This window comes from Euwallacea fornicatus, chromosome 10 (assembly GCF_040115645.1).
Source record: "Euwallacea fornicatus isolate EFF26 chromosome 10, ASM4011564v1, whole genome shotgun sequence".
NCBI lineage: Eukaryota > Metazoa > Arthropoda > Insecta > Coleoptera > Curculionidae > Euwallacea > Euwallacea fornicatus.
The window spans coordinates 3,217,929-4,207,705 of NC_089550.1; the positions used below are offsets into that span (position 1 = coordinate 3,217,929).

A 989,777-nucleotide genomic window follows, 5' to 3' on the forward strand; every position below is an offset into this window, starting at 1 on the left:
TTGAAGTCGTTCAGAACGATTACCAAATTTTTAGCCAAAGCCACAAAAACCACATACGTCGTTTAAATAGGTGAAAGGAAGTTCTAGGATGACATTTTAAACAATTACTGTAGTGTCATTTTTCACAAATAAATTAAAATGTACTAAAACTCGATAAACACGTTTTTACACGTAACTCTTTCAAAGCGTCATAAAGCCGTAGAGTTTTAGAGAGACATTTGCGGACACGGGTTCTTATGTTCATAAGGTTTCTATCGTTGCACTGAACAAACCCTCGAAGTTTGATCTCCTAGTTCTGAAACATCCCGTAGATAAATTTGAGATGATCACGAAAGGAAGCTGCTTCACTCATGGGTTGCATGAAGGAGTGACTGCCACACTGACGCCTTTTCCGGAGTAATTTCTCATTCATTTACGTAAACAGCTTAATGATGGGGCTTTGACGCCAGCATCTAGATGTTATCAGATTTCGTGAATTAAAAAGGCCCAAGTCGGCGTGTATTGCTTGTCAGGCTGCAATCAAGCAAGTTCAGTAAGGAAACTTGCAGCAGTATCAACATTCGCAACAAAACTGCTAATTAGCGCGTTTTAAGCTGTGAGAAGCAAAAACCTGATACATCGTTACCACAATGACATGTAAGGCACGATAACGTTAATCTTCAGTGACGTGCTAATATTTGTCTAAGAAACGTGCGAATTGCTCAGCAGCAGAAAGCTTCTAATTTTCTTTAAAAATTTAGGAGAATTCTGAGTCAAAGTCGAATTATAGCGCACGTGAAACAGCAAAGACTCTTCTCACTCTTCTCTATTATCTCTCACAAATTCAACGATTAAGACTGCTCCTGGTAAGGCCACTTAACGACTTTTCCTGACTTATAGAAGTCCTTAATCACTTCTGCTTTATTTTAGAAAATACTAACATTGAAATCTGACGGTTAAAAGTAGCCGATTTGCTCCTCCAGGTAACCATCATTAAAGAACGCTGATCGATTACGTGCCCGATAGGAAAATTACACGTTGGTTACCAGCATCCAACATTTCACACCAATTTGAATGGTAAAATTACAGCAATTTTCGGTAAGTAGCCGCATTAAAGTGGGGGAAAGTGGCCTGGTGAGGCAGACCTTGGTAGTTTTGTTTCATGAAGGTCAACTCGTCTCTGCTTAAAATTGAAGATATTACTAGGGAATTACCGACATTGCCTTTTGATTTCATTTTCAATTTGTCCAGAGGCTTCACATATTCATTTTTTTTTAATGAAGAAGATTTGGAAGGAATTCGTAGAAAATTAAACAGGTAGCGGAAGAACTTGGTAAGCCCGTAATGAGTACCTTACCGCACTCGTCGAAAAAAAGAAATTGTCCATCTCGGCCAATAAATGATCACTCTATACAGGGTGTCACGAAAAAAAGGCCAATGGGCTACCCACAAATTTTCTGAGCATCAACAAATCTGAGAGTAACAAATTGAATTCCTCTTTCTCAAAGTTCATACATGCTCTTGACTCATTCGCACAGCATCGGCTCCTTTGAGACATCAGAATGCCAACTCTGTCCTGGGGAGGACTGGCCAGACAGAGTTTTGACGTAGTCAGCAGACCAATGTTTGGGCCGCAAGTCTCGAAAATAATAGGGGATGACCAATCAGAGGCTTACATTGAGCGAAGTGCTTTGGTAGAGAACTGTTATCAGTCCACCCATTTCAGTACAATACAATGCCACAGCAAAATTTTCCTTTTATTTTTAGTATGAGCCATCTTCTCCCAACAGTGAAACAGCTATAAGAATTGTACTAAAACTAGTACAAACGCGCCCTGGAAAGGGGCTCAAAAACTGTCCCTCTTTTGAAAGGAATAAGCCAAGCTTTCACTATGGTCTATAAAATAAAACATAACCGGGTAAACTAAGCCTACAAAAGGGAAGCAAATTTCATGAAAGGCTTCGGGTCAATCCTTAGATGGTCGCGAATAAATCAAGAGAGACGACGCGGGGCGAAGCCCCGCAACGCCATATATAACACCCTGAACAAATTAAAAAGATATCCCGGAGTTTTGGGAAAAGGTTCAAATGGGGGATAAATAAGAATTTGTCGGTATATAAGACTCACATAAAAATTCACTTCCCCACAAAAAATATAAATATATATGTATATGCGCCTCTGGCAAATTTGGACTTTTGTGAGGATTAGGGTGAGTTGATGTCTTTGTCGCAAAGGGGGTAAATCAAATTTTAGTCGTGCGCGTCTTCGAGGAGTTATTTCGACGGTTACTCCAGGCTGTGAAACTCGGCGAGAACATTAAATTCAAAGATTAAAATCGGAAAACCGTTATCTTCATTGGACAGACAAGCCTTGCCCGAATGAATCATTGGGCCATCAACAGTATCAGAAAATTCGTACAAATCAATCGATCCTATTACGCCTAATCCTTTTGCTTATCATAAGAGATACGCTTCATTTACTTAAAGGGATTAAAGCCATTAGGTTTATTGCCTGACCACCTAGAAGCAGAACCACACTACTTTTCATTTCTTCGCTACTTAGTACTGAAACCCAGGAAAAGATCCATCTCTTCTTCTAAACCACAAACTTAAATCGTGCTGCGTAATCTTAAGGTGATTCCACACGACACCCCGCAGTTCATGTAATTTACACACACGGCCTTTTAGGCTGATTTATCGTCGCGTCTTCAGAATCTTAAACAATGGAGCTGCCTATTCGTTTACAAAATAATAATAATGGAACCAACTCAGCTATCTAGTCGAAAGCCCTAAGTTTGGGGAGATCAAAAGCGCCCTCATGGGTGTCTTTTCGTTCCTTTGATCGGTATTGAGTTACATCTTTTGTGGGGTGGTTTTGATGGGCAAGTGTTCCTTAATCTGTTATGAGTTTCTGTGTGAGGCTGAAAGTAGGAAATGCTCTTGTTTTCTCAGATCACTTGTGGTTTCGTTTCCTAAAAAAGTCTAATGATAATTGACTAAATGAAGAAGTATATCAATTCTGCTCATAAATAAAAATTATTTTAATGATGGGCACTGATATTCTGAAGAGGCTCTAATAATGTCGTAAATAATATTTTCCGACGTTTAATAACCAATTAAATTCAGCTTCAGCTTCGGTTTATAACCACGAAGGCGATATTTGTAGAGCAGTGGCGCGATTAAAGCTCCTTCACCATTTTTTGTCGTTAATAATCGTATATTATGCACCAAGGTTGTGAAGCACATTATTATGGCCCGATGATAAACATAAACATCGCTTTTTCCTCTCTAGAGGATGGTGCCACTAGATTTTTAATGTGACGTCTCGGATCTTCGGAACCATTATTTAAGCGTCATTTTATGAATGCAGACCTGATCTTTTAATTAAATTTTTTTCAAAGACTTGGATGTTTTAAATAAAACCTTGCACCACACTGCGTATTACGTACATGATTTTACCTTAACAAATTGTCAATAAAATACCTAACCAAAGGGAAAAATATGAGATAAGGGTTGACACCTAGATTTAAATAAAATTTAAATTTAAGCCGAAGAAACGCTGAACATACAAAATACAAAGGATTAATAGCCATTTCCAAATTCTTAACAAAATTTCATACAGTAAAATGCAAAAATGGGAAATAGGTTTGTTCCAACCGCTTAAGAAACCGTCGCAGAACCGTTCAGGAATCCGTCTCAGCAGAGTCGAACTCGAAAAAAGCAATGCGCTTGCCCGGAAGAGGTCTTGAACCGTTCCGAAACAGCGTCCTGGTGGAATGGAAGGGACATAATATCTACACTTTGATTTATAGCGTCTTTAAAGTTTGTAAACAAAGCTCGAAATTTCAAAGTTCGTTAAATTCTCCGGTAAATGTGAATTTCAAGTCGATATTGCAAGGATCAGAGGCGCACTGAGGTGGGATTAAAAACAGGAATTTTTTTTTTAAATAAGTGAATTTTTATCACTTTTTAAAAATTCGTCACTGTTCTAACCAGTAATTTTCAGCACTCATTTTATGAAGATGTTAGAGCTTATAAAAATTGGTACGGAGTCTGTAAATGGCAAGTGGATAGGGGAAAAATAGGGTATGTATCCGGGACGTAAGAGGAGCGGAATACTGGCTCGAATCCTTCATTTTAATAGCGATTGTTCAGTCATGGTCCTTGATTGCTGTTTACGGAAAATAATCAGCAATTAGAAGACAGGAAGACTGCTTACCCTACAACAAGAAAACATCATTAAAGGTTCTGATAAAGGGCATAATGGAGAAAGTTCCATTTAAAACCGGTTATAGCGTCAGTTTATAACCGCGGAAGCAATATTATTTGCAGAGCAGTGCTCAAAGCTCCAAACAACACCTTTCGCCCTTCTTATTCTTGAATAAAATTACCCAAACGTTATAGACTATAATAATTGATCATTCACTGTAATCAGGGTAATGGAAACAAAGCCAGAATATTTCAAAGGGCACTTTGTGCCTGCTCTAATTTGTAAAGAGCACTGGTTTTAATTTCTCTCACCAGCTTGCTTTAAATAGGGTATCAAGGAACAAGACTATCAACCCCAATTATTACTGTTACCGATTTTTAACTCAAACGCTTCCAGCAATTTTGATGAAATAAAGAGGCCTCAAGCTGTTTTGATTTAGTATAGTATTTAATTGTCTTTTCAGAGAGCTTCCGCTCATTTATTATTATCAGTTTTCTGTATATTTTACAACAGTTACAAGTATATTTTCATTAAGTCTTATCCTTTGTACTCGCAGCCCAGCCGCACCTCCAAGAAGATTTACTTACGTTTAAGGTATATTTAAGCTTCTTTTCTCCACTGTCCGATAACGAGCTGTTAAAGGCATCATTGCTGATGAATATTTCACGGCTAATTAAGCATGATTTAAGGAGATTATCGGGCTGGCATTTCAAAACATAAATTTTAAGCCCCCTGTAGCTGAGAGCGCAGCCATCATTCGCTGTGTAAAGTGACATGTATAGGTGATAAATATATCTTCGGCTGGTCGGTCAAGGAAATAATTGCATACGAAATGTGCATAAATTACGTGAATGTAATGAAATATAAGTAAAAATAATAAATAAAATATTGCGAATGTGCTACATAGGTTTGACGCGGATTGTTCATTCTTTCGTTTGTTCTTCGGGGGAATAAGGCCTCACACAGTGGCAGGGATTATTGGGGCACACTAACAAATACCACATGGGGTAATCACCACTACAGAAAATTAAAAAAAAGTACAATTAGCCAGACTAATCAGATACTAACCACTTATATGATTATTGGATAACCTTGATAGTAAATGTCTTGTAAACTTTTCTGATGGGGAGGGTAACGTCCAGCGAAAGGTCAAGTTGCCAATGCTCTGATCTATTAGCCTCTAGGCCATGGTGCATTTCTCAATTGAGGCTGATCTATCGCAGTTATTTCAAAGGCCATTTGTAGCTGACAAATCTGGCATCCCACGATTTGCACAGTGACAACATCAGGGACTATTTGCCGGCCTTTCAATCAAACAGACCAAAACACCATTCCTGGAAATTTCTCCCTGCTATAAATATCGGTCTCCTGCCTCATAAACCGAAGTCCGACAATAGATCTGCATATACATATGTCATATTTAACGGTCAGTGTGTGGACATAGCGCTGACAGGGGAGCAGCGGCTGGAATGGGGGTTAATGCACCCTTAAACTCGTATAATTCCGGTATAAATTTGCCGACGAGTTAAGTAACAAAAGCTGAAAAGTTAGTTGCAGTTAAATAAGACTTTTATTTGACATCGAAAGCAGCCTTTGAAAGTTAATGAACTCATTAGAAGGAAAGTTTAAAAAGTACCCATTAAGATTGTGTTTCCGATTCTAATGCAATCGTGGAAGTTTTATGAAGTTAGTATTTATTTAAGTTGTGAATTGCATTAATTCGGTTTCTAGTGAGCTATATAAAGGCTTCGGGTCTGGAGTTCAACCGTCGGAATGCCAGTAACCATAAATCATACGAAATCAAAATTGCATAATTTACAGTTCAAGAATATGTCGTTTCAAAGCCACAAATGCTCCTATGACTGCCTGATGATTTGTCTGCGCTCTTTCCCAGTAGAGTCATTTCAAACAGTGGAGACATACGTTGGCCGGCACTCTCACCAGATCCTTCCCCGTGAGATTATTATTTATGAGGCACTAGCGAAGACCTCCTAAATCTGTACTTAGTGATATTAATGAACTGCGAAGGGAGATAATCACCAGCTTAAGGACCAAAATTAAAATAAGGAACGCTTTAAGCCCAATCTAGAATTTAAGATGCATAGAGCTGTTCTTCGAAGTTCAAGTTAGTTCAGGTTCCAAGATTGAATCTTGACGTATGACGTACCATCAAAATCAGAAAAAAAGCTGAATAAGAAAGAATAAATTAATTTGCTCCACTTTAACCGACGTCGATTTCTTTATGATTTCAGAAACGAGTTATACTGTAGCAGCCCTCCGTATAATGCATTTGATTTGCCAGCGATATTTCCGCCAAGTAAAGTTTAATTGCTTTCAAAAAAATATCTCTTCTCTCTGCTCTCCACTATTGACGCATTTCTGTCGATATTCCGTGGCATTCCTCAGGGAAAATCCCAATATATCCAGAGAAGAGAAACCTTGTTTAATTACATTCGGCGAGATCCGGAAAATGAAATTGGGATCTTTCGAGATTGACGTTTGCTCCGTACTAATGAGAATATATTTTTCAAATGATCTTGTACTCTCGCCCAAGGCCCCATAAAGACACCGCAACAAAAGAGAAAAATCTCCTTTCAAGTGATTAATAACTCCTAAAGATGTTTGAAAGTGGCCATCAATTATTTTTATGAGTCCCGTTTACAGGAGCCACAACCGAAACCGGAACATGTCTGATATAAAATCATTAATCCTGTATTTGAGGGGATCATTATGTACGGCCCTTTTGGATGGATGCCACCCATTTTGCGGTACCGTAATTATTTTAGATCATAATAATACATTAAACATGAATCGAATATTTGCTCTATTAATTATAGTTCTCGTAATTACTCTATAATGCTATTTGGAAAACCCATGTAGAGGCTCTATTGCAGATTTTCACCCGATAAATCCTATTGTGAAGCATATTTACTGCATCTAGGGAAAATGAAGACTTCTATATATCATTTTAATACGAAAAAAATCATATAAGAAAAATTTCAAATTTGAGATGGGATTGAACTCTCTGTAGACCAATGGTCAGTGGCGTGCTACAGGAAAGTTTGGAGTGCTAGAATAAGACCTACTAGCTCTAGTTAGGTACCAGGGAGAATGAGGATTCCTTATAGTGTTTGAGGATTATTTTATATTCGACGAAGTAGCGTTTAGAAGCTATTTGTTCAGGATGATTTTTCGGATATTCGCAGCACTCGGTACACCTTAAATCATTAGTGCCTCCCAGGCTTTTAATATTGAAGAAGCTTTTCCCTTTTTGTCTACTGTTCCCACTTTTCTTCTTCCCTCTTGGCACTACAGCTCCGATAGGTTCAATTCAATTCCTTGCCCATCAAATCAGGTATTTAAAGAGAGCAAAGAAGCATCGATGCCACAGTCTGCGCTACGACATCCTTCCTAATGCGTCTTTTACCTCCAGTTCAATTAAAGAAAAACGAGTCTTCTAAATCATTACTTATAGGTATCGGAACTTCCTGTGCAGTAAACAATTAAAAACCAGGTAGTTCATTCATTATTCCCCATTTACTAAAGCCACAGTGACTCGATAAACCAATTAAATCCGAAAAATCAATCGTCTTGAAACCGACTCGAAGATTATTCAACTTTAACCGCATATTTCATCTGATGATCGGCCTTTTTGCCTTCGGCTCGCACCTGCTCTCTCGCATACCAAAAGCATACTCCGGTCCATTTCAGAAGCATCATCTCGTCTCGAAACTAAAAATAAAAAATTTAGAATTTATTGGTAGTCAAGTTACTTAATTTCGGTTGTTTTGGGAGTTGTTCGGAGGGGGAGTTGCTTAGGTGAAAGATTTATGATCGGAATGTTGTGAGTTCGTCGTTTATTTATTGTTTCGCGTGTGTGCCCCGAGTTGGTGAAGATTAAGTCGGAAAGATGAATATTTTGGCTTCAGAAACAACGATCCATATAATGGAGAGCGGAAGTTGTCCGGTCAGACCACAGGAAACCACTGAACTGGACGCGAACTCATCTTTTATTATAATACTTTTCATTCCGGAACATTGACCGATTTCGGGCCCCGTCGAACACACTATTATGATCTATAAATATTTCTTTCCAAAAAGTCCTACAGGTTTATTCAATTTTCATTCAATAGGCAACGGTCGGAGTCAGTAGTTGCATCTCTGAAATTGTGAGAAGAAACGGACTGGGCTTATACCGCCAAGCTATGCCCTAAGATCAAGCCTTCAAGTTCCCGAAACTCCCTTGAAGTCAATCGGGGTCTCGATTGAATTTTGGCGATTTTATACCTCATAGAAAGCTTGATTGATTTGGTAAGGTCACTGCAGAAAATTTCAAGTTCCAGAAATTCCATAAGGTTAGTTCGATTTACACTAACGCATCTTTCGAACACATTTTCTAGGGTTATTCGAATTTGTTCAGAGTTCTGTATAATTTCGGTCTAGTCTTCCCTTAACTGAAGACGGCATATGAGGTTCTGAATTTCTGAAACTGCGAGAGATAGATATAAGGGAGGCGTCCCTTAAAAAATATTCAAGGAGTTGAATTTCTGAATTAAAGAAATCTTTAAGGAGTTTCGGCAAACAATTTTTTGTAAACTTTCATAGAGCCATTTTACTCTTTAAAATTCTGAAACAGGAAGCGTTGAGATGTGTAAGAACAGTTTGCTACAAATTTGTCTAAAAATTTTATAGAGGTAAATTTCTTCTAAGAAAATTTGCAGAAAAACACAATATTTTCTCTACATTTTACGCACTTTTCGTTTAAATTCGTTCAGTTTGGCAACAAGGTAGCACAAGATGTAATGCTTAGCACATTCCTTACAGTAACTTTCTCCAACACAAAGTCATTGATAAAAAAAAACCTATTTGTACAAAACCATCGTTCAGTTTTTTGGAAAGTTTCATATCTCAAGTTCAACATATGCACGTAATGATCATTCTATAACCGCCTTGTTTGACAATATAATGATAATGATTTCGCAGACAATAATAAAAATAAATGGTTTTGTTTACTTAAGGTAAATTATATACAGGGTGGTCATTTAGTGCGGTCTCGGAAGATTACGGCTAAACAATTTAATATTTTGAATTTCTTTTTTTGCGTTATATTGAACTCAATTATGGGTATATTCTAAAATTATTTTCGTTTTATACAGGGTGTTCTAAATAAGTGAAAAATATCAAAGTTATGTTTTTTTAAATAGGACACCCCATATATTAATATCGTTTTAGATTTCTTGAGAAAAATAAATGTAAGTTTCATTAACGTTTACTTGTCCTAAATCTTAAAGATTTCGAAATAATTAAGTTTTTTTAAAAAAATCATGCAATTTTAAAAACTTTGTTTTGAAGGAAGTTTAAACTGGAGTAAATCGAAATTCATACCAAACCTTAGATATGAGACGTATTTTATGCCAGAGTTATTAAAATTGAAATATCTCATACAGTGCGTCCAAAAAATAACATGAAAATTGTATTCTTTTTGAAAGGAAATAACTTGCTTAATTTAAATAGAACACCCCATATTTTATTACTCGAAATAAGAGATAGACATATGACTAATAATTATTAATTTTGTTACCTTTTCTTAAATCTTATTTTTCGAAGAACACCGATACATTTAGGTATAGGAAGGTGTAACGATTTTTGATTAGTCATATGTTTATCTCTTATTTCGAGTAATAAAATATGGGGTGTTCTATTTAAATTAAGCAAGTTATTTCCTTTCAAAAAGAATACAATTTTCATGTTATTTTTTGGACGCACTGTATGAGATATTTCAATTTTAATAACTCTGGCATAAAATACGTCTCATATCTAAGGTTTGGTATGAATTTCGATTTACTCCAGTTTAAACTTCCTTCAAAACAAAGTTTTTAAAATTGCATGATTTTTTTAAAAAAACTTAATTATTTCGAAATCTTTAAGATTTAGGACAAGTAAACGTTAATGAAACTTACATTTATTTTTCTCAAGAAATCTAAAACGATATTAATATATGGGGTGTCCTATTTAAAAAAACATGACTTTGATATTTTTCACTTATTTAGAACACCCTGTACAAACGAAAATAATTTTAGAATATACCCATAATTGAGTTCAATATAACGCAAAAAAAAGAAATTCAAAATATTAAATTGTTTAGCCGTAATCTTCCGAGACCGCACTAAATGACCACCCTGTATATACATACATATATATATACATATATATGTATATATATACTATATATATGACTGTAAAATGTTTATGACCAATTTAGTTTTAAAATCATAAGCATTTACAGTTTTTTGGTTAGTAACTACTTGGTTTACCTACAGCGATGTCGGTTCTGAGACCTTTATTTATATTTCTCAGTTTCTATATTATACAGTCAGTATTTTTTCAATGAAATGAATGAATTTCCAGAATTATTTGAATTCTCCTAGATCCCAAACAATTAATTTAAAATCATGCAACACCTCCTCATTTCCTCCCAACTTCAAATTTGGAGCTGGATCCTCAGCGTACCAAATTGAAGGTGCCTGGAACGTGGATGGTAAAGGTAGGTCTTGGTGGGACTGGTTATACAATAGCAACCTTGTCACATCAACTGGAGGGAACAGTGCCAGTGGCTCCTACTATCGGTACCAGGATGATGTGGAAGCACTGGAGTCCATTGGTACGGACTTTTACAGGTTCTCCATATCTTGGTCTAGGATTTTACCTACTGGTTTGGAATATAATTATGATTTTATTTAACTGTTTTGACGCCAGTTTTCAGGATTAATCAACGAAGTTAACCAGGCAGGGGTGGACTATTACCATAATTTGTTAAATGCATTAGAGGAGAAAGGGATTGAGCCTCTAGTAACGATATTTCATTGGGATATTCCGAATAGTTTGATTTATCTGGGAGGCTGGACTAATCCTCATATTGTGCAGTATTTTGTGGATTATGCAGATTTGGTTTTCAAGCTGTTTGGCGACCGGGTATTTTCGCTTAAAACAATATTGTTTCTTTTCGATATATTAATATAAACTAACAGGTAAAGCTGTGGGCTACCATCAATGAGCCTAGATCCTTTTGCCAAACCATTCCAGATACTGTTCAGGCGATCTTTTTTCCAGAAATTCTTACAGGCAATTATGATTATCTCTGCGGTCATTACGCTCTTCTCGCTCATGCCTCTGCCTACAGATTGTACCAAAAGAAGTACAAACGTCGTCAAAATGGTAAGAATGTGAAAAGAAAACTTAGAGAACATTGCCATCTTCAAAAAATCTATAGGGAGGATCGGAATAGTCTTAGATATAGTTGCAAATCTGCCTCTGACTGACTCATCCGCGGATCTAGAGGCCTCCAAAAGGGCTTACACTTTTGATGTCAGTTGTGAAGATGATTTTATTTAAAAACCAATCAAAATTAATTTTAGTTTGATTGGTTTGCAAGACCCTTAGTGAAGGGCGACTATCCTCAACTAATGAAAGATATAGTAAGAAGAAATAGTGCTTTGCAAAACTTCTCAACTTCCAGACTCCCTTCGTTCACTAAATCTGAAAAGAGGCTCATCAAAGGCTCCTATGATATCTTCTTTGTCAATCACTATACCTCACATTTGGTCACCCTCTCGAATTTTAGCATCAGCCCTTCATGGAACAATGATAAACAGATTACTCTAAGTGTTAACTCTTCTTGGCTTTTAACCAATATAGATATGACGGTAAATTTTCTTATTAATCAACGTTTGTCATTAATAAATAGATAAAAATTTCTACCTAGGTCTATCCCGCTTCCATAAGAATTGTCTTAAACTATATTAAGGACACTTATAAGATTCCTGAAATTTTCATAACTGAGAATGGATATTCCAACGCTGGAGGAAGTTTGAACGACACTGATAGAATTTCTTTTTTGAAGGTATGGTGAAGTGAAAGATGCTAATTCTCGTTGGAGATTTTTTTTTACTTAGGATGTCCTACATCAAGTTCGGCTGGCCATGTGTGAGGACAAGATTAATATAGTTGGATACACTTATTGGAGCTTACTAGACTCATTTGAGTGGATGAGCCAATATAGGTACAATATGAATTTCTATTTTTTCAGATTGAAATACGAAATTCTGGATTTTTAGAGCAAAGTTTGGTTTGGTGCACGTGAACTTTGACACCCTACAGAGAACCCTAAAACTTTCTTCGCAATATTATAGAAAACTCATTAAAACTCGTTTGATTAATAGCATTGTTTAAAAATTTGTTTGTTGTGAACGAAAACGGAATGCGGAATAAAAGTTGTAAAATTGCATACAAAGTTTGGTTTTATTGTTGTCTATGGATTAAGTAAATTATTTTCAAATAGCTCAAAATTCCTGAGAAATTGCTGAAAATACTTTGTAAAATTTCAAGTTCTCAAGAAGTTTTCTTTAAATTTACAAACTTTGCTTAAAACTTTCATTACCGGCTAGTTTTAACAGTTTATGAGGCCTTTAATATATACTACGGGTCCGACGAAATATTTTGAAAAATCGCGGAAAACTCCTGAAAACACTTAGATTCCATTGTGTGACTTGACCAATATTAATTCTCCAGGCTTCAGAAAGTTTCCTTTAAGGTTTCCGACCAACTTACGGTACTGGAAAGTTTCATACTTTTAAGATATCCAAAAACTGCTGGTTCCCAATAAAATCGCAAAAAGTGTTGCGAACACATCTGATTATTTTTAGCCGAGGAAATTGTTTAAGGTTTTTTATTTAAAAATCTCTTCCAAATAATTAAAGATTTTGGTATACAAAATTATCTTACGATTTTTTTTAATGCATTATGATTTTATTAAAATTTATTTTACTAATGCCGCTATTGTTTGAAACACAAATATATTTTTTGGTTTACGATTATAAGATTAAAGTCGTAATAAAATTTCCAGAAATCCTGTTAACCAATATACTAGATCATAACTTGTTATTGTGACAAAAAACTTTTGCCCAAAAATCAATATTAACATTTTAAAATTTTCAATTTCTTCGCCTTCTCGAAACATTATTCTTGAGGCGTCTCCAGACCGAAGGCGCCGCGTTGAGCCGAGCTGCGCCGCGCTTTAAAATATTGCACTGAACCACGCAGTTTGTCGCAGAATAGCGTTGAGTGGTACACAATGTTTCAAAGAATAATTAATTCTGTGCTCTGTTCAAGTTGACGCGTGCGTACTATTTGAATTAAAATCAGCGGTCGCTCAACTCAAAATCCAACAGACAATGGATCTATTTACCAGCCCGTTCAAAATAAACGTTCTTTGTTGTAACGACATTTGCCGGATCTTGTTCGCCCTTGTTGTAGAATTGTACAGTTTGACGCGCTTCAGAGCAGATTACCGGTCAACCCAGTGCGCCGCGTTGCGCAGAGCAGATTTTAAAAGCGCGGCGCAGAGCGGCGCGTTCGGGTCGGAGCCACCTTACGGCATGTGTCAATATGAACCTTCTCAAAGCGCTTATAGAACCTCTATACCATACCCCATACCTAAGTCGTCTGTCTTACGAGAAATATTGGGTCACGACTTTTATGCAGCACCGGATAAATTGAGACAGAAGTAAGATCAAGTTTGTTCGGAGGAAGTTTTAATTAGAATTTGTTGAATAAACTATCGATCTTGAAAATTCGCAAAGATAAGACAAAAGTGAAGCCTGAAGTGACATGGGCCATAAATAACGTCAAGAAGTTTTATTTTTTTTTTGTGAAAGATCTCGACAATGAACATGCATATTAAGATGCAGAAATTTCACAGATTTTCATAATATTCCAAGTTACGAATGAACTTAGAAAATTTTGGCAAGACTAAGTCGTGGGAGGGTACTAATAGAGGCGATATTCCAAGGCAATTAACCGCGGCTCAACACTACTTCACATCAAATAAAACATTATATAGATTAATTATCACGAATTAACATCATTATCGATATTAAACACTTAAAGGATCATAGTTAAGTCAGCCTTGGCATTGGAAATTTATGATCGTCCTTGGAACTTCTACATTTGATAAGGTAAAGTAATCGTTGCAGTTTACTTTACGAGAAAAGTGAAGAATTAGTAATAAATGGAATTACATTCAATAAATCTAGAGTTTTCTCGTTTTTCCCTTAGTTAATCTTTGTAGTTCGTAGACTCGGGACTATCTATCACTCAAGGACGTGAACAAACAGATATTATATACTTAATTATGGTGATAAACTTTAATTCTCTCACAATTCAGTACGAGAAAACTTCAAATCAAAACAACAGCTGAAAAATAATTTAGTCCTTCGTCACAATCATGACAGGCCAAAGATTAGTAAACTTTTTAATTTTCGCAGCATTTTTTATGGAAACTGCTGGGACCATAGGGTAAGCCTCTAGTGAAGACAATACACTTCTGTTTGAACCTAGCTTGTAGCCCCAGATCGTGTGCTCCAAAAGACTGCGACCTAACCACATTCCCGGAGGATTTCAAATTCGGAACAGCCTCGTCAGCCTATCAAATCGAGGGCGGGTGGAATGAGGATGGCAAGGGCGAGTCATGGTGGGATTGGTATCTAAACGAATATACCAATGACAATGGAAATGTTGCCTCAGACTCCTATCATCGTTATTTGGATGATATTGAAGCTCTAAAGGAAATCGGAGTGGATTATTACAGATTCTCAATATCATGGACCAGAATTTTGCCCAAGGGTCATAGAGCTGAGGTGAATCAGGCAGGAATAGATTACTACAATAACTTTCTGGATGGGTTGAAGGAGGCTGGAATTGAACCCATGGTGACAATGTTCCATTGGGACACTCCTTACGCTCTCACCTATCTGGGAGACTGGAGCAATCGCAAAATTGTGGACGATTTTGTGGATTACGCAGAGCTCCTATTCCAGCTTTTTGGTGATAGAGTGAAGCTTTGGTGTACGATTAATGAGCCCCGGTCATTTTGCCAGGACGTTCCCGCAACGGTGCACTCTCTGCATTTAACGCACATTCCCCTCGGTACTTATGAGTACCTTTGTGGGCACCATGCGCTGTTAGCTCACGCATATACATACAGGTTGTATCAAGACAAGTACAAGTATTCTCAAGGAGGTATGTATGAAACAAAATAGTGAAAAGTTTTTTCGAAACTGGTAAAATTTACAGGCAAATTAGGAATCGTGCTGAACTTTGACGAAAACATACCATACTCAAACACCACTGAGAATATAAAGGCAGCTGAAAGGGCCAATAAGTTCGATGTAAGGCTTCTCTTACACGCTCTTTATACTTTTCGTACCTTTGTGATATCTATTTTAGATTGGTTGGTTTGCTGATCCCCTGGTTTTCGGAGACTATCCGCAAATAATGAAAGATGTAGTGGCCCAAAACAGCGCTCAGCAGAATTTTACTACCTCAAGACTCCCTTCTTTCACTACGAACGAGAAAAACATCGTTAGAGGTTCTTTTGACATAATGTTTCTCAACCATTACACTGCCCAGCTAGTGAAAATGGCCGAGCAAAATTTAACCACCTCATGGACCCATGACAAGCAAATTGACTCATTTAAAAGTGCCTCCTGGCCTACCACCAATATTGGGTTTGCAGTAAGTCTTCTTAAACATGTACACCAAATCTACTGAATCCAATTTCAAAAGATCCATCCTCCAGCTCTAAGAGGAGTTCTCACACACATGAAGGAGACCTACAACAATCCAACGCTGTGGATATCGGAGAATGGTATGTCTGATACTGGAGGTACTAGCGATAAGGCCAGGATTGAGTTTATACAGGTAGGGCAAGATTGAAGTTGAAGATTTGGATTTATTTGTGATTTTCAGAGCATGTTAGAGCAAGTTAGGCTGGCAATGTGTGAGGATGGAGTTAAAGTTCTGGGCTACACTTATTGGAGCTTCTTGGATTCTTTCGAATGGAACAGCCTATACAGGTAAACAAATTCTTTATTTTTTGTTTTTTTAGATTTTTTAAATAGTTTTTCAGAGCAAAGTTTGGCTTGGTAGAAGTGAACTTCACCACATACGACAGGACCTTAAAGGAATCCGCCTATTACTACAAGAATCTCCTTCAAACTCACTTGATTAACGCCTCTTCTTCAGACTAAAATCATTTATCATTGTCATGAAACCATACAATCTTATCATTTGCTAATTTCCTTTATTATTTAATCCTAAAGGATCCAATAAAATTTGCCCCAAAAACTCGAATTGATTTATGACTATACCTGGCTTCTAACCATCTCACTATCAGAAATCGTTTATGACTCATCTCTACGGGGTGCTTGTTAAAGTGGGGCCACTAAATGATTTGAATTTGAATATTTTTAATCTCCCATCTAAACGACTTGGTCAATAAAATTTATTTTTATTGAGAATGGGACCTGAAGGGTTTAAGGTAGGTGGAAAATTGAATGTATTAGGGTATAGTATTTTAGTTTTATAGTAAGGGGATGTGTGGGGACTACTGGAACATGAATATTCGGGTCTCCAAAAATTATTTTCTTAACGGAACATTAGTGATTGAAGTTCATATAAATTTCTTGTGGAAATGTACAACGACACACTTCAATATTCGTACAAAGAAGAGGAGATCGGTGATGAGGGTTTCGATTTTAAAGAATTTTTCAATACGAGATTTGTATGTGGCAAATAAGTAAATTTAAGTGTAGCTTTGATGTCCTAAAAAATTATTCCAAAGAAGATTTCCTGCAGCGGAGAAGAACCCAATTAAAATCAATCTTATGAAGACCTATTTTGGATGTTATTCTATGTAAAAGAAAGGTTAGGAATTGAGGAAAAGCATATACAAAAAATAGATGATAAAAAAATAACAGAATACAATCTGAAGAAGCCTACTAAAGAAGATTTTCTGTTGAGAGCAACAATAAAAACCTCATGGAGAATGGAAGAAACGTGAAGAATGGGGCTAGCGAAATCTCTAAGATAAATAAGACCCCTCCTTAAAAAAGAAATTTTTCAGAATTTTAAAATTCACAACTAGAAAAAATATTTTAAAAGTGACATAGCTAAAATCCATCACGACTAATTGCCATGGTAAATGGTGAAGTACCCTTTGTAGTTAATACTGAAGTAATATTCAGTCGTTTGTTTTTTGGAGCTTTTCGAATGGATCAAAGTTACTTACAAAGCGCAGATTTCACCCAACTTTCTGCAATGGCCCAATTCGGTCCTGTACTTATCGAAACAAATGTCCCAGACACCCACTTAGAAAGTGAAAAATGTGCCCACTTAGAAGACAGAGAGTTCATTACCCCTCCGAGCACTTCAATTATTGTTTGAACCACCCTACCCCCTCGTAAATTATAACTGCAGCTAAAGGGCTTTGGCTGCCCTACGTGTGATTTATGTATTTCCGTGTATAGGTACCTGCCTGAAAACTCTAATAGTAGTTTTTTAGATTTTGTTCTTGTTACTCTAATGTCGTAACGTTCCTTGTTACAGCTATAATAACCGTAAGTTAGAGCCCATTAGGAATGAAAATGGCATTGTCGAGGGCTTTTAAGGAAATTAAGCGATCTCGGTTAATTCTTTCAAAGGGTCCATAATGACGCGACGAAAGTGGGCTTCATCTACTTCAAAAGCAATCGAGGTCCGAAAATTGAAACGGAAAGAAGAAACGAATGATGTCACTTTTGGGTGGCCATAGCAGTAGGTTAATTACCGTCGGCAATAAAAATCGAATAAAACGCGAGTTAAGCTTTAAATTTAAAACCTCAAAAGTAGTAAAAATAAAATTAAGTTATTAAAACCAAAAACCCGATGCATTTTAATTTGAAATAGTCCTCTTTCTTAGGCTAAGTTCCCGCAGAGATAAAAATATAGACACTTTATCACCGAGGCTGAGAACACGATCTGAATACGAAACCCATTTAGTGTTTTATTCAAGATCTCGTGTGAATAGTGAAGACCCATTACAAGGCCCATAGCAGGTGCCCCTCTCATCTTTTGTTATCGACATTTAAATAAACTGCCCCAAACAGCAGTGATAAATCTTCCGCCAACTAGTTTTAGGGGTTTATTAATGTGTAGTTTGACGATAAGGGCCCGAGGATGCTTAGGGAAGGTTCGCTTGACCTTTGAGGATGTTTAATTGACCGAAGGGATTATTGTCAGGACAAATTTGCCAAACAACGTTGATAAAGTAGCCAGAGTTAATCTTAAGAAATATGAGGCGACTGGGGTAATAAACCGCCACCTAGCCCTGATTCAATATTCAGGTTCGGGTAAAAGTTGAGAATGTATATTTCAAACAAAATACTTCTCCTTCCTGCCTTTGAGGCGATATCTTATACGGAAGCACAGCGAGATCCAAAATTCTATTCTCGTACCGGTGTAATATAAACTTTTTGCGAATATTACACTTTAACTTACGATAACTGTGTTAGGATTCCGCCACAGCTGAATTGCAGATTACTCTAGTCAAATATTTCTTTACAACTCGCGGGGAACTTTATTGCTTTTACTAGTTTTTTTTAAGGGAATGTGTAAACGATAGAAGAAAAAGTGTCAAATAACAAAATATCACATATACACTCATTGAACTGATTCAAACATTTATATTATATTTTTTGGGTTTACAGATCCAGACACTAAGCAGCAAATTTTGCTAACTTAATAAAGCGAAACTCGTCGGATATATAATCTACGAAGCCGCTCGCTGATTGGTTGCGGCCGACAAATTCTACGCAGTGCGCTTGAAATTAGAGTTGCGAGTGAAGAGATCGCACCATAGTTTCCTAAAAAACTGGTTCAGATAATAATTAAAATTTTTGCTGCTATAAATCACATGTCGAAGGCCAAACATCACTTTGACATGTATCGTTTTGTTGCCAAACTCAATTTTATTTTATAAAAATATTCGTAAAACAAAATTACTTTATTATTGTTAAATACTTCAAACTGAAAAGTGAGAATTCAATTAAATTAAATGTAAAAACTTGAAACGTTTTAATCAAATTTCTGTTAGGTTAATTTAATTAAAATTTCAACTTTTTATTTCAAATGTATTAATTAATATTAAGCTTGTACGCTAATGTGCCTGAAAAAGCAAATCGTAGGGAATGTCTTTGGGTCACATTCATTAGCTTTGTCCTGCTGCACAAATAAATTTATTGTGGGAAATTTTGGAAGAGAACAATAACAGAAATACCTGATTTCGGAAATGGCAATTACAGCTATGTATGTATGGTGATCATTGCCGATGACGTGACGTGAATTAGTGTTATAAAAAATATCAAGAGGAGCTTTTATATATTGTAGTAAATTTATTTGATCTCTGGGAAATAAGGTCGTAAATGTACTTAACAGATTAGTAATGGTAAAAGAGAGAAGATTAGAGTATTTGAATAAATTTATAACAAAGTTTTCTAAGTCCAAATTGAAGAATTCCTTAATTTGTGGGAGAATGAAATCTCAAGAACTATACACATACATACGTTATCACAATTTCATTCTATCATTACTATAATAATCATCATACAAGATAGAGATGTAACTGAATGCTATTACGTAAAAACATGATGTAAAATATATTTCATTATTAATTTATTATCATGCATTAAGCTCCAATAATCATAAATTCAATTACATATATCATAAAGGGAACAGCGTTGTTGAGATTTTTAAGTGGAACAGTTTCAATGTCATGGCTTGTTTATCGAGAACCAACATAATGCATTATCTGCCAAAAAAAATATGATTAATGTATACAAATTTATGACACTATTACTGTGTATCAAATTTTTATAAAATCGATAGTGTGGCCCAATACGTGATTATCTTGCATTAAAACTTTTGATCGAGTGTTGCGATCTTGAAAATTAATGTGCGAGATCAAAGAAAGGTTACAGCGTTTAAAAAAATATATTATTGGTTCAAGTAAGTTTATCGTGGCTAGAGTTGCAACTTTTCTGAAAATATCCATCTATTTAAATCAGTCGAAGTATCTATTTTTGCCACTATTCAAATCAGAACGGTGATATCTCGGGAACACCTCGAGTAACTGCTTCAAGAAACGTCTGAAATTATATACATAAATACAATACACAAATCGTTTTCCAAAATTTCTTTTGTTTTCTCAAATACAGGGTAACTTTGGTATCTATTTTTTCCATTTTTCAAAATGCGTATCCCTATATCTCAGAAAAAGGTGGAACAATTGTCCTGAAAAGTACCGTCTCGATGCGCATTGAAACCCTACGCTAACGCCTTTGAACGGTTAATTTTGATTTTTAAATACTGTAGATACCCTTCCGTACTTATTTTTTGAAAATTTTCAAGTTTCGATCGGTGATATCTCAAGAACGCGTTGAGCAATTGCCTTGAAAGGCAAGTCAAATTGTAAATATCTGCAACCTCACATAAACTGCTTCGCATAATCTATTTTGATTTCTAAGATATGGATTTTTTTCCTCTAGTAGGAGCAGATTTAACATTATTGCTGAGGCTTTTAATAGCTCAAAGACTGAAAGTTGACAATATCGTGATTGTTTATTTACATCCTCGTTGGCTGAAAAGCAGCTGATTAAAGATGTTTATGACGCAATTCTCATTAGCTACTATTCCAAATTTACGGGAACCACCTCCGTGTACATCAGCACCTTTCTTAGACCAATGACGTATAAGTGACCCCGTCAGTGAAAGAGTAATGACGTATCTCCAACATCAGATTTCGTATAGGTTTCCAAAGACTAGGTCCCCCTATTCATTATCGGGAGTTCCAGGATAATGACAGGATCGAGATTATTCTGGGCGGAGGGAGGGGATGGGGTGTTTTTCACATGCAAAAATAACTTTAACGCATAAAACTTGTGCCTGCAAATTTGAGCAATTAATGAAACGCGGTTTGCTTTGCTGGGAAAAGCAAATAGAGGCCAACAATTGGACATTGTTTATCGACGGAAATATTGCAAACACGTGCAAATTAGAATAATCATTAGAAATTATTTTTCCGAAATGTTTTTCATCCAGATGGTTTTATTCAGTAGGAAACATTGTAAAAACTAAAAAATAATCGAGTTTTAGGTCGCTAAATGCATCATTTTGAACATTCAGGTTTTCAAATTTCTCCTTTTGTCTCGAAGACTAGAAGTGTCGATCCCCTTGAAGGGGAAATGAAAGTTTTCTCTGGAGCAGGGATTATCGACAATTTTTTTATCGTTTCGCTGAAGTTTCAATCTACGTGTATAGTTCAGGAGGAAGTACTCATAATTTGAATAGAAAAATTCAATCTCTGGGGAACAAATGAGAAAAAAGGAGAAAAATATGATTACCACATGAGTGCCAGTTCGTTCTAGTTAGCTCTGTTTACCACAAAAGCCACCGGCCATTTATCTGCGATCTAAAAAGCGACGGTTTCATATATAAATGGCCACTTGCAGTTTGGTGCAGCTCACGGATTTCAAAATTTATATGTTTTATTTATCAGCATTTTGTGTTTGTGACAGCCGCATTAAGGGTATAGATTTGAAGATATTTAATGCCATTGTTTACCTTCGGAAGTCGGTGAGGCAAGAGTCCCTTCGTGGGGGTATTTACAAGTGAAAGGAAACGAAGACATTTCTCTAAGTCGGTTCCACTAAAAACTACTTGCGAGAATAAAGGGGCGCCTCTGTTTTTACGTCCATCTATGAAAAGTATATTTCTTTTTACAAAAATTCAGCTGACACATAAATTATAGTCTGTCACGAGGAAAAATAAATTATTTCGTGTCCGGGGGTTGGTTTTGCGGAAACTCTGGCGACGAACTTGTCTAAAGTCAATATGTACAGCGAATGTTAATATAATTGATGTTTTTTAAATTATGTTACATACGCGCAAGCGAAATCTCATTTCTTTGTCATTCGTATATGTGATATTTCGCTTAATTAATGTTGTTACACTCAAAGCCAGATTAATTCGTTAATTCCCGTGTTAAATAAAAATGTTTTCTGAAAGTTTTGATGATACGAGCTTGTTTCATCCCTTAAGTGACGTAATTGCAAATTCCTGAATTATCTCCCAGGGGGAAAGTAAATAAAATATATTATGAATCTAAACGGTGATAAATGGCATTGTCGATAAAATCGGTTCCAAACGCCTAATTCATTTAGTAGATAACCCAAAGCGAATTGGCGCTGTACACCTACATTTGTCAATGGATCCGTGGCCATTAATCAGTTTGAGTAATACCTTGAAGCAAATCACCGGAAACTCCAACTGGATTCATGTAAATAAATATGCAGCAGTTACCGAGTCCGATTCAGTTATCGTATATCAAAGGATTTTGCCCTTTTCTAACTCGATCGATTACATACAAAAATGCAAATTTTATGCCTTAAAAACTATTTAACAAAACATCGAGCCAAAAAGATTTTTTCATTTACCAAACATATTTCTTTTTTCGAGAGAAATTTTCCGAGGAACAGCTTTTTGCATGTTTTAGGTGCAATTTAATCCAGCCAGGAAGCAATGAAGTAATTGCGAATATTAATAGCCAGGAATACGAAATTACATAAATTTTCTTCAGAATTAATTGGTTAATGACCATGACTAAACTATAGTTTGAAATTCTGATCGTTGCGTGTGTATCGAATTAGGTAGCACGTACGTGTCTAGGATGTGTGGGAAGAACGTAATATTCAAATAACAACGACAGAGACATATAATGTGCAGATCTTCTACAGATTAGACTAACGAGTCAAAATTGATAATGGAAGTGTATGCGGGTTGAATGAAGATGGTGACGTGGACGTATGTCCTCGAGTTGGTCGTTGGTTACAATTCTCGCGCGATCAGAGGCGTGACGACATATGTTAATGATTTCACTCCGTGTAATTATGAACGATTTTCGTGATTTTATTTTTCTGGCATTTAGTGCGTAAATTAATAGTTCTTCGTCTCCTTACTCTTTACCTACCTTTGTTATACCAGCATTTTTCACTTCAATCCAAAAATATAAAGTGTGTGAGACACCACTGGCCATCTTCTATGTTGGCCTTGAATTGAATTGTTGCATGAAATTCGTATGCACGTCGCACACGCAAAGAGCTAAACTACAAATTATACTTGCGACGCGTCTATGTTGTCCCTGGGGTTCACAGCATTGAAGTATTTTCATAACAATTGCAAAAGTTTCAGAAGTTCTGAGGTGTACTGGAAGCGTTATTGACATTAGGACTTTGACATTTGATAAACAACACTGGAGAAGTTGCGGCAATTTTTGGGGCAACTAAGTTTTGGGTAGCCACTAGAATGGCAAAATATAAAATAAGAAGCAGAAAAAAGGAAAAACGGATAGAGAAACATCGGACAAAGAGAAAAAGAGGCTTTTCGAATTTGCGTTCTTTAGAGAAATATTAGATGAAAACGGAGAAAGAAAATTATTAGAACCATAAAAAAGCAAATAGCAAGTTACTTCACTTTGCTTTTTTCACATGCAAGGAACTGAGTGAACACCTCATGAATTTGGGCAATTTCTGCTCTGCTACAAAAAGGGCAAGAAGGCGAAAGGGGACGGTAAGAGGAAAGATAACAGGGAAGAGGAGAGGATATCGATGGAGGAGAGTTGGGGTGAAAGGTAATATTAATAAAAAGAAAAATGGCGGGCGAGAGTTAATTTAAGCTGTCGGTCGAATCACGTAACTTTTTATGTACGCCGCAAGCTTCAATTGAGTAGCGACTCTACATCTTCACAATTGATATGTAGCAGGGACGCTACACGGTACCTACGCTGATTGTTTAAGAACTGAGACATTATACCAACAATAATAATTAGAACACTGATAATAAATAATTAATAACATGGTTTTGGTTCTCAAAAGAGCAAAGTTTTACCGTCAAAAATTGAATCAAAACGTCAACAAATTAAGCGACAGCCGTGCATAAAATAGGGTTATGTTTAGACGTTCAAATATATCTTTATTCTTTTTTAGTACGTTAAATTTATATGACTTATCATTTCACGTAAGGCGAGTCTCAATCGTTACATTTTGTGACGTCAATAAAGAGTTACGTGATTTGAACCACGCATCTTGTTGAACATGTGCCGAAGCTTAGTGTTCCCGAACTTCATCAGTCAATATTCTTCTCAATTCCTGCAGTCCCTTCAAGATTATTTCACTATATTTGAAAATTTTGAAATACAAAAGAGATTTTATTTTACATTTTAATGCACGGTTGGTACTTTGCGACGCGTCTGCCCCTAAAACACATGGTGGCCGCATAAAGAAACAAGAAAATTTAATAAGACACCCCGCCAGTTGAAATACGATTAATATGAACAGCGACGAAGACATTTCTGACACTCATGCACCCTTATATTAATTCCAACAGGGAAATAGATTGCTAATTATGGTAAATAGAATTGTCGTATGTGTTTCCCATTTATTTTACACGCAAATGTTTCCACTTGGAAGGCGACATTTAACTTGATTTGCGTCAGTTTGCGTTTCAAGGGGATGCTTCCCCGCATTAGCATCTTAGAGGGGTCGTTGAAATTACTTTTATCCATACAACTGATTGTAATCATAAATCAAAATTTCACACACAGCAGCCAATTAGCGGTTTCATAATTAGGGCCAGATCGTGCATAATTAATGCATTTGATCATCGATATGTGGTTGGCATGTAGGTATTATGCAAAAGTTCGTGGTATTAAAAATATACTTTATGGGAAACGAGTTACGTGCTGTTTCGATCACTCGGAAAAGAACTGTTTGTGCAAACTAGAAGTGACATGCCACCGCAAGATTTATGGACCGTGTTCCTTCAACTTTTCATACTTCCAGAAGTATTAAATTTGCTCGCCCGAATTTTACAACTTTAACGTAGAAGATTGATCTTCGCCAATACAGAAGTCATAAAAATTTCCAACGGGAAAGCACATTTTTCCCGCATTGGCGTGCCAGCACACCGAAATGAACTTCACTTTCGGCGAAAATTCGGAAACAAAGGGCCCTGTTTACGCTAACAAGCAATTTATTTTCCTGTTTGCATTAGAATTAGGGCGCACGGTGTCGGCGTAGTCCTTTACCATGGTTAATTATGTGAAAATAATTTAAGCTGCTTATTTTCCACCTGCTGCTGCAGGAAAAGTCGAGGCCTCGACCTCGGCGTATTTGGGAAAGTTGTGTCACCCCGGATGTGTGGAAGGGAATTTCGAAAGTATAAACTCCTGAGTAATTAGTATAGAAAGACTCGGAATTCAGAGTAGAAGCCAGCAAGGGATGAGGGTGAAAAGGACACGAAATTAAAAGATAATGAAGGAATGCCAGGGAATACTAACAGGTGAAGAGGGAGAAAGGGCGAAACCAGGAAATTGTGGGGTATAGTAGGGTGACTGCTTTAATAGTCTGTAGCAAGTAAAATGACACATTGACCTACGAAAGAGCACTTCTCAAAACTCTTGAAAACATTAAAATTCTTCGCTATCGAAGGGACTCAATGACTAAGGAGAGATCGATTACGATCTAGATAAACACAAAAAAAACTTTCTTGAGGGAGAAAGCAAAATTTGCAAATTCGGTAAATCGAGGAAATTTCTGCCAACCTTATATGGACAAAATGTTTAATCGAACTGGCTATACAGGGTGTTCCTTAATGATGTGCGGATATTTTAAGTTGGGATTCTACATGAAAAAATAATGATAGTTTGTCATATAACCTATGTCCCAAAAACGCTCCGTTGCAAAAATACATGGCGGCAAAGTTTTAGAAAAAAAATGGAAATCAAAGAATATTTTCGAAATCTCATGAGATATTTCAATGAAATTTGGTGTGTAAAGACAGTTTATAAAGGGACATTAATTGCAATAAAAATATGCGGTACAATGCAAACTTATTCAAAGCTATTATAAAATAACAACAAATTCATCGTAATAAAGTATGAATTATAATATTTCAACATTTGTTGTAAAAATCGTTTTTTTTTGTTTCTTGTTAATTGTAATTCATATTTCATTACCATTTCAACCCATAATATGTTAAATTTTCTATCGTTTTATTTTTCATATAAAAATAATTTTTAATAAGTTTACGTTAAAACGCACATTTTTAATGCAATTAATGTCCCTTTATAAACGGTCTTTATATACCAAATTTCATTGTAATACCTCAGAAATATTCATTATGGTCCATTTTTTCTAAAACTTTGCACCCCTGTATTTTCGTAACAAAGCATTTTTGGAATATAGTTTATATAACAAGTTATCATTATTTTTTCATATAGAATTCCACTTTGAAATATCCGCACATCATTAAGGAACACTCGGTATATGTATGTATGTTGGTAAAGCAGCAAAACTTTCAAGTTCTTTAGTCAGCCGCTGGGATCCCCCAGTCGGATTTCGACGGCCAGAGTTCTCTGAGCAGATTTTTATTATAAATTCGTGCATTAATGCTCCAATATTCTCACAGCATCGTTTTTTTTTTCAGAAGTGAACCCTACATTGATGAGCTATCATTTCAGTGTTACTAACAAAACTATTTGCACACTAAAAAAGTTACTGACTGTAACTGTGATACAGCAGAATTACCTCCAGCCCGACTTTTCAACCAAATTATAACTAATTTTCTCCTCACGAATTAATATTCAAAATTTTCTAAGAAACTTTTGTTGAAATTTTCACGTGTGAGTGCCGGTTTTTTAACCACCTTTTCCTATTTGAGAAGACTCTGTTTCTAACAAATTCCCCTAGTAAATCTCAGATTTTGCAGAAGCATTGTTCCTGATTTCAGACTTTGTTAAAATTCTCTCTTTGTGGTTAAGAGAGGTGAAAATAATGAAAAGGGGAAAGGAATAAATTGAGTTAGTACTCTTATTTTGTTCTCACTCTTATTTTGTTGAATTTTTCTAACTTCTTTTGCAGTAAATAAAACGTGTTGTACGCGAAGCAAAAACCTTCTCGCTCTCGCTTTCCTCCTGAACCAAAGCTCATAATCCTCTCTTTTCCCTCGTTGAACTTTATAAAGGTAATAAACCATCAAAGGCAAAGAACAAGCCAATAAAAATCTGTCGGGTGCAAAACTTTTCACAACTACCATCCGTGGCTTATTTTAGCACGTAAATCTGCCTTCACACGTTCGTTTCTATATTATCAGCAAATCTGGAAAAGTGTGGTGGTCACGCTGATTTTTTTTACTCCTCGGCCTTTTAACCGCCGCAGACATGGACAAATTTATGGCTTCCAATCTGGATTTATGCTGTTTTTGCGTCCCGCTCCAATGAACTCGTGATCTCCGAGGGAATTTTCACCTTTTAATGAGCTTCCTCACCCCCTCGAATGAGAAGAGGCAAAATATAGCTACTCAGCGGTGTAGAAACGCAGATAACCGATTGAGTGTCTGAGTTAGTGCCCAGCTTTAGACAAATGGCATTAGGTCCGCTTGATTTCTTTCCGAACTCTTTAGAGGGAATACAATTTTACGGATTAGCCTTATTGGATTTGATGTGGAAGTTTTTGGATGTAGTTGGAACCAATGTCGCCCCTTGAACTTGGGAAGATTTATTCGCTTTTTCGTGAGATCAGTGCTCCTTAAAACAGAGCAACGTCATAAATAAATTTCCCATTTGCGGAGCCACGCTCTAACCGAACAAAATAAGTAGATAGCGTTTTCGTGTCATCTCGCAAGATTAGTAGTTCGGAATCCTATTACTTACTCGAGAAACAAGAGGGGTTTCTTAAAATAGTAATGAGGGTCTCGATTCTATCACTGATCGAATCGCTCTTTACGATACTTGAGTTTCGGGAGTTGGGCTTATCAAAAAATTGCCTATAATAAGCTCATCAATATTGCATGCCGATACTCCTAACTGCTCATTGTTACTCTGTAGCTTCAATTAGAGTACTCCGAGAGGTTCGGACAGAGCGGCTTTAGATTACCATTACCCAAATTTGAATTTCAAACCACTTCTAACATAAAGCAAACCCTGCTGTTTCGGATATATAATCAGGCAACTGCTCTTTACCTAAATACTATACAAGCCTCTAATTAGATGGGATTCAGTATGGGGTAAACGGAAAGTTCCCTCTCCAAGCTCCAGCTGCTTTACTAATAATGAATAAATCGTAAATCAATTAAGACTTGTTTTGTCTTGAATGTTTGAATTATAACATGGTGGGACGAGTTTTATCTAGACAAGCGTATTTCATGCTCTTTATATAACTTTAGGGGAATATTTTACATGCATTGACATACGGATATAAATAGTGACTTTCGATATGTACAAGTTGTGAATTATGTGTCGCTTCTCTTTTGCCTACTTTCGAACTCATTTTGCATATCTTTAGAGTTTGTCATTGGAAGTTTTGAAAGTGGACATAGAAAATGTATATAAATAAATAGAAACCGCATGAGAATTTCTTGAGCTACGATCAGTTAATAAGGTGATGATCGTAACCGTGCTTTGTGAACCACAAACGAGGGCTGTAATCAACTGAGTGCGATAAGAATTTTTTTTGCGATTTATGCATACTATTTTTCCCACGACATTCTATAACAAACAAAAAAACATCTCTGATCGAGATTCGATCCTAAGTCATCGCGGCGGTAATCCGACACGACTACAACTCCATTAATCCATGAATTTGAAATCGCGATTCATTCGGAATTATTTTCTTGCTTCGCTAAGATTTCTCAAACTTCCTCAATGTTTTTTAATTTTTTTCAATTTTTTTCCATATTAAAAAACTTTTTAAAGTTAATATAAAAACTGATGAGGAGAATTAACTGATGAACTTCTGACCGAGCGACTACGTCGTTGGTCGGAAGCGCATTTTGACATAAGGAATTCTTCTGGATTTCGTGCATTAATCAACTCGCCTGGTACTCTCTCTAGGATATCTAGCAGAGCGTGAAAATTTATTACTTATTAATATGATTAGCAACATGTTAGTATTGATTTTGAAATACTTGCAGGAGTATCTTTTAGAGTCTTAAGGTAAATATTGCTTGCTTTTCGACGAATGAAATTGCAAATTCACAACCATGCTGAATTATTGACACCACAGCCCGAATTATCTAAAGCCAGACCGACATCCATCCAACCAAACCAAAACTTACACAACTTCGCAGAGAAGCATTATACAAATTTAATTTGTATGAATGTCTCCTGCTGCGTTGCAGTTAACTAAACTAACACGGTGCCTCATTAAAACTTTCCTGTTTAAAGCAGCTTTCAAGGAATTACTTGCATTTTCTTCAGGACTGGTACAATGTGCGGCAAACTTCTCAGACACACAGTTTTCATTATTCAAGATACACGTTTCATTACCGAAGGGTCGCTTAGAGACACATTAACCTTTCATAAGATTAAACTACATGTTTTAACGATTTTATTGTATTAGAGGAATTGGTCGTAAAGTTGTCAAAAACAAATTCGTTATCTGAAAAATACCAAAAGGAATCCTAATATCCAAAGGGCAATTGGTTGAATGGGCTTTTAGGTTCTCCACCTATGCTAACTTGTCCTTGTTGTGCGATTTTCTTGAGTTATGGCCAATTGTTTTGGGTTTCTTCGAGTGGGAGATTTATGTATCTCAGCCTTCATTAGCTAAATTGAACCCTCTCGTAAATTTTCCAACATCCACTTGAAAATAGCTGCGGTTGTGGAATGGTTTTGGCCGTTTGTATTGTTTAAGTGCTTTTATTGCTCCCCCTTATTGATACGTCCTACATTTTTCCTTTAAAACCAACGAAAACAATAAACTAAATTATGTCTCTTCAAACTAACAACAAAAGGGAATTTCCAACAGGTTTCACATAGCAAAACACAATATCTGTGTCAAAGACTTGGGGAAAGTTGTATGCAGTGGGGAACGACCCTAAGTAAATACTTGCCTCCTTTTAACCTAAGGTTCTCTTGTTGGGGCCAAATTAGGGGTTCAAGGTGTGACGGTTTGTCTAATTAGATTGGAACAGATCTCCTATGGCTTCACGGAGAAATTTGAAGACAAGACGAAGAAATTATTCGGAATAGGGTGAGAAGAAAAGTTTTAATTAGAGCTTTTTCCTGTAATGGAACATTCACTGGAACTCTTAGTAGTCCGATATCACCCTTTTAGTAATGATAGCTTGAAATAAATTCTTATGCTAGTTGAAAATTCGAGGATTATTATGGAATTTGATACGATTTAGAATAAAAATTGTCTTCCCTGGATTAAAAGAAAAAAATGTTGTTTTCAAGTGACTGAATTGAATTGAATAAAATTGAATCGAAATTGAAAAGCATGTTTTATGGTCAGTCTATAGTAAAATGTAAATATTCAGGTTTCTTTAGATTCATTTTTCGTAGATACCTTAAAATGTTGAGGAGATAAAAAAAAAACGTGCATAGCATACAATCAGCATTTTCCTCAATTCAGTATAGAATACTCCCATAGGGGGGGCCCGAAACTAATATTCCTGCTGCAGATTCCGACAAAAGTTTCCGTTATTTGTAACTTGTAACTAAAAGGAATAGATAATATTGTATGACGTATGGGCCCAACGTGACGCAATTCCGCAGGAGACAAAGACGAAGTCGGCCCATATTTTTTGAGGGCACATTCAACAATCTTTCTTTTTATATGGAGATAAATCGGAATGCGGCACTTCTATCTGAAAGTTTTGCGGAATCGGAATAAATTCGACGTTCGAGATGAGTTTCCTCTCGCATCGAAATCATAAAACAACTTTGTACAGGACGTTTTTCGAATCCATTGTCCCCTCTAATGTTCGACGTTTTAGAACTGACGTTTAATTTGAATTGAGGACGAAGTCGAGGGAGGCATTTAACATGCAAGACATAAAGCCGGAAAATAAAATATTTCATATCACGACTCCGCCGAAAGATATTGCGAGAGAATATAGAAAAGAGCAAAAACTTGCCACTTCAGAGAATGTAGCAGATGGGTTGACAATGAGTTATTACAAGCCTTTTCATGGAAGTCTCGTGTATGCCTCTTTGGGCTATAATTCATAATTCTCTACCTAAATTTATAGTGTCCAGGACAGGACTACCTTCCTACAACTGTAAGGGCTCTTAATTTCTTTTTTATTTTTTACTGTGAAGGGTGCCGGTCCCACTCGAGCACAACCATAAGAATGAAATATGTGCTTTCATATAACCAAAACAACATCTGAGAAGCTCCAAAATTAAGAAAAGAGATATCAAGTTTAACACATATCTTAAACTTTCAGCCGCATTACGTTTTTATGATTTGACTAGTTTTGTGTATTTCAAATTCGAAATATCTTGCTTCACTCTTGATAATATACAGGGCGTTGTATATGGAGAGGGGTATTATGTCAAAGACTGAATATGTAATACTTTTATGCTTTATTTTCTTGAAAGGGCGGCAAGACTATCCCACATTTGAGTGATGTAAAAAATTCTCAAATATTCAACTGGTCATATTCATATAATAATCATCATGTACTATTCAAGAATATTACATGAATATACAGGTTACATATCATCATGAGATATTTCAGGGGCAATAGTACTCTTGAAAATAATGAAAAAATGCAAATGGATCCATGATCAAAAATACGCCATCTTCGATGTACAGAGTGGCAAGGTTTCACATTTTTTCTCATATTTTGCGTTTTGCTTACATATGGCTTGAGTTAAATTTTTTAAATTTCGAATATCTATTTTCTTTAGGATCCCCCTATATTAAAATATCAAAATGGTCGTTAGCGATATACTGGGTGTTTTGTTTTTTGACTCATACACTATTTGATGCTTTGTATCTTTTTTTAAACTAACCTCTGATATCACCATTTCGATATCAAATTTAAATTCCTTCTTCAATTTTTTAGGTTCTTGGTCTCTAGCAATATTTCGGTACCTTTTACCGTTTTTATAATTGCAAAAATATCTATTGATGTGTGCGAATTTTAAATGGTGCGTTTGTGATCGTGAGTCTATCAGCAATTTTTTATTATTTTGCAGAGTGTTGTCGACGCCTAAAATATCTCCGTAATATGTTACACCCAGTATAATGTCATCACGTCAGCATCTTTTCTGAGTTAGGAAAAATTGTCGATGGGTATATAAAAAGGACAAAAGCTCGCAACAAGAAAAGGTTATCGTGATGCATACAGCGAAGGGAAATAAACCGAAACGGCACTCCATTTAGTAGTGCGCAAATTAGAGATACTTCGTTCTTACAGAGACGTCTTCTCTGACATGGAATGGGCATTCGATAAGGCAAGGGCCGACAACATTTGCGATGCTCCTAATGGCCCAAGGTATTCCACCCCAGCTGGTGAGATGGCCCAACTCGCAAGACTTCCCCCACTGCTTTATTACTACTACTACTATTACTATTACTACTGCTACTACTACTACTATCTCTATTCCTCACTAAAAGACAATCGATATTGTGACACACAATGCGTTAGAGTGGAATTTTAATTACTCAGGAATATCCGGAATGAAACGATTCGGTTTTATTTGTCCCTCTTGACTTTTCCGGACACGACCAAAAGTAGGTTTTCCATCCGCGACAAATTTCCTATTGGATCCTGGATTTTTAATTAAATTCTCTCTGGTTTTGTATAGAGCGTTTCGAATGCAACGAGTTCGACTGCAGTTCCGTTTGACGTTTTTAGTAATAGAGGCGCGTTTTTTTATTGGTTTCGCAACTTTTTTTAGGCAAAAGCTGGAACACAGTAGGGGAAGTTAATTAAATGGCTTTTTTCTGCGACTATAATAAGCTCCAAAATCACTCCCCTTGGGAACCAAATCTTTCGCTTATCCAATTATCTTAGGGCCTCAGATAAGCAAACTAGCTATAGAGACACGTCTAATTATTATATGGCTTAATTGGTCTAATTAGCTACCAGTGTTGGTAATTATTTAATTAAAATTACATGGTTTTGAAATTTGGAATAATAATTAGGTGGATGCTACGATTCTATTTTTGCCTCTCAAGCCATATAATAGAGGCTTTCTCAGGCAAAAGTTTGTCTTTATACAGCCATTTTATTAAGTGCTTTTTCAGAGTTTTAAATTTAATTAACGTCCCTTTTTAACAACCATAATCCTCTTTAAGAGACATTTTTCGAGTAAACTTTTCCTGACAGTGCCGACAAACTTCCTTTGCATTCTCTATGCAAATTCGAATGTCTGCTGAAACGGCAATCAAGTAAAGTATGAAATAAAAACTTAATTTACAGTAAACCCTTTCAAAAGGGCCTCACACATGGGTGGAACCTATTGGGGTGCGGGAGCGCCGACCCGAAAACTTAATAACCGTCATTACCGGAAAAAAATTACTCTCCGCGCATTTTGTATGCAAAATAAAAGGCTTTATAGCGGCTCTCTTTTTATAACATAAAATATGCAAATTGGATTTTAAGGTAAATACAGCTTTCGAAGGGATGAATACTAATCTGGCCAGTTTATTTCACTTCATTTCAGCCAGTTAATAAATCAGCTATTCCTATCTTTGATATGCTCTTTTTTCTTGTCCTCGTTTCGGACAGGATGTAATTTCATACTAACTCAATTAACACCTGCGTGATTGGTCGGTGCAGAAATTGGGCATCAGCTGTCGGAATGGTGAGGAATGTGACATGATGCAATTTTACAGAGTCCCAAGACTTCCCAATGCGGTTACATCGTTTGCCGAGCAGAAATACACGCAATTTCATATGAAATGCACAACCCATCTGTCTAATAAACAAGTCTAGCAGTTTTGACCAAATAATGTTTAATAATAAAGTATCAAATGCTCAGAGTTTTAATAAAAAAATAAACAACCCCAATGGTTTTTTTTTGTCATCGATCTTCTAGATTTTTATTCAACACATACATGTATATACTACATTAACAACGTCCTGAGGCCAATATTAGTACCCTTCATGCCGACTTTACCAAATGGAATTTTCCGACAGGATAATGCAAGGCCTCCTACTGCGAACATTATTCGAAGGTATCTGGAACAAGCACAATTAGAAATGCTGCCTTGGCCTGCACGATCACCGGACTTATCACCAATCGAAAATCTTTGGGACATTATGAGTTGAAGTCTTTGAAATTTACCGAGGCCTCCAAACAATTTGGACGACCTACCACACCATCTTGAGATAGCATGAAATGAAATACCCAAGAGGGATCTTGATAATTTGTTTCAAAACATGCCGCGAAGGGCTCATGCTTGCATTGCTGTACGAGGCGATGCCACTCATTATTAAATTTTTAATTAATAAGTGTTGCTTTTTTTTTACCGAAACACCGATCATTTGATATTTTGTTATGAATAAATATTTTTGCAAATTTCAAGACTCTATTATTATTATTATTATTATTATTATTATTATTATTAATATTATTATTATTATTATTATTATTATTATTATTATTATTATTATTATTATTATTATTATTATTATTATTATTATTACTATTATTATTATTACTAGGTGGTGCATTTCATATGAAAGTGGGTGTAAAATCAGATCATACAAAGTATTTTATATTAAATAGTGAAGAAGTTTGGGGGTGCAAAAAACTTATACTATTTATCTAACAAGGATGAATTGTGGAGTTGATCCGCATGCGAGTGAAGAGGCAGTGGTCAGCCCTTCGATTGAGTACTCGAACGACCTGTTGGCAACGAACATGTTACGACATACAATGGAATATAAATTTTTTACATTTCGGAGGTTGTAAAGAAGACTTGGAACTACCAAAACTTGTTTCGAAATGCACTCACGTATTTTTATACCCCTTTCTATACTTTTATACTCCTCTGATTTCAAAGCGGACACGGAAAATAAAAATTCTCAAATAGAAATAAGCAGTAGCGTATCCATTTAAATATGTTTCATATACAGCATCTAAGTTCTAAAATTTATATTCTCGAAGGTGAATTTTATTTTAAGTCTGAAATTTTTATGTTAAAGGCCTTACTAACACGCCACTGCAACTTCCAATATTATAATTAGGGATTTTTTGTGGTTGAGAAAACTTCGATATTTTTATAAGGAAGAAAATCAGTAATGTAATTTAATTTGAAATACAGTTAAAATTGTTCCGAAACTAAACTATTTCATTCTGGAGTTTTCTTTTCAACTTGCGTTTTATCTGTATGAAAATCCTTGCCTGGTACGTCACTGATTTCGCAGTAGATCCTGGATATCTCGGAGATTAGAGACAAGATTTGAAATTCTCAAAGTGGAAATAACTAGTGGCGTAACATGATTTTAAATCTAGTCACGAAGTTCTAAGGACGAAATTATTGAAGTCGAATTTTACCTTTTTTTTAACACCTGTTTGATCTGGAAATTTTAGATGAAGTAAAGGAAGCTTGGAATTGTCAAACAGGCAAGTAACAAACACTCAAGCAAGGGTTTTAGGTCCATAATGTAATAACGGTAAACCCCTGGAATTTTTAAAAAAGGACTAAATTTGATCCTGAATACTCCAACTTCCTGATGGTTTCGCGCCTCTCCATGCTCGATTTGAGCCCTTTCAAGTTGCAGAGCAATGCCTCTTTACTACTTTCCGATCGCTTTATCTATGCCCTTCTGGCCTTGTAGCGTGGTGTTGCCATCCCTGATTCCTTTTTTCTTTGGTAATGGAAAATGCCTCTGCATGTGTCTTTTTTTTAATTTTCTTTTCCCTTTATGTTCTGACATCCACACCCTTTTTATGCATTGCCGTTTTTGGGTATTTGGTCCCCCCATTATTTTTCGACCATCTATAGCCTTTCCTGTCCCACTTGCCCCAAAGGGTTGATCTCCGATGATGCAATAAAACGTTGCTTTTGCATTCCCACACCTCTTACATTTTTCCCTCTCGGACTCGGAGGTAGCATCCAGGGGAGACCACGTGGAGGTGCAGATACGTCTGCGACTCAATGCTACGTGATCTCTATCTCTTTTAAATGCATACGACAACTCAACACGGTTCTGTATCACCTTAAGTACCTTTAAATGGTTCTTTAAAGGTCAACCGTTACTAGATCGATACATAGCGTGCAAATATAGGCGCCACCATGACGGCGTATGTACAGTTGAAATTTATTATTTAAATATCTTGTCGGGTATTTCGAAGAGGACTTGTGGCCAGGAAGTGTTTGGAGGACGTTCCTGCAATCTAAGAATAGAAAACAAGCACTTTTGAATAAATAGCTGCATTATAATTTGCAAAGTCAACCATCGGGCTTGATCGAAACCTTAAGCACCTAATTAAATTTGCTTATTTAAATTCTGAAACAGCATGCAGTTATTAATTTCCTCTAACTGTTCCCTAGATTTGGTACGTTATTACCATAAAATGTTGCCTCATTAGAAACAGACTAATAATAAGATACATACGTTTGCTGGATGTTGCAAGTTGTAGTATAGGAAACATCCCATCATCATTAACAACAACCACTCCTTTTGAAGTGGATTTTTATCATTGGTATTCAAAGGAGTATCGTGAAGAATCGTAAGCGAAATATCGCAGAAATATCGCTCATGTTAGGACCACAGGTACCGTCAATTATTTTCTGGTTTGTAAACATCTTCAATGGGACATGTAAATGGGTTGCAAATGAAGACAGGTGGTTATACAAACGTCAATCTTCAATGGAAGACAACCGAAACTGGCGTATCTTTGCGGACGTTCTTGATTTACATAATTGGGTTGTGGGCAGACTGATGCATGTACCAGCATTGCAGGAGGTTTATGGCCTGGTATACTGACTCAAGGTTGAAGAAAAATGTTGAAATAATCAAATCGAATGCCTAAAATTACCTCGAGGGTCTTTTTTGTCGCAAGGAAAATCCTTAAAAGATGCCCCGCCTAGTGTTCTGGCGACCGGGTAGCGTGGAATTCACCAAAGCGCCCACCCAATGAAAACCTCGGGATGAAAGAACCTACTCGGACTCCGAGGTATCCAGGGAGGTCTTTGGCCTCCCATTTGGAGGGCCTAGATGATCCATACATTACATGATACGTTTGTAATTTCCTGAGGAAATGGGGTTCCTGAGATCTTACACTAGTCCGAAAAACGGGAATTGAGTGCTTCCGAAGGGCTGAAGTCTTGGGTGTCTGTCCCGTGTTGACCAATTTCGGTCAGGTAAATTTACCTGAGAAGAAGCCTACAGTTGCGAAAATTGGTTTCAATAATCTCATCTTTAGAACCTACGCCCAGTATTTTGGTTCAGGTGGCGACAATCTCCTCTGCAAAATACGTCAGCGGCAAAAAATTTAATTTTGTGGTTGTACTGCAATGGTCATTATCCGATTTTTTGTGAAAAAAAAATCATAAACTTTGTAATTAAACTTTGCTTTTACCAGTTCTGCACTGAACAGTCGACAAATATTCTAGTTTTTATGGTTATTTAAAAAATACGTTTTTATAACTTTTTTGGATTAGTGTGGATCACATACGAAAATTCGTTTTTTATCGTATATTTAGTAAACTCGCACAGGTTCTTATCCAGACGGGTTTTTGCATTGCGGTACATTCGATAATAAGCACTCGAATTGGCCATTACGCACTTACGGGAAACACTCTACCAGTGCAGAGGGGCTTAAACGCCTAGCTCAATAGTCTCGAAACAAACAAAGTCTAAATTTCTCTTTTTTTATACGAGCATTTTTTAATTTTGTGTCTGAGTTTGCAAGCGAGAATTTAACTCGCAGATTTAACCGCTCTGTCCTATTTTTGCACGCGCTAACAATGATAAAAATGGAATATATTGGTAAAACCAGTATTTAATTTAATTCTAACTGCCACAAAAGCGAACTTGTTGAAAGTCGAGATACAAAATTCGTGTTGAACTGTGTAATCACTGAAACTTTTAGACTCCGCTGTAAAACCATAACGACGTATCAGGCGTGGACTTTAATAAACGCAAAATAAAATTTCACATAAAGAGTTTAGTGTTTTAGAATTTTCAGGCTGACAACTTCAAGGTTACCTTAGAAGTATTATTAAAAATTGGTAAAATCCATTGCGAAATCGCATCACAGAGGTGTAATAATTTAAGTCACAGAACACTCTTTCAGGTGCGTTTTTTTGGATTTAAAAACATTCCCTGTACTTAAAAAAAATCGCCTCTCATTTTAAAGAGAGTATACACCATTGATTGCTGAAAACTTAGATGACCTTAAGGTACCTTTAGTACCCGCGTTATGGGAAGGGGAGCGTAGCGCGACAGACCAGGAATGGCGAGGGGCTTTTGGATTTTTCTCGAAGATGAGAGGAGAGGGGTGGTTGAAAATTTCGCCCAGGACAGTAGACTTGGTAAAGCCGCCCCTGGTTTCCTTCACATTATTTCAAGTTCCCACCACCTAATTTAGAACTGCGAGGTTGTATCAGGTAAAGGATTCAAAGGAAAATCGCAAAATAAAATTCAACAATCTATAATTTCGGTCAACTACTTGACATCAAACTTCAAACAAATTTTTGAGAATCCGCCGTACAATTAGTGATCTATATCAGGGGAGGATTATAATAAAGAAAAAACGCGGAATAAAACTCGATTTCTGTTTCATTACTGAGTTTTCAGACAAACTGCGCCCCTGATTTTATTCCAGTTTCGGAACTGAGAGTCCCCTTCATAATGGCTAGAATTTCTGGAGTTTGCTTTTGAATCGCAGTGATGTATCAGACGGATTCGGTTCGAAAAACCCATGAAATTCGACTTCAAGGATCCGGCTTTGAACAAGTCGTACTTAACGGGACTTCGAGGTAAGTTGGCGCCGTTACCTTTGTCGCTCCCATGTTTAACCTGGATTCAAGTCAAGCCCTGAACCCCTAGATGTTGCTTTAGGGGACGTGCCTAGAAAGTGCCGTTATACAAAAGGGAATTTATCTACAAATAGTATGATTCTTGCTGATTTTTCACCCTTTACACAAAACAGTCAAAGAGATTTATATGCGAGAACGTTCGTACACTCATTGCTCAACTGTTCGGAATACGAGCTAATAAATATACCCTTTACATTCTATATTATTTCGGTTGTGAAATATAAATTTTTTCGCCTGCTTTGCAGTTTTTACGGTCCGGAAGAAACGTTGTTTCCGGAACTAACAAATAGCGGCAAAATACTCTAATGCGCCAAAAACGTAAAATAAAGTTCCCTACATTTCAGCTTTATTATTTCCAGCTAAAACAGATAAAATCGGGAATCTGGAACCAGGAGACTTTCAGGATTTTATGGAGTTCGAGTGGCTTATGCTTTATTTCTCAGGAAATAAAATGCATATAAATTATGAAATACAAAAGGGCTCAGAGCTTTGTTTCTAGGAGCTACCAGGGCGATCGATCCCGTTTACTTTATCCCAAATAAATTAACGGAGAGTTCATTTAAATATTTTAATATCAATAAAAGCTTCCGGCGAGCAAACCTGGATGATATAATTTTCCGTTTAATGCGCTCATAGTTAGGAATTTATTTGCTAACCCCGTTTACGTAAGACGTAACAATAAGCTCATATTTATGTAGTATGTAAATAACCGATATTTTTCACCGAATTTACATGAAGATCCTATGATTAAATAAGTTATGCGGAGAGCTCTCTGGATCTCGAAAGATGGAAACATTTTTATTAGTTAGAAGGGCAGAGGAAGGAAACGCATTTGAATAAAGCGAAATTGGTTACGAAAGAAAAGCACAAGCTCCGAATTTTAACTTTTCCCATGCAGAAAGGAAATTTAAAATACACTTCCGGGAATAAGGGCTGCCATATCACTAGAGTCTCATCGAAGGCCGTAAACCTGTTAACCCTGAAAAGCCGAAGGGGACATCGCTTTATCAGGAATGATCCATATATCACAAAAGTTCAAAGCACGGTACAAAAGCGCGGTTCCAGGCCGCAGGAAATTCCAGATTATCCTGCCTGTCAGGAAATTTCAACTTTTACAACGGGGATAAGACGAGGTTTCCGAAAACCTAATGTTGTGTGATTGTGTGTGCTTGATATAGGTAACAAAAATGATTTATTCGGAACGCTTTTACTGTGTGGAGTTGCGTAAGTGAGACTTCGTGGGTGCTTTTCCAGGAGGTAAGTGGCGAGCAGGAGTGATAACCGAGAGGTCAGCGTGTATAACATAGAGATATTACAGCGTTGTATGGACAGGCTTAGAAGGTTCATCATGAAGGTGATTATTTTGAACAATTTTTTTATGGAAGTTGTCCTGTGACTTAAACAGTAAGTAGGAGGGAGTTGGGGAGAGCTAAATTTTTATATTCAAGATGTTCGAAATTGTCAATAAAAATGAGCACCAATCTACACCTCTATGCTCCGTTTCTAAGCTAGCGGACTTATATTCGACTTAGTGGCATTCCCGATTACTCATTGAGTATATCATTTCCCTTTTTTTCGAGGAATTTCAATTTCTCGTCCTAAATCGTCACTTTCAGTGGGAAGATTAAATCATAATCACTTGAGTCCCTCGAAGCCACAGAAGTCCCCAATAATCCCACAGAAAGCAATAATTAGTGCTACTAGCTAATTATTGCCATGCTTCCAGCGGTTTTCGAATTTAATTTGTATTTCTGGGGCTCTTGACGCATTAAACTATTGTTCATAACTCTAGCGAGTGCGACACGTCTTTTGAAACCCTGACTCTTAACTCTGCAAACTACGACTGACATTATTTTCAAGAACTATTCGCCATCAGGACCCAAAGCTAAATTATGTGTCAGCCCTTCTTGGATTATTTAAGACCGCTGTAAATTCTTTGAAGTCCCTAAAACATGGGTCTTTCTTAAATAAACATTTCAGAAGCACGTGTGCACATTATTAGCCCCCTTTTCGGAATTAGGGGTACCAGAACAAATTTTAATAGTTTATTTACCTGAAGCCAGTATTCGGTTCATATGAGGTGTATACGAGGCAAGCTTTAAACCAAAAAGAGTTCCAAAAATTAAAAAATTCTAAATTTGCGAGTCTGATTGCTTAAATTCTGATATGTGCGGAATTTTTCGTACAAAAAACTATGATAACTTTTTCTAATGAATTTTAGATTTTTTCACTGAGGAATGAGGGGCAGGCTAGATTGATTCTCAAACAACTTTTTTCGCTGAGAGCTCTGAGGGGTAACGAATTTTTGTTCCGCAGGTTTAAGTGGAGGATTTTTGAGGTAAAAAGCTGTGTTATTTTCAATTTATTTTCTACGAGTCTACGACTAAATTATGGGGCCCCATTACGTTTTCCCCGTTGTTTTTGAGCCGACAAACTTTTTTAATTAAACCAAGATCTGCCGAAGCGATAACTGCTTGTATTTGCACGCTCTAATAGTCGGCCGAATTCTAAAAATGCCTGCGATAAGCTCCGTGAACGATACGCATCTGTAATGGAACTGTTTATTGTTTGAAGCCTGAAAAACTGACTTTCAGGATTTCTGGAAAGTTGTTTTGCGCGGTAATTGGAATTCTCATCCAGACTTTGCATTTTTTTTATTCAGCCAATCTGCTGATGGTGCCGTTGAAAGCCTTAATAATAAGGTTATCGGGGCTGGCGCCCGGCAAACGACTTTCTCCATGAAAGATGGATATTTTTTGGAAAAAAAGGAAGAGAAGGAGTTATATTTTCCCGGGACGAATGCCCAGCGGTTAAATCTCGACCCCGTTTATGTGAGCGCTTAAACCTAATACTGATTATACACATTAATCTGGGCCGCGAAGAATGGACCTCGAATGAAGCAGCAATAACAATAAGCGATGTTGGATTTATTCGAATTGGGGAAAACAAAGGAGATTGTCAGTAAAAAATCGCTCTGCTTTAGTGGGTGATTTTAAAACGGAAAATCCTAGCGCCAGCTTGAATTATCGTCTGCAGTCTAAAGTTGAAATTAAGGCATCTATTTAGCAGCTTATCCCCCGCTATATTTTAGTTCGTTTATGACAACCTTAATCGCTGGTGAACCTATAAACTGAAACTCCCAAAAGTCTCAATTTTTAGCAATCTAGGAATCACTCCAAAAATCCCAATTGAGCGCAGAAAAAGGTGCAAATAGAGTTTTCCACGCTTACCTGAGGATGCCTTGAAACAGATAAAAGGCGCTACGATACGCTGCCTCGTCAGAATATTTATCTCTAAAACTCATGAAATTGCATGCCTTTAAAGTTGAACTTATATTTTTGCCCTTCTTTCAGGTTGAACACCATCAAATAAAAGACTTTGAATTTGTTATGAACAACAATAATAATTTTCAGCAAACAAAAGGTAACGCTACAGACAGGGTCGACCTTAGCAAGTTTGGCACTCATGTTTTTAATCACGGCCTCTGTGCCCCTCCAAAAAAATCTCGATTAAGAAAGTCTGTCGTCTTTCCTGATCTGTCATCTTAAGCCGCCGCCCAAACTCGCTCTCACATAAGGCCCATACTGCCTACAGTCATTTTGGGCTATGTTACCTGTGAGACCTATGAGTATATACTCAGTGATTTCTTAGGGTGGGCCCTTCACATTCACTGTAAATATCAAAAAATAATATAGATCTCTACTGATCCCTTGTAAACTACATACTCAAAATTTAAACTACCGACTTCGGTCGGGTGTTGGAAAATTGCTATCTACCATTAATGGTTTTTTCGAAACATTCTTCAAGGGGTATACAAGGTCATATATTGCAAAATATTTGTCAATAATGAATTTATTTAAAAATTCGATAATATACAGAGGGTCCAATATGAAAAATCAGAAGATAGCATTAAAATTCTCAAATAACGTAACTATACGACATAATACATTTCTACTAATCTCTAAAGAACTACCAGTGGTACGGTCTTATGGAAATATAGCTTCATTCAACGAAAACTTCAATGTATAATCGAAACACGTCAAAACAGTTTTTGAGAGTGACGAATGTGTATAGAAATTCATCCGCTAAACTCTATCCTTGTGTGTCACAGCAACCCTTTCAAAACATTCAAATGGCACAAGGGATCATGTGATAATTCAAATTCAAAGTCATTCAAATCTGTATTCAATGGTGTAATGCGATTCAAAACCTAACAATTAGTTTCTGAGAAAAACAGCTAAAAATTTCGCAAAAAAATGCAATACACGCTCAGTTAAATAGCACATAAAGAATGAAAAAATCGTTTGTTGGTATGAAATTGGTTTATTTTCGATTATCTGCTGACAAACAGTTTTTGATTAAAAAAATTAAAAATTAAAAAATCATCAAGAAATAATACATAAATAAAAGAATAAATAAATCAATCAAAATAACCAAAGACTATTTTGCTAATTTTCCAAAAATCCCTATTTTTTAAGACAACGGCAAGTTTAACTTTTTATTGGAGCATCCTGTACATGTTGGAGAATTCTTCCCGCTTAATTTCAAAAATTTAAAATTTGAATGATTTACAGAAAATATTCCATTTGAATAAATCGACATAAGCCCAGGTAACCAGCCCCAATAAATCACTGCAATTCTAAAATGCCTAATTTAAAGGTATGTTCCAACAAAGCGGAAACCCGATTCCGGACCGTCAGAAATAGTCAGAAATATGCGCAGTATACCGATGGGATTCCTCGCACATATTTCTGACTGCCTCTGACAAACCGCTATTGGTTTTCTCTCTTGCTAGGATATACCTCTCTCTACATTTATTGATTTCTTAAAATCTTCCCGAGCCGGTAATAATAAGAAAAAATTCCTCCCCAATCATGGTTTTCAAAATATCGATAACACACTAAATTCACCACAATATTGCAATAGAATTATTCACATGTTCAACACCCAATAAAGTTTCTCTCTTCATGAGTTGGAATATTAACCCCCATGAATACGGTTGAATATTCATCTTGCCCGGTGGCGTTACAGATGTGCAAAATATGATATGAATGTAAATATCTGGCTAATTGTTATATCAGAGTAAGTTCATCCACTCTGACAACGGCGCCGGAGGTAATCCAATTACGCAAAGGGTTCGTTAGGTCGTTTATTGCTTTGTTGTTTGCCAGTTCGATATTTAAACAAACAAATCGTAAAAATCCCTTTACTGTTGGAGTCTTAAAATACTAATTATTAATATTTTAATTTAAATAATACAGAGACAATTATAACGACCTTGGCGGGTAAGCACGGTAATGCATCTGAACTACGATTCTCTCAGCCATGTTTCAAGAATCCAGAAATGGCACAACGACACTAAATCAACTTCACTTAACTGACACTATTTTTTGTGGTTAAGATTCAGTGTTTAGTATTTTTTTTTATGTTTTTTTAATCTAATTTAGCTCTATTTCCGCCCCTTCTAATGTCAGATAAAGATTATGCCCCCCTCAGTGCAGCGTGTGTGCGTGCTCTTAACGACAAACTGTACGAAAAGAGGAAGGCTGCTGCCTTGGAAATTGAAAAGTAAATGTCCCTATTTTCACTACTTTAACTCACAGTTTTTTTTGTTACTTTACGATAAAAAAAAATTTCAGAATGGTTAAAGAGTTCGCTGCAGTGAACAATACCGGTCAAATTAAACGAATACTTAAAGTCCTGGGACAGGACTTTGCTTTGTCCCAGAACCCCCATGCTCGGAAAGGAGGGCTCATTGGGTTGGCAGCCATAGCTATTGCTTTAGGAAAAGTGCGTTTTCGCCAATACCTCTTAGGAATAATCTATAGGGATTAATTGCAGGACACTGGAAGCTATACAGATGAGCTAATAAAGCCTATAATAGGATGCCTATCAGATCAAGATTTGCGTGTTAGGTACTATGCTTGTGAGTCTCTGTACAATGTGGTTAAAGTGGCAAGAGGTTCGGTTTTGCCTAATTTCCCCACCATTTTCAATGCTCTGAGTAAAATTGCCACCGATTCAGATCAAAATATAAAAAATGCTTCAGAACTACTAGATCGGTTATTAAAGGTAAGCCTTTTTTAAAGCTTGAACTAAAAGTTTGAATTTTATAATGGGCTATCTTGATTGATGAGGGAGTTTGTTTAAGTGGCTTTCCTTTAAAATTAGAATATCATAGTTATAAATGAGAATGTTAATAATTGGCATAGAAATGGTTTTTGAGACCAAACTTTCTATGCTAATTCTATGCATAACTTTCCCATGAATTATATTTGCAGGATATTGTGGCTGAAAGCTCCAAATTTGATCTCGAAGGTTTCATCCCTCTTCTTCGCGAAAGAATATATACAAAAAACGCTTTTTCGCGCCAGTTTATCATATCCTGGATTTCAGTAATACACAGTGAACCTACTTTAGATCTAATAAGCTATTTACCAGAAATACTGGATGGATTATTCCGGATATTAGAAGATACCAATTCAGAGGTCAAAAAGATGTGTGAGACTGCTTTAGGAGAGTTTTTACGGAGCATTAAAGCCGACCCATCTAGAGTTAACTTTGGAGCCATGATTAATATTTTAATCAATCATGCTCAAGAGAAGAATGATGAACTAGTTCAGGTAAATTATTAAAACATTTAAGTGTTGTGTTTTATCATATAAACTGTTTTAGTTTACGGCTATAACTTGGATAAAGGAATTTGTACAGCTCTCCGGCCCTGCAATGTTGCCATATATGTCGGGGATTTTTACTGCAATACTGCCTTGTCTCGCTTTTGAAACGGATGCCCGGAGAAGTATCCTTCTTTATTTTAATATGTAACTTTTTCCAGTATAACCTTCATTTTCTCTAATCGGTTATTCTTGGTGTTCCCCTATACTTATACATGGTGTTCTTAATTAGATTGGTTAATTTCAGCCATTCTGACATACATATTGTAATTAGTTTAAAATCAGAAGAAAATAGTTTTAAATCCTATTTTTGATAATTGCATCTCTGAAACTAAACTTTTACCGACCTGCTCTTATATATGAACTTTTTTGAATTAACAACCTAATATCTGGACACCCTGTAGGTACATCTGCACATTTAAATCCTTATCTTATCTTTAAACTATTTATTCCATTACTTGTATCGCATCAACCTTCCAAATAGTTATATTCAAGCTAAATCTCACTTCTTCGGCTTTATGTGATCATCACGTATATGTTCTACTTAAAGACAGTAAGTTTCTGTGCATATTTAATTTCCTCTGACCTTTTTTCCTTAATCTAGTGACAGACATCAAAGAAACGGCAACTGCGGTCAACTTTACGTTGATGAAGCTTATTGCTCTGCAGGACAAAGAGGTTCATGAGCAAGTGAGAACGAATGGTATGTTTTTTCAAAATTGCATGTTTCTGTTTATTGGGTTTTGGTAGATTTTAGCAGTGGTGAAATTCCTCAGGAAATTGACCTGGAATCTGTAGTTGACGTGTTAATTCAGTACCTGATGCACAATTCCATTCAAACCAAAGTGGCGGTTTTAAAATGGATTTATGATTTGTATATGAAGCTCCCAAACAAGGTTCATAAAATACGATTTCCTGAAAACAAAAAGAAAACATTATTTAAATCATCTTCAGATGGTTACATATATAGATATATTATTCCCGGCGCTGCAAAGAACGCTCTCAGATGAGGCGGACCAAGTGGTTCAACAGTGTCTAGTTGTGATCGCCGAGGTCATATCGCCTCACAAAAATAATGACCCCAAAGGTATTCAAATCCCAAAAATGTATTCTTTGAAAAAAACATTATTTTAGAGAAAACAAAGTTCTACAACAAATTCATTGTCAGCCTTCTTTACTTATTCAACAGCGATAAACGTTTGCTAAACGAGCGCGGATCTTTTATCATCAGGTTAGTCCTAATTTTTCGAAGGTGGGGGTGTTTTTAATATAGCTGGTCAAAATTTGGTTAAACACTGATTTAATGTAAATATTTACAATTCAGGCAATTATGTGTACTCTTGAGCGCCGAAGACATCTACACTACAGTAGCAGAAATCCTCCTAAATGAAACGAATCTCAAGTTTGCAAGTCTCATGGTGGACCACTTGAACATGATTCTTCTCACCTCTTCTGAGTTGTTTGAGCTCAGAAACAGACTTAAAGATTTATCGGTTCAACAAAATAAACAACTTTTTCTGTGTCTTTATAGAACGTGGTGTCACAATCCGGTGGCTACTGTAGCTTTGTGTTTGCTTACCCAGAGCTACAGTCACGTGTGTGATCTCATAAAATTATTGTATCCTTTTTGACGATTGATTATCAAACATTATAATATATAAGAGTTTTATTCCTTAATAAATCTTTTTAGTGCCAGTATTGAAGTAACTGTAGATTTCTTAATGGAAATCGACAAATTAATTCAGCTAATTGAGTCTCCAATTTTTGCATGTAAGTTATGATCGATAATTAAATGTGCAATTTTTTTTTTGTATAGATTTAAGGTTGGAATTACTGGAAGTACCTTGTGATAAATACTTAGTTAGAGCGCTGTATGGATTGCTGATGTTGTTGCCTCAAACCGAAGCTTTTACGATACTTAAAAATAGGTTAAGTTGTATCCCTAGTCTTCAGCTGCAGTTGGACGAAAAGTTAGTATAGTTAAATTTGCCCTTTTCAATATTCTTGAGTTTAGTTCATGTTAGACATCGGAAATATTGACGACTAGCACAAATGCGTATAGCCAACTTGTTTCTATTTAATTATTATGATTAGACGGTGATTTAATATGAACTAAAAAAAAACTCCCTAGGCTTTTGTGAATAAAACTTTAGTTTCTTTTAACTTGCCTCTAAATCAATTCAAATTTGAATCACTTGGAGAATTGTTTTCCTTACTGGAACATCTTATAAATACGTTTCCTAAAGTAAAAAATTCCTATTGTAGGTCGAACTCTAGGACTAAACCGAAAACAACCATAGATTTTCAAGCACTCTTACAGAACTTTATCAAAGTTCAAGAGAACCACAAAGAGTACAAAAAAGTTAACAGAACCAAGGATATATTGACATTTATTGATAAAGATGGTACCAACGATGATACGTAGTAAACCATGTTTACAATGAGGTTTATGGGGAAAAGTTTATATTTTAGTAAGATTCGTTTTACACCAGTTTTATTATAATAGAGAAATGAACCTTTATATATTAGTTTATATTTATTGTGAGTCGTAACCTGTACACATTCCTTTATCTATAATAAATTGTTACCAATTTATACAATTTTTATTTTTGATTACAGGTATCTGATTTTATGGAAACGAGCATTTTGAATAATATGCATTGTTTTTACTATTTTACAAGTGATACGTACGTTAACATTAACAATAAGTAAACATTTTAGTGAAATACCTTTATACATTATTAGCGAAACTCGAGATAACTCCATTTAATCGTTCTCAACTCGTTCGCAAACAATCACTGAAATTGTCTAATCTAGAGATTAGTTTTGTTTCCAATTTTTGGTTTATTGGTGCTTATTTTAAGTCTATCAAAACAATGGCTGACGCGACAATAAACCGGAGGAAATCTCAACTTTTCTTGACTCAGATTTCTCCAGTTTACGATACGTATGATGAAGTTGTCAGGAAAAAACTTAAAAGAGGGAAGTTCCCTTTAACGAAAACTGGCATCTTCAAAATGAGTAGCCTGGTAAGCTTTTGTAGTGATGAACCGTAAAAATGTAATAATATTGAGTTGTGTATAAGTGCTTTCAGATGGGGAGTTTGGTTTCTTGGTCAGTGTTGGGTCAACAGTGCAGCAATTTACGTGTTTTTTATTCCAGTCTCAGCAGTATTGGTCTAGGTTTCATAGGACAATTGCTGTTTTTCATTTTTTTTTCTTTAGGATGGACCGTGAAAGATCCAGGATCATGGATTAATTGGGTATAATACCTACTTCTAAAGTATTTTACTAGAGAAAAATGTTAGAAATATGGTTTTCCAGGATATAGCTTTCAATAGCTTAGTGTCCTTACTCACCATCATAACTTCTATAGTTTCATTGAAGATTTGCGAAATCTCTAAAGGCTCTCACTTGTCCGAAGCTTTAGCCTTATGTGGGGCTAGTTTCAGCATTTGTGGCTGTGTTGCCCTATTCCTGCTCTATCGTTACGTTGAAGACCCGGAAGACCAGAAGAAGGCTGCAAAACCTAGACCCGATCCTAGGAAATCTCTTTTTGCTTAATTATTTTGTTACACAAAAAATATATAAAAAATGAACTTATTAATTAGACGAGATATTTGTTCAAAATCACACATATATGTACTAATTTGCGATATAATTATTGTTACACAATGTAGCACATAATATGAATAAAAAATCATATGAATGGCTCCACAAAGCAGTTATACGGGCGATAAAATCTAACCGGCGATTGGTGCTCTTGAATCTACTACGTTCCTGTTTCGCGGCTAAAGGCACGAAAACACTTTCGCTGCTTTCCCATCTCCCTAGTCAAAACCGAGTTTATAAAGGCGCAAACCCGCTTTGATAGTCTTAAGTGTAACAAGACTATCTTAAGTGTCTTTGATTGGATTACGTACACTTAAAAGTGACTACTTTGTGGGGTTTGTTGAATAAATGTAAGTAGTTTTGTTTACATAAAAATATAAATAATTTTTGGTTTGGATAATGAAAATTAAGAAATACCTGAGAATCTGATTGTGCTACTGGGGTAAGACCCTATACAGAGTGATTCACGGTCGGTGGTAGGGGAGCCATTAACTGGAAACTGCATACAAGGTCTTTCTGAACATTTGCGGATATAAATATTGCTTTACCAACCTAAAATATTCTCAACAATGCGACGTTATCGATTGTATAAAAAAGAAGTACAAGCTCCAATATATTAAATAGGACCCTCTATAGATCATTTCATTTTTAGGTTGGTTATTTTTTAAAATCATTTCTGCTTTCTATTTTCTATACCTAGCGCTAACGTTTTTCGAAATTTTAATTAAAGTTATTAATTATGTGTTCAAAATAAGGCCCTAAAATCTCCGTTGCAACGAGATTTGAAATCACACAAAGACGAAAATTTTGGAACTTATTTCGGAAAATTGATACTATTTCGGCCTCACCTTAAACTTGTCAAAGTGCGTATTTTTAAATAACTATCCTGTATATTATCAAAATGACCTATAGATTTCAATCACTTCAAAATGCGTACGTTAAAAACTCATTCCTGACCCTCTGGTTTTCATTTGCACCAATCTACGAATGTTAGTTAGCACAATTCCACTTTACGATTTACTGGTGTGATGTAAGCTTATTCGTTTATTTCATCCCACACGTAAAAATCTAGTGCACTAACAAGGAAATTGGGGAATGCAAAAAGTAGCCGACAAAGGTGATTCGAGGATTGTTTAGAAAGGAAGGGATTCAACGGGACATTTCAATATACCATTGGAGGGGGGCCAACTATGCTAAAATGTCTCCTTTGGCCCGGAGAATTCTGACGCATACTGTTACTAAAGAGTGGGCGTATACCGGGAGTCAAGTATGACTGCTTAAGGAGGGGGGGATCTTCTACGCGCCACTACTTTTCATATGTATTCCATAGAGTGACCCAATTGCGTAAATTTTCTAAATATTTTCAAAATGATTGGTAATAATGACTGTTTTTTCAACATCAATGGGCTTAATAAATGAGAAAACACAGCTGTACGTGAATAATTGCTCTTTAAATTACACTTTCAATGGTTCTTGTGATATTTGCAAATGATATATAATAAATCAGATAAAAAGCAACGACTAAGTATATTATAGTGATGCAATCTTGCATCGCCCAACTGCTGTTAGTTTTATTCGAAATATATAATAAATAATAATACAGACAACGCTCTCGTTTTCAGCATATCATTTAATCAAAACCAACTTGCATAATACGCTTAACTAACTAGAGGACTGATTCAGTAGGTACTATCTAGATTGAAGCGTGACTTTTCATGTAATAAGCCCTTATCTTAATCACTTTTAGCACGGTTCATTAGTTCATCTGTCCTAAAATTCTTTACTTAATGAAGCAGTAAAAATTTTTTTATTTAACTCTCACTTTCTTCGGTGCAACATGCTAACCAGAAGCTGTCTGTTTAGCATGATACACATTCAGCGTAATTATTTCACGCACTTGCACTTTCTCATGTAATGCTGGTTGGCTTGAAGGAAATTGGAGGCGAGGTCAATAAAACATAACAAGTTTGATATACATAAGAAATCAATTTCGCATGAGAGCAATTTACATAGAAATTTGCTCCTTTTTGCTATGGTTGATAACCAGTTATTATGTAATATTAACGTTATGCGAATTGGTACAGAATGTGGATGAAATGTTTTTAGATGAGCCGATGGATCCAGCTAATGATACTAACCGCAGCTATGGGCTTCACAAAAGCAGCAAGTTTTATGCGAGTGGTAGTAATGGCTGGACTCGGTTTAGCAGGTCTCTGGATGCTCCACACTCTGGCTCAGGACTTCAATTCAATAATGCAAGGAGGTTTTGGCAGCGGTGGCGGTGGAGATCACGGAACAAGCAAACTATTCAATAATAACAACGGTAAATAGATAACATTTTAACTCGATTTTATTCGTAAAGCGATTATTGTATAGGGGAATCATCTGATCCAATCAAAGTCTTTAAACGTTCAATTGAAGAAAGACAGCCCCAAATCAACTGGGAGTTGGTGATAAAAAGAGATCCGGCAAGTTGTGCTAGAAGTTTCATCTGTCAATTAGCCGCATCAAAGGACCACGAGCTGGTATATGAAGAAAAAATGATTTTGCATTTAACAGAGTAAGTTTTAGTAGGTACTTTGAGCTGTTTTTTAAACTCAGAGATATTTTTTTAACTTATAACTGATATTTTTCGGAAATTAGTCATTAAATTCTCCAAGTTTTACACATTCCTTAAGAACTTTACCAACTCAACAAAAGGTTCTTACTGTTTTGTTCACGGAGATGGTGAATTCGTCTATTTGTTTTAGGGCAGCGGCAAATAACCAAACCTGGGCTGGCAAACAACTGCAAGACGCCCTGAAGAATGGACACTCCATCAATTATTCTCACGAATGCATGAAAATCTATAGATTCTGCCCTTATACGAAGAGGATGATGATGGCCCTACTTAGGATCTTCGGAAACCGATAGTGATGTATATTATTGTATATATATCATAATAGAACATGTAAATTATATAGAAATTAGACTTGTAAATATATGTAACTAGCTATGATTTAATGATGCAGCCGTTCATTATGTAAATAAACATTTTTGGTTTTATTTTAAGGAAGTGAATAGAATTTCAGGCATACGTACGTATATGACTTAATACCTTCACGTTTATTAAAAAAAGTGCGACTTACTTCAAATCCCTTTTTGCTGTAAAATAAATAAATAAATAAATAAATTACATAGAAAGGCCTGTTTTATAATTTCTTATTAATACTTTAGATTATTTTGCCTAACTTTCACTAGGAGGGCGGCGAAGTCGATTGCCAGAAAAATGGGCTTATGCAATAGAACCGCTTTCTTTAAGGGGTCAGCAGATGATTGGATTTTCAATGATAGCTCTGTTCTTTAATTACTTTTCAGGTTCCTTAAGTCATTTGCTGCAAATTTTATTAAACTGTGAGTCAAATCCGAAAAATTTGTAGTTCAAAATTACCTCTTTTGTGTTTTCTTTTTTTCATTTTTTGCACCATTAAGAACGTTATTGCTATCGGCAGATTTGTTCTTTTTCTCAGATTTACTAGGATCGACACCCATGATAGCAACTAGTTGTTTTTTAAGGGCCAAAAGTTTGTTTACTTCAGGCTGCCAAATGGACTTGTCGACGCCACTCTCTTTGAGTTTTCTCACCACAAAACCCTTAAGAATTTTCTATATAGAGTTATTCGGCACAATTAACTCTAAAAAAAAGCAAAATTTACCTGTTTGGCAACGGCCTCCTCCAACATCTCAGGATCCACATTTCCATTACACACACTCCAACTTGAGGAAATCTCTTCTTTTGGAGGAGATTTTCTTGACTCCTGGGTACCCGCAAATTTCTTCTTGTATTCTTCAATTAGTTCTGGTTCAATTTTGGTAAATAATGGCTGTGGATCTCCAATTTGATGGCCACAGGGCAACAAATTTACAATTTCAATGTTCCTTTAATTCTCCAGTTGTAATCACACGTGTCAGAAGGATATAACGAAAACTTACTCAGGGTTTAAGACGAAATCCGTGCAATTTAGTTGGGATTTTAATTGAGCGCTAGTTTCCGGCATGTAGGGTTGTAGCAGAGTGGCAAGAAGGCAGGCTAAATTGGCGCATACTCCTACCACTGTGCCTCCCCTTAGTCTAGGAAAAATGAATTTTTATATTGGTTTTAACGGATTGATTTTAATGTGAAGATTCTGCGTTTTTCATTGCTATTAAAAACCCAAAATAAGGGCAAACTTTTTACCTCAATAGAAGTTAATTCAGACTTTCTTTGAATTTAATAAGTTTGATAAATCCTGATTGCAGAAGGCAGTGATATTACAACGAAAATTTTGATCGTAAAATTACTGACCATACTAAAAATATTCCTTACCGTCCAGCATCACCTTCCTTCATCCGGACCCATGGCTGGTTGACTTGCATATATTGATTTCCTTGCCTGGAAATGGCCAAAATATGTCTTATTCCATCTCTCAAACGACACTTTTCCAATGCTGCGATATATCCTTTCAGTTCTCTAGTGCATAAAGCCAAAACTATATAATCTTCCGCGGTGAGATCCATTTGAGGGATCGTTTTGTTGAAATTGTTTTTAAGAAAGATTAATGCCCTATAATTTTCAATTTATAAAATAAAAAAAAAAACAAACAGAGCTTCCGTACCTATTAATAAAATTTCCAAGATTGTTGAGTAATTCGGAGTTATTTTTTGTAGCCAAGTCGCTCCAACTAAAGCTGGAATCTTGGGCCTCAGGACGCACATACAAAAGGTAGAACCTCCAAACATCGCTGGGAATTTTGGTATCTCTCGCATCATTACCAAACACCCCTATACCTCTGGATTTAGAAAATTTTCCATCCTCATAATTTAAATATTCTATAATGTCCACATTTGTTGAACTGTCCAAATAGCTTAGAAAAATAAAGCACCTGTGGCCATAATATGGGAAACAGTAATATAATTCCTGTTGGCTCCTAGCAGCATTGCAGGGAACAAGATGGCATGAAAAGGTACGTTATCTTTTGCCATAAATTGATATAAATTGACTTTGGTTTCTTGAGTTGGACGCCACCATTTTTCGTAGTCAGAAGTATACGCCTTGCTTATGGACAAATACCCAATGGGAGCATCGAACCAGACGTAAAACACCTGTATTGAAGGGAAAATTGAAAAATGTGGAAGAATTTTAGGGCATTAGTTGTTTCCGATTCGCCCTATGTCACTAACCTACGCATATAAAAAATTAGTGAATAAGAACTGGTTACCTTGTTTCTAAACCCATCCAAAGGTACTGAAACTCCCCATTTAAGGTCTCGAGTGATACATCGAGGTTTCAGACCTTCTCTGAGCCAGGTTTTCGCTATTACATCCGCATTGTGAGTCCAGCCAGGACTAGACTGTTTTATCCAGTGGTGGAGCAATGGCTCCAGCTTTAGAACAAATATAATTATAAATAATTATTAAAAAAATTAGTATGTCACCTTAGGTAAATCAATGAAAAACTGACTGGATGATTTCAATTTCGGAGTATTTCCGCAAATCTTGCACTTGGGATTCTTTAGCTCGACTGCATTAACCAATTTCCCGCACCCGTCACATTGGTCTCCCCTAGCATCCACATAGTTGCACCCAATATTGGGACACCCTCCTTCAACAAACCGATCTGCTAGATATCGATTGCACGTTTCACAATGGAGTTGATCTACTGATTGAGTGAACATGAATCCGTTGTGGTCGAGTTGCAGAAACAAATCTTGGGCCAATCTAAATAATGTACTTTGTCTTTGTCTGCTTAGAAGACTTAAAAAAAAACTCACTCTGTTTGAAAAGGGGCAGAAGTGCGTCCAAAAGCATCAAAACTAATGTTGAACCATTGGTAAATTTCTTCATGGATTTTGAAATATTTGTCGCATATTGCTTGACAAGACAAGCCTTCTTCTAATGCTTTAGTTTCGGTGGCAGTCCCATACTCATCAGTACCACAAATATACAAGGTGTTCTTGTTACACAGGCGTGAAAACCTGGCGAAAACATCTGCAGACAACACACAACCAATAATGTTCCCCAAATGTGGAACATTGTTCACATATGGCAAGGAAGAGGTTATTAGAATGTTTTTTTCTCCTGACTGAGGAAGCCTACAGTATTACCTGGTAAATAAAATTCTGCATAATCCATTTGAAAACTTACACGATTTTTGGTTGAATTTTAAGTTTAGGTAAGGAACCTGGCAATTTCTTCCAAGCTTTCTCTGCTGATTGCAACTCTTCTGCACTCACAGATTCAATCTCATGTTTAGGGGACTCTTTTTCTTGTAAGGTAGTATGAGGGAGTTGTTCTTGGACATCTGAGGTGTGAGGAGCTAAATACTTGGAGCTTTGGAATAAGACTTGATATGACAAAGAGCCTATACTATTTTGTTGATGAAAAACTAAGGAGGTGGCATCCTATAAGTGATAAAATTGTTATTAAGCGATTTTAAAAAGGGGAATAAGGATTATTACCTTGAATTTGGGTAAATGCTCAAGTGAGTGCAGCCATTTCGTGATGTTAGGTGAGTTAGAGAAGTAGTCTTTTGAGAGTTTTTCAGATTTGAAGATTGGGTATAAGGTGGAAAAAATTGCAATGTCTGCAATAGTCAGAGTGTTCTGGAATATAAGTATATGTGAGTTTCTAGTAAGGGGAATATTCGAAGTCTCTTAATACTTTTTTGTGAGGGAAAATTCAAAACTTTCACAGAAATTACAAATATTATAGAGTTATGGTTGATTAGTAACATCTGCTAAATTATGGCAATATTATCCAGCAAAATGCTGGATATATTAATTAATTATCAGTAGATAATATAATAAGCATAACTAGCTAATTATAGATAACAGCTTTCATAATATTATCCACATGTTTATAAATCAAAGCAAAATGTAGAACATTGTTTTTAAAACCCACATAAACATAATAGGAATTTTTACACCTAAAACATTCTTAGAAATAGCTCAAAGGGAATGTTTTATGTTCATTTTTGGGGAGGAGAAATTTCATTAAAAGATTACATCATCTCAAACAAAATCCATATCTTAACTAGGTTTTATAAATAAATATCTGTGACACATGTTTTAACCCCAAAACGCCATCACAACATACCTGCACTAAAAATTCAGCCCCTTCAAGCTCTGAATTCAAACTTGTTAACAGAGCTGCTACCGAACTTTTAATTAGTTCAGATTTCACATTATTTCCTAAAATTAAAGCAATGCTGGGCGCCAAAACTGAAGCTTCAGACTCCAAAATCTCCCTCACTTTCTCTTTTAGTCCTTCAGGAGGTGGAAAGAGCAACCATATTGCTGCATTTGGAATGAATATACTATCCTCTATAGAATCAATAGTAAGATATGGGAGGCGGCCTTTTTCTAGGATTAAAATGATTAGGAACTTAAGAAATTTTGTAGAATAGGGATGCAACTTACCATTATGTCCAGTAAGCTTCACAGAGTACTTGATTTTGGAGAAGTTGTTTGCTAGAACAACTTTAAGAGTAGCAGGATTATTTTCATTCCCTACGAGGGTGCCCATGTTGCAATTTCAGAACTTGGAATTCGCGTAATAGTTTCAGTAATGGGAAATTTGAAATGGGGTCGTTTGCCTAGTTTTTTGGTAAAAACGACACACTAACCATCTTCCACGAAAATGTGAGGTTAGATGACGAAGTGAGGGTGACTGTAAGAGACATATGACGAGAAGAATTTTGTAATGTTGCCGGTTTGTGAAGTTATATCAAAAATTATTTTTGTCCTATGTGGATTTAGGAAAATGATTAATACGTGCAAAAACCTATGTAGCCCATGTAATATGAATAGGAATAAAGACAAAACCCACCAAATTTTTCTTCAAAAACTTATAGGACTTGTTGGAAGGGACATATGGTTTGGCAACGACGAAAACCAATGAAAATTCGTACTTTGGCAGTATACTCCCCGAATGTCTCTGTCCTTTCTTATTTTGAAGACTAGAAGTAAAACTAACAAGATGTACCCGTCCGTGAAATGTTTGATTTAACAGCCATGCGCAATCTAACACGAGAATCATCACCTGAGTATGCGACGATGCCATATTCTAACCTTAAGGATTTTATTCTACGGATTTAATGGAAGATCTTTAATATACTGACTAAAACTTATAAAATTTAATAACTTGAATAATTAAAGAAAATAACTCAATATATTAAAATAAAAAAAGATAAATTATTTCTTAGCGTTTCCTTGTAATTATCTGGTTAATTCGAGTAGATTTACCCTTATTGGCAATGACGCACAGAAATGTTTTCCCATCTGTCAATCACCGCGCCCGTATCACACCGATTTCTGGTTTAATTGTAAGCCAGTCTCTCAGAAAGTAATCATAATATCTTCTAGAAATTGACTGAAAATTAACGTAAATCTGATCCCTGCTATCATTTGGTCCACAAACAAGCGCGTCAGTGACAGTTTCCTTCGGGAACGAGCTAGCAATGTCGACGGCCCTCTTGGCTGTAATTGCTGTTATCTTATGTATCCTCTTCAGGATTCTCAATGTAAACTCTCAGCCCCAAAGGCCCTCGATTTGGTGTGGTGACAATAAGTTCCTCGACAATGTCTTGAAGATTTCACCGCTGTTGAGTGAACCGTAAGTTCAGCGTTTTACTTGCAATTAGCGTGTTGGCAATGCCACAAAACCTTCACTCAAACATTCCAAGGATCTATGCATTTTTTTTAATGTGAAATGTGAAAAGGTATTATTCTATTAATGTGCTTTATGACGATTAAATTCTATATTTAGGCTTACAAGAATATTCGTAAAAAGTACCCAGATATACCCTCCAAGCCAGTTTTAAGGCTATAGGTAAGATACTGGGGTACTGTGCTTATTGAGATGTTTTGTATTAGCGTCTTTATATGACTCTCTGACTTAATGAACGAGAGTAGTTACAGCATAGTGTTACCAATTGTTTAGGTTTTTATGGAAATCTAAAATACAATTTTGTTTGGGTCTGAAAAGCTTAAAAGTTTTGGGTTGTTTGGAGTCCTTTTCTATTTTAAACTATCTTCATCTAAGAAATATTGTGTATAAAATCAATGAGAAATTAATTTAATTATTTTGTGGGGTGGTAACCACACTTTATATTCATTAATGTCCTGTTCATATTTGATGCAATTTTTTTCTCATGAGTTAATATACAATAAGCAATCAATTATTTCTTATATGTAGCTATTTATTGAATTTTTCCTAGTAGATGTGACTTATAATCAGTCTTGTTAGTTATTTAATGTAGATAAACACTCAATATGATGGTAATTTGTGATAATACTAAGTAAATAGCAATATCAATGGAAGGTTAATAAGTTGCAAATTATAATAAATTGCTTTTATTTGTTAAGATTCAAATATTGATACCAATTTTCTTCCAGATACGTTCCTACAAGATTATGGGGTTTCAGTGGCCATGTCCAGACCATAATCCACAGTGTTATTGGTAGGGTAAAATGCCCATGGCCCATGGGGGAGCGTATTTTCCTCACCCTATCTGATGGCACCACCTTAACTTATGATATGTACCAACCTTTAGATACAAACTTCCCTGGTAAGTTCAGTTTAACTTATAAAAATCATAGGTAAGAAGCCATAAATTTAGTCAAGTATATACTTGGTAATATATGGAAAACGTTCCTGGATTTAGTGAATTACATAAGTAGTTGCTTAATTGGAATTTTTGGTAACTTAATTGAACTGATTAATCTCATTGAGATTAATGATGCCATAATTTTTCGATGATAAGGTGAGAATATGATATTTACTGTCATGGTGATTTAATAAGTAGGTATCACCCGATTTTCAATAATAATTTGGCACTAATTGCATGTTTTGCACATATTTTCATTAAATATATTATAATAAAGTGTAATTTATATTGAATAAGTATTATTAAGTAGATGTGCTACAACTGAAACAAATGCAAACTTGCATATTTGTTACTTATCGTTCCAACATAGAAATACCTGATTTGTTGCTTCAATGGTAGTTAAATAATATTGATATTTGAAGCATAGACAACCTTATTCATTTACTAGAACAAATTAGCCTAATTATTTATAGATTTTCTACAGTGGTTTGCTTTTAGCAGTATTTTACTTAAAATGTTTAATTAACCATTGTTGAATTCTGAGTATTTTGTTTGAAATTTCTTTTTCAATATTAGTTTTCATATATTTTCTTTGTTTTGTTTCCCCAGATGACGTATCAATTGCCATATGCCCTGGTATCTGCAACACCTCTGAATCGGTTTATATTCGAACCTTCGTTCATTGGGCCCAATACCATGGTTACAGGTGTGCTGTGTTGAACCATGTAGGAGCCCTTCCCAAGCTCCCAGTTACTGCTCCAAGAATTTTTAGTTATGGTAAGTATTTTACCTTGCAAACAGCCATTCCATAGTGCGTGTTCAATATGTATATGCTTGTTATCTTTTGGGTCATCAGAAATATTCAACACAGCGCTGCAAATACAAGTAATCGATATAGATAACTTAATCAATAATTATTATTGACTGAGTTTTATTGTCTTTTGTATTGGCTAAAAGTTTGATAACGTTCCAGTTACCGATGCTAAAGACCATAAATTAGCTGTGGAAGAGGGTTTCAATGGTCAAAGTAGATTAATTTTTAATCCTGATATCTAATATTCTATGATGCAGTGTTATTCATATTTCGTTTTAATTAAGAAAATTGTTGACACATTTTTAGTGAATTGTTTATAAGTTATTAAGAATTTATTTATAAATTAATGATAAATTGTTCCCGCAATTATTCATAATTTATACTAAATAATTGGATATGTTGTAATTAACAAAGTCTTTTAAAACTGGCTATATGCTTGATTCATAAACTTAATCATAAGAATCACAAAATTTCCCAGGAAATACTGACGATTTCCACGCAATGCTCCTGAATCTCATCAACAGGCACCCGAACACCAAACTAGTCTGTGTAGGCTTTAGTTTAGGTGGTAATCTCGTCACCAAGTATCTGGGCGAAAAGGAGAGGGTGAAACACCCCAATATCATAGGGGGTATATCGATCTGCCAAGGATACAATGCCATTGAGTAAGTTTCGGTACTCATTAACAATCCTTGTTCGACGAGGCTTGCTGTTAAAGAAATAAATTTAAAGGGGCACCAAATGGCTACTCAACTGGCAAAATTTTCGACGTTTCTACCTTTATGTGATGACTGAGAATTTAAAGAATATAATTCTGCGTCACAGTAAAGTGTTGCTTAGTGAAGAGGCCAAACAGAGGTTCCAGTTGGTTGAAAATGAAATTATTTCTGCTGCAACGTTGCCTGAGTTGGATGAGGCTTATACAAGGAAGGTTCATGGGTTCAATACGATTACGGAGTTGTACCAGTAAGTTTTTTCTGGGTCTGAGAAATATTTTTTTAATAGCAACGTTTTTCTGTTGTAGCTGGAGCTCAAGTATTAACTATCTACATAACATAGAAAAGCCTATAATTTTTATAAATGCTAAAGATGATCCCATAGTACCTGAACCTTTATTGGAGCCCATAAGAAAAATTGCCTGTAAGTCCTGTTTATTTTATTTTATTTTCGGTAAATAAAATTCTTTCTTTGTTATCAGGTAAGTCTTTAAACATTTTGCACGTAGAAGTAGCCCATGGAGGTCATTTAGGCTTCTACGAGGGAGGATTGATATATCCTAATCCGATCACATGGCTAGACCGCACTTTGGTGGCTTTAATTGGAAGTTTGTCTTTGCATTACGACAACAAAATCATGAAATCTGGTGGTGTAAATTAGCAATTTTGTGAACTTTGTTGCTACAAAAACTGGTTAGTTTCATTCATTGTCAATTTTTTTTCAGATTAAAGTCGAAAGAGACTTTCTTTTAATATCACTAAAAAGTTTCAATTTTGATAATGATCTGTGATTTTGGGAGAATAACTTCGAGAGCAAAATTTTAGTGCGAAAATGATCTTTTCGTATTTTCTATTGAACCCAAATTTATAGAGCAGTTTTAACTGTTCTACCTCAACTGCCTAGTCGTTTTTGGTAGTCCCGGACTTTCTCTTCCGGTTAGCTGTGCGTGGGTTTTGTTGAAAGTTTTGATGAATGATATTTTTTTATGCGTAACGTATTATATCAACGTCCAAGTTACCTGCTATTTAGGACATCAAATAAGGCCCGATTAGCGTAAGTAAGCTTTTGGTGTAAGTATATCATTTGAAGGTGTGTGTATTTCTTATGAAGGAAACGCGATTTTTGAACTCGACTTCAGTGTTTATCTTCTTTTAGCTGTACACGGTGATTTCTCCATTTTGTCAAGAGTCCACGAACAACATTTTTTTGTTTAAGAATATTATATTTGAAGATTTACATTGCGAATACATACTTTTATCAGAGTTTTGAGCTTATTTGTGTTCCGCAGTCGCTATTGCATCAGGGTTTACAGTTTATTTTTGCGCTATACAAAATGTTCTTCGTACAAGATAATTGAAACTAACATTACGTTAGACTATACATATGGCTTAGAAAAATGTCTGTTTTTTCGAAAATATATGCCTGGTGTTATGCAGAATTCATGTTCAATAATTTTTGGCGATCTATGTGGGTGATGCACATCTCGGTTCTAAGAGTAGTTTTGCACTTTAAAAGACGTGAATTCTAAATGCTAAATAACACTAACGATTTTTACATAAAACTTGGTATATTGAAAATGACAACATCGTGATGTTTTTTTTGTTACCAGAGCAGGAAATGGGAATAAAGGTCTCTTGCAAGTTGAACAAGGATCGATATTTGAATTTCAGTGGGGATACCCAATGTTACTGAGGCAGTTCAGCTCATTCCAATGTTTTGAAGGAATCTTTAAATATTTATATTTGGATTTTTTAATTCGTTTTTTAATTAAGAAATACACATATCAGGTTTTCGCCAGTTGATAATTAAACGGCTAATATAATTTTTTTATAAACAGTATTGTCTTGTTGAGCATAGTGTCATCATTCTGATTTCACTGATGAGAGATTAAAATTATAGCAATTCAATCAGTTGGGTTTTTTCTATTTTGTAAAGTTTCTTCAGTTCAAAAGTCATTAAGAAAAGTTCCAGTTTCATCCAAGTTTACTTCAATTTTTATAAGAACTTCTATTTAAGTCAGTAATTTAATTTTTATTTATAATTCTCTTTTATTAAAACGTAATTTTCCTTATCCAAGTAATTCTCTTTACCCGAACATCCCCTCGACACCCAGCCACATGCAAGTTTTGTACTTATTGTGATATAAATTAGTAGTTTAAGCATTTTTTACTCTTAGCAGGCCAATATTTTTGTACGTTTTTGTATTTAAATCTCTCTTGTTTATACTCGGACCAAGATACTAGATTTAGGTTCAAAATGCGGTTGTGCAAAACTGATGGCTGTTTCGTATGCCCTTTATTGCTGTGCTTTTGATTAATGGAAAGCTTGTTTTTTAATTTGAATGACGTAGTTTAGGAGATGTATTATTTATTAATAAGGATTATTGTTAACATGAATAAATTTGTAACGATTGAGAAGTGTTTTATCCGCCAGAGTTTTAAATTGAAGCGTTGGAAATCGAATAATGAAGTTTTATATAATATAAAGCTCAGTACTGAGTGAACAAGAAATTAAGGAACTGAGTAAAAGATTGATTTTATTAGTTCTATAGAAATATTGAAGTGAGAGACAAGAAAGTTAACTAATTGCCGATAATGATCACTAAGATGATTTATTTAGTTTATTGTGAAATTTGACAATATGGCGAATGCTAAGTTTTTTCTAGCTTGCATATTGCGAAGGACTAAGACAGATAGTAAAACTGACCTTGATGTTATGATAAATATTATAAAAATGAATATTATTTCACATTTGAATTTATAAAAGAAAAAGACGATTGAAAGGAATTAAATAAACTCACCCGAAGAAGTCGCTCTTGATATTTCCCATGAATTTACTTAGTTACACGTATCATTTAACATCAGCAAAAATATTGAATAATGAGAATATAACTTGAAATGCAAAACGCGATCTCGTAACACAGTTATTCCATACAAATTTTGTATTGAAAGCCAGAGGGCCGAACTCAATATTTAAATTATGTTAGCTCTAATATATTTTTATTGGACATCTGATATTTTTCGTGGCTGCTTTCGACGCCTTCTTTTTTTAATAAATACGTCATTGGAGCTAAATAAAATTCAGATTTCCGGGCCATAATATAAAAGAGAGCGTGATGGCTTGTTTTCAAAAGACCACCCGCTCATAAAAGTATGAATATATAGGGGGAATTTCAGCGGAACTAGAAATATGTGTTTGGATTTGGGCCCATTTCCAGACGATTTGCTTTGTACACTTTGCTGATCATCAATGTCTTCGGCTCCACTGGGTATAGGGTAGAGAAAACGAACTACCTACCTGATGATGTCATGTCTTTCAAATATCTTCGAATTAGATTAATAGACTTAAAATCGAAAAATGTTTTTGAGTATCTGGATGAATTGTTATTAATCACCTAAACTGATTATTAGTTTCGGCGATACTGAATTTTTATCACTGCTTCAAATACGCATTATACCTACCCTCTAAGTTTCAAAGACACAAACTGATATTGCACCCTCTGAAAGCGCGTAGGTAACGAAAAACTTTCCTCTGGAATGTAAATTCCGTTAAATTTATGTATCTCGGGAGTGTCCGTAAGTTTGGGAACACGTTTTCCATTAAATTTGAAGCCAAAATAAAATTGTTTAAGTTTGCCCTCGCCTGGCAGTAAAACAGCCGAGGCCGGAATAAACTAGGGAAAGTTTTCACTCACTTTTAGAATTTTCTGTAATATGAATATAAAATGTGCTCTTCGATTTTTCGAATTTGGTTTGGCGGTGAACAATAATAATTATTAGCGTTATTAATCCTCAGAGAGCCATTGGCAACATATTTACTTGGTCCCTAAGCAGCTGAACATCTCGTATTTTTTCGTAATAGTGGGTTGTAGATACAAAGGGGAAGTGAGGGTGTTTTCAAGTGGCATCGTCAAATTTAATGTTCTTTTAATAGGGGAAGGTGCGCCATTACGAAGCAGCGGCAATATTTGGGCAAAAGTGTCTTCAGTGAGTTTTGTTTTCTTTCTGTAGAAAACCTTATTTTCTCGTTAGATTTCCTTGTACTGCGGAAGCAATTACATGCGGTTTTGTAGTCTTATAAACGTATTTTAATGTCTGCATTTTTTATTTTATAGTGGTATAAAAGACAGTTTTTCTTAATGCTCCATCCCAAAAAGAATCTATATTTTTTCGGATATTCGTTCAAGGGGACTATTTTGAGATGTGAGTTGGGGTTCTTTTCGAGACGCGTCTCACTCCGGAATTATTATAAATAGAGTAAAGAAATTATGAAAAAATAACATTGGAATCTCTAAATCTGGAGAAGGGAGCCAGAGGGAAAGGGTCCATAATAAAAAAGATTAATTTTCATTCCACCAGAATGTAAATCTTAGAGATGAACCTCAAATTGCTTCCTACGCTTTGTAAAGGTCAAGTATAGACCGGATGAAATAAAACTTTTTTATGTTATAAAAAACACACTCTTGACGGGACTGAAGGGGGTGTCTTAGATGTGAGGTTCATTTATAATTTGGGATATAGGGAGGCCTCGCTATTTCACCCCCTGAAGTCAAGAAAATACACTGACTAACTAATCCACTGAATAAATTACGAGCGTAAGATTGTTACTTAATATGCTGAAGACATTTTCGTGTTATGAAGTATTCCAAGGGGAAAACCTCGTAAATTTCAGTTTACGATGGAATTAAAACTATCTTAACCCTTCTATTCCCGTGTGGCGTGTTCAAAAATGAGTTTCACTCCATAAAACTGCTGCGGAATAACTTCCTCAACGTCTAATAACTTCTGGGCGATGCGAAGGGGAGCAGATGACGTGTTGTTCCATTTCGATTTGTAGAGGGACAAATTAAATTCCCAAATTTTAATTTCATCATCGGTGGAAATTAAAAACCGACGATACGATGGTGGCACAAAAGCGAGTGTACGTAAATCAAAGTTTGTCAAATAAAACGAGTTTGGGAAGTCGCAATTTGCCTCATATTTATTTTCAGCTTTTATACAAATCCGAGCCAAAAACGAAATTTAAACCAAATACAACTCTGAAGTACAGTTTTAAAGTTATTATTTGTTTTGTAAATTCGCTCATCAATATTTATGCTTCCGCCCTAAAAGCGGATGCTATTTATGCCAGCGCGGACGTTGTAAAGAATGGTTGAAAAGTTGTCTCGTCTAGTTTCGAATGCGGTTTATTCGAGGGGAACTCACTTTCAGTCAGTTTTTTATTCTTTTATTTTAAATACATTAATATATTACAATGATAAAAACAATGACAATATAATGATCTTATATGCAACTCTCCTGTATCCGATTCGAAGTGGTGACCACCTCGGGCCCCCTGTATTTGTGCGTGAGCGTTTGGGACCCCGTCATCAAAGAGGGGTTGCTGGAGTTCGTTCGATTTGGCCTCTGAAGGCTTCGATACACCTTGAGAAATGGTCCATAAAAAATCAACTCGAGGTAACAAATAATAAACTCACAGTTTGATTAGGGAGGAGACTATCTTTGGCAACATGTTTGAAGGCGTACCCCTCGCCCTCATCTTCTGGATCGTCCTCATCTCGACAGCCTGGAGGCTCGTACTCGTATACTTTCATAAAACCATGAAGAGGACGTCTTTCTGTAAGACGAGTAATTTCGTCATAACCCAAACTCATCAGAATCAAATTAACTCGTGGAAAAGAGGAGGAAAAGATAGAAGACTAAATATTTTTCGACTGTCTTCAGAACTCGTAAAGTAAAAAAAAATTGTAATAAAAGAAAATAACGCTTGAAATTTCATAATCTTGCCACATCTTTAAGTTCGTTCTGTAGGTATATTATCAATGGGACGGCTTCTAAAGAAGATCGGGCTCAGATCTTAATCCTTAAATTAAATATTTATCACAGACAATAGGTTTCCTTAAGCCACGATACGGTGACGAAGTCTTTCAAACCCAGGTTAATTATTGAGGTTATCACAACAAACTGAGAGCGTTGTCTATTGATGAAAGTAGTGCATTGTTTTAGCTTTGGATTTACCCATTACCTAGTATAAAATTAATTTCTGGCATATCTGTATCTTGCCAAACTCGACTGTAAAGAATTAGGGTATTAATGAACTAGCATATAATGAAGGTTATCATTCCCTATGGAGAAGCTTACGGCATGAGTAAAGTATTATTTTCAGAAATATATTCTTATGCCAAACTTACTCAGCGCGAACAAATCAACTTTGAACAGATACAAAGTGTCCCGAAAAATGTGGATAAAACTATGTAACAAATTTCTCACGTGAAGTTCGGCCGATTCAGCTCAATGCTCTAAAAGGGCTAGAGGCATAAAATAATCCCCGAATTTCGATAATGTTAATTTAACTAACGTTTGATTTGTAACAGAGTTCTGAAAGCTCTTTCTTCAAGGATCAAGATCCGAGATTAATAATTTTTGGTAAAAATCGTAGACTACTTGAAGTTTGATAAAAATGAAACTTTTCATTTCATAGGTACCAGCTCTTAAAGTTGATGAAAAATTTTGCTGGATCTCTCGTTTCCCTAAGCAATTTACTTACCATACTGATTGCGGATTATATCAGGATCAGTGGCTTCCACAGTGTTACCATTCCTCACCGCCTCTGCAGTTATGGTATGCTCAACCGAGCTAGTGGAAGACCGAACTCCCGTAATCGACCCATCCACAATGAGGTCGTCTGCATTGATCACGGCTTCCATGGGTACATGTTTGGTACTGCTGGCATCAGCCCTGAAATTCCGTTTTATCTCATGTGAACCGTAAAATAAACGTCTCATATAAAGCGAGAGCAGACCATCCGGAAAGCTTTTATTTTAGAGGCAATCGCAAATTTATTCATACAATGTAAGAGCCGTAACAGAAAACGGGGCGAGTCGTTAGACCATTCGGAAGCAATTTTATGTAATGCTTAAACTGGAAATTTGAAATAAACTCAAGTAAACAGCACTCAGGTTACCGGGAGAGACCGAGCAAAAACGGCGAAATCTCCTATTGCAGCAGGGAACGTCCATTTTAGCTTTTTGAATGTTTTATCAGATTCGGGGCTGTATTGAACGAGCCCCATGATGTCAGCTTAAAGGTGTGCCCAACCTTTTTTGAAGTTTATTCGTGCTGCAATTGCAAAGGGAGAGATATGCTTGCAGATAAACGGGCAGTTGGTTCCAAAAATGGTGTAGAGTCAGGTATAAAGGCACATGTTAAGTCATGGTTTAGTGAAGGTAGTGGAAAAATTGTATTAAATTCTTATGACGAGAAAGCATATAAGATGGTCCTTAAAATTGATTTTTCTCTTAAATTATAGCTAATTTAGTCAGTTCTTTGACAATATCAATAACCAAACATGACAATCAATTACTTATCATCATGATTACACTCTGTTTCTGATCCATTCGTTTTTGAAACAGTCAAAAGAGGCAAACTATTTCTACTTTAAAAATGTGCGTTGGTGATAAAATCTCGTCGTAGAATTTATTAAAATTCTTCTTCTTATAAAAAGAAGTTTCTAAGTTATTCGCATTTGAAGCCATCAAATGAGACAATTTTTATAAAAATAGCTCTCACGTCTTCAAAATGATAATCTAAATTCGATTTCTTCATTACAACTTTACCAAGACGTTCGGAAAACCGTAGTTTCACAATATTTCTTCTTGCCGTCATCTACAAGACCCAGTTCCTTTCTAGTTTACCATTTCTTTGCGTCGACTCTCACAAATGTTACACTTTCAGAAAGAGAAAATTCTCGAACGAAGTTAGTTTATTTCCGAACGATTGTAGTAGGATAAAATACTTTTATTCTACTATTACTTATAGGATTTTGTCCTTATCTACTTGTCCATCTTCGCCTTTGATAGTCGCTGAAATTTCTCCCTCTAGTGATATTCCCCTCAGAAGAGGTTTTCGTGATAATCCTTCTTTACTTTATCTATCTCGCACTTATTGGATTTCACTTTGGTCAAAGAAAAATTCTGGAAATCACGAAGTCGCTCATATTTTATTTTCTAATATAATAACGTTCATTTTCTTGATATTTTCCTATCATCAAATAAGCCCTGTCAAAATCTGCCTCATCCAATTTGGCACTATTGGAATAAAATTTCTCATAAAATGGCTCAAGTTGTACTTCTTCATGTAATGATTCCGCAACTAGCATATTTCTCCAATTAGTTTTATTAATACTTAAAATAGAAAGCTCAGAGTTTTTCTGCCTTATCCATTGCTTTATACCATTTTAGCACTTAACCACTTAACCAGTACGCTGAAAAAGGGCAAATTCTCGATTCTCGTTGGAAAAGCGCGTGAATTTCTCTTTGTGGTAATGTTACCTATAATATAAGGTTTTCCCGATATTTTGTATTTTTATTACCTACCTACTCTCTGCTTTATCCATTTTTGCACTTATGGGGTCACATTTTTTACTAAAACAAATACTCAAAATGAGGCAGGAATTAACTCAAATTTCACTTTCTATTGAATTGAAATTTTTCGTCATTATCATCTGCAAGATTCAGTTCTTCTACTTAATTAGATATTTCGAATTTTTGAAAATCTCCTTAACTGAATTTCTACAAAGATGACCTTCATACGAACGCTCTTTCGTTCCTATTTTCTCCTATTTCATAGTATGTAGCATTTTTTGTTTTCATTAAGAATTAAAAACGAAACACCTTAAATTTTATTTTACCTATGACAAGGTCTGGAATAATGTTTCCTGCAAAGAGCCGCCAGCACAAAACATACTCCAGTTGCCAGAATGGCTGCAGTCCCTAATAGTCCCATAATGAGGGGGCTGATTGGCATACTGGCAGTGGAACCTGAAACAACGACGATATTGGAAATGAAATTATGAAACGTTCTCAGATTCCATTAAGTGAAATACTACACTCGTGTAAAGTTCATTTTGCTAGAGAAAACTGGCAGTAAACGAAGCTTACGAACACGAAAACTGAGAAGTCATTATAGTCTAATTCTCTCTGCAATCTAAAAATAAGCTGTATCCAGCATGGAAAAACGTGTTGTTCGCGTGTGTCTTGCAACGTGACTTGCCAAAGCACTCGTAACAATCAACGGAATAACCTCATTCTTTTTGCGCCTTTGAATAATGCACATTCGTCCTTAACTGGAACGCGAACGGTTCTAGTTTTACGAGCGACACTCGAGAAAACGTATTTTCAAGATTTTTATCTGCCGCCATTCCAGACAAACACTTAAACTTATATGTGATACAATCAAACATGTCTTCAGAGAGAATCTTGGTATTGTCTCTAAATTAATCTGGAGGAATAAGGACTTTCTCTACAGGCATTTTGCGGGCTCGAGCCCAAGTTTTTTGTCTAGTAATTTATGAGTCTCTGTCTCCCTTCAAAGGGGAAACATTCCGTCTTCGTTTGGACCCAATTTCGTTCTCGATAACGCTTTTATTTTTTTAATTGTGTTGCTAGAGCCGGCCAATTGCTTCCTACGAGGGGTAATTTACTTTCTGGCACGCATATTAGTGTTCAATAAAGCCAATTTCCATAATTGCTATTCAAATCGACAAGTAATTGTCACGTCAGCCTCAACGAGGCCGTAATTTAAAGCGAGGTCAATATGTGTTTTAATGTTAGACTTGAGTAACGCGAGTGCCAAGAAAAGGCTTTAGTAAGTTTTTCAACACAACGAAAATAGAGTTTTCGAAACGATTTAGAAAATTCCAATCCTTCATCGCTCTGAACGTTCCTCTGTTGCTCTTTAAATTGTGAAATGAGGAATTTGATTGCTGGCTAAAACATTCACCTTTTTTTTTCATCCTTAAGTGCCGATTTTTGTTGTTACTTATCGTTTGACAAGGCTCTCAGCAGGCCCTTGTTATTGAGCTCGTTTCTGCTACCCTTCCCGGATGTCGGCACAATGTTATTCTAACCTTTCCCATATTGATTCGGACCGAAGTAAACAAAAGGAAAATCATATTGGAAGGTCTCTTACTAAAACATCAGACCGGTCAGCACGTTTTCATTTCTTTGAAGGTTTAATTCTCGCAAACACAATCCTTGCCACATTTGAATGGGTAGACCCCGGAAAAACTGCCCCAATAATAGAAGATTCACACACGGCTATGCTTGATACGCCATGCTGTCGCAATCTTGACGACGGTCAGGATTTTTGGTCCCCCCATATTCGGCCCCAACCTAAATGTCAGTTGACAACTTTGCTCGTCGTAAGTGACCATTTCATTCTCGTTTCTATTGGTGCAATTTTTCATACCAAAGTGTTCACGACGTCAAGCGTGGACCCTAATTAATACCTGAAAATTAAAACATTTGACGCTTTAAGTTTAATTCATTTAAATCAGTCCCTTTTAAATATGCAGGATGTCTCGAAAATGAATGCCAAAAATGGTATCATGAGATTATTTGGATCAAAATCTCAAGATTTGCCTCTAAAATTATTTGAAAGAAGAGTCTCGCTTAGATGCTGTTGATTGTCAAAGTTCGTGAATTTTTTTTTTTATATAGATTTACTAGAATGCTTTGATGGATTTTGTTGAAACCCATTGCGCATTAATTTCTTAGTACGGAGATTATTTTCATGTAACATTCAAGTCTATTAACAACGTGCAAGTAGTGAGTTCTTAGCCATCTTCGAACAAAGATCACCAGAATTTTTCATTAGGTAGTTGCATTGTATTAATTTTTTTCTGGCTATACATTAGCCCTTTTTTTCATTTTTCAATCTCTTGCAAATTTCTCTGTGATGTACGCTTGCGGAATTGTTTAAGTAAGCAGGCTTCAAACGCGAGCGTATGCTCAGCAAGAACACATGCGCAAGCGTAGTTAAACCTGTTCAAAGAAACTGCGACTAACCTTTTACCTAAAAATAACCTGGCAGGTGTGTCTTAGAAATTAATGAAAGTATCGCGTTCATTGCACGAGTTGACATAAGTTTAGATGCAACATTTGATTTTTCAGTTCTTTGTTTGGCACCAGTAATGTTGCGTGCATAATATGGCGTGCGTAATATCTAGGGCATAATATCACGTGCGTAATATTGCAAAACGCAGAACCTAAAGATGCAAAAGCGTTTTTTACGGCTGTTAGAATCTTGCTGCAAACGTTGTAAATTTAAAATTGATGTAGCATAACTCGCATGCTTCGTACTAATTCCGTTGATATGATGAAGTATTTAAAAGTCCGGAAAAAATCCGATTTCTTTCTTAGCGATAATGAATAATCAGAACTGAATTTTCATTAAGTATCTAATATTAGACACGTCCATACACAGATGTTGACATTAAATATTTACATAAACATGTGCGCATATTATTGATACTCCCGTTGAAAACAGCTGTCAAAAATAGCCCCAACACATGTAACTAATAGCGACAGAATGCAGGCCATTTGCCATGGAGCGCTGCAGGATCCCGACCGCAAACGTCCGGTGTACGTCCGCAACGTCCCGGATGAATTATGGACTGCCAAGGGCCCATTTGAACTCTCTTGCTGTCCCGTTCGCGTGCGTCGTGTACAATTACCATTAAGTACGATTTACACGTGGGTTTGTTATCCAGGAAATATGTTCCTCTAGATCTCGAGACGGGAATCGATCGGTGCAAGGAGTTCGAGGTGCTATCGCACGTTATCTTACCTTGCAACTTTGCAACTCCGAAAGTTACGGGATCAATCACTGTCGCATCGCTGCGGCCCTTTTTGTTCGCCGCGTACAACATGATCCGGTAACTGGTTCCTGGATCCAGACCGTCAGCCACAAAGACGGGCGTCTGGAACATTAGGCAAATGTTGTTTTTATCGCTCCGGATGTGCCAGCGAAAGGAACAGTTACCCTGTAGGTGGTTTTGTTGATTCGGGACTTCAAACTGGGAAGTTCAAGAACCTCCATTTCGAAGCTTTGGGTGAGGCCTCCATCGTAGCCTTCGATGCATTCGACTTGCAGTGCGTTATTTGTGTGGTTCAGAAGAGAGCAGTTTTGAAGGGGAGATGGACGACCTAGAAGATAATACCAGAAGTAAGCATCTATATCTACGTTCAAAATACTAAAAACCTGAACTCAGCTCGCCTCTTAACTTAATAGTTCTTGGCAAGAGTAGCGAGGCATTTGCGTCACTCAGTAAGCGTACCTAAGGGATCAACTAAACTTAAAACTTGATCACTCCTAAATGAAGGGAGCCACAAGGCACCTTTTTAGTACAAACAAACAACTATATATAATCTTAAAGCACTGCAAATATGCGGTCGATTAGGAACTCGATGTATTAACTCTGGCATTAGTTAACTATATGTGTCAGTGAAATACGTCTCTTCAAAGAATCAACCATGTTCAAAATTTGCAACTCCCAAGTAAGAGGATCTAGCAGGTCGTTTTGAGGTCGAGATCACTTGCATCCACTCTTAAAATGTCAAAAATATAAGTTCATTTCGCTGTCTAACTCTCAAGCTCTGACCAGGAGTGGACGCATATCCGTTACTTAATAACTATACAGGGAATCAACAAAGTGCTCTATGTGAGCAAATAGAACAAATATATATGTTGGAGATTTTTGAAGTGAGATATCCTTAAAATGCGGCGAAACATCCTAATAGCCTCAGGTAGATTTTTGCGTCGATTGATAAAAAGAGCAGCTGCACATGACTAGTTAAAACATGACACACAATCATCTATCGAGCAATTCCGCACAACAAAATAAACTTCTCATTGAAATTCCTAACGAATTTACTGATTCGAGTAGGATTAAGTGCGTAGGCCGTATTCACATTCAAATCGCGTAATCTTCAAATCCCAACCTTCCAGATTGGTGTTTCGATTAATAAAAACAGCAGTTTTATCCCTGAGAGCGTTTAATGGTGATCGATTACTTCATTTGTGGGCCGATTTCATGACCGTATCCTGCATTTTAAGCACCAGAGGGACTCGCTCGAACCGGCTTCGCTGGATAAATCTGGACATTCTTTGGCTTTAAAATATCTCGGGGCAGGCTTTAGCGGATTAAAAATATTTGCTTATATAAGATTGCCAGGCCGGGCTAATATTTAAGGCTCTCACAGAGATAATCTAGCGTTATGTGTTTGTTGTGCAGTAGCAGGATAACGAAACCATGGATTTTTTGCTTTATAAGAGACTTCGCAATTGCACGAGTTTGGCTGGGATTTGCAGAATTGGGAACATAAGACTATCAAATATCGCATTCTGGCAACGAGGTTACGAAATCCGGTTTGCCGAGGACAGCATCAGATGTATACAAATGTAGTCTCAGTGGATTTGCTCGGAAAACATAAACGCCAGATTCAGAGGAGGTCTTGAAACGACTTTTCGAATTAAATAACTCCTGTCCCTTATCGGTTTGATATGCATTCTGGCGTCTTTCTCAAATGGTGTGTGTTTTGCGATTTTATAATAAGGTTATCTGAATAGTTGACACTAAATTCGGTTTTTCGAGATGCAGGAAGAAGTCAGATCTTGCTATTTTTTTGTCATCTAATGGAAGAGTTTTCGCACGGCTTTATGCTTTTTTTGCCTTGTGGACGTGTTTGTTACGCAATTTCGTACCTTTGCATTAAGTGAATACAAAAAAAATTATGTTCATTTATTCGGAGAATATTCTGCGGAGATATGGTAACACACACGGACCAAACATTCATGGATATCTCAACGTGCCAACAATAGACTTAATTGCCCCAATTACCATTAAGACCGTCTTCCCTTTCACAGATGGCGCCAGCCAACAACAGCAAATTAAACGGGGAACATTATCACAAAGGGCGTGTCTCCTAAGGTCAATTGCAAATCCTTTATCGCAGTTTCTATAATCCTGAGTTATGTTGTGTAATGCAAACTGGGCCCAAACACTTGACCCTTTCCATGTCTTGTATGCTAAACTGCGGAAGCAGGATTATGCCTTAGAATACATTGCGGAGCAAAAGCCTTGTTAGCTATTTCAGCGTGTAAAATTTGCCTTTAAGAGAACACATTTCTCTAATCTGTGGAGCGATGGGGGGTGACAATTTTAAAATCTTTTTTATCAGGAGCTTTGAGAGGAAAAATTCTGCTGCACAAAGAGCTCCATTCCGGAACTAGCGGATGTCTTTGTGCTCCTGATTGGAAACAAAACGAGAATCGGAACAGGAGAATCATCGAGTAATTGAAGGAGTACTTAAGCAAATCCGGTTATGTAATTCGAGTCCCGACACGCAGCGGACACGAAAAGGGTCAAGCGTTGTTTGGCCATCGTGATAGGGTCCATGCTCGTTTTACACATTACTCAGGATTATAGGGAGCCTGATAAAGGATCTCAAACTGACCTGAAATGATGACCTAAGAGACACGCCCCCATCGTTATGACTTTAATTTGATCTTAAAAACAAAATTGAGTTTACATTGTAAACTGTGTAATAAACTGTTTTAAACATATACGTTTTCATAACTCGTATTTATAGGGACATTTCTATTTTGAAAATTATGCCTAGCGTGATTTGTTGCCATTACGCTCGATATACGACACTATAACGTACAGTCAAAAACGGCAACACTTGTGTAACAAATCGAGAAGAGTTATTATTTATGCTCAGCTACAGCACGAATGTTAATTTACAGGCTATTTCTATTTAGAGCTGGACATGTAGTGTAAACTTACCGGCTATGACCACTTGGAACACACATGGCTCTTTTTGTTTGCCTATTTCGTTTTCCCCGTAACAAAGCAGGGTACCGTAGTCCAGGTCTGTGTTGGGGGTGTAGTTCAAACGGGACGATGTCACCTGGAATTCCGTAATGTGTGTAAACTATTGTTAACTTCTTAGCAAAATGCGAATCGGAAAGCCCTTCCTGAACCTTCCGAGCAACCCCACAAAGGCCTTTAATTACAGTTTTGTCCGTAGTATTGTAAAGATTTTAAAATTTGGAAAATCTTATGAATTTCTGAAATTATGTAAAATTTATTAGAAAACCGTAGAAATTACTTAAGTTAATATGAAATTTTCGTGGAGTCACTTATAAAGAATTTATCTTTCTAAAGCGATAACGGTGAAGAATTCTCGAACAGAAACATCCTCTTCAAGTGGCAAACCGAAGTGACAAATTCACATTCGATCGAGACTCACCATATACTTACTTCGTTTGTGTACTTTTCGGTAGCCACGTCTGTCTGATCTCCACTGTTATTGAATGTCCAGTGGAAGGTCGCCACTGGTGGGTTGGCGTCCACTCTGCATCGCAACGTTACGGTCTCCTGCTTCAGTGCTCCGTATATTTCCTCGCGTTCCTGGGTGCACACGGGCGCGTCTGCAAACATGTAGGGCAATGAGGCCGATGCTTTTTAAATGCGAAAAGTTCAAATGAACCGATGTTGAATGGGAATTTTCGAACATTCCCATTCTCCCTTAAGAAACTAAGAGAAAAATGCCTTACGTATTTTCCCCAAAAATGCACGCGGAATGATAAAACGGCGCAGTCGAATGGATTCAAAGGAAGCACAGTACAGTCGTACATACACGCCTAAGCTTTCATCTTGTTAAGGCAGCTCGAAGTGGGATGAGACGAGACATTAGGCGGCCCGTAAACTTTCTCTCAAATAAGTAAATACGGTAACCCAATTTCAAGAATGGAATTTTGCACTTTGCCGGAAGCTTAAGTAATACGCCAATAGGGCCACAGGAATTTGCATCGTATTAAAGCTTTCTCCTTTCTCGTTGCGCGGTCGAGTTTCCTTTTGTTCTTTGAGATTTCCTGAGAATTGTTTTAGTTGGTTCTGCTAACTTGTTGAGAAAACGATCAGGTTTCATATGGATGCAGGGAGGGAATTTTGTAAAACATAATTTTTCCAGCATGCTGTGGAGACTCTAAATAAGCTGCCAAGAATTGCGTTATTTCATTTTTCTCTGCTGTATATGTCTCTATCAATACGTATGCTCTAGCGCACACATTGCTTGTCCAGTCCAAATATGAAATAATAATGAAATTTTCAATGTTTATGAAACTATAATATTTCGAGCCTTCGTTTTTCTGCACAGTGACAATTAACCATTCTTCCAGCAATAATGAAGAAAGTTCTTAAGATTACTTGCATTTTCCTTAAAAAAGAGGCATTTTCAGTTCAACGAATAAGGGGATTTCCTCAGTATCTACTTTAAAATTTATCAAAACTTTCTCCAAGAAAATCGATGAGTGATTGATTGCTTTGGAGTTTAGATCGATGAGTTTCACCTTTAAACCGTTCTTTCAAAGAACGAATATTCAGAAACTCTCATTGATCTTTTCAACTGCTCAACTCGACAACTGAAAAAAATAGGCGACAAATTTTAAAACATTATTTGTTTTTCGAAAATAAATACCGTCACTAGTGAGATAGTATAGAAAAATAGCCCTTAGCCGTTGGGCAATAACATTAGACCGAAGGGATAACTCCATACTTTTGATCGAGACCACAAGAAAACGATCTCAGCGTTACAGGAAAAGATGTGAAAATAAACTGTAAAAAGGCAAAGATTGATTTTTCAAACGTCTATCAATATTTTCCTGCAGCAAATCTTTTGGCGATTCATGCTTTTCTATACATTTTAAGTCAAAGTTTCATAAAAAACCGAGCATTGTTTTTAAATATATTTTCATTTTGAAGTAATCTAAAATCATATGATTAAAAATTTTCGTAAAATTATTTAAGTATTATAAAATTTGACTATTCGAAAACTCGTCACCTTCATCGCTTTAGTCATATGGGCAGCATCTTTACAGTATATAATATTTTGAAAACATTAGTTTTCATTAAGCTTTGCTACCACACACATTATCCCTAAATTTCGGTTTTGTCAGCTCAATAATAATCCGCCCGGCAAATTCCAAATTCCGTCATTTTCATTCAGCCGCCGCCACTTTTATTTAGTTTCGGCTATCAGCTATGCATGACCGAATTAATGAGACAGCTTCAAAGCAAAACTCACAAAAGGCCCGTAAAGATTTAATTTCGAACGGAACCTAAGCCCTAGGGCGGCATACGTACGCCGGCTAATGTGATTTGGCTCTTTTGTGTGCCACATACACACAGACCTCGAAAAGAGTTCGGTTTTCCAATCGGCGGGAAGGGGGACAAGTTGAAAATTAGCAAAATATTTGCGGCCTCATTTTAGTTCTTGGCTTGCAACTGCTTGACTTGTAACTGCTTGACTTGTTTAATAACTTATTAGTTTCGGCAATAAAATTGTTTCCGAGCTTGAAATGCCTACAGCTGTTGTCTCGTAAATAGTTTCTGCACGCACAACAGCCAAGCAGAGCTAATATTAAACGTTCTGCTTTGCAGAGCGCAAAAAATTGTAATTTTATAGCTCTGAGTACGTAAATACACATGTCGCAATAATTTCGAAATGAAACGAGACAACAATAAAAGGGAATTCATAAAGGGCGACCTAAAATTTAATTTGGGATTGTGGTCGGTCCCTACGGATTCACATACACAAGTCGCCGAGGCAATTTGGACGTTTTCTCCGGTTTCCAGATGGACTTAGCTTACGGAATTGTGTGGTCGTTTAGGGTTGATTTGTTTTTTAATTATTTCAACAGCAGCTGTGGGGAATTTAGGCTCTAAAGGGACCCAGATGTGGCATTTTTAGTTTTCTCAAAAAAGGAGGATATTAGTAAAACACTAATTACACCTTGTACATCGAGAATCTGCCCAATATATGCCCCAGAGGAAGCATAATGAAGAGATAATCGAAGTCCTAATGCGCATTGTTATCAGTGCATAAAGCGACGAATATTGAAAAATAATTGCTTGGGTATTTGGCTGTCCGCAGGAAAAAAGGAATGAGAAATAAAAAAATACGTGTCAAATATTATTTACCATGGACTTGCCGGATATTAAAAATTTTTATCACCTCTCAGAAATCAACGATGGCTTCCCGCAAACTGCATTTCAATCACCTAGACAAGGGTCATATTTAGACATTTTTTTGAGTCAATATTCTGTGTGATATGGATGTGTGTGTCACTCACTGTGTCAGATTTTAGAGTAATTGACATGACAACGTCGTTACTGTCGACACTCGAAAAGTTTCTCACAAGGTTGGAGTAAATCATGAAATTTATAAAGTACAGAAGACAAGGGATATCCAGTTTTGAAAAATTCTTTTTTTTCAGGATTTTACTCCAATTAACTATTCGCCACAGCTACTCTGTTAGGCAGTCTGGGTAACAGCCGTGGCACCCTACGTGGTCCTCATAATACCCCTGACCGAGGAGATATTGGAAAATATTTTCCTCCCACGTCATTTCTTGTTAAGTTCAGGTCTAGTAGTCATCGTCTAGTCTGAAACTAACGCCACCATGAGCTTTTTGGCGTTCTTTTAAGTGACTATTTTAAACCGAACAAAACGTTTCAAGTATGTCACTAAAATGCCTTAATACATTTCTCATCAGGAGGACCGAGGTATTTTTCACTTCTGACTAGGCTGAATGAAACAAACTATAGGCTGCGAATGGTTTTAGAGGTAAATAACATTTTTATCAATACCACACAGTCTCTGGTCACATACGATACGGCAAAGAGTTAAGGCGAAAACAAAAGCCGCGGTAATGAGCGCGCGAATTGTGGTAGGTGAACCTTTGCAGCTTTGACTTGAAACAGTAGCAACAATGGCAGCGACAACAACAATGACAACAACAGCGACAACAGCAGCAAAACGTCAATTGGCTAAATGTCTAATAAAGCCGCTCGATTGCTGGAAATGAAATTAAATGCCATATATTTCGGGGCAAAATGGTTTTGTCGAGGCCCGAACATCAGACAGGCGGAATTTTGTTGAGTTAAATAAAAACGTATTGTCCTATTATCAAGTACAAAACGTGAACGTAATTCCTATTTAGGGGGCGATATTTCACGTCACTCAGACGGGCGAAAGGCGAAAACGAATATGTTTAAAGAGACACGGCGAAATTTTCACCGGGTTAGGCGAAGCCATTTATTTTTGCCCCAGTGACGTAACATCTTATATGGACCACAAATCAACTTAGCTGAAAGGTGTGAATTTCAGTGGAGGAATGTCTTCAGCCGCTTTGGAGAGCAAAAAATTCTTGCCCTTCATCAGTCTCAGCGATGTGAACATATTTCATCCAACAAGGAGGCAGATACCATTTTTTGAAGCTTTAAAAAAATTATATGCATATTTCTTAACGTGGAAGGTATTGGAAATTGAAGTAGATCTTCGGAAGAAACAGAAAATTTCTCTTTTATCTCTTTTCTCTCATTAAATTATATATGACGTCTTTACCTTGAAAGTTTTCGCCACATTTCTTCGTTTTCTAAATTTGTTCGCTTTAGATTAAATTGAAAACATCAATAGACTCAGAGAGGAAGAAGCCCATGGACTTCCGAGACGTTCATTCGAATTGATGCGCTTTGAACTTTTTGAGAGGAGAGATGAAACTTTATTTAAAACAAGCTTTCAATAACGCGACGTAATGTCGGAAACGTTGCCATTGCAAAATCGATACAAAATGTGAACTAAACGATCGGACTGTGCAGGTTTGTTTTACGGATTATGCAGATTCGGCTTATTTCAATTTTTAATCCCGTGCATCGAGCTGGGCAGGTAAATTACCTGGGCGCTCTCTGAATATTTTTCATTTATACACAACATTAAATTTTTTAAAGCGATGAAGGAATGGAGTTCTAAATTGTTTTGTCTAACTTTTGATTACTCACATTTGACAATTAATTTTACAGGATTGCTTGTGCCCTTCCCCTCACTGTTGGTGGCCACACAGGTATAGTCCCCGGCGGTAGTTCTGACTACATTTTGAAGAACCAGGCTTTGATCGCTCAAAATCACCCCCAAGGAGACATTTTGAAAGATCTCCATTTTCTGCAAACAACGTGAAGAAAATCGATAGGTGACACCCAAGTTACAGATGTGCCCATTTCATTGCAGAGGCCTCTTCGGTTAAATTTCGAAATGGTCCTATAAAGAGCGATTACTTCCCCAGGCGTACTTTATTAAATTTCCAGGCAGACAATTTTAGAATAATGCGGACATTTATTATACAAAACCAAATTTAATTTTATTCAAAAAGCTGGAGAGGCACGAAAACAAGACAGGGAAGTTTCGCGAATAATATTTAAATTTGAGGAGTCTAAATACTTACATTGTGGAACCAGGAAAGTTTGTACGCCTTGGGATTGGCCCTAATGTTGCATTCAAAGTAAACATCGTCGCCCTCCTTGATGTCTCCGGGGTTGAGGGTCGAGCCCATTTTTAATGTTACGACGGGAACATCTGAAAAATAATGTTTTCATTGTATAAGAAGATCCCCCAGCTTACGCTCTAAAAAGAAAGATTTGTAATAATTTTATTTTTATGAAAGGAAAAAGGAATTCTTGGTTCTGCAGAAGCGACATTTGATAAATTGGTAGGCTTAATGGATCGTATGTTTTGCACCTTCTTGTATGGTTTAGATGATTTGCAGGGTGGTAATATGCGAGGCTCACCAGTAGGATTTCGCAAACTACCAGAGATTCAACGGTTAAATTATATTAAATATTAAAAGATTTTTTTTAAGATTAAAATATGAACGACTCTAGAAGTATTTAGAAAGTCTTCCATTCATTTTAATATAGAGCTTTTTAATTTAATAATTTTTTAAAACTCTTTTTAAAATAAAATGCATCGCTTTGCCTTATTCGAGCCGCAATCGTCTTATCACAGTGAGTTTTGAAGTAAAGCAAATGTCTCCTGAAATGCATCGAACAAATTTTGAATTACTCTGTATATCTTTACCTCCAAAAAATAAGTTTTTCATTAAGCTGTAGTAGGCTTACCCACAATACATTACATCAAATTACAGTCGTAAGTCTGAAAACGCTTTCAGAAACTTTTGATGAAGTTGGCGCCTGAAAGCCTTGAAAATTTCACCTTTCTAGCCACAAAGCCCCAAGGGTCGAGCAGCAGTAGCAGCTTCGTTGTTTTAATTTATTTACGTGCCCCGACGATCATCAATCATCTCATGTTGGATGTCTTATTACAGCTTTAAAATTGGCTCGTTGTTGGAGCGCATCAGAAACGGACCATTTTATAAAGGTCTCAGAGTCCGAGGGCGGAATTAATTCTCCATTTGTCAACTCAACAAACTTATTGCTCGCAATTGCACTTACAATGAACATTCAGCAACCATCTATCTTCCAAAGCGCTCTCTGGTATCGTCGGATTTTCTGCACGGCACGTTAAGTATTTGCCATCATCGTCGATCACAGGTACGAAGTTCAGGATGCTCAGACTTTGGTTGTTTTGCTCGGCGAACTGAAATAAACATTTGAGATAAAGAAATGCATACATACGTAAATGAGACCTTCAATTCCTTACAATCCTAAGCTGCTTTAAGCTGCAGAAAATTTGAAATAATTCTGAAAGTTTTCGAGCGACGCATCGTCAATATCTCAAAAACTGTATAAGCCATTAGCAAAAAATCGGAATACTGACAGATTAACATACACAATTTAATTGTATCTGCTGGAATGTTCCAGATAATTTTCACCACGCTTTCTTGGTATTGAGATTCATCCTTCTTTTCTCACATTATTCTCACAAATACAGCTCTTTCACAGGCTTTGTTCTCTCAAGCTTATAACCCTTTTCCGCAAGAAATTCGTTAAACTGTCTTCTAACAGACGCTCTGGAATTTTTTCTATTATCCGGAATGAGTTCTCCAATATTTCAGTTAGTAGTTTTTACCATTCTTACTCCAAATTGCGACATTTTGATTTTATTTTTACACAACATACAAAATTTCAAACTTGGATAATTAAATGTGTTCATATCAATTATTTGTATTTTGCTTAAAACAACATTATCATGATAATATTAAAATCAAACTGCTGGGATGCTGTTGGATGCAAATATTCCATTATTACCAGGATAACGAAAAAACACGATTAATGAAATTCTTTGACTAAATACAATACATTCTGAAAGTGCATATCAAAAATGGTTTCATGAGATTGTTTTTAAATTATAAATTTAGGTTTTGTTTAAAAAATTATTTAAAACGAGTGTCTCATTTGGACATTATTGGCTGTCGAATTCTTGAAAAAAGAAGATTCTTTTGCTCTATCTAGAGAGTGTTTCAATAGGTTTTAATAAAGTTCATTATGAATTTATTCATTAGTACAGGGATTATTTTTATATAACGTTCCGCAATGTGCAATTGGTAAGTTTTCAAACATCTTCGTACAAAAATGATCAGAACTTTTCACTGGGTAGCTGCACCGCATTGATTTTTTTCTGAAGATACAGTAGCTTTTTCTCCGACTTTTCTATCTCTAGGAAATTTTTCGTATGGTCAACATTTCAGGCCGAAGAAAATTATTTTATTTTCTTATACAGAACACCAATTTGCCATTACTTCGATAATTATCGATACTTGCCGATGTGAACCCTCATGTTCCTTCTAGTAAATGTCATAACCACTTATCAATTTCTTTCAGTTTCTTTCTACATATAGAACTTTTTATTTATAGAATTTTCTATATAAGAATATTTTTAATATTCGTTATTTTTCTAGAAAAACTAATTGTATCAGAATCTCCTTAGGGAAGCGACATGAAGAAACATTTAGTGTCTACTTGGCCATATAGAAGAAATATTTTTTTGATCATACGAACAATATACGATGAAAGTGCGTTTTGTAAGGAGTTTTTGTAAGAGTCCAGATTAAGCAGTTATTGCGATTTTTTGCAATGAACGTGCGGAAGAGTGGCTTTGCCACACCGACCTGTAATATATTGCTCAATGAACGATTGCGCTCTATGGACCTGTTTTTGGTCGTAGGGCTTCTTAGTAATAAAGCTCCAAACAAACTCAGATTTTTAGTCGGATTCCGGTAGGAAATGCGCCAACTTTTAACTGACAATAATAATACCATGAATCACGTTTCCGCTTAAGTTGTCACCGGATCGTCTCTGTCCAATTATTCTTTTATATCGATTCGGCAAAGACGTCACCTATAATTCTTCTTATGAAGATAAATACAAAGAATCGCAACATTCCCTGCTTTTCTCTGTGTGTATTTTTTGCGCAGCAATTTTTCTTGATAAAAAAGCTTCTGTACTGTCGTTTGTCTTTCCTGTGGTGTGTTGCACCATAAATCCCAAAAGCTTGATGTTAGAGCTCTTTTGCCCTTGTGAGAGACGTCTTGTGGCTACTTATGGAATTCGCGTTACACCATTGTAAACAAACACCAGTGCAGAGTTTTATGGAAGTTGTTTAAAGTTTCAACGTAATAAAACTAGGAATGTCTGTTTCGCTATTGCATTACCCTGGCGAGATGAAGAAAAATTGTTCTTCCCCAACTCAAACCAAACATTTTACGTTTGCAGCAATAACGAATGTAATAAGAAAAAAGTCATAAACTATTTATGAATTACGGCATTCTCGGATCGTAATTTTCGAGATGAAATATACTTTAGCAACAAAAAACAGGGATATGAAAGGGAATTAAAAGCATCTCGGCAGTAAATAAAAATAACAGCACATACATTATTCAGCATGATCACGGAACGTTTCTACTTCCTGTTTCGCTCTTGAAGACCCTCAATAGAGAGCGAATCAAAGAGTCATAAAAGAAATATGCAATATAAATTCAAACACAGATAAACATAAATGAAATTTCCAGACTGCTGGAAGTCGTTCTCTTGTTGCCATCTTCAACTTATAACAAGATTCCTATGCAAATTCAAGAACACTTGAGAAGTAACTTGACAACGACTGGGCGAGGTAAAGCTCGGAAAATACTTTAGGAGTTGAATGACATAAAAGGAGCTGCTCGTTTATGTGATTTCTGAAGAGTCTTAGTTAGAGCGACACTTTTGAGGTAGTTGTAAAATGTTTAACATTAACGAATAGTGATAGGAGTACAGGAAGGTAGTTTAAATGCATAGAATCTGGTAAAAGGTCTATAAACTGCATGCAACCCTTTTCAATAATATAACGCTATACTCAAATGTAAATGTTAAATTCTGGAAAAATAAAATACTGTCTCTTGCAATACTTGATGGGATCATCTGGTTCGCTTTCGATAAAACCCCTCATAAGATTTTCAAGATCTTATCGAGTGATTTCAATAGTCTTTTGAGGGTTCCAAAAGCATCTTGTGATAGCTTTTTCGTTATTGAGAAACTTCAGAACTCGTAAGTCTCTTAGATAGGCTTATGTGAGATGCGCCATAAAATAAAGTTTCATATAAAATACAAATACAGCCACGACGTGAATGTCACCGTTTGTAACATTCATTGTTCTGAAGCAGCAGTATTTAAGAATAACAAAAAAAGTGTTTAGAAGTTTCTGCGAAATATACCAATCAACAAAACGTTACTTTCCATAGTTAATTATAGTCTTACACTTCTCGAAAACTTTCCCGGTTCTCTCCCTTCATTTAACTTTTCTTCATGTAACTGCCATTTCCTGCAGAGACACTTTCAGCTATTTTACTAAAAAAGTATTAAAAATTGTCCTCTTTGCTACTATCTTCCAAGTAGTGTTGCTACTGAAAGCCGTCCATTATCTAACAAAGCGGGGCAAAAAAATTGATTATATTTTAAACAACTCTCTGTTTTTGCTCTGCAGCGGAGCCTAGTTTCAAAAAAGACAAAACAAAAAACTGGTAATGTTGTTAACGATACTTCAAGTAACTTGAAAACCAACGAAGAGCAACGGAAAATAAAGAAAAACGAGGGGAGATTTCTTTACGACATTTTAATGTAATTATGCTTTCTCTTTTTTGTCGTCATACTCTGGAGCTCCAACGATTTTTATAACGTGATTTATTGTTTCAGTCCATATTGAGTCAGATTTCAAACAATAACCGTTGAAAGATATTAATTGATATTGTTTGAGATCGATGAGGGAGAAGAATTGTCGAATTTATTGAATTTTGTGCATTCAAATTAAGCTGCACATTAAATCCAGAGAGCGAAGAGGTTGTAAATAATGGACAAATAAATTAATGTTTTATGCAGAGACTTTCCTTATAAATGAATCCGCAAATGAACAAATTATAGTAGCTCATCAATTCTGCATCGAATCGTAATTAAATATTTAACCGAGCAGGTGTACATAAATTCAATTTATCCGATATGAATTTATTCCGTGGTTTGAACAGTAATATATTATGTACTACATACATTATAATTTCGTGAGGTAGTATTGTTTCTATTAATTTTAAATTAAATCGAGTATAACGTTTTTTTTTTTTGCCAAAATCTATGTTTTTTTGAGTTATTATTTCCTAAATTAATTTAAAGGTAAATGTGTGCTAAGATTTTTTTTTTAAAAGGTCCTGCACGGGAACAAAAGACTGAAACTGATGTAGACTGATTATGCCGATATCCATTCAACATTTGCAGCTGTAAGTAGCCGCAAACTTTCAGTAGGGGCAAGGCAAAAAGACAAATAGAGGCCAATACAATGGCAATCTTGTCCCCATCAAGTCCTTTTATGGCACAATCCCATTCGAGGCGAATACCATTAGTCTTTGCCGCGGGACCGAAGGGCATTATTCCACGCCATAAAACCCCGAAAAATACTCATTAATAAATCTCCCTGGAAGACAATAAGGGCACAAAACAAATCTACTTACGTTTTTTGCGAGCCTTTTGACTGGACGACTGCCTTTCCACCACGTGATGACCGCGTCCGGTCTGGATCCGGAGGTCCGGCACTCGACCTCCAAACGCGTTCCTGCCGAGACTCCCTTTTTCTTCGTTAGAATTTTCACGGTTTGGGGTTTTACTGTAAAAGAAAAAAGGTTTAAGGGCCAGTTGTAAAAATGGGGCATAATGCGTTGGGGCGGTGGGCCGTGAAATTGACGACAATGGCGCGTCATTTACTTGTTATGAGTATTATCACAAGCGCGTCATTTAGAAACGACATCTGTCCTCATTTTAGGGTCAGCTTAATGGCCTTTTAATGGAAAAATTGCCTGTAAAGAAATTTGTTTGATTACCAAGTATAATAGAATTTAAAAATAGGTGACATATCACTTTAACCCGGCAAAAATTAATGGTTTCCTCTTTGAAAAAATAACTTCAATGATGTTGTAATGCGTGATTTTTTACAAAAAATGTGGATTTTTCTACTTGTTTCCTATATAAGTATCTGTACATTTTCGGGACTGTGGAGTGGATAAGAGTGCTGGGTGGGGTACCATAAAACAAAAAAAAACACTTTTAAAATAAAATAAATAATATAATGGAACTTAACCTCATCTACCCATAGCGAAGCTTACCATATGTATTTTAACAGTTTTTCGATTATGTTTAGTGTTTGTTTCTGTTTGGATAAAAATGGTTTGATCAGGTTAATTTAGGTTTTGGTGGGCTTGGCTATGGTTAGGTTAGGTTAGGATAGGTTTCATTATGTTATTCTTAATATTTTTGACTTGTTTCGTTTGTTTTATTTTACCTTACACTACTAATACGCTTATTCACTCCCCAATACCGGAAGCTTGCAGGTACTTGCATGTAAATAAAAATAAAATAAAAAAGAAACATTTATTAAAATACTAACGAAGTCATTTCTTGAGATAATAAATAATTAATTTTTGGTTCGTTAACGTGTTGTTGACCCAATAACTATTGTCGCGCTTGTTCCAAAACTCTTGACCTGCATCACTAGATTAGTTATTTATTCAAATGAATAACAGTAATGTGTGTTAGTTATTTTCTATGAGTGCTGCTGCTCTTCATGCCCGACTTCTGTTCATTGCTCATTAGTGCGAATTTCGATTTGAAAAAAGATTACTGAAACGGAATTTTATTTGAAAACATTTTAAACCTCCCGATTTTTATCGTTGTATTAGCCAACACAACTCTGTAGTGATATGTGGAGAACGCAAAACTTGAAAAACAAGTTTTGTTGACAGATTGGGCTCAAAGCTTCACATTAAGGACAATATGTGATGTCTCTGGTATAAGTGTTGCTACAAAAGTCGACTTTGAAAGAAAATTTATGGCCTTATTTAAGTCTCCTTAGCTTTGTAATGAAAAAACATATCTGTAGAGGTATATTTGGGTTCTGAGTACAACGACATCGCTATTGTTTTTAAAATATCTTCATAATATTTATCAGTTCTTTTAATTTTTTAAGCCTGGCGCCAGTGGAAGGTATTTTTATATTAAAGGAAATGCCACAATACCTTCATTTAACTTCCAGATTTCATGGTATTTCTAACTTTGTCAGGCTAAAATTAATAGTTTACTTTTTATGAAATTTAAGTAAAAACACCAAATTCTCTTGACATAACTCACATTCCGCAATATGTTAATGTATCAAAAATAAACGCCCTGGATTAAAAACATCCACTCCCGAAAACCTCCGATTCTCATACATTATGCAAAATATCATCGGCAAGGGAAATATCGCTTTTTTATTAGAAAGCGAAAAGGGTCGAGATTTATGGACGATTCCCGGTCTTTTTCTCAGCATCATCCGTTATCTTAATGAACAATCTATTTGCCCCTAAAAGAGACCCGTCGCAAAATAATAGCCTTAATAACCGTAATCCGAAAGTCAGATTACAAATAACGTGTGATTCTATTACACTCTAAATCTCCAGGGGGAATCCGCCATTATCTCTGGTTAAGACAAATGGGCCAGGTTTAGTGCTGTCTTGGTTATATTAGACTAACAGAAAACCCGGATATTGATTCATTAGCAGTGTATAAGACGAAGATTGCTTCGAACTTCTAATTATTCCGGATTATAATGTATATAAAACTTGCAAGTCTAATGAATCTACTTAATATATAGACATTGAAATGGATTTTAAGTCAACCTACGAGAGCAAAAATTCAAGATAAACACATACGAAATATTGAAATTTACGTATTACTTTGTTTCCTGTTTGCAACTATTTAATTGAGTTGTTCAATTCGCGTGACTTTATGTAGGCGGGAATTGAAATCTAATTTCGCAAAGAATTGCAGGAAGTACGTAATCAAATTTTCCCGTTTCCAACTTAAGAATTCATGTTTCAGTCATGTTTCTGAAAGTGAGGAAACGTTAACTTCTTTGCGCCGCAGTATTGGACATGGCAAAGATAATCCTTCACGCAAACTTTACATTTTGAAACATGGCAACGCAAGGATTTAATGTAAAATAGATTCCTGCCTGGCTAAGTCAGAAGTATTTTTACAGGTCTAGATTGATAATAAATTACAAGGCATTAGCATATTTGTATTTATTTTCAAGGTGCTATCTTAATGGAGCCCCTCAGCTAATCAGTTAGTTTATCTGTACCTGCTAATAATAATTTCCTATTATCGCTAATTGGGTATTGATTGCAGGGTTAATACAAAGCTGCACACGTCCGCCTCAAAGCATACCAGACCTAGTTGATGGGCTTTCCTTTACAACGCCGGCAAATGGGGTTTGTTGTTTTGATTATCGGATTGAAAAGCCCATGATTCGATGTTGAACAAGCTTCCATTAGAGAATCAATCCTAGAGCTTTGATTTAAAGTATGTATGTCGGACTCGTTAAACTGTGGGATTTAGTTCAGATCTAATTAGCCGAAAAGCTCTATTTGTTTTCTCCATTTTCGAGATGTTTGATATGGAATGTCGGAAACGACGTAAAACCAAATATTGGACGTTCTCGGAAACTTGCCTCGAATTTAACGCGTCGTAATACAGGATGTTTAAAAAAATGGTCCAAGCTATAATTCAGTTATTCAAGAACAGATTGCGATTAACAAAACACTAAATAAAATTACATTTTTGAGACTACAAGTAACGTCAAAGTTGATTTTTTTAATCTCAACTTCTTCTGCTTCAGGTGTCAACTTCAGAACATCAAATATAATTCCATATATTTTTTTTTTTTACATTTTTTGATAGAAAATAGTTTTCTAAATTTAATGATGTATGACTAGTTAATGTGTTGAAACAATTTTTAACTGAAGAAAATTGAAATATTTGAGGAATAGGAGTTTTGTAACGATCTATTCCATCATGGGACCATCTGTGTTATTCTATGGTCATCTAAATTTTGTTCCGCCTCGTCTCGTTGTATCATTTTGTATAAAGACGCCTAGCGACATGGAGAAGTGGCGCCCATGTGTTACCTAGCGAGAAGGGACAAGATAAAGCCGCCCTTAACTACTGGAGCTGCATCATTCTTCCCAATAAATTTCTGTGAGCAGTTATGCTACAAGTTCAGTTGACGCAGAAGAAGTTGAGTTAAAAAAAATCAACTTTGACGTTACTTAATAGTGTGAAAAATATCATTTTATTTGGTTTTTAGTTTGTTAAAATCTATTCGTAAATAACTGACTCATAGCTTCGTTCCTTTTTTTGAACACGCTGTATATAACTCTAATTCGTTAAAAAAACTGGGAAGTGTTTGATACAGTTGACATCTTTGCAAAGCCATGAAAAGGTACTACAGGAGCTTCCTTTATGACATCATATATAAAAATCTGCTTTAAAGTATACTAAATTCATAGAAATATGCGATCTAGCTTGCCTCTAATTATCCAAAATGTTGAATGTAAGCAGGGAAAATAAACTTGCCTGTTAGTACGTCTTTAAATGGGATCAAATAAATTCTATGCAACTAAAATACGCTTCTATGAGAACGTTTGTAACTGTAGTTATGCTCAATGATAGACTGTTAAATCAGCTCGCAACTATATTCAAAAGAAAATCATTTTTAGGGGCTCTTGTGTGTGTGTGTGTATGGGGGGGGGGGGGGGGGGTTAACCTCCACATGTTCCGACATTCATCACGGGCGGACCACACGAATCGTGCAATACCCAAGAGGTTAACTTCTCGGTTAAGACTGGTGCTAAATTACTTACAATTAATGTCAAGGATGACGGCTTTCGTTTCGGGGGGTACGATGTTGTTGTTACTGGCCTGGCAGAGCAGTCTTGCATGCAAATGCTGGCGACCCACGTTGGGGAAGGACAGATGATTGACGACTATTCCATTGGATCGGTTGTCGTATGAGTCGTCGATCACTGTATTGTCCAGAAACCAGATCACTCGAGGCTTGGGACGACCTGGAATGCAAAATTTTTACAAGAAGTCCAATTAGTGTTTACCTGGACAGATTGAGTCTAGATAAACTCGCAAACATGGGAAATTTATAATGAGAGACTCAAGGAATTTCCAAGAATCTGTATTTTTCGCTTGACCACTACAATGAATTTAGTGGAATTTGACAGATGAAATACACATTTTTACGGGTTTGTATTAATAGAACCGCATAAAATTTTTAAAAACGTAGAAATTTCCTTCGAAGTAATTTACATTAATTTCTAATGATTTCTTTCGAATCGTGTTTTCAGAGCAGACACCCGAAAGGCACAATAATAACAATTTTCCAGTATTCCAGGCAAAAACCAGGATTCCTCCCACACATTAATTAGTCTCCCAGGCCATTTATTAGGACCCCATTAAATTGAATACTCAATTTGGTGAAATGCTACATTATCCTAATAATACAGCCATGAAAAGCGGCCCTTTTTTCAGTACAACTGCCCTACTACTGAATATACATTTTACTTTATGAGGAGGTAATTTAGTTAATGGGCCATTTTAATCTTTCGCGTCAAGTTTTAGGTTTATTAATAAACAGAGGTGTTATATTTAACAACCACGTGTGCTTGTTGGACGGGCATGGAGATTATACAACGTTTAACATTAAGAAAAGAAGTTTCGCCCTGACGTAACGTTCTTTTTATTTTTTTCTGCTCTCTTTATTTTTTCTGGAAAACTAGGGCCATGTCCCTAGTTTTCCAGTCCGGTTTTTTTACGGTGCCGCTGATATTTTATGTTCGCAAGCATGAACACCTGCTTCATTTTAGAATCTTTTGCGTCTCTTGCTTTATCCTCATTTTCGTTGCGTTGTTCTTCTCTTTAATAACTGTTTTCGAGTTGTAAAATTCTCATGCTTCCTGCAATATGCGGGATGCATGTGTTTCTCGAATATACTTAATGGGGTTTGTAACCCAAATTTTTTTTATAACCGCCAAGCAGAGGGTTCCGCAATAAGTTTGCCATGGGGTGATCAAGGAAAATCGATCTCTGTAGCAGAATTAACTGGCAAAAATTGCGCTTTTTCTTTCAGTGACACTCCATTCATCACCTTTTCATCGGCCCTTCATAATAGTATTCGATATCGGGGCTTCGCCCGTTAACCTAATAGCTTCCGACGTATCCGTCGATAAAATTAAAACCGAGACTGCATTTGAAGACTCACGCGAATCGATTTCCGATTTTTTTATTCAATTCTTCCTCTTTTAGGGCACAAATTAAGGGTAGATACACATAATTCGGGCTCGTTAAGGAAAAAGGATCTTTGATCGAAACTTTGTCTCTCGTCTTCCCACACATTTCACGGGCTACTGGAGACGATGATTAGGGGAAAAAAGATAATTTTCCTCGAAATATTTATTTTAAATGAAAGCACTTGAGTTCGGGACCTCCCTTCAATAAAGTATTGCGCTGGGAAAGTATGATGGCGATGAGTATTTGCAATTTTTTTTTATTGGCAAACGTAGAAATTGCCTGAAATCGGGATTCATCGCTGTGGATTCTGTTATTCAAATATGTACCTATTATATCTCGTATATATCGTCACTTACCTCCGCGAACTTCACAAAGGAGATTCACGTTGGAGCCTTCGTTGTAGGGTGCTAAAAGTGCCGATTTGTCTATCCTTTTGTCGTCATAAATGTGGATTTTTTCCGGAGGTACTGCAAAATATTACTTTCAATTGATATAATGCAGCAATATTTAAGTTCTAAAATGAACTTACTTAGCTACTAAGTTTCTTATGAGCCACTAGTAATTTTGCAGTCAATAGAGGAATATAAACAAACTGGCAGGAAAGTAGTCTTTTCTTAGCAAATAGAAATGTGTGTAAATATTTGAACATTGTCGATATAGATTGATGTTTGCTTTTAACTCTGGCGGTATGTATTATTGTAGAAACTATAATTTTGTTGGTTTACGTTTGTATCAGCAGGAAGTTGGTTTCTTAAGAGAACTGGGGTGTTGACCATTCAAGTAGAGCATCAGTTAAATGATTCGCAGTGAATTATCAATAATTTTAATTCGCAAAACGTAAGAGAAATAGAGGACTCTAGAAAAGATATTACAATCTGGGCTGTGCAAGCTTATAGAGTGTATCGAGACAATTAATTTGAGGCTATTTTAAGAAAAAAATCACTGCTTAATGGGTTTTTTCGAGTCATTGGAATTAGCTCTCTCCTTTTTTCTGATAGAGCAGATTTTTTGTTTAAATTTTTCTCTAACGTAAAATTTGTGCGTTCCGTAGTTATTGACGTCTTCAAAGTTTTCCAGAGATTAATAAATTTTGCTTCCTTCGTACAACATTCACGGGAGCTACGTAACGACGCCTTTAAGGGCGGCGGTTTATTTGGGCTTGTCGTCTTGGATTTTCTCAGAAAATGTTTATTCACTTAGTGGTTTCTCGATCTGAAATGTGACTTCCTTGAAGGCTCATCTCTTTTCGATCCAATCAAGACGTCAATCTGAAAATGGGCAACATATCGAGCGAATAAAAGTCGGATGTAGAAAGATACGTCATGTTAATACACCACCATAAATCCTCGAGAAACTATTGATTTAGCCCGACACGTTGCGAACGAGTTTGAAAAATGATGACACCGGGAATTGTCGGGTAAAAGATGCCGAAGCTTAACCGCATAGGAAAACGGCCAATATATACAATTTAGTTCTTCGTTTCCTTTGCTCATCCATTCGGTATTGTCGGACCAGGTCCCAGGAATCCCAGCCCTGTTATTATTAATGTCGTTTCCAGAATCTGCGGCTGCCATTTGACATGGCGATTCCGATGATCCCTCTTTCCTAAGAGAAAATATAAGTTCATAACGCGACTTCTTCGCAGAGCCGAAACTCATTATCGGATTCAGCGTATTCGGTTTCATCGTCTCTTTATTCCGCTTTGGAAAAAGTTTCCTCATGTTTATCCACTTGGAGCGGTGCGCTTACATTTCGACAAGAGTCTAAAGTTTAAGTGGGCCGCAGAAGAGACTAAAACGAAAAGAGCACTTGCGGAAGTCTCCGGAGCTTAAACTTTCGTTTTGGATTAAGCTCGACAAGAGGCTGCAAAAGACACTATCTTCCTCCTTGAATCATTCAGGCAAATGCTTTTTGAAAAGTAAGTGCCCACTGTAAAAATCACATTTTGAAATATGTTGTGTACGTTTGGGGTGGCGTGTTAATTATTATTTTTTTAATTTTCTATGATTAATGTCTCGACCACAACAAGATGGTGTTGGTATGGTGGGATTGCACACTATTCACAGTAAAAGGTAAAGAAAGTTAAGGACAACTTTATATCGTATGAATTCTCAGACGTCTGATAAGAGGAATTTCCAAACGTCGTTCTCAGTTAGTTTCAACTTAGAAGAGAGAGCAATTCGACCGCCCCAATCACCCTTGTTCGCGTAAGGGGTATTATTCCCTAAAAAATAACACAAAGAATCGCATTTTCGATGACTTGAACAACTCCCAACCCTCATCGGCTTATTTATTGCCAAACTTCGAAACCGATTAGGGGCCATATCAAAAGCAGGCTGAGAAGTGCGCATAAAGGGGGCACCATCTCAGTGATAAAGGAATCGTTTAGTTGAATTAAACCGAGATTAGCGTAGAATTATTGTTGCGATCGGCAATTTCGGTCGGAACGAGGTAGAGGGCCGGTCGAATGGTGCACTCTCAAGATGAAAGCCGTCTCACTAATCAATTTATGTGTGCAATTATCCCTTGGGACGCGTAGTTACGGCCTAAGGGAGGCGTTAATGCCCTGTGAAAGGCCGCATAAAACCGACGTAACCGAGGCTTTATGGATTAATTATTCTTTAATTTCGAATAGCGTTTGAGGGATGTTCTGGTAGGTTTTGATATTAAAAAAGAAAGTTCAGCAGAATCGAAATTGTTCACTTTGACCATCTGAATTGAATTTCACAGCAATTTTCCCACGGCGTGATGAGGAAATAATTCTGAAAATTAAATGCAGTTTGTAGCTGCAGTACGTTCAGCAACGTTGTCCTAAACTTGGAAAGCGGATTTTATTCGTATCTTTTTTTGGACAGCCTGCGTTGCCCTCCAATTTTCGTCATCGATTATTTTTCCAGTTTTGCCTAATTGGGTCTGATGACGACTCCGGTTAATTTCTCTCAAACACCCCCTTCAATAATTACCTCGAAGAGAAATATTTTGAGTCCCACTTTCCAACAAAGTCAAAGGGCTAAAGTTCGCCCAAACTTCCCGAAAATTAACATTTAATGAGAACTAGTGGAATCTCAAATAAACGAAAAATAAAAGACTTATTCCCCGAAAGATCAAAGGCAGAAAGGCCGCCCTAAATTAAGGAACTCTATATTTGCTTTAGGATAACTCCCCAACTTCTTTATTAGATCCTTTTTTGTGGTGCGGGTTTATTAAAAATTCTCCTTAACCATCGAAACTGCGTTGAATAACCTTCAAAGGACTTTTGTCTAGACTGATGTATTTTTCTGAAATATTTTGCCTTTGGGATAAATGGAAAGAAATGCGAGTGAGTTATGGCGGAGAGTAAAGAAACAAAACCCGGAAAATTAAGTTAAAAACTTGTCAAAAGTTATTTTCGGGGGGTTTAGCGATCGGATGTGATTAATAACTTCGGGCGAGAATGATGAAACGGAAATAAAAATGTTATAAAGCAAGCGGGTAAATTTATATTTTTTTAGGAAGATTAATTGTTGCAGCGGAATCTGTTTTTAGAGGCGCTTAAACTGAGTGGGAATATAACGAAATGCGGTATTAATCAAGCCCTCTGACAGCTGTGTATTTTATTGGCAGCGGATAAAGCATCGCTTTGTGATAGATAATAGCCGTACAATGTGCCCCTGTCGACGACCCGATTCGCCCTTTAGTACTAAGTGGTTTGTTATTTATATAAATAATGTAATGTAATATCGCTTAAAAAGCTGATATTAAAAAGCTTCAAGCGGTTTTGTTCAATTTTTTTCATATCCAGACGTGTTGCGAAACTGGAATGAAAACCGCTAATAAACACGTAATAAATCTGGACTACAACCTTAATCTTTTATTTTATACGTGAATAATAACGCCTCACGGACCGACATCGTTTTTTTTTTGTAGACGTATTTTAGACACATCAGTAAAACGTTACCAAAAGAAACGTTGTTGTTGTAAAAACGTCATACTGTACACACCTGACCGGGAAATCTCTGTTGACTCCGTCATAATAACCTGCTAGAAAGGGTTGGGCGGAGTTAAGTACTTTTTGCCAGTTTTCAAGCGTTAAACGCCCATATCTCGGAAACCCGTGGAGCAATTGCCCCTCAAGAATAAGGCTAAACAAACGAAATCGTAACCTATCTCTTAGTGTCTGGAATACAAGATCGCGCTGTTTGATAGAATATTGAAAACTAAGCAATAAAAATGATATGTTTGATAAAGTGTGAAAAATCTAAGAATATTGTGCTATTCTTCTGTCAATTATTGTTTTATGGATAACCCGGTTTTATATGAACGCCCTTGTTAAAGGAGAGTTATAGAAGGCATTTTATAAAGTAATGCGTCCTTAAAACTGGATTTAAAAAGAATCTTGAATATCTCTTAGCCGCTTCCTTACTGCTTGAAAACTTGAAACGGTTTTTTGATGTTACCTGTTGAACTTAAGAGGTAAAAGATTTATTAGTTGGTTTTATATTTCCTCTTAAAGACTCTTTACAGCATATTATAATAAAACTTGGAAAATATTGCACAGGTGGATATAGAAAATTTATCGGGCTTTACCGACGGCTTTGGGGAAGCGGGAAAAAAGTCGAAAGTTGAAACGGAGCATATAAACATCCGTTCGCGGATGGCTGGTTAAATAACTGACAAGATTTCCCTCAGATACGTTCAGCAAAGCCCGAAATACGATATCAATGAGCCAGGAAAAACGGATTGTCATTGGAGAAACAACATTCGATTTGTGATTAATGACGCGAGATTCTTCGCCATTTGGAAAAAAGCGTTTTCCGCGACTTCAGCGACATGCTCATGGGTGTAGTTGGGTGTCGATTTAGAACGACGCTAGTTAGTTCAAGATTGATCGGCTTATTTTTCACTTTTTTCCTTCTTTGTATGTCGCCTTGATGATTAATTTTGCCACATTTGAATGACCGGAAAAGCTCCTTTCACCATCATCGGTAGAGAGAAAATTAGCGAGACCTCGAAAGGCAACGTAAGAAAAACATCGTGGGAGGCAACAAACAAGAAGATTGCTTGACCTGTGGCCATAGAAATAAAAATATAATGATATAGGAAATGAAATCCTACTCTCCTTTGTTTGTTACTATAGCGATACCTACGTAATACAGGATTATGATGTTTGAGGTTGAGAAGCTCGTGCGTTCTCATTTTTACCGGAGACTGTTGTTTGCTTATTGAATTTCAAGTGAGCAGATCCAGTTTCGGGAAAAATTGTGTTGTTGTTTACTTTAGACGCAAATAGGAAGATTGAGTTTAATCTGCTGGGTATTAGCTCGTGGAAAAGGGTATCAAAAAAGATGTGGATAATGGTTGTTTCCAAACCTTTATTCCTGAACCAGAACCTAATTAAATGGTTGTTTTCAGTTTAGACACTTACTATTACGCGTAGACCACAACCGAAAATCATCAAAACATGTATCCTTGCATTTTGAGTAGCAGAACACATCGTCGTTACGGAACAGATTTACTGGTCCGACCGGGGAACCCCGATCGTCCATTAACGAAAACGTAATAAATCTCAACTAAAACCTTAACCTTTTATTCCATTTGATAATAAGGGCTCATACACAAGTGGGGATGTTAAAGTGGTGGAAGTCCCCACTATTTGCAGTTAACACTAATTGAGAATAACATTCACCCTGCTATTATCTAAATGATCATAATCCAAAGTGACCGTATTTTTACATTTGCATTTTGAGCAGTATGTGGACCATTATTCTTATGGACCAGATATTATTATATTAAATTTAATAGCTTAACAGATGCACTTAAAATAATTTAATATTACAAAAAATAAGTAGATCGAACATGTTTAATATTTAGTAGTGACAAAAGCGATACTTACTAATCACAGTGAAGTTAACTTTGCTATTTCTAGTGGGGGAATTCTTGAAGTCAACTCTACATCTATAGATTCCCTCATCGGACTGCTGGATGTTGTCTATCACAAGAGTGGCCGGATTGGTGGACGGCCTAAAAATCGCCCTTTTTCCAAAAACTGACGGCGACGACCAAAATTTCGCTTCCGAGAACGTTCTTCCTCGAACATCGAAACTGCAAAGAAATCGTGATTGTAAAATATGCGAAACATTATTTCCAAACCAACAGAGTTAATAATCGAGCAATTTAATTAGAAAGAGTTTACTAAGTGAGCGCTTTCGAAATTTTGCATTTTATTAGCAAATTTGCATTTTCATTTTAATTGGAAATTTTGCATTTTGAGCTCGATTAGTAATTTAAAAGGCTTCAACAAGTGCTTATAACAAGAAAAAGGTGTTGCCAAGGAATATTTTAGTGGTCGCCGAGGGAAATTTAAAAACTCTCGTTCCTCGTCGGTTTATATTATTTTGTAAATCTGCGAAAAAACAAGAATTTTCATTAAAATGACTTATGGTGGCGAGATTTAGATTTCCGGGAAGGTTAGAGACCGTTGTGATTTTTTTTTTTAGAAAAAGGCACTTTTTAATCATAAGGAATTTGTTTGAAACAGTTGAAATGCAAAGATATAAGTGTATAGGTTTTCTTTAGGTGATGTGCAGGTGCATCCATTTAAGCTGCAGCCTTGTATTTTCTCCGTAACTTTCATTCAAGTAGTTGAAATACACATTCGGAAAATATTTTTGCTGTTGAAACTATGAAAATTTCTTCGAAGTTTTAGCAAGATCTGAGTAAATTGTGGAAAAATATGACGTATTAATTTTAACAAACGAGAAATGAAGGAAATAAACATATTGTCACAGTCTTCTACTTTTTAAGGCAAATTCCTTCTTAGGTGTGTCGTATAACCTAAAGGAAAGAAATGTATGAACTAGGAGCTACATTTTATGAACTTTGTTTTGTAACTTAAATATGAAGATATGAAAACTCGGTCGTATACTTAAGTAGTATTTACCATTGCTTCAAGTATTTACCTAACATATGGAGTATATACTTCATTTAACGAAACAAATAAGTATAGTAGGTACTCCACTTTTAATGTAAATACCTGGAGTAATATCAAATACAATTTTTATGCACGTAACGACCCATTATCTTGTAAATTTGACGAAGGAATTTGTAACTTCTTATATTGTTAAAATTAATACACAAACCCTACGTAAAACTGAACTATTTTTTGTAAAATATCCAAATTTAACACAGATAAGCCAGTTGAAGTCGACCGATTTTTCCACCTTGTTCAAGGTTGTTCAAATTCGTATTTAATAAATCATCAACTTAAAACACCGTGTCGATCTCAATCTTTCCGTATGGCCCGCCATTCTCTTTTGCAAAGTGCTCCCGCAACAATGGTGCAGATGAATATTGCGTGGTAGAGAGTAAAAACATGAAGTGAAGTACTTTAACGTCCAAGGGGTTGGGACTCCGTATTAGGAGGACGAGTTTATTACACCGACTGCACCTTTGAATAAGTTGCCATCGCCAGTGCGGTGTTACCAAGCTGAGCAAATTTTCCTTAGATTTAGGGAAGTTACGTGTTTGAGCCACTGGTCTTTCATAGACTTGCGAGACCTGATTCGATCTATTTTTATACGGCGGAATGAGGAGAATGGAAAATGAAAATAGGTATAGAGCAAAGGACGTATTGTGTGACTGTTCGGGATCCTGTGTTGTTGGATCTGCCAAGAATTTCTGAAACGCCCTGTACAAATTTTCCTTTAATGCATAAAAACTCTATCAATCATTTCTACGTGTTATTGCACGTTTCTTTTCTACATTTTCAGCAGCGACAAAGTAATTTAATAAGTAAGGTAATTTAATTCGCCCCCCTTCCCCTACCCCGTCCAAAGCGTCATGCGAATAATTCATACCGTCGACTATATTGAAAACTGCTGTATCTCATATTGGATTTTAGAGTGTCAAATAAAAGCATCGAAAAAACCAATAATGAGACTGCATCTAAGCTGTTGCCGCTTGCAGAGATCAAAGCTTGGCGCAGGCGGCTTTTTCGTATATTACTTTTGTTGTCGTAGGGCTCACATTTCATGGAGATGAAGAACACTTTCTGAATTAATCATAAAGGTTAGTGCGATGACGATGAGATTAGTGATTGATCATTACCTGAAAATCCCTTCACTTTGCCTGCGATAGTTGGTATGCTGCAGAAATCGCTCGTTCCTGAAAAGGGGGGTAGTGATTCAACTAAGCTCAAGTAACCTAAAATCTAAGAGTTTCCTTTGTCCCAAATTAAACAAACGTCTTCGCTGGTTCTTATTTGGCACAGCTGCGGAACCAGAATTCATCTAACGCATAAAGTACGCCGACAATTAGTTTCCTAACGCCTATTCACGTCTCGCAGTTTATAATTGTGTTTTGCAGTAGTGTGCATGTACACACTCCGCAACTAAACATATTATGTCTGCGGTATGGAGAAAATGGAACGTCGTGTGACTTCTTGGAATAACGTGTCAGCACACGGGGCTGATTGTTGAGGTAACGACGAAAGGGCTGAATCAGATATGACAATTTCGGCTCTATTATGCTATGAATTAACGTTAAAACATGGGTGGGAATAATGCCAATTTTATGCGAAAAATTGTTAAACGCGCTTCCAACATCAGACTCGATATTTTTTTTTAATAGAAATTTTAAGCTCTACAAAGCGTTCCGGTTACTGAATTAAACCTCTTAAAGCCTTTTAAAGAGGTGTTTACCGCCGCAGTCGTAACTTCGGCAGGGCGGTGTTAAATAATGCATGCTCTCTCATGTAAATGTATTGCACAATTTGTATTTTATGATGTACAGAGGGTTCCAGAAACAATGGTATAAATGAATGTTAGGTGTTACGGGATAAAAAATAGACCGACCAGTTAAACACCCCCGATATTAAATATGCATGTTATCATTCTTTATTCATATTTTTATCTACAGATGTGAAGTAACGTCCTCGTAAGGCTCCTTAAGGGGCTCCGGTCTTCGTTGTATTCACAAATATTTGTTTCGAACTGCTGGGCGGGGCAGGCTGATAGGTGACACTGGTAGCTAATAGAGGGCGCCACCTATTAGCCATGCTCAGTTTTGTTTTGTCAAAGTTCTGTCAATTAAAGGGCGTGTCCCCAAGCACCCTTCCCATTTTGAACGGAAAATCTGCCCTTCTCCGATCCCAACGGGGTAAGAGAAAAATTCTTTTGTGACATATTCATCATTGGGAATATTTATTTATTGCAAGTTTGCGATAGATGTCTCAAATTGACGACTTGCAGTGGAATGAAAAGATAAGTAAATAACTTTAACTTGAAAAATGTTTGTTTCCCAGATAGAGCAATCAAAAACAGGCACATAAATATATTACTTGGAATGGCGAATACTTCTTGCAGAGAAATTGGTCTCCATAGTTAAATACGTATTCTCGGATTTGTTGAGTTTCCAGGAAATACCATGAATTCCGGGAATTTTCAGGAACTGCCGGCTAGTTCTTGGAATGTTGAAGATTTTAATTGCTTCCTGGAACTGACAAAATCTCTGCGAGATATAGAAAACAAAATTGGTTTGCTATAGGAAACTTTTACGCTACGTAACAGCAATTTGAATAAGACATACATTTGCTCCTCTCGATTGATAATTTTCTTTCAACGCATTTACCGATAGAACCAGTTCGTGTTTGTGCTCATTTTCAATACGTACAATAGTAATTTCACATCTGCTATAAATACCCAAAATTACCTTATATTTCATTATAATTACGCATAAAACATTATCCGGCAGCTATAAATTGTACAAAATATTAGATTTTCTGTTGCGGTTATCGGTATGAAATATTAAAATTCCTGGTTATAAATATGGAAACTGCGATACGGGCTGCAAATTTCGCAGGTGTTTAATTAACTATAAATTGATACTTGTTAGGCAAGAGGATTGATACAATTATTGGGAAATTGCATTAAGAGCACTGAGCAGTTTGTGGAAAAAGTATATTGAATTCACTTTGAGTGACGCTTTTGAGTGCTTTACGAAACATTGTTGTATTTTAGTTAGAAAATGTCATTTTCAATATTCGAAGTTATTGAAAATCTGTTCAAGAAGTTGGCTTATTTTATTGTTTCTTTTATTAAAGAAACGCACGTCTAGAGACATAACATTCTGGTGAATTTAACTACAGAGAGTACTCTATGTGACAAAATATCGACATTTGAAAAAGTTGTAAGCTGATTCTGTAACGGTGTTTAGGTGATATAATAGGATAGTAACAAGAATACATTAGAATTAGCTAAAAGTTTTAACAATTGCCTCTGTGAGGCTCTACGTGAAGCATCAGAGATGTTGCTGTAAGCAGATATTTTATAAAATCGCCATTTGAAATGCTTCCTTGAATGTTATCACCAGGTTTGAGACACTTTCGAGTGGCACCGACCCTCTATTTAATTTAATCATAAAATGGTCTTCAATCCCACCAATTATTCCATTATTAGCTCCCTTGCTCTTTTACCTTGAATATTTCATTGTTTTTCCTGAAATTGATTTACTAGAGCAAACGATGTTGCCCAATTTCTAGGAAATGTCAAAATCCAATTCACTGGCGGTACATATTTTATAGTATAATAGAGCACACAAACTTAAGGACGGACTAGCGAAATTCTATGAGTGGTTTTAATTCGGAACAAAGCAAATGACTCTCGCCTGTTCTAAATTCAAAAGTGCATCAGAATATGCCGGTTAAATTTCTCGAAAGCATTTAACCCTTCGCTTGCCAGAATGCACTTTACAAAGTGCATATTACCGAATATAAAATGCATTAAACTTTGAACAGAGCATCGTGGTCATAAAGTCACTTCTCGTCGTATTAAACTTTGCTGTTCAAGGCAAAGTGATTCGGATACGTATGTATTAACTGCACCGTCCTAAAATGGTCTAGTAACAAAGAGAAAAGGCGGCAAGTATCTATTTAAAGAAATTTATCGGTTTTGCCTATACAAGTATGGAATTTATGTCGTAGTTGGGCGCAGACAGTGGCGTCATAACCAGAGGAAATTTCCTGACATGAGATCCTAAATGCATTTTTATTCCAATTTGCTTGCGGGCTCGTCGCGACGTCGCATACGAATGTTCGTGAATTCATGAATGCGCTTATCGGTTCCTTATCCCAGATGACTTTATTTTCAGATTGAAAGAGACGATAACAAAACGATTGTTGTTCCAGTCGTGTTATGTAAACTGCATCATAAAACAGCCTTCGGAGGGCTGAAAAGTTTGTAATTCATTACACACAGCAAAAGTTCTGAGCGGCTGATCAATGGCGTAGAATATACAAGAAAGTGACGAAATGCAGAGACACGCCATGAAAATTTGTTGGGTCATAAAACGATTTACTTGAACACGTATGGCTTCGTCAGCACTACTTCAGTTGGATGAAGAGTGGGAAAAACTTAAAGCCATTAGTGTTTTTAGAATCGTACAAAGGATATACAGGGTGCTCCAAAAACTCTCTTCTCCTTGGCTCTTGAACGTTGTCCTAGATGAGTTGCTATACAATCTAGAAGCTCAAGCAACCGGAATTGGTATTGATCACCTTGCCTAACCAAGTAGATTTAGATCCAACTGCGTACCCGCACATGCTTTTTCGAGGCCAGTTATATGAGAGAAGCTCTGTCACTTGCAGTGCGAAATCATCATTATTTTCGAAGGTAGACATGGAACTCGTTTTCAGTAAATTTTTCTCGAAACAGAGAAACCGACGGTCAGTTTTGACTTCAGACCTGGCGTTGAATGAGGATCATCAAAACTGCCCCTTTGCTCCTGGTGGGACTAAGGTAACTACGGCAATCTCAGAGCAGACCGATAAAGCTATCAAGAAGACGATGAAGTAATTCCACCCCCTATCGTTTCAAATATCGAAAACCTTTTTCTAAAGGGAAAATGGAACAGTGAAATTCACAGATATACTTAAGTCGCGAAAATCGCTGATTGTTTTCCATGTAAACTCTTTCATAATTCCGAGCGAAGAAAAATCCCAATTTCTAAATCATTAGAGATGCAAAGAGTTCTTTTCTAAGACATCAGCAAAATTAAGACTCAATTTGTCTGCAGTTCCAGGAAAAAGTCGTTTTTCACTGGTGGTAGAAAACAGATTTATCACCGGGGCTAAATAATTGAAACAGCACCAAAAAATTTACGCCATCGTTTCCCTCACCTGATCTAATTGAGGCCCATTAAATCACTAATAGACCGACATTATTTTTGGCCGGCAGGCTAATGTACTTTGTACATTCCCTAATCGGAATCGATCAGGAGCACACCCACGAAACGGCTATCAAAATAATAAACAACCTCCTTTCGATTATCTTTGGTTAGGAATACGGCATCAGCACGAATGAATAGGGAAGGGAATTAAAGTAAAATGTACACCAGAGATCGATTTTCGAAATTGGAACGCCTATTAAGTACGGCCACTTCAAACCGGCCACTTCAAACTTTATTATTCATTTATCGCGACTTCCATTAACTACCCAGCGACTCATGAAATTTAAAAACTCCTCGCCTTGATAGGGTTGAAAATGAAAATCAGCCTTATAAACACGAGAGGCAGCAACGCTAATCTTGATTGAAATTAGCCACTGCATTTAATTTGCTCTCGCTAAATCTAAGTACTGCGAGATTTTTCATTGGAACGCATTATATGCAAAAGCCCTGTCCTCGGCTAAATCAATTCGGATTTGCGTTTAATCCTTTTAGGCCTTCTTGAGAGAATTGTGCCTCCGAAGAGCAGTACTCTGAAGTCGGTTCGAAAGCTAATTTGTACCTTGGAAATAATACGGCCCTGTCTGTCCTGGGAAAATCCCACCTGGAAGTTTGGGAGAGATAAATGGGGAGGCACGATCACCTTTCGAGTTCGGACTGTTTTGATAAAGCAACGAAAACCTCGGAAATGTATTTGGTTTTGTTCATTGATACGTGACGTTCTCTTGCTTTTATTAGGGCAAGTATGCCGGAAATGTTTTTATATCATTCCGGTTTGTATTTAGATTCGTCACAGGAAGCAATGTTTGTATATCAAGCTTCATTTAGTAACCCTGTTTGTTTTGAGATATTTCCGCGAGAAGGCAAAACATCAAAAAGAGCCCCGATGATTTTTTTTATGATTATTGCTCATCCTGAAATATTTCCGATAGTTCTTTTGCTTTTTGAGTCTAAGGGTCGTCCTTGTTATTTTATTAGTGACCCAACGCATTTCACGTCATCTGAAGGAAAATTTCCTGGCAGCAAAATAAAGATAGTGGTACACCCAATATCTTAGTCCCCTAATCATAAAATATCCCTCCCTAAGCCCTCGCAACTCATAAAGCAAAGATGGGGCCACTTATTGTAGTTAAAAATGCTCTTGAAATTTCTCTTGAAGACTGCAAGATGTACAAGCAGTGTGTGTAAAAATAAAGTAATATACTAGAATCTAATAGTGCTTGCTGTAACAAAACGATATTACATCACGGAGCGCTCCAAGAAAACTAATAACGCTGCAATATTCGCACAGCCCTTGCAAGATAAATTTGCTCTTCGAAATCTTTAAAGGTTAACGATTATGAGCTCACCTCGCCTGAGGGATTTATAGGGGAAATAATTCCCTCTCAGCTGTAAAAGCACACCTATTTAAACTTAATTTCGGCCAGATATACAAGCTACAATTTCAAGTAAAATATGGCGAGAATTACTTTCGGGGACTTACCAACGAGTAAAGGGTTGTAATTCTGTTTTCCGGGCGTTTGCATATGCATATGTGACAAGTGCAACTAAACGTATTGCAGTTCTCCATGTTTAAAGCCTGCCTGGCAATTCTTAACTTCATGTATTGCAAACCGCATTCTGCGGTTTCTGACTAAATTAATTCCAGATGTTATCAAATTTATGCGCAAAAACGAACTTCTATTGTCAATTGAAGTCGAAAAATTGGTTTTTTAATTATTGGAAAACACGAAGTTCTTTTGCAGCTTTTCGAGATTATTTCGGTCGGGTTTTTCTCAAAAACAATGTGGTTTACATGAAATGTTTGCGAACCTTGTTCGCAATCTGTCACAGCTAAATTGGACAAAACGCATAATGAAACTTTCGATATCCGGCTTTGATTCGTGTAAATTCCGTATTTGCTCGCGATTTCGCAGTCAAACGGTCGTTTGGGTTTGTTATAGTTTCTCCGAGTTTGGACCGTATTAACGAGGATTGGGAATTTCGTCGTAAAATTAAAAAAAGGATGAATTTTAAAGAGTGGACATTTTAGTAATATGAAAGTAGACGAATCGTGGGCTTGGTGTGAGATCCCAACAGGATAATGCGTTCACTTTACTAAGTGCTTGTTTTTCCATCATGAATATTTGTCGTGCCGAAACAATCCTCTTTAATTAAAATGTTCAAGGAAATGTCATATTAGCCAAGATCAAACAAATTGTTGTTGGTTTAAATAAATTTATGAGAAGACGAAATGATGCAAGGGACGTGAACATACTCTAGATCAAGATTTCAAGGCAAGCCAAAGCTTTACAAGCAAATCCGTGTCTGAGACCGATATTTCGATTCAAGTTTTATCGAGGCGTGTGCCAGAAGATGCTGATGACCAATTTGCAGTATATACTTCAGTGCAAAGTAGCGTACTTAAAACAGGCTTAAAGGCGTAATAAAGTTGTGACGAGAAGTCTCTAAAACACAATAGAATGAGCATTTCAAGAATTACTTCTAGGTACTTTTAAGGGAGTGAAATTTAGTGTTTTGTGGTTTTGTTACCTGTAACAATTAAGAAATCAGGGAATTCGTTATGACTTCATTTTATTCATGAATAATTATGCCACTATGTTATGAAATTTGATTAAACAAAATCACGCACGTATGCCATTTGTGTCACAGCCATCTCAGAATAATAAAAGTTGTGAGTTTCAATTGTTTTAAAATTAAATTCTCGATACGTTTAAGGTAACTGAAGTAATCTAAATTCTCACGATACATACAAATGTATTTCATTATACTACTGTAATTTATGGTCCTTAATATTAAATCGATGAAAGTTACGAGTTTTCAAATTTCCCCTTCTTGTCAATGCACGCTCTTATCCTCGAAAAAAGGATGTGAAATCTGAATTGTTACTATATATAGCTAGATTAATAGTGTACAAAACGAAAGAAATCCATTTCATTATACTAGTCATTTAGGGGCCCGTCATATTAGACTGATTGAGGTCGCGAGTTTTCAAACTTATCCATTTGTCAATTTTTATTTTTATGTAAGGAAAAAATGATTTCAAGTTGTAGCCGCTCATAATATCACCCTTTCATATCAAAGCCTGCGCTAATAAATCTATGAACAAAAACCGCAACCGAACATTAACTTACCGAAAATGCCTCATTATCTCATCAACACCGCCTGGGAACTCTGCAATGAATATTCATCCTCAAACGTGTTGCCAGAGATGGCTATTTTAATAAAATCCTCAAATCGAGTTAGAGGACAAGAAAGTTTGCCGTGTCGTAAGAATATGAGCGTTTTAATGCCATTAAATCAGGGACTTTGGAGCGACAAAAGTTGGAGAATTTGTGAGGGCTTTTTCCCTGTCGGATCCGAAGATAACGGTTTAAGTAATAGCCGACGCGGCCCTTTTAACAGCCTCGCAAGTGTTCATTCTCTGGTTATAATTTTCGAAACAATGAGTGTGAATTTGCCTTCTAACAATGGCCTCCGTTATTTTCCTTTTTCCAAACCTTTTCGCTTCGAGCAACTAGTGATACTCGGATAAATTATGGCTTAAAGGCTGCTTTCGAAGGAAACTTTATATTAGCTGGCATAGTGGATCATTAAGGAGTTCATTTACTTTTAGACTGGTTCAAGTTGTCTTTAAAATTTATATTAAGTTGAGCTTTTGATTGCAATTTAGAGTCTAAATTGCCGCATCAAGCTCCCTGTTAATTAAAACGTCAGTACTCGATAGCCAATTTAAATCTTTCAGAAAAGCAAACATGCATCACTCTGTAGCCAACTTTGCTTTTACACAATTAAGCTTTGTCAGGAATAATACAGCAGTTATTTCAATTTACCTTATCCATCTCTATTCCCGAAGAAAGATACTCAGTTGGAAGTGAAATTCTAGGTTTAATTAACTCAGAAAATCAGATATCTGCACAGTCGAAGCTGTTTGTTACGAGATACACTTACATAATAATGCTTATTCTTCTTCTGTATCTCTTTGCGTTCATTGCAGCCGGAATGAAAATCATTTATAACGAGTTTCGAGACTGGAAAAGTGAACTTCATGCAAGATTGTTCTTTTTAACTTCGCAGTAATAAATTTTACAAACAATGAAAGTTAATAATCTTACCAGCTAATCAAGCCATAGTCAACAATTGTTCAATTTCATGTACGCCATTTGTGTATACAGTTAGTGTGATTAAGGCCAAGTGAATCACTTAGAATTTAATATAGTAATTGATTCGTCAATATTCGCGACAGATTGTATTGGAGATAGCAAATATTGAAGCTATCGAGGTAGTGACCAGTACGTAAATCAAGATACCAACATTGTACTCTGAGCTTTGAATATATTGCTTTGTGTAAAGCATAAATTGAATTTCATCGACGAAATCTTATATTACAGTATATCTTTTAAAGTAGTTAATAAGTGTGTTTCAATAGGTTGAAAAACCGATTTACTTTCAATTTATGCATAGTCCTGCAATAATGCGTCAAATTTCTTTACTTCTTATGCCAATAAAGTTAACAAATTTTTTCCTGCAGAATGACACAGAGCATCAAGGCGTATTTCCAAAAATTATTTTCTAATGTACAGCCTCACTCTAGAAAGTGTGACAATATACAATTTAGTCATGTTAAATGGAACCAGTCAATTTTTTTTCATTTTCGGATTTGTCGATAAATTCTTAGGTCAGTTTAAGTAGTTTCCGAGTTATTCGGAAAATTTTGAAAAATTTGAGAGCAGCTAGTTTCCACGGAAATTAGTATTGTGCGCTAGTTGTTGCGAATGTCGGTATCAGTCCTTTGGTGCTGATAAAAATTCCTATAAAATTTTTGAAGAATAATTATGTGCCCTTGTTAAATTTGTGTTATTAAAAGGAGGACTATTGCTACTTTAAATCTAATGTATTTAGTGTGAAAGATAGTTTTTTGATGATAAGGCGCATACATCTCCATGCTCCCAATACAAGGGCAAATATTTGTTGCCTTACACAGCGCCTATGGGGGTCGAAAACTAGGTTTTTGTTGATAATCCTAACTGTTATTTGTGGAGTTTCATTTTGTATCTGGTTTGTTTTTGCCCAAACGCAGTTTGATAGCCCGTGGCAAGGCATCCGATTAAACTGGATGTGGCAACGAAAATTCTCATTATTCCAATGTGACCCTTTATTATGAATTAGTTCCTAGGGCTTAATTTCGCTTTCTAACAAATATTTGCCTTATTATTAACAAAATTGGAATTAACCCTTAAATAATGATGGATACTTCATAGATGCCCCCTGAGGATTTGATTCGCTCCCATCTTGAACGAAAACGTTCATTATTTCAACTTTCTTCATCCACCGTCATTTTCCGGAGACATTTAAAACAGTGGAGAGAACTTCTGAGCGAGTTTAATTAAATCGCGAGGTCGTTATGAATTCTGCCGAAATCTCGCCCATATTTAAAATGTCTGTAATATGAATTTATTATACACCCTTGAACGGCTATAATCGCTCCTACATAAACCACAATAGCTAGAGGTATTAAATTCTAAAGATGCTTGTTTTACGGCGTTAAGGGAACATTATTCACCCCCTAAATTTTGATCGTCTGCCTTACAGGATACGTGTTCCAGTCGAGGGGAGGATTTTCTATGCTTCAGACTTACCTAAAGGGCACTTAATGTGTAAGCCTTGAGAATGTTTCATGTCTTGAACCGCAGACATACAAATTCGTTGTTAAAATGTTAATATTGAATAGAAAATTAGCTTACCTATAGAGGGGTTCTCCCATACCTTCCTTGAACCAAAGAACCATTGTGACAGCATCCTTGTTATCCCTGGCAGGTGAGATATTGCAGGGCAGACCTTTCTTCTTTCCAAGCACCCCATGGGCATCCTCCATGGGTACTGAAAGAAAAGAAATACAATGTAGCCATTCACACGTCTAAAGCGAATTTTCCAGGAGGTCCGGATTGTTCCCAAGGTGACGATGAACCGGAATTAAACTCGTCAAACAACATCTTTAAAATCGAAAAGTTTCAGGAAGCCGAGGGCTTGTTATCTATTTATCTTATAGCCCGTCTGAGAGCTTTTATTTTTAAATTCCCGAGCATTTGCGGACGTTGGAATCAAGTCTTCCAGCCACTCGTTCTGTCCGCGTTTCTGAGTTATGGACGCATTTAACTTTTTTACGTTTCCTCTTCGAGAATAAATTAGTTTTATGTTGAGATATTTCCGAATGCAAATCGCGTTTTTTGCGTGTTTCTCCCAACAGCCCGAAACGATTATTCGTGCCCTTTTTTTATCGGTTTTTATCCGTAAATTAAAGTTATTTATCTTTGCCACGTAATCTCTCCCTCCTCCTTCAGGCAACGTTTTGTCTGACTGGTGGTGGACGAGCTTTCCTGGAGTTACGCTCCAATTAAAGCTCCATGCTGCTGGATTTAAAATTAGGGCTTCGCTTAAGGAGAGTAATGATCTAGAAAAGCTCAGCTTACGATGTGTTGGGAGCTTTCGTTTTTTGCCTACGGGAAAACTAAGTATGGAAAATAGGAAAGCATTAATCAACTCGAAAAACGTCATAATATTCTTATAGTTTCTTCTTAGAGCATAGATTTTATTAGAATTAATAGATGTTTGTAAATTGCAGGCTGCTGCCATTTCTATATTCAATACGTGCACTTAATTATTGTGATCCTGGAACGAAATTCTCGACAAGTCTTTATTATTTTAAAACATTATCTTGAAGGGTTCGTAGTGTTGTAGCGTGATAAAATGATTTGTTTGGGTTCTATATAAGATTGTTTTCTTTATTTATTCTATAGGTAGTAATGGCAAAGGATTAAAATATAATCACCTCGTTAAATACAAATAATGTGATAAATAACGAAATTCTCCGAAACTCACCCCCTGTAAAATTCCTGTTAAAAATTTCGAAACCCTTTTTCGCCTCTGTCATTCTTCCCGGTAAAAAGCGGCTTTATTAAAAAGCTCTAAGCCACAAAAAGTTTCAATAAAAGATTTCTGTTCTTTATTGCTTTCGCATCTAATATATTTTTTCCTATTTTGTTCTCGCCTTGACGCGCGAGCGTTTGTTTATTTGAAACATCAATCATACCAAGTGTCACTGCAGTGAAACCGAGTTTAATCAAGCCTCGGCTTCCCGGATATTTCTTTTAAATATCTTTCGTAACAGCGAAAGGATAAAGGGGCCATTGTTTGTTTAGCCGGATTGGCTTTAGTTTGCTTTACGGAAATATATCATTCGGGAAGGAAAAAGATGCTCCCTCTTAAGAATTCGCCCCTTCCGCGTGCTTATTAAGAATTTTAAGGTCCGAGCTAAGATCAACAACCGGGCCCTTTTGAAAGTAAAAAGCAATATTAATAAGCAGAATTAAGGCCTGCCAGGAAAAAGATTCTCTGAAGTTGGTAAACGAATTTGTTAAACACACAAACATACTTTGCAGAAGTGAGAGGGCTCAGCCTGGAAATTTTATATTAAAATTGTATTACGAACTTTCTAGGTTCACGACTACGTCTCTGACGCAATATCAAAGAGTAGGTAAGTAATTATATTCTACCTAACAATCGTGTCGCGACTCGAATTTGCCGAATCAAGTCACGGTATAATGGAGGGAAAGTTGGCTCAAAGAAAATTAGAGGGATGAGGCTTTCTTCCGCCTTCTACTCAACCTGAAACTTCTTCCAATTTCTTTCTTAATGATTCTGGATTAAAACCCTTATTTAAATACAGAAGAGATGTTATTAAAACTACTTATATCCTTGTCCGGTAATACGAACATTTGAAAATTCATTTCCTTTATCGCTCGGAATAAATGAATAATTAGAAAACTCGAACCCTTCATGTCCCTACATTCTAGAGTAATTTCGTGAATTTTAATTTGCACAAATAAAACGAGTTAGATGCCACGAAACTCTTCTATTTTCATTTAAACTAAGAAATACTTTACATTATACATAACTTACAATAAACGCTAGACACCCGCCCTGAAACTTCGGAAGTGGAAACTAGTTAAAAATAACAAACCGTCTTCAGAAAGTACCGTGAAACAGAGCCAAGTTCCCTATAATAGAGCGGCTCTAAGCGCCTTTAATTTCCGCAAAAGGCCGGGCAAAGTAGATGAAAATGTAATGAAAGTGTGTGTGCTCGCCCTTGAAGCCTTTTTGGCCCGTTACCTTCCGCAGGCGTATTAAACTTTGTTGAAATAAGAGTGGAGCTCTCGGTAAATTGCTTCTTAATATAGTTTTGAGACGTATTAGATTTTTTCTTAAACACGTTCTCAATAGAACTAGATTTGCTTTAAAAAAAAAATCCCCCGTCCCCCTCATCAATCTGTATAATAAATCAAGTTCTAAACTATTAAACAACAAGTGTAATCACTGGCATTTTATAATGATTCGCTTTGCCGCGAAGTTCGCTTTGCCTTTTTTGTGTTTAAGCCAGAAATAATTCCCCTCAAATTTGCTTGAATATTGATATCAAACTCCCAGTCCAAATAACCGTTTATAACAAAATAAGTGGGCATTTCTAGTGCTGCACTTTTCTCAGTAATAACATCTTTCCATGGAGTTGTTCTATTTGAAACTGGTTGTTTTTCAAGTCACGAAACGGCCTCTAGCACGATTATTTTCGACAAGGGGCGAGGAATAACAAAATGTAGGTTATAAGAATTATTGAGTGGTGGCTCTTAATCGATATGATTTGGGCTTTAAAAAATATGTAATTATATACAAAGTATTAAGAAGGATTTCATTTTCAACGAACGATTTAAAGCGACAATCGTAAAATTTTTGTGAGGCTTTTTAGTCTTGTTAAGACCTTTGTTATGACATTTTCACGAGCCTTTTAGATTTAAGAGCTGTAAAATCGATAGGTCCAGACGTGGGCCGAATTCTTTATGAACCTTTCAAATTTCAAACCTCTGGGGCTATTAATTATTTATTGTAAGGTTTAAAATGAAACATGAAAGATACTGTTAAATTAGATTAATAGATGAATCTCCTAGAATCGATAACATGCATATTGGTTTTCAGACTGGTGAATTGAAGTGATTTATACAGAGTATATGTGAACCTGACTAGGAACCTTTTATCGAAATATTTTGCGGATTATAGGTTTTCAATAGAGCTGCCTTTTGAAGATTGACAGAGTCGATAAAAGGGCTCGAGGTTTTAAGCAAATAAATTTGCAGGGGGTGAATTTTGACGAAGTGTCTGATTTGCCACTTTGACAGTATTTAACAAAGCGACAACACTTTAATCTACTGTTCTTTCGCCCTCGATAATCTTCATTATAAAATTTTAATTTTGAGGTATTGATTCAGTTCTAAAAGAAGTCGCCATGTGTTTTTTGAATTTAATTAAAAGACGCAGCTTTACCAGAGGTAAACATTTTCGAGGGGAAAATGAAAACTTCACAGATCTTTTCCTGCTAGATTAAAACAGTGCTCACTTTTTCCATTTGTACAAATCTGGCAATTTGAACCTGATTAAGAGTTATAGAAGGGATTCTTTGGATCCTTTGAGGTTTCAGTACTCTGAGCCTTCAGGCCGTGCCAGAAATCCTGAAGATTCTTTTCTTATTTCAATTTTTCCGGTGTTTGAATTTTCCAGAGCTAAGCGGGAACACGAAAGATAAATTTCAAAAATCTTATTCAGTCACTTGAACTAGAGAAGTTTTCCGTATTTTTACGTGAATAATTTTCTGAGATTAAAATGTGTTCGTAACTGCAAGGTGAGGCTAGAAACCGCCCTTAAAAGATCTCAGTTCCAGACATTTAAAACATTTAAATATTCTCGTTGTTTGTGTTCTCTACATCCATGCTCAGACAAGAAGGTTTTGAATTCTCATTTAAAAATTCATGCACGCAATAAATTTTACAGTATCACTGACATATGATATAAAGTGTTGCTATTATTTAGAAGTAGGTAAGGGATGAACGTCCTCTATAATTTTTGTCAGCTTTACAACTAAAGTACTTCGACCCATTCCCTAATATTGCGATAGTTAACTTAACAACAGGGTCCACATAAAGGTTGGAAAAACTTTAATTTGAGCAGCAATAATTGTGAAAAAGAGAGAGTCGAACGACCTGTGAAAGGTAAATTAGCAATTCTTGCTTCGTAGAACAAATATTTAATTTTCGTTTAAAAGGTAACTACTTTCAATTAGGCTCGGAATTAATTGTGTCTACCTAAAGTATTCCGCTGGAATAGCAGTTAAATAGGGCGAAAAAGTGATCCCCGGTCGAGATCATTCGTTGACGATGCTTCATATTGGTCCAATATTAACATACCCATGGTAAAAAAATCATCCGAGAAAATAGCTTTGCGGCCTCTATTTACATTTTACGACCTGCGCCGGAGACCCGAGGGGATGCGAAATAGTCTGGCATAAATTCGACATAAAAATGATGGAGGAAGAGCCATTTTCAAATTTCCGCTAAAGGGAATCAATTTTCTTTTCTTCCTTTGTTCCGGCGAACGCGAAATGGAACGTGTTTGCGCAAAAAAGAGGTTTTCATTAAATGAGATACATGAAGTTTATATCAAATACATATAAGTTTACCTGTACGTGAAATAGCGGAAAGATGAACGAGCGACAGAAGTGTGGTGAGATACCTCTAGTTACAATCAACTTGTGAATGCCAAAGAAAACCCCACCTTGAAATTAACTTTTCCCAGGCTAATAAAAACTAGCATAGCAGCTGAGGGTATAAATGTAATCTACAAGTAAATAGCTTTTTAGAAAGCGAGACGAGGCCACGTAGTTTACTCCTGGGAGCCTCGAAAGTTTAGAAATTTTCCGCTTTCAGTCATATCCTCGAGATGACGCGGGTATTATTTAAACATTGAGCATTCCAGTGCTGAGTTTGAGGTTGCAATGAAAAATTTCGTTTGACCCCGAAAATAAAGAACACAAAAAACTCCCCCTTTCAAGAGAGAAACATCTCAACAAACAATACGTTGAAATCCTATTTACTCTCTAAACGGTTTTACAGCTTTTTTGAATTTGTTCGAGCAAATACGTTTGGAAAAAAGTTGACTTAATACAAAGAGAAAAATGGGATTGATCCTACAGGCGAAAAATTGTCTGAAGAAGAAGAAGATTCGAGAGTCAAATGATTGGCACTGGGATAAATTTGGATCGACTTCGTCGAATTTTTTCTTATGCAAAACAATAAAAGCTTGCATTTAGCAAGACAATAAAGCATGGACATGAAAGACACAATAAATTCTTATCCGATGCTGCAATTGTTGCAATTCAGCTTGCTGGACGAGAGACGCCCTAGATTGCCACTATCACCTAGTCGTAAAGCCCGAGAAGGAAAAAGTGTTATATTACAGACTTCTCGGCAAATCCGGTCCAATTTTTCCGGCTTTGTAGCAATAATCTTTAAATTCTCGGAAATATAAACGTGCCACAGTGGATTTCGGTGGAAAAGGGAGCAAAGGAAAACAGAATTGATTCGACAACAACTGGAGCGGTGAAAACGTAGCCGTTTTCGAGATAATCCGGGATCTAAATGCGTGATTGGAACACATAAACGTCCGGTTCCGTTCGGCAATGAGCGTGCCGGCCAATAGAGCAAATCGACGGTCAAATAAACGTACAGCACTGGGTTTTCTGATTTTTGGAAGCCTTTTTGCTACTTTTTCCCCAGATACTCGGCGAGAAAATATTATTAGCTTTTGCTCTCGAAAGAATAAAATTACGAAAACTCCTCTACATTTCAGAACTATTCTTGACTATCCCAAAAGAAAATTTCCCCCGCTATTTTTTATTAACCTCAAGTAATTTGGAGAGACAGGCATCTGAAACTATATTTTTAATTTGTTGCTCCTACGATGTACTGAGATTTAGAAGACAGATCCACGATCATACCTCTGCCTGCTGAAAGCTCCTTTTAAAGGACATTTCACTCACATTCAATATAGATAATAAAAAATTAGATTAAGTTACAAAACGCCCTCACTCTAAGGGCAGGCCCTTCTAAAAAAATTACTTCAAACGGAATCAGTTTTGTTCACTGAACTGGATAATGGTTGGAGTCATTAGAATTAAACGGTAAAATTACCTTTACTTTAAATCGGTAAGGGAGTACCTTTATTTGCTTGAAACCTTTTTATTTGCAACCGGTTCAGACAGAACTGATATGAATTTAGACGGCATTCGAAAGTATTTAATAACGGTGTCAATTAAAGAAGCGCTTACGAATCGGCATTTCTGAACTTCCGATGTAAGGCGATTTCGGTATTCCTAGAGAATGTTCCAAATTGTTGTTAAACATTTGTATTTTCATCCTTAATCCGTCCCTAACTCCTTCATTGCAAATTTCCAGAAAAACTTCTCTACGAGGCAATAGGAGGACAAAATCTGAGGCCACAAGTGTAGAGAATTGTCGGAAAAAAATGCACATAGTGGTCGAAATAATTTTACGTGCTAAAACGAAACCAAAAATTACAGGAAGTCAGAAATTGTCCTTTTTTATTTATCTTTAATGTTCGAAGAAACGCCCCCACACGGTAAAGATCTAACAAAAATTAATCACGGACATAGGAAAAAACCGGTTAATATGCAAAAACGAGACTCAAAAATTTTATGAAAATTGTAAAATCACGTTTATTCCTGATCGTGTATAATCGTAGAGCATGTGGCCCATGACGAAAACGAAAAGATAGAAATTCAGTTAAAACCAAACAAATGGCGAGCAATTAAAAGTTTTGGGAACGTAACAACGCAGTCTCAGTATGGAATTTTTCCATGTCCTAAATTTGAAGGGATTAGCTCATTTAGTTATCGAAATAAAAATCGAAAGCTTCCACGTTTTATTAGGGCATTCCCGGAACATTATACGAAGTGATTTTCCCGTTTTTAGATGCAGAATTCCCCAGTCAATCTCGTAGTACATTCTAATGCATCACATTGAAAAAACGACAGTTCCGATCCATTTTTGCTTTCTTACATCATTAAGTAAATTTAATGTTCGTCTTGTGGTTCCCGTCAAGTCGTTTCAAAACCCAGTCGTCAACCTTGCAAACATAAATTTCTCCAACGGTTTTACTGTAGTTCAAAGAAGACCTCTATAGAGTTGCCCCGAAAGATAAAGTGTATGAAAGTGTAATAGATATGAATAATTACAGCCCTTATCGTAGGCCGCGAAAATTTATTCTCCCTTTAAATTAAACCCTGTAAAATAAGCGCGCGAGGAGATAATGTCGGTCAACGAGAACCTAATTTCTCATCAAATAAGCGGGCGAGTTTTATAATTTTCCTCTCTCTTTTCTTAATTTATAATTGTGGCATAAAATTAAAAAGTGCGATCTCCAAACCGAGATAAGTGACAGTAATTACTGCAGTGTTTTACTGCTTAAATCGCTTTTTGCGAATGTAAAAAAAATCTCCCAAATACAGGCGGATGCTTACACAATAGTGTTTTGCTAACCTATAATCCAATCAAAACTTGGCCGGGCTTAGGAAGATAGTAGCGACGTTTACTTTTCGTTAAAATTAAATTTAAAACTTTAACACTATTATAACTCCGAACTACTCCGGCATTAAATTACATTATGAGAAATTAATAAAAGGTATTAGAAATACCGAGGCTCTTGCTGAAATTGTGAGAGCAAACAGATTATCTAAATTGGTTACTCGGTAAACAGCATAATTGGAAAAGTTATGTTTGGTTCCCTAGGATAGGGGCCCCGTAATCTCAACAATAAGATTAATGAAGCCGACTTTTGCGCTAGGAATTGCGCAAACATGGTGGCGGGTTCTGATTTTATGATATGAGGTTTGGGAAAGTTTGGTTTACTCGGGCGACATCTTTCCGATGATAACAAGGAACATGGAAATCTCGTTCGGTGTTGATTTTTTAAGTATTTGAATAGCGGCAATGACGCCGAAGTTGAGGTTGTTTTTTTAACAATTTTGTGCGCGATATTGCTCCATCCTTCCTCAACCTTCTGTACAAGTCCGATTCGATGAACATCGTGGTATGTGCAAAGCCATCTCTATCCCGACTTTAATCCGTGCAAATCGATACTTTTTTTAGGTTGATCTCTAATACATGATCCTGCGCCACTCTCGAAACCATCCTCGAACTTCTCAACGATCACCCGTTATCGACAGCAGAAATAATAGTGATTTATACCCTGTCAGGTTACGATCAATTCGTTCTCAGCTGCGTACAGGCCAGGTCCAGTTGATGCCAAAAATTCAAATTTCTCAGAACCAGTAGAATAATTCGAACTATTATTTCCGGTTAATGAGTGATCTCGAGGAAATCAGTCCACTTAGAAATTTCTGTAGAATTTCTATTCTGGCTGGAGTGAAAATACGTTCTCGTCAGTTTGGGTTTCTAGAACTATTAATGTTGAACGCTTCAGAAAATGGGAGTTCAGTTTCCTGAGAAGCAAATTAAAGGCGTTTTCTATCGCCAAGTTTAGTGCAGAACAAGAGCAGTCTGAAACTAATTTTTTGACGTTCAACGGGGACTACAATAGATGATTTTCGCACTAATTTCCTCCAATAGTAAACGCTATAAGGTTTGCGGAATCTCTATAGAATTTTCATTTCTGCATGAGGAAGAATGGAGTCACGTCAGTTTAGGTTTCTTGAAATATCAGTGTGGAACGGTTCGGAAAATGGTAGTGCAATTTCTTGTGAAGCAGATTAATAGCTTTTCTATTGGCAAATTTAATTGAAAACTAGAGAATGGCTAAACTACTTTATTGACATTCAATCGACAGGAATACCAATGCATTATTTTCGTATTACTTTTCCCCCTAGAAAGCGCGAGAAGGCCCGTGGAATTGATTCGTTTTCAGACACAAAAAAGTCTTGCACCTAATTGCCATAGGTCAAAAACCAAACTTTATCATAATATAAATTCAAAAACAGTAAACGACACGTCAAGTTACAGGATATCGTTACACTAAAAGAAAAACGCCTTGGAGGAAACTCAATTTCCGCTTCCCCCGGCAATATAGGATTTCACTCTTGGCTTCCTATCTCCTTAAGAAAAGGGCTTGAAAAGTAACGATATATGTTTAAAGGCTGTTAAAAGTGCCACCGCATTAGCTGAAAGAAATTGCTTTTATTTCCTCTTTTTCTCCGCGCTTCCCAGCAGGTGGGTACATACATATAGCAAATTTAATGTCCCTGAAATTTCCATTTCATGGAAGAATATTAATTTCTTTCCCTTTTGTTCTTGGCAATTACTCTCAGTTCCTTCCCTTTTGTTTAAATAACAAAGGGCTCCCTCGGCCGATAAGAAATCGCGAGGCAAAGTTGAAATTCTCTAGGAAAACTATGCCCAAGCCCCCCCAGTAATAATAAGTATCTCAGTGTCTTTAGATTTATTGCTGTCAGTCAGGCGAAATTAAATAGAAAGTGGGGGCCATTTTGAGCTCGTTAATCAAATTTTCGTTTAGTTCCCTTATTTAGAGTAAACAATAGCGCAGGACAAAAACCGGTACTTAAGCACTTTGTTGGCGCCGTTTACGTTTACATTCCTGACAGACAAAAAGTAGTAAAAACCCCGGTTCTGCGCAAAGGTATTAAGTTATTAAAATTTATGGGAACAACCGATCTACTGATTAACTGCGACCTTTGCTGGGATCCCGAATAGAGAAGCATTGTGTAAACTCCAAGTCAGGCACACTTCACATATACAAAGGGCTTATCAAAAGGGCCATCGTAGATCACGTCGGGATCAATGTGTCGCCCTGATGTCCTTTTGTCCCAGCTTGAATGTGTTTAAAATTCCACTGCCGTTTGTTATCTGGTATATATTTTGTCTCACAACAATGTTAATATATAACAAATACTGAATTTGCCAAAGCAAACGAAATGAGTCCCTGTACATTTTTGTCACAACACGGCCATTTGAGGTCTTGTGATTTTATTTTTAAGGGGCGATCGTCCATCTGAAAGGAACTGATCCATCCCGACGCGCTCTAATAAAAGTCCCATGGTAATAAATATTTTATTTTTCAAGCAATTTACAAATCAATATTTTTTAATAACACGTTTTCAAGAAAATAATCATTAAATGAGAATTAATGATTGTGACAGTCTACATGATAAATAATTTGTGGAAGCATGGAGAGAAAAATTGAAAAAACTATTAGTTGATAGATTGTTTGCAAAATCATATCTCTCCTATTATGCAACTTTTATTACGGTGCTTTAGATTTAATCAGTTTCTTTCGGGGTCATTAATCACTCCAAAAATAAAACCACAACGCGTCAAATGCTCTGCATCAGAATTCTTAATTTGAGTGTTTTTAATAATAGTTAGCGATTTTTGAACATACTTTTAAGATACGACCATCGCAAAAATTGGATTTCAAGAAAAAAAAAATTCTTCCAGGGTAAAGAAATCATAATTCAATACACAGATAAGTTTATTATGCTACTATTGACTTTTTTGACGATTCAAGACTCCCCCTTGAGATCCAAAACTTCTCATTTTAATTCAATTTGCAGTTATGTCTTCCTCGAAGTTCAAGAGAGAAGCTCAAGTTATAAAATCGTCAATTATGTGCAATTTTCAGGAAATTGTAGCTCAATGTCGAGAAAACTTTCTCATGCATAGAAAGATGATTCAAAGCCTCCTCTTTGAGCGCACAGCTTTTCACTCACAAGAGAGTGATAAAATCAATTTCCAAGCCTATTAAATATTAACAATTTTTCAGGAAATTGTAACCTAACGTAGAGATGAGTCGCTAATATAATTTTTTCATAGAGGGATGACTCGAAGTCCCATGGTGAAGTGTACAGTTGTGGCTTTTAACCCATTCAGTTACAATTTTTTGATACATTTATTATCTCAACAATTGACCCCTCTATTTTCAGTCGATAATTAGCCCGCCTCTCGGCTTACCCATGTCAAGCTGATAATATCTGCTGCTCGTTACAAGAAATTGTACTTAATTCATGTGAAAATTCCATGACGTAAAACGCTTTTTTACTTACATAATATATGCTAAAAAATTACCAAAAATATGTCTCTTCATACATCTATTTCTGAAAGCCATTTATTTTGTGTAATAGCAATGTTCCCTAATTTGCTTCAAGGATTTTGCCGCCCATCAAATTACACCTAATATTTTACACTGTCGAAGTTGAGCTTATTAGGGTGAAACTAACTCCGGAGTTTCGAGAGACAGCCTCCGGCGACCTTAAACATCCGCACCACCCAGGCGAGTAAGACCTTGAACTTTATAGAGCTTATTAACGTCAGAGCCATGGAAATGTTACTTTGCGCCCTTGTTTCTAAAGCACCGATATCGCAAATGAGGAAAATATCGATTAAGGGGCACATCCCTCCCAATGGGAGAAGTGATTTAATCAGATTGATTTTCAAACTTTTGTAGTGTTTGAATATTTATTACCTCGAACTTTCTTGATAAAAAATTAAATTCAAGCTCAACGCATAACTCGAAAATAATGGTCAATTTGCCCGGATCTCGTCCCCATGGGTTTTAAGTTCGAGCAAATTGTAAAACGTCACAGAAGGCTCCCTTAAAAAATAACTCTGATGACTTTTTAAACAACTTTGAAGTTTTAATTATCGTGTCCGTTCTGTGGAGGGGTGAAATTAGAGGGGTGAATTTGAGATTCTTGGTGAAGAGATGACGTTGGCTAATTGGACATTGTTACTTTGGGGCTTATCCATGTCGCGGAAATATTAAGCAGAGTTTCCTATTTAGGCTTTGACTCCTTTGAAAGGGTTTACAATTACCTATATAGTTTCTGCATTCATTAGAAGAATGTTTAATTAGGTGGTTTCCTTAAATAGTTTCATTACACGTTGACGCCAGGCGCTTTTAAGAAGCTTTTCGGAGAGCTTGAATAGACTTTACTATCTTTCTTCTCCTGTCACAATTCAGTTTACATTTCATAATACTTAGGTCGTAACGTTTCCTCGAGTTTCCTCGTTAAGTTGAAGAAAACTGATTTTTTTTCATATTCCAATAAATCTGAATTGGTCTTTTATATCTGTTCCTGTGAAAAACCAAGTTCCGTTTCTGTCATCCTCCAACTTCCTATAAACATAAATTGTGGTACATTTTTGAAACCCTTGAGCAATCAAAATTCAAATACACTCTGGCCAGGCTTTAAGGCTTCATATTTTTAACATAACTGTGTCAGGCTCAGTTTCCTACAAACCCCATCCTCTCATTCCCGTTCCTTTCAAAAGGAGTTATTGTTTTAACCAACATTTTTCAGTAGCGATTTTCTTCTTCTGACGAGTGGTATTTAGAATTAATGTCCGAGTCAAGATAAGAGACGTTCACACCAATAAGGCTGAGTAACGAAAATAAAATATGTGTAGGAGGGTTTGCATGAAATATTCTGCTCTTTAGCGACCGCATTGTGAATGAGTCAAAATTTTTAACCTCCCAGTTTCATTAATGCATATAACGATTTTTCCATATACATACATATATCTTATAAAAATTTAAGCACTGGCTTTTATAAGCATAACAGGAAAAAACCAGTGAACTGTAACCTCTTCACCACGTGCCCTTGTTGAAAACTAATGGATCGATCAATATTCTCTATAATTTACACCTGACCAGGGTCCTGATTATTCCAAATAAATATTTATTAGGTTATTAATAAAGTTAACAGTCACTGCTTCAACCTTTAAAATGTCCACATACACCACAGTCGCATGTTACAAATCTTATTCCTCTCTCACTTATCTACATCGAACCGAAAAATTCATCACTTCTCATGTCCGTGCCTTGAATTCCTGGCAACTTTTTCAAACGTCTAAAAAAAATGGAGCCATCAATCACCTAATCCTGTTTACACCTTAAATTTCTAATATCGAGACTCAGCGGGCAGAAGTAAAGCAAACTGGTTTATATCCATCAATGTCCTGGGAAACTACTAATAAATAGGAAATATCGATCGGTCCTAGTTGCCCGAAACGTTTTTGCTCCACTATAAACGTTCCTCGCTCTATTTTTGTTAGAGCGCTCAATTGATACAGGATTGTTTTCTTTTGCAACATCTCGCGCTTCAGCAAGTTTTGCTACATCCGGGGATAAATCAAGCTGCACATTTTTATTCCAATTTCATTGTGAAGACAGTTTCTAACGCAGGAAGATGATAAGAGGTCCGATAGCTTATTTCTCATTAGTACTTAATTTAATATGTGAAGTAATGTCTTTTATTCAATAATTCTTTGTGTGCACGTCAAATATCACGTTCCAACATTATGTATACATAATTTAATGCCGTATAATAGAGATCTGTTTATTCCATGGTCCATTTCATATGTCACAACTCGTGGTTGAAATAGGATATTTTTTTTTAGTTTAATAATTGATTATCCATTTGCATGTATTGTCGTTGCTATGAATTTATATTATAGTTAAAATTTGCATTTGAACGAAACCTCCTCGAAATCAATGAGAGAGTTCATCGAACATTCTTTAAGAAACGATGTTCGAGATGAATTTTCCAGGCGCTACATCTTATGGAAAGTTTCCTCATTTGACATTGCAGGGGAGTAAAAGTGAACTTTTCGAAGTTTCGGGGCAACGTTTTGACGGGTAAAACTTGAAGCTCGTTAAATACTAGCCTAAAAGTTGCGATTCTAGATGAACTGGCCTGATGTTTTGAAAGTTTAATTTATGTCTTGTTAAAGGGCTGTTACCTGGACGCATTACCACTAATTGATATTGAAAAATTTAAGAAGGATTTAGTTAACCTATATGAAGAATGTATACTGCAGTTTGATATAAATTGCGAAATTTCTATATGCAAATCCACCACATTGCCCAAACGCTCATAAATTCTGAAAGGCGTGAAAGCCTTTGCAAATAATTAACCGTTAGGTGTTCGGGTCCGTGAATGTCCCACGGGTCCAACAACGATCTTAACATAGAATCAAACACATTCAGGTCTAATTCTACCTCTAAAATAATAATAAACCTTTGGAAGGGAGCAGACAATTGAACTTGAAAGTGGCCGTTTGTGTTTATGGTCAGAGTCACGCAGAGGGCTAATTTATTTCGAATAATTCGCCCCTTTTGTGATGCATTATTAAATATGCTTTTCGAGTATTAATTAACGCAGATAATTATACCCATAATTAGCATTAACGAAGTGGTAAATGGTTACGATTTATTTTCGAGAAAAAATGCCAGCTACAAGGGCTTTGAATCTGTATTAAAGCAATAATTTACACCTCTGAACGTGTAGAGCGCAATCCTCGGAGGGCTAATCCTCCCCAATTCTCACTCAAATAGATTTTGCAGGTTTAAACGAGATTTCGCCAAAGATATATGGTGTATAGGAGGCTGTACGCAAATGCGTGTCCCACCTTAATTGCTTCCGATGTAGAGACTATTTAATGCCGGTGTTGGATTTAAATAGGAATTTACCACCCACGTGAAAAATACTGGGTCAGCAAAAAATTTCGCAATTAAAATCAGAATAAAAGAGACAAGAGTTGGTAATAAAAAAAATTAGTGGACCTAAAAATGAATATTTCTTTGGTCATAGATATTACGGTCCAGGCACTGCTTTTTTAAGAATTATTATGAATTTGACTTTCCGGTATATTTGAACGAACTCGGGGATTAGTTAGATTTAAAGCACTCTAGCAAATCGAAAGCCAAATTGTGTGCCCGTTTACAAGATGCAGTAAATCCCCAATGGAGATTTCACATTTTAAGGCCAATAAAGCTCCTGCCAGTTGTAGAAAACGTATCGTAAATATCCTGCGTTCTCGGAATACATAAATTTCCACCTTAACCATGCATTTTTATTATGTAGGAGACAAGGAAACGATGAAGCTCGAATTGGGCACTTAAAGCCCGTGGAGAATGTTCGATAAATTTCAGTTTAGCAGCACTTTGAAAACAAAAGCTGGGTGAGTAAAAAATCTATTTCCGGGATGGGTGCGCGCGGTCCAAAGTGGCGATATTCCCCCTTTAACGTTTCCTTTTACGATTCCCCGTAACTTGCAACTTTATCTTTTACGTTACCTCTTTCGAGGGAATTTTAAAATTCAATCCTCAAATTGCCATCGAAGCACCAGTATACATACAGAATGATACACTTTAGCGATTGTTGGCAATGTTGTGGCGATATCCATATTTCTCGTCTTCCTTAAGTTGTAGGCCGAATCGATACAAAAATGCTCCAATTTTCGAAAATAAAACTCCGCAGACTTCAAACAATAACCTTTATCGCGATCGGGCATTTCTATTATGGCAAAGTTCGATTGTTTCGAAACTTTCTAATGCCGTTTGCGAAGCATTACATTATATTTTAAAACTTAATCTTTCCCAGCAAGAATTTCACCTCTGGATATGTGTATCTCCAAATACAAAACTTGCCATGGAGAATTTTACATTTTTATGGAAAGTTTACCAACAACTGTTACTGCAAGACACCATTAAAGAATACGTAATGACGGTACAACGATTCATGGAGATGGGAGAAAGGAAAGTTTCGGCAGGTCGTAAATGTTTGCCTTATCCATATCGGAAAGTTTAATCATAAAAATTTGATTTACAGACACGAAATGAGCGGCATCAAGGTGATTTGTTGCTGAATATGGGATATGCTCAATTTACCAAATGTAGTCGGAAAACTGCGGCATCGGAAGTTTTATGAGTGAAGGGAGCTTTAAGGTCGGTATGAAGACCCTTTAGAATCTGGAACAGATGTGGAGACCGTTGAGATTAGTGGTGCACCTGTACGCACCGAAATTAAGGTTTGTTCTTAACGGGTTGTAGTTAGTGTGGTCCCGGTAAGTCCTTATTAAAGTTTCACGGATTGATGTTAGAAATTCTTAAAACACTTATGAGGAATCTCATTATCATTATTGTGGAAGGAGAACACGAACTTTTTAAACGATCATTGTATCTACATTGTGTCGGTCTTCTTTGACAAAAGTGTAGAAAAGACGATGCAATTTTAAGAACGTCTGTTATTGTGGCTGGAAGCTCTAAAAGTAATTAGAAATGTTTACCGTTTTATTTTCACCGATAAAAGCATTTTGACGTTAAAGGAAACTGCACTTTTATGTCCGAAACTAACGCCTTTATTGATCGTTTAATTTAACGTGTCTCGAGGAGCAGAGGGTATCGCTTTTAATGGGACTAAACACCGTATTAGATATTAAAAACAATAATTTTCCAAACGTTGAACAGAGAAATTGCGTTTTACTGGAACAAACGGCTCGGAAACACAAATCTTCTTAGGAGTAAGAATTCTGGCGGTATCAAGAGTAAAATATGTCACGCTACACTTTGAATAAATTATAAGATTGTTACTTAATATGCTAAACAAATTTGGCCAAAGTTTTCGAGCATACAAGAGGGAGAGGCCCGTAAATTTTATTTGCCATAGAAACGACGTCAACCCTTCAGTCTCCGGGGAAGACCCCGAAAAATAACACCAGAGTTCTAAAGATGTGACGTTATATATTTCGGATGGGATGAGAAACTGTCTTATTATATTAGTGTTCTATTGGGGAAACACGATTTTTAAACTAGGGCTCTTGGGTAAGTTTGTTTTAATCGGCTCAAAATCCTTTATGTACTTAGTTCCTTACACAAGTTCTCGCTCAGGTTTTTTCGGTATACCTTGAGTGGACTTATGTTCATTCGCATACTTTGCAAACTGGTTTCTATGTTGGCCATATAATAATATAAAACATATCTTTCTTCTTTAATTCGATGAGGATTGCTCGAGCAAGGAACACGTTACTATCAACTATGAAGACCTATGTCATGGGAGCATAGCCAGTACATGTGAAAACTTGTGATCGTTGAAGATAAATGAAATTTATAAATAAATTAACTATACAGATTTTCTCTATAGACACTTATTTAAACGCAACTGATATTAAAGCCACGTTATAAATATTGCGGTCCTAGTACTGGCTCTTTAAAAAAATTGGTAATTGATGTTAAGTTGTCTTCTTAAGTATAAGAAAAAATGCATGTTCCATGTTAGCCTAGTCCTTTCAGTATAATTCATCAAATGTTCGACGGCATAAGAATTTTCTCATTCTGAGAAATAACGTCCAACCCTTCTAAGAAGATTCTCCATATAATCCCGCCAATTACATTTATAACACTCTGGGTAAACAGCCAGGGTTACACGATAATTTCACGTCAGCTAACTGCGGTGTTATGCAAAGAATTCCATTTAAAACTTCGCGAGATTACTGGCTTGACTATTGCGCTTTCCGGTAAACTAAACGTTATCCGCGAGGCGTTTTTATTTATCCAAAGGCAGCAGGAAAAGAAAACTCACTAAGTAAAACGATTCATTTTCGTACAGCGGAAAAGTTAAATTAAATTACTGTTCCTTTATTTACAATAATTAATATTTAGAAAAGTTGTAACAAGGAAAGTTTTGCGGCCCGTCGGAGTTGTGAGCTAAGTCGTACTTCTCTCCAACTCTGAGACTTGTTTCGCGGTTATTTAGCATTAGTGCGAAATTAAAGTTTCAAACCCATGTTCAAGCTAAACAGAACTATGTAAAGTCCAATTTAAGAACATCGTTTAATTTTTCTTTGCATTTCTCTTAAATCCTGATCGATATGAGGCAAACGCAAACCGAGGAGAAAGCCGTTTTAAAGTAGCACATATATCTGGATAAATATCCGAAGATATATTATCTCATAAAGCAGCGCAATATGAAATAATTAATGGCAATTTGGTAGTGCAAACCATGGATAAAAACCAACAAGGAACGGAAAGAATAAATTGGTAATTGAATTTTTAAGCCTGGGACTTAATTAAAAATCGACTATTTATTAATTCCGGTCGAACAGGCGCTTATTATTATATCCAGGAAAAGCATTTTCGGAAGTTTGATAGGAAAAATTAATTTTTCATCTGGCTGATGTTTAACCCAGCTAATAGACCTGATTTAATTAACTTCAAGTTTCAATTTTAAGGGTAGTTTCGATGTTCGAGAATATGCGAAAATAGTTCGTTTTGTTGCAGCAAAATAATAAAACACAACTCTTTTCAGCACATCCCATGCAAATTCCCATACCACAATGTCAATCTTAAGTCTGCAGAGTTGCCGCAAGTTCCTTATAAGTACTGGAGCGATTTTACGCTTGCATAAACTTGGTGATTTATTCATAAACTTTGCACCTAGTTAGTAAAGTGCATCCTAATTTTAATGATGGAAAGTATCACTCGTGTGCACTTCGTACCAGTTGTAGTAACATGCCGTGAGGGGATTAGTAGACTAGTGCTCGAATTTAGCTGTAGTAAAGAGAATAAATTGCTGACTTTTGCCAAACAAGTTTAGAGTTTTTCCATTCAAATTAGAGGCACAAAAGGTTGCGATTGGAAGGGAAGCTTAGGGCAGAATTTGAATTGGAATTGAAAGTCGTCCCAAGCCTGTTGCTTTTTGTTTCTAACTGCAGATGCAGCAAAAAATATTAAAGGGATGAAGGATGAGAGTTTTTTTGCAATCAAACAATGAGAAAGCGTTAATTCCATAGAATTTTACGAAATGTTCACAACCGAACTTGTAAATGTAGGTTTTTTTAAATTCAATGAAACATAAGGCGATGATGAAAAAGAATTAAAAAAATATATAAAATCCAAAGTAAATGTGGAACTTATGATTTATATAACTTAGGTGTTGCAAAATTTCAATTTTAGGTTCCAAATTAATAGTAAAAGTTGTATATCATTCTAGTTTCAAGTTTGTCTACAGGTTTCTAAAAAAAAACTTTATTCATGCCTGGACTTGCGCCAAATAGGATTCCTTAGCTAATCCTGTCTCTGATTCGATTGTTTATCTTTTCACACTCTAAATAGTTAACGCAACATTGCTCTATATTTTTGTGGAACATCTGAATATTAGTTAATATAACGTATACTAGTATATAATAACATAAAAGGGGATTATCCTTACATGAAATTGTATATTGTACGATGATGAGTGTATGTATACTATTTACGAGAAAAGAAACTTATGAAACTGTAGATAATGGATATATATGAATTTTACTGATTTAAAGTAGCAGAAGTAAAGCGAAAGTGAAATAAATTTTGCACACATAAATTGGTGAACAATTCCGACACTTTCAATTGTGACTTGAACAATATCGACAGAAATGTAAATAAATGAGAGGCTTGAAACGATTAGGCGTTTCATTTTGAAGTTTTGAAACGGGATCGGTCCAAGTCGCTCCTACTCGATTATAAATTCTTTTTTGGAGAGTTTTTAGGAAAATTTACAAATTTAACAAAAGCAATCGATATCAAATTTGATGCTGCAGATAAAGCCCACACAACAAACTTCCTAAGTGATACCCTTAAGTATACAATAACCTCTTCCGGCGTTGAACTTAAAAAGTAATTTCCATTGATTCCCGAGGAACTTGCGTCTTTAACTTTATCCGTTAACAGAAAAGTTTTGGGTTTCTTGGTGTTTGCTTGTTTCACAAACAAAAAGTTTAATTTTCTGTGAAATTGCGTTTTCTTACCGGTGGCGGCGAAAGGGGATAACGCGAAATATAAATTCCGCCAAACAAGCTGTAACTTGACTTTTGAGCTGAAACTTCGGAAAACCGAATACGGAATTGTCACTCTAACGATTTCAGTTGTGAGACAAAGAGGGTTTAATTGAAAAGAAAATTACAGTCGGATCGGGTTGTGCGATAATTTATTCTTTGCACATAGTCAATTAACAGTTCGGTCCCAAGAAGAACTTCAACTTTCCAATGAGGCAAGTTAATGAAAATTAGCCAAAGCTCAAAGGAGAATTGAAAAATGTCTTCCTGCAGAATCAAGCCCAAAAAAGTGGCATTAACCCTAATTAAGTTAATGGACAAAGTTACAAATGAATCGGCGTTAAAACATCTGGTAAACCTCTTGTAACGTGCATGCAGACCTCGCAGAACCCCATATTTTGGGGTTCGCGTGCTGACACGAAGCTAAATTATTAAACCAGCGATTGTATCTGAACATTCGGGACATGGTTTTCATGGGGAACACGGTCTTTCCTATACAGACCTCGGTTATTTATAAAATGCGTTTTAAATTGGCAACTTTCTGGGGAGGAATTTCAGGTTTAAACTTTCCTGCATGTCTCCATAGATCAATACTTTGAGGCTTTCTGGAATGATTAATTAGTTAACGCAATTTAGAGAATATTTGATTACTAATCTGTCTTCCATGTAGTTCACGAAAATTGACATGTTGTCTATCAATAATGTATTGTGTAGACGTCACTCACCATCAAACAGGATTATGGACCTCGCAAGATTCTGGTAGGCTTGACAATAATAGCCTTGTTAACGGCTTAATAGAAGTAATCCCTTTGGACACAATGTCTTCGCGTTTGCGCAATGGAAATGGAACGTTTTGGTTTTATTGTCAACTAGTCCAAACTATCATTCTTATGAAATGAATTGGTCAATGGAATCTTATATAAATTTAAAATATGACTAACAATGTGGAACTTTTGACTAGACTACATCTGAGAGTGTGCAGAATGTTAAATATTTATTGGGGGATGTCAAGGTGATGAGGGTCAGAAATTTTATGATCTTTAGATGCCATTCTTTTTCCCTTGTCGTATTTCTTTATAGTGAAACGTTTTGTATGGAAAATGAAATTTGTAAAAACTAAAGAGAACAATTTTTTCATTCTTTCCAGCTCCTTTTTTTTAGTTATTCAGGTTTGAAATATTTCTAACATATTTCTATTTTAACTTTCAGATCTATTCCGCATAGAGACATAGTTAGTTTTTATTCCTTGTTATTACTCAAATTTAAAAATTTTGTCATAACTTCATACGGCCATTATTTAAAACTATATTTACAGGCGTACCTGGTCCACAAAAACAATAATAGTTTCAAAAAACTTGAACGAATTGCTATTTTTAATGTTTCATATAGCTTCAGCACCTCTCAGGCAGCTCTCACTTCCAACATATTAAAAACTTTCAATCCGACCTGATCCGAAAGCTCCGTTTAATTCCATTGTTTTTACTGTATCAATGGCTGCCAATTACTTCCCTCTTTGTGAAGGAATTCTCATTAAATATAATTGAAATTATTCCTGTTCTCTTTGTTTCCCTTCTGAGCTTACGTGTGTCAAAACAAAGCGATTGTTGATTAACAAAAAACATCCTCGCAAGCGAATAATACAATGAAATTCTGTAGGTTTAATAATAGCTCAGAAGAAATATGTTACCTTAAAACTCACGAAAGTGATAATTAAATTTCATTTAAAGTGGAAAGAATCTCTTCAGATATATGTAGCCCTGTTTTATTTTCTACTTACCGAAGACCTAAAGGAAATATAAGCTCCAGCAGATATATCAAAATGAACGCGGTAAGCTGGCAATTTGTAGATAAATCCTCTATAAGTCGATTGGTGGATATAAAGTGGGAAATATTGGAATTCCCAGGGCTAAAGCAACTGTGAAGAGGCAATATTACATCATTTGATATGCTGCAGGATTATTTCGTTTTTCGATACATATACCTTGAAGATGCATTTATAGAAGCCACGAGTTTTTCACATATTTATTTAAGTTTCTCCCATACAAACAACTGTCGCCCTAAAACTATCGAGATTGTTCTCACATCCCTAAATGATAAAATATTAAGGGAGGATATAAAGATCGCATTTCTAACGCCCTTCTTTTCTCGAAGCATCCCAAGACATTGAATATGCCATTAAAACTCAGGCCTGACAAGGAGATCTGTTTAAAACGAGGAGTGCAAGCGAAAGCGTGTGGAAGACGCACGCAGAATATGTAACATGGAGGATTTTTCAACGGGAGTTGAGTGGAAAGTAGCAACGTATGTATGGGAACACACAGAAAACCCGAGACGAGCGATAACGACGAAATGATTGCCAAGGGATGGGCACGGTCAGATAAGGTTTCCCGGCAAATAGAAAGAACAGCAGGGATAAAAAGGCTTCTGGCCCCGTTCAAGCTGTTTGTCGGCAGTGGCGTCCTATCAAAATTGAAATCTCTCGCTTCGAGTAAAATGCGTCGTCCTGTTTTAAGCACTGTCGATCTAGATAACATCGAGGTAAGGTCGCGTCCGTTTTGATTCCGAAGGGCCACGCAAAATCTCACCCGGATGAACCCTAATCTTGGACGCCCTCACTTCAAAAAATTCGATGCAGGACTCGGAAGGGTAAATATAAAAGCAAACAATAATTTCTGCAGCCCCAGGGTACACGGTATATGCCATGCAAACCGAAAGTATCGTATATCGAGCTGCTATTTAGATAGAAGTCGCTTCCAGCTGAAGTGTTGCGAATATATCAGCGAGGAGGCAAGATTCCGGCTGGTATAGAGGTTAAATTGTGAATGGAAATTAATCTTGATGTTCGGATAAGGGTACCTGGCTGCAAATGGGTCCTGCTTCGTAAGAATCTTATTGCAGTGTACGTTAGAAGCTTTGCTGAACTAAAAAATATTTTATGTTACAAATATTGTTACTTCGTGCTCTACAGTATTTATGTAAAAATGTGTTATACGGTTCCTGCAGAAAATTTATGAACTACCACGTTGAATCTCTTCTACGTCTGAAACTACGGCCAAAGTCTAAAGAATGGTTTTAGAGTGTTTTTGAAAATTTGGTCTTGGGAATATCAAGTAATGTGATCTCCCCGCCTCTGACTTATAATCTGTTAAGTGTTTACATCAACATTTCCATCGGATTTGTTTTCCGAAAGTCCTTCACATTTATAAGAATTTCAAACGCGAATACCTCGAAATCATTCTTGGCATTTTACGGATACCCGAAGCCACGGTTCGACTTTCGAAAAATCTCTTTGTAAATTATGAAACTACCAAAACCTCTGGTTGGGTTTGACAAGGAAATTTTAGTTCGCATGAAACCACCGATAGGGATGAAGACATAATTTGTCGAGTACAAAAAATTGAGAAACGACGATAATGCAAAATGTCAACTGATTAAATCTCCTTCTGATATTTTCTACCGAAAACTTTGCCATTCGGCGATTAAATTTTCCACAATTTGATTTTCGCGTGACGTTTCCCATTCGGGTTTATTCACAAAATCCCTACACAAGTCGGTAAAATGCTTCCCTTGTAGCGGGAAACTCGCACAAAACAATAGAAAATCAAAACACTTTTCAACGCTCGACGTATACAAAAAATAAAACAGACGTTCGTTGCTCGCGGTTTGTTCGAGGGGAGCTTTCGCAAATTTATCGAGGGGGCAAAAACGTTGTTTTACGCTGAAAACACGCAGCATTCCAAACGTACTTAGCCCAGTTAAAGACAACTTCACACAGAGGAAATAAAACCACTTATTTCGTCTTCAGACAAATCGCGTTAGATTCATATTATCAAAACAGTTTTAAAGAAACTCACCTCCCCTTTTCGAGAAAGCGAAGCTTTCAAATGTATTTCCGCTTTTCAAGAAAAATTTATTTGTTTAGGCTTTGGGTAAATAGCATTTTCGGTGCCTGTATTATTTAATGGTGTTTGCAATGAATTAATGATGATTTGCAGCGCGAGTGGTATAAGTTAAATTATAATGTTAACAGAACAAATATTGTGATTGCCTGGTGCGAACCCGAAGCGTGACCGTAAATTGATAGACGAGCCTAAAAACTGATATGCTGGTTAGGTTTAAAGGAATTTATGTGGGAGTTTCAAGGACATGTTCCACGGTCACTTGAAATAAAAATCGTCTCATGGCTGAAATATTTTAAAACGTTAAATATCCTCTGTGAAAACTTTAGTTTCGAACTGGCATTGCAAAATTTGACAAGCTATTGACTCAACGAAAAGGTTTTATCCAGAGGTACTGTGGATACCATGCAAAAGTTTTATCGGAATGAACCGTATTATACATTTCGTGACCTTCGTACTCATTTTCCGTATCTTCGATCTGCATGGAGTAAAAGGCAATCATCATAGGTTTATCCTAAAAATAATGAGACACTTCCATACAACCTCCAAACGAGAATCGTTATGGTGTTTGATAATTTTTTACGGATATTCTATAAAGCTTTCAAAAGCTCTCGTGACCACATTTTGTTGCTGGCACAAAATTGCTATAAATGGCAGCAGTTGTAATAAAAATATATGTTCAATATTGCCGACATTTGCATAAATATAAAGCTAAACCCAAGATACTCTTTATTGCCACCACCAACTCTGTACAAAATTAAAGAAACCACTTAAAATAACTGCTTATACGTGGCAAAAGGACCACTTTATGGCCTCGTCAGGGATTCACCAGTTCGTTCTCTCTCATTAAATTAATTAGAGCTACTTCTTGAGTCTCGTTGCATTTATGCGGTTAAAGACGTGCCTGAAGTTCGGGGCTTAAGGAACAAAAGGTACCCCGAACGAGGTAAGTTGCTCTTTGACAATTCATAGCCTTGCTCGATGGGACTTTAAAGTCGCATGCTAAATTCCAATACACGCAAATCAATAGAGCCATTGTTAAAATTAAGCTACAATAAGGCCCTAGCGGGGCTTATTTATGACGTAAAATGCGCGTGGGTCGTCTAAAGGGTGAGTTACACTTTTATTAGAACACGCTGACAACACGCGAACAGTATTAACTAGTCATAGTCACGTATAAAGGACATTTTTCACACAAGGAGTGATTTATCGTGTCTTATCACTAGAACCCATCTGTAATCTAAATTTGGAGCGTACGTCCCTGTTCGAAATAAACCATCAGTTTAGCTGAGATGTATAACATGTGCTCATCAGAGGCAATTTCCAGCTATTTGCCTTCAAGAACAAGGATATATGGATATGGATATGGTGATAATGTAATCATTCAAACTAAGGCGGCGCACTGACGGGTAGTTTGAGGCTTAGAGGGACCGTTAAATAAATATTGACTTTTGAACCCCCTCAGGGATAAGATTATGACGGCGATGGAGGAAGACGGTGATGCAGGAACGTCACGGATTTTTGCTGCTGAAGAAAACATCTGACAGATTACGTTAATCGACAAGGGCGTGGTGTCTGCGTCTGCCGTGAGGGTGGGAAATTGCGTAACGCCCATCTGAATGAGTGTCTGGTTTCCATTAGTCTGTGCCTGGTTTGGCAATTAAGCTTTATATTGGAAACTTTAAACCGTTTGGTTCGAAATTTTAATGATGAGAAATGGGAGTTCTGGGACCGAATTTATCACGAAGTACGAAAAAGGGCGCTTTAGCGTCATTTTGGAATGGTTAAATTCAAATCATGTTAGATTGTTGTAAGCTGTTTATCGAAAACGGAATGCAGTGCCAGGAGCACAATAAGTATGTTACAGGGACATAAGATCTGAGAGGTTACATTTTAATATCACTGAAAGTTAGCTCATGATACTTGAGATTAGATTTACCTGAGCGATTAAGAAAAGATCGCTGTTGGGTTGGTTACCTAGTTTTTGTCAAGATTATTAACAACCAAATCGATCCATTGGTTCATTATTGAACATTAAAGTAATAGCTCATCAGACGAAAGATAGATTACAGATTTTAAATCGATACGCCCCAGTTTTTTATAGAGTTACTTGAATATTTCATAAGGTCGTTTTTAAAGTTTAAAAAATAAAATTGTAAAAATATTGATTTTAATTTCAAGGTTTTCGCTTAATTAGAAATTGAATACTTGAAGCCTTCAAAATACATTTCGCATTTGGCATCATCCATTCGAAATTCCGACCAGATTTCATGCTTTTTCCCGGTTCAAAGGGATACTTTAATTTAAGCTGCGCCATTCCTTTTGAGGCAGACGTTAATATATATGGTATATTATTCACGAGTACTAAAACTAGCAGCCCTGGGGGGATTCCGAAGTTCTAAGCCTTAAAAATGTTCCATGCTCCGGAAGTTATTTTTTACTCTCCTAGTGCTTACTCACTCGATAACCAACGGAAACGGGATTTTATTCAAATTTAATGGCGGAAGTGCGACGCTCGGCGTCGCGATGCAATTTTGTTTGTCCCGCTTTTTCCCGGTAATTATTGAGGACTCAAGTGGACTAATCAGACAATGCAGACGCTACGTGCGGGAAAAGATAAACAAGGACGGACGTGCTCTTCTCGGAACATCAGGTATTAGATCGTTGCGGTTTGTTGATCGAGCTGCACGTCCCAATAATAAATTTGCTCAAAACTTCAATCACAAGGTGCAGAGCTGGACGATAAAGCTCTCTCTATTTCTAGTTTAAACATCCGGGCGTGGATCTCCATATTTTATTTGCCCCTGTCAAATGGGGATTAACCGCTACCCATTTCATCCAAATTGCACTCATCCATCAGGGCAAGTGACGCTGAAGGGATATGATTTTAAAATATACTTGAGGATATGACTGAATTTGCTGCGGTGAGGGTCAGTGTAAAGGGATTCACTAATATGAACTTAATTAGGACGGACGTTTCAGTCATGAAGTTTTCAGTATGAAGTGTAATATTTTATTTTTTCGTTTACAGGTATTTTTTTAACCTCCAATGCCTCAATTGCGGTATAAAGATATTGAATGACGTGTGAAAGAGCTGCTTAAGTGGACTCAAAATATATCATTTAGAGATGAAAAAAGAAAGGAAGATGTTTAAATAGAGAATGGAGCTTTCCAGTGACGCCGCGCCGAAGCCTATAACTAGTTGAAAATAACGAAATTATCCTCGAGCCCTCGAATTATGTTCGGCCCTCGAAATTAGCATCAAAATTTCAGTTTCGCCCGTTATTCTCGAAATCTATAAAACCTAAATTCAACTTTTTTACTTGATTATAACTTTCTAGAACTCATATTTCTTGATGTGCGTAAGAAAAAGTCTTTTCGTTTAAAAGTTTTCGGCCCATAAACAAAAAAAATTGAAAAAGAGTAGGTTGCAAAACTTAAAATCCTGACAAAATTACACTTTTTCAGCTCTATTACATCTCAGTACTCTTCACATAACCATTTCCCATGTTAGAATAAATATTAATTTGAAAAGTTCATAATTATTTTCTTTCGGATTCGTACAAATATTGAATAAAGGTTAAATATTGAATAAAGGTAATTGAATGCATTCGAAGGGACTGCACCAGTAGCCAATTATTCAGCCCTTGTTTCCACTCGTCCATTTTATCATTCCCGGTTAGCGTTCTGTAAATTTGGGTTGCAAATCTTTTGTGTGCCGCTTTCTGAGCTCTTGTTTATTTTCCAATGCGAGGCAGGGCCAAAGTTGTTTAATGAATGAAATATTAGCATGACATGTAGTTTGCTACTTTTTCGTTGAGCTCAATTTAGTGTACGACGACTAACTTGTTTCTTTATTGACTTTGTGGATTGCAAAATGAAAGACAAAGGTATTTTTTTTGCCATTGTCTCTTAGAACCGATAAAATATGTCAGAATTCAGTTCACCTTATATATATTAATTCTCAGTAAACTGAACTTCTAACCAACTATATCAAATCAAGTTATATACATGTTAGGAAATCTATTTAGTTACACATTGGGCTTAATTATTGTTCGGGACGTTCGCGTTCAAATCGAGACCGCGATAAGTTCGAGCTGCCGGTAGAGGGCTCTACAGGCTCAGAGCACCGTAATTACTTTTCAACTAATTAATGGGTCTTGCTGTTTTGTCGTATGTGCGGGCGCCAAGGCTATTAAACTGTTACCAACACACACTTTCGGTGGAAACTTTAATAGCCCATCCGACTTGCGATTATGAGACGTTCCATTTGGGAGTGGCATATTTAAATTAGTGTCCCTTAGGGATATGTGAGCAAAGGTCCTCTAACTTGAATTTCACAATTGGTTTCAGGATATAGTTTTTGCGGTCCTGGAACCCATTTTGTAAACCAAGTGTATCCAGGGCGAATTATCAACGCTGTTAAGTTATTAATGATTCGGGCCGCATCAACCATAACCCACTTTTCAATAATTATCCAATTTAAGCTTAACTCCAACTGCACTATCATCGATCAATTCAACAGCTCCCAGTGGCAATTATTATTTTAGAATCTATCCAGTTCCCTATTTAGCAGAACGTTAATTGGAACCTGCTTGTTTGCATTTCATTCCACTGAAAGTTAAATATTTTAAGTGGCACAGAGGGCTTATGTTTGCTGAAATCGTCGATACTGAGTTGTGAAATTTTGATAAATATTAGGCCAGAAAATATAACGGCAATCGGTGTTTGTTGGGCCTAAACGTCCCCAGGGGTTTATGTTGGGACCAGTTTTTGTGTCGCTGCAAAGGGCTGTGACCACTAATCGTTTAATAGTCAACAACCACTACGAGTTCCCGGCCCACAATAAATATGCCCCAATTTACTCACAGTGTTAATTTGTGTTTATTGTTTCAGGTAACTCCATTGCTGCCTGGGATAACACTAATTTTGCCATGTAAAGGGGCGTAATTATAAAGTCAGTCAAATTCCTATTATTTTCAAATTTTTTATGCTTTTTATGCTGAGGAAAGAAAGTGTTAACGACGGAGTTTTTCCTATAAAGATAGAATTTATTTCTACTCAATCGAAAACATGTCTTGTTCCCCCAATTCAGCAATATACAGGAGAAAAGTGAAAGGTCCAGCAATAAGGGTAAATGTTCCTGACAAACCCATATTTGCTTAAACAATTCCTACAAAAGCATTTTTGGATTGGTACTGAAATACTCAAGGCAGGACCATCGAAGCGTAGGATAAAGTGAATCTAAAGATAATCCCAACAGATATTATCCCCTTATCACCATCTTGACACGTATTATTACGGGCGTTGATTAATACGTCTTCGAGTCCCTTCAGCCCCGTTCGAAAATTACTTTTCACCGTCGAATAATGGTAGCGTTAATCCACATTCAACAAACTGCAGTTCGAAACAACAAAAGGGGCTCTTGTAAAAATCTCGCAAGGTAAATAAATAAAACAGGGGGAAAATTTTGCCTTCATCGTCACTTACCGGTCTTTTAAAGGAGTACGGAGGGCCTCGAGTAAGCGCACATCCGGTTCCGGTCTCATTAAAATGCTTGCATTGAGTCCCTGACCGAAACAGTTCAGATTTTTTAGTATTAGACCCTGATGAAGGGTTGGAAGTTTCTCGAGATAGAAGATGATTCGGAAATCTGAAAATATCTTCGTTTCTGATTTGTAGATTTTCGAAAATATACAGAGATGGCGTGCACTGTACAGGCATGGAAAATGTTTAACAGTACCCGGTTTGCAATCCAAATAAAGCAATAGAATTTTTTTTTATTTCTAAAAATGTTGGGTTACTAGGATAGCGATATATTTTATTAATAGGGAATATTAGTTTTGTATTTTTGAGTTCCTAGACCATAAAATATATGGATAGGTAAATATGTAGAAAAAAAAACGATAAGTTTTGCAGATGTTTGATAGACCAACGATAATTTCTAAGTTTCTCAGTTTTCCAATGATGCACAGTAAGGTGATAATACAATTCCCATTATTTTTTTCTCATTTTACCCTAAGCCAAGCTTTGGTGGGAATTTGTTCTACTTCCGAACGCTGTAAGCTTGCTAGTTTGCTGAAATTTACATGATCATCCATTACGGCGCGCAAATAGTATTATGAGGAGTCATACTGGCTCGAATCCAAATTTCATATCCACAACCAAATCTAATTAACCTAACCTGAGTAATAAACCGAATCTGCTGCGAAACGGAGCTGGAAAGGCCCAGATGGCGTAATGTAGTGGATTCTATTTTATAATATAAAAATTAATCTCGCTTTGCCATGCAGATGGCTCTGTTTGTAAGGGCGTTTAATTTGCATGAATTTTCATAGAAACTAGATTTCGAGGTGAAGCGAAACCTCTTTAGACACTTCGCCCGCGGGTATAATGAGGTTATTTTAGGAAATAAGGGCCTTGTAAAGTTTTTAGGGAGACACCTAAAAGGGCCTTTTATCATAATGTGCCTTGGCGTAATGCTAAGACTAAAGGGGATGTGCTTTATGTCTCTGAATTTAATCATCCCGTAAATTAGTCGCTTTTTGGACTAAACAAATAATCTCCACAAATGGTTCAGTTACGAGTGAAACTATTTATATATTTCAACCACTCAAACTGCCAGAGATAAATTGCGTCCATATCTACGCCTGTAACAGTCTCCATTTCGGTTTGAATAACTCTCATATTAGAGTATATTGCTGAATAACGTTGCAAATTAATTAATATTAGCTGTTCGCTCTATATATTTCCGGTATTAATTAACCGTCTAATTCATCCTGCTTTGCTCTATAACAAATTCGTGTCTAGCTAAATGGTCTGATTAATTTATCTATAAATGTTTGCCAGGGCCCGCCAATGGCACGACGTCAAACTAACTGTATGTTATGCGCATACGTTTTAATGGATCGCTTAATTGTCGACCTATTTACTCATTAAGGCTTGAATAACACCTAAGTGGCCAATGACAGAGTATCACATCCATAGGCAATTAAGTGTCTCACAATGAGGGATGAGGTACACAGCAAGGTAGGCGAACACGTGGAGGTGTTCCAGGACCGCAATATGTATAGAATGGTAAATCGCGGATCTCATGCTGATTATATTTAACAACTGCAAACTATCTTAGAGAAGATTTTTCCAGGAGAGATATTTTTCTAGATTCCAGATTCCAGAACTGACTCTTCTTTTATGGTAGTTCGTATACATTAAATGTATTGCCTTTACTGCGCCTTGCAGCTGTTCTGTATTTGTATTCGTTTTTGCTTAAATCACAAGGCCTTCCAATTAAAAACCGTGCCTAAATTTTCTAAAGCCGCTCCTCGTTCTAGCAGTGGCAAAAGGCAAAATGCACCAGGGTTTTAATTAAAAATAATTCCGCAGCATTTCCCCATTTCATCCAGTTTATTGCTGCAAGACAAAACAACTCGGTGCTTAAATTTATTAGAAAGTTCTCTCTTTCAGCGAGTGAGAATTTGTTGCCTAATTCCGTTGCTCAGAGCTCGGACATAAATTATAATTCAATTTAAAACGTTTAAAGTGGTTGGCAGAAACACTACTTCTGGTTGAAACTTAAGGTTTAAGTGGAACTTTTAACTGAGGCAATAATAATTATTCAAAATTTCTTGCCCAATTACCTCCGACTGAACACGTTCACATGGAAATTAAGTCGTTTACCTCGAATTAAGTCATTAACAACGTCACATTAAACACATACATTTCCAGAGTGATAAATTATCCTGGATGTTAGCTAACCTGCTGAGAAAAGTTAGCCTCCATATCGCGTAAAAAGTTGGGAATCACGTAACTGTTAAGATTATCGGGTTTTATCATCAATAATAGGTTTAAAAACTTTGTTTACACGAACATGAATACTTCATAATTCAATAATTGGTGACTATACTTTCGCGAAATTAACCGCTAAAATTTGAAGAATGATGTATCAAAGTCCAAATTAATTCATGAAGGATCACTAGATTAGTCTGGGGTAGGCATTTTTAATCATAACTATATTCCTTATATTGGGATATCATGGATTCTATAGAGATAGTGGGAGTGAAGAACAGAAGAATTTTAACACCGTCTGGAGATGAGAAGAAATTTCGGAACTTAGATGGATATTTACGGAATATACTGGATAATCTAATGATATAAGTACAATCAAAAATGTTTTATTAAGTGTCCAGAAAATCACGAACTTTCTAGATTATTCAGAGAAGTCACCCTCACACTAACGCATTTGCTCAGTGATTTTGTTAGTCAAAAGTCCGATTTGCTTTCCAAAAGGAACTCAGAATTTGAATAGGGGATCTGGATAGGGGATTTGGATAGGAAACTACTGTTTGAACGTAGTCCTAAAGATTGTACATAAGATAGTCATTTTAATGTTAAAAAAAGTATAAGCTTGGATAAAGATTGCCATATATCCTCAGAATCTCGGAACCTTTTATTTATAAGAAATTTTCTAGTAGAAGTCATCAAAGTAATAATCATGACCATTAAAATGTCCACAAAAACGGGATTGTGATGCCTCGATTTAGTTTCTAAGGTGTCATTAGGAAATTACATTGTATTCATGAAGCTGAGATTATCTCTTCATATCCACAAACAAACACCATCTAAATGATTAAATATGCACAAAGTAATTACCATATTATGACAAAAAGCACTGATGTACACCAACAAAGTTAAGTGAATTATAAATTTACAGTATCAGTCAACTTTTATCTGGAATAATCAACCTTCCAAGACTATAAATGATTTATAGCCGGTGTAAGTTTTCAGTTTGGAAATCACCCATGAAAGGTAAATATTTTACGAGTTACCTGTTGTTGCAGGGTCATATTATATTTACAACGAAGAATAAGGGACATTGTGTATCGAAGTTGCCATTCGGAGGTTAATAATGGATTATGAGGGATGCAATTTATTTTAGGCAACCTTGAGAGTTGTCTGCAACTAGAGAGCTTTATTAGAAATATCGATGAAGTGTTAAAGTAATTACGGGAGTAGAGCATTATCAGAGACTTTTTTGAAGAGAAAAACCGACAGGCACTATAAACTAAAACAATGCCTGACACATAATTCAATTTGCAAAAGTCAAACAGTCTAGAATGGGATTGTTTGAACGCGAAACTTTGGAGTTTGCAATGTTGTTCATTAAAATGCCTGTGCTTGAGGCAATAATGCGAACTCTCGAAGCACAAGTTACACTTCCAACTTCCGGTATGTGTATCTAACTTTATAGCTCTTCTAACGTCACATTCCATTAAACATTTTTCCTTTATAATGCAATTTTAAGTGAGATATGGTCTCAATTAAACTGCACATATGCTCGGGCTTGTGTAGCAGAAAACTGCACTAAACACAGCGCAGTGTTGCTATCTTAGCGTCTATAATTCATGGAAATTGCTCTGTTCAAATTATTCTTTCATCATGTATCAGACAGTGCGAACATATTGCCTCTTTTAGTTCCATGCGGTATATTAAAAGGGGGGCATACTCGAACTAATGGCGCAGGACATTAAGCAGGACTCCAACCCAGCAAAAAAGTAATGTAATCCGCGTGGCTACGGAGCTGCCATTAATTAAGGTAATTATATTTGTAATAAAGGGCTGGGAGCTCATTATCAGGCCACTGGAAGGAGCCAGTCGGGGTCTACGGTCGCAAATAAGGGCCAATGAAAGATAAAATTAAGAGACATTATTACGAAAATGTAAGACGCTTATTTTACAAAAGATTTTTGCAACCGAAATTGATGGTACTTAGAGGTCGAAATTTAACGTTTGTCTGCATTTAAATGCTTTTACGCTAAATGCTCAAGATGTGAACGAGTTTGCTGACAGAATAGAACACTTTAATAAATTCCACGTAATCTGGTTTTCTCACTGCCTCAATCTCACATGGAACATTTCCTTATACACTTTTCCACACCTAGATATTTCACTCAGTTATGTACAAAGTTAAGCCATCATGAGGTCATGTCTTCAAAACGTTGGAAATCAAGCTTTGTCTGAGATCTTAAGCTTCCACTCTCTCTTAGGAAACATCCCATATATTATTCCCTCGTTCTCGTAGTATATTCTATAGATTTTCATTTCTCTTAATGTTTCGTTCCCAATGAATTTGTATTCACATAAGATAAGATTTTAGCTGGATACTTCGAATTTTATATTGGACGAAATGTAAATCTCAAAACTTCCAAGGTTTAAATTTCGTTTTCCTCTGTACAATAATCGGCCGTTACAGAGCTGGATTTAGGTTGATACAGGTGCTTTCGCCGAACAATCATTTAACAAAGTATAGAGTTACGTTAATCCCTAGTTTGGAATCTGAGTTTATCGCTCATATTTTCGAGAATTAAGACAAAACCCCATAATCTCGTTAAAAATCTCCATATTTCATATTAACGAGGCCCGCGGTCCGGACTTCATAAAAGATAATGAAAAATACTTTCGAAAGTGGATTAAGCAGGGCCGAATTTATGTCGCGGCGGGGCCGGATTAGCTCGTTTGATTATTTTAAACTGGCATAAATCGCTTTAGTGTTAGCGTCGAACAAAGTGGGAAAAACGGACCAAAGCGCGGGCATCGGCGTACTTTAATAAATTTTATTTGAATCGATTTTCGGCCAAGGAACCTTCTTGGTCCTGAAATTCTCCAAGAATATGGCACAAAGGGAAATCTGATAGCCTGAGCGCAAACATCTAATCGTGATCTACGCAATAATTTGTCATTACAATACTTAAGTAACACGTTAGGAGAAAACATTAATCATTCTTGACGTGAATGTAGTTCGAATCCGAATCTTTCACCCCCAGTGAAATGGGTTTTTGCCGGAAAGTTTCTTGGGCATTCATTATGCTAGAACAATGCCTGTCCCATGGTCTAGTACATAACCGCTCTAGGGGATGTCCAAAGGGGTGGGGTGACACAAGATCAAACAAACAGACAGGAATTCAATTTCACCGCCAAAGAAAACACCATTTTCCGCACATTCATGTCAGAAAATGATAAATGACTCCTCACAAACGAGTTACTTAAGAAACATAATGACAAATCATTGCGTAGATCTCGATTAGATATTCGCGAAGCTCCATCAGTTATTCCATTATTTGGGGAGCGTATTTCGGAGCCCCAGAATATAACGAGTGTAATTTGCTATGTGTATGTTGGAGTTTCTTGGAGGAAGAGGGATGTTAAAATGGTTAACGAGAAAGCGATGATAGAGGTAAGGTGCAGGGTTGGATCATTAGAATAATAAGGCAGTTTCAAATGAAGCAGGGAGATCTTCAAATCATTTCTAACATGTTTTTCCTCATTTTACGTAGGACATTTTTCTGAAAGTTTTTTAGAAGATTCTTAAATTGGTAATGCTAAGGAAATTACGTCTATGAGGGAGGTAGCTATGTACATAAAATTTAGCATACGTGCATAACCATAGAGGAGTTTTCCTTCTGGCCTAAAATCTCGGAAATTGCCCGTTTATTTAATGAAATATTCCTTTGATGAAATTTACCTTATGTGCGCCTCTGCTTTATGTGATAAAGCACACAAGAGTTCTTTTATGTAGACACCGAATAGCACTAAAAACTTTGGACTTTTATGTATTTCGATATAAATTTTTTGTGCATACGCGTATTTTCTGCCTCTCGGTATTACTGGCATATGTCCAATTAATTTAGTAATTTATTCTTTATACAGAAGGGGATTTTTTCTAAATGCGATCGCACTGAGAATTTTTCCCCGCAGTAGAAAAACGAACTTGGGCGTTAAATATTTCTATCTCGTACTCGAGTGAATTAATGGTACTTCACGTGGGAACACGCTCTAACACAAGGGGGGATTCCAAGACCTTGCGTCTCTTTACACATCTGGATCCAGGGCACATGTATGTTTTACTGATACACCGTACAGTGGCGTGGGACGTCCTTTTCCAGTTCAACCTTCCAACTCTTTTTTCACAAATCGTACATGACCTTCCTCTTTCGTGAAACGTTCCCTGAAAGCTTAAAAAAATCGCCAGTCACGTTACAAAATTCTTTCGTGATAAAAAGGAGACCCAGTTACGTTCCTACGGCGTTATGATGTGACAACGTTGTACGATGTTTCCTTGAAAAGAGAGGACGCTTATCAGAAGTTTTTGTCCGTTGTTATGTCATGTCGTAGAGCCGACGCTCTAAACGATAATTATTTATTCTGACAAGCTCTAAGCGTAATTAATTGCCCCGAGCAAAAAGTTTTAAGGCCAAAAATTTGTCTTGGAGCTACGTTTTGTCCCCGGAATGTTCCGCCTTGTTTTGCCCTACAAACTTCGGGTCCGAATTGGATGTTTTACTTCGCTGACATGGAGAACTTCTTACATGTATTCAAAAGCTCTTCTGGATCATAAATTTATAGGTTTTTGCCTTGTTAGAGAACTTTTATGAAAGCATATAAGTTTCGTCATCCTGAGGCTGACTTAGTATTCTTGGCGTACTGCGGAGCGAATTTTACGTCCAAACTTCTCTTCTGCTCCCTTGCGAATTAAAACTCTCTAACTAGAAACAATAGGATAAATAGAAATAGAAACTGTGTAATCTGGCAGGATTGTTTTGCCTAAATATTCAGTTAGTCCGGAAATGATATTCTAGTAACAAAATCTAAATATGTAATGGCAGCCAGTGCAGCGAATCCTCGGCATTTCTGCACTTTATTTCCATATTGCTTACTTATTCCAATCTGACTAGCTGAAGCGGAATTTAAATTTGCAAATTTACATGTGCACTGCTAATTCAGTGCCGGAGCTATTGGCCAAATGCTGCCATTTCCATGGATTATGTATTAATACATTCTCCCATCCGGGTGCATGCATATTTCCCCTCATCATCACCTCCGCACCATCTCAAACCAGTTTTATGAGCACTTTTCAAAATATTGTAATATAGATCAAGAAAAGCCTCAGTCCGCCCCTGCAAAGGGTGGATTTTGAGCATATCCCAATTTCCAAGTATTTCGAATTTATTCCTCCAAAGTAAACCACTCCTAAGCCAATTGCCTGATGTAATTTCCAAATGGCTTAATGAACAGAAGTTTGTTGAGCTACATGCAGTTAATAGAGGAAAGTCGGAGCACCGTAGTCTGCAATATAACGAGGAAACTTTTCTCTGTATGTTAATCGCATTTGCACGTTTTAACACACAAGAAATTTCCTTCAAGATTGCCTTGGTGAGGAGTTAATCGTAAGGAATCGGGGGTGCTCTAAAATTGCATCTGTTGAGCGGCCTTACGTTAACATGCAACTCTCGGAAAATTGTTAGTGGAATATTAGGAATATTAGAGGGGACTCGTTTTATGGCAGAATTGTTAGAAATTTTACAGGGTAAAACGTGAAGTTCTCAAATCATTCGTCCACATGTTTGTCCAAACGAGTGTGACCCAAAGTTCGTGCGGGTCCAAGCCTTCAGAGCCTTTGATTTTGAAAACAAACCACAGGCAGAAATTGAACCAATACAGGATCTGTCGAAGGAATATTTCATTAGGAATAAATAATAGATTGCTCCCATTAAATATCCTTAGTTCATTTACCTCAATAAAGGTTCCACTCTACATGAATCTGACTGCTCTAGAGTCGCTTTACTGCAAATTAAAATTTATGGATCACTTCCAGACAAGATTTATGATTTCAGGCAGGATTTATAGATTTTCATAATGGTGCTGGCGTTGTAGGAAAAACACCGCAACCCTCTGAAAAGCAAGAAAAGCATGACGTAGAACCTTCTGCCCGTGTGCGCAGATTAACCTTAGTCCTGTGCCTTTTCCCAGTTCCCTTAATTAAGTTATATTTTAATTCAAACGAGTCAAATTTGCCTTGCTTGGACCAGTAAATAAATTTAGATTAAAACCAGCTTTGTTTCTCCCCTCGCTGAAACGCAGAAAAACGAAAAAGTCCCTTACCTGGGGCACATAAATCGCCCGGTGAAAAAACCTGGGGATGGCTGCTAAAGTGGGCAAAAAGTGAATTTCAGTTTAAATTGCCGGGGTGGAAATTAATTACTGTACTGGTTAATTTCGTTTGTTTCATTAAAGAACGGTGGGAAACTGGCGAATAAAGCTAGAAACCAATTGTGGAGCGAAAATGTACGGCGTTTCAGTTTATCTAAATCTAACGGCTTTTCAAGCAAAAAATTATTATTTTTTATTTTACTAATAACTGGTATCCAAATAAATATTTTCCACCTCCCGTGTATTCGCATGTAAAGCTAATAGATACTCACACGGATAAATTTCGATGAAAATTAGGCCTGAAACATCAATCAAATTCGCTCCCCAAAACAAAGCCTAAAAGTGGAAAAACAGCAATAACTCTCTGCACATTTTCCAGCCGGGTTAATACCAAACTAAATTTTTAACAATAGATCTAATTTAAATATTCCGATCATTTTTACGAGTACGCTGAAAATAAAACCAGTAGAGATTATTTCGCTGTTGCGCTATAATGCGCCTCGGAATTAGTTTTGTTTTTGATTCGAAATTAAATTTTAATATTTATGCCTCGCTATAATGCAGTTTCGATAATGGTTTAAACAATAAAGCCGACAGTGCTGTGGGTAACAAATGCCTTTTTGTCGATGTGGATAAATCGGCTTTTTGCGAATCTTTAATTAGGAACTTGACAAGCGAGTGTCGGAGATGATTTATAGATCTAAAAAACTTGCATCTAAAGGTCCATTGATTTTACATGAGGTTTATGCCATGAAACCGTTAATTAACCAACAATAATGATGTGTAAGTACCTCTTCTTGCCTTCTTACCGCAGATCCGTGGCAGAAATCTCGACAAATATGCATCTTGATTTAACTCCGCAGTCCACGTGAGAATTGTTGGAAATCGCCTCTTTTTTGGGACTTAGAAAATTTACTACAACGACTAAGTTAAGTTATGATGCACAAGCCTAAGACTAAGTTATGAAAACTCAAAATGCACGTTTTCCGACTTGTTTCCCTTTGCATGCGCTTCGGCCAAATATGGAGATCATTATTATCCCCGTTTGAAATCTGGCGAAATACCAGATTCCGGGTAGAATTGCTCCGCACGAATGGAAATAATTCAATGTTAACTTTTCTGCATTGGCTAAGTTAAAATTATACAAATTTAAAATTAATTAACTAACCCTATTGCAGCCAATTGCACGTCCGCATGGCAAATACAGAGAAATGCATTGAACATATGTAAACATATGTTCATTGCATGAGTACATATTAAAGTATGTTCATATGTACACTGCCTTCGAATTATGTAAATTCCTTCTGAAAGCACAAAATTTTTACATCGTTTTGATTCCAACATTTGAGTTTAATACTGAACCTTTATCATAGTAGAAAGTGAATTCGTAATTTTCCTAATCAATGAGAATTCGGTCCGGAAAAATTTAATTTAATTCCAATTTGAAACGCGAAATCTTGTTCAAAGTGCGCTCGTATTAATTAAATAACTTCTTGAAAATTGCGGATTTAGTTACGTTTTCGTTACGTTTTTCTCCAAACCCAATCCAAAATCCAAAACTTGGTACTTTAAAAATTTAATTGAAGAAAATTTAGTTAATATGTCCATTAAGGGAGAACAGTTTCATGTGGTAGCTCAGTAGTACTAATTCAATTAATTTCTCATTCCGACTTCATTCTTGGAAAGTTTCATTAAATTCCGGCTTGAAAATCGAAATTTTCTTTGAGATGAGTCGAAATCCATTAAATTTCCTTTTAATCATTACGGCTTTAGTTAAATTTTCTTCCATTTTTCAATGCCGACTTTAATGATGTGTGAATTCCACAAACAGCATTTGGTTCATTCCCGACTGGAAAAACGTCTTGCAATTTGCAGTGTCAATTTTGGAAAATGTACAAACCGAAATTTCTTCAAACCCGTTGGAATCGATCAAATTCGCTAAAGAGAAACGTAATGCAGGAAGCAATTCAGGGAGGGGAAGATTCGAGAGTAAGTGCTCAAAATTTAAAAGCGAGATTTCATTTACTACCTAAAGGTAAAGTGGGTCGGTTTACATAAAGAAACATAAATTAACTAATTAGCCACCATAATGAAAGTGCAACCTGTGTACCAAAACAAAATGAGCTTTGCGGTGCGGAAATATATACATAAAAATAAATAATTTATACATTGTGGGAGTGCCTTAAACGGGATTTTCTAACTTAAAGAATGGCGATTCATTTTAGCGATAATGTAGAGATAATTGGAATTAAGTTCTAAAGTGTATATAAAATAAATCATGAGCTAATTAAAATTACGCGTATCGAATTACCTTATGCGTTGCATAACGAGCTATGTGAGTTTTTGCCGGTAACAATGGCAAGGAACAAATACAAAATACCTTAAGCGGCACTCTAATAGCTTTAAATAGTTGTTAAATTATGAATAAAACAGCTATAATAACCGAATCACGATCACGCAAAGGTGCAATTATTGCTTCTTATAAATGCAATTAAGGAAAACCCCAAGTTTTAATTGGTTGCATGAGTAGTCTGGCAATTAAAAAATTTTTCTATTCCAGCTTTTGGACCGAAGTGGTAGGTGAATTATCACAGAATTTCATATCACAATAGCTTTACTGCATAGACAATTTATGCTCTGGAAAAAGCTATAAAATCCCCAGAGAAATACTGGAAAATCTAACTCGTAGGTCTCGAGTTCAGTGGCACTCGAAGCGGCGCCTAAAAGGAAATATAAGTGTGCCAAATCCGAAGTGTTAACGAGAGATATTAATTAAACCATCGTAGTCATTAAGATATATCGGTCTCATTAATAAATATTTAGCGTTATTAGCAACAGCTGACCTGGAACGATCTATGGTAATGCTAATTCTCAATGATTCAGTTTCAGATGTTGAACTTCATCTTATTGATCCCATTTGCCATGCCTTTATGTTTGCTAAATTGCGATTGGAAGTAAAGAAATAATATACTGCTGGATACTGTTGCACTTCGTAAACTATCTCTGCCTTAATATCTTTGTATGACTTAGTAAGAATTTTCCTAACAATTGTTAGGAGAAAACACCAAAACCACTAAACTATCAGCTATCAATTTGTCGTAAGTTTTAAAACAATCCACACAACTTCAAGTATTTAAATATGTTGTCTCACAACCGCAAACGCTTAAACATCTATTGTGCAACCCCATCAACCTAATCCCTTTAGAAGTACATTAACTTCGACCAGGGTGACAAAATCCTCTTATCTCCCTCCTATATAACAAAAACCAAACATTCTTCCAAGACAAGTCCTAGTTACGAGAATATGAGCTTAATCCCCGGCTTATACTGTCTCTCAAAATAAGACTCTTTAAGCCCCTTTGTGCTTGTTCTGTTTAAATAAAAGTGGAGCTGGGGTTAAAAATTTCTCTCCCTTTTAACCTCCATGAAATTTTTCCATAAAAAAGGTGGCAAAAAAGTGTATATTTCATGACTTTTCGATGACTTCTAGCGCAAATGCCTGCGTTTTAGCTCATATTGGAATATGAATATTTCAATCAACTCCGGACATTGATTTGGGGAGTGTTGAATGTGAAAATGCATAAATGGGATCCGGTAATGGGATTATGTCTTGACAAGGGAAAATTGCTGTTAATTTCTTTTTTAAAGGAGATAAAAATGATTTTTAGATGCCATTTTCATCAAGATTGCACTAGGTAAATATGAGGAAAAGGAACGAAAGTGCACCATCAAGCGGAACTACTAATTACTCGACCCAAATGGACTCTTTCCATTTCCACGGCTGATATAAACGTCCATTGTGCGATTCCATTGTTTGCCGAGTTATTTCCCCCAATTTCCATTAGGAAAGCGATTCCGGGCTGGTGCGAAACTTTAAATAGGTCAGTTTGTATTGTTTTGCATATTATTGGCTGTCCATTTCGGTTTCGATATACTCTAGTGTCTGTTGTTTGGGAATTAGCTCCCTGTACGTGTTTTTTCGTTATGAAAACAGGTGTCGACAGTATGTCAGTGGGCATTATTTCGGAACATCAATTCATCACAAACGGCAAACTTTGAGAAACTAATATCAACTAAGTTCAATGGAGGAGGCACTGCTCTATTCAATTATTTCCCTAGCTAATAGAATGTGATTTCCCTAATTATGGTAGAAAAAGAAACATCACCGAAAAGCTAACGAAACATAACTTGACGATTCCCTGGATTATTCCGATGAAATTGTGGACGAAAAAACGTTCATGTCTTGAAACCAGTTGAAATAGAATTAAAGAATGCGGGAATCTAAGAGCCAAATTGATTAGGCAGAAAATTCTGAAATGGTACGGACGAAATGTCTGTTCGTTGAATCCGAAACCTGGAAGAGAATTTTAAAATTTCCTGAATCATTAGGATAAAACTTTAAAGTTCCTTGCCCTGAAACTGAACCGTTTTTTCAACATTGGAGCTTCCCTAAAGTTCAACAAAACCAAACCAATTTTAACCAGTAGATGGTCAGAAAAGGTAGAAATTTCCTGCGGCAAGTTTAAATCAAGATCAAACTTGAAACTTAAATAGGAAATTGCTGAATGTGTGGGGATGGTCTGTTCAGGCTCTTGGAGAGTCTGCTGAGGCTCAGCTAATACTTGTCCAAATATCGTACCAGTTGGGGTTTTTCGGACAACGAAAGTAACTTGGAAACCTGGACAGAGCGTTCTAGATACTCTTTATTCTGTGGAAAGTGAGCAATTGGGCTTAACGTTAATCTGACGAATTATAGCAATTTAGAGCTCCCTGAACGGTTCTTGCAATCAGGATGAGTGTTGTAGAATTTTTCAGATTTCCAGATGAAATTAACTGGAAAAGATTACTCAATGATTCATTTAAGAATCGACAAAACAAGAACTGTTTCCATTAAGAAGAGAATAAAGAATCATAAAACTTCGATATAATAGCTAAGTTTCGGATATTCCCCCATTGGAAGTTGTCAGGTTCAAGTAATTTTTTTGTACTAGAATGTTTTTTTTTTTGTTTTGTTTTATTTGGCAACAACAAATCCGACAAAATTGCATTGCGACTGCAATTCTGTCTAGAAAGATATGCCTGACTTGTCAGAACTTTTCCTCTTAGGGGTTCCAGAAAAACTTGAATTCCCTGCATAGCGTGAAATAGCTCTCTTGAAACTCGCCAGAAGTGCAGTAATTCTAGAATAGAAACTGGCAATCTAGAGCTGCGCTCCCATGACAGTCCCACGGGCAAGCCCGGACCACTACACCTTTGCTCGTTAACCCATCCAGGTGATAATATTACAACCTTGAACAGAATGAATTGCCTGCAATACAAACAGCAAATAACTTATCGTTTTAGCTTGGATTATCTCAGGTACTAGGAATTTTCAGGTTCAGCTTCTCTTTCACTTTCATAGGGATTAGATCCGTCCCGAAATGATTCCTCAGCTTACGTGTTTCCTAGTGATACTTGTAGTTAATGTGGTGACAAGGCCGGTAATACATTGCTTATTTTATAGTTTTAATTATAAATTACGGATTTATTTAAGAACACTCTAGCATGTGAGGTAGCAACCATTGAGCAAGGGCCTTATATCGTCTGGGTCGATGGTGGGAAAATTAATGATTGTATCGGCATACTTATTCACCATGAATATGTTATTACTCTCGCTGAATGCTTTGAGGGGTGAGTTACATAGCAACATTACTAAACATCAAAAGTTATCGTTGCTATTTTTGGTGGCTACCAGGGATCCCGCTGCGATAGTTTATCTTCGGCCCGACCACGCTAATCTACCACATCTTCGAAAAATAATTATTGAACACTCTAAAAAAATTCTGTTTAACGACTCACTGGCTCTGGTGAAACTGGGACGTCTGGTCTACATTAACGAACTTGTTCAAAAAATCACGCTGTTAACAAAGTCAGAAAGTCAAATGTTCAAATATTTGTCCCAAACATCCACTGTTGAAGCCACTTTATTGAGTTTTATTTCCAATTATGAGATACCATTCCGAATCCATTTGTTAGGTCAAAACGTATGCAACTTTTTCTATGGTATAAATTTGTCGTCTAGACGAAAATATTGCATGAGATACGATTCCTTCCTAGATGCCAAGTTTCTATATAAGGTAGGAACTCCTGCGGCCATCGGAGGAAAGGTGTTTGGCCTGCTGCTCCCTCCTAAAAAAGGTTTACAAGGGGACATGTTTAGATTTGTTTTGAGCTTGGAGCCTTTCATGGATTGGATCGAAAAAGAGACTCATGCATTTCAAGATTTGCAATTGCAAGATCAAATCACCTGTTTAGAGAAACGTATTAATGGTCCCATAATAGCTGGTATCCAAGAAATGAAGCAAGAATTGGCAAGGGCTCTTGCTAGAATCTCGATACTAGAACAGAAGGAAAAAACCAATAATGTTCCAACTGAAGACCAATTTTATTTTAGTGGAAGTGGCTCAGGGAGTTATGGAAATTTTTCTGACTGGGAAGATCTATTTTAATTATATTTCGATGACTAAAAAATGTTAAAAAAAAAATCCCGACTTCTTGCTTGTGAAAATTGGTTGTTTATGTAAAATTAACGGAGTGGATTCATTTAATTTGAACATTTTATACCTTTTTTTTAACACGCACAATTTCCAAATATAAATACGTATAAATGGTTTTTTTGCATTATTTTTTCTCCAGTAATCAAGTAGAATATCATTAGACATGATCATATAGATAGTAACAGACATGATACATATTTTTCCAATATAGTTAATTAATAATCTAGTTTATCGGTAAACATTGCTGTTACTCGATACCGGTCTTATGGAGAACGAGGTTGGGCGATGGCCCAGGGTGGAACATCAGTAAGGGTGGCGGACCTTCCTGTTCGGTGTTTTTTTTTTCGAGGGACGATGATTAAAAATGTCGCCTGGGGCATAGGATTTGCTCAGGCCGGCCCTGTTGCTGTTCATATTCTAGTAGTGAAATGTTTGACGCTTACTAATCACAAACTGTGCGAATTTCTATGAAACGCTAAAATAAACAAAATTTGTAATATGTATTTATTTCAAAGAACTGCGTGATTAAAACTTGGAGAAAAGCAAACGTTTTATTCATAAATTAAATAGAAGAAGCTGGACGAGACATGAATTTTTTAAAAATGCAGGAATCAGACAGCCTGAAAAATAGGAGAATAAGAGTCTTTGTGAATAGATTGAAATCTTGGGGTTTTTAAGGAAACATGTTTACCAGTATTTTTAAAAGGAACGAGAGTTTTTCAGAATTTTATAAAAATTCGTCTGAAGCTAAAAATTCAGTGTATGTTCCAGTCAGTTTTCTTTTATACGCTAAAAGTATCAACTATCAGTGTCGTTTACGTCCCATAAGTCTCTTCTTCTGTCATTATGGAAATTTACCATCCAAATCAATATGATTTGTTTGTCTAGATCAAATCATTCTACAGTAGTTTGCCCACTAGACAATAGTTGTGATTCTGCCCCAATTCACAGTGTTCAAAGCTCTGTTCCTGTCTTCTCGAAATAAATTTATTTATGAAATCAAAATGTTTTTAAATTTTTAAACTATCTCTAAAACGGTGTAAAACCTGTGAATTTGTTTTAAACATGTTTAAATTACTTTAAAAACAAATAGTTTTAAACATAACAACCCTGTTTAATAACAGATTAGATATCAAGAGACTAAAGTAAGTCTTTTACTCCCAGAGCGAAGTTTTAAGGAAATCGCTAAGGGATTTAAAGACACTTTAGTCTTGAGGCAAATCCGCAATTTCACTTTGAAACGTAGGCATTCTTATTATTTTCTTATAAAATAATATGGAGTGCCTGTCGAGATATTGATTGAAAGTGCTGCAGAAGAAACCACAGCAGCACTTTTTTCAGAAGAGGTCAATATTGATTTAGGCAATCGACATATAGATTTCGAAAAATAACTTGGAAGAAATAAATAAGGCATAAATTATTCTGGAGCATTTCTGTTAAGGTAAAGTCGTTGATCCACGATATTTGAATGTATTTACACTTTAATCGTGACTTCACTCGTGTTTTCTTATCAATATTATACTTCCCTTATCAATATTAGAACTTTTATTTACTTACAATAAGTACTCTATTATTCGTCAACAAGTTCATGAAGAATTTTAGATAATTAAGATTATCCTTTTCCATGAAGTTTTGTTTCTCCTGGAAACTTTTAATAAGGTAAATATACAACTTTCCAGACCGAATTAATTAAGCGCCTGCGGTGGGAAAGTCTGAATTTACTCATTGTCACTATTTGAATAATTGTTAATATAAGATAAATTGTAATGGCAGATGATTGTTACGCAATATTGTTCCCTCGGATATCCTCGACCCTCGTATATTGTCTAAGGCACCTTTAGATAAAAGAAATCTCAACATTTCAATTAAAACTCGCACGTTGTATTAATGCACGAGGAGAAAGCGAGATGAACGAATTAATCAAATTAATTTAATTATCAATTAATAAAGTCGTCCCTAAATGATATCAGAATTCCATGTTATTTTTCTATCCATCTACATTGTAATAAACCATGAATATTTTTATTTGATATAAACAAAACCGTCTAAATCGTGGTCCAATAAAATTGATTTTCTCGTTCCTGTGCGTTCCAGTCGCATATTTGGTATTCTGAATAGGATAACATTTTTTATTTAAATAAACTATTGGTCATATTTCTTTGTTTCCTTTGTTTACTAAATATTTCGTTTATGGAATTGAAGGGAATTAACTTAATTTGTAAATTGGTTTTCTCATGACTTCAAATATTTTTTTGGTAAAATTAGCTAATACTTTTTTTAATTTTGTTTATCCGCTGGTAAAGCAAAAGATCGTCTCAAACTCTTCTCTCAGAGGGCAGTTAATTTTTAGCGATTTTTGATATCTTTCACTAGAAACAGGAAAAGCCAACATCAATCTCAACGACTTAACGTTGAACAAAAGTTTCGTTAAAACCTACAGTTGTCGCACTATTTTTACTTGTTATCAATCTTTGTGACAAAGAAATACCTTTGATGTCAAGCAAGACAGGCAGGAGGAGTGGGCAGGGAAAAGTCCGAATTACTCCCATTTCATATACTTCCACTCACTGACCCCCTTATTATGTCTCCCCAGAAAGACTTGGTCTGCACTCAATCGATTTTACATTACTCGCGGTAGAATCAATTATTGAAAGCACAAATGGAGGTCTGATTAAACTGGATGTTTTTTTTTACGAATTGAACAAGCTTTGGTTATATTTACCTTTGCCAGTATTGCAACTATATTATATCTGTAACGCAGAAAGTTCCAGAACATAAATTTTGGAAATATCTTTTATTTGCGACTTCCTAGAAGACGCTCCAGCTCGTCAAATTATTAGTAAATTTAATATTTCAGTTTGCCTTCTTTGGTGGCGTTCTCATTAAATAACCGTATTATTAGTAACTTGACCTCTAACTCTTTTTTTACATTTTAATGAAGACGGCCTCAAAGCATAAACTCCGAAAATTGGTTTATGACTTCCCAGGAACCTCTATAGCTTCTCAAATTTCAAGTGAATTTTGTTTTTGAATTCGTCCTTCTTTGGGGGTGTTTTCATCAAGTTAGCACATTAAAAATTCTCTCCACTTCTGATAAATACACGAGCTTCTGTTCTCTGGGGCAACTTTTTAACTTGAGATTTAAAAAACTCATTCCCATTGCACCAGCCATTATCTCATTTTAAGAAGTTTCTTCCAGCTCAATAAATCCCAGAAAGCGAAATGGTTTCTTGGCTCTGTCCATAAAACATTATTGTTTTCTCGGAACAAGCCTCCTGCTTTTAACACACATGGAGGCATATAAAATTTTACGACTGAAATAAGACAGTAGATGTAGCTCTATATACAGAAAAGAAGCTTTATTAAAACAATAAATAATGAAGGTACATAAAACGCACAGTCCATGTGCCAATTTCGCGTGTTTGGTGAATCAATAACGTTCCTTGCAAAATGCCTTTCTATGTCCTGTCGTGTTTGTACAGTTGGGTCCTATTGGAAGTAAGTATGAAGAACGAAGGTAAACAGACCGATGATGATGGTTATTGAGGCGTTGATTCGCGACAATTAGTACACTGTTTGTTCAGTTGAGAGTTGAAACCTTCAGGCTGGCGTGTCAATCATCGCCTCAGAAAAGCACAAAGTAGAAATAAATTCCGATTCCACAATCCCCAGGCCTTTATAAAAATAAATTTTCCAGAAACAAGGTACATTAAGTTTTACGATTTATTTATGCGCCATTGACTTCTGGTAAATCGTGTTTGTTGCTCCCCAACACAAACAAACCCAACTCCGATTATAGAGTCCCCGACTTGCTCTAACCAAACGGTTTTTGGTTCCTTTGACATTGGGCTATTGACTGATTTATTGTGCTCAACAGTCTATTCTTGGTTTAAGTGGAAAATCCTCGGACTATACGTCTTTCAGAGAATTACTCAGCTAACAAAAACTTGTAGGCCAAAGTGCGACAAATACGAATAATTTTTCTTGGTCTCAGGCTCCTGGTTCAAACCACCTATTACGTTAATGGCTTTTTAATTAAGGCATTGTTGAAATAATTCAAATTAAGTCATCAAATCAAAGTAGAGTTGAATTGCAAGATAAGTTAGGGGATCATGGGAATCTTTGTATTAGCGGATGTGAATCAACATAATCGTCTCAGACGCTGATTTGTTTCATTCTTAGATGAATTTTTGGTGCAATAATGAAGTTGAGACTGTAAGCTATATTAGGCATGGAAGAGGATTTCAGGACGACGGAAACTAAACCGAATTTCTTGATTACGTAGTATTGGAGAAATGAACCTCGGTGATAAAGAGATTGTTATGGATCAAGCAATTTCAGTCTGCTTCTCGAGTTATGTACGAAAGGAAAAAAATTATAAATTTAAGAAATTACCTTGAAATATTCTTCATTTCACTCTGGAAAGTGGGACCGGTGAGAAGCATAGTGGCATTACTAGTGAGAGATTTAGGAGGTTTCAGATCATTTCTAATTTTTTCCAGTCGAAAAAATTAGAAGGTACTCAAGACTTCAAAAAACATCAACAAGAATATCCTTACAGGACCTCAAAGTAAAAACGCACAAGCCAATCTCTTCGCTTACTGACAAAAAGGCGAAGGTCCATGTTAAAACTTACATGTATATCGGTCATTCAATAGACCACCCTTTTCATCTTATTTTCTCCTTTCTTATTAGGGAGGTCTGATTGACCCCGACTAACCTTAACATCTAAACATCTATAATATCTGAAGTGATAATCGACAACAACCTCATGAATACCTATGTCCTAAATTTTCCTCTGGGAAAAAGTAAGTTCCTCTTCCTCGTATCCCTCTTATCAAAAATTAGATCCCGATGGAGCTACTTTAAAATACAAAAGTACTAAAAACCTGAAAGGGCCCCTATGTAATATTCATAATTCAGAATATTTCCTGAAGTAGGTAATCCTCAACAAGAATTTCGGAGATGGAGCGGCTGTCTGGTGCAGCTTGAGTTCCCACTTACTATATGATTATTATTTGATGGTCGAGAGATATGGGATCGAATTTATATCAAAAGATGATGTTGGGTTCGAAAAATCTGAAACGTGAGAATCTCCTTTCGTGGCTTTGGTAGTGTTAAACCCGACGTTTGCTAAAACAAAACTGGTTCCATAATGGTCGGTTTATTATAATTTTTAGTGGGCTGACTTGATCCGCAATAGTAAACTTCGTAGAATTTATTACAAACTCTTAAATCAGAATGCGGATGTTCCAGCACATAAGCTTAGAAATGCTGTTGATAGCTGTAAACCTAATCAAACACTAAAAGTGCATATATTAAGCTCCTCCGCAAATGAGTATATTTATTACCCTGCCCAGTCATACTTTATCAACGCGCAGATACTACATCTTAATTAAAGTAATTATCCCATACTTGGTTAGAGGAGCTATTACCATTCGCTGATTTGTTTAAGCGACGGCCTCAGCTTTAATCGTCATCCATTACCAGTGAAGTGTCGTCCGCTAAAAAAACTATTGAAATTGATTTCTTCAGCCACTGATATAATTACATGATAATATCTCATAAATATTCTAATCCCTTTGTCACACTGATTATTTTCCAATTCCAATTGTCATGTATCATCATTACAGTTAATAATTGAATTTCGATAAGGCGAAGATGAAATTAACATAATTTTTAATCTCTTTGGGCCCATTGTTTGTAAGAGATATGCGTGAGAAAATCTGAAGCTTCTTCGGTTTTCGAGTGGCACTTGAGCACTGATTGGAATGATCCGTTTGTATGTGTTTGCTTTGGTATTCTTAAGGTGTTCTTTGAGGCTCAAGTGGCTTCTAGTGGAAAATTGCAAAACAAGGTTTTAAAGCATCTCCACGGTGATGTAGACCAGTGAATAATTGTGGTGAAAGTCGTGATATACTATAATTATTAAGGCGAACGGTTGGTAATTAAACATAATGAAAATGAATAATCATCGTGAAGGCTAAACGATAACTCTTCAAGAGTAAGAGAAACTTTCAAATATTTAAACATGTAATTTAGACTTACATACTCTGTTTCTAAATTCTGACATTAGAATGAGTTGCTCCGAAACATTTCATCACATCTGCTTTTAAACCTACTAAGCCCCTCCAGTCGCGAGTACGGTCCTGCGTTGGATTTTACATCATAGGGTTTTCCAAAATTTCTTCACTTTAATAATTATAAAGATAATAACATTTTTCAGAACCGGCATTAATTCTTAAAAGGGCACATAATGAGAAAATTTCCTCACATTTCCGACTTTTTCCAATTTCCATTCGAAGTGACCCTGATTTAACTTCTGTCGACTTTAGTTTTTACTTTATATCTCCCGTACTTGCAAGACCTGTATAAATCAGTGGCACATTTCATTTTTGAGATATTTAGTTTTATTTCGAAAAAATGAAACACCAAAATTATGATTACCAAACGAACGACGAATGAATAATACACCCAATATTCACGCTGTCGTAGGAAAATCCGAAATTTTTTAAACAGACTTCTACGGCGTATTCGGTCATCCGAGTACGGCAGACCGACGCATATCGCGTTTGCTGACCATATTGGTGACCTCAGTGCGCACTTCGCGAATGCCCGAATTTGCCATAAATGATGATTACACGTAATAATCTCGGGTCTCGTGATCGGGTTTCCATTGGGAAGCGGGCATAAAATTTCGGAACCGGTTGAAACGCGTCGAAACCCGAAACTTGTCGAAATTCTCCTCTGGGGCATTGCTTGATATTGCTAGAGTAATGCAGAATATGTTCGTGTATTCTTTTAAACGATATGCTATATTCCTGTATTGCTTCAGGCATTGCCCTCATTTTCGACACTTTTCCTCGTGTATTGTTATTTTTCCATGCCATCGCTTGTGTATTTTTTTCAGCGAGCACAACACATCGCTTCGGCGGTTCACCCCTCGATGCGATTCGAATATTTCATGAACTATCATGTTCAATCTACTGTAACTGACTGTGGAGCGCATTAGTTGATGACCTAAATGCTACTCAGGAAGATTATAGATACAGCATCTCTAAATTCCCTAGACATTATCCTTCTAATTTACTGATTTGGCATTGGACGTCGACTCAAAATTCTCCGCAAAATCTATAACGTCAGTGTGAAAGGAAGCACAGTTTTTGCCAATTCATTTACTATAAAATTACTTACAGGAAATTTAAGCTAATAGTACCCTCAATTTTGCAAATAATGCATTCCAAAATATTATTAATGAAATAATTGTCACTTCGGAAGTAATTCAGTCCCATGGTGAAGGTTTATTGAGTAAATGTGATGGTTAAATTTTAACCACAATCGAGTGCCGATATTCCCACTAATCTCTGGCTAATTTGTGCCATTGTTTCGGTTACACAAAATACGTGCCGATAATAGAAAGCTCCAATAATTTTTTGTTGTACTTTTCATAACACAATGTGGGCCGGGCAAAACAAGAAAACAAACAACACCTGCCTGATTTCCAGGCAACAACAGACCAAAACCATCAATCACTATCTGTGTCAATACGTGTTAAAACAACATCAGCCTTGTAAATTTCATAATTAGTAACCTGCTGCAAACAACTTATTTATTTTAACAGCATGTTTCTTTGCCGCTTAAGGCTGGGCAACTCTGCGGCCTGCCTCTATTACCAACACTTCTTTCAAGCCACAACAGGTAGAGTTAGAATAATGATTTTCCCTTCTAAGTCGAGGATTTGTATTATGCGTCTCTGAAGCTTCCTGTATATCTATTTATTGGTGTTGACAAACGAGACGAAAAACCAGCCAACAAAAGGAACTAATATTCGCGTGAAAAGACTCCAATCTTCCTTCCCGCGACATCCGACAATAGTTTTCCCTATTTACAGTGTGTTGAACTTTATGTATGGCGTATCGGGGAAAGGCAATTTCAGTAAAAACTTCGATTTATAAAGGGGCTTTATGGAAGCTCCCCTTTATTTATTTAGCTGAGGCGTTACTTGCCGATATTACTTAGGAGCTTTCTTCATGTCCTAAGGGGTAAACGAGGTTAATAATTATTCCTCGCACTAACTTTGACTTTTCAGACGAATTTCATCCCTTCAGGAATTTTCCCCCAACCGACTTCCCTCTTTCCACGAATGAAGTAAATTAATGCACAGATTGCCTGATTATCTTAACGAAGCCATCGTTAGGCATAACTATCTCTTAATTTCACTTCGATGTGCATCTCATTAAAAGATTAAAATTCCTCTGAGGGACGATTTATTCTTGCGTACGGGACCAAAGAAGTGTGAAAAAATGCATACAATGACATTACTCACTCAAGCAGATATTATGGTACCTTGAATGTTACCACAATATCGTCTATTTCAGTTGTAATAATGGAAACTTTATAAATGCATGCCTTAAGGCTATTTGTTAAGGTCATATTATAATGACACACGTACGTGACGACAGTTCGAGAGGAAGCTTGCATGGCGGCCGGGTTAACTTCACTTTTGGAACATCAGCAATGATTAAAAATTAAATTTTCACAGCTGTAGCTTGTCTGGTCACTATTTACTCAATTATTTAAAGGCGTATTCAATGGCTTTAGTCTTCTGGAATCATTAATTCCTAACTATTGCCCTTTAAAAGTCATAACGGCGCTTCTCCATTTTCCTGAAATTTTCCGCAGTTTTACTGGTTCGTTTTAAATTATACATTACACATACGAGTTTTTTCCTTTGCGTCTCTCGGGTCTCTTCTCACATCTGAAACTTGAATTTCATCAAAATTTAATTTCCAAAACAGGCAGGTTGACTAGATTTGAATAAGGGTCGTGCATATCCAAAGGGCAGTTTAGATTTTTACAACATCTAGAACATTCTGAGAAGGCTATTTTTTACTTTTCCCTTTTGCCCTTCAATTTGTGAGGGTTATAAATAATATGGGATTTTCTTTCTTTGTCTTCTCTGTGGACACAGATCTAAGCGGAGAAGACAATCGGTCCACACTCGTCAGCACTACCGTACCTATGCCGCGGGATCCTCGCAAAATCACTCTTCCTATTAAACCCAGGAGATTTCTCCAGCCAGGAGAACGCAAAACTCTACCTAAATAAAACCACACTTTGCAAATTAGCCTCGTTTTTGTTTACAATAAATAGTAAGCTTCGGTAATTTGTTCTTCGGCGTGGGTGGCCTCAACGCGCAAAAACACACCTTCCATCAAACGTTGGAAGGAAAAAAATCCATTTCAAGCAGCGAGAGAAGTAGTCATTCAAATGTATAATGATAATTTAAATGGAAGTGAATGCCTGAGTCAAATCAGGTTTTTCGAGTGGTGTTGCAGTGATCGATCGAAGAAATGAGGATAAATTGACAACCGCGAAAAGCAGCGAGGTTCACATTATTTGAAACCAGTTTGCGGAACGGTTCCTTCATCATCAGTATCATGATTCTGTCTATTCACACATGACAGCATAACCTAGAAAAACTGCGAGGTCGATTTGATGAGGTTTCTCTGCATCGCTGAAGGCGTAACATCGAAGATGACGGTTTAATTTCCAATTGTCATACAGGGTGTCCCACGAACACGGGCCTCTGTCGGTATCTTGAAAACTACGACTAGGAAAAAGTTGAAATTTGGGTAACACAGTGAAGTAGTGGCAATCTTCCGAAAAAGCCGCCTTTTTTTAGAAAAATGAAAATATCTCGAAAACTGTACAATTTAGTTATCGAACATTATAGATGAAAGATATTCATAACACCCCGCAGAATCTAAATTTGATACAACATGCAGAGTGTTCTATTCAAAATAAGGGAGTTGACATTCGTTTCCGGTACAACTGGAAGTGGCATTGTCAAAAAAACAATTTTTAATCAATAAGATCGCTTCCGTTTTAGTATGACACCCGAACTTCAACTTTTTCCTAGTCACAGTTATCGAGATACGGATGGAGGTCAATTTTCGTGGGACACCCTGTATGTGATGACACAGTCGCATGCCAAGTGGTCTTATTTTGAGCCGGTTCTAGATACCGAAACGAAGTAGTTATACTATACTTGTCATTGAGAGATTATGCAAATACTAATTTGGTTTTATTGTGTAAGTTGATTAGTGCTTTTCGAAAAAATTGTATTTTAATTAAAATAGCGGTCGGATTCCATTAAGTTGCCCGGGTGTTCGTGACATTATTCCGATTAAATTGATTTCCTTGTTTGTAAATCCGGGAGAATTGTAGAGCAATATTATGCAAAGCTCTCAGTTTATTGGAGCAGAGTCGATTATCGGTTATAGAAATGAAGATAATTCCTGGGATTTGGGTATAAAAGAAATGTTCTGTCTTGAAAAACTAATTGCTGCTCTTTTTCCCAATATTGTATCTGTTAACGAACAAATTAATTATTGTCACGCTGAATTTCGCCCTAAATCCACTTATGCACATAATTTCATTATAACATTTAATTTCCCAGCATAAAGAGCTGCACCGAGGGTACCTGTTAATAGCAAACCTTAGGTGAGAATGCGTTTGCTCCATGTAGGGATTCAATTAACGTATGCCCATCAGGGCTTTAGAGGTGTTTCGGTTTCCTGCCGCTTGTTTTCAGCAATCGCACATTTAAATGAAGGATTCAGGGCTGTTCGTACTTGTCAACATGCACCATGGCAGGAAAAGATTTTTATTTTCTAGTGAAACATAGTGAAATATGTCATATAGCAATTCTAATCAATTCACTGCAGTTGTCTTTGCCAATAAACATTAAATTGCTTTAGGGCAAACGCTTCAATTACTCTTAAGTGACACTCAGCAAGTGCATTAAAACCTCGCTTAGCACAAGTCTTACTATTACATCCTCCATTAAAATATCGAATGACAAAGATTTCAGGAACATTTCTGCTTTTCGCTCATACAAAGAACATTTTGTTCCCATCAATTCAGCAACATCCTTCAATCTTGACTGGTCATGCTCCCAACATCAAAAATTAATTATCGAAAAATTTTTCATTATCGTTTAGCTAGGTCACGGTTGACCAATCTCTAAATGTTATCTCTCTATTAACCGTTTTACGATGGTGTAAATACCAACTTTTACAATTTATATCGAGACGCATATCGACATTTTGAAATGCCATAATAAATTTGCACATCAAGTTTTATGAATCGTTTCACGTGTCGCCGAACGAAATATTTAGATTCTGCCTACAAAACATATTGCCGGACTAAGGTTATTTCGATTTTAATGAGCAGAACTGTTGTAGGTATCTCTAATGTAAATGTTGTGGAGATCTTCAAAATTGAGTTAGTTCTAGTTAATTATTGTGTGTGTGGGATTTAAATCGAATCAGTGACGGTGTGGTTCCTTCAAAAGTTAGCGGCACAGCGTTGATTTAATTACCAACGAAGGAGCAATCTCGGTTAATTCAGGTTAGAAGCAGGTAGTTATGAAAGGTGACTGATGATTTGCCCAATGAAGAATAAGTTAGAGGTTAAGTTGGTTGCTGTCTTTATCGCCAATGATTATTGCTCCACATAAGGACTATAGACTCTTAAGATTTTTAGTTGAGGCTAGTCTTGGTGATATACACATAAATCAGGCTACAATTATGTTTTCATGACAAAATTAAATAATTTAATAAAAATGTTTTTACACTTTAATTGGGAATTTCGAATAAAGTTGAGTAATAAAGGAGAATTGGTTGCCGGTGACGGGAACAATAAGGGGTAAATAGTAACAGTGGCCGAAGATGTAGGAGAGGAAGAAAACGAGGGAAAACGCAATGAGACTTCGTCAGAGTCGAGATACACTTCCATCCCTTATTCCCATTACATATGTAATACCCTTAAAAAGCCCCTTAAAACCACCAGTTACTTTGTTTAGACAACTGAATTAGTCCAAAGTTTAAGCTTCCCACCTGCTCCATTTTTAAGGTTTTATGGTCTGGAGCTGGCTCTATAAAATCCGTATTATTCCAGATTTTAAATGGAAATAATGAGTTCCAACAGTTCCAATTATCGCTATAGTAATACCATCCAAGATTGTTTGTTAAACGAAATATTCAATAATATAAAATAGCTCTGTAAAAGCTCAATAAAATTACATTGACAACACTACAGAAAATTCACTGTTACATCAACGGTAATTGACGTTGAGCTACGGATTTTCGACTCAATTTCTTGTTTTTTTTTACGAATTATTCTCCAGTTCTACAGCTAAATAGTTTTTATTTTAAACTAAGCTTACTTGGTCTATCCAGATCGTTGCTCTGGATGCCTGCATCATCCCCCACTTGGACGCCGGTGTAGTAGCAGTAAATCTGCGGTGCAAACCACAGCAAAACTGCCTTGAGCAACAACATCTTAAGCAATATTAGCCCTGGTACTACACGAACTTAATCCTTAGGATCCATTTCGGCGCTATCACTCACTGATACTCACTCATCATCACACTCGCATTAGCATCACACTCATAAGTGTCTGCTCCTCACCAAGTGCGCACTTGTTTGCTTTTGTTTATTTTTAGTATTATTTATTATTAGTTTAATAGTAATTTGCTATGATTATTATTTACACCGAAATTTTTGTCCTAAAAGATGTACGGATTTTCGTGAAATAAATGGGTGGTAAATCGGGGGGGATGGTCATCCCTTATGACGCGTAAAGTTGTCCCTCGCGGAACGTCCATGTCCTCGATCGTGTTTTGTTCGAAAACGCGCCCGAACACGGTCGGCAGCGTACTAAGAGTAGAAAGTGTCGACGCTTTGCTCCGACGACTCGAATGCGCCGCAACCGGAGCCCCCGGATTCGCGCTTGTCTTCCGCGGGATTCTTCGTCACGACTTCCAGTGCTGCATCCCTCCGGATTCGTCTGCATAGCGCCGCAATCATGTGCTCGAGGAATCGAAAGTGATTTCCAAGTCCAACTGCAAGAATGTCCATCTACATATCAACTTAGTTGTAAACACTCGGAGCGGAAACCTAATCGAAAGTTGATTCTGGCTGGTGGCGAAAAGTTCATAAATAGTTTTAAAAAATAAGAAAATTTTAATCATTTCTACTCTTGCAAGGCACGTGATATAGGTGTTTGAACTTTTACATGTAGATCAACTTTGATCTAACAAAATACTCAAAAATTCTTGTACATGAATAGTCATGAAATACCGAATGGGTAAAGATTGGCAGGCAGAAACCACCAGATAATACATTACGTATTTACTTATTACGCCTTACGTGCATTACGAGATTACTAAGCAGCGTGTTACGAGCGAAACGAAAGTTTGTGACCGAGCCGCAGGTGAGGGTGGTAATTTCGTCGAGGGAGGTAAGACGCCGTGCTTTCGAGTAGTGTACAATGCTTTTCCTTTAACTTACCCAGGCCGAGAGCACGAAGGGAATAACAATTAAATGGCCCATTTGATCATACGCTTATTGCAGTATTAAGTCGGATTTATGGCTTTACACAAAACACCATAACTTAATAATATCAAGAAATTAAATCCTCAAAATTTTGTTTTTGCACAAAACAACTTTTATTATTACATTTAATCCTCTACCTATGTTTTCCTAATCAATTTTAGAAACTTTGAGGCACATTTTCCTGACAAAATAAACCTTCTCGTTGAAACCTTTTACTTGTTTCAACATTACGTGCAAGATGTAATTACAGGGCTCGTACAACGCGAGATCGGCCTAGACAATACCTCGGAGTATTTAAATCGGTGATTTACAAAATGCTAAAAACATGATAAATGACGCCTAATTTACTTAGGAACGCTGACGTTGTTGCCAACATTAAACTTTCTTCCCTAGGTACCAAAATAGGTTTTTGTAAATCAGACGTTCAGTGTATGATTTTGCACTTTAACTATTGGCATCTTAGCTTGCGTGTTGGAAATGACGCATTTAAGACCAGCCCGCGTTTCAAAATTCGCATGATCCGTCGCTCACGGCAACGGGTGATTGCCCACGGGTCAAAATTTGAATTAATTATCTCAGAAAATGTTAGGGCTACCGCAAAACGTTAAGGAAAAATTGCAAATTTGACATCCTGCATATCAAATAGTTTCGTGTAGGACAAAATCAGGCAAATGGCAATATTTTTTCTGAGAAAGTACAGGATGTCCACGCGAAAAGCCCCATCCCTCCAGTTACTTTTTAATATACTGATACAGAAAAAAAAATCTAACAAAAAGTACTTGAAACTTCATGTAGTTTTTTTAAGATAGTTAGCAGTTTTAACAAGGTGTTTAATAAACGTTTGCTAACACAATATTGCATTTTTGCACAATTGAGCATTACTTTTTTACACACTTAAATTCTGTGTTCTATTGTTTTAAAATTCAACGATATACAGGGTGTCCCACAAGTGTTTCATTATATTTCAGTGGGTAATAGTACATTGAAAAATAATATGACTCCCTATATAAATCATATTCCAATAATGCTTCATTAAGAAGATACAGGGTGTTAAACATTACTTAAAAAATCTAACTTTTATTGATATATTCAAAACCGTTTGAGATATGTAAGTGAAATTTGGCATGTTTTGAGAGTTAATGTAGACGCATTTATTTATGCAAAAGGGCTATTTTTCGTTTCTCCAGTGGCGTGCGTACGGACACCTCTCAGCACATTTTTAAAGAAAAACATGGTGCGCCACTGCTTTTTATCAAAATAAAAATTATTTTTAGAAGTTTAATTTCATTTAGAAGAGAAATGCTCACTTGGCTCTTTTTCGTCCGACGTATCGTTTTCCAGTAAAAAATTGAATACCGTCTATATGCACGATTTTCTCTAAATGGTTTTAATAATATTAAGTTTGTTTTAAATATTATTTATTTGCTATAACATTATAGAAATTGTTCAAATTGGTGGCCATTTTGTTCAATACATAATTGAGCTCGCCTGTTCATTGATACTCTGATACGTTGAAATATTCCAGGTGTGTTTTGAATTTAAGTAAAGTTTAACACCCTGTATCTTCTTAATGAAGCATTATTGGAATATGGTTTATATAGGGAGTCATATTATTTTTCAATGTACTATTACCCACTGAAATATAATGAAACACTTGTGGGACACCCTGTATATATCATTTGCTTAATTTTTACGTGTTCCAAAAAATGAAAATACACTCGATTTTTTTCGTATTTAATTTCTTTTATAATCAACTTTAAACGTAATGTTCATTAAATAGATTTTTCTTATATACACGCATTGTAATTATATTCAATTTCATTTTAATTTTGATTAGTAATATTAATTGTACTTTTGTTGGGCTGAAAAAAATCTTTTGGATTTAGAAAATAAAAAAAATAAAAGATACTTTTGAAGCACTTTTCTCATGTTTTGATTAAATTGATAAAATTTGGTATCTCTCTTCCTCATTATATACCATTTCTCATAGAAAATATTGATTATAAACGCAATAAACTACTGAATTAAATTTTGAACTAATCCATGAAAATGACAAAACAAATGACCACTACTGACCACGTCAGCCATATTGTTTTCAAAACTAACCAAGATATATGTATTTGTAGAACATCGCCATCTAACTATGTAGCACGGGAGTAAATTTTTGTGAATATTTCAAAAATTATAAGGCTTGAGGTATGACACATACATACGTCGCCGAATTCGTAATAAAACACGAGATTTAAATATGTAAAACAAAATAATGCTTAATTGTCCAAAACATGAAATATTGGGTTGGCACATGTTCATTGAGCACTCTGTATAAAACTGTTGACCATCTTGAAAATCTACATAAACTTTTAAGCATTTTTCGTGGAAATGTTTTGTCCTTTTTCAATATATTAAAATGTTACAGAAAGGGTGGGAATTCCCGCGTGGACACCCTGTACCTGCACGAAGTTGGGCCCATTACAAAGTAGGCACCGCGTGTGTACTTGAAACTAATGCTAAACCCTTTTAGCTGTCAATAAGTCTTCTTTCAACGATCCTTCTTTACATCTCGAACATTAAAGAAACACTTAACAGTCGGAAAGCGCCTTCGCCGCTTCCTAAACTCCAATAAAACTGTCCGGATACCCTGCTGACGCAGACATTACAAGTTTTTATGATTTTTAAGCTTCACCCAACAGTAAAAGAACTTCTCACAACAGATGGTTGTCAAGCAAAAAGCTCACCTTCGTTTAATTAAACCTGATCCCTTGCGAACGTGTGGGCTCTTTAAAGCCACTATCGAGGCGAGCTTTCAGCTTAAGACATCATCGCTTGGAAGCTTTAAAGAATGCGGAACTGCGTTTAAAACCGGCAAAAGGAGGCAACGATTAGGTCCAGCCTTAAGGAGTGCTCTATAAACAATTACAGACTACTGTAGAAGATCTGCTTTAGCTCCTTCTCGATCGTACACAAAACGGTTTATTCCCATAGGAAACGATGTTTACAAAAGAAGGAGATATATAACCTTGCGTTCGTGTAACTTTTTACGCGCACCAACCCCAAAACAACGAAAATAAACAGTAAAACAGGTGTAGACTATAAATCCCTAAATATTTGCTTTGGGCTTGTTGATCCATGTGGATTGGATTGTTAAATTGTCGCTCTCCGACGATCTCGGCAGTAACTAATTAGACTTCGTCATAACATTTTTCTAGGTATTTTGTTACATCGCATTCTAATAATAAATGCCAACGTGTTCCAAGTTGATTAATCGCTCTGTCGTAACGTTCTTCAGACGCACTTTTCCTTACAGAGAAGTTCGGCATTAATCTTCAATAGATTTCGAAGGCAAAGCCAGTTTAGTGTTATTCATAGTGGAAGCGAAGGAGTTTATTGCTAATTTTATCGATTCTCGCCCACCTACATTTTCCTCAAGCTGAGAAAGAGACTTTGAGTTATGAGCTGCTAAATCCGGCTTAAAGGGACCTTTCAAAAAAATCCTTTTTCGTGAAAATAGTTATGGTATAAATATTAAAATCCTACATGATAAGCAGTTAATTCCCCAAGAGCAATTTGTTACGGCTGTTGAAACATTCTAAATATTACGGGCACGATGTACAATCCAGGCAATCCATTACAGTAAATGGACTTAAGATGCTATCTAAATAATATCCACTCTTTTATCTGGCCATCGGGTGGAACGCCTAACGAAGCCTGATTTCGATTTAATTGGAGGCATTTATTAGGTATTAATTATCGGTTACCTGGTCTAAAGTGTATGGTGCAGATCACCCCTCTGATCGTAAACGAAAAGAGTTCGAACACCAAAAGCAGCTTAATTGATTTCTTGGAGAGAGATTTCCCCATCTCAATAATCAGGCCCATTAGAAGTTCCAAAGAAAAGAAAAATCAGCAACAACTTCACAATTCTTAATTAAGTTTCCTCGGATTTTTCTTGAACTTTCTATCGACTAGGCTTTTCTTTTCATTAGGCCGGGAGAGGGGCGGAGGGCGTAATCAATGCAAATTAAGACAAATTTCTAAACCAAGGTGGATTGAAAACGGAAAAATCTGAAGTTGGCACGAAGCTTTCAGGGCAAATTTTCAACTTACGTGTTGACGGAAAAGTGCCGGGGACGACCTAGAGAGGATTTCGCTGAATGGAACGTTGGGTTCCCGGAGTTTCCTCTTGTTTTTTTTTTAGTTCGTTTTAGTTAATCAGCAGTTTAAATTTCATATGTCTCCAATGGACGATTTCTGAATTGCTGGCACGATTCTAAGTTCGCTCGGCTTCGTGGCTCTCTAGCCGATGCGAACTCCGCTGATTTGCGACACCCTGTAAGCATACACGAGTCGCATAGTTACAGGGTGTTGCAGGGAGAATTCGACTATCGCGACGTGACCGTGTACTCTCACGCCACCACTCAACCGGGCCTCGAGGGCGTGCACCACAACACACATTAGCTACACTTTTCAGTATTTGGAACTCTTGATCGTCAGTATCTTGGGAGAGATTTCAGTCTAAAATTTCGAAATGGGATTTTTTTTATTTGAAAGTTACTCACAGGAAGTGCACGGCTTCCGTTACTGTATACGAAAAGTGGACGGATTCGCTATTCACTAATGAAGGACCAATCTCGGTATACTTGCTGTAAGTGGACCTTGTTTGGTTAACGAGTCTTTAAAGTATTAAGGCTTTTAATAAATTTAATTGGTTTTAGTGTATGCGCCATGTTTATCCTCAACAAGCCAATCAGCCAGAGGCAGGTCATGCAAAACATGGATTCAGGTTGTTTGCATAAATGCCTCTCTGAAACAGCTTCACGGGATATTGGCCAACAATCAATTGAAACTACATTGTAACGAGGTGCTCTCCTGTTGCAACAACAACGATTTAAAATAATGGCGACTCGCTTTTTGCTGCTGATTTTCCATGACATTTCGTTTGTTGAATAGAGGGATCAAAAAGGAATGAATATCGACGAAATTTCCCTAAAATTTTATTAGTCGTTGTCTGATAGGTCCGATAAAGCACGGTTAAAAAGCGCCTTTATAGATGGGACGTGCTCGGCCTGTAACGGCACCAGTCCTAATTTATGGGCACTTTTGACACTTCGGACAAATAATTCGTTTCTGGGCGATATCGAAGGAAATGGACCTTCTTCGCATTAAAATAATTAATGGGACCGGTAGATTTCGGTCGTCGCTCCATAAAAACGTTGCTGGTTTGTCGAAATATTTTGAGGCGAATCATTAAAATTATAAGAATCTCGAGCTTGTCCATATACATTTTGGAACGATTATTTCTCATTCAGAAGGCATTCCAATCCTTGACACCCCGTACACAGAACGAGGGCAAACGTTTCCAGCTTCGTACAATGCATTTACGAGACAAGGATTAATGGTATTACGGTTCCAACGCTATAGGCTCCTTGATTTTCCTACACACCGGGTCACATTAACTCGCACATTAAATTACACTTTACCCCACCTCGGTCAGAAATCTAATAAATTATAGTTATCATTCTTTCTTTGTCGTGCTTCACCTTGTTGAATTTAAAATCCATTATATCCAGCCATACTCAACAGGTTCCGGACTTGACGACGAGATACGTTTCGGTTATTGTAAGCTGCTCAGATTTGATATATGTCGTTAGGGTCGGTGTTGGATTAAGGCCGGTAATTGTTTTGCCTTTCCCTTTGGACAAGATATATTGCGCAATGGAAACGAGAATATGAGAAAATGCACAATTAAAAAGCAGAAACTCACAGTTACCGGAATGGAAGTTATCTCAGATTGCAAACGAACGCTGAACGGGACATGTATCTTCGTCAGTTTGATAAGTGACCACGACCACAAAATTAAACTTTCTAAAACACTTCGCCATCAACTCGCGCTCCGAAATTTTTAAGAAAATTTCACAATTTCAGACAAAATATGTTTCGGTAGTTTGGCAAGTCGCCAGTAACGTAACGTAACAGAAATGGAGTTGTTACAGTCTACTGCCGTCATTGTAGTATTACCGCCATGTAACCGCAACTCACTTGACCCTGACAAGCCCGAATCTCTGCTACACATGTGGATGGAACTTTGAAGTTATCGATTGCAGTTGTCGTCTCTAATATCCTCCACTTGCAAATAACCCCTATTTACCTTAACCTCAGCCGAAACGAAGTTGGAATAACTGGAAAAATATTCTTCATATTTAATATCACTTGACTCCCGGAACGTAGCCGGAACTTATATATTAAGTAACCTGAAGTAATTTAACCTGCAAAAACTTTTCTGAAGTTTTAGCGCTGATATCTCGGAAACCTGTGGGACAATATCCCTAAATACTATTTCAAATTCGGCGTCTCGGGAAGCTCTATCAGACTGTATAAACTGGATTTTTGAAATTTTGGGAAATCATAAGGAAAATTTCATAACCTTGTAGAAAGACTTTTTCGCTTTATTTGCCTTACTACGCACTTATTTTGACACCGGATGTTGCAAACGAGGTTCTGAAAGCTTCAAAATTCAATTACCAGACACTAAAAGAGGTATTTTGTGATGGTAACAGTAAAGAAAAATTTCACATTTTCCCGAGAATTCCCCAAAATTTGGGAAAGTTTGAGGAAACTTGCGAGGTCTTGTGGGCCAATAGCGCATTCAGATGCGGAGATACTGGTTTGCATTGATGAATAATATTTATGTTTGTGATTCGCAAAATGCTTCATCGATCAATGTCTCTTATCAATTGTTTGGTTTCAGTGAAAGGTCGCTTTAAAAAATCGAAAATTTCTATTTTACTTAACTATCTTTTGGTTAAGTTTACGGGTTTTTAAAAAATGTTTTGAGCTGAAACCATCTTTGGGCTGCGATCCCTCCAGAAATCCAGAACATGCACACATCCTGCTCCTCCATAAAGGCGCATTAAATTCAAATTAGAACTTCTTGGAAGCAAAATTATAAGGTGGCATCAAAGACTGAAATTCCGTTCGGATTCGATTTTGCCAGGTCAATAGAACCTATTAATCAATTATGGAAACTTTGGGAATTCGCAAACGGCTGCCCTAACTAGTTTGCTGGAAAGTCTTTGATCAGTCCACGTAGAAGTTAGTTTTAATCTTCTATTCGTTTGCACTATGTTTAGAATTCCTTTAAGCAAAACTGGTATCAAAAAGCAGCCAGAAACTTCCATCTCGATCAAACCTGAAAGTAATTAGCAACTCTGGTTTAATAATGACGTTTCTTTCTTTAAAGCCGTTTCAAAACAAAATTCTGTTGCAATCGCGATGGAGTACAGACACGCACCTTTAAAATTTAATTAAACCCAATACTTCAGATTCAATTAAAATTCATATGGGCTTATTTATATCGACTTGAAAGCTGTTATCGCCATGAGTAAGAACAGCTTAAGAGCTTACCGTTCGATCCCTGACCATCTTCAACAACACAACTAGAATTGACTCATCTATAACACTCTTAACAGTCTCCATTAGGGATACGTTGAAATACAAGTTTCGCGTGCTACGCCCCTCCAATTGGAAAGTTAATTACGATACTATAAGGTGCATTATATTTACTCAAAAAATTCATAAGGTGACGTTACACGTGATAAAAAGTTGACTAATGTTGCTATAAAAATTCATAACCGACGACTACAAACGCCCACTTTCATATCCACCATCGCTGGGTTGATTAAAACCATTAGGGCGGACCAGAAACCTGAACCATGGGGCATTCCTCCTGTTATGGAATATCTCGTCTTGTGGGCTTTAAGCTATTTATTATAGGACGGAAAGAGCTTTATATCTCGTAAACGCTGTGAAAACTATTACCCATTAAGTAGGCAGAGATTTAATAGGGATAATTGGTGATTTATGAAAAGGTGTCGTGCCAGGTAAATGTGAAATTAATTATTAGCAAATGTTGCAGCAAAAAGAATTATGCAAAACGAGGCCTATTTTAACAGTTTTTAGAGAATTGCGTGCATTTTATGCATTATGAGGTAAGTTTAACTGCGTGGCTCAGGGGAAATAATTTGCTTTGATGAGGTTTTAATGGGTTACCCTTGAGAAAATTAAATAATCCGGCTTATAAGGGCGACTATTTGTAAAACTACTTTCTAGCCGCTTGTTTTCAGTACCGGCTCGATGGGTCTTTCACGATTATAACAGTTCCCTTCGAGTGGCCTTTCTCTACCGATTTTTCGGCTTGGGATGGTATCAAATGTAACCATAATCAATTTTGCAATCATCTATTTTAGGTAGTTAATGACCTGATGATGACAGACACTTTATATGAACCCCGAAGGCTTCATGCAAACATCAACAGGCGATGTTTCGCTTTTGTATCCTATTGTTGGCACAAAGCTCTGTGTGTGTTTTACATCGATAATCTCGGTAACCGCAGTGAAATAAATTGTATTTACAGCAGGACAACAAAAATTAATTGCCTCTTTATCTCTTAGAGCACTGATAATTGGGTTTTCGAGGTTTAACAGTCGGTAATAAAAGACCTTTTAAAAGTTTTCGGTTTCTAGTCAATTTCTTGCCGGATTTATTTAGATGAGAGGACTTGTGTGAATAGATAAGGTTTTATTTAGCACTTAAAACAGCATTGTATTGGGAGCTAGTCTGTTATTAAAGGCTGTAAAACCGGCTTTTATTGCCGAGCTTAAATGTGAGGTGTCAAAAAGAGTCTGAAAAGACGGAAGTGCAAACCACTTGTAGCAGCCCTAAATAAGGTGTTAAATTGAATGGTTCTCACAGGAGCGACGTTACAAAAGCGTCATAAAGACCCAGATGGTTTGGCTCATCATCATCGTCGTTACCGTCTCCGTATCTCTTCGCCCTCCGTTTTCGACTCAATACATCAGCCCCATTCAACACCTTTAGCAAAATCATCATTTTCCACTCATATCTACTACATTTTTAACGAGCCTCACACTAATGAATTTTAAATCTGAAACGTACCACACACGCAAACGACCATTCAATTGCCGACGTCTCCCGATGCATAAGGCAAAAAGAACAATGGTAAACATGCAGGCCAAACACCGGTTTGAGCTTAATGAGGGCTCACACATAATTTGTCCCCGGTTACGGTTTCGTTTATTTTAAAATTAGGGCCTTAACAGGGCGCACATTCGTGGGGCAAATATTTAGAGACGCGGAAATAATGAAAAAAGAATGGGACCAGCTACCCCCGCTAACGTGGCGCTGATTAAAAACGCTTCTGCTCGGAGGAAATTGGAGAAAAACCATCCTGGTTTGGAGTGATTGATTGATTAAATCGTCGAAGTGGTGTTATGAGAATTGGGGATATTAGACAGGTAGATTAAGTGCGAAATGACGGTATCCTTCAAATTTTCAAGAAATCATTTAAAGTCCCATTCGAAGGGTCGGCTGCGCCCTGCGAATCGGAGCAAATCTTTTTGATACTGCACCATTGCGCCAATGCGTAGGCACTTGTAGGTTCACGTGTAATCCATAATTTGCGAGCACTTAGCAATTGCCATTATCTAGAAAACGGGCGGAGAAATTTCACCGAACAGTGGTGCAATGAAAGTAGGTACAATGACCCGACAAAATCTCCCCTTTTCGGCCTGATTGTTTTTTCGGAAAAAAAATGGCGAAAATAACGACCACGAATTGTCAGTTGACGTCAGCACATCCCCACAGCAGAAGCTTGTGATGTGCGGGGTGTCATTTTGGTGTGATTATTTTAAAAGGGGGGATGGTGCGCACGCCGATTTGCTAATCGGACTTCGGAACTTCTGTAGCTGCGTAGCTCCCCTAGAGCCATGTGCATGACTCCTGAATGGGTCACTGAATCAGAACCAGCAACGCTGATTCTATAGGGATGGCTTTTGTTCAAATCGTTGTAATTCTCCGGAAATGAACCAGAAGAAAAACATTCTCCGTTCTTGAGGCACTTTTAAGCCGATAAAAGGACTTCTTTAAAACCTTCAACAATTTATCAAAAAATTAAGACGTCAAATCTAATAACCCCACGATCAGATTATCTATTCATGGGGCATTTCAATCTCGGAGTGGCATAATGTGAATGCAAAGTAGCTCCATTGTAAAAGTATTACGACGTTTTTATGACTTAATAGACTATTTAATGAGGCACTTTTTTACCGCCCTTCTTCTTTCGCCCCTCTTTCATTACTTCTTGGCCCATTTTAATTATTTTTATCAAGAGGGCAGGTATTAACCTGGTTGTGGCCATTAGCCTCTTCCGGCTATACATCAAATTTGTAACGCTTTATAGGCGAACTTTTGTAACTGAGTCTTTGATTGTTATCAAGGTTTTAAATAAACTGAAATTCTCTGCGTGATGTGAGCCTGTGTAGAACAAGCCTCAAATGCACAACAACAGGTTCCGAGATAACCTGAAAGCGATAGCAGCGGGTTTACATAAAAACCCTTTTACTTATTGTTGAAACGGGGGGATTTTAACGTGCTGGCCGACATAATTAGGTCCTTATCAGAACACATGTCCGAATAAATCAGGCATAAGGGCCGCGTGGTTCTTTAAACTGTCTGGGTCTGTAATAAGGGAATCTAATTCGATGGTTGGGCATGAACACAGAAGAGGATCTGATATCGTTTCGCCATCGTGAACATGAATGTGTTTCTGTGTTGCTCAAATTACCTGAAGGCGAATCATTATGTAAATTCCCTTTAAACTGGCGAAGCTCACAAAGCTTCCTAATAATGGAGGCGCCAGGAAATCGGTTTCCGATTGCCAGATCCTTTGAAATTTCCCAAGTTGTCAAAGAGGATAAAATGAAGAAAAATATTTTTGCTAATGGAAATTTGAAACTATTCACTAAGATATAACTGGTCGCGTTAGCAAACAATGATTTATCATCTTCCAAGAATACACAGTACAGCATTGTTGGTTCAATGTCGACAAACACAGTGCAATCTTGCCGATTGCTACTTCAGACCTTTCATTATGCGAAACTTTTATTGACACGAAAATTGCACGCAACTAAATAATAAATAATGTGAGGAAAAGCCGCAGTTTTAATAATTTCTTTAATCACTTTTGCGGCATTCCTTTCAATTAAAGACCCGCATATATCATGGTCATTGATTGCCCATTTTATCTTCGCGGGAAGGACGAGACGACAATAATTCCGTAGATGTAACTGCCCGTTAAGCCGCTTCGTTACTGGACATGCAACTTCTCGTTTCCACGATATGTGATCTGTCAAACTAATTATTTATTTTAAATTGGCTCGAATTTGTTATCTGGTAATGTTGGAACGTCATGGTATTGTTGAGGAACAAAGGTGGAAGTACCGGTTGCAGGTGCCTGGAGTGACGGTCTCATAATATGATGTATTATATTTGAACGAAGATATTTCAGGCGATAAGGAAAATACGGTCCCTAAACAAATTGTCTTGGGTTTGGCCTTTTTAGGTCAAAACCGCAAGGAATGTTACGAGAGGCCTAAAAAATCGAAAAGTGAGGAATTTAATAACAGAAACTTGCAGTCGGCACATTCAGTCGGAAAGGCGAAATTAGATTGTGTTTTTAAAATTGAAAAAATCTGAAAAAAACCCGAGGAAATTCATTTCGAACCCATTTTTCGTGATAATTTTTACAGGAGGAAATAAACGAAAACGCTCAGGCGGCCCTTCAAAATTTTTTTATAGTTACCTTATTGAACAATCGAGAATTGTTGCAGGAATCCGTAGAATATTCCGCTATGATCGAGGACTGGAAATTTCGACTTCGGTCCCTCTTTAAACCCATAATAAAGTATCGTATAATCCAGATTTCACCTATATCCCGAGATTAGGTATAGAACCAATTAATCCGCCCTATGGCTGGTCCCATTGTGTTTTACAACGTATCGGAACGGCATTATCTGGTAATTGTGCATGCATGAGTAACACTTTCGCAGCGCTGATATGGCGGAAGAGTCGTTAAACAACACTTTTTGCACCTCGAGTAATTAATTTAAACCCCGAGGTTAATTATCTGGCAAAGGTCTTCCACTGTAGATTGAGTGTCTGTAATAAAACTCCTGATTACCTAATTATTATTCCTCCACTAAAAGGAGACCGTTTTACGATTTTATGGAGGTTATTGATTGTCGTGGGTAATTATGGGTGCTTGTAGTTGGCAGTGGAACGAATCCAGTTATGATGAGTGAACTAGGAGGATTGTTGCGTAAGTAAAGTGTTTTTATTTTTACAACGACGAGGCAATTTTAAATAGCATTCGTTCCATTATGGTACTTTGTTGTCCTACACCAACGCACGCCATTAAAGCACGAAAATATTCCTTGAAACGAAAGTCCCGTTTCGTGCTGATCCTTCGTTGTCCACTTAAAAAAAGAAATCGTGTTTAATCAATATTTCTTATAATTCAATTAAATTTATATTTATTGGAGGCATGCCCGGGGGCGTCTGCCTAAAAACCGAATGGAATATCGACGTTTCAGGGTCAGCTGCAAATTGCAAAACAAACATCAAATTTACTTAAATAACTTAAATAACTGCACAATTCAATTTAAGTTCGGAGTGTTTTGGCACAGAGGCAGGTGCAATGGAAATTTGCACGCGAATGTGCTTTGCAGTTATTCCATTGATTACGATTGATCATTATTATCCCTGGAACTGGCAGAGTTATCTAGGTAAAGCTTTATCAAACGCACCTACATTTCTGACCAAAATTCAGTGAATTTCAGGCCAGTATGTACTAAAATTCAGTAAGACTTTTTCTCAAATTTATGCTTAATTAATACTGAGAATCATCCGGTCATTAACGATAATGAAGACGAAAATTGTCCCCTTACATCTGCCATGAAAAGGGATGGAAAGAAGGTACGGAAATTTTAGGGGGCGATTTAAATAAACCACTTTTAAAAATTATTATTCTGAACTCCATAAAGTTTCAGAAAATTTAAGGGCATCGAAATGGCGATAAAAATTATTCTTTTCTGATGGTCGCATTCAATTATGTTGTAACAAGGGGTCTTCGAATAAGCCGATTAAGTAACTACGTGATGCTTAACAGCTTGCAATCCTATAAACCATGATATGGTACGTGCAATATGTCCCACTCCTTTTACATGAGCCGTTCAAGTTTATCACTTTCGGTAATTGGCTATGAAATTTATGTAAGTTCCAAGTTTACGGAAAACAAAAAAATCAATCATCTCTCGGTAATATCTCGTAAAACGTAGACCTATGTAAGTAAATACATATTTCCGTGAGACCCTAATAAAACCTTAAGGAAAATAAGTTATTAAAGTGTGATTTACATAGTGTTGTTTTGTTTATCTTGCATATGCAGAGAACTATCATTTAAGCCTCCCACCCTCACTTCTTCACATTACTATATAAATTCCTGCTTAATATGCATATGCACGTAAGATAAAGCGACCTATGGAAGCTGATTTGCATATTTTATTGATGAAGACGTAGAAACTGCCTCGGATCTGTGGTTGCGTTGTTTCGGGTAATAAACGAACAATAGGCAATACATCAGTTTTTAAAAACTTTTATGTAAATTCGTTCTTAATTTAAGTTTTAAGTGCCTCAGTAATTCGACGTCTAAAGAACATTAAGAAAAGCAAAATTTCCACAGCTTCGTTATTTTTTTAACAAAGCACTTTTTGTGAGGAAATCCTCAATATTCCATCTTCCTGACTCGCTTCGGGGGAAATTTATTATTGTGGCGACGCAACTTTTCCACAGAAGGCAGATAATTATTTTATTTTTTTATGTAAAACATGGACCTTTTTGCGAGTAGAATTCTTAAAATCAGGTGTTTTATATTACTCTAAAAGGCGATTATAATGAATTTTTGTTCTTACAAACAAATAACTGGAATTCTTTTGTCAATCACTGAAAGTGATTTTTTGTAGTTTTGATGTAGGTTAATTCCATATGCGACCTCATATATCTTCACAGAAATCGATTTTCCAACGCATACAAGAAGGTTTTTAGTCACGAAATGAGCAGTCATGCCCCATTCATATCTACATAGCTGATATTTAAATGTCGGCCTTTGAAACGTAAATTGTGCTTTCTGCTCGACTATCCATGAGAAATTCTCTTAGGGTGATTTATTTATAAATAAATCATGAAGTTACTGGAGCTTTTAACATCGATAATTGCCAGGACAATAGGCCAGATTATTCCAAATGTTCAAGGAAGCACTCTAAATTCCGAATCGGAAATAAATAATACCGCATAGCTCAAGGTTTTTATGGCGTTAGACAAACTGAAGAATTCTACCGCCATTAGGTCTAATTAAAAGGAATTTGAGGAATTAGTTTTTCTCTACTTACATCAATTTATAACTGCCTCATTACGAAACCAAACCAGTTATGAAAGCATTTCTTATGAGGAAAATTTAATTTGTTGCTTAAGCTGTTACCCTTTGTAAGTTGCAAACACAGCAATATAAATACCGGGGCTATTTTTCTTTTAAAATTCGTTTTAGGGAAACAAGAGATATTTATTTAAAAGCCAAATCAGCTAAAGCTCAAATTAAAAGGATTCCGGCAATTATTATTCGGAGAATGCTGTAGCTAATGGGCCCATTTATTCGACATAAACAATACGAGATACCGAAACGGAGGAAAATGGCTTTAAATGCGAGTTTAAGATGAAGGACAAAATGTTTACAATTCCTTTCGACTCAGCCAAAAAGTACTGTGTATTGTGCCGTGGAGTGGAAACCATTAGTGGTGACTTAAAGTTGTTATTTTAGGTGGGAATTGAGTGATTTGAGACGTCTCTGAAATTTATGTGCGCAGGACAAGTTAACAAAACGACGAAGCCGAATGGCAGAACTGCAGATCAGTGAGGAAAGGGGCTGAGAGGAGATCCAAAAGGAAATACTCTAGAATCTGAAATGAAGTTTAAATTAAACCGCTAGAATACGACTAAAGCTGATCAATTATTCCTTTATTGAAGGTTTCCTCAAAATAAATGGAAAAGCGCCTCGATTACTGGTAATCAAAACGCCCAATGGACAGTGAGCAATTGATTGCCCTTACCGAGAACTCCACGGCCATATCAGGCAAGGCCATAAGCTGGGTCACGACAGCCTGCCCAATAATTTTACTGGGTCAGATAATGACCATCGAGGGTCATAAACGCTTTATCAACAAATTATGTTCAAGAATCGACGACATTCTGCTGGTGCTCAGTCAAAACCTTCATGTTTAAGCTATACCGAAACAACGGGAGGAAAGGGGCCGATTCCCGGATTTTACCGAGGAAAAAAAATCATGGCCTAAATAGTGGAAAATTTGAACTTTTATAGTTACTAGCAGTCTTTTTCGATTTCCTATGAATGGTCCGACACACTGACTGAGAAAATCATATTTAAAACCTGTAAGCGCTGTCTTACTAGACCTAAGTCAACATGGCAAACCCGCTTGCCCTCGTGCATCGTTATTTTTATTATCTTTTTGTCTATGTATGACGACCGGCACCCTTTTTTACGGACTCAGCTGGTGTCATTTTTAACGCGAAGTGACGTATTGATTGTTTGTTATTTTTCCAGGCAGCAATGTCTCTGAGACTGCGATGTTACGCCGATCCGAGCGTGATTTTCCACCACCTCGCTGTGGCCCCGAGAGAAGGACCATGCATCCTTCTGATCTACAACCATCAACAGAACCCATAAACGCCCTCAGCCTGCGAGAGCCTAGTGCGCCCTTTAAGAACTTCTATACGAGCCTGCTGCACGGAAACTTTTCTAACATTTCCCTTCGCTCGAAATTCATGTTGTTCCATGCATTATTTACCGTCGGAAGTGACACACGACTCCTGTTTGAACACGCCAACGGTACATAGTACATGTTCCGTAACTGCATCTCGCCTTTTTGCGTTAAAAGTTGCTTCTAATTTTTACGCAACGCTGATTTCAGATGAGGAATTATTCCCTGGGCCTTATTTAAATTAAACTAAAATCCACCTACTCCGGTTGGAGTCCGGATAAAGTTGTATTATTCCTGCGATAGATCGCAGAAAAGTTAATTAAAGTGTTCCTGTAATTTTTCGTAAAATGGAAAATTAAGACCAACCTCCTCTGCCACTTTTCACCTATTATTACGGAACTTATTCTGTAATCCTGGCATTTAATTTGCGTGGTAAGCTCGCTGTTAAACTTATATACATATACATATAAAACGGATTAAGGAGACAGAAACTAGTACCGAACATAGAGGCTTTTACGCTACTGTTTTCCCTCCATGCTAGATTAGAGCAGAAGTCAGGGATTATGAGTGGAGTTTCCGCTATTTCATTTAATAAATTAATGGAGGGTGGAAATTCGAAATTCAGTCTGTTTTAGTAACAATAAACAAAGTGACAAGCCAGGAATTTGCGATAAATCACTTGAGATTTTTCCCAGCTGAAATTGATGAATTTCAAGACGAGGGGGGTAAGTCGTGCCCCATTGATACGCTAATGGCTGCGGATAATGGCTGATTATTCGCAATCGCTTAATTACGAGACATGTCGTACATCGTCTCCGGAAATATGATTGATCACATTTTGTCACTTTATCGGAGATTATTACTCTACAATTTGCGGAATATTAATGGATGCCATCAGGCCTACACCCAAGTTTATGGAACTCGGTGAAGTATTTGGTCATAACTGACATCCTCGGTGTAATTGATATACTAATAAGGTATAAATCGTCATGGGGAAAGTAATGATTTGCCGTCGCCTTAAATCATGTCTTTGTCTCATTTACTGCCGAAGACTCGGAAGTATTATTAAATTACAAGGGGAGATGCAAAAAGACGAAGCTAAATTGAAAGTAGCAGGCCCTTTGTACTCTTCGAGGCCCGTTAAATTAAAATGTACACTTAGAACTAGGTTTACCTAAGTGTTGCTTTTAATCTGTATTTATGAATGGGATGCGACACGGAAACGGCAGCGTCCGAATGCAAATTCGCCCGAGTAATTGAGAAAATGCTGTTATTGGTGTTTACAGGGGTATTTTTCCTACTTAAACCTATAGGTGTCAAGGTAAATAAAAATACTAATTACGTAATATAAACTTGTATGTGTGCACTTTTCACACACCAATCAATATTTTTTTTCTCATCATCGTGTGAAGCCCTTGTGAAAAACTTGAAAAACCTTGACGCTCTCGTTGTAGTAAAAATAGTAAGATCGAGAAGCAGAGGTGGATCTAGCGGTGTGTGGGCCCCAGTCTAAAGAAAATTCACGTGTGCAATTAAGTCATATCGACACATCATCATTTCCTCTCTTCACCCTTATTTCTATATTTGTTCTTGTTTTTTTGCTGGCATCGAGTATAGTCCTTGTGTACTAAGCCCTGTTGCTGACACGCGATAATTCGACCGATAAGCGGCAAAAAGGATACAGCAGATGGCGCTAGTAGGATATTTTCCTGCAGGCTCAATAGACTTGTCGTTGACATTGCCGATTTCTGCCTGCGTTTAATTGACTCGAGATGAACCGAACTGAAGATCTAATAGGATCGAAACCGGTCTTCGGGGTGCTCGAGTTAATTGAAGGCAGAGCTGGAATGAGGCATAGAGCCGTAATAGGTTTTTGCAATGGGTCACTGACTCATCAGAATGCATTTAGATTCGGTAGCTTTTTTTTTCAGAAATTTCTGTAAATTTTATCACTTTAAGAAGTAATTTTCAGTGATCGACAAATCAAAAAAGAAACCAAATTTCTCCCCAAAAAATCTCAATTCCCCATATAATCCCTCAAATATTCAGACATACGTACGTATACATTCCCACATCCAGGCCGGAGTTTACCATCTATCAAAGTCCGATAAGTTACGGCCCTGCGTTCTACCTTTCGGGGGGCCCTCATATCAGGTTCGGCGTGAAAAATGTTTACGGAAACGCGAATATTTACAATCCAGAAAGGTTGACGAATGAGCATGCGTTCCATTTCGCATTATACGACTGATGGACGACTCCCAACACGAACATGCCTGCAAAATATGGGTTTAATTTTCAATGGGAGGAATCATTCTGGAGCTTAATGTGTTTACGAACATTTTTTTTTGTATGTGCTGTTTAGTGGCTGTTCGGGTGATTTAGTAGAGCCATTGCTGGGGAAATAAGAGGCGGTTGTCCTCGATAGGAATGGTGGGATTCGTTTCTGAGAAGAGTCCAAGAAACAGTTTTACGATGGTTGCTCTTGTTTTCACGCTTCTTAACTGTTCATGTTTCGATTCCTACACCACCTTTCCCATTTTCTCGGTTAGTTTTCCCTTCGAGTTGGTCCACGACCGGGCATGTCAAGAATTTCAACGTGACTGCACTTTTTTTGCGCCTTAGTGCTGTTCCCCAATCTGAAAATAAAAAACTGCTACCTACGAAAAATCACGATGGCGATTCATTTTTGTGCAACCTCTTTTACCTGCGGCAAATTAGCACTCAATTAAATCTCGAATTTCGCAAAAGCACCTCTCCAAATATATTCAGGGAAAAAATCCCTAGAACAATAATGAATTCAAATTTCACGTGTTTGTTTTTTTTTTGGCGTTGGGTTATTGCAGCGACGCAACTGGAGCGCTAAATACTTTTCAAAACGTTGCTTTGCCATTTTTGATTGCCTATATCTCTAAAAGAGCTTTTTGAGCCTGGCTTTGACACTGTTTAATTGCGTCTCTTGTCTAGCTCAAATGCTCGTTCCGACACACGTGTTCCAGTGTCGGATTTATCCGTATTTACATTCGGAATTAAATTTTTCAAGGGAGAGTATCGGTTTCATTTGAATTTACAATAATAGAGCGCATTTTTCCTGAGAGAAACCAGACAAATGACGATAATTCATGAGAGGAATGAAATATTATGTAATTACTAAATTACTGGAAACAAAGCGGTGGCTCATTTAGGGGAGAGCGCTTTGCAACCCCAATGCCATATTGATGAAAACACGCAAAAGCGAATTTTCAATTTATAACTCTTCGCAGGCAGGTTTTCGCTATCCAACGTGTAACATAGATATAATAAATTAAGCCCACGGGTACGGCCATATAGAAAAAATCTGTGACAGTTATATTAACGATATATTTTTGAGAGAAAAACTCCAGCGAGGAAAGGGCTTCCTTATAAATCTATCTGCTCTTTAAATAAAAAATGGAAAAAGTTATCTGGGGATGATGAAATATGTCGGGGTCCGGCCAATTACAGAATTGCACCCTTAAAGGGGAGCTTTTGGACTAGAGCGACTGCACCATATCCATATATGTAGGTACATAACAATGCTCAAAGCTTTGGAAATCCTAGAAGCCATTTCTCACCAGTTAAACTTAAATATCTGCTTCGTTAGCGGGGCTTTGTGTTGTGAAAACAGCAGTCTGTATAACAAATTGAGCCAATTTTTTCCCTCGACAAAAGGCCGTGAGTAAAAAGCTTTTCAGTATTCAATTGAATGGCCACTTTATTCGAGGAATAAAAATGGAGTTTTTCTCTACATCGACTTCCTTCGACTAGACGTTTCTCCATCGCTCGCATATTTACGAGAATCTATTGAAACAAAAAATCTCCAAGCTGATCTAAGCCTCGAATAAATATTTGCTTTCGCTTCTTGATTTGGGAAGCATTTTTTTTTTAGCCTTTGAGTTTTGTTGGAATATGATGGATTTGAAGACAATGGAAAAATGAGTTATTGATGTGAGAAGATGTTAATTTTTGAGGCAGGTAGTGCAGCGACGTAGCGCGTTTTCTGAAACCGGACCCTGAAAACTTGCCGTGTTATTTGCAAGACCTTTACACCTTAGGATTAGTACCTCATTATCGCAAAGGTCTTGGTAAAAGTACTGTTAGTTGTGTACTAGTCACGCATTGGCAACATGCGAATACAACAACATACATACAAACATATCGTACTTTTATGGGAAACCTGACGACAGAATCTCCTTGATGTCATTAAAAACATAATGTGCGGTTTTTACACTGATGCGAACTAAATTACAATATTTTATATTGGTGTTGTTGGCTTTTATCGTAACTTTGTTTGATGCATAAGGACCTAGTGAACATATCAGGTATGTCGATATGAAATTTATCGTCGAACATGTATATGCATAAATACGTATGAGGTAATTTTGTCACTCCTGATGAACCGGGCCATTTACCTGATTGATATTACTGTGTATGTCCTAAAAGGACGAGCGAAGCAAATATTTATAAATATTGAATTTGAAACTCTTTCATCATTTAAATTTTATTTAAATTTAAGCAGTTGGAAACCCCATGGGTTAATTAACTAATGTAATTAATCTGTATGTTATTAATATTTCCTATTCTCTTAACAAAAGCGATAAGTACCTAAATCAAAATCAGAATTACAAATTGCAATTCACGAATTGTAATTTATCGTTATTTTGTAATGTTTTTATTTGTATTAATTTATTCTTCATTTATCGTGAATAATTTACGCTTCCCAATTTTCGTTTTTTATCAGTGGTAAAAAAAGGAATATTTGGTTTGTAGGTTTTGAGCCGCAATTAAAGCTCAGAGCTTGCTTACACTTGTTTTGTTTGAACTACAATGGCAGTTTCAATATGTAAATCTAGCTGTTTCCACGTTACCATCACAACCACTCGAAAAAATGACTGCAATACAAATGTCCTTACTTTAAGCCCTCTTAGACTCAATGTCGGGTAGTTAAAGACCTTTCCACTGACTCAATTCCGGAAGCCGATTTCCATCGTTCCACACTTGGAAAATTCGCCGTAAATTCAGACTAACAATTTCGCACCCGGTTTACGTCCCTATTACTCAGAATTGACCGTGTTCCTACGTGCCCCCAGACGTTCAACTTTTAGCTCCCCACAACCGACGTTAACCGACCCCAGTGACTTTTCTCCAACCCCAAATTTGAGTTTTTATTTTTTTTTGAGAAGGGCTCATACTTAAGTGGATACGAGCAGTGCCGTGTTCCCACGTGTGCCTCTCGACTGTTGACTTTCTGATCCCGAATGCCACTCCGGCAAAACCATATTTTATTCATCGTGCTCAATGTCTGTTCCCAGCCGATACATTTTTCATACTTACAGGTTTTAAGCTCGTCACTTTCTTTACTATATATCAGTTCTGCTTTTTCCAATTAGACAAGAAATCTACTGGTAATACTATTTTAACTTTTTTTAAATGACCTAAATTGACCAGTTAATTCCCTATACCTGCAACCTGCGGTCAGGTTCAATATAGTTTCTTGACCGTATATATTATAATTCAAATCCAGAGTCTGTCAAACACTACAATGCGAGAGGAGTTCCTATACAACTTCTTAAAATAGAAAGTAATAGGTTATATTTCTAGATACCCCCAGGAGTGTCCAAGGGCCTTTGAACCATACAACCATATTACGCTTGAGCGTTATTGCGCTTAAGAACAATCAAGTTCAAACTTCTAGTTTCGCCAAATTAACTTTCCATAATTTGATTAAAAATCTATCTTGATTGAAAAGAGTTTAAAAACAAACTCAAGCAATCTATTAATTTTCCCGGTAAAACTTCATTAAAACTGTTTTAAAAGGTAAGCACAGAGCAACCTATAGAAGTTGTAAATTTTATATAAAAGTCCCTTCTATCGCGTCGCTTTTGGTCCCAGTCAGAGGTGAGGAGGGTAATCGAATTGGGCGCTAAGAACTTTCCGCGGATTTTTACCAGCGGAAAATCCCTTTTTTTCCTCATGGAACTGCCATAAATCAAAAGTTTAATTATTCATTTACTTAGTTCTCCAACTTCGATAGGAGTAGGTCTGGCTGGGAACGGTTTTACGACTTTTCGACGAACTTTTAAAATTTTTGTGTACAGATAAAGAACTCTTGCCGCTACAGAGCAGCACTTCCTTCGGCAAACGAGAAAAAAGCAATTTCGAATATTAAAATTAATTCCTTGGAATTTTCCAAAGAAGAAATACCGGGGAAATCGCAGTACGTGCCTTGAATCCTAACCTTCGGAGCTTCTTCTTCCGACCCGAAAAATCCTGGATTGCTACTTTATTTTGAATAAAGCGGGTCTCCTTAAGATTCATGTCGATCCCGAAGAGGTCCATAAAAGATTTCGCTAAGGCTTTTCATGATATTGGTTTATTCAATGCCTAATCAGCTGGATGGAATAAACAATGTACCGCATAATGCGGTTATTTAAGGCCGATTTCCTCGCATTCCTCGATATAACTTAAACTCGTCGATAAAGTCAGGCAAAACCGCATTTACCTGGAAGCAATAATTCGAAACGTACAAGAACCGTTTTTGATCCAAGTCGAGCACCAAAGGAAAATCCCCCAGATAGCCTAAAACATCTTATCGTACTCTTTGCTTTGTGATGGGAGCACTAGTTCGCGGTTTCTGGATATGCAAATATAAAAGCCTGGATGTGCGGATATATAAAATTGAACTGGGATTGAATTGTGTCAAGCAGAGGCGTATCCAGAATATCCTTCAATTGAAGTACAACAATTTATAATATTCCAATATGGATTAGGAGCGCGCTATTTCTTCAATCAGACAGAGAAAGATACCGAAGAAAAGAATCTTTGAATTCGCTTGTTTTATTATAGAATTAGAGTGTGATGATCTAGAATGCAAGTCCATTTGCTGAAATTCTCTCCTTTTAAATTGCTAGAAATGATAAATTTATAACATATCAAATGAATGTGAATGTGAACGAAAATGTGAATATTTCGTTTTAAGCCACAAAAGAAGAGTTGGCAAAAATAGGTCCTGAAACTTCATTCATAGTATTCCACGGTCCCCTTGTGTTTATAAGGGTTGAACTCAAAACCAAGCCTTAATTGTCCTTTATTTGTCTATGCAAGCCCGTTTGTTTAACTGAAGCCTCTATTTATTTATCCTTTACTATAATGTAGCATGTTCACCGTTAATATTTTATGGCTGGAAGAACATTAATCATAGGAGAGGTATTTAATTGTTTGTGAAGAAAACGTAATGTTGGTAGATGTATATTTATTAAATTTGGTGTAGATGGAGAGTTAGTTCAGAATTTCACATGTACATGATTAATATCAACTGAGCATGTTTCAGAAACGTGTAATTTAAGCGAAAGGAAATTAAAATATTCTACTTTTTGAAAATGTACGATGGAGTGGGATTTTTACTGTTGATTCGAACTGAACTCGCCAACAGGCGAAAAAATAAATTTGGAAGCGCTAGAAAACAATTGGAAACGGTGAGCTCGAAATGTAGCGAAAACAATGTCCAAAATCGCAAATGTGCGGAACAGCCGGGGAATTATTAACTGATACGCGTTAAAATGGGCGTTAATCATTTCGTACTGTCGACGTATTTATGAGCGAATGCTACAGCACTTTAATTCGGTAAATGTATTACCTATTCGACTCGGAAAGGATCATTTGATCCGGTAATAAATGAGCAGTGCAGCTGTGCCTCAACAAAAAGCAGACTGTAAAACAAATACAGAAGCTTCGAAACAAAGAAAGTTCCGATGTGTAACTGAAAATGTGGGAGAGTTGAAGGTGCATACAAATTTCTACTAAAATTTGTAGACGATATACTGAAAAAACACTATTAAAATATTATTCCGGTTAGCGTGAAAGATATCCAGTCGTGTGTTCACACTTGAGAGACAAATCATACGAAAGTTCCCATTTTTAAGCTGGAAATTTGAGTCGCATCTGCGAAATGATAAGAAACAGAATATTTTAAACATAATGCATATATATATAGGAAGTAAACAATTTATGAGAAATTTGGAAGCTCTAATTAAGAAAAAAAGTTTTCCTCTAAACCACTCCAATTTATTGTTTCGTCGACAAATGAAGGAAACGAGTTTTCCAATAATTAAAATTCCTTCTTCTTTTGTAATGACTCTTTATAGCAACATTACTTCTCATCCACAATTGGATTCGCATGGTCGCAACAGAGTTCGTATTTAAACAAGGACTTTAACTCTTATAGCCAACGCCAGAAAAGAGTACAAAAACAGTTTTAAGTAAAGAAACTCCGCATGAGTGTAACTGAAAATGTAGAAGAGTCGGTGAAGGATTCGGAGCACGTGCGACCAAGATCCCGACAACCTGCGTGCCTTTCCAGGGCTCCTTCCTGCTGCCATATGCAGGACAGGGCACTTTACGACATCGGGTAGACGTCACATTATCATAAGCTTCTAGCCAGTTTACCTGAGCGGTTAACCGAGGAATTTTATGCAAATTCCCCAGATTTCTGAAATACGGCATTAAATTTTAAATTTTAATCGATATTGACACAGGGGGACTTCGGGGACTAATAACGGTGTCTAAAAATTTTCTATCCTCCAAAGTATTTGATGTTGAAAGGATACAAAGAGGTATAAAAACCGATTGGAAACAAATCGACACAGGGCCATCCTTTGTACGAGGGTGTGCAATTTCCAGTTATAATAGTGCAATTTAAACTGAAACATAGACTGGATACGGGGTCTGCTAAACTACCGGTTTTAATTTGTATTTTGCAGCAAGCAATTTAAATTTTGTGTCACACAACATCAAGTGCAAATACGAACGATAATTCCAAAGGATTTGTGGAAATTAGTTAAGAGTTATTCGTCTACGCTTATGGGGGAAATCGAAGAACCAGAACGAAGCCAGATAAAATATTTAATATGACTTGATGTGGCTTTAAAATTAATTAGTTCATTCAAATTGTACTCTTAATTTTTCATTCCGGGGTCTAATCTATTTATAAAGTGAGGAAATGCGAGAATTTTTCAACAAATGTTTCTATGCCGGTTTAGTCAAAACTGAGAGAAAATAATGGTTTAACGTGGAATGAAAAGTAAATAACACCTTAAAAAAAACAAGTATTTTATAAAACTTTTAATGCACTTAAAATTCGAAAATACCTGAGACCAGTTTTGACAAGAAGATTTGAACTGCCTTTTAACTGTTTTTTTTCTTCAAATTGATACAATCCATACTACATTTAAAATGGCAATGATATTTTGAAACAAATAGCACTTTTAGACTTACATCCGAAGGAAGCAATAGATGAACTTAGTTTACTATATACATAAGGATATGCTTTTTTTGTACTTGGAACTTTAATACATGAAAACGTATAGATTTGTCACAAATTATTTTTGCATAATGCAGAAAAAATTATATAAATAAACGTAGAAACTAAAACTTATACTATTAAAAAAATTTCGGCGACTCTACTAACCCAACGTTTATATCAGCCATTATTGGGTAATTCTAAATTTCAGTATAAAATTATTTAATTATGTTTAATATGATATATAAGTTATTACAAATTTCTGGATTGAAGACGAAGGTTTCTACCTTAATTAAATAGCATTGTGATATTTTTCTTATTATCTAGCTTAAATTTAAAATGTACAAATATTTACAGACATTATTTCATATTTGATCTATATTGAGGTGATAGATGAAGGACAAGTACATTAATATTTTGGATTGAGCATTTTTCGAATTTTGTTAAATTCGATTTGATCGTGCTTGAGCCAAAATATGAACGTATTGTATCGTGAAATTACTTATATTTCACATAAAGCATATCCCAGAAGTAAATAATCTACAAAAATTATTATACAGGGTGTTTCCTAACTACGTGTAAAAAATTTAAAGTCGTAATCCTCGACTGATTTTGAGTCAAAAATGTCTAATAAACATATGTCCGCAAATGTCTTGTTTCCAAGATACAGGGTGTTGAAATGTGACAAGAAAAAGAGATTTTATTTCCAAAATGACTCAATTTGGGTGTTTGAATTTTAGAAAAGACAATTTTTTGGGGGAATGCTTTAATGATTAATTATAAGAATTGCTGAAAATGACCACCATTACTCATAATGCACCCTTCCATCTTTCTTGTTAATGATTGTTTCACTCTCTCGAAAACTCCTGGTGTGTTGCGTAACCTTTCCATGTAAATGCGCCTCGCTGCCAAACACTTACCATCAGCAAGGCCGTAAACAAACACCATATTGGCCATTTCTTGATTAGTGTAATTAGGCATTTGAAAAATTTTCAAAACTGAGGTATAATCTGATTTTTGGGACACAGAACTAAATTCTTTCACTTTAGAGAGTAAAACACCAAAATAACACTGACTATCTTGTTTATAGTAGTGGAAGTAGCAAAAAAAAACTAACAATAAACAATTTAGTAAATATCACCAAACCTTTAGAAACCTTTAAAACCTTTTTCAACGTCTTTCAATCAACACCCTGTATCTTGGAAACAAGGCATTTGCGGACATATGTTTATTAGATATTTTTGACTCAAAATCAGTCGAGGATTACGCTTTTAAATTTTTTACACCTAGTTAGGAAACGCCCTGTATATACCTGTTAGAAAATTCCTGATCCAAATCGATGTATTAATGAAGTTTTATACAGATTTAGAAAAAGAGGTTTGTAACATCCACATTTTTTATTAATCCATGCAGTATTTACATAAGTTTGATATTTATAGCTATATTTGAAAGTGAACTACCTCAACTTCCATTATCTGTCCTTTACTGAACTTTATCTTTTAAAGATTTTATGTAGAACTTTTGGTTATCTATGTATACAATAAATTATCCAGAAACTGAGTGAGTGGATTTGACCTGAGGCTTGTTCCCAGTAGAGTAAGCTTGAAAGGGAACTCCTGTTCAAATTGAGATCCGTTCTCAACCCATGTTAATCGGTGATTTCAGACAGACTACATCAGGGAGTTTTACAACATTCAAGCGTTTTCTTATATTGAAATCAGTGGGTACTTACAGGAATATTTCTTTACGGCCATTACTGAGAGTGAACCATTTATTATCGCCCTAAATATGCCACTCACAATAATAATAACCCATACAACTTGCACCCTCCTTTATTTCGCAATATTTACAAGAAAAAAGTGGTCGAAAAACAACTCCCCCGTTGACGTGCTAAGTACGTTAGCTTCCCCCAATCTGTCGGTCAATAATCCGAGTTTTGCGGGGAAAAACTCGCAGGAGCCAGGATCAAATCGGGACCTGAAAAAACAGAAAATCCGTTAATCCACTTTCTACATCATTTTTTAAATACACAAAGTCGTGTTTGCTCAAAAATTTGTTTTATTGAAAGTCGTCTATATGTAGGCTTTTGCCCTCTAATGGGGCCAAAAACCTAATTAGAGTTATGTAACCAGGCGTAATATCCTAATTGTAAAGGATCGCAGGCAATTTGTATTCCGGTGTTGTGAGCATTTAGACGAGACCATAATTGAAGTAGAAAACGTCTCTCTGGTCTTACACAGGCAACCCGCACGTGCTCATAACAGGCAAAGATCGTGTCAGCCCCCCACTGGGAGGAGGAAGGGTTAACTGCTTCGCTTCCAGTGGCGTTGCCATTATTTGCAGGACCTGCAGGAACAACAAACAGATTTGTGAACCTAAACACCGGAACGGGACGTGAACAACACGCGTCGCTTGCAAAGTAGCAGGTCGGTCATATCTTTATTATATTCTTAAGATACACGACGTGAAGAAGAATGGGCCTGACAAGGCAAGGCAGTACAAATTTATTTCCGCTCCCTCGAGGGTGGAACGTTCCCCGACTAAGATATATGGGTTGTTTTAAAAAAAGGTTACTTAAGGGAGCGATACAAGTGTTAACTGTAGAGGTATCGGCGATAGGATGACATCAGTTCCCTCGTGCTGGACGTGATATAAATTATTTTTTATAGAATTCGGTTGAAGGACTGAACATTATTGGTTTATAAATATTTTAAACCAGTGTTTGAAAAAAATTCGAAATGGAGACCAGGAGGCGCTTTGCTTCACATTTCAATCTTGGATTGGTTGCGGAGGAACCGGGGTTTTACGTAAGGTACGATCCGTCACGATTCTTGAAATGCAATTCAGGTTGAAATTGAGATTTATGATGATGCGATGTGATTCTTGTTTTAATTCACCTAGAAACTGCATTGAAATGGTTCGCAAACCCCTTTGTGTAAGCGCATTGCTCGTTTCAATTTCAAATCTATGATTTTCCCACAAGAATCCTTAAAGGGGTTGAAGGAAAATTCTGAGTCCCACTGCGATATTATCCTCCATAATTATGAGGGTGAAAGAGACCAACGATTGAAGAAGCTGAGACATAACTCCTGACTATGATCTTATTGAAGTTCACTCGATTTTACGGGAAGAGAAACTCGGGTTTAAATTGAGATCTTTGTTAACCCGATGTGCATTCAATTTAAATGCATTATATTTATCACCCGCCATCCGGGCGTGGAAAGAAAAGTCAAATGCAAGTTGTGATTAAATTTAACATGTTGACTTGAGCAAAAACGAACTGGATTTCAAATTGAGTGTTTTCCGCCACCTTACTCAGGTTAAGAACAGTTTGTCGCGGCATCTCATGGGACAAATACGAAGAACAGAAGTTCAAGGATACTTAATTTTGTGATATACGTTCCCACATATTGCACTTATTCGAAAGAATATCTCATGCATGTTTAGATATTTAACAGCCGAAAGCAAACAAGGAACTCTTCCAATTTGCTGACCCTCTGCACACCCCAAAGAGCATTTCTTTCCCATAAAATTGGCATTGAAAGTTCGCAAGATAAGTAAGTACAAATATGCGCAAATAAAACTGTCGCAGGGCGCAAACGAGGTTGCACAATGGCCCGATCCATCTTCCATTGTGGCCCGTGCCGCTCCAGAGAGTTATCAATGGAACGTGTACATCTAGCGAGGCGATGCTCCATATCGGATGCAAAAGGGATGCGCTGCAATAGCACTCAAGTAAATATTCCAATTTGATAATGTATCTTCCATGAACTGAAGGGTATCCACTGTTTGACGATTTCGCGTCGGGTTTGAGATGAAACTGTGCCCGCAGACTTCGAATTTTTATAACCTGATTTTGGCGGCTTTGTTCGAGAACTAATTTCCCAGGGAAAAAGTTGAAAGTTTATGTCATCTCTGAGAGAAATTGTACTTTTTAGACATGTCATTATGAGCTGAAAAGGGTCGATAAATCGTTAGGTCTTTAAAAATCACATCGTCTAACCAATGAAAGGGCACGTCCAGTGGAAAGCAGATGAGGGGATAAATCTTTCAGCCTTATCGCAGGAATTCAGTTGTGAGCTTTGTGCCTCCAATTTCCCGGCATACACGACCAATCCTCAATTACTTGCATTCCGACATTGAAAGAAATAAATATTATCAATACATGAGATATCAGAAAATTCTGGACGTGTATCGTGTTATAACATAATAGAGGAAAGTCATAATATCTTTTATTGACCAACGATCCAATTGTACGACTCCACCTTCTTGAATATTATTTCATAATTACTTTTTGCTGTTGAGTGCGGAGGAGTTACGTATCGATTATACCAAAAAATATATATATATACCGGAACTAAATCGGGACTTAGGAGTGGGCAATGCACTTCACTTCACCACTTAACATTAACTTAAAAAAACTGGTTTTGAAGATCAGACGTCTCCTAAACTTCGCCACGCCAATAAACGTTATTCTATCAAATAACGGAAACTCAAAATTTTGCTTTGGACTAACGAATTGCAGAAATCAATTCTGGGTCGAAAATCTCTTGAGGACAAACTTTGAACAGACGTCCAATGATATGGAAACAGCTTCTCTTTCCGTAGAAGTCTAAAAATTGATGATTTGCTGGTCCCTTCAGAGATACGTCTGGTGCCAATCTTTGGATCTTGCGATTTACACTTTAGTCCGCGATCGAAAATCCTTATTTCAAAAACTGCAACTTGCAAGAGGGACAGACATCGATCACGTGTCAAACATATTTGTTGTGACTGGCCAGATGCAAGCAGATTTGCAATTGACCGCATGAAAGCAAACGCAAAGCGCTCAAAATCCGGCATTAATGAAAAATCGTAAGTAATTAACAGAACTTCCTCATACCGTATCGCCGGAAAATAAGATCAACTAGGTTTATGATATGTAAATTTCCAGCCCCGTACAGCGTTCGTCTGGGGAAAAATCAAATCATAATGCGAAACAATAAATTATGCACGTGTTGGTTTCCACAATTGGTCCGGACGTTTTCCGCTGCTCTTATCAAAATATAAATTGGAAGCAACTGACAATTGCGAACACGCAAACTCAGGTGCTCTTATGTAAATGCCGGAATGGCAAACGCTTTGCATGTCTCTGGAAAGTAGCTATTTTATCGTCGCCCCGTATCTCGTCGATCTGCGGTCGGTTATTAGGGGAACGCGATTCCATACTTAAGTGTTTTTGAAGGAGTTGGAAGCAGGAGCGGGAAAATTGTTTACCATCATCGGTTTTTTATGCACTAAGATCCGTTTTTTTTTCGTAAAATTACATCCGGGCAATAAAGAAGACAATGGCTTCATTTTACTCAAATGTTTCGCAACAAGTTATTTACTTTTTTTTTTTTAAGTTTCACGTCTTACCTTCGATCAGCCTCGATATCCGTTCCTCGCACTCCCCATACATGCTAGCCCTATATAGGGCACTCCTGCGATGAAACCCTTCTCCAAACCCGGCCTCGGATAGCTCCAGCTCGCTGGGAGGCTTGCTGCTCCTCCTCTCCCTCCTCCTGACTGGGGCATTAACTAACCTTCACTCCTTAAGCCTGTCTCAGGTCGTAAGTACTTACCTGCAGATCTCCTGCAGGCCACCACACTAGCAGTAACCACCACTCCTATTATAAGCAGGAAAGCAGCCACAGATACTCCTGCGATGATTACTGTTAAGTTCGGATTGCTTGAAGTTGGAATGTTTGTGAAATCATAGTTTTGAGTGTCGTCTTCGAGTAATTGTTCTTCGCTACTGATCTGGATAAGTGGTAATACTATGGGAGGAACGCTGCGACCTCTGGCGTTTTCCGCGTAGACGACTGCCTGGTATTCTCGGTTGGGCTTCAAATTAATAAGTTTGAAGACCGGGCGTTCTCCCAAAACTCTGAAAGCTGGGGAATCGGCTTCGCCTAAGAGAATTTTGAGTTTATTTTGGAAGAAAAAGAGAGATTGTTCTTACCTTGGTCGTTTGGGTATCTCTGTATTCCGGGAGGAGCTGCCGGCGTCAAATCACTGACTTCCAGGACAAAGCTCTGTTGGAGCCCGCCGTCGCTGCCTGCAATGCACGAAACTTCCAACGCTCCTTGACTGGTGTTTCGCATCAGACACCCTTTGGGAGGATCTGGCGGTTCTATAAAAAATAGTGTTGACTTTGTTAATTTTGTTCTCGATTAATTTTTGTTTTTCCCTATTTTCCAAAATAACATAACCAGTTAAACGATGTTTAGAGTAAAAATTTAGGTTTGAAAAGGAATTCGGCTTCTATGGTGGTTCTCTTAAATCAACAAAAAATATATTTTGAATTTAGACTAATATTTAAGGTTAACTATATTCTCTCCTGCTTAGCTGCATGGAGTTGGAGCGTTATTACAACCGGAAGTAAAGCAGTTATCTTTTAAATTAGGTAGTTCAATAATGAAACGAAGTTTATATGACTCGAAAATTTGATAATATAACTGGGAGTAATTTCATTTCCATATTTGCAACGAGGAGGGCCTCCATCCAGGTTAATGAATATTTAAACTACTTGGGTAGTTAGCTAGCTGACTTGCTAGTGAACTACGTATTTGAAGTGATTTTAGTAAAGAACTCAAGGCGGATGTGTATCGTTAAAATATAAGGGCTTTTCTGAGGAGTATTAGTTCTAGAGAAGTTTGTAGTTTGAGGCAGAGAAGTTGAAGGAACATTCGCTAGTAAACAGGACTAAATTTATTACCCAATACAATTATTGTTGAGTATCATCCCTCATCAATATTTTTGATATTCCCATCATTGTTCGGATCGGGACAAACGCGGCAATATTATAACAAATTCCCACACATAACAATAGTCTTAATTGTCCTAAATATAAATGAGGACAAAAACGGCTAATCCAGGGCCACTTAACTAAGCTCGCATGCAGCCACGTCTGCGACACAAAACAGCCATTTGCGCCTCAAAATGCATAAATTTCATTTTGCCCCCGACAGAATAGACCCGTCGGATATTATGTATTCATTTTAATTACGTTCAACAGCCGCTTTCCGAGCATATTCTTTTCGTAATATCATTATCTGGGCCGAGATATTAAAGTCTGAGCGAATTTTCGAATCGACCGGGTCTCCGGAAGAATTATTTTTGCAATTATCCAGTAATCATGTAGAACCAGAATCGGGAACAGTTTGTAAATTTAGATGCAACGGAGTGTCAAGGGATGTTTGCAGTATTGTGCTTTATGAAATATTGAAAGGGGAGATTTAATGAAATACTGATTTATAACGTAGAGCGATAAAGGTGGAGAGTTCTACAAGTTTCCTTAGTCACTCGCCGAGAAACGTAAAATACCGTAATAAATTCTTTGGGAATATTTTATGTTATTTTGATATGATTGGACATTCCTCTGGGTTTAGAATGCTAAACTAGTTCGAACACTGAATAAATGATATTTTCGTAGTTACTCTCCCTACATTGTTCCCACATTGTATCTTAAAAATTTAAAATAACACCAATTCACCATCGCGAACTTGCTGAATTTACAACTAGCGAGAATTGCCCATTAGACTTTCCAAATTCTAGGCTAATCGTATATTTAGCACTTCCGAATTTGTACACCCACTCACCATAAAAGACATCTCATATTTTTTTAAAATTGTTTTGGGATCACCACAACAAAACCTTATCTACTGTTTGATTAATTATAAAAGAGACATGAGCAGCCCTTTTTGGTTATTTTTTATTTTTGAACCCTCGCATGCAATTTTGTGCTTGATTTGCATTGCATGCCGGAGAAAGCTAGACTCTCTTTGACGGAAAATTGTTTTTCTCAGAGACAAATATTAATAACATCTACTGAGAGTGAATTTTCCAAAACCTTCTTGAATATTATGCTGATTTAACATTTCATCACATAGATCGATAAGGGCCGTTAGTCATCTAATTTGACGTTTTCCACCAGGAATATATTACTAATGGAAATGCAACAATATGCATGACACTGGCCCTCCAGAGGCCCTCCATGGAATAAATTCACTGTCTGTATAGGCGGTATTGGTACATAACGAGTAACGCCTTTTAGCCTGTCTTCCCTTACACGGTTCCGCACTCAGACCATCCCTTTACTGACCGTTAAATTCGTCGTTATTTACTGTGAGAGTCTATTGTGCCCCTGCTTTTTCTCTCGGATTGTGCGGTATTCGAACAATTAATTCTATCTCTGTCTTGAGCGCTTTATTTATTGTTCACTCCACCATGGGTTATATTGGGCTATTTTTATTCCCTGAGAGCAAATATGCTATCGTTAGTGCTTGCTCGATTTTTTTCTAATTATACGCGCGTTTCTCTTTTTAATTTTTTGGGAATTTAATTAAGCTTACCTGCCGGGATTACGTGGAAAGAGCAAGGAATTTCCTGCTTGCCTACATCGTTTTCTGCCCAGCATTGCAGGAAGTGGATTTCCTCAGATTGTTCCTCGGGAATATGGACTATAGATACGTTTCCTTTGTTCTCGGTTTGAGCGCCTTGCAGAGGAAATACCCCTTTGGAGTTGTTATAGGTCCAGAAGAACCGGTTTACTGGAGGAACTGCGTCTATGATACATTGGGCTGTAATTGATTCATATGGTACTATCCCTAATCTCACTGCTTCTAATCCCTTCTTACACCGTGGAGAATCTGGAATTTGGTAAAAAAAATCGTTGTCAAATACCTTCAGGAAAGGAGTTTAAATTTTTTTTATTTCGACACTAAATGGGAGTGATTACAGTTTAATCTCACAGGGAATTGGACATCGCTTATCCCGCCACTCAGACCGCAAATTCACATTTGTTCCAATCATCCTGAACAGATTGTTGCGAAGGTCCTAATTGCTAGCTCAGCTTAATTACTGTTCGAAGATTGTAAACAATGAAAGATTCGGGATAAAACGAAGAAGAGACTCTGAGGCTAATTAGCAAGGATACTCTGACTGCAGGAAGAAAAGTTCGGTCTGGAATAAGACGGTGATATAATTTTCTCCAAAGAGCGATTCATTAACAGATCATTTTGGCCATTGAGGCAACACCTGTTCCCGCAATGAAGCGCTTCCAATACGTTAAATCAGACAGCTATGTTCTTAAATCTTTCTGTGCCGTGTCCACTTGTTACTGACCAATCAGCACGCAATAGCTCAATTAGATGCCTCATTAATATCCCCTGATATTGAGGTCTAATTGGTACTATTATTTTTGCATTTGGGAGTTCCTCTACATTAGGAAGTAATTTTTAATACCCCAACTCAGTGCAGCTCTGCGAATGAAAGACTCGGGAGAATAATGCATAAAGGCGAAGAACAATCAGTAAGCATAAGAGTAAATTGCGAAGTGCGGTTTAGGCAGTTTGGCGAGTGGCTTGGCCCGCATAGCTGCATCCCAATTGTTCAATTTCCGGAAACTGTTTCGATGGCAATAATTGCTAGAGTCTTAATTGAAATGTGGCTCTTTTCTATCGCAGTTATTTCATGGCTTTACTAAAGTATTTTTAGGTCGATTAGACTGAAATTGCGGGAATTTGGAAAGAAGAAACGGATAATTATTTGATGAAAATAGTTTTGTTCCAAATCCCTCGTAGCTGTTTCTTTGTAGTCTGATTATACAGCTTGTAAAGTGAAAATTATAATTAAATTAGAATCGTTCCTGGCCCACAAAACCAATACTCTTCTTTATGCTAATTTTACAATCTTTGAAACAAAGTAACTAAATTTTCAACAAGATCTGATCTTTGTCACTAACATTTCAGATTTGCATGCAGATTTTAGCTAGATGTAAATTCTCCTATGAAAATCGTTTTTGGTCCTCAAAATTGAGATTAAGGTCAATCCTTGTGGAAGTTTTGAAGTTAGATTTTAGTGAAAAATCTTGCTGAGAAATATGGATTCCCCAGGAAGAAATATATGCTGGTACACCTAGAAAGACCAGACGTGAAAATTACGTTAGACTTGAAAATGAATTGAAAATCATTAACCACACAAATTGTTTTCTACGATATGTTAATCTAAATGATATATTTTTAATTATATTTTCAAAGCTCTGTAAGTAAGGCTTTCTAGGTCCAGGTCTGCGTATATTATCAAACACTTACATTAAATTTCTATCTTGATATCTTCTCTAACGCAAGCTGCTCTTTACTAAAATCAATCCTACATGTCTGAATGCTGATTGCGCAATCACCGTAAAAGTCTCTTCGATTGTTCCAATCACAATTATCCAAAACTATGAAGGTAATCAAACCACCTAGTTTGTGCTTGGCGGTGGCTCGTTAAATAACATGAGGATTTGATTAATTTTCCATTCTCCTTCGTTCCATCGGAATCCCGAAAATTCAATTTCTGCTTCGGGTCTCTTAGATTTTACTGTTATTATCAAAATTTAATACAGCCAATTCGAGCGGCTGCTTTACGTTCGAGCTGCTCGCAGACAAATATCCATGGTAATAAGTGGTTTAACTTGTGTTTGCCAAGGGCGTACTCCCCGCAATTGTTGGCTCTAGGTAAGTTCCTAACCGCAACCAAGCCAAAACTAAGTTTCGGGACCCCCTTACAGGAGACATTCTGATTAAACAACGTCACGAGACAATTATTAAAAAGCAGCCCCAGTAAGTCATACAAAGGAGTTGGCAAGTTAGTTGCGACAGGGAATAATGTTGCCATCGAACTATCGCGCTTAAATGAAAGTCGTAATTTTCCGATTCAGAGGGCAAAACTTTTCGTGCCTTCGGACCGTAATACTCAGTATTTGTTTCTGACAAATCGGTCATTCATTTAAAACTAGTTTCACGGCTATTGTTCTTGAATTTTTCCCTTTCGAAAGTTTCGGAAGATTGTTATATTGATGCCTCATATTCATGACAGGATGGTGTGTAGTGACATATAAGTTTTACAAAAAATTGGGATGCGGGTACTTGGATATAGGTAACAGATACGTTAAAATGAAAAACTCGAACACACGCTGTATCTTGTCCTATCAGACCTTCAGATTATACGAGTCCCACTTCAAGTCCAAGCCGACTCTATACAATCTAATCCCATTAAAATTGAGATATGTTTACCCACAAACCCTCGGAAAAAACCTTCAAATCGGAGCTTGAGGCTTTTCGCGGATTTTTCCGTTTGTGCTTAAGTAGAATTTATGAGTACGTGTTCTGCGTGACTCCGTTCGAAGTCTGCACATGACGACACCTCGTCTAAATTCCTCTCCAACGAAATTTATCATTTTTTATGCGAATTACATCCACGTCATGGAGGTTTATTGTAATTTTATGTCTCCGTCCTTTGCCAAGAAGCTAAAATTATTGCTTATGCCTTTACATCTATCGTAAACAGGTTTTCTTGAAAACAATTCAACTTACACATTACTGGAAGATCTAAAGGTGCGCTATATGTCTCTCCTTCTGAATTCCTGGCAGAGCAAGCATATTGTCCGGCAGAGTTTTGATTAATGTTTTTCATGGTCAATGTATCCTGGCTGGGTAAAACGCCCCCTGATTCATTGTACGCCACCAAATGGCTCTGAAAGGGGTTAATTACAAATCTATAAATGACGATAATAATATATTCAACATTTCAAAATGGTTTGTTAAATATTTACCGACCGAAAGCCGAAAATAACGGTAATGAGGTCTTTAATTATGCATTTCATGATCAGGATATACGGTTATGGCAACTGACACTCGTTTTCCCGATATGAATATTATATTTTGGCATATAAAGTTAAACAACAATTTATTTCCCGCAAAATGTATAATTTAATGAAGTATGATGCGCACTTTTATAAACACAAATTCCCCTATTGTACGAAACAAAGTCGATTACTTCAAAGGAATAACTAAAAGGCAGGTTGTTTTTAGTTTCAAACATGTACGTCGGCAAAGTAAAAGGAAAAACGCAAATTCATTACTCTTGAAAAATTTAAAACCCTATGCAAAGCCATTATCGTTATTACCGGAACTTTAGGTATATTAAATTTTATGTGGGTATTATTTCAGCGGAATTTACTACGGAGTAATAGTACTATGAATAGTGAACACATATCGGAATTCCTTTTTTAGAACGGGACAAAGGAGTCCTGATTTAGAAAATGGGGTTTTGTGCTATTTGCCAGCATTAAATTCAGGTTTTTGTTCCTAAAATACTTAACATGTCCCTTTTTTGTTCTGTAAAGTGGATAAGTATATAACATGCAGAACATTATTATTACAGAATACAGCTTTCTTAAAAATTATTTTCGTTGAAATGTAGAGGCGAAAATGTCGGAAAATGTGGTCGATAGGATGAACTTTTGAGAACTTGCCAGCGTCTTATGAATTTTAGCATTTAAATAGTCCTTAGATAAATAGTGTAATATACGTCCAAACTAAATTGAGTTTTGCTCTCGAGAACATTTACGGTCTTTCATGAAGGTAAAAAGCACCTCTACCTATTTAAAGTCAAAAAAGACATGTTTCAACTGGTGACAACCAAACCTCACCTCTTAAATAAGAGGTATATACCTACTTAATGCGTATATTCATTACATACTTTAATAAACTCTCTTCCTTCATCTCTCTATGTTTTAATTTCAATCTCGTCTATATCTTTTGTCTAGACTGCTCTGCTGAGTTTATATATCTCCTTATAAATTTTAATGTTTTTCATACGTGGAAACTTTCGCTCTTTTGGCCCGATAATTCACTAGACAATAACACTGCCCATAATATTATGCGCCTTATCTCCTTTATAAAATAGAAAAATGGAAGGGAAGAAATTACGAATTTCCCAAGTGTGTGCACGTTTTCATAAGAAATGAGAAAAGCGGCGGTGGCAAGAATTATGTGTTTGCCGCACAAAGCTGTCTAACCGACATTATCTCTCTTCTCGGCCTGTTTAGCTTTTGAGACTGATGCTCTTTTAATGCGTCGGTTTCGCTTTCCGGAACGAAAGCATCCTCCGGTACTGACCAAGTAAATATTATGTTTCCAAAGATAAAATTTTACGTCGCTTTTATGTCAATTTTATGGGCGAGAATAAATAAATACAGATGATGTTTCCCTTATCTCGCGCTATTGCGGAGCTTCTTTGCAGTTCTTGCGGTTGCTTTGGTTTTGTAGCTTTTAGCATTTTTATGTCTCGCCTACAAAAATCGAGGCAATTTGATGTGCAGGCATTTTAATTAAAGTCTAAAAACCTCCGAAAATAATATTGAATCAAAACGAAATTTTAATAATCCTGCACGAAAAACATTGCATATTTATTTCACAGGAAAACTGACAAATTGAATATTCATAAAGCCCTCAGTGCTATTTTGTAGTAAAATAAAATGACCACCATTCATGCGGATTTTCGATTTTCAGTTTATTTGTTATAGGAATTGAGTGCTATTATGTTATGACCTGCCGAGGAAAGTAATTCTTCTGATTTGTGCGAATTGCTTTTGCAAGTTGAGTTTTCGAAGATCTGGAAAAGTAACTCGTTAAAATGGGCGAGTTTCGTTCGCAGAAATTTATCATGAAATTACTAAACAAAATATCGAAAAGTTCGAAATAGGAACTAGCCACTTTCCTAAGTAATAGAAAAGGTACTGTCCAGATTTGGAAAACTCCAATTTATTAGACTGAAAAATCCCGAAGCACTTAAAATGAATTTTCACAAATTTAAAAAACCCTTGTCAATTGGAATGTGAAATGTCAAAGGGTTGCTAAAGAATATTTTGCCTTCTTCATATAAAATGATTGCTCAATGTACGGCTTTACCAATTTTCGTAAATTGCAACAAATCGCAGCCCTACGAAAGGATGCTAAACCTCTTTGTCACTTATCCAAACAGACTCCTCAAAGAACGTCTTCATATGATAAACACACACCTTGTTGCCCGTACATCGAACCTGAGCGATGCGATTGGAAAGGAAAACAAAAGGACAAAGATAAATACCGAACCTGAGAGTTGGCAAGAACACAAATCTGCTGTCGGTTTGATAGATGAATTCTGCAACCGAATAAATGTTGGGAGGAATAAAAAGCGAACGGAGCTTATTGAGCGGATAAAAAGAAAGCGGAGTTTACTGCGGAAGAACGTGCGCAAAGTCGGCTCAATAAGTTGTCTGGATGGTATTTAAGAGAAATCTAGTTGATAATTTTATAGTGTGAGTTGAGGTGAAACGTAAAGGGTAATTGAAAATATATATAGAGCGATGAAGGAGTGTAGTTTTCTAATATTTAATACCTTAAAATGAAGCTTACAAATGCAAGATTAAATCAGTTCCCTCACAAACATAATTGAACGCCAATCACACCCTTATTCAAGAATGATCCCCCGGTATCTTCCAACGGGAAATTCCTTTTAATAATGGAACCGTCAACGTAAAATATATTATAACCGCTACAACTGTATTCTCCGCAGCTATAGATTAAACGAACTGTCACTTACGTCATGATACCAGTAATAGCTGTGGGCTTCCGGCCTGGAGAAGGTCTTACAATAGAGGATAACGTCAGTTCCATCGCGGACAGGCGTTACTAGGCCAGAGTCCAAAGCAACGGACACCCTTGGGGGATCTGAAACAGAGGATTTCACTTTGCCATAAGCAGAATCGAAATGAAACTAGAGGAGGGAGATAAGTAAGCCCAGTTGAAATCACTTAAAAGTAGTTCCAATTCGGGTCCTGGTTGTAAATTTCTTTATAATTGCAAATAATAAAAACGGGTAAAAATCCAATAGCGAAATGGATATCTGCATTTCTTAACATCTGGGAAAATTCTAGCAGTCTGAAATTCGTAAAGAAAGTCACAGATGTGTTTTCTTAACAATTCATCGTGGTTTCATTAATAAAATGCCTGAATTTATGCTTATAAATTGCTGTAATTTATTGTTGCTGTCCTGGATTCCTTCTCGAAAGAATGTGCCATAATCTTTCCATTTCCACATTATTGCAATGTCCAAGCTAATTTAATACAGCTCCGTATAAGGAGCTTCCGATATTGTTTGAGGTCGACCAAAAGCGATTTACAGGAGTTCGCATATTAAGCACAATTCCGCTTACTGATTGTGCTTACCTTTATAATGCGGTTACGTATACCATCTTGTAGTTAAGAAGATAAAGGCCTCCCCACCGGCATACTAAACAGGCAATTTGTGACGTTCGGTTACAAAAACCCTGGTCGTTTGGTTAAGGATTCAGGTCGCATCTCGCTGGAGAGGAAGGTCCTGGTTTGCTTTGTTAAAAAGAATCACCCTCCCTCCCCCCTCCTTCAAGAGGCCGATTCAGTTAATAGAAAGAAAACGAGATTTTAATATAAATTGCCCTTTATAATTTCCGTTGGAATTTTTCTATGTTTCATATGAAAGGGCTAGTTCAAGCAGGAAATACTTCCGTTTGATAATAAGATTGGTAATTGGGTCTTTGTTTACCTCCGTTGCTGTCATAGCAACCACTTTGTGTCTCAACTCATTTCCAGAACATCATAGTGGCAAACGGAGGATTATTGATGGTGTCGTATTGGCAAAAAACTTGGTTTACCCTCTTAAATGCCTGACATAAGCACCGTTATTGTCTTGGAGCCCCAAGGTTTACAAATTACGAGGGCTTAACGATCCCTTTACCTCTTTAGTGGGAAACAAAAGGACACATCGTTCCAATACCCTTTAGGTTACTCGCTGTGTGTTACAAATTAGATTATGTGGAGCTGGCGGCAAATCGCTTATAATACAAGTTTGAGTCTCGCCAAAATTAAATAAGGGATATAATTAATCAGCTCAAAGCTACTAAAACAGAATTTAGCACTTCGGAATAGGATATTATGATACGTATCTACAGTATCTAGGCATCGAAATGTCGGATTTTCTATCGGGAAATACTGAAAAATAAACATACATCGGAAACTCCAAGATTATATTGACTTCGAAAACTGCTAATTTCAAATATTCCATCTCTAAGATTTCTAAATGAGGTATTAGATATCCAATTAAATATTCTCTCTTCATACAGATACTTAAGATTTTAGCTCCAATAAAATGAAGCTTAACCATGATCATCAATTTGGAAATGCAAAACCACTTTATTTCCTGCAAATTGATCTTTGCTCCTGCACTTGAAGAAATCTCATCCCAAATTTTCCCCCTCTGCCCATTAGTCAACTTTCACCCTCTAATTTCAACCCTTTTCATGCCTAATTAATAAAAAATCATTCCTAATTATCCCGAAATGCAAATCCTTACTTAAACCTTGCTTACGAAAAAATCAAAACAAAACGCCCCCAGGCTGCGTTTTGTTGTGTTATGTCGTTATTTCCCGGAACGATCCGGACTTAATTACGACGGATTTAGGACCCCTTTTACCTATTTAATGGAAATAAAAGGTCGTCTTTACAATGCCCCTGGGAATACCCGACGTATCTCAAATTGGGTCGCTGTTGGTATATATCAAATCGCAAAGTCTGTGTATATCCGGGGTAACAGAGGATAGACTCTATGGGAATTGGAGACGGATTGAAATTTTTAAGCAGATTATGAAAGCGGAGAGAAACTATTTCAAAAGACTAAGATATGTTGAAAAGGGCTTTGAAATGCTTTGAATAGATGGAAAGTTTAAACGGTGTGTGTCGCGTTCAACTAAGTTATGAGCAAGCATAAAGTGAGAGTCATATATTTTCAAATTGTGAAACCTAGATGCGTAATGTTGCAATTTAAACTAAGTTTAATTATTAGATAATCGTAAATTAAGTAAACGTTTAATAGAAATAATTTAAAACAGTATTATAACTATTTCAAAAAACTAAGATATACTGAAAAGGCCTTAAAATAATTTGATTTAATGAAAAGTTTGAGACGCTTTCTTCAACTGCGCCATAACTTCAACTTCTCCAATTGCGCTCATATGCATCTGATTATGACAGTGAAGAGAAAAAATTTCAAACGTTTAAGATATGTTGGAAAAGTCTTTGGGTAAATTGACAATTTTAAATGAAGAGAAAATTTCTTACAAGAGCTACAACAAATTATAAACGGAGAGTCATATATTTTCAAATTATCAAAGCTGGACTTGTAATCTTGAAACTAGTGCAAAGATTTTCTTATCAGGTGAACCTAAATTAGGTAAACGCTTAACAAAACCAGTATAATCCATTGCGGGCTGTTAATCTAATGTGCATCTCTTTAAACTTACATGCAACGCTTATCCCTCGGCTGTCCTGGGCTGATCCCCTGGGAAAACGGGGATTATCCGCCTGGCAAACGAGAATTTTGCCGTCGTCCTCTGCGGAGACAGTCAGGGTTAGGATGCTGCCCGTAAAGGATGTCGTTTCTTCCTCCTGAAACCGGTACAATACAGGCTAATAAAGCGGTTCATAAAGCTCCGTTAACAGGGAGCCAAATTAGCTGACCGAACTTATAAGTTCAGGTGAGGGCTATTAAAGCTCCGGATAATCTCGACGAACTAATTGAGTTTGTTAAATATTTATATCATGGATGGATAAGATGTATTCATACTAGCACCTCATTAAGTGCTGAAGGAATCTAATAAATCCTGAAAGCTCTCCGAACTAAAAACTCAACCTCGACGGAGATAAAACTAGTCCAAGTTCTTTATTAGTTTTATCACCTAATTACAACAAGGCCAGAACACACGCGGCAGCTAAATGGGCGAAAATGAATTATCTCTACTTTGTTCAAGGGGTAAGGAAAAGTAATGCACACCTAGAATTGAATTGTGCTGACGGACTTCCAAGTAGAGAAAGCTTTCAGAAGTTTATCCTATTCAGTAATGTGCTCTTATGGGAGCACAAAGAAACCTTATTTAGATACTTTCGCTAGACGAACTAAAATTAAGATATTTCCTATTGTGATTCTTATTGAGATAGTAACAGATATAGAAATCAAAATAAATTGTAAATCGTACTGTCAAGAAGAAGCCAAATAAATCGGTTTTGAATCTACAGGGGGTTCGATTCACCGAAGTGCATCCCAAAAAGGATGAGAGGGAAGATGATGTTGAACAATTTGACCACATATGCATACTATTACATAAAGTGTCCCCATTTCGAGATATCGGCATGTTTCAAAATTTTGCCAAATTCGCTGTTTATTTCATATAAGTTACAATAAAGGTTTAGTGGAAAATTTGATGTGATACTATCATTTTTCGAATAAACTTCGATGCGTACTTTATCGAAATGAAATATGTAATCGGATTTCCATATGAAAAACAAAAATTGTGGACCTTTAAAATTCCAAAAAAGTATCTAAAACATGAAGTTCTTGGATATCAAACTTCGGCTTTATAAGCGAATAAAATAAAAGATGTAAATGGAAGAGTCGTTAAAAAAAAGTGCAAAAACATTTTTAACCATTACTTTTCAATGCTACATGGAAACAGGCAGACTTAATGTTGCATTAAATATTTAATTAAAAAAGAAAAAAAATGCAGAAAAATTGATATGGTGATTCACAAAATTAAATAAAAATTAATAAGTCATTATTATTTATGCATTAGCAGTTGTACTATTTACTTATGATTAATTATCATCCTCGAAATGAAAACCACTGTTTCTGATACAATGTCGACATGTTCATCGCATCTCTGTAGCAGTTCCTCCTAGCTACTACTATTAGTATGTTCTATATTATTACTAATTCAGCCTTCATTACCTCTGCTGGTCTATTAATTTTTTAGACGAGATAGTCTCGATCATGAATTTCCTAAATGTGTACCAGTTCCTTCAATCATCCCCAGATATGATAGTCGAATGAGGTCATATCCGGAGATATGGCAGGCCATAATATCGGTTCATTTCGCATTATCCATCTTTCAGGAAATTGATTATTTAAAAACTCCTTTATTTTTCTCTTATAATGGGCGGGACATCCATAATATAATAACGGTATACATCTGTATTCTTATTCTATTGGCAAGGTCAGTCCCAATTGTAGTACCGGAGCACTAAAGGTTTAAACTACTGGAAAGATGTTCTAATTTTTGAAATTATAAAATTCAAGTAGAAATGGAAGAAGAATACAGGCGAAAATTTATTTTAGACGTTCGGAAATTTATACATTTCAAACATGAAGGGATAATGATTTAGCAGTAAGGAAGTCTTGATTAACTGGAAGTTTTAGTCAAAAAGACACCAAAGTTTACAACCTAACCAAAGAGAATTCCAGAAACATCCAGAGATATTATAAGATACTTCGAACTTTAGGAGGTCAACAGACGGTAAGAGGGAACTCGAAGGAATATCAAACTTTATTTCTAAAATTGTTTTACTCAATCTGAAAATGGTTAATAGCTACAAGATTATGCAACTATTGCTCTTTTTTCAATATTCCAGTACTAAATTCCGTCAGGCAATTTAGTTAAACAACTCCTCGCAGCCTCCGAAGCATATTACAAAGTTATCCAAGCGAATCGCAACTGGGGCCAGGTTAATGGACCCAAGATACTGAAGTTGTTTATTAGTTAATAAATAATTTAAATGCGGTCAGCGGAACCACTTTAATTAAAATTTTGCCCATGGTAATCCCCATCAAGTTTTACGGTTCGCTTTCGCGTTTTGATTGCGCCCAATAGCAGATTATACTGGAATTGGATTTGTTTGCAACAAGGTAAATTTCAACTACAATTAGGTTTGAATGTTGTGTTTTAGGCTTAATTTTAGAGTAAACTTACCGTGACAACAGCGTTTCTGATGGGTTTGTCGTCTAGCAGCCAGGTAAGCTTGGCTGGAGGGTAAGATCCTGAGGTCTCGCATTTTATGTCATGGGATTTGCCAGTTGATAGGAGATTGTTCGGGCTGACTATTTTTACCTTGCGAGGCTTCACTGCAAAGGAAAATAATTCAAAAATATAATTTAAAGCATTTAGGCATCCGTCACCATCGTTACAAAGAAATGGAAAATATCATAAAATGACTTTTTTGAGCACTAGGTGAAATTTTCCCTAGCCGCAGTGATCCTTCAGGCAATACAATATGTAGTATATAGAATAGTACCAACGGCCAGATAATGCTGGCACAGAAGGCAAAAACCTCTCTTCCTCTTCGTTGAAATTAACCCCAATAACTGGCCCCGACACACAAAAACGGCGACATTAGCGCAACAATTGTCCTGACCGCCACATCCCTAGCGGAACGAAACTTCCCGTTGCAGATTAAACTTGGAAACTTGTTAATAGTGGCCTATAAAGCAGCTGCATTACAACTTAGTTTCACTCTGCAATGTTTAATGTGATTTATTATTCGACCGCCTATTTCTCATTCCGAAACGGAATTGTTCTAAATTCTTCACAAAAGACCGGCTGGAAACCAGTTTGGGTCACTCGGGAATAGGGGGAGCCAGTGCTGTGTATTTCAATTGCGGACCTTTTAAATTCGTTCTCTCATTCATTAAGTTTTGAAAATTCTGGATATGAATTAATTGGATAATTAAGAAGGTGGGTGGAACATCTGAACAAATGTGTCAAATTTGTATTCTCGAAAAATTAACACGAAAATTCGCCAGCTCTTGGTGACGAAAACAAATCTAGTTTCTAGAACCAAGGCAGGGGTATTCGAGGATGTTTTCACGTTGAAAATTCTGATTTTAAGCTCAAGCTCTGCATTTCATGGATGTATTAAATATTAGTATACTCACAGAAAATAGTCAAGGGTACTTCACGGACAATGATCCCGGCCTCCTCTGAAGATGTTGCTCGACACTCCAACTTACTCCCTTTGAGGCTTCTGCTCACTGACGGGATCAGCAGTTGATTCACTGTAGGCTGCAGGTTCCTGTCCGAATCAACAACCCCATCGAGGATTGTATTGTTAAACCACCAAATTAAGGTCGGCTTCGGGTGTCCTAAAATTTCCATGCAAGAGATAAAAATGACGACGCGATTCCAACATACCTCCTTTAACCTGGCAGGACAAAAACAATTCCTCTCCCTCCAAAAAAGGTCCGGCACTGGAATTCAGCCTAATTTCCTTGCCCTCGGCATCGAATATCTGAGGCTTGGAGGGTTGCTCTAGGAAGGGAAACTTTATTAAGAGAGAGCGAACAATATTTTCAGCATCTCATCACAAAGTAAAATCCGCACCTGAGTTCTAAGACCTCAAAGGAAATGTATCATTGGCCTGGACTATATTGGTTTATAGCTTGAAAATGTGTCGTAAAATCGAAGAAATTCACATGGTAATTCATGTCAGCAAAGGTTTCTCTTCTCGAAATTGAGTAAAAAAAATGACGTGGAAACTTCCTGCACCTTTCAGCATAATTGAGAGAATAACGGGAAAAGAAAGTAGCAGCTGTATTTTTACGAGTCTTTACCCTTTAAAAAGGGCCCTACTTAGTCCCTTGAAAGAAAAACCGTGAAGGGTAACCATTATACTTTTTAATGACTCTTTTATTAGGTGGCCTTTGTTTTTGACGCCCCGTTAACTGACCTATAAGAGATAGCTTGGAAGTTTTTGGAAGCGAGTTAAGTATGTATTATCAACGAAGGAGATATCTCCATTCACTTTGATTTTTACTGACCTATCAGAGATAAGTTGACCTGAAAGTTTCTGGTGGGGGAGTTGACGAAATCCACTCTGCATCTGAAGACTCCTTGATCACTTTCGATCACATTCTGGATCCGGAGGTGAGCCCTTGAAGTTTCTTCATCAGCGACAAAATAGACTCTCCGCCCTAGATCGTCACTCATGGCTAAGTGTGAGGCTTTGGATAACGATCCCCCTCTGGCATCCAAACTAAAATTTGAAACAAAAATCACATCCTGACATATGAATGTGCCGAGATCGAACGTTCTATTAATCGCAATGTGCCTGATTTGAAAATGTCAAAAATAAAAAGAAAAAATTTCAGTGCTTTCCAATTTGAAATAACCTAAACGAGCCCGAATTGAAGACTTGAAAATATTCAATTTTCCTCACCGAGTGTTTGTTTGCGGAAACGCACGCTTAATGAAAAGATTTGAGATTGTCAAAGTTTCATTAGCGTGAATGTGCCGGGACTAAAGGTTTAATTAATCTCCATGGATTGAGTTTAAAGACGAAATTATTTCCAATGGTAAATATTGTGAGGAACGAGTACGATTGACCAAACGTTTTTCGCCAATTTCGCACGTTCCACGAATCGTTATTAATAAAAGCGAGGTCCAGTGACAGGCACCGATAAATGGGAATGTTTTATTGTGCCATTAAATATTCTATTACATTTGGATTTTGACGGTTCGGATCGGCGTTGATACTCGCTGTATCCGAGCTTCTGGATTTATGGGCACGTAATATCGTCCGATTTTCAATCAGCAGGGCCGACGAGGGAAACGATGTGGGTTGTGGTATTGCGAGGTCGTTTTTTGAATCGGGTACAAGTCGTAAATTGCAGCAAATTACTTGGAAACTTCCATAGATCGGCGCACTGGAAACAGAGAAGGCAATATTGGAATTTTTATGTAATTTTCTTGCTTACTTAAATAAATTTAAAATGAAGTTTCTCGAATAGTGAAAATTTGAATTTTTCTGGAATTTCCTCTCAAAAGTCTCTGTCCAGATTTTTCCTTTGGAACTTATCAAAGCTGATTAGCGAGGGAAAACAGATCATTGACACCACAACAAGAAACAATCAAAACTTTCTTTGTCGTGGTTCTTTTTCCTATGACGTTCCGTTTTTTATACCGGGTGATTCAAAATTTAACGCAAATATTTTAAGAGAATATATTTGAGGTCAAAATAAGACTTTCTTCCTATAAACCTATGTCCTGAAATGCACCCCTTCGGAGCTGAAGTCATCGAAAGTTGGGCGAAGAAATCGATTATGCCCAATGATAACAGTTACCGTTCAAATTTTATAAAAATTTACAAATCATTTTTTAGGCGTTCTATTAATATTTTGAGTAAAAAATTATGGAAACCTAATTTCAGTAGGGTTGGAGGGGGTCTACTCCTTGTATTGTCCACATTTCGTGTTTTCACCGAGAAGCTCTAAATTCAACGAGCATCGACTAGCAGGTCAAAAAAAATTCTAAAATTTTCATGTCTTGCGTTTTTTTAATGTACCTAACCGTTGGCAAAAAAATCGTCGTTGAACAGAAGGGTAGTACTATCAAAATGACAAACTAACAAACTTGGTGGACTGCGAATTCCTTATATGTTTGCTTATTTTCTTCTGAAATTAGATTTACGTAATTTTTGAAGCAAAAAATGAATAGAGCGCCTAAACAAACAAAGGCTTGGAATTCTACATGAAATTTAATCGGTAACTGTAGGCACAACTTGATATAATCGACTTTTTTCGGCCAACTTTCCATGCCTCCAGCCCCGAAAGGTGCATTTCAGGATAGAGGTGCACAGAAAGAAATAGTATTTTTTAAACTCAAAAATGTTCTCTTAAAATATTTCCATTCGATTTTGAATCCCCCTGTATGTGAATTCTGATGTCCTCTTATTCAAGTAATCGCTTACATGAATATTCCCTGATAACTTCTGTTAAGCCCCAATTTATAGTGCAATGTCAGGGACTGTAATAGTCGACAATTGTTGGTTGTGCAACAGCACAACTAAACGCCCACAAAGCACCATATAAATCCTCGATGGAACAATTTATCCCGAATCACGTCAATTTAAGCAAAAACACCGACAAAATTATATGGCCATAAATTCGGCATGGAACAAGTGGCGTTTGTATCAACGACAATTCGTACCATCAAATTCGGAATTGTAATGGAATAGTTAATGGGGTCGTAAACCATTTTCGTTCTCGAGCTCCTGTCACGCCAGTTTGATAATAATATTTCGAGGCCAAAATGAAATTTTAATTTATTTGCCCGTAAACCTCGCACAAGTACACAATATGTGTTCTAGGGCCTGAGGTCATTGGCTGGAGCAGATCTAGCAGTTGGATAGGCATCTTCACCTAAATGCCGGGCAAAAACCTGGTTAATTTCTCCGGAAAGTGGCCAATATTCTGGACACAGACATGGCAAAAACTATGATAAATCGAGACCAGGAAGAAAAGACAAGACTGCCTTTCTTGGGGTACCGAAACTCCTGACTTCCATTATATTCAGATACAGCTTAAAGCAACTCTTTCCGAACTCAGGGCACGGGCCAGGATTTATGGCCGGCGAGCTTTGTATAGATTTTTATTTTTAGTTCAAAAATGGCGCGGATCGATTTAAACACCGGAAGCAAGTTGTAGAGGATCCGGAATAGTTAACTGGTCTTGGGGCGAATAAATCAAGCCCCAAGACCGAAACGCTGAGCTCGCGACTTTTATTCCCAACAAATTCGCAGGATGTGCAGCTTCGGGATATCTGGCCTCGGTTGTTAAACTGTCTTGGTCCAATATATATTATGTGCAATCATATGCAAAAACTTGCATAACTTAGGCGACTATGAGTCTCATAAATCTTAGCCCCGCCTTTGATGTCTTTGCTCAGTTTACGACCATGAAAATCGAGGGATAAGGGCTGGTTTCGCCAGTAAAATGATTGCTTTCCAATCAAGTTTATTCCGTAGATCAATTTAGTTAAACGTGTTTTATGGGCGGGAATAAATTTTGCTAATAGGCTGCAGCGAAACGTTTATTAAATCCCGCTTGAAGAGCACATCAAGCTCCATAATTATGGCGGATTAACGGCGTTTTATAGTCTACGAGTTTTACACGGAAATAAGGCTTGCTGAATAGGGTTTTTCACTTTTTGGCTCGTAAATAATAGCAGGCTTTAAGTAGCTACGATACCTTATGTGCAGTGCCCTTCATAATTGCCAGAGTTATGATATGCCAATTGTTGTTTCCTTTGTTTTTCGGATCATTGCGAAATTTTGAAATACAAAACTTTACACAACAAACTCTTCACCGCGAAATAATGCTTTAAAAATATATCAGATGTCTATGTGAATTTCACAATAGCGTAATTGTTTAAAAAATACCAATGTCGGGGAAAAATATTTGGAAAATGTTCTTCTTTACTGATTATTTCATTTTGAAACACAGTTTAGGCTAGTTCAGGTTTGGATCAGGTTAGTTTCCAAAAATCTACAATTTGAAAATTCCGTTCCGTCATCAGTCTGAAATGCAAAGAGAAGAGAGACCATTAGGTTCATTTATCAGATTGAAATCCTTCGTAATACAAATTGCTGTAGATGATAACTCAACGTCACCTGTCACCAATTTTTTTTCTATTTTTTATTTTTCTTCAGATTTAAGCATTCAAATAATTGATCCTTTTTTCCCGATTTTTTTTTCATTTCTCACTGCTTATTATCTCTTCGCAGATCCACTGAGATCAGTAAAAGATGGTGTGGTAATTTTTTGAGTAATAAACCTTCGTGAATTTTTCATCCATTTTTCAATTTAAGCTGTTTCAACATTCTCTTCTGGTAAACACAACTTTATTAGTAACTTCTGAGAAAATTCCGAATCAATAACTCACAACGCGCCGACAAACCTGTACCATTCAGTCCTTGCCAGATGAGTTATCCAGGACCAACACAAACGATCCTAAATTTTCAACTGAATTGCAAAAGCCGCTTGATTGCATGCGGACGTTCAAAAAATAAATAAATTTACGTCCAAAAATAAAACTCCCATTATCGACATACATGGCACGTTAAGCTCTTTATGAAAACGCATTTGGAATTGGTATTGGGCAGGTGCAGTGTTTAAATAACCAATATGAGGTCTTTCTCCTAAACACCGAGCGGTGTTTTTATGTAGTTTAATTTGGGGACTCGTAAATGCCTTTCTGGCAACAGTTGTGGTAGAAATTTAACGGCAAATTTAGCGCACATAATTGCTATAGATTTTTTAGGCCAGATATTACCTGTACAGAGGCATTCCTAAGGAATCTTTGAACCAGAAGATCATGGTGACATTGTCTCCGGGTAAGGCAGGAGTTACGTCGCAGGGTAGGTTTGCGTCCCTTCCTGCAACTGCCCACACCATCTTTGCCGGTACTGCAAAAAAAACGTATTAAAATAGGGAAAGTTTCAGGATTAGTGTGTGATAATGAAATCCAGAAGTTTGGCATAGCCTCAGTCATATATTACACAATTCAGGTTCCTACAACGTAACAATATAAATTTTGCAGGCATTCCTAAGGAGTGTACGTGGCGGAATTGTAGAATCCAAATTGGTTTTGGCCCCGATAACAATGTGTTTGTGTTTGATTAATTCCGGCCAAGATTCGAATGCCAACAATCTTCGGAGTATCTTATCTCAGACAAACTTGACCCTAGACTTGAGGGTAGTTTGTGCATTGAGGATCCCAATTAATTACCTAACTTGGCCGGGGGCGAAGCCCCGTTTTTATATTCAAATTACTCAGTTTTTTACTGTTACAATAGGAGAGCCAACGTGAATATTTAGTTGCCATTTAGTATGGAAAATGTTATTGTTTGACGATCAAAGGAGAAGCTTACTGGGCAATAATAAAATGGGGAATTAAATAAACTGCTGTTGTAATGTCTGTATTATTTTACAGCGAGTTAAATGTTGCGTTTGGGTTTTTATTGGTGAATATTTTTCGCCATTTGTTTTATGGGTCATGAAAGCGGCATGTTAAATGGGAAATGTCTCGATTTTAATACATGAAATTAATTATTTGTTTTTGGGAAAGTCACGGTTTATGTTTCAAAAGTTCAGCATATGGTAATAATACTGCGTTTTTACAACAAGCTTAACACGCCTCTGTCTTTTAACCCATAAAATTAACATTTTTTCCATATTTTGAAAGTGTTGCAACCTTGTTATGCCATTTTTATTAGTCTTTTTTTTTAAACCGGAACCTATGGGCCGAAATTTGTTCGCTGGGCTCCCTCGGTCGGACCTGGACCGATGATGTCCCCGGGTCGGGACGGACAGGCCTGGACGTCGAGGTCTTGCCTTCAACATTATTTTAGGCAATAGTTTAAAAGCAAATAGCTTTAGGTTTCCTAATAATCTTAAAATTGATTTGTGAGTGTTACAGTGACGATGGAAAGTGAGTTTTAGGAACTTACGACTATCCTGAAGCATTGTTGAATGATGATATTTAAAATATGATATTCAGAATTTTTGGTGTATTTGTAGAATTTGATTCACTTGGTGAAAGAATAGCTTTCCCAATATTTAAAATTGATAGAGAAGGGTCTGACACAAAACTACATGATGAACTATCGAGTCTTTTGCAGACATAATCTTTAAACTATTATCCCAACTACCACCATATTTTACCCCAAATTTGGAATTCTTCTCTGATACCAGATTTAAGGCCATCGCTGTATACATTTCGTCGTCGAAACTAGAATAGTGAAAACAAATAAAAAACATCGCTGGCATCAGCAGTGTTGCTGGATACAAAACGGGACCCCCGCTAGGAATCCACATAACAACACGAGCATATGACATCGGGTGTCGTGTGCCTTACTGGCAGTTTGCCCATTCCAGGGATGACAAAAATATCTGCGTGGGCGATTGTCCTCGGAATTTTCAAGCGTAACAAAGATTAAGGATCAGCCAGATGGATGTTATAATATAATCAGTATTCTGCAAATTTCTATTGGAATATTATCGTAATCGATCAATTATTCGATGAATTTAAATAGCCATGTGGTCGTGGACAATATTAATAGAACGCAAAACGAACTTAAACAAAATATCCATTAAGTTATAATAAGCTCCCACTCGTTACGAATTAACCGAACGCAAACATTTCCATCAAAATTTGTTTGCTTAGTTTCCATTGTTATTTTCCCAGTGAGAGAGACTTGTTTAATTACAACTATGTTTTGGCACGAATTGCACCCTTATTTATACAATGCTCGTATTACATATCCATTTTTCGTTCCATATCTACTTACTTCAGATCTCAATAAAAATATTTTTTGGATTTCCGAGTAACACAGAATTTTCAGAAAATAAATTTCGGAGCGAGAAAGTAACATAACATAAACCGTTTTCGAGATTTTCAAATGCTTAAAATTAATTGATCAAAATCAGGCACTCCACTATCCCCCGGTAGGTCAATACGCAGGCATAGTGGCGAATTACATATGAAGGGATCTCTCTCCAGACTAGAAGGGATAATGCACCGATGAAGCACCGGAATTATATGGATTCAAAAAGAAATGCTGTAACTTTAAATTACTTATCGTAACATTTAAAGTCATGATAATACGTTTTCTAATCTTAATAGACGAATGACCACTTTAAAACTTTTCTTACCGTCTAGCCGCACGGATCACACAAGGAAATTTCATTCCTGAATGTCGAGTGGCGGCACTATTCATGGATGTTTTAACATCAGATATCATCTTTACAACGGCAATACGATATAACAATTTTTCATTGTACATCGATCGCCACCTACTTAGATACCAATAAAAAAGCTTTTATGTCCATTCGGGCCTAATACGTCTGTCTACATTTTCGTTGACCCGTTACAAAATGCAAACGTCAACCCTTATTATTCCCCCAACAAGGCCCTGTCCATGGCAATTCCATTCCGACTAGAAACCGTCAACTTACATGAAATAAAAGAGATTAATAGTGGAGTTAAAACGCTATTAATATAAAGACGCACTTGGAACTTTTAGAGCTCGCTTTTTATGCAGGCACCATTATTTGAAGAAAACAAGAATTAAAACGAGTTGCGAACGTGGCAGAAGGCACTAGCCGGACAATTTAAAAATAATTAGTTTGAGTGCGGGACGTCCTTTTTGTCCCGCGCGTCCGCAAAAGCTGAAACCAGACAAGAGCTTTTAATCATATTTAAAACTTTTTTTGTTGCCCACTTCCTGGCTACCGCCGCCTTTGTGGAAAACAAATTGTTTGGGGATTGAATTACGGCAGATTTTGCTTGTTTTCTCGGCATGTAAGAATTTATTTATGTGTTTTTAGATTCAAGAGATCTAGCAGGAGCGCTACAATCTACCGACGAGAACAACTCCTTTTGCAGAAGAAAGTCGAGGGGAAATTGTAAAAAAAAACTGAATCGCTGTTCAATTTCGTTTTTTTGTCCAAATCATTTTTTTGGCCTATATTTTCCCTCTTTTCAACAAAAAATTTAATTTAACTCACTGCAGAAATCAAAATAATAAATATTTACACGAATTGGGGGTTCAAATAATTTCAGTATACTCTCTTTCACCGTAAACGCTATTTCATCATCTGGGTATAAAGGGCAAGTTTCCAAGTCAGCCCCCTGAAATGAAGCTCCATCCATCGTTCAAAAACTGATGGGGTATTGCGAAATCCGAAAGGCATAACAGTAAATTGATGTAGTCTAGAGCTGAGGGAAAATGCATCTTTTCTTTGTCCTCACGATCAACTTCCCTTAAAATTTTCTAGATCTACTCCTTCCTTGGAACTTTCTCTAGAAAAACTCTACTTTCTAGAGCTACCTAAAGGGAATTTCTGAAAAAACGTAACCATGATTCAACTTCACAGTTTTTGAAAATCATTTTTATAACCTACGTATTTCCCAAAAGAAGATTGTCGATGCTGAAAGGAAGTTGAAATTCGAGTAATTTCAGTATGTTCGCGTTCTACGTAAACATTATTTCATTATTTGAGTATCAAAGGCAAGTTTTGCAAGCCACCCCTGTTGAAATAAGCTCCATCAATCGCTTGAAAATTGATGGAGCGCTGTGCAAGCTAAAAGACATAGCAGCAAATTTATGTAGGTCAGAGCCGCTGGCAAATGCAGTTTTTCCTTGTTTTTGAGACAATCTTCATTTGCCAGAACCCTCTTTCTAGATCCGAAGTGAGAAACCATTTCGATTCTAAAGTGATCAAGCTGTCATCTCTACATGACAATAGGTAGCTGTCCTTTACACGGTCATTAAATTTCCTGTAGTCGGCACAGAGTCATGTTGAATCATGTTTCTTCTTGACACTTTCCCTGCCGCTAGATCAAAGTGTCCAACACCTAGAAGCGGAATCATTTTTGAAGAGAATAAGCTTCCATTTGAGTGGAGAAGTGATTATTTATACTTTATTATAGAAAATCATGTGTTATGTACTTTTTGACGTGTGTCACGAATCTGTGACAGAAAGTGTTGTTATTGAGAGTTTTGTATATAAAAACTAAAAAAAAACTCAACATTTTTTTATTTTCCTACAATTTAACTACTAAAAATGCAAAAAAGCTAAAACAATCACTAAAATATTTTGAATAAAAAAAATATTACACATACTTATAAGTGTTTTCATGTTAACCACAGTTGGATATTAATTTCACTAAAAATTGAAATCAATTTGTCATTATACAGGGTAACACGAAAGAGTGCTTTTTGATCTAGATTTCTGAACACCCTGTGAAAGACTTTGAAGGCACTCTGAGATATCTTTGTATGCAGTTGTAAATCTTTATGTTTCCTTAACATTTCTTTTATTATTCATAAGAATACATTCGTTGTGAAAATAATTACATTTTTGTTTACAAAAAGATCGCAACATGTCTAACAAATAAACAATAAGAAAAATAACATTTTAATCAGGCAACATTAATTATCAGTAATTACCTACATGAAATGGAGATATAAAGATTAAATTGGCCTCCTCGTAGCCCAGATCTAAATCCTATTAATCATGTATGGGACATATCAGGAAGGTGTAGTTACAACAGCCAGCTGGAAACTATTGCAGACCTTCGAGTAGCTTTTCTTGAAAAACGGGAAAACATTCAGCAAAAACCAATTGTTAATTGTGTCCTAAGCTTATCTCGCCGCATAACAGCTGTCATTACAGCACCAGGAAATAATATACGCCGTTAGTGTTTATTTATCTTTAACTTGGATATTAATTTATGTTGTTTATTTGTTTGACATTTTTTATTTTTTTAATCTTATATTTTCGTTAAAAAAATGTATAATTCTTTAGAGAATGGATGTATTGGTATGAAATAATGTTAAAAATAATGTTAAAGAAACATAAAGCTTTACAATTGCATGCAAATATTTCTGATAGGGTCTTCAGATTCTCCCACAGGGAGTTCATAAATTTCGTTTAAAAATCACCACTTTGTTTCACCGTGTATAGTGACAAAAAATTACCAAAATCGATGTAAAACTATATAGGCCATGTAAGATTAAATTTAAATAATGTTTATGTTGTCCGGTTGTTTTTGGCCATGAGTTTACCTGTAATTGTTACACTGTGAGTTGTAGGATTTTTGACTTGCGTGGTCTTGTTTATTTTTATCGATAAAACTTTTTCTAATATAGAAATGCTGTAGTCATACAATGAAATGTTCGATCCCGAGTATTTTTCGTAAAGAAAGTAGGAATTTGAAAGGATGAATTGAATGAAACGAATTCCTCATTTTTTAAACCATCTTAATAAGCACTCTCAGACTGCAGATGGCCAGTTGACCCTTCTGTGGTGCTATAGCATTCTATTCAGCGAATTGTTTCCCTATTGTTTAGGTCAAATTTAAACTAAACAATAGGAAGTTAAGCTCTTTAGGACTTGAAGCCATATTTTTTTAGCAGTAAGTTTTTTTTCGAATGGCGCCAGTTTAACGATTTATTTAGTTGGTGCATCCTCTGGAACAAATGCCAAAAATTCACCTGTAATAAAATTTCCTGGCAAACATCGCCGTCCAGCTGCCATTTCCTGGCGCCTAGACCAACTTCTGGAAAATGTGCATGCATGCAACAAATGTTTATACTTAAACGTGTATTCTAGATAGGGATGATTTAAGGTGACAGTGAAGCTCCCTCGGAATAATTGTTCCAAATAACATTTGGGGACATTCCTCTGAGAAAAAAAATTGCAAAAAAAGCAAAGAACGAAGAAACGGCATTTCGTTTCAAACGAAAATCGTTCACACATTTGCGGATGTTGACTTCAAAGTCCGACTTAAAATAGAAGACATTGACATGTTTAAAATAGTTCTGCTGTAGGCTTCGTGGCTCAAAAGGAAATTCGAGAGAAGTCGACTAAGATGACGAATCTTGGCAGCTCTAAAAGGACTTATCTAATTTACATTATCAGGGCAGAAAGGGCCATTTAAGTCCCTAATTAGCAGGGTTGCGAGATTATATTATCTCGTTTTATGCTCGACCTGTTAGCCGTTCGCAAGACATTCGGATCTTCATAATTTCTATTTGCGAGATTAGGGGGGATCGTCTTTATTAGCTCTGGGTCAAATGGGGGGAAGATTTGGGACTCATTAGACATACTTCAAAGCATATTACACAAATCAGTACAGACCGAGATTCGGGTCTGGTTCAATGTCCCCTAGAATAATTCCGAAATCTAGTTCCCCAGGAAGTGCCAAATTCACGAATTCTTCTAGAGAGGAATGAAAATCAACAGTGAGGGAAATTGCCTTATTGGTTGTATGTTCTGAAACGTCTATACCAAGAAACATTCAAAAGGTTGATGTAATATTTACCTGTCAGCTCAAGACTAAAACTGAAAGTTGTTAAGAACGTTATTAAGTAACTCGAAATCAACAAAGAGGCTCGAGTCATCTTAGTGTGATGTTTATGTATTAGAGACTAATGGTACCATTGCAAGGTCTAGTAATACATCATTGAAATGGTACCCAGTCAATTCACAATGCGAGTTTGCAGTAAATAATTTATCAACTTTCCTGGGATAGGTTATTAATAATGCGTGGTTATCATAAAAATCTAATGACCTTTGAACTAGGCCCGATACGGTGTGAGTCCCGTTTTCCTATATTTGACTGATTCCATATTTGACTCGTCAAGAGAAACGAATAAAATTAAAATCTAAACGGCATCTCCGAAAGGTCATACCATTGCCCCCAAATATCATTAATAAGCGATTCCCGGAGTTACCCAATACCCGGAAAATGCAAATTAAACAATTCCTTCCCCAGAATAAAGCCGTGTCAACCGGAAATCTCCGGGGTCCCTTATAGGGATTATCGCGCTTACCTTATTTCTACATATTTGCTGTTGTTATCGTGAATCATAAAAGTCCGGAGGATCGAAAATCCAAGAGTTAAGCTAATTAAACATCTTAAGTTCAGACCCTTTCCAGGGGATAATGGAAATTAATTAATACGTTTTAAGGAAGTGCCCTGTGGCATTGCGAGCCCCAATGGGAGTATTAAGGGGCTTATGCTTACGTTTATTACACTGAGAGTTAAGATGAAATATCCACGATGCCCTACCAAATTTGGCCGTCGAATTTAACGTCTCAAGTGTCTAGAAAATATAACAATTGAGTGGTTTCAATGTGATGCTTAGTGGCAGAATCGTGTCACTAAAGTCATCAAATAAATGACTCATTTCAATTGTGCGTTATTGCAAAAATTTTGTTTGCGTAGCTCTTAAGATTTCATATATTTAACAGGCCCACAAAGATGATTAATTTAATTAACATTTTTTGTTCAATTAGCTGGTAGTAAAGGACCGGAGAATTGCTAGGATTCCAGTCCCAATAATTGGGGTCTAGTTTCCCTTGTTTATTCGCGTTTGTGTTTCGACCAAAACAGGAAAACTCGGTCGCCCAACGGTAACAAATATGTAATTTCTTGGCTCACAAATCAAAGCGAAATTGGCTAACGCTTTTAGTTAGGAACGCAATTGCCTGTTTATTTGTGTATTTAAATTAAACGCCGAAATAATTTACGTGGAGCCTGACTGGTTATATAAACGAGGATAGACAAACATGGTTCAATTACGATGAATTCCGCGTTGTTTCTTCAAAAAATAGTGCAGGAATTTCAAGCTGAATTTGCAAATATACCAGACAGATTGCTCAAATATTTACTAAACTTTCACACTTTTGAATAATAAAAAATAAAAGCATTCCTCAAAGGCCCGACAACGCTTCAGGTCCCCAGAAGTAACGCAATATACAGGGTGAGTCGGGAGGATCGTGCCAAACTTCAGGAGCGTGTTGTACATGAAAAATAAATGTAAAAAAACTCAAATGTTGTTATCCGATTTTCGTTTGTTTACAAGTTATAGCGTAAATAAAATTAAAACATAAAATTTTAAAAAATTATAAATTTCATAAGAAATTCCATAAATTAACGTTTGGATATCACAGTAAATGTTCAAAAATATTGCCATTAACTTCTAAACATTTTCGGCTTCGTCTATGAAGAGCATTCGTTGCGCTCCTGATTGTTTCATGTCTTTCTTTAATGGCAGCTGCAGCATTTCTAATGCGTTGAATTAGTGCATCTTGAGTGTCCACTTTTACTCTGTACACTTCAGTTTTAAACCAACCCCACAAACAATAGTCTAGTGGTGCGAGGTCTGGAGACCTTGGAGGTCAACTAATAGGGCCACCACGACCAATCCAACGTCCAGGAAAGGTACGTTTATGGTAAATAGAATCCTAGTTAAAAAATTTTATTTACGCTATAACTTGTAAACAAACGAAAATCGGATAACAACATTTGAGTTTTTTTACATTTATTTTTCATGTACAACACGCCCCCGAAGTTTGGCACGATCCTCCCGACTCACCCTGTATAAAGACTAAATATTTATTGATGATGTTCAGTACTACTGGACATGGGGTGCTTGTCGACGAGCATCCACTGTAGATCAGTATTGCTCAAAGTTCACCTCCTGAAATACATCACAGCCCAACAATTTCCCATCAATTTATATCCTTCAATCTGTCCTTACTTAAAATTTTACCTATCCCTATCTGATTTTTATTATTTTTTTAATTTTACATTACACGGTTTTCCACCCTGGCCAATGAATAGCTGAAAAATCTACATGATGATTGTGGACCTTAAAATTTTCTAATTAGCCTTTTTTGATAAAAAAAAAGGCATGAAAGTTTGTGAAATTCTGTGGAGAGTGCAAGGGAAAGGCTCATTTCTACTCCCTGTTTGTAGCTCTCTCTCTGTCACAGCAAACTAATATAATTGCACATCTGTGTACGTATCTTGGGTTGCCAAACAAAGCTTTGATGAAGCTCTTGTCCTTTCTGAGTATAAAAACATTGGACTGCTTATTGATTCCGTTATTCAGGAAGCTGGACCGCTCGCTACTGGCTACAACTGCCCAGTGCTAAAACTCCCCATCGGACGTCCGGTAGTGCGAAATGATGGTTTCAGGCCAGTTAGGGCCAATACATATTTTAGCATCAACATATCAGTGCACTCTTGGCATCGTCTACTAATAATTTGAATTAAACACCTGGCGGTCCATGTGATCTTTGTCTGAACCTACTTAGAACGGTCCGATGGACCGCTGAGACACCGGACGTGTTAACGAGCTTCTGGCACCATCGCCTCTGTCTTTCAGCAGGAAAGGAACCGCGTAATCTATATCGACAGCTGAAAAGCATGCGATTATTGCCTATGGGCTGCCAGCAAACCCGCCATGGACAGCGATGGACGTTCAGAAATTGGTCATAAATGCTCCCCAATTGGCACTGACATCTGACGAGAGATAACTTATGGGAACTAAAATATCCGACTGCGTCCGAAAACTCTTTGTGTGGGTCATAGTGGACCTCTTGATCGCTTCAAATCTCTCCGGACTGTACTGAAGTCAAAATATCCGACTTTGAGTCTTTTACTTGAATTTAAAGTGATTTCCAGGCATTTTAGAGAAAATGTGATAGATAGGTAATCCATAGAAGAAGCTTCGTATATTTTAACGCAACCAGACGTATTACGTTATCTGTAATGGGAAAGTCACAATGTGACCTTAAAGTGAAATTTACACGATTTTCCCGACTTGCACATTTTCATTTTTCTCCACTTTATGCTGAGGCTTGCATCGGATCGATTTCAGTGCAGGAGGCCATAAATGCGCTAAACTACGTTTCAACCGAAGTTTAAAATATCATTTAGGACCTTAGACGTTGTTAAAAATATGTTTAAAAAACTATTTAAACGAAGTTTTAAACACAAAACCCGGCTCTATGCCCAGGTTCCCTTGCACGATTGATCGATTAGGTGATTTTTGAATGGAGCCGCCAACACATCGACTTATAAATATTTAATCGCCTCTGTAGCTCTAAGTAATGTAAGCAAACTTTGATCTCAAACCACGTGCTAATGCTATTGGCAAATGTATTTATCGTTCGAAATAATAAACCGACATAGCAACAACTTCATACAGATGGTAATTGTGCCTTTTACCCCATAACTCCAATAAAAATTTCGATATATCGCTCATCGAGCGTTGCTACTCAGTGGCTATTTACTTGTTTATTTAACTTGAAAGTGATAAGAGGGTTTTAAAGTTTATGAGTTAAACAAAAGCTCCTGAAATGAGCCAGGCAATAAATCATTTATTTGTTTAATTTACCAGTCAAATCAAGCAAATAGTGATTTCCCGGCAATAAAGTTCTGGATTTTTACTGCCGCGATTTGATGGGCCCGGCTCAAAAATATTTAAAGCCCAGTTGATCTATAGATTTGCCACAATTCGACGAGGAAGTTCCTACTCACGTTTCAGCAATGACAAACTGGAAGTTTAATGATTTGTTAACTAATATGTGCATTTTACGGCAATTCTTGGGCTAAAATAATAATAATCATTGTAGAATGTGGCTTAATTTTAGACTGCGAATGTGCACTATTCATTTATTTATAGACTCGCACGATATGTGGGTAATGAGGATTGGCTTTGTCGGCGATGGTCTTGAACTATTATTTCGGTGATTGAAGTGGGCATTACTGAAATGTATGTTTTCATTAAATAAAATCACATCTATTGAGATGAATAAAAATCCCAGCATGACTCGTTTAGAGGGAAATATGTCAGAAGTATTAACGCGACTTACTGAAGCCTAAACAACATAAAAACTCCCTTCTCTGAAAGCTACAGAAATATTTCTAAATATGTCATGGACTATTTCCTAGTCCAATTTATATATTCCGGTACATGTGGTCGCTTCCCGAAATAAAATGCCATCATACAAAAATGAAAGGGGCCGAACACCATGTGAGGGCTTTATGTGGTTTTTGGGCTATTGCTTATTCAGTTCTGTCCATATATCGACTGCCAATCTCAGTTTTATTTGTATTACGTGAGGTTATTCAGCGAGACTAATTGGTTGCCACAAATCCATACGACGAATTTATAAAACATGAAAAATGCATGTCAGTTTAGCTTATCAGAAAACTGTAAGAAAATATCGTGCCAGTTGAAATTATATAGAAAATGAGATGAAAAAAACAAGTCAATTGACGTTACATGAAAACAAAGTTCTAACTAAATCAGGTCGGTGATGATTACTTGGAAACACCGTGAAAAATCGCATCAATTTAGGCTACTTAAAAATCCTAACAAAAAATATCAAACTAGAGCGGATAAGTCAAATCAATTCTTGGTGACTGGAAAATTCTAAGAAAGTTGAAAACACGATAGAATAAAATCAAGTCGAGGCAGTTCTAACTTAGGTAACTTAAATACGAAGTTGAAACGAGTCAGATCACTTCCAGTTGGTGGAAACGGCACAGGTACCTAGTTGGATAAACACCCTAACTAGATGCGGAGTAAGAATGAATCACAATGGTACAGGTCCGTTCGGGTTGCCTGGAGTCATAAGGAAATAACAATGATATGTAATTTAATGAAAAAAGTGACACTATTGACGATGGCAATGACAATGAAATGGCAATGGCGATGACAATGAAGTGACAATGACTATGACAATGAAATGGCAAAGCCAGTGATTGCCATAACGGGGAAGAGCGGAAAGACGAGAAGAAGAGAGAACCGAGTGAAAAAAATTTGATTCGTTCCAATTGCTGGCAGCCCCCAAAACAGAGGGAAAAAAATCAGATTAGTTGAGGTTACTTCGCTTGAAAACTGAAGAGGGGAAATCAGGTTATATGCCTGACATAAGAGTGGAATAAAACCATAACAATTTACGTTCTCCATAAAGTAAAAAAAGCAGGAATGTGAGTAAAAATAACAGAAAGTCGGATTAGGTTGGGTTCCCTGAAAATAGTGTGAAATAAATCAGGTTACTCCCCACCAACTGAAACTAGAAGGAAAAAAATTGTATATGTATGTGGAAAAAGTCAGGAAAATTCAAAATTTTCCAAAAACGAAAAGGAGAAAATCATGCTAAACCAAATTACTACGAGACCAAAAATTCGATTCACAATCTTTATTTCGGCTTCTTTATGTGCTCTTCTTCGCTTGAGTTGACGAAATTTAGATCCTCTGTGGAGCCTGAAAATTTATTTTTAATTCCAATCGGTCAATAAATTCGCAATTGTGTGTTATGATCATAATCCGGCATTTCATGACTATAAATCTTTTGATGCGAAAACAGGAGCAAATTCTTTTTTGATCGTACACAAACGCACATTATTGCTACATGAATTTCAATAACTTCAACACTTTTCATTCGGTTTTTTTGCTCGATTTGAAAGCTGCAGCGTTGTTAACACTATTTTTAAAACTGCCAATAACCCGGATACTATTTTTATTACATAGTGACAACAGTGGATCAGCACGACGATTGCCAAATGCTCAATATCTATTTCTAGAAAGATTGTATATTTATAAAGAATAGTTAGTGTTAAAGTCGCCTAAGTGCATATTCGAACACGGGTATTATCTGGAATTTTGGAGCAAAGAGTGAAGCATTGTGCATACGTTTTCACCTCCAACTAGTCTTCTTCCTTCCAGAAACCCCCACAAATATCGAAAAGGTCGTCAGGAATTGAATGAAAGTAAATATTTCAGGAACATTTTTTCACACCATCAATTAATTTAATATTCATTTTTATTAATATCATTTTTTACTTTCATTTATTATATTTATTATCCTCTCGTTTCTCGATGAGCTTCCGAAACAAAATGATTTAATATATAGTATATATACATATATAATGTTTCCTTTTTATTTTTCCCCAGATTTCTTCCTACAAAACCGTCCTAGAAACTGGGTCCACTGGATTTAAGATCCTACAAACAAGTTGCTACTGAAAATCTGCAACTAAACTTATCATCCGTGAATCTAGAAATAGTTCTGGAAAAGTGATGAAAACCTCAGTTGCATGCAGATTTGTCCTCAATTCATTATAGATAGATGCATAGTTTTGAACTCTGGATAATTGCAATCGTACCATCACTACTGATGTAATAATATGTAAACACTCCTTTTCATATTCGTGCTTCAAATGAAATTGTTGCCTTGTAAACCGAACAATAAAACGAGACAAACTTGCAGGTCTAAACCTGGCGGGTAAACTGTCAATAAAACGGGAAAATCTACTTACAAAGAGAGAGAAATACGTGGAAAAACCCGTGGGTAAATCGTGAAATTTCGAGGAAGGACGCACATCCGTTTTGTAGTTGGCGCGACAGCCTCACAATACGCTGCAAACGGAAAAACAAGAAAAGGGGCGAGGAGAGGAAAACGTCAGTTATCGAAGGCTCTAAATTCATTTAGAGTGGAAAACGGAAGGGGTTTTTAAAAATAATGAGAGGCCCGAGGACCCTTCCAGGGTCTCGAGAACGAGCAAAGGGGGCGAAAATTGTTCGCTTTGTAATAACTTCAGGAAAAATCAAATTTTTTCGGCATTTCAAGCTTCAAAATGTTCCCCCTGGTGAAACTTTTGCTCTATGGCACCATTAAAAAGAAATCAATCAAATACCAACAGGCAAGATTAATAACCCGAAAAGTATTCCGTGAAATATCCCTATTAATAGCCTCTTCACACAAATAGATACCTGAAAACAATAACCTCTACTATGAAGATTCAAAAATAAACCACTTTTGATGTGGGAGGAAAACACACTTTTAAGTTTCAGCGCCCTGAAGTTCTCATAGAAATGCGTCAACACGTGTGTGTATGATATTTTTGAAAATGTTATTGGTGCCACGTTCTACTGGCGCCTCATTATGCCGCACAGGTACGACTTCCATGTCTTGTAAACAATATTTTTGAAACGTTACATCATGTGCATTTCACGAGAAATGCCATGATTATGTGGACTGACACCTGAGGAATGACCAATAAGTAGTGTAGTTCTAAATTGAAACTAAAATGATTCAAATATGTGTGCTACAGCGTGTCTTCGAGTGAAAAATGTTGAGCACCTGCTTGTAGATTTTTCAATGTGGTAGCGAAAACTTTCTTAAGTTTTTTTCTTGGTGTAGCTTCTTTGAAAGAAATTCGGCGACATAACGCAAAAGTTGCCCTGAGAACTACTTCGGAATATAAAGTGTTCCAAGAGGCGCCGCGGCAACGAAAGAAAAGGTCATGCAAAAATATGACGCGGTTTGAAAAAGGACAAGAGAGGAGAAGCCTACGGCTTTAGTCTATTTGATCCAGCTCCAGTTTCTTTGAGACCTCCTTGACAAGAGGGCCAGTATCTACAGTTATATATCTCGTTCGAGATATCCATTAACTCCTCGGGGAAGTTGAGAAACATTCCTTTACTGGTGTCTCAAATCACAACCCACTTACAGCTCTTCTGAAACTCCTTCGAATCCAACATGTTCACCTCACCAATCTCCAACTCCACAATCACCCACAACATGAGTAAAACGTCACGCAGACACGTCAATCCCATTGTCACACTATTTATCCCATATCAGCAGTTCGATAATTTTCAAATAATTATAGTAATTAGAATCTCGGAAACGGTGAGCGCTACAGGACACCGGCATTATCTCGCGTTTGATCTGCGCTACTGCGGTAACGCGCATCTAATACTGAAACCACGTTGAGAGAAAAGATCGTGTGTTCCGAGCCTTAACTCCTACTCTGATGGGTATTTGTGGAAGCATTTGACGGTTTTGGTGCTCGCTTTTCCTTAAAAAAAGGTCTTTTCGGAGGTGATTGCTGCAGGTGAGGTTTGGAGCTAGAAATGATCTTTTTTCGCTAAGAAAACGAAGTCCTGGAACGAGATGGAAACGTATAGGGTCGTCGACCTAAAAAGTTTTCCAAGATTCAGTGTAAGATATTCTTGGCAAATCCTATTTTTGGCTTTGAAAATAGCTCTTCAGTTTAGAAAGTCCTAAGAATTTTTTCGGGTTGTTAAGGATTTGCGGTTGTCCTCAAACTGTTCGCTTTTTTCAATTTTGCGAGATCCTTACGTATTCAGAGCCTGGTCCATTGTTCTCTATATGTTCCTCATATATAGAGAAATCTCTAGTAAACACGCCACAGTCTCAGCTTTTCTGAATTCATCACCCATGGAAATTTCTTTAAAAGAAGGAGAGAAAAGTTAGAAGCCAACCTTTGTACGAGGTATATGGCTTTTATAATTTACGAGCATATATTTCACCATCAGCCGAAATATAAAGGGAGGCGAAACTTTTTATTTCTCCTTCTAATTTTACGATGCCAACTTTAAATGTGGGTTAAGTGGAAAGTTTTTAACAAAAGCCGCCATTTTTACGTGTCCCTCAACTATTCCATTCGAGGATTTATTCTTCGAGCAGAACAGCCCGCGATACAATGGGACCTGTGTGACTCCAGCACCCAAGAATATTTATATTGCGATTTTTTCCCTCTAGAATGAGACTTTTCCCTCAATTTTTTTTCTGCTCAGTTTAATTAAAACGTAAAAAAGACGGCTTTGAAGTGCTCATTGTGCTGGTTAAACGTAAGGAAAGCTTACTCAGGCGCCATCAATTAACGTATAATTAAAATACTGCGAACTAAATTAAGCTTGTTAAGGAATTTCGCTGCTTTCGCGGAAATAGATTTCTATAACTGGAAGGTGATTGACAACTCATTGTTTTCTGAGAATCAATAAGTTCTTCAGCCTAATTTTGAAATTTCCTTACATTTTTGTCCTTCAAAATATACCCTGATGTAATGTTCTCTACACAATAACTTTTTCCGGGGTCTTTGCTACAAGCCCTGGGCACGCACGCCTCTGTTTTCAGAGCTGTTGAAGCTGAATCTGGCGGTAGAAAACACCTCTTGTTACAAATCACTGGCACTTTTTAAATATCCAATTTTTTCCTAATTCTTACTCTTCGAGCTTTCAACCGAAATATGCATGGCCCGCACGTTTCCGTGTTGTGGTTTTCACGCTCCTATTTGCCAATTTTTGCAAATTTGGCGTTTTTTTATGAATAAAACCACTTCAGGTTAGCTCTGGTGAATTGGAGAGTAACATTCGAGTGAGAGCGAATGCAGGGTCCGACATTGAAAAAGCGAAAACACGACCGAATCAATTTATCGGAATTTATAACGCTCGTTTATAAAACCGGGACTGAGTGACTGAACAAACAAACTTGTAAAGCAAATCGCCAGCAAGATGCTCGGTTTTTTTTAGTCGAACAGAAAATGTTCAATATTCCCCCGAAAACGGTTTAATTCTGGATTTATTTTTAGCGCCGTGATTAAGAAAGATCAGGAAAAATACTAATGAGAAGTTCCTCGGAAAAAAATCTCTTTTCGAAAACCAAAAAATACCAGGAAATAAGGTTTTTTCATTGAAAATCATTTTCCCCTTTTTCCCTATTTCCACGGAAAGTAAATCGGTTTTCTCCGTTTTTCTCGGGCAGCAAAAAGCCGGAGGGGGCTCAATTAAACTGCATGTCCAAGGCTGCACCAAAATGGCAATTGGGGTGTCTAGAAGCAAACATGATCGAAAATCGGCGGATACCTACGGCCCGCCGGTTCTTCTGGATTTCAAAGTTTGTGTTCCAACAAATATTTTAGCATTTCAGCATCGTCTTTGCTGCCTGGCGAAGAGCAACGAGGATTTAATAATGCATAATAAAATTGGTGAAGGAGATAATAACCTTGAGAAGTAATTTGCTCAAGTTGGCAGTAAATCCAAATTCGACTATACGAGGGAGCTTCTGTGAAGCTATGCACATGCAGGTAGGTATGTAGTAGGCATAAACCCCCTTTATCCGAGCTAACGCCATAAATTAAACAACGTTTGCGGCCTAATTAAAGTAAACGTGTGCGTCTCTGTTATTCTAAACCAAGTATTAGCAAAACCGAATCTATTTTAAATTGCAAAGCGGAGTATTGCGTTCCCTCGTTATTTACCTAAGGGCTGTAGATCGATAGAATAGAGAACCCCCATCCAGGGTCACATTTTAGGTTCGGTTCACATGAAAGAGCGAAAAAGGAAGTCTAATTTAGATCAGACGGTGGCAGTAATTGATTCTCGCGTGTGGAAATCTAAAATCACCAAAGAGCGATTCGTGCCGGTTATCAATTATCATGGTTTTAAAGTAGGAAGAGAGTTGTGTCGCTTTTGAGGTCAAAGTTAATTAAAAAAAATCTGCTCAAATTGACTAAAAACCTGCATAGACCAGACTCAAAAACGGTGGTTTTATCCAACGGCCCGGTGTAATGCCGCAGCATAAATCATGCCTCGACCGAGATAATGCCGGCGAATTCACCCTTCTCCCACGTAGAGCTTTATCACTCCTAATTTATTAATTTTAGAGGGGCAATAAATCCGCAAAAAATCCTCGATGGGACCAAGAATAAGTCGTGAAATGAACTTATTCATTATAAAATAATTGAAGTGCCAAAGCTTTTTGTTAGCTCGCGATGGCTTCGGGCGATAGAACACGCCGGGTTTGCTTTACAACGCGATTCTTTAAGGGTTTCTTCCTATAAAATATTGTTCAGCACGCCGATATTGAGGGCACGAAATTAGTAGAGGGGATGGAGATATTTCACCATGTGAAGTTCGCCTTGTGTGCAAAGACTGCGGTTCATAAAATTGCACTTTATTCTCGTCAAAACACCGTTTGAAGCTATTTGAACTGAGGAGCCTGGTTCAAACTGGGATTTATAGGAGTTCCTTATGCCTGGAACATTGAACCCCGTTGAACATTTTCAGGAAAACTTCTAAACTCCTAGAGTGTTAGTTTTCATTCTAATCGATATAGAAGTGAAGTTTGAGGCGCCTTCATTTTACAGGCACAGGAGGTGGCACAATCACCTGGCTGGACCCAACTAGAAACTAAAAAAAATAGTGCTATCTGGAACATACTGACGAGTTAGCCCCTCGAAGAGATAAATCTGAGAATTTTTTAAAATGAATATTTTCCAGGGATTTTCGAGCTTTTCCGCCAAATTTTGGGAACTGCTTAATTGTAGGTTCGCTTAAGATCAAATAACGACTAAGAGGATAGTCCCAGAAGTACCCCACCTGACATACAGATGGCGACATTTTTGTTAAAAATTTGCCTATATATTACAAAGACCTAACCTTAAAAAGTTCATTTCTAAAGTTTGAGGGTGCTACATTGTTTTGTATTTGTTTTTCACCCCTTTTTAGAGAAAGCTTTTAGAGATTTTGTGATCCAAACTTCTGTCCAACTCGATCAACTTGGTTTTGAACTTTTCCTATTCCGTCCTATTCACCAGATTTAGCCTCCTCAGATTATTTTCTATTTCCGAACATGAGAAAATTGCTCGGTGGAAAAAGAGTTGCTAATAATGAAGAAGCGGGACCCGGGGTTGATGCCTATTTTCAAACATTCGCAGCTTCTTACTGTAAACAGGGTATAGAAGCCAAAGAACAACGCTGGGAAAAGTATGTCAGTCTCAAGGAAGACCATGTTGAGAAATAATGTCATATTTTCCAAAATTTGTCTTTTCGTTAAGTGCCAAGTCAGACACTTCTGGGACTAGCCTCGTAAAAAAGGAAAAAAATAGAAATTAGAAGAAAAAAATTTGGAGGCAGAGAACTGGATGAGAAGAAGTATGGAAATGGAAGTAAAAATAAACTGTCGCCAATTGGCACTGATGCGGGATAAAAGAATAAATTATATATATGAAGAGGAAACTTAGTGACACACTTTGATGAAAAACTCGACCTTAAGTCTCTCAAAACTCTTGCAGTTTATTCAATTATGGATGATCTAAATTTGTATCATGAACATTTGTTTCGAACACTCGAATAGGGCTTCAAATAATTTCTTAGATGTTCAATTTGCAAATTAATTATTATGTGTTAAAATATAATTCATGTCATCGTCATTCGCTTGCCATTAGAAGGTCCGGAATCCTTTGAAAATGCACTTTGCTTTGTACAATTGGCAACATTTGCTTTACTAATGAATAAATAATGTTCTTTTAATAAGCAAAGGCGGGTTGAACGCGAACATTGGTATTTTATATATCTAAGCCGGAATTTTTATCCGTCAAACAACTATCCAGACAGTACCACCACCATAAGGCGATGGGGGGAGAGGGTGTGTTGGATGGTGAATTCTCCTGGTCTGCAGGTTTTCTTGGGAGCAGTGGTCTCGTCCAGGCTGCCAAACTGGCTAAGGCCGGCCTCGTAACCTAATTTATATCTATTACCGTTTATGAGATCCCCATGCTGGACATCTTTCTCTTAGAACCGCTGTGTATTATTTCGTGTCGCATATGGATTTTTATCGTTCGACCTATGAGGTGTTCCTTTACAAAAGTCCGGCTGTAAACTTTGCGCTTTTCGACGTGATATCAATTTCCAGACGATTCAGTCCACTGTTATCGCGGCGACTAACATATGTTTGTCATACGGAATAAAATAATAATCGAGATCTGTTTGCGGATATTGTCGATGTAATTATTGATCACGCCCTCGATGCCCGAGGGCGCGTTCCCTCCTCAAGGGCAGTACCGGCCTTACGTAGGGGTGCTAGACTGGCTGAGGTCGGACCTGCTTCCAAACACAAACAGCACTAAACAATGCTTGAAACTAGCTATTTTCTGACCTACAACATAAAGCTTTTTTCCCCGAAAAGCTGAGCTTTTCCACCCCAATAAAATGATTTAAGGTAAACCTCATGTACCCTTTTATGTAGTTTAGCCACAAAAAAGAAAACAAATAAGTATTTTTATATGTTTTGAAAGAGTCAGCTGTTTCGTCTATTTCTGTCGAAGGCAGTTAAGTGACACGCGCTTTCTCTGCTCCCGGCTTATAAATACCTTTATATTCAAAATAAAATAGGAGAAACGAGGCTTATTTTGAAGTGGGTAAATTTATACGTTTATTATTAGTGAAGCCGAAATTTGCCATAGAAACTTTGGCACATGTAAATAATTCACGTACATGCGTAAATATATGCGAATAAACATGCGAGAAATATTGCAGTCCCGCAAGAAGTGTTATTGAAATAGTTGAATTGTTTATAGATTCCCATGTATGTCAACGTTGAAATGAACATGTGGTTTTACTCAGTAGCTGCCATTTGGTAGCTAATGCTTCATATTTAACTCGCGATATGTTATTAATATAAGAACGAGGTCTTAGAGAAATTTAGGCAAGAAAAACTGTGTGCTCACCTCTTCCCCTTGTTTTAATAATTATCCCATCGCCCTCACAATGAAAATAAATAGCTTCGAAAGCGAGTAATTTAACAGTTATTTTTCCCCACTGGGCTCAATTTTCAAAGTGATCAGCTTAAGACCCTTCTTAACTTCTGTGTTACTTCCATCGCTGTTCCTAACCATTAGTCTAGATATTTTCATGAAGCTAAATGATAATGCTATAAACAATCTCTCATTTGCGGAAGGTTGAGACAGGAACAAGATTTAGATTCTCGAAAGAACCACTTTTTAATCCTATTATCGAAGAAAAAATAGAATCTACGTGCCTGGATTTTTTTCGAGCAAACAAGCTTAGCCTACATGTGTATCACCTCGATACACTCTTAGGAGAATCACAATCTCCCAAGACGAATGCGTCTGACGAAAGGGAAGGAAGAGCGAGAGAGAGAGAGAGAGGATATCTCATTTACAAAACTCGAGGCTTGCATCGCTTCAAATTTCTAACTAATATTTACGGCTTTTCTCAATAAATTCCTTAATATCTTGAAAACCGATAGACATTCATAAAGCATGGAATGATAAAACTTCCCTCTTGAACTGTACAACCAAATACCGCAGTAATATATGGGACATTTCAAAAACATGAGTTTCCCACCGCTGCTGGAGAGAGAAAAGGTAATTTGAATGGAAAAATTATCGTTTGTCTCTAGCAGTTTCTTGGTATTCCGAAAAGTCAGAGAGATTGATGTGGAGCTACTAAATAATAAGATGTTTCTGTACAGAACAATGTGAATTAATGGTGTAGACCGGGTGTATCTTTAATAATTTGCCATACTCCAGATTTCTAGAAGCGCAAACTCAAGTTAAAAATGCTAAGGCACATCGACTCTAGAATGAAGGGGGGAAAATTCAGCTGTTTTCACCCCCGATCAACCAAAATCCCAGGGGTGGCACTATCTCGATTTTTTAAGTAGGGATCAATGGATCAGGTGACACATAATTTTAAAGATCTTCGAATTTTCTAAGCAACCGTGCCAAAATTTGTTGTTATTTTAGATTTTGTATAATTAAAAATTTTTCGAGAAATTGCGAAATGCATCCATTAGTTTCCACTCAACATTGCAGACGGTCTTCGAACTCTCATCGCGCTTCTTCCATGACCTGCTGTGAAATGCTGCAACAACTTTTTACATTTCTTCGATATAACTTTGAAGATTCCGCAGAAAAATCGCGTCCATCACACTTTTAAGGTATTCCTAAAGGAAGAAGTCGAGTGGTGTAAAGTCGGGAGATCTAGGTGGCCACGCGATGGTACTTCTGCCAATTCATCAAAATTTATTTCAAAAATATTCATTGGTTCACTCGAAAACAGAGACATAGTGACTTCAATTTTTTTTTCGACTAAGTATACATAAATTAAAGTATTTATAGGGAAGAACCTAAGAAATTGTGAAACTCCCTTGGAGTTTCATTAACAATTTTTTGCACAAAATTTACTTTGGACGGAGTTTAAATTATGAAATGTTTTTGTTAGTAAGAAATTTAAGAAATTATGAAATTCCATTGAAGTTCTTTTAACAGAGATGCAGTTTCATTAACGAAATAACGCTCCAAAAAACTTCAACTTACTGCAGAGAAAATGGTTGTTGGTTCATCAAAACCAGACCTACTGAATTTACTTAAATAATATGTCAGTGTCTTAAGGACTCGTGTGGAAAACTGAATACACTGATATAGCAATAAAGCATTCCTCGACAGTAGTGCAATGTAATTTACTACTCCCGTACATAATAATTTGCAGGGTCTTTATCGGCCTTGTCTTCTCCAGTCTCTTGACACGAGCAGTGCCTCCATTCCCTCCACTGCCTCGAAAGTTTAATTTTGTTGGCATGTTTGCAACGAATTCCTTTCTGAAGTCTCCGACATGTTTCCACCTAACCCACCTCCATCAGAAAGCTCAATACCAAGTTCTTCTATCGCAATTTCCTTTATAGGAGCCGCAGCGAACAATAACTCGGAAACTACAACTCTTATTTGTCTCATCCTCAAAGAATTATGAGCGCTGCGTTCGAAAACAACCGCTCCTCTACTACCACGAAGACCAATAAAACATAAGCGTAATTCCGGCTTAAACGTACCTTTTATCCTCCAGGACCATTTCAGAAATTGGTCCCGAATCCTGAAATTTATATTCTTAAGACTCGCCCACACGTGGATATTAATGACGAATGACTGATCTGTTAAAAAGTTTCCCCCCGATCCGGACGATTTACGGGAAAAGGAAACGGTAAATTCGAGCAGGTCTCTCTCTTTTTCAATAAAGTGTAAACGCTACTTGCAGCCCGGCTCAAACTTCCGCGAAATATTTCATTGAGCGTGAAAGATTTGCTGCTGGGGATGTGGTCTTTCTTTTGCTCTATATAATTATGAGAATGGCACTGAATGAATTCAGAGCCAACGGGTTTAAATCTAACTTTAAGAGTAATTGCCAAAGTTGCCCCTGTCTGTTTCTATAGTGCACGAGCGAACCTGAAAGAGTCTCAATTGAATTAGAGAGCCTTTCCGACACAAAACGAAAGTTATTATTGTTTGTTCTGGGAAACTATAACGCTAACAAGCCGTATGAGCAATCCCCGAATCAGTCACTGTCACACCTAATTCTATTTTAAGTGTGTAGATGAGCCTCCATCGTTAACCCTATTATTAGACCCTGCGCCTATTAAAAAAAAAACCGAGAAAACGTCCAATGTCGGAAATCATTAATAAGTAATCTTAAGGGCTTTCATGGACCCACACCCCGACAGGGGCGATAAAAATCTTCATTTTCGCACTGAAAGCCTTGATGTGGTCCCCCTTTTTAGGTTTCCACGTGCCCTGCAGTTTTCCCTTGTTGTTCCCGTGACGTAAATGACTCTTATATTACCTTCAAAGAGATTTATGTAGTCGATAAAAGATGCGAGGTTTTTTGCACGGAAAAGCTAATCAGCCCATCGCTCCGGTTTTAGTGCAGCAATAAAATCTAAGATAATTTCTGTAGTCCAAAACGGAGTATAGAGTTTCATGTAGTGGACGATAAAAATCTGTTTTGAAATTTTTTATGATCTATGGGAACGAAACGCGATATTTGGGACGGCAAAAACTCGACGCCTCCCATGTCGCTTTTCAGCCGCCGAAAAGATGCATGTGAATGTGATTAATTGGCCCAGTGGAAATAATTATGAATACTTAGAAAAGTCTCTTTGTTCGGCACGAAAGACGCCGGTTTGGTGGGTTGAATGTACCATACATGAAAAATATATTGCATGGTTATAGTTGAAAGGGGCGGATAAATGCTTAAGGATGCCTGCAACAGCAATATTCATATGGAAAATGAGGACGACTCGCCCACAAACGGCATTCATTTTTCCTTTGGTTATCCAGAGGTGGGATGGATTGCCGCCGTCTGGAACATGCATACCTGCTTGTTATGGGCACCAACGCCAAACCCTTCTCATTTATTTTCTTGGGGTTTAGCCTTAAATTAGCATTCTAAATTAACAGTCACTGACCCCATCATTCTTTTCGAAATTCTGTTCTGTATTAACGAAACAATATTGGCATAAAGGGGGGTCCAGGTTTGCGCCAAAGAGTAAACCGACATCCAATTTTCTGAACAATCAATCATACATCCGGGCACTTTCAGTAGCAGATTTTTGGACCTGTCGATTGTATTCGATGCTTTCAGGCGATATTGTAGTTTTTACTTTCCTTTTGGGACTCTAACAGGAAGATTTTTTAATATCAGAATTGTACGTGGAAAGTACGTGTTTAACTTTTCTCGTCTGTCAAAACCGCAAATTTCAGCTTTGAAAACTTCTAGTAATTTTTTTCCGAAAGTGACTCAAAGTATTTTAAGATACAAGATTTTGAGTAAAAACTAAATTTTTTCCTTGAACGAAACTCGCCATTATCCATATTGATAATTGCAAAACTATTTCCTGTATTAACATAGTTGGTGAACCCTTCAACTATCAGATTTGACTAATGTTGTTCCCGTTTGGAAATTTCCTAGACTGCAGGATAAGTTTAAACCTCGAGTATAAAATAGTCTTAGAACCATGGAATGATACCACCACACTGGCGATATCTACAATTGGCAATTATAATCAACCCAATCGCATAAAAGAAAACTGTCTACTAAACTACTCCTCAGGCATGTAATACAGTGGGTTGCTATCCGATGGCGCTGTTCTCATTTAATCGTTGCATTTTTAAAAATCAATAAATCCGTGTTTAAAGGATTATCTTTTTCTTAACTATCGAACTAATGACGGAGTCTTTGGTTTATTTGGTGAAACATTCAATTAATCAAAATCTATGTAAAATATTTGAAGAAAAATGGTTTAAATTATCCTAAATTCCAATAAACTAAAATTTGTTCCTTAAGGTATATAGAGAATTGTTTGATATTATGAGTATAAAGCTATTTTTAAGTTACTATTCTCATTTGCGAAATAACAACTGCAGGCTCAAATTTTTACATAATTCTAAGAATTAATACGTTACAATAATCTTAAAAAGTACAAAAATCATTTTAATTAAAATTTTCTGGACGTAATGGTGGATATAAATTTCCTATGTTTAGAGGAAATTCTTACATTTGGTATGATGAGGATTCGCAGGAACTGCAAATGGAAAAATACACGAAGCTATGAAATTTTATAGTTCGAGACAAATTGAAGAATTCAAAATGGTCAAATAGCTTTTGCCAATCTATGCCATTTATAATAGTAAAGCAATCTCAGTTTTCTGTTAGTTATGAGGGAGAATAACTGATATCAGTGTTTTCGGGAGTCTTCGATTTGAAAGCTATTTTATTACTTCTATTTGTAGCGTGAGATATATGTATATCATCTAACAAATAATTTTGGAACTAACCTTAACGGAACTTTATTTAAAAACGTAAAAAAAAATGTAAATACGTAGACGAAATACGTGAACCCTTTTTACAAATTGTTTAGACTAAGTTCGGAGAAAATCAATTCAAGTTCTGATTATTTTGAAGTGCTTTTTATGTTTTTTTTTTAATGAGTCCCATAAAAAGTAGACGAGAACCTTTGTCCTAAATAATAAAATATTTTTTTTTGAGCAGAGCAAAGATGGACTTCGCAAAAAATTTTATATTCCAGAAAATTAAAAGTTGATCTCCTCACTATAGATCTTAGCACATTTACGATGCACTTATTTAAGTGATTTGTAATTTTCAATGGTTCCAGAACCAAATCATCATAAACTGGATAGGAGCACCGCCATTCCTTTCAGGCGTCAATGCCCTTGAAAGATCCCTAAATTAGGAAATCGTCGCTGGTGTAGAACTTCTTGGTATCCTTCATCAAGTTCTTTTACCTCAAATTTTTAACTGGATATACCATCCATTTCGGCCTGTCCAGGCTCCATTTAAAACTGCCTATACAAAAATTTAAGATGTCTCTTTGTCTTAATACTTTGAAGATCCTTTGAAAAGGGATTTCATTGGGATTTTAAAATTTATTTTCCTAAATAAATTTTAATTTGAGAATTCCTTAAGTTTTATTGCAAAATTTATTATTGTTCTGTGGTTTTTGGAATACCATATCTTGCGACGTCTTCTTTGGGGAATTTCAAGGAATCAAAATGCATTGTAAATAATTTCGAAAAATGCTGAAAGTGCCTGAAATACGATTGTTTTAGCGGGGAAAAGCAGGTATATATCCATGTCCTCACCGAAAAGTCTTCAATGGGGGATAATTTTAGGGAACGTTTCGGAGAACTCTCGTTAATGATTATTTCAAATTCGGAAAACAGCAAGAAAAATCTCCGCAATCGTACTCTTAACACTTTTATTTATTACATTATAAGGAGTATACATAATTTGGTATTCTTTTATAAAGAGGCTTGATAAACTTTCTGGAACGACCAAGAAAAAGATATGGTTCTCGTTATTAGTAGTACGTAATAAATTCAATAAAATTCATCTTTTCATCTTCGACATCGAAGTACATAGTCGTAATATCACATTTATGTATATGACAACGGTTTAGTAATAATTGAAAAAACTTGGCGTGTATCTACAAGTTTGTACAATTTCGTGCCAAACACAAAATACTGATTTTAAGGTAAAAAAAACCGTTTAGGTATTTACAATCGTATAATAAAGAGGGGAGTGTTTGCTGGGGAACTGATATGGTGCTTTTGAGCTTTGGGGTGAAAAACGATATGATTTAGTAAAGTTAGAGGTACAAATTTACATTATAGACACCTATAGTTTAAATAGGAAACTTCTTTGGTTGACTTAAAGAATCAAATATTTGCCTAAAATTTTAATAAACACAACAAGTTAATTAATTCTACTAAATTGCGGTGGAAAGGTCAAACACTGACTGCCACATAAATGAACAATTTAAATTCCAACTATTTATTGTTGGAATCAAACAAGAGACACATCATTTCTAGGTAATGAGTTATCGACCAATTGAATATAACAACCGTTGGTCCCTTACAAAAGTAGAAAAGTACAAAACTCGATAACAGATATTATAACCTCTAATAAAATATGAAAGCACAACGACTACTTAATCATGGGAAGGTGGGATTTATTGCTGGGTAAATTCCAGAAAATAAAACGGTTCGTCATATTTCTTCAAATTATGCACGCCCGTCTTTCCCATTCCAGGCACAAGAACAAAACAATAGGAGACGTACTGAATATGCGCATAGTTTACCTCTGGAGCACTCTCGACGAACTTGGCAAATATTTACCCACTTCCCCTATTAATTCCGAATTTCGTTTGCTATGCTAATCCTTATTGCATTCCCAATCTGAAACCCAAGAAGCATTTTTATTTACACCCTTTATGTACAACCATAAGCTTAAACACAACTCTCTTGCTGGCACCCCATCAAAGGAGTCCTCACAGTAACTACTTCTCTATGGTACAACCCCTGTTTAGAGGTGGGGAAAATCGCAGTTACGGGGGATATAATGGGGGAAGTTCTACTGTTGGGTATCGGAGGGGGCGGTCTCCTGTTGTGGTCTATTTTAGTGTAAATTGTGGAATCATCCCCCTTGCGCAGGGTGGCGTACTGCTGTGCTGGAGACGAGTACTGCTGTCCGCCGTTTTTTATTGGATCGAGGGAGTTCGGGCGTGCCAGCTGCAGCTCTGCATAGACCACTTCATTGGTTGAGGTCTGAAATTGATTGAGTGATTAATTCACAGTTTAATTATGTACTTGCATGAAAATTACTAATTTTGTGGCGGGTAAAAAAACTATTTTACGTTGGATTAGTGTTTTTTAAGTAATGTGTATGGGCTTACTTTTGGTGCAAGTACAATACAAAAAAATCATTTTATGTTAGTTTAGTCCTAGTTTTCTATCATCACTAGGTTTATTTCCAGTAGGACTGGTTATTTCTGTTTCCAGAGGGGACATTATTTGAAATCTAAATTGAGCAAACACTTCCGTCGGAACATGAAAATTTACGAAAAAATCAAACATTGGTGTTTAAGTTACGACATAATACGATTTTTCTCATTCAACTTATATTTCCTATTGGTTATTCTTCGCACGATTATTAATTACCAGTTATATTAACTAATCTGTGCTCAATCGTCCACTTCTTTGGTCCTTTTGACCCGAACCCAATTTTTCTATTTACTGAATCAATCTCTGTATATGTTGATTGTATTTAGCAATGGTTCTAGCCACTTTTTGAGCATTTTGTCACGCAATAAATTTTCAAAATATCCACTTTTGAAAACTGCCTACCAAATTTCAAGATATTATTGCTGTCCACGCAATTTTCGTTTTTCTTGTCTCAAGTTCAAAATTAAGACACATGTTTATATGAACTATTTCTTATTTTAATCCAAGAAATCATGTTGAAATTGCACTGTGTATCTAGGAAACATCCTGAATCAATCTATCTATCTAGAAGAATATTTTCTTATGAAGTTCCGTGGATTTTTTTGACACTCAGCAAATCTTTTCATTGATTAAAGGTTTACCAAATTCCCACTAATTTTAGTAGCTTAGCGTGCAAGCGGAAAAATATTATATCTCAGTTCAATCAAATAAAGAGCACAAACAGAATTATTTAAAATAAAACCATGAAGTAGAATACTGCTTATTTATTTAAAGAGGCACATTTTTACTAACATGTGATACCCTTAACACATCAAAACACCTTTAAAAAAAAAATTTTGCCAGTAGAAATTAAGTTTGAATACGTAGATTCAAACATTAGAAATGTAAGTAAAGGTGGTCGCAATTGTTCCATTGTTACACATTTTTTGCACATATTTCAAATTCCAAAAACATTTATTGTGCAAGCAACAATATAGTCGATACAAGAGGAGGGGAAGGGGTAATATTTCTATTCCTTGTCGATGTCGTTCCTGAAATAAAGATATCCTCCATGCAAATTCGGTCTACGTCGACGTGCTATATGCCATATTATGAATATTGAATAGTTCGGGTTAGTTTGCATGCAACGAAGGCTGCAAATTTTTAGTTAAAATGTATGCAAAGATGGTGCCAACTTTACAGACCGAGGGCTGTTTTTAATTTACAGAGGAGCAGCACGAAATAGAGACATGCATGAGGGAAAAGACAGTTTTTTTTTTAAGTTTTATATCGATTTTGCGGCATTTAGAGGCGAATATAGAGGTTAACGAGTAGATCTAAGTAAGATAGAGCCTTTGCTACAATTTTAAAGCAAACTAATAGTTGGCTTGACGGTATTTTTCTAACTTACCGAGATATTATAAAAGCAGTTATTGTGTTTTTGGGCGAGTATACAGTACCTTTTTCGCTGCCATGCACATTAAGTCACAATGAGTGCAAGCAAAAAGCAATTGGGCGACTAATAAGTGCGAGGGAGACCGTCTACCATCGTTAACTTGCAAGCAGTACGCACTAATCCAAGGACAAATCATGTCACAAAAAGGGCTTGTTTTTCAATAAGTGCGTTCTGAAAGATCATTTCTACCGTGGAGTTAGTAGAGGTTAAATTAAAATTTATTATGGAATTTGTACTCGGAGAACGCATTCAAATTCACATTTTTTTTATTGTGGAGGTAAGTCCTTAACGGTATTTAAATGAAAGCTTGCTTTAAAAATTCCCGATCGGCCTGCGCCTTTGGTTAGCACTATCAAGAACATTGCCGCAAACTTTGAAAAATATGAATGTGTGAGTTCTTCCCAATTAGTGAAAATTAATTCACATAACCAAAATCGAGAGAACTTTTATGAGGAAGAAAAACTGGACATTTGTCTTGCTGTATTAGAAGATTCTTATTGTAGCTGCGGTTTTTAATTTCAAAAATTGAATATTGTTATAAAATCAAATATATGCGCGCAGATTTGCGTCGTCCCAAATCACGTAGAACTGCACCCCACCACAGATCAAGGCGTACTGCTTCTGAGCGAACGGCACTAGCCTATCATTGTCGATGGAAGGGGGAATCGGTAGCCGATCTCCGTCGCACTTATCAGGCGCCTAATGGCGTCTTGCTTGCACTCACTAAAACTCCATTTACATAAGAGCGAAAATGGTACTGTACACGCATATGAATCGAAATGTTAATGAACAAGTCCGTTTTGCGGCAGAGCTGCGTGTTCGACGCGACTGTGATATGATTTACTTACAAAATTTAAACGGTACTTACAAGACTCTAATAGACATCTGTCAAAGCCTTGTACGTGCCCTAAAATGAATGGAGAACATAAATTGCGATCGTGTTTGAACAAAAGCATTGAACTAAATGTATCCAATTCTACATTTTACAATGCAGCACTAAATTTTAAAGGTGAGAATTTTTTCGGCACGGTGAAATGTTTATAAATATCCGATCATAAATATTGTGGCTCAAGTACTCAACCACGGAAGCCCGGTTGTGTGGCAGTTGGCACTTCAAGTCGTTAGTCGGAAATAAGATCAGTCGGAAAATGTCTGTTTGCGTTTTGAATATTGAAACCCGGGAACTATTTTTTCCAACAAAGTGGAATATCAAGGGCGATATTCCGATCGCGAATGTTGTTTCAACAGGGAAGAGATCTCGTTAATGAAATTATTCGGGGACGTTTGAGCTCTGTGCACGCTCTAGAATCGACAAAAACCAAATCAAAAATTTCCCGTACATTAAATGTATTGAATTTTATCTTTTCACTGTTAAATTTACGTTCATATGAAGCTGACAAGACTACAAGTCAACGAGTCCTAAAAACTTTCGCAGTTTTATAGTTTAGCGCACGATCGGAACAATGTTGCACGAATTTTCAGTGTACGTGACTCTTTGTTTAATTAAATGCATCGCTTTATTATTTACAGCTTTAGGATGCAGCAAATTACAACACGCGTTTTCAATGCTCTACTTTCACGTGAGTGTTGGCGTTACGGCTATAAAGTGCCTCTCGTATATTGCGGAATTATGAGAGAGCAAGGCAGATGTCGTAAATAAATACATAAAAAACCTGCAATAAAAGCGGATTAAAATTTTGTTTTGCTGCTCATCGAACACTATGAAATCCCTTTGAGTTATGTTTAAAATTTGCCAGAAAATTGTAATGAAAAGTAAATTGTACTCGATTTTTTAAGCTCTCGCATTGAAGGCAATTAGCCCGAAAACCCCATAATAACACTATCAGAGAAACTAATTAATTTTAATTCGCCCCCAGAACGATACCGGGGAAACGGGCTGAAGCAAAGCAGGTACACAACTTTAAAATTTATCGTTGTTTAGACGGTAATCGCGAAGCGTTTCCTCGAAACTAATTACGTGCAGAAAGAATTCCCGAATACTTTCTAACTTCAAAAATTATACTTCGAACATAATTTCCGTTCGCAATTATAAATGAATAGCGGAAGTTTGGACTATTTCGGGAGCAGTGGATGGAATAAGTAACTACGAGGTAAGTATTAAAGAAAAATCCCGCAAACTGTGTTTGCATTCGACATTTTATCAAATTGATTCGACCGAAACGTGAGGAAACTAAAGCGTAAATGAACATGTCCAGAAATACATTTGTCCGTACAGAACTCAACGTGTGTTTACTTATTTTGCAGTAGGTACAAGATACGAAACAGTTGCAAGGGTAAACTCAGCAATTTAAAAACCAGATCTTGAATACGAAACTTAGATATGGCTGAGAGATTCAACTGTGTAGTGAATCACTCATCACTAACGCTGTCAAAAATCTCTCATGCCGAGAAATAGAGTACCATTTAGTAATCCCAAGTGCCAATCCTTGATATTCTTGAGGGTCCTACACATCATTAAACATGTTGCTCAACAGGCAGAAAAGTGCAAAAAGTCTTTGAGAACCTTTTACGTAAAAGAATCAATTTCTCATTTTTACTGAAATATAACTGGATTATAGTTTCTGGGGTCCCGGTACATCGGCGTTTTAGGTTTACGTTTGAGCAAGCTCGTCTAGTTAATCGAGAACAACACGTATCCGGGTTTTCAATTTTATTGTTCGGTTTTTAACATTGCGGAAATGACACTAAGCTTGAGAACAGAGGAGCATACCGATAAACGTTAACGCTTAGGTTAGTTAGAAGTAGGGGAAATTGTGTAAATTTTTTAATCAGTGGTCGAAGAGAAACTATGGATTAATCTTATTGTGGTAGGGATGAAAATGTCTCACGTCAACATGCGAGACAGGCCCGTAAGTACCAGACTTAACGCCCAAAGAAAAAAAAATTGTAAAATATTACAGTACTTTTCAGCATTGTCTTGTTTGAGATTGATACAGTTTTCCCAACGATGCTCCTTGGCTTCTATACCCTAGTTATAGTAAGAGGCTTCGAATGTTTAAAAACAGACCTTAACCGCGGACTTCACCTTAGTATTGGCAAATATTTTTTTAAGTTAGGGAAATAGAAAATAGTCTGAGGGAGTTAAATCTGCGAAATCCGGTGGAACAACGAAGGACCCTTAGAGTAGAATCTGAGTCTACCATGACGTTGAATGAATTAAGACCTTTCAAATGAACCTATTGAAGCACGCGTCGATGACCAATTTGTTCCAGGTTTACAAAATCTCTAAAAGCGTTCACTAAAAACGGCTTCAAAACAAACAAAAATCAACGTAGCATCCTCAAACGACAGACATGCGTTTTTTTCAAGGTTAGGTCATTGTAATATAGGCAAATTTTTTTGAAAAAAAATCAACATCCATATTTAAAGTCGGGTATTTTTGGGAATAACCTCGTAACCTGATCAACCACGTTTCATGCTCTACTTTTTGTTTCAAAACAGCTTAGGAACATGACGCAGCAAAACGATGCTTAAATTCTTGTTTTTTAGTTTGTTATATAGACTCCTCTCGGTGCCCAAGCCGGCTTGAACAACGACCAAATCCCTCTAAATCCAGGTGTATTTCGCCTGGCAGAATTTTAATTTACACGCAAACTAGCAAGGGGAGCGTGGCATAATGAACAATTTTCAATTTTCGTTATTTGGGGGATTGTTTCCGTTTAAATTAGTCGAAATCTAATTTTGTTTATTTCATCGTTTTTTCTTATCTCATAAATAACAAGAGAAAGTATTTCCCGAAATCTGTATCGCGCGGCACGAAGGTCTTCAATTATTCATCTTGGATTCGTTTGTAGTGGGTTGGATGATGGTGGTTTCAAAAACTAATGGCTCATTCAGATAAAGCAAATTTAATTAAACCCAAATCGCTTTCGCTACAGCAGAGCCGTTCTCCTAGCCGAAAACCGGAACACTAATCAAATATCAGAGTTGTGTTGTGCAAAACCGCACGCTTTCGGATATATGAAACTTTCAGTGACAGTGAACCAATTTCGATGTTTATATCTAGTGAAAACATACGACGTGAAATACTACAAAATATTTTAAGATACACTTTCTGAATCAACTGCAATTAATGTAAATTATATTCTGAAAATTTTGCACTATGTTATAAATATTGTGGCCCCGGTAAACTTTCCCAAATCGCAAACTTTTAATCCATATCCTCACCAATTGCAGTGCATTAGACCATTTCTACTTACATTGGCTGAAGTAAAATTTCTACTCCTGGCCAGATAGGCCTCAGCCAGAGGCGTGACACTAGGCATTGCCGAAGGCGTTGTCACTGGAGACACCACTGTCGTATTCGATGCAAACTCATTATGTCCCGACACTGATATGGCAGAATTGTTGAGTCCGGGTGTCTGAGCTGCTGAACCCAGCTGGTAATCTGAATCTGAAGCGTTTACACTTATGTAGTTGAGTCAAATAAGTCAGAAGGTTAATAAATTATTATTAGAAACAACGTTGAAAAATGAGCTTGGAGCCTCGAAGTAGGTTAATTAAATATGGCATTAGAAGATATCGAGCGGAAACGCTTTGTCTATGTCGTGTTTGCTTCGAAACACTTTACACGTAATTGCCTAAAGTTTGGGGCAATCAATCCTCTCTGCTGAATTTGAGACTTTTGAGCGAGAGGGTTAATTTTTAGCAATTTACCTTTATTAGAGGGCACCACGTCCGGATTTTTGTCGTCTTTTTCGAAGAGATCCTCCGATTCAGATCTGAGCGGAAGCGTGACCTTATCCTTGACTGCGAGGAATCGGGGGCGCAAAGCCCTTGAGCCGTCCCTCCTCGCCTGGTGTATTTTAAGAGCCCCCAAAATTATGACAGTGATGAACAATAAGGCAGCCACGATGCCTACCAATATGCCCAAAACTGGGGCGAGTTCCATCTGATCTCGGGTGCCCAAGGAGAGAACTGGAAATGATAAGGGTATCGTCAAATGGGACCTCACTGCAGGTACGGGGGTTAATTTCAAGTATTTATGTTTTTTTCATGAACCTCCAAATTTTGCCCTGATGATCTGCGGCAAAGATAATTAAATAACGTTGTCACCTAGAAAACTAATCCTAAAAGGACAAGTAGGTAAATTAAAGCAATATTAATCAAACGTAGAGACTAACAGCGAGCTAGTGTAAAATGATAAGGGTTAGATGTTGTCATTGATTGATACGGTGTTGAGAGGGTCCTTCCTGATGCACCGTAATATATCGTAGGACCCCCGCAAAATACGGAGTTTTAATGGAACAAGTTCGGGGTGTAACTTGTTAGAGGTCAGAATGAAACGTAATTAAATTCTCCAAGTTAAACAGGCGAAGTTGTTTGTGTCCGACCACGGTCAGTCGTTTAAAAGTTGTCTTCCTGGATTTGGGTAATTTTATTGCGAGGGATTATGACCAAAAATAAGGCCGGAGGCGAACTCCCTTTGAAGCCGAACGCTTTATTGGACTTTGAGGGAGAATGTCGGGGAAATGTGGTTATCTCCTAAATTTGCGCCCTGCTAACTTCAGAAGGCATACAGGTTTTTAGCTGAAAATAAAGAAAGTCACCTCTAAATCAAACCTGTCAGTTTCGCGCCTCCAGTTTCGAGCTAAAATATGCAGGCTACCCCCCTGGGGGCCTCAAACATATCTGGCTGCGACTGCATGTGGAATTCGCAGTGATATCTTGCGAAATGGGACTGGACGGATGCAGCGAGAATGGAAATTTAATTTCTACAGGTAATTTCTAAGAGTTAGGAAATTGCCTGTCTTACATTATCGATCGAGGGGAACAGACCTAACGGAAAATTATGCGGAAAACCCGTCACAATAACACATCAGACTTGAGGTGAAACATGGAAATATACACACGAAAGAGTTATCTTCATCACTTACAGATATAGAAAACCCGCAATGAGAATTTTCAAAGTGCCGAGGTCATATTTTTACCAAGGCCAGACATATAATAAAAGAAGAACTGTGAATTTTTCAGTTATTTGTAATCTTAAGCTACAAGGTTATGAATGCTGTAAGCCACTATTAAACTTATAAAAAATTCTACGTTTCAACCCATTTGGGAGCGGAAACGACTTTCTTTGTTGGGATTTGTACATCTAAAATACCAGGCTGCTAATCGAAATTAAAATTCTTACTTTTTAAATCTTTTAAGCAAAGTTTTAACTTTTCTCCCAAGATTTAAGAGAGTTAAAGTTTTAAACACAGAAGAAAACGGAAAATGTCTCTGTCTATTCTTCTCGTCCGCTTTAACCGCTACGTTTCAATGTTACGGACCAGACACGTTCTGAATTTATGAGAGTTAAATGATTCTGCATTCACAAACTAATTGAGGAAAAATTGGGTTGGCTGCAAAAATTCATTTCCCTAGCGACACTTCTTATTACATCCCCATATGTAACGCCGGATATAAATTACTACGTTTATGAATTTTTTGGATAGGTACCCTAAAACGCGTATTCTTCAAACTTAAATCGTAAAGAGTTGCTAATGCGAACTGTACCTTACAATTCGTGTCCGGTAAATGCAAATAAAACCGATAATGTTAAAATTACGCAATCAATGCATAAACGTTTGATTAATGCGAAAATTAAAAAGTCTAACAACCTAAATTTTAAGTTAATAAATTGCTATTTTGGTATCGAAAACAGGAAAAGAAGCTCGAAATAAAGTATTATTCATGAACAGAAAAATAGGCATTCTTCGTGTAAGGAAATGGAGACAAGTTTTATGTTCCACAAGCAGAGCCTGAGTCTAAATGATCATTTCGCAATATGTATTAGGAAACCATAGAGGGAATGGAGGTTGAGAGACTCGACTAAAACCGATTCCATTAGGATCCCGAAAAATTTCCATGCACCCGTGAATCGTACGAGGGCCGATCTAGAAATAGGAGATTTCCCTCGAACTTGCATAAGGAACAACTTTCTCGGGCTACAGGACTGATGATAATTTCAAAGGCGTGGAAAATTCCTGTCCGGAATCGCTTTAAAGTTTATAACTTAAAGAGCATCTGCACGAAAAAATAAAAGAGTGCTCGTAAATCTTACCTGTCTGCTTCTCGGCCACTTTTAGCGTAAATCCTTCGAGTGGTACCGGAATGCTTCGGCCCTTACTGTTTGCCGCGTAGATTAACATTTTCAGTTCTTTTCCAGGATCCAGACCAGTCACGATAAATAGCGGGAATTTCTCCGAAACATTACTTTGAATGGCGTTGGTTTTCCCGTCGTAAACCTGCAGGAAATAAGCGTTTCAGCTAGAACTAGATGAACTTATTTCTCTAAATTTCAATCCGAAACAATTCCTGTCCGTTTTAATTAAGTTATAAGTTCCGGTGAAAATCTCGGCGGACGTCAGACGGGCGGCCGGCTAATCCATATTAATAAACTTTGTAAGAAATGGCCGAAGTTAAACCATTACAGCAAGGTTAATATGTCCCTGGAGAGCTATGTCCGGCAAATACTAGCGAGTTAATGGATCCCTTATTAATCAAGCGCTAATCGTGGCACTGAGATTGCATGCCCGCCCTTTTAACCCACTGGATCACGTACTAACTCGATCGGCTATGAGGACATGAGACAATCGCAAAAAGCCCTTCTACCGGGTAGAATAAACAAAGGCTTTACGTAAATCCTCATTATCCTCTCTTAATTACAGGCAACTTTCCGAAACTACAGTTGGCTCTCTATACATGCAAATGTCAATAATACTAACGAGCTTCCTCGAAGGCGAAATACCCGCAGGGGAGCCAGTTGTGGACTACCGCATTTCTCTTTACACGAGAGAAGATCATTTTGAGACGTGTTTACAGTTAAGCATTGCGATGTTCAGTTTAAGCATGCTGATATTGTTAATAACCGACCATGGCGGCTTTTCACAGGATAACATGCGAAGTGGTTCCCGTTCTATGTGGTCAGACACTGTCGACTTTAGAATATCGCGAAGCAAGCTCGCTTCAGATATAAACATTTATAAATTTGTTCTTATTCGCCAAGAATAGAAAATCAAATTTATCATTAGTTAGAATTGTAGAAAACTGAGACGGCAAAGCGTTATCACAACATTCTTGTTATCATTGCGCTTCTACCTATGTCTTCGTGTTAAATACCCTCACCTTTCCACTTCTCAAACGATTATGTTCGTTAAACAATGACATTTTCTACTTCGCAAGTCTCAATATTCTGACCAGCGATTTTTCTCTTCCGATAGTTAATAACCCCATATCATGCATCAAGAAATTTCTGGAAACTACTAAAATTTCAAAAGCTGTATGAACACATATTTCTCCAGAATATCAATTGAGTCTGTTGAAAAAGGTGCCAGGCTCAATTTGAACCACTTTTTTCAATTTTTTTGATCTCGTAGATCGCTTAAGCGTCACAGATGGTTTCAGAAAATAACGCTATATTTACTGTTATGACGAAATATTCAGTTTTGAAGGAGCTCCAAAATGTTTAAAAATCGATTTTCTTCAATATCTTCATAACACAGTGATGTTCTTTAAGCATTAACCCTGCTATAACTCAAATTCGTTCCTCGATTACTTATTTGTAACTAAGGGTCCTAGAAAACTTTCGATTATTTGGCGAAAACAAAAGGATCTTGGGTGATTTAAATACCTAAGGGACATACTATATACCCTAGTAACACTTTTTTTACCTCCAATAGAAAATATTGCGGCAGACCCCCGTCAAATCCCTCGGTGCACTCCACTTCAAGTGAATCGTTAGTCCTATTGACAATGGAGCAGTTATGCAGAGGGTCCGGTTTCCCTGCCCCAATCACATGAAATATGCAAGGCTCCTCTTGTTTGCCTGGGAAGTTGGATGCCCAACACATAACCTGAAATTTTTATATGAGACCAAATACATTATTAAATAAGGTGACGGAAACTATCAGCCTTACTGTTCCATAATCGAGGTCTGATACTGGAGTGAAGCTGAAATTGGAGGAGTAGATGATATCGTTGGGATTGAAGGTCTCTGGTGTGATGCTCACTTCCTTCACTTCTTCTGAGTGATTGAAGCTCCACGTGAACTTCGAAGGAGGAGGATAGGACTCGACTTCGCAGAGGATGTTGGCCTTCTCATGTTTAGCAACGCCGTAGAGGAACTTTTGGTTTTTGTTGCATAAAGGCTTGTCTGGTGTAAGAAAAAGTGGATTTAGAAGTATTAAAATGGTAAAAAACGCCTTAGGAAAGTCATTTAAAGTCTCTCGAATTTAAAAAACTTTCCTCATTGAAAACTTTATTTACTGCATCCTCTTTCGCTTAACTATCTTTTCATCGGGACAGTTAATGCAGATGCAGCTCGAAAGTTAGTTTATCCAACCCTCGATCGTTTCCTTTTCCAAATAAACTGCAAGATCAAGCAACTATTTTTCCTCGGTCCCTTAAGGGTTTTGCCGGAGACCTTTGTTTAACTAACGATGGCTATTTTTTGCTATAAACTTGACTTATGGCAACGGAATGGGCGTACGGTCCCAATGACGCGTGATATTGGACTATTTACTTCTTGATGTCTCGTGTTTCTGGACTTAGTGTACGGTCATTTATTTACGTAGACGGTTGTTTTGGCGAAATACTTACACATGACCTTTAGCTGGATTACATTGCTTTCTCCATCCCCTTCCACGTTTGAGGCGACACAGGAATAATTCCCGACCTGGCTTCGATTCACTGCTTGAAGGTTCAAATCACCGGAACTTTTGATCACCATTTGATTGCCTTGCATCACTTGGTTCTGAAATGTATTTTTTAACTAAATTTATAGTAAAATCCTGACAATCTGGCGAAGGTGACTGGACATTCTTTTTGATAAGATGCCCAAACACCATTTACAGCTCATAACAACTATTTTTCAAATATTAAATATCACATTCGATCTCCGATGTAATATAGAATATGTGGTGAAAATTTTTGAATACCGTGATTTAAACAACATTTTGCATAGTTGTTTGCGTTTTTCAACAATTATTACTAATTCAGGTTACTGCAAATTCGATGGATTTTACACTTTTTTTACGGGGATTTATATCATTTTCACACAAAGGATTTTAGTATGTAAAATGCTAATTGAAATTTTGCCTCAGCAAAAATGAGCCGAGAATAAAGGGAATGTTAATTAAGAACTATAATTAAGAAATTCCAGTAGAGTCACAGAAAATCTCAGCTCTGGAGTGAATTCTAAAGTCTGGTTTACAAAAAAGGAGGTCCATAAAGGAATGTTTAATTTTAGGGAATTATTGTATTACCTAATAATTTATTATACAAGATGCTTTAGAACTATGGAATTAAATTTCTAGGGTTGTTACTCTGCAACAATAGAGGACATCTGAGTATAAGAACTTGTGTTCGCAAATGTCTCCCTAAAGCATTACGGCCTTGTGATGCTTTAAGACAGTAATGTGCAAAAACAAACACGTAATAATAAATAAAAAAATGTATTTGTACACATTAACACTGCAGAATTTGTTCAAAATGTAGTCCTTGACCTGAACGCTCCTGTTGAATAGTTCTTGCTAAACGCTTATCTTAGCCAAGACTGATAATAGAAATTCTCGATTGTTAGTTTGACACGTTCACTCATCACCTTTACTAATTTTAAAAAGTTTGTAAAGTAATCTGTCTCTATATAGAACTACACTGATCAAGAACCGGCAGTTATGCATCCGGCATATAAAGCAAAAAATCCAACGTAAAAGGTGCTGCGCAGCGGATCGGACAACATTGGATCAGCAGAGGTGGTCCAGTTCCGTGACCTCCTAGATCATCTGATCTAACCCCTTTAGATTTCTTTCTAAGAGGACGTGTAAACTTTCCAGTTTATGAAATGAGGAATCCCTAGAGATTCGATCTCGTAATTCTGAAACACCCTGTGGATCTATATTTCTGTGAACTTTATTCTGCCATTTTTAAGACAATTCGTGAGCATTTTTTGCTTCATCATGCGCCAATGAACTAAGCCCGAAATTTGTCAAAATGCCATAGTGACAAGACCGCTAGCAACGACATTGAATATAAATAGACGTCTATTTTGTTAGAGACGAAGGAAATGCAAGAATGTGTAGTTGCCTTAAAGGATGTCTTGGGTCGAATAAAACGGAGTCACGTCTATGAAAAATTTACTGCCGCGCCGCCATCAGTTCCCAACAAAGGTTCGGAAGTTAAGGAATTCCTTGTCGCTCCCCATCGAGAAATATTTCCTATTTCATACGTGTTAAGCACTCAAATTAAAACAATTCTCTCGCTCCGTTCAATGGCTAATTTCAACTTCTTGCGATGTCGAAATAAGGGCAACTACAGTCAATCTGGGGTAAAGCTATAATAGTATCTCTAATTTAAAAGGGGGGTGAGATATTTTGTTTTGGTTAAAAGCAAAGGAAACTTTAATAGAGTCGTTTTCGAGAATAAGGAACTTTTGCAGCACCAGACCCATTCGCTTTTACTGTTCCCGGAGATATAACAGTCACACTTGGTTTTGAGTTATACTTCTACAAAGTATACACGTTACGTTCATTCCCCCTTTTGTTGAAAAAAGGATACAATTTAGATCGTTAAATACCAGCAGCAACATTTCAATGTAAAATAAGCAATATGGCTCTTTGAATATCCCAATTTGCCCGAGAGCATGTTTCTCCTCAAAGTCCTAACAACTTGAAACAAGGAGAATAAATGTTTAATTTCCCGTGATTTTATTTACGACTACCGAGGAAAGTTGGGACGACTTTTGGAAACAAATCCGAGGAAAAATTTTAATTTATGACGGGGATCCTGAATTATGATTCGCGCGGAATAATGAAATTTTTGTAACTTTCCTCAATTGAGCGTTTGACGAAAAAATCCAGTCGAAATTGAGCCTCTAAACTTATTTTGAATTGAGCTCCAAAAAAGAGAGCTTTTGCCAAAACAAGCTGTATTTTAATATCTTGCTGAAAGGCACTTTTCCAACTTGCCGGGGCAAAGTTGTCCTGATTGTGTCTCTAGCTGGAACGAAAAGTTGAAGAAATCTCGTGAAGTATAGTTTGAAGTTTTGCTTGAAGAAGGCAATCTTGTTGGGAACAGTAGCATGAAAATGTTGTAACTCTTAAGAAAATGTCAAATAACGACTTTCTGCGAGGAGGACTAATAATAGAAAACCTCGCATCAGTATAAAATGTAAGATAGATTTATCAATCCGCCTTTACAGTAAAAACATTTTATCTCAATCGAAGATTTATATTCTGTCTAAAGGGATAAGCTGAATCTCGTCTGACACAGTGCAAAGCTGCTATTAGAGCACATTTTTAAGTGCGATCGATTTTGAATTATAAGATCTACAATGCGCTTGAATGAGTTCGTAAGCTGAGTTTTCTCCGACTTTGAAGGGAAAAGAAAAATAAACATGGCGAACTTCTAAGGATGAGCATATCCAACTTATTGTTGGTAGTGCGAAAAATATCTTGTCAAGTGTTAAAGAACATGTTTTAAGTCAGATATTTACGAAAAAACTACAAACATTTTTCTGTTTGGAGGAAAACCATTTTATGTAATTTCCCCCATAAAATAAACTTCCTGCGGTGCATTATTTCTAATTATCCAAAACGAACAGCAAAAATATAATATTTGTGGGCATTTCGAAACTTTGTTTCTAGGGACCTAATTATATGCCAGGCCATTAGAATCAAATGGGGATTATTCGGTATAGAAGTTAATTCGCCCAAACTAAGTATTAAATACTGTACCATTTGATTTAGAAATATATGCTTCTGCTACTATAACAGAAATGTCTGAGCTACGAATTTTCTAATAAACTTACGTTAAACTTCCAAACGATCTTATACGCGTGAGGGTTTGCAGTCACATTACACACGAAGTAAACATCATCCCCTTCCTCAATATCATCAGGATTCAAATTAGATCCCCACACGAGGTCGATTATTGGAACATCTGGAATCAGTTCACAACATCTGCCTCTAAAACTTAATACGTCCTCAAGAAAACTTACAAAACACATTTAGTTTCAGGCTACTCTCTAAAGCTCCGGTTTTCACCTTCGGGTTTACAGCTTTGCAGATGAGGGTCCTGCCATTGTGCAATCGAGTGAGGAGGAGGGTGAGGGTTGAGGTTGTTGAATTGTCATCTTCAGAGGTCTAAGGCATGACATAAAGAGGATTAGGAATTCAATAATTGAATACTTACAGCGATGCTAATATTGTACTTAGGCCCTCTGAGCTCCTTTCCATCCAAGTGCCAAGAGATCTTTGCTGCAGGCCTGGATCCAAAGGTGTTGCAAGGAATTTCGTACTTCCTATCGGCGCTGAATGGTTGATTGCTGCTTAGAATTTCCACGGCTACCGGACGAACTGCAATGGGGAAAATGCCTGAGATTTGAGGGAAAAAGGGGCTTCTTCTTAAAAGCTTTATTGCCGGCATTAAGCCTGAGGGTGGACAGATTGGGTCGTAAACGGACGGGGATAATGATGGCTTACGTTCGAAAGGGGGAGCGTCCCTTAAATATTTTACCACGATAAGAAAGAATATTTTACGAGTAGGAAGATGTTGAATATTGAGTGTTATAGCTTTAACAATATAATTTGAAAACATATGACTCGCCCTTTGTATCAAAAGGCCTAACTACGTTAATTATGTTAAGGAATAATGGTTTAAGTGCGAATATGGAGCATTAGAAATTTCTTAACATAATTTAAAAAAGGATGATTCACATTTTACTTTCTGAGGAACGAAGTGGCTGGTGTAAATTGTAAGTTATGATCTTGAAAATAATTGGAAATCCAAGACATGTCGTTGATATCAAGTATCCCACCATTAAATTTTCGGAGGTTTTGAAAAATCGTGAATTTGCAAATTGCTTTAATGAATGCCGGCACGAAAATTAGGAAAATTAATCAGAAATCCTGGGCTAATTCCATGTTAAACACGCAGGTTTGGAGCACGAAAAGTTGCAATCTGCAAACTTTATGTAACGCCGGGCAATAATACGACACATTTGGTTAATGCTTTATTTGGATCTGGCCAAATTAGTTCTTTGTTCCGCTTCGTCGAATAAATGGCTTTGGGGATCAGTAAATAATATATTAAGTTCGATTCTAGTTAGCATAAAGTAATTATTTGCTGTAATACAATGCTCTGGATGCCGGCTAGTGCCTGGAAACCTGACTTCAATTCTCAACTGTCTTTGGAAAATCTAGGCAGATAAGTCGCTTAATATTGTTATCAGCTCCGCTCCGGTTCTGTTTAGTGTTAAAGTCACGTAAAATGTGTCTTTTTCCACTTGGGTTATCTCTTAAGAAACTCACTTTGCTGCAAGACAATATTTGAGTCTTCCATTCATTAGAAACGAACTTTACGGAATATAAAAACAATTTTTTCATCGATCAACATGAACCAAAATCATTTGCATAATTTACACCCGTAAAGTCGATTTTCATTATCACAACGCCAACTACAATCCCGACATAAAATAAATTAATAATTTATTTAAAGCGGAGCAGTGTTACTGTCAAGGTAATGAAATTACTGAGTACGTCATGTAGCTGACTTGCTAATGAAAAATTCAAGACGTTTCTAGAGAGGCTCGCCTTTCAACTAGTCCTAGTTATTATTTGTGAACCTGCTTAAGGTAAAGTACACATTTCTCTTTAGTTTAGTGTGTTCGAGCATGTGTTCGACGATGAAGAGGCAGTTTGGTTGCTCAACGAGCGTTCTGGACCTATATAGAAAATTTTAGGTGAGAAATAGGTGTTTAATAGAAAGTTTGTAATATAAACATCAAGTAAATTTCCACCGTTCTTCGCCCCCTTGGAACCTAATATCAAAATGAATCAAAGGCCGAGATTTGAAAGGTGTGATTACCTTAATTGAAACAAATTCTGTGATAAGTATCCCTAATTATCTTTAAAAAATGTATTTTTAAGTATTTCTTAAAATATTCATAGATGTTGCGACAATGGTCAGTCGGTGAGTGCGCCATCATTGCAGCTAAAATAAAAAAATTAAATTTAAATCGAACCCTTCGAAACAGATTCGAGGCATTAAACTAATGTTGTAAAGGGTCATTCCTAAAATTAACCATTTAAATTCTATCCCTTGAAAGGTGCAATTTAAGTTTCGTTAAAATTTCTCTTGGGATTTTGTTACTTTGAAAGTGATCAGACATCTCGCCCAGTACTTTCAAGAAAATCCAATTGTCGAGTTTAAATAATGTTAGATAATTGGAAAAGAGATATAGAAACTCTGACTGCAGCAACATACATTTTTCAGAATATTCTATTTGAAAAATATAATTTTCGAAATTCAGTTAGTTCTCTAGTGGAGATTTCGATTTCAGCAGATGACTGGCAATTGGTAGACTCATATTCAACACTTTCAAATAATATAGAGTCTTTTTTTTGGTTGCTAGAACTTTTAAAAATGTTTTCGAGGCGATTTATCCGAAATGGATCTTATCTACACCTGGATCGTTAAAATTATGACCAATTGGTAAATTTTGGTTTAGCGTTATCGATTTGCTTCAATATGTTCCCATGACCTCATTAACGAGATTTTCTTTTCTATGGCGCACGGGCAAAGAAGAAAATCACATTTCAAAGCCACCAATATCAAGATTACAAATTAATGAATGAGAGGGAAACGAGGAGCTTTGGGAAAGCCAGTAGTTATTCCAGCTCAAAGAGAAAAAAAAACAAACTCGACTTTATCCCCACAAATGGAATTCGGTCTTGATACTTTTGACACAAAGAGTCTCATTCGTATTCAACCAGTGAAGGCGGCAAGCGTTTAAGATCCAGTTTTGAGCTTTTTCAAACAACCGATGGAAATCTTTACACCAAGTTACTTTGAGTATCCGCGAAAAGAATACATTCCTAAACCTTTTACCCACCCCGGGGCATAAAAGGAGTCCGTAAAATGTTAGAAGCGTTTTCTTGTCGGAATTTCAAAACAGCTGGAATACACGATTTATTCATACGGTTAAGGACGCGCGGTTTATTTACGGCTGCAACTTTTAAAGCGAAACTTGCATTCTACTTCCGTTTGTGATGATCTATTGAATTTTCCAGTGGATTTGACTACAATAGCTTTCACTCACTGTTTGTTATTCATGAAATTGTGTAATTCACAGATTAGTAACACTCACGATCAGGACAACTGCCTTTACCTTCAAGTGCGCTACTATGAATATTTATCGTCACTAGTTCGATTACCTGGCGATCCTGAGGGCTTAAGCTTCTCAAGCAAGGACTTTCCATGAAAACAAGGGAAATTTCCGCTGATTAACTTCCGAAAAACATCTTAAAATCCTTCAAAAACAGTCACAAAATAACGTGACCCCGAGTATTGTTCCAGCTAACGTAGTTTATGTAACGTTATGAGGGTAGGTCCCATCAATCATAATATGTCACCTTGGTGTGTTCCAGATTTGAACCTTCAGCCGTGCAAATATCCTTTTTGCCAAAAACATCAAACTCGGCTTATTTTTGTTTGTTGCCTGAATGTTGTATTTTGCTGATGTGATGGATCGCATTCTGGCCTTTTTCATGCCGAATGAGTTTTTACTTTGAAGAGGCCTACTTTCGAGCCATTTTCTGAAGCGGAGTTATAAATATTTGAGCCCCAAGATCCCTGACTCACTTTTGGGGTTAATTTTGTCGTCGATACACATAAATTATGCATTTGGTTTTCCTAGGGTAAATTAGAAAACTCGCTGTAACATGTTTTGAAATGAAACTTTAAAAGTTTTCTATAGGAAGTTTGGGGCTTTTTTACTATTTAATGAGGCGTAATAAAAAAGTTTTTGTATTCACTGAGACTATGTTCCAAACTAAATGGATCTGGTGAAGAAATAATTATCGTTCGTAAAAACTTAATATACTAATATTATGGTCCCGGTACTTTGCATACATCGTAAGTTCTATATTTTAGCTGGAGTAGAAAAGTACTAGCTACAAAACACTCAGTGGCCTTATGATAACCTTGATGAGGCTTTTGGATTTTTGGAAATTTTCTAGGAGGCGTAAAAAATTATTTGAAAGTGTAATCCACATATTGATTTTTTTAAAATAGTATTTCACAAAAACGTTTGGTATTGTTTATTTCTTAGATTGTTGTTGGTTTTTAGCGTAACTGATAATTTCTCGCCTGATTTATTAAACAAATTCTGAGAAGAATTCAAAAATGAACACTCTTTTGTCTTCATTCTAATATTCGCCAACAAAAAAGCGAATCATCAAGTTCTGATAAAACCAAGCTGAATCCGTGCCTGCTTAAACCCCGCCACCAAATTAAACTTAATTAAAACCCTCCTCAAAATCAGCCAGTTTCCTAGTTTCATAAACATTTTTTAAATGAATGGCCTGGATTTTTGCTGACTATTTTATGTGCGGTAAATTAAATTTTGCAGCCTGCATTGTTTCAGCGGGCCCATTGTATGGGAAATAATTAAGAACATCGCGGAATGTTCATTACATAGTCATTGTGGTACGAGCAGGTTCCCGTTTTCGCACTCATTGTCCCTTAAGAAATCGGGTAATTAGAAAAAAGTTGAAAGGAACGTGACTTACAGTGGATATCTAGGGAGGTTGTCGCCGATAGGGGCTGACTGATGTTGTTGTTTGTCGCCTGACAGGTGAAGGTAGCATGGAGGTGAGATCTTTGGAGGTTATAGATGGTCAATTGGTTGCTGTAGAGATTTTCGTAGGGATTGTACGAAGGGGTTGTCTCTAGTAGTTTGCCCTCGAACCACCATTTTATGTTTGGTTTGGGTTTGCCTGAAATTTGTTAAATCAATTTATGGTGTGAGGTGCTACTGTCACTCGTAACGTAAAGAAGCTTTTTTAATTTTCTTGTCAAACATTATGTCTTTGTGCTAAATCAAATTAAACTTAAAATGATAACGTTCGTAGAGAATGCTTTAAGTTTGAAAAATATTGTAGAGTCAGTGATGTAGATACTTTGAAATCGGATTTAGCTTAGATCAAATTCTGTGAAATTTGGTATATTGAGAAAACGAATAAAATATCTCTAGAAATCCCACCGGTACGTCACTACCTTGAATCAATTTATATTGAATATAAAAATCTTCGTAGATAAAACTTTGAGTTTGAAAAATGTGGTATTGGTTTTTAAATTATATTTAGCACACATGAAATCGTGGCAAATTTAGAATTTGTGGGTAGCGGCTTAAAATTCTTCTAGAAATTTCACCGATGCGGTACTGTCTTAAATTTGATAAAATTTATGATTTAAGTTTGTGAAAAAGAAATTTGAAATATACTTAGCTCGGTGCAAATATTGAGAAATTTTTTAAAAATTTAATAAGAATAAGAACGCGACTTGAAAATGTTTTAAAATATCCCTACGGTACGTCACTGCCTTAAATTAAATTTTAATTTTACTTATCGAAAACGAGCGATTTACACTCGAATTACTTATTAATGTTGAAGTAGTAGAAACCTTTAACATCATTTCAAAAAGGAACATTACGAATATTTTTGTCATTAAAAGAAAATAAATGAAAATAGTCCCATACCTCAGTGGCTAAAAATTATATGATGGTCCTAATGTTCTAAATCATTAATTCAGCGAAAACACCAGAACCTTCAATGATACTTACCTCCCTTTACCATACAATTCAACTTAACATCCTGCCCTTCTTCGTAGGGTCCCGCCAGTTGCTTGACCTCATTACCCTTCTCATCGTAGATGGTGGGAGGGCTGGGAGGCACTGCAACAATTTAAACATTCTTTACTAACCCATAATCCTGATTAATACGAGGAGATTATAGGTCCATCATCACCTTTCCCAACCTTGCTGGCCCATATAAAACTCCATTACTCCCCGGGACATATAACTCCAATAAGATAATTCCCAACCCACATATTTCAGGCTGAACAGAGCGGCCTGCGGTGACCAGAGGTCATTTTTATATTTTATCTTAAACGCTCTGAGGAGGTTTTTATCTATCATCGGGACTCACATGATTTTCGTTATTACAACTGCCACTTACAGGGATGTATTAGGGTTGATTTTTGACCCCCCCGGCTATTATATGGATGACAAATGGACCCAGGGCGTGAACGCACTTCTTATAAGTGAAAAAGTTAATTCGAGCTATTGAAGAAGAAATTTGTCAGGGGTGGCACAATGACAGGGGCGTGGATGAATTATATTTTTAGTTATGAGGTGAGAATGAGGGATTACGGTTTTCATCGATCTGTGCGTTTGTGTGCGTCTCCGCATCAGACTATTCCACTCCCTTTTTTTATCGACAAACGATACGTGTCCAATTCCATAAGGAAAGCTCTTGAAATTCTGCTAGAGAATCACAATGACTGTTTATATACACACAAACATTCGAGCCTTTAGACCTTCCTTGGCTTTGCCATATAAAAAGCGGTTTTGCCTGATTGTGTATAAGCAAGAGAAAGGAAAATCATATTTAATGTCATCCTCTCAGCTTCTATTTTCCGTAATTTCGGAGACGAGCAACTGGGGAAAGAAAGGAAAATATCGGGGTATTTGCATATTTCTGTTGTATCGAATATTTGCCTCTAAGATGAATTTAGGTTTTCCTTATTACGGGGGAGAGGGGGTTGTGAGAGTCAGAGAACATTCCATTGCCTCCTCAAGCATCGAAGCTACATACCGAGAAAGGTGAAGTGTTGAGAAACAAAATTGTCTGAATATAGAAAGTAAGGGCAGCAATGAAGGACAAGAATTCCATTATAAATATTCTACGCTCTAAACGTTTCAGAATCCAATCTTCTATGTGTTAAAATTCAATTTCTCGTCTAGCTCATTAATGGCTTTAATCAATCTAATATCGGCCCACATTTAAATCTTATTGAAAATCCAAATTAAAATCCGCCTTTAAAAATCCGAATACTAATTTAATTCAATCAGTTTCGGAATGAAATAAAGAATTTCCAGGAATATTCTTTTCAGTTCGTCGACACAAAGGCTAGGTCCTTATTAGCATATTTTTTGTATTGTTCCGTTTTCAAAGGCACATTTAGAGTTTCCGTTTGTCATAAAGAAACGGATTATTCAAATTTGAACGAAAAATAATGAACGTTTTTGACTATAAGAACCCTTTCATCTAAATCGAAACGCGTAGGTTGTGTGGAGGGTGATATCTGTTTACAATTGCAACACTAAGCCTAGGGATCGAATTTTTTCAACAAAGGCAATCGAATTAAAATGATATTTGATTCATAGTTCTCTTTCAGAATTAGAAAGAGCAGTTTTGCGTTTAAACCACGCTAACACAATCAGTCCATTTAAAACAAACTAAATCTTGAAAACTAAAGCTAACACTGTGAGTTGATTTAAACAGAAATACAGGCCAAATTACATGGTTTTTTTTCAGTACCTCTCCCGCAACGTTATTTGCAAGGTAAAAAGAAAAATTACCAAAAAACATGAAAACTTTTTTTTTAAAGAAATAACTTTTTTGCAAGCCAAATTAAGTCTTCTTTTTTACTTAACTAACACTCATTCAGGAGGCCTTTTAACGAGCTGTAAATCTAAAAGTTTCACTATATAGTCCTCGTCTTGCCCGGTATAATTTATAGTAATTATGACTCCAAAAGCTGGAACATGAAGCAATTACGCCCTTTCATCCTGGACTTGCTAACGGAAGAAACGGCCCTATTTGTTTCTAGAAGGGCCATTATTTATAATGACGCCCGAGATTCGCATGGAGCACTAAAGGAAAACGCAGCTTTTATTGCTTAACGGATGATTTTGTGGAAAAAATGAGCCTCGAATTAATTCGGATGTACTCTGAAGTATGGTGAGAATAAAAAATTAATATAGAGGAACAAGGAAGCAGAACGCAGACCTGTATCAAAAACCGTCGTGTGTATGATTGAAAGTGGTTCGATTCAGTATGTTCGTAAGAACCACTGAATTAAGAGTCAGTAGGTACCTTTTATTTAATTCGGTGTTTCATTTTCTTGCCAATCTTGACAAATTTGAAACATCATTTAGCTGTAAAACCAAAGTTTAACAAACACATAAAATAATATCTGGATGAAAATAACAATTTCCGCATATTGAGAAAACAATCTCTGTACAGGATAAAATGCAGATTTATGTTGAGTGAGATATCTTCCCTCTACACCCATGAAAGATTTTCCGCCTCCATGAGTCTCAGCAAACTTAAGTGAACCCTAAAATCTCTCCACCTTGAAGATTATAACTTTTTTTAAAATTGTGCCACGCCTAAGGATAAACCATCAGTCTGTTGCCCTATATCAATCTCTGTCGGTTTTCAAGATTATGCTTAGAAAAATAAGCATCGAAACGAGTTAAAATCCCATTCTCATATTCGGGACGTAACGTTATCCTTTATTACCCAACCTGCCAACCTCTCTTTTGATGACTGCAAATAGATAAGTATCCGACTCTTTCGTGGAACATTGACCTTGCTGAAGTGGAAACGAGAATACACAATGGATCAATTTCCATGTAGCCAATTCTGGGAAAAGATGGTTGAAAATGAGACGTTCCCGAATCGGGGGACAAACGCGTCCCCGAGGTCCTTAAAACCCGCTAGTTTTGCAACCCTCCATTTATTTAGAATGGAAACTGTGCGTAACTAAAATATTCACCCGGTGAAACACCTAAAACTGGGAAGCGTTCTAAAACTAAGTAAATAAACTACCCGCTCCTTGAAAGCTGCCTTTCTGATGCATAATGCATGGAAAGAGTTTATTTTTTCTCCGATTCTTGTTCACTTTCGCCTCTCCCAAGACGTATAAATAATAACAAAAGGAAATTTTGGAGACAACCGTAATACAGGACGAAACAAAGAAATGGCCGTTATTTCCTGATTAGTGTGATGGTTCTCGCCCATTGGGAAATGTTGTTTTGCAGACGTTCCCGTACATAAAATTATTTTAAACGCGTCTTATTATGGGAAATAACAAGAAATTTCTGTTGCACATGGTAATAAAAGGAAGGAGAACAAGCTCAAAACTCGACTTAATTTCTCTATTTATTCCGACAGGTAAGGGGAAAAAGAAGGGCGAAACTGCAGACGGTTTCGTGGAAATTACAGTTGTTTCTATTCGGATAATCATTTCGGAATATGCGACTAAGGAATTTGCATATGCAGACTGAAGAAAACCACCGTACCATAATCCCCTTAATCACAAACAAACACCAATAAAATCGCACAAAAAATCGCAACATTTCGTTAACCACAGGCTGAACAGTAACGGCAAAACGCTTGCCAAATTTATGGGTTTGAAATGGTAATGGGTTGGCATTCCTGCCAAGGCGTCAAATCAGGAGCTATAATTTAATAATTTTATACCCCATACAAACGGCCATTTATTTAATGTTAGTGCCGTGGAATGATAAATATGGGCAAATGCTAAGTACGTATATTTCCGAATGCATATCTGAATGCCTAATTTTAAATAACACCTAACTTGGGAATTGCTATTTATGGTTTACCGTAAACGAGCTAGTGGTACCTAGTTAAGGTTTGAATGGGCATCAATACAGATAAATTTGCATTATTCGTGTGGTTAAAGTGAAGGAGAGACGAGATAATTTAGAAGCATTGAAGAGAATATAACTTGAAGGAGATACGCAAGGTGCCCGTTTTTGGAACTCGACCATGGTATTCTCGAACACTGCGGGAGGTAGATTATATTAGGGCAACGTTTTTCGCTTTAATGCTCAAGTATGATATTTTTTAAGATTGGAAAAATCCGAACTACTCCTTGTAGAACTTTAATCCCTATAAGTCCCCATAAATTTAGTCGACTTGCTGTAATGGTTACCGAGATGCTTCAGCTCGATAACCGGGCACCCTCTATATCCATTTGAAGAGGCCCCAATCAAAACATATTACAGGAGAGATTTGTCACCTGAATTAAACCTCCGAAAATTTGGGTTTGTTGGTTTCCTTCTCGATTTGGAATTCATTCAATTTGGTTAAGGACATGAGCTCTTTTGGCTGAAAGTTCGTTCAATTATTTCTTAAAGATTCTGCGCCAGGAAACTCAAGATCAATCGCGTTATTAAGAAGCGAAATATTAAAAAAAGAGAAATCAATGATCCCTCTTTGGATCTCGTTCAAGGTCTCTCTGTGCCTCCTTTGTCCCCGTTTGAGGCCTCCAATCCAAAGCTGGATTGACGTTAATAAAACTTCCTGCGAATCTTGAGGTGGAATAAAAAATAATTGAGTGACTAACCGACTCTTCAGCCGCCTAAGTTATTAGGAATAAAGGCGGAAAAAGTCATTTTTCCGACATCCTTTTGGCGCAGGTAATGGGGCCTCGAGGACTCGCCAAACCGAATTAGGAACTCAAATAATTAGCGACTCTTGTTTGCATGGAAATTTTTCTCTTTGCCCGAGATTGGGACAACTAAAGTAAGCCAAACTAAGTTAATTATTCATTAAAACCCCCGTAATAATAACTGTGGGGTGAAACTAGATCGAGCACGTTAATTCATAACGAAGTGCGGCGGTAGTAAAAACAAAAGCATTTAATTATGCTTCGTGTCGTACTGTCGTAAAAATATTATTTATTCTTATTTTATAGGTGAAATATTAACATGCAATTGCACGTTCCTTGGTCTAAAAAGATGATAAGGCTTGCCAATGGCCGCTCATTGCGTGGCGTCATACCAATGTTGAGCAAAGCTCAATTATTTGCAACTTTTGTAGCATTTGCATGCGTGTGCATTGTTCAACGTCACCATGCTAATCGGGCAAGGTGCACCCAGGAAATTTACCCGAATATATTATCAAAAATTCTCCCGGACGTAACTCCAGTTCCAAACTAAGTTTGGCGCGCAACTCTGGAAGTTTGGACAAATTTAGTTCCCAGCACGACGGAGCACAATAATTTCATTGTGATATTGCGTCGAACATTTTATCCGGAAGTTGGTACACATTTAAATATTATATTTTCCATGTATTGCCCCTTATTCAGCTTTACATATCGGGAAATTCACGACCAAAAAACAGAAAAATTTGGACCGTGGGCAATAAAGCTGCGCATTTAACTTTTAATAGTAAAAGAAACTTTTTTGACATGCTACGGTCAAAAATCTAAAGACGAAGCAATTTGCATGGCCCATTTTAAAAATACCAAAGGACACGCGGCAGAAAGAAAATTATAATAACGCCGGACATAAAATTGGCTGTAAAACGAATTAATTCCATGACTTTTTACAGAATATTATTCCATGATATACGGTAAGCTGTCCACTCCCTCTCCCTCTTTTGCGCGGGACCATTACACAGGGTGCCTCAGAAACGCTGACACAACCAGGGCCATTCAAATTTATTCCCAATTTACATAATTTAAAAAAATACTTTGGCGCCCTCTAGAATGAAAACAAGCAACTTGTTTTAAGGAAAGCTTAGCTCAATCGCTCTGCTTTTTATTCTCTCGCACCCGTTACTCGTGTGTAGCATTATTTTGGAGACGCCCTGTATAAGATCCTCCCTCTTATCACTTTGACCGCGGCTTCACTCGCACAGTTCGGAGACCCATCATATGAAACTGCTTGTTTCTGCAAGGAGCAGTGTTAGAGAAAGTTGAGTTTAAAACTCCTATAATATATAATGTAGTTTCACGCACTTACGATACCATAAACCTCGCCTACGGCTCGGACTACAAACTTTCGCTGTTGCGGGAAACTTCCATTCTATACTTGTTATGGGATATACTTACCGTACTTAACGCAAAACTAAAACAAACAAACTGAACTTACCCATAACATTCAACCTGACCCTCAAATTCTTAGTCGGCGACTTGGAATAATCAATCCTGCATCGATACTCCCCTTCATCCTCTTCAACCACATTATCGATGCTCAAAGTGGAAGGTTCCGAGATCATCATGTAAAACCCCCTTGACTGTATCACCTTATCCTTCCAATGTTTGGGTTTGGCCTTGTAAGGGTCGCGAACGTCATAACTGCAAGGAAAAAGGGCGTGATTCAATGTGAATGTTTTCTGGGCCGGAAAGTCATCAATTCTCGCCGCAAAAGCTCATATTACCGTACCAATCTTAAGCTTTATGTATACTGCATTCATTTATTTCGCATAATGGCGGCGCACCGGATAAATTAAATTCGAAACGGCGAAAATGGGTTTAGAAACCACTTTGCTAACCGTTCGGTGATTTGATTTTGAAAGAGTCTTTTCGCAATGGGTTTTGTTCCACGGTAATTGGTTAAAGCGAGTGTAATGGAGGGTGGTCAGGTAGTGTTTGTTTTGACATTAGGGGAGGTTAGAGCTATTTGTTAACTGAAAAAAAGTAGGAGTTGAGGACGACGTAATAATTATTTATCCCTTAAGACTGAAGGAAGATCTTGCCCGTAACCGATGTTTGAATTTTTATTTGACCAACGGCAAAAACTTTTCGGCCCGAGAGGCGTACAACATTTCGTTTCCGCCATGGAAACTACTTATATTTTACTTCAGGTCAAATCAGGTTCAAACAGTCGCGATCCATTTATGCATAGAAAGTTTCCTGTATGGTAAGGTATATAAGGCGTTCGAGAATAAATTTAGGATAGAATAAAGTTCTAAAACTTGAAAATCACATAACTCACAAAAATTCGCGTCCGAAATTGACCGATAATAAACTGATGAAATATTTGAATAAATCGACTGTTTTCCCCTGTCCGACATACAATTATACAATAAAAAATTACCACTTCAGTTTAGCAAAGCAAATCCGAGCGCAAGCACGGATTTTTCATAAAATTTTAAGCTTTGCAATTGACAGTTATCCAATCACGAGGCCACAGTGACGGGCGTTTATATGTAAAATAAGCAGATCATTCGGATAAACAAAATTCCCAAAAACTTTTTCAATTTGAAACGTATAGCAGACTTGAGCTCGAAACTATCAAATAAATATTTTAGCAGTCCATTTTATAGTCCTCCTTTCAACTGTATTTTCAAAAGTCGTTGAACAGAACTCCCCTTACCCCTCCCCCTAACGGACGCGTAGAACGTTAAAAAATAAAATTGCAAAGACTGAAAATGGCTTGGAAATCTGATAGGGTTCATTTAGCCGAGATTAAGCTCAAACGTAGAAGTATATAAGAAAAATTCAATTTTATTGACAAAATACTGATATCTTTCTCCACTAAGACCATACAACAGAGCCCAAATCTACTTGAAACTGAGGTTTTGTCTGACACAAAGAAATATTTCTAAGAATCCCCAGTTTACGTCCTTCGAAAGCATTCCTGGCACGGACACTTCAATAAACACTCACGTTTAATCTCAGTTTCAGACTTTGCGAAACACCGAAAGTAGAATAGCGCATTCCTAGCTCGGAATCCAATAAAATCAAAGATATATCGAAGTTGAGAAAAGTAATAAACGGTATAAAATTAATATAAAGTTGAAAAAGTTGCTGCCGGATACGAATCGATTTTGCGACCATTTTCTTTAGAAAAGGCTTTTTAAAGTTTCGCTGCGTTCCGTGTTTTCTTCAAGCTGGATGTTGATAGTCGCTTTGTCGCAGCTGAAATGAGATAACTCTTAAGGAAATTTCGCTAAGAACAATATTGTTCTGTAGACTTTGTTCTAATTAAAAGCCGTATTCTTGGAAAAGCACTTTTGAAAAATAAAAATTAAGGAAAAACTTCTCTCTTGCGTATTGATCAAAAAACTCCGTCCAACTTGTTATTAATTTAGCATCGGTTTATTAGTTCCTGCAGTCCTGATGTTGAACAACTTTTTTATTCGATTCTCGACAAGGACGTCTCGATTTTATTTCTCTGGACGAACGAAAAGTCTCGTCCTTAACAAGTCGGATTAAATTATTCAATGATCGTTCGTCAATTCCTTTACAAACTTTTACGATAGTTATTTTCCTTTGGCGGTTAACCAACTGCACTGGCTGGCATTCGGAATTTTTTACTCTTTCACCCGGAAATTGCTCAAAAGACTTTTTAATTAATTCCAGCAATACGGCTCTGAATGCCGGTACAAGACAATGAAGACGCTCTAGCCTTGATCTACTAATGAGCCCCATTTTTTTCTAGAGAAAAAACTCAATAAAACACGTCGGGGGTAATTGATGTCCGGGCGTTCCTTCCTGCAAATGAAACATCCCCCTTCCAGCTAAAAATTGAGGGCAGATTTTGCGCTTTTAGAAGTGGATTCAATTTCCGAATCAAGAGCCCCTCAGAGCATAAACTCTATTCAACTCTAATACTCACGGAGCAGGTCTATTGCAATAGTTTTTTAATATTACGCCGTAAGAGCTCCGACGGGAATAATATTGCAGGTGGAGAAAAGCCTAAGGTGCAATCCTGGAGACCATAGTATAGTACAAAATATGGGACTTTTCTTTTCGGGACATAACTCCTGCAAGGGAACTGATATAATTTGCCGCAAAGTGCAAATCCCGAGGGATCGATTTTCATCAGACCCGAATTTGGTTACAAGGAGATTGTCAAGTTTCAACAAGCAAGAAAGTAATTGGCCGTTTTGTGGGTTATAAGAAAACTTGTGAAAAAAATGTTCTTAATAGTTTCATTCACCTGTCGAATCACTGGAAAATCGCAGCGGTAATTTGCACCAGTGCAACTATTGCGATAATTTTCCTTGACGCTCTAACAATAATGCAACAAACTGAAATATTTGAATCTTTCGGGCCTGTTCCTAGAAAATGGGCGCAATTAAAGTATCTTTTCAAATGCAATTCGTACTACCTAAATGACTATAACTTTTGACTACTTGATACTCATGCAACTAAGGAAAGCACTTGTGCAGTGCGTGCACTGCTTGCCCTCGTGATTTATTTCAACTCAATTTGCATTCATATAAACTTCCCTAAAAATTAAGGTAAATTTTCGTTGCAGTCGTTATATTACCAATCAAGACACTTCTGGTATTTCATTGTTACACCGAACCCATCCCTGCCCAATTACAGCGGTATTTTGTGCCAATGCAAGTGCCAGAAATAATATAAAAGTGGGACAAAAATTATCGATAATTTTTGGGAATGTTGCTCGGTCCAAAAATGAAAAAGGCACGCTTTCTAAGAGAATTCCAGAGTTAAGAACTCCAGTTTTGAGTTTCTGAAGATGTGAAAACAGTCTTTAAGTTTGTACTCGTTGATTCTTGAACTGAAAAAACTGAAAAACTCGTGTTTCCATTCTCAGTAATGGAAGACATAAATTCCAAGCATATTTTGATCTATTTCCACGTGCTCCCCACAAATCCGTTGAAGACCAACTTAGATACTAACTTGCATGCTTAGTAAAATCTAAAGCTGCAATAAATTTTCAGGACCAAGATACCTTGCATTCCAAACAGAGCAAAGTTACAATTCGCATATTTCTTGCATATCGTCTAAATATGTTCATGCATAATGCTGTTTGTTGCTCTCACCTGTTATCAAATAAACAAATTCGGAACTTGCCGAAAGACGGCACTAAAGTTGTGCGCTGCGCCAGGAAATGAAAGTCCTATTTTATAATCCGTACAGACGAGAAGCCAGTCTTTCAAATTGTTATTAAAATGAAACAAGACAAATGAACGCTCGCAAAATCCGTTCTAATAAAGATTGCTTTTAATCAGAATTAATTCAGAATAATTTGCCAGACTTCAGAATTAGCCTTTGTATCGATCGCGTTCCCAACTTTTAGCGCTAGACGAAATGGAACTTCTAAGTTTGCAGTCAATGAGTTCGAGACTTTAATTGCAACTAAATTGATAATAACAGTCAACGTTAATCAGCCCGAAGCTCGGCTAATTTGATGTAATTTAAATTGATGAAATCTTGCCTGTGTTGTTGAAGCTGCGCTGGAATTTGCTACAAGAGTATTATGATCCATCGCAACTAAGACAAGGTCTTTCATAAAACTTTTCAGCGAAAAGCTTCTAATATCACTTAATAACTTTTAAAGCTCTTAAAAGATGTGGCGAGTAAATAAAACCATCATCTTCCACTACTCAAACCTTACGAGTTCCAAAGAAATACGGGAACTAAGTAAATTCCTATTAAGGAAGCTCCTGAGCTCAAGAGCGAATGGAAGAATATGCTCCATTTTACCAGGAAAGGGATGTTTCAATTGCAGGAAAAGGAGGAAGGAACATCAATTACAGGGCGTATTTTATTGGCCTTCGGATTGGAGATTCTTTCAAAAAAATTGTGTTCATTAAAGGGACATTGCCTCCAGATAAATTGAGGTTATGTTCGGGGAAACTTTCAAAGATCCTTACATGCTGAGTGAGAAACAACGAAAATCAAGAGCAAACAAAAAATTCATGAAAGAAATTATTTTGCAAGGGAGCGGATGGGCAACAAAACAAAAAAATCTCCTCGAAAGAGGGCTAAAACCTCAAAACGTAAAGGAACAAGTAGTAGCATAATGCTCAAAACTGTGGAAATTGGTAGAGGCTCAGGGAAACGAAGTGCTTCATTAATTTTGATAGAGATTGAAATTTCGTAGTGTTCGAGTTTGAAAAAAAAACAAAAACACGTCGGTTTTGGCCTAAAATTGTTTAAACTTGGTACAAATTCGGAGAAACGAGGTATGTCCCTGGTATTCATGAATACTGACAGTTCATAAATATTAATTCTATGTGAAAAAATTAGGCTCCCATCAAAAGGGTTTAAAAGAGTTAAACTTCCAGGGAAAAAGTTCTAGTGGTAACTGTATAACACATAAAGTCTTATCAGCCAGCATGGTACTGGGACAATCAAGGTTGTACCGAGAAGGGAATGAGAAATTCATAAAATTAAATTTGTCTATTATAAAACACGATTATCGTATCACATTTGAAAAATTAGTTAAACCAAGTACTCGAAAAGTAACACAGAGAGGTATTCAATTGAGAAATAGATTGAAGAAGTATAAGTAGACGAAATGCTTTCTAAAAATGATTGTATCTAGAAATAAAGGGATACGATACGGGGATTACTTACTTACGTGACTTTTACCCCTAGATCGGCCCCTGTTTTGGCGTAATCTTTATAGCAAAAATCCAGTCCACGAAACGAAATTTTAGAAAGAAACTAATCTGTCGAGAAGACAACAGCTCTTTTAATGGTCAATGCTGGCCCCGGAGTTCCCCCAGAGGATTAAGCTTGTCCTCCACCAACATTCCCTAATCCTGGAAGACAGATCTGACGCCGCCGCAATCTATTATCAAGCTTAATGAATTACTCGTAGAATGATCGCGCAGTAATTTAGTTGCTAGAGAACGTGCTTTAGCATGTTGCGACGTGAATGTAATTGCAAATTTTCTTTTCTCTATATTAGAAGAGATTCGCCACATCAGAGATCCGAATTCACTTTCGGCTCATAACGGTCGGTGGCCTAGACAAAAGAATTCGTTATATCGGTTTAAGGGCTGGAAGCCCAAACGGAATATTCCCTCTGGGAAATCTCCTGGCAAACGGCTAATCTGGGAGGATGCTGTATGGATCCACTATAAAATTATCTGCGGTGTTGTTTAGTCAATCAGCGTTCGAGACGTGATGGGGGTTTTAATCTTCAACCTCAATTTAAAGCGTTCCAGGGGCGGAGATTGCGGTTTTATTCTGACCACGGTAATATGGAAGCTAATGAAGAGAGAGTACGGTGAACTTTGCATGAGTTTCGTGATATGTTGCGAATTGTTCTCAGTCGTTTAGGGATCCAAAAGTAATCATTTTAACGGGGCTTAATTAGTTTTGGTAATGGTGGTTAGGAAATGTCTGACGCTTAAACCACCATAAAAGAGAATTTACAAAAACGTAAAAGATTCTCTAGATGAGGAAAAACAACATGAAAAACACTTGGAAAGACTCTCTTACCAGAATTTAATAGAAGCTATAAGGAACAGAATATTGAAGAACCAATATTCGACGACAGAAAATGTCATAAAGAAGCATATTCGATCTAAGAGTGAATCTTGGCGAGGCTATAACTGACGTGAGTGACTACCTAAAATAAGCAATATCCGATTTCAAAAATAATCTTGAGAGAGTAATAAGCACCGCAATATGTGATCATAAAAATAGCGGTATCTAACGAAAGGAAGCTTTTGTGAGAAGCTTTCAGAAAGAAAATCTAGAAGAACACGTACATCATGAGAAAACCTTGAGAAAACGTTACCTATCTTGAGGAATACTCTGGATGAAGCGAAAACAAATATGAATAAGGAAAGATCTGGGATGCGGTATTGAAGGAGAAATAAATGCCTTGAAAAAATAATGAGTGTACCAAAAACCTCCCCCCGCGGGAGGTTCACTTTTAAAGTAGTAATTACAGATGAGTAGAACTAACCTAAAGACGTAACATTGGACTTTATAGAAAATATTAGTAAAGGTCATCATAAAAAGGCAACATTAAGCTTGAGAGTAATTGATGAAGAAGCTATATTCTGTACAAATCACCATCAGTAAGAAGCAGTAGGATAATATTGAAGACGCAATGTTCGAAAACTTGATAGAACTATAACTGCCATGAACTTGGCAAAAGTTTGAATTTTTATTCACTCTTGATGGTAATTACAAATGTTAATTTCTTTCCCAAAAAGGCCACGAATGTGATATGTTACATAACTTTCGTTATATCTAACGTATAGTTAATGCTATTGAAGCTAGCTGCTTCGTGAGTATCGGAAATAGTGACATCTTTCAGTATTATCCATTAGAGCAACGAAACAACACCAGTTTACAATAAAGTTTCAAGTTACTTCGAACGGCTCATTCTTTTGTCTGAGATGTCGAAGACTTCAACCTATATAACTTAAGGACAAAATATCGAGGTACTCATAATAACACCATAAATAATTTGATCATATTGTTAGGGCATAATTTTTTTATATATTTCTTTCAGAAAAAACTGAAAATATTTTTCTCCAAAATGGATAATTCGAAGGGACGCTTCCCTCTATTTAAACTTTAAACGAAAATTGACAATTTCCATCAAATCCGAAATCTCGATTCGACTTTCAGCTTCCAGACCGCGACGCCCTTTGGGACCAATTATCGTTTGTGCGAGCCAATTTCGCGGCAACGTCAATAATAATGGAAAGTTGATTGTGTTTTATAACAAAAAACACTGGCAAACATAAAGCCCGCAATGCCAGACAGAAGTTTCGCTATCTGGAAACAATACAATGTCTGTAAGGGATGCTAAACTATGTAAATCCTGAACATTTGCATAATATTCCTTTAGTGGCGAACTGTTTGGACCTGTTTTTCCGTCTGTATTCAACAGCATAAATTGCGGTCTAATGTTCCTTCCCTGTGGCCTAATTTAACTAGGAGCAAGTGATTTAGGTTGGATGATGATAAGAGTTTTGGTTTTTATGTGAAAGTTCTAATATAGCAAGCCTTAGATCGAGTTTCGGTGTTATACAGAAAAGCGTAGTGCCAGGACCACAATACTTATGGCAAACATTAGAAAAGTTCTGAATCAAATTGTGTTAGTCTCTTTTATACTCAGTTACAATTTTGTGCTACAATGTTTCTATAAAAGATGTTCAGCAAAGCTTCAAGATGAAATTAATGGTTATGAAGTGGAGCGTTCTAAAACTCGGCACGTTATGATTTTTCAATTAAAAATCCGGAAAAACGGAAAGGGAGAAAAGGAGTTCATAAAACACCTAAGGGAGTAACGAATGTTATCCGGGGGATTATCCCGGACCTAATCATCGACGGATTAAGATGAAGATTAAAAGCAATCTTTATTAAAGCAAAGTTTCGCGGGGATTTCGAGGTTTCATTTATCTTATTTAATTCCATTTATACTTCTGCGAGGACAAAAGGCATTTTTTTCAATTGGATCCAGTCCTCTGGCGATCATTAATTCCGTCTAAATACCCTTCACGGGCCGCAAAAAACAACTTTCCATGTATGTCCCTCCTTAAGCGTGTAATGCAGGCCTGGAATCAGATAAAGCCGAGTACCGAATGTACAAAAACCAACTAAATTTATATTCTGAATGTCACACGCACTAACGTATTCAATTTCAAGTCATGGAAGTTCCATTAATCATAAATGTAAACTTTTGGTAAAAAGATCGTTCCGAAATACGGCGAACCGATTCTTAAATCACTGTTTAGTTGTTGGAACTTTGGCTCAAAGTTCTCGGGGCGGAGTTTAAATTATATTTACCATGTCGGTATGGAGGAAAATTTAAATTAAATGGTGATGAAGTCGACTTTTCTATTTCCTAATGGGAATTGTTCGACATATTATGAAGACGAGGGTTTGCTGTAGGTAGAAGTGCACTTACCTTATTGTAGCTGAATAATAATGCTGTCTGATAATGTGATAACGATAAAAAAAAACAAGCTGGAGGTCGTCCTATCTTTTCGGCCTTTGGGTTACGATCGACATATGAAGAAACAAAAAGCAATTCCAAATTTCAAAAATCTCTTTAGGAATGAGATTAACAGGAGGCGAAGAAAGCTAAAAAAATAGCTGACTCGAAAATCTTAAAGCCGCAGCGATAGCTGACTTAAGAGAAAGGGAGAGAGAGGAAGTTTAGAAAAAGCAATAATAAATTTCAAGAAATATTTAAATGTAACGTCGAAGCAATTTATAAAAGTGGAAAGAGACTTCAGAAAAATGGGTGATAACACAAAAATATTTAACGCATGTCAGATAAACTGTGAACCAACGTGTGAGGAAATTACTTTTGACTAAACAATAACCGTTATGCAGTATTACGCCGGTTCCTCGTCTGTAGCTTATTCGAAATTCTCTTACAGGTCGGATTTTGCTACTTAATATCTTCGGAAAATGACTTTTTCGAGATTCCTTATGTTTCAAGGATAAATTTTGAATATGAAGACGGAGGCGGTATGGGATAGAAGGAAAATGTAACTTGTTAATGGTGATCAAATTGGACAAAACTTATTGGATACTTAACGAATTTGTAACACTAATATTTTGCAGACCCAGATTGACCATTTCAATTTGAACTCTTTCAAAACCAAATAAACGCGTATTGGATCCGTTCGAAACATGTTTTTGGACCCCTCGGAGAGTGGTTCAGGATAAGCCGTAGTAATTCGATCAAGACCCGAAAAGATATATAAAAGTCGGGCCTGCATCTGAGTGTCCGGCAATAAGGCAACAAAAAATGTGCCATTTGTAGCCGAATCGGGCCGGTGGCGTTCGTTCGAATCAATTCAAAACTTCCATTCGGAAAAGTTTCCTTAATGCCACACATAAACGGGGACCGGCTGCAGAAGGGAGCAATAAGACACACTCGGCAGCCGGCCATAATAACCCGTTATGGAATCCGAAGACGTTCTTGTGCGGGAAGATATTATAAACCGGCAAATAAACAATTCGCCATTAGTCAAGCCTGGAAGCCGAACGCTGCCCATAACTGCGAAATTATTCGGCTCTATTTCTCTTTCTGGAACAGCCACCGGCATTAGTCGGTAATTTATCCCTGGATTTGTTGCAATTAACAATCCAGCCCTGGAGATGGTGCCGCTGTCGCGGTTTCTTCTCCTTTTCTTGCGGTTTTTAGCCCTGACGAGTTTCAAACTAATTGCCACTTTGGTTAATTCTCTTTCAACACCCTAATCATTAGAGTAATGAGAAATCTTTTACCCCCTATTTCCCCTCTTCAAATATCTCTGCACCGGGAATATGGAAACATTCACTGATCTGAAGTCACTCGCAATAAGCAATCGCTTTTCAATTTGCGAATTTAAATGGTCACGCATAATTAAATTCGGCAAGGTCCACTAATTGAACTACTAAATTGCGAATTTAATAAAATGGCAGGCGTGGTTCATAATTAAATCGTTTAATTCAAATTATTGTCCATGATAATGGCACATGTCTATTTGAATTAAATAGTCTCAAAGTACGTACTTTGGGGAGTTAACCCCGGGATTCACGTGGCGAGCTAAAATGTTATGTTTAGAAACTGTTCAACAATTATTGTCAAATGTAACGAGGTATTGTAATTACTTATAAGACCAGCTATAACATGAATAATAAAGTCTAAAATAAGGCTACAAGGCATTATGGTAATAAACGGTTCCATTTATACATGCAAAAATGTAAACGGGAGGCAAACATGCCATTCCTTCTATAGACATCTGTTATAGTTCCTAGGAATCTATTTTTAATACCTTTTTGAATACACGAGTGTTTTCCAATCATTTTTGACTGTTATCTTTTGAATTACTTGGTCGCAGTCTGCATATGGACCTGGACGTATTTGAAATTCCAGAATTTTTTACACTGAACTCCGATAACTACCTAAAATAAGCAGTAAATCCAGGCGAACCTCTATAAAAAATTTGGGTGCTTCACAGTTAAAAGTTCCACAGGATGCTGAATACTTCTGTTTAAAATCTCCTCAACGATGAATCAAGTAAAACACTTTGTATATCCATTAAGCCACCATGCATTATCCATCTACCGCCTCAAAGAAAGTTGAGGATAAACATATTTGCAAACCATTCTTTTTTATGGAATTTTTGCCGCATTCATGTTTTATGCGAAGTTTTATTCAGTTTCAGAGCATGCTCCTGAAACGTCGTGTTTCTCGTGCCCCTAAGAGAGCCCGTTTTTCAGCAATCCTTTAATCATCGAGGAAAACATAAAATAGGAAATTTTAGTTTATTTTAGTGTTAACTGATTGTAATTCTGAGCCTGGCAGTCACACAGTACTCTGCTTGAAAGCAAACACTTTTCGCTCGCTTTCGGTAGATGCATAACTTCATTAAGAAAATGCAAATACACCTCGAGGATTTCCACCTGGCAGCACACTAATCCGACCACACAACGGAATCTTTATGTACACGAAACAGGGTCCTTACTTTTCGTTACTAATAAGCCCCGAAAGATTACCCACAAGGTTTCCCCATTATTCCTGATGGGGCTGTTATAACGTAATTCTAAAAATAAAGCTCCGCGTTTCCGGAAGTATTACAAAGCTGATTAGATTTTTTCCTGTTTCTTTTTGTTCGCAGGTGAAAAATGGACCCGAGGAAACGGGGTCGAGTTTCTAAAGCGGTTTTCGCTCTCGGATTGGATCATTAACAGAAACTTCAATGATCAGTAGTTTAAACTCTATTTCTAGGGAATGTAGCTATCGACAAATCATCCATAAGAAAAAATCGCTGCCGCTTTTTTCAGATAAGCTGTAACATGTGAATCTAAACCCGGAACAAAACCCCAACAAAGACTGTTAATGAATCTTTTCGTATGTCGCTCAGTTTGATTCATGATTACACCACTAGAGCGAAAAAAATTACGGCCATTTTCACATCGCGGAGACGTGAAGTGCATCCGATATTTAATATAAATGCAAATCGTGAGAGCTCGTCTGTAATGGCAAAAGCGGTATCCCGTGCAGTTAAGAGACACTATTATTGTATCTTGGCATTTTAATAAAATAACCGACATGGCTCTACATAGCTCTTTAGTTTGGTTTAATTTTGTGTTATGGGACCATCTGAAGCGTTAGTACTGCTTCCAGTATTATAAGAACCTCGTTTCATTTGCCTTCAAATGGCTGGAATTGTTTGGGTGCAAGGAAATGGTTTTCGAATTTCACGAACTACTTAGTAAGACGTATGAATTTTAGATAAAGGATGAGTGGTTCACTCTAATGTTGGGCATTTTGTTTATCTGGCTAAAATGACGCATCTTCAATGAATGTCTTTGCAGTGAAAGACTTAAATATTAAAAAGGAAAATGCATCAAGCAGGATCTAAATTTGGTTTTCTAAACCAATTTCCGAAACTACTGTGTCGTGTACAAATCCATTGCTCCGCATGTTCTTTTAAAGAAGAAAAAAATCTGTGCTACACCTTTAGTTTCCGGATTGAATGATTGTCAATTTTTCACCAGACCACTTCAACAGCAATCGGAAAACAAACAGAAAACAGACAGGAAATATCCCTGTACGTAAAGTTTTGTCTTAAGATTTTTTCGAAAGTACGGAACGCTCCTGAAGTAGCAAATTTGAAGAGCAAAGAATTCCACAAGTAAAATTCCCCTAGAAAAATTCCACCTAAACAAATATTTTCATATTATTGTCCGCCCGAAAGGCTGCAAATAAACCAGCAAAAAGTGACACAACACACATATAAAAACTTTGATAATTTATACTCGCCCTTCTCACTTTTCCCCCCAGAGAGCCCTATTAATCACATTTATTTTAACATAAACTTTCTGAAGATGTCGTCGGTCGCTAGGAAACTGGGAACTGGTGTTTGAGTAACTGTTTAGCGACTAAAACTCCAACAAGAACTTTTCCAAGAAAGTGGAGTTTTCATAATATTTAAACAGCAACTGAATTGTGAAATTTGAATAATATTAAAAAATCTATAACAAGGTTAATTGCCCCGAAACTTAAATTAAAGTTTCGTTAGTAGTAAAACTTGAACCGGTGTGAAATTCCGGGCTAAATTATCTTTTTACCGAAAAATCATTAAAAGTTTGCCCGTGTGGGTGGCTTATTGTGGCAAGGAATCCAGCAGCTTATTAAAGGAGGGCACCAAGTTGCTTTACACCGCCGTTGCCTGCCCTGCGGGTAATTAATTACCAAACTTAGATTAGCACTTTATTTAATAAAAGCTTAATTTTTCCCAAAGCAAAATGCGGCAACCTCTAAGAAGTCTGAATAAACCTCCATATTCGCGCTCTCACAATAATCCCGGCAAATCTCCTCGAATTATTTTCTCTAAGGATATTGAAACCGCCCCGATTTCAAATCTATTATTACAGGTCGTCCATTATGCAACGACAATGCTTCCAGGAGAGCGAATATTTTGAGGCTGATCCAGGAAATCCCGATGCATTTTGCCTCTGAGATGAATTTCCCGATGTTAAAAGTGGGTTTTGAGGCGAAACCAACTTGACGAAAGGGTGGCTCAATTCTTATGGGAATATTTCTCAATTTCGAGTTTAAAGCCTACGAAAGAATTCAGTGAGAAGTATCTAACTTCCCCACGTAAATAAGCGGTGGAAGCTGTAAGTCTATAGGTGAGGTTAAAATATGCATGAGTGAATAACATATAGAAGCGTGGATTATGAATTCTCTAAGAACAGAGTATCCAGAATGCATAAAAGGAAATATTTGTACGTTCTAAATACTGCGAAAACCTTTAAGAGCAATGCAGTGCCTTGAATATAAAACAGAAAAACTCCCAACCCTCATCTGCTTCTATTATGTTTCAACATCAGCTCTTATAATACAATAATGCTTTCCACAACGGTATATCACGCGGCGTAATTGATTCAGATCTTCGTTTCATTTAGAGAAAAACTGTTAGTTTAATTGGGTAGGGAACAGAGATACAAACATCAAATTTTCTAGATAACATAACTAGACAATCATTTGCTTGTGAAAGAACAGAATTTAAATTAATCCAGGATGCGTCCGTGTTTTTCACTTTGAACTAGAGTTTTCTATTCTATCTCAAATATAACAAATCAGTTGAATTGAACGAGAAAAGTAAGTATGAAAAATAAGAGTAAATTTGAATTTATAAACTCCATCCTCATCGGCTTTTATAATATTTTAACCTGAAGGCTAATTATAAAATAATGCATTCCTCTACCGTGCTTCTGTGAAATAAAAAAAATGTTAGTTAATAAACTGTCTGAAACAGAGGCATGACACTCGGGCTTTTAAGATGAATTAAATCAAATTATTTTAATTTTTCGGAACGCATAATTGCTTGAATGGAGCAATAGTATGTAGATTTTTTTTTACGTGCTAGAAAGTACCAGTTTAAATAACTAAAAAATGGTATAACATTGATTTAAATTTCAAAATATTGTTAAAACCGTTTAAAATATTGACGGAGAGTGTTTTTTGTACACTACTGCATTCGTAGAAAATGCATTCAGATATTGTATTTTACATGAAATGATCTTCCTATGCCGTTTGAATTCCCGGCATGAAAAGCAGAATTATTTTAATTTTATAAATATCATCAAATCAACTTAAGCTACTGAATATGAATATTCAGTATTAAGTATTATCGCGGTTGTGTAATAATGGGTTCCGGCACAACGTTTTACATTCAATAAACTTTTTTTAGCTATTGTATGCAGGAGAATTATCAGTTAAATTACCTAATAGCAAAAACGTATCATCCGGATTTTTAAATTTTGACGAAATCGGTTGATTTCAGTGAGTTTTTTGATTTGACCTTCGTGTTGTGATTGACCGGACTGCACCTGAATTTCCCATATTAGTGCATATGAAAACAATATGTTCGCGGTGCGTTTTATGCGTGTTTTCAAATAATTTTAAATCTATTGCTCATCGAGGAAATTTTCCTACTAATTTTTTTTTAACAGAAAATCTATAAATTTTATCAAATTTAGAACCCATACATTCCGCTACTATAGTTTATGCGGGACAATAGTTTTAGTTTTTTTTTGTATCCATGAAAATTGAGATTTGAACAAATGCAAACAAAGGATAAAACTTTTATTAACAAATAATTATATGAATATTTTAATTAATAAAACCGCTCAACCCTCGTCTGTTTGTACACACTTTTAACCCAATTGCGCTGTACAAATTAATCTGCAAATTAATTATTTTTCCGACTATTTTGAAATTTAAAAAGGCATTCCCGACACACATCTAACCAACTATTTCCCAAGAAGATTTGTTCGCATTTTTTCCCTTTATGATTGTATTACTTACTTCATATTCATTGTGCCTTCTTTTGCATAAATGTTAAAAATTCCAAGTTGAAACTATTACCCAGAGGAAATAAATCTTTTATTCAATTAGTAAGCCTCCCCTAAAATTAATGTAATCATGTTCATCTTTCCTTGCAAATTCTTCTGACCTACTTCAACCATATTTTGCGATTACATCTCTATCTTTCACATATAAACTCAAAGTTTCCATCCTTGTGCTTACCTGTATATCGGTGTGTGTTCGTCCTTATACCACACAACTAACTCCACACTGTCGTTTGGCATTGAAGAGGTCAGGTCGCAGGGGAGCAATGCAGTTCCCCCCACGAGGGCCAAAGTGCTCAGCGTGGCCCCAGTCGTCGCCCCTGCAAAAGGAGGACGATAATAAACGGATGTAAACAACTAGGGATGAGATGCTTTTTCTGTTTGGTACGTTTATGTGTGGCAACAAAGGTATGCTATTTAAACATATGATTTTATGAGACGCTAATATGGCAAATATGAGGATAAAGAAAAGCCTCCGTGTGTTTTTTTATGATTAACTAATAAATACGTGTCGCATTTGTACTTAACAATTTTTCATGAAAAAGGTTCAATATTTTATGTTTTCCAGAAAAATTTAAAATTAGTAGTTTTCCTGGAATTAAAATATAAACGAATTTAACGTAAAAATGTTCAAATTTAACTACTTTTTTTCTTTGCACAATGTCACCTATGTTTTCTCAAAAACGATATGTGCGTAGGGTGAACAGACGAAGGATGTAAAAATTCAAATATTTTTAAATATGAATTTTATTTTACTAAATAATTTATTTCGTTCACATCTGCAAAAGTTTCTCGTTTTTTTAATTGGAAATATCCAAGACTAAATTATTTTAACGCTGACAAAAACCTGTTGACCGTGTAATAATATTTTTGCCAACAAATCGCAATTTTATAACCGCTTTGTCAGCATAGAGCTAAATTGTTGGCCTTTTTCGCGATACTGCAATATTTAGTAGACGATAAAAGCTATGACGCTGCGTGCTGCATATTGCATGCAACGATATTAGTTTTCAGTTTTAGGCAAACAACGCTTTTTGTGTGCTTAAAAAAAAAGCTCAGACTTGAAACGTGTCGAAAACTCATTCGGACTTCGAGCAAATGGACCAATCAGGAACAATTCCGGTTTCGCAGTTAATTGATGACCGGACCTTTCCGCCCGGAATAATTTGAGTGGATTGAAGTGAGGAGCCTCAATTTTAGTAATTATTATAACAAAGCCCTTTCAATTATGCCTACTGCGATCAGCTTATTCCAATGCTCTCGACTTTACAATTCGTGTAAGCACCATTATACATTTGGGAGATCAGAATTTAGCCGTCCAAGCACGAAAACGTCTAATCCCGCATCTAATCCAGATTACTAAATATTTTAGAGTACAGAATTTGGGGACAGAGGCTAGAGAATACCCCCAGAGATCCATGTTATATTCAAGAGAAGGCCATTATAACATTATACTCGTAAATGAATGTATTTCAGTGGAACTGGCGTTAATGTAACATTTTAATTACTTAGAAAGGTGGGCCGCAGGATTCGATAAGTTGAGGAATTTTAATGTATGCCATTAGGTTTTAAGATCAAAAAACCTACTTATTAATTCGTTTCGCCACAAAGGGAATCGGGCATAGAAATACTGGATCTAAAGGTAATTTGTTTAAGTGAAATTAAACTCCCGGTGTTAACGTAAAACACGGTGTACTAACAGACATTGAAATACGATGTGCAAACATCCTAATGAATTCCAAACAACGGCGCCAAAGGCATCCAATTCACTTTTGTTATTCTATAGGAGCGGAACAATGCATTTTAATTAAATAAGGCGAATCGATAAACAGTTATTGACAATCGTCCTTTGAATAATGAACTTAGAGTTTGGCACAAAGACAGTAATATCGAAGAATTGACACAAGCACTGTGAGAACCTGAATAGCATATTTCAAGGGTTGCAAAAGCCATGATAAATTTTGGGGGAAAATTATGGAAATACAAATTCGGATCAAAATTGAGTCTGGATATTTAAAATCACGTTTGAAATATCCAACGAAATGGTGAATTTAGGAATCCGAGAAAATGTAATTTCATCACCATTACACAGTTGACACTCCCCGTTCTATGTGGATGAAAGAAACTTTCGGGAAACTATATGTCGCTCGCTCATTAATGGAGAATCTGTAATACATAGGAAACCTTGAGATTATCAGTCCGACAAATGAGGCAAATTAGAAAAAAACGTTTCCTATATATTTCAAATACCTTTCGACGTTTTAAAACGCATAAAGCAACGGTGAGTTTAAAAATTTGAGATAAAAGTTCAGCAGTGTTTGTGGAAATCAATAGATTTATGTTTTGCTCGGATAATTTAGGTTATTCTAAGTTTCTTAATGGAGACTTCGAAACATATATCGAATTTACGAATTTTAAAATCTGAGAAGAAATGTCTTGCCATATTTCAACGAATCCTTCTCGTGCCACAAACAGCCTGACGATTTATGAAAATTCTATTAATTTTTTGTGGTTTAATATCAATATTTACAAATTCGCAATTTCAGAACCATATAAATTAAGAAATACCCAAAACTTTGATATGCTCTCTACGTTCCGTTGCAACGCTCTGATGGAACCAAAAACGTTTTTCCTGCAGCCAACTAGTGTATATTTTATGATAAAATGTATGTCGCACATAGCAATATTGTGCGCTATTTGGCTGCAACTGCATATTGTATGAGTCAGTGTCCTACTTTCTGGGCAGCATCACATTCAGACCACGAAAAGAAGATTCAAAATTAGTCAGCTTTCTTTTAGGACAACATTCAGGTAAAAACTTCAGCTTTATATTCAGAAATTGAAACTGTGGATTGGGCAACAAATTTCCTCCGCAAATGGGGGCATAAATTTTATTGTGCCAAATCCACGTGCATTAGGACTAACCTGACCTAGAAATATGCCTCAAGTTCGTATTCTAAGCGGGACGCTGGGTCGATAAACATGAACGTATTTTTCTTTTATTAGGAATGCCAGCACTTCGTTATACTTCGCAGTTTATTTTCCCAGTTTTCCGTATTCGTGGAGAAGTTATTTTAAATAGATACCCATCGAATAAGATGGTGGGAATGCGATATACTATTTATTGAACAAATTTTGAATCCTAAATTTTTAATAAAAATTCAAGGGTCACCACTTCGAGAAAAATTCCTAGCAGAAGTTGGTTTTAGTGAACTTATTGAAAATAGGAAAAACACCTCGTTAGAGCCGTCAACGGAAACAAAGTCATAAGCTTCGCGTGTCCGATTAGCGTGTCACTGTTTGTCTAGTCCAGAGCAGTTTTATGAAAACTGGCACATTTATGGTCATGGCGACATATTAATTGTCATTACATCGCGGTCAGGCCTTGCCGTGTTCCTATCAATAATACAAAATAACCACTAGTACGAATAAATCACTTCAAACCGCCCCTAATACCATTAGAGTAGCACGATATTAGAGGGACTCTTTTGTTTCATCCACATTAGAGGCCAAACCTTGAGAAATAATCCTCTTTGTGTACGTGTAAAATGGCAAAATAATTAGCGCAGAAGTATACCATAGTTATATTGTTAAAAGGGCGTGTAATTATCTGTTATTATGTTTCCGCGCAGCAACGAGAAAGGTTTGTAGCGAAGATTAAGCGAAGGGCTTTATTTTATGGCAGCAGCGAGACCTTCTAGTTTGAGATTTGCAATTTTTGGGCAGTCGGCTTGCAGTGCTAATTTTTCTTGACGGCTTTTGAGGACTTTGAGGAAAGGAATTTTAAATCTGGCAAATCGCTTTTTTCATTTTATATCTTCAGAAAATACTCTCGGCCAAATCATTCAAATTTACCGATAATTTTTTTCGCTATAAATTATTATTGGCAATTTATAAAGAAATTTATTAATTACTGGGCACTTACCAATGGCTGTGATAGCTGCATCTATTTTTCTCTTTTGATGCGAAACATCTGAATAAATGGATCCAGAAAGTTTCACTTAATTTGTGACTTCTTAAACAGCCACCGCAAGTAATGCTCTTTGCACTCAATCAAAACCGCTCCCAAAACCGCCCTAATTACGAAGATTCAGAAGCGTGTGCATATTGAAATCAGAAATTGGCTTAATTTGGGTGAAAAACTCATTAATGGGAATTACGTTCAGTCTAAATAGCAAACGAGCGGGTTTAGTATGAATTATTTAAACCCAAATACGGTTAATTAATAGACTTTCAGCGAAGCTTTAGAGCAAATCGCTCGAATATGCAACAGCTCATTTTTCATTTTGCTTTAGCTGCATTGGCTAAGAGCGGACTCTATTTGCGAATAAATATCGATTACGGGGCTATTTAGAGTCGGGTATTGCACAAGGAAAGAGTTTGAGCAAAAGAGATGTTTTTGGGGAGGGCGCGGGAACTTCCCCAATCTTACACGTCAGCTGTATACGCGATAAATCCAATGTTCCGTCTTTATTGTCCATGATTCCCTTGGTAGTATATCCCTGGACCCTTTACGTGACTTTATTTTCGAATGTGAGAGCCTAATTATGGTTTTAGTCGAGACTGAACTTAAGTATTAATTCGAAACGCGTGATTCTCACTTCCCCTTCCGAATGATTTATTTCAATCTCGAGTTCCGGTTTAATTTAAATTACGTGTAACGGAGCGTGGTACGAACACTGGAAAGGTGTCTCGGTGGCAAAATTACTGTACTTTGTTGCGACCGCAGAGACACTATTTTAAACCTTTGTCTCATCGAATGCTCCGGAGGATTCAACCATTAACATCTACATTTCGTCGTATATTCGGGCAGGAGGTGTTATTGCACGAGATACGACGGGGATTTAAGCAATCAGTTTCTTTTCAGCCAAATTAGGAAATTCCAGTCCTAAATCTAGCTAGACAGTTAGTAAATTGGAATTGTAAACCGATTTTAAATTGGGTCGTTACGCTCTACCGCAAACCACCTCATCTTTTCATCAGATTATTTATTACAGATTATTTATTATATATTCGATACATTCTCGCATTTGTGGCAGATTCGAAAATATTTCAAACTGAAAAATTTTGCAGTCTGAATGCACAAAAGTTTCGATCTCCACAGATGGTAGAATGAGATTGACGTCTCAATTCAGACAACTCATTTACAATTCACGAAAAATAGAGAACTAAAGCAACAGTAGAGCTTCCATCTAGAATTCTAATATCAATTAATGGGTCTCCATGGGCCTAAACGTGCCGCTTTTAATAAAACTCGTCGTCTCGACAAGTCGACACGCGATCTCGACATGCAAATGGATAGGTCCTAAAAAAAAAATATCGTTACAAATCGACACGCTAAATTGTGATTTCTATAATCAATTTCTAAGCCTTAAGGGCCCTAAAATGAACAGAATTGTGCTATTTTAATTCAAAGTGTTTAACTTACGCAGTTGCACGCAACGTTTCTATGTGGTATGTGTATAATAAATTGAATTAGCGATAGACACTTTTCTTACTGGATTTTTTGCGCTCTTAAACTATGGTTTTGCTATTCTGTCAAACAGGGATTTTTCGCTATAAACTAATTAGTTACAACTGCAGCGTTCCGAAAACTATTTCCTGCTAAATAATCGAATCTTCTCCGTGGATTTATCTAGAGTACGAAACTGTGAATTATCCGTTTCATATCTGGGGACATTGATGTATTATTCGTCGCAAAATAAATTTGATATCCCCCAAAATTAAGCTGCGCTCTAACTCTATCACGACTCCAATCTATTTATTGCGAAATTTTATTAATAACCGTTATTTATTAGATATTTAGCTTACCTGGAATATTAAATATTCTATGCGTACAGCATTCATTTTAAAGTATGGTCTATGGCAATAATTATATAGTAAACTTCAGTCACGGTCAGGCAATGAAATAACCAAAACAACAGTCGACTAATGAGTCGATCCCGGAGGTATAAAATTCGAAGCTTGTAAACAATGCAAGCAAATCGATATTTATCACCGTCCTCCATGTTGGTCACGCGAAATTGCAATCTTTTTTAATGAAAATGGGGAGCCTTGTGATAAGGAGCCATTATGGCTTTATGTGCTGCAAAATTTAAAAATGTCAAAATTACACGTCTGGCTGTTTGAAATATTGTTGCATTCGCAACACGGATAAACTAAATTTGTAACAATCAAAATTATCTTCCAAGGGGGTTCGTTTTTCTGCAGAACGCGGGAAAATTAATGTTTTCATTCCACTGTTCAGCATAAAGCCTATTTAATTATTTCATCAAAAAATTGTTAAGCAGAAGTTAGTACTAGAGCGAGCGTAAGGATAAGAAACCCTTTTCCATATAATTAATGATATTCGCGTTTCAACACTCCGTAATAATAAATGGTCCACCTTAATTAGACTATTAATCTAAGAATGAATTAAACTGGCTTGATATTTAAGAAAAGCACAAAAGAGAAATGATCTCGCATTTTTGAAACGGTCCCTTTTAATTTTCTCTTAGTCTTTCGTCGGAACTACCGCCTAGAGGAGAAAATCTAGTACTTTTCATTGCAAAAATGCACACAAAGATGTTCGTGAGGGTGACCAGTTGACGTGGCAGCTTGCTGCGAGTCCGATTACCAGCAAAAACCTGAAGAAAAAAAAATTTCGGATCATATGGAAATCAATCAACGACAGGTCGATGTTAGGATTTTTCTGACTATCCACAGTTAAAATATTTCTCTCCGAAAAGGCTCAATTAATATTTGGAAGCCTACACTCAACTCATTCGCTGAAAATTATTCATAGACTGAAACTTTCACAGAACTTATCGTCAAAGATGAATTTAATATCTAAATTTAGATTTTCCTGAATTTTCCATTACAGTTGAAATGAGATTATTTGTGTTAGAACCCAGCAACCCATGTACTAAACAAGTCGGACACAAGACTGTCAGGTAACAATGAAGAAGAGGTCGAACTGACTGGGATCGATTTACATAATAGAACTGCACAGATACTGCATTTATACATCTAATACTATGAAAATCAATAACCACAATTCGGAAATTACCTATCCAACGTATAAACGAAGCAACCGTACACCGGTTGTTTAGTAGAGTGTGCTCTGTAACAAGTAGCGGCAAAACCGATCTCCGTACTGCGACGTCATATATCATTCTGGATGATTAAACAATATGGCGCCATAACTCTGGAAATTTGCTGCCACTTTAGCACCTACACCACGCCAGGATAGCGTGTGCAGTAAATATGCATTTCGGCTTCAAAAGTTGTTTTTGATGTATTAAGAGTAATCGCTCCATTACTTTTAATGGCGTTTGATGTTAATTCTGGGCCAATTAAAATGCCGTGACGGACCTGAAGGTTCAGGGCGAGCATTAGAGGCAATAACCGTAAAAGAGCCTGGGTTTGTGGTCGGCATAAAAGTGCGGTACGTCTAATAAAACTAAACCCGGTGATAATGCAGCTTCGATTGAACGGGGAATTACACTTTTTACGAGCGTATCTCGAAATCCCCCACGCTTTATGTCAGAAAAATGTGCTTCCAGGTTACGCGCCAAATCCCGAGCCCATGCTGGTGGGACTGAATCAGAAGGAGATCGATTCGTTGCTAAAACATCCACTGCTTTCAGCAACGGCTAAACCGCATTACCCTGGTTTAATGGATTGCAAAATTACGCAAACATAATATTTTCAAAGATAATGGACCGTGTACTTAACCCTCCGGGAAATTTGTTGTCGTAAAAGTGGCATTAGTTTCCGGAAGAGTTTTATTAGGGAATGATTTTCCTTTTTTGGGAATGGCATTTTTGTACCTCTAGAGCCACTCTCACTACCACAATTTGAGGCTAGTCTGGCTAAACATAAATTTACTTCTTGCAATGCTCTATTATTTTTATTGACATGAAACTTTAATAGAATGATGTGAAGCTATAAAACTCCTGTCCTCGATCGTTTTAAAATCATAATTGAATTTAGCATCATTCCCTCTGATTGAGGACAGGAGTTTTGTAACTATAAGATATAATTTTCTGGTTGCGATTGCGATTTGTATTAGTCTCCGTTAGAATGGCGGTTTTCTTTTACCAGGAATATCATTTTTGGACCTTCACAATAACCCTCTGTATTGCGGTTTACATCCATTGTGGCTCATATAAATTTTCCTTCAATAATGCTTTGTTATTCTTCCAAGGCTCCCTGCCCTAATATCTTTAAAATCATATTTTAATCTAACAGATCGATTCAAATTCGAAGTTTTGCAACTTTCAATTTCAAGTTATTTTTTAAAGTTACACGAACGTTTTCCATTTAGCAAAAACGTTTTAAAATATATGCACCTGTTTCTATTTATATTTACATCAGATTCACTTATCATTTCTTTTTATTCCTAAAATTTTTATTATCGTCAGTGCGTTAAATGAAATGCATCAATTTTCTAGTTTTTACAGTATTTGCTCAGTATCCCGGAGCAACCAATTTGGTAATTTAAAAGCTGTTAATAAATTCTAAACTAATTTATTTCAACTAAGAACATCTCAAAAATTCGCTGCGTAAACACCTTTTTGTGAAAGTGTTACTTGCTTGAAAAATCGTTTTAATTGCTATTAACAATAAACAAAATTGTTGCCAACCAATGTTTTATTAGTATAATTTAACGGAAAACATTATGCATTTCCCGTTATTCTTGCCCGATCGTTTGACCAAATATTTAATGTCCAACTTGTAAATTGCGATTGTAAATAGGCCTGTCATTATTGGGAGTGTCATTAACACGTTCTGATATTTATGGTGGGTGGTTTTACCATGATTACTGTAATTAACGGTTTTATTTGAGTATTGTGTACTTTTGTACACCTGGTTAATTATAATAAGTCTACAAATTGCTGCAAAAAGAAAACTTAGCAAGTTACCACACATGTTTAGACATGTTACCGAATAAAAATACTCACCTGAAGGAACTTTAAAAATAAATAAACCAAAATTTATGAGAGTAAGAAGGCAAATGAAACTTAGAGTTGTTTATCAATTTCATTTATCCTTTAGTGCTGAGAAACATCTCTATAGTGAATAAGATGGATTAAAAGTATACATTTACTGCCTTTATATTATTTGGCATTCAAGAAAGGCCCACAAAAAAATAGAAAGACCAAAAAATCACTTGGAATAGTATAGTTCTTTCGTAGCAGGGTCATGACTTCTCGCGTTCAATTCTACATAAATTTCATTTCCAGGTTACTTTCCAGACATTAATACTTAGCACGAAAATTTTCAGTATTTATTCAAAAATCTCAACGTTTCTCTCTAAAAAAACTGAGCTAACCCGACCGTAATAAACTTCACACATCTCCCGTAAGATTAGGTCTCATTACTCCATAATTTAGTAACTCCATCCATCTGTAAATCCATTTAGGGCTATTGAAGGCTAATATAAAATTTCACTAATTTACCCTACTACCCTGAACTGAAACTAACTTGAACTAACCAACAACCGCTCACAACAGATAACTTTTAAATCAAGTAAGTTTATGTTAAAGTTGCTCAGGAACCCCTAACTCTCCTAAATATCCGCCTGCATTTACAAACTTCAAGGTACAATGTTTTAACTGGAACTCCAACAGGATACTAAAACCTAATTCAGTACCACTTACCAGACACTGTACAGTAAATAAGCAATTACTGCATGTTTGTAGAATGAGTAGAGCATTAATTACGCTCATCATGCTGCAAATTCGTTATGTCTAATATGTTTAGTCATCTTTGTAATAAATTTAAATTTAAACACGTTTCTGCATGGTCTAGATGCATACAATTTTTTTGAGTTTGATAAAAATCTAGATTCGAATTACCCTGACTGAGTAATATAGGGCAGCAATTACCCTCTTAATTCGGGGTTCAAGAAACACGCCAGTTTTCCCCTTGAAAAACTGCTCATTCATAACTTCCCGTGTTCTTGACCCATTTTCGCGCTAATCTACGCAATTGCCCTTTTCAAAACGGGATTTAAAATCCGTTAATGTAAATATATGCTAATTGAGGGAGAGAAGAACACGCCTTTGTAGTAAACACAGCCCAACAAGTATAGCTTAACTTTTATTGCATGTATGCTTCAACGTTGTATGGAAGCAGTTGCGCAACTTTAATCAATAACAATCCAAACTTTGCACATTAAACCCCAACTACATATTTTACCGAAAATGCATATTCGACCCTTCTGAGCTCTTAATATGTGTTGCATAGGGGGAAACGTCAATACAGGTGGCTTAATTATTAACACTTATATCAGGGCTGGCCTGGGGATTTTTAAAGGAAAAGAGCCTCGTAGCCCTATATCCTTGCTTTGGAGTATGCATTAAACTTTCCTAACACGCAAACAGTTTTAGCCAAGCAATTTAAAGTTTTGATCTGTGTTTCGGAGTGCAACCCCCATTGTGATCTGGGAAATATTAATTTCCATAAATATTAACTAAATGCCTCGTTACTAGGGTGTCGGAGTGTTCTGAATTATTTTGACTCGACGTGATATTCAGATTATTCGGGTAGGTATTATAAGAACACTCTCGATCTTAATCAGGTTACAATGTATTGATTTTTAGAAACGTTTTTAAATCCATACATGTAACAAACCATTAGCTCTGGCAAGCCTAATTTACATGTGTCAGTCTAAACTAAAACTGTTGTGAGTTTTGATTCGTTTGATATTACGAAGGTTCGTAACGGATTACCATTTGTCCATTGCTTTTAAAATAACAGTGAATGCAATTTTTTCTCCTAAATTCCTTCTAAATTTACGAGTACATCGAACATCCGAACTCGGTCCCATTTATTATTACTTACAATAAATGGATTTGGAATTTTGCGCCTCCTATATTTATTGCTTTAATTTAGGCGGAGGGAGGCATCTTATTCAGATCCTCTCGAAGTGTCTTCCATCTTGAGTATGAAGAAAAACGAGCTTAAATTTATCCTGACGTTATAACTTTGGAAAGGGGAGACTATTTAAATGACTCTAAGGGAGCCATTGTTAATTCTTGAATGCAATTTGGTCAAAGATGAAAACTTAGGTGGAGCCCAGACAAAGTCTTTACTATCTAAGTTCGCTTATTGCATTTTTACCCCTTATAACAGTTTCATAATACTTTTGAACCAACTTTCATCGCCTGCTGCATCAGAGCTGCAAAGTTGCATAACGCATTTTGTGGTGAGTCGAGATACTCGCCTGGATGGTCGATTGCAAACTTTCGACCTGCAAATTGATTCCAGTCGCTTTGGGTTCGTGAAATTACCTAACTTTACCTAAGACGAATCGTTTAGCTTTCTATATGGTAACAAGTAAGATTTCAACGATGTAGGACCCAGTATTGCTGTTAACGAACTGAATTACCATAGATATAATTTCATTCATTTAGGATTGAAGTAGGCGCTTTCAATTTTAATTAAGGAACATAAATACAGTGTCTGTTTTTGTGAAAAACTCCGTGAGCTTCCGCAGTGAATTAAAGCGTTTCTTTGCTTTTAAGACGCAACTAGCAGGCTGATGGAGGAGAGGAGTTTTGCAATATCGCAAAATTCGGCTTCCACACAGAATCTCCATAAATTTAAACAGAACTCGTTTTAATCATAAGGGATGAAAGGGTTTTTTTCTTATTGCATTACTAAAATATATTCTATAGTATGCTTGTGCCTTGTGAAGGACTGTCCTTTTAAATCCTAAACCGAGTCTAACCAATCCATTACCCGTAATTTAACTTTTCACAATTTAAATTGTTGGGGTGTAACTAACTGGAACCAATTTTCAAATTTTTATGAATTGATTAAATCATTAGCAGCTAATAGAAATTGGGAGCAATGAGCCCTTTTCCCTCGTCTCATTCCCTATTATCTTTCAAATAAGGAACACGTTTTGCAGCAATTTAGCCTGCGATATGAATCCGGTTTCCATTATTACATACCAGCAAGTTTATTCGCTCCTAGCGTGACATTTCTTTCGTGGCCCGACAACATTTACAGCACAAGATATCCGAACACATGAAATGTTTTCCATTTAAGTAACTAAAACAGCTCCATATTTTTGAAATGTGCGCCGGCAAACTTCCTTTTATTAGCTTCCACTCATTATTTCGCATTTCTTCCTTTTTAAAGCTCGTTACGGCTAACAAGAACAGACGAAAACGATCGCCTGGTCTTTTGAAATTTCAAATTTACGTTCCATATCATAACTTTCCACTACCGGAAGTACAGATGTACGGCCGGAGTGGAACAAGTTCTTTACTTCGGTTTTTATTTGAACAGCGTGAAAATTTACCATTTCAAAGGGCCTTAAATTTCCGACAGACTTAGTTTGGGAACTCTGTTTTCTTCTTTATGTTTCGGGGTTTTTCCATGAATATTTGAAATTGCGATGTGGTAAAAAAAAGGACATAATTTAGGCTCAATTCACGGTTGCCAATTCGCATGTCGAACAAGCTGACGTGATCGATTTCAAACCGACAGAAGACAATTAACTGTGAAAGTGGATGGATAATAACTGGATACGGGCCCCATTAACTTTTCAAGTTTTCAGCAGTCACGTTGAAAACTTAATGAACTCGATTCCTTCAGCAGTAGCTGAGGGAATTTTTCCACGTGGATCGAATTACTAGTACCTCTATTGCAAACAATAACACGCCATCTTTTGTCGCGGAATATCGCATACACTTTTCGTGTCATATAAATTTGTCGGCAAGATTGCGATCCCATTTTTACGAGGTCGGTATACCCATTACTCTTCAAGCTTCTATCTAGGAGTGTCTTTGAAATTCTGAATTTATGTTTCATATTGCTGCATCGAATAATTCTTCTCGTTCGAGAGAGCTTTTCAGGACTCCTTTAGGGACATATCTATGAAATTACTGCAAGCAATAATTTTCTGCGTGCGAGGGATCCAATTGCATGTAACGCAATTTCTCAGGCGTGTAAGAAGAGAAATTAGGCCTTCAGGGATGATAAATCTCGCTTAATTGCTCGAGAACAACAAGATCCATATTTCGCAAGACAATCGTCGTGACTCCAAACTTTGGACAGCTTCGAATTTCAATCGTGCCTTTGAATACCAATCAATTTGCAGACGTTAGACGTAATATATCCGAGAACATTATTGGGTATTCGAAGATTTATCGTCCTTGTCAGAGGAAACAATAATTCAGAGACACAACCGACAGATAGTAAATGAAAATCAGATCGTTTGTTTTTATTGCTTGTTAAACGTAACGAGGAAATGTCTCGAAAGGAGTAGAAAATCGAGATATACTGCTCGAATTATGTAATATTGTAATGGGGAGGAATTTATTTTATTATTACATCTTGGTTTCGTAGAGTTTGAATAATTCTCCCCGAGGGAATCATCGCAATAATATTTTTTGCGACCAAATCAAACAAAACATTTGAAGTTTCTTGCCTTAAGCTGGCGAGGGTTCTTTTTCTGATTCACCTTGTTATACCATTATATCTTGAATGATATATGAGAAAGTGTATTAGTTTTTTACTGGAATGATAGATTGCCTTTCTTTTTCAAACTAAAAAGATTAATCTATGCCATCGTGGATCTAATATTATAAACTTCCGAAATTTCTCTCATCTCAAACATACTCGTATACAGTTTCAAGTATCGTTTAACCTTTTTGTTCACATATAAATCATTTAAATATGAATTAGTGCACATTTTAGGTAAATATTCACATTTCAGGATCTTCAGAAATTTAGTCTAATATTGAGTGACTGTAGAGTAAATCTTTAGACGATAGTTTCATCGTATCATCTCCACATGGAGATCAGATATCCACGGGGAGATGATGTATAGTTCAGCAAACCTGCGAATGAATATTGCTTCCGAGCGAGCAAGTTTTAATACTGACATTTTCCTGATATTTCACATTATACCAACGGAAAAAGGAAATTTAAAATAAAGCCAGGAACATTTAGCTTTCGCATGATGTCAGATGTCCCGAATCTACTAATATTTTATTTGAAATGCACGTCGACCTACAATATTTGGCCCCATTTAAATACACATTATGTAATTTTTTTCCGATCAGTCAATGGAAGAAATTTCTTTGCATGTTGGAAGGCCTTAAAATCTTTACGATTGTAAACCAGTATGAAACAAACTTTGCAGATTTTCTTGGACCAGTGGTGAGAGCAACGACCCGTTAGATCTATTTAATAAAAGACTAGTTGTAGAACGAGGGTCCCATTATGCTGAAAATAAATCCACAAAGAATATTTCCTCATTACAGCGTGGTTTATCTATGCTTTCCCACGGAATTTCTCTTGGCTTATCCCGCCTGTTAAAGGCAGGAAGATCCATGTAAAGTTGTTTTTCTCATTAAATTTATTGCACCTAAAATAGAGGAGATAATAAAGCGCTAACGGCAGCCTCAAGAATCTCCGCGGAGGTAATTTATTAAAGTGTCGTCGAAACGAAAAATGTTGACGGGCTCATTTTGTCCTCGGATAAAATAATGCTAAATAAGCAATTTATTGAAAAATGGCATCGTTACTGGGACTTTATTAACATGATCCCAAAGGTGGATCTTCACGATTTCGAAACCGAATTCAGTAAATACTAAATGCTCCCCTTAACAAGCTGAAAGCTCGATACGTTTGACGGTCTTCACTTAAAGCACCAGTCAATTATTCATAAAAACATCCATCCCACTCTGAAGACGAAACGCTGATTGGGTGGTCTCATTCGACGATGAGAAATTTAAATGTACAAAATTCGAGATTGGGAAGCTTAATAATAATTCATGGAAGATCCCGGTAAAAACCAGAGCTTAACTTGCATGTTTGACCGTGAAAACTCCGAAATTTACTTCGTAAATCGACAAAAGCCTTAATTATTCAACTTATCGATACGATTTTGTATTTCTTTTTTAATATACTTCACAAAAGAATTCCGATGATAGAGTAAGTTTTTTTAAAAGACGAAACAGTGATTTCGTCGAGGGAGTAAAACGACGTTTAGTTATTTGTCCAGTCAGACATAAATCGTCTTCATATTTAATTAGATAAATTTAGTTACGTCACATTATCTTACTTTTCCTAGCTAATAAAAATTTCATACCTACAGATAAAATTTATCCAATAGAACATTAAGTCTTGTTACATTATGTATAATTATATATAATGACACCGCGTCACGGAAGTATTTTTATTAATCATTTTCTCGAAGGGCACTTTTTCATGTCAAAATAAACAGATTTAAAAATGTAGAACCGTATTTTATGAGTTAGTACATATTTTGCTTCCAAGATTAATCAAAATTAGATTTAGATATTTAGAATTATTATTCTGAAATTCTCCCCCTTTATCAATGTGGAAATTCTATGAAATTCAAAAACCGGTATCTGTTAATCGCATTAACGCTTAAAACCAGTCTGATTATTATGTGCATTAACATATTACAGGGACTTTAGAGTGAAGGTTTGTGTTGCATATTTGCCCTTAGAGTGAGAACATTGAGCTTTAATGACCTAAATTATACCGTTGATACTAATTACTTACATAGTAATATTGTTTCTATTCTAAAATTTATGCAGCATTATGTTTGTCAACTAAGTTGAATTATTCATTGTTAATTAAAGTTACAAAACAACAATAGAGCAAAGTGGGTCATCAGCAAATGCATCGACTGTATCGATGTAATGAACATAGTTAAGTGAATGTGATCAATAAAAAGAATTGACGTAACTTGCGAATACCTCTTAAAATGCATCTGGTTATTGGACCGTAATTGAAGAAGATAGGATCACACTAAAATTTTGAAAAAGTTCAATGAAGTTGGCGACAAATCACTATTTCTAAGCCTATAGATGACTATGTCTTGAATATCTAATAAACATTATACAGGGTGAGTCGCGAGGATCGTGCCAAACTTCAGGAGGGTGTTGTACATGAAAAATAAATGTAAACAAACTCAAATGTTGTTATCCGATTTTCGTTTGTTTACAAGTTATAGCGTAAATAAAATTAAAACATAAAATTTTAAAAAATTATAAATTTCATAAGAAATTCCATAAATTAACGTTTGGATATCATAGTAAATGTTCAAAAATATTGCCATTGACTTCTAAACATTTTCGGCTTCGTCTATGAAGAGCATTCGTTGCGCTCCTGATTGTTTCATGTCTTTCTTTAATGGCAGCTGCAGCATTTCTAATGCGTTGAATTAGTGCATCTTGAGTGTCCACTTTTACTCTGTACACTTCAGTTTTAAATCAACCCCACAAACAATAGTCTAGTGGTGTCAGGTCTGGAGACCTCGGAGGCCAACTAATAGGACCACCACGACCAATCCAACGTCCAGGAAAAAATTTTATTTACGCTATAACTTGTAAACAAACGAAAATCGGATAACAACATTTGAATTTTTTTACATTTATATTTCATGTACAACACGCTCCTGAAGTTTGGCACGATCCTCCCGACTCACCCTGTATACTACTTGATTTTACCAGAAAAAAGAAAAATTTCCCTACAAGACGTGAATTTCAAATTATGAGTTGGGCAAACAAGAGCTGATCTGCAGGGATGGACAAACCGACAAATCAAAAAAAGAATCATTGTTTTCAATTTATTGAGAATTTCTAGCAGCGCCATTAAAAAATGAGACATTCCCCTGTGTTTCATCCAACTTGAAATCTCGAGAAACGATCAACAAAATTCAAATCTTGAAACAATTTGCAGGAATTAATGTCCTTCTGCGACGGGATAAAAAAAACCATAAAATTCTGATGAAAGCTACTGTTTCTATTTTGAAATATCTTAAGAGCTCAAAAAATTGTTTGGAACATTCAATTATTTAACGGAAATTTATGGAAATCGGAACGTTCTTTTAGAGCTTTATTCCGTTATTTAAAAGTGAAGTTCTTAAAATTATTAAACGCCAGACCTTTATTGATTTGAACAATAAATCAATTTCCCGTGCCAATTTCAACTGTCGCTTATTAAAATGTTTTACAGAGTCTTCTAAAAAAATCTGACGTCATTTTTCAACGTACTCATTCTTCATTCCACAATGCAACGAAACAAAATTGGAAGAATGAGTTTTAATGGAGAAGTTGGGTGTATCTCTCTGCGTTTATTTATTACCTCGCATCATTCTAGCGTACAAAGCAAAGAGCTGTTCTATAAAATGATGTTGTACAACCCAACCCGAATAATTTACACGTCAGTTTAAAATAAAACAAACATTTCCCATCGACATATTTAATAAGGAGGTGCGAGCGCGACACCGCCGTTCCGCAATCTCAGACGTTGTTTGTTTTCCAATATAAGCTTATTAAATTTCTGAGTTAATTTATGCAGAACGGAGGCAGCGAAATTGGAAATTAGAATTCCCGACTAACGAAGAATAATGTTCGTCATTGTGAAAATTTGCCCGTCCGACTAAACGGGTTGGGGCGTGCCATAAATCAGTTTGAAAACTTGAGGAATTGTATATTTAAGGAATTAAGTTAAAACTCTTAGTCCTTATTAATTATCTCGATCTCGATCGTTTATTTACATCGTTTGTTATTATCGGGTTACGAGCGGCCCGTAAGAATTATTTTTCGACTCTGTCTGGCATTCTCATTTCTTTTAAGTAAGAACGCGACACTTTGAACCGAAATATTAAATTACGGGACTCGACAAAACGAGACGGGGCGAAACGTGCATTTCACTAAAAAGAAAACCATTGTCAGTTCCTGCCACATTTACCCCTAAGATGCAACAGAATTCCTCCGCACTACTACACCAAATATGTCTGATAACCCTTCATACACAATTCGGAGCTCATACTGCGGTCCGGAATTGAATATACCATTTAAATTCGCTCTATCTATAATGAAATCTTGATTGCGGAAAGCGAAAATAGTTTGCCTTCTCTATAAAAATCTCACCAGACTTGGATTAATATAATATGCTATCTTACGATGAAAGGAAAAATTTCGGAAGGGAACATGAAAACTCATTAGAAGCCATCCATCCTCCTGTCTACAAAATAGCAATTAATGTATTAATCTTGTGGAACCTGGTCTTGCACTGTTAAATTAACAAATCGTTCCACACAATAAGAGACGACAAGTTGTCGATGAATTGCGTATGAAAGAATTTTTTATTAACATGGAAAGTACTTAAATTTTAGTAGAGAAGAGGTGATGATTGAAATTATCAAGGGTTCACTTCGGCGAGTCATAACAGTTCATTGGAAGGTAACGCGTTCCTGGCCCACAAAATCTATGACCTGCTCTATATTAACTTAGGGTTGCCTCTATCGCTTTTAGATTTCATCCAGATAATATATAAAGTTTCCTTAAACAGTATCAACCCCTTACCTTTTCCCCCAACTAAATGAAATTCAATAGTCAAATTCCACATATACGAGTATAATGAACCCGCAATAATAGCACGTGTAAGCATATCCCCTTACTAATTGCATCCAGTACATGTTCATGGTCTTATTACAAATTAGGCCAATGAAGCACGAATTAGTTACCGCATGACGTACTGGTTGGATATCAACCTTGTTTGATAATAATTAATAAATCTTCTTGATGCATTATTCACACAAGCTATTGTGATTTGGAGCTGCTCCTTCGAGTTGATTGCTGATGCTTGAATGGTGATAAATTAACTGTTTTTCTAGGTAATTAGCTGACTTGATTATTATACGTCGTAATTTGAATATAATTAAAAACTGTCAGCCCTATCAAAATCAGAATTATTATTATATATTATTATATATATTAATATCAATTCTCCTATTACCGTTGATTGCGCAAGTGCTGAATTTGTTTTTCAACATAATACTGATGCCCCAAAATTTATTTAATATTTCGCCATATTAATATTTGCGGAATTTAAATATGATCTCATTAATTATAATCGCGTAAATTAAAACGCATAAATCATATACATGGTAAAGCCGCAAATTCCGAAGTTCTCGCCCCATTCTCCCAATCGGTTTGGCAGGGAAATTTTACATCTCGGATTGATGGACAGTATTTTAAAAGAGCTGTTTCGAAGTCAGGAGAATTCGAATTTTCATCCCGAGAGTCAGATTTTTATTGCGGACGCAAACTATATTTGCCTGCGTCAATCAAGATTTCATTATAGATAGGGCAAATAATGGTAGATCCAATTTTCGAGCTTCGTGTTTGCCCTTGCTGGCGTTACGAATAATCGTTTTACATCCTGCTTTACCAGTACTAGTAGAAATTCCTTGATAAAGCTTCATCAATTATATTAAGCCGAAGCTCGATGTCACTACAATAAAAGCAACAACACAGGAACACTGTTAGGGAGTAATCTCCATACGAAAAGAGAAAATACACACCTAGTACATGGTGAGGGTAAAACACTTAAGGCAGGATTTGGGAATTTACCATGAAAATAGATCCCATTTCGGCGGGATTAGAGACGAGGACCCTCCAATTTACATACCATAATTCATTTCTTTTGTTGCGGGAAATATGGAGATGCGTGTAGATATAGTGCTGATGGCAGTTTAATTCCCAGGCTCTGAATATAATTTAATTATTTGAATATTGCGCCGGATAACCTTGGAAATTGAGATTTGTGAGAGGATTATCGTCGACAAGGAATTTATTGTTTGTTTGGTTAAGAGATTTGCCAGTCTTGTAAACAATTGTTAAGTTTACCGCAAATTATGGAGTAAAGAGAGTGATGTATATATTAAACAATGTGCTGATCGTGTTCACGTAAGTTGCGAGGACTAATTTAGGATCGATTTTATGATTGGTGAACATTGACGTACGTATCTAAGAGCAAATTTTGAAAATCGGCAAAAAGCAAATATTATTTTAAAGCGTGACTCGCTAAAGCATTGCTCTTCAAGCTCTTTTGAATGCTCAATATGCCCAATGCGAATATGTTTCATCCATAGTTATGAATCGTAAGCAAAAACTGGGCTTTATTGTTGCGAAACTACGCCAAACATTCCCTTGATTCATCCTCACGGAGTTATATCACAACAATTTGCTTAATAATTAAATAATAAGAAACTGCGTAGTGTTTACTACCATCTAGAATTTGCGATTAGAAAACGTATTACCCCTAATTGCGATTTAATATTAAGTTCATAATGTTCTGGAAGCCTTATGCATGGTCAGCATATATTTTAATATAAATAGGGAAAAACGTAGATTTAGGAATCATAATTTTTGTAACCGTATTGTTAGTTACATTTTGTGTTGTTTCCTGTAAAATAAATTTTTAAAAAATAGTTTGGCTGAACCTCAAACTTAACTGGCGCAGTCGGTAGGATATTTTGAAAAAGTGTTAAAAAAAAAAAAAAAATCGAATTGCACGATTAAGAAAACACTACCAAAAGTTCACTACAACCAAAACAGGAAGCAGCGAAAAGCACCCGCAACGAGAATCTGATAAAGAAATCGAGCCTGAGACCAACGACTATCCTCTGCTAAGGATGAGGCGTGGGTAAGTGCCACAAATTTTCCTTTTGTCCATTGAACCCTCTGTATAAGGATTTGATAGGGATAATTAGGTATTGCAAACATATATATGTCAAACAGTGAAACTGATAAATCAATTGATGAATTATCATCTCAGTTAAATAACGTCTCAATAAAAGGTAATATAAGTACAAGAAAAAATTTAAAAATGACTTCTAGTGACGGTTCTTCTAGTATAGTACAAAAAAGAATAAATTGGGATTTGTTCCAATCTCGGTTAAATTCACTTAAACCTTATGATGGTGATAGCAATACATTAAATAGATTTGTTGACAGATGTGAGAGTATAATTTCCAGTTACCATATGTTTAAGGATGATGAATTAAATACACACATATTCGAATCAATCCAGGATAAGTTAGTAGGGAAAGCTGAAAGGCTAGTAGGAAATCGTACGGAAATAAAGGATTGGATAACATTGAAAAATTGCTTAATTCAGTGTTTTTCTGATAGAAGAGACCTAGATAATTTAGTGCAAGAATTAACTAGGACTAGGCCTGAAAAAGGTGAACATCTTTTAAATTTTGGGAATAGAGTACAATTAATTTTAAGCAATGTTATCCAACGTATCGGGAACGATAATACCATTAACATAACACAAAAACAGTGGGATATCAGACATCATGAAAAAACAGCATTGGATACTTTTATTGCAGGATGTACAGGAATTTTAAAAAATAATATGCATCTAAAAAGACCTGATAGTTTAGAGGATGCAATGGCTTATGCCAATGAATTCAATAATTTCCAATCATTGTACGGTCGTTTAGAAGATAGACCGGCGAGACAAAATTTTTATCAAGAAATGACCACCCGAAATTATAATTCGCAACGATCAAATCCATTTTTTCAAAATCAAAATCAAAGTAATTCGTTTCCCCGTCCAAGAACAGATTTACCACCAAGACGATACCCTACGAATAGACAAGTTTTTGGAAATCAAAAACCTTTAAACGTATTTAGACCTGGTCAGATAAGGTCAGACCAGTTACCAAAACCAACCCCAATGTCAACTACATCAAAAAACCCCACGATTCGAACTAATTATTCAAATTTTAGGAATAATTCAGGAAATTTTGGAAATCCTAATTATTTCCAAAGAAATAATGCTAATAATGTGATCAGTGAGGAATTATTTGCTCAAGACTATTTAGATCAAGGAAACCAGTTAGATAGTTACAATCAAGAAACTAATTACAACCCTGAAATCACGGTAGAACCACAAAATACTGTACTAGAAATTGATAATGTAGAGGAAAAAATGAAAGGAAATTTTCAAAATGTTTTCAAACAGCAAATGCACCGATGACAGAAGTTAATATTTCACTGAAAGGTGCCCTACCTTATATAGAAATTAAGTCGTTTAAAATAAAACTTTTAATAGATACGGGTAGTAGTCGCTCAGTAATTAAACCAACATTTGTCAAAGAATATTTTCCGAACAACATTTGGGAATCAGAAAATATTGTTAAAACGGCTTTGGGTAGTCAGAATACAAAATATTGCGCAAACATTCCAATTCTAAAAGACTTCAATATTAATGATGGTATCGAATTTATATTATTTGATTTTCACAATTATTTTGACGGAATCTTGGGATTGACAGATTTATTGAATCTAAATTTGAATATAGATTTAGTGAATAGAATTCTAGTAAATACCAAAGTTAAAATTCCTTTCAAAATTAGGCATCAATTAGATGAATTCTATCATTTTTCTTTAAAACCACGTGAAAAGACTGTCAAGAGAATTCCGGTAACGATATTCAAGGGCGATATCTTAATAGATCCTGTTGACCTGGACGGAATGATGATTTCACAAGGCGTAAGTACTTCCAAAAATGGATACGCCCTCGTGGAAATTCAGAACTATTCGGAGGAAACCATTGACGTTACAATGGAAGAACGCTTTCCAGTAAAACCGTTTGAAGAAGAAACTTACAACATATGTGACTTGAGAAAATTGGAAAGTAATGTGTTATTTTTAAACAATATAAATTGTGAAGATATAAATGATATACAAAAATTAATCAGAACAGATCACATGAATAAGGAGGAAAGAAATGAAATTATAAAATTATGTAAACAGTACTCTGACATATTTCTCAAACCCGGTGATAAACTAACATTTACGTCAAAAACTAAACATGAGATAAAAACAATAGATGAAATTCCTGTACACACTAGGTCATATAGATACCCATTTATTCATAAGGAGGAGGTTCAACGTCAAATTAAAGAAATGCTGGAAAATGAAATCATTCGACCATCCTCAAGTCCTTGGAGTTCACCAATATGGATTGTGCCAAAGAAGATAGATGCAACAAAGAAACAAAAGTGGCGGATCGTAGTAGATTATCGAAAAATCAATGAGAAAACTATAGATTCACGATGGCCCATTCCAAATATTAGTGATATATTAGATAAGCTAGGACGTGCACAATACTTTTCGACTCTGGATCTTGCTAGTGGGTTCCATCAGATAGAAATGGCCCAAAATTCAATTGAAAAAACAGCCTTTACAGTAGAAAATGGTCACTATGAGTATCTCAGAATGCCTTTCGGATTAAAAAATGCCCCTAGCACGTTTCAAAGAGTTATGGATGAAGTTTTAAAAGATGTACAAAATAAAATATGTATGGTTTACATGGACGATATTATTATATTTAGCACTGGCCTCCAGGAACATATTCAAAATTTAAAACTGGTATTTTCCAAATTACGTCAAGCAGGCTTTAAGATACAATTAGATAAAAGTGAATTCCTTCGTAAAGAAGTAGAATTTCTGGGACACGTAGTAACACCATCGGGAATAAAACCAAACCCGAAGAAAATTGAAGCAGTTCAAAATTTTCCTTTACCAACAACCGTTAAAGAAATAAAATCTTTTCTAGGATTAGTTGGTTATTATCGTAAATTTATTAAAGATTTAGCTAAAATAACCAAACCAATGACAAAATGTTTAAAGAAAAACGAAAAAATTGTTCACACTAAAGAATTTCTTGATAGTTTTCAAACTTGTAAAAATATTTTAACTTCTGAACCAGTATTAGCGTATCCGGATTTTTCTAAACCATTCGAACTCAATACAGATGCATCAAACTTTGCTATAGGTGCTATTTTATCTCAAAATGGACATCCGATCGGTTATGCATCTAGAACATTGAACCCAGCCGAAACAAATTATTCCACAATAGAGAAAGAATTACTCGCAGTTGTATGGGGATGTAAATATTATCGTCCATACCTATTTGGAACAAAATTCACAATCTTTACAGATCATAAACCACTTGAATGGGTTTATTCCTTAAAAGAACCAAATAGCCGTTTAGTGAGATGGAGACTCAAACTGGAAGAATTTGATTATACAATTAAATACAAAAAAGGAAACTCTAATACAGCAGCGGATGCACTGTCAAGAAATCCAAAAGAAGATTTAAATGCTTTAGAAACTGCTTCAATAGTTAACAATCCAGGCGATTGTGATGAAGAAATTTTAGAATTCTGCAAAAACATAGAAAGGTACCCACAATTAGATGAACAAACGGTTAAAGAAATATTAGAAAATATAGAACCACCAAAAATTAATGTTATATCTGATATACAAATCAAACCACCCGATAATAAGTGCGGAAATAAAGAAATATCGAAATTAAAGGAAATTCCAAAAGAAACCAATGAGAATACTGACGATGATTTAGAAACAGTGCATACCTCATTAGAGAATCCCATTTTTAATCTACCAATCACAGAGAGAGTATTTAATGGATATAAAAATCAAATTCTTGTAATAATGGGAGATATTCCAGCGGTAAGGTGTCAAAAGGAACAGATTTTTGACAATACAAGGTTTAATGTCATATTGCCAAGAAATAATTTAGTTCCTGGGATTATTCAGTTCGTGAAAGAATATGTCAGTCCTAAACGTTCTTATGCATTTTTGTTTCGAGAACCACAATTGGGAGAAATTTTTACTGTTACGATGCAAAATATTTTCGTAAACACTTCATTTAAATTTGTCCAATGTACAAAAATGCGCGAGGATGTTTTAACAAAGGAAGATCAAGTACAAAAATTAGATCTGCATCATAACACGAAAACTTGTCATAGGGGGATAACAGAGATGAAAACTGCGTTACAAAAAAAATATTATTGGCCAAAAATGGATTCGGATATTGAAGAATATGTTAATAACTGTGAGATATGTCAAAGAAATAAATATGACCGGAACCCACCAATCATTAAGTTTAACTTAACACCAACAACTTCCAAACCTTTTGAGCATATTCATATAGACACATTTAGGATAGAAAATAAATCATTTTTAACAATCATAGATACATTTTCCAGATACGGCCAAGCCTATTTGTTAGATAGTATAACGGGTATATCTATTTCTGAAAATTTGTTCAACTTTATTACACATCATGGACTTCCCCTAAAAATCACTTGTGATCGAGGATCAGAGTTTAAAAATGCTGACTTAGAAGATTTTTGTAAACTATATAAAATAGACTTGCATTTTACCACGTCCAAGAATAGTAATTCCAATTCTCCTGTCGAAAGGTTTCATTCAACAATAATTGAACATTATCGTTGCCTTAAAGAAACTAATAAACATTTGAATCCCGAACAACTTATGAAGAGAGCAGTATTGGGATATAACAATTCAATCCACAGTGTTACTAAATTTACACCTTTTGAAATAATTAAAGGGCATATAAATAATTCGGATTCATTAGACATGAATGATCACGTAATTATATCACATTACGTTCAGGAACATAAAAAAATTTGTCAAGAACTATATAGAGAAATCGCCCAGCAGAATCACAAGATAAAAGAACAAACAATTTCAAAAAGAAATGAGAAACGAGAAGAGCCAGAACTCTACCCCTTAGATAAACCAATATACGTGAAAACGAAGAATCGTAATAAAGCCCTGCCAAAATTTAAAATTTATGATTTAAAAGATCAATCAGAAATTAAAGTAAAAACTGCAAATGCGGAATATCATAAGAATACACTTAAAAGACCTCAAAATACAACAGTCAAAATTTTTCAGGACGACTCCAAAATTTGTGCTAATAATACTGACAATCAGCCTTCAACCAGCAAGGAATGAAGAAGCAAAATTTATTTCAGTTCCAAATCCTTTGTTACCAATTAAATTAGGATCAGCAAGAATAATCTATACGAAACATACATTTCTGTATTATGTAGAAATGGAGTCCTTACTTTCGCAATTAATTAATATTAAGAAATCATATGATTCAATTAGGAACTGTATAACTAAAGATAATATATCGAATCCGATATCTTATCATGGATTGATTGGAAATTTGCTTCCTAGAACAGAGTTTTTTATAAACACAATTGAAAAGAAAATATTCAACCTTTATCCAAATTCAAATCTTCAAAGAAAACGAGGTTTAATAAACGTAATTGGTCACTTTAATAAATGGATATTCGGAAATTTGGACTCTGACGATGGAAAACAATATGATAAGGCGATTAGAAATTTGGAAACGAATCAAATAAGGTTCGAAAAAACTGTAAATGGACAAATAACAATATCTCAGAAAATTGTAAATTTTCTTAATAAAACGATGCAAATAATTTCAGATAATCAAGGAAAACTTAAAAGAGGTATAGAATTAGTTCAAAGTACTATAGATCGAATAATTAGGAATCAAGACCAGTACCTTAGTATTCAAAATATTTTAACGCAAATTAATTTAGATTGTCAAAGTTTAATCTCATTCTTGGACAATTTAGAAGATGCTGTTGTTTTTGCAAAACTCAATTCGATACATAATACTGTAATATCCATTTCTCAAATTAATGAACTATTAATAGAATTAAGTAACATTTATGGAGATGATAAAATACCTAAATTAAATAACTCAGTAGAGTATTATCAATTATTGGGAACGCAAGTATCTTTTGTCAAAGGAAGAATAATTTTTGCAATACATATCCCAATCCTGAAAACAGAAGTTTATAACTTTCATCGCCTATATTCCGTTATCCAAAGAAAATCCATGCTTCTCTTAAAATTCCCTTTCGTGGCACAAAGCAATGATAACCTGCAGTTTAAAGAACACATCTGCCCAGACATTGGAAGAATATTTTTCTGCAAGGAAAGTGAAAACTCTGCCGACGAGTGTGTCGTCAACTTATTGACAAACCGTCCCTTAAAAGGATGCCAAAAGACCCATGTATCGTTGCAACAAACATTAATAGAACAAGTTGCAAACAATAAATTATTAATAATTCCTTCAATGCCGATACAAGTACTGTCAAAGTGTCCATCGGATCATTATACGGAAATCGGAGCACCTACCCTAGTTGAATTTTCAACTGATTGTGAACTCGTTATAGAAGGAAAAACATTTATTAACAAAATGCAAATAAGTCAAGGAATTGCATTTATTCTACCAGAAGTTCAAATGGATTATGTGCCAAATGATCAATCATCAATAGTAATCAACCTCACAAGAATGGATTTTATAGAAAGCCACCATATAAAGGACATTATCGATCATCTACCACCCATAGAAGAAAGCCATCTAGATGAGATATCAATGTGGTCAAGTGCAACTCTTTGGACATTTATAATAATCTCAATAATAATTAGTATTCTTATAGTTAGGTATAAAAAGTTTTGTAATAAGAGAAAAACATTGGAAAAAACATATAATGAAGTAGAAAACACTAACAGTCAAACCCATTCCATTAAGTTTGCCTCTTAAGGATGGAGGAGTTATATCACAACAATTTGCTTAATAATTAAATAATAAGAAACTGCGTAGTGTTTACTACCATCTAGAATTTGCGATTAGAAAACGTATTACCCCTAATTGCGATTTAATATTAAGTTCATAATGTTCTGGAAGCCTTATGCATGGTCAGCATATATTTTAATATAAATAGGGAAAAACGTAGATTTAGGAATCATAATTTTTGTAACCGTATTGTTAGTTACATTTTGTGTTGTTTCCTGTAAAATAAATTTTTAAAAAATAGTTTGGCTGAACCTCAAACTTAACTACGGCGGTGTTTTTGTTCAATTGTGAGTAATTGCAGCACCTATCTTGCGCACAGCTTTCTCATATCCAATTGTTCGGCCAAAATACGATCTAGAGTACTTTTTGAAAAGCATATCGTCCAGTACATTTTTGTGGATTTTCAGCACAATTTCAAGATTGGTAAAATCTGGAGTGTCATTGGGTCGACCACTGCAGAATTTGTCTTTGCAGCTGGTATGACCGCGTTTGAACTTTGCCACCCACTACTCTCTAGTTGCTAACGAAGGACTGAATTTTCCCAGAGTAGAATCCAATTGCGCTTTGATGTTGGAGCACTAAAACCTTTCAAATGAAAATATTGGATTACGCATCGTTGACTAATTTTTTTCACGTTCACAAAACCTCTAAAAGCGTTCACTAATAATCACTCCAAAATAAACACAAATCAACGTAGCACCCTTAAACCTTAGACGTGAGCTTTTTAAAATTAGGTCTCGATAATAAGGGCAAATTTTTATCAAAAAAATTGTCATCTATATGTCAGGTCGGGTACTTCTGGGCTTACCTTGGTATATTTAACTCGATTTTTCAACATACCCAAACACGTGCAAAAATTGCAAGTCCCCATGGAGGTTTGATATTTTTCAAATTATTAAACAGAAGTAAAATGTAATCTTTTTAAAGCGAAAATTACAGGGTTCTTCTTAGTTCTGTACTATTTTACATACTTGGTTGAATAATCAAATTTCGCTAAATATAGCGAACATTTTGCTCGCTAGACTCTAACCTGAAACGAACGTTAAAGCGTTCGTTTAAAACGTTCACCAGTGGCCAAAATGCCTTTATTGCTTCGGGTAGTTAAAACCACTAGATACGGCCAAAACTAATCCACGAAAGAACTCGCTCACTTGCCGGACTAAGCACACAATGATCGCGTTTGCCCCTTCAAATTCGTGACTACATCCGTTCCAGTCACATTTGCTTTATTGGGTCCATCCAGTTATTATTAGAGGCGACAGCTCGCATTATCTTCCACTAATGAATTACGTGATGTTCTCGATTCTGCGAGCTTTGATGTGTGGGCTTTCAAAGTTGGCTACATTGAACGACCCAACCCGATCGGATTTACGATTTTAAATGCCTTCGGATTAACCGAAATTGGAAATTTTGAGCTGGCATGGGATTACCGACCTGACATTTGTTTTCATATACGTTTCTGAGCTCTCCTGCGTAGTTACTTATACGTTTGACGTATTATCTAATCCCACAAAGTAATGCTGCGTGAAACGAGTTTTGGGCGTAATATCAATTACACCGCCCGTATTTCAATGAAGGTTCTAACGATGCAATTATCTACCCTCACAGAGTCAGGCGGGCTCTTCCGCGAACTCAATTTAAATTTATATTTTCAACCTCTAAATTTCGCGACAAGCTTTAGAGCGTATAGACTTTGGGAAAGACGAAAACTTACTTATCGTATATTTACTCAACCATTAAAACTCAGTTAGCAAGTAGTCCCGCTAAAGGGAACTTCCACGAAACTTTAAGAATTGTGGTGTGGTCTCCATGGTACGTGTTCCGGCTTTTGCTTATCTTTCATTTATTAATGCTTCCAGCGTGTGGAAGTATAAACAGTTTCCTGCCAACTTTACTGCAGCTTACTTACTTATGTCTCTTTAAATTGCTTCCTTGTGTAATTATCATCCGCAGGGTTAAATACCGCCAACATAAACATTTATCTTTATAAAACACCTTTTGTGGCAACACTGTACATCCAGACCTTGTAGCCACATTGCTGGTTCGCACATACAGTCCAGAACATAATGCATTGTGACACAGACAATCGAGATAACGCGGGCGTCTATCTTAATAATGCAGAAGGAAATGGCCTAGTTATTAGCACTACACATTCACCTGTTATTGCACATACCACACACCGTCGCTATGTCATTTAGATTTTAAATGGATAAGCTTCCCTTTGGACAAAGCCCCCGTATAATGTGCCGGTGCTTCCAAGTTCCGGCGTGATATGCGCTTAACTTTGTATCGTTAAAAATTATGTCCAGAACAATTAGGGATTAACAGTTTTTGTTAGGCCGGAAACACATTGTTGATTTTCATAATAGAAGACGTGTCGGATTTTTTAAAATAAAATTCCCGCCCTTCATCACTTTGTTACTGTTTGAATACGTTATGAACGGGCGAACAATAGGATTAGGGCAGTAAATAAAAAGTATCTATCGCAAGATTTTATCTTAGCTGAAATCACAACATCTAAAATTTGTTTTGACCTAATTCTAAATTGTTGTTGGTGTTCCTGTGATAAGATTTGAGCTATTCCTTTTATAGCGGCAATGAAGTCAACCTGAGGAACATGTTTGGGAGTGACAGAGTAATTTAAGCCTTTAGAAAGCACAAGAGTTCCAGTCTCAGAGAGGCGTTTGGTTGGACCGATTTGTTACTCTCTTTGCAGCTACGTTATCATTATTATTCAATGTTCGAATTTCCTTATTGGACTTACCTTACCTTATGGTAAATTAGATTTTTCTGAGAAAATTTCTGTTCAATACATCCAGTTATGTAGGTGTTTTCAATGCAGTCTCACACGTGGTTCGAATCAGTTATATAAACTTCCGATCATAACTCACTTTTATGGCAATCGAATTTATGTCACACAGATGGATATCAGGTCTCAAATTATGATACAACACGTCCCTTCAAAAAAGCTCGTATTGGAATTATACGTAATATCCACTCTCTGAGTGCACACGAACTTTTTTCTAATTTAGAGGCAATTGAATGGGTAATAATGCCCTTAAAATAACACATTGAGGCCGTACTTTCCCGCTTTCAGTCGAAATACCCTAAACTCCCTTGATGACTGCCTTCGAAAACAGAAAAAAAGACCTCTCTAAATGTTTTTCGCCATTAAGTTATTTCCTTTCTCAGTCCCTATTTCAAATTTCGTTCCGAAGAAGAAATGAGAGTTACATTAAATTCCTATTAATATTTCAAATAATTAGGAAATACCTTTGGAAGAGAGCCCGAGCCGAAAGAAACTGAAACTTATCACCGGTTTCAGCACCACTTCGATCAAAAACTTGTTAAACTTTCATTACAAATTTAAAACAGAAAGCATTAAGCGCAATTTGTCAAAAGTTTAGAAAGCTATTTGTTCTGGAACCATTGCTCCAGATTGGAAAGTTTAAATAGAGTTGCGGTTAGTTTGCTAATAGTGGAAGTGCAATAATTAAAAGTGGCTTTTTAATAAGGATTTCGGATCTCGCTTGCATGTAAGATTGATCGAAACTTCTGCAGCTTCCGAAAACCAGTCTAAAAATTACTTCTTCACAATTTAATCTACACATTCCCAAGTCCTTTGAATGTAAATGGATAAAAATTTGCATTGTAGACTGAGGTATCGTGCTCCATGTCAAAATAAATAATACGCCACTAAGGTAGCATATACATTGTTTTCTAGGCCATTTGTAAGGCTTTCTTACTTTTATTTTGTTCTTTGGAACGTCCTAGATACTGGTTGCTAAGCCTTTGGCAATAACTATGGATATCCCGGATAAGATAGATAGCCTGGCTTACTTTAATGCGTTTTTACATAGACACAGTGCGGCGGAGAGTTTTCTTAACAGAGTAATAAATGAAAGCCTAGTTCATTAACAAAACCTTCCAGGCAAATTTAATTCATTTAACTCTAAGTATATGGAATTAAGTCGCAGACACTTGGGGAAGAAAAACCTTTTTACAGTCAGTTCATTACTGTGAGTGCGCACTTAGTTCCTGCATAATTGGATCTCCCTGTGCCTAATGAAGCAAAATTTCTGCAATTTTTTAAAAATTGTAATCCCCGGTATGTTAAGTTCGCCTAGTCAAGGGCTTTTAGGCTGAAACGTCGTAAGTTAAAACTTACTCGCCATAAATTCGGCCCGTCTAGCTACGAGGTATATCAAATGCATTTTTGATGTCATGAAGAACACGGGGTGTACTTCAAGAGACAGCAATGCTTGGGGTGCAACTTTGAGGTTTAATAATTAAACTGGATCCCATTGTCCCAGAAGATTCTTTACTTGATGCAAGAGTTTGTTGCGCAATGAACAAATTGGGAAAGGGAAAGTTTCGAGCGCACAAACGCAAAACTTCCAATTAAAACCTTGCCAGAAACATTATTCATCCTACGAAAAAGTCCCGTTTTCGTGCCCTAATGCCCAACGTTTTCATATTCATACATAGCCTGAATGAAAACGTATAAACATTTGCATTACAAGCCGAAGCATCGTGCTTTGCCACGTAAAAATAAATGATATGCCACAAGGACTTCATGAGCTTTGTTTCCTTGGAAAGCTTTTGGCGGGCATTTATTTCGAAATTTGTGTAATTTGAAGGTTTGTTTACCATGGAATTCTATGAATTAGGAATAAATTGAACAGACATAAAACGAAAACACAAACTGAAGACGGGAATCATTGTGCTTTGGAAGTTTCTAAAATGCAAGGGCGTAAACAGAATTGAAAGTGCATGAAATTGTCTAACTTTGTATAAGATGGATGACTTAGCTTTGTGCTTTTGTTGAGAAGTTTGCTGCTTCCAGCGACAAAGGAAAAACTGATTCCGTAGGAAATTGCGGAAATTTTGATATAATCTACTCATGATCCTATTGGATAGATTGATAAAGAAGTGAGTGCCGACATTTTTTTTTTATCGAGAGGTAAAATTCCGCATTTTTCTTATACAGTGGCAGTAAGTACACCAATTTTGTCAACCACCCTGTATAAATTAAAGTTTTGCGTCCAAGATATTTGACATTTTTCGTACCATTTCGAATAAACAATTTTGAAGCGGACGAAAGACTTCAGGTCCCCATATCCTAAGCTTCAACATTAAATCCTTAAGCCACGCAAGTCTCCGTTCACTATTTTTTACATAAAGATAGTCGTAAATTAACAACAAGCAAACGAAGTTAATCCACGTATTGAGAGGAAAGTTGACCCAGTTTAAACCAGAGTTTCCTTTCAATTTCGGCATCCTGTCCATTCACAAATTACCTATGGAGAAATCTATGACCATGAAAGTCCTGTCTCTGAGATTTTTGAGATTCGTGGATAAAGGAGGTTAGAGTATCCAACGAAGTGCATCTCTAATCGAGCAAGGGACATATCCCAGCTTCATCAGCTTCCCATTAACTTACGCATGCAGACGGAACGTGGTCTGATTTACCCCCTCAATTTCGGAATGGCAAAGAACGCATCTAGGATTCATTGGACATATAAAATATTATGGAAAAAAGCATTCCCCACTGTGAACCCGAGTATTTTAGACCAAATGAGCTCAGTCATGTGAATCGGATTGCTGTGAGCCAAAAAAGAATCAAAAGAACCAGGCCGAACTGCTCTTAAATTTGGCTCAGTTTCAAACCGATGTTTCTTTCATATTTAATATAATAATTTAATCAGAGCGTGCTGACGAAACACGAATTAAAGCGGCAGGAATTAATTCGAATTAAAGAGTTGTGGAAGAAAAAAGCATTAAAACGATCACCCTTGGTTTCTCAATAATGAACCTTAGTACCGAACTGAGTGGCCATAAATCTGAACGTGGAGTGATATGGCACAAGAACATTACTTAGTTTTAACCCCAATTTCCCTTCAATCTGAGCATGATGAGAGCACAACATCCAGTGTCAGCTCGTGTTTACGTTCAACCTTCAACATGAGCTTACGTTTCAATTTCCCTTCCAAAATTGCCATGCTCGTGACCGACTTTAGTGGCATATTTGCTTTACGCATCCGTTGAAATGAGGTACTTTGAACTAAAGTAATGGGGCATGATCGTGGCTGTACCAGCCGACTTCCAACACCGAGCATCAGCCAAGAACACCAGATTGATGTACGTACCAAAAATCACACAAACTTCCTCACCGGCTAAAAGTATTTTTATTTTCAACTTGCTGCTCCTCAATTTCAAAATGATGCTTCCTCAAAACCACCAATCGAACCAGGTGAGGGAGTTGTAGAACAATATTGCTGCTGAGAAAATAAGAGAATGTTGACCTAGATGACCTAATATCATTTGGACAACGTAGAATAATAATTACTGTTATTCCCAACATTTACTAATAGCCTACAGACACATTTCATGCTCTTTGGTAAAAGAGCACTTCAATCGGCTTAAAATTACATATTTGCCTCCCCAATGCATGATATTGAAAAAATTCCCATCGATTCTACCACTAATGAGCTTCGTTTAGACTTCGGCGGGTGCAGTTGTTATTCTCTACATTTTGGAGTAATGCCGACTGACCACTACTAATTACTACATTAAGTTGTGCGTATGCGAGCTTTAAGCATGTGGAATGGGGCAATTTAAATAACGTTTATTACGGTTATATTTTATGTAGGTAAAAAAGGCTATAATAAATAATAGCCCGTAAAACGTTTGACATCAATAAACATTTTAAGAGGATCGATAAATTTCAGGTGTAGCGGACCTATTATTTGCAGCGATACCTCCGAAACGGGTAGCAGATAAATAAATTATCTCGCGTCGAATACAATTTGGAGTTTTGCGAATTTATATGCGCATATTTTAATTACGATAAACGAATACAAAAACCTGTTATTTACTTCATTATTTGGAACCACGATTTATGGTTTGGGACCGGCAAATACCCGAATAATCGGAATTATATGGGAGATACCAAGAATATTTTGATTATAACGTAAAACCAAAATGCTGCAGCAAAACACAACAGCATTTTTATATATCAAAAATGCTAATATTACAAACACTAGAGAATAATTGTCGAGTCAGTGTTCCCTTGATAAACGCTGGCGCAAAATCAATTATAATTAGGTTTTCATCCCTATTTGTATTTTATTAATTCTCGTTGCATGGCTTCACATAACATCAAATTTATTTGAATATTTTATTTCGTATATCGACGGTAAACTTATTACTGTGGTTTGCATGGATACACATTGCACACACCCCCTGAATTTCTAACAGCCAGCAAAAATATCGCAGTTTGTTTTTACAACAAAGCCCCTAAATCCCCCGGATAAACAATAAACTTTCTAACTCTGTGAGGGCTTTAAAATTGGGTTTGGAAATTAATGTTTATAGTATAAGGATAAGAGAGTGACACCGAGTTTTAATTAATTTAAGGGGTAACTTCATTGTCCTCATCGTTTAGAGACGGGCATAGCAGGGAAAGGGGTATTTTTGTTTTAATTTTTATTAATATTAGCACATGATATGCGGCTTTTCTTTCAGTTGGCTAAATGTCCGGCTAAGCTGTTTTAAATTCTGGGCCCCACGGGGAGTTGCATTAAACTTACTGATGTCGGATGTAGGAATGGAGATGCCAAATGACGACTCGAGTGTAAGTTGATTCAACTTGAGCCAAGAACTTATGAAGTGATGAGGGACGAGAGTTTAATGCATATTAGGTAGTGTGGTAGTTAAGAAATTCGTAGTTTAATGACCCGGAGGTCATCGCGTAAGTTTATGTGGCTTATAAGGTCCATAGGTGTTCCTCACATGTAGGCGGGAATAGGATATCTAGAAGGAAATGGTTGTTGGTCGTGACTTCGGTAGGCGAGTCAGGTGAATCAAGGGACGTACACACATTTTTATGTAAACATTTAAAAAGGTGGATGAACTTCGACAAACATAAAACTGAAAAGAAAAAGGTGTTAGGGAAAGGGGCGTGATACCATTAGTACCACATTGCCGCGAACAAAATCTACGGTTGGCTTTACAGAAGAAGGTTCCCCAAGAAGATTCTACACAAACAGTTTTATGCAGTTTCTTCAAAGAGTTTTTCAGCGGATTTTTAAAAGTTTTGGCATGCGGACGTTTTCGGTACAAAGCGAAGTTTTTTCAGATCCGATCGTCGATGTTTAGTTTTCGGTGAAGTTGTAATAGTGAGTGTTCGCGAGTGTTTGACTTTACGTTAAAACGAAGGTACGGTGCCGTATTTTCGAAAAAAGAAGTTCCACCGTCGGAGAAAATTCTATTTGTGCCACTTTCGATAGTGATCAGGTTGAAAGTTATTTGAAGTTAACGCTGTGTACCGAAATTGGATTATCGTTGCAAGTAAACAGAAAGTTGCGCTTTAACAAGTGAAACATTATTCTACGTCCGTATTTTGTACTGATATCGTATTGTAATTTGTGCAAAGCTACAATAATCGTGTCGAATAACGGAGGTAACGTTCTATAGTACTATTTCGGAATGGTCATTTTCACTGCTCGAGACAGTTTTCACCATATTCCACCTCTACTGTAACGCATCTTTCATGATGGTTCTATGAAGATTTAACCGCAAACAATTATTAATTACACCCTAATCCCCTTATTAATATTTCCATGAATAATTTCCAAGGTTATATTAAAGGAAAATTATACATTCCGCAACTCCATTAGGCATACGTTACTCTACGTGGCGATATTGAATATTAGATGATAATATTGTTTGAAAATGGCGGGCTATATTACCTAGGGTGGCACAGCTTACATTAACCACCATAATAATATCACAGAGGAACTTCTCTTCTGCAAGGTTTGGGAAATGTATAATTTACAAAGTCCATAGAAGCCGGTTTACGTAATTCCCATGACAATCCCCTTCTTTGAGCTAAAAAATAAATATTTTGATGCTAGTTTTTCGTACAGTTATATAGCTTAAAGCAATTACTAGTATGCTTCGCTATGGGATACTACTGGAATAATTTTATCTGTTGGGAGTTTGAAGCGCGCTTATTTACATTTAAGAATTTTTCATCAACTTTCTTTAGGTAGTCGGAACGTGAAAATAGCCTTCGTGGGGTAATAGTGTGATTACGCCCCATATGGAGCGGTCCAGCTTTCTCTATAAAGAACAAACGTGGAAATTTAATAAATGTTGTCTCGAACGCCAGTCTGACAACACGTTACACACAAAAATGGAATTTCTTCTCTCCGAGGACAAAACGAATGCCTCGCCGCTTTAGTTCTAAGCACTTTTAACTCTTATTGCTTTCTGGAGGGAATTTAGCTCTGCAGATTTTATGATTGTTCTTATACAGTGCTCGGCTTTCCCCCGACAGTTTGCCCTCGCAAATATTTATCCGTGTTGCTTTAACTGTTCCACGAGAGGATTGCTTAACAAACAGTTTGCATCAAAAGTGCAGAGAGGAACTTGAAACTGTCTCGAAACATGCAAGACTTTCATTAGACTTTGTTTGTTTTGGGGACAAACGAGTTTCGAGGGCGAGCATTTAGCTGAGGACCGCTGGCGATTGTAAAATTGGATGCTTATTGCGATTTGATGAAAATTGCGAAATAAATATTCGGTTAGTGTGGACTATTCAAATAGCAATCTGCAAGAAAACTTTTAAGAAAAGCGAGAGTTTTTGTTTCAAACTATCGACATGATTTTTAAGAGTTGGCTTTATGTTTATTCGTGTGCAAAGTCCTCAATTTGAAATCATCAATAATACGCTGGCAAAGGCAGCTGTCAAGCTCATAATTAAATGAACAATTGTATCAGTAGTAAATCAAACGTGTGTGCCTGTGCCCATGCGATCTCATCTGGAATCTAGAATTTCTTGACGTGGAGAAAATCCCTGAAAATGAGATAAAGAAGAAGAGGAAGAGAATGATTACTCTTAAATTAATTTTCCAACAAAGACCAATCTAGAATGTTTTCTCTGTCAGTCACAGTAAACCAAATCCTGAACCCAAAGAGGGAATCAATTTACAACTCGGCCAAGTTTGCTCTGTAGCGCTGATTAAGGTAGGGAAATCTCAAATGACCATATGATAGTGAATTGGTCCAACTGTGCCATTGTAATGCACTAGACAATGAGAATGTGGGGCAAATAGATTCGCAAGCAAACAGTTGGTTCTCGGTTTGCATATTTGAAGCCGAAAGTTGACTTTACACGCGGAACTAACGTGAGGGGGATAAAAGTTTGTAATGAGGAGGGGCTTTGCATAAGAGGGATATGCAAAATTTAAAACAACTCGTACTTCTGGTTTATATCAATAAGAAAGAATTTTAGGCATACCTAACCTGGAAACTGCCCCACTATATTATTGACCAAGATCTATGCTATTTTACGTTTTCTGGTCAAACATCGACTGCCAATGTATAATAACGAAATTCCCAATAACGAAAATTTCCAATATAATATTGCATCCCTCTAAATCAAATACAGCTATCTAGTGTCTATATCACAGCGTGTAAATCCATCCAGCAAACAAAGCCAAATTGAATCCTAACGTAATGAAACAAAACGCCCACAAACAGGGATTGTAATCAAATATACAGACACGTGAAACAGCTTATTATCCCTCTGTTTTTGTTACTGTGTTTTAAATCGATTTTAGCTTTATTGTGATTTTCTTCCCAATACTCACGAGTGATTTGATGATGAGATTCCGTATGTTGTAGGTAGATGGTTTTGGTCAAGCCTGGAAAGAACATGAAATTATTATTGGTTTCAATGAGTCTAAAAATGTATTAATAAAGTTTTCTGGGAAAACAAAGGCAAAAAGCTTCTTAATACCTAGCGATCCCGTAATTAAAATTGATTAACAATGTAATCGACAGATTGCGTGATTTATAAGGATTTTATGAAATGCCTTAGGCCCTGATACTGCTTGCAAAATACAGATACACAATTCTACAGTACAGGTTTTATTATATAGGTTGTGTAATTACGTATTGTTGGATTTTAATTAAGTACAAAATTAACTTCCATCTTGTCTCAACATTTTCACGCTGTCCAGTTCTTTTTAACAAAGACAACCAGGGCCGATTTATCCCTGAGGGTATTTGAATAAACCTAGTCGGACGTGAAATCCCATCATGCTTCAAAATGTTTGCAGGCAAACGAAGCGCGAAAATAACTTGAGGCATTCGTCAGAGCCCAATGGAGTTGTCTTACAATGTTGCTTTCGACAAATAGTTGCGTGCCTCGTCTGAATTTAAAGGAGAAATTCCACGATATTCCATGGAAAACTGCACCGAGGTATGGGGAGAGAGCGAGTGCCGTAGCGAATTTCGGGAAATACTCCGACTAATTAGAGGAATAGTTGTTTAAGCCAGGTATTCGCTTCCCCTTCGGAGCTTTCAAAACAGAAAAGTCGGACTTTGCATATTGAAAGTTATGAAACTTGCCTGCACTCTAAATAGCTAAACGTTCGAAATGGAAGAAATATTGATGTAATACATCAATCAGAAACTGATCAGATGGGACTGCTTCAATAAGCACGCCGATTAAGGCCAAGAATTTTCTAAAACGCGTCGCTAATTATTAAATAGTTAATTAGGAAAATAGTTTCAGAAATACCCGATCCAACGTATCGATGGCGATTTTATGTTATAAATTTGCCTATATTACCAAGATCTAACCTTAAAAATTTTATGACCGAAGTTTGAAGGTGCTCCGTTGATTTGTGTTTTTTTCGAAGCGACGTTTAATGAACGCTTTTAGAGATTTTGTGAAGTGGGAAAAATTGGTCATCGATACATGATCCAATATTTCATTTGAAACGTCTTAACCCATCCAACATCAAAGCGTAATTAGAATTCACTCTGAAGGAATCTAGTCCTTCGTTGAGGACTGTAAAATATTACGTGGCTGAGTTTAAACGCGATCATACCAGCTGCCAAGCCGAACTCGACAGCGTCGACCCAATGACATTCCAGATTTGACCACTGCGGAAATTTTGAATAAAATTCGCAAAAGTACACTGGAGGATACACATTTCAAAAAGTACTGTACATCACGTTTTGATCGAACAATTTGATATGAGAAAGCTGTGTACAAAATGCGTTCTGCAATTACACACAATTGAATAAAAACAGTGTTAGGGGGATGTTTTAAGGGAGTGTTTGGCAAGTCTTCGCAGCAATAAAAAAGTGTTTGTACGTCGATTCAAAATTATGGATGAAACATGGGTCCATCATTTCACACCTGAGACGAAAGAACAGTCCAAACAATGGACTCAAAGGGGTGAATCGGCTTCAAAGGAAGCGAAAACTGTTCCCTCAGCAGGAAAGGTAAAGGCGTCAGTTCTTTGGGATGCACGTGAGATCATTTTTCTTGAGTATCTCTTTAACGTAAAAACAATAAACGGAGAATAGTATACACATTTATTGAAGCGTTGGTGCGAATAAATTAGAAAAAATCGACCGCATTTGACGAAAAAGGAAGTCTTGCCTCATCAATACGACGCATCAGTCCGCACTTCTGTCATCGCGATGGCCAAAATCAATTAACGTGGTTTCGAGCTTTTCCTCACCCACCCTATTCGCCAGATTCAACCCTCTCCGATTATTTTCAATTTTTAAACTTTAAAAAATGACTTGTTCGAAAGAAATTTGTAAATAATCAAGTGGTGGAGTCCAAGATTGATGTCTCTTTTGATGAAATATTCGAAGCTTCTAACTATAAAAAGGGCATAAGTCGGAACCGGATACTATATGGAGAAATAATGTATTACTTTCTAATTGTTTTTCCTTTAAGTGTTAGGTCGGGTAATTCTAGGACCATCCTCGTACATAGATTTTTCCTGTTGAGAAATTTAAAGAATTATTCAAGATTCGGCAAAAACTGGTTAAATTTCCAACTGAATTATTCTTCCTACAAAACGTACCGCGGTAAAACATGCAGCAACAATGAATGCTGAACCGCAAGCATTTAAACTTAAATCAAGAAACTTTTAACTTTTAGGCGCTTCATCGATCCGAGAACACGCTGTATATTCTAAATTATATATCAAGCGTAGCTGTATATGTCGGTTGAAGATTCGATTTAGACAAAAATCTTCAGCTCACGAAATTAACTTATTGTGGAAAGTTTATCTCCCTTCCCGAATTCGTTTGACAGCGTCAAAGAGCACTTACGAATTAAAATTCCATTAACTAGATATACAAAACCCTATATTACTTAAAAGCTATCTAACGAAGTCAAATTATACCGGCTACTATATTACTAATGAGACGAAAACCACTTTTCCCTTTGGAATTAATAAAATCCCGCCCTAATAAACATGCCAGGCCTTCGCTAAAAGTAGGAAGCGTAAAACTAATGAATGCAGACGGGAAACTCCCGATTGGCACTTAATTAATCCCGGAAAATATCCCGGGAGTTTGCCATATTATATGCGACTTAAAAGTGTGTTTCATACACATTAAAATTATCCATCAAAATGAGGCGTGTTTAGCTTAAATTGTGCGGGACTGGGTTTTCGAAAATATGTCACGCAATATCAGTTACATGAAACAGTGGAAAGCATTATATCCAACAACATCCGAAATTTCATTAAAATTTAACGACTATCGTTAGCATAATAAATTATGAAATCTAATCGAACATATGTATTAATCTCCCTCTATTCGATTCAGTACTTAATTGAATTCGGAACGAAATCATAACACAACCATAACAATTTCAAATAAATGTCTGCGCTGCCATCAGTACAACAAATATGTGTGCCGTTTTGAATTATATATTTCCGAAATGAAGGACGATTAAGTTTCTTTTGTAAGCTATGAATGTTCAAACCTTAAAAATTTCTACTTCCTAACAAGGACACTTTCCAGGGCGACGTAAAATTCACTAGAACTGGCTGAATGTTTCCACGTGGAAAACTTTCTTCCGCTGTGCTATTATAAATAGCATCTTGCAATTCCAACTTTCAGTCGCGCGTTGTACTTCCTACTCTTTTCAAATGCTGAAGCAAAATCTGTTTTGCTAATGGAAGGTTTTTTCATGGCGGAAACTATATTTCCTGAGGTTTTTAACAAAGGAAGGGCAAAAGCATGCTACTGCATAGAGCAAAATCTGTTCAACATGACTGAATTAAAATGCGTATATTATATTTTCTAGCAGAGAGGAATATGGCTAGTAAATTACGGGGAAGGTTGTTAGAAAACTTCACGCCTCAATCGCTTCCCTTAATAATATAGTGTGGCTTTGATTTTCTTCGCACTTGAGAGAATTTCCAGTTATTCCCGAAACTATTTTCTGATACCCGAAGCATTTTTCCACGATTTTCCATGCCAAATGTAAAATATAGCAGTAATTGAAATGAAAACAAGTGTTCGACCTATTGAAAACAAGTACAATTTCCATTTAGACCCATAAAAACGAGACCATCTCCCCTTATATCCACATGACCCAAATAAGCCAGCGGGGCAAAACTTTCCCATTAATTCCCACAAATACCATTATTCAAAACCTGTGAAATCGGGTTGCTTTTTGTGCATTATTAAGTTAGACATCGGCATAACTTCAAGCTGTCGCATACCTTTAAGCAAGATTTCCAACTCATCGATTATTAAAGCCTCGTATGGATGGTTTTCCTACTTTCAATTTATTTCCGTATACAAATAGAACTCGCTTCAGTAAACAATTGGAAGCACACACATAAGACCCCAATTTATATTGGCAATACTTTTATGCCGCGGCTTTCAAAAATGTAAACTTGTTAAAAGCGATTTGGGGCTTGCCATGGGAGAACGATATGTTTGACCCAGATTGTTGAAATCGGGCTATATGTGCGGGTATTTTAGTAGCTGTTGAGGATGTATCGATGCTTTGTCGAACTCACTGGATATCGACGAAGAAATTAAAAAATGATTTAGGATCACGACATCGATGGGAGCAATGAATTTAACGTTTTTTCTTATATTTAAAAAATTCTTGCATGGCAGATGATTACAAAAACATGGCTCAGGTACTTGCTCAGCGTCATCAATTTAAAACTTATCATATGAGACGTAATTTCTCACCCGTCCAGGCTATTAGGACGTAATCGGTCCTGTGTTGAATCCAGATCGTGTGGAAGCTAAATTTTCATTCGAATCAATCACCGTCAATAGACAGCTTTCATGTGAATAGGTTCCCTTCACGGAGATTTAACAGGTTCAATATTCGAGAACAGGGCCAAAGCAATTTAAGCTCAACTTGTCTGTCTTGTTACCTCAATCCTAAAATCATTTCCTTATTAAAACACCAAGAAAATTCTTTAACTTCGTACCTAAACTTATCATCGACGAAATAATCCCTCTTCGAAGGAAGTTTCAGGTCCTAGCTTTCAAACCCTGCGATATCCACAAAAGACTGCTCTAGTTACCCTAATCCTTCACGCTTTCGACAAATAGTTCTCGCCCCAAGTTACGGAAATTTCGAAAAATAACCCTGGGGCATAAAGGGTGCTAAGGTGCAAATTTTGCCATTACCAGCACATCACTACCGGGTGATGTGTATGTTAGGGAGGGTTTACTTGTCAGAAGTTGGAAGCCGAAATAATGTGCTTCTTACCTGAATGGAGGTTATTTGAGCTTTTAAAGTTTTAGAGAAGATTAGGTTTTCGATAAAGTGCTAAAAATTGTGGTTGTGGGTTGACACTGTTTCTGTATAAAATTAGAATTGAGTTTGGTTATTGCGAAGCGAAGTCTTACCCGAGTTTTTCAAAGATATTACTTGAAAGACGGTATTGTGGTCCAAGAGCTCGTCATCGTAACATCTATTTACCGGTATTGTGATATAGAAACTCGCTGATTATATTTACTTTGCGGAATTCTGATTCATCTTATTAAGGAGCCACGTCGCCAAGGTTCGCTTAATGATTCTTTATGCGTAGGTGTACCATGGCTCTACTAAGCAAGCCATCTCCATTAATAAAATCGATAATAAAATTCAGCTGCAGAAACAAAAACGATAGAACAATGATGAATTTCATTGAGATTTTCAAGCTAATTACTGGTATTGTGGTCCAGGCAGCCCTGCGTCATAAATCATGTATATGATTACTAGGACTCAGTGAGAATAATTATGTAAGTGCAAACTGGATGACTATTGTTTTGCTAATCCTGCAGTCCAGATTCTCTGTCTGACGGAAAAATGGTTCGTTCGCTAGATGGCACGTCGTTACATTTTAACCTACACTGCAAAATGTGGAAAGTAATTATCTGCGAATTACTTGAATGCGTGAAGCAGAAGTTGATTAACTGCAAGCGAGAACCCTAGGTATTTAGTTTGAAAACTGTCTGGGCCTTATTTTAATACCCCGTACACATTATCCAGCTATTCCGGGCGAAATAAACGGCTCTGACGACTTGAAAAGCGCCCGCGAACAAAGTTTATTTCAGGTTTAATGAAAACCGTTGTGTTGTTTTGTACAAAACCCATATCGTGATCACAAAAAGATACATGATTGAACGGCATGTTTATAATCGAACAAAGTGGAGATTCGAAAAACTTTTTTAATTTTCCAGGAAACAATGCGAGGGTGCAGACATGCGAATCTCGCGGTAGTCGGACGTAATTACTTTCAAATTAGTGAGCCAGGGAAATTAGTGAAATTTTAAATCTGCGGTCTGTAAAATTTCCCACAGACGTTGATTAACTGCAACTTTGGTTTTGTTTTCCGTTGGAAATAACTTTCCTCAAAATTTCGCTTTAATACTCCCCGCACTCGATATAAATATTTTACAACCTCTCTGTTGATAAAGTTTATAAAGCCATTAACCTCGAAACCTTACTGCAAATTAGTGCCACTTCAACTTTTAAATTTTGTTTGCAAGAAAATTGCCTTATTCCTGCTGGGCTTTATAAAACCAAACTTTATATGAGTTTCCCCTTACAAAATATAAACTTTCCCGCATGTCTAGGTAGATAAATATGACATGACAATGATTCATTGGGATGTTCTCACCGAACCATAATGGTAGCGCACGATAAAATCGTTTGAATCATTCGAGCTGATAGCCCAAACCAAAAATCAGCTTAAGAAAATATATATCCAAGGTTATCATAAAAGCTTCTTCCCGGCAGTTTACGCTGAGATTTATCATTGAAAGAGCAGATTCATATATTATTTTTAACCAATCCGATCAGAACGGGAAAAAACGTAATAAAATATACATTAGACAGTTCGAAAACCGACAGGGGCAATAATAGAGGTATCTAAATAGAATTAATTTGACTCATTTATGCATTCATGCAATACATAGACTGTTCAACGTTAAAAAAAATTAATTTTGAAACCATTAAAAATAATGGTCCAATTTTTGTTAATAACTCTAAAAATGATGGAGAGGTATAGACAAATATACGAAAAACTATTGTTGCTTGCCCGTAAATTCGAAAAATATAAAATAATACACAATGCGGATCGATTATTAGAGTTTCAAGATTTTAACGAACATCAGTTTTAGCTTGGGTGGGTGAAACAAATTGTGAATATGCATCTGTCTTCCAAAACATAGACAAATTTATAGACACATACAAGTTATGGCGCAACGATACTGGAATTGATCAATACTACACATGACCTTTTTCAATCGAGCATAATTCGCATTCCGAACAAATATCAATGTAATTGCACTTTGAATGGCACGCAGCAGGAAAAACCTGAAAATGCTGTAACGCTCGTTATTCGAGTCTTTTAATGAAACCTCAGTATCAATATTATACGTTTTCCCAAAAATTTCGGTTCGTGTTTCCACTTCTGCCCACCAGAAAAATTCAGCTCTGAAATTATCACCCGAAACAGGGAAAATAGTGTTTCATACGACCGGAAACAAAGAAAGCTTGAATTTACTATTCAAACGACTTCATTAGCGCGGAGCTGCAACAAAGAGGAATACTAAATAAATTACTATATGTAATGCGGATCATTAAAACCAATTATATTCAAATTATATTGAATCATTGATCAAAAAGGTGGCTTAATGTATATAATTATATAGTACAAATTACTATATTATTTGAAAAATGTTTCGAAAACTAAAGCTTAAACCCCATATTAACATATAAATATCTCAATTAGATACCACCAATTAATTAAACGTTAATGGGAATGGACTCATTACCTAATTACTATATGAACCCTCCATTTACCATAAGTTATCCCCGCTTTATAATATTATCCCGACACAAGTCGCTGTTGGGGGGATCTATGCAAATTGCTACAACCAGAGAAAGCTCTCAACTAGTTAAGAGTTAGAGAAAACTTTAGGCAAAGTTAAGTTTCAATAGCGGAATATTTATTTATGTTGCGGTTAGGAAATCCTCAGAACTGGCTCGTCGAGAATGGCATTATTCGAAATTACTTCTGTCTTGCATTATTTCTGTATTACAATTGCCAATAAGAAGGATTAGAGCGAGCAAAAACTGGAGAAATGCAGCTTGCTGTCAGAAAGTTTGAGTTATAATATAAAGTGTATCGGGATCACAGAATTGATATTTTATTTCTTGATAGAAGCAATAAGTATGCTTTGCAGGAATATAAAAGTCTTAGTGAGACGCTGAAGATATTGAAATTTTATGCACTGTGTACCAGGACGACCGAATTGATGTTTCATAATTGATAGCAGTTATGTTTGTTAACTAAAGCTAAAATTATTAAACGGTTGATTAAACGAGTAATTAAATTCAAACACGAAGTAACCCGGTTTGTTTCGAATAGCGAAATTTCCTATATTGTGTACCATGTTCTCAGTATTGATATTTTTCTTAAGTGACGTGGGTTTAGTAAATTTGTTGTTACACCATGGACTATATTGAACACCATAACTCGAATTGATTTGAATACCGGGACCACAGAAATAATACTTCGTTTTTGAACATAAATAATTCTTTTAATGCCTGATCTCTCACAATATTTTTCAGAATCTCTAAGTATTGTACTGCGACAACAATAGCGATAACCTGCTCTGCATGTTACATGTAAAAGCCGACTAAAGAGTAATCCTATAGGAATGAAGTAATTACCCTATTACCCTTCGATGCAGGCATTTACAATGAATTATCGAAGTTCATAATGTTATCACAGGGACCTGGCTGCTTGTAAGCCTATATAAATTGCCTCGGGGAACTTGCACGGTAGCTACAACGAAATTTATGCTAGTAGGGAATTGATTACCTAATTTATTGGAAAAGCCTTAAGTCATTCTTACTTACATAGGAAGAGTTACTGTTTTTCATAAACGACCAAACGATTGATATATTGCTAAAACTTTTCTCATTATTGGATGTGACTTAAAAATGCGAGATAGAGAAGTTGAATTTCAGTTACTGCAACTGTAAACCTGGTATTGCTAACTAGATTTTCAGTACCCAACAAACATAAACGTTTATATTTTCCTTAAATGAAGTAGTCCATTTTTACAATCCCAATAAAGTTTACGATCCTCAGAACATTCCAATATTTTAAACTCTTCCCAAGAAGCGGGTTTATGTCTGGATAACCTTGCGAACTAATATTATGCAAGTGGCGCACTTAAAATGCCTTTGGTTTTAGTGGGGACGAGGAAAACACCCCTTGAAATATCGAGGGTTTGTTCGGTTGAAGTGACGTGTAAGCTTTAATGCGGAACACAAAGCAAGAGAATCGTTTTGTTAAGATCTATAAGGGAACTTGAAGAGGATACTTGAAGTTACGATTTTAAGCCTGCTTTTAGCTGCAATATTCTGCATTCAGCCAAGTTTTGTGTAATTTTGTCAGCTGACTACAAATATTGTGGTCCAGGAACGTTCTATATGAATAAGATTTAGAAGTGTCTATTTCACCCTAAGAGGAAGAGCATAAGCTTACTATATCAGGCACAAATTCCATTATCGTAACTAGTTGAAGTGATATAACAGATACAAAATTGTTTAAATTACAATGCACAACTGATCCAAAAGGTGATCATTATTGCGGCGCAAAAACATTTTAAATCCATCCCTTAGTTTATCTTTGATCTTTATCAAAGATGAGACCAATTTGTAGAAAATATAAGTACCTTCTGTTACCACCAACTCTTTCGTTGTGGGTTTTCCTTTGAGGACAATATTCAGACTTTGTTTGAGAATTTTCCAACAAATTAAACATAATGAAATTCGTTTTTGGAGGGAGAAAGATTTATATCCCCCAAAACGCGCGTAGGAGGCAATATTACAATAATTCGTGCTCCATCTGCTATTCAGCGCAAATTTATAATTCATATAATTGCCGCCGTACCGTAAATATCATGCCCTTAAGCGAAACTCATTGAAATATTAAATATCCTAGGGAATGAAGAAAGCCAAAAGCTTCTGTTTTTGGGGGAAGTTTCTTTTTTGTTTAGCACCTTAGTCAGACACATCAGTATGTCTGCTTGAATTAACCAGGAAGAATCATCTTGCCGGAATCGTTAAAAGGCTTTATAGATTCTTTTATGTCAAGTTTTACGGCCCAAAAACTTATATCCGAATTCGCTCAAAGAGGTTTCGCCATCGTTATAAAATTTCATTTAGCGACTGCTGCAGTAATAAAGCTCAGTAATTCAGCTTTTATGATTTAATAATTCTGGAAGATCTTAAATCTGACTTCTTCCTCTGGAAAGCAATATACCTACATAACCATTGACACGTTTCTAATTGCAAAACGTTCTCGAAGATGCGTCTACGACGCTAATAAATATTATTAAATCATACTCCTGGAATTGTTTCCAGGGGGAACACTTCTAATATTTCGAAGCACGGTGTTTGAATATGAAGGGTAAAAACAATAAGCCGTTTTAATTAAGGTCGTTCCGTTGAACAAAACATCTTCCCCGTGTTCGTTGTAGTATTTCGAAAATGGTATTTAATGCGAAATTAGCCTAAAGGTTTTATGCCGGTAATTAGCCGCCTTTGCTCTGTTTGTTCGGTGTGTTTCCCCTGCAAAGTTCGTCGCAAAATTAGAGCTCTCATATCAGACATATGCGAATTGAAATTTGAGATGCTTTCAGGAAGGAGCTGAAGCAAAAATTAGCATAAATGTTTTAACTAATAAATTAATTACAACTGAGTTTTGAACGCTTTAACCATATTCAAATAAATAACGTTGCAGTTAAAAATATGGCTGCTATTTTTAATTCAAATTGCTGCCAATAAACATATGTTTTACTAAAGAGTACTAAATATCAAACAATATCAACCAAAAGGGAATTTATACTTTTGCATATTTTGAAACAGTTGCAATTTCAGGCTTTTTGAAGGGAATGGATTTTAACGTATTCGTATAATTTTGATTTTAAATTTGTTGCCCCCTTAGAAAAATCTATCTCAGTACTACGACAATGTTTAACTTATTTGATCGTTTTCGTATACATGTAGACCTAACTTAAATTATATACAGAAACAAAATAAATAGGAGAAAATATCTATGTCGCGATGCATTTTTATCAAAGCTTGTGTCCACTGTATGCGGTTATGCCGTTTTATTACATATACGACCAGTAAAATATCGGTTTTGCTGTCCCCGATTTAAGTAAACACGTTACGATTTTATTTCAGTATTTTCATTAAAAAAATCAATGTTTGCAACATTTAAGCAAATCAAATAGAAAAAGTCATTTATTTTCTGTAGTTTGCATGTTGACACAAGAAAAAGATTATATATAACATCGTATAAGCTTGTCGATATCGAGTTACAGGCGAATGAAATATATTATGGTTTAGTTCCACATGGAAAACAAGCTGCGAAACAATAATAAAGTGACTACGACCATATAAATCTGAAATTCTAAAATTGCAGCAGATGTGTAAAATTAGTGTTTACATACGAAAACATTTATTTATAACATCTGCACTAAATAGAAACCAAAGTATACTGCGATTTCAATATTGTGATCCTTCTACAAAAAATCTGGCTTATTCTAAACTGAATTCAATCACGCCCTTTCGACTTAATCGCATGATATGTATGAGGAATCTTGACACCAAGCTTAATTCGACATGTATTTCAAATGAAAATAGCCTTACCAACGAGTTGCTGCAAATGTTAACTTAGCAATAGAAGTAATGTCAAATCAAAAATAAGCCACGTGTAGGGAAAAGGGCGTCTCAACATTTCTCCAATGTGAACAGTTGCTCCAGGCCTCATACTCAATGATATCTTTACACATTTCAAGCTAAAATAGAACTACTCATCTAATAATCCTCCATCAATCTTACGGACCCGGTACTAATTTATAAAGGTACCTTGGAGTAAACCGAATTTAACCACGTCGACCGAATATTCCACATGCAAAAATGAGTTCTGAATGGTTAACCTCCAAGACCTTTTGCCCCAAATAATCCACTGAATGCTTGCATTAATCGTTTTTCAGATGTCTCAACGACAATAACCCAGGTAAACAGCATTAATTAGTCCTACACTGCTTAAAACAGCCTTTGCAAGAGACTACAAAGCAGATATTTGGGCAGAGAACTATTGTACACAAGGTGTCACTTTATTAATTGTTGGAGAGAGGCGGTGCGAGGTTTGACTCGAACAATAGATCCTTGCTTTGCTGAGTTTAGAAATTTATTGTCGGTCTCCACTATAAGCCCTGTGTTAATATTCCAAGCCCTGAAATAACAAAGCAATCGATACGGTTGTCGCCGACTTATTAGACTAAAGGCCAGAGCTTCAGCGGTATTGAAATAGCGATAGAACGAATTCCACGGTTAAATACTATTTGACAGTCTGAAAGTTCGGTGCATGTGAAGGAAAAATTCAATAATCCCTACATAAAACACGGAATTAAAGGCACCCTTCCTATATTATATCATCCCTTTGTTGCTCCCTCGCCAATTGCCTCTTCATTATCCGCAAAACTCCTTATTCTTAATTTGTCTACGGTGATTCGCTCTCGTTATTTATGTTGTTTTAACACCCCTCGATCATAAATTTTTATGAGGGTTCCCACGTGTGAATCGCATACCTTACATATACACGTGACTAGCACGAAAAATTCGACCTACATAACTTACGTGGGTATGCCTGTTACGGATTTTTTGCCAGATGTAAAAAATACCATTTTTTGCTCCCTAGGGAATGAAATTAGGGAATGGTCTTTTTGCAACTGAACTATAATGCGTTGCGTTTACCACAAATGAAATTCGGAACACATCCGCCACAATTTCAACCCTTCCCGAAACAACTTTTCCACAAAATTCTCAATTAAATAGCAGACCAAATACTCTCGCATATTTGTTATCAACAACGAGGTATTTACACCATATCAAATAATATTTGAAGCCAAAACATTTCTGTAGCGAGATCAATAGTACGATCTTACGACTGACTTCCACTCAAGCCTTAACGTGAAGAGACTTTCAAGCCTCAATTTTCAAATTTGATTTTCAAAAATTTTTATTCAAATCCGGTTTCGGACTTTATCACATATAATATTCAATAGAGAACCACGGCGCCTAAATTTCAACCCTCTCCACTGTGGAAACACCTTTTCCACAAAATTTCCCAATTAAAGAACAGGCCAAATAACAGCGAGTGTTAAGTGTTTGCCATAGGAACGCTTCTGACCTGCGAATGGTTCAAATAATTAAAGTCCAGAGCTCAGTGGCGTTGACAAGAAGGGTCTGGGAAAATATTTCCATAAAGTTGGACAATTTAATTGTCGGACCCTTTTCTGAAAAGCCACAATTATATGTAATCGTGGGACAAAATGGATTTCGGCCGCAGCGTGAGGATGAAAGGAAATACTTGGGGGTCATCAGGCTTTTTAATCAGTTAATGTGGAGAAGGTATTGTCGACGACATCTATTGTGTACGCACCTATATATCAAGTTTTTGTGAGCTCTCGAGCGTAATTATAATTACACGAGGTTGCCAAGTTTTTATTGGAATATCCATGTTCTTGGAAATTTATAAAATCGCTTGATATCGATTTGCGGTTTCCCTCTTATTTATCATTGTTACGTATAACTTACTTTGGAAGACTAAAGCAAACAGAAGTTGTTTGTCTTACCTAAACTGTTTGCCCCGCTTTTCCATAAATACACATGAATTATTCATAGTCAAGATTTTTACACTTAAATGTAGAAAGAGGTGATATTTCAAACCAACTCAGGCTAAAATGTGAAAAGCGAAAAGATCTTACGGTGTCATTAATATTGTGGTACAGGTACTAATTTGTATTTGCATGAACAATACTGATGATGTATGAATATGCTTCGAAAATAATTATTTGAAATCCTAATTAAACCTGAATATTGAGTATGCACCTAACTATTTTGCGAAATCCCTTACAATGAGGGTAGGTATTAAATAATAAACTCGCTATATGGATTTGAGAGCATAGTGCGTTAATTCAAATTTTATTCAAGAGTAGCTAATATTTATTTAAAACTATCATAACAATCCTTTTCTATTACCTTATTGCATATTAATGTAAACTTTTTCTAAAATTTTGCTCGGACTGCTGGGAGACGACTCATAAAATGAGGTGCCAGAAACTTATTCAAACGTTTTTATGCATATCCCTGAAAAATCTATTAGTACCTGGACCACAATATTAGTAAATAAGTCCAGTATTATTTTAACATTTTTTATTTTTGTGGTCAAAAGAAAATATCTTCCCTAAGCTGAATCAAATCTCTGATTCCAGAAATTTTCACATTTGTAAGTTTTGATCATAGATTTAATCTCTTTTGACTCTCTGATGTCCTTTATTAATTTTCAATATTGATACGTCCCGAGACATCTATAGAAGAACCAACCTAATTTAAATTTTATTCCTGAATTCATCATCTATTATGATATAATAATGATGAATAATTAAATTTTATTGGCAATCTTATCTCTCCAAGATAAAAATATTTCAACAGATGTAAACTGAAAAAATTTAATGTTAAATTTCTTGTTCTAAAGATACTAATACTCCTCCAGATGAGTTAAACGTATCAATCTATCAACTTCACTTTGTTTAGCACAAAAGACGAGGCGCGAATATAAAAGCACACATCGATCCCTCGCATAGAGCTAGCCGAATTCATTTAGCTGAATATACTTGTCTTTCAGGTTTGAAATATTGGCTTTCCAATGTTGAATAAATTTCGGTTTTTGTGATTTATGACGTGTGAAATTTATCGACTTTGCGAGTGTCTATAACTATTTAGCAACTGTCTGCATCTTCTGCAAATCCATCTATAGATTGGCGTAAACCTACAAACACACTTCAAGCTCCTGTTTCAGCTTTAAAGTAATAACCAGATTGCTAAGGGCGTCCTGAATATTCCCTAACTTATCCCGAAAAGACAGTGCAATAACTCGAGGCAAAATACATTTTTCAAAGCTAATGCCGTCACATTTCCGACAAGTTAACACGTCTATCTATCTACTTCACTCTGCCGGAACGTTCGCGAAGTAAATATAGAAAGGCCAATTTCTTTGCTTTGACGAATGGATTTCGGGATTCCTGATTCCGTTTAAACGAAGAATCCTTTCAAATGTTTCAGTACCGAACGAGAAATTATCACAAAAAAAAGCGGAAAAATCCTCGATTGCAGTCCAGCATTCGAACAACAAGTGGTACAAGTAGTAAAATTGCAAACAATAATAAACCGGTAATGGAATTGTAAACTTGTCAAAGCAGAAACTGCAATTTTAAGCCCTGTTGAAGTGGTGTTTTCCAATAACAATAATTTGTGAAATTTCTTTGATGGAAAATGGAGAAATTAAGAAAATCATTTTTGTTTTGTGGCTTATTGGTCAGGAAAATTGCGAAAGTTCTCAAATGCTTTGAAAATTTTAACGTGTTACCAATTTTATGGCCCCGAAACGAGCTTATTAATTTCATTTTAAACTCCACTTACAGCTGAAGCACCCAATTGGACGTATACTACATTGACTGTGTCACAATATTTAATTCAAAATTAGATATAGATTAAACTAAAGGAATGAAACCGAACTTAGTAGAGAAGAACAAACCTTTTTTGAGGATTAAGCGCAATTAAAAATTTATCGATGGTGGACCATCGGTAGCGACCTTCGCTAGGTGTACGTGCAAAATGCAAAACAATTTATGTTGCCGCTATTCCATATCTGGGGAATTGAAGTTACAGGTTCTTTCGCACCATTCACAAGAACCGGGAACTTTAACCCAAATGTTTTTTCAGTATTCATGAATCTGTCACATTATAGACCAATTTCCTACCCAATGATATATAACTGAAATTGAAACAATATACATGTAAATTAAAAAAAAATACTTTTTATTCGCATGGAACTATCACACGTATATGAAACTTTTTTGGATAAAAAAAAAATCGTCCCTAGTGAAACGGTATCAACTGTATGAAATTAACAGAGCGCTTTTTCATTGGACGCACGATTTTTTGTTCCAATATAAACATCTGACGTTTTTTTTTCGCTGTTATATAAAACGCAATTTGGGTCCAAACAAGTGCGAAGCAAAAAAACATCCGAATTGTTGACAGCGGAAAATGCGAATTAAACGGAAAACGGTTTCACGTTTAAACGAGAGATTTACGGCGAGAACTCCTGTAAGAACATCTTGTTTAAAAACCCGAGGCATATATCATATTTTAAGTCTTAAATGAATAAAGAACGACAGAGTATCTGGCGGCTAACGGGCTCCTTATAAATTTATGGATTGAGCTAGCACATTATTTATTCTCTTTTTACAAAAGAACAGAGTAAAACGGGGCAGAGTTCTAAAAACAACTCATTACTTATAAATCTTTTTAAATTCCAAAACAACTTTATTTTATTTCTTGTTTACTACGTTCTAACTTATTTTAAATGCTGGAGCAGACCAGAAATTATTTTTTCTAAAAGGATACACGAATCGTCGCTTTATTGGTTGTAAATACTGGGCGCATCAAAAAGGCCACACCCTCTGGCTCTCACAGCCACTTTCCTAACCCCCGAAAGATATATATTCCCATCTCGCGTTCCTTTCTATGCGCTGATATGATTTATTCCCCACACATCCGCCTGCGTCTGTTTAATATACCAAGAAATCTTTAGAAGAATATACGAACTTTGAAACTTTTATTGAATTCCTGCCGGATCCGCGGAGCCCTTTCCTGCAAACAGTAACTACAAGTTTATATTTTATTAAACAGCGAGTTCCATTCCATTTGTTAGTGTTCCTTTGTATATCCGGGGGAGTAATGTCAGGGTATTTCTTGTTTTTTCCATTCATTCAGCGGAAGGGCAAATATGGCTTTGTTCTCTTTAATTTGGTTGCATCCAGGGAGTATTATGGACTTCCACATCCAACTTTTATTGTGTCTCGATCCCTATTACGATCAGAAGCACTACTAAAAGAGTTTTAAAAAAATTTATCGTCGGACTCTAACATTCCTTGACACAAAAATATGTACGACGTTTCGTCAACTTTTAATCTTCGTGAGACAAACTGTAAATTATTTGAGAGTTGTAGATTGTAAAAAGGCTACTAATGTACATATAAGTACCGGGTCCATGAAATTAGTAATCAACAAAACGAGTTTGGATTAACCTCTGTAACAGAAATATTGCTTACTAGCAAATAAAAAGCAAATTAAGGACCTGGTTTCCAACCCGTAATACCGATATCCAGGTCCTTAACACGTTTAAAATTTGCTTCGCTGCAGGATGCGGTAGTCATGTCGTTTAAAACACATAATATGAGAAATGACTTCGCATGATCACATGCCCAGATAGATATTCCACTGATGCTTGGCATTTCCATTTGTCACTTCCGCTACATTTGATCATAAATCTGCTCAAACTTCTGTGATGTGTCGCTTGAAAAGCATTTTTTATCTTCCCCCTAGTGAATGTTCCTTTTGCAGCGCTTGCTTATGGCACGGCCGTATTGTAAGTTCCCCCTTTCGCTGTTTTTGTATTGCAACGCTCAATTTTAAACCGCTCTGTAATGTTTTTGTTATTGCGTCGGATAAGGCGGTTTCGGCGAGGAAAACGTGCATTTTTCGCCCCTTTTTCCAAATGGTTTGTGGTTTCCTAAACTCGTTTTAACGATGTGACAAATCCCCGAAAATAAACTACGAGGTGGGAAGGATTTGAAGAAATTGAGGGCATTTTCCAGAAAAACGAAATGAATAATTGCTTAAATTTTTCATCTAGTTCGATTGAAAATTAATAAAAATATTATTTTCCTGATTACTAAAGTTATACTCTCGCAACCAAATTTCTATTACCCCTAACGAGACATCATTGCTACGTAACAAAAACACAATAACAGTTATTACTTTTTCGATCAAAAACGGTGTATGTAATGTTTCACGATCTTATCGGAAACATAGACAAAACCACAACAGAAGCTTCCCATTAGAAATCTAAATAAGGCATTCTCACTAAAAAGCTCATGAAGGTAATTTTAGGTTTAAAAGACTATAGAGGACATCAACCTAAATCAAAAACATCTGCTCTTGCAGCATTTTTTCGATACTTTTTGTTCCTTTCAGTGCACAGAGCGAAAAGCCAAATATAGTGAACCGAATAAAACTGGGAAACACACATGACTTTTTCATTTTCCGAGCTAGAGCAACATAGAGCTGCGGACAATTCCGGAGAGCGGAGGCTCTAATTAACCGTGTCGAACAGGAACACGAATTATAACTGGAAATTGTTTCGCTGTGCGGTCCCCATTTTGGCCAGAGCTCAATTTTCACAAATATGAGTTGGTACTTTGGCCCGAAGAGCAAGAAATTAGTCTTCAAGTTTTAGAACTTGGTTAAATATTAACTTTTTTATTATGAAGTTGCGGTCGAGGAAAAAATTGTTCCATATATTTTTTTTTAGAGGAAAAGTTGAAATTTATACACGAGGCTATAAACAGGTTCAAGAAGGGTAATTTTCAGCAACTTCCTCTGCTGTTTTTACGCGAATTACAATGCCCTACGTGGTACAATGTGCTTTTTATTAAACCAAGTTTGCTTTGCATGATAAAGTCAGCTGAGGGCTCTATTATGTTCCTTCTTTATCTTGGGCAATATTGCGGAAAATACGGTAAGAGCTTGCAGTTGTGAGAAAAAGAAAACTAATGAATGTTGGCTTAAAAGCTTTTATGTAATAAGTGTCTGCTCTGAGAAATAATGCGCATAACATGGAAACATTCCTTCTACAGCTACACGAATATGGGATGAACCACTTATTTTTTAATTCTATATCGAAAAACAATTTCTTTCATATTCAGTTCAGCCCACAATATTGATGAGAGGTGCATACAAAAGTAGAAATAGTACATTGCATGTTATGGGGCATGTAGTTTAATATATTCAAAGCCGAAGAATAAAATTTACCCCAATATGATTTTAGATTTGTTCGCCACATATTCTGGAAAATCGCGAATTGGAAGACATGGAACCTTAAAGAAAATTTTGAGGCAAATTTGATATTTTAATTACCGATATATTCAGAAAAAAATGTGTTAAAGGGCAAATACTTGAAACCTCTAAACGGAAAAACTGTCTCTGGGTTTTCAATTTGTGGTACGTGAACCGTTTAGTGCACTATTTCAAAAAAAATCACGTCATTAGGGATCAGGAGTTAACTGAAAATGTTGAAATTGTGAATCTACTTAATTCGTATTTTTTTAATTTTTATTTTCTTGGAGATCTGCCAGTGCAGCTCGTAGCAAAAGAACTAACGTGTATTCGCATTTCAGTCACGATTCCAAAAAAAAAAAATGTTTCTGAATAACGTTTTTTCACAAATTCGCATACCAGCCTTTGTCAATCCCTGAAAGAACACAATATAGTAGCTGTCCATACCTGAAACAAAACAACCTCTATTGTAAAATCGCATAACGCATTTCCAACTAATTTGCTTTTAATTTGCTAGACTAGTGTTGAAATTGCACTATTTTAAAACCCAACAATGAAGGATAAAAACAACTGTACTGTGCGATTTTCTCGTTTTCAACTCGTATACTTCCGTAGAGCAGGATATTTCTAAATTCTGTTCAAAACAAAAATAAATATCTGGGATTATTCGGTATTTTCCCAATAAAGGGACAGGACCCTGACCGAAATCCAATCTGTTTTTGCACTGGAAATGGATTTCAATGAAGAGGGCATTTACGACATCGCCTGAAACTGCGTGTATTATACGGAACACTGAAGATTAGCACAGACCTTTACATTAATATGGATACCGGAAAATAAGAAAATCTGGCAAACTAATTAAAAATACTTTTTTCCAAAGAAATTTCCACAATATTTTTGTTTTTTCTCTAGAGATTGACCTTGTTAATAGCTGCTCGATTCCTGCCCTTAAAAGACTTTCAACGTTATTGTTTCGTAAAGTTGTACACAGATCAAAGGAAACCAAATTCTGACATTTTTTCCTACAGAAAACAAGGGCTATTGAAGCATCAAAAGACGCCTTATCCCTCTACTTGTTTTTCGACGAGTTGGGATCGTTGTGAACGGCACAATAAGACTGGAGAATAAAGCGATAAGGTTCTATAGAAATTGAAATTACTCGCATTAGGGACCTCTTATCTAATATGTAGCTCAAACAGGAGCCAGAAAGTGTGCTATAGGGGTGACACGTGTGGGGAATATCTTCGGGACGCAATAGAGCCGTAGCTGCATCACGTGTAAAATATCTGGTAGAGTCTACTGAATATCTTGACACCAGATTTTCACTTCTTGCATGCAAAACGCTTACATTGTCTTAGTTGTTGTGCACTTGCCAATACCGGCTTGGATATCACCATTTGTGAGATATATCTTGAGATTATTGTTCTTTTTTTTTGTTAATTTTCACTGTGACTTAAAGGGCGTTAATGGTGTTTTTAATAAAATATTGCAAGGATTTTACGTGGGCGCCTCCAAGGGGATTTAGTATAAAGAGCACCTTTCGCTGCGGGTTTTAATTTTTAAAAGACCCCGCTCTTAATCAGGTTATTTTGAAACCACGACTGTTAAAATGAATAATTAAACGGATAAATATTAGTTCAAACAAATAGAGAAGTTGAGAGTATGACAATAAAAAAGTTTCAGGTTTGTTCTTCGAACTAATCCTGGTCAAAGCTTATTCGATTCGAAGTCATTTAAAAGCGAACTGATTATTTCACTAACTACACAAACAAATGATTCACAACTGAGTTTACCTAAAAATCTGAAAAACACATTCTCTGGTGAAAATTGAGGACAACGAAGTCGCAAGGAACTGAAAAGAAAATGTTTTCGAAATTGGGTGATAAGAGAGACATACGATGAACAAAAGAAGGCGACTGTGTCCTAGTTATTCGGTACTTATATCAATTAATTATGGATATTCATAAACGGCAGGGGTACTTACCCAATTTTTAACCTTACAAATCCCCTAATATTTTAGCATGATGCCCCCACCCGACCTCGAAAACCTGAAGGCCCTCATCCCTTTGGCTAAATCTTCACGGAAGTCGAAAATCCTATTTAATTTTAACACATTTGGAACCCATACAGTAGTATAAACTGATGGAGCACCCCTCAATCCTTAAATTATTTTCGCACTTTATTGTCGCAACGCAGACCCTTCCTATCTTCGTCTTCCATTCGAAAGAATCTTGGTGGCGGCCAATGCCATTAGGAAACGACCAGCGTTGAACTACCATGTTCCCGATAAACCCATTTGAAATAATGCCTCATAAAGTCCCAAAGTTACAGCCTATGCTGGGTCGAAACATAAAAAGGCATTGGTGCTTACCAGTTTCGTCGTGTTACACCATTCGGCCACGCCTTCGGTCAAAGATAACTCCTAGATAAAGATCAGCTTATCTCATAATTTTCCGTATTGGGTTTTAAATATTAATCCCATGTGATTGCTTATTTTATCTTTATATATATATATATATTCGTACGTGTTGTATGTTAATTGAAAAAACACAGCAAAAGTGGGAGAATTTAAATGTTTTATGTCATAAGATCCATGATGGAAGAACGACTATATAAAATATTCAGCTGTTACTGCCAAAGAACACCGTTTAATCTGGTGATTTATTCAGCTATTAAGTTATGATTTCTCTCTCTGACATGTCGGTTTCGAAGTTCAGGTAAATAGAATTGGAAATATGAGATCTCATAACGCTTTAATGACACCCATTTTCTCTAGATTGAGACGCTTCAGGTTTGACACCTCCAGTATATAAAAACCATCATTTGAATAATATTACGTTTATCGAGCACCTTACGAAAGGAAGTGTAAATTTCATCACATTTTCACACGTCCCGGCCAATTTTCCGACAAATCTGGGAAATTTTTCGATGAGAAAGGATGCGAATAACACCAGCAAAACGAAGCAGAAAAAAGGGAGACCCTTGTTCGGCGTTCCAGGAAATATTGCGACGCCCCGACAATGTCCTCAAACATCCGGTGTGCGTTTCCTTTTTATAAATACAGGGACTCCTGCCGACTCTTTTTCTGGACGTTTATTCAAATTTATGATAAAAATATTGCCAAAAAGTCGTTGCAAATTGTCATTTAGAGACTGAAATACTAGGAATTTGAGCTTTAGAGAGGCGCAGCAAGAGATTCCCGAAGTGTTGTCACGCAACGCTCTTAAAAATAAAATAGATTATCTCGGAAACCGCTTGAGACTGGCTAGGAAGGCTTCATAAATGTCTTCCGTAAATTTCTTAATTTCCTCGTGGACCCGCAAAATTTCTTGGAGAAACCTATGAATACCTCGCCACCTGGAATATCCTCTCACAGGTTAATTGATCGAGAATTCCAAAAATTACCTTTGAAACCTTGACTCTAGCCCGACAGTAGTGTCCAAACTCTACAAAACTAGCCGAATACCGAATCGCATATCACGAATCAGTGATGAGTCCATTCCTAATTTCCAGACTTCTAAGATTAGCAAGGATCTACAGAATTTCTTACCTTAAAATTTAATTAAAATCGTGAAAAATAGTTATTAAAAAAATTGTAGCGAAGGAAAATATTCGAGTAATGGGAACTTATCGTTGAAATTTCCAGTTTCCAAACCACGTAAACGGCATTATCTACTCTTGTTTTAACTCCCGTTTAATATTTCTCCAATAAACATTGTTTTCATTTAATTAATTTTTTTATACTCAAACCTTGGATTTAATGAACTAGGCGTGTACTAATACATCACGCGAAAATTAATAAATAATTCCGATAATATCGCGAACCAATTTTCACGATGCCGAATTTAATTTATGCGTTTATCGTAATAAAAACTTCAAATTCTCCATATTTTATACGGAAAATAATATCTAACCTTTTAAAATATAAATCCAATAATGCCGTCACATACATAAAATGCAATAAATAATGCGGAATTGTGTATGTAATGCAACGGCAGACCGCTGACAAAACTGACGACCAAATTCAGTTAAATGAACATTTCTGCCAAGCTATTTAATGCTTTTTTCCTGTACATGGTGCTGTAGAGGAGAATTTATAAAAAAATATATGAAGCATGAAAATTTGCCAAGAAAGCCTCAATAATTGACGACCATCAATTTCGGCCAAAGTACGTACTCCGACACAATGACCTGAATGCACCATATGGGGTTCACATAAAGCACCCTTAAGCCATTAGCGTCCGCCGTACTCATTTGAGTACACCTGAAACCAGTTAGATGATGCTATCTATTAACAATTTTTCCAAGTAATTAACTATTTTGAATAGCTAAGAAGGTTCCTTCAATAGTTTCCTACTATAGCAGTTTTGATGATAGTCAACAGGTTGCGTTTGACGTGGGGGAAATGCTTTCTATATCTTTAGTAAAATTTACATTTTTCTTGGACATCAGTGGTTAGTAAAACTCGGAAAAATGTAAGCCATATAACGAAAGTGATATTTCGCCATATTGACAACACAATGTCATTACGAACATTGGTGTACTCGGCCGAGTACACTGTCTTAGCTCTTGATTTTTTTTACATATACAGGGTGTTCCTTAATGATGTGCGGATATATTAAGGTGGGGTTCTACATGAAAAATAATGATAGTTTGTCATGTAAACTACGTTCTAAGACAGTATATAAATGGGTATTAATTGCATTAAAAATATCCATTTCAACACAAACTTATTCAAAACTATTTTAATATAACAGAAAAACGATAAAAAATTTAACACATTACGGGTTGAAATCGTAATAAAATATTAATTACAATTAAAAAGAAACAAAAAAAAGATTTTTACAAGTGTTGAAAATTATCCGGCAAAAGATGAAACTGAAGGAACATATTTCAGTAACAAAAAAAAACAGCAATAAGAACATCAATTTTCTTTTTTAACTATTTTTATTTTGACAAATATCAGTGGTGCATCTTCTTTTCTCTTTAAAAAATATTGAAGCAATTCGTAATTCATATTTCATTACGATGTCAACCCATAAGATCTTAACTTTTCTGTTATTTTATTTGTCGTATTAAAATAGTTTTGAATAAGTTTACACTGGACCGCATATTTTTATTGCAATTAATGCGCCTTTATAAACTCTCTTTACATACCGAATTTCATAAATTCTACTAAAAAATAATCATTAATTTCCGCTTTTTTTTTTCATTTTGCAGCCCTGTATCTTCATAAGCGAGTATTTTTGGACCATAGTTTATATAACAAACTATCATTATTCGTTCATGTAGAAACTCGCCTTAAAACATCCGCATATCATTAAGAAACGCCCTGTATATTGCTACAACATACAATGGAGCTTGCATTTGACGCAGACAGCCCAGCAATATCGCCTTCGGCGTTCTATGGTCGTAACACACTTCCAAATATGAATGCCGCTGCAGATTTTGCTGCTTCGTGTAGCAACGAAAATATTGATATTGTCATTCTGCCACCATTCAGACATTTTCCCTAGCTGATGAAGAACACTTACCGAAATTTCCAGGTTACGGTTATTATGGACATAAAATAATACATTTTTCCACGTTTTTAGATTTTTATTTGTATTTGTTTTCAAAAATTGGGGATATTCTTATTCAAAATAATGAAATTTTCAAAGAAACAGTTGGTACATATGATTTTTGATTTGGGGAAAGTGAGAAGACGTATTTTCTTACCAGTAGCACATCGGCGCTCGATTTTTCTGAATATTAGTTAGGCATGGGTAGCAAAGGAAATTGGAATAAGTGAGAGCTCAGTGCAAAGAATATTAAACGAACATCTTTTTCAAATTTTTCCGAGGAACTCGGAAACGGTAAATTCTAAAGATAGGACACCTTACCTAAACGGACCTCAAAATGTACCGAGAATTCCGCAAACAAAAAAAATTCTGGGGGAACATTTAGAATAATAAGGTCGTATATCGTCACTCTTTTTGGAGTCATCATGTACATTAGAAAATCATTTCTGAAAATACGCCTTTATGCTCTGCGTCATTCTGCAGGAAAAAAAGCCGTCAGCTTTATTGGTATAAGAGCTAAGGAAGTCCGACGCACTATTGCAGGACCCTGTACAATATTATTTGCTCTTCAAATACTTTGTGCACTGACTATATGTACTTTAACACGTTTCAATAAAAGATAACGCCATGTTAACTCTAGTCACTGCTTGGGCGTTAATGGGTTAATACAGTGATTTGTGTTCATTAGTCTGAGGATTCTGACATTCAAATCTGAAAACTATAATTACAAGACTCATTACCGCAATCTACATCCATCATTGGAATAATTTAAATTACTGCTTTGCCTGATGGGAGGCGTTTGAACGTAGCAATTACTTGAACACAACAGTGTCCAGTATCTTTGTAGTCAAGCACCGGTTTATTATTGACCAGTCGTGGATTGAAAGCGAATAGAGGAAATCAGCCCAAATTCGCCACATTTGTTTGTCCAAACAAATTGCTAGCCCTCTTTGTGCGATAAGCACGAAGACAAACAATGAATTCGCTTTGTAGTTGTTTCAACAATTGTTGAATAATTACTATGTTGGTGCAAACATACAATGATTGTGTGTCATTGAGGGATCTATGTTGGATAAAATGCAGTTGAAAAGATGAAATAGTAGGTAACCTGCACTAACCCCTATGGTTTAGGATTTAAGTCTATCAGCAACGTCGACGACCCATATGCATTTTTGAAAAGCTTTAACCACAAACTTGTGAAATACTGTTTACAATGTTGACATTCAGATTGGTGCGTGTTTACAATAACTTTCAGCACAGTAGGTGAAGTTCTGAGTGAGTTTAGAAAGAAAATCGATCAATAACTTTTCAAGATATTTCCAGCTTTTTCGTCGAAGGAATGTGGAGTTTTTGTGCCACCCCTTATCCTTATCGAAATCGATAACATTTTCAACTTTTACTTTACTTTGACCATTCGTAAAGCTCTTATTTGCCATTATGTTCATTTTGTTTTCCTTCTGAAACCTTCCATCGTCATCTAAAGATCTCAGTTCCGCTCGGTTTTTCTGTATTCATGTCTGTCTCCTGCTCAAATGTGAGTGTGTGTAAGTAACGAATGAAAAAAACATACTGACTCGAATTTCGTTGCCGGATTGCTGATTCGGGGTTAAAACCAGTGGAGTCTCGATTAAACCTGTGCCCTTTGCTTTGCCCATAACTGCAAAGCACTTTTCCCAATTAACCTTAATTTGTAGCATTTCAATAGCATACATAAAGATGTCTCATAGACGTTGTCAGGTAAAAACTTCTAAAAGCTTTGGTTTCGAAGAAGTAGGTTTTTGAGCTTGTTCGACCATTTGAGTGAACTTATTGAGTTTTACGATGACGACTCCCTATCCATGCCCATACAAGAAGGTGTACACGTACATGGTTCAGTGGCAACTAAACTACCGGCACCAAGAAGTTCTTTAAGTGCTTTAAGATATTCATTGGTGCGAATTATTGGCGCCAACGCAACCTTGCTACATTCAATATTTTAATAGTATATCAACTTGTTTACGATCAGATATAAATTTTGTATAGAAATTCCTTTCAGAGTTACAAATTTGCGAATTTGATTCAGCCCTGAAGCAAACTTATCGAGATTCAGCCATGCTCCGATACTGCATCCCATTACTCCCAAGTAATAAAACGATTTAAGCTCATGTTTTCAGAATTTGAAGAGTACACCTACACGTAGAAGCTTATTATTATGGTTTGAAATAAAATCTCAACGACCTTTCGTTCACAGGTACAAATTTCTCAACTTGATTCAACCCGCGAATAGACTTGTTGGGTATCTGCCATGCCCCGATGTTTTGAATGAGCTCATGTTTTCAGTATTTGAAAGATACACTCACTTTCACATGAAATGCACCACCCAGTTATATTAATAATTAAGTCTTGCAATTTTCGCAAAATGATGCTTCGTAATGGAGTATCAAATGATCAGACTTTCAGTAAGTAAGAAAGAAAGAATGCTAGTGGTTTTTGTGATTGACCTTTTAGATTTTTTATTCAATTGTAAATAAATAAAATAATATTTACATGGAAATATCAGTTTATTTTGTTGTTGAACTGTGAACAAGACATCTCAAAATGCCCCCAGTGAGACAGCATCGAATTTTTTCCTACGTTTCGGATTTTGATAGAGGACGAATTATCGGCATGAAGGAGGGTGAACTTTCTTTTCGTGAGATTGCCCGAAGAATGAATCGGAACCACACCACGATTGCGAGAATATGGTCTTCATGGTCTGAAGAAAGGATTCAGCAACGTCGTCCAGCTGGACGTCCTTCCCGTAGCAGCAATGCACGTGACGATCGATTTCTTAGACGGATGGCCATTGGTGAGCGATTTCAAACAACAATGTCTGTTGCAGTAGATTGGATGGGAGCTCTAAATCGTCGGGTGTCGATGGCAACAGTTTACAGAAGAATTTCGTCTTTTGGCCTGCATTCATACCGCCCAAATCTACGACTGTCACTAACCGCCCAACACCAAACTTCCAGATTGGGCTGACGTCAAGAACGAGTTGATTGGAGTCATGAGTGGAACGATATCGTCTTCAGTGACGAGTCACGATTTTGTTTATGGATCGATGATGGTCGCAAAAGAGTCAGACGAAAAGAAGAAATTTGCAATTTTGTGAAAGGCGCCACACAGCTTTAACACCTGGTGTTATGGTCTGAGGTGCGATATGTGTTGGTCGAAGATCTTCTCTTGTGTTCATTCCAAGCACCCTAAACGCACGTCGCTACATTAACAATGTTCTGAGGCCAGTATTAGTACCCTTCATGCAAACTTTACCAAATGGCATTTTCCAACAAGATAATGTAAGACCACATAGTGCGAACATTACTCGACAATACCTGGAAGAAGCACAATTGGAAATACTGCCTTGGCCTGCACGATCACCGGACCTATCGCCCACCGAACATCTTTGGGACATGATGAGTCGCCGTCTTCGAAATTTACCGAGGCCTCCAAACAATGTGGATGACCTACGACATCATCTTGAGGTAGCATGGAATGAAATACCCCAGGAGGATATTGATCATTTGTTGCAAAGCATGTCGCGAAGAGTACGTGCTTGCATTGCCGTACGAGGCGATGTCACTCATTATTAATTTCTTAATTAATAAATGTTGTACCTTTTTACTGAATGTTTGATTACTTGATACTCCATTATGAAGCATTATTTTGCCAAAGTTACAAGACTTAATTATTAGTATTACTGGGTGGTGCATTTCATGTGAAAGTGAGTGTATATCAATTTACTAACTAAGCTAAATATCGACCTTTCGAAACTTCTCGTTTCGAGCATTCAAATCCTTAAACTTGATTCTGGTTGCGAGTAGACTTATCAAGTTTGCACTACGCCTCGATATTCATGTCCCTAACATTAAATAACCCAGGGAATTAAGCTCATAGCTTCAATATTTCAAGAGTTTTTGGACATACAGGGACCCCATGGAAACCTGTGCATCCCGTACATAGCAATTAGCTGGTCAGTTTGATGTACTGCAGTTGCTACTTTGAAATATCCAAATTTCGTTTTAAAGCTTAACAAAAAAAAATCATTTAGCAACGTTTGTATGAAAATTAAAGACATGTCCGCTTAGATTATGGTGTACAGAAGTTATTTGTGTATTTGCACATACGTTTCTATGATGTACTTTATTTTTTTTGTACTTTCTTTATCCACTACAGTTTTATACGATTTGCAATATGTAAGCTTTCTTTTGCTGAATTAAATATCTAAAATAATATTAAGTCCTTTTAAGGAAAATATTTATTTAGTTTTCCCAAATCGTGGAAGAGTACAGGGAGGTTCGTTTAGCAGTATTTATGTAAGCCATGCAAGATACAAGATTTTGGATATACGATACGAATTGACCTATATTTATTAGCTTTTGCAAGGTAGACATGTGGTGATTCTATATTGGAAGGTTTTTAAAGCTCGGAAGAGCGTTCTCGGTTTAACATAATTCAACCTACCAAATGACCAGTTGAAGTTTATCATTATCCCTAACCAATGGTAGCTCAGAACTGCGCAAACCGTACTTTTTTAACTTCGGCAATAACTGAGGTCCGTCACGTGGGCATAAATCTAGAAATGGCAAACAATGGATACACTCTGATAAGTGGGTTTACAACTGCTAATATGTATTTTTCAACATATTTTATTATACAGTAGGGAGCAATTTCCAGGATCTAAAATCCAACCTAGGATCCCAAATATTATAATCTAGTTGTCGCAATCTACTCAAGTATACTGAAACTAGAACCCCTGACAGGAAGGCTATTTTTCTATCTTTGGGAACTTTATCTCCCAAGCTTCGTGCTTTCTGTAAATGTTATAAGGAAGACCAAACATACGAGGACAGCCCCAGAAGGACCCGATCTGACACTTAAAAAGAAAAAAATGGAAAATGTTACATTTTTTTTAACATAGTCTCCTTTGAGATTGACACACTTTTCCCAGCGACGTCATATGGCGTACCCTGTTTATAGCAAGAAGCTTTCAATGTTTCAAAACAGGCATCAACTGCGGACTCCACTTGTCCATCATTGACAAATCTCTTTCCATTTTTCTTTTCAAGATTCGAAATAGAAAATACTCAGAGGGGGCTAAATCTGGCGAATAAGACGGGTGGGAAAAAAGTTCGAAACCAAGTTGATTGATTTTGTCCATTGCGATTACAGAAATGTGGGCTGGTGCGTTGTCTTGATGAAACAAGACTTTCCTTCTCGCAAAATGCTTTTTCCTAATTTATTCGCTCAAATGCTGCAATAAATTTGCAAAATATTTTCCTTTTAATGCTTTTCCTTTGGGGAGATAGATAGCGACACCCATCTTGCGTTCTGCTTTCTTTTATACCCAATTGTTCGCTCAAAACGCGATGTACATTTTTTTTAATGCCTATTTTCCAATACAGTTTTGTGTACTTTCAGTAGAATTTCAGGAGTGGTCAGATCTGGAGTGTCATTGGGTCGACCACTGCGTGGTTCGTATTGGCAGTTCGTACGTCCGCATTTAAACTCCGCCATCTAACATTTTACAGTTATCAACGAAGAACCAGATCGTCCCAGAGCAGAATCGATTACCGCTTTGATGTTGGTTAGACCAAGACCTTTCAAATGAAAGTATTGAGTCACCCATCGATGGCCAATTTTTTCGATGTTCAAAAAACCTCTAAAAGCTTTCACTAAAAGCCGCTTCGAAACAAACACAATTCAACGGAGCACCCTCAAACTTTTTAAGATTAGGTCTCTGTAACATACCCAAAATTTTAACAAAAAAATCGCCATCTATGTTATATCTGGTCGGGTACTTCTGGGACTATCCTCGTAACTTCAGAAGATATTCATTTCGGAGTTATAAATTTCCACAGTTGACTCAAATCGTCAGAAGACCTAACAGTTTCAGCCATGCCACGATATTTGCGTCCATAACTGTGAAATAATGTAAAAACTCAAGCTCGCATCTTCAATGGTTCAAAAATACATGCAGGTCTTTTTTAGTGGCACACACAAGGCTGCTGATATCTTTCGATTGGGAATTACAAATTTTTCGACTTGGTTGAACCTTTGAGAAAGCTTACCTATAAGAGAGAAATTTCGAAAGAGATAAGATTCCTTTGTTACATGTCAGAATGGAGAATGGCTTAGGGGCGAGAAGAATAAAAATAGAGAATGGTTTGGTAAAGAACCAGAAGAGAGCAGTTATGTTGCAACTCGGAAATCTCCATCTGTTTATGAGTCATTTGAAATTGCGTTTGTACATCGGGGACCGATTAGGATTAAATAAAAACTGATATTTTTCCATCAACTTAACAAACTTTGATAGTTTCTGAAAATTGGACACGGACATTCACAACAATAGCTCGTTTCAAATGCACAAGATAATGGGCAATAAAACTGCTCCATTCACAACAGCACGGGGGTCTCATTGTTAAAACACCTTATTCCATACGCAGTAACTTGTTGTCTAGCCTGTCAGGTGGTTTTATTATATTGAAAATTTATAATATTTTATCCATGGCAACGCCATAGAGCTAATAAAGCGGCTATAAACTATTAGGCCCCCTTATTATACCTCCATCGTAACTTTTAATGAAATAGTACCCCGGTCTGCGCTTTATTATCATTGTTCCAGTGACATAAATAAAGCCCATATTGAACTTTCTCCTCTCAAAATAAAACATTTTTCTGCTCTCAAAATAAATAGTCCGTTTAAACTATAAACCTAAACACCTCTGAAAGCTTTTCAACTCTGCGGGTGTCTGAAACCCAATTAATCATGTATTCAACCCCAAGTTAAAACTCTTTGTTTAGGCCCTTGGTGGGAAATGCTAAAAGAGTGTGACCTACTAACTATTGAGGCACTAGTTTATTTATCCTATAAACCCCTATAGTTTCTAACTGCTATTTAAGTCGTTAAAAACCTTCTTAAACAACTTATTTTGGTTGCTAAAATAGTTTTCGAAATTTTCTGGATTATTACCTTTTCGTTAGGACCGACTAATGGCTCTTTTGTTTGAACGTATCATTTGCTCTATTTCGAAACACAAAAGTGGTTGGATATTATGTCAACAGTGGTGCAATAACGAAGTCGATAAAAATATACCAAAAATGATTGTAGTTTACTTAAGTTTGTTAATCTCACCTGCAAATTCTTACTGGTTGGAAGCGTTTTCTTCGTTGTTTAAAGGCAAACTGAACCTGCTATATTGTTAAATACAACAACGAAGTTTTTGGACGAAACCATGTTGCAGAGCACGGAGAGAGAGAAACAGAACAAAGGTAGAGAAATCGATTAAGGAGAGTTAAGAGAGAAATAAAATTCCTCACCGAATTTTCGAGCGTCGATCAGCAATAAAAGTACGTTCGTGGTGCCATTTCAGATGATTCTCCAGCATCATTCGACCATACAAATGAGCAAAGGATTAAAATTGACTCGGTCAGAGACTTTATTTGATTTAAAAATGAAAAATCAGGGTCGTCTTCAAGGAATGGAAAACTGAATTAATATAATTTAACTTCGCTTTAAGAGTCTTAAACAAAATTTTGAGCGCATGGGATGCTACTGGTTGCCATGAATATGAGTGAGAAAACAACTAAATTCTTCAGAAAATACCAGACTTTTGTTTAAAAATGGCACATCAGGGGCCTACCTGGCAGGGTTGGAAAAAAGTGAACCACTGTAATTTGACTTTCCTTGGTGGTGCTGAGAAGGTTACCGGGTTCTTGAGACACCCCTAATTGCTTGGATTTTGAGTTCAAAAATAACTAGCACACTTAAGGAAGACATAATATTAATTTTAGTTAAAAATCAGACCTCAAGGGAGTATATCCAGGGCTAGAGAAGAAGGAGTTAAGGAAATTCTATGATTCATTATCATGTGTTTCTATCCAAATTGTCTCATTTTTCCCCGCTGTTGTACCGAGTTTCTTTTCTGTCTATGCCAGTATTTTTTTACCTTCACCTGTTTTTCCTACCTCCCACTGTGCTTCAATCTCCAACGATTTTCTATTTACATTGCCCTGTGCATTATACACCCTACGTGTCTTTTGCGTTCCATTTTTTTGCCCAGCTGCGTCTATTTCTCCTGATTTAATCTCCAGTAATGAAACCGTCACAGTTGTTACCGACTGAAATGCCTAATTTATAAAAATTAGACTCGAATTTGCGGGGAAAAAAAGGAAAAAAACCGCAATTAGAGTTCAAAAGTGTAATGAGTTAAATAAATTCAGAGCTTCCTTCCAGGGTGGGTTTATTGTTATTTCCGCCCACATTAATAAGGGCAGGAATTAGTAGTGGCAGCCAAATAAATAAGTGCTAATAATTTTAAAAATAGCTTCGTTATTCGAATAATTCGAACCATTAATAAAGCTTGCTGGTGCTCAACTGCAGTTTCCACTCGAAACCTAATTGAAACAAATTACTAATTAGACAGAGCAGGCTGAAACGTGTAGCGGAGATAAAGTTCCACTAAATTTTATTAGTTTAAGTTTTTGAGCATATCCCCTTAAAAATTTGCATTTTCATTTCGCCGAATTCACGTTCCGCGTTATGCAAATTATCCAGATTACGATCAGTTTGGATGTGGGGTTGCTGTTAACTAACACGGTAGGGGGGGGGGGGTTGTTCCACTTAACTGGTTGATTAAACAACTCCTAAAAATTTAAATAAGCGGCCCTAATAAAGGAAACTTATTCCTCGGTTTCCGTAAGTGGCCGCCATTAATATAACCTACTCCAAGCTGGTAACTTCGGCGGCAAATAGAGCATAAAACCCTAAAAGTCCCATTTGTAAAATATGTCTTAATGGGAGCAATTACTCGCCTAATGAGTTATAAGGCCCAGTCCGGTTTGATCTTTATTACCTAAAAGTGCCGCTGTCGATTCTGGAAATTGAAACTCTTGAAAGCGGACTTCGTGGATAATATCCAGGGTCTATTGAAAACTTATTTTTGAATGCAAATTACTTTGGAACGCTTTTCGGAGAAGCTAATTTTAAGGTCGTATCAAATATGAAAATTATTTTAACTTTAAAACTGTGGCACTCGAGCACGCCACGCAGTAACTAACATTGAAAAGAGCAATAGGTCGGGACCATATGCAGATAGAGCATGCAAATCCAAAAACAAACAGTTTTTCGACGTCGTTGTCCGAAACTGTCGCCATTACTTTTCCACAATATATATTCATACGATTCCTTTTAACGGGTTTGTCATTTTTAACCCTCGTTTAAACAAGTTAAATTAATGAGCGCTATATCTGCCGCTTTACAAAAACAATGTATTTGTTTAACTCCTCTCTCTCCGTCGATGACAAATTACCGGGCCTCCAGGGGCGAAAAAATGGAACGACCCCGGATATATATCGCAAAAACGGGTAAAAACGCGTATGAGAAATATGGAAATTTGCCGTTGATTTTTTTTTCGCTAACAACGATGTAGTAGAAATATATTTTTCTTGTAGGGGAATATGGGTCTGGAAACATGGGGTGCTTGGTTGGCCTCTCACAGTGCCGCTTGTTTACGTTCAAAATGGATTTTTAAGTGAACGCAATGTAGGACTTTGCGGGGAGTTTTTATGCCACATGGGGGCTTGAACCGTGGCGAGATCAGTGCATTATGGCCGATCGGCTTCGAAGTGAAATTATCGCCACTGAAAGCTCTTAGACATGTATCAAAACTGCAGCACCTTCAGATTTAGCACTCCGCCGAGGAGAGACCGGTTCAAGATGAGCAATAAATTCCTTTTTACAAACTCAAAAAAAATTTGGTCTTAAAGAACGTCGATTAAAAAATCAGTAGTTTTCGAAATCCTGCCGATGTTCCCAAAATTCTGTTCAAAACTTTTTTATCGTGCTTATTGCCGGAAATCCTGGAACCGAACCCACTTTGAAAATTGAAGGTTGAAAAAACTTAATCTCAAGCAGCCGAACCTGGAAAATTTGGGAAAGGGGCTGATAACGTCTTTTATGGAAACTTTTTTGAACAATGCAAAATGTCCTGGGAAGTTGTGATCAGAGAAGTCTCATGGGAAGCATATAGACTGGGGATTTAATCTGAATGAAAGTTTCTTTGTTGCTGCTGTCAAGAACATTAATTAAGGACAATTAGACAAGCAAAGGCATTTAAAACAGTAGTTTTAATAGTCCTTCTTAGACAAGATAAATCACTTTGTGCTAATAAATCCTCTGTCTAATTACCAAAAGCATATGGACATAATGCCTATAATGTTTCACAATATTGTGAATAACAAACGAGCCAGCGTCACAAATACTTCACTAAATCTTAAGGCTGAATTATTCTAAACATGTTCGCTCTTACGTAAATCATTCTTAATGGCTATCAAATCCATCGGCACGTGCTTTTATACACAGTTAAAGTCCTGAGGATTCACAACAACAAACTATAGTTTGGCCGTTTACAGCAATGTTTTTAATGCCAAAGCAAAGTGTATGGAATACACTATCGGAGCAGGTCATAAACTTTATGACTCATAACATTTTTCCATCTTTTTGAGTCGGATGTACGCCTTGAGGGGGTGCAACGGAGACATCTATAATATCGCCCATCTAAATTTTATTAGGGTAGTTTCGATATAAGTTTAATAGCTAATAAAAGTTCACCTTTTAACAATCGCGAAATTAATGTCAGCAAGAAACTCGATATACTTGGAGCAGCGATGAGGGCTTCTTATATTAATATTAACCTCGAAACTAGAAGGGTTTCGGGGGCAAGTGGGACTAAATTGATTTTTTTACCCTGCTTGTGCACCCTCCTAATAGCATTTTGATTGCGGAGTTGACCGTTTATGGTTCGACCTCAATATTGTGGTGTGCACTAGAATTAGCATTTTAAATTTTGTTAAAATAATACCGTGCACATTCCATTAAATATGTTCAGGGAATGTCTTGATAAGGGCAGTTTTGCGTGGCTTTTAATACGCAAAGTGGAACGCATTGAACTGGCACGATGTTTTTAAAAGTAGAATATTGCATATTAATAGGAAAATAATATAAAGCCGGCAGGAAATTTATTAATTTTCAGCCATTTTTATATTGCCTTGACGAAGTTTATCGGTCTGCATTTTCCGCTCCCTCCTATGCCTCTTTTAATGCCCGAAACATGAACCAATATTCGTATTGACTTTGGCAATTTTCGAAGTCCTTCGAAACGGAGGTTTTTCAGATAGGAAGTTTCAATGGAAATACATAGAACAACCGAGAATTCATATCCGTCGACTAGAGTGATAAATACCAGCATGACACCAAAAATTTCCAATGCGGTGAGAGGTGCCCAATTTTAACGTGTCACTCGGCAATATGTGAAATTATGTTTTTATTAAATTCTGATTATTTTTTCCTCTGTGTGTATAAAGACACTAACTAATCTTAACTACATGTTTGGGGAATATATTTAATAAAAATGGAGGCTTTATGGGAAACTTTGCTGTCTCTTCTATTAAGATGGCTCAATCCAAACAACGTACAGTGAGGGACAAAAGAATTGGCACACCAGAAGTTCCAATATAAAATGACTGATTCTGGTACATTAGCAAATAACAAATCCAATGAAAACTAATTTATTTCAAACCTCACATCTTAAAGTACTAATTACTCCTAGATTTAACATTATATTGTTTTTCTAACAAATGGTTACATTGCAAATATATAAACTAAGCATGGAAATCCGTGGACAAAAGTATTGGTACACTTAGGAAATATATCTAACTAACTAAATACTAATACTTTGTATGAAGACCTTTTCTTCTTATTACTCCAGCTAATCTTCTAGGCATCGACTGTAATAAATTTTGAGTAAAATTTGGTTCTAGATCTTCCCATTCTCTTTGTAAAATTTCTTTCAGCTCTAGTTTGCTTGAAATATGATGTTTCCTTATTCGTTTTTCTAATTCATTCCAAACATGCTCTATTGGATTGAGATCTGGCGACTGTGGAGGGGTATTTAAAGTGTGGGGAACATTGAATGCGATCCATTGTTTCACGATATAAACCGTATGCTTTGGATCATTGTCCTGTTGGAAATAGAATCCGCGATCCAATCGAAGTTTTTCAGCACTCTGCTTTAAATTATTTTTTAGGATATTTAAATACACGGTCTCATCCATCACATTATCAATAAAGATAAGTTTTCCAACACCACTCGAAACCACACATCCCCATACCAACACACTACCACCTCCATGTTTGACTGTCTTATGGTGATTTTGTTGTTCAAGTTCTGTGTTGGGCTTTCTCCATGCACACATTTTACCATCGGACTGAAAGATGTTGGATTTGGACTCGTCTGAAAATAATATGTTGTCCCAAAATTGGTTGTCCCGGTCAATGTGTTCTTTGGCAAAATTTAGTCTTTTTTTCTTATTTGCTTTACTAATATAGGGCTTCTTTCTGGCTACTCTAGCTCTGTATTCAGCACAATGAAGGGTCCTGCGGACTGTTTTATTGCTAACATCTTTTCCATTCTCTACTCTTAAAATGGAAGCAATTTCAGATGCACTGGTCCTAGGATTAAGTTTAATTTTGTTGACCACTTTTCTTTCTTCCCGCGTAGACAATTTTTTCGGGCGGCCACTTCTGGGTTTATTCAAAAAATCATTACTAGTTTCAAATCTTTTTAAAATATTTCTAACAGTGCAACGGCTTATCTTTACTATAGTTGCTATATCTGAGTAAGATTTACCATCTCTTCGTAGGTTTACAATAATTTTCTTTCACTGACAGTCGTTTCTTCACCTTTGCGTCCCATTATTAAGAAAAGTACTAACAAACTGGAAATATTTTTAACTTAGCTTGTCCCTACACGTAAAGAATTCATAGCAAATATAAAAAAAATAGTAAACAAGTTGTTTGTGAATCAGAAAAACTATTTAATTATTTATATTACCAAAGTGTGCCAATACTTTTGTCCACGAATTTCCATGCTTAGTTTATATATTTGCAATGTAACCATTTGTTAGAAAAACAATATAATGTTAAATCTAGGAGTAATTAGTACCTTAAGATGTGAGGTTTGAAATAAATTAGTTTTCATTGGATTTGTTATTTGCTAATGTAACAGAATCAGTCATTTTATATTGGAACTTCTGGTGTGCCAATACTTTTGTCCCTCACTGTATTTCTTGATCGCCCGCCCATCCAGAACCAGAAGGTTCCCAGAAACCCATTTTTATAAAGTGTTGTAAAATCACTGCCAAAAAGATTTGCACCTAAGCCCCAGACGTTCCACTAACAAAACTTTAATTAACGACTTGGCCGTTTTCCTCTTGAGACTCGTACATGTACCAAGTTCGTCTTAAATTCCTCATTGTTTCTTTATTTCCCCGCATAAAGATAAATCTCCAATAAACTCGTGCTTTAACCCATCCATATTTCAGCATAACGCCTTGAAATCGACGATCGTCTTCAAGCTCATGAACATCTGTCCTCATTACGGGCCAGAAAAAACTAATTTGCGAACAAGTAATGTCCGCTCGTACCAAACAAATGAGTATAACGTGATCTGTAATCACATTTTATGTAATGCACGTTTAACTTTATAAATCCAGACCGAATGCACACCAAGAACGAGACATTTCATTGTGGAAGGCGGAAAGCACGTTCCCGAAGCTTTTTCGAATGGTTTTTTAGTGGACATTGCGGTCAAAAGCAGATTAAATTCAGGTATTTTTAAGACTCTGAACGTGACCTAAAAAAAAGTGCAGCATCACAAATGCATTAAAAAACAGCTTTTTGCTAAACCGCGAGAGCGATAAGGAACCCGGGTCCTATGTAATTTAAAATCCATTAAGTTTAAACGTACCTCTAACTATCGTTTGAAATACCTACATGCATGAATCGCGAGCTCTTTTATTCATGTCACCCGGTATGAATAATGATTTTATTTTGTGATTTTAGACAATAAAATGCAAAAATCCATTTACCGATTAACTTTCCAGTTCAATCGATGATCGCTTTCTTTGCATATGTCGATTTCCTTGGAGAATCCGGGTAAGAATCGCCCGGAATTCGGCCAATGTTGGCGGTGATAAGATACAATCCCTTTGGGGCTTATTGATGTGTAAAATAGGGGAAGCTCGTGTTAATAAGCCGGAAATAACAGGGCAAATATGATCACGTTAGGGTTGAATTCTTGCTAAATTGGCTTTGTTTGTAGCGCTCTTGTTAGCGAAATTACTTTTATGTGTGTAAACACCGGAGCCGTGAATAAATCAAAGATTTCATTCTACAACTGAGAATTTGCTCCATAAATACTAATATTCACTGGCGGAGTATTGAGGAACTTTTCCCACTGTTCGAGGTAAAAAATCTGACTTGTTATTTACAGCTTACGTCCCCCAAATGGTCCCATTTCTGCATGTCAATAGCAGAACGACGTATAGGGGATATCTTATTGGTACACAAAACTTTCGACGCAAACATGAACGATAAAAATACATATATCAGGAATTTTGCCGAGATATTTCGGAACCCCACTAACGTTGTTTGCATCAAGAGGGAGGGAATTCAGGTTTCAATGCTTCACCAGCTTTTGAAATGTGGGGAGTTTTTAATGCGGCTGTTATTGCTCACAAACCATGATTTAGCAAGGAAAAAGCAAAAAGTCAACTACGAGGATAGTCCCAGAAGTACTCGCCTGGCATATTGATGGCGGTTATTTTGTTAAACATTTGCCTGTATTATAGAGACCTAACCTCAAAAAGTTTATGACTAAAGTTTGGGGGTGCTCCGTTGATTTGTGTTTGTTTCGAAGTCGGTTTTAACAAACGCTTTTAGAGATTTTGCAAACGTGGAAAAATTGGTCATCCGCACGTGATTCGATACTATCATTTGAAAGGTCTTAGTCCATCCAAGAGCAAAGCGGAGTTGGATTCTACTCTGAGGGAATCTGACAGAGCGCGACCCCACGACACTCCAAATCTGACCACTCCTGAAATTGTGATGAAAATCGTCAAAACTGTACCGGAAGGCCGTCGGCTAAAATTGCGCGAGTTAGCAGACATGATAGGCACAAGATGGATGCCGCGATTACTCACAATTGAACAAAAATAACGCCGTGGAGATGTTTCAAGGGAGTGTTTGGCAAAATTTCGCAGCAATAAAGCAGAGTTTTTACATCGATTCATCACCATGGATGAAACATAGGTTCATCATTTCACACTTGAAACAAAAGAGCAGCCGAAACAATGGAATCAAAGAGGAGAATCGGCTCCAAAGAAGGCGAAAATCGTTTCATGTGCGGGAAAGATGATGGTGTTCGTTTTTGGGGAGACACGTGAAATGATTTTTATTCATTAATTATAGCGGGCTACTTCCCTAAAGGATAAACAATAAGCTGAGAATGTTGCAAAAATTTATTGCAGCGTTCGAGCGAATAAATTAGGAAAAAAACGACCGCATTTGGTCAAAAAGAAAGTCTTGCTTCATCAAGACAACGCGCCAGTCCACCCTTCCGTCATCGCGATTGCCGAAATCAATCAGCTCGGTTTCGAACTTTTTCCTCACCCATCCCATTCGCCAGATTTAGCTCCTTTAGATTATTTTTTAATTCCGAACTTGCAAAAATAGCCGGGTGGGAACAGCTTAGACGATAATGAAGAGGTGGAGTCCAAGTGTATCAATCTCAGAGGAGACCGTCAAAAAAAAAAGTCATATTCTCCATTTTTGTCCTTTAAGCGTCAGTTCGGCTACTGTCCGGACTATCCTCGTACCATCATGAACCATGATAAGAAAATATCTGTAAAACCCCGTATTTTTATATGTTAAAACTACGTGTCACGCCACTGTGCTCTGGGTAAAATAATCACCGTTAATTTCTCTTACGCTCTTCAAAAAGAACCAATTCACTGCTTAGTGTTAGAAGTCTAATAGGTCAAGATCCAGCGGTATTTCCGAATCGCCGTAACGGAAAATAGTGACAAAAACTAGGTGTTCCGCCACTGAAGTTAAACTGCGAATTTTTCGATTGAACGGTTGAAGGGAGGGGCTTTTTTATTTTCGTGAGGGAGATAATTCCCCACTAAATCAGCGCGTCAACATTCATTTCGTTGCACGCTATAAATTCCGTGCTAAATTGATTTTTATATTTGAATCTGCGATTTTCTTCAACATATGCGGCACCTTTTTTTCGCTAGGTGAATTCAGGTTCTCCTGGGAGGCGTCCACTCAAATTTGAGCCCCGAAATCAAGAACTAAGTCCGAGCGAGCTGCATAAACAATTAATCGATACGGACCACCAAGAGACCAATCCAAATGTGTTGTCACAAGTCCACTTAGAGTAGGATAAAATCAATATTGAATAGTCTTCAGATATAGTTTGTTTATTTTCACCTCGTTATCTTGATAGAGATAAGCAAACTTTAATAAATAAAGAGCGCTTTTTCTCTGTCGAGACTCTCTGGATAGCTTTCAAACACTAAAAACGTCATAACATTTTTTCGCTTTGTGGTCTTGATATTGGCTAAACTAAGAAAGTTCCATAACGTGTAAACTGGAAACATGCGAACAAATTTTATTTGAGATTTTTGATCGGGTCGTTAGTTATTAGAAGAGTCGGCTTTTGCAAACAAAAATAGAGGAATATTGAAATTGTATATTGGTTCCCAGAAATATTAAATAATCGCCAAATATTTAATTAAACTTCGTCGTAATGGAAATATTTTGTCGATAAACGTAACTATACGAAATTGTTGAAATGTTCTAGAGGATTTCACTCCAGCCTAAAATTGCTGTTTTTCTACTATTACTTAGTCAATTCAAAAGTTGTGCCTGACTGGATTAAATCACAAATGACTCTATTTCTTCGCCTAAACTGGAGGTTTTCAACTTCTGTTGGAAATTCCCTTTGCCCAGGTTTGTCTTTCTTGACCGCCGATTACATATTTACATGTTAAGGTTTATTTAGCAATGTCCTTGGACCAAGCATGCGATGTGGTCATGGTCATAACTAATGTAAATTAAAAGCACACGCAACGACGCTTCCAGACCAAAACGCCTGGAAAAGTCTCCAAACGTGCACGTTAGGGGAAGCAGAGATTCTTTTCCTGGATAAGATTGAGTGGCACGTTAGCGGAGTTCAGCGACATTTCCACGAGTTTTAATTGCGGGATTTAAGGCGAAACTATCGCCCCACATGATCCCAGGTTTAACGCGGCAAATAAAGAAATCAATGTGTCTCGAATTTAGCTTTAACCCCTCTGCATTGGAACCACTAGAATCGAAATTCTCAAAAAGCTCAGATTTTAAATGTCGAAAATTTTACCAGAATCGCCTCTCTGAAGGTAGCAATTTTTGTGGAATTTTTTGACACGAATACGACGCCTAAACTGACACCAGGAACCAGCGAGAAAAAAATTCTGTTCAAAACAGCGTCAATGTTGTCACTCCATTAGTACAGAAACTTCCAGATAATCATCAGGAAAATCTCAACAGAAGATGAGTCGCAGGGGCAGATCTGAAGTCATCAATAAAGCTGTATTAAACCTTTATTTTTGACTTTTTAGGCCTTAATCTTAGTTTTTAGATCTATCCAACAGGTTTACACACCTCATCCAACAACTCTCTAATGCCGTCTCACAAAACCGTCCACATAACTGTGGAAAAAAGCCCTACAAGGCCGGAAGGCCTATGTGGACGAAATGCAGAGGTAAGGTAAATATTAAGAAAAAATAAATAAATACGTTTTTCAAGTAGTATTCAGGCTATGAGAGAGGAATACCTTCGACATCTCGCGCTTCTACTCCTGGGCCTGGCAGCTATCCCAACCAATACGAAACAATCGGACCCAGTCCCCATTACAATTTATCTTGGATGCTAGACGAAGTAATCGTCAGGATGACGTTGATTTTAAGACTGTGCTAAATTCGATTAATTTCGCATCCCTTTAGAGAAACACACAAACCATGTCCTCGGGATCTAAACGAGGGGATCACAACAATAGCGAAAGTCCCATATCCATTTCACCACCCCTAGCAGAGACCACTTCATCTAACGCAAATCTTTTAGAGAAGGAACACTCTCGACGAAATCAGTCAACAGGGAGATCTCAAAGAAATGAGAAGAAGAGACAGGATTACCTGATGCAATGGTATGCTATGAGCCTTTGAATTTGAATTGCTTATGCTTGCACCTTAGGTTTGACCAATGTGTTAATAAGGAGCTGAACAACCACAAAGAAACCTCCCTCAAAGTACTGTCTCAATGCGACCCTCTCGCTTAAAACGTAAATAAAACGTTTTCTATTCGACTTTTCTAGAGGAATCCTGGAAAGTATGGGTAGAGTTTCGACCAACCAAGTGGAAGTCTCCCTCGATTTTAGAAATGAACTTAATCCTGTTAGTTAAAAAACTTGAATTTCAGGCTAATTTGCGTGCGAAAAGCTTTCAAATATCGCATTACTTAAAATAAATATTTACTATCTTTAGCTAAATACGTTGTTGCAATAGTAAGTACGCGCCATCTGATTACGGCTTAAAGACCACATTATTAATATTCTATTAACTTTAATATTAGGGTGGTTTCCATACAACCAAATAATCTAACCAATAGCTAGGCCCGGTGTCAAAGTTTCAATGAATTTAGGCTGCTGTTAAGGTTAAGACGACATTAATAATTTCGCCTTAAAATCGATATCTCCAGATTAACCATGTTAGACGAGCACTGTTCTCGACAAGCATATAAATAATAAAAGCTGTTAAAGTGAGACTGAGGAAATCCAGGTAAATAGAATTTTTATATTTCAACGAATGTGGAAATAAGTGTGGGAAAATGTGAATGAACTAATAGAAAATATCACAAAAGATATGGGCAAAAGATTAATTCGCGTTACTCAGTTTCCGATTAACTCGGTTTCCAGTTTGCTGGAAGAAAAAAATCACTTTAGCGCAGTTCGAATTCGGTCTAATTTACTTAATTATCATTAATTTTTGCGTTTCCGCGATAAAAAGGATAAAAATAAATAGATTTTCTGGTCAAATGGGGTTTAACCAAGGGCCGAACCACTGACGAAGTTTAGTGTACGGACATTGGAAAATATGGGAAATTAGAAGGAAGTAGGGAAAGTTTGAGGGAAGTCGAGGGAAGTTTGGGCAAAGTACGAGAAGTTCTAGGGAAATCGGGGGAAGTAAAAATGAAGCTCAGGAACAACAAAGGAAGTAGAGAAGGTTGATGGGCAAAGTACAGGAAGCAATATTGAATTAGACAGAAATTGTATGAAATGTTCCGTAAATTGGTATACGGATTATGTATGTGCGCGGCCATATCAACTTATGCGAGCAATGCTCTTAACTCTTATTAAAGGCAAAGCAGCTTTAGTAAGTAGTTAGTAAACGTCAACTTTTCCTTTTGCAAATATTTGAAGTCTAGTTTGGCTTTCTGAGCTGAGAAACATCGCGTTTTCTCGCTCGTTTTTGAATCAATAAATGGATTATTCTCAGTGTTATGGATTTGCGCGGCCGATTAATCGTTGATCACTGTTCGATTCATTGTTAAATTCTTGTTACGTGCAGCTAAAATTCAATAGACTTTCTTTGTCTTGCGTAAATGAAGCTCAGTCATGTTTTTTTTTTCAATTGTAGACGCAAAAATCTGTATGAAGCGTAAAAGAAGTACAGCTCTGAAGACTTCCAATTTCCCCGCAATTATCTCCTCATTTAAAACAGTTATTAATCCACAATCCAATTATTTTTTACGATTATTGCAGGCCTCTTCCTAAGAAGAATAAAAGTCAAGTGCAGTGAGTTTCGCACCAAATCTCGACCGGGGGCCCCGAAGCAATGTCATTATTCGCTTCCTCTTTGATAATGGCTTCCGTGCCATCGTAATATCGAAATCATATCTCGGATCACAATATCCAAACTCGTCTTTGACCAGGGCTCTTTCGGTTCAGAGGTTAAACGGCGACGAATCCTCAAGACAAATTCATTTTTGGTGATTTCAGGGGCCCCTGCTCTTATCGCTACCCCCGGGGATATAAGTCGGAGGTCGCCAAAGACGGAGGTAACGACGGCAAAAAAATCGAAACTTGCACAGCTTTTTCGGCATTAGATGTGACATTTATTGGGTCACATCTCTTCGAAAAAAAGCGCACTTCCAAGGGGAGGTCTTGAATAAGCCAGGGTGTATCAAAAAATTCACGGGGGTGATTTGAGAGAGAGAGAAGTCGTTAAAATATGAATATTCTTTGCTGCATTGTACAGTAAATGGATTCTACTTGGATTCAATAAAGGGCCCATTTCTCGAAGAAAAATCGCAAACGTCTCTTGCCGAGGGAATTTATATAGGTAAGGTTGTTAAGGTTCCCATTGTGTTCCCGCTTCAAACTCACAAAGGAGCCCAAAGAGCCAATCCTGATATGATTTTGTGTATTCAACTGATTACGGCGTTAGAATTCTGATAACTTTCTAAATGTTTTGGAAATGAAAAAAAGGGGGACAATTGTGTGAATTCTCACAATTGTGCCCCTTTCTCACACTGAAATGTTTCTTTCGAAGATAACGCGTTTTGGAATTTCAACCGTCCAGGAAGTTTTAACAAAGTCAGGCGACTATACAACGACTCCCTCTGGAAATTATAGCCACCATAAACATGTCATTTGAAACAATACAGCAATTAGCTAAATCTGCTTTGGTTGAGGATCTTAAGCCGTTCAGATATATTGGGAAGTTAAAGTGATTTAAGAGTACTTACCCGAAGTATCCCTATGCTTTGCTATGCGAAGCAAGGAATGCAGTAAATTTTCTAGTAAGTATCCCAATGCAATTAGTTTGCACTACAAGTTATCTGGCTTATGGAATGATTCTTTGGACCCCAAATCAGTTTTAGGATGCAATAATTTTTCTGGCATCTTTGAATTCTGTGTCCAGGATAACGTTTAACTCCGACAAACGTAGTAAACGTAACAAAGTAGACGGAAGCGAAAACTGTTTTCCAAACTATTCTATGGCACATTAAAATCCATGAACAAACTTCGATGATCCGACCTGCACCATCGTCATAAATTTATGTCCCATAAGTCAAACTTTCCTTTCAGAGAATCCGCAGTTTTACCGACTTCTAATGTGTCATTCCGGTCTGATGAAATATTCGAATATGGATGGGGAGTGGCTCTTTGCGGAAGTCCCTTAACAATTACTGGAAACCGCCAGTCTCGATCTCTCTCCAGTTTTAAAACTGGATTAAAATGCAGGACTGTACGCGGGATAAACTTTGCAAATGTGTTTATTGGCCCTATTGAAAACATTAAATAGTCATGGTAAATTGGTATGTGTGTGTGTGTGTGTGTGCAGGGAAGGGAAATGAAAATTTTAGATCTCGAGCTCAAAAATAATTAATTATTGGAATCGGCTTATTGAAAACGGCAGATTTTTCGTGTTTCAGGCCGTAACACATTCATCCCCACGATGGAACCACTCACTTCGACCTGACGGTAATTTCACAGGAAAATTACATGTAAATCCTGGTAAGCTTATCTGTAACAGGCCTGTTTGGGGGACATTTGTGCTCCATCATAAAGGTGATTATCTGCTAGAAAATATCTGTCGTCATCACATTTATGTCTCAATCGTCACCTTGAAACTGATAAGACTATACTTCGTTGTACAGTTCCATTCGGCATTCGGCTTGTCCATGCACTTGCATATTTCAAAATGGGGCTTCGTGAGTGTCGTATTTGCAGTTAAGTCTCGATCTCGGTCTCGGTCTTGCATATCGAGAAGTTCCATTTCAAAGTGAATTTTGATATGGTGTTTCTCTTCAAAAATCCCTTGAACAGCGTTCTTTTGCGATGTGCGAACACGAGCCAATGGTTTGAATCGACCCCAATGGAGAAATTACCAGATCGGTTAGAAATTTTTAACAGCAATTGAGAGGCCAATGGGCACACGCGAGAACGCGGCTCAGTTCATCGCAACATCCCTTTTGTACTTAAATCTGCCGAATAGTTTTGGAAATCGAAAGAGAAGTGAAAACTGCAGAGAGAAATCACACTTTTTCAAATCGACTCTTACAACTTTGCTTGTAGCGCTCAAATTCCAGCATTCTAAGGCGCATTCGGAGAATTTGAAGCCCTGTTTCACCTGAAGCCGGAATCGGGCCACTGTTTTCTATCTAACAATTCGATTTGAGGAGCAGCTGCTAACTCGATCTTGATCAAAATCGCAGCTTTCATTACAACACACTCCACTGCTTTAAATCGGCACTGCTGCGAAACTCAATCGCTGCAATACCGCGCTGAATGCGCCCATTGTGACCAGCAGCTTCAAGCTTTAGAGCGATCAGGTCGTAATTAGTACGTTCGGCGGATCGCTGCGATAAAGCTTTAAAGCGCTTCAGTCCATTGAATGCGCCCGTTCTTGCGGCGGTACCTAGGTTTAATATCCGTTAGTGCGTACTTTATTAATCTTTCAGGCAAGCTTTTAGGGTTAATAAACTCCAAAAAGTGGCAAGGGCGAACGCTAATAACTTTCAAACCCACTCTAACTTTGCATATGTCCAAACTTGTAAAATCCATCAACCAATAGCGCTTACCCAATCCATTTCGGCGGGTATTAACTTGTCGAAATATCTTAGCTTGTAAGGCGAGGCAAGGGTTGGCTCGATTCTAGCTTTGCACAGCAATATTACCGCCGAATGAATGTCCCTGCACAAAGGCTTTAGATGATTTATGTCGGCAATATAGATTTCTGGATGAGAACTTCACAACATAACTAGGCTATTGTTCCAGGGAAACACCACAAGTCGTTACAGCCTAACGCTAATTTGAAGGATGTTATGACGTCCCCTAAACCAGCTGCCGAGTTATTGTCCCAACTTTTAGAACGGGGGTTTAGTAATTACACACATACATAATACGGTTAAACCGTATAACGACTCCTGCTAACATATCCTGCTTAATTCTCCTGAACTATGTGACGTATTATGGCTGAGGGTTTTAGTTGAGAGGAGCTGTTTAAATAAGTTTAATGCGTGTATGAGCCGGATCATATATTTTAAAATGGAATCCCGACAAAACCAATAAAGAGCCGATTTCTTTTTAAAGAGAAAATCGGTGACAGCTCTCGCCTAAGGATTTATATAGGTAAGGCCGTTAACGTGCCCTTTGTGCGCCCACTTCAGCGACACAAAAGAGTCGACGATACCTACATAGATATGAATTTCTTCTGGTTCCCATCCCATTGATTATGCTAAACGAATTTAAATGCGCCTCCGTTATATATTATTCTACAACGTGTAGTGTCGCTGACTGATGTAGAAGAAAAAATATAGAATTCGCGGTGCTGTTCACGTTTAAAGGGGACGAAGTCATGCCTCCGTCTCAACTGTCACATTCTTTCGCCGAGCCGCTGATATTACATTTATGTTCCACGCCATAACATGAAATATAGATTTAGAACATACGATGGAATTCTAAAGGAAGGTGGAAAACGATATTATTTGTAAAACTAGGGCGAGAAAGAATAATGTTTTCAGTTCCAGAGGTAGATAGGTTCCGTTTTGTTGACAATCGTTTAAAAATAAATTCTAATCAGAAAAATGGTCTTCAGGTTTTATCGCGTAGATGGCTTTATTTGTTTGCCACATTTCTGGTATTGTCACGATTCTGATCAGGATATTTATAAAAAGAGCACAACCCCACCTGCACTGAAGGCGCAATTGACTTAGATTATTTTAGAAGCAGGCATTTTCCGCGAAATAATTGAGAAAGAACTCATCACACAGGGCGATTCATTGGGAATGGAGCACGGCACCGCACGAGATAAGGGTCCTCGATATGTGACGATTAGACCCAAGGTGCTTCATGCCATTGTTGCGTGTTTTTGTCATATTCTTTAATGAGTTTTTGCGTCTTCGTGGCATCAGCACCAAAACTGGTATAGTCAGGTTTTGTAAGATGCCGAGCAAAGATTTTGATCCAATTTTCACGTACCTCCTCCTCTAGGGCCTCAGTTACGATCCACCGCTTTGGTGCGTTTGGTCTTATTTTTTCATGAGGACAACGGAGGTCAAATTCTATTCAACATAATGAAAAAGTGTCTATTTTCACTCGAAAAATCCTCGTATAAGCCCAATATCTCTCTTCGTTTACGAGATTTTTCCCCGTAAACTAATTCGTGTGGCACTAGTTCCAATCCCTAATTAATGAAAAAACTTCAATTACCCAAAAACTAAATCTTTCAATCATAAAATAAAATGAAAATCCCTTAACAAATGAAAAATAAGTCTCATTATAAAATTCATTTGAGAAAAGCACAAATCACACCGCACCTCTGATTGACAAAAAGTCTTTATGCCTTGGCACTTTTTTGACAAAAAAAGCGAAGGACAAGTACACAGTTTAATTGCTTTGATAAGCTAAAGTAACAATAGTTAAGTAATGCGTGTGAACCCCAGCCACCATAGTTTGCGGGTTTGAAATGGTACTACACGTATTAGCTTTTGGGTGAAAATCTCGTGAACGAAGGGAGATATCGGGATTAAACGAAATTGCCGTTTTTGAATAAAAAATTACACTCTTTCGTTGCGTTGAATAGAATTTGACCTTAGTGGCACTAATAAAAAATATGACGACACACACCGAAGCGGAAGATTGTAAATGGCGTCCTCTAGCAGCTACGTAGGAATTAGATAAAAATTATTTTTTGGCATTTTAGAGAACCTAAGTATACCAGTTTTGGTGATGATGCTACGAAGACAGAAAAGTTATTAAATAGTAAAAAAAAACAGGCAACATTAATAAAAGGTATTTTGGGTCAGATCATGATATTTCGACGTCCACCATCGCAGGTTTTGCCATATCCCAATCACCCTTATGTGTTCCGTCGAGAGACCCTCTCAAATGAACCATAATAAGGAATGTCGAAACTTCTCCAAACAAATCATCGAACTCCTGGCAGGACTCTGCTATTCCATTAATTCAAAACCAGTCCTCCAGATCTTAGAAATGACGGGTATGGATTTTTCCCTTTTCCCATCTCAATGCGGCTTATTTTCAGAATTCAGACTATCTACCCCCAATTTGGAATTCAATTATATTTAATTTTCTAAATCATCTCTCGCCGCCGATTAGTACACTGAACGAAAAAATTGCCACTACCAACCACAACTGAAATTTCAATTACCGCAACGAAAATAGTCCATAAAATTGGGGACAGCCCTATTACCCAATTTTCTCCACTCACTTTTAGCTGACTCCTTCGAAGAAAATGTTGATTGGAGTGACCGTAAGAGTTAGCTGTGCAGTCTGTTTATATGAGATCATCATAGCGGAATATTCCTAGTCGCTGTAATCGATGTATTCTGTTGGGGCACTCGATCACAAATTAATGACAATTGTGCCTAATAGAATGGCAATCTACACATCGTTAGTTAGGCTAACCTGGTTGCTAGAATTAGGTGGGGTAGTTACAGTAACTTCATCTTAAACTAAGCAATATAATATTAACCAGACCCATCTAGAGTAAGAGCCATAAAAACTGGTGTTAGAAATGAATGGAATATGTTAAAAACGCTTTGATTTTGATGTCTCGAGCAAACGTGGTCGATATAGGGATCTACAGGTAGTAAATAAAATAAGGGGACATATTTTAAGGGTTGATTTTACATTCGAAAACAAGGAGGAAAATTTGTATAAACATGGGTCCGCCTGCTAAGGGAGCTATGGCCCTTCACAAGTTGCCACCAAGATATGTTAATAACTTGCGAAACCAGGGAGCGCGTTAGATTTACTTAACATAATCCTCGATCTTTTAACTTTTAGGATAATTTAACGTCGGAATATGATTTTTTGTCTAAAATTACACAGAAAAGGTATTCTTGATAAATTGTCTCAGGACGAACCATTTAAGAAATACCGCTTTAAAGGAACCGTTGCAAGGTTAGAAGCTAAAACTGGATAGTGAAATCGTCTAGCAAAAGAAAACTAATTTTTTTATAGAAGGTACGAAACGACAACAAAGGTCAAATAATCAAGTTCCGAATCACTAAAAAATGAAAAAAAAGTTCAATAAAAAACCACCCAATATCAGCTTTGCACCTTGCAATGTTTGTTGCCCATGTTTATACCAACTTTTCTTCATATTTTCGAATGTAAAATCAGTCCTTAACATACGTCACCCTGCTTCATTGACACCCTGTATTGACATCCTTCATCATTGAAAATCCATCTTATACATCGTTCTACTCGAACGAATATTATTTCAAAATGAACGTTTCCAATAGGATTCAGGTACCTATTGTCTGTTGTTATGTATTTCTACATTATAATCTCGATATCTTGAGCTCTTCGTAAACGAATCGACCTCAAATTAATTCTCTAAAGGCCAATAAATTAAAGCCTTGGCAAGTTTACAAAGATGATAATGTCTATAGAACCTTTTAAGTAAAGACGGAGTATTGATTAGCTTCGTGGTTTCCATGGAAATTATCTTCCAGATAAACTTGTCAATACATGAATCTATAGTAGCCCTTAATGAACTATCTATAATCCCACATAATAGGGATGCAATATATCTTTCAGGTTCCGCTAAACAGGGTTTTGAAGATGCCTTTAAATCTACGAACATAATTATAACGCCGTTTAAATAACTTTTTAAGGCTCAATTCAATCCAGATCCTTCGTAGAATCGAAACTATAAATTATAAATAAATTGTCGATAAAGATTTTTATTAAAATTCCACGAAGGACACTTTTGTATCGCTACCCAGACGCCTATACTTTTAACCACAATAACTATCACTATGATTCTACTGCTGCTAACTTGAACTTTTCCTTCTACATTTCCATTTCTGTAGCTCTCGGAACTGTTTGCTTTGAGAAACTTGAGGAGATAAATTATAACACTCCTTTGATGATTTTCATACTTCATGCTTACATAAATTTTCGTTAAATACCGTTTCAAACCAACCTCAGAAATACTTCCCTGTCCTCCACCCAATAAACTACCGTTTTTAATATCCTCCTCTTAGAGCTGCTGATATGTAAGATGCAAATATATGAAGACAAGAATCCGGGAGAAGTCCCCTGACGATTAAGGGGAACTATCTGCTTCGGCGTTTCTTTTAAGCCCTACGGGGCGCCCAAGGTGGGTTGCAGCTTGAAAAATGAGACGACTACTTTTATTGGGATATATGATATTTTATGGAAACTTCAGAGCAACTCTGTAATTTGATCTCTGCTCCTACAACAAGGATTTAATAAAGAGGTTTCTAGAGAAAGGATTAAGATAAGACAGTAATAAAATTCCATTGGTAGCTGCATATTTTATTGTTTACGATTGATGAAGATGGCTGGTTATGTGTGTAATAAAAATGTGGTTGTTCAAGCCTCTTAAAGATAAATCTTCTGCAGCAATTATCGGACATTCTTCAACAACAAAACTCTTACAAATCTGTCTAGTATCGTAATCTATTATACATAATTGAGGTGTTGAAATTTGGTAGATATATAATTATTTCTTAATTCGGCATTCTTGTTAGAGTCCAATTATTTTTAAAAGGCAATAAACGGTGGGAAAAAATAGATAAGTGTTTTTCAGTAGGTAGCGACTAGTGAACTAATGAAGCATTCAAGATTTTCCTGTGAAACATACACGAGTAGATGTGTCACGATTGGAAAGGTTAATTGGATTCTAATATGTTGCCCCTTTCCTCGACTTATGTGTTATCTTCGTATAAATTTGCATACATGTAATTGAAATTGAGCTTGTACAAGTGATCAATGCGAGAATGAAGCGAGTTTTTGTTATCTTTCCGACTGATTTCCAACACGAATACCATTTTAATGTTGAACATCGTTGGGTGTTCTTTGATTTGGAGATAAAAATAAGGCATGAACACCATATGGCTCCGGCGACATTAAGAGTTTATGTCTGCCTGTTTCGTTAATAATTATTACCGGGGAATAATCAATTTTAAACATCTGCGACCAGCTTGAGAAACCAAAGGAACCCTTCTTTGAGCAGTGAATGAACGCATTTAAGGCTTTAAGACGTTCCCCGGAACCAAGCATTTCCGGTTTTGGCTGGTACGTCTGGTTGCATGCCCGAGAGGATTAACTTCTGGAGGAAATATCACTAATTGGAGCATCTAGAAACCTCTCGGGGATTGCTAGAGGATCCTCGGAAAGAGGAAAAATCGAAGGCCTGAAAGTGCATGGTGTTTCTTTGAGCGGAAGGTACACTAATGCCCACCCACTAAAGCTTAAAAGTTAACATTTTAATCAGCGCACATCTCTATAATTAGAGCACATTGCGAAATGAATATCTGAAATATTTAATGCACTCTCGTAAAATTCGGAACGTTCCCCGCGGCGGATCTTTATCCCACTGGCGACTAAGTGAATTAAGCCCTAACTCGGATTCATTCGCAAAACTTTGCCGAGGGTTAATTTGCCAGAATAATTTTAATACTCTGCGAATATGTGAATAGATCGCCTGAAGGTGTGAGTGTGGAAGATAATCGTATAAATCAGGGACGAATGCGCCTTCCTCGACTTCCTAGTTTCCTTCCTCCTTTGTGTTCCGGGCCGGAGTCGATGACGTTCGGGGATTTTAGTATGGCCCAACTTGCTGCTTTGGGGGATTATATCTGAAATATACAGTCATGGAACACTGGAAATTACAGCAGGCCAGTCTCAGTACTGGGACTGGAGAGATTGATGTTTTTAATTGGATTCAAATGCATCAGCTTTCAGACAAACGCGGATCTAATACTCAAGGAGAATATCAGATTGTCTCTATCAGTGTAAAGCTTAAATATCGTGGTCTCAGCAACGCGAAGGCCCGTTGCTTGGGAGAGCTTCAAATTTTTAATAGTTTTTGGACCTTGATCATTTGAGACTCAATTATTTAACAGCTGGAAAATGACGTGAATCTTCACGATTAATTTTCTATTCTCTACGATTTTCTGTTGAAATCTAGCATGGTTTTGGCCCTTTTTCGCACAGCTACTAGTTCTTCCTGTTAGAAAAACAATATGAGTAAAGCGACTGATGATGACACAAAGAAAGAAACCCTCACCTAACAGCGAGTTAACAACTGAACTGGCAACTTAACAGATATTGAGAATAATTGACACAAATCTTCAGTGTTGCCTTGCAGTTATCTGGACGAATTATATCGATTTAAACATCTCTCTTATGAATTTACTTGGAACAATCTTTTATTACGTTTCGTATTGTCAAATTCCATAATGTCTAGTGCACTATTTGTGCTCTACTTCTCCCAGTAAAAGTTTACATTTTTTGTGGTCAGCGAAATGCTCTCCAAGATTGATTTATGGGGTCCATTTCCAATACAGAAATGTTACCGTATCTCTCCTTTATTATTTTCAGGCGGAACACAATAGCTCCCTTTTTTAGTTTAGTCAACTGAAACCTGTGAAAACCTTCTTAGCAATCCGGAGAATAACCTGAACAAAAAAGATTCACATGCTACCATTTGAATATAAAGGGTGTTACAATAAGAACTGAAGAACTTATTTGCACGCCGTTTTGGCCGTAATCTTTTAATAAGTGAATAGGCGTGTCAGGTTGAAACAAGACAGATGGGAGTTAGGAAACATGGAGTAATACACTGTGAAGCAACGCGTCCTTATTGTTAAATTTTACAATCAAAATGGTGAAAACTTAGTTGCTACAAATCATAAAGTACGTCCAATTTTCGGCATAAATAGTGTTCTTACTTAATCGACTCTAAAAAGAATCATCCTTAAATTTGTAGGTGCTGGTTCAACTATTGATGTGAGAGACACAAAACGACCTCATAGCGATTGTTCAGAACAAAAATATCGCGGCAGTTCGCCAGAGTATGGTCGAGAATCCAGGTAACAGGATTCGTCAACGTGCACAAAAATTTAAGATTTCAACAGCCACTTTTCATCGTATTCCAACGAAATATTTACATCTCCAACCCCACAAAATCCAACTGACTCAACAACTTGTGCCTACAGACCGTGCACAGCGAAGAAAGTTCACCTGTCGGATCACTGATTGACAAGGAATGAATGTCGGTTCTGTGGACGAAATAATTTTTAACGACACGCCTCATTTTAAAGTAAAATTGTCGCTTTTGAAACGCAGAAAATCCAAAAATGATTCATGAGAACCATATGCACCCCAGTCATGTCACCGTTTGCTGTGTATTTCGGTCCGAAGGAATCACTGGAACGTGATTGTTTGAAAACAAGTCAAGTAATGCAGTAAGAATAAATGGTGAACATTATCGCGACATAGGGGTTTGTGCCTCGGTTACAAGATATTGGTGGTTTAGGCAGGACGGTGCCACTTGTCATATCGCCCGTCAAACATTGACGATCTTACACGAGAGTTTTCCGAGTCGACTCATCTGCCGTCATCGTGACGAGAATTGGCCTTCACGCTCATGTGATCTAACACCTCTCGACTTTTTTTTTAGGGTCTTTTGAAATCTAGTGTTTATGCCAATTGTCAATAAATCCAAGACCATTCAAGCATTAAACACCGAAATTGAACGCTGCATCAAGCAAATACTTCCACATTTAAACAAAACACTTGTTAAAACTTTCGTTAGAAGAGTGCAATTGGGCCATCAAAGCCCCGGCGGCGGCTTATCGGATGTGTTCTTTCCTACTTAATACGCAAATGTCCGTATCCTAAATCAGTGAAGATTTCAGTGTTTTGCGACAGATAACGGTGTTTCACGTAAAATTCAAATCTCTCGTTGTTATTGAAACACCCTAGATTCTTCATTTGGAGGGCCTCTTTGACACAAAAAAAATCTCAGAAACGTCCGTCTTAATATCAGCAATAAATTTTCAACAACGGAAAGCGGGTCTTCAGCGTCAGCCCTAACAAACATGGGGGAGACAACTCTTAATCTCCTTAGAGCCCCTCTGTTCACTTTTTGCAATTTTTTTGAAACTGCGGCAAATCGCATCTTAAGGTGATCTTATCCCCCCAATTCAATTATTTGAACTCGACATCAGCACAATTTACTCTGAAGTATGACAAAATAGAACAATTTCAACAAATGCCCCTAATTCACAATAACTCTTGGATCGCTTCAATAGCGCCTTGACGTACCGGTGCATGATTCCCTAATTTCTCATACCACTAAATGAATTTCTCCATGTGGTTGCGGCGGCTTCAACACCCAACAAACTTAAGGCAATTTATTATTCGCTGCTTGTGTTTACCTCCTTGGGTTAAATGGTTACTTTAACGTCTATATTAGGTTGCGTGAGCCACCTGCGACAACCTCGCATGGGTTACTGCGACGCAAATTATGAACTTTCCAGTTTTTTTCCCGTACTATTTATTAGGTTTCAGCTTCCACCATTAGGTCACGTGACCGCCTGGGGTGGCCAAAAAAACCTTTGGTCGATACTCCTCCATCTAAGTAAACTTCTCGCGAACTTCCAGGAGAGGAGGAGAGTAATTAAGGAGCCGCAGGCTCGCAACACCCAACAATACGTATTTCGTTGCCGATGCCAAGTGACGTCGACGTAATCACGTGGTTTCCATTAGGCATTACCGCCTGCTAACAAACTTAGATCGATTTATCATTCGCGGTCTACGTTTGCTTTCTTGGGCTTAAATTGCCATTTTGACGTCTTAGTTGCCTCGCACGCGTCAATTTCATATCCCCGAATATATATTTCAAACTGTCCGCCCCCGCGGGGCTGCCTCTGACATGTTTTAATTTTCTACCCGTTAAATATGAGCCATAAAATTAACGGCTTATCGGTCGTTACTGCGGTTTTTCGCAAGCAAATTAAACGCTGATGGTTCGGTTTTGTTTAAATTTTAAGGCCTTTTTATTGCCGTAGTGTCATTTCATCAAATTCGACCCCGAAACGCTTCCACTTTATCCGCCACTAAAGTGGGACCGAAGTGCAACCGACAGTTCGACGCTATCTATCAATTTCACGTAAAACACGTCGTATAGACGACGCCGGGTATAGAATAACCAAATTAAGCCGTAAAATTTTCATATAAACTTCAATTCCATCGGGGAACACCTAATTTGCTACACCCTTCAATGTGTTTATTTCTTATTCCCGCTGTAGAGTGGCGTAGAACGAATCACATAATTTCCGTCGAGAAATTCGGCAACTTTCGGAACTTAAAGTCAAATTGATTTATCGCTAAGATACCCATATTTTTTATGTTTATACCCCCATTTAGCTTAATCTACGTTTAGGGAAAGAAATGCGTCGATTTGGCTTGAAAATTACTTGAAAGTCACAAACGACCTTCTTGATATTATATAGAGTGTCCCAAAGGCAACGGTCCAAATGTGTATTTGGTGAGAAAGGACACGAAAATGGAGTGATTCAGCATTCAAACTTGCCTGATGCAAAAGTTGCTTGTTTTTCTCGAACTCACTAAATTAGCCGTGATTAACGAACCCCGCGAAATCCCGACTTAAACCCATTAGATTTCTTTGTTTGGGAGATTTATTAAATGACACATAAAGCTCCGAAATCTGAGGCAGCGATTTCCGGACACCCTATGGATTTCATACCGATGTTTTTCGTAAGAAAACTTTTTCCTCAGAGCTGCAATTTTATTTAGCCACCCTAAACGCTTGAACAAACCCATTTGCTTTTTGACATCTTTTCCTTTCCCACGCAGTTCAGTAATTTAATCCTACAACACACAACATGCACTCTGACAAATATTTATTTCCGTCGTTTGAACGTCCAGCAAAGAGAAATTTGCTAATATCGTCGTCTCCAGCCCTAGTCGATTCACTCGAAATCGACCAATAGAAACACGAGCAGCTCCGAGCGAAAATCCATTTCAAAAAAGTTTCTTTGAAAAGTAAACTTTTCTATCTTCGAAACCATGACTTCCTTCGCTTTATAGTCATCAAACCGGGCCGGAAACAAAAATAATCCCCCAAAGACAACACCGGGGGCGTCCATAATATAAACAATTCACTTCGAAAGCCGTCCTGGAAGGTCTCAAAAGGACCTCATGATGGCTAAGGATTTTCGATGTCGGACACGGCTAAGCGAGTTAAAGGCCGATCTGGAAAGACATCACTTGGCGAATAAAAAAGACAAACTTTCCCCGGACGGGAAGTGGCCCTAATGGCTTGAGGAACTTCTGTAAACTGTCCTAGAGAAAGTTTTTTTGCTGCAATAAATTAAGTCCGAACATAAATTGTGGTTACGTGGGACAACTGTTGGGCTAACCCTAACGTTCGGAATTTATTTGATGATCTGCGGCTTCAAAAGGTCATTTTTTTAATGGAACTTTGCAGATTACCGTCAGGAGGGCAGAAATCACGAATCTAATTAAGAAGTTTACGTGAAAGAAGACGGTAATCTTGTGGTAATTCTAAAATAATTGTTGTTGAGGTTACTGAGGTGCCATTACGAAGACGAATTAAGGATTCGACGAAGACGCTTCAGGTCCTCAGTCCGTGAAAGTATAGAAAATATAACGACCAGATTAAGAAAATGTTTAATTAATTAAATAGTATCAATTCTGATCATTTACAAGCATTATTGCTTTATTGCACTATTTATTACCCCGCACTATTTATTATTAAAATATTAAATATTAGTTTACATTTGTTATTAAAAACAATTAATTATTAAATCTAATTTATTATCAAATATAATCTCATACTAATTTTGAACGATAAGGATTATTTTGGAACAACTCAGTGCACCAGCTTCGAAAACGAGAACTTTGATCATAGCCCAGAATGAGAAGAAAAATTCCAATTTATTCATGGAAAAAGAAAATATTATCTTACATCAAAGTATCAGTCGATTAATGGTTTTTAGCAGCTGAAAATCACTTGTGAGTAGATACCTATAAATAAAAAACTTGTAAATTTGCCATAACGACCAGATAAAATCCGAATTCTTGGAAAAATGGGAAATAAATTGAATAATAAATATCGCTACATATTAGTGAATTCATAGCTCGAATTCTTAGCATCTGGCATAGATTTTTAACTCGGTGGATATATTCAGAGATCGGGATATTGATGGTAATAGTCCAGAACTGGGAGAAAAATCCCATTTTATGGAAAAGTAGAAGCATTATATTGGAGATATCTTAAGATCGATAGCATTACATTTTTGAGGTCATATCAGCTGAACACGAGCTTTATCCAAGAGAGCTGAACCACAAAAAACTTTGCTTTTACACAAGCGCCGTTTCTCGTTTACCTATCCGAGGGCACACTGTACGTAAACAGAATTAAATCGTCTTATTTTCACCTGAGAAATTTGTAACAGCAATTTTTTCGAGTTTTTCGGGCACAATTTGTTTATTTTTAAACAGTAAACAAGTCGATCATGCACATTTGTTCCTATCTCAAAAAATTACTGTTGGAACTTCATCAGGTTTCCAAATTTAAAATAGATTAATAATCGTAACACGTCAACCTTATTGGAAAAATCAAGTCCCCGTGAAAAAGCATCGACTAAGCTAATTTTCACGGCGATAAACCAGTCAATTACACGGTTTAATAAACCACACCACCGGTACTCTCTTCATGCGTTTTACAGCAGCACCAAGCTGACGCAAAACCCAAGTTTCCAGCAGGAAATAATTTCAACCGTCTAATTAAATCCCCATTTGTATTCATTAACAAATTCTTTGCATAAAACCTTAAAGAAACTTGTTCTCCCGGCGCACGTTACCTGCCATTAACGCTGGCAAATGAATTGTAAAACACCGGCAACAAGGGGTTCCACATAAAACCGAATTACGATTTTTTGTCCCATTAAATCTGAGATCAATGTCCCATTAAAAAATATTAAGCTGCAGACAAGCGATAATAAACCAATTAACCTCTAATGCTGGCTTTACCTTGCTTATTAACAAACTTTGTTAGTCATCAATTGATGGTTATTAAATAGGAACTCGTCTCCAGGGGGTCGAATTAACTAGCATCATGATGACATTTTTAATTAAGAACTTTGTAGATTTTTAATTTAAATAGTTTAACGACGGGTTAAACAACTTATTGACCCTTGTATTACTAAGATGATCTTGATAGCTGAAACTTGGTGCGGTAGGTAATGATGAAAGAGTGACATCATTTGCGGTGATATATTGCAAACTTTTACACCGACCGAGTCCAGAAACATCCATTACCATCACTAGTTTACTTTAGGTTACTTTTTTGACTCATTATTACATCTTTTACAAACAAGATTTAGGGTTTTACTTCTGGCCAACTTTCTGCTTTGTGCAATGAGTTTAGACCCGCTCAATTCGGCCAGATCATCGTGTAATACCAACAAGGCGTGAAAATTTCCGAAAGTACCCGAAAGCTTCCGATTCCAATAGAAATGTTGGAACACACAAACTGCACCGAAATTATTGTAGTGATGATTTCAAATCTGTCGAAGTAAGAAATATCATAATTTTAATTCAAATAAATATGTTGGCCACCCTTTATATTGAAACATTCAAATGGGAAGGGTCATGTAAACTATTGAGTCTCGAGAAATGCATGGATGGCTGTAATTTTCAGCCGTTCTTCTTCTGTGCTCTCGAATGGAGATAAATCTATCTGATGAGAGATAAAAGACTGAAACCGATCTTCATGGTCTTCCAGTCGATCACGTACACGATGAGCAGCTGCAATGAGCAGATGACTTGTCTCTAGGAATTTATTAAATCAAGTTGTTTGGTGGCTTTAAGAAATTCCGCAAAACGACATTACTTGAAAACCAAATACTTTTCTAGTAATCCTTAATTTGATTTCTATATTTCGACTCAAGTCGAGCTGTAAGGATCTAGTTGTCTGGAAATGCCTTTAGCCATGATTTTTGCTTTTTCCATTAATGACATGTTTTTTAAATTGAGGCTAATTCGGGTTTGCAGCTTTTTGAAACAAAACAGTTACCTTCGTGGCATAATAGATGGTTTCTCATTTCCGGTATGTGCCTGCTTTTTTCTTTATGTACTCAGCTCTAATGAATTTTTGTGTTTCCAGGAAAATGGGCTGTTAATTTTTGGTAGTCACGCTATATTATTTATGAGAAATATTGATCCTCCGTTAACAAACGTTCCATAAATGCACCTAAAGCCGGTTGATTGGGTGGACGGTACGGTTATTACCAAAAAATGGGCCTGTGGTCCACGAAATCGCCCATTAAAAGTGGGAATATCATTTCGGAATTTTAAATTTTCGCCCCTGCATTAGAATATCCAATTTTATCTTGGGCCAATAAATTTTCCTTGCAAGCCGAAGTTGAACAGTTAATTTAAAAACGGTTCCAATTTTCCACGGAGCAGTTTGGAAAATGTGTTAACCGTAAAGCCAGAATCATAAATCAAATGCTGATACTTTATACTTATAAGTGTATCAGCTCTCGTTGCTCTATGCTCTACTTGTTAGAGGCAGAAATGTATTTTGTGCCCTTTTCCCAGTCGATGCTCGACTGTACAATAATAAAATCCTCGGAGACTTTCAAAATGCATGTATGCAAAATGAGAACGTTGAATATAATACTGGGGAATTCGATTTGGTCGAAAAAGAAGAAATGCTTTTAAAGAGGGAACTTATTTCGCTGAAACAGGGGCTCGCGCGTATATCAACTTTGGTAACCATTTTCCAATAAAAATCAATTCCCTGTTTAGAAAACATGTCCCGTTATTTGCCAGTTTCGGTGGAAACAAAGCTTTTGAATGCAATAAATGCCATTCCCCGGAATTTTTCTTTTATTCCATGCCAGTTTAGCGAACTGCCTGTTTAAAAGTGGACATTGAGCTCTAATGCCCATTGCCAATAACGGTTTAAGTGGTATTATGCTAGTTACCACCATCCATGGAAGAAAGGTTGAAAGGTTCAAATTGCCACCAATATTTTCTTTAAAAAAAAAAGTATCAGCAGCTATAGCAAAGTAGAAAGTCAGAATAATCCCCAATAGAGATGTACTTAACAGACGTTTCGTAACTTGGACAGCGATAAACTGACTCATTTCGCCATCACCATAGCTATTTTAAGATCCGACTCTCTTCAGACAATTCAAAAGCATTCGATTTGCATCGAGTATCGAGAATTGTCTCGAAAATTTTAGATTCCTATGAGAAATTGTGTTTTTGTGTATTTTGCAAGAACTGGCGGAGTACCAAAACGCCGCTTTAATTAATCAGAGCTTATGGGTGGCGCAGAGGGCTAAAGCATTTTATTACTTACGCATGCGCTTGGTAAAGAATATAACAGGCAACTTCTTCAGGACACATATAATTAATGGGGAAAAATAACTTACAGAAACTCACTGAAAGTGAATTCAGGAGGCACTATTTTATCAGTCTGCAATGCAGCGAAACGTCCAGAATTTTTCTGGAAAAATCTTGAACACATTGAACTGGAATTCTAAGATCTCCGAATCCAATTATCTGGTCAGCAATTGTCTAATAATTGGCAATTTTTAGTCACAAATCTCTGTCTACAGATCGACAATGTGAAAGAAGAGTTGCTAAAATTAAGCACTTCTATTTCCAGATAAACCTCCCGACATAATGTTCTTATTCATTCTAAACTAAGCAAGAAAATAATAAATTTCTCCCTCGTTTCATTCGGGATATCTTTCATTATAAGAATTACATCATCAATAACGTCCTAACACTGAGAAATGGCCTCGAATTGAAACCTATCGCGTACTTATGACTTTGTTTTACAGCGCAAAACTTCGTTCTGGAAAACATCCTCGATTTTCCTGGACAAATTGAAGCTTACCGGACATCATCAGTAATGCACTGCCGACAAGAAAATATAGCGTTTCATGTGATTTATTGCTACTGAAATTAGATTCGATATTATGCTCCTCTTTAAATTTAATCCAAGATTAGGGGCAATGGGTAAATAGTCATTTCCATCTCCTTTTGAAACGAGTTTTGAAACTAAAATCCAGACGGATTCTATTTAGGTCAGAGGCGAAAAACACGCTAATCGTTCCGACAAATTCCATTACGAGTAAAGGGTTATGTTTGAGTGGATTGTAACCTCCTTTATCTGCTTAAGGAACGTCTGAGATCTCTTTTTGTAAGTTTCCTTCCGAGAGGAAGTTTCATAAAGAAGCTTTAAAACCGTCTGGACGAAGCGTCGACATGTTATTCGGAAGCTGTTTGTCCCTTTTGGCAAATGGAAAATAAACATTTCCCTGCTCAAAAGACTGGATTCTAATTTTAATTTACCCCTTTCCAGGACGGAGCTTTTGAGCAGGGTATTTTTTTCTACACTATCTACTCGAGGCAAGTTGAAATATTGACGTCCGTCCCGGATCGATGTCTTTCGGCCACAACATAAATCTATCATAACGGTGCGTGATTTATGTCGGCCAGAAAAGATATAAGGGTCATAATCCAATCAAGTAATCTATTATGCTCCTGTAAACATACATAAAACATGGTGTCAGGTGTCCAATCGAAATTATGAGTGACGCAGGAAGGGAAACCCCATCTCGATGGGACCAGATGTGGGCGTGCAAAGTGTCTTCTTTTTGATATAGGGTTCTTTCCTTTCCTGCAAGTTTTTGCTGCAAAACGTACAAATCAACACTAACCTACTTTACATTCTGGCAACTTGCAAGGAAAATCTGTTCAACTTCCCAAAGCTCCAACTCCTTTGAGAGTCCCTCGTTTTTATTGACTCGGTTATGTCTCTAAAGATGGTTCTTAACGGCCCCTGCTATGCTTCAGTAAAGCGTACACTAAAACGTCATGAAAGCAGGCAAACTGCAGCTTTATGGATTTCTCGTGTTATCTCAGACTTAGTTATTTATCTTCTAAGCAAGTTCACATTAACGGTAGCCCGGCTTCGTTTAACGAAGAAAAGAATCCTAGTCCTATAACTTTTTATTTTATGCATCAGGCAGTACAACAGAATTTCACCCCTCTTTAACCTTATCCTGTCTCATGCATACTAATTACCTGGAGTAAAATGGGTCCACGGCGATGGAGACGTTCTCCCAGCTTTCCATGACGATTCACCCGATGCGAATGGAAACTTTTAAATGGAGATACTTGCGTAATTTATTTCCAGCTTGAGATGAAGCAAATTGCGTTATAGTATTCAGTGTAAGCGGTTTCAGATCTGATATTTTAAATTAGATTCGAGGCGCTTTTGTTAAAAAGGAGAGATTAAACTTATATACGATTTAAGTTTGAGGATTTTCAAACTTTGTTTGTTCGGGTTGATTACATGGAAATTTGATAAACAAAAGGATAGTTTGTGACGCAGAAAGCTCCAAGAATACTTCCTCCTTTGAAGGATTTTCAGGACAAATCACGATAAGGATATTATTTATTTTCTTGACTTCTTCAGGTTGACTCATCGTAATGCATCAGTTTAAACCACTACACAGTTGCTCTGGGGAATTTTTTTAAATGGATTAGTCATGACTCATGTATCTTACAGCGCCTTGAGTTGCCCTTGGGAATGGAGAAACTAGTAAACATAAACATGATCTACCGAACATTAAATGCGAGAAATCGGTCAAGACTGCAATAGATTATAGCTTTGTTAATAGATCTTTATTACAGGATGAAAGACCTGTCCGCACTGCCACGTCGTAACCCCTGGATGTCTCCCCAGGGTCCGGGTAATCAACTCCGGAGGAGACTAAGAGAGGCAACAGACGTGGAAGGCAAAAGGACGGACGTACAATGAGTAAAATCGAGGAGTGCCTGAACGCGGGCCTGCCCAAGAAAAGACCTATTGCACGATCAGAGATCGGCCCTTGGGGCAAACACGACAGGAAAAGCCATAGAAGATCACGATGAACAGACAAAGGGACTAAACACCCAAAGGCGGCCATACACTTATGGATGCCACAACGCAAACAGAGGCATCTCAAGGGAAAACGCAAACATGCATCAACAATTTCCATAGCCGCAGGAAAAAGTAAAAATTGCTGTCGGATGTATATGTACATCAGGATTGATAACAACAGGATACGGGACCAGAAGGGCATAGACTAAGTGATTGGAAAGAGGAAGAGTGGCGTTGCCCTGGAACTTAAAAGGACACAAATCGAGCATCGGAGGCGCGAAGCCATCACGAAGGCCCTTTCGATTCCACGAAGGGCGAAAAAAAGTGCGACAAGACCGAAATGATCCAAAGAAAGAGCAAACGTTTTAAAAGCAAAACAGATAAGGATAGCGCGGAATTGGCTAGCAGAAGACGAGCGGAGTAGATAGCAGCTACTCGCAGTCCCCACTCATCCTTACGATGTATCCCTTCGGGACTCATTTAGTCTTTTCTCAAAACTTTCAATCGTTAGTCATCACGTTCACCCTCATAAATTACCTAAACAAGCGCGAAATTTACTACATATTTTTACTCACGGTCTTCCCCTCAATTAAGTTTTCCAACAAACACGCATTGCTGTTGTGACATGACCACCGTTCATATTTATGCGTAAGTGGGCGTGATCGGCAATTAAATAATTAAGGGGGGATGCACCCCTCCAATTAATTAGACAGGAAATTAAATTGCTGCCGATGGAATCAACAAGCAAATCTTGTATTTTGTGTATTTCGAACAAGCTTTAGCCTCGAAATCGTTTTGATTTATGCTGAAAAGTGACCATGGTGAGAATATTGCATATTCATAAGTCGATTTATGAATACGCTTGTATTCTTGTATACTTAGGTGAGTTTGTTTTCTGTCGTTTTAATCGGTTTTGAGATGAGAGCTATTAAGGGAACATTTTTTCAGATTTTGAATCATGATTTTGTCTGTAAATTGGTAAATCAAAATCGATGCCCATTTATCCATAAATTCAAACTGATAAACCCGCTTAAAAAGTTTAAATCCCCGTTATGCCTTTTTAAATATTTCAATCGAATATTAATTATTGGCTATTTAAAGCTCATTTGTTTCACGCTTTTCGAGCCGCATTATCTATTTGGAACTTCCAGCACATTGCAAATAAAAGTCCAATGAGTCGTTGGAAAGTTCGTTCAAAGCTTTCGGTTATGATCCACCCTTGTCCACTTCGCGTTTCATGTGTCACTCAAGAAATTCTATTGTATATTCTCATGTGAGTTTGTTGAAAATGCTGGAAATTCCGTAGCTTCATAACGACTAGTGTTTCCGTTTGGGAAACTTGAAAACGACCCTACTTATCGCATCAAATATTAACCCCCATACTTATCGATCTACGTTTATTTTATACGAGGATTACTTGAACTTTAAAACAACATACATCAATTTTCTCTCATTATTATCGCTCGTTTCCGCGGGCAAAACTTTATCGTTAGTTACGCCATTAGGAATAAAGTTCCGGAATTCGATACTTTGCGCCATATGTTATTTAACGAGTAGTGAAACTTTTTTTCATGTAATGAAAAAATCGCTACAGAGCAAAAATTCCGTTGCCGGTTTTACAGCTGACAATTTAATCCACCCACCTCCTTATAACTTTGCATTACGGCTGACGTAATAGGGTGAAATAGGGTAAATGCCAGAATAAATTTTGTTTAGATCCTCTTATAAAAATTTTCCATTACCTTAAAAGCCCGGGAAAGATTTCCAGACTATTGCCAGGCAAAATTTCGTCAGTTTTTATTTTCTACAAAAGGCTTCATTTTGCGCAGCAAAGCCGGATGTGGGATGAGATCGGCAAACTTTGGCTAGGGATACCCATCCGAGCGAAACAAATTCTCCTTCCATGAATACAAGCAGGAAGCTCTCGCAATACTTGGAAATTGTCCAATCGCCGAAATAGGAAAACTCTTTGCTTGATAGAATTAACAACTAAACTTCTTCCGTGTAAAAAAATAATTTATCACACCCCCTCGACTACCTGCCAATCATTAGTCCAGGAGCAGGTTAATCGATTTTGTTCCTTCTAAATGATCGGCGAAAAAAGTTCCTCGAGGAGAAAATTAAATTTCGAAATTAGCCACACGACTGGCAAAAGACGATTAAGCGAAAAATGCACGGAAAAAGTTTTTTAGGTGCTCAAAAGGCGGCGAGGGCCCTTTTTCCCAAAGTAATTTAAGTTTTATGTAAACCAGACAGCCATCAATTATGCAGCCGTAATTGATATTTGACACAACCCAAGACAGGCCCGACTCTCTTCTAAGAGAGGGTAAATTAGGGTTGAAAATTGAGACACCTCTTTTTTACCTCACCTGGCCTTAACAGATTCTTCCGAAGATCAATATTTGAACAACCAGAAGACCAAGAGAAGACAAAGACAACTGTTGGGACACACCTTGTGGGAGACTCTTTCTTCGAGATGAAACTGAGAGAGAAAATCATGTGGGACATATCTACCATGCATACACACTATCACAAATAAACCTGCCGTATATTGAAAAAATGCAATATGAAAATCATTTTTAAACTTACTCGCATAATCCGCCACAGCCCAACATTAAGGACAAACGAGATCCCTACGGCCCTCAACCAAGATTAAAAGCTTGTGCTATGCTACGCATCACGTGCGCCGAAGCCCCTCCCACTAATGCGCATGCATGAATGCGCCCATTGAACACAGTATAAATAAGATGGACAATAGATTTGTCGCCTCAGTCATCACTGCCATACGATCTTTGATATGAATGAGTGATCCGGAAGCTGTTTCCTTGGAGCACGACTTCCACGCCCGGACACGTGTCCGAGGGATGTTTGATTTTTTCTTTCAATTTTGATGATTTAATGTTGTAAGATTGAACATTCTTGCTTTCTTTCCCTGAAAGTTTTACCACCTTGAACAATCTAACGAGTAAAATTGTTATATTTTTATCACCTCAGGATAAAGCCTAAAAATTCAATTCCCCGTCTCTTTAAAAGACCTTTTTACCTCTTATTTTCAGAACTTTCGATTTCTATTGTTAGCGCTGAGCTAGGTGTTGTTCTGCATTGTTGTTTCGTTCTGTGGATATCAAAGCTTAATTAACATCTACATAGTTTCCCTTGTTTTCTATAGTGAAGATCATACGGCAGTGACTGATGGAAAATTTGGAGAGATTTTACCTAATTCATCATGCCATATATATACTATATAACCGGAATACAAATATCTGCGAACACACAAATTTTTTACACGAAATTTCCGGAAAATTTTAATGCAAATTCTAGAGCGCGTTATCGAAAATTTCATAGTTTTAGAAAATGATATTTTTTCATCCTGTATATTTTGAGAAACAAAACTGAATTTGACAACTATTCTATGCAAACAACGTGTACCTCATAGTTATTATGGCTACCTGCTTTCCAGATATTTACATTTAAATTGTTTGGTGCGCTCTTCAGTTCTTGCTATATTACATGTGCCTCAAATAAATGTAAATAAAATTTTAATCTTTGCGAAAGTCGAAATTTACAAATGACCTGAATGTCTTTAACAAGTTTATAGAAAACTACACATTTTTTATTTAATTCTTAAAAAGCTTTTAAAGTTTGACATGTATTCCGCTTATTAACAACTTTCCATATTGTTACGACTGTCAGGCGCCCCGGTAGGTAAAAGAGAGACAAAAAAAGGGTTTTTATCGCGGGTGCTCGACAAGTGATTTATTGCTCCCTTTTATGTATGTCACATATTCTAGTGTGTTTATTTATGTTAATGTTTGCATGATTGTAAGAAAGTTCTACAATTTTCTACTGATAGTGCCGTTTGCTGTATAAGGAGACCATTGTTAAGAGTGAATTAAGGTTGAGACGTATAGTAAAGATGTGGCTATTATTTAGCTATCAAGGCTATAAAAATATTTATTAACGCAGTAGCAATTTATTAGTGAACTATTACTTGGCATATTCTAATTGTGTTAATTTATTAAGTTAATAAACAGCATTCACGTTGAGAGAGAGTTTACTGGAATAATTCGAACCCCGAAGTCGCAACAATTGGTGTCAGAATTACGAATCCAGTGGGACATTTACGAACTTGCTTATGTTGAACTGTAAGTTAGTGCTTATTTACCGGATATTGCGTGTTTTATGCCAGCGACTAAAAGCCAGCATAAAGCGATAGAAGGTCAACTTGCCGCGCTAATGCGAGTTTTAATGCAATTTGTTATTTGGCTATTTATACTGATTGCCCCTTCATATAAGGTTTGTTAGCCATGCTGCACTTTGTGTCCTTTGATTTTTAGTCTCGGAAAAGCTTTTAAATTGCAGCGAAGCATCGTCCCAACAAGAAATCCCGTTTTTATTGTTTCCTAAAACGACGAAATCCGATTAAATACGTAAGAGACACGAAAAATACACAGCATTACCAATTAACCAATATCATTTTTTATTACTGATTCTAACCTACCCTGACCTGGGCCAATTTATTGTATTTTTTTATACAGAATATTTAATAAACCTATTGGGTTATTGGTTATAATGTACTCACGTCCTGGACGCTATTGAGTGAGGTGATCGGAATTTTGCCTGAGTTGCTTTATTTGTGTATCCTATAAAAGGATTTTCTGTTTTTCCGTCTAGCTAGGGCTTACTCGAGGGAGTTAAAAGTGGGTGGCTCCTATCTTTAACATCGACAAAACTACCCCCTCGACAACTCTTCGGCGGATGGTAGCTAGCGGGTATTTGGCCTCATAGTTCGATAAAGTAGCCAAGAATTTAGTTAGTTCTCTGCATTTTCCGAGATTTATCCCACATATTCTGGCAGTTACCAAACATTTGCGTAACAAGCTAAAAGTTCCAACTGTATAAAATAATAAAGAGTTGAGGGCAGCGACCTTCCCTCGGAAGTTCTTAAAAACGTTAAAGAAAATCATTTAAGAACTCCTTCCAAGGGCAAATTCGCTCTTGGGCTCCCATTTTAAATTTTTAACACATCTAAAATAAAAAGCTTGGAAGAACGAACAGATTGGAAGCCTTCTAGGGAACTAGACTCCCTGAAGGGAATTTAACGCACAAAAATTGAATATAATGGAAATATGCTGCCTAAACATAATTTCAAATGCTTGAATCCCTCGACAATTTTCCTTCATTCATACTCAGAATAGCAAACGTTTTTCTCATAAAAAACATCATTTTAGTTAGAGTTCAACCTTATGTTGATAATCTAACAAATATTGAAATGCACATTGAAGTTTCTAGTACGAAACTAGCCCAGTACAAACTTGGAAATACGACTTCAACTAACCATTACAACATTCAGTAAATCTTTGCCTTATATTTATTGTAAATATTGTATGAAAATCTTCTTGAATAGAAAAAATAGCGCCACATACATAATTCATGAAGCTCGTGTCGTACACATCCATTGCGAGACTCTTCGCTTCGCTCTGGGTGTGAACAATTTTTAAATAAAATTTTAAAAAGTGAACAGTTTGGAACGAGCTTTGAAGCTCCCAGGAAAAATCTCGGACAAGCTCTCTTAAGACCCTTTTTCCTTGCTTTTTTCTCTTTATTCAAAATGCGGGATTGAGGCTATGCAAACACACTAGGACCTTAAAAACATTCAAGAGACCGTATTTTGATCTACATAGATCTCTTGCTCTATTTTAGACACATATTTGCAATACAAAAACATTAGATTATGCTCATATTGTAACGAGATTTGGAAGCACTCTGCTCTCTAAGAAGTTCTCCAAAGCATTTCCAAAGACGAGATTGGTATGTATCTAATGAGGTAGAAGAATAAATAATAAAACGGAAAGTTGATGCCTTTTTAACTTTCTATGTATGTGCTATACAGACTCACCTTCATGAAAGTTCTAAAAATCTACGATATGCGCGTTACGCCCGTTATCAATACTTTCTCGATCTCAACACGCCCTAAGAAACATATGGAACATGATTTTTGGCATACGTTAATGAAATGAAAAAACTGCAAAATTGCAGTTTTGAACCTCTCTGATGAGCGACGTTCAACAAATTATTAAATTGTGCATAAACGGATGTAATGAAAGTTGAAAAGTCTTGGAAAAAAGCAAAAAGTTCTTAGAAGAAATGCGTAATGGATCTCATTTGGAGGCCCTTTGATGTGTAATAATTATGGAATTTTACTGGATTTTCTCCGAAGGTTTCCGCTATGGCCAATTCAGTCAAACAAAATCAGCGTCATAACATCCCTAAACCGCAAAAAGTTACGTTAGTTGTGTATTCAGCACTACCTGAGCTCTCGAAACTCGAAACTCTTGTTGAAGAATTGTGCACGAAGAGCTTGAAAAGGAGTGGAGGGTAATTAAAATCGCGGATTGTTAGGCTGAAGCTCGGATATGACTTTTCCACGAAAAGAATTCTTATCATTCCGAGTTCCATTCAGAACAAGTTCGCAAATATGCACTACAAATTTAAATGATTTCAGGAATTTTTTTGAAAATAAACTAAGCGTTGAGAATATCAGGCATGATCTACATGCTCGGTTCCATACTGAAATGGACCCTTGTGCAATTTTTCAAACTGCTGCACTTCTCTCTCTCTCTTTCTCTCTTTCTCTCTTTCTTTTTCTCTCTCTATTTATCTCTCTCTCTCTCTCTCTCTCTCTCAATTGAGCATATATGCCAATATATGTACTACAACCGTTTATATTTATGAAGAGAAGATTTATTGGTAGTTGCAAATGATGTATCATGCGCCACAAGATTAGATTAACCTTTTGACATTCCCACAACCAACTTAATGAAGACGCGTCAATGTTACATGACACATCATATTACGGCACATTTCCCTGCGAAAAAAGTTGCACAAACCTTGACTGAAACCCAGCGACAGTGGACAAAACGTGCCAAGAAACACCCATGCCAGAATCATCTTGACACCCATGATTCAGTCACACATATCACACCATTGAGCACTTTAAACTCCGATCACTGCCTCAGGCACTGTATCCGTCAAACATCTGGAAAGTTTCAGGAAAGTTCGCAAAGTTGCAGATATGACTGGAACTTTCTATTTCTAGCAATATTTGATCGTAGATTGTTGCCACTTGGACTTCGGAGAAAAGTGGGCGGGTCCGCGACAATTGCAACTCCGACGAGAAAAACTCGCTCGCGATTCGGCCCGGAGTTCCGGAGTCCGGGTCCCGGAGTCGAACAAACGCCAAACGAAATCTCGCACAGAACTGAGCGGGCTTTGGACGGGGGCAAGCGACAGCGTTGGCGCGGGTGGCCCCACTACCTGCACCGGGACGTGGCGCGCTTTTGAACTTTTCTTCCTGCAGATCCTTCTTCGACAAGAATGCCATTAATGTCGGCACAAAGGGTGGAAAATGATAATTGCCGCCGATTCCTAACAATCCCCTTTAAAAAGCGAAATACTCGGAGATTTGTCACCCGTCTCAGGTGGAAAAATGATGTTGAGATTTTGATGCACTCAGTATTTGCTGTCCACTTATTAATGGATATTAATGGATCTCGTTGGCTCTAGAAATGTGGTTTTGAAATTTTCTGCACATATTATTTACACGTGCGTATGTGCGAATGGGAGATTGGTAGAAGAGATGTGAAGATTTTCAAGCTACCGTTAATACGTACCGAATACCCACCTTACCTCAATTGTCTACTTGCGTCACCACATCTTAAGTGTGATACCATCCAGCCGCGTCTTTCTTTCATTAATCATCTAAAAAATGATACCGCTTCGAAAGGTACAAAACATTTTATAGCCTGCATTTTGTAAGGGTGCAGCTCATAGGTCTGAAAATCGATAAGCAAAACGAAATAATACACGGTAGCCCCAAAATAAGCATGTGCAGATTGAGGATCTCGTAAACGGTTATAAATGCAGACTTGGTTAAACGGGAGAAAAGTTGCGCATGCAACGAGGCAGTTTCAAGATGCAAACAAATCTTGAAAAAATGAAAGATTTGGTTAGTGCAACAGGTGGTTTAATGAGTTATGAACGCCCCTCGCTTAGCACTTTTTCTAGCAATTTTGAATCAAAAATTCTAGCCGAGATATTGTGTTAAATTGTTAAAAAACTGACGGAAATATGTGTAGTAATAAGGTACTATAACGGTTGGTACTGCAACTCTCAATTTTTTGTATGTGACTTTTTTGGAAATTTTTGGCAGTTTTTTGGCAAAACGTACATTTTCGCTTAGTTGCAATTTCAATTTCAGGAAATAAAAAGTTGGTTTCACAGACTATGGTGGTCCCACGTGTAGCACTTTTAAAACGATAAATGGCAGTTGTGTTAACAAATTATAAATGTATGAGATGTGCAGGATTAGGTAATGGAAGCTCGTGTAGTCAATATACCAGTAAGGCACACAATTGAATTCAAGTTTAATTTATTGAAACTTAACACGGAATGCATCTTTGTAAGATTTCATCAAAAAATAATGTTGATTGTACTGATTTTGAAATGAAGATTTTTGTTGTAGTGCGGATCCCCTACGGACCGATTACAAAATATTTAAAGCATGCAATGATTATAATAATAACAGTTTTACACTTCTCGTGAGGTCGACTCTAACTGAGATTACTTCTCAAACTTTATGAGACTCAGGAAACTTTGTTTAAGGGCAAATAGTGCTTCCCAAATTGTAAATGCTTTCTTTTTTGGTGCTATAGTTGATCGGAAAAGGTACGATTTGTAACCACTTTTAAAAGTACTTCGTGGTCGCGGTGAGATAAATGTCGCCATATTCGGTTAAAGGAAACGATGGAAAAAACTCCTGCTCTTCCCAGGAACTGCCGTTCATATATTACGCCGTTTTTCCACTTAACAGACTTTTGGGACCTACTTTTGACAAACACAAATTGTGTCGCTTACCCCATTCCTCCATTTTTTCAGCATTTTATCCAATGAACGTTCTATAGGAAATATGCGAGACTCTTTTCTTCGCCTGAATTTCTGGACTTTAGAATACCTTCCAAGTTACACCAAAGGACTTACATGCTTAAAATTGATTCTTGGACAGATGGAGAGTTCTATCTAAATCCTGGGTCACTATTGTTTCCTCTAAATTATTGATTTTATGCACTTAAATTGAAATAGTATGAGATGTGGGTGCATCAGGCTGAGTTAGTTCATTTTAACCCACGTTGACATTAAGTTAATTATCTACTTATAAAATTAAACTGACACCGACAGGGAAATTCGCTTTTGAAAGGGTGTTTCAATTGACACTACCACATAATAATGAAAAAGCGAGTATTGAACAGTTCTAAATCGCTCAAAAGAATCAGAAAATAGAGCAGACACATAAGGTGTTTATAACACACGTGGCAATATTTAATGGGGTGATTTTTCAGGTCATTTTATAAAAAAAAGTTCTGATAAACATAGATACGGAAATTCATTGTTTCCAAGATACAGAGCGTTACAGTTTTCTTAAATAACACTTTTGAAAAATAATTGACATACCTTTTTACCGACTTTTTTAAAATTTGGTAGCGTTGTTTGCAGTAGTAAGGGCTCCAACTACGTTAAATGGTTATGTCCAGCTGCGCCAGGGGGAAACATCATAACCAAATTTATTAACACAAGCATGCACGCCACCGACTAACTAAATTTCTATTTTTTTTTTTAGATGAAGCAACTGAAAATACAGCTTTTTTGTCTCTTGAATTTTCGTTATATCTTGCTTCGTTTACGAGATAACAAATAAAAACCATTTTACTGCATGTCCATTTGTCATACAAAAACATTTTTAACAAATTTATTTCCATATTTCCTAAAAATATTTTGTGCCTTTATGGTTTTTAGGATGTTTAAAAATCCGTCAAAAGATGTTTGAATTATTTTCCCAAAAACCGTTAATTAAAATAAAAATTTACCGCCCTGTGTCTTGGAAACAACACATTTCCGGACCTATGTTTACAGGAACTTTTCGTAATATTGCCTCTACTTTTTTTTTAACATCCCGTATATCGTGTCGTAGATCGACAGACTCGAGTAAAAAACAAGAAAGTTGGCCCAAGTTCAACCTCTCTAAACCACCCCCTAGCATCACGCCCAACTACCCCAAACTCCGCAAATGCTCCTCTTTCCCTACACCTAACCCCAACCTCAAAACAACCCCAACAGTAAATAAGTGCTCCCTAAGGGCCATGAGAGCCACCCACCTAACTGAAAGGGTCTTCAGTAACTAACAAGTCGTGCATTCTGAGACAAATTCTTGAAAATGTCTTGAAATCATTTTATGTAATTCAATGGAGTAAATTTCACGGAAAGTGAGAACTCTATTCCTCTGCCTCCTCTTCTGTATTTAATAGTAGTAGTTTCAATAGTGATTTATCAAAGTTTCTTTAAAAAAGAAAAAAATCGGAATTCGGTCGTTTATGGCTAAGTGAACAACAATATTGCTTATAGCCTTTAAACCCACTAACGTATTCACAAAAGGGCTTAATTAATATAATAACAGGAAAGTTAAAAGTCGGGCACGTTTTCTGTCATTCGGTGCCATGAAAAATTACCAAAAAATTTCATTCGGCGTGATTGATGGCATCTACGTATGTACATTTTTTTTATCGCAAGCAAGTTGGCGGGGGCGGCGGTCCGTAATAAAAATAAATTTGGACGAAATAAGTGATTGATTGCTTTAATTGTTGTTCTCCTGGTCTGGCGGCACATATTCAAATCGAAAGACCCATGGGAGTTGTTAATTCGGTGGAGACAAATGATTCTTTCGATGCGACATGGACACAACATGAAGCGACGGCTATTTATGTCCATTGTACCGTTACAAAATTTTCCAATATGCAATTATTTGGCTATTACCAACAAGGTACAATGGAAAAATAATCGTTCTTGTTTTATTTTAACTTCGATTTCAGCTGAGGCAAGGAAAAACAACGTAATCGCCACCGAAAGGGGCGTAAAGTTGATTGTTGAACATACTACTTTTATTTCGTGTGTACGGGGTGTCCCAACTAAAATTTGCACCCAATGAAATCTCCGTTTTCGTCCGAGTGTGGGAAAAATTCTAAAACATGTCAATTTAACATCAGGGACGATCAAATTTTATACCAGGTTCTGTGTAATATTTCCATCCCTCAAGCGCCCGCCGCCACCCCTTCAAACACTTTCAACGGCAAGAGGGGCCGAACGAGACATCATTTTGTAGCTGCGTCCATTTCCCATGCAACCATGTTTTTTTTTTTAAGTTTAAGCGATTTGTTTTTCAGACCACCGCCTGGATGACTGTGAAAGGAAACAAAAGCGGTTATGAAAAAATAACCAATGCATGGCTCAAAATGTCTACATCAAATGTCCATACAATAGGACAAGCGATTTTGACGGGCTTCTCTAACGCTCTGCCATAGTTCTGGCGTGATCAAACGGCACTCAGCAACGAATCGGTCTTGAAGCATTTGCCGAGATGCGAGTGATCAGCATAAACCGCAGACTTTGGATTGACACGGAAAAATAAATCTGGGAGAGAAAAAAAATTTCTAACCTTAGCGCAGATAAGATAACATTTCTTAGTCAGTTCCTGCCAAAAAAAATTGTTTACAGTTCAAACGAGGGTGTACCGGATTAACAATGTGGAAAATTCCAATGAGTCTGCAACAATTTCGTGATTCTGGAAAACCAATCGCTCAAAATCGAAACAAAAAAACATGGTTACATAGAGAACGGAAGCAGCTTCCAAATGATGTGTCATTCGGCCCCTCTTGCCTTTCGAAGTGTTTGAAGAGGTGGCTCTGGGCGGTAGAGGGATGCAGAAATTACTTCGAAACCAAGATAAAATTTGGTCCCCCCCACGTTAGAATTAACATATTTTAGCATTTTTTCCACTTTTGGACGACATCGAACATTTCAAAAGATGCAAATTTTAATTAGGACACCCTGTATAGCGGTACTTCAGTTGTAACCCCAGCCCTTTTACAGGGTTTTACATTGGATAAAGCCGCTGTTTGAAAAACGCGTCAACAATGATAATTAGAGGGCGGTTAAGTCTCAGGTTTTTTTCCTTTGCGGCTCTCGCAATTTTCAAGGTATTAGTTCATGTTCAGCTTTAAGCCGTCGTATTTTGCATTTTTGCCCCCTAGTAAAGGAGAGTTCAATAACATAACTCAAAATTTCCCACAAACCTCAAAGAACCATAAAGAGCAGAGTTTGAAACAAATGCCTCAAATTATGCCTTTGATGTTTAGCCGCAGCCAGTGTTGAGTTGGTCAAAGATAAATACCAGAAATACGCCGCTTTGCTTACGAAATCGTTTTCGTTTAAACCTTAGCTGCGACCCTACGAACCCTTAACATAATGGAGGCAGAAACAGGGGAATCATAAAATTAAATAAGTGTTTCGTTAATTTTATGGAGTATTTGAATTGAGCCGAAAATTGAAAATCAAATGGTTCGCTTTGTTTTTTCGGCAAGTTCGCGCTTGATGGAAATTTTCTAGAAGTACTTCTCAGGTCAGTTAACGTTAATGCGTTGCTTGAACTTTCTTCCTACTTGAAAAATACGAAAAAGTGCCTCAAATAACCTGATTCTGAAACCAGTGTCGCTCGGTCAGTTTCCTAATATCTGGATTTTCGGAAATACTGTGAATTTCTGCTCACGAACTCCTGACGGTTTTTGTATTTAGACCGGCATCTGCCCGTGGCGCGGCCTGATGCTGTGAATTTCACGTGAAGTGAACTAACTTGAACACTAATAATTCTAGTCGCGAATTCCTGAAAAATTACCCCGAATGATTGAACTGTAATTTAGTCATTCTCCGGAAGCATGTATTTTAACGTGGCTTTGTTTGCCTTCTTACCGATTCCGTCCTGAAAGTTTTCCGAACGAACTTCCCGAAAGTAATTTAAAATTTATCGATTTTCGGTTGGCGCTGTTTAATTTTGATTCTGGTGTTGTTATTCCACTTGAGTGACATTTAATTAAATTGTTCACTAGAAAAATGCCGACGTCATTTCTTTTGATTGCGTGTGTGCCGCCGGAGAACGGGACCAAATTTCTGTTTTGATTAATTGACCCATCCACGGTTTCACAATGAGAGTGTTGTAGCACGTCTCGCGATACCCAAATCGCACTTTAGACAAAGATATCTAATTAATTTCGACTAGATAACGTGTGAAAGAAGCGAGTCCATTAATTGACTCCGCTGCTAACTAATACCCTTTCGGGGGGTGCCAGCTGAGGCCCCATTTGAGCGTACGCTCTAAAAACCCCGGACCTGTCATGGCAAAAGAATGTTATTCCCCTCTCGCGAATGTTTATCGACAATTTTCAGTTTTCGGCCGCTTGTATAGAATTTTACGACCCTTTTCAAGCGACACCGTGTTCGATTGTCGTTCATATTTCATCAAAATTATGGCCCCTTTCAGAAAACGACTGCACCGAGAGATATTTTATATGTTAAAAAAATATCGAAATTTCCAACTTACATCGACCACTATTATTTAATTCGTGCATGAGTCAACAGCGGTTTCTTCCGATCAAACTAGCGCCTTTCGGGCACTATTACTGCGCCGATAGAGCTTCCAATCCTTCTGCGAAATTTACAAGAGAAATTGAATCAAACTATCAGTTTAATCTAGATGATTACATACTGAGCATCCCACGGGTCCATCATAAAAGTTATTAAGGCTTAAGTTGATGGCTATCGATAATGGCGTTAATCGTCCGAAAGTGGTCAATTAAAACAAAACGCTGTTGCTGAATCGATTATCCTCTATAGGTCCTTAAAGTGACCCACGAAATTTCTCAAACGAGTCTTTTTACCTAACTGAATTCTTAATAAAAGAATTTTCGTTTCGAAAGGCAACGATCCATTTTTCCACGTGATTTGTATTAAATGAAACGCACTGACCTCTCCACCTCAAAGTAATTTTCTCTGGAAATTTCTCCTTTAACGAAGTTCAATTTAAAACGTTGCCATTGGAGTTTAGGTCAAAGCAAAATAGCGTTTTACGGTATGGAATTGGATAAAGCTTCTGGGGTTTTTACTGCGAAGTAAGTGCGGGAGATGAATTTATTTTCGTGAAAGTGTTGGGAAGCGCTTTGCCAGTCTATTGTTGTAAATGTTTGGATAATTTTTATTCTATAACTACAATAGCGAACTTCTCAAGAGATTCAATTGAGAGCAATAATTTTCATCTAGAGCTGCGACGAGACGTTTTAGACATGTTGTGAGAGGAGCAAAGCCGCATCTTTGGCACAACAATGTTCCGCAAACTAAATTTTAAATGAAGGTTTGGATAGACGTTGCTAATAGCAGTAGCCACCAGCCCGACCAAAACTGGAGTTGTCTGGAAAAACAATCCCGCAAAAGAAATAGACCAAAATTTCGAAGTAACTGAGAGCGCACCGAGAACCAAGCATTCCTAGATGGCCTACCGGTGAATTTTCAGAAACATTAACGTGTTTTCATGCTTCCAACTTAGCTCTATAAGGGCGTGTAAAGTATGACCGAGAAACCAATTTTTTTTTTTTTATTTCGTCATTGTAACTCGACGAAACTGAATCTTCATCGGACAGCTGTGCGAAGCTTCTCTGGATATTGAAAAACCTTTAATTAATCACTAGAGGAGTCCCGTACCTCCGTCCATTCCTAAATCACATTATTATTCCCCGCAGCCTAGGATTTCACCCGAAATTACACAATACGGGATTCAAAGTATATATTACTACAGCATTAAAAAGGGGGCCCCAGGAAAGGGTGTTGCTCGTTCACAAAAAGTGAGGCCCCAGGGTACACGTTTGCCTCACACTTTTACTGAACGAGATTTGCAATATTCAACAGCAAATGTGTAACATCTAACAGTTAATTTTCGCAGCAGCAGCAGCAGCAGTCCGACTGGAGTGTTCGCGGGAAATGTAAATTTTAATGGGGCCAACAAAAGGGTCAGCGAATTTATTAGTTTGCCACCCTGGAAGGGCTTCGCCGGAAGCTAAGCGAGACTTACCTAGTACTATTATTTAAGAAAGATTTCTCGCAGTAGCCTAGAAAATTGATTGATGAGGGCTGGGAGTCTTCTAATGCAACAATACATTTTAAAATTTTAAGATACGAGCCAATGAAAATTGGGCTGAAATAAGTTATTCGGCGAGGGAAATTCGGAACGCAATCAATCACCTGCTGTCGTTTATGGAAAATAGACACCGCCAATTTACATGAGCTCCCTACTTCCTCATTCATACGAGCACGAAACGAATATGGTCGGTATTACCCCAAATGACTGCAACTTTACTTTTACGTCCTTCGGATGTGAGGCTGCTTATTTTTATAGGTTTTGCGTGCCCATTTCCGGCTGCCATCACGTGAAAGTCGATCGTTCTATTCGAAATTTGCCCTCTAACGTCAAATTTTCATTTAATTTCCCACATTTTGCTAGGCGACCTTCGGGATATTGAAGGGAAAAAAAGCCGAAAATGAAATTTTAATAAATCCCGCGCCGCGATCAATCACTTCATATGTCGATGGCTTGGTGGGACGCTGATGGGGCTTAAATGGGTTTTACATGTTTTACAAGACAGCGGTCTGAATCCACGTCGTTTAAAATTGTGATATGCCAACACGGTTGCGTGTGAATATTTCACTCTAATGGAGTCGTAGGTGGCGCTCTATATATAGAGCTTGTTTTACATCTCAAATCCCTCGGCAAGTTTCCCTCTTCGCTGTACCAGCTTTGAGCTTTCCGTTGTATTTAAAGAGATAATTAGGATGCGAGGTTTTGATTAATTAGTTTCCATTAGATTAATTGGGATTCATGCTCTATTGGGAGGCAGACATCAGTCTACCTAGAAAGATTAATGATCGAATACCGTGTATGTCACCTGAGGTATATTATTAAGCTTTTTACCGACATTTCTATGTGCTTTACCGCTCAATAGAATGTCTGCAAATAGATTGGTATGAGAAATGACATCGCATGGTAAATTATGATTTGTGGCAATCCCATTCCTGATGTCATTTTCACACAGAGAATGTCCAGTGGGTTCACCTCGTGGAAACCGCCCCACTTTTGAGCAATACCTTGATGGGAACGTGAATTTTTTTATCCAACTTCTGAATTCAGTCCTTTACTAGCCTTGAAGGGTTTTCCACACATACGTGGTCAGTCCCAGAAGTAGCCGATCTAACACTTAAAGGGAAAAAAATTGGAAAATATCACATTATTTCTTAACTTAGTTTTCTTTGAGATCGACACTCTTTTCCCAGCAACGTTGTAAGGCCGTATCCTGTTTATAGTAAGAAGCTTCTAATGTTTCAAAATAGGCATCAAGCGCGGACTCCACCTCTTCATTATTGGCAAATCTTTTTTCACTTTTCTTTTGAAGGTTGGAAATAGAAAATAATCTCAGAAGACTAAATCTGGCGAATAAGACGGGTGAGAAAGAAATTCGAAACCAAGTTGATTGATTTTGGTCGTCGCGATGACGTAAGTATGGATTAATGTCTCGATAAAACAAGACTTTCTTTTTCGTCAAATACGGTCGCTTTTTTCTCATTTCTTCTCTCAAACGCTGTAATAAATATGTATAATATTCTCGATTTACTCTCTTTTCTTCAAGAAGATAATTAATAAAAAGTATCCCATGGACATTCTAAAAAACTGACGCCATCACTTTTCCTGTAGGTCGAACGGTTTTCGCCTTGTTTAGAGCCGATTTTCTTCTTTGAGTCCGTTGTTTGGGCTGCTCTTTCGTCTCAGGAGTAAAATGATGGAGTCGTATTTCATCCATGGTTAGGAATCGATGCAAAATCTCAGCTTTATCGCTGCGAAACTTTGCCAAACACTCCCTTGAAGCGTCCTCACAGTACCGTTTTTGAGCAGTTACAACTAATCGCGGCACCCACCTTGCGCACAGCTCTTTCATATCGAATTATTCAAAATGCGATGTCCGGTACTTTTTGACATGCCTGTTTTTCAAGACGGTTTTGTAAATTTTCACCATAAGTTCTGGAGAGGTCAGATCTGGACTATCATCGAGTCGACCACTGCAGTGTTCGTCTTCGCAGCTGGTACGACCGCGTTGAAACTCTGCCATACGATATTTTAGTTGTTAACAAAAGTCTAGATTCCTCCAGAGTAAAATCCAACTCCCCTTTGATGTTGGATGGACTAGATCTTTCAAATGAACGTATTAAAGCAAGTATCGTTGACCAATTATTTCAATGTTCAAAAAATCTCTAAAAGCGTTCACTACAAACCGCCCGAAAACGAATACAAATGAACGTAGTACTCTTAAACTTTATACAGATGCTTTTTAAGGTTAAGTCTTGGTAATATAGGTAAATTTATAAGAAAACAAATTCCCATCTATATGGCAGGTCCGGTACTTCTGTAACATGATACGGTCGACCAGAACAGCGACCGTAGCGACATTGCAGTTAGTACGTCCTTCACTACAGGCCTTATAAGCCAGAAATTCGAAAGTTTTACCGGGGCAATTTTCAAACAGGCTCCGAAATATTCTCGTTTTTTCGAAAAAAAAGTGTGGGGAAAAAGTAGAAAATGAGCAAATGCAACCGCAAATTGCAAAGCTCCACGTGGGAAAATATTCAGTAAAATTTAAATTTTTTTTCCAATTTGAGCCCTTCGGTTCATTTTGTGAAACGAAATCATCGGACTTCCAATATCATCACCCAAACCTGCCTAACCTCGAGCTGCAAAACCTCAAATGAACCCACTTTTTCCTTCTTCCATTTAGGATTGCTATTTTAATGTAAAACACAAAGGGCAATATTTAACATCTACAACTTTAGCCAGTATTGAACGCCTATTCGAATTCTATCAGTTTCGAATAATGCCGAATTTTTCCTGCCAATACAAGAGCGGAAATCTAATTAATCCCTCTCTGTGTTACACACCGCCATACAATTTCACCCCAATTCGGTATACACCGCAGAATTCCAACGCAATTTGCGACTGGAGGTTACAGGTAGTGAGTTGTGTGTATCTATGGTGACATCAAAGCGAAGCCAGCTAAGCAATTTACTATTTCCAAACAAATACAAATTAGTATTAACGTTCTGGAATGCGAGCTGGAAAGTGGATGTATCGCGTGTAGTATGTGTACGTTTAGGAACTTCCTACACCTGTTATATAATTGCCAGCGGGTTCCCCCTTCAGAATGTGCCAAATAAAATCCGGGGTCAATAAACAATACAAGCCCGAAAGCCATTGTCGATTAAAAGTGTCGCAATAGAGTGTATATATGATTGTCCCAATCGGGGAAGTCCATTAATCAGAAGTGGGACCAGTTAAGATAGATCGATTGTCTCTATTCGGGACTGACGTTCGTCCATCGTTCACGTGATCTGGGATTGTGATTTCTTTTAACGGGGAGACCGGTGATTTATTTAAAAACCGCGATTTCTTGCGATACCGAAGCCCAACCAATTGCTCGGGAAATGGGATACGTCAATGCGAATGTCATGTGACCGACAATGCACGACATCTATTTTTTTCTATTCATGTGCGAAAAAACGCACTTCCCCCCACTGGTGCGGTTTTTATGCCATATGATTGGCCAGAGGACTTGGCCATGGACCAATTGGATCGACTTCCCTGTCACCAATTCCAGTAAGTAGTCCAGAAAGTTGTCCCTTTCTTGACTTCATAATTGATATAATAATAAATAACAATAAATAAAATAATGATAAATATAATTTAGAAAGTTATTGGGGGTGGAGAAAGTAACCTCCTAATAATTTTTTCCACTTTCCGGAAGGGAAGGCGTGAACTTGATTTTCCTAAACTATTGGGCGTTCCGAAACCTTCAGGATGGTCTGACTTCAAGAACCGAACTTGAAACTGTTTAGTTGAATTTAGCTCCAGTAACATCGATATTTTCGTTGTTCAAGAGTCTTCAAACCGCCTATTATCGCCGACAAACTGTTGATTTGAAGAAGCCATCAAAAGTGCACCTTTCCAGATCCTTTTACCGCTAACCACTGCGAGGGCCGAAGAATGCCTCTGAAGTTTTCCAGAGTAAAAATCGCTCACAAATTTCTAATTTGGTCCTCTTGGAAACTTTTGAAAGAACGTGTGAAATATTTCTGAATGGATTTCTTTCTTCCTTATCGAGCTTTATGTAGAATTGTACTCAGAGGACAGAACCGTCAGAAAGACCCAAATCAACACTGGCTTGTGCAGATTTGAAATTCAAAGGAAACTCGTTCCTTGTCCACAAAACATATAATAGGACAATAGCCATGGTTTCAATAGCCTCTAAATCCCTATTTCATTTATCTGAAGGGTTTCTGCACATATACTTACTTAAGGCCAAATCGTTAACGGGCTGTCAGCCTTAACTGGAAGGTAATTCCCACCGAAACGTTGAAACGGAGCCGAGGCATTGATCAGATTCCTGGTTTTCATGGAAAATTTCTTAAGGTTAATCTTAACCGCACATTTATAATTCGTCCCCCAATGAAATTATTACCAGTAATAAGTGTAGTACCATCAGTTCGGGAACAAGCATTCAGGTAGGAGCTTTGCTCAACTATAATAGACCCAATTGACATTTGATGTTACAGACCTGCCGCTTACTCAAGATAATTCTCGATCAAACTTGGGTTGCATTAAACAACTTACCTACGACTAAGTACTCAACGTGATTAAGTGCAAACTTTGGGGCAATATCTGCTCCTGAATAAGTAATTCCAAGACGTTTGCGTTCCAAGATGTTTGCGTTGTTCGATTGAATAGCGGTAATATGAGCATTATACAAAAGGGAGCTTTAGATCCATTTTGCAGCCTAAACAAGTATTTATCCGGGAACCCCCGGGATAAACCCTTAAGAGTCGCGGGAAATGAGTGCAACGACAAACAATTAAGGGGCGCGAATATACACCGGAGTCCCGAAACATGAAGCCCTCAGGGTCTCTAGTGTATTTGCGCCTTCGCGTAACGCAATTTCAACACGCTCGTTTGCCAGCCTTGTAACTTGTAAACAATAGAGCGTTATGACGATTTATAGGAATTTTTCGAGGGAGAGTTCACCTCACATGTACGCGAAATTGGGGCAGGGGTAGTTTATCGACTTGAGAGTTAATTATAAGCAATAGGCCGTCGATAGGGCAATTACTTTCTTATCGAATGGAGGCGATGGTGTTCATGCATGTGTTAAATCGTGTGTTTGATTAAGAGGGATGCCATTAACATCATCGATCTCGCGTGCCCCAACTAATTCTCGACCCGGGGCCTCGTCTATTAGGCCCCCGTTCTCGCAACAGCTGTGGCCTGGTGTCCTATTTATCTACAACGAAAACGCGTTCCACTCTGTCAGCCAGTCGAGGGAATTCCATTTACCGCAGAAGATAATTTGATGATAATTGATGGGTTTCATTATTTTGACCGTACTTTATAGTGGCTGAATCTCGGCGAAATATTATTTCGACGATAGATGCGATAACATAATTAACAGACCGATGAAGGATGGGAGTTTTGCAATGTGTATTCATCACAGCAATGACCGTCACCGAGAGGAATTGTCTGCAGTTCCTCGAATGTTAGATGATATGGATGAAATCACCTGAATTAGCTGAGTAATGACGAATAGGAATGTTGCATCTACAATGAAATGAAATTTCAATACGAAAACTTGCTAACAAATCTGCTTTGCGGCAATTCCATTGACAGAGTATTTCTTCAGTGCTTCTTCCGACTCATTGTGAGAACTTACATAAAATAGCATATTTTATGAATTTCAGGAATCAATACGCCAAATAATGCCTTTTCGATGCGTCTATAAGTGTTTTCTGAACAACATTTCCACGTACTGAGCTTATATGCAGGTTAATATTTCATAGAAACAGAGGCCGGCCTCCCTGATGTAGATTAAATCATGGGAGACCTCAAATGAATTTTAAATTCACCCGGGTCTGCCTCTTTAATGCAACATCAATATGTACAATTATGCAAAACCGCCATTTTCGCAGACCGCCTTCAGGATTTGAATTTATTAGGGAAACAATAAGGAAGGGAGATAAGAAGGCTAAAATGTTCCGACGGGCAAAGGCTGCAAGATAGTTTCCGTAACACCCCTTTTGCCTGTATTTCCAAAACGATGCCTAATACACGAGTTTCCAAAGAACATCCCCTGTAGGACGATAAATTAAAGAAAGCAAAATATATGAAATAATAAAAACAAAGCTTTTAGTTGGTTTCCGGGGGTTAGCAGTGAGGATTGACAACATGTATTTTGAGGTTTAAGGTTTCATTAAAATTCAAGGCAGATTCAGTCTCGGCACGCCATTGTTTTTGTCTTGTGAGGCTCGAAAAGTTGCTGAATAAATTGGTGTGTCCCCCATAAAGGGGTTTATTTTTCTTATCAAAAACATGCCTAATTATCAACAATTGTTCCAAGGGTTCAGAGACCTGTATATTATGGAAACCCTTAAGAAAGCGTGCCGCAAATTAATGATTTATTAACCATAAATCCGAAACCCCTCGCAACATTGGACGAAACGGGGGCCCAGTTCCACAATAAACCACCCCAGCAAAAGATTTATGCTTAGTAGCATCATTTAAACTACACCTGTAGTTAAACTGAAGATCTTGACAAATAAACCAGGGAAGGATTATGTCAAAACTGAATCTTGAATTGGAACTTAAAACTGAGTTATAAAACTGGGTCTTAAAGGCTCCTTCAAGCCCAAGCTGAAAGTTTTCGAAGCCATTGGTGGCACCTACAAAAAATTACAATTTTGATCCATCGAGCCACAAATTTGTTGGTATAAATTTGGTCTTTCAAAACGTCTTGACAACCCAAATTAGATTTTAGAGCATTTTAATCCGAACACTTTTCTCGATTGTAGAAGTTTCAAAATTCTTATCCTTTATAAATCGGATATTCGGAGATTAGGAGATTTTTTAATTACGCAAAGTAATGTTTTCAACATTTTTCTAAATTACGATTAACAATATGACCTTCTTCTTCGATAGATTTAAACTATAAAAATTGAACATCATAATTAATTGAAGGTGTTACAAGATCGGTTAAATTAATAAAAAGGAAAATTGCAAAGGGCGAGCTGGACGAAAATAGAGAGATGAGGGAAACTGAAGAATCCACTCTCAAAGTTCTAGTTGGACTGGATGACCCAAAAATGTAAAAAGGCATAAATTATCTTTATAAAATCAGAGAACCGGGAATAACAGACGTAAAAGGTAGACTACGGGGCAATAGACTCCACATACGCGTACTACAAAAGAGAGCACGAACAGACAAGAAATATCAGTAAAAATAATGCAGCTTAAACATAATGGAAGGAGGTAATCTTTCATGGCAAAGAGGGTCAAATAATCCTATATACCCAGAGCACGTTAACGAAGAAAAAGGAAAGGCAAACATACGCTATGTTGGTGGGTAACAGAGTCGAAAGACATGTTAAGGCTCTGAATAACATTAAGAAGGGTTTCTAAGATGATTGTTTTGGCGTGGTCGCCAGGAGGAACCTATGAAGAGGCTGAAATCTGGAAAGCCCCTAAGTTGAATGTGAAAATGCAAAAAATTTGTTTCTGTTCCAAACATGAATGTTTTCCTGAGAGTGATGAATGACTGCTTGACAGATGGATATTCGGAATTTGACTAGACTCGCATTAATCGAAAAAGTAAAAAAAGTGAAAACTCGCCTGTTGCTTACCGCCCTATACCTACATCTGATAGACAGCTGTGGAAAATTATCCGGAGCACTCCATTAGTGACGGACTAGAGATAGAATTTGAGAAAAAAGCAAATCCGTGAAAATTTGGAATAATTCTAAACAGAATTATTTAAGCATTTGATTTCCTATTTTAAGATTTACAAAACGTCGCTAGATTCGATAAATATTCAAAAAACGCAAAAAAAAACCGTAAATATGCAGTGCTTTCTGTATTCTTCTTTTTGAGTGAAATGAAAATTACACGTCAATTGAGATGTCGAAGAATGAAGTGTCGACTCAAACGTTTAACGTCCAAACGAGAATTCTTTTTCGTATTTGAATCGGCCTGTTTAAACCCACAAGGAACTTAACAGTGGCTTATATTACCCAAAATTTCTCTGGGACACCCAGGACAACAACGCAAATTTTCCAATTACAAGATCTAACCAAGATCGTCTCTGCATTTTCCAAGAATTTGTTTTCCACTTGAAACCATCCTCATTCCGCCCCCTTGTAGCCTCTCTATTCCGACATAATGAAGGAACCTCCGAGATTAAGGACCTTGTCATGATTAGGATTAAGATTCAATGCTCCATCGAATTATCCAAGACTAACGAAAGCCGGTCCGAACACGCATTAAATCCTTTCTCAAGGTGGTTTATTGTGAAACTGGAGCTTGTTTTGTTCGATGTCGCGAAGGGCCTTAGATTTATGATTAATAAATCATTAATTTACGGTCTGTTTTCTTTAGGGTTACCGTTATGTATGAGCCTGAAAACCCTTAGAGCGATAACTATAATTAGGCAATTTTTTTTGACAAGAAACATAAACCCCTTTATGGGGGACATAACAATTTATTCAGTAAGTTTCCGGGTCCCACAGGACAGAAACAATGACGTACTGAATCTGAACCTGCCCTGAATTTTAACGAAACCTTAAACCTAAAGATATATGATACCAATCTTCACTGTAAACCGCCGGAAAGCGACTAAACTGCGGAATGAGTTATATTCCTCGCATGTTGCGTTTTTATTATTTCATATATTTTGTTTTGCTTAATTTATCGTCCTTTAGGGGGATGTCCTTTGGAAACTCGTGTATTAGGCATCGTTTTGGAAATACAGGCAAAAGGGGTGTTACGGAAACTATCTTGCAGCCTTGGCCCGCCGGAACATTTTAGCCTTCTTATCTCCCTTCCTTATTGTTTCCTTAATGAATTCAAATCCTGAAGGCGGTCTGCGAAAACGGCGGTTTTGCATGCCATTTGCATAATTGTACATATTGATGTTCGTTAACGAATGTTGTTCGACAAAGTTGCACTAAAGAGGAAGACCGTCGAATTTAAAATTCATTTGAGGTTTCCCATAATTTAATCTACACCAGGGAAGTCGGCCTCTGTTTTCACGGAATATTAACTTTCACCCAGGCCAAGTACTTATCGAAATATAACGCCTTTTATGACTTAAATATTTGATAAATCTAGAACATCTCTGTAAATTTTACGATTTAATTTAGCGGAGTAAAATCCACCTGTTTTAGCAATTGAATAGTAATGCGCGAATCGTATTTACTGCAAGATTAAAATGTTGAAATTTGTTACAACACTGCTAGGGCGACCAGGAAAATTACCACACTAGTGTAAATTACCACTAAGTACCTTCCTAAGTGCAAATATCTCTACTTACCGTCAGAATACAATATTTTTCTCTAGTATTTCGCTCAAGAAACCGGAACTCAGTTTTTGAGAGAATTTCTCTTCGTTTGGCCACACTCGTCTCACTCAGTGAAAAACTCGAAACTTTCTTTATACTTTTTCAGTTTCCTCTTCAGACCAAAATCCACATAAGTTCGCTTAAGATCAATACAACTTTAGGGGGAATTTCTTCGACTACAACCTGTTTTTTTTATTCAGTCAAAAAATCGCAGATGTCCTCTGACTCCAGATTACTCAACATTCGGGACATAATTTTCTCTTACCCTTTATTCTCACATGTCCACACTTAAAAACCTGCAGGATCGCACTAATTCAAACGGGCTAAAGCTCGGCCTCACCGAATGGGCGGGGTCGAGCTGAGCCGGTATTTACAGCACGAGCTCGATTTTACAAAGTTTGTTAATTGTATTGAAAAATTTACTAAACTGACACAAACATGCTGCGCCTCTGCTTACTTCAAAGTCCGACTCTCATTTAAGAGTACTTTTTGAATTCTCACTCTTCACTCACACTCACGGATCAATGTCGTTAAATAATGGCAATAACTTGAATTTAAAGCAATTTCGTTGTTTGTTTGATATTTTGTTTTAAAATCACGGTTCGATGCTTAAAATGCAATTAAACATCCAAATCTGAATACATGCCTACACTATTTTTTACGATAACAATGGAAATTCCATAATACCGAGTAAATTACAAAAAAAACTCTTATGGGATTAAGGAACAATTGGATTACGATGTTTTGCACTTTAACCATTGTAGCTTTAGTGTAAAAGTATTAAATGTTTGGATAATTACAGTTAACATCGGATATTGTCACGGCGATAAAATGAAATCGGGTCGGGGTTGGAACTTTGACAGACTCAGCTTAGGCTCGATAAACTTCCGAATTCGGGTGGATGCGGCTGCAGAAAACTGGATGGGTCTCTAACGCAGTTAGGGCTGAGAGCCTTTTCAACCAAACTCCTCTTTAAAAGAGTTTGGCATTTTAACCTGATCTCTGAATTAGACCTTTTTTGTAGCACGGGAAACCTTCATAGGTACCGTATTTCTGGCAATACAGTTACGTGAAATTCGTACCGTGAGGGGACGCATTTACATTAAAACCGCCCCTTTCCCATGGTACAACATTCCTTCAGACGATGACGAGTTCTTCTCATCCGCGAACACCTATGCTACGTCTTCTGACTCGTAAGTTCTTTTGAAAGAAGTTGAGAAAATGCGTTTACACACACACCGAACCATTAATGGGACAATCTTTTTCGGTCTGATAGTGCGGGACTCACAGACAGTACTCAACAAAATCACTCTCCTCTCTTCACCCTAAATCCCCACCGGGACCGCCGTAATGCAACACTTCTGAATCGAACCCGAACTAACTTCCCTTATTTTTTGGCAATGAAGTGCCTGATTTGTATTCGAATGCTCAACGAATTGTAAAGCCGAAACTGATACTACATTTTGCCTTCGCAATTTGCCGTAACTGTTTCGGTTAGGTTCAGTTCGTCCTTAATGAACAATATCAATTAAAATTCCGACACTCCACTGGGTGAGTCCAAGTTTCTAACTATCGAAAATATATTGTATGCACGTTCCGAAAAGGGGCGACTTTGGCCCATCTAAATTCGGTTCAATAAAACAAGAGTCCTAACTGCTTCTGGGAAAATGATTCCTCCGGGACTTCAGGAGCAAATCCTTTCAGTGAATCAGCATCCACTTTGAAACGAAACTTTTTCGAAGGTTGTTTTTTCTGATAATCCCCATTCGTTCCCCGACAATCGCATAATGTCATCAGCCAGGTAACAAACCACATTTTTAACGACCCGTTAAAAGATATCAGCTTAATTTGGAGGTTTACGTGGTGAAAACACATGTCAGTCGGCAGACGAAGAATCCAATTAGGTTGATTAAAGTTGTATCGTGATTAAAGGCGGGAACGGATGAGGGAAAAGTTTTTCCGTAAGTCGAAGCGTTAAAACCATTTTCTATAAATAGGAGGTAACATGAGGTGAAAACCAAACTGGGGAGAGAACATTTTGTCGCATTAGATTAAGTGTATAAGCCTGAATAAACGAAATGGAGAATCCCCAGTTCCCGGTCAAAAGGTATATTAATCAAATATTAATTACGAAAACACCAAAAGCGAAATTGGATACTCGTATATGGAATTTATATTATATCTTTAGTTGATGTTAATGGAAATACAGTTCATTACCATACTATGCCTCCACTAGTTCATTTTTATAGATGATTTAGGTGCGTTTTTTTCGGCGATCCGGTTAGAGGTCTACACTGCTTTCGTAAAGCGTGGAATGAATTCATTAGCATTAAAATTAACGTGTTTTGGAAAAAATCTTCGGACACGTCGATTTAGTTTTCAAAAAGCAATTTTCTTCAATATTAGTCATATTAACGACGTCACGGCTGTCCGAGATATGACGCCATCGGCCATTTTTTTAAACGACAATCCCCGTTTTTTAATTCGAAATGTTAAAAAGCATATTCTTTGAAGTGTAAATCGTAAAAAATGAGAAAATTGCATACGATCGATATTTGGTATCATTAATATCTACGGCGACGAACAAAAAAAGGCAAAAAAACAAATAATCACGGCAACAGAATGTTTTTTGTAAGGCAAAATAGTTTAGCATTTCGTGTGCATAGTTGTTTATGTTGTACTTACCACTTAAAATCGTCTAAAAATAGCCAAGCTAATCGAAGGGGAAAGCATTGAAATCCTCTGCATGATCGGATTGGAAATAAGGTGCGTACCCAAACAAAAACTGCCGAATTATTTCATGCAATTCATCCTGATCGGCAATCAATTAACCAAATCACAGTTTCAAAAATTGAAAAAAGAGTTTGGGCATGTCCGAGATCTACCAAAAACTGGTCGGCCCTCGATATAGGAAAGCAAAAAAATTTATATTTTCATGGCAATACAAGGAGATCCACACTCCACAGTAAACAACGTTTCATCCCTGTTTAATAGGGCCGCTTCCACTGTGCACAAAACATTGAAAACGTATACTAAGTACCATCCGCATAAAGTGGAATTAATTCATGAGCCCTCTGAATATGATTTCGATCGTCGAAATCAATTTTGCGAATAAACGCAAGAATTCTGCAACAATGATGAACCTTTTGTGGAAAGAATAATTTGTTCTGATGATGTCGCGTTTACTTTAAATAGCCACAACTGTCGAAACTGTTGTTATTGGCTGTTGAATAATCCCCTTTGAGCGATGGATTTTCATGAGCAGCACCCTCAAAATGTGAACGTTTGGTGTGCCATAATGCACGAGAGAAATGCGGATCTTCATTTTTTTAACGGAGCTCTAACTGCAGAAAGATATTTAAATTTTCTTTAAGAAGTCTCAGTGCCAGCGCTAGTTACTTTATATTTCGATGCGAAAGAGCCCGACCTGCCAAATGCATATTTACTATTTTAACAAGATAGAGCTTCTCCCCGTTATGCAACACCTGTGCGAACATATTTAAACGAATGTTCCCGAAATCGATGCATAGGACGAAGAGGAGCTATAGAGTGGCCAGCTCGTTCATCCGATCTGAGATCTGGCGATGATTTTTTGTGGGAATATTTAAAAAGCAAAGTGTATTCCACTAAGCTCTTTTTGGACGATTTAAAAAGACGGATTTGTGAAGAAATACGCCTTATAGCTCCTAACGTCATCAAGAATATTCAAAAGGAATTTATTTGCCGTCTTGCTTATTGTCAGGCAGAGAATGGAGATTAGTTTAAACTTCGTATTTAGTGATTTGGTTATTTTTTCTTGTCATTTTTTTTAATTAATCCAATGCTCTTTTCCTCAAAAAATGTCTTATGTAACCGCCTCATTTGTTTTGCGGTTTTTACTCCAAACAATATGCTCTTTAATATTTTGAGTAAAAAAAACGGGGGTTGTCACTTGAAAAAATGACCGATGACGTCATTAATATGACTAATATTTGGTAAAATTCGTTTTTTTTTTAACTAAATCGACGCGTGTGACGATTTTTTCTAAAACAACTTCGTTTTAATATTAATGAATTTATTCCATATTTTCCGAAGGCACTGTATAACCTCATACGCATTTCGCTATACCGAGTGTCTGATTTTTACGCTGAAGCAACACAACCGAAAGAAATGTCACACCTCCATTTGTGCTTGTAAAGTACATCTAACGATCAATTTTAACAATTTCGAAGGTAATTGCTGCGTCAGTTGCTGAGATATCGCCAATTACAATTTGAGTTGATATTGACCTCCTATTGATGCAGTACACTCTAATTGAAACCCTGGAACCTCGAAAGAGCACCAAGCAGTCTAAGCGTAAAAAAAAATTAGTTCCTGACAGGCAAAGCTACTTGACTCGAAACCTACTGGAGGATGAAATTTCAAATTTCAGCGGATAGAGCCGATCCGAAATACATCGTGAAGGGACTTTAGATAAAATTTATTATTGTGTCCAAGAACAAACAGGCCTTTTACACTCCGGACATAATGCCCTTTAAGCCAACATCAATACGGGTAAAATTCCTAATCAAATAGCCCCTAAAGATCGCTTGATCCGGCTTTTGTCTGTCGCAAATGCGTTCAACCGTAATCTGTTCCATTCGCGGCCAATGACAGTTCTTATTGTTCTCCGGCTTGGTAATTAAATTAACCGGTTACAAACGAAATGTGTTCTTTTATTTGTCGCCACAATACGGGAATTAGAGCCGTTTTAAACGACGACCGGATTAGTCCGGACGATTTGTCTGAGCTCCTATTAAAAAGCATAATCCGAGTTCATGGTTTGCGAGATTCTTTAAACAGTTGCCGTTTGAATGTGGAGTAGGTTTTGCGAAGGTGCGCCCCCCATTGGGAATATGGGCAACTAGACATGCGGATAAATGGAAATTTTGCCATCTTAATCCTTCATAATATAAGAGTGCTCCGGGGAAATTTAATAAGAAAAGTGATGTCTGTATGGTAGAAAACTGGCATAGGCTCTTCTAGATTGAGAAAATTCATGGATTACGGTACGTCGTGAATGCATTTGAGTTTCTTGCCGAGCCTCGTTTCTCACCAGTTGCGGGTTACTGTAGTCGCTTAGCTGCCTACCTAATCAAGCGACAAAGTTCCCTTTTTGAAGGAAAATCTCGAATTACCGGTGACGGCAAACTTACCCCAACTTCCCGCTCATTCCTGATTAAATTAAACTTTCCTGCGGGCCGCGCGTCCGAAAAGTTTCGGCCCATTTGTTGCAGGTTACCTGGCAGGAAATTACTTAGGTAATGTCAGGATTAGATCCACTAATGCCTCAGCTTTAATAACAATAACCGGACCCGATGCTGGAATCAATCAATGCCGCACCTCCAAACTTAACGAAGTGGCACACCACCAAATTAAACTCGATGCACCAAAGTAATAATTAAACGCCCCCTTGCGGCCGCGGTTCAATTAAAAGTTATCGCTTCTTTGATTCCTCTCCCTATAATTATTTAAACGACCTCTCGCGGATGGATTAATATTAAACCACAGACCTGTCGATGAGCCAGAGTTGGGTTTGGTTGACGACTTAACAGTTGGTTGTAGTTTGCCCTGGGAATTCCCGAACCCGACCCTGGATGCAAACGCAAAAACAATCGTTTATGACGAAAGATGGTGAGAGGGGGGGGGGGGGGGGGAATAAGTTTGAAGATCGCTACTCGTTTTTCTTTTATGGCACATTAATGAGGCAATTAAAGGGGAATCAATGAAAGTGGAGCCGAGCTTACAACTGTATATTAATGGAGCGGCATTTTAGGGTTAAGCGTCGTCAATAAGTTGTTTTTCGAAGAAACGCCGAAGACCTTGAGCGCCTTCGCAAAAATAAATAGACATAATCATTACGTATTTATTAATGGCCTTTAAATTACTTTGATGTCTACCATGCTTAATTATGATTTCGTTCTTTGTGTGGAGGATTAATCGTGTGCGCTTGAGCAATGGTGTAGAAATGATTCGTAATTTCCCTAATCACCACATAGCCAAATAACAGTTTATAAGGTGTTCTATCTACTCCCATAACAGCCAACAAATTGAAACAATTAAGAGCTTAATTTCGTTCAGCACAAGCACGGCAATTCCTTTCTGAGACTAGTCGTGCATTTCCTATGATAAATGGTACTTCTTAAATCTCACGACCAGCATCTGCATGCAAAACGTTGATTAATTATCTGCTCCTCGAAAAGGATTTGTTTCTGTTGGAATTGCGTTCTTATTATTCCCTGAACAAAACGGGTCATTACGTTATATCCTTTTGAAGGCAGCACAGAGGGCGTGCGACTCTAACGGAACGAAATTCGCAAAGGGATTCATCTAACTTAAATACCCCTTATGTTAGTTATCTACAGCATAAAATGCATGTTGTTATTCCTCAATGTCTTTTGTAACATCGCTTTCAAGAGTGATATGCAGTTCTTCAAGATCTCTCTTTGGTGTCGCTTTTTTGCGTTGAATGCCTGCTTGTGCAAGATCACAATGCAGTAAGTGTTCAAAATAACTTTGAATTTGAATGCCCCTGTTTAAACTACGTACAATATGTTCGGATTTGGAGTGTTTTGACAGGAAAATCCCATTTCCCGGCAAGAGAGGGAAGAACTAGCATGCACGTCAAGAGCTCGATTTTTGAGAAAATATTAATGGCGAAAACCGTATTTCTATATTTTTACAGTTCACGGCGCTAGAGGGCGATTTTCAAATTTCGGCCACTTTCGAAATTCCTCATAACTTTTTTGTTTAGGATAATAATGAAGTAAAACAAAAACATTCTTGAGGCACTTTTTCGATGTGGTTGCAGTGACGTGCTTAGTTTTTGCCACAATGTGCCGTTTTGTCGAAAACCGCCATAGTTTTTTTTATTTTAAATGAAAACCGTAGTCGATTATGACTGCGATTGTCCATTTTCAACTATGTCTATAGTTATTTTCGAAAATAAGCAATATGCTTGGACCTTCCAACAGTTCTCCAGTTACATGTAGTTCTTGAATTTCGTTATCTTCATTTAAATTGCAATGTCGTAGGCTACACTTTTTAAAGCTTTCATAATTCTGTAAATTATTTTTCAATTGCTTAAACAGTCTTCTATCTGGGTGATGTCGCTGGGAGATATGGAAGTATAACTCACAGGCTGCTTGTGCGTTTTCGTTTGACAATAGGAAACACTTTATCGTGTCATATTTTTCATAGTTATCTATTATTTTTACTTGAAAAATCGGCACCAAATCAATACTAAACGTTAAAAACTTTGACACAAAAATTGAAATATACAAAATAAACAATGTTACTTGAACAGCTGATGCCGCAACCAATTTGAACATAAACGCAACAAGTCTAATACCTCAGTTACATTTGAAAATAACTACTGACGTACTTACATAGTTGAAAATGCTTTAAAATCAATATTTTTTTGAAGTTATAGCCGGCTGTGATTTTCATTTAAAATTAAAAAAAGTAACGTCGGTTTTTGACAAAACGGTACGTTGCAACAAAAAAAACTAAGCACGCCACTGTAATCGCATTGAAACTAACGCATTGAAAAAGTGCCTTAAGAATGTGTGTGTTTTACGTTAGTATTGTCCTAAACGAAAAAATAATGGGGAAATTTGAAAACCGCCCTCCAGCGCCGTGGACAGTAAAAATATCGAAAAACAGTTTTCGCCATTAATAGTTTGTCATAAATTGAGCTCTTGACATGTATGCTAGTGTTTCCCTATCTAGCCAGGAAATGGGATTTTCCGGTTAAAACACTCCAAATTCAAGCAACCTGTCCATGGTTTCTGCGGACTTAGTTAAAAATGTGATAATCGTTTTGATCGCTTCAAATGCTGCAGTAATTGATGCAACCAAGTCTTGCTTTGTTTCCACTAGCGTTTCATAAACCAGAACCGTTAAATGTCCCACATAAATAAATCTAAAGGTGTTAGATCGTGTGTCTTCGGAGGCCACGGAACTGGACCACCTCCGCCGATCCAGTGTTGTCCGAACTCATGATCGAAATTCTGGCGAACTTGAATAGGAAAGCATGCGGGCGCTCTATTATGTTGTAACCGCGAGCTAAATTCCGAAATTGAATGAAACCGCTTCGCCCATTGAGAAATAGGTGCGTACCAAAAAATAGGACAGCTTAACACATATTGTCCTCGTGTGAAGTATCATGACAGGCACGTCGAGGGTTCAACATACATCAGCCATTTTCAAAATTACATTTACATTTTTATTACACGATAAAACAAGAGGAACGTATTAATATCAAACATTTATGCAAATTGCCCGTTCAGCCATAGAAATTTTGTATTGTTTACTATCGTTTTACGTGCACGAGGGCCCTATTCAACATTAATATTAGGTATATCACAGACCGGGCTGAAACCTGACAGGTTGCAATCTAAAGCAAGTTTCTTGTGTACAAAAATACTTAACATTTAAATAAGGCATTGTTGTTAAGTAGTTGTATAGCGCGGTAAATAAAGGGTCGTTTATAAAGGTGCGAAGTAAGGGCATCAAGGCAACGTCATAAAGTCGAAATTTGACCCCCTTTACGCCAATCTAATTTCAATTAACCGGGTAAAGCGGCTTGATTCATTGCACGGTAATAATATTGGAACTGATTTACTGTTATTAATGGTTAGTTGGAAGGCGAGGGCCACGATCAATATGTATTTGCCCCCCAACGCCGATATCATGTGAATGCGTATCTAATGCTAATCTACGTACCGTGACAAAATGCTGCAGGTGATATTAACTTGGGAAATTGCACCCTAATTTGAAGATGTACTGATGATGTTGCCTTAACGGCCCATTTACAATTCCATTTACTTCAGTTAATAGGCAGACTAAGCCTGAGCGATTAAGGTCAAAATACAGCTCTATGTGAAGGAACGCAGGAACCAAAAGGAAAAACTATTTACATAATGACATTACTCGTTACTCCCCCCTTCTGTTTAACAGGAAAATTAAACTGAAAGAAAAGTTTAATGAATTGTCCCACAACCCTCTCGCTTCACGCTGCAAATTCGCCCATTCAGCGATTCGGTGCCAGATTTCCACGTGTGGAAAAATCGCAACAAAACCCTGCCTTCGGTCCCCGTTTTAAACTAGGAGCCCTTAAACATTGCCACCTAAATTCTGCGGTTAATTCAATTTTTGTACCTCTAATTAAGGCCCTCTCTCTCTCCCCCCCCTCTTTCTCTCTCTCTCTCCCTCCCTGTCTCTCTCTCTCTCTCCCTCTCTCTCTGCTTCTCTCGCTGTATATACCTTACACATAGGGTTGGGTTTTATTTTGTCGTGCTAAGCACTTTAGGATTTTGAACGAAAAATGCACAAACGACTGAAAATCACGCAGGAAATTGACTCTAACAATGTATATCATTTAGCTGCCACTAATTACTTGGGCATTTATCTTTCTCAAAAAGAAGGAGGCCAACTGCTGGTCCGATCTATGAAAGCCTCATTTCTGAGAACATAAGATTCTTACTAATGCCACTTATTCCCGACTCACACTCCACATGTGTCTTGAACCTAAACGCCCAGAAAATTAGATAATTAATACTCAAGTGGGCGTTCACCCAATTAAGAAATTTTCATCACAATTGGATCAAGATGTTCGTATTCACTTCCAATTTATTTAAAATGTGTATTATCTCTAGAAAATAAAGAGATCTCAGGTGGGAAACCACTATCAGGTTTATCGCATTGATAATCGACATCCTCCGTACGAAAAGCTTTTCGGTCGCAAAAGAAGAAAAGCCCCGTAACGGAAGGGAGAAGAGAAAGTCTCATTTTATTTAATGGAATGTATGGAGTACATAAAAACCGGCCTTAAGCTTAAAGCGGGGAGCCGTGAATTGAAACATTTTACGCTTTTTCTAGATTAAGGTTTACGGCTTTTTTATGAATATTGAAGGGCGTTTATTGCGCTTTATCTCAAATGATGACTCGTACGTGATAACCATCGCCATCTTGCTCAGGGTTCTCTGGGGAACAGATGCGTAATAAAAATTGAAACTAAACTCAAAAATACGAATCTTTCCTCTTCCTGTTAGCCACATACAAACACATCTAACTCCACTGTCATTTACACTACAAAATCTTGTGCGGGTAAAACCCTTTTAATAACTCAATTTTCTAGGGAGTATCCGAAGGAGGGCCCTCACTTCCGTTGCAACGACTCCTTCCGTCGTTCCAAAGAGAAAACGATTTGTTACCGAATTATTTCAATTACTGAATAGATCGGATGTAATGGGCTTAATTTCAGACGAAAGTGCGGAGCAAGAAAAATCCCTAATAATTGGGGACGCCATGAATGAAATGATAGATTTTCTTTTAGTTCAATTAGACCGCCTCTGGATATTAGCCTTGGATTATTTTTGCCCGATGTTACCTTGTTATTAAGGCTTTCGTGCTCTATATTAATCGGTTCAGATATAACAAGGCAGTGCTTGCATATTTCATGATTAATATGCGTGTTCGGTAAAGAACATACACGGCGGAAGAGCAATAATGTAATTCGAAACTAAATCGGGGATGCTTGAAGTAAATGAAAAATATATAATTGATTTTCCCCATTTTATTGAGAGTATAAAGGAATATTAATTACGCAAGAATTTTTCTTCGAGAGACATGTTTTCCTGGTACCAGATAATGGAAATGCTGAAGCATTATGAGGGTATTTTGTTACGCAAATTGTATGCACTATGCATTATATCGTGAAAATAGTTGAGAAGATTTTGTTTATATGTATACATGGTGTAATGATATACTGGTTTTATATAACTGTACAAGAATTTCTTGGTTTTCACGAATATAGTGTCGAAAACTGAACTTGCTTTACACCATCATGTTTCATCCACTCATGCGTTCAATCGAGTGATCTGAATTAAGTTTCAGTGATTTTATTTATAGAGTTAACAAGAGAATAAAATGTTTAAAGAGGCACACCTCGAAACATTAACATATTCGTTCCGTTCATTTTGAAATTTTTTTTTTCTGAAAGATAATTTCAGAGGTTTCATTCGACGATATAAGATTCTCTGGAAGTATTTTTCTGGGAGCTTTTCCATTTTTTAAGAATACTTATTGAAATTCGCAAAAAACATTTTTTGTGCAATAATCAGTTCTTTTCAGTTTTTTGAAATTATTTTAAAAATATTTTCAATAAGTTATTGTTTATTAATTCGAATAATAAAAGCGCGGAGAAATGATAACATTTTTATAAACCGTTTTTATTCACCATTCTGTCGTGAAACCCGAGAATCAATGTTTTATGGAAGTTATTGTTGATGTCAATTTTTTACATTATTCAGTTAGTAAAAGTAAAGTTCATTTATAAAACATTTAACATAACAACGAATATAGAGCAGAAGTTAAAACCTCATATTTTAACCTAGGCGATTAACATTTATACTGCAAACATTCAAATGCGATGTGTGCGGGCGATAAAGCAGGAAATTCACCTAAAATATTATTTTAATGGTATTGTGACAGTAAATATGAGAGTAGAACATTGCTCGCCACACAGTAAATTTGCTGTGTTAACTGATAAGGCGTGTGTGTTGTTTCAACAATCTAAAGCGTCCGAGCAGAATGCAAAACACCCACCCCAACTACAACCCATCACAGCTAAATGTTACCCTATATGTCTGCCAACCTTATAATCTGGGTTACACGAGGGATTTTTCTAATGAAGTCTTAATAAGTCCCAGTATATATCCCAACTTAATCACGTTCCTAAAAACGGAAGAGAGTATAAGAAAAAGAAAGCACACAAGGAAATCTTTCACGGAGCAACTTGAATTATAGGGCTTTGTATCTGACCGCATCAAATATGGATAAATGGGCGCGCGGGCAGCTAAAGTTATGAGGGTTCAGCTTCCCGAGTCACGTTAGACGGGATATCTCAAGATTAGGCCAGGACGCTTTATTGGACATTGTAAGCCACTCTTCCTGGTCTGTAGATAAAGAAAAGTGATGGATCATTGATCAAAGCATAGTGGTACGTGCTCTAGAAGCCTGATAATACATTTCTATTTCACCCATCAGTTATAACAATCGCGAGTAAATACTGATCAAACTAGTTATTCCATTCGGGACACGAAGGGATATAATATAGAAACTCAGCTAGAAAAACCATGCACCCTACTCAGCGAATTCGTGTATTTAATAAACACACCACAGATCGGTGTCGCAATCAGGGCTTTATTTCATTAGGTTCTCCTGTTAATTAGAGCCTGACTGTAACAAGATAAATTAGTCAACCGGTGGTCCCAAATTACTGGAGGAATCGCTACTGTCTAGTGCCTCCTATGCAAACTTAGAACCACAAATATAATTCTCTTATGTAACCAAAGCTGCGACTAGATTTTTTTAATCCCTCGACAAACTTTCAGCTAACCCCTGAAGGACCCTTTATGTAAATTTATAAGGCCGGATCAAGCATTTTTGGCAAGCAAGCTTGGTGAGGGTGTAAACCAATACTCCAAAACTCTCACATAAACTATACTCTGATATAAGATCCTTTTATTGCCCCTATTCCAACAATCCCAAACTTCCAATAAACCGTTCTACAAAGGATTTAACGTGTAGCTGGCCCGGCCCTTGGGATCTCATTAAAGGGCTAAGAAGCGGCTTATCGCAATTCCAATCTTTGACAACCGCCCTGAACGTGTTGCTTGTCTCCACTAAGTTTCCGACTGCCTGTAAATGCAAATGGGCGACGGCAACTATCAACTTAGTAACCGGGTATTGTTCCGAAAGCTTTTATCTCATTCATTGCTCAGAGAGACGCATTTTCATTTAAGGGAGGAAAATTCAATATATGCATAATGCGGGAAATTATTTCAATCGCCATTCTCTGTATCTGCACGTCTCTTGGCTCTAAATTTAGAGTCGCAATAATCATTTCGCCGAGCTCGAATTTAGCTCTCGCCACACTATAATTTTAATGAAGGTGCAAAATAGACATGTCGAATGAATGCATTTTAATTTATGTTCGGTTGCTTTTAGTGACTTTTTGTCCTGTCAACGAGTTCGCAGAAGAAGGGATCAAAGGGGTAACATACTTAAAGGAATATTATATATTTTGTTTTCACTGTATTCATAAATAAAATCACATAGAAATTTAAATTTCAAATCGTTTGGTTGCTTACACCCAAGAGAGGGGAGGGGCAGGAGAGACACATAGAAAGAGAGAGAACGAGAGAAAGTAGACAAGTCCGTTCGTTTGTTAATATAAAAATAAAAAATAACTTAATTTAACACAAGTTTAAGAATTGCGAAGAATAGAGGCAGAGATTAAAATTCGAATAACTTCTTAAGAAAAACTTCTAAACTTTTCATTTAAATATTTTTACATTCACTTCGCATGACTATACAGAATAATCCCCTTTACATTAAATTTATCTCAAAAATGTCTTTGAATTCCATTCTCCCAATTTGGGACACCCTGTAATAATAATTTATTGGGCTACCTTATACCTCATATTTTTCTTTACTGCTTTTTGATACTCCTGGCGCCATCTCAGTATATACGGCCAAAGTATATACTTCTCAGCTTCCACCTCCAAATCGAAGAGCGAGAGCACATGATACATTTTCTGAACACTGAAAAGAGACACAACTTATCCCAGGCAATGTAGTCATTGCAAATGTTCTCGTAAATGACAATAGGCTCGGGACAATTCTAACGTTGACATTATGTGCCAAATCAAATAAATATGGCCGTGTTTATGGCGTCCGCCTATTTTAATTTTCCCAAATTTCTCTTTAGAACCCAAAATTAAGATGTTACTTCTCACGTAAACCCCACACATTATTACAAAATCAATTTTTAATCGTTCAACTAATCTTCACCACCGGCATTTTGTTCAGAGGTAAGTGGTTGAATTCCAGTACAACCTTTTTTAGGCTTTTTAGGTCAGGAGAGCTGCAAAAAAACTCTTTTCCACTCTGATAATTAATTATCTGTATTGAGGGATTCCTTTTTTTGTACCTTAGAAAGTTGTTTGAGCATTAGTTCTTTCTTTTTCAGTTTCAAACTAAAACTGGCTGATAACTGGGATGCAGTTTGGTGGGATTCTTGGACAGGTTAGTTTAAAGGGTCGGATTAAGTTTATTGTATTTATTTATGCATGATTTGACCTAGAAAAATATCTGGAAAATGTATTATTTGGCAAAGTAATACTTAGCTTGGGTCCATGTACTTGCATCCAAAGAATTGAGGTCAGGAGTCAGAATATTCTTTTCTAAATCATGTTTGGGGCCAATATTTTGACATTGTTATGTCACTGTACTGCAAGGAGCATATAACTTGTGTGTATAAAGAGTAAGGAACTGTTTTGCTCTCCATCATCGACTGTTTACATTTTTACTGTAATATTTTGCAGCTCCTACTTTCTTTTTGTTATATTTAGTTCGGAAATACTGTGTAATCAAAAAGTTCTTAAAATTATATTCCAGAAACCAACAATTACAAATATAGGCCCCAAAAAGTATCTCATAAAGCATATGAGTTTCTTCTAAGAAACTGTTAATACTACTTTCCTTAAAATCTCAAATACTAGTTAATTCACATTCTTCTCAATAAAATTAATATAGCAATTCACTTCAGTACTACCAGCAATTTGTTTTTATAGTCAAAAGGAAGAAATGGATTGGAAAGGGGCGGCGCCTCAGCTCTAAGGGTGGAGTGACATGCAGTCTGAGCCGAGCCGATATATCAATTCAGTATCGGACATATTATACAGCCCTGACGAGATTGAGTTCCTTCTGGACGACATCAGAGACCTGGAGCCGACAAACTATAAACCTGAAGAGATTCAGGTATAGCGGTAGACTTGAATGCAATCTTATTAATTTCTTTATTTGCATGATTTATTATATTGTTTCTTATAAATATTATTGTGCATGATTGTAGAGTATCAAATAAATCTTTTTTGTTAATCATTATTTTTGTTTTCTTTGCCTGATTTTTGACTACAAAATTTTTCTAAACATAGGTAAGTAGATTTATATACCTAGTTTTTTTAGCAACACATTTATCTGTTCCTGAACACGCTTTGTACGTTCGCTGTTGCTGTTTCCAGGAAGCCTCGGATGGCATGCTGTGTGTTTTGCAGGATTTCGAGATAGCCGGCAGTCGGACCGACGCCCTGAACGCCGAATGCGAGGCCGGAGAAGGCTGCGAGTTGGACTCGCCTCTCGGCACAGTCAACTCGTGGGACTCCCATTCGCACTACCGCAGAATGGCTCCTTCGCCGGATCTCTCTCTTTATTCGGGAGTGATCCTCTATTGCGATTATGCTCACTTGAAAACTCCCACGGGTTTTCTAAGAATACTGTTTCTGGTATGCAGCTATTAAAAATTCCTGATAGTAAATCATATTAGAGGATTTTTTAGGCCACCACAATTGCGTGTTTGGCCTGTCTGTGCACATCAGGGACAGTAAAAGTAGGACTTTTCATGCTGCCTCTGGTGGGTCGCATCAGGCTTATGATGTTTATAACCCTCCTCAGTATTTTTGTGACGTGTCTCCTGTTATTCCTTGATATCTCCCATACAGTATACTTGTTTCCATTTAATTGGGGAAAGGTCGTAAGTACTTTAAGTGAATTACCTCTTTTAAACTTTATTTTAAGCAATTTTATTTCAGAATGCATATTTGTATGTAAGTCTTAGTGTATTGTTCCTCATAGCTTCTTCTCTGTTATTCCACATGGTGTTTTTATCAGAGGCCTTTTCATGGGTTCCTAAGTGGACCCATCAACAGTTGTTAGTTACCGGGGTATGTTCAATACAACAATTTTCAAATTTTCAAGTTTAGAAATACTCAAATCTTCTACAGAGTTTAGGGTACATCTGTTGCCTAGAATCCCTAATAATCTGCGTAATTCAGCAATGTAAAGCCAGAATTTATCATCCAGTGGGTGAAGATCCAAGCATGACCCTCCAAGATCGCCAACAATCCCCAGAGGGTAGCCCGCAGCATAAAGTTGTATCAGCGAATCAGACCACGCACAATTTTAGAGCCATCGTGAATACCCAAATAATAGCCACTACAACTGTGAAAAAATTAACTTTGGAAATAGACGATGTGCAGCCGTGTTCTTCGAAAAGTTCGGATCCTTATAGGATGGCATGATAACCTTTAGTGTTCAACAAATTCTAGTAAAGGTCAGCTTTTACCTGACAAAATTTCTCTGTAATAAAGACTCACCTCACTGCTGAGCTTTACTGAAGACTGATATGCCTTTGGAGGATGTGAGTCTTCAATAAAGTCATTTAGTTAGATGTCGATTAAATAACGATAGTACAATATTTTTTTAATGAGTTTTAGATATGAATAGGATTAGTTTTTGCAAAACCGTTGACTTATTAATTAGCGTTTGATAAAATGTTTTCACTTAGTTATTAAGAAGTGTAGTTGCAGTGTGGTTTGTAATTTCGTTCCTAATGTTTACAACCCTAGTGATTTCGGCTCAGGATTTTAGTCTTCATTAAATTAGCACTCATAAATTACTCCTTTTAGACTTTTTTGATAAATAAATCAAATTTCTAGCCTAGTAACTTCATCTCGAAATCCGACTTCCATATTTGATGTAACATTTTTCATATTTTTGCCGCATTTAACTACATATTTGCCACAGTAATGTGGCTGGTTATAGACAAATTTTACAGTTTTCTTCCTTGGCCGAAGTATGTCAGAATAAACTGATGAAAATTTGGAGCCTTAAAATTTACCTATCAGAGATTATGTTAATGTTCACCTTTAATTCACAAAATCTGTCTTGTACCTTACGGTGCGCACTAGTTATATTTCTAGGGGCAAGGTCAAAATGATTCGAAAATGCGCACCTCGGGAATTCGGACGCAATTAGATACTCCCCTTTATTATGGGGTCATTGTTTAAAGGCAATAAAGAGCAAAGTAATATTTCATATCGATTCCGGATAAGTTTATATATAATTCTTTAAAGCAATTTAAAAAGGTATAAGGTAAGACAATTAATTTTCTTTGGTTCAAGATGCTGTTCATCTAGTTCTTGATATAGATTTCACGTATAATAAAAGCCCACTTTCTTGAGGAGTAACATAATTGATTTCAGAGACAATAAATTCAAGAAATTGACGCATCCACAATGTGAGGAAGTGGTTTTTAGAATAAGAAATTTACGCAATAGTGATGAGTTACTATGTTTTTGAAATGATTCATGTATTCGGTCTAATAAACCAATAAATACCAATTTTTAACTTTCATTGGAGCAGATATCAAAATTCGTTAGGGACACCTACTTAAACTTTATTTGAATTTCAACTTGTCACTCCAATCAAGAGCAAATATTTCAATATACATGCGTGAAGCTTTCAAGACTCGTATTCTGTATTATTACCATATTATTGCGTTTATTTTATTTATTTATTTGCACAAACAGCATATGTTTTTCTTTGTAAATAAGACTCAGTAGGAAAAAATGCACCCGCTCAAAATGAATAAATTATCGCGACTATTCCGCTGCATTTTTTCCTCATTCGACGTTATAGAGGTTTGTTTATAGCAATATTTGTATTATAGTGTGATTTTTTGAATAAACTCATGTAATAATATCAGACTATAATTTTTAGACGCATATATTAAGGTTTGCCTTAACAATTTTTTTAAAAGTACAAAAAAATTATTCATCCAGTTTCATCTCATCTGATTTTATCTCCAGCAAACGAGGTCCGTAAAGGAGGACGTAAGCACAATGCCAATCACCTTGTAAAAAAAAAAACGGAAATTTTAAAGCAATGCTCAACGACCAAAGTTTAACCTACCTCCTCCGGAAAGTTTTAAAATTTCCTCTTCGGTGACCGGGGTGACAGTATCATCGTCACATTTGACCCATTTTTCGCCAGCTATCTTAATCCATCCAACGTAGTGACCGCTGGAAGACGATCGGCCTTTATGAGTCAAAACTGCTTGCAAGGTATAATATCCACTGTTATTGCTGCCCAAATCTGAAAATATGGCAAGTCAGGGACTTACAAAGTGAAAAAAAAAACATAAAGACGCAATATACATACCATCTTCAAACCAATAAGGCGCATAGTTCTTGACCTCTTTTTGTTTCGTATCCACTTCTCTTTTTTCTTTCGTAGCGTCCACCAATGCGTCTTCCAATTCCTAAGCCAAAAATACTATTAATTTCAATACATGCCACATTCTAAAGAACTTCCAGCTAAAACTTCACAAAAATAAATAAGATTTTATTGTAAATTACATTTAGACACTAGAAATTTACCTTAAATTTACTCCTCGCAGGAGCTAGTTTCTCATGTAGTTCCGGAGTACACAAATCAAATGCATCAAACTCCATTGGAAACTTAACGTCTCTCAAAACTTTCGCGTTAATCGAGCCTTTTTCTTTGTAAAAAAACCTCACGAATTGTATTGTTAAATATGCCGGCAATCTGCTAATTTTTGACTGCAAACCCAACACAATAATAATTTAAAATATCTACACAACGACTCTTACCGTCTTTGTATATACTGCGTCCCTATCTAACATTAAAGACTTTTTTGTAATTTGTTCTTGCATTTTCTAAAAAAGGTAAACCCAATAAAAAATATAGAAAAGAAAATGGCAGAAGAGTTTCATTTACGCTTTTAAGCCCAGACTGCATGTATCTGACATCGGTAGACATAAAACAACTCAGTTGCAAAAACTGCTCTTGATTCTTCGCGGCAGGCTCTTCCGGAGCCTCATCACACTTAAGTTCCACCTCCAAAGTTCCTCCAAAATATTGATCAACGATCGACTTGAATTTCTGCTGACTAGACTCGGAATTACTCGACTTGGAAGGCAGTTTTTGCTGTAACATTCTGACCAATTCCGTCCAAAATTCATTTGCATCCTAAAAATACTCTTTAATCACTTAAAAAATATTCTTTTTTAAGAAAAAAATTCTCGTACTTGTTGTGCAAAACCACCATGCTCAGTTTTTTCTGCAAACCTAGGAAAAGCCATGTGCAACACTTGCAATAAAACTATCGGTGGAACTGTGTGCCCTTTATCCATGGTAGAGTACAGATCTCTTAAGGCAGCAGTCATTGATTGGGCAGGAATTACTCCACCGGCTACAGCAACCCCTGTTAAGTGTTTGTCTTACCATGAAAGCTCTTATAACAAATATTTAATATGAATTTTGGAGATCAACTGAAACAACTCAAGTACCTTCTTGGTAATTTTGCAAAGCTTCCCGCAATTCTGGCACAGTTTTCAGGCACTGAACAGTGGCATTCATGTAACACGTATTTCCTAAATTAATCAGACCAGCTGGCAAGTCAAGCTACATGAATTTGTTAATTAGAGTATTGAAATTCTTTGTTTTATAGTCTTACCGCTGTTGCTAGTTCACTCTCATTCATATCCTCCACAAAAACAGTCTTTTCAACTGGTTCCTTAGGAACGTCCTCTTCTTTACTACCAACTAGTAATACAGTTACGTTCTTGAAGAAAAGAAGAAACGATTGTAGTTAAAAACAAAGCGATGTTGGGATATAGGGTAGAAGTTAAATTAAATAATAAAATTAGAGTGGGTAATAATGATCACAACTAAATTGGGAGGGTTGTATAGGGTGAAGGTACAAGGTGTCCTGAATTTTTAGGATAAAATATTTTTTAACTACGCATTCCATGTCAAGCATATTACATGCTTATTTAACAAAGCTGAACCAATGCCATGCCTTACTGAAACACTAAGTATTTATAAGGTGTTTAAGTTTGTTTTTTGGCAATTTTTAACAAACCAAGCAAAATGTTAGCTATCAAATTTTCTGATCTAAATGAAGGTCCTTTATAAAGACATTTTTTGTAAGTTATACTTACAAAGTATTCAAAACTAATAATAAACTTTGCTCAATTTTTTTTTCTTTCCATGAATATACATCTCTAACAGCTCATCCTCATGTTACTATTCACTGCTACTATACTATAAAAGTTATTTCCGATCCAAAACCAAAACTATAGCGTAAATGCTGTTTAGAATTAAATGAAAGATTTGGAGGGCGCCAAGAGGAAATCAGAGAGCAAAGGCGATCATGCCTGTGGTATTAATGATAAATTCCGTGATAAATTCACATGTAAGAGTTTAATACAAAATGGACATTGTTTCATGTAATGTGTGGCATGTTTAGTCTTTAAAGAAAGTGATCAGAAAAAAATTGAAGGAGACCATTCTTAAACAATATTGTAGTAAATAACAACAATCCTCCATGGAAATCATGGAAAAGGTGAGGTAATACTTGATCTAGGTTTAAATGTGGGCCAATTAACCACTAAATTGATTTTTTTTACCTCATGATAAAATAATAAATCAAGAGTTACCAATGTGTTAGGTGGTTTTGAATAAGTAATTGTCTAATTTTCTTTTCAAAATTGTTTGAGTAGTCTAATCTTTACAGGAGGTCATAAGAAAGAATTTCAAAGATATCACATAGACAATAACAATTATCCTCTCTAGAAATTCTGGAAGAAGTGAATGTCAACTGATTAATTACCAATTTGTTTTTGTTTTATCAAATTTTCATTTTTTAGAAAAAGAAACAGAGTCAAACCTTTTGGCTTGTAATTTCAAAGCTTTTAACTGTAGGGACTTTACATTTGCATAAATTATGTATTACTATATGATACAGCTGATATACAATATGATAAAATTTGCAAGGAAAATCTAAATTATGGACAGGCTAGGAAAGTGAAATTCTCTTTGTAAACATTATAATTGAAGATATTTTGACTTTACATTTTGCTACATATTCTTTGCTCTCTTAAATTAAAGCATTATTGCACTTGAGTTTTTCTAAAAATGTTGTTTATATTTCTTGTGACCTTGTAATTCAGAAGTTAAAAATCCAATAGCAATCAATATTAAAATACACTTCTCTAATCATTCTTCTACATCACAAAGAATAACCATGACAAAAGAATTTTCAAACACCCTGCCAAATAGGACAACTACTTTAATATTTCACAAACATCCGTTCAAATTACTTACATCTTTGAGCTTAAAATTGTCCCAAGAATCATTCTTCAAAGTGACCCCCTTAATCATTAGTTTCTGCCTCTCTGGAAGCACACCAGTAAGGGTGAAAATTTGACCCTTGAAAAGCTCCGGGGGCTCGTCGGTGTTTACTTCCACTTGGTACGCCTCTTTGCCCCATTTTACTTTAACTTAAAACGACGGAAAAAACATGATTTTGATTGAAAACGTTGTACTTATGGATGATGAGGTTAGAAAGATGAACAAAAAAAATTCGAATATTTGGCCTACCTTTGTATTGTGGCATGCTTTTACGGTATGGAAAATTGAAGAAAAAAGCTGTTTCAATATTTTCTAATACAGTTGACACAATAGTTTTACTGAAACTGATTATAAATCCTATAAAAGTTCAAAGTTTTGGTGAGATGTAGTTAAAACTTGAAAGTCACTTTTCGAAAGTGACAGTGAAGAATTGTGATTTGAAGTTTAACATAATATGATTTGTTGTCAAAACAACTGTTGTAACGTCAGTAAGAGTGCGCAGAAAATACCTAATTAATAAACTTAATAATAATACTTAGCGCTTATCATATTGTTGTTGTGCAATGATAGTCACTAAACATTTTATTTCAAGTCTCAATTATGTACTCGTATTAAAATTTGCTCACACCCTTAATTGATATGTTTTGACTTTGCTAAGTAAACTTAATATTAGTATTTCACATTTCCAATCCAATTTCACACATGTTGTAAAATCGAATAATTATAAATTACATATAAGGTTATTTCGTGTATGATAAAACTGCGTAATATAGATATATTTCTATAACTTTTTAATCCTTATAAATTTATTACATATCACAGAAAATCTCGCATATACATGACGTCAGACACCAAATACAATCAGTGTCAACTTTCATGGAGATCATAAACGTCAAATGCTTGACAAGACGATTCTACAAGAAAAACAAGTGAAAGTTGGATTTGCTACCAACTACCGATTTGCAAAACTAGATAAAAAAAACCGCCTTTGCCTTTCCCATTGAATAATCCGCGTTGTTACCGTGTTTTCCCAGTCGCAACAATGTATATTTCCATCATTTCCTGTGTTTCTAAACTCTACTAGACCCCTGAACATTATCAATTAGGCAGAAAAACTCTTGTGATTGTAGTGTGATGTTCCTTTGTTGTGACAGTTGAATGTGTGAAAAACTTGAGGAAAATGGGCAACTGTTTCAGTAACCCTTCAACTGCTGAAAGACAAGACCGGAATAGAGGCCCAGTAGTGCCACCTGATGAAGCTATTCAGCCTGTGAATTCAGCCCAACCCACTCCACCTATTGAGGTAGTAAGACCAACAGTAGCAAGCCCAGAACCTGAACAGCCCATTAGTGCTAGAACGGAAAGGACTTTCATTGCTTTATATGACTATGATGCAAGAACTGATGAGGACTTAAGTTTTCGTAAAGGGGAACATTTGGAGATTTTAAATGACACACAAGGAGATTGGTGGTTGGCCCGGAGCAAGAGGACAAGGCAGGAGGGGTACATTCCATCAAATTATGTGGCTATACTGAAGAGTATTGAAGCTGAACCGTAAGTTGAAACTTATTTCATTTGTTTGTGTTGCAAAACATTATATATTTAATTAGTGACTTGGTTTTATATATTATCATTTGATGATATGAGTACCACTATGTAATTATGAAATAGTTACGGGAAGGAAACTAAAATAATGTGCACTGCACACCTAGAACAGCAAATATCTATACTTATTTTTCCACAAACTAGGTATATTTACTTAAGAGCTTTGTCCTCAAAACAAGGGGATCACTACAGAACATATACTGATACATCTGAAATTCTGCTGTAAAACTATGGGTTTAGTTCTGTTTTGGGCTTATCAATAAGTTAACACAGGGTTACTCATATAGAATTTATTTTTTACTTATCAATTACTAATCACTTATCATCAAGCTTATTATTAAACTTATTATTATCTCAATCAAGACTTAGGGTTGAAAAAAATCATGATTTTTTAAAATTATTTTTATAATATGTTGGCATTCATAGCCAGAACTTCACTATTAAATCCAATATTTTTTTCTAATACATTAAGTTTTGAAGTCTGTTTTTCTGTATTGCTCACCTCTTCTCAATTATTTACTATTTTAAAAGTTACAATTACCCAATAATTTTTTTTAGCACAGAAACAAAAGAATTCATCCTCTACAAATCTAACTTCAGATATGAAGCTTAGTCTAATGAAGTAAAAAACTAGAAAAAAATTAAATTTTTAGTCTCATAAATAATTTTGTATGTCCTTGAACAAGTTTAAAATGTTCTTCATAATTTAACTTCTTCAAGAACATGCTTTACATGTAGCCAAAAAAAACCATCTCTTTCTGAATCACCTTATAAAATTGTAGAAATATTGCTTTCAACTACTATTATGAGTTACTTACATAAGATAATACTACAATTGATTTTACTCAAAATATTTTTAATGCATTATTAAATACCTACCAGTACTTATTACTAAGAACTAATTGATTTGAACAAGAGTGATTTCTACATATATTTTAAATATATGTTAATTTACTAAATGCTGGAATATCCTAGTTGTCCCACACTACATGGAATATTTCTCAAAGTGCTCATATTTAGGTAACTGTTGTTATTCCACACACTATAGCAATGCTTATTCTGTCTTATCTGCAAATGCTAGTTAGACAAATTGTATAGTGGAAAAGCTAAGAAGATAGTCAACTGCACAAAATAAACATTTATATAGGTAAATCTCAGAGCTCTCATAAATGCGAGATAACTTCCTAACCTTCCATTCTTAACCTTGTTCAGGAATGTTCTAGGTATGTATCATAATTTTTTTATATCAGATTAGATCTAATTATGCTAGAATTGTCTTGTCTTAAAAGCTGCCTATCACAGATTTTGCCAAATAAATCCTTTAATCAGAAATTAAATTTTGAAGTCAAGTAAATATTTAAATCTCTAGTGAAATTTCTAACTATTGATCATTGATCTGTACTGAGGTCAGTAACGAATCTGGGTGTACATGCAGTTTGACGCGGGATTTTATCTATAATATATTCCGAATTCAACGGAACTGGCTTTCAATAGATGTTCATAATTATCAATAAATATTGGTATATGCGTAATCCATTTAAGGTTCCTATTTATATAAATTTTTTCTTCTTTAAATTTGCTTTAAATTACAATTACAAATATGTTTTATCTAAGAATTTGTAAAGGTCCTCTAATTACCATCTTTTATAATGTCATTTCTGCTTTGATAACTGTATTATTATCTCTAGCAAAACATCCATTATTTATACGCCTTATTGGTCATTATAATTTTTTAATTGGCATTTGGGTACACTTTATCCTAACTGCTCCATTAGTGCATTAGTCATACTAATTTCGTTACATAACTCCTATTGTCTACGTCTATAATTTAGGCAACTATGCAGAGGATTTCTAGCAAAATGGCTTAACCGCGGGAAACATAGCGATTAAGTGTTAAGGTATAATGGCATTCTTGTAATGTGTATAATAGGTATTTGTGTGGAAGATTTTTGTTAAGGCTGGGTTTATTTGCAATCAGTCTAAGTGGGTATACAACAGCTCTGTCAGTGAATATTGTGAAAGTATAGTTTCTTAGCAGCCAGGTTTCAGTTATTGGAATCAGGGGTTAAGGTTGAATGTGAACGAAACATAATTTTCTGTAATGATCCTGAACAGAATAGAAACTGGGCATTCCATACTCAAAAAGAGCAGACCAATAAAGAATTGATACAGCTTTACGACTTAAACGGCCAAACCTGGCCATGAAAATGTCTAGTAAATACAGCAATTTCTGTATTTTCATGTTCATGTTTAAACAAAAAAAAATCATGAGGTACTTATTGTGTATTCATCATATATATTGTGAGAGATAAGGATCATCCCTTGAAATCCATTAAGTATTCTTCAGGAGACGCAGCACTGAGTTCGTATAAATAATATAATATAACTTTTCTAGCGCCTACGAGATACACCAACTACATTGTTATATGTTTGAAGAGAGAAAATCGAAAATATTGCCATGATTCATTATTTTAATTTTGTATTAAGTCCATAGGCATTTCCTAATGTTATTGTTACTGTTATGCATGTGTAAATTGGCGATTTGTTCCGCTACGGAATATTTCTTAACCACACCATATCGTTGCATCTACGGGTTTTCGTGTTGTAGGTTGCATATTAATATTTCCCGGTATTATCGGTCATTCTACTGCATAGAAAATGCATATAATATAATTTGTGATAAAATTTACAGCTAGATTTATCACACGGATTATCTATGTGTTACTTTCTGGGTACAAATCGTGTTACTAATTTGAACTAATGTTTGCTCGAGTGAAATACGCTCACCAGAATATCCGGAATATACGAGGCAAATTCCGTTCAGTTGAAGAACTCTCCTTCGCCATAAAGTCAAGAAATTTATTATTTTCAATTTATTAATGCATTAATGCGATTTTTCTAAAATCGAAATCTAGCAATTAATTAACTATACTAGACATAATAATTTCCATGTATTTACATGAAAATTTACCGGTTCTGGCATTAGCCTGATAAAAAAATCTTAAAGGGAATGATGAACCTGGTACATTAAACAAAAACACATTAACCAGATAATAAGATCCGCTTTAGGTGCCTGGTACAACCGTGGAAAACTAATTATCATTATTGGAGTACGACCATTAGCTTATTGGGCATCCAGTAACTGGGCTAACGAAAAAATTATCAAAACTACCATCGGCACAATGATTCTTTTAGTGATGGTGAAAGCCTATGCATTCCGATGAACGTTGTTTCGATTCAATTAATTAAAAACAATGGCACCCACAGAAATTACGAGGTTGTGCAACTGGGACAGTTTTTGATAGAAAAAAGAGCAACAGGACACATCTATCACGGACGCCCTTCTTGGCATTCCCGCGTCTTGGGCGTCGCCTTGGCGGCGGTCAAGGTTGCATGTAGGTCGTTCACTCAACGACCTTCCAAGGATCTTCGACGCTGCGACCGGATGTCGCTTGGCTTAGGTGTTTGCGCTGTTACCACTCAAGGGTGACAATGTAGTAACACCGTATTTACCAGTTACTATTCCTGTTGTAAAACGAAAAAATTTTATTCTTTTCAGATTTAGTGTGATGATCCCCAGAGAAATTAATTTGATTATAAGCAGAACTTTGACGTTAGCCAGAGTTGATAACGATCTTTATTAAACCAACCACGTCATGGCAAAACTCATTTTAGTACCTACCTGTCGCTCATTAAATTCATGTCCATAAAAACCATACCGAGAAGTACCAAGAAATATGCCACATTCAGTCGCTCTGCTTTCCTACCATCTAGCTATAAATAGAAGCGCCTAATGGCAGACATTCAACTGTAGATACGCGTATACTGAAATGACAGGCGTGTAATTTAAGAGGCACATAAAAACACGAACCGTCTATTAGTTCTGTTAGAGAGATAAGCTAATAATTGCGGATTTTTATTATTTTTCCAGCCGCCTAGGGGCGTTTTTTGCAGGTCACCTGGCGCCCTGGCTCTCCGTATTCTTTTTATTCCCACTTTGTTGCTGGTGCCCCTGCTGCTTCTGCATCTAATGTAACAGTCGTGATCATTTGTGCATGTGCAAAAATCAAATGATTGATGTAGGTATGATGTTTTTTTGAATTATACTGGTCCAAGAAGTTTGTTATGTGGTACACTTGCCGTCCCAATTTCTTTAATTCTTATAAAGCTCACCGTTTTCCAACAGTGGCAACTATGTAGCACCCTTAGTCGATCACGTGACGCATAGTTTCGCCAATAAGAGCATCGAGATTATGAGGTCAAACGGTGTGCGGTGTTGCCAGTTTAGGAGTTCACAAAAGTTCACATGTATAGAACAAAAAATTGGGTTGCTTATGAATTACAGGTATTTTAGGTCAGGCGAAGCTCTTAGCATCAGGCGTTCGAAATCAGTCTCGTTTGCCATAGTATCAAAATTCGAACAATGTTTTATCCATTACTGTATTCTCCAAATTTATAGTGATTACTTATTGATCATTACCGGTTTAAAAAAATATCTATAAAAAAACTATATAAATTCTAATTTTATTATTTAGTATAATGAGCAGATATCATTTAACGGTCCTAATATAGGTCCGAAAATGTAGGCCGAATGTCCAAAAACAAACCAGAAGAATATTATCGCCGAAGGTGAACCGGCCATTTCAATTACAGAGAAGAGACATTCAAGATGACATAACATTGCGAATATCTTTTTAATAGGTTCTTCAGACGTCGCTAAATTGATTGCATGAAAGTCTGAGAAATTTCAAAGAGCAACATTTTTTCTAACAATTTGAAATCAGTCTAAAGCTCGTTAAGAACGTATTATTCCGGTAATTACAGATTATCCAAGGAATCGAAAATCAAAGCCTATACCATTGGTGCTTGTCGTCTTTCTTTCTCCATTCCTCTTAACGATGCTTAAACATAAACCCACATTTCCGCCTTTTTCCAGAAATGGTGCTACTTCCGACCTTTACCACTTGGCCTTACTTCACATTTAATTATTGTTCCATTAACGTTTTGGCATATTCATTAAGCGTCTAAAGCATGAAAACCACACAGAATAAATTCTTTTGAGATTAGATAACATTTAGGTGCAATCGTCTGTTGATTGTTGTTGTTAACGAAAATTGCGGCAAACAGTAGAATCTTCTACGGAAGTTGATTTGCATGGTGCAAGGTCATGGTTAAATGGCATGTTCGCACCTCGTGATCGGGTAACGACTTCAAGATCCGGACGTGCCGAAATTTCGATTTTCTGACCCACCGGCATCCGGGTTTCGTGCATGCGAAAGATAATGATTAAGAGAGATGATTAGTGGTCTGTTAGTGCGGCGAGTACATTTGAAATCTAATAGAAAATTGTAATGATTCAGGAAATTTAATGTTACTGATGGTTAAAATACCAACAAACCCGTATTCATTTTTAAAGTAATCTCATGGTGCGGATTCTGGTATACACATCGTTAATTAAAATCAACATATAGGAAATTTGCAAATCCGAGATGAAAACATAACATTAGGAAACACACGCGAGAACGAAAGGTTTCGATTTAATAAGACATGCTAATAATGGGTCGATATATTCGGAGTACTGTCATTAGTCAATAAGCCATTAATTAGTAGAATAAGTATTGAGGAAAGTATTATCTACATAATAACAGTGAAAGTATGAGAAGAGGTTTTAGTGCTGATTGTTTTTTTGGGATGTTTTTAATTTGCATTAACGCACTTTGAGGGAAATCGTTGTAGGACTATATGAATATTCAGGATATTATGTCACAAGTTAATTAGCACATATTTATAGATAAACTAACACAATTAATAATTATGTATAAATAAGTAAAGTGCAAAAACTAATATTATGACCTTCATGGCTGAAAAAATTATTGAAACTAATATACCTTTCAACTGAACAGTATTTTACAGAATCCGCAATTAGTACATTATTCATATATGTATCAACGCTGTTCTGAGAATATGATTGCAAAGTAAATCCTGCGGGCGTGAGGAGAGATTCCGAAAACTATTTCGAAATAACGTAATTTCCCATTTAGGTCTCAGCCAAGGCAAAGCACTTGGAGGCACTTTTACTAAATTATTCAAAAAAGAGCAAAAAAATCGTTGGAAATTGGAAACGCCCTTCTGATTGCACATGGCAGACTTGGTCTAATACCATGTAATGAGCGAGCTTAGGCATGCTGAACGGTAATGATAGTTCAGTGAGGCACTAGCGCCAAAGACGTGCATTCCACCAAGGCAAATGATAACTTTGATTTGCCTTTTACGGTTTTCTGTTAATGCCCCGAAGCTCCACAATCTTCACTCCTAATGCCGATAGCTAAGTGGTCGTATAGCACCAGAGTAGCATCGTTGCAGTAAAGTGAAGAATTTCCTTTAATAAAAAAAAACCTTGTTTGGTATGCAAAAAAACAGTTAATGATTCGTTATAAAATTGTTGATTATCATACAACAATAACCACCGAAAATTAACATAAAAAGCACACTTCCGGTTTAAACAAACAATAATTAGTATGTCCGGCATCGCTGTAGTGACATTGAGCTTTTCCAACGTGGAAAACTACAAAAATCAAGTCAACGCACGATTGAGGTTGATTTTAATGTACTTTTAACAGCTCTCTCAAGCTGAGCAACAGGCACCCCATCATAAAAACAGCATTTTTAAAGCTCAGACGACGTTGATGTCCTCAAGTTCTCATTTAAGCACTCGATATATACATACAAGTTATATTATATATGTATATGTTAGTTAATGGATTTAAATACAGGGCGATGATATTTGCAAGGACGATTCGACTGTAAATGTCTACTTCCTGGTACGAATCAAGTTTTTATGTCAATATCGGTAACACAAGAGCTAGTCGTTAAATTTGCCGGAATTTTGCCATGTATGCAAGAAAGTAAGTAAATTTAATTGGATCGAGAAATTTCAAGACAAGTAACAAGTATATTTCTGCTGTGAACGAATACTCTTCAGGAAAAAACAATTTTCAAAATTGTTTTTTCAAACATTTTTCTGTAATTTTTTGGATGTATTTGTGAAGATTTATTCGAGACTGAATTTAACGTCAGAATGAACTTCGGTCGTAACCTCTTTAAAATGAGTCTCTTTAACCTCAAATTAACACCCATAAACCTCAATGTTGTGGTCGTCACAATCATGCACTAATAATATATCACATACCGCAATATCACTTTGTAGTATTTTTTCCATTGAGTAATTTAAGACGATTTAATTCAATTATTTAATTTAGATAATACAAATTTTGGACAATATACATTTGGTAAATTTATGCGAATTTCATGAATTATAGCAAAATTTTCGCATTTTCTGAAATTTTGTCAGAATTCGAAAATCTGGAACGGGCGAAATACTGTTTTAATTTCGATAGTTTGATCCCATGTCCATTAACAACGTGAGCTCCTTCAACCTTTCGTCTTTTAGTATGGACTTTGCAGATAAAGATAATGTGCACACTTTCAAATAACACATTTTCTCCACCAAAAACGAGGTCGGGTCGTGCCGATTTACAACCAATTATTATGTATTACAATAACATTGTAACCTGCGATATTATTGATTTACAACCCGAAACTAACACTGTTTTATTTAATTAGTTGTTGAATAATCAACCTCGGTTATAGTACGTTGCGAACGGAATGCCATTTGCAGCCTTCATTGGGGTCATCAGTATTAGAATCTGGTCTCCAAAAGGTTATTGCTTTTGTGCAGTTAAAATACTAATTTGGTTAATAAACTTCCTTTTTTCTATAAAAGCATCAAGTCGTTGATGTTTGCGATATTTCCAATGAGAGGTGAAAATGTGTTCCGATGTCTCCCTTAGGCATAAAATCGGTTAGTTTTCGATGAAAAAATATCTGTCAATTATAATAATTATTGTTACGTGGTATGTTAATTAGCGGAGCAGATTTGCGCCAGTGATCTTGGCGATGGTGAAATTGACGAATACCCCGTTTATTTAATTACGATTAAGATCGAGCCTGGCGCCAGCATAAAAGAAAGTCACCGGACTTAAAATTCCTTGGCAAATGTTCTTATACCAGTTTTCGAACTCAATCCAATTTTTTTTTCTTCACGATGGTTCTAGTTTCTAATCCGAATCAATCTAAAGTATGATATTGTAATGTTACGTGAAAAATGTCTTATGCTCCAAACTTACTAAATGTGAGTATGTACATCTAATTGAACGTTAACCGTGAATAATAGCCAATTTAAAGTGTAGGCTACAGTGACGCAATTGGCAATGACGCTTCCTAGGATGCATTGTTACATCATCATGGTCTTTCTTCAGCAGCCTCTGTTCGATTCCGAAAAAGTGACGTCTAATGGATTTTTTAGAAATTCATAAGAAGTGACGAATTGATTTATTGTGTTTTTAATAATATCAATATTAGTATTGACCCCGTCACTATTACTGAGATTTTCTCAAGGCACAGGAATCACGTGTCTGCAAAAGTTAATTATTTTCAATGGGGATATTCCTATTATTTTTACAACACCCCAAATTGACTTCTTTAATGACAGATTTGCTTTTCCAACTAAATTACAGATGGTAGTCATGGCATGTATTATCTTTTAGTATTGCATCGTAGTATTGTAGAACAATTCTTCTGTTTCACAATTGGGAAACTACGGCACGTCGTCCTCAAACAAATTTTCCCGTTTTCGAGAATCGCTGTACCTCATTCAACTCATGTTTTGCCATTTTCCACCCCGTTTGAGAAATTTTAGTACCATCAACATACTTTCTTCTCCGAACGCCGCAATTTGATCCCACGCCGCGTTACGTAAAGGATTTTCCCATGCATCTTGCGACCCAAAAACTCTGAAACTCCTGCGAAAACCAGCTCAGACACACACATCTCAGCAGCACCCCCACCCCAATTGGTACCAGCGACAATTGAACATCGAGCTCACAGCAACACGCGAACCGATTGTCAGTTGTTGCACTCCCAGGCAGCAGGCGCGTATAAAGAAATCTCGCAACATCGCCGCTCGTACGAGTCAATTGAGTTTAGATCCTGCGGGTCGATCGGAACTGTGCCCATTTGGTTGTATTTCAAGTTTCTCATGGTTACTATGCAACCAAGTGACGGATATGTTCATTGTGTAAATTAGCATGTTTGATCAGGTACAACCCTGTTGTGGATGTTTTGCTGCATTATGTTTTTTATGTGTTTAATGGGTAAGATGAACGTTCTTTGTGTACCTGCTGGACCATGATGGATACTCTCACATAGTTTTCACTGCTTTGTTTGGTATCTCGCTCACGTATTGTTTATTAACCAAGTTGGATCGAGTTCTGCAATCGTGATTTCTGAATTCGCAATGGGGCTTTCATTGTGAAGACAACTCATATTAGGCATAAGCAATGCCATCAGGTGAATAAACTCATCAAGACCCGCTTAATTGCCATGTACCGGGTCTTCATTAAGTCGAAGATTAATCGAGATGAAAAAAGTATCGCTTCCGATTTCACTTAATTTGAATACTGCACAGTAGTATGAATCGTGACGAGGGGAGATGGTACGAGAGGTCTTTGGCCCACAAAACCCAAACAACATCCTTTTAAACCGAATAAGTGCCATCTCTTTGTGATCAGCAAGACCAGAAGAACCCAAAGCAAATCGAAAAAAGCTACAAACCGGTACCACGTTCTTTATTCCGAGTCAGGGCGAAATTAGCTTTCTTTGTAATTATACCACTGAATTTTATTAGCTTTTCGTGTTCACTATCTGAAAATGAAAAAACGATTCATTAGAAAATCGTCCGTGTCTAAAGAATTCTATGGACGTGGAAGAAATCTTTTCATCTCCATTCGATCTGTTTCTCTCCAGGGAATTTTGTAATAGATTTGAAAGTAATATATAATTTATACGAAGGGAATATCTTCTTATTCTCGTCCTTCGTTCCAGGAAGTTTTCTCCTATATTTGCGGTAATATAGCAGGAAATGGTCGATGTAGAGAACTTCCATGGACCGTTGATAAATTTTCTGAACCTTCCCGATTGGTCTTTTCAGCAAAAGTTCTGACAATTTGAGCAATAATCCATTCCAGGACATTTTCTAGTTGGTAGGAAGAGAACGTACTTAATTTGATCGTTCTTTTCCGGGGATTTTTAATAGGTTTTAAATGCACGAATAAAAAGAAAATCACTGAAAAGCAAAAATCCATTCGTCACACTTCTTAGAATTTTGGTTTCAAAGAAGTTGACTTTGAAGTCTTGATGTTTTTTAAAGTACTATGTGCGTCGGTTTACTAATTTATAATCGGATTCACGAAGTTGTCATCGACCCACGAACGCAGTGCTTTCCAAAAAATTGAGACTTCAAAATGATCTCGTTTGAATCGAAATCAATCGATCAACGTGCACCCGGAGGCTGCATGTAGTGAAAAAGTCGTCTTACTATAGTAATTGTTTATACAATATGACCTGCTTGTCACTTTGAAATTATCGTGGAAACTTTCCTCTCGACCTTCCATATAAGTAGCTGGGGATGTCGAATGTCTAGATGAGGTAACGGGACCTGATCGCGTAATGCTAATAAATCGATCCATTGGTGGACGAACTAGGCATTATCGATATCGATAAAAACTGTCTTATGTACTTGCTTTACTGTTATCTGGTTTAAGGATTTTTCAGTTCTGTCTTTAAAGTTTTTCTTGTCTTTAGTGTAGTAAAAAGACTGCCGTGGTATTATCATAAAATTTCTTAGAAATTGTCGGTTTGCGAAAATGTTAAGAGATGATCGCATAGCCAGCATCCTCCTTCATAATATCTTCACGCACCACCTTCTCATTGTCAGTGATTGCCGATTTATTTTGCAATAAGTGAATGTATAATTCTCGGTGTTATTTTGTATTTAAATATCTGCCAGTCCCACATCTTGAATCCGACACATAAATAATGTATCGAATCTTATGTAATAATGGAATTTTTGCTCGCATGAAAGTGTTTTAGATGTCTGGTAAAGGAGAGCAAAGGTTATGCCAGGTAAACTTATTTTCTGATATGTAGTTTTCAAGTTGTCTCGAAGCGTCTGACTCAGTTGTAACATCGAAATAACGCTTAAAGTACGTACTAATTAAATCTAATTTAATTCACCACGAAACAGTTTACATTATATTTAATTTCTTGTAAAAAAGTAGGCAACACAGATCCCAACCAAAATCTATAACAATTGATTTAATAAACATTCACTTCATTTGAAAAAGATGCCAATTTCACGACGGAAATATTACCTGGAGTCAAACCATATTAAATTTAAATTTATCACACAAATATTCAATACATTTTTCTAATTTTGTGTAAATCAGTTACAGCCAGTAAAACTGGTTCAGCATGAGGTATGTCGCACGATATTTCTGATTTAACGTGAACTTACTATACCTTTTTCCAACTGACGTAAGTAATATTTTTTGAATTTGCGAAGATTTATTAAATCAGTTCTTAAATTGTTTACATTACATGGTCAATTCTCCCCGAACAAGCCACCCCACAAAAACCGATGGTTTGTGTGATTTGAAACTCGATTCAAGACGAACCCCTTGTATTTCTAACTGCATCCGTGATAGTCTATTAAAATATCCGGTATATCTTTGTACTTGAGGTATCTACATCTTAAAACACGAGGGTTAACGAAGGTATTTTATCCTAAATGAATAAGATTTGTCTGGCTTTTTTCTGGATCTCTGATTTAAGTTGGATCGTTATTAAAGTACTGATTCCAGTTAATCACAAGGTTGATTCCCTTAAATAACTGTCGTTGATAATTGTTTTCTGCGACTGAACTAGCAATTTGTTTAGACATTTCTCTGCAACTATGACGTCATTTAATTTTATTTATAGTGGCGTAGTAAATGATCTATATCATATTCTATTACTAATCTCATTGGTTTTACTTCAAATTCACGATTATGAGATTGGCGTTACAGGAAGATTTTCTTCGGTAGGAATCCTTTGTTGCCTCTTTTCATCCCCCTTTGGTTCCATATCGCGAAAGTTACCGACCCTAATGACCAGTTCATTACACCCTCGATTATTCTTACACACTAAAGGGGAGGTTCTGTCAAGTTTTCGCCTCATATAAATCGTCAGGTATTTAAATCACTTTAAAGGTTCATTTGACAAGCCTGATTCAGTGGTCAGACTATAAACATTTTTTAGTATGTAGTAGCGGAGAGTGGTATATAGTCTGGCAGGGACATTTACTGCCCTCTACCGTAGTAGCTCAATTAAACTTGTATAATTCAAAATATCAAGATTGAAAAACCTCTGTATTGATGTTCCATTATGGTTGAAGTGTCAATTGCGTACTGAAGCGATACTTTGTACTTCTCCTCGTAACGTCTGTTACGTTTTGCTACCGGAGTTTTAAGGCCCTATGGTGAAAATAACAAGTTTATCTGTTTAGGTTTTGTGTGAAAGTTTGTTATTGTGTGCAGAAGATACGTATTGTGCGTTTAGTGGCCATAAATGTTTTGAAAATTTTGTGACATGCTCGGTGAAAGTCTTCAAATGGTGCCAAACATAACAAAATGTTCTATTCTGGGACATTCCCCAATTCGCACCACTGTGTGTGGTATTTTATCATGAGTTTTAGTCGCAGAATCTCTAAAAAAGAAACTTAAGACATTTTAAAAAGTTACAGAGTGCAGTCTTATTTGTCATAAAAAGTATAAGAATAAAATAATAACGTGGCGAAAAAAGTTCTCTCAGGTGAAGTGGTAATTAGGACTTTTCCGGAACGTTATTCAAAACCCAATCAAAGAACGACACTTTATTTACATACAGAAATTATGGATTTGTTATTATTTTTATTGTGATTTGTTTCATTCTTCTTCTACCCAACATCCGTCCAGTAAAACCTGTACACAAAGAAAATCAACCCAGAGACCAAATTTTTTCCGGCTACAAAACCAGACCACCTTGTCAAAAGCATTAAAAGCCCTGTTGTTGTTATCTGCTCCTTAAACGATTAATGACGGCCATATCCCCCATAAAACTTATCGCGAATTGTGAATCATACTTATTATGAATAAACGATTCGCAAGCGCCCGCATTGTATGCAAATTGTCACATTTCAATTGGGGGATTGGTCATATGGATTAAATTTACCAAGGTTTAGTTATTGAACATAATGCTGCAAAACTACTGTGCATCACCTCCATCACTAGGCCTATAGCGTTTTCTCCTTCCCCGTAGCTTTTCTATGCCGAAGAAACCTCAGAAAACTGGATTTAATGGTTTTCCCAAAGGATGGTTAACGTATCAGGCGGAGTTGTCTGGTGTTACAAAGACAACAAATGGATCCCTCTTCAGCTGTCTTCGATAAGACTGCATGGGGTGTTGACCCAGGCCCATTGGACGGCCATCACCGAGTTTCTGCAGAGGGTCGCCAACAAGCAGCTGATTCTCCAAGACAATGGCTTCACCGAACTTACCGAGAAGCACAAAGAGCTCCTGTTCAAGAATCAACTGAACGGTAGCAAGTTCGAGTTTTCTAGTGATAATAACAATGTGATAAAACTGACTGATAGCTTAGTGTCCGAGAGAAAGTCCAGTTTGGGCCAGATCCCGGAAGACAAGGTCGTAGAGCAGCCGAGAAGGCCTTCGATGCCGGAACTCCGGTCCATTGATAGGGATAATTTATTTATTGATAGCGGTAACTTATTGAAAGAGCATATTGATAATTCCCACAAGACTGATAGGGTATCTAAGGAGAACGATGAACTTGTTTTGAGGCTGTTGAAGAAGTATTGCAAGTACAGCAAAGACGCTTTGGATGATGATATTGTTAGTGCCATCGAGAAAATCAGCTCTGAGGAAATTTGTCCTGAGCCTAGACCTCCTAGAACCAGAAAGCTCGGATATGTACCTAAAGAAGAAAAAATCTACGAAAACGTTAATGAAATCATCCTTGATTCTTTGGAGTTGGACTCAGACAGAAACGAACACGTACTTCGCTGGCTGAAACAGCAGAACGATGGAGAAACCTTCACAGAAATCAATATCCCCTCCAGACGCCACTCCTCCGTGGACTTCCCAGTCTCCTCTCCCACAGATAGTAGGAAAAGCAGTCTTGGTGAGAGGAAATCCTCCTCTTCTTCGTCATCAGGCTTCGAAAGTCAGAAAAGTTTAACCACTCCATCTACGCCGGAAAGTCGCAAATCTTCCTGGTGCGACAGCACCAGGAAAAGCAGTGTCGGGTCGAACAGTTCGTGTTCGGAATGTGATGAGCCTGAAAGTCATCAGTGGCAAAAGTTCCTGAAGAAACACTTAAACTCAAAAAATTCAGAAAAGAGGTTGAGGAAGCAGTGGGAGGCTTGGTCGAGGAATCGTAGGAGGAGGCTCAGTTTGCAGGTCGAGCCTTCTTGGAGTGGCCATCTGGAAATCCAATCGTAAGTTTAGAAGGGTATGGTTTTTATCGCTGCAAGTTTAAAATACTTTTATCCAAATCGTCAATCATGTCGAAGAAGAAAGCATGGCGACTTTATGAAAAGCAGCTTATAGTTTATACTATTTTCAAGTCGTTTAAAAAAAAAAATCAATTTAAAAAACGCTGGATACTTCATTCATGAACTCCGATAATCTTCTGATTTGGAAACTGAAAAACCGACGAAAAAACACTAATTCTTACTGCTTTCGGTTAAGGTATAATCCATTATCTGTCGTTCCAAATGCCACAGTCGCTTGAAATAAATCTCTTTTTGTTACCTCAAGATAGTGCGCAATGTTAATCTGTTATGTCGCCTTTGGTACTAAATTCATGTCGAAATTAATGAGGCGAATGCAATAATCCACCATTCTTAAGCCACTGTTAGATATTTGCACTTTTTTAGATTCATGGCAACACGTTTAAGAATATTAATGATTCACGGGGGTTTGGCACGAAACATGAACCCCTTCATGTCTTTATCAATTTAACTGAGAGTAACATTTGTGAAATATCTCTGCGTCTGAACTATTCCTATATTAGTTATTGATTGTAAGTGCAAACGAAGTCATTTAGCAGCCCAACAAATGTCCGGTTTTTATTTCCCTTTTGTAGAAAAATTCTCGATGTAATCCGATTAAAAGTGATAAACACGTTCGCTTATATTAGGAAAGGTTTATAAATTGAGGAAAAGATGTAAAATTCTCAAAAACTCGAGTCGAACTTCCTGCGTATCTCGTAAACTAAGCGAGATTTGGTTTGATTAACACGGAACAATTTGATTTTCTAAAGTTATCAGTTTATGAATTTTTTAAAAAGATTCCACATTTGAAGGATAAATTACAGTTTGACAAACCATATGTTTACCAAACCCGTGTTTGTACCATATTATCGACTTCCGTATAGTCCACGTCACCATAAAAATACAAATACAATTTAAGGTGACAGGCATGACCGGACTTTAATAACTCTGATTACCGAGCAAACGCTGCAAATCAAAATTCGCATTATCCAATTGGGTCTATTGTTCTAGCAAAGGTCACATTCGGAAGTGGTTATTGCTTTAATAACTGCCTGCTAAGAGTACTAATTTGGTTCCAGTACCAAAGGAGGTTTTAATGTAATAACTGCCTTTAAAGTCTCAGATTACATTGTTTGCGAGGTAGAATAATGATCAAGATATTTTAACGTGTTAAAGTTTCTTATAAGTCAAGTTCATCAACCAGTCTTGTGTAATGTGGGGTGCACAAAATCTGCATCCGAAGCCGGTTCTACGGGCCATTTTGGTACTCGAGAGTACGCAATTGGTACCATCGGGACGTCTCACCGAGCCGGCGATTTATTGCGAGTCTTTTACATAACAAATGGTTCGGTTACAACACGCAAGAAACTGTCTTGTTCGCTATGTTTTCTCGATAGATCGTCAAGGATAGCACGGGAATCGAAAGAGTCCATCAGGGTGATTAAACCCAATTAACTTATTTAGAACGATTCTTGAAAAAGTGGTATGCAACTCAATGGCTGGCTGTGAAAGTAAGGTTATAATGATCACTGCGAAACATTTTTGCATAGTTTAATGGAAACAAAACCGATAAATCTTATTTATCATCGATTATCATCGATTAGGTCGATGAAACCTCTAAAACCGCAGAAGAGTATTGAAAACATTCAAGTGATTTCTTAAGATTTGGGCGAAGATTTCTTAGACAATAAACGGCTTAAAGAATTACATGCATTTGAACATCAAAATTTCCATTGTTATCCTGCTATGGAGGTAAATTTGATCTTTAAAAAATATTGTCTGTGTCTATTGAACCGTTGATACCCACTTTTTATCGAAAATTGCGCAATTATCAGCCTTGAAAAACATTACTGTGCATAATGCTTGTGGTAGCAGAAAAGAAAAGACTCATGCTTTGTCAACCTCGGTTGGATTTTGTCATGCTTCTACAACCTCTAAGGATATGTGAAATTAGTGTTAACCGGTTCAATTATTTAAGCTCGTTTATTAACATTGTCGGAATTCCTAATGACGCAAATTTATTCATATCTAGTTCTTTTAGTTATTTCTGCATCACCAAAAAAGCAAATTCATGAGTTTTCGATTACATGACGGGTGAGAAATATTGAACTATTTTTAAACCTTTTCAATAAAGCTTTGAGGTGCCTCTCACATTTTGCTGGAAAAGAGTTCAAACGTGCAATCGACATGTAATATGCGAATGATGCCTGAATGCATGCAATCTTAACCTAAGAGTCCTGTTATATTTTTATGTGAGTAAATTTAGTTCTTTTACGTAATATTCTGGCAAAATTTTGGAAGTCAAACGTCTCAATTTGTCTATACTTATATTTGCATTTTTGTAAATTAATAGTGCATTAAATCACCATGAAGACAAATCCAAAAGACAATTTTAAAAACTGCAATGTGCCGGTTACATATTTTCAATTTTTTGTTCCCAATTTTTATTTTTCTAAGGTCTATTTATTTCCACTGTAAACTGTTTTGTAGATTTTCAATCATGGAATTGTCATTAGATAAACACATAAAAAGCGAAAAACAAGTTTTTACAAGTTTGTTTGTGTGAGAGAAAATAAATTTTGTCAAATTAATAATTAAGTGATTTGCTCTGAACTGAAAGTAGTTTTTAACGTTTTTTAACGTACTTTTCCACTGACAACGATGTTCCCTCTTACAAGAACGTTTCCGTAACCTTTGCGGTCTTTGTTATGTGAATAGAAAGGTTTCTATCAATCATTTGACGTGAAAGTTTAAAGTTATAGTATGTTTTGCAATATAAGATTTGTTGCAAATATATTTATGAATTGGTATTGTTGTCTTTTCAGCGTTAAAATGGTATTTCCTAATAAATAATGATACTAGTTTTGACGACAAAATTTACAGAAGAGTGATACTTATAAGGAAAGCCGGATATTTAGTTTTGCGTGAATGCGACGTTTATCTGACTTTCTAATAGCTTCAAAAGTCTAAACTTTGTTAAAAGCCGAAAGTTGAATTTTTCATGCGACTCTGACCAGGACGTCTCTGGGAATTGCATTCAAGAGGGGCACACCCCGCGTCCCGCCCTTTCCTTTATTTTTATTTTTCATGCGCGGCTTTTTTTACTTAAATCTCCTAATTCAGACCCTGGATTCTTCATTAGAAAGGCAATAGCCTTGTAAACTCTGTTAAACGAATTTTGACAACCTCGAAAATTGACGTCAAAATTACCCGGATTCTCGAAAATTACAAGTGATAGCACTGCCTGGTTTGCGTAGACTTTAATTACTAACGATTATTCAGATAAAGTATGCCTAATGTTGAAAAAACAGCGCAAATAATTACATTAAGATCAATGTGCGGGTCAATGTAATTGACACTAAATTGTGAGGTAAAGGCAGCGATGAACATAATTAGGAGGAAAAATTAATTGAATATTTCCACAAAAAAAAATGGAGGATTCAAGTAAAAACGGGAATGTGGGGCAACTTGACGAGATACGTTTCTACTTATTGGCTTCATCAGGCATGTTTGTATTTGTGTGCGTATCTGTATAGTAGATACACATAAAACATGTTGCGCATGTACTTTGTGTATACGCGTACTTGATGAAATCAACAAATGGAAACAAATGCAAAATGATGTAGGCCAGGTTGCCCTACATCTTTTTGTCATATCTGCTTAAAGGCTCGATTCCTCTTGCATTTTTTTACATTTTAGCATGTCCACGAGCAGAAGATTCTTTCATCGATGTATAATAGTAAAATGTGATAGTCGGGCATGCGTAAAACAATCATAATTAAGTTGATGACGCTTCGACTATGCATTTCAAACAAACCAGACGTTTTATTGCTCATATACCAATTAGTCATTTCATATTCGTGTCTAGCAACTATGTTAATAATGCAAAGCGACTACTCGACGTTCTAATCGGTTACAATTTTTTTTTAATAGTTTAAGTTACATTATTCTTAAACACTGTCGAACATGTACTCCTGTATGCTTGTTAAATATGCATATCAGTAGGATCTTAATTGAAATTTACATTGAAATACAAGGTGGAATTTCTTGACCCGAAAACACCAAGCCTAGAAATGCAGTGACAAAACTAAATTACTTTGACACTCTGTATATTGGAAACGGGGATCTTGGCTAGAAGGGAAACTATAATATTTTTATTATAACAGGAATATATATGGGTGAGATTTGTCCAACTGATGAGTTAACCTGAGTTAACCGTTAATTTGAACCAACTATTGGAAATTTTATTCTTGGCATTTAAGGAGGATATTCGGACTATTCATCAGGGTTCTCTGAATAATAAGGAAAAAATTGAAAAAAATTGAAATCAACTCAACAACCCGATTATTTAAAGCTGAAAACCGTCGTGGTCCTACTTTTTCAATTTTGTTTATAGTCTTTGCAATAAAATTGCAACTTTTTCTGCATCGAGAGGATACAGACTGAGACATCAACAATGGCCCTGTAAATCAATTCGCAGCCGACAAACAACATTTAAAAAGCATTTAAGTAGTCTATAGTTTTGTTTGTTGCTCAACTGATATGGCCAATCAATTTCGAGGCTGCAATTAGTAATTAAAATTTTATTTACGACCTTTTTCTTGAAAACGCTATTTCTAGGTTTAATCGAAAACGCGTGTCCTTTCGTGCGAACGGGAAACACGCACCATTTTCCACAGAAAATGCATCCACTCTTTAGAGCAATTTATGCGTGGAATTTTTATAGTGTTGCCTTGGCTTGTGACACGTATCAATGTTGAATTTAGAAATTATTCATTGTTGCCGCAAACACACGACATCAACAAATGGAAATGGAACCCTAAAAATGGCACCCATATCTCAATCCCCATAATAGGTTTTTAATAACATTAGTAGTTAGCACCTTTTCAGTGATTATGTGCATTGTTGGCCCTAAGTGGGTCATGCTTATCCTACATGCTCCTTCGCGACCAAACTTCCATATGTCCTTATTGGTTGAAGTGCGTCAGCTGCGGAAAGAGGCGACATACCATTAATTTACTATCAGTAAAGTATGTGTGGAACTTAACAATAATCACGAATTCTTGAGCGTGCAGATCTCGCGTTTTAAATACTAAAACAAAGCGTTTTGCAATAAATGGCAAAACCTCGCCTCAATGTGCGTTTTGCAACATGTTCTAATTATTCGACTGCCTTCGATTGGAAACAAATTTTTAGTGTGTCGCGTTAATTTTTTTAATAAACCAACCGCACACGGATTTTTAAGCTATTAATCAGGTGCTAAGTGCTAATAAGTGTTAGATTACATAGAAGGGGCGACCTTATTTGCCTTGCAAAATTAGTCAAATTGCCGTGGGCTTCAATGAAACATTATTGATATAATTACCATTATTAAGACTCTACTTTTATATCTATTACTTTACTATTATAAAGTTCCGCTAGTAAAATGTCTTCGAAATTCATAATTATTCGTCTTATTACCTAACAGACTTCTTCTTTTCTCTTTCAGATGGTATTTCCGCAAGATCAAGCGAATCGAAGCCGAAAAAAAACTCTTGTTGCCCGAAAACGAACATGGTGCTTTCTTGATACGTGACTCAGAAAGCAGGCACAACGATTATTCCTTATCTGGTAAGTGTTTTCCATTTTGTTATATACATCTATACGTGTCGTGTTTGTGCCGTTAAATTCTTTGGTATAATGGTATAGCTTTTCTGTGGCGTCGAACACATTCATTAATAAACAATTTTCGATGAACTTAAATTTCCGAGTTTTTTTTTTTTTTTTTCATTACTGTCCAGAGCTTCTTCGTATTTTTAGGAACGTTATATTTTTTTCTATAAACGGATAGTTGCAAATCGAATTTCATGTAAAGTTGAATTAAACAAATTGTGGTGTATACATTACAAATAATCTCCGACTTACACTAAAAGTTTCGCAACGTGACAACATCGCCACACTTCAACCGTCAATCACCACGCGTGCCCATTAAGTAGAAATTAGATGATCGATGCCATGTTGCCATTATCTAGAGAGGGCCTGTTTCAAAGAATGTTAACATTTCTTGAAAATCGTGAAAAAATTGCTAAGCGTTGTATTGTGGTGAACGGAATATTGGGAAGCAGTTGAGTTTTTTGAAGGAGCTTTTATTTTTAAGTACGCCACTACGATTTTGCGAAAACGGGATCAAAATGAACTGGTCTCCGTTGTCTGAAAACGCTTTAGAAATTTTTTTCTCTAAAAATTACACACATAATGAGTAGCATTAATTTAACTACCCTTTTTTTTTCTAGTGAGGGACGGTGACACTGTAAAACACTACAGAATCAGACAGTTGGACGAAGGTGGTTTCTTTATCGCCCGAAGAACAACCTTCCGCACCCTCCAAGAACTCGTTCAGCACTATAGCAATGACGCGGACGGACTCTGCGTCAATCTTTGCAAGCCTTGTGTTCAGGTGAGCATATAATTTTTCTCCAACAATATTATTTACCATCTTCACTCTACACGATATTAACAACTCAAGACTTACTTAATCATTGGAAATTAAGGCCACCTTGAAGGTGCATCGCATACCAATTCCCTTCTAAGAGGAAGTTTTTATTGAATAGTACATATTGTTATAGTTTCCGACCTTCAAACAATAGTTTCATTAACCTCCAAGCAATAGTTGCATTAAACATTGTGTAATACCAATTACACTGGGGAAGAAGTAGATAGAGAGAATGCTTCAAATTCTATTATTTTTTTCCCAAGTATACAGGCCATCGATGTAAATGAATAGTGCAGATGGTTAAAGGGACGAATTCAGTTCAAAACGCACTAATTGACCACATGGTTTCCGGCTTATGGGCTTTTCGAGTGGCCTTGGTTTCACTTCCTTTTCACACATTATATCCTATAGTAGCTCTTTGATATTTTATTGGAGTTCTCTTGCATGTAGGTTGAAAAACCACAACCCTTAGGCCTTTCTCACAGGACGCGAGACCAGTGGGAAATCGAAAGAACTTCGCTCAAATTTATAAAGAAACTGGGCCACGGCCAATTTGGGGAAGTATGGGAGGGCATGTGGAACAATACTACTCCTGTGGCGATTAAGACTCTCAGACCTGGAAGTATGGACCCCAAAGACTTCCTCGCTGAAGCACAAATAATGAAGAAGCTGCGTCATCCTAAACTCATTCAATTGTACGCAGTCTGCACAGTTGAGGAACCTATTTATATTATCACGGAGTTAATGAAGAATGGATCTCTTCTGGATTATCTTCAAGGAAAAGGAAAATGTTAGTTTTTGTTTTGGTCGTATTAGAGGTATTTTATGAAGGTTTCTGTTTAGCTCTAAAACTGCAGCAGTTAATAGATATGGCTGCACAAATAGCTGCAGGTATGGCCTACCTGGAGAACCAGAATTACATTCACAGAGATTTGGCTGCTAGGAACGTACTAGTTGCTGACAGCAATATCGTTAAGATTGCTGATTTTGGCTTAGCACGATTGATAAAGGTAAATTTTACTTGGTTTTTCCTAAAATTTGCAATAACAAGAGAGATTTTTAGGAGGATGAGTACGAAGCCAGAGTGGGTGCCAGGTTCCCGATCAAGTGGACAGCTCCTGAGGCTGCCAATTATAGTAAATTTTCGATCAAATCGGACGTTTGGTCGTTTGGTATTCTTCTCACGGAATTGGTCACTTACGGACGGATACCTTATCCAGGTATATTTAGTCTGTTTTTTTTTGGGGGGGGGGGGGGGGGGGTTATTTAATCCTAGGTAAATTGCTGATGAGAATCAGGCATTCAAATTAACAAATACCCTGAAAATGCAGACACGAATGTCGAAGAACGAAACGCAAACCAAATCAACAAAATTATTGACATACAAAATTTATTAGCGTGTCATTAATCAGATATACCAATGGTTGCACAATTGTGGGCTCTGCTTGCCTCAGCTAATGAGTTCATTTGATGAATTAAAATTCTTTTAAGGTATGACAAACGCCGAAGTCCTCCATCAAGTAGAACATGGTTACCGAATGCCCGCTCCTCCAAGTTGTCCCCCCCGACTATACGACATCATGGTGGAATGTTGGCATCGCGAGCCCTTGCGCCGACCCACTTTCGAAACTCTGCAATGGAAACTGGAAGATTTCTTCACGATGGAGGGATCCGAATACAAGGAAGCATCGGCTTACTGAGGAATGGCCCACCCCCCGACCGACTGGTTGTGCAACACGTTGGAGTTGCACTATCATTGAAGGGAAGGGTGGTGGCGATGGTTGTGGAATCGGTAGAACGCAAATCGAGTCGAATTGTTTGTAGGTTTTCTGATGGGGAACCGCTGGGGGTTTATGGAAGATTTGATGTTACTTGAAGAAGGGAGAAGTTGGAAATTTTGATGTTTCCTTCGGAAGAAAGTTGATTTCAATTGAGGCATTGATGTGGGAAGTGTAGTGCAAAGTAATGAAAGTTGCTTTCACATGATGATTTATTTAATTGTGAAGCTTAATGTTGCATGAGCATTTTCAAACAAACGAAAAAATTAAGAATCCTTAAACTTATTATGAAAGTTGTGCGTAAGTAGGCTTATGAGCAATTTTCTTAAATGTCTCGAAATGCTACAAAAAACGATTGTATACTCTCTTTTGTTATTAGTTGTTGTTGTGTTGTTTGTAAACAAAATTGCATCGTTTGTGAGGACATTGGTGGCTGATTTTAAAACACTGGAGATGTCCCGATAAAGATAGAAGATGGTCAATCTGCACTCTCTGTGCAATATTACCAAATTGTAGAAAAAATTCGTTGTTTAAATTAATGTTCGGATAAATTATAGTGAGAATAAAAAACAAAAAAAAATGTTTGGACCAATTACATCTTGAAAACCTCGTGCTTGTGCTTTGCAAATAATTTTCTTTCTTTGGATCTTTTTCCTCATAATGTCTCAATTCTTGTTACGTTTATTAATAACCCTGTATATTGCGCATTTAATACTTTGATAATTATACCATTCTGAAATAATTAGTAATATTAAGTAATCTCTTTAAACCCCCCTCGTGTCCTTTTAACAAATGTTCTTCATATTATTTTTATATTATTTATATTTCATCATCTTTTGGTACCTACATTACGCGTTAAAAGGTTTATAACTGCTTCCGCGCATTGCGCCTTTTTTTATAAGATTGAAAAATTTATATATGTTTTATTGATATTAAAATAAAAATGTCGTTGTATTAACGAAATCTTGTATCTGGTCTAAGTAATTAATTATTGCATTTGTATAGCGATATTTTACGTCAGCGATGAAATTAACTGTGTCATACCTTAAAGGAAACGTTTGTAAAACAACGGCAAGTGAGGGTTTTAAGGGCCTAAAGTGCCACATCAAGCGACGATAAATTAGGAAAGTTTTTACTCTACCATCACGTGATTACCTAATAGACATTGAGGGCCTAAAATAGGCCGTGTTGTGCATTTTTAACTCAATTTTAAATGTTTAATCCAAAGAACAATAACTTATCTCTAAATTTCCTTAACGAAACGATTTGTTTTTGACATATTTTAAAGACTAAAATTTGTTTAGGATACATCACCGTATCAAAAACAAATCGTTCGAGCTTTAGTAGAGTCGAGGTGTGAACGCACGCACAAATCGTAGAACTGCCATTATTTTACTTATGAAGGAAAATTTCTAAACGTTGTAGTACTACTAACTAAAAGCCAGTGTGTTTGTCGATAAAGTTAAAGTTTTACGGATAATTAAATGAAAATGCTTAGTTACATTCCTATCTTGTGGATCTTTGAGATTTTCTGGAGGACTTTGTACTGTGAAACATAATTTTTATTGATTGGTTGAGTGGGTCACAGTCAGAGAACCCCAAAAAACACGTTGCTCAGCAGTACTTGTCTCGGAAACAGCACTTTCTTGAACTTGCGATACTGTTTACGGTAGTGATTGTATTACATTATTGAATTTAAGCCAAGTCGTTGTTTATACGATTACAAACATATACAATATTTTTTGTATTATACACTGTAGTATATTAAAAGTTAATAAATTTAATTAAACGATAAGAGAGTTTGTGTTATTTGGTTTTTAAACCGGGGAAAAGTTCAGGTTTGCGAGAGTCAAGAGCGTGAAGACGGCTTTCGTTCCCTCAAGAAAATGGTGTGTAGTACATGAAAATTTTCGACTTGAAGGCTATCTAAGTACTCGGGATTCTTAGACACTGAATGCCAATTTGTATACTGTTTTGCGGATCCCGATTCTTAAAGAAATTAACTTTGAGAATATTTTTGGTTTACTCAGAGATAGCTCTTCAAAATAGAGAAAAATGTTGTTCTCTCGACTTTTTTCCTGGACAGTTGGTATGAGCCAGCAGTATTAGCCCGAATTTATTCGATGCAGTTTGATGACCTTATTGCCACGGCACAAAAGCAATTTTATTTTATATATACATCCATTGTTATTCTTGAATTATAATTGTCTACGTCGTTTATCTACTGTAAATAGACAAAAATATCGCCAAACGAACGACTTTTTATACCCACTGATAATTAAATAATTACGGGTATAACTCTTGAATTGTCTGTATTATCTTATCGCGTTTTAATACGTCTACTTTTGAAGGCAGAACGATACGTTCGATATAAATTGCTAATTCAACGAAACTCAAATCACGCAAGAACAGTTTAGTTTCATTTCGACTCATGATTGGCTTAAAAGAAATCTTTAAACCATTGAAGTAGATTCAGTTGCTTGTTTCAAAGCGTGCAAACTACGTTTTTTCTTTGTTGTTATATGTGATTGTACAATGGTGTTTTAAGCAGTGGCCAGAAGAAGAAATGGTGCCCGCTTTCCGACACTCTAAAAATTACTACTGGTCTACCGATGATATTCTAGGCAGAGGGGCCACCAGTACCGTTTATCATGGAGTTAATTGGTCAACCGGGGAAAATGTAGCAGTAAAGGTCGTCACTAATTTGGTGTCTGTGAGGGAGTTCGAAGTTCTTAAGTAAGTTTAAAATAAAACACCACTGAATTTCACATTACAGCTACTCAAAGATTGTTATCAGCTAATTTTAGATATTGAGTAATTAGAATTTGCGCACAAAATCACGCAATAGATGTAATAGAATTAATAAATTCTAGAAAAATTAATCACGAGAACATCGTGAAATTAATTGCAATTGAACAAGAAGAGACTTGCAGAGTAGAACGGAACGGTCTAAAACGCCATATCATAGTGACAGAGCTATGCACTGGAGGATGTCTGGACAGCATTATCCAGCAGCCGCAAAATATCCATGGCTTAACAGACTCAGAGTTTTTAACTGTTCTAAAACATCTTTATCAAGGAATAAGATATCTAAGAGAAAACAACCTTGTTCATCGAGATCTAAAACCTGGCAAGGACCAAAACTTAGCTAGAATCAATTAATTTCTAATTAAGTGTGTCTTTCATAGGAAATATAATGAAGTCCATAAAAGATGATGGCAGTGTTGTGTACAAATTAATAGACTTTGGAGCCGCTCGAGAGCTCTCCGATGAGGCTGAATTTAAGTCGTTTTATGGCACTGAGGAATATCTAGCTCCGGACATGTACCGGAAAGCATTTTTAAATAACCATGGAAACTTGGAAAACATGACTTTCCAAGCTACAGTCGATTTGTGGTCCATTGGAGCTACGCTTTATCACATTGCAACTGGAAGATTGCCCTTTGTGCCGTTTGGTGGGCGTCAAAACATGGATAAACGTGTCATGCATTATATTACAACAAATAAGGTATTGTAAATAAAAATTCACTTAACGATATGATCACTGAGGAGTTTTTAGGGCTCAGGAGTGATCTCGGGAATTCAAAAAGACTATAACGGGCTAGATATCGATTGGAGTAGAGAACTGCCGGAAGACTGTCTTTTAAGCACTGGATTAAAGAAAATTATCACTCCCCTCTTGGCAGGTTTACTGGAGTCTGACAACAACAAAATATGGTCTTTTGAAAAGTTTTTTCACCAGGTTGAGGCGGTTTTGTCCAGAAAAGTTGTCCACGTGTTTTATATCAATTCTCCCTCCCTATTACAAATTTATCTAGATGGCAAGAGTACTATTCAACAATTGCAGCATGAAGTCTCGTCGCAAATTCATATCTACGAAAGCGCTATGTATTTTATCCATAAATCGTCGGTATTGAGCAAACAAGAAAAGATACCTGGGACTACACAATATTCGCCGGTGTTTTTAATCTATTATCGCAACCCGATAATAAACATTTCTCCTCTAACAACGCTGTCTAAAGAAATTAACTTCACTGTAAATGATGTAAAAGAAGATTATAGTCAAGCCAAAAAAGCTTGCGCTACAGGATTTGCAATTCATAGAGACATCGAAAAATATAGTCTTTATAGCAAATTAATTTGCGACATAGTTGCAAGTTTGACTCATTATACCAAGCGAGAGTTTTGCCAGTTGGAAAAACAGAATCTGCACCTCCTCAAGACGATGAACAACCTAAAACGAACAGCGGAGATATTCGAGTTCTCAAAAAAGGTCAGCAACTTTGGCTATTTGAGCACGCAAACTAGTGAGGATTTGAAGAAGATATCCGACGAGTTTCATTCAATTAGTCAAACAATTTCGGCTTTGAATAAGAAGTATAGCGACTTAGAGTTTGCTAAAAGTCAATGGAGAGAGCTTACTAAAGGGTTGGAGGTTAGTAGGGAGAGACGTCACACTATAAAGTAAGTTCGATTTGCGGGTCCCGATCCTCTTTTTGCAATTGTACTTATATGTATGTAATTATATGATATTTAAAGACAAACATTTTCTCAGGTCCAGAATGTTGGTTGATCAACTAGAAAAGGCACGTCAAAATCTAAAGCTTAACAGTCGCAAGCCACAATCAAACGATTACTTAATCGAAAAAAAACGATGCAGACAAGGTCTGAGTCGTTTATCAGATTTACTAAAAGACGAAGTATACTCTCATTATAGAATATTACTACGACAATTTGGAGATTGGTACAAGATCGTGCAGGTCGATCTTCTAAAAATCGACATCCTCACTTCAATGACTAAGAACGTAGAGGTGAACACAGAAGAGTTCGAGGAGAAACTAGATATTGATCTCAAAAACTATAGAGAGCAAGTAAGTGCGACATCTGCAAAGAAATCGTCATCGTCAACATCCTCAAAAAGGGATAGTGGTGACTTCACAAACTTTCTCAATAATAATAGATCTAAATGTAAGGACATTTTAAAGGAGAATATGACCATTTCGGCTGTGTGGAATGATTTTCTTATTGCAAATGAGAGTTTCTTGTTAGAAAAGACTGAAGCTCTTGAACGGTTAAGCTTTACTGAGGATTAGACTTGTTGAAACAATAAGTTTAATTGAAAAATACAACAACAATGTATTTATCAAGTTAGTTAAGTGAAAAATAAAGCGATTAGATAACTGAAGATTGTGTGACAAATTTGGACCTGGAATGTGATCAAATCACTAAAGGAGTTTTTCAATATTTTCAAAGATTTGATACATATATTTTTAATGCTGAATATCAGTTACTTTTGCATACAACTAAAGGAGTAAAACAATAAATTTAATAATAATTAGTAGATTAATGTAAAGTAAGAAAAGTGCGTTATAACGCCGTCGTTTGTGTAATATGGTGACGGCGCTACCTAGAAGCGATATAGGAAACTAAATGCGGGACACAGATAGACTTCTTCAGTCACGATGTCCTTAGTTTGTCTATTTACGCGTAGATGGCGACATATCAGAACTTTTTTAATGAAAACGTAATGAGCAATGTTGATCCTTTGAAGATCAAATTTTGCACTTAAGCACACGTTATGAAATTTTTTTGCGAACAATTTTACCTGAGAAATTTTTTCCTGCAATTTTATGTTTACAAGATCAATGACGTACGGGACAATTTTGCACAAGCAAGAGAACCTAAATCTCCTCGATAGAAAAACAAAAGTGTTCCAAAAAGGTAGTCATGCAGGCACCATTTCCTACGACAAAAAAATTAGTGAAAATTTTGTGTTCCGATTTCAACGGGATTAGGTTCCGCAGTAGGCGCATGATACAGTTTTGATACGTCACGGTTATAACTCGAAAAGGACGACTTAGATTTTTGGGCTCTAAAAATATCATGAAAATTTTTAGCCCAAAAAAATTAAAGTTGCCGATTCGAATTTTGACCATAGCATATACTCATTTACTGCGGAACCGAATTTCGTTGAAATCGGTCCACCTCAGTTTTGACTGAATTTTTCGGTACAAAATTGTCATGTATGCCACTGTTGTTAGCGCATTTTTGGACTACGCGTAAAATTCTTCAAACTCAATTCATCGACTCAATGGCCAAAAGTATTACTCTCAATAAATTTTCTCCTAGAAGTTTTGGTTTTCAATAGTTTACCTTGCTCAGTGATACCTACGTGCTACATATGTACATATGTGTGTACTAACTTTTCATTAAAGTTACGGAGAGATGTTTCAATACTTAACATGCAGGACGTCTTCAAATATTGCAAAATCAGGATCATCTCATCTGGTTGTAATCACTATTTACCACTTACTTCACCCTCATTTCTCATCAGTGCTGATGAGGAAAGTGGAATAAGACAAACCCAAGAGAAATCCATAATCTCAGCTTTGTTTTACGCCTAAAAATCTACGGTACTGCAATAACATTGCACATACGAGTGGTAATTTGGAATTAATGATCGATTATAGTCGTATTGAAGGGGTTTCGCCACTCATGCTCATTTTGCAGAAAACCTTCTGTTGCAAGGTGAAATCACGATTTTTAATTATTGTTATGCGTTTGCTGACGAAACAAAATATGCATCATACATGCTCGGAAGCGAGCCTAAATTTCCTCGATAGGAAAGCAAAAGTGTTCCAAAAAGGTATTCATGCAGGCACCATTTCCTACGACATATTGAGCTATAGAAAGCAATAAATCCACCTAAAGCAATAGAAATCAATAAATCTTCCATTGATATTATATTATCTGTGTTATACACGGTGACCTTGTTGTCGATTTTTATATCCCCCTTAAGACGTGTCTATTGAGAAAGTGCTTTTGTTGCGCGTGTGGAATAAAGAAGAGTCGCTGGGAAAAACAACAAATTTGGCTCTACTAATAAAGCAATAATTGAAAGACATTCACTTTCATAGTTAATATTTAATCACTCTTGCTCACACTCAAGCAGCTGATCAAGTCAAGTATGTCTCGATATGTGGGATCCCGACAGATCTAGAAAGCGAGATTAACACAATATAATAGAATTATAATCGAACGAAATATTCTTCATCGGATTGAAACATTTCGGGGTCAATATGGATGCGACGGTTGAAAGAAAAATAGAAGAACACCCAATGGTGGATCGTACGTTTAACATCTGTACAGTAATCTTTTAATGTGGCTTTTACACGTGAGTTTCACTTGTTGCTTACTGGCATTGATATCCGTTTACAACTAAAGAATTAGTAAGACTTTACTTTCAGATTTCACACCTATTTTAAAAACAATCAGAATTTGTAGCTCTAACGCGACAAAAAAGGACCAGAGACTTGGGACACAAGAAAAAAATGACGAAGAAATTTGAAAGCTCGAAGGAGGACGTGCGCGGGAAGGAGAACTATTTTGAGACGAATTGGCCTTCAAATCGAAAATCGGAGTCTTCTCTAAACGAGTCGAAGATTTCATTGAAATGGAGAGGAAATTCAATTCGTTTGTTTTTTCGTCTTTAAAAAGCATTTGGTGCACCTCTGACGACGCTAATTCGAGACAATAGTGGACCTTACGGACAACTGCCAAAGACGTCTTTAAACGAGTTGCACGGTTGATGAAGTTATTAAACTGGTACTTCACGTGGTTTCCGTGTGCGAAACGGAAAAAATTTACTGAAATTCTTATTAGTGTAGGTCAGTGACTAACTTAGCATATTTAACTGTAACGGCTTCCAGCTCCTAATCTTTTAATTAGCTAGAGAAATATATCAATTTTTTCAACGTTTAGTAACGGAAATCGACGATCTTCCAGCCTTCAAGCAACATCTACAGCCGAAACGAATCCTCTAATCGCAAAATCGTCATACTTTCAGCTAGATGCACCTTAAGGCTATCGAAACGACACAAAACAAGATCAATAATAATTAATACAATGGAAATTGCAGGAAATGAACAAAAGAGAAAAACTTTTATTGGTTTTTTCCTTTTTTTATTGTCAATAGAAATCTTCGTGTGCGTGTTCATTGGAGCCCCAAGAAGAAATCTCTTCCCTGTTTCTATTACCGCACGTGAGTTCCTGGTCTCATTGTCATATCACAATGATTATAGTTACCACATAACATGTCATTTAAACTGCTACTAACCCAAGAAAACACTGCAGAGCATATGCATCTAATTATATACATATCAAGCTGGCAAGTGGACCGCAGTGTTCTAGATTTGCAGGCAGAGTGGTACTACTTTCTTTATACGAGACTTAATAAATGGTCGATGGTGATTCAATGAAGAAATAAATTACTTTTTGCTATATAAATTAATGTCAACTACAAGAAATTAAATTTAGTAAACCTCAATTTAACTGAAATTTCCGTGATTTCCCAGTGCTACAGAAACTCCAGGGTGCAGGTTTCCCAATTAGAAAATTACCCACCACTTTATGGTTTCTATAGGTGGTATACCATCTCGATTTCGCCATACCCCACCGGTTGGAAGCGTTTGTGGTTGGGTTCAAGACGAGAAGCCGATAGCAGTCACCTGCTCGTGATCCTGTCGAGATATCGCATTGCAAGAAGTGCTTCCGCCTTCTTGAAGAACTGTTGATCTTATTTGATCGATTTTAAGTCACGGCGGTCGGGTTGTGGTTTCGGTGGTGGTTCGAGGAGCTTCGAAGTTAATTCAGTTCAGTGATTTGTTGAAGACCAGTTGAAGGTAGGTGTGAGGGTTTGGGTTGTGGGATTTTTGCAGGGAAAAGGTGTTAAGGCACTCGCTGGAAGAGCGGCGATTGTGACCCATTTTATTCTTTCGGGAGTTCGGCATTAAGAATTTGGTACGTGTTCGGTTGTGCCCGCAGAGCTTCGATAGATATATGAATTTTTACGAATAAATTTGCATTAAGAGCGTCGATAAGATGATTTCTAATGACTCTTATTGTCTTCACCTCATTACATTTTGGATTGAGGTTTCCAACATATTAACTAGGAGTTCAGGTATGACTCGAAGCAGGGCCGGCCTTGGCGAGTTAAGCGCAAGGGCCGAAAATTTTTAATCACCCCTCCGGTACCTCCAAGACAAATCGCCGACTAGGAAACTCCATCGCCCTCCTTGGTCTACCGTCCTGGGCCGCCCTTCAACTTCGTCGTTCCGTAAGTCCGATATTGACTCTAAGGGATGTTTGTACTCGCATTTATCAGACGATTGGAATTGCGAGTTCACAATTGAGCCCCCTTAAACCCCTATTTCTGCCCTGCATAATTTCGACGTGGCCCAGGCGTATCATTGAGAAATTAAACGGACAGAATCGTGGAATTTTCGTGCCGAAAATACGAGTTTTCCTTCAGATTTTAGGAATGACCAAGATTCCGATTTCCACTAGGAGGCCCATAGAACCCTTTGATTTCGATATCCTACAGACCACCTGGAGCAACATCCGAGAGAGCGGCAATGGAGAGTTGTGGAAATGGCGCAGAATTATTGAAAAATTAATTTCAAGGCTTTTTCGTCCTTTTTGGACGCATTTCAGCCGCAAATTGCACACTAAACCATATCTCGATTTCATTATTTTAGGGGCCATAATTATTCACGTGCTCTGATCTAAGGCAAATTACCCGCTACTTTGCATAAACGGATACACACAAAACAATCAGAACATGACAAAGTTATTGCGAATTCAGTGCCCAAAAATAACAAGAAACCTCCCATAAGGTTTGGCTAAAAAAAATCCTAAAAGCGTTCAATTTTCGCTCACTTTCTACCGAAAAGCTTATGCTTCAATAGCAATGTTGTTGCATGCTGACCATGAATGAAAGCAGAAAGCATGTCAACCATAATTTCGTAGTTTGGATGTGCGTTAAATTTTTAATAAGAAAATCCATGGGACTGACTGCTGGACTTTCGATTGTTGTTTTGGAATTTCCTGAAGGTCAAAACTTGCCGAGAAAATTGTATTCATGAAAGGATATGCCTTGAACGTTATGCATAGAGGTGAACGATAAGATCTCGTATTTCTTCGTCTTGCAACTTTGCTCTGGTTTTAAACGAGTGTTTTTTTTTTGGTCACGCAATTCTTATAATTAAAAATATGCCATTTTTTACGTAAGGTGAAGAAATGGTGTGAAACTGCCGCAATTAGAATACAAAGAGATCTCTGGCCGCTGCTTTTGTATTCCTCCTATTACCCAAAGAGACCTGGTAACTTATGTTTAAGTTCAGCAATAATTTAATTTAGAATTTCCTGCACCTGATTTTATGTATATGTGCAACTCTTCCTCGTTTTGTTGTTCACAGATTGTTAATTTTGTTATATCACTTAAAGGAAAAACGACCATTAAGTGAAACTACGGTAGTGTTTAAAAGGCGTTTTAATTATTCCCCATAAGCGATGTTTTTTTTCATCTTTTTGCGACCATGGTTCATATCCACTAGAGATATTTCTCGATCCGGTCCTGAAACAGGTTGTTGATGCCCGGATATCGAAAAGTGTAAAGTGAAGCCGACGAGGTGGATAAATATGGAGAAAAGCGATTTTGATTTTCAGTAACTCCACCTCAGAAGTCCGAGATGGATTTCCGTGTTTTCAGAAAAAAATAAACGTACCGTACCCACTTCGTTCTAAACGGGAGCTGAGGACACCTGAAAGGAATCGAGTCATGGAGTTTCGAACAGGAGCTCCTGATTCAGTGGAACTAAGATGAAGTATGATCCAGCAAAGCTGCAAGAGGGACTAAACAGAGAGCTGACGGAGATGGCTCTTCATTGAGCAATGCATAAAATAGAGAATATTTTAGTGCTAGCGCTCTTCTTTGACTTAGAAGCAGCATTCTATGAGGCAAGACCCAACAGCATTTACGATGCCCTTACTGTCTGAGACACCCCGCCCCAGCAAGGGGATGCTCTCGTTACCATCTTATCTTTCATTTTAGGGAGTCTCCACAGCAGGTTTCAGGAAGCCGGAGCTGATTCAAGCTGCGTTTTATTTCAAACTGACCACCCCACATTTTGTAGGGGTTGTATAGAGCTCTTTTGCTGATCTCAACTATGCAAGCAGCTCCAGAACCTCTCACCCACATTTTAGGGCGTGACTCCTCGAGTCATTTTACGAAGGAAAGTTCGTTAGAACGTGGGTCAGCAAGCACTCGTCTGCCAATATATGGGGCGGTAAAAGTTCCAGTTCTATTAAACTCTTTTAACGTGCACCACTAAACGTTTTTCTCGGAAAATTGGAATCATTTTATTTTTTTTTGTCTTCTTCTACGTTTTCTGGCTTTTTGCAAGGGATGTAAAAGTTGTTGGCACTACGGGCAAGATATAAAAAAATTGGAACTGTTAGCACTCAGCATCCGTGCAAGGAAGCGTTTACCGGCTCAAGTTCTTATGATGTTTTCTTTATAAAATGGTCTGAGAAATCGCTCCTTGATATTAGCAACGATATGCTTGGAACGTTTGTGCGCAGAAATCTCGTATTTAGTAGGAGAGTTTTTGAATACACAGTGTCCCAATTTAAAAATTTTACAGACCGAAATTTTTCAATTGGGATACCCTGTACTCCGACAGCAAGTTTTTACAAATCTTATAATTTATTATAAACGTTTTGGTGAAGTGTAAATTTTCATAAATCGAATTAACTTTCTGATTCTAAAACAGCAGACTTCTTAAAGTGTTAATGATGAATAACAAGGTAATAATTCGTGTCAAATTTGGTTGTCGAAACTTTTTCCCACGTAGCACGAGCGAGCATGACCATAACAAATTTTAACTGCCGTAGCGCATAATTCATTAACAATTCACGACGAACTTGGTGAAATTCATTCTTTGTATTGAGATTTAGTGCAGGTTGGGAAATCAGTCGAAGAACTGGAACGCTACAGGAAAATTCCGGCTCTCTCCCAAACGTCAAATTTCCAAAATGCCGCGAAAAAATCTACGAAATGGGTAGAAATAGAGGTAGCTGAAATTGGCGATTTCCAATCAGAAGAGATCGAAAATTTAACATTTGATTCTCCAAGTGACTCTTGAATAAATTGTTTGTGCACATTTGAGCCTGATGTGGTCTTGCGTCTGAAGCCAAAAGGTCTTTAAAATCATTTATTCTTCGTAGGTTCTTCAACCGCATACCTGGATCAATGAATACAAAGAAGGCACCTACTGGCCCCACTTTATTGCCCTGAATTCACGTCCTGGTAGTTCTGACTAAAAGAAATTATTCTAAAGACAATCATGCCCTTATCCACCTCATCGAACATGTCAGATATCGAGGTCTTGCTAATCTTAACCAGAAGGACTCAGCAGGCTTTCAGTAACAAACCCCAGGATCATCAACGTTCAAACTCTCCTCACCTTAATACCAAGTAAATTTTCTGCGGAACCGTTGAATACGTTTCCTCGAAGTTCGGTTAAAGTTCTAGATAACAGCGGGTTAAGAAACTTGCCCTAAGCCTATTTACACTCGAATCAAATTTTACTTCCTCCGGATAGCTCTGTTCACTTAGCGATTTGAAAAATCTCTCTTATACGCAGAAATCTGCTAATTGAGACGTTTAAGCACAAAAATTTCATATCAAGGCAAACCCCAGCTGTTTCTACATAAGGCCTTCATTAGAGGAAAACAAACAATTAACATTGAAGCTTGGTAATTAGCAAAGTCTTTAGTATTTAAAAGGCATTGGCAAAAAAGCGTGCAGGAATTCATTAAAAGCGAAAATCGAAATCAAAAGTGCTCCTGAATATTAAACCGAAAGAGAACTGGGTTAAGTGGAATTCTATTCATATTCTATACGGCCGACAATATCGCGTGGTAGTTTTGCATCGGCTAATTGATATGGTTGTTTAACGTTTAATTGTTGTGGGTATATCTCCTTGAATCAATAGGAATTGTAATGTCTATGCTGTTAAATATCTCGGGAACTAGCGTAACAATAAGAGCAAAATTTGGGAATGTTGCACCAATTCCACGTTGAAGATTAGCTAAGCCCTTTCACAAGTTTTAGACACGCTGTATATATAAGTTTTGAACATGATTTAATCGTCCGTCGGGTAAATAATTAATTCTGATTTTTTCTTACAGAAGATGCCTCCAGTACGGTGGAAAGTCGAGTTTTACGGTAAGGCCTGTTTCTCATCCTTCTAAGCTTATTTAATCTTTTTTAAATCTAAACTTGATTAATCCTCCCATTGACTCAAAACAAGACGCGCCTGTGCAGTGCAGATGAAGTAATCGCTCTCAGAAAAAATGAGTTTTTTCGTTTATGCCCACACAATTCGTTTCGGGCGCTAGAGGAACGCAGATTGGGAAGCCCCACGTGTAGGCATAAACTCGCACTCCCCAGGCGATCGACGAATCAAACCATCAGAATTAAATCAGCCGCAAGATACCAAAGAGAGCTCTCAGCCTGTAACACTCTCTAAATATGTTATACTGGAGAAGCACATGAGGACGGCTGTCATTCCCGATGAATAATTGTTTTTGGGGGGGATGACGCCCATTATACACGGGCGCTATGCTATTCTCTACCCACGGCTAAACGTCACTATTTGGCAGAAATTACCCACAAATATTCTGTAGGTGAATTCCGTTACAAGAAGCAATGGCGGTTTTCTTCGAAAAGTCCTGGTGTTGTTACGTGATACGTGATGATTTTAGCTTGTCAGAACCGTCAATGCGGTTGGTTAAAGCGTGTGTTAAATGACCTTGATCCAAAAAAGCTACATGTTTTTAACCGCATTGTCGGCCATAATCTCCGTCATGTCTGGGCTGTGAAATTTCACGGGAGCTCGTACAAGAGAGAATGTTGGGGCTTTCTCGTAACGTCCGGACGAAGTCGATCCCACGAGGGGGACCTGAATTGAGAAATTCGAAGTAGATAAATTTCCGAAAACTTCGTTTCGGACAAGCGATCCGAATTAAAACATTGCGATCCCACAGCGTCAGCTCTGCAGCTATTCCGTTGGCGAAGAGAAAGTTCCAGTTGGTAAACGAAAATCCCCGGAAAGGTCCGGAAGGGTGACGTAAGATTGGACCGACTGGAACCCGGGCATTTAATGACGCAATATTAATTGAGGCAGAAAGGAGAATAATAAACATTCAGGCCAGTGTTGAATGACACTGAAACTGAGTATTATGAAAGATTAGGAACTTAACGTTACGGCACTTGAATCTAAATTTGCCCTGGGCAATTTTCAGCAATAGCGCCGGTTTGAACCACTACCAGTTACTATTTACTCTTGATTTGCTTACATAATCATTAATACATTTAATTACAAATCCCTGACTGTGGAGATCGCACGTTTACATGCAAAAACAAGTCTTGGTTCTGATTGAACATTCATAATTCACCGGATTTGCAATTCTCGGGCATAATCGGTCTAGATAGTCGTAATTATTGCATAATAGTGTTAGTAAACAATTAAATCTGTAGCAAACGTTTCGTTATAAATTAAAAGGAGGAGAAAGGAGTTCTTTCTGTACATAACAATGTAATGGATACGCACTTCTCGTACTTGCATGTGTCGCTTTGGGGGCTGATTAATGGCGATTGCTCAATGGAAAATTGCCAGTCTCCTTTTGCACCTGGAGCGGAGATGTTCTAAATCTAATCTAACAACAAATTGCGTTTTCTTTTTATTGCTTTAAAATTTTCACTTTTTTACAGTTACGGCGATATTCGTGCAGGTAGCATTAGCTGCGACCGCACAGCAGATACAGGTACGTCTCAAGAACCATTAACCCCATTTCTATTATTGACTGGTGCTAAGAGTACCCGATCTCAGCGAACTAACACTTAACATATTTAATTTATTACGTTTTTAATTGATTTAACAAGGTTTCATTGCCGATATTTCATTAGTGGGTTTTTAAGGATTCAATATCAATGTCTTCGGACGGTTGGAGACCAATTGTTGGCACTAGAAGACACCCGGTTGAGTCGGATTTGTCGCCCTTTTCGAGCACCCACAGGGTCTATGATGTGGACACCACCTTACCCCCTTTAAATCAAAAAGCATCGAAAAGTCCCTATAAAACTATTGGGTATAACGGCAAACAGCAGGGTATGTGCAATTCTAGGTGGATCACAGCCGCATGATTAAAGGAAATTTTAGCTCCCAAAACCAAGCAAGGAATTTCTTATTTCCTGCCCTCGGGGAATGCACAAATTTCGTCTTCAGGCTCACCTCAACAGGTTAAAAAATTGCAGGCTATCAAAAAACCAGTGATTTTGCAGTCGAAGCCAAAAAAAGTGGTCAAGGGGCAAATGGTGTCTCACAGTATCAGGAATGAAGTGTTCCTGCCTCCTCCGCCTTCGAATAATGGTAAAAGTGGGAATATAATTATGCTGCTAAATTCATACTCCAATTGCTACAGAATCTTATGCTGACCTTTCTGCTTTAGGCGGAGCCTACTCTTTCATCAAACCAATCCCCCAGAGCAGTGTTCGAACGAGGGAAGCTCAAGGCTTCGCCCTTGCCAACAGCAACTTTGGCATCACCCAACAAGGAGCCCATTTGGAGCTGTCCAGATTCCCATTGCCCGCAGACAATATCCTGCAACGGCCCACTTTCTTCGTTGCCAAACCATTGCAAAATGAAGATTTTCATAGAAACCTCGTACCGCCGCCTCCAAGAACCAGAAATCAGCAAAAAAGCAAAGTGGACACAATTTCCTTGTACGCTTTCAAAGAAGGGCCGGCCACCGATGCTACGTCCAATGTGCCTCAGTTTGGAGGGAGACCCAATCAGTACTTGTCTCAGGTTTCTCCTACTTTTGATTATTCAAATCAGCAGCAAAAGCCTGTTCCCAAAGTCAAGGAACAGGCTGTTGATGTTCAAGTCACCAAAGAGAGTTTGAAGCAGTATTCGCAAGGTGTTGCGCCCGCAGCATTTGGAACTGTTCCTGGAAGGAATCATTTTCCGATTGGGTACGTGGATTATGATTTTCAGAAGCCAAGACCTTCGAATGCTCCCAGCACCTTGACATACGAGGTAAGTTAACGTCGCAGTCAATGCCAACCATTCTTCAGCAAATAATAGGCTTGAAGCAGTTAAGTCTGTCTTGAATTCTGAGTCAGGCCATAAGCTAAATTATCAAATTTATTCTTGAATAGGTAACCGAAGGCAAATGGCTGGATACTCCTTCCCATCAATACCAATTCAGACCTCAAGACGCGTTCTTCCAGTACCAAAACATCCGGCAACCAGGCCTGCCAAACACCAGGCCCGGACTGTTCTTCCAATCTGTATCCAGTTCAGGACCACCGCCTATTTTCCAGGCACCAATAGTGGACTTGAACGTGTCTCCCTTTCTGCCTACTCCGTACAAACCTGAAAGTGTGATTTTACCCACTTCCCCTACTCAAAACGAGGCGGCTACTGTGTTCAGTAAAGTCAGCAACAAAATGAACAAACTGAGGAATAACGCTTTCAAGGAGAATCCGTTTGAAATTAAGGATGTTTCGACTCATTATCCCATTCTGGGAAAACCGGAATATCAGACTGAAGGTACGAAATCTCTAATCTAGATACTTCCTTGTTACTTTACCGTACAGTTTTCGTTCTTCTTTTATAGATGGTACTGACACGCCTCTCCCTATGAATGATAATGGAGAAATATCCAATGAAATTACCACAACTCAGAACGAACGTGAAAAAGAGAGGCCTAGAAGACCTTTTACCGTACCCACAACTCTTCCTACTTCGACCAGAGACCCTACCAGGGCCAGAATTACTAACCGTCGCAGGCCCAGGCCCAAGAAACCCGTGACAACCACTGAAGAACCGGTAGTGGTGGAGTCTTATGAATCCATGAAGTCGCAGGAGAATCTGGAGGAGACTGAGAGGCCTCAGAGAAGAAGGCCCAGACCCCCGAGTTTTGTGCAGATGTCCCAGCAAGAAAGAGACAGTAGTAAGCAAAGTGAGGAGGATGCTTACAGTAAACAAAGAGGTAAATAAGTAAAGAGAAAATTGTTCGACGGATGAAACGTACCAAAGTTGGGAAGTCTCAAACCTGCCTTAGATGCAGCTGGTTATATAGTAAAACACTCCCTTATGTAAACTCACTGCATACGTTTCAATCGGCCAGCTGTTTATTTTCAATAATTTTTCAACATCCGACATTTCTGCAGGGAAACATCACTTCCGAAACAGGGAACGCACCACTGAACGCATAGACGTGAACATCGTGCAACGCAAACGTCTTCACCCATCCTACGAAAGATTCGAAGAACCCACGGAATCCTCAATGGAGCCCGAAAACTACCCAGTCTTCCTGTCAGAATCTTCACAACCTGAAGAATCAATGAAGACTGAAACGACACCAAAGGAACCTGCAGAACCAGACCATAATAAGCCATTTATTGAAGAGGTTCCTACAACCCAAAGAGTTCGTATTACGAGTACCATAGAACCGGAAACCATGACTCACTTCCATGCCCCAGAAAACGAGGTTGATTACACCACGCAGACTCAAATAATCGTACGTGAGGAACTCACGTCTCAGCTACCGACGACTACTGAAGTACCATTATCAAGTAGCGTAAAATCTACAAGGATAAAACGACCTACCAAATATGATTCCGCAAATAGACCCAAATTTAGCGTGAAAGAGTATAGACAAAGGTTGAATCAATATAGTTCTACTACCCCTGCTACAACCACAATTTCCACCAAAACGGCTAATGATAATAGCAATTCAAGATTAAGGTTTCCAAGTAGGCTTCGCACCAGGCCTACCACAGCAAGCAGTCGCATAGATGAGGATGTTACGGATGAGGCTCCGCCCTCATCTACAAGCATGAGGACACGATTCAGGCCCAAAAAGCCGAAATATGACCAGAGAACTACCACTGAGGCTGTTGATGTAATCACCGAGAGGACTATCAAGGCTGTTAATACCAGACTAAGACCTTTCGGCCGGACTAAAAGTACCCCGGAGGCAACCACGTCCACCAGCAAAATATCTATACGTCCCAATTTATTTTCTGCTAGAAGGAGGATTGAATATCCGAGTTTGAAGAACAGACTTCAGGACAAGTTGAAGAAAAATGATACTAATAACTCGGATGTGGGTGATGAAGATGCTGTTGGAGAGGTAGATCCTTTAAATGTAGCCGAGTCAGGTACTACAGAGCAATTCTCGACGACTACAACAGAGCTACCACATGTAAACGAAGAATCCACGGAATTTATAATTGAAGAGAGTATGACTGAGGACGTAATGCGCAGCGAGGACTACGAGGTTTCTCAAAGGGTGTCAGACTTGACGTCCTCCTTTCAGGGCTATGACAAGCCTGGGGTGTTCAATGCAGTTGCGCCCACCAGTAGAAGCATTCCCAACCATTTCACTTTATCTACGGATGACCCCATTTTGCCCATCGAGGCCTTTTTCCCTAGTTTAAAGGAAAAATCCAAAGAAAGATAAATTTAACTGAGAGTTTTTATTTAAGGTTCCCTTTCACTTAACACTGATATAGTGTCTACTAAATTATTTATTGTGGATTGTATTTATTGCAAATGCGCAGAATTCGCGCATTCACCAAATAACGAAGTGCATTTTTCTTGTATAAAGGCAAATTATTTATTTTGTTTAGGGTCGTTATATCAAAGTCCTGGTAACTTTACCCAGGAGATAATTTTCATTGCTTCAAGGGAAATTGTCTTTTCGACGAAATTCCCAGGGGTTTGATTAATTGTTTTCTAGTGTCAAAAAACCGAAGTAAAGATCATATTTCTCGAAGAGCGACTTTCATAGAAACGAGGAAATAAGGGCTTCAACTCTTTCCTTAGGAATAACCACCCAGATAAAGACATCAATGCTTCGATATTTTGGCTCTAGTATTGGCTACATCAAGTGCTTGTTGATGCCACATGGATCAGATTCACTTCCTCAGTTTACCAACAAACCTTTGATGTAGCGCTCATCAGGTAGCTATGTAAGGTTATGTATTATTAGGTCTTAAAATGCGATTGGTCTCTCACAATTTTAGCGATAATGTAATGGCATACATTTGGTGTGTAATATACTTTTAAATATAAAACGAAATGTTGGTATACAATTTAAGTACCCAATAGAAACTTTTTGAAGATGGTCATAGACTGGGCTCCCAGCAAAGGCTTTCCAAAATCCTGAAAAAAACGTTACTTTTGCCTATACCTGCACGTGCCTGTTTTTTAAGGCAAAATAGTTAAAAGAAAAAAACAGTAAATGAACTTTAAGTGCGTGACTTACGGTTTTCATGTGACAAATTATTAAATTAAAGAAATTGGTATACATACCTACGAATGGACGCTTAGCATGCCGCCACTGTGTGTTGAAAGCACCGAGCTGGGCCTCGCACGTCGCTGCCTGCTGAAGTTAAGAAGAATGTATGTTTTTGAAAAATATTCCAATGAAGCATATCACATTTAATAAAATTTAGTTTTTATTAACAGTTAAATAATACAAAAGCAATACATATTTTATTATAAAGAAGGCACATTGACGTGGACGTTTCGCACTGGCGATTGCCAAACACCGCACGTCAGTTGCACTCACTGGTAATCACACTTTCAATTTGCTAGATTATCAATACTAGCATTAGAATAGTTTAGAAAATAAAATATAATCGTATATGAAGCTGTGGTTAGAAAAAAACGATTAGTAAACACAAAGTAAATTAACTAAACTTAGAAGAAAATGGTCCCGTCTTTATAGCTGTTGGCAAAACATTATACAATAGAAAAACGTTGCAAAAAAAGGGAGAAAACATAAAATTGTCATATCTCACGACGTGTAGTTTACAAATAAAAAATATAAATAATTCGATTTCGGTTGTTATACAAATATATGGCAACTAATTTACAAAGAAAAATAATATAAACACTCACGCAAGTGAAAGAGAAACTTATTTTAAAAAATAAAAACGAGAAAAAGTGTGAATTGCTCACACCAAAACTTGCGTCTCCGGAAGGCAGAACTGGCGATTTCCGCCCTCCGGAAAGGACCTTAATAAATTAACAAAGTTTTATACAAAAATATGAACAACTCTTTTTAGAATAATACAAGTAAACCTAACATATGTCAGTCATTTTAGGTTCGAAATAAGTTAAGAAAAACCTAACTAAAAATGTTTTAATTTCTAATGATTATAACCTAAAGGGCTCCCGGTCCTCGATTGAGGATTTTTTCCGACGAGCCTGGCCCGTGGGCGTGTCCGAAGCCCCGGAATTTTTCCGCAACAATCTGGATACTGCGGTGGGTTGATCTGGATGCACGGGGGTGTTTGACCCTGATGGTGTTCGCGTCCTGAACAAGGGAAAAAGACGTTTGAGAGTTTGAAGTGTTGAGGAAATGGATAAAAGTCGAGATGCGGCTATTGAAGAGCTGCAAAGCCGGCGCCTCACGATCAATTAGTGATGATTTTTTAGGTCTTTACAAAATTGTTTATTATGGATATGTTTTACGAGGAAATTGCCGATTTACACATCAAAGTATGGTTCTGTAACTTTCTTTACAACGATATCGCCGACACGATTCGCTCACATGAGCTGTAGATGATAGAAGATACTCGCACGTTTATTTTTCACCGTGCTGAAAACTGGACATTTCCACAAACCCGTATTCGCCAATTGTCAAGAAAATAGTTGGAACAGGAAATTCTGTGATGCGATGAAAATTATTTGCTAATTAGCATTTATCCACATTCGCCAACTGTCAGGAAAAACGGGAGTAACCTCGTTACATGAGGTCGTTTTCGGTTGTTATGTCCGGTTTTCATCACGATGAAACATAGATATTTACAGAGACGTACGGTAGCTAATTGTATAGAAGGCACGTGCCCGAAAGCGGAAATATCAAAATTTCGAGATATTCTCATTAACAATTACGAGGATCGTCAATCGTCCCGAACGCGATCGTATGTGTTCCTAGGACAAGTGACATTAAATCTCCACGTTCTAGAAAACATTAAAAATGCATTTAAATTATTTTGAATGAGCATTTAGCCTCACCCAACTATTCTAAAAAAAACATACGTAAGTGCCTTTTTATTCACTTTCAAAAAAAATTAAACTATTAATCATCAGTAATTTAAAAGCAGTTAAAATGAGGGTTAAATTACCTAGATGAGGTCCTTAATGTTGGGGCGACGCCAATAGTCACCTGTCTTACTTTGTTTGTGCTTGCGCTCCTGCGTTAAAAAGGCACACAACATGCCAAAATGTTAGTAAAATTGTTAAAAAAATTCTGTTTTCACAAAAGTAAATTTCAGTACCGTGGAATATTTCAAATTTGAATTAGCTAATTTGAAACCATCCAAGGAACCAAAGAAAGTGTCTCAATTGACGCAAAGCTCGGATGAAATTCTCTAATATAATAAATAAATCAATAGAAACACTTTAATGTTACTATTTATAGATACATGCAAACAATCAAATAAAACGAATTCAACAAATTTCTTGTAACTCAATTACTAAGAAATATGTCTACCTACAACAACAAAAAAGAACACATGCGGCCGCTTTAAATTACCTCTTCAGCAGAGGGATTTTGCTAGCTGAAGATCTGCTGCATTTCAGTTAGTGGTAGAGAGAGAAAAACACAGGGAATGTTAGTTTCAGTTTATAAAAATGCATAAAACACAACAAACAGACATAAACATGCACTACTAAGAGAATTACCCAGAAGAGAAAGTCATGGAACAGGAACTGGATGTGGAAGGCGATTCCGGTTCATCCTTACTGTTCCCACGGTAAATTGGTATGCGAGACCTTTGCCAACCAAACAGGATTAAACCCAAAAGTGGACTTGAAAGTGAGGATGAAATTTTGAACAGTTTGGGAGTCAAACCAACCGTGTCGAGGATGATCCAAAGTTTTTTAGCAGATTACTAGTTAAAAATGTGCGGCAAAGTGGCAAAAGCTGGCAGCTTTTTGCTTTCATTTTACCCAATTCCAGGCTTCAATCAATTTACAAAAGCTCATGATGATGTGAATTTTTACCCACTTGTCCAAAGTTTACTAACATTTCTATCCATGACAGTTCAATTAGAACGATTTCTGTTAATTGGAATTTATAGTGCTTAATGATTGATCTTTTAGTGATGTTACCGGATTAAATTTCATTTGAAACTAACCTTAAAAGGTATTAAAATATATTGATTGATCTCGATCACAACGCATCCCTCCTGCTGAAATCGAAAACACAGGAAAATCTATAAACATTTTATTTACGCCTAGTTCTGGCTGAACCGTTAGTAAACTTGCACAACCCTTCCTTGATTCTCCATTTTGACCTTAATCCCAAACTAACCCGAATGAACCACAAAATCTCGACCCTCAGATCCCACAAAAACCAAGTGAATCTCTTTTTTGCTAGAATGTGAGGCTCAGCCTAATGAGTTTTACTCCCAACCAATTTACGAAGTAAAGCGGTTTTTTGGTGATGAGTTTACCTTGATGAACTCGAATTAATTCCTGTTAAGGTCGGTATGCTCGATGCCCTGGATATGCCTGCCGATCTACCGGAGTTAAAGAGAGAACATGCACGTGATTAGTTACGTTTAGATGGGGAAATAGAGAAGTGTCAAAGAGGAAAAACGAGTTTCGGATTTGCAATTCGGATTGGAGTAAAGTAGTGAAAACTAGTGCAGTGCCTCCTTCGGTAGGGTTGTAATGTATTCTCAACGCGTGTGAAAAGGTTGATTTTTATTTTTCGCAATATTAAAATATTTAATTCCGGAAACACCCAGTATATAGGGAAAGTGATCTCCTGTTCATTAAAGGTGTCTACATACCATCGAGGTTGACCGAAATTTGGCTTTCAATAGAGATGTAAAATAATGTTGTTACGATTTTGCAATTCCGTGTACGATCTCAGAAACTCGTCCTTACAGCTTACCAAAGATGGGCACGATTACTTTATTATTAAACTAAAATTAGATATTTTAAAATCATTATTTTTCTCGAAAATGCATGTGGCGTTTTAGATTTTTTATTAAAAATTAGTTTTTGACTTTCCCGCTACTGACTTAAATCGAAAATTAATTTTAAATTAATAATTAAAATAATTAAATAAAAACATACCAATGATCAGTTAATACTAATTTCCCTAATATAAATGTTTAGTTTGTATTTGTGCAATAAACCCCGAATTTAACGCGTAATCTTACCACCTTCACATCAATCCTTACCTTAAAGCTGGACTAGCCGGAGACCGAAGTCCACTAGGGGTCCTAGACCCCGTTCCATTAACCGCTGGCTTCCTAGCAGACGACAAGCTACTGGGTGTAGTTCTTCTTGGTATTCTCGACGGAGTGTCATCTAAACCGATTCTTCAATATACGCCAACCCTCAGATCCAACCAAATACATACCCATGCTATCCAAAGATTGATTCGATCCATGACGCGAAGGAGGTTTGCTCCCAGGCCGACTGCCCGTTCTGGAAGCGGGTCTTGAATTGCTTCGGGACCCTCCGGGGGTCAGGTTTGACCTGTAAGAAGGTTTTCGGGGGGTGCGGAAACCGCTTTCGTTGTCGCTTAAGGAATCGGGCGTGCCGGCTGACAGAGAAGACTTGGTGTTCCTGGGAAGGCTGCCCATAGGTACTGAACGAGCTGACCTTTCTCTGACCTAATAAGTGAGAAAAAGGTGAGTTTGTAGGTAGATTTCGGAGATGGAATAAGTTCAAGCAGCAATTTCATTCATGCAAGAAGACACATTTTAGTTCAGACTCACACATACACACTTATTGTCAGTGCCACTATTTTAGAAAGTTTTTTTTTGTCCGTGGAAATATTTCCGGGTCTATATACACAGTGTCTCAACTTTTTGTATCCGGTGAATGTATTTTAGATCTACAGTCAGGGTCAAAGTTGAATACGAGCGTTGTACATGAAACTGTACATATTTTTGATTTTAAGGAAAATATATAAGGTATATAAAAAAGTGTGAAATTGTTAAATTATGTTGAAGGATGTATTTTTATTGAAAATACGACGTAATTTAAGAATGCCCCACTTTCTTGATATACCCTACATCATTTCCTATCATTTTAAAATAATACCAGCAGCACTTCATTACGCAACTCTCAGGCTTAATCATTAGCTTTGACTCTAATAGAGATATCGTTAAATTACATCCTGTTGAGACACGTTGTATACAGGATGGACTCGTTAAGAGGCGTTGGAGAATTGCATAAAACATAAAAAAGAGAAACGTACAAAGAAATTATCAATGGAAAACTTTTAGAATATTATAAAAGTACATTTTGAAATTTCTTCCAATGCTACTGGGCGGTTAAAAAAATAGCACGCATAATTTTATTATGTTACTCACTTTGAATATTCCAGTCAAATTCATCGTACTATTTGTACTAGTCGAGCTGGATGTGGTAAGCAACGAAGATTGACTATAGACTTTTTAACCGTTTGCAATTTCACGCAATCCTCCGACGCGGCTCAAAAAGCTCACACTGTACAATGTGTCCCATATCCACGCTCACTCAGGATTTTCTTTATTGACGAACAGACCCGGTGGCCTGAGAAACTTCGAACAGGTATGGCCGCTGGACCAGGACGGGAAACCGTGGCAAAGTCTATTTCGACGTTAATACGCCGCATGGTGCCGCCATTTTATACCCTTTGATTACAAGATGATCCAAGCGGGTATCGACCACATTTATGAATTTTTCATAAACTTCATTAGATACAAACGTGATTAAACTGGAATAACACGATTTTTCAAAGCTCTTACTATTCAACTAAATTCTTTCTAAAGCAAGAGCGTGGGGTATACTCTAACTACAGGGGGACGCCATTTGGCGTCTGGTTTTCTCAAGTATGGTTTAAAATAACCTTCCAACTTTATACTCACCGTCAGTAAAATGGTTTTAACTTCATCGGGAGACGTCAGCACAATCTTCATTGCGCGCAAAACGAAAAATATTATTTGATCAAAAATTTGGTTCCGCAAAAAAAATCTTGTGCTAAAATATCACCCAATATGTTGGATTCTTGGTACTGACCTGCTGAATACCTACCATGGGCACTTGGGACAGATACAACAGTTTGTGATGGTCTTTTTCTGGCCCGATAACAGCAACTATATGAATCAATTTCATTACTTGACTAGCCAACTTAAGGTACTCGTTCACAGGGGATAGTAACGAATTTTTAAAGATTTTTCATTGGAAAACAACATATCAAGACGACGTCATCACTTTCATGCACATGCGCCTACTCTAGGTTTGCACAGTATTTCTACAGGGTGACTTTTAAGCAGCGTATTTCATTCCTCATCTTAATCAATTTAGTTCCTCGTAGAAGGCTATCGCTAACTTACAAGTCACCGAGTATACTCAAAAAAGTATCCAGCACTATTTTACAGCTGCCAAAATTTATTATTTACAAGTAAACGAAATAGTGTACAAACTGGAACCTTTCACCGCACCCGGGGTGCTAACAGACAAGTAAAATGTCCCTCTGCGCATCAATTTTCACTTTAAACAGATGCGCAGAAGGACGCTACACAGGGCCGAACACAGATCAACGTTACCCAATAACAAGTGCTCGGGTTGACGTGGGCCATGTGAAGGGTGGGGCCCGCGGTGGATCCCACGTGCAGGGGGTACGCGTTCCCAATTTCACCCCTCGCTCGGATCTCGTCAAAGATCGGCATTAGCTCGGCCAAGTGTTCGTGGGCTATAGGTACAAACACACGTGCCAGTTCGTTTACGATTTAGAGAGAAAAAGAGTGTCTGTAGTGTTTGTTTGGGAAAAAATTGTATTCGGGTAGGGTCGAAATCTAAGCCGCATTCCTGGAATCTCCAGAACATGGCTCAAATTTGAATCATACTGTAAATTGCGTTCGGGTAAGTGTGTTTAGCATGGGCACCTCGTAAACGACTCAATATAGGGTGAACCAACCCTATTTAGATCTTAAATATCATCTATACTATACATACAAAAAATAAATGTTGTAGCAGATACTTGATTTCAATAGGCATTTGCTAATATACACTGCCGAGTCAAAAGTGGCTATAAAAGATTTAAAAAAAAACTGTGGTGGTACCTCTCGGCCCCTTGCAAAAGTACGAACTAAATATATTAAAATATGAAAATTGTTGCGAGAAAAAAACCATAAACTAATGAAAATGGAATTACAAGGCTTGTTTTCACGATTTTACCATTCAAATTCTGCAACAGTTTTGCCACTTAGCCACTTCTGTATTTGTTACCGTTTATAAGATGTCTATGCTAGCTACCCGTACCTGTGACACCCTCTACATTACCGAATTTGAAGTGATAAAACGAAAATCTGCACAGCTAATAAAAAGCGAAATTTACAATTCAATGGACAAAATTTTTTTGATCGAGAGCCATTAGATCAACACACCCACAGGAAACTTTGCCTAGAACATACTTTTCATAGAAACGACGAGCCTGACCAAGTCTGCTTTTAGTTGAAAGTTTCCATGGGCATTATCTTCTCGACAAAGTTTCCAAGCCTTTCACCTACTGGCCCAAAATGATTTTTAAAAATACAAGCTGGATTGCAAGAGGGAGCAAAAAGCTAGTAACGATCAGTTTTATTGGTTCGCGTAAAACAAATCTGAAAGTTAATTTGAGTACTTAATCAATCAGAGATTAGTATTTCTGAGATTAACCGAAGATGTTAACTGCTATCGTTTTACATTTAACCTCGAAAACTGACCGTAAGTAAAAGAATTTGAACGAAAAAATCTGTATAAAGTGTATATAAACAAACACTAATGTTACTTAAGACCGGTTCTTCAATGTCCAATCCGAAAGTGGTAACCGTTAGTTAAATAACTGGCAGATGGTGTTGTACAAAGTTAAAGCTTAATCGTCAATTGAAATGAGGACAGCTATGGGATATGTTTTCGCAATTGACAGAGATATTTCGACTTATGGTTACCCTTGAGTGCAAATTATCATACATGCAGTTTTAGCAGAACATTGAAGACGCAGCCCGTGGAGAAAACTCTTTTAGTTTTTGTCAAAGAACTCATTTTAGACTGAAATAATGCAGCAGGATTTTTTACGAAACCCCACCTACAACCCAATACTCTACGAACCTGCAAATTTTGTCCATAGTAGAATTTAAAAATGCGATTGTTTCAAGCTTAAACCAAAAGTGGTGTGACCTAACTAAAGCTGTGCAAAATAGAGGAAATCTAGCTGTGTAAATACAAAGCCATCTTGAAAACAACGAACATCTTTCACGTCTTCGATAGTCACAAATTCATGTATTTCAGTTGGTCGGGCGCCTGATTCTCGTCTCGTGAGGATACAACTAGCGCTTCCATATTTAAGTAAATAAAATCTTTACTTACCTTACGAAAATTCGGCTAAAAAAACCACACCTAAAATGCTTATAAGTCGAGAGGACATGCACTCTTGCATACGTACCGTACCAACCAAGACAAAAACTACAACAAGCAGTGGCATGACAATATCTCTCGAACAATTCAACTATTTGCTAATGAGAATGAGGATTGCTCTATACACAACATGTAGCAAATGAGGGAGTAGCATTGATGGGTACACGAGGCAAAGGGGCGGAGTTTTCATCCACGCCCCCTTGAACGAGAAGCTGGGAAATGTTGGCCAATAAGTTCAAAGACCTGGCAGTCGGGACTGCACGTTGTTAACGTATTGAAAGTTACCATATTGCCTGAATTTCCCTAATTAATTTGCTATCACTGTATATCTGCCTATTTTTTCTGCGAAATCAATCATGCCACCTCCCTTGAACACTAAAAAAATTATATCCAATATTTATTTGCGTTGAACATAAACCCACGTCTAGTGGGATTTTTCTCGTCGCCCTAAACTCCGCCCTCTCGTGTATTCCATCTAAATGCCACTGATTAGAGGAGACAAACATCGTTATCCCCACTACATCACACTTTATCCCCATTCTGTCCCTCAGAATCTTTATGTATGTCTCCCCTAAGCTCATTGTTTTCGAATGAGGAGGGAGGTGCAATACCTTTGTGATTGGCCCTTGAGGTGTGCGCAGTGAGCTCGAAGAGGAACCGGAAGCGGGACTGGCCGAGGACCGTTTGCTCTTAAAAGCGGTCATGGTTTGGGACACGCCGTCCGCCAAGATGAATTGCTCACGTAGCTCAATGTTAGTGCGGCCTTTAGCTGTGTGTTTGTGGAATGAGGCGTTGTCGAATTGGGACGAGGGAAAGGAAGCGGAACGGTGTGCGTGGGGTGCAAAAACGGGGGGAAGAAACAAACAAAACAAAATAAGCAAAAATACTTTAGTCTAGGCTATAACACAAATGCATTGGATCCAGGAGAGACACATATTTTGTAGAAATTATTAAACGATGCGCAAAATATTTTACAAGATGAATAGATTTCTTTGGAAATATATTCTCTCGAAGATGTAGTATGCATTTGTGGGAGTGATGCGATTAATGCATGACAGCAAAGTAAGAACGTTTATTATGTGACACCTAGATGTCTCAAAAGAACTTCTGGAGGCCCTTAAATGGCAAAACATCCAATTCTGTTCGCTTTGAAAATCGATGAAAAATTATTTATCTAGAGTTAAGAGATACTTTTTCGAAGAGATTTCGCTGTTTTTATTTCTATTAATAGTTAAATATTATTTTTGTTTTTATTTATTTCGATTGGTCGAAACGAATTAAATATTTAAATAATCATTCATTAACTTGACCGACATGTGTCAGACCGATCGAGGCCGAGAGTTTCACAACGTAATTTATTTCATTTATCTCTTTCATGTTATTTGAAATTTCTTTGCTGTCCATGCACATGTAAATAATTAGTAACTGCTTTACCAAATTAATTCCACTTTGGAAAAATTCTTTTGGTAAAACAGCTACCTCAATCACAAACAAAATGTACAATCTATATACTAAAAAATAAAAAATAAACAAAACCAATATACAACGCATATTAAGTAATGTATCGTGTATGTATAGATAAGTGATGTTAATAATACTGCAACCAAAGTGCATGCACCAAAAAATGACCAAACCAAAAGAGATGCTCTGATAGTGGTGTGTCAAATTCGCCCAAATCCAGCCTACAGTTTACTCCAATTTTAAACCAAACAATCGTAAACAGTAGGCCGGAATTTAAGGCCTAAAACTGGCAATCATCCTTACCGAGTGGACACCAAGGTTCGTGTTGCTCGGGTATATCGGGGTGCGGAATGGGTAAAACTAGCGTAACTAATTATTTTCATGGAATGAAGCGTGACCACCAAAACATAATTACACAACATCGAAAGCGACCGAATATCAGGTAAATCGCAAAATAAATGAAAAATTAGTGAGTTTTATGGGGAAGAATTAGAGTGGGAAAGAACAAAATTTCTGGATTAGTTTGATGATGAAACTGTTAAATAAATCAAAGGAATTTTAAAGCTTTTGAACAAAGATGTTGAAGTTGCCAGAGGGCGCCGTCTCTAAACCAACTTCAAGTCTCCAAAAACTTTTAATTAAATAAATTAAAAAATTCCTTCTATAAACAATTAGGGTGACAACAATATGGATGGTGAATTAATTTTTTAAAGTGCATTCATATAAAATAGTTTCTAATTACCAAATGGGACATTTTTTATGTGAACGCACATTTTATCCCTCAGGAGACGCTATATCGTATCGAACCACATTAATACATGAATTCTTTGGTGTTAGATGAACTGGTAGTAGAACAAGCTAATTTCCATCGTTTAATAGTATTAAATTATTGTCAGTAAAGTTGTTTAATATCCCCTGCTGTTAATAAAAAATTATCTGTGTTTGAAATAAGTAATCAATTGGAGGTAAATAAAATAATATACAAAAGTGTAATAAGAGCTGAAACATACCTCTGCATGGATCGTTCTTCAGCAAGAACTCATCAAGGGCCACCCATCCACCTCCGACACGTACCATGACGGTACTACGGAGGATGCGCACCAAACGAAGCTTCTGGCTGTCACCGAACTAAACAAATAGAATAAATTATAAATGTTAAAACTTGTGTGCGATCATGGGCTACCTCAGATATTTTCAAGTTTTAGTGTACTAAGTAGAAAGTTACGTTCTTTTGAAGAAAGCCCACAAAGTCCCAAACACGTTTTCTATACTGTATTTGACAATTTTACACGAATTCTGATTTGTCGACCGCCAAATACGAGACTTTGCTCAATTACTGACATTATAGAAGAAACCGTAAAAAAACACTTTAACTAACAAATATTAACTAATAAATAATGCATTACTACGCGCAATACCACAATTTAAACAACAAATTTACCCGATATTTCCCTTCTCCAACTTGGAACACTCGGAACTTCTGCCTGCACGTACAGAGCATGACGAGTCTTTTAACCTCATCATGGATCTTAGAGGCATCGGTGTCTGGCGCTTTCTCCTCCCAATCGGGCCTTAATGCCGCAATGAACTTCTTCCAATCGATCAAGCCTCTGTTGTTCTCGTCAAACATGTCCGCTACGTGCTTCATTTCCAGCCTCGATGTATCGAATTCTAAACACAAAGTTGTAAACAACCCTAAAAAAATGTATCCAGTGTTTGCTCACTGGTATTGATAATGCCGTTGATGAAGTCCTCCCTGGGTATCAGCTCGTTGTTATCCTTATCCATCTTCCTAAACAGATCGGTTAACCTGGATTTCTTGTAATTCATGAACTTCAGGAAGCGCTTCCTCCAATCGTCCCACGAGAAGTTATCGGCCTGTTCCTTCTCTCTCAGATAAGCCAAATGGTCGTAAAGTTCCCTCTGTCTTTCCCATGAAAGCACCCACACATGGCGCCATTTATCGTAGAGGAATTTGACACGTGGGGAACGGAATTCTGGTTCGCTGTATCATGAAAAGTTGATTTAGGATTAATTAGTGAAACTACTGGTAAATCGTTCGATAAGATAATATCTATAGACTCCGAGTTTAAAACAGTGAGATGGTGATGTTCTATAGAAATTATCTTCACGATAAGGTTACCAGCACCTCGAAATATTGGTCCTTAGTTTCGATAAAAGCGGCATTGATTAATGTTACGTTATCAAAATTGCATTATTTAATTAAAGCTCTGTCGTAAACCCACAGTTTTACACCAAAATCTTCGAAGTTACATGCATAGTAAACATTGGTTGTGCCATACAGACGAAAAATCAATATGATCATTTATCAACTTTGCATGAAGGATAATTTATTCAGGATTATTATCCTGACAATTCTAAAAGAAATTATCCTCCAGATAAAGTTCTTTGAGTTGTATTGATTCTAAGAGTGAGGAAGTTTTTTAATGTTGAAGCGCTATTAATAGGATAATAATTATAGGTGAACCATCAATGACGTTGCCGGTTCAATTGATCCACCATGTTAATTATGGTTAATCCTTAATGTTAAACCACCAAAACCATTTTTAAAACGATCACTATATAAATCTTTACATTACAAATTAAAAACTTTTGTTGGTTACAATTATTGTTAGTTAAAAATAGGATAAATTTGTGTGTTTTTGGGATCAAATACTACACAATCTTAGAAATTAAATATACCTTCCAGCCTGTGGGAATCTCGGCCCGATATGGGGATAACCAGGCTCCGGACTGAACTCTCTTCCTGGGCTGAAGCGACTGTTGAACAAAGCAACATGCACACTCAACACAAGATTCGACTAAATAATACTCTACTATTAACAAACAGATAAAAAAACAATCAAGTTTTTTTAACATGTCATTTAAAAATAAAATAATTTAAATTAGATGCTAAAAATGTGCCTTTCATGTTAAATGTGTATTCGAGGGCAAAATGTAACATCTAATCTACATAACAAAACAAGGGTTAGTATTGTTAGCAGACCATCGTTTCACCTGTTTTTTCAACTTCAATATAAAATCTCACATAAAGATTAAAAATGAAAAATAATAAAGAGAAAGAGATACATATTTACAAAACAGAATCAAGAAGTCCAATTACCAAGCTCAATGTCACTGGTAGTAGGTGACATGGGCAATACCTTATTGTACACACATTAAGTTGAACGTAATAAAATAAAAATAATTTATTTGATAACCAAACTAAATTAAGGGTATTACATGAGCCATCACCAATAATGAATAAAAATGAATAAAGCTAACCTGCCACGTTGAGACAACATGTCGCGAGATCCTTTGAAGCTAAAAAATGAAAAACATGGTCAAACAACGAGTAAGTAATACGCAAGACAGTTCATAACATTATCAACTTAATAGGTTATTTTTATATGTACAGAAATCTGAAATTCGTCGAAATTAACTAAATACTTTCAGTGAAAAAAATCGAACTTTTTCTAATATCCCAGGAAATCCTTCCTAAAAAATATGGAAAAACGTACAGATTTTCAGATTTCTTTAGTATAACAAATACAAACTGTATGGGTTTAATTTTTTACGTAATAACCGGCCTGTATCCATCATATATTATTTTAATTCAAGTAATCGCCTAATTTATAACGGATAAAACCAATAATGTCTCTTGACAATATGGCGAATCTGCCTTTTTCCACCCGATGATTCTTTATAATATGGAGAATTAATTATTTTAGCATATTATTTGCCACGGGCACAATGTGCACTAAACTTTGATAAATTTCAATGAAACTTCCAACTTCTAATACAGTTTATACTTATTAAAGCACTACTAAAAATACAAACACAAAGATCAAGAAATAGTAAAGATTGAAAGATATTAGGTGGGTGCTGATGAACATACCTTTGCTTCCGACCAAGATTGCCGTGGTCGGTAGAGTTCTCATGTAAATCGTGCTGTGATCCCCGACTAAAGTAAAACAAAGCAAAACATACAGGTAAATATGGACGTGCAACTGAATAACAGTTAAACAATTATGAGTCGACACATTATTAGACACGCATGAGTGAAATTAATCTTAAACAACATTAAAAAGGAAAATTTAAAAGTTAATAAAACACAAAGTGAAACAAAAAATCTAGTGACAATATACATACACAGGTCCTTTGCCCTTGACGATTTTGCTCTTTGCGCCTTGAGCTGGTTTGATTTGTTTGGCCTTGCAGACTCTGTCTACCTCTGTCTGTCTCTTCTGAGTATTCTCCATGAATTCTTTATGGTCTGCAATCAATTGCTCGGTAATAGGAATGCTCAAAGGTAATTCTTCTCTCTTCAAGGCAATAAGCGTATTTTCTAATCCTAATAGCCATTGGATAAGTTCTTCCAAAGTTTCATCCATGTCTCGAAGTGATTGCATATGCGTGGTAAGCTTTTGGTGCCTCTGTAATGCCCATTGAGATACTTCCTCCCATCTGGATTGAATTACTTTAATCCAGTTCTTAATAACGTTGACAGCGTCTGGATGAGCTTTTCCAAGAATACTGTGGGCTAGATTTAGAGTCTGATCTTTCTCTATTTCCTTTTCATTTAGGGCAGCCCGGAACTCGTCTAATGCTTTAAGTTGTTCGTAGGCAGCAGCCTCATCTTCTGGTGTATTCCCAACAAACCTCAGCTTCATTTCTGCATCAGATAACCAGTCGAGGATCATATTAACTGACTTATGGAGCTTTTCTGCTTCCTTTAGAGCATCATGCAGTCTATCGGTTTTCAAGTGAGTCAATCCAGTTACAGATTCCCACAGTTTGGTGAGCTCAGTCAGTTGCTTTCGGATATTTGCCGCGTCATGAGGACTAGCAGTTTTCTCCAGTTCTTGTCCATTTCGGATTACACTTTCCATTTGATCGTTACGTTTTTCTAGTTCTTTTTCAAATTGTCTGTGTTGGTCTATTAAGTGAGTGACAGTGTCCAAATCTCCATGCACTGGACTATCCTGCGACAGTTCTCTTTCCGACTTCCTGAGCCAATCCAAAAGGGCTGCAGCTGCGTCTTTGTACTGACCAGAATATAGAAGGGCTTCTTCTAATTTTCGTTGCCTTTCTACGCTCTTGTTACATACAGAAGTCCATTTGTTTTTAAGGTCTGTGAGCATCTGTTTAAGTATTGGTTCATCGGTTTTAGGAGCTTTATCCTTGAGCTGTTTTCCGCTCTTCATTACCAAATCGTACGTAGATTGTTTGGCTGACAAAGCGCGTTGGAATTCGTGATGTTTTGTCAATCGAGCCTTTATTTTTTCTGGGTCATTTCCAGCTAACTCTGACATGTTTTCATCTAAGTTCTCTTCAGTTTCTTCTAGCCAAGACATCAATCCTGACCAACCTTCATGGAACTCTTTGGCTTCTTTGTAGCCCAGGTCTAAAGCTCTAGTGCGTTCCGCTGATTTAGAAGCCACTCTTTCCCATCTATGTTGAACGCTAATTAAGAGGTTTTTAATGAGGATTACATCTTGTTTTTGACTAAAGTACTTCAGATGAGTTCCTTTTTTGTCTAATGCAAGCATTATTTCTCTGTGCGCACTAACGTCCTTCTGGAATACTTTATGCTCCTCAATTTGCTGCTGCACCGTATCCAGCACTCTGGAAACCGGCTTCAAATTGGTCAAAATCTTTTCAGCGTTGGTCAGCCAATCCACGAACGCCTGCAGACTCTCATGGAACTCCGTAGCTTCCTTGAGGGCAATTTCAAGTTTGATCTTCTTGTCATTGGCTCGTGCAGTAACCGAATCCCATCTCTGCTTTAAGGTCTTCAAATTATGTTGCAAATTTGAAGCAGAATTGGGCGGAGCCCTTTTTAAGTATTCTTGTCCTTGAGCCAAAACTGCCTCGACTTTTGGACGATTTTCTTCAATTTCGTTATAGACCTCCATAAATCGTTCGAGTTGTTCGGAAGCGGTTTCTGGGAGGCCGCCAACAGGTTTGGAGGCTGCTATAATGCCATCGATGTCTCCGAGCCAAGAGAGAAGATCTTGAATTTCGGCGTTAAACCGGTGGGCGTCGGTGAGGGCGTCTTCGAGTTCACGTTGTCGGTCAGCGGCTTTCTGCACGAGAGATCGCCATTGGGTGTTAAGAGTGTTTAGTTTTTCTTGGGTTGCTGAAGCTTCATAACGGTCTGAAAATGAAGAATTATTGTTGACACGACAAATATTATGTCAAATTTATGAATAAAAAGTGAATTACGCGCTAAAAAAGATACAATCACCAGAAAAGAAGAGGTAATTTTATATCGTATGGTGAAGTGACAGAAAACTAAAAAAAACGACAATAAATAACAATAATGTACTTTTCCCAACTCGAACTAACCTTCTCCACTTTCAATAATCTGTCTTCCAGCATCATTCAATGTATCCATACTAGTCTGATGAGCCTGAATGTCGTTGATCAGCACTTTCAGCTTGGCCAGCTCGATCTCCAATATTTGCGCATCGCCAGCTACAGGTTTGAGCTCATCTAGAGTCTTGTCGGTTTTGGAGATCCAGACCAACAACTCGTTAAGAGCATGTTGGAACTGCCCCAAACGCAAAAGGGCATTTTCCAGTTGCCTCTGTCTTTCTACTATGCCCCTAAGCAAATCGTCCCAACGTCTGTTGACGACGTTGAGTGGTTCTTTGATGGCTGCTGCTTGGTCTGCTGAGGTGCGTTCGGTGAGCTCTTGGGCTTGTCTAGATTGAGGAGAAATATTTAATTAGGAGAGTGCAAGTAGACAGACTTTTGAAAGCAAAACTGAGCTGCCAGAGAACAGAGATAGAAAAACAATGTCTTTGCCATGCATTTATCGACTTAAGAGTCGAAAAATATAACGGTCGGCAATTATATCCAAAAGACACGTATTAAAAACGATGGAACATTTTCTATGAGATTATCTTCCGGATAAAACTGTCAGCATATTACTTTATTAACCTTAATACAAAACGAGGGTTTTAATTAGCTTCAGGGCAAAACAAGAAATTGAATTCCAATTGGGTAAAAATTATGTTTAGTTGTTGAAGCGAAGTGTATTAACATTATTCGTTTTCAATTATGGAAAACATGGAATTCAATTAACGATTTGACTAGAAAACATTATTTAATAACTAACTATTGTTATAAAAGGAATGGGGCAAAAGCGAAATCTAGTTACATCTTAGCGAGAGGAGATATCAAAGTTCAACGTCAACATCAACATAAATGAAACAATTAGGAAAAATTTGGCAAAATCTAAGTTAAAAGCTTTAAAACACACCTCCCTCCTTGAAGCTTTTTTATCAATCGATTCGCCATCGACTGGTTTCATCGATCGCTTGTATCTTCCTTATTGTGCCACCCGGTATACTCTGCTCAGAATTCTAAGATATCAACAACATGGAAGTGGAGGCATGTTAATGACTCGTAAACGGTTTGAAACGTTGAATAAGAAATCTGAATCGAGTACTAAAACAGTATTTTCTTCAGAAATTTATAATTTTGTCAATGGTAAGACGTTATATGTTATATCAAAGCGCGATTTAGAAAGTAAACAAGCACAGAAAAATGCAACATATAAAGCTATAGAAGCAAAAAACATATTATGTATTTCGTTTTAAGACAATGGCGTAATGAGATATTTCAAATAAGAAGAAATTCGTGCTTACCCATGAAGTAAATAGTCTAAAACAGAAACTTTCACTTATCCCGCTACGCCATTGCATTGTCAAACAACAATGATATCCAAAAAGAACACTTAATGCGTTAAAACACAAACATTGCTTGCAATGCTAAAATATCTAAATATCTTGCCTTCTCAGACTCCTGAAGTCCATCGGGAAATATGAAAATTGAGTTAGTATCAGTGTAGGTATACTAATTAATATACACAAAAAATCAATTCTAATTAACACTGACCTGTTCAGAGCCTCAACCTTCACCATATACGGATCAACCTCAGCTTTGAAGTTCTTCAACTGATCAATCTGCCTTTTAACGGCATCGATATCACTGCCCAATGGTCCCATTTTGTCGAACTTCCTTTCAGCTTTGTCCAAGAACGCCAAGAGATCCTAAAAACAAACAAAAAGGTTAATAATATTATAAAATACAAATACTCAGAGTACAATAAGTACATACTTGTAATGTCTCATGGAATTCCATGGCTTTCTCCATGGCATCAATGAGATTCTCCTCCCTCTTGGCGTAAAGAGCGGTAATATTATCCCAGGCATTATCCAGGTCTTCGATATGCTTCTTCACTTCTGGTTTATCCGGTTCACCGCACAATTTCATCAACCTTTGACCGGAAGATCTAACTTGATCCACCTCTGGCTTCGTCTGATCGATTTCATGTCTGATTTCCTGCAGAGCAACTTGCTGTTCTTGGATGGCTTTGGGTTCAACAGCTGGAGGTTCTTGACTCACTAAAGAGTCTTCCAAGTCTTTGAGAGTGTTCATGATAGCGTGAAGTTGCTTCCAGAACTTTTGTGCCGCCTCAAGGGCATCATCTAGAGATCTACCTCTGTCTTTGGTGGCTTTCTGCACATCATCCCAAAGATGCTTCAGTTTATCCAGTTTTCGCCTTATATCTTTAACAGCTGGATCAGCCCTGTTTCCTGCTTTGTTAATCACATCATCTGCAGCTCGTTGTACTGCTGCATAAGCTTCCTTTCTCTTATCCAAATCGCTCACTATTGCATCGTTATCTTCAATTTGATCACGGATTTTCGGTACATGAGCAGAAATTGGTTCCTGATTATTAACTTGATCAGCAGTGTTGGTTAGAGCTCTCAGCATTCCCTCCAACTTATCTGAGAATAATGAGCTGTCCTGCAGGGCTTTTTCCAAAGCTTGCTGCCTCTCCCTGAGTTCTAGCTTCAAAGCTGCATACCTGGCGTTATCGCTTTCTAACAATTCCTGGACTTTAGCACCATCATCATCATTGCAAAGTTTAATAAGGGCTTCTCCGGTTTTGTTTAGTTTATCCACAAGAGGTTTGTGCTCGTTGATGGATTGAATGAGAATTTCGTTTTTATCTTGTTGCTGTGCAATGGCATCTGGTCGCAAAGCTGGCATCGAAAGCATTGAAATTTGATCTTCCATATCTCCCAACCAGTTAACAAGTCCGATGTGAGTGTCATGGAAATGTTCTGCTAGAGGTAAAGCTTGTTCAAGAATTCCTAGTCTATCTGAACTGAGTGCAGAAACTGTGTCCATAGCTTCACGAAGATCTTCCATTTTCTCTCTGATTACTGTGGTATCCTCACTTGGAGGACTCTCTCTTAGAACTTTCTTGGCAGTGGACAAAACATCTCTGACTCGTCCTTTTTGACTGGAAATATCATCATTCAAAGCCCGATGTTCTTTCAGCTGAATCCTAATTAAATCAGGCTCAGCCGAAGGCTTCTCTGCCTCTCTTATTTGATTCTCAACTTCCCTGAACCATTCCAGCAATTCATCTATATCACCAGTAACCTCCAATGCCCTCTGCTTTCCCAAATGAATTCTTTCAGCTCTTCTTTGAATTTGCTCAGCAATAGCATCAAACCTCCTATTATCACGCGAAACTAAACCTTCAATAGTAGCTGCTCCTTCACCAGGGCTAGCCTGACATAGTTGAGGACCCAAAACGTTGATAGTTTCAAGTACCGGTCTCAATTCCTGCAAATCGACCTCCAAACGGGCAATATCTCCTTCTCTAGGCTCAGCAGATTGCAGGACAGATTCAGCTTCTTGCATCCACTCTACGAGACGGTTGTGGTGGTTGTGGAATTTCTGGACTAATGGAAGAAGGCCTTGTGCTAGTTTTAATAGATCAGCACCTCGGGATGTAAGATCATTATAGCGCCTTTGCAGGGAGTCTAGTTTATCTTTAAGTTGTAATGCTTCATCTGAGGAAATATGGCGCATTAATTCAACACCTGAATCAACCGTGGCATCTACATCGGATTGGCGACCAGCAATTTCTTCAGTGAGACCTGTAAGATCGTCCATTTGTTCCAAGAGACGATCAGTGTGGACCGCTAGAACTTTATATCTGCCCAACCTTTGCTCCATTGAGTCCATCCATGCGGCCAAGTCTTGGTAAGTCAATACTAAATGTCTTAATCCTTGTCTAGAGGCTGTTAGAAGTTGTCCGATGTTCTCGCTTGCTTCTACCAGATTTGCGTATCTGTCGGTGACTTCAGTTAATTTCTCTGCTAGGCCTGCAGCTTCATCTTCGCCCACAAGAGACATGAGGTTTGATGCAATATCAGCTAGTTCACTGAAGTCAGGTTTCTTGCTTAAAATGTCATTATGCAGTCTATCGTGCTCGCGGATTCTCTGCTGTATTTTCTCTTCATCTGTAGGAATAAGCTCCATATCTCTAACCTTCTTTTCGCTGCGCTCCAGCCAGTCTTGCAGTGGAAGAAGTTTGTCCTGGAATTCTTTAGCAACTTTCATTGCATGTTCTAGATCGAGGGTGCGCTGTTGGGCACCTTCAGTTAAAGCATCAAAGCGTCCAATTAAATCTTTGAGTTGTTTTTCTATTGCTTTCCTCTCAGAAGGTTCGGCCTCTTTGGCAATTTCATTGCCCATGTTGAATAGGGAGGACATGGAGTTTTGCCTATCTAACAGCATTTTCTTCAAGAATTTTTGTTCTTGCAATTGAGCTTTTACCACTTTGTAATCTGCAGATGGAGGCTTTTGATTAGCTACTAATTCTTCTGTGTCTGAGAGCCATTTTGCCAAACCATCTAAAGCTTCCTGGAATTTTCCTGATTGTAGTAGAGCGATATCAAGCTTGCGCTCTCGATCATTGATTTTTTCTTTCAGAGTGTTCCACTGATCATTCATTTTCTCTAAATCTTTTTCTAAGGTCTGAGTATTTACTCCAGGAGCCGCAGATTGAATCAGACCTTGCCCAAATCTGTTGCAAACTTCTACGTTCTTGTTAAGAGGCTCAACTGTAGAGCTACGGAATTTCTTGAAGTCTTTCTGTTGAGCTCTAATTCCATCAACATCAGAACCAATGGGCTTAAGCTTGCGTAGCTGCTCTCCAGCATCTCTAATTCCGTCCAAAGCTTCTGCATGTTTCAAATAAAAGTCTTCAAGCTTCTTAAGGGCACTATCCAGCTCCTTTTCTCTGCTATGAGCACGATCTTCCAATTTGCCCAATTGTCTCTTAAGAGTATCCACTTGTTGACGAGTTTGAGCAGTATCAGGAGCAAAACCACTATCGACCAGTCGCTCACCAGCAGCAATTGCTTCCTCAACATCTCTTGAAGCTTTTCCGATTTTATTTACAAATTTAGCAACATCATCAATCTGAGATCTTACAGTCTTAATTTCACGTCCTGGGGGTTTCATTGCATCAAGCTCATTTTCAAGTCCTGATAAATCATGAGAAAGTCCTTTTACTTTATCATTGAATTGTGTAACTGCGGTGGCTGCAGATTGCAGATCTGAACAGCGGTCATCAAGCTTTCCTTGCAGATCGCTAATGCGATCTCCCAAATTTTCGACTTCCTCTTTAAGATGATTGGCATCGATGCCATTTTCTGCAGCTTCATGACACAGATCATCAGCTTGTTTTCGGAGAGCTTGCAGTGGTTTCTTAAGAGCCGCAGTTTCTTCTCTCAGAGCTTTAATTCTATCCAGGAGTTTTGGATCTCTGGAGGCTCCTCCTAAAGCATCATGAGAGGCTAGTTTATCTTCACACCTGTCCAGACCATGTTTTAGGTCGCGTAAATTTTCGTTGAAGTCTCCCAAACGTCTAGATTGGTCTTCTAAAGCTTGTGTGCGTAACATTAAATCGTTATTCAATCTATCCCATCTTTCTTTTAGTTCTTGAAGCTCGTTCTTCACTATTTCCTTGTCAATATCGCAGGAAGACAGGAAAGTGTCTCCTAGAGATCTGGTGTTTTCGTATTCTCCAGATTTCTTCCAAACTTCGTTTCTGAAGGCTTGGAGCTCTTTGAGCTGCTTTTCAATATGTTTCTTTTCGAACGATTGTAGGCGTAACGAGTCAATTTTGTCTTCAGCTTGTCTGAGCCACGGCAGAAACGACTCCAAAACGTTGTAATATTTGCGACAGTGCTCCTGGCAAGTTTTCAATCGAGTTTGCCTATCCACAGCTTCTTTCCGCAGCTTTTCCCAAGATTGCTGGATTTTATCCAAGTCCCTTTGCATCGCTCTTGTGTCGGTTTTAGTAGACCGAGATACCAACTCTCTGCCCTTATTTAAAAGCATTATAACTTCATGTTCACGGGCAAGTACATCACGATAGATTGGCTCATGATGCGCTAATTGCTGCTCCAAAACATCTCTGTCAGCAGACACAAGCAAACGTTCACTTAAAGCTCCTAACTCATCAGAAAGCCACCCAAGGGTCTTGGCACACGAAGCCTCAAACTGACGACCATCTCTCAGCGAACCTTCAATTTCGGCTTTCTTCAAATCCAGCTTCTTTTGAAGAGCATTAAATTGCCGTCCAACTGAAGCAAGCTTGCTCTGGATGTCTGCTCTTGAAGCAGGATCACTCAAAACTTCGCAGAGCTGGGCTCCATTTGATTCCAAGTCTGCTAACAATGGACGTTGGCCTTCCAATTGTCTTTCCAAATTGTCCACTTTCCGCAACTGCTCCTCTGGATCTTTCTCGAAGGAAACTTCATCTAGATTATCAGAAATTCCTTGTAGTGCATCCCTAAGTCTTGTTAATTGAGCATCGAATTCTCTGCTGGTATCTGCAGCTGCTCCCAAGGACTCGGCGCGATCTTCCAGTTTTCCTAGAATATCCGCCCATCTTTCTTGGATAGTTGATAGTTTGGTGTTGATTTTTTGATGGTCAGTGGAACGGGGTTCTAAGTATGAAAGCACATCGTCACCTACATCGATCAGGTGTTGTAATTGGGGTTGCTGGGATCTAAATTCCTCTCTCAAAACTTGCACTTGTTGAACTTGAGATTGTACCATTCTAGAGTCACTGGAAATGGGGCCCAGCACTGTGAGCATCCGCTCTTTGGCCCCTAACCAAGAGTTGAGAGAATCATGGGTGTCATGGAATTCTTTCATGTCTTCCATGAATTTAATACGGTTCTTTAGGTGGTCGTTAAGACTTTTCCAATGCGATAGCACTTCTTCTAATTCATCGCTCAGATTATCGGTCCCAATTGCACCGGCTTTTCTCCTCAAAAGGTCTTTAACTTGACTGCTGGTAGTGTCCAGAAGTGACTGTTTTTCATACATTTCTTCCAATATGTGTTTAATCTGTTTGTTCAGTTTATCAGCTTCATCTTTAGTGTTGGGGACCACATCCTTGGGTAACTGACGCTGAGTTTTCTCCAGGAATGAACTGAGAGTTTTCAAATTATCCAATTGCTTCTTCACTTCCTCTCTTAAAGAGTCAATCTCAGATTGTCTATCATTGATTTTTACTCCTAGTAAGGAGTATCTGTTGTTGATTTCGCTTAGTTGTTGCTGAACTGGGGATAACTCCTCCAAGTGGAACCCATCTTGGCTGGATCTTCTTGAAGAGAATCCACTGGATCCTCCTGGGGAAAGAGGGCTTAAGCCTTTAGTTGGCGAGGGTGAGCTTAACCGTTTATTAGGACTATAACCCTTACGTCTTGACGGAGAATCGGGTCTATCTCCGCGAATTAAACTGTCGTATACTGCACCAACATCATTGATTTTGTCTATAGTGGAAGAATAGCTTCGGTAATCTGAAGTAATGGGTTTTAGTTCATCATTTTGTTGTCTCAAAGTATCTAAATGAACAGCCACAACATTCAAGCGAGCGATTTTAGTTTCAGTTCTAGTCAGCCACTCCAAGACTTGATCTCTTAAACTTTCATACGCATTCTGTTGTTCTGCGCGCAGTTTTGAAAGTTTGGTCTTTTCTTCCATAAGGTTCTCTAATTCTCTCCATTGATTCTCCATGTTTTTCACTCTATCACGAACGTTGGAAGTGTCAGTGACATCCCGTTTGTTCAAAAGATCCTTTCCAATGCCCACAACCTCCTCAAAGAGGGCTCTATTATCGTCGCGATTTCTTGCAATTTCCTTCATTTGCAAGACGTATTGTTCTGCAGGTGCCTTCGCCAGTTCTCGCGATTCTATAATTTCCATGATTTCACTGTACCACTTCTCAAATTTAGCTGCTTGGTTATTAAAAGCCACCAAATCCCTATTAACATCTCCAAGAAGTATTCCACGATTTTGAACTCGATCAAAAAGTTTCTCAAAACGACTTTTCACATCATTCAACTTTCCTTCTATCTGTTTAGCCACACGAGCATTGCTAGTAGATACGATCAACTCATTCGCAGACATATAAACTGAGTCAATTGAGGAAATGTGAGTGTCAATATCAGACTGGAAGACTTTGTGCTCTCTTATCTGTTCCTCGAGCCTTTCTTGGATCAACGAAGCTGGTCTTTGCATATTTTTGAATTGATTTTCAGCCTGATTCAGCCAATCGATTATTCCATCCAGGGCATCTTGCACTCCTTGAGATTGCACTAATGCAGTGTCCAGTTCCTGACATCTGTTCGCTATTGCGCTGCTTAGGTGGTTGTATTTCTTTTCGAGACTTTGAACTGGTTCTTCAAGGCGATTGATCTCGGATGGGGAAATTTGCCCTTCAAGAGATCTTACTAAGGCGGAAGTGGCCTGAAAAGAATGACAAAAAATGTCAATAATATTTTGTATTCTGAGTGTTTCATAATAATCAATAATAAAGAAATTACCACGTACCTGTTTAGCATTATCAATGAGCTTGCCATTGGCTACAAATTCGTTGTTAAGAGCTTTCGCTTTTTGCAATTGATCGGCCACAGTTTTAGGGTCGCCTCCGATTGGTTCGTTGAGCAGTTTAGTGGCTCTAGGTTCCGCATCTTTAAGCCAAGCTCTGGCTTTATCCAAGGCGTCTGAATACTCGCGTCTGCGACCTCCAACTCCCGATAATCTATCAGACAAATTATTGGCACGATGCAGCAAATCCCTGTACTGTTGAGTAACCAGAGAAACTTCTCTTCTGACTGGGGAATCTTGAGAAGAAATTGGTTCGATGTGTGGAAGACGAGATGGAAGGGATGTTCTGAAATCGTTGAGCACTCCAAGGTATTCCTGAAATGACTTGCGATATTAATTTCTGTGGGAAACTTCGAAGGGTTAAAGTCATACTTTGCCCTCATCCACGAATTTTTGTGCCGACATGGTAATGAAACGTAAATCGGCCTGATGAGCGATGACATCACTGACGAATTCGCGGGTGCTATCAGCACTGGAATCCAGGCGCTGTAAATCGCTAAGGGCTCGCTCTTTGTCTTCGAGGATTCTTCGGGCTTTGCTCAACCAAGAGGAGAAAACGTTTAATTCGCTCTTTAATTTGGCCAGTTCATCCCTAGCAGCCAATTGACGTCTGAGTAGTTTATCAGTTTTATCTACTGCTTTATCATAGCGCGTTTTAAGTGTGCGTGAATTCTTCTCCAGGGTGGATATTTCACTCTTCGACAGAACGTCTCCTGAAATGAAAGAAATAGGACGTGAGTAGACGAACACGAGTGAAAGTTCCGAGTGACAAAGGGGTTAGAGGAAAGGTATGCTTGCGAAAATTTGATTAGCAACATATATGAGCAATTTATGAAGTAAGTTTACGATTAGGGAGTTTGAGATTTAAAGCAGCATGAAGAAAAAAAACTGAAGCAAGCATTGTGCCAGTCTTCAAAATTTACGAAGAAGAAAAGATGAAATACAGAAGAGGGAAAGTTAAGCGTTTCCCTGGGGACATAGTGATCAAGTTATACACTTTATTAATCCTCAATAAAAACAATAAAAATTTCTACGCGAACTTACCGGCGGTAAGCACGAGCTGCCGCACTTGATCACTGCAATGCGACACCTGACCAGAATGCTGATCCAAATCGTCCTTGATCTGCTTCATAATGTTAATTTGATTACGCAGCTCTTCCTCAACTTCATGTATGACATCCTGCGCTGCAATCCTGTCTTCGACCTCGGAAATCCAGTGCAAAAGCTTGGACAAGCTTTCGTCGCAAAGCTTATATTTTTCTTCAACGGCTTGCTGCAAATTATTATGATTAATTATTTAGCGATAATGATTAAACGTAAATCAGCGAAACAAGACGGAAGCCTTGGACCAAGTCAGTTGGTCATAAATCTAACTCATGCATTCTGAAGCAAGCACACATAGATATGATCTCTTACATGTTAGTGTATAGGAAATAAAAAAAAACAATGTCATGTTACCTATGAGTGAAAAAACCTGCGAATTCGTAAAAAAAATCATTAATTAAACGATAACAATAAAAAACAAATAATGTTGTACTTATATAACATTGTTAAACTGAGTTAAGAAAAGTCTAACTACAATTTTAAGTAATTATTAGACAGTTAAATCCCGTCCCAAAAAATGTTTTACTGGGATTAAATCAGTGCAAAAAAGTGACTTAAAATAAAACCTAAATACAGCATTAATAGGTACAAAAACTGTTAAACGAGCCATGACGATGGAGTGCTCAATGTAACTAAACTGAAAGCACGTAATATATGATGGATTAAGCCAATCGACGTTACATGGGGTGCAATGGGGGCCGTCAAAATGCCATTTCGAATGCACAAAGTCGAATACAGGCAGGCACATAAAAATGATAAGCTCTCGCGGCCCTTGAAACTGCAACAAATCGGGACGTGTAAGTTGATTTACAAAGCTTTCCTTTAAATTAAATGAATGAATGAATTTAGTTGTATCAGTACATGCAGTAAAGCCAAATTAAGAACCCTTGAAGGTACTCCCCCATGAAAGTACTCACCCTCTGTTCGGCTGGAAGTATCAGGCCTTTTTCCAAGGCTTTGGCAAAATCATATTCTTTCTTTTCGACGTTATCGTGCAACCTGCCTGCTTGCGCATCAACCACGCTAATTTCAATACCATGCAACAAAGGTACTATAGCACCACTCTCAAGGTCTTTGACCACAGTGGTACTAGGCTCTACCAAGTTGCCTTCAATGGCTTCAGCAAGAGTAAGCTTCCTTCTATCAATTATGTTAGTTATAACGAAAGGATCGGTGAAACGTCCTGTCGTGGGATTGTAAATTCCGTAAGTTATAGTCTCGATAAGGGTGAAACCCGTGTTGGGGGTGATCAAGAGGCCAGAATCTAACGCATTAACCAAAGAGTAGAGCTTTGACGTGGCCGTGTCTAGAACGTTGCCTTTTTCGGCTTCTATGAGGCCCCTCCTGAAACCTTCGGGAAGCTTTATCAATTTCTTTTTATTCGAATCTTTAATGAGGACAGTGTCGGGATCAATATAACCAAGGGCGATTGAGTCTTTAAGGGTGATCTCTTCTTCTAACTGAGGAACTATAAATTTACCTGTTTCGATGTTCAGTAAGCCAGTTTCAATAGCCTGTCTAAAGGACAAAGGCTCTTTCAAATAGATTACTAAGTTTTGGTCATAAGTTACAATCAAAGACTTAACTTTTCCAGCTTGCACATCAAAAATCACGGTTTTGGTTAAAACTAACTGTCCGTCTTTCGCAGCTTCATTTACGGTCTTGAACCTACCATTTTGCAGATCTCTAATCACAGCTAAATCAGGATTAAGCAACTCGAATTTAATGGCGTCTTGTAAAGTACACTCGCGCAATTGTCTGCTAGCACTATCGGGCACTGATTGTTCAACGAATTCCTCTTCTAGAGGTTTAGCGAGGGTCACTAGAAGACCTTTTTTAAATGCTTCTTCAAAGTTGAAAATTTTCCTTGAAGTGGGGTCATAAACGCGGCCTTTGTCCGCATCAATATTGCCATATTGAATCGCCTGAAGTAAGGGTTTTGCGATACCACTAAGAGGGTCCTTGTAAGCTGTAGTTTGGGGGTCGATAAATTTAATTGTGAGAGCTTGTTTGAGGTCGTAGAACTCGTTATTTACCGGATCTACTAATTTTCCGGATTCAGGGCGATATAAGGAATTGAGAACAGCGTCTTCTAAGGTTAAAGGAGACTGCGCAGTTACTATTAAACCCTTATTTCTGGCCTCTACTAAGTCAATGGTTTTGTTATGAGGAAACACGTATTTGCCCAAATTATCGTCAATCAATTTGCTTTCTACGGCAGCCGAAAGCTGCATATACTTATTGAGCTTGCTGCTTTTAACTAATGAAGCTATCGGGTTTATTAGCTCGTTCTCGACAGCCTCTTTTAGATTGTATTTTCTTCCTGTTGCAGGATGCACGAACACTCCCTCATCCACGATAAACAGCCCCATATCTAAGGCCTCCGCGAGGCCAAAGTTGGCAGACTCGATGTCGACAATCAACCCTCTATTCAAAGCCTCAGTGAGCTTTATCAATTCACCACCCTCTTTAAAAGTTCCACTGCGTTTGTCTATAATCGCTAATCGGCAGGTTTCAGCAAGATCGTACAACTTTCCTTGTTTTCGATCAAAGTAACAAGGCAGTTGAGGATTGATATTGAAGTTTCTAATAGCTTCATGCAACGTCACTTTCCGGTCAGTGGAGTGATCCAAAACTTTTCCAGTATTTTCGTCATATAAACCTTGATGAATGGCTCGTTGCAGGGAAATCGCCGCTTTGTTATCAACCAAAATCCCCAAATCGAAAGCCCTTTGCAGGGACACTTCACAATTCTCTCCTTTAGAGAAATCTCGTACTTTTCCCGTATTTCCATCTACATAATTGTTGTGAATTGCATCTATCAAAGAAACCTTTCTCCAAATTCCTACTCTCGTGTCTTTAACGCTTACAGATTCTGCGTCAATAAGACTAATTTCTATAGCCTCAATTAGTGTTAGATATTCTCCAGTTTGAGGGTCTAAAAACAGCTGAGATTCCTCATCGTAAATGCCTTTGGCGATAGCCTCACTGAGTGCAATTGGAGGCCGTACCTCTACTAACAGCCCTCTTTCGAATGCCTCATTAAAGTCCAGAGGTTCGTTATGGCCAACAACCATTCCCTCACTAGTGTCAATCAAACCCTCCCTAACTGCTTGGTCGAAAGTAACAATCTCCTCATCTATCGTCACTAGAGTCCCCGAAGTATCCACATAACCTCTGTTTATGGCACTAGAAGCTTTGAGTTTTTCTTTGTTTTTAGGGTTAATAAATTTGCCAGTGCTAGGGTCATAAAAGCCCTTGAAGACTGCTTCGGGAAGAGTAATTTGAGTTTTGTAGGGCACTATGAGTCCTCGTTCTTGTGCTTCAATTAAATTTATTTCGCTATTAGTTGTAGGGTCATATGCATGCCCTTTAATTGGATCTATGAGCTTCGATTGGATGGCTTCGTTAAGAGTGATTATATCTCCCGATTTAGGGTCTTTAACTGTGAGTACGCTAGGGTTAATTATCCCCCCTTCAATAGCTTGGCTAATAGTCACTGTAGAGTCGTTAAAGATGATTAATCCAGAGTTTGTATCGTAAACATTCTGAGCTAAAGTTTCTTGAAGGGACCACGGCAGTACTGTACTGAGAATGTAACCTTTGAGATAAGCTTGGTCTAAAGTCAATGGAGGGCTTGTAAGAAGCCCCTTTTCTGCATCGATTAAGCGGTTCTCAATTGCTTCATGAACCTCTACAATCCTCCCTCGCCTATCATCTTTGATTCGAGTAGTAGCGGGGTCTACCAACTTAAATTCTATAGCTTTGGCTAAGGTAATTTCATCCCCAGTTATGGGGTTCAAAATGCGACCCGTGTGTGGTGAATAATAATTAGCCAATATCACTTGCAACAGGTTAAACACCACTGGTTTGGTACGGATCATCTGTAGCTGTAGAGCTTTATCTAAAGGTATCAATTCGCCAGTTTTAGTATCTACGATATTACCTTCATCTACCAATTTTTTACCAATTGCCTCTTCAAGGATCACAAAATTGTCCTCGTTGGTGTCTTTAATTTCGCTGATCTTATCGTCTATAATCTGTCTTGAAATTGCATCATTTACTGTGAGGAGTTGCTTTGTTAAAGGGTCTTTTATCTTTGCGGATGCAGCATCGTACATACCTTTATTAATTACTGCTTGAAGGGATATTGGGCGAGGAATTGCTAAGACCCACCCTTGCAAAAAGGCTTCAGAAAATGTAATGGTTTTTTGAGTTGTGGTGTTCACAATAAGTCCTCTTTGAGGATCAACAATCTGCCTATCAACAGCCTCATAGTAGGGAACGAGTTGCATGTTTTTGGGATCTTTTATGGTGACAGATTTAGGATTCACTTCATTCAATGTTAAAGCTCTAATAAGGGGTATGTTTTCTTTGTCTGTAACAACTTCTACTTTAACGGGATCAAATTTGTCGGTAGCAGCAATTTCTTGAAGAGTCAACGGCTTATGTTTCTCTTTGGGTTTATCGTCCACATGGATAATCCAACGCAGCTTTACAGCCTCAAAGAAAGGCACTTTCTTACCGGTTTTAGGGTCCACCATAAACCCAGTTTGTCTATCCACCAAAGGTTTTTCAAAGGCTTCATGTAAAGTCACATAAGCAAAAGGTTTTTTTGTAAGGTCTTTGACGAGGACAGTATCCGGGTCAATGACTCCGAGTTCGTATACTAAATCTTCAAACGTTATATGAGCTCCAGATTGTGGATCCATGAACAATCTTCGTCTCAAGTCGTAGTATCCCAATTCTGCTAGCTGCTGAGCTGTCATATGCTTTGAAATTGTGATAACTGCAGATTTGTGAACATCAGCGAGGATCACCTTGTGATTGCTGAGTACTTGTACTTCGTCTAAGAGGTTAATTTTGCCCTGATCCAGCCCATCTTGGACGGTATATGGAAGCTCGCTGTTATTGTAAAGAATACGGCAGATTTTAGGCTCAATAACGTTTTGAGATATTGCATCTCCAATTGGCAATATTTGCACGATGGTGGGACTGGAAAGTGTTTCCTCTTTTTTAATTATTTGAACAGTAGATGTGCGCTGCTCAGGGCTCATGGAAATTTCCACAGTCAAAGGCTTCAATTTCTCAATAACAACTTTGTGTTTTTCTTGTTTCTTTTTATCTGCATACTCCTTTACTGCATTCACAGCCAAGACTCCTGCGGCTATGGGAGCCACAACGGGGGCAGCCAAACCTCCCAATACTGCAATCAGCCCCTTTTTCGCAGCCTCCTTGAAATCGATGCTTTTCCCTGTGGTCTCATCCTTGATTTTCCCACTACTACTATCTATTAACCCTTTTTCAACTGCTTGTTCTACTGTTATGGCTTTTTGAGCAGTCACATCATAGATCATTGAATTGGGGTCAATAATCTCCTTCTCTAAGGCTTCTTTGAAAGTAATCTCGTTTTGATTATGTACGTCGATGAATTTTTCAGTTCTTTCATCATAAATCGACTCAAAGGCTTCAGAAATGTTAAGCTCAGTTGATTTGCTGCTAGTTTCAGTAGTTACTGATTCAATGGAAGTTTGTGGAGTGGCCAGGATTTTGCCCTCGAGTATTGCTTGTTGAATTGAGATTGATTCTCCTGATTTGGGGTCTGTGAATGTTCCAGAATTCATGTCAACTAAACCTTTGTTGAGAGCCTCTGCAAACGACATGTGAATGTCTTTAATTACAGTCTTGGTTTTCTTTTCCTTGCCTTCCCGGACTATGCCCTGCATCTTCGCTTCTTCCATAGTGATAATTTGGCCGGTTTCAATATTCTGCACCTCCCCACTACTCAACAAGGAATACCCAGATAAAAGTTCTATAGTTTTTGTTGTTACTGTATGAACCGTGTTCACAGTTTCGGTGACTGTAGTTACAGGAGCGCTGCTGCTGAAAGATATAGCTGAGGTGGGTTGTTTGATTATCAGCAATCCCTTTTCTACTGCTTCAGATATTGGGTATAATTCCCCGGATTTGGGGTCTTTGAAAGTTCCAGATTCAGTGTCAATGAGCTTTGATTCCAAGGCGTCTTCAACTCGAACCGCCTCCGGCGCTATAGGAAAGGGTAATGACATTATAAAGTTGTCTTTTATGGCTTCGCTAATGGGTATTGTTTCATTGGTGATGGGGTGCACAATTTCTTTGGTGGTAGAGTCTACTAGACCGCGTTTAATTGCTACTGGAAGAGTCATTCCTGCCGGAGGTAAAGTTAGTGGTCCTACAGGATAAATCTCATCAAATACTTGTTCTTTGACAGCTTCCTCCAAGTTCTTAGCACCGCTATTAGTTTCAACTAACGATTTCTCATCATCAATAATTCCACTTTCTAATGCTTCTTCTAAGGTAACTTTATCACCAAATTTTTCCACTAAAGTACTTAAAGGATCTACAATATCACAGACAATGGCTTCACTAATACTTAAATGAGCTCCGGTTTCCGGATGGACCACTTTCTGGGTGACCGGATCCAGGAGACCCTGCTTTATCACTTCTGGAATGGACAAACTTCGATTTAAAGGCACTAAAATTTCATTGGACCCATCTGGGTCTAAAATTCCTCTTGAAATAGCTTCGTTGATGGTGAGGTGATCTCCTCGTTGAGGATCTACAATTACTCCTTTATCTCCTTCTAATTTATTACTTTCTATGGCTTCTTGAAGAGTTAACTTTTCTCCTTCTTCGCTGATAAAGTTGGATTTGTCTGCTAATAATGAGACAGCGTCAGATTCTATTAGACCAGTATTAGCTGCTTCTTCAGGCTTCACAATTTTTCTTCGGAGTTTTTGAAGGACTACTTTCTTAGCTTCTCTATCAGGACTTAATGATTGGGCCCTTCCAATTTTTACTCGATAAGTTGGTTCTGTGGTTATTCGAGCTCTTGTTTTTTGTCCTTCAGAAGGTCCTTCATTTTCATCTAAACTGATGGTTACAGTGCCCATTAGCTTAACTTTGGTTTCGGATAAGTGAGGTTTCCCAGTTTGTACTTCTTCAAGTTGTTGAGGTGTGATTAGGCCCTGTTGTAGCGCTTCATGACTGGTGAATGTTTTACCAGTTTTCGGGTATGTTATTTTAACATCTTTGAGTATTTGTAACTCGAGTTGTTCGGGAGTTACGAGGCCAAGTTTCAAGGCTTCTTCACTGGTGTAAGTTTGTCCAGTTTTCGGATCTGTAATCTTCAATATTTTTTGAGTATCAGTTTTCACAAATTTGCTTGGAGATGCCTCTACTTCTGATTTCAGCTTCTCGTATGTGGCTAAATCAATTAAACCCCCTTTCAATGCTTCGTCCGCAGGTATTTTTTCTCCAGTTTTCGGGTTTGTTATTATGATTATAGAGATTTGCTTTTCCTTATTTATATTTTGTTGTTTTTCAAATTCTTCCAATTGCTCAGAAGTTATAAGCCCACGCCGCAGAGCTTCCTCACTAGTGTAACTTTCTCCAGTTTTCGGATCTGTAATCTTCAACACTGTCTTAGTGATGGTTTTCACAAAATTACCTGGAGTTTCTTCTAATTCCTCTTTTAATTTCTCGTAAGTGGCCAAATCAATGAGACCCTCTTTCAAAGCCTCCTCTGCAGATATTTTCTCTCCACTCTTCGGGTTTGTTATAAACAAATTTGTAATAGTCTGAATAGCTGCAATTGGGGCCCCCACAACGGTCAAAATCCCTATTTTAGCTGCGTCTTTGAGAGTTATTTTTTGCCCTGTTTTGTCTGTTATTTCCCCTTTTTCAGGATCTATTATGTTTCTACGAATGGCTTCTTTAAGATCCAAAGATCTCCCCGTGTAAGGATCAGTGATTTTGATTGAATCGCTCGGTAATTGGTTTCTATGAATAGCCTTTGCGAGGCTGCAAGTCTCATTTTTATCAGAAAAAGTTAAAGAATTTGAGGATTGGTCATAAATTACTCCTGGCTGTATTTGAATAAAATTTTTATTTCCAATTTCGTTTACCGCTGAATCTACCTCCATGGACTCATCTTCAAACAAAATAAAACCTTGATTAATGGCCTCTTGAATTGTGAATTTTTGGTTGTTTACAATATAATGTCCAGTGCTGTCCAAAATCTTCTTGTCTAAAGCTTTAGAAATACTCAGCTTTCTCTTGGTGACCGGATCAACTATCACTGCAGAATCAGAATTAATGAGTTTAAGGCTTACGCACTCCTCAAAACTTGCTAAACGGTCAGTTCCAGGAATGATAAACAATCCAGTAACCGGGTCAAAATGCTTCTGTGCGATTGCATCTGCCAGATTCCAGCCTTCATTGGGTAGCTCTTTAATCTTACTCTTTTCGGAATGGACAATGGGGGTTTCTTTTTTACTCACTATTGTTATCACAGTCGAACTTGGCTGTCTTGGAGAAATAACCTTCTCTGAACTCTCCACATCAGGGGCTAAACGTCCCTCACTAATAGCCTGCACAATTGGAATGATTTGGTGCGTTATTGGATCTTTAAAGGTCTGTTGTTCGTTATCAATTAAACCTAGCCTTAAGGCTTCAGTGTAAGTTATAATTTCCTGTTTCACGTCTTTGGTGGTAACAGCAACGTATCTTTGCACTAAAGTACGAGTCAGTCTAGTAGACACATTGAGATTTAATAAGCTGTTCAAAGTAGCTGCTCCTTCTGGGGTGATAAAATGCTGATCAATTGCGTCTTTTAGATAAATGACTTTGCCGCTTTTAGGGTCTATTAAATTCCCGGTTTTAGGGTCTATGTACCCTTTAAAAACTGCCTCCAACACATTCAATTCCTTCTGGTTCTCGTAGATTCCTACTCCTCGGGAAAGCATTTCGTACACTTCGGATTTCACCACGCCAGAATGAACCCCTTCAGCAAACTTAATCAATTTCCCACTCTTTTTATCCACTAACAAGCTGCCGTTCTGTTTCTTGCTAATAAATCCTTTGGCTATGGCTGCGTTGAAGCTGATTTGATCCGATTTGTCCGGGGGTTGAAAACCGTCCACGTCGAAAATCGACTTCTTCACTATCGAAATTATGAAGCCCCTACCTACAGCCTCTTGTATCGACATTATTTCCCCGGTAACCGAGTTCCTAAATTTGCTATCAGGTAATATAATTCCTTCTCTTAAAGCATCGTTCAAAGTAATTAGTTCATTAGTACGGAAATCTAGGATACACTTAATTTGATCGATGTCTAAAACCCCGCGATTAGCCGCTTCTAGAAGGGTGAGTTTGGAGTGGTGAAGGGGAGAGAGGATTTTTCCATCCGGGTCCATCAAATTGTCGTCAACGATTTCTTTAAGGGTTTTCGGTTTGACCACGAATTGCCTCCTCTTGGCCTCAAGGAAGGTAATTTTTTCATGACCTACCACATACTTACCCAATTTAGGATTAATAATCCCTTTGTCTATAGCCTGAATAACCGTGATTTTTGTGTCTAATTTAGGATCCGCAATTTCGCGTACATCCCCGTCTACGATATTACATTTTGTAGCTGCATCAATTTGATATTTATTCCCGGTATTTCTGTCAATAATCCAACCAGTAACATCATCAATCAGCCCTTGGTTGATGACGTCGCTTAAAGCCAAAGCTTCCGTTTGCAGCTTAACTTCCGTGTGCTGCAGGAGGTAACCTCTTTTATACGCCTCTTTGATGTCTATAGTTTTCCCGGAGTCTAGTTTGTACGTCCCAGAGGAGACATCGACCTTTCCATCATCAATGGCTTGGTTAATTGTCGTGGAATGTATTACCTTCAACCGTTTCTCTGAAGGATCAACGAAGCCTTGTTCGGCCTCCAAAATGTCTTTCTGAATCGCTTCCAATAAAGTCAATTCCCTTCCGTCTTCCTTAATCCCGCAAGGGCTCTGCAGCTTCTCCGCTACTTTCCCATCAATCAACCCCCGTTTTTTAGCATCTTCTATGGTAATCTGAGTACCATCTGGTGAGGCGATTATCATGCCACTGCGGACATCCAAAATTCTCTCCAGAATTGCATCTCGCACGGTCATCTGCTCTCCGGTGTAAGGATTGATAATTCCGGCAATATCGGTGATACTTTCAGTACCGATACCTTCGTGCACCTTATGCACCCTCTTCAAGGATTTAATTTCAGTAAATTGCATGGAGGTGCCCCAGTTTTGAGATCCCTCCTGTATAATTTGCGTACGTGTCGTGTGCTTGTCAGGCGGTCGGCCGTTGGCTATTCGATCCGGTTCGTCCGTGTATCGGGTCTGTTTGTCCGATATTTTGATATTAGTTGTTCCATTTTCGGTACGCGTTGTCTTTATGTACCTAAGAATTGTTTATTAGTAATCGTTAATGATGATTATTAGGGAATTACTGTTTCTGGTAGTGAGTAGTTGTAGTAAAGGTAGATGTTTGCTCGCTGGCGCTACTCATATGGAACTCGGTTCGGAATGTGCGGAATGGCTGAGGTTGCATTTGCTCGACCAATCTCTGCAATGATAGAAAAATACAATTTACGCTTGAATCACGAATTCCAACTATGTATTCAAGAGAAAGAGGGCGTTAGATGGTAAATCAACAATAGAAATTCACTAACGCGAAATCCCTTTATCTAGAGAGTTCCGAAAAGGATGTTTGAGTTGCAGGATGAAGTCGAGGAACGGTGGAATACGAGAGAAGTTTTACTATTATTTTACTATTAATCGGTAAATACGTTTATTCTGCCGTATCTAGAATACTCCTTAAATGCACAAAATCGTACAATTAAACGTGAAATAATAAGGGTGCATATCTCAATATTCAGATAATTAAAACCCAGAGAATATGTAAAATTTGTGTCTCTTATTAAAAATGCAGCTTTGTTAACGCTTTTGACCTCATCATTTGAAGCTAAAGCACTTTGCCTTCGATGAATTTGAATGTAACTTTAAGGCGTCAATAATAATTCTCGAAAATACACATTTTTTTCATATTGATCACGGATTCAAAAACCCTCCCCTGGATCAAAGTGGAGCAGCCAGACAGTTTCCTTGACCTACACCAAGGAGGGTGGGAGTTCCACGTATTGATTAAATTCGGAGACCCCGCAAACTTCATGGCAGTATGGATGTATAGAGGTAAATGTCCCTTTGACCCTCAAAAACCAAAATTTGCATCACGAATATCACCTTAACGGCAAAAAAGAGGTCAATATGAAACTCTGACAGAATGCCTATAATTATGTGTGTCGAGTTCAAGTTGGTTCGGTTTTATTTATAAGGAAAAATAATTTATGTATATTTGTTAAGGAGATAAATTCAAGGTGAGTTAAAAAAAAATATCTAGTTGTGTGTTTTCCTTCCCACAACTAAAATGAATGACATTATGTTATAAATGCGACTCCCACACTCATGAGGAATAGTTCTTTGATATTTTAGTGGGTATCTGGTTGATAAGCGATTTGTAAATATTATTTATAGGTGCTTAATTAATAATCGTTAACGCGAAATTCCTTGAATCTTTGAATCTAAAAGTACAGACTATCTCCCAGTATTGAGTTTTAATTCTTATCTGTCGTGGCTGATAAGGTATTATATAGTTTTGAAGATCAATCTGCATGGTACCTCCCACAGTAGTAGTAAATAGGGGAATTTTGACATAAACTTTATTTTTAAACTTTCCGGCTCTTCCAAAAGAACTGAGGGTTTTAAGCAATCAGTGATCTTGATGACATATCAGCGGGATACAAACAAAAATAAACGATCTTTTGGCGATTATCCAGATTTTTAATCCGCACTGCTGCGAAATCAAAGGTCGAGGCCCTCTGGAGAAGCCCGATTCCAGACAGAAGACTGGTCAATTTTCTCATCGCACGTTTAACAGGCGCTAAGTAATAGAGAAACGCTTACCCAAGGAATTCCGGAAAGCTCATAGCGAAAATCATACTCCTTACTCATCTTGAGAAAATCACGCTAAAAATTTTCAAACACCACAAGGCACAGGTTAATTGCTCCTCACTTTAGCGCACCGAACATATGTTTTTCGGTCACATTCATCCGTCAATCTTGCGACACATATCGCCGGCAATTTTCACCACTAGTGCGACAATCGTTCCCGGGTGTATCGCGTGAAACTGACGACTTCGCCGGCCAAGATAACAATTCATTCACGATCGACCGGCGAATGAAGCGGCCGCATGCGAACTGGTCTAGTGCTTATATTTATTTTTAGCGTTGATCACATTCGACTTGTCGAATTAATTACTGAAAACAATTAGCACACGGACGCGCTTATCTTTAAGTGGTTCAAAACGACGGTCTTATTTTTCGGTTATGAAAATAAATATTAGCTATGTGTCTAGCTGTGTACGTTCGTTGCGGCGACTATCGCGGAAAAAATAATCAATACCCCATTGGGTGAAAAAAATTCCAGAAAGGAGGGCAGGTTTTTGGGTTAGTTAGGACATTGGGCGGAATTTGCTTGCAAATCCGGTTGCATGTGTGGCACGGTGGCCAAATCCTCAATGAAACCATTAAAATTGAAACAAATTTGAAATTACATAAAAAAGTAATAAATGTCCTAAATAAAGCAAATAAATGACCGCTAAAAGTCATTTTATTAGTACAACTTCAAATGCTGGCGACTTCGAATTAAATGAATACAACAATATCCCGTAAGCAGGAAACACAAAACCGCACGTCTGAGAGAGTCATAAAGAGCACCTAAATCACCACCGATTTAGGGGGTTTACATATATTTTGACTCCAAATCCCCGAGAATCTCCACGTAAGCTCGCGGGGAAATTTGCTTTTGCAACATTTGGCCAGAAAGTTCTCCAGAGCCATCAAGAATTTGCATAAATGGTGAGTCTGTAAGGAGAAAATGTGCTGTAAATTGAAGACATAATCTCGGATTGGGGAGGAGATGGCTTCTATGGGATGATGTTAAAATCGCCTAGATGTACAGTCCTTTATGCACTCTGCACACGTCATCAAAATAAAACACTGGCGATTTTGAGGTCATTTTCTCGGAATTCACAAATAATTTTAAAATGTGGCCAATGGTCGGGCCAATAAAAAAAAAACGTATAAAACAAGTAGCGAAATTACGATCAAATGGTAAATCGGCCAATCCATTAAATCTTCCCGTTTCGAGACAACAACGGGCGGAGCATAATGTATTTTTGGTTCTGGCACACCAAAATTCCTAACTTCTCTCAAAACGATAATCATAAATATAGCCCTCGATTCAGGCTATTCTCTCAATCTATCAATAATATGATTACTCAGTGGATGTAAATCAGTCATTTCCTTTGTGCTCCAAGACCCCTCTCAAAGTTTCCAACTACATGCTTATGCAAAGCATTCTCTTCTGGACACAATCACGAAAGGATTGGCCACGGGCTTGAGGTAAAATTGCCCAATTTTCAGGGTTCGTGACCCTAAAAACCGACAAAACTTAGATGCCAAGGGCTAACTGTACCTATCCAACTAAACAGTCTCATGAACCCATATAAAACCCGACTGACAAAGACGAACAAGACATTTCTCATGACATCGAAGTTGATTAACCAGTCCTAGTTGCCACGTTATGGCAATAAAGCGGGCAATTATACCTTGCAAAACATATGTCTATATCTGTGTGCTAATGCTAATGCATATTTACGTCGGAATGTGCTAATTTGGGGCCTACACTCTTGTCTCTACATGGAAGCTTAAAGGGCTGCGCCCACCCAATAACAACGTAGAAGTGTAATAATGAAAGATGATCTAAATTCAGAAGAAATATGTTTAGATCATGAGGTGAGAACTGAGGAAATAATAATGTTGATTATTCAAGAGTCATCAGGTAACTGTGTGTACGTATAAATATTTGAAATTGCGGGTTTACAGTTTCAATGAAGTCATTTCTTAATCGGGAATTTTAACGAAAATATAAATGAATATACAGCAGAAAATGGGACAGATTTTCGAGTTTAGCTAGAGATTTTGTATCGCCTCAGGAGCCTTTCTCTGCGATACAGCTGGCCAGCGTAAAGCCGGATGCAACGGGAAAGCAGTTCGCGGGCCGAACCCCACACTAACCAGCGGCTAGAAGACCTGCCCGGAATTGTTTATGGGAAGGGGGCATTTTTAGACATCTGAGATTCTAAAATTAATTACTGTAGAATGAGATATCTAATGAATCGCGACAAAGGAGAAAGGGACTTCTGTGTGGGACTAATATTCTTGTACGGGTCATTTTTACACGTAGATAAATTAATGCAACGTGACATTCAAATGACGTGAAAACATTGATATTCCTTTCTTTATAACTGGTAATTTGCGTCGTTATTAACGTCAGATACCAAGGTGCTTAGCGCTATTTTTAGTGAAACAATTTTTTGCCAAGATCCCCAAAAATTCGACATCTCCAAAACTTATCTACCTTAATCAACATATATACAGGGTGTCCTGCATTAGTAGGCCAATCCGTTACACGGTAATTCGCTATGCGAAAATAATTTACTTTCTTTTTGGAACTTTAATCTTTAACGCATTATACTCATAACAGAGGGTGTTGCGGTTAGTAAAAAATGTACTTTCGTTAACAACTTGGATGTTTCTTAACATATTTTAATGAAATTTTGCAGTGATGTAGAGTTCCATTAGGCGCACATTTCTTATGACTTCATTAAGAGTATTTGAAGAAATGATGGGAACAATGGGTGGTCGTATACACGTTTTCGCCCCAACTTTTTTTTGCGCAACACCAATGGTGTATTTGTTTAGTTATTCAAATTAGTTGTTTTTTTATCTGGATTTCTCCATTCTTGTAAAATTTTCATTTACAGCTTACTTTAGTGAATATTTCAGCTCAGTTGGTCTCACTACGTGGTTTCAGTTTTTTATTTAAATCGAGGACATAGTTCCAAAACACACACGATTACCGTTTTAGTGTTTCGTATACATTGCTCTTAATAGTGTTTTGATGTTCCATTTGAATTACATTGTTTTATACCCGTTGTGTTACGGAAAATTTGTAAAATTTCGGCTTCCTGGTGTAATTAATTAAATAGATGAATAATGGAAGCCACGTATTGAAGAGCAATAAGGTGAAATATCTTCAAAAGTAAACTGCAAATAAAAATTTTTCTAAAATGAAGAAATCCAGATAAAGAAACAACTAACTTGAATAACTAACCAAATGCATCATTGGCGTGCGCAAAAAAAGTTGGGGAGGGGGGGCGTGTGCACTGCAACCCATTTTTTCTCTAAATTTTTTTACTCAAATCATCGGAAATGTGCGCCTAATCGAACTACACATTACTGCAAAATTTCATTAAATTATGTTAATAAACACCAAAGTTATTAATGAAAGTAGATTTTTTTACTAACTTCAACACCGTGCAATGAGTATAATGCGCCGAAGACTGGAGTGCCATAAAGAAAGTTGAATTATTTTCGCATAAGGAATCTCCGATTAGCGGGCTGGCCTACTAATACGCGACACCCTGTATATTTGGAATCGCACGAAACTTATCGTTTTATGGCCGATCTAAATATTTCTGTAGAAGCGTGCCTTATGGTTTATTAACTCATCCGCCTTGACATTTCTTCACAAATAAATGGCACAAATCTCACCTGCGCGATTTACAATTTTAATGCAACTTACGGGGAGGTAAAAAAGTAATGGAACCTATTGTAAACATTCGCGTTAAAAAATAAACTTATTAAATATTTCCGCTTGGCCAGTGAAACTGCTTAAGGACAATTTGATACACTTAACAGCATAATAACACGAAGAAAAAGGTAATCGACAGTTATATAACCGCAATTGGCAACTTTTCTGAGGAGAAAATTGGGAACGAGCTCGTTTTACTTGGGACAAGTAGAAACCCCCTCGAAAGACGTTTGAATGTCATAGTAACCGCGGAACGCTTACAGGAAAATTACAACGTTCCGTGTGCTTGATGATGATAAATGTGTTTGTCTTCTGCCAATATACAAATAGGCCTCGTTAAAGAATTATTGAGGATAACTAGTGTAGCTGGCTGCTGGTTAAACTTAATTAATAATTTTTATGACCTAACACGGACACTGATGGAACTATAATAGACGCAATATTTGAGGAGATACACACTAAATCAATGCAAATCAAATCTGTCACTCTATTTAAGAAGCGATAATTTACGCATAAAATTCAATTATGTCGTCACCAACCTGCTCCTATCCATAAACAGGTGACATAACCATTTATAAATAAAACCGACTAAAGCGGTATTTTGAGAATTTGCCATTGAATTTTTAATTATTTGTTTGCTTTTTCTCTGAACTAGCGTAGACCGTTTAGTAGCCATTTACCTTGCGGCCGAATTTGGGTGAGGTAATCGACGAAACGAGGGTTAAACCAGTGGTACTTCTCTGGCATATTAATTGTTTCGACCTTAAGAAACGGCAATGAGAGGATGTCAATTTAATAATTATTCTTAGAATGGAATCCCATGAGAGAAAGTTCCCGACCGAATCGCCCACAGAGTTCCTATTTTTATGGCGAATCGATAGAGGCGCCATGCAGGCGAATTTTTCAAATCACTGAAGAGAGCTAATGACGCCAACTATCTTAATGGTGAAATCATAATTTAGTCAGGTTTTAAAATAATTATTTGGAAACTACTAGTTCTCAAATCACTCAATCACCATTATTTTAGTCCTACGATTTATTAAACGTAAATGGGATCACAAAATGATATTCTGGTACTCACATGATGTCATTTTCAGTAGGATTCGCGTTTTGAAATTACCTTTTAGATCCGGCCTAGTTACGGTATTATCGAAAATATTAGTTAAACTGGTTGTAATTTATCAGAACTTCTTATTATGTAGACTTTGTTTGGGTCAAAAAGAGCCATGACATCATGTGCTTTTTGAACCATTATTCAACCTACCAATTTGCAATTTATCAGTTCAGTTAAATTGAAGATAATAGGAGATATTTCTTTACGATCTCTACAAATGCAGGTATAACGTGTTTTTTACATGTGATTCGATGAAAATAACGATAACGGCAGTGACAAAATTATCTTTTGGGGACCGAAAAATAGACTGAAAAGCTGGAAGAAACAATGAGACAAAATATATACAGCGTGTCCCCGAAATGGCTGCATAACCCTTGATCAAAAATTTCTGCACCAAAAATAAGACGTTCTAGGCAAACTTACATACAGTATTGGCCATAAATATAGCAACTTTTTATAAATTCATTTTTTTAACATCCCTTTACTCTTTCGAGATCATTTGTTTATATTTGTTAGAACAGATATTGACAATAAAGTAGATGTTTACGCTTTCGTAGGCCAAATCACATTCTTTGAAATTTTAGCAATTTTTTTCAATTGTTGACTGGTCAAAAAGATAGCAACTTCTGCTTTTTGAACAATATATTTTACTTCAGTTGTAAAGTTCCGTTTGATTAGTACTGTGTTGCATTCTACAATATTTCTTATAATGGGTCGAGGTAAAACAATATCAAAGGATTTAAGAAAAATTGTGATTGAGAGATTTGATAATGGCGAAAAACCTATCGAAATTAGTCGAAGTTTGAACAAAAATAAGTCGATAATTTCTCGAATTATTGCACAATATGAGACTAAAGACATCATTGGTCTGAGACCAATTCCTGGGAGACCTAAAACGACACCAGAAAAAACCGATCGCTTGATTGTTAGGATTTCGAAAAAAAAAACATTTCTGGCATCAACTAAAATTCTTGACCAAATAAAAGGAATAGAGGCAAAAGATCTTAATGCAAGAACTGTGCGAAGAAGATTAGTAGATGCAGGACTGTTTAGTAGAAGGCCAGCTAAAAAACAATTTTGATCCAAAAAGAACGTGAAGGCCCGATTGCATTTTGATGAACAACACGTTGACTGGAAGCCTGAACAATGGAGAAAAGTGGTTTTTAGTGATGAATCGAAGTTCAACTTGTTCAGAAGTGATGGTGTAAATAATGTTAGACGTCCTGTGGGAAAAAGGTTAAACAAAAAGTGTATTGTACCAACGGTTAAGCATGGTGGCGGTTCGGTGATGGTCTGGGGATGTTTCTCCGGCCAGGGAATGCGTCCCCTTCACAGAATTGTTGGAAAAATGGATAGATTTATGTATAAAGACATTTTAACTGAACATCTAATACCATACATGGATGAAAAAATGCCCGTGAGATCGTATTTTTAACAAGATAATGATCCCAAGCATTCGTCGAAGCTGGTCAAGAAATGGTTTGAAGATGAAAAAATTGCTGTTCTGCCGTGGCCATCTCAAAGCCCCGACTTGAATCCAATTGAGTACATGTGGGGTATGTTGACGCGAAAATTCGGGAAAAAAATTATACAAATGTGAATGACTTATTCCTTGCATTACAGAAAACTTGGGGAGAAATTAGTGAAGACTACATTAATAAATTAATTCTCTCCATGCCTGAAAGATGTAAGTCTGTAATTAAACAAAAGGGTTACTAAACTAAGTACTCACTAAATATAGAGTTTGTTTTTATTTTGTACAATTTTTGTTCCAATAAATGTAGGGAATTGTAAAAGTTGATATCTTTTTGACCAACGAAAAATGAAACTTTTTTTTTTTAATTTTTATGTGATCTCTTTATTATATTTTCTTTAAGTATTCTAAATAGAATGTTGAGTGATAAGTTAAAAAAATATTTATAGGATTCTTTATCTCATATTTCCAGTTTTATTTCAGTTTTTTAAAAGTTGCTATATTTATGGTCAATACTGTATACCCAACGTAGTTCTGTTTTGCCGCTGGAGTACGACAAAATTTTCAAATTAACATTATTATTATTTTTTTAATAATTGCTAATCGTTTATCAATTTTCACTAATCTTAGAATGAAAAGTTACTACATAAACTGGAGCATTTTGATCTGAGCAGGATCCTTTTTAAACGCGTGAAAATATTAAAAATTGCGTGTGGTCCGTAAATAAAATTTTTCATTTTTGTTACCCCTGTAGAAATGACATTAATTTTATTCTCCGCCGGGAGGTCACTTTATTTTGAAAATATTTATTTCTTGCAAAATTTTCGCCAAGCATGCAGTTTCTGTAAAACAAAATTATTTACGATTCCTTGCGATTTATCATTATTGTGAAAACAATGATAAAAAATATATATTTTTTGCATTTCCTATGCAACAATAAAATAGATATGCCGGATATCCCGCATGCCGATAGTGTTGACTGCGGTTTGTGTTCAACAGAGTTGAGTTTATTCTAAATTGAATAGTGTTTGATCTTTTAAAATGAGACATTATTTCATCGCTGGAAATGTTACCATAATTCTAGTATATGGATTTTGTGAAGGAAATGGTCCTGCGAGTGTCAGAACCTAAAATAACAAATATCCCAATGGCAAAATTCCCGACCATCAAATTTTAGCGAGTATTCAAAAGTAGTAGGTACACGGATAGCTTTATATAGGGTGTATCTTTAATTTACGAGAGAAAAGGTATACTTTTTTGCCACTGTTCCAACTTGGAATACCGATATCTTGGGAACGCGTGAGAGAAATGCCACTACAAGATGGTGACATGATGCTTATAGCTGCCGTTTGTACGAGAATTAAATTTATACGGTCACGTACATCACACATATACGTTGTTCAGCCCTAGAAGTTGTTAAGTTTTTAACAGACCGAGGCAAAATGTTACGGTTGATAGGGGTGTTGTCTTCATTTTATATGTACAGTGGATTAAAAAAGTATTGGCACGCCCACGATTTTTCAAATAGGACTAAAACTTTAACATACATACAGCCTGTCCGGTTTTCGTTGGACAGCGGCTGTATCTCGGTAAGTACAGCAAGTAGCAACTTCGGACAAAAAATCTTATTACTAATGTGACTATGAAAAATCTCTGGAAAATATTTTCAACTACGTGAAATCGCCGTAAGGGGGCGTAGTTGGGACGGTAGTTCCTTAAAATCGACAAATCTATACCAAGTCACTACTTAAGTAGCACATTTTAATTTACTATCAATAAGATTACATCATTCTGAAACTTTTTTGTTCGACACATAATGTCATAGCTCATATAATAAAAGTGGGGGAAGCCGATGAATCGTTTTAAGATCAAACTATCGTATCTCTGTTTCTAATTATCCGATTTCAGTGATTCTGTGCTTCATTGTGAGGGAATTATAAGCCGATTTAATATCCATATTGACCAAAAATCCGTAGTCCAGAACAAAATCGCTAGAGGGCATTCTTTTAGGTAATAGCGGTTTTCTTCATTTTTCTTTAATAAATCAAATGGAAGTATACTATTTTCATAAGCCCATCTTGTAAAGCTTTAAAAAACCTACACTTTTCCCGAAAGGCGCATTTCAATACTCTTTTTCGTTTTTGACTTATTGATAAATAATTGAATTGAATTTAGCAGAAAAGTTGAACATATCGAATTCAACCCTTTCTCTGCATTTAAAAAAGCTTGGGTACGTTAGCAATTTGGATGTTTGGGTTCCTCACGAATTGAAGGAAATTCACCTACACCCAACGCATTAACATATGCGATTCTTTGCTGAATCGTAATCAAAACGACCCACTTCTAAAAAGAGTCATAACGGGTGATGAAAAATGGATTGTCTACGATAACGTAGTCCGAAAACGATCATGGACCAAACAAGATAAACCTCTGCAATCGATGTCCAAAGTTAATATTCATCAAAAGAAGATTTTGCTATCTGTGTGGTGGGACTACAAGGGTATTCTTTATTTTGAACTGCTTCCGAGGAACCAAACTATTGATTCGAATGTTTACTGTCGTCATCTATCGAAATTGAACGAAGAAATCAAAAGGAAACGTTCTGAACTCGCCAATCGTAAAGAGGTACTGTTCCATCATGATAACGCTAGACCCTATACGTCTTTAATAACGCGTCAAAAATTATTGGAACTAAATTGGGAACTGATATCTCATCCACCATATAGCCCTGACTTGGCGCCATCAGATTATTATTTGTTTCGTTCTCTTCAAAATCATTTGAATGGTAAAAATTTCGATTCTGATCAAGCCGTTAAAAATGAGTTAAATCAATTTTTTACTTCTAAAAATCAAGGCATTTTCGAACGCGGAATTTTCCAACTTGCCGAAAGATGGCAAAAGGTCATCCATCAAGATAGCCACTACATCATTGATTAATATTTATTATTAATATAATTATATTCACTTTGAAAAAACGTAAAAAATACGACATTAATTATCGAACAGCCCAATAATTGAAAAAATATTTAATGCTTTTTGAAGAAAATTTTTTTTTTTTTTTAAATTATTTCCTTTTACAATCTGTCACTTTTTGAAGAAATATGTTAGAATTTTAGTTGTTTGAAAAATTAGGGGTGTGAGAGTACTTTTTTGATCCGCCGAATGTAAATTATGAACATGGCGTATTTAATACAATTTGAAACTTAAATTAGTGTTTTTCATGAAAAATCTCCGACTTCTTTTCCGATTAAGTTCTCTTTGCAATGGGAAATCTTTTTTTATTCCGTCAGGGTATGTTTGAGCAATAAAATTTTTATCTTGAATTTGCAACACTTCCCCTACTTAACTAAATCTGGAAACGTCGCATGTTACTTCCTATCGTATATCTTTACCAAGATCGATGAGCTGTACCTTAACAAAAGACAGATAATAAATTTTTTGTATGTTTTCGTATCGATATCACTTCGTAATTGATTCATTCGAATGTTAGCGCGACGATGAACAAGATGGCCGTAATGCATGCTGCATTAATAATCGGAATAATCGCATTTTCCTTTGTTCTAAAAACTCATGAGGTGTGCCATTGAAGTATCCATAATTTCATGAATGAAAATGGGTGGCGTTTAATTATCATTTTGTGAGTGAAAGGAGATGTTGCTGACGTAATTCTGGCTCAAGTTTTGGCGCTCGGGGGTGAGTTCTGATTGTTGTTTCCTGTGGTTTACAATTAAGTTTTGTAACTTCAACGAGAACTCCGTAATTAGAATTTTAGTTGAAAGTCGCAACTATTTGCAATTTCGACTTTTCTAGAAGGTGCTGGACAAAGAAAGATATCTAACCTTGAACCGCCTCGAATAAGTAAATAGTTTTTTGTGTTTTAGGTCTCAATTTTGTACCTGTATGCTGTAAGTAGAACTGAATTCGAAACTCTTAACTGCTTTGAAGATTTTGTCAGGATGAGTTTAGAATTCTTCTTAGGAAATAATATTCCTGTTTTTGTGTTTCGAATGTCCACATTGCACGCCTCAGCATCGAATCGAAATATAAACAACAATCTAACTGTTTTAAAGATTTTTCTCGAATTAATACTAGTTTTTTCTGTTTCTGGTTTCAACTGAGTACACTTCTCCGACATATCGAAATGATTTCGAAACTAATGGTTTTGCAAACATGTTTCGGAAATTAATATTGATAGTTCTGTGTTTCATGTTTCCACTATGTACACCTCTGCTTCAAGTAGAAGTAAATCGACATTCTGTTTTGAAAACTTTTTCTGAGAATGAATATTAATTTTTTTCTGTTTCCAGTTCCACTGCGTAGGTATCTGCCTCGAGTCCAAATACATTCGAATCACTAACTGTTTTGACGATTTTTCCGGAAATTAATATCGATTTTTTTCTGTTCCAGGTGTCCACTCTGTACGCTTCTACGTCGAATGAAGCTTAATTCGGAAAACTAATTATTTTGAATAATTTTCCGGGTATTAATATCGATTTTTTTCTGTTTCAGGAGACCACTATGTATGCTTGAAGTTGTTGTCGAAATTAATTCTAGACTTTTTTAAGAGCTTTTTCTGAGGAATTAATATATTTTTTTGTATTTTAGGTCCCAACTGTGTACATCTCTGCTTCGGGTCGAAGTTAATTCGAAGCATTGTTTTGTGAATTTATTTTTAGGAATTAATGTTGATTTTTTTTTTGTTTCGTCAGATTTATTGCATCAGTTTTAATGCCGAATCGGTTCAACTGATAACTATTTTCTCTTTTTGCAAAACACTACCTGATTTATAGGAGGATTTTTCATTACGATTTCGTGACAAAATGTAGTTTATGCACGATAGGGTGTCACCCTAATTTAGGACAAACGTTCATAGATTTTTAAATGAAACGTATCTTAACAGATGGATTAGAAAAAACAATGATACACTTGTAAATTGGGTAGTAACATCACCAAATTTAATTCCTCTAAACTCTTTTTAGTGTCGAAGCACACGACATTTTTAACAATTTCATGAATTAAAAAAGATCTCCTTCATATCAAAACACCCCCATTTATGTAGCAACTCTTAATTCCAAAATTAGTGAAAACTTTGGCGCCTTATAACGGCTAAATCGAATCACATTGTATATAAGTAGATTTGCTTGAAATGTCTATTTTTTTGTGAAGTGTTGTGCCGTCATTTAGGGACACCTTATACAATGAAGGAAACTTGTGAGATATCTTCAATTGAATTCTCCAAACCTGAGCCATATCTTTCAAAAATTAAGGGACTTATGACGACACATTTATTGAGCTTCTGTTTTTTTTATATCGTAACCCCCTCTTCTATCAATTACTGTCTATGATACTTACCAACGTTACAATGTCATTCGGATTCATCTTCGCAATCTCCTGCAGCCTCCCGTACAAAACATCAATCAAGTATCGATATCTGTCGTTAAACTCGTCCAAATCCTTAGCGACGACATCGGCACCCGCCGGACCCGATTCCTTGTTCTTGAAGACGTCGCTGGCGTCCAATGACGGGTGGGCATCTAGCAAGGCGTCCCGCGATTTTTGGACGCCCTTGCTCCATATCTATTGTTACGGTTAGATTGTTAGGTGTTAGTCGAGTGAGTGCGCACGCGTGGTAAGTCGACATTACAATGAAGCTACGTTTAGGGTGGTCAATAGGGTGACGGAGAAGTAATCAGACTAATTAGATGTTGAGATTAATTAAGAATTTCGTAAATAAGTGCTTCAAGATGTATTCATGTGAGTATTTACAACTATGAAACCAAAATATTCAATAGTTACTACTACTGATTACTTCTTTGAAATATTGGTATTTTCACGATAAGCTCGGAAAAATGATTCTTGGTCTCATTGGTGATAAAACAGTATACGAAAATATGAAGTTTAAACAAAGTTTTAGCATTTTCCCCAAACTCGGCCTGATCTACAACCTCACCAAATCTAATATTACAATGATAAGACGAAGATTACTATCAAATACCAATATGACGGCGATAAAAATGATAAAATGGGACGACTGAGATTGGCCACTGGCACATAAGCTTTTAAACTTGACATACAAGCCCTAACAACTATATAATGGGACAAACCAAAATTCACAATATTTACATACTTTAACGGTTAATTTGTTATATAATTATTTTTTATTATTCAGTCATGTCAAGTTAGCAAATGAAAAACAACTCAAAGAACAAAATACTTTTCCTAAGTTTCCCTCGTTACCCATAAGGATGTTCATTTTATGTGGCAAATAAATAATAAGATAATGTCGCAGCTTTTGCTCTAAAATGGAGTAACATCACCCTTTGCTTTTATTACCGCTTGTATTCCTTTCTGCGCTAATGATCTGGACATTTCTGAGGTAAAATAATTTCAAATTTGTTCTATTTTGGTCTTAAGTTCGGGCAATGTACGTTGTGGATTATTTTTTAGAGATTGCTTTATCTTATGCCACAGTGTCTCGATGATATTGAGGGCTGAATTGCTCGAGGGCGAGACAAAACATTAAGATTGTGGTTGCCAAACCATTTTTTTGTAGTTTTGGCGGTGTGGCGAGACACCGCCCCATCCTGTTAAAAAATGAAATTAACGCCAACGTTTAGTTTTGAAATACAGAGAACCAAGGTGTCTAGAATTCTTTGATATTTTTTGGCGTTGACGGTACCTTCAATGAATCGAAAGCATCGCAATCTTGCAGCTGACACGCAACCCCATATCATTACCCCTTTAGGAAATTTTACTGTACGTTTTAAACAGTCTTTGTGGATTGATTTAATCTTAGTGCGGATCACCCGTTTGCGAAAATCGCCTAAACATACATCGAATTTTAATCCATTATTAAAAACTACTATGAACCAATCTACCGACCAAAACAGTTTGGATTTTGCCCACGTAAACCTGTTTTGTTTTTGTTTCGACATTAGCAGTGGTTTTTCCTTTGCCTACAGAAAAAATAATAGTCTTTACAGGTACTCCTTTAATATATTGTTTATATTTTAACCTTATAAAATTCAAGTTCACATTTATGAATCTACTTGCGATAGCATTCTCTCGAAACACTTAACTTGGTAGCTTGATTCCAGTCCGCCATAACTTACCTTAAAGTATTTTTATGGCCTTTTTGTATAGTTTCACTAATGTTCTTTTATCTTTATCAGAAATTAACTTTAAACGCACCGGATTTAATTTTTTTTTATTTAAAATATTTCCTGTTTCCTCATAATGCTTAATTATATTCCACACTGTTTCGTACATTGTCCCTTAGTATTCCCAAAATTGCAGTTTTAGAAATACAAAATTCATCCAAAATTTCACGTGTAGATTTATTATTGCAATAGTTCTTAAGAGCTAATTATTTTTTTAGACTTGCAGACACCTCACGTACCATTTTCTTAAAAAAGGGCAATGATTCATGTCAATAAGTACATTCCGAATGCTTGGATGAGTAACATTCGCATCAGATGTTATTGAGACGGTTCCTCCCGTTTGCAAGGATTTTTTTGCAATTCATTTTTACAGTTCCATTATTTAGTTGCCACATAAAATGAACAGCTTTGTGGGTAATGAGGAAACTTAGGAAAGTATTTTGTTGTGTGAGTTGTTTTGAATTTAAATTATTGTTCATTTACTAACTTAACATTACTGAATAATAAAAAATAATTATATAATAAATTAACCGTTAAAGCATGTAAATATTGTAGAATTTTTGTTTGTCGCATTATGTAGTTGGTAGAGCTCAAATGTATAATACATCTGCAGCAAAAAATGAATCAAAGCTTACATGGAAGAAGCACTTATTTCAAGTGACAACAATCTACATACTTGAAGACGAAATTTAAGTACAAGCATCTACTAGTAAATAGTTATACCCATCTAGAGAAGCAATTAGTCATAGAAGAGATCATAATAACAGAAAACACAATAAAAAAAGAGCAAAAAGACTGTAAAATAAATCGTAATATCAACAACCATTCCGCTCACTCACACACAAAAATACCTTAAATCGATCTTATACCTAAACTTAATGAATCATGGGGATATGAATGGGGGGGCTATTGGGCAAACTTGGACTTAAAATTTGCTTATTATCGGTAAGAAACAATAATAAATAAATAAATTGGTCCAATTTGTCGCAATATAAAGCTAGTAAATACCAGTGGGTGTTTACCTTTCCTTCCCGGATGAATCTACCACCGTTTAAGTTGACTTGTTCGATTTTAGGGGTGCGTTCCACTACGTTGTTCAACTGGTTCTGAAATATCAAGTGCAAAGGTGTTACGGGGTTAGGGGTTAGAATTATTATTATCGGCTACTTGGGCTGTAGTTCATATTATAGAAATCCCTTGATCTTCCTTTCTAATGTGACACCTTTGATTAAAACTTTTGAAAACGATATTTTGCTTTGAATAGTTTTGCGTTTTGCAACAACTATATTCCTGTTTAAATTCAATGCTTTTATTGTGACATCTTGGCAGTTCGAAGAAAAAAGTCACGCATATGCCTTTAAAATGTATAAACATTGTGAAAAATCAAAGGAAGACCCTGGGTAATAAAAAATGTAATCCTTTGATGATACACGATACCCATCATTAACTCCAATCTTTATGATAAAGTCGTTAAACTCTACTCTACGGTGCTCGATTAAAATCTATCTACCCCAATTTCCTGACACTCACCCTAGTGGCATCCAAAGCCTCTTTCGCTCTATCCTTGATGGGCTGCATGGTTTCTAATTTCTTGTACTGTTCATCCATCCAATCGTCCTCAACCTGTTTCGCCTGATTGTACTTCTGCAGCAAATCGTAGGCTTGCTGGCATCCTTTAAGCCTATCCGCCAACTGCTGACAAACACTGGCCCATCTGCTATTTAACCTTTGGATATCTTTATCCAACCGCTCCACATCAGCATGAGGACCTCGTTGATTAGGCCTGGATTTTTCAGTCAATCTTTTGGCATTATCGAAATCGTCATTTAGTTGATCCATTGCGATTTGCTGTTGCCCCACAGCACTTTCAAGCTTTAGCAGATCATCATGAACTGCTTTAAGTCCCTTTTCAGTGTTAGGTAATTCTTTGAGGCTGGACAATTTGCTCTCGAATTCAGAAATCACTTGCTGGGCATCTTCCATGCCGTTAAGAACGATTTCCATACACTTGAGACGCTCGATGTAGAGATTGCTAGTATTCCAGATGTAATTCCATTTGTCTAGTACTTTTTCCAAATCTTTTTTGTGTTGGGGTGTTTTCAGAGTTATTGATCTACAACAATGAGATTAAATGAAATTTATGGAAAATAAGAAGTTAGAAATTACCTGAAAGTTTCCTTCACTTGTTCGATTTCTGGTTCCAAATTCTGCAGACGAGATTCAAATTCTTTATGCTCGAAAATCAGGTGCTGCAAAGAGTCCAAATCTCTGGGCAATGGAGATAAGACTCGTTGGTTTATTATTCTCTCAGCTTCGTCTAGGGCGCGCTGCAGATTGTGAATTTGATTGTTAAATATTTTGGTCTGGTTTTTGCTCTCCTCCTCAGCTCTGGCTCGTTTTTCAAACTCATCGAACAATCGATTAACTTCATCCATTTCCCTTCTTAATCTTCTCAATTGAGGATCTGAAGGATCTCCTTCTGCTATCAGCTTATCAGCGTCTTCATTCAAAGCTTTTCTAATAGCGTTTCTTTGTTCCGCTCCAATGGCAATGAACTGGGGTAAATCCCAGCCCTTGACGACCTTGATAGTGGCGAAGATCATGTTCTGTCTCATTCGTAGTTGTTTTTTCTGCCATAAAGCCAAAGAGCGGTCATATTGGCGTTGCAGACGATCTACCGCATCTAAAGCATCTTTATCTGGAGGGGGGAGCACGAAGCAAACTCCGGGTACTTGGCATTCTACTCCTTTGGTGTTGAAAACTCGCCATTTTGTGCGACCAGAGTTATCAGTTAATGTACACTCCTTCTTTCTTTCTATGACAAACTGCAAGAAAAATTGGTGTAATAGGCAAAAGTTCAGATAACGGCACCGAACCCTATCCGACCCACTTATTGCATCAATTTTATCTTTTAAAGCCAAATGTGTGGCATATTTCTTTATAGCGCAACACAATATACATTTTAGTATAAATCATTTAGATAAACTTTAGTACATACATCGTTTTTCTTATAATTACAAATAGCAGTGACGGTCAACGGCCTGGTAATAGGCTGTCTCCTCTGCTTGAGGGGCACCACATGTTGTGCCCTCCCAATTAAAGCTTGTACTTGATCACCAAAAGCATTCAATTCCTCCTTCAAAGCCTGCATGCCTTGTAATAGCCTCTCTCCCACATCCAGACTGAACTCCCCTTGGCTAAATTCGTTGTTCATCACTTCGTCTTTCCTAATAAATTATACATTAAAACCTACATAGTCAGAAAATGAACAAACCTACTCTCTGAGCCACTCTTCGGCAATGCTGACGTCCTTAAAGAACTGCTGATACACTTTGGTGTTTTGCAAGTGTGTTTCCAGGCAGTGAGTGAGTTGAAGCAACCATGCCCATTGGGCGTTCATGGCAGCTAAGTGCGCTTCAATCGCTTTGGTAGCGGGGTGGTTTTGTAGGACTAGAGCCTCTCCGCGCTCCAAAACAGAGTTGAATTGGAGCTCACGCTTTTCCAAATCACTCATCAAGTGCTGCGAAACAAAAGTCACTTAAGGGTGAATTTTTCAATGGTAAAGACTAATTTTACCTCATCACCGCATCCGTAATTTTGCTGCTTAAAGCAGGATATTTATATTAAAGCCAATTAGGAACCGTATATCGAGAGATTTTATCCAATTCTACGATCGAATAACGACGAAGAGATATTAATTTTCTTGAAAAACATGGATATGTAAGCATAGGATCGAAATTTCTGTCAAGCTCAACATTCAAATCAATTACGTTCAGATGGAATCGATTTAGATCCGATCGTATGATCGGATTATAATTTTTACGATATACTCGAACTCAGGAGCGTTATGTAAAGTCGTTAAACCAAAACAAACTAACCTCATAATATTTCTCCACGGCCTCAACATCCAACTTAGCGTCGCTCCAATCTCTAGTAACTTCAATTTCTTCCTTCTCATTCAGCCATTGTAGCTCCCTGGTGGCAGATTGTATGAAATCATACAAACTCTCCAAATCATTAGCTCTGCCTGTGCTGAAAGACAACAGCTCAGCATAGATTTTCTGTAACTGTCCCAGATGTTGGTTGTACAAAGTGAGCTCTTCTCCATTGAAATATTGTCTAGCTTTTACGCTTTGCTCCACTTTGGAATGGAATTGCTCGATGGTTTTATGCTCGCGTTGGTGGATGTCACGCTCTTGTTGAATGGACGGAAGATCAGTGCCGAAGTCGGCAGTTTTGAGTTGTTTCTATAAAATAAAATATAAAATAAGATACGTGAGTCTGGCAAATAATGCAGACTTACCAGTTTATTCTTGCACCACTCAATATGCTCTTGCAAGGACCGGAAATGTGGATTAGTTTCGATATTTCGGGTCTCCTGTACGGTTCTAATATGTTTGGTCACTGTTCGTTCTTCCACTGGGAAGCTCATATTGGCCAGAGGACCCACGATCTTGTTGTGTAGCTGGTGTCGAAGGCGAACCCATTTTTCGTGCAGTTTATTTACCCTTTTGTCCAGTTCGCCAGCCTACATTAAAAAGTACTTTAAACTTTTGCGTTAAGATTTATTTTATGATCAATTCACATCTGCACTATAACACACTTAGTACGATAATACAACCAATTTTTTTTGACTTTCCTGATTGCATAACGGCAATTGATAACATGTTAGACATACAGATAAAAGCTTTCACCGGCCATATTATCGCATCGATTTCACTATTTGGTATTAACTCCAAATCCAATTTCAAGAATAAAATCTGTCAAACCCTGCTACGAATACAGAACCAAATTACGCAATAGGTGTCAAAGTTAAAATAGACATGAAGACAGGAAAACCGTACGAATTGACAGCAAGTGATTGAGTCAGAATTGAAGATTTAAAGTGATCAAGTCAAAATGGGTGATTACCTGAGGGTATCTGCCATTCCTTAAAGTATTAACGTCCGTCTTCAACGACTGAATAGCCTGCTCGGCTACCACTAAATCATGATCGATTTGATCGGCCACTTTCTTGGCTTCCAGCGGGTGGAGTCGTTCGATTCTTCTCGATTCAAGCTCGATGGCTTGCTCGATTTGATCCAAATGGGAGTCGGTTTGTTTAATTTCTCTGAAAGTTCCATTCAATATGACCGAAGGCTTTCAAAATAAGTTTTTTTTTATTTAAATTACCTATGTACTTTCTCGGCCAACCTCTGCAACTTCTCGAGTCGTTTGATTTCGTCCAAAATGTGCCTGTCCCGCTCCTGATAGGCATTCATCAGTCTCTGCCAGTTTCTCTCGATATTGTCTATATGCAATTCCGGTTCGACATCGACCTAAACTCAAATTTAGACATAAAAAAAAAAACACTGCGAAAACAATTTTACCTCTCCTACGGTCTTGAAGTATTTCTCTAGATCTCTGAACAGCTGGTGGCAGTACTGCTTGTCTCTTTGCCTTGGCGGTACTTCATCGGTACGGAATCTGGTCGATTCAGCCGCCAGTTTCTTCATTTCGATTAAAGTGGGTGGGAAGTTGCGATCCTGGAAAAAAGAGGAAAATTGCTTTAGCAACCAGAGGTCTATAGATTGGTGTAACTAAACCTACTTGCATAAGACTATATTTCTCCCTCATCCAATTGTGGAGACTAGAAGCAATTTCCCTGTATTCCTGCTTGCGTTGTTGGGCCACAGAGTCATACAAGGGATGAATTGGCGGAGGCTCGGGGAATACCTCGTGCAGCGACGAAATATATGTGATAAGCGATTTTTCGTCAGGCTCATGAGTGTCCACATCTGAAATATATGGCATTATTGAATATTGCTTGACCCTGGAAAAGCCGGCCATAAATGGCCCAAAATCACGTTCTCCGACCTATCCAAAAATAACAAGATTAAAATCAGTGATAAAAACCATTTCGTATAAAACTTCCAAGTGTGTATTTTTATGAAAACGGTCAATTTTTTCTCATTAACCGAGTTATAAAATTATACACTACACACAAAATACAGTTGTTCTTCTAATGTAAGGATAATACTAGTGTATTATATTGCAATTCCTGTCCTGTCTAACCAGATTAAACCGAAAGCAGTCAGGTGTAAGCTATTGTTTCAGGTTTTATTGGATTATTAATTTTATGTCTTCACTCATTAAGAACGAAACGTTTTCCTCAGAATTGTACGCTACTTTTACTAATCTTAGAATTATTATTATAACATCGCCCATCTTAGAAAAGGTTAAGTAACGAATACCTACAACTAGACCATCTACTGGTATCTTTATTATCCAAGCGATCACAATTGTTAACGACTCAAAAATCTATTTCTTGAGGATAGAATTACTTAATTACTTGTGTCGCAATGATTCACTGTTATACCGAAAGAAGGATGTTTAATTGTCGAAAATATAAGTATAATGGTCTTAGGTATGTTAATTATAATCTGCACATGTGGTGCGAATTCTAAAGGATTTGAACAAAAAACGGATTTACGCTGCCCTGCATACTCGGCAATTAATCCTGATAAATAACCTTGAGACGTTACTAGATTTATTACGTGATACAGTCATTATTTTTGTAGGCCCATCCTTCACATATCACTTACTTATAGTACTTAGCAAACGTCCTTTTATGTAATATACGTCGAAGGATCATCATTAAGCTATAATAGGTTTTCCTGCAAATGTTTCATATAATTTTTTCGTATCCGCTAAGCAGATTAATTCAATGCTCTGTTTCTTAGTTTAATAACTTAAAGAAACCATTTAAGCACAGTAAAATATCAAGTGTAAAATTTGGCCCTTAGGATACCCTCAAGGTGGTCCATGTGTGTGAAGCAAGAAGACTTGGGAACCTTGTGAAACAGGCTCACAAAAAAACATGTTTTTCTTATTTAATGATATATCTATAGTTTCTGAAACCGATAAGCAAAAAAGTGTTCTTTCGATGAAAAGGGGATTTACATAACATTTCTAAATAGAAGTGAAGGCGATCATTTTTTCAAACCTGATCCTTAGCTCTAAATTTATCTTTACAAATTCATATTAAATTGCTAGACTTTCATCATAAGATCTGGATATTACGTTACTTTCCTTTACCATAATTTCTTCAAATTTGTTATTATTTAGTAACTTTTATATACCTTCAGGATCAAGAAGACGAGTAACTCCATATTCCTTCTCGGCCACAAAGAAGACAGTTTCCAATCGTTCCCTAGGTCTTTGGGCACGTGCCCTACCCCAATCGATTAAATCTGGTCTGTTCCTGTGTATGATGGAGCTAAAAGCAAGACCATCTCTCCAGGATTTGGTGAAGTCCTGGACATTGACTCCTGGATACTTGTGCGTGGTACGTTTGGCCCATCTGAGCAGGTAATCTTTGGCGGAGACGTTAGGTTCTTGACCTACTACTATGTCGGAAATCTGCAAGAAAAGATACATTTTTTGAGCACCAACCAACTAGTTTGTCAACAAACATGCTAAATGACCTGACTTAAAGCTGAACGATAAGCATATATACCGTCTTATTTATGTGTAACTGTCTTGGAAGGATCGAAGTAGGTGGAAAGCCATGACAAATTCAATAACGACCTATTGGTCATACACTGGAACTAAAGAGGTCAATTGACATGCAACTGATAATAATAATTATTACTTTTTATAGCAATGAAGATGGAGAACCGAGTCCCGTTAACATCGAGTATTATGTATACAAATGTACTGTTTAATTACCTGCAATTAAGTTAACTAAGTCTGTAGGAATCTAAATTAATTAATAGGAAGAGGCTGATGCTCATTAGCATGACTGAGTATCTAAAAATATACGACAAAACGAAGGCATTACATAACAGTAGATTGAAATGAATAAGGTGAAGGTTATATGTTTGTAGAAGTGTATTTTCGGGAGATATTTTTGAAGAAAACACAACATATCGAAAGTAATGTTTTAGTTTTACACAGAAATAGTGTAGATCCTGTAGAAGGTTGTCTATGAGAGGGCATTTACCTACACAAGGAAGTCGAAATTCATGTAACTGTGATTGATGATGCTTTATTATAACTATTTCGATCGGCCACGTAAGAGGAAGTACAAAAAGTGTAGTTTTTTCGCTTACATATAAAAATATCTCAGCAATACCATCAACAGACCCGTAAAACATAAAACAGAAGTGTGAAATTTTAATTTCATTTTTAAGTGTTAAATCTTAAAATTCTGGTTTCGACAATCTTGTGTTTTATATGTAACAAATAAATACCAGCTCCCAAGGTGTTCCATTTTTGCGAAGAAATGTGGTACGCAAATTATGAGCCTCTCACTTTTATAATAACTGACATTTTAACCGTGTCGACCCCGCCTACTCCTACTCACGGTACTCACGAACCACCTGTTATTTATTTGCTATTTCTCCTCCTACTGAATTTACCAAAGACACATGTTCATTAAGCACAGGGCCCTTAATATTAACGGCACCTAACTGCCGTAAGCTTCGGTCGCCCTTGTGGAAACCATACAATTTGCATAGCAAAAATTACTTTGCTTCTGTACTTAAGGGAATAAATTAATTACTACATCATCGACGAGGATTTGACATTGAAAAAGTGGGACTTCTGTTTATGGCTCTATTTGTTATTCAACGACGACAATAAACAATCTGAACCCACTAGCGGTGTCCACCTAGAAAGCCTATAGCGTGCGACATTCGCGTTTTGTGTAATGTTAAATTGGTTTTATGACATTCTTCGGTGTTTGTTATGTGAATTATTTTCATCTTATCATCGACTATTTATAAAACTCAAAATTGTCTTTGCACGTACATGTATAAATGGGACTCGATGATGTGGGCTGTAGTGGGCAGGGAAAGAGCTTTCGCAGGAAAATGAGCGATTAAGACTGCCCGCCAAGGGAAACAATGACTGAAAGATTTGGTTGACCTACTTGCCAAAAAAGTGTGTAATTTAAGGCATTAAAAGTGATTTCGTTTGTTTAACCAATCAGCGACAACAAACAACGGCCTACGGGCTTACCGGTGTAATAAATTTAATAGCGGTTGCAGATCTCGTATTATTATTGCTAATTGTTTAGATAAATTAATGCAACAGCTTTTTGTCCAGATTCTTCAAATTTTTACACAGAATAAATTTGAAATTAATTATAGAAGAAATATGACCTTATAAGGAAAATAGGTTAAAATGTTGATTTCCAACAGTTACAGCTCGAATTCCCTTTTGAAATCGTCAAAAAAAAACTAAAAAAAGTAAGTCTGGTAATGGTGTTATGCTCAATCTCAACAGTTATTTTGCTGGTTGCCTGACTTATATGTTGGCTTATTGCTGGTTACTGCTGTTGTTCAAATATTGCATAAACGTAATTGAAAAATGGAATTAGCAGTTACAGAAAATCTATAGTGCAACTCAAGGATCTTCTTAACATTTTCACAAAATATGATTCTACAAATGTGTGATTCGAAGATGTTGAACGCAATTTTCAACAGAAAAGTTATACTGATGCCTTCTCATCTATTCAGAAGCGTTTAAAAGTTGAAAAATCAAACTAATGAATCTTTGCCTTTATCAGACCACGAAGCACGAATAGAACAAAAAAAATATCAGGGTGCAGGTTGGTGTCCTGGTGTCCACTCAACATTTGTTAGAAATAATCTCCCTGAATGCTTTTTAAGAGCTCTATTTTCCCCTGCTCAACATGCTGACTATAGCCACAACGTCTCCTTTGCAGTCTTTTTTTTTTCAATTTTATAATTGTCAATCTGCTCATTTCGTCTCTTCCACGGGCTCATTTTTAAAATTTTTCCAAACACCAAAAATTAAATTTCAAAATTGATAAACAGCATTTTAATAATAACAGAATTAGCATGTCTTTACAACACATTATAAACTACACAAACATTCCCTGCTCAACGCATCCCATATACGGTACCCAGATGTTTGTTCTTCGCGACGGTGTGTTCACGATCTGGCGTCAATATTTACGAGTTGACGTCATTTTTATTTAACATTCTGGTAGCAGATAGCGAATGGTCAAGGAGATTTTTGCAACAACCTGGGTACACCCACATCAAACCTGTCAACAGACAAAAATAATTGTTTATTCTTGTCTTATTAGTAAATTTTGGTTATTTTGGGCGAAGTTGCGTTCACTGGATAATCTAAATTTAACCAAGTCTGATGATCAAAGATAATGGTTATCAGCTAACTTTAGTGTTTAATGAACGTAACAGTTTAATCCAACTTTGACGCCTAAATACATATTTAGTGCGTTAATGCACGTGCATTAATCTCCAATTATGCCATAATTAGTAAAACAAGTAGTACCACGATAGATTCTTAACTCTTCACGTTTTTTTTTTCTGTTCAAATATTCCATCACGAACAACATAAATCATAGCGAAACGACCGGAACCCGGCATAAACGCCGGAAGACCCATATAAAACGCTAACCTTGGCTCTCTTAGTGATAATGGTCTCCTGTACCCCCTGACGCTTTAAATCCTCAGCTTTGCTCTGTTCCTCCCCGCGAGTCAAAGTGGTCACTTTCCGCACTATCCGAGTGGTGATCCTGCGGGACCCATCCTCACCCCTCCTGTTTGTCTTAACGGTCTCCAGTGAACTCCCCAGAACTTCAGTGGAGAGCTTCTTCTTGGTATGAACAGCTTGTAAATTGTCAACATCACCATTCACCTCATCAAGACAGGTCACTATCGGGGGCCCTAGCACCGGACTAGGGCCGTTTGAGGTGGTCCCTTGCATGAAGAGCCTCTTGTCTTTCGAGAATTTATACATCGATCCCATTTTTTTCAATAACTACTGGCACATCACCCATCAACTACACCACTGGGTTGTCTGTCAACAGTTCGCGATCGTTTCTCGTATTCCACCGTGCAGGTGCGTTACATCAGGTGAGCGCGAGGTGTACTGATGAGGATTGGGTTAGCCTTGTTTCGTCGTGGCTTTGTGTAGGCCTGCCAGGGCCGTACACGGGCGGTTTTTTAGGGGGGGCCGGCCGGCGTATAGCCTTATTTGGGGCCGAACGAGATTGATAGAAATCGCAGATTGTTGCATAATTTACTCAATTGGTTGGTTATTTTTTAACCTTCTATTTTACGTATCTGTATGTGAGTAGTAGTGACGTATAATCAGTGGGACAGGAATGTTGACTATATCAATAATGGGAAATACTTCGGGATCTAATGCATTAAAGATTTCAGTATTTTGTTAGGTGATGGTGGGAGGTTTGTTTGTTTTTATTTCGCACTTGCTCTTTTTTAACCAATACTCTTTGTAATACATCACTTTTCCCCCTCGCTCTATAATTATTAATAATGACCAATGCACCCTATTTTTCCCGATTCTACATCGATGAACCAATATTCCACACAAAAAAAAAAAAAAAAGTTTCTTGTCTACTCGCCCGTTAATATCTCTTAAATATCAACGATTCCACGTGGAGTAAAAAACTATAGGAACAGTAATCCCACCAAATTAAATTAAATTTTTATGTGTCTAAAGGAATCAACGTATAGAAAGAGATTTCTTTAAAAGTGAATGAATCATAACAGTCCATCATCTTGATTAGTTTTTTCTGATTTCGTAGCTAAAGCGAGCATAACGCACATGTACATAACTGCAAAACTAACAAATTTCAGGATAATAAAATCAAAATGGAGTTAATTCGCACACGATCATCCAGACAGGTAGCTCACTCCACATCTCCTCGCTCAGTCAGGTGGAGCTGAATGATAAACTCAAGCCTTGCCAGGGAAAACACTGCAGCCATGAGATTCGAGTGTGTACGTGTAATTCTCATTCACAGTAAAATCGAACACTCGTGAAATAATTTCAAGAATTTTATTCTTTAATTCAACTTTTTTTTTGTTTTTATGTGTTATTATGACTTTTATAAACCGCCAATTTTTAAACAAATTATTTCGGAAGCTGGATTACCAAGTTCTTTCAAAGTTGTTAATTTCCACAATATTTGAATAACAACGCAATTTACATTCATATTTAGCCTCAATTTCCAAATACTCGTGCTATATCATTAGCGATCTACGACACGAGACTTAGCAACGCGGAACTGGCATTTCCGCCCCAAACCGCCCAACTTCCCGCATGACTGCCGGCTATACCATATTTCTTCGCAAGGTGGTACTTCCACTGGGTGCTATAGATATCTTGGACCCGATATCGATGGCAAGTCACTTTACGCCCTGCACAACAGGGCAGTGCCACAAATTAAAATGAGCGAAATAATGCATGAAGAATTCTTGTGGGAAAATTAGATGAACTCTTCATAATTTCACTTTTTGGTGCGTGCATTTACTTTTTGTCGCAATTATGTGAATGAAACAAGGGAATGAGGTCAAATACTAACAATTTTCTCTTTCAGTCCTTTCATCAAATATTAGCCAACCTGCTCGGGCCTGTAAGGGTTGGGATCGCATATGATATGTCTCTTTTTAGCACTCAACCAGTCCATCAAACTGATTGTTGTTAGCGGGAAGCGCTTTTGCTCGCTTACAAAAAAAAAATTGCATGGGTGGATGTCGGAGTTTCCGGTGACACGCAAGAACAATGAAAAGACAAGAGGAAAAGTCACATAATCGATTTAAACCGCTTAAACAAAGTGAAAGCCCAAATATATGGCACAATTCTTCAATAGTAAGATCATCTTTTTTTGAGATTTGAGCTTGGTAACGGTTGGCTGAAAAGTTCTGACCCAATTATTATGAATATTTCACGTGGGCGTCGGTACTTTACAGGATTGCCATTTTTGAAACGCAAGAATATTAGTTTTTTAAAGGTAAACTAAACATTGATTTTCCGCTATTCGTTACGTTTTAGTTGCATCTCCGAGATTTTATTTGCACATCGACGAATCACCACGCTTCACCAACCATCCGGAACAAATTGCAATTATAAAAGCACTACAATTATGCTATTGTTATTGTCTCTTTTCGTGGATTATTATTAACATTACAGTCAGGGGACTGCAGACTTTGAAATATTTTCAAAAACGGCTGCAATATAAAATGAACATCTTCATGCAACTCGTTAACCTCAATCCAATTAGCTTCGTGATACGCCTAAAAGGGCACACACAAACAACAGTTAAGTTAAGCTGCCGTAATCCTAAAACTATCCACAATGGCTAATTTCGGAGATGAATTTCACGAGATAAAGCAGCAAAGTGGACTGAAATGTATTTCTATAATTTATTACAGAAAAATATGCGGCAAATTGTTATGTTGAACCTAAGATTGGTATCAGGCTTCTATAGGATCTGCGAAGGTATTCAGATGTCAGCGATCTTTGTATCTTTGTACGCTTATTAAAGATTTAAATGTTAATAACAATAATAAAAGCGTAACTGTACTTGAGCTAGGCCTTTATTCAATAAATCTTATTTTATGGGTAAATGACAAGAGGCTCAAGTATGGCTAGCAGTTTTTATCAGATCGGGATGACATGAAAAAACTAAATTTGAACTCTGACGATCTTTCATTAACCCCAAATTGCTGAGGTACTAAGCACCAAATATGTAATTTCTTTGTGCAAAAACTTAACACATACAGTATTGATCATAATTATTGGAACTTTTAAAATTGATTTATATTTATGTTTAAATCGAAGGGGCAAATTCGCCACTCTGTACGTACGTCCTTAATTGAACTATGTTTACCTCTCAAAGAAAAGGAATGTGTGATCTCCTTTTGTATTCACTGATGTAAACAAATTGTATTTCTATGCTGGCCAAAATTGTTATAACTAAATTGTTTTGCCTACATAATTAACCATAACAATTAAAAATAAAACACATTTTTAATATTTAGTGTAATATTTTAACTTTTCAGTCAGGAATTATCTGGTCTAAGATTTCCCAAAGTTCTCAATTGCATTGAGGTCAGGACTTTAAGGCGGCCACTTCATAACAGATATTTTTTGCTATTCTAACCACTCTTTAACCAATTTGGAAACATGCTTTGGATCGTTATCGTGTTGAAAGGTGAATTTGAGCGGCATAACTTCATCTATATAGGGTTCCAAAACCTTCTTCAAAATGTCTCTGTATATAAACTTGTCCATCCTCCCCTCAATTTTGTGTAGAGGACCCATACCAAATGACGAAAAGCACCCCCACACCATTACAAATCCTCCGCAATGTTTCACAATGGAACAAGTGTATTTGGGACCCAATCTCTGACCTTTAAGTCGCTTTACATATACCACACCATTACGTCTGAATAAATTAAACTTAGACTTGTCACTAAATACGACCCTTTTCCAATCGTTTGGTGTCCAGAGAATGTGATTTTGAGCAAACTCGAGCTTGGCTTTAATGTTCTTCAAGAATAAAGGCTTTTTGGCAGGCCTATAACTATTTGAACCATTTTCACAAAGTCTTCCCATTATTATTTGACTTGAAAGGTCAGATAGTCCTACTTAGTCGATTTGACCCAGGATTTTCGCTGAAGATAGGAAAGGACCTCTTTTCGCAATATTTAAAATATTTCGGTCGAATTGCTTGGAGGACTTTCTTGGTCTACCAGTATTTTTTAATGGCATTATACTATCAGTATGAACACATTGTTCGATCATTCTCAACACTGTCGATTTATGAAGTTGTACATTTTTGGATATTTCGACCTGCCTTAGACAATTTTTATAAAAATTAACCACTCTGGTTCTTACGTCACCACTATACGTTTTACTTCGAGCCACGACGGAAAATTCACTAAATAATAGTCGAATTGAATACAAGAATTGAGAAGCAAAATTTTCTCAAAAAACACGAAAAAACAAATAGTTACAATAACTTCGGCCAACATGGAGATACAATTTTTTTATATCAGTGAATATAAGAAATAATACATTCCTTTTCTCTTATTAGTAAATGTAGTTCAATGAAGGATGTACGCACAGGGTGGCACATTTGTCGCTTTGATTTAAACAAAAATATAAATTAATTTTTAAAGTTACATTAATTATGACCAATACTATATGTCGGTACGAAGGTGAAAACCTTCTTTACCGTACTCGACTGCTGATCAACTACACAATCAGCGCAAGTCGGCAAAAGTATCAATTTATGGGCACATGTTAGGTAGATCATTCTTGTTGATCGAAAAATATTATCAATTGTTATCGAGAGTTGTCAATTTCTATTCGTTGATTTTCCTGAAAAATACTTAAAATGTATCCAAATATTTACAGCTGCGGTGAGACAAAATCTTCCCGAAGTTGACCACACGGCCTTGTCACCCTGTCAAGTGGTATTTATAAATCATGACAATGAATAAATAGTTATCCCACGCATCGGTACGGATACTTTTCCATTTTTGGTCGGCATAGTTAAAAAACGTCCAAACGGTTTGCTCGATAACACCGATTGGGCAAGAAACAAAAACAATTCGACCAATTTTGCATTTGGCCTCCCACTGAAGGTTCACAAAAATCACCATATGGTTGGTTGCCTAATTACTTTCACTCTACATGGGATACCGACCAAGTACTGCGCGTATCAATTTTCTCCAAAACTACTCTGTTACGATCCGTCAAATCCATCAATACACGTTAATCTCTCGTCACCTAATTTGCCTCTTAACTAAGCTGTCCAGATAGGTAATTAAGATCGTTTTCATGCTTTATTCGTTTAATAACCTTTGAGCACGAATTTCCGAACAAAACAAAAAAAAAATCAATGAGTCACGACGATAACGCCACAGTTAAGTCGGCAAACCCAACCTTCGCTTTAGAAATGCCAACTATGCCTAAAACGGTAAATACTATCTCTTCTTAACGGCATACCATAGAGAAGGAAAGTTTTGATATCTACTGTATCATAAGGCTGCATCAAATAATTGATTGGCTTACTATATTAGCTTGTTTCTCTGTGTTACTGACCTATTAGTCTTGGGGCTGTTACCAGTTAATACAGAAAAATAACACTACCCAGTAAGCAATGCCGGCGATTAATTATTACAAACGAGGCACTATCTTGCATTCCAACTACCATCAGTCCCAGCAGCGCCATCTATAAGTGAGTGTTGAAAAGTCGCAGCAGTACCGTTGGTTCTTAGTTATTCATTCACGAGTATTCAGTACCATAAACAGAATTGCAACTTAAAATACAGAGATGGCGCCAATGGAACTGTACTCGTAGCTCGGTATGCAGCACACGCAGCATTATTTCTCTCTTCAAATTTAACCACTAGATGACGCTTTTTAGGGTTAGTTTCCAATTTTCAAACATAAATTGAAGAATCCCGTTCCTGCACAATCAAGATTGTGACCGAAGTATCTATATTTCACTTAACCTTTAGTTCAAAAATACTAGCGGCTAACCTTATTTTGAGCAAAATAAGTTCGGTACTTTTTTTTCGAGTTTGTGACTTTTGATCCCTCCGAATTCCATTAAAGATAGGTTTTGGGTTAAAAAAAATGACGAAAAGAAGAGAAATTAATCCTGCAAGAGATACTGAAGCTTCTGGTAGTGCGATAACCCCGAATGTCTGCTCCTTTCAGATGAAGAAATCTAAACGAGTAGTTAAAAAATTCTTGTTAGAAACGGGCTACAGCAACGAATTTTTCACTCCTCGATAACTTTGAGACTCTAAGCAAAACGCAGTTTTTAAATATTTCCTTCCATTTATCGGTATGAATGCAGTATGCTCCAATATAAATCTACAAGCACTTGTAGCAGATATTATCCATTTTTGAAGGCAAATGATTGTAAAAATTGAGTAATGATTTTAATTCCAGTGATTAAACTTGGTTCGGGCAAAAACATGAATTTGCAGCGTTATTATACAAGCCCATTTATGCGACTTTAATACAATAAGCTGAAATCGTACCTTTCCGGTCTACACCGAGTATGCAAGCATTAAATACATGAAAACCATTAAAATCTTGAAGTGATAATGCGAAGTAATTAGTAATCAATAATTAATCCGAAAATTTACATAAACGGAAAGATAAATAATGCGATTAGTCGCAAATGAAAAAACCTAACTGTAGCAAGAACCAACCGTGCTAATGGTCTCAATTAAGACAATTTAATAGTATCAAGAAATGGAAAAGTTATATAAGCATCGGAGCAATTAAAAACAAAAATGTCACTGCTGAAAATACATGAGGTAACACCTGACTTATTGACTTTCAATTGTAAACAAGACCAATTTCAGAATGTCGTTCGTCCTACTTGAAAAACCAAATTTATTGTGGGTTTGACGGAAAAATAAAACAATAACTGGGTGTCCCCTTCATTCATAAACAATTAACCACCTGACTGACCATAATCAATTAGAGTGACAAACAAATCTATAAACCAACTGTTGAAGTGGAAATTTGAAATTTATTGTATTCGTGTATGTTACGTGTTTGTCTAATGTCATTTTCCTAGAAAGTTCCTTTCTGTTTTTTTTTTTTATTATAATTTTTTTTAATAAATACTGCCTCGAGACTTACCTGGAAGTGCAAAATTATGGTCCAAATGAGCCCCAAGGTAAGCTTAGGATTGCCATCGACGATGTCTTCCGATCGAATATTGACTAGTTTCACGTTTTTGCATCGCAAAAAATGAAGTGCGGTGTCTATATTGTGCAGCATGTGGAAACGCATTTGGCCTTTCTCTCTTGGCTGAAAAAACAAAGGATGTGTTACTTTCCAAGAAGAGAAAATGTTTTTAAAAATATTAATGGATCAACCAAAAACGAAGTTTCATTCATGTTCGAATTATAATGTGCATATTTATGTTCATTAATGGCCGGCACAGCCCATTCATGAAATTTACGGCGCGCCCTTGAGTAACAACATTAAAGAAGACAGTCACGCAATTAATTTATAGTTCTGTGTAATCGGTGTAGAGATCGAAGGATTTATTACGCAACGGTGTGTGTCTTAATCGAGTTTGAAGTATTACACATAATAATTCAGAACCGTATAAGGAAACAAACCAAAACTATGGAGTTATGTCCTTGAAGGAACAAAATTCTTGGATATTTCACAATATCGAGGAGGGTTAATCAGTTTCCATGAATAATATTTTTCGAAATCATTTAAAAGTACTCAGCATGAATTTTCAGAATTTTCGATAACAGCAACATGAAGCAAAAATTCTGAGAAATGCGCTGGAAGCCGATAAGTGGCAACACAGCACCTTTATTTTATTTTCAACAATTTATTATTGCAGGTGGAATAATGCCTTCTGTAGGGCGCTTCGTGTTGGCAGATATTCAAAATTATCAGAGTTTCAAAAATTCGGTATATTAAGAGAGCCATGGAATGTAAATCGAAGGTTTTAGAAAACTTTATTTCACGTCAGTGCATACGCTTTTTGTTTATTGATTTTTTTTTAACCAGAATTTTTTGACAAATTAACCACCATCATTATCGAGCATTTCGATACAAATCCCTGCAATAAGTCACTAAAGAGAACTTACAAGCTGTTCGCCAGTTAGAACTTCCAAAAGGGAAATCAGGTTGTGTCCATCTCGCAGATCCTCGAAGAGGTCTCGAATGTTTCGCCTTGCCTGCAAGATTAAAAACACCCTAAATCAATGAATCACCACACAAAACTACAATTATTACAATCAACTAATATCATAGTGTTCATCAATTTGCCTACAAAGATCTGCAAGTGCTTATAGCGCCCTACAAATTTAGCACTACATAAAAACTTGGATTGATGAAAATAATGCGTTTTCTAAATGATTATAGAGAAGTTATAGTTAATTCCCCTCATTAACCTCCTGCTCGATACAAAAATAATGGAGGTCCACGAAGGGTTAACATCACACAATTCAATCATGCTATACACGAAGCACAAACAACACACATTAGACTTACTGGGGGACAACAAGGGCTGTTGTTGATATATACACAAACATGGAGACAGGTGTAAGTCTGGAAACATTAAAAAAACACGTTTATTTTACTGTCGCTGGCATGTTCTATAGTTTAATTTTAATCTCTCAAAACCATCTCAAATGCGCATTCCTTTTAGAACTGACTAATTAATGGCAATTTTTGCCATACCAAACACTTAAATTGGCAATATACGCCAACACATAAGAACGCACTGATTTCTCCCCAGCTAAAATAGCTCAGATTGCTGGGAAGTCTTTGTCCTTATTCTAAAGACATCTATAAAATACCTTTAAAAAATCGCTTTCCCTTATAGGGGCTACTGCAAGGCCCCAAAACAAAGAAATCGCATACTTTATGGCCTCCTGGACGAGGAATTTTATGCATGACCAATTTCAGTGCATAATTAATTTGCAATATTAGATACAAATAATGAACGCGCGTATAACTTAGATGTAGACAAGCTTGTTAGGTCGGCACATCATGGAAAGTATGCTGCCGTGACTAAATATGGAAAATTTCAGTTTTACAATCTATCAGCAAACCATAAGGATATGACTGTTTTGGTCTTTACCTAATCCGTCTTATTAATATTTATGTTAAGAGACTCGTAATGAGATTGTGTGTTCTTTATTAGAGATATAGCCTCTGAGATGTCCGGATAGCATGGAAAAGTTGTGAGTGGAAATATTGAAAAAATGTTCATCAAGTTACCCAGGTTCCCTGAAGGAATCAACTCAAATATATCCAAAAAATGTCTGGGAATAAAGAGGATTACATCGGAATACAAAAGGAACGCATTGGGGAACTTCGCGCCGAATCCTTGTTTAAGCGGATGTTTCAGTGCTTTAGCCATCACGCAAACCCCCCGAATTTCCGTGCAAACATTTAAGCCCATGAGATTACTATAATCCGCTGAATCTAAAAACTCAAGGAAAATCATCAAATGATTATCTTTAAACGAACAACTGTCTTCCTATTAGCGCATGTGTCCACGAATTTTTTCTCAATTTTATGATTATTTAAAGTATCGTCACCTAACAGGACCAACACTTCAGACGAAGGTCGAATTGCAGCCATTAGGAGCGAAAAAATTGACATCTAGAGCAGTTTAAAAAAATCTACGATAACAAACCTTGAAGTGAATCAAAAATTTTGTTTGAACGGATTCTTCACGGAAACTCACGCAAAAGATTAAACTCCAAGAACCCCGTGAAAGCTTCGATAAGGTTTTGGATCAATGGGAGCCGGAGGACTTTAAGAGATCTGAGCTCTGGTTTGTGGTTTGAGCACTTCACGAAGTCTATAGAAAAGACAAAGCAACAAAAACTCTAACAAATTCAGATAGGTACTGAAAAGTTCAATCCAAGATTGAAGGGGTCAGGGACTTTGAGTATTCTTCGAATACTGCAACAGCTTTCAATGAAATTTTGAAGGTTGGGGACGGCTTAACGAATTGAATTTCTTAGATATCTATCTATATATATATATTTGTGCGTGTGTGTATATGTATATACAGTAGTAGCCATAAGTATGGAAACTATTTGCATTTTTTGATAAAACGAATCAAATAAAAGCTAAATTTATCGAATTTACACAGTATACAGTAGAATTCCATAAAAGTGACAATACCAAAGCGTCATTTATGTGAAGAATTAAAACAGCGAGTTGTACAGTTGTTTAAGCAGGGGCACAAGCAGTGTGATATTGCTAGTTCTTTAAATGTACCCAAAGGAACAGTATCGAAAATATTGAAACGTTTTCATGAACGTGGTACAATAGAGAGATTTCCAAGACCAGGTGGGCCCAAAAAGTTTCCAAAACGCACTCAAGAATTAATACGAAGGATGTCGAAAAAAAATCCACTATTGACTTCAACGGATATTTCAAGACATCTTGCTGAAAAACACAACATAGTGGTATCGAGTCGCACGGTGCGAAGATTCTTGGTAGCTGAAGGTTTTTTTGGAAGGATTGCTGTCAAAAAACCATTAATTTCCAAAAGAAATAGAAAGGCGCGTCTTGCATTTGCTTGGCAACGTATCAACTGGTCACAAGAAAAATGGAATACAATCTTGTGGAGCGATGAAAGTAAATTTCAGTTATTTGGTAGTGATGGTATTCGATACGTAAGACGTCCTAAGAATGCAAGATTCGATTCTAAGTGTCAATTGCCTACTGTAAAACTTGGCGGTGGAAGTGTTATGGAGTGGGGGTGTTTTTCTGCATCTGAGGTTGGGCCATTAATTAAAATAGAAGGGACTATGGACCGATTCGTGTACAAGGACATCTTAGCGAACCATATGCCACCTTATGCAGAATGGGAAATGCCCTTGTCTTGGAGTTTTCAGCAAGACAATGACCCCAAGCACGCTTCAAAACTGATTAAAAATTGGTTTGAAGAAAATTGTGTCGCGAAAATGGAATGGCCGTCGCAGAGTCCAGATCTTAACCCGATCGAACATCTTTGGGAACACCTTGGAAGGCAAATTTGGAAAGAAAAAATTCATAGTTTACCACATTTAATCGAGGTTTTGGAAAGAGAATGGAAATTAATTCCAGTGGAAGTTTGCAGAAAACTGGTGTATTCTATGAGCCAACGGTGTCGTGCAGTAATTAAAGGAAAAGGATTTGACACAAAATATTGACACAATTTTGAAACAAAGGATATATTTTATAAGTTACTGAAAATACATTATTGGTTTCCATACTTTTGCCCGCAGTTTTTTTTTTAAATTTCATATTTACTCCAAATCAAATTCCAATAAATACCAATATACCATGGATGTTGATAAAGTATTAAAAATAGAATCTATTTTATATTTAAAATTTCAAATTATAATCGTTCATTTTAAATAAAAACGATATTAAAAAAGTTTCCATACTTATGGCCACCACTGTATGTATGTATGTACATACGTATGTGTATTTTCTTGAACTACGGTTTCCACAAAACTTGTTTTTAAACCAACTTTTGATTGTCTAAATTTGAACTTATCACACAACTAGTCTTTCAATTATTAAACACGACTGCTACAACCACTATTATTATTCAAAATAAACCCCAACAAACTCGTTACATTTTAAAGAGTCATTACACTTGTTAATTACCCCAAAAACATGCGTTGCAGCTGTTGAAAATAAATCCTCCACAAATAATGATCGAACATAAAAGTATTTTTCAAATAAGGGAAATGCTCTGTAAATATACAACCGTATACACAACCTTGGTGCCATTTATCTCAGAAATATAAATTTGTTCTTTGCTGATATTTTTAAACTCGCGTTTTGCGATTAATCATCGTTCCCATCAAAGGGGCCGCGTTTGAAAAAAAAAGGGACTAAAAACCTAAATATTTACATCAAATAAATGAAATGGTGTAAATGGCCTGCAGAGATCAACAATGTCTTTTAAGCGAATTCCTTTTAGTCAGGGAACAATGTAAGCATTTGCTACGCGAATTTCGATCCAGAGGCGACTCGTTCGGGCCGATACCAAAAGCGGCAACGTTGCAGGTATATAGATTATAATCCAGAGCTTAAGAAACGGCGGCAATGGCCTTTGAACAAGAGGTCCTACACAGTTATAGTTAGACAGAGACATTATTTTTAGTACCGAGATTTCTTAATGCGAGAGCGTGTCGCTGTCTGCATTACAAAAATAAAAACCTTGGACTAGATTTTGCTTAATCGGGTGCATGAGCAATAATTATTATTGTTTTACCTTTGTTATTAAATTAATGAGAGGTATTAGTTGTTTTTCGCTTATAAGGCAATTTATTCCTGATGGTTAGTATCCGCATATCGGCCTATAAATAAATGAAAAACAAAGATTATAGATACACAAACCGACAACCCCTATACGTGGCGCCATCTAGCGTCGATGCCTATAAACTGTACCTTTTTTTTCTAGATAAGTTTAAGACGACTTTTTCGTTATTAGATTTGTGCCGATATCCTCAAACCTGCCGTACGCCTCCTGTTTTATTTCAAAAAAAGATTTCAATGTTCTTACTTTTTCCAATGCATGAATTTGGAAGATTTTTTTTTGTAATAACGCACCAACGTGCATTTTTTTCACCTTAAGACACCTACAATAGATGGGACAAATTATATTTGTCGAAACTCATGTGTGTTTTTAATGCAAATGACTCATATATCATAATGACCTACGCTGATAAATTTAATGAAAGGATTATTATAAATATTCATAGCAACAATTACTGTTCTGAATGGTCAATGGTTACAAACACCATAAAAGGTACAAAAGTCATAGGTATTATCGTTGAATTTTTCTTCGGTTTCTCTATGCAACCTTATTTTTCTGCGCATTTACAAATTAATCTCATTAATAAATGTCCGGTGTAGTGACACGTCATATTTTATCACTGAGGTAGAATTGGAACAGTAGGTGCGCAGTGCGCACCTTCTGACCTTCCGAAGTTCATCTTAGCGAGACCAGCTGGTACAAACACAGATCAACGTCCTCTTCTTCTGCTCATACTAATTCTAAGCCAAAAGTATAATTAAAATCGTTTTGATGATGCGTCAAATGAAAACCATAATAAATCATTGCGACAATGTAATACGATCATGGTCTGTCGTGTTTCGAACATGTTTCGTTTATCTTTGGTGATAATAGGTTTATTTGTATTTTAATGATTCATTAAATATTTACTAAAAAAAATAGATACCTACAGATCAAGCAATTGATTGGCTGATAATATCTATCTTTAGATTTTGATTTCTCAATTTGTATATTTTTGGTTTGAAACCTCGAAAGTTCCTAAAATTTTAAAGTTTGTGAATTATACATGTAATCACCAATAGGTGAAAGGTTCGCACCAAATGGTACGTTTACGTTAAGTTGTACTAGTTTACAGAGAGTGTTGACATCGTCTATATATTCAGTATCGATATCGAGCAACAACTCAATAACTTATGTCATCGAAGCGATATCATACCTAGGAATAAATCAAGCCGGTTCTACTAAACTGATCCACTAAATTACAGATGTCTACACCATTTTGGGTAATTTACCTCAGACGTGTCTCATACGACAATTTTGTAATTTCGATATATTTCAAAAATCTTCCCAATAAAAAGAAGAATTTTTTAGATTAGTACTTTAATTCATTACATATTCATCAATTTTCATACCCAGGAGATATCCGCCGCAGTAAATCTTCTCACAAGATAATGTCAAGGTTAAAATCACATGGCATCATTTACTAAAAAATCATTTAACTTTTGCGATTTTCTTATAAAACTCGGTTATTAATCATTCGATTCCCACAATGTTTTGTTTTTACACACGCAATAGAATGTGATTAAAAGCTGCAAGAAAACGACCAAAATTGCACAAGTCAACGTGATACGACCACCTACCTTCATGTATCTCCAATGCTGCAGTAAAAAAAAAATGCCAAATAATAATGGTATCAGAATAGAATTTTGAAAAATTAATTTAACAAAAACGTCATTTTTCTTAAGAAAAATTCCTAAGTACTAACAATTATTCAACCATCGGCGTCTGCCTCTAATTAAAGGGTAGTAAAGATTTAAACACTGCCACAACAGTGAACCATTTACCACCAATATGCGATTTAATAATACACCGGCTGGACATGATTTATAAATGACTCTGAAATATGCTAATTACGCTTAGTATCGTAATCGGATATACTCAAATCGATTCTGCTGGCTAAATAAATCCACGCTGATTACTACTGGCATTTATATCGTCGATACCAGGGAAAATCTGCATATAATAGATCTGAAGAATAGATAACGTTGCGACTGATGTTTTACTTTAATGTCACCCACTGTTAATGTGATCTGTACAGGCTCGTAATTCTCCTATTTGAGTCGAGTTTCAATTTAAAGCGGCGCCACTTATATTGGGCCCGGCCCTGATTTTATTGTAACTCCTGATAATTACCATCGTACATTTTATTAGCAAGGTACGATACACAATAAACCGTGCAAATTGACATAGGAATTAGAATAAAAGTCCCGCTAATGAATGTGAAATTTGTGGTAAAGGTTACAATTCAAGGTTTCGGAACCATGCGATTTTCTAAGTCAACGAATAAATCAGTACTTGAAGTGACCTTTATTTGCATATTATGTCATGTTGGTGAATATCGAGGCCTTAAACGCACTAAACAACGTTTTTATTATTATTTTTATTATTATCAACCTTGATGATGGGAGGAATGACTACTGTAAGCACTAGTTTGCAAAGGACAATTACTTTGGAGCAGGTACATAAATATATCTCACAATTAATTATCAAGGAACAATACCCTCCATTACACACATTATGTTGTATTACAGCTGTTATTAGCATTGTTCCATTGCTTTTGCCTTATCCTTATTTACAGCATCACAGTAGTGATAGCGAGTAAAATAAAATTTATTGCAAGAAAATAAAAAAATTTTAATAACATAATCTGACGACTCAAAGGTCGATCATTCGCTTACAAAGGTTCCTTCCACGTATTTAAAACATCACATAACTGCTTGATAATTCGAACGAGGTAAATATATTTAAAATTCCTGACAAAAATTAAATTTCAATCATCTCTTGCACCGCCCTGTATAATCTTGTGTATGGAAATATTCGAAAGTTCTCAAAGAAAGCATTTCATCACATTTCCATATTTTCCCGTGGTTGTAAAGGAACTAGTTCACTAATGTTTACCGGACGTCTCTTTGTAGACCTCATGTCGCTTTGGTGTGTGATACATCATGTAATGTACGTTTAAGTTCATTTAATTTGCGCTATTACGTCTCCAAGCCGTATTTATTGTAAGTCTCCTGCAGCATGCCTTAAAGAACAATTTTGCGGAAAATCACAGTTAGATTTTCTCCTCTCGGACCAACGCACTCTCTCCTTCTTGCAAAATCACGTGGGAAGAACACACAATTTTCCTGTTATCGCAATTTATCTTCGGAAATCCTCTTCATCAGCGAATCACATTTGCCAAGTGTACTATACCAAACGACTGCAGTGCAATTTTCCAAAGTGCTGTTTTCTTAGGCATTAGGTTTATTAAATTTTGAGCTCGGTGATTAATGGTGTCTGATTACACCAATTGGGAGACCTACCCTTGTTTTCGATAATAACCTACATCCTTCGCATGATTAATTCCATGCAAAAGTTACGACTTTTAGCAAGGTTTTTCTTGGTACCCATAAAACGTTTTCCGCTCCTTATATATTTTACTTTCATATGAGACTTTGTCGGTTGTAAAGACCGGAACAAACATACTTGCAGACGGGCGTGAACTTCAGCAAAATTTGTGTTTTTAGCTTTTCTTTGGTGGCACCGACGGTTTACGTGTTCTAATGTCAACGACACAAACACAACCGTAAATTATAAATAGATCCCATTTTTCAATGCAGTCTCTCCTGTGAAGTGACACTGGATTTTTTCAATACCAAGATTTACTCAATTCCTCATCGGCTTGCCAATTATGCCATGGATAATAAAAAACCGTTTATCTCTGTATTGATGCATCGCCATTTGTTCTGTATTTAGCAATACGCGCAACACGTGAAGACATAAAATGCTTGCACCATTAAAACTACACGCAATAAAATTCTTGTTAAGGAATTCAATATATGTTGTTGTCAGTACTTAGAAGATGCGTCTTTGAGAATTATTACGATGCGGGATTCTGGCCGTCACTATTCACAGTGTTCAGAGTCATTTTGAGTATCTTTTAACAAGAGAAACTTTGAATCTACACGGCGAAAAGCGTGCGAAGAAATGGTAGTTCCAAGTGTCTAAATGTGAGTCTTCCACTTGTGGATTTCCTGTAACTTTGCCGCTTTCAATTTTTGCCCACCTTCCTGTGAGTCAACCCACTGTATGCAATAGTTTTCCACTCATTGCTTATAATTAGTGCTACGACTAACGGTGGCGTCGAAATTATGCCAAAATAACGTTAGCGCGTATTAAAATAATTGGCTCACAAGCTCCCTATTAACTTTCATTAAGTTACACTAGAAAAGTTGCATTGCGCAAGCACAAAGACCATTATCTAAATTTGATTTTAATGACTATAATGTTTGTCACATCCAACAGGGCTTTCGGTCCTGAGGGGGTTGCCTACCTATTCAATTTTGAATTTTTCTTTACGCGTCCTTCAGCTGATATACTGATGTAACACAAAGTTCGTACTATGGCTACTAGTGTGGAATAAAAATAGAAAACATCATAGTATCCAGTTCACTTTTAAATTTAGTTGAGTCTGCTGCAGTCCTGTGTCGACACACCAGCATTAGAATCCTTCAATTGCAATATGCTAAAAGTAAGAGGGCGTGACAGCATTCCAAAGAAATGACCCAAATAAATAGATCGGTGCAACGTCTAGGCAAGTTTCCATATTTTACTGATTTAACCATTGACCAGGACTTAACAGTTGTTTTTGCTTGCAACAAAAATCTGTGAATTCAAAAACATCAATTCCCAAATGGGACGTTTCAACACTTGCTTGTGGCACAAAAACCGCGATTTTCTTTCGCCTGACATTAAGGCTATTCTTTCTGAATATCTAATAGTCCCCTAGTTGAATCTCAACGGTTGAGCTTGTCATTTTGCTCACCTTAATATGGACATCTCGTCCTGGTAGGTCTTAATTTAATGGGTGCTTTGAAGCATATGGCAGCTATGGGAGCGGCCGCTCCTTTTCAGCCCTTGGTCGCTCCTCGATTCCGTTTCTGGTATCGCGAAATTATTCGCTATGGGTAGAATTCTAAGTTATAAAACTTCTTAGTCACTTCCGCTGGTTCTGCTTTAAAGCCTTCTTACCATCAGCGTCTATAAATAATAATTCGAATCTACTAAACACGGAAGTTTGGCGTGCACGGCGGACATTAGCGGCCTGAAACGTGAGGTTTTCTATTGTAATCTAATTTGTGTAACTGGCTAAGCACGCTTATCCACAATATCGTAAGGCTTTGCTATGCTTCGCATAGACGTGGGTTATGGAACTTCTTTGTTCGAATTGTATGGAGAAACTTGAATATATGCAATGTCTTTTTCGCCTTCATAGGTCGCTTACTGAGCAATATGCTCATACTGGAAGTTATCATATGAAATTGGAAATTTCGGGATACTCACGGGGCAGCAACAAAATCTAAGCAAGAAAGAGAAAATTTTAGGTTTTCGGAAACATCGGGGAACTAGTGAGGAGAAAGTGTTATGAGATTAACCTTAAGTCAGTCATATCACATTTAACATGTAGTTAAAGTTGTCGTGATAAATCTACAAGCCACAATGATAATACTGGCCATGAACATTTGGAAGTTGCACAAAGAGACGTCACACTGATTGCGGCATGTCTCGCTTTGCAAAGATCTGGAAAATGTCATCTAAGATTTTTTTAGAGAGGTTAATAACACCTCACACTAGTAGGGATTGTTGGAGTGTGACCCAGTGTCCTGTCGCCGAAAAATAAAAGAAAGAATCAGCAACCTGCTTCGACCGAATAGAACATACAGTAGTGGCCAAAATTAGATACACAAGCACAATTTTTTAATTAAATCATGCATAAATTAAATGATTTGTTTCTTACACATGCATGTTATATGTTGCAAAACACGTTATGAGAAATAATAAACAAATGTTGATAAAGTCATTTTATTGTCAAAAAAAAAATCTTTAGAATTCACCTGGTCAGAAGTAGATAGACGTGGTAAAAATAATTGAATTTACTTTAAATTCTTAAGATATTAGAAAAATATTAGTACAATTTGCATTTGGTTTATAGTCTACCACATTCCTCGTGATGTAAAGTGTCCACTGATTTAAAAGAGCGAATTTTTAAAGCTTTTAATGAAGGTGAACGGAAAGGGCAATTTGCCCGCAGGTTCGATTTAAAAAAAGGCACTATTTGAACTATAATAAAAGAGTATCATAAATTGAATCAGTTAACCCGAAACTAAAAATTAGACGACCAAGGAAGGTAAACAAGAGAGATGTGCGGAAGATAAAAACTATTAGATTATTCGCAAACTCCATTCATGTCTTCTGGGAAAATTCTATCTGAGCTGGAAGTTTTCGGAGTTTCTGTGTCTTCAAGGACTGTAAGACGAAAGTTAATCAAAGAGAAATTATTTGCACGTAGGCTAACAAAAAAACCACTTCTTAGTAAGAAAAAACGGAAGGCCCGAATAAAATTTGCTAGACAACATACTCATTGACTCAAACAGGATTGGGAATAAGTTTGCTGGAGCAACGAATCCAAGTTCAATTTGTTTAATTCCGATGGAATTCAATACGTTAGACGTCCCACTGGTCAGCGATTAAACCCTAAATACACCAGACCCAAGGTTAAGAATGGAGGAGGATCGGTAATGATATGGGGATGTTTCAGCGGTTTAGGTGTTAGTCCACTATATAAAATAAATGAAATCGTAAACAGATCTGTATCCAGGGATATACTTCAGAATTTTAAGTTACCTTATTCTGAGGACAATTTACCCTTAAGATTCCATTTTCAACATGACAACAATCCCAAACATTCGTTAAAGTTAATTAAACGATTTTTTGAAGAAGAACTAATGTCGATTTTGAAGCGGACTTCCCAGTCGCCCGATCTGAACCCTTTAGAAAATCTGTGGCAAATTGCTGATCAAGGATTGAGAGATGAAAATTATTCAAATTGCGATAAACTGTTTACTGAAATGCAAAAAAAGGAGCAAATCATAGGAAACAGATCAATTAACGCATGCGTGATTTTATTGAAAAATTCTTGTTGTTTATCTACTTTTGACCACTACTGTAACTCCAAGAAAAATATTCTGGTGGTCCGTTATATTCAAAAATGAAACGTTCGAAACAGTCTTCTCCTATGGATACCACATCATGTCCCAATTCCTTTTGCGACACACATTTGAAATAACTTTTCACAAGAGGCTGTGATTGGTAGGCGGCCTAATGTCCAATTATTTATTTATGATTCAGTTTTCATCTGAATCACTTTGAAATGCGTCTTGCCTTTTTATGGACAATTGACATTGTCGGTGAAAAACGCGCTATCTCCTCCTCGGGTGTTATCACGTATTGTGGTCGTAAATCGACACCCATCTTGTTTATTGTTGCCTGTTTGCTAAACAATGGTAATGGCGGCTGAGAATTCACAAGTGGCCTTTGTGTACCAAGTGACGAAAGACATGGTTATAAGATTATAATATAATGCATGTACGAGTTGGAAGAGAGGTTTCGGGCATTCTAATTGCTGATTAAGCTGGTAAATTTGGTTGAGGCGCGGTTACAAAACTAAATAATGCATCCTGAATAAAAGCTTTAGAGAAAAAACATCACGTGCCAAACTCAATTCTTCCGAAATCGAAGTAGGTAAGATGTAATTGTAAAATGCGTAAGTTTTAGTGTTAGATACGTTCAGGGAAAAAACAACAGTTGAGCATTGCAGTAACTTAAATTAGTTGACTGCTTTTGGTATGACATTATCATTCCACAAACAGCCGTTAATTTGATCTTGTAAAAACTCAAGACGCAAATTTCCAGCTTTCCAGGGTAATGCGGTTTACTGTTTTAAGACAGCGTCATAAACGAAATGTAACCGCTGCAATAAAAAGCAGTTGTCCCTGCTAACCTGAACTAACCTGAGCGTCCATTTATAATTAAATTATTTCAAGAATTTTACAGAAGTTGGGCGGCAAAGAAATTTTCTTTGCCGCCCAACAGATACTTTCACTTGAAGCACAGCGATGTTGAGAAGAGCATTGGTGAACATACCATTTTCTTCAAAATTTCGAACTTATTGACAATTTTCCTATAAAATGAAGCACTAAAGGCGGCGTTTCTTTCAAAACCTCGTGATTCGTTCCAAAAGCGCAATTTGCGCAATTTATGGCACTCGTTTGCGCGTTACAAGCCACCAATGCTATTTCATTAGCTCTGATGTTGAGAACGACACCGTATATGGATGCGGCTTAATATACGAAGTAGCTCTCCAATAAAAATCGCGACTAATGAGATTTTTTGGCAGTTGTAAGGCCGTGTGAGATTTGCGAGATCTTGACCCTGTTAGGTCCAGCAGAAATGCGAATTTCCAAAACGATTATGCAAGCACACACAGTGTAAGTCTGAAAATAATTTTGCACAAAATAGCGGTATTTACAGTCTACACAATTGAATTTGTGGGAATTTCTACGATGCGCTATGATGGAGAAAGGACAGTGTAATGAAAATGCGGCCTTCCTGATGATAGAAGCCTCGCAGTTCACCGGATTTGAACCTATTTGATATCCGAGCACATGGGAGGCAACCGCAAATAGTCTTACTTGGATAATAAATTATACCGCGCAATATGACTTCGGTCCTCCGATTTCACCGGATTTCACGCTTATCGACCACCATACATTAAAAATTTTCATCAGTCAAAACGGTTTTCTTATATGGTATATCACGGTGGAGTGGATAACCTTATGGGCGTTACACAAATGTTACATACCTTTTTCAGATGTTTGTTGACCCATTTTGTAAATGTCTTCTTTTGTACGGCGTCTCTCTCATCTGCAAATGGAAGAAAAGGCGTATTGAAAGTCATTCTTAATCAATTTATTAATTCAAAATACAACAGTATAGCCATAGAGGATACTAGTTTGGTGTGACATTTCAAAATTACAAAGAAGATGATGCGAAAACATGATATTTTTGAGTAAAATGGTACTTTAATATATACACTTTGCATCATCCTCAGCGTCCGGAGGTGTTGCCGCATATTAAACATTTTCCCATTCCTAACTGTTAGCGGCACCATCCTCGTTAACGTTTTTCTTCACAGACGCGTCCGAAGAATGATGTTATTCATCTTTTATCGTATGTTATCCGGATGAATAAGTTATGGGGTCGCGGTACCATCAAGACTAATGTGGTTCCAATCCTATCGGAGCCAGGCAATGTGTTTTCACTTAAGATATACTCATAACTCATACAGGCGGCCATAATACTTTACAACGTGTATACGAGTTGGAATAATTGATTTTTAATTTTGACTGAAAGTTATCGATAATGGTTATTGAAGTATTGAGCTTCAAAAGTTACACAGAAAAACTGTTTTACAGGCTGTTTTATTAACAGTAAAACGAATATACAGAACGAAAATCAGTATCAACATTAATAAAACCATACAAACCACACCCATCGGCTGTCTATTTGGTTAGTTCTCCCTCTAAAGGGTCAGCAAAGCCTCTCCAAAAATCGACACACCAGCATGCCAAGCAACACTTATTTAAAACCCACCACCGTACCTGAAGTAGCCTGAATAAATAAGTCCCATATAGTACCTTTGAACTTAGTCAAGTTCTCCTCGTAGCCCTGAGGTACGTCCTGTTCAGCCTTCCGGTACTTTTGAGGGGGAGCATCGTTGTAGATCGAGTCCCTGGGGTCAAATCCCAACTTCTCCTTGTAGTAGTTTTGCGTGGACATAGTCACTTAGTTACGCACATTAGACTAGATTAGTTTACTAGAGTCTTTTAAAGGAATGTATCGTTGATTGAGTCGTTGCTTTAGGGTTAATTCTTGAGATGATGTTGCACTATATTATACACTTTTATTACCGAATCTGAAAGAGAAGTTGGTTGATATTACTATTTAAGAGTAATTTTTGTAACCTTAGGGGCTGTTGGCGGATGAAAGTCTTCGATGGGCGATGGTGGTACCACGTTTTTTAATTCTGAAGGAAAAGTCGATAATAATACTATGTCCGTTGCAATGCTTATATTTACATGTGATATAAGGCAGCAGACTGTGGGTCGCAATCATACTACGCCTTATCAGCCGGTTTGTTATTTAACGGTCTGATTCCCCCCTGTTAAAGAGGGGTCCTTGGATGCGAAACACGTGGCCGTTATTGTTGGTTTTTGAAAGGGCAACCAATTGCTATGCAGAAGTTTAGGTTTCCACACAACAGAAATGAATTTTTACTCGAATGGCTGACAGATATAAAGTACTTCTCTGTGTCGATTTTGTACCGCCATATTAATATAAATTGTATGAAATTTAAAATCTAACTTCTATCTCACATTTCCAGGACATTTCATTGACTTACACACCACATATCGTGTTTTTTAAGTTATATGATCCAAATTCGCGTCCTTATTTGCTTTCACACACGAAACGACACATTCCAAGCGTTCTCAATGACATAATATGTATTTGTTTATCCATTATTGTTGGCAAATATTACATGAAAATTGAACAGCAAACCCACTTTCTCCTCTAATTTAATCCATCATTATGCTAACATTCACGGGAGATAATTCACAGTTAACCTGGAAGTGACTGATAACACATTCAGTCGCATTGAGCATAGCTTAATATAGAGATGATGAAAAATTATGGGGGAAACGTCATTGGTATTATTTATTAATGTTTAGAAGTTGATGGTTAAAAGGAAAAACTGGTTTTTGTTTGCTCAAATAATGCGGTAGTACCTCAATAACAGTAATTTAGATTTACAAATATGGAATTCTGCGATGACAAAATAATAGATTCGGCAAAGACGGAAAACGTTTGCAAGATATAGTCATCATGACTGCACTTGAAGGTAATTTCTGCATTTAGATCATCATTCTCGGAAGAAGAGGCGAAAGCAAAACCATAAAACTGAAAAGTACCATTCAAAGATGCACAAATTTAATCACAAGTCATGACGCAATTTTATAATTAATTAGCCAGAAATACGTAAATAGCTGTTTTTCGTATGATTTAGCAGCAAGGGGAGATAGATATTGGCATATTCCACAAACGTCGAATAAAACTCAATCTATATACTTTAAAAGTTTTACGTTTTGTCCCTATGGATTCGTATTTTTATTTTAAAAATGACGCTACCGTTTCACAATCTTACCTTCTTCACCTGTACCGAAACAATCTGGTGGGCGACGGTGGTACCATGTCAAAACGCCCATAAAATTGCCCAAACAATTCGTTTAAACGATAAATCGTGTCGTCGGCGTAAAATTGCCGAAACTTCGGTTAAGTAATGTAGTTCGCTGATTAGCTCTCTAAACCCGATCTACCTGTGGTTGGTACTAATGGATATCAGTCGTAAAATTTTTGAAAAACAAGTTAATCTGAGGAAGGTCGGAATAAAATTAAAACGACATACGGTCCTTGTGGAGTGTTTTGTTATGAAATGGATTAATGGGAAAATTCCTCTTTGCAAGTGCTTAAAAGATTATAAAATAAAATACGAAACTATGAGGCATTCTGCGCACGTATTCCTTGATTTAAATAGTTCAGGTTATCCGTTTATCATGGATGAAGACCATTTTAAAAACGTTTTCTTTCCAAAAAAATTGTTTTTAAGAACAAATTCAATCCTAGGAAGCATTATTTTCCTAAAATTCTAAAATTGTAATTTGATATTATATGAAATAATAAATTCTCGGGTAAACTGCCTTTCAACTGGAATCCCAAACAAGGCTATTATCCCAATTTTCCAAATTCAACCGCCCAACTCCAAAACACCTATTAAAACTTAAACGAATTACAAAAGTCTATTGACAACACCGCCTGGTCTTCGACAACCTTATGTCACCTCTGCTTTGCAGATAATCGTTGACAGCAATCACGACAAAAGATAAACGCAATGTTGCCATTTATTGATTCAAGTAGTTGTACTACTGACTACTTTCATTTGCGTTTGAAAACAATTTGAGGTATTTATTCCCGCTTTTATGAATGCATGGAAAAGGATTGCATTTTTGGTTACTATCAATGAGAATTTGTGATTAGCCAATTAGATCATTGGAAGATTTATTGAGCGCAAATTCGTATAGGTATTCCTATATGATATTTATCAATTATAAAAGTAGTCCACTAGTTAAGAAAATTTTTGGAGAAAAAATCTAATCTGAACTAACAACTTGTTTTATAATAAATATTTTGAAATCATGAAGGTGTAGCTTTCAAAAAGTAATAAGCAGTTATTTGCCACCACCAAAACCAAGACTTCTCATGTTAAACCAGAAATCTCCACTTTGCATAAATTTTCCGGTTGGAACGCAACCTTGGACGAACAAATGGGGGGCAGGATCTTCTCAGGCCCATTACCCAAAACATGATCAGGTCGAACAATAAGAACTATTATCAACTATTCCTATCAAAACTCCGGGTTCAGCGAAGCGAACGGCGCCGAAGAACCATCGGTACCATCACACGTCACCATCGCCCTTCGGGCAACCACCAAGAATTCCGCTATTCAACAGCCACCGACTATGAAAGGCCAGATAATGTGCCGTTATTACAGACACTTACAAAGTTCAATTATATGGCACGTAAAAAATAACGACGACGAATCTAAGGCTTGGAGCACGGACGGATCGACACGCAAGCGCACTTCCCAACGCTATTCAACTGTTCGGCAAACGGCGGACAACTGACTGCTGAAGTGGCCAGCTCGGATGAAAGAACATCGGCGGCAGATATGGGCGGCAATGTTACCACATATGGGACAAACGTACGACTATGGTGGGCAGTTTCATGGGTACTGCCTCGAAAGAAATGGACAAAAGTAATAGCAATGGAAATTGCACTTAAGATGGTGTCGAGATAGTTTCCTGACCGTATATTTTGCTGGAGTTAACCTACAAATATTAACTTGGAGATAGTGCATTTTCTGATACTGATAAAGATGATTGCGTGGGATTGCCATCAATATAGAAGTGCATAATGACATAGAACAAATAATAACAGATAATAAATACATCAGGTGCAATTTAAAACAGGCACCCATAATAGAAGGTGTGGGCCGTTGGTGAGAAAAACCTGTACGATCCTTTTTGGGAGATGCCTGATCTGGCTCAACATACGACTCAGACTTTGACGTAATTTCTTTATAACGATTTGCCGTTTTTGGAAATCGAAAGTTTTCGAACAATTTTGCTGGAATCGAGTGGAAATTACTGGACGGCTGAGAGGAAATCGCCAAGCTGTGATGATGATGAAATTAATAAGACGGTGTTAAGACAGCAAAAACAATTTTGAGACATTTTTGAGGTGTTTTTGCGTATATGTGTATTCGCTGATTCGACTGATGTAGGTCCTATAGCGGCTTGAAATATCCCATGAATGTCATCTGGAAACAGGAATATGAGGCTCTGGATACCTCATTTGAGGTCTTGAAAATTCATGCTCCTTGAGGTCTTTCCCGTACCACAAGACAATAGAAGCGGCTTGGTCTAGAAATTATTAAAAGATGTATCGCTACATAATTTGCATGTTATGGGCAGCGATCCAATTTCCATGAAAACTCCATAATGGTATTCACCATACATCACAAACCAACCATTTTGCAATGACTTAAACAGCTTGATATCACTTTGGTACATCATCAAAATACCTCACGTTCCTAACACCAAATACCACTGTCTAACAGACACATTAACTAGATATTTTATGTGAACTATGAAATCACCTTGGCTTTAAGATTCATCAACGATAACGTAGGTGATGTATTGTTTGTAACTATTAAGCAGTATGCAACAGTAGCCCAGTAATGTACAAATAATATACAGCATGTATCACCTGTGTTCATCTAAGTTGTTAATAATAATAGGCATATTAAGAAACAACTATGTACATACTATTATCTTTGTGTACCATCGTATAAACAGCCTTAGAAGGTGTCGATTTAATGACGATCGATTAATTAAACAGTTTGAATGATGCATTAAAAAAGAAAATCCAATTTCTTTATCCCCCACAGAAATCTTTCCATTGACCCAACAAGTTCCAGAGAGAACAGAAGGGAGTATGTTCTGTCCATGTGAGGTGCATTATTCATGATTCTTTTACTATGTTTGGAAATAAAGTCTCACACACGAATAGGTGATGTTAGTGTTCGCTCGAGTCCTTAGTAAAAGATGCATGTTGTTTCCAGTTGGTTTTAACTGAAATTAGTGTGAAATTCCAGGCTTACTAGTGCCTGTACAAACATAATAGCAGAAATACATTTAATAATATTTTTTAACTATCATAATTGTTTAGCTTGTGATATCTGCCCGTTAGTTTCAGTGAAAAACTTTAAAGGATATTTGATCAAAATTGAAAAAACTATGTGTAACAACGAGACACCGAACCATATATAGGATTACAATCCCCAACCCGAAGAACCAGTAGGTGTGAACCATTTAGTGTGTATCAGCACAATGGTTTGTTGATATTTAAAATTCACACGTGGGAGTCGCAGTTGGCAAATAGTGTTATTAAAAATGTCCAAAAGTTAACTTTTACGCGGTTTATATGGTATATGACACGATTTTTAACGCCCGCCAAGTATGATGTAGCTAAGCCTTCTTAACCTACTTAAGAAACGGTAGTTATACATCTTGTCCGTTAACGAGATATATTAATTAGAGACTGAAAGTTTTAAGAGAGATTTGCAATAACTATTAGAGAGAAATACTAATTGTGCATAATGGTTAGTGGGCGCAGAGAACGATAATAATGCAAAAATCGACTGCCGGCAACATGTAGGCCACATGTTGTGGTTGTTCGGTACATGGAACCAGAAAGTAAAAGTGAATATTTTGGTGGCGTTTTTGAGCCGTTTGACACACCTGGTTGCATATGCGAAGTAAAGCATGAATCATAATGAACATACTTATGAGCGCACGTACCTTTCATGGGCTTAATGAAGAAATTGTAATCGCATATTGAAGTTGTTTTCATGGACTATCGAGTACGTGGGAAAATGTAACACGTGCTTATCGCAGATTTTTTAACGTGCAATTTTAAAATATGTATGTTTAAGAGAGTTTGAAAGGACAATTTAAAAATAATGTTTTAAATGTGCCAAGTCTGCTTTTTATACAATACGAAAAAAAAATATTTAAACATTTACGTACGCCTTTGACTTTACTAAACGTAGAGGACTCAAAAATTTTTTTTTGAACTCGATTTAGGAAAAATCAGTGGTGTCCGGTGGAGCGTGAAGATAAGTCAAATGAAAAGGAAGTCAACCTCTATAACTTTAATTTTTGAGAAATTTTGTCAACTAAAATAAACCAAGTACACCCCTGGCTGTTCTGAATATCGGGGACCTCGAAAAAAAATTGGATAACCGGACTTGGAAGTAACCAGAGGCGTTAAAAAGAAGGGCGAGCTTAGAGTGTGGAATGAAAGGAAAGTCACCAGTCGTTACCCTAAATATATTTTGTAATATGAGAAACTTTGATTTATAGACGAGATTTCCTACAATTTGGAGCCAAAGCTCCACAGTCTGCCGTTATTGTCATTCACTTTAGTTCAGATTAGTTGTTTTTTAACCACATTTCTGTTATATACCTGTCTCAATAAACAAAATCAACCCATTTTCTCACGACTTGCAGCAATTAATCATACGTTAGATCCTAAAAGTTTCAACACCTACCCAATATGGTCTTATTTGCCCAGCATTTTCTACGTGTTCCACTGTACATATTTGAATAATTCTTCGATACACTCGGTATCGATAAACAGAAAACCCACGCCATTGACGTCAGAAAACATGTCACCATCATTAATATGTATAGAGTTTAGTAATATGCACTTTCCATTTCCAATTAATCTAGCGGCAAGTCTGCGCTAAATTAGGTCTCATACCAAACACAAAGAAACCCTCTAACGAGTCTGATAGCAAATACTTACGTTTTTTGAGCTTGTTCCTCACACCAAACTTTACACTTGATCCGATCATTTCCCAGGTTTGCACTAAGATATTTAGTGAATTATTGATATAATTGATGGTTAATTGAAGTAGGCGAAATAACCACCATTAACTGCAATTATGGCTAAAGTGGAACTCTCCTCAATAGGCGTCATCTTTTAATTAAGTTCTTCTGGACGTAATTAATTTCCAAGGTAACTGCAGTAGGAACCTACATAATTAGCGGTTACACGCAAGTATTTAATGAATAAACAAATCGGTTGCAAATTATGATATCGCTAATGAATTAATTCAGTAGGTGTAAATCAGGGTGCGGCAAAAATCAAAAAGCGAATCTTGGAAAAACGAAATCCTCGAGACTTATCAACCACCAGAGCTCGTCAATTCACTCGAAATCGTCAATCAAAAGCACTCATAAGGTATGAATAGCACTCGTCTCTTTACTTATTTATATTACCGTTTAATACCGCAAATGATGGTGGTACCCACCTAGGCAGAAAAACGGATCTCCTACGGCTCTGGTTCGTCGTTTATATGCCGTTCGTTCAAAGGCGTTTTATATCCCATCGCGGTGTTTTGTATTAAGAGTGGTCCGAAATTTGAACTGAGTCAAAAGAGGGGATCCCAATGGGGTGACTAATGGCCTGCATGAAATTAATGCAACCAAGTCCTCGACTCATAAAAAATCCACACTCGGGAGAAGGGTCACATATACTAACAATTCTCCCGAAATTTATTTTAAAATTAAACAAATTTATAAAGAATCAATATCATCGTCGAACGGTACCAACGGTCAATTCCCATGACCGGCTAAATGCGGTACTCTTTTCCACGCTGACATTTTGAATTATGCATATTACGTTATGTAATTAAAGGATTCTCAATATGCAAATTAAGTTGATGGTGGCGAGCTTGCCATTTTCTTTGGTAATGAAAACAGTTCCCAGTTTATTTGCTCCCTAATGATATACCTCACAGTTAATAATAATCCAATTTCTGTTAATCACAACTTGGAAGTGCAATAACGTAGGTGTGTACCAACGACATCAGCACGCGTTAAAGTGGCCCTTCAAGAATAATATGTCGTCAACAAATCAAGGAAACTATTGATTTTAATGGAAATTAAGATCTCTTCAATGATCCAGTTTCAAGTTAAATTCATCGAAAACTGTTAATAACAAAAACCCTTCAAACACATTCTAACGCAAGGTCTTAAACTGGAACTAAATAAATTGGTTTGGATGGAAATATATGTTCGTTATTGACCCCTTGAAATTCAAAAGCAAGGTCACCAACTCTAGACCGCGAAGGACGAAAAATCTAGTTTGGTGTATAATGCGCCTGAAGATGAGGGTCATCCTGGACAAGTCTAGTTGAACTGGTAAAACTGCCTGTAACCGGACAGTAGCACACTCTCGTTTTTAACTGTTGTGGTGGGTCCTTATAGAGGACGAATACAATTGGGGATATAAGCTGCGATGTAAATTATGCACTAAAAAAATGTTTAAATACTTCAGAACACAGTGTTCCCTAGAAAAGAAAATGTGATAAATGGTTGAGTTAACATCCGAAAAACTTTCTACAACATATTATTTCATAACAGATAATATTATGTAGTATTATTAATTAACTCGTCGCGCCGAATAAAGGCAGAGATTCACATGGCCGTAGAGGTGCATTTCACTTTTCACTGCACCTGTTCGGCGTGAAGAGTTTTCTTTAATTTTATTCCCATTTTTACCCAATACAGTCCTGACACTTTCAACTTTCGATAGTTTTCAACGAGAAAATGATTATAATCGTATAACTAGGTTTGCAGTGAGTTTAAGAGAGTCACTTTAATCATTCACAACTTTTTCAGAATGTTTTGTATTCATCAGCACAAATTTGCAAAAATAATATATCATTGGGGGGGCATATAACGAAAGCTCTTGTTTCCAAAGGAGAAGCTTGCTGCCGAGTTCAACTCACCTGAGGAGATTATGCTCATTATAAACAAAAGTACAATACTGTACTTTATGCAAGGCGAAACGTGCGTACTTTTCGCAAATTTGCTAAAAATCCAATTTAAAAAATTTCGTTGGGAAAAGTAATTGCTGTTTAGATTTTAACTGCAAGTCCTAATGCATCAAGAGGTCACAAATAGACTCACAAAAGGTTATTTGCAGCATCACTCTGGAAAGCTAATTACTTGGATCCAAAAAACCAGAGCTGTACCTTTTTAATTCAAAACGCGCGTGTGTTTTTAGATTTAACTTCAATTTGCCTGCATTTTGTGTATCAAACGTTGATTTACAAATAATGCAGCATACGAAACTCTTGATAAGTTTTCCGTATAAAACCGGGCAGATAGTGCATGTATCAATATAGCCAAAATATATTATTTTTAGGGTCGAAAAGTTTATTTTTAGGCAAGTACAATCCGGGCCGGGGGACAGTAATGTTTTTTTCAAAAATAGAAATCTGTTTTCAGGTCTATCTACACATTATCCTCACCCTTCCGTAAGACCTTGGTAATTTATAATTAACCTGAACTGACTGCTTCAGTTAGGAATGGAGTTCCAATACTTAGCAGCGTCAGAGATAGAAATACCTACTCACATTTCTACGTAAATATTAAAATATAGAAAATATGCTTACTTATCAATGGAAATATTATCATTTTAATGACAATGTCTCCATTGATAATAATTAATTAAATTAATTAAATAAAAACATGATTAATTACTTTGCATAGATTACGGCAATTAAAAAAATGAGTCAAAGACTAAGAGTCCCAAGTTTAAGTTTTAACTCTAAAAGTTACCTAATTTATATCTAAGTAATTTACTTATTATATGGAGAATTTCATTCACCACCCGCTCCACAACATACTTCTTTCAACATTTAATCGTTCAATTAGCAAACAATTTTGGTCAATTTTATTTTATATGTCAAAAATCAACTATTACTGTGACCTATGTCACAAATGTCACCCAGCCTGTCATTATTGAAGTTGACGGCCAAATTCTAAAGTCTCCGGATAACTTCAATGTGACATCTGTCTTCAATCGTACTTCAAGTTAAATATTGCTGCGGTCAACATATACATGTATATTTCTAGGGTAATTTACCAATCTAATAGTGATCATCCTATTTATAATGCACCAGCGTGAATACACCCGCAATATAATTTTTTTAGAAAACAAAATTATTTTTTTAATATTCAATTTTAAACTATGTTCAAAATAGTTTAGGTTAATTTAGAAACAAATATTTTTATACATAACAATCCTTATTAGCACTTATTGGGATCGCAATCTCATGAAGCTCATTAATTGACATCCCAACCTTATTTTCCATACGTAATGGTATGCGCGTTATTAGAAGAAAAATCTAAGATGATAATATATTGAGAAAAGAGAAGAAAGCCTGGATGGAGGAAACTGAATATCTTTATTTACCTAAAATGAGGATTTTGACTAAGCACTATTGTTTACGTAGATTGACGACAACGTTAAGCAAATTAAGAGTTCTCAAATATTTACCTAGATTACAATCTTGGGCTCATTCTGAGTCTAATAATTTATGGTTTATGATTATAACAATAAAATAATTCAATGACTGAGTGTAGCAGATACCTATTTCCAGACCGTTTTTTCAGCAAAATAACATTATATTCTCGCTACATCATAAAATGGGAAAATTATATCCTTGGGGCATTATTTGGAATAATAGCTATGTCTTTACTATTAGTAAGTTACTAAGTTACTAGTTACGGCAAGTTTTTGCGTTACGTCTTACCTAATGAAGATAATATATTATCTACAACATGCGATTATATCTATATCTTATCGTTTTATATAAATGAATATACTCGGTTCACAGTTCTTAGTAAGTCAGCTGTAAAGGCACGTAAATAAATGGTTGCTTTCAAAAATTAATTTTTAATATATTCCTTCGAATTCCATTTCTTTTTATTTTCAATTTAAAAACAAGATATTAATTTTTAATACATTTTACATGAATATTTACATCTCGGGTTTCCTCAAACTAGCTAAAATTAGAAAACTTTTGTTTATTCCCAGCAACAGGATGTCTATTGATCTGTTTGTTGTAGTTGTCAAGTGTTACGCAGATTGCCGTCAGTTTGATTTGACCCTAGGTCAGGCTAGTATAAATGAATTTAAAGTAGTTCAGATGAGACATAATTGACAAACCATTATTCACACTAGCTCAAGCTCAAATCATAACTACCCAACCTAATTCAACCTTACATTTAATGAGAGTCATACATTTCCTTCAAGTACGTGAAGCTTGAGTGCAAAGCCAGTAGGGGTTTTAGATGAGCATATGAATTAGTGATCGGATGGTTTATGAATTCGTGTTTCGGTCTTCAAACAAATTAACACAGGGCAATTCTTTTAGAGCTCCAGGGCTGCCCTCAATTACCCGCTGCCTCGTTGAAGACACTTTATCTGGCCAAGTATTGAATTGCACTCCTTACTTATTTTACAATACGAAAAATATGCTCATTGCCATCGTATTTTGCATGTTGGAAGTCAATTGTAGGAAATTAAGCAAAATTAACCTATATGCGCACCAATTTTCATTCAAAGGTAGTTTCTGCGAAATACCTCGATGACTCAAACCATGCCCACCCATTAACCACCATCGCAAATCGAAGTGTTCCCATCGTCATTGATCAAGCAACCAACACAAACCGAACCTAACCTGAATCCTGATTCCGGTCCGGCCTGCAGCTTAGCCGAGGTGGCGATTAAGTATGAATGCGGGGACGTCAGTGCGTTTTTCCACGGATGACCACGTTTCGACCATACGACACCACCAGGGCGAGCCCTTACTTCAAGGCACTTCCGATTATCTCACCATATGCCCATTATTTCGATCGCACTCAATTTAGCCTACGTAAAACCGTACGTAACCGTGGTACTCCCGTAAACGATCCGCGGTGAACTGCTCACCTGTACTAACAACGTTGCCGTCGCACTTTCATGAAAACTCTCTAAAATTGTTTATTCAGAATCAGTGTTTTTTAGTTCAGTATTAGTTGAGGATTAGTTCATCAGATTTGTCTGGAATTGATGGATGACAAGTTTACGCATTATTTTTGCTATAATCACTGGTGTTTCAAGTACTCCGAACGACCAAAAAACATAATCGTATTCTTCAATAAGTCCTTCACCTAATGAGCGTTTTGATCAGCGCCGGACCTTGAACCTTTCAAGGGCTAAAATGTTAGACTTCAAGGCAACCTTAAATGTAAAACAGTTAGAAATGTGGTTTCTTTCCTATTTTACTTGCGTGTCTGTGATACGTAATACTTATACGTAAATGTAATAACCACAGTTAATAATTCCTAATCGAACAGATAAAATTTTCGTAAATACCCAGATAATCCAGTCCCAGATAATAATCAACATGAAGATGTCTAATATTTAAATTGAAGGTTTATTCTAGAGAATTCTAGAAAACTTGAAATGTCCTCGTACTTTAACAACTGATATGCAGGGTGTTTCATCAATATGACAACATAAATGACAACTTTCAGCTAATGTAGAGCTCTTAATAAAAGTATTTAGGACGAATAAAGTTAGGTCCGAAATCGCTTCGTTTCCACCATACAGGGTGCTCAATATTTATTTATTATTATTTTTTTTTATATTTCAAAAACGGTTTGACACGGACATAAAATTCGAGACACACTATGGCGAGAGAAACGTGCACATTTCTGAATAGGCAGATTATTTCCATTTACATCAGTGGCGTCTCGGCGGCCATACAATAGGATGTTTTTGATGGAAAAATGGTACACCATTGACTTTTTTAATATGCAAATTTTTTTCATATTTTTCTATTAATTCCGAATAAAAAAAGGACTCTCAGTGTTTTGTTGTCCAAGTAGCCGTTTTCGAGATATAAAAAATTATTTGTCATTCATGTGTCTACCAAAACACCGGTGTAGGTTTCAAGTGCGATTTTTTAAGATTATTTAGGAGAAATTCATTTAATTTTATTTTAGTAGAGGGGGAGGATATGAAGACAAATATTTTTTGTCTAACAAATTGTCTGTAAATTAACGACTTTAACAAAAAAAAGGACTAATGTGATAAGAAAATATATTGGGATCTAATGTTTTATGTAAATGCACATAAATCAATATAAAATATCTGGAAAATATTATATCATATATTAATATTAAAAAATATATGAATTAAAAAAAAGTCCGTGGTGTTTCATTTTTTTTTCATCGAAAACATCCCATTGAATGGCCTCACAGACGCCACTGATGTAAATGGAAATATTCTGCCTACTCAGGATCGCGCACATTTATCCCGCCATAGCGTGTTTCGAATTTTATGTCTGTATCCCAAATCGTTTTCGCAATATTTCAAAAAATTAAAAAATAATAAAAAATTGAACACCTTGTATATTGGAAACGAAACCATTTCGGACCTAAGTTTATGCGTTCTACATATTTGTTTTTTTGAACTCTAAACCCTCCAACAGTTTATCGGTATGTTTATGAAACATCCTATATAGACCTATCTGAGTTTACCCGAGGTGAGTTCAAGACAAGCAGACAATTTAAACGTGTTGAGAATTAGGAAAGTTTAATTTCCGATTTCTGTTCTAATGAACTGCATTCAGTGACACTAAAATTCTCAACCGTGGTTCGACTGCCGATCTTCTATATCTTCACACACTATATTTCCTCCGCTGAAGCCATCCAGAAAAATTCACCAAAATTCCTTAACGTTATATCCACGTATCTGTGATTGTTTAGTTGGTCGGAATCGCCCATTTGGTTTACATTTCCACTGATCCACAATTATTCTGTACCTCCAGTAACGCTTGTTCACTCCATGTTTTTAATTGGACAACTTTCTTCGTCTATTCCGACATAAACCATCCAAATGATAATGCATACTTCTGGATATCTGGCGAAGCTCTACATTAACGCGCGCAGTATAGAATCTGAAAACTGGTGAGAGTTCCCTAAAGCCGTCAACACTGCCACAAAGAAACGCATGCGTTCTTATGTAACCGACTTTTGCCGGCTATAATCTTAGATATTTGAGATTGAATGCGGCCGCTGAATGACGCCAATCGAAACCCGGACAAACATATTATTGCCGTGTTGCCGATGACCCATAAAACTCTTCAAATATTCCTAAAGTAACCAGGGATTTCAAAAGATCATGTGCGTGTCTCTATTTTTGGATTTCATGAATTGCCGATGAGACGCCAGGAAACAGTTGTTTGTTTTGGAAATGTGAACATCATTCCGATGAACTTATAACAAGAATATGTTTACGGTACAAAACCGTTATATATCGTTCTTTAACTCACATATTTTTCATTAAAAACTCATTTTAAATCGTTCATATCAGAGTATTTCCCAAGAGGCCCAATGGTTATATTTGCACAATTCTTTTGTTCTGAAATTTATAAATTAACCGCAGCTGAATTCCTTCTCTCTGAATAAGGCAACATCAGCATACTTACAGAACCTTTAGACAATTGCTGCGTGCAGGCATGTTTGGGTCCATAAAACGGGGTTTGCATTACAATTCGAAATTTCTTGAACAAAATCAAAAACCATCTATACTAAAACGACTAGTTAAGAACTTTCAAACCTTCAACTCGGACCGAATTACTGTTTCTCGCGACCTTGTTTGGAACGTCTTTGAACAGTCTGCTAATTTTGATAGCTTTTAATCTTTCTCAGGTCCTCGTCGATTTTTTATCCATTTATTGATTCCGTCGCAGGCCATTCCGAAGAACTTGTGTGACAGGCATCTTCGAATTCAATTTCAATAAATAACGAAAAGTAACTGTATCCACATGGTTTATCGCAAAATTTACAACACACGCACTCACCGACTTGTTTGGAAACGGGAATAAGAAACACGAAATGGGGATGGTACCGTCAAAGTGCCATCAGTCGGATTGGTACTATTTCGTGACGCGTAGCTTCACCAGAGCCAGTTCAGCTCTTTCGGTTCTTTTTTTTTGAGACTTTCAATAACGGGTTTAATGATCATTTTGGTTGACCTGAAGTTTAAGGAAAAACAGTGAGTACGTAATTGTTAATTCCTCAATTTATACAAAATTCACCTAAGTAATCTAAATATTGCCTCTAATCCCGAACTGCTTAACGCGACAAACGATTAATCAAATCATCCATCAAATCAATTAAATCAGGAGTACAGTTATACTAGCACATAATAATCAAATGCAAATAATATTACAGCACCTGGCAATTTTAGAACGTTCTTCCATCTTACCGATCAATATCTTAATTAATAAAACTAATTAACATAACAGTAATCAAATTTCCATAAGAATTATTGCAAAGTGCATCATAAAACGTAAAATTTCAAGTAAAATACCGCTCACGGCCTCTATTCGCCGCGTGTTAAAGTAAGCTCTTAATGAAAAGGTGCAGTTTAAAAAGCCTGTAGTTTCGATTCCAACAGCCATTCGATAGATGGCGCCACCTATTCTGTGCACATGTTTCGAATGTTACATCATACCGTTACTATAAAGGATGGTCTGAATCATGTTAATTTTAAATAAAAATTAGTAGATTTAAGCCGCTTACGGTTTTCAAATGAAGTTAATTTTATCAGAGATGGAAAAACGCAAATAGGACATGTTCAGTTTTCCCCAATACTAAATTAAAATGTGGAAGCCCTACAGGCTTGCAATGCCGTACTGCTACATCTCTTAATTGTAGTTATTTTTATACTTACCTGAACACCTGGATAAATATGCAAAAACTGAATACAAACCCAACAATGACAAAACCAAAAATTTTTAACCCGTAATCTACGTACATATTTGATAAGAGCTCAATGGTTGAGTCAAAGATGACTTATTGAGCTATTGTTCAGTCAAACAGAAACATTTTTCACAATTTTTAAGAAGTCTCCAAGCACACAGAAATAATCCCAAACATGCATTTTAACTATCACCTTACTTACCTACCTCCACGTCCGTGAATTAATCCAAATAAAATGTATTCCATACCTGAAACCAAAGAGGAATTCCGATTAACATCACATAAACACCCCACTCATAAATCGTCAAAACAACTCGAAAATGCGGCTAATTTCCGCACTCTAATATAAAACGAAACGTCGTGGCAACATCGCTCATAAGTACCATAAGAGTACCATCGTGACGGTACCAAGTGCATCCACCGCTTGCACGGTGCACGGTCAAGGACCCTCGAGGAAGGCGAAATTCACTTCGGTTTCGCCTCTTTGCGCTTTTTATGTTGGTTCTCACAGTAACTAAAGCGGAAGAGAGGGTGCCATCAAAGGCGTTTAGAAGCCGCTTATTTGGAAAGATCTCACCTTTGTTTTTTGCCTTACACTGAATTGCAAATCAGTCAAAATTACTTGAGAACTTACAGAATCCCTATACAAATTCCTCTTCAAGACATTCTTAACTTCCAGGAACACAATCTTGAAGCATTTCTATGAAATTATATTGAAGATGAAAAGGTACCGCACACTTGCAGCGTGCCAAGAATTACTTATGATGCTTTATTTATTGGAGCAACAAAGCCATATGGGCATGGTACAGAACCTCTTCTATGGTTTGCCATAATAATAACAGTTAAATATTGCAACACTTTTTAGGTAGTGCTGTACTTGCCTTTGTAGTGTAACGGTATGAGCAACACCGGAACGCATTCGGGTGCCTTTTAAAGTCTCTAGGGCTGGAACGGTTTATTAAAAAACCTAATCTCTCAATTTATCTATTCTTGCCTGATCTTGATTATACGCCTTAATTTATTAAAAAACAAAATCTACAATAAACTGCATCTTGCCGGAAATAATAGCGCAATTATTCTGCACCATTATCTCATTAATGCACTTTAGCTTTGCTTTGCTGCACATTTTTTTTATTGCAAACGATGCCAAGAGGTTGCTCTGTCTGGGTGCTATGGAATGGAGCAAAGTATCTCAACTGGTTTTAAAGTAAACTTGTGTTGCTAGACTGGTAGTTGTCTAACAACACAACTTTAGACAATTTCACATCATTTTCTGCAACCTTAAAATCAATAACAATTATTTCCTTCAGCCTGCAGCTTCAGTAATTCCTGCGATACAGAATTATGTGTGTAACATTCCTCAAATACCTCGTGTTATGACGGATCCAGCTGATCCCACAATGAGATTCGCGTTGTTTGTTTTCTGGTCTATTCCATTCCTCGGATAAATTTAACCTGAACTTGACTACTTAACATTTCAATGTATGTATGTAGATGGAAAGCATTCGCGTATGGTACTGAAATAGATCGAACCTAGGCTAGCCTAGAGAATAAAGGCATGGTTAATTACTTAATGCCATTGTTTCTAGTGTTATTTTTAAAACAGCGGAAAAATGTGGAAACTCATTTTTTAAAGATTTTCTTTTACATTATGTGTTAAACTTGAAACGCGGTTTAAGTCTACGTCAAATGTATCTATATAGTGAATTGCGTAATTCTGATTTACGTTATCACCAGCATAATCATTATCACCCTGGGTTTAAAAACAATTCGCTAAATTTACCGTTTCATCCTATATTTAGTCTTCTTTCATCCACGCAATCGCTACTGTTATCACACTTTGCGCTAAATGTTAATAGGCTATAAAATTGAGATTACACTTCGTAAATTCCTGATTTGAATGAGGAAATAATGACTATGAGGCTCTGGCATTTAATACGATTTTACATGGGCACCTGGCACTTCGCTACTTAAAAAAACGATTCGCAACTCTACGTATTTATTCCACGATTTTAATTATTGTCAAAACATTCTAAAATCGCAAAACGAACCGAGAATATTGTGGTTTTTATTGACCGTTGAAGGTCACATTAGCGAGAAGTTTCTTCGGTTTCAATACCAAGCAAGTATTACATGTATGGTTTTATTGAAATACATATACATGATGTACTTGCATAAACCGAACTCGTGAAATAAAAAAATCATTTAGGAGCTTACTCGTTAAAATCAATTTGCAGAGAAACGATGCGACCTCAAAACAGACACAAATGCGGAGCAAAATGCGAAAATAAATCAAATATTACTGGCAAACTTCGACCGAATCTTCAAATAGTACTCTTGAGAAAATTCTTCATCCGGCTTCTGAAGAGATAGACTTAATCTTGACTGATGGCAGTATCAACGATATATGATCTCCCAGATAACATTATCTTCTACATAACTTGAAACAATCCTCGGATTAAATTATATGGTTAGCAGTCTATATCTCGACTTAACGGGAATCTGTTCTGATTAATCACTGAAGAATTTTTCCTATGTAACAACTACTTAATTAAGATAAAAGATCAGCCTGGAACCAACTTGATATTGTTTACCTGAGGCTGGCATGCAAATTGAACACTATTGCATTGGCTGATGGGGAACCTAATGGTTTTTAACACCTACAAACTATAACAAGTGTCTTGGAAACCTAAGGTTTATACTAGTTTATACAATAATAACTTCGATTGTTTACGCTCCAGCGGAGCTTAACTCTGTCTACCGCCTGTCTGCATTGATTGTATTAGCCACTTGTTTCAAGGATTAATTTTTCACTTAAGATGAAGATTTTTCTTACAATACCAGACGCGAATCAACTTCCACAAAGAGGCGTGAAAATCAAGGGTCATTACTCTTCTTTCCTAGCAGAACCGTTCTAGTTTTACAATAAGTTGGTAAGGTGCACGAAGTTTAATAAGAATCATTTCATTTTAATTCAGCGTGCATTTCCGACCTATAGCAACATTAGATAACTTGTTTCGTAATATGAAAGGGGACCATTATTGGTAGTCCAGTCCTATCGGACGATATATATAGCGGCAATCGATGCTTTTTGTTGAGCTGGGAGATGTCGGTCAGTAAAGTGAACAATGAGTCGAGCTTTTTGGTTTTTTCTGGTCGAAGAACGAAGAATAGATTGCAAGGAAATGAGTTTACTAAGAAGTAAATAAACACGTAGCTGAATTGTTGAGTAAGGCCTGTTATAGAATTGCGGGAGATGAGTTGTTGAAGGTAAATTTAGATCTACTACAATGGTCAAAACAGTTACGGGCTATTTCAAAATATCATCTTAAAAGTTTTTTTGTGCCAAATGAAACGTAACAAAACAAATTATATTTGCATTTTTAAGTTTTTTATTGATAAAACAAAGCACTTTTTGTTCAAACTTGATTTGATCAATTGTGACAGTCCTGTTTAAAATTATGCATTTTTTAAAATTAAATGGCGATGGTTATCCAATGTAATTTGAATTCGTAATCTATTAATTTGGTACAAAAATTGATTTTTAACAACGAGTATGATCCCGTCTTGCTGCTAAAAAGGCTTTACTTCGTGATGGCATTGATTCAATCAAGTTATCAAAGACGTCTTGGGGAATTTCATTCCATTCTTCAATTAAGGCATTTCGAAGATTTGGAGTAATTCAAGGTGGTGAATTTCTGCTAGCAATACGTCTCTCAAGCATACTCAATTGAATTTGCATCTGGGCAATTGGCAGGCCCTACCACTCTCTCAATATTCATTTCATCCAACCAGTTGTTCACAATATAAGCGCGATGTGGACGAGCATTGTCGTCCATAGACATGAAATGATTACCTATTACTCCAACATACGGTATAATAATAGGTTGAAGAATTTCATCGAGATACCTATTGGCGTTTAAGGGACCATTGTCAATGAAATAAAGATCTGTATGTTCACCAAGACTGTTACCTGCCCATACCGTGATACCGCCACCTTCAAAGTGAAATCTTTCTCTGACAAACTAATGATTTTTTTGTATTCCGAATTCACGTCAAATCAAAACACGTCGATTGTCCGATTCTAAAGTGAACCTGGACACGTCCCCGAAGAGTACTCGACCCCAGTCACAAAATACCATTGGTTTTTGAGTATACAATCCAATATTATGGAGTCTATTTCTTATGGTTTGAATGGACATAAGCCTTTCGGTACCACGAGAAAAACTTGTTTCTTAGAAGTGTTGCATTAACGTTCCGATTTCTTCTCGCGAGCAATTGGAGAAATCGGTCTTCCCTGGGTGTTGTTGTTGATGGCCGACGTTGTCCTGGTCTTCTTCTAACATTTCCTGTTTCAAAAAATCTATCCACAATGTTGAAACTACACTTTGGCTGACATTAAATGCTTGGACAACATGCGTCTGTGTTCGCCCAGCTTCGAGTTGCCCTATGGCTCGCCATGCGTCAATTTCCATCAAATCATGTTATTCGTTTATTGTACGAATAATGAAATCAAAAAATTGTACATCACTTATTCCTGAATACAAAATTTCGACTGATACCTAAGTAACGCTTAAACGCGCTTTTACACTATTTGTGAGAATTCAAGTTAAAACCCGTAAAATCGACAGAGACCTACAGAATGCATTATTTTTCTGTTTAGCCCTGTAAAATTATTATTATCCTAAAGCAAATAGGCGAATAACATAATATCTCCTAATTGTTTTGAGTAGTGTAGATGGCTAAATACTATTATTCTGAGTGAGAACTCAAAGGAGATAAACGATGCAGCTCTAAAGATATGTGAACGATGAACAAAGCATAACAGAATGTATTTAAAATCTCTCAACAATTTTATAACTTACAATGCTACAGTGTAGGTAATGTAAATTATCAATTTTTTAGGTAGGAAGCACTCACAAGTTGCTGCGATAAGGCTTATTTTCCATGCATGAACTACACCCGGCCTATTGCGTGTTACTTTCAAGTAAAGGGGAATCTAAATTAGCCCATAGTCATGATTAAACCAGCAGAAAATATAGTTTTGTGTTGGTTACGTGCACTAAAATAATAAGAAAGCCCAAAAAATCTAATGGGGAATATCGGAAAGTCGTCATAAATCACCGGAGTAACAAAATTAGTTACCAGAATAATATTCGCAAATTTGTAAATTTATCATCAACATTAGAATCCATTGAATTCAGTACTTAATACAGTTCCGGTGCAAAATGATACACATCTTACAAGTTCAATATCACTTGAATTTTTACTGAAGTATACTTTTCCCGACAGCTTCAACTTTATGGGATTCTAGTAAACCTGACTTTATTCGGAAATGTGATATCTTTTTCCAAATTTTATTACCTACTGCAGACACGTATTACATTGGGGAAACACAGAAGTTCCGGAAAACCCCTAAATTGAAAATTACACCTTTAGGTCAAAGCCTTAAATTCTGTTTAAAATTGCTTTTTATCAGTTTTTTTTAAGTTTTCCATAATAAAAACGAACGTTTGACGATGGAAAGATCCTTCCCCGGATGATTTGTCATTTAGCTGGTCTCAGTTTGACCATTTAATTATGGCAAGTTTGAAAACATATACTTAGAAACGGTCAAAAAGTAGTAAAATCTCCACTTAGAGATAAATTATAATTTGTGCAAATCAATGCCTAAATCACACCAACTTGAACCTAGAGCAGTTTTTTTAAGGGAATAATTCAGAATAAATGTCTGCCAAATAGGACCACTAAAACGAATTAAGAACCACAAGATGTTGATTTCCAATTGCGTTTTTCATTTATAATGTATGTAGGGTTTATCAACACATAAAATCACAAACGTTAATAATAATCATAATTGCCATCTTCACAACACTTTCACCTTAAATTCACAATTGCGAAATCTAATATGAATCGCGATTTTTTACATTACATGTGCGATACTGAATTCTCACCTGATTCTGTATTCTTAAATGCAATAACAATGCAACGAAATCTAACAAAAAGGTCATAAACGCCAATCTAAAAAACCTAGTGTAACAAATAAAGTGTAATTTGCTTTCTATGTGCACACTTCCAAATAGCTTTTACATCATAATGAGCACTTTTACCACCATAAAAAGTACTGTTTTGTTTTTATTTATTCTATTTAAGCTCAACTTAATTGCTTCAAAACGCATTTGAAAATTTTTATAAGGCCACTCCTCTCTTACCGCATAATACTGCGGTGCGTTTGCAAATATATAAATTGTCTCACTTGAAGTCACAATTTACTTAAAATTCAGTGTTTATGCATGAAAATTAGTTTACTGAGCACTTGATAAATGGAATTGTATTTCCATAAATGAGGTCAGCAAATTGTTGCTTTAAAATTGTAAAAATAAAATCAATGACTTTTAAGAAAAATATGTAGGAAATTGTATATTGACGAACTGTCCAAAAATACCAAACGCACTTGTAAACACGTTAAAATTCTTTAAAACAAATCATTAATTATTGTAAATTTGAATGGGAATATTTAGGTAAAATGGAACTTTAATGGTCAGGTTTTATACAAGACCTTGACGTATAAGTAAGTCCTCTGGAGATTTCACGGTTTTTAATCCGGTTAAAACCAACGCGAAATGGAACCTTTTTTATGATTCTAAATTGTTATTTGGATAAATAAGTCAAGAGAGAAAAAAGTAAAAATAATAAGTTCATCTAATTATGTATTATACAGTGAAAATTATAGAAAATAAAGTTGCTAAAAGGGATCAATATCTAAGAAAAAATCTTCAATTTTCATTATGAAAAATTACTTATTTCTTACGTAATATTCTGCAAGAATTAGTTTCCAATTGCGACAGATTATATAAATAGCGATTGCAGCATTCAATTTTGTACCCCGGCAATACAATTTGCACATCATTCCATTACTCTTTGCCCTCCTGACGTTTGATTACTTTAAATTACTGACAAACATTTGATTGTTCCTTGTCGGGACATTAATTCCTTACTTGAATACGTAACGTTAAATAATGTTTAGGTTTGCACGGAGTATTTATTAGGGGCCAATAAAGGACGAATGTTCGATAATCAGCTTTTACGTCTCAAAAATACTCAGAGGAACCCATCATCAAAAGAATCAAAGTTTGACAACACGTGTTACCGCTAACTTTGACGTCTCACTGACGTTACCTTACGTACGAGCCCTGCTTTTGTTAAGACAAAAGAACGATGCTATGTTGCCATTTAGAGGGTTATTTACTGTTTCCTTTACGGTTTTTTAAAGCAACAACCGAGAACATTTTATACGTTTCATTGTTTGAAGGAGGAAAGTTTTAATAAAGAATTTCACTGCAAAACCTCTTCTAACACTACCTAACACAGGTTTAACTGTTGGGGCTTATGATTACACCCACGTATTAATTTACACAGTTCCGATTGTATCTGGCGAAATTGTCTTATTACAGGAAATTACCCAGTGTTACGTCAGTACGCAAGCAATGCGATTAAAATTTAACTTAAAGTTACCACTAACGTAAATTACGATTTAAAATACTTATTCAAGTAAGTGTAATTAGAACAAAACGTACTAATAATGTTCAATTTAAAAGGTTGTATCGCACCAAGCAGCAGGTCAAATAGAATGATGTATGAGCGAGAAAATTCAAACCTAAAAACACATGTAAACCAGCATTTGACAGTAATTAATCAACTAAACTTTATCTCGAACTGGTAATTACGTATTAAAAAGACAAATTATGATATTAGCTCCAAAAACAATGAAATAATATCTGTCGTTACCGCTCTACAATTTTCACAAGGTTAATAAACTAAGTGTAGAGAGAATAAAGAACATCGAATTTAATTACTCTTCATCACGCAGAATAGTAAATTGTAAAATGCCGGACAAAAAAAGAAAAGCACAAGTGAAACAACCATACACTTTGTCTTCTGTAGCATTGTAATCGTCCGTGCAGAAAAGAATTCCAATCATGAGTCAGCAGTGACGTTGCAGTTGTCCTAAATTACTTATGTAACTAGAGGCAACGTGTCTGAGGTGCCTTAAAATTATTATTCATAAAGCGGAGTGGTATTCTGCGAAACATATACTTTTGGTGAATTTTCCGATGACGAAGATTCCGAGAAGAATTAGGTCAAAAATTCAAAACAGAACTCGTGTTAGTATGACACATTGAAAATCATACCTTCCTTGTTTTTAGACCAATTTAAGATGATAAATGTAACAATCTCTGACATAATACTTCGAGAAACAGCAATAATTACCACAGTTTCAATTTATGACTTTCAAGTTTCCTGAAACGATAAATTGGTACCTATTGACCTCTTGGTTGTTGCATGGCTGCAACGATGAGGAAGTCGACCCAAAGATAAATGTCAAATACATACTACTGCCTACCATTGTCTGGTTTCAGATTACTAGGTGTGTATTTTATGTGCCTTGCTCTAGTATCGATGACTACAGTAAATTACCACTAACGTCTAGGTTGGGTACAAAAACAGCCCATTCATGTCTTGCTAAACTCTTCGATAAATTACGTAGACTGAATCTTTATCTAAGTTTACCATCATCAACAGTTTCAAGGCAACTGAGGCTATGATGTTTAATTTTGTTTATGTTCTTACAGTTTTTCTATGTAAATTCCGAGCGTTTGCCAAGAAATTTACATTCATTATAAGGATCTTTACGTTAATTTGCATCGCAATGCCACAACTTTCATATATTAAGGATTTTTTCAGTTATTTTAATTATGTTATCTATATAGGGTGGTGTGTAACGAAAGGAAGATACTTTAAGTGATTATACATCTCGTGTTCGAACAAAAAGTTCAGGAAACTATGTGCCTTCAATGTACTTCAAGTAAAGAAGGGCTCAAATGAATAATTTCCTATCAATTCTAAACAAACATTAACCAAGACCTTATAATAGTTATGAAAATAGCGAACTGCAAATGGATTGCAAATTGATCTTTGTGTTCATGGAAAAGGTACTGACCATCTGATTGTAGTTCTCTATATACTAAAGTATGTGTAACGATGCCAAATTTTCTTGCTACTTTGCTTGTGCTCTTTGAAGGATCTTCTTCCAAAATTCTAATGATGTTTTCCTTAAAATATTCAATTTCAATGAGACCTTGCACACCAATTGTTCGATCAAGAAAACTCTGACAAGTGTTCTCTTATTGGTAATGTGTTATGCTGCGAAACGACGTATATATTTTACAACAGCTTCGAACACATTACCGCTTGCAAAGCCATAAATAAACAGCATATCAACATACGTTGCGTTAGTAAACCTTTGTTAAACACTTTTTTCAAAAAAACGCTTTTTATTAAACACCATTAAAACGCGAATAAATTTTTATTGAAATGGTCCCTTGGGGAACCTGTAATTGCTATACATTTTTTAAAATTTTAAATCAACTATACAATCTCCAAAATTATTTTTCTCTCCTCACAGACCACCCAGTATATTAATTAATTTTAGCGCCTACTGATGAGTGAGCGAAAGGCAATTAAACCAATAAAATTCTTAATGAAAGCCAAAATTTATTTATTTATTTAACAATTAGGCAAATTAGGCCGGCCATCGAAAATTAAGTATGCTCCACGTCCTATTCCAACAATGATGTCACATGTGTTAAATAGCCCAAATTTGTCGTGACAATGATCGCCAATAAAGATTTAACAATAGGAGGGATCTTGTAACTTAAAACATATTTATTTGAGGTGTCCATGGTGTTGAAGCATGGGAAAGTTCAAATAAAAACATAATGAAAAAGAAATGTTCTCAAGGATCGTTTTGTTTGCAGTAAGAACTATGACCTCTCAGCTACGTTAGGAAAAGTGTGTCACATAAGGGTTCGTGCAACGTCAAAAATAAACATGCTTTGATGTTGTAAATGATTTAAACTATGCAACAATTACAATAGTTGTCAATTATGACTTGTTTATTGTCTTATTTGAATTGAAATTGATGTGCATGTAGGTAGGTCAGAAGTTGCGTGTGAATGCACCGCCACCCCTCGGTCTCAAATAAACAAAGTTACTCAAATTTTTAAAAAGAGGTGGATATAGTAAGCCTAAAAATGGTCACAGAATTACCATGCTGCTCTGATCTTTTATACATCTCTTTCGAAAACTTTTTTGGATTAAGTCTATTAGTCTCAAAGGCACCTTTACTTCAGGGTCACTGTGCATCAAGGAGAAATAAGTACAATAAATCCTCGGCCAAACAACGACGTTTAAACACAAAGTCTCTTCTCCGTAACAAATTTTCATTTTATTTTAGACTACTCGGTTATTATGGTTCAAAACCGTCATGAACAGCTGAATTTACGACTTTCATATTAAGCAATCATTTGAACGTTTTGTTTACTCACCACAAGCTATTAAACTATGATATTTGTATAGAAAATTACTTAATTAAACACACATTCACGGGTGAACATCTCCATGTTTGAGGCATTCACGACCAGAAAATAAACGCGGTGTTCTTCAGTGTAATTCAAATTCACCTATAAGCGTCAAAAAAAGGGTCGTATGAAACTCAGACCCCATGTTAGCAGGAAGCTGTTAAATATGATAAATGACGGTTATCTCACGCAGTATCCTGCGGTACTTTCGCAATTAATTAGCTAGGTTTTAATGATGTAACGTGATCCCTTAAACCCACTACGAGACTATAAAAGTAATTAACCGGAAAATAGTAATAGAAAAACCTTTTATAGTGGAGGAAACTTGTTAGTGCATGGGGCATTGATTGTATTGCTCATTGGCACGAGCTATAATTCCTGGAAGTGCGAATTTCCCTACTGGATGTAGCATAAGATAAAGATAATCTAACACCAGATGAGGACTTTGAATCATTTTTATTTTGGTTACTAAACTGATAAGCTGATATGCCCAGATAAATCCAATATAGCAAGCATATCGTTAATTTTGTATCTACATTGCAAACAATTTCAGCATAATTTGATACTCAAGACAATATTTGTTTTTATCGTGTTCCTCTCGAATGGTAGCGTTAAGAATGTTTATTTCTGGACACTCATTATAGGAGAACCATTAAGCTTCTTGTTTGCCATGCACTTCAAAGTGTTATTAAGGGAAGATTTACCAGCTCGTTTCTTTTACTAAATGACTTATTGAATGAATGTTAATTTTGGCCCCTGACTCACTGTCGAAATTGATTCGTTAAACGCACATTACTTTAATTTACATTCGTTAAGGAAATGACTTAGTGGAAGAATCAGAAGCGTTACCTGCTATTCGGAGTACTGCTCTATCCGCACTGTCCAATGACAAAACTGCCAAAGGCTGCTCCCTGGTCCACTCTTGTAAGGTGAGGTCCTTGTCGAAGTCCATGGTTCAAACCATCATTCCTTCCAACAAAAAGAATTACTATAGCGAAAGCGAAAAAAGAGCGGTTTCAAATTCCAAGGTGCCGAGGCTGCTCCAAATCTTAATGCTGGCTAACACCACAATTTAAAAACATAAATAATTTAATATTGTATTTTTTAACTGAGTCACTGTTCAAATATCTTGATACTGATTAGTTTACACAACTGCCCAGGACTGGACTCAAAAAATGCCCAAGTGAGAAAGTACCCATTTTTTGACATTTTTTCAACATTAAACGGGTCGATAGGGTCGGTTTTAGCCAGTCTGGCGTGATGTGCGACATTTTTACATATCTCAAAAAAAAAATCGCTAACCTAGCAAATAAGCAGAACCCCCCGGGCCAGTAGTTCTCTTCACTCTCGTTTTTTGAATTTTTGAGAATTTTAAACGGCAAAATCGATGACATCCCTAGGTTCATATAACATAAATTATCTCCCCTAGATTGGGGGTTTTCATGACCTGCCGCCTTTTGTGAATTTCTCATACTATCATAATTTCTCATTAAGCCCGATTTAAACTTATCCCCTCAGCAAGCGTTCTGAGACTAAAAGCCATCCGGTCCTCGACTGGGAATGCAAGATGCATGAGGGCCTTCGGCCTATTAAAGACGTTTTTGAAGCAGTAGCACTTACTTCTCAGGCCAAAGATTTAAAACTTCTACCAATGTTCCCTGAAATTGGAGAATATCCTAACGGACTTCATGGGGTATATTTACATATAAGGAGTTTCAAGTAATTTTATTCATATTTACACATTTTTTAATGTGCAAAACCCTGAAAATAACATCCGTATCACCCTCAAAAATAAACTCGACGATATACGGTTCTATCAGCTATATGTATAGAAAAATGTGATACACATCCCAACTGTAGAAACAAATGGGGTCAGACTTAAACAATATTCGAACTTCTTTCGCGATTAATATTGGGAAGTTTTTCATGTTTTTTCCTAAAATTACAGAAATAATTCATATCAAATGTTCGAAAATGTATCCTTTCAAGGTCTCTTGAACATTCTGTTTGTAGCAAATAAATGCTTATTTCATGTTTTCAATACTTGTATTATTATTTACCATAAGGTAATTCACTTCACACAAAAGATGTATAAATACTGATTTTTGTTTAGCTATCAATCAAAGTTAAGAAGTCTGATTATGGGATAACTGACGGATAGTTAGTTAAAGTAGTCAGATAAAGAATTCGCAAATCTTGAAACTCTAAAACTCATATTTACTTAATGTTGTTAAGATAGGAGCATCAGAAGGAAACGTCAAAGGAGAATGAATAAAAATATGACTGATATTCAGTGGTGGATTCAAAAAGAGGTACCAGGAGCAAGCATCACTTACAAATTGTCCACATGGTTCCCATTTTCTTTAAAATAGTTTGATATGTATGCAGTCGAAAATGGTTTTCATTTTAGGCTCGGTATTACTCGCTATGATAATATGTTTCATTCACCAATTAGCTCGTTAATTAACCTATATAATTTTATTAATAAATAAGTGTTTATTGTAATTTATCTGTCTGGTAGAAGAACTAAAAATAGATAGGAAAATTTATTTCAATTTATGATGCACATTTACTTTTTGAAAAAAAATGGTTGTCTCGATTTTTAGATTTTTACCAGATCTTCCTTTATATGTGTTGAAGTAGTGTAAGCTTTAGAAGTAAAAATAATAATAGTTAATGTTCCCTTCCTCGTTTGATGAAAAGACCGCCAAAGCAGCTGTGCGATTCAGTCAACTGCTGAGTGGCCATTCTGCTATGATAAGAGAAAACCGTTTTTCGACAACTGATAAATTGGAGCTAGTTCGGTATTAAACGTCTCAACGAAAAGTTCACCAAATCGTTTTATTGTCATTTTACCTCCGTCACAATTCTTCACCCTTCCAGACCATATAAGTTCAACAGGTTATGGGCCCAGTTACACAGGTGCTGAAATTGTGATTGGTGAAATTATCTTCAACAGTGTAATACATTCAAAGACGTGGACATTCAAATGGAGAGTGATAAACCAAGGATTGAAAAGCTCAGGGACGCTGACAACTGGCAACAGTGGCAGTTCGTTGTAAGTACGTTACTGGACAGTGAGGATGCTCTGGGAGTTTGCGATGGATCGTTCATAAAACCAGAAAGCACAGACCAGAACTACGACCAACGAAGTCGAGAGTGGACAAAGGCAGATCGTCTAGCGAGGAAAACCATTGTCACCTCCGTAGAAACCAAACCGCTGCAGTTATTGATGAATTGCGAAAATGCTCGAGAAATGTGGGTCAAGTTACATAGCGTATATGACTTGAAGTCTGACGAAAGTCTAGGATTAATTCAAAAACAGTTTTTTGAATTAAAGTGGGACTCTCTGTTAAACATAGCAGGGCACATTTCAAAATTGGAACAAATGGCAAGTAAGATGAAAAAATTAAACAGTCCAATACCAGAATCAATGCTGATGGCAAGGATCCTGTCAATTCTGCCAGCCAAATTTAATCACTTCCATAGCGCTTGGGATTCAATGGACTCGTCGAAGCGTAACATCGAGACACTAACAACTCGTCTCATGACAGAAGAGCTTCGATTGCAGAAGAGCGAATCAGAAGTGGAAGAATTGACAACAGCATTAATGACAAAAGCAAAATTTACTCACAAAAAGGAATTCAAAAGGGAAAAGGAGTGTTTCACATGTGGAAAAATGGGACATTTCCGTAAAGACTGTCCGGGGTGCGCAAAGTGCGGTTCAAAAAGGCATCTGCAAAAGGACTGTCTAAAAAATGCCAGTGCTCAAATGCAGATAGATGATTATGGCGAAAAACAAGCATTTGTAGAAATCGGAAGTGAACAAAACAACTCTGATATTTGGTTAATTGACTCCGGTGCGACAAATCACATCACGAACCGCAGGGACTGGTTTGATGAATTTAAAGTTTTTCCGGAACCTCAAATGATACGTGTCGGAAATGGGGAAAGTATTGCCGCCTACGGGAGTGGACAAATAAATGTCGAAACGTATGCTAACGGAACATGGCTAGCAGGAACTCTCTATGACGTGTTGTATGTACCAAAAATCGCCCGAAATCTTTTCTCCGTAAAAATTGCGGCAAAAAGAGGTGCCGACTTTGTTGTTAAAAACAACGGTAAGAATTGTATGTTCTTACGAGATAACAAAGTCGTGGCCGTTGGAGAAGAAGCAGAAAATCTTTATCGCATAGTATTACGTGTCGTTGCACCTTTCCGCAAAGCCGCGGATGTTTTGGTCTCAATAAAAAGCAACGATACGCTAAATCTGTGGCATGAAAGATTAGGACACCAAAACAATAAACACGTGCAAACAGTTATGAAAAGATTTGGATATGAACTGACCACCGACAATATATTCTGTGATGGGTGCGCTTACGGTAAAAATCACAGGCAAGCATTTCGGGATCGCAAAGAAGACCGTGCAGTAGAAACTCGAGAACTGATTCACAGTGATGTCTGCGGCCCAATGGATGTGAAATCATTAGGCGAAAAACAGTACTATCTACTATTCAAAGACGATTTCAGTAAATACCGAGTGATTTATTTCATTCGAAATAAATCAGAAGTATATGAAAAACTAGAGCAGTTTCTAAACGAAGTAAAGACGCAGTTCACTGATCATGTTAGAGAAATTCAACATGACGGTGGCAAGGAATATGTCAACAGAAATGTAAAGAGCTTATTAAGCAAGATGGGCATAAAACAAACAGTAACAATTCCGTACGCTCCAGAACAAAATGGATTCATTGAAAGGGAAAACCGAACGATTGTAGAGTCTGCGAGGTCAATGCTATACTCAAAGTCGTACCTTCCTAAAGGCTTATGGGCGGAAGCAATGAACACAGCCGTTTATATTTTGAACAGGACAGGACCTTCGAGGACACCTGATAAAACACCAATAGAGATATGGAGTGGAAAGAAGCCCCGAGTCTCTCACCTCAAAATCTTCGGTACGGAGTGCTTTGCACACATTCCAAAAGAAAAGAGACGCAAGCTAGACAAGAAGTCCTACAAAGGCTACTTAGTGGGATATACCGAGAACGTGGAAGGATACCGTGTGTGGATACCTGATCGGAACGACGTGATAGTGAGTCGTGATGTGATTTTCAAAAATGAAGTGATGCAACCGAAAGTAGTATCGGTTGAAAACATAATCGAACAACCGAAGGAAGAAGTGCAGGAAGAAAAACATGAAGAAAACACCACACAGAATAATTCACCCGTAGAAAGAAATCTAAGAGATAGATTACAGCTGAAACGACCTGACTTCTATGGGATACCTGTCGCGCTCTTAGCGAATGAACCTATGTGTTTCAAGGAGGCAGTTTCCTCAGAACAACGTGACGATTGGATGGATGCTATGAACGAAGAAATGACGTCCTTATTGGAAAATGAAACGTGGGTAATAGTGAAAAAACCATTAAACAAAAAAATATTTGAAAACCGATGGGTGTACCGTACAAAATACAAGGAAGATGGAATAGTAGATCGCCTCAAGGCGCGATTAGTTATCAAAGGCTGCTCACAACAAAGAGGAGTGGATTACAACGAGACCTTCAGTCCAGTGGCCAGATCCGAAACAATCCGGGTATTGCTAAGTACTGCGGCATCGGAAAAATTATATCTGAAACAGTTTGACATAAAAACAGCTTTCCTGTACGGGGAATTAACAGAAGAAATCTTTATGAAACAACCAGAAGGATTTGAAGATGGTACCCCCCGTGTCTGCAAACTGATAAAAGGTCTTTACGGATTGAAGCAAGCCCCTAGATGTTGGAATGACAAATTTGCAAGTTTTTTGGAGGGATGCGGCTTCAGGGAGAGTACTTCAGATCCGTGTCTATATATAAGCAAAAACAGAGACATAAAAATGCTATTGTTGCTATATGTTGACGATGGATTAATAGCCTCGTCAAACGTAGAGGAACTTGAAAAGCTACTACAGAAAATTGGAAACACATTCAAGGCAAAAGTTGCAAGTGACGTTAAGAACTACATTGGAATAGAAATTGAAAAACAGAATAATGGTTCAATTTTTATTCATCAGAAGGCCTACATTAAGAGAATTCTAGAAAAATACGGAATGGAAGACTCAAGGGCGGTTGCTACACCCATTGATCCAGGATGGCAGACGGATATAACAGTACAAAAGAAAATTGAAGGATTTCCATATCGTGAAATTGTGGGAAGTTTGATGTTTCTGCAAGTAAACACGAGGCCAGACATTGGATATGCGTTGAATGTTGCTTCAAGAGCACTAGAAAATCCAACCGAAGCACATTCCAAACTTGTAAAACGAATTCTCCGCTACATCAAGGGCACAGCAGACTTTGGTCTGTTCTATCATACACATGAACAATTAGAAGTCTTCAGTGATGCTGATTTTGCTGGAGACATTGAAAACAGAAGGTCAACAACAGGTGTCATTTGCAAACTAAACGGAGCTGCAGTGTCATGGCAGAGCAGGAAACAACAATGCGTAGCATTATCTACTACAGAAGCAGAGTACATGAGTGCAGCTAGTGCAGCAAAAGACCTTGTGTGGCTAGTGCGTATTCTCAAGGAAATCGGTGTAAATGCTACCAAGTATAGCAACATATCACTGTGTATTGACAATCAAAGTGCTATAAGACTAATTAAAAATCCAGAAGGACATAAGCGCACCAAGCATATAGATATAAAATTTCACTTTACTCGTGACCTGTTTAAAAGGGGGGAATTTGATATACTATATGTTCCAAGTGAAAACCAGATTGCAGACATTATGACTAAGCCTTTGGCTAAACAAACATTTGAAATGTTGCGTCTTAAAGTAGGCCTAGTTAAGAATTAGTCTAAGTGTCCGTAATCACATGTAAGCATGTATTAATATAATTACATATTATTTTTAGGGAGAGTGTTGAAGTAGTGTAAGCTTTAGAAGTAAAAATAATAATAGTTAATGTTCCCTTCCTCGTTTGATGAAAAGACCGCCAAAGCAGCTGTGCGATTCAGTCAACTGCTGAGTGGCCATTCTGCTATGATAAGAGAAAACCGTTTTTCGACAACTGATAAATTGGAGCTAGTTCGGTATTAAACGTCTCAACGAAAAGTTCACCAAATCGTTTTATTGTCATTTTACCTCCGTCACAATTCTTCACCCTTCCAGACCATATAAGTTCAACAATATGCCCTACAGACCAAATTAACGCACTTTTTTTCTAAATGAAACGACCTAGATATTTTAATTTTAATTTCGCATTCTATGAAAATCTTAAACCAATTTAATGTGATATATTCCATGGTTTTAAAAATAATATTCAGGAAAATCACGTACGTACCTGTACAGCTCAAAGCTGTAGTGAAAGTTTTGGTTGAATCATTTCAATTAAGAAAAAATAATTCTCACTTTTCAGTTCTTTTGAAAGATCCATCGAGTGACACAGAAAATAGCTTATATACATGTAATTAGCATTACAGGAAATATCATATTAGGAACGTCATGATTCATATTATAAATCATATCTCTGAATGTGAAATTAATAGCCTTATAACTACATATTATAAAAAGTATTTCAAATCACGCACTTTTTGGCATTAAGATGACTTAGTATTAATTCGCTAAATCTTGTTCTGCAGCCAAAATAAATTCTGAAGATCACTCCTTTAGCAAACAATGAAACTTCTACACCTAACTTGTAAATCAATTTTAATCGGATAACAAATACATTATAATAAATCGGAGGGTAAATTATTGGGTGTAAAGCATGTTATCTACAGTTGATTTTTAGTTCCGTATTAGGCTGTCTAGAGTTTGGGATTTGGTGCAAATAAGCTGGTATAAATCATATTGGATCCCTCTAAATCTTGTTACCAAAATCATTTTAAATGGAGCTTTAAATTCCACAATTAGGAACAAAAGTGTTGGCACAACCCGATTTCTAATATAAAATAGCTAATTTTTACAAATTTAAAATTAATAATAGAAATTAAAATTAAACATTTACTAAGTAATTCTTATCGTAAAGTAGAGTATCTGACAAAATGTATCTTAACTGGAAAAAACAAAATAAATATAATAGTAAACAAAGAATTAACCAAAGTACAGAAAATCCAAGGGTAAAAGCATTAGCACAATGAATAATAACATTATCTTCTTGGCATTTCTTCTTAATGAAAAAGAAAAATACACACAAAAAATTGTTTGTATTTCATTTAGAGCGCACAAACACTACAAATTTATAACACATATTAGTCAGTTATTATTATATCTAAAATAGTGCGCAAGGGCCAAGAAAGAACGATTTCCAAGCGAAAATTATAAATTTGAGAAAAGAGGCTAAATCCTATTCAGTTATTGCCTATATAGTGAATAAGAGCCGTTTCACAATACGAAGCGTCATGAAAAAGTTTAAAAATTACGATATCTTTCTAAACAAACGTCGAATTGAACGACCTAGAAAACCCTCTGCTACTGAAGAGAGACAGCCTTCTCTAAAAAGTGTCTCAGAAATTGCTGCTATCGTACTTGAAGAGAAGAAGAAAACAATGATATCAAGTTTTAAATGGTACGCAGAGTTCTTCATCATGTCGGGTATACAAAAACCTTAAATTAGTAAAATAAATCGGAAGAAACATTTAAATTTTGCCAGATATGTTGATCAGACTTACGAATTTTTAGATAAAGTGTTATTTTCCGATTAAAGTAAATTCAACATTTTTCAGTATGAGGGTAAGATATACGTTTGGAGAAGACCTAACGCGAAACTAAAATTGATAAACCTTGATAAGACCATTAAACAAGGGGGTGGTAGATTTTGTAGTGTGGGATTGGAGGATGACTTCCAGTAGGGGTTGGAAATCGGATATTTATTGACAGTGTAACGGACAAAACTGTTTATTTGAATATATTCAAAAACAATTTGAAACAGAGCGCTGAAACTCCAATTAGGACCCGGATACTATATTCAACAGGACAGTGATCGGAGACATACGGCTCATGTTGTAAAGCATAGACTCCATATAACACTTCTCATTTTTTAAATACTCCTTCCAGTCGCCGGACCTTAATCCCATTGAAAATCTTTGGAATGAACTGGGAAAAAGAATAAGAAAACATAAGATTTCTAAAAAATTAGAACTTAAGGAAATTTTGCCGAGAAAATGGAAGAATATTGAAGCAGATTGTACTCACATATTAGTTCATTCAACGTCAAAACTATATAAGCTCGGTATATTTTACAGGTTTTAACCAAGTTTTTCGAAAATTCTGAATTCGGGGCTATAAACATAAAATACCACACTTAACTGGTATAAGGAAGATGTGTGCGTCTTCTGTCTTTATTGAGTTTTAATTTCTGTTTATCACTTTATCGTAAATAATGGTGCGAATTAAAATGAAGGTTTCAAAGAAGTAAATCCGAGAATAAATTAGAAAATTGAAATCCTCAGTCAGGAACTTCGCGCCAGTGTAAAACCCACAAACTTCACGAAACCATTTATGAATTAATTTGAGAATTAATTTTTGAAAACGTGGTCGGTGAAATGTCGGCTTCACTCAAATGATCTTTCTTCATCAGTCGATTTTTGAAACCCCAAATAGGAATGATTCAAAATAATCAAACTTTAAAATGAAATTTTGCGCTTTCGCCAAATCTACCAAAATACCCAGAATGCCTGACAAACTTCATCATTTCAGGTTAATTCAAAATTGTAAGGGAAAGTTTATGAGTCGGAGAACTTTCTTTAAACAGCAGCCTCAAAAACACCCAAATACGTATATGTATGTGGAATAAATTCAATTTAGTTAAACACATTTTATACTCACCTAACACCTTTTCAAAATCCCAATATCACCAAACAAACACGAAGACCAAAAACTCGAACACATCGGCCTTGGCATGATATTCACGAAAAAAAAACATACAAAACAAAGTTTTTCGTCCAATTTTTTTATCCACACAGGAGAAACTACTTTACTGATAAGCTCCGGAGCGGCGAATAGCTAGATATATATTTTTTTAATCATTTATTAATGACACATTACCATTATTAATGATGATAACATTGATTATCAATTGTTTTATGATAAAGCGACGTGTCAGTCTGAATTTATTTTATCCCAGTTGGCTCGCTGCTGCACTTGTATGACCCACACACATACATAAAAACAAAAGAACGCGAAGGGTTGCCGAGCCTGTAAGGGCTGATTCACTGGACTTTTGTAGGTTAAGAGCAAAATCAATAATTTCTACGCTAAATTACTAAAAACAGGGCGAACTTTAAACAACCCGGGTGTGCAATGCAAAAAAGCGTAACTTGGTTTTAAGTTATTGAGTGTTAAAACACGAATTTGTACAGGCACTTTGGTATTATTTTAGCCGGAAAAAAGTTTTGTTTATCGATATTCACGCGAAACACAGCTGCATCGACGCACTGTCGCTCTGCATGTTACCGAGCTACAAACTGTCACTGAAATTGCAATGTTGCCGATGCCGAAATATCAGGCAAACTCTCAGCGCTAGAAAATCAACTGACGGTAGTCCTACCGCGACGACGTAAGTGTGAGCTAAAGTTTAATAATTTATCGAAAATACTTGTCATTTGTTAAAAGGAAAATACTAAGAGAATTATACAACTTCCAAAAGTTATTTGCACCTAGAAGATCTTATGGTATTATTAATAAAGATATTTTAGTTCATTTTTAAATAATACAATTTTATACCATTTGGTATATATAGGAGTAAGACGAACTCGTTTTCAGAAGCAGAGTGGCGCAGTGGAAGCGTGCTGGGCCCATAACCCAGAGGTCCGTGGATCGAAACCACGCTCTGCTAAAGAACTTTTTTGTTTATTTTTTTATTAAAAAAATTATTTATTTTATAATTTTAAGTTTTATATATTAATTTGTTATTTTTATAAGTCTTATATTGTCGTTGTCTTTTCTAGACGGTTACTCCAAGGGGAAAAAATGTAAACAATGTTTTTTTAATAATGATCTTGACAACGAACAATAACGTTTTTCAAGAAATAATAGTTTCAATTTTCCTTTGGTATGAAACATCTAGTTGTTAAGCTACTTACAATTTCAAATGAGCCTCTAAAACTTATCACGAATGTTACCATAAACTAATAAAGTTATTATTGTTCATTGATAAAAATTTATGTGTGTTATTCTCAGAAGGTTTATTGATTTATTGTTTTTTCTTTTTAATTTTAAAATAAGAAGACTATGAAGTAATGGGATTTTTATAACAGGCAATAAATATCAAAATTTATTGAAAAACTTTTTAAAAAATATCAGAAAAGGGAAAATCGACTACAAAAAGACAAAAGAGACTGTCAAAAATAATACAACAACGATGCTTTGCATTATTCTCTTTCGCCAGCATCAGTAATATGAACTTGTCAAAAGTACCCCGTATCTCTAGATATATCGCGTGCTGTAGACCCATATGAAAGGAATATGCTGCTCTCGACGATGCCTTTGTGCGGAATTTGGCGCAAGAACGTTCAATAGCGATACGAGTTACGTGTGACTTTGAATTACAGGGGGTGTCTTAGAACTTGAAACTTTCGATTTTGCTGTATTTGGCTATTCGAAGGATTTTATATTGTGATATTTCCTAATGCTTTGTTTCCTCTAATTAAAAGGAAATAATAAAATGCAATATATTTAATAAACATTTACTGTCATTTATATTTCTCTTTGAACAATTGGTAATGACTAACTGCAACTCTTTTCTCCCTGTCACCTTCATGTTTTGCCAACTTCTCCTCCTGCTCCGCAATAACTAACCTCAATTCTTCAATCTCCTTTTCATGATCTTGTTTCATGACCTCAATCAAGTCCGTTTGCTCTTGAATTCGCTGCTCTACTGTTGAAAACTCTTCCCAGGCAGATTTTTGAACATCCTATTAATAGTTAACAAAGACAATAATAAATTAAATAATGCTAATTAAAATTGACAAAGTAGACCTTTAACTGACTTTTCAGTGAATTCATCCTGAGGGCCATTTCCGAGCCGATTTTCTTCACTGCTCGATTTTCCAGTTGACGCTGGTTTAAGGCACGAAGAAGCGTTTCCTGTTCAGCTACCATATCTTTGGCGAAACACATAGCTTTATGCAGCTGCTTTCGGCAAGCACTACGCGATAATTGAACTTCTTTTAAGGCGTGGTCTAAATCTAACTGTTTAGATTCAGATTTCCTGGAAACATTATTCTTTAAAACTTTAGAATTTGAGTTAAAAAATGATGTGCATGAAAGGTGTCCAGAATCAGAGGCCAACATAATAACCTCAGATTTATAAGCACCTGAAAGTTATAGATTAGAACTTATACATATATTTATTTCTTATATTCTATCGAACAGTATAATTGTGAAGTAAAAATGACCCATGAAAATTTCATTCGCCATCACATCAAGAATCTGTTTAGAATTTTAAAATCATATGAAGTTTTTGTAGATTTCTTTAAAAAATGAAATACTTTGAACTTTGAAAATTAACGTTGTGTCTTAAATAAGATTTTTTTAATGGAACTCAAAATCTGTGATGCCCAAATGTGATCAACTAACTTAAGTTCTTTCTCCAGTTTTAAAACTTTTCCTTGCAGCTCTTCTTTAGAAATCTTCAGAGATTGAATTGTACCATTTAGTTCATTAACTGAGCCAGTCTGCAAGTCAGCACTATCTTTCATCTTTTTCATTTCATATTCATAATGTTGCTTAAGTTCCTCATACCACCTAAAAAACCAATTAGTGGATGCCTCTATATTTTTAGAGCTACTTATAAGCTACTTTTTGCACTCGTTTACACTAGCTGTATGAACAGATACTGGAATGTAATTTTGGCGCTCATTTTTGAAATCGTCTTGGGAATCTGTCACTGTTTTAATTCTCTCCTTTAAAGATGCATTTTCGGTTCTAACTCGAATATACTCTTCATGGACCACTTGATAATCCCTCTTCATCTGTTCCACTACAAAAATGATCCATTAAGAAGAAAATTATTATTTGTCAGCTTTAACAAACCCTTATTTTCATACACTTTAAGTATCTCCTCAATTTTATCCTGCTTTAAGGCACACTTCTTTATCAGCGCATCATTCTGATTTCGTATAGGCTCTAGATCAGACTTGATCTTCCTTAACTGATCTTCCAATTTGTTGCTGCAAGCATCATCTTCAGTAAGCCTCTTATACAAGTTTTCATTTTCTTCAATAATTTCCTTCATCTTTCCAGTAAAATCGGCCAACTTTATTTCGTAGTTTTGAATAATTTCATCCTTTTCGTTTAACGTGTCTTGGTAGGCATCTAAGGAAAAAAATTGTAATAATATATCGTTAAAGCTGGAACTAGAGTGACCTAATAGAGGTCCCAAAGTGTGGCTATTTACGGATCCCCATGATATAGGCGTATGCCTATGATTTTGGTGGTCAGCAGAGAGGATGTTAATGATCTCCTCCTCCCTGAATTGAGCAAGAGACTTTTGAGGTTGTAGCTGCGAGTACTTTTCTATGCTTATATTATAGTGCCTCAGTTTTTCTTGGTACCTTTCCAATTGGACGTTCAATCTAAAACCCCGCTAATTGTACAGGGTATTCTAAAAAGGTTGTGCTAAACTTAGAGGGCTTATTAAAACCTCTAATCAAAAATGAGCCGTTTTGGCTTCAGAGTCATTTTTATTCAAAAGACTTCAATATTCAAGTTAAATGAATAGAATAAAACAAACAAAATTGACAATTTTTCGTATCCTGTATCGAATAGCCAACGCGAAATCCCGATTTAAGCCCACGGCTTTTTTTTCTCTGAAATTAAGTCAAGTTGTTGGTGTATGAAATTCCTATAGGCCATCCAAGAGGAATTTTTGGGAATAGTGATGGCAACCTATTGTTTCGTACAGCAAAATGCGTACATCTTATAACGGGTGCGTGACTTAATTACTTAAAGGAGAAATTTATGTAATGAGGTTCGGAGTAGTCATTTTCAACCTTTATCATATTTTTTAACGTTACCTTTAATAAAAATTAATTACACGTCGAAATCTTTTCGTGCCAATGAACTAAATCACGTTTTTCAGCAAAAGCGACTCTGGAGACAAAAGGGCTCATTTTTGATTAGGGGTTTTTGTACAAAAATTTGTTGACGGCAATATCCTTTTTAATCTTTTTAAGTATGGCACAACTTTTTTAGAACACCCCGTATACATATTTGCCAGCTATCTTCGATATTTCCTACTCACCTATAAACTACAGTCTTTAACATTCCCAAATCTTCGCATATTTCCCCATTTTTCTTCTTCAATAACCTATTTTCTTCATTAACTCTATCAGCTTGTTCCCTGAGTTCTTCACATCGTTTACACACTCTACTAATTTCCAGCTCATTATAGAGATCCTCATAAGATTTCTGCAGCTCACAGTATCGATACTTTATAGCTTCATTTTCCTTCGTCACGTCAGCGTTCAGTTCCTGCAAATTGCTCACTTTCTCTTTCAGCCTCAGGATTTTTTTCACTGAAAGATCTTCAAGTTCGTTGAACTTTGAGGCAATCTCCTCGTTGTCTTTAACGAGCTTTTCGATTTCCTCATTGAGGGCTTTCTTGCTGATCCTGCCGGGAGAGTTCTTTTCTGGTATTTCAATTATGACTTCGCTAATTTTTGCCCCAGCATTGTCAATTTTACTTTTGTATCTTCTGGCATTGAAGTTGGCTGAATAAGTTTTCTTTATAGCTGCAGGTTTCTCTCGTTCTAACCTATGTACTGGCACCTCCAAATATTTCCTTCTGGGCTTTACTGATGGCACCTCATGGTTTATCATTTTCCTGGAGATGGCAGGTGAATAACTTTGCTGCAAACACATCATTCATTCTTAATGACAGAATGAGTTGCTTAGGGGTGAATCAGGCATATCAATCGATTAGAAATGAAAGAGAGGGATTAAAAACCATTTGGAAATGGTAGTTCGATCATACACTTACCTCTAATCACCGCACTTCTAAGGAACTTATTGACTAAACAACTAAAACTCAGATAAATGCCAGAATTAAAGACACTGTTGGAAGGTATAAAGGAAGACTTGTTTGTAAACAAACACTTTTGCACCATGGGCCTATGTGTTAATTTAGTATATGCGGTTGCCGTGGAGACGTTACTATGTTTCCCCCATACACGACCCATGACCATTAACGTTACGAGGTGAGCAAGAAACTTTGTGATTGTTGAAAAATTGGCAATTTAATTATTTATATTTTAATTTCCCATAAAAATTATATTTTAGTTTTCTGCAGCTTCCTCTAGTTTTCTACACAAAATCATTTAATTCGTGTGAGATAAAACTATAAGATTTTAAAAATCAATTCCGATTCTAATGATTAATTCTGATTGACTATAAACAAAAATAAAATTCCCCAAAAAATGATGAACGTACATACATATATCTACAGGCTGTTTATGCAGCTATGGCCAATTCCTTGTATTAGTTTAGTGTTTAAGTTAACTGGACATCAATGATTTGGCCCCTAAAACAAATTTATGTCAAATGATCTGTTTTTACAAGTTCGATCACCATTTGACCATTTGGCTTGGCAAATACGGAACGCCCCATATATGCGAGGTAAAATTTGTGTGTTATGTGTAGCTTGTTATTCATCATATTGTCAAGAATCAGTTGGGAATTCCATCATACCGCAGAAGTTTTTGGAGAATTATATGTAATTTGACGTTAAATTATAAAGCAAACAAGAGAAAGGTTAAATTTGACTTGAAATGATAATTCAAACAAACAAACGAAAGATTAAATATATATTTTAATTTTAGCCTGCGATGAGTTCAGCCATCTCACATTTCATTAACGTGCTGGTACCAATCTCTGTTGTGGTACCAAATATTGATCCTCTATGCACATACAACCAAGAGATGACTTTAGGGGAAGTGTATTATATCTTTAATAAAGAGTATCCAGAGTACTACTCTGCAGGAACTGCCTGTCAATGGAAGGCACTTAGCCCTGTTAACTCCAAAATTTTTTTAAGTTGTCAAGAAATTCTTTTACGAAAGGTAATAACTCTAATAATGCCATATTTCACACCTAACTATACAACTTTCCAGTCTTGGAGTTGCAACGAGGACCGTCTAGAAATCTCCACAGCTGAAGGCGGTCTTCACAGTTACTGTGGAAATGGAACCTTAACATTTGTGACGAAAAAGAACAATTTGGATATTGGTATGCAACATTTAGTCTCAAACATGCATAACTAATATTAGGAACTTTTAGCACTGCGAAGCACTACCAGATCCCTAGGAGGTCGTTTCGTCTGCTCTATAGCTGCAATAGAAGCTGACACTTATTATAAGGACCAAAATTCTTTTCAGAATTCGGTCTATCGTAAAAATAATGTAAGTTTACTGTTAAATTCTTTTATGCTCGATTTAACTATAAAGACCGGCATTTAGTCCATAATAAGGAAAATTATTGTCCGAATTTAATTGGGCATATTCTTAAGAATCGGTTTGCGGGTCAAATGATTGAAATTTCTCCTTCGTTTTAGCCTTCCAGAAATTCGGCCGTCTCAAATTTCTTCAACATCCTGATCCCAATCCCTATACTGATTCAGAATATCAATCCAAACTGCGTGTATTACCAAGTGATGACTTTAGGCGAGAGGTACTATATCTTTAATAAAGAATATCCGGGGAATTACTCTTCCGGAACTGCCTGCCAGTGGAAAGCCCTCAGCCCTATTAACTCGAAAGTTGTCTTAGCCTGTGATGACGTTCATTTACCTAAAGTAATAATCCTGATATACATATGTCCATCTCCATGATACTCATTTAATTATACTAATTTTTCAGTCATTGAACTGCTTCCAGGATCGCTTAGAAATCTCATCAAGTGAAAACGATGGTCACAAATATTGCGGGAATGGGGGATTTATGTTTGTCACCAAAGAGAATACTCTGGACTTTGGTAAAATGCAAACTGACTTTCCTTGAAAGTAATATCACAAACTTATTTCAGTACTGCGAAGCACTACCAGATCCCCAGGAGGGCGCTTCCTCTGCACCATAACTTCAATAGAAGACAAGATTGAGGAAAGTCAGAATTCCTTCCAGAATCCAAATGAAAAACCCGGTTGCCAGTGTGGTTGGAAAAATGATGTACGGTGCGGGATTAAAAATTAAATTTATTTTAATAATCAAATAACTGTAGAAGCGAATTGTGGGGGGTCATGACACCTTGGTAAATGAGTATCCAGCCATGGCTGGAGTGGTGAGAATTGACATTGGAGGGATTTTCTGCGGTGGTACTATTATCTCAAGAAATTACGTTTTAACAGCTGCTCATTGTGTAGTTAACCAAGACGTAAACAATTACCGAGTATTAGTGGGTGACCATGATACCTCTATAGGTAAGTCTTATGTTTTAGATTCATGAAATTCACATCTAATTTCCATTAGGATCCGACACAAATTCTTCAGCAATATATCGAGCACGTAAATTTATAGTCCATCCAAAATACAACTCATCGAACTATAATAACGATCTGGCTTTAATTCAAGTAGACATTATGGTATTCAATGATAACGTTGGTCCTATTTGCTTGCCCTTTAGGTACACTGCGAACACTTTTGAGGAGGAAAATGTTACTGTTATAGGTTAGTTATGTCAAACTGAACTGATTTCAAAATAATCAAAAAATTTTCCGTGAAGGTTGGGGTCACAAAGAGTTTTCAGGAATTAATTCAGATATACTCCAGGAGGTAAACTTGGACATAATTTCCAACCAAATGTGTCGGACACAGGGAAATTTTACTGTTTCTTCATCACAGATTTGCACTTATACATCCAATAAAGATGCTTGTCAGAGCGACTCTGGTATGTATTTTTACATTGATTTGCGGAATTTCTTCGATTTTTTAATCCAGGAGGCCCGCTTATTTGGCAAAACTTTCGAAACATGACGAAACTCTTTCTTATTGGAGTTATTTCATATGGAGTGGGTTGCGCATCTAGCTCTCCCGGAGTTCATACACGAGTAACGTCGTTTTTGAATTGGATCATCGAGGCCACAAGTACAATATTCAGACAAATCGATTGAATCATTAGTAAAACGCTTTGATTTTTGCAGGTCCAGATACGTACTGTATTGCTTAAGAGAAAGGCAGTTTTTTAGAGATAAGATTAATATACTCATATATCTACGTCCTTTGATTGAAAGATCTTTTTCGTCAACTTATCGCTTCATCTCTGGTTATAGACTTTTAGTATGTAAAAACAATAAAAGACAAAAACGTTTATAATTTAGATTAAATTTGAAACAGAAAAATTGAGATTTGTTATTTTCTTTTCTGGGCAGAAATTCTTCATTTAAAAAGTTATTGAAAATAGGTATCAATGTATAATGGAGAACAAATTAATCGTGATGATATTCTTGGTCTTGGTCAGTTGAAAGTTTTTGACATTTCCAGAACAACTTGATGGTTATTGCTTAAAAGTTCTTCAAAATTTATGCTTCAAAATTCCAGCACTTAAAAAAATTAGAGTAAATAAACGTTTTGGCTTTCTCTATAAAAACCAACTTTGTCTAAGTGGTTGATAGAGCCAAACCAATGTATTGAATGATCAAGTGGCTCAGATAAAACTAATGCATCCTGACTCATCATCTCAGAAACGCATATTTGTCTGGTCGACTATGTGCTGTCGGAACCTATTTTACTCCTAAAACAGGAATAGTGGACATTAATTTCTTTATTTATTTGCATGTAATAAACAAGGATCGGTACATACTACCGATTAGCATTTGCCGAATTTCACTGGTGAAGGAAGCACAATGGTGGTAAATACAAATTTTAACAGCAAAATTTTAAAAATTGATCTTGGGTTATTTCAACTTATTCACCTGAAGTTTGTCGGATTTCTTCTTTTTTTTACTTCTTATATCAGATATTGACACTGGCCCTATGTTTTGAAGATTAAAATTAATGGAAATATATTTATTTACAATTTTTTTTTATTACCAAAGCAGGTTACAAAATATATATCTGGAAAACTTAAGGAAATATTAAAAGACATTGCCTATGCTTATAAATCACTTTAAGAATATTTGGTTCATAAATTTTCAAAAAGAATGATATGTCAAAAAATATTTACATACATAGACATAGTGTATATTCGCGGATTCCTTCGTTACTGCCTAATAGCTGTCATTAAATACGAATTTTTATAGTCAATTACACTTTATTACTTAAAATTTATTAGTTTAAATTGATTTTTATAATCCTACACACGTCTAAAATAGAACAAAATAGCAATAATAAGGATAAAAAGTAATTGTACTCACTATTATGAAAAACCGTGTAAAAAAAGGGAAACTAAAAAATTTCGTTTCATTTTTTCTAAAAACAGACGGTGCAATTTGTCGTCTTATCTAGACTTTGTTTATACATTAAAATAGTAATTTTAATATACAAACTAGGATTGTCGTCAAAGCACTATTAGTTGTTACTACTCAATATATTATCAGCTTTAGTATCTAAACATTTCAATTTATTTTTTGCACCATCAATTACTATTTGTAGTTTATCGAAATATTGGAATACATAGAAACATGTTATTAAATATTAAGTGTCTTTTTAAACGCGTTAGTTTCCCGCGAGGCGAAATAGCGATGTGTGAGTATAGTACCATGAAAATTAGACCAACAAATATTTCAATTTAAAAATAGATTCCTGGTTGCTGCTGACTTCCCAATGGCTACTTCTTACTTTAGTACCACCTATAGCAAGCAAAACATATGAATATAACAAAATGATAGCTGTAAATCAAGAATATTTTATATCTAACATTGAATACCCCAAGAAATACAGCGAACTTACCGCTGGTGTCTGGATTATGCACACAGAGCCTGGATTCAATATTTACCTATCGTGCAATATCGAATTGCCCCAGGTGAGAATACATTCCAAAAACGTTTTGATTTATTAGAGTCGTCGAGCATTTCCTTATAAAACAGGCCATTATATTGAAATGGTTAAAACAAATGTTAAATAAAACAATAACAAAAGGAAAACATAAAATAAGAAATAAAATATAAAATAAAAAATAAAACAATTGAGAAAAAGCAGATTTTTGAGTCATGAGCTGTTTTCCATCACGTCTAGAGCCAAAACTGCTACAGAGATAAATTTTACGTGTCAGAAACTGGCGATTCTGACCTATTAGATGCCAACACATATTGCGGAAATGGGAATTTAACTTTTTCCAGTAAGAGCAACTTCCTATCTGCGGGTAATTTTTCCTTAAAAAAACTTTATAAAACTTGTATAAAAATCCAAAACTTCTACATAAGGTTTGCATGGTCTACGTCAACCAGGAGGACGATTTTTTTGCACAGTCAATACGGTACAAAGCAATATATCCCATTTACTGCAAAATCAAAATCAATATGATTCTTGCGATTGTGGATGGCGGCAAATGGTAAGTTTCAAGATTTTAAACCCTCACTTCCTGGTACATCAATATCTACTATAGAAGCGCATCATTGGAGGCGTCAACACAGGTGTCAACGAGTTTCCGTTCATGGTAGCGCTGATATACAACAACAACATGTGGTGTGGAGGTAGCTTAATATCAGATCGCTTTGTGTTAACAGCCGCCCATTGCGTAGTTAACAAGGAAGCCACATATTTTAATCTTCTAGTGGGAGATTATGATATCAGTACAGGTAATGCATCTATGTTTCATGGAAGCCCAATGATTCATACACAAATCTGCAGGTTCCGACACTGCAGACAGCGCCATATATCGAGTTTCAGCTTACGAAATACATCCAGATTACGATATTTCTACTCAAAAGAACGATATAGCGCTTATACAGTCTAGTAGCCAAATCTACTTTGGTTTAAGTGTAGGCCCAGTATGTCTACCTTTCAGATACGCTAATCAAAAGTTTGCTGGCCAACTTGTAACCCTCATCGGTACCTACTTAACAACCCTCGATATTCGTACATTATACACATTATCTGTAGGTTGGGGTCAAACTGAATTCGGTGGTCAAGTTTCAAATATCCTCCAAAAGACTCAAGTCAATGTGATATCGAACTCACAGTGTGCTTCACAACAAAGTGAATCTATAATTGATAGTGAGCTGTGCACATACTATCAGGCCGAAACTAGGGATGCTTGCCAGTTTGATTCTGGAGGTAGTAAAGAATTTTTTCTGTTTTTGATGGTTAAATGCGATATTTTTGTGGGTGTTTAAGGTCCAGTAGTTTGGCTTGATCCAGCTTCCCAAAGGTTTCACTTGGTTGGGATAATTTCCCATGGGGTGGCTTGTGGTATACCTGCTCCCGCAATAAACACCAGAGTTACTGAATATTTAATATGGATCATTAATAAAACGAGTGAGGAGGTTACTATTTAATTTTATTACGCACATATAAATAATTTACATTTTTTCAGATGGAAATTATTGCGTCAAATAAGTTCCTATTCTGGCTTATAAGAAATCTTAACTCGGCTTTCTTGCATACTATTGGTTTATTCCCTGTTGTCTCATAATGAAATAAAACGTTTTGTTCTTACCTCTGTTTCGTTTCTTGTCTTCAGCATTTAAAAGCCCTATTTTGAATAGAATATTGGTTAGCTAGCAATACTCAGCACCCTCAGTAGGAAAACGCGGATACCAGATTCAAATGGCGACGAACGAGACATTTTTCAAATATCCTAATTGTCTTTATATATTAAAAACAATTGTTGCAAGGTCGGAATCACGGGCATTGTGGTTTAGTATTAAGAATTAAAATATTATAATCAATGCACTTCCTTGAAAAATTAATAAAAAATCCTAGGTGTAAGTTACGCCACTGTTTAAAATGTAATTAACTTTTTCCGTCATTATTAAAATTATGAGACTATTCTTACGTTCTGCGCTGTATCCCTAATATCAATTACAAGTTAATTGGAAGTAATTTGATTGAACTTCAGTAATTCAATTGAAGTTTTTAACTGTTTTTAAATCGAGAAAATTGAGGTTAAGATTTTCTTAAATAGGCTCCGATGTTTTTGTATGAATTTAAAATTTTCTGAGACCTTCAGCTGAGTTGTTATCATTTTCTCGTAATTAACGCTTTGTCATGCTGTAAACAACTCAAAATTCGAAAATGACATCAATAAAAATCCAATTTTTGGTTCAAATGACCTGCGACTCTTGCGTTAAAGCAGTGAGAAAAAGTTTGGAAAATGTCGAAGGAGTGAATAACGTAGAAGTTAATCTTGCACAGGGTTCCGTTGTTGTCGATTCGACTTTGCCTACATTAGACATATTGAAGAGACTGGAATCTACAGGAAAACTTGTTGCAATTAAAGGTACTTTTAACTTGAACTGTATAAAATATTACTAAGGACATAATTAACATAATAAAAATGCCTTTTTCAATTGCTAAGTGCTTTTATAAGAACAATTTAATTTGTTCCCTAGGTTATGATGGAAGCATTGCTGCAGTTTCAGTCCTTGAAGCAGGTGACGATTCTGTAAAAGGGGTAATTCGGTTTGTTCAAGCCACTCCTGATACCTGCATTATTGATGGCACTATAGATGGCTTGCGTCCTGGTAGTTACAATATTGAAGTACATGAATGTGGAGACTTATCTAGAGGTAACAATTTTTTTTTTTTTCTCATGATGAAAATTTAAAATACTGTAAAGGTTGTTCAAATGTGGGGAACATATTTAATCCTGCAAGCTATTTTGGCAAAAGATCTTATGGTAGTCTAGGAGAGGTCACTGCAGAAAGGAATGGAAGGAGTAAGTTTCGGTTGGAAGATAAAGTGTTGAAATTATCAGATATTATTGGGAGGTCATTTGTTGTATCTACTCAGGTGAGTAATAAGATTGCTATAAACAAATATATTACATTTCTTTAACTGGGTTGATATTTAACAATTTCAAGGCATTATGAAAAACCACTTGAACCCCTCTTAATAAATATATTCTGGCATGTATTAAATTAAACATATGGTCTCTAGGTTCAGTCAATATTCTCACTCTCCTGTAATAGACACTAAACACTGAAGATAAACTTGATAAAAATGTTATCAAATGTTGAGGATTAACATTTCCTTTTTCAACACCCTTAATACAGCTCTTTATGACATGTGGAAACTGCAAAATATAAACATATAAAAGCTCCCATTCTTCTGGTTGTTTTAGCAATGCAAAATCAATTTTGTGCACCTTGGGAAGCTCTTGATATATCCCTTTGTCAACTTTGCTTTCAAACTCTTTTAATAAAATTGACAGCCGAGCACAATTGTAAAAAATAAATGAGGGCCCTTTATTGGCACTGCTCAGGTCATTAAGATCCACTTTTGCAGATTTATGAGGCTTATTGGATAGTAATTCAATGGTCACAGAAGCAATTCCCAGTTTTGAAAAAAGCTCATTCCAGTCACAGGGTGATTTCATATTTACTCTATATCTGTGCTGGGCCATCAGACGCATGTCTACAATTCTTTTATTAAAAAAATCTATTGCTTTATGCTCAAGGTCTTTAATGCCCAGTTCATTCAGTACTGGACCACAAACAATTGTTGGTTTGGTATTATTATTTTGAGATATTGTTACTTCAATAAAGTCTTTTGAGTCACAATTGGTGGTCAGTGTTAAAAGCCTTTCAATAGTTTCCTTGATGATTAGTAGCCTTAAAGTTGTTAAATCCATTATGTTGTGGTTTTTTGATAAATAAGCACTGTTGGCAATAATAAGTTTAATGTTTCTCTTGAACAGGTGATATTGGCCATAAGTAGAATTACTATTCAAGACTTTTTGAATTCCTTCATGAAACAGTATGGGTCTTTCAAGAAATAAATGAGCACTGTTTTTGATAGTTTTAAAACAGCATACATTCAAAAGTACTACATTTAAGTGTTTCACTAATTGCTGTAAGGCATCATCAACGTCATTCTCTTTCAACTTGTACTGAAAAATAGTTTCACACTCACTATTTTGAGGTTTCTTTGTGAAGTGATACCAGTTTTTTAAAGGAATTGGAAAACTCATGTCTCCTAATTCTTCTAAATATCTTGTATGCATCTTTATAAGTGTTTCTTCTTCATTTGGAGTGTAACCCAGGAGTATGTTATATATAGTTTCGATATAGTGGGTGAGAGGGTTCATTTTAAAGATTTTATGATGAAAAATTACAATTTTTTTGTGTATTAAACTTACAAAATTAATAAAAAGTCAAAACCCTAATATAACATAACCTCAACTTGTTAAAATGAAAAGGAAAATATACAGCGTTGTCATGTTCAGTCAATTTCAGTTAGTATTTAGAATGTAGTCTGGCATGTTGTCTTTGTTTCTCTTTCCTACTTAAAACCGGGATGAAAATAATCGGCGTGTTTTACGTGTATATTTACAAATGACTTCTTTGTATTAATCATTACATTATCATGGACATAACCTCAAATAAATCGTTAATTTGTTTTGTTATTTAAATTGTTGATATTAGTAATTGTTAAAATATTAATTATTTGTTAACTAGTAATTAACACCTCAACAATGAACCATTATTCAATTCAAACTATTCCTCATAATCTAAGCAAAGAAGAAACCATAGTCCAAATGGTAGAAACTCTAGATCATCTGAAAGCAATTACTCAAGACATATTATCTCGAATTAATAAAAAATTGGACAAAAATACCGAAAAACTTTCTGATATTTCTAAACGAATAGAGATGGCCGCATCTAAAGTGCAATTGTTGAAAGCAGACACAAAAGCAAAGACTGTGTTTTCAAGCAGCAAATATCCTGCCGCAGACATCAACCAAGATTATGTGTCAATTTTCAGTAATTCACCTCATATTGAGAGGCAAAGACATGAAATCAACTACAAAAAATATATCACTACATATGAACCTTTGTCTAAATTACAGTTTTTTCACGTAAAAACCTCAGATCAAAAGAAGACTTCAATCTCTGAAGGCTTAGGAGACATTCCTCCTGATACTAAATGCATAAATGACCTTCTTTTGTTTAACACCGGTCGCAACATCTATAAAAATTTTAAACTTGGAGATTCTCATGAGGACCAAGAGAACATTAATAACAACAATAACTATTACACAACATCAGAGTTAGGCCCTGCACCATTCTCCATAAGTCAAAGATCTTCAATGCAACATGCAAACAAAGACAACTATTTTTACACCCCTAAAGTCGAAGAACTACCTGACTTGGATGTTCCATGGGATCTGCCAGACTTGCCAGGAATTGCTGATGATGTGAGATATGAAATTGATGGTAGTACAATCATAGCACTATCGGCAGTTAATACAGCTACTCATAATGTTGAATTAGATTTGCCCGATTTAATGGAAGTGAAGGCAGATATAGAGACTTTACTCCCTGTTTCTGTAGTTCCACCACCTCCTCCTATTGAAGACATTCCAATTTTACCTCCAGTGCACCAAGTTGTAGAACCTCCAAAGGAAGTAAAAGAACATATTTCTGAGCCAAAGAAACCTCCCTCTCCACCTCCAGTGACAATCTTAGCTACTAATGATTCTCATGCAAGCTTAATGGATGCAATAAGGAAAGCTGGAGGGTCTCAAAAGGCGAATCTGAGGAAAACCCTTGAGGAACCTAAGAACCCTAGAGGACCAAGGAAAGCTGCACCTGCAGGTGACTTGATGGCAGATCTACACTCCAAGTTAATGATGCGAAGGAAAGGTATATCAGGAATTAAGAATCCAGATCAAGGCAGCTCTACTACAGATTCTACATTTGCACGACTTTCTTCGATAATTCCACCTCCAACGAAAAGTAGTGATGCAGGGAGTGGAGTTTCGACAGATGAAGATGCTTGGAATGATGATGATTTATCAAGTAGCAGTGAAATAGAGTGATATTGCCATAAGAAACTGCTTATAATTATATCGACAATAATATGTACTAAATAAAGTTGTATTAGAATTTTTGTTACCTTTCTACGCCTTCATAAGAAGCAGTTCAAATATAATTGCAGTATGTACACTAGTACAATTACATGATGTCTCGGGAATAGGAATGTTTCGATTAATTAATTGAGACTCGATGACTTCCATTTCGCTTAAAAAATGAAATGACTAAAAATCTTTTGTTTTTTATAGATAAATAAAAAATCCAGCATTCCGGTGTCATGTGGAATAATTGCGAGGTCTGCAGGACTGTTTCAAAATCCAAAAACAATTTGCGCCTGCGATGGAACAACTATTTGGGATGAGGTGTCTAAACCCAATTCAAAGTCAAGTTTGTGATTTCCTTATGGAGTATACAAATGGGGCATTTATTTAATTGTTACTATTCAGAATAATAAGGGTAAAAATATAAGATAACGTGAAAAGAATTTTGGTTTTCCTAAATAAAAATTACATTATTTTCTTTGTGTCCATAATATTCAGAAATCTCATTAGCATATTCATTAAATATGTATGTTTGTATTAAGAATTCGGAAAAGAACTTCAAAGCCAACGATGATTAATTTCTCGCACACCTTTACAGCGGCGTGTTAAGTTAAAACAACAATTAACGATCTCTTATATTAACCATAGAATTAAATTCTTACAGACTGACTAAGTTATCCCGGCAAAAACGGTTGCCAATCGTGGACCTAAAATTGAATTTCTCATCTATTAAACTTATATACTTTTCGGAATGTAGCTGCTCCACCACTGCCAAATCAAAAAGGTCAACAGTCTTTTGCGGTTTTTGCTTAACACATCCTATTCTTTTGATCTTAAAATATGCGTTCATTATCACTTCAGCTGCCTCGCTGTACCCTCATATGTCACCATGTAACTGTTCGCCGAAGTGGTATAAAAGGATAATTTTATTGCAAAATGGCAACAGAAATGTTTGCGGTTTCAATTTTATTCGTTTGTGCAATAAGAACGATTCAGTGCAACGTGCCCTATGATGGCGAACCTGAAAGAATCCACCATTTCATGACCCTACCAGAGCTTATGCATTATTTCGGTACTAAAGATGTGATTCCTGATTATGATGTGGTTTACTTGCCTGAAGTTACAGAGCAAGATGCGAGTATGAATAAGTTGAGGGATGAAGAAATTGAATATTCATTTTCAGTTTTTCAAAGGTAAGTGAAAATTGTTACGTTCTCGCTAAAGATGTCCTTTAAGTTCATATAATTTTCAGGCCTATGACTTTGAAACTCAAACGTAACTCAGAAATCCTAGGAACCGCATTTAAGACTTTCATTCATGAGGAAAACGAGATTACCCAGTTTAATGAGACTCCTGCAGGGTGCCATTACTTGCATCGGGACCAAAAAGTGGTGGCTGCTTTCAGTATTTGTAATCCCAGAACTGTGGTATGTATTGTTTGTTTATTTTCAAGGTAGACACGATCAAAACAATACAATAATAAACGTGTCATCTACCACGTGGCCAGCTGCTGATTGGTCTACACCTGCAAGTAATTAATCGTTTTACAGAGTTGTAATTAGTTTCATTTTTGTTACTTTATTACGCACCTAGCCACGTACTATTAACTGTTATTAATTGCCGTTTGTGATACGTCGACATCCTCATATATCCCAACTTTTAATTTATTAACTTATTTTAGCAATAAGATCACATATCGTTCCTTATTATATTTTAAGAGAGCCTAAGTGCAGTCCTGTTCCATAGTTTTGTGGTGATTTTATGTGCGTTTATTTTGAACATGTCAATCTTGCAATTAAATAGACTTTAAAAGCCATGTTTGCAGATTAATTATACTCCGATATGTTTTCCAGCAAGGTTTGATCTTCACTGAAAATTCCACATTTGAAATCCAGCCCCTCACGTCAAGGCTTCACAGATTAGTAAAACGACAGGCCGATAAGACCAGTCCGCACATAGTCAAAAAAGCTATTTTTAATAGCGATTTAATTTTAGATGAAGTTTTTCCTATTGCAGGTAGTTCCTTTTAAGGTTCAGGGCGGCTCTACATTTTCCATTATTTTTAGGAAGCATTTGGGGGGGTCGCAATGAAGGGTCTTTAAAGAATGTCGAAGACATTAGTGAGGAAATATTTGAGAATTTTCCAGAATATTACCTCCAACCTAGAGGCCAGATAATGACGGTAGAATTGGCTCTATTTTTCGACGAGGCAGCATATAAAATATTCGCTCCATATCTTGAGTATAGCGACAAGAAGCTGCAAAATATGCTTCTGGCTTACATCAACGGGGTGTTTACCATAAGCATGAGAAATTTCCTGATTTTATCATTTGAATAATGTTCTTGTAGGTTCAGGCTTTATACCATCATCCAAGCTTGGGAACGACTCTAGAATTAGTCTTGGTACGACTGGACATAATAAAAAAGCAGCCCAGAGAAATGCCCCATTACAATGGGGAAAGGTCTAAGTTGTTGGACAGTTTTTGCCAGTATCAATCTAGCCTTAACCCTAGTAATGATGGCAATCCCGAACATTGGGACATGGCTCTTTATGTTTCGGGGTAATACTCAGTCCAACTTCTATAATTTTATAATTACAACTTTTATTATATCAGACTAGATTTTTTTGCGTATGAAAATGGTAGGAAAAATGGTGCTACCATGGGTTTGGCAACAGTAGGTGGAGTTTGCCTAGACAAATATGCTTGCGTGATCGCAGAATTCGGCACCACTAACGTGTTCGGCAAGCCTTATCCTAGTGCTGGTTTTACCAGTGTTTATGTCTTGGCTCATGAAATAGGCCATAAGTAAACAAATACTAATTACACAATGAAAATTTTTTACGAAAATGCTTCATTCCAGCCTTGGAATGCATCATGATAACAGCGGCAATAGCTGCCCTAAAGAGGGCTACATTATGTCGCCTTCTAGGGGCACTAACGGAGAAACATTGTGGTCTTCCTGCAGCGCTGAAGTAATGACAAAATTGAGGTGATTTTATTTAAAATTCTTAATAAATAAAAACAATAAAAGAATCCTTGCAGTTGGGCTAAATGTTTAAAGGACGTTGCCAAACCTTTGAAAGGACATGATCACTCCAGGTTCTTGGACATACCAGGGAGAATCTACACAGCGAAAAAACAGTGCGAAATTTTGCTGCGGGATAAAGATGCTGCCATGTCGCCTAGTCAATCTTCTAAAGATATTTGTTACAATTTACAATGCAAAAGTCCCCATAGGAGCGGATTTTATTTCGCTGGGCCTGCTTTAGATGGAACTCCTTGCGGTTCTGCCAAAGTAACTTAATAATTTAATAATTTTAATCAATTAAAACATTGTTACTGCAGTATTGCTATGGAGGTCAGTGCACCTCCAAACAACCCCCAACGCCTATCAAGATTACCCCAGGGGGGTGGAGCAACTGGAAAAATGGTAGCTGTTCTTCTGGGTGTATACAAAATTCCAAAGGAATGCACATTATTACTAGGGAGTGCAATAATCCTGTGCCAGTTAATACGGATCAGGGGTGTGAAGGCGTTAATAGGCAATTTGGATTGTGCAAGGATGATACTGTCTGCAATGCGGGCAGGATACCTGTAGTCGAATATGCCTCTATGGAATGTCGCACCTTTTCGAATTTATTGCCAGAGCTGGATCCCAATGGAGTGGGATTGCAGGCACCTCACGAAGATGGTAATTTGAAATTTACCCCTTCTCGGCTTAAAATTTAATTTAATTTTAAGATCGTGTATGGACAAGTTGCGCAATATTTTGCAAGCGCAAAAATTCCGGAGCTTTTTACACTCCCAGAATTGAACTTAACGATATAGGAGTGTCTTCCTATTTCCCTGATGGCACGTGGTGTCATAGGGACCCCATGGGAATGAATTACTACTGCATGAATCATCATTGCTTGCCAGAAGTATTTTTATTCCTCATTGAAATCAGCCATAAAAACTTTAATCAAATTTCAGAACTTCAAATTTACTAAAAACCACATATCTAGCCTAGATGACATTCCGTTCCCCCAAAATGCCAGGCCTCATCACAAACCATTGATTCCGGACCATTTGAAGAACTATTTTGCCCTTAGCCCCAATGGTTTGCCCATTCAAACTTCGTTTAAAACATCCGATATTTTTCCGCAAAAGGAGGAGGAATGGGAGAGTAAAGATTATGTGGAATTGCCTTCTTTACAGAGGAGGTTTGGGGCTTTAGTTGAGCAAATTGATGACTTAAATCTTGTTTGAGTATAGTTTGAAGGATAATAAACTTAGTTTAAGTGTAAAATTTGAATTGCTTTTCTGATTTTTGAGATATTATCGCTAAGTTCCCCTCGGAAGAAAAAAATGAACTGGTTCACAACAAATTTTTTTATCAAAAAATCCTATGTATATTATTTTTATCTCTTTAATCAAATCAATCATTTTGACTACATGCAATTAGTATGTTGTCTGTCAATGGATTGTTATAATCAAACTGTGACTCAGAGTGGCATATTTATAGGCAATAAACAAATCTGCGATTAGTAAAAATAGGTATATATATTTATCCTATATCCAACATATTGTATTTATGTGTATAAGAAATTTCAGGATTGCCAATATAACTTGACAAGTTGTCAACATAAACCTCTACATAAGAAATACATAGCACTTCCCTAAACACTATTACAATTATACTAAATTTGAGAATTATTCAATTTATTTCTCTTTAAAATACTCCACTTTTTTAAGCCTCCCTTTCCTTTTTACCCCAGTTTGCCTTTTTGACACATTTTCTAGTTGCTTTTTCTCTCTATACTCTCGCTGCTTCTCCTCATACATAGCTTTAAACATTTTTACATCCACTTTCAGAATATCCCATTCAACAATTGCATACCCAACTTGATTTTTAGTGGGATCAACCTCTTTAGAATATTCAGGTATTTCCAAGTTTAGGTGCTTCATGATATTTTCTAAAACAACATCCACGTAAGTGTTGATAATGAGATCTGCCTTTTTGTCATGTTTGGTGGGTTGTAGGTTTACTATCACCAATTTACCCCCATATTTCTTGCACCTAAGGGGCAAATTTCCACTAGGAACTATTTGAAGTGTTGTCCCAAGACATATGTTAATGTCTGCTAGGCTTGAGTGATAGTCCGACATCTCTAAATCATTTTCTGGTAATCCAGCTTCCCAATCCAGAACTGTGTCTCTTAATTTTCCTCTGCAACTACGACCTCTAACTTCTCTTTTGCAAAATTCCCCTAAGTATTTTTGACCAACTGTGGTTGTGGCACTTGTTCGCACAAATTGACTATCACAAGTATCACATTGTCCAATGAACATATTTCCATGTAACTCAGCTAAATGAGTGCGAGGTACTCCGGTCCGAAGATGTAACCCATCAATATTCTGACTAATAATGTAATGCACATAATTCTTCTCTATCAAATGCTTCAGAGCCATATGAGTCTTAGTTGGAATAGCTTCGTTAAAAGATATATTCATTTTGGGCTTCTTGCCCTCTTTTTCCAAGGTCCAAACTCCATTGGGGCCTCGGAAGTCGGGAATTCCAGCTGCAGTGCTTATTCCTGCTCCAGTGTGCACAACTACATGTTTGGCTTCTTTAATCCATTTTATTAGCTGCAAACATTTGTTTGTTACTGAGGCTTCAGAGTCAAATTTCTCTGGAAGCCCCAGAACGCCTTTATCTTCATATTCTGAGAGGCCCTCTGCATAGTTGCAAGACATTTTGGAAATGAGGTGTGCTTTTGACTCAGTCAAATATGGGTTGTTTACTTGAATATGTGAACCATTATCTTGTTTTACGGATTATCATATAGAGAAGGCTTAATGAACAAAAATCATAAAAAAATAAGGCATAATTAAAAAGACACGGAACACGTTAATAAAATTATATATCAACAAAACAAACGCAAACGAGGTGTTTCAAAGATTAAATGGAAGCATAGCGTATTTTTGATTGCCCAGTTACTGGTAGTATTGTGATTTTTTAAATGAAACATTGGAAATGACGTACATAAGATGCGTTATGAAAATGATTATTAAAGGCAGTGATCTTATTTAAAATATAAGGTTTCTATTTGATAATTTCATAATATTATTCCAGCTCATCAAATTTTTGTACAAGTTTAAAACCTAGTCCATTTCACTTATTAAGAACTGGTGAATAATCGGAATTGGATGCCATTTTAAATAATTAATAAGACAGTACACATTTGGCTTTTACCCATTCAATTTGATTTCAACCATGCTTTTGTTTCACTCATCGCCAGCCTTTGCTATCGATTGAAGTAAGATAGTAATATGATTCATGCGTTTAGGGCTTCAAAAAAAATTATTTTTTAGACTTAGTGGGTTTTCTGTTTTCTGATTGTAATGACATTTATATGTCATTGTCACTTTAAACTAGAATGGTTGTTTCCAATTAAAAAAAGTATTGTTCTTTATAATTAATAATTTTGTTAATAGAAATTACATTAATAACGTTGATTGATTACGCCAAAGAAGAACTAACACATGTAAGTTTTTATCCTATTAATATCTTAAGTTATCTTCGATTGATTTTTTATTCTGATGCATTGTTTTGTGATTACTAGGTTTGCGAAATGTTTAGTGAAAGTTCACCGGTTTCTTTGTTTTGTTTCTAATCACTTCCCACTTTAGATTGATTCAATTAATGAAATCAGGTTTCGACGATTTTATTAACAAAATATAGGTCGCAAGAAAGTGGTTCTGGCTAGTTACTTAGTAATGGCCATTTAAAATATAGCACAAAAGTACCATAAGGACTTAAGTAATATTCCCTTGACAGCTCCCATAAATTAGGACCGATTCTAAAAAAATACGTTTATTTAATAGTTTTCTTTTCCATAACTTAACCCTCACTTGAATCTTTAGTTTACTTTATACATACTTAGATGAATTACAAAGGCCTACAAGTTTGCTAGTTCCCTAACAGAGAGATCAATTCAAAGTACTCACAACGTTATCTGGAAGATAATTATGCTTGAGATTATCAGAGACTTTGTAGTAGTTTAGCTATTAATTTACTTACTTTAAATTATTTATTTGTTAAAATTATTGTTTTTAAAGAATATTTATGCGTAAAACGTTGTACGTACCCAGGGCTAAAAAAAGAACAACATTAAACAAGTTTCAATATTTCAGTGTTTCATTTGCTATAACTCACCTAAGCATTATGATTGTGATTTTTCTGCTCATAAGCATAATGTCTAAGTATATTATTCAAGATACTCATACATAGTTTTGTTATAGAAGGGTTTTCATTCATCCTATTTCATTGCATATGAGTATTATTAACGGTCACATACAAATACAATACGTATGGTTGTTAAAAATTTATACATAACAAAAGCCCCGACAAAGAATCCTTCACAAAATTAATTACAATATCAGTGATTATTAACGTATATACACATTAGATAAACAGATATGCAAAAATGTCTTTAGATCATATTAGCGTTGATAACACAACTATTTTTTGAGTACCTATTACACATATGAATTATTTGTTCTATTCCGGAGAAATTCGATAAGTTGGTTGTTATTAATTTTTTAAACTGTAACCATGTATGGATCACTGTTTACCACGGAGCTTATTTTTTTTACGCGTGTCAATAATCGTAATTTCTGCGTAACGCTGATCTAATAAACATGTTTGTTTGAGGCGTAGCATTTTCGTCATGACTCTCCCACAATTGCGGCCAATGAGCGCTCTTACCTTGAGAGCCTTATTTTTATAACGTATTTGTTTTCACCTAAAGATTAGTAGAAGGCTGTCGTAACTATTACACGCAGTACACACGAGTAGCAAATTTGTTTTGATATGTTTTTATCGAAAACATGCTTCTTTTTGCGTTTTCCCTTTTCATCTGAAGGTCCCCGGAAACGTCCTAAATATTATTAAAAACATATTTTTCAAAAGTGAACTCTTATGTTTAATCAGCATTAATTGTCGATTCAAGATAGGTTCATTGACTTTCCCTTCACATTCATCATATGAATTCGCATGGCACGGCTATCACATCAGGCCGCACACCAATAAGGGGGCCCCTGCGGAGAGAACAGCCAATATTGAACGAGGTTATCCAACATCACGCGATTCTATATTCTTTGTTTGTAAATATCACTCAGGGGCTAAGCAAATGCGGTGACGTCTTTGGACAATGAGGAACAGCTAAATGTCGATAACAAAACAAATTCTAATTATCCAAGAACGATTTTCAATTGCGTTACAAAACCCTGTCTGTTGGCTCAGGTTATTCGTTGATGAATTAATTTACAAAAGCGTACAATAAGTAGACATTAACCCATTGCCCCAATATAATCCAAATCTTTATTAATAAATAACATAATTTGAGTCGCATTTTATGAAAAGGAAGGTTGCGTTTTAGAATGGATAACATAAGCGCATATTCGAATGCGAATATAAAAAAATCTCCGTTAACAATCAATTCGTGGATGATGTGTAATTTGGTTTATTTATGACAATTTTTTCGTAAAACGGTGAATAATACTATGAGGGACCAAAAAGCTCAAGAATTGAATAATTTTAATTTGGTATTAGAATTTATACAGGGTGTTCAAAAAAAGTATAAAACATAAAATAGTGGACGGTCCAAAGAATACGACACCCTGTGAATGCCGACCATTTTGATATTTTGTTGTAGAGGGTCTTAAACAAAGTAGGTATTCGAAATTGACAATTTTAACTCAAGGCATGCGTGAAAAAAACGCAAAATATTAGAAGAAATGTAAAATTGCCACCGTGTACATCGGAAATGGTACGTTTTTAACCGTACGAGGTTTGTCTGGAAAGTTCATATAAAAGCGAAACAAAAATTTTATTTTACATTTAATAAGGTATTGCAAGATGGTGCTTCGGGGGCGGCATTTAGGTAATGTGAAGGCCTTCAAAGCTGATATCAGAAGGGAGCTGAAAACTTCACAACAGAGGACTTTCAAAGAGCTTTCTAGCAGGGCAAACGAGGATGGCGCAAGTGTATTGTGTCCTGGGGAGATTACTTTGAAGGGGACAAAATTGACTAATTTGAATTAACCTGATTAAATATAAAATACATTTTTTGTTACATTTTTTTACGAAATTTCCGGCCAAATCTCGTATGTCTATTAGTATTTTTTAAATTATTTTGCAGAGGACTTTCGTCCCCTGAAATATCCTCATGATGTTATATTACACCTTGTATAAATCTTCAAGGACTATAGACAGGAGGATATCAATATTCATGTCTGTTGCATATTTTCAAGACAAACTTAACACGTAGTGTATTTCTTTCTCCGTAAAATTTTAAAGAAATATCCTCTCCAAAAAAGTTTCTATCGCTTGCTAAATTAGGACTTAATATTTTGCATTCTCCCTTACTGTTAAAAAGGTTATTTCGTGATTTACTTTATTAATTCTATGTCTCTGATGTACATGCAAAAATTAGCTAATTTGGCATATTGACAAAAATCCTCTGTAGCTACTACTGTATCGAACCCATTGACGTTACACAGCTTGATTCGCCAAAATGACTAAAACTGATGTTGGCATTAGTCTTAATGGAAAGCGCCACCTCCCACATATTTATCTGGATGAAATGATGAATTACTTCGAAGGTCTTTGAAATCTTAGAAGAAAGTGGCTGGAACGCAAGTGCGTCCATCTTTAACCAAATCTTACTTTACAAATAAATATTAATTGCTAGGCGTTAACAAGTATTCCAAAGTAACTGGAATTATCCGTGTAGAAGACGCGAAAATTTGCTTGGGTGGTCGTGCTACGTTCCTAAATGGCCCATTTCCAAGATTATTATCCTTTCCTAATACTTTTGAAAATAGAAATGCGCAAAGCGGTGCAATCAGAGAGGACATATTGGAGGCAATTCTGTTAAGTTCCTAGGTGGGCACAATTTAGCTGCTAAGCAAGAACTTTGAGCAATCAGTAATAATTGATTGCTAAGAAAATATTATCAAAGAATGTTCCTTTTAGCAATGGGCGTAAAATGGGAACTTTTGTGGGGCATTTATGTTGTTGAAATTTGTTTTTTTTTTGCAAAAATGGTTTGTGGGCATGTGGACTGTTTCATGGGGTATCATTTAGCTAGAGCTTTTATTCACCATATTATGAAGGAAGTTTAAAAGCATTTTCCAAATTACTGAAATTTTTTTACAAATCATGCGGACAAAACTGTATTCGCAACCTATAAAGATGGAGAAGTTCTATGTAACTACTAATATCTTTGCATGTTCACATCTCACTTAAATTATCGATACTATGAAAAGCATTTGTCATCCACCGTTTTCACTTTAATTACAGGAAATGTGCTCAAGGTCCTTCGCAATTATGTTCTCAACCCTAAATAGGCAATAAAGTTTTTTTGAATCCTTCTATAATCCGTTTTGTACTTCCACGAGAAAATAGATCTTGGGACTGAGCGAGCCTCCAAAGCACATGATGAAACAATGATGATGCTCCTCTCTAGTGAACTTACATACTTCGAGCCATGCAATTTGAACTGCAACTGGAGCTTTCGTGAATAAATCAAAGCAATTTGCGAAGATCCTGCGTAGATGTGTTTTCCCAAATAATCGTAATTGATGTAGTACATTGAATCAACGACGTTTTCTGTTGGTTTAATAATTAAGTACCCCCGCTTTCATGGCGGTGTTCCAGTTCCAAAACACTGGATGTGTGGTGACAAAAAAATTTAATTCTCCCATAAAATCAACATTTTATTGCACACACCTAACGACATTTTATATCCTCAATAGACTTCGTAAGGCAAAGTTTTATTAACATTTAATCCCTGTTTATCAGTAGCCTCCGAATTGCTCAAGCTGTAATCTATGGTAATACCGCACTTACGAGTCGTCAATAATATGCCATAAATAGCTGATAATAGGTCCGCTGACCAGTACGTCCTAATAGGCACGCAAACAATATACTTTTATCAAAACTTTGTGACTTATCCTTGGTAATTTAGAGGAGAACATACCATCGATAAGTCTGTTTTTTATTGCAGGCGTGCTGCCACCAGTATGGTAGGTTCAAAGAACCACATATGGGAAGTAGAGCTTTGATGTTATTGAAGCGTCCCACTCGCAATTTTAAATGTCTTCATCACTTTGCCACTTTTTCAACGCTGGTGTTGGTAATCCAATTGGCAAACAAGTATAATAATAAGCAGCAGTATTAAAGCACGAGATTCCCCCTTTCCTCTCTGTGACTCTGGCCCGTTGGAGTGCGTAATATTATTGCATTTAATTGTTTATTAGAAGCGTGAATGGTAACATGCCATTAACAACTTCAAAATAATGTAGCCGAAGGTTTTTAGAGTAGAAAAACAATACGTTTTTGTTGATTTTTGAGTGAATTTAAACAAACGCGCGTCGATATGGCTTTTAAATCAGTGGCGGTGCGAAATCTGGCGGTCATAAATGTAATCGTCAAAGGACTACAATCATTGTCCTATCAATAGTCGTGTACGCGGCTAGAGAGGATGGAAATCGTTGTGAAATTATATGTGTCTAATTACTTCTCTTCCTGGCACATACACAAATCGCCCCCCTGGCCACGATATTTCCTCCCTTTTCTACTCCAAATTCATTCACGCCACCGTTCAGCGACACACGCAGCTACACGCGACTTCCCCTTTCCCCAGCGCTCCGCCCATGCTCCCCCCCTTTATATAACAAGCAGAGTTTCGATTTTCCTGAGTCACTTTGTTTGCAGTCGTCCTCGTGAGTTCCGCGCTACAATTCCGTGCTTTGCGGAATCAATTGCCCGATTTCGTATTACAAAAATAATTTCAACGCACGCAATTCAACTCGTTTTTAATAATTTATTCCTCACTAGTGAATATTCAATTGAAGCGTCAGAGTAGACCATGAACGTGATCTTTGATCGTTGAACGGTCGCGAGGCGCGGTGAAGGGATCTCCCTGGAACTCAGTTGTGATTTTTTTCCAGTGACGCGTGCAGTGCTTTGACGAAGAATGTACGGGATGATGCGAATCATTTCCAACTTGAAGGAGTTCTACAGTGACATCAACGGAGCCACCTTGACGGGGGCCATAGACGTGGTCGTGGTTGAGCAGCCCGATGGCTCCTTCAATTGCTCGCCGTTTCACGTGCGCTTTGGGAAGTTGGGAGTGTTGAGGAGCAAAGAGAAAGTGGTAAGAATCTTCATGTGTTGATGTGCAGTAGGTAGCGAGATTTCGAGGCATCCTAAGGGTCATATTGGAAAACGTGTGTCCAAGGTATGGATGTCTAGGATGAGAGGTCGAGAGGGAAAGCATCTTCATAATTTCAGAAGTAATGCTGACATGTGAGTGCAGATCGAGCATCAGGTGTTAACATTTAAAGCAGGTTGTGTCACTCAGGTTTCTCAGAAGGAAGATCGGCTGAGACAAAGTTGTTAATATATGAGCTGTTGAAGTTGATAGCGTTGGATCGTCAGGTTGATGTTATTTACACCTTCAAGGCATTTGAGAGGGTTGATCATCTCGAGGTTTGCTGGCTAAATTGGGAGCCTTTGCGATTAGAGATGATTTTTCTTGCTTAGATATTTCGTTAATTACCTTACTGGAAGGGGTCAGATGGTTGAGTTCAATTCCTCAGTATCGTCAATTATCTCTATTTTTCTGAGGTACTCCGACGGGTATATACTCCGCTTTAATTGTTTTGCGAATGACACTGAAGATTGCTTCAGGAACTCTGAACGCTTTTTATGTGCTGATGTTATGAGGGTTTTTAAGGTGGTAACCACCGGGTCGGAGTGTCTGAATGTGCAGTGTTACTTGAATATAAAGGATGAATCTTACGTAGGCGTTTTCCTTTCAACGCGACATAGATCCGAAAAAACTAAGCAAAACATTTACGTAACATTTTTTGAGTCACAAAAACAACCAAACCATGCGCGTATAAAAGTTCTAGTAAATAAATAAACCTTTAATTATCACTCACTCCGCACATGCTGTTAGAAGAGACCTTCTTCCTCGAATTTTCCTGCGACGTTTCCTGTCCGTTCGCACAACTTTGCTACTGCGTTAATTTCAGTTGTAAACACCAAACTTTTCACATAACTCGGATAAAAATCGCGCGGATTCAGGTCTGGTCATCACGCGGGCCATTTTATTGGTGCATTGCGCCTTTCCCACCTGTTGGAAAATTGGGCATTTAAAAAGTGCCGTAATTTTTTTTTTCGCACGCGCAGCTTCGAATAAATGTTGCATGAAGATTTCACTTAGTTTTCTGAGGTGTTAGAAGGAACCCATCGCTTAAAATTCCCTCCATATTATGTGGCTTATCGAAATTTGATTGTTTAACGTTAAGAAGTGTTGTGTCATTGCTTTCCCCGTGTACCGCTGCGTAAACTATTTCTCGCAGAAATAAATCTCCTATCCAACTAAGTTAGCTAGTGTATTTTTAACCGTTGATTTCGCACTTAACCCGCCCTGTAGAAGATTGTCTGATTGAAACAGGCAGATGACCATTTATCTTCTGATCCCGAAATTTTGTGCTGCTAATCCGGTGCAGTATACGGCATGATGAGCACACATTGTGGCGTTTTAATGGTTCTTTAATGGACCCATGGTCAGTACCGAAAATGCTGGGACGGACGCTAAATATTTACAAACTAGGCTATTTCTCGATTAAAAATTGTTGAACAAACGTAGTTTTTTTTTATATAATAATGCCTCGAATCACCAATAATAAAGACTTATAGTTGAAGTTTTCAAATATTTAACAAAAAAAATTTGCAATCAACAAATAATCAAAATAATAACCTTTCAACGATCCAAAAGTATTGGGGCGTTTCCGTTACGTACCCTTAAAATGACTCAATGCTCCTGATATCAACAATCTAATTCTAATAAATAAAAACTTCGTTCATCTTTTTCGTGCTATGCTAAGTAGTGCTAATTAGTTCTCAAATTAATTACAATATGGGACGCCTTCTGAATCAAAGGGACCAAAGTCGTATTGTGCTAAAAGTTAGAGAAGATTAAAAAATTAGTGCTTTAAAACTTCGAATTTCATTAGACCAACATACACAGAAAAAGGTATCTCTTCAGGTAATACGCCGATGCATACATTCCTATGGTTATTATGGTAAAATGGCACGAAAAAAACCATGGCCGAATGAAAAGTATGAGAAAATACGGCTAGAATTTGCGTCCAGCTACCATCTTCAAAAATAAATGACTACTGGTCAGATGCAATTTCCTGTTATGGGTCCAAATTCAACATTTTTGGCTCTGATAGACGTCGAAGAGTGCGGAGGAAGGCAAACGCAGAGCTGGAAACGGAGCATCTACGTCGAACTTTCAAGCACGGTGGAGCACGTTCTCTTACGGCTTGAAGACGCGTATCAAAGGCGGGTATTGCAAAAATTGGTATTCATAGAAGAAACAACGTACAAAATGCAGCATCTCAAATCGAAATCTTAGATGTAGTGCTGAAAATATGAACATTTTAAACACGTTCAAATTCTAACAGGGCAACGGCCCCAAACAAGCCGCTCGAATAGTACAAGAGTGGCTACCTTATAATTTGCTCGAGGACATCAAAACTCCTGCTCAGTCCCCAGACCTTAACCCCATTGAGAAAGTGGGGCATATTCTTAAGGCGCAAATAAGAAGTTATCAAATTGCTGATAAGGACGCTTTAAAGGAAGCATTACAAGAGGAATGGAATAAATTGAATAGAGATTGTCTACAAAAAATCATTTTTTCAATGCCAAAGCGGTTAAAAAGGGTTATCGAGCAAAAAGTCATACTAAAAACATCTGTGCTTCCCGTAGAAGTACGAGAACCGAATTGTCCCAATATTTGTGGATCACTGAAATGTTACCATCTTGAATATTTATTCACTGTATATTGTTGTTATTAAGTATTTCGAAGCTCCTATTATCAGTTTTTTTTGTTGACGATTTAATATAATGTTATTTAAAAAAATACTGCTTAATTATCACTTTTCAACGGAGAAATATTTGATTTTGTAAACGTTTATCCTCCGTGCCAATACTTTTGGTGCTGACTGTATATGATTGAAGTTTTTATGGTCGAAAGTTCGTCTGCGTTATATGCTCTGGTTAAGACAAGGATCTCTTCATAAATTAGGTTCTTACTTTCTTGGTAAAAACGGTTCGTATTCATTCAACTGGCAACATACAATTTTTTTTAGAAAAAAAAAACATTTTCTATCAGAACCATATTTATCTAATTATCTCATGCCAACACACAAGTAGAGAGTAAAGTTCACCTTGATTCATTTGCGTGTTTACTGTGAGATTTTGGCGACACAGCGTCTAAACAAACGTAAGATACGATGATTCCAAGTGTTTGTCTACGAAACGAAGCCTCGGAACTACATAAGTATCACAATTATCATTTTCTTTGTTTTGCCGTTACTGAACGACATGAAAACACCAAGATATGTCACCAGTGAATTTCACTTAAATGTTGATCCCACTGTGACGTATTCATGGCAATTGATTTGTAATGTTGTAAGTTTTTAAGGAGAGTAAGAAATTACCTAGTCGGACTTTGATGTTGGGTAATGTAATCACAAATATTTACCAAAGGCGTTGTTGGCAGCTTTACAGGGCCTCAGTTTATGGTTTAAAATTTTCAGCTGAGCACATATTTGGCATAGAACATAATCGAGCTTTTTTCAGACGACTGTAAAGGTCGTTGCATCGCTGCTGTGGTTCGCACCCATGTAAATCGAATTTGCATATAGTGCATGCTAGTATGCTTTTCTGCCCCTAAAACAGGAACTACGATTTGAAGGTTTTAGGAATACTGTAGAAGTTCCTTGAAGTCATTTTCTAGTTTGAAACAAGCCAGCCGCGCTCACAGCCAAATGCGGAGGTTGGACTAGCAAGTCGGAGATTCTTTCGCTGATTCACCATTTCGTGCGAGGTCTTGAGGTCTTCCTTTATTTTCCCAGGTTGACATAGAAGTAAACGGCGAGCCCCTGGACGTTCGCATGAAACTAGGCGAAAGCGGAGAAGCCTTCTTCGTCGAGGAAATGGAAGATGACGAGGATAACGACATTCCCGAGCACCTGGCCACTTCCCCCATTCCAGTTTCGGAGATAGAAAATATTTTTAAGAGCCAAGTGAGTGTTTTCCCGGCAGTTGCATTTTTTACTTAACGAACTTCGTGACGTTCTCCAGGGGCGTCGCAGAAGTTTTAACCTAGACAATATTGATCTCAACCAACCAAATTCCTACGAGAAAAGAAGACACACAGCTGATAGTAATATCGCCAACAGCCGGGCCCATTTGGAGCGAGATTTTCTGAAAAGACAGGTGACTTTGCATTAGATTTTGGCAACGGTCCAAAGAAAACAAAAGTGTTTTAACATTGGTTTGCTATTTCAGATTGGCTTAGGTAATATTGAAGGAGCCTCGGTCGAGGACGTCACGTATTCGCTGACGGCGTCTCGACGGAGTGACGAGGAGGATCTCAGCCGCAGCCAAAATGACGTCTCGGAGACGATTTTCAAAATGGATAGTCTTGATGAGCCTCCAAGCAAAGCCGAAATAGTTCCAGAACAAGCTATTGTAAGTGTTTCTTTTTTTAAATAAAAATTTGGTTGAAACAACGATCGGATTTACTGGAATACTTCAAATCTTGGTTGGTTCATATTCACATCTCTAATAGAAAGTTAATTTTAGGCTCATGAGAGCTCTCCCTCCCTCACCAAAGTTCCGGAAGAGGCTCAACTGGAAAGCAAGAACAGCAAGAAGAGGCGCAAAAAAATGCGCAAGAAAAACGCGCGTAAATCGAACAGCAGCATCCAGTTACCGAGCCCTTCAGCTGAGAACTTAGATAAAGCTAACGACTCCACCACTGACCGCAGTTCTTTGGGCAGCAATTCTTCTGAGACTGAGCTTAAGGACTTGCAGTAAGTTAGACAGTATCTTCGCCAATTCCAAGAGGTTCATTGAATGTATAGGTCCAAGACTGAGAAAAGCGGCAAGGATTCCTCTGAAACAACTCCAAGAGCGGACTCTTCGAATTTCAAAAGAGTGGATGCTGACTTTCACTTCTTCAGCGACACAGAACTGACGTCTGGCAACGCAGAGTCGCGTTCCAACTCCCCGATCAACGTCGAATCTGTGCAGTCAGACTCGGAGATTGAGACGAAACTTAGAATTGTTCGAGAAGAATCTAGAGAACCGTCGAAAAGTTGGGAGTGGGGTCGTTTGCCCAGTTTCTCGCAGACCACTTCGCCGGTCGGTGATGACCCTTTGAAGGAGGAACGCAAGTCGATGCTGAGCAGCGTGTTTTCGTTTATGAAGTCGAAGCATAACGCTCAGAATCGATCTGCCGAGGGTGGAATGTACTTGTCGGATATCACTTCAGGAGAGGTAGACCGAGAGGTGGCTGAGATTTACTTTGGTGGGAGGGAGGGTCGTAATACTGAAGGTGAGTGATGGAAATGTTTTGTTTCAGCATGGTAGTCACGTTGTTTTGCAATTCTGTAATTATCTGCACAAATTTAACGTGGAGTCGTTTTCAGAGTTTAACAATCAAAGTAAAATATGATGTTAATTAAATTAATATTTATTATTTCATGAATTAACAAAGACTCTAAGGAGCACTTTCAAATTACATTAATAAACTATGAACTGAATTCCTACGGTAGTTGTCAGTTTGGGCTGCCTCAAATAGCTTTTTTAGTTCCTGCCTTATTGTATTAAGTGTTACTGTTACGTGTAAAATCTAGATATCGACATGGATTGTGAATCAGGAAATGGACCGTCGTTGGCGCAGAGCCCGAACAGTCCTGAGGGCTGTAAGAGCATCGACTCGGATTTCGAAGAACAAACTAAATTGTAAGTTTATTACTCAATAAATGTTAATTATTAAGTATAATTGTATGGTAGGGTTCCAACATATTCTCAAGACGTAGCTCTGTCTCTATGTGGATGGGAACCGGATTTAGCCGAAGAAAAATTCAAGGAACATTTAATAACTTTCACCGATTTCTGCAACGATTCTTCAATACTAGAAAATCCCAAGTTGGTGGCCAAAATTGGCGAGAAATTCTACAGTTGGAAGGTTGCTGTACCGATGCTAATTAGCATAATGTGCTTTGGGAGACCTCTGATGGACGCCTGTGTCGATCAGTTACGCAACACTTACATGATACCTCGAGTAATTTTTCTCGCTCATTTCTAGCCACAAATTTATTTTTGTTTTTTAAGGATAAAAATGTGGAGGAATCCAAGAATCAACCCCACAAATCATATTGGTGGAGTTGGAGGACTAGATCATCCAGAGAGTCGCCTTCCGTCAAAGATCCTGCGATATCCGATGTTGCTTCCAAGGGAATTGATGCTAAAACGTCTACGACTGATTTACTGGATGGGGAGAAGATAGTTGCTCCAGAAGTGGAGGTGGTTACAAGTGGAGAAGTGGAAAAAGCGAGAGAATCGTTAAAAAACGAGCAAATGCAGATTCATATTCGATCGGAGTCCCCAAAATGTTCGGACAAGTATCGCAAGACATTAAGATTGAGCTCAAAACAAATTGTACGTAGTGAGAATTGAATCACGAACAATTTCTTGAAATGTATCATATTTTTAACATCAGGAAGCCTTAAATTTGCGCGACGGCATGAACGAAGTGGAATTCAGCGTAACAACCGCCTATCAAGGCACAACCAGATGTCAATGTAACCTCTACAAATGGAAATGGGACGATAAAATAGTAATTTCCGATATCGATGGTACAATTACAAAGTGAGTTTATCTTTTCCAAAACTTAGATCCGGAACATTTGAAAATTAATGTTGCAGATCTGACGTATTGGGTCACATCCTTCCCATAATGGGTAAAGACTGGGCCCAATCGGGGGTGGCCCATTTGTTCAACAAAATTAAGGCCAACGGCTACAAATTGCTGTATTTAAGTGCGCGAGCCATTGGACAGGCGAGGATCACCCGCGACTATTTGAAGTCGATTAAACAAGGAAACATGAGCATGCCTGATGGGCCTATTTTATTGAATCCCACTTCACTGATTACCGCTTTCCATCGAGAGGTCATAGAGAAGAAACCAGAGGCTTTTAAAATCTCTTGCATGTCTGATATTAAAGCCTTGTTCCCGGTCGAGTCCGAGCCGTTTTATGCAGGATATGGAAATCGAATCAATGTAGCGAACTAGGGGTTTAAGCGATTGAATTAATATTGACAAAAGCGGTTTTTCAGGACGTTTGGGCGTACAGAGCAGTGGGCATTCCCATCCACAGAATATTCACTATTAATCCTAAAGGAGAGCTGAAACATGAGTTAACTCAGACCTTCCAATCGAGGTAAGGTGTAATTTATTTTTCACCTAATTTTCTCTTTTTGTGGAAGAGGGCGATACAATTTGCCGGGCTTTGCTAATTTATATACGGTGTACGAATTACGTTCAATTGATTGTTTAATTTTCCAGCTACTCGGGTCAGTCCCTTGTGGTCAATGAAGTATTTCCCCCTATTTTATGTAAAATCGAATTTTTTGACGACGAAGTTTCGTCAGAATATTGAATCTTTCTCGGTAATTAACATTTCCAAACAAAAATAAATATGTGTGTCTTGTCGTTTGTCTTTAAAACCACCACATTCGTCACATTTGAACCATCGTAACTAACACATATTTAACTGAAATTAAAAAAAAGCAAAGGAAAAGTCACATATATTTTAATAAAATAAAAAAGTTTATTGACCATGAGCTCAGCGCACTACTGCATCTCAGCACGTGTTGCCTGCGTGGTTGTATGTAACCTAACGGTAAGCATCAGCATAGGGGAGGATTGGTTGAAGTGTGTTCGTTTGCTTTCAAAATTGTTGCTTAATAAGGGTTTGATTGATCTACTTAATCTTGGTTGCAACTGCAACATGTGATGTTCGGGCGATTGTGTTAATTGGGGGTTTCAAATAGAGCAATATTCGTCTATTTGTTAGTAGCATTCAATAAATTTAAAAACTGTATCAAGACAACTTAGTTTTTCCATATTTCTTGATATTGCAACGAAGGCGAGTTGTCCTAAACCGAAGGTACACATAAACAAACATATGTTAACAGTGTGATTTACAAGGTGTCAAAGAAGTTTTCAAATATAAAATAAACGATCCATAGTTTGCTGCTTTTTAAATTAAAAAATTAATGGGATACACCTAACGTTAACAACAACCATCACATTTTGTATTTGTTATTTCATTGTAATAATCCATAACTCACTTCTTCCTCAAGCAATCTCTATTATCATAAATTATAGCCCCACTGTTTTCCTTTTCAGTTACACCAACATGAGCGTTATAGTCGACCAAATGTTCCCTTCTCGCTTGGAGCAAGCCAGCGATTACTCCCAATTCAGTTACTGGAGAGAGCCGGTACCGGAATTGGAAGAGTTCCCCGAAATAGAATAGATTCGACGTCAAATATTTAAACCATTGAGATTTTCAACGCCGAAACGGGAAAAATCTTCAAATGATTTAATTTGCAAGCCATTGAACGCATTTATCTCTATAGTATTTAGTTTATAATGCTCTTAAACCCACTTAAGAACTTTCAAGCTATAGTAGCTTTTGTGTTTTTGGTGTGAAGATAGTCCCTTGTCGAACAGTATAGCTTTGAGTTCACATGGATAATTTTCGGCTTCGGCTTTGAGTAGATAAAAATTTAGGTCGTGTCCCACTAAATACACTCTATCGTTATTAGTTGCTACAAGTCGACTTTTAGCGAATAATAGAAATTTATTATTTCCTAGTTAATTCAACTTTGTTCCAGCCAGGAACTGTTGGTAATGTGATATTCTTAGATTTTAAAAGTATCTTCCAACATTACTGACTGGGAACAGCAAAGCCCTTTATGTTTGTATTTAATGTTAATATTTGCTAGTAGTTCGGGTTTTTTTGATAGTTTTTTTTTATTATTAATATGAAAATAATAAAACGTTTAAATTGTTTTGCATTAAAATATAAACTAAATCGTAGTTATCTTAGTTTTTTTATTCGAGACGTAAACGATGATTAAAACCTGCGCGTCACTTTGCATTTGGAACGTTAAAGTGGCCAAATTGTTTAGTTAGGAAATATAATTTTTGTAGGTAGTGTTAACCCGAACGAAATACACTTTTTGTGATATTATTTTGGTGATTTTATTATTATTGCTAATGTTAGGATTTATTTTTGTTATAACGACTTCAAAATTGCTCGTTTACAATAAATATGTCACTACTCTGACTTAGTTTTTTTCACACGTCACGAAATCACGAAAAATGTATGATTGTTTTGAAATATAAAAATAATACGTTAATTTGGTCATCCAAAAAACCAGGGGTATAAACGACAATCTGGCTATAAAAGTAAAGTAAAAATTGGGTATTCCAATTTCAACAAGATGTGGTTCCGCAGTAGCGCTTATATATTTCAACGCGTTTATCACTTTCTTAAGCCTGATATTTCAAAAAAATGCTTAAATAAATATTATTTTATTGAAAAAAAGACATTTGGCACACTGGATAATTGCATAAAAGAGTTCGAGGAATGATTCGGTCGTTGCTATATTGTTACTGGAGCCAAATTTGAGTATTTATTGTAGGAATTTCAGTTTTGTTTGATGTAATAGTGAGTCAGTTTATTTTGTATCCAATAGTTTTGTTTTTTACAGAAACTAGATTTAATTTTAATTCTGAGTACAATGTTGTATCTCTTATTGAATTATCTTAAATTTTATATACTACAATGGATACCTTTCTATTTGAAAATGAAAACGCAATGCTGAGGTGCATTGCGGAACCCAAGCTTCTTTATCAACTCAAAACGACCTTTCCATTTGTGACGCCATTTAAAACTCACACTCAGCACTGGCTCCGATACGTAGGTAGATTTCTTTTTTTGCACATAACATTCAGTTTGGAAAAAAAAGTACAGGTTTTCTTACGTGAAACAAGCGCATTTTTCGGAATGGTAAGTTGATGTCATGACGTCTAAACAATTATGAAGGCGCTATAACTATTTATTAGCTAAGGTCGTGCACTATAAACGGTATCACGGATTTTAAAGTAAGAAAGTTAGTAAAGGAACTGAAGTAAAAATAAAGACGTGTCAATTTCATTCTCAATATCTACTAACATTAACGTGGTTAATTTTATTAATAACGATTGCCAAGATTATTTGGTTACAATAAATACTTTTTTACCCTTGGGGAGATAAATATATATTAATAAAAATAAATAAGCAAATTTGAACACAGTGGCTTACACCCTTTAAAACCTATGTTCAAGCTACTTTGCAGATAAATTAAAAAAAAAAACAAACATTTCTTAATTTAAAGCAGTTGAAGTAAGCAAAGCAACGCCTCTTTCGTAGAAGCTATGCGGATCTTGACCGGGCGCTATATTCAAATCCACGGTGTACAAGAGCTCGGTTCTCGTGGAATTCAAGTAAACGGCCAATGATAACTTGCTTCCCGATTGTTTGTCATCGGCGGTGCGCACCCATCGCAGTAAGGTAATTGGAAGCTCAGACATAATACTAGAAGTTAGGAGCAGCTGATTGTTTTTGCATTGAGCTCCTTGTAGTTTCAGACCTTCAGGAAAAGGAGAAGTATATAAGTTTTAAAATATTATTTGAGATATAAGATGCTAGTGCGAATAGACCAAGTCGTTGAAGACGAAACAGAAATGCATGTTTTTCTTAAGTTTTTAAACATCTACTGACCTACTACTGCGAAACAATCGTGAGGAATGGATGAAGTATCGTGGGAGTCAGTAATGGTAACGTCCAAATGTAATTCCTCGAGAGACCAGCTGTTAGCCTGGGCTACGCACTGTCGGGTAGCTGTGATCCAAGCTTCAGGGTTTAATAGGCCTCCCAACCAAACCGGGAAACTCTGGAAAATAAAATAAACAAAGATTGGATGATATTTGGATATTTTCGGTGAAGTATATTTCAGAAAATATTAACTTTTAGAAAATTACTCTATTACAGCTTTATAAATGTTTCACTAACCTGCAATTCCTTTGCTCCTGACGTAGAAACCACTTGCGATATTTGCTGCAACTGCTTTACCCTCTGGCTGAAATCTGTGATCCACTGAATCACCGTGCAACCCTTCGGAACTGTATATCTGTGCCAATTTCCCGGAATAATCCCTCGCACCAATTCCGCCAACATAGTTCTATGATAGTTAGTTTGTTTCTTCTCCCCCTAATTAAAAACATTACAAAGTTGTATTGAAAATACTAAAGCACTTACCTGGCAAATCAACAGAACGTCATTCAAATCATGAATCACATCCAAGAGAAGTTTGGAAGCCGAATTAACTTCCCGCTCAAAATATCTGTAAAGTGGATCTTTAATATTTTCCACGGTTCGTTTGAGAGTTTGTAGCGATTTGGGAAGAAGCTGCAGCCAAGTGAGAGCTGAATTATGCAGAGTTTTCATCCAAGACGGTCTACCGTCGATTTGGGCAGTTAAATCTGCTTGTGATGTTTCATCCATCTGCAAAAAAACTCATCCTTAAATTCGCTCTTCAAAGCAAGCTCCGACATAACGTACTTTATAGGCTAATTCATCGTCGTCTTCCAGTTGCTGCATCTTCAGCAATTTGCTTATAAGATCTGTGCCCCTGGTTGTTAAAAGCACTTTTTCCGCATTGTTGGGCAGGCCCAACCAGGCAGGAGTTTGCCTGTCTGCCAAGCTTTCTATCCACTTCAGAAAATGGTCTCTACAAATTTAATAGTAATGAAAACAATATAAAACTATATTAATATAATAAAGTGGAACCTTCTAGTGCCATCAGGCATTGTTATATGTCTGTTGCCATTGGGGCCATTATCAATATTCGCTACCAAGGCAAAATCGCCCTCAAAACTTTTTGAGGTGAAGAGTTTGTGAAGGAATGATTGGAGCAATCTTTGATCGAATAAGTTGTCAATTTTTCCCCCATAAATGGACTGTGAGAAAAGAGTCACCAGAGCATCCCAGGGGACCTTTTCAGGGGGCAAATTGGTTCTTCCCTATAAACAACAACAACGATTATCTATGCCCAATTTAATTTAAAAAAAAGTACCATGGCTGTTGTGTCAATCCATGTATCCAGAGTATCACAGGCAACTCTCAAATCACTTTCACTGAATTCGTAATATTTGGCCCACCCTAGAGGGCAATACCTCAATCTTTCTTGAACTATCGCATGGAACCAAGCTAGAAGGAAGTATAATCTAGCTCTTTCATTCGGAGCCTTCATCATTCTACTTGCAGGCACCTATAAAACGTTTTCAATATATGCATTCAATCTAAACATTTGTCTAAACAAAGCCATACAGTGCTAAAAGTTCTGAGCAAATTAGCCCTAATACCCGGTGGTGGCTCGAAAACAAATATTCTTCCAGCTCTCAATAAATTTACGGGCAGCTTAGGGTTAATTTCCATGGTAAGGAACAGCCTGAAGCTAGCGTGAGGTTGCAATGAATGCAACTTCTTTTCTAGCTGTACTAGCCATTGTGGGGCAAGGTGTACGTTTTTCAAGATGACCCATCTGAATTTTAAACGAAAAACATGAGCAATGGCAGTATTTTTCCAATTTAAAAAATTACCTTCCTGTCTTGCAAGCCATGTTAATGGCTCGATCTGCCTGGTTAAAACCTTCAGCGGAACCAATTGCGATACTGGATATCGGTTTGTTTAACTCTGCAGCTAAGTCGTCTACTCTGCTGGAAGCGTCGAAACCGGGTACTGAACATAGGAGAACTGGTACGCTAGCTAAAATATTAAGATTTCTAAACTTGGGTATATATAGAGTTGTGATAATTAAATATATTAAAAAAATCTTGTTTTGTGTGCATGCAGAATATTTTGAATTTAATTGAACATTTAATTTAGAAAATCAAACGCTCACCTTTGATCTCCTTTTCGATAATTGCTGCTAAATCTAGCTCTTTTTCAGCAGCGGCCATGAAGTCTTGTCCCATAACTGCAGAAACGAACAACGAAGCAGCCGCTATGATTCTATCCGGCCTGAAAGCTTGAATGACCAGCAGTTGATACATGGCCGTACCGATAGGACTAAGCTGTTTTTCTTCGATCCACAATCTTGGAACCGCTTGTTCTGGAGCACTTTGTTGAAGCCATGCAGTAAATTCCGGCATTTCCTTGATTTTTTCTGGGAGTTTCTTGAAAGCAGGCAATCTAGATGAGTTCAATATTACCATGATTTTATTAACAGAATAAAAAACACCATACCGCAGAGATAGACGAGTCATCGCTTCTTGTTGCTCTGTATTCAAACCGTCCACAATAAGCCCAGAAGAAGAACTTAAAAGACCCTCTTTGGCTCTTAAGAAGAAGTTGAACTCTTGGTCATAGTTAGGTTCGTTAGGAAGGCCCTTAAGGTAAATTCTACTTAGAAGAATAGCGAAAGTCATCCTGTCATTATGCAGCATTCCTCTGGCGATCCTCTCGTAAACCACTTGGAACAGATCAGTGGTGATTATATTAAGCCTCTGTTGGTAATCAGAGATCCCATCCAGATTGCTATTGCTGAGCAACACGCTATTAAACATATCCAGGAAGAACTGCAACGAATATTGATAGAGGAAGTGGACTTGATTGAGACTGTCCATTGTAAAATATGTGTTGCTACAAGCTTGGGATAGAGGCAGATATTGCTGGGACACAGTTTCGATCTCAGAAATAACTTTATCAGTCTCCTCCACCTTTTGACCGATTTCAGCAGCCTCTTTTTTCAAAGTTTCAAGTGTAGTAATCACGCTGTCGTCGTCCAAAATCTTGCCTTTGGCGTCATTGAGCGCTTGCAGCAAAGATTTCTCCAACTGCCTCAACCTCAAATGGAACTCCCCTTGTAGCTTCAACAAATCTGAACGCTTAGCATCAATATCGGGACGTTCAGCTTTCAAAACCTGATTTAAACACTGGCTTTGTAGTGAGCTTCTGGTCACTGTAAAGTTGACAAAGGTAACTCGGGAACAGATATCTGGAGGGAATTCCACGGTGGGGTCTCTGGTAGAGAGGAAAATAATGAAGGATGGAGATAAATCAATGTCTTGATCACCAAGAGTAATTAGCACACGACCACCAGTCCTGCGCAATTCCCTATTGAGTACAGGGTTTAATATCGCATCATAATTCTCTACGTCCTGCACTAGAAGCGGGTTGCCAAATCTCAGGGCTGATTCTAAATTTTTCCTAAACGAATCATCCAAAAAGCTAGTTTTGGTTATTTTACGGTCTTTGTACTCGTTCATTATGAACTCTGTAGCCTGTCCCGAAGGATCGATAATGAGGGGGTATCTGTTGAATCTCTTCAGCATGATCGCGTTTTCAGTGCATAATTCGTCTGAAGGTAAAGCATTAGCCTGCCAGCGAAGCCTTTCATCGGGATTGGAAAGGTACTCGGTTCTAGCTATATCAGGTCTATATAAAATTGCTGCTTGTGTCAGGTGCTGGCACCATGTAGTAAACAAATTTTGTCGGTAGTGTTGGTCAAAGTATCCCCCATAAGCTATAAAAGCTGCGGACAGTAGAACGTCCCCTACAATTGTAGACATCTGAGCCCTGAATGTTTCGCTAGTGGCTTCCCACCTTTCTCTTTCTATCACTAAAGATTTCAAAAGCGCAATTGATCTATTAACTTTAGCCTGGACATTTTCTAAATCGGTTTTTATAGCTTGTGCCTGCGCAATGAGCTGCGCATATTCTTCTTTATATGAAGCAATGCTTTGTTCCAACTGACTGAGCAGATTTTTAACATCTTCCCCACGTTGTTTATTAACCTCAGCTTGAGTCTCCAAAGAACTCAATTCCTGACGCAAAGGCTCAACTTTCTTCAACATGTCTGCGTACTGAATTTGAGCCATTGCCCACTTCACTAGAGGTCCGCACGCGTTACTGGCGTGATTCACTTTCTCGAAGTTGTAGTCTGGATTGCTCAGGTATTTGGCTTTCATTCTATCACGGACCTCGTCACTAAAAATTCAGAGTTATTTGTTTTGCGGATAATGCATGGTGATATTATGGATTTTACAAGTCTATGAGCAAACGGAAATATAATAGGCTATGATCAGCGGCATGCACCTACCTAATGTCCTCAGTGTTGAAACTGTTGACGACGGTGTTGATGAAATTATCGCGCATGATCACGGCCCGGATCGACTTCCAGTCGCTGGCGTTCTCCCCCAGCAAAAGGCAAATAGACTCGAGAGCCAGTTTAACAATGGCAGGAGGATTCGCCATGGAACGGATTTCGACCAATTGTTGTTTTTTGATTGACTTTACGGCTGTGTAAAGGTAAAAATAAAATGGAAATAAGCGAAAGGAAATTAAGCTAAGCGTGAAAGTATTAAAAAAACGTACGCGTTTGTACGAATATTGCTGGTACAACGAACATTAGAGTGTCGTTGTTATCGCGAAGAACAAAACAAAATATCAACTTTCCAATTCAAAAATCAAATGCTCAGCAAATAAAAAAGTCACGGGTTGCTATACGACTCTCGTGCCACCCGGTATACATTAGTACTGTTCAAGGATGCCCTGGCGTTTGTTGTACTCAGCAACAAAAATATAATGACAAAACCTACTCTAAACTCAATTTAATAAAAAAACAAAACTAAGACGATTGCTGCTGCAGTGACAACAACACCCAAATTTCTGAAAAGCCTGAAAATATATACGCTCATGCCAATCATTCTAATAAGTCAGGCAAAAGACAAGAGGAAAGGAGCGTTTACGTATAAGCCGTTGGGCCTTACGTTAGATTCTCCCCGCTGAAATTAACGATCGTGGCAATGAAGTTGTCACGCATAACCACTGAGCGAATTGAGCGCCATTCGTTTGCGTTCTCGTGCAGTAACAAACACACCGACTCCAATGCCATTTTCACAGTGGCCGGAGGATTTGCCATAGATCGTACTTCCACTAGATGTTGTTTCTTTATCGACTTAACAGCTACATGTCTTTAGATTAGAATAAGTACATATAAAAAGAAAACTTACCAGTCTGAGCGTCAATGACTGCAGGTTCGACCTGCGCTAAATCGGCTACTACTTCAGTTCGCTTCTGTTCTATATGCACAGTTTGCTCGGCCAATTGCTGCTGGATCTCTTGGCTCTGCACTTTCTTTTTCTCCGCTTCTTGTTGATCCTTGACCATCTGCTTTAGTTTCGCGTTAGCCGCTTCGTTTTTCGCATGCAACTCTTGGGATTTCACAGCGAGACTCTTCTGCATTTCCTCCACTTGTTCCACAGTCTCGGCGATCTTATTCAAGCCGACATTAAGGTGCAATTGTTGCTCCTCTAAATCCGAACGTTTTTCGTTGTGGAGTTTGACAAAATGATGAATAAAATCGAGATAGTGTCTTGGAGTTATAGCCATGGTGCGACCTCCTCTCTTTGCGAGTCTCACGTTGGCTTTATGTAGGGTTTGATGTACGTAAACGCAGGCGTTAATGACGGCTTCGCGGTGGTGAGGAGTGGCTGGTACAAAGCTGCATGAGGCAGGGAAGAAATCGGGGGCTTTCCAGGTCGGACGATCCAAATCCACACGGTTAGTGAACTCTTTTCCGACCTACACTCACACATTAGCCAGAAAAAAATCATATTGATAGAAAAAGTAATGTAAAATATACCTGATACAGGGCTCCATCTGACCAGTCACCAAACCAATTCAAGACACAACGATTAAATAAGGCGGGCGATGTGGCAGCTCTATCTTTAAGTCCGTCGGTGGATGGGTTCATGGTAAAGACGACGTGCAAATTACGCATTACTTGCTGGGTAAACCATTTGTATAGCTCATCGTTGGAATCAAGCATTAGACCTGCAATTATTGTATTTGCAGGTTTTATTTAGTATCTTAATATGAGGAGCGGAGGGAGAATTTTTTAGAATTGCCCTGTATAACAGAGAGCATTAATGAACTTTTTTTAAACTCACCCTCTCTTTGAGCTCCCTCTTTGCACTGCGTCATTAAGGTAGTGTATTCGTCACCCTCGAAAAGTCCTGGAACTTCCCCATTAGCTAATAAGGTATTCATTCGCTCTAAGAAACTCGAATCTAACATGTTAGACTCATCCAAAATAAAGGCAATCTTCTCATCTTTGCATCCCGCCCTTCTCAAAACCGATCTTAAATCTTCGTCGAAGTCTTCAGCAGTGTACTTATTGTGTACCTTAATTTGGAATATTGACAAGCCATTCATCCAAGCTACGAATCGAGACAATGTAGTTTTTCCAGCTCCCGAGACACCGATCAGTAGCAAGTGCCCTTGCGGTTGTCTGAAAATTCGGTCAATCCTTAATACGTGATCAAGGACTTCATCGAAAAGCACTAGAGGCACGTCCAATTCTTCCTCGTAGAAAACTTTAAGTCTAGCTTTCACGTATTCTCTTAATTGTTCTCTATCCACCGGCATGTAGTCTTTGGACAACCAATTACTGTACAAAATCGGCCTTTCCAGAGCCTTTTCGCAGTTGGCGGATGGGAAGTGCTTTAATGCCACTGCATCTATATTTTCATTGGTCCATTGACGCTCTGAATTTTCTACTAAACGATCTTGAAACAGTCTAAGTGCTTCGTGGGCCCAGAGCCGGACTAAGCCTTCCACTCTAAGAGCGTCTAGAGGCCTATCAAAAATGTTGTAGACAATGATTTCATAAGTGTAAAAAACATACCTTATGGCCTCGCAAATGCCGCGAACCCAACGGGTCATTTCACGAGGTGAATATACATAGTGAGGTTGCATGTCTTGGGTAAATCGATCCTGGGAAGCCAAATAGAACTCAACCATGGCATTTGTAAGAGGTTCCGCGTAACCTTTCAGTCCGGGGGTTAGTCGAAGCATTGCTCTAGCGAAGGTGCCGTAAATCTGCTTTAAAGAGGTTTCTCCTGGATAGTCCACGTAGATTACCGGGACATGACGCAGGAACCTTTATAACAAATATGTATTTATAGGTTAATCAAGAAAAAAAAGTGTCAATATGAAATAATTTAATAATAACACATAGCCTTGTTTTTCTTCTTTAATGTATCTGTGTGGTAAAGTTACCTATGCGAAAGGGGTTTTCTTCCAGGATCAGTAGGAGGATTACAAGCTCCCACAAACTGAATGCGTTCCATGGTCACCCAAGCCTGATCTGACGCCCGATAAAATCCTTTTTGCTGCACAATCTGTCTTAGGAACATTATCACCCTTTGGGTGCCGTAATTGTCCATGTCCGGCAAATTTATTTCGTCACAGAATAACACCAACCATTTACCCAACTAAAACCCGTACATATAAAAAAAAAGATTACTAGTTTTCCAGAAACATACCTGCACCGGAGCTAACACAACTCCATTTGGCGTCTTTCTGTATTCACAGTAATGGTCGAATGTCTTCAATAAGAGCTCAGGAGTTGTAGCTGACGAGAAATTCAGACCCACCACTTCCATGTCCGGCAAAGCTCGTAAGGCTGAGAAGAGGGTCATGGTTTTACCAGAGCCGGGAGGACCACACAACACTATAAAATGTATTTATTATTTTAAATAAACGCAATTATTAAAAAAATCGAACCTAAAGGTTTGTGTTCAGCTAACCAAGTATATAACAGCGACTCGTGCCTCACAGTATCCAATGTAGGGACTACAATATCGGGAGAGGCAACTTTATGAGTCTCTACTTCGATCTGTGGTACTTTATTAGACCAAGGAGCCCACTCTCCTTCTATAGTAACCTCATAATCAATTATAGGCATGTTGTTATCGGGAGGCAGGGGTATAGTGGTGATTGATCTGACAAAATCACCTAATTCCGACCGAACTTTAAGCTTGGCATCGCCGGCAAAGCTCCACAAAGCGGCGTACACCATGCACTTGGGAATATAGCGCTCCAAAGTCTCATAGGGCAACGGAAAATCGTTGTGTGAGTGATTGTATGCTAAGACATTCCTATGCATTTCATTAGCAAAATTTTAACGTCAAAAAACTACCACGAACCTCACGCTTTGATTAAGCATGGAGAAAAGCGAGCTGAGAGCTCTCAATCTGGTGAAGTCCATTATGTGTTCTTGTTCCATTGCGTATTCCAAACAACGCACTACCAGGCCATCTGGTTGCAAGTAAGGTTGGAGGAGATTGGCTACATCCTGCTGAACTTGCAAGGTGGGGGAAAGAGTGTCTTCCTTGTTTTCTTTTTTGCCGAAACTGTCTTCTTCACCTAAGGATAAAGTAAATAAAAAAGCAAACTTATGCAAACGCGATAAATGTGCGTTAGTGTTCTGTACAGGAATATTTACAGTATTATTGAGATGGGAGAAATATTTTACTATTAAGGAGAAAGCTGAAATATTAGGATTTATTGAAGGTTACTTTAAGGCTATCGGCTTAAAATTAACAGTAAAGTAGAATTGTTATAGTACGAATGTGTTGCTAGGAAAATTACGTTTAAAAAACCTATATATCCCGCAATATGTGATTATCCAGATTCATAGACAAGATGATCGTTTTTGGGTTATTTGAGGAGTTACAAGGTTGATTAAATACTTTTTTGGAATTGTGTAATGTGTGTTATGTAAGTGTAAACTTTCCGCAATATACGCAAAAATAGAACTTTTCTAAAACCGTTTTAATTTTCCCTTGGATTTAATTGACGATTACTGACTATATATATATACATATCGTACCACCTCTTTTGTAGAGATAACAAAAGTCTTTAAATTTTTTCAATATGTCGAAAGTCAAACTCTAAGCAGTATTGAGTCCTAAAAATTGACCTGAAGAAAACAATTTAAATGCATGTTTCTACAACATCAACAGGCAACGAATGTTACTGATTTTTATTGTTGGATTAGTAGATATTAGAACATAAGATTAATAAGCTCTGTCACTACCTGCTACTACTACAAAGTCTTGTGGGCCTGTAACAAGATTTTCTATTTTGACAAATATAAAACTCAAACGATGTTTTCATTTAGAAACCACTCTTTATCTTGTTATAAAACCAAACTCAAAACAAACTCACCTTCTTCCAGGGGGATATTCTTAAGGCGCAGCATGTAATTCTCGAAAATCATTTCAGTAGATAAAACATCTTCAGAGAACCAAACCATGCCGCACCTGGAGACTGTAGCTAGAGTGGCGTATTTCAAATCTTGTACCTTGAGGAAGAAGGTTATCGAAATTACATTATAAAAACAAAGAAATTAATACCTCAAACATAATCCTAACATTGGGCGGCAAGGACAAACGCTCTCCATTAGGCAGAGTTAAAAGTTTGTTGTCATCAAGCACTGAATTCAAGTTTTCCACCCACTCAGGATCGACATCTCCATCGAAAATTATCCACTGACGTTTGTTGATTTCTCCTCTTACATTATCTATGATTTTTCTGTGTATATAACTCCAAAATAAGCTCACTAGTTTTTTAAAAAACACTCAAAACTTAACCTTAAAATATGTGTGAAAAGACCATCGGTCCACTCTCTAGTGTTCGGATCTAAGACACCATATAATGCTTCTTTACTAATGGCTTTAGGATCGATTACATGCGCAACTCCCTCAACCCCTTCAAAGCGTTCTAGCGCTTTGAGAAGCACTCGCCATGCTGAGCTTTTGCCGGAGCCGCTAGGGCCCACCATCATTAGACCATGGTTCAAGTTGCTAATTTGATAGAGTTGGAGCACCTATTCAAAGTAATTTGTGCATTATATTTTTCCCACAATTTCCTAAGAAAATAAAAACGACCACCGTAGTTAGTAGTGCGAAAACATCGATTTACGCACATACAATCTTACATTGCTCTAAGCATTGATCATGAGAGCAAGGCGTTTATATAATTTACATCGAACTTTACTTGAAATAAGTTCGTTTAAACTTTAAATTACATTGTATTAAATTATGGATTTTTACATGCAAAGCGTTTGAGAAATAGCTTGATGACTAATACCTTGGCTACCCACGTGTCCCTCTGTGCAGCATGGAATGAGGGTGCTTTTGTAGTAATATGTACATAAAAGAATTGCATTTATTGACCCAAGCCAAAGCAGTGCTCATTAGCAACAAAATGACATACTATGGTTTCTAAAACTTAATTTTATAGGCACAAAACCCAATGAATAAATAAATTACATTGCAGGAAGTAGAATTGTACATTTTTTACATAAAAATTATAGTTGATGGAGATCGCTATATTAGGGTCCCATACACTAAATCTATGCTGATGAGTATATGTGCTTGGCCGAAGTTATAATTTCGACTTTACCTACATGCGAACCGAAAATTAATTGTTGTTATAAAGTTCTTTCATTTTAGTACAGTGCTACCTGTTAATTTTGTGCCAATCTGTACAATTTTTTTGTTATCATATGTTAAGATGTATGCATATGTTACAGTATTTTGTTATGAAAATGGATTCACAATCTTCCTAGAATAATGCTCTTTTAAATCATGAAACTGTTTTCTTATGATTTTTGCTGTCAACATTTGTTCACTTTTAATCTTGGCCCAGAAAATACTCTTAGAAACCATAGTGCAATGCTATAAATTTCGAAATAAAAAAACTTCTTACCTTCTCCATCCATGCTGATCCATGTTCATCTCCTTCGCCACATACCAAATACTCTTCAACACAAACCTTCCTAATTTCATCTTTAAGGCCTGCGCAAATTTTCAAATTTCTATCACTTTGTAATGCACTGTAAAAAAACACATACCTTTCATCTCAGCTCTGGTGTACTGAACATTGGGGAAGACGTCATTTAAAAGGCTGAAAAGCAGGGGGATATCTTCGGCCACCAACTTGGGCACCATAGTTTCGCAAACTGATTGAATAAGGATTTCCTGCTCGGGCAAATTCTCTGCGATACTGGCCTCATCGATATTAGTCTCCCCTCTCTGCGTCATACCCTCTTTTATTCTCTGAATTCGGTCTCTCTTGACATTTCCGGCGGATATTAGCACGGATTTTAAAGCACGAAGCCCAAAGTCGTAGTGCGATTGATTGGAAAGCTGTTCGTCACACAATCTAGAATTGTAAATCGTTAACATTGAAACCCATTTTTAGTGAAAAAATATACTTGAAGAAAGGTACAATCTTGCAAGCCAATTTCTCGGCACTCCTGAATCCTTGAGAGAAGAGCATCACCTCGGCAATGAGCTGGCGATCTGGAGTAGTCATGGCCAGAGATCTGAACAATTTTTTTAAATTGTCAGGTAAATTGGAACGACCCGCATAACCCGGATTCATAGTGATGAAAATTGCCATATCAGGGGAAACTTTGACTTGCTTTCCCACTAACTCCACGCTAATACCTGATTCAAAAACCCAAATAGTGCCCAATAACCACTCATAAAACACCAAACATACTTCCTGTTTGTCCTGACTGTTTGCTGCTCTCTTTCTGGCTCTTCAAAGCCTCTTGAATGGTCTGAATTTGCTGCGAAACAGCAGATAACATCCTCTCTTCTAATCGGTTAAACTCGTCGAAACATCCCCAAGCACCCACCTGGCATAAACCAACGAAAATCCTGCCCATTGCTTGAAAATCGAAAGTTTCGTCGCAATTAAACACCAGAACGAATCGGCCTAGTTGGTTACCCAGGGCCTTCACTGATTCGGTTTTACCAGTACCCGCAGGACCTAGTTTCAAAATTATCATTTCAAAATTTTTTTGGGTTTAAGAAATGCTTACCAAAAGGAGAACCACCCAATCGGGCTTCTAAAGCCTGAGTCATAGTTAAGTAACACCGGTCTGTTAAAGGAGTTTGTACTAATCGGTCTTGCACCCCCAAATATTCAAATCCATAATAAAATCTGGCATTTGCCATGTGAATCGTTAGCTGTTTTAAGACTTCGGTTTGGCGGGGATCAAAGTAGAATCTACAGAAAAAATGTTGATTATTCAGTTAAACAGAAAAAGCGATTCTTGCCTCATTTGACAAAGCCACTCAAAAGCTTTGTTGCTGCACACCCCACCAGAAACAAGTTTCCTGGTTACTGTTCTCTTGTGCACGAATTCGTTGATTAGATGCTCTAGCTTCTTTCTCCTTAATTGGGGTTGTTCTTGAAGTACCGAATCGGCCAGTACGTTTAGGGTGTTTTCAACTAATTGTAAGACTTTTTCCATTGGACCTTTCTGCGGTTCTCCATTCATCTTGAAAAAAATTATTATATATTTATTATTACATTCCATTTAATGTCTTTATTTGCGACATTTTGAAATTCATTATTTTTGTATTCAGAGGTGAAGATAATATTCTGTTTACAGATCTTTTTCAAGTTAGTGAAAACTTACCTTGGTTAAAGCAGCTTCAACTTCCTCACTCCAGAATATCTGCGCTGCAAGCACAACAATCTGAGCTTGGTATTTGTCACACCACTCCATAAAACTCTTCGGATCAATCCCGTCCTTAAACTGCTTTATATCTTGCACTGCCTGAGTTAAACTTGAAGCTAAAGTAACCCGCATCTCCTTCTCTACCAACGAAAGCCATTCGTTGATTTTCGGATGCTCCACAGTGGAAACCGGAGTACGGAAAGCAACTTCCTCGCCTTCTCTAGAGGCAATTCCCAGAATTACTGTATTATCCTCATTGAGAATAATCGAAGCCACTCCCGCAAACATTTTCTTGAAGTGTTTTTGTAATCTGGCAATGTTCTTGCTGTTGCCGATGATCTCCAGCAAATCCTCGTCTCCCACAAAGTAAAATCTCGGGAATGAAGTTCTTTCCCTTTCAAGATACTCGCCCAATGCTTTTTGGATTTTTCCCAATAGATCTGCAAGGCGTTCCAAGGCTCGTTGGACTCCTGGGATATTCAACACGTCCATGACCATTGGGGATTTGCTGACTTTCTTCATTAAGCCCAAAAACTCGGAGCTAATGCTTTGAAAGCGGGAGGTTTCTACTGGGAGCAACGTTTTGATATCCGCACTACCAGAGAAGATGCCTTCAAGGTAAACCCAGCGACGTTGAACGTCGATCCAGACGTCAAAGAGGGCGTTAATACGATTCAATTTCTCCTCCCAAGTCAGAGTTTCCTCTTCAAATACCTTGTAGTAAGGCGAAAGCTTCATGGCGGCCACAGAATTGATGTGTTCCTTCACTTTATTAAACAAATCGTCCCAGCCTCTAATAATCTTGCACTTATTCTGGTAATTGATCAAATCTAACTCATAGGTTTGCCAAGATTCTCGCACTTGTTTCAAAAATTCTTCCAACGCCATCTCTCCTTGAGCTACTAGTATCACATCTTTCACAACTGATTCGTTTTTCTGCAAATTCACATCCCAAACTTGGCCCAAAGTCAAGTCGCTGAGAACCCAATTAACTCTAAGTTGTTTCATCAACTGTTTCCAATGGCGTTCCTTAAGGGCATCTGATTTAAGCTCAACAATGAGCATGTTAACTTTCGTGTACGTTTGAAGGGTTTTCTTCACGTATTCGTAAGAGGCATATTGGCGAAGCCTAGCGGGGAGTTCCTTTAGTTGGCTAGACATTGTATCCAGTTGCTGACGCAGTTTTCTGGGTTGTATTGAAAGCCTAAATCACAACATAAAATGAGTAACCAAACGAGTTAATGCAAGGTATAAAAATAATCATTAAAATGACTCACCAAGGTTTCTCTCTAGTCTCATCAATTTGCTGCCATATCCTCGACAATTCAGACCATACGCCCCTTAAATCTTGAAGTTCCTCATAAACGACCTGCATGCGATCCTCACTAGTACTGATGCCGCCTGGTTCCTGAAGTTCCAAGGCCTCTTTAGCTTTGGCCACATTGTCGCGTTCTTCTTTTAAACGCGCATACTTGCTTTCAAACAGTTGCAGCTGTGACAATGCTTCATCCGGTCTAAATAAAAACTTTTAATTAAAACAATCTAAATTAAAAGCACTGAAGTGTACCTGAGATGTCCCTCTACTGGCTTACTCTTTTCCCAATCTCCTAAAAAGTCATGGGTTCTGGTTTCGACGGCTTTATCCTCAGAAACAATTTTCTGCTGCAGACTGGAAACTTGAGTTTGAATTGAGGAATCTTTGCGCTTAATTATTTCATTAAAAGCGCCCCATTCGCCTTCCAAATTCTCCACATGCAGCCAATTAGTAGGGAATTGGAAGCGTTGTCGCTCTAATATTCTCTGACCCTCTCTGTATATCTCCACCTAACACACCTCAACGTTACCCAAAAAACATTCACTAAGGGACAGATTATTGAAGGCCTGCTAAGTTTAACAGAGACATGAACTTTTTGATAAATTAGAAATACAGCAGCATTGTCAATTAAATTCATTCATTTTCATAGAAAGTAAGGCTATAGACCGGCTAAAGTTACCAGCACCTCAATTGTTTGACCCTTAATAAATGATTTATACTTGTTTTTCCCACTGCTTCATGCTGCGTTTCAGATGTTGAACGTAAGTGATGAAAGTAACAGCATCAGAAGTACTAGCAGCTTCAATGCTTTGTAGCTCCAAATCACTTCTCGATTTAGAAACACTAGTGTGGAAAGTGGCCATTTCATTGCTAAGTAAAGCTCCGAATTTGCTTAAAGTCTCCTTATGCCACGAATCATATTTAAGCGATACTTTGCTTTGGACTTTTGCAAAATCTATGATAATCGGGCCGAATTCACGCCTCGTGTCTGAAGTATCAAAAGTGGCTCTAGTGGTTTTAATATCATTCAAACAACGCATCCATTTGCCGATATCTTCCCCTAATTGCCCATAAAGCGTATCTGCTTGAAGGTCCCACAGGGATTGGTAGGTCAGCCATTGATTAACGTATTTTTGAACCTAAACATGAGCATGAAATCCTAACATTGAGCAAAGATTTTAAAACCAACCTCCTTAATTTTGCTATCAATGGCATTATACGCGTTGTTTAAAGGCTGAGAGCCCGTGGGGAGTTTCGTTAAAATATTTCTGTAAGTTTCAGTCACAGGTTTGTCAATACCCACTTGATATCTGCAGTGAAAAATTTGATATAATATCTACGATTATGGTGTTTTAAAGAAACCTACCTACTGCTTTGCAGTCTCAATTGAGAAGTCACAATTGCTTCCCAAGCAAAAAGTTGTTGCATTATCTGGAATCTGGCTTCCTCAATGCTTGGGTATAAGTACATCGTTTGGTTGGTAATTCTCACCTTTCACCATCAGGGAAATTATATGTGATGAAAAAATCGAAAGGAAAATTACTTACCTCATGGATCATAGTTTGAATTTGAGGATCTCCTCCTGGTTTATGTGTAGGCTGGGTCGGCGCATCTGTATCCATACTATGATCGATATCCTTCTTGGTTCCCGCCAAGGCGTCAGTCCAAGCTTCAATACCCGCTTGCAGCCTTCGAGCCAAATTCTTTTCAACTTCCTCATCCAGCCTGTTGACCCAAATGTTCAAATTGGAGTATTGCTTCAAAGACAAGTCATCCACTGCATGTTGAATTTTCGACAATATATCGGCGAAGGTGTTGGCCGAATAAGGGCAAGTTTCCAACGACCGAACGTCGACTTCTAGCTGTTCACCGATGATGACTAGTTCCTCAACTTTTTCTTGAAAACCCACGATGGTTTCGGAGAACTTTTGGACGTAGGGATCGAGTTTGTAGCTCTCCCAAACCAAAGAGGCCCCTTCTTGGATAAGATTTTGGACATCCTTACGCATACCAGCCACGAGGGGGATTATACTGGCTTTGTCCTCGATCTGATAATGGAAATATTGCATTGTTTATGATGTGGGATAGCGCAAAAGACTTTATTTACCATGCACACAATGCTGAAGTTACGCATATGGACAAAGGAGCGACAAAAACTCATATAGAAGCAACAATATTTATTGTTTATTTCATTTTCATTCGTAATGTTCTGATACCGTTACTAACGAAGAATAAAATAGAAAAAACCGAGAAATTCTACAAAAAATTGAAAAAATTTAAGTAACAACGATGACGCCATAACAGGACCTCGTCCGTTTCTAAGCGACGGAAGCACCAGAAGAAACCAAGGAAAAACAATCCATAATGGCCGATTAATCAGTGGAAAATACACTCACTTTCACATGAAATGCACCACCCAGTAATACTAATAATTAAGTCTTGTAATTTTGGCAAAATAATGCTTCGCAATGGAGTATCAAATGATCAGACTTTCAGTAAAAAAGAAAGAAAGCTAGTGGTTTTTTTGTCATTGACTTTTTAGATTTTTTATTCAATTGTAAATAAATAAAATAATATTTACATGGAAATATCAGTTTATTTTGTTGTTGAACTGTGAACAAGACATCTCAAAATGCCCCCAGTGAGACAGCTTCGAAATTTTTTCCACGTTTCAAATTTTGATAGAAGGCAAATTATCGGCATGAAGGAGAGTAGACTTTCTTTTCGTGAGATTGCCCGAAGAATGAATTGGAACCACACCACGATTGCGAGAATATGATCTTCATGGTCTGAAGAAAGGGTTCAGCAACATCGTCCAGTTGGACGTCCTCCCTGTAGCAGCAATGCACGTGAAGATCGACTTCTTAGACGGATGGTCATTGGTGATCGATTTCAAACAACAATGTCTGTTGCAGTAAATTGGATGGGAGTTCTAAATCATCGGGTGTCGATGGCAACAGTTTACAGAAGAATTTCGTCTTTTGGCCTGCATTCATACCGCCCAAATCTACGACTGTCACTAACCGCCCAACACCAAGCTTCTAGATTGGTCTGACGTCAAGAACGAGTTGATTGGAGTCATGAGTGGAACAATATCGTCTTCAGTGACGAGTCACGATTTTGTTTATGGATCGATGATGGTCGCAAAAGAGTCAGACGAAAAGAAGAAATTTGCAATTTTGTGAAAGGCGCCACACAGCTTTAACACCTGGTGTTATGGTCTGAGGTGCGATATGTGTTGGTCGAAGATCTTCTCTTGTGTTCATTCCAAGCACCCTAAACGCACGTCGCTACATTAACAATGTTCTGAGACCAGTATTAGTACCTTTCATGCAAACTTTACCAAATGGCATTTTTCAACAGGATAATGCAAGACCACATAGTGCGAACATTACTCGACAATACCTGGAAGAAGCACAATTGGAAATACTGCCTTGGTCTGCACGGTCATCGGACCTATCGCCTATCGAACATCTTTGGGACATGATGAGTCGCCGTCTTCGAAATTTACCGAGGCCTCCAAACAATGTGGATGACCTACGACATCATCTTGAGGTAGCATAGAATGAAATACCCCAGGAGGATATTGATCATTTGTTGCAAAGCATGCCGCAAAGAGTACGTGTTTGCATTACCGTACGAGGCGATGTTATTCATTATTAATTTTTTAATTAACAAATGTTGTATCTTTTTATTGAATGTCTGATCATTTGATACTCCATTATGAAGCATTATTTTGCTAAAGTTACAAGACTTAATTATTAGTATTAGTGGGTGGTGCATTTCATGTGAAAGTGAGGGTACCTGTTTATTCAAAAGTTAATATTTTAAATGAATATTCATTTTTCTGATACAGGGCATCATTCCTGGATCACTAAACTCAAACAGAATAACTTTTTTGAATACTTTTAAAAGAAAAACTTTAACTCGCACTCTTTTAACGAGATTTGCACAAAACAGAGTTTATGACATATCCGACGTTATTAACTGCTGCTGGTGAATTGTCTTCACAGGCAATTCGAAGAATTGCGTCAAAATATGTGAAAAAACACAAGCGTTCTCAAAGAGGATAAAAAATGGCTGCCTAGAACCGCGTACGTCCATCTGACACATTGCAAAAAGCCATACTGGAACAAGGATTGATGCAAAAATTGGAATTTTTCTTCTTTCCAGTTTGCGTTTTATTAATCGCCTTTAGAATATCAAATAAAATTTATTTCTATACCCTAAATAGAGGAAGGAAATTCCTAAATACTCAAAAGATTTGGAATAATGACCATTAAATTTTACCGCGTAAGTTAACTTAACATTCAATATAACTTAACAATAAACAACCATGCAAGTTACCACGCTTCATATCCACTCAATACAGCTAAGAAAATTCTACCTTAGCCCCACCATGTTGGCTACTCCTGTGGGTGAGCTATACAGGAAGAATATCATTAAATTTCCCCAACACTTCCAGAATTAAATAATAAAATCAATCTAAAACCTCCGCAATATCTAACGAGAAGCCTAATTCATTGCTCGCCTAGTGTTTCCACAATTTCCTCAAATATTTCTTAATGCAAACTCACCTTTTCCAAAGTCATCTCGTAGGTTCTGGCATTCTCAATCAGGGAAATGGCAAAGGGATACAGCTGATTGGCCTGATGAGCCTTATTGACAATGGCCAAAGGCACCCGGAACCCGAGACATTTTAAATTGCGCACTTCCTTGGCCAAAGTAATGATTTCAGGCAGAAAGTTGACTTTCAGTTTCAGCACGTTCCCCCTGCCGTTTTTCGCCCTGATAGCTTCAATAGTGAATATGCGCCCTGATACTCCTAAATTACGCTGTTGAACGTTTCTTGACCACTCTTCGAAGATTTCGAGAGTGTTGAGTTTCAAACGAAAACTGTCTCCATCTGCTTTGAGTTTCTGGCCGTCGATGTGATTTTCCCAACCTTTGCCTAAGGATTTAAGGAAGAATTCAATTTAAGGAATGGAATTTTAAACTGACAATCCTACGGAGTATTTCACTACTAATGCAGGGCTTTACTTTTTTAATGCCGCGCTGAAATTTTGAATCAGTCAAGTCCGATAATTTTGGGAAACCATTAGTATTTAACTGAAACTCACCTAAAACATCTTCAACGCGCCTCAAATACGTAGTAAGTTGATGGTCAATCTGTTTGGCCCAAACAATTGATCCTGCAACCGGAGGCAAGTCACGATCCTTACTTATTCTAGCGCTATTGCTTTGAGGATATTGAACCTGATTAATAAACATTAAATTGCGTTCAAAACCAGCTCGTAACTAACAGAATATAATTCCAACCTTAAATTTCTCATGCAGCGCCTCAATGTCGTCCTTCACTCGTTGAATTAAATGAGTTTGATACTCCCTAATGGCTCCTCTAATATGCGGCCTCACAAAGAGGGCATTAAATCTGGAGAAAATCCTAAACATTTCATTGGCGTTCTTGGCAGTTCCCAACTGATCACGCAAATGAGCGGTGATGCGAGCCTCAACCCTATCAATACGCTCCTCATAGCGCTGAACTGCAGCATCCCAAGCGTCTTGACCTTCCTTGGAGATGTCCAAACAATCCACTTCCTTGACGTTCTCGTAAGCTAAATTGACTTCTTCTATTGCATTAGCGTCAGCGGCATCTAGAGAGAAAGTTGGTTTAGGCGGTTCCAGTTCTTCTCCCTCGATTGGAACTGCGGTTTCTCTAATGGAAGGCCTCAAAACCCGAACAATAACTGTGCGAAGTTGTTCATGCTGCCTGCGGAATTTGCGCATTTGATCCATACGGCTTTGAAGCTTTTTGTGTTGGGCTGAAATTCTCCACACCATTTTCATTTGTTCGTCGCGCTTTTTCTTCATTATGTCACGCAACAGTGATTGGATCTTTTCATATTCATCCTCCCAAATTGAAAATACTTCAAAGCACTGGATCATGACCTTCTCAAATTCGTCAAAGGGAATATGCATTAATCTTCGAGTTCCCAATACTTTCAGCAGTTGTGCTCCCAAGTCGCGCGAAATTGCCTCGACTAGTCGTAAACAGCGTTGAATTGGGTACTTAGTGGACCTTACTTTCTTCAAATGGGAGAATATAAGTTGGACTGCAGCTCTTATTCTTTCAAGCTCAGTGGCGGATAATAAGTCGTTAATTGGGAAATCTTTCATTAATGGGTTGTAATCATTCACAGTAGCAATAGCTTGTTTTAGGCCTGTATCTGTATCAAATGAGACTGTAGCGTGAAAACGCTGAGAAATTAAATTGGTTTATTAAAACATGGGGTTTGTTAAGGTCAAATCTTACCTTTCCATGTTTTAAAATATCAAGAGTAAGGGAAACTTCTAAACTCTCCCTTTTCTCTTGAATACGATGCAGTGCCCTTTCCAAATTTAGCCAAAAGCTTATCTCTTGCAGAGCAGTTCCCGAAGAAGGGTCTCTATCTAATTTAGTCACCTAAAATTATTAAAAATCATTTAACACAATTCCTATATGTCCACAAGAAAAAAAACGCAACCTTCTGAATTTCTTTTATCCATCTGTTTACACCATGCTGCAACTGATTCAAGAAATTGGAATCTTCAACTTTATCACTAAAATCTGATACTTTGGGCTTTCGACTCTCATCTGCACAATGCTTAATTAGAGTTGCCACATATGGGTGAACTTGTAGGGTTATTTCAGGAATGTCAATATTCTGTTGCAAATGTAGTAGGCCCATCTCAAGCTCAGCAATGGTTTTCTCAACTGAAGGAGCCATTTTATCTCCATCTCTACAATTCACTCATTTTTACTAAAATAGTATCTCTTAAAACGTTTTCTTACCTATCAGCCCTTCCTGATTCTTTGACATAAGACTTAAAATAGGGGGCCACACTTTTGCTGACGTAGTCATGTAAGGTTTCGTATGGTGATCCCTCACTAAAGTTTAGTAGACGGACCTAAAATTTTATAATAAATAAACTTTATAAAATAATATTTCTTGGGCAGATATACAAGGAATTATACCTGTGCTCTAATGCTTTTATCAGCCTCTATCACAGCTCCTCGTTTAATGCATACTAAACTAGACATTTTTGAGGAGCTATAGTGAACCTCATTGCTGACATAATAGACAACCGGTTCTTTTTCTTCTTCCCCTTCCGGAGGCTGGTCAGTATCATCATCTATAAAAAAATTAGGAATTCTGTGGATAAGTTACTTTAAAATAAAGTAAATATTTAGTATTTATCTTTCTTTTCATGGTCTGGAACATACATCAATAAAACACTTTTAAAGGGAGTGCTCTTATTTATAAAATTAAGATGGACCACACAAGGAAAAAATTATACTTTAAAAAAATAATTCCTTATGAATCAAAAATGATGTTCAATTTATAAGACTAGATTATTCAACTTAAGGAAGGAAATGCTTAACAATTAAGAAATAAAAGCTTGAGAGCCCCGTTAGAAAATGCTACATAATTTTATTAGAACAAGAAGGTTATAGCTATTAGCAGATTAATATATTTTAGTTAACAATGTCAAAACTGTTTAAAATTCATGCAAATCGGAGTAAAAAAACATCCAAATATTTTGTTCTTACCTTTTGAAGAGTTTCTTTGTATATAAAGGGTAGTTACTTGTGGATCACTGATAAACTTCCGAATACATTCCTGATTGGTTTTATCATCAAGAGCAGCCACCAAATTCTTTGGCTCAGCTTGAGACTCATCTTCAGGGAGCAGAACTGTAGCTGCTTTCAAAATGAAATTCGAAAAGGCGGTAAAATCGACGAGTGCCACATTTTGGGCCTCTGGAGTGTTTTCACTCCCTTCTAGGGAGTCACCCATGCCTGGGTGTCTTCCTCAGGAGGAATAAAATTTAGTGGAATTAAATAAGCATACACAAGAGGATATACGAGTGCACACGCAAAAGAATTATGTACGTTGTTTATTAAACCTTAAGTGTTAAGACAAACTCTTCTACGTTTGTGAATAATGACATGAATGGTATTAAATCATCGATTGAATAAACCCTCAGAAGCTCTTTTAGAGGATTTTTTTACATCACGGTATTAAAAAAAAACTAAGTACGATGACGCATACAGGGCTATGGTTTATATACTATTACGTTTGTTGGACACGAGGGTCTAAGAAGGATAGTAAGATTGACGTATGTCGATTACTTATCATTAATATTTGATATCTATTAGTTTCTGGAATAGATGTTGTCTCGGTTTCGCTAATGAGACGAAAGAAAAAACATAACTTGTCAATTTCAAACCTTAACCTTACATTTTGTTTATAACTTGAATATTAAAAAAATTGTAATATATAATAAATTTCATAACATAAAATATAAATTTTTTGCTTGACTTGATGAATAATAATTATTTCAATAAACCAGTACTCATAAATTTTTGAAATGAAAAACTGTTAATAAACTGGCACCCTTCTTTAATAAATTATGGCCATATATTTGAAAATTTTTAATGTAGGAACTGTTTTAAGTTACCAATACCAAAGTCTTCAAAGGTATCATTTAAAGAGGATAATGTAAGCGATTTTAAATAACCTTATGTATATCAAAGCTCTTTATTACTCAAAACCCAATGAAAATGTTAATTAAAATATTTGGAAACATCGATTCATACTTACCTGATCATTTACCTAAAATTTATCAATAACCAACTTCAAGAACAACCATTTACTTATTATTTGCAAGGTACTTACCTATATCTTTGAATCTTACATATCCATAGGTTCTTTTCAGCCTAAAAACCATCAAATTGTACATTAAATTTTTATAGATTTAACTTTGATTTAATAATCAAAACAAACTTTATCATTTTCTATCGAGCTTTTTTGACATTGTTTTTTTTATTTCAGTTTATGTCATTCCCCTCTTAAAAATTTATTATTCAATAGCAATTACAGTACAATTCAATTGAAAAATGGAAGAATGAGTTTCCATTCAAGCTGTATCTACCACAAAAGAAGAAAATCCCCAGAAGAGAAGGTAAATAAATGAATCTATTGAGTATATATCTTTGACTCTTACTGGAGCAATTTATTAGAAAGTTACAAAGATAATACAATATGCACCTAAATCTAAAGGTCCAGTAATTGGTGTATGGCAGGGAATTACTTTACTAGAATTAGCAAAAGTGCTGGAAGAGGATATTGATCATATAAAAGAACTATTTAGCAATGTATATCATAATCCAAATATCCAAATAAATGACATGAAACAACTTCAAAATGCATTGAGAAGGGGTGGAAAAAGGATGAAATTTATTGGTAATTACCTACACATGTACTTATGCAATTTGCCTTTCACATGCCTGATTCTTCTACAGCAAAACCCTCAAATGAAGCTCATGAGTATAAGGATGAAATCAAAGTTCTTAAGCCACGTCCACCTCCTGCTAAAGAAGACCTAAAACCTAGACCTCCAGTAGTTACAATTATGGGTCATGTAGATCATGGCAAAACCACCTTACTAGATGCTTTACGACATTCCAGTGTAGTAGATCAAGAGTTTGGTGGCATTACACAACATATTGGGGCCTTCCTTGTTACTCTTAATTCTGGTACTTTGCATAAATCAGCTCTGGGAAACTAATTTGTGAATATGAAATTATAGGTGCAAAAATAACTTTTCTAGATACTCCAGGACACGCAGCTTTTACAGCAATGCGAGCAAGAGGAGCTAATTTGACTGACATTGTGGTATTAGTTGTTGCAGCTGATGACGGGGTGATGGACCAGACTGTTGAATCTATAAAAATGGCAAGAAATGCTAGAGGTAATTGCAGAAAATGTCATAAAACAATTAATAAAGTGCTCTTGCAAAATATAAACGACTATTAAACCTTTGCTTTCAGTTCCCATACTCATCGCAATTAACAAAATAGATTCACCTAAAGCAGATATTGAACGTACCCAAAGGATGTTGCTCGAGGTTGGTATTCAAGTAGAATGCCTTGGAGGTGACGTTCAAGCGGTTCCGATTTCAGCATTGAAGAAACAAAATTTAAATCAGCTTACTGAAGCTTTGGTTTTGCAAGCTGATTTGCTGGAAATTGGTGGGGATCCTACAGGCCCCGTCGAGGCGGTTATCATTGAAAGTAACACGCACTCAGGGCGGGGGAACGTCACTACTTTGGTTGTTCAGAGAGGTGTGAACAGGACTAGTATATTATTTTGTGGTATGAAATGTGTTTTCCAGGTACTTTAAAGAAAGGTGACATTTTGGTGGCTGGAACTGCAATGGCAAAAGTGAAATCAATTAAAGATGCTGATGGAAGAATTTTGGACCAAGTTCTTCCTGGTTATTCAGCGGAAATTGATGGTTGGAAAGAATTGCCTGCTGCTGGAGATGTTGTTTTGGAAGCTAAAAGTGAAAAAGAGGCTAAAATTGTTATCAAAGTAAGTTGCATTAGTTATACAAACCAATTTATTGATTTACATATATTTTTTTTTTAGTTTAGAGAGGATGCTCTTGAGCAAAAGAAATTGGAGGAAGATTTGAAAGTTATAAAACAAAAACAGGAAATGCATGATAAAGAATATAAGCAATATTTAAAGGAAAAAAGACTGTCGGGGAGATTTAAAATGAGGAGGCAAGGACCGAGGCAGAAAGAAATTGCTGAAGGTAACTATTTGGGAAAGAATCCGGTCTGAAATTATCACTTATATACCAACTTTCAGACGATGGATCACCGTCCATAAATGTAATTGTAAAAGCCGACGTAGTTGGTACATTAGAAGCAATCTTGGAGACCCTAGATACTTACGAATCGGACCTTTGTCCCTTAGATATTGTTAATTATGGAGTTGGGCCATTGACTCAAACAGATATAGAACTAGCCAAAGCGTTTAATTGCGTGGTATACGCTTTTAATATACCAATGCCACATAGTCTTAAGTCTATAGTGATGGAGGATGGTATTGATGTTCGCGAGCATAATGTTATATATAAACTAATAGAGGATTTTAAGAAGGAAGTCAATACAAGGCAAGTTTATTGTAAAATATTATATTCTCATTTAAATAACACTTTACGTTAAAATTTCTTCACTATCCCTGAATAAACAATTATTTGCGACGAACAACAATGCTTCACTGACAATTTCAAAATTCAAGCGCACTCAAAAGAAATTCCAAAACTTTTGTCTACAATTCCTTTGATTGATATCCATTAATTCTTTAAAGTGAGTTTTGACGCTTTGCAATTCCTTCTTTCGGTACTTCGATCGCCTCCTGCAACATGAACCTCTTCTCCTTCGCCATCATCAAATTGGATTCCAATGATTTAATATTATTTTCCAAATTGGTAATCTACCTCTCTTTTAAATTAATTTTTTCCTGTAGCCCTATAATTAAGTGGTCTTTCATTTTTCCCCCTTGAGTTACTTTTGTAAGCACCGTTTTCATTTCTTGTGCATTCCTATCAAGACTTTCATTATGTAAGATCAATTTATCTTTAAAGAGTATCAATTCTGCTACTATAGTTTCCCAGCCCTTCAAAAGATTGAGAATTTGTTGTTGGATAATGTTGACATTGTGTTCGAGAGCTTGCTCACTTTCAGCAGATCGTTTCATGAGCTCTTTTAGCTTTTGGCGACCCTCCTCGATTATCGTTTGCAATTGATCAGTCGAACAGGTGTTGTTTTGGTCTTCCAGAGCTCGTTAAGTAATTTGTAGATGCATTATTTCTTTTTGCAAGTCCGATACTGTATAGGCTTTATCACTGAGTTTGTTCTCACTGTCTTGCAACATTATCTTGTACCTAATGAAAGGAATATGTATTTTTCAAGAAAAATAGTTTAAATTTTGAATTTTTAGCGTTATATTATTTATTTCTATTAATTGTACTAAGTACTTCTGCGTAGAGCCTCAAATTCTTCAAAAAAAGCTAAACATCTTATACCTGTTAATGCACTCCTGCTGTTTGACGGGCTGGTACGTTGTCTCGGTGTAGTTTTTAGAATCGATTGTAATTAGCCTTCTGGCGGAGTTCGAAGCGTCCTTGTTTTCTTTTTGCAATTTCAGCTCCAAAGCGCTGGCGTTATTACTAAACTGTTTAATATTCAGCAGACTCTCCCGATTTGGAACTAGATTTTTTATCTTATTTTCATGTTCTGTTCATATTGCTTGCAGAGCCTCATGCAGCCACTGATCTTTTTAAGGACTCGACACGACCCATCGCAACTCCTTGTCCAAAAGTTCCATAATTAGCATTTTTTCGTTTAACAAACTCTGGCATACCTCGGTTAAAGTTTTTGGAATTGCCTCTACAGAACTTCCCGTTTCACGTAATAATTCCAGAGGAAATTGCTTATCTGCATTTTCAAACTTAAACGCTTGATTATATCCCGTGTAGGACATTAGTTTGCTATCCTTAAGAGTAACCAATTTGTCCGAATCCTCAAATTTTTTCTTAGCCCTTAGTAGAAATTTATAAAAGGGTATTACAGGCTTTTGTTTGACCACCATCTCTTTCTTTAATTGGAAGTAGGATTTGTTGATGTTTATAAATTTTATTTCTAAAGTGTGTTGGTTGGAAACGGTCCTGGTACCACTCTTCGTCGAAAAGGAACTCGTTTTATTATTGGAGCGAGCAATTTTGAGTAGTGACCGAGTTTTTATAGCGCTAGGACTTTTGGCAGGAAGAGATATGTTTGATGATGTGGTTAAAGCCGTGGAGTGCGAAGACTTCCTAGCACAAATCCGGACTTGGGGTCACTTATTAAATTGCTTCGCCGAGGACGTAGAAAACACTGCAATTGAAGAAGCGCTGCTGTAAGTGATTTGTGATATGCTATCCGTTTCTGGGGAAGACATGTCTCATGGAAATTGCGAAAAGAAACTGCGGTTTCTTACAACTTTATAATTTTATTCTGAAATTTTTATGTTAAGGAAAAATTGTTGACTGACATTGGCACTGACGAGTAGAATTTTTTTAGGTGACGATCCCTGTAGAATGAAACAACCTGCCTCCATAACCCCCTTTTATCGTTTGTTTTGGCTTTAGTCGTTTTAATTCGCTTCAAATGTTTCAGGTTACCGAAAATAGAAATTGAAGAAATTCTAGGAGAAGCTGAAGTATTGCAACAGTTTGAAATTAGCAAAGGAAGAAAATTGTTACCAGTTGCGGGATGCCGATGTGTGACTGGGCTTCTGAAGAGAGATGCTCTGTTTAGAGTGATTAGGGAAAAAAATATTGTTTATGAAGGTAAGTTATAGTCCAATTCGTTGACTTCTAAAACGATAATACGGGAAATTTTGATGGATAACTCATTTGTTTTCTTTTTCTAGGACCTTTAGCATCAATGAGGCATTTAAAAAGTGAAGTTGATGTGATAAAAGCAGACACTGAATGTGGACTTCAGCTGGTCGACCAAGATATTACGTTTGTAAAAGGAGACAAAATATCATGTTTTGAAAAGAAGATGATCAATCAAGAAACTGATTGGGATCCAGGTTTCTGAATGTTTGTGATTTTTGTTTGATAATAAATACAAAAGTTTTGTAATTTTGTAATTGATTAATGTTATAAAAATTACTACATGTTAAATTTGAAAAAAAAACATAAACAGTTTTCTGTTAGTGAAAATTTACAAGATTCGATTGTTTTTACGGGGTATCTCCCAGTAATAAATGTTTTTACCGTAGAATCTAGTGTACATCAGTTATTTTTACGGGATGGTGCGCGGTGGTGTGAAATTGTCGTGATGTCTTACCTCCATAAATAAGACGTAAAAGTATAAAGCCATTAACGTTTATTCAGCCACATACCATTCTGTTTTGATATGAAACTCAGTAGCAGAGACATTCGAAAAATCTCGAGGCTATACCCACTAAACAAAACGGTAACGTTTACAGTATCTTGACGGCAGACACCTGAGGCTGGTATGACTCAGAACAAAGAGACGCGTGGTCAGACATTATGCGGGTAAATTAATTTTAGCTCTACTTCGAGCTCTATTTTATGCATTGAGCGAATTTAGCAAGAACTGTATATGTTTTATCGTACTTATTGGTAAGAGAAAATATTAACATTTATTAATTAAAAAAATGCAATTAGCAAACATGCAAATTAATTCAGGAATTATTATCAAAAACGTCTTAAATTAACGATAATGAGACACCCGCACATCGAAATCTGCGTTTTTCATGCTTTGTCTTGCACTGTTATCCCTTTCTTGTTCACTTTGTGAGCTTCAAGTACCGCTATTGCTTCTTCAACCTAAATGTACTTTCAAAAATGATATTTAAAAAACAAAATCAACACTATTAACGCACCTTTGCCATCAAAGATTCCTGATTCTTAATCATATGCACCAGTTCGGAATTGTCAATTTCCAGCAGCATTCCTGTGATCTTTCCTGCCAACTCTGGATGAAGTTTCTCCACAATTCGGAACAATTGTTCCCCTATGAATCTTGGTGTAGCTAAAACGTTTTTAATTTGCTTTCAAATTTACCTAAAAGTTGCTTTTGTTCCTGTGGAGCCGCATGCACGATTCTCGAATCAGCAATAAAAGTCTCCGGGCCATGGCGAGTTGTGTACTTGGAGTTTGGACGCGCTGTATGTACCGTCACACCTAAAGACATTACAAACAATATGTTCATCCTTCGATAGGGAAAAAATGTCTACAGGTTTAAGTCGGAGGGAGGGTTACATAACTACCGGTTATAGGTCGAGCGTGCACTCTTATAGAAGCAGGCCGCGAAGGCGCTCGAAAGGGCGCAGCACCAAGCAGTGGCAGCTCGAAAGAGGCTCCATTTGGTCGGGACAAAGGCTGCAAAGAGGGCCATCGTGGTGCCGCCCTCAATGCAGGCGCAGGACCAAATATACGTGGACCTTGCGCCACCGCTGGAAGCAAGAAAGGAGGACCACCTGGCAATTGCAAACCCTGAAATTGTATTATTTCAATTTATGAACGCATTATTGCAGAATTGTTACCTGTTGTCTGGCTGCATGAGCTCTAGCAACATATTGGCTAGTGAGGAATGCTCTTCTAGCCTCTTTGCGTTGAGCTAAAGCAACGTAGAGCGGCTTTGTGCCTACTATTTTAGCGTTCATGTTATGTATGGCCTTGTTTGCCTCTTCTGTGGCAGAGAAACATACAAACCCAAATCCTCGAGATCGCCCATTCTCAGTCATCACCTGAATTTCGATTTTTTCTAATAAACATTTATCAAGACTCAATTTAAAAACCTTGGCAGAGGTGATTTTGCCGAAACACTCAAATTCGGCCTTCAACTTGTCGTCGGTAAAAGAGTCATCCAGGTTTTTGATATAGAGATTAAGACCTTGGAATTTGTTGAATCTCTCCATTCTCTGCTGCTCGTATTTCTTTCGCAGCTCGTTCATGCGCTCCGACTTCTTTTGAGCGCGTCCCACATAGAGTGTCCGATTGTCATACTCTTTACCGTTCATTTCCTGCATCCATTCATTTCTTACAGCATGCTCCAGTCATTATTTTCGGTAACAAAACTTACTCGTGCAGCTTTTTCGGCCGAATTAGCATCTTCGAAAGCGACAAACCCAAACCCTTTGCTAGTCCCATCCTGGTTCCTCGCCACCATGCTGCTTGTGACCGTTCCAAACTTTGAAAAAATTCCGTAAAATTCCTCATCCAACATGTGCTGCCCGAAGTTTTTGACGTAAATGTTTGTAAATTGCTTGACTCGGTCCCCCAACTTTTTCTCCCTTTCAGATCGCGGGATAAATTTACCCACATACACCCTCTTCTCATTTAAAAGCATTCCATTCACCTTTAGAACGACAACAAAATGATGGATTTATTATTTATTTCCACTAACCTTTTCTATAGCCCGATTAGCGATATCTTCACTCTCAAAGTGAACAAAGCCGTATCCTTTGGAATAACCGTCTTCGTCCAAAGCTACCTTGCAGCTGAGAATGCTCCCGAATGCCGAGAACGTGTCGTACATGGCCTTATTATCAATGTTTTTGTCCAGGTTCTTGATGAAAACGTTCCCGACTCCAGACTTTCTCAGAGAGGGATCCCGCTGACACCACATGATTCTAATGGGCTTCCCTTTTAAGTGATCAAAATTCATGGTGTCTAGCGCGGTTTCTGCATCACGAGGACTGTTGAAGTTCACATAGCCGTAACTGAGAGATTGTTTTGTGCGGAAATCGCGACAGATTCGAAGCGATAGAACCTAGTAAACATCAGAGAAAATGAGAAAGAAAGTACCAACGCGAATGGAGCCACAAAAATTGTAAACACTTCAGCTCTCAGCACAGTTCAAGTTAATGTACTGAACAATTCATTTTTAGTTGGTAAACCTTCAAATTACTCTAAAACGTAAAATTTCACTCCAGAAATTAATTTTCTGAAACGAGGTATTATGTAATCTCATTAAATAAAAAGTGATTATTAAACAAGACCTGAAGTAACGGTTGAAATATTAATAGGTGTACAAATAGAAACCGCATTTTTGGTGCAATTAAGCTAAATTAAAGACATACTTATTGGAGATGTTAATAATCAAAATAATCTCCGGTACTATCTATGGTTTTAAGATGTGGACGTGTTCGCAATATAAACTCAGTGGTTTCGAGGAAAATATGTAGTTATCGAGCCATTTTCTAACAACTTTAACTTTAGAAACCGCTGGTCACTTAAATGAGACTGCATTGATCTGAATCAGTGGAAATCGCAAAGAGTCAAGTCTGGAGAATGCACCGAACGCTGGAGAATTTACCAGCCTAAGAAGATAAATTCCTTGTTCGGTTTTGCTGTATGCGAACGAGCATTTTCGTGCAGCAACGTTTTAATTGGTTGTTAATTTGATCATTTGGGGCTATTCGGCTGTAATCGTTGACTACATTCCAATCACCACCATATCCATAGTAGAACCTTCACTTAGGATTGTCATACAGAAAATTCTTTTTTTATACTGACAACGCAAGTTCGTGCGAATGTCAACTCTTCGATTTTCGTGGTTTTCGGGTAGCTGGTGAGGGAGCCATTTTCTTTCCTTTGAAATATTTCCGATTACACGCGATCGAACTGAAATTGCTTGTTGAGTCACTTCAAACTATCCTGCACGCTCTTTTTTTCAATTGGACAACGATTTTCGTCTAGTAAAATTTAAATACGAGTTGCCTATGTGGTGGATCGTCCTGAAGGGAAAAATTTTTCTCACGAAACCACCTCCACATAATTGGTGTACCAAAAGTTCATGTTTTATGCATTGAATGACAGCTCGTGCAAAACTAATATTTTTATCGTATGAAAAACAATTATTAAGCAGTACATGCTCGAAATTGAGGACGAAACGGATGCTTCTACTTGTTTTTTAATTCGGCTAATTCCAATATTCAGTTTTTTTTGACACCTCTTAGATGTACGTTTTGGATAAATTCATCCGTTACCTGTTATCAGTCAAATGTTTGGTGGTAAACCGCAAATGGTTTAATCAACATCCTACGTTTATAGCTCACCGCCTACTCCAGGATTATTTTGACTGATAACCGGTTAAAAAGAAATTAATTAGGGTCCACGCATAATTGCAGACTTTTTGTTGATCAGCAGTTTGGTCGTCGGTTCATCGCCATTAACGGATACGTGAGTCCGCACATTCACAGATTTTAAATCGGCCGATAAATATATGCATGTGAATTCGCACTCCGATCTCAATTCAACTATCGGCTGACGAAAAGCCTGCTGACCTGCGGAAACCCTTAAAAACCAACCTGCCCCGCTGAAGAAAACTTGTCATACAGCATAGCCTCCGTGACATCAGGGTGCAAGTCCCCCACATACAGGGACCCCATGGGAAACATGACTTGCGGTGGAATGTCGGTTTTTGGCTTATTTTACAGGTCTTCTACTTAAACCACTACGCGAACACACAATTTTTTTGTGGTTTTCGTAATTTTTTGATTTTTGTTAACTATTTGACAATAAATTGTTCACCGTTGTTTACGATCTCCTTGGCAACCTGAGCGCGGCAATCCTGACTTGGTTCAAAAGTTGTCGGGCTGAAGCCGGCGCTGTGAATGGTCGGATTTTCAAAAAATGTCAAATCAAAAGTCAGATAGTGAAAAAGTTGAGTTCAGAGATCACACACCCCATGTGAGTATGTTTTAGGAACAGGGTTGGCATTAGCGAATTTGGCACTCTAAACGAATTTTTAAATTATCTCCCTACCCTCAAATAAAACGCCGACCAGGAAAGTCGGCTATCTGTCCTGGTTTGCCGCTTAACAGTGCCTCTCATAAGACTTAGAAATTTGCTCCTTCGTCAGAGATCCCAAAGAGTATTTACGTGTCTTAAAAAAGCCAGAAATAAGCCTATATGCCTGCCCAATAACGAGTGATCATTAAAAAACACTTGTAGTAGGTTGGAGAGAGTTTATTTAACGCCTTACCGTAAACGTACAAAAATTCTCCAACCTTAATATGTGTCTTAAGTATTTGTTTCCTCTTTTGAGGACTCTCATCAACTATCAACTAAACAACCTTTTCCCCAAAATATCTTTACTACTCATGAGCAAACAATAAATAATGACCATCAAAAATACTTCACTCTCAATATCAAGTGTCTAACGCAATTAAAAGGGTTCCTTCATGAGTCTCTGAAGTCCTCCGGCTCTCTGATTGATATCCGCAAAATAATTAACGTAAGCTCTGGTGTTTTGCAGCTCCTTTTCTAAAGACTCGACCGCCTCTTGCAACTTGAATCTCGTCTGATTTGTTACTCTAACGTCCGTTTCCAACTTTGTAATCTGCCTCTCTCTCAAATTAATTTTTTTCTGCAGCTCTTTAATTAAGCGATCTTTCGTTTTGCCCTTCTTATTTACTTCTCCAAGAGCTGTTTTCATTTCTTGTGAGTATCTAGCAAGACTCTCCTTTTCCAAGACCAATTTATCTCTAGAGGCTTTGAATACCTCTGCCATTTTTTCTCGGTATCTCAAAAGATTCTCCATTTGACTCATTTGCCGAGTTTGTTGCTCGATGACGTTGGCGTTGTGTTCGAGACTTTGCCTGGTCTCAATAGATTGTTTCGTGAGCTCGCTAAGCTTCTGGCGGCCCTCATCGATCATACTTTGTAGTTGATCGATCAGACAGGTGTTGTTTTGATCTTCCAGGGCTTGCTGTCTAACTTGGAGTTGCATTATTTCTTTTTGCAGGTTCGCTATTTCGTTGGTTTTGCTTCTTAGTTGTTCCTCTCCCTCTTGTAGCAGCGTCCTATACCTAATGAAAAAATGTATTTTTTAAATTACTGCATCCAATAAAGCAGTTTTTGCAATGAAATTTTTAGTAGAACAATACTTAAATAAACAACTTCATCAAAATTTGCAAGTAAATTTGTCTTGCTATCATTTATTGATCGATGTTGCAGAAATTGGTAGATAGAGAATAAAATTAAACACTAACAGGCCCAAAATAGAACAGATAATTGAAAAAATAAAGGAAAAAATAGGCTTCGATTTTTGAATTGTGAAACCTCAGGACAGGAATGAATTTACAAAAATTACTTATCAGATAGAAATAAAAATATTTTATACCTGTTGATACATTCCTGTTGACTTACGATCTGTTGCATCGTTTGGGTGTACTCGATACAATCGGTTGGTATCAACTTACTGGAGCCCTTCGAAACACCTTCATTTCCTTCTTCTAGGTATCTATTTTTATCTTCAAGTTGCTGGATCTGCACGTTCCTCGCTACTCCTTGCACACATTGCTCTATTGTATCATCGTCCATTCTAGCAACATAGCCTTCGAAGGACGCACATTTTCCTAAAGCAGCATCCCGTTCTTTGACTAGGTGCTCCAATTCAGTTTTTGTAGTGCATAACTGTTCAGTGAGGACTTCAATGGTCTTTTGCATTTTCTCTTCCGTGATATGTTTTTGCGCCTCGATGGCTGCAAGCATTGTAGCAATTTCGTTTTTTTCTGTGCTCAGTTTTTGAAGCATTATCTCCTGCCTTCTCAGTTTCCCGCTCATTTCTCCTTTAACTTTATTGCACTGAAACTCTTTAGCCTTTAATTGCTCCTGCAAGCTCTTAAGTTTCTTCTGAGTTATTTCAATCATCGCCTCCGAATTTTTTTTTTCATTTTCTAAGTCTACTAATTTTGCGCGTATTAATTTAATGTTTTGCGCATTTGAGCTGTTTCTTGTTCTTGCATCTGTGGAGGCCTTTCGCTCACTTTCAATGTCTTGTTCTAATTTCTTGATTTGGATTCTCAAATCTTTTATAGTCTCATTTAATTTTACCACCGCACTGCTATGGATTACTTTCGTTTCATCCAAATTCTTCTTTAAATCAACAATAACGTGGTTGGATTCCTGAATAACACGTTCCTTTTCTTTCAATTTCAACTCCAAATCAGTGACTTTATTTCTAGATTGCTCCATATGCAGTAGACCCCCCCAATTGGCAACTAGATTTTCGACCTTTTTTTCGTGTTCTCTTAACATTACTTCTAAAGACTCTTCTAGCTGCTGCCCTTCACTTTTTAGAGGTTCAATCCGGCCTGCCACATCTCCAATATCAACCTCAGATTTGGCGAGTTTATCCAAAAGTTCCACAAGCAATGCGCTTCTGTTTAACAGTTTCTGGCATACCTCAACTAATGTTTTTGGTATTTCTACTACAGAGCCTTTCATTTCATGCAGTATTTCTAGGGGAACCTGCTCACCTGCCCCGTCAAATTTCAAAGGTTGATTGTACTCTTTATAGGGTACTAGCTCGATATCTTCAAGAGTGACTAATTGACCCCATTCTTCAAGTTTTTTCTTGGTGTCGAGTAAAGATTTGTAAAGGTGTACTACAGGCTTTTGCTTATCTATCAGCTCTTTCTTCAGTTGCAAGTAGCGTTTATTTGTATTTATAAATTTTATTTCCAAAGTGTGTTTGTTTGAAATGGTATTGGTGCAATTTTTCGTCGAAGATGAGTTGTTTTTGTTGGTCGAGCGGGTGTTTTTCAGTATTAAAGGGTTTTTTATAGGATCAGAACGTTTAACAGGAAGAGGGATACTTGATGACGTTGTGAGTAAAGCCCTACTATGCTGCTGCTTTTCGGAGGACGTGGAAAACACTTCACTTGAAGAAACGCTACTGTAAGCGGTCCGTGGTGTGCTAACCATTTCTGGGATATCAATCGGTGGCACATTGTTGATCGACATAAATTCATTGCTGGCCGTACTTTCGAGGCTGCTCAGAAGATTTTCATCTTGAGGAGATGTCATTTTAGTACAAAATATGATGAATGCTACAATTTTTCAAAATTTAATCATTTGACTGGAATTTATAATAATTTTATTGTTAATAAGGAAAATAACTCACTGACATTTGACGCTGACGATTAGCGCTTCTTTAGGTGAGGATTGAGGTAGAAATGGTGGATAAAATAAAACAACTGGCCACATTCTTCTTTCTGAAAGCAGGTTTACTTTAATTTGTTTGGGGTATTTTAGGTTATTAAAAAAGAAAGTAGAAAACATTCTAGAAGCTTAAATATTGTAGTAAATCGAAGTTAGTAAAGAAAGAAAATCTTATCAGTTGTGAGATGCTGGTTTGTACATGGGCTTTTAACCGTATTAAGACCCAGTGCAGGTGTCTCCATAATTTCTTAAATCAATGGCAATATAAGATTAGGCATACCTTACTATTATCTTAATGCGGCTAGGGAAAAAGCCTAGAAGTATTTCTGATTTGTGTTCGGTTAGAAATGAAAAAGTTTTATTAATTTCGTAATTGATTAGTGTTATAGAAACTATAGTTATATTGAAAAAAAAGGTTTACTTACAGAAAAATTATATTCATATTTTACAAATTAAAATTGACTTCAACAGCAATAATCACTTAATATTTCCATTTAAACTAAAAGCTAACAGAATCGACGATTTTTTAAATTTCATCACGTATTTTTTAAAGTCTCTATCAACAGATCCATAAGTCTCGACAATCTGCTTCGAATCTGACTAACAGTCCTATTGGGTAATTTATCAGATATAATTTGCAAAGCATATTCCTTATCATCCTCTTTCTGGAGTGTTTCCAGAATAACTGTATCTTCTTCTCTTTGCCATGGAGGTTCGTCGTTGGTGTTACTATCGCTTTGAGATCCTTTAACACTCTCTGTGGAGGAAGTGGAATCGTCCGATGCATAGTTGTCTTGGGAAGATTCTTCAAGGTATATTTCTAGAGTTATTTATATTTGATTTTACGTGAGGTTTCATAATATCTTAAGGGAAAGAAGTTTTAAAATGGTATTACAAGAACCGGTTTTATTTCAATTAAACATTATTGACGCTCCGCAAAAGTCCACAAAATGCAATTTAAAAAAACGTAAATTAAAACCATTGTGCAAAAAATAGAATTATTAGGACTTTAATGGTAAGACAATAACAAACTGACCAGAATCAACATTTTAAATTTCATGCATAATCTGCTACTAAATGCCTTACCAGTTTCAGATTCTGTAGTTTGTTGCCCCGGAGTCAAAGGCTTCTCCAAAGATTCCCCTGAAGAATCCATGCAATCATCTGTTGATTTACCTGGATGCTCTTCACTAGTCTCATGTTCACTTTCTTCAATTTCTGCAACAACAAAACCGTCCTCTTCTTTTTCATCTGATTCTTTAAGTGTTTCCTCAAACTCGTCCACTTTATCATCAAATTCTTCCAATCTTTCAGCGAGTCCATCATCTTTTTCATTTAAATCTCCCAATTTAAGATTGTTTACTATAGTGAAATCAACCTTCCCCCGTTCCTTTCCCAAATCAGTCTTTTTGGAGTCTTCTTTTCTTGATTTTCTCCCGGAATAAGTACGTTTCCTCGGCTTGATGCTATCTTTTTGTGCATCTAATAATTCCCAGCTGCGCCCCGGAGATTTTTTTGGTGAAGCAGATTTTTCTTCTTGGTATTTTGGACTACTCGCCTTTTTCCTTTTCCCGGGTGTTCTTTGTGATAGAGATTTTTTCCGTTTTCCTAAATCTTCATCCTCAGTATCCTAAACATAAAATATAACAACACAAAACCCTTTTTGAAACAAAAAATACCTCTTCCAAGTTTTCTTTAGTACTTGACGAGGACAGTTTATTAGGACTTATATTAGATCGCTTCTTCTTAACACCAGAACCAGAAGTAGACTTCCCCATTAACCTTATATTGTGATTGATGTGTGGATTAGTTTTAAACGTTATCATTGCTGGCTGAAATACTCGCCCAGTGGCAAGATAAGGCTTCCCATTAGCGAACTAAAAGAAATAGGTTTCAACTATAAAAGTAATTTAAAGAGTTTTATTACCTTCAAACCACAGGAATTGCAATGTTTGTACCGACTTTTATATTCATTATCTTCGATTTTATGACAATGGCAAATGCAATTTTGGCCGCCATATTTATCTTCTGTGTTTGGAACAACAAAAGTTTCATATATTTGTTCATTATCTGGTCTTGCTAACTCTTTATTAATATCAATTGTTTCATAATGCCCGTCCAATAAACTATGAAATATAAATTTAAAAAAATAAATAAAAAATAGCAAGAATATAAAAATATTAATAACCTTGGAGGAGGCCGTTCGTCCCTGAAACTTTGCAAAAACAAATCCATCAAAATTTTATTTCCTTTGAGCATGGGTACCAACACAGATTTGGCCTTTTCCATGGTGGTGTCCCCAGCTTTAGCTAGCTCCATTAGAGCATTATAAATCCTTTTCAGTTGTGTAGGCTGATCCTTTAAGAATATTTCTAGCTTCCTCAAAAACTTTACGCGTATTTGCAATTCCAACCAAGGAATTAATTGGCCCACTGCACTAGCTTCTTTTTCCCTAAGGAAAAACAAGAAATCGTCGGCGAGTTCGATATATTTAGGCCGTAATATCGCTTGGACTTCTTTGTAGAGATCTACTACATCTCCAGACTCAAAATTGTTTAAAACCTGCATTATTTGGTTGTAATCATTTAGCTCTAAAGTTTTACGAAGTTTGTCGTAATACGTCACAGCAAACACTGTAATTGAAAAGTTTCATAACAGGATTTTAAATTTTTTAAAACAATCTCACCCTCGTTTTTATGTTTTTCAGTTTCGGGATCGTCGGGCGTGGCGACTGCTAAGTTGGTTAAAAAATCCTTTTTTAATTTATTTTTCTTTCTTTCAGCAGCAGAAAGTTTCTTTTTAATATGGGGATTTACTAAGTGATTAACAGTTGAGTTCAGTTTATGTAAACCATTAATATTTTCAGGATTGTCCTTAAAGAATAATAAAAATAATCAGAGAGATCTTTTGGAGCTTTCTGAACATGACAAACAAACAATACTAAAATACAACTACATAATACAGCTAGTTTCTCTTATCCCACAAAAGACCATTCCATACATAAATTTATTCATTCCCAAACTATATTATATAAACAAATATTAACTAAGTAGGTAGTAATACCATCTAAAACACTTACCTTTCCATATCCTGTTGGACCAGAACTATATCCACTACTGCTTGGCAAATCATGCTCATCAGACTGTGACATTTGACAAATCTGTATGTTACTAGAGTTTCGACAAAACTCCACTTCAGTGCTTGCATTTGCTTTTTGAAAACTGCTACTTGTTATAGTGGAAAACTCCAAACTCCTTGTAATTCTTAATCTCTTATGATCCTCAATAGTATTTGATGTTATGGTTTGAGGCCTTTTATGTCCTTCTACGATATCAGCACTGCCATCAGTAGAATCATCCTGAATGGAACTTACTATAGAACAATCTATATTTGTTGCATTATTTTCTTCAGGAGTTTTTATTGGGGTATTTAAAGAGGGCATACTGGGCATCATGTTTGAAGAATTTTCTGTAACTAGTGTTTCTTTTGGACTTAGGCTTAGTGGTACAGAATCAATAGTATCCACCTCCGCTAAGAAATTTACCAATTTTTGTACATCAAGGAGTCTTGAAAATATTAATAAAAAGTGTTCCAAACTAGTTCCAGTATTTAAGTTAGTTTTATCTCTTTGGGGATTAAGAGAAGATGTGGTGTTTGCCTTATAAATTGACAGGTCTCCTTCATTACATTTGGCAATCTTTAAGCTGTCTGAGTCATCTAAGTCCTGTGAGTTAATGATCTGTATTAACACAGAAGTTTCAGCTCTACTCTTTCTGGAAGTGTTCACTTTTTTGGCTTTGGGGACACTTACGTTTCTTGTCGGGATTACAGGCACAGGGCTGGGGTATATTGGGGAGAGATTTAAGGGGCCCGAGAGTACAATTATGTTAGTATTCTAAAACAAAAAGATGAAACCACATTTAGAATTTATTAAGTATCCAGTGGGTTTAGTTCTGCATTCTTTTATAAGTTTAAGAGCCTACTTTTTCTAGTTAATTGTCCTTGATATGATTAATTACTGCCCTTTTTTATTTTATTAAAAACAAAAACATTCGAAATTGTCAATTTGAATGGCCTCTGTCAAACACAGGTTCAAACTACTCGGATAGCCGTTCTAATTGTGCAACAATGAGCATTTAATACCTGTCCAGTGAGTTTACTCAGCAGTCAGGAAAATGTCACTGACAAAGAATTTATTTTGAGGTTAGAATATCTTTCTTGATGTTTTTCAAACGTTTGTTATAAGTATTTCTAATTTCTCTTATAATCTTTAAGTTAAGCTAAATTTTATACCGTCATGGAAGACCTCAAAATAGAAGAAATGGACTTATACGAAATCTTGGAAATAGAACCATCCAGTTCGACGGCAGATATCAAAAAGGCCTACAGGAAAAAAGCGCTCCAGTGCCATCCTGACAAAAACCCAGATGATTCAGAAGCAGTCAAAAAATTTCACCAATTATCAAAGATATTAGAAGTTTTAACTGATGAGACTGCTAAAATTGCATATGACAAGGTACTGAAAGGAAGAAAAGAAGCTGCACTAAGGCACCAAGAATTAGATGGAAAAAGAAGGAAACTCAAAGAAGATTTAGAGGCAAGAGAAAAATTGGCTGCAAAAAATTTAAGATTTCAGAAGTCGGAGGCACAGAAATTGCGGGAAGAAATTGAAAGATTAAGAAAAGAAGGTTCCAGAGAAGTGGAAGAGGAAGTACAAAAAGTCTTACAAGCAGTGAATGTTGAGAGGAACAAAGTGGAATCCATATGGGACAGTTCAAACAACAGAATAAAAATTAAGTGGAAAGCTGAAAAAAAAGACCCAAAAAATGGAGGATACACACAAGAAATGTTGCACAGATTTCTTTCAAAATATGGTGAAATTCAAGCACTGGTAATATCCCCCAAGAAAAAAGGAAGCGCTCTGGTGGAATTCAAAGACCACAACGCGGCAGAAATGGCTGTTGAGTTAGAATTGGGCTTATCAGAAAACACTCTTAAGTTTGAGTGGGTAAATGGGCCACCCAGAAGCTCATCTAATAAACCTAAGAGTGGTTTAATTAAAGAAACAGACTTTGAAAGTGTTACCTTGATGAATTTAAGAAGAGCTGAAGAAAGAAAAAAGTTGATTGAACAAATGATGGCAGATGAAGACAGTAATTAAATCCAAGCATGATCTGCAAATAAATTTTTATATTAATTGTACCTATGTACCTATTTTTTAGGGATTTTTTGTAAATACTGCATTAAATTAAATCTTTTCTATTTAAATGCTAAGGAAAATTACATACCTGTAGTGCATTATTGGTTTCTGTTGGGTAAATAAAATTCCTCCATTGTTCAGGCAATTCTTTTGGTAATCTTCTACATGGTGGAACCACATGTTGCAAAGGATACACATAATGCACTATTGGAGTTAATTTCTGACGTAGCATGTATTGTTGAATGGGATTTGTTAAACATCTTGGATGTTTAGACTGATATATATGTTTCAAAATAATTTGGCTACTCCTATGAGGCATCATGTATTTACTGACAAGTGCCACCACCTTTTTTAAAGGTGGTTTTCCCATTAGGTTTTTTAGATGGGGTGAAGTTTCAAATAAGAATTTTTCAAACATATCCAGGCCAAATACCAATAAACTAAAATGATGATATTTTTGTTTTTAAAGTATTATCATATAATTATACATGTTATTACTGATCTTCGGCGGCGGTAAATCCGATCCTGCTGCTTGCAAATTGATCTGATTTAAATGGAATTTTTGGTAATAGGGCTGGGTAAAGGAAAACGTCGCTTTTAGCAATTGTTTCTAAAATGAGTTTAGGAAACGTCACCAAATATTGCCAGTTGCCAGTCATTTTGTATTGAACTGATTTCAGGAGTTCTGCCTGAACATGTCTAAAATTGATTTATAAGCATGAAAAACTACTATAATACACAGCGTGACAAAAAAACTTATTGTAAGTACTTATAGCTACAATACTAAAACAGAGAATGAGTAAATTTTATTTAGTACAAAAAATATAGAGCTAATTTTTTGCCACCCTGTAGATGTATAATTGTTAAAAATTCACTTGTTTGATGCTTACTCTTTAGTTTTCTTAACATTTTCATTATCTGTATGAGAAAACATTTCAATCCATTCTTCAATAAGTTTCAATGCTGGAAATAAATTAATTGGCCGAAATGTTGAAAACATTTTTCCTTCACTGAGAAATTTTAAATTGAGCTGCAAAAAAAACAATTTATTATCATGAGTAAATTTTAAGACTTTAATAAAAATGTCAAAACTACTATTTTTTGTTGTTCTCACCAAATATTCTTTAAATTGGACACTGGAACTATGTAATTCTGGATGATCATAAGTCAGAAGAAAGTTTTGAGTTAACATTTGTATATGTTGCCTCATTTGTTGTTCTAAGATGCACAAGTGTTGGTGACTTATTTGATACAAATCTATTGCTTCCTTAGGCTGAAATTTTTTTATATTTTTTACAAGAGACAACTTAAAAATGGTGTTAATACCATTTCTTTTTGAACCACATTGAAAGTAGATTCCTCACAAACATTCGAGCAATTTAAAATATTAAAGTTTTCCGAATTGATTTCATCCCTACTTATCCTGCTTGTATCTGGTGCTTGACTGCTGTTTAATCCAACAGTTTTAGCTCCATTCTCCTCTGGACATGTGTCTGATGCATTACTTAAATACTCGAAAAATTCTTCCCATAATTGTTGCACCTAGTATACAGTTAATTTCAATGCCTCAAATTTTACGCTTTAAAGACTAAACCTCTTTCTTTGTTATTTTAACAGCCTTGTCCATTCTAAACTCCTCATTATCTATATCATTTATTTTGTCATCTGCCATAATGTTATATTCAGGGTCCTGTTCTTCATCTTCCGTCTGTTTGAATAATTCTTCTAGAGGCTCAGTAAACCCCTATAAATGTGTTATTAACAAAACTTTGATGTGAATGTAGGCCTAAATAGTTTTACTTGTAAAAACTGCTTCCAATCATCGTCATCACACTCCATATCGTACATACCAATGGTAATAGTTAGAGGGACAAAACTTTGCTCTATTACTTCTACTTTGAGTATGTTTAATTTTTTTTAATTCAGAAACACTGAGTCAAAACTTAACCTCACATTTTGAAGGACCAGCTGATGCTGGCATTTAACAAATATCAGTTATTATTAATAGTAACAAGGCGCACTTGCCATTGTTGGTGTATACAATGTATATATATATTTGTGTTCATATTATTTCTAAAAACAGATTCACAGCACCGAATAAATAGCCAACAGAAGATTTACTGCGTACAGCAATTGAATTCAGATGAAGGGAACATTTCTGAGAGAAATTTATTTCTGCTTCCGATTTTTTGTCGATGTGAAACGTGGCAACGTTGTTTGAATTGATATCAAATGTGATCTTTAACGCATGCGCAGGAAATTATGCAAAAATCAAAACATTTACCACCTGTCACTTTCGCATTTTCGAAGTAGAGTCGGTGATTGACAAATGGACCTGTTTATTCGGTAATTTATTTAAAACGGTTCACAGTTACCACAATTTACAAACAGTTTCATAATTCCATGTGAAATGGGCAGCTAAATGAGGACCATCTGTGCTCTGTTTTGTTAAAATTATCCATTTGTGTTGTCGACATTCCTTTCCAAGTCAAGGACCATCATATCTTCAGTAATGTTGTGGAAAATCCGGGTTAATGAATCGATGGAATTGCAGAGCAAAAGAACCGGCTCCCTTAGCATATTGTAGTTCCACAGCAACAAGTCTTATCACCTCAGGAGAACCTAATGAATCTGGAAAATGCCTGAGATTTGCACAGTGGTACACTTCTCTCGAGAATCATCAATGACAAGAATAGACACTATCAAACCCAATGAGCACCCTGGGAAAATTTCTGAAAGCAACCACAGTTTTGGCGTCTTCTATGTATGCTGCATTGTTTTGTCCATCCTGACCTACCTGGCAGATTTGGTACTAGCAATAATCCTTTTGTATTTTTACTCTACTCAAGGACACGGGGTTTATTTTGCTCTCACCCTGACTTTCATGTTATTGCCAGCGATATGTATGAGCACAGTCAGTTTAAGGTGGTAAGTATAGATATTGTCATTATAGTCAAGTCAATGAACTAATGATAAGTTATTTAAAATGTTTAGATTTTATGTGTTATATTTAATATCTGAATCGTCACTGTGAATCTCAAAGAAATTATCTAAAGATCCTAAGCATAATAACTCATCAACTAACTCATAATAGTTTTATAGGGAGTCATTCAGATCATACAAATGATAATATTTCTATGGTGAAAGAATCTATTTTGTGGTCAATGTTCATATTCTATATTTAGTCTGCTCCACAATGGCATGAGATCTTTGTGATGTTTTTAAACAATAACCAAATATAAACAATGATGTCATCAGGTCAGTGCTGATGTAATGCTGGTGTAGCAAAATTCTTACTGAAACTTATGGTTAAACAATTTATTACTAACAGGCGTAAATTGTTTAACAAAAGGAAACCTAACTGTTCACTTAAATAAATAAGCAGAAGCCTTTAATGAATTTATGGTACGTGTTTGGCAAGGATGTGGTAACAGGTGGTAATAATAATTTGCACTTGAGTTAGGACTCGGTAAATGGAAGATATATTGAAAATGCAAGCATAACACTAGTCTATCAAGGTCTCAATGTTGTATAATTATAACATTAACAACAAATTGAGATATTTGTTTTTAGTGTTTACATTATAAGCAATGTAAGAATATAAGGAAAATAATATTCAGCTGGAAATACCGAAAGGCAAACTCGACCGAGCTAAGAAATCGATAGTATTTTCTATTAAGAGAGTCGTTATTTCTAAAGGATTAACTGGGCAATAATCAGCCATTTATTTATAAGGCATATTCGTTGCTGTATATGACAGGGAATTGATTTCCATTAGAATTTCTTCAAGCTCTATTTTTATGGCTAAATTAATCATTGATTTTTCCCGCTCTGGGTTGTTGTTGTAGAACCAGTTAAAAACCCAGAAAATCAACCGTTCTGTAATCTTACCTTTAACTTTAAAGGGATCCTTCAATTTAAATATGCCTTTTTAAAGGAAAGTTGGAGTAATATTGTGGTAAATATAGGGCATTACTAGGGGATTATGATACCACAAGCATACAAGTAATATATGACGATAATGAAAATTCCCAAGATCGCATGCTCTCCTGAGTAATATCTACATTTTACTGCAATACTGGGCAATCTTGACAAATGCTATACAAAATTTAATTCTGTGGTTTACTTTTCATGGACTTTAACTATTTAGTATACAGGGTGTTATACATTTAATATTATAGTGATTATTTTGACAACTTCTGTAGGTAGAGAGAAAATATTCATATAAAAGATGTAGAGTGCATTTACAGCTGTATGAAGGTGGTGTAATATATAACGGTTAAAAAGGCATAATTTTCGAAATACAGGGCGGTACAATTTCACTTTTTTCACATCATAGGACATTTTCAATTTTATTAATAGATTATAATGAAACTTGACTCAATAATAATTGGTTATCATGATTCAGTTGGTGCTCTACATCAATACATCAAGTTGTAATTCACCACTTTTCGATGCCTACATATTAAATTACATTTTAGACTCAAACTTATCTTTCTAAATTGCCACCATCGCTACTTTATTTGACTTGCATGTGCAAATATTTACCCAAATAAATATATCTGGGCATTTTCCATTAGTTTCAATTACTTCCTGTGCAAAATCATTTTTAACTGTTGCTAACCCAAGTTGTTTTACTGCAAAACCAGAACAGTGAGATTATTGAATAATCAGGCCTTGGAGATTTTAACTACATGTAGATATTTGTATAAAATTACAAATTCATGGAAATATGCAGCAAATTAATTCTAAAATAATCAAAAATATTATTGGTATTCCCTTTTATCAGAGCTGCCTTCACGTTAGTAGTTTACCTATCGTTAAAAAAAAATCTTTACCTATCATTAACAACTTGTAATTATTAAGTTCCCGTTAAAATTTTTCTATTTTTAAAAACATTAAAAAATGATGTCTCCTTCATTATGCGTGTTATATCCTGCGACAATAGTCCATTAACTCCGGATATTAAAAGCCGCCACAGCGGTTTAATGAGATTATAAAGTTTAAATTATTTTTTCAGCTGCGGATTACGAACACAATTACTTTTATAAATAGGAGTATGGTTCAATGATTAAAAGCAATAAGCAGCATATCCGCAAATTCAATGAAAGACGGAAAAAAGTTAGAGGTTGTGAGAAATTTTACAGGGGTAACTGAGATGGTATTCATGGTAGTTCTTACCAAGAAGCTGCAATTCTTAAAAAAAATTGCAGTTTTTAGAGCCAAGAACATAAAGTTTAGCCATTTATATTCTTCCCCCCTCTCATGACCCCTTGCGTCTGTGACCTTTTTAGACCTGTTTGAGTCTTCATGAAAGACAGTTGATAGTGTTGTTTAATATATAATTACAAGTATGCAATAAAGTATCTTGTTAACTATCGGGCATCCGCCGTTTTGGTGATAAACTAATAATTTTAAAGATCGGATTTAATGTAAAAATTGGAAGTGATAATAATGATTTACAAACAGTTTAGTGACATTCACTACTAATACCGCACAATATCCTACTGTTCACTGGAAAATTTGCATCATACCACGATGTTTCATAATAGTATGCCAAAAATTCAGGAGATAAATGTATGGGTGATGTTAAAAATAAAAGTTCATATGAATATGGGCCCGTTTTCGTTTCCGGTATGAAATATAGGGTGATAAAAGCGTTTTCTATTTAGCTTTCCCATAATAAGTCCGTTTCGACATTTAATATTTTTGTGAAAATTGGGGAACGAAAAATAGGTGTAAAAACACATTTTTTAATGGGAAAACAATGTTTTTGATTTCATTAGTGATGTCCCCATTGATGTGACTCTAAACATTTTAAACGAAAAATATGAACGTCACTGTTTTTTTTTTGAAGATTTTTCATAACTTTAACCATTTTCATGAATTTATTTTAACGAGTTGTATTTCAGATAGGAACCGAAAACGTACGCGTATTCATATGAACTTTTTTTCTTAAAATCATCAATAGATTCACCCCCTCAATTTTTGACCCTTTATTGTGAAATATCCTGTATAAATACTTTTGTATGCAACTTATTCTTTTTCGTCCAAATCTACCTGTTTTCAATTAATAATTCTTCATATGATATATATCTCCTTAATCATGAATATTAATTATTATTTTTTTAAAGGTACATTATCGACCATGACGACCCCTCAGTGGGCCGAGCTTCCCTAGGACACTGGATAATTAGAATAATTTTTTTGGTGCTCCAAATCTCCCCTTTGTTGCGATATATCGACACTCTGATATACGGAATCAGGAGCAAAGTGGCTGCAAAGACTGAGAGTGATAGCAAGCAAACGATATTGTACAGGTAAGTAATCAACAAATATGCAGATCCAGAATGGATTCAGAGCTGGTGTTTTGCCGCTTTTCGAGTTCACATAAGTTCGAGAAATAAGACGATGTACGTGATATTTTTCGTCTCAGTTCATTTGTGTTTAGCTTTAGCTGGAACGTAACTTGAGCTTCAGCTTCCTTTTTATGTATTGTAGCAGTTGTGTTGACACGCAAAATGAACAGTTACACAAGACTTGTAGACCGGCTAAAGTAAAAGTGTAAGCAATTTTTTTATCGCCTTAGGTACGGTGATATAGACATCAAGGTTAATCAGCCTTGACGAATACTCATTTTTTGCTTGACGTGTCGTCCGTTTTAGATATACCCGGCGATGATATAATGAGTGACCTTCTCGAATTAAGTGAATCATTTTTTATTTGTAAAGAGCTATTTTTGAGCATTAATTGTATCGGGTGCATATGATTGAGTATTTGAAAATTACTAGTGCCTTCTCATCAGGGCTAGTCCGAGCAAACCTGTCGCCCTGGTCGAGAATTTTAATCACCGCCTCCCTACTTCCGAAAAAACCCCCGATCGGGTCTCCTGTCTTTTTTGATCAGCCGCCCAGGGTGGTCGTCCAATCGTCAATGCATCCTCGATCATCAAGAGCATGAGCCAGAACCACATTAACAATGCATAAGGAGAGATCTCGATTATTATTTTATTTCGTATCACAAATATCTCTTTGTCGTCGCAACAACATTGGGCTGAATCATCTACGAATTGATATCGCTTCGAAAGGTGTAAAAAACTTTGCAGCCTACCTTTCGTAGAGACAGAGTTAATTGGTCTAAAAATCGATACGTGACACGAAATCTTACAGAGCGGTCCACAGATAAGGACGTCTGGCATGAGAATCTTGTAAACAGTTGGAGACACAAACAGGGCCATCTTCAGGATGTCTTTCTAGACGATTTTTTTTATATATATCCCCCCCTCCCCTGAAACCGCTGAATGATCAGCCGGCTATTAGGCCGGTCTTATTTCTCATATCCCCTCAAAAAATGTCCACTGAAAATTATCATCCAGGGCTAATTCACGAAACTATGAAGTAAACAAATCCAAATTGAGACCACTAAAAAAGTCTGTTTACAGTTGATCGGCATTGGCCAGCAAAAAATTAATCGATGTTTAACGAGGCTGGACAAATACAATTTTCTAAATTGGCGGGGTCGGAAAGTTAAGTAAAGCATTCGATGTAAATAGATTGTAATCAATCAAAACCGATTGGTAGTGTTGAAGCTCGTCTAATCCGTAATTCACACAGGTGAAGGACCCTGTCAGTTTCCTTAGTTTTTCGTTGAGGTCGAGCAGCTGGAAGGTCTTTCTTGGATTTTTTGTGATTGATTCAGATTATAGTGAAGTGCACTTTAAATAGATAGGATAGTGTGTTGTTTATATCTATTGGAATAATATTATGAACATTCTTCATAGTTTATAGATTAATTTATCATTTATTAATATATAGAAACGCAAAGTAGCAAATTTACTACACCTTTCCCCTTTTATATGTCACTTGCCATTTTCTCCTCTTGCGTTTCTTTTTCAATTCTGACGAGGTATCCCCTAGTCCAAAGGGGAATCCTCGATACGTGGCCATCTAGTAGTTGCAGTAGTAGTAACTTCGTTCGAGAATGCTTCATCCTAAGTTGGGTCTATCAATTTGCCCGCCATTATCCTATTACCAACTCTCAATACCATAATACTAAAAGCTTATGAACTACTAAATCGGTGATATATCTATAATCCATAAAATGTTATTGATGGCGGAATTTACTTTACTTTCGAAGCAAGCTGCATCTGCTAAGTACGCTGAAACGAAGATTGAGGCACTCTACGTAGCGGTGCAAGAGCGGTTTCAGACTTTCCAGTGGTGCTTGTAATATAATTTCATTACGGGCTTTATCTTAAAAATATTTTTAGGAGGTTTTTACGTAATTAGTAATAAATTATAACTGTTTTATGTAATATCTAATCAAAACAATAAATTCGTGTAGAAGTGTACATTAATATCTTGTGTTCCTGCACTTTATGCATTTTTCCTGCTGGGTTAAGTCGTAACATGCTTTTTTTTTTAAGGCGAATGCTGGACGAGGACACAAACAGCTCATTACTAAGACTATTCCATTGTTTCTTGCATTGCGCCCCACAAGCGGTCATGCAACTCGTTTTCCTGCTGAGTTTTGTAATAAGCCCTGAGAGAAACACTTATTCCATAAAATTAGGTCTGCGTCTTGCCCCTATTCTTTCATGATTTCATCCAAAAATAATCCGGAATTTTTCAGATGTACTAATTATCCAAGCCTGGACAGTATTTACTTCAGTTATATCCATAGCCTGGTCTCTGACGTCCTATCACAGATCCGTGAGGTTCGCCAGGGATGACAAGAACAAGATCAAGTGGATCGGACTTCTTGTTGCCTTTTGTTGGCAACTGATGAGTGCACGTAAGTTCCGTTTGGTTCTGGTTTTTGTGCGAAAAATGCCCGAGTCAAATAGCCATTTAAAGAATAATTAAATGATTTGCCGGTGAAAGGTTTGAGAGCGTAAGTGGAACATTCACCCGAAATCCTCCCATTCACGATATTTATGCGAGTGAAACAAATATGTCGATAGGAGGATTATAACAGCCGAGACATTATCGTGTCACGTGTTTAAAGTTCCATAAACTATTAGTCCATTGGGGCAAGTTTCGGTGTGCTCCTCAAAAATTCATAAATGTTAAACTATTTCTGAAATTGAAATTTCCAAAATCCGCGCTCCGACCTTGCATTTCAAATCCCGAATAGTCCATGCTTGAGTAACTTTAGGCTCAAGTTTATACGCGTATTATAGTTTCGCGTTGTTTTCTTGCAGCTGCAATTTTCCAGTCCTGAAATTTACACTTTTTCGATAATGCCTGTGTACTGGTCCGGCCTTAACTAGTTGGGTGCCCTGGATAAAATCTTTTAATCGTCCCCCCCCAACTTTGAAGAAAAACCGCCGACCGGCGAAGTCCTGCTTGTGCATTCCGGTGGGTGTTCGTAATTATGTGAACTTGCAGTTCACCTACTGGTCAAATTGATTGGAAGCTATTTATAGTAACATTATGTAATTTTAATTTCAATGTGTTTACTCCTTGGTTCATGTGGCGTTTTTGTACAGTTTAACCTTCATGAGAAAACATATGTTGAAATTAGTGCATTGGCCACATTCAACGGAAGCAACGGTTTAACAAATTCGAAGTAAAAACCACATTCAGCCATCATTTAAATCTATTTGAGGCGTGGCCTGTTATTTAACAGAAACCCCAACAATTACCCAACTGTTGATTCCGCCGAATCGGCCGTTGTTCACTATATCGTAATCATGTTACGTGCGATTAAGTGGCAACCGCGCACGCATGTACGAATATAATTATTACCGCTTTTTTTCGGATTTAATCCAGCAATTCAATCAAAATTGTTTTTTCCCATTCAAGCACTCTGAGAGCTTAATCATTTTATTCCTTGTGGTAAATTCACATAATCGCTGCATCGAAATGGTTTCAAAATAATGTCTCCGGTTAACATATGCAAATCATGCTACGTTCACAGTTAATTTCCAACTTTTCCCCAGTGTCCAGGATCCTTGCCTTAAGCCTCTTGGCAGCAATCCTTCCTGCGTGGATGGGGGTGGTGTGCGCCCTCCATTGGGGCGTCATGTCCATCTGGCTGGCCATAGGTCAACACCAGACGGCCGCTTGTGGGAGCAGATGCGAAGAACTGCTCCTTTCTGTAGCCTTGGGATTGGCGTACGTGTTGGCCTTCATTGCGCCGAGAGATGGACCAACCAGATACGTGTATCTGGCTTATTACTTAGTGTGCTTTATGGAGAACACTGCTGCCTTAGTGGTTTGGTAAGTAAATCACTTTGGATTATGCTAAACCAGAAGAAAATCGATAAAATAATGTCAAAATAGTACTTTTAAAAGTTGCCCCATTTAGATATGCAAATATTTTACGGAAACGTGTAAAATTGTCTTCTTGAAAAAAAAAAACGTTTCCAATACACTGAATGTATGGTATAGCTACTGGTTCTAATACTTACTGTATGTAATGCAAGGCATCATACAGAGTGATTCAGAACTGTGGGGTTAAACTTCTATGGATGTTTCAGTACAACAATAGAAGACATTTCGGTAACTGTAATAGTTTAAAATATTGTCCTTGAACTCGAATACACGTGTTTAAATGACGTTAACCAAAGACTAAAGTCCTCACAGAAAGTAATGTAAAGGTGCTAGGTCGGGTGATCTAAGGGGACATGAAAATGGGCCACCTTTGCCAATCCAATCTTATTGTAACTAACGATAAAAATAACAACGAAGTTGAATAAAAAAGCGCGCAGGCGCACCATCATGTCCCAGTTACATTTGCTGTCGACCTTTTAATAGAACATTTTCAAAAAGTTCCAGCAAGACGTCTTGTAGAAAATGCTCATTTTGAAGGAAACATTTTCGGACATATGTTATTATACTCAAATATATTTTATTGTTGCACTGAATAATCTTTAAATGTTTGATCCCATAGTTTTTAATCATCCTGTAGGTGAACAATTTTTATCATAAGAAATACACTGTAATAGTAGTTTATTGTCAATTTCGTTGGCTAGCGTATGATTAACGAGGCTCTTGCACGCTTCAAACTCATCATAAAACAATGATGCAGCAAATATTTATTTAATTGAATAACGAGGCTTTTAAGCTTTCTGAGAAGTAATAACCATTTAACGGATAATCCGTATTGACATTTATGGTCCATGTTACCAAATATAGAACACGTTTATGTCATCATTCTAACTTTAGTTCTTCAGTCATTTTTAATTCTTGTTCAACGTTTATTGATTTACAATTTAATGTTTCCGAACAAACGACCTTAATCCCTTATCATTCTACTGTCTTGGGTATTTTTTTAATTAGTGTCTCTTCTTTTTAGGTGTGTTACAAACAACTCATCAAGCAACCCATTTCTCTATTACGGAGCGGCGGGCAGCCAAGTGATTAGCTTCGCTCTAGCAATAGCTTTTCTAATTATTTACTACAAATACTGCCATCCTTCTCTGTCACAACGGTCAAAGTACCCGACCGACACTTACATTGAGAACGATAAGCCTTGTTACAGTAAGACTTCGTATAACTTTAGGACTAGCTCTTGATCTATAGTTTTCGTCTAATTTTCAATTTTCGATCGACTAAAAATTGAAAATTAAACGAATCCGCGGAGTTGTTTTGTTTATAAAAAAAACAGTATATTTCTAAAGTATTAGTGTAAATATTTTACTTGATATCAGTATTTTCGGGCGTTGTTTGTTGGTCTGTGACAATGTTGTTGAGTAGTTGGTATGTTTATTTTTTTTAACTGGTTCCTGTTGGATGTGTGTTTGTATTTAAGACGCGCATGATTAAAGAAAAACTTATCGACTATCATTGCAGTGCTTTTTTGTAAACAGGATTAGACTGTATGCAGAATATACATTATTGAATTAGACAACACATGTTAATGAACAAACGCTAACCTGCTAGTAAGTTAACGAAGATGCCTTTATGGAGTGCTAATAACTGTTATATTATTGTTTGATGTTGTGTACTGAGAGTCTCGCATACAATGTTTGCAAAAGGGATTAGGTTTTCGGTTTTTGAGCCAAAAAGTTTATTAGCATGTATAAATATATGGGCTGTCAGATTTCTCCCTCTTAAGAACCTTCGGATGCGGAAGGGTAGTGCAGATTGTTTGAAAGTGAGGGTGAGTAGAACTGTTCACTAAATTATAATAATGGAACTTTATTAAGCAACTAGTCAAACGTTCTATTAAAACAGGAGTTAATAGTAAACGGCAAAATGCGCTAATGAGGCGATAGGACTGTTGGGGATCGATAGATACATATATAGGCAGGATATTAGTTACATTCCTTTGCCATGCTTATGAAGGTTTGAAACACTCCCTTATTACTGGCAACAGAAACATTCGGTTGCTTTTTTGAGGTATAAGGGTTTTTTGGCTTAGAACTAATCTTTTGGTACCTACATTGTAAGACATATTTGTTAACATGTACGTACACTCTTTAACACAGTTATTAAAGAGTTGCTCAAAGGGGTACATTGTGTACACCAATTTTTTTCCAGCCTATTTTTAGAGAACTGTAGTGTACCTTTTTTTTCAAATTTTCTGTTGTACAAATCACATCTTTTCACTATTTTTCCACCTTAACTAGAATTACTTGAAGAGCGTGCCTTTCTTTACTTTTTTTGTAAATTTTATTTCGCACATTTCAGCATCCAGAAGTTACACAACAAATTTTTTAAAATAAATGAAGAAATGTATTGTCTAAATTTTGAATTTTTCGCGTTTACACGTAAGCAGGCACAATGTAATAAAATCACAAAATGAAAATTTGCAGGCAAATGTGCTTAAAATTACATAGTTTGCCATTAATATTTAAAAGTCTCTTTGTTGGCATTACTTAGCGTGGATGTAAACCTGCTAAATGAATCAAATATTGTCGCAAAGTTAGATAAGAACCCATACATTTTCATTAGCTTTTCGCCATATGCCCATTGGCTAAAATTGTCCTGAAAAACTTATTTCCACAGACATATCAACCATTTTTTCTATGATTAGTCATTAAATATCTTTTTTTCCCTGAATAAGGCATTACAAATTCATATATGAAAAAAACTGTGGTAAATATTTTGTAGGGTAAAGGCAACTCGGCCTTAATAAATAATAGTTAGAGGAAGTGAGTAAGTAGTTAAAGAAAGAAGGCTGTAAATTAAATATTTATCTATACAATAATATGTTTAGAACTTTATATTTCTGAACTAGAATTGTTTTATATATATTATATGCCAGCCAAAGTGCCAAAAAATTGCTATCCGTAAATAAAATTGTTTTTATAAATAACGGGCACTTATAAATCTTTTTAATGAATATTTTATGGCATATTATACACCTGTCACGTTAAGTTACAACGTTTTTGTAACAAGTATTACTATTGCGAACTGTAAAATAATAATATGACCATTTCGACCAAAAAATCAGACAGGGTTAGCTTTTGTAAAAACCATTTTGTATGTGCCTAATTATTATATTAGTTTAAATGTTATATTTGTACGAGAAAAGCTCGATTGATCCAGCACAAAATATGTAAGTATATAGGTTAAAGATTCCTGAACAATAGCTTAAAAGAATAAAATATTTAGATGCCTTACACATTAATTTATTACATATAAGTTATTCACCGGTTAAAAACTTAATCCACCTTTAGACAATAAATGTATTCAATTTTTTTTTCAGTCACCAAATAAGGCGCATGTTGATGTTTAATTCAGATTAAATATCGTTATAAGTTCCAAGAAGTACCTTGTGCATTTAATCTACCAGTATAAAAGTAATATGTGATGGTTAAGGAGTACCTATTGAAGTATATTTTATACATTTAAAAATTGTTATAAATGTGGGAAATATTTATGTACTCACTGTCATTAAGCCAAGATGTATTATAAGAAAATTTTGACTTTAAAATTTCTTTCTATAGACTGTTAAAGTATTGAGTTTTGAGATACCCCAAAAAATTTTGATCAGAGGTTTCGATTGTAGTAAGATATATGAAATCGGGACGTTTTTTTTAGATATCACGTACGAATCGGATACAAACACAGAAAGGCATTAACACTGATTGTATACCTACTTAAACTTTTATGGAATATGATCTAGGTTGGCGTTTTATAAAATACAATCCTGTGCTACAATCGTGATAAAATTATAAGATTCAAAACCAGATCTCACACAAATTTTACCTCTCAAACCTCTATGCAGCCCGATTTAACCATTATGTAAATAGAGTTTAGCTGCTTTAGTTCCTACTAGATATCCTAAGTTGTATTATTTTCTTAATTTTTGTACAGTATCCGATCTTTACAATGAATTTCAGGTGGGGCTATTTTATTTAACTTGACCGAATTCGCAATTTTATAGCGCCGTTTAATACATTGATATTTTATAAAGTGTTGATTTTGAAGATAAATTTACTTTTAAATAAGTTGTTTGTTTAGTTTGACCCTTGGCTTTCAGGTGCTCAACAGTTTCCTTAAATCCAGTAACGACTTAGAAGTTGTTCCAGTTGTTAGAAGGGGTGATTTGGTATGATTTCTTGTCATGTCGCACACGACATTGCTATTTTAGCTTGATATCAATAAAGAATATTATCTATTTACTTTTTACATATATATTCAATCGTTTAGTACACACTAAGGGATCCTAATTAATCACTTCAATAAAAATATACGGTTCATGTTGAAACTAGTGACAATAATTGTATTTAAAAAACTCCTATTACAAAACTCCTTAGGCATTAAAACATTTAAAAAATTATCTTTATAATGTTACGTATCATAAAAATTTTTTACTCATTCACTTTTTCATTCATCAAGAAACCTCCATGAATGACGTAATTAATGGTCATCAATATAAGAATAATGAAATTCTCGTAATTGTACAATAAAATTACAATACACAGCATTAACCTTCAAAAAAATAATTGAAATGTCTATTTTAGAGGTATAAGAACAGAGAACTTAATTATCGTAACAATATTCATCCTATAATTTGCATTGTAATGGTTTGGAACTGCAAAGTTGAAATCACGACCTTTTGATCATGATTTCAAAAGTTTCGATAGAAAGCGACTATTGCAAAAACCAATTGCATATTGCCAAATTAAATTTTATGCAGATTAGTATATCGTTGCACCGTTCTTTTTAAAACTTATTCGACATAAATCAATTTTTGTATACTTGTTATAGAGTCAGTAAACTTTCATTTAAGGGGTCATCACAGTTATATTTGTTTCAAGTGACCGGGCCCAGTAATACATATAAATTTTCCTGGTTATTCAGTGTCCGTGGCACTACTCGCTTGCGCCAAAAATACTTGGGCACCATTTTGTTGAGCAACCTAAAAGAAAATCATTAAATAAAACATTTGTTGCTTAAATGTAGTAAATGGTTCGTTGGTAGTAGTTTTGGCTGACTGTTTTTTACCGATTTATCTAGTTGTACGTAGATTATAATATAGATTCTTGACGCAGTGGTGGTAGTACAATATATGCTCCAAGATAAAATCTGGAAATGACATCAAATACAAACCTGCACAACTTGTTGAGGTGTATTTGTGGCTATCGGGGCTTGAATTATTACCGGCTGCGATGAATTCCCTTGCAGCTGTAATTTAATCATTTGCAACTGTTGAGGAGTTAACTGAATCTAAAATCAACGAAAGGATTTGTTTAATTTTAACAGAATCTTCAGTACGGAACCAAATGAGCAAAAGAATAATTATTTCCTCAACTTACAGGTATTTGTTGTATTTCGCCACTTGGTGTTACAATTTGTTGGATAATCTGTACGTTGCCTGTGGGAGTTTGTGAAATGGTTTGACCACTCGATTGCAGGATAATGGGTGTTTGAGTTGATTCTGTAGCGCCGGTATTGGATGTATTCTGATACACAACAAAAAACAAACAAATTAATTCGTTATATCCGGTGAAGTAATGACGAATATTCGTGAGCAAATGCAGCAAGGCTTAACGTACATCAAAATTTTGAGATAATTATCTGAAAAAATGAAAATTAAACGTTTTTCTAGAAGTCGGAAACACTTCTGACTTTAGTCAAATAAATTGGTCTCACATTTTGTAGGAGATTTTGCAAGGTTTCAAGTTCCTTTCAAAGTCAATTACATGACAACCAGTCTTAATTGATCATTAACACGTACGAGAAAATAATAAAAACAAATCGTTTATTTACCTGCTCAACTGCGCTGACCTGCACTGTTTGCACTTGAGGTTGAACAATTTGAATCGTTCCAGGCGTTTGCGCCACCGTCGCCGTAGTGGTTGTGGTCGTTGCTGGCGACGAGCTATTTTGCTGCAAATTCGCGTGGTGCTGCTGCGCTAATTGGAAGTAATAATGCACCTAAAATAATCGGAAACAATAAGAAATATGATGTAGCAGAGAATATGTGACATACTTGATCATTACTAGATCTTTGCCCTTCTTCCCTTTTTACAGGCTTTATATCTTCTCTAGGTACAATGTCAATTAAAAAGTCAAATTGATCATATTTTGCAATGGCCATGGCGATATCATTTCTCTGCAATAAAGATTGCAATAGCAGGTTACACAGAAACAAAGTAATAAATTAAATACTTGAACTTACCTGAAGCGTTCTTCTTTTATTATCCTCAGTGTGTATCCACGCTCTTAAAGTAAGTTCATGAATGAAGATTTCCGCAGCTTTTGCAAAAAGCAGTGGCGCTTCCGCACTGATCATCTTCACATCTTCATCTAATTTCATAATTTTTTTAATTCTGGCCAAAGGCAGCACTTGTTGTTTTAGATCCAGCTAAAATTGTTTTAATAATTATTTACTCCAAACTATAGATTTAAAAGCTCTGTGATTTTACTTGCCGTGCGAATGGATCTTATTTCATCCATTACTTTAGGCCAAAATTGGGCCAAAGACTGCTGAGCTTCAGTAGTTGCTTGGCTTAGATCATCAGAAGTGGAATCATTCTTATTTTCTTCGCTGCCATCACTAAGAAAATCCAAATATCAACATTCTACCATATATTTTATGAAGATTGGATATAATAAATGAGTTTCAAGCACCATGTATCTTAAACAATCTACTTGAGGACATTCTAATGTAAACTGTTTCAATAACATATTTCAATTATAAGAATCATAGCTCCATAAAGTCAGGACAGAATGTTACTTCTGGTTGACAAGTCTTAAGACCCAAATTATTGAAGTAGTAGTAATTTTATTATATATGTATATATATATATAAACAATAAAAATAGTTTTACATGAAAATAAAGCAGTGGGCTATATTTCCATCTTAAAAATAAGTGTATGTTCTCATTAAACCTGGAGAAACATCAATAATGCATCTATCTAAATCAATGGTTATTCTAGTGGTTTCCACCTTCGAGAAATAAGACAAGTCCACTAGAAGATAGGATTCACAGGTTGGTGGGATTTTACAGGAAATCTGTAAAAGGTTTAAAGGACATACTTACGCGTTTACAAAAAATACGGATGTAGCCATCCCAAACTTTCAAATAAAGTTAAAATTTAGCGCCTAGAAGAATTTTCTTGATTGGTTTGTGTGATTTGGTTTAATTCTGATTATTGGTTAAGTTATTGACGTTGACAATTCCGTATAGAACTTTAAATTCAGCGTTGCCAAATTCGTGCTTTTTTCAATTTTTCTAATACTTATTAAGAAAATTTATTTTGAAACAAATTATTTTACAGAACTTTAAAATCTCTATTATTATTATTATTATTATTATAAACTAATATGAGCAAAAACTTTAGGGAATCTGTTAATTCTTTGAGATTTTATTTTTAGAAACCCCCCGATCTTTACTCAAAGTTCGTTTCGGGCTCTTGTCTTCTGTCTCCGAATTCGATAAATCCTCACTTTTATCTTCCTTTAGTGGCCCTAGAAAACCAATTTTTCTCAAAAATTCTTCGCAAACTTAGAACGCCAAACCTGCGTCACCAATAACTAAAGTGGTCAAAAACTCATTTGTATCTTTCTTGAGCACCTGCAATGATTTCCGATATTCACTATAATCGCTAGGAGAATCAACTTTAATAGAAAGTTCTTTTATGGTTTCATTATTTTCGGAATATTTCAGATTTAAGGACATGGCAAATCAAAAAATAAACACGAAATTAACATAACCTCAAAAATAAATTGAGAACATTTTTTGACAGCAACACAAGATCTGTCGTTCGAGAGGTTATAAAAAAAAGCTCCATGTAGTGACGTCAACAGAGTATTTCTTTGAAAAAGTAGCATTGCAAATTAAATATTATTTAATTAATGTTAACTTCTGCTTAGCTCTTAGTAAACTTTACTTACTTATTAATAAATAAGTATATTACTAAAGGCCAAATATACTGTATTTCCGCCCTAGTACGTAGCTACTTGTGAAGGTAATATGAATTTTACATCATATTCACTCAGAATATAGTAAAAATCATTTATTTACACTTTTGCCTTCCTTGCAAACAAATATATGGTGAATGCAAATAAGAGAGTATTTTTCTTAATAAGTAAGACATGTCCAAGATTTTCCATTAAATTAAAAAAAAATAAATTTTCATCATCCTAAGTATATATCTAAATAAACGTCTACCTACTTATAATCTTAGTAGAGGTTTGTTTAATATATTGTAATTACTTCTTCTTCTTATTATTATAAATTTGTATACAATAAATAATAAAAATGGTAACATTGGTAACTATGACAAATACGGAACTTAAGGGCTCTGGCAGGTTATTGGCAATGATTTGTTTGGGAGCACATGTTACTTTGCATTAAAATTTTTGCCCAAGTTAGGGAATAAAGAAATTAAAAAATATTTTGAATATGCCTAATCGTAAAAATTCCCTAACCCTCATTAAAATATCTCCACAAATAATCCCTTTAATGGATAACATAATTAATACTTCAAATACACCTTTTCCCTTTTGTTCATGTTTATCCATAAACACAAACTTGTAAAACTGGTTATTACAAGAAGAGTGACTAAAATCGCAGTTGAGAACACAAAGCTCTGCGTGGCCATGCAAATGTGATCCTTAGTGCTCACTTCTAGCGCAGTTTGATGGTTCAAATCCTCAGGTAAAATGACCCTCACCAGTTTCCCCATAGTGACCCAATCGCCCTTTACAGTTGAATTGAATCCCTCGGCGTCCCTTCTACGCCTCCTCTTAGCTGGTTCTACTTGTTGACCCTCTTTCGAGCAAATATCGCAGTCGGTCTTGCAAAGCTCGATATTGCACTCAATCATCAAATCCATTTGATCTGGGAATTTAAAGGCATTGAAGTACGCATAAGCAATGATAGAAGCTCCAGTACTGCCAGTTTCTCTAGTTTTCTGGAAAGAACCAAATAATTTCGGTTTCAGAATACATCCCTCCTCGTCTGTGAGCACTAGTGAGTTTTTTCCCTCAGAATCAATAGCTCTACAGTCCTTTACTTGTAAATCAAAACCTGGATCACCAGTTACTGCAACTACCAAAGTCATTTGCTCTCCGATCTTCACTAAACCATTTGCAGGTTCTCCAAAAGGCCCTCGTCCAAGCACAACATCAAGTCTTGCCATTGCAGTATCTCCGCTGAAGGTGATAATTTCCTGAGTCAACATCCCAATGCTGAATGCAACGCTCAATGTGTCCTTAATGTTGCCTTCCCACAGACACCTTACTGATCTTATAGTGTCCCAAACCTCCTGGATACCTGCTTCATTTTGGAGAACCAGCACGTTTTCCAGATAGGACTTATTCTGAGTGTCAAAAGCGTTAACGAACTCTGTACCGCATTTATCTAAGCTCACGGTGAAGGTGTATTTAATTTGTCCAGAGTTCTCTTGGACGTATCTGCACTCTGGAGTTCCATAGTGCCCTTTGGAGTAGATGATTCCATCGAAAACTCTATTAAACTCCAAATTGATAGTCATTGATTCCTTGCTACACTGCACATCGATTGCATGAATATGAGGAGGATGTTGTGAATCATCTTCTGCAACAGTGCCAGAAGCAGCTTTTGCCGGGCCTGGAATAGTATTAGATTCGGGACTAATAGTAGTAGCTTCAGGTTCAGTAGGAGTGCTTCCAGTAGTGGTTTCAGCGGGAGCACTAGAAACACTAGGAGCTAAAGTAGTTGAAGGAGGTAGAGTTGAAGGTGCGGCTCCTTCTATAGAGGCTTGAGAAGAGGGTGGAAGGGTTGTACCTATAATTAAGACTTCAAGTTAGTGGGGATTTTGAACGTTGAAAGGTGGCTTACTGAGGGCAGAAGTTTCGTGGTTCAAAATAGTGGAAGCTTGCTCAGCTTGAGTTGTAGGGGTGGTGCCTTCAGATGCAATAGGTGTTTGAGTGCCTATAAAAGTGTGCAGACAAGAAAGTTAGGCGAATATTTAATTATTTGTCTAAAGGGAAGTTTAGAGAAAATAATTTGATTAATTCTTCATTTAGAAAAAACTTTCTATACTTATACAAACCTTGAGGTGGTGAAGTATAAGGAGGATAGCTAGGCTGAGTTTGCTCAGGAGCTGAGGTAGAAATTGCACTATGACTAGTAAAAGGTACCCCTGGGGTGCTATCGGGATACCCGGTACCCAATGTAGAGGTCAGAATGGGACTAGTTTCTGGGCGAGTTGGGAGCGTACCTGGTTGGCTTTCAGCGGCAATAGTTGAAGGCACTGTGGGATACCCTGTATGCTCCTGAGGATATGTTGAAGGATATACGGCAGTAGTAGGCCCAGTAGCTTGTGAGCTTGCGCCACCTTAAAAATTGATATAAAATACTGGAAATGTGGTGATAGCTATGCATATACCAGTTGTAGGTAAAGTAAAACTGGGCTGCACAGTATCAACTTTAGCATATCCATTCGGACCTCGTCCAGAACCAATTTCAGGAGGAATTAAGACGTCAGAAGTCTGCTCCTCATGATGATAACCTTCAGGGGCTGTTATTCCCCCAGTGGCGGGGTTGGTGGGTAGTGGGAAGGCCGGCTCTGGACTATACCCCGCTGGAGGATATCCAGGTCTAAACGGACGTGGCTTCTCTGTGTTGGAAGGTGGAAGGTATTCTCGAAGAGTACCTTGTCGAACTACAATATTTGAAACAATTAAAGCTCCGCTACTGAAGTTTACTCAACAATACAGCTTTAATCATCCACAAGAGATGTCATTAACGACTTGTTATCTAATAATCTTTGTTTCGCAAAATCCGAAAATAAACGCATTGTCTTTTATATTTTCTTCTACATGTTATAATGACGTGCTAAATTCACATACCTTGTTCACGTATCATTGTCTAAAATGGATAAGCAGCAGTTAATTAAACTACTTGGTGAAAAATGCATTGCTAATTAAGACCTGTTTTATGTGATTTGTGGCTTTTGCTTTGAAGGAATAAAATGATGTGTTAAAAATATAGCTACGGATTTATTGTTTTCTACTATTGAATAACTTGATATCTGTAAATTTCATCATATTATATGGACGTGCAAAAGTGTCGGTTTTCGCATCAATGGGTATCATCAGTTATTGACCATATTGTTAACACTGGCATCCTCTTGTTTTTATTTAAATAACTAAACGGTAATTAGCGGCTATTCCAAATAAGAGGCAAGTCCTTGATTTTTACCGAGGGTAACGGTTCTGTGCTCGTTTTCAACATTTAAAACCATTATGATCGAATTCCAACATTGAGATTAGAAGTACTTACCGCTTCTGCTGTTTTGAACGTAGACGTCCTGTAACCAATTCAGGATGTTTTGAACCATTTGGTCTGCATTTGCTGCCTGCCTTTTGTCTAAATTTCAAAATTTGAATCAATTGCTGTTGATTTAAACATGGAAGGGCATACCTATAGAAGATACTCTTCTGTCAGTTCTAGTGTAGCTGAGAGTTTCTATGGCACATGCCACCAGAATGGTGACAAGAAAGATGAGGATTCTCATACCTGAAATGAAGACAGAGTTAATAATATCTTGCATAAAATATCTCTCCATAACGGTTCAATTAATAATTTATTCTAAATTTTATATCGGGAAAAAGCTAAAGCTGGTTTGGGCTACTGAGCAATGAATGCCCCCAACTGGCCTCTTATCACGGAGATTTTGGAAAATATTAGTAACGAATACCTATGAAATTCAAAGATTAAGATTGGAGATAAGATATTGTGTGATAATACTATCAGTACCTCTCTAAAATAAGAATACTTCTCTTTGACTTACTATTGAGAAAATATTTCATGTCTGGTGACTGAAGATTACTGAAACATCGTCATACCGAAACAATCAATGATTTTTCTTCCAACCCAAAAACCATCCCATCACATCTCCTCATCCATAGAACTCACACTTACTATACTCTAAACCGGCATTGATGTAATGGTTAATAATATTAAACGCATTTTCTCTCCAATCATTCTTGTACATTCATTTCTCATCACCCGCTAGAACCAAACTAATTTTGCACTTTCATCTGCTTAGTGCGGTCATTTCCATTGACCATAAATTTCGATTTGAGTACCATCCGCCAGGAATCATTGTTGTTTGACACGTAAAGATATATGTATGTTACATCACACACCTGGTACTTGCGATGGTGCATTCGGAACTTGAAAAAAACGTATAATGCTGAATAAAGATTACTGAAGCTTCATCAAACCCGACTGACAATTCTCCTTTAGACCATTCTATATCAGTTTCTTCTCCTCGCCCCCAAAACTTAAATCTATAACATTCTAAACCGACACCGATGTAACGATTAATAATGCCAAATGCAATTTTCATTTCAACTCGTTTTGTGCCTTAATTTCTCACTACCAATTGGAACCTTCGCAGTTTTATTCTACTCAGTGCAGCCATTTCAGTAACGATAAATGGCGATTTGAAAACCATCTGACAGGAATCATTCTTATCTGACACGTTAAAATATGTGTTACATCACGCACCTGGTACTGGTGATGGTGCATCGTGAACTTATGCACTTTTACTTACAAATTTGTCGCTTGTTCGTCTTCAATGAACATGAAAAGAAGGTGGAATTTTTATATTATAATCACCTACTTTTCGTGCTTTCAAAGGGTTTGTAATAGACAAAGCAATAATTAATAGGAGAAATTTGTTTATTTACCATTTCTCCATTAAAGGAGCCGGTATTGTGTCAATGATGGCGTGTAGGAGGTCAAAGTACTTAAGAACAACATTAATTCAGACGCACGGTGGAAAAATTGATGATAGGGATTGTGATGCAATGTAAGTGTCAAGTCTCTTGCCTTTTTGAATGATTTTAAAAACGGTCTAAGGCTGTTTTCTCTGATTATTCAAACAACCATTAATCTCTGGGAATCCTCTAGTTACATAATAAATCATGTAATGACAGTACCACACCGGCTGTTAATAACGCTTGAAGACTCTTGAAAGTGCTATGTGCTTAAAAAAGGAAAGTAGAAAATTAATTTTGTATCTAATATTTGTGTGCGGGTTAACCGTAAGAATGACTTTTTCGCTCGAGAATACCACTAGAAAGGTGCTAATCAATTCACTTGCACACTTTGTTCAGTATATTAAATAAAAATTTGCACTATACTGCGTATTTACTGTAAAAATTATCTAAGTGAGAAGCATTGTATAACACCTAATTTGGATAAGAGTAACAATGATATGGATTTTCGAGGTAATATTAAAAAGACGTTTTGGGGCGAAACCAGAGACAAGAGCTCACATTCTCTTGACCTTTCGATAAAGGCAAAAATTCAATCGGTCAAAGAACATTCGAACGTAATGGCAGCCATTGTGGCACGTCCGCTTATAAATTACCAGTAATGTTTTTGATCCTTCTAGCAGGGCCACAATGTAGTGTTTAGGTTCGTCGTACAGCTACAATGTATGTCCTTATCGCAGGGTTAAAAATGATGGGATTCTGGTTGCAAAGACACAAGATGTATTTCGAGGATACCCCCAAAATTTGAGAATATACAAAATGGCCGGTACACTAATTAAGGATTGGATAATCACGTTCGGACAGCCGTAAGGGCGTAGTCTGAAAACTATTGTTTCGTTCGAAAGAATTAACGAACATCATCTCCAATTAGAGGTAAGCTTTATTGGTATTAAAGAATGATTAGAAGTTATTAGAAGTTGAAAGAATATCGAGGAAAAGACGCAATGATGAGAGAAAGCCAGAAACGAGCCAGCGGCTTCGGTCAGCATCAGTGGAGCTGATTAAGTGTCTCAAAAAGGGTATATGCAAAACTCTGATAAAATAACGGTTTATGGCGGATGGTCATGTTACTACTTTGACTTGCGCTTCTCAAGACGCAGATCGTAACATTTGCGGGCTTGCATCCTCGCCTCCCGGCGACAGCTCAAAAAGTGCGAAAATTCATTGTTAATTATTCTAAACCCAAACCGTAATTTCTCTTAAATTTTTCCACATAAACTCGAAAATTGCAATCTGGCATTTTACTGTCGATAAACATTATTTTCCTTAATTAACCGGGTAGTTTTACGATCTATAAACAGCACTTTCTTTAATTAACTTTGTTAGTACCCCAGATTAAATAAATTAACAAAAACCTGTACGAATGCTTCTTCCCACACTATTTCCCCTTCAAGATCTGATTAAGATCCGGGCAACAAAATGGAAGTTATTAAAAACATAATAAAAGTGGTGAATTTTGCAATGAGAAATGCTTTTGGAATACTCCGAGATGAGATTATATTACTCGATTGCGAACAATTTTGTGTCTATCTCACGGATTAAAACGTTTTCATAAGAATACGCAAAAGTTAATAATAACTCGGAAATTGTTTTAATATCTGGGATTCGTTAAGTGTTGGCATTTTAACAGTACCGCGTTGTCTGGTGGAATAACGTGAATGTGTTGAAACTGGTGGATTATCTATTAGGTGATCCCAGCCAGATTTCACGGAAACAAACGGAATATGTTGAATGTTCCTATTTAACTGTGAAAATTACGACATCTTAATGTGTCTCTTATCCCGTTCATATGATCAGATGAAATTTCATTGTCAGATTCAGTTAATTCAATATTACAATTCTTTTTTGACTAAACGCTGTTTTTAATTCCATCTTTATTTTCATGTGCCTTATTCAAATTGATAATTGTTGGTTTCACGTAGATAGAAAATTTACCAGTTTTCGTTATTTAGTTTTCATTTTTATTGCTTTCTTCCTACAGGATCTAGGCTTCTATTATTCATCTTATTAAGAGTTTCACTAGTAAATTTTGCTTCATCATATATTGCAGTTTCTTAATCAATAAATTGAACATAGATGCCCAAAACCAATGAAATGTCTAATAAAGGTAGCTAGAGCAGCGAGCTAAACTTGATATTCAGAAGCGTTTTCAACAGGGCTAATATATTCAAACCACACATAACTTTTCTTTTCTTTATTAGTATGGCTTCGTCGATTTTAACTGACCTATCTACGTATCGACATTTCTTCAAAATCCTTAATAAAAGTTTATATTTTGAACCTTTCTTTGATTCCTGCTGCTTCTCTGAAGTATGCCTACAGAAGTGAGATAGAATAAGTGCAAAAATTGCAGAATTGCAAAATACATTTACTTATTAAGGACTAAATGTGTTAATACATCTTAACCTCGTTTAAAATGCAACAACTAATTTCTTGCTATGGATCAGGAACGATAAAATTCCATATTGCATAAGATAAACGGCTCCTCTTTTGAATATAAATTAATATAAAGATGGTATCGCAAATGGGCTCCAATGTTATTTAATTGTTCGTACATGATGGGCTGCTTTATGTTATTTCTAGTATCAGATTGGTGGCCTTCGTATATGAGGCATAATTTATTCCAGCAATAGATTTTTTTAATTTCTAAAATTTTCGTAAAGCATTTAAATATGATTGCATAAAATTATTGATCATGAATGCTTGTCAATCTTACAGTTTCGTGTGTATCTACATTTAGAAAACCTCTCAATAAATTGAATCGTGCTTTGGTTCACTTAAAAACATTGTATAATCTCATATAACGAAAAGAACGCAGAGACAAAAAACCAAACCTAGGTTCATGTATCTGTGTACTTCTGGAATTCCAAGAATCTCAAGATTTCAATCTCTCGTGGAATTTCAAAATTGCACGTACGGAAAATCGCAAAATCTATGTATGTACAATTTTTTGCTTCTATTCATCATACATACATATGTATGGGTGAAGGGAAGTAAAAGAAAAGCCGGCAAAAGGTGGTATTATATAATGTTTAAAGGTTAGGCAACTAGCAATACACGCACATGGTGTGTTTATTATATGGCATTGGTTTTATATGTGCCGCCATTGCTAGTTCGGCGTATAGCTTTTTCGGATACCAAGATTTCAAGTAAATTCCTCCTACTCAGAAGTAGAAGAATGGAAAAAAATCTGTCGCTCTTCTAATTTCTTTAGGTGCGGTCTCGGTTTCGCTATGAGTCAAAATCTTCCATTATTCGTATAGGTCAAAAGCCGAAACAGAACGATTTCATGAGCGACTCAAATGTCTTTCTTTTGAAATCTAACATTTGCAAAACAGCCCATAAAAATACGAACCGAAGATGTTCCAATAGGTAATAAAATAATCACCACAAAAGAGCGCAAGAAAATTGTGACTCACGACTAAAATTTCTCCTGTATCGATGTCGCCATCATCGGAACTCTATACCACAGACTTTCTTGCCAATATTACGAATGGTTCAATCAAAATGGTTGAGCATCCCAAAGCGTGTATTATAATGAAGAAACTAAATTTGTTAGCCGAAAAACTGCAGGAGGCTTCACGAAGCTTTATAATGAAGGACGCTTTTGTGTTCCGAATAAAAAGTATAGAAAGTTAATGATCATTTATCTAATTACTAGTTAGTTGTGTAGAAATATAAGTTCATTGTTCTTAAGACAAGTGGCATTTAAAGAACATTCAAATCCAAGAAAGGGCTAAATATAGGACCAAATTGTTTCTATAACTGTGGCATTAACCTCGCTCCTTACTTCCATATATTCTCTAAATTTTTGCAAATTTATTCCAAAGTCATCAGATAAATAAATTTTTTTCATTTTCAAAAACAATGTGAAGATCATTGCTTATAGTCACGAATGATTATAATGATATAGTGTAGAACCAAGAAACCTCATCTTTCTTTTAGGTCAAATAATCAAGCTTAAAAATTCTCTGTCTTATTAGCATTTAACACCGTATCTCCTAAACTCTCTTCTTTAACACTTTCACTCAAACTTAGCCTTAATTCCATTATTTTCAGTTTCCCAAGCCAGTCATTCCATTATTACGTCAAAGCAGTCGAATCATTTGTTAAGAGTTTTAAAAAAATTGAGTATTTGACCGTTTAAGTTTAAGATGGTCAATTAGATACGGATGCTTGCAATATTTGCCTCAGAAATGTTATATGGATTGTGACATGCAATTACTTTCAATTCGTTGATTGTTGGTTTGCGAAAAATAAACATCTTCATAGATATATCAGAAAGATTACTCAATATGCAATTTCATTGAAGCTTTGTATTAATTTAAGTTATAGCAGATTGGTTCCAACATTTTATTACCGTTCGAAAATAGCGAGAAATCAATACTGGTCTGATAATGAGTTATTACAATTGAGCCACTATGAAGGCCTTACAACAAAGAAATTAAGTAATTTTTACAAACCGAGGCGAACCGACTGATGAACCACCTTCGATTCGATCACGCGATTGGTCAGAAACCAATTTCTATACAAAAAATCGCTCTAGAATTCGGTCATTTATCAACTTGCCTGGAAATGTTTTAATCAACTTTTAAAATATCAACAACGTCAACAAAGATTTTAAATATACTAAAAGGCAAGTAAATGAGCTGGAGATCGTGGAAATTACCAAATATGTATAAAGTAAATAAATGAACATTAAAAAATATAATTAATACTAAATTTCGAAAATACAAGACATGTCTGAACATAAATTTGGTAATTTTATCTAAAAAAAAACAATAATAGTGTACACGAATTAATTTGGTTGATGAAAGGTTATATTTAAATATCAAATATAATTTTTAAAGTAAGTACCTATGAAATTTGAAGAGATTCTTTACCGACTATGAGTGATTTCTGCTCGTTAAAACTGAACTTGACCAAAAAAAAGGCTTTTGCATGCAACATCTTGAAGGCTTTAGGTATGATTATTTGAATAATGGCACATTTTGAAATTACCTAACTTAGTAATTACCCGTAAACAGAAAGACATGTTCAATAATATCTCTTCCAAATTCCGCCCCATTCTTGGATAAATTTATTCATTGAATTATATTCAAATGTGTTTGCTTAAACACCCATTGTCTTAAATTTGAATACGGTAATGAATTAATTGTCTAAATGGTCATGATCATCAAGATACAATTATTGCTCTTCAAAACACCTTGGTCGGTCTTAAAATGCAAACGAAATCTAATCTTGTAACCTTTCTTGCACAAACAAGATCGTGAAAGATAAGGTTTACTACCAAATTACTTTATAAATTCGTTCTTCTATCGTATTTTGAAATAGATCTGCAATTGAAATCCATTTTTATGATGTTACCATTAACACTTTTGTCTTCTTTGAACCTACCATTACCACATAATACTCTCGGTGTGTAAACCCTATGATGAAGTAACCGCAAATACTTTAGATTCAAATCTGAATTATGCTTTAAGTCAAAGCAGCGATAGTGTATTTGATAGTGATCCTAAGACCTCCTAGATGCGGATTATTAATTTGCTTAGGAACACATAATCATTATTGTTCAGCATAGACACCTATTCTAGCATACCAACAATGCCATGTAATACGTTCTCATGTAATAAGACAATTTGGAGGTACTTACATTATAATTTACGTGGCAGTACTGGAGTTATGGTTGCTTGTTTGGATGAAAAATGAAAGCTTAAAGATGCTCTCATTGAAGACAATACTGTGTGAGTAAATATATGTATTATGTGCTGTTTAAGATTGAATTAATCTTATCCTACATTCTTTAACCCGCAAGTACGAAATTTAGTATTTTAACAGCAATAAAATCGGAAGCTGATTCTGCTCTGCCAAAATTTGCAGTCAAAAATGAAAAAAATTAATAAAAAAGGAATTTATATACGGAAAATTGTGTTTCGCCAAAAAAATCAACGCAGCATGTTGACTCATTTTTTAAGAGGTTGTAATAAGAAATGATAAAATGTTTGTTTTACGTTTTTTTGTATCGATTTTGTAATTATTTTTTATTTTTTACTATCCAAGAAAGCTCCTTAAAGAATTATAAAATTTGTAGCCTTAACTTTTGGTGTGTGAAACGAGGCAACGAGGCATTCATGTAAATGGCCTGGGAAAATCAGCGGTGTAACAATAAGAATTAAGCTTTAATTACCATACCTGGGCATGAAAGTGTTTAAACAAATTGAATACAAAGCAGTGTAGTACCTGTCTCTACCTCTTTGGTACGTTCCAGTAAACATTATAAAAAATAACAATGTTTTAAACAAATTTTATTGAAAAATAATTGCCTGTTGTATAAGTGGCTTCGATGTCGGACTAGTGTTTATTAATAATCCTTATTTAATTACTTAGGATGGTGCTAATCACTTTTAAGATTATTGATAAATTAGTTATAGCTTCAAATAGAGTGGCGTAATATGTTGTTTAGTAATTTGTTTAAAAGTACTTTTATGTGCTACATGGGCTAGTCATTAAAAAAGTTTTGATCATTTTAATTAAAAAAATATTTAAAATAAGTAAAAGATTTTTTTCTTTTCATGAAAATAAATAAGGAGAAATTTATTGATTAATTTTTGGCCATGGGGCTACACCATCGGTCGAAAGCAGGTTTTGATATAAGAAATCTTCATGGAGTTGGGGCGTTAATCGCCTTCCCTGATAAGAAATTATATGTATATATATGTATCGAAAATTATAGGTCAGAACATCATAAAAACCTGAGAAGAGTGATAATATTCTTATCTGTCATCTTCTAAATAAATTACATTATTTTTATGAATCCAAATTACATAATTTATATATTATATAGTGCATATAATATAAATTGCTATAAATATAACACATTATTGCTTTAAATCATTAAGTGAGAGGTTTGTTCACCTCAAACCAGAAAAAAAACATAAAATAGATTTGAGGAAAAATTACTGAGCTTCAAAGAAAAAGTCAAGAGAAAGACAACTTCGTATTTACGTCGCAATAAACCGTAAACAAAATATTTACGAAATTTTATGAATTTATCGATTTAAAAAATATATATTTTATTAAAAAGTTGTAAGTTGTTAAATAGAGTAATATTCAAAAAATTGCCTCCCATTTAACAAATATCCTATTTTTTTTAAATACCATGTAAAGACACAAAAAAAATTAAAAGTACTTACAGTACATCTGTAAACGATCATCAATCACTGAAAATAATCCCAGAAAAAAAATTCGGCACCGATTTTTGGCACTTCACAATCAATTAATCGTCCATAATATGTGTTATGCCATGTTCTAATACCTACCTAAAGTGTGTCTCACCAGTAGGTTCGGATTTTAATAATAGTGAATCTAAAAGCTAACTAAAAGAACTGAAGAGTAAAATCCCTTTTATATTCGGATGCATCATCACATTGTCGCTTCCCCAATTGTGCGGCTGGCGCTTGGTTCTTCATTTGGGTACCGCCATCCGAGTGGGTACGATATGCGCTGGACCACCTACGATCGCCTGGTACCGTTGTTCGGTTTTGTTTGAGTTTATCTAGACTTTTTGATAAATTATCTGCGAATTTCACTTTCTTTTGAAATAGTATAGAACCGTACTCTGTGTATGTTTGTCGATGGTATGTATCGATTGGTGAACATGGATTTTATTTAATGTTAAGCCAATTGCAAAAATATGACATTTGATACAAGAACAATTCTAACTTGTATTGCAAAATTAATCATTTATATTTTTTAGTTATTAAAAAAAAGTCTTGTTCGAATAGAAATGGCTAGATGTAAGAGTTTTGCTTTTTGTTAAATTGTTTCTGATAGAGTTTCTGAGATATTTTGGAAACCCTGATAAATTCTATTATCCTCATACATATAACATAATTACTAGATAGTCTAGAACTATTACATAAACGTTTGATTTTTCATATGTATCTATATATGCAGTTTTAGCAATGATTATTTGCACTGCATGACTTCAAAGGTGTGATTCGGGAAGAGGATGTTTGAATACGATCGAATTTACCACATATAATTTATTCGTTATTAACTATCATAGCAAACAATGATTTCAAACAAGAAGTCATTAAATTTCCAACAGGGTGACCTTTGGAAAACTTAGTGAGATTGAAAGACCAGATGCAGATTCAGTCAATCTTCTATTCCCTGTCTGCATCACAAAATCATTTTGGCTAGCCCTAAGGAAGCTCTGCCCAGTTCCCATTTCGAATCAAACTGCGTGGAAAACGATATTTTTCTAGAAAGTCTAGCATTTCTGTAGTAACCGTCTGGGAAGTAGTCGATCCCAAGTTCCCGCAGCTACTTTCTGGGAGGGATTTTATGGATTTTAGCTCTTGTGCGTAGTTTTTCAATTTTCCGGCATATTTCATTTTGGCGTCCTTTATTTTCTTGTTTTAGTCCGTTAGCTGTTTCTCCAGTGAAATATCGGCATACATGGTGATGCTTAAGGGTGCACCGATATTTAAGGACCTGATTTTTGGGATTGTTCTAAGATGAAAATGTTAAATAAACATCTTCTGAAATGAATCGTTTCCAAGATGCACGCTGATAAGTTTTAACGAAAACAAACCTCAGTAGGTCAAACAGTACATTTCTCTTTTATAAAAAAAAAATGTAACCATAGTCGTTCGTAGGGATTACCATGTTATTTCTTATAGACGAGTGGGAGGAAAACGCTGTTGGTATTTTCTAAATTTGATGCTATCGAAAATAGGTATATCAAGTTTTATATCATTAAAAAAGGGAAAAATATTCTTAGAGGCCCATTTTTTAATATGGATTCCATTTAAAATAATGTAAGTTTGTATCATATTTCAGATACGACCATTAAAAAAATGTATTTTATCGCATTTGCAGAAGAATTACCTACGGCTTTCGAATTTACAAATTTTTATATCATCGATAATAAAAGGGACCATAAATGTTGTAGTTTTTTGACTTATTTTGGTTTTTCGTAAATATCTAATAAGCCATGACTTTTTTTGAAACTTGAAATATGTCTTTATACCCAGCTTACAAAACTACAAAACTTTCCCCATTTAACCAACTCTCCATCTCTTTTCGTTTCGAAGATCCCTTCACTAAGTATGAAAAAAATCACACTGTATGTTAGTTTTCTATAGGTGTACTCAGCGGAAAGAAACTTTATGTATTGATGAATTAAACTAAACAAAAATATCGCCGCGTGAAATACGCCGCGGAAACTACGTACGTGTAATTTGGCACCTAGAATAGTTTCTTTTGAATGAAAGTGTGAGAATCTGATCAATCAATGCAGATATTCTCCTCATATAATTTCAATGAATTTCCTGATCAATATCTACAAAACACAACTCAAAATGTAATAACGTTTCATTCATCATCTCCACACCATATCAACCACGTCGAACCACCTGATAGATCAATGGAATGGAATGGTTCGCTTGTCGGTAAAATAAATATTCTTTATAGGCCATACAATAATGAACTAATATAATGCCGGCTCAGATGGCAAATGGTGCCAAAGTGAAAATCACTGTTAACACTACGTGTTGCAAAAATACCTTACTCGACTATGGGGATTTATGTTACAACAATATGCAAAAGTCATTGATTTCATTATTGGGATGACAAGAGGAGGACTTATCGTAATTATACGTAACTTGTATTAAGATAAAATAAAGTGAATAATGATTAATATCGTTTCAATGCATTTCCATGCGCCATGACATGTGTGATGATCGAATACTTAATAACAGAAATGTACTATTACTATTCTTGTCACATACTTTAGAATCCTCGATAGGTTTAAATAAATACAGTTTATTGTCGATTTATCGGTTTTACCCAGCAAAATTAAATACGTCTCTAGTCTTCACGTCCTTCTGATATGCAAATACCATCTGTTAACTACATATTTGTGTCGTTATATATGAGGGTCTAGTTTCCTATCAAAATATTATTTTTTTTACCAAAAACCAGTGTTACGCAGCTAACAAAAAACAAAATTCCGCATAGCTAATTTACAGTACAAGTAAGTAAACCCGAACTATAAACTTTTCAGACCTTTGAAATGTTTATCTAATGACGATGACACTTTCGCCGATAGGAGGTACTTTTAAAACTGATGAAATAAGCTTTTTATGTAATAAGTAGTAAAGTCTCTCTTGTATTATTTTTAATTCCTCATTGATCATTCCTTTCTTAGCACCATTTAATACAGTCAAAGTACAGATGCATAATTACTAATCCTTTTAAAGCATTTTTACACTTTGGGATTAAATATAATAATTCACTCTCATATTATAATATTACTTAGTAAGTAAAGGCTTGGAGAAGTAATCACATTCGCTTTAAAAAAGGAAGAATTGACTTTTTGAAATTGTAAGTTTTCTTGACAAAATGGTGTTGAATTATTTGTTTTTATCAACCGTGATTGTAGATGCAAACCGTGTAACGGTAGTTAATCCTTAATCGGTTTTGGGAAAAGCCAATATTGCGTGAACGAAGCTAAAATGGAAAACTAATGAGAAATGAAACACAAATATGCACGAATCTTCATAACTCAAGATTTCCCTGTGTTTTCGGTTTCCTCCTCTTCTTCCTTACATGTATCCCTAATAATTAACACATACAGAATGAAGACACTCTTTTCCTCCAGTCGTACGTACAACCTCATTCTTTCTTCTGCTCTTTATTTAGCTTGATCTTCCGCAATTTTACACATTATGAGGTCAAGCTATTTTAAATCAATGCAATCAAATGCAAAATATATCAGATTATAAGATAAATTGTGCAAACATTGCGAACTGCAAACAAACCGAATGCGGCGAGTGAACGGATATTCCTCTGTTACAGATTAATGATTGTTAAATTATGATAAGTGCGGCTACGGTGCGAAAGTGTAATTAACAAAATCCTCCGAAATTGAGTAATACATGAAGTAGACATTATTAGCTTAAGCAAAATAAGTAAACGGAATACTACATATATTTGTCCATACTTGCATGCTAAAGGGTATTAGGCCACTGTGATATTGTTTAGGTCGTAAAAGTAAATATTTCTGAAACCAATTAGCTATATATGGTTAATAGGGATATGTGGCATTTAAGTAAATAAGTTTGTTGATCAAATGAGTATTAAAATAACTGAAAACCCCGCACTTTCAAAAATATTTTAGGAAAATTCCAAGGTAAGTAAACATTTCGTGTAAGTCATACACCTACATCCGGCAAGATCGATCTAAAGGTATCATCTACAACAAATTGATATTAGCAAGAAATGCTTATAAATGAAACATTATATAGTGGATGCCTCACAGTCCGTATATCGTATATCGTCCACAGATGATTCCCTAGATGTGAAAATTGCTTGTTTTGAAATTGATAATTTAGGTTGAGATACATAACGTACAATTGAAAATAGTCATCAGTTATGAAATCACACACGAGAAACACAAGAAGCAACCTTGTCTACAAATCGAGAGCTTGCATTCTAATAACATGTGCGGTTCATTATTCTGATACATCAACAGCTTACTGGTAGCAGCTCCTTTCTAATTTGTTTAATAATATAATAGGATTTAATGTTAATATGAAATGCAAACCTCAAGGGGACGTGCCGCTTCTGCTTTTCTGGTAGTTGATTGACAAGAGATTGCCTTGAATAGAAGAATTACTTGGCATTCGTTAAAAACTGACTAATTAATTTCTTTATATGAATTGCTGGGACTCCGAAACATATAATGAAAATTTATCGGTTGCCTTTGAAGTCTCTTCGAGAATAACAGATATGTTTGAATTTAAGATACACATTCATCTGGATACATACTTCAAATATCACACTGGCGTGTTTGAAGTTCAGAACTTCGTGCAGTAGAAATGGTGAGTAAAAATTTTATGTACTTCTTAAACGAATTACTTCACAAATATCTCAGATATTGACGACCAAAATGGCCACAGAAGGACATTTTCAAAAAGTTATTCACGAAACTTAATTTGTTAGGATTGTTTTAACTCAAAATTGAAAACAGAGACGAATATCCAATTTGACCCAGGTTCAGGCCACTGGATCTAAGATCGTGCCACTATTTTGTATCTCTTTCTAATCATACGTAATAAAAAACGATGGGATTAAAATTCGATTGACACTAGATTGAACAGACAATAATTATGATGTAATGGTGGCAACCATGATTTTTTATACGCAAAATACTTATTTAAAAAAAGGTGGCAAAACTCTTCAAAAACTACTCGAATTTATACTCGTAAGTCAGATAACAATAACTCAGTTTCTATATAAATGATTGTTCTCCAGATGACTTCATGGCACGGCTTTCAAAGCAATCAGGAACCTGATCATCTCATTAACCTCTTACTATCGATAAGAACAAACATTTTAAAGTAGTAATTAAAACTTATTCACAAAAAGTTCCATTCTTTCTTACCGCACTAATATTAACTAATACTGAGTAGTAAATTAATTGTTATAAAGAATATGGTGATGTAAGCGTCAAATTTACTGAATGACTCTCAGTTGTAGAATAGTACTACTAATCAATTAATTACCATTCGCGTGGCTTCATTATAAGGCAGTTCACGAGATATTTCAATAACCGAAGACTTTTAAATCCGCGAAGCGGAATATTTCACGGTATTTTGAGCAAGGACTTGGTTTTTTACGAATCATATTGATTGGTGATTATCGCGATCAAAATGAACTGGTGTTATTTTAATAATGTTAATTTGGGCTTAATAGCTTTATTTCTATGTATGTAAGGTTATTGCTGAGAAAGGATTAATTTTAGGCTTAAGCTTCAAGCGCAGTTCTTTGGTCATTAATAATTTATTCAAGCGATGAATCAGTGGCATTTATTTGTATAAAGAGAATTCGTAAATATTTATTTTACCTACTACGTGCAAGAAAGGCAATAATACTAACTAATACTATACTAATAATTACAGTATGATGATTTATCTTTGAAGCTCACAAAAGAACCACAGACCCACAAATGTCAGTAGGAAGGTGAAAAGCCTACTTCAGCAAATATAATTATTGTATTCCCCAAATTCATTTTCTACGAAGCTTAGACAAGGTTAATTAGGCTGTGGCAATATTTATAATTAATTAATCCTATTCTCGGTTTACAAAACGATCGTGCGAATTAGAACCGAGCGCTTTTTTGGCTGTTAAGGGGATTTCTTAAATTTTAATAGGATATCTAAGTATTTTGTAAATTTAAGCAAATATTTGAATTCAAGTGCAAACTCCCAAATGTTACCTCAGTCTCTCACCATAGTGTCAGCTAATTAAAAAGTGTTTAAATTTAAACAAGCATCCAATAATAATACGTATAATATTTACTGTAACTCAATGGTTATTATTTTCCGCCTTCAAGCTACTTATACATAGATACGGAACGCCATGGCATCATAAAAAAATAAATAATAGTTACGGTGCTTTAGATTGTTTCTGCAAGTAATTCTTTAATTTCACCTCCTTGACCTCCCACAACTTACTTAGTAAGTTTAAAACCCTATAGGCTATTTAGACAGACCAAATATTACATGGTATGTTACACGTTACTACACGACAGAATTACTCCGGCTATCGCTTTCACTGCTCCACTAGGTAGGTACCTAAAATTGCTTTCTAAGATGAAGATATATAAGTAAGTGTTAGCAACTCCTGTAGCCTTTAGGTTATGCAGGGCCGGCTTTCGCAAGTTTGGCGCTGTAAACGAAATTTTTAGTCACCCCTAAGAAAAACCCCCCGACCATGAGATTCCACCACCGTTCTTGGTCTACAGCCTTGGACCGTCACCCAGCCTCCACTCCTATAAGGCAGGGTCTAAAGCCATAGACTCGTTATACAGGGTGTCCCGAAATTAAAGCACCATATTTAAACAACGTAAATTAGGTCAAAAAATAACACCAAAACTTTAAATAAAACAATGTCGGAAAATGCTTCCTTAATGAGGTATGCCTCTTTAAAGACGTAACTCTGATGATGGTAATTTTGAAATATTTCCAAAACGGTGCAAGATAACTTTATGAAATTTGGTACGATTTTATACCTTATAAGCCTCAATTGACTGATGTGGCTGAATGGAAATTATTTCGTCAGAGGCGTGCTGCACGGGTAGTGTCGGGGTTAAAAAATGCTAGATTTTTTTTATGTGCCCCATTTTTTAGTTGCTGATGCAAAATTATGAAACCATATACGCTTCCAGAAAAAAAAGACACTCTTGGTTCACGATGCTAGGACGCTTCGTTTTCGAATAAAATGAATTTAAACATTACAATGCATGACAAATACAAATGATTTACTTTCTGTGAAAACTTAATAGTAAGCTACGAAATATTAAACAATGTTGACTGTCAATTTGATGTTTATATTTATTCTGTTGGGGAGTTTCTTTGTGTCATTATTAAGCTGTTAGTGAAAAATGGAGAAATTTTCAAGTAGGGAGCTTGCCGATATTCATTTTATTTATGGGTTCTGTAATGGTAATTCGCGAGCCGCCGTAGAAGAGTACAGAAGGAGGTACCCGAGAAGAAGAATACCTTTTCGATCTGTTTTTAGTCGAGTACATAGAAATTTAATCGAATGTGGTTCTTTTCAACGTTCTCGAGGCCGAGGAAGACCTACAGTAGATTACGATTTCGAGGATGTGCTTAATCGAATAGAAGAAAATCCTCAAATTTCTCTAAGAACGCTTGAAAACATTACAAACATACCAAAATCGATCGTAAATACAGTCGTTAAAATAACAACAGATAAACAGTTATTTCGAATATTAATTTTTAGATAGGAAGAATGACTCGGATGCAGGGATTGCATCCCTTTCACTATAAAAGGGTTCAAGACTTACGAGAGGAAGATTTTACAGTTAGGATGAATTTTTGCCAGTGGGTTTTGAATCACCAAAATGTTTTACATAATATCTTGTGGTCTGATGAGGCTAGTTTTACGAGAGACAAAGCATTTAACATCCATAACACACATTATTGGGAGTATGAAAATCCAAAAGTCGTAAGGAGAACACATTTTCAGCATAGGTTTTCTGTCAACATTTGGGCAGGTATCATAGGAAATAGATTAATAGGACCAGTTGTATTTCCAAACCGGTTAACAGCACAACACTATTTACATTTTCTTCAAAATGAGCTGGCAGGCCTATTAGAAGATATACCATTGCATACCCGATTGCAAATGTATTATCAACAAGATGGGGCACCAGCTCACTTTGGAAATAACGTGAAAAATTGGCTTGATGAAAAGTTTCCAGGCAGGTGAATAGGAAGAGGTAGTCCAATAACCTGGCCCCCTCGATCACCTGACCTTAATCCCCTGGATTATTTTTTTTGGGGCTTTATGTGTAGCATAATCTATGCCACAGAAATAAACACGAGGGAAGAACTGTTGGATAGAATCAACTTAGCTGCTAATCAAATAAAAGAAAATACGTTTCAAATTTCCCGTGCCTCCCAGAGCATAAAAAAACGATCTAGACTGTGTATCCAACAAAACGGAAACTTATTTGAAAACTTACTTTGAAAGTGCGTCATTTAAATTTCTTGTTCGTTTTTTATTATTGTTTAATCGTTTTGATGTGTTTAATAAAATATCGCTTTAAGCATCATTTGTATTTGTCATGCATTGTAATGTTTAAATTCATTTTATTCGAAAACGAAGCGTCCTAGCATCGTGAACCAAGAGTGTCTTTTTTTTCTGGAAGCGTATATGGTTTCATAATTTTGCATCAGCAACTAAAAAATGGGGCACATAAAAAAAATCTAGCATTTTTTAACCCCGACACTACCCGTGCAGCACGCCTCTGACGAAATAATTTCCATTCAGCCACATCAGTCAATTGAGGCTTATAAGGTATAAAATCGTACCAAATTTCATAAAGTTATCTTGCACCGTTTTGGAAATATTTCAAAATTACCATCATCAGAGTTACGTCTTTAAAGAGGCATACCTCATTAAGGAAGCATTTTCCGACATTGTTTTATTTAAAGTTTTGGTGTTATTTTTTGACCTAATTTACGTTGTTTAAATATGGTGCTTTAATTTCGGGACACCCTGTATACAGGGTGAGTCTTAAGTAATGGGACACAGAGCAACGATGGATTTATGACATAAAAATAATGCAATATAGATAAATTTATGTTATACCAAAAGTTGAAAATAACTGAGATACAGGGTGCCAAAGTTGAAAAATTAAATCAAATTTTCTTCAATATCTCTGGAACCGTTCGGGCTAATTTCACGAAATTTATTATATAGGGGTTTTTGGAGATGATCAATTCAAATTTATCGACGATTTCGGTGTATCTTCTAGAGGGTGCCACAATCGACAATTAGGAGTCATTTAAGCCATTTAAACTTTTTTGTGGCACGGCGTATGTCATTTTGTCCTCATAAAATTTGTTCCTCTACCTTTTCTAGTTAAAAAAGTTATACCTTATTGGTGTCGCTAGGAGCAACGGTTTTCGAGAAATTCAATTAAATAACTTAAATTCCCATTTTTTCTACTTGTTGACATGTAACAACATAGTTTTTTTGTATTGTTAAAAAAGCACAAAGATTATATGAAAACATTTTAATACTGTAGTTGGTCTTCTATTGACATATTTATTTAAGCTCCAAACGAATATTTTAACAATAACAAAAAATTAGAAATTAAACATATCTTTCTGTGACAATAAATGTTCGACGTGTCCACCATTTACTTGGATACATTTTGCAATTCTTTTACAGAACGACCTCTTTATTTTAAATAGCAATTGTTCATTCCGAAATAATGTGGCTGTATTTTGAATTTTTTAAAATAATTTTTCAGGTGTATTTATTGTATTTTGGTAAACGGAAGATTACATGTAACCCCATACTCAAAAGTCCATAGGATCGAAGTCGGGGCTACGTGGGGGCCAGGGTATTTCAAATCCACGTCCTATACAACGATTGGCAAAACGTGTACTTAACAAATCCCTTACTGGACGGGAAAAATGTACGGGTGCGCCATCTTGCAAAAAAACATTACTTGCCTTAAATTCAGAGGCACATCATCAAGAAGGTTCCCTAGTTCATTTTGGAGGAACTCTAAGTACAGAGGACCATTCAATTTGGGTGGTAATACATAGGGTCCTATGAAATAGTTATCAAATAATTTTTTATTTTAATTAAATTGTAAATTTATTTGTATACTTTACAAACACAATGCAGTGAAACTGAATTTTTGTTTGACATATCTTTGTTTTCATATGTTATATCATTCATTTGTTTTATCATAGACTACTTTTTTTTTTTTCGAGGAGGTGGGAATCTTCTTAAGACACCTGGCTTCGACGTGCAGCCAGGTAGCGTGGGATTTGACCGACCATTATGTCGCCCGCCTACCCACTAAAACCACCTCCCCTCTTCGCCCCGGTATCGCCTTTCGGCATCCCTTCAGGGCTTATCATAGACTACTAAGATAAAGTAACGTCGTAATTTTTTTTGTTATTGTTAAAATATTCGTTTGGAGCTTAAATAAATATGTCAATAGAAGACCAACTACAGTATTAAAATGTTTTCATATAATCTTTGTGCTTTTTTAAGAATACAAAAAAACTATGTTGTTACATGTCAACAAGTAGAAAAAATGGGAATTTAAGTTATTTAATTGAATTTCTCGAAAACCGTTGCTCCTAGCGACACCAATAAGGTATAACTTTTTTAACTAGAAAAGGTAGAGGAACAAATTTTATGAGGACAAAATGACATACGCCGTGCCACAAAAAAGTTTAAATGGCTTAAATGACTCCTAATTGTCGATTGTGGCACCCTCTAGAAGATACACCGAAATCGTCGATAAATTTGAATTGATCATCTCCAAAAACCCCTATATAATAAATTTCGTGAAATTAGCCCGAACGGTTCCAGAGATATTGAAGAAAATTTGATTTAATTTTTCAACTTTGGCACCCTGTATCTCAGTTATTTTCAACTTTTGGTATAACATAAATTTATCTATATTGCATTATTTTTATGTCATAAATCTATCGTTGCTCTGTGTCCCATTACTTATGACTCACCCTGTATATAGGGTGTTTCCTAAGTACAGTACATAACTTTGGGAGCGTATTTTACAGCTAAAATAAAGGTAATTTTGTTATATAAACTATATCCCAAAAGATGCTTCATTGTGAAAATACAGGGTGTGAAAATGTATTTAAAAAATTACAATTTTTTAAATATTTCCGAAACTACTTGAGACATTTTAATGAAATTTTGCAAGGTTTAAGAACTAGCAATGGTGCGTATTTTACGTTAAAAACAATGGCTGTTGTGTAACCAGTGGCGGTCGGGCAGGATAATTGCTCGATATTTTAAAGAAAAAATGTGATACGTCACTGTTCTTTCCCAATATTTTGTTCATTTTTTAATTATGTGTTCGATTTGGAAGAAAAAAGTTTTCTTGACTTTTTTTCATAGGACGCACCGTTTTCGAGTAAATAAATAAAAAACATTGTAGCTAAATTTTTTCATTTTTTTTTATTATTCTTAAAAAAAGAAATACTTCTATGAAGATATGAATTTTTTTGTTGCGTACTTGCCTGTTTGGTAGCAAAATTGTCGACATTTTACTAGTCACTAACACCGTTAATTTATCTATGCGTGAAACATTAAATTTCAGACAATAAAATTTTCACGCCCTGCATTTCCGCAACGAAGCATTTTTGGGATATAGTTTATATAATAAAATTACCTTTATTTTAGCTGTAGAATACGCTCCCGAAGTTATGTATCGTACTTAGGAAACACCCTGTATATTTTGTGGTAAAATACATGTGATTCAAAAAACGCAGATAATTTCTTATTTTCATACATGCACCAATCGCTTTATTAGAGTGTGGTGAACAGGTAATTATATCGATTAAACCGTTCACGCAATATAATGCCAAGTGCTACTTAATTATCACAAGGAAAGCGTCAATGTGATCAAGAAAATTATACTTAATTAAACACCTGGGCGATTTAATTAATTTATCACCAACGGTGCAAACCTTTTAAATAGCTATTACACAATTTCGATCTTTACCATAAATCAATCAGATCCAACTTCTCTATCTTTTCTCTGTTTTCTCCTATATATGCTTGTTGCAATTTCTATGCTTGTTGCAAACCTAGGGTTTACGACGGCCCCATCAATTTGCATTCTAAATTTGTTATTTTTGTTAAAGTGGGTAACCGCCAATACTTTATTGAGGTCAAAGCCTATCAGCAAAAGTGATGAGGCACAATTTCCTTTTTAGCGGAAGCCAAAAAAGGCACCGGCGGTAAAATACATGTCAAAGAGTTCTTCATATTAGCTTTTTTTGTGGTCGAAGCTATGTGCTTTACATTGAAGGGTAAATTCCTAGATTTGGGAAAAATGATGCAATTAAAAGTTGGATATGCTACATAAAACAGAAGCATGGTTTTAAATTATTTAGTAATATATTAAGAATTGAGTGAATGCAAATGAAGTTTCTTCTTTAAATGCTGGGAAATTGGGAATCTGACTGCAATAATCTATTAGAGTCAAAAGTAGTAGTCAAAATATTATTATAATGTGTTATTACATTATATTTCACACTACCTAACGAGTATCACTCATATGGGTTTAATATTTTTGTTATGCTCATGTTCCATAGATACCGTATTTATTTTATTTGTACCTTTTCCTCAGTCTGCAAGTTGCTTCTACCTTCCAAATTAGAATGTTTATAAATAACTATTGGTGTTTAATTTACATTTCCTGAAAATGGAAACTTCACAAATTTATTGTTTATATATCAAAATTGGATGTAATACTAAGGCAAAATGATAATTTATTTACTGACTGTTCTTCTTAACCACTGCCTATTACTATTTTTGGTACATTACAAACAATAGAAATTTCCTTAATAATGTAGCTAAACTTAAAACTGTGGATTCCCTTTAGGGCTACCAGAATTTTAATTGAAAAGTGGGATTAGATTCTTCATACAAAGGGGTGCTTATCTTAGGTACTAGTAGTAGTTTTTAACATAAATCCCAATCAGCTTACAAACCATCAGAGTATTGTGAGCAGTACAAAATTAAGAGAGCTATTTCATACTAAAACAAAAAAAAATTCAAAAACAGAAATTGTTAGAGCATCCACAAGAAATGAGACTTCCAGATCAAAACCAGCAGAATCCCGCTTATATCGGAAAGTCTGGCAGCCCTAATTACATTGAGTAGTCATTAACTTAAGTGGATTTATTTTTTTTACCCATGAGCCACCCTGCACAATGCCACATAACTAATTTTACTTGGAATGTCATGATATCCTATAGGACCGGCTTCGCAATCTGCACAAGTTAAGTATTTGGTGTTTCCAACAGTGTTTGAAAAGCCTACATTGTAAAACGTGTAAATATCTTTTACAGCCCAAAAAGATGACATGCTCTCCGTTTCTGGGTTTGCTCCGTGGTCTTTCGTCTGCTTTATCAAAGGTAGTTTATACTAAAGACAAGTTTTTATGTTATAAAAGCCGATATTGGTATTAAAATGCTCAAGAAACGGTAGAAAGAAACCAACCTCAACACTTGTAAACGATGCCGTTGCTGGAGTTAGTATTACTGACGAACAAAATTTGCACTTTATAGACCTTTTGTTTTGTCCTTCCTCTATTTCTAAATCGTAATTGGGACTACAATCGGGCATGTTTTATTGACGATATTAAGAAAATTATAAAGTGAAAAAATAGAAATGAATGGCTATTATTTTTGTTTATCTTTCAGGCAATCATTTTGACAATCAGCTGGGTAGCGATATAAATAGCATTTTCCAAAAATCATTCAAATAACCAAAAGTGTAGTATGGATTCAAGTTCTAATTACCCCAGCAAAAGAATTCATTGCCATGTTCAATTAGTCGGCTAGGTGACGTATGTAAAGATCGAATTAATATAAGAAAATTATTGTTTAATAAATCCTCACGTCTTGATTGCACGGAACCGATTACTTAAAGAAACTTTCCGAAATTTTGGAACCAAACATATCTGTGACGTCATTTGACACGTAACATCTGCCATTCAACTCGTATGTACACAAACGGTTTTTACATAAACAATAGTTTTTAAAATCAAAATAATTTTCACAACTTCGTTTAGAGGAAAATTAGAATTTTCCTCAAAAATGGGATCAGAACATTCAAGTCATTTATCAGGGCAAGGTTCCACAAATCGGGAGCAAACAAAATCTGGCTTCAGAAGGCAACATACTATTGCAAATCCAGGTTCCAGTGCTGCTGAGCAGCTACTGGAAGGAACCGAAAATGGTAGATCTACGTCCCCAGGGCCTAGTGTATGCAGTGACACTGATCTTCCTTACATCAGTTATACTGTAAATAGGCCCATTGGAGGTAAGTCATTTCATTAATCTTCTTTCATTGAAAATTAAAGCAGGACTTTAGATTCGCCAAAACTAGCAAATAAACAATTAATAAAAAGCAAATCAACAACTCGAAGGCCACAATCAACAAAACAATTTAAAACTAAAAATGCCCACAATATTGTGGTGGTTCGGGGAATGGACAGCAGCACCACAGATGTAAATAGAGACCCCGATGTTGTTAAACTGCAAACTATTCCCATGTTTTTACCTATAATGCGGGCAACATTAAGGTATATTTTTCACTTAACTTTCAGGCAAACACTGGACAATTAAACCATTTTCAGTCTACCAGCAGCAAGAGATCCTGAAGTTTTAGAAAGATTAGATCCAGCACCTTTGCGAAATTTATGTTTAAAATATCAGCATCACTTGACATCAGCCGCAAATTTGGTTGCCACAGAGCAGAATATGTTAACTCAAAGACTACGAGAGATTGATTCGGATATAACCAAAATGGTAGCAGTTGCAACAGATCGCCAGAAAAAGTATGCAAAATGTGCGGACAAGCTCTCTAAAGTGCAAGAATTATCACATCAGTTAAATCGCTGTCACATGATTTTAAATCAAACATTAGAAAGCATGGAAACACTAAATAATTATTTAGATATAGAAGATCGACTTGAGCCCTTTGTATGGACTACTGGATGAGATATGTAATTCAGATTAATATGGTAAATAGTCAAAAGTTTATCCTGGAATTGTGTTTATCAGTTTACAAGTCTAATTGTAATATGTATAGTTTATTGTATTGAGTTGTATATACTAAATTTAATAGCTCGAATTAAAAAGTATTGAAAATCTTCATTCTTTTTTTGGGTTTTTGTTTTCGTAAATTTGGTGTATTGCTAGCGTTTTACGCATCTGATGACGTCTTAGTAATACTTAGTTCTCAGCTGATTACATTGTCACAATCGTCTTTTGTTCTGAGTTTTTGACTTTGACAGAAATTTTTATATTTATTATTTGTGATTTGTGGGTAATTTTCATTCCGGAAAGAGATTCAAATTAATTCATAAAAATTTAATTGAATAAGTACCCAAATTGTTGGCTCCCTGTTAACATCATTATCCAATTTAAAAGGTAAAAGTTTTTCACACTCTCTATTCGTCAGCAACCCGGGTATCATTCTTTGTGGTGCGTTCAAAAATATTTGTTTATAGTGTTTGTTCAAAAGGTTCGATACCGATAAATCTATTGATATTAGATTCATTATCATCGGTCTGTTATTACAGACACAATTGCTCATTACAAAGAAAGTATGAAGAGTTATCCTCCGTCCTAGGTTACCAGGGTCAGTGTTTGGTTATCTGGACCTTCTTGGGAGAAATGTAATCTTGGAAACATGCTTGCTACAAGGGTGTATGGAAGCTTTTTCTGTCTGGGCTTACTATTTACTAAAACTCTATCTAAAGGTTAGTCAAATAGTTCATAATTTATTAACATAACTAAGACAAAAGTATTCATAGTAACTGCATCAATTTGGAATGTATCAATCAGTTCTGGAAGAGCATGTCCATTCATTTCCTCTCAGTGGAGTTGGCTTAAAGATTATAAATGTATTTTCTAATAATTCAACATATTTGATATGCTAAAGAATGTTAAAAGTAAATATGAAATCATCATAACATGGGTAAATCTCCTTTCAAAACTTACGTGTTGTCTTTATACCAACCCTACATCTTACTGTAAATTATATTAGAAAACTGTTGAAATGAAAATATATTAGTGCAATTCTGAAAAAAATGTGGGTACTTGCATGGTACAATATTTTTTTGATTATCATTTTCATTCCATCTCAGCAACTTATTATCTAGAAAATAATAGAAAAATATAAAATAGATATATAATGATATCATTTAAGACTGTTTGGAAAATTTGTTACATTTTAACAGGTTGTAGGGAGTCTTTCCACTTTTCTCCAAGCACAATATTTCCATTGTTTTTAATAATTGAGTAATTTCCCTCAGTTTTCTTTTGTAATTAATTTCATGAATGATTTATTATCTTTTAGTTGGTCAAAAATGTGATCCAGATTCTGTGGTGATAGACGAATCTTGTCTTAACACCACTGAGGTGTGTGATGTTGTAAGTCATACTTGCCAGTGCCATCCCAAATACAACATCAATGACACTTGTATCTTACCCCAGTCAACTACCCCGAAATATTCCAGTCTTGTTGATAACCAAGGTGATGGATCTCTTGTTGCGGGTATTCTTATCCCTTTAATTTTAATTACAATTGTGATATGTAGTATTTATATAAGTAAACGATTCGAGTTGGGGAAGTGGTTAAGGGATAAGTGGAACCAAAGAAATAGGAGTTATGACGAGTTTATGATTGGTCAGGATGATGATGATGACCCACCCCTAGTGTAAAAGTCAGGTTGTAAATGTGAGGGAGGTTTTAATAGTAGTGTAATAAAGGCCATTTGTATTACTTTATTATTAGATTTTTATTTTCAGAGTGACTCATAAAATAAATTTTTCAAACGTAATTATGTTCTTGCGGTCATAAAAGTGGCGTGCATCAGATCTAATATGGTGTGCCATTTACATACATAATATATTAACCAGAAGTGCTTTTAATGCAATAAATCCTTTTTATCTAGTTAAAAAAGCTCTTTACTGATTGGGCACTGTTTATTATTTAACTCGCCATATAGTTCCTGCTTTAACCAACATGAATATGTTATTTCGCTTAATGTTCTAAAACGACGATTATTGTATGAAAAGCAGTAATCGTTTCTTTTAAGCATTTAGAAAAATTCCACATAGACATATTTCCTGGTATTGGCGATCACGCGCCTGTGATGCATTTGAAGACATGTTTGAAGATAAACACAATTTTTATAATATAAATGTGTAGATTTTGTTTAACGAAGACTGCACACACCGAAAAAAGTATTGTTAAACCTTATACTAATATGTAATGATTCTAATGACGACTAAATCATTACACTGAAAACCTGTCTTTTTCCTTTATTTTTATTTTTAAGGTATAGGTCTTCAGCTCAATTTTATGACGGTGCGTAAATATAAAGTAGTATATATATACATATATATAATTAGTATTATTTTCAATTTTTTACTTTACGAAGGTTGGAACTTTAATAAGGGTCAGTTTGTAAATAATACTTATTTTGCAGCTTATTGAATGTCTTAGTTCTATTTATTAAAATAATGATATTTAACGATATAAAGACTTGTATTTTCTCGACTGTGGTCATTTCGTTGTTGTTACCAAAGGTAAAATATAAGGCCTGTATTATTTTAATGTGTATTTGCGTTTTCATTTGTTTTCCCAATAAACTTTATTTGGTATCACTCTCGTAGACCTGCAACAATACCAAAATACATATGTTATGTATGGTACGCTAGTCGGAAAAAGTCAGAAGTGAATGAACGATAAAGCATAGAACGGTTTAATATTTACAAAAGCGCCAAAATTGAGAGAGGTTCAAGTAAAAAACTAATAAGTATACAAGACGTTTCATCAAAAAGTTTGAGCCAGATTCTTAACAATCATCAAATGAATATTTTTAAAATAAAACTAAGTTACTTACACTTGACGTTTTAAAAACAATACCGTATGAGCCTGAACCGATCAAGAGGACCTCCAAAGCTTTGCTTGCACAGATTAAACTACTCTAAAACTATCCATGGCCCAAGACAGGTTAAAGTAAACAGCTGGTACAAATGCCAGGCAGATCATGCGTCTTCTTCATCTCAAACAATTTCTATTTCTATTTAATATTCGAAAATGAAAGAATGGTATCAAATTAAAGCGACATTTATTGAGACACTGCTTAGAATGATCAATGAAAATTAACCTAAAGCTTAGAAAGGATCAACTTAATGAACAGTAACATGATGCATAAAATTAAATCTTAATTACTCCACGAAACTTACCCTGCGGACTATCTATAATATACAATCAACTAATTAACATATTAAATTGGGATTATTTATACAACTCAACTTTCTCAAATCAAAAAAACACATATTCTACATCTTCATATAGTGCGACGAATCTTTGTAAAAGAGGAAAATTGTGTTTCTGAAAGACTTTAGTGAGATTTATTGTCAGAATTAATATGTACAAAGAATGATAAACAAAAATAATATCCCTAATAACAATAATAATCACAAAGTGCCATATTGACCAAAGTTAAGTTCTATTCCTTGGCATCTCCAATGCCATCTGGATTAATGGCAAACATAGCTTCAGCTTCGGGCAAACATGGGGAATCATATATTTTGCACATCCGAGTTTCTCCACGCCCTAAAAAGAAGTTACAAACGTATAAAAACTCTTTAAGCCGATTAATTTCTTAAATTTGTGTTATCGTACCTTTTCGTAAATATAACCTGGTGGTTGAAGCATGCGCCATAATATTACCACCAATAGGCTTTTTAGGATCAGCATTAAACATAGCTGCACCATCTACTTGAGCCACGACTTGGTTGGTAATTACAACTGCGACGCCAAACTAAAATAAATAAACAAAAATCTCTTAAGGAATTTTGGTTTGAAAGAAATGTAACAAAATAACATAGTATTTGCATGTTTGTTTGTTAATTTAGAGCTGCAATTTTGCTGTATTTGGCATTGAAATATAAATCAAACAATACTGATAGCATTATTTAGTACTGCAAATACAACCGAAGTATCTTCACAAAGATTCATCATAGTGAAATAGCACTCACCTCATCAGCTAATCTTAACAACATTCTTAAAAATCTAGCTAAATGCATTTGGCGCGCGGACAATTCTCCCCTTCCAGAGAAATCGGTTCTGTACAAAGCCATGGCACTATCAACTACCAATACTGCATATCTAGAGGTATTAGGGTCAAATTATTAATATACTGATAACTTTAACATAGAGTCAGTTTCCATAGAAACAAAGAATCTTAAGTTAAAAATAACAGTTCCATGATTAAAATCTAAGCAAATTTTACTGTTGTTTATTATATCACATAACATATTTGAAAAAAAACCCTTACCTTTATAGCCCAGACTTCAAATGTGGAAAAGACTTGAAGAATATAAAAAATACAATTTTCTGCTTTAAAACATTATTTACCTAGATTCAGCCATCATGGCACTTGCTTGTATAAGCAGTTGAGTCTGATGATCTGTATTATAAGCTCTTGCATAAGCAACATTGTCCAAAACCCTCTGAGGATCCATCTTGAACCTTTCAGCTACAGAGAGCAATCTTTCAGGACGAAAAGTGCCCTCGGTGTCTATGTAAAGGCATTTTCCCTCACCTCCTCCACAATCTGTAGGCAACTGTTAACAAAAGGTAAATTAGATATTACTCCAGATTTCTAAAGAGCATGCATACTTGGCAGGTAACAGCTAAAGTATGGCAAATTTGAGTTTTCCCTGTGCGAAACTCGCCAAACAATTCGGTAATAGAACCAGTTTCAATGCCACCTCCCAATAATCTATCAAGCTCTTTTGACCCTGTAGTAATAGCAATCATGTCTGCACGTTTTTGATGGAATTCAGTTGCAGTAGTAAAACCCATAGGGACGAGTTTTGAGGCTTCAGCTATGATCTTCTCAGCTTTTTGCTCAGAAATCCCCTTGATGGCAAGAAGATTTTTCTTGGGTGTGAAAGCCACAGATTCTATTGTATTGTAGCCACATCCTTCTAATTTTTTTATATCTGCTGCATTTATGCCATTACCCTAAAGAAAGATTAAAAATGTCAAAACAATTTCTTGCAGAAAAAGAATCTTTTCAATTAGAGCGTTAGTATGATTTAAGTAAAGTCAATGAGTAATCAGTTGACCCAAATAAAATTAAGGTGAAACTCAAAATTCAGAAAATAGACTCCTTTGACTAAAGGGAGGGGTAATATGTAGGTACATGTGGACCTTTGCCTGACGACATTTTTAAAAATTTCTCATTTAATGGAATTCTCTTGAATTAAAATGTGAGATTTACCTCCAGCCTTGCAATAGGCTGAGGGCCACAATCATTTTCGTTCAAATCATCTTCTCTAACGGTGGTGGTGGATGCCGCGCTAATACTCATGGCGAAACGTACACTTTTTCAATTAGAAATCAATTATTTCTCTTTAAAATCCCTTGAAAAAAAACATTAAAACTTTATTATAATAACCGGTAATATTTTCTGCAAGACGCTAACCAAACGAAACTAATAAACAAAACGATTATGAAAAATGGCGGGTTAACGTCACTATGCTCAACAGTCAGACATCGTAAAAAACAATAGCAGCCTCCGTAGGCGTTTTCCATATATCCGAGAGAGTAGTTTAGAACAGTTTCGAAGCATGGAATTTTCTCTTGTAGCGTTCTAATGTGTTTAATGCAATTGAAGCACAATTTTTTGCCCCCTTACTCTTCAAGCATCAAAATTGTAAACCAAAAAGTATTTCGTAATTTTCGATAATAATGGATATTATGTTGCTTTTGTTCCAAAAAAGCCAGTTTCAACTAGAATATTTAAAATCTTTATGAATTTAATGATCTGAGAATATGTTACCTAAATCCTTTATTTCAGTTGCAAGGTTTCTAACTGCATTGAAGTCGTTTTAACACCCCAATTTATCCACCAATTGATCTTATCCATTGGACTCGTGAATTTCATTCTAAGGTGTGACGTTCAAAAAATTAATACAGTTGTACTTATATTGATACGAAGTGCACTTCACCAAAATAGCCAGAATTTTTTTAAATTTAAAGTGAGATTGAAAAAATGAGAGAAGTCAGTTAAGTTGTTTCTCGCTTTTTTTTCTACTGAGAAACTTAACGAAAGATAACTGGAGAATAAATTTTAGTCATCCATAGAGTTGCCGAGATGTTGGATGTTTTTAATAAATAGTAGAATTATGCATATATTCATTTTTTTCTGCTGTTAAAGAAGCTGTGAAGAAACTGGGGGAGATGTGCAAGCACGTATCTTCATTTTTTCAACCAGTGGTCTTACCATACACTATAGGCGAAAGGGCGTTGAAGGATAAATGTGAAAGTATGTACTTTATGGTGATTGAACCTAAGTCTTCGTACGTAAATGAAGGATTCGATTAACCATCTGTCAAATTTTAGAAATAAAGCTGATTGAATGTATAAAGTGAATCTCGGTCGATGATAAGTTACATCTTTAGCCATAAACCCTGCTGCAACATATTGTTATTTATTTCCTTTGTCATAGTGCGACCACAAGTCATCAAAATCACTGACCCAAACTTCACAAATTTCGAAGAAAAATAAAAACCAATACGAATAATATTTATTGAAACACTTTTTTATTACTTTTAATACAGTAGTTTATATAATGTAGGAATAATACAACAATTAAAAGTTCAGCAAATAACATCCCATATAACGAGACGGTAGCCATACTTTTGATGTGCTGTATTTTAAAATAACTTAATTTAAAACCTAGACTGAGACCACAATATTAAAACAACTAATCAACACGCTTTGATTAGGAAAACAATGTCGATTTATTTAAAAATTTCAGACATTAGCAAGGTTTAGAAAAAATAATTAAGATTAAATTTGCGCATTTAGCACCTACAGCGAATATAAAATAATGTCAGTATTAGCACCTTATTGTAAATCAAAGTTATGAACTGAAGATCGCAGCGTGTTGACTAATTAAAAGAAGTACTTTAAAGTTTAATATTTATAAATAATCCTATTTAACAGGAAAGACATCCAATATAAAAATACTTATCGAAGGGGGTCAACCTATTACCCCTTAAAAGTCCAATATTTTTCTTCTAAATATAAACATTACTTTATTCTCAACTATCTGATTTTATAGGCTTATCACAATTAACATTTATATTTACAGAAAACGGCTTTATTTTCTAAGTATAATAGTTTTCTTTCTGTTCGGCAATTTGTTCGGTTTCAATAATAAATACTTTGCACAAAGTAAACAGATGAATCATACGGTAAATCCCTTAAATGCATAGTCTCGGAAATATTAAACCTTGAAGAATTGCCATTTGCCCCTTTTTAAGTTCGGAATACTTGGAAAGTGCATAAAGATTGCATAAACAAATCCTAACAGTGATAATATACATTGGAAAGCCCTTATTTTGTTTTGGCATTTGTTTTCGTTTTTATTTTGTTTGAAAATGGCGTGATTGGGTGATGGTCGGGTATTTCTGGAAAAATGCTCCATATTTCGTTGTTATTAAATTGAATACATTGGCAAAAAGTGCGATAAATATGTACGATTAGAAGTAAATAAAAGCATATTGTGACAATATAATACCGGAATAGAATATTTAGTAGTGTATGTGTGTATCGTCGGCTAATGGAAAATGTTAATGGTGGGAGATTCAAAATGGTCTAGTCTGATTTATAAATTGAAGGTAAGTTTAAGTTCTAAGTATATTCTAGATTCAATGACGAATGATAAAATTAACAGCAACTGTTGAGAATTTCAAAAACTCAGTCTAGGTTTGGGGTATGAACACCTAAGACCCAATAAAAATATAACTTGTTTCATCCTCACTTTACTTCAATTCTGTCACTCTTGGTATAGAGAGTGTTATCTTTAAGTTTCATTGCATTCATAGTGTTGCATGGATATGATTCAACTTCATTTTTTAAGCCACAGTGTCATATGTATGATTTGTGAGTTTATGAATTCACTTCATGAATTAATTCATATATTAAAACTGCTTTTGTATTGACAATTTTTCTGTCAATTATTAGATGAATTCCACCTGATTTGATCTAGTGTTAACCCTACATGCAATTCTTAGTTTGGTATTTCTTCTTTTGTAAAGAATTCTACATCTATCTTTAATAGGTATCTCTTACTCTTGATGAAATTGGACTCTGAATCGCTCTTTAAGAATTAGCACATTTCCTTTGAATTTTAAAATCATTCTGAAAACACTGTAATCAGATACAATTTAATTTTTTTCCATTTTCATAAAACGAAAAATGTAATCATTTACATCAAAATAGCCTATATTGAAATCTTGTCATAATAGGGGAACCTACAGGCACGGAGTTTCTTCTTTTTAATCATTTAAAGCAATTAATTTTGGACTCACTGTTATATTATTTTACGAATCGTTTGCGGTGAATTGTTATTCCTAATTCGAACGATAATTGCGTTTTTTCTTTGAAATTCCAGTGTTTGGGCATACTTGATGGTTCTAATCATATTAGCGCATATAACAAGTATTTGGATAAACAAGACCATGCATTAAGATTTTTTAAACATTTGTAAGAATTCTCCAAGTTTGCCAATATGTAGATATTGTGAAGTTTTAAAAATTGTGCAAAATATGGTATTGATTCTGTTATTACCTTAAACATTTACGTATTGTCCGTTTTTTGTACGTACTGAACTCGTCAGTGTGAAACTCATATAGTCAGTTCTAAACAATTTTGCAAGCCCTTTAACATCTCTGCAGACATGCGCAACATTTTAACACCTATTACTTTTTGGTAAGAAATCACATTCCAGTGACCTGCAACGGTGCAAAAATATTATGCACCCAGTACACATTTTTCCAGTTTTTAGAACTTTAACAACTAATTATGATATTAATGCTACTCGTTTGAAGACATGATAACAAAATTAGGTTTCAAACATCAAATTAGCAACAAATCGGTTACTTACACTTGTTCACTAATTTAAATTTAAACAACGATTTTATTGCAAAAGTAATTATTGAAATATAATGATTTTTAGGCACCACTAATTGCAATTGTAATCCAGTTTTTACTTATTGTCGGCGATTGGAAGATTGTTTTGTTGTTTCAGTCGTCTTCTTTTTTTTCTGGTTTGAGATCAACCATGGCGTGCAGCTCTTCCGGAGTATATCTGCAATAAGGCAATGATTCATGTGTATTGATGAGTCATAAGTTTTTGTATCAACTAACCCTAATAGAGTCTGCAAATCGCACACAAACCGATACACATATCGCTTGCCAGCAGTCTTGTGAATAATATTTTTGTCGTAGTAGTAACGCAACCCTCTCGACAGTTTTTCGTAATTCATTTTGGGCTTGTTTTTCCTTATACCCCACCTTCGTGCAACCTTTAAATCAAAGTTTAAAAAATAAAATACAACCGTTAAGGAAAAATATTGGTCATTTACCTCATCTGGATCGGTAAGCTTAAACTCCCAGCCATCTCCAGTCCATGATATAAATCCCTGACAGGACTTGTCTGTTAAAAGCTCCAGCAGAAATTGCCACAACTGAATTGGCCCAGAACCTAAAAAATACGTTGTTAGATGACCCATGCAAAACGTTCTATTATTCCAACATTACCAGTGAAGCATGGTCCTGCAGTTTGGCTGCTCGGGTACGCAATCATTCCGTTTTGAATCATTGGTTTGGTGTCCTGAGAAATCCCTCCTAGACCATCCCGCACCAATCCAGGAGGTAAGAATGCTGGATGCCCATGAGGATGGTGTGAGAGCGACAACTCGTTGTGGGCCCATTGGTCTGGGGTAGCGTTACCACCACCACTCGGCACAGTTTGGAATGGGGAATTGTCATATGGTGGTCCGTACATATCGCTGTAACCGTCGGTATACCGACCCGTTCCTGGCGATCAAAGAAGACGCTTTGTAAAGTATCGAGTACGCATATGAAGGGTCTCAGTTGTTTTTCAGAAAGAAATATGGATGAAAAATATCTTTCCTAGTCATGACACTTTTTTGCTTACCGGAAAAGCAATGTCCTCCAGTACCCGGAGGGTTACTAGGGTATCCCGCCAGCATCCCGTTTTGTAGCATTGTGGGTTTGGTGTCAGGATGGTGCGAAGGGGGTGCATGACTCCCCATCGATAAGTCGTGACTGGGGGTGTGTCCCCATTGCTCCGACCCGCTGGAGCCGCCGCTGGGCACCGTTTGGTACGGGGAACCCTCTTGGTAGGGACTGCCATAGGCGTCGCCGTAAGGGGTGTCGCTAAACCGACCCGTGCCTGTAACAAAAGAAAGATTTTCTGATGTGGTTGAATCGAAGGGTGAATTATTAAGGCATTTGGCTACCGATGGAAGCGCTGCAAAACTCATGAAAATGAATAACAAATATTAGCGCGATCATTAGAAAAACTGAAGTATTGCTCTGATGATGCATAAATCAACTAAATGGAATGAGATATTAGTTGCATTTTTGCCATTAATTTTTCGATTCCCAATTATTTTTACGACATGTTTCGCACCGCCTTCACCGACACTTTGAGTCTCTAATATGAGTAAAAAAGTGCATCTAGATTTTACATCGGCAAACCTTTAGTGATTTCGAACTTTCTCTAAAACAATTGTTTCCGTTCAATACCAAATACGTCTACTTAATTAAACATTTAGAGCGAAATAAGACCACACCTAAGTGGCGCAAGAAAACCAACATAAAGCAAAGTTCCGCCAGAACAAAAAAAATCGTTTAACATGCAAATAGATCTCCCACAAAAAAAGTGATGACTCAAATAAACCGTAACCGATTAGTTTAGGTGCTAGATGGAGTGGAGCGTATAGGTTAGCGGATTCGATGGGCGGACGCAGCTTCACGAGTACGACGCCGTGCCGCGAAAGGCGGGCCTGTGGTGGGCCAATCGAATGTGAAGCGGTCTCGCGGAATGGGGCATCTTCTGGGGGGCTGAGGAACGCCTTTTTGGTAGAATCGACTATTATTCCTCGTTAATAAACTATCGTTAACGAGATACCATGGCCTTGGCGGAAAAAGTAGATTTGGTCAAACGCCGGCAACGTAGCGTGAGAAGCGGTTTGTCCGTCCAATACGTAGACAGGAAACGGTTTTTTGTCAGATTAATAATACACGGAATAATCTGCTGTATCTAAATTGGAAGAAACAACCACGCTTCGTCGATGTTGCTAATTTAGGAGAAGTGTCTATTGCGGGCACCATTTAAATAATAGGAAAAAGGAGATGAAGTTCAGCCCGATCCTCAATTACCAACAATTTCAGCAAATATCTGTTGATCTTTTTTCAATACATAATCTCGAAGAATTTCCGCAGTCCATTTCGTCTCGTGCTCCCACATTTTTCTCTAATCTTTCTGCACTAACGGTTTGGAAAGAACAGAGAACGAATAGTTATTGAAATCAGGCAGTCTATAACGTGATTTGACAATTTTCTCTCGGTAGTTTCGTTATCTTAGAGATCATAATTATACGATAAAAACCTACAACGTTCACAGTCAGACAACAATGATATTGTCACTGATAATAACATGATAATAGATGACACATAATATAGAGACTGGTAATAGGTCGGCAATAAAGCTTGTTAATTGGCTATGAAAATCTCGCAGGGAGGTCGAAACAGTTTTGCGGCACATTTTTACTGCGCACCACGTTTTCCTTGATAAATTACCGATTTGCTGACGTTGATTAACAAATACTTTGCTTAGATCATTTCTAGACACTGTTTAATGTAATTTGCTGTTGAGGTAGAAAAAGCCATTAATTTCATGCATTGAAAACCTAATTATGCTCTCTGCATACAAGATGTTCCGATTAAAAACAGAAAAAAAAAATTACTGACTGCAGAAATTATTAATCTAATCGAAAAATGAAGTTAAACAAAAGTTTCTAAAACTTAAACATTTTCGATAATGAAACGTTAGCGTTAGCGTTATGATCTATCTTGCACACAATGGCGTTATCTGTTACATTCAATTAAACAATTTATCACCTGTTGACAATGATCTAGAAGGACCCGTTTTTTGCGGTTTTTGCCAAAAGGAAGGACTTTTTGGAAAGTTTTTGATAAATTCATGGCAGCGATATTGAACTCACCATGACTTGTTATTGAAAGGATAATGACGTCACCATGACGTATTATTTTCTATATCCGCCGATTGCATTTGTTTATGACATTTCTGACCAAAATGCCACGTTACAAGGATGTTAATATTTGGCGACCTTTCATTCAAAAACTAGGAATAATTTTAATGAAGGTCCCGCATTTGTTTGCCACATCCCTTTATTGTAAAAATTACATTTCGAATCATGCTAAAAAAATGTAATTTCAACGCGTTTTCACTTCTGTATAACATCTGTTTCTCCTTTTGAAGCTGTGTCTGGAGTGACTTCGAAACGCTCTTACATATCATGTGTGGACATTATATAATATTCTATTCGCTATTTCCTATTAGAGTAATTTACAAGACCAACACGGACACACGAATATAAAGTAAAAATCTGCACCTCTTTGATGAGTTGTTAAAGTTGTTAAATCAATAGGAAATCTGAAAATACAGAAAGCTTTGCGTTTGGATATTGACTTAGTGAAAAATGCTATTTAGGACTGTAAATGAATTATAGTCTAACTATTAGGAGTATACATACATTTCGCAAAAAACACATTCATGATAAAATTGCACTGTTCAAATACTAAAACACTTTGCGGAAGCTCTGACAAGACTACATCCAGAAAAAGCGCGCTGCTGGCGCAAGCCTCTTAGAAAATATCTAGTTTATTTTCATCTGGACTGAAAAACAATATATTGAAATGGCGGAAGCCGTTTATTCGCCATCGAGGTGTAAACTAATACCTACGCAAAAAAGAGGGCTGGCAAATCTTCACCGACAACCGGATGATAATGTTTGGATGATCACTCACAGGGGTGTAAGGTCTGCGTCCACTCAATCGGTTAATGTCGGATGTTTAACGCGCCCAATGATGTTTTTGTTCACATTAATGTGTTCGTTAGGATTTTGATGTGCGGAATATCTAGTATTTAGGTCGCAAAAAAATTTAATTTTCCAATTGAATGCTTCAAAAAATATTATTCCAATCGACCCACTATAAGGCCGTTATTATTGTTCAAGATGTTAAGGCCCTCGGTTTCTCGTCGAGAGTGAACTTCTTCGGTGCAGCAGGTGGCTCAAAACGCAGCACCTGTCTCGTTCCTATACACCAGTTTGTATTTTTAACTGAAAACTTGCACTTGTCCGAGCGGTTTGACTTTAAAAAATAGCCACTCCGGTCTTTGTCGGCTGACCATGAGCCATGATTTCGGAACCTTCTAATCATTGTACAGTAATGCTATTTTGAAGATGTCTTACGTAAATCAACCAAAATTCCATAAACATGCTTATCAAAGACGGCTCGCAGCTTGTCTTCTGCATACCACCCGATAAGATTTCCGAAAATTTCAACCGATCTTATCAACAGGTTATTTTTGCAGTCAGACCTCCCCGATAAGATCGCTGTTGTGAAAATATGGCCGCAAGGTGTTTGCAAGTAGGTCTTGGGATGCAAATTTGTAGACAACCTAACGGTCGAGGGGATAATTGCCCACAATGAGAAAAATACATAAAAGTTTGTCAGTGTGATAGCACGAGTCCTGTAACAGGTGGTTAGGCCATAAGGTAGATACAGTAATACCCGAAAAGTCAGCTGCGAATCGATCGTTTTGGAACATATGCCCCACTTCTCCATCACAAACGATGGATTTGGGGTTAGTTAAGGGGCAGACCAGCCCTCTAATGTGTAAACTTTCTATGTGTGAAAACGGATCGTGCGTTTAGTATTATATGTAGGTAAAAAATCAGTAAATGTGGTACCTCATGTATCTAAAAATCAAAACCGTTTCCAATCGTTTTCAAATCCATAAACTGTAACGAATTTAAAAACAACATATGTACGTAACTTTGCCATTTACTGCACGTAACAACTTTCAGGTTCAAAACTGGCAGACTGTAAAAACTCACCTTAATTCGCAATTTTTGCAACATATTTAAATCCTCACTTTCCACGGGCACATGCGTATTTGTCTGCTTGTCTACCATCAAATAATAGCTTTTTAAAATTATTATTGTGGTCGTTGGGAAACTCGTTGAAAAATTACCGTTTGGCGGTTAAGAACCGCCCAACTTACGAAACCGACATGGCATTTTGAAATTATATTATTTGAGTTGTCGACCTCTGTTCGTATAAAACGTGTATGCGACTCAAATTTGCTGTGTGTCCGTATAACTCAGTTGCGCTCCGATGATTTTGCATTGTTTGTGTCATTTCAGATTGATGCTGATCGTGTAGTCTGGTGAAAAACCAGTAATTTGATGGGATATAAAATGTGTATAGTGAAATTTATGCGGAGAACGAAAATGGTTGATTAAAGAGATCAGCATAACTACGTGGGATAATATAAAAAACAACAAAGGAAAAGAAAGAGAACAAGACGGAATGGACAGAGGTCGAAACAAAACAGACGTATCATAAACATTATTATCAAACAAGCGGCCGTTAAATTTTTCTTGAAAGTAAAACAACTTGAAGGAGTTGAAATATATAGACTCCGAGAAACCGAATCTAATTTGTAAAGTGAGTCCAAAACAACTGATTATAGATAAACTCATAAACGTTTGAATTCAAAAAATATCTCATAAATTGAACACAGCCAAAGAGATTTATATTTACCATGGTGATTTATATTTAAATGTAGAAAGATGTTTAGAAGAGTCCTAGATGAAAAAGGAGAAATCAATCATTTTCAGATCTTCATATTCCAAATAGTTTCTCTTTTCATTTCAATGTCATTAGACTTTCATCCACTTGCATTCATAAGTATGCCCTTCAAAACCTCGTTCACAATTTTTCATCACCATGTCTATATCCCGAAATTGGATCTCAGTCTTTGACATTTTTAATTTGCCTGAAATAATGTCTTAACATTTTCCCTTCCCCTAATATCATTTATTAAAAACTTCGCTTTATACTATCTTTATAACCCATATGCCTTTTTTCCGAATTTCGAATTTCAGTTTTGATTTATGTTAATCAACACTGGCCGTATAAAGGAATAAATCCATATAGCGATCAATGTAATAGTTATGTCATTTGCATGTTTTTAATAAACTTTTCTAAAAATTCTCTGAAACGTTAGATCATAACGGATGATCATTAAAACACAGAAATCTTAATAGCAACGATTGATAAAAACCGAACTTTTAAGGCGTGACTATGGGGTATCAATATCTACTTAAGGTATTTTAAAGATCGTCCCTTATTAAATAAAATATTTCATACGAGAAATGACTACGTCATATTAACACCTTGTATAGTTTTGGAGTCACACATTCCCCTTTGCGTGCGGTGATACTTTTTACAGCTAATGTGCAGTGAAGTGCCACTTTTAACGTCTAAATGCAGGAAACTTAGTGTAGCGGCACTTGAAGGAAAATACACTTAGTAGATGTGAAAACCCTCAAAGTTTCTAATATTTGTTTTAAAATTTCAAAAAGTATTTGAAGCTTTATCGCTATGGAAAAAACTAACTATTTAGCATAAGATTTCCTAATGAAATGCGACCTTAAAATGGATTAAAACGAGCTGTTAATGTTCTGTGGCAAGGAGAAGGGCACCCTGTATAAGCAGGATAAAAACGGGGTCTTAGTATAATATAAACCAGTTTAGGTAGAGAAGCGTACTGAGAGAGGATCCGACAACATAGTATTGACGTATTAATTTTTTTATTACTAATTTGGAAGTTTGAATTGCTCTTATTGGGTGCAGTCGATTGCTTTTTGGATTAGATTTTATCCGCTGTAGTAGAATAGTGCTCATTTCAATTTTTCAGTTCAAAATTAAATTCTAATAGCACTCTTGTTGTCACAGTGTGCCTCATTATGACAAATTTTAGCATGAATTCTAACTTATAAGGTATCCCTGCGATGCTTGTGCAATAAAATTTCAAAAGGTGTTTGAGAGGTTTCCTCTTTTATCAACCCTTAAAGTCAACACTGACACGTCACACGTGTTACTTAAATTTAAATGTACGTTTGAGGATCAATATCACGCGTTTGAATTTAATGTACAGCCCTTAAGCACTTCAAAGGATGCTTGAAATTTTTAGCAAAGAAGCCGCTTTGAAAACGTCCTTGCAATGGATCATTAGATATGTTTTCCATATTTACCATTCATTTAAGGTGTGTATACCAATGTATTTTAAGTAAATATGTAGCCACTTTTATGTAATGCGCATTTACCTGTTTTTGCCATATAAACGAAGAATGATATATAAAAATTATAATTAAAAAATAAATATAAACTAGTAGTTTTACCAAAAAAAATTTACTGATATAGGTTGATCCGCGTGCTCATAAATATCAGTTAATCACTTCTGACGGATTCTCATTTTTTGACTTTGAGATTTGGAATCATACATATTGTAGTATTATCCACTTAAGTAAGTAGAGTGACTTCTAAAGGTATAATGGGCAAAATCTTGTAGCTTACGCTTACACTCATGAATGATTAATAATCTCGACTTCTATTACCGTGAATTCAAATTGAATATTGATTTTTGGGAGAAATAGTTGAAGCTTGGAATGTTTAACATTTACGCCAAAGTAGGTTCAATGAACCTACTTCTACGTAAACGGTAAAAATTCGATTCATTAATCGCGCCCATTGATAAATAATAGATTTGTAAAATAAGTATTTTCTGTCTGACTATTTAAAACATGGACATGTCTATATAGTCAATTTTATTTCAAAGACTAGCTTAATTCATATATGGCTTTTGTCTTAGCATCTTGTCTGTGTGTACAATACTCTCCAACATTTATATTAACATTTAAATAACGCAATCCAAAAATTGGTAAAAAACTACCTAAACTAACATAAGATGAGAGAGAAAAGGCTAAAAATAGTCGTGAACTTAAATATTTCGGAAAATAAGAATAAATAATTCGAAAATCTGACCTACGGACAACCTCAAATTTAATTACAATTGCATAGTAGGACATCAAACCTTGAAGAAAATACATAATAAGTATTAATTATTTCCAATAGGATATTGCCCACTATTGTTAGCAAAATTTCTTAAATTAGACGTAGGACTTTTTGGAAAAACCTCAGTTAAGATTGACGAATCTGCATTACTTTTAATAACACATTTATGCTCGTAGCTATCAAGCACTAACCTGGAGAGATGACAGTACAAGTGGGCTGTCCAGTAGTAACATCTAAATTCGTATACGAACTAATAGTGCCCGACAAACTGGTGGGACAGTCCCCGTAAAACGACTCTTCTTCCCCGGTACCAACATGGTCAAGCACCTGTAGGACCATGGTGCTTTGACGTATCGCCGCTACCTCCGCCGTGTTGTTTCCGCTCGTAATCGTATCCGAACTGTCGCGATTTTGTTCGTAAATGACGTCACTGCCGGTCCGTAAACTTCTGCGAACGTTGCCGAACTGCTCATCATAGAGCGGTGGGTCGTTGAGAAGGACCGCGATAGTGGTTCCCCCACCCAAGCATTCACGACGGTTGAATGAGCAAGAACTGAGAACGTCGCCGAGCGCCCTCTTATGGTAATTAACCACTCCGGTTGAAGGTTTAATGGGAGATAATGTTTCAAAGTCCGGTTCCAACGGTATTCTGCCTTTATTACCGGACTTTGATGATGATTTGAATCTTTACGTTGCAGAGATACCTACATCAAATTAAGAGCTTGATTAGGTTTTCAAATTCTCCGGGAATTAGAGATTACGTTTCGATCGGGATCGATGTGGTTAATTGGGCTGATGGATGTCTAAATAATCTCAAAGTATATTTTATTGGGACACTCCAATGCAATTAGAGCAGCAAGAATTTTAGTCCGTAATGAGCTAGTAATCAATAATTAGCCGTATAATAGGTACATATATACATCATTTATTTCTTGGAGAAAATCTTTTTTATTCTTACATATCAAGAATTTTAAATCCTAAAATTAATGCTTCGTTACCAGCAAAATTCAGCAAAATAACTTGATTTATAAGAGGAAATCGTGCACATAAAAAATGAAGTTTCTTTTTTTTTATGGTGAGTTAGAAAGTATGCACTTTCTGTTCAATGTTTATATCTGAAAGTAAGGTTTCGCCGATCAAAACAGGAAAGTTGTCCTAAGGGGTGAGCAATGGTGTGATACGTCTTCTTTGTTTGAGAAATAATACTGTAAAGTTTTATATAATTTCAATATGTTTGGAAAATGTCAACTAAAGTTTGTCATAAAAAAAATCGTACGTCACGCCACCGAAAATATGTTTGGTTACTTCGTTCACCTTGCAAAACACTGTTTTCTTATGTTCTATATTTTCCTCAATTTCGTATAACCTGGGGATGGATTAATTGAATTCCGAAAAATGCCATCTCAAATCAGACGAATATTCAACCAAAAAATCAACATTCAGAACGGCACTCTTTTAAGTACACAGGAGCTATTTCCTGACATGTAGGCCACCGAACGTAGATTATCACATGTTTTCATACACATTATTGCCAGTTGTCTAAAAGTACATTTTAAAATGTTTTTATCAGGTTATTCTCATCAGTTATCAGATTCGCTTTTTTGTTTCTGAAAGTTATGTAAGCATTATCTATCAAAGATTACCGTTAAGATATTTTGATGAGTATGACGTCAAAAAGAATTTTCTTGGGAGGGAAAGAACATCGAGGTGAATACGAAAAGGCTGGAATTATAGTTATTGGTGTTAGAAAGAGACGACTTCAATCATTCTATATAACTACTACTTTAGGCTGAGTCCTATTAGAGTGGGATCAGTCATTCATAATTTGCTTCATTCAAGAAATCAGTGAATTGAAAAATCGAATTCGTGCACTAATTAGTTGTAAAAGGAAACGACAACTCGATTTCCTCCTAATAATCATTAATAGTTTCGAGTGATTACCAAGTTATATACATAACACGTTCTCAATTACACGCATACACATCCAAACTGTAGGTTTTTTTAGGGACGACCTGTAGATGCAAAACGAGCCTACGTTTAATGCCTTGAAACGGGAAAATGTTGAAATTTATTCAGTGTTCAAAATAGGCCGGTTGTTGCGATAAATGTACTCGTAACTTCCTCAATATAAAACATGTAAAATCGTGTATTTATAACATTATTAACATTAGATCATTAACGTTATGAGGTTTCGAAGGATATGCCTCGTTTGATAAAAAAATTACTACTGCTTCAAATCAGTTTATGCAAATTTTTGAGATGAGTTAATAAAGCCGTAAGATTTACGATGGAGCATTAAAAGGGAAGAAGAACGAATCACGAAAAAATGTGTTTCACAGTGGATTTGCGAAATAATCGGAATTTACATATTTGTCTGATAGCGTTAATTAAAATAACCACATGATAGTTTATATCGCATTTCCGGCCTTGATATTATGTATGTGACTACAGACCCATTTTTGCCACCAAACTATATAATATAATTTTCCATTGAAGAATTTTTCTGAAGACGCTATTTTAACAGACAAAAGCCTAATGCGCCTCTATGCATCGAAGGCTGCAAGAAGTGGTGCTCTAAAAAGGCCTTTTGTTTCACCCGGTAGAAAATTAGGCGGTCCCGGCCTTTTGATGGTTATATACGTGGGAAAGACCAGCATCATCCGAAAATGACAATTGTAAAGGCCTAGCCAAAGCGGAGGATAAAAGATGAAAAAAGCAGATTCTTTGAGATAGGTATAATAGTGCGAGATTTTGAAATTTGAGAATTTGCCAGAGACCGATTGAGAGGGTGTAAGGTGTTTTTTTGGGCATAAGATAGTTGTACAGGTGGTTTCGTTTGTGTAATCAGAGATGTAAAATGTTTTTGTTGGGAAATCTGAATGCATAACATTACGTATCAATTGCAAGGAAAAATCCACGGTGATAGTCGTTTAGAACGCAAAAATTTCGGCAAAATAGATGGGGATCTCTTCTTAAAATAACTATCACCCTAAAGACTTTCAGCACCATCAACCGGCATGTCGCGTCACTTTAAGAGCTCACGTTGAATTTAATATTGTAGTTACGTGTGACGACCTCTTGAAGCGATATAGAAAAGATTGAAATAATTTGCTTTTGCCTTTTTTTTATGCAAGGGTTTTCACGATTTCTCAATGTGATGCTCTCCACGCGTATTATCATAAAATTATTAATTGTGCAATATGAATGATTTATTAGATATATTCGAACATTTACAATTTTTAGACCGCCAAACAGCCTATGTGTTAAATTAAACATTGTCATGCTCGGTATTGTACATATTTACTTTTCAAATATCCAAACGTCCTGTATACTCTCTAAGTTTTATTCAGGAGATATTATGTATCCTAGGAGATTCTGGCAGATTGAATGAAAATAATATCACTTATCTGTATTGGGGGTACAATCATCATTAAATATCACCCTATTAATGATTTTAAACTCTGTCAGTCTAGCTGATTATATAGCAATTAGGTTAAATATTAATCCATGTTTTTACATAAGATATCTGTAGATGAATTGCGCCGTTAATGAAGGCAGATGCTGTATACCCATTGCATATGTTTTCCTACGTGCTAGCGCTTTCTCTGCACCAGTCAGCCCGTTCCCAGAATATCACCCCATTAGAGCTCATTTCTTTGAGGCTAGCTCAAAAATTATATTTATCGACATACTTTGAGGCGAAAAAAGAATTACGGAGTAGAGTTCTTGAACCCGTGTTAACTATGTATAGGTAATTTAGGCAGAAACGTAAATTTGGAGAAAAACCGAAAGGTAACGTAAGTTAGTTAGTACGATAAATCAATGGATTTGTAATAAAAGGTATTCGTAAAGTTGATAAAGGATTTAGCAGAGGCGCAAAACGCATAATTATTACATATATTTTTGAAAGAATTCTTCGGTCAACCTCATATATTATTATTTATTTGTTTATTGCAGGCATTTACGAGAAACACATTGCTTTTGGTAGTACTTTTTGCGCACCTTCAATCATAGAGACCATAAACCAACCAATTTTTTCTTACAACCGAAGTCTATGAAGGATCAATCCCGCCTCATATCGTCTAATCCATTTGCTTTAGCACAATTTTGGGTAAGTTTAGGACAATCATGTGTGTCGGTGTCAGGTTGCGGGAGTTTCCGGCCGGAAGTACTCACAATGAACGCGTATTCCCTTTCTTTGTCGACTCATTCATGTCGTGAAACGCACTCGAATCTCAATCGCAGTTTCAATACGATTGCCAAATGCACACGCTGGATGCAAACCGCCCCCATTTTTTATTCTACTCTGAAGATCGATGCTCATTCTTGCAGCTCAGGTAATGAAGTTCTTTTAATGAACGTGGTGTACAAGGAACGACCCTAACGATCATCGTGGTAGCCCCTTTTAATAGCTCTCTAAAGCCTCTTTTGAATTATTATTATTTCCTAACCTTCGCGCAGACAGGAAGTGATTGGTGGCACGTGACGGACATTTTTAAATCGGTCGTGAAAGAGGAACCCACGCATTATGCATCTCGGGTGTCAAAATTCAAAACGACGCACGTGGATAATAAGTTTTTCCGGTTGTTTTGAATATTAGAATAAGTAATTAAAAACTGTGTCTGCGATTAATATTATTCGGAGTGTTAATAAAGCAGGTATTATTACGGCTTGACGCAATATGGTATTATCAGCTCGCTATCTGAACACATCTTGGGGGCTATATTCGGAAAGACGTGGGTATGCCGTTATCTGTGCTGCACTCTTCGCACCTGTTAAAAAGAATGGTCAACAGTGTCATCACCTTGCTTTGTTTTTATGAAAAATGGTGCGCCCTCAAGCCACCCCCAGCCAGGTGGAGCTCACACAAAGCACGTTTCCAGCCCTAATCGGGATTGAGATCTCCGTTAATAAGGCTGTTTCGAATTCCGCACCTCGTGGGCGCACCGGCGAAAAAGAAATTGTTGGATTTGACTGAAAAATCGAACGGATATGTCCGCACACAGAAAAGTCAATAAAGAAAAAAATAGCACTACAAAATTCGGATATTTGTCTGTGAATGGCGTGTCAACTTTTACGTCTGTTACGAAATTTTATTAGTTACATCCTGTTATTAACATTTTAGTGGTAATACATCAAAATTAAGTTCTGCCATGGACTAATTATGTGTTTATCGTAAATGATCTTTGGCAATATAATCGAAGCAGCGATTATTTTTTTCTATATAAAAATTTTACGTGAAGCAACGTCAAAAATTAAGTCTAAAATTACCGCGGAGATTGCGAATGTTTGTCATGAGATGAACTTGGTAATAATTATTATCATCTGTGCCCCCAAACACGAGATCCCTTGGACACCTCCATAAAAAACAATAAAACAGAAAATCCGATTTCCGCTCCGAAACAGGAAACATGGCCGATAACATCTAGCATGCTTGAATAAAAAACAAATAAATAATTAACTCGCTTAAATAAAGGGGGCAGCACGGGATTTGGTCGTTGGCGGCGTAATTAAGCCGGTCTGATTTCCAATTTGACACCAGAAAATTAAACGTAGCACGAATGTCAATGAACGAGGCTCTATTGTCTGCCATAAAGTGCGAACATATGATTTTTCATTACCTGTTAAATTAAGCCTCGAAAATTTGATATAGTTGACATGGATCGTGAGAAGAAAATGTAAATATAAATCATTTTTCGTCTTAATAATTTATTTATACGGGCGCTATGAAGGTAATGTAATTGTCAGCGTCACTGCTAATGTCAGAGCAGGATATCCGTTGCTGTCAGGGCCATATTGAATAATCATTATTCTCTAATACAGCCTGAGAGTACCTACTCTATGATTGAAGACGTTTCGACTTGGGAAATTTAGCTATTGTTGATATGCAACACCTTAAACTTTTATATATAACCACGTAACTTATAAGAATCGCGCAAAATCAATGTGTACCAGCGTTCCTTATTTCGCCTCAATGAAATTGGTGAAAATTCCTGAAACCATAGTGCTAGTGTTTTGTGCCATTTTTACCCCGACAGCAAATTCATTTCTCTCAGACCATTTGAGAAAAATACTTTTCTACTCGGCACAAAGCTCTGCCATCCTGCATCCTATACTGTGGTAAGTTTCAGTTTTGTTTGTAAGACGTAATTGTTAAATAGGTCCTCGAAACACATCGGTTCGGGCGTTTTTTGACGCAACCATCTACCCACAACTCAAAAAAACATATTTTTTGTATTTAAAATTTATGGTTTAATCGGATCTAGCAAACTAGAAATTTCAATGACCAATTTTTGCTTATTTTAAAAAATCAAAATTACCAAAAAAGCAACTTCGGTTATTTGAGTCATACCACATGATCACCATAGTAGGTATAAAATCCATGAAGGGCCCGCAAAATCTTCTCTGGTTACCCCCTAAGGAAAATGGCGCACGTGGTAACTTCCGAAGACATTATTGGTGTGTTTGTATAGACACCACTAAAGCAGGGAACGGAAATGGGTGTGCCTCGAGTGGGATCACCTTGGTAGAAAAAAAGTCCATATGACACATATCGTATATATTAATTCCCTGGCTTCTCCAACTGGAACTTCTTGATTTAATTCTATAGAGGGTTAAGCTTTCCTTCATAATAAAATGTTAAAACCGGCTTCTATGGATCACTTTACATATTATGACTAACAAGAATCCATTTAAGGTCCAATTTACTATGGTCAACCGTTACGACTGAGACTGTCGCTAATAGATTGACATTTGTTTCAATTATCTTATAATTAAGTTAAACAAGTAAATAACACCCCATGCCCAATTGAAGACACAGATAACCCAGACTGGTTTATTTTGGACAAAAATGTGTATGTTTTAACCAGATAAGGTCAGCATTATCTGTTTGTGTTCAAGCTTTGCGCCTGATGGTGTCTTTTTATCGATAACTGTTGCTTGTGTTTGTTTTAAGAGTTTTGGAGAATATCTTTAAAACTGCAAAAAGTGATTGTTAAAAATGAATCGAGTTTGCATAAATTCTGCATGTTTTATGTAAGTAACACGCGTACATCCTTTCAGGTGTTCTGGGTTCTGCTCCTGAATGCAGGGAAAACAAATATTGCGCGTACAGCTATTATTATTAGTTAGCAAATCTTAAAAAACCTTTTCCGCCATTTTGCATACATCTGGTTAACTTCTCGTTGAAAAACTCTTCCGCAGGGCTGCGTCAACATCTTTTTCTCTTCTACACCTTTAGTGCAAAGTAATGCAACCCATTAAAGCAGCTAATCGATAATAGCCGAGTTTTTGATCGAGATTTTTTAAATAAATTATGCCTCTCATCAGATTCATGTCAATCAATGTAGAGATAACGAACACGATTATAAACCAGTAGGGGCATCTTTTGTCGTGACAAAGGTATGTAGTTTCCTTCCTTCGACACCCGATCGGTATCTCGTAAACAGGATTCCGGGCTTTTGCAGAAAGCAGGAAATATTAAAAACCCTGCCCGATAAGAATTCGATTCCGACCTGAAACGAAGCATTTCCTCTTACACGGAGATCTGGCCGATCACCTCTTTAATAATAATTACCGGGCATAAATAAACTAGGTAGTACCGCGAGTCATTAACAAATCGCATCCTGTGTGGTTCAATGCATGCCGTAAATGTTGAGGCAAGAAAAGCGCATAGTAGGCCCCAAAAACTACTTCAGGAATCCAACCCTCCACATTACCCCATCTCGACACCGTGAAAGCACGGGAAGTAGTGCTCATATGTCAGGGGTTCTTTTGGGAACACGTGCGACAGAATCATGGCCACTTGTTTTTATTACCGCTAAACAGGGCACTTCATTCATGGACTCCACTCGGAGGGCTGTTGAAGTGAAGAAGGAACATGCTGCGTTGTTTACGTACAGGGAAAAACGACCGCTATATTTAGACTCTCGAAAAAGGATTCCAAAGGGTTATCTCTTTAAAGCAATAATACGCACCTCTTAAAATGATAGCCATCCTGAGATTAAGAAAATCGGGCACCATTGATTCATGAAACCACGAAACCACAAACAGACACTTAACCGATTCGATTCTTCAATTAACGTGAACTGGGCATATCAAGATTGACACCACGGAGGATCGTTTTGATTGTGATTTCCTCGGCAGAAAGGGTAATTAATAACTGAAAAGGAGGAGAGACGAGCAGTACTAAAGAAGAAGAATAGAGAACGCCATTAGCATTGTTAGCAGGGTAGCGAACCATGTCTAGAGGTTTGCAGCAACTGTGTGCAATATTCCTTATCTGGCTTTCACTATCAAACTCATCCTTCATCCTCGTTTGATTCTTGGGTTTTGACCCAGTTTTGCCGCTTTGTTTGGACAAATTTAGGTCTAGATTCACTTTTCCTATTTAAAGGGTTTTTGGTTTCTTTACTGATTTTCTCGCGAGTTCACTGTTTATGTTTTGTACGGTCTCGATGGAAAATAGAATTGCAATATCTTTAATGACATCCAAATTTGTGAATGGAAAATATGAGGGTTCATGTTCTAGATTCATGTTGATGTATGTTCTAATGGTTTTGATTTTCTCAACGCGCGTTTTAAGCAACATTGATTTATGACATGTGCGAGTGGCAGAACATGAATATTCTAAACTGAAACTAGTTGACGGCTGGATGAAAGGAAATGACTGACAAGAATGAGGAAAATTCAGAACACAAGTTTTGGGAATTAAGTTTATGATATATAACAGGCACGTCGTTTTCAGCCACTGTCCAAGTTCTAAAAATATCATAAAAGGATGAAAGAGAACATTCTCAGTAGTGGCATTAATTGTTCAAGTGCTCGATGCACTTCAGGTTTCTTCATTTTAAGGTGTTCTTTCTTTGTTGTTTCGTTTAAAACAGGTCTTAACAACAAAATTGAACACTAGTTTAAAACATGCAGCTCTGCTAAAATAAGCAACAGATGATGACCCACACATCATGGAGTGGTTGTCATCCTTACATGATAATCGGCGTATCACAGTTGAAAACTGTTCATTTACTGGTAAAAAGGAGAAAAATGAATTTAATAAATGGTTAGATGCCCACTTGGATTATAGACCATTGATCGAGGCATTATGGCAACCGTGGTACAATATACAGAACGAATAAGATATTCCCTAAACTGGGGCTATAATTGAGGAAATACAGAGTCTGAAAGTTTTAAGAACACCACTATTCAAATTCCTGAATAAGTCTCGAGTTTTTCTCATGAAAAATGTGTTTTTAGCGATACGAGCTTTTTGCATGAAAACGTTCAGAGAATAGTTCCTTTGGAGATTTCTCTTGAGTTGATATAACCTGTTTACCACTGTAAGATAGTCTGTACTTAAACCAACATCAGTTCCGGAAAAGATGGCACGTTACCAATAATTTTCACTTCCACCATAACCTTCAAATGGTGCAAAAACCGAGAACCAGAAACAAAGGTGTTCTTCATTCAGACCTTGTATGACTATCGGGCCGAAAATTGCATAACTGAAACGTCGTCACGGCACCTTAAATACGAAAGTTATTATTACCTAATTTAGGTTAAGTTAATACGTTAAAACATCTTTTGTCTGGCCGACATATTATATTCAAGCATATGCGTTATCGTAAGACCGCCTCCATTTTTCGGTTTACCAACAATAATTGCTCGTATTTAGGTCTTGTTTTACGCATCAGTAGCAAAGAGTTCATTAATAACGTGTATAATGGATACGTTTATCGCGAATGAATCATATGTGTGTAGCAAAAATTATTATAATTATTATTTGCATAAGAAAGCATAAGTTTATTTGCAATTGTGGAGGAAATATTGCGATTCTTTGTAGATATTTCCTTTAGTGGTTCAGGTAGCCACGAAAAATCTTTAAAATCACGAAATCCATTTATTAAATCAACTCGAGCATCTTACACAACATCGTAGTACCAGTTTTTCGAAGAAAACAGTTATAATTCTCGGGCTACTGGCAGGCTGAGCGTTCGATTCATAAACCTTATAACACTCACTACGCCTCATTTTCATTCAGAACGCTCTTCTGGCCAACTTCCTGTGAAGCCCAGTCAAACATCAATCATTCGTAAATTAAGTGACCGAGCAGATAATTTTATTCGAAATTATGTAATTTTCACGAAGATCGACTTTGGGTAACGACGTCTTCATCTTCAGATTTAACCTTCACAAAATTTCCTGCCAAGAAAAATCATCCCAGTTTCCATCTATACATCTCAATAATTATAAAACAGATGCTTACTAGATATACTTTTTTTTAAAATATGAAACTGGCGATTCCCGCAGAGGTTTAAACACGCCAAGAGAAGAGCTCGGCTTTAATTAGCATAACTGTACCACATAGGAGCTACCATTACACCGAATCGTGTATCAGCCATAAATTATTACCTTGGTGTGATGAAATAACGAGTTCTTAAGGAGTTATTACAAATAATAAAACAAGAGATATCTTCTCGATTAATTTTACCATATCAAAGTTCTAGTCCGTAATGAAAGTAGAGATTAACATGCCATTACTGCATCAGCAAACTGGAGCCCGAGGAGTAGTTTTAAGGTCACTCTTTGACCTTGCTAGTTTGGTTCTTACATATTTTTGCATTTAAGCTTTTTTTGTTAGAAATAAGGAGTATTTACCGTCGTGTAGAAAGTTGTTATTCGTCGGTTGCGCAGGTGCCGGGGTATTGGTGGGAGGTGGAGTGACAGCTGTTAAGGGAACAGGCTTCCGGTCCTCTGCAGGGCTGAGCACAGGCGCCTGCGTGTAATCGATGAAAGGCGGGATTTCCGGGACGCACATGGAGTCGTACATAGCGTTGGAGATGGAGAGTCGTTCTTCCTTTTCGACATCTGAAGCAATTTAATAAAATTCCAGTAGGTGTTCGGTTTTCTGTTTCAATTCAATATTTTTCGAAGCGAAGGAGTACATGAAATGATGAATCAAGAAATTTTTATTGTGATACAAATGAAAATAAATTCACGATTTAACTTTTTCAAATATTTGCATAAATGCGGCCTATAGAAAATCAAATGTGTATACACATGAATATAAATATGCCATCTGCTTATGAACATAAAATGATGCATTATGCTGTATATATACTAAAAATTGGTTTATTGCGCGCAGTGTCAAATAAGTCTAAACTATCAGTCAGAAATCTGAACTAACCTAAGTAGCTAGTAACGTATAAATTCCTTAAAATACCAGAGATTTCGAGGTAGTATTCAAACATGAGTGAAGAACTAGAATACTAGTAATAAATTTGAAGTGGTGGCTTGATAAATACCACGGCTTGTTAAGATACCTGGTATTTCTAGCTATCATTCAACCTTAAATAAAACACCAGTAATAAATTTGAAGTACCAGTAATAAAATTGAAGTAACTTGTAGTAATTGGTTTGTAAAATTTCCTTAAACTACTAGGAATTTTGAGGTAATTTGCAAACCTGAGATATACCAGTAAAAAATCTGAAGCACTAGTAAAAAAAATAAAAATATAAAGTAAACTATTACATTGTAGAATTCATTGAATAATACATATACAACCATTAATAAATCATCAGTAATAAATTAAAAATAACTGGCTTATAAAATTTGTTAAAGAATCAAACATTTTGAGGTAACATTCAAACATAAGTGAAGTAATTAATTTGAAGCAGTATCTAATAATAAATTTGAAACTTTCTTAAAATAAAATTGAAGTAACCTGTGATAACTTGGTTCTAAAATTCTTTACTTATTTTGAAACCTGAGTAAGATATCGGAGTAATACATTGGAAGTGGCTTCGTTAAAATACAAGAGATGCTTAATACTAAACATCAGTGAAGCACTAGTAATCAACTGAAGTAATAAACATGAAATAATAATGTAACTGGTTTGTAAAATTCGTCGAAATAACAAAGTGAGCTATCGAAATACCTAGTATTCATACCTGACCACACCACCATTAATAAATAACATGAAACAGTGGTAATAGCCATCGAAGGCTAGTAATAAAACTGAATAAAACTAGAAGTTCAACGTCTTTTACCTGTTAAAGTGAAAAGAGCCCATAACATGCATTTATTGAGGAATTTAGGAAGGAAATACCTATTTTAATACTGAATTTTGGAAATATCTGAAGTAGTGAGACAGTCAGATGAGAAAGTGTTCGTGTTAACGGAAATTGAAAAAAATACCTAGTAAAGTACAGATACACTTCCAGAGAATTAAGAAATCCATGCAGAATGTATAATAATTTTCCGGATATTTAGCGATAATTTTAAATCATTTACTGAACTTTTCAAGATAATTACCTTTCTGTAAAAGTTCTAAGTGCTCCCACAAGATGTCTCCTACAAAAGCAGGCGCTCGCGCCAAAAAAGCGTCCTTGCCCATCGCACAGATGTCCTTGCCCTTCATTCGAAACTGGTGAAGGGGGCTGCATTCCAGAGAAAACTCCTTGGCTGCCCATTGGAGCCAGTGGGCAACGTGGTTCTCGCTCCATTGACGCGGATCTGAAACCACATTTCCATGCTAGTTACTCTGGATGGAAGATTAACTTTCTTTGGAGACTTAAAGAAACAATTTTGATTAGATTTTTTAATGTGTTGGCAACGCGAGTGATGCTAATGCCGATTGAAGTCGGCCATTGTTCTCGACGTTGAGATTTTTGCTTTGATAGGGAGTCGGCCCTCTCGCGGTCCAGTGATCGCCAATTGCAAGCAACACGATTACGCCCACGACCGAGTACTGCGTCGCGTTTTTATTCAGAGTAACGCTTCGTTTGGCCGACCCATAGACGTGTAAAATCGACTTAAGGTGAGTGGAACCGACAATTCTCGTATAGAAAAAAACTTACAGGTATAATTCAAATCACGTAACTTTTTATTCACGTCACAAAATCTAACGATGGAGAGTCTATTTATATAAAATGACAAGTCATATAAACTTTATATGCTAAAAAAGAAAAAAATATATATTTGAATGGCCTTAACATAACCCTACTTTTTTACACGGTTGCCGTGTAATTTGTTGACGTGCAGGTTTATTTTGAAGTTTTAAACCAGTACGTTCTTTATTTAATCAACTTCGGCAGTAAAAGTTTATTGTGTTGAGAATTAAAATAGTGCTCTTGGTCACTTATCATCGTCGTTATTATTATTGTTGGTATAATGTGCATGTTCTTAAACAATCCTCATAAGGAGCTTGTAGCTTCTATGTTACATATTAATTTTGAAAAGCTGTGGCATCACTGTCGATATGAAGCTGATGACGTGTATAAAAAGTTACGGGATTTAAACCTTACTAAGAGATCTGTAATGGATTGTCATTTTTTGAAGAAAAAAATCGGACTCTTCAAAAGCCTTAACACAGCTCTATTAGGGCTATCAAAAGCAGAATACGCTGTATATACATATGTATGTATTTAATAACATACATGTGTTATAATTGCCACAAATTCGAATACTTGGCAGCAGCAGGCACCGATTCTAAATTATGAGAAAGATAGTTCACCAAAGACCATGAGTACTACATCATAGATCAAAACCATACAGATTGTAGTACATCTTGTCCGACCCTACAAAGACTGACAGAGCTCAAAAAGCCAACAATAAAGCACTGCGTAAAGCAATAACAATTACAAGTGTCGGAATTGCATGCTGCTACATCGGATAAAAAGAGATTTGCACCAAGCAGCTTAGATCACATTAAAAAAATCATAAAAATTAAGACGCTTGAGATTGAATGTTTAACTGAGGGAGTTTAAGACGAACCTCACATGCTAACGCTTAGTTAACAATGGATGAATGTCCAAGAAAAGTTTTTTTATTAAAATAACAAATTACAAACTGGTATCGTGTAACTGTAAAGCTGAAATGGAACATGGAGAAGTCTGCATATACTCTGTTGAAAGGTATGATTTTTGCAATGAAAATTTGAGAAAAGTTTCAAAGGTTTGGTACATATTATTAATAATAACTTGATGTGGATGAATTTATATGAATACACGTAGGCTATATACATATAGAAAAATATTGCCAAACAGGAAAATAAGCAGACTGTGTGGCAACCCCTCTACAAAAGAGTTTTACCTCTCATTGTCTAACTTTCAATATGGATTCAGTATGACAACCGTATCTTCAAGACTGATTCTTTACTCCCGCTATCACAGAGATGAGGTAATTGAAATACTTGGGATTTCCTAGGAGTTCTCTTGTTTTCTCTTACATGTTAGTTAAATCTGGTTTTTGGTGAGTAAACAAACATCTACAACTTTTGTTAAAATTTTCAATTGATTGAGTGAGCTCTAGCGAACAAGTGTACTCTTGTCATTAATAAATATAACTATACTGAACATTACAAAAAAAGAGTTTCATAACTTACCGCAGCATGGAAGTCAGCGAGCGTAAAAATTTGTTGCCAACATGAAATTAAAACTGATGGAACTTTACCGTAATTAGTGGTGCTCCTAGTCATTTTAAGTGATCTTTTATTACAATAAAAATGGAAATCGACCCTCAGAAATGGAATTGGGTCAAAACGGTCTTTTGTTGCCGTAATCTGACGTTAAATCGTATTTTTTTAGGTCACTGATAATCATGTAGGTAATTAATGTGTATGCTTTTTTATTGTAATTAATTGCATGATTCATAGACAATTTGCACTTCTTACTGTAACGTGAGTAATTCATCGGGACAGATTAATATACAAGTTGTCAAACACCTTTGTTGCATTCTGTGTAACTAATTGAACACTCCGTTTCGAGGTATTTGTGTTATGGAGTGTCTCGTTACGGAGGAAATTATTATTAAATACCACGTGTATCATTATTTTACAATAATTGTCCATAGGGACCGATAAATCAGTCGTAAAGAACGCGAAAAATTCCACGCACTAACAACCACAAAATATTTTTATCAAACTCGCTCTCTACGCTACTGGAGCTAATCCACTTGCAAATTACATCTAATTATGATTAATGCCATACGACTCCGTTATCCAGGCGGAGATCAATTTAAAACGCATGGAGTACAGGTTTCATTATGTACCATACTTTATCATCGTGCACCCGTTCATATATGAGATATTTTCTATTTTTGTGAAAGCGGGCGGTATTTGAGGGTGGAGGGGGAACGGCGATACCGGAAATGATTAAAGTTTCGGGGGGAAAAGAGGAAGTATCCGGCGCTATTGAAAAGCAACAATGTGTAACGATGCTGCATCCGCTATCAATTGTTATTAATGAAATCACCTGTACATACACACACAGAGATTTGCTGAAATAAACAGTTATGAACTTTTTGGAAATGCGAAGTTGGAGTTCAGGGCAGGACCAAGAGATTGAAGGTCGTAGATGTCTTTAATTTTTTTTATATCAACAGCAGATATGTATTTTGAGGGGGGGAGGGTTCAGCTTAGTGGATCGATGTTTTCCCATCTGCGAACCCGTAAGTTATAAGATACAGTGTATCAATTTACTAAATGGTTGACATTCATTAAAAAAAAAATCGAAAATACAAAATGAATTTTTCGAAATCACTTTCATGATTTTTATGAAATTTTATGAATACTATTTGCTGTCAAAGGCACTTTAAGCAGGGCATACTCGAAAATACTAATGTAGATATTATGAAGAAAAAAATATATATGCCACTGTCCCCGCCAAAATAACAAATTTTAGTTCAATAGATGCTGAATTTGGAATGAAAAGGCGCCCTTAATTCTTCGTATTAAGACGCATCATTCTCCATGAAAAAAATTAAAAAAATAATTTTTTGGTAAAATATTGCTTAAGCTTCATGACACTCAGATTTAATCTACCAATTTGATGAGTAGTATATCTGGGTAAAATTCATTGGGAAAGTGTAATAAATCGTTATTGAATGTGTTTGCGGTCTGTGGTTATCAGAAAAAAAACTATTGTATAAATATCTTCTAATCTCTTCAAACAGTGTGATTTGTTGTGTTTGGCTTTTCGAGGATCTTGTTGTTTTTGGAATTAGTCAGACTGACTAACTTTTTCACGTTCATATATGGTATCGTCAGCAAAGAGAGTAAAAGTTAAACTCCATAAATTGTAATGTATTTCATTCTTTTAACTGACCAAACTGCTAAAGCTTGTGTATCGGTTTTACGGCTGTTCGTTCCTATTTAGAATAAACTAACACTATGTTATATTTACACGCCTTTTGATCTCTCCCGCTGTAGATGTGCTCGCAATGCGCTACCGCGCTCGTTTAGATGTTCATTAATTCACATCAAATATATAAATGCCGCAAAATGACGTTTGCTTTACGAATTTGGTTGGCCACACTATTACACACCACATAATGGCAGTGTTTTCCCCTCGAACAAAAAATCGCGTCAGCCAAAGTCAAAGCTCATCGTCCATGACGATGGTAGCTCAATTATTGTCTCCTCACACATTATTTTCATAATTTTGCAACAACAATACAATAATACAAATGGCTCCGCCATTCTGGGAACACACAAATGCCGCAACGTTTCGAATGCCGGGCATATGCCGTCAGACGTGGCGTGACGTCAAGTACTCTTACAGTACTGGGTGGTCGAGGTGAATTGTTAATTCAAATAAGTAATAAATTTTTATTACCGTCCATCTGTGATTCAGTATAAAAAAATCAATAAATTTAATTATTTTTCTAGTAGCTGATAAGCAAATAGAGTTGTTTCAGGCAGCAGTAGTGGAAACTGATATTTTGAAAATTTTGAGAATTAGTTGCAAATATTAGGAACAATTCCATGCAGACTTTAACAGTCTATTCATGACTGTTATTTACTATAAAATTACATGCGTCAAGGACCTAAAATGTTAATATGAAAAAAATCTGATGGGAGTCAGAAATGACTACACAGTGGTCCCATTAAACCTTGTCTTACACAACTCAGTGATTCCAGTTGCCTACCAGCTACACGTTTAATAAGCTTTAATTACTAGGGGGTATAAACAAATTTTACTGCCAATCGTTCACGCTCCACTGGGTTTTAATTAGTTGGTGGTACTCTGTTCTTTTGGCGTTTATCATCGGAAGAGATACTTAAGATCAGAGGCGGGTTTGCGGTGGAAAAAGTGCCCGATCGACGGCAATTATTAGCTATAATTAGTCGACCGTCTGTCAGGAATTCAGTTTTTTGAGGTGTGCATGTGGTACTTTTCTGTACGGCAATATGTTGCTCATCAATACCAACAGGTTGTAATGAAAATCCTTTACGTAAAACTAGCATTTTCAGGTTAAAAATTGAAAAATTCACCCTTGTATAGGTCTCATCACGACACTTCAGGTTAATTATAACTTTTTTTTAATTAGTAAGATAATATGTGTTAACTCAAGCCACTTAAAATTATACATTTCTGAAAGTACCTGGGAAAATCTATTTGTAAACAAACCGCAAGCCGTCACTCGGACCTAACTAAAGACAAGAAATTTAGTTTTGCATATAATGGCCTTTAACACTTGAAAACCGCCCTTACCTGCGGTGTATTCAAAAATCCTGTCCTATTGAGAAATAACGAAGATTTAATTGCGGTGGGTCTTTAATCCTTTGGTAAAAGAGGTGTTACCAAAGTTGAAAACTACGGTGATTATAGAAGGTGTTCTGTCGACAATGGAAAATCGATTACTGAGGGTGTTTCAGATCGAATAATGATTATTGGCCCGAACGTGTCACCTCCGAATGTAGGCAGCTTATGGAAAATAGAATATTTTAAAACTTATGAATTCTGTAAGGTTCTAAGATAAGTTGAAGATGTTTTAACGTTCGAATATCTGAACTGTAAACGATCGCATCGTCTAAATATAGTTTCAAAAATTTATGCAAGTATCCTGCCAATACTTTATGAGTCATCAAAAAAGTACAAGGTGCATTTTTGACTCCCAAAGACATTAGACGATAATTGTTATAGAAATTCATCGTGAATGCAAGACCATTTTTTTATGCAAGCAAGGGATAAGTTCTTATTTGGTAAGTTGAATCGATAGTGATGGCATTTAATTTTCGAAAATCAATGCAGAATCCATGATAAAAAGTTTTTGATTTATCGACCACTACGATGGGAGAACAGTGGGTAATCGGAGCTACTAGTCTCATATGTAACATAACAACAATTACAAACGTATGTAGCATATCAACAATTTGCTGATACAGAGTCTCTCTAGGTGAAACGGGATAAGGTTTTTGCTGAATAATCCTGTCCTCTTTTAATCAAATAACACGCTGAGTCGTATTAGTGCTAGGTTGACTATCGTGCATCGAAAAAGGATCACTAAACTCCAAATATTTGTATCAATCTTAAGTTCATAATTATATGCGAGATCAATTTTTCCGGGGGGTCAAAGGTACTGAAAAATTTATCACCTACGTATTAAAATTAAACAGTTTTTCCTGCATACATACATCAGATATATGTACGTATGTCTATCATAAAAATTTGGCTTTAAAACTTCAATTTTTTCTTCGTGTCCACTATGCACTCTAGAAAATCAATTACCTTCTGATTAACCTTCAAGAAAGGTGCAGTAATTTCTTAAAACTGTGCTATTACCTAAAAATTTACTTCAAACACTACCTCATCTATTAAGACTGATACATTTAATCTTAGGCACTGCCTCAAAATCAAATTAAGCTGCTTATATGACCTGTAAAAATAGAAAATCTGTAGTAGAACGTTCCTCGTCGCTCAGATCGTGAGTCCACTAACGTTCTTATCACTCAATTCCCAATGTCAACCGTATCTTAGGCGCAGGTAAAAAAATTCTCTTTTATGGCGGATAAAAAATAACTTAAAAAAAAATAAAGGCAGTGAATGATTTCCCAAACTAACAACGTTGGGTCGTTGTTTTGCTCTCTCGTAGCTTCAGTAAATGAATGTCTCATTGTTAGCAAAACACCCTGTATAAACTAACTAAACTTTCAACTTTCGGACCAGAAAAGAATTTCGACCTTACCAACCGATCCTAGACAAGCTCGACAGGCTTAAGGCCGAGGATGGAAGCTGATTAAAATGTAAACGTTGTAGCAGGATCGCCGCCTTTGAATGCATTTTCAGCTTGTAAAATGTGGCAGTCGTCCGTGATTGTGAAGTTTGTACCTGAATTACTACTATCAGACACTATTAATACCTACAATGGTCGCAATAAATGCTACAAAAACTGACCCTGTCCGAGCTTCGGTTCAATCAACTGTAAGTCGGCTAGTTCAAAGGGTCTAGATGTCTAGACACCCCGAACCTGGGGGTTTCGCTTCATTATGACACATTTAGAATACTTGCTTGTGACGTTTTCATTATTAAAGCAAAACAGCAAATTAAAAATTGATTACGATTGACTTGGTTCATGCCAATTTCTTGTTTGTTCGCTTTCAGGCAATTTTATTACCAATAAACGGGGCTCCGATGACAGCTTGTGGTCACAATATTGACCGTTAACGGCGTGTAAACTGAAGAATGGAGAGGTCTGCGATTTTATCGGATGTTTTTATGATAATACCGGATTCCTTTTAAGAGTTTTAAGTAATGTGCCACACCAAGACTCGGCTTCTTTCTATGGATTCGGCCAGTCAAGCATTGTTCAAATCACACAACTTTTCATTCACGTCACAAAATGTAACGATTGAGAGTCGCCTTATGTAAAACGACAAGTCATATAAATTTACTATGTTAAAAAAGAATAAATATATATATTTGAATGTCTAAACATAATCCTTTGCGCTGTTGCTGCTTAATTCGTTGACGTTTTGGTTTAATTTGGTGTTTTAAACCATTGTGTTCTTTGGTCATCTACTTTGGCGATAAAAATGTGTTCTTTTGAGAACTAAAATAATACTCCTGGTTATTTACTATCAATATTGTTGTTATTACTGTTGGTATATGCCCAAGTTCTTAAATAATCGCTGTAAGGACCTACACTTGACAAATTCCTGCTACATATCAATTTTGAAAAAATGTGGCATCATTGCTGGTAAAAAGCCTGTGGGGTGTATAAAACGTTAAGTGATATGAACCATAGTTTAATATTTTATGAAATACTCGTCGAGTTGAAATTTGATATTGAAAATTGAAAATAACGTCGAATGGACGTTAAAAAATGTAGGAAAGTTCTAGATGTCTTGAGGGATCAACGAGGGCAGCAATTTAAATTTAAACCCTTACTAATGGATATATGTTTCTGAAACTTTAATTTGAGGTCCAAGTTCAGAAACTGGAATGTTCAATGAATGACAAAAATTCACGTTTTAATAAATTTTAAATAATTCTAGACGCCTCGGGATGCCGCTGTAGACCTCCAATTGAATAGTAATTTATTTTAATTCAAAAATTAAAGCAATGAATTAAACCACTTGAATTGTTAAAGTGCTTCACCATAAAACTATTGACTTGACTTGATATATGCTGTGAAGCTTGATTCGCTTCCAAGTAAGTCACCTAAAATACCTTGAAAATCAAGTAAAGTAGTGAATCCTTAATTTTTTCTATATAACTTTAAAATTTCACTTACCTTTGGTTATATTTAGACGGATCTGTTCTTTTTCCCAAGACGCGAAAGACGCCTTGAGCGCCTCGGCCATGGTCTTGTTGGTGCCCGGTGTCAAAGGGGGCACTTGCGTCGGAATATCTGCAATAAACAGTAAAAAATTACCCTCGGTATACCAATTAGATCATGTAAAAATTACGGCAAATTGATGTGAGGCGACATATATCAGGAATTCAAGCTTTTAGTCCAGTCATCGCAGCCCCCACCCTTTCCTAATAATGGACATTTCACGCAATTAGAAGGAATAAATTAAATGACATAATTCCAGACTTTAAACACTGACTTCCGTTGTTCGCGTAGATGGTCCCGCTTTAAGCCTCATTTTAAGCTTTGGCTTTAAGCTGCAAACATACAGTGACACTTTGATAGCATTACGAGGTTGTGGGTTTATACATAAATAAATAAATATGCACTGCATAAATGAATTGACACTTTGGCATCTTCGAGTATAAAGTGCCCGATTTCTGCTTTCATTGGGTGATTATGGGTTTTTCAGTGGATATGTCGCAGATCTCGGAAGATCATTGTTTTGACTCAGAAAACAGCTGTAAAAATCGATTAGTAATCGCTCTAAATTTATTTCTCCAGCCAGGTGCTGACTGAATCAACTTTACAGCTTTTCTAATGGCTCCATAAACCCGCCGTTCCATAAAAAAAATTATTTCACGCTGAGAATTAAATCGCTTCTATAAACCTGATCCTCATATCCATTACTGATAAATTATATTGAATTTTACAAATTAATTTAAATTGAAATTTATTCATACAAGTAGGGAGTTATTGTTTTAAAGGCGTGAGTTATCCGCGGGTCGTTTCCGGTCGAGTTCTTCATTGCGTGGAGGAAAATGAACATTTGTCTGTTGGTTAGGCGATAATTGGTTTGATTTTAATGCTAAAAGTTGTACATAATTCGGTATAAATTTAATTCTGAAATATATTTAAATTTTTATAATTATTATTTGTACACCTCTAAAGACCCATTACAGAGGTCTAAATTCTCATTTTTAGCCACTGCGAGAATGTATATATGTACATCGTAAATATTGCCAGAGCTATTAGATGAATCAGGTGTTTGTTCTCAACTATTAGGGAAAAACGCAGGCATTTTAGCCTTGATCTTACGCAGCCGATACAATCTAACAGACATGCAGAATGTCCAAGGTTAAGGTTAAAAAGCAAAAATTAGACAGCTTAGCTAGTTTTTGTGTTTTATAATTCCGGATTTCTCCAAAGAAAAAATGATTAAAGATAAGAATGCTCTTTTGCACAGAATTCGATGTAATAACAGTTTGTAAGATTTTTTCGATAACATCAAAGGCAACTTCGTTAATCCTCGGTTTTGTTGTTACGGCGACATTATTAAAGAACTAATCAAAATAGTCCATTATTATCCAAGAGACTCTTGTTTCATATATTTCTCGTTAAACCTCGGCGCCAAAGTTCCAAAAACTTTGACTTAATTTCCGAGCTATTAACTTTCAGTTTTATGTAAAATTACACATAACTAAAGCCCCATTGATTTGATTAAGGGTCCAAACTTCAATTTTCGGGTTGTCAGGAGTCCATCAGTCAAGTTGGTGTAATAATATACTACGAAGATAGGGGTTTCGGATCTTAAATGAGAACATTTTATGCGTATTCTTGATATCTATAGCTATACATTCTGAATATCTAATAGCTCTTCAGTATTATGACAAAAAATATTACAATATACACAAATTTTAGGCAGTCCAAAATCACTGGAAAATTAATTGAAAATAATCCTCGTTGATCACTATTTACATTCATGGTGTTATGCAAGCTCTAAAGCAAATGAGTAATTATTTTATTGGGAATCCTAGTTCGATGGAAATAAGCTCGTTAAACCAAATTATAAAAGCATTAGTTGTTCAGTTTCAATTATTATTCAATATTATATTACATTGTCGCGAGTTCACACAACCTGCTCAATTTGAGTTAATTAAGCATATCATCAGTTTTGTTTTCAATGTTTGATGTGATTTTTCACCGAAAGCGGATTGTATGTATTATTATTATGTGAGACCTAATTGTGACAGAAATTATAAGATAGTATCAACACAGTGCGCAAATTTTAACAAAATCAAATTTAAAGTCTAAAATTGGATCAAGAAAAAGATAACCTATGAATAATTCATACAGTCAGAACTGACACCGAAACGGCACAATCAAAGAGTTTGAAGTTTGAACAAATAATTAAATATTGGGTAGAGAGAGGCAGACCGACAAAGAACGAAAAACCACACCTAAGCTGTTAATAAAGAAGATAAATTAGAACTCCATATTATTGTATTGAAATAGTCGGCTTTGGAGGATTTGCATTGGTCCTTCTTCCTTGAAATATTTGTTTCTAATAGTTTTCTACTTCATTGCTTTGAAAATTACCAAGGAAATGTCGGGTAAAAGAAGGTTTTGGAGGCACTAAATATTTCTATTTTCTTACTTCGAAATCTTCAAGAAAATAGCGTAGAGAGAAGAAGTACTAAGATTTAGAAAATTTCGCACGTGTTGTTTGTTCTGAACGATTTTTTTCTGTTTTGACTATGAATTCACTATCTCTTAGAACATGTTTCCTATTTCTATGGAATATTTATTTCCAAACGATCGTCTACTTTTGCACTTGGCCCCAAGGAAATTGTATCAAGAGAAAGGTTTGTGGCTTAGTAGATGTCTTTTTTGGCATTTGTCAACGTGTTCTGCCCTTTTCTTTTGAAATCTACTTAAAAACAACTTAAGACACAGAAAATTCCTGTTGTGTTATTTATTTAAAACGGTTTTGTATCTTTTTGCCGAACCAGCTGCTAGCTTTCCGTGTATGTAATTTTAAACCACATTTATTCTAATATGGAAGTTGTCGTTATAGGTAATTGCCTGAAATGGGCGACTTTTAAAGCTCCGCAACTTTCTCCTTCATCCATGGAAAACTTATATTTTTAAAATGTTTTTGGTTCTCTCCATCCTTGTTCTTTTTCTTTTTGAATTTTTGCCCCGTTTATTTCGTCGAATTTTCCATTAAATGTGATGGCCATAGCATATTGTATTTTTTGTATCAAAACAAAAAAAGATTTCCAAAATTCGGATTTGAACATGTAGTTTGATTGAACTCACATTAATATCAAAAATTGACCCAAAACAAAACACTGGAGAATCACTCTCGGACAGCTTAATCGGCCTATTGGTCTGTGGCGTTTTTGTAACGTACCTTCATCGTACCGAGACTGAAACCACCTGCTTTCTCTCACCCCGGTACGAACGACCTGCCATTGCGTGCGCAAGTCACATTACGTTATTTTTTATAATTAAAAACGGTCTACATTTTACGCATTTGCCACCGTACACCTTTCGTCCGAGCGGACACTCGAATGATTTTCCCATGCGTTTTTCACATAATTGATCATTATTTACGATATGACCAATGTAAATTGGTTTTGAGATTATTTCACTTGACGTTATACGTACATACATTGTCTTGGGAATGTTTATGTGTTTCTCCGGAGCTTTTACGAATCTCAAGCTAACTTTGCATAATTCACAGACAATGGGCGGTGACCCATTAATGTGGAATATTAAATTTGACAAGAACCAGCAAAATATCAGCTTTCGATCTTTCGGTGAATATAACTTTACACGCCACAGGCTTGATTTTTTTCGGAGACCACTCATATTCCATCCCGTGTTCTACTTAATTAAATACTTGTAAACGACGAAATGTGCCAAAGCCAGAGCTTTAGTCATCCAAAGCACAAACCTATCCGCATGACGGAATTTCAATGACAAACTTGTGTTGTTTCGTCTGCAAAGCCACTCGTCCAATCAATGGTACTGAATAAACGGCTAATGCCTTCCAATGAAACACTCAGATTCCATGAATGGTATTATCGACAACAAATAGAAATTCTAAGCGCGATCTGCATATCGAATGCGCTTTTGGACGGCTGAACTAAAGCTGGATTTCACTGGTTTCGGTCAAGCCTTCATCAGCTGATTGATAGATGACTGTAGTCTAGGTGTATAATGAACGAATGAATCCAAGGTGGAAGTTTGAAATGGGCAAACAGAGGTTGAAGCGATCGCCTATCGGGTAATTGGTATTCGAATGGACGTCTTTGAAGTGAATGGGCGGGGGCAGAGGAGATGTCACGTCCAGACGAGCATCCATCGGTCAGTCGCGAGGTCTGTGGCACGGGTTTTGAGCGTGCCAAACAATTTGTCACGTAACACTTTGAAATGAATAAGATTGTTGCCATTACTCGGTAAGACGACAGAAAACTAAAGTAAACCCGTGGCAAGAAACTATTGAGGTGGCATTTTACCAGTCAAAAAAGCATCCTTTTATATTGCTTATTGAGTGTACCTGCACTGAATAAGTCCATCATTTAAGTTTTGTCATATAAACTGTGTGTCATAAACCTTTTCGAAATTTTGGAAATTAAGGAATTTTCAATATCGCAGATTGTTCCTGTATCTCGGAAAGTTTCCAGATACTCTTCTGATTGCTTTCACTACTCTAGAACGTGCTATGAAGAATTTTACTATCTGATCTTAATTTTCCTTTCCACTTCGAGTTTCCTTTCGTCACAATTTCTATCTGATTGTTTTTTTTTCGACCTGCAACATTTTCAACGAATCTGTTATTCGTTCGGCTAAGGCTGTTAACACAACGCCGTTCAAAGTGCCTTCATTAAAAAAACCAAAACAGTCACGTTAACTCGCCACCAGATAATTTCATTTACACTACACGGTGAAAAGTGTCGATTACAACGTGTTTTGACAGCATTTTCGCTGTAAAATATCTGTTGTCCTCGTGGTAGCCTTTCAGATGAACGCCATGCAGTCGATTCAGTTCACAAATCGTCCATTATCGGATAAAAAGCTAATACCCCGCGCATATCAAAAGAGAACAAAACGAACGCAACAATACCAAACTAATTGACATAATTCGATAAATTAGAGCATAATAGAGCTGGCCAACGCACGCACTAAGTTTTCTTAAGAGCGATATTTCCAAGCTCTTTATTTTTGTTGTTCACGTCAATTGATTGAAGTACCATCTTTAGAAAGCACAATTGCGAGATACGGGTCGTTGGTATTGTAAAAAAAGCAATAACATCGCCTCTGATTTAGTGAAGATGATGCTCTTCATCAGCTGGGTCTATAGGTAGCAATTATTTAGATTGAGTTGAAGTACACGTCAGGCTTCGGTATTGAGATGCTTTTTGTGTTCAGCAATTAAAACCCTGAGAGGCCGATTAAAACATCCATCATTGAGGGCATCATATCAATATAGCCGTTTCGTGTGGTCGCTGCATTGATTAATGCTGACAGTTACACGTATCAGTGTAATTTAATTGTAACAGTCTAATCTAATAACAACAAAAACCGTATAAAACCCCCGGAAACTTTGTGGCAATTACTGTTTCACTTGATTAGTTAATTGCGCCATAACTTCAATTATGTGTAAAGTAGTTTGATATGTCATCAGCTCATGTCTCTAGGCGCTTCTAATTGGTTAATTGGCGGCAATCTGTCTTTGAGTTATTGTTTTGAGATGCCCGGCAGATCCCAGTGAAATTGATTGATTGTGTCGGAAGCAAACCCATTTGGTATCGGATAATCATTAGGATCGTAGCTGTATATACCGAAATAATCGTTCGCTAAACGTAGAAAAGAGGCAAAATGACGAAAACAAAGAAAATGAGATGAAGTGTCCACATCCGGCAATCAACTAATCTAGCATCTACCTACTGCAACCGAGGCTACGAGGGACATCCAAAACCATTCGATTTCCCTTCCGTTTTTCTAACAGGAATTTCAACAAATTGAGCAATCCTCCTTTATGCACACCACAGGCTTCATATCAGCAGTGACGTGTGTGTAGCAGGAATTTGTCAGGTATAGGTCCTTACACCGACTATTTAAAAACTTGGGCATGATGCCAACAATAATAATAATAATACCGATAATAAGTAACCAGGAGCACTATTTCAGTTTTCAAAAGAACACATTTTTAGCGCCAAAGTTGATGAACAAAGAACACAACGGTTAAACACTAAATTAAACCAAACCGTTAACAAATTATGCGACAACCGTGCAAAAAAATTAGATTGTGTTTAGACATTCAAATATATCTTTATTCTTTTTTAGCATATTAAATTTATATGGCTTGTCATTTCACGTATGGCGATGCTCAATCCTACATTTTATGACGTGAATAAAAAGTTATGTGATATAAACCATAGACAATAATGTTCAGATGAAAAATTGCATTTTTAATGCCGCAAACGTGGTGCGAAGCATACATTTAACACTTAAATAAATGTGGACTTGGTCAATGGAATAAAACCTATTAGTTCAGGGAGGTCGGCTGAACATCTAAAACGATTTTATTGACTAATGGTAATAAAACAAAGGGTAATGAAGTCACCACAACACGGTGGATTAAGACGTTACTTGCAACGAGATTTAGTTTCCTTTGAAGTTTGCATGCTGAGGAATTCCAAGAAGAGTTTGATTTGTTTAATGGAAACGTTTTAAATTACGTTTAGAGGTGGTTGCGAGATCTTACTTAAAGTTCGTAGTTTAAAAATTGGGGGCTATTTCCAATGAAAAATGCTCCGAGAATGGGGCCAAATTTAAAAAATGTGCGGAACAAAATATAGCAAATATGCCGAAAACGTGGAAAATATCGAGGAATAGATGTTAAGAAATATGTTTGACTATACAGGATTAAATGCGTAAAAGAGGAAAAACAGCTCGAAAAGTTAATACTCCTCCCGACATTGAAGTACAGTGTTCCCTAATGGCTAAATATTCGAAACGAAGGAAACGGAAAAGAAGATCCCTAATCCTAATGATCATCACAAGAAATTACGACTCATATGTCGAGCAATCATCCACAATTGCAGTAGACACCGCATCCCAGACCAAACCGTCACCGATTTCGTGCTATTTGGAACTCATCAGACGGCTGTGGGCGAATGCCCAAGGCTAACCCATGATCGTTTGATGATGGTTCTTGAGGAAGCTCTCAACGTGCCTACTTCACCTAAAGCCTCAACAATTATAAATCACAATTCTCCGTCAGTTTCCAAGAACAATATTATCATACGAGTTTAGTAAAGTGCTTAAGGGCTATCAGTCCGAGATACGTTAAACGATTCTTAATTTAACATAAACGCACAGGCAATGCTAAAACTGATGGGTACGACCCGGTACAAGTTCGTCGAAGGCCTCGAACGTGGTGAACACATGTTAGGGTCGATCATATTCGTTAATGTGGTAGTTCTGCAGAGAATGAGCGAGGGAGAGAAAGATAGAAAGAGAGAGAAGCACTCGGAACAGCGTGGGATGAAATTTTGGGTTAATGGTTTTTAAGGTACCGAGGGTACTGACTTAATGCGATTTGGTTGTTGGTGATTTATGCGGTGGCAGGCTTGATGTGACACTGTTGCTGGGTTCGGGAGTGATGTTTCGTTGGGGGAGTTTGACCTGCAGTTGCGGTAAATTAAAAAGAAGCGAGTAAAATATGTGTTGCTGTTGAATAATGTTGTTTGACACACGCACCCACTTGCTCAGCTTGCTTATTTTATAATTGACTCCCCATTTCTTGAACTATTGCCACAATCGCTACAAAATGATTTCCCAAGAACTAAAATTCATAAAAAATCTGTTGTGACCATATCCTTTAGCATTCTATAAACAATAAGGAGACATATCTGGAAAATTTGAGAAATATGTAAAATGACAATAATGGCATAAAACAAAATTTCTAGACGATCTGAGACGTACATGAATACACTTTGAAAAAAATTGAGAAAGCCTGTGTATGTGGTGATAAAACGAGTTGAGAAACTATGGTTTGTGAACCTGGAAGGAAACTTATAGTACATGGTGCAGATTAAAAAAATATATATAACCAAGTTCGTTGTCAACTGTGAGATATCGACTTCACAAATTAGTGATAGACTTTTTTGCACGCCATTTAGACACACCCTGTATTCACTATGTAGTAGTTTTGTATTGCACCTACAACTATCATTGGAATGTGATAATCATCAGTAGAACGGAGTATAATTTCGATTTGAAGATTGAGACCCTTGTGCACTTTTATGGTTTAAACCTGGTTTAAGCTTCAGTTTAATCGTAGCCGAACAAAAACATTTTTGGGAAAATACCTCAATGTTCTACTAGCAGTAATTTCGATATTTTTTGCTCAATTTGAGACTCAATTGGCAATATCATTTTCTACTTATTGAATAGTAAAACAGTATCTGTCGGCACTTATGATAGGAATACTTAAACCAAGCGTTCCTCTATTATACTAACACAGTTTCTTGAATGCACGTCAGATATAATAGAAACAATTTTAGCTGCGACATGCCTAACCCAAACCAACAATTTTTGTTGAATTGTGGCCTAAACCAACGTCGTTGAAGCAAATGGATCCTCCAACGCAAAAACTCCCTAAACAAGCACCACAAGAACAACAGCTTTTCTCCTTACCTTTCTGCCTACTGACTGCTTTCATTGTTTTTATTCCCATCCCGCTATAGGGCCTCCAAGTGTCTATATACATTGACTAGACCACAATCTTGCTATACACACTTCAACACAACATAAGAACAAACACCGTCCCCTTTCTTCAGTCCGATATTCAGGAACTAGATTTTTGCTTGAGGTTTTCTTTATTAATATATACAAGGGAATCGAGAAAAACTTATACTTTAAAATCACAGATATCACAAAAATAGTTCAGTCAAAGTCATATTGGCAAAGATTTTTTGCTTGATACGACATAATGTCCATTGGCTTTATGTTGTCACTGCGCGCTATTTCTGGGAGCGCTTAAAATAGGCCCGCCATTGATGATGTTTTCGATTCACTCAGTCGGTACATTCACAAAATCGGTTCCGAGGCAACTTACACAGGAATTTTCTTACAGCCTACCCGGTAATATCACCGTAAACACTCACTAGAACGCAAACGTCAATTGTTTCGATCACTGTAAGTACCACCACCTCCCGGTGCGAATGGGTACCACAGCATTGCACAAAAAGGGTTCGCGGACACCGGTACTAAGTTCTTACCTTACTACAAGGTACTATTTAACCTTCAAATAATATAAAAGAGGCTGGTACCGAGAAGGAGACACAAAAGGCATGTACAAAAGAGCGAGCACCTGCAGTACCGCCGCACTCAGTGTTATGAATTGGTGTATATGTTTAGCTAAGGAAACGCGTTCGCTCCCTTCCACTACGCTCTGAAATTATGAATGAAAGCTAATAGTCTATAGGCAGGGAGTCATGTGACGTAGTAGTACGAGCCTCGAGAGACCATAGTTTTTTCATCTCATTGAGATGCGAGTGTGACCCGAGACCGAAAAAATCTTGTTTGCTCAATCTGAATAACCTGAAGAGTATTTGCTTGTTTGGTAATGGTGTTAAGAATGAAGATGTTTAATTTGGTACTGCCTCGAGAATGGCTGTAATTATGAGCAGTGACACGAGATACGAGTGGATCTGGATGGATTCTAGGATTGGCTCGGTATGAGAATGAATGAATAGTGTCTCATTCACCTGGATCCAGTAATAATTATTGAAATTGACGAAACAATTCTCTTTTCAATTATTTAATGTTGCCGAAAAGAGATGAATATACCCCTAAGCAGGATAAGTCCAGTACGTACCGCTTGACTCAAATTCTTTGATTATCACGCTAAATATGACCTTCAGTCGGCTCTACTCGGTTTTGAAAAATATTATCATTATAGAGGGCCAAGAAAGGAATTACTTTCCACATTCTTCTGCGTGCCGTAAGTGAGTGCAACATATGCGCGGTGCAAATTAGAGTAAGCGGCTTTTTCAAAATACACAAATTAATTTTTTCTAAAAAATTCTAATACGGTCCGAACTTCTTCATTTTTAAGACAGTTTTGTTATCCTTGAACACTAAATTTTAACGTGATTTAATTTCAAGTAATGGACTGTTTTTACAAAGAGTAGTAAATATTGGTGACGTTAAAAGTGTGGCTAAACGAAAGATAATTTCTATTGAAAGCTGTCGAAAAGGGTTTGAGTAAATGAATCTTTTGACAAGGATGAATAGGGTTTTATCTTTGGATAATTAGGTTAAAGTATCGTGACTAATCCGCCCCTTTTCATGGAACATTCCACAACGAACAAAAGGAGGATTTGCATTATTTTTTGAGTCTTTTAGTTCCATATTTTAATCTTTTCAATTTCGTTTGTCCTCTCTCAGATTTTCACTTCTTACGCGCAGTTTCATTACTTTTTTAAAGCCGCTAGGATTAAGCAAACAATAATTATCATAATATAGCCGCACTATTATCGAAGTTATTGTCATTATTATTCATTTTCTAAGACTGATATAATCAGTTCTTAACGTACGCTAATTACTTATAATAAGTGAAATATTAATATCTGACTACATATTAAAAGATATCGGTGGTAGCAATACGTGCTGGCGGATGTTTAGAAATTCTGTACCAGAATCAATTATTTATTTCATCTTTTTCAACACACACAAGCTACTTTTTCTCCTTCAAGACGGATATCCACATCCGACGCAAAAATATCAAAACAAGCTTATTTCAATTAATTTATTATCGCATTTGATCATTGCAGAATTGTTGGGCTTTTTGAAGTGTTATAAACCAAGAATAAAGACAAACAAAACCGTAATTATGGTCGAATCAACGGAGCTGTTTATTCAAATTTTGGCTTCAATAGGTTTATGAATGAACGTTTCCCAAGGAAATCGATATGTATCACACCGTTGTTATATTTGAATTTCATAAGTTTCTTTTTAATTAAATGGAAACTTTAAGAAATTATTCATTCAGAACCAAAAATGATGATATACAAAGAAAAAGTAGACAGCCAAAATCCCCCTGAATTCTGAAAAAACCTTTCAGGATTTGTTTCCCTGTATAGAGTTAACAAAGAATTTCAAAGATCAAATCCGACATATTTTGTACATTTCTTCTCCATTACTCCTATCCTGAATATTCCCATAATGCTAAACATAAAACTACTATTGGCCAACTTTGTGAGCATCTTCAGTTTCTCCAAATCACTAAGATAAATTGGCTTTTGGCTGTCGCCTGTTCAACACGAGATAAATAAATACATCCAGCAACATAATACGATTTATCTGCCAAACAGCATAAATTATGGATTAAATGCATTTAAAACATCTAAAGAAAATCCGGGCAGTTTTTGATGTCTGGATACGCAGCAATTTCTAGAAATTATTCACTTAATATTCTACCTGCCACTGTAATGAGAAATGTTTAATTTTAGAGCTTAGTATTGGCTTTGACTTTTACTTGGATCATTCATAACTGTATTCTTTGTGCAATTGCCTCCCCTCCCAGTTCTGGAAAGGTGATGCGGAGTCCCTTGATCGAAAAGAGGTTTAAAGGAGGTAAAATTCTGTTCTAAATTCAGTATGAATTCAGGAAGATCCTTCTTTAAATTCAGAGGAATTTACGTCAATATCTGTCTAATGTCCCTCTAACTTCCATCGGATTGCTCGAAATTTCCACGCAGAACATTCGTAACAGGTCAGGAGTTACGTTTTCCATTTTTCCTGCAGCTGTATTACTTTTGTTCAAGGAACTCAAGGTGATATCCCATCTTAAAACCCATTAACCCGAATACCAGCCGAAGAAGCCCTGAAGGTCTAAAGCCCCCATGCAAATCTAGCCTCTAACAGGGTCACCTCCAACTTCCGGCGTAAAAGCAGCGGGGGTGGCTGCTGTTCCACTTCCGGCGGGTTGTCTTGCAGCCTCGTTCACCCCTCTAATGTAAACGATAAGTGACGACACAGGCACATTAGCTAAGATGAAGGTTGCAGCAGACCCGAATGAATTTTACCTGTATAGTGTCTGGTATTTGAGCCTATATTGCATAGCCTAAGAAATTTTTGTAAACGTGAGAATGGCACTGAGGATGATTTGTATTAATAGGAACTTTTCCAAATTGGCTGGATGTCTAAGGGTAAAAGCATAATGTAGCACCTCGTCCCTTACATTGCCGTAAAATGAGGAACAAAATATTTTGTTTTCTGGCAACGAGATACTTGAAACTTGCTCTGTGATTGGTTCTCTCAACCGTCCGCTCCCCTCACACGGTAACAGTCTATGTTGTGTTTAATTAGCAGTATCCCATATGTTCAATCCGATGAAAGGACCCAATATACGTCGAGGGCAGAAGAACGGAATATGTGGTGTTGCTTGAGGGGCCAGAATAAACTTAACAAAAATCAAATACCAATAAAAATAGCCACCAGATCAAGGTATTTGACAAGTCGCTATCACTATGTGAAGCTGAAAATATTTTTACTACCCCTCTATTCGTGAGAAACAAGACAAATGAACAACCATACACGGCAATGGAAACTTCGTCACTATGTTCATTAGCCACGATGTTCAATTCTTGGCGAAGTAAATGGCGAAGTGAACGTCGAGGTGCTCGGCGAGGGGAGATGTTTCACTATATTTTTAAGAAAGACATTGCAGGTTTTGCGAATTCTCTCAGATAATGTTGATAAAATATCTATTGTATGTGTCGAAGAACAAAGCTGCGGCTTTAGGATAAATCAGATGAAGTGAAAAAAAATGAATTCTAACTTTTCTTAGGCGTTATTATAATGCGCAGTAATGTCCTGTTGAAACATGTCTTAAACGAATCCTGGATTGAACTCACGTGAGTCTCTTTAGGACGGATTTTGGATAAATCAGCGGAAGTTGATTAACTTTTCCAATTTCACTATTGAGCGCACTTGGATGCACAGTCAAGATGGAACGCGTGGGAACTGGCCTCGTGGAAACCCGACTCATATGAATTAAAATAGAAATTTTCTGAGACGTTTCAAGTTAAAATTAATTATAAATTTTTGATCATAACGTTCTTCGATAATTTAGCTTTCTTTTTTTTTCACGACCGTACAGTTTCAGCTTCCTCCTTGAAGACTCTCGAGTTAATTCATTCTTAAATGAAAAAACAAACATTCTCTAAAATGGATAACTTTTTTTGGTTTTGAAAGCTCCCCTGACTGCTTTTTCAGCGCATCATCTCCTCGCTTATCTTGTAAATGGTCACTAATATTATATAATTACACTGACGTTATTTTACCCAACAAAGTATTTTTTGTTTATTACAACATTTTAAATTAATAACTGACCATAATAGGCCGTGGTCGTCTAATATTAGCAAAATAAATATGAACTTGCCTCCGCAAACAGGATGTTAGTCTATTAAATCTCGTCGCAGATTAAAGTGACGACCATATACCCGGTTTTTTGGTTTATTCATTAAGTTCTTCCTTATGGGCAAAAAATTCTCTGCGGTGGTCATTTACTAAGCACACCTTAAATTTTAACAGTTTTTAATAAACGCCCACCTTAAATATTCAACTTAAAAAAATAATTTACTTAAAACCAGTTAAAGACTGATTTAATAACACGGCGACTCGTTAGGTCCATTACAGACATTACACTGAAATCTTACAGTAGCTAAGAAGAAACAACGAGACCGGATGCGGGATCCGTACATTGAAAAGGAAGCTGCGTTGCCGTTAATGTGGCCCAATTAAGTCTGCCGTTCATGGTTCTGCATGGGTCAATGGGTGTCGAACCCGAACGTGTAATCGGTGAAACTGCGATATCGATCTCTAGATTCATTTTTCACGATGATTCTGCCTTTCGGAGCCGTCTTATTATTACGTTACTCGAGCCAAAGGGTAAGCCATAAAGCTTAAAAGCAGCTGATGGATGAAGATGGTCATTATATGAACCATAGTAAAAGAAATAATTAGAAACTATCTGGAAGTCCAGAAAAAATTTGATGTATGACTTTCAGTCAATTCATGCCATGAAGATCATAAACAAAAGTGATCGCATTTAACTCATAAGTTGCATATTGCTCCAATATCGTCAGTCGACGTTGATTAGCAACGCCATGCAATTTGATCGATGTTTGCGAAGATGTCAAGAAATGAATTTAAGCGCGGGGAGACACTGGCTTAACCAGAATACCATCAAATTGTCTTTGACGTGCATAACAAGTTTTTACACCAGAATGATGTATCGTGGAAACACGACCCATGTGCATTGAAAACGAAAGCAAGTGGTAACTTTCAAATGATTCAAATCAACTCTCTAATTAGATAACCTATCCTGTCTTCGTTAGTTATTAACGATTCTCAGTCGTTGAGTTTTCCCTGGAAGATCTTCAAATCGTTCCGCAGAAGTAGCTACTTCTGTGATGACTGTTATTTGAACTAGTTTGTAAAGTAATATTTTCTTCAGTTCTTCCATCCAGAGTGCTTCAATTTAAGGGGCAAAGACTTTTGTATCTTCTTAAATCTCATTAAAGCATCTCAACGTTATATTAATAACAAACTAAGAATTTGACAAAAATGTCCTCATAAGCCGAGATGAGGTTTTCCTCATCATTTAATTTTGCCAAAATATTTTTGTTATATTAGATTTCAATATTGTTTCCTATCTATGCTCAGTCTATGGAAATACCTAGTGTCTCTGTCTATTGAATCTATGTACATTCCGAAATTTAGAAATAGTTGATTTGTTCGTCTGTTGCAACATTCAACTTGTTCTTATGGATTACCAACAGTGACTTTTGACGCTTAGGCACTCCTGAAGGTCATTTTTAGAAAGTGACTCGGACAATATGCCAGGGTCAAATCAGGCATATTTATTTACCCACAAAAAGTATCAAATTCATGAGCTTATCACAAAAATCCAGGTGCACTCGAGAATATTTATTTCAAAATATTTTTGTATTTTTTATACAAAATTTCAAATCGTAATAATTATTCAACGTTTTTAGTTCCAGAAGGTTTTCAGTTCATTAATTTATTCATTCACAAATTAACTTACTGCAGGAAATACCTTCACAGAAGACACGATGCACATATCTCCTTAAAAGGATGTTAGACAACCATTTCCACGTAACTCCTCTTTCGATCACATTAAAAGAAATTAAAACTCTCATAATAATTATTAAGTAAAGTCTCCAATAAAAGAAGAATTTTTCCTTAGCAAGAAAAACCGGACTAGATCTGGGCTCGATCGGAAATGGATCGTCAATGAAGGAAATCGGAAATCGAGTTTTTGTACGCGAATTAATTGTGTCTTTATATTAAAGTACAGTTAGGTCGAGTAATATTCATTCATCAGTCGATGGACCGAGAGCTTATTAAAACTAGATAAACCTGTTGCTGAATAAGATAGCCAGGATGCTGTTCATTAAAATTACGCCGGCTCGAGCTTTATTACCTTCGTTTCCTTTTGGTACGTCTTAAGTATTCGTGTCTTCGGCAGGTCTATTTGGTATCGAATATGAACAAAGTTAAAACATCGAAACTCAAAAATATGGCTAATAACCTTGAATTCCGCACAACATCCGGCTATGGGATGCACTCTAATTAGACAATTCCTACAATTAAAAAAAAATTAAAATTGGTAATTTCGCATCATGTTATTTATACAGCAGGATTTGCGAATTTAAATATGTTCAAGAGGTCAAACGAGACCTTGACACTTTAATGTTTGGTGCTTGTCCATTTCTGTTGTCGAAGCTTTTAATTACGTCCATAATGGGTCTGCGACGTCACCCCAACAGCTTATATGCGAAAAACAATAGGTGATCTAAATATATAAAAAAAGATGACTATTACTCCCATTTTCTGTTCCATTGTTTCACCAGTTGGAATTAACATAAGACCATCGTTAATCCTGCCAACCAGCGTGTTCATCACACCGTGAAACAGGGCCCCCAGGTATGGCCGTGGAGCTCCTGGGTCTCATCAATTTGTCACCTTTGATTTGTACATGTGTGTTTAAGTTGCGCAGATGATGCCGAAGACCCGTTTCACTCATAATAGCATCTAAGAAGTAATTGGAAATCGATCAGATTAAATAATTTAAATACGTGTACAACCGTCAAGTTACCATTTTCGACTGTTTCGATTGAAGCTATTTTTTGAATGCGCGCCAAGGAATGTAGTAATAGATAGAGCTAGGAATTCTTCGAGGTATTTGACTATAAACTTTATGGCGAGGCCAATAAGATCTTCGGAATGGAATTGCGAGGCGAACAGTAAATTCCCGCAGAAGTTAAAAAAATGTTTTAAAAAAATAGAGCAAAACGAAACTCAGACGAATCATCACACTAGACGGACGGTTTCCCAGTGGTTTTTACCGGTCGGGGTCAAAGGCGCACCCAGAACAGACCAGGAGCACCAGAGCGTAGTTCCGCTCCACGGAGAGGTCCCTTCCACCTTGGAATGGACAACGTTATTAACGACGAATAATTGTTTTCGCTTGTTGTGATGGGCTAATAAGTTCAGGGTCGGACTTAGTGTAGATTTTTTTGAAGCTTCTGATGGAAGGTTTTAAAAAATCGTCCGTGTTTACTTAGATAACTGAGGTTTTCAATGTCCGAAGTACTTTCTTAAAATCTCCTAATTTTATCTCAAAACAATCGCCTTAGCTCCTGTCTGTTTAGGTAAATTTCCCTATCCAGAGTCGCTTGCATGAAATTGCGCAAACCTTACTGTCGGCTACTTGACATTAAAAATCGTATACCCTGCTGCTTTTATTCAAATACAGAATGTTCTTATTTAAATTTGCAGAATTTCGAGCCTAGCTGACGACAAAATTGGGAAAAAAATTACATTAAAGGAATTTATCCAGGTCATCATCTCGGTTTTTGCTGAGTCATCGAAATCATAGAGAGTTTCGTGATTGGCCTAGAACGTTGTAGTGTTGAACTGCGATTTACGCACCTGCAATTGCGCATTGCGAAGCTTAAAGATAAATTTGGTTTTGGAGATGCTTCAGATTTCAGGCTGACGATGATGGCATCGAACGTATTCGACTGCTTTCTTTCACAAGCGGAGAATATAATGTTAGACAAACTACATCTAGCATAGACCAGTAATATGAAGAATTTTGTAATATCTAAATCGGAAAGTGATAAGTGACTGAACAGCTACAAGGAAACAACTCAAGATATGAATTGTGAAAAAAGAACCCGAAGTCATCGAGCAATTTTTTTTATGATTTAAATGAAGAATATTTTATATATGGTTTACATTACTTAAAATAACCAGTCATAGATTTAATATACTAAAAAAGAATAAAGATACATTTGAATGTCTAAACGTAATACCATTTTTTACACCGTCATCGCTTAATTTGTTGACATTTTGGTTTAATTTGGTGTTTGAAACCGTTGTGTTTATCAACTTTGGCGCTAAAAAGCGTTTCTTTGTAAACTAAAATAGCGCTCCTGGTAAATTATTATTTTTTTTGTTAATAGTATTGTTGGTATAAGGTCCCAGCAGTTCTTAAACAGTTGGTGTAAGCAGCTTGTATCGTACCTTATCAACTATTTTGAAAGAGAACTGGAAAATAATGGGCCCTTGTTACCATTAAATTTATTTAGACAGGTGAATTGAATTTTAATATTTTGGAATTGAGCATACCTAGGTATGTACATATAATATATATAAATGCCTGACAAATTCCAACTATATAACAATTTTGAAAAGATGTAGCATCATTGCTGATATGAAACCTGTGTTACTGTACAAAAATTACTTGATTTAAACCACAGAAATTAGGTTTGGTCGATAGACGCCTTTGGACTCTAGCAATGACTAACAATTCCTTCAATCACTCAGGCTTTCATAACCTACAAATTTCTTTTTCTTTTTTAATCCCAAGGAAATTCTCAAAACCGTTGGTTGGTGGTTGTAACTGTCCCGTCACGTGCCCTATGCAAATAAAAACAAAGACCAAAGACGAAACTGTTGATGACCGACTTGGCCGATATCTGTTTGAAGTGCGCATTCGTGAGATACCAATACCCTGTTTGTACAAACGACTAAAAGCCAAACATTTCACATAATGACGAACACATTATATGTGTACACAGATAAATACTCTTAAGGTTTCGAGCAATCTTGTACGAGTTAACACTTCGTATTTAACATATAAATGTTTGTACGGTCAATATTTGAGGACCGTAGAATAATGTTCTTCGAAAATTTTGTGACAAACGCCTGGTTTGTTTAAAAGAAAAAATTGGAATGCTCTCCTTTGATGACGCGATGCCGATGAGTCGTGACGTGTGACTGACTGCCTTTGTCAGCTTAACGGTCAGTCGTACGGATGTTAATTCTTAACAATTTCCATCTACATACTCTATATCTAGCCTTAAATGTTTTAATGAGGATAAGATTATTAAAAGGTAACTTTTTCAGTCACCCTATACACGTTGAATACTATCAAAAAAATCTAAGAAAGTTTTTCCGGAATGCATATCTTGATTTATAATTAAATTTGTGCAAGACTTTACTGACGCATTTTGTACCAGGTGCTCAAAATAAGTGAAAAAGATTTTAAGATTTAAGATTTACCTTTTAATAAATGCCTTGTTCCTAAGATATATAAATAAAAATATACTACAGAAGCTTCAATTTTTTGCCTCATAGCATCTACGATACTTGAGATATTTATATGGAGGATATAAAAGCACGTTATGCTCTGACAAATAATATTTAAAACCTATATGATCAAATTTTTTCTGGGGTCATCCTCTAGTAAAAATCGATCTTGTCTTGCTGGTTATCACGGAGGATCAAAATATTCTGATTTTGAAGGTTTTGCATTTGGAGATTTCAACCAAAAACAGAATAAAGAAATACCATTATACATATTTGATTATTTATCATTTTCTCGCCGTAACCAATTTGAGTAAGATAGATCAAATATCAAACGTATATTCCAATGAATCACGAATTCGGTATAAGCCAAAAATGAGCGCGAAGATTTCGGCTTAATTATTTCATGATTCACGGCAATGCTATTTTCGTTTATTTTCAAAGGTCCACTTTAGTTTTACCATACGAAATAAGATCATTTAAATAATTTAACGTTCCTGGAACCCACTAAACATTACAATTCAGTTGGCATCATACAATTTAACAATGGGCTTTTATAAACACCGCGTCTGATAGTAATTTTAGACAACAATACAGAGACGTACTCGAATACTCAATGACGGGTTGTATTAACGGAAAGGGAGAAATTGAGTAATAGTTGTGTTCATGATTATTTTAGTGCAGTTAGAAAATATAGAAAGCAGATGATGTTCCAGAACTTTAATACTAGACGAACATTTTCAATTAAAAGACTGGAGAATTTGTCGGAGATTGCAGTGTATCAACCCAGTTTTCTGATGGGCTATGCATACGAAGGCTGTGCTCCTTAATTTGACATTGCATAATCGCATCTTCACCAATCTATTTTTGTCCCATCCACTCCAAAACCAACTATTTTTCTCAAAAGATCATATTTACCAACTTCCTGCTATTTTTCCCCACCTGCAAAACTTTTTTTCCCACACTATTGTCCACCTGTTTGTTCCGGTCGCTGGCTCCCCCTTTGCAATTACGTTATGTGAAAACATCAAAGTTACAACTACCCCTATTTTTGACGCAGCCCCCTAAATTAAGTGGTGGAGTTATTTAAGGAATCGTAATGAATTTATGAGTTTTGAACGGTTAAGCGCCGATAACATCTCTCTTCTAATTTAAACTTGTTATGCAGGAAGGGTTTTATGGCGACTAATGCCAGAGTGGTGATATATTAATAAACACCTACTTGTTAGCATGGAGATGTGACATGCAAGAATAGAAAGAAAACGAAAAAATTGTCGGAGTTCATAAACAAAAATGAAAAATTATTTTTTTAAACTAGTTAGTCTCATGATACGTCATTAGACTCTTCAAATCTGACTCGGCGATTAATTTTCGTAAATTAATGTGACGTGACATAATTATGTATGATTTATGTGAAGTGCCTCGCAACGTGAACTAAAATAAAAAATAACTTCCGAAGACACGTTGGACATCAGAATATTGACCGATATTTACATACATCCGATTGCTATATGAGTGGTGTAACAGCAATCTAAATTTAGTTCACGATGTTCCCGATAAAGGGTCAGGGCAGTTCTATGATCCCCCGCAATAATAATAAACCACCATGAATATTCATTGTCTCTTTTGCATTATATGTAGATTTTTCAATTAACATAAAGCCATTATACGCCACTTGTGGACAGTATTTTATTTCGATATGGTGGGCCTTTAATGGCTAACAGACAGTACGCACTTAAGCATTATTTTTTCGCTTTATTGTCTCGTATAAGGGTTTTGGAAGTCTAGATCAAACAGGTGGTCTGCGAACTACAAATTTATTGAAGCAATTCGCAGGTGAATTGAAACTCGATTTATGCGCCCGAACATTGTAAGCCGTAAGGAAAATATTTCTGAAAATATCGAAAACGAGGAGATTTGCGAGAGCCAGCAGCACGAACGTATTCCTTCATCTAACTGTTACTGAACTGTTGTCAAACGTCAAATGAACGATTGATAAATTGCCAGGTCAACGTGGTTTCAAGTCACTCCTTGCTGCTAATCTGGAGAGGCTGGCAACGGTGTTTTAATTTTATTTCCACTATTAAGTTTTTGTGGATATTTAATTGTATGACTTACAAGGTTAACAAAAAGAAAATGTATTTTCTGAAACACCTACAGTCCGAGCATAGAAATTTCAAAATCGATATCATACGAATTTGGTGGAGATAGGATAAATGTGCGTGCTCTCAGGTTAAATTGGAATATGATTTATAATTTACGTTCTTTCTACGTAGCTAACCAGCAGCAGCCATTTCTACGAGGGCTTCTGCGCCTAAACTGTCCGGAATATCTCCGCTTTACTCGCAATGTACCAGGTGTTTTTACCAATTTCGATGGTTTATGAAATTGCCTGAACACCTCTATTTAAGTTGAACTAAGGTCAAATAACCAGGCGAAAGCCGCAGAAAAGCTGCATACAAAAATGCCGACTAACAAGATATAATTTACTGGAACCGATAAATAAAAGAACTTACATGCGAATGTAATTACGGGGAGAAATAAATAAAAGGAATATAAAGTCGTAAGCGCGTTTGCTCTTATATTTTATTATTATTATAGCTCTTGTCTTTGCTGAAATTACGATTACAAGTCCCTACCGTTTAGAATTAAGTAGTTATCATCGATTCGAGGAGAAAAAGGAGAAGGCGAATCCTAATAAGAAGGCCGGCTGTTGGTTTATCGCGTTTTACGTTGGCTATAATTATTGTTATGGAAAATAGTTACACGAGAGTCTTTAGCCACTTGTTCTAGCAGCATGAGACCTTCTCGAGTTACGTCGTCACGCTATACATTCCGTACATATATACCATTGAGCTAACAAGTTCTGGGAAAAGTAATTTGCATCAACGATTGAGAATCACCTATATGAGACACTTTCCTCAAAGTGTCAGCTTATAATGAGACGCAAGTGCCCTTAATAATCGGGGATTGTCCGCTAAAGCGTGCAACTCAAACAAGCGATCACAGCGATGGGGTTGAAAGCAATAAAACACCTCGGGCTAGTTACCCTCGAAGCCGATCTTAACGCGTGGAGTGTTGACAAAAAGTGTCGCCGAGGACCTGAAATTAATTAACATCGCTCTCAATCTCCTCAAAGAAAAATCGACTTTGTGCAACTGTCAAGGGAGGCAATATCGACTAATTTCGAGGCGATTGTTCTTTAGCATACGTCAGGGAGAGTCCAGGGAGGACTAAGGTTTTGAAAAAACCTATGGTTCAAATCACGTAACTTTTTATTCACCACGTCACAAAATGCAACGTTTGAAAATCGCTTTATGTAAAATGACAAGTCATATATAAGTTTAATATGTTAAAAAAGAATAAAGATACATTTGAATTCCCAAACATACTTTTACATTCTTTTACACGGTTGCCGCTTAATTTGTTGACGTTTTGGTTTAATTTGGTGTTTGAAACCGTTGTGTTTTTTGCTCACCAACTTTAGCAGTAAAAATGTGTTCTTTTGAGAACTAAAATTTTATTTCTGATTATTTATTATCGGTGTTGTTGTTATTATTGTTAGCGTAATGCCAACTATGTTCTTATACCGTCGGTGTAAGAACCTACACCTGACAAATTCCTACTACATATTAACATTGAAAAGATGTGGCGTCATTGCTAACATGAAGCCTGTGACGTGCATAAAAAGTTACATGATTTGAACCATATAAAATGCTTGCTCGATACATTATATGCACATGAACACACATAAAGTCAAAAATTTATTTCCACTGCACAAAAATAAAATAATGAATATGTAGTGGCTTCACGAAACAATGCGAACTCTATCGGTGGGAACGATCTGTAAAACCTTTTAGTTTCCATGAAAGACGAGATGTCTACCACCTGATGGGCTGTCGAGCATTTTCTTGCTACGCCATTTTTATTATTAATGAACGTAAGATTAAATATTTAGTCAAAAATATTACAACACACAGATTCCCGTAAATTCTGGTTTAACTGATATTCGATGAAATTATCCCTCAGTATGAAAAACTCCTTTGGTGATTTTCGAAGAATGTGCACCTGCTGGCTCTAAATACCCATCGTTTTAATGATGTAAATACTGATGTACATCACACACCGCAATGGTTCTAGGGCATTCGTACTACGTCGTCGTAAGTTTCAATTTATGAACAAACTGACCACTTGCGTTGCACTCGAACGTAACGTTAAACGTAATCGAAGTGTAACTACGTTCATGCATCATTTAGCTATGATATGATGCTCCCGGACACACGTGCGTTTTCCTATATTTTATGAATTTTAACTGCGTGGGAAACGAGAAGTGGCGCGAACAAAGGCAGGTGTGAACCACCGCTCAGCTTTGTCCACCTCACCTTTGTCCGTTAATCGGTTTTTACTTCAATATTAATATTATTCTTTTAAGTAATTAGTAACACTAATAGCAGTTTCGTTACGCATGCGGGGTGTCACGAATTTGTATATAAGAAGTACTTGAAAAGCAAATTATTTCAAGTTTCAGTGTGGAGTAGTGTGAGGTTCTTATACATATATTGAAAGTAACTTATGGAGAAATTGGTAATTTCCATCAATTTCAACACAAATTTAACTATTTTTTCTGGCAGTTTGATAAACTCTGTGTACATATTTTGAATTTCTAAGAATTTACGAAGGCACTTTGCATCTTTTACTGTTTTCCAAAATTCTATGTTACTCTCATTAGTTGGGGCACCACTGTCTAGGAAATGTCCCTAAAACCAAAGTGAACCCAGTGAACTCGCAAATTGTTAAGAGTGTCTGAAACAACTGTGCCACTCTAACGTGTTAAATATCCTTTCTTGTAATTTTCATGATTTTCGCTCATTTCTGGATAATGTTTCAAACATCTCTTGTTTTGATAAATTCAAGATTTTCTCAATATAAATAATATTTAGCGTAGCTCTGAATCTTGCCTAACTACATTTAGGAATAACGGATTTTTACGGAACGGCTCATAGTTTTTAATAAACTCCACATGGAGTAACACAATTTTCCACGAGTTATCTGCCTCTTCAAAGTCGTATTAAGAACCCCTTAATACATTAAAAAAAATGTGAATGGAACTTTTCGATCTTGCGTAGTGTATACTTGTTATGAATTCTTTTGTAGATCTTTCGCAATTTTTCAATTTTACCTCTGTCTATTTAAAGGGGTTCTAAAGCAATCAGAACGTTTCTTGATCGCTTTGTATAATTTGCACATATTTTTAAAAAATGCCCCGCACTTATAGCCACTTACTTTTTTGATCTGCCACAAATGTTGAAAAAGATACAAGCAGTCGTTTTACGTGAAACACCCTGTAACATCCTATATATTATTGCATTTTTATGTTCTACATTTATCTTTAATACAAATTTATTAATACACTGCCTTTCTTAGAATTAATTGTTTTTAAGATATTAATTTTACTGTAGCTTAGATTTAAGAATGCACTTTTCCTGCATTAACTTATAAAATGAAATTACTCAAAAAATATGCAACTTTACTATAAGTAATTAAATGCCAACGTAGGTTATTTTCTGAGACAGTTTTACAACAAATCAAAATAATAGTAAGGTTCCATATGAAATTTTGAAGTTTTAATCATTTCTTGATGTCTATGTTGGCTCTATTTTTGTGGACACCCTATAGAAAATATTACCCAAAGCTTGCCAGTGTAGTAAAATAAAAACCTTTTGCAGCATGGGGACAAAAGAGACTCACAAAATATCTTTTCGTATCTTAACAATTTGCAATTCTGCAGATTTATGCACCTGTCACTTTCAACAATCAACTATATATATCTTGAAAATTATTAATTTTAAGAAAACCAACGTATTAAAAAGCATGTTTTAAATTGAACGTAGAATCCAAAAATGCAATAATATATAGGTGATCTATTTAAAATAAACCAGTATGTGTCGATTTCCGGTACAACCGGAAGTGTGACGACATTGAAAATGTTTTAGACGAGGTTACCCCAAGGCTCTTACCAAATCACTATATTTTTCTAACTTTGCTATTCATAGTTTCCCCAAAACATCTAACGACAACTCCATGTGAAACAACCTGTGTAGGGCTAATGTTTGGCTGATAGTTAATTTTTGTGTTGCAGTAGAGTCATTGACTTTTCTCTCCGAGAATTTCCAGTTATGCGAGACAACAAGGAACAATATACGGAGTCGGTCTAAAAAATCTAACCGAGGCATAAAAACTCGCATTTTTTGTTCGATTAAAAATTAGAAAATCTGATTGGCGGCACGGCGCAAAACGAATCGACAATCGAAGGAAGCGCTGTTATGCTAAAGAAATAAGAAATGACACAATGCGTCATTTCAAGGTACAATGACTATCGAGGTGGATTTTTGCATTGTTATAAACTAATGTTAGGTAAACTCTTGTTGCCAGATCGATGAACGTATGTTGCTTAGTCAATTCGAAAGTTTTACTTTTCTTTTTTAAAATTCTCGGTACGCCGGAAAACAGGCGTCAAAAATAGCGCCGATTTTGCATCAGGTAATTTAACGGTTGTCTCCAAGTTTGATTGCTTCTTACGCAGTCGCAGGAATTCTTCCTTTTAATGGACTCGTTCCGGGGAGTTGTTCCGCTATTGTTTATCATTCGCGAGTCCGCAATGAACATTTCAGAAGTTCTTTATTTCACCGCTGATACATGTTCACAATCGTTGCCCTTAATATTCGAAACCACTGGGAACTGTTCCACAACACATTAGAGACGCTAATAAACTCAAACATAAATAACACATACTGCCAACCAAAGAGCTTTTCTTGGGAAGAAAAAATATGGCAACCAACGCAGGTGCGTTATTTGCATTGCAAATAGACCGATGCTGCCGACTTCTTTGACTCTGGCTACTTGTTGCCTTCCACTCGGGCTTTAAATACCCACTTTTTTCACTTTAATGAGTCTCTTAAATTCTAGAGTAATCATTGCGTCAGATGAAATTGCCTAGAAAAATACAGCTGACAGGAAAATTATTGACGACGATGGTACAGCGCTTGTGGATTTGGTTTACGGCCCAATTACTGCAACTTGATGGTAAATTATAGTAATGTGTCGTACCATAATTCCGCCAAGTGGACGTAGGATTGGACTGTTTGGTTAGAGCCTTTTAGTGCTCTCTCAGAACACATGCCTACTCAATTTAAGGAAGTGAGTTAAGCGCGTATTTTCCACCCACTTGTTTGCTGTCCAGATTTCTCATCCACCTTCAAAACAAAAAAAATACAATAGAGATTCACTATTGTGTGGCTATTTATTCCATCTCCCTATTACTCACGCCTTAAAATGACCCCTGACCTCCAGACGCCTTGCTCGTTGGTTAAGCTCGACAAATGTTATCTTTAAACATGGTTCTCTTATTTACCAGGCCAGTCACAATAACCAATGGAAGAGTGTTTACATGATTTATTGCTTACAAATCAAATTACAGTAAGACAGTGTTTTTACACTTGAATTTTTGCATTTTATATGAGCGCTATTAACCAACAAATAAAAAAACTATCAAAACATGATTTACACATTGTTTATTGAAGCAATTTTGGACGTTTAATATTATTGGTACATCATTATCTTCATTTTTCAAGCATTTATGCAGGATATCCGTTGGGAGATAACAAGTGCCAGGTTTGTTTTTGGTAAAACTGGACCACTTAGATTTCCTCATGTGCGCGCCAAAACATACAATTTTTTTTCGAGTAAAACACAATCTTTAGAGTAAAAACACAGTAAAGCATCGCCCCTTGGAAGCACCTCGACGTTCACCTCGCCATTCACCTCGCCAAGATTTGAACATCGCCGCGGGTGAATATACCGAAGAAATTTCCATCGCCATTTATCGTAGTTCATTTGTTTTGTTTCTTACAAAGAGGTTGTAAAAATATCTGATTCGGATAGTGACAGTGACTCGTCAAGTATCTTCATATAGTGGCCATTATTACTTATGCTTTGTTTCTGCTAAGTTTGGCCTGGTCTCTCAAGCAGCACCACACATTCCGTTTCTTTACCATCAACGTCCATGACACCGAAGATATAGAGTAGTGCTGTTTAAACGCAACATGTACTGTTACCGTATGAGGGGAGTGGGAGGTTGAGAAAACCAATTACAAAGCAAGTTTCAAGTACGTCGCCGCTGGAAAACAATTTTTTTTCTTCCTCATTTTCCGACGAAGTGAGGGGCGAAGCACGACGCTCAGTGAACAACTTCAGTTTATCTTCATATGGTTCTATTGCTTTGATTTACCAGTGTCCGGCCAGGGGCGACGCTTCATTATGTTTTTACCCTTAAGGTTTTCGATGTATGCAGCAAAGTCAATCATTAGTCTCGTATTATACAGGTACCACCAAAAAGTCCTGTCATTTATTGGTTATGAGGAAAGAAGAAAACAAACAAATATTTTGAATATTATACATTTATTAAAATTATTACTTTTACTTTCCAAAACCTTTTCCCGACGTAATTCAAGATTTCGAATTGCTTTTTTATGAAAATACTTATATTGTTGTCCAATGTTCTGAACAGGCGCTAGTCGGAATGGGACGAATCAGGAGGATATAGCAAGTGAAATATGGTTTCCTAGTCAATCGTTAACAAGTGTGATCTTTGCCATATGAGGACGGGCTTTAGCTTAAAAGTTTCGGGAAATATCAGTTTCTAGTCTTGAGATATCCAAGTTTCCACACAAAAATTAAAAATTCGCGGTTAACTTTCCATGTTTATTTGATTGCAGTCAATCAGGAATAACCACGATCAGCGACGAGAATCCATTGAATCAAGACGTTGGAAGCTTAATTATGGAGCCTTGATTTTTTTTCTGGAATAAACGGTGAAAAGTATTAAAAGTTTTGGCATTCAAATTTTCAGTGTGAGCCAGTTTTCCTCATCCCCACATGGAAATTCTAAGTATGTACTGTCCAACTCATCCGTTCTAGCTCTAAAGCTCAAAGCTCAGTACTTCGAGTGGTACCTATATTTCTCATAGGTCTAGCAATGCCATCTTGCTCCTCTACCAATTGCTCTAGCCCCGTTATACCGTTACAATCAAAGGTACTTAGACCATTAATCCTCTGCTCTAACCCATCAAGTTCGGTACTCGCTTCCAGCAACAGGTTCTGTCAGCCACGCGACTGTTCATTCATGCCTTTTCCCTCTCCATGCAGGACCGGAAACTTGAATGATGAGATGCAGTTCTTCGGTCAGTTACGTTACAAACGTTTCATCACGAAGTGTGTGTGTGATTAGATAAACGTTGGTACCCATGGCCCACAAGGCAGTACCAGCGGTAAAAAAAATCGGTGATTTATAGCTCAGCTCAGTTGCGAGTTTAAAAATGAATGAGGCTTTAAGTCTTATTCGCGCTCTCGCCTGCATCGCAACTCAATAACTCCACGTCAATGTTATTAATTGAAAATAACTAATAAAGAGAAAACGGCGGCAGCAGTTGCAGAATAAGGAATTCCATTGATAATTTCATACATAAGTACCCACTACTGGTCCCATAAAATAAGTAGTTGGACGCAGCTAGTAATTTTCTTCCTTGTTTTCGCTACGGATCACTTGACTCTTACGAGGAAACAGGATTACATGCAATTGCGGCATATTAATATCACTAATTAGCTGCAAGATAGGAATAGAATAGCTTTGCAAATTACCATGGTGGCAGACCAACATGGAATTCGCACTGGACACTTCAAAAGCCTTAAGTACAGCATTTCAGTTGCAAACGTGTCCACTATCCGATGGCAACATCCTATACAGGGTTGCCTTCCATAAAATTAACTGTATATTATGTGAATTTTTGACTCTACAAATCAAAGGTTTGATTTAGAATCAAATATGATCTGCCTCATTTTTGATAGGATATGAGATATTTGAAGCGCTATCCCTATATAAACCATAAAAATACCCATTAGAACTACATTTTATAAATGTGATTTTTCTGTATGGGACACCCTATATTTTTAATTGTTACTCGAGTTCAATAACCGACAACCATATTATTTTCTATAGCTATCTCTAAGAGCTTCGAGGCAATATTTTTGTAAGGACCCGACTATTGTTTTTCAATAACCGGATTTTTTGCATGGACCATCCTGTATAAAGTTCGACTTTCCAATCTCGCCAAACACAGATTTCGATCCAGCGATATCATGATTGATGACATGATCCTCAATTTAAGACCCTGCATGAAAGTTGTATGTATGTAGGAAACATGCCCTATAAAGGCTAATTCAATATTGAATTAGCTGATTCATTTCCTAATAGACACTTCACAGATTCGCTTCTGATATTTTCTATATTAGGTGCAAAATAATTTCAAAACTTATCTGTTCTAATTTTCTAATGTGATTTAATAATAATCCGTGAGAACCGATAGCAAATTATAAAGTGTAAGTATGTGTTCGTCGCAACAGCAGCAAAACGAGAGCTACGAATTTGTTTTTAATGAATGACATGGCAAATAAGTTACATAAAATTGCACGTAATTATTAATCACGTATTTCTCCGGTCGAGGCGATTTGTCAGCGAAGAAAATAGCATAAAGCAGCGTTAAGGGCCTGCTGATAAACTGAGCTCAAGTCGTAACAATACCGGCAAAAGCATGCCCTAAAGGCCACCAGGAAGAGGGCAATTAACAAATCAGGTAGCGAACCAACAGCCACAAACCACATACGTTAATAAATCCAGCCTACCATTGTGAAATCGCCATTTATCTTTAGCATAACCGTATGCTCTCCAACGCTGATACATTTGCCTACTGTAAAAATTATAGCTGCCTCCGGTTGTGGCGGAGTAAATGGTCAGTTCCTTATACAGTGGCGGAGATTTTCTATCTGAGATCACCAGAAATTGCACATCAATAAAAAAAAATTCCAATCCAGATTTCTTATGTAACTGTGAAGAAGTGCAGGGCCGGACTGGACAGCTGGGACTAAGAAAGTATTGGGTGAAATAGTTGCTACACATATACTAGCGAAAAAAAATATGTACCAGTGATTAAGAGGTAATTCTCCACCACTGTTAGGATAAACCATCACCTGCAGGGCAATCGGCGGTCAGCGTATATCGATGGCCAGAATCTGACAAAACGACAAAGACAAAGTGAACGTCGTTTACGTCCGTAGAAAAGAGAAAGGCACATGGCGTGCTGCCCATCCGCCGCAGTTTCCCACGATGTGTGAGTGTGTATGAATGAACAGGTATATTATGGGGTCAGTATACCTACTACCAGTCCTGGGGGGACGTCGAAATTAAACTGCAGGAAATACACGAGAACTGATACCTTCAATGTTTCCAAAGTCGAATCTCGATCAATGAAGCCGAAAGTGCGACAGCAGGAAGTTCTCTTCACTACGTATGTGGAGTTGGTGAGACTGTATCCTTATTAAGAATATTTGTCGCAGAGAGTCGATGTGGTTCGAACAAATTGATTATGGGGAAATTTCATGAAATATTTCACGAATTTTTTCGAGATATGGGAAATGCCAATTGTCGGATGTAGGAGAAACTCTGCAGCAACACATACGAACCACAGGATATTAACATATGTCAAAGCATTATTCTACAATGCCGTGTCTGAATGTCAAACTTTATGTGTCATATAATTGAACATAAAGCCGTATAATTCTTAAGAATCTCAAAAATGTGGCAACAAGGCTTGCGAATAAACAACTAATCGAGATTCCCTTCTTATCGTTTTGGAGATAGTGGATTATAATATTTGGGCTAATGAGATGCGCAAAAGCGGTTTTTCCCATTTGATTTTTAATACTACTATGGGAAAGAAACTTCTTGTAATATTTAGTGACTTTAGTCCGACCGAATTGTTTACTGTGGCAATTTTATAATGGAAATATCATTAATGATGTGTGATTTTCCTGGTGCATAGTTGCTTTGCAATTTTTTGTTGAACTCTTCATTTCGGAGAATTTGTTTATTAGGTAGATGTTAATAGGCAGTTTTATCTGATTTCTTAATCAAACCAAAGAATCGTGATTAAAGCTTTCAGGTATGAATTGTGAATGTTTCTAAATGAAGATTTTAAATATTTATGAACATTTTTGATTGGATTTACGACTTGTACATCCCACAAGTAATACAAAAACTTTTTTATAGAGCTAGATGAATTCCGATGGATTTCTTTGAATTCACTTGAATCTTATACAGGATTATTGATAATTTTGGCAATAGTGCAGTGTCTCAGAAATCTTAAGAGTTATCAAAATATATTCATATCCATACTGTGACGTATCTATAAATACGAGAAAATTCACGCGCTCTAGCTGGTTTGTTGGCAATGTCTGAGCAAGCGTGAGAAAAGGCACGAGCATAGTGGAACATTAGCGAGCGCCAGCGAATAATTGCTCTTCATCGGTCCTCTAGTTAATACTCGGATTTAGTAAACTGAAACATGGAAATAATCCATAATAAATCAGTAGATTTAAGGTGAAAAACATCTCTTCAAAAAATCTTAAGAATTTGTAAATGGAAAGGGGCGCCTACTTTTTTATTTTTTTGAAAATTTTATTGTAGATATTTCGCAGTTTCTGGAGCAACTGATCGCTTTGATATCTGTTTCCGCGAATTATGTAGAGTTTTTATAAATATTTAACGTCGCCTAACTTGTTTTTGGCAATAAGATTTAAGTGACTCTTCTAAAGGTTTTCATTTGCTACGCGAGGCTGATATCCAGTGGCTTCTACTAATGGCCGACATACTCAACAACCGCGGCTTTTTACTGTTTCCATATATGTTCAATTTGCATAATTTCTCTTCAAATTTTATCCAATCCGAACTCCCAATAGCTCAAACACTTGCATATCAACTCCAGCAGCTTCTCCAAGAATTATAGAATTTATTCACGTCTTCGTCTGTCTTGCCCGTTTAAAAACTCCCTGCAACCGATTTTACATAACACAATCAATCTCGAGATGCACCTGCTCACTTGCACTCTACGAAAGAGTTCAAGGAAAGAACAAGTTTTCAATGGCTATACTTGCGTTGTTATTACGATATTAATGGGTTCATACCGCTTCATTCTTTTATTACATTAAAATATGTATAATAAGGCAATACCAACAGACTTGAAGGTCCTTATTAAAATCTATTTTTGTTTCTTGTGTTTCAAGGTCGACGTTAATAACTATTGGTTGTGAATATTTTTATTATTTTTTATTTTTTCTTCCAAATATTTTATCTGAAGATTGTAAGTGTGCAAAGTCTCGATTCTCATATGTTCCTAGCTCTATCGATGGCTATCGATACACTCAATAAGACTAAATCACAGAATTATAAAGAAAATTCCTTATCGCCAATTAAAACTAATAAGAATTCTACGGAGCATAACTGAAGAATTTCAATGGACGCAAAAACACATGCTTCATCTTCATTTTGAAAAATCCAGAGATATACGCGAGACGCTGGGGCTTGTAAGCAATAACCAATTTATTTATTGAATACTTACGGCAAAGGGCAATTTATTCAGTAGCACGTTATAACACCTTTGAAGCTGGAACTATAATTTCTGAAAGATATTATCGTCACATTTTGTATCTCTCTTTAACGAGAGACGGAGGATTTTTACGAATTTAATTAAATTGGGAGGCGTCCAATGGGGAAGAGGTTTCTTTCACTAACACCTAAGATCAATGCAGTAGCAATATAACACCTCGGCATGATATGGAAACTTATTAAATGATACAATCTTTAAGTCAGATAATTTTAGAGATAGGACAAATTGTTTAAACTCGGAGAGGGCAAGAGTTGAGTGACTTTTGGATGGATTTGCTGATTAAGATTGCTTTAGCGTGACAATAAAACGTATTGTTGCAAGTAAATGAAGGGCAGAAATCTAAAGGGATATATTAACATGGAGTTTGCATCTTTGGAACTTCCACTCCTCAATATAATTTTAATATCATTAGAAGGATGATTACTCAGTGCTGTAGACTACAGAGCAGTGCCAACAGGCATTACAAGAAACCCCTTTCAAGAGGTTTTCCGAAGAAATCTAGCTCTAAAAAGTCAACAAAAAATCTTTCTTCATAAATTCAAAATTAATCAATGTTCATTAGAAAAAAACTAGAGAAAATTTGGTTTGAAATATTTAGATCAACACATTATTGCAAAATCAATATAAGAATAGTTGTCAGCAATTCTCGACAGAATGGCGAACGCAACATATTCTGCTCTAGCACAATCTTTATATCACTTCACTTTATTGTTTTTGACATTACAAATAGGTTTTGTTTTTTTTACATAATTTTGTTAAATAGAAATATCTAATGAATACTTATGAGGTTACCCGAACTAATTTGGTAATTATAAGGTTGCTAGAAATGTGTCCAATTCCATTAATAATCAGTAATGGTGGCTTTTTCAGGTTGGATGAATTTAGGTTGCCTTCGTTTTCATTTTTTTTTAACCAATAATCCCATTTGTTTTTTAGAGCCAGAATATATACGAATTGTTACCTAATTACCCAAACTAGAATGAACAATCATTCTTATTTTTAATACATTACACCATGGAAAATTTAAATTGACCTATCAATTACAAATCTGGAATTGCACATCCAACATATTATCTAATGTTTTTTTAATTTATAACCAAAGCAGAATTGCTTCAGCTTTGCATATAGCTGAAAGCGCCCTATCTTGGCTCTTTACTATAATTTATAAACTGTTACATACTTCGAAAATTGAATATGAATTATGACAAAAGCTAATGAAAGAAATAATTGAAAACTTTTGCTATATTCTCTAATATTTTATTAATACATAATTTAGCTTTTATATTGAAAAAAAAAAGACAATGAAATATTGAAATATCATCGTTCCACATTGGGACGTGGTATGATTTATGTGTTATTTCAGTTTATTTTAAGATACTGCATACCATTTAACTATTATCTAACCTGAATTTATTGAAAAAATATATATATGTACTAATAAAGATACCGCATTCTATTGATATCGATTATGAAGTATAACCGAATAATATCCTTCGCCATCGTGTCAAGAATATGCATTTAAGCTTCTTTGAAGAATAATCACTTTAAAGTTTATTTTTTTATTTTTTATTATTTTCAGCGACGTACCTCAGTAACACATCCATGAGATAATATTTAAAGGGGTGGACAGTAATATCTAAAAGAATAATTTTTTTGGTTTTCCCTTAAAATTTTTAAGCAGGAATTTAATTTTTTTTTACGGAACGCATACAATTTTATTCTTCCATAATTTCCTATAATTATAGTGCTGCTATATGTTTTTTCGTAATTATTATAAAATATCTCTACAGAGCCTCAATTGGTTGTGCCCAAGGCTAAATAGCCCAAAATTACATCCTCATTAAGCCATATTGTACATGGCTTGAATCACTTTCAATTTGATAATGCTCGTGAGGCAGGTCAAACCAACGATATAGCACTGTTACGCATCCCTCAAGAAAATTTTCTATATTCTGAACTCACCAAGCGAAGCTTCTGGGTCTGACAAATCGCTGATCGATGGTACCTTCTGGATAGACTCCAAAGCTTGCATTTGGCTCTGATCCTCATCGCTGCTATCGTCCAGGACTTCTTGCTTAAGTCCATATTCCTCTTCCTGTGAAGAAAAATTAAATTAGATTTTCTTTAATTGCAAGATGACTGTGACCCAACTTTTACAAAACAGCAAACAAACGTTACGGCTCAAGTTTCACGCAGTGTCTGCAAGGCACTTTTTTGGCTGACTCCGTAGGTTCTCACTGTATAAAGTTCATATTGTGACATCCGAATGCATACAAAGCACTCGGCTAAGACATGAATGAATGGACGAAACGAAAGAGTAAGTGATGGCGGGAATACGAGAGTAGGCACTCGAAAAGAAATGAAGACCAGACACTGTAGTGGGTGCGACTATGATAATGAAGGCAATTAGCCGATAAGTCTAAACCGGAGTTTCATGCCTTCGAAATTGGACGTGCGAAAATTCTCATTTCTAGTTAGTATGAAAAAATTGATTTTAAAATCAAAGTCAACAAGAAATGTTCATGGTTTTTCGGACATCGGACGCATGAGACTTCAGCATTCAACTACATATAATCAAACAATTATGGTCGTTCCTCATAGGTTTTGTGATCCTTTTTATCCCTCAATGTTCATAATAATAGTTCTTGCGAGTTTATCCACGTACACAATGTGGAATGGGAATTGGGTTCGTACCTAGTTAAGTAAAGGCATCCAGCAAACCTGCTCTCAAACAGGTCCCAGATTGCCTTTTTATACCCACAATAATTATTGATAGAAGACTCTAGTCTGTTGGCATCACTAGAGAAACAGTGGCGTGACTACATGAAGACTGAAAGTATCTAAGATATCGTTCCTATACATTCTTGTCGCCTTCACGAATAACACTAATTCACATGGATATAAATTTATTGTTGTTACAGAACCATTTGCTACTAAATGAGGTTTAATGATAATAAAAACTATAAAATTTTAAATAAATTAACGCGGATCCAAACAAAAAATTAATCATATTTATGACGGGTTCCACCATAAAAAGCACGTAATGATATGATATAGAAGTGACTTTGTCTCTTGCTGCTACTGGCTTTGTGAGAACAGTGTTAATGACTTGAACATAACGCAATAAAAAGAGAAGCCGAGTATACGGGGGCCTTATGCTGAGAACTCAAAGGTTCGCACCAGATTGAGGACATTCATTATTCCGGCAAAAGTACGGAATTTTTATTCTCTACAAAAATGTTCCTACATATGCTTATATCCTCAGCAACGTTGATAAATTCGTATTTTATTGTCGTCAGCACTACTCAATTAATCTTAGATACACTTAAAATCGCTATTTAAAATCGATATTGCATTATTACAGCCTAGAAAATTTTATATCAACTGATATTAATATTACACACATACATATAATACAGCAACCATAATTTAATTTCATTAGGTCGTATTACGCAGTGCGCCATCAGTATCGTTGGATGTGAATGGATAAGAATGTATTTCAGATAAGCAACAAAATATTGATTTTATTTTGTGAGATCGAGTTATATTTAGATCACTAACGTTTATCTAATTTAAAAACTAAAAATGGAAAATACATCTTCTATGTATTCTATGGAAGATTGAATGCTGCACGCGCAAGTAAAACTAAAAAAAAAGGATGAAGGCACATGGAGAGACCCCTTAATATTTTCATCCTTGACTGAAATCAAAGAGACCTCTAGAGCAGTCTGATAAGCCCAGTTACTTTTCTCCTATATATGTAGGTGGGTGCGTAAAAAATATAATCCAAGTTTTACCACCAAAATGATAAGCGTACACGACGATAAGTGCCAAAGGCGAATAACTGAAAAGAACGGTTTTGCGTGTGAAGGCTTAAGCTAGGGTGATGCCAGTAACTTGATCAGCAAACCTAGTAATATCTAAGACCTACGTAGAGAATTCATTCAATAGAAACTTTTAACGGTTTTTCTGAACCCACATAAAGTGCTGAGGTCAGTTTCATGATGTTACAATAGAAAAGCAGAGATCTTTGGTCAGAACGATGTTGGCAGAAAAAGGATCTAGATTGGGCTCAGATGAAATTATTGAAAGTAGCAGAAATTGACCAAAAGGTTTGAGTTTTCAGTTATTGGACTCCTTGAGATTGTCTTGAAAATCAGGAAATTGGTGTTTTAAACCTTTAAATAATAATAGGGTAAAAAAGGCTACAGCTCATTAAAGGAATTGGCCATTGTAAAACTAATGTTTGGTTCTGATTAAAATTCTCTTTAAGTACAAAGTCCGCGTGGTAATAATTTATCACTTTGAATGGTACGTTAGTGTAGGTCATTGACCTGACCAGAACAAGACAATGTGACGTCACTTTGTCGTCAGTTTATTTGATATTTTGTCTCAAACTACGTCAAAATGACGTGACATTCTTAGATTTGGTAGCGACATTTTAAGGCTAGGTTTCCTGCAACCTAATATATTCATGGTGTTACATATTGTGGAGCTATTTAGATGACCGATAATATTTTGCAAAATAATTAAAAAATGGTATAAATCTATGATCAAAAACGGACCATTTTCGATATACAGGGTGGCAAAGTTTAGCAATGTGTCTTAGTAGGAGCAAGAAATTTTCAACAGTTTTTATAATTTTGTTTTCGCTTAGATTTATTTTTGTTTTAAAAAATTTGATTAAATGTTATGAATTGCTTCGGAGAGTACATAACTGAGTCGGATTATTTGTTTTATTACTTCCTTTACATTCTCGATTTGCTTCGATTTTAAATTCTACGAAAACGGTGAAAGATACGAAAATACTGAGACAGACCAAAAAGCTAAAGCATTAAAGAATGGATTCAAGTGTGGTCACATAATTCATACAGGGTGAAAAAATAATACAAAGCATAAAATAGTATATGACCCATAAAGACATGAGACCTCGTGTATGGCTATTGACGATTTTGACATTTTTTTGTAGTCTTAAACAAGGTACGATATTTGAAGCGTTTGCGGTCAAGGCATACATGAGAAAAACGGAAAATATGAGAAAAAATATGAAACTTTGCCATTCTGTATATCGAAAATGGCGTGTTTTTGACCATGAATATATTAGCATTTTTTTTTTATTATTTGACAAAATATTATTATACCCTGAAATATCTTAACGGTGATGTTAAACCCAGCATATATTACATAATTTACTTAACAGTAGTACAGAGCGTTTATATTGTGCGTCACATCCAGGCAATGTGAGGAAGTGTCTTGAATTCCTGTAGCAATAATTCCGTTTTTATTCTTTTCTATATTTTTTTTATTAGTTACTTCATCTTGCAATTCGCAGTTTGCTTGGTGCGAAAAAATAGTTTTCCTTCCGAGCCTTTGGGATTCTTAATTTTTGTACCGAAACATTTAAACCAACTGCAGTTAAACACCTCGAAAGGAAGTGGCTTCTCGGTAGAAGGGCCGATTTGTATGTCCAACCACACTCCACATGAACGTTAGATTTAGCATATTTTATGCTAATTTATTGTTGCCTCCGAACGCCATTGATATTCAATGGCGCATGAAGGAATAAAACATTATAATAGCACATAGCTTGCATGTTTGACGATGCGTTTTTTAGACAAAATAGCAAATTGACTGTTTGTCAATATAAATTTACTTTTGCATAAATGCGTAGGTTTTCAAATGTCAATAAAAGCAGGTCATGCAGTTAAGTAAGGTGAAAAATCAAGTCAAATTGCGCAGGGTTTTGATTTAATGTCGGTTCGGAAGTTTTGTTACATGACCGTGCATAGAACAAGCGAATACGGGCAATAAGCTGGGGAAATGCCAGAAATATACGTAGGATTGAAACTGAAATCCATCTATTGTTTATTTTTCGCTGTTAATGACGTCCCGGGGCGTGCCAGATTTACGGAGTTAAATCCAGTGGTTCAAAACTTAGAGAAACAGAACTTACCAGAATAGCACTGAGCAATTTTTAATTAACGATAATAGCGAAGGTCAACAATATTCAACTTTTATTGGAAACTTACCGTAAATGTTTATAACAACGAAAACACACTCAGCTTTAGGGGACCAACTGCAGGTTTTTGAATTGACGGCTCTTTGCAAAAATTACGTCAAAATCACATGTCAGTAAGCACAGGTGCGGTACCATGACATGTCCTACCCTGGCTTGTGCTTAACTTTGACATGTAATTGGTCTATCAGCAAGCCTATCTGTGCTTTCTGACAGCTCAAGCACATTAATTTGCTGACAAGACTACCATAGAATTTCTATTCTTAAATACAGAAACCAATTCTCAAGCACGAAATTTAATTTTTATCTATACAACATTCCCCTGAAATTACGTCGCAATTACGCGCAATTGTCGACGTTAGTTTTTCACGCACATTTTTCTTTTACTACGCCAATATGATGTAATTTTAGTGGAGTTTTCTATCTGGAGTGTTTCTTGTGCCCTAATTTTCAAGGAGGACTAATTTGTAAATTCTCAATTTCATCAAGGAATTTTGAAGAATTCTAAACTAATTGCCTTCACGTTCCAATTTTCCCAAATGTTTCGTAAAATGTTTCGTTCTTGAATCTTTTCATATTGGTGGCCTAAGAGGTCACACTTAACTGCCACGTTCACAACCCTTTAAAAGACTCTTGGAGGATTTAAATCTCCCCAAAATCCGTAGGTGTTTTTTTTGTCCTTTTTCCCGTAAATCGAATTTTTTTTAGGTATTTATGTAATATTTTTCAAAGTCTTTCTCAAAGCTTAAAAAAAATTATTTCACCATATTTCAACATGCCTTTTGGACATTGTGTTCACCTTATGAACCAGCATTAATAATACAAAAAGAACAAGCAAGTAGCTGTTAATCATGAATCACTAAATCACACATAAAAACTGATAAATCTTACGAACTTGCATCTTTCATGACACAATTTATAAGCGTTTTGCGCCGGAAGTAGAGGGCAAATATTATTTCTTTACTTAAAAAGTGCATACAAATTCTAAATTAACCTAGATAAGACAAATTCATTATGATCATTTTTGTTATTACAAGCAGGCATCACAGCAAACTGCGAATCAAAAGAAGGGACTGATTGCTCTGACATTCCTACAGTCCCCTTTTTCCTCAATTATTAGCATCAAACATTTACTACTCCGAATATTTTTCCAAACACTTCTGCTCTTTACTTTGCGGACGATTAATGGAGGCATTAAATTATTTTGAAATAATTTAATTTGTTGGCACCCGAATCTACGGGCTTTGACATCAAAGGCAGTTTATTAAATCCGTCTCCCCTTTGAGCAGGCATAGGTGAACAAATTTCTCACAAAATAAATCTATGTAACATCCGGTCTGTAGGAACACCGAAAACGTGTCATTGTTGATATCCGGAAGATATGCGTTCGCGCTACTTGTGTTACGGAACAAATTTGAGTTTGTCGCGTGGTGGTGAAGACATTTTTATTATGGAGAGAAGTGTCTTGAAAGAGGATGATTTGTGAAGGAGCCCGTATAAATAGATGCCAGGAGCAAGGCGGGGAATCTTCTGCAAGAATGGTGTATGTGCTGCCAAGAAACGGTGCTCCAGCTATTTCTGGAACTTCAAAGTCAAGTTTAAAGAACAGTTATGATGATGGTTTAGTGTACTAGTGCAGGCCTGGCCACGCCAGGGACGTAGATGTCTTAGAGCCACACAAAAGTGGTCTTGAGTTTCACTGGGGGTTGTGACAAAGAGCGTATTTGGTGGGAGGTCACCACTTGGTTATCAATATTGAATACCAAAATTTGCATCTATCTATATTGTTATCCTCTGATATATCTTTATGATATGTATGCAACAATATTAATTTTTGTTTCAGAGACCAAGGGCCTTTATGAAGAATTAGCGATAAACACACAGCTATCTAGACTCGTCGTATCAAGACCAAAAAATCATTTAATTAGGTAAGATAATTCCATAAGGCAAATTCAAAAACGTTTCTCCGAAATCTTAAAGCTTTAGTGGTGATTCACCGCTCGCAAATATACAGTAACGGGTCAGTCACAATACACTTCATAATCTATTAGATCAAATAATAGCAGATAATGCTCCGTAAATACCCGTACTTTATTTTCTTCTTGGGTAATTGACACTTTTTTCCATTCAAAATTACTTTTAGAATACATTTGATTTAATACACTTATAAAATTAAATAGATGGATTATTCATTTATTTGGCAATTACATGGTTTGGGAATTATAAATCTGAAAAGTTTTATTTCTCGAGAATTACCCACATAAGATCATATGCGAATTTAGTGGAAACTATTTTTTGATTTATAGGACATTTACAAGGTGAATGGTTCACTAATATAATCCACCAATAGGAATAGTTGTAGGATTAAAGTTTTACCTAAAAAAGTGAATACGCCATATTTGGAATATTTTGGGAAACTTCTAGCAACTCAAACATTAACATATTACAGAGATTTCAATCCAAAACACTACGATTGCTAACAGACGCCCCATGGTATGTGAGCAATGACACCCTTTACCGAGACCTGAAAATAAAAACTATCAAAGAAATGATCCAGGAAAGGGCTGCAAGCTATCTCAAACGTTTAGACAACCACCCCAATCATCTAGCCATCAACCTTTTAGGCTCGAGTACTTATTCAAATAGACTTAAGAGATTTAACCCACTAGAATTGACCAACAGATTCAACTAAAAACTGAGGGAGACTGAAGTGTCATTCTCTATCAAATCATTTTCAGATTCTGCACGAAAAAAAGTTACTAAATGACCATTTTATATTTTTATTGCGACAGATTGTAACATTAATATAAATAATTTAAAAAAAAATATTTGGAATATGCAGGGTGTCCGAAAAAGGTGAGTCAGACCAAACCAGTTTTTTAAAAATCACATCCTCTCTATATTATTATTTTGTTTCATGGGGCACTTCTTCCTGATTTCACCAATATGTTTCTTCCGTTTCTTTCAATTGTTTTCTTGTCGCCCCAAAAGCTGAATACAAATATTTCTGTAAAAATTCAATCGAATAGGATTCACAACACTGCAAGGCATTGAAGGTCGGTTAAAAAACACATCAACTTATTTGGAACAAGAAGTTTATGAACCGCTCGTTTTAAGATTATTTTATTTGCTATTTTTTATTGTGGTAACGAAACTTGATTAAATTCAGTATAAACAAACCGACACGTGGTTTGACAACAATCTTTCATACGAGAACGACGCTTTGGGTCAAGAAGGCTTTGGAGACAAAACGGTAACGCTTCGGCTGTCAGTGTTAATTGCGTCTCCGCGTTAATTTCCGTTTTGCTCGCAAAAATATTTCATTTCAACTGAAAATGTAGAAAAAACTTGGAAAAGTATATGCGGACTCGAAGGTTAATGAAAGAAAGACGTAATGAGTGTTTGCAAGGGGTGATGTCCGGTTCAAAACAGTTAAAAATCGCGTTTTCGAAATTCGGTTTTGTTTGACAGTACCGGAGATATTGTGTTGGTTACCTTCGGGTCGTCGAAGTTGCACGATCACCAAGCAACATACCTGGACGGAGCTCAAATTGAATTCAAGTAAAAGTTGCGGTTATTCGGAAGAAAAAGTTCAGCGGCGCACCTGAGACCGGGCAGTGCAGCCTGTGCAATGTCGAAAATAAAGATTTGAGGTAAGTAATTGACCATTGTACCTGATTTAACCTCTACCTTTTTCTAATTTAATTTTTTGTGTTGGTGATTACTCTAAATGATTTAAAAAAGCACAAATACCGAGGACTGCGTCTTTTTGGGACGCATCGTATATTCCAAATATGGTACTCATTAACACTTATGAAGCACTTCTTTGAAAAATGAAAGATTCGAAAGTTAAAAAGGACGTTTATAATGGTACACGAGTTCGCAAATCATTCCTATTCGACAAACGATTTGCAGTGTTCCTGTCACATTTTGGTGTGTTCCCAAGCATCAAAGGGAATGCACCCTAACCCATTTGATAATACACCGTAAAAACTTTCTGTATGGCACATTCGTTTAAATTAAGAAATATATTAAGAACATTTGCGATTAGTACGAAGCTTCACATTCCAATTATTTTTAGCATCAATGCATTTGAATTCTAAGAAGAATCGAAACTGGCATCATATTTTGCGTTCGAAGGCCCCCTTCACTTATCAAAATATATAATGTGGAGGGTGCTTGCAATTAAGTAAAAAATCTGTATATTATTCAGTGGAGTTTTAATCAGCAATTTTGCACTGTCGCCGTTTAGTCGATCAGTCAAATGTCAATATACGTATTCGTTGAATTAGCAAAATTCTGTGAACTTCACTTCCTTACACCCCTCAAATATATGGCCACAGACCTTTTGGTATCCTAGGTTTGTAAATTATGGCGATAAAAGAGCACCTGGTGATCAACCTCACAAGTGGCAACGCAGTGAATGCAAGTACATATTATATACAGAGTGTTGTATTACCGGTTTCCGGCGTCAAATTAGTGCTTCTACACTGATTGTCCTTTAATTAGAAGTCCACAACAAAAAGGGTGCGTAAGAAGTCACTGGTATGGATCGCCGACACATGTTTAAACACCGGAAAGATAAGCTATTATTGTAGGTCCTAGAAGGGAAATAAAAATAAACGGCACGGAGGTTTAAAGTTAGATTGGGATACAGGAAATTTAAGTCGACACTGTAGTAGCATTGTTTTCAGTGTAAGAAAGGGAGATTTTCATTGGCTTAGCCCTAGAACTACAAGTCACTTCAATAAAACTAGTTCAATTATCGATCTAAAAAGTGCCCTTAACTGTAATACGAGAAGCCAGCAACCTGCTTTAGATATGAGGGTGCCAGTCTTCTTTTGAACCGTTATAAGTTTAGATTTCTTTAGAAAATAATGGCGGTAGTTAATGTGGGAACGATTGCCTTCATATACTAAAATTGAAAGCCAGCCGTAACGAGATTCGCCTTTCAGACTACAATTGAAAAAATGTCTTACCTTTATGTAAATTTGAGGATTGAAGGTGACTTTCCTTAAATTTTCCTTTTTGATTGGAGGGTTGTCGTAGAAATTTTGATCGTCTATCCCGTAGTCAAATTGTGTGTCGTACGAGTCTAGCTCCATCTGCAATAATAAATAAATTGTGTCGATTTCAACAACAAACGTCTTATAAACAGCACAATTTATAATACTTCTGGACTACTTTTATATTTATAACATTAAAACTAGTGTTACTGCGACGATGGAAATTAAAACGTTTGAATTGCAAAAATTCGAGGCAAGGTTAGAACGACCGCCATCTGAAATTGTAATATGAAGAAATGCATACAAGTATTAGCAACTCCGACATTTTTACTGTACTTGTCCAATCGTAGATGTAGGTTAATCCGGTATTATTTTACGGCAAATTTCATTATTCCATCGGCAAAATAACAAAAATTCACTTGGCAACAAAATATCGTAAATGTGATTATTAAAACCTTCATGTGTTTTCTCTACTTTCAGATCATTTCTAAGAGTGATTGAAATTGTAGAAAGCCGACTGAAGAGGGTATGTGACAGTCGTAATTTCTTCGACAAAGGCCCTGCTTTTCTATAAAAATTCAATAGATTCAGAATACATCCTAGATGGTGCGGATATGTTAATAATTATTGACGGTTTCTTGGTGGAAAAAAATACCAAATAGTGTCTTAAATATGTAAGACTATTTTTACGAATATTAATATGTATTGCGTTTTCGTCTATGCCAGGTTGACTGTGACCATTTCGAAATCTCGTATAAATTATACAAGGTATCACATTTTTGAAAAGTTATTTCCATGATTAAATTCAATTTGAAATCTGATCGGTGGAGACACTGAAGTCGTTACTCCTGACTTGTGTAGAGCCGCATTTAAAATGAAAGGCTTGGCTTGGAAACATGCCAGCTGTGAAATGGGTGCTTCTAAATGGTATAATTTCCATACATGCATTTGACTCAAGTCAGATGGGAAAACTGATTATAGTTCGTGCTTTGTATTATTTGGATGTTCCTAGTAATACCACTGCTACTTTCTCTCTAAAAATTTTCATTGCATCAATCTACTTGTCCTAATAGGCTTTTTCAAAATCCAGCCTTTTATAATCCCATATAGTCCAAATTACCTATAAAACTTCACACCCTCACACCCCTTCTTTCAGATTAACCAAATCTGTCATTCTAAGCTAAATCCTGCTTATAATTATAAGAATGAAATACCAAAAGATAATAATATTGTGCCTTCTTTAGTGGTTCTCGGCTTTTAATATCTGGCCCACCATAAAATTTGCACTTTGCCCATCTTCTTCAAAACCATGTAGCCCTGAGACATGAAACCATACCTGCTTTCTTTCGGGACTGTGGCGCCATGAATACGAAAAGCTTCTGAAAGCTTTTATGGAATATAAATAACCTGGCTGTTGTCGCTAGGTGTTTTACACTCGGTTTTACAAGTGACTTTTGGAGTAATTTTAAAGTTTACCTGTTTCACCTCGACTCTATAATTTATAGGCGCCACTCTATGAGGTTAACGGAATTTTACGTAATTGCGTAATAATATTACATTTACTTTCGTTTTGATTGAGAAGTTAAGCGTGCAAAGACACGTAATTCCTCATACGTAAAAATTTCCTGAATCGGTTTAGATTCTGGAACAGCAAGAGGATTCACATATTATCAGGACAACATATGCAGTTCCTGGAATGGCTGCGTCTTTAGAACAATAAACATACTGTCTCAGTCATATATTGTATGTGTTTGTTGTAACAATGCTCTCAGAAAATCACTTCACACGAAATACCTACAAGTTGGAAAAAATATTTGAAAATCCCAAAGTCTAAGAAAAATATATGTTGTGTATAAACTCATGTTATTGTCTTGTATTATTAGTCAGTTATGAACGGTAAATTTCTTTCCTTATCTAATCAAGTCGGCGATCTATAAATATATATTGTTTTCGATTGTTTTATTAATTGTTATAGAAAATTTTATGATTATTTCAAACTAAGGCATACTTTCCATTACGGTTACATTATTTACTCATAAATTCAAGATACCAGTTAAATGATAAAAGACTTAATCACTGATTGACAAAAATATTTAGATTGCGCTGTGTCTTCTTGAAAAATGGTACATTCTTTTGCTACGTCATTTAGATTTACATTAACGCACGTATCAGTCAACAGGCACTAAAACTGCACAACTGGAGTATATCAGTAATGTCACAGTGTATTAGTTTATGGTGATCCAGAATTAGATAAATAATTTTTCTGCGGAATCGGAAATTATCTCAGAGGCTCGAAAAGCTTATTTTAGATCTTTAAAACCTTAACGCCAAGATGAATGCAAAGCAATAAACTATTGATGTGCCTTTTTGCCTCTGGGCCACGTTATTAGCCTCTTGATTTTTCCATGCCTACTGGAAAATCAGTCTAGGTGACTTTAACCAAGAGAATAATTTCCATACAAACGATCCAATAAGGACGGGTCATTTCTTTGGTATCTACGGAAATTGTCTTGTAGATAAAGTCACCATTACTTCGATATATTGGCCTTCAAAAAATTCATAGCAGTTTTTGCACTTTAACTATCGACAGTAATGTCAAATCAGTCTATTTTTCTTGTACTTAAGACTTCTTCCCAATTCTTGTTCTTGGCGTGGATGTTCAGTTTCTGCCCCTTTGAAATTCGATACGAAATCTTACGGGTTGCTAACAGGTGGTCTGCAGACGTTGTGGGTAAATAAAAATGTATGCATGTTATACCTACTCCTACGGTGAAAACCCAGGGGCGTAGGTAGATCCTGCCATCAAGCAGATGCTTCGTCACATTGGTGTAGAAAAAAGATAAGTGGTAAAAATAATTTTCTGTTATAAATCGGTTCCGAGAAACTGCTGCTAATGTGTTCTGATATTAAAGTTTACCATTAATGGGTCGTTCTATCTATCGCTGATCATATGGGTACTTTCAGTCCGTTATTTCGTTCAGATTTAGATAATCTCTTGTAATTTGGTTAAATAATATTGAACGTAATTTTCTTGGTAATTACCATAGAAATTTTCAAATCAAAGAGCAGATTAATCGATGTCTTGATTCTAATACCAGTTATATTGCTGGTAAATATATACATCTCTCACTTGATGTCTGAATAATAAAACAAATAACATGCCTAATAAGCATTGTTAATTTAATATTTAGAAAAGTTCTAAAAAGTTGAAGATCCAAATCCAAATGAAGCAAAATAAAAAAGAAATCTTCACATTTTCCACACACAAGATAAATTTTCATGTTTTTCTTTGATCTTATTAGAAATTTTAATTTAAGAAGGTTATAGGGAATATTACACTTAATGCACTCGCAACATGACTCTTTCCAATAGTTCCCCTTGGGTAGCTTCGAGAGTTTCATACACCAACGACTTGACTTAACCCCAGAGGAAAAAAATTCCACGGGCTTAACTTAGAATTTCGCGCTGGCCACCCGATAGGTCCGTAACGCAAATTGAACCGTTTTTCCAGTTCAAACGGAAAAATTTGCCGCCAAAGAAACTAATATGAAACAGCTTATTTATTGCGATTAGAATTAAAATCATTAAATTCTCAAGAATATCGAGTTTAAGAATACAATTTAAAAATTGTATCGAAAGCCAAAAAAATGTTTGTTTTGTTTGTTCTTATTTTATTCATTTAACTTGAATATCAACTTTTCTTGAACAAAAATACCTCTAGATCCAAAACGGCTTACTTTTCACTAGAAGTTTCTATATAAAAATTGTTCACCGCAATGTCCCCTATAACATCTTTAAGCTTGACACAACGTTTTTGGATCACCCTGTATATTATGTCTTAAATACACAACAATTACAGACAGAACGCTTATTGCGATTCACAGTTTGAGAAGTTAATCTCTGGACTATATTGCAATCTTGATTCGGATGATAATCCCCAACGGCATTAGGTGCATTTTTTTTAAACTTGCAATTCGTACATGCATAACTTAGAACTTATTTTTAAATTATCAATAATTACCCGCTACAATGTGTACCCTTATCTTAATTGATAAATTGATATGGGCTATTATTTATATTAGTAAGAGCATTAAGAAAAACCCATATGCAGGAATGTCTATAATATATTGTAAATCATGTAACCAGCAGCAGGGAAAATGTTCAAGAAACAGTGTGTGTTGGACATAGAAACGAATGAAAATATACATATATTCATATATTGTTTTTGATAGCGATAATTAGCAGCGAAATTTATAGCACAACACACTGCTACAACTTACTGGATAGCTAAATCGGTATAGTTTCCGAGATTCCAATGGTGGGCTCGATTTTGGATAATCCCGTATTGTATACGATTGTTTAAGGGCAAAAGCTTAAGTGTGAAAGACAGTGTTGAAAGAAGTACACTTCGAAAACTGTTTTCTACAATACGTGTAAAAACCTGGTAAAGATATACATAATGTTAATTTCGAGAAATTCAATAATTTTCCTTTTTTTGTTGTTTTTTTTTAATGAAATTCGCAGATACAAACAAAATCATATCATTTAAATTCCCTTTATTTAATTCCTTTTACTATTTTTAAATATCTGAAGACCTCTTTAGCAATCTCCGATAAATAAATATGAAGGCTTGATCTTGATTCATAAATAGACATCTGTGCTATAGGCATAGTGGAACTTATGCATTTCTTGTCGGTGCTATTTTGATAAATAATTACGACAGTCTTATCAGCTTTCCAGGACTTGACCTTGAGCTAAACTGATTATTGGTGGTTCACCAGTTTCCCCACTAAGTAAACAGTAACTTCTGCCCTTCTACATTAGTAAGGTATCCCGAATTTACTAAATTTGCAAGACAATATTCGTTAGCTAAAGCAGTATCATCCAGCTTCACTGGCATATAATCGAACGAGCAACTCCACACTTGATTAGGTCAACGCAACAGTGAACGCATCGCCGCTCTGACAGATCGTGTAAACAAAGCAGTATTCTTCAGATAAACTTAACCTCACCTTCTGGTACTATCGTGTACTGCCAAATTAAATTGAATGCAAAATCCAAAATGTTAGGACATGTATTGAGTCACTAAGTAAGCACTGCGGTACCGAAACCCCTGCAATACGGCCGGAAAACCCGTGAAAAAATAGGCACGACGCGGTACTAAAAATCAGATGGCGTAAATATCTCAGAAACGGAGATGGCCAAGACCGAGCAACCAACACAGACAGTCTGTTGTTTAATGAATGAACGTGAACCGCATGGTGGAGGGGCCCCGTTTGAATGTGATTGGTGGCGCGTCACGTTCATGGCTAAGTTTAACTCGCTTCTATCGGCACCAAGCATCTGTGTACCGATTATTTGAAGTACCACTTGAGATTTACGACGACGATGTAATATTTTCGATTTTTTTATTGGTAAAATCGCTTATTTTTCTTTACTAGTTTCTGTCGACAGGTTCAAAATCCGTTTGCAAAAATATCGATTTGGGGCCTATTAATTCGTGCTTAAAACTACAAACTAGTACCTACTTATAGAACCTGGGGAAAGGGGAATCGGGCGGGGAATAGAATTTATGAATGAGTTGCGTTCGAAATAAGTATCGCATTAACGATTATAGGTATAAACAATTTAATGTCGGTACATGTGAATCGATTCATTGTATTTGGGGATTTCTTAAGAATGTTAATTAGATTCTTAACCCGAGAGCGGGATTACGAAATAAACCATAATGTCTACAATTATTTAGTAACTAACGAGTATATTATATCCAATTCGTCAACACTAAACTACCCAATTAATACAAAATAGTAAAACAACTCGTATAATAATAAAGCTCTTATAAGTATATCCGCAACTTCTATATAAAGCCTTCCTAATATACAGAGTACCCCATAATTAAAGGTGCCATCGATTTAGCATTGCCAAAATCGTATTTATTATAGACTGGTCCTTTTTTGTATCTCGGAAAACACTGACAATTTTCTTAATATCAAAACTGCATTTGACTTGCAGCTTCATGTATGTCTTTTAAAATTACTTCGATCCCAAAGATTACCCGGAAGTTTAGGACATCCTGTAGGCAACGTACCAATAAACTGTATTCCGCTTATCGTTAAAATATTTTTATATAAGAATTCGTGATTCAGGTTGTGTGTCATTATTAATTATGTAACACTCTGTAGAACAAATTACTCACGTGCAAGATAAACTATGTATATAATCTAATATAACAAAAAAAAATGCAATATTGTATATGTTTCAATTACAAATTGCAAGGGATTTAAATAAACCCTTAAGCTATCTTACGGTTTTCAGAACACAAGTCTTGGAGATACTTCGTGTGCGTTTTCTTTGGGATTGGCTATTCTGGACCCAAACTGGAGAGCCCGTTTCTTGAGAACTGCCGCATTTTTTAACCCAAGTTGGTAAGCTAATGATCGAAGGAGAATTTTCTCGCCCACTCCCAGTGGAAGACGACATGACGGGTAAGACCTAATAATATTATGAACTTAAATAAGGGTTAAATTATTTGATGTTAAAATATTTTTACTCTTGCACCTTTTTTAAAGAGAGGATGTTTCTTAGATACCATGCGTTACGTAAGGGTCGCCTGTTTTACGGTGATTGAAGAAAAAATTGCTTTTCATGGATGATATTTCTTGTGGCCATTATCAATTAACTAATTAACATTCGTATTCTTTATTGAGTCTTAGCGGTACTTTATATAAACTCTATACACAGTTGATTTATTGAAACAGTTAGAGCATTTTCGCCTTCGTCTTTCAATTTCTTTGCAAACTACTGTTCTATTGTTTCTCAAAAAAAGTTTCCAAGTAAAACTTCTACATTTTTAAAATAAACATAAAGGTTTTTTCTCTAATCCTCCTAAAGAACCAACGCCGTTAAATTAAAAAATTAAACACTCAGACTTACTTTTCCCAACACTCGAGACTGTTGACAAACTCCACCACTTTTTCGTCTAGATATGGAGTTCGAAGCTGCCGGCCATGGTCTGAGACAACTCGATCATCTCTGCCCAAGTTTCTATATGGAAGATTCATCCAATCTTCATCAAGAAGTTCTTGAAGACCCTGAATTCAGATAAGTGAATATTTATTACAATTTGACGTGTTTAACACATGCGCCCAGTAAAAAGTGACCTTACGGTTTGATTCAGTTCTCACAGTTCATTAATCTGAACTAACCTAAAGTTGTCTGTTTTAGTAATCTATTGAATCCTTAAACTTTTATATACAAGCATATTATATTCTCTATTTCAAACCATCTTACCTGCCATGAATACCTCATGAATCCCATCCTGTGTCTATGATACCCCCCAAACAACTCATCTGCTCCCATGCCCACAATCAACATCTACAATTATCATTAATTACCCCAATAACAAACTTTTTTTTTTTCTTACTCTTGCTGGAGAGGTGTAGGTTTCTCCAGCACCCTTACTGGCAAACCATAAAGCACAACCCAGGCTATCATCTAATATTGTATTTAAGGGGTAAATTAAATCTGCAATATGCTTTTCTCTCTCTTGATTTAGAGTATCTTTTGAGACGTTGATTTGGACAAAATTCCATGATCGATTTGGATAGCAAGCTTTCAGTTCTTTATAGGTTTCTAAACCTAAGAGTAAAAATGAAAGAAAATGATCATTTATTTTATTTTGAAGGAAATGACGTTAAATATTAAGATAATAAAAATGCATGCTTAAAAATAAAATATTAACAAAATTAACCTTATTACTTGCCAGTAACTCTATCTGGAGATTGATAGTTATTTGCCTCATCAAATGAAACATTCAGTAAGTCTATAGGTTTAGATTTATCTACATATTTGTGACACAAGGCAGCTAGAATGGCACAATCAACGCCCCCTAAAATATCTCATTGTATCCCTCAATGACATGGAATTATGTGAAATTAAAACAACCTGAGAACAGAATACCTGTTGTGGCATGTTTACATTTCAACCTATTTGCGACACAATCTTTACAATACTCAGGTTGACTGGATATCCTACTGTAAACAGCTTTTTCAAGAAAATTTTTCAGATTGTTGATATTGTGCACCCATGTGTATGAATTAAGAAGGGTTTTGAAAATTCCATCTGAATCAGTATTTACATCCCCAGGCCTCACATTTTCAGTAAGGCTCTTTAAGAGAATTAAATTACTATTGTCCTCGAAGTTGTGTGTAAGGAGTTCTGACTCACTGATGTGGGAGGGGGTTTGTATTTCAGTGTCTAAAAAAGCTTCGAGTTCTTTCAATTTACTATAGAAATTTTTGTTTTTGTGCTGCCAGAATTCTATACTAAATTTTCTCTCTTGAATGTTAAAACAGAATACCCCCACTGATGGGACTTCAATGAACCTAAACTCAGATTGCCGTTTGGCCACACTAGTTAACACCAAAGTGTCCCCCTCCTTATTTTGACCTAACAATAAGCTGCGTCTCCCAAACATGTCTCTTCCAAAATATAGTTTTTTGTTGTTTTTGTCATAAAATATAAAGGCATAGGGGCCGTGGATTTTAGCCAAGTCTATAAAAGAGTTTAAAGCAATCTCCTGCTTTAATAATTTATGAAATAACTTGGTGTCCCCTTCAGTTTTTTGCACATTGAGGTCGAATCCCCAGAAAATATCTCCATTATAGCAAAATATTGAGTCTGTGTCTTCGAGAGGTTGAGTTGTTGGAGAAGCCCCTTGAAGCCACAAGACACTCGCCGCCAAAGCGAGGCTGCTTTCCTCTGTAGATGTTACACGAAAATCGAAGCTATCTGGACCTCGCCTTTTAATGTTTGATTCAAATTTTAGCTAAAAATGGTATGAAGTCTTTTAAGGATCTATTTGGTACTTATAACATATAGGACTAGGAAATACGTGATTAGAGATCATATGAAAGAATATGTGAACTAATTCACATACCTGGCTGATTAGGTTGTCACAATTATTGCAAAAACTGTTCAAAACGCAGAATATTCCACACATTTTGAAATTTAATTTGTGTTTTCTTTTGGAGAAAAAATTCAAAAATGGACACTTACGTCAATGCGTGACGTCAATTTTTTCGTCAAGGGTCAAATAAAAATGACAGATTTGTTGGAGTAGCCATGACATATGAATTGGCATTGCCGCAATTGTTTTTGTGATGTGTAAACCTTCTTAGCAATTGTAGTGTGTTTATTTTTCCCGATAATTTTTTTTTTATATTCTATTTTTCTTTCACGCCCCAGTTATTCACTCATGCTCTAAATAAATAAACCTAAACAAGTCTTATTAAGCACAAATATGTAATTTTAGAAAATATTGTTTTCAAATATTTCTGAATCGACACTAGTATCTTAGTTCCACATTTTCAGCTTTAAAACTAGTTAAATTATAGGGTATGGTCGATAGATAATGATGGTTGCACATCGTCATAATTTGCTACTTAGGTGGTGCGTCTTGTGGTTTTGTTCGTTCTTTAAGTTTTAATTTGAACCGTGTAGCTATAAACACCTGCAAATCTATTAATTGTGATAATAAGTAGAGGGTTTATTTCACCTTCTAAAATCAAGATAAATTTAAAGTATCCCATGGTCTTATAGAAAATGGAAGATTCAAAAGTAGCACTTGAGAAGCCTTCGCAATGGGAAGATGACTGGATGTACTTTAAGGGACTCTCTAATAAGTATAAAATGAAATCTTACTTTGATCAGGTAGAATGGACCATAGGTTCCGTTCACCTGATGAGAATAATCGACATATACGATCCTTCCCATTTTTGGGTGATTACTGAGGAAAAGGCTGTGGATACTTTACATAAATATATAAATCATTTTTATTCACGATACCATACGCACTATAAGCTGAGTTCTAATTATTTTCGACTGAAAATGCCTTGTGTATGTTTGATTTCTGACAATTTTTACCGTGTAATATTAGTGAATGTTCCCTTACAAATTGAAAAAACCACTTGGATTTTTGTGTATCTTATGGACTTTGGGTATACAGCCAAGGTTCCAATTGATCACATCTACTTTATGACGAAAAACTTATATGATGTGCCACAATTTGCTATAAGAGCAACTTTATCTGGTAAGCTTTGTTTTTTAGAAAGTTTAAAAAGTTTTCTATTGGTTTTTTGAAGACACATAGATTTTATTTATTTCACTACAAGTTTTAACAATTGATATATAATTAATTTTAATTTTCTCTTGTAAGTTTATGAATGAGATTTGGAGTCAGCTGAATTTAGTTGTCTTCTGTGTTTGAAGGGCAAAAACCAGTTAAGCAGAGGTGTCTTTTACAAAAAAGAGACTTTTTTTCAGGATTGGGCCCTATAAATCAGCCATACTGGTCTTCAGCAGCAGTCACCCAATTCATAAATTTGGTCTCTAACAAAGTGTGCTATGGCCAAGTAACTAATGTGAACCAAATGGAAAAGTGCCTGTTTTTACAATTACGAGACCAGAATAATTATCAATTTATCAATTCCATGATCACAGATCATTTAGCTAAGTCAATGACCATATCAGAAATAAAAGAAATTAAGCACACACAAAAGAAAGCTTCAAAATATGGAAAGATTCCAAAATTGCCATTTTTATCACCATCTTTTGCTGAGTTAGAATATGGCTTGACTGGTGACATACATAAGGCAAATGAAATACTTTGGGAATATCAACGCTTTAATCTTAAATTGGTGTAGGTAGTTATTTTAATGACATTTAGGTTTGAGAATATTTCTCATTTAAAAACAAATTCGTAAGGATACTCGGTTTTACTGTTATGGCAGTACAATTCAGTAGAAATTTCATGCGACAAAATAAGAAAGTAGAAGTCTGTTTTATTTTCTGAACTGAAGAGCTTATTATAACAACATGATAAGATACGTTAACAAGCAAGTTTATAGTATTACAGTATATCAATAAATGAATGTTAAATTTATATCATTATGTATGATAACATGACTTGCTACTTTAAAAAAATTGGTTTATTGTCTGGGGCTTATGATGTTATTATAATAAGCCCTTCAATTAAATTATTTACATTTACGAGGAATGTAATCTCGTTTTCCATAAAAGTCTTACCTATCATCATTAATACTTACATTTTAACACAAATGAAATCAGAGCTGATTATTTATATGTTTTTTTTTTATATATATTTATATGCATTAGAGATCGTGCTATTTGTGAATGTTTTAGTATACATGTATATATCTTTTCAGTTTTTTTTGTACTTGAATTAAAATTAGTTTTGCAAAGTTTTGTTTTTATGTGATATCAAAGTAAAAAAAATATTTTGTGGCTTAAACTTTAGTTTTGCTAATAACTGAAAAGAGAAGTTTTTAAGTTAGTATGAATATGCTGTACAATTCTTCTATGCTTATTATATTTTTAATACATTACATGTTTTTTAATATATGTTAGATAAATTCTGTAACATATTTGAAAATAAATAAATAAATTTTTCTAGAGTGAATTTTAAATCAAATATCCTTGTGAAAAACTATCTTGCGAAATTTTTTTTTTTCCTTTAGAAAAATGTGAGAAAAATTTTGTTTTATAAAAACGTGAGGATTTTTTTTTTAAGATTAGAAAAACATGTGAAAAGTTTTTTTTTATGAAATCGTGGGAAAGTTTTTTTTATGATTAGAAAAACGTGTGAACATTTTTTTCTTATAAATGTGTGGGAGTTTTTTTTTATGATTATAAAAACGTGGGAAAGTTTTTTTATGCTCAGAAAAACGTGGGAAAGTTTTTTTATGCTTAGAAAAACGTGGGAAAGTTTTTTTATGTTTAGAAAAACGTGGGAAAGTTTTTTTATGCTCAGAAAAACGTGGGAAAGTTTTTTTATGCTTAGAAAAATATGGAAAGCTTTTTCTTACGGATTAACGAATTAGATTTTTATTCAATTATTTTTTATTAGATTTTTAAAAAATTTTATACGGTGGAAATAAGGGGTGCAAATCTGCAAAATCAACACGAAACTTTTACTTGGTTTATTTTAATAATATCATAAGTATAAATATTTATACAGAAAGCAAATAAAATGTACAAAGGAAGCATTTAAAAATTCAGTTAATATCGTAAATATATCACAAAAAAGAATTGTCTAAAACTCAGATATTATGTCTACCAAAAAAAATAATATACAAGACAAACAATGCGCGCATAACATCTGTACAGTCATAAAATTCTGTATCATACGTAATAATATGTACATTTGACTAGGTTCAATTAACGATCTTTATATCTAAGATTCCTTAATACGTTCAAGAAGACCTATCATTAAAATGGTAATTGTGTGCCACCAGTGGTACACCACTTCCGTTTCATTCCATGTCCAGTTTATGACCACACTAAAAATTTCATTATTATGTCTAATGATCAAACAATATTCATATTACTATACTATTACAGGCCGTAGAGTAATGTGATTTTGTGTGAAGACTCCATGTTTTAAAATAAACGTTTAGAACCATCCAACAAAGTGGTAAATGTTCTACAAGTTCTCGATTCAATTTATGATAAATCAGGCATAACAAATGTAACCAAAGAAATTCTTATAAACAATAGTAAAATATCTTTGTTTCGCGTCATCCTGTTTTGGCTATTCAGTCTTTTTTTTACAAGTTATTACGCTAGTCCAACATCTTAAACATGAATTGAGACATAGTGAGTATTTAATATTAACTGCTCTATTTCTATTTGCTAACAATATATAACGGCAAAACGTCCATTTGGACACCAGACAACGAAGCACAATTATTCTGGGTTTTCTGAATTTTTAAATAATTGGTTGCCCAATGGGCAGAAATACCAATAGCTTGGTAGTTTTTCTCTGTGAGTCTTGGATAAGTTGATTCGTTAAAATAAAGATTATTACTACTACAATTACTGGTTGCCCAATTTTCATAAAAGTTATTATTAAATTTTTAGCAGGCAAAATGATCAGAGATTGAATGCTTCATTGCCATGACTTACAATAATAAGCATAAGATGAATTATTTCAATAAAAAAGTAAAAATTGTTATATAACTCAGCAGTAAAAAAAGAGATCTGTATATTCCATATAAAAATTGTGCTTATACCACTTAGAGTCAAAATTATGAAAGTATTGTAAATTATGATACTTTAATAACTTGACCCCTAAAACCGTTTTTTAGACGAATTGCCGCTGTAAATAGATATCAAATAATAACACTGATGATGCTAATTTTATCATGCAATTCTTTAGTTATTAACGCGGCAATTGAATGCAATGGCGAAATTAAAACGGTTAAAATTTTGCTTTTCGCAGAAAACTACAAACCATGCTTGGTAACCACAATATTAGTGTGGGTATTTTAATGAGTATTTTTTTGTTGTTTTTCTTGACCAATTGTTTCATATAAGAAAGCATCGAAAATCAGAAGTAGTAACCCGAATAAAATATTGACAGTGTTTTTGTAAATGGTGGCAGTAAATTGTTGATGTGTGTATTATTGGCAGTGCTGCGTTATACAAAATGGCAGTTAAATATGTTCTCTTTCGATATTGACCGTTAAACTGTGAAACAAAAATGAAGGAGGAATTTTATTAATATAACTTATTAGAATATGAGCGGTGTTACCAAGCAAGGTTTGCCCCTAGACCGCTAGCAGTTTAACCGCAGTTGGGCCTAGCGACGTCGTCTGCGAACGTGACCCTCTTCTAGCTGGGTTGTGGAGGTACTAAAGGAGCGTGCGGATGTAAAGCTGCGCTGACCGGTCGGCTTCTGGTTTGCTCTACTTTCCTCATTTCCACCTAAAAATAGAAAAAGGGATTATATGTAACACACAATATATTAAATCAAACTTACCATATTTTCATGTAGAACTTCCATATACTCCCTAATTAACGTAGCGATCTGGAAGGCTTGGGCGGTAGTCAAAATCACTTTGCTCTGTTTGTGATTAATTCCTGTGATGATCATGAGACACTGCAACGCAGGCGAATAGGACATGATGCTATTATAATCGTATGTGCATAAAGTGTTCCTCGATCGATGTTCCAATAAGTGAAGTCCTTTTTGATCCACTGCCAACCACAACACTCGAGGCCAATTCGAGGTAAATGATTGCTTATTTCAGGAAAAAACGAAATTATATTAAAACATAACATGATAGGGCCATTTTTGAGGCCATGCTTAAGGCCTTAAAAAAAATATAGAAATGGAATAGCATCAAATAAGGGATGAAAATGTCGTTTAGTTACGCGGTAGTTGACATATGATAATGTAAGGAATGCGTTGGCCTTTGATATAATCACACTAAGATTGGCATATTTGACATGAGAAATATGGTAATTACCAGTGTAAATTCTTACCATAACATCAAATATGGTGGCCTTATGCAATGGCCAGCTTTGAATCAAATTCAAAAACGCCTGTTTAGCTTCCGAAGCAGTCATCCCTCTTAAACTCTGATGATGCATTTGCACCCCGTCTTGCGGCACAGTGGGAACTATTCGAGCAGGAAGGCAGTGACACGCAATTGGACGATAATCGTGGATTGTTTCATCAAAGTCTCCTAGTTCTAATTGTGCTTGAAGCGCTGTTAACATCATCTAAAAAAATGTATAATATGTAAAAACCCTATTCACGCAAGGCGTCAAAGATTACTTACCGCTTCCTTATCAGTAATCGGAAACCGATCGGTGCGTAAATCGTGTAGCACTTGGTGATACAATAGCTCCTTCTCCACTGGATCGTTTAGAATAATGTAGTTGTCCATAAACAGGTGCTTCTTGAAGAGAAAGAAATGGTGTTGGGGTCGCACTTTCTTTGCTGTCCCAGTATTATTGGTCTGTGTAGCCGTCGAAGCTGCCCTATATCGTTCCCATTTGGCCATAACGTCGGCTATTTTTTCCTCGGAGGATAAACTGCGTTCTGAGTTGCCTAGCACCTCATAGATCGCATAACCTGAAATGGACAAAAAAAGAATTTATTAAGGGAAAAATTACCATGTGTTTGTAGGTACAGCGAACATGAATGTCGATAAAAAAAACCACTATTCCAACACACCTTTTGCCTCCGGGGATAATCCAATTTTGTCTCGAACCACCTCCAAAACTTCTTTTGCAGTTGCCGAAGGATTAAATTCTACACTGTGGTATTGGCCGTCCATGAAGTGAAACCTCGCATAAACAGGCCTTCTATTGATGGTACAAAGAATTTCTTCGCGGGACGGAGGCCATTGACGACGGCGGGTGCTTTGAGTCTTAAGAAGACACTTTTCGGCAAATCTGGCATATTTACCTTCTTCTGTAACGTAGTCTGAGCCACATCTAAAACAAGAAATGTTGGTAGAAGAGAAAAATATAAAAGATGTTTGTTTCACACAGGTCACCTTCAAATTGAATTTATTGATAAGATTTGTCATATAATTTTTAGAGATTTAAAGACATTTCTATGGTCATGTTCTTGTTCAGTGTCAAAGCCACATTACATTTTTATTACAAAAACCATTTAAAATTAAAAGAAATATCGCTTTAATAGTGAACATAATATCTCGAAGAGTTTTAGCTAATTATTTTCATACCTTTTTAAATGTGAAATCAGGTATCTTCTGATCACCTTATTCGGAGGTAATACAACGGAACAGGACAAAGATAACAGCGCCCAGTGCCTCAAATTAACTCGGGAATTAGGATCTGGATGGTCTGTAGTCTGCTTGATCAGCTGTAAGTACAATTCGCACAACAAAACATCTTTCTTCATGCATCTTTCTAGGATCGTTTGCAATAGAGATACATGTTCGTCTTCGACTCTTCGAATTATTTCACCTGCAGAGAAATGTTTCAGTTTGGAAAAAGTATCTCCCGTTTTTAATATTTTATTATTACGAACTTACCGTTTTGCCCTAAACCGGCGTACGTTAAAATTATTTGAAAGACTTGCAACATTATCTGTTCACTAGGCTCGGGGATGTTGCTGATGCTTTGCAGTAAGGGCTGCTTACTAAACGCCCAAAAGGCGTGATGGAAACCTTTGTAAGTCTCTGATGTATCCCCTGATTATAAATAAACTCTTTGAATCATTAAAAAGAGAAAAAGTTGCAGTTCCGTACCTCCGTGTTCTTGCCTCAGTTTATCTAATTTATGCTTGCTCAGTCTCCTTAAAGTATTCCTTAAGAAGCTGCCAGAAGAGTCGGTGGGTTTGCGTAAAATCTCATGGTCGACTAGGGCTCTTCTACAGTTCACTAGATTGTGATAAAGGCGGACCCTGTCTTCGTTGGTGATACCTATTAACATCGGAAGTCAGATTAAAAAAATACTGTACATGTCCAAGTAATAATATAGGAAGGCCTTTATGCTAATGAAAGAAGTAGTATGAATTTGATATAGTGTTGATATCGCTTCCCTAATGGCCATACTTGCACCAAAAAGACCACTTTAGGCATGCTGCAGCGTATGCAAAAAGTCGATTATGATGCATAAGAAATAAAAAATATATTACGTGGTGAATTCCTTGTTTTTATGAATACGTAAAAGCCAAAACCTTTTCTAATTTTCAAAGCTCTGTGTAAGCTATAACTGAATATTAGTTATGATTTAAGTTATGTTTTTGCCGATATGCAAATTTCTCGCATATTCTTCCACCTGTGGACTTAGTTATTTCTTTCAGCACAATTTTCTGTTTACTTACTTTTTATCCGTTTTTGCGGCGCCTCACTCTCAGTCATCCACCCAGCCAATGCCGGATAATAACTAGCAATCAAAGACCCAATTTCATTCTTCTGTTTAGTCTCGAACACGTAACACTTGTGATTACTCTCTCCCACTGTTCTTTGAAGGGTTATAGTTATGAAACTGTCACTAGGGTCTAATAAAATACTCTCTATGTCTTGGTATCTAAACTCATTTAAGACGAACTTGTCGTCGTTTTTGATTAACATTACTCCATCACAATTGACACCTAAAGAGGGATATATTTTTAACGAAATTGAAGCGTTATTATTGTATTGCATCTACCTAATATTAAAGCGTTGCCATATGACCAGTATCCTCGATACGTAACTGGAAACATTGTCGTGCCGTATAAAGGATACTGCATTACGCAAGTGAGGTAAAGAGCTTTGGCAGTTAATTCCAAGCGATTAGCTCCGTATTGACGATGGGCTTGAGCAATAATGGGGACCTGTAAGTTTTTCAGTAATGAGGCATTTTTTTAATGCCGTGTAGATTTAACTCACCCATACGTCGTCGCCCCTGGTTTTTGATATGCGATAAGGCAAATACGTATCAATATCTGTATAATATTCCAATTTATTATTATCCTTAGGATTGCCTAATGCTACCTGCGCTTGCAAGCCTGCCAATTGCAAAGCTACTTTTTCGGTCACAGGGAAATCGTCCCTCTGTAGAAAAAAAATACGTAACCATTATTTGAAATGGCATACCCAAATATTGTGCTGTAGATTTTACCACTTATGATCCCAAGCTAGTCTTGTAAATGGTGAATATAAATAAATGTACACAAACCTTACCTTAACAACACTATGAACAGCTTGAGCATATAACAAATTCACTTCGACGGGATCTTGGCTAAGCACCCGCGAGGCTTTAAAAAGCCTTCTTTTAAAGATAAATCGGTTTTCGCCACCACTAAGGCCCTGTGTGCTGCGTCTTCCCAAAGTAGCCAAGCCACTAGGAGGAGTTAGTTTGTTCTGATTTCTACAATAACTTATTGTAAGAAATATCCACAATCATTTTAATAATGCTTACTGTTCCCACTGTGCAATAATGTCGTACAAATAATGATGTGCGCGCACGTGTTCTTCCCCATCGGGCCTGCTCTGATATATGGCCCATCCCTCCAAATTGCGAAGCCCTAATCTTTCTGCTAGTTTCTTTGCAGCGTCTTGAGCTGTATCAGTCGGATGGACGTCTATTGCTTTAGTTCGTCCGTCCAAGAAGAAAAAGCGGCAGACGATTGTGCCTAATCTTTTCATTGCCTTTAAAAACAAGAATGTTTCCTGCTTTTGCTGCTACACGCAAAAATTTTGGCACTTACGGCAACTTCCACTGAAGAGGGCGGGTGTTCTCTGACAGTAACTTTATTGTTGTTGCAATTGTCTAAGCACCATTGAACGTATTGAGCAATTTTGCCGTCCTGAGAAATGTTTTTCTTCAAAAACGAAATAAAATATCTATACAGCAATTTTGAGGGTTGAAAGGATACTACGCAGAGGCATAGCAATAGCCAAACTCTCTCAGTTGCGTCTGGACTTGGGTTATTTGTAGCCTATCAAAAAGAACATACCACTAGGACTTAATAAAACGTTGTGGTTCATTGAAAATACCTGTCTAATACACTGTACAAATACTTCATCCCTAAGCTCCTCTCGCTCTAGGGCAAAACCAATAATGGATTGAATAATAAACAGTTCCCTATCAGCGTTTAGTTCGCCTCGTAAATATTTGCATAGATCCTAAAATTTTGAATAACATAACCCATCTGGAAAGAGAAAAAGTGGGGTACTTACTCGAAAAATGGTACAGGCAACATTGACATTATCTGGGTCATATAAATGCATATGGGAATTGGGGATGGTGTTGCCCTTATAATAAGTTACCATCTCGTACTTCGGTATCATTTCAGAACTTTGCCGTTTCCGAGTTAAAGTTGCCATTATCGTGCCTATAAGAAAGAAGAATTACGTTAACAAGGTTGCTGTTTTTGAGACATATTTTATTCATTGGCTGTTGTCAATATATCGTTTAATTTTGACAAAGTTTTATAAAATGTCTCACATTTCCTCGACGTTTCAGAAAGACGTAAGACTCCAATTGGGAATAATACTTTGATGAAAAGAAGAGATCAACTTATTGCAGTTTGCATATTCTTGAGGGTGTAACTATAAATTATATTATACAGACTTCGTGAATAGTTTTATTAGATCCCTTATTAATATAAATTTAACTCACAATAATGCTTTCGGTATGTTAAATTTTTAAAATCGTGTGAAGTAAAGTGGTCTTACGGCACGTTAGGAAAAGCAAATGAACGATTGTCACAGTGCAATAAAATACTCTCGGCCAAAGAATTATTAGTGTTATATAGTAATATATGATATTGTATTAATGAAATAGAAAAATTATGTCCCTACCAGTACCTTAGTATTGCCTACCAGATTTCTGATCGCAATTTTACGTAAATAATCAAATGTAGACGTTTTAAAAGATGAAGAGATCGGACCATTATTCACGGTTTTTTTGCATTTATGTATTGACAATATCTGAAATTCTACGACACTGTTTTTTTTTTCTAATTAATTTCCTAGCCATACCTTTTACCAACTCTACAGCAGGAAAACAACCAACAACAGCCTACGGGCTGACCGTACCCTGCAATTTAGAAAACAAAATTCTTAATCGTCAGTAGTTTCTCTGTAAAAATTGTACATCTCGGGGTCTAAGAGTGCAACTACCATACTGAAAGCATTGTTGGAGAGGAATTCTATTAATTCCCTAAGCCATGATGTCTGGAACATGACCATTCGCATCAGGGATTATGAAAATTGGTTTAACTTGAATGAATTATTTACAGTGTTTTACAGCACTGACATTAATAACAATGATCAAAAAATACATATTTACAATATGTTTTTAGATTTATCACAAAATACATATTGACAAACAAAAAAACTCACCTTCTGGACTGCGTTCGTGCGCATTAAAGTGTTGATTAGCAAATTCGACCATGTCGAAGTGTAGCTCTTCCGTATTACTTTCTCTCTCCTTATTCTCGTTCAGCTCCTGCAATTTCTTCTCCACCCTAAACTTGCGACGTTGCTCACGTTCAGTATTGACTACCTGCGGCAATTTATCTAATTGCTGTTGATGGTACTGTTGATTGCTGAGATGATTATTTTGGAATGGCTGTTGAATGGGCACTTCGTGGTTGTTTTGTTTCCAATGTTGCGACTGAAACGTTGCAGAAAGTGTGTTGCAATTGACCTTTCTTTACTACTTAACGTTTGAGTATATATAGCGAAATATTTTGTAGGATTAGAAATTTATCTGTTGTTGAAGCTAAGGACACTCACCAGCGAACTACTGGATCTTGAGACTGCAGGAGTAGGTCGAGGGCTTTCCGAAGGTAATTTAGGAGGAGCCGGAAGAGGGGGTGGTGACACACAAACTGGCATTATTGGCTCTTCTCTTGGTAATACCGATTCGTAGATCGGCTCCTTCTTTCGTGTCTTTCCTCCTGAATAGTTACAATTTAACATTAAAGTCGCAAAATGCAACAAATGAATACTCGTTACTAAAAGTTGACATAATGTACCTCATGAAAATATATAGTAGTAGTATAAAAGAATTTTAACTTACTATCATTTGGAATGTGTTCCACAGGAGGTGGAGGGGGAACTGGAGTTTCGGGTGATGACTGGAATGCCGGTGGTGGTGGTGGAGGGGGACCAGTAGGTTCTGGAAGGCTCGGCAAACCCATTTTTGGAAGAACTGGAGTTTGTTGTTCCTTGGCTAATCCTAGAAAATTATTTTTTGAAAATTTAAAAGAAGCTTTAAAAATACGAAAAGTATAGTTTCCTAGATAAATCTATAATTACTCTTGGAGCACTTTAGCTTTAACCATTTAACCTTAAAATCAAAAACTTACCTTCTAATTCTTGTTGTATCACTGTTTCAAGCTCCACGTCCAAGTCCTCTACTAGCTCGTTCATTTTTTCCCCAATTTCGTCTATAATGTTAATCCGACCATTGGTCTGTGGACCCACGTCAGACAAAAAGGCAAAGAGATTGTCTAAATCCACGGATTCGATGGTAGTTTCGTTGAGGTGTGGTTTGAGCTGTTGAGCCATCTGTGATAAAGCTGCAATTTCTTGCTCTGCCGCTCTGGAATAGATACAATATTGCACTGGATCAAAAGATATAGATTAATTTATAAGCAATTTGTTGATAATAAAGGGTTGGCGCTTGAATGAATGGCTTACGATATTAGATTGCAGATTTAGCCACAAAATTTAGTTCGTTCAAGCGGTTAAATTTAATATGTGGTCCAACAGAACCAATAAAAAAAATCCAGTGTTCTTATTAAAAAGTTTGTCCCATTATTCGTAATTACTGTCTGTTTACCTTTCGCTTTGCTCTAAATCTCCATTTTGCAAATCAGTTGGAATCGGTGGAGGTGGCAATGCTTCCATTTCCATGGACTCCTTTTCTTTTTCTTCCGCCAACCTAGCTACTTCCGCTTCTTTGGCTTGTCGCTCCCTTTCCAATCTCTCCACCTCTCTCTGTTTCCGTTCCTCTTCCAAACGTTCTCTCTTACGCATTTCCTCTTCTACTCTTCGCATTTCTCGAAGAGCGGCTGCAACTTCTACGAACCCAAGATTAAGATAAAATTAAGAAAAATGTAATCAATGATTTGTTACCTCGTGCAAAAACACCTCTCAAATGGCTTTGTATAACAACAGCGGCTCGCCTTTTCTTCAAAAATTCTATTCTCAATTTCCATCCTTTGTAAGCGTGCTGAATTCGCAGTACAGCACTCCTAATTCTAACATATTCTTTTCTAGCTTTGTACCTCCTAAAAACCGTTCTTAATAAATGACAACTATCTCTTTAATCCAAATAAAGTGTACCTCCACGTCTTTTGTATTAATACAGTCTTATCCTTAATCATTTTGTTCCTTCTATCCTCTAAAGGCTCATGTACGTGCGATCTCATAAACACTTTAGTTTTCCCTAACTGCCACTCCGTTTTCGGTAACTGATAGCTCTCTATCAAATACAAGGAGGCTTTATGAACGTCAGGCGGCAGCCGGTTTTTAGAAAGACAGTGATATCTACAATTATCATTATCAACTCTTAACTTCTTTGAAAAATAATTTTTTACCGTATAACAAAATCCTCATAAGACATGTGTATGGGAAAACCTTCTTTCCTTATCCTAATAATGTCTAGCATTCCTAAGTATTTTAATTGGTCCAAAACTAAAGCGTCATCGTAGTCGTTCGGCAGCTTGTCTTTGTTTGGCTTGATGCATCGCACGTACCAAGGAGTAGTTGATTGCAGGACGTCTACTAATGCTTGGAGTTGGTACCTAATCAAACAAATTTGAAACATTTTAATAAATTTTGAATGTAGCGCTATGGTTGTGAAAATAGCGAAATGCACGTGTTCCCGCGAAATTGAACATTTCGTCTCACAATCGGTTTGTAACTGACAGCTGTCGTCCCGTAGCTGGACATGGAAAAATTTGTCTTCAGTTCTTAACTTACCTAAATGTGTCTGAAACTGTAGGTTTTCCTTTGCTAGTTCCCCTAGAAACAGTTCCCACTCCGTTAGTAGTTTGGGTCTTCTGGGCCAAATCTTGAAACGTGGATAATTCCTGCACAAACTCGTTGGTACTCCGGGATATAATGTCGAAAAATACGTCTTGTTGTACGTCCCGGTTTTTGTCTACGAACCCTTTAACGTTATACGTAACACAGCCTGCATAATGTTTCACGCCGAATTCAGTCTCCCATCTCCTTCGATCATCACCTGTAATAGAGTAAAAAAACATACATATAATAATTATTTTTTGCATATCTCATGTAGCAAACTTTTCAGTTCACCCTAAACACAAGCAATGTATTATTTTCGTGCCGCAAAGTGCGCTGTTGCCCCACAAATTAAAAATAAACACCCCATTATAATGACCTTCAACGCTTTATGCTTCGGTCTTCGATAAAAATTTCGTGTAGCTTGAAACGTTTGTTAATTATGTAGATGTTTCATTAACCACTTCTCGCGTATTAACGGTGAAAATGTTAGCCATATGAGAACTTTAATCCTCCTCTTTAAAGTTTAAAATATCCTTCGAGTTTAGAAACAAAGCAATGGTTGATGATAGTTTAGCATTTTAGCACTTTTAAACACCTATCCATAAACACGGACTGAATTCGTATGAATAATTAAAGATTTCTTTCTGATTGGGTTTTACTTTCAAGAATAATTCATGAGAATGTCACACTTTGCTATTACAAACAATTGTAAGGTATTTGTAGTCGTTCATGAATGAGAAGAAACGTTGCAACGTTTGGTATTTTTCACCAATAAAATTGAAATGAAGACACTTTTTTTCTACAAAATGTTACTAAATTTGTTTAAGCGAAAAAAAATTAGACCCTTACCTTTCACATATCTCTCATGACTCTCGAACTCTGAATGCAGGTTCGAAATGTACGAAGCATCACAACCCCTAGGTAAATGACACTGTTCACTTAGCAGTCTCAAAATACATCTTGGCGGCTTTTCTAATAACTCCAAACATAGCGTATTATCCGTAAATGCTATGTGATTGAAAGTGATTTCTTCTTGCTCATACTAAAACAATTTAAAAAATTGCAGATTCTCCAAAAAAAAAAGGAAAAACTTACAATTTCTTGTTCCAAGGCAAAAACGTAGTGATTAAAAAATTTGTGCAGTTTCTCGTTGGTGTAGTTAATGCAGAGCTGCTCAAAGGAGTTGATCGAAAAATTCTCGAAGCCGAAAATATCCAAAACACCCAGGAATCTGGAAGAATCCTGGCCAGGGTTTATGCAGTTGTTAATGTGGTTTATTAGCCAGGCAAACGTCCTCGAATATAAGGCTTTTGCCATCGCATTTCGGTTTTCTCCAGCCTAAATTGATTGTTTCATACATTGTGCAAACAGGTGCAAGACTTTGCCTACCTGCTGCTTTGTAAGCGGAATCTCCGTAATATTTCCCCTGACATTAATCTGTCGCAACAAGACCACCTGCCTCAAATTTTCAATTTCCAAGCCGAGCAACTTGGACAAAATCTCCAGAATCCCCTCATCGTCTTTGGTTAACTGACACTTCTCTCCATCTAAATTTAAATAGATTACACCAACCATATCGAATTAAATTTCGTTCTACTAACCCACATCCTCAAACGATAAATTGCCTAACCACAAGATGGCAGAGAGGGTTTGAAAAATTCCACTGCACATATTCGCAGGCACCTGAAGGACCTGGAATGCCAGCCTTAAGCTATCCAGACCTCTGGCTTCTGAATCGACCTTAATGCTATGGGATTGGTTCAAGTAGTTGTAAAATTTGGCATCCCTAAGTTGCAGTTGGGACGCTAATTCATTGTTATGCTAAAAACGCATCTTATGCTTGGACACAATAATAAGGAATTATAACATTACTGACCTTCGCTTCTTCGACTAACTGATAAAACACGTGATAATTTCGTTCTCCCGCGCCTTGGAAAGTGATTCGAGATTGTTCCAAGAGATAGTCCTGGACAATGCACCCCGCTATCATCCATCTTGAATCGAAGCAGACTTGCATGAATTTGCCGAATCTGCTGGAGTTGTCGTTTCGGATTGTTTTTGCATTTCCTTTAAGGAGAAAATGTAAAATTTTAATTCACAGAAAATGTTCAATGACTGAAGTTTTTCACAATCGTCAGTTATTTCTTTCCAGGCCAATTTAATTTAATTAAAGAGGCTGAAATTGGGAACTACGGTGTGTTCCAGAGTGCCCGCTTCAACAATGCTAATTTACTTGATTAACAAGGATTATGGTAGTTTAACCTTATCATGTTTTGGTTCTTCCTCGGTGCTGCAGGCGGATCCTGCAGTTTTCACATTTAATTTAAGGTGTTGAGAAAGAGGGCGCAAAACCCAAACCGACTTTAAGATATAACAAAGGAGCTGAGCGGACAAATACTATTATATTAAATATTTACCGCAATAATTAGGAGGTTCATGACAATACAATTAATGGTAATATGGTGCAATGAAGACTAAACATTAGCTATGGATGGATTAACAAGATAAACGTGCATAAACTAGTTTTCCGAGTAATTTCCCGGCAACCCTCATTTGCAATATGTAAAATGGCGGCAATTATTTCTACATTACGATTACGACTTAATGAGATTTGATTTGATTCCTTAATTGGAACGAATTCCAGGATAGCATAACGAATTTAAAAACTGGTCAATCAATTGTGATAAATACTGCTACGAATTCCCTTAAATTACCAGAAATTGTGTTGTAAAAATAGACTGTTTTTAAAATTTTGTATTAATAGTTTTTCTCAAAAATTGAGAGAAACTCGAAGGATATTTACCAAAAGCCTCCAAAATGGTGTTGGCTTCCAGAATCTGCTGCTCCACCCACGCAGACACCCCCGAAGTTACCGAGCAGAGGTATTGCAAGATGAACCTAGTGCTCTCGGTCTTTCCAGCACCACTCTCGCCACTTATAACTAAACTTTGGTTTTTGTGAGATCTATCCACCACGGGAAGACATGTCTGAATTGACGCGTAAGCAGCCTCTGCGATTGCGAAAACGTGGGGCTCGAGCTCGCTGAGTTTGCGATCGTGGTATTGGTTTACGTACTCCTGCAAATAAAGAAAAGATGAACCGAAAATGTGAGTTGTAACCCCAAGAGTGTGCATGTGGAATTTCACTAAATTATCCGAGAGTCAATCAAATGGCAGCAGCTCCTCGAGGGGTAAAGCGCTAAGTGGTCCAAATTTTGTATACCACATGGCAATTTTACAAAATACTTCTGAATTATTGACATTTTGCTGCACTTTTTACTCATTTTCTCCGTTATTTTACAATGATTTCCGGCATTTTCGCAATTTCTGCATCTTTGCCATACTCCTTAATTTGTTTCGAGCTTTTCTTCTGTGTTTTTTCTTTACAAGTTCTTACGTCCCCTGCGATTTTAACGATTTTGCTTATGTTTCGTTTCAGAAGCTATTGAAGCATTTCTTATTATTTTTTGAAGGATTATTGGCTAGCTTCGGCGAACTCCCAATTTTACCCAGCGCAACTTAATATCTTAAGGGCAACTTTAATAATGGAAGGTGAAAGAGATTTTCATATCAAAGTCATAAATAACAAGTAGCAGTTTGCCCAAAAGGGTTATAAAAACGCAATTATAACCACTTTTCTTGCCCAGATGGCGTAACGACCGAATGCAATAATTTTTCTTTTTGACGGTAAAATAAAAGCCTTCCCACGACCCTTCGAGGCTCAATTATAAAATCTACTATTTTCTCAGACAGAACAATAACACTGATTTGAGTCCGGCGATCTTATGGTGTAACGAAAATATCTAACGTAAAATTATGTTAGTGGCCTTTCCTGGAAATTAATTTGCTTTATAGTTTCTCCATATGCGGATACCTATGAAGATCAGGTAATAAGAACGGGACAGGAGTTCTAGAATGTCCGTCGAATTCGCTTGAAGGTATTTATAATGCCACCCATGTGTGACACGATCAATACACAAACAAACTCAACCCAAAAAAATTAATTAAAAACTCGAATCAGAATATAAACAAAAGCAACAAAACTTGCCTACCTATATGAAATAAGTAGGTAATAAGTTATTCTTTACCTGTGCCACTTATTTACATAACAATGCAAGCGGTATAGACGCAAATACATGGTGCACCAGTAGGCAGTACATCCTTTATACTTTTCACAGCTTAATTATTTACCACCCAAGAGAATACGTAGAGCGGCAACGTATCCTTCATAAAGTTCTCTTTTTGTATTGAAAATAGACGAATCTGCTGCAGACCTGGAAAAGGAAGGTAGGCACGAAGGCAGGATGTTCTAAATTAAAAGTATAAGAGTAAAGACCCTACTCAGATGCCACCTCCTGAACAATACGTAGACTTTATAAAATTCCGCTGACCAATCGCTATTCCCCGGCTAGGCGTTTATATTAAAAAAAACTGACCTTTAGGACCGGAAGTGCCGCTGCTTTCTGAGCACCATACTAATTGTCGCATTACGCACTTCGTGTTATTTAAATTAATAACATGGCACACGAATCATTTGCGCTTCCGATTGACCATGGGAACTGCAGAGATGGAACTAAATGTAAATGGGTAAGTTCCATCACTTAAGCAAGGAATGGCCGAGCAACTACATTACACGTAGAGCTCAACGTTAAGGAAAAATTTTGTAAAAAAAAAAAGATACTTATCTCCCGCCAAATTAAACCTATTTAAGACTTTTAATTTTCATGTTGCTCATTTCTTAGACATCAAAAAGGAAATTTTCCCAATTTAAACGATCTTGCATATCAAACAGGCTTTATAGAGCATAAGTGAACATTCTCAACAGATTGTACATGAGAGAATTTGTTCTAACCGAAAGATTTTTATCCTTCGATTAATAAAGGAGGTCTTAAATATCATAAACTGCGAAAAAGCAATGAAAACGTACTTTATGGCCGATTTTCAGGCAATAAGTCCCGCAAATCTAGAACATTCGGGTGTAATATCCAACACCCGGGGGTTGCTTTATCGATCGCCCCACTACCTGATATTAAGTTGGTACGAAACCCACGTACTTTCGCAGTTTTCCCGAATTAATCCAGGTTTGTTTTTTTACACAGTATAGATTTTTTATTTCAGGGGTCACCTGCTTTCAGATCCTTTAGAGATAACACCGGGACTTCATGCGAAGCATGTAGGGGTGTGCCTACATTCGTTCAGTTCAATGAGAGTTGGCAACTATTTGTGAGTAAAAGGCGAGACCGTAACTCAATTTTGAGTTATGAACAGCCGAAGCTTTTCTATGAACATTAGGTGGAACTAATTTGGCTCTAAAACTTGTGAGAGCAGGGAAAATATCTTAAAGACGTACGTTTGGATTCTCATACCGATTTACCTTAAATTTAAAACGTTTTACCAAAATAAACTAATAAATTGTCTATTTAGTTTGCGAACTTGAGGTGCTGAAAAACTGTCCTTATGCCAAATTACGTGTTACCTATCATGCTGTCTTTGAAGCAATAATAACGCACTTACCTGGGAGTAGATGTCCAAGTCCTTGTAAGGATTGACTGCTACCAGAATTGAGCCTGTGTATGTCTAAAAATATTAATTAAGGAATGCCTTCACTATAATTAGAAAAAAAAACAACTTCAACTTATTTTTGGAATTTACTGTTGATGAAAAACACTTTAAATCCCTAGTTTCCGCATTCTGCGGCCATCAAAAACAATGGTTTTTCCTCGCAATGCCATTTTAAATTCAAAAGTGACAAAGTATATGTAAAACACAAACCAAAACTAAGGAATTGTTGGGGCTGGGTTGGAACTGTTCCGTGAAAAGGAAACACCGTTGAATAAACAATAGGGAGTTCGAGAACCTGCGGAAGACCGCGAAAAGAGGAAATAAGGCAAAGTTGATAAATGGTTTTATCCCAGCTCCATCTGGACTTGTGTGACATAGGTATATGAAGATATTGGGCATTTCTGTGTTTTGGGGGAGATAAATCGTACACTGGAACTCCTGTCAGATTTTCTGGGTCCAGAAAAATAAGAGAAAATGTCCAATGATTCACATGTGTACGTATTTATTTGGTCAATATTTAATTTCGTTGGTAACCAAGAAAAATGCTACTCAATTAAATAACGAGTCCGAAATTATATCATTTCATTCATTTTTCTACTCGCGTGCACGAAAGTTTACTTTCCACACGCACTTGAGCGAAGCGAGTGGAAGTTTTCGGAACTAAAAATTTTTCAGTACGAAAAATACATTTTTTCCGCATTTTTAGACATCAAGGCACAACCTATTAAACCGATATTTTGACCTGAACTAATCGACCGTCTGCAATTCCTTAAATGTAACTCTACAAAGAAATATTGGGCCGCCCACTTCATCAGATAAATAACATTGTTGTGAGCGCCTTTTCTCATATATTTACCATGTGACAGCAATTTGTGAGAAATCGCCTTTCACAACACGACTTAAGGCAAATATGGGGAATATTTAAGCGTTTCCCAACCCGAATATTTCTTTATGAGGTAAACAGTAGAAATTGGTTATCAAACGCACACGCTGACAGGAAGTGTCCCCAAATGATAAATTCATTGTAGCCTCTAAACCCGAACAGCTGTGTCTCCGTACACAATTGTTACACTTAGATACCTTTTACCCTAATTAATTGTAATTTGTTTGGCATTTTAAAAATTAAGGCTAATTTGTTAATTGTAGTTTTAATACATGGGTTAAAATTAAAATGATAGGATGAAAGATTACGTGGGTATGTTGTAGCTTGAAGGAGAATAATGGTTTGACTCATATAATGCTTGTTTGATATTAAAACTAAATTTGTGGGTGATCACAATAGACAACCACTTTCATACTGATTTAGCAAAATCTTATCTATGTTGCATAAAAGCAATTGTTCTTGGAGTGCTTCGAGAGCAACACAGAAGTAGATAATTTCATTGTTTTGCATTTTGCGAACATACCATTAGACAAACGAATAAAACGCGGTTTATTTATTATTCATGTAAGCGTGGGGATTCCTATGATTTACTTTTACATCTGGTCTAATTTTGAAACGTATAAGGCACATTTAGCATCTGTAAAAACAAACATTATGCAAAAGATGAACTGCAATCCCATTTGAATTCGATCAGAGAAACGAATTTAGATCTGGTTTTCAGCAGCACGTTCATTTGCAGTCGTCACTTTTATTCTTTATTTTCAGTACTTAAGACGAATTCTCGTTTTGCTCTTGAAACAAATCCATATGTGAAATAAATTACTTTTTAACTTTTACGTGCGGTACTAACAGATTCGAGCTGTACGAAATTAGATCATCTTGCTATTAGAGACATATGTTATCTTAAGGTTTCATACACAGATTTAAAGAGGTTTTTAACTCGGGAGTAGGGCTTCTAAGATCGCTTTACAAGAGAATTACGCTTTAAGAGCTTTTAAGAAGAAAGACTGACTTATTGCTGGCTTTTAAATGGCATACCAACATTTAAACTTGAGGAATTAGAAGATATGAGTTGTTAGATTGAATAAAAAATAAGGCATTTAATGCAGGAAAGGATTTTAAAAAATAAACGTAAATAGAAGCCGAAACAAAATTAGTTAAGTAAATGATTCCAAAAAATCTGAAGTGATCAATTGGGAAACGATTGAGAGCCACCTCTGAAACTCCCCCAAAAATTCTTAAACTACTTTCTGAGTTATGTCACGCTCCGACTTCGATAATCGCAAATTGGACGCCACTAGGGACCTTAGGTATTATAACTCAATATTTATTTATAAAGGTGTCTTTAATTCCCTAATAATGATCTCATTAAGACCTTTTCGATTCAGTAAAATACATCATGAAAATGTAATTTTTTTAATCTATGCTGTGTTTTTAAGTGGACTTGTTCCTTCACCGTCTAGTATTCTTTAACTTTTTTCCTTTGTGCAATAGGTCTCGCTTTAATTGTCAATGGCCACACAATATTTGAACGGTTTTTTTTTCTGGGATATTTGCTAAAAGGTGGCAAAAACATACTCAATTGTTTCAAATCAATGAGTGTTTCAGAAAGTTGAAGGCAAATTTTACGAGGAAAATAAATAATTACCTAACCATTATACTTACGAGTATTCGGAAAAATCAGATAAAACTACTAGGGAGCATAAGGTGAATATTTGAAGTTACGGCAGCAATGCCTGAAATTTACTAACCTAGCATGTGACGCGATCTAGGCAACACTCGATTCACATTTACCCATCAGATAGGACGCTGTTGCCACACTTACTACTCTAGATTTCTCAAGGTACTGTCATATTTATAGAGCAAAGAAATTCTAAACAATGGAATGTTGGAAATTAGTGTAATTACGTGACATGATGCTTTATCCTTAATTGGAAATACATAATGTTGGTAACTAATGAAGTATTTTCGCCCTTTAAGAGCAGAATAAACTTTAATAATTGGAAAAAGATGGGATAAATTTGCGTTGCAAAACCTTTTAATCGCCACCTCCTAAAATCATGTTTCCTCTTGTTTGAAGGACGCTGCTGTGTCTTAAGGACTGGTTACCAAGCAACCATGAACTAGAAACGAGTTCTGTCTGACATCACGATTTCTCCACGCCCCAAGTTCAGAAATAAAAAAGGAAAACCAATTTTCCACCTATTGCAGTAAATACACCTCAACTGCTAAAGGGACAATGCTTCAGTGCACGGTGTAGGACATGATGAGCATAAGTAAACTGCCGTGAAATTATTGAATGGGCGACGACTACAATAACTTGTATGGATAAAAGAAGGAACCGCGGCATATGTATGTGAAGATATTCAAGTGAATTGATACATAGAAATTGCGTTATACATACTAAATTAAAAAAAAAAAAAAAACTTGGTTGGCCACGATAGGCAAAGATTCAATTAGGCCTGTTTGGAAACAAACTCGATATAGGGCTAACAACGGCAATTAAGTTGAGGCCCCCGTGTTTAGACTCAATAGTCGGACACTGATAAAGCAATTTTGATTAATCTTCTGCTAGTTACATGTCAATTAAGCCAACAAACCTTCATTAATCAATTACTAGTCCAGCCATTTCATTCGGGGAAAAATTTACGTCTTCAAAATTCGACAAAAACGCTAATATTTGCGTATCTTCCTCTCCCTGAGTCAGTCTTAACGATCCAACCGGAGACTTAAATAGAGGCTCTCAAGTAGCAAATTACTCGGGCTTCCCTACATTTCATTAAAATTTAATCGTCATTTGCAAGTGCACACGTAAGCCCCAATGCGCTTCACAGGGTTTGCGAATCACAGAACATTCAGGTCGGGCTTATCGCAGTTCGATCCTTGGGGCTCTTTTCGCCTTTAAAAAATAGAGCAGTGCATGGGCGTCGTCGACACGCCAGTAAATGGGGGCACATTGTATTTTGAACTGGTGTCACTGTGTCGTATATTGTTCTGATCACGAATAGAGCTCTCAAGGGGTTTAATCCAATGTGCTTCTTTGCGTTATGACTCAATGGGGAAAATAGGGGTTAAACGTAGCTTAAAGATGGTTAGTTTTGAGAGGTGAATTTACATCGTGGGTTGGTAGCGGTAAGGCTTTTGTTTTGGGTGTTATTACAAAATAAAAAAAAAAAAAATTATTAGTAAATTTTTTTTTTAAGAAAATGGTTGCACAACGACACTCACGCTCGGTGCAGTTCGAGTAAGGAGATAACTCTATAATGGTAGTTTTGACAGGGATAACTGACTACTTAGAACTCACAATAAATTATTGTTGGCAACATCATTGGGTTGGGATGATCGTAGCATAAGCGACAGTAACGCATTTTTGATTCCAGGTCCGTACTTAAAATTTTCAAATTATAATAGAATGTGGGAAAAAACATTTCAAACTCGTAATAATGTATCCATACAAGGTGTTGCAAAATTTTATTCATAGAATTTTTGAACATATTTCGCGTAAAAAACAATACGAAAAAACTTCATAAGTATCTGTCTGGTCTGCTACTGTTTGTTGCCGTTAAAAAATAATTAAAAAAAAAAAAAAAACAGAAAAAGTAGACCTAAATTATTCCCATAAAACACTAATTAAGATTAATCATAACTAGTTCTTTCGTACTTTTTTTTACGGTAAATCATTAATCAACTGTAATAATAATTCCCAAAACAATCTCGATTATATTGATCGATAAGTGAAGGACGTCGAACCTCAACTCACTTCCTTTTTTAGACATTTAATTTGAATATGACAAAGGCAGAAAAGGAACATTCCTGCACAGAGTGAGTCAGCTCGGCCTCAAGAGTCAAGACAAGAGGTTCCGGTTCTCGATTCGGATGAAATTCGAAGAATTGATTTTAGGAAGTTCCCCAATGTGATGACTAAGCCGGCATTTCTTTACTTTGCAGGACCGGACTAACGTCAACTGCTTTCTATGGTTTGTGTCAAGGTGAGAACGTATACAATGAATTCCACGGAGGAATTTCATTTGAACGAAGCGAAACCCCTACCAATTAACAAAATGCCAAAACATATAACAGTCTAGCGGTAAACTGTTTTAAATTATTATTATGCGTGGCTCCGGCTTCACTGCTTTTGATTGAAATAACGTGAAAGCCGGTTATTGATTTCTTGAAATAGATTTTTTTCCATTAATACTCAATGGGAAAGTTAATGGCTGATAAGCTGAGTGAATGCAGAAAATTGTCGAATTTATCTCGACTGGCTTCATGTTAAAACAGTATAACTTAAAAGCGAAGAAAAATGCACTTTTATGTTTTTCAATTCCTAATACCACGAATACCAATAACGCAATTTCACATACATGAAACGTTGTTCAACTGCATTCTTTGGCTGACTCATCATCACTCACTATCGCTCAACTTTTACATCTAGAATCCACGTTTTAGTTTATTAAATTAACTCCCCAAGTATTTTCTTTGTAACCTGATGACCACAAGGACATCCCTCGAATGTCGCTGACATTTTTACTTGTTTTAGTAATAAAAAAAGTTACGCGATCCATATTGCTTGTTTCAGTATATTAGCAGAGTACACGGAAAGGGCGGGTTGATGTTTTAAGCAGCAAAATGCGTAACCTTTTTCGCCACAACCTTCTAAAATATTCAAGTTTTCCCCACGTGAATAATGGAAGTTTTTCTGTTTAACCAAATGCAAAAATAAAGAGACATATAGGGTCAAATTAAGTTTTTAGCCGTGTTTTACATTTCGTGAAGTTACCCAAATTTATGATCAAAAATATACCATCCCCTCCTATAAATCCCCAGCTACAATGTTTTCCTCACGTACTTACCTAATTCGGAAGAAAAATGTTAATTACTGACAACTAACTAATAAAAGGATACATAGATGTTGTCCCGCTTGTAACGCACTTTCAGGTTCTTGTTAATGATGGCCTCGTCCAGGACAGTGAGGCTGGTCATGTCAGGTACCCCTTCTTCTGGCATTGTACCTGCAAGAGAATGAACAAAAATATGTAAAACCTACACTTATATATTTTTTTTTTGAGCGGTAAAGAGATTTTTTACATTACAAAATAAATTTTCTAATTATTATTATCATTATTTGCCCCAACTTTCGCTCAATTTAATCTGCGCGTATCACGAGACCTTCATGTTGAACATCGAATTTGCGAAACTTTGTACTATACATATCTCTATGTAATGATATCTAAAAACTTCTTTGCACATAAAACAGGGGTAATTTTTTATCTACTGCATACATCCGCCATAATTGTTATGTAATTTAATGATCAGTTACATTGCAATAGTGCAGGTCATCAATAATACACATTTCGCAAACTCAGCTTAACAACGTTTTGAATATTGAGCTAAGAATAGGTCTCCAAACGATAAAATTATCTATTGTAGTTTTGTCTCAAGATGATCTTTGAGTTAATAGGTACATATGCATAGGTAAATGTGAGTCAAATGTTCTCACGTTTTTAACCTTGGATTAGTACTAAGCCGCATTTAGTGCCGTGCCATAAACCCTTGCTCAAGAGAGTAACAAGCTTGATGCAGTGCCGTAACGATAATTGTAGTTGATAAGAGGGAATAAGAAAATTGATAATCGGCGAAGCAAAGTGTGAACGACTGCAACTATTTATTGACCTTGCCATAACGATACGTTTGCTTGTGGGATATTATCAAAAAACAACAAACTGCTACAATAATATTCAAGATTTAATCAAATCACGCATATTGGTCACAACGTTGAGCTGAGTCTATACAAAAGAATACATGTCAACTATCACATGATAAAAAATTTAGGCCGACTAAAGATCTCAGCTACCACCATATACCTATCTAGACTTCTGCGGTACCAGCCCCTGTAATAACAATAATTCTTACGGCAGTAATTGCACTTGGCACGTAGTTGCAAATGCAAAAATCTAAATAATGAGTACTAACAACAAGAAAGCTCAAACATGGCATCGTTAATAAGCAAGCCTAGCGATCGGAGGCGGGCTGGGCTGCTGCCCTAAGGGCCATCACCAATCAATGACTGCCCAAGGATGGAAGGTTAAAGTATCTCTTCAAGGATAAGCAAAAATTTTTCCATAGAATCAGTTATAATTAATATGTATGTGGAAGAGAGGTGGTATTTTACTCGTTCAGAAGAAGCTATATAAATCCGTTTTACTGCAGGGCTGGCTGATATTGGATGGAATACTTATAATCATGTAGGTCGAAATAAGTTTGATTTAATTCTTTCGTACTGAAAAATATTCATTAGTTTTTTTTTGAATAGGGGTTGTGGGTTTTGGTCAGTCAATTTTGAGCATTTACGATCGGTTTTAACCAGTACCGAGGCAACGCAGAAAGTTTTTATATATAAAAACTCAATTTCAAGAGCCGCCAGCCACATGAATCTTATTAGAGATTGCACTGGATTTCGTAATTTCCCTATGTTAAAATGCCATTTCCAAAATGAAATATGACACGAGAGGGCGAGGGAGAAGGTCTGGCTTCAAGCCAATAAGCCGAACTAAAACCGGACTGGTTGTGGTTTCATGGAGTTTAGTAGCACAGCTATTATGTACCTTAAATGAGTTTGTGAAAATGTCCATCAATTTATGTTTTTATCATTGCCTAACCTGATTATGTGTCTACGTTTCAGTGCCAACATTTTCCAGGTATAGTTGTTTATTTTAAGGTTTATTTCGAGAAACAACCACGTAAACAAGACAACAAGTCTGGATAAAAACCAGCATCGACCCGGAAAAACAAGATTCAGAAACTCACACTAATTAAACGACCTCAAGGACAGGAGTACCATGGGAAATACTGAAATTAGATCTGTTCCTTATCACATTTGTCAAGATTCGAAGAGCAAATAATTTAGCGAAGGGTAACACCGAGTCTTTGATGATACATCATTGACGAGCAGCAACATGACAAAATCGTTCCTTGATGGAATTTGTATTTTGGATCATCGCTGTTCAAAGGAACTTTATTTCTAATTCTTGTCAATATTTTACCAATACCTTCTAAAATGGAGCGGTCTCTTGTCTCAAGAGCCGAGGTTGTAACTCCATTTTCAAGAAAAAGGATATCGACGGTGGTACCTGCTTTGCGTCGTGCTCACAACACCTGGCCTGCATGAACTCCGAAATTTAATTTTATCAGTGGTTTTGGGTGTCTGCTTGGCCATGCGGCACGTGCAAGTTTCGTTGGGTGAATATTGTGGTGAACATCTGCCGATCCATCTTCAAGGCTTATTTTTCGGTTCGATTTGGACAATGGCCAAGAGGCTTTTCTTGAGTTTAACCTCGCTGCCCGAGGTTTAGCAGTTTATACGTTTAGCAAATAACGTCAGGTGGCTGGTTGTTATAAGTATATTGATGGTAACTTGACTGTATTGTTATTTAGGTGTTTGCCGCAGAACCAAAACTTTCCTAAAGAAAGTGTTCCGATAGCAAATTGAGGGGCGATGCTTTGATGAAAATTTTGCATGTCAAAATATTTCGGAAATACTTCCACATACCTGGCGCATGTAAACCTTAGCAATCTACCTCTCGGTTTCCCCATTAAAGTAATGTTTGGAAATCTTATAAGCCAAGTAAAAATTTCTTAATTATACCCATTCATTATTTATTGCAAACTCTTGTTGAAAATGCCGTTCTAAAGTTGCAAAAGCATTCCCGTCTGAAGATGCATATCCATTGTGATTATTTGTAATTTGATTTTTAGCCAAAGCAAGATTCGTTAGGGAACAATAACGTTATATTATTGGCTAGAATTGGTGCCTGAATAAGATACCAAAACTTCAATCTGTTAAGCTTGTCGACAAGTAAAAGCTCTTGAACTCTGAATGTGAAAGTCACGTATCGACTGTTTGCGAATAATCCTGCTCATCAAACTCCTCCAATTTTCAGTCTTTTTAGCAGCTGCCTTTGCGGCATCTTCTTCAACACGATTTAACAATTCCTCTTCTACTTCAATTGTACGAACGTATTTGGCTTCCTGCATCTATTCTTCTCTGTTTGAGACTTCCAGTTCCTCTTTAACGTCTATCGACATTTCGAAAAATTATATGAAATAATAACATATCAGTCTGGTCTTCAAATGTAAAAGCATCGAGTAAAAAGCGTTCCTTTTGTTTGCCAAACTACGTTTCAAAGCAACGAAATGTCCTCAAAGCATTTAATTGAGTTGTATCTAAATAAACATTACGCCTAAGCAACGTCAAACGCAATATGGCAATAGAAGTTTAGAGCATGAGAATTTATTTAGAGCGATAGTTTGAGTATTTCTCTATAAAAGCCTTCTTTGAAAAGTTCTAATGCCTTAAAAGCAAGTATTACCTTCCATTTATTAGTTATTGATTACAGAACTAATTACATTATTAAAAATTCGTTTATAAATGATAAAAAATATCAACAAATTAATAATGCAATAATTATTTCTTACTCATCAAGGACATTAAAATAATCACATAGAAAGGTATCAACTTAGGGGCACCTCCCCTAGTTCGCACAGCTGACCTGTCATCCGGGATTTAAACAAAAATTTATTTGAATAAATTAAATCCCCTAAAGGGGGCAAATCCTACCCCAATGCAACATGATACAGAGCCCCTTTCTTAATTATCAACGCTACAATGATATAAATTCCGGACTCAAAAGGGAAGCTAGAAACAAAACCCGCCCGACTGGCAAAATGTCAATACCGCCCTTGGTATTGAGGGTGGCGATTTCCGCGATATTTCCACAAGTTACTCACCCACTGAACTAAAATCCAGCTGAACCATGACTGTTGGCACTAGAAAGTCACTATTTAGAAGAAGTTTTCATTCATGAAATGGCAAAATTTGCCCAAAAAACATTGCAAAATTCAGTTTACGGTTCCGATAAACGAGGGAATTCCTACATACGCCACACAGAGAAACAAAACACACACGCGGAGTTCAACGAGCAAGTGACGAATCGAGCAAAATTTGTTTGAAGAAAGAGGATAAGCGCGAATTTCGTATCTGCGTCTTTGTTTCACGCAGGAGAAGGAATGGAGAAAATAAATCAATTTTACCATCGGGCATCTGTGGGCAGGAGACTGAAGTTTGCAAAATTGAAAAAAAGAAATAAGGTTTCTCCTCTAAAGTTTTCTACGGAGTTCTCCTTTACTATTATGTGGAGTTGTGGATAGATGGTGAAAGTATACACTTCGTAAGCAGCTGATTTTGACACTTCCACACGAAGTACAATATAACATTCTCTTTAGTTGCAAATTAAAATTCTAAAGAAAGTGAAAACGAATATTTTCTTGCGTAACTTTTTGCGTCTTTTTTCTGTCTAAACAAAGAACAAAAAAAAAATAACACAATTCTAAATTAATTCAGAGAAATTCATCAAAATGAAGACACGTTTTAACACTCTAGACATTGTTTGTGTTGTTAAAGAACTTCAAAAGTAAGTACTTTACCCTTCCCTAACAGCCTTTACCAAAGGTTTTCTTTTGATTAAAGGTTTATTGGCTTAAGAGTGAATAATATCTACGACATCGACAGTAAGACCTATCTGATAAGGCTGCAAGGTGGAGAACAGAAGCAGGTTATATTGCTGGAATCCGGTAATCGAATACATTCAACAAATTTTGAGTGGCCCAAGAATGTTGCACCTTCAGGTTTTAGCATGAAAGTGAGTTAGTCTCAAAGCTTTAAAATTTTGGTTTAGCCTAGGGGGTGTATATAGAGTAATCATAAGAAATGCCATGAAATGATGATGTTGTTATCTTATTGTGTACAGTGCATATAAAATCACTGTGAGGAATGATTTGGACAATTTTTTAAGGCAATTGGTCCACATATTCCCAAAAGATAGGCATTTAAAATTTGAAAATTGACAAAAACCAGGTACCTCCCCCTTTTACACATTTTTTGGAAAATTTTAAAAATTCAATTGATTCCAGATTTAGTGTTCAGTCCTGTGTGAGAATGATGGGCAGATATTTACCAACTTTTTTTCCATTCCAATATTTAATTCCTGTTTCATTTAATAAATTAAACCTAATTAGAAATATTAGTGTGCTAACTATTCTTAATCACCACATCACTTTTTTTGAAAAAAAAGTCTTGTATATGAAGGCATTAATGCCAATTGCATAAGGTAATTTACACAGGCTTGTCCAACAATACTTATTTCTTATTCTCCATATGTTTAAGATATGGGGCATTCCTTCATTAAATAAGTGATTTTCCCTATAATATATAATTTTCTAGCACACTGGCTTAATCAATATTAACCTAAACATAATGTCTTGATTTTCAGCTGAGAAAACACTTAAAAAACAAACGATTAGAGAGCCTATCCCAACTAGGAGTAGATCGTATTGTTGACCTGCAATTCGGATCGGGCGAAGCCGCTTATCATGTAATTTTGGAGCTCTATGACCGCGGTAACATAGTGCTGACCGACTACGAGATGACCATCTTATATGTTTTAAGGCCACACACTGAAGGGGATAAGGTAAAATTCGCTGTAAGGGAAAAATATCCGCAAAACAGAGCCAGAGAAGAAGAGGGTGTTAGTAAAGAAAAAATTGTGGAGATTTTGGGAAAAACCAAAACAGGTGATCAACTGAAGAAAGTGCTTGTTTCAAATTTAGGTAGGAAGTCGTTTTTAAGATAATTTAAATGATTTGTTTAACAAAATTATTATTGTAGAGTATGGTCCCTCACTCTTGGAGCATGTTTTGTTGAAACAAGGCTTCACAAACTCAACTAAAATCGGGAAAACTTTTCATATAAACCAGGATATTGATAAACTTATGTTGGGTCTTTCTGAAGCTGACTTAATCTTTAAATCAGTGCAAAAAGGTTTGCTTAAGGTATGATTATCTATGTGTCCTTATCAGCAAACTTAACGATTTTTTTAGGGTTTTATAATCCAAAAAAAAGAAGAACGTCCTGCTACTGATACCAAAGAAGTGGAGTACTTTTACTCTAATCAGGAGTTTCATCCAATGCTCTTTGAGCAATATGCCTCCATGCCATATAAAGAATTCGATTCATTTTGCTTAGCTGTAGATGAGTACTTTTCCAGCTTGGAAAGTCAGAAGTTGGAGCTAAAAGGTTTCAGTTCAGTGTATGTTCATGATACGATTTTGCTATTGGGAATTTTGCAGCTGTTCAGAAGGAAAGGGAAGCTATGAAAAAGCTAGAAAATGTTAGGAAAGATCACAGTCAGCGTCTGGTGGGACTGGAAAAAGCTCAGGAGGAGGACAAACAGAAGGCAGAATTGATTACAAGAAACCAAGAGTTGGTGGATCGTACTATACTCTCTGTACAAATGCTTTTGGGACAACAGGTTGAATCAATTGTTATTACTCATTCTTTAATTTATTAACTAAAATTTTAGATGTCTTGGGACAATATTGAAGAAGTAATTGATGAAGCCAGAACCAGAAGTGACCCTAGTGCTTTAGCAATTAAAAAGCTGAAATTAGAAATCAACCACATCAGCATGTTTTTACAAGACCCTTATGCAGAGTCCACAAACATTGATCAATCAAATCAGGAGAATGAAGATGACGATAAAATACCCTCAATGGTGGTAGACTTGGATCTGGATCTGACGGCTTTTGCCAATGCTAGAAGATATTATGATCAAAAACGTACAGCGGCAAAAAAGCAACAGAAGACTATCGAGTCACATACCAAAGCCTTAAAATCTGCGGAAAGAAAGACTAAGCAAACTTTGAAGGATGTGCAAACGATAACAAATATCAACAAAGCGAGAAAGGTGTATTGGTTTGAGAAGTTTTATTGGTTTATTAGTTCCGAGAATTATTTGGTTATTGCGGGACGGGATCAGCAACAAAACGAGCTTATTGTTAAAAGGTGAGAAGATAAATTGTATTTTAAATACCGGAATAGGCCCATTTTTAAGATTCAGTACAGGTAATGGTTAGGCAACTCTTATTTTTTTAATATATATATTTTTTAATGTCTGTTTAAATATGTTTGAATAAATCCTAACAGTTATCCAATACTCTGCTGAATGCAGTCAATTTTTAGCTTTAGTACATGTTTTTTCTGCATTCCACAATTTATTGATGTTTTTCTTTCAGATATATGAAACCTACAGATGTTTACGTTCACGCCGATATTCATGGCGCTAGTAGCGTAGTTATTAAGAATCCTACTGGACTGCCCGTACCCCCAAAAACTTTGAATGAAGCGGGTACCATGGCCATATGTTACAGGTCAGTAAAAGCATTCTTAAAATGCGACGTCTTTTTTTAAAGCTTATATCCAACCAAAACTATCCTGAAGCTCAATAAAATTTTGAACTGTCCATTACAGTATTCTAAATCTACATATTATATGAATTGTATATTGTGTTTCCAGTGTGGCCTGGGACGCCAAAGTAGTAACCAATGCCTATTGGGTGTGGGGCGAACAAGTTAGCAAAACTGCACCCACTGGGGAATATTTGTCCACTGGTTGGTCACTTTTAACGTTATTATTTTACGAAAACATGTAATATGTATTTTTCTAGGAAGCTTCATGATAAGAGGCAAAAAGAATTTCTTGCCACCGTCCCATTTGATTCTGGGTTTGAGCTTTCTATTTCGACTGGAAGATGGATGTATTGAAAAACATTTAGGTAAATCTATATTAAAAAAATGGTTCATTACATGTAAGTAATGATGGTAATAATAATCAGGAGAGCGTAGAGTTATCGCCCAAGAAGGAGACAGCAGTGTCAGTATTCAAGACAGTGAATTGGGCAAGGAAGAGGATGTTGAAGTGCCAGTATTGGATGAAAGTGACGGTACATTTGATTTAAAAAAGTGGTAAAAGTCGTTTTGAGTAGGCCTATTTGCAGAAGATGAAATTAACAAAGACGGGGAAATCGATAAAAAGAATATTGAAAACCTAACTGACAAAAACATAGTTGAAAGTGGAAATATTGAGGAGAAAACTGATGGGGCAGTGCAAGAGGAGTCTTCTTCTGGTAGTGAAGATGAGGAAAATTCCCGATTTCCTGATACACATATAAAAATTCAGCATTCCGGCGGCACCAAGTGTGTTAAACATGAAGCTTTGACTGAGCATTAGGCGTCTGAAAAATGTATTTTTATAGGCAAATTTTAACCGAACCAGTTGTAAAAGACCAGAAACAACAAGACGAAGACAACATCATTTTCCTGGGAGACGATAAACCTGTAATTTTGAAACCCAACCAAACCAAGGCGAGAAGTAGAGGCGTTAGTGAATCGAGCAATAAGGATAGAAGCAACAAGTCTCAGAAGAGTTAGTATTTGATATTATTGTATGCAAACTTTGAATTTGAGTCGAGGAGTTTTTATTCTACTCTTTTTAATTTTGCTTAATTCTTAAGGGTTTCGTAAAAGGATGGGAAGAGTAAAAATATCTCCTGAAGATACCTAGAAAATGTAAATTAAAAATTGCAGAAGTTGCTGACTAAAACGTTGTCATAAAAGCAAGAAAATGTGTATTTTACAAAAAGCTAATAATTAATGTTTTTCTAAAATTATCTATTTAGTTCTTAACTTTTTTTAAACTATTATTAATGTATATGGCGTAGCGGTAATTGGATTCGAGTGGCACTTCAAACAAAAGAATTTTACGTTATTACCCGCAATAATTGAATCACATAATAATCGTAAGTTTAACTAAATTATTACGAAAGAGGCAAATTAATTAAAGCCTCTGCGTCCATCGCTAATGCCATTTTTTTTAGCTTATAAATAATAAAACCGCTCTCAGATTAAAACGCTTAGAACGGTTTTGCGGTAACTGGGTTATGTAAAAGTGTTGATACTTATGGTAGAGTTTTCTCTCAACTTTTAAGGTCATTTAAATCAGGGTTAATTAAATTGTACGCGGTTAGTTTGGTAAAATTTGGTAATTTTTTTTTAGACGAGCCAGTGAAGCAATCTCAAGCAAAGAGAGGGCAAAAAAGCAAGCTTAAGAAAATTAAGGAAAAGTACAAGGATCAGGATGAGGAAGACAGAAGGTTGAGAATGGATGTTTTGCAGGTGATTTCCATGTTATATGAATTAATTACTCGGGAATGATGTTTGTTGTTAGTCCTCAGGCAACCAAAAAGACGTCAAAAAATGTAAGAAAGGTGGTAAAGAACAGCAATCCAGGAATACCAAAAGGGAACCTAGAACGCCTAGGCTGCAAGTGCCTAAAGACTGCAACGATTTGGATGACGATGAACCTACAGTGCAAGCTGATGTGGATATGGTGAATGCTCTCACTGGAATCCCATTAGAGGCAGACGAGTTGCTCTTTGCAGTTCCTGTGATAGCTCCATATAATACCCTAGCAAATTACAAGTAGGTGTCTTGTTAAAGTTATTATGGAGGTTTATTTTATGTATTTTTTAGGTTCAAAGTAAAATTAACCCCGGGCACAGCAAAAAGAGGCAAAGCAGCTAAAACTGCCGTCTCCATGTTTTTCAAAGACAGATCAATAACATCTCGTGAAAAGGATCTTCTAAAAGCGGTAAAAGATGAACAATTGGCGAGAAACATTCCCGGAAAGGTCAAATTATCAGCGCCTAAAATGCAGAACCTCCGAAAGTAGAGTTTTCCCATTCATTTTTAAGTTGGAGTTCATTCGTAATTAAACTTTATAATTGTTGGGACAAATGTGTTTTATTTCGTGCAATACAGAGAAGTGTAAATTAGAGTTGGGAATGCAGCCGGTATGTATCTAGAGATGCAAAAATATGACCGTCAAAAGTTTTTTGAAGGGGGCTCATCAGGAGAAATGTTTCGTTCCATCATTGTATACCGATCTCAGATATTTAGTACATCTGGCAACGTTGCCGCAGTGTTGCTATTTTATAATGTGGTTATGCGAGATTATGTTATGAGTCATCCCTTAGTTAACAAACTAAGTTGAAATTAAGTAAAAGACGTATATAATTTTTTTATTTTTTATGACTAAGAAAATTACATTAGTTTGTTTTGATTTGAACCGACTCCGCATTCCGACTTTTATGTTATACTATCTGATTCGTGATTCTCCGTTTTTGGCTTTAGACATTAGCAGCATTCCTTATTAACCAGATTAACTTAAACTGTACTCCTATTTTATTAAAATTATTTCCACTTACAAAGTGTCTAATTCAAGGTTCGAAATCAAACAAATATATGAAGCTTTACTTACGAGAGAATATCTTTCAATTTATATTCCTGAGCTTATACAAGCGCAAGTAAATGAGACTTAAGTTTGAAATAGGTAAAGTTTCGTTAATGAGTAACGAGATACTTGGCAAAATAATGCAAGTGAGACACTCTGTATAACATTCCACGCAAACCCTAAGGCAATACTCGTAAATATCCATAGTAGTATAGCCTTGAGGTTTGCTACTTGGTGAGAAATGGCGTATCCGTAGGATATGTACATCCTTAAATGAATATGCTTTTAAGGAAATTTCGACAGAAATTTTTTTTGCTACATGGGCATGTACCAATTTTATAGTATGGAAATATATATATAATCGGTCGAAAAACAAAAAAGTTGACCATATACGCACTAAGCGGGTACCCGTATTATCATACGGTTGACACTGCGAATAGAAATAAAGTCTCCCTGTAAGTGAACATATATTTATATCGGACGCAGTCAATCGGATAGCTGGCCGCATCATGGGTACCCGCCTTATGCGTACAGGCTCTTAACATGAGTGAAACTTGTCCTAAAAACACCCCCTATACTTTCAGAATTTCAGAACTTTATATCGACTACTGAGACATTCTCTATATGTACTGTATGTTTAAAAAAAGGCAATTACATGACTTTTATGCATAACATTATCAATAAAATACATATACAATATTTTCAAATTTACGTTGTAGAATTTCCAATCCTTGGATAATATGGGCGCCAAATTCCGTTCAATGCTATTGAGGAGCTCAAAACTATATAGTTAATTCGCAAATTTTTACATCTGAAAATGAATATAAAAAAGCAAATGAGCAAAAAAAAAAGCAATGGAGATAAATTCTTATTCATTTATTTTTCATGAGATCTTGCATAGCAATTTAATGGTAGTAAATATGGCAAGTGCCTTTCTAATCGACTCTCGACTAAATAGCTGTATTGTGGGTATTAACATTCAAGTTTAATTAAAAGCAAATCAAACCTCCTTGAATTTTAAATCTATAAACAATAATGTATATATATATATATATATATATATATATATATATATATATATATATATTATATTAAATATTGGAACATCGGGGAAAGAAAAAAAGACTTGAAATACAAGCAGACAACCTTTGAGGCAAATGAGACGAAACGCTGCTCCATGAGCCAACCTAGGTTTAGTGAGTCATGGATATCGTCTGCATATTATTTTACCATGAATCAGAATTTACATAAATAAAACTGCAAAAAGTCTAATCAATATTGTACTATGTAAGTCAAAGAACTAAATTATAAAAATTCGGCCTTCTAAAACGAGTTTTAGGTGAAGGAGATCGCCGGTTGTTTAAGTTTTTCTAACTCTGATTCTCTTTATTTCTAGTGAATGAAAAACTTCATGATTATGATACTTCGAATTATATTATATGTCAGACATAGATTTTAAATAATTATAGAAATTTCAATAGCGAGTAACTTTTTCTCCAAGATTTCTTTCGGATGTAGGCAGGGTCGGCCTTAGCAGGTATGGCGCTCTGGACAAAGTTTTTAATCATGACCTCCCTAGCCTCAAGAATAAACGGCCGTCCAGGAAAGTACCTCCTTCCCCATAAGGAGGATACTAAATATGTGATTAGTTCATTTCCGACCATGTGCATATCTTTCGTACCTCCTGATTAGATTTATTTTTACATAAATCTACGAATTACTTAGGCTTAAAAACTGGGTAAAATGAAGTACATAATTATTTTGGTTCCTAAAGTGGTAAACAACAACTGAAAGGACTGGCCAGGCGAAGCCAATGAATAATAAATAAGTTACGATTTTAATTTTAATTGGCAATAATTGTACTACACAATTAAATATTATTAGGAGTATGAAAACTAGATACGGCATTACGTAGTCATATAATAACGATAAAAACAATGGAGTCGAGGGTCTTATGCACTTCGTATTATTAAAACTTGCCGGTCATTAGATATCCATTAGGTAGGTACTATAACGCGGCTTTTCGGTCAAGCTGGACCTATTGATTTTTCTTACATTTGCTATTTTTCAATGTGCGTTTTTGTCTTTAATTTACGACTGTGGGCTATCTTATTATCATTAGTCCTCGTTGAGAGGCTGCATTGAAATCCGGTCTTGTGGAGGGTTTTAGCTCAAAAAATGTACGATGTAATGATGCAACATGAGTCAGGGAGACAATTTGAGCTCATGACATTTTGTGTATTTGCCAAAGGCGAAAAACACAAAATTCCCGATTTTGATTAAAGGCGGAAAACTTTGAGTGAGACGCGTCGTTTTTGAGAAAATAGTTTTGATCGCATATTTTTAGTAAGTTTTTCTCCCAATTTCATCGATGTTGTACGACCTATTTGTCGATACCGAAATATACCAATAGTAGGAATCGAAAATTTCAACACTCCGTATACTGTCATTTTTTACATTTTAAAAGAGCTCTTGGTTGCTTAGATTTCTTGATATAGAGTCTTAATTTTTTTTTAATTTCTAGTCTATACGGTTCTTGGAAATTCAATTTATTCTTCATTAGGAGCCTATTTTTATCTGCTTGAGGATACGCATTCGCATTCTTAAAAAAGATCATTTTCTTACGTATGCGAACAAGTTTTGACATCAAATATTCTGCAAACCACAAGCTTTTGATGCCATTCAATTATTTCCAAAAAATAAATAAATCATACATGAAATAATCGTCAGCAAATCAAGAAATATTGCTATTAAAAATATTGGTATTTTTGTCATCTCTTAACTGTAATACCAGTTTTCGGTCTTGGTAGGTAGGTATCAAGATACATTTTCCATATATAGTCACTGTTGCCAGGTATAAAAAAAATCAGCTTGCCCAGGTCAGTACCATTCAGTTTTGTTAAATTGTATCTTTTGACCCATTCAATAAAGGGAATGCCAAATTTTATTTAACAGCGATTTCAATTTATTTACCAGTGGCACTCAACTACAAATGGAAATTCAGTTGTAGATAGGTTCAGCTGTATCTACCTACAAGTGAATTTGTACTGAAAAATTTTCCAAATTTTCAACATTTATATTTGTCATTTTATAACTAGGCTTGTTGCTCCACCGATTTTAATAAAGCTTTAAAATGCAAATTTTCTTCTTGTGTTTTGTTTGAGTATTGAGTTTTGCATTTTATTGCGACTTGGCAGGGGCGCACTAGAGGGAACACCTGCACTTTGCCAAAGTTTACTGATTGCAGCATAGTTTTAGTCGCTAGTGGAAAAAACTATAGAATCTTTTAGATTATTCAGTTTGGGAATAACGCCTTACACAAGTAGGGGTTGTTGAAGGGATGCAATTGCACGTTATTCTTAGTTATGAGTAACTCAGAATAACATTCACGCCTTACTAAAGTCTCGAACGAACACAACGTTCCGAGGCTAAATCTGTCGCCGTCTTCAGAATCTCAGAAAAATTAGTGGAAAAATGGCAATAAACGATAAAATAAACCGTTTGAAGGGTATTGCGTGAAAAAAAATTTTCATTTTATATTTTTCTAATCAATTAAGCTTTTTCAATGTTTTAAATTTCAAATATTTCAAATCAAATGAATAAAATATTTTGTAAAATTAAATTTATAAGCGTTTAACTATATAAGATTTTGTCTGGCACTAAACTTGATATTTGATGACTCTGGTTCACTAACAAAGAATCTGAATCTGTGTTTGGTCCATTTGAAGGACACGAAGGCGACCACCGCTTATTTGTAGTCTATAAGCTTATAAAAGCTCCTTCGTTCATACAATTTTTCCATTGTACCTGTGGGAAATGTACAAGTTGCTACTTTTATGATTGTTTTAACGGAGTTTTCGCTCAAAATGCGGACTTCATTAAGTTTAAAAATGCAATTTTTGAAGGTCTTTGTTTCGGTGCTTCTTCTGAGCAGTGTGACTTCAACGGGACATAGATACTTTCGAAGTGATTTTGACTTGTTTCCGGAACTTCCTTTGGGGGTTCCAAATAGTGAAAATTCGGTGTGTAGACAGCAAAGCGACTTGTTTGTGGATAATTTGAAAAATTTCACTTTATGGGCGCATGAGAGTAAGTGTCGGTGTTTAGGAATTACTCCAATGCAGGGCATTGGTGCATTGTAAGAATATTGTATGTGAGGATATTGAGTAATTTTGAGATTACTTCCATAAAATTGGAAAACTATGAAAAATAGTATATACAAATAATTATTGTAAAATATATTGTTGCGTTTTAATAATGTTTGAAGTGATAACTAACAGTGATGGATCTAGGGGTAAGGCGTCAAAAGTGCACAGCAAATCCATGTACGCTTTGGGTTCCAAAAGGCCCAGCACCGCGCTGCCCGGCAATGTCTTCGCCTCTGTTCACCCGAATCAATATGCAATATGTCAGTGACGCACCTCAATGCTTCAGCACTCAAATTTGTTGAAATGATAGAGAACTTTTAGAGTCTACGGACTAATTCGACCAAATCAATCTCAAAAGTGCGTTATGAAGGGTGAAAAGGTGATTTTCAGTTCTCAGAGGGACATGGCTATTATTTGTTTTGATCGGGATACTCACTGGGGAATCTATTGGTGTATGTTTTAATTGGCGGGATGACGGAGTATAAGAAGATTTGAAACGGCAAATTTAATTTATATAAAATATAATAGTAAATAAAATTTTCCTAAATTTCTTTAATTATTTGCCTTACACTGGGACCTTTTATGCTCAATTTTACTATATATCTGTCTGTAATAATTAGTTGTAACAAATGAAATGGATTGAAGAAAAGATTGGCCAGGAAATTTGTATTTTATAAATCAATTTTACTTCATAGTCATGATGCCTCTTTCTGTCTATGCGTTTATGAAGTGAATAAATTAGTTATTATAACAGGTTTGATAAAAGATGAGTCAAAGATGAATATGAAGGTGATAACAGTTGTTCGAAATTTTGATGAATGATTAAAATCAAAACCACTATAACCACATTTCACGCAGTTTCAGTCAAAACTTGATTAAACTAGAAAAAACTGGTATTACCTATTAGCCTTAGACAATTCTAGATTTTTGACTCGTTTTATTGTTTTAATAATTTAAAACGACAATTCTACTAATAATAAAATATTAAAGATTAATATAAAACGAAAACATTCGGAATGATGACTAATTTTTTCTTTTCATAAGAACAGTTAAATGTTAAAAATTGTAAATTTGAACCCAAAAATTTAATCGAATTCTCCTCAATTTCTTGACTTTATTTCTTCTTTTGATCATTTTTTTGCTGTTAACCTCTTTATTTCTCCATTTCAAGGTTTTAGAGCCATAATACAGGTAATTTTAATTTACCTTAACGTCGCGATCCTTTTTAAGATATATTACCTACTTATCTGCAAAAAAAGCATTTTTTAAATGATTTGTTGCAGGTGCTATAAACAACAATGACCAAAATTAGATTGTTGCAAATAAATTACTACTACAAATCCTGCATCTATTGATTTCTCGCTAATTACACATAATCGTGACAACAATGCAACTTATGGTACTATTATTAGTGAAATCCGGCTGTTAATGCATTCAGCAATATTTTTTTTTATGATGAACAACTTCTTCCACCCTTTTAGTGTGGGACTCCACTGCCAAAGCCTCGACAGGCGTCCTTCGGGGCAATATTTTTCAAATGGGGCACTTTGAGCAATGCACAACTGCGCAAGCTCCTTTTGAAACCCAATACTGTTTGGGTACTATTACCATGCACGTTCCAAGTTTGGAAAATCCAGAAAGGGACCACTTGGCTATTCATTATGATCCTATGGACTCGGTTTTGGACACGCTATATGTAAGTAAGTACCAACAGTCTCTAGGTACCTTAAAAAGCAAAAAGGCTTTGCATATCAGCACGAATGTTTATTTTTCTTGGTTATAGAATATCTTGCTTGATTGCAGAGGTACAAAGATATTACAAAACAACCAAGAGATACCGTGAATTTGGGTTGGTGCGTTCCTGCTTCCTGCACCCTGCAGGAGCTACAATGGTCCTTGAATAAATATGTGCAAAACGCGGATACACCCTTAAAGACTAAAAATGTGACCTTTACCGCCAACATCCAAAAAGAATTTTGTTCCAGGAAATCTGATAAACAATTCTACAGTCCTGCTGATTATTCTTTTGGGTAAAACTCTCTCCTCAACAATATAACAAACTTTTATGGGAAATATTTCCAGATTATTAACATTTATTTTTATAATTTTGGTGATTTTGTCAACCACATACGACTTCCAATCAAAGAAATCGAAATCTGATGAAAAGGCTAAAAAGAGTAAGTATGGCACATCAGCAAAAGTACATTTTGAATAACAATGCCTATCGGGAACACAGAAACTCTTAGGCAAAAGCTGCTTCTTTCGTTCTCTGCAAGAGAAAATTTCACGGAAATGACACACATGGAGACTACAAATCCAGATTTGAACATTCTGTATGGATTGAGGACCATTTCTATATTGGTCATCATTATGGATCATCGATTTGGAGTTTTCACTTCTTCCGCTTTAATGAATTTCAATTACGTAGAACAAGTGAGCTTTCCACTAAGTTTCTGATTATTTAATTACGATTTTAAATTACGTTCAGCAATACAGGTCTCCATTCGCAAGCATAATTTTCCATGGAGATTTATTTGTGGACACATTTTTTCTGTTGAGTGGACTATTGGTGGCCTATGGACTGTTAAGTCAGTTCGACAAAAAGATGGTTAATCCCGGGTTTATAGTCTTTCTTCGGTATATAAGGTAAGAGCGAGTAATTCTTTACGCGTGAAGTAGATAAATAAATAATCGTGATGCGATTTACTCTAGAAAAGTAATGTGAAAGACTGTAAAAATATAGTATTTTCGTACAAGGTAGATAAAAATGTTGTATTTTGAGACTAAGAAAAAGAAGAAGATCTGAAAGAAATTCCTCTGTTAGCCTTTTGTGTAAATATTTTTGAGTCGGCGAACTGATCGGAAATGACCGTACCTGACCAGGTTACGGCTCTTCGTTCAGATTCCCGTATGAGACCGGGATCGGAATGGTGCGAGTCTCTTGCAGTAATTGTAATGTAATATACTGTAACAAAGCTCAGTTATTTACAATTTTGCAATTAGCTTCCAAGTAGTTATTTTTTTTCTTATGCAAAAATACCCTTTCATTTGGTAATCCCCAGTTTAATCCAAGTGTAAATTTCAACTTTAAGTTTAATTGACAATAATTGTTATTTGTAAAGGAACATTTGGAACAAAAACCTACGCAATAATAAAGTAATTAGTGACGGTGTTAAAAGATTTTTATTCGATATTGTTTATTCCTTTGTTCATCATAGCATGAAAGGAAAAAACCGTGTTTGCATCAAAAACTAACCTAACGCAAAATTATTTATGCTTATATATAGCTTCCATATATGTGTTAGTTTAATTCCTAAAAATGTACTAATGGTGATTAAAAAATAATTACAAATATTTAATTTTATTTAAAAAGGAGAAAAAAACTAGGTAATGGCTAGACATAACATAGAACAGTTTAGTTTTATTCCTTATTACTATTACATATGAAACACGACTATCCGATTCAATTCTTGTCTTTGCATTCAATATTATAAACAAAGCCGCCAAGTTCTAGAGCAAATAAAGAAGGAATAGATAAATATTTATTTTCCAAAGTTATATTGGGAACATTGGTTTCAATGAGCGTAAGCTACATTATGTGCTCAATTGTGAAGTTAAAACAATTAATAAAATATTTGTTTAAAATAATTGTTTGTTTTCTCAGCGGGCCCGAAAACACGTAGAATAAGATATTTTTTTGGTTTTAGGTTAACTCCAGTCTACGCTTTCGTAATATTTTATTACGCCACAGTGTTCAACTATACGGGAAAGGGGCCTCTTTGGAAAGTGATTGCTGGGGCTGATTCTGAAGACTGCAAACACAACTGGTGGACAAACTTGCTTTATATTAACAACTACGTAAATCCAGACCATATGGTAAGGTCCGTTAGCACTGGAAACAACCTTCTCTTCTGTAAAGTTGTTTCGCTGGAATTAATCGATCTCCCAAACAGTTCTTTTCCCGATGGCAAGCTTGATAATATGTTAGTTAAAATAATAAAAAATAAAAACGCAGCTAATGTGGATTTAAATTTAAAAAATTGACTACTAATTCTGCTGAATCATATTCCAATACAACATTCAACACCTGAAAGCAAATAATATTTATTATATTCAATATCCTTGAAAATTGAAAAATGATTTCATTATGTCATTTTTAACTTTCGCTTTTGCTGCAAATGTGTGCGATCGCCATCGTGTGGGTTCAATTGTAATGTGTAGTTTCACATTATCATAGCAATTTCATGAAATTTATTAGTATAAAATCGCTTATATGCAGATTATTAAAACCCCTTGAATGGATTAGTTATCTGTTTTTCCCATGCCAGATTGACTTAATCGGTTTTTTGCCTTCACCCTAAGTCACACCTAAATTGATTGCTTTTGGATGTATAAACTTAAAATGGGTGCTTTAAAATGATTTGAACTTTTAGTTGTTCGTTAAGAGTATCACTTTTAAACGGCCTTGATTGATAAATGTTGGCAGAAAAAAATAGTTGCGTGTAAGATTACAATACCTTTCTTGCTCGAGCAAAAAGTATATTAAGCGAGGTGGGTTTGTTTCCAATAATATGCGGTAAATTCAGATAGAAGAATCTAAACCTTAAGTTTCGTTTCACAATTCAACCATTAACAGTACCTAGGTATAGTAAATGCAGAGTACAAAAAACAATAAAATTACCCAGTTTTGGAAATAGTTATAATGTCGAATAAATACAACTGTGCATCCTATAAGTTGCATCAACGATGAGGTATTTCAGTGCATTCACTTTGATTTTAGTTCAGTTTTAAAATTGAAAAAATAAGTGATAAAGAGACGTCGTATCTCAGAATCTAAAAGGGATATTACAATCCGATTTTCATATGCTAAGGTATATTTCTTTGATCTGTCAAAGGCGTTTGGCTTTGTCTTACGATATTGTAGGCAAACAACGAATTTTAACGTTTAAAATTGTGTAGTTTGTGTACATAATGAAGCATGCAGACAATTTACTTTTATGACTATGAATACTTAAGAATATAAAGCTAATTTTGTATGAAAGATAAATTTTCGGGATAAAAACTAAAAAGGCGAACAACTAAATTTAGAGGAATCGGCTCATAATATGAAAGTTGCTATCAAGGCCTCACTCTTGAAACAAACTAGATGTTTTGAAATACCTATCAATATCGTCAAATTCTGTGAAAAATATATAAAAAGAATATTTTTATTCGGGTTATTGATATTCTTAAAATGATTATCCAACCTACTAATTGATTGGTTCGTGAAAAAATGTGAAAACTACCGCCAAGGTTGCTGAACTCTCAGCTAGTTAGGTACCTACATTCTTATAGTATTTAATTCAATTGTTAAATAGCCAGATTTCATGAAGAACTTTTAAGATCAACTAACATAGCAAGAGGTGTTTTTCTCCCTTTTTTGGTTTATATTTTTCCTTCAAATTATCGTTAATATTTAGAAAAAAAGGTACTCCTTATTTATGTTCTTCATGATTTGGATTAGGCACACTTTCAGTCACCATTTTGTCGTGAATTACAACTATAATAAATAAATAATATTTAAATTATGCAAGTATAACTACTGATTAGTGTTTAGAAATAATAGAGCTTGCACAAATTAAATAAAATAAGGGCAACTGCAATTATTTTGCTTTTTAAAACCTTGGATATTTCGCCATAAATATGTGATATACATACATATCGACTTCCTTAAGAGTTGTTTCGGAAAATAATTATAGGAGACTTTTCTACAATAATATGTCCATGATACACCTAATATGTCGCTTGATTATTCAACGTTAATTATGTGAAATTCGTTATGTATTCTAGTACAGGAATACCCCATTTTTGAAAAATCAATACACACTTCATAGCAACATTAATTATTAACTATTTACCCATGGGCAATTATTTTTGGGCTGGACGAAACTCTGCACTTATCTTATGTTTTAAAAATTTCCAACTTAATTAAAGAATTTGTGTTGTTTTTAAATAAGATATCGACACAAAGTTAACCTTCTTAAAGTAAATTCCAAGAAATTAAAATTTTTAAATTCCGTCAAATTTGTTATTTTTAAAAATTTTTTAAAGAACTGACACAACGATTGACAATGCTGAATTCCCACATTAATAATACGGTTAGATAACAAACATCTTAATCCAAATTAACGGAGCCCCACTTTCTACATTTCTGTAATGAGCGTACCCACTACGTATTTGCAGCATTATTCATAATTTTCTATTTACGCACACTTCTTCGGTAAAAGTACCAGCAACCACATTAATTACATAAATTCGTCGTTCGCGCATAAATATGCAATAAAAAATGTAAATATTACGCGAATTGTTTCTAGTTCATACAAACTTTAATCAGTGATTTCATAATGTCTTTGAATTGTTGGATGATAGACGCAGATAGAGGTAGACTGATATAACTTTACGTTGAAATTTAAAAAAATTATCTAACGTCGACTTTTTCGGATTTTGGTGGTATATGCAAGAGTTTGGCAAGTGACGAAATCGCACGGTACAGGTGGTCAAGCAAAGTAGGTTAACGATCTTTACAAAAGATCAATGTTGATGAGTGAAAGTATTTAATAAAGCACTGTTATGTTGGTTTGATAACAGCGAATTGAACTAGATTGCAGGGCCATAGCTATAGTTTTTTCACATTGTCCAACATCAATATTGGAGTAAAAGATCATTCAAATTAATCAGGAATTCAATCATTTTCCTACCAGGAAACTCCTAATCGTGTAGATAGTAATGAGGCATTGGGTAAGTATCAAATGATTAATATTAAGTAACTCACATAAGATTGTGCAACATAACTCACATTTCTGTATTATTTGTGTAAAACATGATAGTCCGGACAAACATTTAAAACATAATATATATGTTTTATATCTCAGATTTACATGCTTTTTGGTAATTTTTCAGATCAAAAATGATAAAAAAATAATCGTTAATAAGTATGTTAAGAAATTTCTCAATTCATTATACGAATTTCATGTAAAACCCGATAGCTTCGTGGCTGTGCAAGAAACCTCCTCTTCTCAATGCGGAACTGTAACTGGTTTAGCTCCTCATATCCCAGACTAATGGTACCTGAGTGTTTGTCTATTTATTCTTCGACATCTTATAACGAGTGCCGTTTCTATCGTTTTCAGATTACAGTGTCTTATAACAACGTAATCGCTGACCTACATTTTCGGTCTCTTGAGGAGATTATCTCATTATTAATTTATTACTACTAATTCACTGAGTTAAGTGGACCGTGACGAAAGAAGTGAAGAATGCAAATTATTCGTAAAGTTTAGTTTTTTCAAAAGTTTCATATTTGATTTTGTAACACAACTCTGTAAACTTCTCTTTTTCTACACATTTTAACAGTCAGTTTAAATAACATCCTTAAGGTCAACATCTCCGAAACTGAACGTGATAAATTGATCAGCCGAGGATCTTGATTGGTTTCAATATTCAAAAATGCCTCACGCAAAGAAAACAATGAATGCTGATGTTTTTTCAGCAACCATTACTTACAAATATATATTTCAAATTCCTTGAACTTCTTCTATACTGCCATTGAAATTCTAAACATCTCTGGACCAGTAACTTGCTATGAGCACAACGAATTTCTTCTGTTTCAGTGTATGACCCATGCTTGGTACCTGCCCTGTGACTTTCATTATTTCATTATAGCTGTGGGAATCTGCATTCTAATCAAAAAGGAAAAAAAATTGGGTCTCAGCTCCCTGCTGACCACGATTCTCATATCCATGGTAAATCTCATTGGTTTTCTCCTACTGGAAACAATTTCTAAATACATATATGTTTCATCCGTTTTCTAGGCTATTCCATTCATATTAACTGTGGTCTACCACCGCCCTCCGACCCTGATGTTCTATCCAGACTTCTTGAAAGCACCAAAAGTTCACACAGATTTTTTATTGACGTACAGCAAATCCCATACGAGAGCCACCCCGTATTTCGTTGGAATGTTGGGAGGGTATCTTTATTATAAAATGAAGGGACAAAGTTATCATATATGTCGGGTAAGTAGAGGTATTTAAAACGCACACCATACATGTAATTAATTTAGATACATAGGCATTCTCAGGGAAAAAGTGTTTTCTAGAATCAAACCCAGGGTCCGTCACTCTAATCCAAGGATCAGTTACCAGTTTGAAAACAAATTTTCAATTTTCGTGCTTTGATCGTCAAATAACTTTCCTTTATCATTTCAGAGGAAATCCGTCATAATAGTCGTTCTATCCCTCGCCTCCCTAGCGGCCGCAGTGTTTAGTGGAGCAGTCTTTTACGACCCTTACCATCCCTACAACCCCTACACATCGGGGGCTTACGCAGGGCTCCATAGGGCTTTATGGGCCTTGGGTACCATAGGGTTGATGTACGTGGCCAGTTACGGACATGCCAGCTTAATTTCGAAGGTTCTTTCGTGGTCTCCCTGGGTTCCTTTGAGCAAATTGCAATATGGTAAGAAACAGAAATTCTAAATTAGTGTAGGTCTATTGGTTAGAAGTATTGCCGCAAATTTATATTGCATCATTACATATAATGATCTAATATGTTTTAATGTTATAGTCAACTTAATAAATAATGGAATTAAAAATCTGTTTCCTGGAACTACCTTAGTAACAACTGATCTAGAATTTTTTTTTAATGTATTTTTTTATTTGTTTGATAAGATGAATTTTTTCAGGTAAATTTAAAAGGTTTTTCAGAATTTGTAAGTGAATTGAGGAAAACCAACCCAAACCTGAAGTATGAATACTTGGCATCTCTATAATAATTAAAATCCAAAGTTCGCATATTTACGATCTTTGCAGCAAAGTTAAATTTCCATAAAAGTTTTTATTTTAATTTTGCAGCTTATAGTTCTGATGACTTTTGTTTTTGTTGCAGGGGCCTACCTAATCCACATGCAATTTCAACTCAGGTCAGCAGCTAGTTTTATGAGCCCCAGATATATCACATATTTTGATTTGGTAAGTACCCGTTTTATTTTATAATTATTCGTACCAGTGGGATCAGAGTTCCTTAAAAATAAGAGATATTGTGATTGAAACAAATGTAGAAGACATTTTTCACACTTAAAGAATATGAAGAGTCGTAGAAGAGTGCCAGAATCAAATTTGAACAGTTGATATGAAGAGTAATGACCTGCAAGTGTAATGGGAGAGAATTCTCTAAGAAGTTATATAGAAGAGAATCGAGGAAGTGAGGTGATTAGAAATGTTCCAAGAAAAGCGATATTCAAGAAATAACAAAACTCAATGTTAGTTCCTGAAAAGAGGAAGAAAGATGACAGAATACATCCAAAAATGAAGCTATGAATTTGATGTTAATACCGTGACAACTCCAAGAAGGGGAAAGAATATTTACAACAAAGATTGGAAACATAGTCGGAAAGGTGGCATTGAGGATGCCAAACAATACATAAAATAAAGAGAGAAAATATTCTCTAAACATCCAGAAGATGAATGCCTATTGAAGGCGATCGGAAAGGTCTGGTGAAGTCTTATTAACGGGCCACAATTGCAAGTAAAGTAAAAGATATTTAATCGAAAATATTGATAGAGCAGTTAATTATTATTGTAAAAATCGGGAATAAGGAAAAAAAATTGTCCCAATTTGTGATAAATTCCACAGGAATTCCTGTATAATACGCATTTTTCTTTCTACAAACACGGGTTAATACTCTGACAAGCATTGCTCCTTTAAATCAGCACGAACGAATTGCAAACATTGCACACAGACCATTCTAATCCCTGCACATCACTCTAATTGCAGAACAAACACCAATAGCAGCTTTATTAACACAATACCCTCCACTTGCATTATGTCTTATTATTCTCCTCATCTTCAAGAGTACCTCCTGACCCATGTGTATGGTAAATTACAATACGGTACATGATTTGAATAATGCATTCGATTCTTTGCAGGCAAGGTCGAAATACTGTTCAAACCAAATAACAACAATTACCGACCGTCGCTAAAATATTTACTTTTGAAAGTGATTCTTGGAACATACAAAAAAAAACACTGTAGGGCTTAATTAGTCTTAAAGAGTTCTAAAGATACTTAGAGATAATTCGCTTTTCCGAAGTAAATTGGCGTGTTGGGCAATTTTTAGCCTTGTGTATGGTCCAATGTTAACAGCTATATAATTCGAAGAAGCATTGAAATTTTCTTAGCTATTAATGGTTGCCTTCATTAAAATGACTCAAGGGATAATTTCGCAGAGAAGCGAATATATGCAATTTTTTCTCTTAAAAAAAAAAGAGTTGTATTATATTTTTTCAGATAAGCTTAGCAGCCTCCGACATGGTAATGGCATTCATCTGCGCCCTTGCTCTATATCTCATGATAGAGGCTCCTTTCAGGAAAATCTTCAAAGAGCTTCTGATGCCGAAACGTGAGCCGAAAAGCGAGAAATTGGAGGAGTCAAATCAGCACAACGGATCTGTTATGACTGTTAGTACCCTAGATAGTTGTGATATAAGTAGGGTTCCCAATCAGCACCACAATAATAACTCTGTGCAAGATAGTAAGTTGTAAGCTGATTAGTGATATGGATTATAGCGTTTAGTAGTTTAACGATGCTGACAGAGCGTTGACTAAGTATTATAGTTTTAAGTCTAGGTTCTAGCCTTATGGTATTTTATGCTAGGAAAATTGAGAAAGCTCTCTTATATTTGATTGAATTAGGTGCCACAAAAACTCGATTTCGCTCAATCCATTAAGTTTAAGTCACGAGTTGTAGTTTTAACGAACTTTTAAAAGTATAATATTTAAAATTACTTGTAGTATTATGTAAATACTCTAGCGGCTAGCTGTATAAATGACATCTCGTATTGACTAAGTAGTTAAAAATAGTATAATGTAGGAAAACAACTAGAAATGTCTAATTTAAAAATATTTAATTAATATAACGGATTTACTTGAAACTAGACATTAAAGAAAGTCCAAATAAGAAAACGTCGTTAACTGATATTCTGGAATTATTATTGCCATAGAATCTTCCACGAGTCTCTTTGGGGCAAGTGAAATTTAGGCCAAGAAAGGTTCAATTTGAGAAGGAACAACTGTGTAACTTACCAATATTTTGGGAGACTCCCAAACATGGGTCAGGCTGAAAGATAATTTGAACTTAGAAGATATATGCTCAGATGGAGACGAATTTGGCAGTTGAACGCTGAGAAGCGTTTTCTATTGCCACACGAAGAGCACTGCTAATACCTTGAATTTTCCTTACATTTCCTTAGATGGATCTAGAGTTGGCATTGGTAACACAAATAAAACTTATTCTCTTATCCTTCAATTTCGACTTTTTTCAAGAGTTCTTATAGGAACCTCTTTGCTAATGCTCAGATTTCATACATAATGGTATTCTTCTGGGTAAACTTCATTGCGTTATCAATTGGTCAACCCAAATTTAAAATTTTGCCAAGATTGAAATCCGGTAGAGGATGGGTCGTAGGGCGAAATATCCCTTATTAATGCTGATGTCTTAATTTAAAACTATCGCGGAAAAAGCCAATCAGCGGAAAAACTCATAAAATGTAGGCAAAATAAATTCAGTGTGACAAAATTCACAAAGAAACCATCATACCTCAAACCCATTACAAAATACGCATATACAAGTACCACTACACAGAATTTTCATTTGCCCGAGTAGTTCTCTTCTTGTCGGTGGTACCCAGTTAGTTCCCTAAAACACTTTTACTGGCGGTGGTCGCGCGGGTACCGCCAAAATGTATTTCTTCGCGCGATTGTTAGTTTTCATCGGTATCTCTTTGATAGTTGCATCCGAGGGGCCAAAACCATTGGGAAAAAATGTGGATATTTTTCCGGAATTGCCATTGAGTGTTATGGACAGCACAGATGTTCTATGTAGAAAACACAGCCAAGTGTATGAAGAGGCTTTAAGGAATTTAACGCTGTGGGCTTATGAAAGTAAGTGCTAGAAAAACAGAAGCCAGGTGGTTCTAGATAAAAAATAGTCTTCATAAAAAAGATGGCATAAAAGATTAAGTATTAGGCAATTTCGAAGGTTTCGTTTTTGAAAATTTTCTTTCTGGAAAATTTGTTAGTAGTTCGATCTATTGGTCCGAATTTTTAAGAAAATTCTGATAAAAATTTTTCGATTTTTGATTGTCGAAATTATGATTTTTTTCTGGAAGAAATATATTTTGCAGTCACATCTTTTTCTTTCCTCTCTCTTTCATGAATATTGTTTCACATGAGAAAACTTTCTGATGGTTTGGTCTATTATTGGCCTTAAATATTCTAAATTTTAATATAAATTCAAATTCGCTCTTGCAATTTTTTTTGACAAATAAAACTTTTTGCAATCACAGTTTTCTCTTAAATTGTTACAAATCCTTTAACCGCACGACCATAATCCACCAAAATCCAACTTAATACCAATTTATTGAATCCTAACTTCAGCTGAATTTTTTAAGCTTCACCACCATATCCCATGGATGCACATAAGAAATTTGTTTATGTTAGGTACTGTTATTATACTACGAGAATTAATAGACCAAATTCACCAAGTATTGTTATGTAACAAACCATACACATGCTACATATATGTATGTATATATACACGACTGGTCCATTTAGCCAGTGTGGCACAACCAAGAAAATGCGACCTTGTCGAATTATACCTTCGTTTGTTGTGTCATAGCAAAGCGGTCTGGTTTACAAAATTTCGCCACTTTTATCTAAAGAAATACTTTCTTCTCGGATATCTAGCCGTAATGTGAGTTATTAGGAACGTGTGTTTTGTGGCGTATTACATCACGACTCCGAATTTGATAGAGTTCCTGATAAAGATCCTTAGATAAAGTGGCTTTAATGGATGTTTTTGCGAACTTAAAATAGTTTTTTAACGCACGTGTGCGGTAAAATGATTTACCGCACTCAAGTCAACGTGACATGTGCCAGTGAAAACATTTCGTGTGTGCCTAAAAAGTTATATTTCCCACTAATATTTTATTAAAATTACAGACGAAGACGATACAAATGCGTTCGTAGGAAAAATGTGGCTTCTAACATGTGCGAAAGTGTCTTTACCGCATCCGATTGCTTATTGAACCCTGCTTCGCATTGTTGGTAAACTGCAATCAGCTTGCGGATAAAAGAACACCTTCAGACTTAAGTACCACAAATGCAATTTTTGGCATAAATTTGTGTTGTTGGCAATGCTGACAGTTTCTTAATCGCATCGGCGTAATGATGTTATACTGGTGAAGGTAGAGTGATATGTTAAGTGGCTACTAGAAATTGAAGAATCACAATGTTAAAATATATTATTACGTAATACTACATAACTGCGTCTATGAAATGATGAAATTGGTCTTTACGGCTGGTCCCACAAAAAAGACAGTAAAAGTATCTTTACCGCACCGATGGCTTACCGAACTCCGCTGCGTATCGTTTGGTAAACTGCAATCAACGTATGGTAAAGAATCACTTTCCGCACTTTTGCTTAAATCACTATTTGTAAATTTTGTAGTAGAGTCAAATATTTGACATTTGCTTATTATCAAGGATTCTAAACAAACAATCATGCTTATGTAAAACCACAAATATTTACTGCTAGTTGATCTTTACTTGCAATTAATTACCTGCCTGGAAGAGTTTTTTATATTACTTAGATAAAATTAAAGTTATTAAATAATTTACTAGTTACTAGACCTATTATAGTGGCCAAACTGAAAGTTTTTACTGCAAACTCCTTCCTTACTTCCATCTCGCTGGTATTACATTTCGTGTGCATTTTAACGCACTATTGACTCTAACAATGCTACGAAATTTACTGTCACTATTCATTTTTAGTTTGGTAACACCGCTAACTATCAAACCAGTTGAATTTTCAGACCTTGAGCTACAAAAAAGGCATAGTGAGTGGTGTTAGTTTTCAAGTACTTCATACTACAGGCAACGTGTCTCATTTAGCACGCAATACTACACCCAATAACCACTGTGCATAGAATAATTACTATTAACCAGTATAAGGATACCCATAACGATTTCTTAGGCAATAACAAAATAATAAAAATACCTCCACACCTAAGTCTTAAAAATGCAATTTTTTGGCATAACTTTATGTTGTTGGCAATGGTGGTAGTTTCTTAATCAAAACTACGTAATGATATTGTGCTGGTGTATGTAGACTTATACAATGTTAAATGGTTACTAGATATTAAAAATTCACAATGTTAAAATATGTTATGAGGTAATACCATGTAACTTCGTCTATGAAATGAAAAAATTGGTCATCATGTCAGGTCTTACAAAAAAGACAGCAAAAAGTGTCTTGACGCCTGATAAACTCTGTGGTGGTTCAATGTGTTGTCGTATCCAAAATTTTATAATATCTTGTTATCCTTAAATTTTAATATGCGTTTCTTATATAATTTTTTTTTAATGGAGGACTTTAATAAAAGCTGTTTTTTTATTAGTATTTAATGAAGAATTTATTCAGGTATCTACAGGTCTCCCAAGTAAAATCTATCTTTGCGTATCCCTGATAGTTTCCGATTGTTTCTGAACGTGAATTATGCAGCCCTTTATAACCTCACATGGCCGTCTGCATCATAATGGGGTGATCTGTAATTCTCCGCCTTCTGTCTTGTCCATAAATTATCCTACATAGGGGCGCTTGGTGTCATGGATAATCTCAGTCCATTACAGCCCAAGGATGTGGAATGTACAGTAACTACGAGACATAATCCTTCTGCTTCATAATTTCCTATAAATAGTTATACTGTTAGTTTGATTTTTATTGCACTTAGTTTGAGTGAAACAAATAAGTTCTTCTAATTAAAACAGTTTTGGTGAATAAAGAATTGTAATTGGTGTGAAATTTGTAGTAAAATGGAGTTTTCAGACGTTCTTGCAATCGAAAAGAGTGTACGTTACGAAAGTAGTAGAAAAATTAGAAAGTCACCACTGTCAAAAGATGCCAAAGGATTTTTTTTTTTGAGTTTTTTATTTTCTAAAAAAACTTGCTTACAAAGGGAAACTAGCAGCCGTTGTGATAATATGACGATTATATCATCATCAACTAATTACAGAGTTGTTCGTGGAAGCATTAGAGAAGGAAAAACAGAATCTCCAAAAACCAGTTTGCGGGGAAAAATGTTGATAAAACTATACGTTAGCTGAGGAGTTTACATTACTTAATGAAGAACAGTAAAAATACAATATTAAAAAACACTTAACCTGTTTTATTTGATGATTAGTTGTTATTTGGGTTTTTGCATTTTTCAAATAAAATTTAATTAAAGTAATTTCTAATCATCGTTAATATATTTTGGGAATTAAATTTATTTATAGAAACTATGAATGTATAACTAAACATAAAAAATGTTTTGATGTGCTAGTTTTTTTATAAAAACACGTTTTTTTCGTTTAGGCTACTGTAAATAAAGGAATAAATGATGTTGAGGAAAAATCTTTAACTCCATCAATAATTACTTTATTATTGTGTACGTTTTTGTTCCAAACATTCTTTTACCAGTAATTCCAATTATAATCAATTAAACTTGAAGTTAAAGCTTAATCTGGGATTAAAGTGAATATTACCAAATTAAAGTGTTTTTTTTTAAGGAAAAAAAAGAGCACTTGGGGCTCCATTGCAAAACTGGAAATAACTGAGCCTTGTGACAGTATATTATATTACAATTATGACAAGAGACTCACACCATCTCGAACTTGGTTGGATACGGTGATCTGATTGGAGAGCCGCAACTCGGTCAATTGACATAGCGGATCAACCACGGGCAGATCTGACCGGTTAATAGTTCTCCAACTCAAAGATATCTACACAAAAGGTCAACACAGAAATTTATTTCAGATCTTCTTAGCCCCCAAAAAAACATTTTCATGTACTTTATATGAAAATATCATATTTTTCTAATCTATCACATTACTCCTCTTAATGTAAATCACATAGCGATGACCTATTTACCTACTTAGTATGTGTAGAAACTTTCTATGTTATATAGGATATCTGGAAAAGTTATGTTATAAATTCTAGAGGTTATAAAGAAGGCTAATAAAATGCTGCGTTAATGCTAATGCCTTAAAACCATTAATCTAGAATATCATTAATATAATATTACTAAATTAACTAAATTGATATTTTTCAGAAAACACATTTGGAAACATTTATGTTACCACGATTGAGAATGACCTTTATGGAATTCTACTGATTTTAAGGAAATTCATATATAAGGTCAATGATTCAAAAATATCATCCAGTCATCAAATTTCACCGAATTTAAAAAAGGGAAAAAGAGTGCTTATGTTCTTCCGCATCTAATCATGATTATTTGCCAGATATTTGATCATTTCTCTGTGGTTTTTTTTTCAGTGCGTGATTCCTCATCTAAATCCGTTCAAGGTATCCTTAGAGGCAGTATCGCTCAATTCGGACATTTTGAAGAATGCCTTACTGCAAAAGCTCCTTTTCCCACCCAATACTGCATAGCTACCATAGTAGCTGACATCCCAATGCCCAGCACTCCTAGAGATTCTAAATCGCTGACTTACGGAGAAAACGAGACTTTGATCAACAAAATATATGTAAGTATTTACTGTATTGTGCCGATTAATGACGGATTTATTCGATAGTAAATTGCAAAATATCTGATTTGGCTTAATAATATGGGTATTGCCCAATACTTAAACTATCAGTATATTGGTCTTTGCATGGTTTACAACTCCTACCTAAGTTAATCGCGTCATAATCTTAAACCTGAATAAGGTGGGTACCTACTATAACGTATACTAATCGTTATAACAGTAGAAATTGAGGTTTGGTTGCAATAACTATGTCACTTTTATTGCATGAGATTAAGTACAAATGCAATAGTTGCATTTGCATTGAAAGCTCCATTAACCAAACTAATCAACTATCAAGACAAAGTGAAAGAAACTAAGCTATAGCTACGAAATACCTACTGACCATGACCATGACAATATGCGAATAGACCACAAATGTGTCTAATTAGTGGATCCAGAAAGCACCGAGATCCCTTCCCTTGTTTTAGAAAATTGTCACTGAGGACTACAACCCTTAGATTGGCATTTTGGGTGATAGATCTTCGTTTACGCCATTTTCCCCGTCTCGTTATGAAAAAAAGGAAAAAAACAGACAGGCTTTAACAAACTTGAGTCTTTGTATAGGGATCTTGGAAAAGGCAAGAGATACAAAATCGATTAAATGGAGACAAAGTGGCATATTTTGATGATCAATAATAATCCATTTGCGAATTTTTGAAAATCTGAATACCTTGGGAAATATCCGATAAAAACTGAAAGTTTGCATTTTTTTTCCCTAAAACTCAAAAACCATTATTCGGATAAAGTTAATAACAAAACATTAGTAGAACCCTTTTTATTTACTTTCTACTGAGTGATCAGTATTTTTACTCGACGATGGGTTTTTTGATATTATGAACTACTTTCGATTTTCTTATAGGGGTCACCTTAGATTTTTACAATATGGAAACGTACATGAGTGTTCGTTCCAGTGATGTATTATGTGCTAATATTTCAGTGAATTTTATATGAATAAAAGTAAAAACCATTTTTCACCTAGGGAACTTTTAATTACGTTGTCATGTCAAGTAAACAAATATTAGATCGTATTTTGTTAATTTATTTATAACTCAGTCCACCGATTTAATTAAATAATGATGCTAGTAAAATACGATCTGATGTCTGTTGATTTGACATGGCTACGCAATTGAAGATTCCTTAGATGGAAAAGGTTTTTTTTACTTTTATTCATAAAAAATTCATTAAAATAGTGGAACATAATACATCTCTAGTAAAGGAATTTCATATAAGATTGCAGTTTTGTAAAAATCCAAGATGGCGTCCATAAAAAAATCCAAAGTAGTTTATGACATTTCTAAAATCAATTGTCGAGTAAATCTATCGGTCACACTAGTGGAAAATCAAAAAAGAAGTTCTTTAATAATGTGTCATTATTGGCTTCGTCCGAATAATGATTTTTGCGTTTTGCAAGAAAAACGAGAATCAAAATTTTCGCTTCCAAAGTATTCGGATTTTTTTAAAATTCTTATTATTATTGCTGAACACCAAAACACGCAACTTTGCCAGCATTTAACCGAATTTGTATTTCTTATCGTTTCCGAGGTACCCATACATAGATTCGACTTGTTATACGTTATATATCAATCATCACGATTAGAAATATTTCTAATTCTCAGTGAACGGCATTCGTTCACCTTTAATCAAAACCAACTGATGCACAACTTGTCAAGGAATCAGGAAGAACACGAGAGCGAAGCGGTGTCACAACTTCGAACACAATAAGAATCGTTATCCAATTCAGCAGCAAACCGCGACATCGTTAACCAATCTTCACACGATAATTCGTCAGGTTCGTTCTGAACCGCGAACGGTACCCTGGTATACTGACATTGAAAGTAATGTTATGTAATTGACCTACAACCAGTATCACCGGCAGCTATAATGTACTCCGTATTATATAACTGTTATGGGTTTATTCACATTAGTGTAACCGCACTGACACGAAACCTCAGGTGAAGCGAAAACGAAACAAAAGCCAATTTCAATCTAGAATAATTCAGAATTGATTGTCTAATTATCATTTGAATGAATAAACATAGAGGAATTTGTGCAAATGTTTGAAGTAATTGGGGAAGGAAGGAGAAAATATGAGATTGCATAAGTAGGTAGTTCAACTAGCAATATTATGTTTTATAAAAGGAGAGAAAACGTTTCCAAAATCAATTTCCATAGCACCAAATAATGGTACCTTTTAAAGCTAATAAATAAATAATTTAATCAGGCAATTGATGGATGATTATTACATCTTTCAAACTAAATTTCTATTTAGGACAAGAAGGATCCTTCTCAGCAACCAGAAAATGTCGTACTCCTTGGTTGGTGCATACCAGCTGCATGCAAACCACCAGAGTTAGAAGAATATTTAAATAAATATCTAGCGAAAGTAGATACTCCTCTGAGGAAGGAGAATGTGACGTATACGTCTCATGTTGGTGAACAGAGCTGCCAGTTGCAGACTAACGAAAGGAATTGGGATCAACTGGACATATCTTTTTTGTAAACCTCTAGACCTCAACACTCGCTCATTAAACTCACAATATCGTTTTAGGTTGGTGTCTGCCATCATAGTAGTATTGATTATAGCTTCCACGATTTGCGACTTCATGTGGCCCAATGAGGAGAAACTGCACGGAGGTAAAATTTCTACAAACCTATGCATTTGCCTATGAACCTCCAACGCTTTTTAGACTCCTCTCTGAGAAACCTCCTAGTCGTCTTTTCAGTAACAAAAAATTACTCTAATCTGGAACGCAGTGAGGACTCCAATCCTGCCCTTGGGGTACTTTACGGAATGAGGGTAATTTGCATTTTCATGATAATAACGGATCATCGGTTTGGCACTTTCTTAAGCAGCGGCATATTGAATTTTGATACTGTTGAAGAGGTAAAAACGGCGCTCATTTTCTAGCTGCGAACTACATTTTATAATTTCCAGCAATACAGGTCTTTCTTTGGAACTTTATTCTTCCACGGAGATTTATTCGTGGATTCTTTCTTCATTCTTAGTGGATTACTGGTAACCTACTGCCTTTTGGTACAATGGGAGAAGAAATTTTTGAACCCGGTCTTTGTAATTATTCTGCGATACATGAGGTATTATTTTAGTGCTGGAAAACTTACAAAAAAAGTCATTTTTAACAACTGATTTTTTTTAGAATAATTCCAGTGTATGCATTCGTAATTTTCTTTTGCACCACCCTGTTTGAATTCGTCGGCTTTGGCCCCATGTGGAAAACCATTATATCTCCAGAGGTACAGGACTGCAGGAAAAATTGGTGGACCAACTTGCTTTTCATTAGTAACTACGTCAATGCTGACCACATGGTAAAAAAAAAAACATCAACCTCCCGAATGAAATGATAAGAAATTTGTTTTAGTGTATGGTCCACAGTTGGTACCTCTCCTGCGACTTCCACTATTTTATTCTAGCCCTAATGCTTACTATCCTTATATACAAAAACAAGAAACTAGGTTTAGTGGTGCTAGGTTTAGTGTTCATAATATCCATCCTTATACCATTCACTATTGTCTACATCTACGAAAGACCTGCTGTATTGTTCTTCTACTTGGATTTCATCAGAGGACCAAAGTCGCATCCAGACTTTTTGTTGACTTACATTAAGTCCCATGCTAGAAGCACTCCGTATATCGTGGGCATTATTGCTGGATATTTGTTTTATAGATTAAGGCAGCAAAAGGCGAATGTCAGCTGGGTAAGTGAAACATTATTTGGACCCCAGGTATATAATCTTAAAGTACGTAGTGAGATAAGGTAAAAAGAGAAAGCTGCGAACGTTATCCAATACTAAATTGTGTCAGACGAGCCAATACACATAATTGGTTAGGTGTACGTTAAAGGTAGTATGTACAATCCGCAACTTATGATTATGAAGAAAGGCAATAAGCGTGCAAATGTTACAAAATTGTGCTGATATAAGTCCTGTGGTATTTCATTGGTATAGGAAACAATGGATATACCTTTCGAGTGTGTAGCTGTTTGTTCAAAAATATTCTGTTTAAGGATCAGGAAAATTTTGCTAAAATGTTCTTCTTGCAGGTTCAATAACTCAGAAATGGACAGAGATAAGTATAGGGGTTGGTATAGTGGAATTTTAAGCCACAATTTTACTTGGGAAATATGCAAAAATTTATACAGTATTTCACTAAAAAAACTGTGACATTCAAATTATAATTAATTATTCTTCTCTGAAGCTCGATAACTGAAATGTCTAATAAAAAAAAGATGACTTAAACCGTGGATCAGTTCTGCACTACGTTGCAGGAAGATTCTCAAGTAGTATGAGAAAAATAATAGAAAAATTAGTCAATTTTTGAACAAAAATTTTTAACTCAAAAAGAAAAAATCGATTTAAAAATTGGCGAAGTTTTTCTGTCATTTTCCTAATACTTTCTGAGGATCATCCTGCACCGTACTGCAGACCTAATTCTAACATTTAAGACTCAACTTGTATATATTCGTTTCAAAAGGCTGGTTAATGCACTACTGAAGAATAATTCCTCGTATGTATTACCAAGTATTGACATTTCCAGATTGCGTCCTATCTCATTTTCATCTCCTCAGTGACCCTAATGATAGTGTCCATAGTCACTGGTGCCATCTTCTACAATCCCTATTACGAGTACGACACATTGGATGCAGCTTCATATTCAGTTTTACACAGAACCGTTTGGTCAATAGGTATGTATGAGCAATATGACGCTTAGAACGATCAAAATTGAACTATTTTCATATCTTTAGCCACCTAACCGTTTTTTTTTAGTCCTCCAATTTGGTTCAAAAGCCTTTTTTTATTGGTTCAAAAAAACATAATTTTATGTGAGAATTATTATCGATGGAAAATTTTCAATCGGACGACTGAATTATAACTCAAAATCTCAAAAAAACTACTGCTAGTTTAACATTTGTTCTATTTTCTATAATATCCGAGATATCCGAATTTTTTTAAATGGAAAAATGTTCAAAAACACCCTATATATCAAAAAGGAGCCAAGCTAGCACTGAAGCAATAACACCATAAATTTTCTTTTCAAAATCAAACCCGGGTTTCGAGAGACATATTTCAGATATCTATTACCATTGTGTCAATATTCCATAAAACTATAAAAAAAGTAACCCGTTTTTATTTTAGGAAGTGTTGGAGTCCTCTTTGTGGCAAGTTACGGAAAAGTCAAGTGGGTTTATTCTTTCCTGTCCTGGAAGCCGTGGATACCTTTAAGCAAACTGGTCTACGGTGCATATTTGGTACATTTCCAAATACAGATGCGTGCAGTTGCAAAAAAGGGAGCTGCTGATGTTACTTCATATTTTGATATTGTATGTTTGGTTTTGTATTAATTTTTTTTAAATATAATTTAAGGTAATCTGATTCTTCGAACGAGATTTCAGTAAACTCACCACACAGATGTCAAATACTGCAAAATCCTTGAAGAATCCTACTGGAATTCTCTGATATATCTATATAATTCTAATTAAAATTTTGTCTGTTCAAAGTACTTTTTGCAATACATTTACTCCTAGCTGTTTCCAATTTGGACTAAACTCGCACTTAATCATATTTTTGTTTCTTTTTTTAGATCAGTTTGGCCATATCGGACATAGTATTATCTTTCGGACTGGCTTTCTTGCTTTATTTGGCCATAGAAGCACCGTTCAGAAATTTATTCGCCCAATTGTTCTTCCCGCTCAAGACTCCCAAGAAAACAGTAACAAATCTTAACAATAATGAAGAAAACGTCAGTGAAAAGACCTGTGATAGCCATTTATAGAAATAGCATAAATTATTTGAATAACGAATATTTTTAAGTGAAATTGACTGTATTATAGTAGCTCATACAGTTGCCACCAATTTTGTTGTTTTCTGTTTTGGCATCTGTAAATGTAGAGTACCTATTGTCGTGTAACGCCTGTTGTAGTCATGTAAATATTAGATAAGGAGAGGAAATGAAATAAGAATGTATAGAATTACTTATTAAATATGATGGAATATGTATATTTATCTTCCATAATAGATGGATAATTTCTTATTGGATTGTAGTTAATTTAGTCGAATTGATTAAGAAAAAGGTCGATTTTTGACAAGATTTTAAAGTCTCTAACGCCGACTTTGATTGATGATGATGAAAATTGGGTTTAAAGCGTTTTTACAACGCTTTAAACCCAATTTCGAATTTTTTAATATGTCACTTCACCAGTCGTTACGAGACCTTATAGATTTTTTTTGAAAAATAGGATGCCAATTTTAAGGAACATAAAACAACTTCCACTATAAAATTAGGAAATTTTCAATAATTTTTTTTTATCTAAATAAACTTAAAGTAGCTCAGCACAAAAAATTTGCAGCAGTAAATTTACAAATGGCGTGAAAATGCAATCTGTTCTCTGAAATCAAGTTATTCAATGATACGAATTCGCTCGGTTTAACAGAGTCTTCAATTCGTCAAAAAATTTTACAAAGTTTTTGATTCAGATTCGAAAAATGTTTCACCTTATTGTGCCGCCCTTGGAAGAATCATGAATTTTTGTTCGCCTTCAAGTCAGGAAATTGCTCTTCAGCATTTTTTAAATTTCAAAGAGTCATAAATGAGTTTTACATAGATTATACGGTGTGTTCAAGATGAAGATGTCCAGCATTAGGGTCTTATAAACGGTAATAGGTACAGATTTTGTTTGAATGAGAGAAAAGTTGTTCATTCAAGGGATAGTTTCACAATGTAACAGATTTACAGAATTACTGTTGTAGCAGTGGTTTTTCGGTTATTTCGAAACAACTAAATTTTCAAGTGTCCGAAACTGAAAATGGGGACGCGGGTCAAAAATGCATTTAAAAAATGCTGCAAAGGTCTCTACTGACTTCTGTAACGCATCATTTGCAGATAATAAAGACGATCCAGGAGCCGAAGTTTTATTTTACTAATTCGCGTCCCCTCAACGGAGCATTTTATAGGAATAAAGAAGGAAGGATGAACTAAGAAACTGTTAGGCCTCCTTGCGATGATAAATAACATTGCCGGAATGAGCGGAATATATAAATGGTATTGATTAATCATCAATTTATCAATAATCCGTAGGGTATCAAAAGAATTTTAAGTTTTGAATAAAGACATGTTCTAGTAAAGATTCGGAGATGACATTTCGTACTTCCTCACCGAGGAATATTGGGCTATGGGTGCGCTTGCTGAGGACATCGGGATCGTTACTGTGGCAAAACACGATTTAACTCTGACGTTATAGACATCACTACAAAGTGTTCAACTGAACGAACCTCATATATTTTGCGCAACCATCTCTGATAACTAAAAATCATCTACGCCGTGTGCCAAAATCAATATTTCCATCGCCTTTTCTGAGGAGGAGAGTGTAGTCTCGATACGGAAATGTGTACGCGACGTCACAAAGATAACCCAATTCGCAGTTTCTTGCTTGAGCCACGTTGTGTGCACCCGGCTTCACAGAAAGGTACTTTAAACAGTAACAGTAAGCTCACAACTGTTCGCATGTGTAAACCAGGTGTTCGGTTACACCAGTGAGAATTTAATACGGTTCTTATTACAATTTACACGGTAAAAATGAGTGAGGGAATGCTGGTAAATGGGTTGAGGAAAGCCAACGCGATGGGCATTTATGACGACAACAATGAGGACAGAGATTCTGGATCTGGAGATGTTATTTTGGAACAAAGGATTGGTTAGTATATGAGTAAAAGGGGAATTTCATATCGTGCTTTGTAACTCCTGGGAAAACGAGGTTATGTTGTATATTGATCTGTTTTTTGATTAGAGGGTGAAATATAGCGGAGGAGGTTAATTTATGCCATATGTTTAAAGTGGGAGAGAAATTAGGCCAATGCGATTCGTCATGACTAGTTGGGCACATACAGAATTTAAAAGTTTAATAGGATTTGCACACGTACTACGCATATTTACAAAACAAATCGAAGAACTGTGCAATTGTCGTACTTCACTTGGACTAAATAATCTAATTATGTACGAACATTTAGCAACTACATATGTTTTGTCACAGTTAATGTAATTTCACATCACCCTCAGCTCATCACATACCACGTTCACTTCATGTTCTTGCCTCTAAGATTTAGGCGATTTATTAAAATGTTGATAATTACAGACTTAGGTATACACAAATACAGAGATAAACTAAATTTTTATATTTTGATAGGACTAACGGCCAATTAACCATCGAGAACCTCGGAAATTCTTTACGTTTCACTAGCTCAATTAAATATGTAATTCTCATAGTTCTGAGAAATTTTTATTTTGCTCCTCAAATAGAGGAATTTTTCACAAAAAACAAGAGATTTGATAAAGGTTAAGATTAGTTGATTTTGACGGCTTATGATCTCGGACTGATAAATTTGACTATAAAGCACCAAGGTCATTAGTGCTCTGTAGGAACTGTGTCTCGTTTTAGTAATATGTAAACAAATTTTATTGATATTAACATTACAAAATCGTATTGTATCATAATAAGACAATTAGTCTATAAATAATTATTTATTTATAGATATAAAAATTGATACATTTTTTCCGCCATAAAAACTTCAGCAAATTATATCTACTTAACAATCGATTTGATTTCCATTCAAAATATATTAAATATCTGAAAAAATATGGCGGAAGATCACTTAACGTATCAGTAACGGTAGTACTCGTAATATACTGATACAATATCAGTACTATAGGCAGTACTGACGAGTACCTCACAGTTCAGACTAGATAGGTACTGAAGGCCTGGAAAGTTTATAGAATACTGAAAAAGCGAAAAAGGAATGTGCCCTATTAACGATTTTCTGAGAGATTTTCCTATCGTCGTAATTTTTTCTTGATGTTATTCAAATATTCCATCGATGCAATTTTGAATGGATGAGTAAGTCGTACTGTTATTAACTTGTACTTACCAATGTACTTTCAATTCTAATCTCTCTGCATATTGCTTAATACATAATACAACAATTATTTTTGAAATACCTCTTCGAAAAGAAGATCCAGGTAAGTCCAAGTAATGCCACATGCCACGTTGTGACGTCGCACTGCTGCACGATTTTCGACGTACACAGGAATGTTTTATTTTTATTTCGGCTTTTTCTTATAGATCGATTTAGATATTTGATTTTTGTGTCGTGTTACACCTTTAATTAATTATATAACGATTTCTAAACAATTTGCAATGTTAAAATCGATCTTCCTGTATCGGAGAATTAATACGGTATCTTTTGAAGCTCAGAATTCGTTAATACCCAAGATCGTTCAGTTCTTTATTGTCCAATCTCTTATTAGGGGCAATTAATAGAGTATTAGAAATCCACATCGAGACAGAGATAATAAATTAGAATGAATAACAAAAATATTACATTAGAATTTTAATCGATTTGCACATAAGGATAATTAATTCCCTGTGGTGTAATAATGGATTATACACGGTGAGTGATTTCTAATACGTGGCGAGGGATCTGGAAGCTAGCGGAGTGGCACACGACACAAATGAGGAAAGAGTCCGTTCCAGTAAAAAAGTACTTACATATGTATATTTTTAAAATACTTTTGTTAAACAGTTATTAACCTGTATATCGAAGTTGTGTTTTTGTCAAGTATACCATTTGCACTTGATTCATCGATGAGCATTTTGAACAAAATCGAATGAAAATCAAAACGTCCCTGAGAAAAAAATTACTCTTCAGCCACGAAAAGTGAATTTGAAAGAGGAGAAAAGTGATAATTTAAGACATAAAATGTCATGAATCTTGTCATCTAGTCAACAAAATATCCATGTATCTATTGAATAATTTCGACTAAAGTAGAGAGGCTTTCTTAATGTCCAAAAGGGGAATTACTGATATCATTTACGGAGGCAAAGGATCTTCAACAACACGTAAGTATTCGAGTAAATGTAACTGTTACACACATTTTTAGAAAGAGACCGAGATTCTGGAATTTCAATCGCTGGGTGTTGAAAACTCATTATTCCGACTTATAAAGTCTTAACACATTTTTATAATTTTCCTTCCTACAACGCACCCATTGAACCATCATATCAACACCATGCCGAGAAACTGTAAATTATCGAAAAATCCTTGAATCGTTTCAACTTATTAGTCATAATTTATTATGTTACACAATTTAATTCAATGCATTGACACCGCCGAATTATGGTAATAAAAATAGATATCATGTGATTGTCCCCACAGCTAATACAATAACAATTTCTCTCATACAGTCAGTATTCACTAAGTAAAGTGGTTCATAGATAAGATTGCGTTGCAAAGAAAATTCAACCACCTCTGAAAAACAGTGCCAGGAAATCAAATTCCAACAGGATGTATTTTTAACATTGGTCACCTATGTGGTTCAAATTTATTTTTACTGCTTGTAAAAGTGCCAGTCAGATTTATCCTAAACAGTGTTAAAACGAACCTCGCAGTAATCGTTGCGTGATTAAACGTTTAAGAAAATTGCCATTGTTCATTGTTGCATGCAAAAACCTGTGAAATTAAGTGTGGAATATGAGTTCTCGGGGTGTTAACCAAAGTCCAGATGATGAAGTGGTGATTCTGGTGAATTCACCCAATTATTTGAGAGTGGACTCATTCGTAAATGAGGATAGGTCAGGTAAGAGAAAAGCCTTCCATCACGTGACTGTAACTTATAATTAGAAAGGTTATTCTAGTAGGTTCAGGGAACTTGAATTGAACAAGGAACTTATGGGCGAATATTGCGTGCTTAGGCTCGGTTATATTATGGTCACTTAGCTTGAATGTTAATTATTATTCCGTACAGTAGACAATTTCGTTTAGACAATTATTGGGAAGCTTTCTAAATGAGAGCAATTTACTAATTAAATACTAGACTTTAGTCGGTTAATGTTGGTATTCTATAAGCTGAGTAGCGCTAACATTTTTAGCAGCTATTCTTAGGAACTTCGGTAGAACATAGAAAAGTCAACATAGTCGGTTTTTATTGTTGTTATTTGTATGAACAGAAAAAACCACTCTATTAGATCGATCTAAGTTACTATCAAATTATCCTTTCCTTTAAATATAGAAAAAACTACGGCAGCTGTTAAGAAAATATTTCCAAGAAAAATAGAAAAGCAGGTTCAGGCGGTGCTGGGGGCATTTTTTTCAATTCTCAAGGGTAATTTTTGATTTTCTAACAAATTCTAAGGAATGTAAAAAGTTCTTTGGATATTGCTATGATTTAAACTTTGCTTTTTATTACTTTTAAAACTTTTCGACACATCTATGATTGATCTTGGGTGAAAATGTCCTTTTATTTTGGAACTGTGTCGTGAATCAGAAATTCCTCTCGGACGAGAAAAGCGGCTTCCAGAATCCTGCGCCTAAGACCACCTATTGCACAGTGCTAGCGAGTTATGCATAATCAATGCAGTGCTCATTCATATTCGTTCTGGCGAAAAAAACGTTACTAAGTAATAATTATCAGTTGTCCAGGCAACTGGAACATCACTCAATAAAAACGAAATTCATCAAATGTTCTAGGAACTGTATGGAACTTAATCTAATATTTCTTGATTCTGTGAATATGCATTAATAATTATTGGTAAATGATGCCAAAGTTTATTTTGGATACTGCACACTTTGGCTCTATTTATTCAGGGGTCATATTCCACATCAAAGTTAAAAACGTTTTTATGTAGATTTTCCAATAATAGATGATTTTCAATGTTTAAATCGTGCTTGTTATTGTATAAAGATACAATGCTACTTCCCACAAAAACACAGAGATATGTACAGATCCCCACTTATGCATTATGCCTTAAAGTATGTATTTACTTCCGATATAAGCAGCACAATGGATTCTTTTCGATTTTCGAAATGAACGTATTTAAGGACGGAACCTTTGAAAAAATCAATCAAATTAAAACCGAAGCTGAGAAACTATCTAATCGAATGTGTGCCATTGACAGTGGAACATAAAATATATAAAATTTTATAATTCACACGATGGATTAATTGAGAACTAAAACAGGTTTATTAAAGGGAGCGCGTATTTTTAATTAAGTGTAAACTTCTTCTCTGATAAGGAGTTCGTTAAGAACTCTTTGACTTAAAAGTCGACCTACATTACCTCTTCTCAGCTCTTAAATATTAAATGTATGTGAATAATAATTGTATGCATATATTATTAACACAGTTATGGTAATTTTTTTTTTCAGATGCCAATTTTTGATCATTTCCAAATTTTTAAAAGTATGATTAATCGATACTTAATCCTGCTCTACTTTGCACCTATTATAATGAAAGCATTCTTAAAACCCGATCACCTTTAGATTCAGTGCATTAATGATTCCTTCCATCAGGTGGAAAATATTGTTATTGTGACACCTTATACATATTTTATCGCTGAATTAATTTTAGTAGTCGTCGGCTCTCGAAACAGGAGGAACGTATCTTTATCGAATTATTTTTGTCTGGCTTGTACGGATATCCACGTACGTCTATCCCAAAGTTTAAATTCATTACATATAAACTTGAACAAACGGACTAAGGTGATAAGGCGGATTTGGTGAATAGAAAGCGTACGATTTGTTGGTTTTGGCCGTCAGTGTGCCTCTGATCTGTTTGACCGCAGTGTTTCATTTTCATTATCAGAACGCAGACGAGTGATGTATTTTAATCAAGTAGTTTCCAGGGTTGATCGTACAGAGGATAGTGGAATAATTAATGATGGTAGTAGAGAAGGTACATTAACCAGACATTTCTAAATACACGTGCACATAATTGCTTAAAACTCAAAAAACACTAGAAATTTAATTTTTTCAGGCAACGAAAGTCCATCTTCCTTCGTCGGAAATTCTCAATTTCCGGACGCAGAGCCTGAGCTGCCCAACGAAATTTCAGCTCCATACGAAGTTCCACAGTTTCCGATTGAGCAGATTGAAAAGAAGTTACAAATTCAGAGACAGCTAACAACAAAGTAAGTAAGCGGGCACATGTATTTTGTAATGCAATGCAGTCACCAACTTTTAGTTTTTCTCGACCGACTGTTTAATTTTTCCATCTGTTTATTCATCAGATAGATAATGAGACAAACCAGGAATGATTTGGGGTTTCTCTCGTACTACTTCCAATTAAAAATCTAAAAAAAAAATCATTTGTCTAAAACCCGACGCTTTGTTTTTTTGCACTTTTAAATCCGCAATTTAGCGGATATTTTTTATTCAATAATTAACAATCCCTTTATTAGAAACATTATATTCGGTTACTTTATAATATAGGGTTAATATTTGTTTACAAACTATCCATTTTTACCCATCCTAGTAGGATGTCTCCTTTGTTTTCCTCCATAAAACGCAGTTTTATTAGGAAATAAAGCAGTAAAAGTGTTAGTCCGAAACGATTCAAAACCTACTAAAGTAGATTGGTTTAAGATTAATCCAATAAAAGAGTTCTGCGATCCTTGAGGAAGGTCAGTTAGTCGTTAATGAATCATATACTTTGATGTGTGTATTCCTCCGTTTACTTATAAAATTCCAACAATTTCTAATGTTCGGCCTTGCATCTGATTGTACTATTTTTCTGTCATATTTCAGGTAAAAAGTGCCATTAAAAATGCAAATTAATAACGCTTTTATTGATTTTAGAGCTCTAGAAGATCGTCGCAGCCATTATGAGCCTTCGGTAACAGGAGCTGCAGAAGTAGACGAGTTGGATGATCATGACCTTTACGTGCCTCATTTTCAACGGGTTTCAATATCAGGAGAGGACACTAGTGGGGTAAATTTTTGAGCTTAAATATAATAAAATGAAAATTGTCCGAAATGTATTGTCAACACGTAATCTGTAGTTAATAATCACATTCAGCACAAGTAACAGTTTTACAACTGTTTGAAATTCAGAGCAACAATAACATCAGCTCTAATTTAAATCTATTAATATTTAAATGTTGACTGTGCAGAACTCAGTCATGTTGCAAGAAATCGCTTCGTCAACTTTCCACATTATATGGCAGTGTCAGCCTTTATTATATGAAAATTTAAATCTAAATCGCATCGATTTTGTTCTTTTACATCTGAAATGCCTCATGAGAACACCAATCACTTTTTGTTTTCAAAATGGGGTAACAGATACGGGAGAAAGGTAGATTTAAACAGATCATATTAATGGTGACTGTTCAGAGGAAATAAAGAATAGGTGCATATCGTAGATCAAAAAGTGGCTCTGGAATCAACTGATAACTTTTTTTTTTAATTTTATAGGTTCCATTGGAAGATTTGGAGAGGGCCTCGAAGCTCATTATTCAGGCTCTGGACATAAGAAAACGCTATATGGGCATGTCTCATCAAAGTTTTTCTTCCACTGCTGCCAGATTCTTAGATCCAGACAACGAGCAACAGAAACACGATGAAAAACAGTCAATTGAAGGTAATTTTTTTAATTCAGTTTTGGTCTAAATCGAAACACATTTATAATAGTATTGGTTATATAAATCCGCAAATATATATACATACTTGTATACATATTAATCTCTGGATCCTTGATAGCAGCATAACTGAATCTGCAAACTACGTATTCGGATTAAGCTATTCTGGTATCAAGTAAATAACAAATTGATTAATGTCGTCGATAACCGCAATAAGTGTTTGTGTTTATGATATAAAGAAACATATATGTAGTTACACAAACACAATGGTTAACCAAGGTTAACTAATATTAGAATTTGCCTTTAGAGAAAAAATAAAGTTATGGTATTATGTCAGTAATCTTTCTTCGATTCCATAAGCATGGAAGTTTCTATTTCAGGTAAAAATACTTATTGTGTGTCAAAAATAAGGATTTTCAACTCTACTAAAATATCAATTTTTCCATTGATTGTTAAAAAACGTTTTGGTTAGCTGGGTACTTATTCAAAATGCGTTTTCAACGGATGGATATCTTTCCTTTACATTTCAAATCAAGGCCAAACAAGTGTTTAGTTTGACGAAATCAAAGTTCACAATAATCTCTATTAGATATTGTTTGGAAAAGAAAGAGGAATGGATTATGATCTGGTATCTGTATCGACCGATAACTAAACTAAATAAAATTGAAAATAAATAATAATCACAGATTAAAATATAAATTCCACCGAAGGTTTTTCTCGAAAACATAATAAATATTAACTTCCCACTTTCTGAGTAGGAAAATATACCTACAGCTTACATTTTCATATGTAGGTATTTGGAGATGCAGCAGATTTCAAAGGAACTTCAACGTTTGATATTTTAATTTTGTTAATTTTTTTCACATTTTCCTCAATTCCTCAACTCCTAATTTTGCCCTTAAATATCGCATGAATAAACTTTAGATGAAGAATATATGCAACTTCTGACTAGAACAGCAAGAGCCTCGTTTGACGACATTTTCTTGCAATCCTTGACAAGAGAAGATATTGTCCATCTTTTAAAGTCAGAGCTGTCCTTGCCAGGTAAAATGCACTATTTGTAGTATTGAGGTGGCCAAATATTCGCCCTAATCAATCTCATCAAAATGATTTCAATGCACCAAATCATCAAGCAAATATTTGGCTCTCACATTTTTGACACATCACAAGCTTTTGTACTAAATCAGAACAACACCTTTACTCGACAGGCCTCTACATTGTGGCAACAGTCAGATTTATATTGAAGTTATATTTTTGTGAGCATGTACTAACATGCAAATACTTGTGTCACTATCAATTGGTTAGCAGTGTATGTCCTACTACTTCCCAAATCCAAAATATCCATTTCATACCTAACGGAAAAATCACATAGCCCTTTTGTTTGTATTTTAGGTAGTCACAATATGACCTATTATAGACGACTGTAGTATAGGTACCTACTCCACCTTAATACATGTCTAAACCTCAGGTTGTTTAATCAATCTGCAATAGCAAAAGCAGTCTCATAAAGTTTCTGGTTTCTAGAACACGGAATCCATCACCCTCCCACTACCAAGCCTTGGGAAGCTCCGGAAATCCCAGAAACTGAAGAAATTTTCGTTAACAACGGGGGAGTTTACAATATATATCCCAACCAAGAGGCTGTGGCTGCAGGAAAACCTAACGACTACCCCTATCCTGATGTGATACAATTCACCAATGACTTCTACACCATGTGTAACATGATAGCTGATGGGCCATTGTAAGATTCAGAATTACATAACTAAATTATTTTCTAATATTTCTGAAACCACGTTTTTTTTCCTATCAGAAAATCCTTCTGTTATCGTCGTCTCAGTTACCTCTCATCGAAATTCCAACTCCACGTTCTCTTAAACGAACTTCGAGAATTGGCCTCTCAGAAAGCGGTGCCTCACAGAGATTTCTACAACATTAGAAAAGTGGACACTCACATACATGCGGCCTCGTGCATGAATCAAAAGCACTTACTGCGCTTTATTAAGAAGACTTTGAAGAATAACGCTCATGAAGAAGTGACTTTGACCAATGGAAAGGCCATGACCTTACGGGAAGTGTTCCAGGTCGGTATACAGGAGGAAGATGAGGTTATGGATCTCGTAAGTTATGGTGTAGTTTTGATTTTGGGGTAATTGTATTTTAAGAGGAAGAATGGTTCTTTTAGTTGAATTGCAGTGTTTCTGGTTTAATATTGCAATGAAAGTGCTTTTTAGGCTCTATAAAGTACTGGTGTGTGATGTCCTCACTGAAGATAATAACGGATTTTTGCATATTGCTTGAGAATTGGTTTTGCTTATGTAAGGCATGGATTAGTGCTTTAAAGCACTTTAAAATTATGTTAATGTGAGCTGCTCAAAAGATCACCATCATCATCGAAAAACAGTTGTTTTTGTATTTGAAATGAAAAAAATTTTTGGGAGATTTCGGAGCACTTGAGCATTCTCAGAATGCCTCGCAATATACAAGGTATTGTACTAAATATTTCGGCAATTGTTTACGAAAATCTGCAACAAGGAACATTTTTACGATTAGAAGCTGAATTAAATAATATACTTAAAATGTTCAGAGAATCAACAGAAAACAAGAATAATAGTTTAAACCATATAACCAAGTATTTTGGCAAAAATGATCGAGTATACCTGGAACGGCGGCTTCGCCATCGGGAATACATTCACTCGTACTTTTTGTACCCCTTTTGAACGTGACTTGAATGAAAAGGGGATTCATTTGCAATAAACGGTGACTAAAATTTTACCTTCCACAAAGTAGGTAGATACTTGACGAGATATATTTCTTTTCTATCCTGTCAGTACAAACAGTTCCTGACCAGGTTCTCAGAATATACATTTTTAGGAAAACGATTTTTTTTTTTAAATAAATAGTGTTAAACTATTATGGCAATATGTTTAAAACACAAACAAAGTTTTGAATTAACACAAAACATAGTCTAGTGAACAGCAAAACTACAATAGAAATAGGGAATTTCATAGATTATACAGGGTGTCCTTGAATTACGTGGCCAAAATAATACCGCAGATTGTTTGAGTGAAAATAAGTCGATTTAACTAAACTTCCCTCAGTCCAAAAGTTGATAATTATGGAGCTACAGGGTGTTAAAGTTGAAAAAAAAAATCACATTTTCTTTAATATCTTTCGATTTCTTTGAGTTAATTTCACGAAATTTCATATTTGAGGGTGTTTTAGGATACCAAATTCAAATTTATTAACGATTTAGTTGTTTCTTCTAGGGGGCGCCACAAGCGGCCATTAGGACACATTTAAATCTCTGTAACTTTTTCATGCCACGGTGTATATTATTTTGGTATTTAAAAACCTTTTTCCCTACCTTTTATACTTAGAAAAGGTATACTTTATTGACTTCGCTAGAAGCAACGGTTTTGAAGAAAAATGCATCTAAGCCTGATGATGCGTGCAAATTACCTTAAAATTAGACGCCTTTCAATATTAACAAAAGTTTTCCGATTTGGAATTCTACGGAAAGGATATTTTTCCTTGTAAACTCGTCGCAAAGTCCATAAACAAACAGCATATCCACCATTTCAGAATAAGTGAATTTATTGGCCATACTTATGGATATTTACAGGAACAAGAAGCGAAACTGACAAGAAAAACTGAGGGCTAAATAAAAAAACTGACATTTGAGAAACAAATTCAAGTGTTAAAATGTCAATTAAAAACATAGCCAACTGAGTTATTTACTTAAAAGCGCTAACGCAAATATGCAGCGCATTAGAATTATGCGTTTTTCTCCAAAACCGTTGCTTCTAGCGACGTCAATAAAGTATACCTTTTCTAAGTATAAAAGGTAGGGAAAAAGGTTTTTAAATACCAAAATAATATACACCGTGGCACGAAAAAGTTACAGAGATTTAAATGTGTCCTAATGGTCGCTTGTGGCGCCCCCTAGAAGAAACAACTAAATCGTTAATAAATTTGAATTTCGTATCCTAAAACACCCTCAAATATGAAATTTCGTGAAATTAACTCAAAGAAATCGAAAGATATTAAAGAAAATGTGATTTTTTTTTCAACTTTAACACCCTGTAGCTCCATAATTATCAACTTTTGGACTGAGGGAAGTTTAGTTAAATCGACTTATTTTCACTCAAACAATCTGCGGTATTATTTTGGCCACGTAATTCGAGGACACCCTGTATATATCTATGTATGTCAGCATACCCCTTCAAACGATCACAGAATTAAATAAAACCATTATCAAAACAGGGTAAAATCAAACAAAGCGCATATGTGTATTCTACTTAACAAAAACCATTGCTTAACTTTTTGTTGAGGAAGCTGTAATAAGACTTGAGCACCTATGTTTGAGCAGGAGTTTAACTTTCGACATACAAGAAGAAACTAAACACTATTAAATACCGTTTAGAGTAATCAACAGAGAATATGAAATATAAGAAAGGCATATTAAATGGGGTGCAATGACCATACACCTAATGACAAAAGTTGTTCTTCAGTGATTGAAACGAGAAATTTGCAGTATTTCACATATTTTACATATTTACACTCCACCCACATTAATTCTAATAATTTTTCTGTAATCAAACATATCACTTACTTAAAATCAACCTTTTGGAAAGACAGCATGACTCACGTCAAAAAAGTTATTAATCAGCAACTGAGTTGGAAATATTTTCAGAATTGTTCACATGTTTCACATATTCGCGATCCCCACATTTTAGTTCTGTTATTTTTCCGTAAATAACTTACCCCCTAATCACGCACCGAATGGGGGGCCAAACGGAATAAACAACACTGCAAAAAATCTCTCGAAAGTTTGCCACGATTTTTGCACTATAGAAATCGCGGTTTAGCTCTACTAAATAAATTTGGATTATGGAATCAACCTACCACTGCCCTTTCACGCCATTTTCCTTTTTCCGGAAAGGACTTTTCAAGAAAATTTGACGAATTTTCATTGAACCGGTGGAGAAGAACGCGCCCGGTTGTCAACGAATAAACTAAAGTAAAATGGCGAATGGCGACACTGTAGCGTTATTCAATTTTTTCGCTCGGTCCCTTGCGATATGTTTTTTTGAGAACGGAATGCTTATGATTTCTTTTACAACATTGAGTTTGCAATCAACAACAAGCAATAAAATAATATGTAAGGTTTAGCCGTTCAAGGACATACTGAAGGTGCAGCTAACTTAAAATATAAATTTTTGAATGTTTTACGTTTCATTGACTAACGTTTAGACTGCGTAGTTGTCAAAATGAACACTTTCATAACATGCTTAGATAGCATTTGTTAACATATTATTGACATACACATGCCTTAAATTAAAAATAAAACCTTAGAGCCTGAATACCTAATTTCATGAAATTTCTAAAAACCCGAAAAATTTACTTTTTACTCACTTGAGTGATCGAATTACTACTTGCTCTTAAAAAAGACTGCGAACGTACGTCGAAAGCGCTCCGTCCGTTGCGGGCTTTACGATTTGAGAAATTCAAATTAACATAGACAGCCTCATTTACTTGACAATAATAAAATTCAAATGATTTCCACATGACTACTGTGTTGTAAATCGAAAGTGTCAACCAATAGCGAGCTCGAAACAATCCCATGATAGAGCAGGTGATAGTTACGTTATGCATTGAAACGCTATGTCAAATTTAAATTTATTTTGGATTTTCATTGCGATATCTTTAATTATTAACTCAAGGTTTAAGCGTTCCCTTTACTTCAATATAAATTTTTCATTTCTGAATTCGCCGTAGAGGTTATATTTAGTTTCTTAGCAGTATTTCAGTGCTAACACGCCAACCTACCGGATGACGCGTTTATTCTGTAAGCATATCAATTGTGTATTGTTGGGTGCCTATAACTGGCCAGTTGAGCATAATGTGATGTGTGCATTCCAGGCACACATAATTTATCGAACTATCTATATCGTTATATCATAGAGGTTTAATAAACGATGTCAAAAGATTAACTACAGATTCCTTACGCAAAAATAGTGAGCTGTAACATCAAAATATAATAGGTGATAGGTCTGATTTTAAGACTCAAACTACAGCCCTACTTTAACGTTTTTATAAAAATTAACTTACAGTTAAATTAATAGCATAGAAATAATTTTGCTCTTTCATGGGATAAAAAAACATATAACATTCAGTTTTTAATTTCATTTTTGACAAAATAATAACTTAAAAGAGATGTTTTAGAATAACGATACAAATAACTATCTTGATATTTTGGCGAAGTGCCGTTAAGTTCTTCGTATACTTTAGAGTATATTCTATATAGTGACTTAGGATTAATTTCCGGACATAAAATACTCACTGTATTGAGAAACACTCTGTATATGAAAACTAGTTTAAAGATAAAGTTAACAGTACATTCATAAGTTGTCTCTTAAAGGTAATGCGGCAACTATTGCTTGCTAATATACCTGCATAGGATGGTGAAGTTTAAGACTTTTAAAAGAATTTATTTAATCATATAATATATCTTATGAGTGCACTAAAAATTTTCAAATCTACTCTTCCTATTTCTCTAAACTGTGAAACCATTCATTTAACTTTAAAGTGGAGATAACCCGCAATTACCCTAAAAACCATACTGATCAGAGATTGTAAATGTTGTAAATTACGCTTGAAAAATTAATGTATCCAACATATGGGCGTGTCTATTAGCTGGGGGATCTAGAATAGATAAGAAGTTTTGTTTTTGAATTTTCAAAGATGAGTAGTCTGAAGGCTTTACGAACGTCTGTATCGATGGCTCTAGACATCCTCATATTGGAAGCAATCTAATACAACTCAGTGATTCTACATTTATTTAAATTTTATAAATGTTTTCAGTCCATGAACCTCACGCCCTTCGATCTGACCGTGGACATGTTGGATGTGCATGCAGACAGGAACACTTTCCACAGATTCGATAAATTTAACGCTAAATACAATCCTATCGGCGAAAGCAGGTTAAGGGAAGTTTTCTTGAAAACTGACAATTTCATTCAGGTATCAATTCGTAAAAAATTCATACGCTCGAATTGACGAAAATAAATTTTTAGGGAAAATACTTCGCCAGCATTATCAAGGAAGTAGCAAGCGATTTAGAGGAATCGAAGTATCAGAATGTTGAGCTCCGTCTAAGTATCTATGGAAAGACCAAGGATGAATGGGACAGATTGGCTGCGTGGGCCATAGATTCCAACGTTTATTCTGACAATGTGCGCTGGTTAATCCAAACTCCTAGATTATTGTAAGTGTCCCCTAAATGCTCCTGCTTTCCATCAATCTAATATATCGCCCCATTAAATAGCGACATCTTCAAACTCAATAAAGTCTTGACAAACTTTCAACAAGTAATCGACAACATCTTCCTGCCCTTATTTGAAGTGACTGCCCGCCCCAGCTCTCACCCAAACCTGCATAAATTCCTTCAATACGTCATCGGATTTGATTCGGTGGATGACGAAAGCAAGCCCGAGAGAAATCCACTGTTCGATAAAGACACCCCTAAGCCTGAAGACTGGAGCGATGAGGAAAACCCCAATTATGCCTATTATATGTACTACATGTACGCTAATTTGGCGGTGTTAAACCATTTTAGGGCTGAAAAGGGATTGCCAACCTTTGTGTTAAGGCCCCATTGTGGAGAGGCCGGGCCTGTCCAGCATTTAGTCTGCGGTTACATGCTATCAGAGAATATTTCCCACGGTCTTCTCTTGAGAAAAGTGCCGGTCCTGCAATACCTCTATTACTTGGCCCAAATAGGCATTGCCATGTCTCCTCTCTCCAACAACAGCCTCTTTTTGAACTACCACAGAAACCCTCTTCCTGAATATCTGGCCCGAGGATTGGTGATATCCCTATCAACTGATGACCCTTTGCAATTCCACTTCACCAAAGAGCCGCTAATGGAGGAGTACTCCATCGCTGCCCAGGTGTGGAAGCTGTCTAGCTGCGACATGTGCGAACTGGCCAGGAATAGCGTTCTGATGTCTGGATTTCCCCATAAATCTAAGCAGTATTGGTTGGGCCCTAATTACACCAAAGAGGGGGTGGCTGGAAATGATATCGCCAGGACTAACGTCCCGGACATTAGGGTGGCTTTCAGGTACGAGACTCTTATTGATGAGTTCTCAAATATTTTTAAGAACCACTCTTTGGAGTTGGGGATTAAGGAGTAGAATTGCGGGTAGTGTTCATCGGCGAAATTAGAACATTACAATTCCAGCTGTTAAACGGATTTACCAAAAAGTCTGTTCGCATACCTAAAAATAATTATTATATTATAAATTAACTACTAAGGTTCTCTGATAGGAAATGTTGTGATGTTCTGCAGCCTTAAATACGAATTGAGGTAAAGGTAGGTATTCGTTGTTTGTACAGCTCGATTAGAAGCTGACAGCACCTAAACAACTAGAGTAGAGATATTTTACATATTTTTATATTTTATTTTTATTGAAGCTGTTTGTTGCGTTACTCAAATAAGCTATTACAATTTATATAAACAAATGTACCTACGTTTTTATCCAAATATAAGGTAATTTATAAATTATAATTTGTTGATTTGCCACATATTACCTGTTATATGAGATTGGCGCAATTTATCATACTTTTTCTGCCAATGCATGAGTTGAGTCTCTAGGTGAAATTTATAGTATAAAGTTTGTTATTTTGATTAATATTTGAATATGCGTTATTTTCAATAAAAGTGAATAAACGACACATTGATTTTTTTCCCTATTTCTCGGAAGAATCTTCCATTAATTAAGGAAAGATCAGAAAACCGAAAACATGCCATAAAGTTTTAACACATCACAATTACTGCCTTTGCCGAGTTTACGAGTATCGCTCCTAGAGGGCGCCACTTGAGGAAGCTTGGAAATATGTCATATCAAATCAGTTTTTTCTAGTCAACTGTTGTTGACACTTTTGGCAACTGTGATTATCAAACTGTCTAGTTTGTTTGTCTGTTTAATTTTTACTTATCTTTTTCTATTTGTTGATTCGTTTAAAAATAGTTCTGATAGAACAGAGAACGCACGGACTCTTCTACTTTTGCGACGTTCCGTCATGCTCGAAGCGCCTGAAAACCGAATCATAACTAAAGAAAAGTCAAGGTAAATCCTTTTTGATAATTAGCATATTAATGATTTTGTTTTGTTTTTTTTCCTGCGATTTGTTTGGAAACAATGTTTGGATTTTTATTTCGATTTTTTAATGTCAAATTGTTCCCCGTGTTAACATTGCTGGGTTTTGCATATTACAATTTCTTTCTCCAAGTTTTCTGGTAAGTTGTCTGCGTTGTTGCGTTAACCTAACTTTCAAAAAGAATGAATAAAATGTTATGAAGAAACCCTCTGAATTAAGCTTTCATCTCTCTGGTCCCAGCGGAAAGGAAGTTTGTGTTGAGGCAACACGTAAAATCCACCCTATCTTTGATTAGAATTCCAGGTCCTACTTAGAAACTGCTCTAAGGGTGGTGAAAAAAGTAACTCCCTGCAAAGTACGTTAAGCCTGTTGCCTTATAAAATGCTTCAGAAACACTCTGTGGAAGGAAAGTTTGTGTTGAGGCAACAGGTGACTTTGCTTTTGGTTAGAACTGAGGATTGCATAATTTACTTAAAGACAGAGAGTAAAGATATATTATATTCAGTATTAGGCATCTGCAAAGTGTCAATTTAATTTCTTAATTTAAATACTTGGAGGAATATTTTGAAAAGCAGAAATAGCAGTGCTTTCCTGACTTCTGCAAAACATAAAAATATTTATTTTCCATGACCGTTGAAATAGAAGTTATTCTGTTTATAACTGTTAATCATTGTTATATATTTTACTGCTGTTAGTATTAGTTACGTCTTTATAAAAAAAAAATTACTTTTCCCTGTCTTAATAGGTGGTTGAGTCCAAATTGGCTTTCTTGGAATAAATACTCAGAAGGGATGCTAAGGACCCTCGAAAAGAAGATTTTAAAAAGTAAGTATAATATTATTTTCATGGATGCATGTTTGTTAGCAATTATGTCTGTAAATATCTCTTGTCTATGCTGTAAAAAAATGATAAATGATTTATTGGTAGATTTCTGTAACCTCAGTAGAAAAAACTTGGCATAGAACACATTTTATATCCAGTAAGATGCTACAAGGTATGCGACGCGCAAAACAATGGTTTACAATAAAACTTAGACCTAGATTTTTCCTTATGGGGCTACTCGAAAGTACATGAGTTGCTGATATATGATATATTACTCAGCACAAAGGATTTCCAGTTTTTTGTAATAGATAAAAGATACTTTATGAAACCGAACACACTCATACTTTCGTTCTTTGAACTTTACTCCGCGCTGTCTCGTGGATTAAAAGTGGAATACTTTTCAGTTCTATTATTTATGATGCGTCAAATAATGATTATCATGTTCGAATCGTCACAAAAAATTAAGTATCAAGGTTCGCATATCAACTACATTTCTAGCAGGCAAGGTGTGTGGCTGCGGCAATTTCGGACATTAAATTTAGATTTGCGCGTTTTGCCAATCACATGTTTTTCTCAATAGGAGTAGGGACATAATAGAGAAATAATGCTTTTGCTTTACACTAAAATTTTAATTATTCCTATGAGTTCATTGGAAAATTTTCTAATTTTGATTCCTATTAAACCAAACTGCTATCATATGAATATCTTTATTTTTCAGTCGTAAAGACATCGTACCGAGGGTTCTATGTAGACATAGGCCCGGTCGTAGGTCCTACGGACAAAATATGGACCCTGTCATTCAATACAGAATCACCAAAAACACCTATAGTCCTCATCCATGGCTTAGGAGCGGGAGTCGCTTTGTGGTGTTTGAACATAGACGCTTTGGCTGCTTCTAGACCTGTGTATGCCTTTGACCTATTGGGTAAGAGATATTAAAACCTACAAATACCTGCATTAATCTTGAATTGCGATAATGAGAGTCGGTCATTGGCGATACATTTATAAACCTAAAAAATAATTCAAAAACGAGAATGGAATGTACTTGGTCCCCTAATTTAAACACAAAAGCTTTGAACTGGATTACGTTTTTCAGTTAATTCAAGCTATTTACCTGAAATTGTTAATAAATTATTCAAATGTGTTCTTATTTAGGTTTTGGTAGGTCTTCAAGACCAACGTTTTCCAGCGATGCCATGGAAGCCGAACAACAGATGGTCCGTTCTTTGGAAGAATGGCGAAAAGAGATGACCATAAATAATTTTATTTTGTGTGGACACAGGTAAATATTTTCAATATTAAGTATCTGCTTATACCTTATTAATATTTAAGTTGTCTCAGTTAATTTATTATTTTATCCAGTAGTGTTATTTTATTATTTTAGTATGGGCGGTTTCTTAGCTACTTCGTACGCACTAACTTATCCAAACAAAGTAAAACATTTGATTCTGGCAGATCCATGGGGGTTTCCAGAAAAACCCAGTGGTACCAGTGAGGCGGTGCCGTTATGGGTTAAGACTTTAAGTTATATTATGCAACCGTTTAATCCTTTAACTAGCGTAAGAATGGCGGGACCACTTGGTAAGTAGATATCGCTGGATGACATTTATTTACTTCTATGTTACGTGTAATTTACATTTGTAAAATCTGTATGTCATTTTTTCTAGGACCTTGGTTTATCAATGCCCTTCGACCAGATATTTCCAAAAAATATTCTACTGCCCTTAACGACAATGAAATAATCCCACAGTATATTTATCAATGTAATTCGCAGCATCCCAGGCAAGTATACCCTACAAAAAGTGTACATTCTTCTTTATGCAAAACAGTTAAAATTTTGTTTAGATATTGAAGAAGTCTTTTAAAGTTGTATATCTACTAACTTAGTATTAGATTTTTTTTTTCTGTCTAGTGGAGAAAGTGCCTTCCATTCCATGATGTCTGGATTCGGATGGGCCAAAAATCCCATGGTCAGACGCATTGACCGTTTAGATAGCGGTGTTCCGATCACATTACTTTGGGGGTCTAAATCGTGGATTGATCATTCCGCCGAGGAAATCATCAAAAATAAAAGATACAACTCATATTTTAACTTAAAGGTTAGTTTAATGAGAATTGTAAAAAGCTTTGATTATAGCAGTATTCCAGTGGATTGTATTATTAGTTTCCAAGTTCATTAGTTTTCCTTTATACTTTCTTTTTATTTTTCCATAGGTGATTACAGGAGCAGGACATCACGTCTACGCTGACAAACCCGACCAATTCAATCAAATCGTTTTGGAAGCCTGCGTCGATACAGAAAACTTAACTTTTGGTCAACATTTGGCGATAATGCCTCCTCCAGATGACTCAGACGTCCCAGAAGATGACAAGTCCAAGAGATAACTAATTTTTGGTTTACAATAACTTACAAGCAGTACCTAATTTTTTTTTTCATTTTAATTGAATTATTAAAATATAGTACACTTAGCTACTTTGATGATACTTTCATTCTCGGTCATAAAGTTGGCGAAGCCTAGTAGGTACTTACTGTCAGTTAGATTAACATTTTTAATTAGTACCAATAGAACAAACACTACAAGCTGACATAACAATGCTACATATGGCATTTTAGTTTATAATTAAGAAGTTACCTAGAGATTTTTGCTGCTAGTGGGCATATGAGTTCTTAGTTGTATTTTTGTTTTATTTAATTCTTGTCTCTTTTAGGAAGAATAACTTAAATGTTTCAGCCTCGTTTGAGCCTTGATCTAAGGGTTGTCGAGCTAATCTGGAATTTTAAGCGAACTTTCTAAGTGCGTGTAATTTCAAGTTTCACAATGCCTTTATTATTTAAAAAAGTAATTTAAGGTCTGAACTTTGTTAAGATTAATTGGTCCTGGTTTGATCGGGGTAATTTGATATTTTGAGAAGGTCAATATATCAAAACTGCATTGAAGCTAAATAGACATTTAGATGCACTGCATTTTAGATATCTGCGCTATTAATATTTGTTGCCTCTAATCGTGAAAGAACGTCCTTTCTCGTTACGGGGGCTTATAAATTTACAATCTTAATTTTTTTCCATATTGCAGTACCACAGTCAAAATGACGTAACAAGTAATTATAATGACACTCGCCTTTGTGATAATATACAAATATTTGTTGTTAACAGAATTTTATATTTTAATAAAAACGATTAAGAATTATGAGATTTTTTTATTTTTTCTTATATTTTGGTGAATCATAAACGACTCAATTTCCCATGAATACTATTTATTTGTCCTTCCTCCTTCCAAAATCATAATACAATACACTGATTAAACACCCTAACACTAACTTGATCCTAGATTACTCGTTTATATAAAATAAGTTTCGTTAGTTATGAGTGTTAAATGCATGTGGTGATTTAAGATGTAGTAAACTGAGATCTTTCTTTTGTATTGTATATTATTAACCCAATTGTGTCTAGATGTGTTTATATGTAATTCCCCCTGGTTTTGCAATTGGGGGCGAGGAACGTTCTGAAGTATCCTGATGAGTTTTTTTTTAATAATAGCTTTTTCTAAAAAAAAACGAACTTGATTTGTATTGCAATTACACACACCTTAACATTATATGATGCAGATTATTTATAAATTGAATACATATTTGTCTATTTCTAAAAAGTTAAAATTTGACACGTACATTACGTGCATATAATATGCTTACACTTTAGTACCTTTTTAAAAATAAATGCTAAATTATTTCTAAACTTCTTTCGCTTACAACTACCTACTTGTATATGGCAGTAACCTAATTTTAACGGAAAATTGATAAAAACACATTAAATTGCCGTTTTTTGACTTTCAAAGCTAATTTTGGACACTGATATGAAGGTCTACACTAGAAACCGTGTATCCTTGTCTTGAAGACAATAAAACAAAATTACATATTTTGCAGTGAAAGAGAGCTTGAAATAATATTAATGAGACTCATTAATAAAAGTAATTACATGTCAGGTAGATGGGGAAAATATTTTCATTAAAAGCATTAGCTGCAGCAAATTTTGAAGTGAATGGCCGATGATAAATGTCTTTTAAAATAGTTAAGGAAACCAGAAACCTAAATTAGACGGACGAAATAATAGAAATTAGTCCCTGGTTTCATTTGAAAGGAAACTGAAGAGGGGTAAAATCTCAAATGCACAAATTGCTGGGAAGTTAAAACAAACTAAAGGCCGAACCAAATAAGAAAACCAGTCGACCCTAAAAATTGGTGTTAGTTCCAGTATTATACGAAAAGCAAGACTGAGAATTACGAGGCAGTGTTTAATAATAATAGACAAATTAAATAAGAAAACTTCCTTGTTCTATTACTAAAACAACGTTACAATTAATATTTGAGATAAACATGAGAATGATGAAAAAGTACTAGTCAGTTTAGTACTAACACAATAAAATTTGTTATATTTGGACTTTGTTATATAAATATACATATATATGTTTATGTTCAAAAAGTCTTTGGTCTGTGTGGACATTAGTTACTGAAGTTAGTTGCAGTTTGTATTGTAATTCTCGTATTTCTTGGAGGCACATTAATATGAAATTTACACTAAAACTGGGCCTGTTTTATAAAAAAAATAGTAACATTTCTAAAAACAAACCAGCCCGAAGTTGAAAGAAATATATATTAATCTGCTTGAACAAACTTTAATGGATTTTCTGTTATCTATATAGGGTGTACCATATTATGACGTAGATATTTCAGCGCGGGATAGAACTGCGTAATCTAATAAAAAAATGTTAATAAAGCCATGATCAAAAACACATTATTTTCGATAGTTTTTATAATTTTATTTTCATTTAAAATTATTTTTATTTCAAGAAATTTTATTAAACGTTACGAATTTCTTCAGATAGTTGATAACTGAATCGTATGATTTTTTTTCGTTCCTTCCATTCATCGATATTTTTGCAAGTTCTACGAAAACGGTAAAAAATATGAAAATACTGCATGAAACCAAAAACTCAAGAATTCAAGAAGAAATTTTAATTTTGTATTAGAGTTCATACAAGCTGTTGTAAAGAATTATGTAAAACATAATTTAGTGAATTATCCAAAAAACATAACACTCTGTATATAATTATTAACGAGTTTGACATTTTGTTGTAGACGGTTTAAAAAAAAAATAAATTTACGAAATCTCAAAAATTTACCTCAAGGCATATGTGAGAAAAATACAAAATATAAGAAAATATGTAAAACTTTGCTACTTTGTATATATCGAAAATGGTGCGTTTTTGATCAAGAGTCTATTAGGATTTTTTAAATTATTTTGCAGAGTGCTATTGTGTACTGAAATATCTTCATCATGATATGTTACACCCTGTATAAAGCCGTGTACTTCGACTAACCACTATATCTTAATACCCACTCTATAAGACACCTGCTGCAGTCTATATAAAAATATATATCTTTCACTTTTTAGTATATATTTGGGGACATCGGACGCACGATGCAGGCTCGGCCGGGACTTAGCTAAAACTTAGACCTATAATACGAAACAATCACAAAAAGCAAACCTTTTGTATCGACAGTAAATGACTCGAAAAACTAAAAGAACAATCGCCCTTCGGAATCATTTGGGACAGAAACAGTAACTGACAAAACAGAGAATGAATTACACCACCAACACAAATAAAAACAGGAAACTCACTTAAGTGTCATTCGAGTTTCTCAGATAATTTTTAACGAAGAACTTTGGTAAAATTAAACAGAGGTGTCTGGATTTAAACTAGTCCGGCTAGAACTGGCCACCTCTATTTGAAATTACAAAACACCCCTTAAAATGAAACATATCCTGAACGTCCCTGCAAAGTGCGCCTATACAAGGCCTGATTTAATCGTTGGCCAAAGCGATTTTGCAATTTTGTACACTGACAACATCCCCTTTAACAACAATCAGAGAAATTTCAAACTCTCGAGGTGCTGCTGTACTATCACTAACACTGTCGCCGATGGTCGCGACAACGTCCTCTTCTAGCTACATGTTTTGGGCAATTTCAAGCGCTATCAGCAACTCTTCTCCTTGTAATAGGGAACTGTTGACTGGAGCATTCACCTGAAAAATAGCAATATTGTAGAATATCATAGTATTCATTAATCGAGTGCGGTAAAGACACTTTTGCAAGTGTTGAGTACAATATTTTTTCTACCAGGCCATGTGTGATAACTCTTCATAGAAGACAAAAAATCTAGGCAAGGTAGTTTTGCTCGCAAATCTGCATTGCTGCACGTGTGTAGGAAATAGTTATCTTCCTACCACGTAAGATGTGAAAAGCGCGAGTGTGGAAAACACACTTTCCTTGTGAATTAGGAACAATATTTTTCTTATTAATAACTTTTAAAGATTTTTTAATATGAAAATGGGCTATCGTATACGCCCCAAGCATGGATAACTTTGTAGACCAAGTTTCCCCGAAGTGGGTTTTTTTCTTAAACAACCGGCAACGTTGTCCGCTTAATTATGAACTACTGCTTTTCTTTAAGTCTGATGTTTCACCAATAATCTCCAACTTTAAAAACGCCAAACGGTAAGCATAGCGTTACCATGTTCTTTCCAAGTCGAACATGGCCAATACTTGCCTCACAATCTTGCTGCGTCAAATCCAACAAAGAGGGCACCCCCGTGGTTTCCGGGTCCAACAAAGACAGCGAATTCTTTCGGATCAGCTTCCTCCTGGCTTCCCCTTCACTCTTAAACCTCTGCTCCAGTTGCTGCTGCAGCATTTTCTTACGGGCAGCTATATCGGGGCTGTTCAAGTCGATTTTGTGGGTGGTCCTTGTGGTAGGCCTCGATGGGGGAGGACTCTCAGGTATCGAATTTTTCTGGTTTTCCTAAAGTAAATTATGAGGTGTAGCACTTAATGGAGAGTTGAAAAATAAGGGACAAGTGGTTACATATTGCCTTGCGTAGTGAACATAATTCCTTTTAAGAGATATACAGTTTTCAGTCGTAAGAATTATACAACATAACTTACAAATTAGGTAATTTATAGGTGATTTCTGGAAAGAAAAAATTAGTGGTGCTATTGCCTAGATGAAATAATGGCATTGAGACTATAAATAGCGACAACAACAGTGTATTAAGTAAATACATAAAAAAATGCGTTTAATGCACAAAATCACGGAGCTCTTCCACCTGTATTTTACGTAAGATTTAGGTCTATATATAAGCCCTTTAGAAGTGGAAGCATCTTGTGTGAGATGTGCCTTAATACAGTGTTCTAACCCAAAATGTGGCGTTAGTTCACAAACAACATTGATTTGTTGTCTCTTAATAGTCTCAAAAATCTCAACTATACTTACCTTCGCACACGGCAGACGTCTAAGAATGCTTAAAACTAACATTAAAATGGCAGCAGCCTCACAGAATCACAAAGTAAAAATAAAGAAACATAGTCGACACAAAAGGGGTGTACCAAACTCTCGTTCATATACAGGTTAACTCAATAAATTAAAGAAAAACTGGTTGTTTAAACACCAATAGAGCAGGTGCCCGCCTGTAAATGCAATTTTGTGGTAATTACCAACATAAAAAGAAAAACGAAGGAAATAATTTTCGAAAATTACTGAACATCTCGAGACGCTAATGCCGCAATGCATATTGAACATCGAAGGCAGGTCCAGGTTCACATGAATCAATGGTAAATTCATCAGGGAGTACTAGAGATGTGTGTATTATGGAGCGCTTGGCAAATGTAACTTGCCCCTGGAGTCATCCGCCCCCTCCCCTTCTGGATTCCCCAATGATATAAATTTCCAAGCGGCGAGGCATTGGGTCTTTATTAGAAAGGATTTATCTTTTGAGATAATCGGGGTGATCTTAAGATTTTCCAGATTTACTTTTTTTCCCACTTGAATATTAATTTAGACACCATTAAGCTTGTTTTTTTTTGGTCGAGTATTTTGAAACTATCTCATGCTTTTTTAATTAAATTATCGATTTGATTGCGAATATTTGGATATGCCAGAGCAATATGCCTTTTAGTCCTAAACGGCAAAAAATACGTAATAGACGATTTTTAAGTAACCTGAACTAACCGAAAACAACATACGCTCTAAACGAGTGAAGATTTATTTGCTTGAAACGGAAAAAAGTCGTATTTCTCCATTAAAATAATTAAGATCCTTTAATGTCCAGTTAAAGGAACACAGTTGTCAGTTAACAACTCCGGCAAAAGGTACTTCGTATTCAGTTTTAGAATAAGGGCTACCGTACGTTAGCCCAATCGACAGTTTGATATTTCGAGCGCTTTATAGTATATCCACAAGTATATCTTCATTTTGAAAAATACTTGAACTGGCAGTTAGTTTTTGCTGACGATTTTCATTCCTTAACTGGACAGTGAAGAGCTGGCGTTAAAATTACTCTAGTTTTGAAGCTTTTCAAAAATTTATCAATTTTTATAACTGGGGGCATTTTACAGTGGCAGTTAGTGCTTACTAAGTACCAGAGCTGCCACAGAGCAGCACACAAAATAGTAAGTGCTACGTAGGAGTAATCTCGTCTGCCACTAATTTAGTACCTTTAGGTACACATCCTGCAGAACTAAGAAAAAATCTGCATCATTTTTTTGATTGCATAAAACTACGTTTAGCACTTAAGCAATATGCACCTGCAGAGAGTTAATTTAGAATCACTTAGTTCCAAGATAATGAGAGACAGACCCATAAAACACCTGTAAATACTTGCTTTTTCAGAGTTTACACTGGACTTTCGGCCATTGCCCTAAGAGATAAAATTTGGAAAATTAGATTAATATTATGGAGACTAATTCCTAGCTCTCACCATTTTTTAAAACTTTCCTTGGCGAACACTTTCACGGAAAGTAAAAAATGACTAATTCATTATATCGAGTCCTTGGAATTTTACTGCGTGGTAATTTTGCTAGAATCTCAACAATATGACCCTTAATAGGTTTCTCCCACCTTAAGTCGGATTTTTACTGAACCCACATATTATTTTTCCTATCTACCTCGAATCGGGATTTTCACGCCAAAAGAAGGTCTCGAAACATGGGTTCTCCTATCGGAATTTAAGGCCAAAACATTGAAGTGTTGGTAAATTTTGCGGGAACATAAATATGTAATTTTTATTTTAAAATAGCGATTTGTAATGAATTCATTGTTTCATTTTCATTTTAGGCAGGTAAATTGCGCGTACTTCCGACGATTTCTGATGGTCCGGAATTGATTTTCCTGGCCGTCGATGCATGCCTATAATTCAGCCCCAGATCATTAAAATTATTTTATATTTTCCCCACAAACGATCTGATTATCGGGATGTTCAATCTGAGGTTTTTGTTTTATGGGGAGAGGGAGGCATATTAACATCTGACTCATTCAGGGCGTAGCACCCTGGACGAAATATTTAATCACCACCTCCCTACATTTAAGAAAAACTGCCGCTCAATTCCCTCCCTCCCCATAAGGCCACCCCATTGGACTCACTTGCGGGGGCTGATGTTAGAACAATAAAAGAGAAAACATTAATGTATCTGCTAATCAAAGTGTTTAAGGATATTTTTTGTTTTTAGCCGTGGTGATCCTATCGGGCGATCTCTCAGTCAGGTGTTTTAGGTAATCCTAATATAATAAAATTTTGGAATTGGATAGGAAAGGTCAATTGTAACTCTACATTTTTTTCTTAAAAAAGCACGCTATGAGGAGCATTTCAAAAGGCAAGAAAAGACAACAAATCGTACTTCAAATCCGCTTTATTGACAACAACGGACATATTGCGACAATATGCCGGTAAAATAAATTATACACACAATAATCTAAAAATATAATCTTTATAAAAGATTACTAATATTACTAATATTTATTTTTTCTATTTTTATTGCTGTAATAAAATAACAACATTTATGTACAAACACAACGACATTTAGTATGTTTCAGACCCCAGAGAGTGACACACTGGTTTATTTAACGCAAATATAATAATAATAATAATAATAATAATAATAATAAACAATTTATTTAGATTCGTTTTCAACAATGTTTCTCTTTTACTAATAATTGCAAACAGAAGTCTGCTTGTAAAACCAAAAAAGCATTGACTCTTAACTATCACAAACCCGTCTTGGGGAATAACAACAAATATATTGTTTTTAGAATCTTCCAACGATTTGGCACTTAAGGGTAAGTGAATCGCAAACTGACAAAATATTTCAAAATAGGGATATTGCGTAGAGATGGGTTAGGGACATGAGGTCTGCTATTATTTACTACTAAATCTACTACCTGAGTTTGTTTCACAATGATGCGCATGACGACAATGATAATTTTTCGTTTGAAGAACTGCAAAGTTGATGCCAACGTGTTCAACGGAAATAAAACACTTTCAGAATTCTAAAAAGCACCTTTGTCTCTTATCTACAATATGAAATCTATGAAACTCGGTAAATAGACACCTAGAGACTTTTTCATAACAAGTGGACGTTAAATCTAATAGAACATCTACCAGGACAACATTAATTAGAATTCCCGTATAGCGTAACGAATTTTTAAATAGGTAGAACATGAAACATGAATTAGATGAAATCTATATCTATAGAAGTGTTAACTATGCTATATTTCGAGGGGTACGAATGGACGTTCGTTGCAGAGAAGGAAGGTGGTAGTTGTGACCAAATCAAATCGAGTTGGAATGTGTGAATCAATAGAGAGCACAAAATAAGTAGGTTTGATCACAGTCGTCTTAGTTTTATACAGGGTGTAAAGATAATGGAAATATTTCAGGAGGCGATAGTACTCTGCAAAATAATAAAAATATGCTATTACACTTACAGTCAAAAACGCACCATTTTCGATTTACAGGGGTCGAGTTAAATTTTTGAAATTTATATATGAAGATTAACAGCAAAAATTATTTAAATGGTTGAAACTCAATATCGGCAACTTAGATTAAAGACTGTAATAGATAGAATGGTCTTATTTAACCTGAGGAATTCGGCAGAAAAGCGAAAATATGAGAAAAAGCGTGAAATACTGCCACTCTATAAACCGAATATAGTGCGTTTTTGACAATAAGTCTATGAGATTGTAAACATTATTTTGCAGAGTAATATCGCTTCCTGAAATATTTCTATGAAAATATGTTACACCCTGTATGCGCATTTGTTAGTTTTGTTAAAACGAGCATTAGACACTTTCAAATTACGGCTTTTTATACGCTAGTTGGATTGCATCAAAATAGGATGAATATCCTATTAGAGGACACTCAAGTTAGAGCAAGCTCAAAGCGTTAAAACAGTGGATGAACCACACAAAAATGTTAGTTTAGTTTACGTACAGGGTGCCCCAAATATGAATTCTAATTCCATGAGAATTTTTAAGGTGTTTTAAAGCACATGTTCAATTTAATATCTGCTTTGAATTATTTATTTGTATACAGGGAGGCAAAATTCATTGTTGCTGATAGTTGACAGGAATTCCTTTCCAAGTCGCTCAACTTTCGTTTATTTTCTTTTACAAAATTAAAATCAAATGAGTGTTGTAAAATGCACTCTAGGGGGAAATCCAGTGTTTAAACATAAACAAAACTTTTCTTGAAGTATCTAGAATTTAAATCTGCTGAAGATAATCCTGAATCATAAGATCATACTTATGTAAAAATGATCGCACTAAAAATGGGACATCCTGCATTTTATCATAGTTTCTAATGTAGGCAAAAATTAATAGATCTACACTATAATTTAGGTGTAAATGATTTTGGAACATTTTACACCTCGCGTTTATTTAAATTTCTATGAAGATCACTCTATTCTTTCTAGGAAATCAATTTACTAAAAACCTGCGACTTCTTTAATTCTCTAAAAGCTCAAAATTTGATATTTTTCAGATTAAAAAATTATGCATAAACCACAAAAAAAAGCCAAGCTTTCAATGAGGTTTTACTCAGATTTTTTTTCCTGTTATTTTGCTTTGTGATTACAAAGAACATTCCAGTGGTGCGGTTTTCTGGTAAACAACAAATTTATCCCGAATTCAATTTATCTCTCAAACGTCTTAATTCCAATATTAGCTTTCACAGACAGTAACGTAGACTTTCCCTGATCTTTGTTGTACTTTCTTTGGAATAGAAGTTCACAAGGAAGGCAACCAAGTAAATATATCCCTATATTACTAGTAACTAGAATTTCTATTAATTATATCATCAATATAACCAAAAACATAAGATGAACTTCTGCAATTCAATAAGTCTTATACGAAAGTCAGATAACCTATTACGGACGAGCATTGCACGTTTAAATATATTTTAAAGAAAAATTCTACATTTATTACCAGAATTAAAATTACAAAAATTCAATTTTTTATAATCGAAGATCATAAGTTGTCAAATTCCGCAGAAATCAGTGATTCTCCTAATATTATAATTGCAAAATATTTAACTGAGAATTTAACTTTACCCCCATGATCACGAAGCTATAAACTAAAAAAGGGTTTTTAGTAAAATCGGCTATTGATTTCAAAAAGAGAATTTTGCTTTCTATTTGCAGACACAGCTGAAGATCTCTGGCCCATTAAAAAAATGGTAAAACAACATTCTTTTTCTTCTAATCTCCAACTGTACTTGCAATTTACTTCTGAACACTCTTATACACTCTCTTTAAGGCACCGCAGTTACTCCAGAACCACATTTGAAGACTTGTGAATGATTCCGTACACAAATGCATATGAGCAACTACAGTTAATTCGCAGACAAATACGGAACATGTTTGGTTACTGTGTATCAAGTCGCAATCAATTTTAATGTTGAACGTTCAAACACAATTAACTCGATAAATTGAAGCGCAAATCGCGTAAATGTTAGTTGCCTGAGGAATCCTGACACTTACACAATCCCGTCGTCAATAGGTTACCTCACTGTTCATTCGCAATTTTATACCAAAGTAGACTTTATATTAAACCAAGTGCCTTCCTACCCCGTACAAAAATAACCCTTATATCAGCTAAAAAAACCGCAGCTTCCTCATTTTTATTCTTTCTTATGCCTGGGCTGATATGTCCTTTCTGTATAGAACCTAAAAATACATAGTAATATCCGTTTTTTTTGTCTTCAATATATTGAGCTAGAGTTCAATAGAGATGCGCTCCTAAGTAGTTGGCTACCGTGCTCTACAATTCGGATGATTTCGGCCACAAAAGCATCAATAAATTCGCTAAAAAAATCTCGTTTCAGTTCATCCATCAACTATCACATTTCTTCATATAGTCTTCCTCGATAGTTACTCCCAGTAACTATCCACAGCGGCACAGCTTAAAATATCGTTTAAAGGTCAAGTAAAAGACGAACTCATCGCTTTGATTTTGAGGGGGCAAGGCATATGTAACCAGCTCGGATATCGAATCCGCTTACCAAAAGATTCATTAAGACACTATCACTAGGTTGGGAAATACAGGCGGCTTTCCCGCCCGTGTCCAGTAACCAGTTGTTGGTCTTGCTCTTAGGCCGACCCCTTTGATGATTGTTAGACATGAGTTGGTGGAGCAATTCAGAAGAGACCTTCTCCTTAGGCTCGTTTTTTACTCGCTTTGTTTGGTGTTCGTAGCTCGAGTTGTTTGACCGTTTTAAGCTCGATGATCGGTCAATTTGGCCTATACTTTCCACTTCTAATTTCGGACTTAATTTCGTACTCCAACTTGGGTTGGAAGCTGAAAAAAAAAGGACAAATATAATTAATCGTGAATATAAAAACAGTAGGTGTGGTACAAATCACACAGCGTTTATTGTCACTATCTTGATTTAGAACTTGGATTTTCAGTGATCGGAAAGTACTACGCTTAAACAATTCGATACAGTGTGGATTGATTTAGAGCAAAGATTAAATGCAATAACAATTATATTCGGTATATACAGGCGTATTTGCCTTATAGCTTTTAAGAACCCGTATGATCCGAGGCGAAGCTGAATTGGCTTGACAAAGGTTTGACGCAAACCAATTCTTTTCTGAAGGACATCACTGACTTTTACACGAAAGAGATTATTCTTATGGTTTCGAAAAGCGCGGTAGAACAAATTTTGATGGAAACATGCATTTTTGGATTTCGAAATTTGAACGATCACAATCGCCGCTTCGAAGATCTCAGAAATCTAAAATTCTGTTCACTCGTGTGATCAGGAATGATCGAAAAGTTATCGTATGAGGAAGGGTGTACGTGTAAATTAAGAATTGTGGCCAACCGTTTATCATCAGTTTGGTGAATGGAATTTGTGAAATTTTCATACTTTTTCACAGCGTTCCCATGTAACTATGGCTGTGCGGTAAAACAGTGACGTAGCGGTGATTTTCCACAGTGCTCGGGCGTTAGTGTCTGAAAACTTGAGAATGAGAAGAACGTGCCACGTGAGCGTTTTACCACAGAGTTAAATGACAATATTATGATATAATGGTATTCGTTTTAAAGCTTTCAGACTGAATAACCATAATAATAACACTCGTGCGGTTACGATGACTCAGTCTTTGTCGGCCAAATCCCTATTTGCGTGATCACAATAGCGCTCATACTACACTAGTAATTATAACTATTATAAGTTTAACTTGTGTGCTGGTTTTCATCTGCATGGGGTCTGGTTGAGCATTACGTTTAATTACAATCAAGGTCCTGCAACCGACAGGAATTAAAATAAAAAAAACATAGACGATGTCTCTATTTCACGACGCACAAAACGTATAACGGCATCAGTGTCTTGTGTCGAGTCCTTGAGGAAGGCGCCAATGTGGTATCGAAAGGTAGACCAGTTTTCCATTCTATAAGTGATTTTAGTATATACACGAAAACGATTAAATGAGATTTTAGGACTATCAACCTGCAACTATTAACTCCTATGTTTGTGGCCTACATACGATTTCTTCCGTGCCATCACTCCACTCATCACTCGTTCAGGTCTGTCTTAAAAATTATTTAACAAAAGGGTTTATGCACGCGATTGAACGGGCGTTTGCGAATTCACTCGGGTAAGGCCTCTCGCGTAGGTCTGCACCATAAAAATGATTACTTGATTTGCACAAAAACGATCAAAAAATTTAATATACCCCGAGTAAACGTACTACAACATTTTCGGTCTTCAGTGCATAATTTTAATAATAACTAAATGACCAGTTCCTACATTCATTGCTAAGCGGTTTCTAATTCCGTCAAAATTTTATATAGACGAACATTGTTTTCGAAATTGAACGTCTTTTCTACATAGCTTTTGATGCGATAACAAGAAAAAGTCAGCGGTCACGATTCATTAAACACCTTATTTATGTATACTATATTAATCCTATTAGTTTTCTGTTGTTTACAAGATGAAAAAGCATGTGAACACCAGAACCTGCCAAGCGAATGATTCACTTGCTTTTATTTGATTCGACTGGAACATGGGAGTTACATATCTCGGCAATAGTTAGAGAAAATCATATCTCCTCGAAGAAATTTTTGGTTTTCAATATCGAGGGTACATTAACAAAAAAAACGGGGATAGTTGGTTTGCTAGTATTCATAAGACCGTTCAACAATATTTTCATGGTCTTAAGCACCCCACTTACCACCCCCTTGACCACAATTAAAAAACATTTTCAGACTCACAAAATTAAAAAAATTGAAATAAGATTAAACATCTGCTGTTATTCAACTGACGCTACTAACGAGATAAAAAAAATATCGATGGCGTTAAGAAATTAATAACCACACACACAAGAACAATATTACACACACACCACTTCCATGACGTAATCAAAATAAGACCATACCTAATGCAGCTTAGATTAGGAAACAAAAACTTTACACGGAGCAGATAATAAACATTTCCCTTTATGTTTACGCAGCACGTAAACGAAAAACTTTGCAATTATTATGGTGATGTAAACAATAAAAGGAGCTATCTTTAGAATGTTAATTTTGAGTCTCTGATATAATTATTATAGACAAAAAAAGGTAATATCACGCGCTAGTAACTGCGCAACTGAAATGACCTATAAGCCACAGTGACTGAACCTCCCTAGTGATCAAAGCGTGACTAATACTAACAATAATAAAAGTGCGGCCCTTACTTTTATCGTTATTATACACATCTGGATTAGTTTCCTCCACCGTTCCTCCACCCCTATCTGAGCTACCTTTGAGAGTACGTTTGCTCACAGATGATCCGAGCATCTGTGCCAACGTCGAGTTGTGTTCAGGTAACCTAGTACTATGACTTTTACTCTTTTCTGTGTTATTCCACATGAGGTCATTAGACATAAGAAGAGGTAAATCATCCGAGAAGTTCATGGGTATGTACGGGGCCTTCATGATCAAATCTGGATCATCGTCCATTTGGAGGTTCATGAAGGTCGACATTTGATCTTCGTCCAATAGCGAACTGTTTGGACTGGAGAGGGAGGGTAAACTGCAGTCGGAGTTCTGGAAATAAGAGGAAAATATACATTATACGACTCAAAATTATTAACGCTTCGCTATATACTTATATTAGACCAACATGTGACTTTCTAGGAAAAGTTGCAAGTCGCAAAACTTACGTAAAACACATCACTTTCTATTTTAAAAACGAGACGTGCGTACTCTAGTTATTTTTGCATTTGCCTCACTCGTTGCATGACCAGCAGTGAAGTTTCATGCAACAAAACTCGTGTGTGCTGAATGGAAGTCACTAACACTAATGCCGCCTACGTAAGTCCTGCCTAATGGCTAAAATATCGATTAGAACGAAGACGTCGCCAATTACGACTCTGGCTTTTAATGCAAATTCCTTAAATAATTTCATGAAATCAGGAGTAGAAATGAAATACTACAACGCGGTGATTGAACTGCAGCAGCAGATATGGGGGCATCATGGCCTTGCCAGGGCTGAGTTCGAAAAGAAAATTTTTCATTTGGTATGTTCCATGTTAAGCGAGGGGGAGAAACTTCGAAATTTCATTCGCCACCCAAAACGGATATAACTGCATGAATTACGAACCGAGGAATTTAAATTTAACTTATACATAAATATGAAGTTACCGGTATAAAATGAGTTTAATGGCAAAGTTCACATATTGACGAAGCGAGAAAATACTCAAATATCGAAAATACTTCAATTTCTCATTACATATAACATTTGGTCGAAGACCACACTTACCTTTGAGAGGTTTGGTGACAGTAACTGCGGAGACGAGTCTCTGTAATCCCTATACGATATAAAGGGATCGGAAGGCTCATCTGTCAACAACGGACAGAAACTATTGTCTTTGAGTAGGAAATCGTCGAGCATATCGTTCAAAAAGGGGTGGTCGTCCAGGGGGACGCACACGTCACCGGCTACTGGGGCTAAATGCGTTAAATCGTCTGGTTCGTCCTTTAGCACTGTAACAATCGAGAAATCCAACTTAATACTTTTAGCAGCTTTTATGTTGTACGTAAACAGAAATTACCATGAAAATCTAAAACCATCATGATCAAGTGAAGAAAAAATGCAACAACTTTCGAGGTTCTCCAGCAAAATCACATAATACTCATTAAACCGCAATTGATAACTATGAAAATCATTTTGAATATTTATAAGGTTTTTCGGTAACCTTCATATGTGATATGCTTGCACGCAAAGCGACAGATAACCCGAGGATGACCTCTTCAGCTTCCAAGTATGTTGTCTTCCCCCCTAAACCAGAACAGCCTTGTGCTGTAAGCGTGTCTTGCCAAAAGCTCTAGTAAAACGAAGCGATGTCACTGTCCATGTAACCAGATAATGAGGGATCTGGTGGCTGTGTACTGATGATGATCAAAGCGTGTGTCCAGCACCGGCCTTATGGTGCGGCGCGACTGGACTTAGGGCGGGTAATTTGCTTGATCGAAGATTTAGCTCAAGGAGGGGGGGGGGTTCAAAATTAGTCATTTGTTTTGCGTGCGTCGATGTACTATTTTCAAGGTTTCAATAATTATTGAATAGATGACGAGTGGTTCAATAATTATTGAGTTGGCCCGTGATTGATAGCACGACACTTTGAATAAGGTGACGATTTTGGTTGGGGGGAAAAAATTCCTCCAGAGAATAACCCGATGGGATATTTTGAGCAATGTCAAGGCCGGCGATCAGCTGACTCCCAATAGATAAATATCAAAACGATGAGTCTATAAATAGTGGACAGGTTAGCGTTTAATGGAATGTGCCAACAATCCCGAGTTACGTGCTCAATGTAGAAAACACCAATAACGCCAAATAATGTGATATAACCTGTTTGCTTTTGGAGAAGTGGGTAATTCATTACCTTGGGCGACTATTTTTATCGATACAGCTTATGAATTCGGATTACATAATAGACCATTGTGTTATCACAATTCCGGTGCAGTTTGTTGGGGTCTAATTATAGGTTCGCGATGAGCAAGATTTTTTGAAAGATTCGAGTAACTATGAACGAAACTAACGATGTATACCAAAATTTATTTATCACTGTTAAAACAGCAATGTCTTCTAGATGTATCAGTCTGGACAGCTTAGTGAGTCGTCATTGTACCTCATAGACGATGATACGGGTTAAGGCAACGTGCTGGGAGGAAAAGAAAATTGAGTGATCGAGCTAAAAATGCCTTATAAAAAGTATGTTTTTATTCTGCAAGATGTAAACATTCTGTAAAAACTCACGATTAAAAAAGTTTGCTTCTTCTCTGATCATAAAAGGTTGATTCTTCTTTGATCTTTTAATCATAGCCGAGAAAAATTAGTTTGTACCAATATTTTTAAGACGTCTGTATATTTGTTGAATTCTGTCGACAATCCTAAGTATGTCCTGTGAAGCCTTGTATCTAACTTAAAATGACCCATTTCTCACTCTCAGGTTCAGGACTTCGTCAACGTTTTAAGAGTTAAAGATCTTTAAAGAACCTTTCAGGAACACCAATTTTCTGTTTTAAAAAATTGGAAAAAATTCACGAAAACTCCTTTTTCTCCACCTTGTCTACTTTTTAATTGTGCGGTTTATTTCTCATTTAACCGAAAAATTCCGGAAACGAATGATGTCGAAGAATGAAAAGTGGAAGATTAAGGTTGATAGAAAAAAAAAGTAAGTGAATAAATAACAGAAAATGATGTTCCGGCACTACTAACTGTACGTAGCTGAGACAATAACATGAATTGAAGTGATGAGGGCCCGATTCTATCAGCGAGTCAGAATGAAATTTTTGTTGATGTTGACTGATCAAAAACTTCATTCGCCAATTCATTTGACGCAATCTTCATTCTCACTCTGACAGCATTTTATAGAACGGGCCCCTGGCCAACAAATTTGCTGGACACCAGACCACTTAAAGTTTTATTATCTATGATTGTCTACACGTTTTAAGCATGACGAAAATTTTTTATAGATTCACGTTCATCTGAAACAACACCGGCATTAAAATATTGGCAGAATTTGAGCCATTTGCACCAATTATCCACGCAAAACTGAAGCTAAAGTCAACAAAATTTTTTTTTTTTAATATAAAGTATGTCCATTGCTGGGGGCAAAAGATTGGGCGCATTCAGGGGACGGCAACGGTTCACTGCTTCGATTGGGATTCGCTGTAGTTGCTCACTCGAGAGTATTCGAGTTACAAAAATATTAATATTTTATCCTATTTCTTAATCAGTTTTAACCGCCTTTGGTGAAAACAAGTTGCCAGACAAAAAGCAACAATCGACTTCCAGCCTCAACTAATGCAGAGCTCAACCGCTGCCAACTCTTTGAAAGCACCCATTAACCATAAAACACGTTAACATGGATTGTATGGCAGTAGCGTAGTTTTGTTTGAATGGAAAATTCTTTTCCTCTCAGCTTAAGTTCAAGGAGAAGTCAAAGGGGAGTTTGTCCAGATAAAACTAACTTAAACTAACTTCAAAATGTACACACACATTACTACTGTGCCAAATTCGATTTAACACGCTAACCTTACACCTACCACCATTCATCCCAATTCATGAGAACTTAATCCTTCACTCATGTTTGGTATTATCGCTAGCTTGTACGTTGTGATATAGGTAAGCAGATGTTTAGTTTCTCAAGCTCACTTTCGCTACTTAGATTGTTTGTGTATTTATAGAAGGACAATCGATTCTAGCACGTGAGAATAATAAAAGTCGTAAATGGTTTGAGGGGAATTACGATCCGGACTTTTCCAAATTTAATTCTTGGCATACCACTTAAAAAGGACGGCTCAATAACGTGGAATCCCACGTTTTAGGGGATCTATTGCGGAGCCGGATCACTAATATCGGAGCCTCCGGCACTAAAAAAGGACCCTGGCGGGTACTCCATTAAGTTAAATCTTTTGATAACCCTCACAGGAAATGCCTGTAAAATAGTCTCTAAAAATAAACCGACACTTATGATGAAAATTCCAAACTTCCTGAACTCCTAGCTTCAGGCCACAAAACAATCATCACATCGTTACTTGCATAAAATGAATAAACGATCTCAACCGGAGGCTAATATGCAAACGCAGAGTGAAAATTCAAATTGGACCTAATTGTAAAATAAAATCCACGTTATGTAATGCTAATTTAATGCTGTTGGCGTTAACAATAGCGCTTGTTTACTGTAATATGACGATTTACTGCCGACGACGTTTTATCTTCATGTTGAAGATCAAGGACGAAGTTCATCCAGTTTGTCGTCAGACACAGGACGAGCTATTTATTTGTTTAAGAGAGGCAGGTACCAAAACGGCACCGAAGTTTAAGCCAAAAAAAGTATTAGGCTGGAACCAGCAACAATTATTTTAGCAAAAAGAAGAGCTATTTGTAAGAAAGTTAGAACAAATTGATGAACAGACCAGGTGTAACCTTTTTGCTCCTTAATGTCGACATGCGACCGGTTAAAAAGAAATGAACTCTTTACGACCTAAAAAATGAGTTTTTTTTTTAATTTGGGAACTTATCTTTATCATTCATCTCATGGATGGTTAACAGCTCGCTTTCTAGGACTACAATTGATGATTGGGACTTCGAACAACACGAATGGTAATTCTTACCAGAAGATTAATCCAAATATTAACCCTACGTCCATGGCAGGGCTGTCCCCAAAAACCGACTAACAATCGAAATGATTGTTGTTCCTAATTTTCAGTCAATGTGTCAAGACTTGATTTACCATCAAGCATCTGGCACTGCATCATAGAGCTATAGCTGACAATTCATAGGTTCAGGTCGGTCCCCTTTTATTCTGGTAGGTCATCAGGTTCAATTTAGGTCGTTTTGAATGTAGTCTACGTCCTAAAGTTTCCAAAGAGGTGACTTGGAATTTTGTTGATCATTTTTTTCTTCCATAACTCGTAAAACAGTCTGCTGCAAGGGATCGCTGTGTACCGGGAAAAAGTTCTCTCAATTATTACCTCGAATTCAACCTATCGAAAGTGAATTTTCGGGTTTTCACACACATATTGAAACAAAAAGATATGGCGTCAAACCGAAATATTTGGCACAAAATTATAATAATGATAAAACATCTGTCGTACACGTTCCTGCCAGTTTTACGCAATTTAGCTACAACACTACAGTGTAGCATAGCTAAAAATACTGTTTTAAAACTTCCTAATTTTGCATTTAATATCAACTTAATGACTTATTAGTTTTAGCACCTGGCTGGTTCATAACGCGCTTTTATCGTTTTTATATCAAGATAAATTTGATTATGGCCTTAAAAATAATCGTCCGTTCACCTGCACCCATGATAATATTTTCCAGCACTATTCGTTAAAATCGGACGATTCTGAGGTGAACAGCCTAGTGAATCTAAATATAGTGGAGTGAAATATATGTTTTCCCAAACAGTGACACTGTCTGGAACATAATCATCTAATTCAAGAGATATTATTGCCTCCTGCCAAGATGAAAAAAAAAAACCCTGTAAAGTTGGATCTTTATGATCACTGTAAAAATTGTTGCAAAATTGATCATTTTATTTGCGGATGATCTAATCAGATATAACATGATAATCATTTTAATTTTTTTTTCTAATTGCCCAAGTTCGATCAATGAATATTTTCGTCCACTCGTTCGTAAATATTGGTGCTCAAGGCTGCTGTACGTACATGAACTCTAATGATACGTTTACTAATTGTTATCACAACTGGCCTCAAGGTAATTAGCGCTAATAAGCACCTTTTTGATGATCGTGTGTGCTACGGTTCTTAAACATGTAAAACTTTTGCGATTCCAAAAGATAATAAGAGTGATTCAACATCTCTCAAAATGTACGTGCGGTGCATTAGTCACTATTTTGGCATATCCCTACTGAACTTGCCACCAAGTGATCATGAAGAAAACGCACGTAATTTTCTTGACGCGGGTGTGTGTCTACTCATTTTCGCATGTTTTTTCCTGTTTGTTCAAGCTCCTATCGAAACATAAGACACATCACTTGTTTTTGCGAGAGATAATATGCAATCAACTCTTATTAAGCGCGATAAAGCGGTATCACTAGCGACTATAGAAAATGTTTCAGAAAGAAAAATCTTATTCGCCCGCGATCTAACGCGAAATTACTGTTTACCATCCTAATTTTTTTTGGAAATTTCCCAAGTTATATCAATGAATATTTTCGTATACCTACAGGTAAATAGATGGGATTTCAAGGCTGCTGCGCGTACATGAACTCTAATCATACGTTTGCTAATTATTATCAAAATTAGCTTCAAGGCAATAAGCGCTATTAAGCACCTTTTTATGGCCGTGTGTTCTACGGACCTTAAACACGTGAAACCTCAGTGATTCGAAGAGATAGTAGAAGTGAGTCAACGTGCCTCAAAACGTATAAAAGGTGCACCAGTAATTATTTTGGTACATTTCTCACGAAGCCACGAAGTGGCCATGAGGAAAATCATCGTAATTTTTTTTTTGATTCGCGTTTGACCATTCATATATCGATGTTTTGTCTTGTATATTGAAATCCCTAGTGAACTATAAGACAAAATCACTTGTTTACGCGAGTGATAATAACGCGCAATCAAGTCTCATTAAGCACGATAAAGCGGTGTCACTGGTTGCGTAATGCCGTAAGTGCCTGCCACACTAACTGGCAAAAATTGGTCTGTATTAGAACCATTGAGTTATTCTCCAAAACGCAAATCTAAAAAAATACAACCGATCACGTTCTAATTATTAAAAAAAAAAAAAAAAAAAAAAAACGTATTCGCAAATAGCTATTTCTAGCTTTATAACCAAAATTGATGCTTTAGGATTTACAGTTCTAATCCCAATATTTGCACAACGGTTAACTAAAAGAATCCTGTTTTTAATATAGACATAACCTTAACAAGTAATAACTCTCTCTGGATACCCACATTCGAATTGCCTAATTATATCATAACAGATCGAGGACTGGAGGCGTCCACATGGTCTAATGAGAGCCATTGACAGGCTGTGTAATAACACAACGATATCGATAATAACAACGATTGACCTTTAGGTGATGACGGTGACTTCGTTGGCGAAGTCGTTCGTTTGAGAACATGCAAAAGGGCATTAAGTTCCTAATAGATTGTTGTATTAAAGTAATATCAGGAGTTAAGTGGTTAAAGCAACCATTAAGCTATGGGTTGTTTTGTTGGCCCTTTTACTGCGTTTTAGCTTTTAAGAGCTTCCTGCTGTAAGTAGGGACAATGAGAACAAAAAGAAAATTGTGGATGCTTCCTTGAGTAAAGTTTCGCTATATTGTAAAGAAGTTCCGTATGTTGCGTAAAAAAACTCTGTACAGTAATTCCCTTTGGAGTGTTCTCTATGAAATGTAAGTATTGTTCCCTTGAAGCACGGATAGCAACAACAATTACATTTTTCCTTATCATAGTATTATTTACAAAGTCATTGAATATTGCTTATAAACTAGCTGGTCTCAATGCAGATTAGATAACGCATTGCATCAAACTTAGAGATTCACCACTTTTCTTCGAAACGATATCGGAAAAAGCCTAGATATTGACTGGAAAATCCTTTTCATTTATGAATTGAATAGCGTTTTCCGTTGGGTGATATTTTTACCTCATGGTCATAATTTGTGCTGGGAAAAATTGCTTTGGGAAACGTATTCGCGGGTATTGGCGACAGTTATATGCAACTCACATACCAAAATACCAAACGGCACTTGCCTATTGAGGAGAAACATTTTTTTCCTCAATATCAGTTTAAAACAATGTAAGTACCAATCGATCAACAAATTGTTTAAAAACTAACTAAATAACACCACAACATTCCCAAGAATTAAATAAAAATTTCTCCTAATTACCAAAAGAAAAAAAAATAGTGACACAAACGGAATTTTCCAACACAGCTACGTAAAACATATTTCAGTTCCGCATATGGGTAATGGAAAAATATTGTCAGCAACTTTCCAATATTCAGCATATTTTAGTCTGTTAGACATATTTTGTTACACCAACCTCCAATAATTATTAAAAGTGGGAATCTCCTTATCGTTCTCAAAAGTCGTTGTATTTTTCTTCGTTAAAGGAAAATAAAAAAATAAAAAAACTTACTTGTTAAGCCAGGTTCCTCCTCCGAAAACGTCAAGAACCCCTTACTCATATCCTTAGTCCTGGGTGCGAATATGGTTTTGGTGGCTGTATGAGGCCGTACCACCTCCGGTTGGTGTTCCTTTGGAGGTTCGTAAGAGGAGAAAAGTTTGGCAGTGACCGAAACCGGTCTAGACCTCGTCGGAGGTAAACTTTTAACCACTTTCGGAGTACTGGGGTTCGAGCTACTTATTATCGCTTTCTCTTTAGCGTTAGAATCATCCACCTCCTCCACATGAATCTTTGGAGGAGAGAGCTCACCAGAGGGCAACTCGGTCGAGTTCTCCAACTTTACACAGGCCAACTGATGGGCCGCATAGATTTCGTGTTTGCATTCCACACCACTGAAATAATTTGCGTTCTGACACTAACCCGGAAACGCGCTGTGAACTTGAGACACTTTTACTTTGAAATATTGACGCAGTTTAAAGACCGCATGTAAATCGGATGAGTATTAGTAAACTAGAACCTGAAAATGACACTTCCAAGATAGGAAACACAGATGCACTCGATAAAGTATCGATGTGAGTTTTTACGCCGGTGTATGTTATCGCTAGCCGCGCCAACGATAACATCTATCGATATCACGAATATGTATAGAAGAGTTTCTTATACTGATAGGATATAGGCTGACGATGGGTCTTTGCGTATTGTCGCGTGGTTTCTCCCACTATGCGATGTTGGGGGGAACGTATAAAAGCGAATACAGTGTTGCCGACATGAAGATCTCCAATTTCCCAGAAATTCTCCCATGCAATCGAAAGTGAAATGAAACGTTAGATTTACTTGTCTGCTATTAATATTTCACGTAATAGATGGACACGTGAATCAAATTCTTCATTCAAAATTTATGCTTGATATGTAAGAATTTAGTTGTCACGCTGAAATAATCCCTACAGTAATAATCGGTGGAAATTTGTGGCAGAAATCATTGATCGATGACACATAAGTTTTAGCAAAAGGGGGTGTTTAAGTTGTAATATTCAGCAAAGCGCGAAAATTTTGCCAAATTTGTTTCAATAGAAATTTCCTCTTTGGGAAATTTGTGTACTTTATACCCAGCCTCGACGAGGAAACAGTAAATTATCAAAATTTCTATCTAAAACAACCCAAATTGCAAGCAACAATGTCCTAGTTAAACAGATACTCGAAAGATAAATGCGTGTATATTGCGCCGAGGCCTCCCTGGAAGACAAGACTGATTGGATTACTTAAACGGGGATTACGGACGAAGTCGTCCAAGTCAAAGGTCGTTAGTCCTGGATTTGTCGCAGATCCAACGAGTTAGTAAATCGTTCGAGAAGCAGACGAAACTCATTTGTGGGGATTTCCTTCGGCTTCGTAATTGTATTCAGAATCGATAGTTCTCGATTGGATTAACAAACTAGCTCTACGAACAAGATTTTAGATGTTATCAATCTAGGATAAGTGAGTAGAATTGAAGAGCGACAATGGAAATAGTAATCGAGACCAGTGGAAAACTCAAGAAGTTATTTGAGGGATAAGACTCAATATATTCTTGACAATTGGTGGAGAACGACTTCCGGGTAAAATCCTCCTTATCTTCTTTGACCAAATGGTGAGGGATTTGCTATTATTAGCGTTTTCCGAAAGTTGGAGACGTTGCGCATTTAATAAAATTTGATGTTATTTTGACATCTCTAAGGATTTGATTCAACCATCGTTATCCATTCAATGCATTTATTACTCGAAATCAAAAATCGTTCTTTCTTCCACGAACTTAATTCTCGACAATCTGGCAATGCTGCATTCTATTAGCAGCAGCTACAGTTATCACCAACGTTACTTGATTGACACCGCTCAACAACAAAAAAGCGAAACGCACGTGACTGCGTTATTTTGATTACAGACAATCTGTGTAGTGGCTGAATGCGCACGTGATTGGGCATAATCGGGCCTAGTGCGCCGCATCTACGAGACACGATGTACTCAGTCAATAGGGACCAGGACAAGACGTCTCGGAGGCGGAGGAAGTCAAGTGGCATGTACAAGTGGTGCTTGTCTAATGTAGATAAGATGTATTTGATCATCATAATTATAAAAAAAAGAAAGATGGATAAAAGTAATATGCTTATATAAGGTGTTGCTGTTTCGAAAATATTGGGCGGAAGTTTTCTGTACAGGGTTTTGCTGGGGGAGCACTATAATAGGTGTGAATGCTCGTCCGCAGGAAAATGTCGTGACTTAATTTATAAATTTACATTTACAATTAGCATTTATAAAATTTACAAAACTCGAATGTTGTATTTACGCACATAGAGATAAAAATGAATTTTTTTCCGACATTTTTTCCCCCCAGATTTTTAATTGGGCCACAACAGAAACAAAACAGTAAAATGTTTACTAAATTTAAATTTAATTATCATATGACAGCGGAACAATAAAATCGCTGGCAATATTTTAACAGACAATATTTCAATTAAGGACTGTTTAAACGAAACTGAACGTGGCTGCCACCTCAATTATTTATCCTCCATTGGTATATAATTCAGGCTGCTGCACAGCAAGGTGGAACATGTTTAAACAATTTACAACATTCTGAATTAACGTTGCTGCCAATTGAAAAGAGCGAGTCTGAAATAATCCGGTCAACAACTCCTGAAGGCCTCAAAAAACATGGCCAATTTATATTTATAGCTCGTAAATAAAACAATGTGTTAGTTAAGTAACCACCACTTAAAGCTCTTCTTTTACGTCAGACTCTGATCCAATTTATTTTACTGTGCGAAAGTTAAATTGGCAAAGCCATCAGCTGATTGAATCACATTTATCGAAGATTATTTTTATGAAGCAAAAATGTGACCTTTTCGAATTTTTTTTCTGTGCATTAAAACAATTAATTATGATTAATTAACGGGGTAAAATGAATGTGCGCGTCAGCGACCACGTAATGGGCTGTCATTGATAGCTTGTTAGTTTCGGTCAGTTTTTGCATGCACTCACAATTATAAGTGAAAGTGGAGATTTTGTAATGTGTATTTGTAAACTGGTATGTTAGTAATGAAATTTAACCAATATCAAGACAGATAATTTATATTAAATTGCAAGGTCTTCACGCTCGTAAGGATTAGGGCGTCTTAAAGGGTCGCAAGCTACCGCCAAAAGAGCTGTGTTTCTGAGATACAGAGCCTGTTAGAACTGTTTTTTTGTCAACTTTCTCTTCAGTGCTCCAAACCACAATTAAAGCTTAATTTAAAGTCACGTTAATTACCACATATACGTGTTTGAACATAAAGCTCTTTTGTTCATGGATTGGGAGTAGATTATCGCCTTCTATACATAAAGCCTTAGAGGAGGGTTCTAAGAGAGTATAATAAATAAAGGAAGGATTAATATCAGTGGATGTGGAGGACTTAAATATGTAAACGAGACAATGTTGGGAGAGCGCCTAATTCGAAGAGATTTAGTACGAACTTGCTCTAATTATGCAATTCTGACTGAGTTCAATGTCGATTTTAGCTCATATTTATTGAGTAGCTAGCAATTCTCCTGAAGTTGCCTTATGGACGAATGAAAATAACTGTTGATCTCAGGCAAAAACACAATTCGATTCGCTTTAAAAATCGGAATATCCTGACAAGACACGAATACCCGACCTTAAGGGAAGAGGAATACAGTGAAGACTTGAATGGAATCTCTGGATCACGCTTTCCTTGGGGTTTTCTTTTTTATTTACAAGAATAAAGTTGTTTCACATAACAAGGTAATACGTTTCATTTAACGAAACGTCACTTGGAAAGTTAAAGAAAAATTGACTTCGAGGTATTGAAGCGGTATAGCTCTCAGAAAGTGACGTGTTTTGCGTCTTGCAGCATGCGTGAAACGCTGATTTAATAACAAGTATCTTGTTGACCTTATTGCAGTAATTTTTAACCTCTATACCCTAGGAAGTTAGAAAACTTTCTCCGGTCGGGAATCTCACAAAACCGTGAGAATGAAAAAAAAACTTCCTTCCGGCGAATTTTGTTGCTCCTAATGTAATGACAATTTTTCGCAAAGAAACAACTTTAAATTGCCGAACTTTCAATAGAATTTCTTCTTCCCATCTCAACTTTAACTTTAATGAATCTGAAAATAATTAGAACACACCTTTCGTAAATATCCCTCTGACGGAGCTATTGATGGAAATCGTGAACGTAAGGATTACAATGTAAATTATTAAACTTTAAACAATGAACCGAACGTGTAACTTCGCAAACTTCTACGTTACTTAATACAACAAACACTGATAAAAAATATTTCCAAGGCACTTAACACCAAGTAGGAAGGTAAGTGGTCACATTTATCAAATACAGCAGTGTTTGCCAGAAGCGTTTATCAGTAAATGATCTCTCCGTTCGAGTTGTTAGCTTACTTAAAATGCAGAATAAAAAATTACTGGATTGGACTTTTAAAGCTGTGTTCATGTAAAGTTATCATCCAGATACTTGCGAGTTGCTCTATTAACCTTAAGAATTTAAATCAAAATTAGCAATGGTCTTAAAGACAGGAAACTGCATTAGTGAATGATCGCTATATCACCATCAACAATACCGCACTTGAAAATCTTTTAACCTAGCTATAAAACATAAATAATGTTTTATGGCTAAAAGAGGAACTTTTTTCACAACACAAAACCGATTTTGGCAACGGAGCCTTCTTCCAGAAGGCGCCCTTATCGAGCGCGCACGTGCCTCGACGACCTTGCGATGACGTCCAAAAATCTGGATTTAGGGGAGGGGGAGGGAGGTGTCTGGATTGTGAAGCGCCGCCAAACAGAGCCTCTCTTCCCCTCATAACACACGTTTTACTACAGTGGAGAAGTCAGCTGTAAAATGTTTGGGAGCTGTCAAGAAGGGATGGGCGTTAACGTCCGAGACCTGACAATGGTGAAGGCGAAGAGAGAGCAATTAAGTAGGTAAGGGTTGACGTCTCAGCATAATTAACCATTCGGCTTTGTTCATAATTTCAGTTCTTTTATCAAGTTTGCTGACTAATGCATAGAGAAGGCAAGGAGAAATGTGCATTAATGGAGGGAATTAAAGACAACAGTGGAAAGTAATTTTATGACGAATTGAGAAAAGTGTATTCAAATGTTTGAGGGGATCCGAAGAGATTCGATGAGCGATGCAGGCTATTAGAAGAAACGATTCGGATTTTTTTTTATTACTTTAGGTTAGGAGTGAACCAAAAAGACGATCGAGCTACTTTACAGTTAAATTACTCAAAAATGTAACGAACGATACGCCAGACATACAATTAAGATCGCAATTTCACAGTTCCTTGCTCCATTTTAAAGAAGGCCAAAAATCTTAAAAATGCCCCACGAACATGTCCGCAGGACATTTTTAGGGGAGTTTTTAAATATATATTGCACTTGCAGAACAATGTTTCCAAGTCGTATTTTTCCCTCTTTCATACTAAAAGATTCCTCAATATTAAATTACATTATTATTTCATTAAAAATGGGAAAAATTCTGGAAAAACGTAGGCATTACTTATCATTACTAAAACAACTATGACGTAATTTATAATTGTCTGCATCGGTCCAACGGTCAACGTAGATGGAATTTTTTTATCAGTTATGGCAATGCGATCTTCATCGATGGTGTTTATCGGTGTAATTGATATCTGACAGACCGTCAAAGTCGCATTATTTCATCACCAAAGCAACAAATTTTCAACAGAAATTCGATTTAAACTAAACCAATTTAAGGCTTCAACACAATAATCCCTGAAAACGCTTTGAAATATCCAGGAGACGCAGTAACAACCCCAATTTCACTGCTCCAGTTTAGTAGGGTGGCACGTGCATTAAAGGTCAAAGTTCACCTCCCTATTTTCGAGGATATCCGTTATACTGGCCGCACAGAAACAGAATTTATGTGCATATAAATTTCACTCTGCAAACATGGAATTTCAACCAAATTTTCCTTTTGAGGGATTTAAGTCTATATCTGCGAATGAGTGAAAGGGTTCAGCGAAATTTAACTTTCTGGATTAAAACTTTACCCCACTGTTGATTGGACTGGAAGTTTAATGATGAGAGTTAATTGAATCCGGGAATGACTTAAATATCAGGAAAATGTCAGAGGTTTGTGAGTAAATTGGGATAGAGAGCTGTGCAAACTGTAAAATTGGATCAGAACTTCTTATTGTCTCAGTAGAACTTGTAATAGTATGTCCTGTGTTAAGAGTGAATAAGGCATTCTTCAGTTGCAATCATGCAAAAGCGCCAAGAATGCGTTGAACTCGAAATACGAAACGTTTCAGTTTTACCTTGAATTCTTGCACTTGATGGTATCGGATACAGTTTTTGAGATACTTAGTTCAAGCGCACATCAACTGGCCTCTAAAGGCTTTAGGCGGGCACTCAAGAATTACAGTCCCGAAGAATACGACCCCCACATTGAAATATTTCAGTTTGTTGCCAGGACGGCCATTGAAATTACCATGTTCCATGATTCTCGTGTAGGTATTACGAAAATTTATAGGACCCTAGAAGCCATTAAATAGCCACTACTTTTTAACTCCATGGGTCATCACTCAAATTAAATTCGGCGAGATAGTGAACGAGTCAATTTTCTGACCAATCGAATCCAACATCGAATAAAGCGAAAACTTATAACTTTATCAGCGCTGAAACAACGAAAAGCCAACGACTTTGAAATACCGAGAATATTGACCAGCGGTGGCAACAAAGTTTATACATTCAGCTTCGGGTCTGTCGAAGCTTAAGATAAATAGACCACATTATTCATGATTTCTGGAATTTTAGCAAAACATGTGAAACGAATGTTCTATGAATGTGACGATCCTCATAGTCTTACACCACTTGGCAAATATATTTTCCCTTTCATAACGTCATCCAGTCTTCCTCTAATGCATGGCGGAGCGCAAATAACAGATTTGTAAGATAAAAATGCATGAAATCAAATTTTTCTAGAAAAAGTTTATTTGCAAATCTCAAGCACAGCACCTGACATGAACGCGCTAAAAGTACAGGATCTCGATAGAAAGGGAAATTGCTCTAACGCGTAAAATTGGAAAAGTGTACTTTGCGTCTCAGCTGTCGAAGAAATTATATTCCGGATGACGATTAAAAATGTATTCCCTCCTATAATTAGCTTTTAATTGCCCTAGGATTTAGAGCTGTGTACAACACAAAGCGAAACTAATTCTCATTTGTCAGCTCTACAAAACCTGACTCCTGACATTTGCAGTAATCCCCGGCACCCGGTACAAACCAGTGGGAGGAAACATGATACCTCTCCTATTTCTTTGGGATATTGCAATACACAACTCGAAACTAAACTTTGCCAAAGGACAGGATTCTCAACTTCCCCTTTTAGCGATTTTCCTTTGCCAATGCCGAATTTTGTGCCATTACCGATAGAAATCGAGACTACGTGTGTCTGCGAATCACCTCGTTATTTCCATATTTTTTGTGTTTTTCTGATAAATCCTCATCTTGCGTGATTACAGTACCTATAAGTCAGAAAACATACAAGATTTCCTCTTCAAGGCAGTCGAGGTTTTGGCGACAGAGAACAGGAGCTAAATTGCATTTTTATTGTTTAATTTGTTTTTCTCAGTAAATTTCACACCCCAGTTCGGGAACCCCAAGAATTTTTCACTAATAACTTGATTTAGAAACTCCTGCAGACGAGCATCCAAGGGTTAAAATGGTTTCTTTTTATAAATTCGTCTGTGTAAAGCTGAACCAAAAATAAAAAGGGTGTTTTATCGAAGAACGTCAAGTTTTGCGAAATTCTACGAGATGGGTATTGAGGGACTAAGGGAAAACTTGCGCCTACGAAATGAATTGCTCTGCAATCCTCCCCAAACCAAAACCATTCCGAAAGCGTGTCAGTTTTGGTGTTCTCAAAAAGTTCAATAGAGCTCGCACAAAGTGCTGAAGTTTCAGTTTTGAGGTGAAGTTTCGTCAATTGAGGTTACTTCAACGTGGGAAGTTGCTAATAGTTCAGAAAGACAAAGGCGGTTTCTTGTAATTTGGTTGTGGATTTATGAGGACTGTTTCGAGCAGTGCAGTTTAATTGGAAGTTTAAGCTCAATTTAGGGATGGTCAAAAAACCGGCGATCTTAAGGAAAGCTTGTATAAATTATAGCAATTAAGGGAACTAGCAGTTACCTCAGATGCGAGGGACTAATGTGTTGAAATGACAAATAATAAAAAGCAGTCGTTTCACAGGACGTTGCTTGATAATTAAATCGTATTTTGCTGTAAAATTAAAAAGGGAATTGAGGACATGAAATTTAATGCTCTTTGATGGTTGGATCGAACTCTGGACACTAAAAATAAAACCTGTGGGTGAATGAATGACAAGTGACGCTTACATTTGCAGGAGTTCTGTGTGTCGAAAGTGAACCTTGTCACAGTAAATTTCGATAAAATCACCAAATTTAGTCTTTGAATACACGAACTCCTCCTCTAACATCTTCTTTCAAAGTTTTTCTTTGTGTAAACCAAATACATCGATGACGATCAGGATAAAAGCAAAACTCATTTCGAAAATGTGTCACTTTTGGAGTTTTCGCGAACTTTGCGATGAGAAAACTTGTATACGTACTTTTATACGCGAAGTTTATTAGAGCTCGCACACAAACCCGAAGTTCTCGTTTTGAGGTGAAATTCCGTCAATTGGGATTAGTCCGTTAGGATGAAGTTACTAATAGTTTAAGAACACAAAAAGGATTTCTTCTAATTTGGATTTATGCGGGCTCTTCCGAACAATATAGCTTAACTGAAAGTTTTAAGCTCAATTTATTGGGGATAATAGAAATCTGACAACTTTTTAACAGTATTAGGTCCCTGTATTTTAGAGCGGACAAACGACAACTTGCAGTTTTCCGACATGTAAAGAAATATGATGAAACAGCAAACTTTTACTTTGAACTCGTACTAAAACTCTCCACAAGATATTGCCGGATAACTCCTTTAAACTCTTTACTTGCCTGGTCAATTTATGAAGATTTATATGGCAGTTTTATGGCCCCGGTATTGTGCCAAATATTGCGAAGGATTCAACTTTAAATCGGTTTCGCCGTGAGATTAAAAAGAAAACTCGGAATAATGAATTTTAACGCTTTTCAATCGCAGGAACGAGTTCTGGAAAAAAAATAAAAGATAAGAGAGATGGCTGGTGTTTGCAAAACTTCTAATTTTGCTTTTGTGATATTAATTGAGCTGGGTCATGGCGTAGAGAAAAAGACCTAATTAAACACTGGAAAAACTGGAAGATTTACGACGACTGGAGCTTGAATTTATGTCAAGGCACATATCCAGTTGGGAAAAAAAAGGAATTTCCAGAAGTTTTATTGGCTGGATAAAACGCCTGATAACATCACAGTTCACGCAAAACAACGGTGGTTCAAGGTAGCGTATATAACAAATATGTGCCATGAATTACATACTGCAGCCAATTGAAAACAAAGCAGCAATAAATGCTTGTGACGCAGGAGCTCAGCCCACCTTCATCACTCTTACATAACACTTATAAAATTGACGCAAAATTGAATATAGGTTGTTTGCCATCATGACTAAATGAATGCAGGCCACACAACATAACTTTGAAAAATGACTACGATGCTGCTATCCTCCATACAGTAGCAGCATTTGCAAGGTGCATTCAAAAGAAGGGGCGTAAGAGGTTTAAAAGAAGCCAAGTTTAATTTTGAATTCACTAAAATTTTGAGAAGAAGATCCCTGGATACATGAGCCAAACTATACCTGCGATCCTGATATGCTATTCTCACGTGTTGATAGTTCAAGGCTGTCTGAATAAAAACAGGGAACTATTTTTCGTGCCACCTTGTTTTGGCCACATAATCGCGTGCATGTGTCCATCAGATAAATAACAGTTTCTACACAATTATTATAAATAGGTATTTACGACTCATTTCAAAAACGGAAAGTGTTAATAGAACCTGCTCGAACTTGAAATGCTGTAAAATCGATTGAATAGTCCATCAGAGACATGAAAGCGGTTAATCTTAAAAATCAATTTTGATTTGATTATTCGACAACTGGCATAATGGATTACGCTGTGACCTTTGACTTGAATGAATGTAATGTAATTTTATTGCAGGAATTTAACAATGTCAAAGGAGATAGAGGGTCTCCGGATGAATTTAATGAATGTAATGGAAGTATTACCATGCGAATATGTAAAAATGCGATTTGGGAAAACTCAAAAGAATCGAAATTTCAGGGCGTAGCAGTTTTTTCATCCTTACAAACAAGGGGCAGTTTGCAATAATCGCTGATTAAGTTAAAAGGTTTTCGAGAGTTTTGTTGTGTTCAAAAAAGCTGAGAGCAGATTGCTTGACAATCGAGCCTTAAACTAGCGAAAAGGTGTGGTACTTTGCCAAAACCACGAATTTGATTAACACGAGCCGGACGGGATGAGTGTCATACAGGCAAAACTGGATAAAAAAAAAACACTCAGCTCAAGTGAGCTCAGATAACCGTTTCAGTCTAGAATGATCGAATATAACTTTTTTGAACGGGAATCCAAGAAAGCAGCGGAACTGTTTAAACTTTCTGATACAGACTGGAACTAGTTTTTCTTATAAATTTTAGGTATTCTCCGCATTTTCGGCGGTTCTTTATTGGATGAGCTTGATCAGACAAAGTAATTTAACTCCCTGCCAAACTTGGGAATCCCAGAGGGACTTAAAACTTCACATGCACATGTAATTCTTTTGGACTCAAATTAATAATCCAGCGCGTTGCAAATTGTACGTATAATTGAATGTCACCTACAGAGTAGTTTACTCAAAATTTCGTAAACTAACAAAGCAGCTTCAAAATAAAAAAATGGAACTTCAGCATTCTGTATCTCGTGAAATGAAGTTTGAATATTTGTTTGCCAAATAGATCCGTGCTGAATATTGGACCTTCATCTGTAACCCAAAAATAACTATAAACTAACGGTTGAAATTAGGAACCGTTACTTTGAACTTAGAAAATAATCCTCCACGTAACTAATTAATGTGGGCTTCCTCATGCAACCATCATAAACTATTTAATGACATCAGTATGTGGATCAGGGTACGGTTACGCACAGAAGAGGGTTAACATGCAAATCGGTTGGAATGTAGCCACTCTTGCAATAAAATTTTAGGAGTCCGCAAACGGAGTTTCAGGATTGAAAATGTTTAAAATACCAAAAGAGGCATTAAGATCGACAAATTGTGTTCGATGAAACTTGCACAAATCACTGACACGAAAACAAAAATTGTCGCGCAACCTTGACTGATTAGCTCACCATGAGGCCGAGCTTCATTCACACAATACTACGACTCGTCGAGCAGAAAACTATAAAACATATTGAATCAGATTCCAGATCAAAGCCAGTTAAACGTCCGTTAGTGCAAATTTTACAAATTATATGTCTTCTGGCCAACAGCCAAATATAACCAACAAGTAGTTTAGCATTTCATTTACATTAAGAAGTTTGAAACTTATATCGCGTATTTTTATATCAAAGCAAAGTTGAGAGTGCATGCTTCATTGAAGTAACAGAAAGTTTTTAAGAAACTCTCATAATGACATAAAAGGTAGACATTGCAAGACATGTACAATATGTTGCATAACAAGTTGCAAACTCGAGTGCCATTACGAGCGGATGTTGTGCCTGATTGTAAAATATTAGTTTTGACGAGAAAAGTTTTATAGAACCCACAAGTTACTGTATAATGTACAAAAAAATATCCACCCCATCGACCTCACCTACCAAGCCCAAGAAACTCTACCATACCACATGTGACAACACTAACATCACTATCAAAACAGTCACAGATTAAGGCCCCTTTTCAATGGAGAACTGGGACTGGTCAGCTGATCTGACTGCACAAGCTCAAATCTGGAAATCATGTGGATGGAGAGCGTCATGCTCATGGCAAACAATTTCGGAAACTGGAACGTTCGAAAGTGAAACTGACGGTTCGAAAGCGACTGGCGGTCTGGTGCTCGCGATGGAACTTCCACGCATCGTAAAAGGGGGGTGCTACGAGGGTTGGTGCGAAAAGGATCTTGGTAGAAGTCAGGGAGAAGATGGGGGGTCGTAAAATGCTCGAATTGTCAAGGGAGAAACGTGAGAATAGAAGCTTATGGAAGGTTAAACAATTCGCAATGTTTTTCCTCCACCACATCTTTTACTGATTTTGAGATGTCAATACTCAATATTGTGTCTGTCTGCTATCGACACTAGATGAACTAAATCAATATTTGTTCTCTTATTATTCAAGAACCTTATCGAAAACAGTGGCGTGCGTGAAACTGATAAATCGCAATAAAGGCAAAAAAACTGAAAGTGATCAATTGTTAGATCAGTAGAGTTATTTCGCTTCGTGTGCTCTAATTAATCGAATAACGGCTTCAACAAGTTGCTAGAAATACTAGTGAAATTTTTGGCTTAATATTTCATGAGCAGACGGAGCTAAATGTGTGAACAGTGGCAACAATTCTGTTTCAGTTTGAATTAAAAGAACTATTTAAAAAATTAACACTAAATTGAAGGTCCTGTAGGAATCTTCAAGGAACTATTCCTAGTGTTCCGCTAAAATTGGTCCTATTTTCTGAACAGCAAGCCGACATGTATTAGAACTCTTCTGCCGCCATTTTGACGCCCAGGAGGCGTCGTGCGGCGGCGCAATCGAGAATCATATAAGACGTAATACGTCCTGGTGACGTCATCTTCTCCGATTTAGCCGCCATGGATTAGAGCCAAATTTATCAAAAATAGCGAGCAAAACTACATCCAATTCCGCTAGGTCGTTGGCTAAACAGAATTTAGAGGTATCAAGCAAATTGAACAGATATTGAGTAAATAAATGGTGTATATTATGTTTCAATTTGAAACATATAAAAATGATTCTAAGTTGGAATTGTTAATAATTAATAATTCCACATCAAGGATCAGAACGCTACTGTGTTTATTTTTTCTTCTCAAATCCAACGTGAGATATCGTAAGTTTTCGTCTCTGAATAATTTACATTTCCAATTCCAGGCGCCTCTAATTGAATATGCACACAGAATGCGCAAATTAGCATGCAGAGAATGTTTTGGGTACCGCCAAGTTGTGGTTAATGACTTACGTAATTATCATTTCTTTAGGCGTAAGCCAAAGTTACCGTTTCGATGTAGTATGTGTCTGAAGAGAGGCAATTAACACCTTGACATCTTAACTAAAATTCTGTTTTGAGGTATGAGATAGATTCTTTCAGTGCAGAAAAATCGACGTTCTGATAACAACGTAAAGAGGTTTACTTTCACAGAACCGACGAAACTAAGATGCATAATTGGTTTATTTCTTTGCTTCCATGAACGTTACTTCTCCAGATATTATCCGACTTCTCAAATCAATCAAAAGAACGTGAGCCATTAAAGTGATGTTTCTCGTTAAACGTGACGGTTTCTCAGTCAAAACTGCGCTTAGCTAAGGGCCACTTAATGTTAGGAAATTGGGCTTTGGGCCACATTTGCATTTAACGGGTTAGGCACATTATACAAAACCAACCCTAGTGGCCGACACAACAACATAAAATAATTATTAAGGTCACGAAACCCTATTGAAGTTGATATTGATCTTACGGTCTTCAGTTAGGACATTAAATACCCTTTCCAAATATTAATAATTTTTTTAATTAACTCCAACAAGAGATAAAGGAAATCTCCCTATATTATCGACTTTTTCATACTATTATCAACTCTCCTTCATCTCTTTTCCCAGACAGTTTCCCGTTTTTTGACCCGTCTCCAGGGGTAATCGCATAAATTATCTCTTTCTAGTCTCAGAATAAGCACATAATGAAGGACTCCACAAAGTCTGTTATCTTTAAAGTCAACGAACTTCCGCCTTGTTTAACCTGTTTTCCACGATCGCCATGTGCAAAATTTATTTTCGATATTTCTCTTTGTCATTTCGGGCATGACGGTTTTGACCACCAGATGCATCCCAAATACCCCCATAAAAGGAGAAGAAACATTAATGATTCTTGGAGCACGTACCACATACTTACACACGCTTATTGATATTCCGGGATACGCGTTTCATTCATAAATTACTCGGCCGGCTTTTTATCCGGTTTCTGAACCATTTGTTTCGGCAACGTTGCCCTTTAGGATCCGCCCATCCGTGAGTTTGGGGGAGGAAAGGGGAAGTTTCTAAATACGAGGGATGTCGAGAATCAGCGTCAGAAATGTACGGGTCAGACGGGCGATTCATTCATACGATCTGTTCGGGAAATCATAGTATAAATTAATATTTGCACATATGCAGGCGCTCAAAACTGGAAAATTTGCACTCTGACAGGCTTCATTCACTATGTGTCCTATAAAATCGGATAGAACTACAACTGGAACGCCCAAAAAACTAAAACTGATCTCAGAATATGAAATCTCCTATCAAGTTGAGGGTTCGTCATTTTTAAAAAAAGAGTTACGTCGATTTAGCGCTGAACCCTTAAACGATTAAGGGCCGATAACCGATCAAATCACAGTCACTTTTACCTGGAAGGCAATTCCCTCCGAAGCCAAGGCATTGATCAGAGGTCCAAGCGTTATGATTTCAAGGAAATCTTTCTAATAGTATCATTTTGACTTTTCCGCGTATAAATGCGTGTCAGCAAGGGAGACTGACTCTCTCGAGATCATTAGCATTATAGTCAATAATCCCAAATTCCTCCCACCGAGATCCAAATAAACAATTCCACCTATTACTATTAGAACCACGTCCCCAATAATCGAATACGTTACTAAACAGACTTTGATCAGAAATTTAATGAGTGGTATTGAAAAATCGGCATGAACGAGCATGCCAACGCAGCCCGGCAGCTGAGCAGAATATAAATTGAAAATTATAAAATGCATTTTTAATCCAACAAAATAATAATTCCAGTACGAAATTTAATTTAAAAGGCTGATGAGAGCTAATATAATAAATGATTAGCTTCCGCTTGGAAAGGATACTTTCGGGAATTCAATCAAACTTGAACACATTTGCCCTTTAGAACTGGCTTTAAACCGCACTCTAAGAAATCTAATTTCTTTCAAAGAAAGTGGGTTTTAAATAAGTTTCAACTGATTAAAACGGAATGGAGCTTTTTTTCCATTTTAACACGCCCCCATGGAAATCGGTCTAATCGGGATTAATTAAGAATGCAAGGAAAAAAAAATCACTGTCTCATTGTTGAAATTTAAATCGGTGTTTGCCGAAAAGCTTCGTCGGAAAAAAACTTACGACATTCCGGCTACATAAAATACACTAAAACATCGCGTGTCTGAATAACAAATTTCATATCAAGGCGAATGTTTTACGACTAAACAACCCAGTACTAAAACTAAAACGCAGGCATTCGTCATGCTACATAATATGAATTTTTGAGGGAAAATCTCTAAAGGCCTGTTAGCAATCGGAGGAAAGGTTAAAGCCAGTCCGTCTTTATTGTTTGGCTTTACCGAGTTTTTGCGAACGATGTCTAAGCGACGGAAATTTATCATGATAAACATAATTTTTTTTTCATATATGAGGATATAGGGCCGCAAGAGGCATTTGAGAGACGGTTTTTTTTTAACAAGATTAGGTAAGCGATGTAGCTAACGCAGGATAGTCATAAACATTGTAAAGAATTCCGCAAAAAAAAAAGAAACAAATTAAGTTATACTGAGTGTTTCCTCCAGACGCGGCGCAAAATAAATAGAGCTAACACTTTAAAACCTACAAAAATTGATTAAAATTACTACCACGTAACTAGAACATATGAGTCGTATATTTCTTCATTACATCCCAGGAATGATGCAACTCCGGACATTTTGTGCGGTCGAGTATCTCTTTAAATCGCCGTATGTTTAGGTAACGCCCTGTATAACCATAGATGGAAAAATATCAAATTTTCCTCTACTTATCGTGCACGTCTTGCATAATAACTCCTTTTGCATGTTTTACCACGAACGTATTCACGTTTATTCGATATTTGGTTCCATTTCCTTGCTAAACACAATTTACTTAAGTAGGACTTAGACCTTCTTAAAGATGCAGTAAAACTTGAGGCGTGAGTGCTTTTTTCCTGATTCGTGGTCAGGGAATCCACCGATGATAGTCAGAGAAGAATTTCATTGACTAATGTCAAGTACTTGCGACAGATTTGTAAAATTTTGTGAATCTTAGAAAATGCCAGAAATCTCCCTCAGTGCGTATGAGATTAACAAACGGCATCATCTACTATACTTGAAGTAGAAGGACGTATATCTGCGTCCTTCTACTTCAAGTTGAATAACCTCCAATATTTGAGAATAAAACTTCGTTTTGAACAAGCAGGTGGGTACTTTCTAAATTTACTTCTTGTAAATGAATATGTAATTGAAAATCGCTATGTCAATAACCTGCTGACTAACAGGAGCTATTATTAGGAAACATGAAGGCCAGACTTGTTCGAGTGTGGATGACGAGGTGTGGCCTTCGTGGCAAAATATGGAACAAACAGAAATTTTCATATCAAGTGGTTGTATAGATAAGGCTCGTGACTCAAATCAGCTCACGCATATTTATTGAACCACATACTTGGTAAATACGGAAAAATTTTTTTGTTGAAGAACTTTCGAGAAAGGGAAAGAGTTCTAATTCGGAATATTTATGAAGTCTATGAAGTCTATGAAGTCAGCACAATGAAACTCTCCTGGAACATTATTCTGAAATATGGAGCGTAAAAAAGTCTACTGGGTCGTCCACAAAAGAATAAGTAAAAAAATCTGTCAGTTACGGTTTTTGACCCTCGGGCTATGTCCTGCATGTCAAGGAAACGGCTTTCTCCAAAAGACTAAGATTTTGCCTCCGAAGCAATATAAAATCAACGAGAACGAACCCATTTTCAAACTGCATTACTACCACCAACACTTTTTGACTCATACATATTTGTAATCTATTCATGCAACAGAAATTCCCAACTACCAACTCTATAAGCAGCAGTGACAATTTCCCAGAAACCTCTCAAATCATCTGTTGTCTACATCATAAAGCCACGCCCCTCTTTCTCCTGTCCCGTGTTACTGACCTAACATTTCATAATCTGCCTCCGCATGGCGCAATCCGATCGGCAAGGATGTGGTTCCACTCGCTTCCGCGGTGGTACCGCATTACAAAGTATTACAAAACGCTTTTGTGGGTGTGTCTGTATGCATTGTCGACTCGTATGTCTGGAGTCCATGGCCGTGAATCGCGCGGTACTATTCGTATTTCACTTGAAAAAGGATCGACGGGTTTCGCCAGTTGGTATACGTGAGGTCATTCATGGATTCGTCACCTTTTAAACCACGTGAGAGGCTTTTCCCGTACCTTCGGTAATTTTGATTATTTAGCTACATCATTCACACGTTATTTTAAAATTAGCTGAGGACATTGTCGAATGTTACACAAAATTATGCAATCAGATGGAAAAGTACAATTTACTGAAACATGCAAAGGTGAGAAATATCCAGTTTACTGCCGAAGGCAGAATTCCGGATGAAAAAGCAGCGTTTTTTGTTTTTGTTACCATTTCATAATTAATTGGGAAAGGTAAAACTACAATGACATTTTAAAAATGTTCCTGCCACATCTATTTTCCTGAACGAATGGGCAAAATTTGTGCCGCTCGGCACCTTAGCAATAAACGAAAAATGTTAATCGCAACCACTTTTTAATTACACATGGAGCAGGTTAGAGGCATTATCGTTTCTTAGACGCTGGTGTATGAAATTTATTACCTTCCCCATAATTTAGTGGTCGTTCTGCCCAAGTAGAGGTGCCTCAGGTAACATAAATCGCAAACTTTAGTGCCGTGATAAGAATGGCTTTTCGGGTGTAATGAAAAGTAAAGCAGGGAGCTAAATTAGCTATAATCTATATTATATGGGGAGAAACTATTAGTAGTTTAGACGTTGATGGAACTTTGTTCAGTTAGGCTGTACCATCACGCTCAAGGAGTCCAACGAGAGCCCAAAGCAATAGCAATTCGTACGCACCTAAACAACTAACAATTTCCAAGAAGTTCCCATAAATTTTTAATTAGTGCGTTTCGCTTCATGATAGCGAAAGCATGATAGAAGCTTAGGGTTTTTTAATACATATAATTGTGAACGCAATTATAAAGAAGAGATACTCAAAGTCGTTTTGCCTTACTGCAACCTGTAAAACTGGCCACGTGCCAATCCTAGAGTTAAAATCCCCATAAAACTAATTCAACATCAATTAACGTTCCAGCAGTGACGACTGTCCAACCTGAAAAACTAACCAAAACTGGCATGGACCCATATAAACGTCCATTCACTGGAACCAATGAAATCGGGTCATTTTAATTCTAAAAAAGCCACTTATCCACTTTAAAATCGACCTATAAAATTAATCTACCATATTACCATACTGAATGGTTTATAAAGGACGTGTTATTAACTTCGCAAATTTGGGTGAAGAAATCACTGTTTAGTTGAGCGCGAGGAAGTGTACTTGATGGTTCAAAAAATTAGATAAATACTGCTAAAAATGTAGTCATTGAACATTGGACTATCATCGAACGAGACTTGGTACGTATGACTGTGTTTAATAGGTGCCGAAAAACCAATTTTTTACGAAGAAAAAGAGGTGAACTAAAGAAGAATAAAAATACAAACTGAAATTAAATTCTATTTATGAAGGTTATTGCAGTTATTAAAATTGGCATACTTTCTCAACTCCGAGGGAATGCACTCTCGAACTAATTTTAACTTTCCCAAGACGGGCTATTGTCGAAGGAAAATAAAACACTTTACCCACGCTAATTTTTTTCCGAATTTTACGATTGGCATTTTTAAATTATCCTGATAAACAAGCCAGAAGCTTCTCGTTAACTTCAGTCTCTTTCGCCATAAACATTAGACTTTATAACGATTTAAAAATATTCGAGTCTGGAAACATAATCTTAAGATTCGCAGGTCATTAACCACCGCCTCAGTTTAATCTCTTTATTAAAATTTCCTTAAGGGCATCTAAAATAAAAAAATGGAACTATCCACAATGGTAAATTAGAGATACGTTCGCGTTCATTACCTCTAAAAAATCCTTCTGTTTGGATAATGCGGCTGTTTGTATGCAGGTGAAAGCTCTATTTCCTCTTTAACCCTTATCTTTAGTGCGGGCCCTACATGCTGATGGACTTGTAATTGAGCCAATTATCGAACTTGTGTTGGTTCTAATGGCCTAGAAACACTTAAAAAAAAAGAGAGAAATTGGGAAAAGTTCAGCAGTACTGTTAAAGCGTATTTGGCACTCCTCTTTGGCATGTTTGTTTTAATAGCTCTGCAAAATTACTTATATATTTACGTATAGTACAGGGTGTGGAAAACCTGGTATAGGCGAATTATGGTCGTATACTTTTATGACTCCATTACCGCCAGGAATTCTTAAAATCCCGCGCTTGCTTTCCCACGAATGTGAATCCTTAAAAAGGGCAAGAGCACCGTTTTTGTACGTATGTATATGAGACAATTAAGAGATCACTATGTTCCTAATGTGATTTGTAAGATACACTGCACAATCTGAAATTAAACCTATTTTGAAGATGGCTTATACTGATAGACGCCTTGAAGGTTAATATTATTGCTCACGGTATGTTTTGGAGGATCTATACATATGTCCAAACCTTTTAGAATGAGCCATAGGGGCTTTTTAATCAGAAATCATCTTCATGGTTTCAGTTGTTGAAAAAAGAAACATATGCAACGTTTTTATTTAATAATTCGACTTTTAGGTGTACGAATGACGATGGGGTTCACAATACTATTACAAAGGATTGCATAGACGGCACTTTTTGCAAGTTTAATATTTCTGAAACGGTTAGAGACAGTCGTGGGCCCATTTAAATAAAAGAAATTCCGCGGCAAATATATTGTCTCTATGGAAAGTTCTGTATTTTTCAGAAACCCTTGGCGATGATGTAACCGAAGGAACACGTGGGGAAAAATACTTGCTATTAAAAAACCTTAACTTTTAGATGCTTCACGTGCAATGAACTAATACATATTTTTGGCAAGGTAATCGCAATGACATTGCTCATTTGCACATCAGATTGCCTATTTCACTAGATGTAATTAGCCCATTTCCCCGCATCTTTCTGACCTCACACGAAATGCAAATACTGGTCGTAATAATAAATCACTATGCACATACACTAAATTACATAGGAAATATAAAGTGTGGCTGTTTTATGTTGATGGTTTAAGTATTATTGCAAACTATTTATCACCACCTTGCAGATTGCGTAAGAAAAACAAATCTTTTACCTTAAGAAAGGTTCTCGTTCACGTTGAATGGCCAGAACTATGGCCCAAGTCAATATAATTTTTTGCAAACCTAGGCAAAACCATGACCCAAGACAATTTACGCAAGCAAGTTCAATGTATCGGTGCATTGTGCTTGAATCGAATCTATTTGAGTTTTATGTTTCAAAATTGAGATATGTCAGGCATCTCAAAAAGTTTCAACCCCTACAGATTTCGCTAAATTAGACCAAAGTTCCGGCATTCTCAAACAAAAATAAATAAGACTCGCTCCAATCTCCCCGGGAAATTTAAGACGTTTCCCTGCAGGAATCCCTTGTCATCTTGGCCTGTAGAATGGCATGCAACATTAAAGTTGCCTTTGAAATTGGAAATAAAAATAATTTTAAAAGTGGTCCTCACGCTATATTGTGATGGTAAGATTAAATTGAATTTTCATGCTGCAACAGGCGAGCTGTTTATTAATTTTGATGTCAAATTCCCAAAACAGCTTACTGTACGCGAAATAAAGGTGACACCACAATAACCATCACTTACCGTTCACAAACGACCGAGCCCTCATGCGTCCTCGAGGCCATTAATCAGAACAGGAGAGTTTAGCAAATGACTCTCTTCCCTTCCATTGTAAACTTGCCAAAATTAGGGTCTAGTCAACAAATGCAAACTAAGGGCATTTTTTAAACAAATCCGCTCCAGACCTGAGTTAAATTGGTGTCTTGAAACGTTAGTAAAGGGTTGTTTACAATACGTAAACAAAGAGGGAAACCTCATTAAGAGAACTGTTTGCAGAAGCCAAAACATACCGCGGCATGGTTGTGTTTGCCATGTTTGAGTCCTCAGGAGATGCGGTCAAGAGCACTACGAAAAGAAAATAAATATTGACGAGCCTAGCTAAGGTTATTTCTTCCCTTGTCACTTTCGCCTGCTTAATGACATACGACATACAGCTGGAAAAACTAAATAAAACACATTTTCAAACGATACGGACGTTTCCCGTCTGACAAGCGCAATAACTTAAAAATTTCTTGCGAAACTAATTTGATTTTTAAATAAAAAAGAACTCTCTCTTTCTAGATATTCGTGCCAAATAAATATCAACAAACATTGCCCGGATGTATTTCCTCAGAGGGTGCTCACTCGACATAAATAATGGGTCGCATGAAAAGGGTGGCATTTTATCTGAAGATTGCGTGATTCCTGTTTCTTATATCATCCACGGAACGGGTATAGCTTTATGGCCTTTTTATCGGCATCACAGTGAGGCCACACTGGACTATCGAGAATGTGGTTCGGATGATCACAAATCACGGGACAAAGCCTTCCCACTGTCTTGTATAAATCAGAGTAACAGCGTGCCCTATTTAAACAAAATCACAGACACCGAGGGACGAGGAACATCAACGGAAATTAGCGATCGTCCGTTCTAATATGTAATCATTACGAGAAAATCGAGGCCCAAATGGCATTTTCTTGACATTTTAACGTGAATGTGATGTAGACTCTCTGAAAAAGGAAATCTGATAATAAAATGACTCTGCGATGAAAATCGTAAAAGAAGTGTTGCAAGTCAATTTCCCTTGATTTTCCTATCCACCCAGTTGGGTGATGTTGACGGTATGCATTTGAGGCAGTGAGCTGTTTTGCGGTTGTAATAAGGAAGAAGTCGAAAGTGAAATGGCCCAAGGGGAGATACATAATATGAAGTTGCATAGAACATATTGTCAAGAAAGTTTTCCTGACAAATATACCCCGTTGCGTTTCAGCAGTGACTCCGTGAAAACAACACCAAAACAAAAGAATCTTTTTACAAAAAAAGCGACGTCCATGACGCCAACCGATGACGTCCATAGATTTTTGTTTTGCCTTCAACACTGATATTTTTTTAGATTATTAAGGCAACACATGTTACATTTGTCATTGTTAAAAACAATCCTCCCAACTGCCAATCTATTTATTCAAATCACACAACACCTTCAATCCACATAATTTGCATCGACCAATTTATTTTTGCATCTCTGTTACGGACAATATCAATTTCAACTCCTCAATAAAAGGAAAAATACCCCCGCGCTCAACACTGGCAATATCATTTTTGAAAACATCCGAATCTAATACTCTGCCAGAGACAGTTACCATTCCTGTAACACCCACACTGGTAAGACAAAGCTAAATTGAATTTGCTGAGATATATGTGCGCCATCTTGCCGAAGTGCCATTTTCAGTTTTTCCATGAAATGGAACAAGATATTGACGCGGAACAACACAGAAAAACGCTAAGTAAAAGTGCCAAGATAAGCCGCAAATTCACTTTTATGTTCGATTACGTGTCGCCAAATTTGGCGAGCGATCGGGAAGGAAACAGAGTAAAAGTTCGCACTAGAGAGATCGAATTTAACTGAATTCGATGTGATCCATTAGATGCGTTTGTTAGAAAATCTTTAATGAATGCAGAAATTTACTCTCTAGAGGAGGTAAAAAAACGCGAAAATTCAAAATCTGAAAGCGGAAATTGGCGAACCCCAAACTTACGTCAAGTGTGGTTTCAAACGTCCGCGATTTTACTTTAAATTAAATTTTAACAAAAAAATTCATGATCTATTCGCATTTTATAATAGAAAAATGGGTTCGCAAGCAAAGCAAAAAAGAAAACGACAACCAACTTCTTTCACGACAATTTTCACATTTCTTCTTTATTTCAGACAATTCATGCATACAAAAGGTTAGCGTTAGCTTGTTTTGCAGGGCACTTCAAATCTAATAACAAACGACTTGTTTTGAGTGGATTTATGTTGTTTTGATGCTGTGCTTCGGAGGATAAGATTTTTATGTATCGTAAGTCGCCAAAGCTATGCCCATATGTGAACGCATTTTTCTAAACAAGTTTCCATTAGGAAAATGAAGATTTTTCATCTTCATTCAATGATGAACAGAAAAGAAGTTGGTTGTCACGTTTCTCCGAAATAAAAAAGGGCACGTGTACTTACCTAATGACGTAATTGACACAAACTACACTCTGAGGCTTCTGCATTTTGTCCATGATTAAAGTGGCCTGAGTGACCACCCACACGAATCCCCCGGTTTTAGCCAGGAATCTGTAGCGGTTGGTTTCGCATTGTCCTTTAGAAAAAACTGCAAAGGAAACACAAAATGAATTTAAACAGGTTAGTTCGCGTTAGTATAATTTGTGTCGAGAATTTCGTGGAATTAGCTTAATTTTGAGAAGAATTTTCAGAACTAAATTGTAATAGCGGCCTTGAATTCTGCTGAAATGATTTCTTTTGAATTTAGGGGAGAACTTCAATTTTCTTACATTTTTTGAATCAAATTTTCATAGAAATCAAAGAGTTTATTTGAAAAGATTTCATCGATATACGTTTTTGTTTTTTATTCCGTATTGAACATGAATGACATAATCAGGAACGTGATTAGACACAAGGAGACTCATCGACATGAATCAACGCTTCCAAGGGTGTTACGGATAATACAATTTCAAACGAATTTACTCTAACCATTTGTTTTATTTCACTGTACAGAAATACGGTCTAAGATGATTAAAATGAGAAGATTTAAAACATAGAGCATCTCAAATTCTTAACAAAGTATTGCATTTCAATGCACATTTGCCGTGTTAAGGAATATTGGCCTGTCGTGAATCTTATCAATAGGAAATATCTACTTGTTGTGCCCGACGGGATAATATTGAGTTTTCTGTGTACTGTGTCATGAAATACGATAGAGATATCTCTAGATCCATAGCTGCTGCAAATAACGTGGATTTATTTGAATTGTGATAGGAAAATGGGTAGAGAACACCTCATTGATGCAAGTTGTGCCCATAGCCTCAGCTTTCGGTAATTATGATTTGTCGGTGAGTAACGAGGGTTCTAGGACCGCCTATCAATTGGATATTTAAAGGGAGATGTGATAGCATTCCGGAAGAGAATAACCTTAAATAATTCACTGTTATGTAGAATGTTGCAGTGAAATTTATGGATGAAATTATTGTTAGCTGAAACCAGATGTATCAGCTTCGCTGATTGTAAAAACGCAAATATTAATCCCTATCAAACTCTGATAAAACTTCAAGTAAAAAAAGTAAAGTTTCCACTATATAAGATACTCCCGAAAAATTCATACGAACTATGATACAAATTGTGTGCGATTTTTAATATAAAGATGTCCTAGCAGTTGTCCACTCCATAATTTTCTCTCAAAAGAAAGCGAGTAAGCAAGATATAGGAGTTCTTCAGGAACATTTTCAGAGTGGTGGAATAGACTGAGCTCAGAGCTATTCACATTGCGTTGCCGAATGCACTCAGCATGCATTCGAAAACGACTGCAAATGCGCCACTGTTCTTAATTACGAATTTAAAGACGACCGTTACTTGTATATGCAAATTATGTGCAATTTTGTAGTACAAAAATACCCCAGGAATTAAACAATTCCGAATTTTGACATGCAAGAAAGCTGAGTTTTACAAGCTTGAGTTTTAATTCGGTTGAATTAATTTCAATGAGGGCATAGAGTCTCCTTCAGCGTTCAAATCTCTTTTAGTTTCCGAAATACGAGAGCGCTTTGATAATTGCATTTGCGGATTTTGAAAATACCATACACAGAAAACATAACGTCTCAATTGCAAAAATATAAACGTAAATAAATGAAGATGTTAAAAACTATAAAACTACAAACTTAAAATGGACGAAAATTCTAGAGCAATTGCCGATATCTGTTTCCAACCTTAGGGGATCCAATTTTCGCAGGATAGAATATTTCAAGTACCTAAATGCCAAGGGCATATTTGAGCTCGTCGAAGGGCTAGAACAAAGCCAGACATTATTATGGTATCAATCATCATTCTCCTCATATTTTAGCCATTTACTAGCGCCAGTACCCCATACATTTTCATTTTTCCGTAAACGGGAACAATTTTTCAGTTTTACTGTCACGAGATCAGGAATCGGGGCTTGACTGGCTAGGCAACAGATAAATTTGAGTCCCTATGATGGATGTCCTTAAGATTGCCGTTTTTTTTTTTACTTTCAAGCGTGAGTTATGACACAAATGATTGCTTTTCGACTATTTGTTTCCTGTTAGAAATAATTATTGCTTTTTCGCGAACGTTTAAAAGAAATATTTGATAGCAAACTTAACGCTATATCCGTAAATCGTATAAAATTCAATCAACTTTTGAGCCATCACAGTTAAAAACGGAGAATTGCGGCCATTAAAATGACCGATATAAAGCAAACACTTCCCAAAGATTTTCCGAATATCCTGCAGGATTAAACTTAACTGAACGGCGTCGAGTTTGGGAACAAAGCCCCCGGTTAGGGCTGGCGGTAATAAAACCCAGTTTATCGAGAAAATTGCACTCGAATCTGGGTGAATATCCGGAAAATAAGGCTTTGTGTTTTCAGGCACTCTTACGGGGGGGTCTCTCCTGTTAATTCATTCAAATAACGCAATAGACATGCAAAAACAATGTTTCTATACAGACACAGCATTGAATTCTAAAGAATGTAATTTGTTGTATACGAGGAGTTTATGAAGAAAATATTTACGTATCCTCGTTTACATACATCTCAAACGTTATCCCGGAGACTTTTGTAGATCCGGAAAAACGTCCCGAAGGAATTTTTATTTCTACGCGCAGTAAACGTATATATATATATATATATATATATATATATATATATATATATATATGCAGCCATGGTAGTCAACATGAAACAATACAATAATAAACTTTTCGACGCCAGAAAAACAAAACCCGATAAAAGTATCATAAAGTTATCCCCTTTAGTGATATTTATTGGCGAAAAATTCAGGATCTCTACATCTTTAAGGAATTGAATGTCACGAGAAAATTGTTTGGTAAAAATAACTATCACGAGCTCAAATTTGATATGATAGGGCAGTGAACTTTCTATTTCTGACTCAAAGAATAGGCGTATTACATTTTATTTGAAATTAATTGTATCTCAAAAAGGAGTTACTTAACTTTAAGCAGTGCTTTAATAGAAATGAAGGCGGAGAAGTTTCATAAAATGGAATCTCCACTCCGTTCTTCATCTTGTCAATAAACTTTCATTTCAGTGAACCCAAAGGGGAGGAAAAAAGCAATTGTGTGATTTACGATAGTCATCCAAATCAGATTCAATCCGGGTTTTATTGTTTTTAGTCCATCACGGGTCTCTTGCCATGGACGTTTTTTAAAATTTTGTCCAATAATTTATATCAAAGTGCAATTAGGATCGAGTTTCATGTAGCTCAGCTACAAATAAGCGACAACTAAGATTGCATTATTCGTGGTAAAAATATATATACGAGGATTTTTTTTTCAAGTTCTGTTTAGTTCACTGAGAATACTCAGTTACCATAGACATGCGGTTTTTCTTAAATCTAATTTAGTCATCTCTATCAAATCACATCAAACGAATTAACTATTTGATATCATAAATTTGACCGGAGGGCATTTAGATTATGGTTACTGCAATTTAAGCTGCTGCCAGATGTAAGATTCGGTTAAAGATTCTTTTACATCACAATTACTGCAGTTTCCTACTGTAAAATTCTAAAACATCTAAAAATGGCGACATTAAACAAAAGGAGAAAGACGTTGTCATCAGGAGTACTCCTACTTCATAACAATGCACACCTCTATGCAGCAGTAAGACTAAGGAGCTGCATAAAAATTTTGGATGGAAAGTGTTTGACCATCCACTGTACAGTCCTAACTTGATACCCAGTGACTTTCAGTTGTTTGCCAAGATGAAAGTGTAGTTAGGAAAAGAGCGGTTTCGCATAAACGAGGAAATGAAATGGTGTGTGCAAGATTAACTTAGTGCACAGGCCGCAATTGGATATACAGAAGGTGTAGAAAAACTTGTTCCCCGTTATGACAAATGCCTGAATGTCCTTGGTAACTATATCGAGAAGAAGTTGGGATACATAAGTGTAACTTTTATGTATAGTAAAACATGTTTTGCTGACCTTATTTATTCTTGCTAGTTTACCGGAAATTGAAAAAAAAAATAGTTCTCGTATATATTTTTTTCACTTTGCGCAAATGGATTCATCAATTTTTTATCAGTTGATGTGTTTTTCCCATTTAGATCAGTTTCAAAAAGTATCGATTTATGTATACAACAATGTCGTGCGATTATAACTGGGATAAAATTATTTCATCTGGTTCTTTCGGGGAATGTGTTAGCCTTACGTGGGAACAACTCACAAAGATTAACGGAAGGGAGGATCAGAGCCACCGCTTTATTGTAAACTCAAAATTAGTTTTAAAAAAACGGATTATTCTATAAGTTTCAACTCTTCAATCGAACTCCATTTATCCTTTTCGCAGCAATAAATATGATCTAAAAAACGGTATTGACCAAAGAGATTTCACTCCACTAATTTGGCCGACATTTTGATGTATTACATCAGAACCGGAAAAACCGATAGTCAAGAAGCAATAGCTTTGCAAACATAATCTGCCTGAATTGAGCAGGGAATCAAACAAACCTCGATCAGCTAAGTGACTACATTGGCGCACATACCGAGGTAATTACTGCACAACTTTTAACATGTTGATGAGAAATTTAAGGGTAATCGCTATGAAACCCACCACTGTATCGATTGTAAACAAAAGAAATCGGATAAATCTGAACATATTGCTACTTAACGTAAATTTGGTTTAGATAAAGGCCTCGAAATCCCAGGGCAACTATCACGCTTAACAGTTTTGGAAGCTTTCTATAATAACCCTCAATCTCTGAAAGCTTTTGGTTAGTTCCTAATAACCAAGATGTGGGTTTATTTCATTTTAGTGATTTTCGTAAGTAGTATTGGGAAGACTACGGGAGAATGTTTGTTAGAGAAAACACCTAAGCACCCACAGCTCAGCACGACATTTGTAAGTAACTGTAAAGTAAAAAAAAAATCCTCCTATTTTGTGGAATGGTAGATGGAAGGTTACTGGTACGAGCATATTTTCGCCAACAAATCGCTACAGAACGAACCGTGCACCCATTTCGAAATAACTTGCAATGCCTCGGAGACGTATTGCGTCATATACAATTATAAATGGAGAGGGTATTTACTACATCCGATCTGGAAGGGAAATGTGACTCAAAATAAAGAAGATGTGAAACTGGTTATTCAGAAAGAGGATGATGAAGACTTGATCTATGATGTAAATTTAAAATTCGATAATAATGCCCTGCTCATATGGTCTTGTAACAAAGATGATATAGGTATGTAATATTCCGTTTAATGATGGAACTTATGACCGTAAAAACAACAACGTAATTGTAATTTTAACCGACGACAATAAATGGAAGAATCTGTGCATTTTTGCATATTTAGGAACCAGATATTTCAGGGTTTATTATTGTGATTAATCACATTTTCTGCTACATAAAAGCCACACACACAAAATACAAAAACAATAAACATTTTCAGAGTTTGCTTCAACACTATACCGAATGGAAGTGGACGACGACATGATGAACGTTTGGGAACAGGCTTCTATAGATATGAGCTTTCCTAACATCATTGAACAAACGCCTGCGGGTAAATGGGTGAAAATCGATCCTAGAGCATGCTTGAATGGTAGTATCAAACAAACCCCGAGTTGGACTTACATTTTATTAACTCTAGGAATTACTGTCCTGGTTAGAAATGCTTAAGGGAATCAATGTAAAACTAATATAATATAACGTTCGTATAAGTTAATTCTCTTTTATAAAAAATATACATATACAATACGTAAGACTTTGTTGGAACAAAAGAAAGTATTCTATTAATTTATTCGGATTAGGTATCTTAAATATGTTACTGTATTTTCTACCATTGTGGAGAAAAATGTACATCAAAATAGCTTTTTATTCATGAAAATCAAATTTAAAAGTCAAAAGGTCCACATGAGGCTTTTATTTTTCGGTGATATTGTTTCAAATCACAGTAACAACAGAATAAATATTTAAAGCGTATTACTAGTAGGGTGCAATAAAAAAAACTGATTATGTACTTTGGACTCAATAAGTGCCACTTAAACTATGCATCCAAATCAAACGAGAATAGAAGTACCCCAAATCGGTTAGAGAGAATTAATGTTGATTCACCAGTTTCTCCAGAATATAACCTCATTCTTGGGGGTGTTTACGTGAAATTGGAGCATTTGCACAGAAGCTAGCCTACACTATTAAAAACAGCAAGACAATATTATCCAAAGTTACTTCATTGAAACGACGATTTCAACAGTTATTTCCTACATAATGAGACACATTTTGGAACCTCCTGAAATAATTTGGAAAACAATAGAAACTCAGTTGCCTAAAGTTTTTTCAGTAGAAACTGGATTTTAGTGTAGGAGATAAAATAGGAAAACACTGAAATATTCAATAGACTGACGTTTCATTTTGCCAATAATAATTAAGTGGTCGATCAGATAATACCATTCAGAAATACGCATATGCTTACGAGATTTATAGGCTGATCCCAGTGAATCCGTGTCCATGGCGTGATGGTATTCGTACACCGATTTGCCGATCAGATCCTCTGAAGTGTATCCCAAGACGTCCATCATGCTGAAAAGTAATTTTTATTGGTTCGGATAAGTAGAATGTGACGCTAAAAATGTATCTAAGAAATGCGGTTTTCGTTTATTTTCAAATTTAGTTTATTGATTATATTTGTCATATAATTTTTGATAAAAAATCGAATTTAAAGCTAAAAACTCGCACTGAGTACCATTGGTGTAATAACCTCTCAGTGTAATTTAGGGTTCATTTTGCAACTGTCAGTGCCTATTACTGTCCTTACAACTGTTATTTATTACCGGATTTTTAATGTAGAATTGATGACGAATGAAATCCTTTAAGAAAAATACTTACAATTGATCATCCGCATGCGTAAACTTCATATCCATACTATGCTTAGTCAAGAATGTCTGCCTAGGCAAGGGGGTATCAATATTTGAGGGATGAGGAATCGGTTGACCTACAGCCACCAAACAGCTGTTGATAGTGCCTTTATCATCCTCATCACCTCCTTTGTCTTTTAGCATATGCCCAGTGCAGTGAATAACCTTAAACCACAATATTAATACAAAAACAAAAAAAACTATTAAATTAAACCTTGAACCCTGCGGACTTTAAATTCACAGAACGCCCCTTGCTAGTGAGGGTGCATTTTAACCTTATGAAAATCGACCTCGGAAAGTCAGTTTCTTCTTGTGTTTTCGAAGAGAGGACTTCTCTAATCTCCTCATGGTCGCATGGGTGACTGTATTCGTAAATATTTTGACCCATAAGATCGATCTAAAATGACACATTTTTATTCATATAACTAAATATATTCATTGCCAAATACAAATATTGCTCATATCAAAACAAGCATATTTTATATACGTATAATAAAATCGTTACGGAAGACTGAAAACAATAGAGTAATTCTAAGCTATTATATTAGGGTGTCTTCTATAACAAAGAGGAGGGATAGGCAATTGCTATGAAGTGTAATAAAATTTTAAGTCACCATTAGGCAAATACCATATTCATTGACGACAAAAGGCATCTAGAGATGTAGACAAAATACCCACAAAATAAATATTTATTTATACTATTGTTTACCTGACTGATTCCTAAGTAATCGCTGACGTTCTCAGACAAATATACAAAATCTCCTTCTGCGGAAATGACGAATATGAACCCATCGAGAGACTTCAAGAAAATTGATTCTTCTTTTAGGGGCTTCATTGGTTTCTTTTCTTTGACTGGGAGCATGGGAACTAAAAATGACAAAAAGTTAAAAATTTCAAATAAAACTTCTAACTTATTTCTAGGCTCATTTATTGAATATCAAGTGTCTGATCATGTTTGTTCAGAAGTTGTCAATATGTAAAAAGATACACCAGTAACTGAAAAAACGTTAAAGTTATAGAAAAATACTTTCGTTTTCTAAGTTAAATTTAGAAAAACCCATAGATATCAAGAAAGGAAAATTTGCAAGATTGCAATGCAGTGTTTCCCTTAGTTTCATACTTTCAATATCTACAAATTCCACCTTTTCCAACTAATTTTTCTTTATTTCAAATGCATCAGATAAAAATCTATAAATCCTCTTAAATTCATCTCTACAAGCACACCTTTGAATAACTAGCAGTTGGGTACAAAAACAATGGTTATCTGACTGGTTTGAGAACCTAATGTCAACAGGAGGTTACTCTTACATCCAGAAAAAAAATCAATAAACTTTAACGGAATGCTAATGAAATTAAATTTATCATGAAATGAGAATCTCAAATGCTTCAAAATCAAAGTTATTTGCTCTCAATAAATCAATTATGTAGCATATTTTTGCCTGAGTAAACACGAAATAATAAAAGATTAATATTAAATCATACGCTCTTAAAAGCATGAAATATTGCAATCAAAGATCAACGTAAACTTGCACATGAGTCGGTATATTACGACTGATAAGGGAAATCATCCAAAATATTGCAAATTTTTATCAGCAATTAATGTGCTTTGTGCTTTTGAAAATTAGCATGTGTTTCTAAAAATACGCTTTTTAACACCGAGCATACATTTATCATAGAAAATTCACCTGACCAAATCGTCGAATACGTCTATCGTCAACGCTTACGTTGCGTGCGAGCACGAAGAATGCGTCGATTAAACTGATCCTTGCAGTGTTCCCTTTTAACCTTATTATATCAAAGTACTGCGGCTGCATGAACTTTCTATAAGTATGTTCTGTGCCATTAATTATAAATATGAAATTTGTTATTGCACAACCCTGATTTAAATTAATAGCTGGACGATCAGAAATTAAACATAAAACTATGAATCTGGTATCATTCTTTCGATAATTATTTAATTTTTATTCGCTCAATATGAAACTTACTGAGCTTGATCATATCTCGAACTCTCAGATACGATATGGCGAGTCGCATAACTGAAGCCTTATCCAGCTGCGATATTTGCTCTGTCGAGATCGGTAAGGCATTGCCAAGATCGCAAAATATCTCTGTCTCTCTGGATCTTCTAGATCGGGCCGCATCGCGAGATCTTTCTTTCCGTTTTTCGTTATTCCTGCAATAAAAAAAACGGCTACAAATAACTTGGAATTTTAGTGAAGTACTATAATTTAGCGTAATCGGATACTAGGTTATACTAGATGGATTATTAATCCCTTTGAATAGTATAGTATATTATCCTCCCTTTGAAACGTATAGATCATCTAAGTGAAGTGATATTGATACAAAATTGGAGTGTATGAAAAATCTATCTATTGGCCTTGCTCAAGTTATTGCTAAATCTAATTGAACCACGTAAATATTACGTAAACACTAATAAAACGAATACCTGCATATATATATGTGTGCAACTAAGGTTGATTGGCAGACAGTTCTGATGGTTCACGAACATATAAGTCTGAATAGAATTTCAAGCGATCGGCTATTTGAGATATAAAACTCAAATTGGGGTTTGATTAAGTATCACGCTACAAAAATTGGTTTTAATCATTTTAAAAACGTACCTTGTTCAAATTTAAGTCTATTCAAGTTAACGAACAAAAATTCACCTAAGCTATTGAAACCAAAACGATCGCTGCAGATTATCGAAAAATATTTGCAAGTCGCCCTGTAAATTTCTTATGCTCATTTTGGGTTCCTCTGAAAGAAGTTTATTTGGTTTTACTATAAATTGGCCCAAATTACTTCAATTCACAATAGGTCAGTTCACTTAAAAAAATCGCCGAGTAATAAATAAAAGTGCAAATTAGTTTAATTACTTCTTGAATAAGAATTTGTGCGGACACGAGAAGTACCGCACACCGAATCTTTGATATTCACAAACGAGTAGTACCAGCCTAATGGGGGGGGGGGGGGGGGGGATGACACTGCAGAACAAAAAGGGGCATCAGATTTGCTAATGCAGGCCCTGAAGACGAAGAACTGTAAACTGCACTGCTGGGGATGAAAGATAAATCATCTGCGCGCTCTGACACAAATTTCCAGATGATCTAATGAACCATATGGAAACATCGACAAGTGCATTTCCTTCAAGTTTTTATCGGCTACTTGGATGATTTCCTAGAATATGGAAAACTGCCGATCTTGCCCCAACAGAGAAACCTAGTAAGGCTCTTTGTTCATGCCAATTTGACATACAGACCGAATCTGTTAGCTTCTGCATGATCGAAATCGCCCAGGAAACTACTACTAACCTGAACTAAGGTGATAGACGAAAGAGATCTAACTTACAAAATCAGAAATGCTAAACGAACAGTAAATAGTCTATTGGTTGCCAAAAACATCAGTAATAATATTAAACATTAAACGAATGTCATAATCGATGGTTCATGGCGAGATGGCCTTTAACTCGACTCTCTGGAACTATCATAGAAAGGCTCGAAAAATCACAAATCTTGATGTATTTGGGGATCAGTCAGAAAAGCACCACGCATTACGTTCTAGTCGAATAATGTGTATGGCGTCCCTAGAAGTCACTCCAGGGCCCAGTGATCCTATGAGCAAATCGTAGGCAAATGTATAGGTGTAGAATTGGCCTGATTTTGAATTTTTGACTAATCAGTTGTTCTCTTAGATAAACAACAATGCAGTTCTGAGAAGCTTCAAAGTGGTCCTTCTTGCAATGCCTGTGAGCTGATCGACTCAAATCGTTGATATAATACATTAAACCACATCATATGTCTTTACAATCTTCTGCATAAACGGCCATCGGCTTCTTTTATCCTGGAGTAGACGTGATGCCTGTATATGCAGTTAAACACAATATCTACCCGGATCTTGCAACACATTTTACTATATTTCATCGAAATTCCATATCGAGTCATCAGTTGATTAATTTTGTGCATTCCTCGTTTATCTCCCAGAGGTGCTAACCTATGTCAATTTTGTAAAACCACCAACTTATCTCAAATGCCTTTAAAATTTACTGAAAGGATCCCTGGGGGGCAATGACCAGTAATAAGTCGTTGATGTCTCATTCAGCTACTTATCACCGCGTGTATCTACTACAAGAATCCCTAGTCGTATCAAATTTTCAACGCATACTCACATGAAATCCTCAATATCTCCTACTTCCACAAACTGGCAGGTGTTGTAACATCCATCTGCATAGAAACTATAACATTGTTCGTAATCAAAGGCATTTTGGGTCTGACAGGGAAGTCCTAGCTTCGCCAGAAGCCCGTTTGGACAGATCTTATGAGGAGCTTTGTTGTCCGCGCTATCAGAAGTTTCATCAGTAGTCTGCCGGACACGCGGCTCATCGGCTCGTAGAGAGCGACCACCATTGCCACCGCACAAGTTCTGCATGGACTCTTGACCCATTTGGGGGCCATGCTGACTGACAAACTGACCGACGAGAAAGTAATTGTCCGAAGAGTAGATGTCTTCAAGATCAGCACACATGATGATAGTGGCGCATCAGGAAGCGTTAGATCTGGCTAGTTTTTAGACGCACCAGACCCTCGAGGGCTACTGTGTGTTTTCCAAGTATTTTCGCCTTGAAGAATACGATTTACTTATCTTATCTCTATTATATTATTTGTCTCTAAGTTTGTCTGATTTGTGAATAGTGAGTATACAGGGAGGAAAGGGGGGGGGGGCTGTGTTGTTGTTGCTGGTTGTAGAAGTTATTTCCTGGAGAAGATGAAATTGCTCATCCACTGCTGGATTATAATTTGCATAATACAATTTAATTCTCATTTGAAGTTTCAGATTTGAAATCACAATAATCAGACATTCGCTTTCACTATAGTCATCACTAGAATTTTTCCACTTATTGAGAAGTAGCCCGTCTAGCAACAATGTGAAGAGCTCAAATCTAGCCAATATGTTAATAAAAATCATCCTTGGCTGTTCTATTAATAAGTATTTTATCTATTCCAATTGCTTATCGTTACAGCAATAAGATTCTCCTTATCTGATTCGAAATAATTTTAAATTAGTCTACTCGTTCTGGCAAGTTCGATTGCATGATATAGAATAATCCCGACACGGTCTGAGTCTATAGAGAGAAGTGAGTAGTGGTTTAACTCCGGAATGAAGTGATTACACCACTCATTAAGTAGTTATCCAAGTCAGCCATACTACTCGAACATAATGACTAGAAAACACCTGATTGATTAATGTCTACTCGGTAATTATTTAAATTTGAATGACGGTAACGAAATTGATTCGATAAACCTGAATGCTGCACAATGCATAATGCATACTGGACACTGCAGGAAATTATTGATAATTAGTTAATTTTATGGTTGTTTCAAATTTTGAGTAATTGAGGATATAGAGTTGAATAATACTGCTCACACAATCACTATAACTATGATCGTTGTATGCACGTGTAGACCTCCTTTGACGGCAATATCTTACTCACCTTAGCTCTTGACCGTTTACTTTGAAATCGAAATTGCTTTTTAAACTTCAAAATGACTACAAATTGAAATGAACAAATATCCGAAAAACGTTTTCATTCCTTTACTTTATTGTTGACAACTGTAATTATTTAAACAAAACCAATAGGCCATCTAATTTGAATTTCAACTTATTGACACACTACTCAAATTTCTATTTATCAATGCAAGCGAAAACCGTCGAAACCTTGGATACTGGTCAAACAATCACTATAGTATAATGAAAAAGATCAAAAGCAGAGTAATATAAGTTAAAATGTAGGTTTTTATTGAAAACACTAGACGACGCCCCAAACCAATGAGATGTTCTTTGAATAGGTTAAGAGATGAAGCTCTGTGTCGTTATTTATTGGTATATCAATAACTATTAAAAAAAAATTCAAAAAGAAAACTGGTTTGGTTTAGTTCGGGACTTCATAGCTCCCATAAGTGTTCTCTATCCTGAGTAATCGAAATCAAACCGAAAATACTATTTTAAGGCTAGACGAATAATCTTCCAAACGGTTGGCTTCAAAAATGGTCATTTCTCCAATTAAATCGCTTCAGAGGTATGTCTGGTGCTAGCTCCTGAATCCTCGAGGAAATTTTCTGGTTTTCCGTTGTCTCCCTCGTAATATAAACATTCTTAGAGAAAAGAGCTGAACTGCTCCTTATACAAAATGTATTCCTCATAAAGAAACATTCGCCATTCCGCCCAGAAGTTTATCAGGTACTCCACAAATATGATTATTTAAAAAAAAATTGATTAAACACTAAGATTTGATGAGAACTTTACACCTATTCTTAAACACAACGACTGAAGCTTATCTAACGAACTGAATTAAGTTAAGTTCCCTCAAATTTTGGCCGCAAAACACATTATTACCGCCAAACTGCAGGTTTCGATTAATCGATTGTTGCAAAATAATTTACTCATAATCGACTGACAATAAAGCCGAATTTTTAGCACTAATTCCACAACCAATTAATAATAAATTGCAAAATGGGTCAGAGTTCAATAGGTCACGACTACAATTAATCCAACCAACAGAAATATTTTTGAATTGAAAATTTTTCATGGGATCACCACGTGATTTAATCGCCTTAGATTACAATACATTAGAAAGATGAATTAATGAACCATAAGAACTGGCTTAAGAACGTCTGGTATACGTGACAAGTCTTTAGGTTTGAAAATTCCAAATGCGCCCAAGTGCGTCAATGCATTATAAAGTGAGTAATAACCGTGATGGCTCGCTCACTAATATTTGCGACGAATGCAATAAATAATAGGATCTCCAATTCTTTCCGGATAACCTGCTTATTATGCGATTGACCTGTCGAAACCGCAAATGTGTGTATTTCCGATTGCGAATGGTGAACAACGATGATTTATCTACGCAAGTCGTCTTTATGATAACTTGGGATGTTCGTAGAATTTTTCCGCTGGCAAATGAGCTTCTACGTGACAAGAAACAATATTCTTAGAACATCAATTCGAGATTCAGTTTGACTACAAAGTGGGACATCATAACCTTTTGTTTACTTTGTGTGTAATTTGAATGTACGGTTTATGCATAACAGCATACTCCCTCTATCAACATCACAGTTCTGTAATAAGCACAAAATTTATAAAATAAACGTAAATTGAGGATAGATACTTGACCAAAAATTGAAAACGTCTTCAGTTCTTACAATATGAAATGCAATATTAACTTAGTAAAATTGTAAACAGCGTTACCAGCGACAACTGAGCTTTTTAACTACATTTAACAGTGTTTGACATCGTTAAATAAACAATGATTGGTATGCCGTTAAAATGAATCTATCGAATTTTAAACAATAAACGACTGCTTAAAATGGTATTCGTGTATTGACGTAAGAAAGTTTGTCGGCATACCATAAAGCGCAGACATTATAGTCTATTTGATTTTTTTCAATCATTTGTATACCAATTGATTGAATGGCATCGGGGAAAATTGTTCCAAAACGCGCTACTTTGCCAAAAGAAAATACCCAGAAGGATATTGCAAGAATTTATACAAGTCTAAGGTAAATTTTTCGCAAATAATAAATCCCCTAAGGCACCCTGTAAAGGCACATAACGCTAATGACTTGTATGCGATCGTGTAGCCCTATAATGCCTCTTCAGATATCTAAGCAAAACTGTTTAAAAGGGATTTTAAAATGAAGAGGTACTTGAAATGAGTTTACTGGACTTACTAAGTTTTTGATGAATCCGTCGCCTTTTCATAAATTTAAAATCATAAAAATTGCAAAACAAGGGCCTATCAGAACACAGTCCAGAAAAGTTACGTCTATTCAAAGTTCTATAGGCGGATTTTTCCAGATTTTGACTTAAACAGGATATAACGTATCATCGTAGAGATATTTCAGGCAGCAATAGTATGCTGTAAAATAATAATAAAATTACCAATAGATCCACAGTTAAAAACGCACCATTTTTTATATACAGGGTGCAAAGTTTCACATTTTTTTTTTCAAATCAAACGACATTTTCAACAGTTTTCATAATGTTGTTTTCGTTTAGGTTTATTTTCATTTTTAGAAATTTTATTCAATGTTTCGAATTGCTTCAGATAATTAATGACTAAGCTGAAGAATTAATTTTTCCTTTACTTCCTTTACATTTTTAATCGATCGATCATCGATAGATATTTTTGCAAATAACAGGAAAGAGGTGACAGATACGAAAACATTGTAAGAGACCAAAAATCCAAAGGATTGAAGAAGGAATTTAAATTTGGTATCAGAATTCATACAAGGTGTTCCAAAAAGACACAAATCATAAAAGAGTACCTAACCCCAAAAAATATAACCCCTGAATACGGTTACCTCCTATTTTGGCATCTTCTTGTATAGGATTTTAAAGGAAATAGGTGTACGAAATTTCAAAAGTTTAACTCAAGGCATACTTGAGAAAAGCGCAAAATATTAGAAGACATGTGAAACTTTACCACCCTGTAAAAATATATTAGTATTTTTCTATTATTTTGTACAATATTATCGCCTCTTGAAATATGTGCATAATGAAATGTTAAATCCTATATATAACTTATAGACTTTTTAGTAAGCGTATTTTTGTTTTACAAGGTGAGTAAGCCAAGTATGCAAATGACCCTAACACGGTTTTATAGCCCTTTGCCCTCTTGTAAATATCAAACAATAGAAACGAAAAATCAGCAAGCATAAAATCAACGTCTCATTTAAATGTCATTATTAAATATTTTGAAATTGTTTTATATTTATTTAGGCAGCAGTACTGACAAAACAAAATAGGTCAAAAAATCAAAAACGCCAAATAACTTGAAAAAATCCTCGTGGGTGTGATGAAGTTACGAGAATTTTGAAAATTCTTAAAAGCATTTCTTAAGTATTCTCTCACAATTTTGAGACAAAAATGAACAATTCCTCGCGTTGTGGACGTGTCTAAATTTTCTCAAGCTAATATGTTGTGATTAAGTACAATCAGTGCGTAAATGGAATAACACAAAAATATAGTAAACAACCAATAATTTTAATAGAAAGAAGACATAATGTGACCATCTAAGAAATCTAAAAACATTTCCAAAACTAAGAAAAATATAGTGCATTTTGAATTTAATGTTACGTTTTTCAACAGTCCACACATTTAGAACGGAGCATATGAATCATATGCAACGAGACCCAATTCTCGACCACTCTCCACAAGCAAGTCAAGCAATAACATGCAGCACTCATCACTCAATTAACTAGATGTATTACATGATGCAGCAGGCGAGCTCCCAATTTAAGACAATTTCAATTTACTAAAATGAGGTTAAATAATTTCAAAAAAATTGCTGTCTAGACCTTGCCCAGATCGAACCGTAAAATTCGCGAATCAAAAAGTGAACCCTGAAATGACTATGGTTTCTTACAGATTCAACTAATTACTTAAATGCTCAACTAACCGCCTTGATGTTTAAATGCACTTTGTGTCTGTCCAGGTTTTAGTTAACCCCATTTATGTACGTGCTCGATTTGGCGTACTTCAAGCAGATCAAGCGGAACCTTTTTAAGAATTTGCAAACTAAGACCAAGGTCTCATTAAAAGCACTAACTAAACACGATAAAAGATTTCGCTATTAATTACAGCTCAAACCTTGAGCACAAGAGGGCTAATATTAGGAGAAGTTGAAATGTTCGCTTATTTTGATAATAACGAAAAAAGTCAATTGCAACCAACTATTTCAGCCTTCTAAGCAACTTGTTCGCTTTCCAAGTGCAGTGGTTTCTGATCCTATTGATCTAACAATGGCGGTTTGCAACTGTCCGGCCTTGGCAAATTTGCGGTTTTATTAATATTAATCGGAGCAATCATCGTTCGATTGGAATGTGCACTGTAAAACAAGATTAAACGGAAGTTGTTCCATTGATTTTTTGTCTGTGTCCGTAACCTAGCGAGTAAAAGTTAGTTTTAAAAAAATGACTTCGGTAGGTACTTCTGCTAGCTGCTGCGATTGAGTTTGGACAACCACTATGAAAACGGCAAGCTTTTTTAGAGGAAACTGTAGACTTCCGAATTAAACTAAACGCGACTTTATGTGACTTTTCAGTTCATTTTTCTTATACTGACGGTCGCCTTGAAGTCATTTTTCATAGTGGAGTTCCACCTTAAAACCGCTCCTTCTACGTCTCTATAAATAGTTCGATAATCGCAAAAATGTCAAGATTTATAAAGTAAAAAATGCTCAAGGTCTCCGCTCCTGCTATGAATCTACAAATTCAAGGATAATTATCAAAGTTTTAGGATGTACACTAATGGCAAAATGTAGAGCAACTTTTTTAAATTCACCATTATTTTTCGACACGAATAAACCCAAGTTTTAAATATTCCTATATTTATTGCAATGTTATTTATTATTGGTATACACGAAAATATTTTGCATTATACTCTTATCAAAATTTTTGGAAGTAAAAAATACCATTGACCTGGTATAAAGTAGAGCGACTTATTCTTTTCTAGTATTCGATCGGGCTTTTGGGCTGTGTTATTAAAATTTTATAATTTCAGAGTCCTTGAAAATGTCCAGGGGCAAGTGCTTATCTAACGATTTAAAAGTGAAAGTTGTACAAGCATGGAAAAATGGAGAAAAGAAATTTGCCATTGCAAGACGTTTCGACTTAACTAGGAGAATAGCCACAAGAGTATTACAGCGATTTGTAAAATTTGGGAACGTGGACGCCAATCATAAATCAGGTCGACCAAAAACAAACCACTAACTTTCAAGACAAACAAATTGTAAAATGTTCTAAACAAAATCCATTTGCATCTTCGCGGGAAATAAAAGCCTCTATCTCCAAGGAACTGGGAATCGAAATAGCTTCAAGAACTGTACGAAAGAGATTACAAGATGCTCTATTATTTGCCAGAAGACCAGCCAAAAAACCACTGTTGTCAGAAAGAAATAGACGGGCCAAGTTAGAATTTGCCAAAGCACACGTTTATTGGACAGAAAATGAATGGAAAGGGTGATTTGGAGCGATGAGTCAAAGTTTAACATGTTCAACTCTGATGGTATTACATTCGTAAGACGGCCTGCAAATGAAAGATTGAACAAAAAGTATACTGTTCCCACGGTAAAGCATGATGGCGGGTCTGTTATGGTCTGGGCTTGTTTTTCGGGCTTTGGGATGGGTCCTTTAGTTAAAATTGAAGGCACGATGAATCGATTTTCTTATAAAAAAATATTAGAGAATCATTTGGTGCCGTACTCTGATGATCACTTGCTAGTAAAACACTGGTTCCAACAGGATAATGATCCAAAACACGCCTCAAAATATGTTCAAGCTTGGCTTCGTGAAGAAAAATTTAATCTTTTGCGTTGGCCATCCCAGTCACCGGACTTAAATCCGATTGAAAACTTATGGGAGATCTTAGACCGCAAGATTAGAGGAAGATCATATTCGAATCATGAAGAACTTTTCTGTGCTCTCAAAGAATAATGGGCGAAAATGGATAACGTTATTATTGGTAAATTTATCAAATCGATGAAAAATCGCTGCCTCCAAGTAATAAAAAACAAAGGATACTTTACTAAGTGTTAAACAACAAACTTATGACAAAGAAATATTTGTATAATTAATTAATAATTATAATTTTTTTACCGTTGCTCTACTTTTTGCCAACCAAAGTGATTTTCCTTAACAAATTTTTTTATTATGGGGTTATTGAAAATATTTTTATATGTGTTAATAATACATATCAAGGGTATAAATATCAGAATAATTAGAATATCAAATTCATTTAGATTAAAAACTTATGATAAAAATAAAAAAGTTGCTCTACTTTTTGCCACTACTGTATAGTGTAGAATAAGACTTCAAAATGAGTAATTCTGAATATTTCGATTTAGTTGGCATCAAAAGGGGAACTCTAGGCTTGGTTATTCACATTAGTAGTCACATTTAAACAATGCAAAATGAACACAACAATATTTGACCTGATCGTGACCTGACCGATCTTACTTTATTTCACATGTATTGTCTGGACACGGTCAAGTTAAACGGTGTAACACTCATTGTTTTTTCGCATTAGCGGGCGCTGTCAGGGCACGGTCCAGTCACCATATACAACCAAACGGACAACAAAACGAATGTTACAATAGCTGACCTGACCGATAATGTGAATGGCCCTTTACCGTACTATCGGTGCAGGATGTTTGAAATTCGAGCCACATCGTTAAAATTTGGAAAAACATTAAATATACACAAATGATTACACGAATATGCCCATTTATGTAGAGTCAATAATGTCACACTAATTTCTTTTTTATTAGCTTCTCGAGGACGCATATTCTTAATGAATTTTCCATCATTAATAGTTTCAAAGTGCACTTCGTTGGAATTACCTTATAATGTTTGTTTTTTCTTTTGACAAAGTCACGGTTTTCTTAATAAAAACCAATAACCAAATGGGTTTCATTTTGTAACAAGGTACAAGACGAACAACAACAATAGTTAGGCAATTCAATAGATCCGGAGCGCAACTTAAATAAGCTCAAATTCCTGCCTTTTTCTTTCTCTTCAAACTTAGAAGCACAATCATATCTGAAGCTTATTAGGAAATGCTATTTTGTGAAACTGGTGTCACATTACGGAGCCTGCCTCCGCTAGTCTCCCGGAATTCCAACCCGTTACACTAAATTAGTCATTTATCAAATGTTACATAACTATGGCTATTACAGAGCAATTTTATTAAACTTATTTCGTGTTCAACGTTTATTCAATTGTATTTCTCTAAACAAAAATTACACACAGTTGCGAACTTCTGATGTAACAATTCCCTAGAATCGAGAAACAACCAACCATGCACCCCCGATATTTTTCTTATAAAAACCATCTCTGTTTGAACGAATTCCTCGTGCCTGCCGCAAATTGCGTTAAAAATACCAATTTTCCAAATTGGAAGCGATAACGTTTCCTGATAAAATGTACACAGATGATCAATAAACAGACCTATTTAACAAATGAATATAACACTAATAATGAAAAGTGGAACGCCTCTCTCTCTCTCTCTCACACCACCTGTACAACCGGCTGTGAGACAAGGACACAAAAAGAGAAAAATGGAGCTTTGTCTATAATACATTATACAACGCGTGGCCTCCAGAAATGATACGCAGTCGTTGAACTTCATATTTCGAAATCATTTGGCTTAGGAATGCGTAAATAATTTGAATATTGGTATTAGGGTTTCGTTAGATGCTCGTTAAGAAGACGAATATGTACAGGGGTGGCAAGGAATTCGTGAGCATAAATAAATTAACATTGATACACCCTGAGTGCGCTCAATTACTATCAAAACTTCAAAAGTAACTGAAAAGCAATAGGCTTCCTCTTCAGAGATGATGACAGGATCAGCCATTATACACAAATTGATCTCTTCTCCTTTCTTCTAGATGTTTGAACCAAGCTTAGGTTCTCTCAATACCCCGGTTAATTATGTAATATGTTTACACTTGATAATGGTGTAACATGATAAACTTGTACAATTATGAAATTTCATGACTTAATGAAAGCTCATACACATACAACATAAAGCCGTGTCGCAATAAGGAAAGTTATGGATATTGCCCACACAGGACTACACTTCACTCATTGCTTCCCTTCCTCTCTCGCTCTTTCTCTTTCTCTCTATTTCGCTCTCTCTCTCTCTCTCTCCCTCTTTCTTTTGCTCTCTCTTACGCTCTTTCTCTCTCTCTCTCTCTCTCATCCATTGCAATCAAATCCTATGACAAGCCATGCCACTCACTTAACACCGACCGTGGCAAAACAGTTTTAAAGGTGTTCTTTTAAAGATGACCATCGACGTAACAATGCTCACAATGGGAAAAAATCAATTTAATAAATTTCTGATGGTTCTGCAAGTTTTTATGATTTCTACACTGCAGTTAGGACTTTCTGGGCTTCGGAAAGCTTAATTTCTGCTAAACTGAACCAAAAAACTCCCTTCCCTGTAGGCCTACAACACCTCTCTACGCCTCTCATATTTATGTGATTTTAAAAAGTGAAACTAACTAAAACAAAATGTGCCGAGTTTTGAATTAAGAAGGCCAGTTTTACACTAGTTACACAATACTGACGTCTTTTATGTTACAGTTAATGGGTCCTTGTTCTCGAATCTTTTGGTTCTCTGTTAAACTCGGACTTTCTGCGATGCAAAGTATCTTCTTATCAAAAGGAAAAAGCCCATATACGAATCAAAAACCATAATACTGTAAATTAATTTTCAAAATTGACATATTTATCTGTTAATAATGACGGTATATATCGATTTATCTTTATTATTTGTATGGTGCACGGTGGCACAATGACAACGACTGGTAAATAAATTAATGTGGTTTATTAAGATTGAAATTGGAAAATTTCAGTTTCAAAACAGAAATTTACATTGTTTTCATTAGTTTCCATTTTATAATATTTCATCGAGGAATTTCATTGAATTTTAGTAGCAATTGCATCACGAGTTTTAATCCGCGGACTTACGTCTTTATTTTCCTTCTAAATCAAGTTCAAAGATTTTCCTCTTAAATTACTAAAATATTTTTACATATTTACCATCATACTAGATCTAAAGCACAGGAGGACATTACTGCAAAGGCAGGCTTAAAGCATTGTGAATGTTGTTTGTTCTCTTGACCGTATTGAGAACTTAAAGAATCGCGTTTTTTGCAATCCCAGTTGAAGAGTGCTTTATTTGTGGATAAAAATAACCTTCCTTGGGTTAAATAGATAAATAGTGCATGAATAAGTATGAAAAACGTCTAGTCATATCCTCAGTTTCGTACTAGTACAAGAAAATCAGTTAGATACTACGTTGGCTATACGATTAGACCTATGTTATAACCACCTTATTATACCTTATATATTACAAACGCGAAAAATTAAAATTTATCTTTTTTGAATTATTTACTAGGTGAATTAGTTCCTCTTTTAGATTTTTAATACATGGAAATGAAACATTAAGATAATGAGTGGTGGAAGCATGATCATTAAACTCAATGCCAACCTTACTGTGGGGATACGGTAAACAACAGGTGTTAAGAGCTTTCCATTATTATAGTTAAATCTGTTTTAGCTCAAACTTTAAGAGATTTGCCCTGGCTTTGTTAACATGCAAATTCAACAAGGCTCTGCTGCTAACTCAGGGAGTTTAAAGTGTTGTTTTATTTTATTAGAAAAGTTTGTATTGTTTATATTCATTACATTTTACATCAGCAAAGCAGCAGTCAAGACAATCTTGGTAATGCGTTAAAAACATAATAACTGCCACCTAAAGATGCAGCTGCATTTGTAACCCAACTGAAGGCACGGTTCAACTACAACAACTTGCTCAGCATTTTAAATCGTAGACATAAAATAATATTACTGGGCACTGTTTACACGTCTGCTCTAAATAATTCAGCTCGTGATAATTAATACTGTACTTACGTATTACTTTTGCCTTGGATTTAATGAAATGAACTTGAATTTTTGCCTAGAAACTATCTACAGCAGGATAGGTGGATAATTCGTTATTACCCACCTAAGAGTCAGTACCCACGATTAAAGTACAAGACCTCGAGATTCATAATTTTTCCATAACATTTCGGAGGTGAATCGCATAACATCTAAAGACAGAACATTACACCTTTCCACACCAAAGACGCCCACAGATTTAGTGCCATCAGCAAGCTTGTATCAGCGACTTTGCCGCGTTACTTCTACGACAACGAAATTAGGAAGGCATTTATGCTGGGCGGCAAGGGCCAGTTTTAACAGACAAGATCATAAAAAGTCTGAGGAGAAAATTTTAGATTTCATCTTTTCAGAAGGGAAGTCCTTTCGACGGAAATACTCACTTACGACAGGTTAGTGCAAAATCAATCGATTTAAGTAAAAGAAGTTTTACAGACCGTTTTCGTTTCCACCGAAATAAACCACAAAGTATAAAAGTTGATGGGAACGATTTATTTCCATTTCAGAAGGACAATTTATCATCATACGTTTAATATATTCAAGTTAGAAAACAGGGCTTGAAAATTTTGGAAAATCGAAGGGAGAAAGGCATTGAAACTAAAATAAGTAATGTTAATAAAGCCAGTCAATATATAATATTAAAAAACAAAAATAGACAAAAATATATGTTTTTGCCAATGAATATGTCCTAGAATAAAATACTAGTACGCTACTGGATTGAGCTGTAAAGATGAAATACTCGAATTCCATCAATAAAATAATTATCAAGTTTTCAAAATTGGGGAAAATCACTTTGTATTTCACTAGGCGCTGAAAACATCACAATACAATTCTCACATAGGAAAGTTTCTCAAATATTTGACATCAACGCGCAAACCATATTTTCTCTCAGTGGTCTGAAAACAGGAAGCGAAGCCCGATTCGTTACGCATTTTACTGCCATAAGACTCCTGTTTTTGACAAAGCAATAATGTGCTCACAGATGAACCTACCAGTGCCTCACATCCATATGCTGCAATGCAAACGAAGGATCCTCTTCACATCTCCAATTTACATGGTTAAAACTTTCGGTAAAAGTTACTCTTTCACTCACGCCCAACTTCAAATAATCCAAATCAAAAAAATTCTGGTAGAAGTCCATTCTATTCACAATTTTTTGTAAAATTTCACGAGTGAACGCGTTGAACTCCCTATATGGTTCCTATCACTGGAAAACCAACGATCGCCACTAACAAGGTTTTTAGCCCCGACTCTTCTAAAAGCAATTCGAAATCGATTTTCAACCACTTAAGGTAAACACAGATAAAGACCAACAACTATTGTACTAATAATGCCACATTCTTCACATTTCGAAATTTTCCTCACTTAGTTCAAATGGAGGTTCGCACCGAAACTTATGGAATCTAATGAGTTGAATGAATAATGAATTGAACCCAGGAAAAAACAAAACATATTTGTTATGAAAGTGAATTTGGCACTTAACCAGAATCACTTTTCCATCGGGGCATCTCAATACCTCATCCACTAAGAAAAACAATTCAGCCATCAGTCTATCAGTGCAGACCGTGAGGTTGTTCCAGCCTTGGACTAATGAAAATAAACAAATCTATCTATTTTTGGTGACCTATAAAAGTAATGTTAGCTGCACAAACAATGAAATGTTAATTTCTAAGTGGAATTTTCACTATGCTGTGTACTGGAAGGGCGATGCAGGGCAAGGTTGCTGCATAAATTTTGCATGTAGGTTATTATACAAGATTGCTTTTATTTACGGAAATGGTGAATTATTTCCTAACCTACACAGAGGGACGTACATTATGAGGGCAATAAAGGGTGTCTTTTTTAGGTATGTCCACTATTGTACGCTCTAAAACGGTAATAGTTGCAAAATTAATTGACTGGAGAGAAGGTCATTTTTTTAAAACTTAATATCCTGCAAACGGTGTTGCCAGATTGCTTTTGATTTCTGGAATTTTATGAAAAATGTAAAATTGGTCAATAGTCTAGGAAATAAGTCTGAGGGAAAAACATTTAATACATTCTCTTGTTAGTTGTGTTAGTAAAATACTTTTGCAGTAATTTACCAATTGGACAATCGTCATCATACCCTTACTTAATATTGATAATTAAGTCTATACATTTAAGCTAAATAAATATAATAATGCGGCTTATAGATAGATAAACCACTGTCATCAACACATGTCAAAGCTCATTAAAAAAAAATCCTATTTCGAATGACGCCTAAAATGAAACACTATCGAAAAATTGTAATAACTCCGTTTTTTTACGTTAACTGGTTTTCAAAAATGGCACTTATGGTTCCCTATTAATTATTCTCTATATCCTATAATTACAGAGTTATTAACATAGAAACTTGCCCACATAGTACACCAAAATACCTTAGAAATACATGAAAATGTTATTTGTGTACACTAAACTACCTCAGGGATTTGCCCCTGGTTTTACTCAATTCGTTAATTACAATATAAAATTTAAATTTGGTTTCATCTTAATTGTCAGAAAGTGTTCAGTCCTGGACTTGACCAAAGTGATAAATCAAATCTCAACTAATCATTTTAGACAATGTAGTAATACCCAAAATTTGGGGAAAGTAGGTTACACGCGCCCAGCAACTACAAATAGATGGTCACAAATAAAGCAATAAAAACAATTCGCGCAGGTGACAGCTGATCCAGTCCCTTGAGGACTGTTTTGGTTCCTATTTCATTGGAACATTAACTACATAAATATCTCGCGTTATTCTGAGTAGCTCAGCGATAGATAATTCATTGTAAAAGATAATAAAAAGGCGAAAATTAAGCACATCCACTTGGTGGAGTCCCAACTCCTGAAGTAGGGACTACTTTCTAATCACTAACCTTCGCTTCTCTTTGGGGGCCTTCGGTTTTGTATCCATTTTAAAATATATACTTCTTAGTCACTGCTAAGGAAGTACAGCAAATCACTATGAAACGCGTAAAATCACTTAAAAACACAAGAGTATTCACTTGAAATTAAATTGTAAATTTTTCACTTGATCTTTGAATGACGTTTGAGAGTCGAACAAATAAAGATGAGATTCGTAGCGTTTCATTTGGAACAGCGGATTGTTCATTTTGCTCCACGATTCATTCCGAAGTGTTCGATTTGCACATTATTTGAATATCGACTTGGCTTGATGAATCGATACCGATATTATTGAAAATCATGAATCATGAATCCAGTGCTCTAATTTGTAAGAAATAGGTACAGATATGTATAGATATTGATCTGCTGAGAACTTAAAATTGATAGAAGAGATAACGTTTTAGAATTTTCTAGGTTCTAAAAAGATTTTAAAAATCCCTGAATATTTCGTGAAAATCAAAACATCTATAATGAAAATCCCCATAATAATCCTAAAGATCTACATTAAAGTTAAAATACATATAACAATTGCGAAAAAATCAAATTCATTGAAATTTTATTTGGGGTTAGAACAAAATTCCGATATTTCCAAAATACTGTGAGAATCTCAGAATCAATATCAAGAATTTCGGAAAAAAATCTCAAATCCTTTTTAACTTGCATTGCAAAAAAGTTTAAGTCCCAATTAGTCTCTCTTTTTGTTCAAGCTTATATTAAATTCATATCTTTACTTCGATTTTTGCGACAACACTGTAAAACCTCCTATATTTTCTGTCAATCCTTTGACATTCGACATTAAGTATTATAACCTCACTTTTTCATTTCCACTTTTCACATCGTTTTCGTTTCTAGTTTGCCCTTTCGAATTAGGTAGAACAAATTAATATTTCAATGGTATTTACCCAATTTACAGCCCTCAATTAATCATTAATAACCCCTTTGGCGTTAAATGAATAATTACCATTATTTGGACATCAAGCTGTAAGTTAGAAATCCAGATAAACCAGCGTCTTTCAGCATTCAAATGAACTCTTTCTTTTCAGCATTCTCCAAAATCCTGAAGAAGTAACCCCGGCCTTTTTCAAAAAGAATATTTTGGAAGGTGTGAAACAGCTTTTTGGAGAGGTGGGATCTTCAGTAAATATAGATGTTTTAAAGTTTGACCCACATTGTCTTGAGGGCATTATTCGAATTCCGAAATCTCAGCATATTAAAATCAGGGGCAGTTTGACCCTTTATGGATGGTATGAAAGTCAAAGTTGCATTTATCGCGTAAGAAAAAGTGCTCCATTGCTACTAGGACTACTTGGGGATAGTCGAGAGTATATTCATTAAAGTAGGTGCCAAGAAATTCTGGTAGTTAATTGAAAAGAAAAAGGAAATTTCATTTTAGTTTTTATAAAAATGTCTCACTGTCGAAGACTGGGTGATAAGGGCAAAGATCTAATAATTTTTGCTACCAAAGAAGACCACTCATTTCCTAGCAAAATAGCTTTACCGCCACCGGACCCCCAGCCAGGTCTTATTTTAGCCAATGGAGAAATTAACTGGAATTGCCCCTGCCTGGGGGGGATGGCTACAGGGCCATGTGGAGTGGAATTTAGGAATGCTTTCAGTTGTTTTCACCATTCTACTGCTGATCCCAAAGGTTTACAAATTCCAAATTTCTCTCTCTCCCCCTCTTCATTAGTAAACAAATATTCCAGGAAGTGATTGCCTAGACAAGTTCAAAACCATGCAGACTTGTATGCAGAAATATCCCACCTTATATAACAAGGATTTAACAGATGAGGAAGAAATGAGTAGTATGGCTGAGGCTGAGCACTCAGCTGAGGAAGCTTTGGAAAAATCTGAAAAATTAGATGAGACGAACAAGAATTAAAATTAACGTTAGCATTGCTTCTCTTTGAGACTTGAGTTGATTAAGATTTTTTTTATTTTGTAATCAACTTAATGACATATAGCTGATTTTAGAAGCTCTTAGGTTTAAGAAAAACACTGTTAATAAATGTTTAAATTTTTTTTTCTAAAGTAGTTTTTTTAATCGAATAAAAGAAAATAAATTAACTTAATGCGATAATATCGTGAACGAGCAAGACCAACAAATAAATTATTCAATCTGCCGCCATCTATAATTGGGCTTAGGAGACAGAAACATTCGACAATTTGATTCAGATTTCTCTACCGTCTTCTGGTTCGAGGTTAAGTTTTGGCTTATGTTTACCAGATGGCCCCATATACACTGACCCGCTAACAGCAATTTAGATATATTGAAAATATTCGTGTGTGATTCAATTACTATAACGTTATTATGATGGATATGTTGATGGAACATCGAATTGATGATAATGATTAATAGCCAATTGTAATGTGAAAATACCAAAATCTTCTTATAGGCACATGTTTTATCCAACAGATTCCCCTTAAACTTTACAAACTGCGCTAAGTGGAGAAAAAGGCTTTTCGGTTCATTTATCTTGATATTTTTAGAACCTAATGGCCCACCCTTTAATCTATTTGAAACAGGAAAGGGTTATCACCGACCCTCTTTTCAACTCCTTTAGGCACTCCTTGGTGACTCCACTTAAGGTGCAATATTATTTTTTTGTTTCACTTTCCCGTCATCGACAACAAAGTCGGCACGATCTTTTTTATCAGTCAGACCATAACCAACGAACTATACAAGGGAGAAGGGTGACTAACGGTGCGGTAAAAGTTTTATGAAAAGCCCCAAGTGCTGGCCGAATTCAGCCCTTATACACTTTAGGCGTCGAAAATGGGGTTGTTTGAATTGCCTATCGAGGACATTTTTAAATCTGTGTCAATGAAGCGGGAAAAGTATGCAATGTGTTATTGTCCGGAAAGGGAAAGGGTTCAGGGAAGTGTTAAATATAGGTATAAAGGAAGCGCTTAAGAGAGAAGTTAAATTGTAGAAAAGTGGGTTTATCCCCCCAATGTAGTATTATTACACCGGTATGGTTAGTAGTACCATTAGTTTTACAGTTCAAGGCTTTTGTTATTCCAGTAAAATTGCCCCAGAACGAAATCTAAACAGTACAAGTCGAGACTTTGCGGTCGCTACAGATGTTTATTATCCTGACCAATCTACTGATGAGGAGAGGCCACTCCAAGCCAAGACTTCTTTTTCGTGTATAGGATGATTAGCAGGAGCATTATCTTGCATTAATCAAAACACTGTTTTGAAACTTTTCGAGAACAGTGCAAGGTGCGATTTTCTTAGCAATCTTTTGATTTCGGAGAATTCAGAATATCAGAATTCCTAAAAACATAGCGCAGTATACTCATTGAGAAACAATGGGAAACACGGTTTAATTCAAATTCACCACCTTCCGTGGGGTTTAAATGTATTAATTTCCCATGAAACATTTCGATAACTCCTTAATATGCTTCGGTGGCGACGTACCTGAAGGAAGTACCTAATACAGAAACAATACAGTTATGTGCTTCGTGCATCAACACAGGAAGACTGCCGATTTAAACGTACATATACACATACACACGCTGTACCATCGTGAGAAAAATCCTTAAATGTCTATTATGATTCAGAATCGGAAACTGAAAATGGTAATTACCGAAGCAGCGATGAAGCCGAAGCGGACGTGTCCAGCATGTAGGTTGCCTGCCGACATCCCCGCGGGACGTTTCGTCTTTCCTCTTTCAGTTAACAAGATACTTCCTACAGCCGTCGTGCGTCTTATACCAGAAACTGCCAAATTCAACATTTTCGGCATTTCTGGGCGGTCTTTCTGGGCGCCACTACATGGGAACCCACCATTTACCAGGAACAACTGGTCTGTTATAAAATGTAGTTTCTCTGTTTTGTATGGTAATCTGCTTATTGATAATTCAGATAGCGTGACAGGGACAAGTTTTAAGGGATTTTGGTTAAACTACGGAATTAAATGGTATTTATGTCTCTGCGGACGGTGATAAATGTTGATATTTCATTCAAAAGATGGGTACTAGGAGCGGCTTTGGGATTCTAAATTGAAATATATGGGCAAAGTTGTTTTGGATAGTGTTCAGGTTGTTTCTTCGCCGAAAAATACAGCTGAAATATCGAGGACTTTTATACGGATCCATAGAAAATCTTTAATACATTTTGCCATCTCGCGACCCTTCTCAGACCATACTCGATCCCTTTTCCATTTCCAACCCTTTGACTGGAATTTCGATAAAAAAAATGCTTGAAAGTCGACCGTCATCTGCCGATTTCTTGCCATCCCCTTTCCCGAAACGGGGCCGCTCGTTCAAGGGCCCAAGATTAAGCCATTGAATATTTATCATGCATAGCTTACTATGAACCGACAAGAATAGAATGGAAACGGAATATGTGACATAAAGAGAATGTAAACCAGTCCTTCTTGTATATATGGAAACTCAACTTAGCGTTGGACAACGGTACAAAGAGCCGGGTGGATGGTACAAAAATGAACAATCAGTAATCGCATGCAAATGTTGCTTCCACGAAGCACCAAAGGAGTGCCAACAAAGATGAATCATTGAAGATTATAAAATTGCATTGAAATTCGCGTTTTTATAGCTTATTCAATGAAGGACCATAAAACTTCTATATTCGTCCCACTGCGTGGATCTCAAGATCCCCAGTGGCGTTTCTTTATTCGCAGCCAAGATAATGCAAAATAATTTATGTTCCTTCTATAGGGGTTTTAATAACAGTCAGGTACAGAGTGTCCATAAAATGTTTATAGTCACCTTTTTGAGTAACATGGGTCGCAAAAAATCGGGTTAATCGTGCCGGGACCATGAGGCACATTTATCGGCAGGTGAGCTGGACTTTTTCAAACAGACTTCGTCGAATGTAATTATACGCTTGAGTTACCTATCACATACAATTTACCTTATTTGTGTCGTGGAATTTTCTTCTTTAGGTTTATTATCGGATAATCCCAAAGCCGTCGATGGAAAATATCAGCGCAGTGCTTATTTGGAACGTTTCGGCTATTCAGAGGATGCAAGAAAATTAACCTTAAAACCTAAAAAAGTGTGGTTTTTTCAAGTATTCTCAAGGACCTGAGGATATCTGTTCCTACGCTGCGAGGATGACTAACGCGATTGATTAAATACATTTTATCCGGTCATAAATTTAGTGATTCATTGGATTGAAAGGTAAAATGAAACAAAAATAAAACGATAATTCTGTACACAATATAAACTCTTTGTCAACTCCGTGTAATAACGTTAAAGTGATCATAGATGATGTTCTCGAATCAGTCTCGATGATGTCGAACAATAAGAGTGGTTTAAGTATGAAAAAATCTGGGGGTTAAAGACCTATCCGCACCCTCACGTGATAACCCATGGAGGTCTCTCCCCCCAGTCGAGTTCGAGTAACCAACCCCAGGGAGGTAACATAAGGATGGATCTTCGATGGGTAGAACCAAGAAAGAACGACCTATTGCATTATCAAAAACCGACCTTGGGAAAACACGACAGTAAAGACCATAAAAGGTTAAGACGAAAAGATCAAACACCCAAGGACGGTCATATACATACATATGTATGTGCGTATAGATGCTAATATGCAAAAAGCAGCATCTTAGGACAAACGCAGGAAGAATTTCTATTGCCGAAGGAGAAGCAAAAATTTCTGTCAGATATATACATCAAGATTGTTAAAAATATGATATGAGACCAGAAGGACATAGATTAAAGGACTGGAAGGAGGAAGAGTGGCGTTGTCTCGGAACGTGAAAAGACACAAAATAAGTATGGCGATACGTGAAGTCATTACGAATGCCCTTTTGATTGCACGAAGGACGGAAAGAAGTACTGAAGGATCTAAATGACTGATGGAGACAGTAGATGTTAAACATACACAGACAGTAGTTGCTAAAAACACATGAGATAAGGAAAGTGCGCGGAATCAAACAGCAGAAGAGGAGTGGAGTAGCTATGAGCTCGCACTCGCGTCCGCTTCAGTCCTGACGAAATATTCCTCAGGAACAGTTTCGAAGTCGGAGAAGGGTCTTTTATCCCAAGGTTTTTAGTGCGTAGGCACCCTATGTAGTCTCAAACATACACACACACAACACTAGTATGAAAAAAATCTAGAATTGACGCAATATTGGTGGAAGCGACTTAGCTATGTGACAAAAATACCCGTGGTTCTATTTAAAATAAAAATCACCCTATATAGAGTTACCCATAAATATTGACATACATGAGTGCAGTGCCCTAATGAATAAGAAAAAATAAAATAATTCGGGTAAAAGTCGTTTTCGTGTAAAACAAGTAGAGCTGAATCGCACTATTTTTTTTATCTCTTCGTATTCAATTTGTAACATTGTTTCTGGGACGCCCTATATACAGAGTGTTTGAAAGATAATTAAAACATCTTTTGACCGCTTTTTTTGAAATTTTGTATCATAATAACGAACTGATTTGGCCCTAACTATAATGGATGAAAATTATTAAGCCCAGTGGTGTCAGAGGGGGCCACGTTGACCAAGTTTATTGACAAAAAAATGTATGCCACTGACTTTAATTAAAATTCGATACTTTTTTGAGATGAAGCAACTAAAAATACTACTTTTTGTTTTTTGAATTTTCGTCGTATCCTGGTTCCTTTACGAGATATAAAATAAAAACCATTTTATTGCATGTCCGATTATCATACAATAATGTTTTCAAAAAAATTAAGGATTTATTCCCTTATTCCCTAAGAATATTTTGTGCTTTGATGATTTTTTAAAAGTTTTAAAACATCGGTCAAAAAATATATGAATTATTTTCAAAAATCGTTATTAAAAAAAAATTAACACCCTGTATCTTGGAAACACTATATTTCCAGGCTAATGTTTATAGGACTTTTATTTTAAAAAATGACCTAATAAATCACCCCCTTAAATATTACCTCGTCTTTTCTAAACATCCTGTGTATGGAACTCTGCGGATTTGCGGCAATCTAGAACCTTTAAAGCCATAAACAATACAGGATTTGCCAATTTGATGCAAATATGCGTAGTTTAAAGCTTATGTAGAATCTGTTTGATTAAGATTGAAAAAATTGCAAATCCTCTGACGACATCCGCGCGAAGCCGAGTACGGAGATGTTTGAGTTGTCTTATCATTGACAAAATAGGAAATTAGATTATTGTTCAGATTCAAGGCTCTTTTCCCCAACCAGTACCGCCCATACAGGGCGGCGGACTTTCTTGCTCGGTAGTTTTCCTTGAGGTAAGGGGGTGGTGATTCAAAAAATTTCGCCTTGACCGTCGGACTTGTCAAAGCCGGCTCTGGCCCCAGTTATAATCGCGCGCTTAATGAGGAAATGCCTGATTTTGGATGTAGCATTGATGGCGCACACGTTCTCCTAAATGCACATCTCCCTATCTCCAACCGTACGCACTGATCCTGATGGTGCTTGGCGAGGCTTTGCCCTGATAGCTCTATTATTTTTTAACAATTTGTTCTGAGCAAAACTGGTTTTAAGCATCTCCCACGGGCACCGGCCGTGCTCATTTCTGCCTCATCCCGGAGCTTAATTATAACTTCGCGAGCAAAAAACTTCCAACTAAGTAAATTTAAAACACACACATTGAAAATTCATCATTATACATATTTTATACGGAACAGCAACATAATTAAAAACCCCGCACTATGCAATTTAATTTCAATTTATGGGCCCTCGTCTACCGGACTATTATCACGAACTCCCTTCTTTTCCGACTGGTTTCGTAAGCATGTTATTAGTTTCCGAACTAATACACTCAGTTTTTATCAGTCGTGGCCGTTATTTAACACTTTTAACGGCAACTCTGGAGCTTTTTCCCATTATAAATGCGAACATAAACGGAGACTCATGAAGGAGGATCTGCAATTTCAAAAGTTGGAAGTCGTTTATTTGCTTCGCGGCGAGATACTTCGGGGTTGATAAGGGTTATCGCCGAATTTTTAAGGGGAAGCAGGTTAAGGAGTAATGCGAATGTGAGTCGAGTTCTTTATTGGGGCAATCAGTTTGGTTGATGAAAGAAACTTGTTAGGTAATTAATGTCCGGGGCTTATTTGGGTAAACATCCATCACGCTCCCCTTCAATATGTTGTCTGTCGCAAGGGGACTGGACGTATTATAAAATCATTAATTTATATGGTGGGTTGTAGGGATGGAAATCAAGTAAACGTTTTTTGTGCGTGAAATCCCAGCAGTTCCGTCGAGTCTCTATTCCTCAAATTTAGATTCAATGCGAGTTACTCAGAAACCCAAAAATGTATCTGTTCACTCTCAAGTTATCAGAAGACCGTTTTTGTCACTCTCGCAGTCTGGGCTTGGAATTCCTAAAAATTTCTCACCGGATGATTCCGTTTAGGACGCTTCACTCGAATATTCCCATAATTTCCATTAAAGTTTCAGTAAAGCTTTCTTCTAGGTTTAACAATTTTCGTTGCGTTTAAAGCGTCTTCGAACCCTTTAGAGGCTGACAATGGAAAACCACGCCAGCTGAACCGTCCTGTAAAAAATAAATTATCAGAATTTCTTCGGATGTTTGCGTAGCTTTAAAACTCACGCTTATTCAGAAATTCACAATTTTTGCAAGAGTTCGCACGTCACTGTCATTTTCAGCAGAAAACGACATAATCTAACTCAACTGACATATTGACGTCAAAACGTCAAACTTACGTATCACTCGCGTTCGTGGTCTCGACGTGATTTCAAGACCAAAAAATTACTTTGCATCAAAATTAACTTCCTGCTGGCAAATAATATAATCCCCCATTATTTCCCTATTCCATTTGGTCCGTTTGCTCGAGTTGCGATGTTTACGACCGGACTAAAGAACGATATAGCGTTGTGCGCCATTGCCGTCGCGGAAATACTCGATTTTATTGTTGAACACTACTTTTTACTGCGCCATTTCGGAGTTTCCAGTGCAAGCGAACTGGGAAAACTTTCCATAAATGCTCCGTTAATTCGATCACTTATCCGAATGGAAATGTCGGGAAGAGGTTTGTACGTAGATGAACTGAAATGGGTTGTTGCCATTGTCGCTGCTTACGGAAATGAGGCCCGCATTCGGGATGTACTGGAAACTTCGTTAGGTTTATTTGAGTGCATGATAAAGAAGGTGCAAAATAAGTCTGATTTCAGTGAGAAGAATCATGAAGAAGGGTAGTTGGCGGATGAAAGGGGTGACTGGAGAAAATTTAATATGGAAATCCATCTCATGGCCTTTGGTTGGAGCAATAGAACGTAATATGATCCAAGGGTTGCCCCCTTTACATCACAAATACGCTGTCTGCGGAGAATAGCATTAATTTTTTACAGTTCTTTCAATATCGCCCACCCCGAGCAGCAGGTTTATCTGGGAGAAAACTGGATCTATCTAATTGGGCTTTAGCTTAACCATAGATCCTCCCAACAGGTCATATGTCTCTCCTGCATCGATACCTATCCCGTTCACATCCAATAAATCCCGGAGATACACAAACTGTCCCTTTAAGGAGGTATATGTAATCCAATAAAAAATTCCAGTCGAGCCTTGGCCGTGTCTTTCCATCTCCCTCTTCGATTGTCCATTAATCAAAGCCTTATCGACCGATGCATCTGCGATCGAGTTCGAAGATTGAATTACTGCAAGAAACTCCGTGCAGGCCTCAAGTAATCATGTAAATTACGAAGTGGTTCGGAGGCGACTTTGGGTGTGTTGCTTAATTAGGTTTGTGATCGTAAATTAGATCCGGTGCTGTATGTCTGTAATCTGTAATGTGGGACTGTGAGTCAAGGCCTCAGAACGGCATTATAATCCCGACTTTATCACCGGAAATTCATCAGGCCTTAAGCTTTCATAGGATTTTTTGTCCGATCCATGTTGCGGTTTGTAGATTGACCTCCGCAGGGTTGGGCAAGAAAGAAACATATAAGGCTTTAGGTCTACTGCAATTTAGCTAATTAGGGCCGTCTTCTACATATGCGTCATAGGCAACAACAGTTTTTCCTATGTGCGGGAAAACTGCTTTAAGCTGCATTTCAAGACGAAGAAATATATAGGAAGTCTCAATTTGAAACCTACAATTTTTGCCAATTTTGAAATAACGACCAGATTAATGTAATTCATCCAGTATATGCTACACCTTAAAATTCTCACTAGAACCTTTCCAGGCCAAAGAATTATATTTTTCGGTAAATCCAGCATCTTTTTACCATCTTGTTGTGATGTACCTATACCCCATTATATTTTGTAACCCTCAGCTCAATTCAGAAACTTTTTCAAGTTTATTTTATGAGAGAAGTTTTTATGAGGCAATGTAATATGCGTTTTTGTATCAATTTAGTTCGAATTTTCGCTTCCACTTGGATTCAGGAGGCTGGAAAATGAGTAAAATATGGCAAGACTATCGCCAATCTGTTTGAGATTTTTCATGTGCAGGAAGCTGCTCTGGGCACTGAAGTTCTCTGATCTTCGATCTCAGTTTTTCCGGCGCCGTTGTTTTAGTACCACTTTCAAAATTGGAAAAGCGATCTTGTGATACAACGCGCATTAAGCCCAATTAATTTAGAGTATATTTCAGTGCAATTGGTAAGCGAATCTCGAAGTTATCAGGGCTCAAGTGGAAAAGATTAAAAACTGCTAATAGTTGCCAGGCATGAAAAGTTTAAGACGCCCTTATTTTTGTGAGGCTTTGAAAATACTCCAAATAGGTATTAATTACGGTTTGCAGAGTTCATCCAGAAGGTTGTTTTTAGATATCTTTGACCCTTCAATGCCTAAATCCGCGTAAAACAACAAAAAACAGAATTGTATCATTATTTGTTTAATTTATTTCGTATTATTGTTCAAAAATGCAAAAATCATGTTTTGCAAATTTTTATTATTTTTGAGATAAGTATTTGAAAAAGGGGCACTTACCGGTACTGTCAGGAATTAAAAAATTTAAAGCTGAATATTTAAACTGAATAAAATACATACTTTTCACTAAAAATTAAATAACGCAAACTAAAATTCCTACGCCAAAACATATTGTCAAATAGAGTAAAAATTTACAGGAGACTCAACTAACCAGAAATTCACAAACGTGATACAAGCCACACAGCACAATTTTTGTACTAATCAGAATGATAGATAGAAATATGAGTTCACGCATGCGCACCAGTCCTGGCGATACGTCGTATTTTCAAGTACTAAAATGCAAAGCGGTCGAAATATGTTCAAATTACAAAGTTCGAAAATTACCGTAAGACTTTTCAAGGTAAATTGCTCCACGGATTCCAGAGATGTTAACGCTAACGCAGTTTTTAAAGTTTCAAAAATAGATATTTGTTCCCTATTTGAAATTTCTTCGGCCTAAACGCCTGAGACTAGTACTCCGTGTGACAAAAAATCTAGAATGCTCGCAGCCAGGCCCGACCTTAGCCAGTCTAAAGTCCTGGGCCAACCGACAACCAGGAACTTACGACATTTTGTGAACACTTTTAACACTCCTTGCTTAATTTAGGAACGTTTTCAACTGTATTCGCTGAGAAACACAGCTTTTATGCGAGAGTGTGGCATACATTTTTTGCGCTAGTTCAGCTCGAATTTCTGAAAATTCATACGCCTTGAATTGCAAAAGCTGGAGAATTAGTCAAACGACCGTCAATTCCTTTCGGGTATCTCACACGCAGGAGGTCGAGCTTTGTCCTGGGATTTTGCGGTCTGACTACGGCCCTGTCTGCATTTCTGCCATAACCGTGCAATAAGTGCCCCATTGGGGTTTAAGTGCTGACAATCATCGGTTTCCGGCGCAGAATGTAGGAAATTGTACCGACAATGATGTCTGCTTTTGATCGGAATAATTTTGATCTATTATGAAGACCGATGTGATTTGAATGTCCCTTTCATTCAAGCGCTATTTATTTACGGCACGGTGCACGGCTTGGGTGCTTCGACAGTATATTTCCTAAATTGCTCGCCCATTGTCGGTCTGGATGACCCAAGGCAGAGTTGGAGCAAGACAAATTGTTGGACGTTAGGGCCTGTGCAAATTCCAAAATGCCAGGTGTTGCGAGGAAAGTTCCATATATTTCGTAACAAATTGCTTCCGCCCGCCATGTGATCCCCTATGCTCGATACCAGGGGTCGGATCTGATAACAATACCTGAGTTTCGAGGGAAAAAGCCGCAAAGTCATGAGGTGGCAATAAACTTTGGACCTACAGTCCTAAACCCCCTATTAAACAACAACTTAAAAAAAGCAATAATACAGTCGTCCTAAAAATGTAAATGGCCACTCTCCTCGGTCGGAAAATAACCTTTCGTGTATGGCGGCGAACGCATACACCATTTCAGTAATTTCGTGTTTTCTTCTGGCTGGTTTCAAATAACAGTTATTTGAAATGTTTTTCGTTTCGTGTTTATATCAGCGACCGCAACGATTCCACAGAACCTCAACTGGAATCCGCACGAAACGTATTTTTCAGTTGAAGAAGTTTTACTCGGCACAAATGCAAGAGAACAATGTGCCCGTTGTAATTTGAAACGAAATGAGAGGACATGTGCATGGGTTTCGTTAAAGTATTGCCTTGCCTCGGATACCGACATTAAAAAGGACACTCCACAAAATTTAGCCACTCCTACACACGATTTTCGCCTTTTTGTTTTCTCGCAGGGTTTCTTATAGTGGCGGCACCAGTGCAGGATAAGATAAAATTACGTTTTGATAGGGCAAAGGTGGGACTTCTAAGAGTCCATTTTTCTAAACCTTCATGGCGACGGACTGAAAGCATCTTGGGGATATCAGTCATCTCCCGCCCGTCAGAAGCCAATGGGGCGCAATGGGGAAAATACTTCAAAAATATTACACTTTCTTACAAGTTTGATATAAATACCTCAAATTGTTTTCGAGATTTTTCACTTTAAAAGAACTCATCTCGCATCACAATAATGGAACATCTAGGTTTAACAATTCATGCATATTATACAGGCCCATCGAAGACTTTCCCTGCAAGCGCAGCTGCCGGGGAACCGGCCTTGGCGATCAAAGCCTGAGGCAAATAAAATTTGTAAACTCTAAATAAATATTTACAGCATAAAAGTGATTGTCAATCCACATTGGTTCATGAACATATAGCGCCACTAGGGCCAAAAACAGCACTTTCCACACGACAGCTTGTCCGAGTCCAAGGCAGACTGCACGGTGTCTTGCGAGTGTGACAAGTGTTTTTTCCACATGTTTCACATTATACTTTTTCATCGAGTGCAGAAACTATGAAGGGTTACTTTCTGTAATAACCTGAATTAATCGAAAAATGTCATTGATGATTTAATATGAATGAAAGATAATAGAAATTAAAGCTGGGAATTTACTCGAAAACTAATTTTCTGTTATATGTAGTGTGTTTAATTGTGTACGATTGAATATGTCGAAATAACATTATGAACATTTTATATGGATGGGAAATGTTAATGTACTATCGGAATAGAGTAGAGATAAACTACCGAATTGACTATTACGCGACTGCACCTCTACCTTTTTGTATTTCGACTGCCTGTTCCCCAATCTTTCCATCTTCCTTCTCTGGAGACTTCCCAGTTCAAAAAGAGGGTTTCCGGATACCAGGCCCTTTAGTAGCGATGGTAGTAGTAACCCCATTCAACAATGCCTCCTTCCTAGACGGCTTTGTCGGTTTGTCGGTCATTTTATTGCTACCTCTCATGCTACAATACTTACAAACTAGTAAATCTCCGACACATACATACATATATGCATGATATTGATAACAGTCAGGGAGTTTGACCATATATACCATATGCCAGCATGATAATGATCGCAGCATTAAACGTAGCTTCTTGTTCAGTAAGTATGGACAACAGATGCTCGAACAAGAGGTCAACATAAAAAAAACTGTAAATTGTAACAAACACGACATAGAGCATTAACAACACAGAAATGAAAAGCACTGAGAGTGAAGTTTGGCAGATTGCCACCAAGAGCGTTTGTCCCGTGCCTCAGTAAAGGGTGAATATTATTCTCTCTCCAATTTGCGTTAGGTATGGGTCGGTCAGCCGACTTTCGACTAAATACCAAATTTTAAAATCTAGGTACTAGTTTTCGTCAAAAAACACTGTCAGGCCAGCTATTAGGATCAAAATGCAATTATCTTCCATAAAAAAAACTAAACGTTTATAACCAAATTAGACCATTAGGAACTTACAAAAAGACTTCGATTGTTCTTATCTGACCCGGAGGTCCTAGTCGTTCCGTTTGCATTAGGAGATCCCAGCCATCCAGGTCCTGCCGGGGAACCCGCGTAGGTTAAACGTCGTTTTTGCGAGTTTTAAGTTTAGTTTGGATTAATTTTAGTTTTTAGCTCCATTTCCAGTTAAACCTGGCTTTTGTAAATTAGGCAGCATCGACCCTATTCAGGATAAACCTCAAAAATCCTTTAACCGGATAGAAATATTAGCTGGATGAAGTGCCAGTTCCACCTTCTTCTCGGAGTAGTTTTAAAACTGTTAATATACGTTTCGGGTTCGTCGTGATTTATATGAAAGTCTTAGCAGAAGTATATATATATATATAACTATGTATGTGTGTGTGTGTGTGTGTGTGTGTGTGTGTGTGTGTGTGTGTGTGTGTGTGTGTGTGTGTGTGTGTGTGTGTGTGTGTGTGTGTGTGTGTGTGTGTGTGTGTGTGTGTGTGTGTGTGTGTGTGTGTGTGTGTGTGTGTGTGTGTGTGTGTGTGTGTGTGTGTGTATGTGTGTGTGTGTGTGTGTGTTGTATTTTCGGCGAATTTTCTATTCAAAGTTAAGTGCGATTCGCTACCCTGCGCAGCAACCCTTTTGGTGGTAAATCAAACTTAAGTTTATGTGAGTCAGTTGATTTTCGACTAAACAGCAAGTTGTAAAATCAACGTATTATTCCTCTCCAAACAATGGCAGGCCATCTATTATGTTCAAAATGCAATTACTTTCTATTCCAGTCCCTAAACCTTAATAACTTTGGCCGTATTTTCGCCTTGTTGGACGCACTAATAAATCTAGCTGTAGCTGGCTGCGTACCCCGACCGACCGACCGACCCATCAAAGGCTGGCAAAGCAAGAAGCTTAGTGAATAAAATAATAATTGTAAAAAAGGCCTGCAAGGCCATCATTACAATAGTAAATTATACGGAGATATGAATAGGCCCTGCAGGAAGCCGCACGGTCGTATCGGAAAGCGAAAGAAAAGAATTTAACGATCGCCTAAAATACGCCTGTCTATGGCGGGCACAATGGACGTGAATTATAGTGCTTTCCTGGCGCTCCTCGAACTTTTATGGTGGTTTTTGAAGCCCCATGGTTCGCTTGGTGCCGACGAAAAAGGAATTCCCTTCGGTTTACGGCACACCCCCCGCAATACGTCCGAAACCGCAATGGTGATTGTATTAATTAGCGAGTGTCGATTTTCATAGCGACAACAGCTGGCTTCCAATCCAAAGTACTTAAGCAAATCAAAAACCCATTTCAAACTCATTTGCTTTGTCAAGGAGGAATTTGGGACTCACATGCACACACGAACATATCTCAATAACAACATTAGCCGAAAATAAAAAGTAGGTAGACCGGCAATTATACAACCAGCCAAAATGGTCGGCTCATCATAGAAAATTTAAAATGGGGCCTTCAAGTGGGAAAATTACGGTTTGCATTTGACACGGAGCACCGGCCTAACTAGCTCTGTAATTAGAGACCGGATGTCATACAGCGAACAAAAATACTACTGTGCTGGTAATTAAACATTAAACAAGATAATAGTGGGACATTAGCGTTGTTTGGAACGCCATACGGCACCAGATAACGATATAACCGAGCCAACGAACTAGTTTGGAAAAGCGACAAGCGGTAGTTGCTAAAGTTCTTTCAGCACAATTTCATCACGACCTTAGAATTTATTGAGGGATGAATCACCACAAATGCAAACCGACGTTTCGATTTTTCACGACCATCGTCAATCTGGTTGTTTTCTGCGGGCGCCATCTTGGACTTTCACATTTTTGGGATAAACTTTTTTCCAGGTCGCTCATTCAGTTGGCAGCAAAATACGTTCTTGAACGAAAGGCAATCGAGATGCTTGTGTCAGAAAGTTATTACGCTTCGCAGTACCTGCCTATTGAAGAGGGCGAGGTTGGGCCACGGCCCCGAGTGGCAGACCGGGAAGGATCTGCCGCCCTGGGCCGAATTATTGGTCGACGGATTTTCTTGAGGGTAGGGGGGCCGTGAATGAACATTTCGTCCATGACGCCAGACTTACTATGCCCTGAATGGTACCATTGGGAGATGTTAACGAATATTATAAAAATACGAGGATAGTCCCAGAAGTATTCGACTTAACACTTAGAAAAAAAGAAAATGTTACATTATGTATTTCTTAGTATAGTCTCCTTTGAGATTGATACACTTTATTAGCGATATTCTATAGTTTCCATACCTTGTATATAGTAAGAAGCTTTGAATGTTTCAAAATAAGCATGAATTCCACCTCTTCATTATTGATAAATCTCTTCTCCTCAATCCATTCTTTCAAGTTTGGAGGTAGAAAATAATCTGAGGAGGCTAAATCCGGCGAATAGGGCGGGTGAGAAAAAAGTTCGAAACAAAGTTGATCGATTTTGGTCATCGCGATGATGAAAGTGTGGGCTGGTGCGTTGTTTTGATGAGATAAAACTTTCTTTTCGCCAAATGCGGTCGCTTTTTTCTAGTTTCTTCGCTCAAACGTTGCAATAAATTTGTATAATATTCTGCGTTTATTTTTTTTTCTTTAGAGAGATAGTAAAATCAATTATGTCACATGCATGCTAAGAAACTGACGCCATCAACTTTCCTGCGGATGAAACGGTTTTCGCTTTCTTTGAATTCACGGATTTATTGCTACGAAACTTTCCGAAACGCTCCCTTGAAGCGTCCTCACAGCGCTGTTTTTGTTAAATTGTGAGTAATTGCGGCACCTTTCTTGCACACAGCTTTCTCATATCCAATTGTTTGGTAAAAATGTGAGGTACAGTAATTTTATATATGCCTATCTTCCAGTGCATTTTTGTGAATTTTCACAACTTCTGGAGTGCTCAGATCTGGAGCGTCATTTGGTTCACCATTACGTAGTCCGTCTTGGCAGCTTGAACGACCAAGTTTAAACTCTGCTCTCAACAATTTATAGTTGTTAACGTACGATCAGATGCCCCTAAAGTAGAATTTAACTCCGCTTTGATGACGAAGCCCATGAATGAAAATATTGAGTCACGTATTGATGACCTATTTATCCATGTTCACAAAATCTCTTAAAACGTTCAGTAAAAATGGCTCCAAAACAAATAAAAATCAACGTAACACTCTCGAACTTTGAATATAAGCCTTTTAAGGTTAGATCTTTGTAATAGAAATAAGTTTTTACCAGAAAAATCGTCACCTATATGTCAAGCCGGGTACTTCGAGGCTTACCCTCGTAAGTTGAAAATGGAATGTTACAAATACTCAAAAGTAATTGGAATTGTTCTTTTAGAATAAACTCTCCTGGATTATACAGATAGTTCAGAAAGTACTGGTAAATAGGATATGCTTGACTTTTCCAGTCGAAGATTTTTTTTTTACGGGTAGGGGCGGTGATCAAAAATTTCGCCTAGGGTGCCAGACTTGCTGGCGCCAGCCCTTTTCTTGACATTGAAAACCCCAGATTTTCTAGTCTCCTGTTGATTTTAACATCAAGCGGCTTTTCACGGAAAACGTGAATCTAAGCCACACCCATATGCTTTACGTATCTATGTCATTCGTTAAAACTCATGAAAAAGCATTTTTTATCTGCATGCAAATTATAAGGTGACATGACATAAATAAACCACTAAATACTTGAATCGTACAAAATCATCAAATTTCGCTGTAAGTAATGGTACGTGCAGGTATACACAACTATCAGTTTGAAGAGAAAACTTGTGTGGTTTCATTCAAAACATGAAAACTTATATTTGTCTAATTTTATTGGGGCACCCTGTATAACTCAGAAAAGTTTCAAAATGTGCACAACGCAAAGACTAAATAGATGCATCTGGGAAATTTCACTAAAACCATTGCGTTTAGAAGAGTTTTGCTGTCTTTTTAAGTTCTACAAATCATCTTGTACATTGACTTTAGCTTGATCGTCCTCGCCGCCTATTATTAGTACCGGCTTTATCGGGAGCGAGGTTGGGCGGCGGCCTCTCCTGGTGGGGGGGATTTCACTTGGGGGTGAGGAGAGGATGATTAAAAATTTCGCCCATGGCGCCAGACTTGCTAAAGCCGGCCCAGACGCTTCGCATCGAAGTGTGTAAGTTAGTTCGAAAACACCTACAGCGGTGCTCAGAAAAGCAACAACCACCTCAAAATTAGTTTACATCCTTTCACAGAAATTTAGCAGAGTTTGATGTATTTTCTAAGTCGAAAAGGTCTGTACACAGGCCAAATCGGAATGAGGTGCGTCAAAGGGCACCAGGTAACGATATAACGAAGCCGAGTCGGTGAACTAGTTTGTAAAAGTGGCCAGCGGTAGTTTCTAAAAAAAAATTCTTCAAGCGACTTTTACCAGGACATTAGTATTCATTGAGGGGAGAATTATGAAAAATACATGAATACAAAATGTCACATTTCGCCTTATAACAACTACAGTTGGCCACTAAAAGGAAAGTTAAGCCGAACGTAATTAAAACGACTTTGGGTGGTCTGTGCGAAGCAATATATTTCAGCCAATTAGCAATGTGATTTAAGTTCCCATCCAGCGAATGGGATTTAAAAATTCAGTGAATTCTTTGTTAGGTTCGCCCTAGGGATTACGGATTTGCGTGTTATGGCATTTAGTGGATGAATGTTAATGTGCAATCCCACAGAAAATTAAAGTCGGACATTCGAAGTGAGATAACGTGGGGTTTATAGGAACGCGAAGTGGTTAGAGATCTCTAGAACTAAATTATTCACATTTAATTATTTGGTTGAATCTGATGTGAATCACCTCGTTCTCACGGCTTTCGACATGATTTAAATCGGGGGGTGTACCGGGTTCGGTGCAGTCCGTAAGAAACAGTTTTACATGCAAGATAAATATATCCCGTTCATAAATTAAATGTGTCGCGGTGGCCTTGAAATCGTTATTTTCGAAGCAGGGTGATCGAGCATGTGGAGGGAATTTTTCGAAGCGGATTTGATTACCTATAAAGACTGTCTCAGATCCAACTTTCTGCAGCAAGTAGTCCTATAATGGCTTTTACATTTGCCAACAGCCTATAACGGAGATAAATTAACAGCAGTCCTGTTAGAAATAGTTTCAGTCCATACAAAGCATCAAGTGATTAGGAAATAAATTCAATGCGAGAGCAGTTTTGAGTATGGAACATTTACTGCATTTCAAACATGCAAACACCGTCGGGTTTTGATCGGCGGACTCCGGCTGACCAGCTCGGTATCGGAGTGTAGTTGTAAGGGAGTTCTTTCCTTCAAGGAGGTGAACTGTTTCCCACTCTGCTTGCGGTTAGCTTTTCCACATGTACCATGAAAGAACTGGCTAGATACGGGACGCTATCTCTGAAATTGACAGGCGAAAAGCGTTACTATAATTATTGTCTCGCTTATTTTTTTGATCGATCATTTACCTGTCACTTGCGTCTGGTAAAACACCGGACTTTTAGGTTACACTGTCATTCAAGTGTCAGATCAATGACATACACGTCCTAACCATAAATTACGACATCAGAACGTTGCCTGACCTGATTAACAACCTGATAAGTCATTTATTGTAATTTGAATAACAGTGGCAAAAAGAACGTACGACTAGGATCACTGAAAATAAAAATATCGCGTTGAGACTTTTGAGATAGGGATTTCAACAATGACATTTCATGTTCAACTGGTTATCCAGGGGTATACATTTATGGATGATCATCTTAGACATCGTCCCAAGGTTAGAAACAGCTGTCGAAATAAGCAGATATTAAATTAGGTTAGTGAGGTGCTTTAATTAGTTAGATTGGTCATCACACGTGAGTCCGAAAACGGTCGCGATAACGGCCATTTTTCCTTTAAACTCAGATGGTGGTTGGAGAATTTGAGCGGCACAACCTCCCTCTTCGTGAAAAACTCGCTGAAGGGATGGAACTCATACACAAACTTCATCAAGTATACATTAGTTAATCCTCAAGGGAAACCCAATCAAAACCACCGCGCCATGCAAGTGGAAATCCGGTTCTGGTAATAAAATAGACGACGATGAAGGGGACACAAGGGGGGCTTCGGCCTCCCTTTATACGGGTTTCCGCAGCAGCGAGGGACTGAAATTGACAGCCCAATTAAAAGATAAACTTTGCCGATAAAAATTTTATTGCATTGTTTTTTTGCATACGAAAGTTTTCCGAACGCAAACGTTATAACAATGCTGTTGGGAACAGAGAGTGAGCTGACGTGAATAGCTTTTGATTACTCGGGAGTTCTGCGAATGAAAAACTGTTTGGTAACGAGTTTTGTTTCGCTGACAGATGACGCAATTCGCTGGAACAACATGTTATCGAAGTTATTAAAATGGTCGACGACCGGTGTTGGGTAAATGCGAAGTTGTAGCAACGCTAGAAATTTGTATTGTATTAGACGTGAGCACAACTTTCGCATTATACAGCGTGGCCAAGATAAAGATGTCGGAATCTCGTGAATGGTGATAGATACGGACTTGGTCAAGTCGCAGAAGCTGCTCCCTTGAATGCGAATTTTTTCTCTCATTTTACCAAGGCTGTATCTCTTACCGTCCACAAGATTCCCATGCTGGACATTCTTATCTTGGACTTACTGTAGAGTTCAATTTTCCTTCGAATTTTTCGATGAGGTATCGAAGTTTGCGCCGCGAATCTTCTCCCTTGAATACGTAACTTCTCCCTCATCTAACCAAGTCTCTTACTGTTTACGAGATTCCCATACTGGACATCCTTATCTTGGACGCGCTCTATTGCGAAAATTTCAGTTTTATTTGCACCACATTTGGTTACACAATTTCTCGCCTAGGACTCCTTGTTTCCAGAACATCTTTATATGGAAAGTTTGTCAATTTTCATCAGAGAAATTTCTTGGCCTTCACTGCATCATTGAACGCGCCGCAGCCTACGATGTCCCAGCTCCATTTTGTCCTTAGTTTCGCTATAAACTTGGGATTTAGTGCGTAGAGGCACGTTTCTGCTCTATCTGTAACGGGATATTCGATATCTAAATGTGCGATATTTGTGTGCGATCTTTATAGTCGTGATCGATTTTACATCACACGTGGTAAAGCTATGAGGAAATATCGAACACTTCAAAGTGCTCCCCTAATTGATTGTGGACTGGTGGTTGGAGTGAGCTCCTTAGTTTTTTTCATTTGCGAAGAACGACTCGGTATTTTTTTAGCTGATAAAATTCTCTACCCTCCTCTAATCTAAATGGTATGTCCGTACCTCGGGCAAACTATATGCCATCCATTCTGGCGGCTAAGGACATTTGCCATGATCCCATGTTTTGGAAAGGAATTTTAAATATTTGCTATGATGAGGCTATGAGAAAGTAATTTGCATCGTCTTTAAGGCCAGGTTGTTGAGTCATAGCATTGGTTAGGTTCTACGAACCTCGACCCTCTTTTTACGTCGGTCTTCCGTTAGCGTCTTTGCTTATATTCGGTGCAGGCTAAGCTTAAACCACGATTCTCATTCGCCTTATTGTCAAAAATGGATGTTTTCCATCTGTTAGACTCCAACACCCACCAAGTCTCCATCTGCGTTTGCACTATCTTGTTTTCAATCAACTCTTAGAGCACATACAGGACTCTTGCATGAAGAACACGACTATAATTATCAAGAGTGCATCCCACCAAATTAATTACTTCCCTTAAAGCATTAATTGAAAAGTAAGGTTCCCCATCCTAGGCACCGCAGGCGGTACCGGTAATAATTATAATTTTTCGTAAAGCCATTCTCAAAGAAGGCCAGAAAGCACCTATTACACCAAAGCGTGCTGTTTTTAAGTATTGTATGCGGCCATATCTTCCGAACTATTTATCTGATGTTGCGTACTGCTTTAATAATAGTGCTTTGGAGGCAGTTGGGAAAGCTGTTCTTCGCCGAAACAGCCATTTAAAAGAAGAAACGATTTTAACAATGAAGCACCGCACTTAAGTGCATGTAATTGTACCGGATGTATGCGAAGTTAAATGCTTTGGGTACCGCGTATATGGAGCTACAGATGGCTGATAAAATGTTAAGTGCGGCTGATTGAATATCAATGTTCTCTTCTATTGCCGGTTTTTCGATTTGTTTGATGTGATAACAACTGCATATGCCGCAGTGGCGGTTCAGTCAATCCCGTTTATCAATTGATTCTCAAAATGTGAAGAATTAGGAACAATTTGGAAAAGGGGATATGTTTCAAGGTGATATCAGGGGATAAGATTTACTGCATGAATGGAACAAAACTTAACGTTTCCACTATTACTGAGCCGCTGATTCATAACGTTGTAAAAATATTTCTTATTCTACTAGGCACTTTATAGAACCTACGCTAAAAGCTTAACAGTTCTGCGATTCTTAAACTAAAGATGCCGAACGAATCATCCCACCTTCATGGTTGCAATTTTCCGGACTTTAGTCCTAAAGAATTTTTTTGCATACCTGAACCATCAAACACCCCAAATATTTGCTATTCTCAAAGAATATCATCTGCAGCTGTTCTGATTGACTTAACCCAACTGCAGCTGTCCCATTGATTACAAAAATAACTTTAAAAAATAATTCAATACACCATCACCATTTGAGGAAGCTGATCCGTACTGCACTCACGTTACATTTTTGCGCTTTGTATTGTTCGACGAAGGGCCGCCTGCAATGACAAAACTCGTATAAAGAACCCTTTTATCTCACCAAATCAACCGTTACACAAAATTGAAAACTTGAGGGCATATTGCGACAAAGGGACCCATATTTTCTCGAAAACGTGGTATCGCATATCGGAAGATTTATCCTTTCGATAAATATTAGATTAGCTCTTGTCGTTTAATCCGGTCTGGTTCCGACAGGGTCGGAATTGGGATGTGGATGGTGTGAATGTGACAGGAGGTGCAGGGTTTGATGGATGTGATTCCTTTGTAGTTTGCAGTTTTCAGTAATGTACAGCGAACATTGTGTGGAGTGTGATGTGAATAGAGATAAAGCTCGTGCAAAGATAGAGAAAAACAGTTGCGTGGAAGTTTTTTTAATTTAACTTAAAATGATATTTGAGTATCCGGAAAGTGTGCAGATAGTTCTCGGCAGTCATACTGCAATGTTCAGTGCACAGGGGTTTGTATAGAAAATAAGACAAACTTTCGAGTCATGATTGATGTGCCATAAACTGATCTCTATAAATGTAAATCATGGATGTTAAGAGCATCTAAAACGTGCTCAATACTACTCAAATTGTCAACATGAATAAAAACGCTACCTGTTACCTACATCAATGACATCGACATTGTATGAGAGTAATAAGGACCGATTTTTCACTCAAGCGATTTGGCTCATTTTCTATCTTTTAAGAAATTATGGTCTACAGCTATTTCTAGTTAAAATATACTTTATTTAGTGAAATCAACAAAATCCTTATGTGAACTAGGACCCTAAAACTCTACAAAATCATCCAACGACGAATGTTATTATGGATTAATTTTAACTGGAAATATAGTGCAACTCCAACCCTGCACTTGTGTGTGAGGCCCTATTTCCAATTAAAAGAAAAACAGCAGACACAACATCGTCATTAAACTTAATTTATTATCTGCGCCATTGACCTGGAGAGCTACTGTGCTCTTCGTGCCGAAATCGGAAATCTCAACTGGATTATCGTTTATCAGCCACGGCAACCGAACTTTCACGATTGCTTGAACGAATGAACTGTTAATAACTATCACGACTGTCCGCAGCCACCTTCGACAAATATTCCAAGAATTTGACTTCAATCCATTTTACACCACCAATCAGACGCTGGAGGCCTTTCGATGCGACTTTGTTTTAAAAATTTTGACCTACTTGATTTCCAGAACTGCCTGAGGAATTCACTTCGGCTCGTATGTTTGAAGCTAATTAAGTGCTTTAATCTAACTTGCAAACGTGGCATAAAAGTTACTTTTTGGATTTTAATTAAATGAAGTAAGGTGAATTACGACAGGGAAATGAAAAAGGATGAGTTCAGATTTGTTTTTGTGGGCAGAAATTCCCACCTTTCAACATTAACTTGTGCATTAGAAATATATGAAACGCTCGCAATGTTTCGCGGCCTATTTGTCATCATTACAGTGAGTCATCAACTGAGGACATTTCCAGATATATGGTCATGAAAGTGCATTCGGACAGATCGCGCATTAGAAATGTTGAGGAATTTAATACTCCCTTGATTGGAAAGTGGCTTTTGAACGAGTAGGCTCATAACACTGTTGTTTTTAGGAGTTTCGAGGGATAAAATCCAAAGCTTTTGTGGCAAATCCTAAATTAACATGGATATGATTTCATGAGATACAAAATATTTCCGAGAGGAAAACTGACTTACTTGAACACAAAGGCCTCGAATAAAAAAATGATTTACGAAGCCCCGACCGGTAGGGAAACCATTGCTCGTAACTTTACCCACGTCCAAAACGGGCCATTCACCTATTCATTCCCCGACACAACACTAATTCCATTTCTAACGAAACGAATTCTGAAAAGGTTCCTTATCAAAATTCATCCATCAGTCCAGATTAAAAGTTCCAACACAAAAAACTCGTATGACGTATCGTAAATACGGGAGTTCTCCGAAACTCCGTGGCCTCATTGTCCGACACCCCACGGCCCCAACAAATTCAAATTTGACAATGAGGGCCTTCATAATAGTCTTAGCCGAGACCTAATCACGACAAGCCACTTTAGTCTTTACAAAATTTTACTAAGGGTTCTCCGGCGAAAAGGGCTCTTTGAAAAGAGAACATGAGGGGAGAGATCTCCGATACATTGTTTTGGTTTGGCTGGCTGGTGCGATATGTGATACCGCCCGAAGGGCCGGGGGGATTTTCTTGGACTTCTGGGACGTCGCTTGGCCCTTCTCATGACCTTTCGCGTTATTAATGGTTGTCCATCATTTGGACCGCGTTTAAATGGGCAGTGTCATTAAAAAGAAATATGATATGCTTTAATGGCTGCTAAGACCAGGTAAAAAGGTCTTGGATACATATGGTATAGTGGTTGGATTATAGCTGGGGTGAGGAGACGACGGAGAAATCTCTCTTCTGGGAACAATTATCACCGAAGTTAAGATTGAAAGGAAAAAATTAAACAAACATTTACGCTGCTCTTTCCAATGTCCGTCCATACGCAATTATTGGTAAAAGTTAAACATATTTTAGCCATCAGAGCCAACACAACGGAAATTTAACCCGCTGGAAACGCCTCTCCTCTCTTGTACAACGAGTGTTTACTCTAAGCAAATCCATTAAAGATGTTCTCCATCCGCTTTCTATTGCTTTTCCATGTAATTTCAAACGCTACATTACGTCGAAGTCTTGTCTTTTATCCTCTCCTAGTATTTAATAGATTGAATTACCCAGGAACGCAAATTGCTCAGCTAAAGTTTACTGCCTGTACAGATGAGACGATAAATTTGAATACCTTGTAGATTAGCGTAGGCGCGAGAGATTCGGCTGAAAGTTAGCCGGTTAAATCGGTGATGCATTACTGTGATTTAATAATCCTTAACGATGCTAATAAAGTGAAAATCAATGCGGGATTGTATTTTAAAAGAGCGGGAGTTAAAAAGAAAAATAATGAAAGAAAGTGAAAGCGAGAGGAAGTGCTATGCGAGAGGAGTAGGGTTTTAGGTTTCTTCCTAAAGGGTGCGCGTGTCTGGCTCATAG

At 36.3% G+C, this 989,777-nt stretch overlaps 50 protein-coding genes, 5 long non-coding RNA genes and 1 other non-coding gene across 150 annotated transcripts; 32 read left to right on the forward strand and 24 right to left on the reverse strand.

The window, feature by feature from the left end:
* The first annotated feature begins 691 nt into the window (after window positions 1-691).
* LOC136341654 (uncharacterized) lies at window positions 692-8,537 on the forward strand. Its single transcript, XR_010732526.1, has 3 exons — window positions 692-845; window positions 910-1,077; window positions 8,322-8,537. It is a non-coding gene; the product is annotated as an uncharacterized lncRNA (long non-coding RNA).
* Window positions 8,538-10,434: 1,897 nt separating this feature from the next.
* Window positions 10,435-12,478, forward strand: LOC136341651 (myrosinase 1-like). Its single transcript, XM_066286851.1, has 9 exons — window positions 10,435-10,560; window positions 10,617-10,900; window positions 10,952-11,160; window positions 11,217-11,403; window positions 11,459-11,553; window positions 11,604-11,891; window positions 11,951-12,088; window positions 12,141-12,247; window positions 12,303-12,478. The coding sequence occupies exons 1-9, from the start codon at window positions 10,511-10,513 to the stop codon at window positions 12,415-12,417; spliced, it is 1,473 nt and encodes a 490-aa protein (XP_066142948.1). The 5' UTR covers window positions 10,435-10,510; the 3' UTR covers window positions 12,418-12,478.
* Window positions 12,479-14,290: 1,812 nt separating this feature from the next.
* LOC136341650 (myrosinase 1-like) lies at window positions 14,291-16,377 on the forward strand. 2 transcript variants are annotated; one of them, XM_066286850.1, is made up of 7 exons: window positions 14,291-14,541; window positions 14,597-15,264; window positions 15,319-15,413; window positions 15,472-15,759; window positions 15,811-15,945; window positions 15,994-16,100; window positions 16,154-16,377. In XM_066286850.1, exons 1-7 carry the CDS (start codon window positions 14,471-14,473, stop codon window positions 16,272-16,274), a joined length of 1,485 nt encoding a protein of 494 aa, XP_066142947.1. In that variant the 5' UTR covers window positions 14,291-14,470; the 3' UTR covers window positions 16,275-16,377. The 2 variants fall into 2 exon arrangements, with proteins under 2 accessions (XP_066142947.1, XP_066142946.1); XM_066286849.1 differs by having other exon boundaries at window positions 14,293-14,541; window positions 14,591-15,264.
* A 27,891-nt stretch (window positions 16,378-44,268) lies between these two features.
* On the forward strand, window positions 44,269-48,183 carry LOC136341648 (protein VAC14 homolog). 2 transcript variants are annotated; one of them, XM_066286847.1, is made up of 13 exons: window positions 44,269-44,477; window positions 44,549-44,699; window positions 44,751-44,981; window positions 45,191-45,532; window positions 45,585-45,708; window positions 46,188-46,286; window positions 46,334-46,479; window positions 46,538-46,670; window positions 46,718-46,814; window positions 46,908-47,201; window positions 47,274-47,353; window positions 47,400-47,553; window positions 47,849-48,183. In XM_066286847.1, exons 1-13 carry the CDS (start codon window positions 44,377-44,379, stop codon window positions 48,006-48,008), a joined length of 2,112 nt encoding a protein of 703 aa, XP_066142944.1. In that variant the 5' UTR covers window positions 44,269-44,376; the 3' UTR covers window positions 48,009-48,183. The 2 variants fall into 2 exon arrangements, with proteins under 2 accessions (XP_066142944.1, XP_066142945.1); XM_066286848.1 differs by having other exon boundaries at window positions 44,271-44,477; window positions 46,194-46,286.
* A 191-nt stretch (window positions 48,184-48,374) lies between these two features.
* Window positions 48,375-52,107, forward strand: LOC136341653 (uncharacterized). The gene is made up of 4 exons (XM_066286854.1): window positions 48,375-48,612; window positions 51,301-51,517; window positions 51,571-51,754; window positions 51,945-52,107. The coding sequence occupies exons 1-4, from the start codon at window positions 48,460-48,462 to the stop codon at window positions 52,105-52,107; spliced, it is 717 nt and encodes a 238-aa protein (XP_066142951.1). The 5' UTR covers window positions 48,375-48,459.
* Window positions 52,108-52,280: 173 nt separating this feature from the next.
* Window positions 52,281-57,137, reverse strand: MetRS (methionyl-tRNA synthetase 1). Its single transcript, XM_066286846.1, has 14 exons — window positions 56,631-57,137; window positions 56,308-56,573; window positions 55,671-55,814; window positions 55,357-55,613; window positions 54,984-55,304; window positions 54,648-54,930; window positions 54,432-54,596; window positions 54,096-54,315; window positions 53,829-54,042; window positions 53,540-53,776; window positions 53,167-53,304; window positions 52,890-53,112; window positions 52,625-52,827; window positions 52,281-52,568 (listed from the first exon to the last, which is right to left on the reverse strand). The coding sequence occupies exons 1-14, from the start codon at window positions 56,734-56,736 to the stop codon at window positions 52,562-52,564; spliced, it is 2,784 nt and encodes a 927-aa protein (XP_066142943.1). The 5' UTR covers window positions 56,737-57,137; the 3' UTR covers window positions 52,281-52,561.
* A 345-nt stretch (window positions 57,138-57,482) lies between these two features.
* Hydr2 (abhydrolase domain-containing protein 2) lies at window positions 57,483-62,767 on the forward strand. The gene is made up of 7 exons (XM_066286853.1): window positions 57,483-57,825; window positions 58,608-58,780; window positions 59,429-59,596; window positions 60,112-60,298; window positions 60,366-60,599; window positions 60,658-60,773; window positions 60,832-62,767. Exons 1-7 carry the CDS (start codon window positions 57,671-57,673, stop codon window positions 61,008-61,010), a joined length of 1,212 nt encoding a protein of 403 aa, XP_066142950.1. The 5' UTR covers window positions 57,483-57,670; the 3' UTR covers window positions 61,011-62,767.
* A 2,793-nt stretch (window positions 62,768-65,560) lies between these two features.
* LOC136341377 (neural cell adhesion molecule 2-like) lies at window positions 65,561-166,513 on the reverse strand. 2 transcript variants are annotated; one of them, XM_066286292.1, is made up of 19 exons: window positions 166,182-166,513; window positions 165,988-166,125; window positions 109,559-109,694; window positions 99,702-99,758; window positions 97,489-97,697; window positions 91,973-92,083; window positions 90,182-90,385; window positions 85,961-86,112; window positions 81,483-81,627; window positions 80,477-80,607; window positions 80,037-80,196; window positions 75,456-75,625; window positions 74,979-75,102; window positions 72,173-72,336; window positions 71,978-72,110; window positions 69,039-69,168; window positions 66,897-67,087; window positions 65,827-65,966; window positions 65,561-65,773 (listed from the first exon to the last, which is right to left on the reverse strand). In XM_066286292.1, the coding sequence occupies exons 1-19, from the start codon at window positions 166,186-166,188 to the stop codon at window positions 65,633-65,635; spliced, it is 2,643 nt and encodes an 880-aa protein (XP_066142389.1). In that variant the 5' UTR covers window positions 166,189-166,513; the 3' UTR covers window positions 65,561-65,632. The 2 variants fall into 2 exon arrangements, with proteins under 2 accessions (XP_066142389.1, XP_066142390.1); XM_066286293.1 differs by lacking the exon at window positions 99,702-99,758 and having other exon boundaries at window positions 166,182-166,511.
* On the forward strand, window positions 152,593-153,871 carry LOC136341583 (uncharacterized). The gene is made up of 3 exons (XM_066286715.1): window positions 152,593-152,699; window positions 152,753-152,889; window positions 152,954-153,871. The coding sequence occupies exons 1-3, from the start codon at window positions 152,640-152,642 to the stop codon at window positions 153,705-153,707; spliced, it is 951 nt and encodes a 316-aa protein (XP_066142812.1). The 5' UTR covers window positions 152,593-152,639; the 3' UTR covers window positions 153,708-153,871.
* A 27,457-nt stretch (window positions 166,514-193,970) lies between the features above and the next one.
* Window positions 193,971-232,744, reverse strand: side (sidestep). 4 transcript variants are annotated; one of them, XM_066286296.1, is made up of 15 exons: window positions 220,695-221,097; window positions 220,337-220,634; window positions 217,956-218,088; window positions 213,665-213,879; window positions 213,039-213,155; window positions 212,783-212,989; window positions 211,821-211,972; window positions 209,322-209,466; window positions 206,588-206,715; window positions 203,536-203,695; window positions 200,530-200,826; window positions 198,138-198,308; window positions 197,758-198,087; window positions 197,552-197,713; window positions 193,971-194,131 (listed from the first exon to the last, which is right to left on the reverse strand). In XM_066286296.1, the coding sequence occupies exons 3-15, from the start codon at window positions 218,075-218,077 to the stop codon at window positions 194,076-194,078; spliced, it is 2,262 nt and encodes a 753-aa protein (XP_066142393.1). In that variant the 5' UTR covers window positions 218,078-218,088; window positions 220,337-220,634; window positions 220,695-221,097; the 3' UTR covers window positions 193,971-194,075. The 4 variants fall into 4 exon arrangements, with proteins under 4 accessions (XP_066142393.1, XP_066142392.1, XP_066142391.1 ...); XM_066286295.1 differs by lacking the exons at window positions 220,337-220,634; window positions 220,695-221,097 and adding an exon at window positions 232,509-232,744 and having other exon boundaries at window positions 197,552-197,701; XM_066286294.1 differs by lacking the exons at window positions 220,337-220,634; window positions 220,695-221,097 and adding an exon at window positions 232,509-232,744.
* An 11,395-nt stretch (window positions 232,745-244,139) lies between these two features.
* LOC136341543 (nephrin-like) lies at window positions 244,140-396,019 on the reverse strand. Of its 2 annotated transcripts, XM_066286659.1 has the most exons (17): window positions 395,661-396,019; window positions 324,771-324,824; window positions 286,994-287,135; window positions 271,868-272,073; window positions 265,739-265,849; window positions 264,687-264,893; window positions 260,308-260,471; window positions 260,114-260,258; window positions 259,925-260,055; window positions 256,717-256,870; window positions 256,035-256,270; window positions 255,789-255,971; window positions 254,180-254,363; window positions 251,791-252,051; window positions 251,334-251,527; window positions 247,982-248,020; window positions 245,372-245,501 (listed from the first exon to the last, which is right to left on the reverse strand). In XM_066286659.1, the coding sequence occupies exons 1-16, from the start codon at window positions 395,731-395,733 to the stop codon at window positions 247,988-247,990; spliced, it is 2,478 nt and encodes an 825-aa protein (XP_066142756.1). In that variant the 5' UTR covers window positions 395,734-396,019; the 3' UTR covers window positions 245,372-245,501; window positions 247,982-247,987. The 2 variants fall into 2 exon arrangements, with proteins under 2 accessions (XP_066142755.1, XP_066142756.1); XM_066286658.1 differs by lacking the exon at window positions 247,982-248,020 and having other exon boundaries at window positions 244,140-245,501.
* On the forward strand, window positions 366,404-368,798 carry LOC136341564 (uncharacterized). Of its 4 annotated transcripts, XM_066286687.1 has the most exons (7): window positions 366,404-366,514; window positions 366,564-366,686; window positions 366,734-366,868; window positions 366,928-367,127; window positions 367,175-367,229; window positions 367,296-367,758; window positions 368,742-368,798. In XM_066286687.1, exons 1-6 carry the CDS (start codon window positions 366,476-366,478, stop codon window positions 367,317-367,319), a joined length of 576 nt encoding a protein of 191 aa, XP_066142784.1. In that variant the 5' UTR covers window positions 366,404-366,475; the 3' UTR covers window positions 367,320-367,758; window positions 368,742-368,798. The 4 variants fall into 4 exon arrangements, with proteins under 4 accessions (XP_066142784.1, XP_066142781.1, XP_066142783.1 ...); XM_066286684.1 differs by having other exon boundaries at window positions 367,175-367,758; XM_066286686.1 differs by having other exon boundaries at window positions 366,734-366,862; window positions 367,175-367,758.
* Window positions 396,020-426,846: 30,827 nt separating the features above from the next.
* LOC136341521 (uncharacterized) lies at window positions 426,847-430,805 on the forward strand. Of its 3 annotated transcripts, none has more exons than XM_066286579.1 (7): window positions 426,847-427,075; window positions 427,234-427,289; window positions 427,838-428,024; window positions 428,288-428,548; window positions 428,602-428,796; window positions 428,855-428,986; window positions 429,047-430,805. In XM_066286579.1, exons 3-7 carry the CDS (start codon window positions 427,896-427,898, stop codon window positions 429,341-429,343), a joined length of 1,014 nt encoding a protein of 337 aa, XP_066142676.1. In that variant the 5' UTR covers window positions 426,847-427,075; window positions 427,234-427,289; window positions 427,838-427,895; the 3' UTR covers window positions 429,344-430,805. The 3 variants fall into 3 exon arrangements, with proteins under 3 accessions (XP_066142676.1, XP_066142677.1, XP_066142678.1); XM_066286580.1 differs by having other exon boundaries at window positions 428,321-428,548; XM_066286581.1 differs by lacking the exons at window positions 426,847-427,075; window positions 427,234-427,289 and having other exon boundaries at window positions 427,909-428,024; window positions 428,232-428,548.
* An 8-nt stretch (window positions 430,806-430,813) lies between these two features.
* On the reverse strand, window positions 430,814-434,684 carry Usp14 (ubiquitin specific protease 14). The gene is made up of 11 exons (XM_066286582.1): window positions 434,511-434,684; window positions 434,235-434,410; window positions 432,583-432,690; window positions 432,416-432,530; window positions 432,155-432,330; window positions 431,844-432,095; window positions 431,717-431,782; window positions 431,483-431,665; window positions 431,265-431,364; window positions 431,016-431,198; window positions 430,814-430,956 (listed from the first exon to the last, which is right to left on the reverse strand). Exons 1-11 carry the CDS (start codon window positions 434,524-434,526, stop codon window positions 430,874-430,876), a joined length of 1,458 nt encoding a protein of 485 aa, XP_066142679.1. The 5' UTR covers window positions 434,527-434,684; the 3' UTR covers window positions 430,814-430,873.
* Window positions 434,685-435,165: 481 nt separating this feature from the next.
* Src42A (Tyrosine-protein kinase Src42A) lies at window positions 435,166-460,397 on the forward strand. Of its 2 annotated transcripts, XM_066286335.1 has the most exons (8): window positions 444,819-445,024; window positions 449,100-450,295; window positions 455,841-455,962; window positions 456,625-456,788; window positions 457,275-457,614; window positions 457,668-457,834; window positions 457,888-458,044; window positions 458,316-460,397. In XM_066286335.1, the coding sequence occupies exons 2-8, from the start codon at window positions 449,154-449,156 to the stop codon at window positions 458,522-458,524; spliced, it is 2,301 nt and encodes a 766-aa protein (XP_066142432.1). In that variant the 5' UTR covers window positions 444,819-445,024; window positions 449,100-449,153; the 3' UTR covers window positions 458,525-460,397. The 2 variants fall into 2 exon arrangements, with proteins under 2 accessions (XP_066142433.1, XP_066142432.1); XM_066286336.1 differs by lacking the exons at window positions 444,819-445,024; window positions 449,100-450,295 and adding an exon at window positions 435,166-435,815.
* A 550-nt stretch (window positions 460,398-460,947) lies between these two features.
* LOC136341533 (inhibitor of nuclear factor kappa-B kinase subunit epsilon-like) lies at window positions 460,948-463,787 on the forward strand. Its single transcript, XM_066286646.1, has 5 exons — window positions 460,948-461,338; window positions 461,476-461,732; window positions 461,791-462,110; window positions 462,162-463,066; window positions 463,158-463,787. Exons 1-5 carry the CDS (start codon window positions 461,169-461,171, stop codon window positions 463,693-463,695), a joined length of 2,190 nt encoding a protein of 729 aa, XP_066142743.1. The 5' UTR covers window positions 460,948-461,168; the 3' UTR covers window positions 463,696-463,787.
* A 3,272-nt stretch (window positions 463,788-467,059) lies between these two features.
* Window positions 467,060-477,601, forward strand: LOC136341532 (mucin-4-like). The gene is made up of 9 exons (XM_066286644.1): window positions 467,060-467,283; window positions 471,635-471,671; window positions 473,220-473,272; window positions 473,427-473,616; window positions 473,668-473,877; window positions 473,957-474,546; window positions 474,669-475,062; window positions 475,130-475,504; window positions 475,686-477,601. Exons 2-9 carry the CDS (start codon window positions 471,638-471,640, stop codon window positions 476,978-476,980), a joined length of 3,141 nt encoding a protein of 1,046 aa, XP_066142741.1. The 5' UTR covers window positions 467,060-467,283; window positions 471,635-471,637; the 3' UTR covers window positions 476,981-477,601.
* A 361-nt stretch (window positions 477,602-477,962) lies between these two features.
* shot (dystonin-like protein short stop) lies at window positions 477,963-596,813 on the reverse strand. Of its 48 annotated transcripts, none has more exons than XM_066286606.1 (44): window positions 596,180-596,813; window positions 587,218-587,337; window positions 559,957-560,018; window positions 552,854-552,871; window positions 547,448-547,504; window positions 547,042-547,131; window positions 546,068-546,238; window positions 535,729-536,008; window positions 534,197-534,384; window positions 533,977-534,132; window positions 533,780-533,925; window positions 533,519-533,717; window positions 532,911-533,135; window positions 532,486-532,854; window positions 531,886-532,127; window positions 531,606-531,834; window positions 530,774-531,432; window positions 530,138-530,720; window positions 529,630-529,713; window positions 526,800-527,024; window positions 513,593-513,708; window positions 504,207-513,543; window positions 503,230-503,458; window positions 502,558-502,898; window positions 502,129-502,500; window positions 495,529-502,044; window positions 495,307-495,461; window positions 495,202-495,213; window positions 493,750-494,108; window positions 491,551-493,558; window positions 491,297-491,362; window positions 490,684-490,722; window positions 490,102-490,179; window positions 489,123-489,403; window positions 488,840-489,069; window positions 488,409-488,526; window positions 486,549-486,706; window positions 481,910-482,165; window positions 481,728-481,857; window positions 480,990-481,055; window positions 480,217-480,306; window positions 480,068-480,103; window positions 479,658-479,726; window positions 477,963-478,843 (listed from the first exon to the last, which is right to left on the reverse strand). In XM_066286606.1, the coding sequence occupies exons 2-44, from the start codon at window positions 587,318-587,320 to the stop codon at window positions 478,684-478,686; spliced, it is 25,308 nt and encodes an 8,435-aa protein (XP_066142703.1). In that variant the 5' UTR covers window positions 587,321-587,337; window positions 596,180-596,813; the 3' UTR covers window positions 477,963-478,683. The 48 variants fall into 48 exon arrangements, 47 of the variants coding, with proteins under 47 accessions (XP_066142703.1, XP_066142692.1, XP_066142705.1 ...); XM_066286595.1 differs by lacking the exons at window positions 587,218-587,337; window positions 596,180-596,813 and adding exons at window positions 560,756-561,069; window positions 571,873-572,103; XM_066286608.1 differs by lacking the exons at window positions 486,549-486,706; window positions 587,218-587,337; window positions 596,180-596,813 and adding exons at window positions 483,559-483,635; window positions 560,756-561,069; window positions 563,769-563,905.
* On the reverse strand, window positions 515,796-516,739 carry LOC136341535 (uncharacterized). The gene is made up of 2 exons (XR_010732509.1): window positions 516,306-516,739; window positions 515,796-516,065 (listed from the first exon to the last, which is right to left on the reverse strand). It is a non-coding gene; the product is annotated as an uncharacterized lncRNA (long non-coding RNA).
* On the forward strand, window positions 575,097-604,636 carry LOC136341534 (venom serine protease 34-like). Of its 2 annotated transcripts, none has more exons than XM_066286648.1 (12): window positions 575,097-575,237; window positions 602,173-602,412; window positions 602,464-602,578; window positions 602,630-602,751; window positions 602,904-603,143; window positions 603,208-603,322; window positions 603,374-603,513; window positions 603,566-603,764; window positions 603,814-604,011; window positions 604,067-604,231; window positions 604,282-604,428; window positions 604,485-604,636. In XM_066286648.1, the coding sequence occupies exons 2-12, from the start codon at window positions 602,179-602,181 to the stop codon at window positions 604,508-604,510; spliced, it is 1,701 nt and encodes a 566-aa protein (XP_066142745.1). In that variant the 5' UTR covers window positions 575,097-575,237; window positions 602,173-602,178; the 3' UTR covers window positions 604,511-604,636. The 2 variants fall into 2 exon arrangements, with proteins under 2 accessions (XP_066142745.1, XP_066142744.1); XM_066286647.1 differs by lacking the exon at window positions 575,097-575,237 and adding an exon at window positions 601,844-601,969.
* TRNAM-CAU (transfer RNA methionine (anticodon CAU)) lies at window positions 597,117-597,188 on the forward strand. The gene has a single exon. It is a non-coding gene; the product is annotated as a tRNA-Met (tRNA).
* LOC136341398 (protein Cep89 homolog) lies at window positions 598,045-601,545 on the reverse strand. 2 transcript variants are annotated; one of them, XM_066286334.1, is made up of 8 exons: window positions 601,335-601,545; window positions 600,597-601,204; window positions 599,720-599,928; window positions 599,387-599,668; window positions 599,153-599,333; window positions 598,931-599,098; window positions 598,331-598,562; window positions 598,045-598,266 (listed from the first exon to the last, which is right to left on the reverse strand). In XM_066286334.1, the coding sequence occupies exons 2-8, from the start codon at window positions 601,172-601,174 to the stop codon at window positions 598,045-598,047; spliced, it is 1,872 nt and encodes a 623-aa protein (XP_066142431.1). In that variant the 5' UTR covers window positions 601,175-601,204; window positions 601,335-601,545. The 2 variants fall into 2 exon arrangements, with proteins under 2 accessions (XP_066142431.1, XP_066142430.1); XM_066286333.1 differs by lacking the exon at window positions 601,335-601,545 and having other exon boundaries at window positions 600,597-601,250.
* A 1,269-nt stretch (window positions 604,637-605,905) lies between the features above and the next one.
* On the forward strand, window positions 605,906-607,938 carry LOC136341739 (venom serine protease-like). The gene is made up of 9 exons (XM_066287034.1): window positions 605,906-606,027; window positions 606,081-606,304; window positions 606,517-606,643; window positions 606,705-606,832; window positions 606,887-607,079; window positions 607,132-607,332; window positions 607,384-607,557; window positions 607,618-607,758; window positions 607,817-607,938. Exons 1-9 carry the CDS (start codon window positions 605,964-605,966, stop codon window positions 607,837-607,839), a joined length of 1,275 nt encoding a protein of 424 aa, XP_066143131.1. The 5' UTR covers window positions 605,906-605,963; the 3' UTR covers window positions 607,840-607,938.
* Window positions 607,939-608,281: 343 nt separating this feature from the next.
* Window positions 608,282-612,332, forward strand: LOC136341738 (WASH complex subunit 1-like). Its single transcript, XM_066287033.1, has 4 exons — window positions 608,282-608,722; window positions 608,835-609,011; window positions 609,062-609,234; window positions 611,294-612,332. The coding sequence occupies exons 1-4, from the start codon at window positions 608,518-608,520 to the stop codon at window positions 612,263-612,265; spliced, it is 1,527 nt and encodes a 508-aa protein (XP_066143130.1). The 5' UTR covers window positions 608,282-608,517; the 3' UTR covers window positions 612,266-612,332.
* On the reverse strand, window positions 609,248-610,757 carry LOC136341740 (DALR anticodon-binding domain-containing protein 3). Its single transcript, XM_066287035.1, has one exon. It carries the CDS (start codon window positions 610,529-610,531, stop codon window positions 609,266-609,268), a length of 1,266 nt encoding a protein of 421 aa, XP_066143132.1. The 5' UTR covers window positions 610,532-610,757; the 3' UTR covers window positions 609,248-609,265.
* Window positions 612,333-612,662: 330 nt separating the features above from the next.
* LOC136341737 (A disintegrin and metalloproteinase with thrombospondin motifs adt-1-like) lies at window positions 612,663-616,591 on the forward strand. Its single transcript, XM_066287032.1, has 11 exons — window positions 612,663-613,494; window positions 613,554-613,728; window positions 614,155-614,317; window positions 614,368-614,591; window positions 614,651-614,862; window positions 614,917-615,108; window positions 615,164-615,292; window positions 615,346-615,598; window positions 615,649-615,994; window positions 616,045-616,223; window positions 616,276-616,591. Exons 1-11 carry the CDS (start codon window positions 613,238-613,240, stop codon window positions 616,549-616,551), a joined length of 2,406 nt encoding a protein of 801 aa, XP_066143129.1. The 5' UTR covers window positions 612,663-613,237; the 3' UTR covers window positions 616,552-616,591.
* Window positions 616,592-616,826: 235 nt separating this feature from the next.
* On the reverse strand, window positions 616,827-618,420 carry Sirt6 (sirtuin 6). The gene has a single exon (XM_066287036.1). It carries the CDS (start codon window positions 618,037-618,039, stop codon window positions 617,005-617,007), a length of 1,035 nt encoding a protein of 344 aa, XP_066143133.1. The 5' UTR covers window positions 618,040-618,420; the 3' UTR covers window positions 616,827-617,004.
* A 280-nt stretch (window positions 618,421-618,700) lies between these two features.
* Lpin (phosphatidate phosphatase LPIN) lies at window positions 618,701-633,581 on the forward strand. Of its 2 annotated transcripts, none has more exons than XM_066286798.1 (14): window positions 618,701-618,830; window positions 624,304-624,509; window positions 628,291-628,461; window positions 628,520-628,654; window positions 628,727-628,909; window positions 629,024-629,253; window positions 629,305-629,777; window positions 630,079-630,187; window positions 630,239-630,509; window positions 630,560-630,886; window positions 630,948-631,096; window positions 631,153-631,507; window positions 631,564-631,667; window positions 632,639-633,581. In XM_066286798.1, exons 2-14 carry the CDS (start codon window positions 624,330-624,332, stop codon window positions 632,766-632,768), a joined length of 2,817 nt encoding a protein of 938 aa, XP_066142895.1. In that variant the 5' UTR covers window positions 618,701-618,830; window positions 624,304-624,329; the 3' UTR covers window positions 632,769-633,581. The 2 variants fall into 2 exon arrangements, 1 of the variants encoding a protein (XP_066142895.1); XR_010732519.1 differs by lacking the exon at window positions 618,701-618,830 and adding an exon at window positions 631,793-632,129 and having other exon boundaries at window positions 624,039-624,509.
* An 871-nt stretch (window positions 633,582-634,452) lies between these two features.
* On the reverse strand, window positions 634,453-657,058 carry Dhc64C (dynein heavy chain, cytoplasmic). Of its 13 annotated transcripts, none has more exons than XM_066286784.1 (47): window positions 656,580-657,058; window positions 656,004-656,161; window positions 655,821-655,936; window positions 655,513-655,768; window positions 655,302-655,451; window positions 654,308-655,246; window positions 654,109-654,244; window positions 653,566-653,939; window positions 653,376-653,411; window positions 650,536-651,036; window positions 650,355-650,479; window positions 650,178-650,298; window positions 649,708-650,127; window positions 649,241-649,497; window positions 648,951-649,187; window positions 647,632-648,877; window positions 647,267-647,490; window positions 647,029-647,216; window positions 646,704-646,976; window positions 646,414-646,648; window positions 646,051-646,361; window positions 645,906-645,994; window positions 645,285-645,305; window positions 644,786-645,021; window positions 644,549-644,726; window positions 644,361-644,496; window positions 644,230-644,256; window positions 643,337-643,556; window positions 642,915-643,288; window positions 642,674-642,861; window positions 642,408-642,622; window positions 642,034-642,288; window positions 641,297-641,985; window positions 640,990-641,180; window positions 640,358-640,928; window positions 640,115-640,310; window positions 637,590-639,332; window positions 637,246-637,535; window positions 636,944-637,109; window positions 636,672-636,885; window positions 636,418-636,612; window positions 636,132-636,364; window positions 635,904-636,072; window positions 635,601-635,846; window positions 635,355-635,552; window positions 635,064-635,235; window positions 634,453-634,932 (listed from the first exon to the last, which is right to left on the reverse strand). In XM_066286784.1, exons 1-47 carry the CDS (start codon window positions 656,824-656,826, stop codon window positions 634,667-634,669), a joined length of 14,028 nt encoding a protein of 4,675 aa, XP_066142881.1. In that variant the 5' UTR covers window positions 656,827-657,058; the 3' UTR covers window positions 634,453-634,666. The 13 variants fall into 13 exon arrangements, with proteins under 13 accessions (XP_066142881.1, XP_066142880.1, XP_066142886.1 ...); XM_066286783.1 differs by lacking the exon at window positions 640,115-640,310 and adding an exon at window positions 639,445-639,643 and having other exon boundaries at window positions 656,580-657,057; XM_066286789.1 differs by lacking the exons at window positions 640,115-640,310; window positions 653,376-653,411 and adding an exon at window positions 639,445-639,643 and having other exon boundaries at window positions 656,580-657,057.
* Window positions 657,059-657,240: 182 nt separating this feature from the next.
* mIF2 (mitochondrial translation initiation factor 2) lies at window positions 657,241-662,657 on the forward strand. Of its 2 annotated transcripts, none has more exons than XM_066286800.1 (11): window positions 657,241-657,531; window positions 657,865-657,994; window positions 658,053-658,275; window positions 658,335-658,568; window positions 658,622-658,783; window positions 658,863-659,156; window positions 659,207-659,406; window positions 659,464-659,632; window positions 659,689-659,995; window positions 662,043-662,215; window positions 662,299-662,657. In XM_066286800.1, exons 1-11 carry the CDS (start codon window positions 657,443-657,445, stop codon window positions 662,469-662,471), a joined length of 2,154 nt encoding a protein of 717 aa, XP_066142897.1. In that variant the 5' UTR covers window positions 657,241-657,442; the 3' UTR covers window positions 662,472-662,657. The 2 variants fall into 2 exon arrangements, with proteins under 2 accessions (XP_066142897.1, XP_066142898.1); XM_066286801.1 differs by lacking the exon at window positions 657,241-657,531 and adding an exon at window positions 657,682-657,700.
* A 366-nt stretch (window positions 662,658-663,023) lies between these two features.
* Window positions 663,024-666,929, reverse strand: LOC136341627 (polyadenylate-binding protein 1-like). 4 transcript variants are annotated; one of them, XM_066286804.1, is made up of 9 exons: window positions 666,718-666,929; window positions 664,812-665,177; window positions 664,488-664,595; window positions 664,204-664,428; window positions 663,949-664,152; window positions 663,673-663,898; window positions 663,467-663,586; window positions 663,286-663,416; window positions 663,024-663,229 (listed from the first exon to the last, which is right to left on the reverse strand). In XM_066286804.1, the coding sequence occupies exons 1-9, from the start codon at window positions 666,805-666,807 to the stop codon at window positions 663,155-663,157; spliced, it is 1,545 nt and encodes a 514-aa protein (XP_066142901.1). In that variant the 5' UTR covers window positions 666,808-666,929; the 3' UTR covers window positions 663,024-663,154. The 4 variants fall into 4 exon arrangements, with proteins under 4 accessions (XP_066142901.1, XP_066142900.1, XP_066142899.1 ...); XM_066286803.1 differs by having other exon boundaries at window positions 663,467-663,568; window positions 664,488-664,763; XM_066286802.1 differs by having other exon boundaries at window positions 664,488-664,763.
* Window positions 666,930-667,418: 489 nt separating this feature from the next.
* LOC136341625 (putative leucine-rich repeat-containing protein DDB_G0290503) lies at window positions 667,419-670,377 on the reverse strand. The gene is made up of 2 exons (XM_066286799.1): window positions 668,535-670,377; window positions 667,419-668,220 (listed from the first exon to the last, which is right to left on the reverse strand). Exons 1-2 carry the CDS (start codon window positions 670,220-670,222, stop codon window positions 667,578-667,580), a joined length of 2,331 nt encoding a protein of 776 aa, XP_066142896.1. The 5' UTR covers window positions 670,223-670,377; the 3' UTR covers window positions 667,419-667,577.
* Window positions 670,378-670,773: 396 nt separating this feature from the next.
* On the reverse strand, window positions 670,774-677,622 carry mute (muscle wasted). 2 transcript variants are annotated; one of them, XM_066286866.1, is made up of 15 exons: window positions 677,358-677,622; window positions 677,152-677,301; window positions 676,884-677,099; window positions 676,672-676,830; window positions 676,448-676,587; window positions 676,056-676,256; window positions 675,646-675,997; window positions 674,169-674,252; window positions 673,437-674,081; window positions 673,044-673,230; window positions 672,546-672,990; window positions 672,285-672,483; window positions 672,037-672,234; window positions 671,444-671,987; window positions 670,774-671,177 (listed from the first exon to the last, which is right to left on the reverse strand). In XM_066286866.1, the coding sequence occupies exons 1-15, from the start codon at window positions 677,403-677,405 to the stop codon at window positions 670,894-670,896; spliced, it is 3,852 nt and encodes a 1,283-aa protein (XP_066142963.1). In that variant the 5' UTR covers window positions 677,406-677,622; the 3' UTR covers window positions 670,774-670,893. The 2 variants fall into 2 exon arrangements, with proteins under 2 accessions (XP_066142963.1, XP_066142962.1); XM_066286865.1 differs by having other exon boundaries at window positions 673,437-674,252.
* LOC136341666 (dnaJ homolog subfamily C member 17) lies at window positions 674,233-675,625 on the forward strand. The gene has a single exon (XM_066286873.1). It carries the CDS (start codon window positions 674,655-674,657, stop codon window positions 675,516-675,518), a length of 864 nt encoding a protein of 287 aa, XP_066142970.1. The 5' UTR covers window positions 674,233-674,654; the 3' UTR covers window positions 675,519-675,625.
* Window positions 677,623-677,890: 268 nt separating the features above from the next.
* Window positions 677,891-678,443, reverse strand: LOC136341667 (uncharacterized). The gene is made up of 2 exons (XR_010732528.1): window positions 678,355-678,443; window positions 677,891-678,289 (listed from the first exon to the last, which is right to left on the reverse strand). It is a non-coding gene; the product is annotated as an uncharacterized lncRNA (long non-coding RNA).
* LOC136341664 (XK-related protein 6-like) lies at window positions 678,196-689,529 on the forward strand. The gene is made up of 6 exons (XM_066286871.1): window positions 678,196-678,485; window positions 681,692-681,877; window positions 683,983-684,128; window positions 684,189-684,350; window positions 685,501-685,780; window positions 686,859-689,529. The coding sequence occupies exons 1-6, from the start codon at window positions 678,196-678,198 to the stop codon at window positions 687,076-687,078; spliced, it is 1,284 nt and encodes a 427-aa protein (XP_066142968.1). The 3' UTR covers window positions 687,079-689,529.
* A 595-nt stretch (window positions 689,530-690,124) lies between these two features.
* On the reverse strand, window positions 690,125-693,691 carry Nf-YC (nuclear factor Y-box C). The gene is made up of 9 exons (XM_066286872.1): window positions 693,483-693,691; window positions 693,004-693,431; window positions 692,390-692,516; window positions 692,139-692,324; window positions 691,950-692,072; window positions 691,727-691,894; window positions 691,273-691,419; window positions 691,067-691,183; window positions 690,125-690,875 (listed from the first exon to the last, which is right to left on the reverse strand). The coding sequence occupies exons 2-9, from the start codon at window positions 693,030-693,032 to the stop codon at window positions 690,810-690,812; spliced, it is 963 nt and encodes a 320-aa protein (XP_066142969.1). The 5' UTR covers window positions 693,033-693,431; window positions 693,483-693,691; the 3' UTR covers window positions 690,125-690,809.
* Window positions 693,692-693,964: 273 nt separating this feature from the next.
* Window positions 693,965-706,149, reverse strand: LOC136341663 (uncharacterized). 3 transcript variants are annotated; one of them, XM_066286870.1, is made up of 7 exons: window positions 706,058-706,149; window positions 697,375-697,470; window positions 697,234-697,320; window positions 696,338-696,613; window positions 696,002-696,286; window positions 695,788-695,880; window positions 693,965-695,733 (listed from the first exon to the last, which is right to left on the reverse strand). In XM_066286870.1, exons 2-7 carry the CDS (start codon window positions 697,466-697,468, stop codon window positions 694,442-694,444), a joined length of 2,127 nt encoding a protein of 708 aa, XP_066142967.1. In that variant the 5' UTR covers window positions 697,469-697,470; window positions 706,058-706,149; the 3' UTR covers window positions 693,965-694,441. The 3 variants fall into 3 exon arrangements, with proteins under 3 accessions (XP_066142967.1, XP_066142966.1, XP_066142964.1); XM_066286869.1 differs by lacking the exon at window positions 706,058-706,149 and adding an exon at window positions 705,932-706,035; XM_066286867.1 differs by lacking the exon at window positions 706,058-706,149 and adding an exon at window positions 697,745-697,885.
* Window positions 706,150-717,271: 11,122 nt separating this feature from the next.
* On the reverse strand, window positions 717,272-719,597 carry strat (RAB interacting factor STRAT). The gene is made up of 2 exons (XM_066286482.1): window positions 719,343-719,597; window positions 717,272-719,267 (listed from the first exon to the last, which is right to left on the reverse strand). Exons 1-2 carry the CDS (start codon window positions 719,466-719,468, stop codon window positions 719,031-719,033), a joined length of 363 nt encoding a protein of 120 aa, XP_066142579.1. The 5' UTR covers window positions 719,469-719,597; the 3' UTR covers window positions 717,272-719,030.
* Window positions 719,598-719,803: 206 nt separating this feature from the next.
* BORCS5 (BLOC-1 related complex subunit 5) lies at window positions 719,804-721,003 on the forward strand. The gene is made up of 3 exons (XM_066286481.1): window positions 719,804-720,167; window positions 720,219-720,429; window positions 720,484-721,003. The coding sequence occupies exons 1-3, from the start codon at window positions 719,942-719,944 to the stop codon at window positions 720,845-720,847; spliced, it is 801 nt and encodes a 266-aa protein (XP_066142578.1). The 5' UTR covers window positions 719,804-719,941; the 3' UTR covers window positions 720,848-721,003.
* A 2,970-nt stretch (window positions 721,004-723,973) lies between these two features.
* spn-A (RAD51 recombinase homolog spn-A) lies at window positions 723,974-726,404 on the reverse strand. Its single transcript, XM_066286655.1, has 6 exons — window positions 726,157-726,404; window positions 725,550-725,897; window positions 725,286-725,494; window positions 724,907-725,036; window positions 724,551-724,689; window positions 723,974-724,481 (listed from the first exon to the last, which is right to left on the reverse strand). The coding sequence occupies exons 1-6, from the start codon at window positions 726,244-726,246 to the stop codon at window positions 724,375-724,377; spliced, it is 1,023 nt and encodes a 340-aa protein (XP_066142752.1). The 5' UTR covers window positions 726,247-726,404; the 3' UTR covers window positions 723,974-724,374.
* A 1,054-nt stretch (window positions 726,405-727,458) lies between these two features.
* Window positions 727,459-806,845, reverse strand: pnt (pointed). Of its 2 annotated transcripts, XM_066286903.1 has the most exons (11): window positions 806,579-806,845; window positions 801,540-801,665; window positions 792,507-792,639; window positions 758,440-758,556; window positions 750,238-750,438; window positions 748,581-748,790; window positions 730,888-731,145; window positions 730,488-730,766; window positions 730,313-730,431; window positions 730,095-730,252; window positions 727,459-730,035 (listed from the first exon to the last, which is right to left on the reverse strand). In XM_066286903.1, the coding sequence occupies exons 2-11, from the start codon at window positions 801,663-801,665 to the stop codon at window positions 729,972-729,974; spliced, it is 1,665 nt and encodes a 554-aa protein (XP_066143000.1). In that variant the 5' UTR covers window positions 806,579-806,845; the 3' UTR covers window positions 727,459-729,971. The 2 variants fall into 2 exon arrangements, with proteins under 2 accessions (XP_066143000.1, XP_066143001.1); XM_066286904.1 differs by lacking the exons at window positions 792,507-792,639; window positions 801,540-801,665; window positions 806,579-806,845 and adding an exon at window positions 766,996-767,696.
* A 325-nt stretch (window positions 806,846-807,170) lies between these two features.
* LOC136341681 (asparagine synthetase domain-containing protein CG17486) lies at window positions 807,171-810,667 on the reverse strand. The gene is made up of 7 exons (XM_066286902.1): window positions 810,505-810,667; window positions 809,511-810,393; window positions 809,329-809,454; window positions 808,990-809,204; window positions 808,857-808,940; window positions 808,500-808,657; window positions 807,171-808,058 (listed from the first exon to the last, which is right to left on the reverse strand). The coding sequence occupies exons 1-7, from the start codon at window positions 810,565-810,567 to the stop codon at window positions 807,878-807,880; spliced, it is 1,710 nt and encodes a 569-aa protein (XP_066142999.1). The 5' UTR covers window positions 810,568-810,667; the 3' UTR covers window positions 807,171-807,877.
* On the forward strand, window positions 810,667-813,040 carry LOC136341683 (uncharacterized). Its single transcript, XM_066286906.1, has 2 exons — window positions 810,667-811,656; window positions 811,890-813,040. Exons 1-2 carry the CDS (start codon window positions 811,170-811,172, stop codon window positions 812,267-812,269), a joined length of 867 nt encoding a protein of 288 aa, XP_066143003.1. The 5' UTR covers window positions 810,667-811,169; the 3' UTR covers window positions 812,270-813,040.
* Window positions 813,041-813,535: 495 nt separating this feature from the next.
* Window positions 813,536-839,300, reverse strand: Myo81F (Myosin 81F). The gene is made up of 34 exons (XM_066286483.1): window positions 839,111-839,300; window positions 835,229-835,335; window positions 829,393-829,455; window positions 826,683-826,956; window positions 825,756-825,946; window positions 825,481-825,700; window positions 825,269-825,426; window positions 824,975-825,217; window positions 824,729-824,921; window positions 823,832-824,096; window positions 823,447-823,653; window positions 823,193-823,396; window positions 822,983-823,137; window positions 822,687-822,927; window positions 822,211-822,446; window positions 821,922-822,080; window positions 821,636-821,799; window positions 821,240-821,513; window positions 820,073-820,227; window positions 819,890-820,018; window positions 819,601-819,831; window positions 819,312-819,541; window positions 819,074-819,260; window positions 818,780-818,944; window positions 818,559-818,724; window positions 818,233-818,502; window positions 817,655-817,828; window positions 817,439-817,597; window positions 817,127-817,370; window positions 816,610-816,872; window positions 816,212-816,507; window positions 815,913-816,152; window positions 815,407-815,667; window positions 813,536-815,351 (listed from the first exon to the last, which is right to left on the reverse strand). Exons 1-34 carry the CDS (start codon window positions 839,136-839,138, stop codon window positions 815,259-815,261), a joined length of 6,645 nt encoding a protein of 2,214 aa, XP_066142580.1. The 5' UTR covers window positions 839,139-839,300; the 3' UTR covers window positions 813,536-815,258.
* Window positions 839,301-839,576: 276 nt separating this feature from the next.
* Window positions 839,577-845,008, forward strand: Clbn (Nuclear export mediator factor NEMF homolog Clbn). The gene is made up of 16 exons (XM_066286657.1): window positions 839,577-839,793; window positions 839,850-840,021; window positions 840,652-840,988; window positions 841,047-841,210; window positions 841,259-841,454; window positions 841,508-841,689; window positions 841,741-842,222; window positions 842,453-842,587; window positions 842,733-842,827; window positions 842,884-842,991; window positions 843,052-843,159; window positions 843,214-843,412; window positions 843,472-843,641; window positions 844,272-844,390; window positions 844,443-844,696; window positions 844,748-845,008. The coding sequence occupies exons 1-16, from the start codon at window positions 839,738-839,740 to the stop codon at window positions 844,944-844,946; spliced, it is 2,976 nt and encodes a 991-aa protein (XP_066142754.1). The 5' UTR covers window positions 839,577-839,737; the 3' UTR covers window positions 844,947-845,008.
* A 4,290-nt stretch (window positions 845,009-849,298) lies between these two features.
* LOC136341524 (nose resistant to fluoxetine protein 6-like) lies at window positions 849,299-860,671 on the forward strand. 3 transcript variants are annotated; one of them, XR_010732506.1, is made up of 13 exons: window positions 849,299-849,596; window positions 851,137-851,351; window positions 851,459-851,685; window positions 851,738-851,832; window positions 851,892-852,088; window positions 852,144-852,301; window positions 853,363-853,531; window positions 857,305-857,436; window positions 857,506-857,709; window positions 857,902-858,151; window positions 858,581-858,663; window positions 859,469-859,564; window positions 859,621-859,958. XR_010732506.1 is itself a non-coding variant. In XM_066286585.1 (12 exons), exons 1-12 carry the CDS (start codon window positions 849,344-849,346, stop codon window positions 859,481-859,483), a joined length of 1,998 nt encoding a protein of 665 aa, XP_066142682.1. In that variant the 5' UTR covers window positions 849,299-849,343; the 3' UTR covers window positions 859,484-859,959. The 3 variants fall into 3 exon arrangements, 2 of the variants coding, with proteins under 2 accessions (XP_066142682.1, XP_066142681.1); XM_066286585.1 differs by having other exon boundaries at window positions 859,469-859,959; XM_066286584.1 differs by lacking the exons at window positions 859,469-859,564; window positions 859,621-859,958 and adding an exon at window positions 859,982-860,671 and having other exon boundaries at window positions 849,300-849,596.
* A 680-nt stretch (window positions 860,672-861,351) lies between these two features.
* LOC136341386 (nose resistant to fluoxetine protein 6-like) lies at window positions 861,352-872,373 on the forward strand. The gene is made up of 11 exons (XM_066286317.1): window positions 861,352-861,634; window positions 866,067-866,278; window positions 868,587-868,813; window positions 868,866-868,951; window positions 869,005-869,201; window positions 869,253-869,410; window positions 869,473-869,641; window positions 869,695-870,030; window positions 870,869-871,016; window positions 871,468-871,652; window positions 871,913-872,373. Exons 1-11 carry the CDS (start codon window positions 861,433-861,435, stop codon window positions 872,102-872,104), a joined length of 2,112 nt encoding a protein of 703 aa, XP_066142414.1. The 5' UTR covers window positions 861,352-861,432; the 3' UTR covers window positions 872,105-872,373.
* A 1,388-nt stretch (window positions 872,374-873,761) lies between these two features.
* Window positions 873,762-889,469, forward strand: AMPdeam (AMP deaminase). Of its 7 annotated transcripts, none has more exons than XM_066286303.1 (10): window positions 873,762-874,022; window positions 879,133-879,286; window positions 879,954-880,086; window positions 880,569-880,734; window positions 881,657-881,776; window positions 882,257-882,473; window positions 882,543-882,849; window positions 887,597-887,755; window positions 887,809-887,999; window positions 888,060-889,469. In XM_066286303.1, exons 1-10 carry the CDS (start codon window positions 873,905-873,907, stop codon window positions 888,928-888,930), a joined length of 2,436 nt encoding a protein of 811 aa, XP_066142400.1. In that variant the 5' UTR covers window positions 873,762-873,904; the 3' UTR covers window positions 888,931-889,469. The 7 variants fall into 7 exon arrangements, with proteins under 7 accessions (XP_066142400.1, XP_066142402.1, XP_066142407.1 ...); XM_066286305.1 differs by having other exon boundaries at window positions 882,543-882,813; XM_066286309.1 differs by lacking the exon at window positions 873,762-874,022 and adding an exon at window positions 876,079-876,221.
* Window positions 889,470-889,687: 218 nt separating this feature from the next.
* Window positions 889,688-893,907, forward strand: LOC136341390 ((Lyso)-N-acylphosphatidylethanolamine lipase-like). 2 transcript variants are annotated; one of them, XM_066286323.1, is made up of 9 exons: window positions 889,688-889,706; window positions 889,768-889,866; window positions 890,643-890,722; window positions 891,438-891,644; window positions 891,875-892,001; window positions 892,104-892,300; window positions 892,387-892,501; window positions 892,632-892,818; window positions 892,934-893,907. In XM_066286323.1, the coding sequence occupies exons 2-9, from the start codon at window positions 889,820-889,822 to the stop codon at window positions 893,102-893,104; spliced, it is 1,131 nt and encodes a 376-aa protein (XP_066142420.1). In that variant the 5' UTR covers window positions 889,688-889,706; window positions 889,768-889,819; the 3' UTR covers window positions 893,105-893,907. The 2 variants fall into 2 exon arrangements, with proteins under 2 accessions (XP_066142420.1, XP_066142419.1); XM_066286322.1 differs by lacking the exons at window positions 889,688-889,706; window positions 889,768-889,866 and adding an exon at window positions 889,878-890,036.
* A 1,406-nt stretch (window positions 893,908-895,313) lies between these two features.
* sima (similar) lies at window positions 895,314-964,100 on the reverse strand. 3 transcript variants are annotated; one of them, XM_066286301.1, is made up of 14 exons: window positions 963,871-964,100; window positions 949,651-950,100; window positions 947,471-947,658; window positions 946,195-946,352; window positions 945,700-945,882; window positions 945,457-945,650; window positions 945,044-945,150; window positions 938,550-938,694; window positions 915,215-915,594; window positions 907,854-908,077; window positions 906,853-907,138; window positions 904,107-904,402; window positions 897,326-897,577; window positions 895,314-896,801 (listed from the first exon to the last, which is right to left on the reverse strand). In XM_066286301.1, the coding sequence occupies exons 2-14, from the start codon at window positions 950,004-950,006 to the stop codon at window positions 896,724-896,726; spliced, it is 2,847 nt and encodes a 948-aa protein (XP_066142398.1). In that variant the 5' UTR covers window positions 950,007-950,100; window positions 963,871-964,100; the 3' UTR covers window positions 895,314-896,723. The 3 variants fall into 3 exon arrangements, with proteins under 3 accessions (XP_066142398.1, XP_066142397.1, XP_066142399.1); XM_066286300.1 differs by having other exon boundaries at window positions 906,787-907,138; window positions 963,871-964,099; XM_066286302.1 differs by lacking the exon at window positions 949,651-950,100 and having other exon boundaries at window positions 906,787-907,138; window positions 963,871-964,097.
* On the forward strand, window positions 943,033-944,291 carry LOC136341394 (uncharacterized). The gene is made up of 4 exons (XM_066286328.1): window positions 943,033-943,191; window positions 943,261-943,475; window positions 943,527-943,815; window positions 944,024-944,291. Exons 2-4 carry the CDS (start codon window positions 943,368-943,370, stop codon window positions 944,248-944,250), a joined length of 624 nt encoding a protein of 207 aa, XP_066142425.1. The 5' UTR covers window positions 943,033-943,191; window positions 943,261-943,367; the 3' UTR covers window positions 944,251-944,291.
* Window positions 964,101-964,847: 747 nt separating the features above from the next.
* Window positions 964,848-965,233, forward strand: Rpp14a (Ribonuclease P/MRP subunit p14 a). Its single transcript, XM_066286519.1, has 2 exons — window positions 964,848-964,879; window positions 964,942-965,233. Exons 1-2 carry the CDS (start codon window positions 964,848-964,850, stop codon window positions 965,231-965,233), a joined length of 324 nt encoding a protein of 107 aa, XP_066142616.1.
* LOC136341728 (mitochondrial intermembrane space import and assembly protein 40) lies at window positions 965,095-965,929 on the forward strand. The gene is made up of 3 exons (XM_066287021.1): window positions 965,095-965,234; window positions 965,292-965,546; window positions 965,605-965,929. Exons 2-3 carry the CDS (start codon window positions 965,303-965,305, stop codon window positions 965,778-965,780), a joined length of 420 nt encoding a protein of 139 aa, XP_066143118.1. The 5' UTR covers window positions 965,095-965,234; window positions 965,292-965,302; the 3' UTR covers window positions 965,781-965,929.
* A 6,798-nt stretch (window positions 965,930-972,727) lies between these two features.
* On the forward strand, window positions 972,728-973,365 carry LOC136341540 (uncharacterized). The gene is made up of 3 exons (XR_010732512.1): window positions 972,728-972,974; window positions 973,029-973,130; window positions 973,206-973,365. It is a non-coding gene; the product is annotated as an uncharacterized lncRNA (long non-coding RNA).
* Window positions 973,366-982,697: 9,332 nt separating this feature from the next.
* On the reverse strand, window positions 982,698-983,594 carry LOC136341633 (uncharacterized). Its single transcript, XR_010732520.1, has 3 exons — window positions 983,506-983,594; window positions 983,192-983,437; window positions 982,698-983,137 (listed from the first exon to the last, which is right to left on the reverse strand). It is a non-coding gene; the product is annotated as an uncharacterized lncRNA (long non-coding RNA).
* Between the last annotated feature and the right edge of the window lie 6,183 nt (window positions 983,595-989,777).

Excerpts from the sequence above, each read along its gene's own strand:
- LOC136341651 (XM_066286851.1), top strand. The coding sequence starts at position 10,511 with ATGTCGGTTCTGAGACCTTTATTTATATTTCTCAGTTTCTATATTATA. Across the intron at positions 10,901-10,951 it reads GTCTAGGATTTTACCTACTG|GATTAATCAACGAAGTTAAC; the intron begins GTTTGGAATATA and ends GCCAGTTTTCAG. Across the intron at positions 11,404-11,458 it reads GTACAAACGTCGTCAAAATG|GGAGGATCGGAATAGTCTTA; the intron begins GTAAGAATGTGA and ends AAAAATCTATAG.
- LOC136341650 (XM_066286849.1), top strand. The coding sequence starts at position 14,471 with ATGACAGGCCAAAGATTAGTAAACTTTTTAATTTTCGCAGCATTTTTT. Across the intron at positions 15,265-15,318 it reads GTACAAGTATTCTCAAGGAG|GCAAATTAGGAATCGTGCTG; the intron begins GTATGTATGAAA and ends TAAAATTTACAG. Across the intron at positions 15,946-15,993 it reads CCAGGATTGAGTTTATACAG|AGCATGTTAGAGCAAGTTAG; the intron begins GTAGGGCAAGAT and ends TGTGATTTTCAG.
- LOC136341648 (XM_066286847.1), top strand. The coding sequence starts at position 44,377 with ATGTCAGATAAAGATTATGCCCCCCTCAGTGCAGCGTGTGTGCGTGCT. Across the intron at positions 44,478-44,548 it reads GCTGCCTTGGAAATTGAAAA|AATGGTTAAAGAGTTCGCTG; the intron begins GTAAATGTCCCT and ends AAAAAATTTCAG. Across the intron at positions 45,709-46,187 it reads TGAAACGGATGCCCGGAGAA|TGACAGACATCAAAGAAACG; the intron begins GTATCCTTCTTT and ends TCCTTAATCTAG.
- LOC136341653 (XM_066286854.1), top strand. The coding sequence starts at position 48,460 with ATGGCTGACGCGACAATAAACCGGAGGAAATCTCAACTTTTCTTGACT. Across the intron at positions 48,613-51,300 it reads TCTTCAAAATGAGTAGCCTG|ATGAGCCGATGGATCCAGCT; the intron begins GTAAGCTTTTGT and ends AAATGTTTTTAG. Across the intron at positions 51,518-51,570 it reads ACTATTCAATAATAACAACG|GGGAATCATCTGATCCAATC; the intron begins GTAAATAGATAA and ends ATTATTGTATAG.
- MetRS (XM_066286846.1), bottom strand. The coding sequence starts at position 56,736 with ATGGGCACCCTCGTAGGGAATGAAAATAATCCTGCTACTCTTAAAGTT. Across the intron at positions 55,305-55,356 it reads AAAATTCAACCAAAAATCGT|GCTTCCTCAGTCAGGAGAAA; the intron begins GTAAGTTTTCAA and ends GTAATACTGTAG. Across the intron at positions 53,113-53,166 it reads GATTTCGTCTTAAACCCTGA|GAACATTGAAATTGTAAATT; the intron begins GTAAGTTTTCGT and ends GGAGAATTAAAG.
- Hydr2 (XM_066286853.1), top strand. The coding sequence starts at position 57,671 with ATGTCGACGGCCCTCTTGGCTGTAATTGCTGTTATCTTATGTATCCTC. Across the intron at positions 57,826-58,607 it reads TCACCGCTGTTGAGTGAACC|ATACGTTCCTACAAGATTAT; the intron begins GTAAGTTCAGCG and ends ATTTTCTTCCAG. Across the intron at positions 60,774-60,831 it reads GCCCATAAGAAAAATTGCCT|GTAAGTCTTTAAACATTTTG; the intron begins GTAAGTCCTGTT and ends CTTTGTTATCAG.
- LOC136341583 (XM_066286715.1), top strand. The coding sequence starts at position 152,640 with ATGATTCCTCAGCTTACGTGTTTCCTAGTGATACTTGTAGTTAATGTG. Across the intron at positions 152,700-152,752 it reads TTAATGTGGTGACAAGGCCG|AACACTCTAGCATGTGAGGT; the intron begins GTAATACATTGC and ends GATTTATTTAAG. Across the intron at positions 152,890-152,953 it reads CTCGCTGAATGCTTTGAGGG|GGATCCCGCTGCGATAGTTT; the intron begins GTGAGTTACATA and ends GGTGGCTACCAG.
- LOC136341377 (XM_066286292.1), bottom strand. Across the intron at positions 75,626-80,036 it reads TGTAAAATTAATTGTCAAAT|ACGCGCCCGTGTGCACCCAG; the intron begins GTGAGTAATCAA and ends ACATGTTTGCAG. Across the intron at positions 67,088-69,038 it reads TATTCCAGACCTTGTCATAG|GGCTGATGCCAGCAGTACCA; the intron begins GTAAAATAAAAT and ends ACGGAATTTCAG.
- side (XM_066286294.1), bottom strand. The coding sequence starts at position 232,614 with ATGGGATTGACGTGTCTGCGTGACGTTTTACTCATGTTGTGGGTGATT. Across the intron at positions 218,089-232,508 it reads GAAGGAGTTTCAGAAGAGCT|TACCGGCAAAGATGGTGTGG; the intron begins GTAAGTGGGTTG and ends TTTTTTTTGCAG. Across the intron at positions 197,714-197,757 it reads GGCCTGCAGGAGATCTGCAG|TTAATGCCCCAGTCAGGAGG; the intron begins GTAAGTACTTAC and ends AGTGAAGGTTAG.
- LOC136341564 (XM_066286684.1), top strand. The coding sequence starts at position 366,476 with ATGAGTCGCAGGGGCAGATCTGAAGTCATCAATAAAGCT. Across the intron at positions 366,869-366,927 it reads GGATGCTAGACGAAGTAATC|AGAAACACACAAACCATGTC; the intron begins GTCAGGATGACG and ends GCATCCCTTTAG. Across the intron at positions 367,128-367,174 it reads CAGGATTACCTGATGCAATG|GTTTGACCAATGTGTTAATA; the intron begins GTATGCTATGAG and ends CTTGCACCTTAG.
- LOC136341543 (XM_066286658.1), bottom strand. The coding sequence starts at position 395,733 with ATGGGTGTCAAGATGATTCTGGCATGGGTGTTTCTTGGCACGTTTTGT. Across the intron at positions 260,472-264,686 it reads AACCTCCCTAGATATCCACT|TTCGTCCGGTAGCCGTGGAA; the intron begins GTAAGTCACGTT and ends TCCCCATTGCAG. Across the intron at positions 256,871-259,924 it reads AGATCGTTTGGAAGTTTAAC|AACCAAGTGATGCAAGGCAA; the intron begins GTAAGTTTATTA and ends AATACATTTCAG.
- LOC136341521 (XM_066286579.1), top strand. The coding sequence starts at position 427,896 with ATGCAGTCTGAGCCGAGCCGATATATCAATTCAGTATCGGACATATTA. Across the intron at positions 428,549-428,601 it reads TTCTAAGAATACTGTTTCTG|GCCACCACAATTGCGTGTTT; the intron begins GTATGCAGCTAT and ends AGGATTTTTTAG. Across the intron at positions 428,797-428,854 it reads CATTTAATTGGGGAAAGGTC|AATGCATATTTGTATGTAAG; the intron begins GTAAGTACTTTA and ends ATTTTATTTCAG.
- Usp14 (XM_066286582.1), bottom strand. Across the intron at positions 431,783-431,843 it reads TGCAGTCTGGGCTTAAAAGC|AAAATGCAAGAACAAATTAC; the intron begins GTAAATGAAACT and ends TACCTTTTTTAG. Across the intron at positions 431,365-431,482 it reads CTGCGAGGAGTAAATTTAAG|GAATTGGAAGACGCATTGGT; the intron begins GTAAATTTCTAG and ends TTTTTGGCTTAG.
- Src42A (XM_066286335.1), top strand. The coding sequence starts at position 449,154 with ATGGTTAACGTATCAGGCGGAGTTGTCTGGTGTTACAAAGACAACAAA. Across the intron at positions 456,789-457,274 it reads TTTGCAAGCCTTGTGTTCAG|GTTGAAAAACCACAACCCTT; the intron begins GTGAGCATATAA and ends TCTTGCATGTAG. Across the intron at positions 458,045-458,315 it reads CGGACGGATACCTTATCCAG|GTATGACAAACGCCGAAGTC; the intron begins GTATATTTAGTC and ends AATTCTTTTAAG.
- LOC136341533 (XM_066286646.1), top strand. The coding sequence starts at position 461,169 with ATGGTGCCCGCTTTCCGACACTCTAAAAATTACTACTGGTCTACCGAT. Across the intron at positions 462,111-462,161 it reads ATTATATTACAACAAATAAG|GGCTCAGGAGTGATCTCGGG; the intron begins GTATTGTAAATA and ends AGGAGTTTTTAG. Across the intron at positions 463,067-463,157 it reads GAGAGACGTCACACTATAAA|GTCCAGAATGTTGGTTGATC; the intron begins GTAAGTTCGATT and ends ACATTTTCTCAG.
- LOC136341532 (XM_066286644.1), top strand. The coding sequence starts at position 471,638 with ATGCCTCCAGTACGGTGGAAAGTCGAGTTTTACG. Across the intron at positions 473,878-473,956 it reads TCCTCCGCCTTCGAATAATG|GCGGAGCCTACTCTTTCATC; the intron begins GTAAAAGTGGGA and ends TTTCTGCTTTAG. Across the intron at positions 474,547-474,668 it reads CCAGCACCTTGACATACGAG|GTAACCGAAGGCAAATGGCT; the intron begins GTAAGTTAACGT and ends ATTCTTGAATAG.
- shot (XM_066286595.1), bottom strand. The coding sequence starts at position 560,933 with ATGTCCACGCAAAACTACTACAAGGAGAAGTTGGGATTTGACCCCAGG. Across the intron at positions 533,718-533,779 it reads TTGGCCGAGAAAGTACATAG|AGAAATTAAACAAACCGACT; the intron begins GTAATTTAAATA and ends TGGAACTTTCAG. Across the intron at positions 490,723-491,296 it reads AATCTTGGTCGGAAGCAAAG|CTTCAAAGGATCTCGCGACA; the intron begins GTATGTTCATCA and ends TTCATTTTTTAG.
- LOC136341398 (XM_066286333.1), bottom strand. The coding sequence starts at position 601,219 with ATGATGTGTTTGCAGCAAAGTTATTCACCTGCCATCTCCAGGAAAATG. Across the intron at positions 599,669-599,719 it reads CACTTTGGGACCTCTATTAG|ATGCCTACCAAGACACGTTA; the intron begins GTCACTCTAGTT and ends TTTTTTCCTTAG. Across the intron at positions 599,099-599,152 it reads AGTGTAAACGAGTGCAAAAA|GTGGTATGAGGAACTTAAGC; the intron begins GTAGCTTATAAG and ends TTGGTTTTTTAG.
- LOC136341534 (XM_066286647.1), top strand. The coding sequence starts at position 601,895 with ATGATCTGTTTTTACAAGTTCGATCACCATTTGACCATTTGGCTTGGC. Across the intron at positions 602,413-602,463 it reads AAGAAATTCTTTTACGAAAG|TCTTGGAGTTGCAACGAGGA; the intron begins GTAATAACTCTA and ends ACAACTTTCCAG. Across the intron at positions 604,232-604,281 it reads TGCTTGTCAGAGCGACTCTG|GAGGCCCGCTTATTTGGCAA; the intron begins GTATGTATTTTT and ends TTTTTAATCCAG.
- LOC136341739 (XM_066287034.1), top strand. The coding sequence starts at position 605,964 with ATGTTATTAAATATTAAGTGTCTTTTTAAACGCGTTAGTTTCCCGCGA. Across the intron at positions 606,833-606,886 it reads ATTGTGGATGGCGGCAAATG|AAGCGCATCATTGGAGGCGT; the intron begins GTAAGTTTCAAG and ends TATCTACTATAG. Across the intron at positions 607,080-607,131 it reads AGATTATGATATCAGTACAG|GTTCCGACACTGCAGACAGC; the intron begins GTAATGCATCTA and ends ACAAATCTGCAG.
- LOC136341738 (XM_066287033.1), top strand. The coding sequence starts at position 608,518 with ATGACATCAATAAAAATCCAATTTTTGGTTCAAATGACCTGCGACTCT. Across the intron at positions 608,723-608,834 it reads AAAACTTGTTGCAATTAAAG|GTTATGATGGAAGCATTGCT; the intron begins GTACTTTTAACT and ends TTTGTTCCCTAG. Across the intron at positions 609,235-611,293 it reads CATTTGTTGTATCTACTCAG|TTTTTTCACGTAAAAACCTC; the intron begins GTGAGTAATAAG and ends TCTAAATTACAG.
- LOC136341740 (XM_066287035.1), bottom strand. The coding sequence starts at position 610,531 with ATGAACCCTCTCACCCACTATATCGAAACTATATATAACATACTCCTG.
- LOC136341737 (XM_066287032.1), top strand. The coding sequence starts at position 613,238 with ATGGCAACAGAAATGTTTGCGGTTTCAATTTTATTCGTTTGTGCAATA. Across the intron at positions 615,109-615,163 it reads GCTCATGAAATAGGCCATAA|CCTTGGAATGCATCATGATA; the intron begins GTAAACAAATAC and ends GCTTCATTCCAG. Across the intron at positions 615,293-615,345 it reads GAAGTAATGACAAAATTGAG|TTGGGCTAAATGTTTAAAGG; the intron begins GTGATTTTATTT and ends GAATCCTTGCAG.
- Sirt6 (XM_066287036.1), bottom strand. The coding sequence starts at position 618,039 with ATGTCTTGCAACTATGCAGAGGGCCTCTCAGAATATGAAGATAAAGGC.
- Lpin (XM_066286798.1), top strand. The coding sequence starts at position 624,330 with ATGTACGGGATGATGCGAATCATTTCCAACTTGAAGGAGTTCTACAGT. Across the intron at positions 629,778-630,078 it reads GGAGGGTCGTAATACTGAAG|ATATCGACATGGATTGTGAA; the intron begins GTGAGTGATGGA and ends TGTAAAATCTAG. Across the intron at positions 630,188-630,238 it reads TTCGAAGAACAAACTAAATT|GGTTCCAACATATTCTCAAG; the intron begins GTAAGTTTATTA and ends ATTGTATGGTAG.
- Dhc64C (XM_066286783.1), bottom strand. The coding sequence starts at position 656,826 with ATGGGTGACTCCCTAGAAGGGAGTGAAAACACTCCAGAGGCCCAAAAT. Across the intron at positions 655,937-656,003 it reads ATAAAAGCATTAGAGCACAG|GTCCGTCTACTAAACTTTAG; the intron begins GTATAATTCCTT and ends ATAAAATTTTAG. Across the intron at positions 645,995-646,050 it reads CACCAGAGCTGAGATGAAAG|GCCTTAAAGATGAAATTAGG; the intron begins GTATGTGTTTTT and ends AAATTTGCGCAG.
- mIF2 (XM_066286800.1), top strand. The coding sequence starts at position 657,443 with ATGGCCATATATTTGAAAATTTTTAATGTAGGAACTGTTTTAAGTTAC. Across the intron at positions 657,995-658,052 it reads GAAAATCCCCAGAAGAGAAG|AAAGTTACAAAGATAATACA; the intron begins GTAAATAAATGA and ends GCAATTTATTAG. Across the intron at positions 659,407-659,463 it reads AGGCTAAAATTGTTATCAAA|TTTAGAGAGGATGCTCTTGA; the intron begins GTAAGTTGCATT and ends TTTTTTTTTTAG.
- LOC136341627 (XM_066286802.1), bottom strand. The coding sequence starts at position 666,807 with ATGTTTCCCATGGGGTCCCTGTATGTGGGGGACTTGCACCCTGATGTC. Across the intron at positions 663,587-663,672 it reads GCACGCTCGACCTATAACCG|GTGTGACGGTACATACAGCG; the intron begins GTAGTTATGTAA and ends TAATGTCTTTAG. Across the intron at positions 663,230-663,285 it reads AGGAATCTTTGATGGCAAAG|GTTGAAGAAGCAATAGCGGT; the intron begins GTGCGTTAATAG and ends AAGTACATTTAG.
- LOC136341625 (XM_066286799.1), bottom strand. The coding sequence starts at position 670,222 with ATGACATCTCCTCAAGATGAAAATCTTCTGAGCAGCCTCGAAAGTACG. Across the intron at positions 668,221-668,534 it reads CAACAGGAATGTATCAACAG|GTATAGGACGCTGCTACAAG; the intron begins GTATAAAATATT and ends TTTTTTCATTAG.
- LOC136341666 (XM_066286873.1), top strand. The coding sequence starts at position 674,655 with ATGGAAGACCTCAAAATAGAAGAAATGGACTTATACGAAATCTTGGAA.
- mute (XM_066286865.1), bottom strand. The coding sequence starts at position 677,405 with ATGTACGATATGGAGTGTGATGACGATGATTGGAAGCAGTTTTTACAA. Across the intron at positions 673,231-673,436 it reads GTCCAACAGGATATGGAAAG|GACAATCCTGAAAATATTAA; the intron begins GTAAGTGTTTTA and ends TTATTCTTTAAG. Across the intron at positions 671,988-672,036 it reads CTAAAGAAAACTTGGAAGAG|GATACTGAGGATGAAGATTT; the intron begins GTATTTTTTGTT and ends TTTTATGTTTAG.
- LOC136341664 (XM_066286871.1), top strand. The coding sequence starts at position 678,196 with ATGCCTGAGATTTGCACAGTGGTACACTTCTCTCGAGAATCATCAATG. Across the intron at positions 681,878-683,982 it reads AAGCAAACGATATTGTACAG|GCGAATGCTGGACGAGGACA; the intron begins GTAAGTAATCAA and ends TTTTTTTTTAAG. Across the intron at positions 684,351-685,500 it reads TTGGCAACTGATGAGTGCAC|TGTCCAGGATCCTTGCCTTA; the intron begins GTAAGTTCCGTT and ends ACTTTTCCCCAG.
- Nf-YC (XM_066286872.1), bottom strand. The coding sequence starts at position 693,032 with ATGGCTACATCCGTATTTTTTGTAAACGC. Across the intron at positions 692,517-693,003 it reads TCCGTATTTTTTGTAAACGC|TGATGGCAGCGAAGAAAATA; the intron begins GTAAGTATGTCC and ends GGATTTTCTTAG. Across the intron at positions 691,420-691,726 it reads AGGTCAGCGCAGTTGAGCAG|AATACATCCAATACCGGCGC; the intron begins GTAAATAAACGA and ends GTTGTGTATCAG.
- LOC136341663 (XM_066286867.1), bottom strand. Across the intron at positions 696,614-697,233 it reads CGTTCAAAACAGCAGAAGCG|TTCGACAAGGTACTCTTCGA; the intron begins GTAAGTACTTCT and ends CAAATATTGTAG. Across the intron at positions 695,881-696,001 it reads TTATACTTCACCACCTCAAG|GCACTCAAACACCTATTGCA; the intron begins GTTTGTATAAGT and ends ACACTTTTATAG.
- strat (XM_066286482.1), bottom strand. The coding sequence starts at position 719,468 with ATGCCCGATTGTAGTCCCAATTACGATTTAGAAATAGAGGAAGGACAA. Across the intron at positions 719,268-719,342 it reads CATCGTTTACAAGTGTTGAG|TATAAACTACCTTTGATAAA; the intron begins GTTGGTTTCTTT and ends ACTTGTCTTTAG.
- BORCS5 (XM_066286481.1), top strand. The coding sequence starts at position 719,942 with ATGGGATCAGAACATTCAAGTCATTTATCAGGGCAAGGTTCCACAAAT. Across the intron at positions 720,168-720,218 it reads TGTAAATAGGCCCATTGGAG|ATTCGCCAAAACTAGCAAAT; the intron begins GTAAGTCATTTC and ends GCAGGACTTTAG. Across the intron at positions 720,430-720,483 it reads ATAATGCGGGCAACATTAAG|TCTACCAGCAGCAAGAGATC; the intron begins GTATATTTTTCA and ends AACCATTTTCAG.
- spn-A (XM_066286655.1), bottom strand. The coding sequence starts at position 726,246 with ATGAGTATTAGCGCGGCATCCACCACCACCGTTAGAGAAGATGATTTG. Across the intron at positions 725,898-726,156 it reads AGCCTATTGCAAGGCTGGAG|GGTAATGGCATAAATGCAGC; the intron begins GTAAATCTCACA and ends ATCTTTCTTTAG. Across the intron at positions 725,495-725,549 it reads CTTTAGCTGTTACCTGCCAA|TTGCCTACAGATTGTGGAGG; the intron begins GTATGCATGCTC and ends TTTTGTTAACAG.
- pnt (XM_066286903.1), bottom strand. The coding sequence starts at position 801,665 with ATGGAGCTAGACTCGTACGACACACAATTTGACTACGGGATAGACGAT. Across the intron at positions 792,640-801,539 it reads ATCCTCAAATTTACATAAAG|GAAGAGGAATATGGACTTAA; the intron begins GTAAGACATTTT and ends TTTTCTTCACAG. Across the intron at positions 730,036-730,094 it reads GATTTGCAGACTCTATTAGG|ATATACTCCGGAAGAGCTGC; the intron begins GTTAGTTGATAC and ends GCCTTATTGCAG.
- LOC136341681 (XM_066286902.1), bottom strand. The coding sequence starts at position 810,567 with ATGTGTGGAATATTCTGCGTTTTGAACAGTTTTTGCAATAATTGTGAC. Across the intron at positions 810,394-810,504 it reads GTGACAACCTAATCAGCCAG|CTAAAATTTGAATCAAACAT; the intron begins GTATGTGAATTA and ends TACCATTTTTAG. Across the intron at positions 809,205-809,328 it reads ATCTCCAGATAGAGTTACTG|GTTTAGAAACCTATAAAGAA; the intron begins GCAAGTAATAAG and ends TTTTACTCTTAG.
- LOC136341683 (XM_066286906.1), top strand. The coding sequence starts at position 811,170 with ATGGAAGATTCAAAAGTAGCACTTGAGAAGCCTTCGCAATGGGAAGAT. Across the intron at positions 811,657-811,889 it reads TATAAGAGCAACTTTATCTG|GATTGGGCCCTATAAATCAG; the intron begins GTAAGCTTTGTT and ends ACTTTTTTTCAG.
- Myo81F (XM_066286483.1), bottom strand. The coding sequence starts at position 839,138 with ATGGTTCAGCTGGATTTTAGTTCAGTGG. Across the intron at positions 825,701-825,755 it reads AGTTAGTCGAAGAAGCGAAG|CATAACAATGAATTAGCGTC; the intron begins GTCAGTAATGTT and ends ATGCGTTTTTAG. Across the intron at positions 822,928-822,982 it reads GAGAGGTGTTTTTGCACGAG|AAGTTGCAGCCGCTCTTCGA; the intron begins GTAACAAATCAT and ends TTGGGTTCGTAG.
- Clbn (XM_066286657.1), top strand. The coding sequence starts at position 839,738 with ATGAAGACACGTTTTAACACTCTAGACATTGTTTGTGTTGTTAAAGAA. Across the intron at positions 842,223-842,452 it reads AACGAGCTTATTGTTAAAAG|ATATATGAAACCTACAGATG; the intron begins GTGAGAAGATAA and ends TTTTTCTTTCAG. Across the intron at positions 843,413-843,471 it reads CAGCATTCCGGCGGCACCAA|GCAAATTTTAACCGAACCAG; the intron begins GTGTGTTAAACA and ends GTATTTTTATAG.
- LOC136341524 (XM_066286584.1), top strand. The coding sequence starts at position 849,344 with ATGATTGTTTTAACGGAGTTTTCGCTCAAAATGCGGACTTCATTAAGT. Across the intron at positions 852,302-853,362 it reads GTCTTTCTTCGGTATATAAG|GTTAACTCCAGTCTACGCTT; the intron begins GTAAGAGCGAGT and ends TTTTGGTTTTAG. Across the intron at positions 857,437-857,505 it reads CCACGATTCTCATATCCATG|GCTATTCCATTCATATTAAC; the intron begins GTAAATCTCATT and ends TCCGTTTTCTAG.
- LOC136341386 (XM_066286317.1), top strand. The coding sequence starts at position 861,433 with ATGTATTTCTTCGCGCGATTGTTAGTTTTCATCGGTATCTCTTTGATA. Across the intron at positions 869,642-869,694 it reads ACGTCAATGCTGACCACATG|TGTATGGTCCACAGTTGGTA; the intron begins GTAAAAAAAAAA and ends AATTTGTTTTAG. Across the intron at positions 870,031-870,868 it reads AAAAGGCGAATGTCAGCTGG|ATTGCGTCCTATCTCATTTT; the intron begins GTAAGTGAAACA and ends TGACATTTCCAG.
- AMPdeam (XM_066286303.1), top strand. The coding sequence starts at position 873,905 with ATGAGTGAGGGAATGCTGGTAAATGGGTTGAGGAAAGCCAACGCGATG. Across the intron at positions 882,474-882,542 it reads ATGATAGCTGATGGGCCATT|AAAATCCTTCTGTTATCGTC; the intron begins GTAAGATTCAGA and ends TTTTCCTATCAG. Across the intron at positions 882,850-887,596 it reads AAGATGAGGTTATGGATCTC|TCCATGAACCTCACGCCCTT; the intron begins GTAAGTTATGGT and ends AAATGTTTTCAG.
- LOC136341390 (XM_066286322.1), top strand. The coding sequence starts at position 889,939 with ATGTTTGGATTTTTATTTCGATTTTTTAATGTCAAATTGTTCCCCGTG. Across the intron at positions 890,037-890,642 it reads TTCTTTCTCCAAGTTTTCTG|GTGGTTGAGTCCAAATTGGC; the intron begins GTAAGTTGTCTG and ends CTGTCTTAATAG. Across the intron at positions 890,723-891,437 it reads CGAAAAGAAGATTTTAAAAA|TCGTAAAGACATCGTACCGA; the intron begins GTAAGTATAATA and ends TTTATTTTTCAG.
- LOC136341394 (XM_066286328.1), top strand. The coding sequence starts at position 943,368 with ATGTGGGTTTATTTCATTTTAGTGATTTTCGTAAGTAGTATTGGGAAG. Across the intron at positions 943,476-943,526 it reads CACAGCTCAGCACGACATTT|ATGGAAGGTTACTGGTACGA; the intron begins GTAAGTAACTGT and ends GTGGAATGGTAG. Across the intron at positions 943,816-944,023 it reads TTGTAACAAAGATGATATAG|AGTTTGCTTCAACACTATAC; the intron begins GTATGTAATATT and ends AAACATTTTCAG.
- sima (XM_066286300.1), bottom strand. The coding sequence starts at position 950,006 with ATGTGTGCTGATCTTGAAGACATCTACTCTTCGGACAATTACTTTCTC. Across the intron at positions 915,595-938,549 it reads TGTGTCAATTACGTCATTAG|TGGTGTGGAATGCAAACACG; the intron begins GTAAGTACACGT and ends AAATTATTTCAG. Across the intron at positions 908,078-915,214 it reads GGAGGAACCTGGCTTAACAA|TGCTAAAGGACGAACCAGAC; the intron begins GTAAGTTTTTTT and ends CGATTGTTACAG.
- Rpp14a (XM_066286519.1), top strand. The coding sequence starts at position 964,848 with ATGAATAATTACCATTATTTGGACATCAAGCT. Across the intron at positions 964,880-964,941 it reads CATTATTTGGACATCAAGCT|CATTCTCCAAAATCCTGAAG; the intron begins GTAAGTTAGAAA and ends CTTTCTTTTCAG.
- LOC136341728 (XM_066287021.1), top strand. The coding sequence starts at position 965,303 with ATGTCTCACTGTCGAAGACTGGGTGATAAGGGCAAAGATCTAATAATT. Across the intron at positions 965,547-965,604 it reads TTCTACTGCTGATCCCAAAG|GAAGTGATTGCCTAGACAAG; the intron begins GTTTACAAATTC and ends CAAATATTCCAG.